General features: G+C 51.7%; 9 protein-coding genes, 5 long non-coding RNA genes and 8 pseudogenes across 15 annotated transcripts; 10 read left to right on the top strand and 12 right to left on the bottom strand.

Moving 5' to 3' along the window:
- The first annotated feature begins 11,529 nt into the window (after positions 1 to 11,529).
- Positions 11,530 to 26,422, top strand: LOC132334627 (olfactory receptor 14J1-like; annotated as a pseudogene).
- Positions 26,423 to 43,793: 17,371 nt separating this feature from the next.
- Positions 43,794 to 45,368, bottom strand: LOC132334838 (bolA-like protein 3). Its single transcript, XM_059861022.1, is given in 5 exon segments — positions 43,794 to 44,165; positions 44,442 to 44,530; positions 44,756 to 44,832; positions 44,834 to 44,856; positions 45,317 to 45,368. Coding segments are annotated over 5 exon segments (285 nt in total). The 5' UTR covers positions 45,347 to 45,368; the 3' UTR covers positions 43,794 to 44,099.
- An 8,474-nt stretch (positions 45,369 to 53,842) lies between these two features.
- LOC132334626 (hydrocephalus-inducing protein-like) lies at positions 53,843 to 78,608 on the bottom strand. The gene is made up of 13 exons (XM_059860727.1): positions 78,537 to 78,608; positions 71,958 to 72,092; positions 70,301 to 70,500; positions 65,605 to 65,695; positions 64,393 to 64,492; positions 63,728 to 63,846; positions 62,373 to 62,596; positions 60,410 to 60,477; positions 58,012 to 58,244; positions 56,426 to 56,526; positions 55,045 to 55,180; positions 54,432 to 54,536; positions 53,843 to 53,896 (listed from the first exon to the last, which is right to left on the bottom strand). The coding sequence occupies exons 1-13, from the start codon at positions 78,606 to 78,608 to the stop codon at positions 53,843 to 53,845; spliced, it is 1,638 nt and encodes a 545-aa protein (XP_059716710.1).
- Positions 78,609 to 80,323: 1,715 nt separating this feature from the next.
- LOC132334625 (telomere repeats-binding bouquet formation protein 1-like) lies at positions 80,324 to 98,400 on the bottom strand (annotated as a pseudogene).
- A 3,194-nt stretch (positions 98,401 to 101,594) lies between these two features.
- Positions 101,595 to 102,970, bottom strand: LOC132334776 (zinc finger protein 239-like). The gene is made up of 2 exons (XM_059860890.1): positions 102,909 to 102,970; positions 101,595 to 102,753 (listed from the first exon to the last, which is right to left on the bottom strand). The coding sequence occupies exon 2, from the start codon at positions 102,737 to 102,739 to the stop codon at positions 101,831 to 101,833; it is 909 nt and encodes a 302-aa protein (XP_059716873.1). The 5' UTR covers positions 102,740 to 102,753; positions 102,909 to 102,970; the 3' UTR covers positions 101,595 to 101,830.
- Positions 102,971 to 125,833: 22,863 nt separating this feature from the next.
- On the bottom strand, positions 125,834 to 126,491 carry LOC132334915 (uncharacterized). The gene is made up of 2 exons (XR_009488560.1): positions 126,434 to 126,491; positions 125,834 to 126,142 (listed from the first exon to the last, which is right to left on the bottom strand). It is a non-coding gene; the product is annotated as an uncharacterized LOC132334915 (long non-coding RNA).
- Positions 126,492 to 126,623: 132 nt separating this feature from the next.
- On the bottom strand, positions 126,624 to 130,528 carry LOC132334624 (uncharacterized). Its single transcript, XM_059860726.1, has 11 exons — positions 130,336 to 130,528; positions 130,004 to 130,152; positions 129,532 to 129,679; positions 129,156 to 129,284; positions 128,483 to 128,626; positions 128,186 to 128,314; positions 127,806 to 127,982; positions 127,543 to 127,698; positions 127,280 to 127,381; positions 126,776 to 126,878; positions 126,624 to 126,691 (listed from the first exon to the last, which is right to left on the bottom strand). Exons 1-11 carry the CDS (start codon positions 130,519 to 130,521, stop codon positions 126,624 to 126,626), a joined length of 1,491 nt encoding a protein of 496 aa, XP_059716709.1. The 5' UTR covers positions 130,522 to 130,528.
- Positions 130,529 to 134,195: 3,667 nt separating this feature from the next.
- LOC132334855 (lanosterol synthase-like) lies at positions 134,196 to 137,673 on the bottom strand (annotated as a pseudogene).
- A 41,914-nt stretch (positions 137,674 to 179,587) lies between these two features.
- Positions 179,588 to 180,415, top strand: LOC132334623 (zinc finger protein 239-like). The gene has a single exon (XM_059860725.1). The coding sequence runs from the start codon at positions 179,591 to 179,593 to the stop codon at positions 180,413 to 180,415; it is 825 nt and encodes a 274-aa protein (XP_059716708.1). The 5' UTR covers positions 179,588 to 179,590.
- A 19,173-nt stretch (positions 180,416 to 199,588) lies between these two features.
- LOC132334622 (zinc finger protein 850-like) lies at positions 199,589 to 1,059,856 on the bottom strand (annotated as a pseudogene).
- Positions 222,745 to 223,739, bottom strand: LOC132334768 (olfactory receptor 14A16-like). The gene has a single exon (XM_059860882.1). The coding sequence runs from the start codon at positions 223,737 to 223,739 to the stop codon at positions 222,807 to 222,809; it is 933 nt and encodes a 310-aa protein (XP_059716865.1). The 3' UTR covers positions 222,745 to 222,806.
- LOC132334744 (zinc finger protein 239-like) lies at positions 251,063 to 252,438 on the top strand (annotated as a pseudogene).
- Positions 264,157 to 270,602, top strand: LOC132334746 (telomere repeats-binding bouquet formation protein 1-like; annotated as a pseudogene).
- Positions 372,812 to 375,616, bottom strand: LOC132334876 (uncharacterized). Of its 2 annotated transcripts, none has more exons than XR_009488520.1 (3): positions 375,544 to 375,616; positions 374,288 to 374,414; positions 372,812 to 373,240 (listed from the first exon to the last, which is right to left on the bottom strand). It is a non-coding gene; the product is annotated as an uncharacterized LOC132334876 (long non-coding RNA). The 2 variants fall into 2 exon arrangements; XR_009488519.1 differs by having other exon boundaries at positions 372,812 to 373,018.
- LOC132334897 (uncharacterized) lies at positions 396,200 to 397,277 on the top strand. Its single transcript, XR_009488544.1, has 3 exons — positions 396,200 to 396,337; positions 396,556 to 396,963; positions 397,242 to 397,277. It is a non-coding gene; the product is annotated as an uncharacterized LOC132334897 (long non-coding RNA).
- LOC132334893 (uncharacterized) lies at positions 399,308 to 400,933 on the top strand. Its single transcript, XR_009488539.1, has 2 exons — positions 399,308 to 399,400; positions 399,691 to 400,933. It is a non-coding gene; the product is annotated as an uncharacterized LOC132334893 (long non-coding RNA).
- On the top strand, positions 764,613 to 772,448 carry LOC132334741 (telomere repeats-binding bouquet formation protein 1-like; annotated as a pseudogene).
- On the top strand, positions 846,497 to 847,861 carry LOC132334510 (zinc finger protein 436-like; annotated as a pseudogene).
- LOC132334775 (zinc finger protein 239-like) lies at positions 880,805 to 881,774 on the top strand. The gene has a single exon (XM_059860889.1). It carries the CDS (start codon positions 880,816 to 880,818, stop codon positions 881,722 to 881,724), a length of 909 nt encoding a protein of 302 aa, XP_059716872.1. The 5' UTR covers positions 880,805 to 880,815; the 3' UTR covers positions 881,725 to 881,774.
- On the bottom strand, positions 940,853 to 948,413 carry LOC132334824 (hydrocephalus-inducing protein homolog). The gene is made up of 3 exons (XM_059861005.1): positions 948,283 to 948,413; positions 946,663 to 946,862; positions 940,853 to 940,993 (listed from the first exon to the last, which is right to left on the bottom strand). The coding sequence occupies exons 1-3, from the start codon at positions 948,391 to 948,393 to the stop codon at positions 940,894 to 940,896; spliced, it is 411 nt and encodes a 136-aa protein (XP_059716988.1). The 5' UTR covers positions 948,394 to 948,413; the 3' UTR covers positions 940,853 to 940,893.
- Positions 1,059,857 to 1,060,157: 301 nt separating the features above from the next.
- LOC132334899 (uncharacterized) lies at positions 1,060,158 to 1,060,599 on the bottom strand. Its single transcript, XR_009488546.1, has 2 exons — positions 1,060,468 to 1,060,599; positions 1,060,158 to 1,060,193 (listed from the first exon to the last, which is right to left on the bottom strand). It is a non-coding gene; the product is annotated as an uncharacterized LOC132334899 (long non-coding RNA).
- Positions 1,060,600 to 1,099,001: 38,402 nt separating this feature from the next.
- LOC132334621 (hydrocephalus-inducing protein-like) lies at positions 1,099,002 to 1,141,686 on the top strand. The gene is made up of 14 exons (XM_059860723.1): positions 1,099,002 to 1,099,488; positions 1,107,192 to 1,107,208; positions 1,107,706 to 1,107,840; positions 1,109,298 to 1,109,497; positions 1,112,105 to 1,112,213; positions 1,115,304 to 1,115,403; positions 1,115,947 to 1,116,065; positions 1,117,196 to 1,117,419; positions 1,119,315 to 1,119,382; positions 1,121,548 to 1,121,780; positions 1,123,252 to 1,123,352; positions 1,124,596 to 1,124,731; positions 1,125,240 to 1,125,344; positions 1,141,609 to 1,141,686. The coding sequence occupies exons 1-14, from the start codon at positions 1,099,002 to 1,099,004 to the stop codon at positions 1,141,684 to 1,141,686; spliced, it is 2,112 nt and encodes a 703-aa protein (XP_059716706.1).
- The last annotated feature ends 1,769 nt before the right edge of the window (positions 1,141,687 to 1,143,455 follow it).

Genomic DNA, 1,143,455 nt, shown 5'->3' with positions numbered 1-1,143,455 from the left:
GCTTTGGGGAGGGGTCCAGGGCTTTGGGTGGGTCTGGGGAGGGTCCTGGGGCATTGTGGGGGGACCTGGGGGTGCGGATGGGTCCTAAGAGGGGTCTCGAGGGGGGATGGGGGGGGGGTGGAGGGGGATTTTGGGGAGGGGTCGCAGGAAGGTCTTGGGAGAGTCATGGGGGGTTGGGATGGTCCTGGGGGAGTTTGGGGAGGGCTCTGGGGGGGTCCTGAGGGTGTCCTGGGAGGGTTTTGGAGGTTTTAGGGAGGGGCTTTGGGGGGTCTGGAAGGGTTTGGGGAGAGGTCCTGGGGGGGTCTGGGGAGGGGCTGGGGGAGCCTGAGTTGGGTTTGGGGAGGGGTCTGGAGGGTCCTGGCAGGGTCCTGGGTGGGGTCTTGGGAAGGGTCTGGGGGGGTCTCAGGGGACATCCTGGGCTGGGCTCGATTGGGGTCTGGGGGCTCTCAGGGGGTCCTGGGCCAACCCTGGGGGGCTCTGAGGGGTTTGGGGTTCCTGGAGGGGTCCTGGGGGAGATTTGGGGGTCCCGGGGGTCCCAGGCCCACCCTGAACCGGGGTCGGGGGGTTTCAGGGGGAGGCGGCACAGCAGGGTGTCCCCTCCTTACCGGTTTGGGGGGGGGGGGGTCTCCCATGGTGCCCCCTCCCCAAAAAGCTCCGAGGGCCCCCTGAAGTGGCTCCTGTTCCACCGGCCGGTGCCCCCTGATCCAGGACAGCCCCAGTGAGTCTGGGGGGATTTTGGGGGCTTTTCTGGGGATTTTGGGAGGGTTTTGGGGATTTGGGGATGGCTTTTTTGGGTTTTGGGGAATTTTATAGGGAGTTTAGTGGGAATTATTGGGGTTTTTGGAGACAATTACTGAGTTTTGGGGGTGTTGTGGATTTGGGGGGTTTTGGAATTTGGGGGATTTTATTGGGGTTTTGTGGGGGGTTGGTTGTTTTGGGGCATTTATTGAAGTTTTTGGGAGTATTTTTTAATTTGAGTGGGTTTCACTGGTATTTTGTGGGATTCTCTGGGGTTTTGGAAGATCTTATTGTAATTTTGGGGGGATTTTGGGGGACCTTGGGTGGTCTGAGGGGGCTTTGGGGTTGTCCCCAGTTGTGGGGAAGGGCTGAGAGGCACTATAATCTCCTTCAAAGCCCAGAAAATCCCAATAAAACCCACAAAATCCCAATTAAATCTCACAGAATCACATTAGAACACCCTAGAATCCCAATCAAAGCCCACAAAATCTATTGAAATCCCAACAACCCCCCCAAAAATCCCAATTAAACCCCACCAATCCTCCCAGAAATATGCTCAAAACAACAAAAAGTCCTACAAAATCCCCCCAAGACCCAAAGAAATCTTGGCAGCATCCAAAAAAAACCCCACAAACCCCCCGCAAATCCCACCAAAGAACAAAAAAAAAATCCTCAAAATTCCTGGACCTGCAAAGAATCCTAATAATGCTCCCAAAAATCCAATAAAATTCCCCAAATACCCCAATAAAACCCCCAGAATTCTGGAGACTGTCACTGTCCTGGTTCAGGGCAAGTTTGGGAGAGAACCCCCCAAAGGGCTCCTCTAGGAAAGCAGATTCAGTCGCCCCTCCCCCAACCGGTCCGGGAGAAAATACCTCCTTGGAGAAAAGTGGAAAAACCTGTTCATTAAACAATAAAACTTAAACAATATTAAACAATGAAACTCTTACTGCTCCAAAAGAGATGACAAACTCACCAAGTCCCCCCTGGGTTGCAGTTCAGCCACTCAGTCTCTGCTCAGCCCCTCCAGTGCTGGAAATGCCGCGGCCCAGGCCCGGCCCGGGGGCCACAGGTGGAGCTGCCGGTGCTCTGCTGGTGTTCAGTCCAGAGCAGGTGTGAACAGGGCCACAGAAAAGGGAAAAACCACAGTCTAGAGAACTTCTTTGCCTCATCTAGCTAAACTAACTAAGAGCAAAGGAGAGCTCTGTTCTGCTGTCTGTCTGCAGACAACACAGTCCAGGAGCAGGAATGTGGAGGAGTGAGTTGTGTCTGAAAAAAAACTGCTGCTGCTTCTCTCTCTCCTTCACTCTCTGGAACAAGTCTTAAAGGTGCAAAACTTATTATTCAGCACAAACAGAACAAGACGACTGGGGAAAAAAGCATCATATAGTCAACCTATAACACTGCTGCACTCAGGGAGAACAGAGCAAGTTCTGTGAGGCAAAGTGGTGAGTGGAGAGTGAGGGGAGATGGTCTGTCATTCTGATCTGTTCAGAGTTTCTCTGGGATTTAACCTTTCTCAGGTGGAGGGTCATCACCTTCCAACCTTTCCCTTAAAAAGTGACCAGGTGCTGCTGAGAGCAGATGGATCCACCACAGCCCAGCTCCACATTTGTAGACAAGGACTCACGTTGCTCATTCCACCAACCCAGCAGCATTTTCAGTGTCACAACACCTCTGCCTTTCCCTGTCAATCTTATAACTCAGAGATGCCCTAGGACAGATTTGTACCCTGGACTGAAGTTCCCAGCTTGGACTGAAATCTCAGGGAGACTTCCAGATGTTCCTATGATGGCATTGGATGAAGGGAGATGCAGCTCCTTCCCTGGCTGCACTGACAGCATTGCCCAGAGCCAGGCACTGGGGACAGCGTCACCCTGAGCCAGCTGTGCCCCCTGCCAGAGCCCCCAGGGCCAGGCAGCTGCTCCCAGCCCTGTGCTCTGCAGAGGGAACTGGGCCCGGGGCTGCAGAGCTGCCCCATGGCTCTGCTGCAGCTCTGCCTGCACAGGAGGGGCTGCACACCTTGGAGCCCCGGCCCTGAGGGCAGAGGCTTGGCTGGGGGCACAGGAGGGAGGGGACTTGTTCAGAGGGAGGGGCTGAACTGGAGGAGATCCTGTGGACATCTCTGATCTCTCCCTGACACAGCATTTCTGAGTTTGGTTTTCTGTCATTGCCTGATCTTCTCTCTTCCTGGAGATTTTCCTCCTGCAGGTGTTTCCCTGTGCCTGATCTCTCTGTGCCAGCACTCACAGACCCCAAATCTCTGGGCACTCTCCTTGGCTTGACAGAACCCTGCCTGTTTGCAGGGCACTGGCTGGGGCAGGTTCTGTTTGCAGCTTGGAAAAAGGACAGCTCAGACTGAGTCTGATGGCTCCAGCAAATGTGATTCTTGGGCTGTCCATGGGCAGAGTGGCTGCTTTGGCGGGGCTTGACAGCTGGCCTGCAAGCAAAGCTGAGTTAATAGAAGAAATAACAATTGATGATTTTCGGTGTATCCATAGCAAGGAAGAAGACAAGGCCGTCAGCATGGAAACCGATTAGAAAAGATACATGAGAATTTTTGTAAGCTAGACTACGTGCCTAAGTGGATGTGTATACGTGCCTTATTAAATTTCTGTTAAACTTTTGCCAATTATATTGATGCTGATTGCTTTGCACCAATGAATAAGTTATTGTGATGTAGTTAATGACTTAAGATCACACTTTGTTAAGGGTGTATAAACAGGAGAACATGCAGAATAAAAACTTTTTTTCTTCCTGGACTTTGGTCACGTGTGTATGTCACGTCCGGCCTAAAGGTGACATTTGGTGCTACCCTGACCTGATGGAACTGCCGGGCGAGGGGCAGTGAGCACAGAGCCCAGCGAAGCTGAGAGCAGTGGGGAGCAGCTGCCAGTCCAGACCTGATTCTGACACCTGGAAAAAAGGTGAGCTGCTGGGAACAATGGGAAATAATTTAACAAGTGAAGAACAGATTGTTTTATCTACATGGAAAACGTCCTTAAAAAGAAAAGGAGTTAAAACAACAGACTATGCTCTGCATAGTATTTAATTATGGGCAAAGTCTCAAAATTTTAAGACTGATGTAACTACTGCTTTTAGTGTTAGAGCTTGGAAAGAAGTTGGAGAAAAACTCTGGGAAGTAATTCAGAATGGGGATAAAGCAGCTGCAGATTTATCTCCTACTTGGAGGTTGCTTTATAACACCTTAAAGGAGTGGAAAGCAGAACAGGACAAGAAAGACCTGGAGGAGGAACTCGTAGCTGCTGGGGAGCAGCAAAGGGGAGAAGCTCAGCCTGAGTGTTCTGCTGGGATTTTTTCTGCAGAGACTGTTGCCGGGTCTGTTGCTACGGGAAAAGTTGATAAGGCTTCTTCGTGTTTGTCTGCAAAAGGCTTCAAATCCACGTACCCCTCCCCCATAGAGCCACTAGCTGAACTTAATGTTAAATCTAACTCTGAGTCCTCGGCACAGTGGCCGGCTAAGATGACCTTAAAAAAGAAATAAATTGAGCCATCTGCTCCTTTGCTTGATTCTGACTCTGAACTGCATGAACACATGGAAATATTAACTCTTTCTCCTCCTTTGTTTTCTGATTCTGATAGTGATAATGAGGAAATTACAGGAGTTAAAAGGTCTGACTTAATGCATACTTCTGTTTGCTGTAAAACTGGTAATAGAAATAAGCTTTGTAGAACTGGTAGTAGAAATAACCCTGGTAAAACTGGTAGTAGAAATAAGCTTGGTGTTTCAAAAGCCCGGCCTTCTGATAATGTCACTGTAACTGTTCGTGATTCTTTTCGGTGCTGGGACTATGTTAAAAGGAAAGCAGTTGAGATAGGAGACTGGGATTTAGTGGAGAAAATAGGCGCACCGAAGGGCTCGGATGCTCTTGATATGGATGCTAATAGTGTTGCTACTAGTGTTGGTAATGGTAAAATGGCTTTTCCTGTGTTTAAAGCAGTTCCTAATTCAGGATGAAGTGATAGTCATGAGGTTTTTGCATGGAAGGTTGTGCAGGATCTTCAGTCTAAAGTAGCTAAATTTGGTATTAATTCTGCTGAAGTAATGCAATTAATTCATATTGTTAATACAGATTTGCTGTCTCCTTATGATATTGTGCATTTGGCTGCAGTTTTGTTTCAACCAGTGCAGTATAACGTGTTTTAAGAAAATTGGAGGCAATTAGCTGAGCGAACAGCTTTAGATAAAATGAAACTGCCTCAGCAGGACCCTCGTCCTGCTGTAGGAGTTGATGTTTTGCTTGGTCAAGGGCCTTTTTCTAATCCAGATTTACAGGCACGGTGGGATCCCCTGGTTTTAACACAGGCTCAACAATTAGGTATGAACGCTATAAAACAATGGAAATGGCAGATCCAAAACAAAAATATGTCACCATAAAACAAGGTCTTAAAGAACCTTTTCTGCAATTTGTAGAAAAAATTGCTGCAGCAATTGAAAAACAGGTAGAGGATGAAAAATTAAGGGAGATTCTATGTAGGCAATTAGCCACTGGCACAATGTGGGAACTGTTCCTCCTCACCTCCTCCTTCATCTCCTCTCTGAGTTCTTGGACTACAGCAGAGACATGAGCCTGCATCGGGCCATTGATCATACTTTCATAATTTCTAAGCTTGTTGGCAACAGAGCCCACTGTCTCTCGGCTGGTATCGGCATTAATTGGTGCAATGAAGGTGATGTATTGAGATGGCCCCAGATTTGCCAGACTCCAACACATTTGCCCTGTGCACCTGACCTTGTCGGGGTCATTATCATGCTGTCCATCCCTCCTAAAGAGAACCTCCAATACTGCCATTTCTCTCAGCTGTTGGATCCCTTCCTCCCCCCTCAGAGGGTCTTCCAGCACATTCTATGGTGGTGCTCCTGCATTCTCTCCCTGTGGACAAACCTCCCTCTGGCACTCACTAAAAGCTGCTCCCAGAGGGAAAGGGAGCCTGACTCCCTTACAAAAATCTGATTGATACCTGAGTCCTGGGTCAAGGGTCCCACATTCCTTGCCTCACCACCATCCAGTTGCACACCTGTACCCATAAGGTCCCAGACCCAGAGTAACCAGATTGTACAAGCCTCACATCCCCGTTCTACAATGTCTTTGTGCAGATTACAGAGACTTTTGTACATCAGGGACTCAGTGATGATCTCAGCTGTTGTCTCTCCTGCGGGTTGTGAGGGCCCTCCTTTCTTATCCTCATCTGGGTGCTCTGGCTTCATCTTAGATCTCCTTGTTTCCACTGGGGCAACTGCTGCTGGCTGTGATTGCCTTTGCAGTTCAGCTGGAACCTGGACAGTTGTAACATCTGTGGGTTCCACTGCTGCACCATCAGACTCTCCCTCTTTGAGGCAGGGGAAGGGTTTTTCACCAGCTGGGGAAATGTACTCCTTCGGCATCTGGCCCATCTTTTTCTCTAGAACCCCCACCCAACCTGGGTGGTTCATTTCTGAGATGGGCTCTGGGGCAGGGTCAGGCTCTGGGGCAGCAGCATCCCTTGTCTCTGGGGTAGGTGTCAGCGTGGTTATCCAGGTTAATCTTCCCTTATCTCTGAATGCTAAATGCAACAGGCCTATCAGCAACACCAACCACTGTATGGTATCATTAGCATTTAGAGTGGATCTGAACCCTTTGAAAACTGGTGGGGCAGACCCAAAGAGCTGGGTGAAGGGCTGGGAGAAAATTTCCCCCAGTGTCATTTCCTCACAGTAAGTACCATTATTAAAGTAACCCCAAAACATACACTTAGTGTCTCATAGCTCTGAATCCATGTGCCTGCCTTCCACAGGAAGTTAAAAATCCATTAATCCCTCACCTTATTAAGCCATAAAGCAAACTGGATAATAGCCACAGCAGCCTTAGTTATGGTGAGCCTGTGTTCCCAAGGATGGCCAGGCTGCTCCTGATGGGGCAGAAGGAAGAGCTCCAGGCCCTCTGTGAGGGTGGTGAGGGCAGCGGGCTGTCAGCAGGGGCTGGCTGGGTGAGCTGCAATCCCTGGGCAGGGAGCTGCAATCCCTGCCCTGGCTGTGGTGGGCTTTGCTCCTTGTGTGGACGAGGGGTGCTGTGGGCAGAGCACACAGAGATTTCAGGGATGTGGGCAGGGGGATTCATGGCCAGCACCTTGCAGCTGATCCCCTTGGCCCCTCCTCTCTTGTGGCCATGGCAAGAGCTAGGTGGGATGGCTCTGGCAGAAAGGTCTCCTTGGATTCCTGCACATCCAGGTTCTGACTGTGGCTCTGTTCCTGTCTCTTTCAGCCCTTCAAGGCCTGAGTGAAGACAACAGCCCCTCCTGCATAAGCATATTTGTTCAGGTGATGTTTGAGGGAAGAGCTGAACTACTTTCATCTGCTGGCTCAGAAGAACCAGTGTCTCTTTAAGACCTCCAGATCCCTTGGAAGGTGAGACCACCTGGAGAGCAGAGGAGATCAGCTGGAGCTCCAGGCACAGCTGACGACTGGCGCAGCTGAGCCTGTGGGAAGCTCCCATAGCTTCTGCCTTCTCTCTTGCTGTTGACAGCCCTCAGAACCTGCCCATCCCCTTTCTTCCCTCCCAGCTCATCCCTTTGCTTTGCCTTCCATTAATAAACAGTTTGGCTTCTTTGCTTTACCTGCATCTCTGTGGAGCTGGAGTGATGCAAATCTAGAGCCCTGGAACACACAGGCCCCTCCTGCCATTCTCTTCCACACCATGTTTTGTGCACAGACACAGAGGAACGAGGGCAGATCAGGCTGGAAAGGTCCCTGTGCTGAAGGTCCAGTTCCACAACACTGTGGAGTTACAGATCTTGCTGAGCACCCTGGAGCCCCTGGACTTTGGAAGAGCAAACCTGAGGATGCTCTGAACCCAGCTGTGAGGATTCCATGGAAAGCATCCATGGAGGGCAAAGGAGCTTGGAATGCTGGAAGGTTTCAAGAACAGCTTCCGGAAAGCACAGCAGTGCTCCATCCCTGCACAGGATCAGGAAGAGGGCAGAACCAGAGACCATCTGGGCTCAACAGAGAGCTTTGGGTGTGTCTAAGGGCAAATGAAGCAGCAGCACGGTGCCTGAGACTCAGAGGCGCGACCGTGCCAGTGCCCAGAGCGCTGTCAGGCAGTGCTGGGATCCCAGGTGTGGTTCTGGTCCCCACAACCGAGGAATGGCAGCCCCAGGCTCAGAGCCAGTCAGAAAGCCAACCAAGTGAGACCAGAGGGAGGGCACCCTTCCTGTTTCTCTTGGGCATGGCTGCAAAACAGCCCCTGCTGCTTCTTCCTCCACCTGTGTTTGGGGTGTGCTGGTGGCAGAGCCAGCCAGGTTGTGCTCTGCCTTCCAAAGCCTGTTGGGAGCCAGCATGAAAAGCTCTGCGTGCACAGCTGAGAGTCCTGGAAGGTGCTGCAAGAGCGTCCTGCAGGAACAGGGCTCTGGGCTCTGGCTGGGAACAGCCTGGTTTTGCTGCTGTGACTGCAGGCAGGAGTTGAGGCAGGTGAAGAGGCTGTGGGCAGCTTGTGTTTGTAGAGGGCCTGGGGCTGCACCTCTGAACTTCCACCTGGAAACACACTTGGGGGAATACGAGCTAGAGCTGGAGTGCCTGTCCTGAAGGGACCTGAACTCATTCAGCCTTGCCAGCTTTTCTTAAGAGTGTATGGGTGCTCCCCAGGAAAGCTACACATTTGGGGAAATGCCTTTGGAGGAAAGGGGCTTGCTTCTCAAGGAAAGTGCTTCCCAGGGAGCTCCCAGTGAGGTGGGAAGGGTGATCCAGGAACCATAGGCCTGGCAGCCTGAGCTTGCCACTGAGGAAGGCCTTGGAGCAGATCCTCTTGAGTGCCATCCCCTGGCATGTGCAGGGAACCAGGGGGTCTGCTGGAGGGTGGGAAAGCTCTGCAGAGGGACAGGGACAGCTGGGGGTCCTGGCGGGGTGTTGAGGGCTTCTGTGTTGGAGTTTGGGGGTGTTGGTGTTGGTGGGGTGTCGGGGAAGGAGCTGTCTGCAAGGTGAGGTCTAGGCTGGAATCTGAGTCAGTTTGAAAGCAGCATCTGTGGTTTGGCACAGATTTGGTTACAGAGGGCAGAAAGAATATCTGTGACTATTCTTGTTCATCGTCCTGATTTTCCTGCAGGGAACAAGAGGGGAGAGCTGTACTTTACTGGCAACTTAGATATCTGTACCAGGGGGAGGATTAGCCCTTTTGCCATCTACTCATTTGTTTGGGCTACTTTTGTAACACTGAGTGGACTTTAATTTCTTGAGAGCTTTTATTCTTTAAGAGAATTAGGATAAAATCATCCCTTCATAGAAAACCACTTGCAAACTAAAGAACTGTCCTTTTTTTACCTCTGTGCAGTGTTATGTTTTGTAAAGTGACTCTCAATGGATGATGTTAAGGCAAATGAGTTGCTGCTTTGAGACAGAAAGCAAAATTCCAACTCTTCACCTTCTCAGGCCATCCCAATGAAGTTGGGAAGTTTGCAACTTTTTGGAACTACTTGAGTTGAGCAACGGGAAGTAATGCTTTCCTGAAGTGAGGATTCTTAAATGCCAGATTCTTCTGTGCCTTTGCCACTAAGGTGTTTTTGTGCTGAAGGAAATGAGAAAATAATTTCAGCATGGAGTGAGAACTTCTGACCCAGACCAAGTGTTGCCAGCAGTGTCTCCAGGTGCTCCTGCCAACAGCCCCTGCAGGAAGGAGCACAGTCCCCAATGCACGTGGGCTTTGGCTCCCTCTGGCACAGAAGCCCCCTGGGGGCAGAGGTCTCTGGGGCAGGAGATGGGCACCAGTGCTGCCAGGGCTTGGAGGGGGGCAGGTCTGCTTGGGCAGGGACTCTGCCACACCTGCTGATGTCAGCGCTCCCCAGGCTGCAGGGCTCAGAGGAGCATTCGTGCCCTGGCCCCCACGTTCCATGTCCATGCCACACCCATGGGTTTAGGATGGCCACCAGCCAGGACGTGTCCCAAGGAGGCCGAGCCAGCTTCCCTGGAAGGCCCCGTGCCCTTCCCAGTGCAGCTGTGTTGGCAGCCCTGGAGGCTCCTTCTGCTGCCCTGAGCCCACAGAGCAGGGCAGCATTTGCTGATGGTTTGAGCTGTTCCTAAAGACCCTGTCGGGCTGTCTTAGACACTTGGGGGTGAGAGATTCCTTCAACCTGGGCCACTTTGGGTGGGCTGGGGGCGGCCCCAGGGCAAGGGGCAGTGTGTGCAGGGGCCCTTTGTGACACGGAGCAGCGTGGGCACCGTGGCATAGAACAGGTGTCCAAGGGCCCTTTGTGACACGTGGTGACATAGGAGCTGGCAGTGACAAGAGCACACCACAGTGCTCAGAGCACACAACGGGACAGGACGGGATAGAGCGGTGCCGTGAGGAGCCCCCACACAGTGCGCTCGTTCCTGTCCAAACCGGAGCCTTTCCAAGGTGTTATTGCTGCAGCTGAGCTCGAGACCAGACCACAGGACTTGCCAACCCGTGGCCTTCCCGAGGCTTTTCTTCTGCAGGTGCCCTCGAGGGCAGAGCGTGGGACTTGGTGCCCCAGAGGCATCTCCCATCCCTGCTGCCGGTGCCCTTGAGGCCAGACCACAATCCTTGACAGGAGTCTCCTGTCCTTGTGGCAGGAGCCCTCGAGACCAGAGTGCAGGACTTGCTGTCCTGTTGTCTTCCTGGGGCTTCTTTCCTGAAGGTGCCTTCCAGGCACCACTGCAGGACTTGCTGACTGAGCTTTTCTGAGGCATCTCTCCAGCAAGTAGCCACAAATCCAGTCAGAGCATGGAGCAGAGACCCCTAAGAGTGCCCAAGCTGGCCTGGGTGGAGGAGGAGGAGGAAGAAGGCGCTGGAGCTGCTCCAGCACAGGAGACCAAAGAGGTGGTGCTGTTTGAGCTGCTGCAGGAGGGTGAGTGGCAGAGCTGGGCCACAGGGTTGGTGCCTGCAGCCAGCCTGGCAACATTGCTTCCCATCCCATCCCATCCCATCCCATCCCATCCCATCCCATCCCATCCCATCCCATCCCATCCCATCCCATCCCATCCCATCCCATCCCATCCCATCCCATCCCCTGGGCCATGCCCATGGACAGGGGCCAGGCAGACACCCCGCAGTGGCCGTGCTCCATCCCCTCAGGCATCCCAGGGCTGTCCCCACCTGGGGAGCCCAGGGCTGGGCTGTGTTCTCCGGCCTCTCCTGCAGCCCCTCAGCTCTGGCTGCGCTCGTTCTTTGCCAGGTGCAGCCCTGGAGCGCACACAAGAGCAGGACCCCACCCGTGGCCTCTTCCGCCGAACAGCGCAGGTACCTGCAGCCACCCCCACCTGGGCTGGGCCTGCTGTCACCGCACTTGGAGAATTCCATGCAACATCCCTGGCTTCTTGCCCTTCTCCTACAGCTGGTTTGCAAATTCATCAAGAGAATTCGGGAGGAAGAGACCAGCACCATGGGAACTGGGCTCAGAGCATACACGCACATCTTCAAAACCAAGACCAGTGCTGCCCTGCTGGATATGCTTGTAGAGGAGGGCTTTTCCAACCCAAAGCAAGTAAGCAGCCTGTGGCCAGGGTTTGATCCTCCCAGGAATTGCTTGGCCTCTCAAGACACACCCACTGGTCACTGGAAGGCTTTGAGGCCATGGCAGTGTGGTGGGAAGGGAAGCATTTCTCTGGGGACACTGGGGACATTCCTCCTTCTGGCAGCTTTCCAAGTCTTCCTGTGCCTTCTCCAGGTGCCCGCCCTGGTCAGGTACATCCACCAATGGCTCCTGGCCAATCAGTTTGCTGAGCACAGGCTGAACAGGACCCTGCTGGATCTCACAGAAGCACAGCCTGCTGACGTACTAATGACGCTGCTGCGTGTGGCCCCATCCTGTGACAGGTATGGGGCCCACCTGCCCAGAGAGCTCAGGGCTCCCCAGCCCATCAGCCTGTACAACTTGGCCCAGGTGTCTGACCAACAGAGAGTTCCAGGGCCCTCTGGCTGCTCCCTTTGCCAGCCCTGGCATGTCACCCCCCGTGCCTGCTGCCATGCTCCCTCCCGGCCTCTCAGGGGCCTGTCCCCACAGGGCTGGGCTGCCTGGGTGCTGCCAGTGAGGGACAATGGGCAGAGGCAGAGCTGGAAGCTGGCTCAGATCCCCACTGCTGCCCAGGCCACCGTGCTGTGTCTGAGACCTCCCTGAGACAGAGCTCTAACCCCACAGAGCTGCCATGGCCATGTGGAAGACCATCATGTGCTCGCCCAGGACTGCGGAACCAGTGTTGCTGATCTTCCTGGATGTGCTGGGGAGCTGGCCAGAGCACAGCACATGCACCTCTGATGGGGACAAAACGGGTGTCTTTGCCCTGGCTGTGAGTTTCTGTAACTGGCCTTTGCTGGCCCCAAGGCCACCTCTCCAGCAGCTCTCCATCCTCCTTCCCCCACTGCATCTCCCTGCCTCAGGCGCTGGCCAGAAAACTGCCCCAGGTGCAGCTTCAGGCCCTCCAGGCCCTGTGCTCCCCCTGTGTCTCTCTGGGCCTCTCCCTGCCAAGCTCGGGCCCTGCCACACGGACACCTCAGCACTGAGCACTGTCTCGGGTGGCTTTGTTCTTTCCAGGCAGCTGTGGTGATGTGCAAGATCCTCCAGGTGCCCTGTGTCCCACATATGGTGACGGTGTATTTCCCCCGCCTCTTTGTGCATCTGCTCCTCCAAGTGCTCTTCAGCACTCTGGATATGCCAGAGGAGGTCATTACCTTCTGGAAGGGATGCCAGGAGCAACATGGCCTTGCCACCAGCCCCAGGAGGTGCTCCATCCTACTCCTCCTGTCCCTGCCACGTGACCTGGGAAGGAGCCAGTGCTCCCAGCGTGACCTGGGCTTTGCTCTGCACGCAGGTTTGCAGTGCAGACCCTGAAGTCCCTGCTCTGCCGAACGCAGCACGAGGATGTGGTGGTGGCAATGGAACACAATTGTGGCTGGGACATGCTGCTGTGTGCTGACACCCACCACTGTGCCGTGAGTCTGCTGGCCAGGTGAGACCCCCTTCTCCCCACTGCCTCTGACATTTGTGCTCTGTGCCCAGGGAGCTCCACACAGATCCTGTGGTCGTGGGCCAGAGGGTCACCGAGGGACGGCCAAGCAGACTGGAAAAGGCTGGGAGAGGAGGATGCCCACAAGGAGCCGCCTCCCAAATAGTCCAGGGCCACTTGCACAATGCTGGGGAAAGACCAGACCTGTGTGTGTCAGTCCTGGCGGAGGTTTGTGCCCCTGGCCCACAGTCTTGGTTACTTTTTCTCCTGCCAGGGAGATGTCCTGTGTCTCCATCCCCTTGTGTTCCCGGATCACTCGCTACCTGCTCCGGCTGCTCAGCACACAGGAGCCACGCTGGGAGCTGCCTGCCCTGGCATTCCTTGTGGAGGTGAGCCTGATGGCCAGCGCTGCCTCGCTCAGCTGCCTCCCAGCTCTCTGCCCTTTCAGAGCCACAGCTGCCTGGGATGGAGCCCGTGCCCTGCGCTGCTGCCTGGGCCCGGCCCTGTGTGGTTCCGAGCTCCTGCCGGCCAGGTCCGCTGTCACTGCTCTGTGCCTTTCAGGTCCTCGAGTGCCTGGACTTGAGTGAACGCAGTGCTAACAGAGTCCTGCAAATCTTGTCAAGGCAGCTGCAGAGGGAGTGCAGGGAGAGGCGTCACCTGGCGCTCAGGGCCCTTCTTGATCTCACTGATGATCCCTCAATGGTGAGAAGGGGGCAGTGGCTGAGGCTGAGCTAGGGAATGCAGTCGCTTGGGCTTGGCTGGCCTTTGGGAGCTGGGGCAGCTGCTCCCAGCTCTCCTGCCTCCCGCTTCAGCTGCTCAAGTGCTTCGGGACAGGCCTTGGGCCTTCAGGCCCTGCGGCAGCAGGATGGCATTTCACAAATTTGTGTTCTGCACAGACCAAAAAAATGTGGAGCCTGACTGAAAGTCTTGTGGAGTTCCTGTGGGACACAGATGGAGAGATAGTTATCATGACAGTCATGCTACTCAGCTTTATCATCTTGGACAATGACATGCTGATGCCCAGCCCCATCACACTGCAGCTGGTCGAGGCGCTCCTGCCACTCTTTGACCACGTAAGGCTCGCTGCCCCCAGCCACAGCCACTGGGTGCTACCTGGATAATTCGTGACCTCAGGATTTGCAGGCCTGTGTCAAGCTGAGCCCCATGCAGCCAATTCTGAGGTCTTTTTTTCTTCCTTTCATTCAGGACAATAGCCAGGTGCAGGTAATCTCCATACTGCTCTTCCGAACATTGGTGACTCATCCAGCAGAAAAGGCAAAAAAGGCCCTGAAGACACCCCTGCGCCAGAGCCTGCTGCCACTCTTCTTCCACTGCCATGATGAGAATCGTCTTGTGGCACAGGTGAGGACTCGTGGGCTGCTGCTGTCCCCCTGCGAGGGGGCTCGGCTGCCTCCTGCCCTGGTGCCTGCCAGGCTGCAGCCTCCTCCAGGCCTTGGCACAGGGACACGGGTCCTGCGCCCTGGGCTTTGGGGTCATCTCCTCGTCTCTGCTGCTCTCCAGGCTTCACAGGAAACGCTGCTTTGTGTGGCCAAGTTCCTGAAGAGGAGGGATCTTGAAAGACTGCTCAAGAACAAGAAGCTGTGGAAGTTCACCGAGTGCCTGGTAAGGACGGCCTGGAAGCCCCAGTCTCAGCCTGGAGAAGGCCCCCGAGGGCGGTGCTGAGAGTGCGGGGCGGGCAGCTGTGCCCCTGCCCGCTGCTGCACGCCGAGGCCGCGCGGGCTCCTCTCCAGGCTCCCGTGGGCCCGAGCCGGGTGCCCGTGGAGCCCCGGCCCGGCGGAGCTGCGGGGCGGGCCGGCACCGCGGCTCCCCGGGCAGCAGCCGGCCCTCTGCCCCTCCCCTCGGGAGCCCGGCGCCAGCGGCTGCTGGCCGCGCCTCAGGGCTGTGCGGGCAGGGGAGGCCGGGGCTGGGCGCAGGCAGCGCCCGGCCGAGGGGCTGAGCCCGCGCCAACCCTTCCTTCCCTCCCGCCGCTCTCTCCAGCTGGCAGAGGACAGGAGCAGAGCAGCCGAGCACCTGCGCCGGGCCCTGCGCTACCTGCAGAGCCCACAGGAGCCCCTGCGAGAGGCGGCCATCAGGTTCATGGGTGAGCCACGAGCCCGGGCTCCCTCCCCGGCCCGCCGCAGCTCGGCCCCAGCCCCGCCTGCTGCCCCGGCAGTGCCGGCCGGGCCCGGTGCCAGGGAGTCCCGGCTGGCCTCGGCGCTGCTGCCGCCCTCTGGCAGCCGTGCCCTTGGGCGGCAGCGTGCGGCCAGGGCCCGGGCTGAGCCCTGCCGGGCCAGCAGGCCGTGTGGCCACAGCACCGGCAGCGCCGCCGGCAGGGAGCTGTGCCACTGTGGCCGTGACAGGCACTGTGTTCACAGGGATGGCTGGGCAGTACCTGAGGGGGCAGCAGCAAGAGCTCCAGCTGATCTGCAGTGGTGAGTGAGGGCAGCGGGCTGAGCGCAGGGGCTGACAGCGGGGGGAGCCGCAAACCCTGCCCCAGCTTCAGAGGGCTCTGCGCCCATGGGCAGAGCACGCAGAGATTTCAGGGCCACATGTGCCATTCATCGCCGGCAGCTTCGGGCTGATCCCCTCGGTCCCTGCTCCCTCCTGGCCATGACAAGAGTCAGCTGCCGTGGCCCTGGCACGGGGCTCTCCTTGGCTCCCCACAGATCCGGCATCTGACCGTGGCTCTGTTCCTCTCTCTTGCAGCCCTCGAACGCCTGACTGAGGACATGAGCAGTGCCGTGTCAGAGCTGGCACTTGAAACACTGCATGTCCTCCGAGCAACAGCGAGTGGGCAATATTCCATCTTCCAGAGGCTGCAAGATCAGCTGCGCAGGGCATGGATGACTGGGCCTCGGCCTCGTCTGTTGCGGCTTGGCTGGCTGCACTGCTGGAGCTCTGTAGAGAGCTGAATCCAGGAGGCTCTCTTTGCTGGGGCAACCTTAGCCATTGGGGATTTTCTTTTTCTTTATGATTTTTTTTCTTCCCTTCCTTTTTATTCTATGTAAATATAAAATGTGTTATAATATATGGACTCTCAGGAGCTTTTCTTTACTGCCCAGGATCAGCAGGGCATAGGGGAAGCAGGGAAAAGGGTTCTTGTATTTAGCATCCTGCCCAGGCGTACAGTGCCGCAGGGAAAATGCCCAGAAGCCCCTTGGCCTTTGGTGCTTCCGCTGAAGCCTTTGTGCAGGTGACAGAGCGGCTGGGCAGGGGCTGGAGCTGCGGGGATCCCTGTGAGAACAGTGCCTGGAGATGGCCACAAGCCCTGTGCCAGGCAGGAAGCGCCATCCGTGTCCTCCTGCCCGTGTGCTGCTGCCTGCGTTGCTGAGGGCTCTGAGGTGCCTCTGGCTGGGGCTCCTCTGGAGCTGCTGTGGGGCTGCGGCGCTGCTGCCGGGCAGCTTGGCCAGGCTAAGCAAGACCCTGAGGGGCTGGGGCACCGGGAAGCCCTGAGCAATTGGGTGTCAGAGGCCATAAGCAGCCCCTTGGCAGCTGCCTTGTTCCTGCTGGAGCTGACTTGCAAGATGGATCCTGGGTGCTCTGGAACTAACAGCAGTTGTTGGAAACAACACTAACAGTGTTGTTGGAAACCAAAACGCAGGGAATTTTCAGACCTTTGGTCTTGTCAGCAGAGCTTAGAATTAAACACAGGATTTTACCTGAGACCTTGGAAAGGGCTTCCAAACATAGGTGCTAGAAGCGAGAATGTGGATTTATAGTTTATAGTAGAGACATGTGGAGGAAAGTTGAAGTGGAGGAAAGTTTAGAGTTGTGTAGTTCAAGATCTAGAAAACTAAAAGTAGTTACAATGGTAAACAAGAAGCTTAGGATGCAGTGCCGTAGGTTTCTACGTCATAACATGGTTGGTTGGCTAAGGAAGCTGACACTGTAGCATGAGTCCATAGGAGGAAATATTGAAGGATTGGGTCCAAAACATAGGTATCCTTGTTGGCAGTGTCTTATTGGCCAACAAATCTTTAAAAGCTCTTGTAACTAGAAGTCTTGCAGCCTTGTGAGCCGTGCGGTGGAGATGGGAGCCAAACTCACTCTTCCTGTCTATGTAGAAGATAAGGAAAAGAAATGGCATCATCTAAAAAACTCAGAGGTCCGCTCGCTAGCTCCTTCCTAACTCCTTCAAATCCCCCAAAGTGTGAATTAGTGACAAACAGATGACAAGGACTTGTAATGCTGGCTCTTTGACTTCAAAGCAGCTGCTTTAGAATCTTTCACACAACCCTGTGTAGTTATGTGCCAGAAATGTATCATTTGAAGAAACTTTCCCAACGGAATTGAATGGGGGTTTGTTTGAAAGGTGTTTGAGGAGAAAGCCTCCCAGCAGAGGTCTGGCCTTTGGCCTAGCTGTGTCCCAGCTGATTGTGAAGTGTGCCATCAGCTGCAGGGCTTTCTGGGCTAAAAATATCATCAAGTCACTTGGCCTATAAAAGCTGGAGCCACTTTTGGGGCAATTTGGAGACGTCATCTATGGGTGGATGGAGCACCTAGGATTTTCCCAATTGCCGGGAATGGTTCTCCAGGTCCCTGGTGTAAAAGGGGGCTCCCCAGCAACTGCACATCTGCAAGATGAGAAACAATTGTCTTGGTTTGAAAAGACAGGTGTCCGCTAAGGAAGGCAGAAGCCTTCTCTGAAATGGAAAATGTAAATCCCCTCCCTTCAAATGATTATAATTTAGAAATTAAAATGCTCTCAGGGAAAGCTATGGGAATAGGACTGAGCCCGCAGAGCAGGGCAGCGTTTGCTGATGGTCTGAGCCCTTCCTAAAGATCCTGTTGGGTTGTCTTAGACCCCTGGGGCCAGGGATTCCTTCCAGCCTGGGCCACTTTGGGTAGGCTGGGGGCAGCCCCAGGACAGGTGGCAGTGTGTGCAAGGGCCCTGGGTGGCACACTGCAGCACGGTCACCGTGGCACGAAATGGAAGCCGGTGTCCAAGGGCCCTTTGTGACACGTGGGAAATAGAAGCTTGCCCGGGTGCTCGGAACACGCAACGGCGCAGAACGGGACAGAGCGGTGCCGTGAGGAGCCCCCGCACAGCCACTCGTTCCCGTCTGACCCGGAGCTTTTCCATGGCCTTGTTCCTGAGGCTGAGCTCGAGGCCCGAGCACAGGACTCACTGACCTGTGGCCTTCTGAGGCTTCTGTTCTGCAGCTGCCCTCAAGGGCAGAGCGTGGGAATTGGCGCCCCGGGGCTTTTCCAGGACATCTCTCCTGCAAGTATCTCCAGTCAGTGACATGGAACAGAGACCCCCGAGAGTGCCCAAGCTGGCCTGGCCGGACGAGGAGGAGGAGGAGGAAGAAGGCCCTAGAGCTGCCCCAGCGCAGGAGACTGAAGACGTGGTGCCGTTCCAGCCACCACAGGAGGGTGAGTGGCAGAGCTGGGCCGCAGGGCTGGAGCCTGCAGCCAACTTGGTCCCACCCCATGCCATCCCATGCCCTGGGGACATGCCCACAGACAGGACGGAAGAGGGGCCGGGCAGACACCCCGCAGTGGCTGTGCTCCATCCCCCTGGGGAATCCCGGGGGTCTCCCTGCCTGGGAAGCGCAGGGCTGGGCTGTGTTCTCCGGCCTCTCCCGCAGCCCCTCCGCTCTGGCTGTGCTTGCTCTTTGCCAGATGCAGCCCTGGAGCGCACGGGAGAGCAGGAATCCAGCCGTGGCCGCTTCCGCAGCACAGCTCAGGTACCTGCAGCCATCCCCAGCTGGGTTGGGCCTGCTGTCCCTGCTCAGCCGAGCACCGTGTGTGGAGCAGTCCATGCAACATCCCCGGCTTCTTGCCCTTCTCCTACAGCTCGTTCGTGAGTTCATCCACAGCATCCAGCAGGGAGAGACCAGCACTGAAATAAATAGGGCAGGAGATCTTTCTCCTTTTCAGTGCCTTTATTAAAAACGATCAGCTCAGGTTGGGAGGTAAGATGGGTCTGCGGTCACACCTTTGTCGCTCCCAGGAGTGGCTTGGAGGAGGAGGAAAATGCAGCTTCGTCGACTAGGGGGCAGAGCTGGGGGTCCTGTCCCCACAAAAGCAGTGGGGATATTCCCCTAATTCTGCTTTTTGGGTTTCCTGTCTAGGGCACTGGCTCTAGCCAAGGTCCTTTTAGTCTGGGGCTAGGGGCAACAAAGGTTCTCAGTGTCTCTGCAGGCTCTGGACCTTTGTCCTCATGTCTAGACATCACTTTGATCTCCTAATTCTGTATTGGCTCTTCGCTTTTGGGGTTTTTTTCGGTAAGTGTGGTGGGGGTCCTTCCCATGGCATGCTGAGTCTGAGGTTATTTTGCATGTCCTCTGATGTCCCTTCCTTTCACTGGCTGAGAAGGGCCATCCACCTGGCCCAGGCAGGGTGGTACTGATACAAAAAGGGGAATTCTCAACAATAGAGAGTTAAGGACCTACTCTTAATAGGTCATTACAACATGAAGCTAACAAAGAACTCTCTTCTGCCACTACTGATTAAACTTGTATTCCTACAACCTTTTTTAAAAAAATGGGTAACCCTTTTTAACTGATAACATCAGGCACGTGACCACTATATATGGACAATGGAACTCTGTGCTCTGTGCTGTTTGGTGGTTTTGCATCACAGAAGTGATGTTCTAAGAGAAGCAGTTTCCTCCAATGAAAAAACCAATCAGTAATTAGGTTTGAGAACTGACAATCTGTTAAACCACTAAGGAAACTGTACACGGCCCTGTGAAGACACATGGTAAAGATGAAAAAGCCTGGGAGGGTCTCTTTCCCTTCTGGCTGGCACAGAGGTAACAAGGCTGACCCAGCCCCGTCTCAGCCAGGGCAGCCCAGGCGGCTCCTGCCGTGGGGCCGGGCCCCTTCCCAGGGACCCCGCCAGGCCCCATCGGCTGCCGGGCAGGGCAGGGGAGGCCGCGGGGCCGAGGCCGGGCCGGGCCATGGCTGCAGTTCCAACATCTGGGCACTGCTGAGCCCTGCCCCGCTGCCAGCCCGGGCCGAGCCAGGATCCGCCGGGCCCCAGGAGCAGCCCCGGGCCGGGCCGGCTCGGCCAAGGTTCTGCCACCGTTGGGGTTCACCCACAACCCCCGGGCAGGGGGAGGAGAAGCCATCGGCCCCCGGCCGTGCTGCTGCTGTGTTCTGGCCTGGCTGCTGAGATCCTGGCCCTGCCCCAGTGCGGCCCATCCTGACACAGCCCCAGCGCAGCCGCTGCAGAAACCTCCATGGTAAAACAGCTCCGGCCCAAGGACCGAGCCCAGCCGGGGTCACGGAACCATCTGCAGGCCCCGGGTGAGATATGAACTCTGTCAGTGCTTCCATCCTCCCTCGAGTGAGAGAAAAGGACAAAGTGCAGGCACAGAGAGGGGCAACGTGAACACACCGAGGTCCGTGAAGAGGAAGCTGAGCCCCAGATGGGAGGGATGAGGAGATGCCTTGATCTTGGGGCTAAAATCCTCTTGTAATGCTATGGAGAACGATGTAATTGATCCATCAGACTCTCTTTTTCACTATGATGCATGAAAAGTATGGGGAGATGACTTGTTCAGCAAAGGCCTCCATGCTAAAGGAAGCAAATGTTGAAGTAGCTGTGATCCCATGAGAAGTTTGTACAGAGAGAGAGCAGAGTGATGAGACCCTGTGCCTTCGGGGAGACAAGACCTCTCTTCTCAAAGATGAAAATGATTTCAGAAATAGATGAAGAGAACCTCTGCTCTTAAACAGCTCATGTTTAAACTAATACCCCACAAGTTGACATGGCCCATAAACACAGCTGTGGGAAAAGCTATGAAAAATGGGAGGGACTTGACTAATTTTTCCAGGTGGCTGCTATTCATGGAAATTAAAAGCCCTGAGAGAACAGTTTTCTTGTGGAGAAATCTCTACAACATTTACAAGAGGAACTTCTCTCCTTAAGTGAACTAAAAAAAAGAATATTGTAGAGGTGGTAAACTGACTGAAAATTTTAGGTTTTGTCTCCTTGCATTGTCAGTAAGAAAGAAAAGGTTGTAGGGAGAGAAGTCTTCTGGAAGTTTTGTTCTGATTCTTATTGCTCTTTTAGCTACTGTTAAGAACATTTTCTTTATATCCTTTTAAAGTTCTGAGCCTACTTGGCATTTGTCCTACTCCTATCTCACAAAGGAAATGAGCAAGGATATTCCAGTGAGTGCACTGCTAATTAGCCAGCTCTGAACCCACCACACTTATTGATGCATTGGCCAAAACCACTACAGAAACTTTCCTGATGAACTGCACAGGAGCAGAGGGAAATCAAGGCAGAGCCATGGTTTGTCAGGACTTCTTTGATCCTAATGAGCCCTGTGGTGCATTTGGAGCTGAGCCCTGGAGCCTCAGGGCCTGAGAGGAGATTGCACAAACCATTCCAGGAGCCAAAGGCAGAAAAAACACCCAAAGTGTCTCGAGGCATGAATGGGTCCCACTGAGGTCCATACCCAACACAGGCTCCTCATGGGCTCCTTGGAGGAGAGAATTGGAGGCCAGGACTGCACAAAAACTTCTCAGAGACTCAGTGTGGGAAGGAAATTCCAAAGTACCTTAAACACCTTGAGTGTCTCAAAGTATTAATGAGCCCCACTGAGTGTCAGTACAAAGCTCTCCAGGGACTCATTAAAGCAGATAATTGGGGCCATGATTGCACAAACCTCTCACAGAGTCTGTATCCAAAGGGAAACACCAAGTACCTTAAAAGAACTGAAGTACCTTGAAGCATTAATGAGCCCCACTGAGTGTTGTTACTGACAAAGCCTCTCCAGGGACTAATTACAGCAGGTAATTGGAGGCCATGATTGCTCACACCTCTCAGAGACTCCCAGGCAAAAACCAAACCCAAAGTCCTTTGAAAACCCTGCAGTCCCTGGGAGCATTCAGGAGCCCCCAGGGCCATTGCTGAGCAAGGCTCCCCAGGGACTCCTTCCAGCAGATCCTTGAGGCCACTGGGATGTGGGCTAGGGGGGGATGCTGAGGGCAGGACAAGGGGCTGACAGTGCCCAGCCTGGCTGGGGCTGTGCCAGGAGGCCCCAGTGCCTCAGGACAAGGTGTCTCCTCCCAGCCCTTGGTGGCACAGACCCTGCTGTGCCCCAGGGCACCAAGACTTGGCTTCTCTTTGTCCCTACCTGTCATCAGTACCTCCAGTTCTCTGCTCTGCCTGGGGCCTGGGGACACTTTCTCAGTTGTGTCCCTCAGTGGGACCCATTAAAAGTGAGAGAAACTTTGGAGTTGGATTCTGACTTGGAGTTCTGGAGAGGTTTCTTCAGCTCCCTGTCAGGAGCCTGAGCACAAAGCCCCAGAAGGTCATTAAAGTCCTTGTGCTGTGTCTGTGCTGCTGAGCTGGGCTGGGCTCCTGGCCCAGAGGCAGCTCCTGGTAACCAAGAAGAGCTTCAAAAGCACATTTCTCTTGATGAGCAGGTTTTTTCCCAGCCCAGTAGGGCTGGGGCACTGCCTGCAGCTACCCCAAGCGTAGCACAGAGGCACAGAGAGCTTCAATCAGTCAGGGCTGGGAAGGTGCTGAGAAGTGCCTGGGGCACAATCACTGCCAGCCCTTGGCACAGGAACCTCTGGCTGCAGGACAATGCAGCTGCAGCTCCTGGAGCCATCTCCTAAAGCTGCAACATCCCAATGCCTGCAGACTCTGTGAGTACATTCTCTGATTGTCTCTTGTGCAGAGCAGCCAGGGGTGCCCAGGGCTGTCCTGCAGAGCAGGGTCTTGCAGCCCAGGGCGCTGTGCTGGGGCAGGGACTCTGCTGCCTGCCAGGGACAGCTCTCAGCCGGCCCGGGAGCTGCTCCCAGCCCTGGGGGACAAGATCTGGGTGGGAAGATACAGCTGGTAAGGCTTCTCCTTCTGTGGGGAGGATGCTGCATTGTTCAGGACTGCTCCCATCATGGCATTTAACTGCAGAACATTTCCATGTAGATTATACAGGGAGCACAGCAAGGGAGGGGCTGCATAAAAGCAAAAATCCTGCTTTCTTTATCTACTGCTCTGGGTTGCCTGGATGGGAAATTGCCCAAAGATATTTATCTCTCAGTTCAGGTTGAAAATAAAAAAAATATATCGCAGATCTGAGTAAACCAGGCAGTGACAGAAATCAGCACAGGGCCCCTTAGAGGCAGCATCAGTGTTGCTTTTCCAGCCTCCTCATGGTAGATCTGACTTTGCCATCAGAGCCTGCAGAGCCAGAGCTGCCCCTGGGCAGTGCCAGAGCTGGGAGGGGTTTGCAGGGCAGAGCTGAGTCCCCAGGGCTGGGCTGGGCCCTGGCAGCACTGGCAGAGCCCAGCCCTGGGCACAGGGAAGCAGCTGCTGGCAGGGACAGCTCCAGGCAGCAGAGCCCTGAGCAGGCAGTGGGGGTAAAGTTGTCCCCAGCTGTGCTGGGATATTTAAAATCTTCTCCAAGCCCAACTATTCCATGATTCCTTTTTATACAGATCCCCATGTCAAGGCACCGTAAATGTCCAACAGCAGCTCCATCAGCCACTTCCTCCTGCTGGCACTGGCAGACACGCGGCAGCTGCAGCTCCTGCACTTCTGCCTCTTGCTGGGCATCTCCCTGGCTGCCCTCCTGGGCAACGGCCTCATCATCAGCGCCGTAGCCTGCGGCCACCACCTGCACACGCCCATGTTCTTCTTCCTGCTCAACCTGGCCCTCAGCGACCTGGGCTCCATCTGCACCACTGTCCCCAAAGCCATGCACAATTCCCTCTGGGACACCAGGACCATCTCCTACTCAGGATGTGCTGCACAGCTCTTTTTTATTTATGTTCTTCATCTCAGCAGAGTTTTCCCTCCTGACCATCATGTGCTACGACCGCTACGTGTCCATCTGCAAACCCCTGCACCACGGGACCCTCCTGGGCAGCAGAGCTTGTGCCCACATGGCAGCAGCTGCCTGGGCCAGTGCCTTTCTCTATTCACTGATGCACACGGCCAATACATTTTCCCTGCCCCTGTGCCATGGCAATGCCCTGGGCCAGTTCTTCTGTGAAGTCCCCCAGGTCCTCAAGCTCTCCTGCTCATATTCAAAGCACAAGGAACTTGGACTCATTGCAGTTAGTGCCTGTTTAGCCATTGGTTGTTTTGTGTTCATTGTTTTCTCCTATGTGCAGATCTTCAGTGCTGAGGATCCCCTCTGAGCAGGGACGGCACAAAGCCTTTTCCACCTGCCTCCCTCACTTGGCTGTGGTCTCCCTGTTCACCAGCACTGCCATATTTGCTCACCTGAAGCCACCCTCCATTTCCTCCCCATCCCTGGATCTGGCCCTGTCAGTTCTATACTCGCTGGTGCCTCCAGCCCTGAACCCCCTCATCTACAGCCTGAGGAACCAGGAGCTCAAGGCTGCAGTGTGGAGAATGATTTCTGGCTGCTTTCAGAAACATTAAACTGCTGGCCAGTTTCTGCAAATCACTTGTAATAAAAGTCATCTTTGATACTTCTTGTTGGTTTCATTTCTGATGTAATTTTTCTTTGTTTTACTTTTTTCATATTGTCCAAAAATAAATGTCATTCTTTGTGCCATTTCTCATTTCATTTCTCTCCACCTTCCCTTTGGCCAAAGACTGTTCCAATGCGGGGCTGCACTTTAGGTGGCTTTAAAGGAACTAAAGGATTTCCCAGCAAAGTTTTCTGCAGAGATGCCCTTGTGTTGACTTCTCTGGAGCTGCAGCAGCAATGTCTGTGTGCAGAGCTAGGGGCAGATCAGTGCTGGCACAGCAGCTGTGCCCAGCAGCAGCAGCACTTGGTGTTGCCAGTGCTGCTCCCGTGGCCCTGCCCCGCTGCCCTGGTGGCCCTGGTGTTGCTGTAGGGCCTGAGTGCTCTCGGGGCCGGGCACAGCCCTGGGGGTGGCAGTGCCAGGGCTGCAGCAGGGACAGGCCATGGGCACTGCTGGGGCAGCGCTGACACCTCAGGCCAGGCCCTGGGGGCTCCAGGCTCCTTGCCCAGGCTCTCTCAAGAACACGGCCAGGCCAATGCTGAGCACAGAAAACCCCCGTGAGCAGCCCCAGGGTGGCCGTGGGCAGGCTGGGGGCAAACAGCATGGCTGGTGCTCTGCAAGGGCCCTGGGGGAGATGGGAAGGAGCAGCAGAGCAGGGGCTGATCCATCCCCAGTGCACTGGACAGCCCAGGGCAGCGTCCCAGAGCGTCCTCCTGGAGCTGCCAACAACATCCCCCCTCTACAGCCCTGGCCTCTCCCCCAGCTCACACAGGTGCCCCATCCTTGCAGGCACAGACACGGCAGCACTGGCTCAGGAGCCCCTGTTTGCATTGCACAGAGCAGGGGGAGCACCCCCATGCTGTTGGTGTGGGGACATGAACCTGAGGGAGCACAAATGCCATCAGCCCCTGGGGCCAGCAAGGGCTGGGAATGGCAGGGAAATGACTCAGCTTTGTCCTGGCCTCTGCAGTCATCCAGAAAGTTTGTTCCCATCAGCTGGGAGTGTCCTGTCCCACTGCAGATGCTGTTGCTCAGAGCCAGGGCTGCCTGGCAGGCAACCCCAAACTGCCCTGAGCATTTCCTTGGCTTCACCTTTGCTTTCCTTACTCTTCCTGCTACAAATTTCTTCCGTTTGCCCACTCCTGTTCCCTCCCCTGCAAACAGCCCATCCCTGTTTGCCCTTCCCTCTCTGGCCCCACTCCCCATTGCAGTTCCTGACTTGGCACCATGGGAACATCCCTTGGGGAGCAGGATCATCCTACAAGTGCTGCAGGAATTGTCTGCAATCTCCAGCAGTACCTCCTGCTGCTCCCCTGCCATCAGCACCACAGGCCAGGGGGGCACATCTGGGCTGCTGTGTCTGGCTCTGGGGCTCCCTGTTCTGGGCAATGAGGAGGAGCTGCAGAGGCTCTGCAGGACTGACAGGATGGGCTTTGGGGCTGGCAGGAGAAGCTGAGGGACCTGGGCTGCTGGAGCTTCTGAAGAGGAGGCCCAGGGCTCATCCTGCAACTGCTCCAAGGGTGGTTTCAGAGAATCACAGAATCAGCAAGGGTGGAAAAGACCTTGGAGATCATCCAATCCAACCCGTGCCCTGACACTGCCTTGTCTCCCTTGAGCCTCCTCTTCTCCAGGATAAACAACCCCAGCTCCCTCAGCCACTCCTCACAGGACTTGTGCTCCAGACCCCTCCCCAGCCTTGTTGCCCTCCTCTGGATCCGCTCCAGCCCCTCCCCATGTCCTTCCTAAATTGGGGGTCCAGAACTGGACACAGCACTCGAGGTGCTGCCCAAGAAGTGCTGAGCACAGGGGAAGAATCACTGCCCTGCTCCTGCTGGCCACACCATTCCTGATCCAGGCCAGGAGCCATTGGCCTTCTTGGCCACCTGGGCACACTGCTGCCTCATGTCCAGCCTGCTGTCCATCAGTCCCTGCAGGTCTCTCTCTGCCTGGCTGCTCTCCAGCCACTCTGTCCCCAGCCTGTAGTGCTGCAGGGGTTGTTGTGGCCAAAGTGCAGGACCCAGCACTTGGACTTGTTAAACCTCACCTTGTTGGATTTGGGCCCCGGATCCAGCCTGTCCAGGGCCCTGTGCAGAGCCCTCCTACCCTCCAGCAGATCCACACTCTCACCCAGCTTGGTGTCATCTGCAAATCTGGTGATTTTCTTCTTCTATTTCACACATGTGATAATCATTTCCCCAAAATCATTAACATATTTCCCCTCCCCTTTACCCATGCCCTTTAGTCCTGGGGGTCTCTCTGGTGGTCCCTGGTGGTCGTGGACCCCAATGTTCCTGTGGGCCTGGCTGAGCTGGCAGGACACTGAGGCTGGTTAACTTCCAGATCCCCTTCTCACACAATGGGCATTGTGTGGTTTCCATAGGCCTGGGCTTTTGGAGAACAAGCTCCAGGTGTCAGCTCACCTGGTGGAGACAATTTATCATCTGGTAACATGAGGTCATAGAGTGGGCTATGACATCACAGAGTGGGTTATGTGAGGTCATTGAGCAGCTATGACATCATAGACTGCCTCTGTGACATCACAGGGCAGAGGGCTGACATCACAGTGCAGAGGTCTGATATCACAGAGCAGGCTATGACATCACAGACTCTGGTGTGACATCAGAGACCCGCTCTGTGACATTAGAGAATGGTCTGTGACATCACAGAGAAGGCTGTGACATCACAGGGCAGAGGTCTGACATCACAGAGCAGACTATGACATCACAGACTCTGCTGTGACATCAGAGACCAACTGTGTGACATCAGAGAATGGGCTGTGACATCACAGGGCAGGCTGTGACATCACAGAGGGGCTGTGTGACATCCCAGCAGGGCTGTGTGAGGTCACTGGGTTGGTCACTCCACCCCAGCTCCCCCTCACAGTTTCTCCCAACAAGTCCAAGGCTGTCCATGCCCAGCGGGGTCCCTGTCCCACGGGATCCCCCTGGCCCACCTGGAGCCACAGCCTCCACCCAAGGATGTTCCACAGGATCCACTCCAGAGCCTGACATGGGGACAAGGGGCTGGGCTGTGTGACCAGGACACAAAGTTCATGGATTATCCAGGTCACTGTGGCCTGGTTTGGGTTCCCCAGGGCAGGAAAGATGTCTGGCAGCTGGAGCAGGGTCTGGGAAGGGCCTCCAAGGTGGGGCTGGAGCCCTTGGGCTGTGAGCAGAGGCTGAGGGAGCTGGGCTTGTCCAGCCCAGAGCAGGGAAGGCTGAGGGGCTCCTCATCCCAGCCTGGCAGTGCCACCAAGGAGGTGATGGAGAACACAGAGCCAGGCTCTTCCCTGTGGGGCCTGGTGGGAGAGAAAAACCAATGGGTGGGAGGGGAAAAAGGGGAGAGCAGCCAGGACAGGAGGAGATGAAATGAGTCAGGCTGGTTTCAGCATTTCCTCAACACCAAGAGCAGCCTGACCTCTCTTCTCCATCCACCACTGACAGCTTTGCAAATCAGGATTGTTTGAGCTGTTTTGCCCTCACTCCAGGATGAGCATCCTGATACAAGAACTTAATTGTGTTTATATCTATCTCAGAACCATGTTTGTCTAAAATTAATTTTGGTATGGAAATCACCTGTGGATGGTGCACTCATCAGACACTGCTGGGACATTGCACATGGCTCAGGGAAGAGCATGACTGTTATTAAATTGTGTCCTGTCCAACCATGGTCTGTTGGCCATGAAGAGAAACTTTCTGTGCCTCCGAGTCTCACCAGTTCCTGACCCCCAAAGGACACAAACCTGATGAGTTGTGGTTCCCACTCCAGTGGTGGCACTTGCACCTCCCTCCATAGCCAGAGCAGAGCTCCCCTGTCCCAGAAAGTCCCTGGCAATGCAGGGATGAAGGAAACAGGACAAGCTGTGGGGATCAGGGGCAGGGCAGTCAGGGATTTGGGGTGGTTGTGAGCCCAGGGCAGGACCTGGCCCTTGGCCCTGGTGAACCTCATCCCATTGTCCTGGGCCCATGGCTCCAGCCTGTCCAGATCCCTCTGCAGAGCTTCCTGCCCTCCAGCAAAGCCACACTCCCACCCAGCTTGGGCTCACCTGGGAACTGACTGAGGGTGCCCTCAATGGCCTCATCCAGATCAGCAATAAAAAGATTTCACTGACCTGGCCCCGGTCCTGAGCCCTGGGGACAGCCCTGGATGTGACTCCATTCCTCAGCTGCTCTGAGTGCCAGGGCCTGGATGAGGGAAATGGTGGGGATGTGTTTCAGGAATGCAAAGGGCCAAGGCCTGAGCCCCAGCCCCTGGCAAGGCAGATCCTGTCCCTCCCTCCTTGCTCAGGGCTCTTCCCGGGATGGGCACTGGGATGTGGGGATGGGCAATGCCAGGGGCAGGACCATGGAGCGGCCTCTGCCAGGCTGCTGAGCAGGGACAAGGAGGCAATGAGGCCCCAGGGCTGCCAGGGTCACTTGTCCCCTCGTGGCCTCAGGCCCAGGGCCAGCAGCCATGGCCAAAGTGCTGCCCAAGTTGGCTCTGTCAGGGCCTTGCAGCTGCTGCCCATCCCTGTGCCCTGTGCAGCCCAGGCTGTCCTACGGTGTCCCTGCCCTGGCCTCTGTCCCTGCAGGCTGTGCTCATCCCCCGGCTGCCCCACCTGGCTGGCCCCTTCCTTTGCTGACAGCTCTGCCTCCTGCCTGCCTCTGCCTGCCCACACAAAGCCTCAGCCTTGATACCAAAAGGGTTAATTCAATTTTTACCATGCCAGTGAACTTTTAGCACAGGACCAAGGCATGCAGGGGCTGCTTTCCCAAGAAGGATGGTTGGAAGAGAAGAAGAAGACATCTGGCTAAAGAATGCAGTGATAGATAAAAGCAGGACTAAATCTGGGAACTTGGGGTGGGTTTTATGGTAATGGGTAAATTGTAATACATATTTAGCAACTCTATATAAGCAACACACTGGAGAATTACATGTCCACATAAGGTTAGGAGTTATCCCTCACTAGACCTCAGGCCTGAATAAATGATCCCCTCTTAAATAGCAAATTAGTGTTAAGGAGTCTTATTCTGATATTTTGGAGATGTGGTGATGGCAGGGCCTCACGGAACCAAGGAGTCAGCTGTGACACTGTGCCAACTCCTGGACCAAAGGGTCCATTGTGACACTGCAGAACCCCCTGGAAACAAAATCCATTTTGGCACACTGGGCCACACTGAACCAATGGCCCATGGTGAAACTGCGGATCCAAGGAGATCATTGTGACCCGGAGAAACCTCTTGGAACCAAGGGGCCATTGTGACACAGCAAGGCCTTGTGGAACCATGGGTCCATTGTGACACAGCAGAACCTCATGGAACCAAGGTGACCGTGTTCTACTGCAGAACCTCATGGAACAAAGGGACCATGGTGACACAGCAGAACCTCATGGAACCAAGGTGACTGTGTTCTACTGCAGAACCTCATGGAACAAAGGGACCATGGTGACACTGTGGATCCAAGGAGACCATTGTGACTGAAGAACCTCATGGAGCCAAGAGTCCATTGTTACACTGTGGGGCCCTGTGGAACCAAGGGGAGCACAGTGACTTTGGGGGCCTTATGGAACAATGGAGACTCTTCTGACACTTTGGGACCCATGGGAACCAAGGGGACATGTCCTAGGTTGACTGTATGATACTTTTATCCCCAATCATCTTGTTCCGTTTATGCTGAATAGTAAGTTTTGCACCTTTAAGACTTGCTCCAAGGATTGAGGGGGGGAGAGGAGGCGCGCAGTTTGTTTTTCAGACACTGAACTCACTCCTACAAATTCCTGATCCTGGACTGCATTGCCTGCAGATGAACAGACGGCAGGACAGGGCTCTCTTTTTTTTTTTTTTGCTTTTAGTTAGTTTAGCTAGCTGAGGCAAAGAAGTTCCCTGGACTGTGGTTTTTTTTTTTTTTTTTTTCCCTTATTTTTCCCTTTCTTTGGACCTGTTCACACCTGCTCTGGACTGAACAACCATAAGAGCACCAGCAGCTCGCATCAGTGGGCCGGGCCGAGGCTTGGGCCACGGCATTTCCAGCGCCAGAGGGACTGATAAGGGACTGAGTGAGCTGAACTGGAATCTGGGGAGGGGACTTTCTGGGTTTGTCATCTCTTTTGGAGCAGCAAGGGGTTTTATTGTTTAATATTGTTTAGGTTTTCTTGTTTAATAAACAGTTTTTTCCACTTTTCTCCAAGGAAGTATTTTCTCCCGGACCGGTTGGGGGAGGGGCGATAGAATCCGATTTCCTAGAGGAGCCCCTTTGGGGGTTCTCTCCCAAATTTGCCCAGAACCAGGACGGGGAGGTGTCCCTGCCCATGGCAGGGGCCTTGGGACTAGATGATCTTTAGGGTCCATTCCATCCTTACCATACTGTGATTCTGTGGTTTCCTTCCCATGCACCCAGAGCAGCTTTGAAATCCATTCAGTGAAGACACAAAGCTCACACAGAGTTTGGCAATGACCAAACTCCCTGGCCCAGCAGCACAGGACTTTGTTGCCCAAGTCCTCCCCTTGTGACACTCAGCACTGTGTTCTATTTGCACAGACTGAGAGCTGCAAAGTGACAACTGCCACACAGGGAGAGGAGCAGGTGCTGGCCAAGGCTGCTCCTTCTACAAACAGCCTGGGCTCAGTGGGGCTCAGCCACCTCTGCTCTGCTGCTGTCTGGGCACTGGGAGGTGGTCCAGGCTCAGGGAGCCCATTTCTAACTCAGCTCCTACCACCTGATGATGGATCCATGTCAAATGGACCCATCCTGGAGGCCAGGGGCCTGGAGGGGCTCAGTGATTGTTCACTAAAGCTCTTCTGCTCTGGAGCTCTCTGGCCTTTGAGGAAATGCTGGCAAAGCCACGGCATGAAAACCTCTCCCTGCACTGCGTGGGCTGTTCTGGGATCAGTAAGGCAGACCCAGCATTCTGAGTCCTGGCCTGGCACGGGAGACTCCCTGGAAGCTGCAGGGCCAGGGGGGATGTGCCAGCACTGCCCTGCTGACCAGGGACTCTTCCCAGCAGTTCCATGGGAGCCCAGTGGGCTCAGGCTTGCACCATGGCTTCACTGAGGGGCAGAGAAGCAGGGCAAAGGAGCTGCACCTGAGATGCTGCAGTAAGCCACACTTCCATACTCCAGTGCTTCCAGGGGTTTGAAGGTCACCTTGATTTCAGCCGAACAATTCGGCCCGATTTCTCCCTCCTACAACAGAGAGAGACAGCAAAACATTGCTCTGCACACTTCACACTGCTTGTTTGCAACCACACTCCTGTAAGCCTTTGTTTAGAGCATCAGTGATGAGTGAACAACCCAAGGAGCCAAGGAAACCCTCCAAACCCAGCTCAACCCAGCGCTGGAAGCTCTCAATGCTCAGCTGATCAGCTCCCACTCTCCACAAGATTCCTGCTGCTCTGACACAAGCTCTTGGTCCCATCATGCTGCTGGCAGCCACAGTGGGATGCAACTGCCCCTGTGCACTGGTGGCTCTTGGCCTTAGATGGGCCATAGGAGTGACCAAGAAGAGAACATGATGCCCTTCCTTGAAATGCAAATATTAGTTAAGCTGTTTTGAAAGAAAGCAGAAGTTGGGATTATTCTGGGCTTTACTCCAAGATGAGAAGGGATTTTGCACTGTGCACACACCAGGTACTCATCATCTCTCACAATGCCAGCACTCAGAATCAGGGCTCTGCTTGATGGGAGCACGTGGCAGTTTGCTTGCATCACCAGAAAAGGAAAAGGTTTTGTGTCCCTGTGTGCAGGAGAACTCCAAAGGCCCATTTCAGCCTTGCACCCTGGTGTCCAGGCTCACAGATGACACTGGAAGGCAGACTCAGAAATAGTGCAAGGCATGCTTACAGGAGGGGATTGGCATTTCTGGCATTACCCTTGGGCTGAATTTGGCCTCCTTTTGCCAGGGAACCGTGGCAAGCTTCAGGTCAGTGTGTGAGCTGGCAGTGCTCCAACAGCCTCTGCTGAACCCCACGTGTTGGGGGAGCCCCTGCCTGCAATAACTGCTCCCTGTGACACTGCAGGGACACACACACAGTGCCTTGAGCAGCTCGAGCCTGGCAGCAGAGCTCGGCTTTGTCAGGCTCCCAGCCCTGCCTTGAGCCTGCAGGGCACAAATGCTTTGAGCAGGGAGCTCTGCAGCCACTCCAGAAACTCCATGTCCTCCCTCCCACCACATGGGGCCAGCTGAGGATCTGCCCAGTGACTGCAGCCGGGGGAAGGGGGATGGGGGCAGGGTGCTTGGGAGGAGCAAGTGGAAGAGGAGGAGGAGGAGGAAAATGAGGTTCTCAGCTATCACTTACCATTGGCTCGATGGAAAAAATGTCATGGGAGAACAGCATGGGGTCTTCTGGCACCTTTGCCATCTTCTCCTGGACCATGCTTTTGAAGGAACTAAGGGAAAGAAGAGGGTGTATCACCTTTGGAAAGAGGGGCTGGCAATTCAGGAAATGTTTAGGGATGTTGTCAGGTCATGTAGGAAGAAGATTAGAGAGACAAGAGCCCAGTGAGAACCTGTGGAAATCCAGTCATTGCAATCAACCTTTCCTTCCCAAAATGCCATCCCTGGCTTGAGTATCAATGGAACTGGAATACTGAGTGCTGAGCTCCTGAAGGCCAGGGACACACACCCCAGTGCCAGGGATGGTTTGCTTGGCCTAAACCCTTCAAAAGCACCAACACCCCACTGAGGCCAAACATTAGCTTCAGTCTTGGGCCATGGATCTCACTGAAATGCATCTTTCAAACCAACCTCCTCTTCTCTTCATTCTCTTCTTCCTCACTAGGAAAAGCCTTCCACTGGAAGTGGGCTGTGATGTTACTCCTGTTCTCAATGAACACAGTTCTGTGGCTTGACATGGAGAGGAAAGTCTTGTCAAGCTCCACGGAACTTGTGCTCAGCCCAACGTTGACATCCACAGCTTCTCCATGGAGCTTTGTGTGGATAATTTCTTCCCCTGGAACAAAGCAAAGGGGAGTCTTTGCTCAGCTCACTGCCTGATGGAAGCACAAGGAACGGAGCAAACCACAGGGCACAGAAGAAAGTGTCCCAGTTTTGAGCTGAATGAGCAGTTCTTGAAGACCAAGGAATAGTTACTGTTGAATTTGCTGTGTGGTTCTTCGGTTTCTTTTCCATTGAAAACATCCTGATTTAGCCCAAAAAAGGACACATTTCATTAGCATTTCAATGAGAGCTGCTCTAAGAAAAGGAGCAATCAAAACTCTGAAAGAGTGAAAATGCAGATTAGAGCAATACAGTGACCTGGAAACAAGACCCAAAAGGAGGATGCCATTTACAGTCTGAAGGGTCCAATCCCACCTCAATGAAGCACCATCAGCAGGAGCACATCAAGGAAGCAGAACAGGAGGTTTCTGTGTATTTACCAGCAATGCAGTCTGGGACTCTGGGTTGTCATGCAGGCTGGTAACTGCTTGCTTGGCCCAGCAGAGAAACTCTGTGCAATGTGTTGGAAATAATTATGCAGCTGTGTTTGTACACGCTTTGGATTCAACAGGAGCAATCAGGATTGGTCACCAGGTAAAGAGCTCTTGCCTGACAGACACAAGACTCTGTGCTTTGATGCTCAGGGACAGCCCAGGGGAAAAGTGCTTCTGCCCAGCAGCTGCTGGGCTTTGTGCTCTTCTACAGCCCCACTGAGCAAACAAAAGCTCCTGGCCTTGGTGCTTTGCTGCTGGTCAATCTGTCACTTCAAAGTGTCTTCTGGGGACTTTGGTGATGAATGCATCACACACAAAAACAAAGAGAACATCTGGCAAGCTGAGCTTTGTTCATGTCAGCAGTGACAGCTGATGAACTTGCTTCAGGTTGTGCTCATGAAGGACCTCTGGCTGCAATGATGGGCTGAGCTGTTCCCATTGCCACTGGGGAGAACATCACTGCTGGCTGGTGGAGAAGCCTTGGGCCAGCAATGTTTATGGGCTGGACGTGAGACTTTGGAGGGAGGGGAGGAAAGACAAGGCCCCAGCAGCCCCAGAGCCAGAGCAGTGCACGTGCTCCTGCATCTGCCCCGGGGCTGATGCCAGCCCTGCTGCAGCTCTCTGCTGGGGCTCGGGGGATCAGTGCCTGCTGGGGGCAAGGCACAGGATTCTTTCCTTAGTCGTTTGCCAGAAATTTCATCAGAATGAGGACATGGAGGAGGACTGGTGGAGCAAATTCTACGCTTCCATGGAGGACAAGGACCCCAAATTCCCGTGGGGAACCAACGGGGACAGACTGAATGTGAGCCAGAGCCTGGGACCTGCACTGGGACAGGGACAGGGACAGCTGGGGACAGGGATGGGGACAGAGACAGGGACAGGACAGGGCTGGGGACAGGGACAGGGAGGATAAAGGGAGTGGGTGAGGACAGGGATAGGGATGAAGGTGGGGAGGGGACAAGGATGAGGATGAGGAGGGAATGGGACAAGGATGAAGAAAGGGCCGGGCCCGCGGTGGGGAGCAGCCCCGGGTCTGATCCAAGGCCAGCCCTGCCCCGCAGATCTACGGCTGCGAGCTGGAGGCGGTGCCCGAGTTCGAGGGGCTGCAGGATTTCTGCCAGACCTTCCCCCTCTCCAAACCCGGCCGTGCCCCCGAGCCCGTGGGCAGCTTCAAGGTGGGTGAAGCCCCCCTCCCCGTGGGACGCCGTGGCCGCGGGGCGGGACCCCCGGAGGGCACCGAGGGTCTCTCAGGGGCTGTTCCGCATCTACCCCGTGCCCCAGGAGGGCGGAGCCGCCCCCGCGCCGCGCTGCTTCCAGCGCCTGCCGCCCCGCCAGCCGCAGCCGTGCCTGCTGCTCGTCTACGTCGTGCGAGCCTTCGACCTGTCCCCCCGCGATGTCACCGGGCTGGTGAGGACAGCGGGGACGCCCGCGGGGCCGGGCCGGGCGGGGCGGCCGTGTCACCGCGGTGTCCCCTCCGTGCCCCAGAGCGATTGCTACGTGCGGGTGGCGCTGGGCAAGAAGACGCTGGGACAGCGGGACCAGTACGTGCCCAACACCCTGGAGCCCGTCTTTGGCAGGTGCGGCACTGTCACCCCCGGGGCGGGTGGCCCGTGTCACTGTCACCTCCAGGGGGCACTGGGGGCGCTCACCAGGTCACCATTCCCAGTGCTGTTGTGCCACCAGATCCCTGTGCCATTCCCTGTGCCACCACCTGTCCCACTCCCTGTCCTGCCATGTCCCTGTGTCCTCACCTGTCCCACTCCCTGTGCCACCAGCTGAACCATTCCCTGTCCTGAGGGACAGGGAGGGGACACGGGGGGCTGGGAGGGGGGCCAGGAGGGGACATGGTGGGCACAGGAGGATGGCACGGAGCGGGCACAGAGGGGGAATTGGGACACGAGGAGGGGCAGGATGGGGGGCACAGGAAGGTTTGGAGGGCACAGGAGGGTTTGGGGGGCACAGGAAGATGGCACAGAGGGCCGGGGCGGGCACAGGGGTAACTCCCAGCAGAGGTGCCACTGCCCTGTCCCCAGCGCGGGCCCCGCGTGCTGGCGGGACCAGCTGTGCCCCAGCCGGGCCCTGGAGCTCCTGGCGGGCACCCGGGGGCTGCCCGGGCCCCGCTTCAGCCGCGGGGGCACCGCCCTGAGCCTGAGCGGGCAGCGCTTCGAGCTGCGCCACTTGGGTGAGGGGAGGGACTGGGGGAGCTTGGGGGGGTGTGGGGGGTTTTGGGGGGATCTGGTGGGGTTTGGGAGCATGTGGGGTGGGTCTGGTGGGGGTTTGGGGAGGTCTGGTGGGGGTTTGGGGGGGTTTGGGGGGGGTCTGGGGTGTTTTCCAGGGATCGGGGGGGGGTTTGGGGTATCTGGGTGGGTCTGGGGTGTCTGGGGTAATTTGGGGGTGTTGGGGGGGGTCTGTGAGGTGGCTGTCGGGTGGGTGACAAGTGGATCGGTGTCACTGAGCAGGGCCACCCCCCGCCGCGACACGCCGGGCCCCCCGGGAGCGCCTGGCCCTGCACGTGCTGAACCTGTGCGAGCTCGTCCCGGAGCACTTGGAGACCCGCGGGCTGCAGAGCCGCGCCCAGCCCGGCCTGGAGCAGGTGACAGCGACGCCGGGGACAGAGACTCCGGGCTGGGGGTGACAGCGACACCTGGTGGGGAGGGGTGATGGGGACATTGGGGTGACAGAGAACGTGGGGATGAGGACATCGCAGGGACAGCGACGCTGGGGTGGATGCCAGGGACCCCAGGAGTGGGTGATGGGGCCAGGGGGTGACAAGGACAGGTGCTGGGGGGACAAAGGAACCCCGCAGTGATGAGGAGCCTGGGGCCGTGGGGACAGAGAGGGGACACTGGGGGACACCCGGGGACATGGGGCTGGTGCCACCCTGTCCTGCTGTCCCCAGGGCAAGGTGCAGATGTGGGTGGACATTTTCCCCACCAGCCTTGGCCCCCCTAGGCCCCCCGTGAACATCGACCCCCACAAGGCGAAGGGGTGAGTGAGGGACAGGACACCCCTGTGGGGACAGGGCCACCCCCCGTGGGGACAGGGCCACCCCGGGTGGAAGGTGACCCGTCCCTGTCCCCTCCCGAGGTACGAGCTGCGCTGCGTGGTGTGGAACGTGCGGGACATGGATCCTGGGGACATCAACCTGCTGGGCCAGCGCATGAGTGACATCTACGTGTCCGGGTGTGTCCCCATCGTGTCCCCTGTCACCCCCCAGCTTCTGTCCTGCTCACTCCAGAACCCCTTGCAGGTCCTTTGTCACCAGAGGGTCCCTATCAGCCATCCCCAGGGTCCCTGTCACCCCAGGGTGTCCCCATCCATGTGGGCACAGTGGTGACAGCAGTGTCCCCTGGGGGGTGGCACAGAGGTGACAGCGGTGTCCCTGCAGGTGGCTGGATGGGCTCTCCGAGCAGCAGCAGCACACTGACATCCACTATCGCTCCCTGAACGGCCGCGGTGCCTTCAACTGGCGCTTCGTGTTCCCCTTCGAGTTCCTGGCGGCCGAGAAGCTCTGCGCCATCCGCCGCAAGGTCAGAGACAGCCAGAGTGGGGACAGAGTGGGGACACAGCCCAGGGACACGTGCGACCTTGCCGTGTCCTCAGGCAGGAGCACGTGTGGAGTTTGGACGAGATGCTGCTGAAGGTGCTGCCCAAGCTCATCCTGCAGGTGTGGGACAATGACAAGTTCAAGGTGGACGATCTGCTGGGTGAGAGCCCGTGTCACCACCGGGGGGACACCGCAGGAGACAGGGGACAGCCAGTGGGGACAGGGAGCACCCATTGGTGATAAGGAGCTCCCCCAGGTGACAAGGAGCTCCCCCCAGTGACAGAGCTGTCCCCTGCCCTGTCCTGCAGGGATCCTGGAGCTGGAGCTGACGCAGCTGCCCCACCCGGCCTGCAGCGCCCGCCTGTGCCGGGCCACACTGCAGGACCTGCCCTGGTTCTCCTGGGCCTGGCTCTCCCTGCCCCGGTTCTTCTGGGCCCAGCTTTCCCGGGCCTGGCTCTCCCTGGCCCGCTTCTCCTGGCTCTGGCTCCCCCTGGCCTGGCTCTCCCGGTGCTGGTGCCGTGCCCTGGCGCGGCAGCGCTCGCCCCTGAACCTGTTCCGCAGAAGGAGGGCGCGGGGCTGGTGGCCCTGCACCGTGCACAAGGACGGTGGCCGGCGGCTCTTGGTAGGTTGGGAACGGATTGGGGACACCCACACGGGGCTGGGGGACAGCAGGGACAGATCCAACCGCCCCGCAGGGGAAGCTGGAGCTCAGTCTGGAGCTGCTGTTGGCGCAGGAGGCCGAGGAGCGGCCGGTGGGGAAGGGCCGGGAGGAGCCCAAAAAGCACCCGACCCTGCCTGAGCCCAGGTGAGCCCGGGGCGAGCCAGGAGGGGCTGGTGGGCAGGTGACAGGCAGTGGCTGAGCCCGGTGTCCCCGCAGGCACCCCAAGTCCTCGTTCCTGTGGCTGACATCTCCACTGAGCCTTGTCCGCCACGGCGTCCGCTGGCGCTACCTGCTGTGGCTCGGCCTGGGGCTGGCGGCACTCCTGCTGCTCCTGCTGCTCCATTCCTTCTTCCCGGTCAGCACTGCCCCACAAATACCCCGCTGGCACCCCTGAACATGCCCTGACTGCCCCGTGTCCCCCTGCAGGGCACCCTCAAGGTGAAGGTGGCTGACCCACGCCGGCTCCTGCCGGCCAAGGAGCAGCCGGGCACGAAGCCTCCCCTGACGGAGCGCTGAGGAGGAGCTGCCCGGCTCCCCGATTTCCTGGCTCTGAACCCCCCTCCCGAGCTGCTCTGGATGTCCTCGGTGCATTCTGCAGCCAGGAGGGGATTGTCCCATCCGGAACGCTGGGGGAGCTGCCCATGGATGTTCCCTCCTGAACAAAGCCGTGTCCAAGCAGCACCAAAGCATCGTCCCTGTCTCTGGTGGCTCGGGGAGGGCATGGACGCTCTAACCCCAGCCCTGATCCCAAATTCAGCCCTAACTCCAGCCTAGGTTCAGCTCCAGCTCCCAAACTCAGCCCCAATTCCTGCCTTAATCCCAACGGCATCATCAGCCCCCACCCGAGTGCCAGCCCCAGTCCCCTGGGCAGGACGGGGACACCCCTGGGGAGTGTGGCTGCGAGGGAGGTGGGAGCAGCACGGGCTCCTCTGTGCCTGGTCCTGGATCACGGTGGGATGTGGAAGGAGAGAGCCAGCCGGGTGCCCTGACCGTGGGGCCCAGCTCAGGGAAGGAGGAGGGACAGACACTGGCCGGATCATCCCCCAGGACAACGACAACGGACACTGGCAGCCATGCCTGCTCCGCGCCGGACCCTGGGGAAGGAGGGCACCGGCCGGAGCATCCCCCGGGGCCAGGAGGGCCGAGATGCCCTGGCCTGGCCCTGCCCCAAGGCAATGTGAAGGCTCCTGGTGACCAGGCCCAGTGCACCCAGGCCCCGCCCCTCCCGGGACCCTCTTAGCCAATCACATTGCTCTGTCCTGCTCTATTCCCCGCCCCCCATTGTTTGCACCCTGCTCCCATTGGCTGCGGGCAAGGGGGCGGAGCTAAACCTGCCTATATAAAGCAGGAGCAGGTGCTGTGCGATCAGTTCAGGTCCAGCGGAGGCAGCGGAGCAGAGGAAGCAGAGGAGGCAGAGGAGAGCGGAGCTGCCAACACCAGAGCCGCAGCACCGGCCGAGCCCGCAGAACCAGCAGCCCTGGAGCTTTGGCACTGGCTGGACCCTCGGCGTTGCCAGCCCGGAGCCCCAGCACGGGGTGGTCGTTGGGGGGAGGCTGGGAGGGACGGGGACCCACCGATGCGCCGCTCTCGCCGTCCTTGCGCCTCTTCTCACTGCCGCCTTCTCGGTACCAGCCCCTCCGAACGGGAGCGGCACCGGCAGCGGCACCACCCCCGGCTCAGCAAAGGTAAGGGCCGAGAACCGCCGGGGCACCGAGGGACCACGCCGGGCTCCCAGATCGGGGGCTCGGCCACCGCCCCGGCCTGCCCAAGGTAAGGGGATGGAGAACGTGGCAGCCCCCCCAAACTGGGGGGGGTCAGACAGCAACCCCGGCTCAGCAAAGGTAAGGACCGACAACCCGGGGCACCGAGGGACCACGCCGGGCCCCCCAAACCGGAGGGGTCTGGCCACCACCCCGGCCTGCCAAAGGTAAGGGACAAAATAAAGTTGGCAAAAATCACATTACGTGCTGTGGCTGTTCTTTGATAGCTCCATGCGTCACTCGCCACTCGCACAAATCACACAGTGCCCCCAGAAGTGGGGCTTGGACCCCCAAGAGTGGGGCTGGGACCCTCAGAGACCCCTCCCCGTGGGCCTGGGACCACCAGAAATGGGGTAGCAACCACCAAAGACCCCCACCCCATAAACCCAACCACCCCAAAAATGGGCTTGGGATCCCCAGAGACCCCTCCCTGTGGGCATGGGACACTCATAGACCCCTCCCCATAAACCTGGGCACCCCAGAAATGGGGCTGGGACCCCCAAAGACCCCTCCCTGTGGGCCTGGGATCACCAGAAATGGGAGAGGGACCCCCAGAGACTCCTCCTCATAAACCCAAGCTCCCCCAAAATGGGGCTGGGACCCCCAGAGACCCTTCCCATGGGGCTGGGACCCCTCAGTCCCATGAGGTTCCGTTGTCACGACTCTGCCCTGGGTGCCACCAGGTGTGGAACGCCTGCCGTGTCACAATAGAGCCTCGGTTTCGTCATTCCTGGTGCTGTGACGTCATGGAATTTATGGAGTCTGTCCTCGTCCTGGTGTCAGAGAAAATTGAAATGAAAATTGGACTTAATGGCGTGAGTTACCCTCCGCTAGGATTCCAATAATCCCCATTTCCAAGGATCCAATTCCAACTTCCAATAATCCCAATTTCCCAATTCCAATTTCCACTGGGAAGAAATGAAGAGATGAAAGTGAAAAAATAACAGTCTTTTATTAACAAGCAGGGACGCAACATGTAGAAAAAAGAAGTAAAGAATTTATTGGAATTTTATGGAATTAATGGAATCTGTCCTCATTCAGGTGTCAGAGAAATTTAAAAATTGAATTTAATGTCCTGGAATCCTCCTTTAGGATTCCGGTTATCCCAATTTCCAATAAACCAATTCCAGTTTCCAATAATTCCACTTTCCATCGGGAAGAAATGAAGATCTGAAAGCGAAAAAATACCAATATCTTTTATTAACAAGCAGGAAATGCTCCCAAAATCCCGAATTTAGCGTGGCCCCGCCCCCACCCCGCCCTCACCCCTGCCCCTGGGCCACGCCCCTTTGGAACCCTCCGCCTCTTGACCAATCAGATCGCTCGTCTGCATTTTGGTCACGCCTCCCCTCTGTTTGCTCACAATGTGGACTGTTGGTTGCTCCGCCCCCATGCTGTTTTCGCAATTCCCATTGGCTGTCCTGTGCGGGGGCGTGGCTCAGGCTGGGTATATAAAGCGGGTGGCGGGAGCAGGGGGCTGAGTTCGGGATCAGGATCGGCGGCGGACCGGAGTGGGTGGAGACCCCCGGAGCAGGGCAGCCGGACAGCGGAGGATCCCAGCGGTGGACACTGCAGTGGCCGGAGCCTGGATGATCCCAGCGGTGGACACTGGAACGGCCAGAGCCCCCGGACCGGAGCGGCCGGACACCAGAGGATCGCAGCAGTGGACACTGGGGCGGCCGGACACCGGAGGATCACGGCGTTGGACGTCGGGGGAACCACAGCGATGAACACTGGTCCACAGACCGCCCCCGCGCACATTACCGTGAGCACGAACGGAGCCGATCCGCCCCCCTCCCGGTAACGGGAAGGAGGACGGAGATGATCTGACTCACCCCCCTGCTCAGGTGAAGACGGTCCCGGCCCCCCACAGCGGAGGAGCAGCAAGGGTCCGGAGACCCCACCGGGCACTCCGCTCCAGAGACCACCTCCGCACACATTACGGTAAACACGAGCGGAGAGGATCCGACTCCCTCCCGGTAAGGGAAGGAGGACGGAAATGATCTGACACCCACCCCATCCCCCAACAGCGGAGGAGCGATAAGGGTGCGGGGACCCCACCTGACACTCCGCTCCAGAGACCACCCCCCGCCCACATCACATCACGGTAAGCACGAACGGAGAGGATCTGGCCCCCTCCCGGTAACGGGAAGCGGCTGGATATAACCTGACTCCCTCTTATCTCCACAGTGGGCACAGACAGTCCCGGGAACTGGGGAGCAGCGGTGCTGCGGAGACCCCCACCCCCCTTCCCCCCCCCATTAAATTAAACACAAACTGAGACGAGCCGGCCCCTCCCGGTAATGGGGAAGGACGGAGATGATCTGACCCCCCCGTTCATCCCCGCACGGGACCGGGGTGGAGCCGAACCCCGAACCGGGCCCTCCTAAACGGGAGACAACCGAGACCAACCGGGCCCTTCCTTAACAGAGGAGAACCGGGACCACCGGGCCCTCCATCATGGGGGAGGACCAAGCCCACCGGGCTCTCCTCAATGGGAGAGGACTGAGACCGGAGCCAGAGACAAGCCTGTCCCACCTGAGGGAGGTGAGGAGGGCTGAGACCCCCAGTGCCCCTAAATGTAGAAATGGAGACCCCAAAAGAGACAGCCAGAGACCCCCACCCCCCGTAAATGGCGGGAGGATGGAGACCCCCCCCCCGGTGTCCTTCATGGTGAGAAGGGTGGAGACCCCCCCCGAGCATCCTGCGGGGTGAGAGGGGCAGGGCAGCATCCCCAGAGCCCCTCCAGGCAGCCCTGGGCCCAGAGAGAGCCCCTGAGCATCCCCCAGGCTCTGGGCAATGGAAACCAGAATTTACAGAAATCAAATTTTACAACAGATGGGGAAAAAAAAAACCAAACTAGAATTTACAAAAATCAATTTCACAACGCATGGAAAAAAAAAATCCAATTTCACAAAAATCAAATTTTACAAGTTGTGGGAAGTTTTGGCTGATATTGACGCCCCCAAGGAGTCACTTGAGGTGAAAACACGAACAAATCACAAAGCCCCAGCCCCCCCCCCGGGGCTGTGCCCATCCTTGTCACACCTGGGGGCTGCTGGGGGTCCCCACCCCTGAACTGGGGGACCATTGGACCCCCCCCTACTTAAGGGAGGGGACAGAAATGAAAAGTGAATTTAGGGAGGGGAACCCCCCGGGCCCCCTCCGACCCCCCAGAGGCAGAGGGGATGGACCTGGAGCGTCTGGGGGCACCAGGCAAAGGAAAATGGGCAGAAATGAATTCTAACAGCTCGTAATTTGGCTGATAATTTGATTTATATTTTGGCTGATTGATTATTTGGCTGTTTATCTGGCTGACTGTTAGTTTGGCTGATACTTTAGCTACTTATTTAGCTGCTATTTGCTCTCCCAAGTAGCACTTGAGATAAAAATGCAAACAAATCCCAAACCCCTGGGCTTGGGAGCACGGGGCAGCCAGAGATTCCATCCTTGTCACACCCAGGGGTTTTCCAAGTGATTAATTATTTAATTATTTAATTGTTCTGTGGATTTAGAGGCACAAGGCCCCACCCAGTCCCTCTCAGTGCCCCCAGGGTGACATGGATGGAGACCTCTCAAGTGCCCCCAGGCTCTGAAATAAATAAAATTCAGTAAAATCTGACAGCATAAACCAGGCGTGGACTGATTATTTATTACAATTTATTATATCATTTATTATTTTTATAGTATTTATAATTTATATTAACTATATATACATGATATATACTATTTATTTTAATTACTATTCCTTATATAAAAATGTGACATTTATTATGGATTTTGTTTAATGGCTAATAATAATAAAAATTGGGGGCTGAATGTAAGGTCAGGCTCAAAGGTGGGGTTTGGTTTAGGGCTGTGGGTTTAGGAAGGGGCTGCAGTTGGGGTTGGGTTTGAGGTCGGGGTTAACCCTAAGCCAGCCCCACTTTTGGGGGTCCCAGGCCCATGGGGAGGGGTCCCTGGGGGTCTCAGCCCCACTTCTGGTCTGCCTGGGCTCATTTTTTTGGGGTCCCACTCCCACTTTTGGGGTTCCCGCGCTCATTTCTTGCCCCGCCCCCGAGTGGGCGTGGCAGTGCGGCAACGCCCAATACAGGGCCACGCCCCCTTCACAATATTCCCGCCATTTCCCGCAGCTCTGTGAGACTTGGCGGCGCGGGTGGGGCTCCCTCAGAGCAGCCCAGCTCGGCCTGGCCGCGCTCCCCTCAGCCCTCCCCGCTCCCTCAATCTCCTGCTCCCCTCAGCCCTCCCCGCTCCCTCAGTCCGTTCCCTCAATCTCCTGCTCCCCTCAGCCCTCCCCACTCCCTCAATCTCCTGCTCCCCTCAGCCCTCCCTGCTCCCTCAGTCCTCTCCCTTATTCCTTCCCGTTCCCTCAGCCCTGTATGCTCCCCTCAGTCCTTTCCCTCAGGTCTCTCCACTCCCCTCAGCCCTTCCCGCTGGGGAATAAAGCCCTCTGCAAGGACCCTTCTGAGAACATGGGCTCCAAAACCCTCCTTCAAGGGCCCTTTTGGGCTCCAAGGCTAATAATAATAATAACAACAACCGTCCCCAGGACTGAGCACACAGCACGGGGTGGGGTTCACGCCCAGGAGTGCAGCCCTGGGCCCCTCCTGGAGCTCGGGGCAGGCTCAGCCCTTGGGGGCCGAGGTGAAGATGCGCAGGCCGGGCATGTGCGTGATCTCCTCGCTCAGCGTCTGCGGGGCAAGCGCGGTTCAGGGCCGCCTCTGGCCTTGGAGCAGCCTCAGCTGGCAGCCACAGCCCCACAGCCAGGGCTGCTGCACCCTCAGCCCCTCTCTCCCATTCCCTCACACCCATTCCCTCTCCTCTGCTCCCTCTCCCATTCCCTCTCCCCCGTTCCCTCTTTCCCATCCCCTCTCCCCATTCCCTCTCCCCAATTCCAGCTGTTCCCTTTCCCTCTCTCCATCCTCTCTCCCCTGTTCTCTCCCATTCCCTCTCCCCCTTCCCCACACCTGGGTCACCATCCTGTGCTGCTGCACCGGGCGCTTCTCCCGGAACAACTCCGACTCCATGTGGATCTCATACATGTCACCGCAGCCTCCTGGGAACCCAGGACAATTAACACCAATTAACGTCAATTAAAATCAATTAAAGTCAGTTCAAGTCAAGGCTTGAGCACCCTCACACTCCTGCCCTGTCTGGGGGTCCCCGCAGCCTAGGGGGGATGGAGACTGACCGGGTTTAAAAAAAACTGGGTTTGGGGTAACCAAGAGCGGGTTTAGGGCAAACAGGAGCGGGTTTAGGCCCAGCAGGAGCGGGTCCCTACCTGAGATGCCCACCACCTTGATGGCCGAAGCCCGCGGGAATTTCTCCCGCAGCAGCCGCGCCAGGCGCGACTCCCCGCCAGGAGCGGCAGCGCAGGAACAGCTGGGGGGAAACGGCCCTGAGAGCCCCGGGGGGACCCCTAAAAACAGCCCCGGGAGCGGAGGGGAGGGGAAAGGGAAATAGAAGCTGCCGGCACCGGAGAGGGGCACAAGAAGCTGCGGAACCCCGGGAGATGCGGGCGAACCGGGAGAAGGAGGGGTGGGAACGGGAGCTGCCATCACCGGAGGATGGGGCGGTGGGAACGGGGCCTGCGGAGGGGCGGGGGGGTTACCTGTGCCGGGGGGACATTGTGAGGAGCGGCAGCACCGGGAGCGGTACAAGGAACGGGGGAACACCGGGAGACGGTGGGGAACGGGGCCCGGGGACGGACACCGGGAGGGAGCGCGGGCCGCGGTTACCGGCACCGGGGGGACACAGGGGGAAACGGGCCGGGAGGGCAGCACGAGCAGGGGGAGGGAGACGAGGACAAGGACAGAGGGACAGGGGACTGACGGACACTCACCGGGCCCCGGCTCAGCCCCGCCGCCGCCATCCCGGGGGCGCGCCGGGGTCACCTCCGGCTGAGCCAATCAGAGCGCGCCGGTGACAAAAGGGGCGGGGCCAGCGCTGCACCCCACGAGCGCCCCCTGGTGGTTCGGAGGACCAGGAGACCCCCCCCCCCCCCCCCCCCCCCCGCCCCCCGACGCCCCCCAAAGGGTCCCCCCCAAGGGTCCCCTCCTGACCCCACAGAAGTCCCATCCTCCCCCCACTCCATTCCCATATTCAGGGTCCCATCCCGACCCCCAAAAGGATCCCAAAAGGATCCCATCCCCCCTCTCATCTCATAGATGGAGCCCCCATCCTGATCTCCCCCCACAAAGGACCCCCAGTTCCCATACCCAGAACTCCATCCAGACCCCCAGTCCCAAAAACCCCATCCCCACAAACCCCACAAACCCCTATCCCAAAAACCCCAATTCTGCCTCAAATTCCCACTACCAGACCCCCAATCCTAAAAGCCCCAACTCCAAAAACCCCAACCACAAAAACCCCAATCCTGTCCCAAATTCCCACTCCCAGACCCCCCCCAACCCCAAAAACCCCCATCCCAAAACCCCAATCCCACAGGAATTGCAGCCGAGCCTGGTGTTGAGTGCAAAAAATAAATATAAAATTTATTAAAACACCCACAATATTTTAAAGGTATCGGGAATAATAACACAGCCCAACTCAGAATAAAATAGAAATTAAAAATAAACAACAACAGAACAACAACAACAAAAAAAAACAACAACAAAAAACAAACAAACAAACAAAAAAAAAACCAAAACCAAAACTGGAGGGGAGGATCCAAACTTGCAATTTTTAGGAATCTTAAAAAGTAAATTTATTGAAACATTGGGGGAAAGGAGAGGAAAGGGGAAAAAACAACACAGAGAGAAAGGGAAAATGATACAAAATAAAATTATCGGCATCGATTTCCTGTCCTAGGAGTATCTACAGTTTAATTAAGGTTCATTAATTCATTATTTAATTAATCCTATTGCCTTGAGATGTGGGAAAAAATTCTACCGCTCCTTGATCTGCCCCGAAACTTCATTTCAAGTAACCCCAGAGCCGAGCCCAGCCAGGAACCCCAAAGGGTTTGGGACCCCCCGGTGCCTCCCCCGCAGCAGCCGCCATCCCCAGAACATGCCAAAAAGCGCAGGAACAGCCCCAAAGAATTCCCAAAATAAATCCCAAAAAGTGCCGGAACAGCCCCAAAGAAATCCCAAAATGAATCCCAAATAATGCTGGAACACCTCAGAAAAAATCCCCCAAAAAATCCCAAAATAAATCCCAGAAAGCCCCAGAACATCCCAAAAAAAATCCCCCAAAAAAGCCAAAACAAATCCCAAATAATGCTGGAACAGCCCAAAAAACTCCCGAAATAAATCCGAAAAAGTGCCAGAACACCCAAAAAAAAAAATCCCCAAAAAACCCCCCAAAAAATCCCAAATAACGCCGGAACAGTCCCAAAAAATCCCAAAATAAATCACACAAAAAAAAAAAAATCCATAAATAAATCCCAAATCACGCTGGAATACCCCAAGAAAAATCCCCCCAAAAAAACCCCAAAATAAATCCCAAATAACACCAGAATACCCACCAAACAGATCTCCCTGGGGGCAGAGCATGGAGAGCATCAGCTCCTTGGGCTCCTCAGGAGCTGGGGCAGGAACAGGATGTGCTTCGGGGCTTTGCCCACAGCTGGGCAAACGGGAGAAAAACCCCAACATCAGCAACAAACCTGCCCCAAACCTGCCCCAAGCAGGCCCCAAATCTGCCCAAAGTCACTCTGGATACACACCAAACAATCTGCCCCAAATCCCACCAAAATCCTCCATGGTTTGACCCAGGGCTGTCTCAGCATTTTTAAGGATTTTTCAGAGTTCCAAGAAATGATCTCTCAGCTCTGTGGGAAGCCTCCTCTAAACTGATGGTGTTGTGACATCTCCTCCAAGGAATCAGATGCAGCCCCAATTATTATTACAGAACCACTCCAACAGTTTGCTGGGTTTAAAGCATCTCTGTGCTGAGGGAATTTTGGAGGAGACAGCTATTGGGTGGTTCATTAGTCTGTCACCCCCAGACCTTCACTCCTAAGTGCCATTCTCAAGAGCCTTGTTTTAAATTACCTTTAGGGAATTCTCTCCCACTTAGAGCTTGGGTGGTGGCCAGGCCTCAGCTCTGCCTGGACGGGAATTTGCCAACAGAGCCAGATGTTTTCTGCATCAAAATGAGATTTGAGTTGCTTGCACTTGGCAATCTGACCCTCTAGACATGACAGTTGGACTATTTTTAAAGGGAGCTTGGGAATTATTATCTGGAAATAATGATCCAAGTCCCCCCTGAATGGAGGTTTGTCAGCTGTTTGCAGACTCTGGGATGATGGTACATTATTTCAGAGATTGCTATTTACCTAATTCCACCTATGTTGTTAGTTTTGTCTGCTATTTGAAATATTCCTGATTGCTGTATCCAAATTATTCCTAATTGCTGTAAGTTTCTTGTCCACTGCATGTATTATTTTACTATGATGTTGCTTCATACTCATAACAAAAGACATGCATCTCATTCTTAAAAAACCAAAAAGAAGAGGAATGAACGCCTTAAGAACGTTCAAATAATGCAAAATGGACATGAGAAATTTGGACAACTAATCATTCTGAATGATGCAATATTTACATGAGAAATTTGGAAAAAAGCTCACCACATCTAAATCCCAACTGGGTGCACCACAGTGAAGCCCAATTGATTCATTACCTTCAGGAGAAGATGTGCCTGTGTTTTATCAGCAGCAGCTCAAAGCAGTCACCTGTTCATTCCATCAGACACTGATCAGCTCTGAAAAAATGAGGCCCAGGGCAAAGAGAAATAACCTCATCACCTTGCAGCCTCTGTGGCCAGAGCAGGAGCAGGAGGAGGACTGCCAAGACATGGCTGGGTCTGGAAACTGACAGAGGCAATTTGCCCACAAAAGCCTCATGGCACCCTCATGGTACAGTGCTCCTACTGACCTTCTCCAGTTATTCCCTGTTCCAGCTCCCAGGAGGACGTTCAGGGATGGCAAAGATCAACATTTCCAGCTAATGGACTTTCTCATCCTTCTCAACTAATTGGAAACAATTGTCATTTCTTTCCATTTCCCCAAGAGACATTGGACATTATTCTTCTGTTTTCTCATGCTGCCAAACCCTGTGTCAATGACTTGATAGAATTGGGTAAGTTTTGTTGATTGTAATTGCTCTTTTATCTGCCTTATCCCATATCTAATAGATAACCAGTGATAACCTTGATAATACCCTCACAAGAGTGAGCAGTTTCAACATCAGAACATAGGAGCCTTTTTTAAATGAACAAAAAGGGGGAGATGTCATAGACAGGTAGAATAATGATAAAAGAAAGGCCCTATGAAATCAGGCCTTGCTCTGCTCTATTAACAGCTGGCCTGTCATCTCTGAGTGCAGCTAAGCAGTTACAAGTTCCCATGTGAAGCGATTTTGAGAATGAGACTTTGTGAACAATCTATTCTGAGGGTGAGAAACAAATGCACCTGCAAGAACAAGGGATTTGTGCCATGAGAATCAGTGAAGAGAACAGGTAAACAATGAAATAGAGAGATTTGATGCACAACTAAAATCTATTTATTAACCAATAATAGAATAACTGCTAAGAAACATATTAACTAACTAAAATTAAACAAGATGTCTGATAAACTGAGTATAATTAGTTGTGTGAATAAAAAAATTAGGAGTCCTTCTCCATCCCAGGTGGTTTCTCTGGAATTTCAGTTCCCCCCCTTCTTCTGGACTTTGGCTTTCCCCTTCTGTGGGGCTTTGGTAACCTTCCTCTCTGGGGCACTGGTTTCTTTCTTCTCTGGGCCTTTCTTTTCCTTCTTCTCAGGAGATCTGGTTTCCTTTTTTGGGATTTTGGTTTCCTTCATCTCTGATGGTTTGCTTTTCCCCTTCTCTGCTTTTGGAGGTTGCTTCCCCACACAGACACCCTTCTTTCTTTTCTTCCACCTCTCTTCCTCCTTCTGCCTCTTTTCTTCCTCTAAGGCTTCTGCCTCCTCCTGAAGTTTTTGAGCTGGCTGTTTCAGCTCCCTTCTGCAGACAAAACAGAAAACATGGCTGAGAGTCCCACCAGAAACTTGGGCTCACCAGTCCTGGCTGGCCCTGCACTTCATTCCTTGACCCTGAGGCCATTTCCGTGAATTCTCCTCAACCCACAGAGGTTGGGAACATCCCAAGTGAGGGCACTGGTGGAAGGGGACCTCCAGGACCAGCCAAACCTGAGCTTTGCCATCATCAGCTCTTGACTGTGCAAGCTCCCTCTTAAGGCACAGCCAGAGCCCTCCAGCCCAGTGCCAAAGGCTGATCCACCAGCTCTCTGTGCTGGTGCTGAAAACGCCCTTTGTCTCTTGGCTTCCCAGGTTAGAGCAGAGCACAGATTGCTCACATCTGCTTCTCTCTCCTACCATTCTTACTCAGCTCATTCAGCCCCTTCTCCCTAGGCACAGCTGAAGCATGATTTTAAAGGGTTAAGATTTCAGCTGAGGGTTAGAAGCAATTCCCATGGATCAGGATGTAAGGTAGATAGGCAGACCATAGGTTAATGATTATGAGATGCTTAAGCTGGAGCTGATTGTTCTATTGTTTACCATTAGGAGCTTCTTTCTAGAAGGAAGTGGAGTAAGTGAACTGTTAGAAGAACAAATTGAAACCAGTAGAAGAACAATGGTTAGCACCTGGGCTTGATGTCAATCAATCACTAAGCAGGGGACCTTGGATCATGCCAGAGGGTCACAGAGACCTGATGAAGACATTCCTGACTTCATCCCTTAAGACCATGGACACAATTTCAGACCACCGACCCAATTCAAGAGAAGAATTGCACAGGTGTGAAGGACCAATGACCTCATTTGAATACAGAGCAGGGCTGGGAGGTGCTGGGGCTGTGCAGATGTATTGTATGTAAGATCTTGGGAAATAAAGAGAGGGCAGAGAACCTTGGGCAGCGCGGTCACGCCTTTTAGGGACGGCTCTGGTGCCGCCCGCCGGTGTTAATAAACACACCACTGTCTGACTTTAATTAGTTAGAGAGTCTCTGTCCCTCATCTTCGGTTTTAAGGACTCCTAGCCTGCTCCTTAATGAGAACAATCCTGTCAGTCAGAAAGCAAAGGCTGCAGGAACTCCTCTCCTGCCAGACAGGCTCTTGGCAGCCAGATTTCCTGCTGGAACCCAGCTGTGACCAAGCAAACCAGGGCTGGCTGCCGTGGAAACCATTGGAAGCAGCCTCATCCATCTCCTCCCCATGAAACCAACTTCAGCCTGGCCTGAAGAAGTCCTGATGCACAGGCTTACTTTGAGCAGCCTCCACTCCCAGCTCCACACTTGGCCTGTGTGTCCTGAGCTGGGCTGCCTTGCTGGAGCTGAGCTTCTCCTGTGCTTGCCTACTGCTGCAGCTGAAGGGGAGCCTCAAGGACATGAGCTTTTCTGGGTGCTGTCCCACCACAAGGAGAACCTGGCAGATCAGCATTGCAAGGACTTCATCTGGGGCAGGAGCAGGACCCAAAGCAAGGTTTGGTCTGTGCCCCATGCCTGCACATCCCACAGTCCCACTGCTTTGGTGAAGAAGGGAGATGATGAAGAAGATGCCACTCAACACCATGGACTTCAAGACACCTCCAGAGGCAGTGCCAAGGCAAGCCCAGAGCCCAGCTCCCTGCAGGCAGCAGCTAAGCCAGGAGGGCTCAGCACTCCTATAGAGCAGATGATGTTCTGTCTCAACAGAAGAAGGTCCTTCCTCTCTTGGGAGCCAGGGAGCTCAGAGTGGCCATCCCTGTGTTGCTTCTGGCCTTTGCCATGCAGCACCTCTGAGCTCAGAGTCCTTGGAGCAGGGAAGCCCTGCAGGGACAAGAACCCATGGCAGAGCAGTAACCCATGCAAGGCTCACTCACCTGTCCCTGAGAGGTGCCTGAGAGCCACAGCTGATCTCCCGGGGGCTCAGGGAGGAGCTGACACCTGAGGCCTCCCCGGTCACCAGCACCTCGCAGGTGGGGCCTCCCTCCACGTGGCACAGCTCGGTGACATTGGAGGTGCTGCTGAGGTGGCCAGAGAAGGTGGAGGAGACCTGCTGGCTCTGTCCTGGCTGCAGCACACCTGAGAGTGGCAGGATACTGAAAGCCTGGATGGAAGACAGGAGAGATTGAGGTGTTGAGCATGGAAATGGATGCAGAAGAGCATCTTGGAGCAAAGTGCAGCTGGACCTGGAGGGGCCTATTCTCCAAACACTGCCAGAATCACCCTCACCTCATCCTGCATCCATGCCACTGACCAGGGCAGGGACCATGGGGAAAATCTTCTCCCATGCTCACAGGTCAATGCATTAATTAGTACATTACATGAAAGGGAACTGGGATGTCTCCTGGCAGTAGAAATTCTCTCTGATGCACAACTTGCCTTGAAAAAGTTTAAAAACTTCCTGCTTTTAGAGAAGGAGAAGACTCAGAGTGAAAGCTCTTGCAGCTGAGGGAAGGAGTCCAGCCCAGCTCATCTGACTCCTGAGGCTCTTCCCCTCTCTCTCTGATTTAAATGCTGCTTTCTCAAGGTGCTACAGCAAAAGCTCCTGCAAAAATTTCCTATGGACCACCTGAGGAGTTCCAGGGGGAGCAGTGCCCTCCACAGGTGCTGCACAGTGTCCTTGGGCAGCCCCACAACGTGTCCTGCACGGCCTCTCCAACAAGCAGCTGCTTCAGCAGCACTTTGTGCTGGGCCTGGAGGGAGGGGAGGCCCCTCTGTGGCCAGTGCTGAGGGCCCCCAGTGGCACTGGGAGCTCCAGCCCTGCTGGCCACACTGACAATGGGCAAATGAGACAGATTCCCTCTTGCCTTCCAGGGGAGTGTGCGCTACGTCCAGGGAGCACCTGAATCCCTCCAAGCCTCGTGGGAGGGGAGGGTTTTCAGAAGTTTGTGCTGGCACCTGAAAAACAAGCCATTTTCTGTGCTGGGAGGAAGAGACAGCCACTCTGCAAAGTCTCCCTTTGTAAGAGAGCTTCAGGGCCAGCAGTGCAACAGCAGCTCTGGGGTGAAAGCAGAGCCCTGCACACAGGGAGTCTGGCTGGCTTGGGAAGAGGCTCCATGGAGATCAGGACTCATCCCAGCTTGCTCTGGGAAGGAAGCTGGAGCTCTGAGCATGATGATGCAGATAAAAGCCTCATCTTACATTGGGAAGGAAACAAGGCCAAACATCCCACACTCAGCACAGGCCTGTAGGATCTGAGTCAGCTTCTCCAAGGAAAACTCTCCTCTTTCTCCCTCCCACTCACCCCATGTCCAGCCACTGGCCCTGCTGCCCAGCCCACTGCCAGGGCACAGGACAGCAGGGCAGCAAAAAGGGAGGTCAGCACGAGCATGACTTGGTGCTGGCAGGCTGGGGAGGCAACACAAGCACTGGGTGGACAAGAAAATCTACCTCTGCTCCTGAAGACTGGGCAAGATCCTGCACTTCTCTCAGGGCTGGGACTGGCTCCTCCCTTCTGATCTTGAAGTTCCGCCATCGAGATGCTGAGGAGTCCAAGCCGGTTCTCTGCTCCTTGGGTGGTTGGGGCTTGAATTTAGGTGGGTGAAGCTCATCTCTGGAAAATAAGAGAACTATGAACAGGGACCTGCAGTGGGAGGGAGGGACACCTGCACCAGCAGCTTCTGGTCAGGATGCAGCCCCTGGCTGGGTGCTGGCACCTTGAACTGAGAAATGGTTTGATCCAGCCCTTCCCAATCCAGGCTGGAGCAGCTCTGCTCTAAAGGCAGCCCAGGGATGACACTGAGCTGCTGCAGCAGCTGCAACTGCTTGCACTGAGCAGCTCCAGAGGACAGGCATGAACACCTTGTGGGGATGCCAAAAGCACAGTGGGAGAGGAAAGGACAGAGAAGGCAAGCAAAAAGGTGAGATCTGAGGCACCCAGGGGCAGACCCAGCCAGTGCCCAGCCAGCACAGCCCCCCCAGTGCCCAAGGCCAGAAACTCTGCAGCTCCACCAGGGATTTATCAGGAATGTTCCCCTGACACTGCTGGGGCCTTGGTTGACATTTTCCAGCACTCCCAGGTGACTCAGGTCACATTCCCCATCCATACATACACAGGCTGTGGTGCTGGGATCCTGCCAAGCTCTGTCAGCCTTGGGCTTGGGGAGGTTTCTGCCAGCCGTCCTGAGCTCCATAACTGTGCTCTCTGTGCCAGGAAGCAAGCAAGAAAGATTTTAAAAAAAACCCAAACCAAACTACAACAGGGAAACCTAAAAAACCTTCAACAGCTCAACCCTGCCCACGTTATTTCTTTAGGGACACCTAGCACTCTCCAGCTGAAATGCTGGGCTTTTGGGGAAAAAGAAAATTACATGTTCACCTCCAAATTGAAAAGGATTAAGGTAAGAGAACCTTTCAAAGTACAAATTATTGGCCCAAAGGTAAAAGATTTGCCAGAAATCTCTAGTTAAGACCATGCTGACAGTTAAACAACTGGTTCTTCTGGTGGGGAGAAACCCTCCTCTTTAAGGGAAGCAGCCTGAGAGTTGAAAGCAACTGTTTTGTCAAACTTCAGGCTCCCTGGCACAGCCTGCACTGCCTGTCCTTCCTGTTCACTGATTTACAGGCAGTGCCACAATGGCCCAGGTTCAGATGTTTGCTGCCATCCAGGGAATTTGGCATCACCATTTCCATATGTCTTAAGATAAGTTTCAATCTTTGCATCCACACTTCAAATGCCAGCTTTCCTTTCTTTTATAGAAAGCTCAAGGTTCTTAGAAGTCTTCTGACCTCCTCTTTTGTGCTCAGAGAGATGGCATTTAAACCAGATGTTTCCAAAGTGAACAGCATTTTAAAGAACAATGAACTAAAATGACCCTGGATCCCAGCTTAGCCCAACTCCATTCTGTGTCAGACACTGAGATTCCCACCTCTAAGGCACGAACTGTTTGTGCCACCCATCCCTCCTGTCCTTCTCCACAGCAGCCTGTGCCTGTTTTCCCCAGAAGAATCCCTGTCCTTGTGCCCCTGCCAGGAGCAGTTGCCCACAGGCACACAGCTCCCCTTGCCCTCACCAGGGGGTTTCTCTCATCCCCGAACACGCCGATGAGAACGTTGGTGCGATGCTCGCCCAGCGCCTGCACCTCCACCACAACTGGGATCTCTGCTGTGCTCTGGGGCTGGACAATCCCACAGGGCTGGGGGCTGGAGTAGAACACAGCAGAGTCCTCCTTGCGTTTCTGGAAGGGACAGAATGAAATGCAGCTTCAGAGGCACCTCTGAAGAAACTTTAGACTCCTTAACATCCACCGCAACAGCAACTTACACACACGTTTAAAACTCCCCAGGACAAAGGTAAAAGGAACAAACAAGATGCAAGAATTGGAGGCTTAACATTCGCAGGGGATCCTGCAAGGAGGCTGCCAGCACAGGCACTGGTGTCTCTGGATGCAGCAGCTTTTCACAACCCTCTAAGATCTCCCACAAGAAAACACCCTGAAGACTAGAACATCAACTGTTCCCTCAGCAGCTTACACTGCCTCCTCAAGTTTACATTCGGGTAGGATCCTGTTCTCAGACGATCTTTAAGACTGAATAGAAAGCAGCAAAGTCTCATCCAAACCATTTTTTTCCCCTAATAATCTCCTCAATAATATTTGACAGGAGGAGGTGGATGTGATGCCAAACCTGGGGAATAAGCCCGTAGCAGCCAGGGAGGTGGCTGGGATTCCTGATGACGAGCTTCTTCTCATAGGGCACCTTCAGATGGCACTCATCGTACTGGAGCACATAGGGGGACACTTGGAGCTCAGGAACGAGACATCTGGGCAAAGAGATGACCCCAGGGGAATCAGAGATACTGAGAGAATGGAGAACGTTTACCCCCAAAGATTGTGCAATGGAGCAGAACACATTGGTCACTGTCAAATGAACATTTAACAGCCCTACAGGGATAAATTGCCTTCTGCCTCTTCCCACTCAAACAGGTCCTGTCAAGGAGGGGCAAACCCTGAGGCAGCACCCAGAGGCTGCCAAGTGCCCCAGGCAGAGCACTTTGTGCCACAGCTGCCTCAGCCCCTCCTTTGCCCAAGAAGCCTTGCAAGGACTCCTGTCACAGTCCCAGTGATCCACGAGCTCTGGGGGAGCCTTCCCAACAAGGATCAGGGCTCACTAAGGCTCAAGGAACACACAGCTCCAGTGTCTCAGGAAAAATGACTCCCTTCTCTGCCATGGTGCTGTTGCCCTGCCTGAGAACTCAGCTCTTTGCCCCAGCCCTGGAGGGCACGAGACACCAGCTGCCCTCCAGAGTGGCTGATCACCCCCTCCCAGGCCCTGCAGCTCCCTCCCTCCTTCCCTCCACAGCTCCAGGCACTGACTGGCCCCAGCTCCACCTGCTTTACAGAATGGCAGCCCAGGCACTGACTGGATGGCTCTGCCTGGGACAGGGAACAGCACCAGGGAGCTGCATCCCTCTGGGTATTCAACTGGCACCCACAGCAGCACTGCAGGATGGAATTCTGCTGCAGCAACAACGGCCTTTAGTCTCAACTCTGAGAATATTAAAGCTCAAAATGGGAAGGAGAGGGAAGGAGAAAAACTGGAGCTGAGCTGCCACATCCAGGGCTGCTTTCCCCTCCTAAGACCTTGCCCTCGCCACTCTTGCTGAGAGCCACTTCCCCCCTGCCAGGTGCCCTCATGAACAGAAGCAGAGCCTGACTCTCAGCAGGCTGCTTGCTGTGGCCCAAACCAATGCACGCTGGTCACAACCAGCACAACTCCACATCCTGCAGCAAGAAGGAGAGGAGGCCCTCGGCAAATTTGTTCCACCTCAAGCACCAAAACCCAGGCCAAGAAATGATATCATTCCTGGTCCCTTTAGAAGAGGGCCCAGGACTGTGCTGGGCTGTGAGCAGGGCTGCTTTTCACCACAGGCTGCTGCCCAAGCCCTGCTGTTCTCATGTCCAGCTGGCACAACATGAGGCCATTAAGCAGCACTTCTCCTTGGCAGCTGCAGCCAGCAAAGCCTGTGCAAGGCAGTGCTTGGGGGAGGCCAGGCAAGGGCTGGTACCTGGCTGTGATGAACAGTTTTGTCACTCCCTTGCCAATGCCCTCCAGGTCCACCAGCATCCTCCGGCGGAACTCCATCACCGTGTTGGAACACAGGGTCACCTGGTGGAAGAGAAGAACAGGAAATTCTTCCTTACAAAAGCTCATTACCCACCTGTGATATCCTCCAGTTCTTGAGGAGGATTTGGCCTTCATTCTTCTGCAGCTCCATGTGTAGAGCACAGTCTCAGAGGAACAAAAGCCTTCTGGCAATACCAGATTTGTTAAACACACCTTGCTATCAGGGCATAGGTCAGCTACATTCAGACATTAGACTAAAGCTCTTTGCAATACTGAATTCAAATTAGGGGTCCAATTTCTCATCTGACTACAATGACACCCATGCAGAGGAAATCTGACTTGAACAAAATGAGTTCAGCTTTACAGCAGCAAGCTGAGGGCAAAGTGTGGCCCAGCAGGTGCTGGGCACTTCATGGCTGCCGTGGGACCCAGAGCCCGGGCTGGCTCTCAGAACTCTGGCCCCATGCCAGGAGTGGGGAACTGCCTCAGGATGGGCACTTACCAGAGGCAGAACCCTCAGAGCCACTTGCTCTATGGTGCAAGAGACAAGCCACGACAGGGAGCAGGCAGAGAAGAAAGGAGGAGGCTCCCTGTCTTGAAGTTCCACAAGGAAGGGTTTATTCCAAGCAAGGGGATCAGAGGCAAAAGAGCCCTGGGCACTCCTGTGAAACGGCTTTTGTACAGGCACAAATCGGGGGGGGGGGGGGGGGGGGGCGATACAAACAGCAAACCATTAGGGAATCCTCAGGGGAGCAGGGAGGGGATTACATCAAGTGTACATCTGGGGCCACTTGGGGTAGGAGGGTGGAGAGGGTGGCTCACAAGGGCCAATGGGACCTCCAGGAATAGGGGAATTCCAAAGGAGTGTTGCAGACAGGGAATGGCTCGAGGTCAAATTGGCAAAGAAGGCTGGGGAACAAAAGGGGGTGGGTTGCCTTGAAAGGCAGGGAAAGAGCTGGAACAAGGGGCAAGGAATGGCATGAGGGACAGCTTTGAGGGAGGGTGAAACCCAGGGGTAAACCAACTCGGGGAGAACATGGGGGTACAACAGAACAAACCACTTAAGAAGAAATCAATAAAATAAATTTGAACCACTACACATGGCTGCAAAGTTTTCTGTCCCCTCTAGAGATTCCTGCAGTGAACACAAATCATTCTGCTCCCCAGGAGGGGGGAAATGAGACCAAGAAGAAAAGCCAACTGCTTTATACAATGACATCTCTCTAACAGCCACCTTCTGCCATCATCCTTGCTCTGCCCACTTGCAATCAAATCAATTGCTCTCAAAAACACAAGAATGGCTTCAGGCCTTGACCATAAGGTATGTGACCTCAGCAGATGATTTTGGAAACCAAACAGTGCTCCTGGAGGAACATCCCGAGTAAGCCAGCTAGCAGAGGCCTCCCAGCAGTGCAGATCTCTCCCTCCCACCATGCTCAAAGCTGGCACCAGAGCTAAAGCCCTCCCACACTCCAGTGCAGCTTCAGCCCTGGTGCTGCAGCGTCTGTGGCTGGACTCTGGCTGTACCTCGATGTCCTGGTGTCCCTGGGGGAGGATGGTCCCTCGGCTGGGATTCATGGTGAACTCCCTGGGCTCCACATAGAAATGGATTCCCTTCCTCCAGGCTGGGTCGCTGTGCCTGCGGATCTGATCCACGCTGTCAACAGCCGGCTGCGTGCCATCGTCCGACATGCGGAGCTGGAACGTCAGCGGCACCGCGGAGCTGTTGGTGAGGCGACAGCGCTGGGTGTAGGGAAAGCCTGGCAAAGGACACAAATATCCAGTCAGGCACCCATGATGGCATGATCCTGGGGTGAATATCCTGGCAGGATCAAAGTGGGATTGGAGTTCAGCTCTTTATTATCTGAACTACAGCTCACCGAGAAGGTGCGTGAGGAATTAATTGTCACTTAGTTCCCTTTGACACAGTTTCCAGATTCCAGACTGCAGCCCTGAAAATGCCCACTCCTAGCCCTGCTCAACACTGCAAGCTTCTCTCTTTGGGATGGGGAGGAGCTCCCTCACCTGCCCCAAACCAGCACCACTTATCTCTCAGTGATGGGTGTGCATCCAGACTCAGCATTTACTCTGAGAATTCAAGCTGTCAAATTCCCTGGGAAGCCTGCCAACACTCCCACTGTTTTCAAGAGATATAAACAGGGAGTCGTCATTGAGAAGAAGCTACAGCAAAAGAAAGTGAGGATGGAATCAGGAACTAGAACGTGAGGCAAAGCACCCTAATGCAGCTTCTCTCTGCAGCATCCTTGAGGCATCTCTTGATTTGGGCCAAACAGACTGAGCACGGGACAGCTCAGAGCCCACTCAGCTGGGGGCACACCCAAGCCTTGCTTTGAGATTAGCAATTAGGAATCAGGTCCCACCTCACCCAACAAACAGGGACATCACAGCCATGCTGCTCACTGGGATTGCTGCCTGCAAGGGTTTAGCCCACTTTAGCTCTGAGATTTGCTTTCCATCCTGGAAAGCCAGAGATACAGCCACTCATGGTGGGGATGTCCTGCCGAGCCCGCAGAGCAGCCACAACCTGCTCTGCAGGGCACACCTGGCTGGGCTGGCCAGCTCTGTGGGGAGGAGACTTCTCCCCAGGCCTGCTCACCAAGAGTCCCTGGAACACAGATGGGGACTGCAGGTGCAGCCCAGAGCTTCTCTGGGCCCATCCAAATGACCACTGCCAGCTCCAGCAGTGACTCCAGCAGGGAGGTAGGAGAGGCACAAAAAGGACAAACCCAGATGTCAAAACCTCAAATGAGACTGAGCTCAGCACATGCAGACAACAGTCAACAGTCACAAAGAAGCAAAGATACAACAGCTGCCTTCAGCTGGAGAGACCTTAGGAATGAAATTGGATTCAGCAGGATCAATCTCCTGGTTCAGAACCATATTTCTATCTGTTGCCTTGCTTGTTTCATTTCTTCACAAGGCAACTTGACAAGTGCCTCCATGCCGATGCAGGCTGGGGAAGAAGCAGCTCAGGAAAGGCAATGAGTTTCCTTCCAAAGTTCAGGAACTTCATTGTTCTGGGTTTAGGCTTGGCAGTGAATGTTGCCCTTGGTCTGGGAAGGGGCAGAGGGGTTTTGGGGTGTTTTGGCCCTGGGGCTGGGCTTTTCCCTTCGGGGTTTTTTGGGATTTCGGGCATGATGCCGGGGGCGGCTGTGCAGTCGGAGCTGAGCTCGGGCAGGGAGCGGAGCTTCCCTTCCTCCCGCTCGGGGATCGAAGCTCGGCCGCTGCTGCTGCGGGAGGCTGTGTGCTTGGCCCCGGGACTGCCCTGGCTGCAGCTCAGCGCTGCCATCGACCCTGCCTGCCTGCCCTGCTCCTGCCTGCTGCTGCTCCGCACTGCCGACATCCCCCTGCCCTTTGGCAGTTTGCAAAAGGAGCATTTCCTTCCTTCCTCCCTTCCCTTCCCTCCTTCCCTCCCTGCACCGGCTGGGAGGGGATCACTGCCCTGCCGGATCCCACAGCTCCTCCTGCTGGGACCCGAACTCCACTCAAGGGGAAAAACGGGACTTGGCGCCTGGGAAACGTCTGTTCTTGCCTTCTTATCTGTGCTCTCCTGATCGAGTCTAGGAAAGAACTGTTATTCCTTTTCCCATAGTTTTGCCTGGGAGCTCTCTCATTTCAAAGGTAGAATTATTTGGAGGGATGGGCTCATCTTTCCATTGCAGGAAGATTCCCACCTTCCTTGACAGACATCTGTCTTTCAAAGCAGCACAGAGACACCAGAAAACACTGACTTTATATTCCTTGCTTCTGTTGGATCTCCCAATGGCAAAATGCCACCTGAGGCAGCAGCAGCCCTGCAGTTCACAGCATGGAGAGGCTGCTGGGGCAGAGCGTGAGTGAGGGATGCTGTTCTGTTGGAAGGCACAGATTCCTGAGGCTGTGTCCCAGCCCAGGGAACACTCACCAAAGGAGATGTCCCCGAAGTCGAGCTCAGGGAGGTCGAAGTGTAAACTCAGTGCACTGACGCTGCCCCTGGAGGGCGAGGACAGAGGAGGAAATGGCTCGGTTAAAGGAATTGCAAAGGTCCGGCTGTCCTGGCTCGGGGGCACAAAACCTGGGCTCAGGGCACCCTGGGTTTCCAACCAACACAGCCCCATGTGCTCAGCACAGGGCCCCGTGCACAGGAGGCAGCTAAAGCCAAGTGGCCAGCAGCCAACAGCCACTGATGGGCTCTGGGCACAGGGCAGGCAGGAGAAGCCCCCAGGTTGTTGCTGGTCCCATGAAGGACCCTGAACACACACCCAGACATGGCTCTGTGCCTCAGTTTCCCCGTCTGCAAGGGGATGGACATAAAGGTGTCCCCACACACTTCTGTAAGCAGCCCTTGCAGCCACAGGTTCCCTGCTTTGCTCCTTCTTAGCTGGAACTGCTGTTCCCATGGAGGAGCTTTCTCAGCAGAGTTTGACCCACACAATCATTACAGACAGAATTCTGAGACATGAATCCAGGCCATGCCCAAACATCCTCTGAAAGGAGCAGCAACAGTTCTAGCCGGGGACAGATGGATCCCAGAGGAAAGGACCAGCTTGTCAGCAGTGCACCAGCTGGCACAGCCAAGAGCAACAGCTTCAGCAACCAAACCAGGGTGTCCTGAATCCAGCACAGCACCTCAGCTGTTCTTGAACTCAGCAGACAAACTCCAAAAGTCACCAACATCCACTGAAATCAGCACTTGAAGCTGCACAACACTCACCAGTTGATTTCATGGTTGATGCCAATCAATGCCCACTCTGCCTTTTGGTTCAAACTCAAGGAGCAGTGACCTGGGCCTTGTGTTGTGTTCACAGGACTGCCCCTGGCTCTGCTCTGCACATCTCAACAAGAGACACCTGCCCTTGCCCAAGGAGAAAGCTGCTTATGCAGAAACACCCCTGATCACTTTTGGGGAGGGACAGAGGAGAATCAATTATTTGATGGTGAAAGGTTCCCTCTTGATTTCCAAAACACAAAAGCAGCACTTTTCCTCCAAAAACAAAGCCAGCATCATTGTTTCTCCACTGTGGGCACACCTACTTGCCACTTTTCTCTTGCTAGGTAAGAACTTCCTTGCTCTTTTTTATCCCTCTCCCTTATCTTCTTGGTGTAATCCAGTGCAGATTGCTTCCATTTCTTTACTGCCTTGAGCCAGTGCCTGCCAACAGCAGCAGCCCAGCTCCAAAGCTGCAGAGCAGCCAGAACAGCTCTCCTGCTCCCACTACATTATCCCAGCAGCACATGGCTCAGGCTGGCAGGGACAAGGCCTCACGCTGCTGTGCTTCTGAGGACTGAGCTCTGCTTCCCCTGTGATCAGCCCTTCTCCCTTGTGCTGGGCCAGGACTATCCCTTGCCATGGCCCCAGCCCACAGGAGGATGCCCAAGTCCTTGGGACAGTTCCTGCTGCAGTTCCCTGACTCCCACCTCAGCCCTTTCCTGGCTGTGCCAAGGAGGCACCAGAGCACTCTGTGCACAGGAGCTGGGAGCACAGCTTGTCCCCCCCAGCAGGGCTGGCAGAGGTGAGCTGAGGCTGCTGCTGCCCACCTGCAATGGATTATTAACACAAGTTTTTACAAGCACTGCTGCTGCTGCAGAATCAGCCAGGCTGGCCCATTCAGGTGGGACATCCCAGAGCAGCTGCTGCCCAAGTCTGATCCATCCCACTGCCTGCCATGGCCCAAGGCACAGGGAGATCTCTGCAGGGAGGAGTCATTCCAGCTCCCAGGCACCACCAAGGGCAGGAGGCATCCTCACACTAAAGCAGTGCCAGCATCAGAGCACAGATTCAGACCTCAGGAAACACCTTTTTTCTCTGCTCCAGCCCAACATGAGGTAGGTGGGGGATGTCCCAGAGACAGCTACAGATGTGCCCACCCAGCTCCTAGGGTCCTTACTTGATGGTCAGGATGGCAGGCATAGGAGATCCAGCCACTCTGAGCTGGAACTCTTCCTCAAAGCTGCCCAACACGGTGGCACTGAAGGAGATCTGCACAGTCTGGCTCCCTCCTGCTGCAATGATGCCCTCCTCGGGTGCAAACTTGAAGCAGGAGCCCACCTTGGTGGCTGAAGGGATACAGGTGAAGGGAGCATCAAGAGCTCCTTGGTTCATCAGTTTCACCTGCAGCAGCAAGAAAGCAAAGTGGAAATACATGTGGAACCTTCCCTTCTTGGGAGTTATTGTCTCATGATGCCAAGAACAGCCAGAAAAGGCAGAAGATGCTTTGTGCTGCTGAGTGGCAGAAGTCAAAAGATACAACAGGACAAGTTCTGCCTTTGGGTTTTCCTGCAGAGCAGAGGTAACTCCACAGAACTGCACTCACCCTGGGGTGATCCCATGGACACAGAGCTGTGCACCTCTGCTCAGCATCACCAAGCTCACTGAGAGCTGGCCCTGAGAGCAACATGGACTGATTGCAGCTGCCTAAGGAATCACCCCAGAGCTGCTGCTGCCCCAGTTAGCACAGTTCCACCAGCACCATCTGCTCATTCACCTTTCCCCACACCATGAAAACAATACATTGGGAATGAGGCATCAGCATCAAAATGTACAGATAGCACCATCTTTTGGTAAGAAAACTCAGGGTGTCTTTCTCTTCCCCAGCCAAGCTTTTGAAAATGTCTGGCATGATGCAGTGCCTCACTTTCTACCCACGAGAGTTGATCTCTCATGGTTTTTTTTGGCAAGCTTGATACTATTGTGCGGGAGGCAAATAGGTAGAAAAATGCTTTGCTTTATTCCCAGGGACACTTTTCTCTTTCTAGAGCCAGAGATGCACCAAGGCTGAAGTGTGCTGAGGGACTGGTCAGCAAGGGAGAGAACTCCCAAGGCTTTCCTGTGTCTTGCAGCAATCAGCAGGAGACACTTGCCTGGAAGCTGTTGCAGTGGGCTGAAGCTCAAAGGCAGCCAGTTTGTGTCAGCTGCTTCTGCAGAGCCCAGGCCAAAGGAACCTTGTGTCTGCACTGCCACAAAAGCCTCTGAACATGCAGCTTTTGGAGCCAGTGCTGGGTTCATGGGCCAAGGGGTTGTGGTGCAGGAAGCCTCCCAGCTGATCCCTAAGGAAGGCTGCCCAAAAGCAGGGACTGGGGCTTCAGGAACAACAGACACACCTTTCTGACCCCCCCCAGATTTGAGCAGGACATCAAATATTCCCTGCTCACAAGTGCCCAGGGTGGCAGGAATTCCACAGCTCCAGCATGCTTGCTGCTGCCTCAGGAGCCATCAGGATCCATCCCAAGTCCTGCTGCTCACCTCATAGACGTGGGGGGTGTTGACAAAAACGTTCCCAAGGTCCAGAGTCTGAGAGCTGAGTTCAACCAAGGGTCCTTGGCCTTCCCCTCGGAGCTGCAGGGGCAGCCTGCTCTCACGGCCTGGGGAGAGATGTCCATTGCAGTGCAATCATTCCCTCTGTTACACTGCATTTTCCAGGCTGCCTCAGTGCTAGTGCCTGACACTGAGCTGGATGCAACCAGCTCCTGATGCTGCAGGAGAAGATCTGGACCCTTCGCTCCCCTCAGGAGATATCCCTTGGGGCTGACTTCTAATTTCTAACCCATTCCTCAGGCTGCTTTCCAATTTGAGCCACCACTTTGCTGAGTTTAAAACATCTCTGGTGTCCTGGAGTGGCAGGCCAAGGAGTAATGGGTAGAAATTGAAAGAAAGGAAATTGAGGTTAGATATCAGGGAAGGAATTTTTTACTGTGAGTGATTGGAGCAGGTTCCCCAGGGAAGCTGTGGAGGTTCCAGCCCTGCAAGTGCTCCAAGCTAGGCTGGATGGGGCTTGGAGCTTCCTGGTCTAGGGGGAGGTGTCCCTGCTGACCAGGGACTCTTCCCAGCAGTTCCATGGGAGCCCAGTGGGCTCAGGCTTGCACCATGGCTTTACTGAGGGGCAGAGAAGCAGGGCAAAGGAGCTGCACCTGAGATGCTGCAGTAAGCCACACTTCCATACTCCCGTGCTTCCAGGGGTTTGAAGGTCACCTTGATTTCGGCCGAACAATTCGGCCCGATTTCTCCCTCCTACAACAGAGAGAGACAGCAAAACATTGCTCTGCACACTTCACACTGCTTGTTTGCAACCACACTCCTGTAAGCCTTTGTTTAGAGCATCAGTGATGAGTGAACCACCCAAGGAGCCAAGGAAACCCTCCAAACCCAGCTCAACCCAGCGCTGGAAGCTCTCAATGCTCAGCTGATCAGCTCCCACTCTCCACAAGATTCCTGCTGCTCTGACACAAGCTCTTGGTCCCATCATGCTGCTGGCAGCCAAAGTGGGATGCAACTGCCCCTGTGCACTGGTGGCTCTTGGCCTTAGATGGGCCATAGGAGTGATCAAGAAGAGAACATGATGCCCTTCCTTGAAATGCAAATATTAGTTAAGCTGTTTTGAAAGAAAGCAGAGGTTGGGATTATTCTGGGCTTTACTCCAAGATGAGAAGGGATTTTGCACTGTGCACACACCAGGTACTCATCATCTCTCACAATGCCAGCACTCAGAATCAGGGCTCTGCTTGATGGGAGCACGTGGCAGTTTGCTTGCATCACCAGAAAAGGAAAAGGTTTTGTGTCCCTGTGTGCAGGAGAGCTCCAAAGGCCCATTTCAGCCTTGCACCCTGGTGTCCAGGCTCACAGATGACACTGGAAGGCAGACTCAGAAATAGTGCAAGGCATGCTTACAGGAGGGGATTGGCATTTCTGGCATTACCCTTGGGCTGAATTTGACCTCCTTTTGCCAGGGAACCGTGGCAAGCTTCAGGTCAGTGTGTGAGCTGGCAGTGCTCCAACAGCCTCTGCTGAACCCCACGTGTTGGGGGAGCCCCTGCCTGCAATAACTGCTCCCTGTGACACTGCAGGGACACACACACAGTGCCTTGAGCAGCTCGAGCCTGACAGCAGAGCTCGGCTTTGTCAGGCTCCCAGCCCTGCCTTGAGCCTGCAGGGCACAAATGCTTTGAGCAGGGAGCTCTGCAGCCACTCCAGAAACTCCATGTCCTCCCTCCCACCACATGGGGCCAGCTGAGGATCTGCCCAGTGACTGCAGCCGGGGGAAGGGGGACGGGGGCAGGGTGCTTGGGAGGAGCAAGTGGAAGAGGAGGAGGAGGAGGAAAATGAGGTTCTCAGCTATCACTTACCATTGGCTCGATGGAAAAAATGTCATGGGAGAACAGCATGGGGTCTTCTGGCACCTTTGCCACCTTCTCCTGGACCATGCTTTTGAAGGAACTAAGGGAAAGAAGAGGGTGTATCACCTTTGGAAAGAGGGGCTGGCAATTCAGGAAATGTTTAGGGATGTTGCCAGGTCATGTAGGAAGAAGATTAGAGAGACAAGAGCCCAATGAGAACCTGAGGAAATCCAGTCATCACAATCGACCTTTCCTTCCCAAAATGCCATCCCTGGCTTGAGTATCAATGGAACTGGAATACTGAGTGCTGAGCTCCTGAAGGCCAGGGACACACACCCCAGTGCCAGGGATGGTTTGCTTGGCCTAAACCCTTCAAAAGCACCAACACCCCCCTGAGGCCAAACATTAGCTTCAGTCTTGGGCCATGGATCTCACTGAAATGCATCTTTCAAACCAACCTCCTCTTCTCTTCATTCTCTTCTTCCTCACTAGGAAAAGCCTTCCACTGGAAGTGGGCTGTGATGTTACTCCTGTTCTCAATGAACACAGTTCTGTGGCTTGACATGGTGATGAAAGTCTTGTCAAGCTCCACGGAACTTGTGCTCAGCCCAACGTTGACATCCACAGCTTCTCCGTGGAGCTTTGTGTGGATAATTTCTTCCCCTGGAACAAAGCAAAGGGGAGTCTTTGCTCAGCTCACTGCCTGATGGAAGCACAAGGAACGGAGCAAACCACAGGGCACAGAAGAAAGTGTCCCAGTTTTGAGCTGAATGAGCAGTTCTGTGAATCAGTGCATTTATCCCATCCTGACAGCTCTGTGTTAGAGTGTGGGGATGTCCTGAGCAGTTCCTTAAACACCTTATTTCTGACGGTGTTTGTGGAGATTTGGCCCCAAGGTGACAGTATGGACAGGGAGATTGGTCCATGTGCTCCGGTGACCCACTCAGATCACCAGGATTTCTGCATCCAAGTCCTTCAGGTGACAGGGCTGAGGAGCCCTGCTCAGTCCTGCCTTGCCCAGACTCTCCCTGGGCATCCCACCAGACTCTGTCTCTCCTGATCCCTTGGATCCCTTGTTGCTGACCAGCAAATATGCCTGGGGGCAGGTGGGCAGCAAAAGGAGGCCCAGAGGAACAAGTGAAGTGACAGCCCCCAGCAGGAGGGGACACAGGGGAGGAAATACAACCAGCCTGTCTCTGCAATGTGACAAACCACTGCAAAATGAACACCATGAAAATCATCATCATCATCATCATCATCTCCCTGGCCAAAGCCACAGCCACATCAGTCTTGAAATTTTTGATATTGTTCTGATCTGAAAAACCAAGCTGCAGCATTGCAAATGAAATAAAAAAGGGACAAAGGAAAGATGAGTAAGTACAGAGCAGCTTCTCCATTAAGACTGAATGGGATTCCTCAGTCTAGAAATCAAATGGGAGACAGATGTGAGAGGTTTGCAACAGCAGGAACAGCCTGGGAAATGGGGACAGGGAAAAATTTGTTTGGGTTTGTCACAAAAAAAAGAACTAGAGCACCTGAAAATGTTGTTAGACAGAAACTACATCTATGTGTAAGGGCCACAGAGAAAAAGGGTCTGTGGCAAGCCAGGGGAGAAGACACACATGGGACAGAGGTGTGCAAGAAATCCACTGCATTGGAGAGAGTCTGATGGAGACCTCACCTACAGCACTGCCCAGGAATCAAATAAAACTTCAGCCAGGCATAGCCACATGGGAGTGGAGAATCAGGGATCCTCCTTCCTCCACTCAGCAACTCCCAGCACAACAGGAGTCCAAAATCTCTGCCTGTTAGAGGGGATTCACTTTCTCAAGCCCCTAAAGACCAAGGAGTTCTCAGTTTGCTTTGGGGTGAAGCTGAGCAGGGGAGGTACCTCTGGAGGGAATGCAGGGGATGGGACAGCACGGAGCCATGGTGCAGAACTGTCCTGTGCCCGTGCAGGGCCCAGCACTCACCTGTGCTGCAGCTCACTGCCAGGGAGCCCCAATGGTCACCGCTGGCCCGCGGGTGAAATCCCACTGTCACCTGCACGGTGTCACCAGCGCCCAGAGCTCCTGTGGCCGGCACCACGGAGAAAGGACTGCAACACAGAGAGAGGGAGCAGGGCTGGGGGGACACCTGGCCAGGACATTCCTTCTGCACTGCAGCTCACTGCAGCTCCCTGGGGCAAGCAGGGAGCAAACCAAGCACAGGCAGCAGAAGACAGCCAGAACAGACAGCATCAGAAACAGCCACTGAGCCACTGCTGAGGAGATCCAGCCCTCACCAGATCCTGGGGCTAAAATGACCTCAGCTCCCCCATACTCTGCATCCAGCTCTCTGCAATGAGGCTCAAGGGTCCCACTGCCACCAATCCCATCAGAGAATGGTTTCTGAAGAGCACAGAGAGGGTTCAGAGCTATCTGCATGACAACTTGACACTGATTGCCTCAGGAATTTCTCTTTTCCTGCTGCCTATGAACCTCATCTCAGGAGATGCAAACGTTAGGGCACTCCCTGTCCTGGCAGATTACAGCCTAGCAATCAGACAGGGAGAAGGAACTATTCCCTGAAGACCAAGGAATAGTTACTGTTGCAGTGTGGTTCTTTGGTTTCTTTTCCATTGAAAACATCCTGATTTAGCCAAAAAGACACATTTTATCAGCATTTCAATGAGAGCTTCCTTTTCTAAGAAAAGGAGCAATCAAAACTCTGAAAGAGTGCAACTGCAGATTAGAGCAATACAGTGACCTGGAAACAAGACCCAAAAGGAGGATGCCATTTACAGTCTGAAGGGTCCAATCCCAGCTCAATGAAGCACCATCAGCAGGAGCACATCAAGGAAACAGAACAGGAGGTTTCTGTGTATTTACCAGCAATGCAGTCTGGGACTCTGGGTTGTCATGCAGGCTGGTAACTGCTTGCTTGGCCCACCAGACAAACTCTGTGCAATGTGTTGGAAATAATTATGCAACTGTGTTGGTGCACTTTGGATTTACCAGGAGCAATCAGCATTGATCACCAGGTAAAGAGCTCTTGTCTGACAAACACAAGACTCTGTGCTTTGATGCTCAGGGACAGCCCAGAGGAAAAGTGCTTCTGCCCAGCAGCTGCTGGGCTTTGTGCTCTTCTACAGCCCCACTGAGCAAACAAAAGTTCCTGGCCTTGGTGCTTTGCTGCTGGTCAATCTGTCACTTCAAAGTGTCTTCTGGGGACTTTGGTGATGAATGCATCACACACAAAAACAAAGGGAACATCTGGCAAGCTGAGCTTTGCTCATGTCAGCAGTGACAGCTGATGAACTTGCTTTAGGTTCTGCTCATGAAGGACCTCTTGCTGCAATGATGGGCTGAGCTGTTCCCATTGCCACTGGGGAGAACATCACTGCTGGCTGGTGGAGAAGCCTTGGGCCAGCAATGTTTATGGGCTGGACGTGAGACTTTGGAGGGAGGGGAGGAAAGACAAGGCCCCAGCAGCCCCAGAGCCAGAGCAGTGCACGTGCTCCTGCATCTGCCCCGGGGCTGATGCCAGCCCTGCTGCAGCTCTCTGCTGGGGCTCGGGGGATCAGTGCCTGCTGGGGGCAAGGCACAGGATTCTTCCCTTAGTCTTTTGCCAGAAATTTCATCAGAACAGAGAAGTTGCCAGTTAGGGGAATCCCTGGCCAGGCTTCAGCACTCCCTTCCATTCCATTCCCTTCCCACTCCTGCCCCATGTTACATGCTCCTGCCCTCAGATGGCAGGATGGGAAGAACATTCCTGGAGGTGACTTCAGGGCTTGCCTGAGAAAGAAGGTGTCTTCTTCTTTTCAAATTATCAGGAGAAGAGGATCCAGCCAAGTCCAGGACTCAGTTTCAGGCCGAAAAAACTGAGTGCAATTCAGCCCCTTCACCTGCTACATCCCACCCTGGGCTGGACCCACCAGACTCTTCTGTTCCTGCTGTAGCAGTCATCTCTCAACTCCTCTGAATTTCAGCCAACAGCACTAAGCTGTTCCCTGAGCCCACAGATAGAAAAGCTGTGCAGGAGACATCCCTGACACTGTAATAACCAAATGAAAACCACTGCCAAGAGATGGGGCTGGCAAGCTCAGTTTTGGCCTTTTCTCTGTTCATTGTGAGCTGCTCCTTAAGACACTTCTCACCCTGTTAGATCCATCCTCTCAATGAATCACTACTGCAACTGACAGGCAGAAAAGATAAGGGACGGAGGGGGTTTTCTTGAAAAACACGTAGTTTTCTTCTGCTTTTTAGCTAGGTCCATTGATATGTTTGTTCCCTTCTATGGCATCTAAAGCCAGGTCCAGATCTCCCAATGGCACCTTGCAGTCCCCAGACTCTGCTCTTGCTTTGAGCAGTGTGTTTGCTCAGATGATTGCCAGAGGTCCCCTCCAGGACCACTGGAAAGCCACGTGCCTGTGGCCTCTCAGGGAATGGGTCTATTTGGCTGACAGTGCTGAGGAAGCATTTCAGGAGCTGCTTGTGCTCAGGAGGGTGCAAGCCAGCTACCAACATGTTCCAGCAGCCTCCAGCAAATCTGGGACAGAGAAAGCTCCAAGGCCACAGAAAGCAAGAGCAGATGCCATCCATCCTGCTCCCTTCCAGCCAGGCTGCAGGGCAGCAGCTGCAATGCTCTGGCTCCTTTTGCTGCTCTTTCCCAGCTCTGCTGTCCCCCAAAGGTGTTTTGCACAAGGACAGATGAGCTGCCTCACCTCTGGGTGCTCAGCTGGTAACGAGCTGCCTGGGTACCGACATTGCGCACCAGCAGAGTCTTCTGGGTGCTGCCCTGGACTGCACACTTGGAGAAATCCAGCTGGGCAGGGAAGTCCAGGACAGCTCGGGCACCAATGGCCCGAATTGGCACAACGATCCTTTCCCTTGATGTCATGCAGACCAGCTGGTGGCAATAATCCTGCAGGAAAAGAAACTGCCTCAGCACAGGGCATTTAGTGCCATCCCCATGGCAGAAGAAAAACTTATTGTTCATTTTAGGGTGCAATAGGTAAATTGATGCTCCAAGGGCATCGATTTACCTATTGCACCCTAAAATGAGCACTAAGTTCTACTAATATGTCACATTTTAAAGGCACCGGGGCACTTTTGCAAAACCTATCTCTGTGGCATTCAGCTCTTGTATCACTAGGTCATACCCATACCCTAGGCCACCACAATTTTACTCTAAATTTTAATGATTGTTAAACAATTCCTAAGTTCATTCTAAAGAACATGGTGCTTGGGAACACAGGACATTCCTCTAGGTTTCTATATTCCAACTGTCTGAGAATAGGACAAAGTCTTCAACTGGCTCTAAGCAGCAAAAGGAAGATGAGAAAACAGCTGCACCCAAAGAGATCCTGCACCTCTGGCCTGCTGTAGAAACATCAGTGGGCTCAGAACTCCTCTCTAACTTTGCCTCTCCAACCAAGCCAGGAGAAGAACAGTGCCAAGAGGTAGCAGGATGCTGTTGGAAAGGGCCTCTCTTTGTTTCCCTGCAAGGTTTCCTCCCTTCCATGCCATGTCCTAAACCCTTCCCTATGAACAAGCCTCCAGATCAGAACATGAACCCTCTAGATCCCAGCACTGAGATCAGACTTGCCAGGGCCTCAGCACTGCTGTTCAAACCTCCCCACAAAAGCACCTTTGGCACGGGATGGGTGCCAGCTGACAGAGCAAGCACAGGGACAGGCATGAAGACAGAGCCCCAGCAGTGTCACTGCCACAAGCCCTGGGCTCACAGCTCTGCCTGCAGCTTGTACCTGCCCTGCACGAGCTCCTTCAGGCAGGTGTCCCAGTCCCCTGCAGCTCAGCAACCTCCTGCTGACCAAGGGCACCCAGAGCCCAGTGTGCCTGTGCCAGGCCGGGCTCACGGGCACAGCACATCCTCTGCCCTGGCCCTGCAGCTGTACCATGCTCACTTGTGCTCTGGGACAGCACAGCTGCAAGGCTGGAGAGCAGAGGGGGTGAAAAAGCACCGTCTTTGCTCCAGCCCAGGGGCAGGCAGGGAAGCTGGTGCCAGTCAGCAAGGAGGAAAGCTCTCTGACCTCTTGGTTCCTCTGGTGTTTTCCATCATAATGGAACCCTTTCCCCTGGACCTACAGATGGCCCAACATCTATCAACAGCCCTCTGGAATTTCCATCCTGTTCCCTCTGCATCTTCCCTTGGCAATGCTCAGGGATGCGCAGGGAGGGGAAGCAGAGCCTGTCAGGCCTGGCTGCAGTGCCTGCCAGCAGGGGCCAAGGTGTGACTGGCTGCAGGCTGCCTGCCCATGGCCTGGAGCCAAGCTCACAGCATGCAATGGGCTGGAGCCAGAGTGCAGGGAAAACAATGGCTGTGCAGATCATTCTGTGCTTTGGCTCCTCCACTCTCACCTTGTTCTCGGCGGGGCTGAAGCGGATGCGCACAGGGGCAGAGGCGCCTGCTGGCACCACATGGTACACATCCCTGGGGCACGCCAGCTGGAAATAAGGGCAGCTCTCCATGGATACCTTCACCAGCCAAGGAATCTGCAGCAAAGACACCAAATGATCATTGTGCCACTTGTGCCAACAGGACCAGAGGAGACCTGTCCGTGCCCTGCTGGCATCCCTCCTTGGCCCCTTCCCAAAGCACTTTCAGCTCTGCAGGCACAGGCACATCCTTCACAAGGGTGAACTGGAATCCCTTCTGTCTGCCTCCAGCATTTTGGCCAGGGCCAGTAGGGCAGTGCCTGCTGGCAAGGAAGGGCTGAGCAGGTCAGCACCACGAGGATGGAGACAGAGCACCTGAACCAAGTCATCTGCCTATTCAACAAGGCCAAAAAACCTGCTGGCTTCTGCCTGCACACAGCCATGCAGTTGTCATGTTCCAGAGGGGGAATGTGCTCCCTGAAAGCAAACCAGCACATTGTCCTGGGGGAAGGAAGAAATTCCCTTCTAGCAGATTAGCTTTCGGTAGGGACGTTGTGGGGATACAGTCAGGCAGGCAGAGCAGCAAGAGAGGAGACCAAGCCCTGTGGCCTTACTGGGAAGAAAAGCAAACCTGAAAAGCAAAAGAAGGAAGGAACACAGCAAGACAATCCCTAAAACAAGGAGATGGCAAAGAGAATTGCAATTAGCAGTAAAGCAGCAAGGAAGAATCATAAAACCATGAGAGCAATCAGCTTGCCAAAAGTGACAGCAACACAGACAGGCTTTGCCTCTTGACTATGGGCTTCAAAGGCCTTTTCTGCCTGGAGAAACATGACCAGCACTGACTGACAGTGTGGTTCCAGGATGAAAAGCCAGTCTTGGCTCTCCAGGCCTTCTTGCTGCCTGTGCAGGCAGGCTGGGCTGCTGGGCATTCCTGCCTGCAGCCAGCAGGCCAGGTTCTGCCCTCTGGCATTCACAGACACAGCAAACATGCATTTTCTGGCACACTGATAGCATCAACCCCTGAGCACCAAAATGCTCTCCAAAAGTCTAAACCAGATGATTTGAACTCCCTCCCGTCTCCTCCCACCAGCCCACTCTTGGCACAAGCCCCCCTTGAGAAAATCTTTCCCTGACTGAAATTCCAGTGGTCTCAAGTTTTCCTCTTTACACTGGAACACAACTGCTGACATTTTTCAACTTTTTCCCCTCTTAGCTCTCTTGGCAAACTGCAAAACAATCCCAATTTCTTCAAGTGAAGCTGGAAACCTCCAGGAGCACACGGCTTTGGATGCGCTCTGGTTCTCCAAAGGGAAAGCAGAGCACTCTGTTCCTTTTGGAAAAGCTGAGCAGAGCTGGATGAAGCTGAGCAGGAGCCTGAAGTGGCACCTAAAGGCCTCTCACTGCTTCTGCTCCATCAGCCTGATTGCAGGGCTCTTTCAGAACACGTCTCCTGCAGTGCCAATGCCATTGATGAGAAGTGATTCCAGCACAAAGTGCAGAAGACTCAGCCCCTGAGCTGTGACTGTGAACTGCACAAAGGGAGCCAAACTGGCTGAGAGAGGCAGAGACTCCTACCAGGAGCCAAGATTAACCAAGGAGACACAGGGTGTGGGACAGACTCAAGGCAAAGCATGAGAGCAGGAAAGAACTGTACAGCCCTCAACATTCCTATCAATCCAGAGCTTGCAAGAGAAGGAAACTCCTTTGGGATAGACACCATCACTGCATGGCCAAAATCAGGGGACAATTCCCAGCACAGGAAGATTTCCAGCATCTTGCAGAACAAGGTGCTGAGATATTTTCTTCTGCATGTGATGCAGCAGACAACTTGCTTTGCTGTACACCCAGGGAATGACAGCACTCTCCTCTTCCAGCACAGTGTTAAAGCTCCAGCTGCCAGCACTTACCTTGTCCTTATTAATGAGAGACAGCTCCATCTCAGAGATCTCCCGAGCGACGAAGTTCTGAAATACCACCTCTGGTGGGGAAACCCCAAACCAGCTCTGTTTCGGGGCAGCTGACGGCAGCTGGAGAGGCGAGAGAGAGCAGGGAGAGCTTCAGCTGCTGGGAGGAAGGTTCATGAAGGAGAATCTTCCACTGATCCCCAGGGAAGTACAGACTCTGGGCGAGCACGTCTGCCCAGCCCACACTGGGCAAACAGTGGCTCACCCACCTCTGCTCTGAGTGATCCAGAGCTGCTGGGCCACACAGAGCAGGCTCAGGCCAAGCTGCTCGTTTGGCATCTATTTCTCCAGGTTTCTTTCTCCACAATGCCAGGCAGCACTTCCCTTAAGCACAGCCCTGTGCCTATGTGGTCACAGAGCTCTGGGGCACTGACTGAGCACTCATGGAGTAAGTAAAACCCATGGATTTACAGGAGACTCAATGGGAAACAATTCTGGGATGTCCTTTACTCTGAGACAGGGAAACGCAGGCCCACACAACTGCAAATATCTTTTTTGCTCTAGAACTTAGACCTATCAGTAAGAAGAGCACAGGACCAGAGGAGGTGGGAGAGATGAGGTGGTATTTGGCTGAAGCCAAAAGGTCATAAAGCAAAAGAATGGAATTTGTTGGTTCTGTGTGTTGTTTGTGGTTTGGATTTGTTCAGGTTGGATGTTGAGTGTGGCAGTGAGAGGGACAGGGTTGAAGACCTGACCAAAAGGAAGTAGGACGAGAGGGGAGGGGACAGAAAAGTTCGTGGTGAGCAGAGAATGGAAGCTCCTGAGTACCCATCCAATGGGAAAGGGGACAGGGACCGCCCCAGCCGGGTATAAAGGGCACAGAAAGATTGCCATTTTCTCAGAGGGTGTGTGTGTGCTTGGCTCTCGGGGAGGGAGACACGCCCGGCTCAGCTGAATCCTTACTAATAAATAGTTTTCTTTTGCTTTGATGATTTTGTCCCCTTTCATTGTACTTAAAAGTTAGTGTGTTTCAAACAGAAGGAAAGGCAAAAATAAAAAGACAGATGAGGTGAAAATCAAAAGACAAGGGAGGTGAATGCTGAATGAGGGTAGGGTTCAGTTATTTTCTCAGCAACTTGGGTAGAAGTAGAGTTGGTGTTGTGGTTTGAGGGGAAATGTTTTTTTTTGGGATGGTGTGGTCACGCCAACCGGTGTCCAGATTTTAATATTGGCACCTGGTTTGTCCACTGAGGGCATGGATACGCCTCTGAGAACACAGGGGGTTAAAAGCTGTGAACTCCCACTGGAAGTTCCTTTTGAGTTCCGGTCCTGGACCAGACGAGACCTCTCCCCTGTCCAGCTCTGAGCTGGGCAGTGGGGGGGAAGGGAGCCATGTGGCCGGAGGGATGTAGGCCAGGCCTGGGCCGAAGGGTGGAGGAGCATTGCACTGCCAGGGCTTCGGGCAGCCATCCCCCATTCCCCCCCCGGAGGGAGAGAGAGCGAGAGCAGCCTGTGCTTGTGATAGCATGGCTGGAGTGAAGGAGAAGGGGGGGGTGCCCAGCAGGGCAGCCAGCCATGGGAGTTCATGAACCAAACCGGCAGAGCCTGGGACTTTTAACCCTTCTTGGGACGATGGAAACCTTGCAAATGCTGATTCCTCCTGGAGTTGGTGAGATTGAGAGAAGTTGAGAAGAATTCTAGGTGGGAGGAGATGATGGAGTGGCTTTTGGCTGGACTTTTCTTGGATAGCTATGGACAGAACCCTTGAGTTCCTGTGACACAGAGACTGCATTCTGGGGGGAGGCAGTGGCTCAGAGCCAGGAGAGTGCGGTGATGTGAAGGTGTGTGAACAGAGACGAAGGGTGGAGGAGGGTTGTGGTGGTGCCCTCCGTCTTCGAAGAAGAAGAAGAGGAAGATGATCTCTGTTCAAGAGACCCCTCAGCCCCAGGGGGTGAAACATGGGGGGGACAGGTGTCCCAAAAGGAGAGGGACTGTGCTCTTTTTTGGAACTGGACAAAGCATCCTTAAAGAGAAAAAACCCTAGAAGCAGCTCTGGTCCATGTGCAGTGGTGAGAGCACTGGACATGGAAGGAAGAGGTCACGATGGCAAAATGTTCTCCGGGCGGTGCCACACGTGACACGGAAACACGAGAAGTTTCGCCTGTTTCCTGGGTGAAGTCTGTGGTGCAAGAGGGACTCCTCTCTTCTCAAAGAATTGAGAATTGATTATCCAAAGGGTGGTAACGGAATTAGGAAATTTTTGGTGGGGGGAGGAGGAGGAAATTTGGAAGGTTTTCATCCTGTGTTCTGTGTGTTTTTTCCCTGTAGTTTTATGTTAATAAAGTTTTTTTCCTTTCAATCGTAAGTTGGAGCCTGCTCTGCTCTATCTCTGATCACATCTCACAGTAGATACCAGGAAAAGAGGTTTTCTCATGGAAGCACTGGCATTTCGCCAGGCGCAGACCATGACAGTTGGTATCTCCTTTTTCCACGAGTTTTAAATGGGTGCTTTCTTGTCATTACTGCTATCTTATTTAATGCCACTGTAGAGGCACGTCTGGAATGACACAACAACAGCAAATGCTTCAGGAGCAGAGACATTGCTTTGAGAAAACTCTCCCCTGCTTTGTCTGCCTGCTCCAGCCACACTGCTGTCACTGCAGGGACACCAGCAGGTCTCCTGTGGGACTTCACAGCAGACACATTCTGCTCAAGGGAGTGGCTGCAGCACACTGGCCCTTAGCTGTGCCCTTCCCTGAGGTGTTCCCAATGCCCCTCTCAAGGGCAATCCTTAACCACTTTGTTCCATGTCTCCTGCTGCCAATTTCCTGCTCAACAGCCCACCTTGATCACCTGCCCCTTTGGACTGTGCTTTCTACTGGGCCAGTCCTGCCAGAAAAGCAGCTTTAAACACACCTCTAAGTAGGCACTGATCCTGATAAAGCACATCCATTCCCCTCTGCCCAGGGCCAGTCCCCTGCACATCTGGCAGCCTGCAAAATCTAACACCCTGTCAGGGTCCAACACATTGTTCCAGCCCAAAGCAGGAATGCAATTTCTTTTGTTAAATCTGAAGTAATTCCTGCAGATCCTTGGCCTTCAAAGGCCAACGCTGCCACTCTGGAGGGAATCCTGTGACCCCAAGCATTTGATGGTGACCACACCAAAGCTAGAGGAGGCTCTCTCAGCAGGAGAATGGCAAATGGCAATGTTGTGCCTTTGTGTCCCCAGCCTTCCCCCTGTTAGCAATGGCAGCTACACTGCAGCACAGCCCAGCAGCTTCAGCAGAGGTTATTTGTGTTGCTCTGTGCACATCAGGACTCCCAGTCCACCCCTCCCAGCAGTGTGCAATGACAACAGCACCTGGACACTGAGGTGTTTTGCTGGAGGCAAGCCTGTCACAAGCACACACCCCCTTCAAACTTCATGTTCAACAGAAAGGAAAAGAGCAGGAAAAGGCTACCTTTGGACCAGTCTCACTCCTGTCTGGAAATGGGCCAATTCTGGGCAGAATACTCCCCCCAGTGCTGGCCTCCTTCTTCCTGCTGGGAGTCTTCTCCCTCTGGAACTTAGAGGGAAGCAGCTGAAAGGCAAAAATACACCAGCTAGAGCCTCAGAGATGGCTTGTTCAGAGAGGCTTTTCTGGAACAAGTGGCACTGGTGAATAACTTGTGATCACAGCCACTAGGACAGTCCTGGGAGCCCTGGAAGTTTCCTGCTGAAATCCTTAGCATCAGTAAATTAATAATACAGAGTGTAATACACACACTCCAGCCACATGGCTCTGTCCTATTGGCTTCTCTGGGATTGGATGGGACATGGTTGGGGATTTCTGCTCTTTGGGCATTTGTTTCCTCTTACATTTCCTTGGATTGAGGCAGTGACCTTTCCAGAAAATGGGCAGGAGCTCTCAGAACTGCCTGAACTCCATCCCTGCACAACACTCAGAGCTCACAGCAAGGAGATATCGCTGCTGGCTGAGTCCAACAGATGCAAGAAAACAAAGCTGTACCAAGAGGGAGGTGCACAGGAATGTGTCCAGGTTTTGGTTCTCCCTGTTAAATTGCTTTCTCTGTCTGGGCTGACAGAGCCCTCCACAGAAGAAAACAGAGGGATCTCCTTGACAGAGCCTCAGCACTGGGGCATCTTCAGCCAAGGGGGCTCCAGACAGCAAGGGACCTTTGTGGCCTTGGCTCCAGTGCTGCCTGCAGGGCTGGATCTGTGCCCACAGGAGCTGGGAGAGAACAGCTGCTTCGGAAGCTCTTCCAGCTGGGACCAGCCATGGCTCCCAAGGCTTTGGGCAGAATTTGAGCTTTCCCTCCCCCACATGCCCGGGTGGCCAAGGGCAGGATGGTCAGAGCAGCACAGGTGAGTGCCCAGCCTGACAGAAGGAATTCCTGTGGCAAAGGGAAAGGGACAGGGCTTCAGCTGTACATTGGTTTCACTTGGCTCCACTGGCACAGCCAGGCAAGACACAACTGAAGCATCCCACAGTGTTCCCTGCTGCACCAGGACAGCCCCCAGCAACAGGAGCACGGCACAGAGGGCTGGGGAGGGGCTCTGCAGCTTCACAGCGCTGCTGGACAACAGGGCCAGGGAGAGCAGGGACACCAGGGCAGGTGCCAGCCTTAACACAGCCCCAGTGGCTACTCACAGTGTTTGGCTTCAGCCTTTCCCTCAGCAAAAGACGAGGTGGTGGTGTCTTCTTGGGCAATCCAGACGCCATCTCCAAGGGATGATGTCACAGAGGGAGACAGTGCCTCAACAAAACTGGAAGGAGCAACAATGGAACTCTGACAATCCACAACCCAATCCATGGCAGATTCAAGGCATATACTGGTGCTAAACAATTTGATATGATTTGAAAGTAGCTGAGTGCTTGTTTGGCATAAGTAGCTAGTATTGTTAGGCCTCTAGTTGGACTTTATTTGATCTATATGGCTTCCCTGTGAAATTCAAAGATGGATTGTACTGAAGCCTGGAGCTCAAAAGCTGGACATTAATAATAGTTGGAACAGACAAAGCTATAGCCTAAATATTACTTAAAAATAGCCAGAGTGGGCCTCCTCTTCTTCAGGCTAAAGCACCCCTGCTCCCTCAGCTGCTCTTCACAAGACTTGGGAGAGACTGGAATGTTATGGCTAATGGCTTAAATCTTGTTAGGAAGGACTTTTTGCCCATTCTGACAAAACTGAATCAAGAATCTGCCACCACTGAAGCCCACCCCTCCCTGAAAATGCCTCCTTATTCGAACTTGGGACTGTGAGTTAAGCCACCTAAGGGAACTTGAGACAAGATCAAGGAGACACTATTGTCCTGCTAGCTCAGGTCTGGGGAGAACTAAACAAGGCTAATTGAGAAAAATGTATCCACAACCAGGCCAAACCCAGCAGCTGTCCTGAAAATCAGCTCTCCCTGCCTTCAGGCTGGGGAAGTCATAGCTACAGACTCATCTGCTGAGGCCAGCTTTGCACACAAACTTCCCATCAACACAGGGGGAAGGAGGAAATTTTGGGGGTGTGGCACAACCTCTGGTAAGGGGCAGTGGACACCCATCCTCCCTCAGACAAACTGGCTCAGCTCTAAACCCCCCAGCCCCAGAAGGCCACATCCAGGGGACATTCCCATCAGGGGCAGCTGACGGGGTGTCAGAACCCATCAAAGACCTCCAAAGTGCCCCCAGAGCCATTCCTGAGGCCTTGCACCAGGTGACTGCAGGGCATGCAAAGGAACACAACAGATCTGAAAATCCACAACCCAATTCACAGCAGGCTCAAAAGGATATACTGGTGCTAAAGATTTTATCTTATTTGAAAGTAGCAAGAGAGAGAGTCTAACTTGCCCCACCCCAGGCAGGAACCTGGGCAGTCCCACCTTGCCCAAATCTGCATGAATCCATTGAAGTCTCATGTTTTGTGACACCTCACCACAGAGAAGACCAGAAGAGGATTTCATGGTATGCCAGTGAGATCCATGCAATGGTGATACTTTCTACTTTTTATTTCATCTGTCACTCTCTTTCTGTCCCCCTCGCCAACTTCCTTCTCTATTTCTCTCTCTCTCTTCCTCAGATTTGCTCTTACATAAAATCCAGACAATTGACTTTGGCATATGGTCCTGTTTGCACCTTAATTCAGGGCCATCTCCCTAATAATTTTAAGGACCAGACTATAACAACCCACTGAAACTTGAGCAGAACTCATTCACCTTTAAGCAGTTTAAGTCATCGCTATAGGGAAAAAAATGTCTAGACTAGCACATTTAGAAAATGCTGCATTTCTTCAGTGGAAAAAAAGCACCATCAGTAGACCAGATATCGTTCATCTATTCAGCTGTACATGCCACTGAACTAATGCACCAGAAGAATGGCATGATCACATCCTCTGTTTCCCTTTGGAATTCTCTTTCTGAGCACAGATGGGACAAAACAAAAAAGCACAATCAATCTTTACCTTCAAATGAAATTGAGGACTCCTCGCTGGCAGAGACCAAAGCTCTGCGAGTCCAGGGCTCGCTGGCAGAGACAATCTCTGTGAAAAAGTCCCCGAGCGAATCGCTGAGTGCAGCCGTTGCACGAGCCCAGGCTGCGAACAACCAGCCCGGAGCGCGCTCTGCGGCAACTGAGGCGGCGGCGCCGTCACAGCCGCTGTGGCCGCGCCCGCGGTTCCCCGGCAACCGCAGCACCCGATTGTCGGGGCCGGGCCGGGGGCGGTGACGCCGGGCGGGCCTCGGTCCCCGCTCCTTCCAGCCCTGGTGCCCCCTCGGTCCCCGGCCGGAGGGGGAGGAATCCGCTCCGGGGCCCGGAACGTGACGGGCCACAGCGGCAGCGCTCGATATCGCCGGGGCCTCGGCCCCAGCTCCGGGCTGCTCCTGCACAAGGAAGGCGGAGCCGGGGGGGAACCCAGGCTCTCGACACTTCCCATAAGTGTCTAAAATCATGCACTTCAATTAAAACAGTGAGATGATTGCACAGAAAGAAAAAGTGTTCAGTCTTGGAGTGGACGGAGAAGCAAAGGCTCTGATCTGTCTGTCCAAGTGGCTCGACTTTGTATTCAGTTCCCTTCAATCCCGTGTCTCAGATCTTTGCCCTTCCATGCAGCAATGCACACTAGAATAGCACAGAGGGGGAAGCATGTCCAAGTGGCTGGTAATGATTTTAGTCGGGGGAAGGGAGAAAAGGACAATTTCTTCTGCAAAATCATATCTATTCTTGCTTTTCCTGTGCACTTCAGAAGAACCTGAGAACCTCCTGGACAGTCTCTAGAAAGACTGTCTGGATACCTGATGCTTAAAGCAACTGTTTTTACAGAGCATTGTGGTTACTTGACAGACACAGGGATGTTCCACACAATTTCTTTTGAGATCTACTAAAAGCAGATCTAGAATGCTACTTGAAGTCATCTTCCCAGTGCTGACAGACTCTCAGATTCTGAAAACCTCTATGGTTGACAGTATGAAGAAATATTCTGAGTGTTGTCATTCTAGTATGGAGGCAACTGAGGTGCTGTTAGAAAAGCTATGGAAAGAGCTGAATTTCCTTCAAACATAAAGTAAGAAACAGGGAATCCAGCAGACTTGATGACTGCATGGCAAGAGCCATAAAACCTTTTTTTAATTATCTGAGCAGTGAAGATGGCAGTGCCCAGGTCCTTTTCCCAGCTGAAGAAACAGTTAATTTTTCAGCAGCTGGATAAGGATTACTTCCTGCATTTGCTTCCTCCCACTCCAAACTTCAAGCCAAACAAGCACCTGTCAGCATACACTGCCTACAGACCCAAATGATTTGAAGGTGTTAGTTAGTGGCTTTATCCTTGTACCTTAAAAGGCTCTACCTCTTACCATCCCTTGGTTTCTTGTCTTTTATTTTGGAAAGCAGAGCTTTCATTGTTCCACCAGTCTCAATCATGTCCTGAAAGACATAAAAAAGGAAATGATCTTTCAGGTTGGAAAGGACCAGACTGTCAGTGGATGAAATGAGAGCATACCAACCTGGCAGCAGAGTAAGATACTTTATTTTATGCAGTATGTATTAATTTGAAAAGAAGGGGAAAAAAAATCCATGTCATTGCACGCCTCCTTCAGTCATTACCTACCTCTACTACTAACACATTCTCTAGGAGAGGGGAGGTTATATATATATATATATATATATAAAAATTATATATATATATATATATATATATATATATATATATATATATATATAAAAAATATCCACCATTTGGGGTAGATCAGTAAATCAGTTCCCACAGCCATACAATCCTGAGCATTTCATGCACCCAAATATTAAAATTACAGGTTTGAATGTCTAGCAATTACAAATTACTTCAACTTCTTTTTCTAGCTTATAGAAAATCTGGGTTTACAGGAAACTAGAATACTTCCTACAATACAGATGCCTCCATTCTCTGCACATCTGTAACTCAGGCTGATCTACAATACTGATAAATGTTGCAGGTTGTCGTTTCACACAAATTCAAGGTTTTTTCCTGGGTTTTTTGCTCACATTGAACTTATCTTCAGGCTTTACTTTTGCTTGCTCCTTAAACTCTGGAAAGATGTGATTAGTTTTATCCCATTTCGGTAAGTAGGCCAACCTCATCGTGCTGTTTTTCAATTGAGTTTATTCTGTGTAAAATTACTTTTGCTTTCTTCCAGCTATCTTGCAGACATCTTTTTCTGACTTGCATATCCAATTCTTCTGCACTGTTCACATTTAATGAGTTATCATATCATTTCAGAGCAACTGTTCAGCTTTATAAAATATAAAACAACATTAATAATTAAAATTTTATCATGTAAACACAACATTTAAGAAGCATTTATTACATTTTTGTATGCTAAGGGACAGCCCCAATCATTTAATGCAAAATTACAATTTTTATAAAACTTAGATTTCTACATAAATGTTAACACACTTGAAATATAAGCTGCTGTTACAAGAGGTGAACTTGCAATTAGAGTTCCTAGAAACTGTTTCCACAATGATGCTGTGAAAGAAAAAAAAGCTTTTTCATTGAATTAACTCTGGGTTCTTCACCAGTACAAGTCTCTGCTTTTTTAAAAAAACAACTCCACAGTAATGGACACTACAAATCTCCACACCTCAATCTGACACAAACCTCTCCGTTGTGTTTGCAGCACAGAAATGGAGATACAGGTTTGTTTTTTCCTAATTAGCAACTGCACACCCTCCACGCTCTAGAGATTAGAGGACAAGGTCTCTCTGCTTCATGGGAGGGATTGTACAGATAATTTATAAAAAACTGAAACAGGGGGCCCAAAAATACATCCTACTTTAGAAAAAAAAGATCAAGATTTCTTCAGATTGGAAATCAGTGCAGACACAGTGATTTCAGGCTTGATTATCTCCTGGTTTATTCCCTCCCTCTAGTGCTACACCCCCAGGAAGAAAGTATCCCCTGGGTGATAAATGACAATGTTGATCTTTTCCACACAATTTAGAGATGGGAAAGCTTTAAGAATTGGCCCTACATGGAGAGGTTTCACAAATGCATTTTTGCAACACTCTTGGAATTTTTACTTCTTTTTTTTTCTGCCTAAGTCAGTTCTTAAAGACAAATAGGCAACTTTCTGTGCAGAAAACAAACATCTTTTGGAGTATACAGAATTACAAAAAAAGCTGCCACAGTTAAAAGTGGAGTTAAAATCACTTGGGGAATCAGCAGAACACAGAGATGGAAACAATCCCTCTCCTTTTTAAAGCAGTCACAGCAAGCTTACTCATTTGTTTGCAGCTCTGCAGCACAAAAGTAGCAGCTTTGACGAGCTCCTCGTCCTGAGATTCTGTCAATACCTGAATCATGAGTGGCAGACCATTGTTCTGAGGCAGCTCACACTGGTTCTCTTCTAGAACAGGACATGGTAAAGGAAAGGTTTGGTTTCAGCCCCACACACCTTCACCTTACAGTCACTGTAGGGGCCAATACTGGCAACTCTCTGCAAGTTTCTGCAGAAAGAGAGATTTTCACTCCAGACCCAAGCCTGCTGCAGTGACAGCAGGAGAGCTTTACATCCCACAGGATGATTTGACCAGAACTCAGGTTGCTGTAAGAAAACTGAAGGACTGAGACCACTTATTCGATGGAGTTCCAAGCTCATTTAATTGTGGCTCAAAACATTTGAATAATGACTCCTGTATTTCTTCTCTTCCATGACCTGCTCTTGGAGTAGATATGCAACATTTCTGTGAGGCCTGGGATGCAGAAATATCAAAATCTCAAGGTTTCTATTTAGCAAAATAAAATTAGTAGCTTAAGCCTGGTCTAGCCAATCTGTTCCTCCTCATTTCTTCTGTCATTGGCTGAATTTTTATTGTGCTCTCATTCCCATATGGAATCATATAATGGATAATTGCTAAACATAGTTCTTTCTTCTTTAAACTTAACAAAAAAAAGGAAATAAAAACTTTTACCATTTTTATTTTGACAGTGTTGGCATTTGAAGAAAAACCTTTTTTATGTTGAAATAATTTTTTAATAATTTTTCTTTTCAAAAGACATTTTCCATTAAGTCTTGTTTCACTAGTTCTTAATGAAAAAATGTCTGTTAAAATAAATTTATGACCTCTTGAGCTAATTATTGAACATGTTATTGGCACTCAGAGGATAAAAATCAAACTTTCTGAACACAAGGTCTTTTTCTTGTTTCTCTAAACATACATGAGAAACACCACAAGTACAAATGAATTTCCCTTTCTCTTTGCTTGCACTACCACAAAATACCAACTGAAGTGCTGTATTTGTGCCAGATAAGCTTGGGCAAGCCCTGAGGAACACGACAAAACCATTTTAGAGCCACCAACTGCTTCTGTGTCTTGAAACCAATGCTCTTACATGGCTTTTACAAATATTCCTGGCCTTGTAAGCAGTGGAGAGAAGCTGTATGTGCCAAGGACCATGAAAAGGGTGCTCAAGACAACCCATTTGCTAGGTCTGGATTGTAGTAGCTGTCAAGTCTGGATTAATTATTCCTTGAGACACCTAAGCCCAGCTCTGAATTCTTGCATATTGAGTCTACTTTTCAAAGCTACTTAAGACACTTCCTGCTAACAAGCTTTAAAATTTAAAGATGGAACATTCTAGAAAACTTTTTGTCCAAATACTGACATTGTATTATTTAACTGAACACTCTCTCGTGTTCCAGTCTTGATGAAGTGACACCACAAGAGGAGTCAGTGGATGAGAATTTAGGAGAAGCTGACAGACAGGAAAAAGAAAAAGCAAATCTTACCACAAACTTCAGTACAGTGTCCAATTGTTAGAATAATACTGATTTTTTTCTCCTGTGCTCAGTGTCTCATTGGACAGCAGCTTCAGCAGCTCTGACACAGTGGGATACTTTGCCAAGACAACACTCATGGCAGCTGTTGGTTAAAATAATTGGAAGGAAAACAAAGTCAATTGTGAGTGTACAGGAATTATCCAAGGATCAAATGCTGGGTTTGGAGGGAACTGTACAGAGCCCTCAAAGCCTTGGGCCTGCTCAGCCCTGCCCTGCTCCACCTTGAACAGCTCAGATTACCCCACCCCTCCTGTGCTGCTCCCAAATCCAGTCCTGCCCATCCTCCCAGCCTGTGCTCCACGGAGAGGAGGCAGAAGATCTGATGAATGAGGAGGGCTTTGCACTGTGCAACTTCTGCAGATCCCTGCTGAGTTTCTCCATGTCCTTGATCAGCTCCAGCATGGAGCCAGAGAGAGTTGAATAAGCTTTGACAAGCAGAGTATCTGCCATAAAAAGAGCAGGGGGCAAGCCCTTCCTGGCACTGGCAACACCACTGCTAGAGCATCCACGCTGAGGCCCAGTCCTGTCACACCCAACTGAGCTGAAACTACCCTCACAACTAGTGCAGGCTGATGCTTTTCAACTTCTGGGAACTTCCATTTGAAGCTCTTATGGCAGAAGTGTGAGGTACAGCAACCACGGCCACAGCACAGGCTCGTCAGGATCACAGGTTTCTGCAAACCTTCTGTGGAAAACACAAAACCTCATCAGGAGAGCAGTACCCGGCCAGCAAACCAGAGCAGAGTGTGCTGTGCACAAACACCACGTCCGTTCAGCTCCACCTCTAAATGACTAAAGCTTCCTAAAGCTACACAATTTATTATTCAGCCATAGGCACAACTCCAGGATCCAAACTGACTGGTCAAATCCAGGCCCAGAGCTCAGCTTTACTTACCCAGCAAGGGCTGGAGCATCTCAGTTTTAATTTTCAGTTGGGTTTAAATTTCACTGCATTTATTTGAGCAACAATGGGACAGTAATCCACCTCAGATGAACTGAATCACTCCCCACTTACACCTCTGAGTTTTAAAAAGCATTGCAACATCCACTGGGATGTGGAGAACTGAACTGCCTTTAAGCATTCATTTCTGCAACTTTTCCACCAGCACAAGACTTTAAAAATAGCATTTTAAAATTGCCATAGATCAAAAATGTCTTTCCACTCACAGTTAGTAGCATTACAGGCATTCAGAGTCTTTGTTACTACCACTGCAAGTCTCATGCTGGAGTGACACAAACAGGAATCAGGCATAAGCTCAAGGAGAACTTTGGCTAATGTATCCAATCCTCCAATAGAAACAAAAGATTTCTGCACATCTGCTCAGTGGAAAAAAGAAAAAAATGTGATTTAAGCAACAGAGTCTGCAAATTCTTTTAGCTTTTCACCAAGTAAGTCCATCAGAGTTTTTCTGTGCATGTGTCAGTCATTACATTTCTTATACAACAGAAGCTGGAGATACATTAATCTCAAGAATTGCAGTAACTGCATATAAAATAGTTCCAGGAAAACATGACCTTGATATGTGCACACCAATGGCAAACATCATGCCTGAGTTCTACCTAAGTCATTGTTTTCAGCCATGTCACAAGGACTTTAATTTAGACACACTTTTAATCAGAACAGCTCCCAGCAGTTTCACTGACCCTATCAAATGTAAGCAGACTGTGGCTATTTGTGGACTTGAGCACAGCACAGTGTAAGTAAAGATGGTGGAGTACAGTGGTCAGAGTAAAAGTGGGAAGAACAGCAAATGACTTTGTAGAGATTGACAAGAAAGAAAAACCCATTTACCTCTTGAATTAAACTTCCTTTTATCAAATTCAAAGCTGTGTAAAGGTTGAGCTGCACTTCCAGTTGTTTGCAACTGTGAGACCAAGAAATGAACAGATGGGACGAACTATCCCAGGCTCTGTGCAACTCTCGAGCCACCCTTTGGCATAGGGAAAAACCCCACAGCAAATGTTCTGATTATCTTCTGGAAAAGTAAAAACAAATTACCCCAAATCAAAACGCAATGAAATCAACTTCAGCTGAACAGTTAAAATGAAACCAAAGTGTTACCGATTTGGAGAATATCTTTGGACTTCTTCCACAGTTTTCAGAGCAACACCTCCTGTGCTGGGGGTTGTTGACACAGGCACAGAGAGTGCTGCACACTGAGGACCAGAGCTGATAGCAGGGATCAGTGTTTTCAGCTGACAGATTCTTCTCAGATGTGGAGAGAGTTGTTCTGTTAAGGAAATGCAAGCAAGGCCCAGACAGTCAAGGAAACATAGCTGCTAACCAGCCTACTATTTGCCTGTTTGAATTGCAACCCTGTTCACCTGAACAACTGCAGCAGCAGGCTGATGCAGCCTGTGTCTCTGACATGGGTTTGCCCATTTTCTAAAAGAGAACACACACAAGACTCCAGAGACAAATGCAACTGCAGACAAAATCTTAACAGCAAGTTGAATTTACATACATACATTCCCTTTCCTAAGCACATATCCTCCCCACAAGGAAATACAAAATCATATCAACATATTGGTAAATAACCTTTCCATGTCTCTCTCTTTCTAGACACTCTCAGAAACTATGGGTTTGCATTTGCAAACTCTCTTTTTAGAACTAAACCACATTCTGCTGTTTAAGGAAATCCCAGTGAGCAATGACCTACTTCGACAATTCAGGTTCGGTTACATGCAAACATTCATCTTTATAAATTCACTTCACCAAAACATTGCTTATTGCATGTTCCAAATTTTGGACTGCAGATTGGCAAATAGAAAAGGAGAGTTATCATAACACAGAAAAAAAAACCAACTTACCATTATTTGACACCAGTACTAAGATGACAGAAACAGACATTCTTTTCAAGTTCACATCAGAATCCTTTTTAATTCAAAATAAAATGAGTTCTTCAAGCAACTCAGAAGTACACAAGACAGTGTACTTGTCAACAGTGTCTGTTGACAAGACACTGAAAACAAAAAGTGAAAACCTCAAGTAAGCTACTCATCATCCTAAATTATTAAGTTTCAATTGTGGCCAGTATGTGGGGAGCAGAGACAGGGCAGGACTATGAAGTGCCTGAGGGCTTCCCCCTGCAGTGAGTTCTACACCAAGCAGGACCCTGGCAAGCTCTGGAACAATCCAGGAGTCACTTGCTGCTGAGGGACAGGGGGAGTGCAGCTGTCTGGTAACTTAAAGACACCCTGTGTGCACAAGTCAGCAAGGCACAGATCAAATCTGGGGATGGACAGGGCAACTGGGGCACCTTCCCTGCCCTTTCTCCCACTGACAATCTTGTAGTCTCATTTTGTGAGACCAAAAGAAAATGGAGACAAAGCAGGAGCACAAGTAATGACAGGGGGCCATAGCGCACTCAGAAATACAAACAGTGTTATTTTTATTGCCATTACTCTCTAGAATAATCCCCAATGTAAATAAAGCTGCTTCCTTTACGATGCAATGAGCATTCGACTTGGCAAGGTCATTTCTAAACATCAAACCACCAATTTCTCCAAAGTATTCGCTTGCTTCACCTACAAGAGGAAAAACTTTTGCTTCTGTTTCTCTGCAAAATGAAAGGCTTCTATGATTTTCCAACATCTCAAGCCTTATGTCCTTTAGACATTTTTACAGTGCCCACCAGTTCCTTGGCATATATGGGGAACATAAATGCCTGCATTGTTTCTAAGGTAAAGCCTTTCTTACTGTTTTGTTGGCAAATGGAATAGACAGTGACCACAGCCTCCTGCTGAGACAGAGGGCAGTCCAACTGAGATTTAAGGCATTCCAGCAGTAAGGTCAGATCTGTTTTCATATCTAGGAGCAAACACAAAAAGCTTCATTAAATTGTTATCTTTTCTCTCTATTAATCTAGTCAGTATTAGAATAAACCTGTCAAAATGCAGTATGTAGGTGTATTTTAAAAAAAGGGGGGGAAGTGAGCCAAAATGGAGCTACATCACTTCTATTCAGCCACCAATAACAAACCTAGAAATATTTCTGTCCATCCTTTGTTATTTGAGCATGAGTTCCTTTGCAGAGTAACAGCTTCCTTTTAATATTTCTGGCCTTTCATTACTAGTAACTCTTAGTAAGTCTGATGTAAACTACTAAATATTAAATTCACAATTGCAAGGTGCATTAAGTGTAAATAATACAGAGCCATTAAAGTATTCAGAGTGCAAATAAAATTCAGGGTGCAGTTGAAAATCTGTGGAGTAGTAAGGAAAGAGTCCAAGAGCACAAGGCTGCTCCGTGGTACTGAGGTACAGGAGACATAAACCATGCAGCACAGCAGCAGAGCCCTCAGTCAGGTGGGTGGAGATGTAACACAAAATATTCTCTGGGCACCTACACACAACCCTGGGTGGGAAAACAGACTTGGAAAATCTGCTTCTTAGTCTTTGGGGTATCATTAAAAGACTTAGTTGATAATTATTTCTAACAGTGACAGAAGGTATTGTTCACAGTAAACCATTACAAGGTCTGAGGGTTCTTAAAGAAGTTAAAATACAATAAAAATGTGGATAAATATTAGCAAATTAAAACCAAAAACTGTGACTTCGTAATGGTGTGTTTTACTATGTGTGCAGGTTTGACATTGGATTTACCCTTTGCATATCCAATACAGTATCCAAAATGTGGAAATTAGGAAAAAACATGTTTTCCCAACTGCTCACCACCCCACAACAGGCCTATCACAGTCTACTAAAACTTTGTAAAATTGATGCAGATTATAATGACAAATTATATTAGATATCTTACCACACTGACTTATCTGCACCTTTTGAGTGTTCCTTTTTTTTAAATCTCTGTTCTTGTTCTACAACAGCAAGGAAAAAGTTTTTTCAGTTCTGTTCAGATTAGCAGTGTTTATAATATATGCAGTAGAAACAACATCATTTTTCTAAAATGCACTTTTCCCAGTTTTCTGCTTTTACTTTGTCATCTCACACACACACGGTTGAATGCGTTCTTACATGGCAGAGTTTTCCTTTGGAAATACAGTCTTTTATGACAGCCCTGCATTTGTAACTAACAGGTGATCATCTTTTGAGAGTGGACATTCTGCAGAAATCAGGTCATTCCATGTTACCCCTGAGGGGCACTGTCAGTAAAGAACATCCCCTGCTCTGTGTCACTGATCACAACAAAGCTGATCCAACTTTCCTTACAAGAGTGGCCAACTTTGCCATTGGCCAACAACTGGCACTAAGACCAAGTCATGTTACTTAGGGGGTGGACACTCTAAAACACTCGGCCTCCTGCTGCTCAAGGAGCCACCAAACCATCAGCATTGTTCTGGCAGCACTGATCAAACCAAGGGCAGTGAGCACAGAGACATGTTCCTTACAGTGAGAACCCACTGAAATTCCCCAAAGACATTGCCACATTACATGAACCATGCAACCCACAAAACCCCACAGCATTGCTTCTTCACAAACCCCACAGGGCAGCCTCTGAGAGCAGAGCAGCAGAGTGACATTCAGCTTTGGAGGCACAAAGATGCTCCCTCAAACACGCCCCAAGTCCCAAACAGAGAAGGTTGATGCAAGCATCACAGTAACCTCTTACAATTTCTCCAAAAATTACTTAGCTCAGGTAGAAACTTTAAATCAGTGGCAAATGCAGCTTAAGAATGGATTCATTTTCCTTCTCCAAGTGGAGCAAAGGCTCAAAGCAGAATCCTTGTCATCACTGTGCATCCATCCATTGAAAGCAGCCAGCCCTGCTTTCTCTTGGGAGTTACTGATTGCCCCGTTCCTTTGCTGCTTCCCTTAGAGAGGAGAATTGAGAGAGGTCATCTCCCTGCAGCCTTTCAGAAGTGATAACAGACATGCATTTCATTTTCCTGCAAATCCAACCCTGCCACAACAAGGAAAAGCTTGCCAGCCTTCCTCACCTCTTTTTGTCCTACTGCCACCACCCTGCCAGCCTAAGAAAAAACACAACCCACCCAAACAAAAGGAAGGCTGTAAAAATGAGTTTGCTCTGGAGCTAATTGCTTTTCAGAAGAGTTTCATTTAATACATGTTTATACAATTATGCAATATAAGAAGCACAAGGGGTTTAAAACTGGATGTATACAAGGACACATCTTGACCTTTACCTGCCTCTTTTTGACTTTTGCAACCTACAGGAGGTACGCAAAATAGTATTTATAAACCAGCCTACATTAATTAGATTCAAATAGCTGACCTCGGTTGTTGCATCACAGAGCAAGGTGGAAAGACAAACAACTAGATTTGCTTCAACAAACAGCTGGCAAATGTTGCATCTAAAATTCTTCTCCATCAGTTATGGAAAACAACCCAGTAACATTGCTTTAAATCTCAGAAACCACTCCTGGAGAAGTGCAGATCTGTCAATGTGTGTGCTCAGCAGCACCAGAGCACATGGCTGGCACGGTCAGTAGACCAGCCAGCCTGGGCAGGATTTATCCTTCGAAACCCAGGGAGCAAAGGCCAGAGGGGAGAAGTGCGGGTTGTTGGCGTCCTGTGGAAACCAAACCCCACAGCAGCAGCTGAGGCCGTGAGGACGCTGCGCTGTGGAACAGGACTTGGGGCTCTCCTGGCCTATTTCAGCTCCCTCACACCCTCCTCCCTCAGATGGGCCGTGTGTGATTTACAGCTCGTTATCAGAGCTCCACTCTGAAGCCTTAGCAAGCACTCCAGATCAGCCCAAATATAAAAGGGAAAGAACATATACATATTTAAAATAAGAGCGGGGTGGGGGGGTGGGGGTTGGAAGGCAACAGTCTAAAGATGAAACAGCAGCCTTCTGTGGGAAGGCTGGGGAGTGCCGAGGGGGGAAATGGGGCACGGCTCGGGTACCTGTGATCCAGTGGCGCGGGTGGCTCCGGGCAGACCCCGAGGCGTGGCGGGTGCCCGCTGCCGAGCGCTGTCCGGCTGAGGGGTGGGAACTGCGGGCTGAGGGGTGGGATCTGCGGGCTGAGGGGTGGGATCTGCGGGCTGAGGGGTGGGATCTGCGGGCTGAAGGACAGCGGAGGCCCCGCCGGGCTGATCTGGGATCTCGCGGAGCTGAGGGCAGAGCCCGGCCCGGCCCCTCAGGAGACGCCGCCCCAGCGCGTCAGGGCACGGCCGCCCTCGGACTCGGGACAGCCCTGAGCCTTCCCCTCAGCCAGGCGGGAAGCGCTTGGAATTGTAGAACCGTCAGAGGTGAAAGAGATCTTGAAGAGCATCAGTTCAACGTCAGCCCAGCTCTGACACTTCAAACACAGACCACTAAACCATTTGCCAGTGTCAGATCCAGAGGTCTCTTTAACACCTCCAGGGATGGCAACTGCACCACCCCTCTGGCCAACCTATTCCCAGGCCTGAACACCTGAGCAGTGGAATTTTTTTTCTAAAGTCTAACCTGAATTTCCTCTCAACGTGAGGCCACTTCTTCTGGCTCTCAGTGCAGGCCCAGCAGAAGAGAGCAGCCCCCCCTCAGTGCACGCTCCTGTCAGGGAGTTGGAGAGAGCGGTGAGGTCCCTCCTGAGCCTCTTCTCCAGACTGAACAAACCAGCTCCCTCAGCTACTCCTCATGGGGCATGTTTTCTAGAGCCTTTGTGAGCCTTGCTGCCCTTCTCTGGACACACTCAGCCCCTCAATGTCCTTTTTCCCGAGGTGCCAGAGCTGGCACAGCCCTCGAGCTGTGGCCTCAGCAGTGCCCAGCACAGAGGGGCAGGCACTGCCCTGGTCCCGCTGCCCACACTGCTGCTGATCCAGGCCAGGTGCCATTGGCCTCTTGCCCCCTTGGGCACACTCTGGCTCACACTGAGGCGGCTGGTGACCTGCAGGATGTGGCACTTGGCCTTGTGGAACCTCAATGGCCTTGTCCTTGGCCCATTGATCCAGTCTGTCCAAGTCTCACTGCAGAGCCTTCCCGTCCTCCAGCAGATCCACACTCCCACCCAACTGGGCATCTGCAAATTTACTGAGGGTGCTCTCAATCTCCATCTCCAGATCATCAATAAAAAAGTTAACCAGGCAATAAAGAAGTTAACCAGGACCAGCCCCAAAACTGAGCCCTGGAGAACACATTTCAATGCAGCTCAGTTTGCATACTCTGCAGTTGGAGGCTGCAATGCCCCCACAACAGAAAGAGCTGCCATCCCTTGGCATTGGCCACACACACAAGTGCAGGAAAAAAGCCTTTTACTCGGTGTATATGGCCGACAGGACTGAGCTTTCGGGCACACACTCCCTTTCCCTAATGCCCCTGAACTCAAGAGAAGGTATTTCACCTTCCAGCTCTTTGCACCATTGCATCCTCAGACCATCAGAGCTCCACCAGCCTCTCTCATCCTTTTGCGCCTTCTCCCCACTCAAGCTGAGGAGCAGCTTTGATAAGAAAAAATGCAGTTCTGCTGCCAAGGAGGTGAGCCAATTTGCAAATGCAACTTACCCTACCAAAAACAGCTACTGCCTTTTTCTTTCAGAGGTGAGCCATCAGAAGTAATGAAATTGTGTTGCATTTTAGACCAAAGTGGAAAAGAAACGAAAGCACTCACAGAGGATTTGGCAGAGCCAAGAGATGCCAATGTGGCTTATCCTGTTGGCTGCTCAGTTATTGCAGCCCTTTGCTACTTTACCATTTGTCTTGTTTGGAGATTGTGCTCAGATAATTCAGTGATGGGTACAAGAGAAATTTAAAAAATCATAGCTGATTGCAAAATAATACAGCCTAGGAAAATTTTAATAGATGGTGAAGTATTTACATGAGAGTGATGACAGTTACCACACACAGAACAAAAGAAGCGCTTTTAATAAAACTTTAATTACATCCTTGTTCCTCAAGCCTTACTATCCATTTGTTTGGCTGATGTAGTATTATGTAAAAATCCTGTTCAATATCTTGTATTGTTTATACTTTCCAACACTTCTGATGTGTTTTCTAAAAGCTGTTAGTATTTTTTATTTTGAAAAAAAAAATCTATTATTTTGGTAGCAACATTGCAGTTCTGTGTTTCCTTTTGGTACTCAGCTGAAAAAAATAAAGAAAAAAAAAGAGCAGAAAAAATTGCAGAGGGGGAAAGTAGATCACAAGGAGCAAAGTTACAGGAGATGAGTACATTACTACTGCCACTGCTTAAGAGCATCTCTCACAAAAAGCAGACTGGCTACACTGTCCCAACTCCATCATTTCAACTCTCCATGATTTGTTTCTTACTTTGCAAAGCTGATCTGAGCCATTTTTGCCTATTATGAATAACAACTAGTAATACACACTTACAGTTCTCTTGTATTACTGCAACAGCACTAGGTTCCCTTAGAATTTTTTTGGGCAATTGCAGTGCAATCCCTGAATTTAAACCAGATCAAGATATTATTTGTAGCTTATTCTTGAAGGTAATTTGTAGCAAAAGTAAAAAAAATTATTGCAGATGGTCAGTGACTGGACTGTTATGTGTATGGGATGCACAGGATGATTTAAGTGCTGCTCCATTCTGTGTGACTGCAGGCTTTGAAAAGAGTAATCCTACTTGGCATTTGGACTCCATTTGGTCTCAGGAATTATGGATCCAGAGTAACTTGTTAGAAGCTTGTGAAAAAATGTCTCTGAAGTTTACAACAAAGCTGAAGTGTACAGAAGGATGAGAATTCAATGAATAATTCAATGAATACTAAGAATAAGTTTGAAAAGCATATCCAGTTATCCTGCTGGCTATGTCCAGTGGCTGTCCCCTGCTACAGTACAGTGCACAATGTCACCAGGAAAATTGTGAATGTCATCTTTAGACCAATCTATTCACACATTTTATTTTTGATCAGAGTTACTTTCTACAAATTACCAAGCTGTTTTGCCTTTTTGAGGCTCTTGGTTTTTCGTGTGAAGTATTTCCATGTATAATACAGGTGGCTCCTGTGTCTTGGTTTGGAAAGACAGGTGTTTGCTAAGGAAGGCAGGAGCCTTTCTTGAAATGGAAAAATGCAAACCCCTTCCTTCTCAATTGCTAAAAATTTGAAATTAAAGGGGGCTCTCAGGTAACAACATGGGGGCAGGAATAACAGTTCTTTATCAGGGAAGTGTCGGCGATGGAGAGAGACGGGGAGACTGACTCGGGGATCAGAATCTGATTTTATTGTGGGATAAAAGCACTTATATACTATTTTAGGGAGACTAGTAATGTGCACTACAGTGATTAGGTTAAAATCATACACAAATTTATATATGAAACAACATCCCTTGCTTGCAGTTGTGGAAGGGGAGCCGGCTGCTGGCCTTGCTGACAGCTTCTGCCAGCCAGACTGGCACGGGCTGAGGCAGGGGCAGCCAGCCTGACAAAAGCATCCATCCGTGTGGATGGGGGGTGCGTTTACGGGAGGAAAGGTGGGGATTTTCCCCACCAGTGGGCAGGTTTAATTCTTTCATTGAGTGGTAAGACCCTCCTCAGGCCTGTGGAATGGTGACAGGCTTTGTGCTTTTTCTTGTTTCCAGGTCTTGTTTTGAATTGACTTCCATGCAATTGTTCTCTCTTTTTCCCAGGAGGATTACACCTGGTGCCCAGACTGGAGGGGGAAGCGCCTGCAGCGTCTGTGGAGCACGTCCAGTGGCAGCACTACCCCAGGGGCCACGGTCTGCAGGGACAGCCCCTTCCAGAAGGACGAGGACCTGGTGCAGGATCGGCTCCTCTCCTGGCAGCAGCTCTCCAGAGGTGGGCACCCAGCTCCATAGCTTGGCTGGCAGAAGGGCTCTGGGCAGGCGGCAGCGGGCACACGGGCATCCCGCTCTTGCAGCTGCTGAGGAGTTGCTGTGCCGTGATTAGGCGGAGGAGGTGGAACATGGCCTGCCATGCTGCCCTTCTCTAAAAACAGAGACTAGGACTGGAGGTTTGGGCTCTGAGCACAGCCAGCAGCCTGGCCCAGGCACAGGCCATGGCAGGACAGGGGGACAGGAGCCTGCTGCGACTGACCGTGGCTCTCTGGTTTCTCTCCGCAGGCTGCCAGCACCTCATGCCATGGGAACGGCACCGCTCGGCCTGCCAGGCTCAGGGGGCTGGAGGGCAGCCCATGTTCATTTGCTGTCAAAGATAAATTATTTTGGTTTTTTTTTTTGTTACCATCGTCATCGGAGCATTTCTTTCATCCTTTTCCAAGCTTTTGGCCTGTTGTGATAAATGGATATGATTTGTGCTAACAAAATCTGGTGGTTTATACCAGCTGGACTCTATTGTGGTCTATACCATGTTTTATTTCCTGCATAGGTAAAATACCATGTATCAAATTTGATCAAAAAGAAAAATGAGGGAGTGTGAAAACCTGGATTTGTGGGATGTAGAAGATACCAAAATTCAGTCTTTAATAAAAAGCATGAATTAATATTATCCAAAGAGAAGATGGGGGAAATTGTGATAAATGGATGTGGTTTGTGCTAACAAAATTGTAATTATATCAATATTTTGGGAAGAAAATTGGAAAGGTATATGTGATTCATAGTATGAAGCAGATGGGTTTCTTTGTAGATGATACATGTGGGAAACAGGATACAGGAGATTGGAATTGGCCTTGATGAACAAAAGTTAGGAAGACTCCCAAGTCAGAATTGGCATCAAGACGAAGTTAAGACAACTCCCAGGACAGGATCGGCCATGACATAAATAACATTGGGATAATTCCAGACAGGGAGCATAAAAGAGTGTTCTTTTCTATAAAATAAAAAGGCTTAATTGGAGCATAGTGCTTACTTACATAACACAGGACTTGGGGCACATGCACAGCCTGCCAGGTTATTCAGAGGACGGTGAGGAAGACTGTTGGCCTTCCTCAGAGGAGAGCCCCAGAGAGCCAGAAGCCCTCTTAGCCACAGTGGGAGCATGCGCTGTGAGTGTGGTGATGTTGATTTCAAGAATCAGAAACAGGAGGAGATTTACAGGAAAATATTGATGAATATGTATTAGCCCACAGTACATAAGTTGTGTTTGGATCCTTTTGCCTTTTGCACGTGAGACAGGGTGGGAAGCCCTCCCTGTACCCTGAGCAGTTTTGGTTATGCTTTATCAAAACCACTGCCAAATTTCTTTTTGTAACTACTGGATTCTATTTGATTGTATTGTTTTATCTCAGTTAAAACTGCTGCTAAATTTGAAGTTTGTGGTTTATTGAATTAGACATATGGGACCCCATATATAACATGAAGAATATGACTTAATAGTTTACAAAACCAAAATGAATATCATTCAGCTAAATTAACAAGGAATAGGAAAGCATTTGAGACTTAATCACAAAGGATAAACTAACAGAAATGATGATACTTGATTAAATGAATACGTTTTAACCTAATGAGTTAATAGCTCAGTCTCCTCTGGCTTTTGATCTCCTCCTCAGAAGGGGAGCAGTTCTTTGAACTCCTCTTCACAAGGGGCACAGTCTTTAGGGTTTGGTCTCGGCTTTGGCAGGGGGTGTTGTTTTTTGGATGATGATGACTGCCAAAAAGCCCCCTTAAATCCCCCCCAAAACCTCTAAACCCCCCCCACCAAACCTCCCCCCAACCCCCTCAGGATGAATTTTTCATTCATTTCAGGTAATTTTGGATGGATTTGGGGGATTTTGGTACTTTGTGGATGCTGAAGTGGGCATAGGATTCAAATCCACTCTAAATGCCCCCCTAAAATCCCTCCAAATCTACCCCAAACCCCCTCAGGATGGATTTGGAGGTAATTTTGGGTGAATTTCAGGTAATTTTGGGTCAATTCTGGGTGGATTTGGGGTGGTTTTGGTACCTCCTGGACACAAAATTTGGTGTAGGATTCAAACCCAGACAAAATCCCCCTAAATCTCAAAACCCCACAAATTTTCCCCCCAACCGCCTGGTTGTTGGGTCGACTTTTTGTGGATTTTGGGTTAATTTGGAGGAAATTTTGGGTGGTTTTAGTACCTTGTGGATGCCCAAGCGGGTGAAGGATTCAAACCCAGCCAAAATCTTCCCAAATCCCCTCAAAACTCCCCTCAAATTTCCCCCAGAGCCCCTCAGGATGGGTTCTGAGGTAATTTTGGGTGGATTTGGGGTAATTTTGGTTCCTTTTGTGAAGTGGCGAGGGCCCCGGGTGCAGGGCTTGGAGCGGGGCTGAGCAGCGGGGCAGGAAGGGGGGGAAGGAGGGAGGTGTGAACCCCCCCTGAGGATCCCCTGATGGGGACACCCCTAAAAAGTTCTGTGCCAGGATTGAGAAACAAACGGGACCTTTGGTTTTTTCAGTCTTCAGGCTGTTGTTCATTTTTCTCTTAGCAAAAGTTCAGCATGCCGTCTGCACACCAGACTTAGCATACAAAGAGAAGGCACCAAAAGTCATAGGACCCACAGGTTCAAGGTCTTTTAAAATCATTTTGCCTAATTAACTCTTAGAACGCATTTTATTTCTACCTTTCTACCAGTAACTAATTCTTTGTCTACCACTCAGCATCTGCATTGCAGCTTTTTCCAACCAATCACCCTGTGCTCCCAACACAACAGAAAATGGAGGAGATGAAGAACGAGAAGGAGATCAGGCAACGCCCAAAATCCTCTGTCTTGTCTTCTATCCACCCTCATACTAAACACCCAAAGCTCTCAGTTTTTCACCCTGTGATCAACTACACTAATCTCTATTTCACACACTCGTAGATTCCAATTCATCCCAAAGTCTTGGAAGCTTTCTCCATGGACAAAAGTTAAAAGCAGTGATCTCTTGGGGATCAGGACTTCTCAGGACAGGCAGGGAGACATTCCCTGTGCCCTGGGTTCCAACAGCAGGGGGGAAGGGGAGGTTGGGGACAGGAAAAGAAGGACTTGGGCAGGAAAAAGGGGAACCTTAAACAGCGTGGTAAGCGCCATTTCTAGAGGGAGGGCCCGGGACGGCGCGGCCGTCACCTTCCCGGGTAGGTGTGGATACACAATCCAGGTCAGATTTCCCATGGATCCGTCTGGGAAACATTAGGGAGCTGGAGATGAAGAATCCTGAACAACCTCGCAGGTGGTGTTTGTGACAATTGTTTTCCTCATGGATTGTTTACCCCAAGGGGTTTTCTTAACTAGCCAATCATGTGAAATGTAAAATAACCAATCAGGTCCACCGAAATCAGGACTGAGTATAAAAAAATGCGTCTCCTAATAAAGATGATTTTTGGCTTTCTGAAGATGCATGGAGTGTGTCACTCATTTATCCGTGTCATTTCTGACTCAGCAGTGACAGGCAGGGAAGGGGAACATGGAAAGATGGGGGGGAAAGGAGGACACAGGACGGAGAGAGGACGGCAGCGCTCCCGTGTCACCTCTGGATGGATTCTGTCCCTTGTTCTGCCCTCAGGAAAAGAGAGACAGAGTGGCACAGAGTGTTGGGAAGGATGAAAGTTTGACAAGAATCTTTAACAGATATGTGTGCATGACAGAAAGATTTTTGAATGTAGAATGAGCAGAAGGAATAGAAATGAAAGCAAGTTTTGATATAGAAGAAAAGAAGTGCTGGGCCAGTCTTACTGGGTCACTTAGGCAAAGGGTGTGCTACTTACAAGGGGTTTTTATGGCTTAGAGCAAAGGATAAACCCACCTCAAACAAGAAGATGTTTTTACCAAGCAAAAAGATTCCATAGGCAAACAAGACTGTCAATATTGCAAATAGAAAAAAGGTCTCAGAATTTTCCATTGCAAGAAAACTGAAAAACAACTTCTAGCTTAAACTGTAAGGTACTAACTTTTAGTGACTGGAGAATAGTAATATGAATATGGTAATTACAGGAGTTATGATAGGCTATAGATAAAAGTAAAGGTAATGATTGGTTCTACTGTATTAAGATGCTCAGCAAAGCAGAGTATATAATGCACTATAACCAAAGCTAAAGGGTCCCCAGGCTTGTCTGCAGCTGGAGCTGACAGCTGGAGGCACAGGCTCTGTCACCAGACCCTGGACTGCTGTAACATCTTGGATACAATAAACTGCATTTTGGAGAGCTGCCTGGAGCCCCTCATCTCTCATTCAGGCTCTTACAGGAAAGGGACATGGGGTGATGGAGAGATGGCAGCAATCCCGTGCCATGCTGGCAGTTTTCACTCCTTGCTGCACACTTGGGAACAAAAGGGTAAGGAAAGATATGGGCAATGTTATGGATACATCTTCTAATAGTGGCTTTTAGCAAATATTAAAATGGATTTTATATCTGTGATGTTAAAGCAACTTTGTTGTAAAGATACAGCTTTTATTTCTGTTGTTAATTAAGCTTCATGAAATAGCTGCTTGTGTTAAAATTCCTGCTGGGATGGGATAACATCCAATGCACACAGGATGAGGACACCTGCACAGATCTGCCAACTATCAGCACTCCCTGGCTGAAGGCAGAGTGACCAAGGCCCAAAAACTGGAGGTGATAAAGAGAAGGAGCCAAAACCACAGCCAAGAAACACACATGCTCTGAAAAGGCAGACCCAAGGAGGGGCCATGTAAAATCATTCCTGGAACATGTGAAGTAGTTTATGGATATGCATGAGGGTCTATGAATATGCAACAGGCTGGTGTAAGGGAAAAGGCATTTCAGGGGGATCCCCGAAGGGAACAGGGTGCTCCTGGCTGAGTGCCAAGATGCACCCAGCCATAATAACCTTTGCTCCATGGTCCTGGTCTCCCACTGTCCTTTATTAAACTTTTTACATTTTCACAGGAGAGTGAACATGGTTTTCACATTTAGGAATGGTTTCAGTTTTTTCATTTTTTTAAAGGAGGGAGTTTTGAAGAGCTACAAGTGGCTAATCTGCCTGCAACAAGGACCATTCCACGGGCTCTTGTCACCTTTCCTGACACGTCTGCTGCAGCTCATGGAGGGTGAAGCCCTGGAGGCTCCTTAGGGGTGGTTATGGACAATTGCAGGCAGCACCTCGATGCCCTGGATCAGGGGTGCCCCCTCCTGGGAACCCCCACGTTTTCCAGTTTCTGTGAAGCTGCCTGTGAAAAACATGTTCACTCTCCTGTAAATTAATGGCCCATTAACAGCAGATATCTCCTGGAGGGAGGAATGCTTGTGGAAGAGCTAAATTGCCCAATGCACAGAAGATAACTGCCCCACCTCTGACAGATGGCAAACACAACACACACTTATCTTGCAATCCAGGACATGTCCTCACTGGCTGCCCCCATTCTCCAGAGTTCATGGTGTCCAGGGAAGCTGCAGCTGCCGTTGCCGGGAACAAACGAGACGGGTCCTGGTTTCAGAGAGCTCCAGAATTCATTTCTGACCCCAAAAAACAGGGCAAAGGCAGGGCCATGGGGTTTTTATAGGGTACGCCAGGGGTGGAGTTTGGGTTTGGGCGAGGGGAGGAGTTGTTAGCAACACAAGAAGGATGAGATCAAATTCCTGCCTTTTAGCAACAGGGACACTCCACACAGAATGTGTCCCCAAATCCTAAATTCCTCCTCAAACACCTGAGAAATGGTGGGACTTTAGATATCTTTGATCAATTTCATTTATTTAACCATGTTTATGGTGGTTTTAAGGGATGAAGATGAATCAGAAGAAAATTAAGGCCAAAGAAACAGGAGAAGCAGCCAGGTGTGTTCCCAACATGGATCACAGGGAATGTGGGTGACCAGGGCTATGCCCAAAGGGGCTCCTCCAGTGGGGGATGGAGCTGGAGCAGCACACGAAGCTCTTCCCGCACTCGGGGCACTCGCAGGGCTTCCCTTACCGGTGCCTCTGTTGGTGTTGGGTCAAGTTAGAGCTCCAGCTGAAGCTCTTCCCACACTGGGGACACTCGTAGGGCCTCTCCCCAGTGTGGATGCACCGGTGGGTAATGAGGGTGGAGTTGTGCTTGAATCCTTTCCCACAGTAAGGGCACTGGAAGGGCCTCTCCTCTCTGTGAATCTGATAGTGCTGGAGAAGAAGGGAGTTGCTCTGAAATCTCTTCCCACACTTAGAACACTCGTAGGGCCTCTCCCCAGTGTGGATCTTTTGGTGGATGACCAGGTTGGAATGCTGGCTGAAGCTCTTCCCACACTCCCGACACTCGTAGGGCCTCTCCCCGGTGTGGGTTCTCCGGTGACTGATCAGGTTGGAGCTGTGCCTGAAGCTCTTCCCACATTCCTCACACTCGTGGGGCCTCTCCCCAGTGTGGATGCATCGGTGCGTGACAAGATGGGCATTCTGCCTGAAGCCCTGCCCGCAGTCGGGGCAGCGGAAGGGCCTCTCCTCTGTGTGAGTGCGCTGGTGCTTGAGGAGATTGGAGCTGATCTGAAACCTCTTCCTGCACTGATCACACTTGTAGGGCCGTTCCCCAGTGTGGGTCCTCTGGTGCCTGATCAGCTCAGAGTTCGACCTGAAGATCTTCCCACACTCCTCACACGTGTGGGGCTTCTCCCCATCATGGAGCTGCTCATGGAGCACCAGCTCTGAGCTCTGGCTCCATCTCCGGCCGCCTTCCCGGCCCAGGCTGGCTCTTTCCCCCTCAGATCCCCGCCATCTGCGTTTGCAGCCCCTCCTCGTGCAGGATCTCCGGGGCTTTTCCTCCCCGTTGGATTCCTGTGCTGTGGAGCTGCTCAAAACGGCCTCTTCCACCAGGTTCTGCCCCGGGGATTTGTCCTCCCTGCTCTCCATGCTCAGCTCCTGCTCTGGAGGAGGAGGGACAAAAACAGGATGGGATTTGCCTCCGTGCCACAGGCAGGGGGAAGGAGATCCCCCCAGGGCTGTCCTGCAGCCGGGGGCCGCGCTGGGCTGGGAAATGGAGCAGGAGAGAGGGGGAAAGGGGCACTGACTTCCTCCTCACCTGCCTCAGTGTCCTGGGGCACCTTCCTCTTCCTCACTGCCTCCCAGGGGCTGCAATGGGAAATCCTGGTTTGGGTAAAACAATGGATGACCACGTGGATTTTGAAGGTCCCTTTGCCCAAGTCCATCTCTACAAGTCACAGGCCACCTGGGCTCCAGAAAAACCTCCCAAACACCAAAATTCAGCCCTGAAAAAGTCTCCAAAGAGTTCCCTGTCCCTGGTCCCTCTGGTGTTCGGGGTTCCCCCCTGTCCCAGCTGCTGGGGGTCACACTTGGATTGGGGGTCCCCCTTCTCCTCGGTGCCTGCCCTCCCCAGGCTGCTGGCAGTTCCAGCAATCCCAAAAGCTCCCCCCTCTTCGCTCTCACTATTTTGGGATGCCGGGGCTGTTTGGGCTCCCGGGTCCTTTCTCCCCTCACTCTCTGCTCTGGGCTGCAGGGGCTCCAAGGAGTCCCCCCTGCCCCTCTCCAGCTCTTGAGGGTCCCGCCAATGGCGGCGCTCCCCCCTCTCTGGGCTCCCCACTTTGGGCTCCTGGGGGACACAGGGCTCTGCTCCTCCAGGCTGCCTCTGCCGGCAGCCACCAACGGCACCCCCCGATGTCCCCCCAAGGGGCCTTTTCTACTAAGCCTTGGACTTCTTCATTCTCCAAACATCTCCCCAAAAAACCCCACCCAGGGATCCCCCCGGGATATCTGGGCCGAGTTCCCCCTCCCCGCTCACCTGCGCGATGGGGGGTGGTTGATGATCCCACAGGTGGGGGCTGCAAATCCAGGCAGGGCTCGAGCACATGGTTCCGTCTGCCCAGCCTTGATCCGCCTTTGTCCCTCCTTTTCCTGCCGCTCCTCCCCTTCCATCCCCGCTCCTTGTCCTCCTCCGCAGTCTTATCTCCACCTCCTTCTCCTCTTCCATCCCTCCCCTTCCATCCCTACTCCTCGCCCTCCCTAACCCCACCTCCTTTCCCTCCTTCTATCACTGCTCTCTCTCTGCCTTCATCCCTCCTTTTCCATCTCCCCCACCTCCTCCCCCTCCCTAACCCCACCTCCTTCTCCCCCTTCATCCCTCCCCTTCCCTCCCTCCTCCTCCTCCCCCAGCAGCAGCGACACCCTCGGTGCCCCGTTCCCGCAGAAGGAGCGGGGATGGAGCCGGGACAGGTCGGGATGAGCAGCGCGGGGCTCTCGGCTGCTCCCAGCCGCTGCGGGCGGGGGGAACCCGGCCCGGGCCAAAGGAGAGGCAAACTGGGAAAACTGGGGGCTGCACATCCAAACTGGGCCTTGCTGGGGACCCTGCCTGGGCACTGCCAGCCCTTGGGGCTCCTCTCGGCACCTCCGGGAGGGAGGAACGCACACAGGGCTGGGGGATCCCAGCAGTGGCAGCGCTGCCAGGGACTGGGCTGGACTGGGATGGTACTGGGAGTGACTGGGGCTGTACTGGGTTTGTATGGACATCATACTGGAATCATACTGGGAGTGACTGGGGCTGTACTGGGTTTGTATGGACATCATACTGGGATTGTACTGGGAGTGACTGGGGCTGTACAGGGTTTGTACTGACATCATACTGGGATCATAGTAGGATCATACTGAGACTGTACTGGATTTGTGCTGACATTATACTGGGATCATACTGGGAGTGACTGGGACTGTGCTGGGTTTGTACTGATATAATACTGGGATCAGACTGCCAGGGCAGACTGTGATCACACTGATGGAGACTGGGATCACACTGGGAGTGAGCAGGAGCCTGTGGGGAGCAAATGAGACCATGTTGGGGCAAATGGGATGTACTGGGAATAACTGGGATGGTGCTGAGGGTGACTGGGAGCAGCTGTGAGGAACTGGGATCATGCTAGGAGCAACTGGGAACGACTGGGAGTGACTGGGTTCATGCTGTGGGCGTTTGGAAACTGCTGGGCTTATCCTGGGATGAACAGGGATCATGCTGGAGGTGACTGGGATCACACTGGCAGTGAGTGCCACTAAACTGAGGGTGACTGGGAGTGCTTGGGAACAAATGGGATCATACTGGGAGTGACTGGGAACATGCTGGAGGGAACGAGGGAACTGGGGAACACTGGGAGATACTGGGAGTGACTGGAACAAAAGTGAGGGTGAAAGAGAGCAACTGGAACCATGTGGAGCACAGCTGGTTCATACCAGTGGGCTGGGGGAGTTTGTTGGGAGTTTAGGGCAATTATTGGGGTTTTTGGAGAGAATCACTGAGTTTGGGGGGTGTTGGGGATTTTGGGAGGTTTGTGGATTTTGGTGGGTTTGGACTTTGGGGGATTCTATTGGCCTTGTGGGAGGGGGGTGTTTCGAGATTTATTGAAATCTTCTAAGGTTTTTTGTACTTTTGGGGCTTTTACTAGGATTTTGTGAGGGTTTTGTGAGATTCTCTGGAATTTTGAGGGGGTTTATTTGGATTATTGGGGGATTTGGGGGGGTTTATTGGAATTGTGGAGGCATTTAGTGGGATCCTTTGGAGATTCAGGTTTTTTAAGGAATTTTGTGGAGTTTTTTGTTCGGATTTGGAGAGGTTTTTGTGGGGTTTTTTGGGTGTTGCCAAGATTTCTTTGGGTCTTGGGGTGGATTTTGTGGGACTTTTTATGGTTTTGCAGACATTTTTGCAGGGATTTGTGGGGTTTAATGAGGATTTTGGATTTCAATGGATTTTGTGGGTGTTTATCAGGATTCTAGGGTGTTCTAACAGAACTTTGTGAGAGTTAATTGGGATGTCGTGGGTTTTATAGGGACTTTTGGGGATTTTAAGGAGATTTTGGTGCCTCTCAGCCCTTCCCCACAGCTGGGGATAACTGCAAAGCCCCCCCAAAATTCCACTAAAAACCTCTAAAATCCCCCAAAAATCCCCAAAAAAACCTCTGAACACCCGCAAATCCCACAAAATACCAGTGGAACCCACCGAAATTTAAAAACACTCTCGAAAATTTCAATAAATCCCCCCCAAGAAACCCTCCACAACTCCAATAAAATCCCCCAAAATCCAAAATCCCACAAATCCATAAAACCCCCCCAAATCATGTAACATCCCCCCAAAACCTAATAATTCTCCCCAAAAACCTCCACCAAATCCCCAAAACCCTCCCAAAATCCCCTAAAAAAGCCCCCAAAATCCCCCCAGACTCACTGGGGCCGTCCTGGATCAGGGGACACCGGCCGGTGGAACAGGAGCCACTTCAGGGGGCCCTCGGAGCTTTTTGGGGAGGGGGCACCATGGGAGACCCCCCCAAAAACCTGAAGGGGGAACCCCTGCTGTGCCCCCTCCCTGAAACCCCCAGACCCCGGTTCAGGGTGAGCCTGAGACCCCCCGGGACCCCAAATCTCCTCCAGGTCCCCCACAGTCCCCCAAGGTTGGCCCAGGACCACTCCAGACCCAAAACCACTCTTCAAGACCCCCAAAACCTCCCCAGGACCCTCAGACTCCCCCCAGTTTTCCCCAAAATTCACCCCAGACCCACCTGAGACCCCCCCCATATCCATCAGACTGCCCCAAATCCCCCTCAGACCCCTTAATCTCCCCAGACTCCCCCAAATTCCCCCAGACCCACCTCAGAACCTCCCAGATCCCCTCACAACACCCCAGTTCCTCTCAAAATCCCCTCAGACCCTCCTAATTCCCCTCAGATCTCCCTAAACCCACCTGAGAAAGCTCCAGACCCTCTCTAGCTTCCCCCAAAGCTCCCTAAAGCCCCCTCACACGCCTTCGTTCCCCCCAAACCCACCGCACACCCCCTATTTCCAGTCAATGCCCCACACAATCCCCCCTTTCCCCTCAGACCCGCCCCAAACCCCCCCAGTTTCCCCCCCCGACCCCACCTCAGCTTCTCCTCTGCCGCTTTCGCCTCACAATCACCCGCCTGCGCCGCGTGGGCGGGCTCCCAGCCAATAGCGACGCACCTCAACCCGATTCAACCAATGACCACGCTGCATGTCCCCAAAAAACCAATCACGGCGTAGTTCCTCTCAGTAACGCCCGCCTTCCCTGCGCGGCTCCGGCCAATCAGAGGCGAGCCCTGAGCGGCGCCCCGTTCCCCGCCGCCACCGGGACCCGCCGGGCTGGGGACAGGTGCGGGAGGGTCCTGGGGGGTCTGGGGGGGCTTTGGGGAGGGGTCCAGGGCTTTGGGTGGGGTCTGGGGAGGGTCCTGGGGCATTGTGGGGGGACCTGGGGGTGCGGATGGGTCCTAAGAGGGGTCTCGAGGGGGGACATGGGCGGGTCTGGGGGGGTTTTGGGGAGGGGTCGTAGGAAGGTCTTGGGAGGGTCTGGGGGTGTTGGGATGGTCCTGGGGGAGTTTGGGGAGGGCTCTGGGGGGTCCTGAGGGTGTCCTGGGAGGGTTTTGGAGGTTTTGGGGAGGGGCTTTGGGGGGTCTGGAAGGGTTTGGGGAGAGGTCCTGCGGGGGTCTGGGGAAGGGCTGGGGGAGCCTGAGTTGGGTTTGGGAAGGGGTCTGGAGGGTCCTGGCAGGGTCCTGGGTGGGGTCTTGGGAAGGGTCTGGGGGGGTCTCAGGGGACATCCTGGGCTGGGCCCGATTGGGGTCTGGGGGCTCTCAGGGGGTCCTGGGCCAACCCTGGGGGGCTCTGGGGGGGTTTGGGGTTCCTGGAGGGGTCCTGGGCGAGATTTGGGGGTCCCGGGGGGTCCCAGGCCCACCCTGAACCGGGGTCTGGGGGTTTCAGGGGGAGGGGTCACAGCAGGGTGTCCCCTCCTTACCGGTTTGGGGGGGGGGGGTCTCCCATGGTGCCCCCTCCCCAAAAAGCTCCGAGGGCCCCCTGAAGTGGCTCCTGTTCCACCGGCCGGTGCTCCCTGATCCAGGACGGCCCCAGTGAGTCTGGGGGGATTTTGGGGGGCTTTTTTGGGAGGGTTTTGGGGATTAGGGGGTGGCTTTTTTGGGCTTTGGGGAATTTTATAGGGAGTTTAGCGGGAATTATTGGGGTTTTTGGAGACAATTACTGAGTTTTGGGGGTGGTGTGGATTTGGGGGGTTTTGGAATTTGGGGGATTTTATTTTGGAGACAATTACTGAGTTTTGGGGGTGGTGTGGATTTGGGGGTTTTGTGGGGGGTTGGTTGTTTTGGGGCATTTATTGAAGTTTTTGGGAGTATTTTTTAATTTGAGTGGGTTTCACTGGTATTTTGTGGGATTCTCTGGGGTTTTGGAAGATCTTCTTGTAATTTTGGGGGGATTTTGGGGGACCTTGGGTGGTCTGAGGGGGCTTTGGGGTTGTCCCCAGTTGTGGGGAAGGGCTGAGAGGCACTATAATCTCCTTCAAAGCCCAGAAAATCCCAAAAAAACCCACAAAATCCCAATTAAATCTCACAGAATCACATTAGAACACCCTAGAATCCCAATCGAAGCCCTCAAAATCTATTGAAATCCCAACAACCCCCCCAAAAATCCCAATTAAACCCCACCAATCCTCCCAAAAATATGCCCAAAACAACAAAAAGTCCTACAAAATGCCCCCAAGACCCAAAGAAATCTTGGCAGCATCCAAAAAAACCCCACAAACCCCCCGCAAATCCCACCAAAGAACAAAAAAAAAAAATTCCTCAAAATTCCTGGACCTGCAAAGAATCCTAATATTGCTCCCAAAAATCCAATAAAATTCCCCAAATACCCCAATAAAACCCCCAAAATTCTGGAGACTGTCACTGTCCTGGTTCAGGGCAAGTTTGGGAGAGAACCCCCCACAGGGCTCCTCTAGGAAAGCAGATTCAGTCGCCCCTCCCCCAACCGGTCCGGGAGAAAATACCTCCTTGGAGAAAAGTGGAAAAACCTGTTCATTAAACAATAAAACTTAAACAATATTAAACAATGAAACTCTTACTGCTCCAAAAGAGATGACAAACTCACCAAGTCCCCCCTGGGTTGCAGTTCAGCTCACTCAGTCTCTGCTCAGCCCCTCCGGTGCTGGAAATGCCGCGGCCCAGGCCCGGCCCGGTGGCCACAGGTGGAGCTGCCGGTGCTCTGCTGGTGTTCAGTCCAGAGCAGGTGTGAACAGGGCCAAAGAAAAGGGAAAAACCACAGTCTAGAGAACTTCTTTGCCTCACCTAGCTAAACTAACTAAAAGCAAAGGAGAGCTCTGTCCCGCTGTCTATCTGCCGACAACACAGTCCAGGAGCAGGAATGTGGAGGAGTGAGTTGTGTCTGAAAACAAACTGCTGCTGCTTCTCTCTCTCCTTCACTCTCTGGAACAAGTCTTAAAGGTGCAAAACTTATTATTCAGCACAAACAGAACAAGACGACTGGGGATAAAAGCATCATATAGTCAACCTATACCACTGCTACACTCAGGGAGAACAGAGCAAGTTCTGTGAGGCAAAGTGGTGAGTGGAGAGTGAGGGGAGATGGTCTGTCATTCTGACCTGTTCAGAGTTTCTCTGGGATTTAACCTTTCTCAGGTGGAGGGTCATCACCTTCCAACCTTTCCCTTAAAAAGTGACCAGGTGCTGCTGAGAGCAGATGGATCCACCACAGCCCAGCTCCACATTTGTAGACAAGGACTCACGTTGCTCATTCCACCAACCCAGCAGCATTTTCAGTGTCACAACGCCTCTGCCTTTCCCTGTCAATCTTATAACTCTGAGATGCCCTAGGACAGATTTGTACCCTGGACTGAAGTTCCCAGCTTGGACTGAAATCTCAGGGAGACTTCCAGATGTTCCTATGATGGCATTGGATGAAGGGAGATGCAGCTCCTTCCCTGGCTGCACTGACAGCATTGCCCAGAGCCGGGCACTGGGGACAGCGTCACCCTGAGCCAGCTGTGCCCCCTGCCAGAGCCCCCAGGGCCGGGCAGCTGCTCCCAGCCCTGTGCTCTGCAGAGGGAACTGGGCCCGGGGCTGCAGAGCTGCCCCACGGCTCTGCTGCAGCTCTGCCTGCACAGGAGGGGCTGCACGCCTTGGAGCCCCGGCCCTGAGGGCAGAGGCTTGGCTGGGGGCACAGGAGGGAGGGGGCTTGTTCAGAGGGAGGGGCTGCACTGGAGGGGATCCTGTGGACATCTCTGATCTCTCCCTGCGACAGCATTTCTGAGTTTGGTTTTCCCTCATTGCCTGATCTTCTGTCTTCCTGGAGATTTTCCTCCTGCAGGTGTTTCCCTGTGCCTGATCTCTTGTGCCAGCACTCACAGACCCCAAATCTCTGGGCACTCTCCTTGGCTTGACAGAACCCTCCCTGTTTGCAGGGCACTGGCTGGGGCAGGTTCTTTTAGCAGCTTGGAAAAAGGACAGCTCAGACTGAGTCTGATGGCTCCAGCAAATGTGAATCTTGGGCTGTCCATGGGCAGAGTGGCTGCTTTGGTGGGGCTTGACAGCTGGCCTGCAAGCAAAGCTGAGTTAATAGAAGAAATAACACGTGATGATTTTCGGTGTATCCATAGCAAGGAAGAAGACAAGGCCGTCAGCATGGAAACCGATTAGAAAAGATACATGAGAACTTTTGTAAGCTAGACTATGTGCCTAAGTGGATGTGTATACGTGCCTTATTAAATTTCTGTAAAACTTTTTCCAATTATATTGACGCTGATTGCTTTGCACCAATGAATAGAATAAGTTATTGTAATGTAGTTAATGACTTAAGATCACGCTTTGTTAAGGGTGTATAAATGGGAGAAGACGCAGAATAAAAACTTTTTTTTTTCTTGGACTTTGGTCACGTGTGTATGTCACGTCCGGCCTAAAGGTGACATTTGGTGCTACCCTGACGTGATGGAACTGCCGGGCGAGGGGCAGTGAGCACAGAGCCCAGCGAAGCTGAGAGCAGCGGGGAGCAGCTGCCAGTCCGGACCTGATTCTGACACCTGGAAAAAAGGTGAGCTGCTGGGAACAATGGGAAATAATTTAACAAGTGAAGAACAGATTGTTTTATCTACATGGAAAACGTCCTTAAAAACAAAAGGAGTTAAAACAACGGACTATGCTCTGCATAGTATTTTAATATGGGCAAAGTCTCAAAATTTTAAGACTGATGTAACTACTGCTTTTAGTGTTAGAGCTTGGAAAGAAGTTGGAGAAAAACTCTGGAAGTAATTCAGAATGGGGATAAAGCAGCTGCAGATTTATCTCCTACTTGGAGGTTGCTTTATAACACCTTAAAGGAGTGGAAAGCAGAGCAGGACAAGAAAGACCTGGAGGAGGAACTCGTAGCTGCTGGGGAGCAGCAAAGGGGAGAAGCTCAGCCTGAGTGTTCTGCTGGGATTTTTTCTGCAGAGACTGTTGCCGGGTCTGTTGCTACGGGAAAAGTTGATAAGGCTTCTTCGTGTTTGTCTGCAAAAGGCTTCAAATCCACGTACCCCTCCCCCATAGAGCCACTAGCTGAACTTAATGTTAAATCTAACTCTGAGTCCTCGGCACAGTGGCCGGCTAAGATGACCTTAAAAAAGAAACAAATTGAGCCATCTGCTCCTTTGCTTGATTCTGACTCTGAACTGCATGAACACATGGAAATATTAACTCTTTCTCCTCCTTTGTTTTCTGATTCTGATAGTGATAATGAGGAAATTACAGGGGTTAAAAGGTCTGACTTAATGCATACTTCTGTTTGCTGTAAAACTGGTAATAGAAATAAGCTTTGTAGAACTGGTAGTAGAAATAACCTTGGTAAAACTGGTAGTAGAAATAAGCTTGGTGTTTCAAAAGCTCGGCCTTCTGATAATGTCACTGTAACTGTTCGTGATTCTTTTCGGTGCTGGGACTATGTTAAAAGGAAAGCAGTTGAGATAGGAGGCTGGGATTTAATGGAGAAAATAGGCACACCAAAGGGCTTGGATGCTCTTGATATGGATGCTAATAGTGTTGCTACTAGTGTTAGTAATGGTAAAATGGCTTTTCCTGTGTTTAAAGCAGTTTCTAAATCAGGACGAAGTGATAGTCATGAGGTTTTTGCATGGAAGGTTGTGCAGGATCTTCAGTCTAAAGTAGCTAAATTTCGTATTAATTCTGTTGAAGTAATGCAATTAATTTGTATTGTTAATACAGATTTGCTGTCTCCTTATGATATTGTGCATTTGGCAACTGTTTTGTTTCAACCAGTGCAGTATAACGTGTTTCAAGAAAATTGGAGGCAATTAGCCGAGCGAACAGCTTTAGATAAAATGAAACTACCTCAGCAGGACCCTCGTCCTGCTGTAGGAGTTGATGTTTTGCTTGGTCAAGGGCCTTTTTCTAATCCAGATTTACAGGCATGGTGGGATCCCCTGGTTTTAACACAGGCTCAACAATTAGGTATGAACGCTATAAAACAATGGAAATGGCAGATCCAAAACAAAAATATGTCACTATAAAACAAGGTCTTAAATAACCTTTTCTGCAATTTGTAGAAAAAAATTGCTGCAGCAATTGAAAAACAGATAGAGGATGAAAAATTAAGGGAGATTCTATGTAGGCAATTAGCCACTGGTGCAATGTGGGAACTGTTCCTCCTCACCTCCTCCCTCATCTCCTCTCTGAGTTCTTGGACTACAGCAGAGACATGAGCCTGCATTGGGCCAGTGATCATACTTTCATAATTTCTAAGCTTGTTGGCAACAGAGCCCACTGTCTCTCGGTTGGTATCGGCATTAATTGTTGCAATGAAGGTGATGTATTGAGATGGCCCCAGATTTGCCAGACTCCAACACATTTGCCCTGTGCACCTGACCTTGTCGGGGTCATTATCATGCTGTCCATCCCTCCCAAAGAGTACCTCCAATACTGCCACCTCTCTCAGCTGCTGGATCCCTTCCTCCCCCCTCAGAGGGTCTTCCAGCACATTCTATGGTGCTGCTCCTGCATTCCCTCCCTGCGGACAAACCTCTCTCTGGAACTCACTAAAAGCTGCTCCCAGAGGGAAAGGGACCCTGGCTCCCTTACAAAAATCTGATTGATACCTGAGTCCTGGGTCAAGGGTCCCACATTCCTTGCCTCACCACCATCCAGTTGCACACCTGTACCCATAAGGTCCCAGACCCAGAGTAACCAGATTGTACAAGCCTCACATCCCCGTTCTACAATGTCTTTGTGCAGATTACAGAGACTTTTGTACATCAGGGACTCAGTGATGATCTCAACTCTTGTCTCTCCTGTGGGTTGTGAGGGCCCTCCTTTCTTATGCTCATCTGGGTGCTCTGGCTTAATCTTAGATCTCCTTGTTTCCACTGGGGCAACTGCTGCTGGCTGTGATTGCCTTTGCAGTTCAGCTGGAACCTGGACAGTTGTAACATCTGTGGGTTCCACTGCTGCACCATCAGACTCTCCCTCTTTGAGGCAGGGGAAGGGTTTTTCACCAGCTGGGGAAATGTACTCCTTCAGCATCTGGCCCATCTCTTTCACTAGAACCCCCACCCAACCTGGGTGGTTCATTTCTGAGATGGGCTCTGGGGCAGGGTCAGGCTCTGGGGCAGCAGCATCCCTTGTCTCTGGGGTAGGTGTCAGTGTGGTTATCCAGGTTAATCTTCCCTTATCTCTGAATGCTAAATGTAACAGGCCTATCAGCAACACCAACCACTGTATGATATCTTTAGCATTTAGAGTGGATCTGAACCCTTTGAAAACTGGTGGGGCAGACCCAAAGGGCTAGGTGAAGGGCTGGGAGAAACTTTCCCCCAGTGTCATTTCCTCACAGTAATTACCATTATTAAAGTAACCCCAAAAACATACACTTAGTGTCTCATAGCTCTGAATCCATGTGCCTGCCTTCCAGAGGAAGTTAAAAATCCATTAATTCCTCACCTTATTAAGCCATAAAGCAAACTGGATAATAGCCACAGCAGCCTTAGTTATGGTGAGCCTGTGTTCCCAAGGATGGCCAGGCTGCTCCTGATGGGGCAGAAGGAAGAGCTCCAGGCCCTCTGTGAGGGTGGTGAGGGCAGCGAGCTGTCAGCAGGGGCTGGCTGGGTGAGCTGCAATCCCTGGGCAGGGAGCTGCAATCCCTGCCCTGGCTGTGGTGGGCTTTGCTCCTTGTGTGGCAGGGTGCTGTGGGCAGAGCACACAGAGATTTCAGGGATGTGGGCAGGGGGATTCATGGCCGGCACCTTGCAGCTGATCCCCTTGGCCCCTCCTCTCTTGTGGCCATGGCAAGAGCTGGGTGGGATGGTTCTGGCAGAAAGGTCTCCTTGGATTCCTGCACATCCAGGTTCTGACTGTGGCTCTGTTCCTGTCTCTTTCAGCCCTTCAAGGCCTGAGTGAAGACAACAGCCCCTCCTGCATAAGCATATTTGTTCAGGTGATGTTTGAGGGAAGAGCTGAACTACTTTCATCTGCAGGCTCAGAAGAACCAGTGTCTCTTTAAGACCTCCAGATCCCTTGGAAGGTGAGACCACCTGGAGACCAGAGGAGATCAGCTGGAGCTCCAGGCACAGCTGATGACTGTCACAGCTGAGCCTGTGGGAAGCTCCCATAGCTCCTGCCTTCTCTCTCACTGTTGACAGCCCTCAGAACCTGCCCATCCCCTTTCTTCCCTCCCAGCTCATCCCTTTGCTTCGCCTTCCATTAATAAACTGTTTGGCTTCTTTGCTTTACCTGCATCTCTGTGGAGCTGGAGCGATGCAAATCCGGAGCCCTGGGACACACAGGTCCCTCCTGCCATTCTCTTCCACACTGTGTTTTTTGCACAGACACAGAGGAACGAGGGCAGATCAGGCTGGAAAGGTCCCTGTGCTGAAGGTCCAGTTCCACAACGCTGTGGAGTTACAGATCTTGCTGAGCAACCTGGATCCCCTGGACTTTGGAAGAGCAAACCTGAGGATGCTCTGAACCCACCTGTGAGGATTCCATGGCAAGCATCCATGGAGGGCAAAGGAGCTTGGAATGCTGGAAGGTTTCAAGAACAGCTTCCTGCAAGCACAGCAGTGCTCCATCCCTGCACAGGATCAGGGAAAGGGCAGAACCAGAGACCATCTGGGCTTAACAGAGAGCTTTGGGTGTGCCTAAGGGCAAATGAAGCAGCAGCACGGTGCCTGAGACTCGGAGGCGCGACCGTGCCAGTGCCCGGAGCGCTGTCAGGCAGTGCTGGGATCCCAGGTGTGGTTCTGGTCCCCACAACCAAGGAATGGCAGCCCCAGGCTCAGAGCCAGTCAGAAAGCCAACCAAGTGAGACCAGAGGGAGGGCACCCTTCCTGTTTCTCTTGGGCATGGCTGCAAAACAGCCCCTGCTGCTTCATCCTCTGCCTGTGTTTGGGGTGTGCTGGTGGCAGAGCCAGCCAGGTTGTGCTCTGCCTTCCAAAGCCTGTTGGGAGCCAGCATGAAAAGCTCTGCATGCACAGCCGAGAGTCCTGGAAGGTGCTGGCAAGAGCATCCTGCAGGAACAGGGCTCTGGGCTCTGGCTAGGAACAGCCTGGTTTTGCTGCTGTGACTGCAGGCAGGAGTTGAGGCAGGTGAAGTGGCAGTGGGCAGCTTGTGTTTGTAGAGGGCCTGGGGCTGCACCTCTGAACCTCCACCTGGAAACACACTTGGGGGAATACAAGCTAGAGCTGGAGTGCCTGTCCTGAAAGGACCTGAAGTTATTCAGCCTTGCCAGCTTTTCTTAAGAGTGTATTGGTGTTCCCCAGGAAAGCAAAACATTTGGGGAAATGCCTTTGGAGGAAAGGGGCTTGCTTCTCAAGGAAAGTGCTTCCCAGGGAGCTCCCAGTGAGGTGGGAAGGGTGATCCAGGAACCATAGGCCTGGCAGCCTGAGCTTGCCACAGAAGAAGGTATTGGGGCAGATCCTTCTGAGTGCCATCCCACGGCATGTGCAGGGAACCAGGGGGTCTGCTGGAGGGTGGGAAAGCTCTGCAGAGGGACAGGGACAGCTGAGGGTCCTGGCGGGGTGTTGAGGGCTTCTCTGTGGTAGTTTGGGGGTGTTGGTGTTTGTGGGTTGTTGGGGAAGGAGTTGTCTGGAAGGTGAGAAGTGTAGGCTGGAATTTGAGTCAGTTTGAAGGCAGCATCTGTGGTTTGGCACAGATTTGGTTACAGAGGGCAGAAAGAATACCTGTGACTATTCTTGTTCATGGTCCTGATTTTCCTGCAGGGAACAAGAGGGGAGAGCTGTACTTTACTGGCCACTTAGATATCTGTACCAGGGGGAGGATTAGCCCTTTTGCCATCTACTCATTTGTTTGGGCTACTATTGTAACACTGAGTGGACTTTAATTTCTTGAGAGCTTTTATTCTTTAAGAGAATTAGGATAATATCATCTCTTCATAGAAAACCATTTGCAAAAAAAAGAATGGCCCTTTTTTTTACCTCTGTGCAGTGTTATTTTAAGTGACTCTCACTGGATTATGTTAAGGCAAATGAGTTGCTGCTTTGAGACAGGAAGCAAAATTCCAACTCGTCACATTCTCAGGCCATCCCAATGAAGTTGGGAAGTTTGCAACTTTTTGGAACTACTTGAGTTCACCAACGGGAAGTAATGCTTTTCTGAAGTGAGGATTCCTAAATGCCAGATTCTTCTGTGCCTTTGCCACTAAGGTGTTTTTGTGCTGAAGGATATGACTTCAATGAGAAAATCATTTCAGCATGGAGTGAGAGCTTCTGACCGAGACCAAGTGTTGCCAGCAGTGTCTCCAGGTGCTCCTGCCAACAGCCCCTGCAGGAAGGAGCAGAGTCCCCAGTGCCTGTGGGCTTTGGCTCCCTCTGGCACAGAAGCCCCCCAGGGGCACAGGTCTCTGGGACAGGAGATGGGCACCAGCGCTGCCAGGGCTCGGAGGGTGGCAGGTCTGCTTGGGCAGGGACTCTGCCACACCTGCTGATGTCAGCGCTCCCCGGGCCGCAAGGGTCAAAGCAGCATTCATACCCTGGCCCCCACGTTCCATGTCCGTGTCACACCCGTGGGTTTAGGATGGCCACTGGCCAGGATGTGTCCCAAGGAGGCCGAGCCAGCTTCTGTGGAAGGCCCTGTGCCCTGCCCAGCAGAGCCCTTGGGGTTACTTCTGCTGCCCTGAGCCCACAGAGCAGGGCAGCGTTTGCTGATGGTTTGAGCTGTTCCTAAAGACCCTGTTGGGCTGTCTTAGACATCTGGGGTGAGAGATTCCTTCAACCTGGGCCACTTTGGGTGGGCTGGGGGCGGCCCCAGGGCAAGGGGCAGTGTGTGCAGGGGCCCTTTGTGACACGGAGCAGCGTGGGCACCGTGGCATAGAACGGGTGTCCAAGGGCCCTTTGTGACACGTGGTGACATAGGAGCTGGCAGTGACAAGAGCACACCACAGTGCTCAGAGCACATAACGGGACAGGACAGGACAGAGTGGTGCCGTGAGGAGCCCCCACACAGCGCACTCGTTCGTGTCCAAACCGGAGCCTTTCCAAGGCGTTATTGCTGCAGCTGAGCTCGAGACCAGACCACAGGACTTGCCAACCCGTGGTCTCCCTGAGCCTTCTCTTCTGCAGGTGCCCTTGAGGGGAGAGCGTGGGATTTGGTGCCCCGGAGGCATCTCCCATCCCTGCTGCCAGTGCCCTCGAGGCCAGACCACAATCCTTGACAGGAGTCTCCTGTCCTTGTGGCAGGAGCCCTTGGGACCGAGTGCAGGACTTGCTGTCCTGTTGCCTTCCTGAGGCTTCTTTCTTGAAGGTGCCTTCCAGGCACGACTGCAGGACTGGGTGACTTGGAGATTTTCCAAGGCATCTCTCCTGCAAATACCAACAAATCCAGTCAGAGACATGGAACAGAGACCCCCGAGAGTGCCCAAGCTGGCCTGGGTAGAGGAGGAGGAGGAGGAGGAAGAAGACCCTGGAGCTGCCCCAGCACAGGAGACTGAAGAGGTGGTGCCGTTCCAGCCACCGCAGGAGGGTGAGTGGCAGAGCTGAGCTGCAGGACTGGTGCCTGTAGCCGGCTTGACCCGATGCCATGCCATGCCATGCCATACCATGCCATGCCATCCCCTGGGGACATGCCTACGGACAGGACAGAAGAGGGGCCAGGCAAACACCCCGCAGTGGCCGTGCTCCATCCTCCTGGGACTTCCTAGGGCTCTCCCTGCCTGGGGAGAGCAGGACTGGGCTGTGTTCTTCGGCCTCTCCCGCAGCCCCTCAGCTCTGTCTGCGCTCACTCTTTGCCAGATGAAGCCCTGGAGCGCACGGGAGAGCAGGAATCCAGCCATGGCCGCTTCCGCAGCGCAGCTCAGGTACCTGCAGCCATCCCCACCTGTGCTGGGCCTGCTTTCCCTGCTCAGCCGAGCACCATGTGTGCAGCATTCCATGAAACATCCCTGCCTTCCTGCCCTTCTCCTACAGTTCATCTGCCAATTCATGAAGAGAATGAAGGAGGAAGAGACCATCGCCATGGGCACTGGGCTCAGACCATACTCACCCATTTTCCAGACTAAGACCAGTGCTGCCCTGCTGTGTATGCTTGTAGAGGAAGATTTTTACAATCCAACGCAAGTAAGCAGCCTGTGGGCTGGGTTTGATTCTCCCAAAAATTGCTTGGCCTCCCAAGCCATTCATGCTGGTTGCTGTGAGCCTTTGAGGCCACATGGCAGTGTGGTGGCAAGGGAAGCACTTCTCTGGGGACACTGGGGGACATTCCTCCTTCTGGCAGCTTTCCAAGTCTCCCTTGGCCTTCTCCAGGTGCCTGCCATGGTGAGGTACATCCACCAGTGGCTCATGGCCAATGATTCTGATGTGCACAGGCTGGACAAGCCTCTGCTGGATCTCACAGAAGCACAGCCAGATGACGCAGTGGTGACGCTCCTGCGTGTGGCCCCGTCCTGTGACAGGTATGGGGCCCACCTGCCCAGAGGGCTCAGGGCTCCCCAGCCCATCACCCTGTACAGCCTGTCCCAGGTGTCTGACCAACAGAGAGTTCCAGGGCCCTCTGGCTGCTCCCTTTCCCAGCCCTGGCATGTCAGCCCCTGAGCCTGCTGCCATGCTCCCTCCCTGCCCCTCAGAGCTCTGTCCCCAACGGGCTGGGCTGCCTGGGTTCTGCTGGCGAGGGGCAGTGGGCAGAGGCAGAGCTGGCAGCCAGCTCAGCTCCCCCTCGGTGCTCTGTCTGAGACTACCTGAGACGGAGCTCTAACCCCACAGAGCTGCCATGGCCATGTGGAAGACCATCATGTGCTCAGCCAGGACTGTGGAGCTGGTGCAGCTGACACTCCTGGATGTGCTGGGGAGCTGGCCAGAGCACAGCATGTGCACCTCTGATGGGGACGAAACGGGTGTCTTTGCCCTGGCTGTGAGTTTCTGACACTGGCCTTTGCTCTCCATCCTCCGTCCCCCACTGCATCTCCCTGCCTCAGGCGCTGGCCTCAAACCTGCCCCAGGGGCAGCTTCAGGCTCGCCAGGCCCCGTGCTCCCCCTGTGTCTCTCTGGGCCTCTCCCTGCCAAGCTCGGGCCCTGCCACACGGACACCTCAGCACTGAGCACTGTCTCGGGGGTCTTTGTTCTTTGCAGGCAACTGTGGTGATGTGGAAGATCCTCCAGGTGCCCTGTATCCCACGTATATTGAAGGTGTATTTCCCCCGCCTCTTTGTGCATCTGCTCTTCCAAGTGTTCTTCAGCACTCTGGATATGCCAGAGGAGGTCAACACCTTCTGGAAGCAATGCCAGGAAGAGCACGGCCTTGCCACCAGCCCAAACAGGTGCTCCATCCTGTTTCCCTGCCACGTGGCCTGGGAAGGAGCCAGTGCTGCCAGTGTGACCTGGGCTTTGCTCTGCACACAGGTTTGCAGTGCAGACCCTGAAGTCCCTGCTCTGCCTTCTGCGGTGTGAGGATGTGGTGGTGGCAATGGAACGCAGGCGTGGCTGGGACACGCTGCTCTCTGTTGACACCCACCACTTTGCCGTGGCTCTGCTGGGCAGGTGAGACCCCTTCTCCCCACTGCCTCTGACATTTGTGCTCTGTGCCCAGGTGCCCCACACAGTCCCCGTGGTCGTGGGCTACAGGGCCCTGTCACTGAGGAATGGCCAAGCACACTGGGAAAGGCAGGGAGAGGAGGGTGCCCATGAGCAACCAACTCCCACATGGCCCAGGGCTCCTTGCTGTAAGGCTGGTGGGGAAAGATTTCAACTCTGTGAGTCACTCCTGGCAGAGGTTTGCCCACTGGCTCAGGGTCTTGTTTCCTTTTTCCTCTTGTCAGAGAAATTTGCCAATCAGACATACACTTTTGTTCCGAGATTGCATTCTACCTGCTCAGCATGCTCGGCAAAGAAATGCCATACTGGGATTTCCCTGCCCTGGCATTCCTTGTGGAGGTGAGCCTCAAGGCCAGCACTGCCTTGCTGAGCTGCCTCCCAGCTCTCTGCCCTCTCGTAGCCACAGCTGCCAGGACAGTGCCCATGCCCTGTGCTGCTGCCTGGGCCCAGCCCTGTGCGGTTCCGGGCTCCTGCCGGCTGGGTCCCCTGTCACTGCCCTGTGCCTTTCAGGTCCTCGAGTGCCTGGACTTGAGGGAATGCAGTGACAGTGTTCTGGAGATCATGTCAGAGAACCTGCAGAGCGAGCACAGGGCGAGGCGTTACTTGGCCCTCAGAGGCCTCGTAGTGCTGGGCAAGAATCCCTTGATGGTGAGGAGGGGACAGTGGCTGAAGCCGTGCAGGCAGCGTGGGGCTGGGCAACGCAGTCGCTTGGCCTTGCCTGTGCTTTGGGTGCTGGGGCAGCTGCTCCCAGCTCTCCTGCCTCCTGCTTCAGCTGCCCGAGTGCTTTGGGAAAGGCCTTTGGCCTCATGGCCCTGCGGCAGCAGGGTGGTGTTTCACAAACTTGTGTTCCATGCAGGCTGAAAAAATGGGGAGCCTGACTGAAAGTCTTGTGGAGCTCCTGGAGGAAAATGATAGTGACATGGTCAGGATGACCATTCTTCTACTCAGATATTTGCTCCTGGATAATGGTGCCCCAATACCCACCCCCATCGCCCTGCAGCTGGCTGAGGCACTCCTGCCACTCTTTGACTGCGTAAGGCTCTGTGCCCACGGCCACGGCCACTGGCTGTTGCCAGGACACTCGGTGCCTTGTGGAGATGCAGCCCTGTGCTCTGGGGGGTCTGAAGCAGCTGATGCTGAGGTCTTTTGCCCTTGCTTTCATACAGGATGATAGCCAGGTGCAGCTGAGCTCCATGTGTGTCTTTCAAGAGATGCTGGACTTATTAACGCCAGAGGGAAGAAAAGCCCTGAAGTCACACGTGCGCCAGAGCCTGCTCCCACTCTACTTCCACTGCCATGATGAGAACCAGCTTGTAGCTGAGGTGAGGACTTGTGGCTGGCTGCTGTCCCCACGGGAGGGGGCTGGGCTGCCTTCTGCCCTGGCACTTTGCGGGCTGCAGCCTTCTCCAGGCTGTGGCACTGGGATGCTCCTGTGCCCTGGCCTGTGGGGCCATCTCCACATCTCTGCTGCTCCCCAGGCCTCCCGGGAAATGCTGCATTCTTCAGCCAGATTCCTGAAGAGAAGGGATCTCAATCAAGTGCTACAGGCGGATCAGACATGGAGGTTTGGCGAGAGCCTGGTAAGGACTGCCAAGTATCCCCGGCCTCAGCCTGGAGAAGGCCCCCGAGGGCGGTGCTCAGTGTGCGGAGCTGGCAGCTGTGCCCCGGCCCGCTGCTGCACGCAGAGGCCACGCAGGCTCTTCTCCAGGCTCCCGTGGGCCCGAGCCGGGTGCCCGTGGAGCCCCGGCCCGGCGGAGCTGCGGGGCGAGCCGGCACCGCGGCTCCCCGGGCAGCAGCCGGCCCTCTGCCCCTCCCCTCGGGAGCCCGGCGCCAGCGGCTGCTGGCCGCGCCTCAGGGCTGTGCGGGCAGGGGAGGCCGGGGCTGGGCGCAGGCAGCGCCCGGCCGAGGGGCTGAGCCCGCGCCAACCCTTCCTTCCCTCCCGCCGCTCTCTCCAGCTGGCAGAGGACAGGAGCGGAGCGGCCGAGCACCTGCGCCGGGCCCTGCGCTACCTGCAGAGCCCACAGGAGCCCCTGCGAGAGGCGGCCATCAGGTTCATGGGTGAGCCACAAGCCCGGGTCCCTCCCCGGCCCGCCGCAGCTCGGCCCCAGCCCCGCCTGCTGCCCCGGCAGTGCCGGCCGGGCCCGGCGCCGTGGAGCCCCGGCTGGCGTCGGCGCTGCTGCCGCCCTCTGGCAGCCGTGCCCTGGGGCGGCAGCGTGCGGCCAGGGCCCGGGCTGAGCCCTGCCGGGCCAGCAGGCCGTGTGGCCACAGCGCCGGCAGCGCCGCTGGCAGGGAGCTGTGCCGCTGGGGCCGTGACAGGCTCTGTGTTCACAGGGATGGCTGGGCAGTACCTGAGGGGGAAGAAGGAAGAGCTCCAGCTCATCTGCAGTGGTGAGTGAGGGCAGCGGGCTGGCAGTGGGGGCTGGTGGGGGCAGCTGCAAGCCCTGCCCCGGCTGCAGAGGGCTCTGCTCCCTGTGCGGACGAGGGGCAGCGTGGGCAGAGCACACAGAGATTTCAGGACCACGTGGGGGATTCGTGGCCAGCAGCTTTGGGCTGGTCCCGTTGTTCCCTGCTTCCTCCTGGCTATGCCTAGAGCCGGCTGGGACGGCCCTGGCAGGGGGCTCTCCTCGCGTCCCCAAAGATTTGGGATCTGACCATGGCTCTGTTCCTCTCTCTTTCAGCCCTTGAACACCTGACAGAGGACATCAGCAGTGCTGTGTCAGACATGGCACTTCAAACATTGTATGTCCTCCGGGCACTGCAGAGTGAGCGATATACCCTCTTCCAGAGGCTGCAAGATCAATTCTGCAGGGCATGGAGGACACGGCCTCGTCTGTCGGGGCTCGACTGGCTGCGCTGCTGGAGCTCTGCAGAGAGCTGAGCCCACAGGCTGTGTCTGCTGGAGCAACCTGAGCCAGCGGGAATTTTCTGTTTCTTTAAAATTGTTCTTTTATTCTTTTTGTTTTTTTTCTTTAGTCTATGAATATAGAATGTGTTATAATACACAGACTCCCAGGAGTTTTCTTTTGCTGGCAAGGGTTAGCAGGGCATAGGGGAAGAGGGGGAAAAGGGTGCCTGGGCTCAGCCAACTGCCCAGACGTGCAGTGTAGCAGGGAAAATGGTCAGAAGGCCCTTGCCCTTTTTCTGGTTCTTCTGAAGCCTTTGTGCAGGTGACAGAGCGGCTGGGCAGGGGCCGGAGCTGCAGGGATCCCTGCGAGAGCGGTGCCTGGAGATGGCCACAAGCCCTGTGCCAGCCAGGGAGGGCCATCTGTGTCCTCCTGCCCGTGTGCTGCTGGCTGGATTGCTGAGGGCTCCGAGGTGCCTCTGGCTGGGGCTCCTCTGGAGCTGCTGTGGGGCTGTGGTGCTGCTGCCGGGCAGGTTGGCTGGGATGGGGGAGACCCTGAGGGGACAGAGCCACGAAGGGATGAGGGGCTGGAGAAGCCCTGACAGGACACGGCAGTGGGAAGGCACGAGGGGGGATGTGTGAGGGAGTGGGTGGCTGTAACATTGGCAGGGGGAGGGAATGGGTTGGAGACAAAGAGACCACTCACCCCAATGTCCATGTGGCAAACAGAGAATGTTTATTCTCAAGCCCTTCCTTCTAAAGGGCCTTTGAAAAACCCAGTCTGGATAATTTCATTACTCTGATCTCTATGCCCTGTCAGATTCTGACCAGTGAAATGCTGCAGTCTTGGCAGAGATGTGACTGGGTGAGGCCCCTCTCAGTCAAAGCAGGGGCTGGTGCATTCACACAGTACCAGCCAGCCTGCACTGTGACACACGGCAACAGAGTGCAAGGCACCGCTCCGGGTGCTCCCCAGGAACCTCAGCTCTGGGAGCACTGTCTGCCCCAAGCTCCAGGGGCTGCAATGGGAGCCAGGCTGGGCTCTGCCCTGGGGCCATCCTGCAGGGACAGCTGGAAACAGGGAGCATTCCCTTGCCACAAAGAGCCAAGCCAGGCCTGCAGGGCAGCTGCTCCAGCCTGGACTGCACTGTTGGTGCTGTGCTCTGGGCTGGGGCTCCCCGCACAGGGCACTGGACTGGTGTGCCAGAGGAGACAGAGAAGCTTCAGCTTCAGCCAAACTGAGGGGGGTGCGTGGGCTGGGAAGAGTGGGCTGGGGAGGCTCAAGGGGATTCACAGAGCTCATCCTGCTGAAAGGATGAGGAAAAGGGAATAGGAACTCAGCAGTGAGCAGAGCTGAGGGCTGGAGAGTGGCTCTGAATGACACTAAAATCCCACTGGACCTCTGAGACATTGCTGCTCCTCAGCCAGTCCCAGGATGAATTCCTAAGTCTGGGGCTCCCTCTTCCTTGTGGTGAGGGGGCACCAAGGAAGGCAACAGTGTGATAGAGACTGCGATGGGCTGGGAGCTCACTGCGGGAAGAGAGCAGTTGGGAAGTAAAAGGCAGGCAGTGGAGAGAACTGTTCAGAGAAGGACTGAGCTTCAGCTAGAGCAGGCTGCGAAATGTAATTTGGGGTCACCCCAGATTGATTTCATTTCAGAAGTTATTGAACAAGTTTTTTTTTTTTGGGGGGGTGTCATGTTTTCCCTTGGAGGTGTACACTCTGCAAACTTGAGCTGTGTTGCCGAAATGCTCAAGCAAGTCTGTGCTACAGGTCACACCATTTCTTCTTTGGCTGATTCCAGCCCAGTGCTGAGCTCCAGCAGAGCCCTGGCAGAGCCCAGAGCAGCCTCAGCACCCACAGAGCCCAGCTGCAAGGAGAGACACCAGAAACTGCCTGTCACCTGAGGGCTCCTGTCCCCTTGTGCCAAGGCCTGCGGTGCCCAGGCCATGCTGGCTGTGCCCAGAGCTGCCCATCCCTGCTGCCTTTGGGAGCAGAGCAGGAAGGCAGGACATGTGCCCAGCCTGCAGCCAGCCACGGCACATCCAGCCTTCAGCAGCTGCCCAGAGCCAAAAAGCAGCTGGGCAGCCAACTGAAGAATTCATTGCATCTGCCCCAGCAAAGGGGGAACCCTTTGTGCCTGGCCAGGCCATGCCATGCTCAGATCTGGGAGCATCCCCATGGCTGTGGACTCACCTGCAATTTGGGCATGGAGCCTGGCTTTGAAGAAGGTGCCAGAATCAAAGTCCATCATCTTCAGCTGGCCAGGCTGAGGAAGAGATTGTCATCCTTGAGGTTTTCCTTGGTGTCTCCAGCAGCAGCCCCACCAGGTACAGCTTCTCCAGGGGCTCCTTCTCTTTCCCTGGGGCCAGACCAGGCTGTCAGGGCTCTGCCCAGGGCCCCAGCCATCCATGAACCAGACAAACACAACCAGCGGGGATGGTGGCCACCAGTGCTTGCCACACCAGGTCTCCAGCTCAGCTCCAGCCCAAGAGCTGCGTATTCCCTTCTGCTGACCCCTGCTCAGAGCTACAGGCAGGACAAAACCAGTCTGGTATGCTTTGCCACTGATTGCCAAGAGATGTGTGGAGCTGTTACCTGCCAGGCCCCTGGATCCAACTGTGCACATGGATCTCTCCCATCTTCTAGGGCAGAGGAACACCCTGCACCCAAGGATGACAGAAAAGCTCTTCTAAGGATGGCCTGTCCAAGGGTTGCATGGACAAACACCCCTTAATGATGTCCTGGCACTCTGGGGAGAGAAACCAGAAATCACCAGTCAGCCCAGCGTCTGATGGCCAATGCTGCAAGCGCTGCCCGTCTGGCTGTGGCCAGCAGCTCGGGTCCAAACACAAGCAGGTGCCTTCTGGGCAAGGGAATGGACTGGCATGGGCAGCGATTTTCCCTGGTGAACCTGGGAGGAAGCTGGGCAAGTGCAGAAGATTGGGATAACTCCGGCATGAGAGAACTTGAGGTGTGTCCCTGATGATGCTGCCAGCACTGAGAAGGAACAGCCAAGGCAAGCGCTGGGAGCAGACACATCCTGCCGCTTTCTGCTCTTCGACGGACACGGAACTCACTTGTTCCCCCAGCTCCAGAAGACTTGATGCAGAAACAAAAACGTTCCTGCAGGACCACCAAAGGCCAAGGGGCTTTTGGCCACTTTCCCTTCCACACCACTTCTGGGCAACTTGCTCAGAGGAAGAACTCTTTCTTCCCCTCTTCCCTATTGGCCTGAAGACACTCTGCACCAAGAGAAAGCTCCCGGACATTGGCGTATGACAACAGCAATTTAATGTTCCTATAGAGGGTGGGAAAGGAAGTGCTTGCAGAGGAGAGGTATTCCCTGCAGGTTCAGGTGGCCCCAGCAGACGCAGCCTCCCGGATCACTTCTCCACGGCGCCGCAGCAGGACACTCAGCCACGGTGAAACAGGAAAGGCCGCGACTTCCAGAGCTGGCGGAGTTGGTCTCGCATCTTCTGGAGTCGGGAGGAGGGAATGCTCTGTACAGCTAAATTGATGTACAGAGTTTGAAGTGCCAGGCATGAGACGGTAGGGCTGGTGTCATCCGTCATGTCCTGAAGGGCTGCAAGAGAGAGAAACAGAGCCACAGTCAGAGGGTGGATCTGCGGGGACCTGGGCAGAGCCTCCTGCCACGTCCATCCCACACAGCTCCTGCCAGGGCCTGGAAGAAGCAGGACAGAAGAAGGACGAGCTGGCAGCTGCTGGCCAGGAATGTCCCCCAGGCCCCTGAAGAGTGTCTGTGTTGTGGACATGCTGCCCTTGGTGCGCGCAGGTAGCGGAGCCGCCCACGGGCAGGCCAGGGAATGCAGCTGCCGATGGCAGCCCCCGCTGAGAGCCTGCAGGCCTCACTCACCCATGCAGATGATCCGGAACTCTGGCTGCTGCCCTGTCAGGTAGCGCCCGGCGATCCCTTGGGAACACAGAGTGAGTCCTGCCTTCAGAGCCACAGCTGCCGCACACGGGTGCTGCCAGCCCTGAGGCCACAGGGCCTGCTGGCCCGGCAGGGCTCAGCCCGGGCCCCTGGCACAGGCTGCCGCCCCAGGTCATGGCTGCCAGAGGGTGGCAGCGGTGCCGAGGCCAGCCAGGGCTGCAGATGCCTGCGCCCAGGCTCCTGTTGCCGGTGCAGAAGGCGGTGCTGGGGCCGAGCTGCGGCGGGCTGGGGCGGGGAGGGGAGGGAGCAGAGCTTGGGGCTCACCAATGAACCTGACGGCCGCCTCTCGCAGGGGCTCCTGTGGGCTCCGCAGGTATGGCAGGGCCTGGCGCAGGCGCTCGGCCGCACGGCTCCTATCCTCTCCCAGCTGCAGAGAGTGGCAGGGCATGGAGAGAAAGGGTTGATGAGAGCCCTGCCCCAGGGCCGGGCGCTCCCTACACCCTGCACTGCTCCCCCTGCCCACACAGCCCTGAGGCCTGGCCAACAGCCGCAGGCGCCAGGCTCGGGATGGGGCAGAGGACCCAGTGAGCCATGGTGCCGCCCCGCAGCAGAGCCCAGCTGGCTTGGGGCTCCATTGGCATGAGGCTCGGTCAGAGGAGCCTGGAGAAAAGCCCGCACGGCCCAGGAAAGGGAGTGGTGTGTGGGGCGCAGGCCGCTGCCCCTGCATGGGGCACTGGGCAGGGGCCACAGCTGCCAGCCCCACAGACTGGGTGCCATGGGCAGGCGGCTTCTCCAGGGATTTGGCTGGGGATTCCAGGCCGTCCTTACCAAGCACTCGGCCAACCTCCACATCTGATCCGTCTTCAGCAGCTGCTTGAGATCCTTCCTCTTCAGGAACCTTACTGCAGAAAGCAGCGTTTCCCGAGAGGCCTGCAGAGCAGCAGAGACCCAGAGATGGTACCGCAGCCCAGGGCACAGGACCCGCATCTCTGTGCCGAGGCCAGCAAGAGGCTGGAGCCCATCAGGTGCCAGGGGGTGGGCAGACAGCTGAGCCCCCTCCCACGGAGACACCAGAGGCCAGGAGGCCTCACCTGTGCCACACGCCCGTTCTCATCGTGGCAGTGGAAGAAGAGCGGGAGCAGGCTCTCGCTCACATGCTTCTTCAGGGCCTTTTTGTCCTTTGCCACTACCAGCGTGATCACGTCTTGGAAGAGGCGAATGGAGAGCAGCTGCACATGGCTGTTTTCCTGTGGGAAAGGAAGTAAAAGCCCTCCGCATCAGCTGCTCCAGGTCCCGCTATACCCTGGCCCAAGGCAGCACCCAAGTGCCCATGGCTGGGGGCACAGAGCCTCACATTGTCAAAGAGGTGCCAGAGCGCCTCAGCCAGCTGCAGGGCGATGGGGCTGGCTATTGTGAGGTCTTTGTGCAGCAGCAGTAAGCTGAGCACAATGAGGGTCATCTCCACGATGTCTTCATCCGCATCCCACAGTAGTTTCCCAAGGCTTTCAGTGAGGTTGAACATGCTTGGATCCTGTGTGCAAAACAAGGCTGGGCCACCCCACGCTGCTGCTGCAGGGCTCAGAGGCCGAAGGCCTGTCCCAAAGCACTCGGGCAGCTGAACAGTGACCTTGGAGAGCTGGGAGAGCACAGCTGCCAAAGCCCAGCTGAGCCCTAGGGGCTGCTTGCCCCAGCCCCATGCTGCCAGCACAGCTTCAGCTGCTGCCTCCTTCTCACCATCGAGGTGAGCACCACGAGGCCGCGGAGCACCACGCGACGCATCTCCGTGGACTCGCTCTGCAGCTGACTTGTGAAGATCTCCAGGACTTTTTCGCCACATTCGCTCAAGTCCAGGCAGTCCAGGACCTGAAAGGCACAGAGAGCAGGTGCAGAGGTGCCCAGGAGCTCAGAAGCACACAGGGCCGAGCCAAGACAGCAGCACAGGGCACGGGCACTGTCCCGGGCAGCTGCGGCTACCAGAGGGCAGAGGGGTGGGAGGCAGCTCAGCGAGGCAGCGATGGCCATGGGACTCACCTCCACCAGGAACGCCAGGGCGGGCAGTTCCCAGTCTGAAATGCCTTCGCTGAGCAGGTCAAAGAGGCAGGATGCCATGCCGCAACACCAGATGATGGAGACGCGGCGCATCTCCCTGGCGGGGAGAGAAAGGCACCATTGCCCCTGAGCCAGGTGGGCAAACCTCTCCCAGGGCTGACTCACAGAGGCCTGGTCTTCTCCCAAGCACCCAGGGGGTGCTTTGGGAGGCGGCTATTCCCGGGCACCCTCCTCTGCCAGCCTTTTCCAGTCTGCTCATCCCTCCCTTGGTGACAAGGCCCTGCCGCCCATGACCACAGGGACTTTGTGGGGAGTTCTGGGCACAAAGGAGAGGGCTGGGGGGGAGAACGAGGTCTCACCTGGCCAGAAGACCCACTGCATAGTGGTGGGTGTCAGCACAGAGCAGCGTGTCCCAGGCACGCTTGCGTTCCATTGACACCACCACGTGCTCATAGCGCATTTGGCAGAGCAGGGCCTTCAGGGTCTGCAGTGCAAAGCTGTGTGCACAGCAAAGCCCAGGTCACGGTTGGGAGCCCTGGCTCCTGCCCTGGGGGCATGGGAGGGATGGGGAGACTGCGAGGACTGGCATGGAGCACCTGTTGGGGTTGGTGGCGAGGCCGTGTTCCTCCTGGCATCCCTTCCAGAAAGTCTCAACCTCTTCTGGCATCTCCTGCGTGCTGATGTAAGCTTGGAAGAGCAGACGCAGAAAGAGATTGGGGAAATACTCCAGCACGACAGGGGAGCGCCAGGTCAGATTGAAGACTCTCCACAGTGCCACGGTTGCCTGCAAGAAATAAAACACCCAGAGACAACGCTCAGTGCTGAGACATCCATGTGGCAGGGCTCCAGCGTGCGAGGGAGAGGCCAGGGGAGACACGGGCCGAGCAGCCGGCCTGGTGCCCCTGAACCCTGTCCCTAAGCCAGGTTTCAGCCCAGTGCCCGAGGCAGGGAGATGCAGCTGGGGGAGGACAGAGAGCTGGCTGCTTGAGAGGCGGCCTGGGGGCTGGCAAAGGCCGGTTCCAGAAACTCACAGCCAGGGCAAAGACTCCTGTGTTGTCCCCATCAGAGGTGTACACGCTGTACACTGGCCAGGCGCTGAGCGCGTCGAGGAGTAACTGCAGCGCCGGCTCCGCAGTCCTGCTCGAGGACATGATGGTTCCCCACATGGTCGCGGCAGCTCTGTGGGGTCAGAACTCTGTGTCAGGGCAGTCTAGGCCACAGCCCCGTGGCCTGGGCAGCTGCAAGGGCCCACGCCGGTCCTCAGCCCTGGCTCTGCCCACTGCCCTGGGCTGGCAGCGGCCAGCCAGCCCACGTGGGTACAGGCCCTGAGGGGCAGGGAAGGAGCATGGCCCCAGGCTCAGGAGCTGATGTCCCAGCACTGTAAAACAGAGGAGCCAGAGGATCCTGGAACTCCCCGCCCCATCTGGCAGTCAGCAGGGACAGGCTCTACTGGGTGACGGGCTGGTGAACCCTAAGCCCTCAAGGCACGTGGGGCTGCCCTACCTGTCACACGATGGGGCCCAGCGCAATAGGGTGATCATCACGTCTGAGGGGTATTCCTCGGTCAGCTCCAGAAGGGCCTCGTCCAGCCTGTGCCCAGCAGACTCATTGGCCGTGAGCCACTGGTGGATGTACCTCACCATGGCGGGCACCTGCAGAAGGCACGGGAAGACTCGGAGACCTGCCAGAGCAGCAACTTGCCCAGCTTCCCCTAAGAAGTGCTTCCCTTCCAACCACATTGGGCTGGGCCTCAAGAGCCAAGGGAGCCCGGCAGAGCTGGCTCGAGGTGCCACAGCAGTGCTGGGGCGATCGAGCCCTTGCCCCAGGCTGCTTACTTGCGTTGGATCGGAGACACCCTCCTCCACAAGCAAATCCAGCATGGCAGCACCGGTCTCAGCATTGAGGAACAGAAGGTCCGCCAAGAGGCCGGTGCCCACACCAGCGGTCTCTTCCTGCCAAAGGCACATGATGGAGTCACAGAGGGTCTGCAGGAGAAGGGCAGGAAGGGAGGGAGCATCCATGGAGCACTCCAAGCCTGGTGCTTGGCTGAGCAGTGACAGCAGGCCCAGCCCAGGCAGGGATGGCCGCAGGTACCTGTGCTGTTCCGCAAAAGCGGCCAGGGGCGGCTTCCTGCTCTTGTGTCCACTCCTCAGCTGCATCTGGCAGAGAGCGAGCACAGACAGGGCTGAGGGGCTGCGGGAGAGGCCGGAGAACAGAGCCCAGCCCTGCGCTCCCCAGGCAGGGAGAGCCTCGGCATGCCCCGGGGGATGGAGCACAGCTGCCAGATGATCCAGCCCAGCTTCTGTCTTATCCATGGGCATGTCCACAGGGATGGGATGGGGCCAAGCTGGCTGCAGGCTCCAGCCCTGCAGCCCAGCTCTGACACTCACCCTCCTGCAGCAGCTGGAACTGCTCCAGTTCTTCAGGCTGCTGTGCTGAGGGAGCTCCAGCCTCTTCCTCCTCCACCCAGGCCAGCTTGGTCATGCTGGGTGGTCTCTGCTCCATGTCACTCTTTGCAGTTATGAGTGCCTGCTGAAGCAGAGAGGCCTCGGAAGAGCTGAAGATGAGCAAGTGCTGCAGTCGTACCTAGAAGGCACCTGCAACAGAGGGGCCTTGGGAATGCTACAGGACAGTAAGTCCTGCAGTCTGTCCTCAAGGGCACCAGCAAGAGAGAAGTCTCTAGAAAGAAATAGGACTGAGAGTCCCGCAGTCTATCCTCGAGGGCACTGGCCGCAGGGATGGCAGACGCTTCGGAAATGCTCCACGTCACCGAGTCCCGCAGCCTGGCCTCGAGGTCACCTGCACAGAGAACCCCTCGGAAAAGCTCCGGGTCAGCAAGGAATGAGTTGGCTGTGTGGGGGCTCCTCACTGCACTGCTCTTTCCCGACCTGTCCCGTTGCGTGCACCGAGCACTGTGGCACGGCTGTGTCACTGTCAGCACATATATCACGACGTGTCACAAAGGGTCACCATGGAACACTCTCTCCCTTACCATCCCATGGTGACCACGGTGCACTGTGTCACAGAGAGCCCCAGGACACACCCCCACCCCACCCAAACTGCCCCAGCTTGCATGGAAGACCTTGCCCCAAGTGTTGAATACGCAGCTAGCAGGAACTTTAGGAACAGCCAAACAAGAAGCAGCTGCTCCTCTGCTCTGCCTGCTCAGGGCAGCAGAATGAGCCCCCATGGCTGCCAACGGAGCAGGGCAGGAAGGGCACCGGGGCCTTCCACTGGCCATGCCACGGCCCCTTTGGGACCAGTCCCGGTGCTGGGGGGCCCGGCCCACTCACAGGGGCGTGACACAGACACGGGCAGGCATGCTGCTCAGTCCCCTGGGGCATGCTGCCATCAGGAGTCCCTGAGGAGGGGGTGGGCATTCAACTCCCTCTCGGAGGAATTGGTGGCAGCTCAGCTTGCCAAGTGCTTGCCACATCATCTTTATGTCCTGCTCCATGCTGGACTGTTCTGTGTTCATCTTGCTCACCTCCTCATGGAGACCCTGACACAAACCCATGGCCTAGGACCCCTTATCCTTCCATTTGGAGCCCATCACACAGCCAGGTCAGCAGGGATGGATCCAGGCTCTGTGCTGGATCATGGAATCCCCTCTGAATGGCAAAGACCTGCGGCCCTCTGGCAGTGTGAAGCCATTCTCCTGTTTGTCCTGGCCCTCCAGACACTTGTCCAAAGCCCCTCTCAGTCTCTCTTGGAAGCCCTTTAGGCACTAGAAGAGGCTCTAAGGTCTCCCTGGAGCCTTTCCTTCTCCAAGCTGACCACCCTCAGCTCTCACCCTTTCCTCACAGGAGAGGGCTCCAGCCCTGGGAATATCTTCATGGTCTCCTCTGGATTTGGTCAAACAGCTCCATGTCCTTCCTGTGCTGAGACCCCAGGGCTGGAGGCAGCTCTGTGTCACAGCACATGTCGCAGTTGAGATGGCCACCATACACAGAGAATCACCACACAATATCAGAAAGCTCCAACCCACACACTGTAACACCTCACCTCTTTAGAAGGCTGCAAGCATCTGCCCTTCTTCTCCTTCAGCCCAGCCTTTCATAGTCCTCCTGTTGATGCACTGCACCTGTTTGCCCTCTGCTCCCTTTGGTGGTTGGTCAGTGCCCCTGGGCACTCCAGAGCTCATTGCTGTCAGTGCTGCTCACAGCTGTTCCCAGTGGGATGAGGCTGGGCCCAGCCCCACTCCCAGTCACCACAAACTGTGTGCCTACAGCTTTGCAGATGTTCAGGTCTCACCCTGAACTCCCTGTCCTTCTGCCCACGCTGTGTGATCAGCCCAGCACATGGTTGGTTTCTGGGGGTGAGTGCACATGGCCAAGGCATGTCCAGCTCCCACCCACCGGTATCCACAGCTCCTCCTTGGCAGGGCTGCTCTCAATCCCTTCATCCCCCAAGCTGGACTGATGCTGGGGGTTGCCCTCACCCAGGTGCAGCATCAGCACTTGGCCTTGTTGAACCTCATGAGGCTTCCATGGGCCACTTCCTCAGTTTGTCCAGGTCCCTCTGCATCATTCAGTCCTTCAGGTGAGGCACTGCACCCTCAGCTTGGTGCTATCTGCAAACTTGCTGAGGTGCACTCAATCCCTTCATCCACGTCATTCATAAAAATATTACACAGTACTGATCCCTGTACAGACCCTGAGGATCACTTGCTTTCTCCTAAGTGTACCAGGACACTGGAAGACCTTGTGGGACAAAGTGGGTGGCATCATGTCAAGAGACAGTGCTTAGGATCACCATGGTTGTGGCTAAATCTTGGATCTCTTTTTATTGCATGTAATAAACCAGTCTGCATTTGTATCTCTCTTTTCATGTGCTGCAACTCCTGAAAAACAGAAAGAGATTTCCTCCAAAACAGAAAAATAATCTCAGAAAGTTTTCTTGGAAGAGTCTGGGGCTGCCACCCAAGATGTCAGGTCCCAAAACCATACATCAAAAGACTCCAGATGCCTGGGATGAATCTTGAATAGATTCCAAACCTGAGAGTTTCTCCAAAGGAAAAAAAATCACCTCAGCTAACATCCTGGGAGTAGTCTAGGACTGACACCTGGCATCTCTGAAATCAGAGATCAAAATACTCTAGAAGATCCCTAGGAAGAGTGCCAGAGGACTCCTGGAAGAAGCAGTTTCTATCAAACAAGAATTGTACTGAATATATCCTGTATCTACTTGATCTCTTCTGCATGTGCTCAATCCAAAATTGCAGCTTGGAGCAGATTTTAACAATAGGTGAAATCCACACAGCCATGTCCTCTCAAGACACATCACCACATGACACTTGAATAATTCAGTTTCAGCAAGAAGAAATTCAAATGCAGAGTAATATCACAGACAGGTATAAAGAGGTCCATAATTTGGAAAAGGCAAACAGGGCTGAGTTGAGACAGCCTGAGCTGAATCTTCTTAAATAAATAAGTTTTTCTGTCTTGCTTATCTGCATGAGCGTAAGCAGCAGGATGAGGGAAGTGATCATTCCCCTTTAGTGAGCTGCTTCCTTGATTACATTTTTCTGTGGCTAAATGCTTTAGAGGAGGCACAGGCTCCCAGCATGGTTTGGTGGATATGGTGCTCACACGTCTGGGGACAGGCAAGCCAAGCCACATGACATGAGGCTGCTGTGCCAGCTCCCCTCTGCCTGGGACACACACTAGCAGACAGAAAGGAGAACACAGTGAAGTTCCTCTTGCATCACCCTTAGCAATTTATTATCCCATCTGACTTCCAGCTCTGACAATGACCTGTGAATGCCCCAGGGCACCACGGTCTGAGTTGGGGGAAGCCTGGAGCCCTGGGCTCAGGCTGTGCCATGATGCCAACCACCTCACAGCTTTCTGCTTCAGCTGCCCCTTCTCCAAGGGCTGGTGGTGACTTCACCTGCGGAAGGTAGGTGCCACCAGCTGGGGGACAGAACAATAAGAAAATTAAGCAAAGCACTCCTTTTCTTACACACCTGGGGGAGGACAGGTGTCCTTCCCCTCCCAGCATGGGCTCCAGAGTAGAGCGAGTAACTCAAAGGCCATCACTGGCACCCACAGTACAGAGGTCAGCTCAGCAGGGATTGTGCGGTGCCCCCCAAGCCCCAGTGGTGGGCACAGGGGAGACCCCAAATCCCACACTCTTGGTATAGACAGACAGACTGTGACAATAAAGGCAGCCTTGCGACCCAGGATGAGAGTCTGTCCAAATGTGAAATACAACACAGCTCGGCAGCTTCATCTGATCTTCAAAATGGTCTGAAAAGGCACTTCACTCCCCATCTGGGGATGGGGAACATACCTGGAAAAAACCTTAGAAAGGGAATGTTTAGAAGAGGTTCAACAGCAAGCAGAGGCTCTGCAGCACCAGCACAGCACCCTTCCCTGGCAGAGGCAGCAGTCCACATGCTAAGGTCAGCATGGAGATATCCCATGCAACACACACCGCCACGGCCCCACACAGACACCGGGATCCAAGACAAGTCCAGGGCTGCAGGTTCAAGTAGACAGGGCTCCCTGCTCCTCCTGCCCTGCCCCAGCCGAGGGGCTGGCTCTGGCTCTGGCTGGCAGCTACCCAGCCAGGGGGCTGTTGGGATGCAGCCGGCAGAACCGCCCCAGCATCCAGATGGGGAAGATGTTGCGGTACACCGTGTAACTGATGGCACACGACTTGTTGAACACCCCAGCAATGTTCTCCTGGGAGACAAGCAGAGAGCAGAATGGTATGAGTGACAGGGGACTGCTGCGTGTTCAGGAACTTCTTGGAAAGACTAAAGATGTACCTGAGGCCAGTCCCCGTTGGGAAGCTGCTTATCCATCAACACTTTAATGCCCCTTTCCAGCACACTGATGTCAGGGTACCTACAAAGCACAAGGGAAATGTAAGCATCTTTATCCAAACATCTGCAAACCCTCATCCACATGTCTGGGGAGCTCAACCACCTCCAGGCTGCCCCAAGCTTGCCCCAGGCATGCTGAGTGCTTTGGGACTTTCCCCACAACCCCAAGACACTAAATAATATGAATACGGCACCATTTTCCCAGGCTGGAGGCCTGCAGTCATGATCAAAAGCTTTGCTTTGCACTGGGTCACACCAGCCAGGCCCAGGGCCACCCAACCCAGCTTGATCTCTTTTCCCTGAGCACTGGGGCTACTCTTACCTGACAGCCATGAGCCCCAGCAGGGCCCAACAGGTGTTGTGGATCTGTGACTCGGCACTCTGCACGTATGTGTGCAGCTCACAGGACTCGAAATCCTCTCCCCACCCGCCATCTGCCATCTGCTTGGAGATCAGGAACTGGCAGGCCTGGGCCACTTCTTGGCAGACAGTCCTGCAGGGATGGGAGCCAGAATCAAGACAGGACTGGGGACAGAGAGTATTTGGATGCTCACAGTTCTCAGCTGCAAAGAGAAGAAGTGCCCATGGCTGGGACTGCCCTGAGTTTGAAAGTGAGGCAGCAAGTATGCCCTGGCCATACTGCAGGCACTGGATTTGGGAGGAGCAGTCCCTGAGGCAGGAGAGCCCATGCACAGCCAGGGATCCATCCAGCTCCACCACGGAGTCCTGCCCTGGCCCAGGAGGTAGGCAGGGCTAGGGCACCCAGACATTCCCTTCTCACCCGCTGTGGTATGTGTGCTGCATGCTGGCAAACGCCTCCAGACCAAACCAGGTGCCGTAGGTGAAACAAACCCCCCAGCTCCTAGAAGAAGGGGAGAGCAGCACTGTCAGGGGTGAAGGCCACAGGGAGAGGCAGGCTGCAACACAGCTGTGTTCACAGCAGAGCAGAGCCAGGCACAGAGCTACAGCCTGCCTTCCCCTATGACCCAACCATGCCCAGTCCCACCAGCACCTGCTCCCAGCTAACTCAGGTGTCAGCAGAACTGGGACCACAGGAGCTGGAGCCACCCCAAACTTCTCTGCGTCTTGTACCTGTTCTGCCTGGGCTGGAGGGAGGTTAACTGAGAGCAAAGCACAGCAGCTAGAGGAGGATCAGCCCTTCTTTTCCCTCCCACGGATCCTGCCAGCCAGGAATGCTTGCCATGATGATCCCTCTCCCACTGGGGCAGCCAGAAGAAAACGGGGTGCTGGGAACACCACCTACCCTTCCCAGGACCCATCCGCTCGCTGCTTCTTGCGACAGAAATCCAGGCCCTTCTGCAGAGTCTCCCTGGACAGGAAAGAAGTCATCCATTTCAGAAACAACTCAACCTCAGTGTTTGCTTCACTGGGGGCTCCATCAGCCCCTCTGACGCTTGGATGGGTCCCATTATTGGAGGGCACAAGAGACAAGGGCATGCCGACAGGCAGCTACATTGTTCAGGAGGCCATGGCAGGCAGCTTGGGACACTGAGCCTGCCTTCTCCCCAGGCCAGCTCTCATCTCAGTGCCTCACCTGATCTCCATGGCTCGGTGCTCAGGGAACTAGCTCTGGAAGTGTCTCAGTGCCTGCATGACAGCTGATGTGCATTCCACGTATGTGTAGTCAATCATGATGTCACCTGCCAGCAGGCAATGGGTATCAGTGCCACAGCCCCTGTGTGGGCAAGCCTCCAGGCCAGCTGCTGCAAGCCTGCCCCAGACCCAGGGCACATTGATCCCCTGTCAGGCACCCACTGGGCATGGTGAGCCCAGGCCACTTTGTCCCTTCTCAGTGGGCAGGACAACCAACCCCCAGAGCTGCCCTTACCAAACACCTGCGAGGGGTTCAGCAGCTCCAGTAAGTGGCCTCCTTGCTTGGTTTTGTAAGTGGCAAAGCCTCCATCAGAGTTCCTCATGCTCAGCAACTGCCCAGACAAGCAGAGATGGGGGTGGTACAACCTCATGGGCAGTACTACTCCAGTCTGGCCCCAAGCCAGCTGTGAGATTAAAGTCAGACCTACAGGTCTATGGGGCGGGCAGAAAACCCAGGTCCCAAACCACCGTGACAAAGCAAGCTCAGTCTGGGCCATCACATGACATTAGGTCACATAGGCAGCTCTGAATCAAGTGAGGGTGGAAACCTCCAGGAGCACATGGCTTTGGATGCGCTCTGGTTCTCCAAAGGGAAAGCAGAGCACCGTGTTGCTTTTGGAAAAGCTGAGCTGAGCTGGAGGAAGCTGAGCAGGAGCCTGAAGTGGCACCTAAAGGCCTCTCACTGCTTCTGCTCCATCAGCCTGATTGCAGGGCTCTTTCAGAACATGTTTCCTGCAGTGCCAATGCCATTGATGAGAAGTGATTCCAGCACAAAGTAGAGAAGACTCAGCCCCTGAGCTGTGACTGTGAACTGCACAAAGGGAGCCAAACTGGCTGAGAGAGGCAGAGATTCCTACCAGGAGCCAAGATTAACCAAGGAGACACAGGGTGTGGGATAGACTCAAGGCACAGCATGAGAGCAGGTAAAAACTCTAGAGCCCTCAACATTCCTATCAATCCAGAGCTTGCAAGAGAAGGAAACTATTTGGGGTAGATACCATCAATGCAGGGCCAAAATCAGGGGACAATTCCCAATACTGGAAGATTTCCACCATCTTGCAGAACAAGGTGCTGAGACATTTTCTTCTGCATGTGCTGCAGCAGAGAACTTGCTTTGCTGTACACTCAGGGAATGACAGCACTCTCCTCTTCCAGCACAGTGTTAAAGCTCCAGCTGCCAGCACTTACCTTGTCCTTATTAATGAGAGACAGCTCCATCTCAGAGACCTCCCACCCGACGAAGTTCTGAAATACCAACTCTGGTGGGGAAACCCCAAACCAGCTCTGTTTCGGGGCAGCTGACGGCAGCTGGAGGGGAGAGAGAGAGCAGGGAGAGCTTCAGCTGCTGGGAGGAAGGTTCATGAAGGAGAATCTTCCACTGATCCCCAGGGAAGTACAGACTCTGGGCGAGCACGTCTGCCCAGCCCACACTGGGCAAACAGTGGCTCACCCACCTCTGCTCTGAGTGATCCAGAGCTGCTGGGCCACACACAGCAGGCTCAGGCCAAGCTGCTCTTTTGGCATCTATTTCTCCAGGTTTCTTTCTCCACAATGCCAGGCAGCACTTCCCTTAAGCACAGCCCTGTGCCCATGTGGTCACAGAGCTCTGGGGCATTGACTGAGCATTCATGGAGTAAGTCAAACCCATGGATTTACAGGAGACTCAATGGGAAACAATTCTGGGATGTCCTTTACTCTGAGACAGGGAAACGCAGGCCCACACAACTGCAAATATCTTTTTTGCTCTAGAACTTAGACCTATCAGTAAGAAGAGCACAGGACCAGAGGAGGTGTGAGAGATGAGGTGATATTTGGCTGAAGCCAAAAGGTTATTAAAGAAAAGAATGGAATTTGTTGGTTCTATGTGTTGTTTGTGGTTTGGATTTGTTCAGGTTGGGTGTTGAGTGTTGCAGTGAGAGGGACGGGGTTGAAGACCTGACCAAAAGAAAGTAGGACAAGAGGGGAGGGGAGAGAAAAGTTGGTGGTCAGTAGGGAATGGAAGCTCCTGAGTACCCATCCAATGGGAAAGGGGATAGGGACCGTCCCAGCCGGGTGTAAAGGGCACAGAAAGATTGCCATTTTCTCGGAGGGTGTGAGTGTGCGTGGCTCTCGGGGAGGGAGACACACCCGGCTCAGCTGAATCCTTACTAATAAACAGTTTTCTTTTGCTTTGATGATTTTGTCCCCTTTCATTGTAATTAAAAGTCAGTGTGTTTCAAACAGAGGGAAAGGCAAAAATAAAAAGACAGATGAGGTGAAAATCAAAACACAAGGGAGGTGAATGATGAATGAGGATAAGGTTCAGTTATTTTCTCAGCAACTTGGGTAAAAGTAGAGTTGGTATCTCCTTTTCCCAGGAGTTTTAAATGGGTGCTTTCTTGTCATTACTGCTATCTTATTTAATGCCACTGTAGAGGCACGTCTGGAATGACACAACAACAGCAAATGCTTCAGGAGCAGAGACATTGCTTTGAGAAAACTCTCCCCTGCTTTGTCTGCCTGCTCCAGCCACACTGCTGTCACTGCAGGGACACCAGCAGGTCACCTGTGGGACTTCACAGCAGAAACATTCTGCTCAAGGGAGTGGCTGCAGCACACTGGCCCTTAGGTGGGCCCTTCCCTGAGGTGTTCCCAATGCCCCTCTCCAGGACAATCCTTAAACACTTTGTTCCATGTCTCCTGCTGCCAATTTCCTGCTCAACAGCCCACCTCGGTCACCTGCCCCTTTGGACTGTGCTTTCTACTGAGACAGTCCTGCCAGAAAAGCAGCTTTAAACACACCTCTAAGTAGGCACTGATCCAGATAAAGCACATCCATTCCCCTCTGCCCAGGGCCAGTCCCCTGCACATCTGGCAGCCTGCAAAATCTAACACCCTGTCAGGGTCCAACACATTCTTCCAGCCCGAAGCAGGAATGCAATTTGTTTTGCTAAATCTGAAGTAATTCCTGCAGATCCTTGGCCTTCAAAGGCCAACGCTGCCACTCTGGAGGGAATCCTGTGACCCCAAGCATTTGATGGTGACCACACCAAAGCTAGAGGAGGCTCTCTCAGCAGGAGAATGGCAAATGGCAATGTTGTGCCTTTGTGTCCCCAGCCTTCCCCCTGTTAGCAATGGCAGCTACACTCCAGCACAGCCCAGCAGCTTTAACAATTTTTCTATTCAAAAGACATTTTCCATTAAGTCTTGTTTCACTAATCCTTCATGAAAAAATGTCTGTTCAAATAAATTTATGACCTCTTGAGCTAATTATTGAACATGTTATTGGCACTCAGAGGATAAAAATCGACCTTTTTGAACAAAAGGCCTTTTTCTTGTTTCTCTAAACATACATGAGAAACACCACAAGTACAAATGAATTTCCCTTTCTCTTTGCTTGCACTACCACAAAATACCAACTGAAGTGCTGTATTTGTACCAGATATGCTTAGGCAAGCCCTGAGGAACATGACAAAACCATTTCAGAGCCACCAACTGCTTCTGTGTCTTGAAACCAATGCTCTTACATGGCTCTTACAAATATTCCTGGCCTTGTAAGCAGTGGAGAGAAGCTCTATGTGCCAAGGACCATGAAAAGGGTGCTCAAGACAACCCATTTGCTAGGTCTGGATGGTAGTAGATTTCAGGTCTGGATTAATTATTCCCTGTGACACCTAAGCCCAGCTCTGCATTCTTGCATATTTAGTCTACTTTTCAAAGCTACTAAAGACACTTCCTGCTAACAAGCTTTAAAATTTAAAGATGGAACATTCTAGAAAACTTTTTGTCCAAATACTGACATTGTATTATTTAACTGAACACTCTCTCGTGTTCCAGTCTTGATGAAGTGACACCACAGGAGGAGTCAGTGGATGAGAATTTAGGAGAAGCTGACAGACAGGAAAAAGAAAAAGCAAATCTTACCACAAACTTCAGTACAGTGTCCAATTGTTAGAATAATACTGATTTTTTTCTCCTGTGCTCAGTGTCTCATTGGACAGCAGCTTCAGCAGCTCTGACACAGTGGGATACTTTGCCAAGACAACACTCATGGCAGCTGTTGGTTAAAATGATTGAAAGGAAAAGAAAGTCGATTGTGAGTGTACAGGAATTATCCAAGGATCAAATGCTGGGTTTGGAGGGAACTGTACAGAGCCCTCAAAGCCTTGGGCCTGCTCAGCCCTGCCCTGCTCCACCTTGAACAGCTCAGATTACCCCACCCCTCCTGTGCTGCTCCCAAATCCAGTCCTGCCCATCTTCCCAGCCTGTGCTCCACAGAGAGGAGGCAGAAAACCTGATGAATGAGGAGGGCTTTGCACTGTGCAACTTCTGCAGATCCCTGCTGAGTTTCTCCATGTCCTTGATCAGCTCCAGCATGAAGCCAGAGAGAGTTGAATAAGCTTTGACACGCAGAGTATCTGCCATAAAAAGAGCAGGGGGCAAGCCCTTCCTGGCACTGGCAACACCACTGCTAGAGCATCCACGCTGAGGCCCAGTCCTGTCACACCCAACTGAGCTGAAACTACCCTCACAACTAGTGCAGGCTGATGCTTTTCAACTTCTGGGAATTTCCATTTGAAGCTCTTATGGCAGAAGTGTGAGATACAGCAACCATGGCCACAGCACAGGCTCGTCAGGATCACAGGTTTCTGCAAACCTTCTGTGGAAAACACAAAACCTCATCAGGAGAGCAGTACCCGGCCAGCAAACCAGAGCAGAGTGTGCTGTGCACAAACACCATGTCTGTTCAGCTCCACCTCTAAATGACTAAAGCTTCCTAAAGCTACACAATTTATTATTCAGCCATAGGCATAACTCCAGGATCCAAACTGACTGGTCAAATCCAGGCCCAGAGCTCAGCTTTACTTACCAAGCATGGGCAGGAGCATCTCAGTTTTAATTTTCAGTTGGGTTTAAATTTCACTGCATTTATTTGAGCAACGATGGGACAGTAATCCACCTCAGATGAGCTGAATCACTCCCCACTTACACCTCTGAGTTTTAAAAAGCATTGCAACATCCACTGGGATGTGTAGAACTTAACTGCCTTTAAGCATTCATTTCTGCAACTTTTCTAGCAGCACAAAACTTTAAAAATAGCATTTTAAAGTTGCCATAGATCAAAAATGTCTTTCCACTCACAGTTAGTAGCAATACAGGCATCCAGAATCTTTGTTACTACCACTGCAAGTTTCATGCTGGAGTGACACAAACAGGAATCAGGCATAAGCTCAAGGAGAACTCTGGCTAATGTATCCAATCCTCCAATAGAAACAAAAGATTTCTGCACATCTGCTCAGTGGAAAAAAGAAAAAATGTGATTTAAGCAACAGAGTCTGCAAATTCTTTTACCATTTCACCAAGTTAAGTCCATCAGAGTTTTTCTGTGCATGTGTCAGTCATTACATTTCTTATATAACAGAAGCTGGAGATACATTAATCTCAAGAAATGCAGTAACCGCAGATAAAATAGTTCCAGGAAAACATGACCTTGATATGTGCACACAAATGGCAAACATCATGCCTGAGTTCTACCTAAGTCATTGTTTTCAGCCATGTCACAAGGACTTTAATTTAGACACACTTTTAATCAGAACAGCTCCCAGCAGTTTTACTGACCCTATCAAATGTAAGCAGACTTTGGCTATTTGTGGACTTGAGCACAGCACAGTGTAAGTAAAGATGGTGGACTACAGTGGTCAAAGTGGGAAGAGCAGCAAATGACTTTGTAGAGATTGACAAGAAAGAAAAACCCATTTACCTCTTGAATTAAACTTCCTTTTATCAAATGCAAAGCTGTGTAAAGCTTGAGCTGCACTTCCAGTTGTTTGCAACTGTGAGACCAAGAAATGAACAGATGGGACGAACTATCTCAGGCTCTGTGCAACTCTCTAGCCACCCTTTGGCATAGGGAAAAACCCCACAGCAAATGTTCTGATTATCTTCTAGAAAAGTAAAAACAAATTACCCCAAATCAAAACGCAATGAAATCAACTTCAGCTGAACAGTAAAAATGAAACCAAAGTGTTACCAATTTGGAGAATATCTCTGAACTTCTTCCACAATTTTCAGAGCAACACGTCCCGTGCTGGGGGTTGTTGACACAGGCACAGAGAGTGCTGCACACTGAGGACCAGAGCTGATAGCAGGGATCAGTGTTTTCAGCTGACAGATTCTTCTCAGATGTGGAGAGAGATGTTCTGTTAAGGAAATGCAAACAAGTCCCAGACAGTCAAGGAAACATAGCTGCTAAACAGCCTACTATTTGCCTGTTTGAATTGCAACCCTGTTCACCTGAACAACTGCAGCAGCAGGCTGATGCAGCCTGTGTCTCTGACATGGGTTTGCCAATTTTCTAAAAGAGAACACACACAAGACTCCAGAGACAAATGCAACTGCAGACAAAATCTTAACAGCAAGATACATACATTCCCTTTCCTGAGCACATATCCTCCCCACAAGGAAATGTAAAATCATATCAACATATTGGTAAATAACCTTTCCATGTCTCTCTCTTCCTAGACACTCTCAGAAACTATGGGTTTGCATTTGCAAACTCTCTTCTTAGAACTAAACCACGTTCTGCTGTTTAAGGAAATCCCAGTGAGCAATGACCTACTTCGACAATTCAGGTTCGGTTACATGCAAACATTCATCTTTATAAATGCACTTCACCAAAACATTGCTTATTGCATGTTCCAAAGTTTGGACTGCAGATTGGCAAATAGAAAAGGAGTGTTCTTGTAACACAGAAAAAAACCCAACTTACCATTAATTGACACCAGTACTAAGATGACAGAAACAGACATTCTTTTCAAGTTCACATCAGAATCCTTTTAAATTCAAAATAAAATGAGTTCTTCAAGCAATGCAGAAGTACACAAAGTCTTTTGACAAGACACTGAAAACAAAAAGTGAAAACCTCAAGTAAGCTACTCATCATCCTAAATTATTAAGTTTCAGTTGTGGCCAGTATGTGGGGAGCAGAGACAGGGCAGGACTATGAAGTGCCTGAGGGCTTCCCCCTGCAGTGAGTTCTACACCAAGCAGGACCCTGGCAAGCTTTGGAACAATCCAGGAGTCACTGAACACTTGCTGCTGAGGGACAGGGGGAGTGCAGCTGTCTGGTAACTTAAAGACACCCTGTGTGCACAAGTCAGCAAGGCACAGATCAAATCTGGGGATGGACAGGGCAACTGGGGCACCTTCCCTGCCCTTTCTCCAACTGACAATCTTGTAGTCCCATTTTGTGAGACCAAAAGAAAATGGAGACAAAGCAGGAGCACAAGTAATGACAGGGGGCCATAGCACACTCAGAAATACAAACAGTGTTATTTTTATTGCCATTACTCTCTAGAATAATCCCCAATGTAAATAAAGCTGCTTCCTTTACAATGCAATGAGCACTCGACTTGGCAAGGTCATTTCTAAACATCAAACCACCAATTCCTCCAAAGTATTCGCTTGCTTCACCTACAAGAGGAAAAAAGAACAGAAACTTTTACTTCTGTTTCTCTGCAAAATGAAAGGCTTCTAAGATTTTCCAACATCTCAAGCCTTATGTCTCTTAGACATTTTTACAGTGCCCACCAGTTCCTTGGCATATATGGTGAACATAAATGCCTGCATTGTTTCTAAGGAAAAGCCTTTCTTGCTGTTTTGTTGGCAAATGGAATAGATAGTGACCACAGCCTCCTGCTGAGACAGAGGGCAGTCCAACTGAGATTTAAGGCATTCCAGCAGTAAGGTCAGATCTGTTTTCATATCTAGGAGCAAACACAAAAAGCTTCATTAAAGTTGTTATCTTTTCTCTCTATTAATCTAGTCAGTATTAGAATAAACCTGTGAAAATGCAGTATGTAGGTGTATTTTAAAAAAGGGGAGGAAGTGAGCCAAAATGGAGCTACATCACTTCTATTCAGCCACCAACAACAAACCTAGAAATATTTCTGTCCATCCTTTGTTATTTGAGCATGAGTTCCTTTGCAGAGTAACGGCCTCCTTTTAATATTTCTGGCCTTTAATTACTAGTAATTCTTAGTAAGCCTGATGTAAACCACTAAATATTAAATTCACAATTGCAAGGTGCATTAAGTGTAAAAAATACACAGCCATTAAAGTATTCAGAGTGCAAATAAAATTAAGAGTGCAGTTGAAAATCTGTGGAGTAGTAAGGAAAGAGTCCAAGAGCACAAGGCTGCTCCGTGGTACTGAGGTACAGGAGACATAAACCATGCAGCACAGCAGCAGAGCCCTCAGTCAGGTGGTTGGAGATGTAACACAAAATATTCTCTGGGCACCTACACACAACCCTGGGTGGGAAAACAGACTTGGAAAATCTGCTTCTTAGTCTTTGGGGTATCATTAAAAGACTTAGATGATAATTATTTCTAACAGTGACAGAAGGTATTGTTAACAGTAAACCCTTAGAAGGTTTGAGGGTTCTTAAAGAAGTTAAAATACAATAAAAATGTGGATAAATATTAGCAAATTAAAAAAAAAACAAGTGGCTTTGTGGTGGTGTGTTTTACTATGTGTGTAGGTTTGGCATTGGATTTACCCTTTGCATATCCAATACAGTATCCAAAATGTGGAAATTAGGAAAAAGCATGTTCTCCCAACTGCTCACTGCCCCACAACAGGCCTATCTCAGTGGTCTACTAAAACATTGTAAAATTTATGCAGATTATAATGACAAATTATATTAGATAATTTTACCACACTGATTTATCTGCACCTTTTGAGTGTTCATTTTTGTTTTATATCTGTTCTTGTTCTACAACAGCAAGGAAAAAGTTTTTCCAGTTCTGTTCAGATTAGCAGTGTTTATAATATATGCAGTAGAAATGACATCATTTTTCTAAAATGCAATTTCCCAGTTTTCTGCTTTTACTTTGCCATCTCACACACACATGGTTGAATGTATTGTTGTATGGCAAAGTTTTCCTTTGGAAGTACAGTCTTTGATAACAGCCCTGCATTTGTAACTCCCAGGTGATCATCTTTTGAGAGTGGACATTCTGCAGAAAGCAGGTCATTCCATGTCACCCCTGTGGGGCACTGTCAGTAAAGAACATCCCCTGCTCTGTGTCACTGATCACAACAAAGCTGATCCAACTTTCCTTACAAGAGTGGCCACTTTTGCCATCAGCCAACAACTGGCACCAAGACCAAGTCATGTTACTTAGGGGGTGAACACTCTAAAACACTCGGCCTCCTGCTGCTCAAGGAGCCACTAAACCATCAGCATTGTTCTGGCAGCACTGATCAAACCAAGGGCAGTGAGCACAGAGACATGTTCCTTACAGGGAGAACCCACTGAAATTCCCCAAAGACATTGCCACATTACATGAACCATGCAACCCACAAAACCCCACAGCATTGCTTCTTCACAAACCCCACGGGGCAGCCTCTGAGAGCAGAGCAGCAGAGTGACATTCAGCTTTGGAGGCACAAAGATGCTCCCTCAAACATGCCCCAAGTCCCAAACAGGGAAGGCTGATGCAAGCATCACAGTAACCTCCTACAATTTCTCCAAAAATTACTTGGCTCCAGGTAGAAATTTTAAATCAGTGGCAAATGCAGCTTAAGAATGGACTCATTTTCCTTCTCCAAGTGGAGCAAAGGCTCAAAGCAGAATCCTTGTCATCACTGTGCATCCATCCATTGAAAGCAGCCAGCCCTGCTTTCTCTTGGGAGTTACTGATTGCCCCGTTCCTTTGCTGCTTCCCTTAGAGAGGAGAATTGAGAGAGGTCATCTCCCTGCAGCCTTTCAGAAGTGATAACAGACATGCATTTCATTTTCCTGCAAATCCAACCCTGCCACAACAAGGAAAAGCTTGCCAGCCTTCCTCACCTCTTTTTGTCCTACTGCCACCACCCTGCCAGCCTAAGAAAAAACACAACCCACCCAAACAAAAGGAAGCCTGTAAAAATGAGTTCGCTCTGGAGCTAATTGCTTTTCAGAAGAGTTTCATTTAATACATGTTTATACAATTATGCAATATAAGAAGCACAAGGGGTTTAAAACTGGATGTATACAAGGACACATCTTGACCTTTACCTGCATCTTTTTGACTTTTGCAACCTACAGGAGGTACGCAAAATAGTATTTATAAACCAGCCTACATTAATTAGATTCAAATAGCTCACCTCGGTTGTTGCATCACAGAGCAAGGTGGAAAGACAAACAACTAGATTTGCTTCAACAAACAGCTGGCAAATGTTGCATCTAAAATTCTTCTCCATCAGTTATGGAAAACAACCCAGTAACATTGCTTTAAATCTCAGAAACCACTCCTGGAGAAGTGCAGATCTGTCAATGTGTGTGCTCAGCAGCACCAGAGCACATGGCTGGCACGGTCAGTAGACCAGCCAGCCTGGGCAGGATTTATCCTTCGAAACCCAGGGAGCAAAGGCCAGAGGGGAGAAGTGCGGGTTGTTGGCGTCCTGTGGAAACCAAACCCCACAGCAGCAGCTGAGGCCGTGAGGACGCTGCGCTGTGGAACAGGACTTGGGGCTGTCCTGGCCTATTTCAGCTCCCTCACACCCTCCTCCCTCAGATGGGCCGTGTGTGATTTACAGCTCGTTATCAGAGCTCCCCTCTGAAGCCTTAGCAAGCACTCCAGATCAGCCCAAATATAAAAGGGAAAGAACATATACATATTTAAAATAAGAGCGGGGTGGGGGGGTGGGGGTTGGAAGGCAACAGTCTAAAGATGAAACAGCAGCCTTCTGTGGGAAGGCTGGGGAGTGCCGAGGGGGGAAATGGGGCACGGCTCGGGTACCTGTGATCCAGTGGCGCGGGTGGCTCCGGGCAGACCCCGAGGCGAGGCGGGTGCCCGCTGCCGAGCGCTATCCGGCTGAGGGGTGGGAACTGCGGGCTGAGGGGTGGGATCTGCGGGCTGAGGGGTGGGATCTGCGGGCTGAGGGGTGGGATCTGCGGGCTGAAGGACAGCGGAGGCCCCGCCGGGCTGATCTGGGATCTCGCGGAGCTGAGGGCGGAGCCCGGCCCGGCCCCTCAGGAGATGCCGCCCCAGCGCGTCAGGGCACGGCCGCCCTCGGACTCGGGACAGCCCTGAGCCTTCCCCTCAGCCAGGCGGGAAGCGCTTGGAATTGTAGAACCGTCAGAGGTGAAAGAGATCTTGAAGAGCATCAGTTCAACGTCAGCCCAGCTCTGACACTGCAAACACAGACCACTAAACCATTTGCCAGTGTCAGATCCAGAGGTCTCTTTAACACCTCCAGGGATGGCAACTGCACCACCCCTCTGGCCAACCTATTCCCAGGCCTGAACACCTGAGCAGTGCAATTTTTTTTCTAAAGTCTAACCTGAATTTCCTCTCAACGTGAGGCCACTTCTTCTGGCTCTCAGTGCAGTCCCAGCAGAAGAGAGCAGCCCCCCCTCAGTGCACGCTCCTGTCAGGGAGTTGGAGAGAGCGGTGAGGTCCCTCCTGAGCCTCTTCTCCAGACTGAACAAACCCAGCTCCCTCAGCTACTCCTCATGGGACATGTTTTCTAGAGCCTTTGTGAGCCTTGCTGCCCTTCTCTGGACACACTCAGCCCCTCAATGTCCTTTTTCCCAAGGGGCCCAGAGCTGACACAGCCCTCGAGCTGTGGCCTCAGCAGTGCCCAGCACAGAGGGGCAGGCACTGCCCTGGTCCCGCTGCCCACACTGCTGCTGATCCAGGCCAGGTGCCATTGGCCTCTTGCCCCCTTGGGCACACTCTGGCTCACACTGAGGCGGCTGGTGACCTGCAGGATGTGGCACTTGGCCTTGTGGAACCTCAATGGCCTTGTCCTTGGCCCATTGATCCAGTCTGTCCAAGTCTCACTGCAGAGCCTTCCCGTCCTCCAGCAGATCCACACTCCCACCCAACTGGGCATCTGCAAATTTACTGAGGGTGCTCTCAATCTCCATCTCCAGATCATCAATAAAAAAGTTAACCAGGCAATAAAGAAGTTAACCAGGACCAGCCCCAAAACTGAGCCCTGGAGAACACATTTCAATGCAGCTCTGTTTGCATACTCTGCAGTTGGAGGCTGCAATGCCCCCACAACAGAAAGAGCTGCCATCCCTTGGCATTGGCCACACACACAAGTGCAGGAAAAAAGCCTTTTACTCGGTGTGTATGGCTGACAGAACTGAGCTTTCAGGCACACAGTCCCTTTCCCTAATGACCCTGAACTCAAGAAAAGGTATTTCACCTTCCAGCTCTTTGCACCATTGCATCCTCAGACCATCAGAGCTCCACCAGCCTCTCTCATCCTTTTGCGCCTTCTCCCCACTCAAGCTGAGGAGCAGCTTTGATAAGAAAAAATGCAGTTCTGCTGCCAAGGAGGTGAGCCAATTTGCAAATGCAACTTACCCTGCCAAAACCAGCTACTGCCTTTTTCTTTCAGAGGTGAGCCATCAGAAGTAATGAAAATGTGTTGCATTTTAAACCAAAGTGGAAGCGAAACGAAAGCACTCACAGAGGATTTGGCAAAGCCAATAGGTGCCAGTGTGGCTTATCCTGTTGGCTGCTCAGTTATTGCAGCCCTTTGCTACTTTACCATTTGTCTTGTTTGGAGATTGTGCTCAGATAATTCAGTGATGGGTACAAGAGAAATTTAAAAAATCACAGCTGATCGCAAAATAATACAACTTAGGAAGATGTAAATAGATTGTGAAGTATTTACATCAGGATGATGACAGTTACCACACAGAGACCAAAAGAAGCCCTTTTAATAAAACTTCAATTATATCCTTGTTCCTCAAGCCCTACTATCCATTTGTTTGGCGATGTAGTATAATGTAAAAATACTGTTCAATACATTGTATTGTTTATACTTTCCAACACTTCTGTGGTGTTTTCTGAAAGCTGTGAGTATTTTTTATTTTGAAAAAAAAAATCTATTATTTTGGTAGCAACATTGCAGTTCTGTGTTTCCTTTTGGTACTCAGCTGAAAAAAATAAAGAAAAAAAAAGAGCAGAAAAAGTTGCAGAGGTGGACAGTAGATCACAAGGAGCAAAGTTACAGGAGATGAGTACATGACTACTGCCACTGCTTAAGAGCATCTCTCACAAAAAGCAGACTGGCTACACTGTCCCAACTCCATCATTTCAACTCTCCATGATTTGTTTCTTACTTTGCAAAGCTGAGCTGAGCCATTTTTACCTAATATGAATAACAACTAGTAATACACACTTACAGTACTCTTGTATTACTGCAACAGCACTAGGTACCCTTAGAAATTTTTAGGGCAATTGCAGTGCAATCCCTGAATTTAAACCAGATCAAGATATTATTTGTAGCTTATTCTTGAAGGTAATTTGTAGCAAAAGTAAAAAAAAATATTGCAGATGGTCAGTGACTGGACTGTTATGTGTATGGGATGCACAGGATGATTTAAGTGCTGCTCCATTCTGTGTGACTCCAGGCTTTGAAAAGAGTAATCCCACTTGGCATTTGGACTCCATTTGGTCTCAGGAATTATGGATCCAGAGTAACTTGTTAGAAGCTTGTGAAAAAATGTCTCTGAAGTTTACAGCAAAGCTGAAGTGTACAGAAGGATGAGAATTCAATGAATAATTCAATGAATACTAAGAATAAGTTTGAAAAGCATATCCAGTTATCCTGCTGGCTATGTCCAGTGCCTGTCCACTGCTACAGTACAGTGCACAATGTCACCAGGAAAATTGTGAATGTCATCTTTAGACCAATCTATTCACACTTTTTTTTTATCAGAGTTACTTTCTACAAATTACCAAGCTGTTTTGCCTTTTTGAGGCTCTTGGTTTTTCTTGTGAAGTATTTCCATGTATAATACAGGTGGCTCCTGTGTCTTGGTTTGGAAAGACAGGTGTTTGCTAAGGAAGGCAGGAGCCTTTCTGGAAATGGAAAAATGTAAACCCCTTCCTTCAGAATTGTTATAAATTTGAAATTAAGGGGGGCTCTCAGGTAAAAATATGGGAGCAGGAACAACAGTTCTTTATTAGGGAAGTGTTGGAGATGGAGAGAGATGGGGAGACTGACTCGGGGATCAGAATCTGATTTTATTGTGGGATACAAGCACTTATATACTATTTTAGGCAGACTAGTAATGTGCACTACAATGATTAGGTTACAATCACCTACACAAACTTATGCATAAAACAACATCCCTCGCTTGCAAAGTTTAATGGGATTTTCTTTTTCCTGCATACCTGTCTGATTTAATCTTCTTGAAATCTAGGTCTAATTTTCAAAGTTCCGTTTGCTTTTGCCAAGGCATCCTGGTATCAAATCTCTTATGTTAACCAGGTCCAAAGTCCATCATCTGTCTTCTGTCCTCCAACATTCCAACATCTTAACACCTGAATTATATTACTGACTGATGGGAATGGTTTAGATTGTAACCTCTGTCATCAATGTACAGCTCAGATTCTTAAGGAAGCATCCTGAAGGAGATGATGCCTATTTGGAAAACGTGGGGGTTCCCAGGAGGGGGCACCGCTGATCCAGGGCATTGAGGCGCTGCCTGCAATCGTCCATAACCACCCCTAAGGAGCCTCCAGGGCTTCACCCTCCATGAGCTGCAGCAGACGTGTCAGGAAAGGTGACAAGAGCCCGTGGAATGGTCCTTGCTGCAGGCAGATTAGCCACTTGTAGCTCTTCAAAACTCCCTCCTGTAAAAAACTGAAAAAACTTTACCCGTTCCTAAATGTGAAAAACACGTTCACTCTTCTGGGAAAATGTAAAAAGTTTATTAAAGGACAGTGGGAGACCAGGACCATGGAGGACCATGGTTATTATGGCCGGGTGCATCTTGGCACTCAGCCAGGAGCACCCTGTTCCCTTTGGGGATCCCCCTGAAATACCTTTTGCCTTACACCAGCCTGTTGCATATTCATAGACCCTCATGCATATCCATAAACTACTTTACATATTCCAGGAACTCTTCTACCTGGCCCCTCCTTGGGTCTGCCTTTTCAGAGCATGTGTGTTTTTTTGGCTGTGGTTTTGGCTCCTTCTCTTTATCACCTCCAGGTTTTGGGCCTTGGTCCACTCTGCCTTCAGATGGGGAGAGCTGATAGTTGGCAGATCTGTGCAGGTGTCCTCATCCTGTGTACATTGGATGTTATCCCATCCCAGCAGGCATTTAACACAAGCAGCTATTTCTCTGAGCTTAATTAACAACAGAAATAAAACCCATATATTTGTACCAAAGTTGCTTTAACATCACACATATAAAATCCATTTTAATATCTGTGAAAAGCCAATATTAGAATATGTATCCATAACATTGCTCATATCTTTCCTTACCCTTTTGTTCCCAAGCATGCAGCAAGGAGTGAAAACTGCCAGCATGGCACGGGGTTGCTGCCATCTCTCTGTCACCCCGTGTCCCTCTCCTGTAAGAGCCTGAATGAGAGATGAGGGACTCCAGGCATTTCTTCAAAATGCAGTTTATTGTATCCTGGATGTTACAGCAGTCCAGGGTGGTGCGTGGCAGAGCCTGTGCCTACAGCTGCAGGCAGGCCTGGAGACCCTTTAGCTTTGGTTACAGCGCATTATATACTCTGCTTTGCTGAGCATGTTAACACAAAATAACCAATCTATACCTTTACTTTTACCTATAGCCTATCATAACTCCTGTAATTACCATATTCATGTTACTATTCTCCAATCACTCAAAGTTATTACATTACAGTTTTAGCTAGAAGTTGTTTTTCAGTTTTCCTGCAGTGGAAAATTCTGAGACCTTTTTTCTACTTGCAATATTGGCAGTCTTGTTTACCTGTGGAATCTTTTTGCTTGGTAAAAACATCTTCTTGTTTGAGGTGGGTTTATCCTTTGCTCTAAGCCATAAAAACCACTTGTAAGTAACACAACCTTTGCCTTAGTTACCCAGTAAGACTGGCTCAACAATTCTTTTCTTCTATATCAAAACTTGCTTTCATTTCTATTCCTTCTGCTCATTCTACATTCAAAAATCTTTCTGTCATGCACACATATCTGTTAAAGATTCTTGTCAAACTTTCATCCTTCCCAACACTCTGTGCCACTCTGTCTCTCTTTTCCTGAGGGCAGAACAAGGGACAGAATCCATCCAGAGGTGACACGGGAGCGCTGCCGTCCTCTCTCCGTCCTGTGTCCTCCTTTCCCCCCCATCTTTCCATGTTCCCCTTTCCTGCCTGTCACTGCTGAGTCAGAAATGACACGGATAAATGAGTGACACACTCCATGCATCTTCAGAAAGCCAATAATCATCTTTATTAGGAGACGCATTTTTTTGTACTCGATCCCAATACAGGTGGAACTGATTGGTTATTTTACATTTCACATGATTGGCTAATTAAGAAAACACCCCTTGGGGTAAACAATCCATGAGGAAAACAATTGTCACAAACACCACCTGCGAGGTTGTTCAGAATTCTTCATCTCCAGCTCCCTAATGTTTCCCAGACGGATCCATGGGAAATCTTACCTGGATTGTGTATCCACACCTACCCGGGAAGGTGACGGCCGCGCCGTCCCGGGCCCTCCCTCTAGAAATGGCGCTTAACCCTTTTTCCTGCCCAAGTCCTTCTTTTCCTGTCCCCAACCTCCCCTTCCCCCCTGCTGTTGGAACCCAGGGCACAAGGAATGTCTCCCTGAGAAGTCCTGATCCCCAGGAGATCACTGCTTTTAACTTTTGTCCATGGAGAAAGCTTCCAAGACGGAGGATTTTGGGTGTTGTCTAATCTCCTCCTTGTTCTTCATCTCCTCCATTTTCTGCTGTGTTGGGAGCACAGGGTGATTGGTTGAAAAAGCTGCAATGCAAACACCGAGTGGCAAACAAAGAATTAGTTACTTGTAGAAAGGTAGAAATAAAATGTGTTCCAAGAGTTAATTGGACAAAATAATTTTAAAAGACCTTGAACCTGTGTGTTTTGTGACTTTTGGTGCCTTCTCTTTGTATGCTAAGTCTGGTGTGCAGACGGCGTGCTGAACTTTTGGTAAGAGAAAAATAAACAACAACCTGAAGACCAAAAAAACCAAAGGTCCCGTTCATTTCTCAATCCTGGCACAGAACTTTTTAGGGGTGTCCCCATCAGGGGATCCTCAGGGGGGGTTCACACCTCCCTCCCTCCCCTGGTTCCTGCCCCGCTGCTCAGCCCCACTCCAAGACCTGCACCCTCTCTGCTTCACAAAAGGACCCAAAATTAACCCCAAATCCACCCAAAATTACCTCAGAACCCATCCTGAGGGGCTCTGGGGGGATTTTGGCTGGGTTTGAATCCTACACCAAATCTGGTGTCCGGGAGTTACCAAAACCACCCAAAATCGACCCAGAATTGACCCAAAATTACCTGAAATTCCCAAAACTACCTCCAAATCCATCCTGATGGAGTTTGGGGGATATATGGAGGGATTTTAGGGGAATTTTAGGGGGAATTTTTAGTAGGTTTGAATCCTACACCCACTTTGGATTCCACAAGGTACCAAAACCCCCCCAAATCCACCCCAAATTACCTGAAATTATCCAAATTCATCCTAAGGGGGTTGGGGGGGGGGGGGAGTTGAGGGAATTTCGGGGTTCTGCGGGGGATTTTATGGGGGTTTTTTGGCAGTCATCATCATCCAAAACAAAACACCCCATGCCAAAGCCATGACCAAACCCTAAGGACTGTGCCCCTCGTGAAGAGGAGATCAAAGAACTGCTCCCCTTCTGGGGGGAAGATCAAAAGCCAGAGGAGACTAAAATACTAACTCATTAGGTTAAAACGTATTCATTTAATCAAGTATCATCATTTCTGTTCCTTTATCCTTTGTGATTAAGTCCTGAATGCTTTTCTATTCCTCATTAATTTAGCTGAATAATATTCATTTTGGTTTTGTAAACTATTAAGTCATATTCCTGATGTTATATATGGGGTCCCATATGTCTAATTTAATAAACCACAAACCTAAAATTTAGCAGCAGTTTTAACTGAGATAAAATAATACAATCAAATAGAATCCAGTAGTTACAAAAGGAAATTTGGCAGTGGTTTGGATAAAGCATAACCAAAACTGCTCAATCAGGGTACAGGGAGGGCTTCCCACCCTGCCTGATGTGCAAAAGTCAAAAGGATCCAAACATAACTTCTGTACTGTGTGCTAATACATATTCATCAATGTTTTCCTGTAAATCTCCTCCTGTTTCTGATTCTTGAAATTGACATCACCACACTCACAGCACATGCTCCCGCTGTGGCTAAAGGGGGCTTCTGGCTCTCTGGGGCTCTTCCTGGAGGAAGGCCAACAGTCTTCCTCACTGTCCTCTGAACAACCTGACAGGCTGTGCATGTGCCCCAAGTCCTGTGTTGTGTAAGTAAGCACTATGCTCCAATTAAGCCTTATTATTTTATAGATAAGAACACTGTTTTAGACTCCCTGTCTGGAATTATCCCAACGTTATTCATGTCATGGCCGATCCTGTCCTGGGAGTTGTCTTAACTTCATCTTGATGCCAATTCTGACTCGGGAGTCTTCCTAACTTTTGTTCATCAAGGCCAATTCCAATCTCCTGTATCCTGTTTCCTACATGTATCATCTACAAAGAAACCCATTTGCTTCATAGCATTAATAACATATACCTTCCCAATTTTCTTCCCAAAATATTGATATAATTACAATTTTGTTAGCACAAACCACATCCATTTATCACAATTTCCCCCATCTTCTCTCTGGATAATATTAATTCATGCTTTTTATTAAAGACTGAATTTTGGTATCTTCTACGTCCCACAAATCCAGGTTTTCACACTCCCTCATTTCTCTTTTTGATCAAATTTGATACATGGTATTTAACCTATTCAGGAAATAAAACATGGTATAGACCACAATAGAGTCCAACTGGTATAAACCACCAGATTTTGTTAGCACAAATCATATCCATTTATCACAACAGGCCAAAAGCTTGGAAAAGGATGAAAGAAATGCTCAGATGACGACGATAACAAACAAAAACCAAAATAATTTATTTTTGACAGCAAATGAACATGGGCTGCCCTCCAGCCCCCCAAGCCTGGCAGGCTGAGCGGTGCCGTTCCCATGGCATGAGGTGCTGGCAGCCTGCGGAGAGAAACCAGAGAGCCACGGTCAGTGGCAGCAGGCTCCTGTCCCCCCGTCCTGCCATGGCCTGTGCCCGGGCCAGGCTGCTGGCTGTGCTCAGAGCCCAAACCTCCAGTCCTAGTCTCTGTTTTTAGAGAAGGGCAACGTGGCAGGCCATGTTCCACCTCCTCCGCCTAATCACAGCACAGCAACTCCTCAGCAGCTGCAAGAGCGGGATGCCCGTGTGCCCGCTGCCGCCTGCCCAGAGCCCTTCTGCCAGCTGAGCTATGGAGCTGGGTGCCCACCTCTGGAGAGCTGCTGCCAGGAGAGGAGCCGATCACGCACCAGGTCCTCGTCCTTCTGGAAGGGGCTGTCCCTGCAGACCGTGACCCCCGGGGTAGTGCTGGCACTGGACGTGCTCCACTGACGCTGCAGGCACTTCCCCATCCGGTCTGGGCACCAGGTGAAATCCTCCTGGGAAAAACAGAGAACAATTGCATGAAAGTCAATTCAAAACAAGACCTGGAAACAAGAAAAAGCACAAAGCCTGTCACTGTTTCACACGCCTGAGGAGGGTCTGACCGCTCCATGAGAGAATTAAACCTGCCCACTGGTGGGGAAAATCCCCACCTTTCCCACATGTAAACGCGCCCCCTTCCTCAAGGGCCTGCAAAGCAGACCAGCTGGGGCACGGCTCCGGAACCCATCCCCCATCCACATGGATGGATGCTTTTGTCAGGCTGGCTGCCCCCGCCTCACCCCCTGCCAGGCTGGCTGGCAGAAGCTGTCAGCAAGGCCAGCAGTCGGCTCCCCTTCCACAACATCTGTCCCCTGTCCCGCCAAGAAGCAGCTTGGCGGCCAGCATAAAAATTAATATTCCCCAGTGCCACCGAGCGGGGAACCTCTGGCGCAGGGTCAGGCCGAGCCCTGCCCTGCCTGGAAGCACCAGCATCCCCCCACCCCTGCGCTGGCTGGGGACTCATCTTGATTTCATCGGGGCACAGAGCGTGTCCTCCAGTCAGGGGCCGCAGCCAACGCCCATCGGCTCTGCCCTGCCAGCGGCCAGCTCCAGGATGGTGTTCCCAGCTCCACGTTGTGCTCCAGAAGAACACGCCAGCTGTGCCTCAACTTGCAGCGACATCACGATGCCACTGAGCTGCAGGGGGATGTTTCCCCTGTCCCAGTCCGTGGCACCTTCACTGCACTGCCACCACTTCTCCAATAGGACGGGGAGCTCGGAGCTGCTCCCTCCACAGCTCGCCGTGGACCAGCGGAAGCATCTCCTCTAATGAGCTCTCTCCTCCGCACCGCAGCTGCAGGGAAACACTCCGGGCTTTTCTTCCAGTGCCACGGGATGCATGCTGCTGGTGCTTGCTGGGTTCCTGGATCTACTGTGCACAGGGATGCATCTCTGCTGTCTCCTGGGCCAGGCAGGGCTCCTGCAGCCAAGAATGCTCGAAAAGCTCCTCTAGAGATGGTCTGTCTGTGGGGTCCATGCATAAACACCACCTGATGAGGTGCTGGCACTCTGTGGAGAGAAACCAGAAATCGCCGCTCAGCGGGACAAAGCTCCTGTCCATGCTCTCCCACATTCCACAGTGCTCAGGCCACACCAGGAGTGCTCAGAGCTGCAGCCAAAAGCTTCCCATCGATCCTCTCTTGCAGAGGACACCAGCACAGAGGCACAGGTGCCACCTCCTCCAGCTAAGCCCAGGAGATCCACCTCCTCACCAGCTGCAAGAGCAGGACGCTTCTGTGCCAGCTGCCCCTCCCAACCCCGTTCTTCCCCTCGTGCCTTGAAGGCGCATCCCCACCTTGAGACACCCGGGCGGGGAAGCAGAGCTGGCCCCGGACGATGTCCTCCTTGGTGTGGAAAGGAAGGTGCCCGCAGACCAGCTCATAGAGCAGGATGCCCAAGGACCAGATGGTGGCTGGCTGGCCATGGTAGCAGCCAAAGAGGATCCACTCCGGTGGGCTGTACTCCGGCGTTCCTATGGGACACGGGCACAGCTCATCAGGCATATCCTGCTCCCTCCCTCCCTCCTTCCCTCCCTCCCAGCCAGCCCCTGCCTTGCCAAAAAGCAACTTGGCTGCAGCTGGCTGAAGAAGGATCCCTCTCCCACCCTCCCTTCCTCCCTCTACCCCCTATTCCAGCAAAGGGGGGAACCTCTGTTGCCCGGCTGGGCCCTGGCTTTGGGCTCACCTGACATCCGGGTGTAGAATGTGTCCTGCAGGATCGTGCTGCACCTGAAGTCAATGAGCTTCACCTCGCCTGTGACCAGGTCGACGAGGACATTCTCAGTGCAGAGAAACACGTTCATCCTCCTTTGAAAATGTAAAAAGTTTAATAAAGGACAATGGGAGACCAGGACCATGGAGCAAAGGTTATTACGGCCGGGTGCATCTTGGCACTCAGCCAGGAGCACCCTGTTCCCTTCGGGGATCCCCTGAAATACCTTTCTCCTTACACCAGCCTGTTGCATATTCATAGACCCTCATGCATATCCATAAACTTGTTTACATTTTCCAGGAACTCTTCTACCTGGCCCCTCCTTGGGTCTGCCTTTTCAGAGCATGTGTGTTTCTTGGCTGTGGTTTTGGCTCCTTCTCTTTATCACCTCCAGGTTTTGGGCCTTGGTCCACTCTGCCTTCAGATGGGGAGTGCTGATAGTTGGCAGATCTGTACAGGTGTCCTCATCCTGTGTGCATTGGATGTTATCCCATCCCAGCAGGCATTTAACACAAGCAGCTATTTCTCTAAGCTTAATTAACAATGGAAATAAAAACTACATCTTTATAACAAAGTTAGTTTAAAAAATGGTCCCAGCCCGTATTTGATCCCATACAAGTTGATCCCAGTCTGTGTGGTCCTGATCCATATGGTCCCACTCCCTAGAATCCCAGTCCATAGGATCCCAGTCAAGGTGATCCCAGTCCGTATAATCTCAGTCCAGTATATCCCAGTCTGTGTGGTCCCAATCCATAGGAGCCCAGCCCATATGGTCCCAGTCCATATTTGATCCCACTCCAGGCTATCCCGGTCTGGAGGGTTCTGATCCCCAGGATCCCTGTCCATGTGATCCCCGTCCATGTGATCCCAGCCCATATTTGATCCCAGTCCAGTTTATCCCAGTCTGTGTAGTCCTGATCCATATGGTCCCACTCTGTGCAGTCCCTGTTCATAGGATCCTAGTCCATATTTGATCCCAGCCCATATTTGATCCCAGTCCATATTTGATCCCAGTCTGTGTGGTCCTGCACACACTCCCAGAGTCTGGAATTCCAGTTCCAAGCCAGGAAACAATGTTCCTGCCCTAGAATTTCCTTCCTATCATCTCAAAAAATTAGAATGAAATTATAAATAAAGAAATAATAAATAAAATGAAATAATAATGATGAAAATGAAATATAGTAATTTCAACTCTTACGATATTCCAATAATGATTCAACCCAAAACAGCAAAACCTATTACTATAACATTACCAATAAATTTATATAAACAAATTATATACCAAGAAATAACTTTTGAAAGTTTTAACTCAATGGCTAATATACTTCAGATAAAAAATATCTAAAAAAACTAACATGCAATCTAACACACCTTAGTTAAACAATTCATATTACAAATATACTAAACACAAAATCAAACACCACTATAATTTCTCACACATTTTAACCAAACAATTAAACTTTAATAACATCCTTAAGTACTCTTAAAAAATTAAAATTATTTTTAAAAAATTAATTGTGTGTGGGTGGTTTTATTTGGATATTGGTTTTTGGGTTGTTTGGGTTAGATGATTTAGAAAAATGTTTGGGTTAGATGATTTAGAAAAATGGGATTTTTACAGGAATTTAATCAGCTGAGAAGGCATCACTGCAAACAGAACTGACTGAAAATGAACAGGACAGAAATCAGTAACTCTGAAAGTTTTATTTGCTATCAAATACATCCCACCCAGCCAGCCCCACACAATCCCCATCCCACTGCTCCAAACTGGGATCCCACTTCTCCCAATCTCCTCCCAACTCCATCTCAGCCTGGCAGCTGTGGCATGGAGCGAATTTGGCCTGGGACTGAGTTTTTTTGAGGAGGGAACAAGAAATTTGAGGTGGAATTGAGCCATTTTGGGTAAAAATACAGTTCTTTTCAGTGGGATTTGAGGCGACAGATCGATCCCTCTTGGCTTTTGGAGTACAGAGAGATGGAGAAGAGAAAAAAATTAAGGCCAAACACATGGATAAGCAGCCAGGTGTGTTCCCAAAATGGATCACAGGGAATGTGGGTGACCAGGGCTGTGCCCAAAGTGGCTCCTCCAGTGGGGGATGGAGCTGGAGCAGCGCACTAAGCTCTTCCTGCACTCGGGGCACTCGCAGGGCTTCCCTTACCGGTGCCTCCGTTGGTGTTTGGTCAAGGTAGAGCTCTGTGAGAAGTTCTTCCCACACTGGGGACACTCGTAGGGCCTCTCCCCAGTGTGGATGTGCCGGTGGGTGATGAGGGTGGAGTTGCACTTGAATCCCTTCCCACAGTCAGGGCAGAGGAAGGGCCTCTCCTCTGAGTGAATCTGATAGTGCAGGATGAGACTGGAGCTGATCCGAAACCTCTTCCCACACTTGGAACACTCGTAGGATCCTAGGATCCCCGCAGCTCCGGCCCCTGCCCAGCCACTCTGTCAGCAGCACAAAGGCTTCAGAAGAACCACCAAAGGCCAAGGGCCTTCTGACCATTTTCCCTGCTACACTGCACGTCTGGGCAGCTGGCTGAGCCCAGGCACCCTTTTCCCCCTCTTCCCCTATGACCTGCAGACCCTGGGCAGCAAAAGAAAACTCCTGGGAGTCTGTGTATTATAACACAGTCTATATTCATAGACTAAAGAAAAAAAACAAAAAGAAGAACAATCCTAAAGAAACTGAGAATTCCTGCTGGCTCAGGTGGCCCCAGCAGACAGAGCCTCTGGGATCAGCTCTCTGCAGAGCTCCAGCAGCGCAGCCAGTCGAGCCCCGACAGACGAGGCCATGTCCTCCATGCCCTGCGGAATTGATCTTGCAGCCTCTGGAAGAGGGTATATCGCTCACTCTGCAGTGCCCAGAGGACATACAATGTTTGAAGTGCCATGTCTGACACGGCACTGCTGATGTCCTCTGTCAGGTGTTCAAGGGCTGAAAGAGAGAGCAACAGAGCCATGGTCAGATCCCAGATTGGCAGAGACCCGAGGAGAGCCCCCTGCCAGGGCCATCCCAGCCGGCTCTAGGCATGGCCAGGAGGGAGCAGGGACCAACAGGACCAGCCCAAAGCTGCTGGCCACGAATCCCCCACGTGGTCCTGAAATCTCTGTGTGCTCTGCCCACGCTGCCCCTCGTCCGCACAGGGAGCAGAGCCCTCTGCAGCCGGGGCAGGGCTTGCAGCTGCCCCCACCAGCCCCCACTGCCAGCCCGCTGCCCTCACTCACCAGTGCAGATGAGCTGGAGCTCTTCCTTCTTCCCCCTCAGGTACTGCCCAGCCATCCCTGTGAACACAGAGCCTGTCACGGCCCCAGCGGCACAGCTCCCTGCCAGCGGCGCTGCCGGCGCTGTGGCCACACGGCCTGCTGGCCCGGCAGGGCTCAGCCCGGGCCCTGGCCGCACGCTGCCGCCCAAGGGCACGGCTGCCAGAGGGCGGCAGCAGCGCCGAGGCCAGCCGGGGCTCCACGGCGCCGGGCCCGGCCGGCACTGCCGGGGCAGCAGGCGGGGCTGGGGCCGAGCTGCGGCGGGCCGGGGAGGGAGCCCGGGCTGGTGGCTCACCCATGAACCTGATGGCCGCCTCTCGCAGGGGCTCCTGTGGGCTCTGCAGGTAGCGCAGGGCCCGGCGCAGGTGCTCGGCCGCTCTGCTCCTGTCCTCTGCCAGCTGGAGAGAGCGGCAGGAGGGAAGGAAGGGTTGGCGCGGGCTCAGCCCCTCGGCCGGGCGCTGCCTGCGCCCAGCCTCGGCCTCCCCTGCCCGCACAGCCCTGAGGCGCGGCCAGCAGCCGCTGGCGCCGGGCTCCCGAGGGGAGGGGCAGAGGGCCGGCTGCTGCCCGGGGAGCCGCGGTGCCGGCCCGCCCCGCAGCTCCGCCGGGCCGAGGCTCCACGGGCACCCGGCTCGGGCCCACGGGAGCCTGGAGAGGAGCCCGCGCGGCCTCGGCGTGCAGCAGCGGGCAGGGGCACAGCTGCCCGCCCCGCACTCTCAGCACCGCCCTCGGGGGTCTTCTCCAGGCTGAGGCCAGGGAAACTTGGCAGTCGTTACCAGGCTCTCGCCAAACCTCCATGTCTGATCCGCCTGTAGCACTTGATCGAGATCCCTCCTCTTCAGGAATCTGGCTGAAGAATGCAGCATTTCCCGGGAGGCCTGGGGAGCAGCAGAGATGTGGAGATGGCCCCACAGGCCAGGGCACAGGAGCATCCCAGTGCCACAGCCTGGAGGAGGCTGCAGCCCGCAAAGTGCCAGGGCAGAAGGCAGCCCAGCCCCCTCCCGTGGGGACAGCAGCCAGCCACAAGTCCTCACCTCAGCTACAAGCTGATTCTCATCATGGCAGTGGAAGTAGAGTGGGAGCAGGCTCTGGCGCACGTGTGACTTCAGGGCTTTTCTTCCCTCTGGCGTTAATAAGTCCAGCATCTCTTGAAAGACACACATGGAGCTCAGCTGCACCTGGCTATCATCCTGTATGAAAGCAAGGGCAAAAGACCTCAGCATCAGCTGCTTCAGACCCCCCAGAGCACAGGGCTGCATCTCCACAGGGCACCAAGTGTCCGGGCAGCAGCCAGTGGCCGTGGGCACAGAGCCTTACGCAGTCAAAGAGTGGCAGGAGTGCCTCAGCCAGCTGCAGAGCGATGGGGGTGGGTATTTGGGCACCATTATCCAGGAGCAAATATCTGAGTAGAAGAATGGTCATCCTGACCATGTCACTATCATTTTCCTCCAGGAGCTCCACAAGACTTTCAGTCAGGCTCCCCATTTTTTCAGCCTGCGTGGAACACAAGTTTGTGAAACACCACCCTGCTGCTGCTGGGCCCAGAGGCCAAAGGCCTGTCCTGAAGCACTCGGGCAGCTGAAGCAGGAGGCAGGAGAGCTGGGAGCAGCTGCCCCAGCACCCAAAGCACAGGCAAGGCCAAGCGACTGCGTTGCCCAGCCCCACGCTGCCTGCACGGCTTCAGCCACTGTCCCCTCCTCACCATCAAGGGATTCTTGCCCAGCACTACGAGGCCTCTGAGGGCCAAGTAACGCCTCGCCCTGTGCTCGCTCTGCAGGTTCTCTGACATGATCTCCAGAACACTGTCACTGCATTCCCTCAAGTCCAGGCACTCGAGGACCTGAAAGGCACAGGGCAGTGACAGGGGACCCAGCCGGCAGGAGCCCGGAACCGCACAGGGCTGGGCCCAGGCAGCAGCACAGGGCATGGGCACTGTCCTGGCAGCTGTGGCTACGAGAGGGCAGAGAGCTGGGAGGCAGCTCAGCAAGGCAGTGCTGGCCTTGAGGCTCACCTCCACAAGGAATGCCAGGGCAGGGAAATCCCAGTATGGCATTTCTTTGCCGAGCATGCTGAGCAGGTAGAATGCAATCTCGGAACAAAAGTGTATGTCTGATTGGCAAATTTCTCTGACAAGAGGAAAAAGGAAACAAGACCCTGAGCCAGTGGGCAAACCTCTGCCAGGAGTGACTCACAGAGTTGAAATCTTTCCCCACCAGCCTTACAGCAAGGAGCCCTGGGCCATGTGGGAGTTGGTTGCTCATGGGCACCCTCCTCTCCCAGCCTTTCCCAGTGTGCTTGGCCATTCCTCAGTGACAGGGCCCTGTAGCCCACGACCACGGGGACTGTGTGGGGCACCTGGGCACAGAGCACAAATGTCAGAGGCAGTGGGGAGAAGGGGTCTCACCTGCCCAGCAGAGCCACGGCAAAGTGGTGGGTGTCAACAGAGAGCAGCGTGTCCCAGCCACGCCTGCGTTCCATTGCCACCACCACATCCTCACACCGCAGAAGGCAGAGCAGGGACTTCAGGGTCTGCACTGCAAACCTGTGTGCAGAGCAAAGCCCAGGTCACACTGGCAGCACTGGCTCCTTCGCAGGCCACGTGGCAGGGAAACAGGATGGAGCACCTGTTTGGGCTGGTGGCAAGGCCGTGCTCTTCCTGGCATCCCTTCCAGAAGGTATCGACCTCCTCTGGCATATCCAGAGTGCTGAAGAACACTTGGAAGAGCAGATGCACAAAGAGGCGGGGGAAATACACCTTCAATATACGTGGGATACAGGGCACCTGGAGGATCTTCCACATCACCACAGTTGCCTGCAAAGAACAAAGACCCCTGAGACAGTGCTCAGTGCTGAGGTGTCCGTGTGGCAGGGCCCGAGCTTGGCAGGAAGAGGCCCAGAGAGACACAGGGGGAGCACGGGGCCTGGTGGGCCTGAAGCTGCCCCTGGGCCAGGTTTGAGGCCAGCGCCTGAGGCAGGGAGATGCAGTGGGGGAAGGAGGATGGAGAGCAAAGGCCAGTGTCAGAAACTCACAGCCAGGGCAAAGACACCCGTTTCGTCCCCATCGGAGGTGCACGTGCTGTGCTCTGGCCAGCTCCCCAGCACATCCAGGAGTGTCAGCTGCACCAGCTCCACAGTCCTGGCTGAGCCCATGATGGTCTTCCACATGGCCATGGCAGCTCTGTGGGGTTAGAGCTCCGTCTCAGGTAGTCTCAGACAGAGCACCGAGGGGGAGCTGAGCTGGCTGCCAGTTCTGCCTCTGCCCACTGCCCCTCGCCAGCAGCACCCAGGCAGCCCAGCCCGTTGGGGACAGAGCTCTGAGGGGCAGGGAGGGAGCATGGCAGCAGGCTCAGGGGCTGACATGCCAGGGCTGGGAAAGGGAGCAGCCAGAGGGCCCTGGAACTCTCTGTTGGTCAGACACCTGGGACAGGCTGTACAGGGTGATGGGCTGGGGAGCCCTGAGCCCTCTGGGCAGGTGGGCCCCATACCTGTCACAGGACGGGGCCACACGCAGGAGCGTCACCACTGCGTCATCTGGCTGTGCTTCTGTGAGATCCAGCAGAGGCTTGTCCAGCCTGTGCACGTCAGAATCATTGGCCATGAGCCACTGGTGGATGTACCTCACCATGGCAGGCACCTGGAGAAGGCCAAGGGAGACTTGGAAAGCTGCCAGAAGGAGGAATGTCCCCCAGTGTCCCCAGAGAAGTGCTTCCCTTGCCACCACACTGCCATGTGGCCTCAAAGGCTCACAGCAACCAGCATGAATGGCTTGGGAGGCCAAGCAATTTTTGGGAGAATCAAACCCAGCCCACAGGCTGCTTACTTGCGTTGGATTGTAAAAATCTTCCTCTACAAGCATACACAGCAGGGCAGCACTGGTCTTAGTCTGGAAAATGGGTGAGTATGGTCTGAGCCCAGTGCCCATGGCGATGGTCTCTTCCTCCTTCATTCTCTTCATGAATTGGCAGATGAACTGTAGGAGAAGGGCAGGGAGGCAGGGATGTTTCATGGAATGCTGCACACATGGTGCTTGGCTGAGCAGGGAAAGCAGGCCCAGCACAGGTGGGGATGGCGGCAGGTACCTGAGCTGTGCTGCGGAAGCGGCCATGGCTGGATTCCTGCTCTCCCGTGCGCTCCACGGCTGCATCTGGCAAAGAGTGAGCGCAGACAGAGCTGAGGGGCTGCGGGAGAGGCCGAAGAACACAGCCCAGCCCTGCTCTCCCCAGGCAGGGAGAGCCCTAGGAAGTCCCAGGAGGATGGAGCACGGCCACTGCGGGGTGTTTGCCTGGCCCCTCTTCTGTCCTGTCCGTAGGCATGTCCCCAGGGGATGGCATGGCATGGTATGGCATGGCATGGCATGGCATCGGGTCAAGCCAGCTGCAGGCACCAGTCCTGCAGCTCAGCTCTGCCACTCACCCTCCTGCGGTGGCTGGAACGGCACCACCTCTTCAGTCTCCTGTGCTGGGGCAGCTCCAGGGCCTTCTTCCTCCTCCTCCTCCTCCTCCACCCAGGCTAGCTTGGGCACTCTCGGGGGTCTCTGTTCCATGTCTCTGACTGGATTTGTTGGTATTTGCAGGAGAGATGCCTTGGAAAATCTCCAAGTCACCCAGTCCTGCAGTCGTGCCTGGAAGGCACCTTCAAGAAAGAAGCCTCAGGAAGGCCACAGGACAGCAAGTCCTGCACTCGGTCCCAAGGGCTCCTGCCACAAGGACAGGAGACTCCTGCCAAGGATTGTGGTCTGGCCTCGAGGGCACTGGCAGCAGGGATGGGAGATGCCTCCGGGGCACCAAATCCCACGCTCTGCCCTCAAGGGCACCTGCAGAAGAGAAGGCTCAGGGAGACCACGGGTTGGCAAGTCCTGTGGTCTGGCCTCGAGCTCAGCTGCAGCAATAACGCCTTGGAAAGGCTCCGGTTTGGACAGGAACGAGCGCACTGTGTGGGGGCTCCTCACGGCACCGCTCTGTCCTGTCCTGTTCCGTTGTGTGCTCTGAGCACTGTGGTGTGCTCTTGTCACTGCCAGCTCCTATGTCACCACGTGTCACAAAGGGCCCTTGGACACCCGTTCTATGCCACGGTGCCCACGCTGCTCCGTGTCACAAAGGGCCCCTGCACACACTGCCCCTTGCCCTGGGGCCGCCCCCAGCCCACCCAAAGTGGCCCAGGTTGAAGGAATCTCTCACCCCAGATGTCTAAGACAGCCCAACAGGGTCTTTAGGAACAGCTCAAACCATCAGCAAACGCTGCCTTGCTCTGTGGGCTCAGGGCAGCAGAAGTAACCCCAAGGGCTCTGCTGGGCAGGGCACAGGGCCTTCCACAGAAGCTGGCTCGGCCTCCTTGGGACACATCCTGGCCAGTGGCCATCCTAAACCCACGGGTGTGACATGGACATGGAACGTGGGGGCCAGGGTATGAATGCTGCTTTGACCCTTGCGGCCTGGGGAGCGCTGACATCAGCAGGTGTGGCAGAGTCCCCACCCAAGCAGACCTACCACCCTCCGAGCCCTGCCAGCGCTGGTGCCCATCTCCTGTCCCAGAGACCTGTGCCCCTGGGGGGCTTCTGTGCCAGAGGGAGCCAAAGCCCACAGGCACTGGGGACTGTGCTCCTTCCTGCAGGAGCTGTTGGCAGGAGCACCTGGAGACACTGCTGGCAACACTTGGTCTCGGTCAGAAGCTCTCACTCCATGCTGAAATGATTTTCTCATTGAAGTCATTTCCTTCAGCACAAAAACACCTTAGTGGCAAAGGCACAGAAGAATCTGGCATTTAGGAATCCTCACTTCAGAAAAGCATTACTTCCCGTTGCTGAACTCAAGTAGTTCCAAAAAGTTGCAAACTTCCCAACTTCATTGGGATGGCCTGAGAACGTGACGAGTTGGAATTTTGCTTCCTGTCTCAAAGCAGCAACTCATTTGCCTTAACATAATCCAGTGAGAGTCACTTAAAATAACACTGCACAGAGGTAAAAAAAGGGCCATTCTTTTTTTTTGCAAATGGTTTTCTATGAAGAGATGATATTATCCTAATTCTCTTAAAGAATAAAAGCTCTCAAGAAATTAAAGTCCACTCAGTGTTACAATAGTAGCCCAAACAAATGAGTAGATGGCAAAAGGGCTAATCCTCTCCCTGGTACAGATATCTAAGTGGCCAGTAAAGTACAGCTCTCCCCTCTTGTTCCCTGCAGGAAAATCAGGACCATGAACAAGAATAGTCACAGGTATTCTTTCTGCCCTCTGTAACCAAATCTGTGCCAAACCACAGATGCTGCTTTAAATCTGACTCAAATTCCAGCCTACACTTCTCACCTTCCAGACAACTCCTTCCCCAACAACCCACAAACACCAACACCCCCAAACTACCACAGAGAAGCCCTCAACACCCCGCCAGGACCCTCAGCTGTCCCTGTCCCTCTGCAGAGCTTTCCCACCCTCCAGCAGACCCCCTGGTTCCCTGCACATGCCGTGGGATGGCACTCAGAAGGATCTGCCCCAATACCTTCTTCTGTGGCAAGCTCAGGCTGCCAGGCCTATGGTTCCTGGATCACCCTTCCCACCTCACTGGGAGCTCCCTGGGAAGCACTTTCCTTGAGAAGCAAGCCCCTTTCCTCCAAAGGCATTTCCCCAAATGTTTTGCTTTCCTGGACAACACCAATACACTCTTAAGAAAAGCTGGCAAGGCTGAATAACTTCAGGTCCTTTCAGGACAGGCACTCCAGCTCTAGCTTGTATTCCCCCAAGTGTGTTTCCAGGTGGAGGTTCAGAGGTGCAGCCCCAGGCCCTCTACAAACACAAGCTGCCCACTGCCTCTTCACCTGCCTCAACTCCTGCCTGCGGTAACAGCAGCAAAACCAGGCTGCTCCTAGCCAGAGCCCAGAGCCCTGTTCCTGCAGGATGCTCTTGCTAGCACCTTCCAGGACTCTCAGCTGTGCATGCAGAGCTTTTCATGCTGGCTCCCAACAGGCTTTGGAAGGCAGAGCACAACCTGGCTGGCTCTGCCACCAGCACACCCCAAACACAGGCAGAGGAAGAAGCAGCAGGGGCTGTTTTGCAGCCATGCCCAAGAGAAACAGGAAGGGTGCCCTCCCTCTGGTCTCACTTGGTTGGCTTTCTGACTGGCTCTGAGCCTGGGGCTGCCATTCCTTGGTTGTGGGGACCAGAACCACACTGGGATCCCAGCACTGCCTGACAGCGCTCCAGGCACTGGCACGGTCGCGCCTCCGAGTCTCAGGCACCGTGCTGCGGCTTCATTTGCCCTTAGGCACACCCAAAGCTCTCTGTTAAGCCCAGATGGTCTCTGGTTCTGCCCTCTTCCTGATCCTGTGCAGGGATGGAGCACTGCTGTGCTTTCAGGAAGCTGTTCTTGAAACCTTCCAGCATTCCAAGCTCCTTTGCCCTCCATGGATGCTTTCCATGGAATCCCTCATAGGTGGGTTCAGAGCATTCTCAGGTTTGCTCTTCCAAAGTCCAGGGACTCCAGGGTGCTCAGCAAGATCTGCAACTCCACAGTGTTGTGGAACTGGACCTTCAGCACAGGGACCTTTCCAGCCTGATCTGCCCTCGTTCCTCTGTGTCTGTGCAAAAACCACAGTGTGGAAGAGAATGGCAGGAGGGGCCTGTGTGTCCCAGGGCTCCGGATTTGCATCGCTCCAGCTCCACAGAGATGCAGGTAAAGCAAAGAAGCCAAACAGTTTATTAATGGAAGGCAAAGCAAAGGGATGAGCTGGGAGGGAAGAAAGGGGATGGGCAGGTTCTGAGGGCTGTCAACAGCAAGAGAGAAGGCAGGAGCTATGGGAGCTTCCCACAGGCTCAGCTGTGCCAGTCATCAGCTGTGCCTGGAGCTCCAGCTGATCTCCTCTGCTCTCCAGGTGGTCTCACCTTCCAAGGGATCTGGAGGTCTTAAAGAGACACTGGTTCTTCTGAGCCAGCAGATGAAAGTAGTTCAGCTCTTCCCTCAAACATCACCTGAACAAATATGCTTATGCAGGAGGGGCTGTTGTCTTCACTCAGGCCTTGAAGGGCTGAAAGAGACAGGAACAGAGCCACAGTCAGAACCTGGATGTGCAGGAATCCAAGGAGACCTTTCTGCCAGAGCCATCCCACCCAGCTCTTGCCATGGCCACAAGAGAGGAGGGGCCAAGGGGATCAGCTGCAAGGTGCCGGCCATGAATCCCCCTGCCCACATCCCTGAAATCTCTGTGTGCTCTGCCCACAGCACCCCGCCACACAAGGAGCAAAGCCCACCACAGCCAGGGCAGGGATTGCAGCTCCCTGCCCAGGGATTGCAGCTCACCCAGCCAGCCCCTGCTGACAGCCCGCTGCCCTCAGTCACCCTCACAGAGGGCCTGGAGCTCTTCCTTCTGCCCCATCAGGAGCAGCCTGGCCATCCTTGGGAACACAGGCTCACCATAACTAAGGCTGCTGTGGCTATTATCCAGTTTGATTTATGGCTTAATAAGGTGAGGGATTAATGGATTTTTAACTTCCTCTGGAAGGCAGGCACATGGATTCAGAGCTATGAGACACTAAGTGTATGTTTTGGGGTTACTTTAATAATGGTACTTACTGTGAGGAAATGACACTGGGGGAAATTTTCTCCCAGCCCTTCACCCAGCCCTTTGGGTCTGCCCCACCAGTTTTCAAAGGGTGCAGATCCACTCTAAATGCTAAAGATATCATACAGTGGTTGGTGTTGCTGATAGGCCTGTTACATTTAGCATTCAGAGATAAAGGAAGATTAACCTGGATAACCACGCTGACACCTACCCCAGAGACAAGGGATGCTGCTGTCCCAGAGACTGACCCTGCCCCAGAGCCCATCTCAGAAATGAACCACCCAGGTTGGGTGGGGGTTCTAGAGAAAAAGATGGGCCAGATGCTGAAGGAGTACATTTCCACAGCTGGTGAAAAACCCTTCCCCTGCCTCAAAGAGGGAGAGTCTGATGGTGCAGCAGTGGAATCCACAGATGTTACAACTGTCCAGGTTCCAGCTGAACTGCAAAGGCAATCACAGCCAGCAGCAGTTGCCCCAGTGGAAACAAGGAGATCTAAGATGAAGCCAGAGCACCCAGATGAGCATAAGAAAGGAGGGCCCTCACAACCCACAGGAGAGACAAGAGTTGAGATCATCACTGAGTCCCTGATGTACAAAAGTCTCTGTAATCTGCACAAAGACATTGTACAAAGGGGATGTGAGGCTTGTACAATCTGGTTACTCTGGGTCTGGGACCTTATGGGTACAGGTGTGCAACTGGATGGTGGTGAGGCAAGGAATGTGGGACCCTTGACCCAGGACTCAGGTATCAGATTTTTGTAAGGGAGCCAGGCTCCCTTTCCCTCTGGGAGCAGCTTTTAGTGAGTGCCAGAGAGAGGTTTGTCCACAGGGAGGGAATGCAGGAGCACCACCATGGAATGTGCTGGAAGACCCTCTGAGGGGGGAGGAAGGGATCCAGCAGCTGAGAGAAGTGTCAGTATTGGAGGTACTCTTTGGGAGGGATGGACAGCATGATAATGACCCCGACAAGGTCAGGTGCACAGGGCAAATGTGTTGGAGTCTGGCAAATCTGGGGCCATCTCAATACATCACCTTCATTGCACCAATTAATGCCGATACCAACCGAGAGACAGTGGGCTCTGTTGGCAACAAGCTTAGAAATTATGAAAGTATGATCAATGGCCTGATGCAGGCTCATGTCTCTGCTGTAGTCCAAGAACTCAGAGCAGAGATGAGGGAGGAGGTGAGGAGGAACAGTTCCCACCTTGCGCCAGTGGCTAATTGCCTACATAGAATCTCCCTTAATTTTTCATCCTCTATCTGTTTTTCAATTGCTGCAGCAATTTTTTCTACAAATGGCAGAAAAGGTTCTTTATGACCTTGTTTTATAGTGACATATTTTTGTTTTGGATCTGCCATTTCCATTGTTTTATAGCGTTCATACCTAATTGTTGAGCCTGTGTTAAAACCAGGGGATCCCACCATGCCTGTAAATCTGGATTAGAAAAAGGCCCTTGACCAAGCAAAACATCAACTCCTACAGCATGACGAGGATCCTGCTGAGGTAGTTTCATTTTATCTAAAGCTGTTCGCTCGGCTAATTGCCTCCAATTTTCTTGAAATACCTTAGACTGCACTGGTTGAAACAAAACAGTTGCCAAATGCACAATATCATAAGGAGACAGCAAATCTGTATTAACAATACGAATTAATTGCATTACTTCAACAGAATTAATACCAAATTTAGCTACTTTAGACTGAAGATCCTGCACAACCTTCCATGCAAAAACCTCATGACTATCACTTCATCCTGAATTAGGAACTGCTTTAAACACAGGAAGAGCCATTTTACCATTACCAACACTAGTAGCAACACTATTAGCATCCATATCAAGAGCATCCGAGCCCTTTGGTGTGCCTATTTTCTCCATTAAATCCCAGCCTCCTATCTCAACTGCTTTCCTTTTAACATAGTCCCAGCACCGAAAAGAATCACGAACAGTTACAGTGACATTATCAGAAGGCTGAGCTTTTAAAACACCAAGCTTATTTCTACTACCAGTTTTACCAAGGTTATTTCTACTACCAGTTCTACAAAGCTTATTTCTATTACCAGTTTTACAGCAAACAGAAGTATGCATTAAGTCAGACCTTTTAATCCCTGTAATTTCCTCATGGTCACTATCAGAATCAGAAAACAAAGGAGGAGAAAGAGTTAATATTTCCATGTGTTCATGCAGTTCAGAGTCAGAGTCAAGCAAAGGAGCAGATGGCTCAATTTATTTCTTTTTTAAGGTCATCTTAGCCGGCCACTGTGCCGAGGACTCAGAGTTAGATTTAACATTCAGCTGGTGGCTCTATGGGGGAGGGGTACGTGGATTTGAAGCCTTTTGCAGACAAACACGAAGAAGCCTTATCAACTTTTCCCGTAGCAACAGACCCGGCAACAGTCTCTGCAGAAAAAATCCCAGCAGAACACTCAGGCTGAGCTTCTCCCCTTTGCTGCTCCCCAGCAGCTACGAGTTCCTCCTCCAGGTCTTTCTTGTCCTGCTCTGCTTTCCACTCCTTTAAGGTGTTATAAAGCAACCTCCAAGTAGGAGATAAATCTGCAGCTGCTTTATCCCCATTCTGAATTACTTCCAGAGTTTTTCTCCAACTTCTTTCCAAGCTCTAACACTAAAAGCAGTAGTTACATCAGTCTTAAAATTTTGAGACTTTGCCCATAATTAAATACTATGCAGAGCATAGTCTGTTGTTTTAACTCCTTTTCTTTTTAAGGACGTTTTCCATGTAGATAAAACAATCTGTTCTTCACTTGTTAAATTATTTCCCATTGTTCCCAGCAGCTCACCTTTTTTCCAGGTGTCAGAATCAGGTCTGGACTGGCAGCTGCACCCCGCTGCTCTCAGCTTCGCTGGGCTCTGTGCTCACTGCCCCTCGCCCGGCAGTTCCATCACGTCAGGGTAGCACCAAATGTCACCTTTAGGCCGGACGTGACATACACACGTGACCAAAGTCCAGGAAGAAAAAAAGTTTTTATTCTGCGTCTTCTCCCATTTATACACCCTTAACAAAGCGTGATCTTAAGTCATTAACTACATCACAATAACTTTTTCTATTCATTGGTGCCAAGCAATCAGCGTCAATATAATTGGCAAAAGTTTTACAGAAATTTAATAAGGCACGTATACACATCCACTTAGGCACATAGTCTAGCTTACAAAAATTCTCATGTATCTTTTCTAATCGGTTTCCATGCTGACGGCCTTGTCTTCTTCCTTGCTATGGATACACCGAAAATCATCACGTGTTATTTCTTCTATTAACTCAGCTTTGCTTGCAGGCCAGCTGTCAAGCCCCGCCAAAGCAGCCACTCTGCCCATGGACAGCCCAAGAATCACATTTGCTGGAGCCATCAGACTCGGTCTGAGCTGTCCTTTTTCCAAGCTGCAAACAGAACCTGCCCCAGCCAGTGCCCTGCAAACAGGGAAGGTTCTGTCAAGCCAAGGAGAGTGCCCAGAGATTTGGGGTCTGTGAGTGCTGGCACAAGAGATCAGGCACAGGGAAACACCTGCAGGAGGAAAATCTCCAGGAAGAGAGAAGATCAGGCAATGAGAGAAAACCAAACTCAGAAATGCTGTCGCAGGGAGAGATCAGAGATGTCCACAGGATCCCCTCCAGTGCAGCCCCTCCCTCTGAACAAGCCCCCTCCCTCCTGTGCCCCCAGCCAAGCCTCTGCCCTCAGGGCCGGGGCTCCAAGGCGTGCAGCCCCTCCTGTGCAGGCAGAGCTGCAGCAGAGCTGTGGGGCAGCTCTGCAGCCCCGGGCCCAGTTCCCTCTGCAGGGCACAGGGCTGGGAGCAGCTGCCCGGCCCTGGGGGCTCTGGCAGGGGGCACAGCTGGCTCAGGGTGACGCTGTCCCCAGTGCCTGGCTCTGGGCAATGCTGTCAGTGCAGCCAGGGAAGGAGCTGCATCTCCCTTCATCCAATGCCATCATAGGAACATCTGGAAGTCTCCCTGAGATTTCAGTCCAAGCTGGGAACTTCAGTCCAGGGTACAAATCTGTCCTAGGGCATCTCTGAGTTATAAGATTGACAGGGAAAGGCAGAGGTGTTGTGACCCTGAAAATGCTGCTGGGTTGGTGGAATGAGCAACGTGAGTCCTTGTCTACAAATATGGAGCTGGGCTGTGGTGGATCCATCTGCTCTCAGCAGCACCTGGTCACTTTTTAAGGGAAAGGTTGGAAGGTGATGACCCTCCACCTGAGAAAGGTTAAATCCCAGAGAAACTCTGAACAGGTCAGAATGACAGACCATCTCCCCTCACTCTCCACTCACCACTTTGCCTCACAGAACTTGCTCTGTTCTCCCTGAGTGCAGCAGTGTTATAGGTTGACTATCTGATGCTTTTATCCCCAGTCGTCTTGTTCTGTTTGTGCTGAAAAAAAAGTTTTGCACTTTTAAGACTTGTTCCAGAGAGTGAAGGAGAGAGAGAAGCAGCAGCAGTTTGTTTTCAGACACAACTCACTCCTCCACATTCCTGCTCCTGGACTGCGTTGTCTGCAGATAGAGAGCGGGACAGAGCTCTCCTTTGCTTTTAGTTAGTTTAGCTAGGTGAGGCAAAGAAGTTCTCTAGACTGTGGTTTTTCCCTTTTCTTTGGCCCTGTTCACACCTGCTCTGGACTGAACACCAGCAGAGCACCGGCAGCTCCACCTGTGGCCCCCGGGCCGGGCCTGGGCCGCAGCATTTCCAGCACTGGAGGGGCTGAGCAGAGACTGAGTGAGCTGAACTGCAACCCAGGGGGGACTTGGTGAGTTTGTCATCTCTTTTGGAGCAGTAAGAGTTTCATTGTTTAATACTCTTTAAGTTTTATTGTTTAATGAACAGGTTTTTCCACTTTTCTCCAAGGAGGTGTTTTCTCCCGGACCGGTTGGGGGAGGGGCGACTGAATCTGCTTTCCTAGAGGAGCCCCTGTGAGGAGTTCTCTCCCAAACTTGCCCTGAACCAGGACAGTGACAGTCTCCAGAATTTTGGGGGTTTTATTGGGGTATTTGGGGAATTTTATTGGATTTTTGGAAGCATTATTAGGATTCTTTGCAGGTCCAGGAATTTTGAGGAATTTTTTTTTGTTCTTTGGTGGGATTTGTGGGGGGTTTGTGGGGTTTTTTTGGATGCTGCCAAGATTTCTTTGGGTCTTGGGGGGATTTTGTAGGACTTTTTGTTGTTTTGGGCATATTTTTGGGAGGATTGGTGGGGTTTAATTGGGATTTTTGGGGGGGTTGTTGGGATTTCAATAGATTTTGTGGGCTTTGATTGGGATTCTAGAGTGTTCTAATGTGATTCTGTGAGATTTAATTGGGATTTTGTGGGTTTTATTGGGATTTTCTGGGCTTTGAAGGAGATTATAGTGCCTCTCAGCCCTTCCCCACAACTGGGGACAACCCCAAAGCCCCCTCAGACCACCCAAGGTCCCCCAAAATCCCCCCAAAATTACAATAGGATCTTCCAAAACCTCAGAGAATCCCACAAAATACCAGTGAAACCCACTCAAATTAAAAAATACTCCCAAAAACTTCAAAAAATGCCCCAAAACCACCAACCCCCACCAAAATCCCAATAAAATCCCCCAAATTCCAAAACCCCCCAAATCCACAACACCCCCAAAACTCAGTAATTGTCTCCAAAAACCCCAATAATTCCCGCTAAACTCCCTATAAAATTCCCCAAAGCCCAAAAAAGCCACCCCCAAATCCCCAAAACCCTCCCAAAATCCCCCAAAAAGCCCCCAGAATCCTCCCAGACTCACTGGGGCCGTCCTGGATCAGGGGGCACCGGCCGGTGGAACAGGAGCCACTTCAGGGGGCCCTCGGAGCTTTTTGGGGAGGGGGCACCATGGGAGACCCCCCAAAAACCGGTAAGGGGAGGACACCCTGCTGTGACCCCTCCCCCTGAAACCCCCCGACCCCGCTTCAGGGTGGGCCTGGGACCACCCGGGACCCCCAAATCTCCCCCAGGACCCCTCCAGGAACCCCAAACCCCCCAGACCCCCCAAGGTTGGCCCAGGGCCCCCTGAGAGCCCCCAGACCCCAATCAGGCCCAGCCCAAGATGTCCCCTGAGACCCCCCCAGACCCTTCCCAAGACCCCACCCAGGACCCTGCCAGGACCCTCCAGACCCCTCCCCAAACCCAACTCAGGCTCCCCCAGCCCTTCCCCAGACCCCCCCAGGACCTCTCCCCAAGCCCTTCCAGACCCCCCAAAGCCCCTCCCCAAAACCTCCAAAACCCTCCCAGGACACCCTCAGGACCCCCCCAGAGCCCTCCCCAAACTCCCCCAGGACCATCCCAACACCCCCAGACCCTCCCAAGACCTTCCTACGACCCCTCCCCAAAATCCCCCCAGACCCGTCCATATCCCCCCTCGAGACCCCTCTTAGGACCCATCCGCACCCCCCAGGTCCCCCCACAATGCCCCAGGACCCTCCCCAGACCCCACCCAAACCCCCGAACCCCTCCCCAAAGCCCCCCCTGATCCCCCAGGACCCTCCCCCGCCCCCCCGATCCCCCCCCCCCAGGCCCCTCCCGCATCTGTCCCCAGCCCGGCGGGTCCCGGTGGCGGCGGGGAACGGGGCGCCACTTCCGGCTCGCCTCTGATTGGCTGCGACGAGGCGGGGAAGGCGGGCGTTACTGAAGGGAGCCGCGCTGTGAATGGTTGGTGCGGGGACGTGCAGCGCGGTGATTAGTCAGTTAGGCGGGGCGCGCCGCTATTGGCTGGGAGCCCGCGCACGCGGCCGAGGCGTGAGATTGCGAGAGGAGAGCGGCAGAGGAGGAGCTGGGGTCTGAGTCTGAGTCTGAGTCTGAGTCTGAGTCTGAGTCTGAGTCTGAGTCTGAGTCTGAGTCTGAGTCTGAGTCTGAGTCTGAGTCTGAGGAGGAAGGGGGGATTTCTGGGGGCTTTGACGGGAAATAGGGGGGTGTGTGGTGGGTTTGGGGGGAATGAGGGGGTGTGAGGGGGCTTTGGTGGAAGCTTGAGAGGGTCTGGAGCGTTCTCAGGTGGGTTTAGGGGGATCTGAGGGGAATTGGGAGAGTCTGAGGGGATTTTGGGGGATTGTGAGTGGAACTGTTGGCTTGTGAGGGGATTTGGGGGTTCTGAGGTGGGTCTGGGGGGAATTTGGGGGAGTCTGAGGGGATTTCATAGAGTTTGGGGGGATTGAGGGGTCTGAGGGGGATTTGGGGCAGTCGGATGGATTTGGGGGGGGTCTCAGGTGGCTCTGGGGTGAATTTTGAGGAGAACTGGGGGGGTCTGAGACTCCTGGGCAGGTTTTGGGGGTCCGGAGTGGTCCTGGGCCAACCTTGGGGGGCTCTGGGGGTCCTGGAGGAGATTTGGGGGTCCCGGGGGAGTCCCAGGCTCACCCTGAACCGGGGTCTGGGGGTTTCAGGGGGAGGGGGCACAGCAGGGGTTCCCCCTTCAGGTTTTTGGGGGGTCTCCCATGGTGCCCCCTCCCCAAAAAGCTCCGAGGGCCCCCTGAAGTGGCTCCTGTTCCACCGGCCGGTGCCCCCTGATCCAGGACGGCCCCAGTGAGTCTGGGGGGATTTTTGGGGGCTTTTTTGGGGGATTTTAGGAGGGGTTTTGGGGATTTGGTGGGGGTTTTTGGGGAGAATTACTGAGTTTTGGGGGGGGTGTTACATGATTTGGGGGGGTTTTGTGGATTTTTGGGGTTTTGAATTTTGGGGGATTTTATTGTAGTTGTGGAGGGTTTCTTGGGGGGGGTTTTATTGAAATTTTCAAGAGTGTTTTTAACTTTTGGTGGGTTCCAGTGGTATTTTGTGGGATTTGCGGGTGTTCAGAGGGTTTTTTGGGGATTTTTTGGGATTTTGGAGGTTTTTAGTGGCATTTTGGGGGGGCTTTGCAGGTATTCCCGGCTGTGGGGAAGGGCTGAGAGGCACCAAAATCTCCTTAAAACCCCCAAAAGTCCCAATAAAACCCATGACATCCCAATTAACTCTCAAAAAGTCCTGTTAGAACACCCTAGAATCCTGATAAACGCCCAGAAAACCCAGTGAAATTTCAACAAATCCCCAAAATCCTAATTAAACCCCACAAATCCCTGCAAAAATGTCTGCAAAACCATAAAAAAGTCCCACAAAATCCACCCCAAGACCCAAAGAAATCTTGACAACACCCAAAAAACCCACAAAAACCTCCAAAATTCTAACAAAAAACCCCAAGCAATTCCTTAAAAAACCTGAACCTGTGGGATCATCGCCCCCCTCATCGCGCAGGTGAGCGGGGAGGGGGAGCTCGGTCCAGATATCCCAGGGGGTGCCTGGGTTGAGTTTTTTGGGGGCAGGATGTTTGGAGAATGAAGAATCCAAGGCTGAGCGGAAAAGGCCCCTTGGGGGGACATCGGGGGGTGCTGGTGGTGGCTGCCGGCAGAGGCAGCCTGGAGGAGCAGAGCCCTGTGTCCCCCAGGAGCCCAAAGTGGGGAGCCCAGAGAGGGGGGAGCGCCACCATTGGCGGGACCCTCAAGAGCTGGAGAGGGGCAGGGGGGACTCCTTGGAGCCCCTGCAGCCCAGAGCAGGGAGTGAGGGGAGAAGGGACCCGGGAGCTCAAACAGCCCCAGCATCCCAAAATAGTGAGAGCGAAGAGGGGGGAGCTTTTGGGATTGCTGGGACTGCCAGCAGCCTGGGCAGGGCGGGCACTGAGGAGAAGGGGGACCCCCAATCCAAGCGTGACCCCGACAGCTGGGACAGGGGGGAAAATCCTGAAAGCCACAGGGGAGGGACCAGGGACGGGAACTCCTGGGAGGCTTTTCTGGAGCCCAGATGGCCAGGGACTTGTAGAGATGGACTTGGACAGAGGGACCTTCAAACTCAACGTGTGTGGGGCAAGATGAAACAGGAAAGCATCATAAATATGATTATCTGGCAAAAGATTTTGAGAATATATAAAGTAGAAGCAAGATTGAAATGAAAGCAAGCTTTGAGATACCTTATTTACGGAACAGCTGGAAAACAATGGTGTGGCCCGACTGAAGGTAATCCCCTTGTGATGAAACAATTCCCTCTGCTTGCAGACAGGTCCAAGGGCCAGAGCAGACTCTGCTAGCTCAGCAGAAGGGGTCCAAAGAGGAGTTTTTAGGCTTTAAAATGTAACACGGTATGGTGATGTAATGATTCTTATAGGCTGTATGCAAATGCTGTAGGATTTGTATCTTGTACCCTCTCATCCTCTCTCCCACTCTCTTCTCTCGGGCCTGCTCTGAGCTGTGGCTGGCAGCTCCCAGCAGGGCCCCTGCACCCAGGCCCTTTGCAATGAACCCCAAGTTCCACAACCTGGCTGCAGAGATCTCTCGTCTCCATCCATCCCGACTGTCCTACCCCCCGACGATCCTACAACAGCTCATCCCTTGTTTTCCCCAAACCAGGATTTCCCATTGCCAACTCCTGGGAGGCTCCAAGGAAGAGGAAGGTGCCCTGGGACACTGAGGCAGGTGAGGAGGAAGTCAGTGCCCCTTTCCCCCTCTGTCCTGCTCCATCTCCCAGCCCAGCATGGCCCCCGGCTGCAGGACAGCCCTGGGGGGATCTCCTTCCCCTTGCCTGTGGCACGGAGGCAAATCCCATCCTGTCCTTGTCCTTCCTCCCCCAGAGCAGGAGCTGAGCATGGAGAGCAGGGAGGACAAATCCCCACGGCAGTACCTGGCAGCAGAGGCCGTTTTGAGCGGCTCCACGGCGCAGGAACCCAACGGGGAGGAAAAGCCCCGGAGATCCCGCACGAGGAGGAGCTGCAAACGCAGATGGCGGGGATCTGAGGGGGAAAGAGCCAGCCTGGGCCGGGAAGGCGGCCGGAGATGGAGCCAGAGCTCGGAGCTGGTGCTGCATGAGCAGCTCCATGATGGGGAGAAGCCCCACAAGTGTGAGGAGTGTGGGAAGAGCTTCAGGTGGAACTCTGAGCTGATCAGGCACCAGAGGACCCACACTGGGGAACGGCCCTACGAGTGTGATCAGTGCAGGAAGAGGTTTCAGACCAGCTCCAATCTCCTCCAGCACCAGCACACTCACACAGAAGAGAGGCCCTTCCGCTGCCCCGACTGCGGGCAGGGCTTCAGGCAGAATGCCCATCTTGTCACGCACCGACGCATCCACGCTGGGGAGAGGCCCTACAAGTGTGGGGAGTGTGGGAAGAGCTTCAGCCAGCATTCCAACCTGCTTGTCCACCAAAGGATCCACACTGGGGAGAGGCCCTACAAGTGTTCCAAGTGTGGGAAGCGGTTTAAGACCAGCTTCCATCTCCTCCAGCACTATCACATTCACAGTGAGGAGAGGCCCTTCCAGTGCCCTGACTGCGGGAAGGGATTCAAGCACAACTCCACCCTCATCACCCACCGGCGCATCCACACTGGGGAGAGGCCCTACGAGTGTCCCCAGTGTGGGAAGAGCTTCTCACAGAGCTCTACCTTGACAAAACACCAACGCAGGCACCGGTAAGGGAAGCCCTGCGAGTGCCCCGAGTGCAGGAAGAGCTTCATGTGCTGCTCCAGCTCCATCCCCCATTAGAGGAGCCACTTTGGGCAGAGCCCTGGTCACCCACATTCCTTGTGATCCTTCTTGGGAACACACCTGGCTGCTTCTCCTTTTTTTTTAGCCTCAGTTTTTTTCTGATTCATCTTTATCCCTTAAAAACAGCACAGAGTTAAAAGAAAGAAATTGTTTAAAGATATCTAAAGTTTCACAATTTCAGAGGTTTTTGAAGGGGAATTGATGGTTTGGGGACAATATTCTGGGGATTTGTTGGTTCTGGGTGGATTTTGGGCAGTGTTCTCCATCTCTTTGCACTCTAAAAGCCAAGAGGGTCACCTCAAAACAACTGAATCCCACTGAAAACAACTGAATTTAATTCATACAGGCTCAATCCCAGCTCAGAATGGCTTGTTGCTACCTCAGAAAAACTCAATCCCATGCCAAACTCACTTGATTCCAGAGCCTCAAGAGTGAGATGGGATTGGAAGGAGATTGGGAGAATTGGGATCCAAATTCGGGGCGGTGGGATAGGGACTGTGGGTGGGATATATTCTATAGTAAATAAAACTCTCAAGAGTTACTGATTTCTGTCCCATTCATTTTCAGTCCATTACAGTTCTGTTTGCAGAGTGCCCCTTTCTCAGCTGATTGTGTTTGTGTCCTCCTTTCTCTCCTGCCTCTCTTTGCCCACTCTGTGTCTCTCTCAGTGTCTCCCTTGAGCCAGGGCAGCTGCCCCCAAAGACCCTTCCCTGATTTAATTCCCAGTGCAGGAGCTACAACAGCCATGGCTGAAGTTCTGAAGGCTGGCAGTGAAATGTCACTGTGGGATCTTGCTCCACTTGGCTTTCGGCCCCTTCTTAAAAGCTTTGCCTTCAAGGGCAGGAACATCTTTTCCTGGCTGGGAACTGGAATTCCAGGCCCTTGGAGTGTGTGCCATGCAGAACCATACAGACTGGGATCATGGTGACAGGGACCTTGTACACTGGGATTGTAAAGGTTGGGATTGTATGGACTGGAATTGTACAGACTGGGATCACATGGACCGGGATTTCACAGGCTGGGACCGTATGGATTAGGACCAGAGACTGGGATCATACAAACTGGACCAAATGGACCAGGATGGCTGCACTGGATCAATGTGAACTGAGGGGGTCCCGCCCTGCCCAGGGGTCACTCCCCATCCTGGCTGGGCACGCAGCCAAAGCTCTCTGGAGAGGTCCCAGAGGGATCCCAGTGCCAATCCGATTTCCAATCCTGATGCTGGTCCCAGAGTAATTCCAGCACTGATCCCGGTCCCGGTGCTAGCCTCGGTTGCCGTTTCAGTCCCCGAGAGTTGTTGGTGCTGATCCCGGTGCTGATTCTGGGTCTCATGTTGATCTCAATCCCAGAACGATTCCGGTCCCAGTCTCGGTCCCAGAGCGCTGCCAGTCTCGGTGCTGGTTCCGGTGACAGTCTCGGTCTCAGTCCTGGTCCCGGTCCCAGAGCAGTCCCGGTGCAGGTGCCGGGTTCCAGTCTTGGTCCTGATCCCAGTCCTGGAACGCTGCCGGTGCCAGTCCCAGTTCCAAAGTGCTCCTGGTGCCGGTCCCAGTGTCAGTCTCAGTCCCAGTCTTGGTCCCAGTGCCAGTTCTGGTGCCGGTTTTGGTCTGGGTCTCAGTCCTAGTCCCGGGGCCGGTCCTGTAGTGGTGCCAGTCTCAGTTCCAGTGTTGGTCTCAGTCTTGCTGCTGGTGCTGGTTCTGCTGCTGGGTTTGGTCTCCGCCCCGGAAAATTTAGGTCCATTTGGATGACTTTAGGCCAAACTGGGCAGGTTTAGGGTGGGTTTTAGATCCCTTGCAGTAATTTCAAGCCTTTTAGGGTGGATTTGAGGCCCTTTTTGCTGATTTTAGGCCAAATCTGGTGGCTTTGAGGTTGGATTTTAGATGTCTTTGACTGATTTGAGGCCCATTTGGGTGGGGTTTGGGCCTGTTTGAGAGATTTCAAGATAAACTGGGCAGTTTTAGGGTGGATTTTAGATCTCTTTGGATGATTTTAGGCCCACATGGGTGGATTTTAGGACTCTTTGGGTAATTTTAGGTTGAACCAAGCCTTTTAACATTGATTTTAGGCCCCTTTGTGTTATCGATGGCTAATGAGATGATTTGCTCTCACAATTAAGGGATGAGTACTGTGTGGATATTGAGAGAAGCTTTATTGATGTATAATTCTGTTATTGCAGACTGTTTAGATGTCCTCTGTTCTCCCCAGAGTCCCTTTCCCCCCCGTATTGTTCCCACCAGACAGCCTGAGTCATCCAGGACAGGTGGAAAGAAGGCGAGTCCAGAAACTTGTTCCTAGGGAGGGGGCGTGGCATGAGAACACTTACCCTCCAATCAAGTTGCAGGAAAGCAGACTCCACCAATAAACAGCAAAGCAGAGTTGACTGACAGACTTTGGGAGGGGCCAGGGTTGGCTGATGCAAACCCCTTGGGGTATAAAAGGCAAAGCGTCCATCTTGAGGACGAGCCGGCGACGTGGTAGGCAGCCACAAGGGGAGCTCCCAGGCCTGTTTTTCCTTATTTAGTCCTTTTGTTGTCATTTTTATTAAGGTTGAATAAACCTTTTAAAATTTTGAAAGTGAGCAGTCGTTTCTCACAGTAACCAAAGGTTCCCTTACTGGAGTTTGGTGCACAGGACAAACACCAACCATATATTCTCAAGAGGTTAAAATGACACAAAATTTTATTGGTAAAGTACAGAAAATCAAGAAACTTCAGAAAATGATGTAATAAAACATCCAATTCAACATAAAACACCATAGCAGTAACTTCATTAACTCAGCCCATTACACCTGGCAACCTTTAAACACTTAAATTGTTGAGGCACCAAAAATGTTCTATATCAGGAGCATTAGAAGGAGAAGACAGAGAGACAGGAAGACAGAAGCTCTACAGAAAGAAATGCATATGGCTACCAGCTGCTGGAGTTCCAGTGTGGGTGAGACACAACCCAGGAGAAGGCAGGATATGGACCAGAGGCTGAGCACCTGCTCCATGTTTTAAGCCCCAGGCCTTCATGGGCCTCCCCCCAAGTGGGACTTGTGATGGCTCGGGCAGTCAGAGCCTGGGTTAGCACTGCCTGCTGATGGACTGACTGACAGCTCATCCCAAGGGCTCTGGGGACAGCGATCTCATCCAGCCTCTGACAGCGACCACGGTGACTCTGGGGAACCTCATGGAGCCAGGGGTCATTGTGACAATGCAGGTCCAAGGACACCACGGTGACACTGGGGAACCTCATGGAGCCATGGTCATTGTGACAATGCAGGTCCAAGGACACTACGGTGACACTGGGGAACCTCATGGAGCTATGGGTCATTGTGACAATGCAGGTCCAAGGACACCACGGTGACACTGGGGAACCTCATGGAGCCAGGGGTGATTGTGACAATGCAGGTCCAAGGACACCACGGTGACACTGGGGAACCTCATGGAGCTATGGGTCATTGTGACAATGCAGGTCCAAGGACACCACGGTGACACTGGGGAACCTCATGGAGCCATGGGTCATTGTGACAATGCAGGTCCAAGGACACCATGGTGACACTGGGGAACCTCATGGAGCCAGGGGTCATTGTGACAATGCAGGTCCAAGGACACCACGGTGACACTGGGGAACCTCATGGAGCCAGGGGTCATTGTGACAATGCCGGTCCAAGGACACTACGGTGACACTGGGGAACCTCATGGAGCCAGGGGTCAGTTGTGACAATGCAGGTCCAAGGACACCACGGTGACACTGGGGAACCTCATGGAGCCATGTGTGGCATTGTGACAATGCAGGTCCAAGGACACCACGGTGACACTGGGGAACCTCATGGAGCCCAGAGTCCATGGTGACTCTGTGGGGCCTCACGGAACTGAGGAGTCCATGGTGACTGACAGGCAAGATGTCTTTACTGACGATTCGATGGATGAAGGTGGGGCTGTTAACAACTTTGAAATGGGTCTTAATGTCTCTACTAACATCAAGCAACAGGTTTATTACAGAGCCTGGACAGATTGGCTCCTGAAACAGACAAGGGGATCTGTACTAGCTTGAGTTTCTGATGTTTGGGTTAAAATGACAGGTTCAAGAGGGGAATATGGGGTGGGCAGTTCAGGAAGGCTGCACCTTCCTAGTACCTCAGCCAGTGGGGAAAGGAGGAGGGCAACATGCAGCCAGGAGCTCAGGATAAAAGGAGGCTGTGCCCTCTGAAACCTTGAGAGAGAAAACCCTGTGGGCGTGTGCCCTGATGGATTCTCTCCCTTTGTTCCAATAAAGTTGAAGGACTCCTCTGTCTCCTTCATGGACACTGGCTTTTCATAGCCTGATTTTCCCTACATGACACTATGGAATGTCACGGAACCACTGAGCCCTTGTGACACATCAAGGCCCCTCTGGAACAAAGAAACCATTGCTGACAGTACAGAAACTCATGGAACCAAGGGGCCATTGTGACAATGCAGATCCAAGGACACCATGGTGGCACTATGGAACCTCGTGGAAGCAAGGATGACGGAGTCGACGGGAGACAAGCACATCCGATGATGATCAACAAGTCTCAATTTATTGATTTAACATGCGTGCTCTTATAACAGTGATAATAAGGCTCATACATATTGCAAAACTAAAGCTCACTATTGGTTCGCTATAAGAGGTCAGCTCAGCCTTTGCTATCAGATACTCAGGATGCTTATGTTTTCTCCCCTCAGATACTCAGGATGCTTATGTTTTCTCCTCTCATTAGCTAGTCTCTGCTTCTGCATCCCGTTATCGTATAACTTCCTGCTCAAGGACACTCTGGCCCTGCCAAAGGCCCCTCACCAAAGGCCCATAGCTTTACCAGCTGTATTTTATCATGTCCCTTTTCTTCAAGCCACGTCTCCACAAAACTCTCCACACTTCCCCCGTTTTCTTTTTGAGCAAGAAGGTTTGTCTGCCAGGTTTTTTCTATCATTCGACTGACCATATTCTAAATGCAATTAAAAATACAAGGAAAAATAAGCAAAAGCATTAAAACTAAGCCCAGTATCCCTATAGCATATGTTACAAGGTTTGATTATCTATCAGACCACAAAACTCCTTGGGAGACCACACAGGCAGGCCCACTAAGCACGTTCGAAAGGGGTTAGTAACTCCTCCTAAGCTAAGACAAAGCGATGACTGGTTAGTTTGATTAGCAAGCGTTATCTATATATTGTCTCTTGGCTGATTAAAGCGCGTTACTCCTACTACCCCAGCTATCACAGCACTAAGCAACACAACAAAAATAAGCTTCATTTTTCTCTCTTATTTTTCTTCTTTTTCCTTTTAATCTTCAGCGTCCCTAACCGTTGTAATTTTAGATCCTGTAATTTTCTTAAGCATTGATCCAATTCTTCATCGGGATCCCCCTTAATGGGCCCTACTACAGAGTGCTGTGTTAAGGGCACCAACTTTCTACACCTTGCAGATGCAATATAGGACCTACTTTGAGCTTTAACCCTTTTTTACAATATGATTTAATTCCCACCGATAATAAGCCAAAATCTTTTGTTCAGGCGCTTCAAAAAGATTTAAAGCCGAACCTATGTCCAATCTTGTTTGTTCCCTCAGCTCCCTTTGCCAGCTATCAAAATGATGGTCATACCAGCACATACCACACCACAATTGCCGGATCAAGGACTGCTCTATCCAAAAGGTCTTTACAGCAGCCCCCACAATACAATGCCACCCAAGCAGCACAACATGAACAATTACAATCAAGACAGTTCTGGCCCGCTGGGCCCCTTATGTAAAAAGATGACAGTGATTCAATAGTTTCAGTCAGCTCCTTAGTAGTCTGGCAGTGTGTCACAGCCCTGTCGATCGCCTTCGAGTGTCCCTTCAGCTGTATCAGTAGTGGCCGTAGGATCACTGGCAGCTTCTCCTCTAGTCGCTTCTTGTCCACTTCTGTCAGATTGCCCACCAACCGCTGTATTGAGAACAGGTTTAGTCCACTTTGCGGGTACCCACACAGCTCCTGTATTGTGTGTATTCGAGTGGCATTTCTGGCACCAGATCCCTGTTTCTCGGCATTTCCGATGCATGTGACTCATGCCTCCGCATCGGTAACATCTCATCCGATTTCCTGTCGGAGCCGGGGTAAGTGCAGCTGACGCTTGAAGGGGTGTAAGGGCAGCTAACACCTGATTCTGAGAAGCCTTTGCTTGTTCTTGTAACCCTAATCCCAGCTGATTGATAGCATCTACCAGACAGACTTTTGATCCTACCGGCATCTGTGCCATTCTTTCTAGTGCTTCTTCTATGGTCCAGTTTGCACCTAGTGTATTAATTACACTCCTTGTAGCTGAATTACAATTCTGAAGAGCACATTGTTTCAACAAAGCCCCTCTCATATACTCGGGTACCCCTGCCTTCTCAATCGCAGCAGCAGCTTTATCTATAAATGAACCGAACGATTCCTCCCGGCCCTGCTTAATTCCCATATACACAGGTACTCCTCCCGGTTCCTTCACTCTATCTATTGCTAATCTAACCAACCTCATTGCCTCTCGGCACTTGTCCAGTCCAATCAGAGCCTGTTCTTCAGTGCGAAGAAATGCTCCTAAACCCATAAGCTCATCCACAGTCACCCCATGGAGAGGGTCTCCTGGCTGCCGCTGTATCGCTACACACTCATTAACAAGCGCCTGACAATGTGCATTAAATAAAAGTTGTTGATGCTGAGTGAAAATCAACTTCACTATCCCTCTGCAATCAGCAGGCAAAAGTACCTGAGTATTCCAAACATAATCCAACATCTGTCTTGCTGGTTCACTAGTTACCCCAAACTGACTAACAGTAGATCGCAATTGTGGTAGCAATTTCCAATCGAGAGCAGTGATTGTTGCTAGTAATCCTCCACCAGCCTGTGCCTGGAAGGTCACCGGGCATGCTAGCTGGGTTGCCGCACTAACTGCACCGTCATCCCCTCTCTCCAAGCCATCTTTCGCCAGCGCAGCCCAAGCCTCCCTTCGCTCCCTGGCAATGGCCTCCGCTAGGTCGCTTTCCGCCCCAGGGATCGGCTCATTACCCTGCGGGAATTCAGCAGTGGGTGGCCTCGGCCGTGGCTCCTGCTCTTCGGGGGGTGCAGAAGGCTCACAAGCAACCTCAGGAGTAGCTCTGGTAGAAGGCGATGGTGGAGGCGGCAGGACCACCTTTGTGAACACGGGGTAAAGGAGTGGTTTGATCCTGATCACTCCCATAACTCCTATTCTTGGTGTGAGCGGCAGATGCCTGCTCAGCTGCTTTCTTTTCTGCCTGATGCTGCAGAAGCTCATTGTGTACCACCCTCCAAAGCTTTCCCAACTTTCTAGCCGTCTTATCGTCCTCTAATGTAGCCTCCCATAATAAATCCCCAAATTTTCGCCACTCTGTCAACTCATGTACAGTATGAGGATTTGCAAAAACTCCCTTGGCATACCCATATGCTAAAAGCCCCGGTAACTCCTTTTGTAAATCTATCTCCTTAACCTGCCGCTTTTGTAAAAAAGCGGTAAATAAATCATATGCTGCTTGCCTTTCCATACCTAATTCGTCAGCGCTGTTGCAGCTCCTCAAGGTCTCAGCAGCACGTATCGGCCAGGCTCGTCTGTACGGACACCCAGGGCACGGCGCGTCTTAACTCTTCTTTTTCGCGCTTTTTTGCCGTCCCGGCTGCTTCGGGACCTGACCCGGTCGTCGCTCGTCCGTGGTGTCTGGCAAGGATCACGTCGTAGGGGTCACCATTTGACGGAGTCGACGGGAGACAAGCACATCCGATGATGATCAACAAGTCTCAATTTATTTATTTAACATGCGTGTTCTTATAACAGTGATAATAAGGCTCATACATATTGCAAAACTAAAGCTCACTATTGGTTCGCTATAAAAGGTCAGCTCAACTTTTGCTATCAGATACTCAGGATGCTTATGTTTTCTCCCCTCAGATACTCAGGATGCCTATGTTTTCTCCCCTCATTAGCTAGTCTCTGCTTCTGCATCCCGTTATCGTATAACTTCCTGCTCAAGGACACTCTGGCCCTGCCAAAGGCCCCCCATCAGAGATCCATTGCTTTACCAGCTGTATTTTATCATGTCCCTTCTCTTCAAGCCACATCTCCACAAAACTCTCCACAAGAAATGGCAGTATTGAAAATGTGAGAAGCAATGTTTTATCCATTGAGGCAGTGCCTGACCTCAAGGAAGACTTTTCCTACCAATCAAGACTTTCTTAGGGAACACCCTGCTTCAATATCAATTAGAAAATAATGTTATATTGCCTCTTATGAAAAGAGAACTTATGAGAGAAAATCTTGAAAGTAGGGAAAAAAATCATTTGAGGTAATTGCTCATTGAAATATTTTTTATTAATTCCACTCCTGACAAAATTAATTCTTGAAGACAATTCTGGTAGAGGTGCAGCTCCTTTGGGCTTTGTGAACTCTGAGGAGCCCCATGGGAGATTTGTTGCCACCTCCATGAGCCTCAGTTCCTCAAAGAAGATGTCACAAATGTCCAAGAAAAGGAAATGCAAAGCAAAGGCAGAACACACCTTCCAGGGCCCAAGATAATATTCTCCTCCCCACTGGATTTTTGCCCTGCTCAGATGGGACTGTCCGAGGGTGAAGGAGACTTCCTGAGCAATCCTTTGCTTTCCGGGCACTGATCAGCTGGATGCCCAGGGAGGCTCTCTGGAACAGAGGCTGGGCAGAGTTCAAGGAATAAAGTAGGGATTTATTAAAAGGCCTTCAAAGGATTCACCTTGAGCAGTGCAAGAGCCCAGATGAGGCTACACTCAAAATGGATGACCAGTCAAGAGTTTTCACACTCCTATAATGTTTGGTCCATTTAAATATTAGGGTTAATTGTCCAATTACAGCCTCAGGTTATGCAGTCCCATCCTCCCAGTTTGCTCTGCTCAGTTCGCTGTTGTTTGCACTTTTGGGGCCTGAAGCTGCAACCGTGTCCTTGGTTCTGGGGCTGGAAGAGGATTGTTTTGTCTGACTACACTGTGAAGAAAACTTGCTAACACTCTGTATGAAGTCCAGAGTTACAGACTAATGCAGCAGAGAATCTGGAAAATATAACAGCTAAAACTGAAGGCATCAGCCTGTTCCATGTTCCCTTGGTTCCATGGGGACCCACAGTGTCACAATGGCTCCTCCGTGACACTACAGGCTCCACAGTGTCACCCTGTGCCCTCAGTTCCATGGCAGTTTCACAATGGTCTTCTTTGATTCCATAAGGTCCCCATGGTGTCACAATGGCCGCTTGTTTCCATGAGGTTCCATAGTGTCACCATGGTGTCCTTGGACCAGCCTGGTCACAACTGACCCATGGTTCCATGAGGTTCTGTAGTGTCACTGTGGTGTCCTTGGACCTGCATTGTCACAACTGACCCATGGTTCCATGAGGTGCCCCAGTGTCACTGTGGTATCCTTGGACCCACCTGGTCACAACTGACTCATGGTTCCATGAGGTTCCCTGGTGTCACCATAGTCACTGTCAGAGGCTGGATGAGATCAATGTCCTGAGACACCGTGAGATGAGCTGTCAATCAGTCACAGAGTGGGGACAGCGCTAACCCAGCCCTGATTGCCTGAGCGATCAGAAATCCCACCTGGGGGGAGGCCCACAAAGGCCTGGGGGCTTAAAAACACAGAGCACAAGGTCAGCCCCTGGTATGGACTCTGCCTTCTCCTGGGGTTTGTGTCTCACCCACACCGGAACCCTAGGAACTGATAGTCATATGCATGTCTTTCTAGAGAGCTTCTGTCTTTCTGTCTCTCTCTCTTTCTTCTCCTAATGCTCTTTATATGGAACATTTTTGGGTACCACAACAGCTTACGTGTTTAAAGGTTTCTAGGTTAAATGAGCTAAGTTAATGAAGTTATTGCTATGATAAGGGTTTTATATGTAATTGGATGTTGCATTAAATCCTCCTTCAAAGTTTCTTGGTTTTTTGTACTTTGCCAGTAAAATTTTGTGTCATTTTGGCTGCTTGAGAATATCTGGCTGGTGTTTCTCCTGTGCACCAAACTCGAGTAAAGGAGCCTTTGGTTACCTCCAGCATGGCAGTGTTCTGGGCTCTTACACCCTACAGGCTCACAAGGGCATCTTGTTTCCACACTGGCCCCTTGGTTCCATGGGCCCCAACAGTGCCACAATGATCCCCTCAGTTCCACAACTTCCCACAGTGTTGCAGAGAATACATTGTTTAAGGAGTTAATAAAAAGTTCCAATGATAGTTATAGAGTGTTTGTTTAATGTTTTATGGTTATGTAAAGTGCCAATGTTAGTTATTAATTGTTTGTTAAAGGTTTTATAATTATGTATATCCCCTTACCGTCGGGTATTACCCTGGCTGCTCCCACTCTCATCTAAAATGGTGAACCACTCAAGACCATAAAGAAGATGATTACGCCACCTAATAAGGAAATATGAAACTCCCATAAGACTTAGCAGAAAAGGATTACATAACAAAAACCCCTAGAACAACAAACCACCATGCAAATAAAGAATCAAAATAACACCTCTAAACAGAAGGAACATAAGACAATATCAAAGACCCTGGTCAGAACTTTTTGCCTTCGTCACCCCAACCAGAGCAGGCCAAGAGCAGTATAAAGATTATGAACCTGAAACCAACAGGCGTCTACTCAGAGACTCTCGTGAGGAAAGAAGACCCAGCTCTGCCGGATGACAGAGCTGACATCCTCCTTCTCCACGCCGTCTCGGGAGGAGTGGTAGTGTGCGCACACCCCCATGGGTCCCCTACCTAGACTGTTTCCAGTAAAGCTGAAACCACTAAAGAGCTGGTCACGTGCCATTCATAACAGTCTTGGGCACTCGTCCGGGATAGGCCACACCCGGAGAGGACTGAGGGGCTCCGGGATATCTGGCCCTATCTGGACCAGTCAGCAGCAGCCAAGGAGCCGAGGACCAAACAGTGTGGAGGAGCATCGGTAAGGAAAGCTGGTGGCAGGAGTAGGAGGCACGCAAAAGAAGTGTGTGTGAGACAGGCCAGGCAGCTCGGACCCCCAAAGCCTTGTGGACCTCCCAGTACCGCGGTTCTGGACTCCTGCGAGGGGACTGGCCAGAAACTGAGGGAAGCAAGAGAAGCCTGAGTAAGTGAGACACCTCCCAGGGGGATAAGGTGGGCCCCCCCCATGTGTGCGGAGGAATAGAAATGTGACTGGCACACAAGGGGTAGGCCTTCCCCCTTTAGGCTTGGTAGGTGGCCCTCAGGGCGTGCTGGGGGTGGTGGATGAATTGGTGAGTTGGCACGCAAATCCCAAACGGAGCCCCAGGAGCGTGGAGGATCAGGGTAGTGTGAGTCACGCACAATCCCTGGAGTGGGGGGACACGGGTCCCTACCAGGGTTCAGGGTACCCCGACTGCAGCAGCAGCACTGAGTAGAGCCAAGAGGGCCCCAGTGCCCAGGGTCGGACAGTGGTGCTGGGGGTTAAGTGTGCCACGGTTCAGGTAGAAACCGTCAACCCACTGGAGAGCACTTGGGGGATTGGGGTTCCAGGGCAGGGCAGTGCTGGGGTTCCAGGGCAGGGCAAGGCTGGACCTGCCCCTTCGTCCCCCACACACCAAATGTTTTGAGCCAACAATCTCCTCCAGTCTGTCACAACAGGCAACGTTGGAGGTGAAATCCCAATTGTGGCCATGGGCACCTGGCTGAGAAGGACAGTTCTTTTTCATAGGAAGGAAAGCACAGAGCCCCAAGGTTTGGAAGGCAGGTGAGAGCCTCAGTAGGCCAAGGCCAGTTAGACTTGTCAGTAATAGCACATTTTGTCTGGGAGCAGTCTTTGGATTGAGGGAATTTTGGAGGTGGAAACCCAGTCTTGGCCATGGGCACCTGGAGAAGCAGGACAATTCTTTCTCATGGAAAGGAGAGCATGGAACGTCCCCCAATGTTTTGGGGACAGATGAGAGGTGACCCTTTTGAAACCACTGCCAGTGAGACTTGTCCTGGCAATATTCCTATGGGAACAATCCCTGGATATAAGGAAATTTGGAGGTGAAATCCCAATTCTGGCCATGAGTGCCTGGAGCCGAAGGACAGCTCTTTCCATTAGGAAGGAAAGCACAGAGCCCCAGTGTTTCAGCAGCAGATGAGAAGTGACCCTCGATATGCCAAGGTCAGCTGGACCAGTCAGGCAGTCCATGGGAGGCTAAACCAGCCAGAGCTGTTCTGTGTTCCCTTGGTTTTATGGGGGTTCAGAGTGTCACAATGGTGCCTTGGATCCACGGGGCCCCTCAGTGTCATAATGGTGACTTGATTCCATGGGTTCCAGCAGTGTCACACTGGCCCCTAGGTTTGGCAGGGTCCCATAATGTCACAGTGACTCCTAGGTGTCATAAGGCCCTGCAGTGTCACAATGGTCCCAAAGATTCCATGAGGCCCCGCAGTGTCACAATGGTCCCAAAGATTCCATGAGGCCCCGCAGTGTCACAATGGTCTCCGTGGTTCCCCAGGCCCCACAATGTCATGTGACTCCTCTGTTCCATGAGCCCTGCAATGTCACAATGGACCTTTGGACCCTGGGGGTTTGCAGTGTCACAATGGTCGCCTTTGGCTCCACAGTGTCACAATGAACCATTGATGACATGAGGCCCCTCTGTGTCACCCTGGAGCTTTGGTTCCAAGCAGCCCTGCAGTGTCACAGTGAACCCTTGGTTCAATGGGGTTCCACGATGTCACCATGGCTCCTAAGTTCCATGCAGCCCTGCAGTGTCACAATGGTCTCCTTCGGTTGCCTGGTGTCACAATGGACCACTGATGGCATGAGGCCCTGCAGTGTCACAAAAGACCTTTGGTTCCATGCAGCCCTGCAGTGTCACAATGGCCTCTTGGCTTCACAAGGCCCCAGAGTAACACAATGGTCCTCTTGGTTCTGTGGGGACCCCCAGGGTCACAATGGTCTCTTTGGTTCCATGAGGCCTCAAAGTGTCACAGTGCTTTGCTTATTCCATGGGGCCTCATAGTGTCACAATGGTCTCCATGTTTCCATGAGTCCCCTGAATGTCACAACCATCTCTGTGATGCCATGGTGCCCCTCAGGGTCACAATGGCCCCTTGGTTCCATGAGGCTGTGAAGTAACTTAATGGTCTCTCCATGGTTCCATGAGGCCTTGAAATGTCAAAATGGCCCTTTGGTTAATGGGGCCTCACAGTGTAACAATGATCCCTACATTCCATGGAGCCACACAGTATCAGTAAAGCCCTCTTGGTTCCATGAGGCCCAGCAATGTCACAGTGGTCTCCATGATTCCATGAGGCCCCACAGTGTCACACTGGTCCCTTGGTCTCACAGGGCCCCACAGTGTCACCATGGTCCCTTGGTGTCACAGGGCCCCACAGTGTCACACTGGTCCCTTGGTTCCATGGCCCTGTGCTGCTGCATTCCCCCCTCCCCTTCTCAGCCCGCCCTGCCAGCTGAGAAATGCTCCTTGGGCCTCGGCCTTGGCCAGCAGCCCCTGGGCTCAGCTCCTCTGCAGCTCATCACAAACACTGTCTGCTCCAGGCACTGCTGCTGCCCAACCAGCTCCTGGTTCCTTTAGGAGCAGCCCTGGAACTGCTTTTGTTCCCTCGGTGGCACAACATCCCTGTTCTCACAGTGCCAAAGAAAGCTGCTGATGCCAAGTGTGGCCAGGATGAACCATTGCTGGGACTGAAGCCCCTCTGGTGGGGCCCTGCAAACAGCGCTCCAAAAGGAGCCCTTGGAGCTCTCCTGGGCCAGCGACTCCCTCTGAGTGGGGCCTCTCCCAGCCGGGAACTCTCCCGTCTGCTGCACTCGGGGATCCTGAACAAGGACAGAGCCTGGGCCAATCCCCCCACTGCTCCAGGCTCAACCCTTGGCCCGCTGGGGAGATGCCAAAGCATCCACAGGGAGCATTCCCTGCCCTCAGGGGAATTTCTCACAGGTGCCTTGCACTGACTCTTTGTGTCTGTGTGCACACAGGAGTGCCTGTGCTGGGGAAATGTGGCAGAAATGCTGCTCTCTGAGGGGTTTGAGTGCCTTGCATAGCTGAGTCAGTCAGGCCTCTAAGAATAGTTCAGTCATGAGGTATGAGCTAAGTTAAATGCTTCTGAGAGTTGTTCTTTTGCTAAGTTGTTACTTTTAATGTAAGTTATTAGGTAAGTTGAACACTCTTAAGTCTTATTCCTCTGTTAAATTGCAAAGTCATAGGATTTATGTTAGGTTAAATACTGTTAGGTGCTGGTTTAGGCTAAATTGTGACATTTAAAATTAAGGTATAAATTAAGTCCTGTTACGTTTGAGCTCTTTTAAGCTTTTATCTCTTTATTCCTTTTATCCTTGCCCTCACTGTCCTTGTGCCACACACACACACAGGGAGAGTTCTCAGTTCATTTCTGGTTTGATTGCCTGGATTCTGTTTGGTTTTGTTGTTGCTTTGTTTTCCTGGTGTGCCTGAAGTGTCCAGGCAGGAGCAGAGTGACTCTTGCCAAGGAACTTTGTGCTGCTGTCCCTTAATATCAAATCTGGTTTTTGCTGATCCCTTGCCAGGGATTTTTTCAGCATTCTCAAGCCGTCATTCCTAACAGGGTGAAGGAGCCCTGGCCCAGGCTCTGGCCCTGGGGGACACGGGGATGCTGCCGGGGGGTCCCTGTCCCCCTGTCCCACCCCCATGGCCCCGGCCCCCCGTCCCCGTGTCAGGCTCTGGGGTCGATCTCGTGGAACATCCTCTGGGGGAGGCTGCGGGGCCGGGGGCAGGGGGACCTGGGGGGACAGGGGACCCTGCTGGGCACGAGCAGGGTTGGAGTGCTCTGGGGGGGCTGTGAGGGTGGACAGGGCAGAGTGACCTCCCCAGGGACCTCACACTGCCCCTGTGATGTCACACAGCCCCTGTGATGTCACACAGCTCCTGTGAAGTCACAGCCCACTCTGGGAGGTCACACAGCACCCTTGTGATGTCACAAAGCCAACTCTGGGATGTCACCCTGGAATGTCATACAGCTGCTCTGTGATGTCACAAAGTCACCTTGTGATGTCACAGTCTGTTCTGTGATGTCACAGCTTGCTCTACGATGTGACACAGCCACCCACTGATGCCACAACCCACTCTCTGATGCATCAGAGCCACCCTCTATGATGGCAGGATCTGTTCTATGGCCTCACACCCTACTCTATGACGTCACAGCCAGCTCTGTGATGTCACAACCCCCTCAGTGATGTGACAAAACCCTCTCTGTGATGTCATACTGCCACTCTGTAATGTCACAGCACACACTTTGACCTCACAGCCTGCTCCATGATGTCATACAGCCATGACATGATGTCACAGCCTGCTCTGTATGTCACAGAATCCCCTCTATGATGTTGTAGCTGCTCAGTGACCTCACACAACAAACTCTGTGATGTCATAGCCCAATCTGTGACCTCACACAACCCACTCTGGGCTGTCACACAGGCCCTTGCTGACATCACAGCTGCTCTGTGCCTCTATGACACAGGCACAGAGGTGCTGCTGTGACACAGCCCCCTCTGGGACATCCCACAGCCCCTGCCAGTGCTGAGCCCCTGTGAGCTCTGTCTGTGCCCTGCTCGTGTCCCTGAGGTGCCCTGGCCGTGCCCCAGCCCTGCTGGGCTGTGCACAGGAGCTGCTCCTGCCCAGAGCTGTCTCTCTGCAGCGCTGCCCTTGCCAGGAGCTGCCTCTGTGCCAGGAGCCCAGCCCAGCTCAGCAGCACAGACACAGCACAAGGACTTTAATGACCCTCTGGGGCTTTGGTGCTCTTTGCATCAGACCCAGTCCCTCAGAGTGTGCTCCAAGAACTTCTCAAGAACTCAAAAAGACATTGATACACTCAAGTTTCTTATACTTTAATAGATCCTTCAGAGGGACAGGACTGAGAAAGTGTCCCCAGGTTCCAGCTAGAGCAGAACACTGGAGGCACTGATGACAGCTCAAGACAAGCAAAGGGAAAGGTGTCTCTGGTGCTGAGCAAACCTGCACCTCTGTCCCTGCAGGCTGTGCTCATCCTCCGGCTGCCCCACCTGGCTGGCCCCTTCCTTTGCTGACAGCTCTGCCTCCTGCCTGCCTCTGCCTGCCCACACGAAGCCTTGGGCTGCTCCAGGCTCCTTCTGGGGACATGCTGCACCACAGCCCTGCCCTGGCAGGGAAATTCCTTTCTCCTGGTGCCCAGTCTGGGCCTCTCCAGCTGCCCTTGGTGCCATTTTTTCTTTCTCTGGCTAATTTATACAATGAAGAAAAACTCCAGCCTCTCTGAAACCACCCTTCAATCCCTCCCAGGCTACTCCTGTTCTGTCCTCAGTCTGCACACCACTGACCCCAGAGACCTCAGCCTGTCCCTGCTGGTTCTGTGATGAGGCCTCCAAACTCTAGCTTGGGAGATTTTCGGTTTCTTTCCAAGATCAGTGAAAGCGGGAAAATACTGGTCAAAATATTTTCTCCCAAATCCTGCAGTGACAGAACAAGGGTCAACATCTTTAAACTGAATGAGGGTGAATTTACATTTGTCAGAAGGAAGAAATATTTTACAATGAGAGTGGCACAAAACTGCAGCTGTTTTTCCAGAGAAGTGGATTCCACATCACAGGAATGCTCCAAGAGCAGGAGATTTGTGCAACCTGACCCAGTGAAACCCTCTCATCCCCAAGGATGGATTTCGTGTTGAGTGGGTTCTCTGATGTGCTGGGTGCCCTCACCACACTTCTGGCCAGAATGTCTGCTGAGGGCAGCCAGGCTGCTGCGGGGGCAGTGACCTCACAACCATCACCATGGCAGCCCTGGCCCTGGGCCTGGCTCTCCCCTTTCCTCTGCCCCTGCCTTGTCTCTGCTGGCATCAAGAGTTTTGTCATTAATATCTTGTCCCCAGGGTGCTGGGGCCGGTGGCTTCCCAGTCAGGCTCCTGGAGCAGAAGTGGCTTTTCAGAGCCCAGCCAGAAATGAGCCCTGAGGCAGCAGCTCTGCAGTGGTGGCCACCAGGCCGGGGTGCCAAGGGAGGCTTCTGGCCATGCCCTGCAAGCAGCTGCTGCTGCCAAGGTGCCTTTGGTGCCTCAGGCTCTCCCTGGCACAGCTCCCAGCACGGCACTCTGCCCTTGTGCCCGAGGCCTTCCCTGTGCTGGGACTGGCCTGGGGCTTTTCCTGCAGCGGGACCTGCCCTGCTCATGGCACAGGAAAGGCAGTTCCTGCTGGAGCAGGAGGCTCTGCCTGCAGTGGGCTTCAACCACACCAGCAAGGCCCCAGTGGGAAATGAATGACAGAGGTCACACTGCTTTGGGGTGAATAATGCAGAAACCAGCCTGACTCCTCCATCCCAAAGTTCAACATCCTCAGAGGGAGCTGAAGCTGTGGCAGGGCTGAAAAAATCCCTGGAGAAAGGAACAACAAGTGACACCACAGGGAGCTTCTGCAGAGCTGCTGAGCTGGCCCAGCCTGGGCACATCTGACTGACAGGGCAGCACTTCAGACTAGAAAAGCCCCATCCCAAATGTTAATGGCAGCATCTCCTGACATTTCCCTTCTTGGGGGAGTGTGAAGATTCCTCCCTGCAGTGGGGACACCCCTCAAGGTCACTGCTCCAGGCTGAGCCAAATGGATTTGCCCCCGTCATTGCTCTGGGGGAGTGACATCAATCTCTGCTTAATAACTGCTTCTTTTTCTTGAATACAGTTGCTTTGAAATGAATTCTGAGTGTATAATATAGTATAACATAACATAACATAACATAACATAACATAACATAACATAACATATTAGAGTTACAGCTCTTATACCTTGGAGTAAATATTTCTGTTTAAGATAATTTTGTCTAATCATTACCAAAAAATATAATATATATTTATATAAATATATCTACTTTGTCATCCTTAATCCTGTGGGACAAATTCTGTAAAGGTTTAATTCCACCTTGATAATTCTTTACACACAAACTCTTGAAAAGTCTGAGGCTGGGATTGGAACCAGCTGCTCCAAGGCTCCTCTCACAGAAGGAGTTTAGAAAGCCTGGAGGTCCTTGGAGGTATCTGGGGATATGTGGGGGCTATTGGGGAATCTTTCTGCACCTCATGAGCAAACAGGAGCTTCTCTAATAAACTTTGCCTGAAGCTCCAACTGTGCCCATGACAGGAACCCCTGTGAGTGTCTGGGACATCCTGGCTCTTTGGCAGCCTGGGGACTCCTGGGATGTCACCGTGGAGCCCCATGAGTGCCTGTGACAGATCGGTGCCTTTGCAGCCCAAGGTCCCCTGGGATGTCACCATGGAATGGCTGTGACTGCCTGTGACCTCACGGCTCTTTACCATCCCCAGAAAGCCCTGGGAGGTCTCCATGGAGCCCCTGCCTCTGCCTGTGACATTCCAGCTCTTGAACAGCCTGGAGACTCTTGGAAAGTCCCCATGGAACCCCTCTGAGGGCCTGTGACAAATCTGATACATAGTAGGCAACCAACTCCAGGACCCATTGCTGTGGTCAATTTCCATGGCAACCATCACCATAGCCCTGTTGCTATGGTCAGTCGCTGGGCAGCTCCATGGAGACCCCATGCCGTGGTTGCCATGGACACCAGTTCAGGCCTGCAGCCAGAGCCTGTTGCCATGGCAACCATTTGCAGTCCCATCCCCAGGGTCATGGGATCCCAGAACCACAGAACTGGCTGAGTTGGGAGGGACCCATCAGGATCCTTGAGTCCAACTGCTGGCCCTGCACAGGACACCCCAACAATGCCAGCTGGGGCCTGGCAGCACTGTCCAAATGCTGCTGGAGCTCAGAGATCCCTGGAGCTGGGACCCTTCCCTGGGGAGCCTGGGCAGGGCCCCAGCAGCCTCTGGGGAAAAACCTTTTCCTGAGATCCAACCTAAGCCTGCCCCTACTCAGCTGCAGCTGTCCCTGGCACCAGAGGGAAGAGGTTCCCACAGCCCCAGCCAGGGACCTGCTCCCAGGGCTGGGACCAGCTGGGATGCTCGGTTTCCACGGGCCAGGGTTCAGGAATGGGATTCCCCAATTTCCTGCTCCCGCTAAAACCACTCAGCCCTCGCTGCCCTCCCGCCTCCCATGGAAAGCACAAAAGGCAAAGAACCTGGGCTGGAATAAGAATAATTTATGGGGAACAGCAACAAGATAAAGAACAAACAGAAACAAAAACAATATTCATAACAGAAGGAATAAGAAAAACTATTTACAGGGAAAACTACAACATCAACGGCTGGCTTTTCCTGGCCACGCATTTCCCCTGCCTGGAAAGGACACCCTTCTCCTCAGGGGGAGAGAGAGAGAGAGAGAGAGAGAGAGAGAGTCCCTTCTGTGCCTCTGGGAATGACCTGAGGTGGGAGTGAATATAATAACACAGCCATGGCCAGACCCTCATGTTCTTCAATCCCACATCATGTCACTGGCAGGGTCAGGAAAAGGGACAGGTGTCTTCCCAGCATGGATCATGGGGAACATGGATCACCAGGGCTCTTCCAAACATGGGAACTCCAATGGGGGATGAAGCTGGAGCAGTGCACGAAGGTCCTCCTGCGGTCAATGCATTTGCAGGGCTTCCCTTACCGGTGCCTCCGTTGGTGTCTGGTCAAGTTGGAGCTACAGCTGAAGCTCTTCCCACACTGGGGACACTCGTAGGGCCTCTCCCCAGTGTGGATGCACCGGTGCCTGGTGAGGCTGGAGTTGTGCTTGAAGCACTTCCCACAGCCAGGGCAGCAGAAGGGTCTCTCCTCTGAGTCAATCTGCTGGTGCTGGAGGAGATCTGAGCTGGTGTGAAACCTCTTCCCACACTCGGGAGGCTCAAAGGGCCTCTCCCCAGTGTGGATGCGTTGGTGGATGACGAGTTCTGAGCTGCAGCTGAAGCCCTTCCCACACTCCCCACACTTGTAGGGCCATTCACCAGTGTGGATCATCTGGTGGCTGATCAGGTGGGAGCTCTGGCTGAAGCTCTTCCCACACTCCAAGCACTTGTAGGGCTTCTCCCCATCAGGAAGCTGCTCATGGACCACCAGCTCTGAGCTCTGGCTGGAGCTCTGTCCACTTTCTGGGCACAGGGTGGGTCTTTCCTCCTCAGAGCACCCTGGGCTGTCATTGCAGCCCCTCCTCCTGTGAGATCTTCCAGGATTTTCCTCCCTGTAGAATTCTTGTGCCATGGAGCCACTCAAAACCGCCTCTTCCACAAGGTTTTGACATGGGGATTTGTCCTCCCTGGTCTCAATCCTCAGCTCCATGTCAGAGTGAGGAAGGACAAGGAGAGGATGGGATTTGCTTCTGTGCCAGAGGGAAGGGGAAGGAGATCCCCCCAGGGCATTCCCAGAAGGACGGCGTTGGCAGCAGGGTTGTCCTGCCGCTGGGGGCAGTGCTGGGCTGGGAAATGGAGCAGGAGAAAGGGGGAAAGGGGCACTGACTTCCTCCTCACCTGCCTGGGTGTCCTGGGGCATCTTTGTCTTCTTGCAGCCTCCTCCTCCATGTGGCAAAGGTTTGGGAATAGGATATCCTGTTTTGGGAGGAAAACAAGGGTTGAGCACATAGAGTCTTGTACTGGATTGAAGACAAACCAGGGGGAGAGTCTAAGCCAGAATTATAATTTAATAGGAAAATTAAGTTCAGGGCAATGATACAGAAACACTGCCTTAAGCTGACAGAGTCAGGATATTACCTGACACCCTGTTGATCAGGGGGCTGGTAGGAGTCCCATTAAATGGTGGCTGCAGTCCTGTTGGAGTGATGAACGTGATTCTGTCCAAGCAGTGATCCTGTAGAAGGGTCTGGCCTTCCTCTGAAGGTCCAGGGGTGGTTATGGAGCTCTTGTCCTCTGGGAATGCAGTAGGCAAGGTGCTCCTGGTCTTGTAAGCCTCAGTTTATATCCAGGTAGGAATGCTTGGTTCCTCCCCCTGGGTGGAGCATCCCACAATGGGGGGATGTAATTTTATCAGTCCTGCAGTGGCACTCAATGGCCCATTCACAGAAGATATCTCCCCTGGAGGGCGTTATCAGGGGTGAGTCATGGAAGAGATAAAGAACTCTTCCCCACCTGTTTATAGCAGTTTGTGGAGATGGTGATTGAAAACATGTTTTTGGTTCCATCTTACATTGCAACCTGAAACAGTGGGGTAATCCCTGCTCGGGGGGGTGAGCACCACCCCCCTTACCCAGACTGGCTCAGGTGTAAAACCCCCACCCTGGGAAGGCCACACACACAGGGGACAATGTCACACTTGCCCTGCCCCAGGGGTGGTCTCTGTCCTTGTCACTCCCTTGTTCTCCCCCCTTTTCTCTTTCTTTCCATCTCTCTCTCTACCTCACATTTACTGTTCAATAAAATCCATGTTGGATTCGGTCTCATTAACACCTTAATCGGAGCAGAGGCATCTCTCTAACAATTTTCTTAACCAGCTTGCAACATTATTTTGACACAGTGAGTTTAAGCACTGTTCTCTGACCCCAAGTTCCTTTGACAAGAGCATGGTTCCCTCCTCTGAGGAGGTCGTGGCTCTACTAGAGGAACTCTTGGAAACTTGGATGCTGTTTCCTCAGAGTGACTAATGGGAGAACTGATGAGGAAAATGGCTGTTGTGGGTGGCCAGTGTAAAGAAAATATTTTGTTGTCCTTCCTTGAAAAGTTTGTTAAAATCACTGGAGGAAAGGGAGCAAATGATACCAGCAAGACTGACAAAGTTCGTTCACCCCATGGTGAGGAACACAAGGCTGCTAAAAGTCCCATAAGAAGCCCAGCTCAAGTAGCTAAATTCCCAAATAACCCCAGAATTCACAGGCTCGGGGGCTTTGCCAAATGTGAGAATCATTTTTCTCTTTCTCCCTGTCACCTTTTTAACAGCTACACAGAGCTTCCCCTTCCTTTGAATAATCTGTATAGGGCTGAATTTCCCCTTTTCTTTTATCGGAACCTGCCAGCAGCTGAGCTGGAGCTGTGCAGGAACCATTGAAACTTGGAATTGCCATCATCATTGCTTCTGTTGTTGGTTTATTCATGTTTGGGATTTTTTTGCATTTTCATCACATGTGACTTGTGGGAAAATCAAGTATTCATCAAGGTATTTTATGCAGAGTTAAGTTTGATTTCTGCCGAGTTTATTTTGTCCAGGGCCCAGGGGATGCTCGAGGGGTCTCTGTGCCTCTCGCCTTCAGGGATGCTTGGGAGGGGCTTGAGGGGTTTGTCCCTGTCCCTGTCACCCCAGGCCACTCCCCAGGGGGTTTCCCTGTCCTTCTCACCCCAGGCTATTCCCCAGGGCATGTCCCTGTCACCCCAGGCCATTCCCCAGGGGGTCTCTCCATCATTCTCACTCCAGGGAATTCCTGGGGGGGTCTCCCTCCCCCTCACCCCTGTCTCAGGGGCAGTCTCTGTCCCTCTCAGCACAGGGATGCTCAGGGGTCTCTGTCCCCTCGCCCTGGGGGATGCTCAGGGGGTCTCCATCCCTCTGGCCTCAGGGAATGCCTGTGCAGGGCTGGGGACCAGGGGCTCTGTGTCCCTCTCACCACTGAGGGTGCTCGGGGCTGGGGGGGCTCTCCGACCTTCTCACACCTGGGGAGGCTGGGGGGGGGGTCTCTGTCCCTCTCAGCCCTGGTGTGACCCCACACAAACATCATCGGGGTCAGAGGGACAGAGACACCCCCAAACCCCCAGAAGGGCTGAACCTGGGATTTGGTTTGGGGCTGAGGATTTAGGAAGGGGCTGGAATTGGAGCTGGGGTTGGATTTGGGGCTGAGATTTGGATTAGAGCTGGGATTGGGGTTCAGGCTAGATATGGGATTGGCTTTAGGGCTGGGGTTGGGATTGGGTCTGGGGCTAGACGAGCCTGGCACTGGGATGGGATTAAATACAGAACTGTGAGTGTGTCTAAATGTGGAGTGAGATTGAGACCAAGATCAGGGTCACACAGAGCAGGACAGGGGGATGTCACTGCAGGATGCCCCTGGCATTTTCTCGGCCCTCCTCAGGTGCCTCCAAACATGGGGGGCAGCTGGGTGCTCCAAGATCCAGATGCTCCCACGCTGCCCCTCAATACCAGGCGAGCATTCCCTGAGGGCAGCCCTGACTGTGACCCTTGGGGCTCTGGGATCAGCCCTCACATCCCTGTGGGAGCAGCTGCAGACAGGACAAGAGACTTCCCTCCTCCTCTTTCCTGTGGAAGGATGAAGCCCAGCTGCCCTTTTCTTCTGGTGCCTCCTCCTCTCCTCTGTTATGAGTAAAAAAAGAGTTAACCGTTTTTTTTTAAGAAAAGGGTTGCAGAGTTTAAAGTTAAGCTGGGAACTGATTGCTGGCCAAGACTTCTGGTGTTGGTTAAATTTTCTAATCATCTGTTGAGTATTGTCGTTAACCCTCTATTGTGGAGAACTCTTTTTTTCAGTACCACCCTTGCCTGCTGCCAAGAGGATGACAACCCCCCCGGATGATGGGAAGGGGAGGGGAAATCTCAGGAGACATGCAAATTTATCTCAAAACCCAGACTGTAACGGGACGGGACCCCACCAAATCCCGGAAAAATACCCCAAAAGAAATGAGCCAAAGCAGATTTGAGAGGTCAGGGTGGTGTTTGGACAGCAGGGGCGAGGTCCGAAGCCAGCAGAGATGCTAAAAACCTCAGTCACTCCTCGCCCCGGTTAAAGTCAGTCGAGTCCAGGACTCCTGAACCGGCAAACCAAACCAAACCCGGGGTATACCCCCACTGCCCTTGGGAGGACGGGACTCCTGGCTCTGCCCCCCAGGGGACAGAGCTGCACTTTCCTCCTTTTCTGAGTCACTGCTGGGAGCGGCTGCAGGGAACCATGGACCTGTCAACCCCCCCATCCTGAGCTGATCACTTTTAAAAAAGGCATTAAAAAGGAGAAAGATCTCCTGCCCTGTTTATTTCATCCTCCACTGAGGATGTCAACAAACTCCTCAGGAGCAGGAAAATCCCCATTCCCTGTTTCCTTGTGGCTGCAGCCTGGAGCATCAATTCAGAATGAAAAACTTTCTGATAGCCCTGCTGAATGGCACCAGGAGAAGGTTTTGAGAAAGGGTGGAAATTGTATTTTGATAGGAAATAAAGTTACAAAATTATTTCTTTCTGTGCTATTCATTTTCAGTCAGTTCCAGTTTCTGTTTCAGAGTGCCACCTTCTCAGCTGATTGTGTTTGTGTCCTCCTTTCTCTTCTGCCTTTCTCTGCCTGCTCTGTTTCCCTCTCAGTGTCTCTCTTGACCCAGGGCAGCTCCCACCAAGGACCCTGCCCTGATTTAATTCCCAATCCACGAGCTACAACAACCATGGGTAAAGTTACAAAGGCTGGCAGTGAAATGTCACTGTAAGATCTTGCTCCACTTGGCTTTTGGGTCCTTCTTAAGAGCTTTGCCTGCGAGGGCAGGAGCATCTTTTCTTTACTGGGAAGGAGACAGGGAGAGAAAGAAATCGGGAAGAGGTCTCAGAGAGAGAGAGAAATAGGAAAGAGGTCTTGGGTGGGGTGGGGGGGGGGAGGTGGGAGGAGAAAGAAATTGGGAAAGTGGTCTCAAAGGGACAGAAAGAAATAGGGAAGACGTCTCAGAGGGAGAGAAAGAAAGAGGAAAAGGCTCCGGCTCGGACTCCGCAGCTCCCAGGGACACCCACAGGGCACAGCGCCGTTCACAATTCCAGCCAATCAGAGAACGCACTAAACAATTTCCAGCCAACCAGAGCTTTTCTCACCGATGACTCACGACTTGCCAGGCAGACCCGCAGACCCTAGGGGCCCCCTGGAGCGGAATTTGGGGCTCGGGCCAGGGGGACTGATCCGCACCAGGGGGGTCCCCGAGCCCCCTGCCCACCCCTGGGGCTGATCGGGGGCTCCCCCCACCCAGCAGCCGGTGCTGCGGCGGCCGTGGGGCAGAGGGGTTGGAAAGGGGGGTCCGGGCTGGGAGGGGAGGAAATGCGGGGCCGGGTGCTGAGCACAGGGCTGAGCACACAGAGATGGTTTTGTTCTTGCTGAGCTCGCACTGAGCCAAGGCCTGTCCTGCCCCTCCTCCAGCCACGCTGCGGAGGGGCTGGGGCTGTGGGGGAGGTTGGGAGGGGACACAGCCAGGACAGGTGACCCCAACTGACCCCGGGGACACCCCAGACCATAGGACATCATGATCAGGGTATAATGTGGGGAGAACAAAGAGGAAGGGGGGACATTTGGAGTGAGGGTTTTGTCTTCCCAGGTAACACTTAGGCAGGATGGGGCCCTGTTTTGCTGGTGGGCAGGGTCAGCACCAAAGACACAGACATCAACTTCATTTGAGGAGCAGTGTCATTTAGATAATCCAAATTTGCCAAAAATATAAAAAGTATTAGATAGGCAAAGAAAAAATCATTAAACAATAATTCCAAAAGAGAAGATGTTGAAATGATTATCACTCAACTCTCCATTTCTGGCTGCAGGCCCTGGAGATTCTGTCCCTTCCTTCAGTCAGGGTTGCATTCCCTAACAAGTCCTGGTACCAAATCCTGGTTTCCAAGGCTGGAACAGTGTCTCAGGTTTAGCTGGGTGTGTATACAATTACCAACTGTTAAAGGTGGGGCAGTTATCATCTGTTAATTGAGCAGTTTACTTTATCTCTTCCACAAGGAATCCTCCCTCTGGGGAGATATCTTCTGTTAATGGGCCATTGAGTGTCACTGCAGGACTGCTAGAAATTCCATCATCCCATTGTGAGGTGCTCCGCCCAGAGGGAGGAGCCAAGCATTCCTACCTGGATATAAGCTGAGAATGAGAACATCAGAGTCAGCCTTCTCCCACAGGACTCCCAAAAGAGCAGTTTTCAGCTCCACTGGATCCCAGACAAAGACCAGGCCCATCGACACCACCACTGGACCTCCAGAGGAAAATTCCAGCCTTCTACAAGATCCCTGCTCCAACAAAACCGCATCTGTCACTGCAGGAGGACGGCAGCCATCATTTAACGGGAGTGCTACCAACACCCTGACCCACAGCGTGTCAGGTGGTATTCTGACCCTGTAAGTAGTTTTTAAGTACTATTGCATTTGTATTTTTAATTTTCCTACTAAAGAACTGTGGTTCCTATTCCCATAGCTTGGCTTGACAGCCCCTTATTTTGAAAATTATAATTCCAAGGGAGGGGTTTAACAATTTCCATTTCAAGGGAGGCTCCTGCCGTCCTTTGCAGACACCTGTCTTTTCAAACTGACACAATGCCCCAGGACACCCAGGCAGGTGTGGAGGAAGTCAGTGCCCCTTTCCCCCTCTCTCCTGCTCCATCTCCCAGCTCAGCAGGGCCCCTGGCTGAAGGACAACCCCGGTGCCCTTGCTGTCCTGCTGGGGCCATACTGGGGGGATATCCTTCCCCTTCCCTCTGGCACGGAGGCAAATCCCATCCTCTCCTTGTCCTTCCTCCCCCAGGGAAGGAACTGAGGATGGAGACCAGGGAGGACAAATTCCCACAGCAGAACCTCGTGGAAGAGAAGCCCTACAAGTGCTTGGAGTGTGGGAAGAGCTTCTGGCAGAGCTCTGACCTGATCCGGCATCAGATGATCCACACCGGGGAATGGGCCTTTGAGTGTGGGGAGTGTGGGAAGGGCTTCAGCTGCAGATCCAAGCTCATCACCCACCAACACATCCACACTGGGGAGATGCCGTACGAGTGTCCCGAGTGTCTGAAGAGGTTTCACACCAGGTCCCATCTCCTCCAGCACCAGCAGATTCACATGGATGAGAGGCCCTTCCGCTGCCCCGACTGCGGGAAGGGCTTCAAGCGCAACTCCCAACTCCTCACCCACTACCTCATCCACACTGGGGAGAGGCCCTACGAGTGCACCCAGTGTGGGAAGAGGTTTCAGACCAGCTCCAGTCTCCGCCTGCATGAGCGCATTCACATGGATGAGAGGCCCTTCTGCTGCCCTGAGTGCGGGAAGGGCTTCAAGCAAAACATCCACCTCATCACCCACCGGCGCATCCACACTGGGGAGAGGCCCTACGAGTGCACCCAGTGTGGGAAGAGCTTCTCACAGAGCTCTCACTTGACCAGACACCAACAGATGCACCGGTAAGGGAAGCCCTGCAGATGCCCCCACTGCAGTGCTCTTCATGCACTGCTCCAGCTTCATCCCCTATTGGAGGTCCCAAGTTGGGAAGAGCCCTGGTTATCCGTGTTCCCCATCATCCATGCTGGGAAGACACCTGTACCTTTTCCTGCCCCTGCCAGTGACATGATGTGGGATTGAAGAACATGAGGGTCTGGCCGTGGCCGTGACATTACACTCACTCCCACCTCAGGTCATTGCCAGGGGCAGGAAAGGGACTCTCTCTCTCTCCCTGAGGAGAAGGGTGTCCTTTCCAGGCAGGAGGAAATACATGGGCAGGAAGAGCCAGCCGTTGATGTTGTGGTTTTCCCTTTAAGTTGATTTTCTTATTCCTTCTGTTATCAATATTGTTTCTGTTCCTCTTTGTTTTTTATCGTGTTTCTGTTCCCAATAAATTTTTCTTATTCCAGCCTGGGACCTTTGCCTTTTGTGCTTTTCATAGAAGTCGGGAGGGCAGCGAGGGCATCATGGTTTTAGCGGGAGCAGGAAAGTGAGGAACTCCATTCCTGAACCCCAGCCCATGAAAACCAAGCATCCCAGCTGGTCCCAGCCCTGGTGGCCATGGCAACAGCCTTGGGAGCGGGTCCCTGGCTGGGGCTGTGGGAACCTCTTCCCTCTGGTGCCCAGGGACAGGAGTGGAGGGAATGGCTGCAGCTGAGTCGGGGCAGGCTTAGGTTGGATCTCAGGAAAAGGTTTTTCCCCAGAGGCTGCTGGGGCCCTGCCCGGGCTACCCAGGGAAGGGTCCCAGCTCCAGGGATCTCTGAGCTCCAGCAGCATTTGGACAGTGCTGCCAGGCCCCGGCTGGCATTGTTGGGGTGTCCTGTGCAGGGCCAGCAGTTGGACTCGAGGATCCTGATGGGTCCCTCCCAACTCAGCCAATTCTGTGGTTCTGGGATCCCATGACCCTGGGGATGGGACTGCTAATGGTTGCCATGGCAACGGGCTCTGGCTGCAGGCCTGAGCTGATGTCCATGGCAACCACCCCTGGCATGGGGTCTCCATGGAGCTGCCCAGCAACTGACCATAGCAACAGGGGGCTGGTGATGGTTGCCATGGAAACTGACCACAGCAACAGGGACTGGTGATGGTTGCCATGGAAACTGTCCATACCAACAGGGGGCTGGTGATGGTTGCCTGCTGAGGATCAGATTTGTCACAGGCCCTCAGAGGGGGTCCATGGGGACTTTCCAAGAGTCTCCAGGCTGTTCAAGAGCTGGATTGTCACAGGCAGAGACAGGGGCTCCATGGAGACCTCCCAGGGCTTTCTGGGGGTGGTAAAGAGCCCTGTGTTCAGAGGCAGTCACAGCCATTCCATGGTGACATCCCAGGGGACCTTGGGCTGCAAAGGCACCGATCTGTCACAGGCACTCACGGGGGCTCCATGGTGACATCCTAGAAGTGCCCAGGCTGCCAAAGAGCTGGGATGTTCCAGACACTCACAGGGTTCCTGTCATGGGCACAGTGGGAGCTTCAGGCAAAAGCTTTATTTCTTTAATAGAGAAACACCCGCTGAGTAATGAGGTACAGAAATGACACCCAACAGCCCCTGCAGAGCCCCTAGACTTCTAAAATTCCTTCTAAGGGAGGAGACTGGGAGGTGCTGGATCCAATCCCAGACCCAGCATTTGTCAAAGGTGTCAAAGACTGGACAGGTGGAATTGAACCTAAATGCAATTTGTCCCACAGGATTAAGGATGGAATACCAGTTAAATTTATTTAAATACAGCTCTGAATGATCCTGATCATGATTAGACAGAGAGATCTTAACCAGAGTTATTTACTCCACAGTACAGGAGCTATAACAATTATTAGAATATTCTGCTCTATGAAGCAATTTTGAAGTCAAGAGGGCCTTGCTGGTGTGGTTGAAGCCCACTGCAGGCAGAGCCTCCTGCTCCAGCAGGAACTGCCTTTCCTGTGCCATGAGCAGGGCAGGTCCCACTGCAGGAAAAGCCCCAGGCCAGTCCCAGCACAGGGAAGGCCTCGGGCACAAGGGCAGAGTGCCCTGCTGGGAGCTGTGCCAGGGAGAGCCCGAGGCACCAAAGGCACCTTGGCAACAGCAGCTGCTTGCAGGGCATGGCCAGAAGCCTCCCTTGGCACCCCGGCCTGGTGGCCACCACTGCAGAGCTGCTGCCTCAGGGCTCATTTCTGGCTGGGCTCTGAAAAGCCACTTCTGCTCCAGAAACCTGACTGGGAAGCCACTGGCCTCAGCACCTTGGGGACAAGATATTAATGACAAAACTCTTGATGCCAGCAGAGACAAGGCAGGGGCAGAGGAAAGGGGAGAGCCAGGCCCAGGGCCAGGGCTGCAGTGGTGATGGTTATGAGGTCACTGCCCCTGCAGCAGCCTGGCTGCCCTCAGCAGACATTCTGGCCAGAAGTGTTGTGAGGGCACCCAGCACATCAGAGAACCCACACAATAGGAAATCCATCCTTGGGGATGAGAGGGTTTCACTGGGTCAGGTTGCACAAAGCTCCTGCTCTTGGAGCATTCCTGTGATGTGGAATCCACTTCTCTGGAAAAACAGCTGCAGTTTTGTGCCACTCTCATTGTAAAATATTTCTTCCTTCTGACAAATGTAAATCCACCCTCATTCAGTTTAAAGATGTTGACCCTTGTTCTGTCACTGCAGGATTTGGGAGAAAATATTTTGACCAGTATTTTCCCGCTTTCACTGATCTTGGAAAGAAACCGAAAATCTCCCAAGCTAGAGTTTGGAGGCCTCATCACAGAACCAGCAGGGACAGGCTGAGGTCTCTGGGTTCCTTGATGTGGAGACTGAGGACAGAACAGGAGTAGCCTGGGAGGGATTGAAGGGTGGTTTCAGAGAGGCTGGAGTTTTTCTTCATTGTATAAATTAGCCAGAGAAAGAAATAATGGCACCAAGGGCAGCTGGAGAGGCCCAGACTGGACATGAGGAGAAAGGAATTTCCCTGCCAGGGCAGGGCTGTGGTACAGCACATCCCCAGAAGAAGCCTGGAGCAGCCCAAGGCTTTGTGTGGGCAGGCAGAGGCAGGCAGGAGGCAGAGCTGTCAGCAAAGGAAGGGGCCAGCCAGGTGGGGCAGCCAGGGGATGAGCACAGCCTGCAGGGACAGAGGTGCAGGTTTGCTCAGCACCAGAGACACCTTTGCCTTTGCTTGTCTTGAGCTGTCATCAGTGCCTCCAGTGTTCTGCTCTAGCTGGAACCTGGGGACACTTTCTCAGTCCTGTCCCTCTGAAGGATCTATTAAAGTATAAGAAACTTGAGTGTATCAATGTCTTTTTGAGTTCTTGAGAAGTTCTTTGAGCACACTCTGAGGGACTGGGTCTGATGCAAAGAGCACCAAAGCCCCAGAGGGTCATTAAAGTCCTTGTGCTGTGTCTGTGCTGCTGAGCTGGGCTGGGCTCCTGGCCCAGAGGCAGCTCCTGGCAAGGGCAGCGCTGCAGAGAGACAGCTCTGGGCAGGAGCAGCTCCTGTGCACAGCCCAGCAGGGCTGGGGCACGGCCAGGGCACCTCAGGGGCACGAGCAGGGCACAGACAGAGCTCACAGGGGCTCAGCACTGGCAGGGGCTGTGGGATGTCCCCGAGGGGGCTGTGTCACAGCAGCACCTCTGTGCCTGTGTCATAGAGGCACAGAGCAGCTGGGATGTCAGCAAGGGCCTGTGTGACATCACAGAGTTTGTTGTGTGAGGTCACTGAGCAGCTACAACATCATAGAGGGGATTCTGTGACATACAGAGCAGGCTGTGACATCATGTCATGGCTGTATGACATCATAGAGCAGGCTGTGAGGTCAAAGTGTGTGCTGTGACATTACAGAGTGGCAGTATGACATCACAGAGAGGGTTTTGTCACATCACTGAGGGGGTTGTGACATCACAGAGCTGGCTGTGACGTCATAGAGTAGGGTGTGAGGCCATAAAGTAGATCCTGCCATCATAGAGGGTGGCTCTGTGGCATCAGAGAGTGGGTTGTGGCATCAGTGGGTGGCTGTGTCACATCGTAGAGCAAGCTGTGACATCACAGAACAGACTGTGACATCACAAGGTAACTTTGCGACATCACAGAGCAGCTGTATGACATTCCAGGGTGACATCCCAGAGTTGGCTTTGTGACATCACAAGGGTGCTGTGAGACGTCCCAGAGTGGGCTGTGACATCACAGGAGCTGTGTGACATCACAGGGGCAGTGTGACATTACAGGGGCAGTGTGAGGTCACTGGTGAGGTCACTCTGCCCTGTCCCCCCTCACAGCCCCCCCAGAGCAGTCCAACCCATCTCGTGCCCAGCAGGGTCCCCTGTCCCCCCAGGTCCCCCTGCCCCCGGTGCCGCAGCCTCCCCCAGAGGATGTTCCACGAGATCGACCCCAGAGCCTGACACGGGGACGGGGGGCCGGGGCCATGGGGGTGGGACAGGGGGACAGGGACCCCCCAGCAGTGTCCCCGTGTCCCCCAGGGCCAGAGCCTGGGCCAGGGCTCCTTCACCCTGTTACGAACGAGGGCTTGAGAGCGCTGAAAAAATCCCTGGCAAGGGATCAGCAAAAACCAGATTTAATATTAAGGGACAGCAGCACAACGTTCCTTGGCAAGGGTCACTCTGCTCCTGACTGGACACTTCAGGCACACCAGGAAAACAAAGCAACAACAAAACCAAACAGAATCCAGGCAATCAAACCAGAAATGAACTGAGAACTGTCCCTGTGTGTGTGTGTGTGAGACACAAGGGCAGTGAGGGCAAGAATAAAAGGAATAAAGAGATAAAAGCTTAACAGAGCTCAAACTTAACAGGACTTAACTTGCACCTTAAGCTTAACTGATACCTTAAATGTCACAATTTAGCCAAAACCAGCAGCTAACAGTATTTAACCTAACTTATAACCTATGACTTTGCAATTTAGCTGAGGAATAACACTTAACAGTGTTTAACTTACCTAATAACTTACATTAAAAGTAACAACTTAGCAAAAGAACAACTCTCAGAAGCATTTAATTTAGCTCATACCTCATTACTGAACATTTCTTATAGGCCTGACTGACTCAGCTCTCCAAGGCACTCAAACCCCTCAGAGAGCAGCATTTCTGCCACATTTCCCCAGCACAGGCACTCCTGTGTGCACACAGACACAAAGAGTCAGTGCAAGGCACCTGGGAGAAATTCCCCTGAGGGCAGGGAATGCTCACTGTGGATGCTTTGGCATCTCCCCAGCGGGCCAAGGGCTGAGCCTGGAGCAGTGGGGGGATCGGCCCAGGCTCTGTCATTGTTCAGGATCCCCGAGTGCAGCAGACAGGAGAGTTCCCGGCTGGGAGAGGCCCCACTCAGAGGGAGTCGCTGGCCCAGGAGAGCTCCAAGGGCTCCTTTTGGAGCGCTGCTTGCAGGGCCCCACCAGAGGGGCTTCAGTCCCAGCAATGGTTCATCCTGGCCACACTTGGCATCAGCAGCTTTCTGTGGCACTGTGAGAACAGGGATGTTGTGCCACCGAGGGAACAAAAGCAGTTCCCAGGGCTGCTCCTAAAGGAACCAGGAGCTGGTTGGGCAGCAGCAGTGCCTGGAGCAGACAGTGTTTGTGATGAGCTGCAGAGGAGCTGAGCCCAGGGGCTGCTGGCCAAGGCCAAGGCCCAAGGAGCATTTCTCAGCTGGCAGGGCGGGCTGAGAAGGGGAGGGGGGAATGCAGCAGCACAGGGCCATGGAACCGAGGGACCAGTGTGACACTGTGGGGCCCTGTGAGACCAAGGGACCATTGTGACACTGTGGGGCCCTGTGACACCAAGGGACCATGGTGACACTGGGGGGCCTTGTGAGACCAAGGGACCAGTGTGACACTGTGGGGCCCTGTGAGACCAAGGGACCATGGTGACACTGTGGGGCCCTGTGACACCAAGGGACCAGTGTGACACTGTGGGGCCCTGTGAGACCAAGGGACCAGTGTGACACTGTAGGGCCTCATGGAATCATGGAGAGACTTGTGACCGTGCTGGGCCTCATGGAACCAAGGGAACCATGCTGACACTGTGTGGCTCCATGGAATGTAGGGATCATTGTGACACTGAGAGGCCCCATCAAACCAAGGGTCCATCGTGACACCGTGGAGCCTCATGGAATCATTGAGACCATTGTGACACTTTGGGGTATCATGGAACCAAGAAGCCATTGTGACACTGCGAGACCCCATGGAGCCAAAGGTCCATTGTTACATTGCAAGGCCTCATGGAACCATGGAGACACCATAAGGACACTACACAGCCTCATGGAACCAAGGAGACCATTGTGACACTGAGGGGACTCATGAGATCGTGGAGACCATTGTGACACTATGAGGGCCCATGGAATAAGCAAAGCACTGTGACACTGTGAGGCCTCAGGGAACCAAAGAGACCATTGTGACCCTGGGGTTCCCCACAGAACCAAGAGGACCATTGTGATATTGTGGGGCCTTGTGAAATCAAGAGGCAAAAGCAGATCATTGTGACACTGCAGGGCTCCATGGAACCAAAGGTCCATTGTGACATTGCAAGGCCTCGTGTCATCAGGGGTCCATTGTGACACTGGGAAACCAAAGGAGACCACTGTGACACTCCAGGACTTCATGGAACCAAGGGGACCATGGTGATATTGTGGAACCCCATTGAACCAAGGGTTCACTGTGACACTGCAGGGCTGCTTGGAACCAAAGCTCCAGGGTGACACAGAGGGGCCTCATGTCATCAAGGGTCCATTGTGACACTGTGGAGCCAAAGGAGACCATTATGACACAGCAGACTCCCAGGGTCTAAAGGTCCATTGTGACATTGCAGGGCTCATGGAATAGAGGAGTCACATGACATTGTGGGGCCTGGGGAACCATGGAGACCCTTGTGATACTGCAAGGCCTCATGGAATCTTTGGGACCATTGTGACACTTCTGGGCTTTCTGGAACTTAGGGTCCATTATGACACTGCAGGTCTTCTTGTAATCAGTGGGCCATTGTGATCCTGTTGGGCCCCATAGAACCAAGGGAACACAGAGCAAGTCTGGCTGGTTTGGCTTCCCATTGACCGCCTGACCGGTCCAGCTGACCTCGGCATGTTGAGGGTCACTTCTCATCTGCTACTGAAACACTTGGGCTCCATGCTTTCCTTCCTATGGAAAAGAACTGTCTTCCTCCAGGCCCCCATGGCCAGAATTGGGATTTCACCTCCAAATTTCATTATACCCAGGGATTGTTCCTAAAAGAATATTGCCAGGACAAGTCTGGCTGGCAGTGGTTTTACAAGGGTCACTTCCCATCTGTTTCCAAAACACTGGGGAAGGCTCCATGCTTTCCTTCCTATGGAAAAGAACTGTCTTGCTTCTCAGGCAATCATGGTCAAGACTGGAGTTCCATCTCTAAAATTCCCTATATCCAAAGACTTCTCCCAGACAAAATCTGACATTCCTGGCAAGTCTGCCAGGCCTTGGCCTAGAGAGGCTCTCACCTGCCTTTCAAAAACTGGGATTCTGTTCTTCCCTTCCTATGGAAAAGAACTGTCCTTCTCCTCCAGGTACCCATGGCCACAACTGGGACTTCACCTCCAACATTGCCCTACTGTGAGAGACTGGAGGAGATTGTTGGCTCAAAACATTTGGTGTGTGGGGGACGAAGGGGCAGGTCCAGTCCTGCCCTGCCCTGTAATCCCAGCCCTGCCCTGCCCTGGAACCCCAATCCCCCCAGAGCCTCCATCCCAGCCCAGCAGTGTCTGCCAGTCCCTGGCACAGCACAGGCAATGCTCCACAGCCACCTCTGGAGCCCCCAGTCCAGCTCCTGAGGGACGAAATGAGCCCAAGTCCCACCTGGGGGAAGGGCCCAGGAAGGCCAAGGGCTATTTAGGGCTGACCACAAGGCAAGCACACATCTTGACCCTACCTCCTCTTGGAATTTCTATCTGAACACTGCTGGATCGAGGAGTTGGTAGCTGTGCGCGCTCCTCTGTATCTTTTTTGTCTTTCCCTCTTTCTGTGTCTTCTTCTGTTTCTGTGCTCCTGCAAATTTTGATTAATATTAAATTGAACAGGCTTAGAGTTTGTGAAGTCGAATGGGCCAAGTCAATGCTTTGAGAAGTGTTTTTTGTTGATTGAATGTCTGTCATAGTTTGGCATGAGAAGAATTTTAAAAAGTAATACAAAGATTTTTGTGTAACTGACAATCTGTTAAACCACTAAGACACTGAACACACCTCTGTGAAACACATATGTTAAAGACAAAAAACCCAGGAACCTCCTCTTTCTTTCCTACTAAACAAAGAAGCAGCAGGCCCTTGCCCCGGCCCCCATCTCAACCAAACCAAACCAAACCAAGCAGCCCTGCTGTGGGCTGAGCCCCTTCCCCCCTCCCCAAGCCGCCCCACCCCCCCCCCCCCATCGGCCCCATTCTAACCAAACCAAACCCCAACAACTCCCAAACAGGAAAACAAAAGAGGCTACAAAACCCCAACCAGAACAAAGCTGGCCACACCTATTAAAATCTTACCATCAAGTCCCCTCCCCCCAATACAACTCAAACTAAAAACTCCTACAACCTACAACCTACACAAAATAACCCTACAACTAAAATTAAACACAAAAAAAACCCAAAAACCAACCAAAAAACCAATCCTTAAAAAACCCAACCATAACTTCCACCACAAGTTACTGGCAGGTCAGGTGTTGATCCTTCCAATACTTCAATCCTCACTAAAGTAAAAGAACAAAACAAAATACAAGCATATAAAAAAACCCATAAAACCATCAAAGTCAGTAAAGAAGAAATTAAATGCCAAAAAAAAAGAAGAAAAAATACCCTAATCTTAGAACTAAAATCTTCTTATAAACTATAAAGAAAAAACTTATTTTTTATAACGCATACAACTATTAAAAATTTAAAATATACAAAATAATATCAAACAGAAACATTCATATTAAAATAAACAAATGTTAAAATAACTGTAATTTCATCAAAAGTTTAAACAGATTAAAAAAAAAAGTAATAAGCACCCCCAAGAGATGGTCTATATTCCCAGAGATAAATATAATTTTAGAAGAAAATAATAAAAACTTATACCTTTAAAAAACTCATCTTTAAAACAGTACCTCATAAGTCAACATGGCCCATCAACAAGCTTTAAAAAAGCTTTTAGCAATAAAAACAACTTCACAATAACAAAGTTCCCCAGACAACTGTTATCCATGACAAAATTAAGAACCACAAAAAACCTATTTTTTTCTCTTGTAAAAAAATCTCCATAATCTTTACAAGAAAAACTTCTCTCTCAAAGTAAGCTAAAAAAATACTCTTCTAGAAATAGTAAACTAAGTAGAAATTTTAAGTTTCGTTTCTTTACATTGTCAGTAAAATAATAAGTTGAAAAGACAAAAAGTGTTCTAAAGAGTTTTTTTTATTTCTTACTACCTTTTTTCCTTTTATTTATTTTTAATAAAATCTTCTGTATACCTTTTAAAATTCTAAGCTTACTTTACCATTCTCCTAGTCCCATCTCGTAACAAAATAAATACATAAATAATTAACTAACACTAAAACCCACCACACTCATCAGTACATTAATTAAGAAATCTCAAGATTGGAAAAAGCTTAAATCAACAAACCAAAACAACTACAATAACATAATAAACCTTTTGCCAGTGTTTATCTGATTTTCTAAAGTTGCCAGTAGAAGATGTTTTGTTGTTTTGAGCTCCTGAGAATTTCTTGTTGGTATTTCTCCAGTGAGTCCAACTCAGAGTACACAAACAATTGTAATTCCTTTAAAATGTCTCTTTGAGAGAGTTTTTCACAGTGGATGAGTGTCAGGGCTTGGCTGTGCCGGTTGGCCCAGCCCAGGCAGGGCTTTCCCAGCCTCATTCCACACTCCATTTCCCAGCTGGAGCCGCTGGTGCCTCTGAGTTTTGCTGCCCCAGCCCCAGGGACGCTCTCCTTGTCTGCCCATTCCCCCACGGGCTCTGGGCAGGGATGGCCTCACTGGGGGCTGCTGACATCCTCAGCAACTTGGAGGCTGCTGCTGAATTTCACTGCTCCAGAGGCTTGTTCAGCCTTCAGCTCTTCAGTGCAGGATTTCAGTGGCGTAGGGCTCATTAACATTCAGAACACCTTAACAAGCCAAGCCTCTGGGAATAATTTGATTTTAATTTTCAGATCTTTTGTGGTTAATTAGACAAATATCAGCAGTGTATTCAAGCTGCATAGATTCTTCTTTAAAAGACAGTTAGAAAAGATTTTTAGGTCCTGTTTAGGTTTTTTCCCCTGGTAATAAATTGATATGTGCAATCTCCAATTGACACTGAATCCAAGTACCTCCTCATGCAGTTTGAGTAGATACAAAAATCAAGACCCTTCATGGCTGACAATCAATCAGACTCTGTCCCTACCCCCACCCCACCATTTACCCCATCCAAGCCCTGGCACTCAGAGCAGCCTTGTGCAAATCTGAGCTCCCTCCAGCCCAGGCTGCACCTGCAGCTTTCAGCTCCTTGGCTCCACTCCCACCTGCTTTCCTTGGAGAAGGAGCTGCCCGAGACACAGAGGGATGTTCATTTATTGTCGGCCAACAAAGCCAAGGGAAGGCACAGCTCCATCAAATGCAAAAGTCATTCCTCTGCTGGATATTAAATCCACTTTCCACAGCAGACAGCCTCAGAGCAATGGGAAACACCTTCTGTGCCCAGCACAGATCCCAGGGTCCCCCCAAACCCTCCCTGCCCCGATTCTGCCCAGATTTGCTCTTTGCACACACGAGTCACACGCTGAAGTCAGGAGCTCCCTCCATGGCCAGAGGGAGGAAAAGAGAGAAAGGGGATGAAGAGCTCTCCTGTGCAGAGCCAAGGTCCAAGGGCAGCCCCTGCAGTGGGAACCACAACTCACCAGGTTTGTGTCCTTTGGGCTCAGGGCCTGGTGACACTCAGAGGCACAGAAAGGTTTCTGGCCAACAAACACAAGCTGAACATTGGAACAGTTTAATAACCATCACAGCTCTTCCCTCAGCTCTCTGGGATGTCCCAGCAGCATCTGACACATCTCCCATCCCCAAAGGAATTCTGTACAGGAACAGTTTTAGATGAAGATATAAGAAAAAGTAATTCTGTGATAGATATAAACACAATAAGGGTGTTCACTAATATGATTTTTATTTGAACTTTGGAAAGATTGGGCAACATCTTGCAGCTCAAAGCATGAAACCAGTCCATTGAGAGGCACTTGAATGACCAGAGAGCATCTGGAGGAGAAAAGCTGGAAGCAACGGGAAGGGCAAAGATCCAGCTGGTCTAGTGAAGAGATGTCCTTTGACATGGTCATTTAACCAGAAGATCTGGAAACACCTGAAGAAAGAGGGAGAGGAAATAATAGACTGAATATTGGTGACACAAATAGACAAGAAGATCAGTATTTCTTCTTCCTCTGCCAACAGTACACCTCCAGGAAATTCCTGTTCCTGGTGGGAAAACACAGCCATTTCTCAGAAGTACTCGAGTGACCCAGATAATAAAGATTCATTTGTAAATTATGAAACTAACAGTATTAAAACCTGTGCCCCTTTCCAGACAGACATCAGTTGTGTGCCCATGAACAGGCAGTGCCACTTGTGCCTTGAGATGCCAAGCTGGGATTGGATCTCTCCGAGAGCGCCTGAAGGAGAGCAGAGCACCTTGCAAGCTGCAGGTCCCTGACTGCCCCACAGGGCTCCTGTCCCATCAACATCTGCTCTGCTCCAGTCTGGAACAGGGCCCAGCATGGTGCTGGGATCATCAGAGAGCTGAGGTGTGTGCTGGAATTCAATGCCCTCCCCATCCTGCAGCAGCCCTGCATTTCCCTCCTGCAGCCTTGGTCTCCAGCACAGCCATGGAGGCTGTTTGGGCTCTGGACTGTTCCTGCAGCCCCCAAGGGCAGCTGAGCTCTGCCTTTGGCACAGTCAGCCCTGGCCAGCACAGGCCATGCTCAGCAATTCCCTGTCTGTGCCTGGCCTTGCTGTCAGCCCCGGCAGCGGCTGCGTGGCCCCTTTGTGGCCCTGTGCTGGCCCAGCCATGGTGGCCCAGCCCCTGTGCAGGCCCAGCCCGGACCAGGAGCATTGCGGCTGGGAACGGCCCCTGTGCCGTGGTGCCCACAGCAGCCTTGGGGCTCTGTGCCCCATGGCCTCCCTGCTGGGCAGCCTCTGCCAGCTCCTGCAGAGCCCGTGGCACCTGTGGGCCTGCCCAGCAGAGAGGCAGCCAGGGCTGGCCATGGCTGGGAACAGGCCCTGAGCCCCGCAGGAGGAAGGAGCTGGGTCACAGCCAAACTCAGCCCAGGGCAAAGCTGGGCTCAGCAGCCAGGGCTGCCAAGGGCTGGTGAAAGAGGCTGGTGCTGACAAATGTCCTGGGCCCCCTCCCTGCTCTGTCCATGTCCCCAAGGGCACAGAGCAGCCTCCTCTCTGGGCCACTTGCCTGTTTTCAGTGCCTGGCACAGGCGCTGGCCCTGCCCCACAAAGCCTGGCCTGAGTCCTGCCCCTGCGCGCTCAGCCAGGCTGGGATGGACACTGATGGTGTCTGTACCAGGCTCTCTGAGCCCAGCCCAGCTCCCCGCAAGCTCTCCCAGCTGCCCTGAGCTCTGGGCAGCACCAAGGGCCTCTCCCCAGCCCAGCCCAGCCGGCTCTGGCCCCACAGCTCTGCTCAGGCCAGGCTGCTCTGGGCACTGCCCCACGGCCTCAGCCCCTGGCCAGGGCACAGCAGCAGCTGCAGCTCCCCCAGGACTCAGCCCCAGCCATGGGGGAAGGGGCTTGGCCAAGGCCAAAGGAGGCTCCCTGGGTGCCCTGCTCCCCTCTGGCTGAGGTGCTGAGAGCTCTGCAGCCCCTGCTGCCATCCCACCTGCCCAGGGCAGCACAAGAGCCCCGGCCTTGGGGCCCTCCAGAGCTGCTCCTGCTCCAGGCCCAGGGCCCATCCCAGAGCTGGGGCAGCCACAAAGCTGTGCCCATTCCTATTCTTTGCTGCTCTGATGGGGATGGATCCTCAGCCACTGGGAGGCTGATGATGAATTTTACTCCTCCAGAGGCCTGTTCTATCTTGAGCTCTTCAGTTCAGGAATTCAGTGAGAAAAGGATCATAAATATTTGTTCAAAACACTCAAACAAGGAAAGCACCAAGGAATAATCAAAGTTTTTAATTCTTCTGTGGTTAATGAAACACATTTCTGAAGTGTATTCAGAGTGAATCTGTTATATTGACAAAAAAGCAGAGAGAACAGTTTTGTCCTGTTAAGTTTTCTTATCCTGTTTTTAGTTTGGTATCAGCAATGTCCAGTTGACATTGACCCCCAGAACCTTCTAATGCACTCTGAACAGATATGAAAATCAAGACCATTCATGGCTGACAATCAAGAACACTTTGTCCCCACCCCTTCCCTACCATTTCCCCCATCCAACCCCTGGCACTCCAATGGATCAGGAATGGTGTGGCCAGCAGGAGCAGGGCAGTGATTCTTCCCCTGTGCTGGGCACTGCTTGGGCAGCACCTCGACTGCTGTGTCCAGTTCTGGGCCCCCCAATTTAGGAAGGACATGAAGGGGATGGAGCGTGTCGAGAGAAGGGCAACAAGGCTGGGGAGGGGTCTGGAGCACAAGTCCTGTTCAGAGTGGCTGAGGGAGCTGGGGTTGTTTATCCTGGAGAAGAGGAGGCTCAGGAGGGACAAGGTTGTGTCAGGGCACAGGTTGGACTTCGTGATCTCCAGGGTCTTTTCCAACCTTGTTTATTCTGGGATTCTCTGAAACCACCCTTGGAGAAGTTGCAGGATGAGCCCTGGGCCTCCTCTTCAGAAGCTCCAGCAGCCCAGGTCCCTCAGCTTCTCCTCCCAGCCCCAAAGCCCATCCTGTCAGTCCTGCAGAGCCTCTGCAGCTCCTCCTCATTGCCCAGAACAGGGAACCCCAGAGCCAGACACAGCAGCCCAGATGTGCACCCCTGGCCTGTGGTGCCTCAGGCAAGGGAGCAGCAGGAGGCACTGCAGGAGCCTGCAGAGAATTCCTGCAGCACTTGTGGGATGATCCTGCTCCCCAAGGGACGTTCCCATGGTGCCAAGTCAGGAACTGCAATGGGGAGTGGGGCCAGAGAGGAAAGGGCAAACAGGGATGGGCTGTTTGCAGGGGAGGGAACAGGGGTGGGCAATGGGAAGAAAATTGTAGCAGGAAGAGTAAAGAAAGCAAAGGTGAAGCAAAGGAAATGTTCAGGGTAGTTTGGGGGTGGCTGCCAGGCAGCCCTGGCTCTGAGCAACAGCGTCTGCAGTGGGACAGGAAGCTCCCAGCTGATGGGAACAAACTTTCTGGCTGACTGCAGAGGCCAGGACAAAGCTGAGTGGTTTCCCTGGTGTCCCCCAGCCCTTGCTGGCCCCAGGGGCTGATGGCATTTGTGCTCCCTCAGGTTCATGTCCCCACAGCAACACCATGGGGGTGCTCCCCCTGCTCTGTGCAATGCAAACAGGGGCTCCTGCGCCAGTGCTGCCGTGTCTGTGCCTGCAAGGATGGGGCACCTGTGTGAGCTGGGGGAGAGGCCAGGGCTGCAGAGGGGGGATGTTGTTGGCAGCTCCATGAGGACGCTCTGGGACGCTGCCCTGGGCTGTCCAGCACACTGGGGATGGATCAGCCCCTGCTCTGCTGCTCCTTCCCATCTCCCCCAGGGCCCTTGCAGAGCACCAGCCATGCTGTTTGCCCCCAGCCTGCCCACGGCCACCCTGGGGCTGCTCACGGGGGTTTTCTGTGCTCAGCATTGGCCTGGCCGTGTTCTTGAGAGAGCCTGGGCAAGGAGCCTGGAGCCCCCAGGGCCTGGCCTGAGGTGTCAGAGCTGCCCCAGCAGTGCCCATGGCCTGTCCCTGCTGCAGCCCTGGCACTGCCACCCCCAGGGCTGTGCCCGGCCCCGAGAGCACTCAGGCCCTACAGCAACACCAGGGCCACCAGGGCAGCGGGGCAGGGCCATGGGAGCAGCACTGGCAACACCAAGTGCTGCTGCTGCTGGGCACAGCTGCTGGGCCCGCACTGATCTGCCCCAGCTCTGCACACAGACATTGCTACTGCAGCTCCAGAGAAGGCAACACAAGGGCATCTCTGCAGAAAACTTTGCAGGGAGAACCTTTAGATCCATTAAGGCCACCAAGAGCACAGCCCCCAATTGACACAGTCTGTGGCCACAGGGAAGGTGGAGAGAAACAAAATAAAAAATTACACAAAAAATGACATTTATTTGGGGATAATATTTAAAAACTAAAAAAAAGGGAAAAGAACCTCAAAAAAAAGGAACAACAAGAAATATCAAAGATTACTTTTATTCAAAGCCAAAGATTACTTTTATTACAGAAATTGGCCAGCACTTCATTGTTTCTGAAACCGTCCAGTGATCAGTCTCCACACTGCAGCCTTGAGCTCCTGGTTCCTCAGGCTGTAGATGAGGGGATTCAGGGCTGGAGGCACCACTGAGTAAAGAGCTGACAGGGCCAGATCCAGGGATGGGGACAACTTGGAGGGGGGCTTCAGATAGGTAAATGTGCCAGTACTGATGAACAGACAGACCACGGCCAGGTGAGGGAGGCAGGTGGAAAAGGCTTTGTGCTGTCCCTGCTCAGAGGGGATCCTCAGCACAGCCCTGAAGATCTGCACATAGGAGAAAAAAATGAACACAAAACAACCAAATGCTAAACAGGCACTAACTGCAATGAGTCCAAGTTCCCTGAGGTTGGATTTGGAGCAGGAGAGCTTGAGGATCTGGGGGATTTCACAGAAGAACTGGCCCAGGACATTGCCATGGCACAGGGGCAGGGAAAATGTATTGGCCGTGTGCATCAGTGAATAGAGAAAGGCACTGGCCCAGGCAGCTGCTGCCATGTGGGCACAAGCTCTGCTGCCCAGGAGGGTCCCGTGGTGCAGGGGTTTGCAGATGGACACGTAGCGGTCGTAGCACATGATGGTCAGGAGGGAAAACTCTGCTGAGATGAAGAACATAAAGAAAAAGAGCTGAGCAGCACATCCTGAGTAGGAGATGTTCCTGGTGTCCCAGAGGGAATTGTGCATGGCTTTGGGCACAGTGGTGCAGATGGAGCCCAGGTCAGTGAGGGCCAGGTTGAGCAGGAAGAAGAACATGGGCGTGTGCAGGTGGTGGCTGCAGGCTACGGCGCTGATGATGAGGCCGTTGCCCAGGAGGGCAGCCAGGGAGATGCCCAGCAAGAGGCAGAAGTGCAGGAGCTGCAGCTGCCGTGTGTCTGCCAAGGCCAGCAGGAGGAAGTGGCTGATGGAGCTGTTGTTGGACATTGCAGTGCCTTGCCATGGCGATCTGTAAAAAAAGTAATCATGGATTAGTTGGGTTTGGACAGGACTTTAAATATTCCAGCACATTCTGAGGGCACTTTCCCCCTACTGCCTGCCCAGGGCTCTGCTGCCTAGAGCTGTCCCTGCCAGCAGCTGCTTCCCTGTGCCCAGGGCTGGGCCCTGCAAGAGCTGCCAGGGCCCAGCCCAGCCCTGGGGACTCAGCTCTGCCCTCCAGACCCCTCCCAGCTCTGGCACTGCCCAGGGGCAACTCTGGCTTTGCAGGCTCTGATGGCAACATCAGAGCAACCCTCAGGAGGCCAGAAAAGTGACACTGATGGTGCCTATGAGGGGCCCTGTGCTGATTTCTGTCACTGCCTAGTTTATTCAGATCTGAGGAAATTTTTTTTCATCAGCCTGAGCTGAGACATGAATATCTACATGCAATTTCCCACCCAAGCAACACAGAGAAGTAGATTAATAAAGGAGGATTTTCTCTTTTATGCAGCCCCTGTTTCCCTGTGCTCCCTGTATAATCTACTTGGAAATGCTGTGGAGTTAAATGTCATGCTGAGAGAAGCCCTGACCAATGCAGCAGCCTCCCCACACAAGCAGAACACTTCTAAGCCTTACCAGCTGTCTCCTCTCACCCAGATCTTGTCCCCCAGTTCTGAGAGCAGCCCCCAGGGCTGGCTGAGAGCTGTCCCTGGCAGGCAGCAGAGTCCCTGCGCCAGCACAGCGCCCTGGGCTGCAGGACCCTGCTCTGCAGGACAGCCCTGGGCACCCCTGGCTGCTCTGCACAAAAGAGAATCAGAGAATGTACTCACAGAGTCTGCAGGCATTGGGATGTTGCAGCTTTAGGAGATGGCTCCAGGAGCTGCAGCTGCATTGTCCTGCAGCCAGAGGTTCCTGTGCCAAGGGCTGGCAGTGATTGTGCCCCAGGCACTTCTCAGCACCTTCCCAGCCCTGACTGATTGAAGCTCTCTGTGCCTCTGTGCTGTGCCCGGGGTGGCTGCAGGCAGTGCCCCAGCCCTGCTGGGCTGGAAGAAAAGCTGCTCATCAAGAGAAATGTGCTTTTGAAGCTTTTTTTGGTTACCAGGATCTGCCTCTGTGCCAGGAGCCCAGCCCAGCTCAGCAGCACAGACACAGCACAAAGACTTTAATGAGCCTCTGGGGCTTTGTGCTCAGGCCCTGAACATCAGTCCCTGAGAAGGAGCTGAAGAAACTTCTCCAGAACTCCAAGTCAGAATCCAACTCCAAAGTTTCTTGGACTTTTAATGGGTCCCACTGAGGGACACGACTGAGAAAGTGTCCCCAGGCCCCAGCCAGAGCAGAGAACTGGAGGCATTGATGACAGGTGGGGACAAAGAGAAGCCAAGTCTTGGTGCCCTGGGGCACAGCAGGGTCTGTGCCACCAAGGGCTGGGAGGTGACACCTTGTCCTGAGGCACTGGGGCCTCCTGGCACAGCCCCAGCCAAGCCAAGCACTGTCAGCCCCTTGTCCTGCCCTCTGCATCCCCCCTAGCCCACATCCCAGTGGCCTCAAGGATCTGCTGGAAGGAGTCCCTGGGGAGCCTTGCTCAGCAATGGCCCTGGGGGCTCCTGAATGCTCCCAGGCACTGCAGGTTTTTCAAAGGACTTTGGGTTTGGCTTTTGCCTGGGAGTCTCTGAGAGGTGTGAGCAATCATGGCCTCCAATTACCTGCTGTAATTAGTCCCTGGAGAGGCTTTGTCTGTAACAACACTCAGTGGGGCTCATTAATGCTTCAAGGTACTTCAGTTCTTCTAAAGTACTTGGTGTTTCCCTTTTGATATAGACTGTGTGAGAGGTTTGTGCAATCATGGCCCCAATTATCTGCTTTAATGAGTCCCTGGAGAGCTTTGTACTGACACTCAGTGGGGCTCATTAATACTTTGAGACACTCAAGGTTTTTAAGGTACTTTGGAATTTCCTTCACACACTGTCTGAGAGGTTTTAGTTCATTCCTGGCCTCAAATTCTCTCCTCCAAGGAGCCCATGAGGAGCCTGTGTTGTAGAGGGACCTCAGTGGGACCCATCCATGCCTCGAGACCCTTTGGGTGATTTTTCTGCCTTTGGCTCCTGGAAGGGTTTGTGCAATCTCCTCCCAGGCCCTGAGGTTCAAGGGCTCAGCTCCAAATACACCACAGGGCTCATTAGGATCAAACAAGTCCTGACAAACCATGGCTCTGCCTTGATTTCCCTCTGCTCCTGTGCAGTTCATCAGGGAGGTTTCTGTAGTGGTTTTGGTTCACCAATTTGAGGTTTCTTGGTCAGTTCATCAATTAGTGTGGTGGGTTCAGAGCTGGCTAATTACCAGTGCACTCACTGGAATATACTTGCTCATTTCCTGTTGTGAGATAGGAGTAGGAGTAAGGCAAAGTAGGCTCAAAACTTTAAAAGGATATAAAGAAAATGTTATTACAGTAGCTAAAAGAAAGAGCAATAAGAATCAGAACCAAACTTTCAGAACACTTCTCCTCTCCCTACAACCTTTTCTTTCTTACTGACAATGCAAGGAGACAACACCTAAAATTTTCAGTCAGTTTACCACCTCTACAATATTCTTTTTTTTAGTTCACTTAAGGAGAGAAGTTCCCCTTGTAAATGTTGTGGAGACTTCTCCACAAGAAAACTGTTCTCTCATGGCTTTTAATTTCCACGAATAGCAGCCACCTGGAAAAATTTGTGAAGTCCCTCCCATTTTTCACATCTTTTCCCACAGCTGTGTTTATGTGCCATGTCTGCTTGTGGGGTATTAGTTTAAAGATGAGCTGTTTAAGAGCAGAGGTTCTCTTCATCTATTTCTGAAATCATTTTCATCTCTGGGAACAGAGGTCTTCTTGTCTCCCTGAGGGCACAGGGTCTCATCACTCTGCTCTCTCTCTGTACAAACTTCTCATGAAATCACAGCTTCTTCAACATTTGCTTACTTTAGCATGGAGGCCTTTGCTGAACAAGTCATCTCCCCATACTTTTCATGCATCATAGTGAAAAAGAGAGTTTGATGTATCAATTACATCCTTCTCCATAGCTTTACAAGAGGATTCCAGCCCCAAGATCAAGGCACCTCCTCATCCCTCCCATCTGGAACTCAACTTCCTCTTCACGGACCTCGGTGTGTTCACGTTGCCCCTCTCTGTGCCTGCACTTTGTCCTTTTCTCTCACTCGAGGGAGGATGGAAGCACTGACAGAGTTCATATCTCACCCGTGCCTGCAGATGGTTCCGTGACCCCGGCCAGGCTCGGTCCTTGGGCCGGAGCTGTTTTACCATGGAGGTTTCTGCAGCGGCTGCGCTGGGGCTGTGTCAGGATGGGCCGCGCTGGGGCAGGGCCAGGATCTCAGCAGCCAGGCCAGAACACAGCAGCAGCACGGCCGGGGGCCGATGGCTTCTCCTCCCCCTGCCCGGGGGTTGTGGGTGAACCCCAACGGTGGCAGAACCTTGGCCGAGCCGGCCCGGCCCGGGGCTGCTCCTGGGGCCCGGCGGATCCTGGCTCGGCCCGGGCTGGCGGCGGGGCAGGGCTCAGCAGTGCCCAGATGTTGGAACTGCAGCCATGGCCCGGCCCGGCCTCGGCCCCGCGGCCTCCCCTGCCCTGCCCGGCAGCCGATGGGGCCTGGCGGGGTCCCTGGGAAGGGGCCCGGCCCCACGGCAGGAGCCGCCTGGGCTGCCCTGGCTGAGACGGGGCTGGGTCAGCCTTGTTACCTCTGTGATAGCCAGAAGGGAAAGAGACCCTCCCAGGCTTTTTCATCTTTACCGTGTGCCTTCACAGGGCTGTGTACAGTTTTCTTAGTGGTTTAACAGATTGTCAATTCTCAAAGCTAATTACTGATTGGTTTTTTTTTGGAGGAAACTGCTTCTCTTAGAACATCACTTCTGTGATGCAAAACCACCAAACAGCACAGAGCACAGAGTTCCATTGTCCAGATATAGTGGTCATGTGCCTGATGTTATCAGTTAAAAAGGGTTACCCGCTTTTTTAAAAAAGGTTGTAGAAATATAAGTTTAACCAGTAGTGGCAGAGGAGAGTTCTTTGTTAGCTTCATGTTGTAATGACCTATTAAGAGTAGGTCGTTAACTCTCTATTTTTGAGAATTCCCCTTTTTGTATCAGTACCACCCTGCCTGGGCCAGGTGGATGGCCCTTCTCAGCCAGTGAAAGGAAGGGACATCAGAGGACATGCAAAATAACCTCAGACTCAGCATGCGATGGGAAGGACCCCCAACACACTTACCGAAAAAAACCCCAAAAGCGACGAGCCAATACAGAATTAGGAGATCAAAGTGAAGTCTAGACATGAGGACAAAGGTCCAGAGCCTGCAGAGACACTGAGAACCTTTGTTGCCCCTAGCCCCAGACTAAAAGGACCTTGGCTAGAGCCAGTACCCTAGACAGAAAACCCAAAAAGCAGAATTAGGGGAATATCCCCATGTCTTTCGTGGGGACAGGACCTCCAGCTCTGCCCCCTAGTCGACGAAGCTGCATTTTCCTCCTCCTCCGAGCCACTCCTGGGAGCGACAAAGGTGTGACCACAGACCTGTCTTACCTCCCAACCTGAGCTGATCGCTTTTAATAAAGGCACTGAAAAAGAGAAAGATCTCCTGCCGTATTTATTTCAGTGCTGGTCTCTCCCTGCTGGATGCTGTGGATGAACTCACGAACGAGCTGTAGGAGAAGGGCAAGAAGCCGGGGATGTTTCATGGACTGCTCCACACACGGTGCTCGGCTGAGCAGGGACAGCAGGCCCAGCCCAGGTGGGGATGGCTGCAGGTACCTGAGCTGTGCTGTGGAAGTGGCCACAGCTGGATTCCTGCCCTCGCATGCGCTCCAGGGCTGAATCTGGCAAAGAGTGAGCACAGCCAGAGCTGAGGGGCTGCAGGAGAGGCCGGAGAACACAGCCCAGCCCTGCGCTCCCCAGGCAGGGAAAGCCCCTGGATGCCCCAGGGGGATGGAGCACGGCCACTGAGGGGTGTCTGCGCAGCCCCTCTTCCGTCCTGTCCATGGGCATGTCCCCAGGGCATGGGATGGCATGGGATAGGACCAAGTTGGCTGCAGGCTCCAGCCCTGCGGCCCAGCTCTGCCACTCACCCTTCTGTGGTGGATGGAACGGCACCACCTCTTCAGTCTCCTGCGCTGGGGCAGCTCCTGGGCCTTCTTCCTCCTCCAGCCAGGCCAGCTTGGGCACTCTCGGGGGTCTCCGCTCCATTTCACTGACTGGAGCTACTTGCAGGAGAGATGTCCTGGAAAAGCTCCGGGGCACCAAGTCCCACAATCTGCCCTTGAGGGCAGCTGCAGAACAGAAGCCTCAGAAGGCCACGGGTAAGCGAGTCCTGTGCTCGGGCCTTGTGCTCAGCCTCAGCAACAAAGCCATGGAAAAGCTCCGGGTCAGACAGGAACGAGTGCGCTGTGCGGGGGCTCCTCACGGCACCGCTCTGTCCCGCTCTGAGCCGTTGCGTGTTCCGAGCACCCGGGCAAGCTTCTATTTCCCACGTGTCACAAAGGGCCCTTGGACACCGGCTTCCATTCCGCGCCACGGTGACCGTGCTGCAGCGTGCCACCCAGGGCCCCTGCACACACTCCCGCCTGCCCTGGGACTGCCCCCAGCCCACCCAAAGTGGCCCAGGTTGGAAGGAATCCCTGACCCCAGGGGTCTATAACAGCCCGACAGGATCTTTAGGAAGGGCTCAGACCATCAGCAAATGCTGCCCTGCTCTGCGGGCTCAATCCTATTCCCATAGCTTTCCCTGAGAGCATTTTAATTTCTAAATTATAATCATTTGAAGGGAGGGGATTTACATTTTCCATTTCAGAGAAGGCTTCTGCCTTCCATAGCAGACACCTGTCTTTTCAAACCAAGACAATTGTTTCTCATCTCACAGATGCGCAGTTGCTGGGAAGCCCCCTTTTACACCAGGGACCTGGAGAACCATTCCCGGCAATTAGGAAAATCCTAGGTGCTCCATCCACCCATAGAAGAGGTCTCCATATTTGCCCCGAAAGTGGCTCCAGCTTTTATAGGCCAAGTGACTTGATGCTATTTTTAGCCCAGAAAGCCCTGCAGCTGATGGCACACTTCACAATCAGCAGGGACACAGCTTGGCCAAAGGCCAGACCTCTGCTGGGAGACTTTCTCCTCAAACACCTTTCAAACAAACCCCCATTCAAGTCCGTTGGGAAAGTTTCTTCAAATGATACATTTCTGGCACATAACTACACAGGGTTATGTGAAAGATTCTAAAGCAGCTGCCTTGGAGTCAAAGAGCCAGCATTACGAGTCCTTGTCATCTGTTTGTCACTAAATCGCACTTTGGGAGATTTGAAGGAGTTAGGAAGGAGCAGGAGAGCGGACCTCTGAGTTGTTTAGATGATGCCATTTCTTTTCCTTATCTTCTGCATAGACAAGGAAGGGTGAGTTTGGCTCCCATCTCCACCGCACGGCTCACAAGGACGCAAGACTTCTAGTTACAAGAGCTTTTAAAGATTTGTTGGCCAGTAAGACACTGCCAACAAGGATATCTATGTTTTGGACCCAATCCTTCAATATTTCCTCCTATGGACTCATGCTACAGTGTCAGCTTCCTTAGCCAACCTACCATGTTATGACACACAAACCTACGGCACTGCATCCTAAGCTTTTTGTTTACCATTGTAACTACTTTTAGTTTTTCTAGATCTTGAACTCTACAACTCTAAACTTTCCTCCACTTCAACTTTCCTCCACGTGCCTCTGCTATAAACTATAAATCCACATTCTTGCTTCTGCACCTAAGTTTGGAAGCCCTTTCCATGGTCTCAGATCAAACCCTGTGTTTAATTCTAAGCTCTGCTGACAAGACCAAAGGTCTGAAAATTCCCTGCGTTTTGGTTTCCAACAACAATGATGCTGTTAGTTCCAGAGCACCCAGGATCCGTCTTGCAAGTCAGCTCCGGCAGGAACAAGGCAGCTGCCAAGGGGCTGCTTATGGCCTCTGACACCCAATTGCTCAGGGCTTTCCAGTGCCCCAGCACCTCAGGGTCTTGCTCAGCCCGGCCAAGCTGCCTGGCAGCAGCGCCAAAGCCCCACAGCAGCTCCAGAGGAGCCCCAGGCAGAGGCACCTCAGAGCCCTCAGCAACGCAGGCAGCAGCACACGGGCAGGAGGACACAGATGGCCCTTCCTGCCTGGCACAGGGCTTGTGGCCATCTCCAGGCACCGCTCTCACAGGGATCCCAGCAGCTCCAGCCCCTGCCCAGCCTCTCTGTCGGCAGCACAAAGGCTTCAGCGGAACCACCAAAGGCCAAGGGGCTTCTGGGCATTTTCCCTGCGGCACTGTACGCCTGGGCAAGATGTTAAATACAAGAACCCTTTTCCCTGCTTCCCCTATGCCCTGCCGATCCTGGGTAGTAAAGAAAAGCTCCTGAGAGACCATATATTATAACACATTTTATATTTACATAGAATAAAAAGGAAGGGAAGAAAAAAAAATCATAAAGAAAAAGAAAATCCCCAATGACTAAGGTTGCCCCAGCAAAGAGAGCCTCCTGGATTCAGCTCTCTACAGAGCTCCAGCAGCGCAGCCAGCCAAGCCGCAACAGACGAGGCCGAGGCCGAGTCATCCACGCCCTGCGCAGCTGATCTTGCAGCCTCTGGAAGATGGAATATTGCCCACTCGCTGTTGCTCGGAGGACATGCAGTGTTTCAAGTGCCAGCTCTGACATGGCACTGCTCATGTCCTCCGTCAGGCGTTCAAGGGCTGGAAGACAGAGGAACAGAGCCACGGTCAGATGCCAGATCTGTGGGGAGCCAAGGAGAGCCCCGTGCCAGGGCCATGGCAGCCGATTCTTGTCATGGCCAGGAGGGAGCAGGGACCAAGGGGATCAGCCTGAAGATGCCGGCAATGAATGGCACACGTGGCCCTGAAATCTCTGTGTGCTCTGCCCACGGGAGCAGAGCCCTCTGCAGCCGAAGCAGGGTTTGCGGCTCCCCCCGCTGTCAGCCCCTGCGCTCAGCCTGCTGCCCTCACTCACCACTGCAGATCAGCTGGAGCTCTTGCTGCTGCCCCCTCAGGTGCCGCCCGGCCATCCCTGTGAACACAGAGCCTGTCACGGCCCCAGCGGCACAGCTCCCTGCCAGCGGCGCTGCCGGCGCTGTGGCCACACGGCCTGCTGGCCCGGCAGGGCTCAGCCCGGGCCCTGGCTGCACGCTGCCGCCCAAGGGCACGGCTGCCAGAGGGCGGCAGCAGCGCCGAGGCCAGCCGGGGCTCCACGGCGCCGGGCCCGGCCGGCACTGCCGGGGCAGCAGGCGGGGCTGGGGCCGAGCTGCGGCGGGCCGGGGAGGGACCCGGGCTCGTGGCTCACCCATGAACCTGATGGCCGCCTCTCGTAGGGGCTCCTGTGGGCTCTGCAGGTAGCGCAGGGCCCTGCGCAGGTGCTCGGCGGCTCTGCTCCTGTCCTCTGCCAGCTGGAGAGAGCGGCGGGAGGGAAGGAAGGGTTGGCACAGGCTCAGCCCCTCGGCCGGGCGCTGCCTGCGCCCAGCCCCGGCCTCCCCTGCCCGCACAGCGCTGAGGCGCGGCCAGCAGCTGCTGGCGCCGGGCTCCTGAGGGGAGGGCCAGAGGGCCGGCTGCTGCCCGGGGAGCGGCTGTGCCGGCCCGCCCCGCAGCTCCGCCGGGCCGGGGCTCCACGGGCACCCGGCTCGGGCCCACGGGAGTCTGGAGAAGAGCCCGCGCGGCCTCTGCGTGCAGCAGCGGGCAGGGGCACAGCTGCCCGCCCCGCACTCTCAGCACCGCCCCCGGGGGCCTTCTCCAGGCTGATGCTGGGATTTCCAGGCCGTCCTTACCAGGCACTCGGTGAACTTCCACAGCTTCTTGTTCTTCAGCAGTCTTTCAAGATCCCTCCTCTTCAGGAACTTGGCCACACAAAGCAGTGTTTCCCGTGAAGCCTGGAGAGCAGCAGAGACGAGGAGATGACCCCAAAGCCCAGGGCGCAGGACCCGTGTCCCTGTGCCAAGGCCTGGAGGAGGCTGCAGCCTGGCAGGCACCAGGGCAGGAGGCAGCCGAGCCCCCTGCCAGGGCGACAGCAGCAGCCCACGAGTCCTCACCTGTGCCACAAGACGATTCTCATCATGGCAGTGGAAGAAGAGTGGCAGCAGGCTCTGGCGCAGGGGTGTCTTCAGGGCCTTTTTTGCCTTTTCCTCTGGATGAGTCACCAATGTTCGAAAGAGCAGTATGGAGATTACCTGCACCTGGCTATTGTCCTGTATGAAAGGAAGAAAAAAAGACCTCAGAATCGGCTGCACAGGGCTCAGCTTGACGCAGGCCTGCAAATCCTGAGGTCACAAATTGTCCGAGTAGCACCCAGTGGTCGTGGCTGGGGGCAGCGAGCCTTACGTGGTCAAAGAGTGGCAGGAGAGCCTCAAGCAGCTGCAGTGTGATGGGGCTGGGCATCAGCATGTCATTGTCCAAGATGATAAAGCTGAGTAGCATGACTGTCATGATGACTATCTCTCCATCTGTGTCCCACAGGAACTCCACAAGACTTTCAGTCAGGCTCCACATTTTTTTGGTCTGTGCAGAAAACAAATTTGTGAAATGCCATCCTCCTGCCGCAGGGCCTGAAGGCCAAAGGCCTGTCCTGAAGCACTTGGGCAGCTGAAGCGGGAGGCAGGAGAGCTGGGAGCAGCTGCCCCAGCTCCCAAAGCCCAGCCAAGCCCAAGCGACTGCATTCCCTAGCTCAGCCTCAGCCACTGCCCCCTTCTCACCATTGAGGGCTCATCAGTGAGATCAAGAAGGGCCCTGAGCGCCAGGCGACGCCTCTCCCTGCACTCCCTCCGCAGCTGCCTTGACAAGATTTGCAGGACTCTGTTAGCACTGCGTTCACTCAAGTCCAGGCACTCGAGGACCTGAAAGGCACAGGGCAGTGACAGCGGACCTGGCCGGCAGGAGCACGGAACCGCACAGGGCTGGGCCCAGGCAGCAGCGCAGGGCACGGGCTCCATCCCAGGCAGCTGTGGCTCTGAAAGGGCAGAGAGCTGGGAGGCAGCTGAGCGAGGCAGCGCTGGCCATCAGGCTCACCTCCACAAGGAATGCCAGGGCAGGCAGCTCCCAGCGTGGCTCCTGTGTGCTGAGCAGCCGGAGCAGGTAGCGAGCGATCCGGGAACACAAGGGGATGGAGACACAGGACATCTCCCTGGCAGGAGAAAAAGTAACCAGGACTGTGAGCCAGGGGCACAAACCTCCGCCAGGACTGACACACACAGGTCTGGTCTTTCCCCAGCATTGTGCAAGTGGCCCTGGACTATTTGGGAGGCGGCTCCTTGTGGGCACCCTCCTCTCCCAGCCTTTTCCAGTCTGCTTGGCCGTCCTCGGTGACCCTCTGGCCCACGACCACAGGAACTGTGTGGAGCTCCCTGGGCACAGAGCACAAATGTCAGAGGCAGTGGGGAGAAGGGGGTCTCACCTGGCCAGCAGACTCACGGCACAGTGGTGGGTGTCAGCACACAGCAGCATGTCCCAGCCACAATTGTGTTCCATTGCCACCACCACATCCTCGTGCTGCGTTCGGCAGAGCAGGGACTTCAGGGTCTGCACTGCAAAGCTGCGTGCAGAGCAAAGCCCAGGTCACGCTGGGAGCACTGGCTCCTTCCCAGGCCATGTGGCAGGAACAGGAGGAGTAGGATGGAGCACCTCCTGGGGCTGGTGGCAAGGCCATGTTGCTCCTGGCATCCCTTCCAGAAGGTAATGACCTCCTCTGGCATATCCAGAGTGCTGAAGAGCACTTGGAAGAGCAGATGCACAAAGAGGCGGGGGAAATACACCGTCACCATATGTGGGACACAGGGCACCTGGAGGATCTTCCACATCACCACAGCTGCCTGGAAAGGACAAAGCCACCCGAGACAGTGCTCAGTGCCGAGGTGTCCGTGTGGCAGGGCCCGAGCTTGGCAGGAAGAGGCCCAGAGAGACACAGGGGGAGCGCGGGGCCTGGCGGGCCTGAAGCTGCCCCAGGGCCAGGTTTGAGGCCAGCGCCTGAGGCAGGGAGATGCAGTGGGTGAAGGAGGATGGAGAGCTGCTGGAGAGGTGGCCTTGGGGCCAGCAAAGGCCAGTTACAGAAACTCACAGCCAGGGCAAAGACACCCGTTTTGTCCCCATCAGAGGTGCACATGCTGTGCTCTGGCCAGCTCCCCAGCACATCCAAGAGTATCAGCAACACTGGTTCCGCAGTCCGGGGCGAGCATATGATGGTCTTCCACATGGCCATGGCAGCTCTGTGGGGTTAGAGCTCCGTCTCAGGGAGGTCTCAGACACAGCACGGTGGCCTGGGCAGCAGTGGGGATCTGAGCCAGCTGCCAGCTCTGCCTCTGCCCATTGTCCCTCACTGGCAGCACCCAGGCAGCCCAGCCCTGTGGGGACAGGCCACTGAGGGGCAGGGAGGGAGCATGGCAGCAGGCACGGGGGGTGACATGCCAGGGCTGGCAAAGGGAGCAGCCAGAGGGCCCTGGAACTCTCTGTTGGTCAGACACCTGGGCCAAGTTGTACAGGCTGATGGGCTGGGGAGCCCTGAGCTCTCTGGGCAGGTGGGCCCCATACCTGTCACAGGATGGGGCCACACGCAGCAGCGTCATTAGTACGTCAGCAGGCTGTGCTTCTGTGAGATCCAGCAGGGTCCTGTTCAGCCTGTGCTCAGCAAACTGATTGGCCAGGAGCCACTGGTGGATGTACCTGACCAGGGCGGGCACCTGGAGAAGGCACAGGAAGACTTGGAAAGCTGCCAGAAGGAGGAATGTCCCCAGTGTCCCTAGAGAAGTTCTTCCCTTCCCACCACACTGCCATGGCCTCAAAGCCTTCCAGTGACCAGTGGGTGTGGCTTGAGAGGCCAAGCAATTCCTGGGAGGATCAAACCCTGGCCACAGGCTGCTTACTTGCTTTGGGTTGGAAAAGCCCTCTTCTACAAGCATATCCAGCAGGGCAGCACTGGTCTTGGTTTTGAAGATGTGGGTGTATGCTCTGAGCCCAGTTCCCATGGTGCTGGTCTCTTCCTCCCGAATTCTCTTGATGAATTTGCAAACCAGCTGTAGGAGAAGGGCAAGAAGCCAGGGATGGTGCATGGAATGCTCCAAGTGCAGTGAAAGCAGGCCCAGCCCAGGTGGGGGTGGCTGCAGGTACCTGCGCTGTTCGGCGGAAGAGGCCACGGGCGGGGTCCTGCTCTTGTGTGCGCTCCAGGGCTGCACCTGGCAAAGAACGAGCGCAGCCAGAGCTGAGGGGCTGCGGGAGAGGCCGGAGAACACAGCCCAGCCCTGCGCTCCCCAGGTGGGGACAGCCCTGGGATGCCTGAGGGGATGGAGCACGGCCACTGCGGGGTGTCTGCCTGGCCCCTGTCCATGGGCATGGCCCAGGGGATGGGATGGGATGGGATGGGATGGGATGGGATGGGATGGGATGGGATGGGATGGGATGGGATGGGATGGGATGGGATGGGATGGGATGGGATGGGATGGGATGGGATGGGATGGGATGTTGCCAGGCTGGCTGCAGGCACCAACCCTGTGGCCCAGCTCTGCCACTCACCCTCCTGCAGCAGCTCAAACAGCACCACCTCTTTGGTCTCCTGTGCTGGAGCAGCTCCAGCGCCTTCTTCCTCCTCCTCCTCCTCCTCCACCCACGCCAGCTTGGGCACTCTTAGGGGTCTCTGCTCCATGTCTCTTAGTGGATTTGTGACTACTTGCTGGAGAGATGCCTCAGAAAAGCTCAGAGTCAGCAAGTCCTGCAGTGGTGCCTGGAAGGCACCTTCAGGAAAGAAGCCTCAGGAAGGCTACAGGACAGCAAGCCTTGCACTCTGGTCTCGAGGGCTCCTGCCACAAGGACAGGAGACTCTTGTCAAGGATTGTGGTCTGGCCTCGAGGGCACTGGTGGCAGGGATGGGAGATGCCTCTGGGGCACCAAGTCCCACACTCTGCCCTCAAGGGCACCTGCAGAAGAAAAGCCTCGGGAAGGCCACGGGACACCAAGTCCTGTGGTCAGGCCTCGAGCTCAGCTGCAGGAATAACGCCTTGGAAAGGCTCCGGTTTGGACAGGAACGAGCGCACTGTGTGGGGGCTCCTCACGGCACCGCTCTGTCCTGTCCTGTCCCGTTGTGTGCTCTGAGCACTGTGGTGTGCTCTTGTCACTGCCAGCTCCTATGTCACCACGTGTCACAAAGGGCCCTTGGACACCTGTTCTATGCCACGGTGCCCACGCAGCACCGTGTCACAAAGGGCCCCTGCACACACTGCCCCTTGCCCTGGGGCCACCCCCAGCCCACCCAAAGTGGCCCAGGTTGAAGGAATCTCTCACCCCAAGTGTCTAAGACAGCCCGACAGGGTCTTTAGGAACAGCTCAAACCATCAGCAAATGCTGCCCTGCTCTGTGGGCTCAGGGCAGCAGAAGGAGCCTCCAGGGCTGCCAACACAGCTGCACTGGGCAGGGCATGGGGCCTTCCAGGGAAGCTGGCTCAGCCGCCTTGGGACACGTCCTGGCTGGTGGCCATCCTAAACCCATGGGTGTGGCATGGACATGGAACGTGGGGGCCAGGGCACAGGTGCTGCTCTGGGCCCTGGGGCCTGGAGAGCGCTGACATCAGCAGGTGTGGCTGAGTCCCTGCCCAAGCAGACCTGCCACCCTCCGAGCCCTGGCAGCGCTGGTGCCCATCTCCTGTCCCAGAGACCTGTGCCCCCAGGGGGCTTCTGTTCCAGAGGGAGCCAAAGCCCACAGGCACTGGGGACTGTGCTCCTTCCTGCAGGGGCTGTTGGCAGGAGCACCTGGAGCAACTGCTGGCAACACTCGGTCTGGGTCAGAAGGTCTCACTCCATGCTGAAATTATTTTCTCATTTCCTTCAGCACAAAAACACCTTAATGGCAAAGGAACAGAAGAATCTGGCATTTAAGAATCCTCACTTCAGGAAAGCATTACTTCCCGTTGCTGAACTCAAGTAGTTCCAAAAAGTTGCAAACTTCCCAACTTCATTGGGATGGCCTGAGAAGGTGAAGAGTTGGAATTCTGCTTTCTGTCTCAAAGCAGCAACTCATTTGCCTTAACATCATCCAATGAGAGTCACTTTACAAAACATAACACTGCACAGAGGTAAAAAAAGGACAGTTCTTTGGTTTGCAAATGGTTTTCTATGAAGGGATGATTTTATCCTAATTCTCTTAAAGAATAAAAGCTCTCAAGAAATTAAAGTCCACTCAGTGTTACAAAAGTAGCCCAAACAAATGAGTAGATGGCAAAAGGGCTAATCCTCCCCCGGTATAGATATCTAAGTGGCCAGTAAAGTACAGCTCTCCCCTCTTGTTCCCTGCAGGAAAATCAGGACCATAAACAAGAATAGTCACAGACAGTCTTTCTGCCCTCTGTAACCAAATCTGTGCCAAACCACAGATGCTGCTTATAAATCTGACTCAAATTCCAGCCTAGACCTCTCACCTTGCAGACAACTCCTTCCCCGACACCCCACCAACCCCAACACCCTTAAACTACCACAGAGAAGCCCTCAACACCCCGCCAGGACCCTCAGCTGTCCCTGTCCCTCTGCAGAGCTTTCCCACCCTCCAACAGACCCCCTGGTTCCCTGCACATGCCAGGGGATGGCACTCAGAAGGATCTGCCCCAATACCTTTCTTCTGTGGCAAGCTCAGGCCGCCAGGCCTATGGTTCCTGGATCACCCTTCCCACCTCACTGGGAGCTCCCTGGGAAGCAATTTCCTTGAGAAGCAAGCCCCTTTCCTCCAAAGGCATTTCCCCAAATGTTTTGCTTTCCTGGGGAACACCAATACACTCTTAAGAAATGCTGGCAAGGCTGAATGACTTCAGGTCCTTTCAGGACAGGCACTCCAGCTCTAGCTCATATTCCCCCAGGTGGGTTTCCAGGTGGAAGTTCAGAGGGGCAGCCCCAGGCCCTCTACAAACACAAGCTGCCCACTGCCTCCTCACCTGCCTCAACTCCTGCCTGCGGTCACAGCAGCAAAACCAGGCTGTTCCTAGCCAGAGCCCAGAGCCCTGTTCCTGCAGGATGCTCTTGCCAGCACCTTCCAGGACTCTCAGCTGTGCACGCAGAGCTTTTCATGCTGGCTCCCAACAGGCTTTGGAAGGCAGAGCACAACCTGGCTGGCTCTGCCACCAGCACACCCCAAACACAGGCAGAGGAAGAAGCAGCAGGGGCTGTTTTGCAGCCATGCCCAAGAGAAACTTGAAGGGTGCCCTCCCTCTGGTCTCACTTGTTTGGCTTTCTGACTGGCTCTGAGCCTGGGGCTGCCATTCCTCGGTTGTGAGGACCAGAACCACACCTGGGATCCCAGCACTGCCTGACAGCGCTCCGGGCACTGGCACGGTCGCGCCTCCGAGTCTCAGGCACCCTGCTGTGGCTTCATTTGCCCTTAGGCACACCCAAAGCTCTCTGTTAAGTCCAGATGGTCTCTGGTTCTGCCCTCTTCCTGATCCTGTGCAGGGATGGAGCACTGCTGTGCTTTCAGGAAGCTGTTCTTGAAACCTTCCAGCATTCCAAGCTCCTTTGCCTTCCATGGATGCTTGCCATGGAATCCCTCACAGCTGGGTTCAGAGCATCCTCAGGTTTGCTATTCCAAAGTCCAGGGGCTCCAGGGTGCTCAGCAAGATCTGTAACTCCACAGTGTTGTGGAACTGGACTTTGAGCACAGGGACCTTTCCAGCCTGATCTGCCCTCGTTCCTCTGTGTCTGTGCACAAAACACGGTGTGGAAGAGAATGGCAGGAGGGGCCTGTGTGTTCCAGGGCTCCAGATTTGCATCGCTCCAGCTCCACAGAGATGCAGGTAAAGCAAAGAAGCCAAACTGTTTATTAATGGAAGGCAAAGCAAAGGGATGAGCTGGGAGGGAAGAAAGGGGATGGGCAGGTTCTGAGGGCTGGAGGGAGGGAGCTGTCAACAGCGAGAGAGAAGGCAGGAGCTATGGGAGCTTCCCACAGGCTCAGCTGTGACAGTCATCAGCTGTGCCTGGAGCTCCAGCTGATCTCCTCTGGTCTCCAGGTGGTCTCACTTTCCAAGGGATCTGGAGGTCTTAAAGAGACAGTGGTTCTTCTGAGCCAGCAGATGAAAGTAGTTCAGCTCTTCCCTCGAACATCACCTGAACAAATATGCTTATGCAGGAGGGGCTGTTGTCTTCACTCAGGCCTTGAAGGGCTGAAAGAGACAGGAACAGAGCCACAGTCAGAACCTGGATGTGCAGGAATCCAAGGAGACCTTTCTGCCAGAGCCATCCCACCTAGCTCTTGCCATGGCCACAAGAGAGGAGGGGCCAAGAGGATCAGCTGCAAGGTGCCGGCCATGAATCCCCCTGCCCGCATCCCTGAAATCTCTGTGTGCTCTGCCCACAGCACCCTGCCACACAAGGAGCGAAGCCCACCACAGCCAGGGCAGGGATTGCAGCTCCCTGCCCAGGGATTGCAGCTCACCCAGCCAGCCCCTGCTGACAGCCCACTGCCCTCAGTCACCCTCACAGAGGGCCTGGAGCTCTTCCTTCTGCCCCATCAGGAGCAGCCTGGCCATCCTTGGGAACACAGGCTCACCATAACTAAGGCTGCTGTGGCTATTATCCAGTTTGATTTATGGCTTAATAAGGTGAGGGACTAATGGATTTTTAACTTCCTCTGGAAGGCAGGCACATGGATTCAGAGCTATCAGACACTAAGTGTATGTTTTTGGGGTTACTTTAATAATGGTACTTACTGTGAGGAAATGACACTGGGGGAAATTTTCTCCCACCCCTTTGGGTCTGCCCCACCAGTTTTCAAAGGGTTCAGATCCACTCTAAATGCTAATGATACCATACAGTGGTTGGTGTTGCTGATAGGCCTGTTACATTTAGCATTCAGAGATAAGGGAAGATTAACCTGGATAACCACGCTGACACCTACCCCAGAGACAAGGGATGCTGCTGTCCCAGAGCCTGACCCTGCCCCAGAGCCCATCTCAGAAATGAACCACCCAGGTTGGGTGGGGGTTCTAGAGAAAAAGATGGGCCAGATGCTGAAGGAGTACATTTCCACAGCTGGTGAAAAACCCTTCCCCTGCCTCAAAGAGGGAGAGTCTGATGGTGCAGCAGTGGAACCCACAGATGTTACAACAGTCCAGGTTCCAGCTGAACTGCAAAGGCAATCACAGCCAGCAGCAGTTGCCCCGGTGGAAACAAGGAGATCTAAGATGAAGCCAGAGCACCCAGATGAGGATAAGAAAGGAGGGCCCTCACAACCCGCAGGAGAGACAACAGCTGAGATCATCACTGAGTCCCTGATGTACAAAAGTCTCTGTAATCTGCACAAAGACATTGTAGAACGGGGATGTGAGGCTTGTACAATCTGGTTACTCTGGGTCTGGGACCTTATGGGTACAGGTGTGCAACTGGATGGTGGTGAGGCAAGGAATGTGGGACCCTTGACCCAGGACTCAGGTATCAATCAGATTTTTGTAAGGGAGCCAGGCTCCCTTTCCCTCTGGGAGCAGCTTTTAGTGAGTTCCAGAGAGAGGTTTGTCCGCAGGGAGGGAATGCAGGAGCACCACCATAGAATGTGCTGGAAGACCCTCTGAGGGGGGAGGAAGGGATCCAGCAGCTGAGAGAAGTGTCAGTATTGGAGGTACTCTTTGGGAGGGATGGACAGCATGATAATGACCCCGACAAGGTCAGGTGCACAGGGCAAATGTGTTGGAGTCTGGCAAATCTGGGGCCATCTCAATACACCACCTTCATTGCACCAATTAATGCCGATCCAAACCGAGAGACAGTGGGCTCTGTTGCCAACAAGCTCAGAAATTATGAAAGTATGATCACTGGCCCAATGCAGGCTCATGTCTCTGCTGTAGTCCAAGAACTCAGAGAGGAGATGAGGGAGGAGGTGAGGAGGAACAGTTCCCACATTGCACCAGTGGCTAATTGCCTACATAGAATCTCCCTTAATTTTTCATCCTCTATCTGTATTTCAATTGCTGCAGCAATTTTTTTCTACAAATTGCAGAAAAGGTTATTTAAGACCTTGTTTTATAGTAACATATTTTTGTTTTGGATCTGCCATTTCCATTGTTTTATAGCGTTCATACCTAATTGTTGAGCCTGTGTTAAAACCAGGGGATCCCACCATGCCTGTAAATCTGGATTAGAAAAAGGCCCTTGACCAAGCAAAACATCAACTCCTACAGCAGGACGAGGGTCCTGCTGAGGTAGTTTCATTTTATCTAAAGCTGTTCGCTCGGCTAATTGTCTCCAATTTTCTTGAAATACCTTAGACTGCACTGGTTGAAACAAAACTGCTGCCAAATGCACAATATCATAAGGAGACAGCAAATCTGTATTAACAATACGAATTAATTGCATTACTTCAACAGAATTAATACCAAATTTAGCTACTTTAGACTGAAGATCCTGCACAACCTTCCATGGAAAAACCTCATGACTATCACTTCGTCCTGAATTAGAAACTGCTTTAAACACAGGAAAAGCCATTTTACCATTACTAACACTAGTAGCAACACTATTAGCATCCATATCAAGAGCATCCAAGCCCTTTGGTGTGCCTATTTTCTCCATTAAATCCCAGCCTCCTATCTCAACTGCTTTCCTTTTAACATAGTCCCAGTGCCGAAAAGAATCACGAACAGTTACAGTGACATTATCAGAAGGCTGAGCTTTTGAAACACCAAGCTTATTTCTACTACCAGTTTTACCAAGGTTATTTCTACTACCAGTTCTACAAAGCTTATTTCTATTACCAGTTTTACAGCAAACAGAAGTATGCATTAAGTCAGACCTTTTAACCCCTGTAATTTCCTCATTATCACTATCAGAATCAGAAAACAAAGGAGGAGAAAGAGTTAATATTTCCATGTGTTCATGCAGTTCAGAGTCAGAATCAAGCAAAGGAGCAGATGGCTCAATTTGTTTCTTTTTTAAGGTCATCTTAGCCGGCCGCCCTGCCGAGGACTCAGAGTTAGATTTAACATTAAGTTCAGCTAGTGGCTCTATGGGGGAGGGGTACGTGGATTTGAAGCCTTTTGCAGACAAACACGAAGAAGCCTTATCAACTTTTCCCGTAGCAACAGACCCAGCAACAGTCTCTGCAGAAAAAATCCCAGCAGAACACTCAGGCTGAGCTTCTTCCCTTTGCTGCTCCCCAGCAGCTACGAGTTCCTCCTCCAGGTCTTTCTTGTCCTGCTCTGCTTTCCACTCCTTTAAGGTGTTATAAAGCAACCTCCAAGTAGGAGATAAATCTGCAGCTGCTTTATCCCCATTCTGAATTACTTCCAGAGTTTTTCTCCAACTTCTTTCCAAGCTCTAACACTAAAAGCAGTAGTTACATCAGTCTTAAAATTTTGAGACTTTGCCCATATTAAAATACTATGCAGAGCATAGTCCGTTGTTTTAACTCCTTTTGTTTTTAAGGACGTTTTCCATGTAGATAAAACAATCTGTTCTTCACTTGTTAAATTATTTCCCATTGTTCCCAGCGGCTCACCTTTTTTCCAAGTGTCAGAATCAGGTCTGGACTGGCAGCTGCACCCCGCTGCTCTCAGCTTCGCTGGGCTCTGTGCTCACTGCCCCTCGCCCGGCAGTTCCATCAGGTCAGGGTAGCACCAAATGTCACCTTTAGGCTGGACGTGACATACACACGTGACCAAAGTCCAGGAAGAAAAAAAGTTTTTATTCTGCGTCTTCTCCCATTTATACACCCTTAGCAAAGCGTGATCTTAAGTCATTAACTACATTACAATAACTTATTATATTCATTGGTGCAAAGCAATCAGCATCAATATAATTGGAAAAAGTTTTACAGAAATTGTAATAAGGCACGTATACACATCCACTTAGGCACGTAGTCTAGCTTACAAAAATTCTCATGTATTTTTTCTAATCGGTTTCCATGCTGACGGCCTTGTCTTCTTCCTTGCTATGGATACACCGAAAATCATCAATTGTTATTTCTTCTATTAACTCAGCTTTGCTTGCAGGCCAGCTGTCAAGCCCCGCCAAAGCAGCCACTCTGCCCATGGACAGCCCAAGATTCACATTTGCTGGAGCCATCAGACTCAGTCTGAGCTGTCCTTTTTCCAAGCTGCAAACAGAACCTGCCCCAGCCAGTGCCCTGCAAACAGGGAGGGTTCTGTCAAGCCAAGGAGAGTGCCCAGAGATTTGGGGTCTGTGAGTGCTGGCACAAGAGATCAGGCACAGGGAAACACCTGCAGGAGGAAAATCTCCAGGAAGACAGAAGATCAGGCAATGAGGGAAAACCAAACTCAGAAATGCTGTCGCAGGGAGAGATCAGAGATGTCCACAGGATCCCCTCCAGTGCAGCCCCTCCCTCTGAACAAGCCCCCTCCCTCCTGTGCCCCCAGCCAAGCCTCTGCCCTCAGGGCCGGGGCTCCAAGGCGTGCAGCCCCTCCTGTGCAGGCAGAGCTGCAGCAGAGCCATGGGGCAGCTCTGCAGCCCCGGGCCCAGTTCCCTCTGCAGGGCACAGGGCTGGGAGCAGCTGCCCGGCCCTGGGGGCTCTGGCAGGGGGCACAGCTGGCTCAGGGTGACGCTGTCCCCAGTGCCTGGCTCTGGGCAATGCTGTCAGTGCAGCCAGGGAAGGAGCTGCATCTCCCTTCATCCAATGCCATCATAGGAACATCTGGAAGTCTCCCTGAGATTTCAGCCCAAGCTGGGAACTTCAGTCCAGGGTACAAATCTGTCCTAGGGCATCTCAGAGTTATAAGATTGACAGGGAAAGGCAGAGGTGTTGTGACACTGAAAATGCTGCTGGGTTGGTGGAATGAGCAACGTGAGTCCTTGTCTACAAATGTGGAGCTGGGCTGTGGTGGATCCATCTGCTCTCAGCAGCACCTGGTCACTTTTTAAGGGAAAGGTTGGAAGGTGATGACCCTCCACCTGAGAAAGGTTAAATCCCAGAGAAACTCTGAACAGGTCAGAATGACAGACCATCTCCCCTCACTCTCCACTCACCACTTGGCCTCACAGAACTTGCTCTGTTCTCCCTGAGTGTAGCAGTGTTATAGGTTGACTATATGATGCTTTTATCCCCAGTTGTCTTGTTCTGTTTGTGCTGAATAATAAGTTTTGCACCTTTAAGACTTGTTCCAGAGAGTGAAGGAGAGAGAGAAGCAGCAGCAGTTTGTTTTCAGACACAACTCACTCCTCCACATTCCTGCTCCTGGACTGTGTTGTCGGCAGACAGACAGCGGGACAGAGCTCTCCTTTGCTTTTAGTTAGTTTAGCTAGGTGAGGCAAAGAAGTTCTCTAGACTGTGGTTTTTCCCTTTTCTTTGGCCCTGTTCACACCTGCTCTGGACTGAACACCAGCAGAGCACCGGCAGCTCCACCTGTGGCCACCGGGCCGGGCCTGGGCCGCGGCATTTCCAGCACCGGAGGGGCTGAGCAGAGACTGAGTGAGCTGAACTGCAACCCAGGGGGGACTTGGTGAGTTTGTCATCTCTTTTGGAGCAGCAAAGAGTTTCATTGTTTAATATTGTTTAAGTTTTATTGTTTAATGAACAGGTTTTTCCACTTTTCTCCAAGGAGGTATTTTCTCCCGGACCGGTTGGGGGAGGGGCGACTGAATCTGCTTTCCTAGAGGAGCCCTTTGGGGGGTTCTCTCCCAAACTTGCCCTGAACCAGGACAGTGACAGTCTCCAGAATTTTGGGGGTTTTATTGGGGTATTTGGGGAATTTTATTGGATTTTTGGGAGCATTATTAGGATTCTTTGCAGGTCCAGGAATTTTGAGGAATTTTTTTTTTTGTTCTTTGGTGGGATTTGCGGGGGGTTTGTGGGGTTTTTTTGGATGCTGCCAAGATTTCTTTGGGTCTTGGGGGCATTTTGTAGGACTTTTTGTTGTTTTGGGCATATTTTTGGGAGGATTGGTGGGGTTTAATGGGGATTTTTGGGGGGGTTGTTGGGATTTCAATAGATTTTGTGGGCTTCGATTGGGATTCTAGGGTGTTCTAATGTGATTCTGTGAGATTTAATTGGGATTTTGTGGGTTTTTTTGGGATTTTCTGGGCTTTGAAGGAGATTATAGTGCCTCTCAGCCCTTCCCCACAACTGGGGACAACCCCAAAGCCCCCTCAGACCACCCAAGGTCCCCCAAAATCCCCCCCAAAATTACAATAAGATCTTCCAAAACCCCAGAGAATCCCACAAAATACCAGTGAAACCCACTCAAATTAAAAAATACTCCCAAAAACTTCAATAAATGCCCTAAAACAACCAACCCCCCACAAAAACCCCCAAATCCACACCACCCCCAAAACTCAGTAATTGTCTCCAAAATAAAATCCCCCAAATTCCAAAACCCCCCAAATCCACACCACCCCCAAAACTCAGTAATTGTCTCCAAAAACCCCAATAATTCCCGCTAAACTCCCTATAAAATTCCCCAAAGCCCAAAAAAGCCACCCCCTAATCCCCAAAACCCTCCCAAAAAAGCCCCCCAAAATCCCCCCAGACTCACTGGGGCCGTCCTGGATCAGGGGGCACCGGCCGGTGGAACAGGAGCCACTTCAGGGGGCCCTCGGAGCTTTTTGGGGAGGGGGCACCATGGGAGACCCCCCCCCCCCCCCCCCCCCCCCCCCCCCAAACCGGTAAGGAGGGGACACCCTGCTGTGCCCCCTCCCCCTGAAACCCCCCGACCCCGGTTCAGGGTGGGCCTGGGACCCCCTGGGACCCCCAAATCTCCCCCAGGACCCCTCCAGGAACCCCAAACCCCCCAGAGCCCCCCAGGGTTGGCCCAGGACCCCCTGAGAGCCCCCAGACCCCAATCGGGCCCAGCCCAGGATGTCCCCTGAGACCCCCCCAGACCCTTCCCAAGACCCCACCCAGGACCCTGCCAGGACCCTCCAGACCCCTCCCCAAACCCAACTCAGGCTCCCCCAGCCCTTCCCCAGACCCCCGCAGGACCTCTCCCCAAACCCTTCCAGACCCCCCAAAGCCCCTCCCCAAAACCTCCAAAACCCTCCCAGGACACCCTCAGGACCCCCCCAGAGCCCTCCCCAAACTCCCCCAGGACCATCCCAACACCCCCAGACCCTCCCAAGACCTTCCTACGACCCCTCCCCAAAACCCCCCCAGACCCGCCCATGTCCCCCCTCGAGACCCCTCTTAGGACCCATCCGCACCCCCAGGTCCCCCCACAATGCCCCAGGACCCTCCCCAGACCCACCCAAAGCCCCGGACCCCTCCCCAAAGCCCCCCCAGACCCCCCAGGACCCTCCCGCACCTGTCCCCAGCCCGGCGGGTCCCGGTGGCGGCGGGGAACGGGGCGCCGCTCAGGGCTCGCCTCTGATTGGCCGGAGCCGCGCAGGGAAGGCGGGCGTTACTGAGAGGAACCACGCCGTGATTGGTTTTTTGGGGACATGCAGCGTGGTCATTGGTTGAATCGGGTTGAGGTGCGTCGCTATTGGCTGGGAGCCTGCCCACGCGGCGGAGGCGGGTGATTGTGAGGCGAAAGCGGCAGAGGAGAAGCTGAGGAGGGGCCGGGGGGGGGGAAACTGGGGGGGGTTTGGGGCGGGTCTGAGGGGAAAGGGGGGATTTTTGGGGGCATTGACTGGAAATAGGGGGGTGTGCGGTGGGTTTGGGGGGAACGAAGGCGTGTGAGGGGGCTTTAGGGAGCTTTGGGGGAAGCTTGAGAGGGTCTGGAGCTTTCTCAGGTGGGTTTAGGGAGATCTGAGGGGAATTAGGAGGGTCTGAGGGGATTTTGAGAGGAACTGGGGTGTTGTGAGGGGATCTGGGAGGTTCTGAGGTGGGTCTGGGGGAATTTGGGGGAGTCTGGGGAGATTAAGGGGTCTGAGGGGGATTTGGGGCAGTCTGATGGATTTGGGGGGGGTCTCAGGTGGGTCTGGGGTGAATTTTGGGGAAAACTGGGGGGAGTCTGAGGGTCCTGGGGAGGTTTTGGGGGTCTTGAAGAGTGGTTTTGGGTCTGGAGTGGTCCTGGGCCAACCTTGGGGGACTGTGGGGGACCTGGAGGAGATTTGGGGTCCCGGGGGGTCCCAGGCCCACCCTGAACCGGGGTCTGGGGGTTTCAGGGAGGGGGCACAGCAGGGGTTCCCCCTTCAGGTTTTTGGGGGGGTCTCCCATGGTGCCCCCTCCCCAAAAAGCTCCGAGGGCCCCCTGAAGTGGCTCCTGTTCCACCGGCCGGTGCCCCCTGATCCAGGACGGCCCCAGTGAGTCTGGGGGGATTTTGGGGGCTTTTTTAGGGGATTTTGGGAGGGTTTTGGGGATTTGGTGGAGGTTTTTGGGGAGAATTATTAGGTTTTGGGGGGATGTTACATGATTTGGGGGGGTTTTATGGATTTGTGGGATTTTGGATTTTGGGGGATTTTATTGGAGTTGTGGAGGGTTTCTTGGGGGGGATTTATTGAAATTTTCGAGAGTGTTTTTAAATTTCGGTGGGTTCCGCTGGTATTTTGTGGGATTTGCGGGTGTTCAGAGGTTTTTTTGGGGATTTTTGGGGGATTTTGGAGGTTTTTAGTGGAATTTTGGGGGGGCTTTGCAGTTATCCCCAGCTGTGGGGAAGGGCTGAGAGGCACCAAAATCTCCTTAAAATCCCCAAAAGTCCCTATAAAACCCACGACATCCCAATTAACTCTCACAAAGTTCTGTTAGAACACCCTAGAATCCTGATAAACACCCACAAAATCCATTGAAATCCAAAATCCTCATTAAACCCCACAAATCCCTGCAAAAATGTCTGCAAAACCATAAAAAAGTCCCACAAAATCCACCCCGAGACCCAAAGAAATCTTGGCAACACCCAAAAAACCCCACAAAAACCTCCCCAAATCCGAACAAAAAACTCCACAAAATTCCTTAAAAAACCTGAATCTCCAAAGGATCCCACTAAATGCCTCCACAATTCCAATAAACCCCCCCCAAATCCCCCAATAATCCAAATAAACCCCCTCAAAATTCCAGAGAATCTCACAAAACCCTCACAAAATCCTAGTAAAAGCCCCAAAAGTACAAAAAACCTTAGAAGATTTCAATAAATCTCGAAACACCCCCCTCCCACAAGGCCAATAGAATCCCCCAAAGTCCAAACCCACCAAAATCCACAAACCTCCCAAAATCCCCAACACCCCCCAAACTCAGTGATTCTCTCCAAAAACCCAATAATTGCCCTAAACTCCCAACAAACTCCCCCAGCCCACTGGTATGAACCAGCTGTGCTCCACATGGTTCCAGCTGCTCTCTTTCACCCTCACTTTTGTTCCAGTCACTCCCAGTATCTCCCAGTGTTCCCCAGTTCCCTCGTTCCCTCCAGCATGTTCCCAGTCACTCCCAGTATGATCCCATTTGCTCCCAAGCACTCCCAGTCACCCTCAGTTTAGTGGCACTCACTGCCAGTGTGATCCCAGTCACCTCCAGCATGATCCCTGTTCATCCCAGGATAAGCCCAGCAGTTTCCAAATGTCCACAGCATGCAGCCAGTCACTCCCAGTCATTCCCAGTTGCTCCTAGCATGATCCCAGTTCCTCACAGCTGCTCCCAGTCACCCTCAGCACCATCCCAGTTATTCCCAGTACATCCCATTTGCCCCAACATGGTCTCATTTGCTCCCCACAGGCTCCTGCTCACTCCCAGTGTGATCTAGTCTCCATCAGTGTGATCACAGTCTGCCCTGGCAGTACGATCCCAGTATTATATCAGTACAAACCCAGCACAGTCCCAGTCACTCCCAGTATGATCCCAGTATAATGTCAGCACAAACCCAGTACAGCCCCAGTCACTCCCAGCATGATCCCAGCATAATGTCAGCACAAACCCAGTACAGTCTCAGTATGATCCTACTATGATCCCAGTATGATGTCAGTACAAACCCAGTACAGCCCCAGTCACTCCCAGTACAATCCCAGTATGATGTCCATACAAACCCAGTACAGCCCCAGTCACTCCCAGTATGATTCCAGTATGATGTCCATACAAACCCAGTACAGCCCCAGTCACTCCCAGTACCATCCCAGTCCAGCCCAGTCCCTGGCAGCGCTGCCACTGCTGGGATCCCCCAGCCCTGTGTGCGTTCCCCCCTCCCGGAGGTGCCGAGAGGAGCCCCAAGGGCTGGCAGTGCCCTGGCAGGGTCCCCAGCAAGGCCCAGTTTGGATGTGCAGCCCCCAGTTTTCCCAGTTTGCCTCTCCTTTGGCCCGGGCCGGGTTCCCCCCGCCCGCAGCGGCTGGGAGCAGCCGAGAGCCCCGCGCTGCCCATCCCGACCTGTCCCGGCTCCATCCCCGCTCCTGCTGCGGGAACGGGGCACCGAGGGTGTCGCTGTTGCTGGGGGAGGAGGAGGAGGGAGGGAAGGGGAGGGATGAAGGGGGAGAAGGAGGTGGGGTTAGGGAGGGGGAGGAGGTGGGGGAGATGGAAAAGGAGGGATGAAGGCAGAGAGAGAGCAGTGAACGAAGGAGGGAAAGGAGGTGGGGTTAGGGAGGGCGAGGAGTAGGGATGGAAGGGGAGGGATGGAAGAGGAGAAGGAGGTGGAGATAAGACTGCGGAGGAGGACAAGGAGCGGGGATGGAAGGGGAGAAGCGGCAGGAAAAGGAGGGGCAAAGGCGGATCAAGGCTGGGCAGACGGAACCATGTGCTCGAGCCCTGCCTGGATTTGCAGCCCCCACCTGTGGGATCATCAACCGCCCCCCCATCGCGCAGGTGAGCGGGGAGGGGGAGCTCGGTCCAGATATCCCGGGGGGATCCCTGGGTTGGGTTTTTTGGGGAGATGTTTGGAGAATGAAGAAGTCCAAGGCTTAGTAGAAAAGGCCCCTTGGGGGGACATCGGGGGGTGCCGTTGGTGGCTGCCGGCAGAGGCAGCCTGGAGGAGCAGAGCCCTGTGTCCCCCAGGAGCCCAAAGTGGGGAGCCCAGAGAGGGGGGAGCGCCGCCATTGGCGGGACCCTCAAGAGCTGGAGAGGGGCAGGGGGGACTCCTTGGAGCCCCTGCAGCCCAGAGCAGAGAGTGAGGGGAGAAAGGACCCGGGAGCCCAAACAGCCCCGGCATCCCAAAATAGTGAGAGCGAAGAGGGGGGAGCTTTTGGGATTGCTGGAACTGCCAGCAGCCTGGGGAGGGCAGGCACCGAGGAGAAGGGGGACCCCCAATCCAAGTGTGACCCCCAGCAGCTGGGACAGGGGGGAACCCCGAACACCAGAGGGACCAGGGACAGGGAACTCTTTGGAGACTTTTTCAGGGCTGAATTTTGGTGTTTGGGAGGTTTTTCTGGAGCCCAGGTGGCCTGTGACTTGTAGAGATGGACTTGGGCAAAGGGACCTTCAAAATCCACGTGGTCATCCATTGTTTTACCCAAACCAGGATTTCCCATTGCAGCCCCTGGGAGGCAGTGAGGAAGAGGAAGGTGCCCCAGGACACTGAGGCAGGTGAGGAGGAAGTCAGTGCCCCTTTCCCCCTCTCTCCTGCTCCATTTCCCAGCCCAGCGCGGCCCCCGGCTGCAGGACAGCCCTGGGGGGATCTCCTTCCCCCTGCCTGTGGCACGGAGGCAAATCCCATCCTGTTTTTGTCCCTCCTCCTCCAGAGCAGGAGCTGAGCATGGAGAGCAGGGAGGACAAATCCCCGGGGCAGAACCTGGTGGAAGAGGCCGTTTTGAGCAGCTCCACAGCACAGGAATCCAACGGGGAGGAAAAGCCCCGGAGATCCTGCACGAGGAGGGGCTGCAAACGCAGATGGCGGGGATCTGAGGGGGAAAGAGCCAGCCTGGGCCGGGAAGGCGGCCGGAGATGGAGCCAGAGCTCAGAGCTGGTGCTCCATGAGCAGCTCCATGATGGGGAGAAGCCCCACACGTGTGAGGAGTGTGGGAAGATCTTCAGGTCGAACTCTGAGCTGATCAGGCACCAGAGGACCCACACTGGGGAACGGCCCTACGAGTGTGATCAGTGCAGGAAGAGGTTTCAGACCAGCTCCAATCTCCTCAAGCACCAGCGCACTCACACAGAAGAGAGGCCCTTCCGCTGCCCCGACTGCGGGCAGGGCTTCAGGCAGAATGCCCATCTTGTCAGGCACCGACGCATCCACACTGGGGAGAGGCCCCACAAGTGTGAGGAATGTGGGAAGAGCTTCAGGCACAGCTCCAACCTGATCAGTCACCAGAGAACCCACACTGGGGAGAGGCCCTACGAGTGTCGGGAGTGTGGGAAGAGCTTCAGCCAGCATTCCAACCTGATCCTCCACCAAAAGATCCACACTGGGGAGAGGCCCTACGAGTGTTCTAAGTGTGGGAAGAGATTTCAGAGCAACTCCCTTCTTCTCCAGCACTATCAGATTCACAGAGAGGAGAGGCCCTTCCAGTGCCCTTACTGTGGGAAAGGATTCAAGCACAACTCCACCCTCATTACCCACCGGTGCATCCACACCCGGGAGAGGCCCTACGAGTGTCCCCAGTGTGGGAAGAGCTTCAGCTGGAGCTCTAACTTGACCCAACACCAACAGAGGCACCGGTAAGGGAAGCCCTGCGAGTGCCCCGAGTGCGGGAAGAGCTTCGTGTGCTGCTCCAGCTCCATCCCCCACTGGAGGAGCCCCTTTGGGCATAGCCCTGGTCACCCACATTCCCTGTGATCCATGTTGGGAACACACCTGGCTGCTTCTCCTGTTTCTTTGGCCTTAATTTTCTTCTGATTCATCTTCATCCCTTAAAACCACCATAAACATGGTTAAATAAATGAAATTGATCAAAGATATCTAAAGTCCCACCATTTCTCAGGTGTTTGAGGAGGAATTTAGGATTTGGGGACACATTCTGTGTGGAGTGTCCCTGTTGCTAAAAGGCAGGAATTTGATCTCATCCTTCTTGTGTTGCTAACAACTCCTCCCCTGGCCCAAACCCAAACTCCACCCCTGGCGTACCCTATAAAAACCCCATGGCCCTGCCTTTGCCCTGTTTTTTGGGGTCAGAAATGAATTCTGGAGCTCTCTGAAACCAGGACCCGTCTCGTTTGTTCCCGGCACCGGCAGCTGCAGCCGCCCTGGACACCATGAACTCTGGAGAATGGGGGCAGCCAGTGAGGACATGTCCTGGATTGCAAGATAAGTGTGTGTTGTGTTTGCCATCTGTCAGAGGTGGGGCAGTTATCTTCTGTGCATTGGGCAATTTAGCTCTTCCACAAGCAATCCTCCCTCCAGGAGAGATCTGCTGTTAATGGGCCATTAATTTACAGGAGAGTGAACGTGTTTTTCACAGGCAGCTTCACAGAAACTGGAAAACGTGGGGGTTCCCAGGAGGGGGCACCGCTGATCCAGGGCATCGAGGCGCTGCCTGCAATTGTCCATAACCACCCCTAAGGAGCCTCCAGGGCTTCACCCTCCATGAGCTGCAGCAGACGTGTCAGGAAAGGTGACAAGAGCCCGTGGAATGGTCCTTGTTGCAGGCAGATTAGCCACTTGTAGCTCTTCAAAACTCCCTCCTTTAAAAAAATGAAAAAACTGAAACCATTCCTAAATGTGAAAACCATGTTCACTCTCCTGTGAAAATGTAAAAAGTTTAATAAAGGACAGTGGGAGACCAGGACCATGGAGCAAAGGTTATTATGGCTGGGTGCATCTTGGCACTCAGCCAGGAGCACCCTGTTCCCTTCGGGGATCCCCCTGAAATGCCTTTTCCCTTACACCAGCCTGTTGCATATTCATAGACCCTCATGCATATCCATAAACTACTTCACATATTCCAGGAACTCTTCTACCTGGCCCCTCCTTGGGTCTGCCTTTTCAGAGCATGTGTGTTTCTTGGCTGTGGTTTTGGCTCCTTCTCTTTATCACCTCCAGTTTTTGGGCCTTGGTCACTCTGCCTTCAGACAGGGAGTGCTGATAGTTGGCAGATCTGTGCAGGTGTCCTCATCCTGTGTGCATTGGATGTTATCCCATCCCAGCAGGAATTTTAACACAAGCAGCTATTTCATGAAGCTTAATTAACAACAGAAATAAAAGCTGTATCTTTACAACAAAGTTGCTTTAACATTACAGATATAAAATCCATTTTAATATTTGCTAAAAGCCACTATTAGAAGATGTATCCATAACATTGCCCATATCTTTCCTTACCCTTTTGTTCCCAAGTGTGCAGCAAGGAGTGAAAACTGCCAGCATGGCACGGGATTGCTGCCATCTCTCCATCACCCCATGTCCCTTTCCTGTAAGAGCCTGAATGAGAGATGAGGGGCTCCAGGCAGCTCTCCAAAATGCAGTTTATTGTATCCAAGATGTTACAGCAGTCCAGGGTCTGGTGACAGAGCCTCTGCCTCCAGCTGTCAGCTCCAGCTGCAGACAAGCCTGGGGACCCTTTAGCTTTGGTTATAGTGCATTATATACTCTGCTTTGCTGAGCATCTTAATACAGTAGAACCAATCATTACCTTTACTTTTATCTATAGCCTATCATAACTCCTGTAATTACCATATTCATGTCACTATTCTCCAGTCACTAAAAGTTAGTACCTTACAGTTTAAGCTAGAAGTTGTTTTTCAGTTTTCTTGCAATGGAAAATTCTGAGACCTTTTTTCTATTTGCAATATTGACAGTCTTGTTTGCCTATGGAATCTTTTTGCTTGGTAAAAACATCTTCTTGTTTGAGGTGGGTTTATCCTTTGCTCTAAGCCATAAAAACCCCTTGTAAGTAGCACACCCTTTGCCTTAGTGACCCAGTAAGACTGGCCCAGCACTTCTTTTCTTCTATATCAAAACTTGCTTTCATTTCTATTCCTTCTTCAGATTCTGCATTCAAAAATCTTTCTGTCATGCACACATATCTGTTAAAGTTTCTTGTCGAACTTTCATCCTTCCCAACACTCTGTGCCACCCTGTCTCTCTTTTCCTGAGGGCAGAACAAGGGACAGAATCCATCCAGAGGTGACACAGGAGCGCTGCTGTCCTCTCTCCATTCTGTGTCCTCCTCCCCCCCATCTTTCCATGTTCCCCTTTCCTGCCTGTCACTGCTGAGTCAGAAATGACACGGATAAATGAGTGACACACTCCATGCATCTTCAGAAAGCCAAAAATCATCTTTATTAGGAGACGCATTTTTTTATACTCAGTCCTGATTTCGGTGGACCTGATTGGTTATTTTACATTTCACATGATTGGCTAATTAAGAAAACCCCTTGGGGTAAACAATCCATGAGGAAAACAATTGTCACAAACACCACCTGCGAGGTTGTTCAGGATTGTTCATCTCCAGCTCCCTAATGTTTCCCAGACGGATCCATGGGAAATCTTACCTGGATTGTGTATCCACACCTACCCGGGAAGGTGACGGCCGCGCCGTCCCGGGCCCTCCCTCTAGAAATGGCGCTTACCACGCTGTTTAAGGTTCCCCTTTTTTCTTGCCCAAGTCCTTCTTTTCCTGTCCCCAACCTCCCCTTCCCCCCTGCTGTTGGAACCCAGGGCACAGGGAATGTCTCCCTGCCTGTCCTGAGAAGTCCTGATCCCCAAGAGATCACTGCTTTTAACTTTTGTCCATGGAGAAAGCTTCCAAGACTTTGGGATGAATTGGAATCTACGAGTGTGTGAAATAGAGATTAGTGTAGTTTATCACAGGGTGAAAAACTGAGAGCTTTGGGTGTTTAGTATGAGGGTGGATAGAAGACAAGACAGAGGATTTTGGGCGTTGCCTGATCTCCTTCTCGTTCTTCATCTCCTCCATTTTCTGTTGTGTTGGGAGCACAGGGTGATTGGTTGGAAAAAGCTGCAATGCAGATGCTGAGTGGCAGACAAAGAATTAGTTACTGGTAGAAAGGTAGAAATAAAATGCGTTCTAAGAGTTAATTAGGCAAAATGATTTTAAAAGACCTTGAACCTGTGGGTCCTATGACTTTTGGTGCCTTCTCTTTGTATGCTAAGTCTGGTGTGCAGACGGCATGCTGAACTTTTGCTAAGAGAAAAATGAACAACAGCCTGAAGACTGAAAAAACCAAAGGTCCCGTTTGTTTCTCAATCCTGGCACAGAACTTTTTAGGGGTGTCCCCATCAGGGGATCCTCAGGGGGGGTTCACACCTCCCTCCTTCCCCCCCTTCCTGCCCCGCTGCTCAGCCCCGCTCCAAGCCCTGCACCCGGGGCCCTCGCCACTTCACAAAAGGAACCAAAATTACCCCAAATCCACCCAAAATTACCTCAGAACCCATCCTGAGGGGCTCTGGGGGAAATTTGAGGGGAGTTTTGAGGGGATTTGGGAAGATTTTGGCTGGGTTTGAATCCTTCACCTGCTTGGGCATCCACAAGGCACTAAAACCACCCAAAATTTCCTCCAAATTAACCCAAAATCCACAAAAAGTCGACCCAACAACCAGGCGGTTGGGGGGAAAATTTGTGGGGTTTTGAGATTTAGGGGGATTTTGTCTGGGTTTGAATCCTACACCAAATTTTGTGTCCAGGAGGTACCAAAACCACCCCAAATCCACCCAGAATTGACCCAAAATTACCTGAAATTCACCCAAAATTACCTCCAAATCCATCCTGAGGGGGTTTGGGGTAGATTTGGAGGGATTTTAGGGGGGCATTTAGAGTGGATTTGAATCCTATGCCCACTTCAGCATCCACAAAGTACCAAAATTCCCCAAATCCATCCAAAATTACCTGAAATGAATGAAAAATTCATCCTGAGGGGGTTGGGGGGAGATTTGGTGGGGGGGGTTTAGAGGTTTTGGGGGGGATTTAAGGGGGCTTTTTGGCAGTCATCATCAGCTGAGACCAAACCCTAAAGACTGTGCCCCTCGTGAAGAGGAGATCAAAGAACTGCTCCCCTTCTGAGGAGGAGATCAAAAGCCAGAGGAGACTGAGCTATTAACTCATTAGGTTAAAACGTATTCATTTAATCAAGTATCATCATTTCTGTTAGTTTATCCTTTGTGATTAAGTCTCAAATGCTTTCCTATTCCTTGTTAATTTAGCTGAATGATATTCATTTTGGTTTTGTAAACTATTAAGTCATATTCTTCATGTTATATATGGGGTCCCATATGTCTAATTCAATAAACCACAAACTTAAAATTTAGCAGCAGTTTTAACTGAGATAAAACAATACAATCAAATAGAATCCAGTAGTTACAAAAAGAAATTTGGCAGTGGTTTTGATAAAGCATAACCAAAACTGCTCAGGGTACAGGGAGGGCTTCCCACCCTGCCTCACGTGCAAAAGGCAAAAGGATCCAAACACAACTTATGTACTGTGGGCTAATACATATTCATCAATATTTTCCTGTAAATCTCCTTCTGTTTCTGATTCTTGAAATCAACATCACCACACTCACAGCGCATGGTCCTGCTGTGGCTAAGGGGGCTTCTGGCTCTCTGGGGCTCTCCTCTGAGGAAGGCCAACAGTCTTCCTCACCGTCCTCTGAATAACCTGGCAGGCTGTGCATGTGCCCCAAGTCCTGTGTTATGTAAGTAAGCACTATGCTCCAATTAAGCCTTTTTATTTTATAGAAAAGAACACTCTTTTATGCTCCCTGTCTGGAATTATCCCAATGTTATTTATGTCATGGCCGATCCTGTCCTGGGAGTTGTCTTAACTTCGTCTTGATGCCAATTCTGACTTGGGAGTCTTCCTAACTTTTGTTCATCAAGGCCAATTCCAATCTCCTGTATCCTGTTTCCCACATGTATCATCTACAAAGAAACCCATCTGCTTCATACTATGAATCACATATACCTTTCCAATTTTCTTCCCAAAATATTGATATAATTACAATTTTGTTAGCACAAACCACATCCATTTATCACATTTTCCCCCATCTTCTCTTTGGATAATATTAATTCATGCTTTTTATTAAAGACTGAATTTTGGTATCTTCTACATCCCACAAATCCATGTTTTCACACTCCCTCATTTCTCTTTTTGATCAAATTTGATACATGGTATTTTACCTATGCAGGAAATAAAACATGGTATAGACCACAATAGAGTCCAGCTGGTATAAACCACCAGATTTTGTTAGCACAAATCATATCCATTTATGACAACAGGCCAAAAGCTTGGAAAAGGATGAAAGAAATGCTCCGATGACGATGGTAACAAAAAAAAAAACCAAAATAATTTATTTTTGACAGCAAATGAACATGGGCTGCCCTCCAGCCCCCCGAGCCTGGCAGGCTGAGCGGTGCCGTTCCCATGGCATGAGGTGCTGGCAGCCTGCGGAGAGAAACCAGAGAGCCACGGTCAGTCGCAGCAGGCTCCTGTCCCCCTGTCCTGCCATGGCCTGTGCCCGGGCCAGGCTGCTGGCTGTGCTCAGAGCCCAAACCTCCAGTCCTAGTCTCTGTTTTTAGAGAAGGGCAGCATGGCAGGCCATGTTCCACCTCCTCCGCCTAATCACGGCACAGCAACTCCTCAGCAGCTGCAAGAGCGGGATGCCCGTGTGCCCGCTGCCGCCTGCCCAGAGCCCTTCTGCCAGCTGAGCTATGGAGCTGGGTGCCCACCTCTGGAGAGCTGCTGCCAGGAGAGGAGCCGATCCTGCACCAGGTCCTCGTCCTTCTGGAAGGGGCTGTCCCTGCAGACCGTGACCCCTGGGGTAGTGCTGGCACTGGACGTGCTCCACAGACGCTGCAGGCGCTTCCCCATCCGGTCTGGGCACCAGGTGTAATCCTCCTGGGAAAAAGAGAGAACAATTGCATGGAAGTCAATTCAAAACAAGACCTGGAAACAAGAAAAAGCACAAAGCCTGTCACCATTCCACAGGCCTGAGGAGGGTCTGACCACTCAATGAAAGAATTAAACCTGCCCACTGGTGGGGAAAATCCCCACCTTTCCTCCCGTAAACGCACCCCCCATCCACACGGATGGATGCTTTTGTCAGGCTGGCTGCCCCTGCCTCAGCCCGTGCCAGTCTGGCTGGCAGAAGCTGTCAGCAAGGCCAGCAGCCGGCTCCCCTTCCACAACTGCAAGCAAGGGATGTTGTTTCATATATAAATTTGTGTATGATTTTAACCTAATCACTGTAGTGCACATTACTAGTCTCCCTAAAATAGTATATAAGTGCTTTTATCCCACAATAAAATCAGATTCTGATCCCTGAGTCAGTCTCCCCGTCTCTCTCCATCGCCGACACTTCCCTGATAAAGAACTGTTATTCCTGCCCCCATGTTGTTACCTGAGAGCCCCCTTTAATTTCAAATTTTTAGCAATTGAGAAGGAAGGGGTTTGCATTTTTCCATTTCAAGAAAGGCTCCTGCCTTCCTTAGCAAACACCTGTCTTTCCAAACCAAGACACAGGAGCCACCTGTATTATACATGGAAATACTTCACACGAAAAACCAAGAGCCTCAAAAAGGCAAAACAGCTTGGTAATTTGTAGAAAGTAACTCTGATCAAAAATAAAATGTGTGAATAGATTGGTCTAAAGATGACATTCACAATTTTCCTGGTGACATTGTGCACTGTACTGTAGCAGGGGACAGCCACTGGACATAGCCAGCAGGATAACTGGATATGCTTTTCAAACTTATTCTTAGTATTCATTGAATTATTCATTGAATTCTCATCCTTCTGTACACTTCAGCTCTGTTGTAAACTTCAGAGACATTTTTTCACAAGCTTCTAACAAGTTACTCTGGATCCATAATTCCTGAGACCAAATGGAGTCCAAAGGCCAAGTGGGATTACTCTTTTCAAAGCCTGCAGTCACACAGAATGGAGCAGCACTTAAATCATCCTGTGCATCCCATACACATAACAGTCCAGTCACTGACCATCTGCAATAATTTTTTTTACTTTTGCTACAAATTACCTTCAAGAATAAGCTACAAATAATATCTTGATCTGGTTTAAATTCAGGGATTGCACTGCAATTGCCCCAAAAAATTCTAAGGGAACCTAGTGCTGTTGCAGTAATACAAGAGAACTGTAAGTGTGTATTACTAGTTGTTATTCATAATAGGCAAAAATGGCTCAGATCAGATTTGCAAAGTAAGAAACAAATCATGGAGAGTTGAAATGATGGAGTTGGGACAGTGTAGCCAGTCTGCTTTTTGTGAGAGATGCTCTTAAGCAGTGGCAGTAGTAATGTACTCATCTCCTGTAACTTTGCTCCGTGTGATCTACTTTCCCCCTCTGCAATTTTTTCTGCTCTTTTTTTTTCTTTATTTTTTTCAGCTGAGTACCAAAAGGAAACACAGAACTGCAATGTTGCTACCAAAATAATAGATTTTTTTTTTCAAAATAAAAAATACTAACAGCTTTTAGAAAACACATCAGAAGTGTTGGAAAGTATAAACAATACAAGATATTGAACAGGATTTTTACATAATACTACATCAGCCAAACAAATGGATAGTAAGGCTTGAGGAACAAGGATGTAATTAAAGTTTTATTAAAAGCGCTTCTTTTGTTCTGTGTGTGGTAACTGTCATCACTCTGATGTAAATACTTCACCATCTATTAAAATTTTCCTAGGCTGTATTATTTTGCAATCAGCTATGATTTTTTAAATTTCTCTTGTACCCATCACTGAATTATCTGAGCACAATCTCCAAACAAGACAAATGGTAAAGTAGCAAAGGGCTGCAATAACTGAGCAGCCAACAGGATAAGCCACATTGGCATCTCTTGGCTCTGCCAAATCCTCTGTGAGTGCTTTCGTTTCTTTTCCTCTTTGGTTTAAAATGCCACACATTTTCATTACTTCTCATGACTCGCCTCTGAAAGAAAAAGGCAGTAGCTGTTTTTGGCAGGGTAAGTTACATTTGCAAATTGGCTCACCTCCTTGGCAGCAGAACTGCATTTTTTCTTATCAAAGCTGCTCCTCAGCTTGAGTGGGGAGAAGGTGCAAAAGGATGAGAGAGGCTGGTGGAGCTCTGATGGTCTGAGGATGCAATGGTGCAAAGAGCTGGAAGGTGAAATACCTTTTCTTGAGTTCAGGGTCATTAGGGAAAGGGAGTGTGTGCCCGAAAGCTCAGTCCTGTCAGCCATATTCACCGAGTAAAAGGCTTTTTTCCTGCACCTGTGTGTGTGGCCAATGCCAAGGGATGGCAGCTCTTTCTGTTGTGGGGGCATTGCAGCCTCCAACTGCAGAGTATGCAAACTGAGCTGCATTGAAATGTGTTCTCCAGGGCTCAGTTTTGGGGCTGGTCCTGGTTAACTTCTTTATTGCCTGGTTAACTTTTTTATTGATGATCTGGAGATGGAGATTGAGAGCACCCTCAGTAAATTTGCAGATGCCCAGTTGGGTGGGAGTGTGGATCTGCTGGAGGACGGGAAGGCTCTGCAGTGAGACTTGGACAGACTGGATCAATGGGCCAAGGACAAGGCCATTGAGGTTCCACAAGGCCAAGTGCCACATCCTGCAGGTCACCAGCCGCCTCAGTGTGAGCCAGAGTGTGCCCAAGGGGGCAAGAGGCCAATGGCACCTGGCCTGGATCAGCAGCAGTGTGGGCAGCGGGACCAGGGCAGTGCCTGCCCCTCTGTGCTGGGCACTGCTGAGGCCACAGCTCGAGGGCTGTGTCAGCTCTGGGCCCCTCGGGAAAAAGGACATTGAGGGGCTGAGTGTGTCCAGAGAAGGGCAGCAAGGCTCACAAAGGCTCTAGAAAACATGTCCCATGAGGAGTAGCTGAGGGAGCTGGGTTTGTTCAGTCTGGAGAAGAGGCTCAGGAGGGACCTCACCGCTCTCTCCAACTCCCTGACAGGAGCGTGCACTGAGGGGGGGCTGCTCTCTTCTGCTGGGCCTGCACTGAGAGCCAGAGGAAGTGGCCTCACGTTGGGAGGAAATTCAGGTTAGACTTTAGAAAAAAAATTCCACTGCTCAGGTGTTCAGTCCTGGGAATAGGTTGGCCAGAGAGGTGGTGCACTTGCCATCCCTGGAGGTGTTAAAGAGGCCTCTGGATCTGACACTGGCAAATGGTTCAGTGGTTTAGGGTTTGAAGTGTCAGAGCTGGGCTGACGTTGAACTGATGCTCTTCAAGATCTCTTTCACCTCTGACGGTTCTACAATTCCAAGCGCTTCCCGCCTGGCTGAGGGGAAGGCTCAGGGCTGTCCCGAGTCCGAGGGCGGCCGTGCCCTGACGCGCTGGGGCGGCGTCTCCTGAGGGGCCGGGCCGGGCTCTGCCCTCAGCTCCGCGAGATCCCAGATCAGCCCGGCGGGGCCTCCGCTGTCCTTCAGCCCGCAGATCCCACCCCTCAGCCCGCAGATCCCACCCCTCAGGCCGCAGATCCCACCCCTCAGGCCGCAGATCCCACCCCTCAGCCCGGCGATCCCACCCCTCAGCCCGGGGATCCCACCCCTCAGCCCGCAGATCCCACCCCTCAGCCCGCAGATCCCACCCCTCAGCCCGCAGTTCCCACCCCTCAGCCCGCAGTTCCCACCCCTCAGCCGGACAGCGCTCGGCAGCGGGCACCCGCCTCGCCTCGGGGTCTGCCCGGAGCCACCCGCGCCACTGGATCACAGGTACCCGAGCCGTGCCCCATTTCCCCCCTCGGCACTCCCCAGCCTTCCCACAGAAGGCTGCTGTTTCATCTTTAGACTGTTGCCTTCCAACCCCCACCCCCCCACCCCGCTCTTATTTTAAATATGTATATGTTCTTTCCCTTTTATCTTTGGGCTGATCTGGAGTGCTTGCTAAGGCTTCAGAGTGGAGCTCTGATAACGAGCTGTAAATCACACACGGCCCATCTGAGGGAGGAGGGTGCGAGGGAGCTGAAATAGGCCAGGACAGCCCCAAGTCCTGTTCCACAGCGCAGCGTCCTCACGGCCTCAGCTGCTGCTGTGGGGTTTGGTTTCCACAGGACGCCAACAACCCGCACTTCTCCCCTCTGGCCTTTGCTCCCTGGGTTTCGAAGGATAAGTCCTGCCCAGGCTGGCTGGTCTACTGACCGTGCCAGCCATGTGCTCTGGTGCTGCTGAGCACACACATTGACAGATCTGCACTTCTCCAGGAGTGGTTTCTGAGATTTAAAGCAATGTTACTGGGTTGTTTTCCATAACTGATGGAGAAGAATTTTAGATGCAACATTTGCCAGCTGTTTGTTGAAGCAAATCTAGTTGTTTGTCTTTCCACCTTGCTCTGTGATGAAACAACCGAGGTGAGCTATTTGAATCTAATTAATGTAGGCTGGTTTATAAATACTATTTTGCGTACCTCCTGTAGGTTGCAAAAGTCAAAAAGATGCAGGTAAAGGTCAAGATGTGTCCTTGTATACATCCAGTTTTAAACCCCTTGTGCTTCTTATATTGCATAATTGTATAAACATGTATTAAATGAAACTCTTCTGAAAAGCAATTAGCTCCAGAGCGAACTCATTTTTACAGCCTTCCTTTTGTTTGGGTGGGTTGTGTTTTTTCTTAGGCTGGCAGGGTGGTGGCAGTAGGACAAAAAGAGGTGAGGAAGGCTGGCAAGCTTTTCCTTGTTGTGGCAGGGTTGGATTTGCAGGAAAATGAAATGCATGTCTGTTATCACTTCTGAAAGGCTGCAGGGAGATGACCTCTCTCAATTCTCCTCTCTAAGGGAAGCAGCAAAGGAACCGGGCAATCAGTAACTCCCAAGAGAAAGCAGGGCTGGCTGCTTTCAATGGATGGATGCACAGTGATGACAAGGATTCTGCTTTGAGCCTTTGCTCCACTTGGAGAAGGAAAATGAATCCATTCTTAAGCTGCATTTGCCACTGATTTAAAGTTTCTGCCTGGAGCGAAGTAATTTTTGGAGAAATTGTAAGAGGTTACTGTGATGCTTGCATCAACCTTCTCTGTTTGGGACTTGGGGCGTGTTTGAGGGAGCATCTTTGTGCCTCCAAAGCTGAATGTCACTCTGCTGCTCTGCTCTCAGAGGCTGCCCCGTGGGGTTTGTGAAGAAGCAATGCTGTGGGGTTTTGTGGGTTGCATGGTTCATGTAATGTGGCAATGTCTTTGGAGAATTTCAGTGGGTTCTCCCTGTAAGGAACATGTCTCTGTGCTCACTGCCCTTGGTTTGATCAGTGCTGCCAGAACAATGCTGATGGTTTGGTGGCTCCTTGAGCAGCAGGAGGCCGAGTGTTTTAGAGTGTTCACCCCCTAAGTAACATGACTTGGTCTTAGTGCCAGTTGTTGGCTGATGGCAAAGGTGGCCACTCTTGTAAGGAAAGTTGGATCAGCTTTGTTGTGATCAGTGACACAGAGCAGGGGATGTTCTTTACTGACAGTGCCCCTCAGGGGTAACATGGAATGACCTGATTTCTGCAGAATGTCCACTCTCAAAAGATGATCACCTGTTAGTTACAAATGCAGGGCTGTCATAAAAGACTGTATTTCCAAAGGAAAACTCTGCCATACAACAATACATTCAACTGTGTGTGTGTGAGATGACAAAGTAAAAGCAGAAAACTGGGAAAAGTGCATTTTAGAAAAATGATGTCATTTCTACTGCATATATTATAAACACTGCTAATCTGAACAGAACTGAAAAAACTTTTTCCTTGCTGTTGTAGAACAAGAACAGAGATTTAAAAAAAATGAACACTCAAAAGGTGCAGATAAGTCAGTGTGGTAAGATATCTAACATAATTTGTCATTATAATCTGCATCAATTTTACAAAGTTTTAGTAGACTCTGATAGGCCTGTTGTGGGGTGGTGAGCAGTTGGGAGAACATGTTTTTTCCTAATTTCCACATTTTGGATACTGTATTGGATATGCAAAGGGTAAATCCAATGTCAAACCTGCACACATAGTAAAACACACCATTACGAAGTCACATTTTTTGGTTTTAATTTGCTAATATTTATCCACATTTTTATTGTATTTTAACTTCTTTAAGAACCCTTAGACCTTGTAATGGTTTACTGTTAACAATACCTTCTGTCACTGTTAGAAATAATTATCATCTAAGTCTTTTAATGATACCCCAAAGACTAAGAAGCAGATTTTCCAAGTCTGTTTTCCCACCTAGGGTTGTGTGTAGGTGCCCAGAGAATATTTTGTGTTCTGTTTCCAACCACGTGACTGAGGGCTCTGCTGCTGTGCTGCATGGTTTATGTCTCCTGTACCTCAGTACCACGGAGCAGCCTTGTGCTCTTGGACTCTTTCCTTACTACTCCACAGATTTTCAACTGCACCCTGAATTTTATTTGCACTCTGAATACTTTAATGGCTCTGTATTATTTACACTTAATGCACCTTGCAATTGTGAATTTAATATTTAGTAGTTTACATCAGACTTACTAAGAGTTACTAGTAATGAAAGGCCAGAAATATTAAAAGGAAGCTGTTACTCTGCAAAGGAACTCATGCTCAAATAACAAAGGATGGACAGAAATATTTCTAGGTGTGTTGTTTGTGGCTGAATAGAAGTGATGTAGCTCCATTTTGGCTCACTTCCCCCCCTTTTTTAAAATACACCTACATACTGCATTTTGACAGGTTTATTCTAATACTGACTAGATTAATAGAGAGAAAAGATAACAATTTAATGAAGCTTTTTGTGTTTGCTCCTAGATATGAAAACAGATCTGACCTTACTGCTGGAATGCCTTAAATCTCAGTTGGACTGCCCTCTGTCTCAGCAGGAGGCTGTGGTCACTGTCTATTCCATTTGCCAACAAAACAGTAAGAAAGGCTTTTCCTTAGAAACAATGCAGGCATTTATGTTCACCATATATGCCAAGGAACTGGTGGGCACTGTAAAAATGTCTAAAGGACATAAGGCTTGAGATGTTGGAAAATCATAGAAGCCTTTCATTTTGCAGAGAAACAGAAGCAAAAGTTTTTCCTCTTGTAGGTGAAGCAAGCGAATACTTTGGAGGAATTGGTGGTTTGATGTTTAGAAATGACCTTGCCAAGTCGAGTGCTCATTGCATCGTAAAGGAAGCAGCTTTATTTACATTGGGGATTATTCTAGAGAGTAATGGCAATAAAAATAACACTGTTTGTATTTCTGAGTGTGCTATGGCCCCCTGTCATTACTTGTGCTCCTGCTTTGTCTCCATTTTCTTTTGGTCTCACAAAATGAGACTACAAGATTGTCAGTTGGAGCAAGGGCAGGGAAGGTGCCCCAGTTGCCCTGTCCATCCCCAGATTTGATCTGTGCCTTGCTGACTTGTGCACACAGGGTGTCTTTAAGTTACCAGACAGCTGCACTCCCCCTCTCCCTCAGCAGCAAGTGTTCAGTGACTCCTGGATTGTTCCAAAGCTTGCCAGGGTCCTGCTTGGTGTAGAACTCACTGCAGGGGGAAGCCCTCAGGCACTTCATAGTCCTGCCCTGTCTCTGCTCCCCACATACTGGCCACAATTGAAACTTAATAATTTAGGATGATGAGTAGCTTACTTGAGGTTTTCACTTTTTGTTTTCAGTGTCTTGTCAACAGACACTGTTGACAAGTACACTGTCTTGTGTACTTCTGAGTTGCTTGAAGAACTCATTTTATTTTGAATTAAAAAGGATTCTGATGTGAACTTGAAAAGAATGTCTGTTTCTGTCATCTTAGTACTGGTGTCAAATAATGGTAAGTTGGTTTTTTTTTCTGTGTTATGATAACTCTCCTTTTCTATTTGCCAATCTGCAGTCCAAAATTTGGAACATGCAATAAGCAATGTTGTGGTGAAGTGAATTTATAAAGATGAATGTTTGCATGTAACCGAACCTGAATTGTCGAAGTAGGTCATTGCTCACTGGGATTTCCTTAAACAGCAGAACGTGGTTTAGTTCTAAGAAGAGAGTTTGCAAATGCAAACCCATAGTTTCTGAGAGTGTCTAGAAAGAAAGAGACATGGAAAGGTTATTTACCAATATGTTGATATGATTTTACATTTCATTCTGGGGAGGATATGTGCTTAGGAAAGGGAATGTATGTATGTAAATTCAACTTGCTGTTAAGATTTTGTCTGCAGTTGCATTTGTCTCTGGAGTCTTGTGTGTGTTCTCTTTTAGAAAATGGGCAAACCCATGTCAGAGACACAGGCTGCATCAGCCTGCTGCTGCAGTTGTTCAGGTGAACAGGGCTGCAATTCAAACAGGCAAATAGTAGGCTGGTTAGCAGCTATGTTTCCTTGACTGTCTGGGCCTTGCTTGCATTTCTTTAACAGAACAACTCTCTCCACATCTGAGAAGAATCTGTCAGCTGAAAACCCTGATCCCTGCTATCAGCTCTGGTCCTCAGTGTGCAGCACTCTCTGTGCCTGTGTCAACAACCCCCAGAACGGGACATGTTGCTCTGAAAACTGTGGAAGAAGTCCAAAGATATTCTCCAAATCGGTAACACTTTGGTTTCATTTTTACTGTTCAGCTGAAGTTTATTTCATTGCGTTTTGATTTGGGGTAATTTGTTTTTACTTTTCTAGAAGATAATCAGAACATTTGCTGTGGGGTTTTTCCCTATGCCAAAGGGTGGCTCGAGAGTTGCACAGAGCCTGGGATAGTTCGTCCCATCTGTTCATTTCTTGGTCTCACAGTTGCAAACAACTGGAAGTGCAGCTCAACCTTTACACAGCTTTGAATTTGATAAAAGGAAGTTTAATTCGAGAGGTAAATGGGTTTTTCTTTCTTGTCAATCTCTACAAAGTCATTTGCTGTTCTTCCCACTTTTACTCTGACCACTGTACTCCACCATCTTTACTTACACTGTGCTGTGCTCAAGTCCACAAATAGCCACAGTCTGCTTACATTTGATAGGGTCAGTAAAACTGCTGGGAGCTGTTCTGATTAAAAGTGTGTCTAAATTAAAGTCCTTGTGACATGGCTGAAAACAATGACTTAGGTAGAACTCAGGCATGATGTTTGCCATTTGTGTGCACATATCAGGGTCATGTTTTCCTGTAACTATTTTATCTGCGGTTACTGCATTTCTTGAGATTAATGTATCTCCAGCTTCTGTTGTAGAAGAAATGTAATGACTGACACATGCACAGAAAAACTCTGATGGACTTACTTGGTGAAAAGCTAAAAGAATTTGCAGACTCTGTTGCTTAAATCACATTTTTTTCTTTTTTCCACTGAGCAGATGTGCAGAAATCTTTTGTTTCTATTGGGGGATTGGATACATTAGCCAAAGTTCTCCTTGAGCTTATGCCTGATTCCTGTTTGTGTCACTCCAGCATGAGACTTGCAGTGGTAGTAACAAAGACTCTGAATGCCTGTAATGCTACTAACTGTGAGTGGAAAGACATTTTTGATCTATGGCAATTTTAAAATGCTATTTTTAAAGTCTTGTGCTGGTGGAAAAGTTGCAGAAATGAATGCTTAAAGGCAGTTAAGTTCTCCACATCCCAGTGGATGTTGCAATGCTTTTTAAAACTCAGAGGTGTAAGTGGGGAGTGATTCAGTTCATCTGAGGTGGATTACTGTCCCATTGTTGCTCAAATGAATGCAGTGAAATTTAAACCCAACTGAAAATTAAAACTGAGATGCTCCAGCCCTTGCTGGGTAAGTAAAGCTGAGCTCTGGGCCTGGATTTGACCAGTCAGTTTGGATCCTGGAGTTGTGCCTATGGCTGAATAATAAATTGTGTAGCTTTAGGAAGCTTTAGTCATTTAGAGGTGGAGCTGAACGGACGTGGTGTTTCTGCAGAGCACACTCTGCTCTGGTTTGCTGGCCGGGTACTGCTCTCCTGATGAGGTTTTGTGTTTTCCACAGAAGGTTTGCAGAAACCTGTGATCCTGACGAGCCTGTGCTGTGGCCGTGGTTGCTGTACCTCACACTTCTGCCATAAGAGCTTCAAATGGAAGTTCCCAGAAGTTGAAAAGCATCAGCCTGCACTAGTTGTGAGGGTAGTTTCAGCTCAGTTGGGTGTGACAGGACTGGGCCTCAGCGTGGATGCTCTAGCAGTGGTGTTGCCAGTGCCAGGAAGGGCTTGCCCCCTGCTCTTTTTATGGCAGATACTCTGCGTGTCAAAGCTTATTCAACTCTCTCTGGCTCCATGCTGGAGCTGATCAAGGACATGGAGAAACTCAGCAGGGATCTGCAGAAGTTGCACAGTGCAAAGCCCTCCTCATTCATCAGATCTTCTGCCTCCTCTCCGTGGAGCACAGGCTGGGAGGATGGGCAGGACTGGATTTGGGAGCAGCACAGGAGGGGTGGGGTAATCTGAGCTGTTCAGGGTGGAGCAGGGCAGGGCTGAGCAGGCCCAAGGCTTTGAGGGCTCTGTACAGTTCCCTCCAAACCCAGCATTTGATCCTTGGATAATTCCTGTACACTCACAATCGACTTTGTTTTCCTTCCAATCATTTTAACCAACAGCTGCCATGAGTTTTGTCTTGGCAAAGTATCCCACTGTGTCAGAGCTGCTGAAGCTGCTGTCCAATGAGACACTGAGCACAGGAGAAAAAAATCAGTATTATTCTAACAATTGGGCACTGTACTGAAGTTTGTGGTAAGATTTGCTTTTTCTTTTTCCTGTCTGTCAGCTTCTCCTAAATTCTCATCCACTGACTCCTCCTGTGGTGTCACTTCATCAAGACTGGAACACGAGAGAGAGTTCAGTTAAATAATACAATGTCAGTATTTGGACAAAAAGTTTTCTAGAATGTTCCATCTTTAAATTTTAAAGCTTGTTAGCAGGAAGTGTCTTAAGTAGCTTTGAAAAGTAGACTCAATATGCAAGAATTCAGAGCTGGGCTTAGGTGTCTCAAGGAATAATTAATCCAGACTTGACAGCTACTACAATCCAGACCTAGCAAATGGGTTGTCTTGAGCACCCTTTTCATGGTCCTTGGCACATACAGCTTCTCTCCACTGCTTACAAGGCCAGGAATATTTGTAAAAGCCATGTAAGAGCATTGTTTCAAGACACAGAAGCAGTTGGTGGCTCTAAAATGGTTTTGTCGTGTTCCTCAGGGCTTGCCCAAGCTTGTCTGGCACAAATACAGCACTTCAGTTGGTATTTTGTGGTAGTGCAAGCAAAGAGAAAGGGAAATTCATTTGTACTTGTGGTGTTTCTCATGTATGTTTAGAGAAACAAGAAAAAGACCTTGTGTTCAGAAAGTTTGATTTTTATCCTCTGAGTGCCAATAACATGTTCAATAATTAGCTCAAGAGGTCATAAATTTATTTGAACAGACATTTTTTCATTAAGAACTAGTGAAACAAGACTTAATGGAAAATGTCTTTTGAAAAGAAAAATTATTAAAAAATTATTTCAACATAAAAAAGGTTTTTCTTCAAATGCCAACACTGTCAAAATAAAAATGGTAAAAGTTTTTATTTCCTTTTTTTTGTTAAGTTTAAAGAAGAAAGAACTATGTTTAGCAATTATCCATTATATGATTCCATATGGGAATGAGAGCACAATAAAAATTCAGCCAATGACAGAAGAAATGAGGAGGAACAGATTGGCTAGACCAGGCTTAAGCTACTAATTTTATTTTGCTAAATAGAAACCTTGAGATTTTGATATTTCTGCATCCCAGGCCTCACAGAAATGTTGCATATCTACTCCAAGAGCAGGTCGTGAAAGAGAAGAAAAACAGGAGTCATTATTCAAATGTTTTGAGCCACAATTAAATGAGCTTGGAACTCCATCGAATAAGTGGTCTCAGTCCTTCAGTTTTCTTACAGCAACCTGAGTTCTGGTCAAATCATCCTGTGGGATGTAAAGCTCTCCTGCTGTCACTGCAGCAGGCTCGGGTCTGGAGTGAAAATCTCTCTTTCTGCAGAAACTTGCAGAGAGTTGCCAGTATTGGCCCCTACAATGACTGTAAGGTGAAGGTGTGTGGGGCTGAAACCAAACCTTTCCTTTACCATGTCCTGTTCTAGAAGAGAACCAGTGTGAGCTGCCTCAGAACAATGGTCTGCCACTCATGATTCAGGTATTGACAGGATCTCAGGACGAGGAGCTCGTCAAAGCTGCTACTTTTGTGCTGCAGAGCTGCAAACAAATGAGTAAGCTTGCTGTGACTGCTTTAAAAAGGAGAGGGATTGTTTCCATCTCTGTGTTCTGCTGATTCCCCAAGTGATTTTAACTTCTGTGGCAGCTTTTTTTGTAATTTTGTATACTCCAAAAGATGTTTGTTTTCTGCACAGAAAGTTGCCTATTTGTCTTTAAGAACTGACTTAGGCAGAAAAAAAAAGAAGTAAAAATTCCAAGAGTGTTGCAAAAATGCATTTGTGAAACCTCTCCATGTAGGGCCAGTTCTTAAAGCTTTCCCATCTCTAAATTGTGTGGAAAAGATCAACATTGTCATTTATCACCCAGGGGATACTTTCTTCCTGGGGGTGTACCACTAGAGGGAGGGAATAAACCAGGAGATAATCAAGCCTGAAATCACTGTGTCTGCACTGATTTCCAATCTGAAGAAATCTTGATCTTTTTTTTCTAAAGTAGGATGTATTTTTGGGCCCCCTGTTTCAGTTTTTTATAAATTATCTGTACAATCCCTCCCATGAAGCAGAGAGACCTTGTCCTCTAATCTCTAGAGCATGGAGGGTGTGCAGTTGCTAATTAGGAAAAAACAAACCTGTATCTCCATTTCTGTGCTGCAAGCACAACAGAGAGGTTTGTGTCAGATTGAGGTGTGGAGATTTGTCGTGTCCATTACTGTGGAGTTGTTTTTTTAAAAAAGCAGTGACTCGTACTGGTGAAGAACCCAGAGTTAATTCAATGAAAAAGCTTTTTTTTCTTTCACAGCATCATTGTGGAAACAGTTTGTAGGAACTCTAATTGCAAGTTCACCACTTGTAACAGCAGCTTATATTTCAAGTGTGTTAACATTTATGTAGAAATCTTAGTTTTATAAAAATTGTAATTTTGCATTAAATTATTGGGGCTGTCCCTTAGCATACAAAAATGTAATAAATGCTTCTTAAATGTTGTGTTTACATGATAAAATTTTATTTATTAATGTTGTTTTATATTTTATAAAGCTGAACAGTTGCTCTGAAATGATATGATAACTCATTAAATGTGAACAGTGCAGAAGAATTGGATATGCAAGTCAGAAAAAGATGTCTGCAAGATAGCTGGAAGAAAGCAAAAGTAATTTTACACAGAATAAACTCAATTGAAAAACAGCACAATGAGGTTGGCCTACTTACCGAAATGGGATAAAACTAATCACATCTTTCCAGAGTTTAAGGAGCAAGCAAAAGTAAAGCCTTAAGATAAGTTCAATGTGAGCAAAAAACCCAGGAAAAAACGTTGAATTTGTGTGAAACGACAACCTGCAACATTTATCAGTATTGTAGATCAGCCATAGTTACAGATGTGCAGAGAATGGAGGCATCTGTATTGTAGGAAGTATTCTAGTTTCCTGTAAACCCAGATTTTCTATAAGCTAGAAAAAGAAGTTGAAGTAATTTGTAATTGCTAGACATTCAAACCTGTAATTTTAATATTTGGGTGCATGAAATGCTCAGGATTGTATGGCTGTGGGAACTGATTTACTGATCTACCCCAAATGGTGGATATTTTATATATATATATATATATATATATATATATATATAACCTCCCCTCTCCTAGAGAATGTGTTAGTAGTAGAGGTAGGTAATGACTGAAGGAGGCGTGCAATGACATGGATTTTTTTCCCCTTCTTTTCAAATTAATACATACTGCATAAAATAAAGTATCTTACTCTGCTGCCAGGTTGGTATGCTCTCATTTCATCCACTGACAGTCTGGTTTCCTTTCCAACCTGAAAGATCATTTCCTTTTTTATGTGTTTCAGGACATGATTGAGACTGGTAGAACAATGAAAGCTCTGCTTTCCAAAATAAAAGACAAGAAACCAAGGGATGGTAAGAGGTAGATCCTTGTAAGGTACAAGGATAAAGCCACTAACTAACATCTTCAAATCATTTGGGTCAATAGGCAGTGTATGCTGACAGGTGCTTGTTTGGCTTGAAGTTTGGAATGGGAGGAAGCAAATGCAGGAAGTAATCCTTATCCAGCTGCTGAAAAATTAACTGTTTCTTCAGCTGGGAAAGGGACCAGGGCACTGCCATCTTCACTGCTCAGATAATTTATGGCTCTTGCCATGCAGTCATCAAGTCTGATGGATTCCCTGTTTCTTACTTTATGTTTGAAGGAAATTAAGCTCTTTCCATAGCTTTTCTAACACCACCTCAGTTGCCTCCATACTAGAATGACAACACTCAGAATATTTCTTCATACTGTCAACCATAGAGGTTTTCAGAATCTGAGAGTCTGTCAGCCCTGGGAAGATGACTTCAAGTAGCATTCTAGATCTGCTTTTAGTAGATCTCAAAAGAAATTGTGTGGAATATCTCTGTGTCTGTCAAGTAACCACAATGCTCTGTAAAAACAGTTGCTTTAAGCATCAGGTATCCAGACAGTCTTTCTAGAGACTGTCCAGGAGGTTCTCAGGTTCTTCTGAAGTGCACAGGAAAAGCAAGAATAGATATGATTTTGCAGAAGAAATTGTCCTTTTCTCCCTTCCCCCGACTAAAATCATTACCAGCCACTTGGACATGCTTCCCCCTCTGTGCTATTCTAGTGTGCATGGCTGCATGGAAGGGCAAAGATCTGAGACACGGGATGGAAGGGAACTGAATAAAAGTCGAGCCACTTGGACAGACAGATCAGAGCCTTTGCTTCTCCCTCCACTTCAAGGCTGAACACTCCTTCTTTCTGTGCAATCATCTCACTGTTTTAATTGAAGTGCATGATTTTAGACACTTATGGGAAGTGTTGAGAGCCTGGGTTCCCCCCCGGCCGCGCCTTCCTTGTGCAGGAGCAGCCCGGAGCTGGGGCCGAGGCCCCGGCGATATCGAGCGCTGCCGCTGTGGCCCGTCACGTTCCGGGCCCCGGAGCGGATTCCTCCCCCTCCGGCCGGGGACCGAGGGGGCAGCAGGGCTGGAAGGAGCGGGGACCGAGGCCCGCCCGGCGTCACCGCCCCCGGCCCGGCCCCGACAATCGGGTGCTGCGGTTGCCGGGGAACCGCGGGCGCGGCCACAGCGGCTGTGACGGCGCCGCCGCCTCAGTTGCCGCAGAGCGCGCTCCGGGCTGGTTGTTCGCAGCCTGGGCTCGTGCAACGGCTGCACTCAGCGATTCGCTCGGGGACTTTTTCACAGAGATTGTCTCTGCCGGCGAGCCCTGGACTCGCAGAGCTTTGGTCTCTGCCAGCGAGGAGTCCTCAATTTCATTTGAAGGTAAAGATTGATTGTGCTTTTTTGTTTTGTCCCATCTGTGCTCTGAAAGAGAATTCCAAAAGGAAACAGAGGATGGGATAATGTGCAGCTGAATAGATGAACGATATATGGTCTACTGATGGTGCTTTTTTTCCACTGAAGAAATGCAGAATTTCCTAAATGTAGTAGTCTATAGGCATTTTTTTTCCCTATAGTGATGACTTAAACTGCTTAAAGGTGAATGAGTTCTACTCAGGTGTCTGTGGGTTGTTATGGTCTGGTTCTTAAAATTATTAGGGAGATGCTCCTGAATTAAGGTGCAAACAGGACCATATGCCAAAGTCAATTGTCTGGATTTGATGTAACAGCAAATGTGAGGAAGAGAGAGAGAGAGAAATAGAGAAGGGAGTTGGGGAGGGGGAGAGAAAGAGAGTGACCAATTAAATAGAAAGTAGAAAGTATCACCATTGCATGGATCTCACTGGCATTCCATGAAATACTCTTCTGGTCTTCTCTGTGGTGAGGTGTCACAAAACATGAGACTCCAATGGATTCATGCAGATTTGGGCAAGGTGGGACTGCCCAGGTTCCTGCCTGGGGTGGGGCAAGTTGGACTCTGTCTCTTGCTACTTTCAAATAAGATAAAATCTTTAGCACCAGTATATCCTTTTGAGCCTGCTGTGAATTGGGTTGTGGATTTTCAGATCTGTCGTGTTCCTTTGCATGCCATGCAGTCACCTGGTGCAAGGCCTCAGGAATGGGTCTGGGGGCACTCTGGAGGTCTTTGATGGGTTCTGACACCCCCTCAGCTGCCTCTGATGGGAATGTCCCCTGGATGTGGCCTTCTGGGGCTGGGGGGTTTTAGAGCTGAGCCAGTTTGTCTGAGGGAGGATGGGTGTCCACTGCCCCTTACCAGAGGTTGTGCCACAAGCCCAAAATTTCCTCTTTCCCCCTATGTTGATGGGAGGTTTGTGTGCAAAGCTGGCCTCAGCAGATGAGTCTGTAGCTATGACTTCCCCAGCCTGAAGGCAGAGAGAGCTGATTTTCAGGAGAGCTGCTGGGTTTGGCTTGGTTGTGGATACATTTTTCTCAATTAGCCTTGTTTAGTTCTCCCCAGACCTGAGCTAGGAGGACAATAGTGTCTCCTTGATCTTGTCTCAAGTTCCCTTAGGTGGCTTAACTCACAGTCCCAAGTTTGAATAAGGAGGCATTTTCAGGGAGGGGTGGGCTTCAGTGGTGGCAGCTTCTTGATTCAGTTTTGTCAGAATGGGCAAAAAGTCCTTCCTAACAAGATTTAAGCCATTAGCCATTACATTTCAGTCTCTCCCAAGTCCTGTGAGAAGCAGCTGAGAGAGCAGGGGTGCTTTAGCCTAAAGAAGAGGAGGCCCACTCTAGCTATTTTTAAGTAATATTTAAGCTACAGCTTTGTCTGTTCCAACTATTCTTAATATTCATCTTCTGAGCTCCAGGTTTCAGTACAATCCATATTTAAATTGCACAAGGCAGCCATATAGCTCAAATAAAGTCCAACTAGAGGCCTAACAATACTAGCTATTTATGCCAAACAAGCACTCAGCTACTTTCAAATCATATCAAATTGTTTAGCAGCAGTATATGCCTTGAAACTGCCATGGATTGGGTTGTGGATTGTCAGAGTTCCGTTGTTGCTCCTTCCAGTTTTGTTGAGGCACTGTCGCCCTCTGTGACATCATCCCTTGGAGATGGCGTCTGGATTGCCCAAGAAGACACCACCACCTCGTCTTTTGCTGAGGGAAAGGCTGAAGCCAAACACTGTGAGTGGCCACTGGGGCTGTGTTAAGGCTGGCACCTGCCCTGGTGTCCCTGCTCTCCCTGGCCCTGTTGTCCAGCAGCGCTGTGAAGCTGCAGAGCCCCTCCCCAGCCCTCTGTGCCGTGCTCCTGTTGCTGGGGGCTGTCCTGGTGCAGCAGGGAACACTGTGGGATGCTTCAGTTGTGTCTTGCCTGGCTGTGCCAGTGGAGCCAAGTGAAACCAATGTACAGCTGAAGCCCTGAGCAGGTGTTCTGTCCCTTTCCCTTTGCCACAGGAATTCCTTCTGTCAGACTGGGCACTCACCTGTGCTGCTCTGACCATCCTGCCCTTGGCCACCCGGGCCTGTGGGGGAGGGAAACCTCAAATTCTGCCCAAAGCCTTGAGAGCCATGGCTGTTCCCAGCTGGAAGAGCTTCCAAAGCAGCTGTTCTCTCCCAGCTCCTGTGGGCACAGATCCAGCCCTGCAGGCAGCACTGGAGCCAAGGCCACAAAGGTCCCTTGCTGTCTGGAGCTCTCTTGGCTGAAGATGCCCCAGTGCTGAGGCTCTGTCAAGGAGATCCCTCTGTTTTCTTCTGTGGAGGGCTCTGTCAGCCCAGACAGAGAAAGCAATTTAACAGGGAGAACCAAAACCTGGACACATTCCTGTGCACCTCCCTCTTGGTACAGCTTTGTTTTCTTGCATCTGTTGGACTCAGCCAGCAGCGATATCTCCTTGCTGTGAGCTCTGAGTGTTGTGCAGGGATGGAGTTCAGGCAGTTCTGAGAGCTCTTGCCCATTTTCTGGAAAGGTCACTGCCTCAATCCAAGGAAATGTAAGAGGAAACAAATGCCCAAAGAGCAGAAATCCCCAACCATGTCCCATCCAATCCCAGAGAAGCCAATAGGACAGAGCCATGTGGCTGGAGTGTGTGTATTGCACTCTGTATTATTAATTTACTGATGCTAAGGACTTCAGCAGGAAACTTCCAGGGCTCCCAGGACTGTCCTAGTGGCTGTGATCACAAGTTATTCACCAGTGCCACTTGTTCCAGAAAAGCCTCTCTGAACAAGCCATCTCTGAGGCTCTAGCTGGTGTATTTTTGCCTTTCAGCTGCTTCCCTCTAAGTTCCAGAGGGAGAAGATTCCCAGCAGGAAGAAGGAGGCCAGTACTGGGGGGAGTATTCTGCCCAGAACTGGCCCATTTCCAGACAGGAGTGAGACTCGTCCAAAGGTAGCCTTTTCCTGCTCTTTTCCTTTCTGTTGAACATGAAGTTTGAAGGGGGTGTGTGCTTGTGACAGGCTTGTCTCCAGCAAAACACCTCAGTGTCCAGGTGCTGTTGTCATTGCACACTGCTGGGAGGGGTGGACTGGGAGTCCTGATGTGCACAGAGCAACACAAATAACCTCTGCTGAAGCTGCTGGGCTGTGCTGGAGTGTAGCTGCCATTGCTAATGGGGGAAGGCTGGGGACACAAAGGCACAACATTGCCATTTGCCATTCGCCTGCTGAGAGAGCCTCCTCTTGCTTTGGTGTGGTCACCATCAAATGCTTGGGGTCACAGGATTCCCTCCAGAGTGGCAGCGTTGGCCTTTGAAGGCCGAGGATCTGCAGGAATTACTTCAGATTTAACAAAAGAAATTGCATTCCTGCTTTGGGCTGGAACAATGTGTTGGACCCTGACAGGGTGTTAGATTTTGCAGGCTGCCAGATGTGCAGGGGACTGGCCCTGGGCAGAGGGGAATGGATGTGCTTTATCTGGATCAGTGCCTACTTAGAGGTGTGTTTAAATCTGCTTTTCTGGCAGGACTGGCCCAGTAGAAAGCACAGTCCAAAGGGGCAGGTGATCAAGGTGGGCTGTTGAGCAGGAAATTGGCAGCAGGAGACATGGAACAAAGTGGTTAAGGATTGCCCTTGAGAGGGGCATTGGGAACACCTCAGGGAAGGGCACAGCTAAGGGCCAGTGTGCTGCAGCCACTCCCTTCAGCAGAATGTGTCTGCTGTGAAGTCCCACAGGTGACCTGCTGGTGTCCCTGCAGTGACAGCAGTGTGGCTGGAGCAGGCAGACAAAGCAGGGGAGAGTTTTCTCAAAGCAATGTCTCTGCTCCTGAAGCATTTGCTGTTGTTGTGTCATTCCAGACGTGCCTCTACAGTGGCATTAAATAAGATAGCAGTAATGACAAGAAAGCACCCATTTAAAACTCGTGGAAAAAGGAGATACCAACTGTCATGGTCTGAGTCTGGCGAAATGCCAGTGCTTCCATGAGAAAACCTCTTTTCCTGGTATCTACTGTGAGATGTGATCAGAGATAGAGCAGAGCAGGCTCCAACTTACGATTGAAAGGAAAAAAACTTTATTAACATAAAACTACAGGGAAAAAACACACAGAACACAGGATGAAAACCTTCCAAATTTCCTCCTCCTCCCCCCACCAAAAATTTCCTAATTCCGTTACCACCCTTTGGATAATCAATTCTCAATTCTTTGAGAAGAGAGGAGTCCCTCTTGCACTACAGACTTCACCCAGGAAACAGGCGAAACTTCTCGTGTTTCTGTGTCACGTGTGGCACCGCCCGGAGAACATTTTGCCATCGTGACCTCTTCCTTCCATGTCCAGTGCTCTCACCACTGCACATGGACCAGAGCTGCTTCTAGGGTTTTTTCTCTTTAAGGATGCTTTGTCCAGTTCCAAAAAAGAGCACAGTCCCTCTCCTTTTGGGACACCTGTCCCCACCATGTTTCACCCCCTGGGGCTGAGGGGTCTCTTGAACAGAGATCATCTTCCTCTTCTTCTTCTTCGAAGACGGAGGGCACCACCACAACCCTCCTCCACCCTTCGTCTCTGTTCACACACCTTCACATCACCGCACTCTCCTGGCTCTGAGCCACTGCCTCCCCCCAGAATGCAGTCTCTGTGTCACAGGAACTCAAGGGTTCTGTCCATAGCTATCCAAGAAAAGTCCAGCCAAAAGCCACTCCATCATCTCCTCCCACCTAGAATTCTTCTCAACTTCTCTCAATCTCACCAACTCCAGGAGGAATCAGCATTTGCAAGGTTTCCATCGTCCCAAGAAGGGTTATAAGTCCCAGGCTCTGCCGGTTTGGTTCATGAACTCCCACGGCTGGCTGCCCTGCTGGGCACCCCCCCCTTCTCCTTCACTCCAGCCGCGCTATCACAAGCACAGGCTGCTCTCTCTCTCTCCCTCCGGGGGGGGAATGGGGGATGGCTGCCCGAAGCCCTGGCAGTGCAATGCTCCTCCACCCTTCGGCCCAGGCCTGGCCTCCCTCCCTCCGGCTGCATGGCTCCCTTCCCCCCCACTGCCCAGCTCAGAGCTGGACAGGGGAGGTCTCCTCTGGTCCAGGACCGGAACTCAAAAGGAACTTCCAGTGGGAGTTCACAGCTTTTAACCCCCTGTGTTCTCAGAGGCGTATCCATGCCCTCAGTGGACAAACCAGGTGCCAATATTAAAATCTGGACACCGATTGGCGTGACCACACCATCCCAAAAAAAACCATTTCCCCTCAAACCACAACACCAACTCTACTTTTACCCAAGTTGCTGAGAAAATAACTGAACCCTACCCTCATTCAGCATTCACCTCCCTTGTCTTTTGATTTTCACCTCATCTGTCTTTTTATTTTTGCCTTTCCTTCTGTTTGAAACACACTAACTTTTAAGTACAATGAAAGGGGACAAAATCATCAAAGCAAAAGAAAACTATTTATTAGTAAGGATTCAGCTGAGCCGGGTGTGTCTCCCTCCCTGAGAGCCAAGCACACACACACCCTCTGAGAAAATGGCAATCTTTCTGTGCCCTTTATACCCGGCTGGGGCGGTCCCTGTCCCCTTTCCCATTGGATGGGTACTCAGGAGCTTCCATTCTCTACTGACCACCAACTTTTCTGTCCCCTCCCCTCTCGTCCTACTTCCTTTTGGTCAGGTCTTCAACCCCGTCCCTCTCACTGCCACACTCAACATCCAACCTGAACAAATCCAAACCACAAACAACACACAGAACCAACAAATTCCATTCTTTTGCTTTATGACCTTTTGGCTTCAGCCAAATACCACCTCATCTCTCCCACCTCCTCTGGTCCTGTGCTCTTCTTACTGATAGGTCTAAGTTCTAGAGCAAAAAAGATATTTGCAGTTGTGCGGGCCTGCGTTTCCCTGTCTCAGAGTAAAGGACATCCCAGAATTGTTTCCCATGGAGTCTCCTGTAAATCCATGGGTTTTACTTACTCCATGAGTGCTCAGTCAGTGCCCCCGAGCTCTGTGACCACATGGGCACAGGGCTGTGCTTAAGGGAAGTGCTGCCTGGCATTGTGGAGAAAGAAACCTGGAGAAATAGATGCCAAACGAGCAGCTTGGCCTGAGCCTGCTGTGTGTGGCCCAGCAGCTCTGGATCACTCAGAGCAGAGGTGGGTGAGCCACTGTTTGCCCAGTGTGGGCTGGGCAGACGTGCTCGCCCAGAGTCTGTACTTCCCTGGGGATCAGTGGAAGATTCTCCTTCATGAACCTTCCTCCCAGCAGCTGAAGCTCTCCCTGCTCTCTCTCGCCTCTCCAGCTGCCGTCAGCTGCCCCGAAACAGAGCTGGTTTGGGGTTTCCCCACCAGAGCTGGTATTTCAGAACTTCGTCGCTCGGGAGGTCTCTGAGATGGAGCTGTCTCTCATTAATAAGGACAAGGTAAGTGCTGGCACCTGGAGCTTTAACACTGTGCTGGAAGAGGAGAGTGCTGTCATTCCCTGGGTGTACAGCAAAGCAAGTTGTCTGCTGCATCACATGCAGAAGAAAATATCTCAGCACCTTGTTCTGCAAGATGCTGGAAATCTTCCTGTGCTGGGAATTGTCCCCTGATTTTGGCCATGCAGTGATGGTGTCTATCCCAAAGGAGTTTCCTTCTCTTGCAAGCTCTGGATTGAGAGGAATGTTGAGGGCTGTACAGTTCTTTCCTGCTCTCCTGCTTTGCCTTGAGTCTGTCCCACACCCTGTGTCTCCTTGGTTAATCTTGGCTCCTGGTAGGAATCTCTGCCTCTCTCAGCCAGTTTGGCTCCCTTTGTGCAGCTGACAGTCACAGCTCAGGGGCTGAGTCTTCTGCACTTTGTGCTGGAATCACTTCTCATCAATGGCATTGGCACTGCAGGAGACGTGTTCTGAAAGAGCCCTGCAATCAGGCTGATGGAGCAGAAGCAGTGAGAGGCCTTTAGGTGCCACTTCAGGCTCCTGTTCAGCTTCATCCAGCTCTGCTCAGCTTTTCCAAAAGGAACAGAGTGCTCTGCTTTCCCTTTGGAGAACCACAGCAGATCCAAAGCCATGTGCTCCTGGAGGTTTCCAGCTTCACTTGAAGAAATTTGGATTGTTTTGCAGTTTGCCAAGAGAGCTAAGAGGGGAAAAAGTTGAAAAATGTCAGCAGTTGTGTTCCAGTGTAAAGAGGAAAACTTGAGACCACTGGAATTTCAGTCAGGGAAAGATTTTCTCAAGGGGGGCTTGTGCCAAGAGTGGGCTGGTGGGAGGAGACAGGAGGGAGTTCAAATCATCTGGTTTAGACTTTTGGAGAGCATTGTGGGGCTTAGGGGTTGATGCTCTCAGTGTGCCAGAAAATGCATGTTTGCTGTGTCTGTGAATGCCAGAGGGCAGAACCTGGCCTGCTGGCTGCAGGCAGGAATGCCCAGCAGCCCAGCCTGCCTGCACAGGCAGCAAGAAGGCCTGGAGAGCCAAGACTGGCTTTTCATCCTGGAACCACACTGTCAGTCAGTGCTGGTCATGTTTCTCCAGGCAGAAAAGGCCTTTGAAGCCCATAGTCAACAGGCAAAGCCTGTCTGTGTTGCTGTCACTTTTGGCAAGCTAATTGCTCTCATGGTTTTATGATTCTTCCTTGCTGCTTTACTGCTAATTGCAATTCTCTTTGCCATCTCCTTGTTTTAGGGATTGTCTTGCTGTGTTCCTTCCCTGTTTTGCTTTTCAGGTTTGCTTTTCTTCCCAGTAAGGCCACAGGGCTTGGTCTCGTCTCTTGCTGCTCTGCCTGCCTGACTGTATCCCCACAACATCCTTACCCAAAGCTAATCTGCTAGAAGGGAATTTCTTCCTTCCCCCAGGACAATGTGCTGGTTTGCTTTCAGGGAGCACATTCCCCTCTGGAACATGACAAGTGCATGGCTGTGTGGAGGCAGAAGCCAGCAGGTTTTTTGGCCTTGTTGAATAGGCAGATGACTTCGTTCAGGTGCTCTGTCTCCATCCTCCTGGTGCTGACCTGCTCAGCCCTTCCTTGCCAGCAGGCACTGCCCTACTGGCCCTGGCCAAAATGCTGGAGGCAGACAGAAGGGATTCCAGTTCAGCCTTGTGAAGGATGTGCCTGTGCCTGCAGAGCTGAAAGTGCTTTGGGAAGGGGCCAAGGAGGGATGTCAGCAGGGCACGGACAGGTCTCCTCTGGTCCTGCTGGCACAAGTGGCACAATGATCATTTGGTGTCTTTGCTGCAGATTCCTTGGCTGGTGAAGGTATCCATGGAGAGCTGCCCTTATTTGCAGCTGGCGTGCCCCAGGGATGTGTACCATGTGGTGCCAGCAGGCGCCTCTGCCCCTGTGCGCATCCGCTTCAGCCCCGCCGAGAACAAGGTGAGAGTGGAGGAGCCAAAGCACAGAATGATCTGCACAGCCATTGTTTTCCCTGCACTCTGGCTCCAGCCCATTGCATGCTGTGAGCTTGGCTTCAGGCCATGGGCAGGCAGCCTGCAGCCAGTCACACCTTGGCCCCTGCTGGCAGGCACTGCAGCCAGGCCTGACAGGCTCTGCTTCCCCTCCCTGCACATCCCTGAGCATTCCCAGGGGAAGATGCAGAGGGAACAGGATGGAAATGACAGAGGGCTCTTGATAGATGTTGGGCCATCTCTAGGTCTAGGGGAAGGGGTTTCATTATGATGGAAAACACCAGAGGAACCAAGAGGTCAGAGAGCTTTCCTCCTTGCTGACTGGCACCAGCTTCCCTGCCTGCCCCTGGGCTGGAGCAAAGACGGTGCTTTTTCACCCCCTCTGCTCTCCAGCCTTGCAGCTGTGCTGTCCCAGAGCACAAGTGAGCATGGTACAGCTGCAGGGCCAGGGCAGAGGATGTGCTGTGCCCGTGAGCTCGGCCTGGCACAGGCACACTGGGCTCTGGGTGCCCTTGGTCAGCAGAGGTTGCTGAGCTGCAGGGGACTGGGACACCTGCCTGAAGGAGCTCGTGCAGGGCAGGTACAAGCTGCAGGCAGAGCTGTGAGCCCAGGGCTTGTGGCAGTGACACTGCTGGGGCTCTGTCTTCATGCCTGTCCCTGTGCTTGCTCTGTCAGCTGGCACCCATCCCGTGCCAAAGGTGCTTTTGTGGGGAGGTTTGAACAGCAGTGCTGAGGCCCTGGCAAGTCTGATCTCAGTGCTGGGATCTGGAGGGTTCATGTTCTGATCTGGAGGCTTGTTCATAGGGAAGGGTTTAGGACATGGCATGGAAGGGAGGAAACCTTGCAGGGAAACAAAGAGAGGCCCTTTCCAACAGCATCCTGCTACCTCTTGGCACTGTTCTTCTCCTGGCTTGGTTGGAGAGGCAAAGTTAGAGAGGAGTTCTGAGCCAACTGATGTTTCTACAGCAGGCCAGAGGTGCAGGATCTCTTTGGGTGCAGCTGTTTTCTCATCTTCCTTTTGCTGCTTAGAGCCAGTTGAAGACTTTGTCCTATTCTCAGACAGTGGGAATATAGAAACCTAGAGGAATGTCCTGTGTTCCCAAGCACCATGTTCTTTAGAATGAACTTAGGAATTGTTTAACAATCATTAAAATTTAGAGTAAAATTGTGGTGGCCTAGGGTATGGGTATGACCTAGTGATACAAGAGCTGAATGCCACAGAGATAGGTTTTGCAAAAGTGCCCCGGTGCCTTTAAAATGTGACATATTAGTAGAACTTAGTGCTCATTTTAGGGTGCAATAGGTAAATCGATGCCCTTGGAGCATCAATTTACCTATTGCACCCTAAAATGAACAATAAGTTTTTCTTCTGCCATGGGGATGGCACTAAATGCCCTGTGCTGAGGCAGTTTCTTTTCCTGCAGGATTATTGCCACCAGCTGGTCTGCATGACATCAAGGGAAAGGATCGTTGTGCCCATCCGGGCCATTGGTGCCCGAGCTGTCCTGGACTTCCCTGCCCAGCTGGACTCCTCCAAGTGTGCAGTCCAGGGCAGCACCCAGAAGACTCTGCTGGTGCGCAATGTCGGTACCCGGGCAGCTCGTTACCAGCTGAGCACCCAGAGGTGAGGCAGCTCATCTGTCCTTGTGCAAAACACCTTTGGGGGACAGCAGAGCTGGGAAAGAGCAGCAAAAGGAACCAGAGCATTGCAGCTGCTGCCCTGCAGCCTGGCTGGAAGGGAGCAGGATGGATGGCATCTGCTCTTGCTTTCTGTGGCCTTGGAGCTTTCTCTGTCCCAGATTTGCTGGAGGCTGCTGGAACATGTTGGTAGCTGGCTTGCACCCTCCTGAGCACAAGCAGCTTCTGAAATGCTTCCTCAGCACTGTCAGCCAAATAGACCCATTCCCTGAGAGGCCACAGGCACGTGGCTTTCCAGTGGTCCTGGAGGGGACCTCTGGCAATCATCTGAGCAAACACACTGCTCAAAGCAAGAGCAGAGTCTGGGGACTGCAAGGTGCCATTGGGAGATCTGGACCTGGCTTTAGATGCCATAGAAGGGAACAAACATATCAATGGACCTAGCTAAAAAGCAGAAGAAAACAACGTGTTTTTCAAGAAAACCCCCTCCGTCCCTTATCTTTTCTGCCTGTCAGTTGCAGTAGTGATTCATTGAGAGGATGGATCTAACAGGGTGAGAAGTGTCTTAAGGAGCAGCTCACAATGAACAGAGAAAAGGCCAAAACTGAGCTTGCCAGCCCCATCTCTTGGCAGTGGTTTTCATTTGGTTATTACAGTGTCAGGGATGTCTCCTGCACAGCTCTTCTATCTGTGGGCTCAGGGAACAGCTTAGTGCTGTTGGCTGAAATTCAGAGGAGTTGAGAGATGACTGCTACAGCAGGAACAGAAGAGTCTGGTGGGTCCAGCCCAGGGTGGGATGTAGCAGGTGAAGGGGCTGAATTGCACTCAGTTTTTTCGGCCTGAAACTGAGTCCTGGACTTGGCTGGATCCTCTTCTCCTGATAATTTGAAAAAAAGAAGACACCTTCTTTCTCAGGCAAGCCCTGAAGTCACCTCCAGGAATGTTCTTCCCATCCTGCCATCTGAGGGCAGGAGCATGTAACATGGGGCAGGAGTGGGAAGGGAATGGAATGGAAGGGAGTGCTGAAGCCTGGCCAGGGATTCCCCTAACTGGCAACTTCTCTGTTCTGATGAAATTTCTGGCAAAAGACTAAGGGAAGAATCCTGTGCCTTGCCCCCAGCAGGCACTGATCCCCCGAGCCCCAGCAGAGAGCTGCAGCAGGGCTGGCATCAGCCCTGGGGCAGATGCAGGAGCACGTGCACTGATCTGGCTCTGGGGCTGCTGGGGCCTTGTCTTTCCTCCCCTCCCTCCAAAGTCTCACGTCCAGCCCATAAACATTGCTGGCCCAAGGCTTCTCCACCAGCCAGCAGTGATGTTCTCCCCAGTGGCAATGGGAACAGCTCAGCCCATCATTGCAGCCAGAGGTCCTTCATGAGCACAACCTGAAGCAAGTTCATCAGCTGTCACTGCTGACATGAGCAAAGCTCAGCTTGCCAGATGTTCCCTTTGTTTTTGTGTGTGATGCATTCATCACCAAAGTCCCCAGAAGACACTTTGAAGTGACAGATTGACCAGCAGCAAAGCACCAAGGCCAGGAACTTTTGTTTCCTCAGTGGGGCTGTAGAAGAGCACAAAGCCCAGCAGCTGCTGGGCAGAAGCACTTTTCCCCTGGGCTGTCCCTGAGCATCAAAGCACAGAGTCTTGTGTTTGTCAGGCAAGAGCTCTTTACCTGGTGATCAATGCTGATTGCTCCTGGTAAATCCAAAGTGCACCAACACAGTTGCATAATTATTTCCAACACATTGCACAGAGTTTGTCTGGTGGGCCAAGCAAGCAGTTACCAGCCTGCATGACCACCCAGAGTCCCAGACTGCATTGCTGGTAAATACACAGAAACCTCCTGTTCTGTTTCCTTGATGTGCTCCTGCTGATGGTGCTTCATTGAGCTGGGATTGGACCCTTCAGACTGTAAATGGCATCCTCCTTTTGGGTCTTGTTTCCAGGTCACTGTATTGCTCTAATCTGCAGTTGCACTCTTTCAGAGTTTTGATTGCTCCTTTTCTTAGAAAAGGAAGCTCTCATTGAAATGCTGATAAAATGTGTCTTTTTGGCTAAATCAGGATGTTTTCAATGGAAAAGAAACCAAAGAACCACACTGCAACAGTAACTATTCCTTGGTCTTCAGGGAATAGTTCCTTCTCCCTGTCTGATTGCTAGGCTGTAATCTGCCAGGAGAGGGAGTGCCCTAACGTTTGCATCTCCTGAGATGAGGTTCATAGGCAGCAGGAAAAGAGGAATTCCTGAGGCAGTCAGTGTCAAGTTGTCATGCAGATAGCTCTGAACCCTCTCTGTGCTCTTCAGAAACCATTCTCTGATGGGATTGGTGGCAGTGGGACCCTTGAGCCTCATTGCAGAGAGCTGGATGCAGAGTATGGGGGAGCTGAGGTCATTTTAGCCCCAGGATCTGGTGAGGGCTGGATCTCCTCAGCAGTGGCTCAGTGGCTGTTTCTGATGCTGTCTGTTCTGGCTGTCTTCTGCTGCCTGTGCTTGGTTTGCTCCCTGCTTGCCCCAGGGAGCTGCAGTGAGCTGCAGTGCAGAAGGAATCTCCTGGCCAGGTGTCCCCCCAGCCCTGCTCCCTCTCTCTGTGTTGCAGTCCTTTCTCCGTGGTGCCGGCCACAGGAGCTCTGGGCGCTGGTGACACCGTGCAGGTGACAGTGGGATTTCACCCGCGGGCCAGCGGTGACCATTGGGGCTCCCTGGCAGTGAGCTGCAGCACAGGTGAGTGCTGGGCCCTGCACGGGCACAGGACAGTTCTGCACCATGGCTCCCTGCTGTCCCATCCCCTGCATTCCCTCCAGAGGTACCTCCCCTGCTCAGCTTCACCCCAAAGCAAACTGAGAACTCCTTGGTCTTTAGGGGCTTGAGAAAGTGAATCCCCTCTAACAGGCAGAGATTTTGGACTCCTGTTGTGCTGGGAGTTGCTGAGTGGAGGAAGGAGGATCCCTGATTCTCCACTCCCATGTGGCTATGCCTGGCTGAAGTTTTATTTGATTCCTGGGCAGTGCTGCAGGTGAGGTCTCCATCAGACTCTCTCCAATGCAGTGGATTTCTTGCACACCTCTGTCCCATGTGTGTCTTCTCCCCTGGCTTGCCACAGACCCTTTTTCTCTGTGGCCCTTACACATAGATGTAGTTTCTGTCTAACAACATTTTCAGGTGCTCTAGTTCTTTTTTTTGTGACAAACCCAAACAAACTTCTCCCTGTCCCCATTTCCCAGGCTGTTCCTGCTGTTGCAAACCTCTCACATCTGTCTCCCATTTGATTTCTAGACTGAGGAATCCCATTCAGTCTTAATGGAGAAGCTGCTCTGTACTTACTCATCTTTCCTTTGTCCCTTTTTTATTTCATTTGCAATGCTGCATCTTGGTTTTTCAGATCAGAACAATATCAAATATTTCAAGACTGATGAGGCTTTGGCTTTGGCCAGGGAGATGATGATGATGATGATGATGATGATTTTCATGGTGTTCATTTTGCAGTGGTTTGTCACATTGCAGAGCCAGGCTGGTTGTGTTTCCTCCCCTGTGTCCCCTCCTGCTGGGGGCTGTCACTTCACTTGTTCCTCTGGGCCTCCTTTTGCTGCCCACCTGCCCCCAGGCATATTTGCTGGTCAGCAACAAGGGATCCAAGGGATCAGGAGAGACAGAGTCTGGTGGGATGCCCAGGGAGAGTCTGGGCAAGGCAGGACTGAGCAGGGCTCCTCAGCCCTGTCACCTGAAGGACTTGGATGCAGAAATCCTGGTGATCTGAGTGGTCACCGGAGCACATGGACCAATCTCCCTGTCCATACTGTCACCTTGGGGCCAAATCTCCACAAACACCCTCAGAAATAAGGTGTTTAAGGAGCTGCTCAGGACATCCCCACATTCTACACACAGAGCTGTCAGGATGGGATAAATGGACTGATCCACAGAACTCCTCATTCAGCTCAAAACTGGGACACTTTCTTCTGTGCCCTGTGGTTTGCTCCGTTCCTTGTGCTTCCATCAGGCAGTGAGCTGAGCAAAGACTCCCCTTTGCTTTGTTCCAGGGGAAGAAATTATCCACACAAAGCTCCACGGAGAAGCTGTGGATGTCAACGTTGGGCTGAGCACAAGTTCCGTGGAGCTTGACAAGACTTTCATCTCCATGTCAAGCCACAGAACTGTGTTCATTGAGAACAGGAGTAACATCACAGCCCACTTCCAGTGGAAGGCTTTTCCTAGTGAGGAAGAAGAGAATGAAGAGAAGAGGAGGTTGGTTTGAAAGATGCATTTCAGTGAGATCCATGGCCCAAGACTGAAGCTAATGTTTGGCCTCAGGGGGGTGTTGGTGCTTTTGAAGGGTTTAGGCCAAGCAAACCATCCCTGGCACTGGGGTGTGTGTCCCTGGCCTTCAGGAGCTCAGCACTCAGCATTCCAGTTCCATTGATACTCCAGCCAGGGATGGCATTTTGGGAAGGAAAGGTCGATTGTGATGACTGGATTTCCTCAGGTTCTCATTGGGCTCTTGTCTCTCTAATCTTCTTCCTACATGACCTGGCAACATCCCTAAACATTTCCTGAATTGCCAGCCCCTCTTTCCAAAGGTGATACACCCTCTTCTTTCCCTTAGTTCCTTCAAAAGCATGGTCCAGGAGAAGATGGCAAAGGTGCCAGAAGACCCCATGCTGTTCTCCCATGACATTTTTTCCATCGAGCCAATGGTAAGTGATAGCTGAGAACCTCATTTTCCTCCTCCTCCTCTTCCACTTGCTCCTCCCAAGACCCCTGCCCCCGTCCCCCTTCCCCCGGCTGCAGTCACTGGGCAGATCCTCAGCTGGCCCCATGTGGTGGGAGGGAGGACATGGAGTTTCTGGAGTGGCTGCAGAGCTCCCTGCTCAAAGCATTTGTGCCCTGCAGGCTCAAGGCAGGGCTGGGAGCCTGACAAAGCCGAGCTCTGCTGCCAGGCTCGAGCTGCTCAAGGCACTGTGTGTGTGTCCCTGCAGTGTCACAGGGAGCAGTTATTGCAGGCAGGGGCTCCCCCAACACGTGGGGTTCAGCAGAGGCAGTTGGAGCACTGCCAGCTCACACACTGACCTGAAGCTTGCCACGGTTCCCTGGCAAAAGGAGGTCAAATTCAGCCCAAGGGTAATGCCAGAAATGCCAATCCCCTCCTGTAAGCATGCCTTGCACTATTTCTGAGTCTGCCTTCCAGTGTCATCTGTGAGCCTGGACACCAGGGTGCAAGGTTGAAATGGGCCTTTGGAGTTCTCCTGCACACAGGGACACAAAACCTTTTCCTTTTCTGGTGATGCAAGCAAACTGCCACGTGCTCCCATCAAGCAGAGCCCTGATTCTGAGTGCTGGCATTGTGAGAGATGATGAGTACCTGGTGTGTGCACAGTGCAAAATCCCTTCTCATCTTGGAGTAAAGCCCAGAATAATCCCAACCTCTGCTTTCTTTCAAAACAGCTTAACTAATATTTGCATTTCAAGGAAGGGCATCATGTTCTCTTCTTGATCACTCCTATGGCCCATCTAAGGCCAAGAGCCACCAGTGCACAGGGGCAGTTGCATCCCACTGTGGCTGCCAGCAGCATGATGTGAGCAAGAGCTTGTGTCAGAGCAGCAGGAATCTTGTGGAGAGTGGGAGCTGATCAGCTGAGCATTGAGAGCTTCCAGCGCTGGGTTGAGCTGGGTTTGGAGGGTTTCCTTGGCTCCTTGGGTGGTTCACTCATCACTGATGCTCTAAACAAAGGCTTACAGGAGTGTGGTTGCAAACAAGCAGTGTGAAGTGTGCAGAGCAATGTTTTGCTGTCTCTCTCTGTTGTAGGAGGGAGAAATCGGGCCGAATTGTTCGGCCGAAATCAAGGTGACCTTCAAACCCCTGGAAGCACTGGAGTATGGAAGTGTGGCTTACTGCAGCATCTCAGGTGCAGCTCCTTTGCCCTGCTTCTCTGCCCCTCAGTGAAGCCATGGTGCAAGCCTGAGCCCACTGGGCTCCCATGGAACTGCTGGGAAGAGTCCCTGGTCAGCAGGGACACCTCCCCCTAGACCAGGAAGCTCCAAGCCCCATCCAGCCTAGCTTGGAGCACTTGCAGGGCTGGAACCTCCACAGCTTCCCTGGGGAACCTGCTCCAATCACTCACAGTAAAAAATTCCTTCCCTGATATCTAACCTCAATTTCCTTTCTTTCAATTTCTACCCATTACTCCTTGGCCTGCCACTCCAGGACACCAGAGATGTTTTAAACTCAGCAAAGTGGTGGCTCAAATTGGAAAGCAGCCTGAGGAATGGGTTAGAAATTAGAAGTCAGCCCCAAGGGACATCTCCTGAGGGGAGCAAAGGGTCCAGATCTTCTCCTGCAGCATCAGGAGCTGGTTGCATCCAGCTCATTCAGGCACTAGCACTGAGGCAGCCTGGAAAATGCAGTGTAACAGAGGGAATGATTGCACTGCAATGGACATCTCTCCCCAGGCCGTGAGAGCAGGCTGCCCCTGCAGCTCCGAGGGGAAGGCCAAGGACCCTTGGTTGAACTCAGCTCTCAGACTCTGGACCTTGGGAACGTTTTTGTCAACACCCCCCACGTCTATGAGGTGAGCAGCAGGACTTGGGATGGATCCTGATGGCTCCTGAGGCAGCAGCAAGCATGCTGGAGCTGTGGAATTCCTGCCACCCTGGGCACTTGTGAGCAGGGAATATTTGATGTCCTGCTCAAATCTGGGGGGGGTCAGAAAGGTGTGTCTGTTGTTCCTGAAGCCCCAGTCCCTGCTTTTGGGCAGCCTTCCTTAGGGATCAGCTGGGAGGCTTCCTGCACCACAACCCCTTGGCCCATGAACCCAGCACTGGCTCCAAAAGCTGCATGTTCAGAGGCTTTTGTGGCAGTGCAGACACAAGGTTCCTTTGGCCTGGGCTCTGCAGAAGCAGCTGACACAAACTGGCTGCCTTTGAGCTTCAGCCCACTGCAACAGCTTCCAGGCAAGTGTCTCCTGCTGATTGCTGCAAGGCACAGGAAAGCCTTGGGAGTTCTCTCCCTTGCTGACCAGTCCCTCAGCACACTTCAGCCTTGGTGCATCTCTGGCTCTAGAAAGAGAAAAGTGTTCCTGGGAATAAAGCAAAGCATTTTTCTACCTATTTGCCTCCCGCACAATAGTATCAAGCTTGCCAAAAAAAACCATGAGAGATCAACTGAAGGGGTAGAAAGTGAGGCACTGCATCATGCCAGACATTTTCAAAAGCTTGGCTGGGGAAGAGAAAGACACCCTGAGTTTTCTTACCAAAAGATGGTGCTATCTGTACATTTTGATGCTGATGCCTCATTCCCAATGTATTGTTTTCATGGTGTGGGGAAAGGTGAATGAGCAGATGGTGCTGGTGGAACTGTGCTAACTGGGGCAGCAGCAGCTCTGGGGTGATTCCTTAGGCAGCTGCAATCAGCTCACGTTGCTCTCAGAGCCAGCTCTCAGTGAGCTTGGTGATGCTGAGCAGAGGTGCACAGCTCTGTGTCCATGGGATCACCCCAGGGTGAGTGCAGTTCTGTGGAGTTACCTCTGCTCTGCAGGAAAACCCAAAGGCAGAACTTGTCCTGTTGTATCTTTTGACTTCTGCCACTCAGCAGCACAAAGCATCTTCTGCTTTTCTGGCTGTTCTTGGCATCATGAGACAATAACTCCCAAGAAGGGAAGGTTCCACATGTATTTCCACTTTGCTTTCTTGCTGCTGCAGGTGAAACTGATGAACCAAGGAGCTCTTGATGCTCCCTTCACCTGCATCCCTTCAGCCACCAAGGTGGGCTCCTGCTTCAAGTTTGCACCTGAGGAGGGCATCATTGCAGCAGGAGGGAGCCAGACTGTGCAGATCTCCTTCAGTGCCACCGTGTTGGGCAGCTTTGAGGAAGAGTTCCAGCTCAGAGTGGCTGGATCTCCTATGCCTGCCATCCTGACCATCAAGTAAGGACCCTAGGAGCTGGGTGGGCACATCTGTAGCTGTCTCTGGGACATCCCCCACCTACCTCATGTTGGGCTGGAGCAGAGAAAAAAGGTGTTTCCTGAGGTCTGAATCTGTGCTCTGATGCTGGCACTGCTTTAGTGTGAGGATGCCTCCTGCCCTTGGTGGTGCCTGGGAGCTGGAATGACTCCTCCCTGCAGAGATCTCCCTGTGCCTTGGGCCATGGCAGGCAGTGGGATGGATCAGCCTTGGGCAGCAGCTGCTCTGGGATGTCCCACCTGAATGGGCCAGCCAGGCTGATTCTGCAGCAGCAGCAGTGTTTGTAAAAACTTGTGTTAATAATCCATTGCAGGTGGGCAGCAGCAGCCTCAGCTCACCTCTGCCAGCCCTGCTGGGGGGGACAAGCTGTGCTCCCAGCTGCTGTGCACAGAGTGCTCTGGTGCCTCCTTGGCACAGCCAGGAAAGGGCTGAGGTGGGAGTCAGGGAACTGCAGCAGGAACTGTCCCAAGGACTTGGGCATCCTCCTGTGGGCTGGGGCCATGGCAAGAGATAATCCTGGCCCAGCACAAGGGAGAAGGGCTGATCACAGGGGAAGCAGAGCTCAGTCCTCAGAAGCACAGCAGCGTGAGGCCTTGTCCCTGCCAGCCTGAGCCATGTGCTGCTGGGATAATGTAGTGGGAGCAGGAGAGCTGTTCTGGCTGCTCTGCAGCTTTGGAGCTGGGCTGCTGCTGTTGGCAGGCACTGGCTCAAGGCAGTAAAGAAATGGAAGCAATCTGCACTGGATTACACCAAGAAGATAAGGGAGAGGGATAAAAAAGAGCAAGGAAGTTCTTACCTAGCAAGAGAAAAGTGGCAAGTAGGTGTGCCCACAGTGGAGAAACAATGATGCTGGCTTTGTTTTTGGAGGAAAAGTGCTGCTTTTGTATTTTGGAAATCAAGAGGGAACCTTTCACCATCAAATAATTGATTCTCCTCTGTCCCTCCCCAAAAGTGATCAGGGGTGTTTCTGCATAAGCAGCTTTCTCCTTGGGCAAGGGCAGGTGTCTCTTGTTGAGATGTGCAGAGCAGAGCCAGGGGCAGTCCTGTGAACACAACACAAGGCCCAGGTCACTGCTCCTTGAGTTTGAACCAAAAGGCAGAGTGGGCATTGATTGGCATCAATCATGAAATCAACTGGTGAGTGTTGTGCAGCTTCAAGTGCTGATTTCAGTGGATGTTGGTGACTTTTGGAGTCTGTCTGCTGAGTTCAAGGACAGCTGAGGTGCTGTGCTGGATTCAGGACACCCTGGTTTGGTTGCTGAAGCTGTTGCTCTTGGCTGTGCCAGCTGGTGCACTGCTGACAAGCTGGTCCTTTCCTCTGGGATCCATCTGTCCCCGGCTAGAACTGTTGCTGCTCCTTTCAGAGGATGATTGGGCATGGCCTGGATTCATGTCTCAGAACTCTGTCTGTCATGATTGTGTGGGTCAAACTCTGCTGAGAAAGCTCCTCCATGGGAACAGCAGTTCCAGCTAAGAAGGAGCAAAGCAGGGAACCTGTGGCTGCAAGGGCTGCTTACAGAAGTGTGTGGGGACACCTTTATGTCCATCCCCTTGCAGACGGGGAAACTGAGGCACAGAGCCATGTCTGGGTGTGTGTTCAGGGTCCTTCATGGGACCAGCAACAACCTGGGGGCTTCTCCTGCCTGCCCTGTGCCCAGAGCCCATCAGTGGCTGTTGGCTGCTGGCCACTTGGCTTTAGCTGCCTCCTGTGCACGGGGCCCTGTGCTGAGCACATGGGGCTGTGTTGGTTGGAAACCCAGGGTGCCCTGAGCCCAGGTTTTGTGCCCCCGAGCCAGGACAGCCGGACCTTTGCAATTCCTTTAACCGAGCCGTTTCCTCCTCTGTCCTCGCCCTCCAGGGGCAGCGTCAGTGCACTGAGTTTACACTTCGACCTCCCTGAGCTCGACTTCGGGGACATCTCCTTTGGTGAGTGTTCCCTGGGCTGGGACACAGCCTCAGGAATCTGTGCCTTCCAACAGAACAGCATCCCTCACTCACGCTCTGCCCCAGCAGCCTCTCCAGGCTGTGAACTGCAGGGCTGCTGCTGCTGCTGCCTCAGGTGGCATTTTGCCATTGGGAGATCCAACAGAAGCAAGGAATATAAAGTCAGTGTTTTCTGGTGTCTCTGTGCTGCTTTAAAAGACAGATGTCTGTCAAGGAAGGTGGGAATCTTCCTGCAATGGAAAGATGAGCCCATCCCTCCAAATAATTCTACCTTTGAAATGAGAGGGCTCCCAGGCAAAACTATGGGAAAAGGAATAACAGTTCTTTCCTAGACTCGATCAGGAGAGCACAGATAAGAAGGCAAGAACAGACGTTTCCCAGGCGCCAAGTCCCGTTTTTCCCCTTGAGTGGAGTTCGGGTCCCAGCAGGAGGAGCTGTGGGATCCGGCAGGGCAGTGATCCCCTCCCAGCCGGTGCAGGGAGGGAAGGAGGGAAGGGAAGGGAGGAAGGAAGGAAATGCTCCTTTTGCAAACTGCTAAAGGGCAGGGGGATGTCGGCAGTGCGGAGCAGCAGCAGGCAGGAGCAGGGCAGGCAGGCAGGGTCGATGGCAGCGCTGAGCTGCAGCCAGGGCAGTCCCGGGGCCAAGCACACAACCTCCCGCAGCAGCAGCGGCCGAGCTTCGATCCCCGAGCGGGAGGAAGGGAAGCTCCGCTCACTGCCCGAGCTCAGCTCCGACTGCACAGCCGCCCCCAGTATCACGCCCGAAATCCCAAAAAACCCCGAAGGGAAAAGCCCAGCCCCAGGGCCAAAACACCCCAAAACCCCTCTGCCCCTTCCCAGACCAAGGGCAACATTCACTGCCAAGCCTAAACCCAGAACAATGAAGTTCCTGAACTTTGGAAGGAAACTCATTGCCTTTCCTGAGCTGCTTCTTCCCCAGCCTGCATCGGCATGGAGGCACTTGTCAAGTTGCCTTTGGAAGAAATGGAACAAGCAAGGCAACAGATAGAAATATGGTTCTGAACCAGGAGATTGATCCTGCTGAATCCAATTTCATTCCTAAGGTCTCTCCAGCTGAAGGCAGCTGTTGTATCTTTGCTTCTTTGTGACTGTTGACTGTTGTCTGCATGTGCTGAGCTCAGTCTCATTTGAGGTTTTGACATCTGGGTTTGTCCTTTTTGTGCCTCTCCTACCTCCCTGCTGGAGTCACTGCTGGAGCTGGCAGTGGTCATTTGGATGGGCCCAGAGAAGCTCTGGGCTGCACCTGCAGTCCCCATCTGTGTTCCAGGGACTCTTGGTGAGCAGGCCTGGGGAGAAGTCTCCTCCCCACAGAGCTGGCCAGCCCAGCCAGGTGTGCCCTGCAGAGCAGGTTGTGGCTGCTCTGTGGGCTCTGCAGGACATCCCCACCATGAGTGGCTGTATCTCTGGCTTTCCAGGATGGAAAGCAAATCTCAGAGCTAAAGTGGGCTAAACCCTTGCAGGCAGCAATCCCAGTGAGCAGCATGGCTGTGATGTCCCTGTTTGTTGGGTGAGGTGGGACCTGATTCCTAATTGCTAATCTCAAAGCAAGGCTTGGGTGTGCCCCCAGCTGAGTGGGCTCTGAGCTGTCCCGTGCTCAGTCTGTTTGGCCCAAACCAAGAGATGCCTCAAGGATGCTGCAGAGAGAAGCTGCATTAGGGTGCTTTGCCTCACGTTCTAGTTCCTGATTCCATCCTCACTTTCTTTTGCTGTAGCTTCTTCTCAATGACGACTCCCTGTTTATATCTCTTGAAAACAGTGGGAGTGTTGGCAGGCTTCCCAGGGAATTTGACAGCTTGAATTCTCAGAGTAAATGCTGGGTCTGAATGCACACCCATCACTGAGAGATAAGTGGTGCTGGTTTGGGGCAGGTGAGGGAGCTTCTCCCCATCCCAAAGAGAGAAGCTTGCAGTGTTGAGCAGGGCTAGGAGTGGGCATTTTCAGGGCTGCAGTCTGGAATCTGGAAACTGTGTCAAAGGGAACTAAGTGACAATTAATTCCTCACGCACCTTCTCGGTGAGCTGTAGTTCAGATAATAAAGAGCTGAACTCCAATCCCACTTTGATCCTGCCAGGATATTCACCCCAGGATCATGCCATCATGGGTGCCTGACTGGATATTTGTGTCCTTTGCCAGGCTTTCCCTACACCCAGCGCTGTCGCCTCACCAACAGCTCCGCGGTGCCGCTGACGTTCCAGCTCCGCATGTCGGACGATGGCACGCAGCCGGCTGTTGACAGCGTGGATCAGATCCGCAGGCACAGCGACCCAGCCTGGAGGAAGGGAATCCATTTCTATGTTGAGCCCAGGGAGTTCACCATGAATCCCAGCCGAGGGACCATCCTCCCCCAGGGACACCAGGACATCGAGGTACAGCCAGAGTCCAGCCACAGACGCTGCAGCACCAGGGCTGAAGCTGCACTGGAGTGTGGGAGGGCTTTAGCTCTGGTGCCAGCTTTGAGCATGGTGGGAGGGAGAGATCTGCACTGCTGGGAGGCCTCTGCTAGCTGGCTTACTCGGGATGTTCCTCCAGGAGCACTGTTTGGTTTCCAAAATCATCTGCTGAGGTCACATACCTTATGGTCAAGGCCTGAAGCCATTCTTGTGTTTTTGAGAGCGATTGATTTGATTGCAAGTGGGCAGAGCAAGGATGATGGCAGAAGGTGGCTGTTAGAGAGATGTCATTGTATAAAGCAGTTAGCTTTTCTTCTTGGTCTCATTTCCCCCCTCCTGGGGAGCAGAATGATTTGTGTTCACTGCAGGGATCTCTAGAGGGGACAGAAAACTTTGCAGCCATGTGTAGTGGTTCAAATTTATTTTATTGATTTCTTCTTAAGTGGTTTGTTCTGTTGTACCCCCATGTTTTCCCCGAGTTGTTTTACCCCTGGGTTTCACCCTCCCTCAAAGCTGTCCCTCATGCCATTCCTTGCCCCTTGTTCCAGCTCTTTCCCTGCCTTTCAAGGCAACCCACCCCCTTTTGTTCCCCAGCCTTCTTTGCCAATTTGACCTCGAGCCATTCCCTGTCTGCAACACTCCTTTGGAATTCCCCTATTCCTGGAGGTCCCATTGGCCCTTGTGAGCCATCCTCTCCACCCTCCTACCCCAAGTGGCCCCAGATGTACACTTGATGTAATCCCCTCCCTGCTCCCCTGAGGATTCCCTCTTGGTTTGCTGTTTGTATCCCCCCCGATTTGTGTCTGTACAAAAGCCAATGCACAGGAGTGCCCAGGGCTCTTTTGCCTCTGATCCCCTTGCTTGGAATAAACCCTTCCTTGTGGAACTTCAAGACAGGGAGCCTCCTCCTTTCTTCTCTGCCTGCTCCCTGTCGTGGCTTGTCTCTTGCACCATAGAGCAAGTGTCTCTGAGGGTTCTGCCTCTGGTAAGTGCCCATCCTGAGGCAGTTCCCCACTCCTGGCATGGGGCCAGAGTTCTGAGAGCCAGCCCAGGCTCCGGGTCCCACGGCAGCCATGAAGTGCCCAGCACCTGCTGGGCCACACTTTGCCCTCAGCTTGCTGCTGTAAAGCTGAACTCATTTTGTTCAAGTCAGATTTCCTCTGCATGGATGTCATTGTAGTCAGATGAGAAATTGGACCCCTAATTTGAATTCAGTATTGCAAAGAGCTTTAGTCTAATGTCTGAATGTAGCTGACCTATGCCCTGATAGCAAGGTGTGTTTAACAAATCTGGTATTGCCAGAAGGCTTTTGTTCCTCTGAGACTGTGCTCTACACATGGAGCTGCAGAAGAATGAAGGCCAAATCCTCCTCAAGAACTGGAGGATATCACAGGTGGGTAATGAGCTTTTGTAAGGAAGAATTTCCTGTTCTTCTCTTCCACCAGGTGACCCTGTGTTCCAACACGGTGATGGAGTTCCGCCGGAGGATGCTGGTGGACCTGGAGGGCATTGGCAAGGGAGTGACAAAACTGTTCATCACAGCCAGGTACCAGCCCTTGCCTGGCCTCCCCCAGGCACTGCCTTGCACAGGCTTTGCTGGCTGCAGCTGCCAAGGAGAAGTGCTGCTTAATGGCCTCATGTTGTGCCAGCTGGACATGAGAACAGCAGGGCTTGGGCAGCAGCCTGTGGTGAAAAGCAGCCCTGCTCACAGCCCAGCACGGTCCTGGGCCCTCTTCTAAAGGGACCAGGAATGATATCATTTCTTGGCCTGGGTTTTGGTGCTTGAGGTGGAACAAATTTCCCGAGGGCCTCCTCTCCTTCTTGCTGCAGGATGTGGAGTTGTGCTGGTTGTGACCAGTGTGCATTGGTTTGGGCCACAGCAAGCAGCCTGCTGAGAGTCAGGCTCTGCTTCTGTTCATGAGGGCACCTGGCAGGGGGGAAGTGGCTCTCAGCAAGAGTGGCGAGGGCAAGGTCTTAGGAGGGGAAAGCAGCCCTGGATGTGGCAGCTCAGTCCAGTTTTTCTCCTTCCCTCTCCTTCCCATTTTGAGCTTTAATATTCTCAGAGTTGAGACTAAAGGCCGTTGTTGCTGCAGCAGAATTCCATCCTGCTGTGCTGCTGTGGGTGCCAGTTGAATGCCCAGAGGGATGCAGCTCCCTGGTGCTGTTCCCTGTCCCAGGCAGAGCCATCCAGTCAGTGCCTGGGCTGCCATTCTGTAAAGCAGGTGGAGCTGGGGCCATTCAGTGCCTGGAGCTGTGCAGGGAAGGAGGGAGGGAGCTGCAGGGCCTGGGAGGGGGTGATCAGCCACTCTGGAGGGCAGCTGGTGTCTCGTGCCCTCCAGGGCTGGGGCAAAGAGCTGAGTTCTCAGGCAGGGCAACAGCACCATGGCAGAGAAGGGAGTCATTTTTCCTGAGACACTGGAGCTGTGTGTTCCTTGAGCCTTAGTGAGCCCTGATCCTTGTTGGGAAGGCTCCCCCAGAGCTCGTGGATCACTGGGACTGTGACAGGAGTCCTTGCAAGGCTTCTTGGGCAAAGGAGGGGCTGAGGCAGCTGTGGCACAAAGTGCTCTGCCTGGGGCACTTGGCAGCCTCTGGGTGCTGCCTCAGGGTTTGCCCCTCCTTGACAGGACCTGTTTGAGTGGGAAGAGGCAGAAGGCAATTTATCCCTGTAGGGCTGTTAAATGTCCATTTGACAGTGACCAATGTGTTCTGCTCCCTTTCACAATCTTTGGGGGTAAACGTTCTCCATTCTCTCAGTATCTCTGATTCCCCTGGGGTCATCTCTTTGCCCAGATGTCTCGTTCCTGAGCTCCAAGTGTCCCCCTATGTGCTCCAGTACGATGAGTGCCACCTGAAGGTGCCCTATGAGAAGAAGCTCGTCATCAGGAATCCCAGCCACCTCCCTGGCTGCTACGGGCTTATTCCCCAGGTTTGGCAACACATCCACCTCCTCCTGTCAAATATTATTGAGGAGATTATTAGGGGAAAAAAATGGTTTGGATAAGACTTTGCTGCTTTCTATTCAGTCTTAAAGATCGTCTGAGAACAGGATCCTACCCGAATGTAAACTTGAGGAGGCAGTGTAAGCTGCTGAGGGAACAGTTGATGTTCTAGTCTTCAGGGTGTTTTCTTGTGGGAGATCTTAGAGGGTTGTGAAAAGCTGCTGCATCCAGAGACACCAGTGCCTGTGCTGGCAGCCTCCTTGCAGGATCCCCTGCGAATGTTAAGCCTCCAATTCTTGCATCTTGTTTGTTCCTTTTACCTTTGTCCTGGGGAGTTTTAAACGTGTGTGTAAGTTGCTGTTGCGGTGGATATTAACGAGTCTAAAGTTTCTTCAGAGGTGCCTCTGAAGCTGCATTTCATTCTGTCCCTTCCAGAAACGCAAGGAGGACTCTGCTGTGTTCTACTCCAGCCCCCAGCCCTGTGGGATTGTCCAGCCCCAGAGCACAGCAGAGATCCCAGTTGTGGTGGAGGTGCAGGCGCTGGGCGAGCATCGCACCAACGTTCTCATCGGCGTGTTCGGGGATGAGAGAAACCCCCTGGTGAGGGCAAGGGGAGCTGTGTGCCTGTGGGCAACTGCTCCTGGCAGGGGCCCAGGGACAGGGATTCTTCTGGGGAAAACAGGCACAGGCTGCTGTGGAGAAGGACAGGAGGGATGGGTGGCACAAACAGCTCGTGCCTTAGAGGTGGGAATCTCAGTGTCTGACACAGAATGGAGTTGGGCTAAGCTGGGATCCAGGGTCATTTTAGTTCATTGTTCTTTAAAATGCTGTTCACTTTGGAAACATCTGGTTTAAATGCCATCTCTCTGAGCACAAAAGAGGAGGTCAGAAGACTTCTAAGAACCTTGAGCTTTCTATAAAAGAAAGAAAAGCTGGCATTTGAAGTGTGGATGCAAAGATTGAAACTTATCTTAAGACATATGGAAATGGTGATGCCAAATTCCCTGGATGGCAGCAAACATCTGAACCTGGGCCATTGTGGCACTGCCTGTAAATCAGTGAACAGGAAGGACAGGCAGTGCAGGCTGTGCCAGGGAGCCTGAAGTTTGACAAAACAGTTGCTTTCAACTCTCAGGCTGCTTCCCCTAAAGAGGAGGGTTTCTCCCCACCAGAAGAACCAGTTGTTTAACTGTCAGCATGGTCTTAACTAGAGATTTCTGGCAAATCTTTTACCTTTGGGCCAATAATTTGTACTTTGAAAGGTTCTCTTACCTTAATCCTTTTCAATTTGGAGGTGAACATGTAATTTTCTTTTTCCCCAAAAGCCCAGCATTTCAGCTGGAGAGTGCTAGGTGTCCCTAAAGAAATAACGTGAGCAGGGTTGAGCTGTTGAAGGTTTTTTAGGTTTCCCTGTTGTAGTTTGGTTTGGGTTTTTTTAAAAAATCTTTCTTGCTTGCTTCCTGGCACAGAGAGCACAGTTACGGAGCTCAGGACGGCTGGCAGAAACCTCCCCAAGCCCAAGGCTGACAGAGCTTGGCAGGATCCCAGCACCACAGCCTGTGTATGTATGGATGGGGAATGTGACCTGAGTCACCTGGGAGTGCTGGAAAATGTCAACCAAGGCCCCAGCAGTGTCAGGGGAACATTCCTGATAAATCCCTGTTGGAGCTGCAGAGTTTCTGGCCTTGGGCACTGGGGGGGGCTGTGCTGGCTGGGCACTGGCTGGGTCTGCCCCTGGGTGCCTCAGATCTCCCCTTTTTGCTTGCCTTCTCTGTCCTTTCCTCTCCCACTGTGCTTTTGGCATCCCCACAAGGTGTTCATGCCTGTCCTCTGGAGCTGCTCAGTGCAAGCAGTTGCAGCTGCTGCAGCAGCTCAGTGTCATCCCTGGGCTGCCTTTAGAGCAGAGCTGCTCCAGCCTGGATTGGGAAGGGCTGGATCAAACCATTTCTCAGTTCAAGGTGCCAGCACCCAGCCAGGGGCTGCATCCTGACCAGGAGCTGCTGGTGCAGGTGTCCCTCCCACTGCAGGTCCCTGTTCATAGTTCTCTTATTTTCCAGAGATGAGCTTCACCCACCTAAATTCAAGCCCCAACCACCCAAGGAGAAGAGAACCGGCTTGGACTCCTCAGCATCTCGATGGCGGAACTTCAAGATCAGAAGGGAGGAGCCAGTCCCAGCCCTGAGAGAAGTGCAGGATCTTGCCCAGTCTTCAGGAGCAGAGGTAGATTTTCTTGTCCACCCAGTGCTTGTGTTGCCTCCCCAGCCTGCCAGCACCAAGTCATGCTCGTGCTGACCTCCCTTTTTGCTGCCCTGCTGTCCTGTGCCCTGGCAGTGGGCTGGGCAGCAGGGCCAGTGGCTGGACATGGGGTGAGTGGGAGGGAGAAAGAGGAGAGTTTTCCTTGGAGAAGCTGACTCAGATCCTACAGGCCTGTGCTGAGTGTGGGATGTTTTGCCTTGTTTCCTTCCCAATGTGAGATGAGACTTTTATCTGCATCATCATGCTCAGAGCTCCAGCTTCCTTCCCAGAGCAAGCTGGGATGAGTCCTGATCTCCATGGAGCCTCTTCCCAAGCCAGCCAGACTCCCTGTGTGCAGGGCTCTGCTTTCACCCCAGAGCTGCTATTGCACTGCTGGCCCTGAAGCTCTCTTACAAAGGGAGACTTTGCTCAGTGGCTGTCTCTTCCTCCCAGCACAGAAAATGGCTTGTTTTTCAGGTGCCAGCACAAACTCCTGAAAACCCTCCCCTCCCACGGGGCTTGGAGGGATTCAGGTGCTCCCTGGACGTAGTGCACACTCCCCTGGAAGGCAAGAGGGAATCTGTCTCACTTGCCCATTGTCAGTGTGGCCAGCAGGGCTGGAGCTCCCAGTGCCACTGGGGGCCCTCAGCATTGGCCACAGAGGGGCCTCCCCTCCCTCCAGGCCCAGCACAAAGTGCTGCTGAAGCAGCTGCTTGTTGGAGAGGCCGTGCAGGACACGTTGTGGGGCTGCCCAAGGACGCTGTGCAGCGCCTGTGGAGGGCACTGCTCCCCCTGGAACTCCTCAGGTGGTCCATAGGAAATTTTTGCAGGAGCTTTTGCTGTAGCACCTTGAGAAAGCAGCATTTCAATCAGAGAGAGAGGGGAAGAGCCTCAGGAGTCAGATGAGCTGGGCTGGACTCCTTCCCTCAGCTGCAAGAGCTTTCACTCTGAGTCTTCTCCTTCTCTAAAAGCAGGAAGTTTTTAAACTTTTTCAAGGCAAGCTGTGCATCAGAGAGAATTTCTACTGCCAGGAGACATCCCAGTTCCCTTTCATGTAATGTACTAATCAATGCATTGACCTGTGAGCATGGGAGAAGATTTTCCCCATGGTCCCTGCCCTGGTCAGTGGCATGGATGCAGGATGAGGTGAGGGTGATTCTGGCAGTGTTTGGAGAATAGGCCCCTCCAGGTCCAGCTGCACTTTGCTCCAAGATGCTCTTCTGCATCCATTTCCATGCTCAACACCTCAATCTCTCCTGTCTTCCATCCAGGCTTTCAGTATCCTGCCACTCTCAGGTGTGCTGCAGCCAGGACAGAGCCAGCAGGTTTCCTCCACCTTCTCTGGCCACCTCAGCAGCACCTCCAATGTCACCGAGCTGTGCCACGTGGAGGGAGGCCCCACCTGCGAGGTGCTGGTGACCGGGGAGGCCTCAGGTGTCAGCTCCTCCCTGAGCCCCCGGGAGATCAGCTGTGGCTCTCAGGCACCTCTCAGGGACAGGTGAGTGAGCCTTGCATGGGTTACTGCTCTGCCATGGGTTCTTGTCCCTGCAGGGCTTCCCTGCTCCAAGGACTCTGAGCTCAGAGGTGCTGCATAGCAAAGGCCAGAAGCAGCACAGGGATGGCCACTCTGAGCTCCCTGGCTCCCAAGAGAGGAAGGACCTTCTTCTGTTGAGACAGAACATCATCTGCTCTATAGGAGTGCTGAGCCCTCCTGGCTTAGCTGCTGCCTGCAGGGAGCTGGGCTCTGGGCTTGCCTTGGCACTGCCTCTGGAGGTGTCTTGAAGTCCATGGTGTTGAGTGGCATCTTCTTCATCATCTCCCTTCTTCACCAAAGCAGTGGGATTGTGGGATGGGCAGGCATGGGGCACAGACCAAACCTTGCTTTGGGTCCTGCTCCTGCCCCAGATGAAGTCCTTGCAATGCTGATCTGCCAGGTTCTCCTTGTGGTGGGACAGCACCCAGAAAAGCTCATGTCCTTGAGGCTCCCCTTCAGCTGCAGCAGTAGGCAAGCACAGGAGAAGCTCAGCTCCAGCAAGGCAGCCCAGCTCAGGACACACAGGCCAAGTGTGGAGCTGGGAGGGGAGGCTGCTCAAAGCAAGCCTGTGCATCAGGACTTCTTCAGGCCAGGCTGAAGTTGGTTTCATGGGGAGGAGATGGATGAGGCTGCTTCCAATGGTTTCCACGGCAGCCAGCCCTGGTTTGCTTGGTCACAGCTGGGTTCCAGCAGGAAATCTGGCTGCCAAGAGCCTGTCTGGCAGGAGAGGAGTTCCTGCAGCCTTTGCTTTCTGACTGACAGGATTGTTCTCATTAAGGAGCAGGCTAGGAGTCCTTAAAACCGAAGATGAGGGACAGAGACTCTCTAACTAATTAAAGTCAGACAGTGGTGTGTTTATTAACACCGGCGGGCGGCACCAGAGCCGTCCCTAAAAGGCGTGACCGCGCTGCCCAAGGTTCTCTGCCCTCTCTTTATTTCCCAAGATCTTACATACAATACATCTGCACAGCCCCAGCACCTCCCATCCCTGCTCTGTATTCAAATGAGGTCATTGGTCCTTCACACCTGTGCAATTCTTCTCTTGAATTGGGTCGGTGGTCTGAAATTGGTCAGTGGTTTTAAGGGATGAAGTCAGGAATGTCTTCATCAGGTCTCTGTGACCCTCTGGCATGATCCAAGGTCCCCTGCTTAGTGATTGATTGACATCAAGTCCAGGTGCTAACCCATTGTTCTACTGGTTTCAATTTGTTCTTGGAACAGTTCACTTACTCCCCTTCCTTCTAGAAAGAAGCTCCTAATGGTAAACAATAGAACAATCAGCTCCAGCTTAAGCATCTCATAATCATTAACCTATGGTCTGCCTATCTACCTTACATCCTGATCCATGGGAATTGCTTCTAACCCTCAGCTGAAATCTTAACCCTTTAAAATCATGCTTCAGCTGTGCCCAGGGAGAAGGGGCTGAATGAGCTGAGTAAGAATGGTAGGAGAGAGAAGCAGATGTGAGCAATCTGTGCTCTGCTCTAACCTGGGAAGCCAAGAGACAAAGGGCGTTTTCAGCACCAGCACAGAGAGCTGGTGGATCAGCCTTTGGCACTGGGCTGGAGGGCTCTGGCTGAGCCTTAAGAGGGAGCTTGCACAGTCAAGAGCTGATGATGGCAAAGCTCAGGTTTGGCTGGTCCTGGAGGTCCCCTTCCACCAGTGCCCTCACTTGGGATGTTCCCAGCCTCTGTGGGTTGAGGAGAATTCACGGAAATGGCCTCAGGGTGAAGGAGTGAAGTGCAGGGCCAGCCAGGACTGGTGAGCCCAAGTTTCTGGTGGGACTCTCAGCCATGTTTTCTGTTTTGTCTGCAGAAGGGAACTGAAGCAGCCCGCTCAAAAGCTTCAGGAGGAGGCCAAAGGCTTAGAGGAAGAAAAGAGGCAGAAGGAGGAAGAGAGGTGGAAGAAGGGAAAGAAGGGAGTTTGTGTGGGGAAGCAGCCTCCAAAAGCAGAGAAGGGGAAAAGCAAACCATCAGAGATGAAGGAAACCAAAATCCCAAAAAAAGAAACAAAATCCCCTGAGAAGAAGGAAAAGAAAGGCCCAGAGAAGAAAGAAACCAACGCCCCAGAGAAGAAGGTCACCAAAGCCCCACAGAAGGGGAAAGCCAAAGTCCAAAAGAAGGGGGGGAACTGAAATCCCAGAAAAACCACATGGGATGGAGAAGGACTCCTAATTTTTTTATTCACACAACTAATTATACTCAGTTTATTAGACATCTTGTTTAATTTTAGCTAGTTAACAAATTTCTTAGCAGTTTTTCTATTATTGTTTAATAAATAGATTTTAGTTGTGCATCAAATCTCTCTACTGTATTGTTTTTCTGTTCTCTTCACTGATTCTCATGGCACAAATCCCTTGTTCTTGCAGGTGCATTTGTTTCTCACCCTCAGAATAGATTGTTCACAAAGTCTCATTCTCAAAATCGCTTCACATGGGAACTTGTAACTGCTTAGCTGCACTCAGAGGAGATGACAGGCCAGCTGTTAATAGAGCAGAGCAAGGCCTGATTTCATAGGGCCTTTCTTTTATCATTATTCTACCTGTCTATGGCATCTCCCCCTTTTTGTTCATTTAAAAAAGGCTCCTGTGTTCTGATGTTGAAACTGCTCACTCTTGTGAGGGTATTATCTCATCAAGGTTATCACTGGTTATCTATTAGATATGGGATAAGGTAGATAAAAGAGCAATTACAATCAACAAAACTTACCAAATTCTATCAAGTCATTGACACAGGGTTTGGCAGCCTGAGAAAACAGAAGAATAATGTCCAATGTCTCTTGGGGAAATGGAGAGAAATGACCATTGTTTCCAATTAGTTGAGAAGTGTGAGAAAGTCCATTAGCTGGAAATGTTGATCTTTGCCATCCCTGAATGTCCTCCTGGGAGCTGGAACAGGGAATAACTGGAGAAGGTCAGTAGGAGCACTGTACCATGAGGGTGCCATGAGGCTTTTGTTGGCAAAGTGCCTCTGTCAGTTTCCAGACCCAGCCATGTCTTGGCAGTCCTCCTCCTGCTCCTGCTCTGGCCACAGAGGCTGCAAGGTGATGAGGTTATTTCTCTTTGCCCTGGGCCTCATTTTTTCAGAGCTGATCAGTGTCTGATGGAATGAACAGGTGACAGCTTTGAGCTGCTGATGATAAAACACAGGCACATCTTCTCCTGAAGGTAATGAATCAATTGGGCTTCACTGTGGTGCACTCAGTTGGGATTTAGATGTGGTGAGCTTTTTTTCCAAATTTCTCATGTAAATACTGCATCATTCAGAATGATTAGTTGTCCAAATTTCTCATGTACAATTTGCATTATCTGAACGTTCTTAAGGTGTTATTTCCTCTTCTTTTTTGTTTTTTAAGAATGAGATGCATGTCTTTTGTTATGAGTGTGAAGCAACATCATAGTAAATTAATACATGCAGTGGACAAGAAACTTACAGCAATTAGAAATAATTTGGACACAACAATCAGGAATATTTCAAATAGCAGACAAAACTAACAGCATAGGTGGATTTAGGTAAATAGCAATCTCTGAAATAATGTACCATCATCCCAGAGTCTGCAAACAGCTGACAAACCTCCATTCAGGGGGGACTTGGATCATTATTTCCAGACAATAATTCCCAAGCTCCCTTTAAAAATAGTTCAACAGTCATGTCTAGAGGGTCAGATTGCCATGTCCAAGCAACTCAAATCTAGTTTTGATGCAGAAAACATCTGGCTCTGTTGGCAAATTCCCGTCCAGGCAGAGCTGAGGCCTGGCCACCACCCAAGCTCTAAGTGGGAGAGAATTCCCTAAAGGTAATTTAAAACAAGGCTCCTGAGAATGGCACTTAGGAGTGAAGGTCTGGGGGTGACAGACTAATGAACCATCCAACAGCTGTCTCCTCCAAAATTCCCCCAGCACAGAGATGCTTTAAACCCAGCAAACTGTTGGAGTGGTTCTGTAATAATAATTGGGGCTGCATCTGATTCCTTGGAGGAGATGTCACAACACCATCAGTTTAGAGGAGGCTTCCCACAGAGCTGAGGGATCATTTCTTGGAACTCTGAAAAATCCTTGAAAATGCTGAGACAGCCCTGGGTCAAACCATGGAGGATTTTGGTGGGATTTGGGGCAGATTGTTTGGTGTGTGTCCAGAGTGACTTTGGGCAGATTTGGGGCCTGCTTGGGGCAGGTTTGGGGCAGGTTTGTTGCTGATGTTGGGGTTTTTCTCCCGTTTGCCCAGCTGTGGGCAAAGCCCCGAAGCACATCCTGTTCCTGCCCCAGCTCCTGAGGAGCCCAAGGAGCTGATGCTCTCCATGCTCTGCCCCCAGGGACATCTGGGGCGATCCCGGCATCCCGGGGATTCCGGGGATTCCGGGCAGCCTTTGGGCATTGGGGGATTTGGGGGCTTGGGGGGTGAGAGGGGTGAGGGGGGCTTGGGGCTGGATTGTTTGGGGGAAGTATCGGGATTTGGGGTGGAATGTCTGCATTTTTGAGGGTGAATTTCTGGGGTTTTAGGAGGAATGTCTGGATTTTTGATAGGAAATTTCTGGATTTTTTGGGGGGTGAATTTCTGAATTAGGGTGGAGATTTTGGATTTTTGGGGAGGTTCTGGATTTTTTTTGAGGGGGAATTTCAGGATTTTTGTAGGAATGTTTCTGGATTTGGGGGGAGGGGATTTCTGGATTTTTGGGTATGTTTCTGTAGTTTTTGGGAATTATTCTGGATGGGAACTGAGGTTGGTTTTGGATTTTTTGAGGAGGACTGGTTCTGGATTTTCTGGGCAAAGTTCGTTTTTTGGGAATGTTCCAGGATTTTTTTGAGGAACATTTCTGGATTTCTTTGGGGAACATTTCTGACTTTTGGGGGGAATTTTTCAGGATTTCTTTTTGAGAACATTTTTGGACTTTTTTTGGGAACTGTTACACATCAGGGAACATTTCTGAATTTGGGGGGGGAACATTTCTTGATTTTTTTCGGAGAACATTCCCAGGTGTCTGGGGAATGTTCCCGGGTTTCTGGGGCTCTCCTGACCCAATTCCCATCCCAGGTTCCCAGGGTTCCAGGAGCTGCCCTGGTGCCCAGGCGCCGCGACATCGCCTGGGTGCAGTTGGAAAAACCCAAAATGTCATAAAATGCTCTCAAATCGAATAGAAATACCAGAAAATCCCTAAAAACCACCGCAAAACACCCTAAATCCCATACAATTGGTCCCAAATCCCACAGACCTGCCCTCTAATCCCATAGAAATATTCCAAAATCCCAGAAAACTGCCCAAAACTAGTCCTGACCCTGCCCCACCCCCCCCACTCTCCCAGGTAGGCTCAGCTCAACCCAAATCTTCCTTTTTAAACCCCAAATCCTCCTGCAGACACTGACTCTGGAGGCTCCCAGAGCTTCCTTGTCTCCAGGAGCTTCTGTCAAGTCCCAGTGGAACCTCAGTGCTGCATTGTTCCACAGCCTCACAGCGCTCTCCTGGCTTCCATGAGGTCCCTCTGTGTCCCACTGCAGCCTTGGCTCCATGAGGGTCTCCTGGTTTCCATGAGGGTCTCCTGGCTCCATGAGGGTCTTCTGGCTCCATGAGGGTCTCCTGGCTCCATGAGGGTCTCCTGGTTTCCATGAGGGTCTCCTGGCTTCCATGATGCTCCACTCTGTCCCAAGGGGCGTCCGTGGCTCAGCTTTGGAGCCCTGCAAGATCCAAAGATTCCCCCCCAAAAATCACCAGCCCAGGGACCCCCAGGATATTTGGGCTGAGCTCCCACTCCCCAGGCACCTGCAGGGAACCCAAGTGACCGCTGTGACTCCATGGAATGTCCTGGAACAAACTGTCCCTTGTCAGACAGCGGGATGCCATGGAACACAGGTGCCACTGGGACACGGCCACTGCCCATGGAACCAGGTGTCCATGGTGACAGAGCCAGGCCTGATGGAACACTGGAGAACATTGTTACCCCATGGAATCTCATGGAACCAGGTGTCCATGGTGACAGAGCCAGGCCTGATGGAACACTGGAGAACATTGTTACCCCATGGAATCTCATGGAACCAGGTGTCCATGGTGACAGAGCTGGGCCTGATGGAACACTGGAGAACATTGTTACCCCATGGAATCTCATGGAACCAGGTGTCCATGGTGACAGAGCCAGGCTAATGGAACCTAATGGAACACAGGAGAACATTGTTACCTGTTGGAATCCTGGCTGCTGAGAATTTTAGACTTTTGAGCTGACAGACACTGACCCCTAAGAGAACACTGCATTTGACCTGAGGCTGTGGAGAAGGCTTCCAAAATGGAATGATAGAACTGGGATTACACCCTTGAATGGAAGGGTGTAATAGCACATGGTGGAAAACTTAGAGTTTAAGGTTTTAGAGTATAGTTATATAAAAAAAGCAAGATGGAGGTTTCAGGGCAGAGGCTGATCCTTTTTCTTTGCCTTATTCTTCACCTTCTTCTTCTTCTTCCTCACCTTCTTCTTTTCCTTCTCCTTCTCCTCCTTCTTCACCTTCTTCTCCTCCTCCTCCTCCTCCTCCTTCTCACCCTTATCCTCTCTCTTCCTCCTCCTGGGGTTTGGGTGGTATTGTGTAATTGGATAAAAAAGTCCCCGTTGTCAGGCACGGGTGGTTGGTTATTGGGTTAAAAGGAAAAATACTTGAGGTGTCATTTCTTAATTGGACAGTTTATCCTTCAAAGACCTTGTAGAGGGAGAGATGGGGCTCCATTTTTACCTTGTTAGCGAAGTGCTGCAGAACTCACAGCTTGTGAGACTGTTACATGGACAAGAGCTAATGAACACCTCAGCCCAAACAAGAAACACTGTCTTGTGATTTAATCCCGACCTTGGCAGAGAAGAAGCAAAAGAACTGACTGTTCCCCCACGGAATCTCATGGAACCAGGTGTCCACTGTTTCACAGTGCAGCCTCAGAGAGTGGGGAGACCATTGTGACACAATGGAATATCCTGAAATCAAGGCTCTGTTGTGGCAAACCTGGGCTTTATGAAAACAAGGACACCGCTGGGATGCAATGGAATTTCAAGGAACCAAGGGTCAACTGTCAACACATCAGCTTCTCAGGAAACCAAGGAAAACACTGTGACACACAGTGGGCCTCATGGGACCCAGGAGACCATGGTGACACCGTGGAACCTCATGGAACCAAGTCTGAATTGTGGCAGGACCCAGGAGACCATGGTGACCCCGTGGAATCCCATGGAACCAAGTGCCCAGAGTTTCACAGCTCAGCCCCAGGGAGCGCTGGAGACCATTGTGTCCCTGTGGGAACACAGGGAACAAAGGCTCCACTGTGACACAGCAGGGCCTCATGGAATGCAAGAGATCATCCTGATGGAATGGAAACTCATGGAACCAAGGGCCCACTCTTTGGCTGCGTGGCCCCATGGAATGCTGGAGACCATTGTGGCACCATGGAATGAATGGCACAAAGGCTCCACTGGGACCCAGCAGGGCCTCATGGAACCAAGGACACCCCGTGATGGAAGGGAATCTCATGGATCCAAGGATCAATTGCCAACACATCAGGTTCTCATGAAACCAAGCAGAACATTGTGACACAGGGCAATCTCATGGAAGCAAGGCTCTGCTTTGATCAAGTGGGGCCTCATGGACACAGGTGCCACTGGGACATTGTCAGGCCCAGGAGGAACAAGACACCCCTGTGGCAGACCAAGGCCTCATGGGACCCAGGAGAGCTCTGTGACACAATGGAACCTGATGGAGCCAAGGGCCCCTTGGGACACGGCAGGGTCTCATGGAACCCCTGTGCCACTGGGACATTGCCAAGGCTCCTGCAAGCAAGGTTCCACTGGGACAAAGGCAGGCCCCATGGCACCCAGGAGACCACTGTGGGACAATGGAATCTCATGGAACCAAGGCTCCATTGTGACAAAGCACGGCCTCATGGAAGCCCAGTGCCACTGGGACATCTCCAGCCTTGGAGGAAGCAAGTGTCCATGGTGACACAGCACAGCCTCAAATCACAGGAGAGCAGAGGGATGCCATGGAATCTTGGGGAACCAAGTGTCAATTCTAAACACAGCGAGGACTCACGGAACCCAGGAGACCATTGTGACACCACCCTTTGTCACCATGGGGCCGTGCTCCTATGAGAATCCACGGGCCCACCATGTTCTCCTGGGTTCCAGGAGGCCCCGCTGTGCCACAATGGCCCCTTGCTCCCACGAGCCACAGCACGGTCCCCGTTGCCCCTGGGTTCTGGGAGGCCATGCTGCGTTCACAGCTGACACTTGCTGCCATGAGATTCCACTGTGTCCCAGTGGTCCCCATGTTTCCATGGGGTTCTGCTGTGTCCCAGTGGACACTGGGTTCCACAAGAACTGGCAATGTCCCAGTGGCACCTGTGTCCTGTGGGCCCCACTTTGCCAAAGCAGAGCCTTGGCTCCATCAGATTCCAGGTTGTCCCAATGCTCTGCTGAGTTCCATGAGGCTGTGCTGTGTCACCATGGACACTGAGTTCCACCTGGCCTGGCAATTCCCAAGTGGCACCTGGCTTCCACGAGGCCCCGTTGTGTTTGCAGCTCACACTTGGTTACCCAAGATGTCATTGTCACAGAGCTCTCCCGGGTGCCCTGAGGCCTTGCTGTGCAATAATGGAGCCTGGTTCCCACCAGACCTGGCAATGCCCCAGTGGCACCTGTGTCCATGAGGCCCCACTTGGTCAAAGCAGAGCCTTGGATTAACAACTGACCCTTGTTTCCTTGAGATTCCATTTGGGAAAAACACGTTCACTCTCCTGTGAAAATGTAAAAAGTTTAATAAAGGACAATAGGAGACCAGGACCATGGAGCAAAGGTTATTATGGCCGGGTGCATCTTGGCACTCAGCCAGGAGCACCCTGTTCCCTTTGGGGATCCCCCTGAAATACCTTTTCCCTTACACCAGCCTGTTGCATATTCATAGACCCTCATGCATATCCATAAACTACTTCACATATTCCAGGAACTCTTCTACCTGGCCCCTCCTTGAGTCTGCCTTTTCAGAGCATGTGTGTTTTTTTGGCTGTGGTTTTGGCTCCTTCTCTTTATCCCCTCCAGGTTTTGGGCCTTGGTCCACTCTGCCTTCAGATGGGGAGTGCTGATAGTTGGCAGATCTGTGCAGGTGTCCTCATCCTGTGTGCATTGGATGTTATCCCATCCCAGCAGGCAGTTAACACAAGCATGCTTCTCTCAGCTATTTCACTACAATGTCTAAGCTCAATTAACAACAGAAATAAAAACTTTGTCTTTAGAACAAAGTTACTTTAACATCACACACATAAAATCCATTTTAATATTTGCAAAAAGCCAATATTATAATATGTATCTATAACAGGGTGAAGGAGCCCTGGCCCAGGCTCTGGCCCTGGGGGACACGGGGACGCTGCCGGGGGGTCCCTGTCCCCCTGTCCCACCCCCATGGCCCCGGCCCCCCGTCCCCGTGTCAGGCTCTGGGGTCGATCTCGTGGAACATCCTCTGGGGGAGGCTGCGGGGCCGGGGGCGGGGGGACCCGGGGGGACAGGGGACCCTGCTGGGCACGAGCAGGGTTGGACTGCTCTGGGGGGGCTGTGAGGGGGGACAGGGCAGAGTGACCTCCCCAGTGACATCACACAGCCCCTGTGATGTCACACAGCCCCTGTGATGTCACACAGCCCCCTGTGATGTCATACAACCCCTGTGATGTCACAGAGCCCCCTGTGATGTCACACAACCCCCGTGATGTCACACATCCATCTGTGATGTCACACAGCACCTGTGATGTCACACAGTCATCTGTGATGTCACACAGCCCCCTGTGATGTCACATAACCCCCGTGATGTCACAGAGCCCCCTGTGATGTCACACAGCCCCCGTGATGTCACACATCCATCTGTGATGTCACAGAGCACCTGTGATGTCACATTTACATCTGTGATGTCATACAGCCATCTGTGATGTCACACAGCCCATGTGATGTCACACAACCCCCTGTGATGTCACAGAGCCCTCTGTGATGTCACACACCCCCCGTGATGTCACACATCCATCTGTGATGTCACACAGCCCCTGTGATGTCACAGAGCCCCCTGTGATGTCATAGAGCCCCCTGTGATGTCACACAACCCCCGTGATGTCACACAGCCATCTGTGATGTCACACAGCACCTGTCATGTCACACAGACCCCTGTGATGTCACACACCCCCCATGATGTCACACATCCATCTGTGATGTCACACAGCACCTGTGATATCATACAGCTCCTTGGATGTCACAGAGCCCCTGTGACATCACACAGCACCTGTGATGTCACACAGCCATCTGTGATGTCACACATCCCCTCTGTTATGACACACAGCCTCCATGTGATGTCATTCAGCTCCTATGTGATGTCACACAGCAGCTTTGTGATGTCACAGTCACCCTGTGATGTCACAGCCTTGTCTGCGATGTCACAGCCTTCTCTGACATCACACAGCTGCTCTGTGATATCATACTCTATGTCACAACCCACATTCTGATGTCACAGAACCACCATCTATGATGTCACTGCTAACTCTGTGATGTCACAACACCATCAGTGATGTCACACAGCCCACTCTGTGATGTCACACAGGCCCTTGCTGACATCCCAGCTGCTCTGTGCCTCTATGACACAGCCACAGAGATGTTGCTGTGACACAGCCCCCTCAGGGACATCCCACAGCCCCTGCCAGTGCTGAGCCCCTGTGAGCTCTGTCTGTGCCCTGCTCGTGTCCCTGAGGTGCCCTGGCCGTGCCCCAGCCCTGCTGGGCTGTGCCCAGGAGCTGCTCCTGCCCAGAGCTGTCTCTCTGCAGCGCTGCCCTTGCCAGGAGCTGCCTCTGTGCCAGGAGCCCAGCCCAGCTCAGCAGCACAGACACAGCACAAGGACTTTAATGACCCTCTGGGGCTTTGTGCTCAGGCCCTGAACATCAGTCCCTGACAGGGAGCTGAAGAAACCTCTCCAGAACTCCAAGTCAGAATCCAACTCCAAAGTTTCTTGGACTTTTAATGGGTCCCACTGAGGGACACGACTGAGAAAGTGTCCCCAGGCCCCAGGCAGAGCAGAGAACTGGAGGCAGTGATGGCAGCTGGGGACAAAGAGAAGCCAAGTCTTGGTGCCCTGGGGCACAGCAGGGTCTGTGCCACCAAGGGCTGGGAGGAGACACCTTGTCCTGAGGCACTGGGGCCTCCTGGCACAGCCCCAGCCAGGCTGGGCACTGTCAGCCCCTTGTCCTGCCCTCAGCATCCCCCCCTAGCCCACATCCCAGTGGCCTCAAGGATCTGCTGGAAGGAGTCCCTGGGGAGCCTTGCTCAGCAATGGCCCTGGGGCCTCCTGAATGCTCCCAGGGACTGCAGGGTTTTCAAAGGACTTTGGGTTTGGCTTTTGCCTTGGAGTCTCTGAGAGGTTTGTGCAATCATGGCCTCCAATTACCTGCTGTAATTAGTCCCTGGAGAGGCTTTGTCTGTAACAACACTCAGTGGGGCTCATTACTGCTTCAAGGTACTTCAGTTCTTTTAAGGTACTTGGTGTTTCCCTTTGGATACAGACTGTGTGAGAGGTTTGTGCAACCATGGCCCCAATTATCTGCTTTAATGAGTCCCTGCAGAGCTTTGTACTGACACTCAGTGGGGCTCATTAATGCTTTGAGACACTCAAGGTGTTTAAGGTACTTTGGAATTTCCTTCACACACTGAGTCTCTGAGAGGTTTTTGTGCCATCCTGGCCTCAAATTCTCTCCTCCAAGGAGTCCAAGAGGAGCCTGTGTTGGGTATGGACCTCAGTGGGACCCATCCATGCCTCGAGACACTTAGGGTGATTTTTCTGCCTTTGGCTCCTGGAAGGGTTTGTGCAATCTCCTCTCAGGCCCTGAGGCTCCAGGGCTCAGCTCCAAATGCACAGTGGGGCTCATTAGGATCAAACAAGTCCTGATAAACCATGGCTCTGCCTTGATTCCCTCAGCTCTTGTGCAGTTCATCAGGAAAGTTTCTGTAGTGGTTTTGGTTCACCAATTTGAGGTTTCTTGGTCAGTTCATCAATAAGTGTGGTGGGTTCAGAGCTGGCTAACTACCAGTGCACTCACTGGAATATACTTGCTCAATTCCTGTTGTGAGATAGGAGTAGGAGAAAGGCAAAGTAGGCTCAAAACTTTAAAAGGATATAAAGAAAATGTTATTACAGTAGCTAAAAGAAAGAGCAATAAGAATCAGAACCAAACTTTCAGAACACTTCTCCTCTCCCTACAACCTTTTCTTTCTTACTGACAATGTAAGGAGACAAAACCTAAAATTTTCAGTCAGTTTACCACCTCAAGAATCTATTTTTTTTTAGTTCACTTAAGGAGAGAAATTCCTCCTGTTAATGATGTTAAGACTTCTCCACAAGAAAACTGTTCTCTCATGGCTTTTAATTTCCACGAATAGCAGCCACCTGGAAAAATTTGTCAAGTCCCTCCCATTTTTCACAGCTTTTCCCACAGCTGTGTTTATGGGACATGTCAGCTTGTGGGATATTAGTTTAAAGATGAGCTGTTTAAGAGCAAAGGTTCTCTTCATCTATTTCTGAAATCATTTTCATCTCTGGGAAGAGAGGTCTTCTTGTCTCCCCGAGGGCACAGGGTCTCATCACTCTGCTCTTTTCTCTGTACAAACTTCTCATGGGATCACAGCTACTTCAACATTTGCTTCCTTTAGCGTGGAGGCCTTTGCTGAACAAGTCATCTCCCCATACTTTTCATGCATCATAGTGAAAAAGAGAGTCTAATGTATCAATTACATCCTTCCCCATAGCTTTACAAGAGGATTCCAGCCCCAAGATCAAGGCACCTCCTCATCCCTCCTATCTGGAACTCAACTTCCTCTTCACAGACCTCAGTGTGTTCACGTTGCCCCTCTCTGTGCCTGCACTTTGTCCTTTTCTCTCACTCGAGGGAGGATGGAAGCACTGACAGAGTTCATATCTCACCCGGGGCCTGCAGATGGTTCCGTGACCCCGGCCGGGCTCGGTCCTTGGGCCGGAGCTGTTTTACCATGGAGGTTTCTGCAGCGGCTGCGCTGGGGCTGTGTCAGGATGGGCCGCGCTGGGGCAGGGCCAGGATCTCAGCAGCCAGGCCAGAACACAGCAGCAGCACGGCCGGGGGCCGATGGCTTCTCCTCCCCCTGCCCGGGGGTTGTGGGCGAACCCCAGCGGTGGCAGAACCTTGGCTGAGCCGGCCCGGCCCGGGGCTGCTCCTGGGGCCCGGCGGATCCTGGCTCGGCCCGGGCTGGCGGCGGGGCAGGGCTCAGCAGTGCCCAGATGTTGGAACTGCAGCCATGGCCCGGCCCGGCCTCGGCCCCGCGGCCTCCCCTGCCCTGCCCGGCAGCCGATGGGGCCTGGCGGGGTCCCTGGGAAGGGGCCCGGCCCCACGGCAGGAGCCGCCTGGGCTGCCCTGGCTGGGACGGGGCTGGGTCAGCCTTGTTACCTCTGTGCCAGCCAGAAGGGAAAGAGACCCTCCCAGGCTTTTTCATCTTTACCGTGTGTCTTCACAGGGCTGTGTACAGTTTCCTTAGTGGTTTAACAGATTGTCAGATCTCAAAGCTAATTACTGATTGGTTTTTTTTTCATTGGAAGAAACTGCTTCTCTTAGAACATCACTTCTGTGATGCAAAACCACCAAACAGCACAGAGCACAGAGTTCCATTGTCCATATATAGTGGTCACATGCCCGATGGTATGAGTTAAAAAGGGTTACCCATTTTTTTCAAAAAGGTTGTAGAAATACACGTTTAACCAGTAGTGGCAGAGGAGAGTTCTTTGTTAGCTTCATGTTTTAATGACCTATTAAGAGTAGGTCGTTAATTCAGTATTGTTGAGAATTCCCCTTTTTGTATCAGTACTACCCTGCCTGGGCCAGGTGGATGGCCCTTCTCAGCCAGTGAAAGGAGGGGACATCAGAGGACATGCAAAATAACCTCAGACTCAGCATGCCATGGGAAGGATCCCCAACAAACTTACCAAAAAAAACCCCAAAAGCAACGAGCCAATACAGAATTAGGAGATCAAAGTGATGTCTAAACATGAGGACAAAAGTCCAGAGCCTGCAGAGACACTGAGAACCTTTGCTGCCCCTAGCCCCATATTAAAAGGACCTTGGCTAGAGCCAGTACCCTAGACAGAAAACCCAAAAAGCAGAATTAGGGGAATATCCCCACTGCCTTCGTGGGGACAGGAGCCCCAGCTCTGCCCCCTAGTCGACAAAGCTGCATTTTCCTCCTCCTCTGAGCCACTCCTGGGAGCGACAAAGGTGTGACCGCAGACCCATCTTACCTCTGAACCTGAGCTGATCGCTTTTAATAAAGGCATTGAAAAGGAGAAAGATCTCCTGCCCTATTTATTTCAGTGCTGGTCTCTCCCTGCTGGATGGTGTGGATGAATTCACGAACGAGCTTTAGGAGAAGGGCAAGAATCCGGGGATCTTGCATGGACTGCTCCACAAACAGTGCTCGGCTGAGCAGGGACAGCAGGCCCAGCCCAGGTGGGGATGGCTGCAGGTACCTGAGCTGTGCTGCGGAAGCGGCCACGGCTGGATTCCTGCTCTCCCGTGCGCCCCATGGCTGCATCTGGCAAAGAGTGAGCACAGCCAGAGCTGAGGGGCTGCGGGAGAGGCTGGAGAACACAGCCCAGCCCTGCGCTTCCCAGGCAGGGATAGCCCCGGGATGCCCCAGGGAGATGGAGCACAGCCACTGAGGGGTGTCTGCGCAGCCCCTCTTCCGTCCTGTCCGTGGGCATGTCCCCAGGGCATGGGATGGGACCAAGTTGGCTGCAGGCTCCAGCCCTGTGGCCCAGCTCTGCCACTCACCCTCCTGTGGTGGCTGGAACGGCACCACCTCTTCAGTATCCTGTGCTGGGGCAGCTCCAGGGCCTTCTTCCTCCTCCTCCTCCTCCTCCAGCCAGGCCAGCTTGGGCACTCTTGGGGGTCTCTGTTCCATGTCACTGACTGGAGCTACTTGCAGGAGAGATGTCCTGGAAAAGCTCCAGGGCACCAAGTCCCACGCTCTGCCCTTGAGGGCAGCTGCAGAACAGAAGCCTCAGAAGGCCACGGGTCAGTGAGTCCTGTGCTTGGGGCACGAGCTCAGCCTCAGGAACAAAGCCATGGAAAAGCTCTGGGTCAGACAGGAACGAGTGGCTGTGCGGGGGCTCCTCACGGCACCGCTCTGTCCCGTTCTGAGCCGTTGCGTGTTCCGAGCACCCGGGCAAGCTTCTATTTCCCACGTGTCACAAAGGGCCCTTGGACACCGGCTTCCATTCCGTGCCATGGTGACCGTGCTGCAGCGTACCACCCAGGGCCCTTGCACACACTGCTACCTGCCCTGGGGCTGCCCCCAGCCCACCCAAAGTAGCCCAGGTTGGAAGGAATCCCTGGCCCCAGGGGTCTAAGACAGCCCGACAGGATCTTTAGGAAGGGCTCAGACCATCAGCAAACGCTGCCCTGCTCTGCGGGCTGAGTACTATTCCCATAGATTTCCCTCAGAGCATTTTAATTTCTAAATTATAATCATTTGAAGGGAGGGGATTTACATTTCCATTTCAGAGAAGGCTTCTGTCTTCCTTCTCAGACACCTCTCTTTTCAAACCTAGACAATTGTTTCTCATCTTGCTGGGGAGCCCCGTTTTACACCGGGGACCTGGAGAACCATTCCCGGCAATTGGGAAAATCCTAGGTGCTCCATCCACCCATAGATGAGGTCTCCAAATTTGCCCCGAAAGAGGCTCCAGCTGTTATAGGCCAAAAAGAGCAAGTCCAAGTGACTTGATGATATTTTTAGCCCAGAAAGCCCTGCAGCTGATGGCACACATCACAATCAGCAGGGACACAGCTAGGCCAATGCCCAGACCTCTGCTGGGAGACTTTCTCCTCAAACACCTTTAAACAAACCCCCATTCAATTCCGTTGGGAAAGTTTCTTCAAATGATACATTTCTGGCACATAACTACACAGGGTTGTGTGAAAGATTCTAAAGCAGCTGCTTTGGAGTCAAAGAGCCAGCATTACGAGTCCTTGTCATCTGTTTGTCACTAATTCACACTTTGGGGGATTTGAAGGAGTTAGGAAGGAGCTAGCGAGCGGACCTCTGAGTTTTTTAGATGATGCCATTTCTTTTCCTTATCTTCTGCATAGACAGGAAGGGTGAGTTTGGCTCCCATCTCCACTGCACAGCTCACAAGGCCGCAAGACTCCTAGTTAAAAGAGCTTTTAAAGATTTGTTGGCCAATAAGACACTGCTAACAAGAATATCTATGTTTTTCTTTCAGAGGTGAGACATCAGAAATAATGAAAGTGTGTTGCATTTTAAACCAAAAAGGAAAAGAAACGAAAGCACTCACAGAGGATTTGGCAAAGCTAAGAGATGCCAGTGTAGCTTATCCTGTTGGCTGCTCAGTTATTGCAGCCCTTTGCTACTTTACCATTTGTCTTATTTGGAGATTGTGCTCGGATAATTCAATGATGGGTACAAGAGAAATCCAAAAAACCATAGCTGATCAATGATGCAAAATATTACAACTTAGAATAATGTAAATAGATTGTGAAGTATTGACATCAGGGTGATGACAGCTACCACATAGAGACCAAAAGAAGCCCTTTTAACAAAACTTCAATTATATCCTTGATCCTCAAGCCCTACTATCCATTTGTTTGGCTGATGTAGTATAATGTAAAAATACTGTTCAACACTTTGTATTGTTTATACTTTCCAACACTTCTGTTGTGTTTTCTAAAAGCTGTGAGTATTTTTTAGTTTGAAAAAAAAAATCTAATATTTTGGTAGTAACATTGCAGTTCTGTCTTTTCCTTTTGGTACTCAGCTGAAAAAAATAAAGAGAAAAAAAGAGCAGAAAAGTTGCAGAGGTGGACAGTAGATCACAAGGAGCAAAGTTACAGGAGACAAGTGCATTAATACTTCCACTGCTTAAGAGCATCTCTCACAAAAAGCAGACTAGCTACACTGTCCCAACTCCATCGTTTCAACTCTCCATGTTTTGTTTCTTACTTTGCAAAGCTGAGCTGAGCCATTTTTACCTAATATGAATAACAACTAGTAATACACACTTACAGTTCTCTTGTATTACTGCAACAGCACCAGGTACCCTTAGAAGTTTTTTGGGCAATTGCAGTACAATCCCTGAATTTAAACTGGTTCAAGATATTATTTGTAGCTTATTCTTGAAGGTAATTTGTAGCAAAAGTAAAAAAAATTATTGCAGATGGTCAGTGACTGGACTGTTATGTGTATGGGATGCACAGGATGATTTAAGTGCTGCTTCATTCTGTGTGACTCCAGGCTTTGAAAAGAGTAATCCCACTTGGCATTTGGACTCCATTTGGTCTCAGGAATTATGGAGCCAGAGTAACTTGTTAGAAGCTTGTGAAAAAATGTCTCTGAAGTTTACAGCAGAGCTGAACTGTACAAAAGGATGAGAATTCAATGAATAATTCAATGAATACTTAGAAAAAGTTTGGAAAGCATATCCAGTTATCCTACTGTCTATATCCAGTGACAATCCACTGTTACAGTACAGTGCACAATGTCACCAGGAAAATTGTGAATGTCATCTTCAGACCAATCTATTCACACTTTTTTTTTATCAGAGTTACTTTCTACAAATTACCAAGCTGTTTTGCCTTTTTGAGGCTCTTGTTATTTTCGTGTGAAGTATTTCCATGTATAATACAGGTGGCTCCTGTGTCTTGGTTTGGAAAGACAGGTGTTTGCTAAGGAAGGCAGGAGCCTTTCTTGAAATGGAAAAATGTAAACCCCTTCCTTCTGAATTGTTATAAATTTGAAATTAAGGGCAGCTCTCAGGTAAAAATATGGGAGCAGGAATAACAGTTCTTTATTAGGGAAGTGTCAGCGATGGAGAGAGATGGGGAGACTGACTTGGTGATCAGAATCCGATTTTATTGTGGGATACAAGCACTTATATACTATTTTAGGGAGACTAGTAATGTGTACTACAATGATTAGGTTACAATCACCTACACAAACTTATGCATAAAACAACATCCCTTGCTTGCAGAGTTTAATGGGATTTTCTTTTTCCAGCAAACCCATCTGATTCAATCTTCTTGACATCGAGATCTAATTTTCAAAGTTCTGTTTGTTTTTCCAAGGCATCCTGGTATCAAATCTCTTATGTTAACCAGGTCCAAAGTCCATCATCTGTCTTCTGTCCTCCAACATTCCAACATCTTAACACCTGAATCATATTACTGACTGATGGGAATGGTTTAGATTGTAACCTCTGTCATCAATGTACAGCTCAGATTCCTAAGGAAGCGCCCTGAAGGAGATGATGCCTATTTGGAAAACGTGGGGGTTCCCAGGAGGGGGCACCCCTGATCCAGGGCATCGAGGCGCTGCCTGCAATCGTCCATAACCACCCCTAAGGAGCCTCCAGGGCTTCACCCTCCATGAGCTGCAGCAGACGTGTCAGGAAAGGTGACAAGAGCCCGTGGGATGGTCCTTGCTGCAGGCAGATTAGCCACTTGTAGCTCTTCAAAACTCCCTCCCGTGAAAAGTGAAAAAACTTAAACCATTCCTAAATGTGAAAAGCACGTTCACTCTCCTGTGAAAATGTAAAAAGTTTAATAAAGGACAGTGGGAGACCAGGACCATGGAGCAAAGGTTATTATGGCCGGGTGCATCTTGGCACTCAGCCAGGAGCACCCTGTTCCCTTCGGGGATCCCCCTGAAATACCTTTTCCCTTTCATCAGCCTGTTGAATATTCATAGACCCTCATGCATAGCAAACTTTTCCCCAAAGTAGTTTACATGTTTCAAGAACTGTTTAGCATGGCTGTTCCTTGGATCTGCCTTTTTAGAGCATGCAGATTCCTTGGTTGTAATTTTAATCCATTCTTATCACCTCCAGGTTTTGGGCCTTGGTCCACTCTGATTCTGAGAAATTTAGGTTTTGGGATTTTTAGTATGTTGTGGATGGAAGCAAGATGGACGGCACAGGTTGTCATCCTGGGTTTCTTCTTCATGCTTCTTCTTCCTTCTTCTTCATGGGTTTGGGTGGCTTTTTGTAATTGGGCAGAAATTCCACATTGCAGGCTCTTTGGGATCAGCTATTGGGTTAAAAGGGAAAATAATCTAGGTGTCAGTTCTTAATTGAATAGTTTAGTCTTAAAAGACCTTGGAACAAGAGATTGTTAGCCATTTTGTGCCTTCTAATGAAAAGTTGCTGAACTCACATTAATGAGACTGTTTTACTGATAAGAAATAATAAACACTTGAGTCCAAAGATGAATTACTGCCTCAAGTCCCTTCAATCCAGAGCCAGTGAAACCGACGACTGGTACCCCCACACCTTGAGGTAGTGCCAAGGCAGAACTTGTTCATGCTCTTTTCTCCTGGTGATTTTCTAATCCCATCCAGACTCTGATAGCAAAGCTGTGCTGGTGACAAAATACTGACCTTGGAATCCTTGGGCACTTTCTGGGTGGGTGTTTGAATCTGCTTTTCCAGGGCCTTGGGCTGAGCAGGGTGAGGCCGAGGCCTGGGGCCCTCCAGCTGGCACCGGGCAGTCCCCGAGGCAGCGGCGAGGGGCGGCACTGAGGGGCGGCACAGGGTGCATTTCCCCTGAGCGGGCGGGCGGGCGGGCGGGCGGCGGGGAAAGGTGCCCTGGGCACAAGGGCAGGCACAAGGGCCCCGGCTCTCTGCAGGGCGGGCAGCCCATCGCCAATCGCTGCTCCCAGAGCTGCTGCCAGGGCCGTGTCTCCTCCCCGCCGCTGACCCTGCACCTGCAGTGCTGCGTCCGGCTCTGCCGGGCTCCCCGGCACGGACGGCAAGGACATGGACACGCTGCAGCAGGGCCCAGGAGGGACAGCGAGATGGTGCGAGGGCTGCAGCTCCTCTCCTGCAAGGAAAGGCTGACACAGCTCGGCTTCTTCAGCCTGGGAAAGAGACCGGGCCTTGATCGAACTGTGCCCTTCCAGTACCTGAGGGCAACCTACAAGAAAGCTGGACAGGGACTTCATATGAGGGCAGAAAGGAGAGGACAAGGGAGAATGGATCCAAATGTAGAGAGATTAGGTTTAGGTAAGGGATTCAGAAAAAAGACTTTCCTGGAACAGGCTGCCCAGAGAAGGTGTGCATGTCCCATCCCTGACAGTGTTCAAGGCCAGGCTGCATGGAGCTCTAGACAAGCCGGTCTGGTGCAGGGGGTCCCCAGCCACAGCAGGGGGGTTCCCAGCAGCCATGGGATCTTTCAGATCCCTTCCAAGCCAAACCATGCCACAACTCCATGACTCTGGGATACTTCCCCTACTCATCCTCTGGCAGGAAAAGAAACTTGGCCCCAAGCTCCACACTGCAGACCATGTCTTTTGGCAGCCTGCAACTGTGTCAACAGAGGATGAAAAGAGATGACATTAGTGACATGATTTCCCTTTTCTACTAGAAAATTAAATGCTCTGCTCCTCTCCACTTGCGCAAAATTGTCAGAAGAGGCAATTCTTCCCCATTAAATGCTTCGTCTCACACAAAGAAGAAAGAAGCCACAAGCCGACACTCTTCTTTATTGCTACATTGTTTTCTTTGGTTACTTCTCTAATAGGAATGACTTTGGGGTGTGATTTGTTTGTTTCTCTCTTTCGTTCCTTGGGGCGCGCGGCGGCTCCTCCGTTGGGTTCGCGGGGGCAACGGAGGAACGGCCGCGAGCTCCGGCGGCTCCGCAGCAGCAGCAGCAGCAGCAGCAGCAGCAGCAGCAGCAGCAGCAGCAGCAGCAGCAGCAGCAGCAGCAGCAGCAGCGCTTCTCTCGATCGGTTTTCCGCTCGACTTTCCACTTGCTCCCCATCCCGTCCCGTCCCGTGCCGTCCGTGTTCCGCCTCTCCCAGGCCGGCTCATGCCACGTCCCGCAAGGCGCCCCTCGGCGGGGCCGCCCCGTGCCCGCCCCTGCCCGGCCCGCCGTGGTTCCGCCTCCGCCGGGCTCTCTCCGTACTGGCTGTGGCGCCGCTGGAAGAGCCGCTCGCTCTGGTGCTGGCGGAGCAGCACGGTCTTTTGGCTCCGCCTGGCGCGGGCTCTGGCCCAGCCGCGGCCGAGGCCCCGGCCCCGAAAGAAGCCCCTGCCACGGTTCCGCCCGCTGCCGCCCCGCTGCCGCTCGGCTCCCGCCCCGTGGCCGACAGCGTCGCCGGCAGCTTCCCCGCTCCGAGCTCCCCCTCTCGCCAGCTCGGCCGCCCGCCCCGAGCCGCCGCAGCCCGGGGCGGCTGGGCAAGCAGCAGCGCGCCGGGCGGGCGGGTGCCCCGAGCAGAAGAGCGGGAGCGCGGTGCTGCCCGCACGGGCGGAGAAGCCTCCCCTAGAGCAGCTCTACAGGGAGGGCTCGCTGCTGGGCAGCGGCGGCTTCGGCAGCGTTTACTCCGGGACCCGGCTCGCCGACGGCGCCCCGGTAAGAGACGGGGCCGGTCGGAGGGGGGCGGCGGCCGAGGAGCTCAGACCGCCGCTCGCCTTGGCTCGCAGGTGGCCATCAAGCGAGTGTCCCGGGACCGCATCTCGGAGTGGGCGCGGCTGGTGAGTGAGCGGGGCCAGCGGGAGGAGCGGGCGGGCCGTGCCGGGCGGGGCGAAGGCGAGGCTCGGCAGAGCGGCAGCCGGAACACTGCGAGGGGAGCGAGCGTGGGGTGAGTGGGGGTGGCGAGCAGTGGCAGGGTCGGGCAGGGGATGCCCGAGGCGTGGCGCAGCATCGGCCCCGCTGACGGCATCGCGGTTTCCCTGCAGCAGAACGGCGCCCTTGTGCCCCTGGAGCTGGTGCTGCTGTGGATGGTGTCGCGGCCTGGCTTCCGCGGCGTCGTGCAGCTCCTGGACTGGTTTGAGGTGCCCAAGGGCTTCGCGCTGGTCATGGAGCGTCCGGAGCGCTGTCAGGACCTCTGGTACTTCCTGCACGAGCGGCGCTTCCTGACGGAGCCTGTGGCGCAGGGGCTGTTCCGCCAGGTGCTGGAGGCCGTGCGGCACTGCAGCAGCCGCGGCGTCCTGCACCGCGACATCAAGGCCGAGAACGTCCTCGTCGACCTGGCCACGGGCGAGACGAAGCTCATCGACTTTGGGTGCGGCACGATCCTCCAGGACACGTTCTACACCCAGATGTCAGGTGAGCCCAAAGCCAGGGCCCAGCCAGGCAGTGGAGGTTCCCCCCTTGGCTGGCAGAGGGGGAAGAGGGAGGGAAGGAGGGAGGGGGAATCCTTCTTCAGCCAGCTGCAGCCAAGTTGCTTTTTGGCAGGGCAGGGGCTGGCTGTTGTGGAACAGGAGCTGGCTGGGAGGGAGGGAAGGAGGGAGGGAGCAGGAAATGCCTGATGAGCTGCGCCTGTGTCCCATAGGAACGCCGGAGTACAGCCCACCGGAGTGGATCCTCTTTGGCTGCTACCATGGCCAGCCAGCCACCATCTGGTCCTTGGGCATCCTGCTCTATGAGCTGGTCTGTGGGCACCTTCCTTTCCACACCAAGGAGGACATCGTCCGGGGCCAGCTCTGCTTCCCCGCCCGGGTGTCTCAAGGTGGGGATGCGCCTTCAAGGCACGAGGGGAAGAACGGGGTTGGGAGCGGCAGCTGGCACAGAAGTGTCCTGCTCTTGCAGCTGGTGAGGAGGTGGATCTCCTGGGCTTAGCTGGAGGAGGTGGCACCTGTGCCTCTGTGCTGGTGTCCTCCGCAAGAGAGGATCGATGGGAAGCTTTTGGCTGCAGCTCTGAGCACTCCTGGTGTGGCCTGAGCACTGTGGAATGTGGGAGAGCATGGACAGGAGCCTTGTCCCGCTGAGCGGCGATTTCTGGTTTCTCTCCACAGAGTGCCAGCACCTCATCAGATGGTGTTTATGCATGGACCCCACCGACAGGCCATCCCTGGAGGACCTTTTTGAGCATTCTTGGCTGCAGGAGCCCTGCCTGGCCCAGGAGACAGCAGAGCTGCATGCCTGTGCACAGTAGGATACAGGAGCCCAGCAAGTAGCAGCGGCACGTGTCTCATGGCGCTGGAAGAAAAGCCCAGAGCGTTTCCCTGTGGCGTGGAGGAGAGAGCACAGCCGAGGAGATGCTTCCGTTGGTCCCCAGGGAGCTGTGGAGGGAGCGGCTCCAAGCTCCCCGTCCTATTGGAGAAGTGGTGGCAGTGCAGTGAAGGTGCCACGGACTGGGACAGGGGAAACATCCCCCTGCAGCTCAGTGGCATCGTGATGTCACTGCAAATTGAGGCACAGTTGGCGTGTTCTTTTGGAGCACAACGTGGAGCTGGGAACACCATCCTGGAGCTGGCCGCTGGCAGGGCAGAGCCAATGGGCTTTGGCTGCGGCCCCTGACTGGAGGACACGCTCTGTGCCCTGATGAAATCAAGATGAGTCCCCAGCCGGCGCAGGGGTGGGGGGATGCTGGTGCTTCCAGGCAGGGCAGGGCTCGGCCTGGCCCTGCACCGGAGGTTCCCCGCTCGGTGGCACTGGGGAATATTAATTTTTATGCTGGCCGCCAAGCTGCTTCTTGGCGGGACAGGGGACAGATGTTGTGGAAGGGGAGCCGGCTGCTGGCCTTGCTGACAGCTTCTGCCAGCCAGCCTGGCAGGGGGTGAGGCGGGGGCAGCCAGCCTGACAAAAGCATCCATCCATGTGGATGGGGGACGGGTTCCGGAGCCGTGCCCCAGCTGGTCTGCTTTGCAGGCCCTTGAGGAAAGGGCGCGTTTACACGTGGAAAAGGTGGGGATTTTCCCCACCTGTGGGCAGGTTTAATTCTCTCATGGAGTGGTCAGACCTTCCTCAGGCCTGTGAAATGGTGACAGGCTTTGAGCTTTTTCTTGTTTCCAGGTCTTGTTTTGAATTGACTTCCATGCAATTGTTCTCTGTTTTTCCCAGGAGGATTACACCTGGTGCCCAGACTGGATGGGGAAGTGCCTGCAGCGTCTGTGGAGCACGTCCAGTGCCAGCACTACCCCAGGGGCCACGGTCTGCAGGGACAGCCCCTTCCAGAAGGACGAGGACCTGGTGCAGGATCGGCTCCTCTCCTGGCAGCAGCTCTCCAGAGGTGGGCACCCAGCTCCATAGCTCAGCTGGCAGAAGGGCTCTGGGCAGGCGGCAGCGGGCACACGGGCATCCCGCTCTTGCAGCTGCTGAGGAGTTGCTGTGCCGTGATTAGGCGGAGGAGGTGGAACGGTGCCTTCCACGTTGCCCTTCTCTAAAAACAGAGAATGGGTTGGGAGGTTTGGGCTCTGAGCACAGCCAGCAGCCTGGCCCGGGCACAGGCCATGGCAGGACAGGGGGACAGGAGCCTGCTGCGACTGACCGTGGCTCTCTGGTTTCTCTCCGCAGGCTGCCAGCACCTCATGCCATGGGAACGGCACCGCTCGGCCTGCCAGGCTCGGGGGGCTGGAGGGCAGCCCATGTTCATTTGCTGTCAAAAATAAATTATTTTGGTTTTTGTTTGTTATCGTCGTCATTGGAGCATTTCTTTCATCCTTTTCCAAGCTTTTGGCCTGTTTTGATAAATGGATATGATTTGTGCTAACAAAATCTGGTGGTTTATACCGGCTGGACTCTATTGTGGTCTATACCATGTTTTATTTCCTGCATAGGTTAAATACCATGTATCAAATTTGATCAAAAAGAGAAATGAGAGAGTGTAAAAACCTGGATTTGTGGGACGTAGAAGATACCAAAATTCAGTCTTTAATAAAAAGCATGAATTAATATTATCCAGAGAGAAGATGGGGGAAATTGTGATAAATGGATGTGGTTTGTGCTAACAAAATTGTAATTATATCAATATTTTGGGAAGAAAATTGGAAAGGTATATGTGATTCATAGTATGAAGCAGATGGGTTTCTTTGTAGATGATACATGTAGGAAACAGGATACAGGAGATTGGAATTGGCCTTGATGAACAAAAGTTAGGAAGACTCCCAAGTCAGAATTGGCATCAAGACGAAGTTAAGACAACTCCCAGGACAGGATCAGCCATGACATGAATAACGTTGGGACAATTCCAGACAGGGAGTCTAAAAGAGTGTTCTTTTCTATAAAATAAAAAGGCTTAACTGGAGCATAGTGCTTACTTACACAACACAGGACTTGGGGCACATGCACAGCCTGCCAGGTTATTCAGAGGACAGTGAGGAAGACTGTTGGCCTTCCTCCAAGAAGAGCCCCAGAAAGCCAGAAGCCCCCTTAGCCACAGCGGGAGCATGCGCTGTGAGTGTGGTGATGTAGATTTCAAGAATCAGAAACAGGAGGAGATTTACAGGAAAACATTGATGAATATGTATTAGCACACAGTACATAAGTTGTGTTTGGATCCTTTTGCCTTTTGAACGTCAGGCAGGGTGGGAAGCCCTCCCCATACCCCGATCGATTGGTTTTGCTTATGCTTTATCCAAACCACTGCCAAATTTCCCTTTGTAACTACTGGATTCTATTTGATTGTATTATTTTATCGCAGTTAAAACTGCTGCTAAATTTTCAGTTTGTGGTTTTATAAATTAGATGTATGGAACCTCATATATAACATCAGAAATGTGACTTAATAGTTTATAAAACCAAATTTAATATTCAGCTAAATTAACAAGGAATAGAAAAGCATTTGAGACTTAATCACAAAGGATAAAGGAACAGAAATGATGATACTTGATTAAATGAATACGTTTTAACCTAATGAGTTAATAGCTCAGTCTCCTCTGGCTTTTGATCTCCTCCCCAGAAGGGGAGCAGTTCTTTGATCTCCTCTTCACGAGGGGCACAGTCCTTAGGGTTTGGTCTCGGCTTTGGCATGGGGTGTTGTTTTTTGGATGATGATGACTGCCAAAAACCCCCTAAAATCCCTCCCAAAACCCCCAAATCCCCTCAAACCCCACCCAAACCTCCCCCCAACCCCCTCAGGATGAATTTTTCATTCATTTCAGGTAATTTTGGGTGGATTGTGGAGGGTTTTGGTACCTTATGGATACTGAAGTGTGCATAGGATTTAAACCCACTCAAAATGCTCCCTTAAAATCCCTCCAAATATCCCCAAACCTTCTCAGGATGGATTTGGAAGAATTTGGGTTAATTTCAGGTAATTTTGGGTCGATTCTGGGTTGATTTGGGGTCGTTTTGGTACCTCCTGGACACAAAATTTGGTGTAGGATTCAAACCCAGCCAAAATCCCCCCCAAATCTCAAAATCCCAAAAATTTCCCCCCAGCTACCTAGTAGTTGGATCGATTTTTGGTGGATTTTGGGTTAATTTGGAGGAAATTTTGGGTGGTTTTAGTACCTTGTGGATGCCCAAGCGGGTGAAGGATTCAAACTCAGCCAAAATCTTCCCAAATCCCCTCAAAACTCCCCTCAAATTTCCCCCAGAGCCCCTCAGGATGGGTTCTGAGGTAATTTTGGGTGGATTTGGGGTAATTTTGGGTCCTTTTGTGAAGCAGCGAGGGTGCATGACTTTGAGCAGGGCTGAGCAGCGGGACAGGAAGGGAGGGAGGGAGGGAGGAAGGGAGGGATGGAGGTGTGAACCTCCTCCGGGGATCCCCTGATGGGGACACCCGTAAAAAATTCTGTGCCAGGATTGAGAAACAAACGGGACCTTTGATTTTTTCAGTCTTCAGGCTGTTGTTTATTTTTCTCTTACCAAAAGTTCAGCACGCCGTCTGCACACCAGACTTAGCGTACAAAGAGAAGGCACCAAAAGTCACAGGACCCACAGGTTCAAGGTCTTTTAAAACGACTTTGTCCAATTAACTTGTCCAATTAACTCTTAGAACACATTTTATTTCTACCTTTCTACCAGTAACTAATTCTTTGTTTACCACTCAGCATCTGCATTGCAGCTCTTTCCAACCAATCACCCTGTGCTCCCAACACAACAGAAAATGGAGGAGATGAACAAGAAGGAGATCAGGCAATGCCCAAAATCCTCTGTCTTGTCTTCTATCCACCCTCAGACTAAAAACCCAAAGCTCTCAGTTTTTCACCCTGTGATAAACTACACTACTCTCTCTTTCACACACTCATAGATCCCAATTCTTCCCAAAGTCCTGGAAGCTTTCTCCACGGACAAAAGTTAAAAGCAGTGATCTCTTGGGGATCAGGACTTCTCAGGACAGGCAGAGAGACATTCCCTGTGCCCTGGGTTCCAACAGCAGGGGAGAAGGGGAGGTTGGGGACAGGAAAAGAAGGACTTAGGCAGGAAAAAAGGGGAACTTTAAACAGCGTGGTAAGCGCCATTTCTAGAGGGAGGGCCCGGGACGGCGCGGCCGTCACCTTCCCGGGTAGGTGTGGATACACAATCCAGGTAAGATTTCCCATGGATCCGTCTGGGAAACATTAGGGAGCTGGAGATGAAGAATCCTGAACAACCTCGCAGGTGGTGTTTGTGACAATTGTTTTCCTCATGGATTGTTTACCCCCGAGGGGTGTTTTCTTAACTAGCCAATCATGTGAAATGTAAAATAACCAATCAGGTCCACCTCTATCAGGAACGAGTACAAAAAAATCCGTCTCCTAATAAAGATGATTATTGGCTTTCTGAAGATGCATGGAGTGTGTCACTCATTTATCCGTGTCATTTCTGACTCAGCAGTGACAGGCAGGGAAGGGGAACATGGAAAGATGGGGGGGAAAGGAGGACACAGAACGGAGAAAGGACAGCAGTGCTCCCGTGTCACCTCTGGATGGATTCTGTCCCTTGTTCTGCCCTCAGGAAAAGAGAGACAGAGTGGCACAGAGTGTTGGGAAGGATGAAAGTTCGACAAGAAACTTTAACAGATATGTGTGCATGACAGAAAGATTTTTGAATGCAGAATCTGAAGAAGGAATAGAAATGAAAGCAAGTTTTGATATAGAAAAAAAGAAGTGCTGGGCCAGTCTTACTGGGTAACTAAGGCAAAGGCTGTGCTACTTACAAAGGGGTTTTTATGGCTTAGAGCAAAGGATAAACCCACCTCAAACAAGAAGATGTTTTTACCAAGCAAAAAGATTCCACAAACAAGTCAGCAAAGTTGCAAGTAGAAAAAAGGTCTCAGAATTTTTTCACTGCAAGAAAACTGAAAAACAACTTCTAGCTTAAACTAACGTACTAACTTTTAGTGACTGCAGAATAGTAATATGAATATGGTAATTACAGGAGTTATGATAGGCTATAGATAAAAGTAAAGGTATAGATTGTTTCTTCTGTGTTAAGATGCTCAGCAAAGCAGAGTATATAATGCACTGTAACCAGAGCTAAAGGGTCTCCAGGCCTGCCTGCAGCTGGAGCTGACAGCTGGAGGCACAGGCTCCGTCACCAGACCCTGGACTGCTGTAACATCCAGGATACAATAAACTGCATTTTGGAGAGCTGCCTGGAGCCCCTCATCTCTCATTCAGGCTCTTACAGGAGAGGGACACGGGGTGATGGAGAGATGGCAGCAACCCTGTGCCATGCTGGCAGTTTTCACTCCTTGCTGCACGCTTGGGAACAAAAGGGTAAGGAAAGATATGGGCAATGTTATAGAAACATATTATAATATTGGCTTTTCACAGATAATAAAGTGGATTTTATATGTGTGGTGTTAAAGTAACTTTGGTATAAACATATAGGTTTTATTTCTGTCGTTAATTAAGCTTCATGAAAGAGCTGCTTGTGTTAAATGCCTGCTGGGATGGGATAACATCCAGTGCACACAGGATGAGGACACCTGCACAGATCTGCCAACTATCAGCACTCCCTGTCTGAAGGCAGAGTGGACCAAGGCCCAAAAACCTGGAGGTGATAAAGAGAAGGAGCCAAAACCACAGCCAAGAAACACACATGCTCTGAAAAGGCAGACCCAAGGAGGGGCCAGGTAGAACAGTTTCTGGAAGATGTGAAGTAGTTTATGGATATGCAGGAGGGTCTATGAATATGCAACAGGCTGGTGTAAGGGAAAAGGTATTTCAGGGGGATCCCCGAAGGTAACAGGGTGCTCCTGGCTGAGTGCCAAGATGCACCCGGCCATAATAACCTTTGCTCCATGGTCCTGGTCTCCCACTGTCCTTTATTAAACTTTTTACATTTTCACAGGAGGGTGAATGTGCTTTTCACATTTAGGAACGATTTCAGTTTTTTCATTTTTTTAAAGGAGGGAGTTTTGAAGAGCTGCAAGTGGCTAATCTGCCTGCAACAAGGACCATTCCACGGGCTCTTGTCACCTTTCCCGACACGTCTGCTGCAGCTCATGGAGGGTGAAGCCCTGGAGGCTCCTTAGGGGTGGTTATGGACAATTGCAGGCAGCACCTCGATGCCCTGGATCAGCGGTGCCCCCTCCTGGGAACCCCCACGTTTTCCAGTTTCTGTGAAGCTGCCTGTGAAAAACACGTTCACTCTCCTGTAAATTAATGGCCCATTAACAGCAGATCTCTCCTGGAGGGAGGAATGGTTCTGGAAGAGATAAATTGCCCAATGCACAGAAGATAACTGCCCCACCTCTGACAGATGGCAAACACAACACACACTTATCTTGCAATCCAGGACATGTCCTCACTGGCTGCCCCCATTCTCCAGAGTTCATGGTGCCCAGGGAGGCTGCAGCTGCCGGTGCTGGGAACAAACGAGACAGGTCTTGGTTTCAGAGATCTCCAGAATCCATTTCTGACCCCAAAAAACAGGGCAAAGGCAGGGCCATGGGGTTTTTATAGGGTACGCCAGGGGTGGAGTTTGGGTTTGGGCCAGGGGAGGAGTTGTTAGCAACACAAGAAGGGTTAGATCAAATTCCTGCCTTTTAGCAACAGGGACACTCCACACAGAATGTGTCCCCAAATCCTAAATTCCTCCTCAAACATCTGAGAAATGGTGGGACTTTAGATATCTTTGATCAATTTCATTTATTTAACCATGTTTATGGTGGTCTTAAGGGATGAAGATGAGGCACAAGAAAATCATTGCCAGACCAAAAGGAGAGGCAGCCAGGTGTGTTCCCAACATGGATCACAGGAATGTGAGGGACCAGGGCTGTGCCCAAAGTGGCTCCTCCAGTGGGGGATGGAGCTGGAGCAGCACACGAAGCTCTTCCTGCACTCGGGGCACTCGCAGGGCTTCCCTCACCGGTGCCTCCGTTGGTGTTGGGTCAAGTTAGAGCTCCAGCTGAAGCTCTTCCCACACTGGGGACACTCGTAGGGCCTCTCCCCAGTGTGGATGCGCCGGTGGGTGAGGAGGGTGGAGCTGTGCTTGAATCCCTTCCCGCAGTCAGGGCACTGGAAGGGCCTCTCCTCTCTGTGAATCTGATAGTGCTGGAGGAGATGGGAGTTGCTCTGAAACCTCTTCCCACACTTAGAACACTCGTAGAGCCTCTCTCCAGTGTGGATCTTTTGGTGGAGGATCAGGTTGGAATTCCAGCTGAAGCTCTTCCCACACTCCCGACACTCGTAAGGCCTCTCCCCAGTGTGGGTTCTCCGGTGACTGATCAGGGTGGAGCTCCGGCTGAAGCTCTTCCCACATTCCTCACACTCGTGGGGCCTCTCCCCAGTGTGGATGCGTCGGTGCATGACAAGATGGGCATTCTGCCTGAAGCCCAGCCCGCAGTCGGGGCAGCGGAAGGGCCTCTCCTCTGTGTGAGTGCGCTGGTGCAGGAGGAGATTGGAGCTGGTCTGAAACCTCTTCCTGCACTGATCACACTCATAGGGCCGTTCCCCAGTGTGGGTCCTCTGGTGCATGATCAGGTTGGAGCTCCTCCGGAAGCTCTTCCCACACTCCCCACACGTGTGGGGCTTCTCCCCATCATGGAGCTGCTCATGCAGCACCAGCTCCGAGCTCTGGCTCCATCTCCGGCCGCCTTCCCGGCCCAGGCTGGCTCTTTCCCCCTCAGATCCCCGCCATCTGCGTTTGCAGCCCCTCCTCGTGCGGGATCTCTGGGGCTTTTCCTCCCCGTTGGGTTCCTGCGCCGTGGAGCCACTCAAAACAGCCTCTTCCACCAGGTTCTGCCGTGGGGATTTGTCCTCCCTCCTCTCCATGCTCAGCTCCTGCTCTGGGGGAGGATGGACAAGGACAGGATGGGATTTGCCTCTGTGCCACAGGAAAAGGGGAGAAGATCCCCGCAGGGCTGTTCTGCAGCCGGGGGCTGCGCTGGGCTGGGAAATGGAGCAGCACAGAGGGGAAAGGGGCACTGACTTCCTCCTCACCTGCCTCAGTGTCCCAGGGCACCTTCCTCTTCCTTGGAGCCTCCCAGGGGTTGGCAAAGGGAAATCCTGGTTTGGGGAAAACAAGGGATGAGCTGTTGTAGGATCGTTGGGGGTAGGACAGCCGGGACGGACGGAGACGAGAGATCTCTACAGCCAGGTTGTGGAACTTGGGGTTCATTGCAAAGGGCCTGGGTGCAGGGGCCCTGCTGGGAGCGTCCAGCCACAGCTCAGAGCAGGCCCGAGAGAAGAGAGTGGTAGAGAGGATGAGAGGGTAAGATAGGAAGAGGGTAAGAGTGTTAAGAGAGTAAGGTTCCAGTCACAATACAATAAATCTTCTCCTGTGTTGAATACTCTATTTCTCACTCACCAATCCAGTGCAAGATACAAATTCTATAGCATTTACATACAGCCTATAAGAATAATTACATCACCATACTGTGTTACATTTTAAAGCCTAAAAACTCCTCTTTGGACCCCTTCTGCTGAGGTAGCAGGGTCTGCTCTGACCCTTGGACCTGTCTGCAAGCAGAGGGAATTGTTTCATCACAAGGGGATTACCTTCAGTCGGGCCACACCATTGTTTTCCAGCTGTTCAGTAAATAAGGTATCTCGAAGCTTGCTTTCATTTCAATCTTGCTAATACTTCCTACATTCTCAAAATCTTTTGCCAGACAATCATATTTGAAAGGCTGTCCTGTTTCATCTTGCCCCACACACGTTGAGTTTGAAGGTCCCACTGCCCGAGTCTGTCTCTACAAGTCCCCGGCCACCCGGCCTCCAGAAAAACTCCCAAACAAGAAGATTCAGCCCTGAAAAAGCCTCCCAGGAGCTCCCGTCCCTGGTCCCTCCCCTGTGGCTTTCAGGATTTCCCCCTGTCACAGCTGCCAGGATCACACTTGGATTGGGGGTCCCCCTTCTCCTCGGTGCCTGCCCTCCCCAGGCTGCTGGCAGTCCCAGCAATCCCAAAAGCTCCCCCCTCTTCGCTCTCACTATTCTGGGATGCCGGGGCTGTTTGGGCTCCCGGGCTCCCTTCTCCCCTCACTCTCTGCTCTGGGCTGCAGGGGCTCCAAGGAGTCCCCCCTGCCCCTCTCCAGCTCTTGAGGGTCCCGCCAATGGCGGCGCTCCCCCCTCTCTGGGCTCCCCACTTTGGGCTCCTGGGGGACACAGGGCTCTGCTCCTCCAGGCTGCCTCTGCCGGCGGCCGCCACCGGCACCCCCCGATGTCCCCCCAAGGGGCCTTTTCCGCTCAGCCTTGGATTCTTCATTCTCCAAACATCCCCCCAAAAAACCCAACCCAGGCAGCCCCCCCGAGATATCAGGGCCGAGCTCCCCCTCCCCGCTCACCTGCGCGATGGGGGGGCAATGATCCCACAGGTGGGGGCTGCGAATGCAGGCAGGGCTCGAGCACGCAGTTCTGTCTGCCCAGCCTGGATCCGCCTTTGTCCTTCCTCTTCCTCCCGCTCCTCTCCTTCCATCCCCCGCTCCTCATCCTCCTCTGCTGTCTTATCTCCACCTCCTTCTCCCCCTCCATCCCTCCCCTTCCCTCCCTCCTCCTCCTCCCCCAGCAGCAGCGACACCCTCGGTGCCCCGTTCCCGCAGCAGGAGCGGGGATGGAGCCGGGACAGGTCGGGATGAGCAGTGCGGGGCTCTCGGCTGCTCCCAGCCGCTGCGGGCGGGGGGAACCCGGCCCGGGCCAAAGGAGAGGCAAACTGGGAAAACTGGGGGCTGCACATCCAAACTGGGCCTTGCTGGGGACCCTGCCTGGGCACTGCCAGCCCTTGGGGCTCCTCTCGGCACCTCCGGGAGGGAGGAACGCACCCAGGGCTGGGGGATCCCAGCAGTGGCAGCGCTGCCAGGGACTGGGCTGGACTGGGATGGTACTGGGATTGACTGGGGCTGTACTGGGTTTGTATGGACCTCATACTGGGAGTGACTGGGACTGTACTGGGTTTGTACTGATATCATACTGGAATCATACTGGGAGTGACTGGGACTGTACTGGGTTTGTATGGACATCATACTGGGATTGTACTGGGAGTGACTGGGGCTGTACTGGGTTTGTGCTGATATAATACTGGGATCGTACTGGGAGTGACTGGGACTGTGCTGGGTTTGTATGGACATCATACTGGGATTGTACTGGGAGTGACTGGGGCTGTACTGGGTTTGTGCTGACATCATACTGGGATTGTACTGGGAGTGACTGGGACTGTACTGGGTTTGTGCTGGCATTATACTGGGATCATACTGGGAGTGACTGGGACTGTGCTGGGTTTGTACTGATATAATACTGGGATCGTACTGCCAGGGCAGACTGTGATCACACTGATGGAGACTGGGATCACACTGGGAGTGAGCAGGAGCCTGTGGGGAGCAAATGAGACCATGTTGGTGCAAATGGGATGTACTGGGAGTAACTGGGATGGTGCTGAGGGTGATTGGGAGCAGCTGTGAGGAACGGGGATCATGCTAGGAGCAACTGGGAGTGACTGGGAGTATGCTGGGGGCCATTGGAAACTGCTGGGCTTATCCTGGGATGAACTGGGATCATGCTGGAGGTGACTGGGATCATACTGGCAGTGAGTGCCACTAAACTGAGGGTGACTGGGAATGCTTGGGAGCAAATGGGATCATACTGGGGATACTGGGAGTGACTGGGAACATGCTGGAGGGAACTGGGGAACACTGGGAGATACTGGGAGTGACTGGAACAAAAGTGAGGGTGAAAGAGAGCAGCTGGAACCATGTGGAGCACAGCTGGTTCATACCAGTGGGCTGGGGGAGTTTGTTGGGAGTTTAGGGCAATTATTGGGGTTTTTGGAGAGAATCACTGAGTTTGGGGGGTGTTGGGGATTTTGGGGGGTTTGTGGATTTTGGTAGGTTTGGACTTTGGGGGATTCTATCGGCCTTGTGGGGGGGTGTTTTGAGATTTATTGCAATCTTTTAAGGTTTTTTTGTACTTTTGGGGGTTTTACTAGGATTTTGTGAGGGTTTTGTGAGATTCTCTGGAATTTTGAGGGGGTTTATTTGGATTATTGGGGGATTTGGGGGGGTGTATTGGAATTGTGGAGGCATTTAGTGGGATTCTTTGGAGGTTCAGGTTTTTTAAGGAATTTTTTGGAGTTTTTTGTTAGGATTTTGGGAGGTTTTTGTGGGTTTTTTTGGGTGTTGCCAAGATTTCTTTGGGTCTTGGGCCAAAGAGGGGGACTGTGGGACTTTTTATGGTTTTGTGGACATTTTTGCAGGGATTTGTGGGGTTTAATTAGGATTTTGGGGATTTGTTGAAATTTCAATGGATTTTGTGGGCATTTATCAGGATTCTAGGGTGTTCTAACAGAACTTTGTGAGAGTTAATTGGGATGTCGTGGGTTTTATAGGGACTTTTGTGGATTTTAAGGAGATTTTGGTGCCTCTCAGGCCTTCCCAACATCCGGGGATAACTGCAAAGCCCCCCCAAAATGCAACTAAAAACCTCCAAAATCTCCAAAAGATCCTCAAAAAACCCTCTGAACACCCGCAAATCCCACAAAATACCAGTGGAACCCACCAAAAGTTAAAAACACTCTCAAAAATTTCAATAAATCCCCCCCAAGAAACCCTCCACAACTACATTAAATCCCCCAAAATCCAAAACCCCACAAATCCACAAAACCCCCCCAAACCATGTAACACCCCCCCCCAAAACCCAGTAATTCTCCCCAAAAACCTCCACCAAATCCCCAAAACCCTCCCAAAATCCCCCAAAAAAGCCCCCAAAAATCCCCCCAGACTCACTGGGGCCATCCTGGATCAGGGGGCACCGGCCGGTGGAACAGGAGCCACTTCAGGGGGCCCTCGGAGCTTTTTGGGGAGGGGGCACCATGGGAGACCCCCCCAAAAACCTGAAGGGGGAACCCCTGCTGTGCCCCCTCCCTGAAACCCCCAGACCCCGGTTCAGGGTGAGCCTGGGACCCCCCGGGACCCCCAAATCTCCCCCAGGACCCCCAGAGCCCCCCAAGGTTGGCCCAGGACCACTCCAGGACCCAAATCACTCCCCAAGACCCCCAAAACCTCCCCAGGACCATCAGACTCCCCCCAGTTTTCCCCAAAATTCACCCCAGACCCACCTGAGATGCCCCAAAATCCATCAGACTGCCCCAAATCCCCCTCAGACCCCTTAATCTCCCCAGACTCCCCCGAATTTCCCCCAGCCCCACCTCAGAACCTCCCAGATCCCCTCACAACACCCCAGTTCCTCTCAAAATCCCCTCAGACCCTCCCAATTTCTCTCAGATCCCCCTAAACCCACCTGAGAACGCTCCAGACCCTCTCAAGCTTCCCCCAAAGCTCCCTAAAGCCCCCTCACACCCACCAAAGCCCCCTCACACCCCCCCACATTCCCCCCAAACCCACCGCACACCCCCCTATTTCCAGTCAATGCCCCCAAAAATCCCCCCTTTCGCCTCAGACCCGCCTCAGACCCCGCCTTCTCCCCCCCCAGCAGTTTCCCCTCCGACCCCACCTCAGCTTCTCCTCTGCCGCTCTCCTCTCGCAATCTCCTGCCTCAGCCGCGTGCGCCGGCTCCCAGCCAATAGCGGCGCGCCCCGCCGAACCGACCAATCACCGCGCTGCACGTCCCCGAACCAACCATTCACAGCGCGGCTCCCCTCAGCAAGGCCCGCCTTCCCCGCCCCGGCCAATCAGACGCCAGCCGGAAGCTGCGCCCCGTTCCCCGCCGCTGCCGGGACCCGCCGGGCGCGGGACAGGTGCGGGAGGGGCCTGGGGGGGGATCGGGGGGGCGGGGGAGGGTCCTGGGGGGTCCGGGGGGGGGCTTTGGGGAGGGGTCCGGGGCTTTGGGTGGGGTCTGGGGGGTCTGGGGAGGGTCCTGGGGCATTGTGGGGGGACCTGGGGGGTGCGGATGGGTCCTAAGAGGGGTCTCGAGGGGGGGGATGTGGGAGGGGTCGTAGGAAGGTCTTGGGAGGGTCTGGGGGTGTTGGGATGGTCCTGGGGGAGTTTGGGGAGGGCTCTGGGGGGGTCCTGAGGGTGTCCTGGGAGGGTTTTGGGGAGGGGCTTTGGGGGGGTCTGGAAGGATTTTAGGAGAGGGTTTGGGGGGTTTGGGGAGAGGTCCCGGGGGGGTCTGGGGAGGGGCTGGGGGAGCCTGAGTTGGGTTTGGGGCGGGGTCTGGAGGGTCCTGGCAGGGTCCTGGGTGGGTCTTGGGAAGGGTCTGGGGGGGTCTCAGGGGACATCCTGGGCTGGGCCCGATTGGGGTCTGGGGGCTCTCAGGGGGTCCTGGGCCAACCCTGTGGGGCTCTGGGGGGTTTGGGGTTCCTGGAGGGGTCCTGGGGGAGATTTGGGGGTCCCGGGGGGTCCCAGGCCCACCCTGAACCGGGGTCAGGGGGTTTCAGGGGGAGGGGTCACAGCAGGGGTTCCCCCCCCTTACCGGTTCTTGGGGGGTCTCCCATGGTGCCCCCTCCCCAAAAAGCTCCGAGGGCCCCCTGAAGTGGCTCCTGTTCCACCGGCCGGTGCCCCCTGATCCAGGATGGCCCCAGTGAGTCTGGGGGGATTTTGGGGGCTTTTTTGGGGGATTTTTGGGGGGATTTGGTGGTGGCTTTTTTGGGTTTTGAGGGATTTTGTTGTTTAGCGGGAATTAATGGGTTTTTGGGGGAATTATTGGGTTTTGGGGGGTTGTGGATTTGGGGGGGTTTTGGATTTTGAGGGAGTTTACTGGTGTTGTGCAGGGTTTTTTTTTTTTATTTTGGTGGGTTCCACTGGGATTTTGTGGGATTCTCGGGGGTTTTGGAGGATCTTATTGTTTTTTTGGGGAGATTTGGGGGATTTTTAGTGGAATTTTGGGGGGCCTTGGGTGGTCCGTGGGTTGTCCCTGGGTGTGGGGAAGGGCTGAGAGGCACCAAAATCTCCATTAAACCCCCAAAAGTCCCTATAAAACCCACGACATCCCAATTAAATCTCACAAAATCCTGTTAGAACACCCTAGAATCAAAATAAAAGCCCACAAAGTGTCTTGAAATCCCAACAAAACCCGCCAAAATCCCAATTAAACCCCACAAATCCCCCAAAATTGTATGCAAAACCATAAAAAGTCCCACAGAATCCACCCCGGGACCCAAAGAAATCCTGGCAACACCCAAAAAACCCCACAAAACCCCCCCAAATTGCACAAAAATCCACAAGAAACCCAAAAAATTTACGTAATAAACCTTGACCTCAAAGAATCCCACTAAATGCTCAACAATTCCAAAAAAACCACGCAAAATCCCCCAGAAATTCACGAGAATCCCAAAACTCGCCACAAAATCCTAGTAATTTCCCCCCACTCAATCCCAGGCCAAACTCACTCCATTCCACAGCTGCCCGGATGAGTTGGGTTTGGGAAGGGATTGGGAGAAGTGGGATCCCAATTTGGAGTGGTGGGATGGGGATTGTGTGGGGCTGGGTGTGTGGGATGTATTTGATAGCAAATAAAACTTTCAAAGTTGCTGATTTCTGTCCCGTTCATTTTCAGTCAGTTCTGTTTGCAGAGTGCCACCTTCTCAGCTGATTCAATTCCTATAAAAATCCCATTTTTTAAGTCATCTAACCCAAACAATCCAAAAACCAATATCCAAATGAAACAACCCACCCGAAATTAAAATTTTTTAAAGTAATTTTAGTTTTTTTTTTAGAGTATTTAAGGGTGTTATTAAAGTTAAATTGTTTGGTTAAAATGTGTGAGAAATTATAGTGGTATTTGGTTTTGTGTTTAGTATATTTGTAATATGAATTGTTTAACTAAGGTGTGTTAGATTGCATGTTAGTTTTTTTAGATATTTTTTATCTAAAGTATTAGTCATCGAGTTAAAACTTTCAAAAGGTATTTCTTGGTATATAATTTGTTTATATATATTTATTGGGAATTTTATAGCAATAATTATTGCTGTTTTGGATTGAATCATTATTGGAGTATTGTAAGTAAGAGTTGAAATTACTATATTTCATTTTCATCAAAATTTCTTCATTTTAATTATTATTTATTTATTTAAAATTTCATTCTAATTTTTTGAGATGATAGCAAGGAAATTCAAGGGCAGGAACATTTTTTCCTGGCTTGGAACTGGAATTCCAGACCCTGGGAGTGTGTTCAGGACCACACAGACTGGGATCAAATATGGACTGGGATCAGATATGGACTGGGATCCTGTGGTTTGGGACTGCACAGAGTGGGACCACATGGATCAGGACCACACAGACTGGGATCAACTGGACTGGGATCAAATATGGGCTGGGATCACCTGGACTGGAATCACATGGACGGGGATCACATGGACGGATTCTGTGGATCAGAACCCTCCAGACCGGGATAGCCTGGAGTGGGATCAAATATGGACTGGGATCCTATGGACTGGGACCATATGGATCAGGACCACACAGACTGGGATCAACTTGTCAGGGATCAAATATGGTCTGGGACCATTTTTTAAATAACTTTGTTATATAGTTTTTATTTCTGTTGTTAATTAAGCACAGAGAAATAGCTGCTTGTGTTAAATGCCTGCTGGGATGGGATAACATCCAATGCACACAGGATGAGGACACCTGCACAGATCTGCCAACTATCAGCACTCCCCATCTGAAGGCAGAGTGGACCAAGGCCCAAAAACTGGAGGTGATAAAGAGAAGGAGCCAAAACCACAGCCAAGAAACACACATGCTCTGAAAAGGCAGACCCAAGGAGGGGCCAGGTAGAAGAGTTCCTGGAATATGTGAAGTAGTTTATGGATATGCATGAGGGTCTATGAATATGCAACAGGCTGGTGTAAGGGAAAAGGTATTTCAGGGGATCCCCGAAGGGAACAGGGTGCTCCTGGCTGAGTGCCAAGATGCACCCGGCCATAATAACCTTTGCTCCGTGGTCCTGGTCTCCAACTGTCCTTTATTAAACTTTTTACATTTTCACAGGAGAGTGAATGTGTTTTTCACATTTAGGAATGGTTTAAGTTTTTTTACTTTTCATGGGAGGGAGTTTTGAAGAGCTGCAAGTGGCTAATCTGCCTGCAACAAGGACCATTCCACGGGCTCTTGTCACCTTTCCTGACACGTCTGCTGCAGCTCATGGAGGGTGAAGCCCTGGAGGCTCCTTAGGGGTGGTTATGGATGATTGCAGGCAGCGCCTCGATGCCCTGGATCAGCGGTGCCCCCTCCTGGGAACCCCCACGTTTTCCAAATAGGCATCATCTCCTTCAGGATGCTTCCTTAAGAATCTGAGCTGTACATTGATGACAGAGGTTTCAATCTAAACCATTCCCATCAGTCAGTAATAAAATTCAGGTGTTAAGATGTTGGAATGTTGGAGGACAGAAGACAGATGATGGACTTTGGACCTGGTTAACAGAAGAGATTTGATACCAGGATGCCTTGGCAAAACAAACAGGACTTTGAAAATTAGACCTAGATTGCAAGAAGGGTTTGCTGGAAAAAAATCAGACGGGTTTGCTGGAAAAAGAAAATCCCATTAAACTCTGCAAGCAAGGGATGTTGTTTTATGCATAAGTTTGTGTATGTGATTTTAACCTAATCACTGTAATGCATATTACTAGTCTCCCTAAAATAGTATATAAGTGCTTGTATCCCACAATAAAATCGGATTCTGATCCCCGAGTCAGTCTCTCCGTCTCTATCCATCGCTGACACTTCCCTAATAAAGAACTGTTATTCCTGCTCCCATATTTTTACCTGAGAGCCTCCCTTAATTTCAAATTTTTAACAATTCAGAAGGAAGGGGTTTACATTTTTCCTTTTCAAGAAAGGCTCCTGCCTTCCTTAGCAAACACATGTCTTTCCAAACCAAGACACAGGAGCCACCTGTATTATACATGGAAATACTTCACACGAAAATAACAAGAGCCTCAAAAAGGCTGTTTTGCCTTTCACATTCACAATTTTCCTGGTGACATTGTGCACTGTACTGTAACAGTGGATAGTCACTGGACATAGCCAGTAGGGATAACTGGATATGCATTTCAAACTTATTCTAAGTATTCATTGAATTCTTCATTGAATTCTCATCCTTCTGTACACTTCAGCTCTGCTGTAAACTTCAGAGACATTTTTTCACAAGTCACTCTGGCTCCATAATTCCTGAGACCAAATGGAGTCCAAATGCCAAGTGGGATTACTCTTTTCAAAGCCTGGAGTCACACAGAATGAAGCAGTACTTAAATCATCGTGTGCATCCCATACACATAACAGTCCAGTCACTGACCAGCTGCAATGATTTTTTGACTTTTGCTACAAATTACCTTCAAGAATAAGCTACAAATAATATCTTGATCTGGTTTAAATTCAGGGATGGTACTGCAATTGCCCAAAAAACTTCTAAGGGTACCTAGTGCTGTTGCAGTAATACAAGAGAACTGTAAGTGTGTATTACTAGTTGTTATTCATAATAGGCAAAAATGGCTCAGCTCAGCTTTGCAAAGTAAGAAACAAAACATGGAGAGTTGAAATGATGGAGTTGGGACAGTGTAGCCAGTCTGCTTTTTGTGAGAGATGCTCTTAAGCAGTGGCAGTATTAATGCACTTGTCTCCTGTAACTTTGCTCCTTGTGATCTACTGTCCACCTCAGCAACTTTTTCTGCTCTTTTTTTTCCGTTATTTTTTCAGCTGAGTACCAAAAGGAAAAGACAGAACTGCAATGTTACTACCAAAATAATAGATTTTTTTTCAAACTAAAAAATACTCACAGCTTTTAGAAAACACAACAGAAGTGTTGGAAAGTATAAACAATACAAGTTCTTGAACAGGATTTTTACATTATCCTACATCAGCCAAACAAATGGATAGTAGGGCTTGAGGAACAAGGATATAATTGAAGTTTTGTTAAAAGGGCTTCTTTTGGTCTCTGTGTGGTAACTGTCATCACCCTGATGTCAATACTTCACAATCTATTTACATTTTCCTAAGTTGTAATATTTTGCATCATTGATCAGCTATGATTTTTTAGATTTCTCTTGTACCCATCATTGAATTATCTGAGCACAATCTCCAAACAAGACAAATGGCAAAGTAGCAAAGGGCTGCAATAACTGAGCAGCCAACAGGATTAGCCACACTGGCATCTCTTGGCTTTGCCAAATCCTCTGTGAGTGCTTTTGTTTCTTTTCCTCTTTGGTTTACGATGCAACACATTTTCATTATTTTTGATGTCTCACCTCTGAAAGAAAAACAGATATTCTTGTTAGCAGTGTCTTATTGGCCAACAAATCCTTAGAAGCTCTTGTAACTAGAAGTCTTGTGGCCTTGTGAGCTGTGCGGTGGAGATGGGAGCCAAACTCACCCTTCCTGTCTATGTAGAAGATAAGGAAAAGAAATGGCATCATCTAAAAAACTCAGAGGTCTGTTCTCTAGCTCCTTCCTAACTCCTTCAAATCTCCTGAAGTGTGATTTAGCTACAAACAGATGACAAGGACTCGTAATGCTGGCTCTTTGACTCCAAAGCAGCTGCTTTAGAATCTTTCACATAACCCTGTGTAGTTATGTGCCAGAAATGTATCATTTGAAGAAACTTTCCCAACTGACTTGAATGGGGGTTTGTTTGAAAGGTGTTTGAGGAGAAGGGCTCCCAGCAGAGGTCTGGCCTTTGGCCTAGCTGTGTCCCTGCTGATTGTGAAGTGTGCCATCAGCTGCAAGGCTTTCTGGGCTAAAAATAGCATCAAGTCACTTGGCCTATAAAAGCTGGAGCCACTTTCAGGGCAAATATGGAGACCTCCTCCATGGGTTGATGGAGCACCTAAGATTTTCCCAATTGCCAGGAATGGTTCTCCAGGACTCCGGTGTAAAAGGGGGCTCCCCAGCAACTGGGCCTTTGCAAGATGAGAAACAATTGTCTTGGTTTGAAAAGACAGGTGTCCACTAAGGAAGGCAGAAGCCTTCTCTGAAATGGAAAATGTAAATCCCCTCCCTTCAAATGATTATAATTTAGAAATTAAAATGCTCTCAGGGAAAGCTATGGGAATAGGACTGAGCCCGCAGAGCAGGGCAGCGTTTGCTGATGGTCTGAGCCCTTCCTAAAGATCCTGTCGGGCTGTCTTAGACCCCTGGGGCCAGGGATTCCTTCCAACCTGGGCTACTTTGGGTGGGCTGGGGGCAGCCCCAGGGCAGGTGGCAGCGTGTGCAAGGGCCCTGGGTGGCACGGTGCAGCACGGTCACCGTGGCACGGAACAGAAGCCGGTGTCCAAGGGCCCTTTGTGACACGTGGGAAATAGAAGCTTGCCCGGGTGCTCGGAACACACAACGGCTCAGAACGGGACAGAGCGGTGCCGTGAGGAGCCCCCGCACAGCCACTCGTTCCTGTCTGACCCAGAGCTTTTCTGTGGCCTTGTTCCTGAGGCTGAGCTCGAGGCCCGAGCACAGGACTCACTGACCTGTGGCCTTCCAAGGCTTCTGTTCTGCAGCTGCCCTCAAGGGCAGAGCGTGGGACTTGGTGCCCCAGAGCTTTTCCAGGACATCTCTCCTGCAAGTATCTCCAGTCAGTGGCATGGAGCAGAGACCCCCGAGAGTGCCCAAGCTGGCCTGGCTGGAGGAGGAGGAGGAGGAGGAAGAAGGCCCTGGAGCTGCCCCAGCGCAGGAGACTGAAGAGGTGGTGCCGTTCCATCCACCGCAGGAGGGTGAGTGGCAGAGCTGGGCCACAGGGCTGGAGCCTGCAGCCAACTTGGTCCCATCCCATGCCATCCCATGTCCTGGGGACATGCCCACGGACAGGACGGTAGAGGGGCCGGGCAAACACCCCTCAGTGGCCGTGCTCCATCCCCGTGGGGCATCCTGGGGCTCTCCCTGCCTGGGGAGCGCAGGGCTGGGCTGTGTTCTCCGGCCTCTCCCGCAGCCCCTCAGCTCTGGCTGTTCTCACTCTTTGCCAGATGCAGCTGTGGAGCGCACGGGAGAGCAGGAATCCAGCCATGGCCGCTTCCGCAGCACAGCTCAGGTACCTGCAGCCATCCCCACCTGGGCTGGGCCTGCTGTCCCTGCTCAGCCAAGCACCGTGTGTGGAGCAGTCCATGCAACATCCCCGGCTTCTTGCCCTTCTCCTACAGCTCGTTTGCAAGTTCATCCGCAGCATCCGGCAGGGAGAGACCAGCACCACGGGCACTGGGCTCAGAGCTCACTCAGAGCTCCTGGGACATGAGACCAGTGCCACCCTGCTGGATTTGCTTGTGGAGAGGGGTATTTCCAGGCCACAACAAGTAAGCAGCCTGTGGCCAGGCTTCAATTCCCCCATGAGTCACATGGCTTCCCAAGCCGTGCTTGCTAATCCCTGGGAGCCTTTGAGGCCATCGCAGTGTGCTGGGAAGGGAAGCACTTCTCCGGGGACATCACTCCCTCTGGCAGATTTACAAGCCTCCCCGTGCCTTCTCCAGGTGCCCGCCACGGTGAGGTACATTCACCGATGGCTCCTGGCCAATGGTTCTGCTGAGCACAGGCTGGACAAGACCCTGCTGAGTGTCACCAAAGAACACCCGGGTGACGCAGTCGTGACGCTCCTGCGTCTGGCCCCGTCCTGTGACAGGTATGGGGCTCACCTGCCCAGAGGGCTCAGGGCTCCACAGCCCATCACCCTGTAAAACCTGTCCCAGGTGTCTGACTAACAGAGAGTTCCAGGGCCCTCCTTTCCCAGCCCTAGCACGTCAGCCCCCGAGCCTGCTGCCATGCTCCCTTGCCGCCCCTCAGGGCTCTGTCCCCACAGGGCTGGGCTGCCTGGATGCCGCTGGCAAGGGCCAGTGGGCAGAGGCAGAGCCGGCGGTCAGCCCAGGCCCCTAGGGATGCCCCGGCCACGGTGCTGTGTCTGAGACCTCCCTGAGACAGAGCTCTAACCCCACAGAGCTGCCATGGCCATGTGGAAGACCATCATGGGCTCGTCCAGGACTGCGGAGCCAGTGCTGCTGATCCTCCTGGATGTGCTGGGGAGCTGGCCAGAGCGCACCATGTGCACCTCCGATGGGGACAAAACGGGTGTCTTTGCCCTGGCTGTGAGTTTCTGTAACTGGCCTTTGCTGGCCCCAAGGCCACCTCTCCAGATGCTCTCCATCCTCCTTCTCCCACTGCATCTCCCTGCCTCAGGCGCTGGCCTCAAACCTGGCCCAGGGGCAGCTTCAGGCCCGCCAGGCCCCGTGCTCCCCCTGCACGGTCTCTCCGGGCTTCTCCCTGCCAAGCTCGGGCCCTGCCACACGGACACCTCGGCACTGAGCACTGTCTCAGGGGGGCTTTGTCCTTTGCAGGCAACCGTGGTGATGTGGAAGATGCTCCAGGAGCCCCGCGTCTCACGTGTAGTGACGGCGTATTTTCCCCACTTATTTGTGCATCTGCTCTTCCAAGTGTTCTTCAGCACAGAAGAGATGCCAGAGGAGGTAGATACCTTCTGGAAGGAATGCCAGGAAGAGCACGGTCTTGCCACCAGCCCCAACAGGTGCTCCATCCCAGTCCTCCTGTCCCTGCCACGTGGCCTGGGAAGGAGCCAGTGCTGCCAGTGTGACCTGGGCTTTGCTCTGCACACAGGTTTGCACTGCAGACCCTGAAGTCCCTTCTCTGCCGAAAGCAGCACAAGGATGTGGTGGTGTCATTGGAACGCAAGTGTTGCTGGGACACGCTGCTCTGTGCTGACACCCGCCACTATGCCGTGGGTCTGCTGGCCAGGTGAGACTCCCCTTCTGCCCACTGCTCCCGGCATTTGTGCTCTGTGCCCGGGGTGTCCCACACAGATCCCGTGGCCCTGGGACACAGGGCCTTGTCACTGAGGGATGGCCAAGCAGACTGGAAAAGGCTGGGAGGGGAGAGAGCACTGGAGGAGACACCTCTGAAAAGGCCCAGATGCCCTTTCAGGATGGTGCTGAAAGACAACCAGGCTCTGTGAGCCTATCCTTGGAGAAATTTGCTCAGGTTCCTGGTCCCTTTTTCACCCTCTTAGGGAGATGCGCCGTGCTTGTCCTCGCTTGTGTTCCAGTATTGCACTCCACCTCCTTGGGCTCCTCAACTCGCAGGAGCCACACTGGGATCTGCCCACCCTGGCATTCCTTGTGGAGGTGAGCCGGGTGTCCAGCGCTGCCTTGCTGAGCTGCCTCCCAGCTCCCTGCCCTCTTGTTGCCGCAGCCGCCTGGGACGGTGCCCGCACCCATTGCTGCTGCCCGGGCCCAGCTCTGTGCGGCTCCGGGCTCCTGCTGGCTGAGCTCCCTGTCACTGCCCTGTGCCTTTCAGGTCCTCGAGTGCCTGGATTCGAGTGAATGTGCTGACAGTGTTGTGAAGGTCTCATCAAGGTACCTGCAGAGCGAGTGCAGGGAGAGGCGTCGCCTGGCGCTCAGGGCCCTTCTCGAGCTCATTGATGATCCCTCAATGGTGAGAAGGGGGCAGTGGCTGAAGCTGCGCTGGGAACGCAGTCGCTTGGCCTTGCCTGGGCTTCGGGCGCTGGGGCAGCTGCTCCCAGCTCTCCTGCCTCCCTCTTCAGCTGCCCGAGTGCTTCAGGACAGGCCTTTGGCCTCTGGGCCCTGCGGCAGCAGGGTGGGGTTTCACAGACTTGTGATCCGCACAGGCCGAAAGAATGTGGAGCTTGACCGAAAGCCTCATGGACCTACTGTGGGACAATAATGCAGAGATAGCTGGGATGACGCTCATCACACTCAGCTTTATATTTCTGCACAAATACGTTCTGATGTCAACCCCCATTGCCCTGCAGCTGGCTGAGGTGCTCCTGCCACTCTTTGACCACGTAAGGCTCTGTGCCACCAGCCACAGCCACTGGGTGCTGCCTGGAAACTGTGTGCCCTGTGCATTTCCAGGCCTGTGCCCAGGGGGGCCTGGAGGAGCCAATGCTGAGGTATTTCTTCCTTTTTTTTCATATAGGATAATAGCCAGGTACAGCTGCTCTCCATAAATCTCTTCCGAGACATGATGGAGTTTTTGGAAGAGAGAGATAAACTTTTGGAAAGCCCTGTGCACCAGAGCCTGCTTCCACTGCTCTTCCACTGCCATGATGAGAATCAGCGTGTGGCAGAGGTGAGGACTCGTGGGCTGCTGCTGTTCCCCTGTGAGGGGGCTCGGCTGCCTCCTGCCCTGCACCTGCTGGACCGCAGCCTCCTCCAGGCCGTGGCACAGGGACGCCGGTCCCGTGCCATGGGCTCTGGGGCCATCTCTGCATCTCTGCTGCTCTCCAGGCTTCTCGGGAAACGCTGCTTTGTGCGGTGAAGTTCATGAAGAGGAGTGATCTCAAAAAGCTCGTGAAGGAGGAGAAACTGTGGAAGTTCAGCAAGTGCCTGGTAAGGACGACCGAGAATGCGCAGCCTCAGCCTGGAGAAGGCCCTCGAGGGCGGTGCTGAGAGTGCGGGGCGGGCAGCTGTGCCCCTGCCAGCTGCTGCACGCAGGGGCTGCACGGGCTCCTCTCCAGGCTCCCGTGGGCCCGAGCCGGGTGCCCGTGGAGCCCCGGCCCGGCGGAGCTGCGGGGCGGGCCGGCACCGCGGCTCCCCGGGCAGCAGCCGGCCCTCTGCCCCTCCCCTCGGGAGCCCGGTGCCAGCGGCTGCTGGCCGCGCCTCAGGGCTGTGCGGGCAGGGGAGGCCGGGGCTGGGCGCAGGCAGCGCCCGGCCGAGGGGCTGAGCCCGCGCCAACCCTTCCTTCCCTCCCGCCGCTCTCTCCAGCTGGCAGAGGACAGGAGCGGAGCGGCCGAGCACCTGCGCCGGGCCCTGCGCTACCTGCAGAGCCCACAGGAGCCCCTGCGAGAGGCGGCCATCAGGTTCATGGGTGAGCCACGAGCCCGGGCTCCCTCCCCGGCCCGCCGCAGCTCGGCCCCAGCCCCGCCTGCTGCCCCGGCATTGCCGGCCGGGCCCGGCGCCGTGGAGCCCCGGCTGGCCTCGGCGCTGCTGCCGCCTTCTGGCAGCCGTGCCCTGGGGCGGCAGCGTGCGGCCAGGGCCCGGGCTGAGCCCTGCCGGGCCAGCAGGCCGTGTGGCCACAGCGCCGGCAGCGCCGCCGGCAGGGAGCTGTGCCGCTGGGGCCGTGACAGGCTCTGTGTTCACAGGGATCGCCGGGCAGAGCTTGAGGGGGCAGCAGCAAGAGCTCCAGCTGATCTGCAGTGGTGAGTGAGGGCAGGGGGCTGGCAACGGGGGCTGGCAGGGGGAGAGTTTCGAGCCCTGCCCTGGCTGTAGAGGGCTCTGCTCCCGTGGGCAGAGCACTCTGAGATTGCAGGGCTAATTGGGCCATTCCTGGCCAGCAGCTTCGGGCTGATCCCCAGACTCCCTGCTCCCTCCTGGCCATGGCAAGAGCCAGCTGGCATGGCCTTGGCTGGGTGCTCTCCTGGGGTCCCAAGAGATCTGGCATCTGACTGTGGCTCTCTCTTACAGCCCTTGAGGACCAAACAAATGATGCCAGCCTCGCCGTTGGAAGCCTGGCAATTGAAACATTGTGCGTCCTCAAGTCAGTAGGCCCGGCTCCGATCTCCATGTTCCAGCGGCTCCAAAATCACCTGCGCAGGGCATGGAAGACACGGCCTCGCCTGTTACAGCTCGGCTGCCTGCCCTGCTGGAGCTCTGTGGAGAGCTGATCAACAGGCTCTTTATTCTGAGGCCACCTGAGGAAGAAGGGGTTTCTTTTTCTTCAGGGATGTTTTTGTTTGTTTGTTTGTTTTTGTTTTGTTTTGTTTTACAATGTAAATATAGACTGTGTTATAATACACAGACTGCCAGGATCTTTCTTTTGCTGCCCAGGGTCCACAGGGCATAGGGGAAGAGAGGGAAAAGGGTGCTTGTGCTCAGCCAGCTGCCCAGGCATGCAGTGGGGAAGGGGAAATGCCCAGAAGCTCCTTGGCCTTTGGTGGTTCCCCTGAAGCCTTTGTGCTGCCAACAGAGAGGCTGGGCAGGGGCCGGAGCTGCGGGAATCCCTGTGAGAGCGGTGCCTGGAGATGGCCACAAGCCCTGTGCCAGGCAGGAAGCGCCGTCCGTGTCCTCCTGCCCGTGTGCTGCTGCCTGCGTTGCTGAGGGCTCCGAGGTGCCTCTGGCTGGGGCTCCTCTGGAGCTGCTGTGGGGCTGCGGCGCTGCTGCCGGGCAGGTTGGCTGGGATGGGTGAGACCCTGAAGGGCTGGGGCACCAGGAAGCCCTGAGCAATTGGGTGTCAGAGGCCATAAGCAGCCCCCTGGCAGCCGCCTTGTTCCTGCCGGAGCTGACTTGCAAGATGGATCCTGGGTGCTCGGGAACGAACAGCATCAGTGTTGTTGGAAACCGAAATGCAGGGAATTCTCAGACCTTTGGTCTTGTCAGCAAAGCTTAGAATTAAACACAGGATTTGATTTGAGACCTTGGAAAGGGCTTCCAAACATAGGTGCTAGAAGCGAGAATGTGGATTTATAGTTTATAGCAGAGACACATGGAGGAAAGTTGAAGTGGAGGAAAGTTTAGAGTTGTAGCGTTCAAGATCTAGAAAAACTAAAAGTAGTTACAATGGTAAACAAAAAGCTTAGGATGCAGTGCCATAGGTTTGTGTGTCATAACATGGTTGGTTGGCTAAGGAAGCTGACACTGTAGCATGAGTCCATAGGAGGAAATATTGAAGGATTGGGCCCAAAACATAGGTATCCTTGTTGGCAGTGTCTTATTTGCCAACAAATCTTTAAAAGCTCTTGTAACTAGAAGTCTTGCGGCCTTGTGAGCTGTGCGGTGGAGATGGGAGCTAAACTCACCCTTCCTGTCTATGTAGAACATAAGGAAAAGAAATGGCATCATCTAAAAAACTCAGAGGTCCGCTCGCTAGCTCCTTCCTAACTCCTTCACATCCCCCAAAGTGTGAATTAGTGACAAACAGATGACAAGGACTCGTAATGCTGGCTCTTTGACTCCAAAGAAGCTGCTTTAGAATCTTTCACATTACCCTGTGTAGTTATGTGCCAGAAATGTATCATTTGAAGAAACTTTCCCAACGGAATTGAATGGGGGTTTGTTTGAAAGGTGTTTGAGGAGAAAGGCTCCCAGCAGAGGTCTGGGCATTGGCCTAGCTGTGTCCCTGCTGATTGTGAAGTGTGCCATCAGCTGCAAGGCTTTCTGGGCTAAAAATATCATCAAGTCACTTGGCCTATAAAAGCTGGAGCCACTTTTGGGGCAAATTTGGAGACCTCCTCTATGGACGGATGGAGCACCTAGGATTTTCCCAATTGCCGGGAATGGTTCTCCAGGTCCCTGGTGTAAAAGGCGGCTTCCCAGCAACTGCACATCTGCAAGATGAGAAACAATTGTCTTGGTTTGAAAAGACAGGTGTCCACTAAGGAAGGCAGAAGCCTTCTCTGAAATGGAAAATGTAAATCCCCTCCCTTCAAATGATTATAATTTAGAAATTATAATGCTCTCAGGGAAAGCTATGGGAATAGGACTGAGCCCGCAGAGCAGGGCAGCGTTTGCTGATGGTCTGAGCCCTTCCTAAAGATCCTGTCGGGCTGTCTTAGACCCCTGGGGCCAGGGATTCCTTCCAACCTGGGCTACTTTGGGTGGGCTGGGGGCAGCCCCAGGGCAGGTGGCAGTGTGTGCAAGGGCCCTGGGTGGCACGCTGCAGCACGGTCACCGTGGCACGGAACAGAAGCCGGTGTCCAAGGGCCCTTTGTGACATGTGGGAAATAGAAGCTTGCCCGGGTGCTCGGAACACACAACGGCTCAGAACGGGACAGAGCGGTGCCGTGAGGAGCCCCCGCACAGCCACTCGTTCCTGTCTGACCTGGAGCTTTTCTGTGGCCTTGTTGCTGAGGCTGAGCTCGAGGCCCGAGCACAGGACTCACTGACCTGTGGCCTTCCAAGGCTTCTGTTCTGCAGCTGCCCTCAAGGGCAGAGCGTGGGACTTGGTGCCCCGGAGCTTTTCCAGGACATCTCTCCTGCAAGTATCTCCAGTCAGTGACATGGAGCAGAGACCCCCGAGAGTGCCCAAGCTGGCCTGGCTGGAGGAGGAGGAGGAGGAGGAAGAAGGCCCTGGAGCTGCCCCAGCGCAGGAGACTGAAGAGGTGCTGCCGTTCCAGCCACCACAGGAGGGTGAGTGGCAGAGCTGGGCCACAGGGCTGGAGCCTGCAGCCAACTTGGTCCCATCCCATGCCATCCCATGCCCTGGGGACATGCCCATGGACAGGACGGAAGAGGGGCCCGGCAGACACCGTGCAGTGGCCGTGCTCCATCCCCCTGGGGCATCCCGGGGCTATCCCTGCCTGGGGAGCGCAGGGCTGGGCTGTATTCTCTGGCCTCTCCCGCAGCCCCTCAGCTCTGTCTGTGCTTGCTCTTTGCCAGATGCAGCCGTGGAGCGCACGGGAGAGCAGGAATCCAGCCGTGGCCGCTTCCGCAGCACAGCTCAGGTACCTGCAGCCATCCCCACCTGGGCTGGGCCTGCTGTCCCTGCTCAGCCGAGCATCGTGTGTGGAGCAGTCCATGCAACATCCCCGGCTTCTTGCCCTTCTCCTACAGCTCATTCACGAGTTCATCCACAGCATCCAGCAGGGAGAGACCAGCACTGAAATAAATAGGGCAGGAGATCTTTCTCCTTTTCAATGCCTTTATTAAAAGCGATCAGCTCAGGTTGGGAGGTAAGACGGGTCTGCGGTCACACCTTTGTCGCTCCCAGGAGTGGCTCGGAGGAGGAGGAAAATGCAGCTTTGTCGACTAGGGGGCAGAGCTGGGGGTCCTGTCCCCATGAAAGCAGTGGGGATATTCCCCTAATTCTGCTTTTTGGGTTTTCTGTCTAGGGTACTGGCTCTAGCCAAGGTCCTTTAAGTCTGGGGCTAGGGGCAACAAAGGTTCTCAGTGCCTCTGCAGGCTCTGGACCTTTGTCCTCATGTTTAGACATCACTTTGATCTCCTAATTCTGTATTGGCTTGTCACTTTTGGGTTTTTTTCGGTAAGTGTGGTGGAGGTCCTTCCCGTGGCATGCTGAGTCTGAGGTTACTTTGCATGTCCTCTGATGTCCCCTCCTTTCACTGGCCATCCACCTGGCCCAGGCAGGGTGGTACTGATACAAAAAGGGGAATTCTCAACAATACTGAATTAACGACCTACTCTTAATAGGTCATTAAAACATGAAGCTAACAAAGAACTCTCCTCTGCCACTAGGGGTTAAACTTGTATTTCTACAACCTTTTTTAAAAGAATGGGTAACCCTTTTTAACTCATAACATCGGGCACGTGACCACTATATATGGACATGGAACTCTGTGCTCTGTGCTGTTTGGTGGTTTTGCTTCACTGAAGTGATGTTCTAAGAGAAGCAATTTCCTCCAATGAAAAAAACCAATCAATAATTAGCTTTGAGAACTGACAATCTGTTAAACCACTAAGGAAACTGTACACGGCCCTGTGAAGACACACATTAAAGATGAAAAAGCCTGGGAGGGTCTCTTTCCCTTCTGGCTGGCACAGAGGTAACAAGGCTGACCCAGCCCCGTCTCAGCCAGGGCAGCCCAGGCGGCTCCTGCCGTGGGGCCGGGCCCCTTCCCAGGGACCCCGCCAGGCCCCATCGGCTGCCGGGCAGGGCAGGGGAGGCCGCGGGGCCGAGGCTGGGCCGGGCCATGGCCCCAGTTCCAACATCTGGGCACTGCTGAGCCCTGCCCCGCCGCCAGCCCGGGCCGAGCCAGGATCCGCCGGGCCCCAGGAGCAGCCCCGGGCCGGGCCGGCTCGGCCAAGGTTCTGCCACCGCTGGGGTTCGCCCACAACCCCCGGGCAGGGGGAGGAGAAGCCATCGGCCCCCGGCCGTGCTGCTGCTGTGTTCTGGCCTGGCTGCTGAGATCCTGGCCCTGCCCCAGCGCGGCCCATCCTGACACAGCCCCAGCGCAGCCGCTGCAGAAACCTCCATGGTAAAGCAGCTCCGGCCCAAGGACCGAGCCCGGCCGGGGTCATGGAACCATCTGCAGGCCCAGGTGAGATATGAACTCTGTCAGTGCTTCCATCCTCCCTCGAGTGAGAGAAAAGGACAAAGTGCAGGCACAGAGAGGGGCAACGTGAACACACCGAGGTCCGTGAAGAGGAAGTTGAGTTCCAGATGGGAGAGATGAGGAGGTGCCTTGATTTTGGGCCTGGATTCCTCTTGTAAAGCTATGGGGAAGGATGTAATTGATACATCAGACTCACTTTTTCACTATGATGCATGAAAAGTATGGGGAGATGACTTGTTCAGCAAAGGCCTCCATGCTAAAGGAAGCAAATGTTGAAGTAGCTGTGATCCCATGAGAAGTTTGTACAGAGAAAAGAGCAGAGTGATGAGACCCTGTGCCCTCGGGGAGACAAGACCTCTCTTCCCAAAGATGAAGATGATTTCAGAAATAGATGAAGAGAACCTCTGCTCTTAAACAGCTCATGTTTAAACTAATACCCCACAAGTCCACATGGCGCATAAACACAGCTGTGGGAAAAGATGTGAAAAATGGAGGGACTTCACAAATTTTTCCAGGTGGCTGCTATTCATGGAAATTAAAAGCCATGAGAGAACAGTTTTCTTGTGGAGAAGTCTCCACAACACTTACAGAGGAACTTCTCTCCTTAAGTGAACTAAAAAAAAAATATTCTTGAGGGGGTAAACTGACTGAAAATTTTAGGTTTTGTCTCCTCACATTGTCAGTAAGAAAGAAAAGGTTGTAGGGAGAGAAGACTTCTGGAAGTTTTGTTCTGATTCTTATTGCTCTTTTAGCTACTGTTAATAACATTTTCTTTATATCCTTTTAAAGTTCTGAGCCTACTTGGCCTTTGTCCTACTCCTATCTCACAAAGGAAATGAGCAAGGATATTCCAGTGAGTGCACTGGTAATTAGCCAGCTCTGAACCCACCACACTAATTGATGCATTGGCCAAAACCACTACAGAAACCTCCCTGATGAACTGCACAGGAGCAGAGGGAAATCAAGGCAGAGCCATGGTTTGTCAGGACTTGTTTGATCCTAATGAGCCTCACTGTGCATTTGGAGCTGAGCCCTGGAGCCTCAGGGCCTGAGAGGAGATTGCACAAACCATTCCAGGAGCCAAAGGCAGAAAAAACACCCAAAGTGTCTCGAGGCATGAATGGGTCCCACTGAGGTCCATACCCAACACAGGCTCCTCATGGGCTCCTTGGAGGAGAGAATTGGAGGCCAGGACTGCACAAAAACCTCTTAGAGACTCAGTGTGGGAAGGAAATTCCAAAGTACCTTAAACACCTTGAGTGTCTCAAAGCATTAATGAGCCCCACTGAGTGTCAGTACAAATCTCTCCAGGGACTCATTAAAGCAGATAATTGGGGCCATGATTGCACAAACCTCTCACAGAGTCTGTATCCAAAGGGAAACACCAAGTACCTTAAAAGAACTGAAGTACCTTGAAGCATTAATGAGCCCCACTGAGTGTTGTTACTGACAAAGCCTCTCCAGGGACTAATTACAGCAGATAATTGGAGGCCATGATTGCTCACACCTCTCAGAGACTCCAAGGCAAAAGCCAAACCCAAAGTCCTTTGAAAACCCTGCAGTCCCTGGGAGCATTCAGGAGCCCCCAGGGCCATTGCTGAGCAAGGCTCCCCAGGGACTCCTTCCAGCAGATCCTTGAGGCCACTGGGATGTGGGCTAGGGGGAAATGCTGAGGGCAGGACAAGGGGTGACAGTGCCCAGCCTGGCTGGGGCTGTGCCAGGAGGCCCCAGTGCCTCAGGACAAGGTGTCTCCTCCCAGCCCTTGGTGGCACAGACCCTGCTGTGTCCCAGGGCACCAAGACTTGGCTTCTCTTTGTCCCCTCCTGTCATCACTGCCTCCAGTTCTCTGCTCTGCCTGGGGCCTGGGGACACTTTCTCAGTTGTGTCCCTCAGCGGGACCCATTAAAAGTCCAAGAAACTTTGGAGTTGGATTCTGACTTGGAATTCTGGAGAGGTTTCTTCAGCTCCCTGTCAGGAGCCTGAGCACAAAGCCCCAGAGGGTCATTAAAGTCCTTGTGCTGTGTCTGTGCTGCTGAGCTGGGCTGGGCTCCTGGCACAGAGGCAGCTCCTGGTAACCAAGAAGAGCTTCAAAAGCACATTTCTCTTGATGAGAAGCTTTTCTCCCAGCCCAGCAGGGCTGGGGCACTGCCTGCAGCCACCCCGGGCACAGCACAGAGGCACAGAGAGCTTCAATCAGTCAGGGCTGGGAAGGTGCTGAGAAGTGCCTGGGCCACAATCACTGCCAGCCCTTGGCACAGGAACCTCTGGCTGCAGGACAATGCAGCTGCAGCTCCTGGAGCCATCTCCTAAAGCTGCAACATCCCAATGCCTGCAGACTCTGTGAGTACATTCTCTGATTCTCTCTTGTGCAGAGCAGCCAGGGGTGCCCAGGGCTGTCCTGCAGAGCAGGGTCCTGCAGCCCAGGGCGCTGTGCTGGGGCAGGGACTCTGCTGCCTGCCAGGGACAGCTCTCAGCCAGCCCTGGGGAGCTGCTCCCAGCACTGGGGAGAAGCTGTGGGGGGAAGGAGCCACCCTGAGCAGGGCAGGTGCTGCTGCTGAGAGGGGCTGGGTGGGGCAGGGCTGCTCCCAGCTCCAGACCAGCCTGGGCACAGCTCTGGAGGGCACTTCTCAAAGAAGGTAAACTGGGATTGCTGTAAGGATCAGGAGGTTTCCTGAGAGTGTTTTCAATTTCCTTCTTGGAGAAGGATGGGAATGTTGGGGTGGTGCCAAAACATTTTTGCTTTTTCTATATTTTTCATATATTCATGCCTCTGTAAAATACAATTATATAGTCGTAAATCTATAATCATTATTTTTTTCTATTAAACTCTTTTTTTTTACTCTTATTAAGCTGCTATTATATACTTCTATAACTAGAATCCTTAATTAACTCTGGTACATTTCCTAACCTTTCTCTTAGATTTTAGAACAACGGGCTGACTGTCTAAATACATTCCTGAAATACTGTCTTATTATCTGTGTTATTATCAAATAGCCTTATTATTAGGAAGAGAGCCTACAAGAAAATTTTGTTTTTTGACCAGAATGTGAGCAGTCACAACAAAAAGTAGAGGCAAAGAAGCCATTGGACCTACTCCAATGAGTTGAGCCAGGGGTGCGTAACTGGGGCAACTGAATCTCCTATTGGATGTTCCTGTTAAATATCCTGATTTATCAACCCTAATAAATTGGTAAAACCAGGCCCCAGGTGTGCCCCATCCCCACTGGGACACCTGGAAGCTTCCAATAAATGTCTGGTTTTTACTTTATTGTTCTAACACGGTTGCAAGGGGTTTTTTCTCTTTTGATTATAGACCACAAGGGGATGAGAGAAGAAGAACAGGAATTGTAATCCCAGAATCACAGAACATTCTGAGTTAAAAGGGACAGAGATGATCATCCAAGGAATGTTTGAACATTTACAGAGACTCCAGAACTGTAACTTTGGGTGGTCAGTCTCTCTGCTGGGAGCCTCCCAAAGGTCCCTCAGCCACTCCTCAGCCCTGGACAGCAGCAGCATCACCTCTGCAGGGCCCAGCAGGGCTCTCCTGAGCTGCCCTTGCCCACCTGCACACAGAGCCTGCCCCAGCCAGGGCCCTGCACACAGGCAGGTTTCCGTAGGGCTGGGGCCAGGGCACACAGGGTGGGATGGGCTCTGTGAGCGCTGGCAGGGACAAGGCTCCTCTCAGGAGGGAATGTCCAGGCCCAGGGAGATGCTGAGGGAAGGAGAGGGGGCTGAAGAGAGCAGTGCTGGGGGCAGGAGGGCACTGTTGGTGTGTGGGAGGTGCAGGGCACAGCTGGGCACAGGAACACTGTCCTGAGTACCCGGCTGTCTCTGCCCTGCCCTCTCAGGCACAGCACCACAACATCTTCTCTTGTTTCTGCACTGCCCTGATATTGTCACTGTTATCTGCTGCTCTCAGGGAGGCTCTGGCATTTGCAGCAGCTGGGTCAGGCACTGCCCCTGGCATTCCTGCCAGGCAGGGGGATCCATGGGAATGGGGTGTCCAAGCTTCCCTGGCACCTGTGGGGCTGAGGGCAAAGCAGTCCATGGGAAAGGGGAATGAGCTGAGCCCCCTCCCTGAGATCCCATCATGGGCACAGCCAGGGATCTCCTTGCTGTTCCCTTCCATGCTCTGAGCTGCCCTCCTGGGTGCAAATCTGTGCCAGAGCCTCTGGGAGTTCCCTGAATGTCCCACAGGGAAGGGCAGAGCTGCCACAGCTGAGGAAATGCTGCTGGGTTTGCCAAAGGAGCCATGAGTGTCCTTGGCACAAGGGGGTGCTGAGATCTTTCCCAGAGACCTTGAGAGAGAGTGAGACATTCAGGGATCCCTCTGCTCTGGGCAGGGTCTGGTTTATCCTAGGGTGACCCTGGAGTGTGATTGTGCTCTGACTGCAGGCAAAGGTGCAAAGCCAGGGCAGCTGGGAACAAGCCCATCCAGCCCCTCACCTTCCCTGAGCCACAGGGAATCCTTTGGCTCTCACATCTCTCAGTGGCAAACTTGGAGTACAGCAGAAATGCTGGGGATTTCTGACCTCAAAAAGCCCCAGGAAAGATATATTGGTAGGAAAACAATTCCTAAAACCAACTCCTCCCTTTAGAAATGGGAGTGCAGATGCCACCAAGCCTGTCTGCATTAGGAGTGATTCCCCTGACAAATCCTGAATACCAGCCTTGTCCCTTTTCCACATGGCCACAAACCCAGGGCAGTGGGGCAGGGATGGCTCCTCAAGAGCCCCCACACACATACCTGGCTGCTCCTGGCACACTCAGCCAGAACAACTGGAGCTCAGGCAGGGACCTGGGTGAAGGTTTTCCCAGAGCAGGAACAAGGATGGGTGAGTCCCAGCAGGACAGTCTGCAGGGAATGGCCCAGGTTTGGCTCAAAGCAGCCTCTCCTGACTTGTCACTGTCCTTTCTCCATGATCAGGACCCCAAGTGCAGCCACAGCAAATGTCCAACAGCAGCTCCATCAGCCACTTCCTCCTGCTGGCCTTGGCAGACACGCGGCAGCTGCAGCTCCTGCACTTCTGCCTCTTGCTGGGCATCTCCCTGGCTGCCCTCCTGGGCAACGGCCTCATCATCAGCGCCGTAGCCTGCGGCCACCACCTTCACACGCCCATGTTCTTCTTCCTGCTCAACCTGGCCCTCAGCGACCTGGGCTCCATCTGCACCACTGTCCCCAAAGCCATGCACAATTCCCTCTGGGACACCAGGACCATCTCCTACACAGGATGTGCTGCACAGCTCTTTTTATTTATGTTCTTCATCTCAGCAGAGTTTTCCCTCCTGACCGTCATGTGCTACGACCGCTAAGTGTCCATCTGCAAACCCCTGCACCACGGGACCCTCCTGGGCAGCAGAGCTTGTGCCCACATGGCAGCAGCTGCCTGGGCCAGTGCCTTTCTCTATTCACTGCTGCACACAGCCAACACATTTTCCCTGCCCCTGTGCCATGGCAATGCCCTGGGCCAGTTCTTCTGTGAAGTGCCTGCAATCCTCAAGCTCTCCTGCTCCCAATCCAGCCTCAGGGAACTTGGGCTCATTGCAGTCAGTGCCCGTTTAGGACTTGGCTGTTTTGTGTTCATTGTTTTCTCCTATGTGCAGATCTTCAGTGCTGTGCTGAGGATCCCCTCTGAGCAGGGACAGCACAAAGCCTTTTCCACCTGCCTCCCTCACCTGGCCGTGGTCTCTCTGTTCCTCAGCACTGGCACATTTACCTACCTGAAGCCCTCCTCCGTGTCCTCTCCATCCCTGGATCTGGCCCTGTCAGTTCTGTACTCAGTGGTGCCTCCAGCCCTGAACCCCCTCATGTACAGCCTGAGGAACCAGGAGCTCAAGGCTTCACTGTGGAAAATGATAACTGGATGGTTTCAGAAACATTAAACTGCTGGCCAATTTCTGCAAATCACTTGTAATAAAAGTAATCTTTCAAGCTTCTTGTAATTAGGTTGTGGTGGTATTTTTTCTTTGGTTTAGCTATTCATATGGTCCAAAAAAAAATGTTACTCTTTGTGCCATTTCTCATTTTGTGTTACTCCACCTTCCCTGTGGCCACAGACTGTGTCAATGAGGGGCTGTGCTCTCGGTGGCTTTAATGGAACTAAAGGATCTCCCAGCAAAGTTTTCTGCAGAGATGCCCTTTTGTTGCCTTCTCTGGAGCTGCAGTAGCAATGTCTGTGTGCAGAGCTGGGGCAGATCAGTGCTGGCACAGCAGCTGTGCCCAGCAGCAGCAGCACTTGGTGTTGCCAGTGCTGCTCCCGTGGCCCTGCCCCGCTGCCCTGGTGGCCCTGGTGTTGCTGTAGGGCCTGAGTGCTCTCGGGGCCGGGCACAGCCCTGGGGGTGGCAGTGCCAGGGCTGCAGCAGGGACAGGCCATGGGCACTGCTGGGGCAGCGCTGACGCCTCAGGCCAGGCCCTGGGGGCTCCAGGCTCCTTGCCCAGGCTCTCTCAAGAACATGGCCAGGCCAATGCTCAGCACAGAAAACCCCCGTGAGCAGCCCCAGGGTGGCCGTGGGCAGGCTGGGGGCAAACAGCATGGCTGGTGCTCTGCAAGGGCCCTGGGGAGATGGGAAGGAGCAGCAGAGCAGGGGCTGATCCATCCCCAGTGCGCTGGACAGCCCAGGGCAGCGTCCCAGAGCGTCCTCATGGAGCTGCCAACAACATCCCCCCTCTGCAGCCCTGGCCTCTCCCCCAGCTCACACAGGTGCCCCATCCTTGCAGGCACAGACACGGCAGCACTGGCTCAGGAGCCCCTGTTTGCATTGCACAGAGCAGGGGGAGCACCCCCATGCTGTTGGTGTGGGGACATGAACCTGAGGGAGCACAAATGCCATCAGCCCCTGGGGCCAGCAAGGGCTGGGGGACACCAGGGAAACCACTCAGCTTTGTCCTGGCTTCTGCAGTCAGCCAGAAAGTTTGTTCCCATCAGCTGGGAGTTTCCTGTCCCACAGCAGATGCTGTTGCTCAGAGCCAGGGCTGCCTGGCAGCCACTCCCAAACTGCCCTGAGCATTTCCTTGGCTTCACCTTGGCTTTCTTTCCTCTCCTCTGGTTCAGATTTTTTCCGATTGCCCCCTCCATCTCCTCCCCTGCAAACAGCCCATCCCTGTTTGCCATTCCCTCTCTGGCCCCACTCCCCATTACAGTTCCCGACTTGGCACCATGGGAATGTCCTTTGGGGAGCAGGATCATCCTACAAGTGCTGCAGGAATTGTCTGCAGGCTCCTGCAGTGCCTCCTGCTGCTCCCTTGTCAGAGGCACCACAGGCCAGGTGGGCACATCTGGGCTGCTGTGTCTGGCTCTGGGGCTCCCTGTTCTGGGCAATGAGGAGGAGCTGCAGAGGCTCTGCAGGACTGACAGGATGGGCTTTGGGGCTGGCAGGAGAAGCTGAGAGACCTGGGCTGCTGGAGCTTCTGAAGAGGAGGCCAAGGGCTCATCCTGCAACTGCTCCAAAGGTGATTTCAGAGAATCCCAGAATCAGCAAGGGTGGAACAGGCCATGGAGATCATCAGGTCCAAGCTGTGCCCTGACACAACCTTGTCTCCCCTGAGCCTCCTCATCTCCAGGATAAACAATCCCAGCTCCCTCAGCCACTCTGAGCAGGACTTGTGTTCCAGACCCCTCCCCAGCCTTGCTGCCCTTCTCTGGACATGTTCCAGCCCCTCCATGTCCTTCCTAAATTGGGGGCCAGAACTGGACACAGCACTCGAGGCGCTGCCCAAGCAGTGCTGAGCACAGGGGAAGAATCACTGCCCTGCTCCTGCTGGCCACACCATTCCTGATCCAGGCCAGGAGCCAGTGGCCTTCTTGGCCACCTGGGCACACTGCTGGCTCATGTCCAGCCTGCTGCCCATCAGTCCCTGCAGGTCCCTTTCTGCCGTGCTGCTGTCCAGCCACTCTGTCCCCAGCCTGTAGAGTGGGAGGGAGGAAGGGAGGAAGGAAGGAAGGAAGGAAAAGAGGAAGGGGTCCAGATCCAGTCCTTCCTGAAATGTGATATTTGCTGGCACTGCCAGTTCCCAGATCTGGATATTTCCCTATTCTGGCACAGCCCAATTGCAGCAACGTGCTGGCAGAGGAATCTGAATTCCTGGTACTTGTACGTACTATATAAACCTTCTTGTAAACCTCCTTGTAGACATACTATATAAACCTTCTGTCAAACCTTAAAAATTCTCTACAAATTCATGTCCAGCATTACTGGGTCTGGCCCCATCCAGATCTGGTGTTTGCTGGCACCGCCAGTGCTCAGATCCAGCAGTTTCCCAGTGGCAGCACAGCCCAAGTCCAGCAGGTTGCTGCCACAGAAAGCCAAAACCCGGCAATTTTCAGCACTGGCATCACCCAGATCTGCTGTTAGCTGGCACCACCAGTGCCCCGATCTGGCAACTTCCCAGTGCTGGAACAACCCAAATGCAGCAATTTTCTGGCAAAGAAAGCCAAAACCTGGCATGGCCCAGACCTGGTGTGTTGGGACTGGTTTAAAAGAAGAAGGAGGCCTCGGCTTAAGGCCGTGGGAAAACCCTCTTTAGTTAGGCTGAGCAGGAGCTCCTGCCTATAATCCTCTTGTTCAGTTATGCAGATTGTTACTAGAAAGTTCTGAGTTCTCTTTGCTACCATTGGTTACTTTTTACTGCAAAAATTATAACATTCTTAATCATTCCTTCCTCTTGGATCCTTCCCTCAGATCCCACCTTAACCCCTTCCCCATAAATAAATGTATAAATATCCCTGCTAGACCCTGGACCCAGGCTCTTTTCTGCTTCGCTGTCTGTACTGTGCACGCCGTCCTGTTTGTTGTGTTTGCCTTCATTAAAGTTCTGTTTCCAGACACCCAGATGAAAGCAGTCTCTCTCTGTAAAGTGTCCAGAGTCGGTTCTCAGGGCAACCACTGGTCAAGGGTCTGGACAAGGACCAGAAGGTTTCACTGGTGTTTGCTGGCACCACCAGTGCCCAGATCTGGAAATTTCCCTGTTCTAGCACCAACCATGTCCAGCAATTTGCTGGCAAAGAAAGCTGAAACCTGGCAATTTCCCCTTGCCAGCACTGCCCAATCTGGTGTTTGCTGCCAGCAGGACTCCAGGAAGGAAGGAAGGAAAGAAGGAAGGAAAGGGTCCAGATCCAGTCCTTCCTGGAGCCTGAAGCTGGAAATGAAATGTTTGCCGGCACTGCCAGTGCCCAGATCTAGAAATTTCCTTATTCTGGCACAGCCCAAGTGCAGCAATTTGCTGGTACAGAAATCCAAAACCCGGCAACTTCCTGCAACTGGCTCTGGGACCTCCCACATCTTGTGTTTGCTGCACCAGTACCCCGATTTGGAAATTTCCCAGTGCCAGCAGAGCCCAAATCCAGCAGATTTCTGCCCCTGGCAGCGACACGTCCCAGATCTGGTGTTTGCTGGCAGCGCCAGCGCCCAGATCTGAAAACTTCCTGGTGCTGCCACAGCCCAAGTCCAGTGATTTTCTGGCACAGAAAGACAAAATTTGGAAATTTCCAGGTTCTGGCTCCAGCAACATCAAGATCTGGTGCTGCACACACAGTGCAGTGTGGAAAGCCAACAGAAGCAGCAGCTGGTGGCTGCAGAAGTTCAACCTTGTTCTCCACAAGAGGTTCTTGAAAAGAACAGACAGGAGAAGCTTCCTGGAAAACTGAAACAGCTTTCCAGAAGTGACATGAAAACAGAAGACACAATCCAGGACGTTTTCCTCTATTTATTTCTATGCTCCCCTTCTCCATGTTGCACTACTTCTCCATCCCAGTAATTGTAGATGCACCTCACCTACAAGATTGGTGACTTGGCAAGTTTTAGGCACTCTAAAATACCATGAGCCACACACACTTTTCCTTGTCCTGTTTTTACTGGAAAGCAACACTGGAGATGGAAGTGCAGTGCTGGAGTCAGGTAAGAATCCTACTCCAAGGGAAGGTGCCCCGACAGTGTTTGACCCTCAGCAAGGACAATGCCCAGCAGCAAGCGAGGGGATTGCTCTGCCAGCGTGCAGGAGTCAGGGCTCTGCATCTGGGCTCAACACTGCAAAGTTCCCGTGTTCGGACAGACGAGGGGGCTGTCCCCGGGGCGCGCGGGGCTCGGCCGTGGGGCTCGTGGGGCTCGTGGGGAAGTGACACGGGGACGAACGGCCCCGGGGCTTCAGTTGCAGCGGCGGCAGCGGCAGCAAAAAAACAGAGAAGCCTCTACACTCTTTTTCTCTTTTTCTTTCTCTTTTTCTTTCTCTCCCTTTCACGCTCTCGGCACTCTTCACTCGGAGCCCGTTTCCCGGCGTTCCTCTCCTCTTCCCGCCTCCCCCTCTCCCCTTGCCGGGCCCGGCCATGCCCCCGACCCGCCCCCGGCCGCGGGCGGGGCTGCCCCGTCCCCGTCCCCGTCCCCGGGCGTCCCGCCGCAGTCTCGCCTCCGCCCGGCTCTGGCCGTACTGGCGGTGGCGCTGCTGGGCGGGCATCAGTGCCTGGGGCTCGGGCGGCATCGCCGCCCTTTTTTTCCGCCTGGCCCGAGCCCGGCCCCGGACCCAACGCCGGGCCCGACGCAGGGTCCATCCCCGACCCCAGCCCCGGCTCCTCCCGGGGCCCGCGGAGGACACACGCGGCGCGGCCGCTCCCGCCGCCTCCGCTGCGGCTTCCCCGGCCCGATCTCCGCCGCTCGGCAGCGCGGCCGCCGGCCCCGAGCCTCCCGTGTCGCGTTCCCAAGAGCGAACGCCCGGGGATGGCCGGCCCGGGGCGGGTGAGGGGCGCTCGGGGGCCGTAGCTGGCCCCGGGCCGAGCGCTGACAGCCGCGTCCCGCCCGCAGGGAAGGCGCAGGAGGCCCTGCAGGAGCGGTACCGGCTGGGTTCGCTGCTGGGGCGCGGCGGCTTCGGCAGCGTCTTCGCGGCCACGCGGCTCTCGGACGGCGCCCCGGTGAGTGGCGGGGCCGGCGGCGGGCGCAGGAGGAGGGGGCGGAGGAGGAGGAGGATGGGGCTGTGCCTGGGCAGGGCGGGCGGCGAGCTCAGCCCGCTCTTCCCCTTGGCTTGCAGGTGGCCATCAAAAGGGTGCCACGAAACCGCGTCCGGCACTGGGGCGAGCTGGTGAGTGAGCGGGGCCAGCGGCAGAAGCCGGGGCTGCCGGGCGGGGATGAGCCGAGGCCCGGCAGGGTGGAAGCCGCCAGGACGACTCGAGGGGAAGCGGGCGTGGGGCCAGCTCAGGGCGCAGAGCATCCCGGGCTGGGTGAGGGCTTCCCCAGGCCTGGCACGGCATCGGCCCCCACTGAGGGCATCGTGCTCCTCCCGCAGCCCGACGGCACCAGCGCACCACTGGAGATTGTGCTGCTGGACAAGGTGTCCACCGGCTTCCCCGGTGTGGTGCAGCTGCTGGAGTGGCTCGAGCTCCCCAACTACATCGTGATGGTGCTGGAGCGGCCAGAGCGGTGTCAGGACCTGCGGCATTTCATTCGGGCACGGCGGTTCCTGTCCGAGGAGGTGGCGCGGGAGCTGTTCCGCCAGGTGCTGGAGGCCGTGCGGCACTGCACCAGCTGCGGGGTCCTGCACCGCGACATCAAACCAGAGAACATCCTGGTTGACCTGGCCACCGGGCAGGCCAAACTGATTGACTTTGGCTGTGGCACCTACCTGCAAGACACAGCCTACACGCACTTTGCAGGTGAGCCTCCACAGGGGTGTGCTCCTGGTGCAAGCATCTCATGGCCCAGCATCTCCCAGGCCAAGCTGGCTGTGGCAGCGGGGATTCTCCCTTTTGCTGCCAGTCAGGGGACGGAGTGTTCAGCTGAGTTGCTTTAGAGCAGGCTGGGTGGGAAGCCATCTTCCAGCCCTGCTGGCAGCCTTTGCCAGCCACTCTTCCCAGGATGGGGGCTGGGCTGGGGCAGCCAGTTCGACAAAAACCCCCTTTGGTGGGGGTAGCAGAGAGGGGTGGCCAGAACCTGTGCCCCAGCCAGTTTTTTGTTCAGGCGAGAGGAAGGGCTTGGACTGCTCCACTCACCCTGTTTGCCTTGGCTTCATAATATTTTAGGGGCAATGCAAGCAGGGAGGATAAGGGAATGTTTTTTCCCCAGCACGGAGGGGATTTCCCTTTGCATGTCATGGTCAGGCCTAGCCAGGGCTGCCCTCTTCCAACACCAGTGGCTTCTTTTGCAACCCTGAGTTTGTGCACAAGTCCCAGGTGCTGGCGAGAGGGCAGTGGTCACCCTGTGTGCCACTGATGCAGCCCCTGCAAGCCCAGGGATGCTGGGGCCAGGCTGTGGGAGCAGCAGCATCCCCCTGCTGAACTCCATCTGTATTCCATAGGAACACCATCATACAGCCCCCCAGAATGGAACCACTATGGCTGGTACCACGGCAGGGCAGCAACGATCTGGTCCCTGGGCATCCTGCTGCACCAGATGGTCTGCGGGGAGCACCCTTTCAGGAGGGGCTGGAACATCTGCTGGGGCCAGCTCTCACTGCCACAACGGCTCTCTCAAGGTGAATCCACATCTCTGGGCGTGGGGGGAATACCAGTGCTGGGAGCCAGCAGCGGGCTCGTGAGCATCCCGCTCTGGCAGCTGCTGAGGAGGTGGCACGTGTCCTGCTCTCTTCCAGAACAGGGAATTGATGGGAAAGTTGAGGCCCAGCTCTGAGCGCATCCAGAATGGCCTGGGCATGGGAATAGTGGGGCAAAGCAGACAGGAGCCTTCTCCAGCTGAGCGGCAGTTTCTGCTTTCTCTCCCCAGAGTGCAAAGATCTGATCAGGTGGTGTTTATCCGTGCACTTCTTGGACAGACCCACATTAGAAGACCTGTTCTGTGATCCTTGGGTGCAGGATATTCCTCTGCCATAGAAGAAGGGAGAGAGCCCCAGGCACACTTTGATCCAGGGCCCTGGTAAGTTCCAGCTCCACACACACCTTGGCAATCAGAAGCAAAGGAACCCAGAACCTTTTTGTGCTGCCTGTGTCACTGCCCAGGGGTCATGGGATGGGAACACGCAGCCCTTGTGCTGGAGCTGAGCTGCCCTGCCCAGCACTGGTGGCCACCATCCAGGCTGGTTTTGCTTGTCCTGGTTCCCTGACAGCTGGGGCCCTGAGCAGAGCCCTGAGAGCCTGGTCTCACCGCAGGGAAGGAGAAGGAGCCCCTGGAGAAGCTGTACCAGGTGGGGATGTTGCTGCTGCTGCTGCTGGAGACAGCGAGGATGACATCAAGAATGACAAGCTTTTCCTCAACCTGGCCACCAGTCGCTGAAGGTGATGGACTTTGATTCTGGCACCTTCTTCAAAGCCAAAATCCACAGGGAATTTGCAGATGAGTCCAGAGCTGGGGAAATGCTCCCAGATTTGGGCATTGCCCAGCCTGGCAGGGAAGCAAAGGTTCCCCCTTTGCTGGGGCAGATGCAACTCATTCTTGAGTCGGCTGCCCAGCTGCTTTTTGGCAGGGCTGGAGGGATGGGCTGGGGTGGGTACAAAATGGGAGTGGGCTCCTGGCCCTGCCAACAGCCCCCAGCACCCACCATGGCCTGGGCTGGGGCTGGGGCAGTCAGCCCGACACAAACAAACCCCATGGTGGGAGCAGAGGTGGGACTCCAGAAGCTGTGCCCAGCTGCTTTGCTGTGCAGGCAAGGAAGGGCTTGGGCTGCTCCACTGCCCTTGTTTGCTTTGGGATGCCCGTGATTTTGGGGGGCAGTGCAGGGGGGGAGGGAGATAGTGTGGGCTTCCCTCCCCAAGGCTGGGTTTTTCCCTAGCGTGTAGGGATTGGGCCTTCCTCAGCCTTTGACAGAGATAAGAGTTTTTCCCTTTTTTCTTGTTTTCCATTTTTGTCTCCAATCTCTTTTCAATAATGTGTTGTTTGTTTTTCCAGAGGAAGCATTCTGAGTGGTCCAACATGGATGGGAAGTGCCTAGGAGCAGCTGTGGCGTGGATGGGCCGTGCCCTTGGAGAAGGCTGAGGACATGGTTTGGGAGCAGCTTTTCTTCCAGCCGTGGATGGCGTGAGGTGGGTCCCTGTCTGCTTGGCAGGGTGGGATCAGAGCTTTTGGGAGATGGCAGCAAGCACAGGAGCATCCTGCTCTGGGCAGCTGCTGAGGGCTGGATGTGCCATGGCTGGCTGCAGGCTAGGCACATGTCCTGCCCTCCTGCTCTGTTCCAAAGGCAGCAGGGATGGGCAGCTCTGGGCACAGCTCTGGGCACAGCCAGCATGGCCTGGGCACCACAGGCCTTGGCACAAGGGGACAGGAGCCCTCAGCTGACGGGCAGTTTCTGCTTTCTCTCCTTGCAGCCGGGCTCTGCGGGTGCTGAGGCTGCTCTGGGCTCTGCCAGGGCTCTGCTGGGCTCAGCCCTGGGCCCAGCTGGGCTGGCTCTGCCCTCTCATTGCTCTGACAGCTTTGCATCAGACGGGCCCGTTCTGAGCACAGCGCCTGAGCTTTCTGCTTTGGCAGGTGAGTGAGACTCTCCTGCAGGCCCAGAGATTGCAGCTGGGGACACACATCCAATTGGCAAGGACCCAGACTCTCCACAGTCCCATCTAAACGCCTGGGTCTCCACAGGGTGTTTTGTCTGTCCCATTCTTCCTTCTTTATTGGTTGGAATTGTGCAATTGCATTTTCTTCCTCCTCTAGAAGTGCCAGGAGTGGGCCGAGGCTGGCGAGTGGGCCGTGTTCCTGAGGCAGTGCAGGCTGGAGCTGATGGATGGAGAATTGCCCTTCTGCACTTCCCAACCAGAGCAAAAAGCCGTAAGTGGGACTTGGTGTCTCTAAGAATTTTCAGACAGTTTCAAAGGGAATGTGCAGCTCATTACGAGGCTGAGGAGGAAGGTCATCTTCTAAAGGATTTGGCGATTGACAGTTTCTTTTCCCAGTCTTGCTTGGAGCTGGAAGGGCACAAAACAATTTCCTCTTGCTTTGAGCACAATTTCAAATACCAATGTTGGAAACAAAGCCCAAAATGTTCTAAAAGGCTGCTGAGGTCAGTAGGATGGACACATGCCATCAGCACATTTACAATTTAAATAACTGAGTTCTCGTTTTTAACGATCATTTACCTCTTAATGCAAAGTTACACAAGTTTTTTCACTAACACTTGATTTTTGCTTTTATCTTTCACATTTTATATATTTTTTTCTTTTTTCTTTTTTTTCTCTTTAAATAGAAAGAGCTCTAATATGTCTGGCACGGCAGCGCTCAGTGGTGGAGTCACTTCAAACAATGCACGGTAGTCCACAGTCAATCTCCATTCCCCTTCAGATTTACGCACAGGCCAAATGGGGCTGTTGAAGGGTGAGTGGGTCTTGCTGACCACCCCTTGGCTCTCCAGCTCTCGGATCATCTTATGGATGGGGATCACAGCATCTCGAGTGGTTCTATACTGCCGTTGATGCACTGTGGAAGTGGCAATTGGCACCTGTTGCTCTTCTCCCTTCAGAAGTCCTACTGCAGATGGATTCTCGGACAGTCCAGGCAAAGTGTTCAATTGCTGGATGCCCTCTGTCACTACAGCTGCTATCCCAAATGCCCACCTGAGTCCTTTTGGGTCCTTGAAATACCCACTTCAAAGGTAATCTATGCCCAAAATACATGGGGCCTCGGGGCCAGTCACAATAGGGTGTTTTTTCCACTCATTTCCCGTCAGGCTCTCATCCGCTTCCACCAAAGTGAAATCCTGGGATCCCCCTGTCACGCCGGCAATAGAAACAGATTCTGTCCCCACGTCTCGATGGGATTAATGTATATTGCACACCAGTGTCAACCAAAGCTTTATACTCCAGTGGTTCCAATGTGCCAGGCCAAAGAATCCACACAGACCAGAAAACACGATTTTCCCTAGCCTCTACCTGGCTAGAGGCAGGGCCCCTCTAAGCCTGGTCATGCTTCTTTCCCTGGGCATATGTCTTAGATGTTCCTTCAAGGGGATCGGACATGTCATCATCGTCATTGTATCTGGCAGTTCGGCTATGGGCAACTGGAGCTGCTTCCCTTTTGGTGGAGCTCCCTCTCTGAGTCCTGCCTTCCTTCAATTCACATACCCGTCGTGCCAGAGCAGCAGTAGATTTCCCATCCTATCTCCTCATGTTTTCTCCACTATCACGCAGGAAGAACCACAGCTCAGCTCGTGGGGTGTACCTTCTCTCTCCATCTGGGGAATGTCTGTGTTGGGCACTAGGATCTCTGATCTGTACTGCTGAGATTTGGAGAAGGTCTTCCTTAATCTCCTCTCTGAGCTTCTTGTGATTCTCCTCGATCTTATCCTCTAACTTCTGCAGACGTGTTTCCACTGCTGCGATTCTGGCATGCAGAATTGGGCCATGCACAGTGTCTGCATATGCTTGGAGCTTCTTTGCCATATCCAGCACGGTCTCATCCCTCTCATCCCGCTTCATTATGGCTAAGGCAGAAGCATATTCATGTGGCCCGAGTCGTACAAGTTTCCGCCACATCACAGACGTGCATGGTACCAAGTCTGGGTTCCTAGTTGTTACGTCATCTGAGAAGATAATCTCTGCCACTGCCATTTCCCTCAAGCGTTGGATCCCTTGCTCTATGGTCTTCCACTGGGTCTGCTGCATCTAAAGATCATCTGCACACAGGTATCTTTGTGCAGCACTGTCCAAGACCCGTGCCCAGAGGCTGTGAGGATTAACCCCCCTCATCATTCCTTGGTCGATGACAGGATCATGTGACAGGGATCCCAAATGCCTGGCTTCAGTGTCGTCCAGAATTGTGGCCTCACCTGCAGCATCCCAGAGATGGACTAACCAACTAATTATGGATTCATCAGGTCGCCGGGTGTAATCCTTCCTTAGGCCACGGAGGTCCTTCAGGGAAAAGGACTCCATATTGGCTTCTGATCTGGCACCTGCTGCTTTGACTTCTGATTTTACATCAGGAGGTGCTGAGGGTCCTTCTCCTGCATCATCATCATCATCATCATCCACTGGCCGATTGGTCTTGCCTGTGCATTTTCCACTTCTGGTGCTAGTAGCAACAGCCATTGGTTTAGCTGCTGGCTTAGGCTCACTATCTAGCTCGGCTGCTGGCTTTGAGCCTGGGCTGTTGGCTGCAGCCTGAGTGACCGGGATAGCTGCTGATTTATCTCCCTGCCCCCCTGCCTCTGTCTGCTGCCCAACTGTATCTAGCAACGCGCGGTAAGCATATGCCAAGGCTCAGCTCACTGCAATGATCTTTTTTTCCTTAGGGTCATCCTGGTACTTCTCTTTCAGATATTTCCCCACCTCAGCTGGGTTCTGAATTTGTTCATGGGGAAAGTCCCAGACTATAGGGTCAGAGAATTCCTTCAGGATTTGGCCCATATTCTCCCATTTCCCACATCACTTAGGAGTTTCCACACCTGGGTCTATTCCTGAGTCAGGGATCTCATCAGCCCGTCTAGAAATCTCAGCCCTCATTCTAGAGAAGCAGCAGACTGGGAGAGGAAGCTTACCAGATTGAATACCAGAAAGACAGTCTCTTTAACATTCAGGGGAAACTGAACATTCTCCAACAGTGATGTAACAGATTCAGAGGAGAAGAAGGAAAGCAAAGGCTGAAAAGCCTCACCCCCTGCTCCTCCTCTAACAAACTGGATGCATAACCATAACCACGAACCATTCATACCTGGAGCAGGCCCCAGCATGTTTATAAACTTCTTACAAGCTATTACCACCAAGCCCAGCAGGATAGCTATTCTGGTCAGTGCCCCTCTGCTGTAAAAGCTACATATTAGGGACAATACAAGAGCTATTTCTGGATAAGAAAATAAACCGAGGGACCATAGAGGTATTAAAACCTTAAAAAACCATAGGGACCAGAAATGCATGCAAGCCTTCACCCCAGGAGACATTATGAATTCAAAAAGCATGGCTGTTAACTGCTTTATACTGACACAGAATAATGGCAACCAAAATGCACTCGAAACAGGGCTTTTCCACTCTCTCTCGAGCCCCACGTGTTGGGCACCAAGTTTTGTCCTGGTTTAGGGCAAGTTTGGGAGAAAACCTCCAAAGGGGGCCCCTCCATAAAGCAAACCCACAAGGCCCCTCCCCCCAACCAGTTCAGGAAGGATTCCTGGGAGAGAAGTGGAAAGAACCCGTTTATTTGACAAGCACAGCACCCCCAGCACACAAAATGAACAATACCAGATGACACCACTCTTTCACCGCTCTGAAAAAGATGACAAATTCAGAAAGTCTCTCTTGGGGTGGTCGCTCTGTTATCAGTCCCTCCAGCACTGGGGCAGCTGCTGCAGCCACAAGGTGCAAACTCTTGGTGTTTCCCAGTCCCAGTCTGGAGCAGGTTCGAGTAGTTCCAAAAAAGGTAAAGGAAAAACAGTCCAGGGAAAAATTTGAACTGCTTAGCTAAACTAACTAATGAGCAGAAGCAGAAAGCAAGAGCAAAGCAGGAGCAAAGCAGAAGCAAGAGTGAGAGCAAAGCAAAAAGCCAAGCAAAAAGCAAAAGCTGCACTATGTACTGCCCCGTCTCTGCGTCCTGCCGGCTGTGGGGGAGCGCCTGATAAGAAACCAAAACAAAACTTTCGCTCTTCAGAGCCAGTCTTGAAGGCACAGAACATAATATCCAGCAGAAACAGCACACACGAGTGGGGATACCAGCATCACAACGTCACCCAAGGACACAGCCCAAACCCATCCTGAGAAAAACCCCAAAATCACCCCAAAAATACCCCAAATCCAGCCTGAAAAGCCTCCCAAAAAACACCCCAAAAACACTACAAAAACAGCCCAAATCACCCCAAAACCATCCCATAAACACACCAAAAACATCACAAAAACATCCTGAAAATCACCCAAAAAATCACCCCAAAAGCACTAAAGAACTGACCCCACTGGCCCCAAAAATGACCCCAAAACTTCCCAAATCCCCCCAGGACCCCCCAAAATCCTCCCAAATGCCCCTCCAAACTCCCCCCAAATCCGTCCAAAACTTCCCAATCCTTCCGCTGGACCCCCCCCAAATTCCCCTCAAAATGCCCTAAAATCCCCCAAAATCCTCCAAACCCACCTGAGAACATCTCCCCGTGGCAGGTGCAGCCCCTGGCCTGTGCTGGCTCCAGCAGAGCCCCTAGACCCAAATTACCCCCAAAATCTCCCAAAACCCCCCCAACACTGTCCCAGACACCCGAAAACACCCCAGGAGTCCCCAAAATCCCCCCAAATCCTCCCCCAAATCCCCTCAAATCCTCCCCCAAACCCCCCCCAAATGCCCTAAAATCCCCCCAAACCCCCCCAGAATTCCTCCCAAATCCTCCCTCAACCCTCCCAAAAATGCCCTAAAATCCCCCCCAAATCCTCTCCAAATCCCCCCCCATCCTCCCCAAATTCTCCCAAATCCTCCCCCAATTCCCTGCATGACCCTCCAAATTTCCCCCAAATCCCTCCAGGACCCTCCAAAATTCCCCCCAAATCCTCCCCCAAACCCATCCAGGATGCTCCAAATCTTCCAAAATCCGCCCCAAAATTCCCCCAAATCCCCCCCAGGACCACCCGAAAATGCCCTAACCCCCCCCCCCCACGACCCCCCAAAACCCCCCAAACCCACCTGAGAACATCTCCCTGTGGCGGGTGCAGCCCCTGGCCCGCGCTGGCTCCAGCAGAGCCCCCAGACCCAATTGGGGCCAGGGGGTCCCAGCAGCGCCCCCGCCATGGCCAGGGCCACCAGAGCACACCTGGGTTTGGGGTGTTTTGGAGATTTTTGGGGGGTTTTGGGAGGTTTGGGGTTACTTGGGGGGTGTTTTTGGGGGTATTTGAGGGGATTTGGTTTTTTTTTTCGGGGGGGGTTGGGGGTATTTGAGGGGATTTGGGGGTTTTTTTGGGGGTGGTTTTGGGAGGATTTGGGAAATTTTAGGTGGATTGCGGGGGGGATTTTGGGGGTGGGTTTGGGGGCATTTTGGGGGTTTTGGGAGGATTTGGGGGGATTTGGGGATTTTTGGGGGATTTTTGGGGCGATTTGGGGTTTTAGGGGACATTTGGGGCTTTTTTGGGGTGTGGCTTTGGGGGACATTTGGGGTCTTTTGGGAGGATTTTAGGTTTTGAGGGGATTTTGGGGGGGTTAGGGGGATTTTAGGTCTGGTTTTGGGGGGATTTTGGGGGGTCTGGAGAGTTTTGGGAGGATTTGGGGCGGTTTGAAGAGATTTTTGGGGGGTTTGGGGGAGATTTAGGGCATTTTTGGTGGGGTTTTGGGGGGATATTGGAGTTTTTGTGGGGGAATTTGGGGAGTTCTGGGGGTATTTGGGGGGTTTGGGGATTTGTTGGGTTTTGGGAGGATTTGGGGGGGTTTTAGGGATGGTTTGGGGGGATTTGGGGAGAATTTGTTGGGGTTTGGGAGGATTTGGGGGATTTAGGGGTAATTTTGGGGGGATTTTTGGGGGGGTGGATTGGGGGGATTTTTGGGGAGTTATGGAGGGATTTTGGGAGCATTTGGGGGTTTTGGGTGTGGCTTTAGGAAATTTGGGAGGACTTTGGGGGGTATTTGTTGGGTTTTGGGGGGATTTGAGGAGTTTTTTGGGGTGGTAATGGGGGTGTTTTGGGTTTTGGAAGGATTTGGGGGCTTTTGGGGACAGTTTTGGGGGGCTTTGGGGGATTTTGGGGGATTCGGGGGCTTTTGGGGCAGTTTTGGGGGGATTCTGGGTGAGGTTTGAGGTGTTTCTGGGAGGTTTTTAGGGGTTTTTGGGGGAATTTGGGGGTGATTTTGGGGGGATTTGAGTGGATTTTTGAGAGATTTGGAGGGATTTTGGGGGGCTTTGGGGGCATTTTGGGGGGTTTGGAGAAGATTTTGGGGGTTTTTTGGGAACTCACTGGGGCCCGTCCTGGATCAGGGTTGGAACCGAGCGGTGGAACAGGAGCGGGGCGGGGAAGGCGGGAGTTGCTGAGGGAACCGCGCAGTGATTGGTTGGTTCGGTGTAGGGCACGGTGATTGACAGGAGAGCCACGGGAGAGGCGGGAGTTGCTGAGGGAACCGCGCAGTGATTGGTTGGTTCGGTGTAGGGCACGGTGATTGACAGGAGAGCCACGGGAGAGGCGGGAGTTGCTGAGGGAATACGGGCCGTGATTGGATGGTTTGGAGCGGGCTGTGTTGTGATTGGTTAATTTGGGAGATGAAGCGCGGCGATTGGATGGCTTGGGGCGGGGCGCATTGCTATTGTTGGGGAAAAGTCTGGGATTTTTAGAGGAACGTTCCTGGTTTTGGGGAGGAAAAATCACGGATTTTTTAGGAAAAATTCCCGTTTCTTGGAGTGGGCACATTCCTGTTTTTTTTGGGGAATCATCCCGGGTTTTTTGAGAGAACCTTCACGGATTTTTTGACTCCAAATAAACCTCAAATAACCCAAAAGAAACCCCAAGTAATACCTAAAAACCCAAACAAACCCAAATAATCCTTAAATGAACCGTAAATAAACCCAAACGAACCCAAATAATCTCTAAATAAACTCCAAATAAACCAGAATATTCTCCAAACAAACCCAAAACACCCCCAAACACCCAAAGTACACCTAAATAAACACCAAATAAATCCAAATAAACCCTAAGGAACCCCAAAAAAACAAAAGTAAACCCAAATAATCTCAAATAAAACCCCCAAAACCCCCAAATGCATCTAAAATAAATTCCAAATAACCCCCAAATAATCCCTAAATGAACCCAAAAAAAACCCCAATAACCCGTTCCTCCCGTCCCCACCCCAAAACAGACCTTGGCCAATCAGAGCGCGAAGCGCTGACGATGACACAATTGTTGGGCAGAAACTAGGAGCACTGGCCCCGCTCAGCGATTTTCAGTCAATCAGCCCCCGAGGCGACTCTGACTCATCAATTGCCAGGCGGAGCCCAGTGCCACAGAGCACTGACCAATCAGAGACAGCGAGGGGTAATTTCCAGCTAATCAGAGCATTTATTGCTGATGACTCATCAGTTGCCAGCAGCAGAATTTGTAGGGGGGTGTGACCCTGGGGATGGGGAGGGGACCCCAAATTAAACCAAAGCTGGGTCGGCAGGCCAGAAAGGAGAAGGAGGGGCCTGGAAACCCCAAAACCAAACACAGGGAGGGGATTGGGGAACGATGGGGAAGGGGCAGGAGAGGGCAGGAAAGAGGGGTTGGGACCCCCAAACTGAGTTGGGAATGAGGATGGGACCACCAAAATTGAGGTGGGAAGGGGGATGGGACCCCAAAATTGAGTGGAAGGGGGGTAGGACCCCCAAAATTGAGTTGGGAGGGGGATGGGACCCCAAAATTGAGCTGGGAGAGGGGTGGGACCACCAAACAGGAAGAAGCCAATTTTGTTCCTGCAATATATATAGTGATTTATTGACATGCAACAGAGTCTATGAATATGCAAAAGGCTGATGTAAGAGGAGACAAGGACCATGCAGCAAAGTTTATTATGGCCACCAAGACACACCCCCATTGTCTTTGGGGACACTCCTTAATTAATCTGGTCTGAATTACATCAGCCTGTTGCATATTCATAGACTCTCATGAAAATCCATAAATTAATTTACATATTTCAGGGATTATTTTACATGGCCCCTCCTTGGGGGTGTCTCCCCATTTCAGGGGCCTCCCATGGAAAGGAAAATGTAAACCCCACTCCCTGTGAATACTACTACTACTACTAAAAAAATGATAACAACAAAATTTATAATAATAATAATAAATTTTGAAATTAAGGGGCTCACAGGCAAAGATATGGGAGTAGAAATTCCAGTTCTTTATTAGAAAAAATTGAAAATACAAATGCAATAGTACAAATTTAAAAGAAAACAGTGACAGAGTCAGAATCCTCTGGGAATCCAGAGGGAAAAGGGCTGATCCTCTGGGAATCCAGTGGGAAAAGGCTGCTTCTGGGGTTCCAAACCTGAGATTCTACCTAGGTAGCAATGCCTGGCTTCTTCCCCTGGGCGGAGCATCTCCCAGTGGGATGATGTCATTTTATCAGCCATGCAGTGAAACTCAATGGCCCATTAACAGCAGATAATTAATAATTATTGACCCATTAACAGAAGATATGTCCTGCAAGAAGGATTGCTTGTGGAAGAGCTAAATTGCCTAATGCACAGAAGATAACTGCCCCACCTCTGACAGATGGCAAACACAACACACACTTATCTTGCAATCCAGGACCTGTCCTCACTGGCTGCCCCCATTCTCCAGAGTTCATGGTGCCCAGGGAGGCTGCAGCTGCCAGTGCCAGGAACAAACGAGATGGGTCCTGGTTTCGGAGAGCTCCAGAATCCATTTCTGACCCCAAAAAGACAGGGCAAAGGCAGGGCCATGGGGTTTTAATAGGGTATCCCAGGGCTGGAGTTGGGGTTTGGGTCAGGGGAGGAGTTCTTAGAAACACTAGAAGGGTGACATCAAATTCCTGCCTCTTAGCAACAGGGGCACTACACACAGAATGTGTCCCCAAATGGTAAATTCTGCATCAACTACCAGTGAAATGGTGGGACTTCAGATATATTTGATCAATTTCCTTCATTTAAACCTGTTTGGGCTTTTTTTAAGGGATGAAGATGGAGCAGAGGAAAAATAACACCAAACCAAAAGGAGAAGGAGCCAGGAGTGTTCCCAGCAAGGATCACAGGGAATGTGGGTCACCAGGGCTCTACCCAATGAGGGATCTCCAGTGGGGGATGGAGCTGGAGCAGCGCACAAGCTCCTCCCGCACTCAGAGCACTCGCAGGGCTTCCCTCACCGGTGCCTGCGTTGGTGTCGGGTCAAGGTAGAGCTGTGTGAGAAGCTCTTCCCACACTCCTCACACTCATAGGGCCTCTCCCCTGTGTGGATGCGCTGGTGGTTGATGAGGGTGGAGTTGTGCTTGAATCCCTTCCCGCAGTCAGGGCACTGGAAGGGCCTCTCCTCTCTGTGAATTGGATAGTGCAGGAGGAGATGGGAGCTGATCCGAAACCTCTTCCTGCATTTATCACACTCATAGGGCCTCTCCCCAGTGTGGATCTTTTGGTGGCGCGTCAGGGTGGAATGATGGCTGAAGCTTTCCCCACACTCCACACACTCGTAGGGCCTCTCCCCAGTGTGGGTCCTCTGATGCAGGATCAGGGTGGAGCTCCGGCTGAAGCTCTTCCCACATTCCCCACACTCGTGAGGCCTCTCCCCAGTGTGGATGCGTCGGTGCATGACAAGATGGGAGTTGTGCCTGAAGCCCTGCCCGCAGTCGGGGCAGCGGAAGGGCCTCTCCTCTGTGTGAGTGCGCTGGTGCTTGAGGAGATCAGAGCTGGTGTAAAACCTCTTCCTGCACTGATCACACTCGTAGGGCCGTTCCCCAGTGTGGGTCCTCTGGTGCCTGATCAGGTGGGAGCTCTGACTGAAGCTCTTCCCACACTCCCCACACTCGTAGGGCCGTTCCCCAGTGTGGGTCCTCTGGTGATTGATCAGGTGGGAGCTCTGACTGAAGCTCTTCCCACACTCCCCACACTCGTAGGGCCGTTCCCCAGTGTGGGTCCTCTGGTGCAGGATCAGGTTGGAGCTCCTCCTGAAGCTCTTCCCACACTCCCCACACTCGTAGGGCCGTTCCCCAGTGTGGGTCCTCTGGTGCAGGATCAGGTTGGAGCTCCTCCTGAAGCTCTTCCCACACTCCCCACACTCGTAGGGCCGTTCCCCAGTGTGGATCCTCAGGTGATTGATCAGGAGGGAGCGCCACCTGAAGCTCTTCCCACACTCCCCACACGTGTTGGGCTTCTCCCCACCATGGAGCTGCTCATGCAGCACCAGCTCCGAGCTCTGGCCGCCTTCCCGGCCCAGGCTGGCTCTTTCCCCCTCAGATCCCCGCCATCTGCGTTTGCAGCCCCTCCTCGTGCGGGATCTCCGGGGCTTTTCCTCCCCGTTGGGTTCCTGCACCGTGGAGCTGCTCAAAACGGCCTCTTCCACCAGGTTCTGACACGGGGATTTGTCCTCCCTGCTCTCCATGCTCAGCTCCTGCTCTGGGGGAGGATGGACAAGGACAGGATGGGATTTGCCTCTGTGCCACAGGAAAAGGGGAGAAGATCCCCCCAGGGCTGTCCTGCAGCCGGGGGCCGCGCTGGGCTGGGAAATGGAGCAGGACAGAGGGGGAAAGGGGCACTGACTTCCTCCTCACCTGCCTGCATGTCTTGGGGCATCCTCCTCTTCCTCGCAGCATCCATGGGGTTGGGAATGGGAAATCCTGGTTTGGGGAAAACAAGGGATGAGCTGTTTGTAGGAGCGTCGGGGGTAGGACAGCTGGGACGGACGGAGACGAGAGATCTCTACAGCCAGGTTGTGGAACTTGGGGTTCATTGCAAAGGGCCTGGGTGCAGGGGCCCTGCTGGGAGCTGCCAGCCACAGCTCAGAGCAGGCCCGAGAGAAGAGAGTGGGAGAGAGGATGAGAGGGTAAGATAGGAAGAGGGTAAGAGTGTTAAGAGAGTAAGGTTCCAGTCACAATACAATAAATCTTCTCCTGTGTTGAATACTCTATTTCTCACTCACCAATCCAGTGCAAGATACAAATTCTATAGCATTTACATACAGCCTATAAGAACCATTACATCACCATACCATGTTACATTTTAAAGCCTAAAAACTCCTCTTTGGACCCCTTCTGCTGAGGTAGCAGGGTCTGCTCTGACCCTTGGACCTGTCTGCAAGCAGAGGGAATTGTTTCATCACAAGGGGATTACCTTCAGTCGGGCCACACCATTGTTTTCCAGCTGTTCAGTAAATAAGGTATCTCAAAGCTTGCTTTCATTTCAATCTTGCTAATACTTCCTACATTCTCAAAATCTTTTGCCAGACAATCATATTTGAAAGGCTGTCCTGTTTCATCTTGCCCCACACACGTTGAGTTTGAAGGTCCCACTGCCCGAGTCTGTCTCTACAAGTCACCAGCCACCCGGCCTCCAGAAAAACTCCCAAACACCAAGATTCAGCCCTGAAAAAGCCTCCCAAGAGTTCCCGTCCCTGGTCCCTCCCCTCTGGGGTTCAGGGTTCCTCCCGTCCCAGCTGCCGGGATCACGCTTGGATTGGGGGTCCCCCTTCTCCTCGGTGCCCGCCCTCCCCAGGCTGCTGGCAGTCCCAGCAATGCCAAAAGCTCCCCCCTCTTCGCTCTCCCCATTTCGGGATGCTGGGGCTGTTTGGGCTCCTGGGTCCCTTCTCCCCTCACTCTCTGCTCTGGGCTGCAGGGGCTCCAAGGAGTCCCCCCTGCCCCTCTCCAGCTCTTGAGGGTCCCGCCAATGGCGGCGCTCCCCCCTCTCTGGGCTCCCCACTTTGGGCTCCTGGGGGACACAGGGCTCTGCTCCTCCAGGCTGCCTCTGCTGGCAGCCACCACCGGCTACCCCTGATGTCCCCCCAAGGGGCCTTTTCCGCTCAGCCTTGGATTCTTCATTCTCCAAACATCCCCCCAAAAAACCCAACCCAGGCACCCCCCCCGAGATATCTGGGCCGAGCTCCCCCGCCCCGCTCACCTGCGCGATGGGGGGGGCAATGATCCCACAGGTGGGGGCTGCGAATGCAGGCAGGGCTCGAGCACGCGGTTCCGCCTGCTCAGCCTTGATTCGCCTTTGTCCTTCCTCTTCCTCCCGCTCCTCCCCTTCCACCCCCCACTCCTCATCCTCCTCTGCTGTCTTATCTCCACCTCCTTCTCCCCCTCCATCCCTCCCCTTCCCTCCCTCCTCCTCCTCCCCCAGCAGCAGCAACACCCTCGGTGCCCCGTTCCCGCAGCCCTCCCAGCCCGCAGCAGGAGCGGGGATGGAGCCGGGACAGGTCGGGATGAGCAGTGCGGGGCTCTCGGCTGCTCCCAGCCGCTGCGGGCGGGGGGAACCCGGCCCGGGCCAAAGGAGAGGCAAACTGGGAAAACTGGGGGCTGCACATCCAAACTGGGCCTTGCTGGGGACCCTGCCAGGGCACTGCCAGCCCTTGGGGCTCCTCTCCGCACCTCCAGAAGGGCGAGGAACGCACACAGGGCTGGGGATCCCAGCAGTGGCAGCGCTGCCAGGGACTGGGCTGGACTGGGATGGTACTGGGAGTGACTGGGGCTGTACTGGGTTTGTATGGACATCATACTGGGAGTGACTGGGACTGTACTGGGTTTGTACTGATATCATACTGGAATCATACTGGGAGTGACTGGGACTGTGCTGGGTTTGTACTGATATAATACTGGGATCATACTGCCAGGGCAGACTGTGATCACACTGATGGAGACCTGGGATCACACTGGGAGTAAGCAGGATGCCTGTGGGGAGCAAATGAGACCATGTTGGGGCAAATGGGATGTACTGGGAGTAACTGGGATGGTGCTGAGGGTGATTGGGAGCAGCTGTGAGGAACTGAGATCATGCTAGGAGCAACTGGGATTGACTGGGAGTGACTGGGTGCATGCTGTGGGCATTTGGAAACTGCTGGGCTTATCCTGGGATGAACTGGGATCATGCTGGAGGTGACTGGGATCATACTGGCAGCGAGTGCCACCAAACTGAGGGTGACTGGGAATGCTTGGGAGCAAATGGGAACATATTCGGGATACTGGGAGTGACTGGGAACATGCTGGAAGGAACTGGGGAACACTGGGAGATACTGGGAGTGACTGGAACAAAAGTGAGGGTGAAAGAGAGCAACTGGAGCCATGTGGAGCACAGCTGGTTCATACCAGTGGGCTGGGGGAGTTTGTTGGGAGTTTAGGGCAATTATTGGGGTTTTTGGAGAGAATCACTGAGTTTGGGGGGTGTTGGGGATTTTGGTAGGTTTGTGGATTTTGGTAGGTTTGGACTTTGGGGGATTCTATTGGCCTTGTGGGGGGGTGTTTTGAGATTTATTGAAATCTTTTAAGGCTTTTTTGTACTTTTGGGGGTTTTACTAGGATTTTGTGAGGGCTTTGTGAGATTCTCTGGAATTTTGAGGGGGTTTATTTGGATTATTGGGGGATTTGAGGGGGTTTATTGGAATTGTGGAGGCATTTAGTGGGATTCTTTGGAGGTTCAGGTTTTTTAAGGAATTTTTTGGAGTTTTTTGTTAGGATTTTGGGAGGTTTTTGTGGGGTTTTTTGGGTGTTGCCAAGATTTCTTTGGGTCTCGGGGTGGATTTTGTGGGACTTTTTATGGTTTTGTGGACATTTTTTCAGGGATTTGTGGGGTTTAATTAGGATTTTGGGGATTTGTTGAAATTTCAATGGATTTTGTGGGCGTTTATCAGGATTCTAGGGTGTTCTAACAGAACTTTGTGAGAGTTAATTGGGATGTCGTGGGTTTTATAGGGACTTTTGGGGATTTTAAGGAGATTTTGGTGCCTCTCAGCCCTTCCCAACATCCGGGAATACCTGCAAAGCCCCCCCAAAATTCCACTAAAAACCTCCAAAATCCCCAAAAAATCCCCAAAAAACCCTCTGAACACCCGCAAATCCCACAAAATACCAGTGGAACCCACCAAAATTTAAAAACACTCTTGAAAATTTCAATAAATCCCCCCCAAGAAACCCTCCACAACTACAATAAAATCCCCCAAAATCCAAAACCCCACAAATCCACAAAACCCCCCCAAATCATGTAACACCTCCCCCCAAACCCAGTAATTCTCCCCAAAAACCCCCACCAAATCCCCAAAACCCCTCCTAAAATCCCCCAAAAAAGCCCCCAAAATCCCCCCAGACTCACTGGGGCCGTCCTGGATCAGGGGGCACCGGCCGGTGGAACAGGAGCCACTTCAGGGGGCCCTCGGAGCTTTTTGGGGAGGGGGAACCATGGGAGACCCCCCCAAAAACCTGAAGGGGGAACCCCTGCTGTGCCCCCTCCCCCTGAAACCCCCAGACCCCGGTTCAGGGTGGGTCTGGGACCCCCCCGGGACCCCCAAATCTCCCCCAGGTCCCCCACAGTCCCCCAAGGTTGGCCCAGGACCACTCCAGACCCAAAAACACTCCCCAAGACCCCCAAAACCTCCCCAGGACCCTCAGACTCCCCCCAGTTTTCCCCAAAATTCACCCCAGACCCACCTGAGACCCCCCAAAATGCATCAGACTGCCCCAAATCCCCCTCAGACCCCTTAATCTCCCCAGACTCCCCCAAATTCCCCCCAGACTCACCTCAGAACCTCCCAGATCCCCTCACAACACCCCAGTTCCTCTCAAAATACCCTCAGACCCTCCCAGTTCCCCTCAGATCTCCCTAAACCCACCTGAGAACGCTCCAGACCATCTCAAGCTTCCCCCAAAGCTCCCTAAAGCCCCCTCAGACCCACCAAAGCCCCCTCACACGCCTTCGTTCCCCCCAAACCCACCGCACACCCCCCTATTTCCAGTCAATGCCCCCAACAATCCCCCCTTTCCCCTCAGACCCGCCCCAAACCCCCCCAGTTTCCCCCCGACCCCACCTCAGCTTCTCCTCTGCCGCTTTCGCCTCACAATCACCCGCCTCCGCCTCGTGGGCGGGCTCCCAGCCAATAGCGACGCGCCCCAACCCGATTCAACCAATGACCACGCTGCATGTCCCAAAAAAACCAATCACGGCGTGGTTCCTCTCAGTAAGGCCCGCCTTCCCTGCGCGGCTCCGGCCAATCAGAGGCGAGCCCTGAGCGGCGCCCCGTTCCCCGCCGCAAGCGGGACCCGCCGGGCTGGGGACAGGTGCGGGAGGGTCCTGGGGGGTCTGGGGGGGCTTTGGGGAGGGGTCCGGGGCTTTGGGTGGGTCTGGGGAGGGTCCTGGGGGTGCGGATGGGTCCTAAGAGGGGTCTCGAGGGGGGATGGGGGGGGGTCTGGGGGGATTTTGGGGAGGGGTCGTAGGAAGGTCTTGGGAGGGTCATGGGGGGTTGGGATGGTCCTGGGGGAGTTTGGGGAGGGCTCTGGGGGGTCCTGAGGGTGTCCTGGGAGGGTTTTGGAGGTTTTGGGGAGGGGCTTTGGGGAGTCTGGAAGGGTCTGGGGAGAGGTCCTGGGGGGATCTGGGGAGGGGCTGGGGGAGCCTGAGTTGGGTTTGGGGAGGGGTCTGGAGGGTCCTGGGTGGGTCCTGGGTGGGGTCTTGGGAAGGGTCTGGGGGGGTCTCAGGGGACATCTTGGGCTGGGCTCGATTGGGGTCTGGGGGCTCTCAGGGGGTCCTGGGCCAACCTTGGGGGGCTCTGGGGGGTTTGGGGTTCCTGGAGGGGTCCTGGGCGAGATTTGGGGGTCCCGGGGGTCCCAGACCCACCCTGAACCGGGGTCGGGGGGTTTCAGGGGGAGGGGTCACAGCAGGGGTTCCCCCTTCAGGTTTTTGGGGGGTCTCCCATGGTGCCCCCTCCCCAAAAAGCTCCGAGGGCCCCCTGAAGTGGCTCCTGTTCCACCGGCCGGTGCTCCCTGATCCAGGACGGCCCCAGTGAGTCTGGGGGGATTTTGGGGGGCTTTTTGGGGGATTTTGGGAGGGTTTTTGGGATTTGGGGGTGGCTTTTTTGGGCTTTGGGGAATTTTATTGGGAGTTTATCGGGAATTATTGGGGTTTTTGGAGACAATTACTGAGTTTTGGGGGTGTTGTGGATTTGGGGGGTTTTGGAATTTGGGGGATTTTATTGGGGTTTTGTGGGGGGTTGGTTGTTTTGGGGCATTTATTGAAGTTTTTGGGAGTATTTTTTAATTTGAGTGGGTTTCACTGGTATTTTGTGGGATTCTCTGGGGTTTTGGAAGATCTTATTGTAATTTTGGGGGCATTTTGGGGGACCTTGGGTGGTCTGAGGGGGCTTTGGGGTTGTCCCCAGTTGTGGGGAAGGGCTGAGAGGCACTAAAATCTCCTTCAAAGCCCAGAAAATCCCAATAAAACCCACAAAATCCCAATTAAATCTCACAGAATCACATTAGAACACCCTAGAATCCCAATCAAAGTCCACAAAATCTATTGAAATCCCAACAACCCCCCCAAAAATCCCAATTAAACCCCACCAATCCTCCCAAAAATATGCCCAAAACAACAAAAAGTCCTACAAAATCCCCCCAAGACCCAAAGAAATCTTGGCAGCATCCAAAAAAACCCCACAAACCCCCCGCAAATCCCACCAAAGAACAAAAAAAAAATCCTCAAAATTCCTGGACCTGCAAAGAATCCTAATAATGCTCCCAAAAATCCAATAAAATTCCCCAAATGCCCCAATAAAACCCCCAAAATTCTGGAGACTGTCACTGTCCTGGTTCAGGGCAAGTTTGGGAGAGAACCCCCCACAGGGCTCCTCTAGGAAAGCAGATTCAGTCGCCCCTCCCCCAACCGGTCCGGGAGAAAATACCTCCTTGGAGAAAAGTGGAAAAACCTGTTCATTAAACAATAAAACTTAAACAATATTAAACAATGAAACTCTTTGCTGCTCCAAAAGAGATGACAAACTCACCAAGTCCCCCCTAGGTTGCAGTTCAGCTCACTCAGTCTCTGCTCAGCCCCTCCGGTGCTGGAAATGCCGCGGCCCAGGCCCGGCCCGGTGGCCACAGGTGGAGCTGCCGGTGCTCTGCTGGTGTTCAGTCCAGAGCAGGTGTGAACAGGGCCAAAGAAAAGGGAAAAACCACAGTCTAGAGAACTTCTTTGCCTCACCTAGCTAAACTAACTAAAAGCAAAGGAGAGCTCTGTCCCGCTGTCTGTCTGCCGACAACACAGTCCAGGAGCAGGAATGTGGAGGAGTGAGTTGTGTCTGAAAACAAACTGCTGCTGCTTCTCTCTCTCCTTCACTCTCTGGAACAAGTCTTAAAGGTGCAAAACTTATTATTCAGCACAAACAGAACAAGACGACTGGGGATAAAAGCATCATATAGTCAACCTATAACACTGCTACACTCAGGGAGAACAGAGCAAGTTCTGTGAGGCAAAGTGGTGAGTGGAGAGTGAGGAGAGGTGGTCTGTCATTCTGACCTGTTCAGAGTTTCTCTGGGATTTAACCTTTCTCAGGTGGAGGGTCATCACCTTCCAACCTTTCCCTTAAAAAGTGACCAGGTGCTGCTGAGAGCAGATGGATCCACCACAGCCCAGCTCCACATTTGTAGACAAGGACTCACGTTGCTCATTCCACCAACCCAGCAGCATTTTCAGGGTCACAACACCTCTGCCTTTCCCTGTCAATCTTATAACTCTGAGATGCCCTAGGACAGATTTGTACCCTGGACTGAAGTTCCCAGCTTGGACTGAAATCTCAGGGAGACTTCCAGATGTTCCTATGATGGCATTGGATGAAGGGAGATGCAGCTCCTTCCCTGGCTGCACTGACAGCATTGCCCAGAGCCAGGCACTGGGGACAGCATCACCCTGAGCCAGCTGTGCCCCCTGCCAGAGCCCCCAGGGCCGGGCAGCTGCTCCCAGCCCTGTGCTCTGCAGAGGGAACTGGGCCTGGGGCTGCAGAGCTGCCCCACGGCTCTGCTGCAGCTCTGCCTGCACAGGAGGGGCTGCACGCCTTGGAGCCCCGGCCCTGAGGGCAGAGGCTTGGCTGGGGGCACAGGAGGGAGGGGGCTTTTTCAGAGGGAGGGGCTGAACTGGAGGAGATCCTGTGGACATCTCTGATCTCTCCCTGCGACAGCATTTCTGAGTTTGGTTTACTCTCATTGCCTGATCTTCTGTCTTCCTGGAGATTTTCCTCCTGCAGGTGTTTCCCTGTGCCTGATCTCTCTGTGCCAGCATTCACAGACCCTAAATCTCTGGGCACTCTCCTTGGCTTGACAGAACCCTCCCTGTTTGCAGGGCACTGGCTGGGGCAGGTTCTGTTTGCAGCTTGGAAAAAGGACAGCTCAGACTGAGTCTGATGGCTCCAGCAAATGTGAATCTTGGGCTGTCCATGGGCAGAGTGGCTGCTTTGGCGGGGCTTGACAGCTGGCCTGCAAGCAAAGCTGAGTTAATAGAAGAAATAACAATTGATGATTTTCGGTGTATCCATAGCAAGGAAGAAGACAAGGCCGTCAGCATGGAAACCGATTAGAAAAGATACATGAGAATTTTTGTAAGCTAGACTACGTGCCTAAGTGGATGTGTATACGTGCCTTATTAAATTTCTGTAAAACTTTTGCCAATTATATTGACACTGATTGCTTGGCACCAATGAATATAAAAAGTTATTGTGATGTAGTTAATAACTTAAGATCACGCTTTGTTAAGGGTGTATGAACTGGAGAACATGCAGAGTAAAAACTTTTTTTCTTCCTGGACTTTGGTCACGTGTGTATGTCACGTCTGGCCTAAAGGTGACATTTGGTGCTACCCTGACCTGATGGAACTGCCGGGCGAGGGGCAGTGAGCACAGAGCCCAGCGAAGCTGAGAGCAGCAGGGAGCAGCTGCCAGTCTGGACCTGATTCTGACACCTGGAAAAAAGGTGAGCTGCTGGGAACAATGGGAAATAATTTAACAAGTGAAGAACAGATTGTTTTATATACATGGAAAACGTCCTTAAAAAGAAAAGGAGTTAAAACAACAGACTATGCTCTGCATAGTATTTAATTATGGGCAAAGTCTCAAAATTTTAAGACTGATGTAACTACTGCTTTTAGTGTTAGAGCTTGGAAAGAAGTTGGAGAAAAACTCTGGAAGTAATTCAGAATGGGGATAAAGCAGCTGCAGATTTATCCCCTACTTGGAGGTTGCTTTATAACACCTTAAAGGAGTGGAAAGCAGAGCAGGACAAGAAAGACCTGGAGGAGGAACTCGTAGTTGCTGGGGAGCAGCAAAGGGGAGAAGCTCAGCCTGAGTGTTCTGCTGGGATTTTTTCTGCAGAGACTGTTGCCGGGTCTGTTGCTATGGGAAAAGTTGATAAGGCTTCTTCGTGTTTGTCTGCAAAAGGCTTCAAATCCACGTACCCCTCCCCCATAGAGCCACTAGCTGAACTTAATGTTAAATCTAACTCTGAGTCCTCGGCACAGTGGCCGGCTAAGATGACCTTAAAAAAGAAATAAATTGAGCCATCTGCTCCTTTGCTTGATTCTGACTCTGAACTGCATGAACACATGGAAATATTAACTCTTTCTCCTCCTTTGTTTTCTGATTCTGATAGTGACCATGAGGAAATTACAGGGGTTAAAAGGTCTGACTTAATGCATACTTCTGTTTGCTGTAAAACTGGTAATAGAAATAAGCTTTGTAGAACTGGTAGTAGAAATAACCTTGGTAAAACTGGTAGTAGAATTAAGCTTGGTGTTTCAAAAGCTCAGCCTTCTGATAATGTCACTGTAACTGTTCGTGATTCTTTTCGGTGCTGGGAATATGTTAGAAGTAAAGCAGTTGAGATAGGAGGCTGGGATTTAATGGAGAAAATAGGCACACCAAAGGGCTTGGATGCTCTTGATATGGATGCTAATAGTGTTGCTACTAGTGTTGGTAATGGTAAAATGGCTTTTTCTGTGTTTAAAGCAGTTCCTAATTCAGGATGAAGTGATAGTCATGAGGTTTTTGCATGGAAGGTTGTGCAGGATCTTCAGTCTAAAGTAGCTAAATTTGGTATTAATTCTGCTGAAGTAATGCAATTAATTCGTATTGTTAATACAGATTTGCTGTCTCCTTATGGTATTGTGCATTTGGCAACTGTTTTGTTTCAACCAGTGCAGTATAACGTATTTCAAGAAAATTGGAGGCAATTAGCTGAGCAAACAGCTTTAGATAAAATGAAACTACCTCAGCAGGATCCTCGTCCTGCTGTAGGAGTTGATGTTTTGCTTGGTCAAGGGCCTTTTTCTAATCCAGATTTACAGGCATGGTGGGATCCCCTGGTTTTAACACAGGCTCAACAATTAGGTGTGAACGCTATAAAACAATGGAAATGGCAGATCCAAAACAAAAATATGTCACTATAAAACAAGGTCTTAAAGAACCTTTTCTGCAATTTGTAGAAAAAATTGCTGCAGCAATTGAAAAACAGGTAGAGGATGAGAAATTAAGGGAGATTCTATGTAGGCAATTAGCCACTGGCACAATGTGGGAACTGTTCCTCCTCACCTCCTCCCTCATCTCCTCTCTGAGTTCTTGGACTACAGCAGAGACATGAGCCTGCATCAGGACATTGATCATACTTTCATAATTTCTCAGCTTGTTGGCAACAGAGCCCACTGTCTCTCGGTTGGTATCGGCATTAATTGTTGCAATGAAGGTGGTGTATTGAGATGGCCCCAGATTTGCCAGACTCCAACACATTTGCCCTGTGCACCTGACCTTGTCGGGGTCATTATCATGCTGTCCATCCCTCCCAAAGAGAACCTCCAATACTGACACTTCTCTCAGCTGCTGGATCCCTTCCTCCCCCCTCAGAGGGTCTTCCAGCACATTCTATGGTGGTGCTCCTGCATTCCCTCCCTGCGGACAAACCTCTCTCTGGAACTCACTAAAAGCTGCTCCCAGAGGGAAAGGGAGCCTGGCTCCCTTACAAAAATCTGATTGATACCTGAGTCCTGGGTCAAGGGTCCCAGATTCCTTGCCTCACCACCATCCAGTTGCACACCTGTACCCATAAGGTCCCAGACCCAGAGTAACCAGATTGTACAAGCCTCACATCCCCTTTGTACAATGTCTTTGTGCAGATTACAGAGATTTTTGTACATCAGGGACTCAGTGATGATCTCAACTCTTGTCTCTCCTGCGGGTTGTGAGTGCCCTCATTTCTTATCCTCATCTGGGTGCTCTGGCTTCATCTTAGATCTCCTTGTTTCCACTGGGGCAACTGCTGCTGGCTGTGATTGCCTTTGCAGTTCAGCTGGAACCTGGACAGTTGTAACATCTGTGGGTTCCACTGCTGCACCTTCAGACTCTCCCTCTTTGAGGCAGGGGAAGGGTTTTTCACCAGCTGTGGAAATGTACTCCTTCAGCATCTGGCCCATCTTTTTCACTAGAACCCCCACCCAACCTGGGTGGTTCATTTCTGAGATGGGCTGTGGGGCAGGGTCAGGCTCTGGGACAGCAGCATCCCTTGTCTCTGGGGTAGGTGTCAGCATGGTTATCCAGGTTAATCTTCCCTTATCTCTGAATGCTAAATGTAACAGGCCTATCAGCAACACCAACCACAGTATGGTATCATTAGCATTTAGAGTGGATCTGAACCCTTTGAAAACCGGTGGGGCAGACCCAAAGAGCTGGGTGAAGGGCTGGGAGAAAATTTCCCCCAGTGTCATTTCCTCACAGTAAGTACCATTATTAAAGTAACCCCAAAACATACACTTAGTGTCTGATAGCTCTGAATCCATGTGCCTGCCTTCCAGAGAAAGTTAAAAATCCATTAATCCCTCACCTTATTAAGCCATAAAGCAAACTGGATAATAGCCACAGCAACCTTAGCTATGGTTACCCTGTGTTCTCAAGGATGGCCAGGCTGGTCCTGATGGGGCAGAAGGAAGAGCTCCAGGCCCTCTGTGAGGGTGGTGAGGGCAGTGGGCTGTCAGCAGGGGCTGGCTGGGTGAGCTGCAATCCCTGGGCAGGGAGCTGCAATCCCTGCCCTGGCTGTGGTGGGCTTTGCTCCTTGTGTGGATGAGGGGTGCTGTGGGCAGAGCACACAGAGATTTCAGGGATGTGGGCAGGGGGATTCATGGCCGGCACCTTGCAGCTGATCCCCTTGGCCCCTCCTCTCTTGTGGCCATGGCAAGAGCTGGGTGGGATGGCTCTGGCAGAAAGGTCTCCTTGGATTCCTGCACATCCAGGTTCTGACTGTGGCTCTGTTCCTGTCTCTTTCAGCCCTTCAAGGCCTGAGTGAAGACAACAGCCCCTCCTGCATAAGCATATTTGTTCAGGTGATGTTTGAGGGAAGAGCTGCAGAACGACTTTCATCTGCTGGCTCAGAAGAACCAGTGTCTCTTTAAGACCTCCAGACCCCTTGGAAGGTGAGACCACCTGGAGAGCAGAGGAGATCAGCTGGAGCTCCAGGCACAGCTGATGACTGGCACAGCTGAGCCTGTGGGAAGCTCCCATAGCTCCTGCCTTCTCTCTTGCTGTTGACAGCCCTCAGAACCTGCCCATTCCCTTTCTTCCCTCCCAGCTCATCCCTTTGCTTTGCCTTCCATTAATAAACTGTTTGGCTTCTTTGCTTTACCTGCATCTCTGTGGAGCTGGAACGATGCAAATCCGGAGCCCTGGGACACACAGGCCCCTCCTGCCATTCTCTTCCACACCGTGTTTTGTGCACAGACACAGAGAAACGAGGGCAGATCAGGCTGGGAAGGTCCCTGTGCTGAAGGTCCAGTTCCACAACACTGTGGAGTTACAGATCTTGCTGAGCACCCTGGAGCCCCTGGACTTTGGAAGAGCAAACCTGAGGATGCTCTGAACCCAGCTGTGATGGATTCCATGGCAAGCATCCATGGAGGGCAAAGGAGCTTGGAATGCTGGAAGGTTTCAAGAACAGCTTCCTGAAAGCACAGCAGTGCTCCATCCCTGCACAGGATCAGGAAGAGGGCAGAACCAGAGACCATCTGGGCTTAACAGAGAGCTTTGGGTGTGCCTAAGGGCAAATGAAGCAGCAGCACGGTGCCTGAGACTCGGAGGCGCGACCGTGCCAGTGCCCGGAGCGCTGTCAGGCAGTGCTGGGATCCCAGGTGTGGTTCTGGTCCCCACAACCGAGGAATGGCAGCCCCAGGCTCAGACCCAGTCAGAAAGCCAACCAAGTGAGACCAGAGGGAGGGCACCCTTCCAGTTTCTCTTGGGCATGGCTGTAAAACAGCCCCTGCTGCTTCATCCTCCGCCTGTGTTTGGGGTGTGCTGGTGGCAGAGCCAGCCAGGTTGTGCTCTGCCTTCCAAAGCCTGTTGGGAGCCAGCATGAAAAGTGCTGTGTGCACAGCTGAGAGTCCTGGAAGGTGCTGGCAAGAGCATCCTGCAGGAACAGGGCTCTGGGCTCTGGCTGGGAACAGCCTGGTTTTGCTGCTGTGACCGCAGGCAGGAGTTGAGGCAGGTGAAGAGGCTGTGGGCAGCTTGTGTTTGTAGAGGGCCTGGGGCTGCACCTCTGAACCTCCACCTGGAAACACACTTGGGGGAATACGAGCTAGAGCTGGAGTGCCTGTCCTGAAAGGACCTGAAGCCATTCAGCCTTGCCAGCTTTTCTTAAGAGTGTATTGGTGTTCCCCAGGAAAGCTACACATTTGGGGAAATGCCTTTGGAGGAAAGGGGCTTGCTTCTCAAGGAAAGTGCTTCCCAGGGAGCTCCCAGTGAGGTGGGAAGGGTGATCCAGGAACCATAGGCCTGGCAGCCTGAGCTTGCCACCGAAGAAGGTATTGGGGCAGATCCTTCTGAGTGCCATCCCCTGGCATGTGCAGGGAACCAGGGGGTCTGCTGGAGGGTGGGAAAGCTCTGCAGAGGGACAGGGACAGCTGGGGGTCCTGGCGGGGTGTTGAGAGCTTCTGTGTGGTAATTTGGGGGTGTTGGTGTTTGTGGGTTGTTGGGGAAGGAGTTGTCTGGAAGGTGAGAAGTGTAGGCTGGAATTTGAGTCAGATTTAAAGCAGCATCTGTGGTTTGGCACAGATTTGGTTACAGAGGGCAGAAAGACTATCTGTGACTATTCTTGTTCATGGTCCTGATTTTCCTGCAGGGAACAAGAGGGGAGAGCTGTACTTTACTGGCCACTTAGATATCTGTACCAGGGGGAGGATTAGCCCTTTTGCCATCTACTCATTTGTTTGGGCTACTATTGTAACACTGAGTGGATTTTAATTTCTTGAGAGCTTTTATTCTTTAAGAGAATTAGGATAATATCATCTCTTCATAGAAAACCATTTGCAAAAAAAAGAATGGCCCTTTTTTTACCTCTGTGCAGTATTTTAAGTGACTCTCACTGGATTATGTTAAGGCAAGTTAGTTGCTGCTTTGAGACAGAAAGCAGAATTCCAACTCGTCACGTTCTCAGGCCATCCCAATGAAGTTGGGAAGTTTGCAACTTTTTGGAACTACTTGAGTTGAGCAACGGGAAGTAATGCTTTTCTGAAGTGAGGATTCCTGAATGCCAGATTCTTCTGTGCCTTTGCCACTAAGGTGTTTTTGTGCTGAAGGAAATTACTACAATGAGAAAATCATTTCAGCATGGAGTGAGAACTTCTGACCCAGACCAAGTGTTGCCAGCAGTGTCTCCAGGTGCTCCTGCCAACAGCCCCTGCAGGAAGGAGCACAGTCCCCAGTGCCTGTGGGCTTTGGCTCCCTCTGGCACAGAAGCCCCCCAGGGGCACAGGTCTCTGGGACAGGAGATGGGCACCAGCGCTGCCAGGGCTCGGAGGGTGGTAGGTCTGCTTGGGCAGGGACTCTGCCACACCTGCTGATGTCAGCGCTCTCCAGGCCCCAGGGCCCAGAGCAGCATTCATGCCCTGGCCCACACGTTCCATGTCCATGCCACACCCGTGGGTTTAGGATGGCCACCAGCCAGGACGTGTCCCAAGGAGGCCGAGCCAGCTTCCCTGGAAGGCCCCGTGCCCTTCCCAGTGCAGCTGTGTTGGCAGCCCTGGAGGCTCCTTCTGCTGCCCTGAGCCCACAGAGCAGGGCAGCATTTGCTGATGGTTTGAGCTGTTCCTAAAAACCCTGTCGGGCTGTCTTAGACACTTGGGGTGAGAGATTCCTTCAACCTGGGCCACTTTGGGTGGGCTGGGGGCGGCCCCAGGGCAAGGGGCAGTGTGTGCAGGGGCCCTTTGTGACACGGAGCAGCATGGGCACCGTGGCATAGAACGGGTGTCCAAGGGCCCTTTGTGACACGTGGTGACATAGGAGCTGGCAGTGACAAGAGCACACCACAGTGCTCAGAGCACACAACGGAACAGGACAGGACAGAGTGGTGCCGTGAGGAGCCCCCACACAGCGCGCTCGTTCCTGTCCAAACCAGAGCCTTTCCGAGGCGTTATTGCTGCAGCTGAGCTCGAGACCAGACCACAGGACTTGCCGACCCGTGGTCTCCCTGAGCCTTCTCTTCTGCAGGTGCCCTTGAGGGCAGAGCGTGGGATTTGGTGCCCTAGAGGCATCTCCCATCCCTGCTGCCAGTGCCCTCGAGGCCAGACCACAATCCTTGACAGGAGTCTCCTGTCCTTGTGGCAGGAGCCCTTGGGACCGAGTGCAGGACTTGCTGTCCTGTTGCCTTCCTGAGGCTTCTTACTTGAAGGTGCCTTCCAGGCACCACTGCAGGACTTGCTGACTCTGAGCTTTTCTGAGGCATCTCTCCTGCAAATACCAACAAATCCAGTCAGAGACATGGAGCAGAGACCCCTGAGAGTGCCCAAGCTGGCCTGGGTAGAGGAGGAGGAGGAGGAGGAAGAAGGCCCTGGAGCTGCCCCAGCACAGGAGACTGAAGAGGTGGTGCCGTTCCAGCCACCGCAGGAGGGTGAGTGGCAGAGCTGAGCTGCAGGACTGGTGCCTGCAGCTGGCTTGACCCAATGCCATGCCATGCCATGCCATACCATGCCATGCCATACCATGCCATGCCATCCCCTGGGGACATGCCTACGGACAGGACAGAAGAGGGGCCAGGCAAACACCCCGCAGTGGCCGTGCTCCATCCTCCTGGGACTTCCTAGGGCTCTCCCTGCCTGGGGAGAGCAGGACTGGGCTGTGTTCTTCGGCCTCTCCCGCAGCCCCTCAGCTCTGTCTGCACTCACTCTTTGCCAGATGAAGCCCTGGAGCGCACGGGAGAGCAGGAATCCAGCCATGGCCGCTTCCGCAGCACAGCTCAGGTACCTGCAGCCATCCCCACCTGTGCTGGGCCTGCTTTCCCTGCTCAGCCGAGCACCATGTGTGCAGCATTCCATGAAACATCCCTGCCTTCCTGCCCTTCTCCTACAGTTCATCTGCCAATTCATGAAGAGAATGAAGGAGGAAGAGACCATCGCCATGGGCACTGGGCTCAGACCATACTCACCCATTTTCCAGACTAAGACCAGTGCTGCCCTGCTGTGTATGCTTGTAGAGGAAGATTTTTACAATCCAACGCAAGTAAGCAGCCTGTGGGCTGGGTTTGATTCTCCCAAAAATTGCTTGGCCTCCCAAGCCATTCATGCTGGTTGCTGTGAGCCTTTGAGGCCACATGGCAGTGTGGTGGCAAGGGAAGCACTTCTCTGGGGACACTGGGGGACATTCCTCCTTCTGGCAGCTTTCCAAGTCTCCCTTGGCCTTCTCCAGGTGCCTGCCATGGTGAGGTACATCCACCAGTGGCTCATGGCCAATGATTCTGACGTGCACAGGCTGGACAAGCCTCTGCTGGATCTCACAGAAGCACAGCCAGATGACGCAGTGGTGACGCTCCTGCGTCTGGCCCCGTCCTGTGACAGGTATGGGGCCCACCTGCCCAGAGGGCTCAGGGCTCCCCAGCCCATCACCCTGTACAGCCTGTCCCAGGTGTCTGACCAACAGAGAGTTCCAGGGCCCTCTGGCTGCTCCCTTTCCCAGCCCTGGCATGTCAGCCCCTGAGCCTGCTGCCATGCTCCCTCCCTGCCCCTCAGAGCTCTGTCCCCAACGGGCTGGGCTGCCTGGGTGCTGCTGGCGAGGGGCAGTGGGCAGAGGCAGAACTGGCAGCCAGCTCAGCTCCCCCTCGGTGCTCTGTCTGAGACTACCTGAGACGGAGCTCTAACCCCACAGAGCTGCCATGGCCATGTGGAAGACCATCATGGGCTCAGCCAGGACTGTGGAGCTGGTGCAGCTGACACTCCTGGATGTGCTGGGGAGCTGGCCAGAGCACAGCACGTGCACGTCCGATGGGGACGAAACGGGTGTCATTGCCCTGGCTGTGAGTTTCTGACACTGGCCTTTGCTCTCCATCCCCCTTCCCCCACTGCATCTCCCTGCCTCAGGCGCTGGCCTCAAACCTGGCCCAGGGGCAGCTTCAGGCCTGCCAGGCCCCGTGCTCCCCCTGTGTCTCTCTGGGCCTCTTCCTGCCAAGCTCGGGCCCTGCCACACGGACACCTCAGCACTGAGCACTGTCTCAGGGGTCTTTGTTCTTTGCAGGCAACTGTGGTGATGTGGAAGATCCTCCAGGTGCCCTGTATCCCACGTATATTGAAGGTGTATTTCCCCCGCCTCTTTGTGCATCTGCTCTTCCAAGTGTTCTTCAGCACTCTGGATATGCCAGAGGAGGTCGATACCTTCTGGAAGGGATGCCAGGAAGAGCACGGCCTTGCCACCAGCCCAAACAGGTGCTCCATCCTGTTTCCCTGCCACGTGGCCTGCGAAGGAGCCAGTGCTGCCAGTGTGACCTGGGCTTTGCTCTGCACACAGGTTTGCAGTGCAGACCCTGAAGTCCCTGCTCTGCCTTCTGCGGTGTGAGGATGTGGTGGTGGCAATGGAACGCAGGCGTGGCTGGGACACGCTGCTCTCTGTTGACACCCACCACTTTGCTGTGGCTCTGCTGGGCAGGTGAGACCCCTTCTCCCCACTGCCTCTGACATTTGTGCTCTGTGCCCAGGTGCCCCACACAGTCCCCGTGGTCGTGGGCTACAGGGCCCTGTCACTGAGGAATGGCCAAGCACACTGGGAAAGGCAGGGAGAGGAGGGTGCCCATGAGCAACCAACTCCCACATGGCCCAGGGCTCCTTGCTGGAAGGCTGGTGGGGAAAGATTTCAACTCTGTGAGTCACTCCTGGCAGAGGTTTGCCCACTGGCTCAGGGTCTTGTTTCCTTTTTCCTCTTGTCAGAGAAATTTGCCAATCAGACATACACTTTTGTTCCGAGATTGCATTCTACCTGCTCAGCATGCTCGGCAAAGAAATGCCATACTGGGATTTCCCTGCCCTGGCATTCCTTGTGGAGGTGAGCCTCAAGGCCAGCACTGCCTTGCTGAGCTGCCTCCCAGCTCTCTGCCCTCTTGTAGCCACAGCTGCCAGGACAGTGCCCATGCCCTGTGCTGCTGCCTGGGCCCAGCCCTGTGCGGTTCCGGGCTCCTGCTGGCCGGGTCCCCTGTCACTGCCCTGTGCCTTTCAGGTCCTCGAGTGCCTGGACTTGAGGGAATGCAGTGACAGTGTTCTGGAGATCATGTCAGAGAACCTGCAGAGCGAGCACAGGGCGAGGCGTTACTTGGCCCTCAGAGGCCTCGTAGTGCTGGGCAAGAATCCCTTGATGGTGAGGAGGGGACAGTGGCTGAAGCCGTGCAGGCAGCGTGGGGCTGGGCAACGCAGTCGCTTGGCCTTGCCTGTGCTTTGGGTGCTGGGGCAGCTGCTCCCAGCTCTCCTGCCTCCTGCTTCAGCTGCCCGAGTGCTTCGGGACAGGCCTTTGGCCTCTGGGCCCAGCAGCAGCAGGGTGGTGTTTCACAAACTTGTGTTCCACGCAGGCTGAAAAAATGGGGAGCCTGACTGAAAGTCTTGTGGAGCTCCTGGAGGAAAATGATAGTGACATGGTCAGGATGACCATTCTTCTACTCAGATATTTGCTCCTGGATAATGGTGCCCAAATACCCACCCCCATCGCCCTGCAGCTGGCTGAGGCACTCCTGCCACTCTTTGACTGCGTAAGGCTCTGTGCCCACGGCCACTGGCTGCTGCCCGGACACTCGGTGCCCTGTGGAGATGCAGCCCTGTGCCCTGGGGGGTCTGAAGCAGCTGATGCTGAGGTCTTTTGCCCTTGCTTTCATACAGGATGATAGCCAGGTGCAGCTGAGCTCCATGTGTGTCTTTCAAGAGATGCTGGACTTATTAACGCCAGAGGGAAGAAAAGCCCTGAAGTCACACGTGCGCCAGAGCCTGCTCCCACTCTACTTCCACTGCCATGATGAGAATCAGCTTGTAGCTGAGGTGAGGACTTGTGGCTGGCTGCTGTCCCCACGGGAGGGGGCTGGGCTGCCTTCTGCCCTGGCACTTTGCGGGCTGCAGCCTCCTCCAGGCTGTGGCACTGGGATGCTCCTGTGCCCTGGCCTGTGGGGCCATCTCCACATCTCTGCTGCTCCCCAGGCCTCCCGGGAAATGCTGCATTCTTCAGCCAGATTCCTGAAGAGGAGGGATCTCGATCAAGTGCTACAGGCGGATCAGACATGGAGGTTTGGCGAGAGCCTGGTAAGGACTGCCAAGTTTCCCTGGCCTCAGCCTGGAGAAGGCCCCCGAGGGCGGTGCTCAGTGTGCGGGGCGGGCAGCTGTGCCGCTGCCCGCTGCTGCACGCCGAGGCCGCGCAGGCTCTTCTCCAGGCTCCCGTGGGCCCGAGCCGGGTGCCCGTGGAGCCTCGGCCCGGCGGAGCTGCGGGGCGGGCCGGCACCGCGGCTCCGCGGGCAGCAGCCGGCCCTCTGCCCCTCCCCTCGGGAGCCCGGCGCCAGCGGCTGCTGGCCCCGCCTCAGGGCTGTGCGGGCAGGGGAGGCCGGGGCTGGGCGCAGGCAGCGCCCGGCCGAGGGGCTGAGCCCGCGCCAACCCTTCCTTCCCTCCCGCCGCTCTCTCCAGCTGGCAGAGGACAGGAGCGGAGCGGCCGAGCACCTGCGCCGGGCCCTGCGCTACCTGCAGAGCCCACAGGAGCCCCTGCGAGAGGCGGCCATCAGGTTCATGGGTGAGCCACGAGCCCGGGCTCCCTCCCCGGCCCGCCGCAGCTCGGCCCCAGCCCCGCCTGCTGCCCCGGCAGTGCCGGCCGGGCCCGGCGCCGTGGAGCCCCGGCTGGCCTCGGCGCTGCTGCCGCCCTCTGGCAGCCGTGCCCTTGGGCGGCAGCGTGCGGCCAGGGCCCGGGCTGAGCCCCGCCGGGCCAGCAGGCCGTGTGGCCACAGCGCCGGCAGCGCCGCCGGCAGGGAGCTGTGCCGCTGGGGCCGTGACAGGCTCTGTGTTCACAGGGATGGCTGGGCAGTACCTGAGGGGGAAGAAGGAAGAGCTCCAGCTGATCTGCACTGGTGAGTGAGGGCAGCGGGCTGGCAGTGGGGGCTGGTGGGGGCAGCTGCAAGCCCTGCCCCGGCTGCAGAGGGCTCTGCTCCCTGTGCGGACGAGGGGCAGCGTGGGCAGAGCACACAGAGATTTCAGGACCACGTGGGGGATTCGTGGCCAGCAGCTTCGGGCTGGTCCTGTTGGTCCCTGCTCCCTCCTGGCCATGCCTAGAGCCGGCTGGGATGGCCCTGGCAGGGGGCTCTCCTCGGGTCTCTGCCAATCTGGGATCTGACCATGGCTCTGTTGCTCTCTCTTTCAGCCCTTGAACACCTGACAGAGGACATCAGCAGTGCCGTGTCAGACATGGCACTTCAAACATTGTATGTCCTCTGGGCACTGCAGAGTGAGCGATATACCCTCTTCCAGAGGCTGCAAGATCAATTCCGCAGGGCATGGAGGACATGGCCTCGTCTGTCGGGGCTCGACTGGCTGCGCTGCTGGAGCTCTGCAGAGAGCTGATCCCAGAGGCTCTGTCTGCTGGGGCCACCTGAGCCAGCAGGAATTCTCAGTTTCTTTAGGATTGTTCTTCTTTTTGTTTTTTTTCTTTAGTCTATGAATATAGACTGTGTTATAATACACAGACTCCCAGGAGTTTTCTTTTGCTGCCCAGGGTCTGCAGGTCATAGGGGAAGAGGGGGAAAAGGGTGCCTGGGCTCAGCCAGCTGCCCAGACGTGCAGTGTAGCAGGGAAAATGGTCAGAAGGCCCTTGGCCTTTGGTGGTTCTTCTGAAGCCTTTGTGCTGCCGACAGAGCGGCTGGGCAGGGGCCGGAGCTGCAGGGATCCTAGGATCCTACGAGTGTTCCAAGTGTGGGAAGAGGTTTCGGATCAGCTCCAGTCTCATCCTGCACTATCAGATTCACTCAGAGGAGAGGCCCTTCCTCTGCCCTGACTGTGGGAAGGGATTCAAGTGCAACTCCACCCTCATCACCCACCGGCACATCCACACTGGGGAGAGGCCCTACGAGTGTCCCCAGTGTGGGAAGAACTTCTCACAGAGCTCTACCTTGACCAAACACCAACGGAGGCACCGGTAAGGGAAGCCCTGCGAGTGCCCCGAGTGCAGGAAGAGCTTAGTGCGCTGCTCCAGCTCCATCCCCCACTGGAGGAGCCACTTTGGGCACAGCCCTGGTCACCCACATTCCCTGTGATCCATTTTGGGAACACACCTGGCTGCTTATCCATGTGTTTGGCCTTAATTTTTTTCTCTTCTCCATCTCTCTGTACTCCAAAAGCCAAGAGGGATCGATCTGTCGCCTCAAATCCCACTGAAAAGAACTGTATTTTTACCCAAAATGGCTCAATTCCACCTCAAATTTCTTGTTCCCTCCTCAAAAAAAGTCAGTCCCAGGCCAAATTCGCTCCATGCCACAGCTGCCAGGCTGAGATGGAGTTGGGAGGAGATTGGGAGAAGTGGGATCCCAGTTTGGAGCAGTGGGATGGGGATTGTGTGGGGCTGGCTGGGTGGGATGTATTTGATAGCAAATAAAACTTTCAGAGTTACTGATTTCTGTCCTGTTCATTTTCAGTCAGTTCTGTTTGCAGTGATGCCTTCTCAGCTGATTAAATTCCTGTAAAAATCCCATTTTTCTAAATCATCTAACCCAAACATTTTTCTAAATCATCTAACCCAAACAACCCAAAAACCAATATCCAAATAAAACCACCCACACACAATTTTTTAAAAATAATTTTAATTTTTTAAGAGTACTTAAGGATGTTATTAAAGTTTAATTGTTTGGTTAAAATGTGTGAGAAATTATAGTGGTGTTTGATTTTGTGTTTAGTATATTTGTAATATGAATTGTTTAACTAAGGTGTGTTAGATTGCATGTTAGTTTTTTTAGATATTTTTTATCTGAAGTATATTAGCCATTGAGTTAAAACTTTCAAAAGTTATTTCTTGGTATATAATTTGTTTATATAAATTTATTGGTAATGTTATAGTAATATGTTTTGCTGTTTTGGGTTGAATCATTATTGGAATATCGTAAGTAAGAGTTGAAATTACTATATTTCATTTTCATCATTATTATTTCATTTTATTTATTATTTATTTATTTATAATTTTATTCTAATGTTTTGAGATGATAGGAAGGAAATTCTAGGGCAGGAACATTGTTTCCTGGCTTGGAACTGGAATTCCAGACTCTGGGAGTGTATGCAGGACCACACAGACTGGGATCAAATATGGACTGGGATCAAATATGGGCTGAGATCAAATATGGACTAGGATCCTATGAACAGGGACTGCACAGAGTGGGACCATATGGATCAGGACTACACAGACTGGGATAAACTGGACTGGGATCAAATATGGGCTGGGATCACATGGACGGGGATCACATGGACAGGGATCCTGGGGATCAGAACCCTCCAGACCGGGATAGCCTGGAGTGGGATCAAATATGGACTGGGACCATATGGGCTGGGCTCCTATGGATTGGGACCACACAGACTGGGATATACTGGACTGAGATTATACGGACTGGGATCACCTTGACTGGGATCCTGTGGACTGGGATTCTAGGGAGTGGGACCATATGGATCAGGACCACACAGACTGGGATCAACTTGTATGGGATCAAATACAGGCTGGGACCATTTTTTAAACTAACTTTGTTATAAAGATATAGTTTTTATTTCCATTGTTAATTAAGCTTAGAGAAATAGCTGCTTGTGTTAAATGCCTGCTGGGATGGGATAACATCCAGTGCACACAGGATGAGGACACCTGCACAGATCTGCCAACTATCAGCACTCCCCATCTGAAGGCAGAGTGGACCAAGGCCCAAAAACTGGAGGTGATAAAGAGAAGGAGCCAAAACCACAGCCAAAAAACCACACATGCTCTGAAAAGGCAGACCCAAGGAGGGGCCAGGTAGAAGAGTTCCTGGAAAATGTAAACAAGTTTATGGATATGCATGAGGGTCTATGAATATGCAACAGGCTGGTGTAAGGAGAAAGGTATTTCAGGGGATCCCCGAAGGGAACAGGGCGCTCCTGGCTGAGTGCCAAGATGCACCCGGCCGTAATAACCTTTGCTCCATGGTCCTGGTCTCCCATTGTCCTTTATTAAACTTTTTACATTTTCAAAGGAGGATGAACGTGTTTCTCTGCACTGAGAATGTCCTCGTCGACCTGGCCACGGGCGAGACGAAGCTCATTGACTTCAGGTGCAGCACGATCCTGCAGGACACATTCTACACCCGGATGTCAGGTGAGCCCAAAGCCGGGGCCCAGCCAGGCAGCAGGGGTTCCCCCGTTTGCTGGAATAGGGGGAAGAGGGAGGAAGGGAGGGCGGGAGAGGGATCCTTCTTCAGCCAGCTGAAGCCAAGTTGCTTTTTGGCAAGGCAGGGGCTGGCTGGGAGGGAGGGAAGGAGGGAGGGAGGGAGCAGGATATGCCTGATGAGCTGTGCCCGTGTCCCATAGGAACGCCGGAGTACAGCCCACCGGAGTGGATCCTCTTTGGCTGCTACCATGGCCAGCCAGCCACCATCTGGTCCCTGGGCATCCTGCTCTATGAGCTGGTCTGTGGGCACCTTCCTTTCCACACCAAGGAGGACATCGTCCGGGGCCAGCTCTGCTTCCCCGCCCGGGTGTCTCAAGGTGGGGATGCGCCTTCAAGGCACGAGGGGAAGAACGGGGTTGGGAGGGGCAGCTGGCACAGAAGCGTCCTGCTCTTGCAGCTGGTGAGGAGGTGGATCTCCTGGGCTTAGCTGGAGGAGGTGGCACCTGTGCCTCTGTGCTGGTGTCCTCTGCAAGAGAGGATCGATGGGAAGCTTTTGGCTGCAGCTCTGAGCACTCCTGGTGTGGCCTGAGCACTGTGGAATGTGGGAGAGCATGGACAGGAGCTTTGTCCCGCTGAGCGGCGATTTCTGGTTTCTCTCCACAGAGTGCCAGCACCTCATCAGGTGGTGTTTATGCAAGGACCCCACAGACAGACCATCTCTGGAGGAGCTTTTCGAGCATTCTTGGCTGCAGGAGCCCTGCCTGGCCCAGGAGACAGCAGAGCTGCATCCCTGTGCACAGTAGATCCAGGAACCCAGCAAGTAGCAGTGGAACACGTCTCGTGGCGCTGGAAGAAAAGCCCAGAGCGTTTCCCTGCGGCTGTGGTGCAGAGGAGAGAGCACAGCCGAGGAGATGCTTCCACTGGTCCCCGGCGAGCTGTGGAGGGAGCGGCTCCGAGCTCCCCGTCCTATTGGAGAAGTGGTGGCAGTGCAGTGAAGGTGCCACGGACTGGGACAGCAGAAACATCCCCCTGCAGCTCAGTGGCATCGTGATGTCGCTGCAAGTTGAGGCACAGCTGGCATGTTCTTCTGGAGCACAACGTGGAGCTGGGAACACCATCCTGGAGCTGGCCGCTGGCAGGGCAGAGCCGATGGGCTTTGGCTGCGGCCCCTGACTGGAGGACACGCTCTGTGCCCTGATGAAATCAAGATGAGTCCCCAGCCGGCGCAGGGGTGGGGGGATGGTGGTGCTTCCAGGCAGGGCAGGGCTCGGCCTGACCCTGCGCCAGAGGTTCCCCGCTCGGTGGCACTGGGGAATATTAATTTTTATGCTGGCCGCCAAGCTGCTTCTTGGCGGGACAGGGGACAGATGTTGTGGAAGGGGAGCCGGCTGCTGGCCTTGCTGACAGCTTCTGCCGGCCAGCCTGGCAGGGGGTGAGGCGGGAGCAGCCAGCCTGACAAAAGCATCCATCCATGTGGATGGGGGACGGGTTCCGGAGCCGTGCCCCAGCTGGTCTGCTTTGCAGGCCCTTGAGGAAGGGGGCGCGTTTACATGTGGGAAAGGTGGGGATTTTCCCCACCTGTGGGCAGGTTTAATTCTCTCATGGAGCGGTCAGACCCTCCTCAGGCCTGTGAAACAGTGACAGGCTTTGTGCTTTTTCTTGTTTCCAGGTCTTGTTTTGAATTGACTTTCATGCAATTGTTCTCTCTTTTTCCCAGGAGGATTTCACCTGGTGCCCGGACCGGATGGGGAAGTGCCTGCAGCGTCTGTGGAGCACGTCTAGTGGCAGCACTACCCCAGGGGTCACGGTCTGCAGGGACAGCCCCTTTCAGAAGGACGAGGACCTGGTGCGTGATCGGCTCCTCTCCTGGCAGCAGCTCTCCAGAGGTGGGCACCCAGCTCCATAGCTCGGCTGGCAGAAGGGCTCTGGGCAGGTGGCAGCGGGCACACGGGCATCCCGCTCTTGCAGCTGCTGAGGAGTTGCTGTGCCGTGATTAGGCGGAGGAGGTGGAACGGTGCCTGCCATGTTGCCCTTCTCTGAAAACAGAGAATGGGTTGGGAGGTTTGGGCTCTGAGCACAGCCAGCAGCCTGGCCCGGGCACAGGCCATGGCAGGACAGGGGGACAGGAGCCTGCTGCCACTGACCGTGGCTCTCTGGTTTATCTCCTCAGGCTGCCAGCACCTCATGCCATGGGAACGGCACCGCTCGGCCTGCCAGGCTCGGGGGGCTGGAGGGCAGCCCATGTTCATTTGCTGTCAAAGATAAATTATTTTGGTTTTTGTTTGTTATCGTCATCATCGGAGCGTTTCTTTCATCCTTTTCCAAGCTTTTGGCCTGTTGTGATAAATGGATGTGTTTCGTGCTAACAAAGTCTGGTGGTTTATACCAGCTGGACTCTATTGTGGTCTATACCATGTTTTATTTCCTGCATAGGTAAAATATCATGTATCAAATTTGATCAAAAAGAAAAATGAGGGAGTGTGAAAACATGGATTTTTGGGACGTAGAAGATACCAAAATTCAGTCTTTAATAAAAAGCATGAATTAATATTATCCAGAGAGAAGATGGGGAAATTGTGATAAATGGATGTGGTTTGTGCTAACAAAATTGTAATTATATCAATATTTTGGGAAGAAAATTGGAAAGGTATATTTTATTAATGCTATGAAGCAGATGGGTTTCTTTGTAGATGATACATGTGGGAAACAGGGTACAGGAGATTGGAATTGGCCTTGATGAACAAAAGTTAGGAAGACTCCCAAGTCAGAATTGGCATCAAGACGAAGTTAAGACAACTCCCAGGACAGGATCGGCCATGACATGAATAACGTTGGGACAATTCCAGACAGGGAGTCTAAAACAGTGTTCTTATCTATAAAATAAAAAGGCTTAACTGGAGCATAGTGCTTACTTACACAACACAGGACTTGGGGCACATGCACAGCCTGCCAGGTTGTTCAGAGGACAGTGAGGAAGACTGTTGGCCTTCCTCAGAGGAGAGCCCCAGAGAGCCAGAAGCCCCCTTAGCCACAGTGGGAGCATGTGCTGTGTAGTGTTGTGATGTAGATTTCAAGAATCAGAAACAGGAGGAGATTTACAGGAAAACATTGATGAATATGTATTAGCACACAGTACATAAGTTATGTTTGGATCCTTTTGCCTTTTGCACATCAGGCAGGGTGGGAAGCCCTCCCTGTACCCTGATTGAGCAGTTTTGGTTATGCTTTATCCAAACCACTGCCAAATTTCCTTTTGTAACTACTGGATTCTATTTGATTGTATTATTTTATCTCAGTTAAAACTGCTGCTAAATTTTAGGTTTGTGGTTTATTAAATTAGACATATGGGACCCCATATATAACATCAGGAATATGACTTAATAGTTTACAAAACCAAAATGAATATTATTCAGCTAAATTAATGAGGAATAGAAAAGCATTCGGGACTTAATCACAAAGGATAAAGGAACAGAAATGATGATACTTGATTAAATGAATACGTTTTAACCTAATGAGTTAGTATTTTAGTCTCCTCTGGCTTTTGATCTTCCCCCCAGAAGGGGAGCAGTTCTTTGATCTCCTCTTCACGAGGGGCACAGTCCTTAGGGTTTGGTCATGGCTTTGGCATAGGGTGTTTTGTTTTGGATGATGATGACTGCCAAAAAACCCCCATAAAATCCCCCCCAGAACCCCGAAATTCCCTCAACTCCCCCCCCCCCAACCCCCTTAGGATGAATTTGGATAATTTCAGGTAATTTGGGGTGGATTTGGGGGGGTTTTGGTACCTTGTGGAATCCAAAGTGGGTGTAGGATTCAAACCTACTAAAAATTCCCCCTAAAATTCCCCTAAAATCCTTCCATATCTCCCCCAAACTCCATCAGGATGGATTTGGAGGTAGTTTTGGGAATTTCAGGTAATTTTGGGTCAATTCTGGGTCGATTTTGGGTGGTTTTGGTAACTCCCGGACACCAGATTTGGTGTAGGATTCAAACCCAGCCAAAATCCCCCCAGAGCCCCTCAGGATGGGTTCTGAGGTAATATTGGGTGGATTTGGGGTTAATTTTGGGTCCTTTTGTGAAGCAGCGAGGGTGCAGGGCTTGGAGTGGGGCTGAGCAGCGGGGCAGGAACCAGGGGAGGGAGGGAGGTGTGAACCCCCCCTGAGGATCCCCTGATGGGGACACCCCTAAAAAGTTCTGTGCCAGGATTGAGAAATGAACGGGACCTTTGGTTTTTTCAGTCTTCAGGCTGTTGTTCATTTTTCTCTTACCAAAAGTTCAGCACGCCGTCTGCACACCAGACTTAGCGTACAAAGAGAAGGCACCAAAAGTCATAGGACCCACAGGTTCAAGGTCTTTTAAAACGACTTTGTCCAATTAACTCTTAGAACACATTTTATTTCTACCTTTCTACAAGTAACTAATTCTTTGTTTGCCACTCGGTGTCTGCATTGCAGCTTTTTCCAACCAATCACCCTGTGCTCCCAACACGGCAGAAAATGGAGGAGATGAAGAACAAGGAGGAGATTAGACAACACCCAAAATCCTCCATCTTGGAAGCTTTCTCCATGGACAAAAGTTAAAAGCAGTGATCTCCTGGGGATCAGGACTTCTCAGGGAGACATTCCTTGTGCCCTGGGTTCCAACAGCAGGGGGGAAGGGGAAGTTGGGGATGGGAAAAGAAAGACTTGGGCAGGAAAAAAGGGAACCTTAAACAGCGTGGTAAACGCCATTTCTAGAGGGAGGGCCCGGGACGGCGCGGCCGTCACCTTCCCGGGTAGGTGTGGATACACAATCCAGGTAAGATTTCCCATGGATCCGTCTGGGAAACATTAGGGAGCTGGAGATGAAGAATCCTGAACAACCTCGCAGGTGGTGTTTGTGACAATTGTTTTCCTCATGGATTGTTTACCCCAAGGGGTTTTCTTAATTAGCCAATCATGTGAAATGTAAAATAACCAATCAGGTCCACCTCTATCGGGATCGAGTACAAAAAAATCCGTCTCCTAATAAAGATGATTATTGGCCTTCTGAAGATGCATGGAGTGTGTCACTCATTTATCCGTGTCATTTCTGACTCAGCAGTGACAGGCAGGAAAGGGGAACATGGAAAGATGGGGGGGAAAGGAGGACACAGGACGGAGAGAGGACAGCAGCGCTCCCGTGTCACCTCTGGATGGATTCTGTCCCTTGTTCTGCCCTCAGGAAAAGAGAGACAGAGTGGCACAGAGTGTTGGGAAGGATGAAAGTTTGACAAGAATCTTTAACAGATATGTGTGCATGACAGAAAGATTTTTGAATGTAGAATGAGCCAAAGGAATAGAAATGAAAGCAAGTTTTGATATAGAAGAAAAGAATTGTTGAGCCAGTCTTACTGGGTAACTAAGGCAAAGGCTGTGCTACTTACAAGTGGTTTTTATGGCTTAGAGCAAAGGATAAACCCACCTCAAACAAGAAGATGTTTTTACCAAGCAAAAAGATTCCACAGGTAAACAAGACTGCCAATATTGCAAGTAGAAAAAAGGTCTCAGAATTTTCCACTGCAAGAAAACTGAAAAACAACTTCTAGCTAAAACTGTAACGTAATAACTTTGAGTGATTGGAGAATAGTAACATGAATATGGTAATTACAGGCGTTATGATAGGCTATAGGTAAAAGTAAAGGTATAGATTGGTTATTCTGTGTTAACGTGCTCAGCAAAGCAGAGTATATAATGCACTGTAACCAAAGCTAAAGGGTCTCCAGGCCTGCCTGCAGCTGTAGGCACAGGCTCTGCCACGCACAACCCTGGACTGCTGTAACATCCAGGATACAATAAACTGCATTTTGAAGAAATGCCTGGAGTCCCTCCTCTCTCATTCAGGCTCTTACAGGAGAGGGACACGGGGTGACAGAGAGATGGCAGCAACCCTGTGCCATGCTGGCAGTTTTCACTCCTTGCTGAAGGCTTGGGAACAAAAGGGTAAGGAAAGATATGGGCAATGTTATGGATACATCTTCTAATAGTGGCTTTTCACAGATATTAAAATGGATTTTATATGTGTGATGTTAAAGCAACTTTGGTACAAATATATGGGTTTTATTTCTGTTGTTAATTAAGCTCAGAGAAATAGCTGCTTGTGTTAAATGCCTGCTGGGATGGGATAACATCCAATGCACACAGGATGAGGACACCTGTACAGATCTGCCAACTATCAGCTCTCCCTGTCTGAAGGCAGAGTGGACCAAGGCCCAAAAACCTGGAGGTGATAAAGAGAAGGAGCCAAAACCACAGCCAAGAAACACACATGCTCTGAAAAGGCAGACCCAAGGAGGGGCCAGGTAGAAGAGTTCCTGGAATATGTAAACTAGTTTATGGATATGCATGAGGGTCTATGAATATGCAACAGGCTGATGAAAGGGAAAAGGTATTTCAGGGGATCCCCGAAGGGAACAGGGTGCTCCTGGCTGAGTGCCAAGATGCACCCGGCCATAATAACCATGGTCCTCCATGGTCCTGGTCTCCCATTGTCCTTTATTAAACTTTTTACATTTTCACAGGAGGGTGAACGTGTTTTTCACATTTAGGAACGGGTAAAGTTTTTTCATTTTTTTACAGGAGGGAGTTTTGAAGAGCTACAAGTGGCTAATCTGCCTGCAACAAGGACCATTCCACGGGCTCTTGTCACCTTTCCTGACACGTCTGCTGCAGCTCATGGAGGGTGAAGCCCTGGAGGCTCCTTAGGGGTGGTTATGGACGATTGCAGGCAGCGCCTCGATGCCCTGGATCAGCGGTGCCCCCTCCTGGGAACCCCCACGTTTTCCAAATAGGCATCATCTCCTTCAGGATGCTTCCTTAAGAATCTGAGCTGTACATTGATGACAGAGGTTACAATCTAAACCATTCCCATCAGTCAGTAACATAATTCAGGTGTTAAGATGTTGGACTGTTGGAGGACAGAAGACAGATGATGGACTTTGGACGTGGTTAACAGAAGAGATTTGATACCAGGATGCCTTGGCAAAACAAACAGGACTTTGAAAATTAGACCTAGATTGCAAGAAGGGTTTGCTGGAAAAAAATCAGACGGGTTTGCTGGAAAAAGAAAATCCCATTAAACTCTGCAAGCAAGGGATGTTGTTTTATGCATAAGTTTGTGTATGTGATTTTAACCTAATCACTGTAGTACACATTACTAGTCTCCCTAAAATAGTATATAAGTGCTTGTATCCCACAATAAAATCAGATTCTGATCCCCAAGTCAGTCTCCCCATCTCTCTCCATCACTGACACTTCCCTAATAAAGAACTGTTATTCCTGCTCCCATATTTTTACCTGAGAGCCTCCCTTAATTTAAAATTTATAACAATTCAGAAGGAAGGGGTTTACATTTTTCCATTTCAAGAAAGGCTCCTGACTTCCTTAGCAAACACCTGTCTTTCCAAACCAAGACACAGGAGCCACCTGTATTATACATGGAAATACTTCACACAAAAATAACAAGAGCCTCAAAAAGGCAAAACAGCTTGGTAATTTGTAGAAAGTAACTCTGATCAAAAATAAAATGTGTGAATAGATTGGTCTAAAGATGACATTCACAATTTTCCTGGGGACATTGTGCACTGTACTGTAACAGTGGACAGTCACTGGATATAGACAGTAGGATAACTGGATATGCTTTTCAAACTTATTCTTAGTATTCATTGAATTCTTCATTGAATCCTCATCCTTCTGTACACTTCAGCTCTGCTGTAAACTTCAGAGACATTTTTTCACAAGCTTCTAACAAGTTACTCTGGATCCATAATTCCTGAGACCAAATGGAGTCCAAAGGCCAAGTAAGATTACTCTTTTCAAAGCCTGGAGTCACACAGAATGGAGCAGTACTTAAATCATCGTGTGTATCCCAAACACATAACAGTCCAGTCACTGACCAGCTGCAATAATTTTTTGACTTTTGCTACAAAATACCTTCAAGAATAAGCTACAAATAATATCTTGATCTGGTTTAAATTCAGGGACAGCATTGCAATTGCCCTTAAAATTTCTAAGGGTGCCTAGTGCTGTTGCAGTAATACAAGAGAACTGTAAGTGTGTATTACTAGTTGTTGTTCATATTAGGTACAAATGGCTCAGCTTAGCTTTGCAAAGGAGGAAACAAGTGATGGAGAGTTGAAATGATGGAGTTGGGACAGTGTAGCCAGTCTGCTTTTTGTGAGAGATGCTCTTAAGCAGTGGCAGTAGTAATGCACTTGTCTTCTGTAACTTTGCTCCTTGTGATCTACTGTCCACCTCAGCAACTTTTTCTCCTCTTTTTTTTCCTTTATTTCTCCAGCTGAGTACCAAGAGGAAAAGACAGAACTGCAATGTTACTACCAAAATAATAGATTTTTTTTTCAAACTAAAAAATACTCACAGCTTTTAGAAAACACAACAGAAGTGTTGGAAAGTATAAACAATACAAGTTATTGAACAGTATTTTTACATTCTACTAAATCAGCCAAACAAATGGATAGTAGGGCTTGAGGAACAAGGATATAATTGAAGTTTTGTTAAAAGGGCTTATTTTGGTCTCTATGTGGTAACTGTCATCACCCTGATGTAAATACTTCACAATCTATTTAAATTTTCCTAAATTGTATTATCTTGAGATCAGCTATGATTTTTTAGATTTCTCTTGTACCCATCACTGAATTATCTGAGCACAATCTCCAAACAAGACAAATGGTAAAGTAGCAAAGGGCTGCAATAACTGAGCAGCCAACAGGATAAGCCACACTGGCACCTATTGGCTTTGCCAAATCCTCTGTGAGTGCTTTCGTTTCTTTTCCTTTTTGGTTTAAAATGCAACACATTTTCATTACTTCTCATGACTCGCCTCTGAAAGAAAAAGGCAGTAGCTGTTTTTGGTAGGGTAAGTTGCATTTGCAAATTGGCTCACCTCCTTGGCAGCAGAACTGCATTTTTTCGTATCAAAGCTGCTCCTCAGCTTGAGTGGGGAGAAGGTGCAAAAGGATGAGAGAGGCTGGTGGAGCTCTGATGGTCTGAGGATCCAATGGTGCAAAGAGCTGGAAGGTGAAATACCTTCTCTTGAGTTCAGGGTCATTAGGGAAAGGGAGTGTGTGCCTGAAAGCTCAGCTCTGTCAGCCATATACACCGAGTAAAAGGTTTCTTTCCTGCACCTGTGTGTGTGGCCAATGCCAAGGGATGGCAGCTCTTTCTGTTGTGAGGGCATTGCAGCCTCCAACTGCAGAGTATGCAAACTGAGCTGCACTGAAATGTGTTCTCCAGGGCTCAGTTTTGGGGCTGGTCCTGGTTAACTTCTTTATTGATGATCTGGAGATCGAGATTGACAGCACCCTCAGTAAATTTGCCAATGCCCAGTTGGGTGGGAGTGTGGATCTGCTGGAGGACGGGAAGGCTCTGCAGTGAGACTTGGACAGACTCGATCAATGGGCCAAGGACAAGGCCATTGAGGTTCCACAAGGCCAAGTGCCACATCCTGCAGGTCACCAGCCGCCTCAGTGTGAGCCAGAGTGTGCCCAAGGGGGCAAGAGGCCAATGGCACCTGGCCTGGATCAGCAGCAGTGTGGGCAGCGGGACCAGGGCAGTGCCTGCCCCTCTGTGCTGGGCACTGCTGAGGCCACAGCTCGAGGGCTGTGTCAGCTCTGGGCCCCTCGGGAAAAAGGACATTGAGGGGCTGAGTGTGTCCAGAGAAGGGCAGCAAGGCTCACAAAGTCTCTAGAAAACATGTCCCATGAGGAGTAGCTGAGGGAGCTGGGTTTGTTCAGTCTGGAGAAGAGGCTCAGGAGGGACCTCAGCGCTCTCTCCAACTCCCTGACAGGAGCGTGCACTGAGGGGGGGCTGCTCTCTTCTGCTGGGACTGCGCTGAGAGCCAGAGGAAGTGGCCTCACGTTGAGAGGAAATTCAGGTTAGACTTTAGAAAAATATTTCACTGCTCAGGTGTTCATGCCTGGGAATAGGTTGGCCAGAGGGGTGGTGCAGTTGCCATCCCTGGAGATGTTAAAGAGACCTCTGGATCTGACACTGGCAAATGGTTTAGTGGTCTGTGTTTGAAGTGTCAGAGCTGGGCTGACGTTGAACTGATGCTCTTCAAGATCTCTTTCACCTCTGACGGTTCTACAATTCCAAGCGCTTCCCGCCTGGCTGAGGGGAAGGCTCAGGGCTGTCTCGAGTCCGAGGGCGGCCGCACCCTGAGGCGCTGGGGCGGCGCTGCGGCTGCGGCGTCTCCTGAGGGGCCGGGTCGGGCTCTGCCCTCAGCTCCGCGAGATCCCAGATCAGCCCGGCGGGACCTCCGCTGTCCTTCAGCCCGCAGATCCCACCCCTCAGCCCGCAGATCCCACCCCTCAGCCTGCAGATCCCACCCCTCAGCCTGCAGATCCCGTCCTTCAGCCGGACAGCGCTCGGCAGCGGGCGCCCGCCTCGCCTCGGGGTCTGCCCGGAGCCACCCGCGCCACTGGATCACAGGTACCCGAGCCGTGCCCCATTTCCCCCCTCGGGACTCCCCAGCCTTCCCACAGAAGAATGCAGCTGCTGTTTCGTCTTTAGACTGTTGCCTTCAAAACCCCCCCTCCCCACCCCCCGCTCTTATTTTAAATTTGTATATGTTCTTTCCCTTTTATCTTTGGGCTGATCTGGGGTGCTTGCTAAGGCTTCAGAGGGGAGCTCTGATAAAGAGCTGTAAATCACACACGGCCCATCTGAGGGAGGAGGGTGCGAGGGAGCTGAAATAGGCCAGGAGAGCCCCAAGTCCTGTTCCACAGCGCAGCGTCCTCACGGCCTCAGCTGCTGCTGTGGGGTTTGGTTTCCACAGGACGCCAACAACCCGCACTTCTCCCCTCTGGGCTTTGCTCCCTGGGTTTCGAAGGATAAGTCCTGCCCAGGCTGGCTGGTCTACTGACCGTGCCAGCCATGTGCTCTGGTGCTGCTGAGCACACACATTGACAGATCTGCACTTCTCCAGGAGTGGTTTCTGAAGTCTGAAGCAATGTTACTGGGTTATTTTCCATAAATGATGGAGAAGAGTTTTAGATGGAACATTTGCCAGCTGTTTGTTGAAGCAAATCTAGTTGTTTGTCTCTCCACCTTGCTCTGTGATGAAACAACCGAGGTCAGCTATTTGCATCTAATTAATGTATGCTGGCTTATCAATACTATTTTGTGTACCTCCTGTAGGTTGCAAAAGTCAAAAAGATCAAGGTAAAGGTCGAAATATACATCCTTGTATACATCCAGTTTTAAACCCCTTGTGCTTCTTATATTGCAGAATTGTATAAACATGTAATAAATTAAACTCTTCTGAAAAGCAATTAGCTCCAGAGCAAACTCATTTTTACAGCCTTCCTTTTGTTTGGGTGGGTTGTGTTTTTTCTTAGGCTGGCAGGGTGATGGCAGTAGGACAAAAAGAGGTGAGAAAGGCTGGCAAGCTTTTTCCTTGTTGTGGCAGGGTAGGATTTGCAGGAAAATGAAATGCATGTCTTATTATCACTTCTGAAAGGCTGCAGGGAGATGACCACTCTCAATTCTTGCTGTGTAAGGGAAGCAGCAAAGGAATGGGGGCAGTCAGTAACTCCCAAGAGAAAGCAGGGCTGGCTGTCTTCATTAGGATGACAAGGATTCTGCTTTGAGCCTTTGCTCCACTTGGAGAAGGAAAATGAATCCATTCTTAAGCTGCATTTGCCACTGATTTCAAGTTTCTACCTGGAGCCAAGTCATTTTTGGAGAAATTGTAAGAGGTTACTGTGATGCTTGCATCAGCCTTCTCTGTTTGGGACTTGGGGCATGTTTGAGGGAGCATCTTTGTGCCTCCAAAGCTGAATGTCACTCTGCTGCTCTGCTCTCAGAGGCTGCCCCGTGGGGTTTGTGAAGAAGCAATGCTGTGGGGTTTTGTGGGTTGCATGGTTCATGTAATGTGGCAATGTCTTTGGAGAATTTCAGTGGGTTCTCCCTGTAAGGAACATGTCTCTGTGCTCACTGCCCTTGGTTTGATCAGTGCTGCCAGAACAATGCTGATGGTTTGGTGGCTCCTTGAGCAGCAGGAGGCCGAGTGTTTTAGAGTGTTCACCCCCTAAGTAACATGACTTGGTCTTAGTGCCAGTTGTTGGCTGATGGCAAAGGTGGCCACTCTTGTAAGGAAAGTTGGATCAGCTTTGTTGTGATCAGTGACACAGAGCAGGGGATGTTCTTTACTGACAGTGCCCCTCAGGGGTAACATGGAATGACCTGATTTCTGCAGAATGTCCACTCTCAAAAGATGATCACCTGGTGGTTACAAATGCAGGGCTGTCATAAAAGACTGTATTTCCAAAGGAAAACTCTGCCATACAACAATACATTCAACTGTGTGTGTGTGAGAGATGACAAAGTAAAAGCAGAAAACTAGGAAAAGTGCATTTTGGAAAAATGGTGTCATTTCTACTGCATATATTATAAACACTGCTAATCTGAACAGAACTGAAAAAACTTTTTCCTTGCTGTTGTAGAACAAGAACAGAGATTTAAAAAAAAGGAACACTCAAAAGGTGCAGATAAATCAGTGTGGTAAGATATCTAATATAATTTGTCATTATAATCTGCATCAATTTTACAAAGTTTTAGTAGACTGTGATAGGCCTGTTGTGGGGTGGTGAGCAGTTGGGAGAACATGCTTTTTCCTAATTTCCACATTTTGGATACTGTATTGGCTATGCAAAGGGTAAATCCAATGTCAAACCTGCACACATAGTAAAACACACCACCACGAAGTCACATTTTTTTGTTTTTAATTTGCTAATATTTATCCACATTTTTATTGTATTTTAACTTCTTTAAGAACCCTCAGACCTTGTAAGAGTTTACAGTAAACAATACCTTCTGTCACTGTTAGAAATAATTATCAACTAAGTCTTTTAATGATACCCCAAAGACTAAGAAGCAGATTTTCCAAGTCTGTTTTCCCACCCAGGGTTGTGTGTAGGTGCCCAGAGAATATTTTGTGTTACATCTCCAACCACCTGAGGGCTCTGCTGCTGTGCTGCATGGTTTATGTCTCCTTACCTCAGTACCACGGAGCAGCCTTGTGCTCTTGGACTCTTTCCTTACTACTCCACAGATTTTCAACTGCACTCTGAATTTTATTTGCACTCTGAATACTTTAATGGCTGTGTATTATTTACACTTAATGCACCTTGCAACTGTGAATGTAATATTTAGTAGTTTACATCAGACTTACTAAGAATTACTAGTAATTAAAGGCCAGAAATATTAAAAGGAGGCTGTTACTCTGCAAAGGAACTCATGCTCAAATAACAAAGGATGGACAGAAATATTTCTAGGTTTGTTGTTTGTGGCTGAATAGAAGTGATGTAGCTCCATTTTGGCTCACTTCCCCCCCTTTTTTAAAATACACCTACATACTGCATTTTGACAGGTTTATTCTAATACTGACTAGATTAATAGAGAGAAAAGATAACAATTTAATGAAGCTTTTTGTGTTTGCTCCTAGATATGAAAACAGATCTGACCTTACTGCTGGAATGCCTTAAATCTCAGTTGGACTGCCCTCTGTCTCAGCAGGAGGCTGTGGTCACTGTCTATTCCATTTGCCAACAAAACAGTAAGAAAGGCTTTTCCTTAGAAACAATGCAGGCATTTATGTTCACCATATATGCCAAGGAACTGGTGGGCACTGTAAAAATGTCTAAAGGACATAAGGCTTGAGATGTTGGAAAATCATAGAAGCCTTTCATTTTGCAGAGAAACAGAAGCAAAAGTTTCTGTTCTTTTTTCCTCTTGTAGGTGAAGCAAGCGAATACTTTGGAGGAATTGGTGGTTTGATGTTTAGAAATGACCTTGCCAAGTCGCGTGCTCATTGCATCGTAAAGGAAGCAGCTTTATTTACATTGGGGATTATTCTAGAGAGTAATGGCAATAAAAATAACACTGTTTGTATTTCTGAGTGTGCTATGGCCCCCTGTCATTACTTGTGCTCCTGCTTTGTCTCCACTTTCTTTTGGTCTCACAAAATGAGACTACAAGATTGTCAGTTGGAGCAAGGGCAGGGAAGGTGCCCCAGTTGCCCTGTCCATCCCCAGATTTGATCTGTGCCTTGCTGACTTGTGCACACAGGGTGTCTTTAAGTTACCAGACAGCTGCACTCCCCCTCTCCCTCAGCAGCAAGTGTTCAGTGACTCCTGGATTGTTCCAGAGCTTGCCAGGGTCCTGCTTGGTGTAGAACTCACTGCAGGGGGAAGCCCTCAGGCACTTCATAGTCCTGCCCTGTCTCTGCTCCCCAAATACTGGCCACAACTGAAACTTAATAATTTAGGATGATGAGTAGCTTCCTTTAGGACTTAATGGTTTTCACTTTTTGTTTTCAGTGTCTTGTCAACAGACTTTGTGTACTTCTGCATTGCTTGAAGAACTCATTTTATTTTGAATTAAAAAGGATTCTGATGTGAACTTGAAAAGAATGTCTGTTTCTGTCATCTTAGTACTGGTGTCAAATAATGGTAAGTTGGTTTTTTTTCTGTGTTACAACAACACTCCTTTTCTATTTGCCAATCTGCAGTCCAAAATTTGGAACATGCAATAAGCAATGTTTTGGTGAAGTGAATTTATAAAGATGAATGTTTGCATGTAACCGAACCTGAATTGTCGAAGTAGGTCACTGCTCACTGGGATTTCCTTAAACAGCAGAACGTGGTTTAGTTCAAAAAAGAGAGTTTGCAAATGCAAACCCATAGTTTCTGAGAGTGTCTAGAAAGAGAGAGACATGGAAAGGTTATTTACCAATATGTTGATATGATTTTGTATTTCCTTGTGGGGAGGATATGTGCTCAGGAAAGGGAATGTATGTATGTAAATTCAACTTGCTGTTGAGATTTTGTCTGCAGTTGCATTTGTCTCTGGAGTCTTGTGTGTGTTCTCTTATAGAAAATGGGCAAACCCATGTCAGAGACACAGGCTGCATCAGCCTGCTGCTGCAGTTGTTCAGGTGAACAGGGTTGCAATTCAAACAGACAAATAGTAGGCTGGTTAGCAGCTATGTTTCCTTGACTATCAGTGTCATGGTCTGAGCCTGGTGAAATGCCAGTGCTTCCATGAGAAAACCTCTTTTCCTGGTATCTACTGTGAGATGTGATCAGAGACAGAGCCGAGCTGGCTCCAACTTACGATTGAAAGGAAAAAAACTTTATTAACAAAAAACTACAGGGAAAAAACACACAGAACACAGGATGAAAACCTTCACAATTTCCTCCTCCTCCCCCCACCAAATTTCCTAATTCTGTTACCACCCTTTGGATAATCAATTCTCAATTCTTTGAGAAGAGAGGAGTCCCTCTTGCACCACAGACTTCACCCAGGAAACAGGCGAAACTTCTCGTGTTTCCGTGTCACGTGTGGCACCGCCCGGAAAACATTTTGCCATTGTGACCTCTTCCTTCCATGTCCAGTGCTCTCACCACTGCACATGGACCAGAGCTGCTTCTAGGGTTTTTTCCCTTTAAGGATGCTTTGTCCAGTTCCAAAAAAGAGCACAGTCCCTCTCCTTTTGGGACACCTGTCCCTGCCATGTTTCACCCCCTGGGGCTGAGGGGTCTCTTGAACAGAGATCATCTTCCTCTTCTTCTTCTTCGGAGATGAAGGGCACCACCACCATTCTCCTCCACCCTTCGTCTCTGTTCACACACTCTCACATCACCGCACTCTCCTGGCTCTGAGCCATTGCCTCCCCCTAGATGCAGTCTCTGTGTCACAGGAACTGAAGGGTTCTGTCCATAGCTATCCAAGAAAAGTCCAGCCAAAAGCCACTCCATCATCTCCTCCCACCTAGAATTCTTCTCAACTTCTCTCAATCTCACCAACTCCAGGATGAATCAGCATTTGCAAGGTTTCCATCGTCCCAAGAAGGGTTAAAAGTCCCAGGCTCTGCCGGTTTGGTTCATGAACTCCCACGGCTGGCTGCCCTGCTGGGCACCCCCCCCTTCTCCTTCACTCCAGCCGCGCTATCACAGGCACAGGCTGCTCTCGCTCTCTCTCCCTCCGGGGGGGGGAATGGGGGATGGCTGCCCGAAGCCCTGGCAGTGCAATGCTCCTCCACCCTTCGGCCCAGGCCTGGCCTACCTCCCTCCGGCCACATGGCTCCCTTCCCCCCCACTGCCCAGCTCAGAGCTGGACAGGGGAGAGGTCTCGTCTGGTCAAGGGCTGGAACTCAAAAGCAACTTCCAGTGGGAGTTCACAGCTTATAACCCCTGTGTTCTCAGAGGCGTATCCATACCATCAGTGGACAAACCAGGTGCCAATATTAAAATCTAGACACCGATTGGTGTTACCACACCATCCCAAAAAAACAATTTCCCCTCAAACCACGACAGATTCCATGGGTAACAATGTTCTCCAGTGTTCCATCAGGCCTGGCTCTGTCACCACACTGTTACCCAATGCAATCTCACCTGGTTCCATGAGATTCCATTGGGTAACAGTGTTCTCCAGTGTTCTATGAGGCCCGGATTGGTAAACATGGACAACTGGTTCCATGAGATTCCATTGGGTAACAATGTTCTCCTGTGCTCCATTAGGTTCCATTAGACTGGTTCTGTCACAATGGACACCTGGTTCCATGGGATTCCCTTGGGTAACAATGTTCTCCAATGTTCTATGAGGCCTGGCTCTGTAACCATGGACACCTGGTTCCATGAGATTGCATTGGGTAACAATGTTCTCCAGTGTTCCATGAGGAGTGGCTCTGTCACCATGGACACCTGGTTCCATGGGATTCCCTTGGGTAACAATGTTCTCCAGTGTTCCATGAGGCCAGTCTCTGTCAACATGGACACCTGGATCCATGAGATTCCATGGGGTAACAATGTTCTCCAGTATTCCATGAGGCCTGGCTCTGTCACCATGGACACCTTGTTCCATGAGTTTCAATTGGGTAACAATGTTCTCCTGTGTTCCATGAGGCCCGGATCGGTCACCATGGATACCTGGTTCCATGAGATTCCATTAGGTAACAAAGTTCTCCAGTGTTCCATGATGACTGACACTGTCACAATGGACACATGGTTCCATGAAATTCCCTTGGATAACAATGTCCTCCTGTGTTCCATTAGGTTCCATCAGGCCTGGCTCTGTCACCATGGACACATGGTTCTATGAGATTCCATGGCTTAACAATGGTCTCCAGTTTTCCATCAGGCCTGGCTCTGTCACCATGGACACCTGGTTCCATGAGATTCTATGGGGTAAAAAAGTTCTCCAGTGTTCCTTGAGGCATGGCTCTGTCACCATGGACACCTGGTTCCATGAGATTTCACTGGGTAACAATGTTCTCCATTGTTCCAGGAGGCCTGGCTCTGTGACCATGGACACCTGGTTCCATGGGATTCCCTTGGGTAACAATGTTCTCCAGTATTCCATTAGGTTCCATTAGCCTGGCTCTGTCACCATGGAAACCTGGTTCCATGGGATTCCCTTGGGTAACAATGTTCTCCAGAGTTCCATGAGGCCTGGCTTTGTCATGATGGAAACCTGGTGCCATGAGATTCCTTTGGGTAACAATCTTCTCCAGTGTTCCATCAGGCCTGGCTCTGTCAAAATGAACACATTGTTCCATGAGATTCTGTTGGGTAACAATGTTCTCCAGTGTTCCATCAGGCCTGGCTCTGTCACCATGGACACCTGGTTCCATGAGATTCCATGGGGTAACAATGTTCTCCTGTGTTCCATTAGGTTCAAATAGACTGGTTCTGTCACCATGGACACCTGGTTCCATGAGATTCCATGGGGTAATAATGTTCTTCAGTGTTCCATTAGGTCCCATTAGGGCTGGCTCTGTCAACATGGACACGTTGTTCCATGAGATACCATGGGGTAACAGTGTTCTCCAGTGTTCCATCAGGCCTGGCTCTGTCACCATTTACACAGGGTTCCATGAGATTCCATGGGTTAACAGTGCTCTCCAGTTTTCCATCAGGCCTGGCTCTGTCACCATGGACACCTGGTTCCATGAGATTCCATGGGGTAACAATGTTCTCCAGTGTTCCATGAGACCTGGCTCTGTCACAATGGACACCTGGTTCCATGGGATTCCGTTGGGTAACAATGTTCTCCAGTATTCCATTAGGTTCCATTAGCCTGGCTCTGTCACCATGGACACCTGGTTCCATGGGATTCCCTTGGGTAACAATGTTCTCCAGTGTTCCATGAGGACTGGCTCTGTCACCATGGACACCTGGTTCCATGGGATTCCATGGGGTAACAATGTTCTCCAGTGTTCCACGAGGCCTGTCTCTGTCAACATGGACACCTGGTTCCATGAGATTCCATGGGGTAACAATGTTCTCCAGTATTCCATGAGGCCTGGCTCTGTCACCATGGGCACCTGGTTCCATCAGTTTCAATTGGGTAACAATGTTCTCCTGTGTTCCATGAGGCCCGGATCTGTCACCATGGATACCTGGTTCCATGAGATTCCATTAGGTAACAAAGTTCTCCAGTGTTCCATGATGACTGACACTGTCACAATGGACACATGGTTCCATGAAATTCCCTTGGATAACAATGTCCTCCTGTGTTCCATTAGGTTCCATCAGGCCTGGCTCTGTCACCATGGACACCTGGTTCCATGAGATTCCATGGGTTAACAATGGTCTCCAGTTTTCCATCAGGCCTGGCTCTGTCACCATGGACACCTGGTTCCATGAGATTCTATGGGGTAAAAAGGTCTCCAGTGTTCCTTGAGGCATGGCTCTGTCACCATGGACACCTGGTTCCATGGGATTCCATGGGGTAACAATGTTCTCCACTGTTCCATTATGTTCCATTAGCCTGGCTCTGTCACCATGGACACCTGGTTCCATGGGATTCCCTTGAGTAACGATGTTCTCCTGTGTTCCATCAGGTCTGGCTCTGTCACCATGGACACATGGTTCCATGAGATTCCATTAGGTAACAATGTTCTCCAGGTTTCCATCAGGCCTGGCTGTGTCACTAAGGACACCTGGTTCCATGAGATTCCATGGGCTAACAATGTTCTCCTGTGTTCCATTAGGTCCCATCAGGCCTAGCTCTGTCACCATGGACACTTGGTTCCATGAGTTTCCATTGGGTAACAATGCTCTCCAGTGTTCCATAAGGCCTGGATCGGTCACCATGGATGCCTGGTTCCATGAGATTCCATTAGATAACAAAGTTCTCCAGTGTTCCATGAGGCCTGTCACTGTAACACTGGACACATGGTTCCATGAAATTCCCTTGGATAACAATGTCCTCCAGTATTCATTTAGGTTCCATTAGCCTGGCTCTGTCACCATGGACACGTGGTTCCATGGGATTCCCTTGGGTAACAATGTTCTCCAGAGTTCCATGAGGCCTGGCTCTGTCACCATGGACACCTGGTTCCATGAGGATTCCCTTGGGTAACAATGTTCTCCAGTGTTCCATCAGGCCTAGCTCTGTCACCATGGACACCTGGTTCCATGAGATTCCACTGGGTAACAATGTTCTCCAGTATTCCATGAGGCCTGTCTCTGTCATCATGGACACCTGGTTCCATGAGATTCCATGGGGTAACAATGTTCTCCAGTGTTCCAGGAGGCCCGGCTCTGTCCCCATGGACTCCTGGTTCCATGGGATTCCCTTGGGTAACAATGTTCTCCAGAGTTCCATGAGGCCTGGCTTTGTCATGATGGAAACCCGGTGACATGAGATTCCTTTGGGTAACAATCTTCTCCAGTGTTCCATCAGGCCTGGCTCTGTCAAAATGGACAGGTTGTTCCATGAGATTCCATTGGGTAACAATGTTCTCCAGTGTTCCATCAGGCCTGGCTCTGTCACCATGGACACCTTGTTCCATGAGATTCCATGGGGTAACAATGTTCTCCTGTGTTCCATTAGGTTCAAATAGACTGGTTCTGTCACCATGGATACCTGGTTCCATGTGATTCCCTTGGGTAACAATGTTCTCCAGAGTTTCATGAGGCCTGACCAGTCACCATGGACACCTGGTTCCATGAGATTCCATGGGGTAATAATGTTCTTCAGTGTTCCATTAGGTCCCATCAGGCCTGGCTCTGTCACCATGGACACCTGGTTCCATGGGATTCCCTTGGGTAACAATATTCTCCAGTGTTCCATCAGGCCTGGCTCTGTCACCATGGACACATGGTTCCATGAGATTCCATTAGGTAACAAAGTTTTCCAGTGTTCCATGAGGCCTGTCACTGTAACACTGGACACATGGTTCCGTGAAAGTCTCTTGGGTAACAATGTCCTCCTGTGTTCCATTAGGTTCCATCAGGCCTGGCTCTGTAACCATGGACACCTGGTTCCAGGAGATTCCATGGGCTAACAATGTTCTCTTGTGTTCCATTAGGTCCCATCAGGCCTAGCTCTGTCACCATGGACACCTGGTTCCATGAGGATTCCCTTGGGTAACAATGTTCTCCAGTGTTCCATGAGGCCTGGCTCTGTCACCATGGACAAGTGGTTCCATGAGATTCCATTGGGTAACAATGTTCTCCAGTGTTCCATCAGGTCTGGCTCTGTCACCATGGACACCTGGGTCCATTAGATTTCAATGAGAAACAGTGTTCTCCGGTGTTCCATTCGGTTCCATCAGGGCTGGCTCTGTCAACATGGACACGTTGTTCCATGAGATACCATGGGGTAACAATGTTCTCCAGTGTTCCATCAGGCCTGGCTCTGTCACCATGGACACCTTGTTCCATGAGATTCCATGGGGTAACAATGTTCTCCTGTGTTCCATTAGGTTCCAATAAACTGGTTCTGTCACCATGGACACATGGTTCCATGAGATTCTTTTGGGTAACAATCTTCTCCAGTGTTCCATCAGGCCTGGCTCTGTCACCATGGACACCTGGTTCCATGAGATTCCATTGGGTAACAATGTTCTCCAGTGTTCCATCAGGCCTGGCTCTCTCACCATGGACATCTGGTTCCATGAGATTCCATTAGGTAACAATGTCCTCCAGGTTTCCATCAGGCCTGGCTGTGTCACCAAGGACGCCTGATTCCATGAGATTCCATGGGCTAACAATGTTCTCCTGTGTTCCATTAGGTCCCATCAGGCCTAGCTCTGTCACCATGGACACTTGGTTCCATGAGTTTCTATTGGGTAAGAGTGCTCTCCAGTGTTCCATGAGGCCTGGAACGGTCACCATGGATACCTGGTTCCATGAGATTCCATTAGATAACAAAGTTCTCCAGTGTTCCATGAGGCCTGTCACTGTAACACTGGACACATGGTTCCATGAAATTCCCTTGGATAACAATGTCCTCCTGTGTTCCATTAGGTTCCATCAGGCCTGGCCCTGTAACCATGGACACCTGGTTCCAGGAGATTCCATGGGCTAACAATGTTCTCCAGTGTTCCATTAGGTCCGATCAGGCCTAGCTCTGTCACCATGGACACCTGGTTCCATATGGATTCCATTGGGTAACAATGTTCTCCAGTGTTCCATGAGGCCTGGCTCTGTCACCATTTACACCTGGTTCCATGAGATTCCATGGGTGAACAGTGGTCTCCAGTTTTCCATCAGGCCTGGCTCTGTCACCATGGACACCTGGTTCCATGAGATTCCACTGGGTAACAATGTTCTCCAGTGTTCCATGAGACCTGGCTCTGTCACCATGAACAAGTGGTTCCATGGGATTCCATTGGGTAACAATGTTCTCCAGTGTTCCATCAGACCTAGCTCTGTCACCATGGACACCTGGTTCCTAGAGATTCCACTGCGTAACAATGTTCTCCATTGTTCCAGGAGGCCTGGCTCTGTCACCATGGACACCTTGCTCCATGAGATTCCCTGGGGTAACAATGTTCTCCTGTGTTCCATTAGGTTTAAATAGACTGGTTCTGTCACCATGGACACATGGTTCCATGTGATTCCCTTGGGTAACAATGTTCTCCAGTGTTTCATGAGGCCTGACCAGTCACCATGGACACCTGGTTCCATGAGATTCCATGGGGTAATAATGTTCTTCAGTGTTCCATTAGGTCCCATCAGGCCTAGCTCTGTCACCATGGACACTTGGTTCCATGAGTTTCCATTGGGTAACAATGCTCTCCTGTGTTCCATGAGGCCCGGATCGGTCCCCATGGATACCTGGTTCCATGAGATTCCATTAGGTAACAAAGTTCTCCAGTGTTCCATGAGGCCTGTCACTGTAACACTGGACACATGGTTCCGTGAAATTCTCTTGGATAACAATGTCCTCCTGTGTTCCATTAGGTTCCATCAGGCCTGGCTCTGTAACCATGGACACCTGGTTCCAGGAGATTCCATGGGCTAACAATGTTCTCTTGTGTTCCATTAGGTCCCATCAGGCCTAGCTCTGTCACCATGGACACCTGGTTCCATGAGGATTCCCTTGGGTAACAATGTTCTCCAGTGTTCCATGAGGCCTGGCTCTGTCACCATGGACAAGTGGTTCCATGAGATTCCATTGGGTAACAATGTTCTCCAGTGTTCCATCAGGTCTGGCTCTGTCACCATGGACACCTGGGTCCATTAGATTTCAATGAGAAACAGTGTTCTCCGGTGTTCCATTAGGATCCATCAGGCCTGGCTCTGTCACCATGGACACCTTGTTCCATGAGATTCCATGGGGTAACAATGTTCTCCTGTGTTCCATTAGGTTCCAATAAACTGGTTCTGTCACCATGGACACATGGTTCCATGTGATTCCCTTGGGTTACCATATTCTCCAGTGTTCCATCTGGCCTGGCTCTGTCACCATGGACACGTGGTTCACTGGGATTCCCCTGGGTAACAATGTTCTCCAGTGTTCCATGAGGTCTGGCTCTGTCACCATGGACACCTGGTTCCATGAGATTCTTTTGGGTAACAATGTTCCCCATTGTTCCAGGAGGCCTGGCTCTGTCACCATGGACACCTGGTTCCATGGGATTCCCTTGGGTAACAATGTTCTCCAGTATTCCATTAGGTTCCATTAGCCTGGCTCTGTCACCATGGACACCTGGTTCCATGGGATTCCCTTGGGTAACAATGTTCTCCAGAGTTCCATGAGGCCTGGCTTTGTCATGATGGAAACCTGGTGCCATGAGATTCCTTTGGGTAACAATCTTCTCCAGTGTTCCATCAGGCCTGGCTCTGTCAAAATGGACAGGGTGTTCCATGAGATTCCATTGGGTAACAATGTTCTCCAGTGTTCCATCCGGCCTGGCTCTGTCACATTGACACCTTGTTCCATGAGATTCCATGGGGTAACAATGTTCTCCTGTGTTCCATTAGGTTCAAATAAACTGGTTCTGTCACCATGGATACCTGGTTCCATGTGATTCCCTTGGGTAACAATGTTCTCCAGAGTTTCATGAGGCCTGACCAGTCACCATGGACACCTGGTTCCATGAGATTCCATGGGGTAATAATGTTCTTCAGTGTTCCATTAGGTCCCATCAGGCCTGGCTCTGTCACCATGGACATCTGGTTCCATGGGATTCCCTTTGGTAACAATATTCTCCAGTGTTCCATCAGGCCTGGCTCTGTCACCATGGACACATGGTTCCATGAGATTCCATGGGGTAACAATGTTCTCCAGTGTTCCATGAGGCATGGTTCTGTCACCATGGACACCTGGTTCCATGGGATTCCCTTGGGTAACAATGTTCTCCTGTGTTCCAATAGGTCCCATCAGGCCTAGCTCTGTCAACATGGACACTTGGTTCCATGAGTTTCCATTGGGTAACAATGCTCTCCAGTGTTCCATGAGGCCCGGCTCTGTCCCCATGGATACCTGGTTCCATGAGATTCCATTAGGTAACAAAGTTTTCCAGTGTTCCATGAGGCCTGGCACTGTAACACTGGACACATGGTTCCGTGAAATTCTCTTGGATAACAATGTCCTCCTGTGTTCCATTAGGTTCCATCAGGCCTGGCTCTGTAACCATGGACACCTGGTTCCAGGAGATTCCATGGGGTAACAATGTTCTCTTGTGTTCCATTAGGTCCCATCAGGCCTAGCTCTGTCACCATGGACACCTGGTTCCATGAGGATTCCCTTGGGTAACAATGTTCTCCAGTGTTCCATGAGGCCTGGCTCTGTCACCATGGACAAGTGGTTCCATGAGATTCCATTGGGTAACAATGTTCTCCAGTGTTCCATCAGGTCTGGCTCTGTCACCATGGACACCTGGGTCCATTAGATTTCAATGAGAAACAGTGTTCTCCGGTGTTCCATTCGGTTCCATCAGGGCTGGCTCTGTCAACATGGACACGTTGTTCCATGAGATACCATGGGGTAACAATGTTCTCCAGTGTTCCATCAGGCCTGGCTCTGTCACCATGGACACCTGGTTCCATGAGATTCCATTGGGTAACAATGTTCTCCAGGTTTCCATCAGGCCTGGCTCTGTCACCATGGACACCTGGTTCCATGGGATTCCCTTGGGTAACAATGTTCTCCACTGTTCCATTATGTTCCATTAGCCTGGCTCTGTCACCATGGACACCTGGTTCCATGGGATTCCCTTGAGTAACGATGTTCTCCTGTGTTCCATGAGGTCTGGCTCTGTCACCATGGACACCTGGTTCCATGGGATTCCCCTGGGTAGCAATGTTCTCCAGTGTTCCCTGAGGCCTGGCTGTGTCACCAAGGACACCTGGTTCCATGAGATTCCATTGGCTACCAATGTTCTCCTGTGTTCCATTAGGTCCCATCAGGCCTAGCTCTGTCACCATGGACACCTGGTTCCATGAGATTGCATTGGGTAACAATGTTCTCCAGTGTTCCATGAGGACTGGCTCTGTCACCATGGACACCTGGTTCAATGGGATTCCCTTGGGTAACAATGTTCTCCAGTGTTCCATCAGGCCTAGCTCTGTCACCATGGACACCTGGTTCCATGAGATTCCACTGGGTAACAATGTTCTCCAGTGTTCCATGAGGCCTGTCTCTGTCATCATGGACACCTGGTTCCATGAGATTCCATGGGGTAACAATGTTCTCCAGTATTCCATGAGGCCTGGCTCTGTCACCATGGACACCTGGTTCCATGAGTATCAATTGGGTAACAATGTTCTCCAGTGTTCCAGGAGGCCTGGCTCTGTCACCATGGACACCTGGTTCCATGGGATTCCCTTGGGTAACAATGTTCTCCAGTATTCCATTAGGTTCCATTAGCCTGGCTCTGTCACCATGGACACCTGGTTCCATGGGATTCCCTTGGGTAACAATGTTCTCCAGAGTTCCATGAGGCCTGGCTTTGTCATGATGGAAACCCGGTGACATGAGATTCCTTTGGGTAACAATCTTCTCCAGTGTTCCATCAGGCCTGGCTCTGTCAAAATAGACAGGTTGTTCCATGAGATTCCATTGGGTAACAATGTTGTCCAGTGTTCCATCAGGCCTGGCTCTGTCACCATGGACACCTTGTTCCATGAGATTCCATGGGGTAACAATGTTCTCCTGTGTTCCATTAGGTTCAAATAGACTGGTTCTGTCACCATGGATACCTGGTTCCATGTGATTCCCTTGGGTAACAATGTTCTCCAGAGTTTCATGAGGCCTGACCAGTCACCATGGACACCTGGTTCCATGAGATTCCATGGAGTAATAATGTTCTTCAGTGTTCCATTAGGTCCCATCAGGCCTGGCTCTGTCACCATGGACACCTGGTTCCATGGGATTCCCTTTGGTAACAATCTTCTCCAGTGTTCCATCAGGCCTGGCTCTGTCACCATGGACACATGGTTCCATGAGATTCCATTAGGTAACAAAGTTCTCCAGTGTTCCATGAGGCCTGTCACTGTAACACTGGACACATGGTTCCGTGAAATTCTCTTGGGTAACAATGTCCTCCTGTGTTCCATTAGGTTCCATCAGGCCTGGCTCTGTAACCATGGACACCTGGTTCCAGGAGATTCCATGGGCTAACAATGTTCTCTTGTGTTCCATTAGGTCCCATCAGGCCTAGCTCTGTCACCATGGACACCTGGTTCCATAAGGATTCCCTTGGGTAACAATGTTCTCCAGTGTTCCATGAGGCCTGGCTCTGTCACCATGGACAAGTGGTTCCATGAGATTCCATTGGGTAACAATGTTCTCCAGTGTTCCATCAGGCCTGGCTCTGTCACCATGGACACCTGGGTCCATTAGATTTCAATGAGAAACAGTGTTCTCCGGTGTTCCATTCGGTTCCATCAGGGCTGGCTCTGTCAACATGGACACGTTGTTCCATGAGATACCATGGGGTAACAATGTTCTCCAGTGTTCCATTAGGCCTGGCTCTGTCACCATGGACACCTTGTTCCATGAGATTCCATGGGGTAACAATGTTCTCCTGTGTTCCATTAGGTTCCAATAAACTGGTTCTGTCACCATGGACACCTGGTTCCATGTGATTCCCTTGGGTTACCATATTCTCCACTGTTCCATCTGGCCTGGCTCTGTCACCATGGACACGTGGTTCACTGGGATTCCCCTGGGTAACAATGTTCTCCAGTGTTCCATGAGGTCTGGCTCTTTCACCATGGACACCTGGTTCCATGAGATTCCACTGGGTAACAATGTTCCCCATTGTTCCAGGAGGCCTGGCTCTGTGACCATGGACACCTGGTTCCATGGGATTCCCTTGGGTAACAATGTTCTCCAGTATTCCATTAGGTTCCATTAGCCTGGCTCTGTCACCATGGACACCTGGTTCCATGGGATTCCCTTGGGTAACAATGTTCTCCAGTGTTCCATGAGGCCTGGCTTTGTCATGATGGAAACCTGGTGCCATGAGATTCCTTTGGGTAACAATCTTCTCCAGTGTTCCATCAGGCCTGGCTCTGTCAAAATGGACAGGTTGTTCCATGAGATTCCATTGGGTAACAATGTTCTCCAGTGTTCCATCAGGCCTGGCTCTGTCACCATTGACACCTTGTTCCATGAGATTCCATTGGGTAACAATGTTCTCCTGTGTTCCATTAGGTTCAAATAAACTGGTTCTGTCACCATGGATACCTGGTTCCATGAGATTCCATTAGGTAACAAAGTTCTCCAGTGTTCCATGAGGCCTGTCACTGTAACACTGGACACATGGTTCCGTGAAATTCTCTTGGATAACAATGTCCTCCTGTGTTCCATTAGGTTCCATCAGGCCTGGCTCTGTAACCATGGACACCTGGTTCCAGGAGATTCCATGGGCTAACAATGTTCTCTTGTGTTCCATTAGGTCCCATCAGGCCTAGCTCTGTCACCATGAACACCTGGTTCCATGAGGATTCCCTTGGGTAACAATGCTCTCCAGTGTTCCATGAGGCCTGGCTCTGTCACCATGGACAAGTGGTTCCATGAGATTCCATTGGGTAACAATGTTCTCCAGTGTTCCATCAGGTCTGGCTCTGTCACCATGGACACCTGGGTCCATTAGATTTCAATGAGAAACAGTGTTCTCCGGTGTTCCATTCGGTTCCGTCAGGCCTGGCTCTGTCACCATGGACACCTTGTTCCATGAGATTCCATGGGCTAACAATGTTCTCCTGTGTTCCATTAGGTTCCAATAAACTGGTTCTGTCACCATGGACACATGGTTCCATGAGATTCTTTTGGGTAACAATCTTCTCCAGTGTTCCATCAGGCCTAGCTCTGTCACCATGGACACCTGGTTCCATGAGATTCCATGGGGTAACAATGTTCTCCAGTGTTCCATCAGGCCTGGCTCTGTCACCATGGACACCTGGTTCCATGAGATTCCATTGGGTAACAATGTTCTCCAGGTTTCCATCAGGCCTGGCTCTGTCACCATGGACGCCTGGTTCCATGAGATTCCATTAGCTAACAATGTTCTCCTGTGTTCCATTAGGTCCCATCAGGCCTAGCTCTGTCACCATGGATACTTGGTTCCGTGAGATTGCATTGGGTAACAGTGTTCTCCAGTGTTCCATGAGGCCCGGATTGGTAAACATGGACAACTGGTTCCATGAGATTCCATGGGGTAACAATGTTCTCCTGTGCTCCATTAGGTTCCATTAGACTGGTTCTGTCACCATGGACACCTGGTCCCATGGGATTCCCTTGGGTAACAATGTTCTCCAATGTTCCATGAGGCCTGGCTCTGTCACCATGGACACCTGGTTTCATGAGATTGCATTGGGTAACAGTGTTCTCCAGTGTTCCATGAGGCCCGGATTGGTAAACATGGACAACTGGTTCCATGTGATTCCATGGGGTAACAACGTTCTCCTGTGCTCCATTAGGTTCCATTAGACTGGCTCTGTCACCATGGACACCTGGTTCCATGGGATTCCCTTGGGTAACAATGTTCTCCTGTGTTCCATGAGGCCCGGATCGGTCACCATGTATACCTGGTTCCATGAGATTCCATTGGGTAACAAAGTTCTCCAGTGTTCCATGAGGCCTGTCACTGTAACACTGGACACATGGTTCCATGAAATTCCCTTGGATAACAATGTCCTCCTGTGTTCCATTAGGTTCCATCAGGCCTGGCCCTGTAACCATGGACACCTGGTTCCAGGAGATTCCATGGGCTAACAATGTTCTCCAGTGTTCCATTAGGTCCGATCAGGCCTAGCTCTGTCACCATGGACACCTGGTTCCATATGGATTCCATTGGGTAACAATGTTCTCCAGTGTTCCATGAGGCCTGGCTCTGTCACCATTTACACCTGGTTCCATGAGATTCCATGGGTGAACAGTGGTCTCCAGTTTTCCATCAGGCCTGGCTCTGTCACCATGGACACCTGGTTCCATGAGATTCCACTGGGTAACAATGTTCTCCAGTGTTCCATGAGACCTGGCTCTGTCACCATGAACAAGTGGTTCCATGGGATTCCATTGGGTAACAATGTTCTCCAGTGTTCCATCAGACCTAGCTCTGTCACCATGGACACCTGGTTCCTAGAGATTCCACTGCGTAACAATGTTCTCCATTGTTCCAGGAGGCCTGGCTCTGTCACCATGGACACCTTGCTCCATGAGATTCCCTGGGGTAACAATGTTCTCCTGTGTTCCATTAGGTTTAAATAGACTGGTTCTGTCACCATGGACACATGGTTCCATGTGATTCCCTTGGGTAACAATGTTCTCCAGTGTTTCATGAGGCCTGACCAGTCACCATGGACACCTGGTTCCATGAGATTCCATGGGGTAATAATGTTCTTCAGTGTTCCATTAGGTCCCATCAGGCCTAGCTCTGTCACCATGGACACTTGGTTCCATGAGTTTCCATTGGGTAACAATGCTCTCCTGTGTTCCATGAGGCCCGGATCGGTCCCCATGGATACCTGGTTCCATGAGATTCCATTAGGTAACAAAGTTCTCCAGTGTTCCATGAGGCCTGTCACTGTAACACTGGACACATGGTTCCGTGAAATTCTCTTGGATAACAATGTCCTCCTGTGTTCCATTAGGTTCCATCAGGCCTGGCTCTGTAACCATGGACACCTGGTTCCAGGAGATTCCATGGGCTAACAATGTTCTCTTGTGTTCCATTAGGTCCCATCAGGCCTAGCTCTGTCACCATGGACACCTGGTTCCATGAGGATTCCCTTGGGTAACAATGTTCTCCAGTGTTCCATGAGGCCTGGCTCTGTCACCATGGACAAGTGGTTCCATGAGATTCCATGGGGTAACAATGTTCTCCAGTGTTCCATCAGGTCTGGCTCTGTCACCATGGACACCTGGGTCCATTAGATTTCAATGAGAAACAGTGTTCTCCGGTGTTCCATTAGGATCCATCAGGCCTGGCTCTGTCACCATGGACACCTTGTTCCATGAGATTCCATGGGGTAACAATGTTCTCCTGTGTTCCATTAGGTTCCAATAAACTGGTTCTGTCACCATGGACACATGGTTCCATGTGATTCCCTTGGGTTACCATATTCTCCAGTGTTCCATCTGGCCTGGCTCTGTCACCATGGACACGTGGTTCACTGGGATTCCCCTGGGTAACAATGTTCTCCAGTGTTCCATGAGGTCTGGCTCTGTCACCATGGACACCTGGTTCCATGAGATTCTTTTGGGTAACAATGTTCCCCATTGTTCCAGGAGGCCTGGCTCTGTCACCATGGACACCTGGTTCCATGGGATTCCCTTGGGTAACAATGTTCTCCAGTATTCCATTAGGTTCCATTAGCCTGGCTCTGTCACCATGGACACCTGGTTCCATGGGATTCCCTTGGGTAACAATGTTCTCCAGAGTTCCATGAGGCCTGGCTTTGTCATGATGGAAACCTGGTGCCATGAGATTCCTTTGGGTAACAATCTTCTCCAGTGTTCCATCAGGCCTGGCTCTGTCAAAATGGACAGGGTGTTCCATGAGATTCCATTGGGTAACAATGTTCTCCAGTGTTCCATCCGGCCTGGCTCTGTCACATTGACACCTTGTTCCATGAGATTCCATGGGGTAACAATGTTCTCCTGTGTTCCATTAGGTTCAAATAAACTGGTTCTGTCACCATGGATACCTGGTTCCATGTGATTCCCTTGGGTAACAATGTTCTCCAGAGTTTCATGAGGCCTGACCAGTCACCATGGACACCTGGTTCCATGAGATTCCATGGGGTAATAATGTTCTTCAGTGTTCCATTAGGTCCCATCAGGCCTGGCTCTGTCACCATGGACATCTGGTTCCATGGGATTCCCTTTGGTAACAATCTTCTCCAGTGTTCCATCAGGCCTGGCTCTGTCACCATGGACACATGGTTCCATGAGATTCCATGGGGTAACAATGTTCTCCAGTGTTCCATGAGGCATGGTTCTGTCACCATGGACACCTGGTTCCATGGGATTCCCTTGGGTAACAATGTTCTCCTGTGTTCCAATAGGTCCCATCAGGCCTAGCTCTGTCAACATGGACACTTGGTTCCATGAGTTTCCATTGGGTAACAATGCTCTCCAGTGTTCCATGAGGCCCGGCTCTGTCCCCATGGATACCTGGTTCCATGAGATTCCATTAGGTAACAAAGTTTTCCAGTGTTCCATGAGGCCTGGCACTGTAACACTGGACACATGGTTCCGTGAAATTCTCTTGGATAACAATGTCCTCCTGTGTTCCATTAGGTTCCATCAGGCCTGGCTCTGTAACCATGGACACCTGGTTCCAGGAGATTCCATGGGGTAACAATGTTCTCTTGTGTTCCATTAGGTCCCATCAGGCCTAGCTCTGTCACCATGGACACCTGGTTCCATGAGGATTCCCTTGGGTAACAATGTTCTCCAGTGTTCCATGAGGCCTGGCTCTGTCACCATGGACAAGTGGTTCCATGAGATTCCATTGGGTAACAATGTTCTCCAGTGTTCCATCAGGTCTGGCTCTGTCACCATGGACACCTGGGTCCATTAGATTTCAATGAGAAACAGTGTTCTCCGGTGTTCCATTCGGTTCCATCAGGGCTGGCTCTGTCAACATGGACACGTTGTTCCATGAGATACCATGGGGTAACAATGTTCTCCAGTGTTCCATCAGGCCTGGCTCTGTCACCATGGACACCTGGTTCCATGAGATTCCATTGGGTAACAATGTTCTCCAGGTTTCCATCAGGCCTGGCTCTGTCACCATGGACACCTGGTTCCATGGGATTCCCTTGGGTAACAATGTTCTCCACTGTTCCATTATGTTCCATTAGCCTGGCTCTGTCACCATGGACACCTGGTTCCATGGGATTCCCTTGAGTAACGATGTTCTCCTGTGTTCCATGAGGTCTGGCTCTGTCACCATGGACACCTGGTTCCATGGGATTCCCCTGGGTAGCAATGTTCTCCAGTGTTCCCTGAGGCCTGGCTGTGTCACCAAGGACACCTGGTTCCATGAGATTCCATTGGCTACCAATGTTCTCCTGTGTTCCATTAGGTCCCATCAGGCCTAGCTCTGTCACCATGGACACCTGGTTCCATGAGATTGCATTGGGTAACAATGTTCTCCAGTGTTCCATGAGGACTGGCTCTGTCACCATGGACACCTGGTTCAATGGGATTCCCTTGGGTAACAATGTTCTCCAGTGTTCCATCAGGCCTAGCTCTGTCACCATGGACACCTGGTTCCATGAGATTCCACTGGGTAACAATGTTCTCCAGTGTTCCATGAGGCCTGTCTCTGTCATCATGGACACCTGGTTCCATGAGATTCCATGGGGTAACAATGTTCTCCAGTATTCCATGAGGCCTGGCTCTGTCACCATGGACACCTGGTTCCATGAGTTTCAATTGGGTAACAATGTTCTCCAGTGTTCCAGGAGGCCTGGCTCTGTCACCATGGACACCTGGTTCCATGGGATTCCCTTGGGTAACAATGTTCTCCAGTATTCCATTAGGTTCCATTAGCCTGGCTCTGTCACCATGGACACCTGGTTCCATTGGATTCCCTTGGGTAACAATGTTCTCCAGAGTTCCATGAGGCCTGGCTTTGTCATGATGGAAACCCGGTGACATGAGATTCCTTTGGGTAACAATCTTCTCCAGTGTTCCATCAGGCCTGGCTCTGTCAAAATAGACAGGTTGTTCCATGAGATTCCATTGGGTAACAATGTTGTCCAGTGTTCCATCAGGCCTGGCTCTGTCACCATGGACACCTTGTTCCATGAGATTCCATGGGGTAACAATGTTCTCCTGTGTTCCATTAGGTTCAAATAGACTGGTTCTGTCACCATGGATACCTGGTTCCATGTGATTCCCTTGGGTAACAATGTTCTCCAGAGTTTCATGAGGCCTGACCAGTCACCATGGACACCTGGTTCCATGAGATTCCATGGAGTAATAATGTTCTTCAGTGTTCCATTAAGTCCCATCAGGCCTGGCTCTGTCACCATGGACACCTGGTTCCATGGGATTCCCTTTGGTAACAATCTTCTCCAGTGTTCCATCAGGCCTGGCTCTGTCACCATGGACACATGGTTCCATGAGATTCCATTAGGTAACAAAGTTCTCCAGTGTTCCATGAGGCCTGTCACTGTAACACTGGACACATGGTTCCGTGAAATTCTCTTGGGTAACAATGTCCTCCTGTGTTCCATTAGGTTCCATCAGGCCTGGCTCTGTAACCATGGACACCTGGTTCCAGGAGATTCCATGGGCTAACAATGTTCTCTTGTGTTCCATTAGGTCCCATCAGGCCTAGCTCTGTCACCATGGACACCTGGTTCCATAAGGATTCCCTTGGGTAACAATGTTCTCCAGTGTTCCATGAGGCCTGGCTCTGTCACCATGGACAAGTGGTTCCATGAGATTCCATTGGGTAACAATGTTCTCCAGTGTTCCATCAGGCCTGGCTCTGTCACCATGGACACCTGGGTCCATTAGATTTCAATGAGAAACAGTGTTCTCCGGTGTTCCATTCGGTTCCATCAGGGCTGGCTCTGTCAACATGGACACGTTGTTCCATGAGATACCATGGGGTAACAATGTTCTCCAGTGTTCCATTAGGCCTGGCTCTGTCACCATGGACACCTTGTTCCATGAGATTCCATGGGGTAACAATGTTCTCCTGTGTTCCATTAGGTTCCAATAAACTGGTTCTGTCACCATGGACACCTGGTTCCATGTGATTCCCTTGGGTTACCATATTCTCCACTGTTCCATCTGGCCTGGCTCTGTCACCATGGACACGTGGTTCACTGGGATTCCCCTGGGTAACAATGTTCTCCAGTGTTCCATGAGGTCTGGCTCTTTCACCATGGACACCTGGTTCCATGAGATTCCACTGGGTAACAATGTTCCCCATTGTTCCAGGAGGCCTGGCTCTGTGACCATGGACACCTGGTTCCATGGGATTCCCTTGGGTAACAATGTTCTCCAGTATTCCATTAGGTTCCATTAGCCTGGCTCTGTCACCATGGACACCTGGTTCCATGGGATTCCCTTGGGTAACAATGTTCTCCAGTGTTCCATGAGGCCTGGCTTTGTCATGATGGAAACCTGGTGCCATGAGATTCCTTTGGGTAACAATCTTCTCCAGTGTTCCATCAGGCCTGGCTCTGTCAAAATGGACAGGTTGTTCCATGAGATTCCATTGGGTAACAATGTTCTCCAGTGTTCCATCAGGCCTGGCTCTGTCACCATTGACACCTTGTTCCATGAGATTCCATTGGGTAACAATGTTCTCCTGTGTTCCATTAGGTTCAAATAAACTGGTTCTGTCACCATGGATACCTGGTTCCATGAGATTCCATTAGGTAACAAAGTTCTCCAGTGTTCCATGAGGCCTGTCACTGTAACACTGGACACATGGTTCCGTGAAATTCTCTTGGATAACAATGTCCTCCTGTGTTCCATTAGGTTCCATCAGGCCTGGCTCTGTAACCATGGACACCTGGTTCCAGGAGATTCCATGGGCTAACAATGTTCTCTTGTGTTCCATTAGGTCCCATCAGGCCTAGCTCTGTCACCATGGACACCTGGTTCCATGAGGATTCCCTTGGGTAACAATGCTCTCCAGTGTTCCATGAGGCCTGGCTCTGTCACCATGGACAAGTGGTTCCATGAGATTCCATTGGGTAACAATGTTCTCCAGTGTTCCATCAGGTCTGGCTCTGTCACCATGGACACCTGGGTCCATTAGATTTCAATGAGAAACAGTGTTCTCCGGTGTTCCATTCGGTTCCGTCAGGCCTGGCTCTGTCACCATGGACACCTTGTTCCATGAGATTCCATGGGCTAACAATGTTCTCCTGTGTTCCATTAGGTTCCAATAAACTGGTTCTGTCACCATGGACACATGGTTCCATGAGATTCTTTTGGGTAACAATCTTCTCCAGTGTTCCATCAGGCCTAGCTCTGTCACCATGGACACCTGGTTCCATGAGATTCCATGGGGTAACAATGTTCTCCAGTGTTCCATCAGGCCTGGCTCTGTCACCATGGACACCTGGTTCCATGAGATTCCATTGGGTAACAATGTTCTCCAGGTTTCCATCAGGCCTGGCTCTGTCACCATGGACGCCTGGTTCCATGAGATTCCATTAGCTAACAATGTTCTCCTGTGTTCCATTAGGTCCCATCAGGCCTAGCTCTGTCACCATGGATACTTGGTTCCGTGAGATTGCATTGGGTAACAGTGTTCTCCAGTGTTCCATGAGGCCCGGATTGGTAAACATGGACAACTGGTTCCATGAGATTCCATGGGGTAACAATGTTCTCCTGTGCTCCATTAGGTTCCATTAGACTGGTTCTGTCACCATGGACACCTGGTCCCATGGGATTCCCTTGGGTAACAATGTTCTCCAATGTTCCATGAGGCCTGGCTCTGTCACCATGGACACCTGGTTTCATGAGATTGCATTGGGTAACAGTGTTCTCCAGTGTTCCATGAGGCCCGGATTGGTAAACATGGACAACTGGTTCCATGTGATTCCATGGGGTAACAACGTTCTCCTGTGCTCCATTAGGTTCCATTAGACTGGCTCTGTCACCATGGACACCTGGTTCCATGGGATTCCCTTGGGTAACAATGTTCTCCTGTGTTCCATGAGGCCCGGATCGGTCACCATGTATACCTGGTTCCATGAGATTCCATTGGGTAACAAAGTTCTCCAGTGTTCCATGATGACTGACACTGTCACAATGGACACATGGTTCCAGGAAATTCCCTTGGATAACAATGTCCTCCTGTGTTCCATTAGGTTCCATCAGGCCTGGCTCTGTCACCATGGACACCTGGTACCATGAGATTCCATGGGTTAACAATGGTCTCCAGTTTTCCATCAGGCCTGTCTCTGTCACCATGGACACATGGTTCCATGAGATTCTATGGGGTAAAAAAGTTCTCCAGTGTTCCTTGAGGCCTGGCTCTGTCACCATGGACACCTGGTTCCATGAAATTCCCTTGGATAACAATGTCCTCCTGTGTTCCATTAGGTTCCATCTGGCCTGGCTCTGTCACCATGGACACCTGGTTCCATGGGATTCCCTTGGGTAACAATGTTCTCCAGTGTTCCATCAGGTCTGGCTCTGTCACCATGGACACCTGGTTCCATGAGATTCTTTTGGGTAACAATCTTCTCCAGTGTTCCATGAGGCCTGGCTCTGTCACCATGGACACCTGGTTCCATGAGATTCCATGGGGTAACAATGTTCTCCAGTGTTCCATCAGGCCTGGCTCTGTCACCATGGACACCTGGTTCCATGAGATTCCATTGGGTAACAATGTTCTCCAGTGTTCCATCAGGCCTGGCTCTCTCACCATGGACATCTGGTTCCATGAGATTCCATTAGGTAACAATGTTCTCCAGGTATCCATCAGGCCTGGCTGTGTCACCAAGGACACCTGATTCCATGAGATTCCATGGGCTAACAATGTTCTCCTGTGTTCCATTAGGTCCCATCAGGCCTAGCTCTGTCACCATGGACACTTGGTTCCATGAGTTTCTATTGGGTAACAATGCTCTCCAGTGTTCCATAAGGCCTGGATCGGTCACCATGGATACCTGGTTCCATGAGATTCCATTAGATAACAAAGTTCTCCAGTGTTCCATGAGGCCTGTCACTGTAACACTGGACACATGGTTCCATGAAATTCCCTTGGATAACAATGTCCTCCTGTGTTCCATGAGGTTCCATCAGGCCTGGCTCTGTAACCATGGACACCTGGTTCCAGGAGATTCCATGGGCTAACCATGTTCTCTTGTGTTCCATTAGGTCCCATCAGGCCTAGCTCTGTCACCATGGACACCTGGTTCCATATGGATTCCATTGGGTAACAATGTTCTCCAGTGTTCCATGAGGCCTGGCTCTGTCACTTTTTACACCTGGTTCCAGGAGATTCCATGGGTTAACAGTGGTCTCCAGGTTTCCATCAGGCCTGGCTCTGTCACCATGGACACCTGGTTCCATGAGATTCCACTGGGTAACAATGTTCTCCAGTGTTCCATGAGACCTGGCTCTGTCACCATGGACAAGTGGTTCCATGAGATTCCATTGGGTAACAATGTTCTCCAGTGTTCCATGAGGCCTAGCTCTGTCACCATGGACACCTGGTTCCATGAGATTCCACTGCGTAACAATGTTCTCCATTGTTCCAGGAGGCCTGGCTCTGTGACCATGGACAAGTGGTTCCATGAGATTCCCTTGGGTAACAATGTTCTCCAGTGTTCCATCAGGTCTGGCTCTGTCACCAGGGACACCTGGTTCCATGAAATTCTGTCATGGTCTGAGTGTGCAAAATGCCATTGCTTCCAGGAGAAAACCTCTTTTCCTGGTATCTACTGTGAGATGTGATCAGAGACAGAGCCGAGCTGGCTCCAACTTACGATTGAAGGAAAAAAACTTTATTAACATAAAACTACAGGGAAAAAACACACAGAACACAGGATGAAAACCTTCACAATTTCCTCCTCCTCCACCCACCAAATTTCCTAATTCTGTTACCACCCTTTGGATAATCAATTCTCAGTTCTTTGAGAAGAGAGGAGTCCCTCTTGCACCACAGACTTCACCCAGGAAACAGGCGAAACTTCTCGTGTTTCCGTGTCACGTGTGGCACCGCCCGGAGAACATTTTGCCATCGTGACCTCTTCCTTCCATGTCCAGTGCTCTCACCACTGCACATGGACCAGAGCTGCTTCTAGGGTTTTTTCCCTTTAAGGATGCTTTGTCCAGTTCCAAAAAAGAGCACAGTCCCTCTCCTTTTGGGACACCTGTCCCTGCCATGTTTCACCCCCTGGGGCTGAGGGGTCTCTTGAACAGAGATCATCTTCCTCTTCTTCTTCTTCGGAGATGAAGGGCACCACCACCATTCTCCTCCACCCTTCGTCTCTGTTCACACACTCTCACATCACCGCACTCTCCTGGCTCTGAGCCACTGCCTCCCCCTAGATGCAGTCTCTGTGTCACAGGAACTGAAGGGTTCTGTCCATAGCTATCCAAGAAAAGTCCAGCCAAAAGCCACTCCATCATCTCCTCCCACCTAGAATTCTTCTCAACTTCTCTCAATCTCACCAACTCCAGGATGAATCAGCATTTGCAAGGTTTCCATCGTCCCAAGAAGGGTTAAAAGTCCCAGGCTCTGCCGGTTTGGTTCATGAACTCCCACGGCTGGCTGCTCTGCTGGGCACTCCCCCCTTCTCCTTCACTCCAGCCACGCTATCACAAGCACAGGCTGCTCTCGCTCTCTCTCCCTCCGGGGGGGGGAATGGGGGATGGCTGCCCGAAGCCCTGGCAGTGCAATGCTCCTCCACCCTTCGGCCCAGGCCTGGCCTACCTCCCTCCGGCCACATGGCTCCCTTCCCCCCCACTGCCCAGCTCAGAGCTGGACAGGGGAGAGGTCTCGTCTGGTCAAGGGCTGGAACTCAAAAGCAACTTCCAGTGGGAGTTCACAGCTTAAAACCCCTGTGTTCTCAGAGGCGTATCCATACCCTCAGTGGACAAACCAGGTGCCAGTATTAAAATCTAGACACCGATTGGTGTTACCACACCATCCCAAAAAAACAATTTCCCCTCAAACCATGACAGATTCCATGGGTAACAATGTTCTCCAGTGTTCCATCAGGCCTGGTTCTGTCACCATGGACACCTGGTTCCATGAGATTCCATGGGGTAACAATGTTCTCCAATGTTCCAAGAGGCCCGGATTGGTAAACATGGACAACTGGTTCCATGAGATTCCATGGGGTAACAATGTTCTCCTGTGCTCCATTAGGTTCCATTAGACTGGTTCTGTCACAATGGACACCTGGTTCCATGGGATTCCCTTGGGTAACAATGTTCTCCAGTGTTCCATGAGGCCTGGCTCTGTCACCATGGACACCTGGTTCCATGAGATTCCATTGGGTAACAATGTTCTCCAGTGTTCCATGAGGACTGGCTCTGTCACCATGGACACCTGGTTCCATGAGATTCCATGGGGTAACAATCTTCTCCAAAGTTCCATCAGGCCTGGCTCTGTCACCATGGACACCTGGTTCCATGGGATTGCCTTGGGTAACAATGTTCTCCAGTGTTCCATTAGGTCCCATCAGGCCAGCCTCTGTCACCATGGACACCTGGTTCCATGAGTTTCCATTGGGTAACAATGCTCTCCAGTGTTCCATGAGGCCCGGATCGGTCCCCATGGATACCTGGTTCCATGAGATTCCATTAGGTAACAATGTTCTCCAGTGTTCCATGAGGCCTGTCACTGTAACACTGGACACATGGTTCCATGAAATTCCCTTGGATAACAATGTCCTCCTGTGTTCCATTAGTTTCCATCAGGCCTGGCTCTGTAACCATGGACACCTGGTTCCAGGAGATTCCATGGGCTAACAATGTTCTCTTGTGTTCCATTAGGTCGCTTCAGGCCTAGCTCTGTCACCATGGACACCTGGTTCCATGAGATTCCACTGGGTAACAATGTTCTCCAGTGTTCCATGAGGCCTGGCTCTGTCACCATGGACACATGGTTCCATGAGATTCCATTGGGTAACAATGTTCTCCAGTGTTCCATCAGGCCTGACCAGTCACCATGGACACCTGGTTCCATGAGATTCCATGGGGTAATGTAGTTCTGCAGTGTTCCATTAGGTTCCATCAGGCCTGGCTCTGTCACCATGGACACCTGGTTCCATGGGATTCCATTAGGTAACAATGTTCTCCTGTGTTCCATCAGGCCTGGTTCTGTCACCATGGACACATGGTTGCATGAGATTCCATGGGGTAACAATGTTCTCCAGTGTTCCATGAGGCCTGTCACTGTAACACTGGACACATGGTTCCATGAAATTCCCTTGGATAACAATGTCCTCCTGTGTTCCATTAGGTTCCATCAGGCCTGGCTCTGTAACCATGGACACCTGGTTCCAGGAGATTCCATGGGCTAACAATGTTCTCTTGTGTTCCATTAGGTCCCATCAGGCCTAGCTCTGTCACCATGGACACCTGGTTCCATGAGGATTCCCTTAGGTAACAATGTTCTCCAGTGTTCCAGGAGGCCTGGCCCTGTCACCATTTACACTTGGTTCCATGAGATTCCATGGGTTAGCAGTGGTCTCCAGTTTTCCATCAGGGCTGGCTCTGTCACCACGGACACCTGGTTCCAGGAGATTCCACTGGGTAACAATGTTCTCCAGTGTTCCATGAGGCCTGGCTCTGTCACCATGGACACCTGGTTCCATGAGATTCCATGGGGTAACAATGTTCTCCAGTGTTCCATGAGGCCTGGCTCTGTCACCATGGACACCTGGTTCCATGAGATTCCATGGGGTAACAATCTTCTCCAATGTTCCATCCGGCCTGGCTCTGTCACCATGGACACCTGGTTCCATGGGATTGCCTTGGGTAACAATGTTCTCCAGTGTTCCATTAGGTCCCATCAGGCCTAGCTCTGTCACCATGGACACCTGGTTCCATGAGTTTCCATTGGGTAACAATGCTCTCCAGTGTTCCATGACGCCCGGATCGGTCCCGATGGATACCTGGTTCCATGAGATTCCATTAGGTAACAAAGTTCTCCAGTGTTCCATGAGGCCTGTCACTGTTACACTGGACACATGGTTCCATGAAATTCCCTTGGATAACAATGTCCTCCTGTGTTCCATTAGTTTCCATCAGGCCTGGCTCTGTAACCATGGACACCTGGTTCCATGGGATTCCCTTGAGTAAAAATGTTCTCAAGTGTTCCATGAGGCCTGGCTCTGTCACCATGGACACCTGGTTCCATGAGATTCCACTGCGTAACAATGTTCTCCAGTGTTCCATCAGGCCTGACCAGTCACCATGGACACCTGGTTCCATGAGATTCCATGGGGTAATATAGTTCTGCAGTGTTCCATTAGGTTCCATCACGCCCGGCTCTGTCACCATGGACACCTGGTTCCATGGGATTCTCTTGGGTAACAATGTTCTCCTGTGTTCCATCAGGCCTGGTTCTGTCACCATGGACACATGGTTCCATGAGATTCCATGGGGTAACAATGTTCTCCAGTGTTCCATGAGGCCTGGTTCTGTCACCATGGACACATGGTTCCATGAGATTCCATGGGCTAACAATGTTCTCCTGTGTTCCATTAGGTCCCATCAGGCCTAGCTCTGTCACCATGGACACTTGGTTCCATAAGTTTCCATTGGGTAACAATGCTTTCCAGTGTTCCATGAGGCCCGGATCGGTCACCATGGATACCTGGTTCCATGAGATTCCATTAGGTAACAAAGTTCTCCAGTGTTCCATGAGGCCTGTCACTGTAACACTGGACACATGGTTCCATGAAATTCCCTTGGATTACAATGTCCTCCTGTGTTCCATTAGGTTCCCTCAGGCCTGGCTCTGTAACCATGGACACCTGGTTCCAGGAGATTCCATGGGCTAACAATGTTCTCTTGTGTTCCATGAGGCCAGGCTCTGTCACCATGGAGACCTGGTTCCATGGGATTCCATGTGGTAACAATTTTCTCCTGTGTTCCATGAGGCCTGGCTCTGTCACCATGGACAAGTGGTTCCATGAGATTCCCTTGGGTAACCATGTTCTCCAGTGTTCCATGAGGCCTGGCTCTGTCACCAGGGACACCTGGTTCCATGAAATTCTGTCATGGTCTGAGCGTGCAAAATGCCATTGCTTCCAGGAGAAAACCTCTTTTCCTGGTGTCTACTGTGAGATGTGATCAGAGACAGAGCCGAGCTGGCTCCAACTTACGATTGAAAGGAAAAAAACTTTATTAACATAAAACTACAGGGAAAAAACAGACAGAACACAGGATGATAACCTTCACAATTTCCTCCTCCTCCCCCCACCAAATTTCCTAATTCTGTTACCACCCTTTGGACAATCAATTCTCAATTCTTTGAGAAGAGAGGAGTCCCTCTTGCACCACAGACTTCACCCAGGAAACAGTCGAAACTTCTCGTGTTTCCGTGTCACGTGTGGCACCGCCCGGAGAACATTTTGCCATTGTGACCTCTTCCTTCCATGTCCAGTGCTCTCACCACTGCACATGGACCAGAGCTGCTTCTAGGGTTTTTTCCCTTTAAGGATGCTTTGTCCAGTTCCAAAAAAGAGCACAGTCCCTCTCCTTTTGGGACACCTATCCCTGCCATGTTTCACCCCCTGGGGCTGAGGGGTCTCTTGAACAGAGATCATCTTCCTCTTCTTCTTCTTCGGAGATGAAGGGCACCACCACCATTCTCCTCCACCCTTCGTCTCTGTTCACACACTCTCACATCACCGCACTCTCCTGGCTCTGAGCCACTGCCTCCCCCTAGATGCAGTCTCTGTGTCACAGGAACTGAAGGGTTCTGTCCATAGCTATCCAAGAAAAGTCCAGCCAAAAGCCACTCCATCATCTCCTCCCACCTAGAATTCTTCTCAACTTCTCTCAATCTCACCAACTCCAGGATGAATCAGCATTTGCAAGGTTTCCATCGTCCCAAGAAGGGTTAAAAGTCCCAGGCTCTGCCGGTTTGGTTCATGAACTCCCACGGCTGGCTGCCCTGCTGGGCACCCCCCCCTTCTCCTTCACTCCAGCCACGCTATCACAAGCACAGGCTGCTCTCGCTCTCTCTCCCTCCGGGGGGGGGAATGGGGGATGGCTGCCCGAAGCCCTGGCAGTGCAATGCTCCTCCACCCTTCGGCCCAGGCCTGGCCTACCTCCCTCCGGCCACATGGCTCCCCTCCCCCCTGCCCAGCTCAGAGCTGGACAGGGGAGAGGTCTCGTCTGGTCAAGGGCTGGAACTCAAAAGCAACTTCCAGTGGGAGTTCACAGCTTAAAACCCCTGTGTTCTCAGAGGCGTATCCATACCCTCAGTGGACAAACCAGGTGCCAATATTAAAATCTAGACACCGATTGGTGTTACCACACCATCCCAAAAAAACAATTTCCCCTCAAACCACGACAGATTCCATGGGTAACAATGTTCTCCAGTGTTCCATCAGGCCTGGCTCTGTCACCATGGACACCTGGTTCCATGAGATTCCATGGGGTAACAATGTTCTCCAGTGTTCCATGAGGCCCGGATTGGTAAACATGGACAACTGGTTCCATGAGATTCCATGGGGTAACAATGTTCTCCTGTGCTCCATTAGGTTCCATTAGACTGGTTCTGTCACAATGGACACCTGGTTCCATGGGATTCCCTTGGGTAACAATGTTCTCCAGTGTTCCATGAGGCCTGGCTCTGTCACCATGGACACCTGGTTCCATGAGATTCCATTGGGTAACAATGTTCTCCAGTGTTCCATGAGGACTGGCTCTGTCACCATGGACACCTGGTTCCATGAGATTCCATTAGGTAACAATGTTCTCCAGGTTTCCATCAGGCCTGGCTCTGTCACCATGGACACCTGGTTCCATGAGCTTCAATTGGGTAACAATGTTCTCCTGTGTTTCATCAGGCCCGGATCGGTCACCATGGATACCTGGTTCCATGAGATTCCATTAGGTAACAAAGTTCTCCAGTGTTCCATGAGGCCTGGCACTGTAACACTGGACACCTGGTTCCATGGGATTCCCTTGGATAACAATGTCCTCCTGTGTTCCATTAGGTTCCATCAGGCCTGGCTCTGTAACCATGGACACCTGGTTCCAGGAGATTTCATGGGCTAACAATGTTCTCCTGTGTTCAATTAGGTCCCATCAGGCCCAGCTCTGTCACCATGGACACTTGGTTCCATGGGATTCCCTTGGGTAACAATGTTCTCCATTGTTCCCTCAGGCCAGCCTCTGTCACCATGGACACCGGGTTCCAGGAGATACCCTTGGGTAACAATGTTCTCCAGTATTCCATGAGGCCTGGCTCTGTCACCATGGACTCCTGGTTCCATGAGTTTCCATTAGGTAACAACGTTCTCCAGTGTTCCATGAGGCCTGTCACTGTTACACTGGACACATGGTTCCATGAAATTCCCTTGGATAACAATGTTCTCCTGTGTTCCATTAGGTCCCACCAGGCCTAGCTCTGTCACCATGGACACCTGGTTCCATGAGGATTCCCTTGGATAACAATGTTCTCCAGTGTTCCATGAGGCCTGGCTCTGTCACCATGGACACCTGGTTCCATGAGATTCCGTGGGTTTACAGTGGTCTCCAGTTTTCCATCAGGCCTGGCTCTGTCACCATGGACACCTGGTTCCATGAGATTCCATTGGGTAACAATGTTCTCCATTGTTCCATCAGACCTGGCTCTGTCGCCATGGACACCTGGTTCCATGAGATTCCATTAGGTAAGAAAGTTCTCCAGTGTTCCATGAGGCCTGTCACTGTAACACTGGACACATTGTTCCATGGGATTCCATGGGGTAACAATGTCCTCCTGTGTTCCATTAGGTTCCATCAGGCCTGGCTCTGTAACCATGGACACCTGGTTCCAGGAGATTCCATGGGCTAACAATGTTCTCTTGTGTTCCATTAGGTCCCACCAGGCCTAGCTCTGTCACCATGGACACCTGGTTCCATGAGGATTCCCTTGGGTAACAATGTTCTCCAGTGTTCCATGAGGCCTGGCTCTGTCACCATGGACACCTGGTTCCATGAGATTCCGTGGGTTTACAGTGGTCTCCAGTTTTCCATCAGGCCTAGCTCTGTCACCATGGACACCTGGTTCCATGAGATTCCACTGGGTAACAATGTTCTCCAGTGTTCCATGAGGCCTGGCTCTGTCACCATGGACAAGTGGTTCCATGAGATTCCCTTGGGTAACCATGTTCTCCAGTGTTCCATGAGGCCTGGCTCTGTCACCAGGGACACCTGGTTCCATGAAATTCTGTCATGGTCTGAGCGTGCAAAATGCCATTGCTTCCAGGAGAAAACCTCTTTTCCTGGTATCTACTGTGAGATGTGATCAGAGACAGAGCCGAGCTGGCTCCAACTTACGATTGAAAGGAAAAAAACTTTATTAACATAAAACTACAGGGAAAAAACAGACAGAACACAGGATGATAACCTTCACAATTTCCTCCTCCTCCCCCCACCAAATTTCCTAATTCCGTTACCACCCTTTGGATAATCAATTCTCAATTCTTTGAGAAGAGAGGAGTCCCTCTTGCACCACAGACTTCACCCAGGAAACAGGCGAAACTTCTCGTGTTTCTGTGTCACGTGTGGCACCGCCCGGAAAACATTTTGCCATTGTGACCTCTTCCTTCCATGTCCAGTGCTCTCACCACTGCACATGGACTAGAGCTGCTTCTAGGGTTTTTTCCCTTTAAGGATGCTTTGTCCAGTTCCAAAAAAGAGCACAGTCCCTCTCCTTTTGGGACACCTGTCCCTGCCATGTTTCACCCCCTGGGGCTGAGGGGTCTCTTGAACAGAGATCATCTTCCTCTTCTTCTTCTTCGGAGATGAAGGGCACCACCACCATTCTCCTCCACCCTTCGTCTCTGTTCACACACTCTCACATCACCGCACTCTCCTGGCTCTGAGCCACTGCCTCCCCCCAGAATGCAGTCTCTGTGTCACAGGAACTGAAGGGTTCTGTCCATAGCTATCCAAGAAAAGTCCAGCCAAAAGCCACTCCATCATCTCCTCCCACCTAGAATTCTTCTCAACTTCTCTCAATCTCACCAACTCCAGGATGAATCAGCATTTGCAAGGTTTCCATCGTCCCAAGAAGGGTTAAAAGTCCCAGGCTCTGCCGGTTTGGTTCATGAACTCCCACGGCTGGCTGCTCTGCTGGGCACCCCCCCCTTCTCCTTCACTCCAGCCACGCTATCACAAGCACAGTTTGCTCTCTCTCTCTCCCTCCGGGGGGGGGAATGGGGGATGGCTGCCCGAAGCCCTGGCAGTGCAATGCTCCTCCACCCTTCGGCCCAGGCCTGGCCTACCTCCCTCCGGCCACATGGCTGCCTTCCCCCCCACTGCCCAGCTCAGAGCTGGACAGGGGAGAGGTCTCGTCTGGTCAAGGGCTGGAACTCAAAAGCAACTTCCAGTGGGAGTTCACAGCTTAAAACCCCTGTGTTCTCAGAGGCGTATCCATACCCTCAGTGGACAAACCAGGTGCCAATATTAAAATCTAGACACCGATTGGTGTTACCACACCATCCCAAAAAAACAATTTCCCCTCAAACCACGACAGATTCCATGGGTAACAATGTTCTCCAGTGTTCCATCAGGCCTGGCTCTGTCACCATGGACACCTGGTTCCATGAGATTCCATGGGGTAACAATGTTCTCCAGTGTTCCATGAGGCCCGGATTGGTAAACATGGACAACTGGTTCCATGAGATTCCATGGGGTAACAATGTTCTCCTGTGCTCCATTAGGTTCCATTAGACTGGCTCTGTCACCATGGACACCTGGTTCCATGGGATTCCCGTGGGTAACAATGTTCTCCAGTGTTCCATGAGGCCTGGCTCTTTCACCATGGACACCTGGTTCCATCAGATTCCATTGGGTAACAATGTTCTCCAGTGTTCCATGAGGACTGGCTCTGTCACCATGGACACCTGGTTCCAGGAGATTCCATGGGGTAACAATGTTCTCCAGTCTTCCATGAGGCCTGGCTCTGTCATCATGGACACCTGGTTCCATGAGATTCCATGGGGTAACAATGTTCTCCAGTATTCCATGAGGCCTGGCTCTGTCACCATGGACACCTGGTTCCATGAGTTTCAATTGGGTAACAATGTTCTCCTGTGTTCCATGAGGCCCGGATCGGTCACCATGGATACCTGGTTCCATGAGATTCCATTGGGTAACAAAGTTCTCCAGTGTTCCATGATGACTGACACTGTCACAATGGACACATGGTTCCATGAAATTCCCTTGGATAACAATGTCCTCCTGTGTTCCATTAGGTTCCATCAGGCCTGGCTCTGTCACCATGGACACCTGGTTCCATGAGATTCCATGGGTTAACAATGGTCTCCAGTTTTCCATCAGGCCTGGCTCTGTCACCATGGACACCTGGTTCCATGAGTTTCCATGGGGTAACAATGTTCTCCAGTGTTCCATGAGGCCTGGCTCTGTCACCATGGACACCTGGTTCCATGAGATTCCATGGGGTAACAATCTTCTCCAAAGTTCCATCAGGCCTGACTCTGTCACCATGGACACCTGGTTCCATGGGATTGCCTTGGGTAACAATGTTCTCCAGTGTTCCATTAGGTCCCATCAGGCCAGCCTCTGTCACCATGGACACCTGGTTTCATGAGTTTCCATTGGGTAACAATGCTCTCCAGTGTTCCATGAGGCCCGGATCGGTCCCCATGGATACCTGGTTCCATGAGATTCCATTAGGTAACAAAGTTCTCCAGTGTTCCATGAGGCCTGTCACTGTAACACTGGACACATGGTTCCATGAAATTCCCTTGGATAACAATGTCCTTCTGTGTTCCATGAGGTTCCATCAGGCCTGGCTCTGTAACCATGGACACCTGGTTCCAGGAGATTCCATGGGCTAACAATGTTCTCTTGTGTTCCATTAGGTCCCTTCAGGCCTAGCTCTGTCACCATGGACACCTGGTTCCATGAGATTCCACTGGGTAACCATGTTCTCCAGTGTTCCATGAGGCCTGGCTCTGTCACCAGGGACACCTGGTTCCATGAAATTCTGTCATGGTCTGAGCGTGCAAAATGCCAGTGCTTCCATGAGAAAACCTCTTTTCCTGGTATCTACTGTGAGATGTGATCAGAGACAGAGCCGAGCTGGCTCCAACTTACGATTGAAAGGAAAAAAACTTTATTAACATAAAACTACAGGGAAAAAACAGACAGAACACAGGATGAAAACCTTCACAATTTCCTCTTCCTCCCCCCACCAAATTTCCTAATTCTGTTACCACCCTTTGGACAATCAATTCTCAATTCTTTGAGAAGAGAGGAGTCCCTCTTGCACCACAGACTTCACCCAGGAAACAGTCGAAACTTCTCGTGTTTCCGTGTCACGTGTGGCACCGCCCGGAGAACATTTTGCCATTGTGACCTCTTCCTTCCATGTCCAGTGCTCTCACCACTGCACATGGACCAGAGCTGCTTCTAGGGTTTTTTCCCTTTAAGGATGCTTTGTCCAGTTCCAAAAAAGAGCACAGTCCCTCTCCTTTTGGGACACCTATCCCTGCCATGTTTCACCCCCTGGGGCTGAGGGGTCTCTTGAACAGAGATCATCTTCCTCTTCTTCTTCTTCGGAGATGAAGGGCACCACCACCATTCTCCTCCACCCTTCGTCTCTGTTCACACACTCTCACATCACCGCACTCTCCTGGCTCTGAGCCACTGCCTCCCCCTAGATGCAGTCTCTGTGTCACAGGAACTGAAGGGTTCTGTCCATAGCTATCCAAGAAAAGTCCAGCCAAAAGCCACTCCATCATCTCCTCCCACCTAGAATTCTTCTCAACTTCTCTCAATCTCACCAACTCCAGGATGAATCAGCATTTGCAAGGTTTCCATCGTCCCAAGAAGGGTTAAAAGTCCCAGGCTCTGCCGGTTTGGTTCATGAACTCCCACGGCTGGCTGCCCTGCTGGGCACCCCCCCCTTCTCCTTCACTCCAGCCACGCTATCACAAGCACAGGCTGCTCTCGCTCTCTCTCCCTCCGGGGGGGGGAATGGGGGATGGCTGCCCGAAGCCCTGGCAGTGCAATGCTCCTCCACCCTTCGGCCCAGGCCTGGCCTACCTCCCTCCGGCCACATGGCTCCCCTCCCCACTGCCCAGCTCAGAGCTGGACAGGGGAGAGGTCTCGTCTGGTCAAGGGCTGGAACTCAAAAGCAACTTCCAGTGGGAGTTCACAGCTTAAAACCCCTGTGTTCTCAGAGGCGTATCCATACCCTCAGTGGACAAACCAGGTGCCAATATTAAAATCTAGACACCGATTGGTGTTACCACACCATCCCAAAAAAACAATTTCCCCTCAAACCACGACAGATTCCATGGGTAACAATGTTCTCCAGTGTTCCATCAGGCCTGGCTCTGTCACCATGGACACCTGGTTCCATGAGATTCCATGGGGTAACAATGTTCTCCAGTGTTCCATGAGGCCCGGATTGGTAAACATGGACAACTGGTTCCATGAGATTCCATGGGGTAACAATGTTCTCCTGTGCTCCATTAGGTTCCATTAGACTGGTTCTGTCACAATGGACACCTGGTTCCATGGGATTCCCTTGGGTAACAATGTTCTCCAGTGTTCCATGAGGCCTGGCTCTGTCACCATGGAAACCTGGTTCCATGAGATTCCATTGGGTAACAATGTTCTCCAGTGTTCCATGAGGACTGGCTCTGTCACCATGGACACCTGGTTCCATGAGATTCCATTAGGTAACAATGTTCTCCAGGTTTCCATCAGGCCTGGCTCTGTCACCATGGACACCTGGTTCCATGAGCTTCAATTGGGTAACAATGTTCTCCTGTGTTTCATCAGGCCCGGATCGGTCACCATGGATACCTGGTTCCATGAGATTCCATTAGGTAACAAAGTTCTCCAGTGTTCCATGAGGCCTGGCACTGTAACACTGGACACCTGGTTCCATGGGATTCCCTTGGATAACAATGTTCTCCTGTGTTCAATTAGGTCCCATCAGGCCCAGCTCTGTCACCATGGACACTTGGTTCCATGGGATTCCCTTGGGTAACAATGTTCTCCATTGTTCCCTCAGGCCAGCCTCTGTCACCATGGACACCGGGTTCCAGGAGATACCCTTGGGTAACAATGTTCTCCAGTATTCCATGAGGCCTGGCTCTGTCACCATGGACTCCTGGTTCCATGAGTTTCCATTAGGTAACAACGTTCTCCAGTGTTCCATGAGGCCTGTCACTGTTACACTGGACACATGGTTCCATGAAATTCCCTTGGATAACAATGTTCTCCTGTGTTCCATTAGGTCCCACCAGGCCTAGCTCTGTCACCATGGACACCTGGTTCCATGAGGATTCCCTTGGGTAACAATGTTCTCCAGTGTTCCATGAGGCCTGGCTCTGTCACCATGGACACCTGGTTCCATGAGATTCCGTGGGTTTACAGTGGTCTCCAGTTTTCCATCAGGCCTGGCTCTGTCACCATGGACACCTGGTTCCATGAGATTCCATTGGGTAACAATGTTCTCCATTGTTCCATCAGACCTGGCTCTGTCGCCATGGACACCTGGTTCCATGAGATTCCATTAGGTAAGAAAGTTCTCCAGTGTTCCATGAGGCCTGTCACTGTAACACTGGACACATTGTTCCATGGGATTCCATGGGGTAACAATGTCCTCCTGTGTTCCATTAGGTTCCATCAGGCCTGGCTCTGTAACCATGGACACCTGGTTCCAGGAGATTCCATGGGCTAACAATGTTCTCTTGTGTTCCATTAGGTCCCACCAGGCCTAGCTCTGTCACCATGGACACCTGGTTCCATGAGGATTCCCTTGGGTAACAATGTTCTCCAGTGTTCCATGAGGCCTGGCTCTGTCACCATGGACACCTGGTTCCATGAGATTCCGTGGGTTTACAGTGGTCTCCAGTTTTCCATCAGGCCTAGCTCTGTCACCATGGACACCTGGTTCCATGAGATTCCACTGGGTAACAATGTTCTCCAGTGTTCCATGAGGCCTGGCTCTGTCACCATGGACAAGTGGTTCCATGAGATTCCCTTGGGTAACCATGTTCTCCAGTGTTCCATGAGGCCTGGCTCTGTCACCAGGGACACCTGGTTCCATGAAATTCTGTCATGGTCTGAGCGTGCAAAATGCCATTGCTTCCAGGAGAAAACCTCTTTTCCTGGTATCTACTGTGAGATGTGATCAGAGACAGAGCCGAGCTGGCTCCAACTTACGATTGAAAGGAAAAAAACTTTATTAACATAAAACTACAGGGAAAAAACAGACAGAACACAGGATGATAACCTTCACAATTTCCTCCTCCTCCCCCCACCAAATTTCCTAATTCTGTTACCACCCTTTGGATAATCAATTCTCAATTCTTTGAGAAGAGAGGAGTCCCTCTTGCACCACAGACTTCACCCAGGAAACAGGCGAAACTTCTCGTGTTTCTGTGTCACGTGTGGCACCGCCCGGAAAACATTTTGCCATTGTGACCTCTTCCTTCCATGTCCAGTGCTCTCACCACTGCACATGGACTAGAGCTGCTTCTAGGGTTTTTTCCCTTTAAGGATGCTTTGTCCAGTTCCAAAAAAGAGCACAGTCCCTCTCCTTTTGGGACACCTGTCCCTGCCATGTTTCACCCCCTGGGGCTGAGGGGTCTCTTGAACAGAGATCATCTTCCTCTTCTTCTTCTTCGGAGATGAAGGGCACCACCACCATTCTCCTCCACCCTTCGTCTCTGTTCACACACTCTCACATCACCGCACTCTCCTGGCTCTGAGCCACTGCCTCCCCCCAGAATGCAGTCTCTGTGTCACAGGAACTGAAGGGTTCTGTCCATAGCTATCCAAGAAAAGTCCAGCCAAAAGCCACTCCATCATCTCCTCCCACCTAGAATTCTTCTCAACTTCTCTCAATCTCACCAACTCCAGGATGAATCAGCATTTGCAAGGTTTCCATCGTCCCAAGAAGGGTTAAAAGTCCCAGGCTCTGCCGGTTTGGTTCATGAACTCCCACGGCTGGCTGCTCTGCTGGGCACCCCCCCCTTCTCCTTCACTCCAGCCACGCTATCACAAGCACAGTTTGCTCTCTCTCTCTCCCTCCGGGGGGGGGAATGGGGGATGGCTGCCCGAAGCCCTGGCAGTGCAATGCTCCTCCACCCTTCGGCCCAGGCCTGGCCTACCTCCCTCCGGCCACATGGCTGCCTTCCCCCCCACTGCCCAGCTCAGAGCTGGACAGGGGAGAGGTCTCGTCTGGTCAAGGGCTGGAACTCAAAAGCAACTTCCAGTGGGAGTTCACAGCTTAAAACCCCTGTGTTCTCAGAGGCGTATCCATACCCTCAGTGGACAAACCAGGTGCCAATATTAAAATCTAGACACCGATTGGTGTTACCACACCATCCCAAAAAAACAATTTCCCCTCAAACCACGACAGATTCCATGGGTAACAATGTTCTCCAGTGTTCCATCAGGCCTGGCTCTGTCACCATGGACACCTGGTTCCATGAGATTCCATGGGGTAACAATGTTCTCCAGTGTTCCATGAGGCCCGGATTGGTAAACATGGACAACTGGTTCCATGAGATTCCATGGGGTAACAATGTTCTCCTGTGCTCCATTAGGTTCCATTAGACTGGCTCTGTCACCATGGACACCTGGTTCCATGGGATTCCCGTGGGTAACAATGTTCTCCAGTGTTCCATGAGGCCTGGCTCTTTCACCATGGACACCTGGTTCCATCAGATTCCATTGGGTAACAATGTTCTCCAGTGTTCCATGAGGACTGGCTCTGTCACCATGGACACCTGGTTCCAGGAGATTCCATGGGGTAACAATGTTCTCCAGTCTTCCATGAGGCCTGGCTCTGTCATCATGGACACCTGGTTCCATGAGATTCCATGGGGTAACAATGTTCTCCAGTATTCCATGAGGCCTGGCTCTGTCACCATGGACACCTGGTTCCATGAGTTTCAATTGGGTAACAATGTTCTCCTGTGTTCCATGAGGCCCGGATCGGTCACCATGGATACCTGGTTCCATGAGATTCCATTGGGTAACAAAGTTCTCCAGTGTTCCATGATGACTGACACTGTCACAATGGACACATGGTTCCATGAAATTCCCTTGGATAACAATGTCCTCCTGTGTTCCATTAGGTTCCATCAGGCCTGGCTCTGTCACCATGGACACCTGGTTCCATGAGATTCCATGGGTTAACAATGGTCTCCAGTTTTCCATCAGGCCTGGCTCTGTCACCATGGACACCTGGTTCCATGAGTTTCCATGAAGTAACAATGTTCTCCAGTGTTCCATGAGGCCTGGCTCTGTCACCATGGACACCTGGTTCCATGAGATTCCATGGGGTAACAATCTTCTCCAAAGTTCCATCAGGCCTGACTCTGTCACCATGGACACCTGGTTCCATGGGATTGCCTTGGGTAACAATGTTCTCCAGTGTTCCATTAGGTCCCATCAGGCCAGCCTCTGTCACCATGGACACCTGGTTTCATGAGTTTCCATTGGGTAACAATGCTCTCCAGTGTTCCATGAGGCCCGGATCGGTCCCCATGGATACCTGGTTCCATGAGATTCCATTAGGTAACAAAGTTCTCCAGTGTTCCATGAGGCCTGTCACTGTAACACTGGACACATGGTTCCATGAAATTCCCTTGGATAACAATGTCCTTCTGTGTTCCATGAGGTTCCATCAGGCCTGGCTCTGTAACCATGGACACCTGGTTCCAGGAGATTCCATGGGCTAACAATGTTCTCTTGTGTTCCATTAGGTCCCTTCAGGCCTAGCTCTGTCACCATGGACACCTGGTTCCATGAGATTCCACTGGGTAACCATGTTCTCCAGTGTTCCATGAGGCCTGGCTCTGTCACCAGGGACACCTGGTTCCATGAAATTCTGTCATGGTCTGAGCGTGCAAAATGCCAGTGCTTCCATGAGAAAACCTCTTTTCCTGGTATCTACTGTGAGATGTGATCAGAGACAGAGCCGAGCTGGCTCCAACTTACGATTGAAAGGAAAAAAACTTTATTAACATAAAACTACAGGGAAAAAACACACAGAACACAGGATGAAAACCTTCCAAATTTCCTCCTCCTCCCCCCACCAAAGATTTCCTAATTCCGTTACCACCCTTTGGACAATCAATTCTCAATTCTTTGAGAAGAGAGGAGTCCCTCTTGCACCACAGACTTCACCCAGGAAACAGGCGAAACTTCTCGTGTTTCTGTGTCACGTGTGGCACCGCCCGGAGAACATTTTGCCATCGTGACCTCTTCCTTCCATGTCCAGTGCTCTCACCACTGCACATGGACCAGAGCTGCTTCTAGGGTTTTTTCTCTTTAAGGATGCTTTGTCCAGTTCCAAAAAAGAGCACAGTCCCTCTCCTTTTGGGACACCTGTCCCCCCCATGTTTCACCCCCTGGGGCTGAGGGGTCTCTTGAACAGAGATCATCTTCCTCTTCTTCTTCTTCGAAGACGGAGGGCACCACCACAACCCTCCTCCACCCTTCGTCTCTGTTCACACACTCTCACATCACCGCACTCTCCTGGCTCTGAGCCATTGCCTCCCCCCAGAATGCAGTCTCTGTGTCACAGGAACTGAAGGGTTCTGTCCATAGCTATCCAAGAAAAGTCCAGCCAAAAGCCACTCCATCATCTCCTCCCACCTAGAATTCTTCTCAACTTCTCTCAATCTCACCAACTCCAGGATGAATCAGCATTTGCAAGGTTTCCATCGTCCCAAGAAGGGTTAAAAGTCCCAGGCTCTGCCGGTTTGGTTCATGAACTCCCATGGCTGGCTGCCCTGCTGGGCACCCCCCCCTTCTCCTTCACTCCAGCCGCGCTATCACAGGCACAGGCTGCTCTCTCTCTCTCCCTCCGGGGGGGGAATGGGGGATGGCTGCCCGAAGCCCTGGCAGTGCAATGCTCCTCCACCCTTCGGCCCAGGCCTGGCCTACCTCCCTCCGGCCGCATGGCTCCCCTCCCCCCTGCCCAGCTCCGAGCTGGACAGGGGAGGTCTCCTCTGGTCCAGGACCAGAACTCAAAAGGAACTTCCAGTGGGAGTTCACAGCTTTTAACCCCCTGTGTTCTCAGAGGTGTATCCATGCCCTCAGTGGACAAACCAGGTGCCAATATTAAAATCTAGACACCGATTGGCGTGACCACACCATCCCAAAAAAAACCATTTCCCCTCAAACCACAACACCAACTCTACTTTTCCCAAGTTGCTGAGAAAATAACTGAACCCTACCCTCATTCAGCATTCACCTTCCTTGTCTTTTGATTTTCACCTCATTTGTCTTTTTATTTTTGCCTTTCCCTCTGTTTGAAACACATTAACTTTTAAGTACAATGAAAGGGGAAAAATCATCAAAGCAAAAGAAAACTATTTATTAGTAAGTATTCAGCTGAGCCGGGTGTGTCTCCCTCCCCGAGAGCCAAGCACACACACACCCTCTGAGAAAATGGCAATCTTTCTGTGCCCTTTATACCCGGCTGGGGCGGTCCCTGTCCCCTTTCCCATTGGATGGGTACTCAGGAGCTTCCATTCTCTGCTCACCACCAACTTTTCTGTCCCCTCCCCTCTCGTCCTACTTCCTTTTGGTCAGGTCTTCAACCCCGTCCCTCTCACTGCCACACTCAACATCCAACCTGAACAAATCCAAACCACAAACAACACACAGAACCAACAAATTCCATTCTTTTGCTTTATGACCTTTTGGCTTCAGCCAAATACCACCTCATCTCTCCCACCTCCTCTGGTCCTGTGCTCTTCTTACTGATAGGTCTAAGTTCTAGAGCAAAAAAGATATTTGCAGTTGTGTGGGCCTGGGTTTCCCTGTCTCAGAGTAAAGGACATCCCAGAATTGTTTCCCATGGAGTCTCCTGTAAATCCATGGGTTTGACTTACTCCATGAATGCTCAGTCAATGCCTCAGAGCTCTGTGACCACATGGGCACAGGGCTGTGCTTAAGGGAAGTGCTGCCTGGCATTGTGGAGAAAGAAACCTGGAGAAATAGATGCCAAAAGAGCAGCTTGGCCTGAGCCTGCTCTGTGTGGCCCAGCAGCTCTGGATCACTCAGAGCAGAGGTGGGTGAGCCACTGTTTGCCCAGAGTGGGCTGGGCAGACGTGCTCGCCCAGAGTCTGTACTTCCCTGGGGATCAGTGGAAGATTCTCCTTCATGAACCTTCCTCCCAGCAGCTGAAGCTCTCCCTGCTCTCTCTCGCCTCTCCAGCTGCCGTCAGCTGCCCCGAAACAGAGCTGGTTTGGGGTTTCCCCACCAGAGCTGGTATTTCAGAACTTCGTCTCTCGGGAGGTCTCTGAGATGGAGCTGTCTCTCATTAATAAGGACAAGGTAAGTGCTGGCACCCGGAGCTTTAACACTGTGCTGGAAGAGGAGAGTGCTGTCATTCCCCAGTGTACAGCAAAGCAAGTTGTCTGCTGCAGCACATGCAGAAGAAAATGTCTCCGCACCTTGTTCTGCAAGATGCTGGAAATCTTCCTGTGCTGGCAATTGTCCCCTGATTTTGGCCATGCAGTGATGGTCTCTATCCCAAAGGAGTTTCCTTCTCTTGCAAGCTCTGCATTGACAGGAATGTTGAGGGCTGTACAGTTCTTTCCTGCTCTCCTGCTTTGCCTTGAGTCTATCCCACACCCTGTGTCTCCTTGGTTAATCTTGGCTCCTGGTAGGAGTCTCTGCCTCTCTCAGCCAGTTTGGCTCCCTTTGTGCAGCTGACAGTCACAGCTCAGGGGCTGAGTCTTCTGCATTTTGTGCTGGAATCACTTCTCATCAATGGCATTGGCACTGCAGGAAATGTGTTCTGAAAGAGCCCTGCAATCAGGCTGATGGAGCAGAAGCAGTGAGAGGCCTTTAGGTGCCACTTCAGGCTCCTGCTCAGCTTCATCCAGCTCTGCTCAGCTTTTCCAAAAGCAACATGGTGCTCTGCTTTCCTTTTGGAGAACCACAGCAGATCCAAAGCCATGTGCTCCTGGAGGTTTCCACCTTCACTTGAAGAAATTTGGATTGTTTTGCAGTTTGCCAAGAGAGCTAAGAGGGGAAAAAGTTGAAAAATGTCAGCAGTTGTGTTCCAGTGTAAAGAGGAAAACTTGAGACCACTGGAATTTCAGTCAGGGAAAGATTTTCTCAAGGGGGGCTTGTGCCAAGTGTGGGCTGGTGGGAGGAGACAGAAGGGAGTTCAAATCCTCTGGTTTAGACTTTTGGAGAGCATTTTGGTGCTCAGGGGTTGATGCTCTCAGTGTGCCAGAAAATGCATGTTTGCTGTGTCTGTGAATGCCAGAGGGCAGAACCTGGCCTGCTGGCTGCAGGCAGGAATGCCCAGCAGCCCAGCCTGCCTGCACAGGCAGCAAGAAGGCCTGGAGAGCCACGATTGGCTTTTCATCCTGGAACCACACTGTCAGTCAGTGCTGGTCATGTTTCTCCAGGCAGAAAAGGCCTTTGAAGCCCATAGTCAATAGGCACAGCCTGTCTGTGTTTTCTGTCACTTTTGGCAAGCTGATTGCTCGCATGGTTTTATGATTCTTCCTTGCTGCTTTACTGCTAATTGAAATTCTCTTTGCCATCTCCTTGTTTTAGGGATTGTCTTGCTCTGTTCCTTCCCTCTTTTGCTTTTCAGGTTTGCTTTTCTTCCCAGTAAGGCCACAGGGCTTGGTCTCCTCTCTTGCTGCTCTGCCTGCCTGACTGTATCCCCACAACGTCCCTACCGAAAGCTAATCTGCTAGAAGGGAATTTCTTCCTTCCCCCAGGACAATGTGCTGGTTTGCTTTCAGGGAGCACATTCCCCCTCTGGAACATGATAACTGCATGGCTGTATGCAGGCAGAAGCCAGCAGGTTTTTTGGCGTTGTTGAATATGCAGATGACTTGGTTCAGGTGCTCTGTCTCCATCCTCCTGGTGCTGACCTGCTCAGCCCTTCCTTGCCAGCAGGCACTGCCCTACTGGCCCTGGCCAAAATGCTGGAGGCAGACAGAAGGGATTCCAGTTCAGCCTTGTGAATGATGTGTCTGTGCCTGCAGAGCTGAAAGTACTTTGGGAAAGGGGCCAAGGAGGGATGCCAGCAGGGCACGGACAGGTCTCCTCTGGTCCTGTTGGCACAAGTGGCACAATGATCATTTGGTGTCTTTGCTGCAGATTCCTTGGCTGGTGAAGGTATCCATGGAGAGCTGCCCTTATTTCCAGCTGGCATGCCCCAGGGATGTGTACCATGTGGTGCCAGCAGGCGCCTCTGCCCCTGTGCGCATCCGCTTCAGCCCCGCCGAGAACAAGGTGAGAGTGGAGGAGCCAAAGCACAGAATGATCTGCACAGCCATTGTTTTCTGGCTCCAGCCCATTGCATGCTGTGAGCTTGGCTTCAGGCCATGGGCAGGCAGCCTGCAGCCAGTCACACCTTGGCCCCTGCTGGCAGGCACTGCAGCCAGGCCTGACAGGCTCTGCTTCCCCTCCCTGCACATCCCTGAGCATTCCCAGGGGAAGATGCAGAGGGAACAGGATGGAAATGACAGAGGGCTGTTGATAGATGTTGGGCCATCTCTAGGTCTAGGGGAAGGGGTTTCATTATGATGGAAAACACCAGAGGAACCAAGAGGTCAGAGAGCTTTCCTCCTTGCTGACTGGCACCAGCTTCCCTGCCTGCCCCTGGGCTGGAGCAAAGACGGTGCTTTTTCACCCCCTCTGCTCTCCAGCCTTGCAGCTGTGCTGTCCCAGAGCACAAGTGAGCATGGTACAGCTGCAGGGCCAGGGCAGAGGATGTGCTGTGCCCGTGAGCCCGGCCTGGCACAGGCACACTGGGCTCTGGGTGCCCTTGGTCAGCAGGAGGTTGCTGAGCTGCAGGGGACTGGGACACCTGCCTGAAGGAGCTCGTGCAGGGCAGGTACAAGCTGCAGGCAGAGCTGTGAGCCCAGGGCTTGTGGCAGTGACACTACTGGGGCTCTGTCTTCATGCCTGTCCCTGTGCTTGCTCTGTCAGCTGGCACCCATCCCGTGCCAGAGGTGCTTTTGTGGGGAGGTTTGAACAGCAGTGCTGAGGCCCTGGCAAGTCTGATCTCAGTGCTGGGATCTGGAGGGTTCATGTTCTGATCTGGAGGCTTGTTCATAGGGAAGGGTTTAGGACATGGCATGGAAGGGAGGAAACCTTGCAGGGAAACAAAGAGAGGCCCTTTCCAACAGCATCCTGCTACCTCTTGGCACTGTTCTTCTCCTGGCTTGGTTGGAGAGGCAAAGTTAGAGAGGAGTTCTGAGCCAACTGATGTTTCTACAGCAGGCCAGAGGTGCAGGATCTCTTTGGGTGCAGCTGTTTTCTCATCTTCCTTTTGCTGCTTAGAGCCAGTTGAAGACTTTGTCCTATTCTCAGACAGTTGGAATATAGAAACCTAGAGGAATGTCCTGTGTTCCCAAGCACCATGTTCTTTAGAATGAACTTAGGAATTGTTTAACAATCATTAAAATTTAGAGTAAAATTGTGGTGGCCTAGGGTATGGGTATGACCTAGTGATACAAGAGCTGAATGCCACAGAGATAGCTTTTGCAAAAGTGCCCCGGTGCCTTTAAAATGTGACATATTAGTAGAACTTAGTGCTCATTTTAGGGTGCAATAGGTAAATCGATGCCCTTGGAGCATCAATTTACCTATTGCACCCTAAAATGAACAATAAGTTTTTCTTCTGCCATGGGGATGGCACTAAATGCCCTGTGCTGAGGCAGTTTCTTTTCCTGCAGGATTATTGCCACCAGCTGGTCTGCATGACATCAAGGGAAAGGATCATTGTGCCAATTCGGGCCATTGGTGCCCGAGCTGTCCTGGACTTCCCTGCCCAGCTGGATTTCTCCAAGTGTGCAGTCCAGGGCAGCACCCAGAAGACTCTGCTGGTGCGCAATGTCGGTACCCGGGCAGCTCGTTACCAGCTGAGCACCCAGAGGTGAGGCAGCTCATCTGTCCTTGTGCAAAACACCTTTGGGGGACAGCAGAGCTGGGAAAGAGCAGCAAAAGGAACCAGAGCATTGCAGCTGCTGCCCTGCAGCCTGGCTGGAAGGGAGCAGGATGGATGGCATCTGCTCTTGCTTTCTGTGGCCTTGGAGCTTTCTCTGTCCCAGATTTGCTGGAGGCTGCTGGAACATGTTGGTAGCTGGCTTGCACCCTCCTGAGCACAAGCAGCTTCTGAAATGCTTCCTCAGCACTGTCAGCCAAATAGACCCATTCCCTGAGAGGCCACAGGCACGTGGCTTTCCAGTGGTCCTGGAGGGGACCTCTGGCAATCATCTGAGCAAACACACTGCTCAAAGCAAGAGCAGAGTCTGGGGACTGCAAGGTGCCATTGGGAGATCTGGACCTGGCTTTAGATGCCATAGAAGGGAACAAACATATCAATGGACCTAGCTAAAAAGCAGAAGAAAACAACGTGTTTTTCAAGAAAACCCCCTCCGTCCCTTATCTTTTCTGCCTGTCAGTTGCAGTAGTGATTCATTGAGAGGATGGATCTAACAGGGTGAGAAGTGTCTTAAGGAGCAGCTCACAATGAACAGAGAAAAGGCCAAAACTGAGCGTGCCAGCCCCATCTCTTGGCAGTGGTTTTCATTTGGTTATTACAGTGTCAGGGATGTCTCCTGCACAGCTCTTCTATCTGTGGGCTCAGGGAACAGCTTAGTGCTGTTGGCTGAAATTCAGAGGAGTTGAGAGATGACTGCTACAGCAGGAACAGAAGAGTCTGGTGGGTCCAGCCCAGGGTGGGATGTAGCAGGTGAAGGGGCTGAATTGCACTCAGTTTTTTCGGCCTGAAACTGAGTCCTGGACTTGGCTGGATCCTCTTCTCCTGATAATTTGAAAAAAAAGAAGACACCTTCTTTCTCAGGCAAGCCCTGAAGTCACCTCCAGGAATGTTCTTCCCATCCTGCCATCTGAGGGCAGGAGCATGTAACATGGGGCAGGAGTGGGAAGGGAATGGAATGGAAGGGAGTGCTGAAGCCTGGCCAGGGATTCCCCTAACTGGCAACTTCTCTGTTCTGATGAAATTTCTGGCAAAAGACTAAGGGAAGAATCCTGTGCCTTGCCCCCAGCAGGCACTGATCCCCCGAGCCCCAGCAGAGAGCTGCAGCAGGGCTGGCATCAGCCCCGGGGCAGATGCAGGAGCACGTGCACTGATCTGGCTCTGGGGCTGCTGGGGCCTTGTCTTTCCTCCCCTCCCTCCAAAGTCTCACGTCCAGCCCATAAACATTGCTGGCCCAAGGCTTCTCCACCAGCCAGCAGTGATGTTCTCCCCAGTGGCAATGGGAACAGCTCAGCCCATCATTGCAGCCAGAGGTCCTTCATGAGCAGAACCTGAAGCAAGTTCATCAGCTGTCACTGCTGACATGAGCAAAGCTCAGCTTGCCAGATGTTCCCTTTGTTTTTGTGTGTGATGCATTCATCACCAAAGTCCCCAGAAGACACTTTGAAGTGACAGATTGACCAGCAGCAAAGCACCAAGGCCAGGAACTTTTGTTTGCTCAGTGGGGCTGTAGAAGAGCACAAAGCCCAGCAGCTGCTGGGCAGAAGCACTTTTCCCCTGGGCTGTCCCTGAGCATCAAAGCACAGAGTCTTGTGTTTGTCAGGCAAGAGCTCTTTACCTGGTGATCAATGCTGATTGCTCCTGGTAAATCCAAAGTGCACCAACACAGTTGCATAATTATTTCCAACACATTGCACAGAGTTTGTCTGCTGGGCCAAGCAAGCAGTTACCAGCCTGCATGACAACCCAGAGTCCCAGACTGCATTGCTGGTAAATACACAGAAACCTCCTGTTCTGTTTCCTTGATGTGCTCCTGCTGATGGTGCTTCATTGAGCTGGGATTGGACCCTTCAGACTGTAAATGGCATCCTCCTTTTGGGTCTTGTTTCCAGGTCACTGTATTGCTCTAATCTGCAGTTGCACTCTTTCAGAGTTTTGATTGCTCCTTTTCTTAGAAAAGGAAGCTCTCATTGAAATGCTGATAAAATGTGTCTTTTTGGCTAAATCAGGATGTTTTCAATGGAAAAGAAACCAAAGAACCACACTGCAACAGTAACTATTCCTTGGTCTTCAGGGAATAGTTCCTTCTCCCTGTCTGATTGCTAGGCTGTAATCTGCCAGGACAGGGAGTGCCCTAACGTTTGCATCTCCTGAGATGAGGTTCATAGGCAGCAGGAAAAGAGAAATTCCTGAGGCAGTCAGTGTCAAGTTGTCATGCAGATAGCTCTGAACCCTCTCTGTGCTCTTCAGAAACCATTCTCTGATGGGATTGGTGGCAGTGGGACCCTTGAGCCTCATTGCAGAGAGCTGGATGCAGAGTATGGGGGAGCTGAGGTCATTTTAGCCCCAGGATCTGGTGAGGGCTGGATCTCCTCAGCAGTGGCTCAGTGGCTGTTTCTGATGCTGTCTGTTCTGGCTGTCTTCTGCTGCCTGTGCTTGGTTTGCTCCCTGCTTGCCCCAGGGAGCTGCAGTGAGCTGCAGTGCAGAAGGAATCTCCTGGCCAGGTGTCCCCCCAGCCCTGCTGCCTCTCTCTGTGTTGCAGTCCTTTCTCCGTGGTGCCGGCCACAGGAGCTCTGGGCGCTGGTGACACCGTGCAGGTGACAGTGGGATTTCACCCGCGGGCCAGCGGTGACCATTGGGGCTCCCTGGCAGTGAGCTGCAGCACAGGTGAGTGCTGGGCCCTGCACGGGCACAGGACAGTTCTGCACCATGGCTCCCTGCTGTCCCATCCCCTGCATTCCCTCCAGAGGTACCTCCCCTGCTCAGCTTCACCCCAAAGCAAACTGAGAACTCCTTGGTCTTTAGGGGCTTGAGAAAGTGAATCCCCTCTAACAGGCAGAGATTTTGGACTCCTGTTGTGCTGGGAGTTGCTGAGTGGAGGAAGGAGGATCCCTGATTCTCCACTCCCATGTGGCTATGCCTGGCTGAAGTTTTATTTGATTCCTGGGCAGTGCTGTAGGTGAGGTCTCCATCAGACTCTCTCCAATGCAGTGGATTTCTTGCACACCTCTGTCCCATGTGTGTCTTCTCCCCTGGCTTGCCACAGACCCTTTTTCTCTGTGGCCCTTACACATAGATGTAGTTTCTGTCTAACAACCTTTTCAGGTGCTCTAGTTCTTTTTTTTGTGACAAACCCAAACAAACTTCTCCCTGTCCCCATTTCCCAGGCTGTTCCTGCTGTTGCAAACCTCTCACATCTGTCTCCCATTTGATTTCTAGACTGAGGAATCCCATTCAGTCTTAATGGAGAAGCTGCTCTGTACTTACTCATCTTTCCTTTGTCCCTTTTTTATTTCATTTGCAATGCTCCAGCTTGGTTTTTCAGATCAGAACAATATCAAATATTTCAAGACTGATGAGGCTTTGGCTTTGGCCAGGGAGATGATGATTATGATGATGATGATTTTCATGGTGTTCATTTTGCAGTGGTTTGTCACATTGCAGAGCCAGGCTGGTTGTGTTTCCTCCCCTGTATCCCCTCCTGCTGGGGGCTGTCACTTCACTTGTTCCTCTGGGCCTCCTTTTGCTGCCCACCTGCCCCCAGGCATATTTGCTGGTCAGCAACAAGGGATCCAAGGGATCAGGAGAGACAGAGTCTGGTGGGATGCCCAGGGAGAGTCTGGGCAAGGCAGGACTGAGCAGGGCTCCTCAGCCCTGTCACCTGAAGGACTTGGATGCAGAAATTCTGATGATCTGAGTGGTCACCAGAGCACATGGACCAATCTCCCTGTCCATACTGTCACCTTGGGGCCAAATCTCCATAAACACCCTCAGAAATAAGGTGTTTAAGGAGCTGCCCAGGACATCCCCACACTCTAACACAGAGCTGTCAGGATGGGATAAATGCACTGATTCACAGAACTGCTCATTCAGCTCAAAACTGGGACACTTTCTTCTGTGCCCTGTGGTTTGCTCTGTTCCTTGTGCTTCCATCAGGCAGTGAGCTGAGCAAAGACTCCCCTTTGCTTTGTTCCAGGGGAAGAAATTATCCACACAAAGCTCCACGGAGAAGCTGTGGATGTCAACGTTGGGCTGAGCACAAGTTCCGTGGAGCTTGACAAGACTTTCATCACCATGTCAAGCCACAGAACTGTGTTCATTGAGAACAGGAGTAACATCACAGCCCACTTCCAGTGGAAGGCTTTTCCTAGTGAGGAAGAAGAGAATGAAGAGAAGAGGAGGTTGGTTTGAAAGATGCATTTCAGTGAGATCCATGGCCCAAGAGTGAAACTAACGTTTGGCCTCAGGGGGGCGTTGGTGCTTTTGAAGGGTTTAGGCCAAGCAAACCATCCCTGGCACTGGGGTGTGTGTCCCTGGCCTTCAGGAGCTCAGCACTCAGTATTCCAGTTCCATTGATACTCCAGCCAGGGATGGCATTTTGGGAAGGAAAGGTCGATTGTGATGACTGGATTTCCTCAGGTTCTCATTGGGCTCTTGTCTCTCTAATCTTCTTCCTACATGACCTGGCAACATCCCTAAACATTTCCTGAATTGCCAGCCCCTTTTTCCAAAGGTGATACACCCTCTTCTTTCCCTTAGTTCCTTCAAAAGCATGGTCCAGGAGAAGGTGGCAAAGGTGCCAGAAGACCCCATGCTGTTCTCCCATGACATTTTTTCCATCGAGCCAATGGTAAGTGATAGCTGAGAACCTCATTTTCCTCCTCCTCCTCCTCTTCTACTTGCTCCTCCCAAGCACCCTGCCCCCGTCCCCCTTCCCCCGGCTGCAGTCACTGGGCAGATCCTCAGCTGGCCCCATGTGGTGGGAGGGAGGACATGGAGTTTCTGGAGTGGCTGCAGAGCTCCCTGCTCAAAGCATTTGTGCCCTGCAGGCTCAAGGCAGGGCTGGGAGCCTGACAAAGCCGAGCTCTGCTGCCAGGCTCGAGCTGCTCAAGGCACTGTGTGTGTGTCCCTGCAGTGTCACAGGGAGCAGTTATTGCAGGCAGGGGCTCCCCCAACACGTGGGGTTCAGCAGAGGCTGTTGGAGCACTGCCAGCTCACACACTGACCTGAAGCTTGCCACGGTTCCCTGGCAAAAGGAGGTCAAATTCAGCCCAAGGGTAATGCCAGAAATGCCAATCCCCTCCTGTAAGCACGCCTTGCACTATTTCTGAGTCTGCCTTCCAGTGTCATCTGTGAGCCTGGACACCAGGGTGCAAGGCTGAAATGGGCCTTTGGAGTTCTCCTGCACACAGGGACACAAAACCTTTTCCTTTTCTGGTGATGCAAGCAAACTGCCACGTGCTCCCATCAAGCTGAGCCCTGATTCTGAGTGCTGGCATTGTGAGAGATGATGAGTACCTGGTGTGTGCACAGTGAAAAATCCCTTCTCATCTTGGAGTAAAGCCCAGAATAATCCCAACCTCTGCTTTCTTTCAAAACAGCTTAACTAATATTTGCATTTCAAGGAAGGGCATCATGTTCTCTTCTTGGTCACTCCTATGGCCCATCTAAGGCCAAGAGCCACCAGTGCACAGGGGCAGTTGCATCCCACTGTGGCTGCCAGCAGCATGATGGGACCAAGAGCTTGTGTCAGAGCAGCAGGAATCTTGTGGAGAGTGGGAGCTGATCAGCTGAGCATTGAGAGCTTCCAGTGCTGGTGTGAGCTGGGTTTGGAGGGTTTCCTTGGCTCCTTGGGTGGTTCACTCATCACTGATGCTCTAAACAAAGGCTTACAGGAGTGTGGTTGCAAACAAGCAGTGTGAAGTGTGCAGAGCAATGTTTTGCTGTCTCTCTCTGTTGTAGGAGGGAGAAATCGGGCCGAATTGTTCGGCCGAAATCAAGGTGACCTTCAAACCCCTGGAAGCACTGGAGTATGGAAGTGTGGCTTACTGCAGCATCTCAGGTGCAGCTCCTTTGCCCTGCTTCTCTGCCCCTCAGTGAAGCCATGGTGCAAGCCTGAGCCCACTGGGCTCCCATGGAACTGCTGGGAAGAGTCCCTGGTCAGCAGGGACACCTCCCCCTAGACCAGGAAGCTCCAAGCCCCATCCAGCCTAGCTTGGAGCACTTGCAGGGCTGGAACCCCCACAGCTTCCCTGGGGAACCTGCTCCAATCACTCACAGTAAAAAATTCCTTCCCTAATATCTAACCTCAATTTCCTTTCTTTCAATTTCTACCCATTACTCCTTGGCCTGCCACTCCAGGACACCAGAGATGTTTTAAACTCAGCAAAGTGGTGGCTCAAATTGGAAAGCAGCCCGAGGAATGGGTTAGAAATTAGAAGTCAGCCCCAAGGGATATCTCCTGAGGGGAGAGAAGGGTCCAGATCTTCTCCTGCAGCATCAGGAGCTGGTTGCATCCAGCTCAGTGTCAGGCACTAGCACTGAGGCAGCCTGGAAAATGCAGTGTAACAGAGGGAATGATTGCACTGCAATGGACATCTCTCCCCAGGCCGTGAGAGCAGGCTGCCCCTGCAGCTCCGAGGGGAAGGCCAAGGACCCTTGGTTGAACTCAGCTCTCAGACTCTGGACCTTGGGAACGTTTTTGTCAACACCCCCCACGTCTATGAGGTGAGCAGCAGGACTTGGGATGGATCCTGATGGCTCCTGAGGCAGCAGCAAGCGTGCTGGAGCTGTGGAATTCCTGCCACCCTGGGCACTTGTGAGCAGGGAATATTTGATGTCCTGCTCAAATCTGGGGGAGGTCAGGAAGGTGTGTCTGTTGTTCCTGAAGCCCCAGTCCCTGCTTTTGGGCAGCCTTCCTTAGGGATCAGCTGGGAGGCTTCCTGCACCACAACCCCTTGGCCCATGAACCCAGCACTGGCTCCAAAAGCTGCATGTTCAGAGGCTTTTGTGGCAGTGCAGACACAAGGTTCCTTTGGCCTGGGCTCTGCAGAAGCAGCTGACACAAACTGGCTGCCTTTGAGCTTCAGCCCACTGCAACAGCTTCCAGGCAAGTGTCTCCTGCTGATTGCTGCAAGGCACAGGAAAGCCTTGGGAGTTCTCTCCCTTGCTGACCAGTCCCTCAGCACACTTCAGCCTTGGTGCATCTCTGGCTCTAGAAAGAGAAAAGTGTCCCTGGGAATAAAGCAAAGCATTTTTCTACCTATTTGCCTCCCGCACAATAGTATCAAGCTTGCCAAAAAAAACCCATGAGAGATCAACTGAAGGGGTAGAAAGTGAGGCACTGCATCATGCCAGACATTTTCAAAAGCTTGGCTGGGGAAGAGAAAGACACCCTGAGTTTTCTTACCAAAAGTTGGTGCTGTCTGTACATTTTGATGCTGATGCCTCATTCCCAATGTATTGTTTTCATGGTGTGGGGAAAGGTGAATGAGCAGATGGTGCTGGTGGAACTGTGCTAACTGGGGCAGCAGCAGCTCTGGGGTGATTCCCTACGCAGCTGCAATCAGCCCATGTTGCTCTCAGGACCAGCTCTCAGTGAGCTTGGTGATGCTGAGCAGAGGTGCACAGCTCTGTGTCCATGGGATCACCCCAGGGTGAGTGCAGTTCTGGGGAGTTACCTCTGCTCTGCAGGAAAACCCAAAGGCAGAACTTGTCCTGTTGTATCTTTTGACTTCTGCCACTCAGCAGCACAAAGCATCTTCTGCCTTTTCTGGCTGTTCTTGGCATCATGAGACAATAACTCCCAAGAAGGGAAGGTTCCACATGTATTTCCACTTTGCTTTCTTGCTGCTGCAGGTGAAACTGATGAACCAAGGAGCTCTTGATGCTCCCTTCACCTGTATCCCTTCAGCCACCAAGGTGGGCTCCTGCTTCAAGTTTGCACCCGAGGAGGGCATCATTGCAGCAGGAGGGAGCCAGACTGTGCAGATCTCCTTCAGTGCCACCGTGTTGGGCAGCTTTGAGGAAGAGTTCCAGCTCAGAGTGGCTGGATCTCCTATGCCTGCCATCCTGACCATCAAGTAAGGACCCTAGGAGCTGGGTGGGCACATCTGTAGCTGTCTCTGGGACATCCCCCACCTACCTCATGTTGGGCTGGAGCAGAGAAAAAAGGTGTTTCCTGAGGTCTGAATCTGTGCTCTGATGCTGGCACTGCTTTAGTGTGAGGATGCCTCCTGCCCTTGGTGGTGCCTGGGAGCTGGAATGACTCCTCCCTGCAGAGATCTCCCTGTGCCTTGGGCCATGGCAGGCAGTGGGATGGATCAGCCTTGGGCAGCAGCTGCTCTGGGATGTCCCACCTGAATGGGCCAGCCTGGCTGATTCTGCAGCAGCAGCAGTGTTTGTAAAAACTTGTGTTAATAATCCATGGCAGGTGGGCAGCAGCAGCCTCAGCTCACCTCTGCCAGCCCTGCTGGGAGGGACAAGCTGTGCTCCCAGCTGCTGTGCACAGAGTGCTCTGGTGCCTCCTTGGCACAGCCAGGAAAGGGCTGAGGTGGGAGTCAGGGAACTGCAGCAGGAACTGTCCCAAGGACTTGGGCATCCTCCTGTGGGCTGAGGCCATGGCAAGGGATAATCCTGGCCCAGCACAAGGGAGAAGGGCTGATCACAGGGGAAGCAGAGCTCAGTCCTCAGAAGCACAGCAGCGTGAGGCCTTGTCCCTGCCAGCCTGAGCCATGTGCTGCTGGGATAATGTAGTGGGAGCAGGAGAGCTGTTCTGGCTGCTCTGCAGCTTTGGAGCTGGGCTGCTGCTGTTGGCAGGCACTGGCTCAAGGCAGTAAAGAAATGGAAGCAATCTGCACTGGATTACACCAATAAGATAAGGGAGAGGGATAAAAAAGAGCAAGGAAGTTCTTACCTTGCAAGAGAAAAGTGGCAAGTAGGTGTGCCCACAGTGGAGAAACAATGATGCTGGCTTTGTTTTTGGAGGAAAAGTGCTGCTTTTGTATTTTGGAAATCAAGAGGGAACCTTTCACCATCAAATAATTGATTCTCCTCTGTCCCTCCCCAAAAGTGATCAGGGGTGTTTCTGCATAAGCAGCTTTCTCCTTGGGCAAGGGCAGGTGTCTCTTGTTGAGATGTGCAGAGCAGAGCCAGGGGCAGTCCTGTGAACACAACACAAGGCCCAGGTCACTGCTCCTTGAGTTTGAACCAAAAGGCAGAGTGGGCATTGATTGGCATCAAGCATGAAATCAACTGGTGAGTGTTGTGCAGCTTCAAGTGCTGATTTCAGTGGATGTTGGTGACTTTTGGAGTTTGTCTGCTGAGTTCAAGAACAGCTGAGGTGCTGTGCTGGATTCAGGACACCCTGGTTTGGTTGCTGAAGCTGTTGCTCTTGGCTGTGCCAGCTGGTGCACTGCTGACAAGCTGGTCCTTTCCTCTGGGATCCATCTGTCCTCTGGCTAGAACTGTTGCTGCTCCTTTCAGAGGATGATTGGGCATGGCCTGGATTCATGTCTCAGAACTCTGTCTGTCATGATTGTGTGGGTCAAACTCTGCTGAGAAAGCTCCTCCATGGGAACAGCAGTTCCAGCTAAGAAGGAGCAAAGCAGGGAACCTGTGGCCGGAAGGGCTGCTTACAGAAGTGTGTGGGGACACCTTTATGTCCATCCCCTTGCAGATGGGGAAACTGAGGCACAGAGCCATGTCTGGGTGTGTGTTCAGAGTCCTTCATGGGACAAGCAACAACCTGGGGGCTTTTCCTGCCTGCCCTGTGCCCAGAGCCCATCAGTGGCTGTTGGCTGCTGGCCACTTGGCTTTAGCTGCCTCCTGTGCACGGGGCCCTGTGCTGAGCACATGGGGCTGTGTTGGTTGGAAACCCAGGGTGCCCTGAGCCCAGGTTTTGTGCCCCCGAGCCAGGACAGCCAGACCTTTGCAATTCCTTTAACCGAGCCGTTTCCTCCTCTGTCCTCGCCCTCCAGGGGCAGCGTCAGTGCACTGAGTTTACACTTCGACCTCCCTGAGCTCGACTTCGGGGACATCTCCTTTGGTGAGTGTTCCCTGGGCTGGGACACAGCCTCAGGAATCTGTGCCTTCCAACAGAACAGCATCCCTCACTCACGCTCTGCCCCAGCAGCCTCTCCAGGCTGTGAACTGCAGGGCTGCTGCTGCCTCAGGTGGCATTTTGCCATTGGGAGATCCAACAGAAGCAAGGAATAGAAAGTCAGTGTTTTCTGGTGTCTCTGTGCTGCTTTAAAAGACAGATGTCTGTCAAGGAAGGTGGGAATCTTCCTGCAATGGAAAGATGAGCCCATCCCTCCAAATAATTCTACCTTTGAAATGAGAGGGCTCCCAGGCAAAACTATGGGAAAAGGAATAACAGTTCTTTCCTAGACTCGATCAGGAGAGCACAGATAAGAAGGCAAGAACAGACGTTTCCCAGGTGCCAAGTCCCGTTTTTCCCCTTGAGTGGAGTTCGGGTCCCAGCAGGAGGAGCTGTGGGATCCGGCAGGGCAGTGATCCCCTCCCAGCCGGTGCAGGGAGGGAAGGAGGGAAGGGAAGGGAGGAAGGAAGGAAATGCTCCTTTTGCAAACTGCCAAAGGGCAGGGGGATGTCGGCAGTGCGGAGCAGCAGCAGGCAGGAGCAGGGCAGGCAGGCAGGGTCGATGGCAGCGCTGAGCTGCAGCCAGGGCAGTCCCGGGGCCAAGCACACAACCTCCCGCAGCAGCAGCGGCCGAGCTTCGATCCCCGAGCGGGAGGAAGGGAAGCTCCACTCACTGCCCGAGCTCAGCTCCGACTGCACAGCCGCCCCCGGCATCACGCCCGAAATCCCAAAAAACCCCGAAGGGAAAAGCCCAGCCCCAGGGCCAAAACACCCCAAAACCCCTCTGCCCCTTCCCAGACCAAGGGCAACATTCACTGCCAAGCCTAAACCCAGAACAATGAAGTTCCTGAACTTTGGAAGGAAACTCATTGCCTTTCCTGAGCTGCTTCTTCCCCAGCCTGCATCGGCATGGAGGCACTTGTCAAGTTGCCTTGTGAAGAAATGAAACAAGCAAGGCAACAGATAGAAATATGGTTCTGAAGCAGGAGATTGATCCTGCTGAATCCAATTTCATTCCTAAGGTCTCTCCAGCTGAAGGCAGCTGTTGTATCTTTGCTTCTTTGTGACTGTTGACTGTTGTCTGCATGTGCTGAGCTCAGTCTCATTTGAGGTTTTGACATCTGGGTTTGTCCTTTTTGTGCCTCTCCTACCTCCCTGCTGGAGTCACTGCTGGAGCTGGCAGTGGTCATTTGGATGGGCCCAGAGAAGCTCTGGGCTGCACCTGCAGTCCCCATCTGTGTTCCAGGGACTCTTGGTGAGCAGGCCTGGGGAGAAGTCTCCTCCCCACAGAGCTGGCCAGCCCAGCCAGGTGTGCCCTGCAGAGCAGGTTGTGGCTGCTCTGCGGGCTCGGCAGGACATCCCCACCATGAGTGGCTGTATCTCTGGCTTTCCAGGATGGAAAGCAAATCTCAGAGCTGATGTGGGCTAAACCCTTGCAGGCAGCAATCCCAGTGAGCAGCATGGCTGTGATGTCCCTGTTTGTTGGGTGAGGTGGGACCTGATTCCTAATTGCTAATCTCAAAGCAAGGCTTGGGTGTGCCTCCAGCTGAGTGGGCTCTGAGCTGTCCCGTGCTCAGTCTGTTTGGCCCAAATCAAGAGATGCCTCAAGGATGCTGCAGAGAGAAGCTGCATTAGGGTGCTTTGCCTCACGTTCTAGTTCCTGATTCCATCCTCACTTTCTTTTGCTGTAGCTTCTTCTCAATGACGACTCCCTGTTTATATCTCTTGAGAACAGTGGGAGTGTTGGCAGGCTTCCCAGGGAATTTGACAGCTTGAATTCTCAGAGTAAATGCTGGGTCTGGATGCACACCCATCACTGAGAGATAAGTGGTGCTGGTTTGGGGCAGGTGAGGGAGCTTCTCCCCATCCCAAAGAGAGAAGCTTGCAGTGTTGAGCAGGGCTAGGAGTGGGCATTTTCAGGGCTGCAGTCTGGAATCTGGAAACTGTGTCAAAGGGAACTAAGTGACAATTAATTCCTCACGCACCTTCTCGGTGAGCTGTAGTTCAGATAATAAAGAGCTGAACTCCAATCCCACTTTGATCCTGCCAGGATATTCACCCCAGGATCATGCCATCATGGGTGCCTGACTGGATATTTGTGTCCTTTGCCAGGCTTTCCCTACACCCAGCGCTGTCGCCTCACCAACAGCTCCGCGGTGCCGCTGACGTTCCAGCTCCGCATGTCGGACGATGGCACGCAGCCGGCTGTTGACAGCGTGGATCAGATCCGCAGGCACAGCGACCCAGCCTGGAGGAAGGGAATCCATTTCTATGTTGAGCCCAGGGAGTTCACCATGAATCCCAGCCGAGGGACCATCCTCCCCCAGGGACACCAGGATATCAAGGTACAGCCAGAGTCCAGCCACAGACGCTGCAGCACCAGGGCTGAAGCTGCGCTGGAGTGTGGGAGGGCTTTAGCTCTGGTGCCAGCTTTGAGCATGGTGGGAGGGAGAGATCTGCACTGCTGGGAGGCCTCTGCTAGCTGGCTTACTCGGGATGTTCCTCCAGGAGCACAGTTTGGTTTCCAAAATCATCTGCTGAGGTCACATACCTTATGGTCAAGGCCTGAAGCCATTCTTGTGTTTTTGAGAGCGATTGATTTGATTGCAAGTGGGCAGAGCAAGGATGATGGCAGAAGGTGGCTGTTAGAGAGATGTCATTGTATAAAGCAGTTGGCTTTTCTTCTTGGTCTCATTTCCCCCCTCCTGGGGAGCAGAATGATTTGTGTTCACTGCAGGAATCTCTAGAGGGGACAGAAAACTTTGCAGCCATGTGTAGTGGTTCAAATTTATTTTATTGATTTCTTCTTAAGTGGTTTGTTCTGTTGTACCCCCATGTTCTCCCCGAGTTGGTTTACCCCTGGGTTTCACCCTCCCTCAAAGCTGTCCCTCATGCCATTCCTTGCCCCTTGTTCCAGCTCTTTCCCTGCCTTTCAAGGCAACCCACCCCCTTTTGTTCCCCAGCCTTCTTTGCCAATTTGACCTCGAGCCATTCCCTGTCTGCAACACTCCTTTGGAATTCCCCTATTCCTGGAGGTCCCATTGGCCCTTGTGAGCCATCCTCTTCACCCGCCTACCCCAAGTGGCCCCAGATGTACACTTGATGTAATCCCCTCCCTGCTCCCCTGAGGATTCCCTCTTGGTTTGCTGTTTGTATCCCCCCCCCCCCCCGATTTGTGTCTGTACAAAAGCCGTTTCACAGGAGTGCCCAGGGCTCTTTTGCCTCTGATCCCCTTGCTTGGAATAAACCCTTCCTTGTGGAACTTCAAGACAGGGAGCCTCCTCCTTTCTTCTCTGCCTGCTCCCTGTCGTGGCTTGTCTCTTGCACCATAGAGCAAGTGGCTCTGAGGGTTCTGCCTCTGGTAAGTGCCCATCCTGAGGCAGTTCCCCACTCCTGGCATGGGGCCGGAGTTCTGAGAGCCAGCCCGGGCTCCGGGTCCCACGGCAGCCATGAAGTGCCCAGCACCTGCTGGGCCACACTTTGCCCTCAGCTTGCTGCTGTAAAGCTGAACTCATTTTGTTCAAGTCAGATTTCTTCTGCATGGATGTCATTGTAGTCAGATGAGAAATTGGACCCCTAATTTGAATTCAGTATTGCAAAGAGCTTTAGTCTAATGTCTGAATGTAGCTGACCTATGCCCTGATAGCAAGGTGTGTTTAACAAATCTGGTATTGCCAGAAGGCTTTTGTTCCTCTGAGACTGTGCTCTACACATGGAGCTGCAGAAGAATGAAGGCCAAATCCTCCTCAAGAACTGGAGGATATCACAGGTGGGTAATGAGCTTTTGTAAGGAAGAATTTCCTGTTCTTCTCTTCCACCAGGTGACCCTGTGTTCCAACACGGTGATGGAGTTCCGCCGGAGGATGCTGGTGGACGTGGAGGGCATTGGCAAGGGAGTGACAAAACTGTTCATCACAGCCAGGTACCAGCCCTTGCCTGGCCTCCCCCAGGCACTGCCTTGCACAGGCTTTGCTGGCTGCAGCTGCCAAGGAGAAGTGCTGCTTAATGGCCTCATGTTGTGCCAGCTGGACATGAGAACAGCAGGGCTTGGGCAGCAGCCTGTGGTGAAAAGCAGCCCTGCTCACAGCCCAGCATGGTCCTGGGCCCTCTTCTAAAGGGACCAGGAATGGTATCATTTCTTGGGCTGGGTTTTGGTGCTTGAGGTGGAACAAATTTCCCGAGGGCCTCCTCTCCTTCTTGCTGCAAGAGGTGGAGTTGTGCTGGTTGTGACCAGCGTGCATTGGTTTGGGCCACAGCAAGCAGCCTGCTGAGAGTCAGGCTCTGCTTCTGTTCATGAGGGCACATGGCAGGGGGGAAGTGGCTCTCAGCAAGAGTGGCGAGGGCAAGGTCTTAGGAGGGGAAAGCAGCCCTGGATGTGGCAGCTCAGCTCCAGTTTTTCTCCTTCCCTCTCCTTCCCATTTTGAGCTTTAATATTCTCAGAGTTGAGACTAAAGGCCATTGTTGCTGCAGCAGAATTCCATCCTGCTGTGCTGCTGTGGGTGCCAGTTGAATGCCCAGAGGGATGTAGCTCCCTGGTGCTGTTCCCTGTCCCAGGCAGAGCCATCCAGTCAGTGCCTGGGCTGCCATTCTGTAAAGCAGGTGGAGCTGGGGCCAGTCAGTGCCTGGAGCTGTGCAGGGAAGGAGGGAGGGAGCTGCAGGGCCTGGGAGGGGGTGATCAGCCACTCTGGAGGGCAGCTGGTGTCTCGTGCCCTCCAGGGCTGGGGCAAAGAGCTGAGTTCTCAGGCAGGGCAACAGCACCATGGCAGAGAAGGGAGTCATTTTTCCTGAGACACTGGAGCTGTGTGTTCCTTGAGCCTTAGTGAGCCCTGATCCTTGTTGGGAAGGCTCCCTCAGAGCTCGTGGATCACTGGGACTGTGACAGGAGTCCTTACAAGGCTTCTTGGGCAAAGGAGGGGCTGAGGCAGCTGTGGCACAAAGTGCTCTGCCTGGGGCACTTGGCAGCCTCTGGGTGCTGCCTCAGGGTTTGCCCCTCCTTGACAGGACCTGTTTGAGTGGGAAGAGGCAGAAGGCAATTTATCCCTGTAGGGCTGTTAAATGTCCATTTGACAGTGACCAATGTGTTCTGCTCCATTGCACAATCTTTGGGGGTAAACGTTCTCCATTCTCTCAGTATCTCTGATTCCCCTGGGGTCATCTCTTTGCCCAGATGTCTCGTTCCTGAGCTCCAAGTGTCCCCCTATGTGCTCCAGTACGATGAGTGCCACCTGAAGGTGCCCTATGAGAAGAAGCTCGTCATCAGGAATCCCAGCCACCTCCCTGGCTGCTACGGGCTTATTCCCCAGGTTTGGCATCACATCCACCTCCTCCTGTCAAATATTATTGAGGAGATTATTAGGGGAAAAAAAGGGTTTGGATAAGACTTTGCTGCTTTCTATTCAGTCTTAAAGATCTGCTGAGAACAGGATCCTACCCGAATGTAAACTTGAGGAGGCAGTGTAAGCTGCTGAGGGAACAGTTGATGTTCTAGTCTTCAGGGTGTTTTCTTGTGGGAGATCTTAGAGGGTTGTGAAAAGCTGCTGCATCCAGAGACACCAGTGCCTGTGCTGGCAGCCTCCTTGCAGGATCCCCTGCGAATGTTAAGCCTCCAATTCTTGCATCTTGTTTGTTCCTTTTACCTTTGTCCTGGGGAGTTTTAAACGTGTGTGTAAGTTGCTGCTGCGGTGGATGTTAAGGAGTCTAAAGTTTCTTCAGAGGTGCCTCTGAAGCTGCATTTCATTCTGTCCCTTCCAGAAACGCAAGGAGGACTCTGCTGTGTTCTACTCCAGCCCCCAGCTCTGTGGGATTGTCCAGCCCCAGAGCACAGCAGAGATCCCAGTTGTGGTGGAGGTGCAGGCGCTGGGCGAGCATCGCACCAACGTTCTCATCGGCGTGTTCGGGGATGAGAGAAACCCCCTGGTGAGGGCAAGGGGAGCTGTGTGCCTGTGGGCAACTGCTCCTGGCAGGGGCACAGGGACAGGGATTCTTCTGGGGAAAACAGGCACAGGCTGCTGTGGAGAAGGACAGGAGGGATGGGTGGCACAAACAGTTCGTGCCTTAGAGGTGGGAATCTCAGTGTCTGACACAGAATGGAGTTCGGCTAAGCTGGGATCCAGGGTCATTTTAATTCATTGTTCTTTAAAATACTGTTCACTTTGGAAACATCTGGTTTAAATGCCATCTCTCTGAGCACAAAAGAGGAGGTCAGAAGACTTCTAAGAACCTTGAGCTTTCTATAAAAGAAAGGAAAGCTGGCATTTGAAGTGTGGATGCAAAGATTGAAACTTATCTTAAGACATATGGAAATGGTGATGCCAAATTCCCTGGATGGCAGCAAACATCTGAACCTGGGCCATTGTGGCACTGCCTGTAAATCAGTGAACAGGAAGGACAGGCAGTGCAGGCTGTGCCAGGGAGCCTGAAGTTTGACAAAACAGTTGCTTTCAACTCTCAGGCTGCTTCCCTTAAAGAGGAGGGTTTCTGCCCACCAGAAGAACCAGTTGTTTAACTGTCAGCATGGTCTTAACTAGAGATTTCTGGCAAATCTTTTACCTTTGGGCCAATAATCTGTATTTTGAAAGGTTCTCTTACCTTAATCCTTTCCAATTTGGAAGTGAACATGTAATTTTCTTTTTCCCCAAAAGCCCAGCATTTCAGCTGGAGAGTGCTAGGTGTCCCTAAAGAAATAACGTGAGCAGGGTTGAGCTGTTGAAGGTTTTTTAGGTTTCCCTGTTGTAGTTTGGTTTGGGTTTTTTTAAAAATCTTTCTTGCTTGCTTCCTGGCACAGAGAGCACAATTACGGAGCTCAGGACGGCTGGCAGAAACCTCCCCAAGCCCAAGGGTGACAGAGCTTGGCAGGATCCCAGCACCACAGCCTGTGTATGTATGGATGGGGAATGTGACCTGAGTCACCTGGGAGTGCTGGAAAATGTCAACCAAGGCCCCAGCAGTGTCAGGGGAACATTCCTGATAAATCCCTGTTGGAGCTGCAGAGTTTCTGGCCTTGGGCACTGGGGGGGCTGTGCTGGCTGGGCACTGGCTGGGTCTGCCCCTGGGTGCCTCAGATCTCACCTTTTTGCTTGCCTTCTCTGTCTTTTCCTCTCCCACTGTGCTTTTGGCATCCCCACAAGGTGTTCATGCCTGTCCTCTGTAGCTGCTCAGTGCAAGCAGTTGCAGCTGCTGCAGCAGCTCAGTGTCATCCCTGGGCTGCCTTTAGAGCAGAGCTGCTCCAGCCTGGATTGGGAAGGGCTGGATCAAACCATTTCTCAGTTCAAGGTGCCAGCACCCAACCAGGGGCTGCATCCTGACCAGGAGCTGCTGGTGCAGGTGTCCCTCCCTCCCACTGCAGGTCCCTGTTCATAGTTCTCTTATTTTCCAGAGATGAGCTTCACCCACCTAAGTTCAAGCCCCAACCACCAAAGGAGAAGAGAACCAGCTGGGACTCCTCGGCATCTCGATGGCGGAACTTCAAGATCAGAAGGGAGGAGCCAGTCCCAGCCCTGAGAGGAGTGCAGGATCTTGCCCAGTCTTCAGGAGCAGAGGTAGATTTTCTTGTCCACCCAGTGCTTGTGTTGCCTCCCCAGCCTGCCAGCACCAAGTCATGCTCGTGCTGACCTCCCTTTTTGCTGCCCTGCTGTCCTGTGCCCTGGCAGTGGGCTGGGCAGCAGGGCCAGTGGCTGGACATGGGGTGAGTGGGAGGGAGAAAGAGGAGAGTTTTCCTTGGAGAAGCTGACTCAGATCCTACAGGCCTGTGCTGAGTGTGGGGTGTTTTGCCTTGTTTCTTTCCCAATGTAAGATGAGGCTTTTATCTGCATCATCATGGTCAGAGCTCCAGCTTCCTTCCCAGAGCAAGCTGGGATGAGTCCTGATCTCCATGGAGCCTCTTCCCAAGCCAGCCAGACTCCCTGTGTGCAGGGCTCTGCTTTCACCCCAGAGCTGCTGTTGCACTGCTGGCCCTGGAGCTCTCTTACAAAGGGAGACTTTGCAGAGTGGCTGTCTCTTCCTCCCAGCACAGAAAATGGCTTGTTTTTCAGGTGCCAGCACAAACTCCTGAAAACCCTCCCCTCCCACGGGGCTTGGAGGGATTCAGGTGCTCCCTGGACGTAGTGCACACTCCCGTGGAAGGCAAGAGGGAATCTGTCTCACTTGCCCATTGTCAGTGTGGCCAGCAGGGCTGGAGCTCCCAGTGCCACTGGGGGCCCTCAGCACTGGCCACAGAGGGGCCTCCCCTCCCTCCAGGCCCAGCACAAAGTGCTGCTGAAGCAGCTGCTTGTTGGAGAGGCCGTGCAGGACACGTTGTGGGGCTGCCCAAGGACACTGTGCAGCACCTGTGGAGGGCACTGCTCCCCCTGGAACTCCTCAGGTGGTGCAGAGGAAATTTTTGCAGGAGCTTTTGCTGTAGCACCTTGAAAAAGCAGCATTTCAATCAGAGAGAGAGGGGAAGAGCCTCAGGAGTCAGATGAGCTGGGCTGGACTCCTTCCCTCAGCTGCAACAGCTCTCACTCTGAGTCTCCTCCTTCTCTAAAAGCAGGAAGTTTTTAAACTTTTTCAAGGCAAGTTGTGCATCAGAGAGAATTTCTGCTGCCAGGAGACATCCCAGTTCCCTTTCATGTAATGTACTAATTAATGCATTTACCCGTGAGTATGGGAGAAGATTTTCCCCATGGTCCCTGCCCTGGTCAGTGGCATGGATGCAGGAGGAGGTGAGGGTGATTCTGGCAATGTTTGGGGAATAGGCCCCTCCAGGTCCAGCTGCACTTTGCTCCAAGATGCTCTTCTGCATCCATTTCCATGCTCAACACCTCAATCTCTCCTGTCTTCCATCCAGGCTTTCAGTATCCTGCCACTCTCAGGTGTGCTGCAGCCAGGACAGAGCCAGCAGGTCTCCTCCACCTTCTCTGGCCACCTCAGCAGCACCTCCAATGTCACGGAGCTGTGCCACGTGGAGGGAGGCCCCACCTGCGAGGTGCTGGTGACCGGGGAGGCCTCAGGTGTCAGCTCCTCCCTGAGCCCCCGGGAGATCAGCTGTGGCTCTCAGGCACCTCTCAGGGACAGGTGAGTGAGCCTTGCATGGGTTACTGCTCTGCCATGGGTTCTTGTCCCTGCAGGGCTTCCCTGCTCCAAGGACTCTGAGCTCAGAGGTGCTGCATAGCAAAGGCCAGAAGCAGCACAGGGATGGCCACTCTGAGCTCCCTGGCTCCCTAGAGAGGAAGGACCTTCTTCTGTTGAGACAGAACATCATCTGCTCTATAGGAGTGCTGAGCCCTCCTGGCTTAGCTGCTGCCTGCAGGGAGCTGGGCTCTGGGCTTGCCTTGGCACTGCCTCTGGAGGTGTCTTGAAGTCCATGGTGTTGAGTGGCATCTTCTTCATCATCTCCCTTCTTCACCAAAGCAGTGGGATTGTGGTATGGGCAGGCATGGGGCACAGACCAAACCTTGCTTTGGGTCCTGCTCCTGCCCCAGATGAAGTCCTTGCAATGCTGATCTGCCAGGTTCTCCTTGTGGTGGGACAGCACCCAGAAAAGCTCATGTCCTTGAGGCTCCCCTTCTGCTGCAGCAGTAGGCAAGCACAGGAGAAGCTCAGCTCCAGCAAGGCAGCCCAGCTCAGGACACACAGGCCAAGTGTGGAGCTGGGAGTGGAGGCTGCTCAAAGCAAGCGTGTGCCTCAGGACTTCTTCAGGCCAGGCTGAAGTTGGTTTCATGGGGAGGAGATGGATGAGGCTGCTTCCAATGGTTTCCATGGCAGCCAGCCCTGGTTTGCTTGGTCACAGCTGGGTTCCAGCAGGGAATCTGGCTGCCAAGAGCCTGTCTGGCAGGAGAGGAGTTCCTGCAGCCTTTGCTTTCTGACTGACAAGAAAGGATTGTTCTCATTAAGGAGCAGGCTAGGAGTCCTTAAAACCGAAGATCAGGGACAGAGACTCTCTAACTAATTAAAGTCAGACAGTGGTGTGTTTATTAACACCGGCGGGCGGCACCAGAGCCGTCCCTAAAAGGCGTGACCGCGCTGCCCAAGGTTCTCTGCCCTCTCTTTATTTCCCAAGATCTTACATACAATACATCTGCACAACCCCAGCACCTCCCATCCCTGCTCTGTATTCAAATGAGGTCATTGGTCCTTCACACCTGTGCAATTCTTCTCTTGAATTGGGTCCGTGGTCTGAAATTGGTCAGTGGTTTTAAGGGATGAAGTCAGGAATGTCTTCATCAGGTCTCTGTGACCCTCTGGCATGATCCAAGGTCCCCTGCTTAGTGATGGATTGACATCAAGTCCAGGTGCTAACCCATTGTTCTACTGGTTTCAATTTGTTCTTGGAACAGTTCACTTACTCCCCTTCCTTCTAGAAAGAAGCTCCTAATGGTAAACAATAGAACAATCAGCTCCAGCTTAAGCATCTCATAATCATTAACCTATGGTCTGCCTATCTACCTTACATCCTGATCCATGGGAATTGCTTCTAACCCTCAGCTGAAATCTTAACCCTTTGAAATCATGCTTCAGCTGTGCCCAGGGAGAAGGGGGCTGAATGAGCTGAGTAAGAATGGTAGGAGAGAGAAGCAGATGTGAGCAATCTGTGCTCTGCTCTAACCTGGGAAGCCAAGAGACAAAGGGTGTTTTCAGCACCAGCACAGAGAGCTGGTGGATCAGCCTTTGGCACTGGGCTGGAGGGCTCTGGCTGAGCCTTAAGAGGGAGCTTGCACAGTCAAGAGCTGATGATGGCAAAGCTCAGGTTTGGCTGGTCCTGGAGGTCCCCTTCCACCAGTGCCCTCACTTGGGATGTTCCCAACCTCTGTGGGCTGAGGAGAATTCACGGAAATGGCCTCAGGGTGAAGGAGTGAAGTGCAGGGCCAGCCAGGACTGGTGAGCCCAAGTTTCTGGTGGGGACTCTCAGCCATGTTTTCTGTTTTGTCTGCAGAAGGGAGCTGAAACAGCCAGCTCAAAAACTTCAGAAGGAGGCAAAAACCTTAGAGGAGGAAGAGAGGCTGAAGAAGGGAAAGAAGGGAGTCTCTGTGGGGGAGCAACCTCCAAAAGCAGAGAAGGGGAAAAGCAAACCACCAGAGAAGGACGAAACCAAAATCCCACAAAAGGAAACAAAATCCCCAAAGAAGAAGGGAAAGAAAGGCCCAGAGAAGAAAGAAACCAAGGCTCCAGAGAAGAAGGTCACCAAAGAATCAGAGAGGAAGAAAACCAAAATGCCAGGGAACAAAACCCAAGCAGCAGAAAAGAAGGAGACAAAAGCTCCAAAGAAGGAAGCCATAGCCCTAAAGAAGGGGGGAAACTGAAATCCCCAAGGACCCAGCTGAGCTGGAGAAGAAGGCTTTATTCTTTATGCAAAAAGCTCATTTTACACAGTTTGTCACACCTCATGTGCAAGTTTAGTTAATAGATTTTGTAGTGGTTATTCTAATATTGGTTAATAAAATAGATTTTACTTGTGCATCAAATCTCTCTATTGTATTGTTTTTCTGTTCTCTTCACTGATTCTCATGACACAAATCCCTTGTTGTTGCAGGTGCATTTGTTTCTCACCCTCAGAAGAGATTGTTCACAAAGTCTCATTCTCAAAATAGCTTCACATGGGAACTTGTAACTGCTTAGCTGCACTCAGAGGAGATGACAGGCCAGCTGTTAATAGAGCAGAGCAAGGCCTGATTTCATAGGGCCTTTCTTTTATCATTATTCTACCTGTCTATGGCATCTCCTCCTTTTCGTCCATTTAAAAAAGGCTCCTGTGTTCTGATGTTGAAACTGCTCACTCTTGTGAGGGTATTATCTCTTCAAGGTTATCACTGGTTATCTATTAGATATGGGATAAGATAGATAAAAGAGCAATTACAGTCAACAAAACTTACCAAATTCTATCAAGTCATTGACACAGGGTTTTGCAGCATGAGAAAACAGAAGAATAATGTCCAATGTCTCTTGGAGAAATGGAAAGAAATGACCATTGTTTCCAATTAGTTGAGAAGGATGAGAAAGTCCATTAGCTGGAAATGTTGATCTTTGCCATCCCTGAATGTCCTCCTGGGAGCTGGAACAGGGAATAACTGGAGAAGGTCAGTAGGAGCACTGTACCATGAGGGTGCCATGAGGCTTTTGTGGGCAAAGTGCCTCTGTCAGTTTCCAGACCCAGCCATGTCTTGGCAGTCCTCCTCCTGCTCCTGCTCTGGCCACAGAGGCTGCAAGGTGATGAGGTTATTTCTCTTTGCCCTGGGCCTCATTTTTTCAGCACTGATCAGTGTCTGATGGAATGAACAGGTGACTGCTTTGAGCTGCTGATGATAAAACACAGGCACATCTTCTCCTGAAGGTAATGAATCAATTGGGCTTCACTGTGGTGCACTCAGTTGGGATTTAGATGTGATGATCTTTTTTCCAAATTTTTTTCCAAATAATGTAAATATTGCATTATTAAGAATGATTAGTTGTTCAAATTTCTCATGTCCATATTGTATTATTTGAACGTTCTTAAGGCGTTCATTCCTCTTCTTTTTTTGTTTTTAAGAATGAGATGCATGTCTTTTGTTATGAGTGTGAAGCAACATCAGAATAAAATAATACATGAAGTAGACAAGAAACTTACAGCAATTGGGAATAATTTGGATACAGCAATCAGGAATATTTCAAATAGCAGACAAAACTAACAACATAGGTGGAATTAGGTAAATAGCAATCTCTGAAATAATGTACTATCATCCCAGAGTCTGCAAACAGCTGACAAACCTCCATTCAGGGGGGACTTGGATCATTATTTCCAGACAATAATTCCCAAGCTCCCTTTAAAAATAGTTCAACAGTCATGTCTAGAGGGTCAGATTGCCAAGTGCAAGCAACTCAAATCTAGTTTTGATGCAGAAAACATCTGGCTCTGTGGGCAAATTCCTGTCCAGGCAGGGCTGAGGCCTGGCCACCACCCAAGCTCTAAGTGGGAGAGAATTCCCTAAATGTAATTTAAAACAAGGCTCTTGAGAATGGCACTTAGGAGTGAAGGTCTGGGGGTGACAGACTAATGAACCATCCAATAGCTGTCTCCTCCAAAATTCCCTCAGCACAGAGATGCTTTAAACCCAGCAAACTGTTGGAGTGGTTCTGTAATAATAATTGGGGCTGCATCTGATTCCTTAGAGGAGATGTCACAACACCATCAGTTTAGAGGAGGCTTCCCACAGAGCTGAGAGATCATTTCTTGGAACTCTGAAAAATCCTTAAAAATGCTGAGACAGCCCTGGGTCAAACCATGGAGGATTTTGGTGGGATTTGGGGCAGATTGTTTGGTGTGTATCCAGAGTGACTTTGGGCAGATTTGGGGCCTGCTTGGGGCAGGTTTGGGGCAGGTTTGTTGCTGATGTTGGGGTTTTTCTCCCGTTTGCCCAGCTGTGGGCAAAGCCCCGAAGCACATCCTGTTCCTGCCCCAGCTCCTGAGGAGCCCAAGGAGCTGATGCTCTCCATGCTCTGCCCCCAGGGAGATCTGGGGCAATCCCGGCATCCCGGGGATTCCGGGGATCCGAGCGGCCTTTGGGCACTGGGGGATTTTGGGACTTGGGGAGTGACAGGAGTGAGGGGGGCTTGGGGCTGGATTGTTTGGGGGAAGTATCGGGATTTTGGGGGGAATGTCTGGATTTTTGGTGGGAAATTTCTGGGTTTTTTTAGCGGGCAATGTCTGAATTTTTGTGCCTTCTGGATTTTTTGGGGGAATTTCTGGAATATTTTTGAGGGGGAATTTTGGGGTTTTTGGAGGAATGTTTTTGCATTTTTGAGGCAGAAAATTCTGGATTTTTGGGAATGTTTCTGCACATTTTGGGGATGTTTCTGCATGGAGAACAGGGTTGATTTTGGAATTTTTGAAGAGGAATGTTTTTGAATTGTCTGGGGAAAGTTCCTCTTTTTTGGGAATGTTCCAAGATTTTTTGGATGAGCATTTCTGGATTTCTTTGGGGAACATTTCTGACTTTTTGGGGGAATGTTTCTGGATTTCTTTTTGAGAACATTTCTGGACTTTTTTTGGAGAACTGTTACTAAACAGGGAGCATTTCTGAATTTGGGGGGGGAACATTTCTTTATTTTTTGGGGGAACATTCCTGGGTTTCTGGGGGAACACTCCCAGGTGTCTGGGGCATGTTTCAGGGAGTCTGTGGAACATTCCTGGGTATCTGGGGAACATTCCCAGGTGTCTGGGGAACGTTCCCAGGTGTCTGGGGCTCTCCTGGCCCCGTTCCCATCCCAGGTTCCCGGGGTTCCAGGAGCTGCCCTGGTGCCCGGGTGCCGCGACATCGCCTGGGTGCAGTTGGACACCGAGGTGCAGGCGGGCGCTGCCCGCGAGGCCCTGCAGGGCTCCAGCATCACCCAGAGCAGCACCAGGAAGATCTCCTGCGCCAAAAAGGGACCCAGAACACCCCAAACCCCACCTAAACACCCACAAACCCAAAAAACCAGGTCTGAAATACCCCCAAAATCCTGAAAAACTGCCTCAAACCCACCCCTAAATACCCAAAAACTGCCCCAAAACACCCCAAATCCCTCCAAACCACCCCAAAATCCCATAGGAACACCCTGAACTCCCTCCAAAGCACCCAAAATTCCATAGGACCACCCTGAAATCCCTCCAAACATCTCCAAAATCCTTTAAAACTGCCCCTGAATACCCTAAATCACCTCAAATACCTTCAAGCTGCCACAAAATCCCATAGAAGCACCCCCAAATCGCAAAGAAACATCCTAAACTCCCTCCACACTGACCCAAAATCCCATAGAAACACCCCAAAATCCCACAAAACCACCCCAAAACACCCTAAATCCCATAAAACTGCTTCCAAATCCCATAGAACTGCCCCCAAATCCCATAGAAACACCCCAAAATCCCAGAAAACTGCCCAAAAAATGGTCCTGACCCTACCCCAAACACCCACGTGCCCCCACTTTCCCAGGTAATTTCAGCTCAACCCAAATCCTCCCTTTTTTTATTCCAAATCCTCATTTTCCCCCAAATCCTCGTTTTTTCAGCCCCAAAATCTCTTTTCATCCCAAATCTCATTTTTTCCCCCCAAATCCTTCTTTGTGCACCCCAAATTTCCTTTTCCCACACAAATCCTCCTTTTCCCACCACAAATTTTCCTTTTTCCACCCCAAATCCTTTGTGTGTCCCCAGTCCCTTTTCCCATCCCAAAATCTCCCTTTTCCACCCCTATTTCCCACGGCAAATCCCCTTTTCTCACCCCAAACCCTTTCCCTTCCCCAAATCTCCTTTTTCAACCCCAAATCCCTTTTTCCAACCCAAAATCTTTACCCATCCTGAATCCCCCAATTCCCACCACAATTTGCTTTTTCCTCTCCCCACCCTCAATCCCCTTTTCCCACCCCAAATCCATTTTCCCACTCAAATCCCCTTTTCCCACTCAAATCCTTTTCCACCCCAAAGCCTTTATTGTACATCCCAAATCCTTCTCCTTTCACCCCAAACCTCTTTTCCCACTCCAGATCCCTTTTCCCCACCCCAAATCCTCCTTCTTTCACCCCAAAATCTCCTTTTTCCATCCTAAATCCTTCTTTTCCCACCCCAAATCTCCTCACTCCAAATCCTTCTCCTTTCACCCCAAATCCCCTTCTGCCACCCCAGATCCCCACCCCAAATCCCCTTTCCCCGCCCCCAGGGGTTTTGGGGTTCCTGAGGGTTTTTTGGGGTTTTTCCCAGCATTGTACCCAGGGTCTCTCTGCAGACATTGCACCTGGAGCTGCCCCCAATAACCCCAAATAAATCCCAAATTTTGGGGACTGGGGGGGGAGGGGGGGGGGGTTGATACTAAAATTTGGGGGTTTTGACACTTCAGGATTTGGGATCTGGGGGTATTTGATCCCAAACTTTGGGAATCGGGGGGATTGATCCTTAAATTTGGGGTTTAAAGGAGTTTGACATCTTGGGGTTTGGGGGTTTTGGACCTCAGAATCTGGGATTTGGGGGTGTTTGACTCCAGACTTGGAAGATTGGGAGGGTTTGATCCTAGGATTTGGGGCTTGGGGGTGTTTGGCACCTCAGGGTTTGGGGATTTCTGACCCCAAGCTTTGGGAATTGTGGATGTTTGACACCCCAGGGTTTGGGATTTGGGGGTTTTTGTTCCCAGGATTTGGGGTTTAGAAGGTTTTGTCCCCAGGATTTGGGGATCAGGGGGTTTGACCCCAACTTTTGGGATCAGGGCAGTTGGACACCCCAGATTTTTCACAACCCAGGATGTGGAATCAGGGGGTTTTTACGCAAAAGTTTGGGAATTGGGGGATTGAGCCCAAGATTTGGGGGGATTTAACCCCAAAGTTGAGGGAATCAGGGGGATTTGACACCCCAAAGTTTGGGATGGGGGGGATTTTGACCCCAAAGTTTGGGAACTGGGGGATTTGACCCCAGACTTTGGGGATGAGGAGGGTTGGACACCCCAGATATTTCAAACCCCAGGAGTTGGGGATTGGGGGTTTTAACCCCAAACTTTGGGGGTTGGGGCTGTTTGACACCTCAGGATTTTGGATTTGGGGGTGTTTGACCCCAGACTTTGGGAATGGGGGGTGTTGGACATCCCAAATGTTTCAAACCCCAGGATTTGGGGTCAGGGTGATTTAACCCCAACGTTTGGGAACTGGGGAGTGTTTGATACCCCAGGATCTGCGATTTGGGGGTTTGATCCTAAAAATTGGGGTTCGGGCTGGGGGGGGAAGGTTGAGATCCCAGAGTTTGGGTTTGGGGGTGTTTGAACCCCCAGGATTTGGGGTCGGGGACGATTGACCCCAGGATTTGGGGTGTTTGACCCCAATGTTTGACCCCCTGGGTTTGGGTTGAGATCGGAGCCATTCCCTGGGAACAGCGGCGGGATCGGGATTGGGAACGAGATCGGCAAGGGGAGAGACCCTGACCCAATCCCGGACCCCAATCCCAGGGAGAGACCCCGCCCCAGTCCCGGAATGGACCCATCCCCACAATCCCGGACCCCTCCCCAGTCCCAGCCCCTCCCCCAGTCCCAGCCCCTCCCCAGCCGCTGAACGGACCCTCCCTCAATCCCAGCCCGCCCCAATCCGGACCGGAGCCATCCCCAGAGCCTCCCCCATTCCCGGCCCGGACCCTTCAATCCCTTTTTGGGGCGGCTCCTGCTGCTTCCAGCCCATTCCTGGGGGTTCCAAAGGGCCCCGGGGACCCTCCCCATTTTGGGGGTGTTGGGGTGGCCCCAGGGCCGCCCCGAGGGCCGAGGGGGGATCGAAAGCCCCAAACCCGAGGGGCTCCTGGGGGTGCCCAGTTCCTCCCGTCCGCACCCCAAAACAGATCCTGGCCAATCAGAGCGTGGGGCGCTGATGACTCATCAGTGTCCAGGAGCGGAATTTGGGGAGGGGGGAGGTGACCCCGGGGATGGGGATGGGGATGGGGCGTGCGGGGGCAGCTGGGGCCCTACTGGTGGCACTGGTTGTGCTGGGAGCGCCGTGAGAGAGGGGGCGGGGGCCCAAATTAAACCAAAGGGGGGTGGGGACCCCCAAAGGGAGCAGGAGGGGCCTGGAACCCCCAAAACCAAGAACGGGGGAGGGGATTGGGGGAATGATGAGGAAGGGGTGGGAGAGCGGGGGGAAAGAGAGGGATGGGACCCCCAAATTGAGCTGGGAGGGAGCTGTGGACTAGGGGAATGCTGGGACAGGGGAGGAGAGGGGAGGGAAAGGTGGAGTGGGACAAACTGGGCCAGAAAATCAAACTCTGCAGTCAGAGCAGGGATTTGTTTGTCCACTGCTGGGAGCGAGGGGGATCTCTCTGTCAAAAACCCTCTCAATCTCCTTTAGCCTTCAGTTCCATTTTAAAAGTCCCAATTACAACACTTCATTAGCATACTCACATTTGCATAAAGCTGTGTCACGGTTTCACAGCCCTGTGTGGCTTCAGCACCTGCATCAGCTCCTCCTGTGGTGCTCGTCAGTCTTCTGGTGGTCTTTTGATGAAGGCTTCTGTAGTCCTCCTCACGTTGGAACTTTTTCCCTGGATCATCAGCCCATGCCTGGTGATCCTTGTTCTTCACTCTAACCTGGTTTTAGCTGATTTTGCCCTTTGCAAGTTCATCAGCCCATGCCTGGTGCTCCTTGTTCTTCACTCTAACCTGGTTTTAGCTGATTTTGCCCTTTGCAAGTTCTGTTAAAACTTGCTCTCCTGCTCTTGGTTCGTTTGTTGTGTCCCTTGCTCTGCTCTCTGGCTTTCTCTGCTGTCTCGCTGGCTTTGCCTGCACATCTCGCTCCAGTGCTGCTCCTGGTGAACCTTTCCTTGCACAGCCCTGAGGATTCCCCCCAGCCTGGGCTCCCAGCAGCTCCACGCCCGGCCAGGAGGAGCAGCAGGGCCGGGGCTGACAGGGCGTCCCCCCAGATGTGGCCCCTCACTGGTGACACAGCCGGGCACTTGGGAGGCTGCCTCAGGCTTTATTGTCCCCCAGCATCCCAGGAGGGAGCAGAAAATCCTCCTGCAGACGCTGATTCCGGAGGCTCCCAGCGCTTCCTTGTCTCCAGGAGCTTCTGTCAAGTCCCAGTGGAACCTCAGTGCTGCATTGTTCCACAGCCTCACAGCGCTCTCCTGGCTTCCATGAGGTCCCTCTGTGTCCCACTGCAGCCTTGGCTCCATGAGGGTCTCCTGGCTCCATGAGGGTCTCCTGGTTTCCATGATGCTCCACTCTGTCCCAAGGGGCATCTGCGGCTCAGCTTTGGAGCTCTGCAAAATCCAAAGATTCCCCCCAAAAACACCAGCCCAGGGACCCCCAGGATATTTGGGCTGAGATCCCGCTCCCCAGGCACCTGCATGGAACCCAAGTGACCGCTGTGACTCCATGGAATGTCCTGGAACAAACTGTCCCTTGTCCGACAGCGGAGTGCCATGGGACACAGGTGCCACTGGGACACGGCCACTGCCCATGGAACCAGGTGTCCATGGTGACAGAGCCAGGCCTGATGGAACACTGGAGAACATTGTTACCCCATGGAATCTCATGGAACCAGGTGTCCATGGTGACAGAGCCAGGCCTGATGGAACACAGGAGAACATTGTTACCCCATGGAATCTCATGGAACCAGGTGTCCATGGTGACAGAGCCAGGCCTCATGGAACACTGGAGAACATTGTTACCCCATGGAATCTCATGGAACCAGGTGTCCATGGTGACAGAGCCAGGCTAATGGAACACAGGAGAACATTGTTACCCCATGGAATCTCATGGAACCAGGTGTCCATGGTGACAGAGCCAGGCTAATGGAACACAGGAGAACGTTGTTACCTGTTGGAACCCTGGCTGCTGAGAATTTTAGACTCTCTACTGACAGACACTGACCCTGAAGTGAGCACTGCATTTGACGTGGGACTCTGGAGAAGGCTTCCAAAATGGAATGATAGAACTGGGATTACAGGTGTGACGTTTGAATAGAAGGGTGTAATATCACATAGTGGAAAACTTAGAGTTTAAGGGTTTATAATATAGTAATATATATAAAGGAAGATGGAGGGGTTTTAGGGTGGAGGCAGATCCTCCTCCTCCTCCTCCTCCTCCTCCTCCTCCTCCTCCTCCTCCTTCCCCTTCTCCTTCTCCTTCTCCTTCTCCTTCTCCTTCTCCTTCTCCTTCTCCTTCTCCTTCTCCTTCTCCTTCTCCTTCTCCTTCTCCTTCTCCTTCTCCTTCTCCTTCTCCTTCTCCTTCTCCTTCTCCTTCTCCTTCTCCTTCTCCTTCTCCTTCTCCTTCTCCTTCTCCTCCTCCTCCTCCTCCTCCTCCTCGGATTTGGGTGGTATTGTGTAATTCTGACCTCGTGGAATCCCATGGAACCAAGTGCCCAGAGTTTCACAGCTCAGCCCCATGGAGCGCTGGAGACCATTGTGTCCCAGTGGGAACACAGGGAACAAAGGCTCCACTGTGACACAGCAGGGCCTCATGGAATGCAAGAAATCATCCTGATGGAATGGAAACTCATGGAACCAAGGGCCCACTCTTTGGCTGCGTGGCCCCATGGTATGCTGGAGACCATTGTGGCACCATGGAATGAATGGCACAAAGGCTCCACTGTGACCCAGCAGGGCCTCATGGAACCAAGGACACTGCTGGGATACAATGGAATCTCATGGAACCAAGGTCCAGTTGTGACAAAGCTGGGCCTCATGGAACCAAGGACACCCCGTGATGCAATGGAATCTCATGGATCCAAGGATCAATTGCCAACACATCAGGTTCTCATGAAACCATGCAGAACATTGTGACACAGGGCAATCTCATGGAAGCAAGGCTCTGCTTTGATCAGGTGGTGCCTCATGGGACACAGTTGCCACTGGGACATTGTCAGGCCCAGCAGGAACAAGACACCCCTGTGGCAGACCAAGGCCTCATGGGACCCAGGAGAGCTCTGTGACACAATGGAACCTGATGGAGCCAAGGGCCCCTTGGGACACGGCAGGGTCTCATGGAACCCCTGTGCCACTGGGACATTGCCAAGGCTCCTGCAAGCAAGGTTCCACTGGGACAAAGGCAGGCCCCATGGCACCCAGGAGACCACTGTGGGACAATGGAATCTCATGGAACCAAGGCTCCATTGTGACAAAGCACGGCCTCATGGAAGCCCAGTGCCACTGGGACATCTCCAGCCTTGGAGGAAGCAAGTGTCCATGGTGACACAGCACAGCCTCAGGTCACTGGAGAGCAGAGGGATGCCATGGAATCTTGGGGAACCCAGTGTCAATTCTAAACACAGCGAGGACTCACGGAACCCAGGAGACCATTGTGACACCGCCCTTTGTCACCATGGGGCCATGCTCCTATGAGAATCCACGGGCCCACCATGTTCTCCTGGGTTCCAGGAGGCCCCGCTGTGCCACAATGGCCCCTTGCTCCCACGAGCCACAGCACGGTCCCCGTTGCCCCTGGGTTCTGGGAGGCCATGCTGCGTTCACAGCTGACACTTGCTGCCATGAGATTCCACTGTGTCCCAGTGGTCCCCATGTTTCCATGGGGTTCTGCTGTGTCCCAGTGGACACTGGGTTCCACAAGAGCTGGCAATGTCCCAGTGGCACCTGTGTCCTGTGGGCCCCACTTTGCCAAAGTAGAGCCTTGGCTCCATGAGATTCCAGGTTGTCCCAATGCTCTGCTGAGTTCCATGAGGCTGTGCTGTGTCACCATGGACACTGAGTTCCACCTGCCCTGGCAATTCCCAAGTGGCACCTGGCTTGCACAAGGCCCCGTTGTGTTAGCAGCTGACACTTGGTTCCCCAAGATGTCATTGTCACAGAGCTCTCCCGGGTGCCCTGAGGCCTTGCTGTGCAATAATGGAGCCTTGTTTCTGCCAGACCTGGCAATGCCCCAGTGGCACCTGTGTCCATGAGGCCCCACTTGGTCAAAGCAGAGCCTTGGGTAAACAACTGACCCTTGTTTCCTTGAGATTCCATTTGGGAAAAACACATTCACCCTCCTGGGAAAATGTAAAAAGTTTAATAAAGGACAGTGGGAGACCAGGACCATGGAGCAAAGGTTATTTATGGCCGGGTGCATCTTGGCACTCAGCCAGGAGCACCCTGTTCCCTTCTGGGATCCCCTGAAATACCTTTTCCCTTACACCAGCCTGTTGCATATTCATAGACCCTCATGCATATCCATAAACTTGTTTACGTTTTCCAGGAACTCTTCTACCTGGCCCCTCCTTGGGTCTGCCTTTTCAGAGCATGTGTGTTTCTTGGCTGTGGTTTTGGCTCCTTCTCTTTATCACCTCCAGTTTCTGGGCCTTGGTCCACTCTGCCTTCAGACAGGGAGAGCTGATAGTTGGCAGATCTGTGCAGGTGTCCTCATCCTGTGTGCATTGGATGTTATCCCATTCCAGCAGGCATTTTAACACAAGCATGCTTCTCTCAGCTATTTCACTGCAATGTCTAAGCACAATTAACAATAGAAATAAAAACTATATCTTTAGAACAAAGTTACTTTAACTTCACACATACAAAATCCATTTTAATATTTGCAAAAAGCCAATATTATAATATGTATCTATAACAGGGTGAAGGAGCCCTGGCCCAGGCTCTGGCCCTGGGGGACACGGGGACGCTGCCGGGGGGTCCCTGTCCCCCTGTCCCACCCCCATGGCCCCGGCCCCCCGTCCCCGTGTCAGGCTCTGGGGTCGATCTCGTGGAACATCCTCTGGGGGAGGCTGCGGGGCCGGGGGCGGGGGGACCCGGGGGGACAGGGGACCCTGCTGGGCACGAGCAGGGTTGGACTGCTCTGGGGGGGCTGTGAGGGGGGACAGGGCAGAGTGACCTCCCAGCCCATGTGATGTCACACAGCCCCCTATGATGTCACAGAGCCCCCTATGATGTCACACATCCATCTGGGATGTCACAGAGCCCCCTGTGATGTCACACAACCCCCGTGATGTCACACATCCATCTGTGATGTCACACAGCACCTGTGATGTCACACAGCCCCCTGTGATGTCACACAACCCCCGTGATGTCACACAACCATCTGTGATGTCACACAGCCATCTGTGATGTCACACAGCACCTGTGATGTCACAGAGCCCCCTGTGATGTCACAAAACCCCCGTGATGTCACACAGCCCCCTGTGATGTCACACAGCCCCTGTGATGTCACACAGCACCTCTGATGTCACAAAGCCATCTGTGATGTCACACACCCCCCATGATGTCACACATCCATCTGTGATATCACACAGCACCTGTGATATCATACAGCTATTTTTATGTCACAGAGCCCCTGTGACATCACACAGCACCTGTGATGTCACACATCCATCTGTGATGTCACACAGCACCTGTGATATCATACAGCTCCTTTGATGTCACAGAGCCCCTGTGACATCACACAGCACCTGTGAGGTCACACAGCCATCTGTGATGTCACACAGCCCCTCTGTTATGACACACAGCCTCCATGGGATGTCATTCAGCTGCTATGTGATGTCACACAGCAGCTTTGTGATGTCACAGTCACCCTGTGATGTCACAGCCTTGTCTGCGATGTCACAGCCTTCTCTGACATCACACAGCTGCTCTGTGATATCATACTCTATATCACAACCCACCTTCCGATGTCACAGAACCACCTTTGATGATGTCACAGCTAGATCTGTGATGTCACAACCCCCTCAGTGATGTCAGCCCACTCTGTGATGTCACACAGGCCCTTGCTGACATCCCAGCTGCTCTGTGCCTCTATGACACAGCCACAGAGGTGTTGCTGTGACACAGCCCCCTCAGGGACATCCCACAGCCCCTGCCAGTGCTGAGCCCCTGTGAGCTCTGTCTGTGCCCTGCTCGTGTCCCTGAGGTGCCCTGGCCGTGCCCCAGCCCTGCTGGGCTGTGCCCAGGAGCTGCTCCTGCCCAGAGCTGTCTCTCTGCAGCGCTGCCCTTGCCAGGAGCTGCCTCTGGGCCAGGAGCCCAGCCCAGCTCAGCAGCACAGACACAGCACAAGGACTTTAATCACCCTCTGGGGCTTTGTGCTCAGGCCCTGAACATCAGTCCCTGAGAGGGAGCTGAAGAAACCTCTCCAGAACTCCAAGTCAGAATCCAACTCCAAAGTTTCTTGAACTTTTAATGGGTCCCACTGAGGGACACGACTGAGAAAGTGTCCCCAGGCCCCAGGCAGAGCAGAGAACTGGAGGCAGTGAGTACAGCTGGGGACAAAGAGAAGCCAAGTCTTGGTGCCCTGGGGCACAGCAGGGTCTGTGCCACCAAGGGCTGGGAGGAGACACCTTGTCCTGAGGCACTGGGGCCTCCTGGCACAGCCCCAGCCAGGCTGGGCACTGTCAGCCCCTTGTCCTGCCCTCAGCATCCCCCCCTAGCCCACATCCCAGTGGCCTCAAGGATCTGCTGGAAGGAGTCCCTGGGGAGCCTTGCTCAGCAATGGCCCTGGGGGCTCCTGAATGCTCCCAGGGACTGCAGGGTTTTCAAAGGACTTTGGGTTTGGCTTTTGCCTGGGAGTCTCTGAGAGGTGTGAGCAATCATGGCCTCCAATTACCTGCTGTAATTAGTCCCTGGAGAGGCTTTGTCAGTAACAACACTCAGTGGGGCTCATTAATGCTTCAAGGTACTTCAGTTCTTTTAAGGTACTTGGTGTTTCCCTTTGGATACAGACTGTGGGAGAGGTTTGTGCAATCATGGCCCCAATTATCTGCTTTAATGAGTCCCTGCAGAGCTTTGTACTGACACTCAGTGGGGCTCATTAATGCTTTGAGACAATCAAGGTGTTTAAGGTACTTTGGAATTTCCTTCCCACACTGAGTCTCTGAGAGGTTTTTGTGCAGTCCTGGCCACCAATTCTCTCCTCCAAGGAGTCCATAAGGAGCCTGTGTTGGGTATGGACCTCAGTGGGAACCATTCATGCCTTGAGACCCTTTGGGTGTTTCCTCTGACTTGGACTCCTGGAAAAGTTTGTGCAATCTCTTCCCAGGCCCTGAGGTTTAAGGGCTCAGCTCCAAATGCACAGTGAGGCTCATTAGGATCAAGCAAGTCCTGACAAACCATGGCTCTGCCTTGATTTCCCTCTGCTCTAGTGCAGCTCATGAGGAGGGTTTCCTTTGACAGTGATGGAGAAAGAGTTCAAAGAGTTTCTAGGAAATATGGATTCCTATTTTAAAGGGTGTATTTTATGGCTGCTCTTATTACACAAGAGGTGATTGCAGCAATCAGGGACTGATATTGATGCAGGAATTGTCCTAAGGAGGTCTGGCCTGCTCAGAGAAGCTGTGCCTTGAGGTCTGAGCCAGCGTGGACAACCTTGCTCCACATTCCCCAAGCCCATCGTGTCTCTCCTCACTCACCTGGGACCTGCTTTGCTTGGAGAACTGGCTGCACACAGCCAAAGAGGAATTGTCCTTCCTTTATTTTTGAAGCAATCTAAAACTCCTGAGTTTCCCCATTGCAAACAGACATCCTCCTCAAGTGTGTGCCAAGCCCAAGGCGCCACCAAGAGCACTCCAGACCTGCCCTGGGCCAGCTGTGAGGGTGGATCATCATGCCAACAGGCAGTGGGCCATTGCAAGGGACTGTTGCCATGGTCACTGCAGTGACCCCACTGCTGGGTTTGGGTGCCATGGACACCCCCATCAGTTCAGGTTTCCTTGGAAACCAGCCCAAGGAGCCATTTCTGCAGCCAGGTTCCATGGCCACTTGCCTGCAGAGCTGTTGCTGCCCTTGGCTGCCATGGCAGCCCTCAGGACAAAGCGGTGCCAGGGCTGTTCCAGGTACAATTGCAGTGACATTCCTTGGTGCCACCAGGTGCCATGGCAACGGCCACGGGGACCGTTCCTTAGTTTGGTGCCATGGCAACCAATGCCCGGACCTGTTGTGGTGGTTGGTGGCCATGGAAACCTGCCCTGGGCCCCTTGCTCGGGGCTGGTGTCACTGCCCAGAGCCAGAGGGGATCCCTGGCTGGGGGCTTGTGCCATGGCCACCTGCCCTGTGCCGCGCTGGCCGCTCAGGCACCAGGAACCAGCAGCCAACGCCACTGCCAGGGCCAAAGGCCAGGTCAGCCAGACAGAAAGGGGCAGTGCTGGGCACTGTTTCCATGGCAACCGTCCCTGGGGGTGACACCTGGCTCACCTGTGCTGGCAGTTGCCATGGAAAGCCCTGGCAGGGACTGAGGGCACAGACACTGGCACTGAGGCACTGCTGGGCCGGGTGCTGAGCACAGGGCTGAGCACGCAGAGATGGTTTTGTTCTTGCTGAGCACACAGCAGAGCCAAGGCCTGTCCTGCCCCTGGTCCAGCCACGCTGGGGAGGGGCTGGGGCTGCGGGGCAGCTGGGCAGGGGACACAGCCAGGACAGGGGACCCCAACTGAGCCCGGGGATACCCCAGACCATAGGACATCATGCTCAGTGCATGAAGGGGGGGAACAAGGAGGAGGGGGGGAATTTTGGAGGGAGGGATTTTGCCTTGCCAGGGAACACTTAGGCAAGAGGGGGCCCTGTTTCACCAGTGGGCAGGGTCACTACCAAAGACACAGACACCAGCTTAAGCAATTGTGTCATTTATATCATGCACAGCTGCAAAGAATTACAGAAGGATAAGCTCAGCAAAGCACATCATCATTAGCAAAGAATTACAAAAGAAGCTCAGCAATCCATCCAATCATTACTACCAAAGATTGCCTGCAGTGATTAAAGAAAGATCCATCAGCAGTTCCCCTCAGGCTCTACCATCACCCAGATCCACACATCAGCTGGGGAAGCCAAGGGCTGCAGAGCCACTCCCAGACACTGGGAATTCCTGCAGGTGCCTCCACCTCTGCAGGCAAGGAGGCTCCAAGCCCCCTGCAAGAGGGCACAGCTTTTACACTGTTAAACACACAAGCTGACATCACTGCTAGTCTGGGAACATCTGGTTTCATTCTCCTCATTGCTTTCTCCCAAAGCCTGGCCAGGGCTCAAGGAGGAACCAGGGGAGTTGGCTTTGATCCTTCAGCCCCAAACAAGGCCAGATGGGGCCTGCTCTGGTTTCTAAATACAGAAAGATAAATCCATGTTTTATCAAGGAACACATACACAGATCATGTTGGTAATAATGCTTCCTTAAGGAGTGGATACAAATCTAACATTTGGTTGGAAGGTTCATCTAGAGGTGAACTTTGCCTCAGGGCCTCTTCAGGCCTTGGTACTTTGATCAGCCCTCAGACCTACAATGAACTACAACCCTCATAACAATTATTTCAATAACACAGTTTAGATTTACATACCAGGCATAAAGACATCTCCTCCTGTACTTCAATTAGGTGCTATTGGACATTTCAACAGGATCAGATGCTACTTCTGCTAATTCAGCTTATTCATGGAAACTCCACAGGACAGGGCAGCACACATGGGGCACAGGATGAACCAGAATCTTTTGCTTGCTGAAAGCCAAGGCACTCCTTGGGGGGAAAATGTTCTCTGGGCCCCAACTCTTCCTTGTGGTTGTTGCTGAAGGACCCGAAATGGTGGCCCTGCAGCCAAGAGTGGTGTGACACTGACACCGAGCAGCTCCAGCACCCCGAGTTCTACTGACACTGGCAGGGATGGAAAAGCACAGAAATCCTCTCACACTGGGGCCTCTAGAACTAGAACAGGGTTGGGTTTCTCCTGAAGGGAAATCTCAGGGAATCCTGTCCAAGGATACTTGTATTCCTGTGTTTTCTTTAACTGTCCCTTCACTGACAGTGACAGGCAGAGCCCAGGGACAGAGTTCTGGCCACCCCACAGGGAGGGCCCTCCAAGGGAACCCCATCCCTCCCAACTCCAGCTGAGAACATCCCCAGCAATTGGTGACATGCACTGCTTTGGCTACCCTGACCTTCACATTTTCATAACTAATCATTACATTTTGATCACTCACCCCTTGGGGAAACACTAGAGGTGTTTGTGGCAGACAAAGATTCTGGCTGACCATCAAGGTACAACTTACAGACATCAGTAGTACTTTAGTGACACAGTTCTTCATTCTTTTTTCTCAGTCTCATTCGAGTTGGGAACAATAATTCTGTTGTCCATGGAGCTGGTGCCTTTTTAATTCCAGAATAATGCCCCGAGGCCCTTTGCTGTTCAGCTTTTCCATGTTGTCTGTGCCTAACAAGGCCTGGGGGGCCCTTTCCCCTCTGGCTGGAAGGGGGCCGGGTCCCAGTCCCTGAGGGGCACCCAGGCTCCTGGATGGAATTCCTCTGGAAGTCCCTCAGGGTCACAGCAGCCTGCACATGGAGCCCCGTGGATCAGAGCATTTTCCAAGGGGGCCCTTGGGGCAAACAGGGAGATTTGCTCTGGCAGGATGTGTAAAACAATATCCTGTCAGATCTACTGGGTCTCACACAGAACACTTGGCTGCAGGGACACATTCCCATTGCTCCTGCCCAGGTTTCAGGACTCAGAGTTGTCTTTCCTAGGAGCTGTTCCTTCAGCTGCCTCGGGAGGGCCTTTTGGCCTCCACACCCACACTCTGGCTCCATTATTAGGGCTGCTGGATCCAAACCCTTTATCTCCACAAATGGTGGTGATTGGAGGTGGAGCTCCTTTTTTCACAACCTTTCTTAAAATTGCCATTTCAATAATTGTGCTACCCTGTCATGGGGTTGAATAATCCAAACTTGTTCACTATTGTTTAACAGAATTACTGCAATTTCTCCTTGATATTCTGCATCAATTCCTCCTGCCATGACATGAACACTTTGCAAGGCCAAGCTCCAAGCGAGCAGTGACCAAAGCAAAGTGTCCTGGAAGAATCTCAATTTCTGTTTCAGTATTGATAGCTCTCATTTGCTTTGAATTTATCCTAATTAATTCCAGTGCATGAAGGCCCAGCCCTGCAGCCTCTGGGCTGGCCCTGCCAGGGGCCATCCCAGCCAGAACAATTTCCCAGGCAGTCCAAGTCTCACTGCCCATGGCTGTATTTGCAAATTGGGGGCAGCCCTGCACAGCCAGGGGGTTTCCATTTCCCCAGTGGGCCATTGTTAAGGGCATGGAGCACATCTGGGAGATGGGTTCTCCATGGGCACAGGTTCCCATCTCCTCATTCTTTCAACTGCTCTTTTCACAACCCCTTCACCCGTTCAACCAATCCTGCAGCTTGTGGATAGTCTGGTACATAAAAAACCCTGCAGGCTTAACCACTGTATTTTTCACAGGAACAGACAAAGCACTCTGCATCACAGTATCAGCAAACCCTGTAAAAATAGCCAATTTCATCCCTTCCTCCTTTTTTCATTGAATACAATCTCACAAAGTTGACCACTGACATTAGGGTCCTGGCCAATCCTGTTCTGTAGGGAATTTAGTGTTACATGCCTGAGCAGCCAAAGCTAGCAAACTAGTATTGCCAGTGCTATTTTACATTATTATTATTTTATATGTAGATATTGTTATAGAAATATAGATAGATATTGACATATATACAAATATAAATATATATAAAAAAGTCTTATTACACTATAAATACGTATATAGTTATATATTATAATAATATTTCACTTGCGCAAATGCATCTGAGCTCAAGATTAAAACCTTCTCTTGCTCCATGTGGGAGCATTCCAACAATAATTGTTCCTTCTGAAGGTGCTGTTTGCAATGTACTCTTAACAAATCCATCTTTGTCTGCCCAAACTCACAAGTTCTTTTCCTTTTCCATTTGCAATTTTTGGTTGCATTTGAAGACATCCAGGGAACTCCATGGAAGGGCTTCCCATCTGGGAATTTCTGATGGGACTGATTCCTCACATTTACATTGAACAAGTGACATTTTGTTGTCATCTGGCCAGACTGTGCCAGTTCTGTTTTACCAGTGGGCAGGGTCAGCACCAAGGACACAGACTCCAGCTGAAGGAATCAGTGTCATTTCCTGCAGCTCAAAGCAGCAAAGAATCACAAAAGGAGCAGCTCAGCAATGCACCCAATCATCCCCACCAAAGATTGCCTGCAGTGATTAACAAAGATCCAGCAGCATTTACCCTCAGCCTTTTCCATCCCCCAGATCCACACAGCAGCTGGGGGAAGCTGTCACAGCCCAGGGCTGCAGAGCCACTCCTGGGCACTGGGAATTCCTGCAGGTGCCCCCAGCCACAGGTGAGGCTCCAACCCCGCTGGGAGAGGGCCCAGCTCTGACAGTGCTGGATGAACAAACTGACAGCACTTCCAGTGGGGGAACATCTGGTTTCATGCTCCTCTTGGCTCCCTCCCAAAGCCTGGCCAGGGCCCCAGGAGGAACCAGGGGAGGTGACTTTGATCCTTCAGCCCCAAACAAGGCCAGATGTCAGATTTCATGGCCTTGTCTGGCTTCTAAACACAGAAAGGTCAATGCATGTTTCACTGAGGAGTGCCTACATCTATCACAGTGCTAATGACCATGCATATTTCATTAGGGAGCAGATACAAAGATAACCTTTGGGTGGAAGGTTCATCCAGAGGCACCTTTGGCTCAGGGCCTGCTGTCCAGGCCTCCCTCAGGGCTGTTGTCCAGGCCTTGGCACTTCAGGGACGTGGTTTAGTGCTGGGCTTGGCACTGCTGGGTGACCGACTGCACTGGTGAGCTCAGAGGTCTTTTCCAAGTGAAAGGATTCTGGGATTCCATGATTATATCCACTGCATTCAGCTGGGGCTATTTTAGCAGCATTATTTTGCTCAGAAAGTTCCCTCTTGCCCAGCTCCTGTGGCCTGAGGCTTCAGCTCCTTCAGCTCCTGGTGCTGAGCTGCTCATGCTGAACGAGACGACTCGGAGAGACGAACACAGTCCATCCAATTCCTTCTGGGACACAGAGAGGGGAGGCTGTGGAAACAGGAGCATTGTTTGCTGTGGCCTCCTCTCTGCCCTTCACGCCTTTCAGCGCTCTGAACCAGCCAAGAGCTTTCTCCAAGAGTGCAATGGAGCAGCTGTTCCTGCTCCCGGGTCTGGCTCTCTCCAGTCTCTGACCTCGCCTGGTTCTGTCCCTCTTGCTGTGCCCTCTGTTCCCCCAGGGCTCGCTGGCTGCTGCCCAGGACTGTGGGACTGGCACAGATCCAGTGCTGGAGACCCTCCTTTCTGTGCCCTTGGAGCTGCCTGGGCACAGCAGCCTTTTCCATCTGGAAGCTCCACATGGACAGGGAGTCCCCAGCTCTGTTCCCTGCACAACCTCCAGGAGCCCAGGGCTGCCATCTCAAGTCCCTGCTGGCACTGGGGGCTCCCAGGTGCCTCAGGCTGCTGTGACACCGCTGCACACAAGAGGGAAGAGGGGCAGGGGCTGTGCTGAAAGTCAGCTCCATGTGCTGCTGCTGCTGCTGCTGCTGCTGTGGGGTCATTTGTGCAGCCCTGGACCAGAGTCAGAGATCAGATCCAGGCCCTGCTGCTGCTCCCTCAGGATCAGCCCCAGTTTGGCTGTTGCTGTCAGGGCCAGCAGAAGCCCTGGCTGGAGCTGCAGGTGCTGACAGTGCCCCAAGCCCCGGGGCTGGAGGGGTCCCTGGGCTGGGGCTGGCAGGGAGCTGCCCCTTGTTCTCCCTCTGCCCCAAGCAAAGCTGGGCTGGGCACAAGTGGGGCAGCACAGCCAGCAGGGAGCCTGCCAGTCTCTTCCAGCCCTGTCTGCTCAGAGTTTAGGCCTTGGAGCCTCAGGTGGCCAAAGGCAGCTGCTGTTGGTCCCTCTGGGTGTGCCCGTGTTCAGCAGTGCTGCTCCATCAGTCTGTGCCCAGCAACGGGGAAAAGCCTCAGCCCTGCAGGGCCAGGAGCTGCTGGGCTCTGCCTGAGCAGCTCAGCCAGCAGGAAGGGAGCTGCTCCACACTGGAACCAGGAGCAAAGGACATTCCTTTTGTAGGGCATGTTTTCTATTTAAAGAGAAAAAAAAGAAAAAGAAAAAAAAACTTGATAAATTCTAAAAGATAAGAATAAAATCAAAGTGTTAGTGAAAAAACGTAACAGAATGTTAGTGAAAAAAACAAAACATAAATGCCAAGTTACATTCTTTGCATTAAGAGGTAAATTATCTACTTAAAAAGAGAGCTCAGTTATTTACATTGTAAATGGGCTGATGGCATGGTTCCATCTTACTGACCTCAGCAGCCTTTTTTAAAATTGTGGGCTTTGTTTCCAATGTGTTTTTTTGAAATTATGGTTAAAGCAAAAAAAAACCCCAAAAATTGCTTTGTGCCCTTCCAGCTCCAAGCAGGACTGGGAATGGAAACTCTGTCAATCCTCAAATCCTTTAGAAGATGACCTTCCTCCTCACCCTGTGAATGAACTGCAGATTCCCTTTGAAACTGTCAGGGATTTCTTAAAGACACCAAGTCCCACTTACGGCTTTTTGCTCTGGTTGGGAAGTGCAGAAGGGCAATTCTCCATCCATCAGCTCCAGCCTGCACTGCCTCAGGAACACGGCCCACTCGCCAGCCTTGGCCCACTCGTGACACTTCTAGAGGAGGAAGAAAGTGCAATTGCACAATTCCAGCCAATAAAGAAGCAAGAATGGGACAGACAAAACACCCTGTGCAGACCCAGGCATTTAGATGGGACTGTGGAGAGTCTGGGTCCTTGCCAATTGGATGTGTGTCCTCAGCTGCAATCTCTGGGCCTGCAGGAGAGTCTCACCTGCTAAAGCAGAAAGCTCAGGCGTTGTGCTCTGAACGGGCTCGTCTGATGCAAAGCTGTCAGAGCAATGAGAGGGCAGAGCCAGCCCAGCTGGGCCCAGGGCTGAGCCCAGCAGAGCCCTGGCAGAGCCCAGAGCAGCCTCAGCATCCGCAGAGCCCGGCTGCAAGGAGAGAAAGCAGAAAGTGCCCGTCAGCTGAGGGCTCCTGTCCCCTTGTGCCCAGGCCTGCGGTGCCCAGGCCATGCTGGCTGTGCCCAGAGCTGTGCCCAGAGCTGCCCATCCCTGCTGCCTTTGGAACAGAGCAGGAGGGCAGGACATGTGCCCAGCCTGCAGCCAGCCACGGCACATCCAGCCCTCAGCAGCTGCCCAGAGCAGGATGCTCCTGTGCTTGCTGCCATCTCCCAAAAGCTCTGATCCCACCCTGCCAAGCAGACAGGGACCCACCTCACGCCATCCACGGCTGGAAGAAAAGCTGCTCCCAAACCATGTCCTCAGCCTTCTCCAAGGGCACGGCACATCCACGCCACAGCTGCTCCCAAGCACTTCCCATGGAGTCTGGACCACCCAGAATGCTTCCTCTGGAAAAAGAAACAACACATTATTGAAAAAAGATTGGAGACAAAAAGGGAAAACAAGAAAAAAGGGAAAAACTCTTATCTCTGTCAGGGCCTTGAGGAAGGCCCAACCCCTACATGCTAGGGAAAAACCCAGCCTTGGGGAGGGAAGCCCACACTTTCTCTCTTCCCCCCTGCACTGCCCCCCAAAATCACGGGGATCCCAAAGCAAACAAGGGCAGTGGAGCAGCCCAAGCCCTTCCTTGCCTGCACAGCAAAGCAGCTGGGCACAGCTTCTGGAGTCCCACCTCTGCTCCCACCATGGGGTTTGTTTGTGTCGGGCTGGCTGCCCCAGCCCCAGCCCAGGCCACGGTGGGTGCTGGGGGCTGTTGGCAGGGCCAGGAGCCCACTCCCATTTTGTACCCACCCCAGCCCATCCCCCCAGCCCTGCCAAAAAGCAGCTGGGCAGCCGACTCAAGAATGAGTTGCATCTGCCCCAGCAAAGGGGGAACCTTTGCTTCCCTGCCAGGCTGGGCAATGCCCAAATCTGGGAGCATTTCCCCAGCTCTGGACTCATCTGCAAATTCCCTGTGGACTTTGGCTTTGTTAAGAAGGTGCCAGAATCAAAGTCCATCACCTTCAACCACCGGTGGCCAGGCTGAGGAAGAGCTTGTCATCCTTGATGTCATCCTCACTGTCTCCAGCAGCAGCAGCAGCAACATCCCCACCCGGTACAGCTTCTCCAGGGGCTCCTTCTCCTTCCCTGCGGTGAGACCAGGCTCTCAGGACTCTGCCCAGGGCCCCAGCTGTCAGGGAACCAGGACAAGCAAAACCAGCTTGGATGGTGGCCACCAGTGCTGGGCAGAGCAGCTCAGCTCCAGCACAAGGGCTGCGTGTTCCCATCCCATGACCCCTGGGCAGTGACACAGGCAGCACAAAAAGGTTCTGGGTTCCTTTGCTTCTGATTGCCAAGGTGTGTGTGGAGCTGGAACTTACCAGGGCCCTGGATCAAAGTGTGCCTGGGGCTCTCTCCCTTCTTCTATGGCAGAGGAATATCCTGCACCCAAGGATCACAGAACAGGTCTTCTAATGTGGGTCTGTCCAAGAAGTGCACGGATAAACACCACCTGATCAGATCTTTGCACTCTGGGGAGAGAAAGCAGAAACTGCCGCTCAGCTGGAGAAGGCTCCTGTCTGCTTTGCCCCACTATTCCCATGCCCAGGCCATTCTGGATGCGCTCAGAGCTGGGCCTCAACTTTCCCATCAATTCCCTGTTCTGGAGGAGAGCAGGACACGTGCCACCTCCTCAGCAGCTGCCAGAGCGGGATCCTCACGAGCCCGCTGCTGGCTCCCAGCACTGGTATTCCCCCCGTGCCCAGAGAAGAGGATCCACCTTGAGAGAGCCCTTGTGGCAGTGAGAGCTGGCCCCAGCAGATGTTCCAGCCCCTCCTGAAAGGGTGCTCCCCGCAGACCATCTGGTGCAGCAGGATGCCCAGGGACCAGATCGTTGCTGCCCCGCCGTGGTACCAGCCATAGTGGTTCCATTCCGGGGGGCTGTATGACGGTGTTCCTATGGAATACAGATGGAGTTCAGCAGGGGGATGCTGCTGCTCCCACAGCCTGGCCCCAGCATCCCTGGGTGTGCAGGGGCTGCATCAGTGGCACACAGGGTGACCACTGCCCTCTCGCCAGCACCTGGGACTTGTGCACAAACTCAGGGTTGCAAAAGAAGCCACTGGTGTTGGAAGAGGGCAGCCCTGGCTAGGCCTGACCATGACATGCAAAGGGAAAACCCCTCCGTGCTGGGGAAAAAACATTCCCTTATCCTCCCTGCTTGCATTGCTCCTAAAATATTATGAAGCCAAGGCAAACAGGGCGAGTAGAGCAGTCCAAGCCCTTCCTCTCGCCTGCACAACAAACTGGCTGGGGCACAGGTTCTGGCCACCCCTCTCTGCTACCCCCACCAAAGGGGGTTTTTGTCGGGCTGGCTGCCCCAGCCCAGCCCCCATCCTGGGAAGAGTGGCTGGCAAAGGCTGCCAGCAGGGCTGGAAGATGGCTTCCCACCCAGACGCCCTCCAAAGCAACTCAGCTGAAGACTCCGTCCCCTGACTGGCAGCAAAAGGGAGAATCCCCGCTGCCACAGCCAGCTTGGGCTGGGAGATGCTGGGCCATGAGATGCCAGCACCAGGAGGACACCCCTGTGGAGGCTCACCTGCAAAGTGCATGTAGCCTGTGTCTTGCAGGTAGGTGCCACAGCCAAAGTCAATCAGTTTGGCCTGCCCGGTGGCCAGGTCAACCAGGATGTTCTCTGGTTTGATGTCGCGGTGCAGGACCCCGCAGCTGGTGCAGTGCCGCACGGCCTCCAGCACCTGGCGGAACAGCTCCCGCGCCACCTCCTCGGACAGGAACCGCCGTGCCCGAATGAAATCCCGCAGGTCCTGACACCGCTCTGGCCGCTCCAGCACCATCACGATGTAGTTGGGGAGCTCGAGCCACTCCAGCAGCTGCACCACACCAGGGAAGCCGGTGGACACCTTGTCCAGCAGCACGATCTCCAGCGGTGCGCTGGTGCCGTCGGGCTGCGGGAGGAGCACGATGCCGTCCGTGGGAGCCGATGCCGTGCCAAGCCTGGGGAAGCCCTCACCCAGCCCGGGATGCTCTATGCCCTGCGCTGGCCCCACGCCCGCTTCCCCTCGAGCCGTCCTGGCGGCTTCCACCCTGCCGGACCTCGGCTCATCCCCGCCCGGCAGCCCCGGCTTCTGCCGCTGGCTCCGCTCACTCACCAGCTCGCCCCAGTGCCGGACGCGGTTCCGTGGCACCCTTTTGATGGCCACCTGCAAGCCAAGGGGAAGAGCGGGCTGAGCTCGCCGCCCGCCCTGCCCAGGCACAGCCCCATCCTCCTCCTCCTCCGCCCCCTCCTCCTGCGCCCGCCGCCGGCCCCGCCGCTCACCGGGGCGCCGTCCGAGAGCCGCGTGGCCGCGAAGACGCTGCCGAAGCCGCCGCGCCCCAGCAGCGAACCCAGCCGGTACCGCTCCTGCAGGGCCTCCTGCGCCTTCCCTGCGGGCGGGACGCGGCTGTCAGCGCTCGGCCCGGGGCCAGCCACGGCCCCCGAGCGCCCCTCACCCGCCCCGGGCCGGCCATCCCCGGGCGTTCGCTCTTGGGAACGCGACACGGGAGGCTCGGGGCCGGCGGCCGCGCTGCCGAGCGGCGGAGCTCGGGCCGGGGAAGCCGCAGCGGAGGCGGCGGGAGCGGCCGCGCCGCGTGTGTCCTCCGCGGGCCCCGGGAGGAGCCGGGGCTGGGGTCGGGGATGGACCCTGCGTCGGGCCCAGCGTTGGGGCCGGGGCCGGGCTCGGGCCAGGCGGAGACAAGGGGCGGCGATGCCGCCCGAGCCCCAGGCACTGATGCCCGCCCAGCAGCGCCACCGCCAGTACCGCCAGAGCCGGGCAGAGGCGAGACTGCGGCGGGACGCCCGGGGACGGGGACGGGGACGGGGACGGGGACGGGGAAGCCCCGCCCGGGGCCGGGGGCGGGCCGGGGGCATGGCCGGGCCCGGCAAGGGGAGAGAGGGAGGCGGGGAGAGGAGAGGAACGCCGGAAAACGGGCCCCGAGAGAAGAGTGCCCCACAGCGGGAAAGGGAGAGAAAGAAAAAGAGAAAGAAAAAGAGAAAAAGAGTATAGAGGCTTCTCTGTTTTTTTGCTGCCGCTGCTACTGCCGCCGCTGTCGCTGCCGCCGCGCCGCTGCAACTGAAGCCCCGGGGCCGTTCGTCCCCGTGTCCGTTCCCCGCTCGCCCCACGAGCCCCACGGCCGAGCCCCGCGCGCCCCGGGGACAGCCCCTTCGTCTTTCCGAACACGGGAACTTTGTGGTGTTGAGCCCAGATGCAGAGCCCTGACTCCTGCACGCTGGCAGAGCAATCCACTCGCTTGCTGCTGGGCATTGTCCTTGCTGAGGGTCAAACACTGTCGGGGCACCTTCCCTTGGTGTAGGATTCTTACCTGACCCCAGCACTGCACTTCCATCTCCAGTGTTGCTTTCCAGTAAAAACAGGGCAAGGAAAAGTGTGTGTGGCTCATGGTATTTTAGAGTGCCTAAAACTTGCTAAGTCACCAATCTTGTAGGTGAGGTGCATCTACAATTACTGGGATGGAGAAGCAGTGCAACATGGAGAAGGGGAGCATAGAAATAAATAGAGGAAAACGTCCTGGATTGTGTCTTCTGTTTTCATGTCACTTCTGGAAAGCTGTTTCAGTTTTCCAGGAAGCTTCTCCTGTCTGTTCTTTTCAAGAACATCTTGTGGAGAACAAGGTTGAACTTCTGCAGCCACCAGCTGCCGCTTCTCTTGGCTTTCCACACTGCACTGTGTGTGCAGCACCAGATCTTGATGTTGCTGGAGCCAGAACCTGGAAATTTCCAAATTTTGTCTTTCTGTGCCAGAAAATCACTGGACTTGGGCTGTGGCAGCACCAGGAAGTTTTCAGATCTGGGCGCTGGCGCTGCCAGCAAACACCAGATCTGAGTCGTGTTGTTGCCAGTGGCAGAAATCTGCTGGATTTGGGCTCTGCTGGCATTGGAAAATTTCCAAATCGGGGTACTGGTGCAGCAAACACAAGATGTGGGAGGTCCCAGAGCCAGTTGCAGGAAGTTGCCGGGTTTTGGATTTCTGTACCAGCAAATTGCTGCACTTGGGCTGTGCCAGAATAAGGAAATTTCCAGATCTGGGCACTGGCAGTTCCGGCAAACATCCCATTCCAGGCTCCAGGCTCCAGGAAGGACTGGATCTGGACCCTTTCCTTCCTTCTTTCCTTCCTTCCTTCCTGGAGTCCTGCTGGCAGCAAACACCAGATTGGGCAGTGCTGGCAAGGGGAAATTGCCAGGTTTTAGCTTTTTTTGCCAGCAAATTGCTGGACATGGTTGGTGCTAGAACAGGGAAATTTCCAGATCTGGGCACTGGTGCTGCCAGCAAACACCAGTGAAACCTTCTGGTCCTTGTCCAGACCCTTGACCAGTGGTTGCCCTGAGAACCGGCTCTGGACACTTTACAGAGAGAGACTGCTTTCATCTGGGTGCCTGGAAACAGAACTTTAATGAAGGCAAACACAACAAACAGGACAGCGTGCACAGTTCAGAGAGCGAAGCAGAAAAAAGCCTGGGTCCAGGGTCTAGCAGGGATATTTATACATTTATTTATGGGGAGGGGTTAAGGTGGGATCTGAGGGAAGGATCCAAGAGGAAGGAACGATTAAGAATATTATAATTTTTGCAGTAAAAAGTAACCAATGGTAGCAAAGAGAACTCAGAACTTTCTAGTAATAATCTGCATAACTGAACAAGAGGAATATGGGCAGGAGCTCCTGCTCAGCCTAACTAAAGAGGGTTTTCCCACGGCCTTAAGCCGCGGCCTCCTTCTTCTTTTAAACCAGCCCGAACACACACCAGTGTGCCAGGTTTTGGCTTTCTTTGCCAGAAAATTGCTGCATTTGGGTTGTGCTGGCACTGGGAAATTGCCAAATGTTACCTTTCTGTGCCAGCAAACTGCTGGAATTACGCTGTACAGGTATCTGAAATATTCCTGATTGGGACACTGGCAGTGTCAGCAAACATGAGATCGGGTTGCTGTAGGTACCAGGTATTTGCTTGGTTTTGGCTTTCTGCGCCAGCAAATTGCTGCACTTGGGCTGTGCTGGCACCCAGAAATCTCTGGATCTGGGCACTGGCAGTGCTGGGAAACCCCAGATCTGGGCAGTGGCAGTCCTGGCACCGGGAAATTGCTGTGTTTTATCTTTCTCTTCCAAAAACTTGCTGCACTTGGGCTGTGCTGGAACCAGGAAATGTCCGGATCTGGGCACAGGCAGTGGCAGCCAACACCAGATCTGGGCCGTGCTGGTGGCTGCACCAGGAAGCTGCAAGGATTTGGCTTTCTTTGCCAGAAAATTGCTGCATTTGGGTTGTTCCAGCACTGGGAAATTGCCAGATCGGGGCACTGGTGGTGCCAGCTAACAGCAGATCTGGGTGGTGCCAGTGCTGAAAATTGCCGGGTTTTGGCTTTCTGTGGCAGCAACCTGCTGGACTTGGGCTGTGCTGCCACTGGGAAACTGCTGGATCTGAGCACTGGTGGTGCCAACAAACACCAGATCTGGGTGGGGCCAGACCCAGTAATGCTGGACATGAATTTGTAGAGAATTTTTAAGGTTTGACAGAAGGTTTATATAGTATGTATACAAGGAGGTTTACAAGAAGGTTTATATAGTACGTACAAGTACCAGGAATTCAGATTCCTGTGCCAGCACATTGCTGCAATTGGGCTGTGCCAGAATAGGGAAATATCCAGATCTGGAAACTGGCAGTGCCAGCAAACAGCACATTTCAGGAAGGACTGGATCTGGACCCCTTCCTCTTTTCCTTCCTTACTCCCTTCCTCCCTCCCACTCTACAGGCTGGGGACAGAGTGGCTGGACAGCAGCCAGGCAGAAAGGGACCTGCAGGGACTGATGGGCAGCAGGCTGGACATGAGGCAGCAGTGTGTCCAGGTGGCCAAGAAGGCCAATGGCTCCTGGCCTGGCTCAGGAATGGTGTGGCCAGCAGGAGCAGGGCAGTGATTCTTCCCCTGTGCTCAGCACTGCTTGGGCAGCCCCTCGAGTACTGTGTCCAGTTCTGAGCCTCCCAATTTAGGAAGGACATGGAGGGGCTGAAGCATTTCCAGAGAAGGGCAACAAGGCTGGGAATGGGTCTGGAGCAAAAGTCCTGTGAGGAGTGGCTGAGGGAGCTGGGGTTGTTTATCCTGGAGAAGAGGAGGCTCAGGGGAGACAAGGTGGTGTCAGGGCACAGCTTAGGCCTGATGATCTCCATGGCCTGTTCCACCCTTGCTGATTCTGGGATTCTCTGAAACCACCCTTGGAGCAGTTGCAGGATGAGCCCTGGGCCGCCTCTTCAGAAGCTCCAGCAGCCCAGGTGCCTCAGCTTCTCCTGCCAGGCCCAAAGCCCATCCTGTCAGTCCTGCAGAGCCTCTGCAGCTCCTCCTCATTGCCCAGAACAGGGAGCCCCAGAGCCAGACACAGCAGCCCAGATGTGCCCCCTGGCCTGTGGTGCCTCTGGCAAGGGAGCAGCAGGAGGCACTGCTGGAGCCTGCAGACAATTCCTGCAGCACTTGTGGGATGATCCTGCTCCCCAAGGGATGTTCCCATGGTGCCAAGTCAGGAACTGCAATGGGGAGTGGGGCCAGAGAGGGAAGGGCAAACAGGAATGGGCTGTTTGCAGGGGAGGGAACAGGGGTGGGCAATAGGAAGAAATCTGTATCAGGAAGAGTAAGGAAAGCAAAGGTGAAGCCAAGGAAATGCCCAGGGCAGTTTGGGGGTGGCTGCCAGGCAGCTCTGGCTCTGAGCAACAGCATCTGCAGTGGGACAGGAAACTCGAAGCTGATGGAAACAAACTTTCTGGCTGAGTGCAGAAGCCAGGACAAAGCTGAGGGGTTTCCCTGGTGTCCCCCAGCCCTTGCTGGCCCCAGGATCTGATGGCATTTGTGCTCCCTCAAGTTCATGTCCCCACACCAACAGCATGGGGGTGCTCCCCCTGCTCTGTGCAATGCAAACAGGGGCTCCTGAGCCAGTGCTGCCGTGTCTGTGCCTGCAAGGATGGGGCACCTGTGTGAGCTGGGGGAGAGGCCAGGGCTGCAGAGGGGGGATGTTGTTGGCAGCTCCATGAGGACGCTCTGGGACGCTGCCCTGGGCTGTCCAATGCACTGGGGATGGATCAGCCCCTGCTCTGCTGCTCCTTCCCATCTCCCCCAGGGCCCTTGCAGAGCACCAGCCATGCTGTTTGCCCCCAGCCTGCCCATGGCCACCCTGGGGCTGCTCACGGGGGTTTTCTGTGCTGAGCATTGTTCCTGGCCGTGTTCTTGAGAGAGCCTGGGCAAGGAGCCTGGAGCCCCCAGGGCCTGGCCTGAGGCGTCAGCGCTGCCCCAGCAGTGCCCATGGCCTGTCCCTGCTGCAGCCCTGGCACTGCCACCCCCAGGGCTGTGCCCGGCCCCGAGAGCACTCAGGCCCTACAGCAACACCAGGGCCACCAGGGCAGCGGGGCAGGGCCACGGGAGCAGCACTGGCAACACCGAGTGCTGCTGCTGCTGGGCACAGCTGCTGTGCCAGCACTGATCTGCCCCCAGCTCTGCACACAGACATTGCTGCTGCAGCTCCAGAGAAGGCAACACAAGGGCATCTCTGCAGAAAACTTTGCTGGGACATCCTTTAGTTCATTTGTAACTACTGAGATTGCAGCCCCTCATTGACACAGCCTGTGGTCACAGGGAACGTGGAGAGAAAGAAAATGAGAAATGGACCAAACAATTACACTTATTTGTGGACAATATTAATAAAAGTAATACAACAGAAAAAACCCCAGGACCTAATCAAAGTGAATATCAAATATCACTTTTATTACAAGTGATTTGCAGAAATTCAACAGCAGTTTAATGTCCTTGAAACCATCCACTCTTTAGTCTCCACACTGCAGCCTTGAGCTCCTGGTTCCTTAGGCTGTAGATGAGGGGGTTCAAGGCTGGAGGCATCAGCGAGTATAGAACTGACAGGGCCAGATCCAGGGATGGGGAGGAAATGGAGGGTGGCTTCTGGTGAGCAAATATGGCAGTGCTGATGTACAGAGAGACCACGGCAAGGTGAGGGAGGCAGGTGGAAAAGGCTTTGTGCTGTCCCTGCTCAGAGGGGATCCTCAGCACAGCTCTGAAGATCTGCACATAGGAGAAAACAATAAACACAAAACAACCAAATGCTAAACAGGCACTAACTGCAATGAGCCCAAGTTCCCTGAGTTTATAGAAAGAGCAGGAGAGCTTGAGGATCTGGGGGATTTCACAGAACTGGCCCAGGACATTGCCATGGCACAGGGGCAGGGAAAATGTATTGGCCGTGTGCAGCAGAGCATTGAGAAAGGCACTGGCCCAGGCAGCTGCTGCCATGTGGGCACAAGCTCTGCTGCCCAGGAGGGTCCCGTGGCGCAGGGGTTTGCAGATGGACACGTAGCGGTCGTAGCACATGACGGTCAGGAGGGAAAACTCTGCTGAGATGAAGAACATAAATAAAAAGAGCTGTGCAGCACATCCTGTGTAGGAGATGGTCCTGGTGTCCCAGAGGGAATTGTGCATGGCTTTGGGGCCAGTGGTGCAGATGGAGCCCAGGTCAGTGAGGGCCAGGTTGAGCAGGAAGAAGAACATGGGCGTGTGAAGGTGGTGGCCGCAGGCTACGGCGCTGATGATGAGGCCGTTGCCCAGGAGGGCAGCCAGGGAGATGCCCAGCAAGAGGCAGAAGTGCAGGAGCTGCAGCTGCCGCGTGTCTGCCAAGGCCAGCAGGAGGAAGTGGCTGATGGAGCTGCTGTTGGACATTTACTGTGCCTTGACATGGGGATCTGTAAAAAAAAGAATCATGGAATAGTTGGGCTTGGAGAAGATTTTAAATATCCCAGCAAAGCTGGGGACAACTTTACCCCCACTGCCTGCCCAGGGCTCTGCTGCCTGGAGCTGTCCCTGCCAGCAGCTGCTTCCCTGTGCCCAGGGCTGGGCTCTGCCAGTGCTGCCAGGGCCCAGACCAGCCCTGGGGGCTCAGCTCTGCCCTGCAGACCCCTCCCAGCTCTGGCACAGCCCAAGGGCAGCTCTGGCTCTGCAGGCTCTGATGGCAAAGTCAGATCTTTCATGAGGAGGCTGGAAAAGCAACACTGATGCTGCCTCTAAGGGGCCCTGTGCTGATTTCTGTCACGGCCTGGTTTACTCAGATCTGCGATTTTTTTTTTCCAACCTGAACTGAGAGATAAATATCTTTGTGCAATTTCCCATCCAGGCAACCCAGAGCAGTAGATAAATAAAGCAGGATTTTACCTTTTATGCAGCCTTTCCCTTGCTGTGCTCCCTGTATAATCTACATGGAAATGTTCTGCAGTTAAATGCCATGATGGGAGCAGTCCTGAACAATGCAGCATCCTCCCCACAGAAGGAGAAGCCTTACCAGCTGTATCTTCCCACCCAGATCTTGTCCCCCAGGGCTGGGAGCAGCTCCCGGGCCGGCTGAGAGCTGTCCCTGGCAGGCAGCAGAGTCCCTGCCCCAGCACAGCGCCCTGGGCTGCAGGACCCTGCTCTGCAGGACAGCCCTGGGCACCCCTGGCTGCTCTGCACAAGAGACAATCAGAGAATGTACTCACAGAGTCTGCAGGCATTGGGATGTTCCAGCTTTAGGAGATGGCTCCAGGAGCTGCAGCTGCATTGTCCTGCAGCCAGAGGTTCCTGTGCCAAGGGCTGGCAGTGATTGTGCCCCAGGCACTTCTCAGCACCTTCCCAGCCCTGACTGATTGAAGCTCTCTGTGCCTCTGTGCTGTGCCTGGGGTGGCTGCAGGCAGTGCCCCAGCTCTGCTGGGCTGGGAGAAAAGCTGCTCATCAAGAGAAATGTGCTTTTGAAGCTTTTCTTGGTTACCAGGAGCTGCCTCTGTGCCAGGAGCCCAGCCCAGCTCAGCAGCACAGACACAGCACAAGGACTTTAATGACCCTCTGAGGCTTTGTGCTCAGGCCCTGAACATCAGTCCCTGAGAGGGAGCTGAAGAAACCTCTCCAGAATTCCATGTCAGAATCCAACTCCAAAGTTTCTTTCACTTTTAATGGGTCCCACTGAGGGACACAACTGAGAAAGTGTCCCCAGGCCCCAGGCAGAGCAGAGAACTGGAGGCAGTGATGACAGGTGGGGACAAAGAGAAGCCAAGTCTTGGTGTCCTGGGGCACAGCAGGGTCTGTGCCACCAAGGGCTGGGAGAAGACACCTTGTCCTGAGGCACTGGGGCCTCCTGGCACAGCCCCAGCCAGGCTGGGCACTGTCAGGCCCTTGTCCTGCCCTCTGCATCCCCCCCTAGCCCACATCCCAGTGGCCTCAAGGATCTGCTGGAAGGAGTCCCTGGGGAGCCTTGCTCAGGAATGGCCCTGGGGGCTCCTGAATGCTCCCAGGGACTGCAGGTTTTTCAAAGGACTTTGGGTTTGGCTTTTGCCTTGGAGTCTCTGAGAGGTGTGAGCAATCATGGCCTCCAATTACCTGCTGTAATTAGTCCCTGGAGAGGCTTTGTCAGTAACAACACTCAGTGGGGCTCATTAATGCTTCAAGGTACTTCAGTTCTTTTAAGGTACTTGGTGTTTCCCTTTTGATATAGACTCTGTGAGAGGTTTGTGCAATCATGGCCCCAATTATCTGCTTTAAGGAGTCCCTGGAGAGCTTTGTACTGACACTCAGTGGGGCTCATTAATGCTTTGAGACAATCAAGGTGTTTAAGGTACTTTGGATTTTCCTTCCCACACTGAGTCTCTGAGAGGTTTTTTTTCAGTCCTGGCCTCAAATTCTCTCCTCCAAGGAGCCCATGAGGAGCCTGTGTTGGAGAGGGACTTCGGTGGGACCCATTCATGCCTCGAGACACTTTGGGTGTTTTTTCTGCCTTTGGCTCCTGGAAGGGTTTGTGCAATCTCCTCTCAGGCCCTGAGGTTCAAGGGCTCAGCTCCAAATACACCGCAGGGCTCAGTAGGATCAAAGAAGTCCTGACAAACCATGGCTCTGCCTTGATTCCCTCTGCTCTTGTGCAGTTCATCAGGAAAGTTTCTGTAGTGGTTTTGGTTCACCAATTTGAGGTTTCTTGGTCAGTTCATCAATTAGTGTGGTGGGTTCAGAGCTGGCTAATTACCAGTGCACTCACTGGAATATCCTTCCTCATTTCCTGTTGTGAGATAGGATTAGGAGAAAGGCAAAGTAGGCTCAAAACTTTAAAATGATATAAGGAAAATGTTATTACAGTAGCTAAAAGAAAGAGCAATAAGAATCAGAACCAAACTTTCAGAACACTTCTCCTCTCCCTACAACCTTTTCTTTCTTACTGACAATGTGAGGAGACAAAGCCTAAAATTTTCAGTCAGTTTACCACCTCTACAATATTCTATTTCTCAGTTAACTTAAGGAGAGAAATTCCTCCTGTTAATGATGTTAAGACTTCTCCACAAGAAAACTGTTCTCTCATGGCTTTTAATTTCCATGAATAGCAGCCACCTGGAAAACTTTGTGAAGTCCCTCCCATTTTTCACATCTTTTCCCACAGCTGTGTTTATGGGCCATGCCATCTTGTGGGGTATTAGTTTAAAGATGAGCTGTTTAAGAGCAGAGGTTCTCTTCATTTATTTCTAAATCATTTTCATCTCTGGGAACAGAGGTCTTCTTGTCTCCCTGACGGCACCGGGTCTCATCACTCTGTTCTCTCTCTGTACAAACTTCTCATGGGATCACAGCTACTTCAACATTTGCTTACTTTAGCATGGAGGCCTTTGCTGAACAAGTAATCTCCCCATACTTTTCATGCATCATAATGAAAAAGAGAATCTGATGGATAAATTACATCCTTCTCCATAGCTTTACAAGAGGAATCCAGGCCCAAGATCAAGGCACCTCCTCATCCCTCCCATCTGGGGCTCAGCTTCCTCTTCACGGACCTCGGTGTGTTCACGTTGCCCCTCTATGTCCCTGCACTTTGTCCTTTTCTCTCACTCGAGGGAGGATGGAAGCACTGACAGAGTTCATATCTCACCCGGGGCCTGCAGATGGTTCCGTGACCCCGGCCGGGCTCGGTCCTTGGGCCGGAGCTGTTTTACCATGGAGGTTTCTGCAGCGGCTGCGCTGGGGCTGTGTCAGGATGGGCCGCACTGGGGCAGGGCCAGGATCTCAGCAGCCAGGCCAGAACCCAGCAGCAGCACGGCCGGGGGCCGATGGCTTCTCCTCCCCCTGCCCGGGGGTTGTGGGCGAACCCCAACGGTGGCAGAACCTTGGCCGAGCCGGCCCGGCCCGGGGCTGCTCCTGGGGCCCGGCGGATCCTGGCTCGGCCCGGGCTGGCGGCGGGGCAGGGCTCAGCAGTGCCCAGATGTTGGAACTGCAGCCATGGCCCGGCCCGGCCTCGGCCCCGCGGCCTCCCCTGCCCTGCCCGGCAGCCGATGGGGCCTGGCGGGGTCCCTGGGAAGGGGCCCGGCCCCACGGCAGGAGCCGCCTGGGCTGCCCTGGCTGAGATGGGGCTGGGTCAGCCTTGTTACCTCTGTGATAGCCAGAAGGGAAAGAGACCCTCCCAGGCTTTTTCATCTTTACCGTGTGTCTTCACAGGGCCGTGTACAGTTTCCTTAGTGGTTTAACAGATTGTCAGTTCTCAAAGCTAATTACTGATTGGTTTTTTTTTCCATTGGAGGAAATTGCTTCTCTTAGAATATCACTTCAGTGAAGCAAAACCACCAAACAGCACAGAGCACAGAGTTCCATTGTCCATATATAGTGGTCACATACTCGATGGTATGAGTAAAAAAGGGTTACCAATTTTTTTATAAAGGGTTGTAGAAATACAAGTTTAACCAGTAGTGACAGAGGAGAGTTCTTTGTTAGCTTCATGTTGTAATGACTTATTAAGAGTAGGTCGTTAACTCTCTATTTTTGAGAATTCCCCTTTTTGTATCAGTACCACCCTGCCTGGGCCAGGTGGATGGCCCTTCTCGGACAGTGAAAGGAGGGGACATCAGAGGACATGCAAAATAACCTCAGACCCAGCATGCCATGGGAAGGACCCCCAACACACTTACCGAAAAAAACCCCAAAAGCCACGAGCCAATACAGAATTAGAAGATCAAAGTGATGTCTAGACATGAGGACAAAGGTCCAGAGCCTGCAGAGACACTGAGAACCTTTGTTGCCCCTAGCCCCAGACTAAAAGGACCTTGGCTAGAGCCAGTACCCTAGACAGAAAACCCAAAAAGCAGAATTAGGGGAATATCCCCACTGCTTTTGTGGGGACAGGACCCCCAGCTCTGCCCCCTAGTCGATGAAGCTGCATTTTCCTCCTCCTCCGAGCCACTCCTGGGAGCGACAAAGGTGTGATCGCAGACCCGTCTTACCTCTGAACCTGAGCTGATCGCTTTTAATAAAGGCATTGAAAAGGAGAAAGATCCCCTGCCCTATTTATTTCAGTGCTGGTCTCTCCCTGCCGGATGCTGTGGATGAATTCACGAACGAGCTGTAGGAGAAGGGCAAGAAGCCGGGGATGTTGCATGGACTGCTCCACACACGGTGCTCGGCTGAGCAGGGACAGCAGGCCCAGCCCAGCTGGGGATGGCTGCAGGTATCTGAGCTGTGCTGCGGAAGCGGCCACGGCTGGATTCCTGCTCTCCCATGCGCTCCACGGCTGCATCTGGCAAAGAGCAAGCACAGACAGAGCTGAGGGGCTGCGGGAGAGGCCAGAGAACACAGCCCAGCCCTGCGCTCCCCAGGCAGGGAAAGCCCCGGGATGCCCCAGGGGGATGGAGCACGGCCAGTGCGGGGTGTCTGCCCGGCCCCTCTTCCGTCCTGTCTGTGGCCATGTCTCCAGGGCATGGGATGGCATGGGATAGGACCAAGTTGGCTGCAGGCTCCAGCCCTGTGGCCCAGCTCTGCCACTCACCCTCCTGCGGTGGCTGGAACGGCACCACCTCTTCAGTCTCCTTTGCTGGGGTAGCTCCAGGGCCTTTTTCCACCTCCTCCTCCTCCAGCCAGGCCAGCTTGGGCACTCTCGGGGGTCTCCGCTCCATGTCACTGACTGGAGATACTTGCAGGAGAGATGTCCTGGAAAAGCTCCGGGGCCCCAATTAGGATATCTATGTTTTGGACCCAATCCTTCAATATTTCCTCCTATGGACTCATGCTACAGTGTCAGCTTCCTTAGCCAACCAACCATGTTATGACGCACAAACCTACGGCACTGCATCCTAAGCTTCTTGTTTACCATTGTAACTATTATTTTTTCTAGATCTTGAACTCTACAACTCTAAGCTTTCCTCCACTTCAACCTACCTCTACGTGTCTCTGCTATAAACTATCAATCCACATTCTCGCTTCTAGCACCTAAGTTTGGAAGCCCTTTCCAAGGTCTCAGATCAAATCCTGTCTTTAATTCTAAGCTTTGCTGACAAGACCAAAGGTCTGAGAATTCCCTGCATTTTGCTTTCCAACAACACTGATGCTGTTAGTTCCAGAGCGCCCAGGATCCGTCTTGCAAGTCAGCTCCGGCAGCAACAAGGCGGCTGCCAAGGGGCTGCTTATGGCCTCTGACACCCAATTGCTCAGGGCTTCCTGGTGCCCCAGCCCCTCAGGGTCTCCCCCAGCCCGGCCAAGCTGCCCGGCAGCAGCGCCGCAGCCCCAGGGCAGCTCCAGAGGAGCCCCAGCCAGAGGCACCTCGGAGCCCTCAGCAACGCAGGCAGCAGCACACGGGCAGGAGGACACGGACGGCGCTTCCTGCCTGGCACAGGGCTTGTGGCCATCTCCAGGCACCGCTCTCACAGGGATTCCCGCAGCTCCGGCCCCTGCCCACCCACTCTGTCGGCAGCACAAAGGCTTCAGGGGAACCACCAAAGGCCAAGGAGCTTCTGGGCATTTCCCCTTCCCCACTGCACGCCTGGGCAGCTAGCTGAGCACAAGCACACTTTTCCCCCGCTTCCCCTATGCCCTGTGGACCCTGGGCAGCAAAAGAAAGATCCTGGCAGTCTGTGTATTATAACACAGTCTATATTTACATTGTAAAACAAAACAAAACAAAACAAAACAACAACAACAAAAAAAACCACCCAAAGAAAACCATTCCTGAAGAAAAAGAAATGCCTCCTGCCTCAGGTGGCCTCAGAAAAAAGAGCCTGTGGATCAGCTCTCCACAGAGCTGCGGCAGGGCAGGCAGCTGAGCTGTAACAGGCGAGGCCGTGTCTTCCATGCCCTGCGCAGGTGATTTTGGAGCCGCTGGAACATGGAGATTGGAGCCGGATCTGATGACTTGAGGACGCACAATGTTTGAATTGCCAGGCTTCCAATGGCGAGGCTGACATCATTTGTTTGGTCCTCAAGGGCTGCAAGAGAGAGCCACAGTCAGATGCCAGATATCATGGGACCCCAGGAGAGCACCCAGCCAAGGCCATGCCAGCCAGCTCTTGCCATGGCCAGGAGGGAGCAGGTACTCAGGGGATCAGCCCGAAGCTTCTGGCCAGGAATGGCCCAATTAGCCCTGAAATCTCAGAGTGCTCTGCCCACGGGAGCAGAGCCCTCTGCAGCCAGGGCAGGGCTCGAAGCTCTCCCCCTGCCAGCCCCCGTTGCCAGCCCGCTGCCCTCACTCACCACTACAGATCAGCTGGAGCTCTTGCTGCTGCCCCCTCAAGCTCTGCCCGGCGATCCCTGTGAACACAGAGCCTGTCACGGCCACAGCGGCACAGCTCCCTGCCGGCGGCGCTGCCGGCGCTGTGGCCACACGGCCTGCTGGCCCGGCAGGGCTCAGCCCGGGCCCTGGCCGCACGCTGCCGCCCCAGGGCACGGCTGCCAGAGGGCGGCAGCAGCGCCGAGGCCAGCCGGGGCTCCATGGCGCCGGGCCCGGCCGGCACTGCCGGGGCAGCAGGCGGGGCTGGGGCCAAGCTGCGGCGGGCCGGGGAGGGAGCCCGGGCTCGTGGCTCACCCATGAACCTGATGGCCGCCTCTCGCAGGGGCTCCTGTGGGCTCTGCAGGTAGCGCAGGGCCCGGCGCAGGTGCTCGGCTGCTCCGCTCCTGTCCTCTGCCAGCTGGAGAGAGCGGCGGGAGGGAAGGAAGGGTTGGTGCGGGCTCAGCCCCTCGGCCGGGCGCTGCCTGCACCCAGCCCTGGCCTCCCCTGCCCGCACAGCCCTGAGGCGCGGCCAGCAGCCGCTGGCACCGGGCTCCCGAGGGGAGGGGCCAGAGGGCCGGCTGCTGCCCGGGGAGCGGCGGTGCCGGCCCGCCCCGCAGCTCCGCCGGGCCGGGGCTCCACGGGCACCCGGCTCGGGCCCACGGGAGCCTGGAGAAGAGCCCGTGCAGCCTCTGAGTGCAGCAGCGGGCAGGGGCACAGCTTCCAGCCCCACACTCTCAGCACCGCCCTCGGGGGCCTTCTCCAGGCTGAGGCTGGGCATTCTCGGTCATCCTTACCAGGCACTTGCTGAACTTCCACAGTTTCTCCTCTTTCACCAGCTTTTTGAGATCCCTCCTCTTCATGAACTTGACCGCACTAAGCAGGGTTTCCCATGAAGCCTGGAGAGCAGCAGAGACGCGGAGATGGCCCCAGAGCCCAGGGCACGGGACCGGCGTCCCTGTGCCACGGCCTGGAGGAGGCTGCGGTCCAGCAGGCGCAGGGCAGGAGGCAGCCGAGCCCCCTCGCAGGGGGACAGCAGCAGCCCACGAGTCCTCACCTCTGCCACACGCTGATTCTCATCATGGCAGTGGAAGAGCAGTGGAAGCAGGCTCTGGTGCACAGGGCTTTCCAAAAGTTTATCTCTCTCTTCCAAAAACTCCATCATGTCTTGGAAGAGTTTTATGGAGAGCAGCTGTACCTGGCTATTATCCTATATGAAAAAAAAGGGAAGAAATACCTCAGCATTGTCTCCTCCAGGCCCCCCTGGGCACAGGCCTGGAAATGCACAGGGCACACAGTTTTCAGGCTGCACCCAGTGGTTGTGGGTAGGGGCACAGAGCCTTACGTGGTCAAAGAGTGGCAGGAGCGCCTCAGCCAGCTGCAGGGCAGTGGAGGTTGACATCAGAACGTATTTGTGCAGGAATATAATTCTGAGTGTGATGAGCGTCATCCCAGCTATCTCTGCATCACTGTCCCACAGTAGGTCCATGAGGCTTTCGGTCAAGCTCCACATTCTTTCGGCCTGTGCGGATCACAAGTCTGTGAAACCCCACCCTGCTGCTGCATGGCCCAGAGGCCAAAGGCCTGTCCTGAAGCACTCGGGCAGCTGAAGCGGGAGGCAGGAGAGCTGGGAGCAGCTGCCCCAGCGCCCGAAGCCCAGGCAAGGCCAAGCGACTGCGTTCCCAGCTCAGCTTCAGCCACTGCCCCCTTCTCACCATTGAGGGATCATCAATGAGCTCGAGAAGGGCCCTGAGCGCCAGGCGACGCCTCTCCCTGCACTCACTCTGCAGGTACCTTGATGAGACCTTCACAACGCTGTGAGCACATTCACTTGAATCCAGGCACTCGAGGACCTGAAAGGCACAGGGCAGTGACGGGGACCTCAGCCAGCAGGAGCCCAGAGCCACACAGGGCTGGGCCCGGGCAGCAGCAATGGGTGCGGGCACCGTCCCAGGCGGCTGCGACGATGAGAGGGCAGGGAGCTGGGAGGCAGCTCAGCAAGGCAGCGCTGGACACCCGGCTCACCTCCACAAGGAATGCCAGGGCGGGCAGATCCCAGTGTGGCTCCTGCGAGCTGAGGAGCCCAAGGAGGTGGAGTGCAATTCTGGAACACAAGCGAGGACAAGCACGGCGCATCTCCCTAAGAGGGTGAAAAAGGGACCAGGAACCTGAGCAAATTTCTCCAAGGATGGGCTCACAGAGCCTGGTGATCTTTCAGCACCATCCTGAAAGGGCACCTGGGCCTTTTAGGAGGTGTCTCCTCCAGTGCTCTCTCCCCTCCCAGCCTTTTCCAGTCTGCTTGGCCATCCCTCAGTGACAAGGCCCTGTGTCCCAGGGCCATGGGATCTGTGTGGGACACCCCGGGCACAGAGCACAAATGCCGGGAGCAGTGGGCAGAACAGGAGTCTCACCTGGCCAGCAGACCCACGGCATAGTGGCGGGTGTCAGCACAGAGCAGCGTGTCCCAGCAACACTTGCGTTCCAATGACACCACCACATCCTTGTGCTGCTTTCGGCAGAGCAGGGACTTCAGGGTCTGCAGTGCAAACCTGTGTGCAGAGCAAAGCCCAGGTCACACTGGCAGCACTGGCTTCTTCCCAGGCCACATGGCAGGGACAGGAGGACTGGGATGGAGCACCTGTTGGGGCTGGTGGCAAGACCGTGCTCTTCCTGGCATTCCTTCCAGAAGGTATCTACCTCCTCTGGCATCTCTTCTGTGCTGAAGAACACTTGGAAGAGCAGATGCACAAACAGGCGGGGAAAATACGCCATCACTACACGTGAGACGCGGGGCTGCTGGAGCATCTTCCACATCACCACGGTTGCCTGCAAAGGACAAAGCCCCCCAGAGACAGTGCTCAGTGGCAAGGTGTCCGTGTGGCAGGGCCCGAGCTTGGCAGGGAGAAGCCCGGAGAGACTGTGCAGGGGGAGCACGGGGCCTGGCGGGCCTGAAGCTGCCCCTTGGCCAGGTTTGAGGCCAGCGCCTGAGGCAGGGAGATGCAGTGGGGGAAAGAGGATGGAGAGCTGCTGGAGAGGTGGCCTTGGGGCCAGCAAAGGCCAGTTACAGAAACTCACAGCCAGGGCAAAGACACCCGTTTTGTCCCCATCAGAGGTGCACGTGCTGCGCTCTGGCCAGCTCCCCAGCACATCCAGGAGGATCAGCAGCACTGGTTCCGCAGTCCTGGACGAGCCCATGATGGTCTTCCACATGGCCATGGCAGCTCTGTGGGATTAGAGCTCTGTCTCAGGGCGGGTCTCAGACACAGCACCGTGGCCTGGGCATCCCTAGGGGCCCGGGCTGACTGCCGGCTCTGCCTCTGCCCACTGGCCCTCAACAGCCGCACCAGGGCAGCCCAGCCCTATGGGGACGGAGCCCTGAGGGGCGGCAAGGGAGCATGGCAGCAGGCTCAGGGGTGACATTCCAGCCCTGGGAAAGGCAGCAGCCAGAGGGCCCTGGAATTCTCTGTTGGTCAGACACCTGGGACAGGCTGTACAGGGTGATTGGCTGGGGAGCCCTGAGCCCTCTGGGCAGGTGAGCCCCATACCTGTCACAGGATGGGGCCACACGCAGGAGCGTCACGACTGCGTCACCCGGGTGTTCTTTGGTGACACTCAGCAGGGTCTTGTCCAGCCTGTGCTCAGCAGAAGCATTGGCCAGGAGCCATCGGTGAATGTACATCACAATGGTGGGAACCTGGAAAAGGCACAGGGAGGCTTGGAAAGCTGCTTGAGGGAGCGATGTCCCCAGCGTCCCCGGAGAAGTGCTTCCCTTCCCAGCACACTGTGATGGCCTCAAAGGCTCCCAGGGACCAGCAGGCACAGCTTGGGAAGCCATGTGACTCATGGTGGAATTGAAGCCTGGCCACAGGCTGCTTACTTGTTCTGGCCTGGAAACACCCCTCTCCACGAGCAAATCCAGCAGGGCAGCACTGGTCTCATGTCCCAGGAGCTCTGAGTGAGCTCTGAGCCCAGTGCCCGTGGTGCTGGTCTCTCCCTGCTGGATGCTGTGGATGAACTCGTGAATGAGCTGTAAGAAAAGGGCAAGAAGCCGGGGATGTTTCATGGACTGCTCCCCATATGGTGCTCGGCTGAGCAGGGACAGCAGGCCCAGCCCAGGTGGGGATGGCTGCAGGTACCTGAGCTGTTCTGCGGAAGCGGCCACGGCTGGATTCCTGCTCTCGCGTGTGCTCCACGGCTGCATCTGGCAAAAAACGAGCGCAGTCAAAGCTGAGGGGCTGTGGGAGAGGCCGGAGAACACAGCCCAGCCCTGCGCTTCCCAGGAAGGGAGAGCCCCGGGATGCCCCAGGGGGATGGAGCACGGCCACTGCACGGTGTCTGCCCGGCCCCTCTTCTGTCCTGTCCATGGGCATGTCCCCAGGGCATGGGATGGTATGGGATGGGACCAAGTTGGCTGCAGGCTCCAGCCCTGTGGCCCAGCTCTGCCACTCACCCTCCTGCGGTGGCTGGAATGGCACCACCTCTTCAGTCTCCTTTGCTGGGGCAGCTCCAGGGCCTTCTTCCACCTCCTCCTCCTCCAGCCAGGCCAGCTTGGGCACTCTCGGGGGTCTCCACTCCATGTCACTGACTGGAGCTACTTGCAGGAGAGATGTCCTAGAAAAGCTCCGGGGCACCAAGTCCCACGCTCTGCCCTTGAGGGCAGCTGCAGAACAGAAGCCTCAAAAGACCACGGGTCACCGAGTCCTGTGCTTGGGGCACGAGCTCAGCCTCAGCAACAAGGCCACAGAAAAGCTCTGGGTCAGACAGGAACGAGTGGCTGTGCGGGGGCTCCTCACGGCACCGCTCTGTCCCGTTCTGAGCCGTTGCGTGTTCCGAGCACCCGGGCAAGCTTCTATTTCCCACGTGTCACAAAGGGCCCTTGGACACCAGCTTCCATTCTGTGCCATGGTGACCGTGCTGCAGCGTACCACCCAGGGCCCCTGCACACACTGCCACCTGCCCTGGGGCTGCCCCCTGCCAGCATTACCAGTCCTTGTCATCTGTTTGTAGCTAAATCACACGTTGGGGGATTTGAAGGAGTTAGGAAGGAGCTAGAGAGCAGACCTCTGAGTTTTTTAGATGATGCCATTTCTTTTCCTTATCTTCTACATAGACAGGAAGGGTGAGTTTGGCTCCCATCTCCACCGCACGGCTCACAAGGCCGCAACACTTCTAGTTACAAGAGCTTCTAAGGATTTGTTGGCAAATAAGACACTGCTAAGAAGGATACCTATGTTTTTCCTTCAGAGGTGAGGCATCAGAAATAATGAAAATTTGTTGCATTTTAAACCAAAGTGGAAAAGAAACGAAAGCACTCACAGAGGATTTGGCTAAGCTAAGAGATGCCAGTGTAGCTTATCTCGTTGGCTGCTCAGTTATTGCAGCCCTTTGCTACTTTGCCATTTATCTTGTTTGGAGATTGTGCTCAGATAATTCAATGATGGGTACAAGAGAAATCTAAAAAACCATAGCTGATCAATGATGCAAAATATTACAACTTAGGAAAATGTAAATAGATTGTGAAGTATTGACATCAGGGTGATGACAGTTACCACACAGAGACCAAAAGAAGCCCTTTTAACAAAACTTCAATTATATCCTTGTTCCTCAAGCCCTACTATCCATTTGTTTGGCTGATGTAGGATAATGTAAAAATACTGTTCAATACCTTGTATTGTTTATACTTTCCAACACTTCTGTTGTGTTTTCTAAAAGCTGTGAGTATTTTTTAGTTTGAAAAAAAATCTATTATTTTGGTAGTAACATTGCAGTTCTGTCTTTTCCTTTTGGTACTCAGCTGAAGAAATAAAGGAAAAAAAAAGAGCAGAAAAAGTTGCTGAGGTGGAAAGTAGATCACAAGGAGCAAAGTTACAGGAGATGAGTACATGACTACAGCCACTGCTTAAGAGCATCTCTCACAAAAAGCAGACTGGCTACACTGTCCCAACTCCATCATTTCAACTCTCCATGTTTTGTTTCTTGCTTTGCAAAGCTGAGCTGAGCCATTTTTACCTAATATGAATAACAACTAGTAATACACACTTACAGTTCTCTTGTATTACTGCAACAGCACTAGGTACCCTTAGAATTTTATAGGGCAAATGCAATGCTATCCCTAAATTTAAACTGGTTCAAGATATTATTTGTAGCTTATTCTTGAAGGTAATTTGTAGCGAAAGTCAAAAAATTATTGCAGATGGTCAGTGACTGGACTGTTATGTGTATGGGATGCACAGGATGATTTAAGTGCTGCTTCATTCTGTGTGACTGCAGGCTTTGAAAAGAGTAATCCCACTTGGCATTTGGACTCCATTTGGTCTCAGGAATTATGGATCCAGAGTAATTTGTTAGAAGCTTGTGAAAAAATGTCTCTGAAGTTTACAGCAGAGCTGAAGTGTACAGAAGGATGAGAATTCAATGAATAATTCAATGAATACTTAGAATAAGTTTGAAAAGCATATCCAGTTATCCTACTGTCTATGTCCAGTGACAATCCACTGTTACAGTACAGTGCACAATGTCACCAGGAAAATTGTGAATGTCATCTTCAGACCGATCTATTCACACATTTTAATATTGATCAGAGTTACTTTCTACAAATTACCAAGCTGTTTTGCCTTTTTGAGGCTCTTGTTATTTTTGTGTGAAGTATTTCCATGTATAATACAGGTGGCTCCTGTGTCTTGGTTTGGAAAGACAGGTGTTTGCTAAGGAAGGCAGGAGCCTTTCTTGAAATTGAAAAATGTAAACCCCTTCCTTCTGAATTGTTATAAATTTGAAATTAAGGGGGGCTCTCAGGTAAAAATATGGGAGCAGGAATAACAGTTCTTTATCAGGGAAGTGTCAGTGATGGAGAGAGATGGGGAGACTGACTTGGGGATCAGAATCCGATTTTATTGTGGGATACAAGCACTTATATACTATTTTAGGGAGACTAGTAATGTGTGCTACAATGATTAGGTTACAATCACCTACACAAACTTATGCATAAAACAACATCCCTTGCTTGCAGAGTTTAATGGGATTTTCTTTTTACAGCAAACCCATCTGATTCAATCTTCTTGACATCGAGATCTAATTTTCAAAGTTCTGTTTGCTTTTGCCAAGGCATCCTGGTATCAAATCTCTTCTGTTAGCCAGGTCCAAAGTCCATCATCTGTCTTCTGTCCTCCAACATTCCAACGTCTTAACACCTGAATTATATTACTGACTGATGGGAATGGTTTAGATTGTAACCTCTGTCATCAATGTACAGCTCAGATTCTTAAGGAAGCGCCCTGAAGGAGATGATGCCTATATGGAAAACGTGGGGGTTCCCAGGAGGGGGCACCCCTGATCCAGGGCATCGAGGCGCTGCCTGCAATTGTCCATAACCGCCCCTAAGGAGCCTCCAGGGCTTCACCCTCCATGAGCTGCAGCAGACGTGTTGGGAAAGGTGACAAGAGCCCGTGGAATGGTCCTTGTTGCAGGCAGATTAGCCACTTGTAGCTCTTCAAAACTCCCTCCTGCGAAAAGTGAAAAAACTTAAACCGTTCCTAAATGTGAAAAGCACGTTCACTCTCCTGTGAAAATGTAAAAAGTTTAATAAAGGACAGTGGGAGACCAGGACCATGGAGGACCATGGTTATTACGGCCGGGTGCATCTTGGCACTCAGCCAGGAGCACCCTGTTCCCTTTGGGGATCCCCCTGAAATACCTTTTCCCTTACATCAGCCTGTTGCATATTCATAGACCCTCATGCATATCCATAAACTACTTTACATATTCCAGGAACTCTTCTACCTGGCCCCTCCTTGGGTCTGCCTTTTCAGAGCATGTGTGTTTCTTGGCTGTGGTTTTGGCTCCTTCTCTTTATCACCTCCAGTTTTTGGGCCTTGGTCCACTCTGCCTTCAGACAGGAAGTGCTGATAGTTGGCAGATCTGTGCAGGTGTCCTCATCCTGTGTGCATTGGATGTTATCCCATCCCAGCAGGAATTTTAACACAAGCCTGAAGCTTATTCCATGAAGCTTAATTAACAACAGAAATAAAAGCTGTATCTTTGCAACAAAGTTGCTTTAACATCACAGATATAAAATCCATTTTAATATTTGCTAAAAGCCAATATTATAATATGTTTCTATAACATTGCCCACATCTTTCCTTACCCTTTTGTTCCCAAGCGTGCAGCAAGGAGTGAAAACTGCCAGCATGGCACGGGGTTGCTGCCATCTCTCCGTCACCCCGTGTCCCTCTCCTGTAAGAGCCTGAATGAGAGATGAGGGGCTCCAGACAGCTCTTCAAAATGCAGTTTATTGTATCCAAGATGTTACAGCAGTCCAGGGTCTGGTGACAGAGCCTGTGCCTCCAGCTGTCAGCTCCAGCTGCAGACAAGCCTGGAGACCCTTTAGCTCTGGTTACAGTGCATTATATACTCTGCTTTGCTGAGCATCTTAACACAGAAGAAACAATCTATACCTTTACTTTTACCTATAGCCTATCATAACTCCTGTAATTACCATATTCATATTACTATTCTCCAGTCACTAAAAGTTAGTACGTTAGTTTAAGCTAGAAGTTGTTTTTCAGTTTTCTTGCAGTGGAAAATTCTGAGACCTTTTTTCTACTTGCAACTTTGCTGACTTGTTTACCTGTGGAATCTTTTTGGTTGGTAAAAACATCTGATTGAGGTAGGTTTATCCTTTGCTCTAAGCCATAAAAACCCCTTGTAAGTAGCACACCCTTTGCCTTCTTAGTTACCCAGTGAGACTGGCTCAGCAATTCTTTTCTTCTATATCAAAACTTGCTTTCATTTCTATTCCTTCTTCAGATTCTACATTCAAAAATCTTTCTGCCAAGCACACATATCTGTTAAAGTTTCTTGTCGAACTTTCATCCTTCCCAACACTCTGTGCCACCCTGTCACACTTTTCCTGAGGGCAGAACAAGGGACAGAATCCATCCAGAGGTGACACGGGAGCGCTGCTGTCCTCTCTCCGTCCTGTGTCCTCCTCCCCCCCATCTTTCCATGTCCCCCCTTTCCTGCCTGTCACTGTTGAGTCAGAAATGACACGGATAAATGAGTGTCACACTCCATGCATCTTCAGAAAGCCAATAATCATCTTGATTAGGAAACCCATTTTTTTGTACTCGATCCCAATACAGTGGACCTGATTGGTTATTTTACATTTCACATGATTGGCTAATTAAGAAAACACCTCTTGGGGTAAACAATCCATGAGGAAAACAATTGTCACAAACACCACCTGCGAGGTTGTTCAGAATTCTTCATCTCCAGCTCCCTAATGTTTCCCAGACGGATCCATGGGAAATCTTACCTGGATTGTGTATCCACACCTACCCGGGAAGGTGACGGCCGCGCCGTCCCGGGCCCTCCCTCTAGAAATGGCGCTTACCACGCTGTTTAAGGTTCCCCTTTTTCCTGCCCAAGTCCTTCTTTTCCTGTCCCCAACCTCCCCTTCCCCCCTGTTGTTGGAACCCAGGGCACAGGGAATGTCTCCCTGCCTGTCCTGAGAAGTCCTGATCCCCAAGAGAACACTGCTTTTAACTTTTGTCCATGGAGAAAGCTTCCAAGACTTTGGGATGAATTGGAATCTACGAGTGTGTGAAAGAGAGAGTAGTGTAGTTTATCACAGGGTGAAAAACTGAGAGCTTTGGGGTTTTAGTCTGAGGGTGGATAGAAGACAAGATGGAGGATTTTGGGCATTGCCTGATCTCCTACTCGTTCTTCATCTCCTCCATTTTCTGCTGTGCTGGGAGCACAGGGTGATTGGTTGGAAAGAGCTGCAATGCAGACGCTGAGTGGCAAACAAAGAATTAGTTATTGACAGGAAGGTAGAAATAAAATGCGTTCTAAGAGTTAATTGGACAAAATGATTTTAAAAGACCTTGAACCTGTGTGTCTTGTGACTTCTGGTGCCTTCTCTTTGTACGCTAAGTCTGGTGTGCAGACGGCGTGCTGAACTTTTGGTAAGAGAAAAATAAACAACAGCCTGAAGACTGAAAAAACCAAAGGTCCCGTTTTTTTCCTAATCCTGGCACAGAACTTTTTAGGGGTGTCCCCATCAGGGGATCCTCGGGGGGGTTTTCAAACCTCCCTCCCTCCCCCCCTTTCCTGCCTCACTGCTCAGCCCCACTCCAAGCCCTGCGCCTGGGGCCTTCACTGCTTCACAGAAGGCCTTAAAATTAACCCCAAATGCACCCAAAATTACCTCAGAACCCATCCTGAGGGGTTGTGGCGGAAATTTGAGAGGGGTTTTGAGGAGATTTGGGGGGATTTTGGCTGGGTTTGAATCCTTCACCCGCTTGGGCATCCACAAGGTACCAAAATCTCCCAAAATTTCCTCCTAAATAACCCAAGTAACCCAACCCAGGGGGTTGGGGGGAAATTTGGGGAGTTTGGAGGAGATTTTGAGGGGATTTCGTCTGGGTTTGAATCCTATGCCAAATTTGGTGTCCAGGAGGTTCCAAAATCACCCGAAAGCCACCCAGAATTGACCTAGAATTTCCTGAAATTAACCCAAAATTACCTCCAAATCCATTCTGATGGGGTTTGGGGGAGATATGGAGGGATTTTAGTGGAATTTAAGGGGAAATTTTGAGTAGGTTTGAATCCTATGCCCACTTTGGCATCCACGAGGTACCAAAACTCCCCCAAATCCACCCAAAATTACCTGAAATTAACCAAAAATTGATCGTGAGCGGGTTGGGGAGAGGTTTGGGGCGGGGGGGGGGGGGGGGGTTGAGGGGATTTGGGGGTTTTGGGGGGGATTTTATAGGGGTTTTTGGCAGTCACCATCATCCACCCCATGCCAAAGCCGAGACCAAACCCTAAGGACTGTGCCCCTTGTGAAGAGGAGATCAAAGAACTGCTCCCCTTCTGGGGAGGAGATCAAAAGCCAGAGGAGACTGAGCTATTAACTCATTAGGTTAAAATGTATTCATCTAATCAAGTGTCATCATTTCTGTAATTTAACCTTTGTGATTAAGTCTCTAATACTTTTCTATTCCTAGTTAATTTAGCTGAATGATATTCATTTTGGTTTTGTAAACTATTAAGTCATATTCCTGATGTTATATATGAGGTCCCATATGTCTAAATTTATAAACCACAAACTTAAAATTTAGAGGCAGTTTTAATTGAGATAAAATAATACAATCAAATAGAATCCAGTAGTTACAAAAGGAAATTTGGCAGTGGTTTGGATAAAGCATAACCAAAACTGCTCAATCAGGGTACAGGGAGGGCTTCCCACCCTGCCTGATGTGCAAAAGGCAAAAGGATCCAAACACAACTTCTGTACTGTGTGCTAATACATATTCATCAATATTTTCCTGTAAATCTCCTCCTGTTTCTGATTCTTGAAATCAACATCACCACACTCACAGCGCATGGTCCCGCTGTGGCTAAGGGGGCTTCTGGCTCTCTGGGGCTCTCCCTGGAGGAAGGCCGACAGTCTTCCTCACTGTCCTCTGAACAACCTGGCAGGCTGCGCATGTGCCCCAAGTCCTGTGTTATGTAAGTAAGCACTATGCTCCAATTAAGCCTTTTTATTTTATAGATAGGAACGCTACTTTAGACTCCCTGTCTGGAATTGTCCCAACGTTATTCATGTCATGGCCGATCCTGTCCTGGGAGTTGTCTTAACTTCGTCTTGATGCCAATTCTGACTTGGGAGTCTTCCTAACTTTTGTTCATCAAGGCCAATTCCAATCTCCTGTATCCTGTTTCCCGCATGTATCATCTACAAAGAAACCCATCTGCTTCATATCATGAATCAAATATACCTTTCCAAGTATTTTCCAAAAATGATGATATAATTACAATTTTGTTAGCACAAATCACATCCATTTATCACAGGAGGCCAAAAGTTTGGAAAAGGATGAAAGATCTGATGATGATGATGACAAAAAAAAAAAAAAACTAACCAATTTATCTTTGATAGCAAATGAACACCGGCCGCCCTCCAGCCCCCCGAGCCTGGCAAACTGAGTGGTGCCGTTCCCATGGCATGAGGTGCTGGCAGCCTGCGGAGAGAAACCAGAGAGCCACGGTCAGTGGCAGCAGGCTCCTGTCCCCCTGTTCCACCAGGACGTGTGCCCGGGCCAGGCTGCTGGCTGTGCTCAGAGCCCAAACCTCCCAACCCATTCTCTGTTTTTAGAGAAGGGCAACGTGGCAGGCACCGTTCCACCTCCTCCGCCTAATCACGGCACAGCAACTCCTCAGCAGCTGCAAGAGCGGGATGCCCGTGTGCCCGCTGCCGCCTGCCCAGAGCCCTTCTGCCAGCCGAGCTGTGGAGCCGGGTGCCCACCTCTGGAGAGCTGCTGCCAGGAGAGGAGCCGATCCTGCACCAGGTCCTTCTGGAAGGGGCTGTCCCTGCAGACCGTGGCCCCTGGGGTAGTGCTGGCACTGGACATGCTCCACAGACGCTGCAGGCGCTTCCCCATCCAGTCTGGGCACCAGGTGAAATCCTCCTGGGAAAAAGAGAGAACAATTGCATGGAAGTCAATTCAAAACAAGACCTGGAAACAAGAAAAAGCTCAAAGCCTGTCACCATTTCACAGGCCTGAGGAGGGTCTGACCACTCCATGAGAGAATTAAACCTGCCCACGGGTGGGGAAAATGCCCACCTTTTCCACGCGTAAACGCGCCCTTTCCTCAAGGGCCTGCAAAGCAGACCAGCTGGGGCACGGCTCCGGAACCCGTCCCCCATCCACATGGATGGATGCTTTTGTCAGGCTGGCTGCCCCCGCCTCACCCCCTGCCAGGCTGGCTGGCAGAAGCTGTCAGCAAGGCCAGCAGCCGGCTCCCCTTCCACAACATCCATCCTCTCTCCCGCCAAAAAGCAGCTCGGGGACCAGCATAAAAATTAATATTCCCCAGTGCCACCGAGCGGGGAACCTCCGGTGCAGGGCCAGGCCGAGCCCTGCCCTGCCTGGAAGCACCAGCATCCCCCCGCCCCTGCGCCGGCTGGGGACTCATCTTGATTTCATCAGGGCACAGAGCGTGTCCTCCAGTCAGGGGCCGCAGCCAAAGCCCATTGGCTCTGCCCTGCCAGCGGCCAGCTCCAGGATGGTGTTCCCAGCTCCATGTTGTGCTCCAAAAGAACACGCCAACTGTGCCTCAACTTGCAGCGACATCACGATGCCACTGAGCTGCAGGGGGATGTTTCCCCTGTCCCAGTCTGTGGCACCTTCACTGCACTGCCACCACTTCTCCAATAGGACGGGGAGCTTGGAGCCGCTCCCTCCACAGCTCCCTGGGGACCAACGGAAGCATCTCCTTGGCTGCGCTCTCTCCTCCACGCCACAGGGAAACACTCTGGGCTTTTCTTCCAGCGCCATGAGACACGTGCCGCTGCTACTTGCTGGGCTCCTGTATCCTACTGTGCACAGGCATGCAGCTCTGCTGTCTCCTGGGCCAGGCAGGGCTCCTGCAGCCAAGAATGCTCAAAAAGGTCCTCCAGGGATGGCCTGTCGGTGGGGTCCATGCATAAACACCATCTGATGAGGTGCTGGCACTCTGTGGAGAGAAACCAGAAATCGCCGCTCAGGGGGACAAGGCTCCTGTCCATGCTCTCCCACATTCCACAGTGCTCAGGCCACACCAGGAGTGCTCAGAGCTGCAGCCAAAAGCTTCCCATAGATCCTCTCTTGCGGAGGACACCAGCACAGAGGCACAGGTGCCACCTCCTCCAGCTAAGCCCAGCAGATCCACCTCCTCACCAGCTACAAGAGTAGGAGGCTTCTGTGCCAGCTGCCGCTCCCAACCCCGTTCTTCCCCTCGTGCCTTGAAGGCGCATCCCCACCTTGAGACACCCGGGCGGGGAAGCAGAGCTGGCCCCGGACGATGTCCTCCTTGGTGTGGAAAGGAAGGTGCCCACAGACCAGCTCATAGAGCAGGATGCCCAAGGACCAGATGGTGGCTGGCTGGCCATGGTAGCAGCCAAAGAGGATCCACTCCGGTGGGCTGTACTCCGGCGTTCCTATGGGACACAGGCGCAGCTCATCAGGCATTTCCTGCTCCCTCCCTCCTTCCCTCCCTCCCAGCCAGCTCCCGTTCCACAACAGTCAGCCCCTGCCCTGCCAAAAAGCAACTTGGCTGCAGCTGTCTGAAGAAGGATTCCCCCTCCTTCCTTCCCTCCCTCTTCCCCCTCTGCCAGCCAAGGGGGGAACCTCCACTGCCTGGCTGGGCCCTGGCTTTGGGCTCACCTGACATCTGGGTGTAGAACGTGTCCTGGAGGATCGTGCCGCACCCAAAGTCGATGAGCTTCGTCTCGCCCGTGGCCAGGTCGACGAGGACGTTCTCGGCCTTGATGTCGCGGTGCAGGACGCCGCGGCTGCTGCAGTGCCGCACGGCCTCCAGCACCTGGCGGAACAGCCCCCGCGCCACGGGCTCCGTCAGGAAGCGCCGCTCGTGCAGGAAGTACCAGAGGTCCTGACAGCACTCCGGACGCTCCATGACCAGCGCGAAGCCCTTGGGCACCTCAAACCAGTCCAGGAGCCGCACGACGCCGCGGAAGCCAGGCCGCGACACCATCCACAGCAGCGCCAACTCCAGGGGCACAAGGGCACCGTTCTGCTGCGGGGGCACCGCGATGCCGTCAGCGGGGCCGATGCTGCGCCACGCCTCGGGCATCCCCTGCCCGACCCTGCCACTGCTCGCTACCCCGCTCACCCCACGCTCGCTCCCCTCGCAGTGTTCCGGCTGCCGCCCTGCCGGGCCTCGCCTTCGCCCCGCCCGGCACGCCCCGCCGGCTCCTCCCGCTGGCCCCGCTCACTCACCAGCCGCGCCCACTCCGAGATGCGGTCCCGGGACACTCGCTTGATGGCCACCTGCGAGCCAAGGCGAGCGGCGGGCTGAGCTCCTCGGCCGCCGCCCGCCGCCCCCCTCCGACCGGATCCGTCTCTTTCCGGGGCGCCGTCGGCGAGCCGGGTCCCGGAGTAAACGCTGCCGAAGCCGCCGCTGCCCAGCAGCGAGCCCTCCCTGTAGAGCTGCTCTAGGGGAGGCTTCTCCGCCCGTGCGGGCAGCACCGCGCTCCCGCTCTTCTGCTCGGGGCACCCGCCCGCCCGGCGCGCTGCTGCTTGCCCAGCCGCCCCGGGCTGCGGCGGCTCGGGGCGGGCGGCCGAGCTGGCGAGAGGAGGAGCTCGGAGCGGGGAAGCTGCCGGCGACGCTGTCGGACATAGGGCGGGAGCCGGGCGGCAGCGGGGCGGCAGCGGGCGGAACCGCCGCAGGGACTTCGTTCGGGGCCGGGGCCTCGGCCGCGGCTGGGCCAGAGCCCGCGCCAGGCGGAGCCAAAAGACCGTGCTGCTCCGCCAGCACCAGAGCGAGCGGCTCTTCCAGCGGCGCCACAGCCAGTACGGAGAGAGCCCGGCGGAGGCGGAACCACGGCGGGCCGGGCAGGGGCGGGCACGGGGCGGCCCCGCCGAGGGGCGCCTTGCGGGACGTGGCATGAGCCGGCCTGGGAGAGGCGGAACACGGACGGCACGGGACGGGACGGGATGGGGAGCAAGTGGAAAGTCGAGCGGAAAACCGATCGAGAGAAGCGCTGCTGCTGCTGCTGCTGCTGCTGCTGCTGCTGCTGCTGCTGCTGCTGCTGCTGCTGCTGCTGCTGCTGCTGCTGCTGCTGCGGAGCCGCCGGAGCTCGCGGCCGTTCCTCCGTTGCCCCCGCGAACCCAACGGAGGAGCCGCCGCGCGCCCCAAGGAACGAAAGAGAGAAACAAACAAATCACACCCCAAAGTCATTCCTATTAGAGAAGTAACCAAAGAAAACAATGTAGCAATAAAGAAGAGTGTCGGCTTGTGCCTTCTTTCTTCTTTGTGTGAGGCGAAGCATTTGATGGGGAAGAATTGCCTCTTCTGACAATTTTGCGCAAGTGGAGAGGAGCAGAGCATTTAATTTTCTAGTAGAAAAGGGAAATCATGTCACTAATGTCATCTCTTTTCATCCTCTGTTGACACAGTTGCAGGCTGCCAAAAGACATGGTCTGCAGTGTGGAGCTTGGGGCCAAGTTTCTTTTCCTGCCAGAGGATGAGTAGGGGAAGTATCCCAGAGTCATGGAGTTGTGGCATGGTTTGGCTTGGAAGGGATCTGAAAGATCCCATGGCTGCTGGGAATCCCCCTGCTGTGGCTGCGGACCCCCTTGCACCAGACCGGCTTGTCTAGAGCTCCATGCAGCCTGGCCTTGAACACTGTCAGGGATGGGACATGCACACCTTCTCTGGGCAGCCTGTTCCAGGAGAGTCTTTTTTCTGAATCCCTTACCTAAACCTAATCTCTCTACATTTGGATCCATTCTCCCTTGTCCTCTCCTTTCTGCCCTCATATGAAGTCCCTGTCCAGCTTTCTTGTAGGTTGCCCTCAGGTACTGGAAGGGCACAGTTAGATCAAGGCCCGGTCTCTTTCCCAGGCTGAAGAAGCTGAGCTGTGTCAGCCTTTCCTTGCAGGAGAGGAGCTGCAGCCCTCGCACCATCTCGCTGTCCCTCCTGGGCCCTGCTGCAGCGTGTCCACGTCCTTGCCGTCCGTGCCAGGGAGCCCGGCAGAGCCGGACGCAGCACTGCAGGTGCAGGGTCAGCGGCGGGGAGGAGACACGGCCCTGGCAGCAGCTCTGGGAGCAGCGATTGGCGATGGGCTGCCCGCCCTGCAGAGAGCCGGGGCCCTTGTGCCTGCCCTTGTGCCCAGGGCACCTTTCCCCGCCGCCCGCCCGCCCGCTCAGGGGAAATGCACCCTGTGCCGCCCCTCAGTGCCGCCCCTCGCCGCTGCCCCGGGGCCTGCCCGGTGCCAGCTGGAGGGCCCCAGGCCTCGGCCTCACCCTGCTCAGCCCAAGGCCCTGGAAAAGCAGATTCAAACACCCACCCAGAAAGTGCCCGAGGATTCCAAGGTCAATCTTTTGTCACCAGCACAGCTTTGCTATCAGAGTCTGGATGGGATTAGAAAATCACCAGGAGAAAAGAGCATGAACAAGTTCTGCCTTGGCACTACCTCAAGGTGTGGGGGTACCAGTTGTCGGTTTCACTGGCTCTGGATTGAAGGGACTTGAGACAGTAATTCATCTTTGGACTCAAGTGTTTATTATTTCTTATCAGTAAAACAGTCTCATTAATGTGAGTTCAGCAACTTTTCATTAGAAGGCACAAAATTGCTAACAATCTCTTGTTCCAAGGTCTTTTAAGACTAAACTATTCAATTAAGAACTAACACCTAGATTATTTTCCCTTTTAACCCAATAGCTGATCCCAAAGAGCCTGCAATGTGGAATTTCTGCCCAATTACAAAAAGCCACCCAAACCCATGAAGAAAGAAGAAGAAGCATGAAGGAGAAACCCAGGATGACAACCTGTGCCGTCCATCTTGCTTCCATCCACAACATACTAAAAATCCCAAAACCTAAATTTCTCAGAATCAGAGTAGACCAAGGCCCAAAACCTGGAGGTGATAAGAATGGATTAAAATTACAACCAAGGAATCTGCATGCTCTAAAAAGGCAGATCCAAGGAACAGCCATGCTAAACAGTTCTTGAAACATGTAAACTACTTTGGGGAAAAGTTTGCTATGCATGAGGGTCTATGAATATGCAACAGGCTGATGTAAGGGAAAAGGTATTTCAGGGGGATGCCCGAAGGGAACAGGGTGCTCCTGGCTGAGTGCCAAGATGCACCCGGCCATAATAACCATTGCTCCACGGTCCTGGTCTCCCACTGTCCTTTATTAAACTTTTAACATTTTCACAGGAGAGTGAACGTGCTTTTCACATTTAGGAATGGTTTAAGTTTTTTCACTTTTCACGGGAGGGAGTTTTGAAGAGCTACAAGTGGCTAATCTGCCTGCAACAAGGACCATTCCAAGGGCTCTTGTCACCTTTCCTGACACGTCTGCTGCAGCTCACGGAGGGTGAAGCCCTGGAGGCTCCTTAGGGGCGGTTATGGACAATTGCAGGCAGCGCCTCGATGCCCTGGATCAGGGGTGCCCCCTCCTGGGAACCCCCACGTTTTCCAAATAGGCATCATCTCCTTCAGGGCGCTTCCTTAAGAATCTGAGCTGTACACTGATGACAGAGGTTACAATCTAAACCATTCCCATCAGTCAGTAATATGATTCAGGTGTTAAGATGTTGGACTGTTGGAGGACAGAAGACAGATGATGGACTTTGGACGTGGTTAACAGAAGAGATTTGATACCAGGATGCCTTGGAAAAACAAACAGAAGTTTGAAAATTAGATCTCGATGTCAAGAAGATTGAATCAGATGGGTTTGCTGGAAAAAGAAAATCCCATTAAACTCTGCAAGCAAGGGATGTTGTTTTATGCATAAGTTTGTGTAGGTGACTGTAACCTAATCATTGTAGTACACATTACTAGTCTCCCTAAAATAGTATATAAGTGCTTGTATCCCACAATAAAATCAGATTCTGATCCCCGAGTCAGTCTCCCTGTCTCTCTCCATCACTGACACTTCCCTGATAAAGAACTGTTATTCCTGCTCCCATATTTTTACCTGAGAGCCCCCCTTAATTTCAAATTTATAACAATTCTGAAGGAAGGGGTTTACATTTTTCCATTTCAAGAAAGGCTCCTGCCTTCCTTAGCAAACACCTGTCTTTCCAAACCAAGACACAGGAGCCACCTGTATTATACATGGAAATACTTCACACAAAAATAACAAGAGCCTCAAAAAGGCAAAACAGCTTGGTAATTTGTAGAAAGTAACTCTGATCAAAAATAAAATGTGTGAATAGATCGGTCTGAAGATGACATTCACAATTTTCCTGGTGACATTGTGCACTGTACTGTAGCAGGGGACAGCCACTGGACATAGACAGTAGGATAACTGGATATGCATTTCAAACATTCTTAGTATTCATTGAATTATTCATTGAATCCTCATCCTTCTGTACACTTCAGCTCTGCTGTAAACTTCAGAGACATTTTTTCACAAGCTTCTAACAAGTTACTCTGGATCCATAATTCCTGAGACCAAATGGAGTCCAAATGCCAAGTGGGATCACTCTTTCAAAGCCTGGAGTCACACAGAATGAAGCAGCACTTAAATCATCCTGTGCATCCCATACACATAACAGTCCAGTCACTGACCATCTGCAATATTTTTTTGACTTTTGCTACAAATTACCTTCAAGAATAAGCTAGAAGTAATATCTTGATCTGGTTTAAATTCAGGGATGGCACTGCAATTGCCCAAAACAATTCTAAGGGACCCTAATGCTGTTGCAGTAATACAAGAGAACTGTAAGTGTGTATTACTAGTTGTTATTCATATTAGGTAAAAATGGCTCAGCTCAGCTTTGCAAAGCAAGAAACAAAACATGCAGAGTTGAAATGATGGAGTTGGGACAGTGTAGCCAGTCTGCTTTTTGTGAGAGATGCTCTTAAGCAGTGGCAGTAGTAATGCACTTGTCTTCTGTAACTTTGCTCCTTGTGATCTACTGTCCAGCTCAGCAACTTTTTCTCCTCTTTTTTTTCCTTTATTTCTCCAGCTGAGTACCAAAAGGAAAAGACAGAACTGCAATGTTACTACCAAAATAATAGATTTTTTTTTCAAACTAAAAAATACTCACAGCTTTTAGAAAACACAACAGAAGTGTTGGAAAGTATAAACAATACAAGGTATTGAACAGTATTTTTACATTATACTACATCAGCCAAACAAATGGATAGTAGGGCTTGAGGAACAAGGATATAATTGAAGTTTTGTTAAAAGGGCTTATTTTGGTCTCTGTGTGGTAACTGTCATCACCCTGATGTCAATACTTCACAATCTATTTACATTTTCCTAAGTTGTAATATTTTGCATCATTGATCAGCTATGGTTTTTTAGATTTCTCTTGTACCCATCATTGAATTATCTGAGCACAACCTCCAAATAAGACAAATGGCAAAGTAGCAAAGGGCTGCAATAACTGAGCAGCCAACCAGATAAGCTACACTGGCATCTCTTGGCTTTGCCAAATCCTCTGTGAGTGCTTTCGTTTCTTTTCCACTTTGGTTTACAATGCAACACATTTTCATTATTTCTGATGTCTCACCTCTGAAAGAAAAACATAGATATTCTTGTTAGCAGTGTCTTATTGGCCAACAAATCCTTAGAAGCTCTTGTAACTAGAAGTCTTGCAGCCTTGTGAGCCGTGCGGTGGAGATGGGAGCCAAACTCACCCTTCCTGTCTATGCAGAAGATGAGGAAAAGAAATGGCATCATCTAAAAAACTCAGAGGTCTGCTCTCTAGCTCCTTCCTAACTCCTTCAAAGCTCCCAAAGTGTGATTTAGCTACAAACAGATGACAAGGACACGTAATGCTGGCTCTTTGACTCCAAAGCAGCTGCTTTAGAATCTTTCACATAACCCTGTGTAGTTATGTGCCAGAAATGTATCACTTGAAGAAACTTTCCCAACGGACTTCAATGGGGGTTTGTTTGAAAGGTGTTTGAGGAGAAAGCCTCCCAGCAGATGTCCGGGCTTTGGCCAAGCTGTGTCCCTGCTGATTGTGAAGTGTGCCATCAGCTGCAGGTCTTTCTCGGCTAAAAATATCATCAAGTCACTTGGCCTATAAAAGCTGGAGCCACTTTCAGGGCAAATATGGAGACCTCCTCTATGGACGGATGGAGCACCTAGGATTTTCCCAGTTGCCGGGAATGGTTCTCCAGGTCCCTGGTGTAAAAGGGGGCTCCCCAGCAACTGCACATCTGCAAGATAAGAAACAATTGTCTTGGTTTGAAAAGACAGGTGTCTGCTATGGAAGGCAGAAGCCTTCTCTGAAATGGAAAATGTAAATCCCCTCCCTTCAAATGATTATAATTTAGAAATTATAATGCTCTCAGGGAAAGCTATGGGAATAGGACGGAGCCCGCAGAGCAGGGCAGCGTTTGCTGATGGTCTGAGCCCTTCCTAAAGATCCTGTCGGGCTGTCTTAGACCCCTGGGGCCAGGGATTCCTTCCAGCCTGGGCCACTTTGGGTGGGCTGGGGGCAGCCCCAGGGCAGGTGGCAGCGTGTGCAAGGGCCCTGGGTGGCACGCTGCAGCACGGTCACCGTGGCACGGAACAGAAGCCGGTGTCCAAGGGCCCTTTGTGACACGTGGGAAATAGAAGCTTGCCCGGGTGCTCGGAACACACAACGGCTCAGAACGGGACAGAGCGGTGCCGTGAGGAGCCCCCGCACAGCCACTCGTTCCTGTCTGACCCAGAGCTTTTCTGTGGCCTTGTTCCTGAGGCTGAGCTCGTGCCCCAAGCACAGGACTCACTGACCTGTGGCCTTCTGAGGCTTCTGTTCTGCAGCTGCCCTCAAGGGCAGAGTGTGGGACTTGGTGCCCCGGAGCTTTTCCAGGACATCTCTCCTGTAGCTCCAGTCAGTGGCATGGAGCAGAGACCCCCGAGAGTGCCCAAGCTGGCCTGGCTGGAGGAGGAGGAGGAGGAGGGAGAAGACCCTGGAGCTGCCCCAGCGCAGGAGACTGAAGACGTGGTGCCGTTCCAGCCACCACAGGAGGGTGAGTGGCAGAGCTGGGCCGCAGGGCTCGAGCCTGCAGCCAACTTGGTCCCATCCCATGCCATCCCATGCCCTGGGGACATGCCCACGGACAGGACGGAAGATGGGCCGGGCAGACACCCTGCAGTGGCCGTGCTCCATCCCCGTGGGGCATCCCGGGGGTCTCCCTGCCTGGGGAGCGCAGGGCTGGGCTGTGTTCTCCGGCCTCTCCCGCAGCCCCTCAGCTCTGTCTGTGCTTGCTCTTTGCCAGATGCAGCCGTGGAGCGCACGGGAGAGCAGGAATCCAGCCGTGGCCGCTTCCGCAGCACAGCTCAGGTACCTGCAGCCATCCCCACCTGGGCTGGGCCTGCTGTCCCTGCTCAGCCGAGCACCGTGTGTGGAGCAGTCCATGGAACATCCCCGGCTTCTTGCCCTTCTCCTACAGCTCATTCACGAGTTCATCCACAGCATCCAGCAGGGAGAGACCAGCACTGAAATAAATAGGGCAGGAGATCTTTCTCCTTTTCAATGCCTTTATTAAAAGTGATCAGCTCAGGTTGGGAGGTAAGATGGGTCTGCCGTCACACCTTTGTCGCTCCCGGGAGTGGCTCGGAGGAGGAGGAAAATGCAGCTTCATCGACTAGGGGGCAGTGCTGGGGGTCCTGTCCCCACAAAAGCAGTGGGGATATTCCCCTAATTCTGCTTTTTGGGTTTTCTGTCAAGGGTACTGGCTCTAGCCAAGGTCTTTTTAGTCTGGGGCTAGGGGCAACAAAGGTTCTCAGTGTCTCTGCAGGCTCTGGACCTTTGTCCTCATGTCTAGACATCACTTTGTTCTCCTAATTCTGTATTGGCTCGTTGCTTTTGGTTTTTTTTTCAGTAAGTGTGGTGGGGGTCCTTCCCATGGCATGCTGGGTCTGAGGTTATTCTGCAAGTCCGCCGATGTCCCCTCCTTTCAGCGGAGAAGGGCCATCCACCTGGCCCAGGCAGGGTGGTACTGATACAAAAAGGGGAATTCTCAACAACAGAGAGTTAATGACCTACTCTTAATAGGTCGTTACAACATGAAGCTAACAAAGAACTCTCCTCTGCCACTACTGGTTATACTTGTATTTCTACAACCCTTTGTAAAAAAATTGGTAACCCATTTTTACTCATAACATCGGGCACGTGACCACTATATATGGACAATGGAACTCTGTGCTCTATGCTGTTCGGTGGTTTTGCATCAGAGAAGTGATGTTCTAAGAGAACATCCAATCTAAGAGTTTCCTCCAATGAAAAAAAAAAAACAATCAGTAATTAGCTTTGAGAACTGACAATCTGTTAAACCACTAAGGAAACTGTACAAGGCCCTGTGAAGACACATGGTAAAGATGAAAAAGCCTGGGAGGGTCTCTTTCCCTTCTGGCTGGCACAGAGGTAACAAGGCTGACCCAGCCCCATCTCAGCCAGGGCAGCCCAGGCGGCTCCTGCCTTGGGGCCGGGCCCCTTCCCAGGGACCCCGCCAGGCCCCATCGGCTGCCGGGCAGGGCAGGGGAGGCCGCGGGGCCGAGGCCGGGCCGGGCCATGGCTGCAGTTCCAACATCTGGGCACTGCTGAGCCCTGCCCCGCCGCCAGCCCGGGCAGAGCCAGGATCCGCCGGGCCCCAGGAGCAGCCCCGGGCCGGGCCGGCTCGGCCAAGGTTCTGCCACCGTTGGGGTTCGCCCACAACCCCCGGGCAGGGGGAGGAGAAGCCATCGGCCCCCGGCCGTGCTGCTGCTGGGTTCTGGCCTGGCTGCTGAGATCCTGGCCCTGCCCCAGCGCGGCCCATCCTGACACAGCCCCAGCGCAGCCGCTGCAGAAACCTCCATGGTAAAACAGCTCTGGCCCAAGGACCGAGCCCGGCCGGGGTCACGGAACCATCTGCAGGCCCCGGGTGAGTTATGAACTCTGTCAGTGCTTCCATCCTCCCTCGAGTGAGAGAAAAGGACAAAGTGCAGGGACATAGAGGGGCAATGTGAACACACCGAGGTCTATGAAGAGGAAGCTGAGCCCCAGATGGGAGGAATGAGGAGGTACCTTGATCTTGGGGCTGGAATCGTCTTGTAAAGCTATGGAGAAGGATGTAATTTATCCATCAGATTCTCTTTTTCCTTATATCGCATTGAAAAGTATCGGGAGATGACTTGTTCAGCAAAAGCCTCCATGCTAAAGTAAGCAAATGCTGAAGTAGCTGTGATCCCATGAGAAGTTTGTACAGAGAGCAGAGTGATGAGACCCTGTGCCCTCAGGGAGACAAGACCTCTCTTCCCAAAGAGGAAAATTATTTCAGAAATAGATGAAGAGAACCTCTTCTCTTAAACAGCTCACCTTCAAAGTAATACCCCACAAGCTGACATGGCCCATAAACACAGCTGTGGGAAAAGCTATGAAAAATGGGAGGGACTTCACAAATTTTTCCAGGTGGCTGCTATTCATGGAAATTAATAGCCATGAGAGAACAGTTTTCTTGTGGAGAAGTCTCCCCAAAATTAACAAGAGGAACTTCTCTCCTTAAGTGAACTGAAAAAAACAATATTGTAGAGGTGGTAAACTGACTGAAAATTTTAGGTTTTGTCTCCTTACATTGTCAGTAAGAAAGAAAAGGTTGTAGGGAGAGGAGAAGTGTTCTGAAAGTTTTGTTCTGATTCTTATTGCTCTTTCTTTTAGCTACTGTTAATACCATTTTCTTTATACCCTTTTAAAGTTTTGAGCCTACTTTGCCTTACTCCTACTCCTATCTCACAACAGGAAATGAGCAAGTATATTCCAGTGAGTGCACTGGTAATTAGCCAACACTGAACCAACCACACTAATTGATGCACTGACCAAGAAACCTCAAATTGGTGAACCAAAACCACTACAGAAACCTCCCTGATGAACTGCACGAGAGCAGAGGGAAATGAAGGCAGAGCCATGGTTTATCAGGACTTGCTTGGTCCTAATGAGCCCAGTGGTGCATTTGGAGCTGAGCCCTGGTACATCAGGGCCTGGGAGTAGATTGCACAAACCTTTCCAGGAGTCTAAGTAAGAGGAAAACCCCAAAGTGTCTCAAAGCATGAATGGGTCCCATTGAGGTCCATCCCCAACACAGGCTCCTCATGGACTCCTTGGAGGAAAAAACTGGAGGCCAGGATGTCAGATAAACCTCTCAGAGACTCAGTGAGGAAAGGAAATTCCAAATTACCTTAAACATCCTGAGTATCTCAAAGTATTAATGAGCCCCACTGAGTGTCAGTACAAAGCTCTCCAGGGACTCCTTAAAGCAGATAATTGGGGCCATGATTGCACAAACCTCTCACACAGTCTGTATCAAAACGGAAACACCAAGTACCTTAAAAGAACTGAAGTACCTTGAAGCATTAATGAGCCCATTGAGTGTTGTTACTGACAAAGCCTCTCCAGGGACTAATTACAGCAGATAATTGGAGGCCATGATTGCTCACACCTCTCAGAGACTCCAAGGCAAAAGCCAAACCCAAAGTCCTTTGAAAAACCTGCAGTCCCTGGGAGCATTCAGGAGGCCCCAGGGCCATTGCTGAGCAAGGCTCCCCAGGGACTCCTTCCAGCAGATCCTTGAGGCCACTGGGATGTGGGCTAGGGGGGGATGCTGAGGGCAGGACAAGGGCCTGACAGTGCCCAGCCTGGCTGGGGCTGTGCCAGGAGGCCCGAGTGCCTCAGGACAAGGTGTCTCCTCCCAGCCCTTGGTGGCACAAACCCTGCTGTGCCCCAGGGCACCAAGACTTGGCTTCTCTTTGTCCCCACCTGTCATCACTGCCTCCAGTTCTCTGCTCTGCCTGGGGCCTGGGGACACTTTCTCAGTCGTGTCCCTCAGTGGGACCCATTAAAAGTCCAAGAAACTTTGGAGTTGGATTCTGACTTGGAATTCTGGAGAGGTTTCTTCAGCTCCCTGTCAGGGACTGATGTTCAGGGCCTGAGCACAAAGCCCCAGAGGGTCATTAAAGTCCTTGTGCTGTGTCTGTGCCGCTGAGCTGGGCTGGGCTCCTGGCACAGAGGCAGCTCCTGGTAACCAAGAAAAGCTTCAAAAGCACATTTCTCTTGATGAGCAGCTTTTCTCCCAGCCCTGCAGGGCTGGGGCACTGCCTGCAGCCACCCCGGGCACAGCACAGAGGCTCAGAGAGCTTCAATCAGTCAGGGCTGGGAAGGTGCTGAGAAGTGCCTGGGGCACAATCACTGCCAGCCCTTGGCACAGGAGCCTCTGGCTGCAGGACAATGCAGCTGCAGCTCCTGGAGCCATCTCCTAAAGCTGCAACATCCCAATGCCTGCAGACTCTGTGAGTACATTCTCTGATTCTCTCTTGTGCAGAGCAGCCAGGGGTGCCCAGGGCTGTCCTGCAGAGCAGGGTCCTGCAGCCCAGGGCGCTGTGCTGGGGCAGGGACTCTGCTGCCTGCCAGGGACAGCTCTCAGCTGGCCCGGGAGCTGCTCCCAGCACTAGGGGACAAGATCTGGGTGGGAAGATACAGCTGGTAAGGCTTCTCCTTCTGTGGGGAGGATGCTGCATTGGTCAGGACTGCTCCCATCATGGCATTTAACTGCAGAACATTTCCATGTAGATTATACAGGGAGCACAGCAAGGGAGGGGCTGCATAAAAGGGAAAATCCTGCTTTCTTTATCTACTGCTCTGGGTTGCCTGGATGGGAAATTGCCCAAAGATATTTATCTCTCAGTTCAGGTTGAAAAAAAAAATGTATCGCAGATCTGAGTAAACCAGGCAGTGACAGAAATCAGCACAGGACCCCTTAGAGGCAGCATCAGTGTTGCTTTTCCAGCCTCCTCATGGTAGATCTGACTTTGCCATCAGAGCCTGCAGAGCCAGAGCTGCCCTTGGGCTGTGCCAGAGCTGAGAGGGGTCTGCAGGGCAGAGCTGAGCCCCCAGGGCTGGGCTGGGCCCTGGCAGCTCTTGCAGGGCCCAGCCCTGGGCACAGGGAAGCAGCTGCTGGCAGGGACAGCTCCAGGCAGCAGAGCCCTGGGCAGGCAGTGGGGGTAAAGTTTTGCTGGGATATTTAAAATCTTCTCCAAGCCCAACTATTCCATGATTCCTTTTTTTACAGATCCCCATGTCAAGGCACTGCAATGTCCAACAGCAGCTCCATCAGCCACTTCCTCCTGCTGGCATTGGCAGACACGCGGCAGCTGCAGCTCCTGCACTTCTGCCTCTTGCTGGGCATCTCCCTGGCTGCCCTCCTGGGCAACGGCCTCATCATCAGCGCCGTAGCCTGCGGCCACCACCTTCACACGCCCATGTTCTTCTTCCTGCTCAACCTGGCCCTCACTGACCTGGGCTCCATCTGCACCACTGTCCCCAAAGCCATGCACAATTCCCTCTGGAACACCAGGAACATCTCCTACAAAGGATGTTCTGCACAGCTCTTTTTATTTATGTTCTTCATCTCAGCAGAGCTGTCCCTCCTGACCATCATGTGCTACGACCGCTACGTGTCCATCTGCAAACCCCTGCACCACGGGACCCTCCTGGGCAGCAGAGCTTGTGCCCACATGGCAGCAGCTGCCTGGGCCAGTGCCTTTCTCAATGCTCTCATGCACACGGCCAATACATTTTCCCTGCCCCTGTGCCATGGCAATATCCTGGGCCAGTTGTTCTGTGAAATCCCCCAGATCCTCAAGCTCTCCTGCTCTTTCTACAAACTCAGGGAACTTGGGCTCATTGCTGTTAGTGGCTGTTTAGGATTTGGGTGTTTTGTGTTCATTGTTTTCTCCTATGTGCAGATCTTCAGGGCTGTGCTGAGGATCCCCTCTGAGCAGGGACAGCACAAAGCCTTTTCCACCTGCCTCCCTCACCTGGCCGTGGTCTCTCTGTACATCAGCACTGGCACATTTGCTCACCTGAATCCCCCCTCCATGTCCTCCCCATCCCTGGATCTGGCCCTGTCAGTTCTGTACTCAGTGGTGCCTCCAGCCCTGAACTCCCTCATCTACAGCCTGAGGAACCAGGAGCTCAAGGCTGCAGTGTGGAGACTAAAAACTGGATGGTTTCAAGGACATTAAACTGCTGTTGAATTTCTGCAAATCACTTGTAATAAAAGTGATATTTGATATTCACTTTGGTTAGGTCCTGGGGTTTTTTCTGTTGTAATACTTTTATCAATATTGTCCAAAAATAAATGTAATTGTGCCATTTCTCATTTTCTTTCTCTCCATGTTCCCTGTGACCACAGGCTGTGTCAATGAGAGGCTGCAATCTCAGTGGTTACAAATGAACTAAAGGATGTCCCAGCAAAGTTTTCTGCAGAGTTGCCCTTGTGTTGCCTTCTCTGGAGCTGCAGCAGCAATGTCTGTGTGCAGAGCTGGGGCAGATCAGTGCTGGCACAGCAGCTGTGCCCAGCAGCAGCAGCACTTGGTGTTGCCAGTGCTGCTCCCGTGGCCCTGCCCCGCTGCCCTGGTGGCCCTGGTGTTGCTGTAGGGCCTGAGTGCTCTCGGGGCCGGGCACAGCCCTGGGGGTGGCAGTGCCAGGGCTGCAGCAGGGACAGGCCATGGGCACTGCTGGGGCAGCGCTGACGCCTCAGGCCAGGCCCAGGGGGCTCCAGGCTCCTTGCCCAGGCTCTCTCAAGAACATGGCCAGTCCAATACTGATCACAGAAAACCCCCGTGAGCAGCCCCAGGGTGGCCATGGGCAGGCTGGGGGCAAACAGCATGGCTGGTGCTCTGCAAGGGCCCTGGGGGAGATGGGAAGGAGCAGCAGAGCAGGGGCTGATCCATCCCCAGTGTGCTGGACAGCCCAGGGCAGCGTCCCAGAGCGTCCTCATGGAGCTGCCAACAACATCCCCCCTCTGCAGCCCTGGCCTCTCCCCCAGCTCACACAGGTGCCCCATCCTTGCAGGCACAGACACGGCAGCACTGGCTCAGGAGCCCCTGTTTGCATTGCACAGAGCAGGGGGAGCACCCCCATGCTGTTGGTGTGGGGACATGAACCTGAGGGAGCACAAATGCCATCAGCCCCTGGGGCCAGCAAGGGCTGGGGGACACCAGGGAAACCAATCAGGTTTGTCCTGGCTTCTGCACTCAGCCAGAAAGTTTGTTCCCATCAGCTGGGAGTTTCCTGTCCCACTGCAGACGCTGTTGCTCAGAGCCAGAGCTGCCTGGCAGCCAGCCCCAAACTGCCCTGAGCATTTCCTTGGCTTCACCTTTGCTTTCCTTACTCTTCCTGCTACAAATTTCTTCTCATTGCCCACCCCTGTTCCCTCCCCTGCAAACAGCCCATTCCTGTTTGCCCTTCCCTCTCTGGCCCCACTCCCCATTGCAGTTCCTGACTTGGCACCATGGGAATGTCCCTTGGGGAGCAGGATCATCCCACAAGTGCTGCAGGAATTTTCTGCAGGCTCCTCCAGTGCCTCCTGCTGCTCCCCTGCCAGAGGCACCACAGGCCAGGGGGGCACATCTGGGCTGCTGTGTCTGGCTCTGGGGCTCCCTGTTCTGGGCAATGAGGAGGAGCTGCAGAGGCTCTGCAGGACTGACAGGATGGGCTTTGGGCCTGGCAGGAGAAGCTGAGGGACCTGGGCTGCTGGAGCTTCTGAAGAGGAGGCCCAGGGCTCATCCTGCAACTGCTCCAAGGGTGGTTTCAGAGAATCCCAGAATCAGCAAGGGTGGAAAAGGCCATGGAGATCATCAGGCCTAAGCTGTGCCCTGACACCGCTTTGTCTCCCCTGAGCCTCCTCTTCTCCAGGATAAACAACCCCAGCTCCCTCAGCCACTCTGAACAGGACTTGTGCTCCAGACCCCTCCCCAGCCTTGTTGCCCTTCTCTGGACATGCTCCAGCCCCTCCATGTCCTTCCTAAATTGGGGGCCAGAACTGGACACAGCACTCAAGGCGCTGCCCCAGCAGTGCCCAGCACAGGGGAAGAATCACTGCCCTGCTCCTGCTGGCCACACCATTCCTGAGCCAGGCCAGGAGCCATTGGCCTTCTTGGCCACCTGGGCACACTGCTGCCTCATGTCCAGCCTGCTGCCCATCAGTCCCTGCAGGTCCCTTTCTGCCTGGCTGCTGTCCAGCCACTCTGTCCCCAGCCTGTAGAGTGGGAGGGAGGAAGGGAGGAAGGAAGGAAGGAAGGAAAAGAGGAAGGGGGTCCAGATCCAGTCCTTCCTGAAATGTGCTGTTTGCTGGCACTGCCAGTTCCCTGATCTGGATATTTCCCTATTCTGGCACAGCCCAATTGCAGCAATGTGCTGGCACAGGAATCAGAATTCCTGGTACTTGTACGTACTATATAAACCTTCTTGTAAACCTCCTTGTATACATACTATATAAACCTTCTGTCAAACCTTAAAAATTCTCTACAAATTCATGTCCAGCATTACTGGGTCTAGCACCGCTCAGATCTGGTGTTTGCTGGCACCGCCAGTGCTCAGATCCAGCAGTTTCCCAGTGGCAGCACAGCCCAAGTCCAGCATGTTGCTGGCACAGAAAGCCAAAACCCGGCAATTTTCTGGTGTCAGCACCGGCACCACCCAGATCTGCTGTTAGTTGGCACTGCCAGTGCCCAGATCTGGCAATTTCCCAGTGCTGGAACAACCCAAATGCAGCAATTTTCTGGCAAAGAAAGCCAAATCCTTGCAGCTTCCTGGTGCAGCCACCAGCACGGCCCAGATCTGGTGTTGGCTGCCACTGCCTGTGCCCAGATCCGGACATTTCCAGGTTCCAGCACAGCCCAAGTGCAGCAAGTTTGTGGAAGAGAAAGATAAAACACAGCAATTTCCCGGTGCCAGGACTGCCACTGCCCAGATCTGGGGTTTCCCAGCACTGCCAGTGCCCAGATCCAGAGATTTCTGGGTGCCAGCACAGCCCAAGTGCAGCAATTTGCTGGCGCAGAAAGCCAAAACCAAGCAAATACCTGGTACCTACAGCAACCCGATCTCATGTTTGCTGACACTGCCAGTGTCCCAATCAGGAATATTTCAGATACCTGTCCAGTGTAATTCCAGCAGTTTGCTGGCACAGAAAGGGAACATTTGGCAATTTCCCAGTGGGGGCACAATTCCCGCCCAGATCTGGTGTGCGTTGGCACTGCCAGTGCCCAGATCTGGCAATTTCCCAGTGCCAGCACAACCCAAATGCAGCAATTCTCTGGCAAAGAAAGCCAAAACCTGGCACACTGGTGTGTGTTTGGGCTGGTTTAAAAGAAGAAGGAGGCTTCAGCTTAAGGCCGTGGGAAAACCCTCTTTAGTTAGGCTGAGCAGGAGCTCCTGCCCATATTCCTCTTGTACAGTTATGCAGACTGTTACCAGAAAGTTCTGAGTTCTCTTTGCTACCATTGGTTACTTTTTACTGCAAAAATTATAATATTCTTAATCGTTCCTTCCTCTTGGATCCTTCCCTCAGACCCTACCTTAACCCCTCCCCATAAATAAATGTATAAATATCCCTGCTAGACCCTGGACCCAGGCTTTTTTCTGCTTCGCTCTCTGAACTGTGCACGCTGTCCTGTTTGTTGTGTTTGCCTTCATTAAAGTTCTGTTTCCAGACACCCAGATGAAAGCAGTCTCTCTCTGTAAAGGGCCAGAGCTGGTTCTCAGGGCAACCACTGGTCAAGGGTCTGGACTGGTGTTTGCTGGCACCACCAGTGCCCAGATCTGGAAATTTCCCTGTTCTAGCACCAACAGTGTCCAGCAATTTGCTGGCAAAGAAAGCTGAAACCTGGCAATTTCCCCTTGCCAGCACTGCCCAATCTGGTGTTTGCTGGCAGCAGGACTCCAGGAAGGAAGGAAGGAAAGAAGGAAGGAAAGGGTCCAGATCCAGTCCTTCCTGGAGCCTGGAGCCTGGAATGGGATGCTTGCTGGCACTGCCAGTGCCCAGATCTAGAAATTTCCTTATTCTGGCACAGCCCAAGTGCAGCAATTTGCTGGTACAGAAATCCAAAACCCGGCAACTTCCTGCAACTGGCTCTGGGACCTCCCACATCTTGTGTTTGCTGCACCAGTACCCCGATTTGGAAATTTTCCAATGCCAGCAGAGCCCAAATCCAGCAGATTTCTGCCACTGGCAGCGACACGTCCCAGATCTGGTGTTTGCTGGCAGCGCCAGCGCCCAGATCTGAAAACTTCCTGGTGCTGCCACAGCTCAAGTCCAGTGATTTTCTGGCACAGAAAGACAAAATTTGGAAATTTCCAGGTTCTGGCTCCAGCAACATCAAGATCTGGTGCTGCACACACAGTGCAGTGTGGAAAGCCAAGAGAAGCGGCAGCTGGTGGCTGCAGAAGATGGGGTCAGGTAAGAATCCTACACCAAGGGAAGGTGTCCCGACAGTGTTTGACCCTCAGCAAGGACAATGCACAGCAGCAAGCGAGGGGATTGCTCTGCCAGCGTGCAGGAGTCAGGGCTCTGCATCTGGGCTCAACCCTGCAAAGTTCCCGTGTTCGGACAGACGAGGGGGCTGTCCCCGGGACGCGCGGGGCTCGGCCGTGGGGCTCGTGGGGCGAGCGGGGAACGGACACGGGGACGAACGGCACCGGGGCTTCAGTTGCAGCGGCGGCAGCGGCGGCGGCAGCAAAAAAACAGAGAAGCCTCTATACTCTTTTTCTTTCTCTTTTTCTTTCTCTCCCTTTCCCGCTGTCGGGCACTCTTCACTCGGGGCCCGTTTCCCGGCGTTCCTCTCCTCTCCCCGCCTCCCTCTCTCCCCTTGCCGGGCCCCGCCATGCCCCCGGCCCGCCCCCGGCCCCGGGCGGGGCTGCCCCTGCCCCGTCCCCGTCCCCGTCCCCGGGCGTCCCGCCGCAGTCTCGCCTCCGCCCGGCTCTGGCCGTACTGGCGGTGGCGCTGCTGGGCGGGCATCAGTGCCTGGGGCTCGGGCGGCATCGCCGCCCCTTGTCTCCGCTTGGCCCGAGCCCGGCCCCGGACCCGACGCTGGGCCCGACGCAGGGTCCATCCCCGACCCCGACCCCGGCCGCGGCTCCTCCCGGGGCCCGCGGAGGACACACGTGGCGCGGCCGCTCCCGCCGCCTCCGCTGCGGCTTCCCCGGCCCGAGCTCCGCCGCTCGGCAGCGCGGCCGCCGGCCCCGAGCCTCCCGTGTCGCGTTCCCAAGAGCGAACGCCCGGGGATGGCCGGCCCGGGGCGGGTGAGGGGCGCTCGGGGGCCGTGGCTGGCCCCGGGCCGAGCGCTGACAGCCGCGTCCCGCCCGCAGGGAAGGCGCAGGAGGCCCTGCAGGAGCGGTACCGGCTGGGTTCGCTGCTGGGGCGCGGCGGCTTCGGCAGCGTCTTCGCGGCCACGCGGCTCTCGGACGGCGCCCCGGTGAGCGGCGGGGCCGGCGGCGGGCGCAGGAGGAGGGGGCGGAGGAGGAGGAGGATGGGGCTGTGCCTGGGCAGGGCGGGCGGCGAGCTCAGCCCGCTCTTCCCCTTGGCTTGCAGGTGGCCATCAAAAGGGTGCCACGGAACCGTGTCCGGTACTGGGGCGAGCTGGTGAGTGAGCGGGGCCAGCGGCAGAAGCCGGGGCTGCCGGGCGGGGATGAGCCGAGGTCCGGCAGGGTGGAAGCCGCCAGGACGGCTCGAGGGGAAGCGGGCGTGGGGCCAGCGCAGGGCATAGAGCATCCCGGGCTGGGTGAGGGCTTCCCCAGGCTTGGCACGGCATCGGCTCCCACGGACGGCATCGTGCTCCTCCCGCAGCCCGACGGCACCAGCGCACCGCTGGAGATCGTGCTGCTGGACAAGGTGTCCACCGGCTTCCCTGGTGTGGTGCAGCTGCTGGAGTGGCTCGAGCTCCCCAACTACATCGTGATGGTGCTGGAGCGGCCAGAGCGGTGTCAGGACCTGCGGGATTTCATTCGGGCACGGCGGTTCCTGTCCGAGGAGGTGGCGCGGGAGCTGTTCCGCCAGGTGCTGGAGGCCGTGCGGCACTGCACCAGCTGCGGGGTCCTGCACCGCGACATCAAACCAGAGAACATCCTGGTTGACCTGGCCACCGGGCAGGCCAAACTGATTGACTTTGGCTGTGGCACCTACCTGCAAGACACAGGCTACATGCACTTTGCAGGTGAGCCTCCACAGGGGTGTCCTCCTGGTGCTGGCATCTCATGGCCCAGCATCTCCCAGCCCAAGCTGGCTGTGGCAGCGGGGATTCTCCCTTTTGCTGCCAGTCAGGGGACGGAGTCTTCAGCTGAGTTGCTTTGGAGGGCGTCTGGGTGGGAAGCCATCTTCCAGCCCTGCTGGCAGCCTTTGCCAGCCACTCTTCCCAGGATGGGGGCTGGGCTGGGGCAGCCAGCCCGACAAAAACCCCCTTTGGTGGGGGTAGCAGAGAGGGGTGGCCAGAACCTGTGCCCCAGCCAGTTTGTTGTGCAGGCGAGAGGAAGGGCTTGGACTGCTCCACTCGCCCTGTTTGCCTTGGCTTCATAATATTTTAGGAGCAATGCAAGCAGGGAGGATAAGGGAATGTTTTTTCCCCAGCACGGAGGGGTTTTCCCTTTGCATGTCATGGTCAGGCCTAGCCAGGGCTGCCCTCTTCCAACACCAGTGGCTTCTTTTGCAACCCTGAGTTTGTGCACAAGTCCCAGGTGCTGGCGAGAGGGCAGTGGTCACCCTGTGTGCCACTGATGCAGCCCCTGCACACCCAGGGATGCTGGGGCCAGGCTGTGGGAGCAGCAGCATCCCCCTGCTGAACTCCATCTGTATTCCATAGGAACACCGTCATACAGCCCCCCGGAATGGAACCACTATGGCTGGTACCACGGCGGGGCAGCAACGATCTGGTCCCTGGGCATCCTGCTGCACCAGATGGTCTGCGGGGAGCACCCTTTCAGGAGGGGCTGGAACATCTGCTGGGGCCAGCTCTCACTGCCACAAGGGCTCTCTCAAGGTGGATCCTCTTCTCTGGGCACGGGGGGAATACCAGTGCTGGGAGCCAGCAGCGGGCTCGTGAGGATCCCGCTCTGGCAGCTGCTGAGGAGGTGGCACGTGTCCTGCTCTCCTCCAGAACAGGGAATTGATGGGAAAGTTGAGGCCCAGCTCTGAGCGCATCCAGAATGGCCTGGGCATGGGAATAGTGGGGCAAAGCAGACAGGAGCCTTCTCCAGCTGAGCGGCAGTTTCTGCTTTCTCTCCCCAGAGTGCAAAGATCTGATCAGGTGGTGTTTATCCGTGCACTTCTTGGACAGACCCACATTAGAAGACCTGTTCTGTGATCCTTGGGTGCAGGATATTCCTCTGCCATAGAAGAAGGGAGAGAGCCCCAGGCACACTTTGATCCAGGGCCCTGGTAAGTTCCAGCTCCACACACACCTTGGCAATCAGAAGCAAAGGAACCCAGAACCTTTTTGTGCTGCCTGTGTCACTGCCCAGGGGTCATGGGATGGGAACACGCAGCCCTTGTGCTGGAGCTGAGCTGCTCTGCCCAGCACTGGTGGCCACCATCCAAGCTGGTTTTGCTTGTCCTGGTTCCCTGACAGCTGGGGCCCTGGGCAGAGTCCTGAGAGCCTGGTCTCACCGCAGGGAAGGAGAAGGAGCCCCTGGAGAAGCTGTACCGGGTGGGGATGTTGCTGCTGCTGCTGCTGGAGACAGTGAGGATGACATCAAGGATGACAAGCTCTTCCTCAGCCTGGCCACCGGTGGTTGAAGGTGATGGACTTTGATTCTGGCACCTTCTTAACAAAGCCAAAGTCCACAGGGAATTTGCAGATGAGTCCAGAGCTGGGGAAATGCTCCCAGATTTGGGCATTGCCCAGCCTGGCAGGGAAGCAAAGGTTCCCCCTTTGCTGGGGCAGATGCAACTCATTCTTGAGTCGGCTGCCCAGCTGCTTTTTGGCAGGGCTGGGGGGATGGGCTGGGGTGGGTACAAAATGGGAGTGGGCTCCTGGCCCTGCCAACAGCCCCCAGCACCCACCGTGGCCTGGGCTGGGGCTGGGGCAGCCAGCCCGACACAAACAAACCCCATGGTGGGAGCAGAGGTGGGACTCCAGAAGCTGTGCCCAGCTGCTTTGCTGTGCAGGCAAGGAAGGGCTTGGGCTGCTCCACTGCCCTTGTTTGCTTTGGGATCCCCGTGATTTTGGGGGGCAGTGCAGGGGGGAAGAGAGAAAGTGTGGGCTTCCCTCCCCAAGGCTGGGTTTTTCCCTAGCATGTAGGGGTTGGGCCTTCCTCAAGGCCCTGACAGAGATAAGAGTTTTTCCCTTTTTTCTTGTTTTCCATTTTTGTCTCCAATCTTTTTTCAATAATGTGTTGTTTGTTTTTCCAGAGGAAGCATTCTGGGTGGTCCAACGTGGATGGGAAGTGATTGGGAGCAGCTGTGGCGTGGATGGGCCGTGCCCTTGGAGAAGGCTGAGGACATGGTTTGGGAGCAGCTTTTCTTCCAGCCGTGGATGGCGTGAGGTGGGTCCCTGTCTGCTTGGCAGGGTGGGATCAGAGCTTTTGGGAGATGGCAGCAAGCACAGGAGCATCCTGCTCTGGGCAGCTGCTGAGGGCTGGATGTGCCGTGGCTGGCTGCAGGCTGGGCACATGTCCTGCCCTCCTGCTCTGTTCCAAAGGCAGCAGGGATGGGCAGCTCTGGGCACAGCTCTGGGCACAGCCAGCATGGCCTGGGCACCGCAGGCCTGGGCACAAGGGGACAGGAGCCCTCAGCTGACGGGCACTTTCTGCTTTCTCTCCTTGCAGCCGGGCTCTGCGGATGCTGAGGCTGCTCTGGGCTCTGCCAGGGCTCTGCTGGGCTCAGCCCTGGGCCCAGCTGGGCTGGCTCTGCCCTCTCATTGCTCTGACAGCTTTGCATCAGACGGACCCGTTCTGAGCACAGCGCCTGAGCTTTCTGCTTTGGCAGGTGAGTGAAACTCTCCTGCATGCCCAGAGATTGCAGCTGGGGACACACATCCAATTGGCAAGGACCCAGACTCTCCACAGTCCCATCTAAATGCCTGGGTCTGCACAGGGTGTTTTGTCTGTCCCATTCTTGCTTCTTTATTGGCTGGAATTGTGCAATTGCACTTTCTTCCTCCTCTAGAAGTGTCACGAGTGGGCCAAGGCTGGCGAGTGGGCCGTGTTCCTGAGGCAGTGCAGGCTGGAGCTGATGGATGGAGAATTGCCCTTCTGCACTTCCCAACCAGAGCAAAAAGCCGTAAGTGGGACTTGGTGTCTTTAAGAAATCCCTGACAGTTTCAAAGGGAATCTGCAGTTCATTCACAGGGTGAGGAGGAAGGTCATCTTCTAAAGGATTTGAGGATTGACAGAGTTTCCATTCCCAGTCCTGCTTGGAGCTGGAAGGGCACAAAGCAATTTTTGGGGTTTTTTTTTGCTTTAACCATAATTTCAAAAAAACACATTGGAAACAAAGCCCACAATTTTAAAAAAGGCTGCTGAGGTCAGTAAGATGGAACCATGCCATCAGCCCATTTACAATGTAAATAACTGAGCTCTCTTTTTAAGTAGATAATTTACCTCTTAATGCAAAGAATGTAACTTGGCATTTATGTTTTGTTTTTTTCACTAACATTCTGTTACGTTTTTTCACTAACACTTTGATTTTATTCTTATCTTTTAGAATTTATCAAGTTTTTTTTTCTTTTTCTTTTTTTTCTCTTTAAATAGAAAACATGCCCTACAAAAGGAATGTCCTTTGCTCCTGGTTCCAGTGTGGAGCAGCTCCCTTCCTGCTGGCTGAGCTGCTCAGGCAGAGCCCAGCAGCTCCTGGCCCTGCAGGGCTGAGGCTTTTCCCCGTTGCTGGGCACAGACTGATGGAGCAGCACTGCTGAACACGGGCACACCCAGAGGGACCAACAGCAGCTGCCTTTGGCCACCTGAGGCTCCAAGGCCTAAACTCTGAGCAGACAGGGCTGGAAGAGACTGGCAGGCTCCCTGCTGGCTGTGCTGCCCCACTTGTGCCCAGCCCAGCTTTGCTTGGGGCAGAGGGAGAACAAGGGGCAGCTCCCTGCCAGCCCCAGCCCAGGGACCCCTCCAGCCCCGGGGCTTGGGGCACTGTCAGCACCTGCTGCTCCAGCCAGGGCTTCTGCTGGCCCTGACAGCAACAGCCAAACTGGGGCTGATCCTGAGGGAGCAGCAGCAGGGCCTGGATCTGATCCCTGACTCTGGGCCAGGGCTGCACAAATGACCCCACAGCAGCAGCAGCAGCAGCAGCAGCACATGGAGCTGACTTTCAGCACAGCCCCTGCCCCTCTTCCCTCCCGTGTGCAGCGGTGTCACAGCAGCCTGAGGCACCTGGGAGCCCCCAGTGCCAGCAGGGACTTGAGATGGCAGCCCTGGGCTCCTGGAGGTTGTGCAGGGAATGGAGCTGGGGGCTCCCTGTCCATGGGGAGCTTCCAGATGGAAAAGGCTGCTGTGCCCAGGCAGCTCCAAGGGCACAGAAAGGAGGGTCTCCAGCACTGGATCTGTGCCAGTGCCACAGTCCTGGGCAGCAGCCAGCGAGCCCTGGGGGAACAGAGGGCACAGCAAGAGGGACAGAACCAGGCAAGGTCAGAGACTGGAGAGAGCCAGACCCGGGAGCAGGAACAGCTGCTCCATTGCACTCTTGGAGAAAGCTCTTGGCTGGTTCAGAGCGCTGAAAGGCGTGAAGGGCAGAGAGGAGGCCACAGCAAACAATGCTCCTGTTTCCACAGCCTCCCCTCTCTGTGTCCCAGAAGGAATTGGACGGACTGTGTTCGTCTCTCCGAGTCGTCTTGTTCAGCATGAGCAGCTCAGCACCAGGAGCTGAAGGAGCTGAAGCCTCAGGCCACAGGAGCTGGGCAAGAGGGAACTTTCTGAGCAAAGTCATGCTGCTAAAATAGCCCCAGCTGAATGCAGTGGATATAACCATGGAATCCCAGAATCCTTTCTTGGATGAGTGGGAAAGACCTCTGAGCTCACCAGTGCAGTCAGTCACCCAGCAGTGCCAAGCCCAGCACTAAACCACGTCCCTGAAGTGCCAAGGCCTGGACAACAGCCCTCAGGGAGGCCTGGACAGCAGGCCCTGAGCCAAAGGTGCCTCTGGATGAACCTTCCACCCAAAGGTTATCTTTGTATCTGCTCCCTAATGAAATATGCATGGTCATTAGCACTGTGATAGATGTAGGCACTCCTCAGTGAAACATGCATTGACCTTTCTGTGTTTAGAAGCCAGACAAGGCCATGAAATCTGACATCTGGCCTTGTTTGGGGCTGAAGGATCAAAGTCACCTCCCTTGGTTCCTCCTGGGGCCCTGGCCAGGCTTTGGGAGGGAGCCAAGAGGAGCATGAAACCAGATGTTCCCCCACTGGAAGTGCTGTCAGTTTGTTCATCCAGCACTGTCAGAGCTGGGCCCTCTCCCAGCGGGGTTGGAGCCTCACCTGTGGCTGGGGGCACCTGCAGGAATTCCCAGTGCCCAGGAGTGGCTCTGCAGCCCTGGGCTGTGACAGCTTCCCCCAGCTGCTGTGTGGATCTGGGGGATGGAAAAGGCTGAGGGGAAATGCTGCTGGATCTTTGTTAATGACTGCAGGCAATCTTTGGTGGGGATGATTGGGTTCATTGCTGAGCTGCTCCTTTTGTGATTCTTTGCTGCTTTGAGCTGCAGGAAATGACACTGATTCCTTCAGCTGGAGTCTGTGTCCTTGGTGCTGACCCTGCCCACTGGTAAAACAGAGCTGGCACAGTCTGGCCAGATGACAACAAAATGTCACTTGTTCAATGTAAATGTGAGGAATCAGTCCCATCAGAAATTCCCAGATGGGAAGCCCTTCCCTGGAGTTCCCTGGCTCTGGAGTGGGCTGAGGTTGGAGCACCGTGTGAGCAGTGGGGCAGTCGGTGAAAAGAAGCTGCACCCCTGGATGTCTTCAAATGCATCCAAAAATTGCATATGGAAAAAGAAAAGAACTTGTGGGTTTGAGCAGACAAAGATGGATTTGTTAAGAGTACATTGCAAACAGCACCTTCAGAAGGAACAATTATTGCTGGAATGCTCCCACATGGAGCAAGAAAAGAAGGTTTTAATCTTGAGCACAAATGCATTTTTGCAAGTGAAATATTTATATTAGAAATAACTATATATGTATTTATAGCATAATATACTTTAATATATGTTTATTTATATATATGTCCATATCTATCTATATCTATATGTCAGTATCAATATCTATATTTACATATAAAATAATAATGATGTGAAATAGTGCTGACATTACTAATTTGGTAACTTTGGCTGCTCGGGGATGTAACAATAAATACCCTACAGAACAGAACTGGCCAGGACCCTAATGTCAGTGATCAACTTCGTGAGATTGTATTCAATGAAAAACGGAGGAAGGGATGAAATTGGCTATTTTTACAGGGTTTGCTGATACTGTGATGCAGAGTGCTTTGTCTGTTCCTGTGAAAAATACAGTGATTAAGCCTGCAGGGTTTTTCATGTACCACACCATCCACAAGCTGCAGGACTGGTTGAAGGGTGAAGGGGTTGTGAAAAGAGCAGTTGAAAGAATGAGGAGATGGGAACCTGTGCCCATGGAGAACCCATCTCCCAGATGTGCTCCATGCCCTTAACAATGGCCCACTGGGGAAATGGAAACCCCCTGGCTGTGCAGGGCTGCACCCAATTTGCAAATACAGCCATGGGCAGTGAGACTTGGACTGCCTGGGAAATTGTTCTGGCTGGAATGGCCCCTGGCAGGGCCAGCCCAGAGGCTGCAGGGCTGGGCCTTCATGCACTGGAATTAATTAGGATAAATTCAAAGCTAATGAGAGCTATCAATACTGAAACAGGAATTCAGATTCCTCCAGGACACTTTGCTTTGGTCACTGCTCGCTTGGAGCTTGGCCTTGCCAAGTGTTCATGTCATGGCAGGAGGAATTGATGCAGAATATCAAGGAGAAATTGCAGTAATTCTGTTAAACAATAGTGAACAAGTTTGGATTATTCAACCCCGTGACAGGGTAGCACAATTATTGAAATTGCAATTTTAAGAAAGATTGTGAAAAAAGGAGCTCCACCTCCAATCACCACCATTTGTGGAGATAAAGGGTTTGGATCCAGCAGCCCTAATAATGGAGCCAGAGTGTGGGTGTGGAGGCCAAATGGCCCTCCCGAGGCAGCTGAAGGAACAGCTCCTAGGAAAGACAACTCTGAGTCCTGAAACCTGGGCAGGAGCAATGGGAATGTGTCCCTGCAGCCAAGTGTTCTGTGTGAGACCCAGCAGATCTGACAGGATATTGTTTTACACATCCTGCCAGAGCAAATCTCCCTGTTTGCCCCAAGGGCCCCCTTGGAAAATGCTCTGATCCACGGGGCTCCATGTGCAGGCTGCTGTGACCCTGAGGGACTTCCAGAGGAATTCCATCCAGGAGCCTGGGTGCCCCTCAGGGACTGGGACCCGGCCCCCTTCCAGCCAGAGGGGAAAGGGCCCCCCCAAGCCTTGTTAGGCACAGACAACATGGAAAAGCTGAACAGCAAAGGGCCTTGGGGCATTATTCTGGAATTAAAAAGGCACCAGCTCCATGGACAACAGAATTATTGTTCCTAACTCGAATGAGACTGAGAAAAAAGAATGAAGAACTGTGTCACTAAAGTACTACTGATGTCTGTAAGTTGTACCTTGATGGTCAGCCAGAATCTTTGTCTGCCACAAACACCTCTAAGTGTTTCACCAAGGGGTGAGTGATCAAAATGGAATGATTAGTTATGAAAATGTGAAGATCAGGGTAGCCAAAGCAGTGCATGTCACCAATTGCTGGGGATGTTCTCAGCTGGAGTTGGGAGGGATGGGGTTCCCTTGGAGGGCCCACCCTGTGGGGTGGCCAGAACTCTGTCCCTGGGCTCTGACTGTCACTGTCAGTGAAGGGACAGTTAAAGAAAACACAGGAATACAAGGATCACTTGGACAGGATTCCCTGAGATTTCCCTCCAGGAGAAACCCAACCCTGTTCTAGTTCTAGAAGCCCCAGTGTGAGAGGATTTCTGTGCTTTTCCATCCCTGCCAGTGTCAGTAGAACTCAGGGTGCTGGAGCTGCTCGGTGTCAGTGTCACACCACTCTTGGCTGCAGGGCCACCATTTCGGGTCCTTCAGCAACAACCACAAGAAAGAGTTGGGGCCCAGGGAACATTTTCCCCCCAAGGAGTGCCCTGGATTTCAGCAAGCAAAAGATTCTGGTTCATCCTGTGCCCCATGTGTGCTGCCCTGTCCTGTGGAGTTTCCATGAATAAGCTGAATGGATTATTAGCAGAAGTAGCAACTGATCCTGTTGAAATGTCCAATAGCACTTAATTGAAGCAGAAGAGGAGGTGCCTTTATGCCTAATATGGAAATCCAAACTGTGTTATTGAAAGAATTGTTGAGGGTTTTAGTTCATTGTAGGTCTGAGGGCTGATCAAAGTACCAAGGCCTGAAGAGGCCCTGAGGCAAAGTTCACCTCTAGATGAACCTTCCAACAAAATGTTAGATTTGTATCCACTCCTTAAGGAAGCATTATTACCAACATGATCAGTGTATGTGTTCCTTGATAAAACATGGATTTATCTTTCTGTATTTAGAAACCAGAGCAGGCCCCATCTGGCCTTGTTTGGGGCTGAAGGATCAAAGCCAACTCCCCTGGTTCCTCCTTGAGCCCTGGCCAGGCTTTGGGAGAAAGCAAGGAGGAGAATGAAACCAGATGTTCCCAGAGTAGCACTGATGTCAGCTTGTGTGTTTAACAGTGTAAAAGCTGTGTCCTCTCCCAGCAGGCTTGGAGCCTCCTTGCCTGCAGAGGTGGAGGCCCCTGCAGGAATTCCCAGTGTCTGGGAGTGGCTCTGCAGTCCTTGGCTTCCCCAGCTGATGTGTGGATCTGGGTGATGGTAGAGCCTGAAGGGAACTGCTGATGGATCTTTCTTTAATCACTGCAGGCAATCTTTGGTAGTAATGACTGGATGGATTGCTGAGCTTCCTTTGTAATTCTTTGCTAACGATGATGTGCTTTGCTGAGCTTATCCTTTTGTAATTCTTTGCAGCTGTGCATGATATAAATGACACAATTCCTTAAGCTGGTGTCTGTGTCTTTGGTAGTGACCCTGCCCACTGGTGAAACAGGGCCCCCTCTTGCCTAAGTGTTCCCTGGCAAGGCAAAATCCCTCCCTCCAAAATTCCCTCCTCCTTGTTCCCCCCCTTCATGCACTGAGCATGATGTCCTATGGTCTGGGGTATCCCCGGGCTCAGCTGGGGTCCCCTGTCCTGGCTGTGTCCCCTGCCCAGCTGCCCCGCAGCCCCAGCCCCTCCCCAGCGTGGCTGGACCAGGGGCAGGACAGGCCTTGGCTCTGCTGCAGCTCAGCAAGAACAAAACCATCTCTGCGTGCTCAGCCCTGTGCTCAGCACCCGGCCCAGCAGTGCCTCAGTGCCAGTGTCTGTGCCCTCAGTCCCTGCCAGGGCTTTCCATGGCAACTGCCAGCACAGGTGAGCCAGGTGTCACCCCCAGGGACGGTTGCCATGGAAACAGTGCCCAGCACTGCCCCTTTCTGTCTGGCTGACCTGGCCTTTGGCCCTGGCAGTGGCGTTGGCTGCTGGTTCCTGGTGCCTGAGCGGCCAGCGCGGCACAGGGCAGGTGGCCATGGCACAAGCCCCCAGCCAGGGATCCCCTCTGGCTCTGGGCAGTGACACCAGCCCCCAGCAAGGGGCCCAGGGCAGGTTTCCATGGCCACCAACCACCACAACAGGTCCGGGCATTGGTTGCCATGGCACCAAACTAAGGAACGGGTCCCCATGGCTGTTGCCATGGCACCTGGTGGCACCAAGGAGTGTCACTGCAATTGTACCTGGAACAGCCCTGGCACCGCTTTGTCCTGAGGGCTGCCATGGCAGCTGAGGGCAGCAACAGCTCTGCAGGCAAGTGGCCATGGAACCTGGCTGCAGAAATGGCTCCTTGGGCTGGTTTCCAAGGAAACCTGAACTGATGGGGGTGTCCATGGCACCCAAACCCAGCAGTGGGGTCACTGCAGTGTCCATGGCAACAGTCCCTTGCAATGGCCCACTGCCTGTTGGCATGATGATCCACCCTCACAGCTGGCCCAGGGCAGGTCTGGAGTGCTCTTGGTGGCACCTTGGGCTTGGCACACACTTGAGGAGGATGTCTGTTTGCAATGGGGAAACGCAGGAGTTTTAGATTGCTTCAAAAACAAAGGAAGGAAAATTCCTCTTTGGCTGTGAGCAGCCAGTTCTCCATCAAAGCAGGTCCCAGGTGAGTGAGGAGAGACACAATGGGCTTGGGGAATGTGGAGCAAGGTTGTCCATGCCAGCTCAGACCTCAAGGCACAGCTTCTCTGAGCAGGCCAGACCTCCTTAGGAGAGTCCCTGCATCAATATCTGTCCCTGATTGCTGCAATCACCTCTTGTGTAATAAGAACAGCCATAAAAGACACCCTTTAAAATAGGAATCCAATTTTTTCTTAGAAGCTCTTTGAACTATTTCTCCATAAATGTCAAAGGAAACCCTCCTAATGAACTGCACTGGAGCAGAGGGAAATCAAGGCAGAGCCCTGGTTTGTCAGGACTTGCTTGATCCTAATGAGCCTCACTGTGCATTTGGAGCTGAGCCCTTGAACCTCAGGGCCTGAGAGGAGATTGCACAAGCCTTTCCAGGAGTCCAAGACAGAGGAAACACCCAAAGGGTCTCAAGGCATGAATGGATCCCACTGAGGTCCCTCTCCAACACAGGCTCCTTATGGAGTCCTTGGAGGAGAGAATTGGTGGCCAGGATGGCACAAAAACTTCTCAGACACTCAGTGTGGAAAGGAAATTCCAAAGTACCTTAAAAACCTTGATTGTCTCAAAGCATTAATGAGCCCCACTGAGTGTCAGTACAAAGCTCTCCAGGGACTCATTAAAGCAGATAATTGGGGCCATGATGGCACAAACCTCTCACACAGTCTGTATCCAAAGGGAAACACCAAGTACCTTAAAAGAACTGAAGTACCTTGAAGCATTAATGAGCCCCACTGAGTGTTGTTACTGACAAAGCCTCTCCAGGGACTAATTACAGCAGGTAATTGGAGGCCATGATTGCACAACCCTCTCAGAGACTCCAAGGCAAAAGCCAAACCCAAAGTCCTTTGAAAAACCTGCAGTCCCTGGGAGCATTCAGGAGCCCCCAGGGCCATTGCTGAGCAAGGCTCTCCAGGGACTCCTTCCAGCAGATCCTTGAGGCCACTGGGATGTGGGCTAGGGGGGGATGCTGAGGGCAGGACAAGGGGCTGACAGTGCCCAGCCTGGCTGGGGCTGTGCCAGGAGGCCCCAGGGCCTCAGGACAAGGTGTCTCCTCCCAGCCCTTGGTGGCACAGACCCTGCTGTGCCCCAGGGCACCAAGACTTGGCTTCTCTTTGTCCCCAGCTGCCATCAGTGCCTCCAGTTCTCTGCTCTGCCTGGGGCCTGGGGACACTTTCTCAGTCGTGTCCCTCAGTGGGACCCATTAAAAGTCCAAGAAACTTTGGAGTTGGATTCTGACTTGGAGTTCTGGAGAGGTCTCTTCAGCTCCCTCTCAAGGACTGATGTTCAGGGCCTGAGCACAAAGCCCCAGAGGGTCATTAAAGTCCTTGTGCTGTGTCTGTGCTGCTGAGCTGGGCTGGGCTCCTGGCACAGAGGCAGCTCCTGGCAAGGGCAGCGCTGCAGAGAGACAGCTCTGGGCAGGAGCAGCTCCTGGGCACAGCCCAGCAGGGCTGGGGCACTGCCAGGGCACCTCAGGGACACGAGCAGGGCACAGACAGAGCTCACAGGGGCTCAGCACTGGCAGGGGCTGTGGGATGTCCCTGAGGGGGCTGTGTCACAGCAACACCTCTGTGGCTGTGTCATAGAGGCACAGAGCAGCTGGGATGTCAGAAAGGGCCTGTGTGACATCACAGAGTGGGCTGTGTGACATCACTGATGGTGTTGTGACATCACAGAGTTAGCAGTGACATCATAGATGGTGGTTCTGTGACATCAGAATGTGGGTTGTGACATAGGGTATGATATCACGGAGCAGCTGTGTGATGTCACAGAGAAGGCTGTGACATCACAGACAAGGCTGTGACATCACATAGCAGCTGAATGCCATCATATGGAGACTGTGTGACATAACAGAGGGGCTGTGTGACATAACAGAGGGGCTGTGTGACATCACAGATGGCTGTGTGACATCACAGGTGCTGTGTGACATCCCAGGGGCTCTGTGACATCAAAGGGGCTGTATGACATCACAGGGGGCTGTGTGACATCACAGGGGGCTGTGTGACATCACAGGGGCTGTGTGAGGTCACTCTGCCCTGTCCCCCCTCACAGCCCCCCCAGAGCAGTCCAACCCTGCTCGTGCCCAGCAGGGTCCCCTGTCCCCCCGGGTCCCCCCGCCCCCGGCCCCGCAGCCTCCCCCAGAGGATGTTCCACGAGATCGACCCCAGAGCCTGACACGGGGACGGGGGGCCGGGGCCATGGGGGTGGGACAGGGGGACAGGGACCCCCCGGCAGCGTCCCCGTGTCCCCCAGGGCCAGAGCCTGGGCCAGGGCTCCTTCACCCTGTTATAGATACATATTATAATATTGGCTTTTTGCAAATATTAAAATGGATTTTCTTTGTGTGATGTTAAAGTAACTTTGTTCTAAAGATACAGTTTTTATTTCTGTTGTTAATTGAGCTTAGACATGGTAGTGAAATAGCTGAGAGAAACATGCTTGTGTTAAAATGCCTGCTGGGATGGGATAACATCCAATGCACACAGGATGAGGACACCTGCACAGATCAGCCAACTATCAGCACTCCCTGTCTGGAGGCAGAGTGGACCAAGGCCCAAAACTGGAGGTGATAAAGAGAAGGAGCCAAAACCACAGCCAAGAAACACACATGCTCTGAAAAGGCAGACCCAAGGAGGGGCCATGTAGAACAGTTCCTGGAATATGTGAAGTAGTTTATGGATATGCATGAGGGTCTATGAATATGCAACAGGCTGGTGTAAGGGAAAAGGTATTTCAGGGGGATCCCCGAAGGGAACAGGGTGCTCCTGGCTGAGTGCCAAGATGCACCCAGCCATAATAACCTTTGCTCCATGGTCCTGGTCTCCCACTGTCCTTTATTAAACTTTTTACATTTACACAGAAGGGTGAACGTGTTTTTCACAAATAGAATCTCAAGGAAACAAGGGTCAGTTGTTAACCCAAGGCTCTGCTTTGATCAAGTGGGGCCTCATGGGACACAGTTGCCACTGGGACATTGTCAGGCCCAGCAGGAACAAGACACCCCTGTGGCAGACCAAGGCCTCATGGGACCCAGGAGAGCTCTGTGACACAATGGAACCTGATGGAGCCAAGGGCCCCTTGTGACACGGCAGGGTCTCATGGAACCCCTGTGCCACTGGGACATTGCCAAGGCTCCTGCAAGCAAGGTTCCACTGGGACAAAGGCAGGCCTCATGGCACCCAGGAGACCACTGTGGGACAATGGAATCTCATGGAACCAAGGCTCCATTGTGACAAAGCATGGCCTCATGGAAGCCCAGTGCCACTGGGACATCTCCAGCCTTGGAGGAAGCAAGTGTCCATGGTGACACAACATGGCACCTGTGTCCCATGAGGCCCCACTTGGTCAAAGCAGAGCCTTGCTTCCATGAGATTGCCCTGTGTCACAATGTTCTGCTTGGTCTCATGAGAACCTGATGTGTTGGCAATTGATCCTTGGATCCATGAGATTCCATTGCATCATGGGGTGTCCTTGGTTTCATGAGGCCCAGCTTTGTCACAACTGGACCTTGGTTCCATGAGATTCCATTGCATCCCAGCGGTGTCCTTGGTTCCATGAGGCCCTGCTGGGTCCCAGTGGAGCCTTTGTGCCATTCATTCCATGGTGCCACAATGGTCTCCAGCATTCCATGGGGCCACGCAGCCAAAGAGTGGGCCCTTGGTTCCATGAGTTTCCATTCCATCAGGATGATCTCTTGCATTCCATGAGGCCCTGCTGTGTCACAGTGGAGCCTTTGTTCCCTGTGTTCCCACTGGGACACAATGGTCTCCAGCGCTCCCTGGGGCTGAGCTGTGAAACTCTGGACACTTGGTTCCATGAGATTCCACGGTGTCACCATGGTCTCCTGGGTCCTGCCACAATTCAGACTTGGTTCCATGAGATTCCAGGGTGTCACCATGGTCTCCTGGGTCCTGTAACAACTCAGACTTGGTTCCATGAGGTTCCACGGTGTCACCATGGTCTCCTGGGTGCCATGAGGCCCACTGTGTGTCACAGTGGTTTTTTTCCTTGGTTTCCTGAGAAGCTGATGTGTTGACAATTGACCCTTGGTTCCTTGAAATTCCATTGCATCCCAGCGGTGTCCTTGTTTTCATAAAGCCCAGGTTTGCCACAACAGAGCCTTGATTTCAGGATATTCCATTGTGTCACAATGGTCTCCCCACTCTCTGAGGCTGCACTGTGAAACAGTGGACACCTGGTTCCATGAGATTCCGTGGGGGAACAGTCAATTCTTTTGCTTCTTCTCTGCCAAGGTCGGGATTAAATCACAAGACAGTGTTTCTTGTTTGGACTCAGGTGTTCATTAGCTCTTGTCTATACAACAGTCTCACAAGCTGTGAGTTCTGCAGCACTTCGCTAACAAGGTAAAAATGGAGCCCCATCTCTCCCTCTACAAGGTCTTTGAAGGATAAACTGTCCAATTAAGAAATGACACCTCAATTATTTTTCCTTTTAACCCAATAACCAACCACCCGTGCCTGACAACGGGGTCTCTTTTATCCAATTACACAATACCACCCAAACCTGAGGAGGAGGAGGAAGAGAGAGGACAAGGGTGAGGAGGAGGAGGAGGAGGAGGAGGAGAAGAAGGTGAAGAAGGAGGAGAAGGAGAAGGAAAAGAAGAAGGTGAGGAAGAAGAAGAAGAAGGTGAAGAAAAAGGCAAAGAAAAAGGATCAGCCTCTGCCCTAAAACCTCCATCTTGTTTTATTTATATTACTATACTCTAAAACCTTAAACTCTAAGTTTTCCACCATGTGCTATTACACCCTTCCATTCAAGGGTGTAATCCCAGTTCCATCATTCCATTTTGGAAGCCTTCTCCACAGCCTCAGGTCAAATGCAGTGTTCTCTTAGGGGTCAGTGTCTGTCAGCTCAAAAGTCTAAAATTCTCAGCAGCCAGGGTTCCAACAGGTAACAATGTTCTCCTGTGTTCCATTAGGTTCCATTAGCCTGGCTCTGTCACCATGGACACCTGGTTCCATGAGATTCCATGGGGTAACAATGTTCTCCAGTGTTCCATCAGGCCTGGCCCTGTCACCATGGACACCTGGTTCCATGAGATTCCATGGGGTAACAATGTTCTCCAGTGTTCCATCAGGCCTGGCTCTGTCACCATGGACACCTGGTTCCATGAGATTCCATGGGGTAACAATGTTCTCCAGTGTTCCATGAGGCCCGGCTCTGTCACCATGGACACCTGGTTCCATGGGCAGTGGCCGTGTCCCAGTGGCACCTGTGTTCCATGGCACCCCACTGTCTGACAAGGGACAGTTTGTTCCAGGACATTCCATGGAGTCACAGCGGTCACTTGGGTTCCATGCAGGTGCCTGGGGAGCGGGAGCTCAGCCCAAATATCCTGGGGGTCCCTGGGCTGGTGATTTTTGGGGGGGAATCTTTGGATCTTGCAGGGCTCCAAAGCTGAGCCACGGACGCCCCTTGGGACAGAGTGGAGCATCATGGAAGCCAGGAGACCCTCATGGAAACCAGGAGACCCTCATGGAGCCAGGAGACCCTCATGGAGCCAGAAGACCCTCATGGAGCCAAGGCTGCAGTGGGACACAGAGGGACCTCATGGAAGCCAGGAGAGCGCTGTGAGGCTGTGGAACAATGCAGCACTGAGGTTCCACTGGGACTTGACAGAAGCTCCTGGAGACAAGGAAGCTCTGGGAGCCTCCAGAGTCAGTGTCTGCAGGAGGATTTGGGGTTTAAAAAGGAAGATTTGGGTTGAGCTGAGCCTACCTGGGAGAGTGGGGGGGTGGGGCAGGGTTAGGACTAGTTTTGGGCAGTTTTCTGGGATTTTGGAATATTTCTATGGGATTAGAGGGCAGGTCTGTGGGATTTGGGACCAATTGTATGGGATTTAGGGTGTTTTGCAGTGGTTTTTAGGGATTTTCTGGTATTTCTATACGATTTGAGAGCATTTTATGACATTTTGGGTTTTTCCAACTGCACCCAGGTGATGTCGCAGTGCCTGGGCACCAGGGCAGCTCCTGGAACCCTGGGAACCTGGGATGGGAATTGGGTCAGGAGAGCCCCAGAAACCCGGGAACATTCCCCAGACACCTGGGAATGTTCTCCGAAAAAAATCAAGAAATGTTCCCCCCCCAAATTCAGAAATGTTCCCTGATGTGTAACAGTTCCCAAAAAAAGTCCAAAAATGTTCTCAAAAAGAAATCCTAAAAAATTCCCCCAAAAAGTCAGAAATGTTCCCCAAAGAAATCCAGAAATGTTCCTCCAAAAAATCCTGGAACATTCCCAAAAAACGAACTTTGCCCAGAAAATCCAGAACCAGTCCTCCTCAAAAAATCCAAAACCAACCTCAGTTCCCATCCAGAATAATTCCCAAAAACTACAGAAACATACCCAAAAATCCAGAAATCCCCTCCCCCCAAATCCAGAAACATTCCTACAAAAATCCTGAAATTCCCCCTCAAAAAAAATCCAGAACCTCCCCAAAAATCCAAAATCTCCACCCTAATTCAGAAATTCACCCCCCAAAAAATCCAGAAATTTCCTATCAAAAATCCAGACATTCCTCCTAAAACCCCAGAAATTCACCCTCAAAAATGCAGACATTCCACCCCAAATCCCGACACTTCCCCCAAACAATCCAGCCCCAAGCCCCCCTCACCCCTCTCACCCCCCAAGCCCCCAAATCCCCCAATGCCCAAAGGCCGCCCGGAATCCCCGGAATCCCCGGGATGCCGGGATTGCCCCAGATGTCCCTGGGGGCAGAGCATGGAGAGCATCAGCTCCTTGGGCTCCTCAGGAGCTGGGGCAGGAACAGGATGTGCTTCGGGGCTTTGCCCACAGCTGGGCAAACGGGAGAAAAACCCCAACATCAGCAACAAACCTGCCCCAAACCCGCCCCAAGCAGGCCCCAAATCTGCCCAAAGTCACTCTGGATACACACCAAACAATCTGCCCCAAATCCCACCAAAATCCTCCATGGTTTGACCCAGGGCTGTCTCAGCATTTTCAAGGATTTTTCAGAGTTCCAAGAAATGATCTCTCAGCTCTGTGGGAAGCCTCCTCTAAACTGATGGTGTTGTGACATCTCCTCCAAGGAATCAGATGCAGCCCCAATTATTATTACAGAACCACTCCAACAGTTTGCTGGGTTTAAAGCATCTCTGTGCTGAGGGAATTTTGGAGGAGACAGCTATTGGGTGGTTCATTAGTCTGTCACCCCCAGACCTTCACTCCTAAGTGCCATTCTCAGGAGCCTTGTTTTAAATTACCTTTAGGGAATTCTCTCCCACTTAGAGCTTGGGTGGTGGCCAGGCCTCAGCTCTGCCTGGACAGGAATTTGCCCACAGAGCCAGATGTTTTCTGCATCAAAACTAGATTTGAGTTGCTTGGACATGGCAATCTGACCCTCTAGACATGACTGTTGAACTATTTTTAAAGGGAGCTTGGGAATTATTGTCTGGAAATAATGATCCAAGTCCCCCCTGAATGGAGGTTTGTCAGCTGTTTGCAGACTCTGGGATGATGGTACAATATTTCAGAGGTTGCTATTTACCTAATTCCACCTATGCTGTTAGTTTTGTCTGCTATTTGAAATATTCCTGATTGTTGTGTCCAAATTATTTCTAATTGCTGTAAGTTTCTTGTCCACTGCATGTATTAATTTACTATGATGTTGCTTCACACTCATAACAAAAGACATGCATCTCATTCTTAAAAAACCAAAAAGAAGAGGAAATAACACCTTAAGAACGTTCAGATAATGCAAATTGTACATGAGAAATTTGGACAACTAATCATTCTGAATGATGCAGTATTTACATGAGAAATTTGGGAAAAAAGCTCACCATATCTAAATCCCAACTGAGTGCACCACAGTGAAGCCCAATTGATTCATTACCTTCAGGAGAAGATGAACCTGTGTTTTATCATCAGCAGCTCAAAGCTGTCACCTGTTCATTCCATCAGACACTGATCAGCTCTGAAAAAATGAGCCCCAGGGCAAAGAGAAATAACCTCATCACCTTGCAGCCTCTGTGGCCAGAGCAGGAGCAGGAGGAGGACTGCCAAGACATGGCTGGGTCTGGAAACTGACAGAGGCACTTTGCCCACAAAAGCCTCAGGGCACCCTCATGGTACAGTGCTCCTACTGACCTTCTCCAGTTATTCCCTGTTCCAGCTCCCAGGAGGACATTCAGGGATGGCAAAGATCAACATTTCCAGCTAATGGACTTTCTCATCCTTCTCAACTAATTGGAAACAATGGTCATTTCTTTCCATTTCCCCAAGAGACATTGGACATTATTCTTCTGTTTTCTCATGCTGCCAAGCCCTGTGTCAATGACTTGATAGAATTTGGTAAGTTTTGTTGATTGTAATTGCTCTTTTATCTACCTTATCCCATATCTAATAGATAACCAGTGATAACCTTGATGAGATAATACCCTCACAAGAGTGAGCAGTTTCAACATCAGAACACAGGAGCCTTTTTTAAATGAACAAAAAGGGGGAGATGCCATAGACAGGTAGAATAATGATAAAAGAAAGGCCCAATGAAATCAGGCCTTGCTCTGCTCTATTAACAGCTGGCCTGTCATCTCCTCTGAGTGCAGCTAAGCAGTTACAAGCTCCCATGTGAAGCGATTTTGAGAATGAGACTTTGTGAACAATCTATTCTGAGGGTGAGAAACAAATGCACCTGCAAGAACAAGGGATTTGTGCCATGAGAATCAGTGAAGAGAACAGAAAAACAATACAGTAGAGAGATTTGATGCACAAGTAAAATCTATTTATTAAACAATAATAGAAAAACTGCTAAGAAATTTGTTAACTAGCTAAAATTAAACAAGATGTCTAATAAACTGAGTATAATTAGTTGTGTGAATAAAAAAATTAGGAGTCCTTCTCTATCCCATGTGGTTTTTCTGGGATTTCAGTTCCCCCCCTTCTTTTGGACTTTGGCTTTCCCCTTCTGTGGGGCTTTGGTGACCTTCTTCTCTGGGGCGTTGGTTTCTTTCTTCTCTGGGCCTTTCTTTTCCTTCTTCTCAGGGGATTTTGTTTCTTTTTTTGGGATTTTGGTTTCCTTCATCTCTGGTGGTTTGCTTTTCCCCTTCTCTGCTTTTGGAGGCTGCTTCCCCACACAAACTCCCTTCTTTCCCTTCTTCCACCTCTCTTCCTCCTTCTGCCTCTTTTCTTCCTCTAAGGTTTTGGCCTCCTCCTGAAGCTTTTGAGCGGGCTGCTTCAGTTCCCTTCTGCAGACAAAACAGAAAACATGGCTGAGAGTCCCACCAGAAACTTGGGCTCACCAGTCCTGGCTGGCCCTGCACTTCATTCCTTCAACCTGAGGCCATTTCCGTGAATTCTCCTCAACCCACAGAGGCTGGGAACATCCCAAGTGAGGGCACTGGTGGAAGGGGACCTCCAGGACCAGCCAAACCTGAGCTTTGCCATCATCAGCTCTTGACTGTGCAAGCTCCCTCTTAAGGCTCAGCCAGAGCCCTCCAGCCCAGTGCCAAAGGCTGATCCACCAGGTCTCTGTGCTGGTGCTGAAAACGCCCTTTGTCTCTTGGCTCCCCAGGTTAGAGCAGAGCACAGATTGCTCACATCTGCTTCTCTCTCCTACCATTCTTACTCAGCTCATTCAGCCCCTTCTCCCTGGGCACAGCTGAAGCATGATTTTAAAGGGTTAAGATTTCAGCTGAGGGTTAGAAGCAACTCCCATGGATCAGGATGTAAGGTAGATAGGCAGACCATAGGTTAATGATTATGAGATGCTTAAGCTGGAGCTGATTGTTCTATTGTTTACCATTAGGAGCTTCTTTCTAGAAGGAAGGGGAGTAAGTGAACTGTTCCAAGAACAAATTGAAACCAGTAGAACAATGGGTTAGCACCTGGACTTGATGTCAATCAATCACTAAGCAGGGGACCTTGGATCATGCCAGAGGGTCACAGAGACCTGATGAAGACATTCCTGACTTCATCCCTTAAAACCACTGACCAATTTCAGACCACCGACCCAATTCAAGAGAAGAATTGCACAGGTGTGAAGGATCAATGACCTCATTTGAATACAGAGCAGGGATGGGAGGTGCTGGGGCTGTGCAGATGTATTGTATGTAAGATCTTGGGAAATAAAGAGAGGGCAGAGAACCTTGGGCAGCGCGGTCACGCCTTTTAGGGACGGCTCTGGTGCCGCCCGCCGGTGTCAATAAACACACCACTGTCTGACTTTAATTAGTTAGAGAGTCTCTGTCCCTCATCTTCGGTTTTAAGGACTCCTAGCCTGCTCCTTAATGAGAACAATCCTGTCAGTCAGAAAGCAAAGGCTGCAGGAACTCCTCTCCTGCCAGACAGGCTCTTGGCAGCCAGATTTCCTGCTGGAACCCAGCTGTGACCAAGCAAACCAGGGCTGGCTGCCGTGGAAACCATTGGAAGCAGCCTCATCCATCTCCTCCCCATGAAACCAACTTCAGCCTGGCCTGAAGAAGTCCTGATGCACAGGCTTGCTTTGAGCAGCCTCCACTCCCAGCTCCACACTTGGCCTGTGTGTCCTGAGCTGGGCTGCCTTGCTGGAGCTGAGCTTCTCCTGTGCTTGCCTACTGCTGCAGCTGAAGGGGAGCCTCAAGGACATGAGCTTTTCTGGGTGCTGTCCCACCACAAGGAGAACCTGGCAGATCAGCATTGCAAGGACTTCATCTGGGGCAGGAGCAGGACCCAAAGCAAGGTTTGGTCTGTGCCCCATGCCTGCCCATCCCACAATCCCACTGCTTTGGTGAAGAAGGGAGATGATGAAGAAGATGCCACTCAACACCATGGACTTCAAGACACCTCCAGAGGCAGTGCCAAGGCAAGCCCAGAGCCCAGCTCCCTGCAGGCAGCAGCTAAGCCAGGAGGGCTCAGCACTCCTATAGAGCAGATGATGTTCTGTCTCAACAGAAGAAGGTCCTTCCTCTCTTGGGAGCCAGGGAGCTCAGAGTGGCCATCCCTGTGCTGCTTCTGGCCTTTGCTATGCAGCACCTCTGAGCTCAGAGTCCTTGGAGCAGGGAAGCCCTGCAGGGACAAGAACCCATGGCAGAGCAGTAACCCATGCAAGGCTCACTCACCTGTCCCTGAGAGGTGCCTGAGAGCCACAGCTGATCTCCCGGGGGCTCAGGGAGGAGCTGACACCTGAGGCCTCCCCGGTCACCAGCACCTCACAGGTGGGGCCTCCCTCCACGTGGCACAGCTCCGTGACATTGGAGGTGCTGCTGAGGTGGCCAGAGAAGGTGGAGGAGACCTGCTGGCTCTGTCCTGGCTGCAGCACACCTGAGAGTGGCAGGATACTGAAAGCCTGGATGGAAGACAGGAGAGATTGAGGTGTTGAGCATGGAAATGGATGCAGAAGAGCATCTTGGAGCAAAGTGCAGCTGGACCTGGAGGGGCCTATTCTCCAAACACTGCCAGAATCACCCTCACCTCATCCTGCATCCATGCCACTGACCAGGGCAGGGACCATGGGGAAAATCTTCTCCCATGCTCACAGGTCCATGCATTAATTAGTACATTACATGAAAGGGAACTGGGATGTCTCCTGGCAGTAGAAATTCTCTCTGATGCACAACTTGCCTTGAAAAAGTTTAAAAACTTCCTGCTTTTAGAGAAGGAGAAGACTCAGAGTGAAAGCTCTTGCAGCTGAGGGAAGGAGTCCAGCCCAGCTCATCTGACTCCTGAGGCTCTTCCCCTCTCTCTCTGATTTAAATGCTGCTTTCTCAAGGTGCTACAGCAAAAGCTCCGGCAAAAATTTCCTATGGACCACCTGAGGAGTTCCAGGGGGAGCAGTGCCCTCCACAGGCGCTGCACAGCGTCCTTGGGCAGCCCCACAACGTGTCCTGCACGGCCTCTCCAACAAGCAGCTGCTTCAGCAGCACTTTGTGCTGGGCCTGGAGGGAGGGGAGGCCCCTCTGTGGCCAATGCTGAGGGCCCCCAGTGGCACTGGGAGCTCCAGCCCTGCTGGCCACACTGACAATGGGCAAGTGAGACAGATTCCCTCTTGCCTTCCAGGGGAGTGTGCACTACGTCCAGGGAGCACCTGAATCCCTCCAAGCCCCGTGGGAGGGGAGGGTTTTCAGGAGTTTGTGCTGGCACCTGAAAAACAAGCCATTTTCTGTGCTGGGAGGAAGAGACAGCCACTCTGCAAAGTCTCCCTTTGTAAGAGAGCTTCAGGGCCAGCAGTGCAACAGCAGCTCTGGGGTGAAAGCAGAGCCCTGCACACAGGGAGTCTGGCTGGCTTGGGAAGAGGCTCCATGGAGATCAGGACTCATCCCAGCTTGCTCTGGGAAGGAAGCTGGAGCTCTGAGCATGATGATGCAGATAAAAGTCTCATCTTACATTGGGAAGGAAACAAGGCAAAACATCCCAGACTCAGCACAGGCCTGTAGGATCTGAGTCAGCTTCTCCAAGGAAAACTCTCCTCTTTCTCCCTCCCACTCACCCCATGTCCAGCCACTGGCCCTGCTGCCCAGCCCACTGCCAGGGCACAGGACAGCAGGGCAGCAAAAAGGGAGGTCAGCACGAGCATGACTTGGTGCTGGCAGGCTGGGGAGGCAACACAAGCACTGGGTGGACAAGAAAATCTACCTCTGCTCCTGAAGAGTGGGCAAGATCCTGCACTTCTCTCAGGGCTGGGACTGGCTCCTCCTTTCTGATTTTGAAGTGCCGCCATCGAGATGCTGAGGAGTCCAAGCCGGTTCTCTGCTCCTTGGGTGGTTGGGGCTTGAATTTAGGTGGGTGAAGCTCATCTCTGGAAAATAAGAGAACTATGAACAGGGACCTGCAGTGGGAGGGAGGGACACCTGCACCAGCAGCTCCTGGTCAGGATGCAGCCCCTGGCTGGGTGCTGGCACCTTGAACTGAGAAATGGTTTGATCCAGCCCTTCCCAATCCAGGCTGGAGCAGCTCTGCTCTAAAGGCAGCCCAGGGATGACACTGAGCTGCTGCAGCAGCTGCAACTGCTTGCACTGAGCAGCTCCAGAGGACAGGCATGAACACCTTGTGGGGATGCCAAAAGCACAGTGGGAGAGGAAAGGACAGAGAAGGCAAGCAAAAAGGGGAGATCTGAGGCAGACCCAGGGGCAGACCCAGCCAGTGCCCAGCCAGCACAGCCCCCCCCAGTGCCCAAGGCCAGAAACTCTGCAGCTCCAACAGGGATTTATCAGGAATGTTCCCCTGACACTGCTGGGGCCTTGGTTGACATTTTCCAGCACTCCCAGGTGACTCAGGTCACATTCCCCATCCATACATACACAGGCTGTGGTGCTGGGATCCTGCCAAGCTCTGTCACCCTTGGGCTTGGGGAGGTTTCTGCCAGCCGTCCTGAGCTCCGTAATTGTGCTCTCTGTGCCAGGAAGCAAGCAAGAAAGATTTTAAAAAAAACCCAAACCAAACTACAACAGGGAAACCTAAAAAACCTTCAACAGCTCAACCCTGCTCATGTTATTTCTTTAGGGACACCTAGCACTCTCCAGCTGAAATGCTGGGCTTTTGGGGAAAAAGAAAATTACATGTTCACCTCCAAATTGAAAAGGATTAAGGTAAGAGAACCTTTCAAAGTACAAATTATTGGCCCAAAGGTAAAAGATTTGCCAGAAATCTCTAGTTAAGACCATGTTGACAGTTAAACAACTGGTTCTTCTGGTGGGCAGAAACCCTCCTCTTTAAGGGAAGCAGCCTGAGAGTTGAAAGCAACTGTTTTGTCAAACTTCAGGCTCCCTGGCACAGCCTGCACTGCCTGTCCTTCCTGTTCACTGATTTACAGGCAGTGCCACAATGGCCCAGGTTCAGATGTTTGCTGCCATCCAGGGAATTTGGCATCACCATTTCCATATGTCTTAAGATAAGTTTCAATCTTTGCATCCACACTTCAAATGCCAGCTTTCCTTTCTTTTACAGAAAGCTCAAGGTTCTTAGAAGTCTTCTGACCTCCTCTTTTGTGCTCAGAGAGATGGCATTTAAACCAGATGTTTCCAAAGTGAACAGCATTTTAAAGAACAATGAACTAAAATGACCCTGGATCCCAGCTTAGCCCAACTCCATTCTGTGTCAGACACTGAGATTCCCACCTCTAAGGCACGAACTGTTTGTGCCACCCATCCCTCCTGTCCTTCTCCACAGCAGCCTGTGCCTGTTTTCCCCAGAAGAATCCCTGTCCCTGTGCCCCTGCCAGGAGCAGTTGCCCACAGGCACACAGCTCCCCTTGCCCTCACCAGGGGGTTTCTCTCATCCCCGAACACGCCGATGAGAACGTTGGTGCGATGCTCGCCCAGCGCCTGCACCTCCACCACAACTGGGATCTCTGCTGTGCTCTGGGGCTGGACAATCCCACAGGGCTGGGGGCTGGAGTAGAACACAGCAGAGTCCTCCTTGCGTTTCTGGAAGGGACAGAATGAAATGCAGCTTCAGAGGCACCTCTCAAGAAACTTTAGACTCCTTAACATCCACCGCAACAGCAACTTACACACACGTTTAAAACTCCCCAGGACAAAGGTAAAAGGCACAAACAAGATGCAAGAATTGGAGGCTTAACATTCGCAGGGGATCCTGCAAGGAGGCTGCCAGCACAGGCACTGGTGTCTCTGGATGCAGCAGCTTTTCACAACCCTCTAAGATCTCCCACAAGAAAACACCCTGAAGACTAGAACATCAACTGTTCCCTCAGCAGCTTACACTGCCTCCTCAAGTTTACATTCGGGTAGGATCCTGTTCTCAGACGATCTTTAAGACTGAATAGAAAGCAGCAAAGTCTTATCTAAACCCTTTTTTTTCCCTAATAATCTCCTCAATAATATTTGACAGGAGGAGGTGGATGTGATGCCAAACCTGGGGAATAAGCCCGTAGCAGCCAGGGAGGTGGCTGGGATTCCTGATGACGAGCTTCTTCTCATAGGGCACCTTCAGGTGGCACTCATCGTACTGGAGCACATATGGGGACACTTGGAGCTCAGGAACGAGACATCTGGGCAAAGAGATGACCCCAGGGGAATCAGAGATACTGAGAGAATGGAGAACGTTTACCCCCAAAGATTGTGCAATGGAGCAGAACACACTGGTCACTGTCAAATGGACATTTAACAGCCCTACAGGGATAAATTGCCTTCTGCCTCTTCCCACTCAAACAGGTCCTGTCAAGGAGGGGCAAACCCTGAGGCAGCACCCAGAGGCTGCCAAGTGCCCCAGGCAGAGCACTTTGTGCCACAGCTGCCTCAGCCCCTCCTTTGCCCAAGAAGCCTTGTAAGGACTCCTGTCACAGTCCCAGTGATCCACGAGCTCTGAGGGAGCCTTCCCAACAAGGATCAGGGCTCACTAAGGCTCAAGGAACACACAGCTCCAGTGTCTCAGGAAAAATGACTCCCTTCTCTGCCATGGTGCTGTTGCCCTGCCTGAGAACTCAGCTCTTTGCCCCAGCCCTGGAGGGCACGAGACACCAGCTGCCCTCCAGAGTGGCTGATCACCCCCTCCCAGGCCCTGCAGCTCCCTCCCTCCTTCCCTGCACAGCTCCAGGCACTGAATGGCCCCAGCTCCACCTGCTTTACAGAATGGCAGCCCAGGCACTGACTGAATGGCTCTGCCTGGGACAGGGATCAACACCAGGGAGCTGCATCCCTCTGGGCATTCAACTGGCACCCACAGCAGCACAGCAGGATGCAATTCTGCTCCAGCAACAACGACCTTTGGTCTCAACTCTGAGAGCATTACAGCTCAAAATGGGAAGGAGAGGGAAGGAGAAAAACTGGAGCTGAGCTGCCACATCCAGGGCTGCTTTCCCCTCCTAAGACCTTGCCCTCGCCACTCTTGCTGGGAGCCACTTCCCCCCTGCCAGGTGCCCTCATGAACAGAAGCAGACTCTGACTCTCAGCAGGCTGCTTGCTGTGGCCCAAACCAATGCACGCTGGTCACAACCAGCACAACTCCACCTCTTGCAGCAAGAAGGAGAGGAGGCCCTCGAGAAATTTGCTCCACCTCAAGCACCAAAACCCAGGCCAAGAAATGATATCATTCCTGGTCCTTTTAGAAGAGGGCCCAGGACCGTGCTGGGCTGTGAGCAGGGCTGCTTTTCACCACAGGCTGCTGCCCAAGCCCTGCTGTTCTCATGTCCAGCTGGCACAACATGAGGCCATTAAGCAGCACTTCTCCTTGGCAGCTGCAGCCAGCAAAGCCTGTGCAAGGCAGTGCCTGGGGGAGGCCAGGCAAGGGCTGGTACCTGGCTGTGATGAACAGTTTTGTCACTCCCTTGCCAATGCCCTCCAGGTCCACCAGCATCCTCCGGCGGAACTCCATCACCGTGTTGGAACACAGGGTCACCTGGTGGAAGAGAAGAACAGGAAATTCTTCCTTACAAAAGCTCATTACCCGCCTGTGATATCCTCCAGTTCTTGAGGAGGATTTGGCCTTCATTCTTCTGCAGCTCTATGTGTAGAGCACAGTCTCAGAGGAACAAAAGCCTTCTGGCAATACCAGATTTGTTAAACACACCTTGCTATCAGGGCATAGGTCAGCTACATTCAGACATTAGACTAAAGCTCTTTGCAATACTGAATTCAAATTAGGGGTCCAATTTCTCATCTGACTACAATGACATCCATGCAGAGGAAATCTGACTTGAACAAAATGAGTTCAGCTTTACAGCAGCAAGCTGAGGGCAAAGTGTGGCCCAGCAGGTGCTGGGCACTTCATGGCTGCCGTGGGACCCAGAGCCCGGGCTGGCTCTCAGAACTCTGGCCCCATGCCAGGAGTGGGGAACTGCCTCAGGATGGGCACTTACCAGAGGCAGAACCCTCAGAGCCACTTGCTCTATGGTGCAAGAGACAAGCCACGACAGGGAGCAGGCAGAGAAGAAAGGAGGAGGCTCCCTGTCTTGAAGTTCCACAAGGAAGGGTTTATTCCAAGCAAGGGGATCAGAGGCAAAAGAGCCCTGGGCACTCCTGTGAAACGGCTTTTGTACAGACACAAATCGGGGCGGGGGGATACAAACAGCAAACCAAGAGGGAATCCTCAGGGGAGCAGTGAGGGGATTACATCAAGTGTACATCTGGGGCCACTTGGGGTAGGAGGGTGGAGAGGATGGCTCACAAGGGCCAATGGGACCTCCAGGAATAGGGGAATTCCAAAGGAGTGTTGCAGACAGGGAATGGCTCGAGGTCAAATTGGCAAAGAAGGCTGGGGAACAAAAGGGGGTAGGTTGCCTTGAAAGGCAGGGAAAGAGCTGGAACAAGGGGCAAGGAATGGCATGAGGGACAGCTTTGAGGGAGGGTGAAACCCAGGGGTAAACCAACTCGGGGAGAACATGGGGGTACAACAGAACAAACCACTTAAGAAGAAATCAATAAAATAAATTTGAACCACTACACATGGCTGCAAAGTTTTCTGTCCCCTCTAGAGATTCCTGCAGTGAACACAAATCATTCTGCTCCCCAGGAGGGGGGAAATGAGACCAAGAAGAAAAGCCAACTGCTTTATACAATGACATCTCTCTAACAGCCACCTTCTGCCATCATCCTTGCTCTGCCCACTTGCAATCAAATCAATTGCTCTCAAAAACACAAGAATGGCTTCAGGCCTTGACCATAAGGTATGTGACCTCAGCAGATGATTTTGGAAACCAAACAGTGCTCCTGGAGGAACATCCCGAGTAAGCCAGCTAGCAGAGGCCTCCCAGCAGTGCAGATCTCTCCCTCCCACCATGCTCAAAGCTGGCACCAGAGCTAAAGCCCTCCCACACTCCAGTGCAGCTTCAGCCCTGGTGCTGCAGCGTCTGTGGCTGGACTCTGGCTGTACCTCGATGTCCTGGTGTCCCTGGGGGAGGATGGTCCCTCGGCTGGGATTCATGGTGAACTCCCTGGGCTCAACATAGAAATGGATTCCCTTCCTCCAGGCTGGGTCGCTGTGCCTGCGGATCTGATCCACGCTGTCAACAGCCGGCTGCGTGCCATCGTCCGACATGCGGAGCTGGAACGTCAGCGGCACCGCGGAGCTGTTGGTGAGGCGACAGCGCTGGGTGTAGGGAAAGCCTGGCAAAGGACACAAATATCCAGTCAGGCACCCATGATGGCATGATCCTGGGGTGAATACCCTGGCAGGATCAAAGTGGGATTGGAGTTCAGCTCTTTATTATCTGAACTACAGCTCACCGAGAAGGTGCGTGAGGAATTAATCGTCACTTAGTTCCCTTTGACACAGTTTCCAGATTCCAGACTGCAGCCCTGAAAATGCCCACTCCTAGCCCTGCTCAACACTGCAAGCTTCTCTCTTTGGGATGGGGAGGAGCTCCCTCACCTGCCCCAAACCAGCACCACTTATCTCTCAGTGATGGGTGTGCATCCAGACCCAGCATTTACTCTGAGAATTCAAGCTGTCAAATTCCCTGGGAAGCCTGCCAACACTCCCACTGTTTTCAAGAGATATAAACAGGGAGTCGTCATTGAGAAGAAGCTACAGCAAAAGAAAGTGAGGATGGAATCAGGAACTAGAACGTGAGGCAAAGCACCCTAGTGCAGCTTCTCTCTGCAGCATCCTTGAGGCATCTCTTGGTTTGGGCCAAACAGACTGAGCACGGGACAGCTCAGAGCCCACTCAGCTGGGGGCACACCCAAGCCTTGCTTTGAGATTAGCAATTAGGAATCAGGTCCCACCTCACCCAACAAACAGGGACATCACAGCCATGCTGCTCACTGGGATTGCTGCCTGCAAGGGTTTAGCCCACTTTAGCTCTGAGATTTGCTTTCCATCCTGGAAAGCCAGAGATACAGCCACTCATGGTGGGGATGTCCTGCCGAGCCCGCAGAGCAGCCACAACCTGCTCTGCAGGGCACACCTGGCTGGGCTGGCCAGCTCTGTGGGGAGGAGACTTCTCCCCAGGCCTGCTCACCAAGAGTCCCTGGAACACAGATGGGGACTGCAGGTGCAGCCCAGAGCTTCTCTGGGCCCATCCAAATGACCACTGCCAGCTCCAGCAGTGACTCCAGCAGGGAGGTAGGAGAGGCACAAAAAGGACAAACCCAGATGTCAAAACCTCAAATGAGACTGAGCTCAGCACATGCAGACAACAGTCAACAGTCACAAAGAAGCAAAGATACAACAGCTGCCTTCAGCTGGAGAGACCTTAGGAATGAAATTGGATTCAGCAGGATCAATCTCCTGGTTCAGAACCATATTTCTATCTGTTGCCTTGCTTGTTTCATTTCTTCACAAGGCAACTTGACAAGTGCCTCCATGCCGATGCAGGCTGGGGAAGAAGCAGCTCAGGAAAGGCAATGAGTTTCCTTCCAAAGTTCAGGAACTTCATTGTTCTGGGTTTAGGCTTGGCAGTGAATGTTGCCCTTGGTCTGAGAAGGGGCAGAGGGGTTTTGGGGTGTTTTGGCCCTGGGGCTGGGCTTTTCCCTTCAGGGTTGTTTGGGATTTCGGGCGTGATACTGGGGGCGGCTGTGCAGTCGGAGCTGAGCTCGGGCAGTGAGCGGAGCTTCCCTTCCTCCCGCTCGGGGATCGAAGCTCGGCCGCTGCTGCTGCGGGAGGTTGTGTGCTTGGCCCCGGGACTGCCCTGGCTGCAGCTCAGCGCTGCCATCGACCCTGCCTGCCTGCCCTGCTCCTGCCTGCTGCTGCTCCGCACTGCCGACATCCCCCTGCCCTTTGGCAGTTTGCAAAAGGAGCATTTCCTTCCTTCCTCCCTTCCCTTCCCTCCTTCCCTCCCTGCACCGGCTGGGAGGGGATCACTGCCCTGCCGGATCCCACAGCTCCTCCTGCTGGGACCCGAACTCCACTCAAGGGGAAAAACGGGACTTGGCGCCTGGGAAACGTCTGTTCTTGCCTTCTTATCTGTGCTCTCCTGATCGAGTCTGGGAAAGAACTGTTATTCCTTTTCCCATAGTTTTGCCTGGGAGCCCTCTCATTTCAAAGGTAGAATTATTTGGAGGGATGGGCTCATCTTTCCATTGCAGGAAGATTCCCACCTTCCTTGACAGACATCTGTCTTTTAAAGCAGCACAGAGACACCAGAAAACACTGACTTTCTATTCCTTGCTTCTGTTGGATCTCCCAATGGCAAAATGCCACCTGAGGCAGCAGCAGCCCTGCAGTTCACAGCCTGGAGAGGCTGCTGGGGCAGAGCGTGAGTGAGGGATGCTGTTCTGTTGGAAGGCACAGATTCCTGAGGCTGTGTCCCAGCCCAGGGAACACTCACCAAAGGAGATGTCCCCGAAGTCGAGCTCAGGGAGGTCGAAGTGTAAACTCGGTGCACTGACGCTGCCCCTGGAGGGCGAGGACAGAGGAGGAAACGGCTCGGTTAAAGGAACTGCAAAGGTCTGGCTGTCCTGGCTCGGGGGCACAAAACCTGGGCTCAGGGCACCCTGGGTTTCCAACCAACACAGCCCCATGGGCTCAGCACAGGGCCCCGTGCACAGGAGGCAGCTAAAGCCAAGTGGCCAGCAGCCAACAGCCACTGATGGGCTCTGGGCACAGGGCAGGCAGGAGAAGCCCCCAGGTTGTTGCTGGTCCCATGAAGGACCCTGAACACACACCCAGACATGGCTCTGTGCCTCAGTTTCCCCGTCTGCAAGGGGATGGACATAAAGGTGTCCCCACACACTTCTGTAAGCAGCCCTTGCAGCCACAGGTTCCCTGCTTTGCTCCTTCTTAGCTGGAACTGCTGTTCCCATGGAGGAGCTTTCTCAGCAGAGTTTGACCCACACAATCATGACAGACAGAATTCTGAGACATCAATCCAGGCCATGCCCAAACATCCTCTGAAAGGAGCAGCAACAGTTCTAGCCGGGGACAGATGGATCCCAGAGGAAAGGACCAGCTTGTCAGCAGTGCACCAGCTGGCACAGCCAAGAGCAACAGCTTCAGCAACCAAACCAGGGTGTCCTGAATACAGCACAGCACCTCAGCTGTCCTGGAACTCAGCAGACAAACTCCAAAAGTCACCAACATCCACTGAAATCAGCACTTGAAGCTGCACAACACTCACCAGTTGATTTCATGATTGCTGCCAATCAATGCCCACTCTGCCTTTTGGTTCAAACTCAAGGAGCAGTGACCTGGGCCTTGTGTTGTGTTCACAGGACTGCCCCTGGCTCTGCTCTGCACATCTCAACAAGAGACACCTGCCCTTGCCCAAGGAGAAAGCTGCTTATGCAGAAACACCCCTGACCACTTTGGGGGAGGGACAGAGGAGAATCAATTCTTTGATGGTGAAAGGTTCCCTCTTGATTTCCAAAATACAAAAGCAGCACTTTTCCTCCAAAAACAAAGCCAGCATCATTGTTTCTCCACTGTGGGCACACCTACTTGCCACTTTTCTCTTGCTAGGTAAGAACTTCCTTGCTCTTTTTTATCCCTCTCCCTTATCTTCTTGGTGTAATCCAGTGCAGATTGCTTCCATTTCTTTACTGCCTTGAGCCAGTGCCTGCCAACAGCAGCAGCCCAGCTCCAAAGCTGCAGCAGCCAGAACAGCTCTCCTGCTCCCACTACATTATCCCAGCAGCACATGGCTCAGGCTGGCAGGGACAAGGCCTCACGCTGCTGTGGTGCTGAGGACTGAGCTCTGCTTCCCCTGTGATCAGCCCTTCTCCCTTGTGCTGGGCCAGGATTATCTCTTGCCATGGCCCCAGCCCACAGGAGGATGCCCAAGTCCTTGGGACAGTTCCTGCTGCAGTTCCCTGACTCCCACCTCAGCCCTTTCCTGGCTGTGCCAAGGAGGCACCAGAGCACTCTGTGCACAGGAGCTGGGAGCACAGCTTGTCCCCCCCAGCAGGGCTGGCAGAGGTGAGCTGAGGCTGCTGCTGCCCACCTGGCATGGATTATTAACACAAGTTTTTACAAGCACTGCTGCTGCTGCAGAATCAGCCTGGCTGGCCCATTCAGGTGGGACATCCCAGAGCAGCTGCTGCCCAAGGCTGATCCATCCCACTGCCTGCCATGGCCCAAGGCACAGGGAGATCTCTGCAGGGAGGAGTCATTCCAGCTCCCAGGCACCACCAAGGGCAGGAGGCATCCTCACACTAAAGCAGTGCCAGCATCAGAGCACAGATTCAGACCTCAGGAAACACCTTTTTTCTCTGCTCCAGCCCAACATGAGGTAGGTGGGGGATGTCCCAGAGACAGCTACAGATGTGCCCACCCAGCTCCTAGGGTCCTTACTTGATGGTCAGGATGGCAGGCGTAGGAGATCCAGCCACTCTGAGCTGGAACTCTTCCTCAAAGCTGCCCAACACGGTGGCACTGAAGGAGATCTGCACAGTCTGGCTCCCTCCTGCTGCAATGATGCCCTCCTCGGGTGCAAACTTGAAGCAGGAGCCCACCTTGGTGGCTGAAGGGATACAGGTGAAGGGAGCATCAAGAGCTCCTCGGTTCATCAGTTTCACCTGCAGCAGCAAGAAAGCAAAGTGGAAATACATGTGGAACCTTCCCTTCTTGGGAGTTATTGTCTCATGATGCCAAGAACAGCCAGAAAAGGCAGAAGATGCTTTGTGCTGCTGAGTGGCAGAAGTCAAAAGATACAACAGGACAAGTTCTGCCTTTGGGTTTTCCTGCAGAGCAGAGGTAACTCCCCAGAACTGCACTCACCCTGGGGTGATCCCATGGACACAGAGCTGTGCACCTCTGCTCAGCATCACCAAGCTCACTGAGAGCTGGCCCTGAGAGCAACGTGAGCTGATTGCAGCTGCCTAAGGAATCACCCCAGAGCTGCTGCTGCCCCAGTTAGCACAGTTCCACCAGCACCATCTGCTCATTCACCTTTCCCCACACCATGAAAACAATACATTGGGAATGAGGCATCAGCATCAAAATGTACAGACAGCACCATCTTTTGGTAAGAAAACTCAGGGTGTCTTTCTCTTCCCCAGCCAAGCTTTTGAAAATGTCTGGCATGATGCAGTGCCTCACTTTCTACCCCTTCAGTTGATCTCTCATGGTTTTTTTTGGCAAGCTTGATACTATTGTGCGAGAGGCAAATAGGTAGAAAAATGCTTTGCTTTATTCCCAGGAACACTTTTCTCTTTCTAGAGCCAGAGATGCACCAAGGCTGAAGTGTGCTGAGGGACTGGTCAGCAAGGGAGAGAACTCCCAAGGCTTTCCTGTGCCTTGCAGCAATCAGCAGGAGACACTTGCCTGGAAGCTGTTGCAGTGGGCTGAAGCTCAAAGGCAGCCAGTTTGTGTCAGCTGCTTCTGCAGAGCCCAGGCCAAAGGAACCTTGTGTCTGCACTGCCACAAAAGCCTCTGAACATGCAGCTTTTGGAGCCAGTGCTGGGTTCATGGGCCAAGGGGTTGTGGTGCAGGAAGCCTCCCAGCTGATCCCTAAGGAAGGCTGCCCAAAAGCAGGGACTGGGGCTTCAGGAACAACAGACACACCTTCCTGACCCCCCCCAGATTTGAGCAGGACATCAAATATTCCCTGCTCACAAGTGCCCAGGGTGGCAGGAATTCCACAGCTCCAGCACGCTTGCTGCTGCCTCAGGAGCCATCAGGATCCATCCCAAGTCCTGCTGCTCACCTCATAGACGTGGGGGGTGTTGACAAAAACGTTCCCAAGGTCCAGAGTCTGAGAGCTGAGTTCAACCAAGGGTCCTTGGCCTTCCCCTCGGAGCTGCAGGGGCAGCCTGCTCTCACGGCCTGGGGAGAGATGTCCATTGCAGTGCAATCATTCCCTCTGTTACACTGCATTTTCCAGGCTGCCTCAGTGCTAGTGCCTGACACTGAGCTGGATGCAACCAGCTCCTGATGCTGCAGGAGAAGATCTGGACCCTTCTCTCCCCTCAGGAGATATCCCTTGGGGCTGACTTCTAATTTCTAACCCATTCCTCGGGCTGCTTTCCAATTTGAGCCACCACTTTGCTGAGTTTAAAACATCTCTGGTGTCCTGGAGTGGCAGGCCAAGGAGTAATGGGTAGAAATTGAAAGAAAGGAAATTGAGGTTAGATATCAGGGAAGGAATTTTTTACTGTGAGTGATTGGAGCAGGTTCCCCAGGGAAGCTGTGGAGGTTCCAGCCCTGCAAGTGCTCCAAGCTAGGCTGGATGGGGCTTGGAGCTTCCTGGTCTAGGGGGAGGTGTCCCTGCTGACCAGGGACTCTTCCCAGCAGTTCCATGGGAGCCCAGTGGGCTCAGGCTTGCACCATGGCTTCACTGAGGGGCAGAGAAGCAGGGCAAAGGAGCTGCACCTGAGATGCTGCAGTAAGCCACACTTCCATACTCCAGTGCTTCCAGGGGTTTGAAGGTCACCTTGATTTCAGCCGAACAATTCGGCCCAATTTCTCCTTCCTACAACAGAGAGAGACAGCAAAACATTGCTCTGCACACTTCACACTGCTTGTTTGCAACCACACTCCTGTAAGCCTTTGTTTAGAGCATCAGTGATGAGTGAACCACCCAAGGAGCCAAGGAAACCCTCCAAACCCAGCTCAACCCAGCGCTGGAAGCTCTCAATGCTCAGCTGATCAGCTCCCACTCTCCACAAGATTCCTGCTGCTCTGACACAAGCTCTTGCTCACATCATGCTGCTGGCAGCCACAGTGGGATGCAACTGCCCCTGTGCACTGGTGGCTCTTGGCCTTAGATGGGCCATAGGAGTGATCAAGAAGAGAACATGATGCCCTTCCTTGAAATGCAAATATTAGTTAAGCTGTTTTGAAAGAAAGCAGAGGTTGGGATTATTCTGGGCTTTACTCCAAGATGAGAAGGGATTTTGCACTGTGCACACACCAGGTACTCATCATCTCTCACAATGCCAGCACTCAGAATCAGGGCTCTGCTTGATGGGAGCACGTGGCAGTTTGCTTGCATCACCAGAAAAGGAAAAGGTTTTGTGTCCCTGTGTGCAGGAGAACTCCAAAGGCCCATTTCAGCCTTGCACCCTGGTGTCCAGGCTCACAGATGACACTGGAAGGCAGACTCAGAAATAGTGCAAGGCATGCTTACAGGAGGGGATTGGCATTTCTGGCATTACCCTTGGGCTGAATTTGACCTCCTTTTGCCAGGGAACCGTGGCAAGCTTCAGGTCAGTGTGTGAGCTGGCAGTGCTCCAACAGCCTCTGCTGAACCCCACGTGTTGGGGGAGCCCCTGCCTGCAATAACTGCTCCCTGTGACACTGCAGGGACACACACACAGTGCCTTGAGCAGCTCGAGCCTGGCAGCAGAGCTCGGCTTTGTCAGGCTCCCAGCCCTGCCTTGAGCCTGCAGGGCACAAATGCTTTGAGCAGGGAGCTCTGCAGCCACTCCAGAAACTCCATGTCCTCCCTCCCACCACATGGGGCCAGCTGAGGATCTGCCCAGTGACTGCAGCCGGGGGAAGGGGGACGGGGGCAGGGGTCTTGGGAGGAGCAAGTGGAAGAGGAGGAGGAGGAGGAGGAGGAAAATGAGGTTCTCAGCTATCACTTACCATTGGCTCGATGGAAAAAATGTCATGGGAGAACAGCATGGGGTCTTCTGGCACCTTTGCCATCTTCTCCTGGACCATGCTTTTGAAGGAACTAAGGGAAAGAAGAGGGTGTATCACCTTTGGAAAGAGGGGCTGGCAATTCAGGAAATGTTTAGGGATGTTGCCAGGTCATGTAGGAAGAAGATTAGAGAGACAAGAGCCCAATGAGAACCTGAGGAAATCCAGTCATCACAATCGACCTTTCCTTCCCAAAATGCCATCCCTGGCTGGAGTATCAATGGAACTGGAATACTGAGTGCTGAGCTCCTGAAGGCCAGGGACACACACCCCAGTGCCAGGGATGGTTTGCTTGGCCTTAACCCTTCAAAAGCACCAACACCCCCCTGAGGCCAAACATTAGCTTCAGTCTTGGGCCATGGATCTCACTGAAATGCATCTTTCAAACCAACCTCCTCTTCTCTTCATTCTCTTCTTCCTCACTAGGAAAAGCCTTCCACTGGAAGTGGGCTGTGATGTTACTCCTGTTCTCAATGAACACAGTTCTGTGGCTTGACATGGTGATGAAAGTCTTGTCAAGCTCCACGGAACTTGTGCTCAGCCCAACGTTGACATCCACAGCTTCTCCGTGGAGCTTTGTGTGGATAATTTCTTCCCCTGGAACAAAGCAAAGGGGAGTCTTTGCTCAGCTCACTGCCTGATGGAAGCACAAGGAACGGAGCAAACCACAGGGCACAGAAGAAAGTGTCCCAGTTTTGAGCTGAATGAGGAGTTCTGTGGATCAGTCCATTTATCCCATCCTGACAGCTCTGTGTGTAGAATGTGGGGATGTCCTGAGCAGCTCCTTAAACACCTTATTTCTGAGGGTGTTTGTGGAGATTTAGCCCCAAGGTGACAGTATGGACAGGGAGATTGGTCCATGTGCTCCGGTGACCACTCAGATCACCAGGATTTCTGCATCCAAGTCCTTCAGGTGACAGGGCTGAGGAGCCCTGCTCAGTCCTGCCTTGCCCAGACTCTCCCTGGGCATCCCACCAGACTCTGTCTCTCCTGATCCCTTGGATCCCTTGTTGCTGACCAGCAAATATGCCTGGGGGCAGGTGGGCAGCAAAAGGAGGCCCAGAGGAACAAGTGAAGTGACAGCCCCCAGCAGGAGGGGACACAGGGGAGGAAACACAACCAGCCTGGCTCTGCAATGTGACAAACCACTGCAAAATGAACACCATGAAAATCATCATCATCATCATCATCATCATCTCCCTGGCCAAAGCCAAAGCCTCATCAGTCTTGAAATATTTGATATTGTTCTGATCTGAAAAACCAAGCTGGAGCATTGCAAATGAAATAAAAAAGGGACAAAGGAAAGATGAATAAGTACAGAGCAGCTTCTCCATTAAGACTGAATGGGATTCCTCAGTCTAGAAATCAAATGGGAGACAGATGTGAGAGGTTTGCAACAGCAGGAACAGCCTGGGAAATGGGGACAGGGAAAAATTTGTTTGGGTTTGTCACAAAAAAAAGAACTAGAGCACCTGAAAATGTTGTTAGACAGAAACTACATCTATGTGTAAGGGCCACAGAGAAAAAGGGTCTGTGGCAAGCCAGGGGAGAAGACACACATGGGACAGAGGTGTGCAAGAAATCCACTGCATTGGAGAGAGTCTGATGGAGACCTCACCTACAGCACTGCCCAGGAATCAAATAAAACTTCAGCCAGGCATAGCCACATGGGAGTGGAGAATTAGGGATCCTCTTTCCTCCACTCAGCAACTCCCAGCACAACAGGAGTCCAAAATCTCTGCCTGTTAGAGGGGATTCACTTTCTCAAGCCCCTAAAGACCAAGGAGTTCTCAGTTTGCTTTGGGGTGAAGCTGAGCAGGGGAGGTACCTCTGGAGGGAATGCAGGGGATGGGACAGCAGGGAGCCATGGTGCAGAACTGTCCTGTGCCCGTGCAGGGCCCAGCACTCACCTGTGCTGCAGCTCACTGCCAGGGAGCCCCAATGGTCACCGCTGGCCCGCGGGTGAAATCCCACTGTCACCTGCACGGTGTCACCAGCGCCCAGAGCTCCTGTGGCCGGCACCACGGAGAAAGGACTGCAACACAGAGAGAGGGAGCAGGGCTGGGGGGACACCTGGCCAGGAGATTCCTTCTGCACTGCAGCTCACTGCAGCTCCCTGGGGCAAGCAGGGAGCAAACCAAGCACAGGCAGCAGAAGACAGCCAGAACAGACAGCATCAGAAACAGCCACTGAGCCACTGCTGAGGAGATCCAGCCCTCACCAGATCCTGGGGCTAAAATGACCTCAGCTCCCCCATACTCTGCATCCAGCTCTCTGCAATGAGGCTCAAGGGTCCCACTGCCACCAATCCCATCAGAGAATGGTTTCTGAAGAGCACAGAGAGGGTTCAGAGCTATCTGCATGACAACTTGACACTGATTGCCTCAGGAATTTCTCTTTTCCTGCTGCCTATGAACCTCATCTCAGGAGATGCAAACGTTAGGGCACTCCCTGTCCTGGCAGATTACAGCCTAGCAATCAGACAGGGAGAAGGAACTATTCCCTGAAGACCAAGGAATAGTTACTGTTGCAGTGTGGTTCTTTGGTTTCTTTTCCATTGAAAACAGCCTGATTTAGCCAAAAAGACACATTTTATCAGCATTTCAATGAGAGCTTCCTTTTCTAAGAAAAGGAGCAATCAAAACTCTGAAAGAGTGCAACTGCAGATGAGAGCAATACAGTGACCTGGAAACAAGACCCAAAAGGAGGATGCCATTTACAGTCTGAAGGGTCCAATCCCAGCTCAATGAAGCACCATCAGCAGGAGCACATCAAGGAAACAGAACAGGAGGTTCCTGTGTATTTACCAGCAATGCAGTCTGGGACTCTGGGTTGTCATGCAGGCTGGTAACTGCTTGCTTGGCCCACCAGACAAACTCTGTGCAATGTGTTGGAAATAATTATGCAACTGTGTTGGTGCACTTTGGATTTACCAGGAGCAATCAGCATTGATCACCAGGTAAAGAGCTCTTGCCTGACAAACACAAGACTCTGTGCTTTGATGCTCAGGGACAGCCCAGGGGAAAAGTGCTTCTGCCCAGCAGCTGCTGGGCTTTGTGCTCTTCTACAGCCCCACTGAGCAAACAAAAGTTCCTGGCCTTGGTGCTTTGCTGCTGGTCAATCTGTCACTTCAAAGTGTCTTCTGGGGACTTTGGTGATGAATGCATCACACACAAAAACAAAGGGAACATCTGGCAAGCTGAGCTTTGCTCATGTCAGCAGTGACAGCTGATGAACTTGCTTCAGGTTCTGCTCATGAAGGACCTCTGGCTGCAATGATGGGCTGAGCTGTTCCCATTGCCACTGGGGAGAACATCACTGCTGGCTGGTGGAGAAGCCTTGGGCCAGCAATGTTTATGGGCTGGACGTGAGACTTTGGAGGGAGGGGAGGAAAGACAAGGCCCCAGCAGCCCCAGAGCCAGATCAGTGCACGTGCTCCTGCATCTGCCCCGGGGCTGATGCCAGCCCTGCTGCAGCTCTCTGCTGGGGCTCGGGGGATCAGTGCCTGCTGGGGGCAAGGCACAGGATTCTTCCCTTAGTCTTTTGCCAGAAATTTCATCAGAACAGAGAAGTTGCCAGTTAGGGGAATCCCTGGCCAGGCTTCAGCACTCCCTTCCATTCCATTCCCTTCCCACTCCTGCCCCATGTTACATGCTCCTGCCCTCAGATGGCAGGATGGGAAGAACATTCCTGGAGGTGACTTCAGGGCTTGCCTGAGAAAGAAGGTGTCTTCTTTTTTTCAAATTATCAGGAGAAGAGGATCCAGCCAAGTCCAGGACTCAGTTTCAGGCCGAAAAAACTGAGTGCAATTCAGCCCCTTCACCTGCTACATCCCACCCTGGGCTGGACCCACCAGACTCTTCTGTTCCTGCTGTAGCAGTCATCTCTCAACTCCTCTGAATTTCAGCCAACAGCACTAAGCTGTTCCCTGAGCCCACAGATAGAAGAGCTGTGCAGGAGACATCCCTGACACTGTAATAACCAAATGAAAACCACTGCCAAGAGATGGGGCTGGCAAGCTCAGTTTTGGCCTTTTCTCTGTTCATTGTGAGCTGCTCCTTAAGACACTTCTCACCCTGTTAGATCCATCCTCTCAATGAATCACTACTGCAACTGACAGGCAGAAAAGATAAGGGATGGAGGGGGTTTTCTTGAAAAACACGTTGTTTTCTTCTGCTTTTTAGCTAGGTCCATTGATATGTTTGTTCCCTTCTATGGCATCTAAAGCCAGGTCCAGATCTCCCAATGGCACCTTGCAGTCCCCAGACTCTGCTCTTGCTTTGAGCAGTGTGTTTGCTCAGATGATTGCCAGAGGTCCCCTCCAGGACCACTGGAAAGCCACGTGCCTGTGGCCTCTCAGGGAATGGGTCTATTTGGCTGACAGTGCTGAGGAAGCATTTCAGAAGATGCTTGTGCTCAGGAGGGTGCAAGCCAGCTACCAACATGTTCCAGCAGCCTCCAGCAAATCTGGGACAGAGAAAGCTCCAAGGCCACAGAAAGCAAGAGCTGATGCCATCCATCCTGCTCCCTTCCAGCCAGGCTGCAGGGCAGCAGCTGCAATGCTCTGGTTCCTTTTGCTGCTCTTTCCCAGCTCTGCTGTCACCCAAAGGTGTTTTGCACAAGGACAGATGAGCTTCCTCACCTCTGGGTGCTCAGCTGGTAACGAGCTGCCCGGGTACCGACATTGCGCACCAGCAGAGTCTTCTGGGTGCTGCCCTGGACTGCACACTTGGAGAAATCCAGCTGGGCAGGGAAGTCCAGGACAGCTCGGGCACCAATGGCCCGAATTGGCACAATGATCCTTTCCCTTGATGTCATGCAGACCAGCTGGTGGCAATAATCCTGCAGGAAAAGAAACTGCCTCAGCACAGGGCATTTAGTGCCATCCCCATGGCAGAAGAAAAACTTATTGTTCATTTTAGGGTGCAATAGGTAAATTGATGCTCCAAGGGCATCGATTTACCTATTGCACCCTAAAATGAGCACTAAGTTCTACTAATATGTCACATTTTAAAGGCACTGGGGCACTTTTGCAAAAGCTATCTCTGTGGCATTCAGCTCTTGTATCACTAGGTCATACCCATACCCTAGGCCACCACAATTTTACTCTAAATTTTAATGATTGTTAAACAATTCCTAAGTTCATTCTAAAGAACATGGTGCTTGGGAACACAGGACATTCCTCTAGGTTTCTATATTCCAACTGTCTGAGAATAGGACAAAGTCTTCAACTGGCTCTAAGCAGCAAAAGGAAGATGAGAAAACAGCTGCACCCAAAGAGATCCTGCACCTCTGGCCTGCTGTAGAAACATCAGTTGGCTCAGAACTCCTCTCTAACTTTGCCTCTCCAACCAAGCCAGGAGAAGAACAGTGCCAAGAGGTAGCAGGATGCTGTTGGAAAGGGCCTCTCTTTGTTTCCCTGCAAGGTTTCCTCCCTTCCATGCCATGTCCTAAACCCTTCCCTATGAACAAGCCTCCAGATCAGAACATGAACCCTCCAGATCCCAGCACTGAGATCAGACTTGCCAGGGCCTCAGCACTGCTGTTCAAACCTCCCCACAAAAGCACCTTTGGCACGGGATGGGTGCCAGCTGACAGAGCAAGCACAGGGACAGGCATGAAGACAGAGCCCCAGTAGTGTCACTGCCACAAGCCCTGGGCTCACAGCTCTGCCTGCAGCTTGTACCTGCCCTGCACGAGCTCCTTCAGGCAGGTGTCCCAGTCCCCTGCAGCTCAGCAACCTCCTGCTGACCAAGGGCACCCAGAGCCCAGTGTGCCTGTGCCAGGCCGGGCTCACGGGCACAGCACATCCTCTGCCCTGGCCCTGCAGCTGTACCATGCTCACTTGTGCTCTGGGACAGCACAGCTGCAAGGCTGGAGAGCAGAGGGGGTGAAAAAGCACCGTCTTTGCTCCAGCCCAGGGGCAGGCAGGGAAGCTGGTGCCAGTCAGCAAGGAGGAAAGCTCTCTGACCTCTTGGTTCCTCTGGTGTTTTCCATCATAATGAAACCCCTTCCCCTAGACCTAGAGATGGCCCAACATCTATCAACAGCCCTCTGTCATTTCCATCCTGTTCCCTCTGCATCTTCCCCTGGGAATGCTCAGGGATGTGCAGGGAGGGGAAGCAGAGCCTGTCAGGCCTGGCTGCAGTGCCTGCCAGCAGGGGCCAAGGTGTGACTGGCTGCAGGCTGCCTGCCCATGGCCTGAAGCCAAGCTCACAGCATGCAATGGGCTGGAGCCAGAGTGCAGGGAAAACAATGGCTGTGCAGATCATTCTGTGCTTTGGCTCCTCCAGTCTCACCTTGTTCTCGGCGGGGCTGAAGCGGATGCGCACAGGGGCAGAGGCGCCTGCTGGCACCACATGGTACACATCCCTGGGGCACGCCAGCTGGAAATAAGGGCAGCTCTCCATGGATACCTTCACCAGCCAAGGAATCTGCAGCAAAGACACCAAATGATCATTGTGCCACTTGTGCCAACAGGACCAGAGGAGACCTGTCCGTGCCCTGCTGGCATCCCTCCTTGGCCCCTTCCCAAAGCACTTTCAGCTCTGCAGGCACAGACACATCCTTCCCCAAGGGTGAACTGGAATCCCTTTTGTCTGCCTCCAGCATTTTGGCCAGGGCCAGTAGGGCAGTGCCTGCTGGCAAGGAAGGGCTGAGCAGGTCAGCACCAGCAGGATGGAGACAGAGCACCTGAACCAAGTCATCTGCCTATTCAACAAGGCCAAAAAACCTGCTGGCTTCTGCCTCCACACAGCCATGCAGTTGTCATGTTCCAGAGGGGAATGTGCTCCCTGAAAGCAAACCAGCACATTGTCCTGGGGGAAGGAAGAAATTCCCTTCTAGCAAATCTAGCTTTGGGTAAGGATGTTGTGGGGATACAGTCAGGCAGGCAGAGCAGCAAGAGAGGAGACCAAGCCCTGTGGCCTTACTGGGAAGAAAAGCAAACCTGAAAAGCAAAAGAAGGAAGGAACACAGCAAGACAACCGCTAAAACAAGGAGATGGCAAAGAGAATTGCAATGGGCAGTAAAGCAGCAAGGAAGAATCATTAAACCATGAGAGCAATCAGCTTGCCAAAAGTGACAGAAACACAGACAGGCTGTGCCTGTTGACTATGGGCTTCAAAGGCCTTTTCTGCCTGGAGAAACATGACCAGCACTGACTGACAGTGTGGTTCCAGGATGAAAAGCCAGTCTTGGCTCTCCAGGCCTTCTTGCTGCCTGTGCAGGCAGGCTGGGCTGCTGGGCATTCCTGCCTGCAGCCAGCAGGCCAGGTTCTGCCCTCTGGCATTCACAGACACAGCAAACATGCATTTTCTGGCACACTGAGAGCATCAACCCCTGAGCACCAAAATGCTCTCCAAAAGTCTAAACCAGATGATTTGGATTCCCTCCTGTCTCCTCCCACCAGCCCACACTTGGCACAAGCCCCCCTTGAGAAAATAATTCCCTGACTGAAATTCCAATGGTCTCAAGTTTTCCTCTTTACGCTGGAACACAACTGCTGACATTTTTCAACTTTTCCCCCCTCTCAGCTCTCTTGGCAAAATGCAAAACAATCCCAATTTCTTCAAGTGAAGCTGGAAACCTCCAGGAGCACATGGCTTTGGATCTGCTGTGGTTCTCCAAAGGGAAAGCAGAGCACTCTGTTCCTTTTGGAAAAGCTGAGCAGAGCTGGATGAAGCTGAGCAGGAGCCTGAAGTGGCACCTAAAGGCCTCTCACTGCTTCTGCTCCATCAGCCTGATTGCAGGGCTCTTTCAGAACACGTTTCCTGCAGTGCCAATGCCATTGATGAGAAGTGATTCCAGCACAAAGTGCAGAAGACTCAGCCCCTGAGCTTTGACTGTCAGCTGCACAAAGGGAGCCAAACTGGCTGAGAGAGGCAGAGATTCCTACCAGGAGCCAAGATTAATTAAGGAGACACAGGGTGTGGGATAGACTCAAGGCACAGCATGAGAGCAGGAAAGAACTGTACAGCCCTCAACATTCCTGTCAATGCAGAGCTTGCAAGAGAAGGAAACTCCTTTGGGATAGACACCATCACTGCAGGGCCAAAATCAGGGGACAATTCCCAGCACAGGAAGATTTCCAGCATCTTGCAGAACAAGGTGCTGAGACATTTTCTTCTGCATGTGCTGCAGCAGACAACTTGCTTTGCTGTACACTGGGGAATGACAGCACTCTCCTCTTCCAGCACAGTGTTAAAGCTTTGGGTGCCAGCACTTACCTTGTCCTTATTAATGAGAGACAGCTCCATCTCAGAGACCTCCCGAGCGACGAAGTTCTGAAATACCACCTCTGGTGGGGAAACCCCAAACCAGCTCTGTTTCGGGGCAGCTGACGGCAGCTGGAGAGGTGAGAGAGAGCAGGGAGAGCTTCAGCTGCTGGGAGGAAGGTTCATGAAGGAGAATCTTCCACTGATCCCCAGGGAAGTAAAGACTCTGGGCGAGCACGTCTGCCCAGCCCACACTGGGAAAACAGTGGCTCACCCACCTCTGCTCTGAGTGATCCAGAGCTGCTGGGCCACACACAGCAGGCTCAGGCCAAGCTGCTCGTTTGGCATCTATTTCTCCAGGTTTCTTTCTCCACAATGCCAGGCAGCACTTCCCTTAAGCACAGCCCTGTGCCCATGTGGTCACAGAGCTCTGGGGCACTGACTGAGTATTCATGGAGTAAGTCAAACCCATGGACTTACAGGAGACTCCATGGGAAAAAATTCTGGGATGTCCTTTATTCTGAGACAGGGAAACCCAGGCCCACACAACTGCAAATATCTTTTTTGCTCTAGAACTTAAACATCAGAAGAAGAGCACAGGACCAGAGGAGGTCAAAAGCAGGTCTCCTATGGGACTTCACAGCAGACACACTCTGCTGAAGGGAATGGCTGCAGCACACTGTCCCTTAGTTGTGCCCTTCCCTGAGGTGTTCCCAATGCCCCTCTCCAGGACAATCCTTAACCACTTTGTTCCATGTCTCCTGCTGCCAATTTCCTGCTCAACAGCCCACCTTGGTCACCTACCCCTTTGGACTGTGCTTTCTACTGAGCCCATCCTGCCAGAAAAGCAGCTTTAAACACACCTCTAAGTAGGCACTGATCCAGATAAAGCACATCCCTTCCCCTCTGCCCAGGGCCAGTCCCCTGCACATCTGGCGGCCTGCATAATCTAACACCCTGTAAGGGTCCAACACATTCTTCCAGCCCAAAGCAGGAATGCAATTTGTTTTGCTAAATCTGAAGTAATTCCTGCAGATCCTTGGCCTTCAAAGGCCAACACTGCCACTCTGGAGGGAATCCTGTGACCCCAAGCATTTGATAGTGACCACACCAAAGCTAGAGGAGGCTCTCTCAGCAGGAGAATGGCAAATGGCAATGTTGTGCCTTTGTGTCCCCAGCCTTCCCCCATTAGCAATGGCAGCTACACTCCAGCACAGCCCAGCAGCTCCAGCAGAAGTTATTTGTGTAACTTAGTGCACACCAGGACTCCCAGTCCACCCCTTCCAGCAGTTTGCAATGACAACAGCACCTGGAAACTGAGCTGTTTTGCTGGAGGCAAGCCTGTCACAAGCACACACCCCCTTCAAACTTCATGTTCAACAGAAAGGAAAAGAGCAGGAAAAGGCTACCTTTGGACCAGTCTCACTCCTGTCTGGAAATGGGCCAATTCTGGGCAGAATACTCCCCCCAGTGCTGGCCTCCTTCTTCCTGCTGGGAATCTTCTCCCTCTGGAACTTAGAGGGAAGCAGCTGAAAGGCAAAAATACACCAGCTAGAGCCTCAGAGATGGCTTGTTCAGAAAGGCTTTTCTTGAACAAGTGGCACTGGTGAATAACTTGTGATCACAGCCACTAGGACAGTCCTGGGAGCCCTGGAAGTTTCCTGCTGAAATCCTTAGCATCAGTAAATTAATAATACAGAGTGCAATACACACACTCCAGCCACATGGCTCTGTCCTATTGGCTTCTCCAGGACAGGATGGGACATGGTTGGGGATTTCTGCTCTTTGGGCATTTGTTTCCTCTTACATTTCCTTGGACTGAGGCAGCGACCTTTCCAGAGAATGGAAAGGAGCTCTCAGAACTGCCTGAACTCCATCCCTGCACAACACTCAGAACTCACAGCAAGGAGATATCGCTGCTGGCTGAGTCCAACAGATGCAAGAAAACAAAGCTGTACCAAGAGGGAGGTGCACAGGAATGTGTCCAGGTTTTGGTTCTCCCTGTTAAATTGCTTTCTCTGTCTGGGCTGACAGAGCCCTCCACAGAAGAAAACAGAGGGATCTCCTTGACAGAGCCTCAGCACTGGGGCATCTTCAGCCAAGGGAGCTCCAGACAGCAAGGGACCTTTGTGGCCCTGGCTCCAGTGCTGCCTGCAGGGCTGGATCTGTGCCCACACAGCAGCTGGGAGAGAACAGCTGCTTTGGAAGCTCTTCCAGCTGGGACCAGCCATGGCTCCCAAGGCTTTGGGCAGAGTTTGAGGTTTCCTCCCCGACATGCCCGGGTGGCCAAGGGCAGGATGGTCAGAGCAGCACAGGTGAGTGCCCAGCCTGACAGAAGGAATTCCTGTGGCAAAGGGAAAGGGACAGAACACCTGCTCAGGGCTTCAGCTGTACATTGGTTTCACTTGGCTCCGCTGGCACAGCCAGGCAAGACACAACTGAAGCATCCCACAGTGTTCCCTGCTGCACCAGGACAGCCCCCAGCAACAGGAGCACAGCACAGAGGGCTGGGGAGGGGCTCTGCAGCTTCACAGCGCTGCTGGACAACAGGGCCAGGGAGAGCAGGGACACCAGGGCAGGTGCCAGCCTTAACACAGCCCCAGTGGCCACTCACAGTGTTTGGCTTCAGCCTTTCCCTCAGCAAAAGACGAGGTGGTGGTGTCTTCTTGGGCAATCCAGACGCCATCTCCAAGGGATGATGTCACAGAGGGAGACAGTGCCTCAACAAAACTGGAAGGAGCAACAACGGAACTCTGAAAATCCACAACCCAATCCATGGCAGTTTCAAGGCATATACTGGTGCTAAACAATTTGAGATGATTTGAAAGTAGCTGAGTGCTTGTTTGGCATAAATAGCTAGTATTGTTAGGCCTCTAGTTGGACTTTATTTGAGCTATATGGCTGCCTTGTGCAATTTAAATATGGATTGTACTGAAACCTGGAGCTCAGAAGATGAATATTAAGAATAGTTGGAACAGACAAAGCTGTAGCTTAAATATTACTTAAAAATAGCTAGAGTGGGCCTCCTCTTCTTTAGGCTAAAGCACCCCTGCTCTCTCAGCTGCTTCTCACAGGACTTGGGAGAGACTGAAATGTAATGGCTAATGGCTTAAATCTTGTTAGGAAGGACTTTTTGCCCATTCTGACAAAACTGAATCAAGAATCTGCCACCACTGAAGCCCACCCCTCCCTGAAAATGCCTCCTTATTCAAACTTGGGACTGTGAGTTAAGCCACCTAAGGGAACTTGAGACAAGATCAAGGAGACACTATTGTCCTCCTAGCTCAGGTCTGGGGAGAACTAAACAAGGCTAATTGAGAAAAATGTATCCACAACCAAGCCAAACCCAGCAGCTGTCCTGAAAATCAGCTCTCTCTGCCTTCAGGCTGGGGAAGTCATAGCTACAGACTCATCTGCTGAGGCCAGCTTTGCACACAAACCTCCCATCAACATAGGGGGAAAGAGGAAATTTTGGGGGTGTGGTGCAACCTCTGGTAAAGGGCAGTGGACACCCATCCTCCCTCAGACAAACTGGCTCAGCTCTAAAACCCCCCAGCCCCAGAAGGCCACATCCAGGGGACATTCCCATCAGGGGCAGCTGACGGGGTGTCAGAACCCATCAAAGACCTCCAGAGTGCCCCCAGACCCATTCCTGAGGCCTTGCACCAGGTGACTGCATGGCATGCAAAGGAACACAACAGATCTGAAAATCCACAACCCAATTCACAGCAGGCTCAAAAGGATATACTGGTGCTAAAGATTTTATCTTATTTGAAAGTAGCAAGAGACAGAGTCCAACTTGCCCCACCCCAGGCAGGAACCTGGGCAGTCCCACCTTGCCCAAATCTGCATGAATCCATTGGAGTCTCATGTTTTGTGACACCTCACCACAGAGAAGACCAGAAGAGGATTTCATGCAATGCCAGTGAGATCCATGCAATGGTGATACTTTCTACCTTCTATTTAATTGGTCACTCTCTTTCTCTCCCCCTCCCCAACTCCCTTCTCTATTTCTCTCTCTCTCTCTTCCTCACATTTGCTGTTACATCAAATCCAGAAAATTGACTTTGGCATATGGTCCTGTTTGCACCTTAATTCAGGAGCATCTCCCTAATAATTTTAAGAACCAGACCATAACAACCCACAGACACCTGAGTAGAACTCATTCACCTTTAAGCAGTTTAAGTCATCACTATAGGGAAAAAAAATGCCTATAGACTACTACATTTAGGAAATTCTGCATTTCTTCAGTGGAAAAAAAAGCACCATCAGTAGACCATATATCGTTCATCTATTCAGCTGCACATTATCCCATCCTCTGTTTCCTTTTGGAATTCTCTTTCAGAGCACAGATGGGACAAAACAAAAAAGCACAATCAATCTTTACCTTCAAATGAAATTGAGGACTCCTCGCTGGCAGAGACCAAAGCTCTGCGAGTCCAGGGATGGCTGGCAGAGACAATCTCTGTGAAAAAGTCCCCGAGCGAATCGCTGAGTGCAGCCGTTGCAGGAGCCCAGGCTGCGAACAACCAGCCCGGAGCGCGCTCTGCGGCAACTGAGGCGGCGGCGCCGTCACAGCCGCTGTGGCCGCGCCCGCGGTTCCCCGGCAACCGCAGCACCCGATTGTCGGGGCCGGGCCGGGGGCGGTGACGCCGGGCGGGCCTCGGTCCCCGCTCCTTCCAGCCCTGCTGCCCGCTCGGTCCCCGGCCGGAGGGGGAGGAATCCGCTCCGGGGCCCGGAACGTGACGGGCCACAGCGGCAGCGCTCGATATCGCCGGGGCCTCGGCCCCAGCTCCGGGCTGCTCCTGCACAAGGAAGGCGCGGCCGGGGGGGAACCCAGGCTCTCGACACTTCCCATAAGTGTCTAAAATCATGCACTTCAATTAAAACAGTGAGATGATTGCACAGAAAGAAGGAGTGTTCAGCCTTGAAGTGGAGGGAGAAGCAAATGCTCTGATCTGTCTGTCCAAGTGGCTCGACTTTGTATTCAGTTCCCTTCCATCCCGTGTCTCAGATCTTTGCCCTTCCATGCAGCAATGCACACTAGAATAGCACAGAGGGGGAAGCATGTCCAAGTGGCTGGTAATGATTTTAGTCGGGGGAAGGGAGAAAAGGACAATTTCTTCTGCAAAATCATATCTATTCTTGCTTTTCCTGTGCACTTCAGAAGAACCTGAGAACCTCCTGGACAGTCTCTAGAAAGACTGTCTGGATACCTGATGCTTAAAGCAACTGTTTTTACAGAGCATTGTGGTTACTTGACAGACACAGAGATATTCCACACAATTTCTTTTGAGATCTACTAAAAGCAGATCTAGAATGCTACTTGAAGTCATCTTCCCAGGGCTGACAGACTCTCAGATTCTGAAAACCTCTATGGTTGACAGTATGAAGAAATATTCTGAGTGTTGTCATTCTAGTATGGAGGCAACTGAGGCGGTGTTAGAAAAGCTATGGAAAGAGCTGAATTTCCTTCAAACATAAAGTAAGAAACAGGGAATCCATCAGACTTGATGACTGCATGGCAAGAGCCATAAAACCTTTTTATAATTATCTGAGCAGTGAAGATGGCAGTGCCCTGGTCCCTTTCCCAGCTGAAGAAACAGTTAATTTTTCAGCAGCTGGATAAGGATTACTTCCTGCATTTGCTTCCTCCCATTCCAAACTTCAAGCCAAACAAGCACCTGTCAGCATACACTGCCTATTGACCCAAATGATTTGAAGATGTTAGTTAGTGGCTTTATCCTTGTACCTTACAAGGATCTACCTCTTACCATCCCTTGGTTTCTTGTCTTTTATTTTGGAAAGCAGAGCTTTCATTGTTCCACCAGTCTCAATCATGTCCTGAAAGACATAAAAAAGGAAATGATCTTTCAGGTTGGAAAGGAAACCAGACTGTCAGTGGATGAAATGAGAGCATACCAACCTGGCAGCAGAGTAAGATACTTTATTTTATGCAGTATGTATTAATTTGAAAAGAAGGGGAAAAAAATCCATGTCATTGCACGCCTCCTTCAGTCATTACCTACCTCTACTACTAACACATTCTCTAGGAGAGGGGAGGTTATATATATATATATATATATATATATATATATATATATATATATATATATATATATAAATATATAAAATATCCACCATTTGGGGTAGATCAGTAAATCAGTTCCCACAGCCATACAATCCTGAGCATTTCATGCACCCAAATATTAAAATTACAGGTTTGAATGTCTAGCAATTACAAATTACTTCAACTTCTTTTTCTAGCTTATAGAAAATCTGGGTTTACAGGAAACTAGAATACTTCCTACAATACAGATGCCTCCATTCTCTGCACATCTGTAACTCAGGCTGATCTACAATACTGATAAATGTTGCAGGTTGTCGTTTCACACAAATTCAACGTTTTTTCCTGGGTTTTTTGCTCACATTGAACTTATCTTAAGGCTTTACTTTTGCTTGCTCCTTAAACTCTGGAAAGATGTGATTAGTTTTATCCCATTTCGGTAAGTAGGCCAACCTCATCATGCTGTTTTTCAACTGAGTTTATTCTGTGTAAAATTACTTTTGCTTTCTTCCAGCTATCTTGCAGACATCTTTTTCTGACTTGCATATCCAATTCTTCTGCACTGTTCACATTTAATGAGTTATCATATCATTTCAGAGCAACTGTTCAGCTTTATAAAATATAAAACAACATTAATAAATAAAATTTTATCATGTAAACACAACATTTAAGAAGCATTTATTACATTTTTGTATGCTAAGGGACAGCCCCAATAATTTAATGCAAAATTACAATTTTTATAAAACTAAGATTTCTACATAAATGTTAACACACTTGAAATATAAGCTGCTGTTACAAGAGGTGAACTTGCAATTAGAGTTCCTACAAACTGTTTCCACAATGATGCTGTGAAAGAAAAAAAAGCTTTTTCATTGAATGAACTCTGGGTTCTTCACCAGTACAAGTCTCTGCTTTTTTAAAAAAACAACTCCACAGTAATGGACACGACAAATCTCCACACCTCAATCTGACACAAACCTCTCCGTTGTGCTTGCAGCACAGAAATGGAGATACAGGTTTGTTTTTTCCTAATTAGCAACTGCACACCCTCCATGCTCTAGAGATTAGAGGACAAGGTCTCTCTGCTTCATGGGAGGGATTGTACAGATAATTTATAAAAAACTGAAACAGGGGGCCCAAAAATACATCCTACTTTAGAAAAAAAAGATCAAGATTTCTTCAGATTGGAAATCAGTGCAGACACAGTGATTTCAGGCTTGATTATCTCCTGGTTTATTCCCTCCCTCTAGTGGTACACCCCCAGGAAGAAAGTATCCCCTGGGTGATAAATGACAATGTTGATCTTTTCCACACAATTTAGAGATGGGAAAGCTTTAAGAATTGGCCCTACATGGAGAGGTTTCACAAATGCATTTTTGCAACACTCTTGGAATTTTTACTTCTTTTTTTTTCTGCCTAAGTCAGTTCTTAAAGACAAATAGGCAACTTTCTGTGCAGAAAACAAACATCTTTTGGAGTATACAGAATTACAAAAAAAGCTGCCACAGAAGTTAAAATCACTTGGGGAATCAGCAGAACACAGAGATGGAAACAATCCCTCTCCTTTTTAAAGCAGTCACAGCAAGCTTACTCATTTGTTTGCAGCTCTGCAGCACAAAAGTAGCAGCTTTGACGAGCTCCTCGTCCTGAGATTCTGTCAATACCTGAATCATGAGTGGCAGACCATTGTTCTGAGGCAGCTCACACTGGTTCTCTTCTAGAACAGGACATGGTAAAGGAAAGGTTTGGTTTCAGCCCCACACACCTTCACCTTACAGTCATTGCAGGGGCCAATACTGGCAACTCTCTGCAAGTTTCTGCAGAAAGAGAGATTTTCACTCCAGACCCGAGCCTGCTGCAGTGACAGCAGGAGAGCTTTACATCCCACAGGATGATTTGACCAGAACTCAGGTTGCTGTAAGAAAACTGAAGGACTGAGACCACTTATTCTATGGAGTTCCAAGCTCATTTAATTGTGGCCTAAAACATTTGAATAATGACTCCTGTATTTCTTCTCTTTCACGACCTGCTCTTGGAGTAGATATGCAACATTTCGGTGAGGCCTGGGATGCAGAAATATCAAAATCTCAAGGTTTCTATTTAGCAAAATAAAATTAGTAGCTTAAGCCTGGTCTAGCCAATCTGTTCCTCCTCATTTCTTATGCCATCGGCTGAATTTTTATTGTGATCTCATTCACACACAGAATCATATAACTGGTAACTTGCAAACATAGTTCTTTCTTCTTTAAACTTAGCAAAAAAAAGGAAATATATACTTTTAACATTTTTATTTTGACAGTGTTGACATTTGAAGAGAAACCTTTTTTCTGTTGAAATAATTTTAAAATAATTTTTCTATTCAAAAGACATTTTCCATTAAGTCTTGTTTCACTAATTCTTCATGAAAAAATGTCTGTTCAAATAAATTTATGACATCTTGAGCTAATTATTGAACATGTTATTGGCACTCAGAGGATAAAAATCAACCTTTTTGAACAAAAGGCCTTTTTCTTGTTTCTCTAAACATACATGAGAAAAACCAGAGGTACAAATGAATTTCCTTTTCTCTTTGCTTGCACTACCACAAAATACCAACTGAAGTGCTGTATTTGTACCAGATATGCTTGGGCAAGCCCTGAGGAACACGACAAAACCATTTCAGAGCTACCAACTGCTTCTGTGTCTTGAAACCAATGCTCTTACATGGCTTTTATAAATATTCCTGGCCTTGGCCTTTTAAGCAGTGGAGAGAAGCTGTATGTGCCAAGGACCATGAAAAGGGTGCTCAAGACAACCCATTTGCTAGGTCTGGATTGTAGCAGCTTTCAGGTCTGGATTAATTATTCCTTGAGACACCTAAGCCCAGCTCTGAATTCTTGCATATTGAGTCTACTTTTCAAAGCTACTTAAGACACTTCCTGCTAACAAGCTTTAAAATTTAAAGATGGAACATTCTAGAAAACTTTTTGTCCAAATACTGACATTGTATTATTTAACTGAACACTCTCTCGTGTTCCAGTCTTGATGTAGTGACACCACAGGAGGAGGCAGTGGATGAGAATTTAGGAGAAGCTGACAGACAGGAAAAAGAAAAAGCAAATCTTACCACAAACTTCAGTACAGTGTCCAATTGTTAGAATAATACTGATTTTTTTCTCCTGTGCTCAGTGTCTCATTGGACAGCAGCTTCAGCAGCTCTGACACAGTGGGATACTTTGCCAAGACAACACTCATGGCAGCTGTTGGTTAAAATGATTGGAAGGAAAAGAAAGTCGATTGTGAGTGTACAGGAATTATCCAAGGATCAAATGCTGGGTTTGGAGGGAACTGTACAGAGCCCTCAAAGCCTTGGGCCTGCTCAGCCCTGCCCTGCTCCACCCTGAACAGCTCAGATTACCCCACCCCTCCTGTGCTGCTCCCAAAACCAGCCCTGCCCATCCTCCCAGCCTGTGCTCCACGGAGAGGAGGCAGAAGATCTGATGAATGAGGAGGGCTTTGCACTGTGCAGCTTCTAGAGATCCTTGCTGAGTTTCTCCATGTCCTTGATCAGCTCCAGCATGGAGCCAGAGAGAGTTGAATAAGCTTTGACACGCAGAGTATCTGCCATAAAAAGAGCAGGGGGCAAGCCCTTCCTGGCACTGGCAACACCACTGCTAGAGCATCCATGCTGAGGCCCAGTCCTGTCACACCCAACTGAGCTGAAACTACCCTCACAACTAGTGCAGGTTGATGCTTTTCACCTTTTGGGAACTTCCATTTGAAGCTCTTATGGCAGAAGTGTGAGGTACAGCAACCACGGCCACAGCACAGGCTCGTCAGGATCACAGGTTTCTGCAAACCTTCTGTGGAAAACACAAAACCTCATCAGGAGAGCAGTACCCGGCCAGCAAACCAGAGCAGAGTGTGCTGTGCACAAACACCACGTCCGTTCAGCTCCACCTCTAAATGACTAAAGCTTCCTAAAGCTACACAATTTATTATTCAGCCATAGGCATAACTCCAGGATCCAAACTGACTGGTCAAATCCAGGCCCAGAGCTCAGCTTTACTTACCCAGCAAGGGCTGGAGCATCTCAAACTTAATTTTCAGTTGGGTTTAAATTTCACTGCATTTATTTGAGCAACGATGGGACAGTAATCCACCTCAGATGAACTGAATCACTCCCCACTTACACCTCTGAGTTTTAAAAAGCATTGCAACATCCACTGAGATGTGTAGAACTTAACTGCCTTTAAGCATTCATTTCTGCAACTTTTCCACCAGCACAAGACTTTAAAAATAGCATTTTAAAATTGCCATAGATCAAAAATGTCTTTCCACTCACAGCTGGTAGCAATACAGGCATCTACCACTGCAGTTACTACCACTGCAGAGTCTTTGTTACTACCACTGCAAGTTTCATGCTGGAGTGACACAAACAGGAATCAGGCACAAGCTCAAGGAGAACTTTGGCTAATGTATCCAATCCTCCAATAGAAACAAAAGATTTCTGCACATCTGCTCAGTGGAAAAAAGAAAAAATGTGATTTAAGCAAGAGAGTTTGCAAATTCTTTTAGCATTTCACCAAGTAAGTCCATCAGAGTTTTTCTATGCATGTGTCAGTCATTATAATTCTTATACAACAGAAGCTGGAGATACATTAATCTCAAGAAATGCAGTAACTGCATATAAAATAGTTCCAGGAAAACATGGCCCTGATATGTGCACACAAATGGCAAACATCATGCCTGAGTTCTACCTAAGTCATTGTTTTCAGCCATGTCACAAGGACTTTAATTTAGACACACTTTTAATCAGAACAGCTCCCAGCAGTTTTACTGACCCTATCAAATGTAAGCAGACTGTGGCTATTTGTGGACTTGAGCACAGCACAGTGTAAGTAAAGATGGTGGAGTACAGTGGTCAGAGTAAAAGTGGGAAGAACAGCAAATGACTTTGTAGAGATTGACAAGAAAGAAAAACCCATTTAGCTCTCAAATTAAACTTCCTTTTATCAAATTCAAAGCTGTGTAAAGGTTGAGCTGCACTTCCAGTTGTTTGCAACTGTGAGACCAAGAAATGAACAGATGGGACGAACTATCTCAGGCTCTGTGCAACTCTTGAGCCACCCTTTGGCATAGGGAAAAACCCCACAGCAAATGTTCTGATTATCTTCTAGAAAAGTAAAAACAAATTACCCCAAATCAAAACACAATGAAATCAACTTCAGCTGAACAGTAAAAATGAAACCAAAGTGTTACCAATTTGGAGAATATCTTTGGACTTCTTCCACAATTTTCAGAGCAACACGTCCCGTTCTGGGGGTTGTTGACACAGGCACAGAGAGTGCTGCACACTGAGGACCAGAGCTGATAGCAGGGATCAGTGTTTTCAGCTGACAGATTCTTCTCAGACATGGAGAGAGTTGTTCTGTTAAGGAAATGCAAACAAGTCCCAGACAGTCAAGGAAACATAGCTGCTAACCAGCCTACCATTTATCTGTTTGAATTGCAACCCTGTTCACCTGAACAACTGCAGCAGCAGGCTGATGCAGCCTGTGTCTCTGACATGGGTTTGCCCATTTTCTAAAAGAGAACACACACAAGACTCCAGAGACAAATGCAACTGCAGACAAAATCTTAACAGCAAGTTGAATTTACATAAATACATTCCCTTTCCTAAGCACATATCCTCTCCAGAAGGAAATACAAAATCATATCAACACATTGGTAAATAACCTTTCTATGTCTCTCTCTTTGTAGACACTCTCAGAAACTATGGGTTTGCATTTGCAAACTCTCTTCTTAGAACTAAACCACGTTCTGCTGTTTAAGGAAATCCCAGTGAGCAATGACCTACTTCGACAATTCAGGGTCAGTTACATGCAAACATTCATCTTTATAAATTCACTTCACCACAACATTGCTTATTGCATGTTCCAAAGTTTGGACTGCAGATTGGCAAACAGAAAAGGAGAGTTGTCATAACACAGAAAAAAACCCAACTTACCATAATTTGACACCAGTACTAAGATGACAGAAACAGATTCTTTTCAAGTTCACATCAGAATCCTTTTTAATTCAAAATAAAATGAGTTCTTCAAGCAATGCAGAAGTACACAAAGTCTGTTGACAAGACACTGAAAACAAAAAGTGAAAACCATTAAGTCCTAAAGTAAGCTACTTATCATCCTAAATTATTAAGTTTCAGTTGTGGCCAGTATGTGGGGAGCAGAGACAGGGCAGGACTATGAAGTGCCTGAGGGCTTCCCCCTGCAGTGAGTTCTACACCAAGCAGGACCCTGGCAAGCTTTGGAACAATCCAGGAGTCACTGAACACTTGCTGCTGAGGGAGAGGGGGAGTGCAGCTGTCTGGTAACTTAAAGACACCCTGTGTGCACAAGTCAGCAAGGCACAGATCAAATCTGGGGATGGACAGGGCAACTGGGGCCCCTTCCCTGCCCTTGCTCCAACTGACAATCTTGTAGTCTCATTTTGTGAGACCAAAAGAAAATGGAGACAAAGCAGGAGCACAAGTAATGACAGGGGGCCATAGCACACTCAGAAATACAAACAGTGTTATTTTTATTGCCATTACTTTCTAGAATAATCCCCAATGTAAATAAAGCTGCTTCCTTTACGATGCAATGAGCACTCGACTTGGCAAGGTCATTTCTAAACATCAAACCACCAATTCCTCCAAAGTATTCGCTCGCTTCACCTACAAGAGGAAAAAAGAACAGAAACTTTTGCTTCTATTTCTCTGCAAAATGAAAGGCTTCTAAGATTTTCCAACACCTCAAGCCTTATGTCCTTTAGACATTTTTACAGTGCCCACCAGTTCCTTGGCATATATGGTGAACATAAATGCCTGCATTGTTTCTAAGGAAAAGCCTTTCTTACTGTTTTGTTGGCAAATGGAATAGACAGTGACCACAGCCTCCTGCTGAGACAGAGGGCAATCCAACTGAGATTTAAGGCATTCCAGCAGTAAGGTCAGATCTGTTTTCATATCTAGGAGCAAACACAAATAACTTCATTAAAATTGTTATCTTTTCTCTCTATTAATCTAGTCAGTATTAGAATAAACCTGTCAAAATGCAGTATGTAGGTGTGTTTTAAAAAAGGGGGGGGGAAGTGAGCCAAAATGGAGCTACATCACTTCTATTCAGCCACAAACAACAAACCTAGAAATATTTCTGTCCATCCTTTGTTATTTGAGCATGAGTTCCTTTGCAGAGTAACAGCCTCCTTTTAATATTTCTGGCCTTTCGTTACTAGTAACTCTTAGAAAGTCTGATGTAAACTACTAAATGTTAAACTCACAGTTGCAAGGTCATTAAGTGTAAATAATACACAGACATTAAAGTATTCAGAGTGCAAATAAAATTCAGGGTGCAGTTGAAAATCTGTGGAGTAGTAAGGAAATAGTCCAAGAGCACAAGGCTGCTCCGTGGTACTGAGGTACAGGAGACATAAACCATGCAGCACAGCAGCAGAGCCCTCAGTCAGGTGGGTGGAGACAGAACACAAAATATTCTCTGGGCACCTACACACAACCCTGGGTGGGAAAACAGACTTGGAAAATCTGCTTCTTAGTCTTTGGGGTATCATTAAAAGACTTAGATGATAATTATCTCTAACAGTGACAGAAGGTATTGTTAACAGTAAACCCTTACAAGGTCTGAGGGTTCTTAAAGAAGTTAAAATACAATAAAAATGTGGATAAATATTAGCAAATTAAAAACAAAAAAAGTGACTTTGTAATGGTGTGTTTTACTAGGTGTGCAGGTTTGACATTGGAGTTACCCTTTGCATATCCAATACAGTATCCAAAATGTGGAAATTAGGAAAAAGCATGTTCTCCCAACTGCTCACCACCCCACAACAGGCCTATCAGAGTCTACTAAAACTTTGTAAAATTGATGCAGATCATAATGACAAATTATATTAGATATCTTACCACACTGATTTATCTGCACCTTTTGAGTGTTCTTTTTTTATAAATCTCTGTTCTTGTTCTACAACAGCAAGGAAAAAGTTTTTTCAGTTCTGTTCAGATTAGCAGTGTTTATAATATATGCAGTAGAAATGACATCATTTTTCTAAAATGCACTTTTCCCAGTTTTCTGCTTTTACTTTGTCATCTCACACACACACAGTTGAATGTATTGTTGTATGGCAGAGTTTTCCTTTGGAAATACAGTCTTTTATAACAGCCCTGCATTTGTAACCACCAGGTGATCATCTTTTGAGAGTGGACATTCTGCAGAAATCAGGTCGTTCCATGTTACCCCTGAGGGGCACTGTCAGTAAAGAACATCCCCTGCTCTGTGTCACTGATCACAACAAAGCTGATCCAACTTTCCTTACAAGAGTGGCCACCTTTGCCATCAGCCAACAACTGGCACTAAGACCAAGTCATGTTACTTAGGGGGTGAACACTCTAAAACATTCGGCCTCCTGTTGCTCAAGGAGCCACCAAACCATCAGCATTGTTCTGGCAGCACTGATCAAACCAAGGGCAGTGAGCACAGAGACATGTTCCTTACAGGGAGAACCCACTGAAATTCTCCAAAGACATTGCCACATTACATGAACCATGCAACCCACAAAACCCCACAGCATTGCTTCTTCTCAAACCCCACAGGGCAGCCTCTGAGAGCAGAGCAGCAGAGTGACATTCAGCTTTGGAGGCACAAAGATGCTCCCTCAAACACGCCCCAAGTCCCAAACAGAGAAGGTTGATGCAAGCATCACAGTAACCTCTTACAATTTCTCCAAAAATTACTTCGCTCCAGGTAGAAACTTTAAATCAGTGGCAAATGCAGCATAAGAATGGATTCATTTTCTTTCTCCAAGTGGAGCAAAGGCTCAAAGCAGAAGCACTGCCATCCTAATGAAGACAGCCAGCCCTGCTTTCTCTTGGAGTTACTGACTGCCCCCATTCCTTTGCTGCTTCCCTTACACAGCGAGATTTGAGAGAGTTCATCTCCCTGCAGCCTTTCAGAAGTGATAATAAGACATGCATTTCATTTCCTGCAAATCCTACCCTGCCACAACAAGGAAAAGCTTGCCAGCCTTCCTCCCCTCTTTTTGTCCTACTGCCACCACCCTGCCAGCCTAAGAAAAAACACAACCCACCCAAACAAAAGGAAGCCTGTAAAAATGAGTTTGCTCTGGAGCTAATTTCTTTTCAGGAGAGTTTCATTTAATACATGTTTATATAATTATGCAATATAAGAAGCACAAGGGGTTTAAAACTGGATGTATACAAGGATGTATATTTTGACCTTTACCTGCATCTTTTTGACTTTTGCAACCTACAGGAGGCATGGAAAATAGCATTGATAAACCAGCATACATTATAATTAGATACAACTAGCTCACCTCGGTTGTTGCATCAGAGAGCAAGGTGGAAAGACAAAAAACTAGATTTGCTTCAACAAACAGCTGGCAAATGTTGCATCTAAAACTCTTCTCCATCAGTTATAGAAAATAATCCAGTAACATCATTTCAAACCTCAGAAACCACTCCTGGAGAAGTGCAGATCTGTCAATGTGTGTGCTCAGCAGCACCAGAGCACACGGCTGGCACGGTCAGTAGACCAGCCAGCCTGGGCAGGATTTATCCTTCGAAACCCAGGGAGCAAAGGCCAGAGGGGAGAAGTGCGGGTTGTTGGCGTCCTGTGGAAACCAAACCCCACAGCAGCAGCTGAGGCCGTGAGGACGCTGCGCTGTGGAACAGGACTTGGGGCTCTCCTGGCCTATTTCAGCTCCCTCGCACCCTCCTCCCTCAGATCGGCCGTGTGTGATTTACAGCTCGTTATCAGAGCTCCACTCTGAAGCCTTAGCAAGCACTCCAGATCAGCCCAAATATAAAAGGGAAAGAACATATACATATTTAAAGTAAGGGCGGGGGGGGGGGGGGGAGAGTTGAAAGGCAACAGTTTAAAGAGAAACAGCAGCTGCATTCTTCTGTGGGAATGCTGGGGAGTCCCAAGGTGGGAAATGGGGCACGGCTCGGGTACCTGTGATCCAGTGGTGCGGGTGGCTCCGGGCAGACCCCGAGGCGAGGCGGGTGCCCGCTGCCGAGCGCTGTCCGGCTGAGGGGTGGGAACTGCGGGCTGAGGGGTGGGATCTGCGGGCTGAAGGACAGCGGAGGCCCCGCCGGGCTGAGGGCGGGGATCTCGCGGAGCTGAGGGCAGAGCCCCGCCCGGCCCCTCAGGAGACGCCACAGCCACAGCGCCGCCCCAGCACCTCAGGGCGCAGCCGCCCTCGGACTCGGAACAGCCCTGAGCCTTCCCCTCGGCAAGGCGGGAAGCGCTTGGAATTGTAGAACCGACAGAGGTTAAAGAGATCTTGAAGAGCATCAGTTCACCGTCAGCCCAGCACTGTCACTGCAAACCCTAAACAACTGAACCATTTGCCTCTTTAACACCTCCAGGAATGGCAAGTGCACCACCTCTCTGGCCAACCTATTCCCAGGCCTGAACACCTGAGCAGTGAAATTTTTTTTCTAAAGTCTAACTTGAATTTCCTCTCAACATGAGGCCACTTCCTCTGGCTCTCAGTGCAGGCCCAGCAGAAGAGAGCAGCCCCCCCTCAGTGCACGCTCCTGTCAGGGAGTTGGAGAGAGCGGTGAGGTCCCTCCTGAGCCTCTTCTCCAGACTGAACAAACCAGCTCCCTCAGCTACTCCTCATGGGACACGTTTTCTAGAGCCTTTGTGAGCCTTGCTGCCCTTCTCTGGACACACTCAGCCCCTCAATGTCCTTTTTCCCGAGGGGCCCAGAGCTGGCACAGCCCTCGAGCTGTGGCCTCAGCAGTGCCCAGCACAGAGGGGCAGGCACTGCCCTGGTCCCGCTGCCCACACTGCTGCTGATCCAGGCCAGGTGCCATTGGCCTCTTGCCCCCTTGGGCACACTCTGGCTCACACTGAGGCGGCTGGTGACCTGCAGGATGTGGCACTTGGCCTTGCGGAATTTCACACCCTTGTCCTTGGCCCATTGATCGAGTCTGTCCAGGTCTCACTGCAGAGCCTTCCCATCCTCCAGCAGATCCACACTCCCACCCAACTGGGCATCTGCAAATTTACTGAGGGTGCTCTCAATCTCGATCTCCAGATCATCAATAAAGAAGTTTACAAGGACCAGCCCCAAAACTGAGCCCTGGAGAACACATTTCAGTGCAGCTCAGTTTGCATACTCTGCAGTTGGAGGCTGCAATGCCCCCACAACAGAAAGAGCTGCCATCCCTTGGCATTGGCCACACACACAGGTGCAGGAAAAAAACCCTTTTTCTCGGTGTATATGGCTGACAGGACTGAGCTTTCGGGCACACACTCCCTTTCCCTAATGACCCTGAACTCAAGAGAAGGTATTTCACCTTCCAGCTCTTTGCACCATTGCATCCTCAGACCACCAGAGCTCCACCAGCCTCTCATCCTTTTGCACCTTCTCCCCACTCAAGCTGAGGAGCAGCTTTGATAAGAAAAAATGCAGTTCTGCTGCCAAGGAGGTGAGCCAATTTGCAAATGTAACTTACCCTGCCAAAAACAGCTACTGCCTTTTTCTTTCAGAGGCGAGTCATGAGAAGTAATGAACATGTGTTGCATTTTAAACCAAAGAGGAAGAGAAACGAAAGCACTCACAGAGGATTTGGCAAAGCCAAGAGATGCCAGTGTGGCTTATCCTGTTGGCTGCTCAGTTATTGCAGCCCTTTGCTACTTTACCATTTGTCTTGTTTGGAGATTGTGCTCAGATAATTCAGTGATGGGTACAAGAGAAATCTAAAAAATCATAGCTGATCTCAAGATAATACAATTTAGGAAAATTTGAATAGATTGTGAAGTATTTACATCAGGGTGATGACAGTTACCACACACAGAACAAAAGAAGCCCTTTTAACAAAACTTCAATTACATCCTTGTTCCTCAAGCCCTACTATCCATTTGTTTGGCTGATGTAGTATAATGTAAAAATACTGTTCAATACCTTGTGATGTTTATACTTTCCAACACTTCTGTTGTGTTTTCTAAAAGCTCTGAGTATTTTTTAGTTTGAAAAAAAAATGTATTATTTTGGTAGTAACATTGCAGTTCTGTCTTTTCCTTTTGGTACTCAGCTGAAGAAATAAAGGAAAAAAAAGAGCAGAAAAAGTTGCTGAGGTGGACAGTAGATCACAAGGAGCAAAGTTACAGGAGATGAGTACATGACTACTGCCACTGCTTAAGAGCATCTCTCACAAAAAGCAGACTGGCTACACTGTCCCAACTCCATCATTTCAACTCTGCATGACTTGTTTCTTGCTTGGCAAAGCTGAGCTGAGCCATTTTTACCTAATATGAATAACAACTAGTAATACACACTTACAGTTCTCTTGTATTACTGCAACAGCACTAGGTACCCTTAGAATTTTTTAGGGCAATTGCAGTGCTGTCTCTAAATTTAAACCGGTTCAAGATATTATTTGTAGCTTATTCTTGAAGATAATTTGTAGCAAAAGTCAAAAAAATTATTGCAGATGGTCAGTGACTGGACTGTTATGTGTATGGGATACACAGGATGATTTAAGTGCTGCTCCATTCTGTGTGACTGCAGGCTTTGAAAAGAGTAATCCCACTTGGCATTTGGACTCCATTTGGTCTCAGGAATTATGGATCCAGAGTAACTTGTTAGAAGCTTGTGAAAAAATGTCTCTGAAGTTTACAGCAGAGCTGAAGTGTACAGAAGGATGAGAATTCAATGAATAATTCAATGAATACTAAGTTTGAAAAGCATATCCAGTTATCCTGCTGGCTATGTCCAGTGGCTGTCCCCTGCTACAGTACAGTGCACAATGTCCCCAGGAAAATTGTGAATGTCATCTTTAGACCAATCTATTCACACATTTTATTTTTGATCAGAGTTACTTTCTACCAATTACCAAGCTGTTTTGCCTTTTTGAGGCTCTTGTTATTTTCGTATGAAGTACTCACATGTATAATACAGGTGGCTCCTGTGTCTTGGTTTGGAAAGACAGGTGTTTGCTAAGGAAGGCAGGAGCCTTTCTTGAAATGGAAAAATGGAAACCCCTTCCTTCTGAATTGTTATAAATTTGAAATTAAGGGGGGCTCTCAGGTAAAAATATGGGAGCAGGAATAACAGTTCTTTATCAGGGAAGTGTCAGCGATGGAGAGAGACGGGGAGACTGACTCGGGGATCAGAATCCGATTTTATTGTGGGATACAAGCACTTATATACTATTTTAGGGAGACTAGTGATGTGTACTACAATGATTAGGTTACAATCACCTACACAAACTTATGCATAAAACAACATCCCTTGCTTGCAGAGTTGTGGAAGGGGAGCCGGCTGCTGGCCTTGCTGACAGCTTCTGCCAGCCAGGCTGGCACGGGCTGAGGCAGGGGCAGCCAGCCTGACAAAAGCATCCATCCGTGTGGATGGGGGGTGCGTTTACGCGTGGGAAAGGTGGGGATTTTCTCCACCCTTGGGCAGGTTTAATTCTCGCATGGAGTTGTCAGACCCTCCTCAGGCCTGTGAAACAGTGGCAGGCTTTGTGCTTTTTCTTGTTTCCAGGTCTTGTTTTGAATTGACTTCCATGCAATTGTTCTTTGTTTTTCCCAGGAGGATTTCAACTGGTGCCCAGACCGGATGGGGAAGTGCCTGCAGCGTCTGTGGAGCACGTCCAGTGGCAGCACTACCCCGGGGGCCACGGTCTGCAGGGACAGCCCCTTCCAGAAGGACGAGGACCTGGTGCGTGATTGGCTCCTCTCCTGGCAGCAGCTCTCCAGAGGTGGGCACCCAGCTCCATAGCTCAGCTGGCAGAAGGGCTCTGGGCAGGCGGCAGTGGGCACACGGGCATCCCGCTCTTGCAGCTGCTGAGGAGTTGCTGTGCCGTGATTAAGCGGAGGAGGTGGAACGGTGCCTGCCATGCTGCCCTTCTCTAAAAACAGAGACTAGGACTGGAGGTTTGGGCTCTGAGCACAGCCAGCAGCCTGGCCCGGGCACAGGCCATGGCAGGACAGGGGGACAGGAGCCTGCTGCGACTGACCGTGGCTCTCTGGTTTCTCTCCGCAGGCTGCCAGCACCTCATGCCATGGGAACGGCACCGCTCAGCCTGCCAGGCTTGGGGGGCTGGAGGGCAGCCCATGTTCATTTGCTGTCAAAGATAAATTATTTTGGTTTTTGTTTGTTATCGTCGTCATCGGAGCATTTCTTTCATCCTTTTCCAAGCTTTTGGCCTGTTGTGATAAATGGATATGTTTGTGCTAACAAAATCTGGTGGTTTATACCAGCTGGACTCTATTGTGGTCTATACCATGTTTTATTTCCTGCATAGGTAAAATACCGTGTATCAAATTTGATCAAAAAGAGAAATGAGGGAGTGTGAAAACCTGGATTTGTGGGATGTAGAAGATACCAAAATTCAGTCTTTAATAAAAAGCATGAATTAATATTATCCAGAGAGAAGATGGGGGAAATTGTGATAAATGGATGTGGTTTGTGCTAACAAAATTGTAATTATATCAATATTTTGGGAAGAAAATTGGAAAGGTATATGTGATTCATAGTATGAAGCAGATGGGTTTCTTTGTAGATGATACATGTGGGAAACAGGATACAGGAGATTGGAATTGGCCTTGATGAACAAAAGTTAGGAAGACTCCCGAGTCAGAATTGGCATCAAGATGAAGTTAAGACAACTCCCAGGACAGGATCAGCCATGACATGAATAACGTTGGGACAATTCCAGACAGGGAGCATAAAAGAGTGTTCTTATCTATAAAATAAAAAGGCTTAACTGGAGCATAGTGCTTACTTACACAACACAGGACTTGGGGCACATGCACAGCCTGCCAGGTTATTCAGAGGACGGTGAGGAAGACTGTTGGCCTTCCTCCAGGGAGAGCCCCAGAGAGCCAGAAGCCCCCTTAGCCACAGCGGGACCATGCGCTGTGAGTGTGGTGATGTTGATTTCAAGAATCAGAAACAGAAGGAGATTTACAGGAAAACATTGATGAATATGTATTAGCACACAGTACATAAGTTGTGTTTGGATCCTTTTGCCTTTTGCACGTCAGGCAGGGTGGGAAGCCCTCCCCATACCCCGATCGATTGGTTTTGCTTATGCTTTATCCAAACCACTGCCAAATTTCCTTTTGTAATTAGTGGATTCTATTTGATTGTATTATTTTATCGCAGTTAAAACTGCTGCTAAATTTTCAGTTTCTGGTTTTATAAATTAGACGTATGGGACCTCATATATAACATCAGAAATATGACTTAATAGTTTATAAAACCAAATTTAATATTCAGCTAAATTAACAAGGAATAGAAAAGCATTTGACACTTAATCACAAAGGATAAAGTTACAGAAATTATGATACTTGATTAAATGAATACATTTTAACTTAATGAGTTAATAGCTCAGTCTCCTCTGGCTTTTGATCACCTCCCCAGAAAGGGAGCAGTTCTTTGATCTCCTCTTCATGAGAGGCACAGTCCTTAGTGTTTGGTCTCAGCTTGGCAGGGGGTGTTGTTTTTTGGATGATGATGACTGCCAAAAAGCCCCCTTAAATCCCCCCCAAAACCCCCAAATCCCCTCAAACCCCACCCAAACCTCCCCCCAACCCCCTCAGGATAAATTTTTCATTCATTTCAGGTAATTTTGGGTGGATTGTGAAGGGTTTTGGTACCTTATGGATACAGAAGTAGGCATAGGATTCAAACCCACTCAAAATGCTCCCTTAAAATCCCTCCAAATACCCCCAAACCTTCTCAGGACGGATTTGGAGGTAATTTGGGGTTAATTTCAGGTAATTTTGGGTCGATTCTAGGTTGATTTGGGGTGGTTTTGGTACCTCCTGGACACAAAATTTTGCGTAGGATTCAAACCCAGCGAAAATCCCCCCCAAATCTCAAAATCCCAAAAATTTCCCCCCAGCTGCCTGGTTGTTGGATCGATTTTTGGTGGATTTTGGGTTAATTTGGAGGAAATTTTGGGTGGTTTTAGTACCTTGTGGATGCCCAAGCGGGTGAAGGATTCAAACCCAGCCAAAGTTTGCTCAAATCCCTCAAAACGCCCCTCAAATTTCCCCCAGAGCCCCTCAGGATGGGTTCTGAGGTAATTTTGGGTGGATTTTGGTTAATTTTGGGTCCTTTTGTGAAGCAGCGAGCGTGCAGGGCTTTGAGCAGGGCTGAGCAGCGGGACAGGAAGGGAGGGAGGGAGGGAGGGAGGGAGGGAGGGAGGGAGGAAGGGAGGGATGGAGGTGTGAACCTCCCCCGAGGATCCCCTGATGGGGACACCCCTAAAAAGTTCTGTGCCAGGATTGAGAAACAAACGGGACCTTTGCTTTTTTTGGTCTTCAGGCTGTTGTTTATTTTTCTCTTACCAAAAGTTCAGCACGCCGTCTGCACACCAGACTTAGCATACAAAGAGAAGGCACCAAAAGTCACAGGACACACAGGTTCAAGGTCTTTTAAAACGACTTTGTCCAATTAACTCTTAGAACACATTTTATTTCTACCTTTCTACCAGTAACTAATTCTTTGTCTGCCACTCAGCATCTGCATTGCAGCTCTTTCCAACCAATCACCCTGTGCTTCCAACACAGCAGAAAATGGAGGAGATGAAGAACAAGAAGGAGATCAGGCAATGCCCAAAATCCTCCATCTTGTCTTCTATCCACCCTCAGACTAAACATCCAAAGCTCTCAGTTTTTCACCCTGTGATAAACTACACTACTCTCTCTTTCACACACTCATAGATCCCAATTCATCCCAAAGTCCTGGAAGCTTTCTCCATGGACAAAAGTTAAAAGCAGTGATCTCTTGGGGATCAGGACTTCTCAGGACAGGCAGGGAGACATTCCCTGTGCCCTGGGTTCCAACAGCAGGGGGGAAGGGGAGGTTGGGGACAGGAAAAGAAGGACTTGGGCAGGAAAAAGGGGAACCTTAAACAGCGTGGTAAGCGCCATTTCTAGAGGGAGGGCCCGGGACGGCGCGGCCGTCACCTTCCCGGGTAGGTGTGGATACACAATCCAGGTAAGATTTCCCATGGATCCGTCTGGGAAACATTAGGGAGCTGGAGATGAAGAATCCTGAACAACCTCGCAGGTGGTGTTTGTGACAATTGTTTTCCTCATGGATTGTTTACCCCAAGGGGTTTTCTTAATTAGCCAATCATGTGAAATGTAAAATAACCAATCAGGTCCACCGAAATCAGGACTGAGTATAAAAAAATGCGTCTCCTAATAAAGATGATTTTTGGCTTTCTGAAGATGCATGGAGTGTGTCACTCATTTATCCATGTCATTTCTGACTCAGCAGTGACAGGCAGGGAAGGGGAACATGGAAAGATGGGGGGGAGGAGGACACAGAACGGAGAGAGGACAGCAGCGCTCCCGTGTCACCTCTGGATGGATTCTGTCCCTTGTTCTGCCCTCAGGAAAAGAGAGACAGAGTGGCACAGAGTGTTGGGAAGGATGAAAGTTCGACAAGAATCTTTAACAGATATGTGTGCATGACAGAAAGATTTTTGAATGTAGAATCTGAAGAAGGAATAGAAATGAAAGCAAGTTTTGATATAGAAGAAAAGAAGTGCTGGGCCAGTCTTACTGGGTAACTAAGGCAAAGGGTGTGCTACTTACAAGGGGTTTTTATGGCTTAGAGCAAAGGATAAACCCACCTCAAACAAGAAGATGTTTTTACCAAGCAAAAAGATTCCATAGGTAAACAAGACTGTCAATATTGCAAATAGAAAAAAGGTCTCAGAATTTTCCATTGCAAGAAAACTGAAAAACAACTTCTAGCTTAAACTGTAAGGTACTAACTTTTAGTGACTGGAGAATAGTAATATGAATATGGTAATTACAGGAGTTATGATAGGCTATAGGTAAAAGTAAAGGTAATGATTGGTTCTACTGTATTAGATGCTCAGCAAAGCAGAGTATATAATGCACTGTAACCAAAACTAAAGGGTCTCCAGGCTTCTCTGCAGTGGAGCTGACAGCTGGAGGCACAGGCTCTGTCACCAGACCCTGGACTGCTGTAACATCTTGGATACAATAAACTGCATTTTGAAGAGCTGCCTGGAGCCCCTCATCTCTCATTCAGGCTCTTACAGGAAAGGGACACGGGGTGACGGAGAGATGGCAGCAATCCCGTGCCATGCTGGCAGTTTTCACTCCTTGCTGCACACTTGGGAACAAAAGGGTAAGGAAAGATATGGGCAATGTTATGGATACATCTTCTAATATTGGCTTTTAGCAAATATTAAAATGGATTTTATATCTGTAATGTTAAAGCAACTTTGTTGTAAAGATACAGCTTTTATTTCTGTTGTTAATTAAGCTTCATGGAATAGCTGCTTGTGTTAAAATTCCTGCTGGGATGGGATAACATCCAATGCACACAGGATGAGGACACCTGCACAGATCTGCCAACTATCAGCACTCCCCATCTGAAGGCAGAGTGACCAAGGCCCAAAAACTGGAGGTGATAAAGAGAAGGAGCCAAAACCACAGCCAAGAAACACACATGCTCTGAAAAGGCAGACCCAAGGAGGGGCCATGTAAAATCATTCCTGGAATATGTAAAGTAGTTTATGGATATGCATGAGGGTCTATGAATATGCAACAGGTTGGTGTAAGGGAAAAGGCATTTCAGGGGGATCCCCGAAGGGAACAGGGTGCTCCTGGCTGAGTGCCAAGATGCACCCAGCCATAATAACCATGGTCCTCCATGGTCCTGGTCTCCCACTGTCCTTTATTAAACTTTTTACATTTTCACAGGAGAGTGAACATGGTTTTCACATTTAGGAACGGTTTCAGTTTTTTCATTTTTTTAAAGGAGGGAGTTTTGAAGAGCTACAAGTGGCTAATCTGCCTGCAACAAGGACCATTCCACGGGCTCTTGTCACCTTTCCTGACACGTCTGCTGCAGCTCATGGAGGGTGAAGCCCTGGAGGCTCCTTAGGGGCGGTTATGGACGATTGCAGGCAGCGCCTCGATGCCCTGGATCAGGGGTGCCCCCTCCTGGGAACCCCCACGTTTTCCAGTTTCTGTGAAGCTGCCTGTGAAAAACAGGTTCACTCTCCTGTAAATTAATGGCCCATTAACAGCAGATATCTCCTGGAGGGAGGATTGCTTGTGGAAGAGATAAACTGCCCAATGCACAGAAGATAACTGCCCCACCTCTGACAGATGGCAAACACAACACACACTTATCTTGCAATCCAGGACCTGTCCTCACTGGCTGCCCCCATTCTCCAGAGTTCATGGTGTCCAGGGAGGCTGCAGCTGCCGGTGCTGGGAACAAACGAGACGGGTCCTGGTTTCAGAGAGCTCCAGAATTCATTTCTGACCCCAAAAAACAGGGCAAAGGCAGGGCCATGGGGTTTTTATAGGGCATGCCAGGGGTGGAGTTTGGGTTTGGGCGAGGGGAGGAGTTGTTAGCAACACAAGAAGGATGAGATCAAATTCCTGCCTTTTAGCAACAGGGACACTCCACACAGAATGTGTCCCCAAATCCTAAATTCCTCCTCAAACACCTGAGAAATGGTGGGACTTTAGATATCTTTGATCAATTTCATTTATTTAACCATGTTTATGGTGGTTTTAAGGGATGAAGATGAGGCACAAGAAAATCATTGCCAGACCAAAAGGAGAAGCAGCCACGTGTGTTCCCAACATGGATCACAGGAATGTGGGGGACTAGGGCTCTGCCCAATGTGGCTCCTCCAGTGGGGGATGGAGCTGGAGCAGCACACGAAGCTCTTCCTGCACTCGGGGCACTCGCAGGGCTTCCCTTACCGGTGCCTCCGTTGGTGTCGGGTCAGGTTAGAGCTGCTGGAGAAGCTCTTCCCACACTGGGGACACTCGTAGGGCCTCTCCCCAGTGTGGATGCGCCGGTGGGTGATGAGGGTGGAGTTGTGCTTGAATCCCTTCCCGCAGTCAGGGCACTGGAAGGGCCTCTCCTCTCTGTGAATCTGATAGTGCTGGAGGAGATGGGAGTTGCTCTGAAACCTCTTCCCACACTTAGAACACTCGTAGGGCCTCTCCCCAGTGTGGATCTTTTGGTGGAGGATCAGGTTGGAATGCCGGCTGAAGCTCTTCCCACACTCCCCACACTCGTGGGGCCTCTCCCCAGTGTGGATGCGTCGGTGCATGACAAGATGGGCATTCTGCCTGAAGCCCTGCCCGCAGTCAGGGCAGCGGAAGGGCCTCTCCTCTGTGTGAGTGTGCTGGTGCTGGAGGAGATTGGAGCTGGTCTGAAACCTCTTCCTGCACTGATCACACTCGTAGGGCCGTTCCCCAGTGTGGGTCCTCTGGTGCCTGATCAGGTTGGAGCTCCACCTGAAGCTCTTCCCACAATCCACGCACACATGGGGCTTCTCCCCATCATGGAGCTGCTCATGGAGCACCAGCTCCGAGCTCTGGCTCCATCTCCAGCCGCCTTCCCAGCCCAGGCTGGCTCTTTCCCCCTCAGATCCCCGCCATCTGCGTTTGCAGCCCCTCCTCGTGAGGGATCTCTGGGGCTTTTCCTCCCCGTTGGGTTCCTGCGCCGTGGAGCTGCTCAAAACGGCCTCTTCCACCAGGTTCTGCCCCGGGGATTTGTCCTCCCTGCTCTCCATGCTCAGCTCCTGCTCTGGAGGAAGAGGGATAAAAACAGGATGGGATTTGCCTCCGTGGCACAGGCAAGGGGAAGGAGATCCCCCCAGGGCTGTCCTGCAGCCGGGGGCCGTGCTGGGCTGGGAGATGGAGCAGGAGAGAGGGGGAAAGGGGCACTGACTTCCTCCTCACCTGCTTCAGTGTCCTGGGGCACCTTCCTCTTCCTCACTGCCTCCCAGGGGCTGGCAATGGGAAATCCTGGTTTGGGTAAAACAATGGATGACCACGTGGATTTTGAAGGTCCCTCTGCCCAAGTCCATCTCTATAAGTCACAGGCCACCTGGGCTCCATAAAAACCTCCCAAACACCAAAATTTAGCCCTGAAAAACCCTCCAAAGAGTTCCCTGTCCCTGGTCCCTCTGGTGTTCGGGGTTCCTGTCCCAGCTGCTGGGGGTCACACTTGGATTGGGGGTCCCCCTTCTCCTCGGTGCATGCCCTCCCCAGGCTGCTGGCAGTTCCAGCAATCCCTAAAGCTCCCCCCTCCTCGCTCTCACTATTTTGGGATGCCGGGGCTGTTTGGGCTCCCGGGTCCTTTCTCCCCTCACTCTCTGCTCTGGGCTGCAGGGGCTCCAAGGAGTCCCCCCTGCCCCTCTCCAGCTCTTGAGGGTCCCGCCAATGGCAGCGCTCCCCGCTTTCTGGGCTCCTGGGGGACACAGGGCTCTGCTCCTCCAGGCTGCCTCTGCCAGCAGCCACCACTGGCACCCCCCGATGTCCCCCCGAGGGGCCTTTTCCACTCAGCCTTGGACTTCTTCATTCTCCAAACATCCCCCGAAAAAGCCCCACCCAGGGATCCCCCCGGGATATCTGGGCCGAGCTCCCCCTCCCCGCTCACCTGCGCGATGGGGGGGGCGATGATCCCACAGGTGGGGGCTGCGAATTCAGGTAGGGCTCGAGCACGTGGTTCCGTCTGCTCAGCCTTGATCCGCCTTTGTCCCTCCTCTTCCTCCCGCTCCTCCCCTTCCATCCCCGCTCCTTGTCCTCCTCAGCTCTCTTATCTCCACCTCCTTCTCCTCTTCCATCCCTCCCCTTCTATCCCTACTCCTCGCTCTCCCTAACCCCACCTCCTTTCCCTGCTTCTATCAATCACTGCTCTCTCTCCGCCTTCATCCCTCCTCTTCCATCTCCCCCCCCCTCCTCCCCCTCCCTAACCCCACCTCCTTCTCCCCCTCCATCCCTCCCCTTCCCTCCCTCCTCCTCCTCCCCCAGCAGCAGCGACACCCTCCGTGCCCCGTTCCCGCAGCAGGAGCGGGGATGGAGCCGGGACAGGTCGGGATGGGCAGCGCGGGGCTCTCGGCTGCTCCCAGCCGCTGCGGGCGGGGGGAACCCGGCCCGGGCCAAAGGAGAGGCAAACTGGGAAAACTGGGGGCTGCACATCCAAACTGGGCCTTGCTGGGGACCCTGCCTGGGCACTGCCAGCCCTTGGGGCTCCTCTCGGCACCTCCGGGAGGGGGGAACGCACCCAGGGCTGGGGGATCCCAGCAGTGGCAGCGCTGCCAGGGACTGGGCTGGACTGGGATGGTACTGGGAGTGACTGGGGCTGTACTGGGTTTGTATGGACATCATACTGGGAGTGACTGGGACTGTACTGGGTTTGTACTGACATCATACTGGAATCGTACTGGGAGTGACTGGGACTGTACTGGGTTTGTACTGACATCGTACTGGGATCATAGTAGGATCATACTGGGACTGTACTGGGTTTGTGCTGACATTATACTGGGATCATGCTGGGAGTGACTGGGACTGTGCTGGGTTTGTACTGATATAATACTGGGATCATACTGCCAGGGCAGACTGTGATCACACTGATGGAGACTGGGATCACACTGGGAGTGAGCAAGAGCCTGTGGGGAGCAAATGAGACCATGTTGGGGCAAATGGGATGTACTGGGAATAACTGGGATGGTGCTGAGGGTGACTGGGAGCAGCTGTGAGGAACTGAGATCATGCTAGGAGCAACTGGGAGTGACTGGGAGTGACTGGGTGCATGCTGGGGGCCATTGGAAACTGCTGGGCTTATCCTGGGATGAACTGGGATCATGCTGGAGGTGACTGGGATCATACTGGCAGTGAGTCCCACAAAACTGAGGGTGACTGGGAGTGCTTGGGAGCAAATGGGATCATACTGGGGATACTGGGAGTGACTGGGAACATGCTGGAGGGAACTGGGGAACACTGGGAGATACTGGGAGTGACTGGAACAAAAGTGAGGGTGAAAGAGAGCAACTGGAGCATGTGGAGCACAGCTGGTTCATACCAGTGGGCTGGGGGAGTTTGTTGGGAGTTTAGGGCAATTATTGGGGTTTTTGGAGAGAATCACTGAGTTTGGGGGGTGTTGGGGATTTTGGGAGGTTTGTGGATTTTGGTGGGTTTGGATTTTGGGGGATTCTATCAGCCTTTTTTGTTCGGATTTTGGGAGGTTTTTGTGGGTTTTTTGGGTGTTGCCAAGATTTCTTTGGGTCTCGGGGTGGATGTTGTGGGACTTTTTATGGTTTTGCGGACATTTTTGAAGGGATTTGTGGGGTTTAATGAGGATTTTGGGGATTTGTTGAAATTTCAATGGATTTTGTGGGCATTTATCGGGATTCTAGGGTGTTCTAACAGGACTTTGTGAGAGTTAATTGGGATGTCGTGGGTTTTATAGGGACTTCTGGGGATTTTAAGGAGATTTTGGTGCCTCTCAGCCCTTCCCCACATCCAGGAATACCTGCAAAGCCCCCCAGAATGCAACTAAAAACCTCCAAAATCCCCAAAAAATCCCCAAAAAACCCTCTGAACATCCGCAAATCCCACAAAATACCAGTGGAACCCACCAAAAGTTAAAAACACTCTTGAAAATTTCAATAAATCCCCCCCAAGAAACCCTCAACAACTACAATAAAATCCCCCAAAATCCAAAACCCCACAAATCCACAAAACCCCCCCAAATCACATAACACCTCCCCCAAAACCCAGTAATTCTCCCCAAAAACCCCCACCAAATCCCAAAAACCTCTCCTAAAATCCCCCAAAAAAGCCCCCAAAATCCCCCCAGACCTACTGGGGCCGTCCTGGATCAGGGAGCACCGGCCGGTGGAACAGGAGCCACTTCAGGGGGCCCTCGGAGCTTTTTGGGGAGGGGGCACCATGGGAGACCCCCCAAAAACCTGATGGGGGAACCCCTGCTGTGCCCCCTCCCCCTGAAACCCCCAGATCCCGGTTCAGGGTGAGCCTGAGACCCCCCGGGACCCCAAATCTCCTCCAGGTCCCCCACAGTCCCCCAAGGTTGGCCCAGGACCACTCCAGACCCAAAACCACTCCCCAAGACCCGCAAAACCTTCCCAGGACCCTCAGACTCCCCCCAGTTTTCCCCAAAATTCACCCCAGACCCACCTGAGACCCCCCTAAATCCATCAGACTGCCCCAAATCCCCCTCAGACCCCTTAATCTCCCCAGACTCCCCCAAATTCCCCCCAGACCCACCTCAGAACCTCCCAGATCCCCTCACAACACCCCAGTTCCTCTCAAAATACCCTCAGACCCTCCCAATTCCCCTCAGATCTCCCTAAACCCACCTGAGAACGCTCCAGACCATCTCAAGCTTCCCCCAAAGCTCCCTAAAGCCCCCTCAGACCCACCAAAGCCCCCTCAAACGCCTTCGTTCCCCCCAAACCCACCGCACACCCCCCTATTTTCAGTCAATGCCCCCAAAAATCCCCCCTTTCCCCTCAGACCCACCCCAAACCCCCCCAGTTTCCCCCCGACCCCACCTCAGCTTCTCCTCTGCCGCTTTCGCCTCACAATCACCCGCCTCCGCCGCGTGGGCGGGCTCCCAGCCAATAGCGACGCACCTCAACCCGATTCAACCAATGACCACGCTGCATGTCCCCAAAAAACCAATCACGGCGTGGTTCCTCTAAGTAACGCCCGCCTTCCCTGCGCGGCTCCGGCCAATCAGAGGCGAGCCCTGAGCGGCGCCCCGTTCCCCGCCGCCACCGGGACCCGCCGGGCTGGGGACAGGTGCGGGAGGGTCCTGGGGGGTCTGGGGGGGCTTTGGGGAGGGGTCCAGGGCTTTGGGTGGGGTCTGGGGAGGGTCCTGGGGCATTGTGGGGGGACCTGGGGGTGCGGATGGGTCCTAAGAGGGGTCTCGAGGGGGGACATGGGCGGGTCTGGGGGGGTTTTGGGGAGGGGTCGTAGGAAGGTCTTGGGAGGGTCTGGGGGTGTTGGGATGGTCCTGGGGGAGTTTGGGGAGAGTTCTGGGTGGGTCCTGAGGGTGTCCTGGGAGGGTTTTGGAGGTTTTGGGGAGGGGCTTTGGGGGGTCTGGAAGGGTTTGGGGAGAGGTCCTCTGGGGGTCTGGGGAGGGGCTGGGGGAACCTGAGTTGGGTTTGGGGAGGGGTCTGGAGGGTCCTGGCAGGGTCCTGGGTGGGTCTTGGGAAGGGTCTGGGGGGGTCTCAGGGGACATCCTGTGCTGGGCCCGATTGGGGTCTGGGGGCTCTCAGGGGGTCCTGGGCCAACCCTGGGGGGCTCTGGGGGGTTTGGGGTTCCTGGAGGGGTCCTGGGGGAGATTTGGGGGTCCCGGGGGGTCCCAGGCCCACCCTGAACCGGGGTCTGGGGGTTTCAGGGGGAGGGGTCACAGCAGGGTGTCCCCCCCTTACCGGTTTTTGGGGGGGGGGGGGGGGGGGGGTCTCCCATGGTGCCCCCTCCCCAAAAAGCTCCGAGGGCCCCCTGAAGTGGCTCCTGTTCCACCGGCCGGTGCCCCCTGATCCAGGACGGCCCCAGTGAGTCTGGGGGGATTTTGGGGGGCTTTTTTGGGAGGGTTTTGGGGATTTGGGGGTGGCTTTTTTGGGCTTTGGGGAATTTTATAGGGAGTTTAGCGGGAATTATTGGGGGTTTTGGAGACAATTACTGAGTTTTGGGGGTGGTGTGGATTTGGGGGGTTTTGGAATTTGGGGGATTTTATTTTGGAGACAATTACTGAGTTTTGGGGGTGGTGTGGATTTGGGGGTTTTGTGGGGGGTTGGTTGTTTTGGGGCATTTATTGAAGTTTTTGGGAGTATTTTTTAATTTGAGTGGGTTTCACTGGTATTTTGTGAGATTCTCTGGGGTTTTGGAAGATCTTATTGTAATTTTGGGGGGATTTTGGGGGACCTTGGGTGGTCTGAGGGGGCTTTGGGGTTGTCCCCAGTTGTGGGGAAGGGCTGAGAGGCACTAAAATCTCCTTCAAAGCCCAGAAAATCCCAATAAAACCCACAAAATCCCAATTAAATCTCACAGAATCACATTAGAACACCCTAGAATCCCAATCGAAGCCCACAAAATCTATTGAAATCCCAACAACCCCCCCAAAAATCCCAATTAAACCCCACCAATCCTCCCAAAAATATGCCCAAAACAACAAAAAGTCCTACAAAATCCCCCCAAGACCCAAAGAAATCTTGGCAGCATCCAAAAAAACCCCACAAACCCCCCGCAAATCCCACCAAAGAACAAAAAAAAAATCCTCAAAATTCCTGGACCTGCAAAGAATCCTAATAATGCTCCCAAAAATCCAATAAAATTCCCCAAATACCCCAATAAAACCCCCAAAATTCTGGAGACTGTCACTGTCCTGGTTCAGGGCAAGTTTGGGAGAGAACCCCCCAAAGGGCTCCTCTAGGAAAGCAGATTCAGTCGCCCCTCCCCCAACCGGTCCGGGAGAAAATACCTTTTTGGAGAAAAGTGGAAAAACCTGTTCATTAAACAATAAAACTTAAACAATATTAAACAATGAAACTCTTTGCTGCTCCAAAAGAGATGACAAACTCACCAAGTCCCCCCTGGGTTGCAGTTCAGCTCACTCAGTCTCTGCTCAGCCCCTCCGGTGCTGGAAATGCCGCGGCCCAGGCCCGGCCCGGGGGCCACAGGTGGAGCTGCCGGTGCTCTGCTGGTGTTCAGTCCAGAGCAGGTTGGAACAGGGCCAAAGAAAAGGGAAAAACCACAGTCTAGAGAACTTCTTTGCCTCACCTAGCTAAACTAACTAAAAGCAAAGGAGAGCTCTGTCCTGCTGTCTATCTGCCGACAACACAGTCCAGGAGCAGGAATGTGGAGGAGTGAGTTGTGTCTGAAAACAAACTGCTGCTTCTTCTCTCTCTCCTTCACTCTCTGGAACAAGTCTTAAAGGTGCAAAACTTACTATTCAGCACAAACAGAACAAGACGACTGGGGATAAAAGCATCATATAGTCAACCTATAACACTGCTGCACTCAGGGAGAACAGAGCAAGTTCTGTGAGGCCAAGTGGTGAGTGGAGAGTGAGGGGAGATGGTCTGTCATTCTGACCTGTTCAGAGTTTCTCTGGGATTTAACCTTTCTCAGGTGGAGGGTCATCACCTTCCAACCTTTCCCTTAAAAAGTGACCAGGTGCTGCTGAGAGCAGAGGGATCCACCACAGCCCAGCTCCACATTTGTAGACAAGGACTCACGTTGCTCATTCCACCAACCCAGCAGCATTTTCAGTGTCACAACACCTCTGCCTTTCCCTGTCAATCTTATAACTCTGAGATGCCCTAGGACAGATTTGTACCCTGGACTGAAGTTCCCAGCTTGGACTGAAATCTCAGGGAGACTTCCAGATGTTCCTATGATGGCATTGGATGAAGGGAGATGCAGCTCCTTCCCTGGCTGCACTGACAGCATTGCCCAGAGCCGGGCACTGGGGACAGCGTCACCCTGAGCCAGCTGTGCCCCCTGCCAGAGCCCCCAGGGCCGGGCAGCTGCTCCCAGCCCTGTGCCCTGCAGAGGGAACTGGGCCCGGGGCTGCAGAGCTGCCTCACAGCTCTGCTGCAGCTCTGCCTGCACAGGAGGGGCTGCACGCCTTGGAGCCCCGGCCCTGAGGGCAGAGGCTTGGCTGGGGGCACAGGAGGGAGGGGACTTGTTCAGAGGGAGGGGCTGCACTGGAGGAGATCCTGTGGACATCTCTGATCTCTCCCTGCCACAGCATTTCTGAGTTTGGTTTTCCCTCATTGCCTGATCTTCTGTCTTCCTGGAGATTTTCCTCCTGCAGGTGTTTCCCTGTGCCTGATCTCTCTGTGCCAGCACTCACAGACCCCAAATCTCTGGGCACTCTCCTTGGCTTGACAGAACCCTCCCTGTTTGCAGGGCACTGGCTGGGGCAGGTTCTTTTAGCAGCTTGGAAAAAGGACAGCTCAGACTGAGTCTGATGGCTCCAGCAAATGTGATTCTTGGGCTGTCCATGGGCAGAGTGGCTGCTTTGGTGGGGCTTGACAGCTGGCCTGCAAGCAAAGCTGAGTTAATAGAAGAAATAACACGTGATGATTTTCGGTGTATCCATAGCAAGGAAGAAGACAAGGCCGTCAGCATGGAAACCGATTAGAAAAGATACATGAGAATTTTTGTAAGCTAGACTACGTGCCTAAGTGGATGTGTATATGTGCCTTATTAAATTTCTGTTAAACTTTTGCCAATTATATTGATGCTGATTGCTTTGCACCAATGAATATAATGAGTTATTGTGATGTAGTTAACGACTTAAGATCACGCTCTGTTAAGGGTGTATAAACGGGAGAAGACGCAGAATAAAAACTTTTTTTCTTCCTGGACTTTGGTCACGTGTGTATGTCACGTCCGGCCTAACGGTGACATTTGGTGCTACCCTGACCTGATGGAACTGCCGGGCGAGGGGCAGTGAGCACAGAGCCCAGCGAAGCTGAGAGCAGCGGGGAGCAGCTGCCAGTCCAGACCTGATTCTGACACCTGGAAAAAAGGTGAGCTGCTGGGAACAATGGGAAATAATTTAACAAGTGAAGAACAGATTGTTTTATCTACATGGAAAACTTTCTTAAAAACAAAAGTAGTTAAAACAACGGACTATGCTCTGCATAGTATTTTAATATGGGCAAAGTCTCAAAATTTTAAGACTGATGTAACTACTGCTTTTAGTGTTAGAGCTTGGAAAGAAGTTGGAGAAAAACTCTGGAAGTAATTCAGAATGGGGATAAAGCAGCTGCAGATTTATCTCCTACTTGGAGGTTGCTTTTTAACACCTTAAAGGAGTGGAAAGCAGAGCAGGACAAGAAAGACCTGGAGGAGGAACTCGTAGCTGCTGGGGAGCAGCAAAGGGGAGAAGCTCAGCCTGAGTGTTCTGCTGGGATTTTTTCTGCAGAGACTGTTGCTGGGTCTGTTGCTACAGGAAAAGTTGATAAGGCTTCTTCGTGTTTGTCTGCAAAAGGCTTCAAATCCACGTACCCCTCCCCCATAGAGCCACTAGCTGAACTTAATGTTAAATCTCACTCTGAGTCCTCGGCACAGTGGCCGGCTAAGATGACCTTAAACAAGAAATGAATTGAGCCATCTGCTCCTTTGCTTGACTCTGACTCTGAACTGCATGAACACATGGAAATATTAACTCTTTCTCCTCCTTTGTTTTCTGATTCTGATAGTGATAATGAGGAAATTACAGGGATTAAAAGGTCTGACTTAATGCATACTTCTGTTTGCTGTAAAACTGGTAATAGAAATAAGCTTTGTAGAACTGGTAGTAGAAATAACCTTGGTAAAACTGGTAGTAGAAATAAGCTTGGTGTTTCAAAAGCTCAGCCTTCTGATAATGTCACTGTAACTGTTCGTGATTCTTTTCGGTGCTGGGAACATGTTAAAAGGAAAGCAGTTGAGATAGGAGACTGGGATTTAGTGGAGAAAATAGGCACACCAAAGGGCTTGGATGCTCTTGATATGGATGCTAATAGTGTTGCTACTAGTGTTGGTAATGGTAAAATGGCTTTTTCTGTGTTTAAAGCAGTTCCTAATTCAGGACGAAGTGATAGTCATGAGGTTTTTGCATGGAAGGTTGTGCAGGATCTTCAGTCTAAAGTAGCTAAATTTGGTATTAATTCTGCTGAAGTAATGCAATTAATTCGTATTGTTAATACAGATTTGCTGTCTCCTTATGATATTGTGCATTTGGCAACTGTTTTGTTTCAACCAGTGCAGTATAACGTGTTTCAAGAAAATTGGAGGCAATTAGCCGAGCGAACAGCTTTAGATAAAATGAAACTACCTCAGCAGGATCCTCATCCTGCTGTAGGAGTTGATGTTTTGCTTGGTCAAGGGCCTTTTTCTAATCCAGATTTACAGGCACGGTGGGATCCCCTGGTTTTAACACAGGCTCAACAATTAGGTATGAACGCTAAAAACAATGGAAATGGCAGATCCAAAACAAAAATATGTCACTATAAAACAAGGTCTTAAAGAACCTTTTCTGCAATTTGTAGAAAAAATTGCTGCAGCAATTGAAAAACAGGTAGAGGATGAAAAATTAAGGGAGATTCTATGTAGGCAATTAGCCACTGGTGCAATGTGGGAACTGTTCCTCCTCACCTCCTCCCTCATCTCTGCTCTGAGTTCTTGGAGCACAGCAGAGACATGAGCCTGCATCAGGACATTGATCATACTTTCATAATTTCTCAGCTTGTTGGCAACAGAGCCCACTGTCTCTCGGTTGGTATCGGCATTAATTGTTGCAATGAAGGTGGTGTATTGAGATGGCCCCAGATTTGCCAGACTCCAACACATTTGCCCTGTGCACCTGACCTTGTCGGGGTCATTATCATGCTGTCCATCCCCCCCAAAGAGTACCTCCAATACTGACACTTCTCTCAGCTGTTGGATCCCTTCCTCCCCCCTCAGAGGGTCTTCCAGCACATTCTATGGTGGTGCTCCTGCATTCCCTCCCTGTGGACAAACCTCCCTCTGGCTCTCACTAAAAGCTGCTCCCAGAGGGAAAGGGAGCCTGGCTCCCTTACAAAAATCTGATTGATACCTGAGTCCTGGGTCAGGGGTCCCACATTCCTTGCCTCACCACCATCCAGTTGCACACCTGTACCCATAAGGTCCCAGACCCAGAGTAACCAGATTGTACAAGCCTCACATCCCCTTTGTACAATGTCTTTGTGCAGATTACAGAGACTTTTGTACATCAGGGACTCAGTGATGATCTCAACTCTTGTCTCTCCTGCAGGTTGTGAGGGCCCTCCTTTCTTATCCTCATCTGGGTGCTCTGGCTTCATCTTAGATCTCCTTGTTTCCACTGGGGCAACTGCTGCTGGCTGTGATTGCCTTTGCACTTCAGCTGGAACCTGGACAGTTGTAACATCTGTGGGTTCCACTGCTGCACCTTCAGACTCTCCCTCTTTGAGGCAGGGGAAGGGTTTTTCACCAGCCAAGGAAATGTACTCCTTCAGCATCTGGCCCATCTTTTTCTCTAGAACCCCCACCCAACCTGGGTGGTTCATTTCTGAGATGGGCTCTGGGGCAGGGTCAGGCTCTGGAGCAGCAGCATCCCTTGTCTCTGGGGTAGGTGTCAGCGTGGTTATCCAGGTTAATCTTCCCTTATCTCAGAATGCTAAATGTAACAGGCCTATCAGCAACACCAACCACTGTATGGTATCATTAGCATTTAGAGTGGATCTGAACCCTTTGAAAACTGGTGGGGCAGACCCAAAGAGCTGGGTGAAGGGCTGGGAGAAAATTTCCCCCAGTGTCATTTCCTAACAGTAAGTACCATTATTAAAGCAACCCCAAAAACATACACTTAGTGTCTGATAGCTCTGAATCCATGTGCCTGCCTTCCAGAGGAAGTTAAAAATCCATTAATCCCTCACCTTATTAAGCCATAAAGCAAACTGGATAATAGCCACAGCAGCCTTAGTTATGGTGAGCCTGTGTTCCCAGGGATGGCCAGGCTGCTCCTGATGGGGCAGAAGGAAGAGCTCCAGGCCCTCTGTGAGGGTGACTGAGGGCAGTGGGCTGTCAGCAGGGGCTGGCTGGGTGAGCTGCAATCCCTGGGCAGGGAGCTGCAATCCCTGCCCTGGCTGTGGTGGGCTTTGCTCCTTGTGTGGACGAGGGGTGCTGTGGGCAGAGCACACAGAGATTTCAGGGATGTGGGCAGGGGGATTCATGGCCAGCACTTTGTATCTGATCCCCTTGGCCCCTCCTCTCTTGTGGCCATGGCAAGAGCTGGGTGGGATGGCTCTGGCAGAAAGGTCTCCTTGGATTCCTGTACATCCAGGTACTGACTGTGGCTCTGTTCCTCTCTCTTTCAGCCCTTCAAGGCCTGAGTGAACACAACAGCCCCTCCTGCATAAGCATATTTGTTCAGGTGATGTTTGAGGGAAGAGCTGAACTACTTTCATCTGCAGGCTCAGAAGAACCAGTGTCTCTTTAAGACCTCCAGATCCCTTGGAAGGTGAGACCACCTGGAGAGCAGAGGAGATCAGCTGGAGCTCCAGGCACAGCTGATGACTGGCACAGCTGAGCCTGTGGGAAGCTCCCATAGCTCCTGCCTTCTCTCTTGCTGTTGACAGTTCCCTCTCTCCAGCCCTCAGAACCTGCCCATCCCCTTTCTTCCCTCCCAGCTCATCCCTTTGCTTTGCCTTCCATTAATAAACAGTTTGGCTTCTTTGCTTTACCTGCATCTCTGTGGAGCTGGAGCGATGCAAATCCAGAGCCTTGGGACACACAGGCCCCTCCTGCCATTCTCTTCCACATCGTGTTTTGTGCACAGACACAGAGGAACGAGGGCAGATCAGGCTGGAAAGGTCCCTGTGCTGAAGGTCCAGTTCCACAACACTGTGGAGTTGCAGATCTTGCTGAGCACCCTGGAGCCCCTGGACTTTGGAAGAGCAAACCTGAGGATGCTCTGAACCCAACTGTGAGGGATTCCATGGCAAGCATCCATGGAGGGCAAAGGAGCTTGGAATGCTGGAAGGTTTCAAGAACAGCTTCCTGAAAGCACAGCAGTGCTCCATCCCTGCACAGGATCAGGAAGAGGGCAGAACCAGAGACCATCTGGGCTTAACAGAGAGCTTTGGGTGTGCCTAAGGGCAAATGAAGCAGCAGCAGGGTGCCTGAGACTCGGAGGCGCGACCGTGCCAGTGCCTGGAGCGCTGTCAGGCAGTGCTGGGATCCCAGGTGTGGTTCTGGTCCCCACAACCGAGGAATGGCAGCCCCAGGCTCAGAGCCAGTCAGAAAGCCAACCAAGTGAGACCAGAGGGAGGGCACCTTTCCAGTTTCTCTTGGGCAGGGCTGCAAAACAGCCCCTGCTGCTTCATCCTCTGCCTGTGTTTGGGGTGTGCTGGTGGCAGAGCCAGCCAGGTTGTGCTCTGCCTTCCAAAGCATGTTGGGAGCAGGCATGAAAAGCGCTGCGTGCACAGCCGAGAGTCCTGGAAGGTGCTGGCAAGAGCATCCTGCAGGAACAGGGCTCTGGGCTCTGGCTGGGAACAGCCTGGTTTTGCTGCTGTGACTGCAGGCAGGAGTTGAGGCAGGTGAAGAGGCAGTGGGCAGCTTGTGTTTGTAGAGGGCCTGGGGCTGCCCCTCTGAACTTCCACCTGGAAACACACTTGGGGGAGTACGAGCTAGAGCTGGAGTGCCTGTCCTGAAAGGACCTGAAGTCATTCAGCCTTGCCAGCTTTTCTTAAGAGTGTATTGGTGTTCCCCAGGAAAGCTACACATTTGGGGAAATGCCTTTGGAGGAAAGGGGCTTGCTTCTCAAGGAAAGTGCTTCCCAGGGAGCTCCCAGTGAGGTGGGAAGGGTGATCCAGGAACCATAGGCCTGGCGGCCTGAGCTTGCCACCGAAGAAGGCCTTGGAGCAGATCCTCCTGAGTGCCATCCCCTGGCATGTGCAGGGAACCAGGGGGTCTGCTGGAGGGTGGGAAAGCTCTGCAGAGGGACAGGAACAGCTGGGGGTCCTGCTGAGGTGTTGAGGGCTTCTGTGTTGGAGTTTGGGGGTGTTGGTGTTGGTGGGGTGTCGGGGAAGGAGCTGTCTGCAAGGTGAGAAGTGTAGGCTGGAATTTGCGTCAGATTTAAAGCAGCATCTGTGGTTTGGCACAGATTTGGTTACAGAGGGCAGAAAGACTATCTGTGACTATTCTTGTTCATCGTCCTGATTCTCCTGCAGGGAACAAGAGGGGAGAGCTGTTCTTTACTGGTCACTTAGATATCTGTACCAGGGGGAGGATTAGTCCTTTTGCCATCTACTCATTTGTTTGGGCTACTATTGTAACACTGAGTCGACTTTAATTTCTTGAGAGCTTTTATTCTTTAAGAGAATTAGGATAAAATCATCCCTTCATAGAAAACCATTTGCAAACCAAAGAACTGGTTTTTTTTTACCTCTGTGCAGTGTTATGTTCTCTAAAGTGACTCTCATTGGATGATGTTAAGGCAAATGAGTTGCTGCTTTGAGACAGAAAGCAGAATTCCAACTCTTCACCTTCTCAGGCCATCCCAATGAAGTTGGGAAGTTTGCAACTTTTTGGAACTACTTGAGTTCAGCAACGGGAAGTAAAGCTTTCCTGAAGTGAGGATTCTTAAATGCCAGATTCTTCTGTTCCTTTGCCACTAAGGTGTTTTTGTGCTGAAGGAAATGAGAAAATAATTTCAGCATGGAGTGAGAGCTTCTGACCCAGACCAAGTGTTGCCAGCAGTGGCTCCAGGTGCTCCTGCCAACAGCCCCTACAGGAAGGAGCACAGTCCCCAGTGCACGTGGGCTTTGGCTCCCTCTGGCACAGAAGCCCCCTGGGGGCAGAGGTCTCTGGGGCAGGAGATGGGCACCAGTGCTGCCAGGGCTTGGAGGGTGGCAGGTCTGCTTGGGCAGGGACTCTGCCACACCTGCTGATGTCAGCGCTCTCCGGGCCCCAGGGCTCAGAGCAGCATTTATACCCTGGCCCCCACGTTCCATGTCCATGCCACACCCGTGGGTTTAGGATGGCCACCAGCCAGGACGTGTCCCAAGGAGGCTGAGCCAGCTTCCCTGGAAGGCCCCATGCCCAGCCCAGTGCAGCTGTGTTGGCAGCCCTGGAGGCTCCTTCTGCTGCCCTGAGCCCACAGAACAGGGCAGCATTTGCTGATGGTTTGAACTGCCCCTAAAGACCCTGTCGGGCTGTCTTAGACACTTGGGGTGAGAGATTCCTTCAACCTAGGCCACTTTGGGTGGGCTGGGGGCGGCCCCAGGGCAAGGGGCAGTGTGTGCAGGGGCCCTTTGTGACACGGTGCTGCGTGGGCACCGTGGCATAGAACAGGTGTCCAAGGGCCCTTTGTGACACGTGGTGACATAGGAGCTGGCAGTGACAAGAGCACACCACAGTGCTCAGAGCACACAACGGGACAGGACAGGACAGAGTGGTGCCGTGAGGAGCCCCCACACAGCGCGCTCGTTCCTGTCCAAACCGGAGCCTTTCCGAGGCGTTATTGCTGCAGCTGAGCTCGAGACCAGACCACAGGACTTGCCGACCTGTGGTCTCCCTGAGGCTTTGCTTCTGCAGGTGCCCTTGAGGGCAGAGTGTGGGACTTGGTGCCCCAGAGGCATCTCCCATCCCTGCTGCCGGTGCCCTTGAGGCCAGACCACAATCCTTGACAGGAGTCTCCTGTCCTTGTGGCAGGAGCCCTCGAGACCAGAGTGCAGGACTTGCTGTCCTGTTGCCTTCCTGAGGCTTCTTTCCTGAAGGTGCCTTCCAGGCACCACTGCAGGACTTGCTGACTCTGAGCTTTTCTGAGGCATCTCTCCAGCAAGTAGCCACAAATCCACTCAGAGACATGGAGCAGAGACCCCTAAGAGTGCCCAAGCTGGCCTGGGTGGAGGAGGAGGAGGAGGAGGAAGAAGGCGCTGGAGCTGCTCCAGCACAGGAGACCAAAGAGGTGGTGCTGTTTGAGCTGCTGCAGGAGGGTGAGTGGCAGAGCTGGGCCACAGGGTTGGTGCCTGCAGTCAGCCTGGCAACATTGCTTCCCATCCCATCCCATCCCATCCCATCCCATCCCATCCCATCCCATCCCATCCCATCCCATCCCATCCCATCCCATCCCATCCCATCCCATCCCATCCCATCCCATCCCCTGGGCCATGCCCATGGACAGGGGCCAGGCAGACACCCCGCAGTGGCCGTGCTCCATCCCCTCAGGCATCCCAGGGCTGTCCCCACCTGGGGAGCGCAGGGCTGGGCTGTGTTCTCCGGCCTCTCCCGCAGCCCCTCAGCTCTGGCTGCGCTCGTTCTTTGCCAGGTGCAGCCCTGGAGCGCACACAAGAGCAGGACCCCGCCCGTGGCCTCTTCCGCCGAACAGCGCAGGTACCTGCAGCCACCCCCACCTGGGCTGGGCCTGCTTTCACTGCACTTGGAGCATTCTATGCACCATCCCTGGCTTCTTGCCCTTCTCCTACAGCTGGTTTGCAAATTCATCAAGAGAATTCGGGAGGAAGAGACCAGCACCATGGGAACTGGGCTCAGAGCATACACGCATATCTTCAAAACCAAGACCAGTGCTGCCCTGCTGGATATGCTTGTAGAGGAGGGCTTTTCCAACCCAAAGCAAGTAAGCAGCCTGTGGCCAGGGTTTGATCCTCCCAGGAATTGCTTGGCCTCTCAAGCCACACCCACTGGTCACTGGAAGGCTTTGAGGCCATGGCAGTGTGGTGGGAAGGGAAGCACTTCTCTGGGGACACTGGGGACATTCCTCCTTCTGGCAGCTTTCCAAGTCTTTCTGTGTCTTCTCCAGGTGCCCGCCCTGGTCAGGTACATCCACCAGTGGCTCCTGGCCAATCAGTTTGCTGAGCACAGGCTGAACAGGACCCTGCTGGATCTCACCGAAGCACAGCCTGCTGATGTACTAATGACGCTCCTGCGCGTGGCCCCATCCTGTGACAGGTATGGGGCCCACCTGCCCAGAGAGCTCAGGGCTCCCCAGCCCATCAGCCTGTACAACTTGGCCCAGGTGTCTGACCAACAGAGAGTTCCAGGGCCCTCTGGCTGCTCCCTTTCCCAGCCCTGGCATGTCACCCCCCGTGCCTGCTGCCATGCTCCCTCCCTGCCCCTCAGGGGCCTGTCCCCACAGGGCTGGGCTGCCTGGGTGCTGCCAGTGAGGGACAATGGGCAGAGGCAGAGCTGGAAGCTGGCTCAGATCCCCACTGCTGCCCAGGCCACCGTGCTGCGTCTGAGACCTCCCTGAGATGGAGCTCTAACCCCACAGAGCTGCCATGGCCATGTGGAAGACCATCATGTGCTCACCCAGGACTGCGGAACCAGTGCTGCTGATACTCCTGGATGTGCTGGGGAGCTGGCCAGAGCGCAGCATGTGCACCTCTGATGGGGACGAAACGGGTGTCTTTGCCCTGGCTGTGAGTTTCTGTAACTGGCCTTTGCTGGCCCCAAGGCCACCTCTCCAGCAGCTCTCCATCCTCCTTCCCCCACTGCATCTCCCTGCCTCAGGCGCTGGCCTCAAACCTGGCCCGGGGCAGCTTCAGGCCCGCCAGGCCCCCTGCTCCCCCTGTGTCTCTCTGGGCCTCTTCCTGCCAAGCTCGGGCCCTGCCACACTGACACCTCGGCACTGAGCACTGTCTTGGGTGGCTTTGTCCTTTGCAGGCAGCTGTGGTGATGTGGAAGATCCTCCAGGTGCCCTGTGTCCCACATATGGTGACGGTGTATTTCCCCCGCCTCTTTGTGCATCTGCTCTTCCAAGTGCTCTTCAGCACTCTGGATATGCCAGAGGAGGTCATTACCTTCTGGAAGGGATGCCAGGAGCAACATGGCCTTGCCACCAGCCCCAGGAGGTGCTCCATCCTACTCCTCCTGTCCCTGCCACGTGGCCTGGGAAGGAGCCAGTGCTCCCAGCGTGACCTGGGCTTTGCTCTGCACGCAGGTTTGCAGTGCAGACCCTGAAGTCCCTGCTCTGCCGAACGCAGCACGAGGATGTGGTGGTGGCAATGGAACATGATCGTGGCTGGGACATGCTGCTGTGTGCTGACACCCACCACTGTGCCGTGAGTCTGCTGGCCAGGTGAGACCCCCTTCTCCCCACTGCCTCTGACATTTGTGCTCTGTGCCCAGGGAGCTCCACACAGATCCTGTGGTCTTGGGCCAGAGGGTCACCGAGGGACGGCCAAGCAGACTGGAAAAGGCTGGGAGAGGAGGGTGCCCACAAGGAGCCGCCTCCCAAGTAGTCCAGGGCCACTTGCACAATGCTGGGGAAAGACCAGACCTGTGTGTGTCAGTCCTGGCGGAGGTTTGTGCCCCTGGCCCACAGTCTTGGTTACTTTTTCTCCTGCCAGGGAGATGTCCTGTGTCTCCATCCCCTTGTGTTCCCAGATCGCTCGCTACCTGCTCCGGCTGCTCAGCACACAGGAGCCACGCTGGGAGCTGCCTGCCCTGGCGTTCCTTGTGGAGGTGAGCCTGATGGCCAGCGCTGCCTCGCTCAGCTGCCTCCCAGCTCTCTGCCCTTCCAGAGCCACAGCTGCCTGGGATGGAGCCCGTGCCCTGCGCTGCTGCCTGGGCCCAGCCCTGTGCGGTTCCGAGCTCCTGCTGGCCGGGTCCGCTGTCACTGCTCTGTGCCTTTCAGGTCCTCGAGTGCCTGGACTTGAGTGAACGCAGTGCTAACAGAGTCCTGCAAATCTTGTCAAGGCAGCTGCAGAGGGAGTGCAGGGAGAGGCGTCGCCTGGCGCTCAGGGCCCTTCTTGATCTCACTGATGATCCCTCGATGGTGAGAAGGGGGCAGTGGCTGAGGCTGAGCTAGGGAATGCAGTCGCTTGGGCTTGGCTGGGCTTTGGGAGCTGGGGCAGCTGCTCCCAGCTCTCCTGCCTCCCGCTTCAGCTGCCCAAGTGCTTCAGGACAGGCCTTTGGCCTTCAGGCCCTGCGGCAGCAGGGTGGCATTTCTCAAATTTGTGTTCTGCACAGACCAAAAAAATGTGGAGCCTGACTGAAAGTCTTGTGGAGTTCCTGTGGGACACAGATGGAGAGATAGTTATCATGACAGTCATGCTACTCAGCTTTATCATCTTGGATAATGACATGCTGATGCCCAGCCCCATCACACTGCAGCTGGTTGAGGCACTCCTGCCACTCTTTGACCACGTAAGGCTCACTGCCCCCAGCCACGGCCACTGGGTGCTACCCGGACAATTCGTGCCCTGAGGATTTGCAGGCCTGTGTCAAGCTGAGCCCTGTGCAGCCGATTCTGAGGTCTTTTTTCTTCCTTTCATACAGGACAATAGCCAGGTGCAGGTAATCTCCATACTGCTCTTCCGAACATTGGTGACTCATCCAGCGGAAAAGGCAAAAAAGGCCCTGAAGACACCCCTGCACCAGAGCCTGCTGCCACTCTTCTTCCACTGCCACGATGAGAATCGTCTTGTGGCACAGGTGAGGACTCGTGGGCTGCTGCTGTCACCCTGGCAGGGGGCTCGGCTTCCTCCTGCCCTGGTGCCTGCCAGGCTGCAGCCTCCTCCAGGCCTTGGCACAGGGACACGGGTCCTTTGCCCTGGGCTTTGGGGTCATCTCCTCGTCTCTGCTGCTCTCCAGGCTTCACGGGAAACGCTGCTTTGTGTGGCCAAGTTCCTGAAGAGGAGGGATCTTGAAAGACTGCTGAAGAACAAGAAGCTGTGGAAGTTCACCGAGTGCCTGGTAAGGACGGCCTGGAAGTCCCAGCATCAGCCTGGAGAAGGCCCCCGAGGGCGGTGCTGAGAGTGCAGGGCTGGCAGCTGTGCCCCTGCCCGCTGCTGCACGCAGAGGCTGCACGGGCTCTTCTCCAGGCTCCCGTGGGCCCGAGCCTGGTGCCTGTGGAGCCCCGGCCCGGCGGAGCTGCGGGGCGGGCCGGCACCGCGGCTCCGCGGGCAGCAGCCGGCCCTCTGCCCCTCCCCTCGGGAGCCCGGCGCCAGCGGCTGCTGGCCGCGCCTCAGGGCTGTGCGGGCAGGGGAGGCCGGGGCTGGGCGCAGGCAGCGCCCGGCCGAGGGGCTGAGCCCGCGCCAACCCTTCCTTCCCTCCCGCCGCTCTCTCCAGCTGGCAGAGGACAGGAGCAGAGCGGCCGAGCACCTGCGCCGGGCCCTGCGCTACCTGCAGAGCCCACAGGAGCCCCTGCGAGAGGCGGCCGTCAGGTTCATGGGTGAGCCACGAGCCCGGGCTCCCTCCCCGGCCCGCCGCAGCCCGGCCCCAGCCCCGCCTGCTGCCCCGGCAGCGCCGGCCGGGCCCGGCGCCGTGGAGCCCCGGCTGGCCTGGGCGCTGCTGCCGCCCTCTGGCAGCCGTGCCCTTGGGCGGCAGCGTGCGGCCAGGGCCCGGGCTGAGCCCTGCCGGGCCAGCAGGCCGTGTGGCCACAGCGCCGGCAGCGCCGCCGGCAGGGAGCTGTGCCACTGTGGCTGTGACAGGCACTGTGTTCACAGGGATGGCTGGGCAGTACCTGAGGGGGCAGCAGCAAGAGCTCCAGCTGATCTGCAGTGGTGAGTGAGGGCAGCGGGCTGAGCGCAGGGGCTGACAGCGGGGGAGCCGCAAACCCTGCCCCGGCTTCATAGGGCTCTGCTCCCGTGGGCAGAGCACACAGAGATTTCAGGGCCACGTGTGCCATTCATCGCCGGCAGCTTCGGGCTGATCCCCTTGGTCCCTGCTCCCTCCTGGCCATGACAAGAGTCGGCTGCCATGGCCCTGGCACAGGGCTCTCCTTGGCTCCCCACAGATCCGGCATCTGACCGTGGCTCTGTTCCTCTCTCTTGCAGCCCTTGAACACCTGACGGAGGACATGAGCAGTGCCGTGTCAGAGCTGGCACTTGAAACACTGCATGTCCTCCGAGCAACAGCGAGTAGGCAATATTCCATCTTCCAGAGGCTGCAAGATCAGCTGCGCAGGGCATGGATGACTCGGCCTCGGCCTCGTCTGTTGCGGCTTGGCTGGCTGCGCTGCTGGAGCTCTGTAGAGAGCTGAATCCAGGAGGCTCTCTTTGCTGGGGCAACCTTAGCCATTGGGGATTTTCTTTTTCTTTATGATTTTTTTTTCTTCCCTTCCTTTTTATTCTATGTAAATATAAAATGTGTTATAATATACGGACTCTCAGGAGCTTTTCCTTACTACCCAGGATCGGGAGGGCATAGGGAAGCAGGGAAAAGGATTCTTGTATTTAGCATCCTGCCCAGGCGTACAGTGCCGCAGGGAAAATGCCCAGAAGCCCCTTGGCCTTTGGTGGTTCTGCTGAAGCCTTTGTGCTGCCGACAAAGCGGCTGGGCAGGGGCCGGAGCTGCTGGGATCCCTGTGAGAGCGGTGCCTGGAGATGGCCACAAGCCCTGTGCCAGGCAGGAAGCGCCGTCCGTGTCCTCCTGCCCGTGTGCTGCTGCCTGCGTTGCTCAGGGCTCCGAGGTGCCTCTGGCTGGGGCTCCTCTGGAGCTGCTCTGGGGCTGTGGCGCTGCTGCCGGGCAGCTTGGCCGGGCTGAGCAAGACCCTGAGGTGCTGGGGAACTGGGAAGCCCTGAGCAATTGGGTGTCAGAGGCCATAAGCAGCCCCTTGGCAGCTGCCTTGCTCCTGCCAGAGCTGACTTGCAAGATGGATCCTGGGTGCTCTGGAACGAACAGCATCATTGTTGTTGGAAACCAAAATGCAGGGAATTCTCAGATCTTTGGTCTTGCCATCAGAGCTTAGAATTAAACACAGGATTTTACCTGAGACCTTGGAAAGGGCTTCCAAACTTAGGTGCTAGAAACGAGAATGTGGATTTATAGTTTATAGCAGAGACACGTGGAGGAAAGTTGAAGTGGAGGAAAGTTTAGAGTTGTAGAGTTCAAGATCTAGAAAAACTAAAAGTAGTTACAATGGTAAACAAAAAGCTTAGGATGCAGTGCCATAGGTTTGTGTGTCATAACACGGTTGGTTGGCTAAGGAAGCTGACACTGTAGCATGAGTCCATAGGAGGAAATATTGAAGGATTGGGTCCAAAACATAGGTATCCTTGTTGGCAGTGTCTTACAAGTGTCAACAAATCTTTAAAAGCTCTTGTAACTAGAAGTCTTGCGTCCTTGTGAGCCGTGCGGTGGAGATGGGAGCCAAACTCACCCTTCCTGTCTATGTAGAAGATAAGGAAAAGAAATGGCATCATCTAAAAAACTCAGAGGTCCGCTCTCTAGCTCCTTCCTAACTCCTTCAAATCCCCCAAAGTGTGAATTAGTGACAAACAGATGACAAGGACTCGTAATGCTGGCTCTTTGACTCCAAAGCAGCTGCTTTAGAATCTTTCACATAACCCTGTGTAGTTATGTGCCAGAAATGTATCACTTGAAGAAACTTTCCCAACGGAATTGAATGGGGGTTTGTTTGAAAGGTGTTTGAGGAGAAAGGCTCAGGTCTGGACAGCAGAGGTCTGGGCTTTGGCCTAGCTGTGTCCCAGCTGATTGTGAAGTGTGCCATCAGCTGCAGGGCTTTCTGGGCTAAAAATAGCATCAAGTCACTTGGCCTATAAAAGCTGGAGCCACTTTCGGGGCAAATTTGGAGACCTCCTCTATGGGTGGATGGAGCACCTAGGATTTTCCCAATTGCCAGGAATGGTTCTCCAGGTCCCTGGTGTAAAAGGGGGCTCCCCAGCAACTGCACATCTGCAAGATGAGAAACAATTGTCTAGGTTTGAAAAGAGAGGTGTCTGCTAAGGAAGGCAGAAGCCTTCTCTGAAATGGAAAATGTAAATCCCCTCCCTTCAAATGATTATAATTTAGAAATTACAACGCTCTCAGGGAAAGCTATGGGAATAGGACTGAGCCCACAGAGCAGGGCAGCGTTTGCTGATGGTCTGAGCCCTTCCTAAAGATCCTGTCGGGCTGTCTTAGACCCCTGGGGCCAGGGATTGCTTCCAACCTGGGCCACTTTGGGTGGGCTGGGGGCAGCCCCAGGGCAGGTGGCAGTGTGTGCAAGGGCCCTGGGTGGCACGCTGCAGCACGGTCACCATGGCACGGAACGGAAGCCGGTGTCCAAGGGCCCTTTGTGACACGTGGGAAATAGAAGCTTGCCCGGGTGCTCGGAACACACAACGGCTCAGAACGGGACAGAGCGGTGCCGTGAGGAGCCCCCGCACAGCGCACTCGTTCCTGTCTGACCCAGAGCTTTTCTGTGGCCTTGTTCCTGAGGCTGAGCTCGAGGCTCGAGCAGAGGACTCACTGACCTGTGGCCTTCTGAGGCTTCTGTTCTGCAGCTGCCCTCAAGGGCAGAGCGTGGGAATTGGTGCCCCAGAGCTTTTCCAGGACATCTCTCCTGCAAGTAGCTCCAGTCAGTGACATGGAGTGGAGACCCCCGAGAGTGCCCAAGCTGGCCTGGCTGGAGGAGGAGGAGGAGGAAGAAGGCCCTGGAGCTGCCCCAGCACAGGATACTGAAGAGGTGGTGCCGTTCCAGCCACCGCAGGAAGGTGAGTGGCAGAGCTGGGCCGCAGGGCTGGAGCCTGCAGCCAACTTGGTCCCATCCCATGCCATCCCATGCCCTGGGGACATGCCCACGGACAGGACGGTAGAGGGGCCGGGCAGACACCCCTCAGTGGCCGTGCTCCATCTCCATGGGGCATCCCGGGGCCTTCCCTTCCTGGGGAGCGCAGGGCTGGGCTGTGTTCTCCGGCCTCTCCCACAGCCCCTCAGCTCTGGCTGCGCTCACTCTTTGCCAGATGCAGCCGTGGAGCGCACGGGAGAGCAGGAATCCAGCCGTGGCCGCTTCCGCAGCACAGCTCAGGTACCTGCAGCCATCCCCAGCTGGGCTGGGCCTGCTGTCCCTGCTCAGCCGAGCACCGTGTGTGAAGCAGTCCATGCAACATCCTCGGCTTCTTGCCCTTCTCCTACAGCTCATTCACGAGTTCATCCACAGCATCCAGCAGGGAGAGACCAGCACTGAAATAAATAGGGCAGGAGATCTTTCTCCTTTTCAGTGCCTTTATTAAAAGTGATCAGCTCAGGTTGGGAGGTAAGACGGGTCTGCGGTCACACCTTTGCCGCTCCCAGGAGTGGCTCGGAGGAGGAGGAAAATGCAGCTTTGTCGACTAGGGGGCAGAGCTGGGGGTCCTGTCCCCACAAAAGAAGTGGGGATATTCCCCTAATTCTGCTTTTTGGGTTATCTGTACTGGCTCTAGCCAAGGTCCTTTTAGTCTGGGGCTAGGGGCAACAAAGGTTCTCAGTGTCTCTGCAGGCTCTGGACCTTTGTCCTCATGTCTAGACATCACTTTGATCTCCTAATTCTGTATTGGCTCGTCGCTTTTGGAGTTTTTTTTGGTAAGAGTGTTGGGGGTCCTTCCCGTGGCATGCTGAGTCTATTTTGCATGTCCGCCGATGTCCCCTCCTTTCACTGGCCGAGAAGGGCCATCCACCTGGCCCAGGCAGGGTGGTACTGATACAAAAAGGGGAATTCTCAACAATAGAGAGTTAACAACCTACTCTTAATAGGTCATTACAACATGAAGCTAACAAAGAACTCTCCTCTGCCACTACGGGTTAAACTTGTATTTCTACAACCTTTTTTAAAAAAATTGGTAACCCTTTTTTACTCATACCATCGAGCACGTGACCACTATATATGGACAATGGAACTCTGTGCTCTGTGCTGTTTGGTGGTTTTGCATCACAGAAGTGATGTTCTAAGAGAAGCAGTTTCCTCCAATGAAAAAAAAAAAACCAATCAGTAATTAGCTTTGAGAACTGACAATCTGTTAAACCACTAAGGAAACTGTACACGGCCCTGTGAAGACACACATTAAAGATCAAAAAGCCTGGGAGGGTCTCTTTCCCTTCTGGCTGGCACAGAGGTAACAAGGCTGACCCAGCCCCGTCCCAGCCAGGGCAGCCCAGGCGGCTCCTGCCGTGGGGCCGGGCCCCTTCCCAGGGACCCCGCCAGGCCCCACCGGCTGCCGGGCAGGGCAGGGGAGGCCGCGGGGCCGAGGCCGGGCCGGGCCATGGCTGCAGTTCCAACATCTGGGCACTGCTGAGCCCTGCCCCGCCGCCAGCCCGGGCCGAGCCAGGATCCGCCAGGCCCCAGGAGCAGCCCCGGGCCGGGCCGGCTCGGCCAAGGTTCTGCCACCGTTGGGGTTCGCCCACAACCCCCGGGCAGGGGGAGGAGAAGCCATCGGCGCCCGGCCGAGCTGCTGCTGTGTTCTGGCCTGGCTGCTGAGATCCTGGCCCTGCCCCAGCGCGGCCCATCCTGACACAGCCCCAGCGCAGCCGCTGCAGAAACCTCCATGGTAAAACAGCTCCGGCCCAAGGACCGAGCCCGGCCGGGGTCACGGAACCATCTGCAGGCCCCGGGTGAGATATGAACTCTGTCAGTGCTTCCATCCTCCCTCGAGTGAGAGAAAAGGACAAAGTGCAGGCACAGAGAGGGGCAACGTGAACACACCGAGGTCCCTGAAGAGGAAGCTGAGCCCCAAATGGGAGGGATGAGGAGATGCCTTGATCTTGGGGCTAAAATCCTCTTGTAATGCTATGGAGAAGGATGTAATTGATACATCAGACTCTCTTTTTCACTATGATGCATGAAAAATATGGGGAGATGACTTGTTCAGCAAAGGCCTTCAGGCTAAAGTAAGCAAATGCTGAAGTAGCTGTGATCCCATGAGAAGTTTGTACAGAGAGAGAGCAGAGTGATGAGACCCTGTGCCCTCGGGGAGACAAGACCTCTCTTCCCAAAGATGAAAATGATTTCAGAAATAGATGAAGAGAACCTCTGCTCTTAAACAGCTCACCTTCAAAGTAATACCCCACAAGTTGACATGGCCCATAAACACAGCTGTGGGAAAAGCTATGAAAAATGGGAGGGACTTCACAAATTTTTCCAGGTGGCTGCTATTCGTGGAAATTAAAAGCCCTGAGAGAACAGTTTTCTTGTGGAGAAGTCTCCACAACATTTACAAGAGGAACTTCTCTCCTTAAGTGAACGAAAAAAAGAATATTGTAGAGGTGGTAAACTGACTGAAAATTTTAGGTTTTGTCTCCTTGCATTGTCAGTAAGAAAGAAAAGGTTGTACGGAGAGAAGTCTTCTGGAAGTTTTGTTCTGATTCTTATTGCTCTTTTAGCTACTGTTAATAACATTTTCTTTATATCCTTTTAAAGTTCTGAGCCTACTTGGCCTTTGTCCTACTCCTATCTCACAACAGGAAATGAGTAAGGATATTCCAGTGAGTGCACTGGTAATTGGCCAGCTCTGAACCCACCACACTTATTGATGCATTGGCCAAAACCACTACAGAAACTTTCCTTATGAACTGCACTAGAGCAGAGGGAAATCAAGGCAGAGCCATGGTTTGTCAGGACTTGTTTGATCCTAATGAGCCCCACTGTGCATTTGGAGCTGAGCCCTGGAGCCTCATGGCCTGAGAGGAGATTGCACAAACCATTCCAGGAGCCAAAGGCAGAAAAATCACCCTAAGTGTCTCGAGGCATGAATGGGTCCCACTGAGGTCCATACCCAACGCAGGCTCCTCATGGACTCCTTGGAGGAGAGAATTGGAGGCCAGGACTGCAGAAAAACTTATCAGAGACTCAGTGTGGGAAGGAAATTCCAAAGTACCTTAAACACCTTGAGTGTCTCAAAGTATTAATGAGCCCCACTGAGTGTCAGTACAAAGCTCTCCAGGGACTCATTAAAGCAGATAATTGGGGCCATGATTGCACAAACCTCTCACACAGTCTGTATCCAAAGGGAAACACCAAGTACCTTAAAAGAACTGAAGTACCTTGAAGCATTAATGAGCCCCACTGAGTGTTGTTACTGACAAAGCCTCTCCAGGGACTAATTACAGCAGATAATTGGAGGCCATGATTGCTCACACCTCTCAGAGACTCCAAGGCAAAAGCCAAACCCAATGTCCTCTGAAAACCCTGCAGTCCCTGGGAGCATTCAGGAGCCCCCAGGGCCATTGCTGAGCAAGGCTCCCCAGGGACTCCTTCCAGCAGATCCTTGAGGCCACTGGGATGTGGGCTAGGGGGGGATGCTGAGGGCAGGACAAGGGGCTGACAGTGCCCAGCCTGGCTGGGGCTGTGCCAGGAGGCCCCAGTGCCTCAGGACAAGGTGTCTCCTCCCAGCCCTTGGTGGCACAGACCCTGCTGTGCCCCAGGACACCAAGACTTGGCTTCTCTTTGTCCCCAGCTGTCATCACTGCCTCCAGTTCTCTGCTCTGCCTGGGGCCTGGGGACACTTTCTCAGTTGTGTCCCTCAGTGGAACCCATTAAAACTCCAAGAAACTTTGGAGTTGGATTCTGACTTGGAATTCTGGAGAGGTCTCTTCAGCTCCCTGTCAGGAGCCTGAGCACAAAGCCCCAGAGGGTCATTAAAGTCCTTGTGCTGTGTCTGTGCCGCTGAGCTGGGCTGGGCTCCTGGCCCAGAGACAGCTCCTGGTAACCAAGAAGAGCTTCAAAAGCACTTTTCTCTTGATGAGCAGGTTTTTTCCCAGCCTAGTAGGGCTGGGGCACTGCCTGCAGCCACCCCGGGCACAGCACAGAGGCACAGAGAGCTTCAATCAGTCAGGGCTGGGAAGGTGCTGAGAAGTGCCTGGGGCACAATCACTGCCAGCCCTTGGCACAGGAACCTCTGGCTGCAGGACAATGCAGCTGCAGCTCCTGGAGCCATCTCCTAAAGCTGGAACATCCCAATGCCTACAGACTCTGTGAGTACATTCTCTGATTGTGCAGAGCAGCCAGGGGTGCCCAGGGCTGTCCTGCAGAGCAGGGTCCTGCAGCCCAGGGCGCTGTGCTGGGGCAGGGACTCTGCTGCCTGCCAGGGACAGCTCTCAGCCAGCCCGGGAGCTGCTCCCAGCACTGGGGGACAAGATCTGGGTGGGAAGATACAGCTGGTAAGGCTTCTCCTTCTGTGGGGAGGATGCTGCATTGGTCAGGACTGCTCCCATCATGGCATTTAACTGCAGAACATTTCCATGTAGATTATACAGGGAGCACAGCAAGGGAGGGGCTGCATAAAAGGGAAAATCCTGCTTTCTTTATCTACTGCTCTGGGTTGCCTGGATGGGAAATTGCCCAAAGATATTTATCTCTCAGTTCAGGTTGAAAATAAAAAAAATATATCGCTGATCTGAGTAAACCAGGCAGTGACAGAAATCAGCACAGGGCCCCTTAGAGGCAGCATCAGTGTTGCTTTTCCAGCCTCCTCACGGTAGATCTGACTTTGCCATCAGAGCCTGCAGAGCCAGAGCTGCCCCTGGGCAGTGCCAGAGCTGGGAGGGGTTTGCAGGGCAGAGCTGAGCTCCCAGGGCTGGGCTGAACCCTGGCAGCACTGGAAGGGCCCAGCCCTGGGCACAGGGAAGAAGCTGCTGGCAGGGACAGCTCCAGGCAGCAGAGCCCTGGGCAGGCAGTGGGGGTAAAGTTTTGCTGGGATATTTAAAATTTCTCCAAGCCCAACTATTCCATGATTCCTTTTTTTACAGATCCCCATGTCAAGGCACCGTAAATGTCCAACAGCAGCTCTATCAGCCACTTCCTTCTGCTGGCATTGGCAGACACGGGGCAGCTGCAGCTCCTGCACTTCTGCCTCTTGCTGGGCATCTCCCTGGCTGCCCTCCTGGGCAACGGCCTCATCATCAGCGCCGTAGCCTGCGGCCACCACCTGCACACGCCCATGTTCTTCTTCCTGCTCAACCTGGCCCTCACTGACCTGGGCTCCATCTGCACCACTGTCCCCAAAGCCATGCACAATTCCCTCTGGGACACCAGGAACATCTCCTACAAAGGATGTTCTGCACAACTCTTTTTATTTATGTTCTTCATCTCAGCAGAGCTTGCCCTCCTGACCGTCATGTGCTACGACCGCTACGTGTCCATCTGCAAACCCCTGCACCACGGGACCCTCCTGGGCAGCAGAGCTTGTGCCCACATGGCAGCAGCTGCCTGGGCCAGTGCCTTTCTCTATTCACTGATGCACACGGCCAATACATTTTCCCTGCCCCTGTGCCATGGCAATGTCCCGGGCCAGTTCTTCTGTGAAATCCCCCAGATCCTCAAGCTCTCCTGCTCTTTCTATAAACTTAGGGAACTTGGGCTCATTGCAGTTAGTGCCTGTTTAGGATTTGGTTGTTTTGTGTTCATTGTTTTCTCCTATGTGCAGATCTTCAGGGCTGTGCTGAGGATCCCCTCTGAGCAGGGACAGCACAAAGCCTTTTCCACCTGCCTCCCTCACCTGGCCGTGGTCTCTCTGTACATCAGCACTGGCACATTTGCTCACCTGAAGCCACCCTCCATGTCCTCCCCATCCTTGGATCTGGCCCTGTCAGTTCTGTACTTGGTGGTGCCTCCAGCCCTGAACTCCCTCATCTACAGCCTGAGGAACCAGGAGCTCAAGGCTGCAGTGTGGAGACTAAAAACTGGATGGTTTCAAGGACATTAAACTGCTGTTGAATTTCTGCAAATCACTTGTAATAAAAGTGATATTTGATATTCACTTTGGTTAGGTCCTGGGGTTTTTTCTGTTGTATTACTTTTATTAATATTGTCCAAAAATAAATGTAATTGTTTGTGCCATTTCTCATTTTCTTTCTCTCCACGTTCCCTGTCGCCACAGGCTGTGTCAATGAGGGGCTGCAATCTCAGTGGTTACAAATGAACTAAAGGATGTCCCAGAAAAGTTTTCTGCAGAGATGCCCTTGTGTTGCCTTCTCTGGAGCTGCAGCAGCAATGTCTGTGTGAAGGGCTGGGGGCAGATCAGTGCTGGCACAGCAGCTGTGCCCAGCAGCAGCAGCACTTGGTGTTGCCAGTGCTGCTCCCGTGGCCCTGCCCCGCTGCCCTGGTGGCCCTGGTGTTGCTGTAGGGCCTGAGTGCTCTCGGGGCCGGGCACAGCCCTGGGGGTGGCAGTGCCAGGGCTGCAGCAGGGACAGGCCATGGGCACTGCTGGGGCAGCGCTGACACCTCAGGCTAGGCCCAGGGGGCTCCAGGCTCCTTGCCCAGGCTCTCTCAAGAACATGGCCAGGCCAATGCTCAGCACAGAAAACCCCCGTGAGCAGCCCCAGGGTGGCCGTGGGCAGGCTGGGGGCAAACAGCATGGCTGGTGCTCTGCAAGGGCCCTGGGGGAGATGGGAAGGAGCAGCAGAGCAGGGGCTGATCCATCCCCAGTGCTCTGGACAGCCCAGGGCAGCGTCCCAGAGCGTCCTCATGGAGCTGCCAACAACATCCCCCCTCTGCAGCCCTGGCCTCTCCCCCAGCTCACAGAGGTGCCCCATCCTTGCAGGCACAGACACGGCAGCACTGGCTCAGGAGCCCCTGTTTGCATTGCACAGAGCAGGGGGAGCACCCCCATGCTGTTGGTGTGGGGACATGAACCTGAGGGAGCACAAATTCCATCAACCCCTGGGGCCAGCAAGGGCTGGGGGACACCAGGGAAACCACTCAGCTTTGTCCTGGCTTCTGCACTCAGCCAGAAAGTTTGTTCCCATCAGCTGGGAGTTTCCTGTCCCACTGCAGATGCTGTTGCTCAGAGCCAGGGCTGCCTGGCAGCCACCCCCAAACTGCCCTGAGCATTTCCTTGGCTTCACCTTTGCTTTCCTTACTCTTCCTGCTACAAATTTCTTCTCATTGCCCACCCCTGTTCCCTCCCCTGCAAACAGCCCATCCCTGTTTGCCCTTCCCTCTCTGGCCCCACTCCCCATTGCAGTTCCTGACTTGGCACCATGGGAATGTCCTTTGGGGAGCAGGATCATCCCACAAGTGCTGCAGGAATTTTCTGCAGGCTCCTGCAGTGCCTCCTGCTGCTCCCCTGCCATCAGCACCACAGGCCAGGGGGACACATCTGGGCTGCTGTGTCTGGCTCTGGGGCTCCCTGTTCTGGGCAATGAGGAGGAGCTGCAGAGGCTCTGCAGGACTGTCAGGATGGGCTTTGGGGCTGGCAGGAGAAGCTGAGGGACCTGGGCTGCTGGAGCTTCTGAAGAGGAGGCCCAGGGCTCATCCTGCAACTGCTCCAAGGGTGGTTTCAGAGAATCCCAGAATCAGCAAGGGTGGAACAGGCCATGGAGATCATCAGGCCTAAGCTGTGCCCTGACACCACCTTGTCCCCCCTGAGCCTCCTCTTCTCCAGGATAAACAACCCCAGCTCCCTCAGCCACTCTGAACAGGACTTGTGCTCCAGACCCCTCCCCAGCCTTGTTGCCCTTCTCTGGACACGCTCCAGCCCCTCCATGTCCTTCCTAAATTGGGGGCCCAGAACTGGACACAGCACTCGAGGCGCTGCCCAAGCAGTGCTGAGCACAGGGGAAGAATCACTGCCCTGCTCCTGCTGGCCACACCATTCCTGAGCCAGGCCAGGAGCCATTGGCCTTCTTGGCCACCTGGGCACACTGCTGCCTCATGTCCAGCCTGCTGTCCATCAGCCCCTGCAGGTCCCTTTCTGCCTGGCTGCTGTCCAGCCACTCTGTCCCCAGCCTGTAGAGTGGGAGGGAGGAAGGGAGGAAGGAAGGAAGGAAGGAAAAGAGGAAGGGGGTCCAGATCCAGTCCTTCCTGAAATGTGCTGTTTGCTGGCACTGCCAGTTCCCAGATCTGGATATTTCCCTATTCTGGCACAGCCCAATTGCAGCAATGTGCTGGCACAGGAATCAGAATTCCTGGTACTTGTACGTACTATATAAACCTTCTTGTAAACCTCCTTGTAGACATACTATATAAACCTTCTGTCAAACCTTAAAAATTCTCTACAAATTCATGTCCAGCATTACTGGGTCTGGCACAGCCCAGATCTGGTGTTTGCTGGCACCGCCAGTGCTCAGATCCAGCTGTTTCCCAGTGGCAGCACAGCCCAAGTCCAGCATGTTGCTGGCACAGAAAGCCAAAACCCGGCAATTTTCTGGTGTCAGCACCGGCACTGCCCTGATCTGCTGTTAGTTGGCACTGCCAGTGCCCAGATCTGGCAATTTCCCAGTGCTGGAACAACCCAAATGCAGCAATTTTCTGGCAAAGAAAGCCAAAACCTGGCAGCTTCCTGGTGCAGCCACCAGCACCGCCCAAATCTGGTGTTGGCTGCCACTGCCTGTGCCCAGATCCGGACATTTCCTGGTTCCAGCACAGCCCAAGTGCAGCAAGTTTTTGGAAAAGAAAGATAAAACACAGCAATTTCCTGGTGCCAGGACTGCCACTGCCCAGATCTGGGGTTTCCCAGCACTGCCAGTGCCCAGATCCAGAGATTTCTGGGTGCCAGCACAGCCCAAGTGCAGCAATTTGCTGGCAGAGAAAGCCAAAACCAAGCAAATACCTGGTACCCACACCAACCCGATCTCATGTTTGCTGACACTGCTAGTGTCCCAATCAGGAATATTTCAGATGCCTGTCCAGTGTAATTCCAGCAGTTTGCTGGCACAGAAAGGGAACATTTGGCAATTTCCCAGTGGGGGCACAATTCCCGCCCAGATCTGGTGTGCGTTGGCACTGCCAGTGCCCAGATCTGGCAATTTCCCAGTGCCAGCACAACCCAAATGCAGCAATTTTCTGGCAAAGAAAGCCAAAACCTGGCACACTGGTGTGTGTTTGGGCTGGTTTAAAAGAAGAAGGAGGCTTCAGCTTAAGGCCGTGGGAAAACCCTCTTTAGTTAGGCTGAGCAGGAGCTCCTGCCCATATTCCTCTTGTACAGTTATGCAGATTATTACTAGAAAGTTCTGAGTTCTCTTTGCTACCATTGGTTACTTTTTACTGCAAAAATTATAATATTCTTAATCGTTCCTTCCTCTTGGATCCTTCCCTCAGACCCTACCTTAACCTCTCCCCATAAATAAATGTATAAATATCCCTGCTAGACCTTGGACCCAGGCTTTTTTCTGCTTCGCTCTCTGAACTGTGCACGCCATCCTGTTTGTTGTGTTTGCCTTCATTAAAGTTCTGTTTCCAGACACCCAGACGAAAGCAGTCTCTCTCTGTAAAGGGCCAGAGCTGGTTCTCAGGGCAACCACTGGTCAAGGGTCTGGACTGGTGTTTGCTGGCACCACCAGTGCCCAGATCTGGAAATTTCCCTGTTCTAGCACCAACAGTGTCCAGCAATTTGCTGGCAAAGAAAGCTGAAACCTGGCAATTTCCCCTTGCCAGCACTGCCCAATCTGGTGTTTGCTGGCAGCAGGACTCCAGGAAGGAAGGAAGGAAAGAAGGAAGGAAAGGGTCCAGATCCAGTCCTTCCTGGAGCCTAGAGCCTGGAATGGGATGCTTGCTGGCACTGCCAGTGCCCAGATCTAGAAATTTCCTTATTCTGGCACAGCCCAAGTGCAGCAATTTGCTGGTACAGAAATCCAAAACCCGGCAACTTCCTGCAACTGGCTCTGGGACCTCCCGCATCTTGTGTTTGCTGCACCAGTACCCCGATTTGGAAATTTCCCAATGCCAGCAGAGCCCAAATCCAGCAGATTTCTGCCACTGGCAACGACACGTCCCAGATCTGGTGTTTGCTGGCAGCGCCAGCGCCCAGATCTGAAAACTTCCTGGTGCTACCACAGCCCAAGTCCAGTGATTTTCTGGCACAGAAAGACAAAATTTGGAAATTTCCAGGTTCTGGCTCCAGCAACATCAAGATCTGGTGCTGCACACACAGTGCAGTGTGGAAAGCCAAGAGAAGCGGCAGCTGGTGGCTGCAGAAGTTCAACCTTGTTCTCCACAAGAGGTTCTTGAAAAGAACAGACAGGAGAAGATTCCTGGAAAACTGAAACAGCTTTCCAGAAGTGACATGAAAACAGAAGCCACAATCCAGGACGTTTTCCTCTATTTATTTCTATGCTCCCCTTCTCCATGTTGCACTGCTTCTCCATCCCAGTAATTGTAGATGCACCTCACCTACAAGATTGGTGACTTAGCAAGTTTTAGGCACTCTAAAATACCATGAGCCACACAGACTTTTCCTTGTACTGTTTTTAATGGAAAGCAACACTGGAGATGGAAGAGCAGTGCTGGGGTCAGGTAAGAATCCTACACCAAGGGAAGGTGTCCCGACAGTGTTTGACCCTCAGCAAGGACAATGCACAGCAGCAAGCGAGGGGATTGCTCTGCCAGCGTGCAGGAGTCAGGGCTCTGCATCTGGGCTCAACACCACAAAGTTCCCGTGTTCGGACAGACGAAGGGGCTGTCCCCGGGGCGCGCGGGGCTCGGCCGTGGGGCTCGTGGGGCTCGTGGGGAACGGACACGGGGACGAACGGCCCCGGGGCTTCAGTTGCAGCGGCGGCAGCGGCGGCAGCGACAGCGGCGGCAGTAGCAGCGGCAGCAAAAAAACAGAGAAGCCTTTATACTCTTTTTCTTTCTCTTTTTCTTTCTCTCCCTTTCCCGCTCTCGGGCACCCCTCTCTCGGAGCCCGTTTCCCGGCGTTCCTCTCCTCCCCCCGCCTCCCTCTCTCCCCTTGCCGGGCCCGGCCATGCCCCCGGCCCGCCCCCGGCCCCGGGCGGGGCTGCCCCTGCCCCGTCCCCGTCCCCGTCCCCGTCCCCGTCCCCGTCCCCGTCCCCGGGCGTCCCGCCGCAGTCTCGCCTCCGCCCGGCTCTGGCCGTACTGGCGGTGGCGCTGCTGGGCGGGCATCGGTGCCTGGGGCTCGGGCGGCATCGCCGCCCTTTGTCTCCGCTTGGCCCGAGCCCGGCCCCGGACCCGACGCTGGGCTCGACGCAGGGTCCATCCCCGACCCCGACCCCGGCCCCGGCTCCTCCCGGGGCCCGCGGAGGACACACGCGGCGCGGCCGCTCCCGCCGCCTCCGCTGCGGCTTCCCCGGCCCGAGCTCCGCCGCTCGGCAGCGCGGCCGCCGGCCCCGAGCCTCCCGTGTCGCGTTCCCAAGAGCGAACGCCCGGGGATGGCTGGCCCGGGGCGGGTGAGGGGCGCTCGGGGGCCGTTGCTGGCCCCGGGCCGAGCGCTGACAGCCGCGTCCCGCCCGCAGGGAAGGCGCAGGAGGCCCTGCAGGAGCGGTACCGGCTGGGTTCGCTGCTGGGGCGCGGCGGCTTCGGCAGCGTCTTCGCGGCCACGCGGCTCTCGGACGGCGCCCCGGTGAGCGGCGGGGCCGGCGGCGGGCGCAGGAGGAGGGGGCGGAGGAGGAGGAGGATGGGGCTGTGCCTGGGCAGGGCGGGCGGCGAGCTCAGCCCGCTCTTCCCCTTGGCTTGCAGGTGGCCATCAAAAGGGTGCCACGAAACCGTGTCCGGTACTGGGGCGAGCTGGTGAGTGAGCGGAGCCAGCGGCAGAAGCCGGGGCTGCCGGGCGGGGATGAGCCGAGGCCCGGCAGGGTGGAGGCCGCCAGGACGGCTCGAGGGGGAGCGGGCGTGGGGCCAGCGCAGGGCGCAGAGCATCCCGGGCTGGGTGAGGGCTTCCCCAGGCCTGGCACGGCATCGGCCCCCACTGAGGGCATTGTGCTCCTCCCGCAGCCCGACGGCACCAGCGCACCGCTGGAGATCGTGCTGCTGGACAAGGTGTCCACCGGCTTCCCCGGTGTGGTGCAGCTGCTGGAGTGGCTCGAGCTCCCCAACAAAATTGTGATGGTGCTGGAGCGGCCAGAGCGGTGTCAGGACCTGCGGCATTTCATTTGGGCACGGCGGTTCCTGTCCGAGGAGGTGGCGCGGGGGCTGTTCCGCCAGGTGCTGGAGGCCGTGCGGCACTGCACCAGCTGCGGGGTCCTGCACCGCGACATCAAACCAGAGAACATCCTGGTTGACCTGGCCACCGGGCAGGCCAAACTGATTGACTTTGGCTGTGGCACCTACCTGCAAGACACAGGCTACACGCACTTTGCAGGTGAGCCTCCACAGGGGTGTGCTCCTGGTGCTGGCATCTCATGGCCCAGCATCTCCCAGCCCAAGCTGGCTGTGGCAGAGGGGATTCTCCCTTTTGCTGCCAGTCAGGGGACTGAGTCTTCAGCTGAGTTGCTTTGGAGGGGCGCTGGGTGGGAAGCCATCTTCCAGCCTTGCTGGCAGCCTTTGCCAGCCACTCTTCCCAGGACGGGGCTGGGCTGGGGCAGCCAGCCCGCCAAAAACCCCCTTTGGTGGGGGTAGCAGAGAGGGGTGGCCAGAACCTGTGCCCTTGCCAGTTTGGTGTGCAGGCGAGAGGAAGGGCTTGGACTGCTCCACTCGTCCTGTTTGCCTTGGCTTCATAATATTTTCGGGGCAATGCAAGCAGGGAGGATAAGGGAATGTTTTTTCCCCAGCACGGAGGGGTTTTCCCTTTGCATGTCATGGTCAGGCGTAGCCAGGGCTGCCCTCTTCCAACACCAGTGGCTTCTTTTGCAACCCTGAGTTTGTGCACAAGTCCCAGGTGCTGGCGAGAGGGCAGTGGTCACCCTGTGTGCCACTGATGCAGCCCCTGCACACCCAGGGATGCTGGGGCCAGGCTGTGGGAGCAGCAGCATCCCCCTGCTGAACTCCATCTATACTCCTATTCCATAGGAACACCATCATACAGCCCCCCGGAATGGAACCACTATGGCTGGTACCACGGCGGGGCAGCAACGATCTGGTCCCTGGGCATCCTGCTGCACCAGATGGTCTGCGGGGAGCACCCTTTCAGGAGGGGCTGGAACATCTGCTGGGGCCAGCTCTCGCTGCCACAACGGCTCTCTCAAGGTGAATCCACATCTCTGGGCATGGGGGGAATACCAGTGCTGGGAGCCAGCAGCGGGCTCATGAGCATCCCGCTCTGGCAGCTGCTGAGGAAGGGGCACATGTCCTGCTCTCCTCCAGAACAGGGAATTGATGGGAAAGTTGAGGCCAAGCTCTGAGCGCATCCAGAATGGCCTGGGCATGGGAATAGTGGGGCAAAGCAGACAGGAGCCTTCTCCAGCTGAGCGGCAGTTTCTGCTTTCTCTCCCCAGAGTGCAAGGATCTGATCAGGTGGTGTTTATCCGTGCACTTCTTGGACAGACCCACATTAGAAGATCTGTTCTGTGATCCTTGGGTGCAGGATATTCCTCTGCCATAGAAGAAGGGAGAGAGCCCCAGGCACACTTTGATCCAGGGCCCTGGTAAGTTCCAGCTCCACACACACCTTGGCAATCAGAAGCAAAGGAACCCAGAACCTTTTTGTGCTGCCAGTGTCACTGCCCAGGGGTCATGAGATGAGAACACGCAGCCCTTGTGCTGGAGCTGAGCTGCCCTGCCCAGCACTGGTGGCCGCCATCCAAGCTGGTTCCCCCTTTGCTGGGGCAGATGCAACTCATTCTTGAGTCGGCTGCCCAGCTGCTTTTTGGCAGGGCTGGGGGGATGGGCTGGGGTGGGTACAAAATGGGAGTGGGCTCCTGGCCCTGCCAACAGCCCCAGCACCCACCATGGCCTGGGCTGGGGCTGGGGCAGTCAGCCCGGCACAAACAAACCCCATGGTGGGAGCAGAGGTGGGACTCCAGAACCTGTGCCCAGCTGCTTTGCTTTGCAGACAAGGAAGGGCTTGGGCTGCTCCACTGCCCTTGTTTGCTTTGGGATCCCTGTGATTTTGGTGGCCAGTGCAGGGGGGAAGAGAGAAAGTGTGGGCTTCCCTCCCCAAGGCTGGGTTCTTCCCTAGCATGTAGGGGTTGGGCCTTCCTCAGCCTTTGACAGAGATAAGAGTTTTTCCCTTTTTGTCTCTAATCTCTTTTCCATAATGTGTTGTTTCTTTTTCCAGAGGAAGCATTCTGGGTGGTCCAGACTCCATGGGAAGGTCTTGGGAGCAGCTGTAGCGTAGATGTGCCGTGCCCTTGGGGAAGGCTGAGGACATGGTTTGGGAGCAGCTTTTCTTCCAGCCGTGGATGGCGTGAGGTGGGTCCCTGTCTGCTTGGCAGGGTGGGATCAGAGCTTTTGGGAGATGGCAGCGAGCACAGGAGCATCCTGCTCTGGGCAGCTGCTGAGGGCTGGATGTGCCCTGGCTGGCTGCAGGCTAGGCACATGTCCTGCCCTCCTGCTCTGTTCCAAAGGCAGCAGGGATGGGCAGCTCTGGGCACAGCTCTGGGCACAGCCAGCATGGCCTGGGCACCGCAGGCCTTGGCACAAGGGGACAGGAGCCCTCAGCTGACGGGCAGTTTCTGCTTTCTCTCCTTGCAGCCGGGCTCTGCAGGTGCTGAGGCTGCTCTGGGCTCTGCCAGGGCTCTGCTGGGCTCAGCCCTGGGCCCAGCTGGGCTGGCTCTGCCCTCACATTGCTCTGACAGCTTTGCATCAGACGGACCCGTTCTGAGCACAGCGCCTGAGCTTTCTGCTTTGGCAGGTGAGTGAAACTCTCCTGCATGCCCAGAGATTGCAGCTGGGGACACACATCCAATTGGCAAGGGCCCAGACTCTCCACAGTCCCATCTAAACACCTGGATCTGCACAGGGTGTTTTGTCTGTCCTGTTCTTCCTTCTTTATTGGCTGGAATTGTGCAATTGCACTTTCTTCCTCCTCTAGAAGTGCCACGAGTGGGCCAAGGCTGGCGAGTGGGCCGTGTTCCTGAGGCAGTGCAGTCTGGAGCTGATGGATGGAGAATTGCCCTTCTGCACTTCCCAGCCAGAGCAAGAAGCCGTAAGTGGGATTTGGTGTCTTTAAGAAATCCCTGACAGTTTCAAAGGGAATGTGCAGCTCATTACCAGGGTGAGGAGGAAGGTCATCTTCTAAAGGATTTAGGGATTTACAGAGTTTCCATTCCCAGTCCTTCTTGGAGCTGGAAGGGCACAAAACAATTTCCTCTTGCTTTGAGCACAATTTCAAATACCAGTGTTGGAAACTAAGCCCAAAATCTTTTAAAAGGCTGCTGAGGTCAGTAAGATGGATCCATGCCATCAGCCCATTTACAATGTAAATAACTAAGTTCTCTTTTTAAAAAGATCATTTACCTCTTAATTCAAAGAATGTAACTTTGCATTTATGTTTTGTTTTTTTCACTAACATTCTGTTATGTTTTTTCACTAACCATTGATTTTATCCTTATCTTTTACAATTTATCAAGTTTTTTTTCTTTTTCTTTTTTTTCTCTTTAAATAGAAAACATGTCCTACAAAAGGAATGTCCTTTGCTCCTGGTTCCAGTGTGGAGCAGCTCCCTTCCTGCTGGCTGAGCTGCTCAGGCAGAGCCCAGCAGCTCCTGGCCCTGCAGGGCTGAGGCTTTTCCCCGTTGCTGAGCACAGACTGATGGAGCAGCACTGCTGAACACGGGCACACCCAGAGGGACCAGCAGCAGCTGCCTTTGGCCACCCAAGGCTCCAAGGGCCAAGCTCTGAGCAGACAGGGCTGGAAGAGACTGGCAGGCTCCCTGCTGGCTGTGCTGCCCCACTTGTGCCTGGCCCAGCTTTGCTTGGGGCAGAGGGAGAACAAGGGGCAGCTCCCTGCCAGCCCCAGCCCAGGGACCCCTCCAGCCCCGGGGCTTGGGGCACTGTCAGCACCTGCTGCTCCAGCCATGGCTTCTGCTGGCCCTGACAGCAACAGCCAAAGTGGGGCTGATCCTGAGGGAGCAGCAGCAGGGCCTGGATCTGATCCCTGACTCTGGGCCAGGGCTGCACAAATGACCCCACAGCAGCAGCAGCAGCAGCAGCAGCAGCAGATGGAGCTGACTTTCAGCACATCCCCTGCCCCTCTTCCCTCCCGTGTGCAGCGGTGTCACAGCAGCCTGAGGCACCTGGGAGCCCCCAGTGCCAGCAGGGACTTGAGATGACAGCCCTGGGCTCCTGGAGGTTGTGCAGGGAACGGAGTTGGGGACTCCCTGTCCATGTGGAGCTTCCAGATGGAAAAGGCTGCTGTGCCCAGGCAGCTCCAAGGGCACAGAAAGGAGGGTCTCCAGCACTGGATCTGTGCCAGTCCCACAGTCCTGGGCAGCAGCCAGCGAGCCCTGGGGGAACAGAGGGCACAGCAAGAGGGACAGAACCAGGCAAGGTCAGAGACTGGAGAGAGCCAGACCCGGGAGCAGGAACAGCTGCTCCATTGCACTCTTGGAGAAAGCTCTTGGCTGGTTCAGAGCGCTGAAAGGCGTGAAGGGCAGAGAGGAGGCCACAGCAAACAATGCTCCTGTTTCCACAGCCTCCCCTCTCCGTGTCCCAGAAGGAATTGGATGGACTGTGTTCGTCTCTCCGAGTCGTCTCGTTCAGCATGAGCAGCTCAGCACCAGGAGCTGAAGGAGCTGAAGCCTCAGGCCACAGGAGCTGGGCAAGAGGGAACTTTCTGAGCAAAGTCATGCTGCTAAAATAGCCCCAGCTTAATACAGTGGATATAATCATGGAATCCCAGAATCCTTTCACTTGGAAAAGACCTCTGAGCTCACCAGTGCAGTCAGTCACCCAGCAGTGCCAAGCCCAGCACTAAACCACGTCCCTGAAGTGCCAAGGCCTGGACAACAGCCCTGAGTGAGGCCTGGACAGCAGGCCCTGAGCCAAAGGTGCCTCTGGATGAACCTTCCACCCAAAGGTTATCTTTGTATCTGCTCCCTAATGAAATGTGCATGGTCATTAGCAATGTGATAGATGTAGGCACTCCTCAGTGAATCATGCATTGACCTTTCTGTGTTTAGAAGCCAGACAAGGCCATGAAATCTGACATCTGGCCTTGTTTGAGGCTGAAGGATCAAAGTCACCTCCTCTGGTTCCTCCTGGGGCCCTGGCCAGGCTTTGGGAGGGAGCCAAGAGGAGCATGAAACCAGATGTTCCCCCACTGGAAGTGCTGTCAGTTTGTTCATTCAGCACTGTCAGAGCTGGGCCCTCTCCCAGCGGGGTTGGAGCCTCACCTGTGGCTGGGGGCACCTGCAGGAATTCCCAGTGCCCAGGAGTGGCTCTGCAGCCCTGGGCTGTGACAGCTTCCCCCAGCTGCTGTGTGGATCTGGGGGATGGAAAAGGCTGAGGGTAAATGCTGCTGGATCTTTGTTAATCACTGCAGGCAATCTTTGGTGGGGATGATTGGGTGCATTGCTGAGCTGCTCCTTTTGTGATTCTTTGCTGCTTTGAGCTGCAGGAAATGACACTGATTCCTTCAGCTGGAGTCTGTGTCCTTGGTGCTGACCCTGCCCACTGGTAAAACAGAGCTGGCACAGTCTGGCCAGATGACAACAAAATGTCACTTGTTCAATGTAAATGTGAGGAATCAGTCCCATCAGAAATTCCCAGATGGGAAGCCCTTCCTGGAGTTCCCTGGCTCTGGAGTGGGCTGAGGTCGGGGCACCGTGTGAGCAGTGGGGCAGTCGGTGAAAAGAAGCTGCACCCCTGGATGTCTTCAAATGCATCCAAAAATTGCATATGGAAAAGGAAAAGAACTTGTGGGTTTGGGCAGACAAAGATGAATTTGTTAAGAGTTCATTTGAAATATCACCTTCAGAAGGAACAATTATTGTTGGAATGCTCCCACATGGAGCAAGAAAAGAAGGTTTTAATCTTGAGATCAGATGCATTTGTGCAAGTGAAATATTAATATAATAAATAATTATATATGTATTTATAGTATAGTAGGACCTTTATATATTTTTTATATTTTTATATGTATGTCTATATCTATCTATATCTATACCAATATGAATATCTACATATAAAAGAATAATAATGTGAAATAATGCTGACATTACTAATTTGGTAGCTTTGGCTTCTCAGGGATGTAACACTAAATTCCCTACAGAACAGGATTGGCCAGGACCCTAATGTCAGTGGTCAACTTTGTGAGATTGTATTCAATGAAAAAAGGAGGAAGGGATGAAATTGGCTATTTTTACAGGGTTTGCTGATACTGTGATGCAGAGTGCTTTGTCTGTTCCTGTGAAAAATACAGTGGTTAAGCCTGCAGGGTTTTTTATGTACCAGACCATCCACAAGCTGCAGGATTGGTTGAACGGGTGAAGGGGTCGTGAAAAGAGCAGTTGAAAGAATGAGGAGATGGGAACCTGTGCCCATGGAGAACCCATCTCCCAGATGTGCTCCATGCCCTTAACAATGGCCCACTGGGGAAATGGAAACCCCCTGGCTGTGCAGGGCTGCACCCAATTTGCAAATACAGCCATGGGCAGTGAGACTTGGACTGCCTGGGAAATTGTTCTGGCTGGGATGGCCCCTGGCAGGGCCAGCCCAGAGGCTGCAGGGCTGGGCCTTCATGCACTGGAATTAATTGGGATAAATTCAAAGCTAATGAGAGCTATCAATACTGAAACAGAAATTGAGATTCTTCCAGGACACTTTGGCTTTGGTCACTGCTCGCTTGGAGCTTGGCCTTGCAAAGTGTTCATGTCATGGCAGGAGGAATTGATGCAGAATATCAAGGAGAAATTGCAGTAATTCTGTTAAACAATAGTGAACAAGTTTGGATTATTCAACCCCGTGACAGGGTAGCACAATTATTGAAATGGCAATTTTAAGAAAGGTTGTGGAAAAAGGAGCTCCACCTCCAATCACCACCATTTGTGGAGATAAAGGGTTTGGATCCAGCAGCCCTAATAATGGAGCCAGAGTGTGGGTGTGGAGGCCAAAAGGCCCTCCCGAGGCAGCTGAAGGAACAGCTCCTAGGAAAGACAACTCTGAGTCCTGAAACCTGGGCAGGAGCAATGGGAATGTGTCCCTGCAGCCAAGTGTTCTGTGTGAGACCCAGCAGATCTGACAGGATATTGTTTTACACATCCTGCCAGAGCAAATCTCCCTGTTTGCCCCAAGGGCCCCCTTGGAAAATGCTCTGATCCACGGGGCTCCATGTGCAGGCTGCTGTGACCCTGAGGGACTTCCAGAGGAATTCCATCCAGGAGCCTGGGTGCCCCTCAGGGACTGGGACCCGGCCCCCTTCCAGCCAGAGGGGAAAGGGCCCCCCCAGGCCTTGTTAGGCACAGACAACATGGTAAAGCTGAACAGCAAAGGGCCTTGGGGCATTATTCTGGAATTAAAAAGGCACCAGCTCCATGGACAACAGAATTATTGTTCCCAACTCGAATGAGACTGAGAAAAAAGAATGAAGAACTGTGTCACTAAAGTACTGCTGATGTCTGTAAGTTGTACCTTGATGGTCAGCCAGAATCTTTGTCTGCCACAAACACCTCTAGTGTTTCACCAAGGGGTGAGTGATCAAAATGGAATGATTAGTTATGAAAATGTGAAGGTCAGGGTAGCCAAAGCAGTGCATGTCACCAATTGCTGGGGATGTTCTCAGCTGGAGTTGGGAGGGATGGGGTTCCCTTGGAGGGCCCACCCTGTGGGGTGGCCAGAACTCTGTCCCTGGGCTCTGCCTGTCACTGTCAGTGAAGGGACAGTTAAAGAAAACACAGGAATACAAGGATCACTTGGACAGGATTCCCTGAGATTTCCCTTCAGGAGAAACCCAACCCTGTTCTAGTTCTAGAGGCCCCAGTGTGAGAGGATTTCTGTGCTTTTCCATCCCTGCCAGTGTCAGTAGAACTCGGGGTGCTGGAGCTGCTCGGTGTCAGTGTCACACCACTCTTGGCTGCAGGGCCACCATTTCGGGTCCTTCAGCAACAACCACAAGGAAGAGTTGGGGCCCAGAGAACATTTTCCCCCCAAGGAGTGCCCTGGATTTCAGCAAGCAAAAGATTCTGGTTCATCCTGTGCCCCATGTGTGCTGCCCTGTCCTGTGGAGTTTCCATGAATAAGCTGAATGGATTATTAGAAGAAGTAGCAACTGATCATGCTGAAATGTGCAATAGCACCTAATTGAAGCAGAAGAGGAGGTGCCTTTATGCCTAATATGGAAATCTAAACTGTGTTATTGAAAGAATTGTTGAGGGTTTTAGTTCATTGTAGGTCTGAGGGCTGATCAAAGTACCAAGGCCTGAACAGGCCCTGAGGCAAAGTTCACCTCTAGATGAACCTTCCAACCAAATGTTAGATTTGTATCCACTCCTTAAGGAAGCATTATTACCAACATGATCTGTGTATGTGTTCCTTGATAAAACATGGATTTATCTTTCTGTATTTAGAAACCAGAGCAGGCCCCACCTGGCCTTGTCTGGGGCTGAAGGATCAAAGCCAACTCCCCTGGTTCCTCCTTGAGCCCTGGCCAGGCTTTGGGAGAAAGCAGTGAGGAGAATGAAACCAGATGTTCCCACACTAGCAGTGATGTCAGCTTGTGTGTTTAACAGAGTAAAAGCTGTGCCCTCTCCCAGCGGGCTTGGAGCCTCCTTGGCTGCAGAGGTGGAGGCCCCTGCAGGAATTCCCAGTGTCTGGGAGTGGCTCTGCAGTCCTTGGCTTCCCCAGCTGATGTGTGGATCTGGGTGATGGTAGAGCCTGAGGGGAACTGCTGATGGATCATTCTGTAATCACTGCAGGCAATCTTTGGTAGTGATGACTGGATGGATTGCTGAGCTTCTTTTGTAATTCTTTGCTAATGATGATGTGCTTTGCTGAGCTTATCCTTTTGTAATTCTTTGCAGCTGTGCATGATATAAATGACACAATTCCTTAAGCTGGTGTCTGTGTCTTTGGTAGTGACCCTGCCCACTGGTGAAACAGGGCCCCCTCTTGCCTAGCAAGTGTTCCCTGGCAAGGCAAAATCCCTCCCTCCAAAATTCCCCCCCTCCTCCTTGTTCCCCCCCTTCATACACTGAGCATGATGTCCTATGGTCTGGGGTATCCCCGGGCTCAGTTGGGGTCCCCTGTCCTGGCTGTGTCCCCTGCCCAGCTGCCCTGCAGCCCCAGCCCCTCCCCAGCGTGGCTGGACCAGGGGCAGGACAGGCCTTGGCTCTGCTGCAGCTCAGCAAGAACAAAACCATCTCTGCGTGCTCAGCCCTGTGCTCAGCACCCGGCCCAGCAGTGCCTCAGTGCCAGTGTCTGTGCCCTCAGTCCCTGCCAGGGCTTTCCATGGCAACTGCCAGCACAGGTGAGCCAGGTGTCACCCCCAGGGACGGTTGCCATGGAAACAGTGCCCAGCACTGCCCCTTTCTGTCTGGCTGACCTGGCCTTTGGCCCTGGCAGGGGCGTTGGCTGCTGGTTCCTGGTGCCTGAGCGGCCAGCGCGGCACAGGGCAGGTGGCCATGGCACAAGCCCCCAGCCAGGGATCCCCTCTGGCTCTGGGCAGTGACACCAGCCCCCAGCAAGGGGCCCAGGGCAGGTTTCCATGGCCACCAACCACCACAACAGGTCCGGGCATTGGTTGCCATGGCACCAAACTAAGGAACGGGTCCCCGTGGCCGTTGCCATAGCACCTGGTGGCACCAAGGAGTGTCACTGCAATTGTACCTGGAACAGCCCTGGCACTGCTTTGTCCTGAGGGCTGCCATGGCAGCCAAGGGCAGCAACAGCTCTGCAGGCACATGGCCATGGAACCTGGCTGCAGAAATGGCTCCTTGGGCTGGTTTCCAAGGAAACCTGAACTGATGGGGGTGTCCATGGCACCCAAACCCAGCAGTGGGGTCACTGCAGTGTCCATGGCAACAGTCCCTTGCAATGGCCCACTGCATGTTGGGATGATGATCCACCCTCACAGCTGGCCCAGGGCAGGTCTGGAGTGCTCTTGGTGGCACCTTGGGCTTGGCACACACTTGAGGAGGATGTCTGTTTGCAATGGGGAAACTCAGGAGTTTTAGATTGCTTCAAAAACAAAGGAAGGAAAATTCCTCTTTGGCTGTGTGCAGCCAGTTCTCCAAGCAAAGCAGGTCCCAGGTGAGTGAGGAGAGACACGATGGGCTTGGGGAATGTGGAGCAAGGTTGTCCACGCTGGCTCAGACCTCAAGGCACAGCTTCTCTGAGCAGGCCAGACCTCCTTAGGACAATTCCTGCATCAATATCAGTCCCTGATTGCTGCAATCACCTCTTGTGTAATAAGAACAGCCATAAAAGACACTCTTTAAAATAGGAATCCATATTTCCTAGAAGCTCTTTGAACTATTTCTCCATCACTGTCAAAGGAAACCCTCCTCATGAGCTGCACTAGAGCAGAGGGAAATCAAGGCAGAGCCATGGTTTGACAGGACTTGCTTGATCCTAATGAGCTTCACTGTGCATTTGGAGCTGAGCCCTGGAACCTCAGGGCCTGGAAGGAGATTGCACAAACTTTTCCAGGAGTCCAAGACAGAGGAAACATCCAAAGAGTCTCAAGACATGAATGGATCCCACTGAGGTCCCTCTCCAACACAGGCTCCTCATGGACTCCTTGGAGGAGAAAATTGGAGGCCAGGATGGCACAAAAACCTCTCAGACACTCAGTGTGGAAAGGAAAATCCAAAGTACCTTAAACACCTTGAGTGTCTCAAAGTATTAATGAGCCCCACTGAGTGTCAGTACAAATCTCTCCAGGGACTCATTAAAGCAGATAATTGGGGCCATGATTGCACAAACCTCTCCCAGAGTCTGTATCCAAAGGGAAACACCAAGTACCTTGAAAGAACTGAAGTACCTTGAAGCATTAATGAGCCCCACTGAGTGTTGTTACTGACAAAGCCTCTCCAGGGACTAATTACAGCAGATAATTGGAGGCCATGATTGCTCACACCTCTCAGAGACTCCAAGGCAAAAGCCAAACCCAAAGTCCTTTGAAAACCCTGCAGTCCCTGGGAGCATTCAGGAGCCCCCAGGGCCATTGCTGAGCAAGGCTCCCCAGGGACTCCTTCCAGCAGATCCTTGAGGCCACTGGGATGTGGGCTAGGGGGGGATGCTGAGGGCAGGACAAGGGGCTGACAGTGCCCAGCCTGGCTGGGGCTGTGCCAGGAGGCCCCAGTGCCTCAGGACAAGGTGTCTCCTCCCAGCCCTTGGTGGCACAGACCCTGCTGTGCCCCAGGGCACCAAGACTTGGCTTCTCTTTGTCCCCAGCTGTACTCACTGCCTCCAGTTCTCTCCTCTGCCTGGGGCCTGGGGACACTTTCTCAGTCGTGTCCCTCAGTGGGACCCATTAAAAGTCCAAGAAACTTTGGAGTTGGATTCTGACTTGGAATTCTGGAGAGGTCTCTTCAGCTCCCTCTCAAGGACTGATGTTCAGGGCCTGAGCACAAAGCCCCAGAGGGTGATTAAAGTCCTTGTGCTGTGTCTGTGCTGCTGAGCTGGGCTGGGCTCCTGGCACAGAGGCAGCTCCTGGCAAGGGCAGCGCTGCAGAGAGACAGCTCTGGGCAGGAGCAGCTCCTGGGCACAGCCCAGCAGGGCTGGGGCACTGCCAGGGCACCTCAGGGACACGAGCAGGGCACAGACAGAGCTCACAGGGGCTCAGCACTGGCAGGGGCTGTGGGATGTCCCTGAGGGGGCTGTGTCACAGCAACATCTCTGTGGCTGTGTCATAGAGGCACAGAGCAGCTGGGATGTCAGAAAGGGCCTGTGTGACATCACAGAGTGGGCTGTGTGACATCACTGATGGTGTTGTGACATCACAGAGTTAGCAGTGACATCATAGATGGTGGTTCTGTGACATCAGAATGTGGGTTGTGACATAGGGTATGATATCACGGAGCAGCTGTGTGATGTCACAGAGAAGGCTGTGACATCACAGACAAGGTTGTGACATCACAGGGTGGCTGTGACATCACAAAGCTGGTCTGTGACATCACATAGCAGCTGAATGACATCATATGGAGACTGTGTGACATATCAGAGGGGCTGTGTGACATCACAGGGGCTGTGTGACATCACAGATGGCTGTGTGACATCCCAGGGGCTCTGTGACATCAAAGGGGCTGTATGACATCACAGGGGGCTGTGTGACATCACAGGGGCTGTGTGAGGTCACTGGGGAGGTCACTCTGCCCTGTCCCCCCTCACAGCCCCCCCAGAGCACTCCAACCCTGCTCGTGCCCAGCAGGGTCCCCTGTCCCCCCGGGTCCCCCCGGCCCCGCAGCCTCCCCCAGAGGATGTTCCACGAGATCGACCCCAGAGCCTGACACGGGAACGGGGGGCTGGGGCCATGGGGGTGGGACAGGGGGACAGGGACCCCCCGGCAGCATCCCCGTGTCCCCCAGGGCCAGAGCCTGGGCCAGGGCTCCTTCACCCTGTTCTAGATACATATTATAATATTGGCTTTTTGCAAATATTAAAATGGATTTTCTTTGTGTGATGTTAAAGTAACTTTGTTCTAAAGATACAGTTTTTATTTCTGTTGTTAATTGAGCTTAGACATTGTAGTGAAATAGCTGAGAGAAACATGCTTGTGTTAAAATGCCTGCTGGGATGGGATAACATCCAATGCACACAGGATGAGGACACCTGCACAGATCTGCCAACTATCAGCACTCCCTGTCTGGAGGCAGAGTGTACCAAGGCCCAAAAACTGGAGGTGATAAAGAGAAGGAGCCAAAACCACAGCCAAGAAACACACATGCTCTGAAAAGGCAGACCCAAGGAGGGGCCAGGTAGAAGAGTTCCTGGAATATGTGAAGTAGTTTATGGATATGCATGAGGGTCTATGAATATGCAACAGGCTGGTGTAAGGGAAAAGGTATTTCAGGGGGATCCCCGAAGGGAACAGGGTGCTCCTGGCTGAGTGCCAAGATGCACCCGGCCATAATAACCTTTGCTCCATTGTCCTGGTCTCCCATTGTCCTTTATTAAACTTTTTACATTTTCACAGGAGGGTGTACGTGTTTTTCACAAATAGAATCTCAAGGAAACAAGGGTCAGTTGTTAACCCAAGGCTCTGCTTTGACCATGTGGGGCCTCATGGACACAGGTGCCACTGGGACACTGTCAGGCCCGGGAGGAACAAGACACCCCTGTGGCAGACCAAGGCCTCATGGGACCCAGGAGAGCTCTGTGACACAATGGAACCTGATGGAGCCAAGGGCCCCTTGGGACACGGCAGGGTCTCATGGAACCCCTGTGCCACTGGGACATTGCCAAGGCTCCTGCAAGCAAGGTTCCACTGGGACAAAGGCAGGCCCCACCCAGGAGACCACTGTGGGACAATGGAATCTCATGGAACCAAGGCTCCATTGTGACAAAGCATGGCCTCATGGAAGCCCAGTGCCACTGGGACATCTCCAGCCTTGGAGGAAGCAAGTGTCCATGGTGACACAACATGGCACCTGTGTCCCATGAGGCCCCACTTGGTCAAAGCAGAGCCTTGCTTCCATGAGATTGCCCTGTGTCACAATGTTCTGCTTGGTCTCATGAGAACCTGATGTGTTGGCAATTGATCCTTGGATCCATGAGATTCCATTGCATCACGGGGTGTCCTTGGTTTCATGAGGCCCAGCTTTGTCACAACTGGACCTTGGTTCCATGAGATTCCATTGCATCCCAGCGGTGTCCTTGGTTCCATGAGGCCCTGCTGGGTCCCAGTGGAGCCTTTGTGCCATTCATTCCATGGTGCCACAATGGTTTCCAGCATTCCATGGGGCCACGCAGCCAAAGAGTGGGCCCTTGGTTCCATGAGTTTCCATTCCATCAGGATGATCTCTTGCATTCCATGAGGCCCTGCTGTGTCACAGTGGAGCCTTTGTTCCCTGTGTTCCCACTGGGACACAATGGTCTCCAGCGCTCCCTGGGGCTGAGCTGTGAAACTCTGGACACTTGGTTCCATGAGATTCCACAGTGTCACCATGGTCTCCTGGGTCCTGCCACAATTCAGACTTGGTTCCATGAGATTCCAGGGTGTCACCATGGTCTCCTGGGTCCTGTCACAATTCAGACTTGGTTCCATGAGGTTCCACGGTGTCACCATGGTCTCCTGGGTCCCATGAGGCCCACTGTGTGTCACAGTGGTTTTTTTCCTTGGTTTCCTGAGAAGCTGATGTGTTGACAATTGACCCTTGGTTCCTTGAAATTCCATTGCATCCCAGCGGTGTCCTTGTTTTCATAAAGCCCAGGTTTGCCACAACAGAGCCTTGATTTCAGGATATTCCATTGTGTCACAATGGTCTCCCCACTCTCTGAGGCTGCACTGTGAAACAGTGGACACCTGGTTCCATGAGATTCCGTGGGGGAACAGTCAGTTCTTTTGCTTCTTCTCTGCCAAGGTCGGGATTAAATCACAAGACAGTGTTTCTTGTTTGGACTCAGGTGTTCATTAGCTCTTGTCCATGTAACAGTCTCACAAGCTGTGAGTTCTGCAGCACTTCGCTAACAAGGTAAAAATGGAGCCCCATCTCTCCCTCTACAAGGTCTTTGAAGGATAAACTGTCCAATTAAGAAATGACACCTCAATTATTTTTCCTTTTAACCCAATAACCAACCACCTGTGCCTGACAACGGGGTCTCTTTTATCCAATTACACAATACCACCCAAACCTGAGGAGGAGGAGGAAGAGAGAGGACAAGGGTGAGGAGGAGGAGGAGGAGAAGAAGGTGAAGAAGGAGGAGAAGGAGAAGGAAAAGAAGAAGGTGAGGAAGAAGAAGAAGAAGGTGAAGAAAAAGGCAAAGAAAAAGGATTAGCCTCTGCCCTAAAACCTCCATCTTGTTTTATTTATATTACTATACTCTAAAACCTTAAACTCTAAGTTTTCCACCATGTGCTATTACACCCTTCCATTCAAGGGTGTAATCCCAGTTCCATCATTCCATTTTGGAAGCCTTCTCCACAGCCTCAGGTCAAATGCAGTGTTCTCTTAGGAGTCAGTGTCTGTCAGCTCAAAAGTCTAAAATTCTCAGCAGCCAGGGTTCCAACAGGTAACAATGTTCTCCTGTGTTCCATTAGGTTCCATTAGCCTGGCTCTGTCACCATGGACACCTGGTTCCATGAGATTCCATGGGGTAACAATGTTCTCCAGTGTTCCATCAGGCCCAGCTCTGTCACCATGGACACCTGGTTCCATGAGATTCCATGGGGTAACAATGTTCTCCAGTGTTCCATCAGGCCTGGCTCTGTCACCATGGACACCTGGTTCCATGAGATTCCATGGGGTAACAATGTTCTCCAGTGTTCCATCAGGCCTGGCCCTGTCACCATGGACACCCGGTTCCATGAGATTCCATGGGGTAACAATGTTCTCCAGCGTTCCATCAGGCCCGGCTCTGTCACCATGGACACGTGGTTCCATGGGCAGTGGCCGTGTCCCAGTGGCACCTGTGTCCCATGGCACCCCGCTGTCTGACAAGGGACAGTTTGTTCCAGGACATTCCATGGAGTCACAGCGGTCACTTGGGTTCCATGCAGGTGCCTGGGGAGCGGGAGCTCAGCCCAAATATCCTGGGGGTCCCTGGGCTGGTGATTTTTGGGGGGGAATCTTTGGATCTTGCAGGGCTCCAAAGCTGAGCCACGGACGCCCCTTGGGACAGAGTGGAGCATCATGGAAGCCAGGAGACCCTCATGGAAACCAGGAGACCCTCATGGAGCCAGGAGACCCTCATGGAGCCAGGAGACCCTCATGGAGCCAGAAGACCCTCATGGAAGCCAGGAGACCCTCATGGAGCCAAGGCTGCAGGGACACAGAGGGACCTCATGGAAGCCAGGAGAGCGCTGTGAGGCTGTGGAACAATGCAGCACTGAGGTTCCACTGGGACTTGACAGAAGCTCCTGGAGACAAGGAAGCTCTGGGAGCCTCCAGAGTCAGTGTCTGCAGGAGGATTTGGGGTTTAAAAAGGAAGATTTGGGTTGAGCTGAGCCTACCTGGGAGAGTGGGGGGGTGGGGCAGGGTCAGGACTAGTTTTGGGCAGTTTTCTGGGATTTTGGAATATTTCTATGGGATTAGAGGGCAGGTCTGTGGGATTTGGGACCAATTGTATGGGATTTAGGGTGTTTTGCAGTGGTTTTTAGGGATTTTCTGGTATTTCTATTAGATTTGAGAGCATTTTATGACATTTTGGGTTTTTCCAACTGCACCCAGGCGATGTCGCAGTGCCTGGGCACCAGGGCAGCTCCTGGAACCCTGGGAACCTGGGATGGGAATTGGGTCAGGAGAGCCCCAGAAACCCGGGAACATTCCCCAGACACCTGGGAATGTTCTCTGAAAAAAATCAAGAAATGTTCCCCCCCCAAATTCAGAAATGTTCCCTGATGTGTAACAGTTCCCAAAAAAAGTCCAAAAATGTTCTCAAAAAGAAATCCTGAAAAATTCCCCCAAAAAGTCAGAAATGTTCCCCAAAGAAATCCAGAAATGTTCCTCCAAAAAATCCTGGAACATTCCCAAAAAACAAACTTTGCCCAGAAAATCCAGAACCAGTCCTCCTCAAAAAATCCAAAACCAACCTCAGTTCCCATCCAGAATAATTCCCAAAAACTACAGAAACATACCCAAAAATCCAGAAATCCCCTCCCCCCAAATCCAGAAACATTCCTACAAAAATCCTGAAATTCCCCCTCAAAAAAAATCCAGAACCTCCCCAAAAATCCAAAATCTCCACCCTAATTCAGAAATTCACCCCCCAAAAAATCCAGAAATTTCCTATCAAAAATCCAGACATTCCTCCTAAAACCCCAGAAATTCACCCTCAAAAATGCAGACATTCCACCCCAAATCCCGATACTTCCCCCAAACAATCCAGCCCCAAGCCCCCCTCACCCCTCTCACCCTCCAAGCCCCCAAATCCCCCAATGCCCAAAGGCCGCCCGGAATCCCCGGAATCCCCGGGATGCCGGGATCGCCCCAGATGTCCCTGGGGGCAGAGCATGGAGAGCATCAGCTCCTTGGGCTCCTCAGGTGCTGGGGCAGGAACAGGATGTGCTTGGGGGCTTTGCCCACAGCTGGGCAAACGGGAGAAAAACCCCAACATCAGCAACAAACCTGCCCCAAACCTGCCCCAAGCAGGCCCCAAATCTGCCCAAAGTCACTCTGGATACACACCAAACAATCTGCCCCAAATCCCACCAAAATCCTCCATGGTTTGACCCAGGGCTGTCTCAGCATTTTCAAGGATTTTTCAGAGTTCCAAGAAATGATCTCTCAGCTCTGTGGGAAGCCTCCTCTAAACTGATGGTGTTGTGACATCTCCTCCAAGGAATCAGATGCAGCCCCAATTATTATTACAGAACCACTCCAACAGTTTGCTGGGTTTAAAGCATCTCTGTGCTGGGGGAATTTTGGAGGAGACAGCTATTGGATGGTTCATTAGTCTGTCACCCCCAGACCTTCACTCCTAAGTGCCATTCTCTAGAGCCTTGTTTTAAATTACCTTTAGGGAATTCTCTCCCACTTAGAGCTTGGGTGGTGGCCAGGCCTCAGCTCTGCCTGGACAGGAATTTGCCAACAGAGCCAGATGTTTTCTGCATCAAAATGAGATTTGAGTTGCTTGGACATGGCAATCTGACCCTCTAGACATGACTGTTGAACTATTTTTAAAGGGAGCTTGGGAATTATTGTCTGGAAATAATGATCCAAGTCCCCCCTGAATGGAGGTTTGTCAGCTGTTTGCAGACTCTGGGATGATGGTACATTATTTCAGAGATTGCTATTTACCTAATTCCACCTATGCTGTTAGCTTTGTCTGCTATTTGAAATATTCCTGATTGTTGTGTCCAAATTATTTCTAATTGCTGTAAGTTTCTTGTCCACTGCATGTATTAATTTACTATGATGTTGCTTCACACTCATAACAAAAGACATGCATCTCATTCTTAAAAAACCAAAAAGAAGAGGAAATAACACCTTAAGAACGTTCAGATAATGCAAATTGTACATGAGAAATTTGGACAACTAATCATTCTGAATGATGCAGTATTTACATGAGAAATTTGGAAAAAAAGCTCACCACATCTAAATCCCAACTGAGTGCACCACAGTGAAGCCCAATTGATTCATTACCTTCAGGAGAAGATGTGCCTGTGTTTTATCATCAGCAGCTCAAAGCAGTCACCTGTTCATTCCATCAGACACTGATCAGCTCTGAAAAAATGAGGCCCAGGGCAAAGAGAAATAACCTCATCACCTTGCAGCCTTTGTGGCCAGAGCAGGAGCAGGAGGAGGACTGCCAAGACATGGCTGGGTCTGGAAACTGACAGAGGCACTTTGCCAACAAAAGCCTCATGGCACCCTCATGGTACAGTGCTCCTACTGACCTTCTCCAGTTATTCCCTGTTCCAGCTCCCAGGAGGACATTCAGGGATGGCAAAGATCAACATTTCCAGCTAATGGACTTTCTCATCCTTCTCAACTAATTGGAAACAATGGTCATTTCTTTCCATTTCCCCAAGAGACATTGGACATTATTCTTCTGTTTTCTCATGCTGCAAAACCCTGTGTCAATGACTTGATAGAATTTGGTAAGTTTTGTTGATTGTAATTGCTCTTTTATCTACCTTATCCCATATCTAATAGATAACCAGTGATAACCTTGATGAGATAATACCCTCACAAGAGTGAGCAGTTTCAATATCAGAACACAGGAGCCTTTTTTAAATGAACAAAAAGGGGGAGATGCCATAGACAGGTAGAATAATGATAAAAGAAAGGCCCTATGAAATCAGGCCTTGCTCTGCTCTATTAACAGCTGGCCTGTCATCTCCTCTGAGTGCAGCTAAGCAGTTACAAGTTCCCATGTGAAGCGATTTTGAGAATGAGACTTTGTGAACAATCTATTCTGAGGGTGAGAAACAAATGCACCTGCAAGAACAAGGGATTTGTGCCATGAGAATCAGTGAAGAGAACAGAAAAACAATACAATAGAGAGATTTGATGCACAAGTAAAATCTATTTATTAAACAATAATAGAAAAACTGCTAAGAAATTTGTTAACTAGCTAAAATTAAACAAGATGTCTAATAAACTGAGTATAATTAGTTGTGTGAATAAAAAAATTAGGAGTCCTTCTCCATCCCATGTGGTTTTTCTGGGATTTCAGTTCCCCCCCTTCTTTTGGACTTTGGCTTTCCCCTTCTGTGGGGCTTTGGTGACCTTCTTCTCTGGGGCGTTGGTTTCTTTCTTCTCTGGGCCTTTCTTTTCCTTCTTCTCAGGGGATTTTGTTTCTTTTTTTGGGATTTTGGTTTCCTTCATCTCTGGTGGTTTGCTTTTCCCCTTCTCTGCTTTTGGAGGCTGCTTCCCCACACAAACTCCCTTCTTTCCCTTCTTCCACCTCTCTTCCTCCTTCTGCCTCTTTTCTTCCTCTAAGGTTTTGGCCTCCTCCTGAAGCTTTTGAGCGGGCTGCTTCAGTTCCCTTCTGCAGACAAAACAGAAAACATGGCTGAGAGTCCCACCAGAAACTTGGGCTCACCAGTCCTGGCTGGCCCTGCACTTCACTCCTTCACCCTGAGGCCATTTCCGTGAATTCTCCTCAACCCACAGAGGCTGGGAACATCCCAAGTGAGGGCACTGGTGGAAGGGGACCTCCAGGACCAGCCAAACCTGAGCTTTGCCATCATCAGCTCTTGACTGTGCAAGCTCCCTCTTAAGGCTCAGCCAGAGCCCTCCAGCCCAGTGCCAAAGGCTGATCCACCAGCTCTCTGTGCTGGTGCTGAAAACGCCCTTTGTCTCTTGGCTCCCCAGGTTAGAGCAGAGCACAGATTGCTCACATCTGCTTCTCTCTCCTACCATTCTTACTCAGCTCATTCAGCCCCTTCTCCCTGGGCACAGCTGAAGCATGATTTTAAAGGGTTAAGATTTCAGCTGAGGGTTAGAAGCAATTCCCATGGATCAGGATGTAAGGCAGATAGGCAGACCATAGGTTAATGATTATGAGATGCTTAAGCTGGAGCTGATTGTTCTATTGTTTACCATTAGGAGCTTCTTTCTAGAAGGAAGGGGAGTAAGTGAACTTTTCCAAGAACAAATTGAAACCAGTAGAACAATGGGTTAGCACCTGGACTTGATGTCAATCAATCACTAAGCAGGGGACCTTGGATCATGCCAGAGGGTCACAGAGACCTGATGAAGACATTCCTGACTTCATCCCTTAAAACCACTGACCAATTTCAGACCACCGACCCAATTCAAGAGAAGAATTGCACAGGTGTGAAGGACCAATGGCCTCATTTGAATACAGAGCAGGGATGGGAGGGGCTGGGGCTGTGCAGATGTATTGTATGTAAGATCTTGGGAAATAAAGAGAGGGCAAAGAACCTTGGGCAGCGCGGTCACGCCTTTTAGGGACGGCTCTGGTGCCGCCCGCCGGTGTTAATAAACACACCACTGTCTGACTTTAATTAGTTAGAGAGTCTCTGTCCCTCATCTTCGGTTTTAAGGACTCCTAGCCTGCTCCTTAATGAGAACAATCCTGTCAGTCAGAAAGCAAAGGCTGCAGGAACTCCTCTCCTGCCAGACAGGCTCTTGGCAGCCAGATTTCCTGCTGGAACCCAGCTGTGACCAAGCAAACCAGGGCTGGCTGCCACGGAAACCCTTGGAAGCAGCCTCATCCATCTCCTCCCCATGAAACCAACTTCAGCCTGGCCTGAAGAAGTCCTGAGGCACAGGCTTGCTTTGAGCAGCCTCCCCTCCCAGCTCCACACTTGGCCTGTGTGTCCTGAGCTGGGCTGCCTTGCTGGAGCTGAGCTTCTCCTGTGCTTGCCTACTGCTGCAGCTGAAGGGGAGCCTCAAGGACATGAGCTTTTCTGGGTGCTGTCCCACCACAAGGAGAACCTGGCAGATCAGCATTGCAAGGACTTCATCTGGGGCAGGAGCAGGACCCAAAGCAAGGTTTGGTCTGTGCCCCATGCCTGCCCATCCCACAATCCCACTGCTTTGGTGAAGAAGGGAGATGATGAAGAAGATGCCACTCAACACCATGGACTTCAAGACACCTCCAGAGGCAGTGCCAAGGCAAGCCCAGAGCCCAGCTCCCTGCAGGCAGCAGCTAAGCCAGGAGGGCTCAGCACTCCTATAGAGCAGATGATGTTCTGTCTCAACAGAAGAAGGTCCTTCCTCTCTTGGGAGCCAGGGAGCTCAGAGTGGCCATCCCTGTGCTGCTTCTGGCCTTTGCTATGCAGCACCTCTGAGCTCAGAGTCCTTGGAGCAGGGAAGCCCTGCAGGGACAAGAACCCATGGCAGAGCAGTAACCCATGCAAGGCTCACTCACCTCTCCCTGAGAGGTGCCTGAGAGCCACAGCTGATCTCCCGGGGGCTCAGGGAGGAGCTGACACCTGAGGCCTCCCCGGTCACCAGCACCTCACAGGTGGGGCCTCCCTCCACGTGGCACAGCTCCGTGACATTGGAGGTGCTGCTGAGGTGGCCAGAGAAGGTGGAGGAGACCTGCTGGCTCTGTCCTGGCTGCAGCACACCTGAGAGTGGCAGGATACTGAAAGCCTGGATGGAAGACAGGAGAGATTGAGGTGTTGAGCATGGAAATGGATGCAGAAGAGCATCTTGGAGCAAAGTGCAGCTGGACCTGGAGGGGCCTATTCCCCAAACACTGCCAGAATCACCCTCACCTCCTCCTGCATCCATGCCACTGACCAGGGCAGGGACCATGGGGAAAATCTTCTCCCATGCTCACAGGTCAATGCATTAATTAGTACATTACATGAAAGGGAACTGGGATGTCTCCTGGCAGTAGAAATTCTCTCTGATGCACAACTTGCCTTGAAAAAGTTTAAAAACTTCCTGCTTTTAGAGAAGGAGAAGACTCAGAGTGAAAGCTCTTGCAGCTGAGGGAAGGAGTCCAGCCCAGCTCATCTGACTCCTGAGGCTCTTCCCCTCTCTCTCTGATTGAAATGCTGCTTTCTCAAGGTGCTACAGCAAAAGCTCCGGCAAAAATTTCCTATGGACCACCTGAGGAGTTCCAGGGGGAGCAGTGCCCTCCACAGGTGCTGCACAGTGTCCTTGGGCAGCCCCACAACGTGTCCTGCACGGCCTCTCCAACAAGCAGCTGCTTCAGCAGCACTTTGTGCTGGGCCTGGAGGGAGGGGAGGCCCCTCTGTGGCCAGTGCTGAGGGCCCCCAGTGGCACTGGGAGCTCCAGCCCTGCTGGCCACACTGACAATGGGCAAGTGAGACAGATTCCCTCTTGCCTTCCAGGGGAGTGTGCACTACGTCCAGGGAGCACCTGAATCCCTCCAAGCCCCGTGGGAGGGGAGGGTTTTCAGGAGTTTGTGCTGGCACCTGAAAAACAAGCCATTTTCTGTGCTGGGAGGAAGAGACAGCCACTGAGCAAAGTCTCCCTTTGTAAGAGAGCTTCAGGGCCAGCAGTGCAACAGCAGCTCTGGGGTGAAAGCAGAGCCCTGCACACAGGGAGTCTGGCTGGCTTGGGAAGAGGCTCCATGGAGATCAGGACTCATCCCAGCTTGCTCTGGGAAGGAAGCTGGAGCTCTGAGCATGATGATGCAGACAAAAGTCTCATCTCACATTGGGAAGGAAACAAGGCAAAACATCCCACACTCAGCACAGGCCTGTAGGATCTGAGTCAGCTTCTCCAAGGAAAACTCTCCTCTTTCTCCCTCCCACTCACCCCATGTCCAGCCACTGGCCCTGCTGCCCAGCCCACTGCCAGGGCACAGGACAGCAGGGCAGCAAAAAGGGAGGTCAGCACGAGCATGACTTGGTGCTGGCAGGCTGGGGAGGCAACACAAGCACTGGGTGGACAAGAAAATCTACCTCTGCTCCTGAAGACTGGGCAAGATCCTGCACTTCTCTCAGGGCTGGGACTGGCTCCTCCCTTCTGATCTTGAAGTGCCGCCATCGAGATGCTGAGGAGTCCAAGCCGGTTCTCTGCTCCTTGGGTGGTTGGGGCTTGAACTTAGGTGGGTGAAGCTCATCTCTGGAAAATAAGAGAACTATGAACAGGGACCTGCAGTGGGAGGGAGGGACACCTGCACCAGCAGCTCCTGGTCAGGATGCAGCCCCTGGCTGGGTGCTGGCACCTTGAACTGAGAAATGGTTTGATCCAGCCCTTCCCAATCCAGGCTGGAGCAGCTCTGCTCTAAAGGCAGCCCAGGGATGACACTGAGCTGCTGCAGCAGCTGCAACTGCTTGCACTGAGCAGCTCCAGAGGACAGGCATGAACACCTTGTGGGGATGCCAAAAGCACAGTGGGAGAGGAAAGGACAGAGAAGGCAAGCAAAAAGGGGAGATCTGAGGCACCCAGGGGCAGACCCAGCCAGTGCCCAGCCAGCACAGCCCCCCCCAGTGCCCAAGGCCAGAAACTCTGCAGCTCCACCAGGGATTTATCAGGAATGTTCCCCTGACACTGCTGGGGCCTTGGTTGACATTTTCCAGCACTCCCAGGTGACTCAGGTCACATTCCCCATCCATACATACACAGGCTGTGGTGCTGGGATCCTGCCAAGCTCTGTCACCCTTGGGCTTGGGGAGGTTTCTGCCAGCCGTCCTGAGCTCCGTAACTGTGCTCTCTGTGCCAGGAAGCAAGCAAGAAAGATTTTTAAAAAAACCCAAACCAAACTACAACAGGGAAACCTAAAAAACCTTCAACAGCTCAACCCTGCTCACGTTATTTCTTTAGGGACACCTAGCACTCTCCAGCTGAAATGCTGGGCTTTTGGGGAAAAAGAAAATTACATGTTCACCTCCAAATTGAAAAGGATTAAGGTAAGAGAACCTTTCAAAGTACAAATTATTGGCCCAAAGGTAAAAGATTTGCCAGAAATCTCTAGTTAAGACCATGCTGACAGTTAAACAACTGGTTCTTCTGGTGGGCAGAAACCCTCCTCTTTAAGGGAAGCAGCCTGAGAGTTGAAAGCAACTGTTTTGTCAAACTTCAGGCTCCCTGGCACAGCCTGCACTGCCTGTCCTTCCTGTTCACTGATTTACAGGCAGTGCCACAATGGCCCAGGTTCAGATGTTTGCTGCCATCCAGGGAATTTGGCATCACCATTTCCATATGTCTTAAGATAAGTTTCAATCTTTGCATCCACACTTCAAATGCCAGCTTTCCTTTCTTTTATAGAAAGCTCAAGGTTCTTAGAAGTCTTCTGACCTCCTCTTTTGTGCTCAGAGAGATGGCATTTAAACCAGATGTTTCCAAAGTGAACAGCATTTTAAAGAACAATGAACTAAAATGACCCTGGATCCCAGCTTAGCCCAACTCCATTCTGTGTCAGACACTGAGATTCCCACCTCTAAGGCACGAACTGTTTGTGCCACCCATCCCTCCTGTCCTTCTCCACAGCAGCCTGTGCCTGTTTTCCCCAGAAGAATCCCTGTCCCTGTGCCCCCTGCCAGGAGCAGTTGCCCACAGGCACACAGCTCCCCTTGCCCTCACCAGGGGGTTTCTCTCATCCCCGAACACGCCGATGAGAACGTTGGTGCGATGCTCGCCCAGCGCCTGCACCTCCACCACAACTGGGATCTCTGCTGTGCTCTGGGGCTGGACAATCCCACAGGGCTGGGGGCTGCAGTAGAACACAGCAGAGTCCTCCTTGCGTTTCTGGAAGGGACAGAATGAAATGCAGCTTCAGAGGCACCTCTGAAGAAACTTTAGACTCCTTAACATCCACCGCAACAGCAACTTACACACACGTTTAAAACTCCCCAGGACAAAGGTAAAAGGAACAAACAAGATGCAAGAATTGGAGGCTTAACATTCGCAGGGGATCCTGCAAGGAGGCTGCCAGCACAGGCACTGGTGTCTCTGGATGCAGCAGCTTTTCACAACCCTCTAAGATCTCCCACAAGAAAACACCCTGAAGACTAGAACATCAACTGTTCCCTCAGCAGCTTACACTGCCTCCTCAAGTTTACATTCGGGTAGGATCCTGTTCTCAGCAGATCTTTAAGACTGAATAGAAAGCAGCAAAGTCTTATCCAAACCATTTTTTTCCCCTAATAATCTCCTCAATAATATTTGACAGGAGGAGGTGGATGTGATGCCAAACCTGGGGAATAAGCCCGTAGCAGCCAGGGAGGTGGCTGGGATTCCTGATGACGAGCTTCTTCTCATAGGGCACCTTCAGGTGGCACTCATCGTACTGGAGCACATAGGGAGACACTTGGAGCTCAGGAACGAGACATCTGGGCAAAGAGATGACCCCAGGGGAATCAGAGATACTGAGAGAATGGAGAACGTTTACCCCCAAAGATTGTGCAATGCAGCAGAACACATTGGTCACTGTCAAATGGACATTTAACAGCCCTACAGGGATAAATTGCCTTCTGCCTCTTCCCACTCAAACAGGTCCTGTCAAGGAGGGGCAAACCCTGAGGCAGCACCCAGAGGCTGCCAAGTGCCCCAGGCAGAGCACTTTGTGCCACAGCTGCCTCAGCCCCTCCTTTGCCCAAGAAGCCTTGCAAGGACTCCTGTCACAGTCCCAGTGATCCACGAGCTCTGGGGGAGCCTTCCCAACAAGGATCAGGGCTCACTAAGGCTCAAGGAACACACAGCTCCAGTGTCTCAGGAAAAATGACTCCCTTCTCTGCCATGGTGCTGTTGCCCTGCCTGAGAACTCAGCTCTTTGCCCCAGCCCTGGAGGGCACGAGACACCAGCTGCCCTCCAGAGTGGCTGATCACCCCCTCCCAGGCCCTGCAGCTCCCTCCCTCCTTCCCTGCACAGCTCCAGGCACTGACTGGCCTCAGCTCCACCTGCTTTACAGAATGGCAGCCCAGGCACTGACTGGATGGCTCTGCCTGGGACAGGGAACAGCACCAGGGAGCTGCATCCCTCTGGGCATTCAACTGGCACCCACAGCAGCACAGCAGGATGGAATTCTGCTGCAGCAACAACGGCCTTTAGTCTCAACTCTGAGAATATTAAAGCTCAAAATGGGAAGGAGAGGGAAGGAGAAAAACTGGACTGAGCTGCCACATCCAGGGCTGCTTTCCCTCCTAAGACCTTGCCCTCGCCACTCTTGCTGAGAGCCACTTCCCCCCTGCCAGGTGCCCTCATGAACAGAAGCAGAGCCTGACTCTCAGCAGGCTGCTTGCTGTGGCCCAAACCAATGCACGCTGGTCACAACCAGCACAACTCCACATCCTGCAGCAAGAAGGAGAGGAGGCCCTCGGGAAATTTGTTCCACCTCAAGCACCAAAACCCAGGCCAAGAAATGATATCATTCCTGGTCCCTTTAGAAGAGGGCCCAGGACCGTGCTGGGCTGTGAGCAGGGCTGCTTTTCACCACAGGCTGCTGCCCAAGCCCTGCTGTTCTCATGTCCAGCTGGCACAACATGAGGCCATTAAGCAGCACTTCTCCTTGGCAGCTGCAGCCAGCAAAGCCTGTGCAAGGCAGTGCCTGGGGGAGGCCAGGCAAGGGCTGGTACCTGGCTGTGATGAACAGTTTTGTCACTCCCTTGCCAATGCCCTCCAGGTCCACCAGCATCCTCCGGCGGAACTCCATCACCGTGTTGGAACACAGGGTCACCTGGTGGAAGAGAAGAACAGGAAATTCTTCCTTACAAAAGCTCATTACCCATGTGTGATATCTTCCAGTTCTTGAGGAGGATTTGGCCTTCATTCTTCTGCAGCTCCATGTGTAGAGCACAGTCTCAGAGGAACAAAAGCCTTCTGGCAATACCAGATTTGTTAAACACACCTTGCTACCAGGGCATAGGTCAGCTACATTCAGACATTAGACTAAAGCTCTTTGCAATACTGAATTCAAATTAGGGGTCCAATTTCTCATCTGACTACAATGACATCCATGCAGAGGAAATCTGACTTGAACAGAATGAGTTCAGCTTTACAGCAGCAAGCTGAGGGCAAAGTGTGGCCCAGCAGGTGCTGGGCACTTCATGGCTGCCGTGGGACCCGGAGCCCGGGCTGGCTCTCAGAACTCTGGCCCCATGCCAGGAGTGGGGAACTGCCTCAGGATGGGCACTTACCAGAGGCAGAACCCTCAGAGCCACTTGCTCTATGGTGCAAGAGACAAGCCACGACAGGGAGCAGGCAGAGAAGAAAGGAGGAGGCTCCCTGTCTTGAAGTTCCACAAGGAAGGGTTTATTCCAAGCAAGGGGATCAGAGGCAAAAGAGCCCTGGGCACTCCTGTGAAATGGCTTTTGTACAGGCACAAATCGGAGGGGGGATACAAACAGCAAACCAAGAGGGAATCCTCAAGGGGAGCAGGGAGGGGATTACATCAAGTGTACATCTGGGGCCACTTGGGGTAGGAGGGTGGAGAGGATGGCTCACAAGGGCCAATGGGGCCTCCAAGAATAGGGGAATTCCAAAGGAGTGTTGCAGACAGGGAATGGCTCGAGGTCAAATTGGCAAAGAAGGCTGGGGAACAAAAGGGGGTGGGCTGCCTTGAAAGGCAGGGAAAGAGCTGGAACAAGGGGCAAGGAATGGCATGAGGGACAGCTTTGAGGGAGGGTGAAACCCAGGGGTAAACCAACTCGGGGAGAACATGGGGGTACAACAGAACAAACCACTTAAGAAGAAATCAATAAAATAAATTTGAACCACTACACATGGCTGCAAAGTTTTCTGTCCCCTCTAGAGATTCCTGCAGTGAACACAAATCATTCTGCTCCCCAGGAGGGGGGAAATGAGACCAAGAAGAAAAGCTAACTGCTTTATACAATGACATCTCTCTAACAGCCACCTTCTGCCATCATCCTTGCTCTGCCCACTTGCAATCAAATCAATTGCTCTCAAAAACACAAGAATGGCTTCAGGCCTTGACCATAAGGTATGTGACCTCAGCAGATGATTTTGGAAACCAAACAGTGCTCCTGGAGGAACATCCCGAGTAAGCCAGCTAGCAGAGGCCTCCCAGCAGTGCAGATCTCTCCCTCCCACCATGCTCAAAGCTGGCACCAGAGCTAAAGCCCTCCCACACTCCAGTGCAGCTTCAGCCCTGGTGCTGCAGCGTCTGTGGCTGGACTCTGGCTGTACCTCGATGTCCTGGTGTCCCTGGGGGAGGATGGTCCCTCGGCTGGGATTCATGGTGAACTCCCTGGGCTCAACATAGAAATGGATTCCCTTCCTCCAGGCTGGGTCGCTGTGCCTGCGGATCTGATCCACGCTGTCAACAGCCGGCTGCGTGCCATCGTCCGACATGCGGAGCTGGAACGTCAGCGGCACCGCGGAGCTGTTGGTGAGGCGACAGCGCTGGGTGTAGGGAAAGCCTGGCAAAGGACACAAATATCCAGTCAGGCACCCATGATGGCATGATCCTGGGGTGAATATCCTGGCAGGATCAAAGTGGGATTGGAGTTCAGCTCTTTATTATCTGAACTACAGCTCACCGAGAAGGTGCGTGAGGAATTAATCGTCACTTAGTTCCCTTTGACACAGTTTCCAGATTCCAGACTGCAGCCCTGAAAATGCCCACTCCTAGCCCTGCTCAACACTGCAAGCTTCTCTCTTTGGGATGGGGAGGAGCTCCCTCACCTGCCCCAAACCAGCACCACTTATCTCTCAGTGATGGGTGTGCATCCAGACCCAGCATTTACTCTGAGAATTCAAGCTGTCAAATTCCCTGGGAAGCCTGCCAACACTCCCACTGTTTTCAAGAGATATAAACAGGGAGTCGTCATTGAGAAGAAGCTACAGCAAAAGAAAGTGAGGATGGAATCAGGAACTAGAACGTGGTGCAAAGCACCCTAATGCAGCTTCTCTCTGCAGCATCCTTGAGGCATCTCTTGGTTTGGGCCAAACAGACTGAGCACGGGACAGCTCAGAGCCCACTCAGCTGGGGGCACAGCCAAGCCTTGCTTTGAGATTAGCAATTAGGAATCAGGTCCCACCTCACCCAACAATCAGGGACATCACAGCCATGCTGCTCACTGGGATTGCTGCCTGCAAGGGTTTAGCCCACTTTAGCTCTGAGATTTGCTTTCCATCCTGGAAAGCCAGAGATACAGCCACTCGTGGTGGGGATGTCCTGCCGAGCCCGCAGAGCAGCCACAACCTGCTCTGCAGGGCACACCTGGCTGGGCTGGCCAGCTCTGTGGGGAGGAGACTTCTCCCCAGGCCTGCTCACCAAGAGTCCCTGGAACACAGATGGGGACTGCAGGTGCAGCCCAGAGCTTGTCTGGGCCCATCCAAGTGACCACTGCCAGCTCCAGCAGTGACTCCAGCAGGGAGGTAGGAGAGGCACAAAAAGGACAAACCCAGATGTCAAAACCTCAAATGAGACTGAGCTCAGCACATGCAGACAACAGTCAACAGTCACAAAGAAGCAAAGATACAACAGCTGCCTTCAGCTGGAGAGACCTTAGGAATGAAATTGGATTCAGCAGGATCAATCTCCTGGTTCAGAACCATATTTCTATCTGTTGCCTTGCTTGTTTCATTTCTTCACAAGGCAACTTGACAAGTGCCTCCATGCCGATGCAGGCTGGGGAAGAAGCAGCTCAGGAAAGGCAATGAGTTTCCTTCCAAAGTTCAGGAACTTCATTGTTCTGGGTTTAGGCTTGGCAGTGAATGTTGCCCTTGGTCTGGGAAGGGGCAGAGGGGTTTTGGGGTGTTTTGGCCCTGGGGCTGGGCTTTTCCCTTCGGGGTTTTTTGGGATTTCGGGCGTGATACTGGGGGCGGCTGTGCAGTCGGAGCTGAGCTCGGGCAGGGAGCGGAGCTTCCCTTCCTCCCGCTCGGGGATCGAAGCTCGGCCGCTGCTGCTGCGGGAGGTTGTGTGCTTGGCCCCGGGACTGCCCTGGCTGCAGCTCAGCGCTGCCATCGACCCTGCCTGCCTGCCCTGCTCCTGTCTGCTGCTGCTCCGCACTGCCGACATCCCCCTGCCCTTTGGCAGTTTGCAAAAGGAGCATTTCCTTCCTTCCTCCCTTCCCTTCCCTCCTTCCCTCCCTGCACCGGCTGGGAGGGGATCACTGCCCTGCCGGATCCCACAGCTCCTCCTGCTGGGACCCGAACTCCACTCAAGGGGAAAAACGGGACTTGGCGCCTGGGAAACGTCTGTTCTTGCCTTCTTATCTGTGCTCTCCTGATCGAGTCTAGGAAAGAACTGTTATTCCTTTTCCCATAGTTTTGCCTGGGAGCCCTCTCATTTCAAAGGTAGAATTATTTGGAGGGATGGGCTCATCTTTCCATTGCAGGAAGATTCCCACCTTCCTTGACAGACATCTGTCTTTTAAAGCAGCACAGAGACACCAGAAAACACTGACTTTATATTCCTTGCTTCTGTTGGATCTCCCAATGGCAAAATGCCACCTGAGGCAGCAGCAGCCCTGCAGTTCACAGCCTGGAGAGGCTGCTGGGGCAGAGCGTGAGTGAGGGATGCTGTTCTGTTGGAAGGCACAGATTCCTGAGGCTGTGTCCCAGCCCAGGGAACACTCACCAAAGGAGATGTCCCCGAAGTCGAGCTCAGGGAGGTCGAAGTGTAAACTCAGTGCACTGACGCTGCCCCTGGAGGGCGAGGACAGAGGAGGAAATGGCTCGGTTAAAGGAATTGCAAAGGTCTGGCTGTCCTGGCTCGGGGGCACAAAACCTGGGCTCAGGGCACCCTGGGTTTCCAACCAACACAGCCCCATGGGCTCAGCACAGGGCCCCGTGCACAGGAGGCAGCTAAAGCCAAGTGGCCAGCAGCCAACAGCCACTGATGGGCTCTGGGCACAGGGCAGGCAGGAGAAGCCCCCAGGTTGTTGCTGGTCCCATGAAGGACCCTGAACACACACCCAGACATGGCTCTGTGCCTCAGTTTCCCCGTCTGCAAGGGGATGGACATAAAGGTGTCTCCACACACTTCTGTAAGCAGCCCTTGCAGCCACAGGTTCCCTGCTTTGCTCCTTCTTAGCTGGAACTGCTGTTCCCATGGAGGAGCTTTCTCAGCAGAGTTTGACCCACACAATCATGACAGACAGAGTTCTGAGACATCAATCCAGGCCATGCCCAATCATCCTCTGAAAGGAGCAGCAACAGTTCTAGCCGGGGACAGATGGATCCCAGAGGAAAGGACCAGCTTGTCAGCAGTGCACCAGCTGGCACAGCCAAGAGCAACTGCTTCAGCAACCAAACCAGGGTGTCCTGAATTCAGCACAGCACCTCAGCTGTTCTTGAACTCAGCAGACAAACTCCAAAAGTCACCAACATCCACTGAAATCAGCACTTGAAGCTGCACAACACTCACCAGTTGATTTCATGCTTGATGCCAATCAATGCCCACTCTGCCTTTTGGTTCAAACTCAAGGAGCAGTGACCTGGGCCTTGTGTTGTGTTCACAGGACTGCCCCTGGCTCTGCTCTGCACATCTCAACAAGAGACACCTGCCCTTGCCCAAGGAGAAAGCTGCTTATGCAGAAACACCCCTGATCACTTTTGGGGAGGGACTGAGGAGAATCAATTATTTGATGGTGAAATGTTCCCTCTTGATTTCCAAAATACAAAAGCAGCACTTTTCCTCCAAAAACAAAGCCAGCATCATTGTTTCTCCACTGTGGGCACACCTACTTGCCACTTTTCTCTTGCTAGGTAAGAACTTCCTTGCTCTTTTTTATCCCTCTCCCTTATCTTATTGGTGTAATCCAGTGCAGATTGCTTCCATTTCTTTACTGCCTTGAGCCAGTGCCTGCCAACAGCAGCAGCCCAGCTCCAAAGCTGCAGAGCAGCCAGAACAGCTCTCCTGCTCCCACTACATTATCCCAGCAGCACATGGCTCAGGCTGGCAGGGACAAGGCCTCACGCTGCTGTGCTTCTGAGGACTGAGCTCTGCTTCCCCTGTGATCAGCCCTTCTCCCTTGTGCTGGGCCAGGATTATCTCTTGCCATGGCCCCAGCCCACGGGAGGATGCCCAAGTCCTTGGGACAGTTCCTGCTGCAGTTCCCTGACTCCCACCTCAGCCCTTTCCTGGCTGTGCCAAGGAGGCACCAGAGCACTCTGTGCACAGGAGCTGGGAGCACAGCTTGTCCCCCCCAGCAGGGCTGGCAGAGGTGAGCTGAGGCTGCTGCTGCCCACCTGCAATGGATTATTAACACAAGTTTTTACAAACACTGCTGCTGCTGCAGAATCAGCCTGGCTGGCCCATTCAGGTGGGACATCCCAGAGCAGCTGCTGCCCAAGTCTGATCCATCCCACTGCCTGCCATGGCCCAAGGCACAGGGAGATCTCTGCAGGGAGGAGTCATTCCAGCTCCCAGGCACCACCAAGGGCAGGAGGCATCCTCACACTAAAGCAGTGCCAGCATCAGAGCACAGATTCAGACCTCAGGAAACACCTTTTTTCTCTGCTCCAGCCCAACATGAGGTAGGTGGGGGATGTCCCAGAGACAGCTACAGATGTGCCCACCCAGCTCCTAGGGTCCTTACTTGATGGTCAGGATGGCAGGCATAGGAGATCCAGCCACTCTGAGCTGGAACTCTTCCTCAAAGCTGCCCAACACGGTGGCACTGAAGGAGATCTGCACAGTCTGGCTCCCTCCTGCTGCAATGATGCCCTCCTCGGGTGCAAACTTGAAGCAGGAGCCCACCTTGGTGGCTGAAGGGATACAGGTGAAGGGAGCATCAAGAGCTCCTCGGTTCATCAGTTTCACCTGCAGCAGCAAGAAAGCAAAGTGGAAATACATGTGGAACCTTCCCTTCTTGGGAGTTATTGTCTCATGATGCCAAGAACAGCCAGAAAAGGCAGAAGATGCTTTGTGCTGCTGAGTGGCAGAAGTCAAAAGATACAACAGGACAAGTTCTGCCTTTGGGTTTTCCTGCAGAGCAGAGGTAACTCCACAGAACTGTACTCACCCTGGGGTGATCCCATGGACACAGAGCTGTGCACCTCTGCTCAGCATCACCAAGCTCACTGAGAGCTGGTCCTGAGAGCAACATGGGCTGACTGCAGCTGCGTAGGGAATCACCCCAGAGCTGCTGCTGCCCCAGTTAGCACAGCTCCACCAGCACCATCTGCTCATTCACCTTTCCCCACACCACGAAAACAATACATTGGGAATGAGGCATCAGCATCAAAATGTACAGACAGCACCAACTTTTGGTAAGAAAACTCAGGGTGTCTTTCTCTTCCCCAGCCAAGCTTTTGAAAATGTCTGGCATGATGCAGTGCCTCACTTTCTACCCCTTCAGTTGATCTCTCATGGGTTTTTTTGGCAAGCTTGATACTATTGTGCGGGAGGCAAATAGGTAGAAAAATGCTTTGCTTTATTCCCAGGGACACTTTTCTCTTTCTAGAGCCAGAGATGCACCAAGGCTGAAGTGTGCTGAGGGACTGGTCAGCAAGGGAGAGAACTCCCAAGGCTTTCCTGTGCCTTGCAGCAATCAGCAGGAGACACTTGCCTGGAAGCTGTTGCAGTGGGCTGAAGCTCAAAGGCAGCCAGTTTGTGTCAGCTGCTTCTGCAGAGCCCAGGCCAAAGGAACCTTGTGTCTGCACTGCCACAAAAGCCTCTGAACATGCAGCTTTTGGAGCCAGTGCTGGGTTCATGGGCCAAGGGGTTGTGGTGCAGGAAGCCTCCCAGCTGATCCCTAAGGAAGGCTGCCCAAAAGCAGGGACTGGGGCTTCAGGAACAACAGACACGCCTTCCTGACCTCCCCCAGATTTGAGCAGGACATCAAATATTCCCTGCTCACAAGTGCCCAGGGTGGCAGGAATTCCACAGCTCCAGCACGCTTGCTGCTGCCTCAGGAGCCATCAGGATCCATCCCAAGTCCTGCTGCTCACCTCATAGACGTGGGGGGTGTTGACAAAAACGTTCCCAAGGTCCAGAGTCTGAGAGCTGAGTTCAACCAAGGGTCCTTGGCCTTCCCCTCGGAGCTGCAGGGGCAGCCTGCTCTCACGGCCTGGGGAGAGATGTCCATTGCAGTGCAATCATTCCCTCTGTTACACTGCATTTTCCAGGCTGCCTCAGTGCTAGTGCCTGACTGAGCTGGATGCAACCAGCTCCTGATGCTGCAGGAGAAGATCAGGACCCTTCTCTCCCCTCAGGAGATATCCCTTGGGGCTGACTTCTAATTTCTAACCCATTCCTCAGGCTGCTTTCCAATTTGAGCCACCACTTTGCTGAGTTTAAAACATCTCTGGTGTCCTGGAGTGGCAGGCCAAGGAGTAATGGGTAGAAATTGAAAGAAAGGAAATTGAGGTTAGATATTAGGGAAGGAATTTTTTACTGTGAGTGATTGGAGCAGGTTCCCCAGGGAAGATGTGGGGGTTCCAGCCCTGCAAGTGCTCCAAGCCAGGCTGGATGGGGCTTGGAGCTTCCTGGTCTAGGGGGAGGTGTCCCTGCTGACCAGGGACTCTTCCCAGCAGTTCCATGGGAGCCCAGTGGGCTCAGGCTTGCACCATGGCTTCACTGAGGGGCAGAGAAGCAGGGCAAAGGAGCTGCACCTGAGATGCTGCAGTAAGCCACACTTCCATACTCCAGTGCTTCCAGGGGTTTGAAGGTCACCTTGATTTCGGCCGAACAATTCGGCCCGACTTCTCCCTCCTACAACAGAGAGAGACAGCAAAACATTGCTCTGCACACTTCACACTGCTTGTTTGCAACCACACTCCTGTAAGCCTTTGTTTAGAGCATCAGTGATGAGTGAACCACCCAAGGAGCCAAGGAAACCCTCCAAACCCAGCTCAACCCAGCGCTGGAAGCTCTCAATGCTCAGCTGATCAGCTCCCACTCTCCACAAGATTCCTGCTGCTCTGACACAAGCTCTTGCTCACATCATGCTGCTGGCAGCCACAGTGGGATGCAACTGCCCCTGTGCACTGGTGGCTCTTGGCCTTAGATGGGCCATAGGAGTGATCAAGAAGAGAACATGATGCCCTTCCTTGAAATGCAAATATTAGTTAAGCTGTTTTGAAAGAAAGCAGAGGTTGGGATTATTCTGGGCTTTACTCCAAGATGAGAAGGGATTTTGCACTGTGCACACACCAGGTACTCATCATCTCTCACAATGCCAGCACTCAGAATCAGGGCTCTGCTTGATGGGAGCACGTGGCAGTTTGCTTGCATCACCAGAAAAGGAAAAGGTTTTGTGTCCCTGTGTGCAGGAGAGCTCCAAAGGCCCATTTCAGCCTTGCACCCTGGTGTCCAGGCTCACAGATGACACTGGAAGGCAGACTCAGAAATAGTGCAAGGCATGCTTACAGGAGGGGATTGGCATTTCTGGCATTACCCTTGGGCTGAATTTGGCCTCCTTTTGCCAGGGAACCGTGGCAAGCTTCAGGTCAGTGTGTGAGCTGGCAGTGCTCCAACAGCCTCTGCTGAACCCCACGTGTTGGGGGAGCCCCTGCCTGCAATAACTGCTCCCTGTGACACTGCAGGGACACACACACAGTGCCTTGAGCAGCTCGAGCCTGGCAGCAGAGCTCGGCTTTGTCAGGCTCCCAGCCCTGCCTTGAGCCTGCAGGGCACAAATGCTTTGAGCAGGGAGCTCTGCAGCCACTCCAGAAACTCCATGTCCTCCCTCCCACCACATGGGGCCAGCTGAGGATCTGCCCAGTGACTGCAGCCGGGGGAAGGGGGACGGGGGCAGGGGTCTTGGGAGGAGCAAGTGGAAGAGGAGGAGGAGGAGGAAAATGAGGTTCTCAGCTATCACTTACCATTGGCTCGATGGAAAAAATGTCATGGGAGAACAGCATGGGGTCTTCTGGCACCTTTGCCACCTTCTCCTGGACCATGCTTTTGAAGGAACTAAGGGAAAGAAGAGGGTGTATCACCTTTGGAAAGAGGGGCTGGCAATTCAGGAAATGTTTAGGGATGTTGCCAGGTCATGTAGGAAGAAGATTAGAGAGACAAGAGCCCAATGAGAACCTGAGGAAATCCAGTCATCACAATCGACCTTTCCTTCCCAAAATGCCATCCCTGGCTGGAGTATCAATGGAACTGGAATACTGAGTGCTGAGCTCCTGAAGGCCAGGGACACACACCCCAGTGCCAGGGATGGTTTGCTTGGCCTTAACCCTTCAAAAGCACCAACACCCCCCTGAGGCCAAACATTAGCTTCACTCTTGGGCCATGGATCTCACTGAAATGCATCTTTCAAACCAACCTCCTCTTCTCTTCATTCTCTTCTTCCTCACTAGGAAAAGCCTTCCACTGGAAGTGGGCTGTGATGTTACTCCTGTTCTCAATGAACACAGTTCTGTGGCTTGACATGGTGATGAAAGTCTTGTCAAGCTCCACGGAACTTGTGCTCAGCCCAACGTTGACATCCACAGCTTCTCCGTGGAGCTTTGTGTGGATAATTTCTTCCCCTGGAACAAAGCAAAGGGGAGTCTTTGCTCAGCTCACTGCCTGATGGAAGCACAAGGAACAGAGCAAACCACAGGGCACAGAAGAAAGTGTCACAGTTTTGAGCTGAATGAGGAGTTCTGTGGATCAGTCCATTTATCCCATCCTGACAGCTCTGTGTGTAGAATGTGGGGATGTCCTGAGCAGCTCCTTAAACACCTTATTTCTGAGGGTGTTTGTGGAGATTTAGCCCCAAGGTGACAGTATGGACAGGGAGATTGGTCCATGTGCTCCGGTGACCACTCAGATCACCAGGATTTCTGCATCCAAGTCCTTCAGGTGACAGGGCTGAGGAGCCCTGCTCAGTCCTGCCTTGCCCAGACTCTCCCTGGGCATCCCACCAGACTCTGTCTCTCCTGATCCCTTGGATCCCTTGTTGCTGACCAGCAAATATGCCTGGGGGCAGGTGGGCAGCAAAAGGAGGCCCAGAGGAACAAGTGAAGTGACAGCCCCCAGCAGGAGGGGACACAGGGGAGGAAACACAACCAGCCTGGCTCTGCAATGTGACAAACCACTGCAAAATGAACACCATGAAAATCATCATCATCATCATCATCATCATCATCATCATCTCCCTGGCCAAAGCCAAAGCCACATCAGTCTTGAAATATTTGATATTGTTCTGATCTGAAAAACCAAGCTGGAGCATTGCAAATGAAATAAAAAAGGGACAAAGGAAAGATGAGTAAGTACAGAGCAGCTTCTCCATTAAGACTGAATGGGATTCCTCAGTCTAGAAATCAAATGGGAGACAGATGTGAGAGGTTTGCAACAGCAGGAACAGCCTGGGAAATGGGGACAGGGAAAAATTTGTTTGGGTTTGTCACAAAAAAAAGAACTAGAGCACCTGAAAATGTTGTTAGACAGAAACTACATCTATGTGTAAGGGCCACAGAGAAAAAGGGTCTGTGGCAAGCCAGGGGAGAAGACACACATGGGACAGAGGTGTGCAAGAAATCCACTGCATTGGAGAGAGTCTGATGGAGACCTCACCTACAGCACTGCCCAGGAATCAAATAAAACTTCAGCCAGGCATAGCCACATGGGAGTGGAGAATCAGGGATCCTCCTTCCTCCACTCAGCAACTCCCAGCACAACAGGAGTCCAAAATCTCTGCCTGTTAGAGGGGATTCACTTTCTCAAGCCCCTAAAGACCAAGGAGTTCTCAGTTTGCTTTGGGGTGAAGCTGAGCAGGGGAGGTACCTCTGGAGGGAATGCAGGGGATGGGACAGCACGGAGCCATGGTGCAGAACTGTCCTGTGCCCGTGCAGGGCCCAGCACTCACCTGTGCTGCAGCTCACTGCCAGGGAGCCCCAATGGTCACCGCTGGCCCGCGGGTGAAATCCCACTGTCACCTGCACGGTGTCACCAGCGCCCAGAGCTCCTGTGGCCGGCACCACGGAGAAAGGACTGCAACACAGAGAGAGGGAGCAGGGCTGGGGGGACACCTGGCCAGGAGATTCCTTCTGCACTGCAGCTCACTGCAGCTCCCTGGGGCAAGCAGGGAGCAAACCAAGCACAGGCAGCAGAAGACAGCCAGAACAGACAGCATCAGAAACAGCCACTGAGCCACTGCTGAGGAGATCCAGCCCTCACCAGATCCTGGGGCTAAAATGACCTCAGCTCCCCCATACTCTGCATCCAGCTCTCTGCAATGAGGCTCAAGGGTCCCACTGCCACCAATCCCATCAGAGAATGGTTTCTGAAGAGCACAGAGAGGGTTCAGAGCTATCTGCATGACAACTTGACACTGACTGCCTCAGGAATTTCTCTTTTCCTGCTGCCTATGAACCTCATCTCAGGAGATGCAAACGTTAGGGCACTCCCTGTCCTGGCAGATTACAGCCTAGCAATCAGACAGGGAGAAGGAACTATTCCCTGAAGACCAAGGAATAGTTACTGTTGCAGTGTGGTTCTTTGGTTTCTTTTCCATTGAAAACATCCTGATTTAGCCAAAAAGACACATTTTATCAGCATTTCAATGAGAGCTTCCTTTTCTAAGAAAAGGAGCAATCAAAACTCTGAGTGCAACTGCAGATTAGAGCAATACAGTGACCTGGAAACAAGACCTAAAAGGAGGATGCCATTTACAGTCTGAAGGGTCCAATCCCAGCTCAATGAAGCACCATCAGCAGGAGCACATCAAGGAAACAGAACAGGAGGTTTCTGTGTATTTACCAGCAATGCAGTCTGGGACTCTGGGTTGTCATGCAGGCTGGTAACTGCTTGCTTGGCCCACCAGACAAACTCTGTGCAATGTGTTGGAAATAATTATGCAACTGTGTTGGTGCACTTTGGATTTACCAGGAGCAATCAGCATTGATCACCAGGTAAAGAGCTCTTGCCTGACAAACACAAGACTCTGTGCTTTGATGCTCAGGGACAGCCCAGGGGAAAAGTGCTTCTGCCCAGCAGCTGCTGGGCTTTGTGCTCTTCTACAGCCCCACTGAGCAAACAAAAGTTCCTGGCCTTGGTGCTTTGCTGCTGGTCAATCTGTCACTTCAAAGTGTCTTCTGGGGACTTTGGTGATGAATGCATCACACACAAAAACAAAGGGAACATCTGGCAAGCTGAGCTTTGCTCATGTCAGCAGTGACAGCTGATGAACTTGCTTCAGGTTCTGCCCATGAAGGACCTCTTGCTGCAATGATGGGCTGAGCTGTTCCCATTGCCACTGGGGAGAACATCACTGCTGGCTGGTGGAGAAGCCTTGGGCCACCAATGTTTATGGGCTGGACGTGAGACTTTGGAGGGAGGGGAGGAAAGACAAGGCCCCAGCAGCCCCAGAGCCAGATCAGTGCACGTGCTCCTGCATCTGCCCCAGGGCTGATGCCAGCCCTGCTGCAGCTCTCTGCTGGGGCTCGGGGGATCAGTGCCTGCTGGGGGCAAGGCACAGGATTCTTCCCTTAGTCTTTTGCCAGAAATTTCATCAGAACAGAGAAGTTGCCAGTTAGGGGAATCCCTGGCCAGGCTTCAGCACTCCCTTCCATTCCATTCCCTTCCCACTCCTGCCCCATGTTACATGCTCCTGCCCTCAGATGGCAGGATGGGAAGAACATTCCTGGAGGTGACTTCAGGGCTTGCCTGAGAAAGAAGGTGTCTTCTTTTTTTCAAACTATCAGGAGAAGAGGATCCAGCCAAGTCCAGGACTCAGTTTCAGGCCGGAAAAACTGAGTGCAATTCAGCTCCTTCACCTGCTACATCCCACCCTGGGCTGGACCCACCAGACTCTTCTGTTCCTGCTGTAGCAGTCATCTCTCAACTCCTCTGAATTTCAGCCAACAGCACTAAGCTGTTCCCTGAGCCCACAGATAGAAGAGCTGTGCAGGAGACATCCCTGACACTGTAATAACCAAATGAAAACCACTGCCAAGAGATGGGGCTGGCAAGCTCAGTTTTGGCCTTTTCTCTGTTCATTGTGAGCTGCTCCTTAAGACACTTCTCACCCTGTTAGATCCATCCTCTCAATGAATCACTACTGCAACTGACAGGCAGAAAAGATAAGGGATGGAGGGGGTTTTCTTGAAAAACACGTTGTTTTCTTCTGCTTTTTAGCTAGGTCCATTGATATGTTTGTTCCCTTCTATGGCATCTAAAGCCAGGTCCAGATCTCCCAATGGCACCTTGCAGTCCCCAGACTCTGCTCTTGCTTTGAGCAATGTGTTTGCTCAGATGATTGCCAGAGGTCCCCTCCAGGACCACTGGAAAGCCACGTGCCTGTGGCCTCTCAGGGAATGGGTCTATTTGGCTGACAGTGCTGAGGAAGCATTTCAGAAGCTGCTTGTGCTCAGGAGGGTGCAAGCCAGCTACCAACATGTTCCAGCAGCCTCCAGCAAATCTGGGACAGAGAAAGCTCCAAGGCCACAGAAAGCAAGAGCAGATGCCATCCATCCTGCTCCCTTCCAGCCAGGCTGCAGGGCAGCAGCTGCAATGCTCTGGCTCCTTTTGCTGCTCTTTCCCAGCTCTGCTGTCCCCCAAAGGTGTTTTGCACAAGGACAGATGAGCTGCCTCACCTCTGGGTGCTCAGCTGGTAACGAGCTGCCTGGGTACCGACATTGCGCACCAGCAGAGTCTTCTGGGTGCTGCCCTGGACTGCACACTTGGAGAAATCCAGCTGGGCAGGGAAGTCCAGGACAGCTCGGGCACCAATGGCCCGGATGGGCACAACGATCCTTTCCCTTGCAGTCATGCAGACCAGCTGGTGGCAATAATCCTGCAGGAAAAGAAACTGCCTCAGCACAGGGCATTTAGTGCTATCCCCATGGCAGAAGAAAAACTTATTGTTCATTTTAGGGTGCAATAGGTAAATTGATGCTCCAAGGGCATCGATTTACCTATTGCACCCTAAAATGAGCACTAAGTTCTACTAATATGTCACATTTTAAAGGCACCGGGGCACTTTTGCAAAACCTATCTCTGTGGCATTCAGCTCTTGTATCACTAGGTCATACCCATACCCTAGGCCACCACAATTTTACTCTAAATTTTAATGATTGTTAAACAATTCCTAAGTTCATTCTAAAGAACATGGTGCTTGGGAACACAGGACATTCCTCTAGGTTTCTATATTCCAACTGTCTGAGAATAGGACAAAGTCTTCAACTGGCTCTAAGCAGCAAAAGGAAGATGAGAAAACAGCTGCACCCAAAGAGATCCTGCACCTCTGGCCTGCTGTAGAAACATCAGTTGGCTCAGAACTCCTCTCTAACTTTGCCTCTCCAACCAAGCCAGGAGAAGAACAGTGCCAAGAGGCAGCAGGATGCTGTTGGAAAGGGCCTCTCTTTGTTTCCCTGCAAGGTTTCCTCCCTTCCATGCCATGTCCTAAACCCTTCCCTATGAACAAGCCTCCAGATCAGAACATGAACCCTCCAGATCCCAGCACTGAGATCAGACTTGCCAGGGCCTCAGCACTGCTGTTCAAACCTCCCCACAAAAGCACCTTTGGCACGGGATGGGTGCCAGCTGACAGAGCAAGCACAGGGACAGGCATGAAGACAGAGCCCCAGCAGTGTCACTGCCACAAGCCCTGGGCTCACAGCTCTGCCTGCAGCTTGTACCTGTCCTGCACGAGCTCCTTCAGGCAGGTGTCCCAGTCCCCTGCAGCTCAGCAACCTCCTGCTGACCAAGGGCACCCAGAGCCCAGTGTGCCTGTGCCAGGCCGGGCTCACAGGCACAGCACATCCTCTGCCCTGGCCCTGCAGCTGTACCATGCTCACTTGTGCTCTGGGACAGCACAGCTGCAAGGCTGGAGAGCAGAGGGGGTGAAAAAGCACCGTCTTTGCTCCAGCCCAGGGGCAGGCAGGGAAGCTGGTGCCAGTCAGCAAGGAGGAAAGCTCTCTGACCTCTTGGTTCCTCTGGTGTTTTCCATCATAATGAAACCCCTTCCCCTAGACCTAGAGATGGCCCAACATCTATCAACAGCCCTCTGTCATTTCCATCCTGTTCCCTCTGCATCTTCCCCTGGGAATGCTCAGGGATGTGCAGGGAGGGGAAGCAGAGCCTGTCAGGCCTGGCTGCAGTGCCTGCCAGCAGGGGCCAAGGTGTGACTGGCTGCAGGCTGCCTGCCCATGGCCTGAAGCCAAGCTCACAGCATGCAATGGGCTGGAGCCAGAGTGCAGGGAAAACAATGGCTGTGCAGATCATTCTGTGCTTTGGCTCCTCCACTCTCACCTTGTTCTCGGTGGGGCTGAAGCGGATGCGCACAGGGGCAGAGGAGCCTGCTGGCACCACATGGTACACATCCCTGGGGCACGCCAGCTGGAAATAAGGGCAGCTCTCCATGGATACCTTCACCAGCCAAGGAATCTGCAGCAAAGACACCAAATGATCATTGTGCCACTTGTGCCAACAGGACCAGAGGAGACCTGTCCGTGCCCTGCTGGCATCCCTCCTTGGCCCCTTCCCAAAGCACTTTCAGCTCTGCAGGCACAGGCACATCCTTCACAAGGCTGAACTGGAATCCCTTCTGTCTGCCTCCAGCATTTTGGCCAGGGCCAGTAGGGCAGTGCCTGCTGGCAAGGAAGGGCTGAGCAGGTCAGCACCAGCAGGATGGAGACAGAGCACCTGAACCAAGTCATCTGCCTATTCAACAAGGCCAAAAAACCTGCTGGCTTCTGCCTCCACACAGCCATGCAGTTGTCATGTTCCAGAGGGGAATGTGCTCCCTGAAAGCAAACCAGCACATTGTCCTGGGGGAAGGAAGAAATTCCCTTCTAGCAGATTAGCTTTGGGTAGGGACGTTGTGGGGATACAGTCAGGCAGGCAGAGCAGCAAGAGAGGAGACCAAGCCCTGTGGCCTTACTGGGAAGAAAAGCAAACCTGAAAAGCAAAACAGGGAAGGAACACAGCAAGACAACCCCTAAAACAAGGAGATGGCAAAGAGAATTGCAATTAGCAGTAAAGCAGCAAGGAAGAATCATAAAACCATGAGAGCAATTAGCTTGCCAAAAGTGACAGCAACACAGACAGGCTTTGCCTCTTGACTATGGGCTTCAAAGGCCTTTTCTGCCTGGAGAAACACGACCAGCACTGACTGACAGTGTGGTTCCAGGATGAAAAGCCAGTCTTGGCTCTCCAGGCCTTCTTGCTGGCTGTGCAGGCAGGCTGGGCTGCTGGGCATTCCTGCCTGCAGCCAGCAGGCCAGGTTCTGCCCTCTGGCATTCACAGACACAGCAAACATGCATTTTCTGGCACACTGAGAGCATCAACCCCTGAGCACCAAAATGCTCTCCAAAAGTCTAAACCAGATGATTTGGATTCCCTCCTGTCTCCTCCCACCAGCCCACACTTGGCACAAGCCCCCCTTGAGAAAATAATTCCCTGACTGAAATTCCAATGGTCTCAAGTTTTCCTCTTTACGCTGGAACAAAACTGCTGACATTTTTCAACTTTTCCCCCCTCTCAGCTCTCTTGGCAAAATGCAAAACAATCCCAATTTCTTCAAGTGAAGCTGGAAACCTCCAGGAGCACATGGCTTTGGATCTGCTGTGGTTCTCCAAAGGGAAAGCAGAGCACTCTGTTCCTTTTGGAAAAGCTGAGCAGAACTGGATGAAGCTGAGCAGGAGCCTGAAGTGGCACCTAAAGGCCTCTCACTGCTTCTGCTCCATCAGCCTGATTGCAGGGCTCTTTCAGAACACGTTTCCTGCAGTGCCAATGCCATTGATGAGAAGTGATTCCAGCACAAAGTGCAGAAGACTCAGCCCCTGAGCTTTGACTGTGAGCTGCACAAAGGGAGCCAAACTGGCTGAGAGAGGCAGAGACTCCTACCAGGAGCCAAGATTAACCAAGGAGACACAGGGTGTGGGATAGACTCAAGGCACAGCATGAGAGCAGGAAAGAACTGTACAGCCCTCAACATTCCTGTCAATGCAGAGCTTGCAAGAGAAGGAAACTCCTTTGGGATAGACACCATCAATGCAGGGCCAAAATCAGGGGACAATTCCCAGCACAGGAAGATTTCCAGCATCTTGCAGAACAAGGTGCTGAGACATTTTCTTCTGCATGTGCTGCAGCAGACAACTTGCTTTGCTGTACACTGGGGAATGACAGCACTCTCCTCTTCCAGCACAGTGTTAAAGCTTTGGGTGCCAGCACTTACCTTGTCCTTATTAATGAGAGACAGCTCCATCTCAGAGACCTCCCGAGCGACGAAGTTCTGAAATACCAGCTCTGGTGGGGAAACCCCAAACCAGCTCTGTTTCGGGGCAGCTGACGGCAGCTGGAGAGGCGAGAGAGAGCAGGGAGAGCTTCAGCTGCTGGGAGGAAGGTTCATGAAGGAGAATCTTCCACTGATCCCCAGGGAAGTACAGACTCTGGGCGAGCACGTCTGCCCAGCCCACACTGGGCAAACAGTGGCTCACCCACCTCTGCTCTGAGTGATCCAGAGCTGCTGGGCCACACACAGCAGGCTCAGGCCAAGCTGCTCTTTTGGCATCTATTTCTCCAGGTTTCTTTCTCCACAATGCCAGGCAGCACTTCCCTTAAGCACAGCCCTGTGCCCATGTGGTCACAGAGCTCTGGGGCACTGACTGAGCACTCATGGAGTAAGTCAAACCCATGGATTTACAGGAGACTCCATGGGAAAAAATTCTGGGATGTCCTTTATTCTGAGACAGGGAAACCCAGGCCCACACAGCTGCAAATATCTTTTTTGCTCTAGAACTTAAACATCAGAAGAAGAGCACAGGACCAGAGGAGGTCAAAAGCAGGTCTCCTATGGGACTTCACAGCAGACACACTCTGCTGAAGGGAATGGCTGCAGCACACTGGCCCTTAGTTGTGCCCTTCCCTGAGGTGTTCCCAATGCCCCTCTCCAGGACAATCCTTAACCACTTTGTTCCATGTCTCCTGCTGCCAATTTCCTGCTCAACAGCCCACCTTGGTCACCTACCCCTTTGGACTGTGCTTTCTACTGAGCCCATCCTGCCAGAAAAGCAGCTTTAAACACACCTCTAAGTAGGCACTGATCCTGATAAAGCACATCCATTGCTCTCTGCCCAGGGCCAGTCCCCTGCACATCTGGCGGCCTGCATAATCTAACACCCTGTAAGGGTCCAACACATTCTTCCAGCCCAAAGCAGGAATGCAATTTCTTTTGCTAAATCTGAAGTAATTCCTGCACATCCTTGGCCTTCAAAGGCCAACACTGCCACTCTGGAGGGAATCCTGTGACCCCAAGCATTTGATGGTGACCACACCAAAGCTAGAGGAGGCTCTCTCAGCAGGAGAATGGCAAATGGCAATGTTGTGCCTTTGTGTCCCCAGCCTTCCCCCCATTAGCAATGGCAGCTACACTCCAGCACAGCCCAGCAGCTCCAGCAGAGGTTATTTGTGTAACTTAGTGCACACCAGGACTCCCAGTCCACCCCTCCCAGCAGTGTGCAATGACAACAGCACCTGGACACTGAGGTGTTTTGCTGGAGGCAAGCCTGTCACAAGCACACACCCCCTTCAAACTTCATGTTCAACAGAAAGGAAAAGAGCAGGAAAAGGCTACCTTTGGACCAGTCTCACTCCTGTCTGGAAATGGGCCAATTCTGGGCAGAATACTCCCCCCAGTGCTGGCCTCCTTCTTCCTGCTGGGAGTCTTCTCCCTCTGGAACTTAGAAGGAAGCAGCTGAAAGGCAAAAATACACCAGCTAGAGCCTCAGAGATGGCTTGTTCAGAGAGGCTTTTCTTGAACAAGTGGCACTGGTGAATAACTTGTGATCACAGCCACTAGGACAGTCCTGGGAGCCCTGGAAGTTTCCTGCTGAAATCCTTAGCATCAGTAAATTAATAATACAGAGTGCAATACACACACTCCAGCCACATGGCTCCGTCCCATTGGCTTCTCCAGGACAGGATGGGACATGGTTGGGGATTTCTGCTCTTTGGGCATTTGTTTCCTCTTACATTTCCTTGGACTGAGGCAGCGACCTTTCCAGAGAATGGGGAGGAGCTCTCAGAACTGCCTGAACTCCATCCCTGCACAACACTCAGAACTCACAGCAAGGAGATATCGCTGCTGGCTGAGTCCAACAGATGCAAGAAAACAAAGCTGTACCAAGAGGGAGGTGCACAGGAATGTGTCCAGGTTTTGGTTCTCCCTGTTAAATTGCTTTCTCTGTCTGGGCTGACAGAGCCCTCCACAGAAGAAAACAGAGGGATCTCCTTGACAGAGCCTCAGCACTGGGGCATCTTCAGCCAAGGGAGCTCCAGACAGCAAGGGACCTTTGTGGCCTTGGCTCCAGTGCTGCCTGCAGGGCTGGATCTGTGCCCACACAGCAGCTGGGAGAGAACAGCTGCTTTGGAAGCTCTTCCAGCTGGGACCAGCCATGGCTCCCAAGGCTTTGGGCAGAATTTGAGCTTTCCCTCCCCCACATGCCCGGGTGGCCAAGGGCAGGATGGTCAGAGCAGCACAGGTGAGTGCCCAGTCTGACAGAAGGAATTCCTGTGGCAAAGGGAAAGGGACAGAACACCTGCTCAGGGCTTCAGCTGTACATTGGTTTCACTTGGCTCCACTGGCACAGCCAGGCAAGACACAACTGAAGCATCCCACAGAGTTTCCCACTGCACCAGGACAGCCCCCAGCAACAGGAGCACGGCACAGAGGGCTGGGGAGGGGCTCTGCAGCTTCACAGCGCTGCTGGACAACAGGGCCAGGGAGAGCAGGGACACCAGGGCAGGTGCCAGCCTTAACACAGCCCCAGTGGCCACTCACAGTGTTTGGCTTCAGCCTTTCCCTGAGCAAAAGACGAGGTGGTGGTGTCTTCTTGGGCAATCCAGACGCCATCTCCAAGGGATGATGTCACAGAGGGAGACAGTGCCTCAACAAAACTGGAAGGAGCAACAACGGAACTCTGAAAATCCACAACCCAATCCATGGCAGTTTCAAGGCATATACTGGTGCTAAACAATTTGATATGATTTGAAAGTAGCTGAGTGCTTGTTTGGCATAAATAGCTAGTATTGTTAGGCCTCTAGTTGGACTTTATTTGAGCTATATGGCTGCCTTGTGCAATTTAAATATGGATTGTACTGAAACCTGGAGCTCAGAAGATGAATATTAAGAAGAGTTGGAACAGACAAAGCTGTAGCTTAAATATTACTTAAAAATAGCTAGAGTGGGCCTCCTTTTCTTTAGGCTAAAGCACCCCTGCTCTCTCAGCTGCTTCTCACAGGACTTGGGAGAGACTGAAATGTAATGGCTAATGGCTTAAATCTTGTTAGGAAGGACTTTTTGCCCATTCTGACAAAACTGAATCAAGAATCTGCCACCACTGAAGCCCACCCCTCCCTAAAAATGCCTCCTTATTCAAACTTGGGACTGTGAGTTAAGCCACCTAAGGGAACTTGAGACAAGATTAAGGAGACACTATTGTCCTCCTAGCTCAGGTCTGGGGAGAACTAAACAAGGCTAATTGAGAAAAATGTATCCACAACCAAGCCAAACCCAGCAGCTGTCCTGAAAATCAGCTCTCTCTGCCTTCAGGCTGGGGAAGTCATAGCTACAGACTCATCTGCTGAGGCCAGCTTTGCACACAAACCTTCCATCAACATAGGGGGAAAGAGGAAATTTTGGGCTTGTGGCACAACCTCTGGTAAGGGGCAGTGGACACCCATCCTCCCTCAGACAAACTGGCTCAGCTCTAAAACCCCCCAGCCCCAGAAGGCCACATCCAGGGGACATTCCCATCAGGGGCAGCTGAGGGGGTGTCAGAACCCATCAAAGACCTCCAGAGTGCCCCCAGAGCCATTCCTGAGGCCTTGCACCAGGTGACTGCATGGCATGCAAAGGAACACAACAGATCTGAAAATCCACAACCCAATTCACAGCAGGCTCAAAAGGATATACTGGTGCTAAAGATTTTATCTTATTTGAAAGTAGCAAGAGACAGAGTCCAACTTGCCCCACCCCAGGCAGGAACCTGGGCAGTCCCACCTTGCCCAAATCTGCATGAATCCATTGGAGTCTCATGTTTTGTGACACCTCACCACAGAGAAGACCAGAAGAGTATTTCATGGAATGCCAGTGAGATCCATGCAATGGTGATACTTTCTACTTTCTATTTAATTGGTCACTCTCTTTCTCTCCCCCTCCCCAACTCCCTTCTCTATTTCTCTCTCTCTCTCTTCCTCACATTTGCTGTTACATCAAATCCAGACAATTGACTTTGGCATATGGTCCTGTTTGCACCTTAATTCAGGAGCATCTCCCTAATAATTTTAAGAACCAGACCATAACAACCCACAGACACCTGAGTAGAACTCATTCACCTTTAAGCAGTTTAAGTCATCACTATAGGGAAAAAAAATGCCTATAGACTACTACATTTAGGAAATTCTGCATTTCTTCAGTGGAAAAAAAGCACCATCAGTAGACCATATATCGTTCATCTATTCAGCTGCACATTATCCCATCCTCTGTTTCCCTTTGGAATTCTCTTTCAGAGCACAGATGGGACAAAACCAAAAAGCACAATCAATCTTTACCTTCAAATGAAATTGAGGACTCCTCGCTGGCAGAGACCAATGCCCTGCGAGTCCAGGGCTCGCTGGCAGAGACAATCTCTGTGAAAAAGTCCCCGAGCGAATCGCTGAGTGCAGCCGTTGCACGAGCCCAGGCTGCGAACAACCAGCCCGGAGCGCGCTCTGCGGCAACTGAGGCGGCGGCGCCGTCACAGCCGCTGTGGCCGCGCCCGCGGTTCCCCGGCAACCGCAGCACCCGATTGTCGGGGCCGGGCCGGGGGCGGTGACGCCGGGCGGGCCTCGGTCCCCGCTCCTTCCAGCCCTGGTGCCCCCTCGGTGCCCGGCCGGAGGGGGAGGAATCCGCTCCGGGGCCCGGAACGTGACGGGCCACAGCGGCAGCGCTCGATATCGCCGGGGCCTCGGCCCCAGCTCCGGGCTGCTCCTGCACAAGGAAGGCGCGGCCGGGGGGGAACCCAGGCTCTCGACACTTCCCATAAGTGTCTAAAATCATGCACTTCAATTAAAACAGTGAGATGATTGCACAGAAAGAAGGAGTGTTCAGCCTTGAAGTGGAGGGAGAAGCAAAGGCTCTGATCTGTCTGTCCAAGTGGCTCGACTTTGTATTCAGTTCCCTTCAATCCCGTGTCTCAGATCTTTGCCCTTCCATGCAGCAATGCACACTGGAATAGCACAGAGGGGGAAGCATGTCCAAGTGGCTGGTAATGATTTTAGTCGGGGGAAGGGAGAAAAGGACAATTTCTTCTGCAAAATCATATCTATTCTTGCTTTTCCTGTGCACTTCAGAAGAACCTGAGAACCTCCTGGACAGTCTCTAGAAAGACTGTCTGGATACCTGATGCTTAAAGCAACTGTTTTTACAGAGCATTGTGGTTACTTGACAGACACAGGGATATTCCACACAATTTCTTTTGAGATCTACTAAAAGCAGATCTAGAATGCTACTTGAAGTCATCTTCCCAGGGCTGACAGACTCTCAGATTCTGAAAACCTCTATGGTTGACAGTATGAAGAAATATTCTGAGTGTTGTCATTCTAGTATGGAGGCAACTGAGGCGGTGTTAGAAAAGCTATGGAAAGAGCTTAATTTCCTTCAAACATAAAGTAAGAAACAGGGAATCCAGCAGACTTGATGACTGCATGGCAAGAGCCATAAAACCTTTTTATAATTATCTGAGCAGTGAAGATGGCAGTGCCCTGGTCCCTTTCCCAGCTGAAGAAACAGTTAATTTTTCAGCAGCTGGATAAGGATTACTTCCTGCATTTGCTTCCTCCCATTCCAAACTTCAAGCCAAACAAGCACCTGTCAGCATACACTGCCTATTGACCCAAATGATTTGAAGATGTTAGTTAGTGGCTTTATCCTTGTACCTTACAAGGATCTACCTCTTACCATCCCTTGGTTTCTTGTCTTTTATTTTGGAAAGCAGAGCTTTCATTGTTCCACCAGTCTCAATCATGTCCTGAAAGACATAAAAAAGGAAATGATCTTTCAGGTTGGAAAGGAAACCAGACTGTCAGTGGATGAAATGAGAGCATACCAACCTGGCAGCAGAGTAAGATACTTTATTTTATGCAGTACGTATTAATTTGAAAAGAAGGGGAAAAAAAATCCATGTCATTGCATGCCTCCTTCAGTCATTACCTACCTCTACTACTAAAACATTCTCTAGGAGAGGGGAGGTTATATATATATATATATATATATATATATATATATATATATATATATCTATATCTATATCTATATATATATATATATATATATATATATAAAATATCCACCATTTGGGGTAGATCAGTAAATCGGTTCCCACAGCCATACAATCCTGAGCATTTCATGCACCCAAATATTAAAATTACAGGTTTGAATGTCTAGCAATTACAAATTACTTCAACTTCTTTTTCTAGCTTATAGAAAATCTGGGTTTACAGGAAACTAGAATACTTCCTACAATACAGATGCCTCCATTCTCTGCACACCTGTAACTCAGGCTGATCTACAATACTGATAAATGTTGCAGGTTGTCGTTTCACACAAATTCAAGGTTTTTTCCTGGGTTTTTTGCTCACATTGAACTTATCTTAAGGCTTTACTTTTGCTTGCTCCTTAAACTCTGGAAAGATGTGATTAGTTTTATCCCATTTCGGTAAGTAGGCCAACCTCATCGTGCTGTTTTTCAATTGAGTTTATTCTGTGTAAAATTACTTTTGCTTTCTTCCAGCTATCTTGCAGACATCTTTTCCTGACTTGCATATCCAATTCTTCTGCACTGTTCACATTTAATGAGTTATCATATCATTTCAGAGCAACTGTTCAGCTTTATAAAATATAAAACAACATTAATAAATAAAATTTTATCATGTAAACACAACATTTAAGAAGCATTTATTACATTTTTGTATGCTAAGGGACAGCCCCAATCATTTAATGCAAAATTACAATTTTTATAAAACTTAGATTTCTACATAAATGTTAACACACTTGAAATATAAGCTGCTGTTACAAGAGGTGAACTTGCAATTAGAGTTCCTACAAACTGTTTCCACAATGATGCTGTGAAAGAAAAAAAAGCTTTTTCATTGAATTAACTCTGGGTTCTTCACCAGTACGAGTCTCTGCTTTTTTAAAAAAACAACTCCACAGTAATGGACACGACAAATCTCCACACCTCAATCTGACACAAACCTCTCTGTTGTGCTTGCAGCACAGAAATGGAGATACAGGTTTGTTTTTTCCTAATTAGCAACTGCACACCCTCCACGCTCTAGAGATTAGAGGACAAGGTCTCTCTGCTTCATGGGAGGGATTGTACAGATAATTTATAAAAAACTGAAACAGGGGGCCCAAAAATACATCCTACTTTAGAAAAAAAAGATCAAGATTTCTTCAGATTGGAAATCAGTGCAGACACAGTGATTTCAGGCTTGATTATCTCCTGGTTCATTCCCTCCCTCTAGTGGTACACCCCCAGGAAGAAAGTATCCCCTGGGTGATAAATGACAATGTTGATCTTTTCCACACAATTTAGAGATGGGAAAGCTTTAAGAATTGGCCCTACATGGAGAGGTTTCACAAATGCATTTTTGCAACACTCTTGGAATTTTTACTTCTTTTTTTTTCTGCCTAAGTCAGTTCTTAAAGACAAATAGGCAACTTTCTGTGCAGAAAACAAACATCTTTTGGAGTATACAGAATTACAAAAAAAGCTGCCACAGAAGTTAAAATCACTTGGGGAATCAGCAGAACACAGAGATGGAAACAATCCCTCTCCTTTTTAAAGCAGTCACAGCAAGCTTACCCATTTGTATGCAGTTCTGCAGCACAAAAGTAGCAGCTTTGACGAGCTCCTCGTCCTGAGATTCTGTCAATACCTGAATCATGAGTGGCAGACCATTGTTCTGAGGCAGCTCACACTGGTTCTCTTCTAGAACAGGACATGGTAAAGGAAAGGTTTGGTTTCAGCCCCACACACCTTCACCTTACAGTCACTGTAGGGGCCAATACTGGCAACTCTCTGCAAGTTTCTGCAGAAAGAGAGATTTTCACTCCAGACCCGAGCCTGCTGCAGTGACAGCAGGAGAGCTTTACATCCCACAGGATGATTTGACCAGAACTCAGGTTGCTGTAAGAAAACTGAAGGACTGAGACCACTTATTCGATGGAGTTCCAAGCTCATTTAATTGTGGCTCAAAACACTTGAATAATGACTCCTGTTTTTCTTCTCTTTCACGACCTGCTCTTGGAGTAGATATGCAACATTTCTGTGAGGCCTGGGATGCAGAAATATCAAAATCTCAAGGTTTCTATTTAGCAAAATAAAATTAGTAGCTTAAGCCTGGTCTAGCCAATCTGTTCCTCCTCATTTCTTCTGTCATTGGCTGAATTTTTATTGTGCTCTCATTCCCATATGGAATCATATAATGGATAATTGCTAAACATAGTTCTTTCTTCTTTAAACTTAACAAAAAAAAGGAAATAAAAACTTTTACCATTTTTATTTTGACAGTGTTGGCATTTGAAGAAAAACCTTTTTTATGTTGAAATAATTTTTTAATAATTTTTCTTTTCAAAAGACATTTTCCATTAAGTCTTGTTTCACTAGTTCTTAATGAAAAAATGTCTGTTCAAATAAATTTATGACCTCTTGAGCTAATTATTGAACATGTTATTGGCACTCAGAGGATCAAAATCAAACTTTCTGAACACAAGGTCTTTTTCTTGTTTCTCTAAACATACATGAGAAACACCACAAGTACAAATGAATTTCCCTTTCTCTTTGCTTGCACTACCACAAAATACCAACTGAAGTGCTGTATTTGTGCCAGATAAGCTTGGGCAAGCCCTGAGGAACACGACAAAACCATTTCAGAGCCACCAACTGCTTCTGTGTCTTGAAACCAATGCTCTTACATGGCTTTTACAAATATTCCTGGCCTTGTAAGCAGTGGAGAGAAGCTGTATGTGCCAAGGACCATGAAAAGGGTGCTCAAGACAACCCATTTGCTAGGTCTGGATTGTAGTAGCTGTCAAGTCTGGATTAATTATTCCTTGAGACACCTAAGCCCAGCTCTGAATTCTTGCATATTGAGTCTACTTTTCAAAGCTACTTAAGACACTTCCTGCTAACAAGCTTTAAAATTTAAAGATGGAACATTCTAGAAAACTTTTTGTCCAAATACTGACATTGTATTATTTAACTGAACACTCTCTCGTGTTCCAGTCTTGATGAAGTGACACCACAAGAGGAGTCAGTGGATGAGAATTTAGGAGAAGCTGACAGACAGGAAAAAGAAAAAGCAAATCTTACCACAAACTTCAGTACAGTGTCCAATTGTTAGAATAATACTGATTTTTTTCTCCTGTGCTCAGTGTCTCATTGGACAGCAGCTTCAGCAGCTCTGACACAGTGGGATACTTTGCCAAGACAACACTCATGGCAGCTGTTGGTTAAAATGATTGGAAGGAAAACAAAGTCGATTGTGAGTGTACAGGAATTATCCAAGGATCAAATGCTGGGTTTGGAGGGAACTGTACAGAGCCCTCAAAGCCTTGGGCCTGCTCAGCCCTGCCCTGCTCCACCTTGAACAGCTCAGATTACCCCACCCCTCCTGTGCTGCTCCCAAATCCAGTCCTGCCCATCCTCCCAGCCTGTGCTCCACGGAGAGGAGGCAGAAGATCTGATGAATGAGGAGGGCTTTGCACTGTGCAGCTTCTGGAGATCCCTGCTGAGTTTCTCCATGTCCTTGATCAGCTCCAGCATGGAGCCAGAGAGAGTTGAAAAAGCTTTGACACGCAGAGTATCTGCCATAAAAAGAGCAGGGGGCAAGCCCTTCCTGGCACTGGCAACACCACTGCTAGAGCATCCACGCTGAGGCCCAGTCCTGTCACACCCAACTGAGCTGAAACTACCCTCACAACTAGTGCAGGATGATGCTTTTCAACTTTTGGCAACTTCCATTTGAAGCTCTTATGGCAGAAGTGTGAGGTACAGCAACCACGGCCACAGCACAGGCTCGTCAGGATCACAGGTTTCTGCAAACCTTCTGTGGAAAACACAAAACCTCATCAGGAGAGCAGTACCCGGCCAGCAAACCAGAGCAGAGTGTGCTGTGCACAAACACCACGTCCGTTCAGCTCCACCTCTAAATGACTAAAGCTTCCTAAAGCTACACAATTTATTATTCAGCCACAGGCATAACTCCAGGATCCAAACTGACTGGTCAAATCCAGGCCCAGAGCTCAGCTTTACTTACCAAGCACGGGCAGGAGCATCTCAATTTTAATTTTCAGTTGGGTTTAAATTTCACTGCATTCATTTGAGCAACAATGGGACAGTAATCAACCTCAGATGAACTGAATCACTCCCCACTTACACCTCTGAGTTTTAAAAAGCATCGCAACATCCACTGGGGATGTGGAGAACTTAACTGCCTTTAAGCATTCATTTCTGCAACTTTTCCACCAGCACAAGACTTTAAAAATAGCATTTTAAAATTGCCATAGATCAAAAATGTCTTTCCACTCACAGTTAGTAGCATTACAGGCATTCAGAGTCTTTGTTACTACCACTGCAAGTCTCATGCTGGAGTGACACAAACAGGAATCAGGCATAAGCTCAAGGAGAGCTTTGGCTAATGTATCCAATCCTCCAAAAGAAACAAAAGATTTCTGCACATCTGCTCAGTGGAAAAAAGAAAAAAATGTGATTTAAGCAACAGAGTCTGCAAATTCTTTTAGCTTTTCACCAAGTAAGTCCATCAGAGTTTTTCTGTGCATGTGTCAGTCATTACATTTCTTATACAACAGAAGCTGGAGATACATTAATCTCAAGAAATGCAGTAACCGCAGATAAAATAGTTCCAGGAAAACATGACCCTGATATGTGCACACAAATGGCAAACATCATGCCTGAGTTCTACCTAAGTCATTGTTTTCAGCCATGTCATAAGGACTTTAATTTAGACACACTTTTAATCAGAACAGCTCCCAGCAGTTTTACTGACCCTATCAAATGTAAGCAGGCTGTGGCTATTTGTGGACTTGAGCACAGCACAGTGTAGGTAAAGATGGTGGAGTACAGTGGTCAGAGTAAAAGTGGGAAGAACAGCAAATGACTTTGTAGAGATTGACAAGAAAGAAAAACCCATTTACCTCTTGAATTAAACTTCCTTTTATCAAATTCAAAGCTGTGTAAAGGTTGAGCTGCACTTCCAGTTGTTTGCAACTGTGAGACCAAGAAATGAACAGATGGGACGAACTATCTCAGGCTCTGTGCAACTCTCGAGCCACCCTTTGGCATAGGGAAAAACCCCACAGCAAATGTTCTGATTATCTTCTAGAAAAGTAAAAACAAATTACCCCAAATCAAAACGCAATGAAATCAACTTCAGCTGAACAGTAAAAATGAAACCAAAGTGTTACCAATTTGGAGAATATCTCTGAACTTCTTCCACAATTTTCAGAGCAACACGTCCCGTGCTGGGGGTTGTTGACACAGGCACAGAGAGTGCTGCACACTGAGGACCAGAGCTGATAGCAGGGATCAGGGTTTTCAGCTGACAGATTCTTCTCAGATGTGGAGAGAGTTGTTCTGTTAAGGAAATGCAAGCAAGGCCCAGACAGTCAAGGAAACATAGCTGCTAACCAGCCTACTATTTGCCTGTTTGAATTGCAACCCTGTTCACCTGAACAACTGCAGCAGCAGGCTGATGCAGCCTGTGTCTCTGACATGGGTTTGCCCATTTTCTAAAAGAGAACACACACAAGACTCCAGAGACAAATGCAATTGCAGACAAAATCTTAACAGCAAGTTGAATTTACATACATACATTCCCTTTCCTAAGCACATATCCTCCCCAGAAGGAAATACAAAATCATATCAACATATTGGTAAATAACCTTTCCATGTCTCTCTCTTTCTAGACACTCTCAGAAACTATGGGTTTGCATTTGCAAACTCTCTTAGAACTAAACCACGTTCTGCTGTTTAAGGAAATCCCAGTGAGCAATGACCTACTTCGACAATTCAGGTTCGGTTACATGCAAACATTCATCTTTATAAATTCACTTCACCACAACATTGCTTATTGCATGTTCCAAAGTTTGGACTGCAGATTGGCAAATAGAAAAGGAGAGTTATCATAACACAGAAAAAAAAACCAACTTACCATTATTTGACACCAGTACTAAGATGACAGAAACAGACATTCTTTTCAAGTTCACATCAGAATCCTTTTTAATTCAAAATAAACTGAGTTCTTCAAGCAACTCAGAAGTACACAAGATAGTGTACTTGTCAACAGTGTCTGTTGACAAGACACTGAAAACAAAAAGTGAAAACCTCAAGTAAGCTACTCATCATCCTAAATTATTAAGTTTCAATTGTGGCCAGTATGTGGGGAGCAGAGACAGGGCAGGACTATGAAGTGCCTGAGGGCTTCCCCCTGCAGTGAGGTCTACACCAAGCAGGACCCTGGCAAGCTCTGGAACAATCCAGGAGTCACTGAACACTTGCTGCTGAGGGACAGGGGGAGTGCAGCTGTCTGGTAACTTAAAGACACCCTGTGTGCACAAGTCAGCAAGGCACAGATCAAATCTGGGGATGGACAGGGCAACTGGGGCACCTTCCCTGCCCTTGCTCCAACTGACAATCTTGTAGTCTCATTTTGTGAGACCAAAAGAAAATGGAGACAAAGCAGGAGCACAAGTAATGACAGGGGGCCATAGCACACTCAGAAATACAAACAGTGTTATTTTTATTGCCATTACTCTCTAGAATAATCCCCAATGTAAATAAAGCTGCTTCCTTTACGATGCAATGAGCACTCGACTTGGCAAGGTCATTTCTAAACATCAAACCACCAATTTCTCCAAAGTATTCGCTTGCTTCACCTACAAGAGGAAAAACTTTTGCTTCTGTTTCTCTGCAAAATGAAAGGCTTCTATGATTTTCCAACATCTCAAGCCTTATGTCCTTTAGACATTTTTACAGTGCCCACCAGTTCCTTGGCATATATGGTGAACATAAATGCCTGCATTGTTTCTAAGGAAAAGCCTTTCTTACTGTTTTGTTGGCAAATGGAATAGACAGTGACCACAGCCTCCTGCTGAGACAGAGGGCAGTCCAACTGAGATTTAAGGCATTCCAGCAGTAAGGTCAGATCTGTTTTCATATCTAGGAGCAAACACAAAAAGCTTCATTAAATTGTTATCTTTTCTCTCTATTAATCTAGTCAGTATTAGAATAAACCTGTCAAAATGCAGTATGTAGGTGTATTTTAAAAAAGGGGGGGAAGTGAGCCAAAATGGAGCTACATCACTTCTATTCAGCCACAAACAACACACCTAGAAATATTTCTGTCCATCCTTTGTTATTTGAGCATGAGTTCCTTTGCAGAGTAACAGCCTCCTTTTAATATTTCTGGCCTTTCATTACTAGTAACTCTTAGTAAGTCTGATGTAAACTACTAAATATTAAATTCACAATTGCAAGGTGCATTAAGTGTAAATAATACAGAGCCATTAAAGTATTCAGAGTGCAAATAAAATTCAGGGTGCAGTTGAAAATCTGTGGAGTAGTAAGGAAAGAGTCCAAGAGCACAAGGCTGCTCTGTGGTACTGAGGTAAGGAGACATAAACCATGCAGCACAGCAGAAGAGCCCTCAGTCACGTGGTTGGAAACAGAACACAAAATATTCTCTGGGCACCTACACACAACCCTGGGTGGGAAAACAGACTTGGAAAATCTGCTTCTTAGTCTTTGGGGTATCATTAAAAGACTTAGATGATAATTATTTCTAACAGTGACAGAAGGTATTGTTAACAGTAAACCATTACAAGGTCTGAGGGTTCTTAAAGAAGTTAAAATACAATAAAAATGTGGATAAATATTAGCAAATTAAAACCAAAAACTGTGACTTCGTAATGGTGTGTTTTACTATGTGTGCAGGTTTGACATTGGATTTACCCTTTGCATAGCCAATACAGTATCCAAAATGTGGAAATTAGGAAAAAACATGTTCTCCCAACTGCTCACCACCCCACAACAGGCCTATCAGAGTCTACTAAAACTTTGTAAAATTGATGCAGATTATAATGACAAATTATATGAGATATCTTACCACACTGACTTATCTGCACCTTTTGAGTGTTCATTTTTTTTAAATCTCTGTTCTTGTTCTACAACAGCAAGGAAAAAGTTTTTTCAGTTCTGTTCAGATTAGCAGTGTTTATAATATATGCAGTAGAAACAACATCATTTTTCTAAAATGCACTTTTCCCAGTTTTCTGCTTTTACTTTGTCATCTCACACACACACAGTTGAATGTATTGTTGTATGGCAGAGTTTTCCTTTGGAAATACAGTCTTTTATGACAGCCCTGCATTTGTAACTCCCAGGTGATCATCTTTTGAGAGTGGACATTCTGCAGAAATCAGGTCGTTCCATGTTACCCCTGAGGGGCACTGTCAGTAAAGAACATCCCCTGCTCTGTGTCACTGATCACAACAAAGCTGATCCAACTTTCCTTACAAGAGTGGCCACCTTTGCCATCAGCCAACAACTGGCACTAAGACCAAGTCATGTTACTTAGGGGGTGAACACTCTAAAACACTCGGCCTCCTGCTGCTCAAGGAGCCACCAAACCATCAGCATTGTTCTGGCAGCACTGATCAAACCAAGGGCAGTGAGCACAGAGACATGTTCCTTACAGTGAGAACCCACTGAAATTCTCCAAAGACATTGCCACATTACATGAACCATGCAACCCACCAAACCCCACAGCATTGCTTCTTCACAAACCCCACAGGGCAGCCTCTGAGAGCAGAGCAGCAGAGTGACATTCAGCTTTGGAGGCACAAAGATGCTCCCTCAAACACGCCCCAAGTCCCAAACAGAGAAGGTTGATGCAAGCATCACAGTAACCTCTTACAATTTCTCCAAAAATTACTTAGCTCAGGTAGAAACTTGAAATCAGTGGCAAATGCAGCATAAGAATGGATTCATTTTCCTTCTCCAAGTGGAGCAAAGGCTCAAAGCAGAATCCTTGTCATCACTGTGCATCCATCCATTGAAAGCAGCCAGCCCTGCTTTCTCTTGGGAGTTACTGATTGCCCCGTTCCTTTGCTGCTTCCCTTAGAGAGGAGAATTGAGAGAGGTCATCTCCCTGCAGCCTTTCAGAAGTGATAACAGACATGCATTTCATTTTCCTGCAAATCCAACCCTGCCACAACAAGGAAAAGCTTGCCAGCCTTCCTCACCTCTTTTTGTCCTACTGCCACCACCCTGCCAGCCTAAGAAAAAACACAACCCACCCAAACAAAAGGAAGCCTGTAAAAATGAGTTTGCTCTGGAGCTAATTGCTTTTCAGAAGAGTTTCATTTAATACATGTTTATACAATTATGCAATATAAGAAGCACAAGGGGTTTAAAACTGGATGTATACAAGGACACATCTTGACCTTTACCTGCATCTTTTTGACTTTTGCAACCTACAGGAGGTACGCAAAATAGTATTTATAAACCAGCCTACATTAATTAGATTCAAATAGCTGACCTCGGTTGTTGCATCACAGAGCAAGGTGGAAAGACAAACAACTAGATTTGCTTCAACAAACAGCTGGCAAATGTTGCATCTAAAATTCTTCTCCATCAGTTATGGAAAACAACCCAGTAACATTGCTTTAAATCTCAGAAACCACTCCTGGAGAAGTGCAGATCTGTCAATGTGTGTGCTCAGCAGCACCAGAGCACATGGCTGGCACGGTCAGTAGACCAGCCAGCCTGGGCAGGACTTATCCTTCAAAACCCAGGGAGCAAAGGCCAGAGGGGAGAAGTGCGGGTTGTTGGCGTCCTGTGGAAACCAAACCCCACAGCAGCAGCTGAGGCCGTGAGGACGCTGCGCTGTGGAACAGGACTTGGGGCTGTCCTGGCCTATTTCAGCTCCCTCACACCCTCCTCCCTCAGATGAGCCGTGAGTGATTTACAGCTCGTTATCAGAGCTCCACTCTGGAGCCTTAGCAAGCACTCCAGATCAGCCCAAATATAAAAGGGAAAGAACATATACATATTTAAAATAAGAGCGGGGTGGGGGGGTGGGGGTTGGAAGGCAACAGTCTAAAGATGAAACAGCAGCCTTCTGTGGGAAGCCTGGGGAGTGCCGAGGGGGGAAATGGGGCACGGCTCGGGTACCTGTGATCCAGTGGCGCGGGTGTCTCCGGGCAGACCCCGAGGCGAGGCGGGTGCCCGCTGCCGAGCGCTGTCCGGCTGAGGGGTGGGATCTGCGGGCTGAGGGGTGGGATCTGCGGGCTGAGGGGTGGGATCTGCGGGCTGAGGGGTGGGATCGCCGGGCTGAGGGGTGGGATCTGCGGGCTGAAGGACAGCGGAGGCCCCGCCGGGCTGATCTGGGATCTCGCGGAGCTGAGGGCAGAGCCCGGCCCGGCCCCTCAGGAGATGCCGCCCCAGCGCGTCAGGGCACGGCCGCCCTCGGACTCGGGACAGCCCTGAGCCTTCCCCTCAGCCAGGCGGGAAGCGCTTGGAATTGTAGAACCGTCAGAGGTGAAAGAGATCTTGAAGAGCATCAGTTCAATGTCAGCCCAGCTCTGACACTTCAAACACAGACCACTAAACCATTTGCCAGTGTCAGATCCAGAGGTCTCTTTAACACCTCCAGGGATGGCAACTGCACCACCCCTCTGGCCAACCTATTCCCAGGCCTGAACACCTGAGCAGTGGAATTTTTTTTCTAAAGTCTAACCTGAAATTCCTCTCAACGTGAGGCCACTTCCTCTGGCTCTCAGCGCAGTCCCAGCAGAAGAGAGCAGCCCCCCCTCAGTGCACGCTCCTGTCAGGGAGTTGGAGAGAGCGGTGAGGTCCCTCCTGAGCCTCTTCTCCAGACTGAACAAACCAGCTCCCTCAGCTACTCCTCATGGGACATGTTTTGTAGAGCCTTTGTGAGCCTTGCTGCCTTTCTCTGGACACACTCAGCCCCTCAATGTCCTTTTTCCCGAGGGGCCCAGAGCTGACACAGCCCTCGAGCTGTGGCCTCAGCAGTGCCCAGCACAGAGGGGCAGGCACTGCCCTGGTCCCGCTGCCGACACTGCTGCTGATCCAGGCCAGGTGCCATTGGCCTCTTGCCCCCTTGGGCACACTCTGGCTCACACTGAGGTGGCTGGTGACCTGCAGGATGTGGCACTTGGCGTTGTGGAACCTCAATGGCCTTGTCCTTGGCCCATTGATCCAGTCTGTCCAAGTCTCACTGCAGAGCCTTCCCGTCCTCCAGCAGATCCACACTCCCACCCAACTGGGCATCTGCAAATTTACTGAGGGTGCTCTCAATCTCCATCTCCAGATCATCAATAAAAAAGTTAACCAGGCAATAAAGAAGTTAACCAGGACCAGCCCCAAAACTGAGCCCTGGAGAACACATTTCAGTGCAGCTCAGTTTGCATACTCTGCAGTTGGAGGCTGCAATGCCCCCACAACAGAAAGAGCTGCCATCCCTTGGCATTGGCCACACACACAGGTGCAGGAAAAAAACCTTTTACTCGGTGAATATGGCTGACAGGACTGAGCTTTTGGGCACACACTCCCTTTCCCTAATGCCCCTGAACTCAAGAGAAGGTATTTCACCTTCCAGCTCTTTGCACCATTGGATCCTCAGACGATCAGAGCTCCACCAGCCTCTCTCATCCTTTTGCACCTTCTCCCCACTCAAACTGAGGAGCAGCTTTGATAAGAAAAAATGCAGTTCTGCTGCCAAGGAGGTGAGCCAATTTGCAAATGTAACTTACCCTGCCAAAAACAGCTACTGCCTTTTTCTTTCAGAGGTGAGCCATCAGAAGTAATGAAAATGTGTTGCATTTTAAACCAAAGAGGAAAAGAAACGAAAGCACTCACAGAGGATTTGGCAAAGGCAATAGGTGCCAGTGTGGCTTATCCTGTTGGCTGCTCATTTATTGCAGCCCTTTGCTACTTTACCATTTTTCTTGTTTGGAGATTGTGCTCAGATAATTCAGTGATGGGTACAAGAGAAATCTAAAAAATCATAGCTGATCTCAAGATAATACAATTTAGGAAAATTTGAATAGATTGTGAAGTATTTACATCAGGGTGATGACAGTTACCACACACAGAACAAAAGAAGCCCTTTTAACAAAACTTCAATTACATCCTTGTTCCTCAAGCCCTACTATCCATTTGTTTGGCTGATGTAGTATAATGTAAAAATACTGTTCAATACCTTGTGATGTTTATACTTTCCAACACTTCTGTTGTGTTTTCTAAAAGCTGTGAGTATTTTTTAGTTTGAAAAAAAAAATCTATTATTTTGGTAGCAACATTGCAGTTCTGTCTTTTCCTTTTGGTACTCAGCTGAAGAAATAAAGAAAAAAAAAAGAGCAGAAAAAGTTGCTGAGGTGGACAGTAGATCACAAGGAGCAAAGTTACAGGAGATGAGTACATGACTACAGCCACTGCTTAAGAGCATCTCTCACAAAAAGCAGACTGGCTACACTGTCCCAACTCCATCATTTCAACTCTGCATGTTTTGTTTCTTGCTTGGCAAAGCTGAGCTGAGCCATTTGTACCTAATATGAATAACAACTAATAATACACACTTACAGTTCTCTTGTATTACTGCAACAGCACTAGGTACCCTTAGAATTTTTTAGGGCAATTGCAGTGCTGTCTCTAAATTTAAACCGGTTCAAGATATTATTTGTAGCTTATTCTTGAAGGTAATTTGCAGCAAAAGTCAAAAAATCATTGCAGATGGTCAGTGACTGGACTGTTATGTGTATGGGATGCACAGGATGATTTAAGTGCTGCTCCATTCTGTGTGACTCCAGGCTTTGAAAAGAGTAATCCCACTTGGCATTTGGACTCCATTGGAGCTCAGGAATTATGGATCCAGAGTAACTTGTTAGAAGCTTGTGAAAAAATGTCTCTGAAGTTTACAGCAGAGCTGAAGTGTACAGAAGGATGAGAATTCAATGAATAATTCAATGAATACTAAGAATAAGTTTGAAAAGCATATCCAGTTATCCTACTGGCTATGTCCAGTGCCTATCCACTGCTACAGTACAGTGCACAATGTCACCAGGAAAATTGTGAATGTCATCTTTAGACCGATCTGTTCACGCATTTTATTTTTGATCAGAGTTACTTTCTACCAATTACCAAGCTGTTTTGCCTTTTTGAGGCTCTTGTTTTTTTCGTGTGAAGTATTTCCATGTATAATACAGGTGGCTCCTGTGTCTTGGTTTGGAAAGACAGGTGTTTGCTAAGGAAGGCAGGAGCCTTTCTTGAAATGGAAAAATGGAAACCCCTTCCTTCTGAATTGTTATAAATTTGAAATTAAGGGGGGCTCTCAGGTAAAAATATGGGAGCAGGAATAACAGTTCTTTATTAGGGAAGTGTCAGCGATGGAGAGAGACGGGGAGACTGACTCGGGGATCAGAATCCGATTTTATTGTGGGATACAAGCACTTATATACTATTTTCGGGAGACTAGTAATGTGTACTACAGTGATTAGGTTACAATCACATACACAAACTTATGCATAAAACAACATCCCTTGCTTGCAGAGTTGTGGAAGGGGAGCCGGCTGCTGGCCTTGCTGAAAGCTTCTGCCAGTCAGACTGGGACGGGCTGAGGCAGGGGCAGCCAGCCCGACAAAAGCATCCATCCGTGTGGATGGGGGGTGCGTTTACGCGTGGGAAAGGTGGGGATTTTCTCCACCCTTGGGCAGGTTTAATTCTCGCATGGAGTGGTCAGACCCTCCTCAGGCCTGTGAAACGGTGACAGGCTTTGTGCTTTTTCTTGTTTCCAGGTCTTGTTTTGAATTGACTTCCATGCAATTGTTCTCTCTTTTTCCCAGGAGGATTACACCTGGTGCCCAGACCGGATGGGGAAGCGCCTGCAGCGTCTGTGGAGCACGTCCAGTGCCAGCACTACCCCAGGGGTCACGGTCTGCAGGGACAGCCCCTTCCAGAAGGACGAGGACCTGGTGCAGGATCGGCTCCTCTCCTGGCAGCAGCTCTCCAGAGGTGGGCACCCGGCTCCATAGCTCAGCTGGCAGAAGGGCTCTGGGCAGGCGGCAGCGGGCACACGGGCATCCCGCTCTTGCAGCTGCTGAGGAGTTGCTGTGCCGTGATTAAGCAGAGGAGGTGGAACGTGGCCTGCCATGCTGCCCTTCTTTAAAAACAGAGAATGGGTCGGGAGGTTTGGGCTCTGAGCACAGCCAGCAGCCTGGCCCGGGCACAGGCCATGGCAGGACAGGGGGACAGGAGCCTGCTGCGACTGACCGTGGCTCTCTGGTTTCTCTCCGCAGGCTGCCAGCACCTCATGCCATGGGAACGGCACCGCTCAGCCTGCCAGGCTCGGGGGGCTGGAGGGGGGCTGGTGTTCATTTGCTGTCAAAGATAAATTATTTTGGTTTTTGTTTGTTATCATCATCATCGGAGCATTTCTTTCATCCTTTTCCAAGCTTTTGGCCTGTTGTGATAAATAGATATGATTTGTGCTAACAAAGTCTGGTGGTTTATACCAGCTGGACTCTATTGTGGTCTATACCATGTTTTATTTCCTGCATAGGTAAAATACCATGTATCAAATTTGATCAAAAAGAGAAATGAGGGAGTGTGAAAACATTGATTTGTGGGATGTAGAAGATACCCAAATTCAGTCTTTAATAAAAAGCATGAATTAATATTATCCAGAGAGAAGACGGGGGAAATTGTGATAAATGGATGTGGTTTGTGCTAACAAAATTGTAATTATATCAATATTTTGGGAAGAAAATTGGAAAGGTATATGTGATTCATAGTATGAAGCAGATGGGTTTCTTTGTAGATGATACATGTGGGAAACAGGATACAGGAGATTGGAATTGGCCTTGATGAACAAAAGTTAGGAAGACTCCCAAGTCAGAATTGGCATCAAGACGAAGTTAAGACAACTCCCAGGACAGGATCGGCCATGACATGAATAACATTGGGATAATTCCAGACAGGGAGTCTAAAACAGTGTTCTTTTCTATAAAATAAAAAGGCTTAACTGGAGCATAGTGCTTACTTACACAACACAGGACTTGGGGCACAGGCACAGCCTGCCAGGTTATTCAGAGGACAGTGAGGAAGACTGTTGGCCTTCCTCCAGGGAGAGCCCCAGAGAGCCAGAAGCCCCCTTAGCCACAGCGGGACCATGCGCTGTGAGTGTGGTGATGTAGATTTCAAGAATCAGAAACAGGAGGAGATTTACAGGAAAACATTGATGAATATGTATTAGCACACAGTACAGAAGTTATGTTTGGATCCTTTTGCCTTTTGAACGTCAGGCAGGGTGGGAAGCCCTCCCCATACCCCGATCGATTGGTTTTGCTTCAGCTTTATCCAAACCACTGCCAAATTTCCTTTTGTAATTAGTGGATTCTATTTGATTGTATTATTTTATCGCAGTTAAAACTGCTGCTAAATTTTCAGTTTCTGGTTTTATAAATTAGATGTATGGGACCTCATATATAACATCAGAAATGTGACTTAATAGTTTATAAAACCAAATTAATTATTCAGCTAAATTAACAAGGAATAGAAAAGCATTTGAGACTTAATCACAAAGGATAAAGTTACAGAAATGATGATACTTGATTAAATGAATACATTTTAACTTAATGAGTTAATAGCTCAGTCTCCTCTGGCTTTTGATCACCTCCCCAGAAAGGGAGCAGTTCTTTGATCTCCTCTTCACGAGGGGCACAGTCCTTAGGGTTTGGTCTCAGCTTGGCAGGGGGTGTTGTTTTTTGGATGATGATGACTGCCAAAAAGCCCCCTTAAATCCCCCCCAAAACCCCCAAATCCCCTCAAAGCCCACCCAAACCTCCCCCCAACCCCCTCAGGATGAATTTTTCATTCATTTCAGGTAATTTTGGGTGGATTGTGAAGGGTTTTGGTACCTTATGGATACAGAAGTAGGCATAGGATTCAAACCCTCAAAATGCTCCCTTAAAATCCCTCCAAATACCCCCAAACCTTCTCAGGACGGATTTGGAGGTAATTTGGGGTTAATTTCAGGTAATTTTGGGTCGATTCTAGGTTGATTTGGGGTGGTTTTGGTACCTCCTGGACACAAAATTTTGCGTAGGATTCAAACCCAGCCAAAATCCCCCCCAAATCTCAAAATCCCAAAAATTTCCCCCCAGCTGCCTGGTTGTTGGATCGGTTTTTGGTGGATTTTGGGTTAATTTGGAGGAAATTTTGGGTGGTTTTAGTACCTTGTGGATGCCCAAGCGGGTGAAGGATTCAAACCCAGCCAAAGTTTGCTCAAATCCCTCAAAACGCCCCTCAAATTTCACCCAGAGCCCCTCAGGATGGGTTCTGAGGTAATTTTGGGTGGATTTTGGTTAATTTTGGGTCCTTTTGTGAAGTAGCGAGGGTGCAGGGCTTTGAGCAGGGCTGAGCAGCGGGACAGGAAGGGAGGGAGGGAGGGAGGGAGGGAGGAAGGGAGGGATGGAGGTGTGAACCTCCCCCGAGGATCCCCTGATGGGGACACCCCTAAAAAGTTCTGTGCCAGGATTGAGAAACAAACGGGACCTTTGGTTTTTTCAGTCTTCAGGCTGTTATTCATTTTTCTCTTACCAAAAGTTCAGCACGCCGTCTGCACACCAGACTTAGCGTACAAAGAGAAGGCACCAAAAGTCACAGGACCCGCAGGTTCAAGGTCTTTTAAAATCATTTTGCCTAATTAACTCTTAGAACACATTTTATTTCTACCTTTCTACCAGTAACTAATTCTTTGTCTGCCACTCAGCATCTGCATTGCAGCTCTTTCCAACCAATCACCCTGTGCTTCCAACACAGCAGAAAATGGAGGAGATGAAGAACAAGAAGGAGATCAGGCAATGCCCAAAATCCTCTGTCTTGTCTTCTATCCACCCTCAGACTAAACACCCAAAGCTCTCAGTTTTTCACCCTGTGATAAACTACACTACTCTCTCTTTCACACACTCATAGATCCCAATTCATCCCAAAGTCCTGGAAGCTTTCTCCATGGACAAAAGTTAAAAGCAGTGTTCTCCTGGGGATCAGGACTTCTCAGGACAGGCAGGGAGACATTCCCTGTGCCCTGGGTTCCAACAACAGGGGGGAAGGGGAGGTTGGGGACAGGAAAAGGACTTGGGCAGGAAAAAGGGGAACCTTAAACAGCGTGGTAAGCGCCATTTCTAGAGGGAGGGCCCGGGACGGCGCGGCCGTCACCTTCCCGGGTAGGTGTGGATACACAATCCAGGTCAGATTTCTCATGGATCCGTCTGGGAAACATTAGGGAGCTGGAGATGAAGAATCCTGAACAACCTTGCAGGTGGTGTTTGTGACAATTGTTTTCCTCATGGATTGTTTACCCCAAGGGGTGTTTTCTTAATTAGCCAATCATGTGAAATGTAAAATAACCAATTAGGTCCACCTGTATTGGGATCGAGTACCAAAAAATGCGTCTCCTAATAAAGATGATTATTGGCCTTCTGAAGATGCATGGAGTGTGTCACTCATTTATCCGTGTCATTTCTGACTCAGCAGTGACAGGCAGGGAAGGGGGGACATGGAAAGATGGGGGGGAAAGGAGGACACAGGACGGAGAGAGGACAGCAGCGCTCCCGTGTCGCCTCTGGATGGATTCTGTCCCTTGTTCTGCCCTCAGGAAAAGAGAGACAGAGTGGCACAGAGTGTTGGGAAGGATGAAAGTTTGACAAGAAACTTTAAAGATATGTGTGCATGACAGAAAGATTTTTGAATGTAGAATCTGAAAAAGGAATAGAGATGGAACCAAGTTTTGACATAGAAGAATTGTTGAGCCAGTCTTACTGGGTAACTAAGGCAAAGGGTGTGCTACTTACAAGTGGTTTTTATGGCTTAGAGCAAAGGATAAACCCACCTCAAACAAGATGTTTTCACCAACCAAAAAGATTCCACAGGTAAACAAGTCAGCAAAGTTGCCAGTAGAAAAAAGGTCTCTGAATTTTCCACTGCAAGAAAACTGAAAAACAACTTCTAGCTTAAACTAACGTACTAACTTTTAGTGATTGGAGAATAGTGACATGAATATGGTAATTACAGGAGTTATGATAGGCTATAGATAAAAGTAAAGGTATAGATTGTTTCTTCTGTGTTAAGATGCTCAGCAAAGCAGAGTATATAATGCACTGTAACCAGAGCTAAAGGATCTCCAGGCCTGCCTGCAGCTGGAGCTGACAGCTGGAGGCACAGGCTCTGTCACCAGACCCTGGACTGCTGTAACATCTTGGATACAATAAACTGCATTTTGGAGAGCTGCCTGGAGCCCCTCATCTCTCACTCAGGCTCTTAAGGGAGAGAGACACGGGGTGACAGAGAGATGGCAGTAACCCCGTGCCATGCTGGCAGTTTTCACTCCTTGCTGCACGCTTGGGAACAAAAGGGTAAGGAAAGATATGGGCAATGTTATGGATACATATTATAATATTGGTTTTTCACAGATATTAAAATGGATTTTATATGTGTGATGTTAAAGCAACTTGGTATAAACATATAGGTTTTATTCCTGTTGTTAATTAAGCTTCATGAAATAGCTGCTTGTGTTAAATGCCTGCTGGGATGGGATAACATCCAGTGCACACAGGATGAGGACACCTGCACAGATCTGCCAACTATCAGCACTCCCTGTCTGAAGGCAGAGTGCACCAAGGCCCAAAACTGGAGGTGATAAAGAGAAGGAGCCAAAACCACAGCCAAGAAACACACATGCTCTGAAAAGGCAGACCCAAGGAGGGGCCATGTAAAATCATTCCTGGAATATGTAAACTAGTTTATGGATATGCATGAGGGTCAATGAATATGCAACAGGCTGGTGTAAGGGAAAAGGTATTTCAGGGGGATCCCCAAAGGGAACAGGGCGCTCCTGGCTGAGTGCCAAGATGCACCCGGCCATAATAACTTTTGCTCCATGGTCCTGGTCTCCCACTGTCCTTTATTAAACTTTTTACATTTTCACAGGAGAGTGAATGTGGTTTTCACATTTAGGAACGATTTCAGTTTTTTCGTTTTTTTAAAGGAGGGAGTTTTGAAGAGCTGCAAGTGGCTAATCTGCCTGCAACAAGGACCATTCCACGGGCTCTTGTCACCTTTCCTGACACGACTGCTGCAGCTCATGGAGGGTGAAGCCCTGGTGGCTCCTTAGGGGCGGTTATGGACGATTGCAGGCAGCGCCTCGATGCCCTGGATCAGGGGTGCCCCCTCCTGGGAACCCCCACGTTTTCCAGTTTCTGTGAAGCTGCCTGTGAAAAACATGCTCACTCTCCTGTAAATTAATGGCCCATTAACAGCAGATCTCTCCCGGAGGGAGGAATGGTTGTGGAAGAGATAAACTGCCCAATGCACAGAAGATAACTGCCCCACCTCTGACAGATGGCAAACACAACACACACTTATCTTGCAATCCAGGACCTGTCCTCACTGGCTGCCCCCATTCTCCAGAGTTCATGGTGCCCAGGGAGGCTGCAGCTGCCGGTGCCAGGAACAAACGAGACAGGTCTTGGTTTCAGAGATCTCCAGAATCCATTTCTGACCCCAAAAAACAGGGCAAAGGCAGGGCCTGGGGTTTTTATAGGGTACGCCAGGGATGGAGTTTGGGTTTGGGCCAGGGGAGGAGTTGTTAGCAACACAAGAAGGGTTAGATCAAATTCCTGCCTTTTAGCAACAGGGACACTCCACACAGAATGTGTCCCCAAATCCTAAATTCCTCCTCAAACATCTGAGAAATGGTGGGACTTTAGATATCTTTGATCAATTTCATTTATTTAACCATGTTTATGGTGGTTTTAAGGGATGAAGATGAGGCACAAGAAAATCATTGCCAGACCAAAAGGAGAAGCAGCCAGGTGTGTTCCCAACATGGATCACAGGAATGTGGGGGACCAGGGCTCTGCCCAATGTGGCTCCTCCAGTGGGGGATGGAGCTGGAGCAGCACACGAAGCTCTTCCTGCACTCGGGGCACTCGCAGGGCTTCCCTTACCGGTGCCTCCGTTGGTGTTGTGTCAAGGTAGAGCTCCGTGAGAAGCTCTTCCCACACTGGGGACACTCGTAGGGCCTCTCCCCAGTGTGGATGTGCCGGTGGTTGATGAGGGTGGAGTTGTGCTTGAATCCCTTCCCGCAGTCAGGGCACTGGAAGGGCCTCTCCTCTCTGTGAATCTGATAGTGCTGGAGGAGATGGGAGTTGGTCTGAAACCTCTTCCCACACTTAGAACACTCGTAGGGCTTCTCCCCAGTGTGGATCTTTTGGTGGAGGATCAGGTTGGAATGCCGGCTGAAGCTCTTCCCACACTCCCCACACTCATGGGGCCTCTCCCCAGTGTGGGTTCTCCGGTGCCTGATCAGGTTGGAGCTCCGGCTGAAGCTCTTCCCACATTCCTCACACTCGTGGGGTCGTTCCCCAGTGTGGATGCGTTGGTGCATGACAAGATGGTCATTCTGCCTGAAGCCCTGCCTGCAGTCGGGGCAGCGGAAGGGCCTCTCCTCTGTGTGAGTGCGATGGTGCTTGAGGAGATTGGAGCTGGTCTGAAACCTCTTCCTGCACTGATCACACTCGTAGGGCCGTTCCCCAGTGTGGGTCCTCTGGTGCCTGATCAGGTGGGAGCTCCACCTGAAGCTCTTCCCACACTCCCCACACGTGTTGGGCTTCTCCCCATCATGGAGCTGCTCATGCAGCACCAGCTCCGAGCTCTGGCTCCATCTCCGGCCGCCTTCCCGGCCCAGGCTGGCTCTTTCCCCCTCAGATCCCCGCCATCTGCGTTTGCAGCCCCTCCTCGTGCAGGATCTCCGGGGCTTTTCCTCCCCGTTGGGTTCCTGCGCCGTGGAGCCGCTCAAAACGGCCTCTTCCACGAGGTTCTGACACAGGGATTTGTCCTCCCTGCTCTCCATGCTCAGCTCCTGCTCTGGAGGAAGAGGGATAAAAACAGGATGGGATTTGCCTCCGTGGCACAGGCAAGGGGAAGGAGATCCCCCCAGGGCTGTCCTGCAGCCGGGGGCCGTGCTGGGCTGGGAGATGGAGCAGGACAGAGGGGGAAAGGGGCACTGACTTCCTCCTCACCTGCCTCAGTGTCCTGGGGCACCTTCCTCTTCCTCACTGCCTCCCAGGGGCTGGCAATGGGAAATCCTGGTTTGGGTAAAACAATGGATGACCACGTGGATTTTGAAGGTCCCTCTGTCCAAGTCCATCTCTACATGTCACAGGCCACCTGGGCTCCATAAAAACCTCCCAAACACCAACATTTAGCCCTGAAAAAGCCTCCAAAGAGTTCCCTGTCCCTGGTCCCTCTGGTGTTCGGGGTTCCCCCCTGTCCCAGCTGCTGGGGGTCACACTTGGATTGGGGGTCCCCCTTCTCCTCGGTGCCTGCCCTGCCCAGGCTGCTGGCAGTCCCAGCAATCCCAAAAGCTCCCCCCTCTTCGCTCTCCCCATTTCGGGATGCCGGGGCTGTTTGGGCTCCCGGGTCCTTTCTCCCCTCACTCTCTGCTCTGGGCTGCAGGGGCTCCAAGGAGTCCCCCCTGCCCCTCTCCAGCTCTTGAGGGTCCCGCCAATGGCGGCGCTCCCCCCTCTCTGGGCTCCCCACTTTGGGCTCCTGGGGGACACAGGGCTCTGCTCCTCCAGGCTGCCTCTGCCGGCAGCCACCACCGGCACCCCCTGATGTCCCCCCAAGGGGCCTTTTCCACTCAGCCTTGGACTTCTTAATTCTCCAAACATCCCCCCAAAAAACCCAACCCAGGGATCCCCCCGGGATATCTGGGCCGAGCTCCCCCTCCCCGCTCACCTGCGCGATGGGGGGGGCGATGATCCCACAGGTGGGGGCTGCGAATTCAGGTAGGGCTCGAGCACGTGGTTCCGCCTGCTCAGCCTTGATCCGCCTTTGTCCCTCCTCTTCCTCCCGCTCCTCCCCTTCCATCCCCGCTCCTTGTCCTCCTCAGCTCTCTTATCTCCACCTCCTTCTCCTCTTCCATCCCTCCCCTTCTATCCCTACTCCTCGCCCTCCCTAACCCAACCTCCTTTCCCTGCTTCTATCACTGCTCTCTCTCTGCCTTCATCCCTCCTCTTCCATCTCCCCCCCCTCCTCCCCCTCCCTAACCCCACCTCCTTCTCCCCCTCCATCCCTCCCCTTCCCTCCCTCCTCCTCCTCCTCCTCCCCCAGCAGCAGCGACACCCTCGGTGCCCCGTTCCCGCAGCCCTCCCAGCCCGCAGCAGGAGCGGAGATGGAGCCGGGACAGGTCGGGATGAGCAGTGCGGGGCTCTCGGCTGCTCCCAGCCGCTGCGGGCGGGGGGAACCCGGCCCGGGCCAAAGGAGAGGCAAACTGGGAAAACTGGGGGCTGCACATCCAAACTGGGCCTTGCTGGGGACCCTGCCTGGGCACTGCCAGCCCTTGGGGCTCCTCTCGGCACCTCCGGGAGGGAGGAACGCACCCAGGGCTGGGGGATCCCAGCAGTGGCAGCGCTGCCAGGGACTGGGCTGGACTGGAATGGTACTGGGAGTGACTGGGGCTGTACTGGGTTTGTATGGACATCATACTGGGACTGTACTGGGAGTGCCTGGGACTGTACTGGGTTTGTACTGATATCATACTGGAATCATACTGGGAGTGACTGGGACTGTACTGGGTTTGTACTGACATCATACTGGAATCGTACTGGGAGTGACTGGGACTGTACTGGGTTTGTACTGACATCGTACTGGGATCGTACTGGGAGTGACTGGGACTGTACTGGGTTTGTACTGACATCGTACTGGGATCATAGTAGGATCATACTGGGGCTGTATTGGGTTTGTGCTGACATTATACTGGGATCATGCTGGGAGTGACTGGGACTGTATTGGGTTTGTGCTGACATTATACTGGGATCATACTGGGAGTGACTGGGACTGTGCTGGGTTTGTACTGATATAATACTGGGATCAGACTGCCAGGGCAGACTGTGATCACACTGATGGAGACTGGGATCACACTGGGAGTGAGCAGGAGCCTGTGGGGAGCAAATGAGACCATGTTGGGGCACATGGGATGTACTGGGAGAAACTGGGATGGTGCTGAGGGTGACTGGCAGCAGCTGTGAGGAACTGGGATCATGCTAGGAGCAACTGGGAATGACTGGGAGTGACTGGGTGCATGCTGGGGGCCATTGGAAACTGCTGGGCTTATTCTGGGATGAACTGGGATCATACTGGCAGTGAGTCCCACTAAACTGAGGGTGACTGGGAGTGCTTGGGAGCAAATGGGATCATACTGGGGATACTGGGAGTGACTGGGAACATGCTGGAGGGAACTGGGGAACACTGGGAGATACTGGGAGTGACTGGAACAAAAGTGAGGGTGAAAGAGAGCAGCTGGAACCATGTGGAGCACAGCTGGTTCATACCAGTGGGCTGGGGGAGTTTGTTGGGAGTTTAGGGCAATTATTGGGGTTTTTGGAGAGAATTACTGAGTTTGGGGGGTGTTGGGGATTTTGGGGGGTTTGTGGATTTTGGTGGGTTTGGATTTTGGGGGATTCTATCAGCCTTTTTTGTTCGGATTTTGGGAGGTTTTTGTGGGGTGTTTTGGGTGTTGCCAAGATTTCTTTGGGTCTCGGGGTGGATTTTGTGGGACTTTTTATGGTTTTGCAGACATTTTTGCAGGGATTTGTGGGGTTTAATGAGGATTTTGGGGATTTGTTGAAATTTCAATGGATTTTGTGGGCGTTTATCGGGATTCTAGGGTGTTCTAACAGAACTTTGTGAGAGTTAATTGGGATGTTGTGGGTTTTATAGGGACTTTTGGGGATTTTAAGGAGATTTTGGTGCCTCTCAGCCCTTCCCAACATCCGGGAATACCTGCAAAGCCCCCCCAAAATTCCACTAAAAACCTCCAAAATCCCCAAAAAACCCTCTGCACACCCGCAAATCCCACAAAATACCAGTGGAACCCACCAAAATTTAAAAACACTCTTGAAAATTTCAATAAATCCCCCCCAAGAAACCCTCCACAACTACAATAAAATCCCCCAAAATCCAAAACCCCACAAATCCACAAAACCCCCCCAAATCATGTAACACCTCCCCCCAAACCCAGTAATTCTCCCCAAAAACCCCCACCAAATCCCCAAAACCCTCCCCCAAATCCCCTAAAAAAGCCCCCAAAATCCCCCCAGACTCACTGGGGCCGTCCTGGATCAGGGGGCACCGGCCGGTGGAACAGGAGCCACTTCAGGGAGCCCTCGGAGCTTTTTGGGGAGGGGGCACCATAGGAGACCCCCCAAAAACCTGAAGGGGGAACTCCTGCTGTGTCCCCTCCCCCTGAAACCCCCAGACCCCGGTTCAGGGTGGGTCTGGGACCCCCCCGGGACCCCCAAATCTCCCCCAGGTCCCCCACAGTCCCCCAAGGTTGGCCCAGGACCACTCCAGACCCAAAACCACTCCCCAAGACCCCCAAAACCTCCCTAGGACCCTCAGACTCCCCCCAGTTTTCCCCAAAATTCACCCCAGACCCACCTGAGACCCCCCAAAATGCAGACTGTCCCAAATTCCCCTCAGGCCCATTAATCCCCCCAGACTCCCCCAAATTCCCCCCAGACCTACCTCAAAACCTTCCAGATCCCCTCACAACACCCCAGTTCCTCTCAAAATCCCCTCAGACCCTCCCAGTTCCCCTCAGATCCCCCTAAACCCACCTGAGAACGCTCCAGACCATCTCAAGCTTCCCCCAAAGCTCCCTAAAGCCTCCTCACACCCACCAAAGCCCCCTCACACGCCTTCGTTCCCCCCAAACCCACCGCACACCCCCCTATTTCCAGTCAATGCCCCCAACAATCCCCCCTTTCCCCTCAGACCCGCCCCAAACCCCCCCAGTTTCCCCCCGACCCCACCTCAGCTTCTCCTCTGCCGCTTTCGCCTCACAATCACCCGCCTCCGCCTCGTGGGCAGGCTCCCAGCCAATAGCGACGCGCCCCAACCCGATTCAACCAATGACCACGCTGCATGTCCCCAAAAAACCAATCACGGCGTGGTTCCTCTCAGTAACGCCCGCCTTCCCTGCGCGGCTCCGGCCAATCAGAGGCGAGCCCTGAGCGGCGCCCCGTTCCCCGCCGCCACCGGGACCCGCCGGGCTGGGGACAGGTGCGGGAGGGTCCTGGGGGGTCTGGGGGGGCTTTGGGGAGGGTCCGGGGCTTTGGGTGGGGTCTGGGGAGGGTCCTGGGGCATTGTGGGGGGACCTGGGGGTGCGGATGGGTCCTAAGAGGGGTCTCGAGGGGGGATGGGGGGGGTCTGGGGGGATTTTGGGGAGGGGTCGTAGGAAGGTCTTGGGAGGGTCATGGGGGGTTGGGATGGTCCTGGGGGAGTTTGGGGAGGGCTCTGGGGGGTCCTGAGGGTGTCCTGGGAGGGTTTTGGAGGTTTTGGGGAGGGGCTTTGGGGGGTCTGGAAGGGTTTGGGGAGAGGTCCTGCGGGGGTCTGGGGAAGGGCTGGGGGAGCCTGAGTTGGGTTTGGGGAGGGGTCTGGAGGGTCCTGGCAGGGTCCTGGGTGGGGTCTTGGGAAGGGTCTGGGGGGGTCTCAGGGGACATCCTGGGCTGGGCCCGATTGGGATGTGGGGTCTCTCAGGGGGTCCTGGGCCAACCTTGGGGGCTCTGGGGGGTTTGGGGTTCCTGGAGGGGTCCTGGGGGAGATTTGGGGGTCCCGGGGGGTCCCAGGCCCACCCTGAACCGGGGTCGGGGGGTTTCAGGAGGAGGGGTCACAGCAGGGTGTCCCCCCCCTTACCGGTTTTTGGGTGGTCTCCCATGGTGCCCCCTCCCCAAAAAGCTCCGAGGGCCCCCTGAAGTGGCTCCTGTTCCACCGGCCAGTGCTCCCTGATCTAGGACAGCCCCAGTGAGTCTGGGGGGATTTTGGGGGCTTTTTTGGGGGATTTTGGGAGGGTTTTGGGGATTTGGGGATGGCTTTTTTGGGTTTTGGGGAATTTTATAGGGAGTTTAGTGGGAATTATTGGGGTTTTTGGAGACAATTACTGAGTTTTGGGGGTGTTGTGGATTTGGGGGGTTTTGGAATTTGGGGGATTTTTTTGGGGATTTGTAGGGGGTTGGTTGTTTTGGGGCATTTATTGAAGTTTTTGGGAGTATTTTTTAAATTGAGTGGGTTTCACTGGTATTTTGTGGGATTCTCTGGGGTTTTGGAAGATCTTATTGTAATTTTGGGGGGATTTTGGGGGACCTTGGGTGGTCTGAGGGGGCTTTGGGGTTGTCCCCAGTTGTGGGGAAGGGCTGAGAGGCACTAAAATCTCCTTCAAAGCCCAGAAAATCCCAATAAAACCCACAAAATCCCAATTAAATCTCACAGAATCACATTAGAACACCCTAGAATCCCAATCAAAGTCCACAAAATCTATTGAAATCCCAACAACCCCCCCCAAAAATCCCAATTAAACCCCACCAATCCTCCTAAAAATATCAATTAAACCCCACCAATCCTCCCAAAAATATGCCCAAAACAACAAAAAGTCCTACAAAATCCCCCCAAGACCCAAAGAAATCTTGGCAGCATCCAAAAAAACCCCACAAACCCCCCGCAAATCCCACCAAAGAACAAAAAAAAAATCCTCAAAATTCCTGGACCTGCAAAGAATCCTAATAATGCTCCCAAAAATCCAATAAAATTCCCCAAATACCCCAATAAAACCCCCAAAATTCTGGAGACTGTCACTGTCCTGGTTCAGGGCAAGTTTGGGAGAGAACCCCCCAAAGGGGCTCCTCTAGGAAAGCAGATTCAGTCGCCCCTCCCCCAACCGGTCCGGGAGAAAATACCTTTTTGGAGAAAAGTGGAAAAACCTGTTCATTAAACAATAAAACTTAAACAATATTAAACAATGAAACTCTTACTGCTCCAGAAGAGATGACAAACTCACCAAGTCCCCCCTGGGTTGCAGTTCAGCTCACTCAGTCTCTGCTCAGCCCCTCCGGTGCTGGAAATGCCGCGGCTCAGGCCCGGCCCGGGGGCCACAGGTGGAGCTGCCGGTGCTCTGCTGGTGTTCAGTCCAGAGCAGGTGTGAACAGGGCCACAGAAAAGGGAAAAACCACAGTCTAGAGAACTTCTTTGCCTCACCTAGCTAAACTAACTAAAAGCAAAGGAGAGCTCTGTCCCGCTGTCTATCTGCCGACAACACAGTCCAGGAGCAGGAATGTGGAGGAGTGAGTTGTGTCTGAAAACAAACTGCTGCTGCTTCTCTCTCTCCTTCACTCTCTGGAACAAGTCTTAAAGGTGCAAAACTTATTATTCAGCACAAACAGAACAAGACGACTGGGGATAAAAGCATCATATAGTCAACCTATAACACTGCTACACTCAGGGAGAACAGAGCAAGTTCTGTGAGGCACAGTGGTGAGTGGAGAGTGAGGGGAGGTGGTCTGTCATTCTGACCTGTTCAGAGTTTCTCTGGGATTTAACCTTTCTCAGGTGGAGGGTCATCACCTTCCAACCTTTCCCTTAAAAAGTGACCAGGTGCTGCTGAGAGCAGATGGATCCACCACAGCCCAGCTCCACATTTGTAGACAAGGACTCACGTTGCTCATTCCACCAACCCAGCAGCATTTTCAGGGTCACAACACCTCTGCCTTTCCCTGTCAATCTTATAACTCTGAGATGCCCTAGGACAGATTTGTACCCTGGACTGAAGTTCCCAGCTTGGACTGAAATCTCAGGGAGACTTCCAGATGTTCCTATGATGGCATTGGATGAAGGGAGATGCAGCTCCTTCCCTGGCTGCACTGACAGCATTGCCCAGAGCCGGGCACTGGGGACAGCGTCACCCTGAGCCAGCTGTGCCCCCTGCCAGAGCCCCCAGGGCCAGGCAGCTGCTCCCAGCCCTGTGCCCTGCAGAGGGAACTGGGCCCGGGGCTGCAGAGCTGCCCCACAGCTCTGCTGCAGCTCTGCCTGCACAGGAGGGGCTGCACGCCTTGGAGCCCCGGCCCTGAGGGCAGAGGCTTGGCTGGGGGCACAGGAGGGAGGGGACTTGTTCAGAGGGAGGGGCTGCACTGGAGGGGATCCTGTGGACATCTCTGATCTCTCCCTGCCACAGCATTTCTGAGTTTGGTTTTCTCTCATTGCCTGATCTTCTGTCTTCCTGGAGATTTTCCTCCTGCAGGTGTTTCCCTGTGCCTGATCTCTTGTGCCAGCACTCACAGACCCCAAATCTCTGGGCACTCTCCTTGGCTTGACAGAACCCTCCCTGTTTGCAGGGCACTGGCTGGGGCAGGTTCTGTTTGCAGCTTGGAAAAAGGACAGCTCAGACTGAGTCTGATGGCTCCAGCAAATGTGAATCTTGGGCTGTCCATGGGCAGAGTGGCTGCTTTGGCGGGGCTTGACAGCTGGCCTGCAAGCAAAGCTGAGTTAATAGAAGAAATAACAATTGATGATTTTCGGTGTATCCATAGCAAGGAAGAAGACAAGGCCGTCAGCATGGAAACCGATTAGAAAAGATACATGAGAATTTTTGTAAGCTAGACTATGTGCCTAAGTGGATGTGTATACGTGCCTTATTAAATTTCTGTTAAACTTTTGCCAATTATATTGACGCTGATTGCTTTGCACCAATGAATATAATAAGTTATTGTAATGTAGTTAATGACTTAAGATCACGCTTTGTTAAGGGTGTATAAACTGGAGAACATGCAGAATAAAAACTTTTTTTCTTCCTGGACTTTGGTCACGTGTGTATGTCACGTCCGGCCTAACGGTGACATTTGGTGCTACCCTGACCTGATGGAACTGCCGGGCGAGGGGCAGTGAGCACAGAGCCCAGCGAAGCTGAGAGCAGCGGGGAGCAGCTGCCAGTCCAGACCTGATTCTGACACCTGGAAAAAAGGTGAGCTGCTGGGAACAATGGGAAATAATTTAACAAGCGAAGAACAGATTGTTTTATCTACATGGAAAACGTCCTTAAAAACAAAAGGAGTTAAAACAACGGACTATGCTCTGCATAGTATTTAAATATGGGCAAAGTCTCAAAATTTTAAGACTGATGTAACTACTGCTTTTAGTGTTAGAGCTTGGAAAGAAGTTGGAGAAAAACTCTGGAAGTAATTCAGAATGGGGATAAAGCAGCTGCAGATTTATCTCCTACTTGGAGGTTGCTTTATAACACCTTAAAGGAGTGGAAAGCAGAGCAGGACAAGAAAGACCTGGAGGAGGAACTCGTAGCTGCTGGGGAGCAGCAAAGGGGAGAAGCTCAGCCTGAGTGTTCTGCTGGGATTTTTTCTGCAGAGACTGTTGCTGGGTCTGTTGCTACGGGAAAAGTTGATAAGGCTTCTTCGTGTTTGTCTGCAAAAGGCTTCAAATCCACGTACCCCTCCCCCATAGAGCCACTAGCTGAACTTAATGTTAAATCTCACTCTGAGTCCTCGGCACAGTGGCCGGCTAAGATGACCTTAAAAAAGAAATAAATTGAGCCATCTGCTCCTTTGCTTGATTCTGACTCTGAACTGCATGAACACATGGAAATATTAACTCTTTCTCCTCCTTTGTTTTCTGATTCTGATAGTGACCATGAGGAAATTACAGGGATTAAAAGGTCTGACTTAATGCATACTTCTGTTTGCTGTAAAACTGGTAATAGAAATAAGCTTTGTAGAACTGGTAGTAGAAATAACCTTGGTAAAACTGGTAGTAGAAATAAGCTTGGTGTTTCAAAAGCTCAGCCTTCTGATAATGTCACTGTAACTGTTCGTGATTCTTTTCGGTGCTGGGACTATGTTAAAAGGAAAGCAGTTGAGATAGGAGGCTGGGATTTAATGGAGAAAATAGGCACACCAAAGGGCTTGGATGCTCTTGATATGGATGCTAATAGTGTTGCTACTAGTGTTGGTAATGGTAAAATGGCTTTTCCTGTGTTTAAAGCAGTTCCTAATTCAGGATGAAGTGATAGTCATGAGGTTTTTGCATGGAAGGTTGTGCAGGATCTTCAGTCTAAAGTAGCTAAATTTGGTATTAATTCTGTTGAAGTAATGCAATTAATTCATATTGTTAATACAGATTTGCTGTCTCCTTATGATATTGTGCATTTGGCAACTGTTTTGTTTCAACCAGTGCAGTATAACGTGTTTCAAGAAAATTGGAGGCAATTAGCTGAGCGAACAGCTTTAGATAAAATGAAACTACCTCAGCAGGACCCTCGTCCTGCTGTAGGAGTTGATGTTTTGCTTGGTCAAGGGCCTTTTTCTAATCCAGATTTACAGGCACGGTGGGATCCCCTGGTTTTAACACAGGCTCAACAATTAGGTATGAACGCTATAAAACAATGGAAATGGCAGATCCAAAACAAAAATATGTCACTATAAAACAAGGTCTTAAAGAACCTTTTCTGCCATTTGTAGAAAAAATTGCTGCAGCAATTGAAAAACAGATAGAGGATGAAAAATTAAGGGAGATTCTATGTAGGCAATTAGCCACTGGCGCAAGGTGGGAACTGTTCCTCCTCACCTCCTCCCTCATCTCTGCTCTGAGTTCTTGGACTACAGCAGAGACATGAGCCTGCATCAGGCCATTGATCATACTTTCATAATTTCTAAGCTTGTTGCCAACAGAGCCCACTGTCTCTCGGTTGGTATCGGCATTAATTGTTGCAATGAAGGTGATGTATTGAGATGGCCCCAGATTTGCCAGACTCCAACACATTTGCCCTGTGCACCTAACCTTGTCGGGGTCATTATCATGCTGTCCATCCCTCCCAAAGAGTACCTCCAATACTGCCACTTCTCTCAGCTGCTGGATCCCTTCCTCCCCCCTCAGAGGGTCTTCCAGCACATTCCATGGTGGTGCTCCTGCATTCCCTCCCTGCGGACAAACCTCTCTCTGGAACTCACTAAAAGCTGCTCCCAGAGGGAAAGGGAGCCTGGCTCCCTTACAAAAATCTGATTGATACCTGAGTCCTGGGTCAAGGGTCCCACATTCCTTGCCTCACCACCATCCAGTTGCACACCTGTACCCATAAGGTCCCAGACCCAGAGTAACCAGATTGTACAAGCCTCACATCCCCTTTGTACAATGACTTTGTGCAGATTACAGAGACTTTTGTACATCAGGGACTCAGTGATGATCTCAACTCTTGTCTCTCCTGTGGGTTGTGAGGGCCCTCCTTTCTTATGCTCATCTGGGTGCTCTGGCTTCATCTTAGATCTCCTTGTTTCCACTGAGGCAACTGCTGCTGGCTGTGATTGCCTTTGCAGTTCAGCTGGAACCTGGACAGTTGTAACATCTGTGGATTCCACTGCTGCACCATCAGACTCTCCCTCTTTGAGGCAGGGGAAGGGTTTTTCACCAGCTGTGGAAATGTACTCCTTCAGCATCTGGCCCATCTTTTTCTCTAGAACCCCCACCCAACCTGGGTGGTTCATTTCTGAGATGGGCTCTGGGGCAGGGTCAGTCTCTGGGACAGCAGCATCCCTTGTCTCTGGGGTAGGTGTCAGCGTGGTTATCCAGGTTAATCTTCCCTTATCTCTGAATGCTAAATGTAACAGGCCTATCAGCAACACCAACCACTGTATGATATCATTAGCATTTAGAGTGGATCTGAACCCTTTGAAAACTGGTGGGGCAGACCCAAAGGGCTGGGTGAAGGGCTGGGAGAAAATTTCCCCCAGTGTCATTTCCTCACAGTAAGTACCATTATTAAAGTAACCCCAAAACATACACTTAGTGTCTCATAGCTCTGAATCCATGTGCCTGCCTTCCAGAGGAAGTTAAAAATCCATTAATCCCTCACCTTATTAAGCCATAAATCAAACTGGATAATAGCCACAGCAGCCTTAGTTATGGTGAGCCTGTGTTCCCAAGGATGGCCAGGCTGCTCCTGATGGGGCAGAAGGAAGAGCTCCAGGCCCTCTGTGAGGGTGGTGAGGGCAGCGGGCTGTCAGCAGGGGCTGGCTGGGTGAGCTGCAATCCCTGGGCAGGGAGCTGCAATCCCTGCCCTGGCTGTGGTGGGCTTTGCTCCTTGTGTGGACGAGGGGTGCTGTGGGCAGAGCACACAGAGATTTCAGGGATGCGGGCAGGGGGATTCATGGCCGGCACCTTGCAGCTGATCCCCTTGGCCCCTCCTCTCTTGTGGCCATGGCAAGAGCTAGGTGGGATGGCTCTGGCAGAAAGGTCTCCTTGGATTCCTGCACATCCAGGTTCTGACTGTGGCTCTGTTCCTGTCTCTTTCAGCCCTTCAAGGCCTGAGTGAAGACAACAGCCCCTCCTGCATAAGCATATTGTTCAGGTGATATTTGAGGGAAGAGCTGAACTACTTTCATCTGCTGGCTCAGAAGAACCAGTGTCTCTTTAAGACCTCCAGATCCCTTGGAAGGTGAGACCACCTGGAGACCAGAGGAGATCAGCTGGAGCTCCAGGCACAGCTGATGACTGGCACAGCTGAGCCTGTGGGAAGCTCCCATAGCTCCTGCCTTCTCTCTTGCTGTTGACAGCCCTCAGAACCTGCCCATCCCCTTTCTTCCCTCCCAGCTCATCCCTTTGCTTCGCCTTCCATTAATAAACAGTTTGGCTTCTTTGCTTTACCTGCATCTCTGTGGAGCTGGAGCGATGCAAATCTGGAGCCCTGGGACACGCAGGCCTCTCCTGCCATTCTCTTCCACACTGTGGTTTTTGCACAGACACAGAGGAACGAGGGCAGATCAGGCTGGAAAGGTCCCTGTGCTGAAGGTCCAGTTCCACAACACTGTGGAGTTACAGATCTTGCTGAGCACCCTGGAGTCCCTGGACTTTGGAATAGCAAACCTGAGGATGCTCTGAACCCACCTGTGAGGATTCCATGGCAAGCATCCATGGAGGGCAAAGGAGCTTGGAATGCTGGAAGGTTTCAAGAACAGCTTCCTGAAAGCACAGCAGTGCTCCATCCCTGCACAGGATCAGGAAGAGGGCAGAACCAGAGACCATCTGGGCTTAACAGAGAGCTTTGGGTGTGCCTAAGGGCAAATGAAGCAGCAGCAGGGTGCCTGAGACTCGGAGGCGCGACCGTGCCAGTGCCCAGAGCGCTGTCAGGCAGTGCTGGGATCCCAGGTGTGGTTCTGGTCCCCACAACCAAGGAATGGCAGCCCCAGGCTCAGAGCCAGTCAAAAGCCAAACAAGTGAGACCAGAGGGAGGGCACCTTTCCAGTTTCTCTTGGGCATGGCTGCAAAACAGCCCCTGCTGCTTCTTCCTCTGCCTGTGTTTGGGGTGTGCTGGTGGCAGAGCCAGCCAGGTTGTGCTCTGCCTTCCAAAGCCTGTTGGGAGCCAGCATGAAAAGCGCTGCGTGCACAGCTGAGAGTCCTGGAAGGTGCTAGCAAGAGCATCCTGCAGGAACAGGGCTCTGGGCTCTGGCTGGGAACAGCCTGGTTTTGCTGCTGTGACCGCAGGCAGGAGTTGAGGCAGGTGAAGAGGCAGTGGGCAGCTTGTGTTTGTAGAGGGCCTGGGGCTGCACCTCTGAACCTCCACCTGGAAACACACTTGGGGGAATACGAGCTAGAGCTGGAGTGCCTGTCCTGAAAGGACCTGAAGTTATTCAGCCTTGCCAGCTTTTCTTAAGAGTGTATTAGGGTTCCCCAGGAAAGGAAAACATTTGGGGAAATGCCTTTGGAGGAAAGGGGCTTGCTTCTCAAGGAAAGTGCTTCCCAGGGAGCTCCCAGTGAGGTGGGAAGGGTGATCCAGGAACCATAGGCCTGGCAGCCTGAGCTTGCCACAGAAGAAGGTATTGGGGCAGATCCTTCTGAGTGCCATCCCACGGCATGTGCAGGGAACCAGGGGGTCTGCTGGAGGGTGGGAAAGCTCTGCAGAGGGACAGGGACAGCTGAGGGTCCTGGCAGGGTGTTGAGGGCTTCTCTGTGGTAGTTTGGGGGTGTTGGTGTTTGTGGGTTGTTGGGGAAGGAGTTGTCTGGAAGGTGAGAAATGTAGGCTGGAATTTGAGTCAGTTTGAAAGCAGCATCTGTGGTTTGGCACAGATTTGGTTACAGAGGGCAGAAAGAATACCTGTGACTATTCTTGTTCATGGTCCTGATTCTCCTGCAGGGGACAAGAGGGGAGAGCTGTACTTTACTGGCCACTTAGATATCTGTACCAGGGGGAGGATTAGCCCTTTTGCCATCTACTCATTTGTTTGGGCTACTTTTGTAACACTGAGTGGACTTTAATTTCTTGAGAGCTTTTATTCTTTAAGAGAATTAGGATAATATCATCTCTTCATAGAAAACCATATGCAAAAAAAAGAATGGCCCTTTTTTTACCTCTGTACAGTGTAATTTTAAGTGACTCTCAGTGAATGATGTTAAGGCAAATGAGTTGCTGCTTTGAGACAGGAAGCAAAATTCCAACTCGTCACGTTCTCAGGCCATCCCAATGAAGTTGGGAAGTTTGCAACTTTTTGGAACTACTTGAGTTCAGCAACGGGAAGTAATGCTTTTCTGAAGTGAGGATTCCTAAATGCCAGATTCTTCTGTGCCTTTGCCACTAAGGTGTTTTTGTGCTGAAGGAAATGACTTCAATGAGAAAATCATTTCAGCATGGAGTGAGAGCTTCTGACCGAGACCAAGTGTTGCCAGCAGTGTCTCCAGGTGCTCCTGCCAACAGCTCCTGCAGGAAGGAGCACAGTCCCCAGTGCCTGTGGGCTTTGGCTCCCTCTGGCACAGAAGCCCCCCGGGGGCACAGGTCTCTGGGACAGGAGATGGGCACCAGCGCTGCCAGGGCTCGGAGGGTGGTAGGTCTGCTTGGGCAGGGACTCTGCCACACCTGCTGATGTCAGCACTCTCCAGGCCGCAAGGGTCAAAGCAGCATTTATACCCTGGCCCCCACGTTCCATGTCCGTGTCACACCCGTGGGTTTAGGATGGCCACTGGCCAGGATGTGTCCCAAGGAGGCCGAGCCAGCTTCTGTGGAAGGCCCTGTGCCCTGCCCAGCAGAGCACTTGGGGTTACTTCTGCTGCCCTGAGCCCACAGAGCAAGGCAGCGTTTGCTGATGGTTTGAGCTGTTCCTAAAGACCCTGTTGGGCTGTCTTAGACATCTGGGGTGAGAGATTCCTTCAACCTGGGCCACTTTGGGTGGGCTGGGGGCGGCCCCAGGGCAAGGGGCAGTGTGGGCAGGGGCCCTTTGTGACACGGAGCAGCGTGGGCACTGTGGCATAGAACGGGTGTCCAAGGGCCCTTTGTGACACGTGGTGACATAGGAGCTGGCAGTGACAAGAGCACACCACAGTGCTCAGAGCACACAACGGGACAGGACAGGACAGAGCGGTGCCGTGAGGAGCCCCCACACAGCGCGCTCGTTCCTGTCCAAACCGGAGCCTTTCCAAGGCGTTATTCCTGCAGCTGAGCTCGAGACCAGACCACAGGACTTGCCGACCCGTGGTCTCCCTGAGCCTTCTCTTCTGCAGGTGCCCTTGAGGGCAGAGTGTGGGATTTGGTGCCCCGGAGGCATCTCCCATCCCTGCTGCTGGTGCCTTCGAGGCCAGACCACAATCCTTGACAGGAGTCTCCTGTCCTTGTGGCAGGAGCCCTTGGGACCGAGTGCAGGACTTGCAGTTCTTTAGCCTTCCTGTGGCTTCTTTCTTGAAGGTGCCTTCCAGGCACGACTGCAGGACTGGGTGACTTGGAGATTTTCCAAGGCATCTCTCCTGCAAATACCAACAAATCCAGTCAGAGACATGGAGAAGAGACCCCCGAGAGTGCCCAAGCTAGCCTGGGTGGAGGAGGAGGAGGAGGAGGAAGAAGGCCCTGGAGCTGCCCCAGCACAGGAGACTGAAGAGGTGGTGCCGTTCCAGCCACCGCAGGAGGGTGAGTGGCAGAGCTGAGCTGCAGGACTGGTGCCTGCAGCTGGCTTGACCCGATGCCATGCCATGCCATGCCATACCATGCCATGCCATCCCCTGGGGACATGCCTACGGACAGGACAGAAGAGGGGCCAGGCAAACACCCCGCAGTGGCCGTGCTCCATCCTCCTGGGACTTCCTAGGGCTCTCCCTGCCTGGGGAGAGCAGGGCTGGGCTGTATTCTTCGGCCTCTCCCGCAGCCCCTCAGCTCTGTCTGCGCTCACTCTTTGCCAGATGCAGCCGTGGAGCGCACGGGAGAGCAGGAATCCAGCCATGGCCGCTTCCGCAGCACAGCTCAGGTACCTGCAGCCATCCCCACCTGGGCTGGGCCTGCTGTCCCTGCTCAGCCGAGCACCGTGTGTGCAGCATTCCATGAAACATCCCTGCCTTCCTGCCCTTCTCCTACAGTTCATCTTCCAATTCATGAAGAGAATGAAGGAGGAAGAGACCATCGCCATGGGCACTGGGCTCAGACCATACTCACCCATTTTCCAGACTAAGACCAGTGCTGCCCTGCTGTGTATGCTTGTAGAGGAAGATTTTTACAATCCAACGCAAGTAAGCAGCCTGTGGGCTGGGTTTGATTCTCCCAAAAATTGCTTGGCCTCCCAAGCCATTCATGCTGGTTGCTGTGAGCCTTTGAGGCCACATGGCAGTGTGGTGGCAAGGGAAGCACTTCTCTGGGGACACTGGGGGACATTCCTCCTTCTGGCAGCTTTCCAAGTCTCCCTTGGCCTTCTCCAGGTGCCTGCCATGGTGAGGTACATCCACCAGTGGCTCATGGCCAATGATTCTGACGTGCACAGGCTGGACAAGCCCCTGCTGGATCTCACAGAAGCACAGCCAGATGACGCAGTGGTGACGCTCCTGCGTGTGGCCCCGTCCTGTGACAGGTATGGGGCCCACCTGCCCAGAGGGCTCAGGGCTCCCCAGCCCATCACCCTGTACAGCCTGTCCCAGGTGTCTGACCAACAGAGAGTTCCAGGGCCCTCTGGCTGCTCCCTTTCCCAGCCCTGGCATGTCAGCCCCTGAGCCTGCTGCCATGCTCCCTCCCTGCCCCTCAGAGCTCTGTGCCCAACGGGCTGGGCTGCCTGGGTGCTGCTGGCGAGGGGCAGTGGGCAGAGGCAGAACTGGCAGCCAGCTCAGCTCCCCCTCGGTGCTCTGTCTGAGACTACCTGAGACGGAGCTCTAACCCCACAGAGCTGCCATGGCCATGTGGAAGACCATCATGGGCTCAGCCAGGACTGTGGAGCTGGTGCAGCTGACACTCCTGGATGTGCTGGGGAGCTGGCCAGAGCACAGCACGTGCACCTCCGATGGGGACGAAACGGGTGTCTTTGCCCTGGCTGTGAGTTTCTGACACTGGCCTTTGCTCTCCATCCCCCTTCCCCCACTGCATCTCCCTGCCTCAGGCGCTGGCCTCAAACCTGGCCCAGGGGCAGCTTCAGGCCCGCCAGGCCCCGTGCTCCCCCTGTGTCTCTCTGGGCCTCTCCCTGCCAAGCTCGGGCCCTGCCACACGGACACCTCAGCACTGAGCACTGTCTCGGGGGTCTTTGTTCTTTGCAGGCAACTGTGGTGATGTGGAAGATCCTCCAGGTGCCCTGTATCCCACGTATATTGAAGGTGTATTTCCCCCGCCTCTTTGTGCATCTGCTCTTCCAAGTGTTCTTCAGCACTCTGGATATGCCAGAGGAGGTCATTAACTTCTGGAAGCAATGCCAGGAAGAGCACGGCCTTGCCACCAGCCCAAACAGGTGCTCCATCCTGTTTTCCTGCCACGTGGCCTGTGAAGGAGCCAGTACTGCCAGTGTGACCTGGGCTTTGCTCTGCACACAGGTTTGCAGTGCAGACCCTGAAGTCCCTGCTCTGCCTTCTGCGGTGTGAGGATGTGGTGGTGGCAATGGAACGCAGGCGTGGCTGGGACACGCTGCTCTCTGTTGACACCCACCACTTTGCCGTGGCTCTGCTGGGCAGGTGAGACCCCTTCTCCCCACTGCCTCTGACATTTGTGCTCTGTGCCCAGGTGCTCCACACAATCCCCGTGGTCGTGGGCTACAGGGCCCTGTCACTGAGGAATGGCCAAGCACACTGGGAAAGGCAGGGAGAGGAGGGTGCCCATGAGCAACCAACTCCCACATGGCCCAGGGCTCCTTGCTGGAAGGCTGGTGGGGAAAGATTTCAACTCTGTGAGTCACTCCTGGCAGAGGTTTGCCCACTGGCTCAGGGTCTTGTTTCCTTTTTCCTCTTGTCAGAGAAATTTGCCAATCAGACATACACTTTTGTTCCGAGATTGCATTCTACCTGCTCAGCATGCTCGGCAAAGAAATGCCATACTGGGATTTCCCTGCCCTGGCATTCCTTGTGGAGGTGAGCCTCAAGGCCAGCACTGCCTTGCTGAGCTGCCTCCCAGCTCTCTGCCCTCTCGTAGCCACAGCTGCCAGGACGGTGCCCATGCCCTGTGCTGCTGCCTGGGCCCAGCCCTGTGCGGTTCCGGGCTCCTGCTGGCCGGGTCCCCTGTCACTGCCCTGTGCCTTTCAGGTCCTCGAGTGCCTGGACTTGAGGGAATGCAGTGACAGTGTTCTGGAGATCATGTCAGAGAACCTGCAGAGCGAGCACAGGGCGAGGCGTTACTTGGCCCTCAGAGGCCTCGTAGTGCTGGGCAAGAATCCCTTGATGGTGAGGAGGGGACAGTGGCTGAAGCCGTGCAGGCAGCGTGGGGCTGGGCAACGCAGTCGCTTGGCCTTGCCTGTGCTTTGGGTGCTGGGGCAGCTGCTCCCAGCTCTCCTGCCTCCTGCTTCAGCTGCCCGAGTGCTTTGGGAAAGGCCTTTGGCATCTGGGCCCAGCAGCAGCAGGGTGGTGTTTCACAAACTTGTGTTCCACGCAGGCTGAAAAAATGGGGAGCCTGACTGAAAGTCTTGTGGAGCTCCTGGAGGAAAATGATAGTGACATGGTCAGGATGACCATTCTTCTACTCAGATATTTGCTCCTGGATAATGGTGCCCAAATACCCACCCCCATCGCTCTGCAGCTGGCTGAGGCACTCCTGCCACTCTTTGACTGCGTAAGGCTCTGTGCCCACGGCCACTGGCTGCTGCCAGGACACTCGGTGCCCTGTGGAGATGCAGCCCTGTGCCCTGGGGGGTCTGAAGCAGCTGATGCTGAGGTCTTTTGCCCTTGCTTTCATACAGGATGATAGCCAGGTGCAGCTGAGCTCCATGTGTGTCTTTCAAGAGATGCTGGACTTATTAACGCCAGAGGGAAGAAAAGCCCTGAAGTCACACGTGCGCCAGAGCCTGCTCCCACTCTACTTCCACTGCCATGATGAGAATCAGCTTGTAGCTGAGGTGAGGACTTGTGGCTGGCTGCTGTCCCCACGGTAGGGGGCTGGGCTGCCTTCTGCCCTGGCACTTTGCGGGCTGCAGACTCCTCCAGGCTGTGGCACTGGGATGCTCCTGTGCCCTGGCCTGTGGGGCCATCTCCACATCTCTGCTGCTCCCCAGGCCTCCCGGGAAATGCTGCATTCTTCAGCCAGATTCCTGAAGAGGAGGGATCTCGATCAAGTGCTACAGGCGGATCAGACATGGAGGTTTGGCGAGAGCCTGGTAAGGACTGCCAAGAATCCCTGGCCTCAGCCTGGAGAAGGCTCCCAAGGGCGGTGCTGAGAGTGCGGGGCGGGCAGCTGTGCCCCTGCCCGCTGCTGCACGCCGAGGCCGCGCAGGCTCTTCTCCAGGCTCCCGTGGGCCCGAGCCGGGTGCCCGTGGAGCCTCGGCCCGGCGGAGCTGCGGGGCGGGCCGGCACCGCGGCTCCCCGGGCAGCAGCCGGCCCTCTGCCCCCTCCCCTCGGGAGCCCAGCGCCAGCGGCTGCTGGCCGCGCCTCAGGGCTGTGCGGGCAGGGGAGGCCGGGGCTGGGCGCAGGCAGCGCCCGGCCGAGGGGCTGAGCCCGCGCCAACCCTTCCTTCCCTCCCGCCGCTCTCTCCAGCTGGCAGAGGACAGGAGCGGAGCGGCCGAGCACCTGCGCCGGGCCTTGCGCTACCTGCAGAGCCCACAGGAGCCCCTGCGAGAGGCGGCCATCAGGTTCATGGGTGAGCCACGAGCCCGGGCTCCCTCCCCGGCCCGCTCCAGCTCGGCCCCAGCCCCGCCTGCTGCCCCGGCAGTGCCGGCCGGGCCCGGCTCCGTGGAGCCCCGGCTGGCCTCGGCGCTGCTGCCGCCCTCTGGCAGCCGTGCCCTGTGGCGGCCGCGTGCAGCCAGGGCCCGGGCTGAGCCCTGCCGGGCCAGCAGGCCGTGTGGCCACAGCACCGGCAGTGCCGCCGGCAGGGAGCTGTGCCGCTGGGGCTGTGACAGGCTCTGTGTTCACAGGGATGGCTGGGCAGTACCTGAGGGGGAAGAAGGAAGAGCTCCAGCTCATCTGCACTGGTGAGTGAGGGCAGCGGGCTGGCAGTGGGGGCTGGTGGGGGCAGCTGCAAGCCCTGCCCCGGCTGCAGAGGGCTCTGCTCCCTGTGCGGACGAGGGGCAGCGTGGGCAGAGCACACTGAGATTTCAGGACCACGTGGGGGATTCGTGGCCAGCAGCTTCGGGCTGGTCCTGTTGGTCCCTGCTCCCTCCTGGCCATGCCTAGAGCCGGCTGGGATGGCCCTGGCAGGGGGCTCTCCTCGGGTCTCTGCCAATCTGGGATCTGACCATGGCTCTGTTGCTCTCTCTTTCAGCCCTTGAACACCTGACAGAGGACATCAGCAGTGCCGTGTCAGACATGGCACTTCAAACATTGTATGTCCTCCGGGCACTGCAGAGTGAGCGATATACCCTCTTCCAGAGGCTGCAAGATCAATTCCGCAGGGCATGGAGGACACGGCCTCGTCTGTCGGGGCTCGACTGGCTGCGCTGCTGGAGCTCTGCAGAGAGCTGAGCCCAGAGGCTCTGTCTGCTGGGGCCACCTGAGCCAGCGGGAATTCTCTATTTCTTTAGGATTGTTCTTCTTTTTGTTTTTTTTCTTTAGTCTATGAATATAGAATGTGTTATAATACACAGACTCCCAGGAGTTTTCTTTTGCTGCCCAGGGTCTGCAGGTCATAGGGGAAGAGGGGGAAAAGGGTGCCTGGGCTCAGCCAGCTGCCCAGACGTGCAGTGTAGCAGGGAAAATGGTCAGAAGGCCCTTGGCCTTTGGTGGTCCTTCTGAAGCCTTTGTGCTGCCGACAGAGCGGCTGGGCAGGGGCCGGAGCTGCGGGGATCCTAGGATCCTACGAGTGTTCCGAGTGTGGGAAGAGGTTTCGGATCAGCTCCAGTCTCATCCTGCACTATCAGATTCACTCAGAGGAGAGGCCCTTCCTCTGCCCTGACTGTGGGAAGGGATTCAAGTGCAACTCCACCCTCATCACCCACCGGCACATCCACACTGGGGAGAGGCCCTACGAGTGTCCCCAGTGTGGGAAGAACTTCTCACAGAGCTCTACCTTGACCAAACACCAACGGAGGCACCGGTAAGGGAAGCCCTGCGAGTGCCCCGAGTGCAGGAAGAGCTTCGTGCGCTGCTCCAGCTCCATCCCCCACTGGAGGAGCCACTTTGGGCACAGCCCTGGTCACCCACATTCCCTGTGATCCATTTTGGGAACACACCTGGCTGCTTATCCATGTGTTTGGCCTTAATTTTTTTCTCTTCTCCATCTCTCTGTACTCCAAAAGCCAAGAGGGATCGATCTGTTGCCTCAAATCCCACTGAAAAGAACTGTATTTTTACCCAAAATGGCTCAATTCCACCTCAAATTTCTTGTTCCCTCCTCAAAAAAACTCAGTCCCAGGCCAAATTCGCTCCATGCCACAGCTCCCAGGCTGAGATGGAGTTGGGAGGAGATTGGGAGAAGTGGGATCCCAGTTTGGAGCAATGGGATGGGGATTGTGTGGGGCTGGCTGGGTGGGATGTATTTGATAGCAAATAAAACTTTCAGAGTTACTGATTTCTGTCCTGTTCATTTTCAGTCAGTTCTGTTTGCAGTGATACCTTCTCAGCTGATTAAATTCCTGTAAAAATCCCATTTTTCTAAATCATCTAACCCAAACATTTTTCTAAATCATCTAACCCAAACAACCCAAAAACCAATATCCAAATAAAACCACCCACACACAATTTTTTAAAAATAATTTTAATTTTTTAAGAGTACTTAAGGATGTTATTAAAGTTTAATTGTTTGGTTAAAATGTGTGAGAAATTATAGTGGTGTTTGATTTTGTGTTTAGTATATTTGTAATATGAATTGTTTAACTAAGGTGTGTTAGATTGCATGTTAGTTTTTTTAGATATTTTTTATCTGAAGTATATTAGCCATTGAGTTAAAACTTTCAAAAGTTATTTCTTGGTATATAATTTGTTTATATAAATTTATTGGTAATGTTATAGTAATAGGTTTTGCTGTTTTGGGTTGAATCATTATTGGAATATCGTAAGTAAGAGTTGAAATTACTATATTTCATTTTCATCATTATTATTTCATTTTATTTATTATTTCTTTATTTATAATTTCATTCTAATTTTTTGAGATGATAGGAAGGAAATTCTAGGGCAGGAACATTGTTTCCTGGCTTGGAACTGGAATTCCAGACTCTGGGAGTGTGTGCAGGACCACACAGACTGGGATCAAATATGGACTGGGATCAAATATGGGCTGGGATCAAATATGGACTAGGATCCTATGAACAGGGACTGCACAGAGTGGGACCATATGGATCAGGACTACACAGACTGGGATAAACTGGACTGGGATCAAATATGGGCTGGGATCACATGGACGGGGATCACATGGACAGGGATCCTGGGGATCAGAACCCTCCAGACTGGGATAGCCTGGAGTGGGATCAAATATGGACTGGGACCATATGGGCTGGGCTCCTATGGATTGGGACCACACAGACTGGGATATACTGGACTGAGATTATACGGACTGGGATCACCTTGACTGGGATCCTATGGACTGGGATTCTAGGGAGTGGGACCATATGGATCAGGACCACACAGACTGGGATCAACTTGTATGGGATCAAATACGGGCTGGGACCATTTTTTAAACTAACTTTGTTATAAAGATATAGTTTTTATTTCCATTGTTAATTAAGCTTAGAGAAATAGCTGCTTGTGTTAAATGCCTGCTGGGATGGGAGAACATCCAATGCACACAGGATGAGGACACCTGCACAGATCTGCCAACTATCAGCACTCCCCATCTGAAAGCAGAGTGGACCAAGGCCCAAAAACTGGAGGTGATAAAGAGAAGGAGCCAAAACCACAGCCAAAAAACCACACATGCTCTGAAAAGGCAGACCCAAGGAGGGGCCAGGTAGAAGAGTTCCTGGAAAATGTAAACAAGTTTATGGATATGCATGAGGGTCTATGAATATGCAACAGGCTGGTGTAAGGAGAAAGGTATTTCAGGGGATCCCCGAAGGGAACAGGGTGCTCCTGGCTGAGTGCCAAGATGCACCCGGCCGTAATAACCTTTGCTCCATGGTCCTGATCTCCCACTGGCTTTTATTAAACTTTTTACATTTTCAAAGGAGGATGAACGTGTTTCTCTGCACTGAGAATGTCCTCGTCGACCTGGCCACAGGTGAGGCGAAGCTCATTGACTTCAGGTGCAGCACGATCCTGCAGGACACATTCTACACCTGGATGTCAGGTGAGCCCAAAGCCGGGGCCCAGCCAGGCAGCAGAGGTTCCCCCCTTTGCTGGAATAGGGGGAAGAGGGAGGAAGGGAGGGCGGGAGAGGGATCCTTCTTCAGCCAGCTGCAGCCAAGTTGCTTTTTGGCAAGGCAGGGGCTGGCTGGGAGGGAGGGAAGGAGGGAGGGAGGGAGCAGGATATGCCTGATGAGCTGTGCCCGTGTCCCATAGGAACGCCGGAGTACAGCCCACCGGAGTGGATCCTCTTTGGCTGCTACCATGGCCAGCCAGCCACCATCTGGTCCTTGGGCATCCTGCTCTATGAGCTGGTCTGTGGGCACCTTCCTTTCCACACCAAGGAGGACATCGTCCGGGCCAGCTCTGCTTCCCCGCCCGAGTGTCTCAAGGTGGGGATACGCCTTCAAGGCACGAGGGGAAGAACGGGGTTGGGAGGGGCAGCTGGCACAGAAGCGTCCTGCTCTTGCAGCTGGTGAGGAGGTGGATCTCCTGGGCTTAGCTGGAGGAGGTGGCACCTGTGCCTCTGTGCTGGTGTCCTCTGCAAGAGAGGATCTATGGGAAGCTTTTGGCTGCAGCTCTGAGCACTCCTGGTGTGGCCTGAGCACTGTGGAATGTGGGAGAGCATGGACAGGAGCTTTGTCCCGCTGAGCGGCGATTTCTGGTTTCTCTCCACAGAGTGCCAGCACCTCATCAGGTGGTGTTTATGCAAGGACCCCACAGACAGACCATCTCTGGAAGAGCTTTTCGAGCATTTTTGGCTGCAGGAGCCCTGCCTGGCCCAGGAGATAGCAGAGCTGCATCCCTGTGCACAGTAGATCCAGGAACCCAGCAAGTAGCAGTGGAACACGTCTCGTGGCGCTGGAAGAAAAGCCCAGAGCGTTTCCCTGCGGCTGTGGTGCGGAGGAGAGAGCACAGCCGAGGAGATGCTTCCGCTGGTCCCCGGCGAGCTGTGGAGGGAGCGGCTCCAAGCTCCCCGTCCTATTGGAGAAGTGGTGGCAGTGCAGTGAAGGTGCCACGGACTGGGACAGCAGAAACATCCCCCTGCAGCTCAGTGGGATCGTGATGTCGCTGCAAGTTGAGGCACAGCTGGCGTGTTCTTCTGGAGAACAACGTGGAGCTGGGAACACCATCCTGGAGCTGGCCGCTGGCAGGGCAGAGCCGATGGGCTTTGGCTGCGGCCCCTGACTAGAGGACACGCTCTGCGCCCCGATGAAATCAAGATGAGTCCCCAGCCAGCGCAGGGGTGGGGGGATGCTGGTGCTTCCAGGCAGGGCAGGGCTCGGCCTGGCCCTGTGCCAGAGGTTCCCCGCTCGGTGGCACTGGGGAATATTAATTTTTATGCTGGCCGCCAAGCTGCTTCTTGGCGGGACAGGGGACAGATGTTGTGGAAGGGGAGCCGGCTGCTGGCCTTGCTGACAGCTTCTGCCAGCCAGCCTGGCAGGGGGTGAGGCGGGGGCAGCCAGCCTGACAAAAGCATCCATCCATGTGGATGGGGGATGGGTTCCGGAGCCGTGCCCCAGCTGGTCTGCTTTGCAGGCCCTTGAGGAAGGGGGCGCGTTTACATGTGGGAAAGGTGGGGATTTTCCCCACCTGTGGGCAGGTTTAATTCTCTCATGGAGTGGTCAGACCCTCCTCAGGCCTGTGAAACAGTGACAGGCTTTGTGCTTTTTCTTGTTTCCAGGTCTTGTTTTGAATTGACTTCCATGCAATTGTTCTCTCTTTTTCCCTGGAGGATTACACCTGGTGCCCGGACCGGATGGGGAAGTGCCTGCAGCGTCTGTGGAGCACGTCCAGTGGCAGCACTACCCCAGGGGCCATGGTCTGCAGGGACAGCCCCTTCCAGAAGGACGAGGACCTGGTGCGTGATCGGCTCCTCTCCTGGCAGCAGCTCTCCAGAGGTGGGCACCCAGCTCCATAGCTCGGCTGGCAGAAGGGCTCCGGGCAGGCGGCAGCGGGCACACGGGCATCCCGCTCTTGCAGCTGCTGAGGAGTTGCTGTGCCGTGATTAAGCGGAGGAGGTGGAACGGTGCCTGCCACGTTGCCCTTCTCTAAAAACAGAGACTAGGACTGGAGGTTTGGGCTCTGAGCACAGCCAGCAGCCTGGCCCGGGCACAGGTCATGGCAGGACAGGGGGACAGGAGCCTGCTGCGACTGACCGTGGCTCTCTGGTTTCTCTCCACAGGCTGCCAGCACCTCATGCCATGGGAACGGCACCGCTCGGCCTGCCAGGGTCAGGGGGCTGGAGGGCAGCCCGTGTTCATTTGCTGTCAAAGATAAATTATTTTGGTTTTTGTTTGTTATCGTCATCATCGGAGCGTTTCTTTCATCCTTTTCCAAGCTTTTGGCCTGTTGTGATAAATGGATGTGTTTCGTGCTAACAAAGTCTGGTGGTTTATACCAGCTGGACTCTATTGTGGTCTATACCATGTTTTATTTCCTGCATAGGTAAAATATCATGTATCAAATTTGATCAAAAAGAGAAATGAGGGAGTGTGAAAACATGGATTTGTGGGATGTAGAAGATACCAAAATTCAGTCTTTAATAAAAAGCATGAATTAATATTATCCAAAGAGAAGATGGGGGAAATTGTGATAAATGGATGTGGTTTGTGCTAACAAAATTGTAATTATATCAATATTTTGGGAAGAAAATTGGAAAGGTATATGTTATTAATGCTATGAAGCAAATGGGTTTCTTTGTAGATGATACATGTAGGAAACAGGATACAGGAGATTGGAATTGGCCTTGATGAACAAAAGTTAGGAAGACTCCCAAGTCAGAATTGGCATCAAGACGAAGTTAAGACAACTCCCAGGACAGGATCGGCCATGACATGAATAACATTGGGATAATTCCAGACAGGGAGTCTAAAACAGTGTTCTTATCTATAAAATAAAAAGGCTTAATTGGAGCATAGTGCTTACTTACACAACACAGGACTTGGGGCACATGCACAGCCTGTCAGGTTGTTCAGAGGACAGTGAGGAAGACTGTTGGCCTTCCTCCAGGAAGAGCCCCAGAGAGCCAGAAGCCCCCTTAGCCACAGCAGGACCATGCGCTGTGAGTGTGGTGATGTAGATTTCAAGAATCAGAAACAGGAGGAGATTTACAGGAAAACATTGATGAATATGTATTAGCACACAGTACAGAAGTTATGTTTGGATCCTTTTGCCTTTTGCACATCAGGCAGGGTGGGAAGCCCTCCCTGTACCCTGATTGAGCAGTTTTGGTTATGCTTTATCCAAACCACTGCCAAATTTCCTTTTGTAACTACTGGATTCTATTTGATTGTATTATTTTATCTCAGTTAAAACTGCTGCTAAATTTTAGGTTTGTGGTTTATTAAATTAGACATATGGGACCCCATATATAACATCAGGAATATGACTTATAGTTTACAAAACCAAAATGAATATTATTCAGCTAAATTAATGAGGAATAGAAAAGCATTCAGGACTTAATCACAAAGGATAAAGGAACAGAAATGATCATACTTGATTAAATGAATACGTTTTAACCTAATGAGTTAGTATTTTAGTCTCCTCTGGCTTTTGATCTTCCCCCCAGAAGGGGAGCAGTTCTTTGATCTCCTCTTCACGAGGGGCACAGTCCTTAGGGTTTGGTCATGGCTTTGGCATGGGGTGTTTTGTTTTGGATGATGATGACTGCCAAAAAACCCCCATAAAACCCCCCCCAGAACCCCGAAATTCCCTCAACTCCCCCCCCCCCAACCCCCTTAGGATGAATTTGGATAATTTCAGGTAATTTGGGGTGGATTTGGGGGGGTTTTGGTACCTTGTGGAATCCAAAGTGGGTGTAGGATTCAAACCTACTAAAAATTCCCCCTAAAATTCCCCTAAAATCCCTCCATATCTCCCCCAAACTCCATCAGGATGGATTTGGAGGTAGTTTTGGGAATTTCAGGTAATTTTGGGTCAATTCTGGGTCAATTTTGGGTGGTTTTGGTAACTCCCGGACACCAGATTTGGTGTAGGATTCAAACCCAGCCAAAATCCCCCCAGAGCCCCTCAGGATGGGTTCTGAGGTAATTTTGGGTGGATTTGGGGTTAATTTTGGGTCCTTTTGTGAAGCAGCGAGGGTGCAGGGCTTGGAGTGGGGCTGAGCAGCGGGGCAGGAACCAGGGGAGGGAGGGAGGTGTGAACCCCCCCTGAGGATCCCCTGATAGGGACACCCCTAAAAAGTTCTGTGCCAGGATTGAGAAATGAACGGGACCTTTGGTTTTTTTGGTCTTCAGGTTGTTGTTTATTTTTCTCTTACCAAAAGTTCAGCACGCCGTCTGCACACCAGACTTAGCGTACAAAGAGAAGGCACCAAAAGTCACAAAACACACAGGTTCAAGGTCTTTTAAAATTATTTTGTCCAATTAACTCTTGGAACACATTTTATTTCTACCTTTCTACCAGTAACTAATTCTTTGTCTGCCACTCAGTGTCTGCATTGCAGCTTTTTCAACCAATCACCCTGTGCTCCCAACACAGCAGAAAATGGAGGAGATGAAGAACAAGGAGGAGATTAGACAACACCCAAAATCCTCCATCTTGGAAGCTTTCTCCATGGACAAAAGTTAAAAGCAGTGATCTCCTGGGGATCAGGACTTCTCAGGGAGACATTCCTTGTGCCCTGGGTTCCAACAGCAGGGGGGAAGGGGAAGTTTGGGATGGGAAAAGAAAGACTTGGGCAGGAAAAAAGGGAACCTTAAACAGCGTGGTAAGCGCCATTTCTAGAGGGAGGGCCCGGGACGGCGCGGCCGTCACCTTCCCGGGTAGGTGTGGATACACAATCCAGGTAAGATTTCCCATGGATCCGTCTGGGAAACATTAGGGAGCTGGAGATGAAGAATCCTGAACAACCTCGCAGGTGGTGTTTGTGACAATTGTTTTCCTCACGGATTGTTTACCCCAAGGGGTTTTCTTAATTAGCCAATCATGTGAAATGTAAAATAACCAATCAGGTCCACCTGTATTGGGATCGAGTACAAAAAAATCCGTCTCCTAATAAAGATGATTATTGGCCTTCTGAAGATGCATGGAGTGTGTCACTCATTTATCCGTGTCATTTCTGACTAAGCAGTGACAGGCAGGGAAGGGGAACATGGAAAGATGGGGGGGAAAGGAGGACACAGGACGGAGAGAGGACGGCAGCGCTCCCGTGTCACCTCTGGATGGATTCTGTCCCTTGTTCTGCCCTCAGGAAAAGAGAGACAGGGTGGCACAGAGTGTTGGGAAGGATGAAAGTTCGACAAGAATCTTTAACAGATATGTGTGCATGACAGAAAGATTTTTGAATGCAGAATCTGAAGAAGGAATAGAAATGAAAGCAAGTTTTGATATAGAAGAAAAGAATTGTTGAGCCAGTCTTACTGGGTAACTAAGGCAAAGGCTGTGCTACTTACAAGTGGTTTTTATGGCTTAGAGCAAAGGATAAACCCACCTCAAACAAGAAGATGTTTTTACCAACCAAAAAGATTCCACAGGTAAACAAGACTGCCAATATTGCAAGTAGAAAAAAGGTCTCAGAATTTTCCACTGCAGGAAAACTGAAAAACAACTTCTAGCTAAAACTGTAACGTAATAACTTTGAGTGATTGGAGAATAGTAACATGAATATGGTAATTACAGGCGTTATGATAGGCTATAGGTAAAAGTAAAGGTAAAGATTGGTTATTCTGTGTTAAGATGCTCAGCAAAGCAGAGTATATAATGCACTATAACCAAAGCTAAAGGGTCTCCAGGCCTGCCTGCAGCTGTAGGCACAGGCTCTGCCACGCACAACCCTGGACTGCTGTAACATCCAGGATACAATAAACTGCATTTTGAAGAAATGCCTGGAGTCCCTCATCTCTCATTCAGGCTCTTACAGGAGAGGGACACGGGGTGATGGAGAGATGGCAGCAACCCCGTGCCATGCTGGCAGTTTTCACTCCTTGCTGAACGCTTGGGAACAAAAGGGTAAGGAAAGATATGAGCAATGTTATGGATACATATTCTAATATTGGCTTTTCACAGATATTAAAATGGATTTTATATGTGTGATGTTAAAGCAACTTTGGTACAAATATATGGGTTTTATTTCTGTTGTTAATTAAGCTCAGAGAAATAGCTGCTTGTGTTAAATGCCTGCTGGGATGGGATAACATCCAATGCACACAGGATGAGGACACCTGTACAGATCTGCCAACTATCAGCTCTCCCTGTCTGAAGGCAGAGTGGACCAAGGCCCAAAAACCTGGAGGTGATAAAGAGAAGGAGCCAAAACCACAGCCAAGAAACACACATGCTCTGAAAAGGCAGACCCAAGGAGGGGCCAGGTAGAAGAGTTCCTGGAATATGTAAACTAGTTTATGGATATGCATGAGGGTCTATGAATATGCAACAGGCTGATGAAAGGGAAAAGGTATTTCAGGGGATCCCCGAAGGGAACAGGGTGCTCCTGGCTGAGTGCCAAGATGCACCCGGCCATAATAACCTTTGCTCCATGGTCCTGGTCTCCCATTGTCCTTTATTAAACTTTTTACATTTTCACAGGAGGGTGAACGTGTTTTTCACATTTAGGAACGGGTAAAGTTTTTTCAGTTTTTTACAGGAGGGAGTTTTGAAGAGCTACAAGTGGCTAATCTGCCTGCAACAAGGACCATTCCACGGGCTCTTGTCACCTTTCCTGACACGTCTGCTGCAGCTCATGGAGGGTGAAGCCCTGGAGGCTCCTTAGGGGTGGTTATGGACGATTGCAGGCAGCGCCTCAATGCCCTGGATCAGGGGTGCCCCCTCCTGGGAACCCCCACGTTTTCCAAATAGGCATCATCTCCTTCAGGATGCTTCCTTAAGAATCTGAGCTGTACATTGATGACAGAGGTTACAATCTAAACCATTCCCATCAGTCAGTAACATAATTCAGGTGTTAAGATGTTGGAATGTTGGAGGACAGAAGACAGATGATGAACTTTGGACCTGGTTAACAGAAGAGATTTGATACCAGGATGCCTTGGCAAAACAAACAGGACTTTGAAAATTAGACCTAGATTGCAAGAAGGGTTTGCTGGAAAAAAATCAGACGGGTTTGCTGGAAAAAGAAAATCCCATTAAACTCTGCAAGCAAGGGATGTTGTTTTATGCATAAGTTTGTGTAGGTGATTGTAACCTAATCATTGTAGTACACATTACTAGTCTCCCTAAAATAGTATATAAGTGCTTGTATCCCACAATAAAATCGGATTCTGATCCCCGAGTCAGTCTCCCCATCTCTCTCCATCACTGACACTTCCCTAATAAAGAACTGTTATTCCTGCTCCCATATTTTTACCTGAGAGCCTCCCTTAATTTAAAATTTATAACAATTCAGAAGGAAGGGGTTTCCATTTTTCCATTTCAAGAAAGGCTCCTGCCTTCCTTAGCAAACACCTGTCTTTCCAAACCAAGACACAGGAGCCACCTGTATTATACATGGAAATACTTCACACAAAAATAACAAGAGCCTCAAAAAGGCAAAACAGCTTGGTAATTTGTAGAAAGTAACTCTGATAAAAAAAAAGTGTGAATAGATTGGTCTGAAGATGACATTCACAATTTTCCTGGTGACATTGTGCACTGTACTGTAACAGTGGATAGCCATGGGACATAGCCAGTAGGATAACTGGATATGCTTTTCAAACTTTTTCTAAGTATTCATTGAATGATTCATTGAATTCTCATCCTTCTGTACACTTCAGCTCTGCTGCAAACTTCAGAGACATTTTTTCACAAGCTTCTAACAAGTTACTCTGGATCCATAATTCCTGAGACCAAATGGAGTCCAAATGCCAAGTGGGATTACTCTTTTCAAAGCCTGGAGTCACACAGAATGAAGCAGCACTTAAATCATCCTGTGTATCCCATACACATAACAGTCCAGTCACTGACCAGCTGCAATAATTTTTTGACTTTTGCTACAAATTACCTTCAAGAATAAGCTACAAATAATATCTTGAACCGGTTTAAATTCAGGGACAGCATTGCAATTGCCCTAAAAAATTCTAAGGGTGCCTAGTGCTGTTGCAGTAATACAAGAGAACTGTAAGTGTGTATTACTAGTTGTTATTCATATTAGGTACAAATGGCTCAGCTTAGCTTTGCAAAGGAGGAAACAAGTGATGGAGAGTTGAAATGATGGAGTTGGGACAGTGTAGCCAGTCTGCTTTTTGTGAGAGATGCTCTTAAGCAGTGGCAGTAGTAATGCACTTGTCTTCTGTAACTTTGCTCCTTGTGATCTACTGTCCACCTCAGCAACTTTTTCTGCTCTTTTTTTTTTCTTTATTTCTTCAGCTGAGTACCAAAAGGAAAAGACAGAACTGCAATGTTACTACCAAAAAAAAAGATTATTTTTCAAACTAAAAAATACTCACAGCTTTTAGAAAACACAACAGAAGTGTTGGAAAGTATAAACAATACAAGGTATTGAACAGTATTTCTACATTATCCTACATCAGCCAAACAAATGGATAGTAGGGCTTGAGGAACAAGGATATAATTGAAGTTTTGTTAAAAGGGCTTCTTTTGTTCTGTGTGGTAACTGTCATCACCGTGATGTAAATACTTCACAATCTATTTAAATTTTACTAAATTGTATTATCTTGAGATCAGCTATGATTTTTTAGATTTCTCTTGTACCCATCATTGAATTATCTGAGCACAATCTCCAAACAAGACATATGGTAAAGTAGCAAAGGGCTGCAATAACTGAGCAGCCAACAGGATAAGCCACACTGGCACCTACTGGCTTTGCCAAATCCTCTGTGAGTGCTTTCGTTTCTTTTCCTTTTTGGTTTAAAATGCAACACATTTTCATTACTTCTCATGACTCGCCTCTGAAAGAAAAAGGCAGTAGCTGTTTTTGGCAGGGTAAGTTACATTTGCAAATTGGCTCACCTCCTTGGCAGCAGAACTGCATTTTTTCTTATCAAAGCTGCTCCTCAGCTTGAGTGGGGAGAAGGTGCAAAAGGATGAGAGAGGCTGGTGGAGCTCTGATCGTCTGAGGATGCAATGGTGCAAAGAGCTGGAAGGTGAAATACCTTCTCTTGAGTTCAGGGGCATTAGGGAAAAGGAGTGTGTGCCCGAAAGCTCAGCTCTGTCAGCCATATTCACCGAGTAAAAGGTTTCTTTCCTGCACCTGTGTGTGTGGCCAATGCCAAGGGATGGCAGCTCTTTCCGTTGTGGGGGCATTGCAGCCTCCAACTGCAGAGTATGCAAACAGAGCTGCACTGAAATGTGTTCTCCAGGGCTCAGTTTTGGGGCTGGTCCTGGTTAACATCTTTATTGATGATCTGGAGATGGAGATTGACAGCACCCTCAGTAAATTTGCCAATGCCCAGTTGGGTGGGAGTGTGGATCTGCTGGAGGACGGGAAGGCTCTGCAGTGAGACCTGGACAGACTCGATCAATGGGCCAAGGACAAGGCCATTGAGGTTCCACAACGCCAAGTGCCACATCCTGCAGGTCACCAGCCGCCTCAGTGTGAGCCAGAGTGTGCCCAAGGGGGCAAGAGGCCAATGGCACCTGGCCTGGATCAGCAGCAGTGTGGGCAGCGGGACCAGGGCAGTGCCTGCCCCTCTGTGCTGGGCACTGCTGAGGCCACAGCTCGAGGGCTGTGCCAGCTCTGGGCCCCTCGGGAAAAAGGACTTTGAGGGGCTGAGTGTGTCCAGAGAAGGGCAGCAAGGCTCACAAAGGCTCTAGAAAACATGTCCCATGAGGAGTAGCTGAGGGAGCTGGTTTGTTCAGTCTGGAGAAGAGGCTCAGGAGGGACCTCACCGCTCTCTCCAACTCCCTGACAGGAGCGTGCACTGAGGGGGGGCTGCTCTCTTCTGCTGGGCCTGCACTGAGAGCCAGAGGAAGTGGCCTCACGTTGAGAGGAAATTCAGGTTAGACTTTAGAAAAATATTTCACTGCTCAGGTGTTCATGCCTGGGAATAGGTTGGCCAGAGGGGTGGTGCAGTTGCCATCCCTGGAGATGTTAAAGAGACCTCTGGATCTGACACTGGCAAATGGTTTAGTGGTCTGGGTTTGCAGTGTCAGTGCTGGGCTGACATTGAACTGATGCTCTTCAAGATCTCTTTCACCTCTGACGGTTCTACCAGTCCAAGCGCTTCCCGCCTGGCTGAGGGGAAGGCTCAGGGCTGTCCCGAGTCCGAGGGTGGCCGCACCCTGAGGCGCTGGGGTGGCGCTGCGGCTGCGGCATCTCCTGAGGGGCCGGGCTGGGCTCTGCCCTCAGCTCCGCGAGATCCCCGCCCTCAGCCCGGCGGGGCCTCCGCTGTCCTTCAGCCCGCAGATCCCACCCCTCAGCCCGCAGATCCCACCCCTCAGCCCGCAGATCCCACCCCTCAGCCCGCAGATCCCACCCCTCAGCCTGGCGATCCCACCCCTCAGCCCACAGATCCCGTCCTTCAGCCGGACAGCGTTCGGCAGCAGGCACCCGCCTCGCCTCGGGGTCTGCCCGGAGCCACCCGCACCACTGGATCACAGGTACCCGAGCCGTGCCCCATTTCCCCCCTCGGGACTCCCCAGCCTTCCCACAGAAGAATGCAGCTGCTGTTTCGTCTTTAGACTGTTGCCTTCAAAACCCCCCCTCCCCACCCCCCGCCCTTATTTTAAATTTGTATATGTTCTTTCCCTTTTATCTTTGGGCTGATCTGGAGTGCTTGCTAAGGCTTCAGAGGGGAGCTCTGATAAAGAGCTGTAAATCACACACGGCCCATCTGAGGGAGGAGGGTGCGAGGGAGCTGAAATAGGCCAGGACAGCCCCAAGTCCTGTTCCACAGCGCAGCGTCCTCACGGCCTCAGCTGCTGCTGTGGGGTTTGGTTTCCACAGGACGCCAACAACCCGCACTTCTCCCCTCTGGCCTTTGCTCCCTGGGTTTTGAAGGATAAGTCCTGCCCAGGCTGGCTGGTCTACTGACCGTGCCAGCCATGTGCTCTGGTGCTGCTGAGCACACACATTGACAGATCTGCACTTCTCCAGGAGTGGTTTCTGAAGTCTGAAGCAATGTTACTGGGTTATTTTCCATAAATGATGGAGAAGAGTTTTAGATGCAACATTTGCAAGCTGTTTGTTGAAGCAAATCTAGTTGTTTGTCTTTCCACCTTGCTCTGTGATGAAACAACCGAGGTCAGCTATTTGCATCTAATTAATGTATGCTGGCTTATCAATACTATTTTCCATGCCTCCTGTAGGTTGCAAAAGTCAAAAAGATCGAGGTAAAGGTCGAAATATACATCCTTGTATACATCCAGTTTTAAACCCCTTGTGCTTCTTATATTGCATAATTGTATAAACATGTATTAAATGAAACTCTTCTGAAAAGCAATTAGCTCCAGAGCAAACTCATTTTTACAGGCTTCCTTTTGTTTGGGTGAGTTGTGTTTTTTCTTAGGCTGGCAGGGTGGTGGCAGTAGGACAAAAAGAGGTGAGAAAGGCTGGCAAGCTTTTTCCTTGTTGTGGCAGGGTAGGATTTGCAGGAAAATGAAATGCATGTCTTATTATCACTTCTGAAAGGCTGCAGGGAGATGACCACTCTCAATTCTCGCTGTGTAAGGGAAGCAGCAAAGGAATGGGGGCAGTCAGTAACTCCCAAGAGAAAGCAGGGCTGGCTGTCTTCATTAGGATGACAATGCTTCTGCTTTGAGCCTTTGCTCCACTTGGAGAAGGAAAATGAATCCATTCTTAAGCTGCATTTGCCACTGATTTCAAGTTTCTACCTGGAGCCAAGTCATTTTTGGAGAAATTGTAAGAGGTTACTGTGATGCTTGCATCAACCTTCTCTGTTTGGGACTTGGGGCGTGTTTGAGGGAGCATCTTTGTGCCTCCAAAGCTGAATGTCACTCTGCTGCTCTGCTCTCAGAGGCTGCCCTGTGGGGTTTGTGAAGAAGCAATGCTGTGGGGTTTGGTGGGTTGCATGGTTCATGTAATGTGGCAATGTCTTTGGAGAATTTCAGTGGGTTCTCCCTGTAAGGAACATGTCTCTGTGCTCACTGCCCTTGGTTTGATCAGTGCTGCCAGAACAATGCTGATGGTTTGGTGGCTCCTTGAGCAGCAGGAGGCCGAGTGTTTTAGAGTGTCCACCCCCTAAGTAACATGACTTGGTCTTAGTGCCAGTTGTTGGCTGATGGCAAAGTTGGCCACTCTTGTAAGGAAAGTTGGATCAGCTTTGTTGTGATCAGTGACACAGAGCAGGGGATGTTCTTTACTGACAGTGCCCCTCAGGGGTAACATGGAACAACCTGATTTCTGCAGAATGTGCACTCTCAAAAGATGATCACCTGTTAATTACAAATGCAGGGCTGTTATAAAAGACTGTATTTCCAAAGGAAAACTCTGCCATACAACAATACATTCTACTGTGTGTGTGTGAGATGACAAAGTAAAAGCAGAAAACTGGGAAAAGTGCATTTTAGAAAAATTATGTCATTTCTACTGCATATATTATAAACACTGCTAATCTGAACAGAACTGAAAAAACTTTTTCCTTGCTGTTGTAGAACAAGAACAGAGATTTAAAAAAAATGAACACTCAAAAGGTGCAGATAAATCAGTGTGGTAAGATATCTAATATAATTTGTCATTATAATCTGCATCAATTTTACAAAGTTTTAGTAGACTCTGATAGGCCTGTTGTGGGGTGGTGAGCAGTTGGGAGAACATGCTTTTTCCTATTTGCCAAATTTTGGATACTGTATTGGATATGCAAAGGGTAAATCCAATGCCAAACCTACACACATAGTAAAACACACCACCACAAAGTCACTTTTTTTGGTTTTTATTTGCTAATATTTATCCAGATTTTTATTGTATTTTAACTTTTTAAGAACCCTTAAACCTTGTAAGGGTTTACTGTTAACAATACCTTCTGTCACTGTTAGAAATAATTATCATCTAAGTCTTTTAATGATACCCCAAAGACTAAGAAGCAGATTTTCCAAGTCTGTTTTCCCACCCAGGGTTGTGTGTAGGTGCCCAGAGAATATTTTGTGTTCTGTTTCCACCCACCTGACTGAGGGCTCTGCTGCTGTGCTGCATGGTTTATGTCTCCTGTACCTCAGTACCACGGAGCAGCCTTGTGCTCTTGGATTCTTTTCTTACTACTCCACAGATTTTCAACTGCACCCTGATTTTTATTTGCACTCTGAATACTTTAATGGCTGTGTATTATATACACTTAATGCACCTTGCAACTGTGAATTTAATATTTAGTAGTTTACATCAGACTTACTAAGAATTACTAGTAATGAAAGGCCAGAAATATTAAAAGGAGGTTTTTACTCTGCAAAGGACCTCATGCTCAAATAACAAAGGATGGACAGAAATATTTCTAGGTTTGTTATTGGTGGCTGAATAGAAGTGATGTAGCTCCATTTTGGCTCACTTCCCCCCCCCTTTTTTAAAATACACCTACATACTGCATTTTGACAGGTTTATTCTAATACTGACTAGATTAATAGAGAGAAAAGATAACAATTTAATGAAGCTTTTTGTGTTTGCTCCTAGATATGAAAACAGATCTGACCTTACTGCTGGAATGCCTTAAATCTCAGTTGGACTGCCCTCTGTCTCAGCAGGAGGCTGTGGTCACTGTCTATTCCATTTGCCAACAAAACAGTAAGAAAGGCTGTTCCTTAGAAACAATGCAGGCATTTATGTTCACCATATATGCCAAGGAACTGGTGGGCACTGTAAAAATGTCTAAAGGACATAAGGCTTGAGATGTTGGAAAATCTTAGAAGCCTTTCATTTTGCAGAGAAACAGAAGCAAAAGTTTCTGTTCTTTTTTCCTCTTGTAGGTGAAGCAAGCGAATATTTGGAGAAATTGGTGGTTTGATGTTTAGAAATGACCTTGCCAAGTCGAGTGCTCATTGCATCGTAAAGGAAGCAGCTTTATTTACATTGGGGATTATTCTAGAGAGTAATGGCAATAAAAATAACACTGTTTGTATTTCTGAGTGTGCTATGGCCCCCTGTCATTACTTGTGCTCCTGCTTTGTCTCCATTTTCTTTTGGTTACACAAAATGAGACTACAAGATTGTCAGTTGGAACAAGGGCAGGGAAGGTGCCCCAGTTGCCCTGTCCATCCCCAGATTTGATCTGTGCCTTGCTGACTTGTGCACACAGGGTGTCTTTAAGTTACCAGACAGCTGCACTCCCCCTCTCCCTCAGCAGCAAGTGTTCAGTGACTCCTGGATTGTTCCAAAGCTTGCCAGGGTCCTGCTTGGTGTAGAACTCACTGCAGGGGGAAGCCCTCAGGCACCTCATAGTCCTGCCCTGTCTCTGCTCCCCACATACTGGCCACAACTGAAACTTAATAATTTAGGATGATGAGTAGCTTACTTTAGGACTTAATGGTTTTCACTTTTTGTTTTCAGTGTCTTGTCAGCAGGCTTTGTGTACTTCTGCATTGCTTGAAGAACTCGTTTTATTTTGAATTAAAAAGGATTCTGATGTGAACTTGAAAAGAATGTCTGTTTCTGTCATCTTAGTACTGGTGTCAAATAATGGTAAGTTGGGTTTTTTTCTGTGTTACGACAACACTCCTTTTCTGTTTGCCAATCTGCAGTCCAAACTTTGGAACATGCAATAAGCAATGTTTTGGTGAAGTGAATTTATAAAGATGAATGTTTGCATGTAACCGAACCTGAATTGTCGAAGTAGGTCATTGCTCACTGGGATTTCCTTAAACAGCAGAACATGATTTAATTCTAAAAAGAGAGTTTGCAAATGCAAACCCATAGTTTCTGAGAGTGTCTAGAAAGAGAGAGACATAGAAAGGTTATTTACCAATATGTTGATATGATTTTGTATTTACTTCTGGGGAGGATATGTGCTTAGGAAAGGGAATGTATGTATGTAAATTCAACTTGCTGTTAAGATTTTGTCTGCAGTTGCATTTGTCTCTGGAGTCTTGTGTGTGTTCTCTTTTAGAAAATGGGCAAACCCATGTCAGAGACACAGGCTGCATCAGCCTGCTGCTGCAGTTGTTCAGGTGAACAGGGTTGCAATTCAAACAGACAAATAGTAGGCTGGTTTGCAGCTATGTTTCCTTGACTGTCTGGGACTTGTTTGCATTTCCTTAACAGAACAACTCTCTCCATGTCTGAGAAGAATCTGTCAGCTGAAAACACTGATCCCTGCTATCAGCTCTGGTCCTCAGTGTGCAGCACTCTCTGTGCCTGTGTCAACAACCCCCAGAACGGGACGTGTTGCTCTGAAAACTGTGGAAGAAGTCCAAAGATATTCTCCAAATCGGTAACCCTTTGGTTTCATTTTTACTGTTCAGCTGAAGTTGATTTCATTGCGTTTTGATTTGGGGTAATTTGTTTTTACTTTTCTAGAAGATAATCAGAACATTTGCTGTGGGGTTTTTCCCTATGCCAAAGGGTGGCTCGAGAGTTGCACAGAGCCTGAGATAGTTCGTCCCATCTGTTCATTTCTTGGTCTCACAGTTGCAAACAACTGGAAGTGCAGCTCAAGCTTTACACAGCTTTGCATTTGATAAAAGGAAGTTTAATTCGAGAGCTAAATGGGTTTTTCTTTCTTGTCAATCTCTACAAAGTCATTTGCTGTTCTTTCCACTTTTACTCTGACCACTGTACTCCACCATCTTTACTTACACTGCGCTGTGCTCAAGTCCACAAATAGCCACGGTCTGCTTACATTTGATAGGGTCAGTAAAACTGCTGGGAGCTGTTCTGATTAAAAGTGTGTCTAAATTAAAGTCCTTCTGACATGACTGAAAACAATGACTTAGGTAGAACTCAGGCATGATGTTTGCCATTTGTGTGCACATATGAGGGTCATGTTTTCCTGGAACTATTTTATATGCAGTTACTGCATTTCTTGAGATTAATGTATCTCCAGCTTCTGTTGTATAAGAAATGTAATGACTGACACATGCACAGAAAAACTCTGATGGACTTACTTGGTGAAATGCTAAAAGAATTTGCAAACTCTGTTGCTTAAATCATATTTTTTTCATTTTTCCACTGAGCAGTTGTGCAGAAATCTTTTGTTTCTATTGGAGGACTGGATACATTAGCCAAAGTCCTCCTTGAGCTTATGCCTGATTCCTGTTTGTGTCACTCCAGCATGAAAATTGCAGTGGTACTAACAAAGACTCTGGATGCCTGTATTGCTACTAACTGTGAGTGGAAAGACATTTTTGATCTATGGCAATTTTAAAATGCTATTTTTAAAGTCTTGTGCTGGTGGAAAAGTTGCAGAAATGAATGCTTAAAGGCAGTTAAGTTCTACACATCCCAGTGGATGTTGCAATGCTATTTAAAACTCAGAGGTGTAAGTGGGGAGTGATTCAGCTCATCTGAGGTTGATTACTGTCCCATCGTTGCTCAAATAAATGCAGTGAAATTTAAACCCAACTGAAAATTAAAACTGAGATGCTCCAGCCCTTGCTGGGTAAGTAAAGCTGAGCTCTGGGCCTGGATTTGACCAGTCAGTTTGGATCCTGGAGTTATGCCTGTGGCTGAATAATAAATTGTGTAGCTTTAGGAAGCTTTAGTCATTTAGAGGTGGAGCTGAACGGACGTGGTGTTTGTGCACAGCACACTCTGCTCTGGTTTGCTGGCCGGGTACTGCTCTCCTGATGAGGTTTTGTGTTTTCCACAGAAGGTTTGCAGAAACTTGTGATCCTGACGAGCCTGTGCTGTGGCCATGGTTGCTGAATCTCACACTTCTGCCATAAGAGCTTCAAATGGAAGTTCCCAGAAGTTGAAAAGCATCAGCCTGCACTAGTTGTGAGGGTAGTTTCAGCTCAGTTGGGTGTGACAGGACTGGGCCTCAGCGTGGATGCTCTAGCAGTGGTGTTGCCAGTGCCAGGAAGGGCTTGCCCCCTGCTCTTTTTATGGCAGATACTCTGCGTGTCAAAGCTTATTCAACTCTCTCTGGCTCCATGCTGGAGCTGATCAAGGACATGGAGAAACTCAGCAAGGATCTCTAGAAGCTGCACAGTGCAAAGCCCTCCTCATTCATCAGATCTTCTGCCTCCTCTCCGTGGAGCACAGGCTGGGAGGATGGGCAGGACTGGATTTGGGAGCAGCACAGGAGGGGTGGGGTAATCTGAGCTGTTCAAGGTGGAGCAGGGCAGGGCTGAGCAGGCCCAAGGCTTTGAGGGCTCTGTACAGTTCCCTCCAAACCCAGCATTTGATCCTTGGATAATTCCTGTACACTCACAATCGACTTTCTTTTCCTTCCAATTATTTTAACCAACAGCTGCCATGAGTGTTGTCTTGGCAAAGTATCCCACTGTGTCAGAGCTGCTGAAGCTGCTGTCCAATGAGACACTGAGCACAGGAGAAAAAAATCAGTATTATTCTAACAATTGGACACTGTACTGAAGTTTGTGGTAAGATTTGCTTTTTCTTTTTCCTGTCTGTCAGCTTCTCCTAAATTCTCATCCACTGACTCCTCTTGTGGTGTCACTTCATCAAGACTGGAACACGAGAGAGTGTTCAGTTAAATAATACAATGTCAGTATTTGGACAAAAAGTTTTCTAGAATGTTCCATCTTTAAATTTTAAAGCTTGTTAGCAGGAAGTGTCTTAAGTAGCTTTGAAAAGTAGACTCAATATGCAAGAATTCAGAGCTGGGCTTAGGTGTCTCAAGGAATAATTAATCCAGACTTGACAGCTACTACAATCCAGACCTAGCAAATGGGTTGTCTTGAGCACCCTTTTCATGGTCCTTGGCACATACAGCTTCTCTCCACTGCTTACAAGGCCAGGAATATTTGTAAAAGCCATGTAAGAGCATTGGTTTCAAGACACAGAAGCAGTTGGTGGCTCTGAAATGGTTTTGTCGTGTTCCTCAGGGCTTGCCCAAGCTTATCTGGCACAAATACAGCACTTCAGTTGGTATTTTGTGGTAGTGCAAGCAAAGAGAAAGGGAAATTCATTTGTACTTGTGGTGTTTCTCATGTATGTTTAGAGAAACAAGAAAAAGACCTTGTGTTCAGAAAGTTTGATTTTGATCCTCTGAGTGCCAATAACATGTTCAATAATTAGCTCAAGAGGTCATAAATTTATTTGAACAGACATTTTTTCATTAAGAACTAGTGAAACAAGACTTAATGGAAAATGTCTTTTGAAAAGAAAAATTATTAAAAAATTATTTCAACATAAAAAAGGTTTTTCTTCAAATGCCAACACTGTCAAAATAAAAATGGTAAAAGTTTTTATTTCCTTTTTTTTGTTAAGTTTAAAGAAGAAAGAACTATGTTTAGCAATTATCCATTATATGATTCCATATGGGAATGAGAGCACAATAAAAATTCAGCCAATGACAGAAGAAATGAGGAGGAACAGATTGGCTAGACCAGGCTTAAGCTACTAATTTTATTTTGCTAAATAGAAACCTTGAGATTTTGATATTTCTGCATCCCAGGCCTCACAGAAATGTTGCATATCTACTCCAAGAGCAGGTCGTGAAAGAGAAGAAAAACAGGAGTCATTATTCAAGTGTTTTGAGCCACAATTAAATGAGCTTGGAACTCCATCGAATAAGTGGTCTCAGTCCTTCAGTTTTCTTACAGCAACCTGAGTTCTGGTCAAATCATCCTGTGGGATGTAAAGCTCTCCTGCTGTCACTGCAGCAGGCTCGGGTCTGGAGTGAAAATCTCTCTTTCTGCAGAAACTTGCAGAGAGTTGCCAGTATTGGCCCCTACAGTGACTGTAAGGTGAAGGTGTGTGGGGCTGAAACCAAACCTTTCCTTTACCATGTCCTGTTCTAGAAGAGAACCAGTGTGAGCTGCCTCAGAACAATGGTCTGCCACTCATGATTCAGGTATTGACAGAATCTCAGGACGAGGAGCTCGTCAAAGCTGCTACTTTTGTGCTGCAGAACTGCATACAAATGGGTAAGCTTGCTGTGACTGCTTTAAAAAGGAGAGGGATTGTTTCCATCTCTGTGTTCTGCTGATTCCCCAAGTGATTTTAACTTCTGTGGCAGCTTTTTTTGTAATTCTGTATACTCCAAAAGATGTTTGTTTTCTGCACAGAAAGTTGCCTATTTGTCTTTAAGAACTGACTTAGGCAGAAAAAAAAAGAAGTAAAAATTCCAAGAGTGTTGCAAAAATGCATTTGTGAAACCTCTCCATGTAGGGCCAATTCTTAAAGCTTTCCCATCTCTAAATTGTGTGGAAAAGATCAACATTGTCATTTATCACCCAGGGGATACTTTCTTCCTGGGGGTGTACCACTAGAGGGAGGGAATGAACCAGGAGATAATCAAGCCTGAAATCACTGTGTCTGCACTGATTTCCAATCTGAAGAAATCTTGATCTTTTCTTTCTAAAGTAGGATGTATTTTTGGGCCCCCTGTTTCAGTTTTTTATAAATTATCTGTACAATCCCTCCCATGAAGCAGAGAGACCTTGTCCTCTAATCTCTAGAGCGTGGAGGGTGTGCAGTTGCTAATTAGGAAAAAACAAACCTGTATCTCCATTTCTGTGCTGCAAGCACAACGGAGAGGTTTGTGTCAGATTGAGGTGTGGAGATTTGTCGTGTCCATTACTGTGGAGTTGTTTTTTTAAAAAAGCAGAGACTCGTACTGGTGAAGAACCCAGAGTTAATTCAATGAAAAAGCTTTTTTTTCTTTCACAGCATCATTGTGGAAACAGTTTGTAGGAACTCTAATTGCAAGTTCACCTTTTGTAACAGCAGGTTATATTTCAAGTGTGTTAACATTTATGTAGAAATCTTAGTTTTATAAAAATTGTAATTTTGCATTAAATTATTGGGGCTGTCCCTTAGCATACAAAAATGTAATAAATGCTTCTTAAATGTTGTGTTTACATGATAAAATTTTATTTATTAATGTTGTTTTATATTTTATAAAGCTGAACGGTTGTCTCTGAAATGATAACTCATTAAATGTGAACAGTGCAGAAGAATTGGATATGCAAGTCAGAAAAAGATGTCTGCAAGATAGCTGGAAGAAAGCAAAAGTAATTTTACACAGAATAAACTCAATTGAAAAACAGCACGATGAGGTTGGCCTACTTACCGAAATGGGATAAAACTAATCACATCTTTCCAGAGTTTAAGGAGCAAGCAAAAGTAAAGCCTTAAGATAAGTTCAATGTGAGCAAAAAACCCAGGAAAAAACGTTGAATTTGTGTGAAACGACAACCTGCAACATTTATCAGTATTGTAGATCAGCCTGAGTTACAGGTGTGCAGAGAATGGAGGCATCTGTATTGTAGGAAGTATTCTAGTTTCCTGTAAACCCAGATTTTCTATAAGCTAGAAAAAGAAGTTGAAGTAATTTGTAATTGCTAGACATTCAAACCTGTAATTTTAATATTTGGGTGCATGAAATGCTCAGGATTGTATGGCTGTGGGAACCGATTTACTGATCTACCCCAAATGGTGGATATTTTATATATATATATATATATATATGTGTGTGTGTGTGTGTGTATATATGTGTGTATATATATATATATATATATATATATATATATATATAACCTCCCCTCTCCTAGAGAATGTTTTAGTAGTAGAGGTAGGTAATGACTGAAGGAGGCGTGCAATGACATGGATTTTTTTTCCCCTTCTTTTCAAATTAATACATACTGCATAAAATAAAGTATCTTACTCTGCTGCCAGGTTGGTATGCTCTCATTTCATCCACTGACAGTCTGGTTTCCTTTCCAACCTGAAAGATCATTTCCTTTTTTATGTCTTTCAGGACATGATTGAGACTGGTGGAACAATGAAAGCTCTGCTTTCCAAAATAAAAGACAAGAAACCAAGGGATGGTAAGAGGTAGATCCTTGTAAGGTACAAGGATAAAGCCACTAACTAACATCTTCAAATCATTTGGGTCAATAGGCAGTGTATGCTGACAGGTGCTTGTTTGGCTTGAAGTTTGGAATGGGAGGAAGCAAATGCAGGAAGTAATCCTTATCCAGCTGCTGAAAAATTAACTGTTTCTTCAGCTGGGAAAGGGACCAGGGCACTGCCATCTTCACTGCTCAGATAATTATAAAAAGGTTTTATGGCTCTTGCCATGCAGTCATCAAGTCTGCTGGATTCCCTGTTTCTTACTTTATGTTTGAAGGAAATTAAGCTCTTTCCATAGCTTTTCTAACACCGCCTCAGTTGCCTCCATACTAGAATGACAACACTCAGAATATTTCTTCATACTGTCAACCATAGAGGTTTTCAGAATCTGAGAGTCTGTCAGCCCTGGGAAGATGACTTCAAGTAGCATTCTAGATCTGCTTTTAGTAGATCTCAAAAGAAATTGTGTGGAATATCCCTGTGTCTGTCAAGTAACCACAATGCTCTGTAAAAACAGTTGCTTTAAGCATCAGGTATCCAGACAGTCTTTCTAGAGACTGTCCAGGAGGTTCTCAGGTTCTTCTGAAGTGCACAGGAAAAGCAAGAATAGATATGATTTTGCAGAAGAAATTGTCCTTTTCTCCCTTCCCCCGACTAAAATCATTACCAGCCACTTGGACATGCTTCCCCCTCTGTGCTATTCTAGTGTGCATTGCTGCATGGAAGGGCAAAGATCTGAGACACGGGATTGAAGGGAACGGAATACAAAGTCGAGCCACTTGGACAGACAGATCAGAGCCTTTGCTTCTCCCTCCACTTCAAGGCTGAACACTCCTTCTTTCTGTGCAATCATCTCACTGTTTTAATTGAAGTGCATGATTTTAGACACTTATGGGAAGTGTCGAGAGCCTGGGTTCCCCCCCGGCCGCGCCTTCCTTGTGCAGGAGCAGCCCGGAGCTGGGGCCGAGGCCCCGGCGATATCGAGCGCTGCCGCTGTGGCCCTTCACGTTGCGGGCCCCGGAGCGGATTCCTCCCCCTCCGGCCGGGCACCGAGGGGGCACCAGGGCTGGAAGGAGCGGGGACCGAGGCCCGCCCGGCGTCACCGCCCCCGGCCCGGCCCCGACAATCGGGTGCTGCGGTTGCCGGGGAACCGCGGGCGCGGCCACAGCGGCTGTGACGGCGCCGCCGCCTCAGTTGCCGCAGAGCGCGCTCCGGGCTGGTTGTTCGCAGCCTGGGCTCGTGCAACGGCTGCACTCAGCGATTCGCTCGGGGACTTTTTCACAGAGATTGTCTCTGCCAGCGAGCCCTGGACTCGCAGGGCATTGGTCTCTGCCAGCGAGGAGTCCTCAATTTCATTTGAAGGTAAAGATTGATTGTGCTTTTTGGTTTTGTCCCATCTGTGCTCTGAAAGAGAATTCCAAAGGGAAACAGAGGATGGGATAATGTGCAGCTGAATAGATGAACGATATATGGTCTACTGATGGTGCTTTTTTTCCACTGAAGAAATGCAGAATTTCCTAAATGTAGTAGTCTATAGGCATTTTTTTCCCCTATAGTGATGACTTAAACTGCTTAAAGGTGAATGAGTTCTACTCAGGTGTCTGTGGGTTGTTATGGTCTGGTTCTTAAAATTATTAGGGAGATGCTCCTGAATTAAGGTGCAAACAGGACCATATGCCAAAGTCAATTGTCTGGATTTGATGTAACAGCAAATGTGAGGAAGAGAGAGAGAGAGAAATAGAGAAGGGAGTTGGGGAGGGGGAGAGAAAGAGAGTGACAGATGAAATAGAAAGTAGAAAGTATCACCATTGCATGGATCTCACTGGCATAGCATGAAATACTCTTCTGGTCTTCTCTGTGGTGAGGTGTCACAAAAGATGAGACTCCAATGGATTCATGCAGATTTGGGCAAGGTGGGACTGCCCAGGTTCCTGCCTGGGGTGGGGCAAGTTGGACTCTGTCTCTTGCTACTTTCAAATAAGATAAAATCTTTAGCACCAGTATATCCTTTTGAGCCTGCTGTGAATTGGGTTGTGGATTTTCAGATCTGTTGTGTTCCTTTGCATGCCCTGCAGTCACCTGGTGCAAGGCCTCAGGAATGGCTCTGGGGGCACTCTGGAGGTCTTTGATGGGTTCTGACACCCCGTCAGCTGCCCCTGATGGGAATGTCCCCTGGATGTGGCCTTCTGGGGCTGGGGGGTTTTAGAGCTGAGCCAGTTTGTCTGAGGGAGGATGGGTGTCCACTGCCCCTTACCAGAGGTTGTGCCACAAGCCCAAAATTTCCTCTTTCCCCCTATGTTGATGGGAGGTTTGTGTGCAAAGCTGGCCTCAGCAGATGAGTCTGTAGCTATGACTTCCCCAGCCTGAAGGCAGAGAGAGCTGATTTTCAGGACAGCTGCTGGGTTTGGCCTGGTTGTGGATACATTTTTCTCAATTAGCCTTGTTTAGTTCTCCCCAGACCTGAGCTAGGAGGACAATAGTGTCTCCTTGATCTTGTCTCAAGTTCCCTTAGGTGGCTTAACTCACAGTCCCAAGTTCGAATAAGGAGGCATTTTCAGGGAGGGGTGGGCTTCAGTGGTGGCAGCTTCTTTATTCAGTTTTGTCAGAATGGGCAAAAAGTCCTTCCTAACAAGATTTAAGCCATTAGCCATAACATTCCAGTCTCTCCCAAGTCTTGTGAAGAGCAGCTGAGGGAGCAGGGGTGCTTTAGCCTGAAGAAGAGGAGGCCCACTCTGGCTATTTTTAAGTAATATTTAAGCTATAGCTTTGTCTGTTCCAACTATTATTAATGTCCAGCTTTTGAGCTCCAGGTTTCAGTACAATCCATCTTTGAATTTCACAGGGAAGCCATATAGATCAAATAAAGTCCAACTAGAGGCCTAACAATACTAGCTACTTATGCCAAACAAGCACTCAGCTACTTTCAAATCATATCAAATTGTTTAGCACCAGTATATGCCTTGAAACTGCCTTGAACTGGGTTGTGGATTTTCAGAGTTCCATTGTGTCTCCTTCCAGTTTTGTTGAGGCACTGTCTCCCTCTGTGACATCATCCCTTGGAGATGGCGTCTGGATTGCCCAAGAAGACACCACCACCTCGTCTTTTGCTGAGGGAAAGGCTGAAGCCAAACACTGTGAGTGGCCACTGGGGCTGTGTTAAGGCTGGCACCTGCCCTGGTGTCCCTGCTCTCCCTGGCCCTGTTGTCCAGCAGCGCTGTGAAGCTGCAGAGCCCCTCCCCAGCCCTCTGTGCTGTGCTCCTGTTGCTGGGGGCTGTCCTGGTGCAGCAGGGAACACTGTGGGATGCTTCAGTTGTGTCTTGCCTGGCTGTGCCAGTGGAGCCAAGTGAAACCAATGTACAGCTGAAGCCCTGAGCAGGTGTTCTGTCCCTTTCCCTTTGCCACAGGAATTCCTTCTGTCAGACTGGGCACTCACCTGTGCTGCTCTGACCATCCTGCCCTTGGCCACCCGGGCATGTGGGGGAGGAAACCTCAAACTCTGCCCAAAGCCTTGGGAGCCATGGCTGGTCCCAGCTGGAAGAGCTTCCAAAGCAGCTGTTCTCTCCCAGCTGCTGTGTGGGCACAGATCCAGCCCTGCAGGCAGCACTGGAGCCAGGGCCACAAAGGTCCCTTTCTGTCTGGAGCTCCCTTGGCTGAAGATGCCCCAGTGCTGAGGCTCTGTCAAGGAGATCCCTCTGTTTTCTTCTGTGGAGGGCTCTGTCAGCCCAGACAGAGAAAGCAATTTAACAGGGAGAACCAAAACCTGGACACATTCCTGTGCACCTCCCTCTTGGTACAGCTTTGTTTTCTTGCATCTGTTGGACTCAGCCAGCAGCAATATCTCCTTGCTGTGAGTTCTGAGTGTTGTGCAGGGATGGAGTTCAGGCAGTTCTGAGAGCTCCTTTCCATTCTCTGGAAAGGTCGCTGCCTCAGTCCAAGGAAATGTAAGAGGAAACAAATGCCCAAAGAGCAGAAATCCCCAACCATGTCCCATCCAATCCCAGAGAAGCCAATAGGACAGAGCCATGTGGCTGGAGTGTGTGTATTGCACTCTGTATTATTAATTTACTGATGCTAAGGATTTCAGCAGGAAACTTCCAGGGCTCCCAGGACTGTCCTAGTGGCTGTGATCACAAGTTATTCACCAGTGCCACTTGTTCCAGAAAAGCCTTTCTGAACAAGCCATCTCTGAGGCTCTAGCTGGTGTATTTTTGCCTTTCAGCTGCTTCCCTCTAAGTTCCAGAGGGAGAAGACTCCCAGCAGGAAGAAGGAGGCCAGCACTGGGGGGAGTATTCTGCCCAGAATTGGCCCATTTCCAGACAGGAGTGAGACTAGTCCAAAGGTAGCCTTTTCCTGCTCTTTTCCTTTCTGTTGAACATGAAGTTTGAAGGGGGTGTGTGCTTGTGACAGGCTTGCCTCCAGCAAAACAGCTCAGTTTCCAGGTGCTGTTGTCATTGCAAACTGCTGGAAGGGGTGGACTGGGAGTCCTGGTGTGCACTAAGCAACACAAATAACTTCTGCTGGAGCTGCTGGGCTGTGCTGGAGTGTAGCTGCCATTGCTAATGGGGGAAGGCTGGGGGCACAAAGGCACAACATTGCCATTTGCCATTCTCCTGCTGAGAGAGCCTCCTCTAGCTTTGGTGTGGTCACTATGTGGTCACTATGTGGTCACTTTGGCTTGGGATCACAGGATTCCCTCCAGAGTGGCAGTGTTGGCCTTTGAAGGCCAAGGATGTGCAGGAATTACTTCAGATTTAGCAAAACAAATTGCATTCCTGCTTTGGGCTGGAAGAATGTGTTGGACCCTGACGGGGTGTTAGATTTTGCAGGCCGCCAGATGTGCAGGGGACTGGCCCTGGGCAGAGAGCAATGGATGTGCTTTATCAGGATCAGTGCCTACTTAGAGGTGTGTTTAAAGCTGCTTTTCTGGCAGGATGGGCTCAGTAGAAAGCACAGTCCAAAGGGGTAGGTGACCAAGGTGGGCTGTTGAGCAGGAAATTGGCAGCAGGAGACATGGAACAAAGTGGTTAAGGATTGTCCTGGAGAGGGGCATTGGGAACACCTCAGGGAAGGGCACAACTAAGGGCCAGTGTGCTGCAGCCATTCCCTTCAGCAGAGTGTGTCTGCTGTGAAGTCCCATAGGAGACCTGCTTTTGACCTCCTCTGGTCCTGTGCTCTTCTTCTGATGTTTAAGTTCTAGAGCAAAAAAGATATTTGCAGTTGTGTGGGCCTGGGTTTCCCTGTCTCAGAATAAAGGACATCCCAGAATTTTTTCCCATGGAGTCTCCTGTAAATCCATGGGTTTGACTTACTCCATGAATGCTCAGTCAGTGCCCCAGAGCTCTGTGACCACATGGGCACAGGGCATTGCTTAAGGGAAGTGCTGCCTGGCATTGTGGAGAAAGAAACCTGGAGAAATAGATGCCAAAAGAGCAGCTTGGCCTGAGCCTGCTCTGTGTGGCCCAGCAGCTCTGGATCACTCAGAGCAGAGGTGGGTGAGCCACTGTTTGCCCAGTGTGGGCTGGGCAGATGTGCTCGCCCAGAGTCTGTACTTCCCTGGGGATCAGTGGAAGATTCTCCTTCATGAACCTTCCTCCCAGCAGCTGAAGCTCTCCCTGCTCTCTCTCGCCTCTCCAGCTGCCGTCAGCTGCCCCGAAACAGAGCTGGTTTGGGGTTTCCCCACCAGAGTTGGTATTTCAGAACTTCGTCGCTCCGGAGGTCTCTGAGATGGAGCTGTCTCATTAATAAGGACAAGGTAAGTGCTGGCACCTGGAGTTTTAACACTGTGCTGGAAGAGGAGAGTGCTGTCATTCCCTGAGTGTACAGCAAAGCAAGTTGTCTGCTGCAGCACATGCAGAAGAAAATGTCTCAGCACCTTGTTCTGCAAGATGCTGGAAATCTTCCTGTGCTGGGAATTGTCCCCTGATTTTGGCCCTGCATTGATGGTGTCTATCCCAAAGGAGTTTCCTTCTCTTGCAAGCTCTGGATTGAGAGGAATGTTGAGGGCTGTACAGTTCTTTCCTGCTCTCATGCTGTGCCTTGAGTCTATCCCACACCCTGTGTCTCCTTGGTTAATCTTGGCTCCTGGTAGGAGTCTCTGCCTCTCTCAGACAGTTTGGCTCCCTTTGTGCAGCTGACAGTCAAAGCTCAGGGGCTGAGTCTTCTGCACTTTGTGCTGGAATCACTTCTCATCAATGGCATTGGCACTGCAGGAAACGTGTTCTGAAAGAGCCCTGCAATCAGGCTGATGGAGCAGAAGCAGTGAGAGGCCTTTAGGTGCCACTTCAGGCTCCTGCTCAGCTTCATCCAGTTCTGCTCAGCTTTTCCAAAAGGAACAGAGTGCTCTGCTCTCCCTTTGGAGAACCACAGCAGATCCAAAGCCATGTGCTCCTGGAGGTTTCCAGCTTCACTTGAAGAAATTGGGATTGTTTTGCATTTTGCCAAGAGAGCTGAGAGGGGGGAAAAGTTGAAAAATGTCAGCAGTTGTGTTCCAGCGTAAAGAGGAAAACTTGAGACCATTGGAATTTCAGTCAGGGAATTATTTTCTCAAGGGGGGCTTGTGCCAAGTGTGGGCTGGTGGGAGGAGACAGGAGGGAATCCAAATCATCTGGTTTAGACTTTTGGAGAGCATTTTGGTGCTCAGGGGTTGATGCTCTCAGTGTGCCAGAAAATGCATGTTTGCTGTGTCTGTGAATGCCAGAGGGCAGAACCTGGCCTGCTGGCTGCAGGCAGGAATGCCCAGCAGCCCAGCCTGCCTGCACAGGCAGCAAGAAGGCCTGGAGAGCCAAGACTGGCTTTTCATCCTGGAACCACACTGTCAGTCAGTGCTGGTCATGTTTCTCCAGGCAGAAAAGGCCTTTGAAGCCCATAGTCAACAGGCAAAGCCTGTCTGTGTTGCTGTCACTTTTGGCAAGCTAATTGCTCTCATGGTTTTATGATTCTTCCTTGCTGCTTTACTGCTAATTGCAATTCTCTTTGCCATCTCCTTGTTTTAGGGGTTGTCTTGCTGTGTTCCTTCCTTCTTTTGCTTTTCAGGTTTGCTTTTCTTCCCAGTAAGGCCACAGGGCTTGGTCTCCTCTCTTGCTGCTCTGCCTGCCTGACTGTATCCCCACAACATCCTTACCCAAAGCTAGATTTGCTAGAAGGGAATTTCTTCCTTCCCCCAGGACAATGTGCTGGTTTGCTTTCAGGGAGCACATTCCCCTCTGGAACATGACAACTGCATGGCTGTGTGCAGGCAGAAGCCAGCAGGTTTTTTGGCCTTGTTGAATAGGCAGATGACTTGGTTCAGGTGCTCTGTCTCCATCCTGCTGGTGCTGACCTGCTCAGCCCTTCCTTGCCAGCAGGCACTGCCCTACTGGCCCTGGCCAAAATGCTGGAGGCAGACAGAAGGGATTCCAGTTCACCCTTGTGAAGGATGTGCCTGTGCCTGCAGAGCTGAAAGTGCTTTGGGAAGGGGCCAAGGAGGGATGTCAGCAGGGCACGGACAGGTCTCCTCTGGTCCTGTTGGCACAAGTGGCACAATGATCATTTGGTGTCTTTGCTGCAGATTCCTTGGCTGGTGAAGGTATCCATGGAGAGCTGCCCTTATTTCCAGCTGGCGTGCCCCAGGGATGTGTACCATGTGGTGCCAGCAGGCTCCTCTGCCCCTGTGCGCATCCGCTTCAGCCCCGCCGAGAACAAGGTGAGAGTGGAGGAGCCAAAGCACAGAATGATCTGCACAGCCATTGTTTTCCCTGCACTCTGGCTCCAGCCCATTGCATGCTGTGAGCTTGGCTCCAGGCCGTGGGCAGGCAGCCTGCAGCCAGTCACACCTTGGCCCCTGCTGGCAGGCACTGCAGCCAGGCCTGACAGGCTCTGCTTCCCCTCCCTGCACATCCCTGAGCATTCCCAGCGGAAGATGCAGAGGGAACAGGATGGAAATGACAGAGGGCTGTTGATAGATGTTGGGCCATCTCTAGGTCTAGGGGAAGGGGTTTCATGATGATGGAAAACACCAGAGGAACCAAGAGGTCAGAGAGCTTTCCTCCTTGCTGACTGGCACCAGCTTCCCTGCCTGCCCCTGGGCTGGAGCAAAGACGGTGCTTTTTCACCCCCTCTGCTCTCCAGCCTTGCAGCTGTGCTGTCCCAGAGCACAAGTGAGCATGGTACAGCTGCAGGGCCAGGGCAGAGGATGTGCTGTGCCTGTGAGCCCGGCCTGGCACAGGCACACTGGGCTCTGGGTGCCCTTGGTCAGCAGGAGGTTGCTGAGCTGCAGGGGACTGGGACACCTGCCTGAAGGAGCTCGTGCAGGGCAGGTACAAGCTGCAGGCAGAGCTGTGAGCCCAGGGCTTGTGGCAGTGACACTACTGGGGCTCTGTCTTCATGCCTGTCCCTGTGCTTGCTCTGTCAGCTGGCACCCATCCCGTGCCAAAGGTGCTTTTGTGGGGAGGTTTGAACAGCAGTGCTGAGGCCCTGGCAAGTCTGATCTCAGTGCTGGGATCTGGAGGGTTCATGTTCTGATCTGGAGGCTTGTTCATAGGGAAGGGTTTAGGACATGGCATGGAAGGGAGGAAACCTTGCAGGGAAACAAAGAGAGGCCCTTTCCAACAGCATCCTGCTACCTCTTGGCACTGTTCTTCTCCTGGCTTGGTTGGAGAGGCAAAGTTAGAGAGGAGTTCTGAGCCAACTGATGTTTCTACAGCAGGCCAGAGGTGCAGGATCCCTTTGGGTGCAGCTGTTTTCTCATCTTCCTTTTGCTGCTTAGAGCCAGTTGAAGACTTTGTCCTATTCTCAGACAGTTGGAATATAGAAACCTAGAGGAATGTCCTGTGTTCCCAAGCACCATGTTCTTTAGAATGAACTTAGGAATTGTTTAACAATCATTAAAATTTAGAGTAAAATTGTGGTGGCCTAGGGTATGGGTATGACCTAGTGATACAAGAGCTGAATGCCACAGAGATAGGTTTTGCAAAAGTGCCCCGGTGCCTTTAAAATGTGACATATTAGTAGAACTTAGTGCTCATTTTAGGGTGCAATAGGTAAATCGATGCCCTTGGAGCATCAATTTACCTATTGCACCCTAAAATGAACAATAAGTTTTTCTTCTGCCATGGGGATGGCACTAAATGCCCTGTGCTGAGGCAGTTTCTTTTCCTGCAGGATTATTGCCACCAGCTGGTCTGCATGACATCAAGGGAAAGGATCGTTGTGCCAATTCGGGCCATTGGTGCCCGAGCTGTCCTGGACTTCCCTGCCCAGCTGGATTTCTCCAAGTGTGCAGTCCAGGGCAGCACCCAGAAGACTCTGCTGGTGCGCAATGTCGGTACCCGGGCAGCTCGTTACCAGCTGAGCACCCAGAGGTGAGGCAGCTCATCTGTCCTTGTGCAAAACACCTTTGGGGGACAGCAGAGCTGGGAAAGAGCAGCAAAAGGAACCAGAGCATTGCAGCTGCTGGCCTGCAGCCTGGCTGGAAGGGAGCAGGATGGATGGCATCTGCTCTTGCTTTCTGTGGCCTTGGAGCTTTCTCTGTCCCAGATTTGCTGGAGGCTGCTGGAACATGTTGGTAGCTGGCTTGCACCCTCCTGAGCACAAGCAGCTTCTGAAATGCTTCCTCAGCACTGTCAGCCAAATAGACCCATTCCCTGAGAGGCCACAGGCACGTGGCTTTCCAGTGGTCCTGGAGGGGACCTCTGGCAATCATCTGAGCAAACACACTGCTCAAAGCAAGAGCAGAGTCTGGGGACTGCAAGGTGCCATTGGGAGATCTGGACCTGGCTTTAGATGCCATAGAAGGGAACAAACATATCAATGGACCTAGCTAAAAAGCAGAAGAAAACAACGTGTTTTTCAAGAAAACCCCCTCCGTCCCTTATCTTTTCTGCCTGTCAGTTGCAGTAGTGATTCATTGAGAGGATGGATCTAACAGGGTGAGAAGTGTCTTAAGGAGCAGCTCACAATGAACAGAGAAAAGGCCAAAACTGAGCTTGCCAGCCCCATCTCTTGGCAGTGGTTTTCATTTGGTTATTACAGTGTCAGGGATGTCTCCTGCACAGCTCTTCTATCGGTGGGCTCAGGGAACAGCTTAGTGCTGTTGGCTGAAATTCAGAGGAGTTGAGAGATGACTGCTACAGCAGGAACAGAAGAGTCTGGTGGGTCCAGCCCAGGGTGGGATGTAGCAGGTGAAGGGGCTGAATTGCACTCAGTTTTTTCGGCCTGAAACTGAGTCCTGGACTTGGCTGGATCCTCTTCTCCTGATAATTTGAAAAAAAGAAGACACCTTCTTTCTCAGGCAAGCCCTGAAGTCACCTCCAGGAATGTTCTTCCCATCCTGCCATCTGAGGGCAGGAGCATGTAACAGGGGGCAGGAGTGGGAAGGGAATGGAATGGAAGGGAGTGCTGAAGCCTGGCCAGGGATTCCCCTAACTGGCAACTTCTCTGTTCTGATGAAATTTCTGGCAAAAGACTAAGGGAAGAATCCTGTGCCTTGCCCCCAGCAGGCACTGATCCCCCGAGCCCCAGCAGAGAGCTGCAGCAGGGCTGGCATCAGCCCCGGGGCAGATGCAGGAGCACGTGCATTGATCTGGCTCTGGGGCTGCTGGGGCCTTGTCTTTCCTCCCCTCCCTCCAAAGTCTCACGTCCAGCCCATAAACATTGCTGGCTCAAGGCTTCTCCACCAGCCAGCAGTGATGTTCTCCCCAGTGGCAATGGGAACAGCTCAGCCCATCATTGCAGCAAGAGGTCCTTCATGAGCAGAACCTGAAGCAAGTTCATCAGCTGTCACTGCTGACATGAGCAAAGCTCAGCTTGCCAGATGTTCCCTTTGTTTTTGTGTGTGATGCATTCATCACCAAAGTCCCCAGAAGACACTTTGAAGTGACAGATTGACCAGCAGCAAAGCACCAAGGCCAGGAACTTTTGTTTGCTCAGTGGGGCTGTAGAAGAGCACAAAGCCCAGCAGCTGCTGGGCAGAAGCACTTTTCCCCTGGGCTGTCCCTGAGCATCAAAGCACAGAGTCTTGTGTTTGTCAGGCAAGAGCTCTTTACCTGGTGATCAATGCTGATTGCTCCTGGTAAATCCAAAGTGCACCAACACAGTTGCATAATTATTTCCAACACATTGCACAGAGTTTGTCCGGTGGGCCAAGCAAGCAGTTACCAGCCTGCATGACAACCCAGAGTCCCAGACTGCATTGCTGGTAAATACACAGAAACCTCCTGTTCTGTTTCCTTGATGTGCTCCTGCTGATGGTGCTTCATTGAGCTGGGATTGGACCCTTCAGACTGTAAATGGCATCCTCCTTTTGGGTCTTGTTTCCAGGTCACTGTATTGCTCTAATCTGCAGTTGCACTCTTTCAGAGTTTTGATTGCTCCTTTTCTTAGAAAAGGAAGCTCTCATTGAAATGCTGATAAAATGTGTCTTTTTGGCTAAATCAGGATGTTTTCAATGGAAAAGAAACCAAAGAACCACACTGCAACAGTAACTATTCCTTGGTCTTCAGGGAATAGTTCCTTCTCCCTGTCTGATTGCTAGGCTGTAATCTGCCAGGACAGGGAGTGCCCTAACGTTTGCATCTCCTGAGATGAGGTTCATAGGCAGCAGGAAAAGAGAAATTCCTGAGGCAGTCAGTGTCAAGTTGTCATGCAGATAGCTCTGAACCCTCTCTGTGCTCTTCAGAAACCATTCTCTGATGGGATTGGTGGCAGTGGGACCCTTGAGCCTCATTGCAGAGAGCTGGATGCAGAGTATGGGGGAGCTGAGGTCATTTTAGCCCCAGGATCTGGTGAGGGCTGGATCTCCTCAGCAGTGGCTCAGTGGCTGTTTCTGATGCTGTCTGTTCTGGCTGTCTTCTGCTGCCTGTGCTTGGTTTGCTCCCTGCTTGCCCCAGGGAGCTGCAGTGAGCTGCAGTGCAGAAGGAATCTCCTGGCCAGGTGTCCCCCCAGCCCTGCTCCCTCTCTCTGTGTTGCAGTCCTTTCTCCGTGGTGCCGGCCACAGGAGCTCTGGGCGCTGGTGACACCGTGCAGGTGACAGTGGGATTTCACCCGCGGGCCAGCGGTGACCATTGGGGCTCCCTGGCAGTGAGCTGCAGCACAGGTGAGTGCTGGGCCCTGCACGGGCACAGGACAGTTCTGCACCATGGCTCTCTGCTGTCCCATCCCCTGCATTCCCTCCAGAGGTACCTCCCCTGCTCAGCTTCACCCCAAAGCAAACTGAGAACTCCTTGGTCTTTAGGGGCTTGAGAAAGTGAATCCCCTCTAACAGGCAGAGATTTTGGACTCCTGTTGTGCTGGGAGTTGCTGAGTGGAGGAAGGAGGATCCCTGATTCTCCACTCCCATGTGGCTATGCCTGGCTGAAGTTTTATTTGATTCCTGGGCAGTGCTGTAGGTGAGGTCTCCATCAGACTCTCTCCAATGCAGTGGATTTCTTGCACACCTCTGTCCCATGTGTGTCTTCTCCCCTGGCTTGCCACAGACCCTTTTTCTCTGTGGCCCTTACACATAGATGTAGTTTCTGTCTAACAACATTTTCAGGTGCTCCAGTTCTTTTTTTTGTGACGAACCCAAACAAACTTCTCCCTGTCCCCATTTCCCAGGCTGTTCCTGCTGTTGCAAACCTCTCACATCTGTCTCCCATTTGATTTCTAGACTGAGGAATCCCATTCAGTCTTAATGGAGAAGCTGCTCTGTACTTACTCATCTTTCCTTTGTCCCTTTTTTATTTCATTTGCAATGCTCCAGCTTGGTTTTTCAGATCAGAACAATATCAAATATTTCAAGACTGATGAGGCTTTGGCTTTGGCCAGGGAGATGATGATGATGATGATGATGATTTTCATGGTGTTCATTTTGCTGTGGTTTGTCACATTGCAGAGCCAGGCTGGTTGTGTTTCCTCCCCTGTGTCCCCTCCTGCTGGGGGCTGTCACTTCACTTGTTCCTCTGGGCCTCCTTTTGCTGCCCACCTGCCCCCAGGCATATTTGCTGGTCAGCAACAAGGGATCCAAGGGATCAGGAGAGACAGAGTCTGGTGGGATGCCCAGGGAGAGTCTGGGCAAGGCAGGACTGAGCAGGGCTCCTCAGCCCTGTCACCTGAAGGACTTGGATGCAGAAATTCTGGTGATCTGAGTGGGTCACCGGAGCACGTGGACCAATCTCCCTGTCCATACTGTCACCTTGGGGCCAAATCTCCACAAACACCCTCAGAAATAAGGTGTTTAAGGAGCTGCTCAGGACATCCCCACATTCTACACACAGAGCTGTCAGGATGGGATAAATGGACTGATCCACAGAACTGCTCATTCAGCTCAAAACTGGGACACTTTCTTCTGTGCCCTGTGGTTTGCTCTGTTCCTTGTGCTTCCATCAGGCAGTGAGCTGAGCAAAGACTCCCCTTTGCTTTGTTCCAGGGGAAGAAATTATCCACACAAAGCTCCACGGAGAAGCTGTGGATGTCAACGTTGGGCTGAGCACAAGTTCCGTGGAGCTTGACAAGACTTTCATCACCATGTCAAGCCACAGAACTGTGTTCATTGAGAACAGGAGTAACATCACAGCCCACTTCCAGTGGAAGGCTTTTCCTAGTGAGGAAGAAGAGAATGAAGAGAAGAGGAGGTTGGTTTGAAAGATGCATTTCAGTGAGATCCATGGCCCAAGAGTGAAACTAACGTTTGGCCTCAGGGGGGTGTTGGTGCTTTTGAAGGGTTAAGGCCAAGCAAACTATCCCTGGCACTGGGGTGTGTGTCCCTGGCCTTCAGGAGCTCAGCACTCAGCATTCCAGTTCCATTGATACTCCAGCCAGGGATGGCATTTTGGGAAGGAAAGGTCGATTGTGATGACTGGATTTCCTCAGGTTCTCATTGGGCTCTTGTCTCTCTAATCTTCTTCCTACATGACCTGGCAACATCCCTAAACATTTCCTGAATTGCCAGCCCCTTTTTCCAAAGGTGATACACCCTCTTCTTTCCCTTAGTTCCTTCAAAAGCATGGTCCAGGAGAAGGTGACAAAGGTGCCAGAAGACCCCATGCTGTTCTCCCATGACATTTTTTCCATCGAGCCAATGGTAAGTGATAGCTGAGAACCTCATTTTCCTCCTCCTCCTCCTCTTCCACTTGCTCCTCCCAAGCACCCTGCCCCCGTCCCCCTTCCCCCGGCTGCAGTCACTGGGCAGATCCTCAGCTGGCCCCATGTGGTGGGAGGGAGGACATGGAGTTTCTGGAGTGGCTGCAGAGCTCCCTGCTCAAAGCATTTGTGCCCTGCAGGCTCAAGGCAGGGCTGGGAGCCTGACAAAGCCGAGCTCTGCTGCCAGGCTCGAGCTGCTCAAGGCACTGTGTGTGTGTCCCTGCAGTGTCACAGGGAGCAGTTATTGCAGGCAGGGGCTCCCCCAACACGTGGGGTTCAGCAGAGGCTGTTGGAGCACTGCCAGCTCACACACTGACCTGAAGCTTGCCACGGTTCCCTGCAAAAGGAGGTCAAATTCAGCCCAAGGGTAATGCCAGAAATGCCAATCCCCTCCTGTAAGCATGCCTTGCACTATTTCTGAGTCTGCCTTCCAGTGTCATCTGTGAGCCTGGACACCAGGGTGCAAGGCTGAAATGGGCCTTTGGAGTTCTCCTGCACACAGGGACACAAAACCTTTTCCTTTTCTGGTGATGCAAGCAAACTGCCACGTGCTCCCATCAAGCAGAGCCCTGATTCTGAGTGCTGGCATTGTGAGAGATGATGAGTACCTGGTGTGTGCACAGTGCAAAATCCCTTCTCATCTTGGAGTAAAGCCCAGAATAATCCCAACCTCTGCTTTCTTTCAAAACAGCTTAACTAATATTTGCATTTCAAGGAAGGGCATCATGTTCTCTTCTTGATCACTCCTATGGCCCATCTAAGGCCAAGAGCCACCAGTGCACAGGGGCAGTTGCATCCCACTGTGGCTGCCAGCAGCATGATGTGAGCAAGAGCTTGTGTCAGAGCAGCAGGAATCTTGTGGAGAGTGGGAGCTGATCAGCTGAGCATTGAGAGCTTCCAGCGCTGGGTTGAGCTGGGTTTGGAGGGTTTCCTTGGCTCCTTGGGTGGTTCACTCATCACTGATGCTCTAAACAAAGGCTTACAGGAGTGTGGTTGCAAACAAGCAGTGTGAAGTGTGCAGAGCAATGTTTTGCTGTCTCTCTCTGTTGTAGGAAGGAGAAATCGGGCCGAATTGTTCGGCCAAAATCAAGGTGACCTTCAAACCCCTGGAAGCACTGGAGTATGGAAGTGTGGCTTACTGCAGCATCTCAGGTGCAGCTCCTTTGCCCTGCTTCTCTGCCCCTCAGTGAAGCCATGGTGCAAGCCTGAGCCCACTGGGCTCCCATGGAACTGCTGGGAAGAGTCCCTGGTCTGCAGGGACACCTCCCCCTAGACCAGGAAGCTCCAAGCCCCATCCAGCCTAGCTTGGAGCACTTGCAGGGCTGGAACCCCCACAGCTTCCCTGGGGAACCTGCTCCAATCACTCACAGTAAAAAATTCCTTCCCTAATATCTAACCTCAATTTCCTTTCTTTCAATTTCTACCCATTACTCCTTGGCCTGCCACTCCAGGACACCAGAGATGTTTTAAACTCAGCAAAGTGGTGGCTCAAATTGGAAAGCAGCCCGAGGAATGGGTTAGAAATTAGAAGTCAGCCCCAAGGGATATCTCCTGAGGGGAGAGAAGGGTCCAGATCTTCTCCTGCAGCATCAGGAGCTGGTTGCATCCAGCTCAGTGTCAGGCACTAGCACTGAGGCAGCCTGGAAAATGCAGTGTAACAGAGGGAATGATTGCACTGCAATGGACATCTCTCCCCAGGCCGTGAGAGCAGGCTGCCCCTGCAGCTCCGAGGGGAAGGCCAAGGACCCTTGGTTGAACTCAGCTCTCAGACTCTGGACCTTGGGAACGTTTTTGTCAACACCCCCCACGTCTATGAGGTGAGCAGCAGGACTTGGGATGGATCCTGATGGCTCCTGAGGCAGCAGCAAGCGTGCTGGAGCTGTGGAATTCCTGCCACCCTGGGCACTTGTGAGCAGGGAATATTTGATGTCCTGCTCAAATCTGGGGGAGGTCAGGAAGGTGTGTCTGTTGTTCCTGAAGCCCCAGTCCCTGCTTTTGGGCAGCCGTCCTTAGGGATCAGCTGGGAGGCTTCCTGCACTACAACCCCTTGGCCCATGAACCCAGCACTGGCTCCAAAAGCTGCATGTTCAGAGGCTTTTGTGGCAGTGCAGACACAAGGTTCCTTTGGCCTGGGCTCTGCAGAAGCAGCTGACACAAACTGGCTGCCTTTGAGCTTCAGCCCACTGCAACAGATTCCAGGCAAGTGTCTCCTGCTGATTGCTGCAAGGCACAGGAAAGCCTTGGGAGTTCTCTCCCTTGCTGACCAGTCCCTCAGCACACTTCAGCCTTGGTGCATCTCTGGCTCTAGAAAGAGAAAAGTGTCCCTGGGAATAAAGCAAAGCATTTTTCTACCTATTTGCCTCCCGCACAATAGTATCAAGCTTGCCAAAAAAACCCATGAGAGATCAACTGAAGGGGTAGAAAGTGAGGCACTGCATCATGCCAGACATTTTCAAAAGCTTGGCTGGGGAAGAGAAAGACACCCTGAGTTTTCTTACCAAAAGTTGGTGCTGTCTGTACATTTTGATGCTGATGCCTCATTCCCAATGTATTGTTTTCATGGTGTGGGGAAAGGTGAATGAGCAGATGGTGCTGGTGGAGCTGTGCTAACTGGGGCAGCAGCAGCTCTGGGGTGATTCCCTACGCAGCTGCAATCAGCCCACGTTGCTCTCAGGACCAGCTCTCAGTGAGCTTGGTGATGCTGAGCAGAGGTGCACAGCTCTGTGTCCATGGGATCACCCCAGGGTGAGTGCAGTCCTGGGGAGTTACCTCTGCTCTGCAGGAAAACCCAAAGGCAGAACTTGTCCTGTTGTATCTTTTGACTTCTGCCACTCAGCAGCACAAAGCATCTTCTGCCTTTTCTGGCTGTTCTTGGCATCATGAGACAATAACTCCCAAGAAGGGAAGGTTCCACATGTATTTCCACTTTGCTTTCTTGCTGCTGCAGGTGAAACTGATGAACCGAGGAGCTCTTGATGCTCCCTTCACCTGTATCCCTTCAGCCACCAAGGTGGGCTCCTGCTTCAAGTTTGCACCCGAGGAGGGCATCATTGCAGCAGGAGGGAGCCAGACTGTGCAGATCTCCTTCAGTGCCACCGTGTTGGGCAGCTTTGAGGAAGAGTTCCAGCTCAGAGTGGCTGGATCTCCTACGCCTGCCATCCTGACCATCAAGTAAGGACCCTAGGAGCTGGGTGGGCACATCTGTAGCTGTCTCTGGGACATCCCCCACCTACCTCATGTTGGGCTGGAGCAGAGAAAAAAGGTGTTTCCTGAGGTCTGAATCTGTGCTCTGATGCTGGCACTGCTTTAGTGTGAGGATGCCTCCTGCCCTTGGTGGTGCCTGGGAGCTGGAATGACTCCTCCCTGCAGAGATCTCCCTGTGCCTTGGGCCATGGCAGGCAGTGGGATGGATCAGCCTTGGGCAGCAGCTGCTCTGGGATGTCCCACCTGAATGGGCCAGCCTGGCTGATTCTGCAGCAGCAGCAGTGTTTGTAAAAACTTGTGTTAATAATCCATTGCAGGTGGGCAGCAGCAGCCTCAGCTCACCTCTGCCAGCCCTGCTGGGGGGGACAAGCTGTGCTCCCAGCTCCTGTGCACAGAGTGCTCTGGTGCCTCCTTGGCACAGCCAGGAAAGGGCTGAGGTGGGAGTCAGGGAACTGCAGCAGGAACTGTCCCAAGGACTTGGGCATCCTCCCGTGGGCTGGGGCCATGGCAAGAGATAATCCTGGCCCTGCACAAGGGAGGAGGGCTGATCACAGGGGAAGCAGAGCTCAGTCCTCAGAAGCACAGCAGCGTGAGGCCTTGTCCCTGCCAGCCTGAGCCATGTGCTGCTGGGATAATGTAGTGGGAGCAGGAGAGCCGATGCTGGCTGCTCTGCAGCTTTGGAGCTGGGCTGCTGCTGTTGGCAGGCGCTGGCTCAAGGCAGTAAAGAAATGGAAGCAATCTGCACTGGATTACACCAATAAGATAAGGGAGAGGGATAAAAAAGAGCAAGGAAGTTCTTACCTAGCAAGAGAAAAGTGGCAAGTAGGTGTGCCCACAGTGGAGAAACAATGATGCTGGCTTTGTTTTTGGAGGAAAAGTGCTGCTTTTGTATTTTGGAAATCAAGAGGAACCTTTCACCATCAAATAATTGATTCTCCTCTGTCCCTCCCCAAAAGTGATCAGGGGTGTTTCTGCATAAGCAGCTTTCTCCTTGGGCAAGGGCAGGTGTCTCTTGTTGAGATGTGCAGAGCAGAGCCAGGGGCAGTCCTGTGAACACAACACAAGGCCCAGGTCACTGCTCCTTGAGTTTGAACCAAAAGGCAGAGTGGGCATTGATTGGCATCAACCATGAAATCAACTGGTGAGTGTTGTGCAGCTTCAAGTGCTGATTTCAGTGGATGTTGGTGACTTTTGGAGTTTGTCTGCTGAGTTCCAGGACAGCTGAGGTGCTGTGCTGGATTCAGGACACCCTGGTTTGGTTGCTGAAGCTGTTGCTCTTGGCTGTGCCAGCTGGTGCACTGCTGACAAGCTGGTCCTTTCCTCTGGGATCCATCTGTCCCCGGCTAGAACTGTTGCTGCTCCTTTCAGAGGATGATTGGGCATGGCCTGGATTCATGTCTCAGAACTCTGTCTGTCATGATTGTGTGGGTCAAACTCTGCTGAGAAAGCTCCTCCATGGGAACAGCAGTTCCAGCTAAGAAGGAGCAAAGCAGGGAACCTGTGGCTGCAAGGGCTGCTTACAGAAGTGTGTGGGGACACCTTTATGTCCATCCCCTTGCAGACGGGGAAACTGAGGCACAGAGCCATGTCTGGGTGTGTGTTCAGGGTCCTTCATGGGACCAGCAACAACCTGGGGGCTTCTCCTGCCTGCCCTGTGCCCAGAGCCCATCAGTGGCTGTTGGCTGCTGGCCACTTGGCTTTAGCTGCCTCCTGTGCACGGGGCCCTGTGCTGAGCCCATGGGGCTGTGTTGGTTGGAAACCCAGGGTGCCCTGAGCCCAGGTTTTGTGCCCCCGAGCCAGGACAGCCGGACCTTTGCAATTCCTTTAACCGAGCCGTTTCCTCCTCTGTCCTCGCCCTCCAGGGGCAGCGTCAGTGCACTGAGTTTACACTTCGACCTCCCTGAGCTCGACTTCGGGGACATCTCCTTTGGTGAGTGTTCCCTGGGCTGGGACACAGCCTCAGGAATCTGTGCCTTCCAACAGAACAGCATCCCTCACTCACGCTCTGCCCCAGCAGCCTCTCCAGGCTGTGAACTGCAGGGCTGCTGCTGCCTCAGGTGGCATTTTGCCATTGGGAGATCCAACAGAAGCAAGGAATATAAAGTCAGTGTTTTCTGGTGTCTCTGTGCTGCTTTAAAAGACAGATGTCTGTCAAGGAAGGTGGGAATCTTCCTGCAATGGAAAGATGAGCCCATCCCTCCAAATAATTCTACCTTTGAAATGAGAGGGCTCCCAGGCAAAACTATGGGAAAAGGAATAACAGTTCTTTCCTAGACTCGATCAGGAGAGCACAGATAAGAAGGCAAGAACAGACGTTTCCCAGGCGCCAAGTCCCGTTTTTCCCCTTGAGTGGAGTTCGGGTCCCAGCAGGAGGAGCTGTGGGATCCGGCAGGGCAGTGATCCCCTCCCAGCCGGTGCAGGGAGGGAAGGAGGGAAGGGAAGGGAGGAAGGAAGGAAATGCTCCTTTTGCAAACTGCCAAAGGGCAGGGGGATGTCGGCAGTGCGGAGCAGCAGCAGGCAGGAGCAGGGCAGGCAGGCAGGGTCGATGGCAGCGCTGAGCTGCAGCCAGGGCAGTCCCGGGGCCAAGCACACAACCTCCCGCAGCAGCAGCGGCCGAGCTTCGATCCCCGAGCGGGAGGAAGGGAAGCTCCGCTCCCTGCCCGAGCTCAGCTCCGACTGCACAGCCGCCCCCAGTATCACGCCCGAAATCCCAAAAAACCCCGAAGGGAAAAGCCCAGCCCCAGGGCCAAAACACCCCAAAACCCCTCTGCCCCTTCCCAGACCAAGGGCAACATTCACTGCCAAGCCTAAACCCAGAACAATGAAGTTCCTGAACTTTGGAAGGAAACTCATTGCCTTTCCTGAGCTGCTTCTTCCCCAGCCTGCATCGGCATGGAGGCACTTGTCAAGTTGCCTTGTGAAGAAATGAAACAAGCAAGGCAACAGATAGAAATATGGTTCTGAACCAGGAGATTGATCCTGCTGAATCCTATTTCATTCCTAAGGTCTCTCCAGCTGAAGGCAGCTGTTGTATCTTTGCTTCTTTGTGACTGTTGACTGTTGTCTGCATGTGCTGAGCTCAGTCTCATTTGAGGTTTTGACATCTGGGTTTGTCCTTTTTGTGCCTGTCCTGCCTCCCTGCTGGAGTCACTGCTGGAGCTGGCAGTGGTCACTTGGATGGGCCCAGAGAAGCTCTGGGCTGCACCTGCAGTCCCCATCTGTGTTCCAGGGACTCTTGGTGAGCAGGCCTGGGGAGAAGTCTCCTCCCCACAGAGCTGGCCAGCCCAGCCAGGTGTGCCCTGCAGAGCAGGTTGTGGCTGCTCTGCGGGCTCGGCAGGACATCCCCACCATGAGTGGCTGTATCTCTGGCTTTCCAGGATGGAAAGCAAATCTCAGAGCTAAAGTGGGCTAAACCCTTGCAGGCAGCAATCCCAGTGAGCAGCATGGCTGTGATGTCCCTGTTTGTTGGGTGAGGTGGGACCTGATTCCTAATTGCTAATCTCAAAGCAAGGCTTGGGTGTGCCCCCAGCTGAGTGGGCTCTGAGCTGTCCCGTGCTCAGTCTGTTTGGCCCAAACCAAGAGATGCCTCAAGGATGCTGCAGAGAGAAGCTGCATTAGGGTGCTTTGCCTCACGTTCTAGTTCCTGATTCCATCCTCACTTTCTTTTGCTGTAGCTTCTTCTCAATGACGACTCCCTGTTTATATCTCTTGAAAACAGTGGGAGTGTTGGCAGGCTTCCCAGGGAATTTGACAGCTTGAATTCTCAGAGTAAATGCTGGGTCTGGATGCACACCCATCACTGAGAGATAAGTGGTGCTGGTTTGGGGCAGGTGAGGGAGCTCCTCCCCATCCCAAAGAGAGAAGCTTGCAGTGTTGAGCAGGGCTAGGAGTGGGCATTTTCAGGGCTGCAGTCTGGAATCTGGAAACTGTGTCAAAGGGAACTAAGTGACGATTAATTCCTCACGCACCTTCTCGGTGAGCTGTAGTTCAGATAATAAAGAGCTGAACTCCAATCCCACTTTGATCCTGCCAGGATATTCACCCCAGGATCATGCCATCATGGGTGCCTGACTGGATATTTGTGTCCTTTGCCAGGCTTTCCCTACACCCAGCGCTGTCGCCTCACCAACAGCTCCGCGGTGCCGCTGACGTTCCAGCTCCGCATGTCGGACGATGGCACGCAGCCGGCTGTTGACAGCGTGGATCAGATCCGCAGGCACAGCGACCCAGCCTGGAGGAAGGGAATCCATTTCTATGTTGAGCCCAGGGAGTTCACCATGAATCCCAGCCGAGGGACCATCCTCCCCCAGGGACACCAGGACATCGAGGTACAGCCAGAGTCCAGCCACAGACGCTGCAGCACCAGGGCTGAAGCTGCACTGGAGTGTGGGAGGGCTTTAGCTCTGGTGCCAGCTTTGAGCATGGTGGGAGGGAGAGATCTGCACTGCTGGGAGGCCTCTGCTAGCTGGCTTACTCGGGATGTTCCTCCAGGAGCACTGTTTGGTTTCCAAAATCATCTGCTGAGGTCACATACCTTATGGTCAAGGCCTGAAGCCATTCTTGTGTTTTTGAGAGCAATTGATTTGATTGCAAGTGGGCAGAGCAAGGATGATGGCAGAAGGTGGCTGTTAGAGAGATGTCATTGTATAAAGCAGTTAGCTTTTCTTCTTGGTCTCATTTCCCCCCTCCTGGGGAGCAGAATGATTTGTGTTCACTGCAGGAATCTCTAGAGGGGACAGAAAACTTTGCAGCCATGTGTAGTGGTTCAAATTTATTTTATTGATTTCTTCTTAAGTGGTTTGTTCTGTTGTACCCCCATGTTCTCCCCGAGTTGGTTTACCCCTGGGTTTCACCCTCCCTCAAAGCTGTCCCTCATGCCATTCCTTGCCCCTTGTTCCCTTGTTCCAGTTCTTTCCCTGCCTTTCAAGGCAACCCACCCCCTTTTGTTCCCCAGCCTTCTTTGCCAATTTGACCTCGAGCCATTCCCTGTCTGCAACATTCCTTTGGAATTCCCCTATTCCTGGAGGTCCCATTGGCCCTTGTGAGCCATCCTCTCCACCCTCCTACCCCAAGTGGCCCCAGATGTACACTTGATGTAATCCCCTCCCTGCTCCCCTGAGGATTCCCTCTTGGTTTGCTGTTTGTATCCCCCCGCCCCCCCCCCCCCCCCCCCCCCCCGATTTGTGCCTGTACAAAAGCCATTTCACAGGAGTGCCCAGGGCTCTTTTGCCTCTGATCCCCTTGCTTGGAATAAACCCTTCCTTGTGGAACTTCAAGACAGGGAGCCTCCTCCTTTCTTCTCTGCCTGCTCCCTGTCGTGGCTTGTCTCTTGCACCATAGAGCAAGTGGCTCTGAGGGTTCTGCCTCTGGTAAGTGCCCATCCTGAGGCAGTTCCCCACTCCTGGCATGGGGCCAGAGTTCTGAGAGCCAGCCCGGGCTCCGGGTCCCACGGCAGCCATGAAGTGCCCAGCACCTGCTGGGCCACACTTTGCCCTCAGCTTGCTGCTGTAAAGCTGAACTCATTTTGTTCAAGTCAGATTTCCTCTGCATGGATGTCATTGTAGTCAGATGAGAAATTGGACCCCTAATTTGAATTCAGTATTGCAAAGAGCTTTAGTCTAATGTCTGAATGTAGCTGACCTATGCCCTGATAGCAAGGTGTGTTTAACAAATCTGGTATTGCCAGAAGGCTTTTGTTCCTCTGAGACTGTGCTCTACACATGGAGCTGCAGAAGAATGAAGGCCAAATCCTCCTCAAGAACTGGAAGATATCACACATGGGTAATGAGCTTTTGTAAGGAAGAATTTCCTGTTCTTCTCTTCCACCAGGTGACCCTGTGTTCCAACACGGTGATGGAGTTCCGCCGGAGGATGCTGGTGGACCTGGAGGGCATTGGCAAGGGAGTGACAAAACTGTTCATCACAGCCAGGTACCAGCCCTTGCCTGGCCTCCCCCAGGCACTGCCTTGCACAGGCTTTGCTGGCTGCAGCTGCCAAGGAGAAGTGCTGCTTAATGGCCTCATGTTGTGCCAGCTGGACATGAGAACAGCAGGGCTTGGGCAGCAGCCTGTGGTGAAAAGCAGCCCTGCTCACAGCCCAGCACGGTCCTGGGCCCTCTTCTAAAGGGACCAGGAATGATATCATTTCTTGGCCTGGGTTTTGGTGCTTGAGGTGGAACAAATTTCCCGAGGGCCTCCTCTCCTTCTTGCTGCAGGATGTGGAGTTGTGCTGGTTGTGACCAGCGTGCATTGGTTTGGGCCACAGCAAGCAGCCTGCTGAGAGTCAGGCTCTGCTTCTGTTCATGAGGGCACCTGGCAGGGGGGAAGTGGCTCTCAGCAAGAGTGGCGAGGGCAAGGTCTTAGGAGGGGAAAGCAGCCCTGGATGTGGCAGCTCAGTCCAGTTTTTCTCCTTCCCTCTCCTTCCCATTTGGAGCTTTAATATTCTCAGAGTTGAGACTAAAGGCCGTTGTTGCTGCAGCAGAATTCCATCCTGCTGTGCTGCTGTGGGTGCCAGTTGAATGCCCAGAGGGATGCAGCTCCCTGGTGCTGTTCCCTGTCCCAGGCAGAGCCATCCAGTCAGTGCCTGGGCTGCCATTCTGTAAAGCAGGTGGAGCTGAGGCCAGTCAGTGCCTGGAGCTGTGCAGGGAAGGAGGGAGGGAGCTGCAGGGCCTGGGAGGGGGTGATCAGCCACTCTGGAGGGCAGCTGGTGTCTCGTGCCCTCCAGGGCTGGGGCAAAGAGCTGAGTTCTCAGGCAGGGCAACAGCACCATGGCAGAGAAGGGAGTCATTTTTCCTGAGACACTGGAGCTGTGTGTTCCTTGAGCCTTAGTGAGCCCTGATCCTTGTTGGGAAGGCTCCCCCAGAGCTCGTGGATCACTGGGACTGTGACAGGAGTCCTTGCAAGGCTTCTTGGGCAAAGGAGGGGCTGAGGCAGCTGTGGCACAAAGTGCTCTGCCTGGGGCACTTGGCAGCCTCTGGGTGCTGCCTCAGGGTTTGCCCCTCCTTGACAGGACCTGTTTGAGTGGGAAGAGGCAGAAGGCAATTTATCCCTGTATGGCTGTTAAATGTCCATTTGACAGTGACCAATGTGTTCTGCTGCATTGCACAATCTTTGGGGGTAAACGTTCTCCATTCTCTCAGTATCTCTGATTCCCCTGGGGTCATCTCTTTGCCCAGATGTCTCGTTCCTGAGCTCCAAGTGTCCCCCTATGTGCTCCAGTACGATGAGTGCCACCTGAAGGTGCCCTATGAGAAGAAGCTCGTCATCAGGAATCCCAGCCACCTCCCTGGCTGCTACGGGCTTATTCCCCAGGTTTGGCATCACATCCACCTCCTCCTGTCAAATATTATTGAGGAGATTATTAGGGGAAAAAAATGGTTTGGATAAGACTTTGCTGCTTTCTATTCAGTCTTAAAGATCGTCTGAGAACAGGATCCTACCCGAATGTAAACTTGAGGAGGCAGTGTAAGCTGCTGAGGGAACAGTTGATGTTCTAGTCTTCAGGGTGTTTTCTTGTGGGAGATCTTAGAGGGTTGTGAAAAGCTGCTGCATCCAGAGACACCAGTGCCTGTGCTGGCAGCCTCCTTGCAGGATCCCCTGCGAATGTTAAGCCTCCAATTCTTGCATCTTGTTTGTTCCTTTTACCTTTGTCCTGGGGAGTTTTAAACGTGTGTGTAAGTTGCTGTTGCGGTGGATGTTAAGGAGTCTAAAGTTTCTTCAGAGGTGCCTCTGAAGCTGCATTTCATTCTGTCCCTTCCAGAAACGCAAGGAGGACTCTGCTGTGTTCTACTGCAGCCCCCAGCCCTGTGGGATTGTCCAGCCCCAGAGCACAGCAGAGATCCCAGTTGTGGTGGAGGTGCAGGCGCTGGGCGAGCATCGCACCAACGTTCTCATCGGCGTGTTCGGGGATGAGAGAAACCCCCTGGTGAGGGCAAGGGGAGCTGTGTGCCTGTGGGCAACTGCTCCTGGCAGGGGGCACAGGGACAGGGATTCTTCTGGGGAAAACAGGCACAGGCTGCTGTGGAGAAGGACAGGAGGGATGGGTGGCACAAACAGTTCGTGCCTTAGAGGTGGGAATCTCAGTGTCTGACACAGAATGGAGTTGGGCTAAGCTGGGATCCAGGGTCATTTTAGTTCATTGTTCTTTAAAATGCTGTTCACTTTGGAAACATCTGGTTTAAATGCCATCTCTCTGAGCACAAAAGAGGAGGTCAGAAGACTTCTAAGAACCTTGAGCTTTCTATAAAAGAAAGGAAAGCTGGCATTTGAAGTGTGGATGCAAAGATTGAAACTTATCTTAAGACATATGGAAATGGTGATGCCAAATTCCCTGGATGGCAGCAAACATCTGAACCTGGGCCATTGTGGCACTGCCTGTAAATCAGTGAACAGGAAGGACAGGCAGTGCAGGCTGTGCCAGGGAGCCTGAAGTTTGACAAAACAGTTGCTTTCAACTCTCAGGCTGCTTCCCTTAAAGAGGAGGGTTTCTGCCCACCAGAAGAACCAGTTGTTTAACTGTCAGCATGGTCTTAACTAGAGATTTCTGGCAAATCTTTTACCTTTGGGCCAATAATTTGTACTTTGAAAGGTTCTCTTACCTTAATCCTTTTCAATTTGGAGGTGAACATGTAATTTTCTTTTTCCCCAAAAGCCCAGCATTTCAGCTGGAGAGTGCTAGGTGTCCCTAAAGAAATAACGTGAGCAGGGTTGAGCTGTTGAAGGTTTTTTAGGTTTCCCTGTTGTAGTTTGGTTTGGGTTTTTTTAAAAATCTTTCTTGCTTGCTTCCTGGCACAGAGAGCACAATTACGGAGCTCAGGACAGCTGGCAGAAACCTCCCCAAGCCCAAGGGTGACAGAGCTTGGCAGGATCCCAGCACCACAGCCTGTGTATGTACGGATGGGGAATGTGACCTGAGTCGCCTGGGAATGTTGGAAAATGTCAAGCAAGCCCCCAGCAGTGCCAGGGGAACATTCCTGATAAATCCCTGTTGGAGCTGCAGAGTTTCTGGCCTTGGGCGCTGGGGGGGGGCTGTGCTGGCTGGGCACTGGCTGGGTCTGCCCCTGGGTCTGCCTCAGATCTCACCTTTTTGCTTGCCTTCTCTGTCCTTTCCTCTCCCACTGTGCTTTTGGCATCCCCACAAGGTGTTCATGCCTGTCCTCTGGAGCTGCTCAGTGCAAGCAGTTGCAGCTGCTGCAGCAGCTCAGTGTCATCCCTGGGCTGCCTTTAGAGCAGAGCTGCTCCAGCCTGGATTGGGAAGGGCTGGATCAAACCATTTCTCAGTTCAAGGTGCCAGCACCCAGCCAGGGGCTGCATCCTGACCAGAAGCTGCTGGTGCAGGTGTCCCTCCCTCCCACTGCAGGTCCCTGTTCATAGTTCTCTTATTTTCCAGAGATGAGCTTCACCCACCTAAATTCAAGCCCCAACCACCCAAGGAGAAGAGAACCGGCTTGGACTCCTCAGCATCTCGATGGCGGAACTTCAAGATCAGAAGGGAGGAGCCAGTCCCAGCCCTGAGAGAAGTGCAGGATCTTGCCCAGTCTTCAGGAGCAGAGGTAGATTTTCTTGTCCACCCAGTGCTTGTGTTGCCTCCCCAGCCTGCCAGCACCAAGTCATGCTCGTGCTGACCTCCCTTTTTGCTGCCCTGCTGTCCTGTGCCCTGGCAGTGGGCTGGGCAGCAGGGCCAGTGGCTGGACATGGGGTGAGTGGGAGGGAGAAAGAGGAGAGTTTTCCTTGGAGAAGCTGACTCAGATCCTACAGGCCTGTGCTGAGTGTGGGATGTTTTGCCCTGTTTCTTTCCCAATGTAAGATGAGACTTTTATCTGCATCATCATGCTCAGAGCTCCAGCTTCCTTCCCAGAGCAAGCTGGGATGAGTCCTGATCTCCATGGAGCCTCTTCCCAAGCCAGCCAGACTCCCTGTGTGCAGGGCTCTGCTTTCACCCCAGAGCTGCTGTTGCACTGCTGGCCCTGAAGCTCTCTTACAAAGGGAGACTTTGCAGAGTGGCTGTCTCTTCCTCCCAGCACAGAAAATGGCTTGTTTTTCAGGTGCCAGCACAAACTCCTGAAAACCCTCCCCTCCCACGGGGCTTGGAGGGATTCAGGTGCTCCCTGGACGTAGTGCACACTCCCCTGGAAGGCAAGAGGGAATCTGTCTCACTTGCCCATTGTCAGTGTGGCCAGCAGGGCTGGAGCTCCCAGTGCCACTGGGGGCCCTCAGCATTGGCCACAGAGGGGCCTCCCCTCCCTCCAGGCCCAGCACAAAGTGCTGCTGAAGCAGCTGCTTGTTGGAGAGGCCGTGCAGGACACGTTGTGGGGCTGCCCAAGGACGCTGTGCAGCACCTGTGGAGGGCACTGCTCCCCCTGGAACTCCTCAGGTGGTCCATAGGAAATTATTGCAGGAGTTTTTGCTGTAGCACCTTGAGAAAGCAGCATTTAAATCAGAGAGAGAGGGGAGGAGCCTCAGGAGTCAGATGAACTGAGCTGGACTCCTTCGCTCAGCTCCAAGAGCTCTCACTCTGAGTCTCCTCCTTCTCTAAAAGCAGGAAGTTTTTAAACTTTTTCAAGGCAAGTTGTGCATCAGAGAGAATTTCTACTGCCAGGAGACATCCCAGTTCCCTTTCATGTAATGTACTAATTAATGCATTGACCTGTGAGCATGGGAGAAGATTTTCCCCATGGTCCCTGCCCTGGTCAGTGGCATGGATGCAGGATGAGGTGAGGGTGATTCTGGCAGTGTTTGGAGAATAGGCCCCTCCAGGTCCAGCTGCACTTTGCTCCAAGATGCTCTTCTGCATCCATTTCCATGCTCAACACCTCAATCTCTCCTGTCTTCCATCCAGGCTTTCAGTATCCTGCCACTCTCAGGTGTGCTGCAGCCAGGACAGAGCCAGCAGGTCTCCTCCACCTTCTCTGGCCACCTCAGCAGCACCTCCAATGTCACGGAGCTGTGCCACGTGGAGGGAGGCCCCACCTGTGAGGTGCTGGTGACCGGGGAGGCCTCAGGTGTCAGCTCCTCCCTGAGCCCCCGGGAGATCAGCTGTGGCTCTCAGGCACCTCTCAGGGAGAGGTGAGTGAGCCTTGCATGGGTTACTGCTCTGCCATGGGTTCTTGTCCCTGCAGGGCTTCCCTGCTCCAAGGACTCTGAGCTCAGAGGTGCTGCATAGCAAAGGCCAGAAGCAGCACAGGGATGGCCACTCTGAGCTCCCTGGCTCCCAAGAGAGGAAGGACCTTCTTCTGTTGAGACAGAACATCATCTGCTCTATAGGAGTGCTGAGCCCTCCTGGCTTAGCTGCTGCCTGCAGGGAGCTGGGCTCTGGGCTTGCCTTGGCACTGCCTCTGGAGGTGTCTTGAAGTCCATGGTGTTGAGTGGCATCTTCTTCATCATCTCCCTTCTTCACCAAAGCAGTGGGATTGTGGGATGGGCAGGCATGGGGCACAGACCAAACCTTGCTTTGGGTCCTGCTCCTGCCCCAGATGAAGTCCTTGCAATGCTGATCTGCCAGGTTCTCCTTGTGGTGGGACAGCACCCAGAAAAGCTCATGTCCTTGAGGCTCCCCTTCAGCTGCAGCAGTAGGCAAGCACAGGAGAAGCTCAGCTCCAGCAAGGCAGCCCAGCTCAGGACACACAGGCCAAGTGTGGAGCTGGGAGGGGAGGCTGCTCAAAGCAAGCCTGTGCCTCAGGACTTCTTCAGGCCAGGCTGAAGTTGGTTTCATGGGGAGGAGATGGATGAGGCTGCTTCCAAGGGTTTCCGTGGCAGCCAGCCCTGGTTTGCTTGGTCACAGCTGGGTTCCAGCAGGAAATCTGGCTGCCAAGAGCCTGTCTGGCAGGAGAGGAGTTCCTGCAGCCTTTGCTTTCTGACTGACAGGATTGTTCTCATTAAGGAGCAGGCTAGGAGTCCTTAAAACCGAAGATGAGGGACAGAGACTCTCTAACTAATTAAAGTCAGACAGTGGTGTGTTTATTAACACCGGCGGGCGGCACCAGAGCCGTCCCTAAAAGGCGTGACCGCGCTGCCCAAGGTTCTTTGCCCTCTCTTTATTTCCCAAGATCTTACATACAATACATCTGCACAGCCCCAGCCCCTCCCATCCCTGCTATGTATTCAAATGAGGCCATTGGTCCTTCACACCTGTGCAATTCTTCTCTTGAATTGGGTCGGTGGTCTGAAATTGGTCAGTGGTTTTAAGGGATGAAGTCAGGAATGTCTTCATCAGGTCTCTGTGACCCTCTGGCATGATCCAAGGTCCCCTGCTTAGTGACTGATTGACATCAAGTCCAGGTGCTAACCCATTGTTCTACTGGTTTCAATTTGTTCTTCTAACAGTTCACTTACTCCACTTCCTTCTAGAAAGAAGCTCCTAATGGTAAACAATAGAACAATCAGCTCCAGCTTAAGCATCTCATAATCATTAACCTATGGTCTGCCTATCTGCCTTACATCCTGATCCATGGGAATTGCTTCTAACCCTCAGCTGAAATCTTAACCCTTTAAAATCATGCTTCAGCTGTGCCCAGGGAGAAGGGGCTGAATGAGCTGAGTAAGAATGGTAGGAGAGAGAAGCAGATGTGAGCAATCTGTGCTCTGCTCTAACCTGGGAAGCCAAGAGACAAAGGGCGTTTTCAGCACCAGCACAGAGAGCTGGTGCATCAGCCTTTGGCACTGGGCTGGAGGGCTCTGGCTGAGCCTTAAGAGGGAGCTTGCACAGTCAAGAGCTGATGATGGCAAAGCTCAGGTTTGGCTGGTCCTGGAGGTCCCCTTCCACCAGTGCCCTCACTTGGGATGTTCCCAGCCTCTGTGGGTTGAGGAGAATTCACGGAAATGGCCTCAGGGTCAAGGAGTGAAGTGCAGGGCCAGCCAGGACTGGTGAGCCCAAGTTTCTGGTGGGACTCTCAGCCATGTTTTCTGTTTTGTCTGCAGAAGGGAACTGAAGCAGCCCACTCAAAAGCTTCAGGAGGAGGCCAAAACCTTAGAGGAAGAAAAGAGGCAGAAGGAGGAAGAGAGGTGGAAGAAGGGAAAGAAGGGAGTTTGTGTGGGGAAGCAGCCTCCAAAAGCAGAGAAGGGGAAAAGCAAACCACCAGAGATGAAGGAAACCAAAATCCCAAAAAAAGAAACAAAATCCCCTGAGAAGAAGGAAAAGAAAGGCCCAGAGAAGAAAGAAACCAACGCCCCAGAGAAGAAGGTCACCAAAGCCCCACAGAAGGGGAAAGCCAAAGTCCAAAAGAAGAGGGGGAACTGAAATCCCAGAAAAACCACATGGGATGGAGAAGGACTCCTAATTTTTTTTTATTCACACAACTAATTATACTCAGTTTATCAGACATCTTGTTTAATTTTAGTTAGTTAATATGTTTCTTAGCAGTTATTCTATTATTGTTTAATAAATAGATTTTAGTTGTGCATCAAATCTCTCTATTGTATTGTTTTTCTGTTCTCTTCACTGATTCTCATGGCACAAATCCCTTGTTCTTGCAGGTGCATTTGTTTCTCACCCTCAGAATAGATTGTTCACAAAGTCTCATTCTCAAAATCGCTTCACATGGGAACTTGTAACTGCTTAGCTGCACTCAGAGGAGATGACAGGCCAGCTGTTAATAGAGCAGAGCAAGGCCTGATTTCATAGGGCCTTTCTTTTATCATTATTCTACCTGTCTATGGCATCTCCCCCTTTTTGTTCATTTAAAAAAGGCTCCTGTGTTCTGATGTTGAAACTGCTCACTCTTGTGAGGGTATTATCTCATCAAGGTTATCACTGGTTATCTATTAGATATGGGATAAGATAGATAAAGAGCAATTACAATCAACAAAACTTACTAAATTCTATCAAGTCATTGACACAGGGTTTGGCAGCCTGAGAAAACAGAAGAATAATGTCCAGTGTCTCTTGGGGAAATGGAAAGAAAGGACCATTGTTTCCAATTAGTTGAGAAGTGTGAGAAAGTCCATTAGCTGGAAATGTTGATCTTTGCCATCCCTGAATGTCCTCCTGGGAGCTGGAACAGGGAATAACTGGAGAAGGTCAGTAGGAGCACTGTACCATGAGGGTGCCGTGAGGCTTTTTTGGGCAAAGTGCCTCTGTCAGTTTCCAGACCCAGCCATGTCTTGGCAGTCCTCCTCCTGCTCCTGCTCTGGCCACAGAGGCTGCAAGGTGATGAGGTTATTTCTCTTTGCCCTGGGCCTCATTTTTTCAGAGCTGATCAGTGTCTGATGGAATGAACAGGTGACTGCTTTGAGCTGCTGATGATAAAACACAGGCACATCTTCTCCTGAAGGTAATGAATCAATTGGGCTTCACTGTGGTGCACTCAGTTGGGATTTAGATGTGGTGAGCTTTTTTCCAAATTTCTCATGTAAATATTGCATTATTAAGAATGATTAGTTGTCCAAATTTCTCATGTCCATATTGCATTATTTGAACGTTCTTAATGTGTTCATTCCTCTTCTTTTTTGTTTTTAAGAATGAGATGCATGTCTTTTGTTATGAGTATGAAGCAACATCACAGTAAAATAATACATGCAGTGGACAAGAAACTTACAGCAATTAGGAATAATTTGGATACAACAATCAGGAATATTTCAAATAGCAGGCAAAGCTAACAACATAGGTGGAATTAGGTAAATAGCAATCTCTGAAATAATGTACCATCATCCCAGAGTCTGCAAACAGCTGACAAACCTCCATGCAGGGGGGACTTGGATCATTATTTCCAGACAATAATTCCCAAGCTCCCTTTAAAAATAGTTCAACAGTCATGTCTAGAGGGTCAGATTGCCAAGTGCAAGCCACTCAAATCTAGTTTTGATGCAGAAAACATCTGGCTCTGTTGGCAAATTCCTGTCCAGGCAGGGCTGAGGCCTGGCCACCACCCAAGCTCTAAGTGGGAGAGAATTCCCTAAAGGTAATTTAAAACAAGGCTCTTGAGAATGGCACTTAGGAGTGAAGGTCTGGGGGTGACAGACTAATGAACCATCCAATAGCTGTCTCCTCCAAAATTCCCTCAGCACAGAGATGCTTTAAACCCAGCAAACTGTTGGAGTGGTTCTGTAATAATAATTGGGGCTGCATCTGATTCCTTAGAGGAGATGTCACAACACCATCAGTTTAGAGGAGGCTTCCCACAGAGCTGAGAGATCATTTCTTGGAACTCTGAAAAATCCTTGAAAATGCTGAGACAGCCCTGGGTCAAACCATGGAGGATTTTGGTGGGATTTGGGGCAGATTGTTTGGTGTGTATCCAGAGTGACTTTGGGCAGATTTGGGGCCTGCTTGGGGCAGGTTTGGGGCAGGTTTGTTGCTGATGTTGGGGTTTTTCTCCCGTTTGCCCAGCTGTGGGCAAAGCCCTGAAGCACATCCTGTTCCTGCCCCAGCTCCTGAGGAGCCCAAGGAGCTGATGCTCTCCATGCTCTGCCCCCAGGGAGATCTGTTTGGTGGGTATTCTGGTGCTATTTGGGATTTATTTTGGGTTTTTTGGTGGGGATTTTTCTTGGGGTATTCCAGCGTGATCTGGGATTTTTTTTGGGATATTTTTTGTGATTTATTTTGGGATTTTTTGGGATTTTTCCGGCATTATTTGGGATTTTTTTGGGGTTTTTTTAGGGATTTTTTTTGGGGTGTTCTGGCACATTTTGGGATTTAGTTTGGGATTTCTTTTGGGATTTTTTTGGGTTGTTCCAGATTTTTTTGGGATTTGTTTTGGCATTTTTTGATTGATTTTTTTTTGGCGGTGTGTGGGAGCTCAGCACATCACTCCTGATGTCCAGAGCTACCGAGAGAACCCTTGGGGGGCTCGGGAGCCCTGGAATGTTGCCAAAAGCACTTGGTGGCTTGATTTTGATCCATCTAGAGATGTGCCACCGATGTATGAGGAAATGGAACATGCGAGAACCACTCAGGTGTAAATGGTGAAGGGAAGATATTATTATAGGGTGAATTACAAATTTTGGGGTTTCGGTACAGGGGGGTGGTAGAGACAAGATGGAGGAATCAGGGTGTGCCACCAGGCTTTTCCTTCTTCTTCCTGTCTTCCATCTTCTGGGGTGGTGTTGGCACTTGTGGATTGGTCTGGGATGAGGGTGTACTTAGTGACGAAGATGATAGGTATTGGGGACAAAATGTAAATATGATATACGTAGTTTTTGTTATAAAAGATGCGGCCGCCTTAGGGGTGGGCAGAGTGCCTTTGGCTGCCGTGTTGGTCAGATCCTTCAGGCAGGGAAAGGACTTTTTAGATAAGAGATAATAAACAAACTGAAGACCGAAAAAACCTGGCGTCCAGTCTCATCCTTTGAAGCCCAGCGTGCAAGAACCATCCTAAGCGTGTCTGGGGGCAGAGACAGACAGCCGGTCCCCCAGAGCGGTGTTCTGGCACTTTCTGGGATTTATTTTGGGATTTTTTTGGGGATTTTTTCTGAGGTGTTCCAGCATTATTTGAAAATCCCAAATAATGGGATTTTTATTTTGGGAATTCTTTGGGGCTGTTCCTGCGCTTTTTGGCATGTTCTGGGGATGGCGGCAGCTACAGGGGAGGCACCAGGGGGTCCCAAATCCTTTGGGGTTCCTGCCTGGGCTCGGCTCTGGGGTTACTTGAAATGAAGTTTCGGGGTGGATCAAGGAGCGGTAGAATTTTTTCCCACGTCTCAAGGCAATAAGAATAATTAATTAAAGAATTAATTAACATGTAATCAAACTGTAGATACTCCTAGGACAGGAAATCTATGCCGATAATTTTTTTTTGTATCATTTTCCCTTTCTCTCTGTGTTGTTTTTCACCCTTTTCCCTCTTTTTCTTTCCACCCATGTTTCAATAAATTTATTTTTTAGGATTCCTAAAAATTGCAAGTTTGGATCCTCCCCTCCGGTTTTGGTTTTGTTTTTTGGTTTTTTTTTTTGTTCTGTTGTTGTTTATTTTTAATTTGTATTTTATTCTGAGTTGGGCTGTGTTATTATTCCCGATACCTTTAAAATATTGTGGGTGTTTTAATAAATTTTATATTTATTTTTTGCACTCAACACCAGGCTCGGCTGCAATTCCTGAGGGATTGGGGTTTTGGGATGGGAGTTTTTGGGGTTGGGGGGGTCTGGGAGTGGGAATTTGGGACAGGATTGGGGTTTTTGTGGTTGGGGTTTTTGGAGTTGGGATTTTTAGGATTGGGGGTCTGGTAGTGGGAATTGGGGGCAGGATTGGGGTTTTGGGATTGGGATTTTTGGGGTATTTGGGATTGGGGTTTGTGGGGTTTTTGGGGTTGGGGATTTTGGGGTTGGGGTTTTTAGGATTGGGGGTCTGGTAGTGGGAATTTGAGGCAGGATTGGGGTTTTGGGATTGGGATTTTTGGGGTTTTTGGGATAGGGGTTTGTGGGGTTTTTGGGGTTGGGGTTTTTTGGACTGGGGGGTCTGGATGGAGTTCTGGGCATGGGAATTGGGGGTCCTTTGGGGGGGAGATCAGGATGAGGGCCCATCTATGGGATGAGAGGGGGGATGGGATCATTTTGGGATCCTTTTGGGGGTCGGGATGGGACCCTGGATATGGGAATGGAGTGGGGGGAGGATGGAACTTTTGTGGGGTCAGGAGGGGAACCTTTATGGGGGCAGGAGGGGACCCTTGGTGGGGACCCTTTGGGGGGCGTCGTGGGGGCGGGGCCTCTCCTGGTCCTCCGAACCACCAGGGGGCGCTCGTGGGGTGCAGCGCTGGCCCCGCCCCTTTTGTCACCGGCGTGCTCTGATTGGCTGAGCCGGAGGTGACCCCGGCGCGCCCCCGGGATGGCGGCGGCGGGGCTGAGCCGGGGCCCGGTGAGTGTCCGTCAGTCCCCTGTCCCTCTGTCCTTGTCCCCGTCTCCCTCCCCCTGCTCGTGCTGCCCTCCCGGCCCGTTTCCCCCTGTGTCCCCCCGGTGCCGGTAACCGCGGCCCGCGCTCCCTCCTGGTGTCCGTCCCCGGGCCCTGTTCCCCACCGTCTCCCGGTGTTCCCCCGTTCCTTGTACCGCTCCCGGTGCTGCCGCTCCTCACAATGTCCCCCCGGCACAGGTAACCCCCCCGCCCCTCCGCAGGCCCCGTTCCCACCGCCCGATCCTCCGGTGATGGCAGCTCCCGTTCCCACCCCTCCTTCTCCCGGTTCGCCCGCATCTCCCGGGGTTCCGCAGCTTCTTGTGCCCCTCTCCGGTGCCGGCAGCTTCTATTTCACTTTCCCCTCCCCTCCGCTCCCGGGGCTGTTTTTTGGGGTCCCCCCGGGGCTCTCAGGACCGTTTCCCTCCAGCTGTTCCTGCGCTGCCGCTCCTGGCGGGGAGTCGCGCCTGGCGCGGCTGCTGCGGGAGAAATTCCCGCGGGCTTCGGCCATCAAGGTGGTGGGCATCTCAGGTAGGGACCCGCTCCTGCTGGGCCTAAACCCGCTCTTGGTTACCCCAAACCCAGTTTTTTTTAAACCCAGTCAGTCTCCATCCCCCCCAGGCTGCGGGGACCCCCAGACAGGGCAGGAGTGTGAGGGTGCTCAAGCCTTGACTTGAACTGACTTTAATTGATTTTAATTGACGTTAATTGGTGTTAATTGTCCCGGGTTCCCAGGAGGCTGCGGTGACATGTATGAGATCCACATGGAGTCGGAGTTGTTCCGGGAGAAGTGCCCGGTGCAGCAGGACAGGATGGTGACCCAGGTGTGGGGAAGGGGGAGAGGGAATGGGAGAGAACAGGGGAGAGAGGATGGAGAGAGGGAAAGGGAACAGCTGGAATTGGGGAGAGGGGATGGGGAGAGGGGATGGGGATGGGAAAGAGGGAACGGGGGAGAGGGAATGGGAGAGGGAGCAGAGGAGACGGAATGGGGGTGAGGGAATGGGAGAGAGGGGCTGAGGGTGCAGCAGCCCTGGCTGTGGGGCTGTGGCTGCCGGCTGAGGCTGCTCCAAGGCCAGAGCCGGCCCTGAACCGCGCTTGCCCCGCAGACGCTGAGCGAGGAGATCACGCACATGCCCGGCCTGCGCATCTTCACCTCGGCCCCCAAGGGCTGAGCCTGCCCCGAGCTCCAGGAGGGGCCCAGGGCTGCACTCCTGGGCGTGAACCCCACCCCGTGCTGTGTGCTCAGTCCTGGGGATGGTGGTTGTTATTATTATTATTAGCCTTGGAGCCCAAAAGGGCCCTTGAAGGAGGGTTTTGGAGCCCATGTTCTCAGAAGGGTCCTTGCAGAGGGCTTTATTCCCCAGCGGGAAGGGCTGAGGGGAGTGGAGAGACCTGAGGGAAAGGACTGAGGGGAGCATACAGGGCTGAGGGAACGGGAAGGAATAAGGGAGAGGACTGAGGGAGCGGGGAGGGCTGAGGGGAGCAGGAGATTGAGGGAGCGGGGAGGGCTGAGGGGAGCGCGGCCAGGCCGAGCCGGGCTGCTCTGAGGGAGCCCCACCCGCGCCGCCAAGTCTCGCGAGAGCTGCGGGAAATGGCTGGAATTTTGTGAAGGGGCGTGGCCCTGTATTGGGCGTTGCTGCACTGCCACGCCCACTCGGGGGCGGGGCAAGAAATGAGCGCGGGAACCCCAAAAGTGGGAGTGGGACCCCAAAAAAATGAGCCCAGGCAGACCAGAAGTGGGGCTGAGACCCCCAGGGACCCCTCCCCATGGGCCTGGGAGCCCCAAAAGTGGGGCTGGCTTAGGGTTAACCCCGACCTCAAACCCAGCCCCAACTGCAGCCCCTTCCTAAACCCACAGCCCTAAACCAAACCCCACCTTTAAGCCTGACCTTACATTCAGCCCCCAATTTTTATTATTATTAGCCATTAAACAAAATCCATAATAAATGTCACATTTTTATATAAGGAATAGTAATTAATATAAATAGTATATATCATGTATATAAAGTTAATATAAATTATAAATACTATAAAAATAATAAATGATATAATAAATTGTAATAAATAATCAGTCCACGCCTGGTTTGTGCTGTCAGATTTTACTGAATTTTATTTATTTCAGAGCCTGGGGGCACTCGAGAGGTCTCCATCCATGTCACACTGGGGGCACTGAGAGGGACTGGGGGGGGCCTGTGCCTCTAAATCCACAGAACAATTAAATAATTAAATAATTAATCACTTGGAAAGCCCCTGGGTGTGACAAGGATGGAATCTCTGGCTGCCCTGTGCTCCCAAGCCCAGGGGTTTGGGATTTGTTTGCATTTTTATCTCAAGTGCTACTTGGGAGAGCAAATAGCAGCTAAATAAGTAGCTAAAGTATCAGCCAAACTAACAGTCAGCCAGATAAACAGCCAAATAATCAATCAGCCAAAATATAAATCAAATTATCAGCCAAATTACGAGCTATTAGAATTCATTTCTGCCCATTTTTCTTTGCCTGGTGCCCCCAGACGCTCCAGGTCCATCCCCTCTGCCTCTGGGGGGTCGGAGGGGGCCCGGGGGGTTCCCCTCCCTAAATTCACTTTTCATTTCTGTCCCCTCCCTTAAGTAGGGGGGGGTCCAATGGTCCCCCAGTTCAGGGGTGGGGACCCCCAGCAGCCCCCAGGTGTGACAAGGATGGGCACAGCCCCGGGGTGGGGGCTGGGGCTTTGTGATTTGTTCGTGTTTTCACCTCAAGTGACTCCTTGGGGGCGTCAATATCAGCCAAAACTTCCCACAACTTGTAAAATTTGATTTTTGTAAAATTGGATTTTTTTTTCCATGCGTTGTAAAATTGATTTTTGTAAATTCTAGTTTGGTTTTTTTTTCCCCATCTGTTGTAAAATTTGATTTCTGTAAATTCTGGTTTCCATTGCCCAGAGCCTGGGGGATGCTCAGGGGCTCTCTCTGGGCCCAGGGCTGCCTGGAGGGGCTCTGGGGATGCTGCCCTGCCCCTCTCACCCCGCAGGATGCTCAGGGGGGTCTCCACCCTTCTCACCCTTGAAGGACACCGGGGGGGGGGGGGGGTCTCCATCCTCCCGCCATTTACAGGGGGTGGGGGTCTCTGGCTGTCTTTTTTGGGGTCTCCATTTCTACATTTAGGGGCACTGGGGGTCTCAGCCCTCCTCACCTCCCTCAGGTGGGACAGGCTTGTCTCTGGCTCCGGTCTCAGTCCTCTCCCGTTGAGGAGAGCCCGGTGGGCTTGGTCCTCCCCCATGATGGAGGGCCCGGTGGTCCCGGTTCTCCTCTGTTAAGGAAGGGCCCGGTTGGTCTCGGTTGTCCCCCGTTTAGGAGGGCCTGGTTCGGGGTTCAGCTCCACCCCGGTCCCGTGCGGGGATGAACGGGGGGGTCAGATCATCTCCGTCCTTCCCCATTACCGGGAGGGGCCGGCTTGTCTCAGTTTGTGTTTAATTTAATGGGGGGGGGAAGGGGGGTGGGGGTCTCCGCAGCACCGCTGCTCCCCAGTTCCCGGGACTGTCTGTGCCCACTGTGGAGATAAGAGGGAGTCAGGTTATATCCAGCCGCTTCCCGTTACCGGGAGGGGGCCGGATCCTCTCCGTTCGTGCTTACCGTGATGTGATGTGGGCGGGGGGTGGTCTCTGGAGCGGAGTGTCCGGTGGGGTCCCCGCACCCTTATCGCTCCTCCGCTGTTGGGGGGTGGGGTGGGTGTCAGATCATTTCCGTCCTCCTTCCCTTACCGGGAGGGAGTCGGATCCTCTCCGCTCGTGTTTACCGTAATGTGTGCGGAGGTGGTCTCTGGAGCGGAGTGCCCGGTGGGGTCTCCGGACCCTTGCTGCTCCTCCGCTGTGGGGGGCCGGGACCGTCTTCACCTGAGCAGGGGGGTGAGTCAGATCATCTCCGTCCTCCTTCCCGTTACTGGGAGGGGGCGGATCGGCTCCGTTTGTGCTTACCGTAATGTGCGTGGGGGCGGTCTGTGGACCAGTGTTCATCGCTGTGGTTCCCCCGACGTCCAACGCCGCGATCCTCCGGTGTTCGGCCGCCCCAGTGTCCACCGCTGCGATCCTCCGGTGTCCGGCCGCTCCGGTCCAGGGGCTCTGGCCGTTCCAGTGTCCACCGCTGGGATCCTCCAGGCTCTGGCCACTGCAGTGTCCACCGCTGGGATCCTCCGCTGTCCGCCTGCCCTGCTCCAGGGGTCTCCGCCCACTCCGGTCCGCCGCCGATCCTGATCCCGAACTCAGCCCCCTGCTCCCGCCACCCGTTTTATATACCCAGCCTGAGCCACGCCCCCACACAGGACAGCCAATGGGAATTGAGAAAACAGCATGGGGGCGGAGCAACCAACAGTCCGCATTGTGAGCAAACAGAGGGGAGGCGTGACCAAAATGCAGACGAGCGATCTGATTGGTCGAGAGGCGGAGGGTTCCAAAGGGGCGTGGCCCAGGGGCAGGGGTGAGGGCGGGGCCACGCTAAATTCGGGATTTTGGGAGCATTTCCTGCTTGTTAATAAAAGATATTGGTATTTTTTCGCTTTCAGATCTTCATTTCTTCCCGATGAAAAGTGGAATTATTGGAAACTGGAATTGGTTTATTGGAAATTGGGATAACCGGAATCCTAAAGGAGGATTCCAGGACATTAAATTCAATTTTTAAATTTCTCTGACACCCGAATGAGGACAGATTCCATTAATTCCATAAAATTCCAATAAATTCTTTACTTCTTTTTTCTACATGTTGCGTCCCTGCTTGTTAATAAAAGACTGTTATTTTTTCACTTTCATCTCTTCATTTCTTCCCAGTGGAAATTGGAATTGGGAAATTGGGATTATTGGAAGTTGGAATTGGATCCTTGGAAATGGGGATAATTGGAATCCTAGCGGAGGGTAACTCACGCCATTAAGTCCAATTTTCATTTCAGTTTTCTCTGACACCAGGACGAGGACAGACTCCATAAATTCCATGACGTCACAGCACCAGGAATGACGAAACCGAGGCTCTATTGTGACACGGCAGGCATTCCACACCTGGTGGCACCCAGGGCAGAGTCGTGACAACGGAACCTCATGGGACTGAGGGGTCCCAGCCCCATGGGAAGGGTCTCTGGGGGTCCCAGCCCCATTTTGGGGGAGCTTGGGTTTATGAGGAGGAGTCTCTGGGGGTCCCTCTCCCATTTCTGGTGGTCCCAGGCCCACAGGGAGGGGTCTTTGGGGGTCCCAGCCCCATTTCTGGGGTGCCCAGGTTTATGGGGAGGGGTCTATGAGTGTCCCATGGCCACAGGGAGGGGTCTCTGGGGATCCCAAGCCCATTTTTGGGGTGGTTGGGTTTATGGGGTGGGGGTCTTTGGTGGTTGCTACCCCATTTCTGGTGGTCCCAGGCCCACGGGGGGGGGTCTCTGAGGGTCCCAGCCCCACTCTTTGGGGTCCAAGCCCCACTCCTGGGAGTGCTCTGTGATTTGTGCGAGTGGCGAGTGACGCATGGAGCTATCAAAGAACAGCCACGGCACGTAATGTGTTTTTTGCCAATTTTATTTTGTCCCTTACCTTTGGCAGGCCGGGGTGGTGGCCAGACCCCTCCGGTTTGGGGGGCCCGGCGTGGTCCCTCGGTGCCCCAGGTTGTCGGTCCTTACCTTTGCTGAGCCGGGGTTGCTGTCTGACCCCCCCCCAGTTTGGGGGCGCTGCCGCATTCTCCATCCCCTTACCTTGGGCAGGCCGGGGCGGTGGCCGAGCCCCCGATCTGGGAGCCCGGCGTGGTCCCTCGGTGCCCCGGCGGTTCTCGGCCCTTACCTTTGCTGAGCCGGGGGTGGTGCCGCTGCTGGTGCCGCTCCCATTCGGAGGGGCTGGTACCGAGAAGGCGGCAGTGAGAAGAGGCGCAAGGACGGCGAGAGCGGCGCATCAGTGGATCCCCGTCCCTCCCAGCCTCCCCCCAACGACCACCCCGTGCTGGGGCTCCGGGCTGGCAACGCCGAGGGTCCAGCCAGTGCCAAAGCTCCAGGGCTGCTGGTTCTGCGGGCTCGGCCGGTGCTGCGGCTCTGGTGTTGGCAGCTCCGCTCTCCTCTGCCTCCTCTGCTTCCTCTGCTCTGCTGCCTCCGCTGAACCCGAACTGATCCCACAGCACCTGCTCCTGCTTTATATAGGCAGGTTTAGCTCCGCCCCCTCACCCGCAGCCAATGGGAGCAGAGTGCAAACAATGGGGGGTGGGGAATAGAGCAGGACAGAGCAATGTGATTGGCTAAGAGGGTCCCGGGAGGGGCAGGGCCTGGGTGCACTGGGCCTGGTCACCAGGAGCCTTCACATTGCCTTGGGGCAGGGCCAGGCCAGGGCATCTCGGCCCTCCTGGCCCCGGGGGATGCTCCGGCCGGTGCCCTCCTTCCCCAGGGTCCGGCGTGGAGTGGGCATGGCTGCCAGTGTCCGTTGTCGTTGCCCTGGGGGATGATCCGGCCAGTGTCTGTCCCTCCTCCTTCCCTGAGCTGGGCCCCACGGTCAGGGCACCCGGCTGGCTCTCTCCTTCCACATCCCACCGTGATCCGGGACCAGGCACAGAGGAGCCCGTGCTGCTCCCACCTCCCTCGCAGCCACACTCCCCAGGGGTGTCCCCGTCCTGCCCAGGGGCCTGGGGCTGGCACTCGGGTGGGGGCTGATGACGCCGTTGGGATTAAGGCAGGAATTGGGGCTGAGTTTGGGAGCTGGAGCTGAGCCTAGGCTGGAGTTAGGGCTGAATTTGGGATCAGGGCTGGGGTTAGAGCGTCCATGCCCTCCCCGAGCCACCAGAGACAGGGACGATGCTTTGGTGCTGCTTGGACACGGCTTTGTTCAGGAGGGAACATCCATGGGCAGCTCCCCCAGCGTTCCGGATGGGACAATCCCCTCCTGGCTGCAGAATGCACCGAGGACATCCAGAGCAGCTTGGGAGGGGGGTTCAGAGCCAGGAAATTGGGGAGCCGGGCAGCTCCTCCTCAGCGCTCCGTCAGGGGAGGCTTCGTGCCCGGCTGCTCCTTGGCCGGCAGGAGCTGGCGTGGGTCAGCCACCTTCACCTTGAGGGTGCCCTGCAGGGGGACACGGGGCAGTCAGGGCATGTTCAGGGGTGCCAGCGGGGTATTTGTGGGGCGGCGCTGACCGGGAAGAAGGAATGGAGCAGCAGGAGCAGCAGGAGTGCCGCCAGCCCCAGGCCGAGCCACAGCAGGTAGCGCCAGCGGACGCCGTGGCGGACAAGGCTCAGTGGAGATGTCAGCCACAGGAACGAGGACTTGGGGTGCCTGCGGGGACACCGGGCTCAGCCACCGCCTGTCACCTGCCCACCAGCCCCTCCTGGCTTGCCCCGGGCTCACCTGGGCTCAGGCAGGGTCGGGTGCTTTTTGGGCTCCTCCCGGCCCTTCCCCACCGGCCGCTCCTCGGCCTCCTGCGCCAACAGCAGCTCCAGGCTGAGCTCCAGCTTCCCCTGCGGGGCGGTTGGACCTGTCCCTGCTGTCCCCCAGCCCCGTGTGGGTGTCCCCAATCCGTTCCCAACCTACCAAGAGCCGCTGGCCACCGTCCTTGTGCATGGTGCAGGGCCACCAGCCCCGCGCCCTCCTTCTGCAGAACAGGTTCAGGGGCGAGCGCTGCCGCGCCGGGGCACGGCACCAGCACCGGGAGAGCCAGGCCAGGGGGAGCCAGAGCCAGGAGAAGCGGGCCAGGGAGAGCCAGGCCCGGGAAAGCTGGGCCCAGAAGAACCGGGGCAGGGAGAGCCAGGCCCAGGAGAACCAGGGCAGGTCCTGCAGTGTGGCCCGGCCCAGGCAGGCGCTGCAGGCCGGGTGGGGCAGCTGCATCAGCTCCAGCTCCAGGATCCCTGCAGGACAGGGCAGGGGACAGCTCTGTCACTGGGGGGAGCTCCTTGTCACCTGGGGGAGCTCCTTATCACCAATGGGTGCTCCCTGTCCCCACTGGCTGTCCCCTGCGGTGTCCCCCCGGTGGTGACACGGGCTCTCACCCAGCAGATCGTCCACCTTGAACTTGTCATTGTCCCACACCTGCAGGATGAGCTTGGGCAGCACCTTCAGCAGCATCTCGTCCAAACCCCACACGTGCTCCTGCCCGAGGACACGGCAAGATCGCACGTGTCCCTGGGCTGTGTCCCCACTCTGTCCCCTCTCTGGCTGTCTCTGACCTTGCGATGGATGGCGCAGAGCTTCTCGGCCACCAGGAACTTGAAGGGGAACACGAAGCGCCAGTTGAAGGCACCGCGGCCGTTCAGGGAGCGATAGTGGATGTCAGTGTGCTGCTGCTGCTCGGAGAGCCCATCCAGCCACCTGCAGGGACACCGCTGTCACCTCTGTGCCACCCCCCAGGGGACACTGCTGTCACCACTGTGCCCACATGGATGGGGACACCCTGGGGTGACAGGGACCCTGGGGATGGCTGATAGGGACCCTCTGGTGACAAAGGACCTGCAAGGGGCTCTGGAGTGAGCAGGACAGAAGCTGGGGGGTGACAGGGGACATGATGGGGACACACCCGGACACGTAGATGTCACTCATGCGCTGGCCCAGCAGGTTGATGTCCCCAGGATCCATGTCCCGCATGTTCCACACCACGCAGCGCAGCTCGTACCTCGGGAGGGGACAGGGACGGGTCACCTTCCACCCGGGGTGGCCCTGTCCCCACGGGGGGTGGCCCTGTCCCCACAGGGTGTCCTGTCCCTCACTCACCCCTTCGCCTTGTGGGGGTCGATGTTCACAGGGGGCCCAGGGGGGCCAAGGCTGGTGGGGAAAATGTCCACCCACATCTGCACCTTGCCCTGGGGACAGCAGGACAGGGTGGCACCAGCCCCATGTCCCCGGGTGTCCCCCAGTGTCCCCTCTCTGTCCCCACGGCCCCAGGCTCCTCATCACCGCGGGGTTCCTTTGTCCCCCCAGCACCTGTCCTTGTCACCCCCTGGCCCCATCACCCACTCCTGGGGTCCCTGGCATCCACCCCAGCGTCGCTGTCCCTGCGATGTCCTCATCCCCACGTTCTCTGTCACCCCAATGTCCCCATCACCCCTCCCCACCAGGTGTCGCTGTCACCCCCAGCCCGGTGTCTCTGTCCCCGGCGTCGCTGTCACCTGCTCCAGGCCGGGCTGGGCGCGGCTCTGCAGCCCGCGGGTCTCCAAGTGCTCCGGGACGAGCTCGCACAGGTTCAGCACGTGCAGGGCCAGGCGCTCCCGGGGGGCCCGGCGTGTCGCGGCGGGGGGTGGCCCCGCTCAGTGACACCGACCCACCTGTCACCCACCCGACAGCCACCTCACAGACCCCCCCCCAACACCCCCAAATTACCCCAGACACCCCAGACCCACCCAGATACCCCAAACTCCCCCCCCGATCCCTGGAAAACACCCCAGACCCCCCCCAAACCCCCCCAAACCCCCACCAGACCCACCCCACATGCTCCCAAACCCCACCAGATCCCCCCAAACCCCCCACACCCCCCCAAGCTCCCCCAGTCCCTCTCCTCACCCAAGTGGCGCAGCTCGAAGCGCTGCCCGCTCAGGCTCAGGGCGGTGCCCCCGCGGCTGAAGCGGGGCCCGGGCAGCCCCCGGGTGCCCGCCAGGAGCTCCAGGGCCCGGCTGGGGCACAGCTGGTCCCGCCAGCACGCGGGGCCCGCGCTGGGGACAGGGCAGTGGCACCTCTGCTGGGAGTTACCCCTGTGCCCGCCCCTGGCCCTCTGTGCCATCTTCCTGTGCCCCCCAAACCCTTCTGTGCCCTCCAAACCTTCCTGTGCCCCCCATCCTGCCCCTCTTCGTGTCCCAATTCCCCCTCTGTGCCCGCTCCGTGCCATCCTCCTGTGCCCACCATGTCCCCTCCTGGCCCCCCTCCCAGCCCCCCGTGTCCCCTCCCTGTCCCTCAGGACAGGGAATGGTTCAGCTGGTGGCACAGGGAGTGGGACAGGTGAGAACACAGGGACATGGCAGGACAGGGAGTGGGACAGGTGGTGGCACAGGGAATGGCACAGGGATCTGGTGGCACAACAGCACTGGGAATGGTGACCTGGTGAGCGACCCCAGTGCCCCCTGGAGGTGACAGTGACACGGGCCACCCGCCCCGGGGGTGACAGTGCCGCACCTGCCAAAGACGGGCTCCAGGGTGTTGGGCACGTACTGGTCCCGCTGTCCCAGCGTCTTCTTGCCCAGCGCCACCCGCACGTAGCGATTGCTCTGGGGCACGGAGGGGACACCGCGGTGACACGGCTGCTCCGCCCCGCCCCGCCCGGCCCCGCGGGCGTCCCCGCTGTCCTCACCAGCCCGGTGACATCGCGGGGGGACAGGTCGAAGGCTCGCACGACGTAGACGCGCAGCAGGCACGGCTGCGGCTGGCGGGGCGGCAGGCGCTGGAAGCAGCGCGGCGCGGGGGCGGCTCCGCCCTCCTGGGGCACGGGGTAGATGCGGAACAGCCCCTGAGAGACCCTCGGTGCCCTCCGGGGGTCCCGCCCCGCGGCCACGGCGTCCCACGGGGAGGGGGGCTTCACCCACCTTGAAGCTGCCCACGGGCTCGGGGGCACGGCCGGGTTTGGAGAGGGGGAAGGTCTGGCAGAAATCCTGCAGCCCCTCGAACTCGGGCACCGCCTCCAGCTCGCAGCCGTAGATCTGCGGGGCAGGGCTGGCCTTGGATCAGACCCGGGGCTGCTCCCCACCGCGGGCCCGGCCCTTTCTTCATCCTTGTCCCATTCCCTCCTCATCCTCATCCTTGTCCCCTCCCCACCTTCATCCCTATCCCTGTCCTCACCCACTCCCTTTATCCTCCCTGTCTCTGTCCCCATCCCTGTCCCCAGCTGTCCCTGTCCCAGTGCAGGTCCCAGGCTCTGGCTCACATTCAGTCTGTCCTCGTTGGTTCCCCACGGGAATTTGGGGTCCTTGTCCTTCATGGACGCATAGAATTTGCTCCACCAGTCCTCCTCCATGTCCTCATTCTGATGAAATTTCTGGCAAAAGACTAAGGAAAGAATCCTGTGCCTTGCCCCCAGCAGGCACTGATCCCCCGAGCCCCAGCAGAGAGCTGCAGCAGGGCTGGCATCAGCCCCGGGGCAGATGCAGGAGCACGTGCATTGATCTGGCTCTGGGGCTGCTGGGGCCTTGTCTTTCCTCCCCTCCCTCCAAAGTCTCACGTCCAGCCCATAAACATTGCTGGCCCAAGGCTTCTCCACCAGCCAGCAGTGATGTTCTCCCCAGTGGCAATGGGAACAGCTCAGCCCATCATTGCAGCAAGAGGTCCTTCATGAGCAGAACCTGAAGCAAGTTCATCAGCTGTCACTGCTGACATGAGCAAAGCTCAGCTTGCCAGATGTTCCCTTTGTTTTTGTGTGTGATGCATTCATCACCAAAGTCCCCAGAAGACACTTTGAAGTGACAGATTGACCAGCAGCAAAGCACCAAGGCCAGGAACTTTTGTTTGCTCAGTGGGGCTGTAGAAGAGCACAAAGCCCAGCAGCTGCTGGGCAGAAGCACTTTTCCCCTGGGCTGTCCCTGAGCACCAAAGCACAGAGTCTTGTGTTTGTCAGGCAAGAGCTCTTTACCTGGTGACCAATGCTGATTGCTCCTTTTGAATCCAAAGCATGCACAAACACAGCTGCATAATTATTTCCAGCACATTGCACAGAGTTTGTCTGGTGGGCCAAGCAAGCAGTTACCAGTCTGCATGACCACCCAGAGTCCCAGACTGCATTGCTGGTAAATACACAGAAACCTCCTGTTCTGTTTCCTTGATGTGCTCCTGCTGATGGTGCTTCATTGAGCTGGGATTGGACCCTTCAGACTGTAAATGGCATCCTCCTTTTGGGTCTTGTTTCCAGGTCACTGTATTGCTCTAATCTGCATTTTCACTCTTTCAGAATTTTAATTGCTCCTTTTCTTAGAGCAGCTCTCATTGAAATGCTAATGAAATGTGTCCTTTTTGGGCTAAATCAGAATGTTTTCAATGGAAAAGAAACCGAAGAACCACACAGCAAATTCAACAGTAACTATTCCTTGGTCTTCAAGAACTGCTCATTCAGCTCAAAACTGGGACACTTTCTTCTGTGCCCTGTGGTTTGCTCCGTTCCTTGTGCTTCCATCAGGCAGTGAGCTGAGCAAAGACTCCCCTTTGCTTTGTTCCAGGGGAAGAAATTATCCACACAAAGCTCCACGGAGAAGCTGTGGATGTCAACGTTGGGCTGAGCACAAGTTCCGTGGAGCTTGACAAGACTTTCATTACCATGTCAAGCCACAGAACTGTGTTCATTGAGAACAGGAGTAACATCACAGCCCACTTCCAGTGGAAGGCTTTTCCTAGTGAGGAAGAAGAGAATGAAGAGAAGAGGAGGTTGGTTTGAAAGATGCATTTCAGTGAGATCCATGGCCCAAGAGTGAAACTAATGTTTGGCCTCAGGGGGGTGTTGGTGCTTTTCAAGGGTTTAAGCCAAGCAAACTATCCCTGGCACTGGGGTGTGTGTCCCTGGCCTTCAGGAGCTCAGCACTCAGCATTCCAGTTCCATTGATACTCAAGCCAGGGATGGCATTTTGGGAAGGAAAGGTTGATTGCAATGACTGGATTTCCACAGGTTCTCACTGGGCTCTTGTCTCTCTAATCTTCTTCCTACATGACCTGACAACATCCCTAAACATTTCCTGAATTGCCAGCCCCTCTTTCCAAAGGTGATACACCCTCTTCTTTCCCTTAGTTCCTTCAAAAGCATGGTCCAGGAGAAGATGGCAAAGGTGCCAGAAGACCCCATGCTGTTCTCCCATGACATTTTTTCCATCGAGCCAATGGTAAGTGATAGCTGAGAACCTCATTTTCCTCCTCCTCCTCCTCTTCCACTTGCTCCTCCCAAGACCCCTGCCCCCGTCCCCCTTCCCCCGGCTGCAGTCACTGGGCAGATCCTCAGCTGGCCCCATGTGGTGGGAGGGAGGACATGGAGTTTCTGGAGTGGCTGCAGAGCTCCCTGCTCAAAGCATTTGTGCCCTGCAGGCTCAAGGCAGGGCTGGGAACCTGACAAAGCCGAGCTCTGCTGTCAGGCTCGAGCTGCTCAAGGCAGTGTGTGCGTGTCCCTGCAGTGTCACAGGGAGCAGTTATTGCAGGCAGGGGCTCCCCCAACACGTGGGGTTCAGCAGAGGCTGTTGGAGCACTGCCAGCTCACACACTGACCTGAAGCTTGCCATGGTTCCCTGGCAAAAGGAGGCCAAATTCAGCCCAAGGGTAATGCCAGAAATGCCAATCCCCTCCTGTAAGCATGCCTTGCACTATTTCTGAGTCTGCCTTCCAGTGTCATCTGTGAGCCTGGACACCAGGATGCAAGGTTGAAATGGGCCTTTGGAGTTCTCCTGCACACAGGGACACAAAACCTTTTCCTTTTCTGGTGATGCAAGCAAACTGCCACGTGCTCCCATCAAGCAGAGCCCTGATTCTGAGTGCTGGCATTGTGAGAGATGATGAGTACCTGGTGTGTGCACAGTGCAAAATCCCTTCTCATCTTGGAGTAAAGCCCAGAATAATCCCAACCTCTGCTTTCTTTCAAAACAGCTTAACTAATATTTGCATTTCAAGGAAGGGCATCATGTTCTCTTCTTGATCACTCCTATGGCCCATCTAAGGCCAAGAGCCACCAGTGCACAGGGGCAGTTGCATCCCACTGTGGCTGCCAGCAGCATGATGTGAGCAAGAGCTTGTGTCAGAGCAGCAGGAATCTTGTGGAGAGTGGGAGCTGATCAGCTGAGCATTGAGAGCTTCCAGCGCTGGGTTGAGCTGGGTTTGGAGGGTTTCCTTGGCTCCTTGGGTGGTTCACTCATCACTGATGCTCTAAACAAAGGCTTACAGGAGTGTGGTTGCAAACAAGCAGTGTGAAGTGTGCAGAGCAATGTTTTGCTGTCTCTCTCTGTTGTAGGAGGGAGAAATCGGGCCGAATTGTTCAGCTGAAATCAAGGTGACCTTCAAACCCCTGGAAGCACTGGAGTATGGAAGTGTGGCTTACTGCAGCATCTCAGGTGCAGCTCCTTTGCCCTGCTTCTCTGCCCCTCAGTGAAGCCATGGTGCAAGCCTGAGCCCACTGGGCTCCCATGGAACTGCTGGGAAGAGTCCCTGGTCAGCAGGGCAGTGCTGGCACATCCCCCCTGGCCCTGCAGCTTCCAGGGAGTCTCCCGTGCCAGGCCAGGGCTCAGAATGCTGGGTCTGCCTTACTGATCCCAGAACAGCCCAGGCAGTGCAGGGAGAGGTTTTCATGCCGTGGCTTTGCCAGCATTTCCTCAAAGGCCAGAGAGCTCCAGAGCAGAAGAGCTTTAGTGAACAATCACTGAGCCCCTCCAGGCCCCTGGCCTCCAGGATGGGTCCATTTGACATGGATCCATCATCAGGTGGTAGGAGCTGAGTTAGAAATGGGCTCCCTGAGCCTGGACCACCTCCCAGTGCCCAGACAGCAGCAGAGCAGAGGTGGCTGAGCCCCACTGAGCCCAGGCTGTTTGTAGAAGGAGCAGCCTTGGCCAGCACCTGCTCCTCTCCCTCTGTGGCAGTTGTCACTTTGCAGCTCTCAGTCTGTGCAAATAGAACACAGTGCTGAGTGTCACAAGGGGAGGACTTGGGCAACAAAGTCCTGTGCTGCTGGGCCAGGGAGTTTGGTCATTGCCAAACTCTGTGTGAGCTTTGTGTCTTCACTGAATGGATTTCAAAGCTGCTCTGGGTGCATGGGAAGGAAACCACAGAATCACAGTATGGTAAGGATGGAATGGACCCTAAAGATCATCTAGTCCCAAGGCCCCTGCCATGGGCAGGGACACCTCCCCGTCCTGGTTCTGGGCAAATCTGGGAGAGAACCCCCAAAGGGGCTCCTCTAGGAAATCGGATTCTATCGCCCCTCCCCCAACCGGTCCGGGAGAAAATACCTCCTTGGAGAAAAGTGGAAAAAACTGTTTATTAAACAAGAAAACCTAAACAATATTAAACAATAAAACCCCTTGCTGCTCCAAAAGAGATGACAAACCCAGAAAGGCCCCTCCCCAGATTCCAGTTCAGCTCACTCAGCCCCTTATCAGTCCCTCTGGCGCTGGAAATGCCGTGGCCCAGGCCCGGCCCGGCCCACTGATGCGAGCTGCTGGTGCTCTTATGGTTGTTCAGTCCAGAGCAGGTGTGAACAGGTCCAAAGAAAGGGAAAAATAAGGAAAAAAAAAACCTAAAACCCACAGTCCTGGGAACTTCTTTGCCTCAGCTAGCTAAACTAACTAAAAGCAAAAAAAAAAAAAAAAAAGAGAGCCCTGTCCTGCCGTCTGTTCATCTGGAGGCAATGCAGTCCAGGAGCAGGAATGTGTAGGAGTGAGTTCAGTGTCTGAAAAACAAACTGCGCGCCTCCTCTCCCCCCCTCAATCCTTGGAGCAAGTCTTAAAGGTGCAAAACTTACTATTCAGCATAAACGGAACAAGATGATTGGGGATAAAAGTATCATACAGTCAACCTAGGACATGTCCCCTTGGTTCCCATGGGTCCCAAAGTGTCAGAAGAGTCTCCATTGTTCCATGAGGCCCCCAAAGTCACTGTGCTCCCCTTGGTTCCACAGGGCCCCACAGTGTAACAATGGACTCTTGGCTCCATGAGGTTCTTCAGTCACAATGGTCTCCTTGGATCCACAGTGTCACCATGGTCCCTTTGTTCCATGAGGTTCTGCAGTAGAACACGGTCACCTTGGTTCCATGAGGTTCTGCTGTGTCACCATGGTCCCTTTGTTCCATGAGGTTCTGCAGTAGAACACGGTCACCTTGGTTCCACAAGGCCTTGCTGTGTCACAATGGCCCCTTGGTTCCAAGAGGTTTCTCCGGGTCACAATGATCTCCTTGGATCCGCAGTTTCACCAGGGGCCATTGGTTCAGTGTGGCCCAGTGTGCCAAAATGGATTTTGTTTCCAGGGGGTTCTGCAGTGTCACAATGGACCCTTTGGTCCAGGAGTTGGCACAGTGTCACAGCTGACTCCTTGGTTCCGTGAGGCCCTGCCATCACCACATCTCCAAAACATCAGAATAAGACTCCTTAACACTAATTTGCTATTTAAGAGGGGATCATTTATTCAGGCCTGAGGTCTAGTGAGGGATAACTCCTAACCTATGTGGACATGTAATTCTCCAGTGTGTTGCTTATATAGAGTTGCTAAATGTGTATTACAATTTACCCATTACCATAAAAGCCACCCCATTCCCAGATTTAGTCCTGCTTTTATCTATCACTGCATTCTTTAGCCAGATGTCTTCTTCTTCTCTTCCAACCATCCTTCCTGGGAAAGCAGCCCCTGCATGCCTTGGTCCTGTGCTAAAAGTTCACTGGCATGGTAAAAATTGAATTAACCCTTTTGGTATCAAGGCTGACGCTTTGTGTGGGCAGGCAGAGGCAGGCAGGAGGCAGAGCTGTCAGCAAAGGAAGGGGCCAGCCAGGTGGGGCAGCCGGGGGATGAGCACAGCCTGCAGGGACAGAGGCCAGGGCAGGGACACCGTAGCACAGCCTGGGCTGCACAGGGCACAGGGATGGGCAGCAGCTGCCAGGCCCTGACAGAGCCAACTTGGGCAGCACTTTGGCCATGGCTGCTGGCCCTGGGCCTGAGGCCACGAGGGGACAAGTGACCCTTGCAGCCCTGGGGCCTCATTGCCTCCTTGTCCCTGCTCAGCAGCCTGGCAGGGGCCGCTCCATGGTCCTGCCCTTGGCATTGCCCATCCCCACATCCCAGTGCCCATCCTGGGAAGAGCCCTGAGCAAGGAGGGAGGGACAGGATCTGCCTGGCCAGGGGCTGGGGCTCAGGCCTTGGCCCTTTGCATTCCTGAAACACATCCCCACCATTTCCCTCATCCAACCCCTGGCACTCAGAGCAGCTGAGGAATGGAGTCACATCCAGGGGTGTCCCCAGGGCTCAGGACTGGGGCCAGGTCAGTGAAATCTCTTTATTGCTGATCTGGATGAGGCCATTGAGGGCACCCTCAGTCAGTTCCCAGGTGAGCCCAAGCTGGGTGGGAGTGTGGCTGTGCTGGAGGGCAGGAAGCTCTGCAGAGGGATCTGGACAGGCTGGAGCCGTGGGCCCAGGACAATGGGATGAGGTTCACCAGGGCCAAGGGCTGAGTCCTGCCCTGGGCTCACAACCACCCCAAATCCCTGACTGCCCTGCCCCTGATCCCCACAGCTTGTCCTGTTTCCTTCATCCCTGCATTGCCAGGGACTTTCTGGGACAAGGGAGCTCTGCTCTGGCTATGGAGGAAGGTCCAAGTGCCGCCACTGGAGTGGGAACCACAACTCATCAGGTTTGTGTCCTTTGGGGGTCAGGAACTGGTGGGACTCAGAGGCACAGAAAGTTTTTCTTCATGGCCAACAGACCATAGATGAACAGGTCACAATTTAATAACCATCATACTCTTCCCTGAGCCATGTGCAATGTCCCAGCAGTGTCTAATGAGTCCAATACCCACAAAGTGATTGCTGAATTAAAATTAATTTGAGACAAACGTGGTTCTGAGATAAACACAATTAAGTTCTTGTATCAGGATGCTCGTCCTGGAGTGAGGGCAAAACAGCACAAACAATTCCTGATTTGCAAAGCTGTCAGTGGTGGATGGAGAAGGGAGGTCAGGCTCCTCCTGGTGTTGAGGAAATGCTGAAACCAGCCTGACTCATTTCATCTCCTCCTGTCCTGGCTGATCTCCCCTCTTTCCCCTCCCACCCATTGGCTTCTCTCTCCCACCAGGCCCCCCGGTGAAGAGCCTGGCTCTGTGTTCTCCATCACCTCCTTGGTGGCACTGCCAGGCTGGGATGAGAAGCCCCTCAGCCTTCCCTGCTCCGGGCTGGACAAGCCCAGCTCCCTCTGCCTCTGCTCACAGCCCAAGGGCTCCAGCCCCACCTTGGAGGCCCTTCCCAGACCCTGCTCCAGCTGCCAGACATCTTTCCTGCCCTGGGGAACCCAAACCAGGCCACAGTGACCTGGATAATCCATGAACTTGGTGTCCTGGTCACACAGCCCTGGCCCCTTGTCCCCATGTCAGTCTCTGGAGTGGATCCTGTGGAACATCCTTGAGTGGAGGCTGTAGCTCCAGGTGGGCCGGGGGAATCCCGTGGGACAGGGACCCCGCTGGGCATGGACAGCCTTGGACTTGTTGGGAGAAACTGTGAGGGGGATCTGGGGCAGAGTGACCAACCCAGTGACCTCACACAGCCCTGCTGGGATGTCACACAGCCCCTCTGTGATGTCACAGCCTGCCCTGTGATGTCACAGCCCATTCTCTGATGTCACACAGTTGGTCTCTGATGTCACAGCAGAGTCTGTGATGTCATAGTCTGCTCTGTGATGTCAGACCTCTGCCCTGTGATGTCACAGAGGCTATCTATGATGTCATAGCTGCTCAATGACCTCACATAACCCACTCTGTGATGTCATAGCCCACTCTATGACCTCATGTTACCAGATGATAAATTGTCTCCACCAGGTGAGCTGACACCTGGAGCTTGTTCTCCAAAACCCCAGGCCTATGGAAACCACACAATGCCCATTGTGTGAGAAGGGGAACTGGAAGTTAACCAGCCTCAGTGTCCTGCCAGCTCAGCCAGGCCCACTGGAACGTTGGGGTCCACGACCACCAGGGACCACCAGAGAGAACCCCAGGACTAAAGGGCATGGGTAAAGGGGAGGGGAAATATGTTAATGATTTTGGGGAAATGATTATCACATGTGTGAAATAGAAGAAGAAAATCACCAGATTTTCAGATGACACCAAGCTGGGTGAGAGTGTGGATCTGCTGGAGGGTAGGAGGGCTCTGCACAGGGCCCTGGACAGGCTGGATCCGGGGCCCAAATCTAACAAGGTGAGGTTTAACAAGTCCAAGTGCTGGGTCCTGCACTTTGGCCACAACAACCCCTGCAGCACTACAGGCTGGGGACAGAGTGGCTGGACAGCAGCCAGGCAGAGAGAGACCTGCAGGGACTGATGGACAGCAGGCTGGACATGAGGCAGCAGTGTGTCCAGGTGGCCAAGAAGGCCAATGGCTCCTGGCCTGGATCAGGAATGGTGTGGCCAGCAGGAGCAGGGCAGTGATTCTTCCCCTGTGCTCAGCACTGCTTGGGCAGCGCCTCGAGTACTGTGTCCAGTTCTGAGCCTCCCAATTTAGGAAGGACATGGAGGGGCTGGAATGTGTCCAGAGAAGGGCAACAAGGCTGGGGAGGGGTCTGGAACACAAGTCCTGTGAGGAGTGGCTGAGGGAGCTGGGGTTGTTTATCCTGGAGAAGAGGAGGCTCAAGGGAGACAAGACAGTGTCAGGGCACAGGTTGGATTGGATGATCTCCAAGGTCTTTTCCAACATTGCTGATTCTGTGATTCTCTGAAACCACCCTTGGAGCAGTTGCAGGATGAGCCCTGGGCCTCCTCTTCAGAAGCTCCAGCAGCCCAGGTCCCTCAGCTTCTCCTGCCAGGCCCAAAGCCCATCCTGTCAGTCCTGCAGAGCCTCTGCAGCTCCTCCTCATTGCCCAGAACAGGGAGCCCCAGAGCCAGACACAGCAGCCCAGATGTGCCCCCCTGGCCTGTGGTGCTGATGGCAGGGGAGCAGCAGGAGGCACTGCAGGAGCCTGCAGACAATTCCTGCAGCACTTGTGGGATGATCCTGCTTCCCAAGGGACGTTCTCATGGTGCCAAGTCAGGAACTGCAATGGGGAGTGGGGCCAGAGAGGGAAGGGCAAACAGGGATGGGCTGTTTGCAGGGGAGGGAACAGGGGTGGGCAATGAGAAGAAATTTGTAGCAGGAAGAGTAAGGAAAGCAAAGGTGAAGCCAAGGAAATGCTCAGGGCAGTTTGGGGGTGGCTGCCAGGCAGCCCTGGCTCTGAGCAACAGCATCTGCAGTGGGACAGGACACTCCCAGCTGATGGGAAAGAACTTTCTGGCTGACTGCAGAGGCCAGGACAAAGCTGAGGGGTTTCCCTGCCATTCCCAGCCCTTGCTGGCCCCAGGGGCTGATGGCATTTGTGCTCCCTCAGGTTCATGTCCCCACACCAACAGCATGGGGGTGCTCCCCCTGCTCTGTGCAATGCAAACAGGGGCTCCTGAGCCAGTGCTGCCGTGTCTGTGCCTGCAAGGATGGGGCACCTGTGTGAGCTGGGGGAGAGGCCAGGGCTGCAGAGGGGGGATGTTGTTGGCAGCTCCATGAGGACGCTCTGGGACGCTGCCCTGGGCTGTCCAGAGCACTGGGGATGGATCAGCCCCTGCTCTGCTGCTCCTTCCCATCTCCCTCAGGGCCCTTGCAGAGCACCAGCCATGCTGTTTGCCCCCAGCCTGCCCACGGCCACCCTGGGGCTGCTCACGGGGGTTTTCTGTGCTGAGCATTGGCCTGGGTGTGTTCTTGAGAGAGCCTGGGCAAGGAGCCTGGAGCCCCCAGGGCCTGGCCTGAGGTGTCAGCACTGCCCCAGCAGTGCCCATGGCCTGTCCCTGCTGCAGCCCTGGCACTGCCACCCCCAGGGCTGTGCCCGGCCCCGAGAGCACTCAGGCCCTACAGCAACACCAGGGCCACCAGGGCAGCGGGGCAGGGCCACGGGAGCAGCACTGGCAACACCAAGTGCTGCTGCTGCTGGGCACAGCTGCTGTGCCAGCACTGATCTGCCCCAGCTCTGCACACAGACATTGCTGCTGCAGCTCCAGAGAAGGCAACACAAGGGCATCTCTGCAGAAAACTTCTGGGAAATCCTTCAGTTCCTTTAAAGCCACCTAAAGTGCAGCCCCGCATTGGAACAGTCTTTGGCCAAAGGGAAGGTAGAGAGAAATGAAATCAGAAATGGCACAAAGAATGACATTTATTTTTGGACAATATGAAAAAAGTAAAACAAAGAAAATATACATCAGAAATGAAACCAACAAGAAGTATCAAAGATGACTTTTATTACAAGTGATTTGCAGAAACTGGCCAGCAGTTTAATGTTTCTGAAAGCAGCCAGAAATCATTCTCCACACTGCAGCCTTGAGCTCCTGGTTCCTCAGGCTGTAGATGAGGGGGTTCAGGGCTGGAGGCACCAGCGAGTATAGAACTGACAGGGCCAGATCCAGGGATGGGGAGGACATGGAGGGTGGCTTCAGGTGAGCAAATATGGCAGTGCTGGTGAACAGGGAGACCACAGCCAAGTGAGGGAGGCAGGTGGAAAAGGCTTTGTGCTGTCCCTGCTCAGAGGGGATCCTCAGCACAGCCCTGAAGATCTGCACATAGGAGAAAACAATGAACACAAAACAACCAATGGCTAAACAGGCACTAACTGCAATGAGTCCAAGTTCCTTGTGCTTTGAATATGAGCAGGAGAGCTTGAGGACCTGGGGGACTTCACAGAAGAACTGGCCCAGGGCATTGCCATGGCACAGGGGCAGGGAAAATGTATTGGCCGTGTGCATCAGTGAATAGAGAAAGGCACTGGCCCAGGCAGCTGCTGCCATGTGAGCACAAGCTCTGCTGCCCAGGAGGGTCCCGTGGTGCAGGGGTTTGCAGATGGACACGTAGCGGTCGTAGCACATGATGGTCAGGAGGGAAAACTCTGCTGAGATGAAGAACATAAATAAAAAGAGCTGTGCAGCACATCCTTTGTAGGAGATGGTCCTGGTGTCCCAGAGGGAATTGTGCATGGCTTTGGGGACAGTGGTGCAGATGGAGCCCAGGTCGCTGAGGGCCAGGTTGAGCAGGAAGAAGAACATGGGCGTGTGCAGGTGGTGGCCGCAGGCTACGGCGCTGATGATGAGGCCGTTGCCCAGGAGGGCAGCCAGGGAGATGCCCAGCAAGAGGCAGAAGTGCAGGAGCTGCAGCTGCCGCGTGTCTGCCAAGGCCAGCAGGAGGAAGTGGCTGATGGAGCTGCTGTTGGACATTTACTGTGCCTTGACATGGGGATCTGTAAAAAAAGGAATCATGGAATAGTTGGGCTTGGAGAAGATTTTAAATATCCCAGCACAGCTGGGGACAACTTTACCCCCACTGCCTGCCCAGGGCTCTGCTGCCTGGAGCTGTCCCTGCCAGCAGCTGCTTCCCTGTGCCCAGGGCTGCGCCCTGCCACTGCTGCCAGGGTCCAGCTCAGCCCTGGGAGCTCAGCACTGCCCTGCAGACCCCCTCTGGCACTGCCCAGGGGCAGCTCTGGCTCTGCAGGCTCTGATGGCAAAGTCAGATCTATCATGAGGAGGCTGGAAAAGCAACACTGATGCTGCCTCTAAGGGGCCCTATGCTGATTTCTGTCACTGCCTGGTTTACTCAGATCTGCGATATATTTTTTTTTTTTCAACCTGAACTGAGAGATAAATATCTTTGGGCAATTTCCCATCCAGGCAACCCAGAGCAGTAGATAAAGAAAGCAGGATTTTCCCTTTTATGCAGCCCCTCCCTTGCTGTGCTCCCTGTATAATCTACATGGAAATGTTCTGCAGTTAAATGCCATGATGGGAGCAGTCCTGAACAATGCAGCATCCTCCCCACAGAAGGAGAAGCCTTACCAGCTGTATCTTCCCAGCCAGATCTTGTCCCCCAGGGCTGGGAGCAGCTCCCGGGCCGGCTGAGAGCTGTCCCTGGCAGGCAGCAGAGTCCCTGCCCCAGCACAGCGCCCTGGGCTGCACGACCCTGCTCTGCAGGACAGCCCTGGGCACCCCTGGCTGCTCTGCACAAGAGAGAATCAGAGAATGTACTCACAGAGTCTGCAGGCATTGGGATGCTGCAGCTTTAGGAGACGGCTCCAGGAGCTGCAGCTGCATTGTCCTGCAGCCAGAGGTTCCTGTGCCAAGGGCTGGCAGTGATTGTGGCCCAAGCACTTCTCAGCACCTTCCCAGCCCTGACTGATTGAAGCTCTCTGTGCCTCTGTGCTGTGCCCGGGGTGGCTGTAGGCAGTGCCCCAGCCCTCCTGGGCTGGGAGAAAAGCTTCTCATCAAGAGAAATGTGCTTTTGAAGCTCTTCTTGGTTACCAGGAGCTGCCTCTGGGCCAGGAGCCCAGCCCAGCTCAGCAGCACAGACACAGCACAAAGACTTTAATGAGCCTCTGGGGCTTTGTGCTCAGGCTCCTGACAGGGAGCTGAAGAAACCTCTCCAGAACTCCAAGTCAGAATCCAACTCCAAAGTTTCTTGAACTTTTAATGGGTCTCACTGAGGGACACAACTGAGAAAGTGTCCCCAGGCCCCAGGCAGAGCAGAGAACTGGAGGCAGTGATGACAGGTGGGGACAAAGAGAAGCCAAGTCTTGGTGCCCTGGGGCACAGCAGGGTCTGTGCCACCAAGGGCTGGGAGGAGACACCTTGTCCTGAGGCACTGGGGCCTCCTGGCACAGCCCCAGCCAGGCTGGGCACTGTCAGCCCCTTGTCCTGCCCTCAGCATCCCCCCCTAGCCCACATCCCAGTGGCCTCAGGGATCTGCTGGAAGGAGTCCCTGGGGAGCCTTGCTCAGCAATGGCCCTGAAGGCTCCTGAATGCTCCCAGGGACTGCAGGGTTTTCAAAGGACTTTGGGTTTGGCTTTTGCCTGGGAGTCTCTGAGAGGTGTGAGCAATCATGGCCTCCAATTACCTGCTGTAATTAGTCCCTGGAGAGGCTTTGTCAGTAACAACACTCAGTGGGGCTCATTAATACTTCAAGGTACTTCAGTTCTTTTAAGGTACTTGGTGTTTCCCTTTGGATACAGACTCTGGGAGAGGTTTGTGCAATCATGGCCCCAATTATCTGCTTTAATGAGTCCCTGGAGAGATTTGTACTGACACTCAGTGGGGCTCATTAATACTTTGAGACACTCAAGGTGTTTAAGGTACTTTGGAATTTCCTTCCCACACTGAGTCTCTGAGAAGTTTTTGTGCAGTCCTGGCCTCCAATTCTCTCCTCCAAGGAGCCCATGAGGAGCCTGTGTTGGGTATGGACCTCAGTGGGACCCATTCATGCCTCGAGACACTTTGGGTGTTTTTTCTGCCTTTGGCTCCTGGAATGGTTTGTGCAATCTCCTCTCAGGCCCTGAGGCTCCAGGGCTCAGCTCCAAATGCACAGTGAGGCTCATTAGGATCAAACAAGTCCTGACAAACCATGGCTCTGCCTTGATTTCCCTCAGCTCCTGTGCAGTTCATCAGGGAGGTTTCTGTAGTGGTTTTGGCCAATGCATCAATTAGTGTGGTGGGTACAGAGCTGGCTAATTACCAGTGCACTCACTGGAATATCCTTACTCATTTCCTTTGTGAGATAGGAGTAGGACAAAGGCCAAGTAGGCTCAGAACTTTAAAAGGATATAAAGAAAATGTTATTAACAGTAGCTAAAAGAGCAATAAGAATCAGAACAAAACTTCCAGAAGTCTTCTCTCCCTACAACCTTTTCTTTCTTACTGACAATGTGAGGAGACAAAACCTAAAATTTTCAGTCAGTTTACCACCTCTACAATATTCTTTTTTTTAGTTCACTTAAGGAGAGAAGTTCCTCTTGTAAATGTTGTGGAGACTTCTCCACAAGAAAACTGTTCTCTCATGGCTTTTAATTTCCATGAATAGCAGCCACCTGGAAAACTTTGTGAAGTCCCTCCCATTTTTCACATCTTTTCCCACAGCTGTGTTTATGCGCCATGTCAGCTTGTGGGGTATTAGTTTAAAGATGAGCTGTTTAAGAGCAGAGGTTCTCTTCATTTATTTCTGAAATCATTTTCATCTCTGGGAACAGAGGTCTTCTTGTCTCCCTGAGGGCACAGGGTCTCATCACTCTGCTCTCTCTCTGTACAAACTTCTAATGGGATCACAGCTACTTCAACATTTGCTTCCTTTAGCATGGAGGCCTTTGCTGAACAAGTCATCTCCCCATACTTTTCATGCATCATAGTGAAAAAGAGAGTCTGATGTATCAATTACATCCTTCCCCATAGCTTTACAAGAGGATTTTAGCCCCAAGATCAAGGCATCTCCTCATCCCTCCCATCTGGAACTCAACTTCCTCTTCACGGACCTCGGTGTGTTCACGTTGCTCCTCTATGTCCCTGCACTTTGTCCTTTTCTCTCACTCGAGAGAGGATGGAAGCACTGACAGAGTTCATATCTCACCCGGGGCCTGCAGATGGTTCCGTGACCCCGGCCGGGCTCGGTCCTTGGGCCGGAGCTGTTTTACCATGGAGGTTTCTGCAGCGGCTGCGCTGGGGCTGTGTCAGGATGGGCCGCGCTGGGGCAGGGCCAGGATCTCAGCAGCCAGGCCAGAACACAGCAGCAGCACGGCCGGGGGCCGATGGCTTCTCCTCCCCCTGCCCGGGGGTTGTGGGCGAACCCCAACGGTGGCAGAACCTTGGCCGAGCCGGCCCGGCCCGGGGCTGCTCCTGGGGCCCGGCGGATCCTGGCTCGGCCCGGGCTGGCGGCGGGGCAGGGCTCAGCAGTGCCCAGATGTTGGAACTGCAGCCATGGCCCGGCCTGGCCTCGGCCCCACGGCCTCCCCTGCCCTGCCCGGCAGCCGATGGGGCCTGGCGGGGTCCCTGGGAAGGGGCCCAGCCCCACGGCAGGAGCCGCCTGGGCTGCCCTGGCTGAGACGGGGCTGGGTCAGCCTTGTTACCTCTGTGCCAGCCAGAAGGGAAAGAGACCCTCCCAGGCTTTTTCATCTTTAACGTGTGTCTTCACAGGGCCGTGTACAGTTTCCTTAGTGGTTTAACAGATTGTCAGTTCTCAAAGCTAATTATTGATTGGTTTTTTGCATTGGAGGAAATTGCTTCTCTTAGAACATCACTTCAGTGAAGCAAAACCACCAAATAGCACAGAGCACAGAGTTCCATTGTCCATATATAGTGGTCACATGCCCGATGTTATGAGTTAAAAAGGGTTACCCATTTTTTTAAAAAAGGTTGTAGAAATACACGTTTAACCCGTAGTGGCAGAGGAGAGTTCTTTGTTAGCTTCATGTTTTAATGACCTATTAAGAGTAGGTCGTTAACTCAGTATTGTTGAGAATTCCCCTTTTTGTATCAGTACCACCCTGCCTGGGCCAGGTGGATGGCCAGTGAAAGGAGGGGACATCAGAGGACATGCAAAGTAACCTCAGACTCAGCATGCCACGGGAAGGACCTCCACCACACTTACCGAAAAAAACCCAAAAGTGACAAGCCAATACAGAATTAGGAGATCAAAGTGATGCCTAGACATGAGGACAAAGGTCCAGAGCCTGCAGAGACACTGAGAACCTTTGTTGCCCCTAGCCCCAGACTAAAAGGACCTTGGCTAGAGCCAGTACCCTAGACAGAAAACCCAAAAAGCAGAATTAGGGGAATATCCCCACTGCTTTCATGGGGACAGGACCCCCAGCTCTGCCCCCTAGTCGACGAAGCTGCATTTTCCTCCTCCTCCGAGCCACTCCTGGGAGCAACAAAGGTGTGACCGCAGACCCGTCTTACCTCCCAACCTGAGCTGATCGTTTTTAATAAAGGCACTGAAAAGGAGAAAGATCTCCTGCCCTATTTATTTCAGTGCTGGTCTCCCCCTGCTGGATGGTGTGGATGAACTCGTGAATGAGCTGTAGGAGAAGGGCAAGAATCCGGGGATGTTGCATGGACTGCTTCACACACGGTGCTCGGCTGAGCAGGGACAGCAGGCCCAGCCCAGCTGGGGATTGCTGCAGGTACCTGAGCTGTGCTGTGGAAGCGGCCACGGCTGGATTCCTGCTCTCCCGTGCACTCCACGGCTGCATCTGGCAAAGAGCAAGCACAGCCAGAGCTGAGGGGCTGCGGGAGAGGCCGGAGAACACAGCCCAGCCCTGCGCTCCCCAGGCAGGGAAAGCCCCTGGATGCCCCAGGGGGATGGAGCACAGCCACTGAGGGGTGTCTGCCCGGCCCCTCTTCCGTCCTGTCCATGGGCATGTCCCCAGGGCATGGGATGGCATGGGATGGGACCAAGTTGGCTGCAGGCTCCAGCCCTGCGGCCCAGCTCTGCCACTCACCTTCCTGCGGTGGATGGAACGGCACCACGTCTTCAGTCTCCTGCGCTGGGGCAGCTCCAGGGCCTTCTTCCTCCTCCTCCTCCTCCTCCAGCCAGGCCAGCTTGGGCACTCTCGGGGGTCTCTGCTCCATGTCACTGACTGGAGCTACTTGCAGGAGAGATGTCCTGGAAAAGCTCCGGGGCACCAAGTCCCACGCTCTGCCCTTGAGGGCAGCTGCAGAACAGAAGCCTCGGAAGGCCACGGGTCAGCGAGTCCTGTGCTCGGGCCTCGAGCTCAGCCTCAGGAACAAGGCCACAGAAAAGCTCTGGGTCAGATGGGAACGAGTGGCTGTGCGGGGGCTCCTCACGGCACCGCTCTGTCCCGTTCTGAGCCGTTGTGTGTTCCGAGCACCCGGGTAAGCTTCTATTTCCCACGTGTCACAAAGGGCCCTTGGACACCAGCTTCCATTCCGTGCCATGGTGACCGTGCTGCAGCGTGCCACCCAGGGCCCCTGCACACACTGCCACCTGCCCTGGGGCTGCCCCCAGCCCACCCAAAGTGGCCCAGGTTGGAAGGAATCCCTGGCCCCAGGGGTCTAAGACAGCCCGACAGGATCTTTAGGAAGGGCTCAGACCATCAGCAAACGCTGGCCTGCTCTGCGGGCTCAGTCCTATTCCCATAGCTTTCCCTGAGAGCATTTTAATTTCTAAATTATAATCATTTGAAGGGAGGGGATTTACATTTTCCATTTCAGAGAAGGCTTCTGCCTTCCTTAGCAGACACCTGTCTTTTCAAACCAAGACAATTGTTTCTCATCTTGCAGATGTGCAGTTGCTGGGGAGCCCCCTTTTACACCAGGGACCTGGAGAACCATTCCTGGCAATTGGGAAAATCTTAGGTGCTCCATCAACCCATGGAGGAGGTCTCCATAGTTGCCCTGAAAGTGGCTCCAGCTTTTATAGGCCAAGTGACTTGATGCTATTTTTAGCCCAGAAAGCCCTGCAGCTGATGGCACACTTCACAATCAGCAGGGACACAGCTAGGCCAAAGGCCAGACCTCTGCTGGGAGGCTTTCTCCTCAATCACCTTTCAAACAAACCCCCATTCAATTCCGTGGGGAAAGTTTCTTCAAATGATACATTTCTGGCACATAACTACACAGGGTTATGTGAAAGATTCTAAAGCAGCTGCTTTGGAGTCAAAGAGCCAGCATTACGAGTCCTTGTCATCTGTTTGTCACTTATTCACACTTCAGGAGATTTGAAGGAGTTAGGAAGGAGCTAGCGAGCGGACCTCTGAGTTTTTTAGATGATGCCATTTCTTTTCCTTATCTTCTACATGGACAGGAAGGGTGAGTTTGGCTCCCATCTCCACTGCACAGCTCACAAGGCCGCAAGACTTCTAGTTACAAGAGCTTCTAAGGATTTGTTGGCCAATAAGACACTGCTAACAAGAATATCTATGTTTTTCTTTCAGAGGTGAGACATCAGAAATAATGAAAATGTGTTGCATTGTAAACCAAAGAGTAAAAGAAACAAAAGCACTCACAGAGGATTTGGCAAAGCCAAGAGATGCCAGTATAGCTTATCTGGTTGGCTGCTCAGTTATTGCAGCCCTTTGCTACTTTGTCATTTGTCTTATTTGGAGATTGTGCTCAGATAATTCAATGATGGGTACAAGATAAATCTAAAAAATCATAGCCGATCAATGATGCAAAATATTACAACTTAGGAAAATGTAAATAGATTGTGAAGTATTGACATCAGGGTGATGACAGTTACCACACAGAGACCAAAAGAAGCCCTTTTAACAAAACTTCAATTATATCTTTGTTCCTCAAGCCCTACTATCCATTTGTTTGGCTGATGTAGGATAATGTAAAAATCCTGTTCAATATCTTGTATTGTTTATACTTTACAACACTTCTGATGTGTTTTCTAAAAGCTGTGAGTATTTTTTAGTTTGAAAAAAAAATCTATTATTTTGGTAGTAACATTGCAGTTCTGTCTTTTCCTTTTGGTACTCAGCTGAAGAAATAAAGGAAAAAAAAGAGCAGAAAAAGTTGCTGAGGTGGACAGTAGATCACAAAGTTACAGGAGACAAGTGCATTAATACTGCCACTGCTTAAGAGCATCTCTCACAAAAAGCAGACTGGCTACACTGTCCCAACTCCATCATTTCAACTCTCCATGTTTTGTTTCTTACTTTGCAAAGCTGAGCTGAGCCATTTTTACCTAATATGAATAACAACTAGTAATACACACTTACAGTTCTCTTGTATTACTGCAACAGCACTAGGTTCCCTTAGAAGTTTTTTGGGCAATTGCAGTGCCATCCCTGAATTTAAACCAGATCAAGATATTATTTGTAGCTTATTCTTGAAGGTAATTTGTAGCAAAAGTCAAAAAATCATTGCAGATGGTCAGTGACTGGACTGTTATGTGTATGGGATGCACAGGATGATTTAAGTACTGCTTCATTCTGTGTGACTCCAGGCTTTGAAAAGAGTAATCCCACTTGGCATTTGGACTCCATTTGGTCTCAGGAATTATGGAGCCAGAGTGACTTGTGAAAAAATGTCTCTGAAGTTTACAGCAGAGCTGAAGTGTACAGAAGGATGAGGATTCAATGAATAATTCAATGAATACTTAGAAAAAGTTTGAAATGCATATCCAGTTATCCCTACTGGCTATGTCCAGTGACTATCCACTGTTACAGTACAGTGCACAATGTCACCAGGAAAATTGTGAATGTGAAAGGCAAAACAGCCTTTTTGAGGCTCTTGTTATTTTCGTGTGAAGTATTTCCATGTATAATACAGGTGGCTCCTGTGTCTTGGTTTGGAAAGACAGGTGTTTGCTAAGGAAGGCAGGAGCCTTTCTTGAAATGGAAAAATGTAAAACCCTTCCTTCTGAATTGTTATAAATTTGAAATTAAGGGGGGCTCTCAGGTAAAAATATGGGAGCAGGAATAACAGTTCTTTATTAGGGAAGTGTCAGTGATGGAGAGAGATGGGGAGACTGACTCGTTGATCAGAATCCGATTTTATTGTGGGATACAAGCACTTATATACTATTTTAGGGAGACAAGTAATGTGTACTACAGTGATTAGGTTAAAATCACATACACAAACTTATGCATAAAACAACATCCCTTGCTTGCAGAGTTTAATGGGATTTTCTTTTTCCAGCAAACCCGTCTGATTTTTTTCCAGCAAACCCTTCTTGCAATCTAGGTCTAATTTTTCAAAGTTCCGTTTGTTTTTGCCAAGGCATCCTGGTATCCAATCTCTTCTGTTAACCAGGTCCAAAGTCCATCATCTGTCTTCTGTCCTCCAACAGTCCAACATCTTAACACCTGAATCATATTACTGACTGATGGGAATGGTTTAGATTGTAACCTCTGTCATCAATGTACAGCTCAGATCCTTAAGGAAGCGCCCTGAAGGAGATGATGCCTATTTGGAAAACGTGGGGGTTCCCAGGAGGGGGCACCCCTGATCCAGGGCATCGAGGCGCTGCCTGCAATCGTCCATAACCACCCCTAAGGAGCCTCCAGGGCTTCACCCTCCATGAGCTGCAGCAGACGTGTCAGGAAAGGTGACAAGAGCCCGTGGAATGGTCCTTGTTGCAGGCAGATTAGCCACTTGTAGCTCTTCAAAACTCCCTCCCATGAAAAGTAAAAAAACTTAAACCATTCCTAAATGTGAAAAGCACGTTCACTCTCCTGTGAAAATGTAAAAAGTTTAATAAAGGACAATGGGAGACCAGGACCATGGAGCAAAGGTTATTATGGCCGGGTGCATCTTGGCACTCAGCCAGGAGCACCCTGTTCCCTTTGGGGATCCCCCTGAAATACCTTTTCCCTTACACCAGCCTGTTGCATATTCATAGACCTTCATGCATATCCATAAACTACTTCACATATTCCAGGAATTCTTCTACCTGGCCCCTCCTTGGGTCTGCCTTTTCAGAGCATGTGTGTTTCTTGGCTGTGGTTTTGGCTCCTTCTCTTTATCCCCTCCAGGTTTTGGGCCTTGGTCCACTCTGCCTTCAGATGGGGAGTGCTGATAGTTGGCAGATCTGTGCAGGTGTCCTCATCCTGTGTGCATTGGATGTTATCCCATCCCAGCAGGCATTTAACACAAGCAGCTATTTCTCTGTGCTTAATTAACAACAGAAATAAAAACTATATAACAAAGTTATTTAAAAAATGGTCCCAGACCATATTTGATCCCTGACAAGTTGATCCCAGTCTGTGTGGTCCTGATCCATATGGTCCCAGTCCATAGGATCCCAGTCCGTATAATCTCAGTCCAGTTTATCCCAGTCTGTGTGGTCCCAGTCCATAGGATCCCAGTCCATATTTGATCCCACTCCAGGCTATCCCGGTCTGGAGGGTTCTGATCCACAGAATCCGTCCATGTGATCCCCGTCCATGTAATTCCAGTCCAGGTGATCCCAGCCCATATTTGATCCCAGTCCAGTTGATCCCAGTCTGTGTGGTCCTGATCCATGTGGTCCCACTCTGTGCAGTCCCAACCCACAGGATCCCAGCCCATATTTGATCCCAGTCCATATTTGATCCCAGTCTGTGTGGTCCTGCACACACTCCCAGGGTCTGGAATTCCAGTTCCAAGCCAGGAAAAAATGTTCCTGCCCTTGAATTTCCTTGCTATCATCTCAAAAAATTAGAATGAAATTATAAATAAGGAAATAATAATTAAATGAAGAAATTTTGATGAAAATGAAATATAGTAATTTCAACTCTTACTTACAATACTCCAATAATGATTCAATCCAAAACAGCAATAATTATTGCTATAAAATTTCCAATAAATATATATAAACAAATTATATACCAAGAAATACCTTTTGAAAGTTTTAACTCGATGGCTAATACTTTAGATAAAAAATACCTAAAAAAACTAACATGCAATCTAACACACCTTAGTTAAACAATTCATATTACAAATATACTAAACACAAAACCAAATACCACTATAATTGCTCACACATTTTAACCAAACAATTTAACTTTAATAACACCCTTAAATACTCTAAAAAAAAAATTAAAATTACTTCAAAAAATTTTAATTTCGGGTGGGTTGTTTCATTTGGATATTGGTTTTTGGATTCTTTAGGTTAGATGACTTAAAAAATGGGATTTTTATAGGAATTGAATCAGCTGAGAAGGTGGCACTCTGCAAACAGAACTGACTGAAAATGAACGGGACAGAAATCAGCAACTCTGAAAGTTTTATTTGCTATCAAATACATCCCACCCAGCCAGCCCCACACAATCCCCATCCCACCACTCCAAATTGGGATCCCACTTCTCCCAATCCCTTCCCAAACCCAACTCACCCTGGCAGCTGTGGAATGGAGTGAGTTTGGCCTGGGATTGAGTGGGGGGAAATTACTAGGATTTTGTGGCGAGTTTTGGGATTCTCGTGAATTTCTGGGGGATTTTGCGTGGTTTTTTTGGAATTGTTGAGCATTTAGTGGGATTCTTTGAGGTCAAGGTTTATTACGTAAATTTTTGGGGTTTCTTGTGGATTTTTGTGCAATTTGGGGGGGTTTTGTGGGGTTTTTTGGATATGGCCAGGATTTCTTTGGGTCCCGGGGTGGATTTTGTGGGACTTTTTATGGTTTTGCATACAATTTTGGGGGATTTGTGGGGCTTAATTGGGATTTTGGCGGGTTTTGTTGGGATTTCAAGACACTTTGTGGGCTTTTATTTCGATTCTAGGGTGTTCTAACAGGAGTTTGTGAGATTTAATTGGGATGTCGTGGGTTTTATAGGGACTTTTGGGGGTTTAATGGAGATTTTGGCGCCTGTCAGCCCTTCCCCACACCCAGGGACAACCCACGGACCACCCAAGGCCCCCCAAAATTCCACCAAAAATCCCCCAAATCTCCCAAAAAAAACAATAAGATCCTCCAAAACCCCCGAGAATCCCACAAAATCCCAGTGGAACCCACCAAAATTAAAAAAAAAAACCCTGCACAACACCAGTAAACTCCCTCAAAATCCAAAACCCCCCCAAATCCACAACCCCTCAAAACCTAATAATTCCCCCAAAAACCCAATAATTCCCCCTAAACAACAAAATCCCTCAAAACCCAAAAAAGCCACCACCAAATCCCCCCAAAAATCCCTCCAAAAAAGCCCCCAAAATCCCCTCAGACTCACTGGGGCCGTCCTGGATCAGGGGGCACCGGCCGGTGGAACAGGAGCCACTTCAGGGGGCCCTCGGAGCTTTTTGGGGAGGGGGCACCATGGGAGATCCCCAAACACCGGGGGAGAACCCCTGCTGTGCCGCCTCCCCCTGAAACCCCCAGACCCCGGTTCAGGGTGGGCCTGGGACCCCCCGAGACCCCCAAATCTCCCCCAGGACCCCTCCAGGAACCCCAAACCCCCCAGAGCCCCCCAAGGTTTGCCCAGGACCCCCTGAGAGCCCCCAGACCCCAATCAGACCCAGCCCAGGATGTCCCCTGAGACCCCCCCAGACCCTTCCCAAGACCCACCCAGGACCCTGCCAGGACCCTCCAGACCCCTCCCCAAACCCAACTCAGGCTCCCCCAGCCCCTCCCCAGATCCCCCCGGGACCTCTCCCCAAACCCCCCAAACCCTCTCCTAAAACCCTTCCAGACCCCCCAAAGCCCCTCCCCAAAACCTCCAAAACCCTCCCAGGACACCCTCAGGACCCCCCAGAGCCCTCCCCAAACTTCTCCAGGACCATCCCAACACCCCCAGACCCTCCCAAGACCTTCCTACAATCCCTCCCACATCCCCCCCTCGAGACCCCTCTTAGGACCCATCCGCACCCCCCAGGTCCCCCCACAATGCCCCAGGACCCTCCCCAGACCCCCCAGACCCCACCCAAAGCCCCGGACCCCTCCCCAAAGCCCCCCCCCGGACCCCCCAGGACCCTCCCCCGCCCCCCCGATCCCCCCCCAGGCCCCTCCCGCACCTGTCCCGCGCCCGGCGGGTCCCGGCAGCGGCGGGAACGGGGCGCAGCTTCCGGCTCGCCTCTGATTGGCCGGGGCGGGGAAGGCGGGCGTTGCTGAGGGGAGCCGCGCTGTGAATGGTTGGTTCGGGGACGTGCAGCGCGGTGATTGGTCGGTTAGGCGGGGCGCGCCGCTATTGGCTGGGAGCCGGCGCACGCGGCTGAGGCGGGAGATTGCGAGAGGAGAGCGGCAGAGGAGGAGCTGAGGTGGGGTTGGGGGGAAACTGTGGGGGGAGGAGGAGGAGGGGGAGGGGGGGGGGGGGTCTGAGGCGAAAGGGGGGATTTTTGGGGGCATTGACGGGAAATAGGGGGGTGTGCTGTGGGTTTGGGGGGAATGTGGGGGAGTGTGAGGGGGCTTTGGTGGGTGTGAGGGAGCTTTAGGGAGCTTTGGGTGAAGTTTGAGAGGGTCTGGAGCGTTCTCAGGTGGGTTTAGGGGGATCTGAAGGAAATTGGGAGGCTCTGAGGGGATTTTGAGAGGAACTGGGGGGTTCTGAGGTGGGTCTTGGGGAAATTTGGGGGAGTCTGGGGGGATTAAGGGGTCTGAGGGGGATTTGGGGCAGTCTGATGGATTTGGGAGGGGTCTCAGGTGGGTCTGGGGTGAATTTTGAGGAAAACCGGGGGGAGTCTGAGGGTCCTGGGGAGGTTTTGGGGGTCTTGGGGAGTGGTTTTGGGTCTGGAGTGGTCCTGGGCCAACCTTGGGGGACTGTGGGGGACCTGGGGGGGATTTGGGGGTCCCGGGGGGGTCCCAGGCCCAACCTGAACCGGGGTCTGGGGGTTTCAGGGGGAGGGGGCACAGCAGGGGTTCCCCCTTCAGGTTTTTGGGTGGTCTCCCATGGTGCCCCATCCCCAAAAAGCTCCGAGGGCCCCCTGAAGTGGCTCCTGTTCCACCGGCCGGTGCCCCCTGATCCAGGACGGCCCCAGTGAGTCTGGGGGGATTTTGGGGGCTTTTTTGGGGGATTTTAAGAGGGGTTTTGGGGATTTGTTGGGGGTTTTTGGAGAGAATTACTAGGTTTTGGGGGGGGGTGTTACATGATTTGGGGGGGTTTTGTGGATTTGTGGGGTTTTGAATTTTGGGGGATTTTATTGTAGTTGTGGAGGGTTTCTTGGGGGGGATTTATTGAAATTTTCAAGAGTGTTTTTAAATTTTGGTGGGTTCCACTGGTATTTTGTGGGATTTGCGGGTGTTCAGAGGGTTTTTTGGGGATTTTTTGGGGATTTTGGAGGTTTTTAGTGGAATTTGGGGGGGGCTTTGCAGTTATCCCCAGATGTTGGGAAGGGCTGAGAGGCACCAAAATCTCCTTAAAATCCACAAAAGTCCCTATAAAACCCACAACATCCCAATTAACTCTCACAAAGTTCTGATAGAACACCCTAGAATCCTGATAAACGCCCACAAAATCCATTGAAATTTCAACAAATCCCCAAAATCCTAATTAAACCCCACAAATCCCTGCAAAAATGTCTGCAAAACCATAAAAAGTCCCACAACATCCACCCCGAGACCCAAAGAAATCTTGGCAACACCCAAAAAACCCCACAAAAACCTCCCAAAATCCTAACAAAAAACTCCAAAAAATTCCTTAAAAAACCTGAACCTCTAAAGAATCCCACTAAATGCCTCCACAATTCCAATAAACCCCCCCAAATCCCCCAATAATCCAAATAAACCCCCTCAAAATTCCAGAGAATCTCACAAAACCCTCACAAAATCCTAGTAAAACCCCCAAAAGTACAAAAAAACCTTAAAAGATTTCAATAAATCTCAAAACACCCCCCCACAAGGCCAATAGAATCCCCCAAAGTCCAAACCCACCAAAATCCACAAACCTCCCAAAATCCCCAACACCCCCCAAACTCAGTAATTCTCTCCAAAACCACCAATGATTGCCCTAAACTCCCAACAAACTCCCCCAGCCCACTGGTATGAACCAGCTGTGCTCCACATGGTTCCAGTTGCTCTCTTTCACCCTCACTTTTGTTCCAGTCACTCCCAGTATCTCCCAGTGTTCCCCAGTTCCTTCCAGCATGTTCCCAGTCACTCCCAGTATCCCGAATATGTTCCCATTTGCTCCCAAGCACTCCCAGTCACCCTCAGTTTAGTGGCACTCGCTGCCAGTATGATCCCAGTCACCTCCAGCATGATCCCAGTTCATCCCAGGATAAGCCCAGCAGTTTACTAATGCCCCCAGCATGCACCCAGTCACTCCCAGTCACTCCCAGTTGCTCCTAGCATGATCCCAGTTCCTCACAGCTGCTCCCAATCACCCTCAGCACCATCCCAGTTACTCCCAGTACATCCCATTTGCCCCAACATGGTCTCATTTGCTCCCCACAGGCATCCTGCTCACTCCCAGTGTGATCCCAGGTCTCCATCAGTATGATCACAATCTGCCCTGGCAGCATGATCCCAGTATTATATCAGTACAAACCCAGCACAGTCCCAGTCACTCCCAGTATGATTCCAGTATGATATCAGTACAAACCCAGTACAGTCCCAGTCACTCCCAGTATGATGTCCATACAAACCCAGTACAGTCCCAGTCACTCCCAGTATGATGTCCATACAAACCCAGTACAGCCCCAGTCAATCCCAGTACCATCCCAGTCCAGCCCAGTCCCTGGCAGCGCTGCCACTGCTGGGATCCCCCAGCCCTGTGTGCATTCCTCCCTCCTGGAGGTGCCGAGAGGAGCCCCAAGGGCTGGCAGTGCCCAGGCAGGGTCCCCAGCAAGGCCCAGTTTGGATGTGCAGCCCCCAGTTTTCCCAGTTTGCCTCTCCTTTGGCCCGGGCCGGGTTCCCCCCGCCCGCAGCGGCTGGGAGCAGCCGAGAGCCCCGCGCTGCCCATCCCGACCTGTCCCGGCTCCATCCCCGCTCCTTCTGCGGGAACGGGGCACCGAGGGTGTCGCTGCTGCTGGGGGAGGAGGAGGAGGGAGGGAAGGGGAGGGATGGAGGGGGAGAAGGAGGTGGAGATAAGACAGCAGAGGAGGATGAGGAGTGGGGGGTGGAAGGGGAGGAGCGGGAGGAAGAGGAAGGACAAAGGCGGATCAAGGCTGAGCAGGCGGAACCGCGCGCTCGAGCCCTGCCTGCATTCGCAGCCCCCACCTGTGGGATCATTGCCCCCCCATTGCGCAGGTGAGCAGGGAGGGGGAGCTCGGCCCTGATATCTCGGGGGGGGTGCCTGGGTTGGGTTTTTTGGGGAGATGTTTGGAGAATGAAGAATCCAAGGCTGAGCGGAAAAGGCCCCTTGGGGGGACATCAGGGGTAGCCGGTGGTGGCTGCCAGCAGAGGCAGCCTGGAGGAGCAGAGCCCTGTGTCCCCCAGGAGCCCAAAGTGGGGAGCCCAGAGAGGGGGGAGCGCCGCCATTGGCGGGACCCTCAAGAGTCTGGAGAGGGGCAGGGGGGACTCCTTGGAGCCCCTGCAGCCCAGAGCAGAGAGTGAGGGGAGAAGGGACCCGGGAGCCCAAACAGCCCCGGCATCCCGAAATGGGGAGAGCGAAGAGGGGGGAGCTTTTGGGATTGCTGGGACTGCCAGCAGCCTGGGGAGGGCGGGCACCGAGGAGAAGGGGGACCCCCAATCCAAGCGTGATCCCGGCAGCTGGGACGGGAGGAACCCTGAACCCCAGAGGGGAGGGACCAGGGACGGGAACTCTTGGGAGGCTTTTTCAGGGCTGAATCTTGGTGTTTGGGAGTTTTTCTGGAGCCTGGGTGGCTGGTGACTTGTAGAGACAGACTCGGGCAGTGGGACCTTCAAACTCAACGTGTGTGGGGCAAGATGAAACAGGACAGCCTTACAAATATGATTGTCTGGCAAAAGATTTTGAGAATGTAGGAAGTATTAGCAAGATGGAAATGAAAGCAAGCTTTGAGATACCTTATTTACTGAACAGCTGGAAAACAATGGTGTGGCCCGACTGAAGGTAATCCCCTTGTGATGAAACAATTCCCTCTGCTTGCAGACAGGTCCAAGGGTCAGAGCAGACCCTGCTACCTCAGCAGAAGGGGTCCAAAGAGGAGTTTTTAGGCTTTAAAATGTAACATGGTATGGTGATGTAATGGTTCTTATAGGCTGTATGTAAATGCTATAGAATTTGTATCTTGCACTGGATTGGTGAGTGAGAAATAGAGTATTCAACACAGGAGAAGATTTATTGTATTGTGACTGGAACCTTACTCTCTTAACACTCTTACCCTCTTCCTATCTTACCCTCTCATCCTCTCTCCCACTCTCTTCTCTCGGGCCTGCTCTGAGCTGTGGCTGGCAGCTCCCAGCAGGGCCCCTGCACCCAGGCCCTTTGCAGTGAACCCCAAGTTCCACAACCTGGCTGTAGAGATCTCTCGTCTCCGTCCGTCCCAGCTGTCCTACCCCCGACGCTCCTACAAACAGCTCATCCCTTGTTTTCCCCAAACCAGGATTTCCCATTCCCAACCCCATGGATGCTGCGAGGAAGAGGAGGATGCCCCAAGACATGCAGGCAGGTGAGGAGGAAGTCAGTGCCCCTTTCCCCTCTGTGCTGCTCCATTTCCCAGCCCAGCGCGGCCCCCGGCTGCAGGACAGCCCTGCGGGGATCTTCTCCCCGTTTCCTGTGGCACAGAGGCAAATCCCATCCTGTCCTTGTCCATCCTCCCCCAGAGCAGGAGCTGAGCATGGAGAGCAGGGAGGACAAATCCCCGTGTCAGAACCTGGTGGAAGAGGCCGTTTTGAGCAGCTCCACGGTGCAGGAACCCAACGGGGAGGAAAAGCCCCGGAGATCCCGCACGAGGAGGGGCTGCAAACGCAGATGGCGGGGATCTGAGGGGGAAAGAGCCAGCCTGGGCCGGGAGGGCGGCCAGAGCTCGGAGCTGGTGCTGCATGAGCAGCTCCATGGTGGGGAGAAGCCCAACACGTGTGGGGAGTGTGGGAAGAGCTTCAGGTGGCGCTCCCTCCTGATCAATCACCTGAGGATCCACACTGGGGAACGGCCCTACGAGTGTGGGGAGTGTGGGAAGAGCTTCAGGAGGAGCTCCAACCTGATCCTGCACCAGAGGACCCACACTGGGGAACGGCCCTACGAGTGTGGGGAGTGTGGGAAGAGCTTCAGTCAGAGCTCCCACCTGATCAATCACCAGAGGACCCACACTGGGGAACGGCCCTACGAGTGTGGGGAGTGTGGGAAGAGCTTCAGTCAGAGCTCCCACCTGATCAGGCACCAGAGGACCCACACTGGGGAACGGCCCTACGAGTGTGATCAGTGCAGGAAGAGGTTTTACACCAGCTCTGATCTCCTCAAGCACCAGCGCACTCACACAGAGGAGAGGCCCTTCCGCTGCCCCGACTGCGGGCAGGGCTTCAGGCACAACTCCCATCTTGTCATGCACCGACGCATCCACACTGGGGAGAGGCCTCACGAGTGTGGGGAATGTGGGAAGAGCTTCAGCCGGAGCTCCACCCTGATCCTGCATCAGAGGACCCACACTGGGGAGAGGCCCTACGAGTGTGTGGAGTGTGGGGAAAGCTTCAGCCATCATTGCACCCTGACGCGCCACCAAAAGATCCACACTGGGGAGAGGCCCTATGAGTGTGATAAATGCAGGAAGAGGTTTCGGATCAGCTCACATCTCCTCCTGCACTATCCAATTCACAGAGAGGAGAGGCCCTTCCAGTGCCCTGACTGCGGGAAGGGATTCAAGCACAACTCCACCCTCATCAACCACCAGCGCATCCACACAGGGGAGAGGCCCTATGAGTGTGAGGAGTGTGGGAAGAGCTTCTCACACAGCTCTACCTTGACCCGACACCAACGCAGGCACCGGTAAGGGAAGCCCTGCGAGTGCTCCGAGTGCGGGAGGAGCTTGTGCGCTGCTCCAGCTCCATCCCCCACTGGAGATCCCTCATTGGGTAGAGCCCTGGTGACCCACATTCCCTGTGATCCTTGCTGGGAACACTCCTGGCTCCTTCTCCTTTTGGTTTGGTGTTATTTTTCCTCTGCTCCATCTTCATCCCTTAAAAAAAGCCCAAACAGGTTTAAATGAAGGAAATTGATCAAATATATCTGTAGTCCCACCATTTCACTGGTAGTTGATGCAGAATTTACCATTTGGGGACACATTCTGTGTGTAGTGCCCCTGTTGCTAAGAGGCAGGAATTTGATGTCACCCTTCTAGTGTTTCTAAGAACTCCTCCCCTGACCCAAACCCCAACTCCAGCCCTGGGATACCCTATTAAAACCCCATGGCCCTGCCTTTGCCCTGTCTTTTTGGGGTCAGAAATGGATTCTGGAGCTCTCCGAAACCAGGACCCATCTCGTTTGTTCCTGGCACCGGCAGCTGCAGCCGCCCTGGACACCATGAACTCTGGAGAATGGGGGCAGCCAGTGAGGACAGGTCCTGGACTTCAAAATAAGTGTGTGTTGTGTTTGCCATCTGTCAGAGGTGGGGCAGTTATCTTCTGTGCATTGGGCAGTTTATCTCTTTCACAGCCAACCCTTCTTGCAGGACATATCTTCTGTTAATGGGTCAATAATTATTAATTATCTGCTGTTAATGGGCCATTGAATTTCACTGCATGGCTGATAAAATGACATCATCCCACTGGGAGATGCTCCGCCCAGGGGAAGAAGCCAGGCATTGCTACCTAGGTAGAATCTCAGGTTTGGAAACCCAGAAGCAGCCTTTTCCCACTGGATTGCCAGAGGATCAGCCCTTTTCCCTCTGGATTCCCAGAGGATTCTGACTCTGTCACTGTTTTCTTTTAAATTTGTACTATTGCATTTGTATTTTCAATTTTTTCTAATAAAGAACTGGAATTTCTACTCCCATATCTTTGCCTGTGAGCCCCTTAATTTCAAAATTTATTATTATTATTATAAATTTTGTTGTTATCATTTTTTTAGTAGTAGTAGTAGTATTCACAGGGAGTGGGGTTTACATTTTCCTTTCCATGGGAGGCCCCTGAAATGGGGAGACACCCCCAAGGAGGGGCCATGTAAAATAATCCCTGAAATATGTAAATTAATTTATGGATTTTCATGAGAGTCTATGAATATGCAACAGGCTGATGTAATTCAGACCAGATTAATTAAGGAGTGTCTCCAAAGACAATGGGGGTGTGTCTTGGTGGCCATAATAAACTTTGCTGCATGGTCCTTGTCTCCTCTTACATCAGCCTTTTGCATATTCATAGACTCTGTTGCATGTCAATAAATCACTATATATATTGCAGGAACAAAATTGGCTTCTTCCTGTTTGGTGGTCCCACCCCTCTCCCAGCTCAATTTTGGGGTCCCATCCCCCTCCCAACTCAATTTTGGGGGTCCTACCCCCCTTCCACTCAATTTTGGGGTCCCATCCCCCTTCCCACCTCAATTTTGGTGGTCCCATCCTCATTCCCAACTCAGTTTGGGGGTCCCAACCCCTCTTTCCTGCCCTCTCCTGCCCCTTCCCCATCGTTCCCCCAATCCCCTCCCTGTGTTTGGTTTTGGGGTTTCCAGGCCCCTCCTTCTCCTTTCTGGCATGCCGACCCAGCTTTGGTTTAATTTGGGGTCCCCTCCCCATCCCCAGGGTCACACCCCCCTACAAATTCTGCTGCTGGCAACTGATGAGTCATCAGCAATAAATGCTCTGATTAGCTGGAAATTACCCCTCGCTGTCTCTGATTGGTCAGTGCTCTGTGGCACTGGGCTCCGCCTGGCAATTGATGAGTCAGAGTCGCCTCGGGAGCTGATTGACTGAAAATCGCTGAGCGGGGCCAGTGCTCCTAGTTTCTGCCCAACAATTGTGTCATCGTCAGCGCTTCGCGCTCTGATTGGCCAAGGTCTGTTTTGGGGTGGGGACGGGAGGAACGGGTTATTGGGGTTTTTTTTGGGTTCATTTAGGGATTATTTGGGGGTTATTTGGAATTTATTTTAGATGCATTTGGGGGTTTTGGGGGTTTTATTTGAGATTATTTGGGTTTACTTTTGTTTTTTTGGGGTTCCTTAGGGTTTATTTGGATTTATTTGGTGTTTATTTAGGTGTACTTTGGGTGTTTGGGGGTGTTTTGGATTTGTTTGGAGAATATTCTGGTTTATTTGGAGTTTATTTAGAGATTATTTGGGTTCGTTTGGGTTTATTTACGGTTCATTTAAGGATTATTTGGGTTTGTTTGGGTTTTTAGGTATTACTTGGGGTTTCTTTTGGGTTATTTGAGGTTTATTTGGAGTCAAAAAATCCGTGAAGGTTCTCTCAGAAAACCCGGGATGATTCCCCAAAAAAAACAGGAATGTGCCCACTCCAAGAAACGGGAATTTTTCCTTAAATATCTGTGAATTTTCCTCCCCAAAACCAGGAACGTTCCTCTAAAAATCCCAGACTTTTCCCCAACAATAGCAATGCGCCCCGCCCCAAGCCATCCAATCGCCGCGCTTCATCTCCCAAACTAACCAATCACAACACAGCCCGCTCCAAACCATCCAATCACGGCCCGTATTCCCTCAACAACTCCCGCCTCTCCCGTGGCTCTCCTGTCAATCACCGTGCCCTATACCGAACCAACCAATCACTGCGCGGTTCCCTCAGCAACTCCCGCCTTCCCCGCCCCGCTCCTGTTCCACCGCTCGGTTCCAACCCTGATCCAGGACGGGCCCCAGTGAGTTCCCAAAAAACCCCCAAAATCCTCTCCAGACCCCCCAAAATGCCCCTAAAGCCCCCCAAAATCCCTCCAAATCTCTCAAAAATCCACTCAAATCCCCCCAAAATCACCCCCAAATTCCCCCAAAAACCCCTAAAAACCTCCCAGAAACACCTCAAACCTCAACCAGAATCCCCCCAAAACTGCCCCAAAAGCCCCCGAATCCCCCAAAATCCCCCAAAGCCCCCCAAAACTGTCCCCAAAAGCCCCCAAATCCTTCCAAAACCCAAAATCCCCCCATTACCACCCCAAAAAACTCCTCAAATCCCCCCAAAACCCAACAAATACCCACCAAAGTCCTCCCAAATTTCCTAAAGCCACACCCAAAACCCCCAAATGCTCCCAAAATCCCTCCATAACTCCCCAAAAATCCCCCCAATCCACCCCCCCAAAAATCCCCCCAAAATTACCCCTAAATCCCCCAAATCCTCCCAAACCCCAACAAATTCTCCCCAAATCCCCCCAAACCATCCCTAAAACCCCCCCAAATCCTCCCAAAACCCAACAAATCCCAAAACCCCCCAAATACCCCCAGAACTCCCCAAATTCCCCCACAAAAACTCCAATATCCCCCCAAAACCCCACCAAAAATGCCCTAAATCTCCCCCAAACCCCCAAAAAATCTCTTCAAACCGCCCCAAATCCTCCCAAAACTCTCCAGACCCCCCAAAATCCCCCCAAAACCAGACTTAAAATCCCCCTAACCCCCCCAAAATCCCCTCAAAACCTAAAATCCTCCCAAAAGACCCCAAATGTCCCCCAAAGACACACCCCAAAAAAGCCCCAAATGTCCCCTAAAACCCCAAATCGCCCCAAAAATCCCCCAAAAATCCCTAAATCCCCCCAAATCCTCCCAAAACCCCCAAAATGCCCCCAAACCCACCCCCACAATCCCCCCCGCAATCCACCTAAAATTTCCCAAATCCTCCCAAAACCACCCCCAAAAAAAACCCCAAATCCCCTCAAATACCCCAACCCCCCCCGAAAAAAAAAACCAAATCCCCTCAAATACCCCCAAAACCACCCCTCAAGTAACCCTAAACCTCCCAAAACCCCCCAAAAATCTCCAAAACACCCCAAACCCAGGTGTGCTCTGGTGGCCCTGGCCATGGCGGGGGCGCTGCTGGGACCCCCTGGCCCCAATTGGGTCTGGGGGCTCTGCTGGAGCCAGCGCGGGCCAGGGCTGCACCCGCCACAGGGAGATGTTCTCAGGTGGGTTTGGGGGGTTTTGGGGGGTCGTGGGGGTGGGGGGGGTTAGGGCATTTTCGGGTGGTCCTGGGGGGGATTTGGGGGAATTTTGGGGCGGATTTTGGAAGATTTGGAGCATCCTGGATGGGTTTGGGGGAGGATTTGGGGGGAATTTTGGAGGGTCCTGGAGGGATTTGGGGGAAATTTGGAGGGTCATGCGGGGAATTGGGGGAGGATTTGGGAGAATTTGGGGAGGATGGGGGGGGATTTGGAGAGGATTTGGGGGGGATTTTAGGGCATTTTGGGGGGGTTTGGGGGAGGATTTGAGGGGATTTGGGGGAGGATTTGGGGGGGATTTTGGGGACTCCTGGGGTGTTTTCGGGTGTCTGGGACAGTGTTGGGGGGGTTTTGGGAGATTTTGGGGGTAATTTGGGTCTAGGGGCTCTGCTGGAGCCAGCACAGGCCAGGGGCTGCACCTGCCACGGGGAGATGTTCTCAGGTGGGTTTGGGGGATTTTGGGGGATTTTAGGGCATTTTGAGGGGAATTTGTGGGGGGTCCTGCGGAAGGATTGGGAAGTTTTGGATGGATTTGGGGGGAATTTGGAGGGGCATTTGGGAGGATTTTGGGGGGTCCTGGGGGGATTTGGGGAAGTTTTGGGGTCATTTTTGGGGCCAGTGGGGTCAGTTCTTTAGTGCTTTTGGGGTGATTTTTTGGGTGATTTTCAGGATGTTTTTGTGATGTTTTTGGGGTGTTTATGGGATGGTTTTGGGGTGATTTGGGCTGTTTGTTTTTTTTTTTTTGATAACAGAGCGACCACCCCAAGAGAGACTTTCTGAATTTGTCATCTTTTTCAGAGCGGTGAAAGAGTGGTGTCTTCTGGTATTGTTCATTTTGTGTGCTGGGGGTGCTGTGCTTGTCAAATAAACGGGTTCTTTCCACTTCTCTCCCAGGAATCCTTCCTGAACTGGTTGGGGGGAGGGGCCTTGTGGGTTTGCTTTCTGGAGGGGCCCCCTTTGGAGGTTTTCTCCCAAATTTGCCCTAAACCAGGACAAAATTTGGTGCCCAACACGTGGGGCTCGAGAGAGAGTGGAAAAGCCCTGTTTCGAGTGCATTTTGGTTGCCATTATTCTGTGTCAGTATAAAGCAGTTAACAGCCATGCTTTTTGAATTCATAATGTCTCTTGGGGTGAAGGCTTGCATGCATTTCTGGTCCCTATGGGTTTTTAAGGTTTTAATACTTCTATGGTCCCTCAGTTTATTTTCTTATCCAGAAATAGCTCTTGTATTGTCCCTAATATGTAGCTTTTACAGCAGAGGGGCACTGACCAGAATAGCTATCCTGCTGGGCTTAGTGGTAATAGCTTGTAAGAAGTTTATAAACATGCTGGGGCCTGCTCCAGGTATGAATGGTTCGTGGTTATGGTTATGCATCCAGTTTGTTAGAGGAGGAGCAGGGGGTGAGGCTTTTCAGCCTTTGCTTTCCTTCTTCTCCTCTGAATCTGTTACATCACTGTTGGAGAATGTTCAGTTTCCCCTGAATGTTAAAGAGACTGTCTTTCTGGTATTCAATCTGGTAAGCTTCCTCTCCCAGTCTGCTGCTTCTCTAGAATGAGGGCTGAGATTTCTAGACGGGCTGATGAGATCCCTGACTCAGGAATAGACCCAGGTGTGGAAACTCCTAAGTGATGTGGGAAATGGGAGAATATGGGCCAAATCCTGAAGGAATTCTCTGACCCTATAGTCTGGGACTTTTCCCATGAACAAATTCAGAACCCAGCTGAGGTGGGGAAATATCTGAAAGAGAAGTACCAGGATGACCCTAAGGAAAAAAAGATCATTGCAGTGAGCTGAGCCTTGGCATATGCTTATCGCGCGTTGCTAGATACGGTTGGGCAGCAGACAGAGGCAGGGGGGCAGGGAGATAAATCAGCAGCTATCCCGGTCACTCAGGCTGCAGCCAGCACCCCAGGCTCAAAGCCAGCAGCCGAGCTAGATAGTGAGCCTAAGCCAGCAGCTAAACCAATGGCTGTTGCTACTAGCACCAGAAGTGGAAAATGCACAGGCAAGACCAATCGGCCAGTGGATGATGATGATGATGATGATGCAGGAGAAGGACCCTCAGCACCTCCTGATGTAAAATCAGAAGTCAAAGCAGCAGGTGCCAGATCAGAAGCCAATATGGAGTCCTTTTCCCTGAAGGACCTCCGTGGCCTAAGGAAGGATTACACCCGGCGACCTGATGAATCCATAATTAGTTGGTTAGTCCATCTCTGGGATGCTGCAGGTGAGGCCACAATTCTGGACGACACTGAAGCCAGGCATTTGGGATCCCTGTCACATGATCCTGTCATCGACCAAGGAATGATGAGGGGGGTTAATCCTCACAGCCTGTGGGCAAGGGTCTTGGACAGTGTTGCACAAAGATACCTGTGTGCAGATGATCTTTAGATGCAGCAAACCCAGTGGAAGACCATAGAGCAAGGGATCCAACGCCTGAGAGAAATGGCAGTGGCAGAGATTGTCTTCTCAGATGACGTAACAACTAGGAACCCAGACTTGGTACCATGCACGTCTGTGATGTGGCGGAAACTTGTACGACTCAGGCCACATGAATATGCTTCTGCCTTAGCCATAATGAAGCGGGATGAGAGGGATGAGACCGTGCTGGATATGGCGAAGAAGCTCCAAGCATATGAAGACCCTGTGCATGGCCCAATTCTGCATGCCAGAATCACAGCAGTGGAAACACATCTGCAAAAGTTAGAGGATAAGATAGAGGAGAATCACAAGAAGCTCAGAGAGGAGATTAAGACTTTCTCCAAATCTCAGCACTACAGATCAGAGATCCTAGTGCCCAACACAGACGTTCCCCAGATGGAGAGAGAAGGTACACCCCACGAGCTGAGCTGTGGTTCTTCCTGCGTGATAGTGGAGAAAACATGAGGAGATGGGATGGGAAATCTACTGCTGCTCTGGCACGACGGGTACGTGAATTGAAGGAAGGCAGGACTCAGAGAGGGAGCTCCACCAAAAGGGAAGCAGCTCCAGTTGCCCGTAGCCGAACTGCCAGATACAATGACGATGATGACATGTCCGATCCCCTTGAAGGAACATCTAAGACATATGCCCAGGGAAAGAAGCATGACCAGGCTTAGAGGGGCCCTGCCTCTAGCCAGGTAGAGGCTAGGGAAAATCGTGTTTTCTGGTCTGTGTGGATTCGTTGGCCTGGCACATCGGAACCACAGGAGTATAAAGCTTTGGTCGACACTGGTGCGCAATGTACATTAATCCCATCGAGACGTGGGGACAGAGTCTGTTTCTATTGCCGGCGTGACAGGGGGATCCCAGGATTTCACTTTGGTGGAAGCGGATGTGAGCCTGACGGGAAATGAGTGGAAAAAACACCCTATTGTGACTGGCCCCGAGGCCCCATGTATTTTGGGCATAGATTACCTTTGAAGTGGGTATTGCAAGGACCCAAAAGGACTCAGGTGGGCATTTGGGATAGCAGCTGTAGTGACAGAGGGCATCCAGCAATTGAACACTTTGCCTGGACTGTCCGAGAATCCATCTGCAGTAGGACTTCTGAAGGGAGAAGAGCAACAGGTGCCAATTGCCACTTCCACAGTGCATTGACGGCAGTATAGAACCACTCGAGATGCTGTGATCCCCATCCATAAGATGATCCGAGAGCTGGAGAGCCAAGGGGTGGTCAGCAAGACCCACTCACCCTTCAACAGCCCCATCTGGCCTGTGCGTAAATCTGAAGGGGAATGGAGATTGATGGTGGACTAGCGTGCATTGAATGAAGTGACTCCACCACTGAGCGCTGCCGTGCCAGACATATTAGAGCTCCAGTATGAGCTGGAGTCCAAGGCAGCAAAGTGGTACGCCACTATTGACATTGCCAATGCATTTTTCTCCATTCCTCTGGCAGCAGACTGCAGGCCTCAGTTTGCTTTCACCTGGAGGGGAGTGCAGTATACCTGGAACCGACTGCCCCAGGGGTGGAAGCACAGCCCCACCATCTGCCATGGACTGATCCAGACTGCACTGGAAAAGGGTGAGGCTCCAGAACACCTCCTGTATATTGATGACATCATTGTGTGGGGGAACACAGCCACAGAAGTGTTTGAGAAAGGACAGAAAATCATCCAAATCCTCCTGGGAGCTGGTTTCGCCATTAAAAAGAGCAAAGTAAAGGGACCAGCTTGTGAGATTCAGTTCCTAGGAGTGAAGTGGCAGGATGGACGGCGTCAGATCCCTACAGATGTCATTAACAAGATCACAGCTATGTCTCCACCGACCAATAAGAAGGAAACACAAGCTTTCCTAGGTGCCATAGGCTTTTGGAGAATGCACATTCCAGAGTACAGTCAGATCGTGAGCCCTCTTTACCTGGTCACCCGTAAGAAGAACCATTTCCACTGAGGCCCTGAGCAACCACAAGCTTTTGCCCAGATCAAGCAGGAAATTGCCCATGCAGTAGTCCTTGGTCCAGTCAGGACAGGACCAGATGTGAAGAACATGCTCTACTCTGCAGCCGAGAACCATGGCTTGTCCTGGAGCCTTTGGCAGAAGGTGCCTGGGAAGACTCGGGGTTGGCCACTAGGATTTTGGAGTCGAAGCTACAGAGGCTCTGAAGTCAACTATACTCCAACTGAGAAAGAAATCTTGGCTGCCTATGAAGGAGTCCAAGCTGCCTCAGAGGTGATTGGCACAGAAGCACAACTCTTCCTGGAACCCCGACTGCCGGTGCTGGGGTGGATGTTCAAAGGCAAGGTTCCTTCCACTCACCATGCCACTGACAATACATGGAGCAAGTGGATTGCCCTTATCACTCAGCACGCCCGTATAGGTAAACTGAATCACCCTGGGATTTTGGAGGTAATTACAAATTGGCCCGAAGGTGAGAATTTCGGTGTCACAGATGATGAACCAGAACCAGTGACATGTGCTGAAGAGGCTCCTCCATATAACCAGCTGCCACCAGAGGAAACACGCTATGCTCTTTTCACAGACGGTTCCTGTTGCATCGTAGGGATGAACTGGAAGTGGAAACCAGCTGTATGGAGCCCCACACGACAGGTTGCACAAGCTACCGAAGGAGAAGGTGGATCGAGCCAACTTGCTGAACTCAAAGCTGTTCAGCTGGCCCTGGACTTTGCTGAGAGAAAGAAGTGGCCAAAGCTCTACCTTTACACTGATTCATGGATGGTAGCCAATGCTCTGTGGGGATGGCTGGAGAGGTGGAAAGAGGCCAATTGGCAGCGTAGGGGAAACCAATTTGGGCTGCTGATGAGTGGAAAGACATCGCTACCAGGGTAGGGAAGCTACCTGTGAAGGTCCGCCATGTAGATGCCCATGTCCCCAAGAGCAGAGCTGATGAGGAGCACCAACACAATGAGCAGGTAGACCAGGCTGCAAAGATAGAGGTGTCAAAGATAGACCTAGACTGGGAACACAAGGGAGAGTTATTCCTAGCTCAGTGGGCCCATGATGCCTCAGGCCATCAGGGTAGGGATGCTTGCTATAAGTGGGCATGAGACCGAGGGGTGGATCTAACCATGGACAGTATTTCTCAGGTTATCCATGACTGTGAGACATGTGCTGCCATCAAACAGGCAAAGCGAGTGAAGCCCCTATGGTATGGTGGGCAGAGGTCCAAGTACAAGTATGGGGAGGCCTGGCAGATTGACCACATCACACTGCCCCAGACACGCCAAGGCAAGTGCTATGTGCTGACCATGGTAGAAGCCACCACTGGGTGGTTGGAAACCTGCCCTGTGTCTCATGCCACTGCCCGAAACACCATCCTGGGCCTTGTTCATTTCAAGAACAGCCTTATCAACACCTGGGCTAGGGAACATGGCATTGAGTGGGTGTACCATATCCCCTACCATGCACCAGCTGCAGGAAAAGTAGAGAGGTACAATGGGCTACTAAAAACCCAGCTGAAAGCATTGGGTGGGGGATCTTTCAAAACTTGGGAGCAGCATTTAGCAAAGGCCACCTGGTTAGTTAACACCCAAGGTTCCACTAACCGAGCAGGTCCTGCCCAGTCTGAGTCCCTGAATATAATAGATGGAGATAAAGTCCCAGTGGTACATGTCAGAGGTCTGTTAGGGAGGACAGTGTGGATCAATTCTGCCTCGAGTGCAGACAAACCCATCCGTGGGGTTGTCTTTGCTCAGGGACCAGGTTGCACACGGTGGATAATGCAGAGAGATGGAACAACACGATGTGTACCTCAGGGAGATCTGATTGTGAGAATGATATGCAAATATCACTGTTTGCTATGTTATTGCCATCATCTGTACACTAAACCGTATAGACATGAGATAGGAGGAAAATGTTTGATGATATGGGGATAAGGGGTGGAATGTCCTAGGGTGACTGTTATCCCCATTCGTGTGTGTAATTTATGCTGGATATTATGTTCTGTGCCTTTAAGACTGGCAGAGTGAAAGTTTTGTTTTGGGCCTCTTATCAGCCACTCGGCGGGACATCCAGATAGCACCAGAACTTAGTGTTGCTTTTTTGCTTTTTGCACTGCTTTTTGCCTTTGCTCTTGCTTCTGCTTCGCTTCTGCTTTGCTTGCTCTTGCTTTTCCCCCCCTCTTCTCATTAGTTAATTTAGCTAAACAGTCCAAATTCTTTTCTGGACTGCTTCCTCTGTGTGGACCTGCCGAACCTGCTCCGGACTGGAATTGGAACCACCGATTTGGAAACACCGAGAAGCTGCCCCAGCGCCGGAGGGACTGATAACAGCGACCACCTCCCAGGAGAGACTTTCTGAATTTGTCATCATTTTCAGAGCGGTGAAAGAGTGGTGTCATCTGGTATTGTTCATCGTGTGTGCTGGGGGGTGCTGTGCTTATCAAATAAACAGGTTCTTTCCACCTCTCTCCAAGGAATTCTTCCCAAACCAGTTGGGGGGAAGGGCTGTGTGGGTTTGTTTTTTGGAGAAGCCCTTTTTGGGGATTCTCTCCCAAATTTGCCCTAAACCAAGACAAGGTGTTTGTCCATGCAGCCCTCAGACAGGCCATCCTTAAAAGATCTTTTCTGTCATCCTTGGGTGCAGGGTGTTCCTCTGCCCTAGAAGATGGGAGAGATCCACGTGCACAGTTGGATCCAGGGGCCTGGCAGGTAACAGCTCCACACATCTCTTGGCAATCAGTGGCAAAGCAAACCAGACTGGTTTTGTCCTGCCTGTAGCTCTGAGCAGGGGTCAGCAGAAGGGAACACGCAGCTCTTGGGCTGGAGCTGAGCTGGAGACCTGGTGTGGCAAGCACTGGTGGCCACCATCCCAGCTGGTTGTGTTTGTCTGGTTCATGGATGGCTGGGGCCCTGGGCAGAGCCCTGACAGCCTGGTCTGGCCCCAGGGAAAGAGAAGGAGCCCCTGGAGAAGCTGTACCTGGTGGGGCTGCTGCTGGAGACACCAAGGACAACCTCAAGGATGACAATCTCTTCCTCAGCCTGGCCAGCTGAAGATGATGGACTTTGATTCTTGCACCTTCTTCAAAGCCAGGCTCCATGCCCAAATTGCAGGTGAGTCCACAGCCAGGGGGATGCTCCCAGATCTGAGCATGGCATGGCCTGGCCGGGCACCAAAGGTTCACCTTTACTGGGGCAGATGCAATGAATTCTTCAGTTGGCTGCCCGGCTGCTTTTTGGCTCTGGGCAGCTGCTGAAGGCTGGATGTGCCGTAGCTGGCTGCAGGCTGGGCACATGTCCTGCCTTCCTGCTCTGCTCCCAAAGGCAGCAGGGATGGGCAGCTCTGGGCACAGCCAGCATGGCCTGGGCACCGCAGGCCTTGGCACAAGGGGACAGGAGCCCTCAGGTGACAGGCAATTTCTGGTGTCTCTCCTTGCAGCTGGGCTCTGTGGGTGCTGAGGCTGCTCTGGGCTCTGCCAGGGCTCTGCTGGAGCTCAGCACTGGGCTGGAATCAGCCAAAGAAGAAATGGTGTGACCTGTAGCACAGACTTGCTTGAGCATTTTGGCAACACAGCTCAAGTTTGCAGAGTGTACACCTCCAAGGGAAAACATGACACCCCCCCAAAAAATAAACTTGTTCAATAACTTCTGAAATTAAATTAATCTGGGGTGACCCCAAATTACATTTCTCAGCTTGCTCTAGCTGTAGCTCAGCCCTTCTCTAAACAGTTCTCTCCACTGCCTGCCTTTTACTTCCCAACTGCTCTCTTCCCGCAGTGAGCTCCCAGCCCATCGCAGTCTCTATCACACTGTTGCCTTCCTTGGTGCCCCCTCACCACAAGGAAGAGGGAGCCCCAGACTTAGGAATTCATCCTGGGACTGGCTGAGGAGCAGCAATGTCTCAGAGGTCCAGTGGGATTTTAGTGTCATTCAGAGCCACTCTCCAGCCCTCAGCTCTGCTCACTGCTGAATTCCCACTCCCTTTTCCTTGTCCTTTCAGCAGGATGAGCTCTGTGAATCCCCTTGAGCCTCCCCAGCCCACTCTTCCCAGCCCACGCACCCCCCTCAGTTTGGCTGAAGCTGAAGCTTCTCTGTCTCCTCTGGCACACCAGTCCAGTGCCCTGTGCGGGGAGCCCCAGCCCAGAGCACAGCACCAACAGTGCAGTCCAGGCTGGAGCAGCTGCCCTGCAGGCCTGGCTTAGCTCTTGGTGGCAAGGGAATGCTCCCTGTTTCCAGCTGTCCCTGCAGGATGGCCCCAGGGCAGAGCCCAGCCTGGCTCTCACTGCAGCCCCTGGAGCTTGGGGCAGACAGTGCTCCCAGAGCTGAGGTTCCTGGGGAGCACCCGGAGCGGTGCCTTGCACTCTGTTGCCGTGTGTCACAGTGCAGGCTGGCTGGTACTGTGTGAATGCACCAGCCCCTGCTTTGACTGAGAGGGGCCTTGCCCAGTCACATCTCTGCCAAGGCTGCAGCATTTCACTGGCCAGAATCTGACAGGGCATAGAGATCAGAGTAATGAAATTATCCAGACTGGGTTTTTCAAAGGCCCTTTAGAAGGAAGGGCTTGTGAATAAACGCTCTCTGTTTGCCACATGGACACCTGGGGTGAGTGGTCTCTTTGTCTCCAACCCATTCCCTCCCCCTGCCAATGTTACAGCCACCCACTCCCTCACACATCCCCCCTCGTGCCTTCCCACTGCCGTGTCCTGTCAGGGCTTCTCCAGCCCCTCATCCCTTCGTGGCTCTGTCCCCTCAGGGTCTTCCCCATCCCAGCCAACCTGCCCAGCAGCAGCACCACAGCCCCACAGCAGCTCCAGAGGAGCCCCATCCAGAGGCACCTCGGAGCCCTCAGCAATCCAGCCAGCAGCACACGGGCAGGACGACACAGATGGCCCTTCCTGGCTGGCACAGGGCTTGTGGCCATCTCCAGGCACCACTCCTGCAGGGATCCCTGCAGCTCTGGCCCCTGCCCAGCTGCTCTGTCACCTGCACAAAGGCTTCAGAAGAACCACCAAAGACCAAGGGCCTTCTGACCATTTTCCCTACTACACTGCACATCTGGGCAGCTGGCTGAGCCCAGGCACCCTTTTCCCCCTCTTCCCCTAAGCCCTGCAGACCCTGGGCAGGAAAAGAAATCTCCTGCGAGACTGTGTATTATAACACATTCTATATTCATATACTAAAGAAAAAAACAAAAAGAAGAAAAGAACAATCTTAAACAAATAGAAAATTCCTGCTGGCTCAGGTGGCCCCAGCAGGCAGAGCCTCTGGGATCAGCTCTCTGCAGAGCTCCACCAGCGCAGCCAGCCGAGCCCTGACAGATGAGGCCGTGTCCTCCATGTCCTGCGGAATTGATCTTGCAGCCTCTGGAAGAGGGTATATCGCTCACTCTGCAGTGCCCGGAGGACATACAATGTTTGAATTGCCATGTCTGACACGGCACTGCTGATGTCCTCCGTCAGGTGTTCAAGGGCTGAACGAGAGAGGAACAGAGCCATGGTCAGATCCCAGATTGGCAGAGACCCGAGGAGAGCCCCCTGCCAGGGCCATCCCAGCTGGCTCTAGGCATGGCCAGGAGGGAGCAGGGACCAACGGGAGCAGCCTGAAGCTGCTGGCCACGAATCCCCCACGTGGCCCTGAAATCTCAGTGTGCTCTGCCTATGCCGCCCCTCGTCCGCACAGGGAGCAGAGCCCTCTGCAGCTGGGGCAGGGCTTGCAGCTGCCCCCACCAGCCCCCACTGCCAGCCCGCTGCCCTCACTCACCAGTGCAGATCAGCTGGAGCTCTTGCTGCTGCCCCCTCAGGTACTGCCCAGCCATCCCTGTGAACACAGAGCCTGTCGTGGCCCCAGCGGCACAGCTCCCTGCCGGCGGCGCTGCCGGCGCTGTGGCCACACGGCCTGCTGGCCCGGCAGGGCTCAGCCCGGGCCCTGGCCGCACGCTGCCGCCCAAGGGCACGGCTGCCAGAGGGCGGCAGCAGCGCCCAGGCCAGGCGGGGCTCCACGGCGCCGGGCCCGACCGGCACTGCCGGGGCAGCAGGCAGGGCTGGGGCCGAGCTGTGGCGGGCCGGGGAGGGAGCCCGGGCTTGTGGCTCACCCATGAACCTGATGGCCGCCTCTCGCAGGGGCTCCTGTGGGCTCTGCAGGTAGCGCAGGGCCCGGCGCAGATGCTCGGCAGCTCTGCTCCTGTCCTCTGCCAGCTGGAGAGAGCGGCGGGAAAGAAGGAAGGGTTGGCATGGGCTCAGCCCCTGGGCCGGGCGCTGCCTGCGCCCAGCCCCGGCCTCCCCTGCCCGCACAGCCCTGAGGCGCGGCCAGCCGCCGCTGGCGACGGGCTCCCGAGGGGAGGGGCCAGAGGGCCGGCTGCTGCCCGGGGAGCCGCGGTGCCGGCCCGCCCCGCAGCTCCGCCGGGCCGAGGCTCCACGGGCACCTGGCTCGGGCCCACGGGAGCCTGGAGAAGAGCCCGCGCGGCCTCTGCGTGCAGCAGCAGGCAGGGGCACAGCTGCCAGCCCCGCACTCTCAGCACCGCCCTCGGGGGCCTTCTCCAGGCTGAGACTGGGGCTTCCAGGCCGTCTTTACCAGGCACTCGGTGAACTTCCACAGCTTCTTGTTCTTCAGAAGTCTTTCAAGATCCCTCCTCTTCAGGAACTTGGCCACACAAAGCAGTGTTTCCCGTGAAGCCTGGAGAGCAGCAGAGACGAGGAGATGACCCCAAAGCCCAGGGCGCAGGACCCGTGTCCCTGTGCCAAGGCCTGGAGGAGGCTGCAGCCTGGCAGGCACCAGGGCAGGAGGCAGCCAAGCCCCCTGCCAGGGCGACAGCAGCAGCCCACGAGTCCTCACCTGTGCCACAAGACGATTCTCATCATGGCAGTGGAAGAAGAGTGGCAGCAGGCTCTGGCGCAGGGGTGTCTTCAGGGCCTTTTTTGCCTTTTCCGCTGGATGAGTCACCAGTGTTCGGAAGAGCAGTATGGAGATTACCTGCACCTGGCTATTGTCCTGTTTGAAAGGAAGGAAAAAAGACCTCAGAATCAGCTGCACGGGGCTCAGCTTGACGCAGGCTTGCAAATCCTCAGGGCACGAATTGTCCGGGTAGCACCCAGTGGCTGTGGCTGGGGGCAGCGAGCCTTACGTGGTCAAAGAGTGGCAGGAGCGCCTCAACCAGCTGCAGTGTGATGGGGCTGGGCATCAGCATGTCATTGTCCAAGATGATAAAGCTGAGTAGCATGACTGTCATGATAACTATCTCTCCATCTGTGTCCCACAGGAACTCCACAAGACTTTCAGTCAGGCTCCACATTTTTTTGGTCTGTGCAGAACACAAATTTGTGAAATGCCATCCTCCTGCTGCAGGGCCTGAAGGCCAAAGGCACTTGGGCAGCTGAAGCGGGAGGCAGGAGAGCTGGGAGCAGCTGCCCCATCTCCCAAAGCCCAGCCAAGCCCAAGCGACTGCATTCCCTAGCTCAGCCTCAGCCACTGCCCCCTTCTCACCATTGAGGGCTTGTCAGTGAGATCAAGAAGGGCCCTGAGCGCCAGGCGACGCCTCTCCCTGCACTCCCTCTGCAGCTGCCTTGACAAGATTTGCAGGACTCTGTTAGCACTGCGTTCACTCAAGTCCAGGCACTCGAGAACCTGAAAGGCACAGGGCAGTGACAGCGGACCTGGCCGGCAGGAGCTCGGAACCACACAGGGCCGGGCCCAGGCAGCAGCGCAGGGCACGGGCTCCATCCCAGGCAGCTGTGGCTCTGAAAGGGCAGAGAGCTGGGAGGCAGCTGAGCGAGGCAGCGCTGGCCATCAGGCTCACCTCCACAAGGAACGCCAGGGCAGGCAGCTCCCAGCGTGGCTCCTGTGTGCTGAGCAGCCGGAGCAGGTAGCGAGCGATCCGGGAACACAAGGGGATGGAGACACAGGACATCTCCCTGGCAGGAGAAAAAGTAACCAAGACTGTGGGCCAGGGGCACAAACCTCCGCCAGGACTGACACACACAGGTCTGGTCTTTCCCCAGCATTGTGCAAGTGGCCCTGGACTATTTGGGAGGCGGCTCCTTGTGGGCACCCTCCTCTCCCAGCCTTTTCCAGTCTGCTTGGCCGTCCCTGGGTGACAAGACCCTCTGGGCCACGACCACAGGATCTGTGTGGAGCTCCCTGGGCACAGAGCACAAATGTCAGAGGCAGTGGGGAGAAGGGGGTCTCACCTGGCCAGCAGACTCATGGCACAGTGGTGGGTGTCAGCACACAGCAGCATGTCCCAGCCGCAATTGTGTTCCATTGCCACCACCACATCCTCGTGCTGCGTTCGGCAGAGCAGGGACTTCAGGGTCTGCACTGCAAACCTGCGTGCAGAGCAAAGCCCAGGTCACGCTGGGAGCACTGGCTCCTTCCCAGGTCACGTGGCAGGGACAGGAGGAGTAGGATGGAGCACCTCCTGGGGCTGGTGGCAAGGCCATGTTGCTCCTGGCATCCCTTCCAGAAGGTAATGACCTCCTCTGGCATATCCAGAGTGCTGAAGAGCACTTGGAGGAGCAGATGCACAAAGAGGCGGGGGAAATACACCGTCACCATATGTGGGACACAGGGCACCTGGAGGATCTTCCACATCACCACAGCTGCCTGCAAAGGACAAAGCCACCCAAGACAGTGCTCAGTGCTGAGGTGTCCGTGTGGCAGGGCCCGAGCTTGGCAGGGAGAGGCCCAGAGAGACACAGGGGGAGCACGGGGCCTGGCGGGCCTGAAGCTGCCCCTGGGCCAGGTTTGAGGCCAGCGCCTGAGGCAGGGAGATGCAGTGGGGGAAGGAGGATGGAGAGCATCTGGAGAGGTGGCCTTGGGGCCAGCAAAGGCCAGTGTCAGAAACTCACAGCCAGGGCAAAGACACCCGTTTCGTCCCCATCAGAGGTGCACATGCTGTGCTCTGGCCAGCTCCCCAGCACATCCAGGAGGATCAGCAGCACTGGTTCCGCAGTCCTGGGCGAGCACATGATGGTCTTCCACATGGCCATGGCAGCTCTGTGGGGTTAGAGCTCTGTCTCAGGGAGGTCTCAGACACAGCACGGTGGCCTGGGCAGCAGTGGGGATCTGAGCCAGCTGCCAGCTCTTCCTCTGCCCATTGTCCCTCACTGGCAGCACCCAGGCAGCCCAGCCCTTTGGGGACAGACCCCTGAGGGGCAGGGAGGGAGCATGGCAGCAGGCATGGGAGGTGACATGCCAGGGCTGGGAAAGGGAGCAGCCAGAGGGCCCTGGAACTCTCTGTTGGTCAGACACCTGGGCCAAGTTGTACAGGCTGATGGGCTGGGGAGCCCTGAGCTCTCTGGGCAGGTGGGCCCCATACCTGTCACAGGATGGGGCCACACGCAGGAGCGTCATTAGTACATCAGCAGGCTGTGCTTCGGTGAGATCCAGCAGGGTCCTGTTCAGCCTGTGCTCAGCAAACTGATTGGCCAGGAGCCACTGGTGGATGTACCTGACCAGGGCGGGCACCTGGAGAAGGCACAGGAAGACTTGGAAAGCTGCCAGAAGGAGGAATGTCCCCAGTGTCCCCAGAGAAGTTCTTCCCTTCCCACCACACTGCCATGGCCTCAAAGCCTTCCAGTGACCAGTGGGCGTGGCTTGAGAGGCCAAGCAATTCCTGGGAGGATCAAACCCTGGCCACAGGCTGCTTACTTGCTTTGGGTTGGAAAAGCCCTCTTCTACAAGCATATCCAGCAGGGCAGCACTGGTCTTGGTTTTGAAGATGTACGTGTATGCTCTGAGCCCAGTTCCCATGGTGCTGGTCTCTTCTTCCCGAATTCTCTTGATGAATTTGCAAACCAGCTGTAGGAGAAGGGCAAGAAGCCAGGGATGTTGCATAGAATGCTCCAAGTGCAGTGACAGCAGGCCCAGCCCAGGTGGGGGTGGCTGCAGGTACCTGCGCTGTTCGGCGGAAGAGGCCACGGGCGGGGTCCTGCTCTTGTGTGCGCTCCAGGGCCGCACCTGGCAAAGAACGAGCGCAGCCAGAGCTGAGGGGCTGCGGGAGAGGCCGGAGAACACAGCCCAGCCCTGCGCTCCCCAGGTGGGGACAGCCCTGGGATGCCTGAGGGGATGGAGCACGGCCACTGCGGGGTGTCTGCCTGGCCCCTGTCCATGGGCATGGGCCAGGGGATGGGATGGGATGGGATGGGATGGGATGGGATGGGATGGGATGGGATGGGATGGGATGGGATGGGATGGGATGGGATGGGATGGGATGGGATGGGATGGGATGGGATGGGATGCAATGTTGCCAGGCTGGCTGCAGGCACCATCCCTGTGGCCCAGCTCTGCCACTCACCCTCCTGCAGCAGCTCAAACAGCACCACCTCTTTGGTCTCCTGTGCTGGAGCAGCTCCAGCACCTTCTTCCTCCTCCTCCTCCTCCTCCACCCAGGCCAGCTTGGACACTCTTAGGGGTCTCTGCTCCATGTCTCTGACTGGATTTGTGGCTACTTGCTGGAGAGATGCCTCAGAAAAGCTCAGAGTCAGCAAGTCCTGCAGTGGTGCCTGGAAGGCACCTTCAAGTAAGAAGCCTCAGGAAGGCAACAGGACAGCAAGTCCTGCACTCTGGTCTCGAGGGCTCCTGCCACAAGGACAGGAGACTCCTGTCAAGGATTGTAGTCTGGCCTCGAGGGCACTGGTGGCAGGGATGGGAGATGCCTCTGGGGCACCAAGTCCCACACTCTGTCCTCGAGGGCACCTGCAGAAGAGAAGGGAGACCACGGGGCACCAAGTCCTGTGGTCAGGCCTCGAGCTCAGCTGCAGCAATAACGCCTTGGAAAGGCTCCGGTTTGGACAGGAACGAGCGCGCTGTGTGGGGGCTCCTCACGGCACCGCTCTGTCCTGTCCTGTCCTGTTGTGTGCTCTGAGCACTGTGGTGTGCTCTTGTCACTGCCAGCTCCTATGTCACCACGTGTCACAAAGGGCCCTTGGACACCTGTTCTATGCCACGGTGCCCACGAAGCACTGTGTCACAAAGGGCCCCTGCACACACTGCCCCTTGCCCTGGGGCCGCCCCCAGCCCACCCAAAGTGGCCCAGGTTGAAGGAATCTCTCACCCCAAGTGTCTAAGACAGCCCGACAGGGTCTTTAGGGGCGGTTCAAACCATCAGCAAATGCTGCCCTGCTCTGTGGGCTCAGGGCAGCAGAAGGAGCCTCCAGGGCTGCCAACACAGCTGCACTGGGCAGGGCATGGGGCCTTCCAGGGAAGCTGGCTCAGCCTCCTTGGGACACGTCCTGGCTGGTGGCCATCCTAAACCCATGGGTGTGGCATGGACATGGAACGTGGGGGCCAGGGCAAGAGTGCTGCTCTGAGCCCTGGGGCCCAGAGAGCGCTGACCTCAGCAGGTGTGGCAGAGTCCCTGCCCAAGCAGACCTGCCACCCTCCGAGCCCTGGCAGCGCTAGTGCCCGTCCCCTGCCCCAGAGACCTCTGCCCCCAGGGGGCTTCTGTGCCAGAGGGAACCAAAGCCCACGTACACTGGAGACTGTGCTCCTTCCTGCAGGTGCTGTTGGCAGGAGCACCTGGAGCCACTGCTGGCAACACTTGGTCTGGGTCAGAAGTTCTCACTCCATGCTGAAATTATTTTCTCATTTCCTTCAGCACAAAAACACCTTAATGGCAAAGGAACAGAAGAATCTGGCATTTAAGAATCCTCACTTCAGGAAAGCTTTACTTCCCGTTGCTCAACTCAAGTAGTTCCAAAAAGTTGCAAACTTCCCAACTTCATTGGGATGGCCTGAGAAGGTGAAGAGTTGGAATTCTGCTTTCTGTCTCAAAGCAGCAACTCATTTGCCTTAACATCATCCATTGAGAGTCACTTTACAAAACATAACACTGCACAGAGGTAAAAAAAAACCAGTTCTTTGGTTTGCAAATGGTTTTCTATGAAGGGATGATTTTATCCTAATTCTCTTAAAGAATAAAAGCTCTCAAGAAATTAAAGTCCACTCAGTGTTACAATAGTAGCCCAAACAAATGAGTAGATGGCAAAAGGGCTAATCCTCCCCCTGGTACAGATATCTAAGTGGCCAGTAAAGAACAGCTCTCCCCTCTTGTTCCCTGCAGGAGAATCAGGACCATGAACAAGAATAGTCACAGACAGTCTTTCTGCCCTCTGTAACCAAATCTGTGCCAAACCACAGATGCTGCTTTAAATCTGACTCAGATTCCAGCCTAGACCTCTCACCTTGCAGACATCTCCTTCCCCGACACCCCACCAACACCAACACCCCCAAACTCCAACACAGAAGCCCTCAACACCTCAGCAGGACCCCCAGCTGTCCCTGTCCCTCTGCAGAGCTTTCCCACCGTCCAGCAGACCCCCTGGTTCCCTGCACATGCCGTGGGATGACACTCAGGAGGATCTGCCCCAAGGCCTTCTTCGGTGGCAAGCTCAGGCTGCCAGGCCTATGGTTCCTGGATCACCCTTCCCACCTCACTGGGAGCTCCCTGGGAAGCACTTTCCTTGAGAAGCAAGCCCCTTTCCTCCAAAGGCATTTCCCCAAATGTGTAGCTTTCCTGGGGAACACCAATACACTCTTAAGAAAAGCTGGCAAGGCTGAATGACTTCAGGTCCTTTCAGGACAGGCACTCCAGCTCTAGCTCGTATTCCCCCAAGTGTGTTTCCAGGTGGAGGTTCAGAGGTGCAGCCCCAGGCCCTCTACAAACACAAGCTGCCCACTGCCTCTTCACCTGCCTCAACTCCTGCCTGCAGTCACAGCAGCAAAACCAGGCTGTTCCCAGCCAGAGCCCAGAGCCCTGTTCCTGCAGGATGCTCTTGCCAGCACCTTCCAGGACTCTCAGCTGTGCATGCAGAGCTTTTCATGCTGGCTCCCAACAGGCTTTGGAAGGCAGAGCACAACCTGGCTGGCTCTGCCACCAGCACACCCCAAACACAGGCGGAGGAAGAAGCAGCAGGGGCTGTTTTGCAGCCATGCCCAAGAGAAACTGGAAGGGTGCCCTCCCTCTGGTCTCACTTGGTTGGCTTTCTGACTGGGTCTGAGCCTGGGGCTGCCATTCCTTGGTTGTGGGGACCAGAACCACACCTGGGATCCCAGCACTGCCTGACAGCGCTCCGGGCACTGGCACGGTCACGCGTCCGAGTCTCAGGCACCGTGCTGCTGCTTCATTTGTCCTTAGGCACACCCAAAGCTCTCTGTTAAGCCCAGATGGTCTCTGATTCTGCCCTCTTCCTGATCCTGTGCAGGGATGGAGCACTGCTGTGCTTTCAGGAAGCTGTTCTTGAAACCTTCCAGCATTCCAAGCTCCTTTGCCCTCCATGGATGCTTGCCATGGAATCCTCACAGCTGGGTTCAGAGCATTCTCAGGTTTGCTCTTCCAAAGTCCAGGGACTCCAGAGTGCTCAGCAAGATCTGTAACTCCACAGTGTTGTGGAATTGGACTTTCAGCACAGGGACCTTTCCAGCCTGATCTGCCCTCGTTCCTCTGTGTCTGTGCAAAAACCACAGTGTGGAAGAGAATGGCAGGAGGGGCCTGTGTGTCCCAGGGCTCCGGATTTGCATCGCTCCAGCTCCACAGAGATGCAGGTAAAGCAAAGAAGCCAAACTGTTTATTAATGGAAGGCGAAGCAAAGGGATGAGCTGGGAGGGAAGAAAGGGGATGGGCAGGTTCTGAGGGCTGGAGGGAGGGAGCTGTCAACAGCAAGAGAGAAGGCAGGAGCTATGGGAACTTCCCACAGGCTCAGCTGTGCCAGTCATCAGCTGTGCCTGGAGCTTCAGCTGATCTCCTCTGCTCTCCAGGTGGTCTCACCTTCCAAGGGATCTGGAGGTCTTAAAGAGACACTGGTTCTTCTGAGCCAGCAGATGAAAGTAGTTCAGCTCTTCCCTCGAATATCACCTGAACAAATATGCTTATGCAGGAGGGGCTGTTGTCTTCACTCAGGCCTTGAAGGGCTGAAGGAGACAGGAACAGAGCCACAGTCAGAACCTGGATGTGCAGGAATCCAAGGAGACCTTTCTGCCAGAGCCATCCTACCCAGCTCTTGCCATGGCCACAAGAGAGGAGGGGCCAAGGGGATCAGCTGCAAGGTGCCGGCCATGAATCCCCCTGCCCACATCCCTGAAATCTCTGTGTGCTCTGCCCACAGCACCCCTCGTCCACACAAGGAGCAAAGCCCACCACAGCCAGGGCAGGGATTGCAGCTCCCTGCCCAGGGATTGCAGCTCACCCAGCCAGCCCCTGCTGACAGCCCACTGCCCTCACCACCCTCACAGAGGGCCTGGAGCTCTTCCTTCTGCCCCATCAGGAGCAGCCTGGCCATCCTTGGGAATACAGGCTCACCATAACTAAGGCTGCTGTGGCTATTATCCAGTTTGCTTTATGGCTTAATAAGGTGAGGGATTATTGGATTTTTAACTTCCTCTGGAAGGCAGGCACATGGATTCAGAGCTATGAGACACTAAGTGTATGTTTTGGGGGTTACTTTAATAATGGTACTTACTGTGAGGAAATGACACTGGGGGAAATTTTCTCCCAGCCCTTCACCCAGCCCTTTGGGTCTGCCCCACCAGTTTTCAAAGGGTTCAGATCCACTCTAAATGCTAAAGATACCATACAGTGGTTGGTGTTGCTGATAGGCCTGTTACATTTAGCATTCAGAGATAAGGGAAGATTAACCTGGATAACCACACTGACACCTACCCCAGAGACAAGGGATGCTGCTGTCCCAGAGACTGACCCTGCCCCAGAGCCCATCTCAGAAATGAACCACCCAGGTTGGGTGGGGGTTCTAGAGAAAAAGATGGGCCAGATGCTGAAGGAGTACATTTCCACAGCTGGTGAAAAACCCTTCCCCTGCCTCAAAGAGGGGGAGTCTGATGGTGCAGCAGTGGAACCCACAGATGTTACAACTGTCCAGGTTCCAGCTGAAGTGCAAAGGCAATCACAGCCAGCAGCAGTTGCCCCAGTGGAAACAAGGAGATCTAAGATGAAGCCAGAGCACCCAGATGAGGATAAGAAAGGAGGGCCCTCACAACCTGCAGGAGAGACAAGAGTTGAGATCATCACTGAGTCCCTGATGTACAAAAGTCTCTGTAATCTGCACAAAGACATTGTAGAACGGGGATGTGAGGCTTGTACAATCTGGTTACTCTGGGTCTGGGACCTTATGGGTACAGGTGTGCAACTGGATGGTGGTGAGGCAAGGAATGTGGGACCCTTGACCCAGGACTCAGGTATCAATCAGATTTTTGTAAGGGAGCCAGGCTCCCTTTCCCTCTGGGAGCAGCTTTTAGTGAGTGCCAGAGAGAGGTTTGTCCACAGGGAGAGAATGCAGGAGCACCACCATGGAATGTGCTGGAAGACCCTCTGAGGGGGGAGGAAGGGATCCAGCAGCTGAGAGAAGTGTCAGTATTGGAGGTCTCCTTGGGAGGGATGGACAGCATGATAATGACCCCGACAAGGTCAGGTGCACAGGGCAAATGTGTTGGAGTCTGGCAAATCTGGGGCCATCTCAATACACCACCTTCATTGCAACAATTAATGCCGATACCAACCGAGAGACAGTGGGCTCTGTTGCCAACAAGCTGAGAAATTATGAAAGTATGATCAATGTCCTGATGCAGGCTCATGTCTCTGCTGTGCTCCAAGAACTCAGAGCAGAGATGAGGGAGGAGGTGAGGAGGAACAGTTCCCACATTGCACCAGTGGCTAATTGCCTACATAGAATCTCCCTTAATTTTTCATCCTCTACCTGTTTTTCAATTGCTGCAGCAATTTTTTCTACAAATTGCAGAAAAGGTTCTTTAAGACCTTGTTTTATAGTGACATATTTTTGTTTTGGATCTGCCATTTCCATTGTTTTATAGCGTTCATACCTAATTGTTGAGCCTGTGTTAAAACCAGGGGATCCCACCATGCCTGTAAATCTGGATTAGAAAAAGGCCCTTGACCAAGCAAAACATCAACTCCTACAGCAGGACGAGGGTCCTGCTGAGGTAGTTTCATTTTATCTAAAGCTGTTCGCTCAGCTAATTGCCTCCAATTTTCTTGAAATACCTTAGACTGCACTGGTTGAAACAAAACTGTAGCCAAATGCACAATATCATAAGGAGACAGCAAATCTGTATTAACAATACGAATTAATTGCATTACTTCAGCAGAATTAATACCAAATTTAGCTTCTTTAGACTGAAGATCCTGCACAACCTTCCATTCAAACACCTCATGACTATCACTTCGTCCTGAATTAGGAACTGCTTGAAACACAGGAAAACCCATTTTACCATTAGCAACATCCATATCAACAACATCCAAGCCCTCTGGTGCGCCTATTTTCTCCACTAAATCCCAGTCTCCTATCTCAACTGCTTTCCTTTTAACATATTCCCAACAACAAAAAGAATTATGAACAGTTACAGTGACATTATCAGAAGGCCGAGCTTTTGAAACACCAAGCTTATTTCTACTACCAGTTTTACCAAGGTTATTTCTACTACCAGTTCTACAAAGCTTATTTCTATTACCAGTTTTACAGCAAATAGAAGTATGCATTAAGTCAGACCTTTTAACCCCTGTAATTTCCTCATTATCACTATCAGAATCAGAAAACAAAGGAGGAGAAAGAGTTAATATTTCCATGTGTTCATGCAGTTCAGAGTCAGAGGCAAGCAAAGGAGCAGATGGCTCAATTTATTTCTTTTTTAAGGTCATCTTAGCCGGCCACTGTGCCGAGGACTCAGAGTTAGATTTAACATTAAGTTCAGCTAGTGGCTCTATGGGGGAGGGGTACGTGGATTTGAAGCCTTTTGCAGACAAACACGAAGAAGCCTTACCAACTTTTCCCGTAGCAACAGACCCAGCAACAGTCTCTGCAGAAAAAATCCCAGCAGAACACTCAGGCTGAGCTTCTCCCCTTTGCTGCTCCCCAGCAGCTACGAGTTCCTCCTCCAGGTCTTTCTTGTCCTGCTCTGCTTTCCACTCCTTTAAGGTGTTATAAAGCAACCTCCAAGTAGGAGATAAATCTGCAGCTGCTTTATCCCCATTCTGAATTACTTCCAGAGTTTTTCTCCAACTTCTTTCCAAGCTCTAACACTAAAAGCAGTAGTTACATCAGTCTTAAAATTTTGAGACTTTGCCCATATTTAAATACTATGCAGAGCACAGTCCGTTGTTTTAACTCCTTTTGTTTTTAAGGACGTTTTCCATGTAGATAAAACAATCTGTTCTTCACTTGTTAAATTATTTCCCATTGTTCCCAGCAGCTCACCTTTTTTCCAGGTGTCAGAATCAGGTCCAGACTGGCAGCTGCTCCCCGCTGCTCTCAGCTTCGCTGGGCTCTGTGCTCACTGCCCCTCGCCCGGCAGTTCCATCAGGTCAGGGTAGCACCAAATGTCACCTTTAGGCCGGACGTGACATACACACGTGACCAAAGTCCAGGAAGAAAAAAAGTTTTTATTCTGCATCTTCTCCAGTTTATACACCCTTAACAAAGCGTGATCCTAAGTCATTAACTACATCACAATAACTTATTATATTCATTGGTGCAAAGCAATCAGCATCAATATAATTGGAAAAAGTTTAACAGAAATTTAATAAGGCACGTATACACATCCACTTAGGCACGTAGTCTAGCTTACAAAAATTCTCATGTATCTTTTCTAATCGGTTTCCATGCTGACGGCCTTGTCTTCTTCCTTGCTATGGATACACCGAAAATCATCACGTGTTATTTCTTCTATTAACTCAGCTTTGCTTGCAGGCCAGCTGTCAAGCCCCGCCAAAGCAGCCACTCTGCCCATGGACAGCCCAAGAATCACATTTGATGGAGCCATCAGACTCAGTCTGAGCTGTCCTTTTTCCAAGCTGCAAACAGAACCTGCCCCAGCCAGTGCCCTGCAAACAGGGAGGGTTCTGTCAAGCCAAGGAGAGTGCCCAGAGATTTGGGGTCTGTGAGTGCTGGCACAAGAGATCAGGCACAGGGAAACACCTGCAGGAGGAAAATCTCCAGGAAGACAGAAGATCAGGCAATGAGAGAAAACCAAACTCAGAAATGCTGTGGCAGGGAGAGATCAGAGATGTCCACAGGATCCCCTCCAGTGCAGCCCCTCCCTCTGAACAAGTCCCCTCCCTCCTGTGCCCCCAGCCAAGCCTCTGCCCTCAGGGCCGGGGCTCCAAGGCGTGCAGCCCCTCCTGTGGAGGCAGAGCTGCAGCAGAGCCATGGGGCAGCTCTGCAGCCCCGGGCCCAGTTCCCTCTGCAGGGCACAGGGCTGGGAGCAGCTGCCTGGCCCTGGGGGCTCTGGCAGGGGGCACAGCTGGCTCAGGGTGACGCTGTCCCCAGTGCCCAGCTCTGGGCAATGCTGTCAGTGCAGCCAGGGAAGGAGCTGCATCTCCCTTCATCCAATGCCATCATAAGGACACTTGGGAGTCTCCCTGAGATTCAGTCCAAGCTGGGAGCTTCAATCCAGGGTGCAAACCTGTCCTAGAGCGTCTCTGAGTGATAAGATTGACAGGGAAAGGCAGAGGTGTTGTGACCCTGAAAATGCTGCTGGGTTGATGGAATGAGCAACGTGAGTCCTTGGCTACAAATGTGGAGCTGGGCTGTGGTGGATCCATCTGCTCTCAGCAGCACCTGGTCACTTTTTAAGGGAAAGACTGGAAGGTGATGACCCTCCACCTGAGAAAGGTGAAATCCCAGAGAAACTCTGAACAGGTCAGAATGACAGACCATCTCCCCTCACTCTCCACTCACCACTGTGCCTCACAGAACTTGCTCTGTTCTCCCTGAGTGTAGCAGTGTTATAGGTTGACTATATGATGCTTTTATTCCCAGTCGTCTTGTTCTGTTTGTGCTGAATAATAAGTTTTGCACCTTTAAGACTTGTTCCAGAGAGTGAAGGAGAGAGAGAAGCAGCAGCAGTTTGTTTTCAGACACAACTCACTCCTCCACATTCCTGCTCCTGGACTGTGTTGTCTGCAGACAGACAGCGGAACAGAGCTCTCCTTTGCTTTTAGTTAGTTTAGCTAGGTGAGGCAAAGAAGTTCTCTAGACTGTGGTTTTTCCCTTTTCTTTGGCCCTGTTCCAACCTGCTCTGGACTGAACACCAGCAGAGCACCGGCAGCTCCACCTGTGGCCCCCGGGCTGGGCCTGGGCCGCGGCATTTCCAGCACCGGAGGGGCTGAGCAGAGACTGAGTGAGCTGAACTGCAACCCAGGGGGGACTTGGTGAGTTTGTCATCTCTTTTGGAGCAGTAAGAGTTTCATTGTTTAATATTGTTTAAGTTTTATTGTTTAATGAACAGGTTTTTCCACTTTTCTCCAAGGAGGTATTTTCTCCCGGACCGGTTGGGGGAGGGGCGACTGAATCTGCTTTCCTAGAGGAGCCCCTTTGGGGGGTTCTCTCCCAAACTTGCCCTGAACCAGGACAGTGACAGTCTCCAGAATTTTGGGGGTTTTATTGGGGTATTTGGGGAATTTTATTGGATTGTTGGGAGCATTATTAGGATTCTTTGCAGGTCCAGGAATTTTGAGGAATTTTTTTTTGTTCTTTGGTGGGATTTGCGGGGGGTTTGTGGGGTTTTTTGGATGCTGCCAAGATTTCTTTGGGTCTTGGGGGGATTTTGTAGGACTTTTTGTTGTTTTGGGCATATTTTTGGGAGGATTGGTGGGGTTTAATTGGGAGTTTTGGGGGGGTTGTTGGGATTTCAATAGATTTTGTAGACTTTGATTGGGATTCTAGGGTGTTCTAATGTGATTCTGTGAGATTTAATTGGGATTTTGTGGGTTTTATTGGGATTTTCTGGGCTTTGAAGGAGATTTTAGTGCCTCTCAGCCCTTCCCCACAACTGGGGACAACCCCAAAGCCCCCTCAGACCACCCAAGGTCCCCCAAAATCCCCCCAAAATTACAATAAGATCTTCCAAAACCCCAGAGAATCCCACAAAATACCAGTGAAACCCACTCAAATTAAAAAATACTCCCAAAAACTTCAATAAATGCCCCAAAACAACCAACCCCCCACAAAACCCCAATAAAATCCCCCAAATTCCAATACCCCCCAAATCCACAACACCCCCAAAACTCAGTAATTGTCTCCAAAAACCCCAATAATTCCTGCTAAACTCCCAATAAAATTCCCCAAAGCCCAAAAAAGCCACTCCCAAATACCCAAAACCCTCCCAAAACCCCCAAAAAAGCCCCCAAAATCCCCCCAGACTCACTGGGGCCGTCCTGGATCAGGGAGCACTGGCCGGTGGAACAGGAGCCACTTCAGGGGGCCCTCGGAGCTTTTTGGGGAGGGGGCACCATGGGAGACCCCCCAAAAACCGGTAAGGGGGGGGAACCCCTGCTGTGACCCCTCCCCCTGAAACCCCCAGACCCCGGTTCAGGGTGGGCCTGGGACCCCCTGGGACCCCAAAATCTCGCCCAGGACCCCTCCAGGAACCCCAAACCCCCCAGAGCCCCCCAGGGTGGGCCCAGGGCCCCCTGAGAGCCCCCAGACCCCAATCGGGCCCAGCCCAAGATGTCCCCTGAGACCCCCCCAGACCCTTCCTAAGACCCCACCCAGGACCTCTCCCCAAGCCCTTCCAGACCCCCCAAAGCCCCTCCCCAAAACCTCCAAAACCCTCCCAGGACACCCTCAGGACCCCCCCAGAGCCCTCCCCAAACTCCCCCAGGACCATCCCAACACCCCCAGACCCTCCCAAGACCTTCCTACGACCCCTCCCCAAAATCCCCCCAGACCCTCCCACGTCCTCCCCCCGAGACCCCTCTTAGGACCCATCCGCACCCCCCAGGTCCCCCCACAATGCCCAAGGACCCTCCCCAGACCCCACCCAAAGCCCCGGACCCCTCCCCAAAGCCCCCCCAGACCCCCCAGACCCCTCCCCCGCCCCCCCGCTCCCCCCCCAGGCCCCTCCCGCACCTGTCCCCAGCCCAGCGGGTCCCGGTGGCGGTGGGGAACGGGGCGCCACTTCCGGCTCGCCTCTGATTGGCTGCGACGAGGCGGGGAAGGCGGGCGTTACTGAAGGGAGCCGCGCTGTGAATGGTTGGTTCGGGGACGTGCAGTGTGGTGATTGGTCGGTTCGGCGGGGCGCACCGCTATTGGCTGGGAGCCTGCCCACGCGGCCGAGGCGGGAGATTGCGAGAGGAGAGCGGCAGAGGAGGAGCTGGGGTCTGAAGAGAAAGGGGGGGATTTCTGGGGGCATTGACGGGAAATAGGGGGGTGTGTGGTGGGTTTGGGGGGAATGAGTGGGTGTGAGGGGGCTTTGGTGGAAGCTTGAGAGGGTCTGGAGCGTTCTCAGGTGGGTTTAGGGGGATCTGAGGGGAATTGGGAGAGTCTGAGGGGATTTTGGGGGATTGTGAGTGGAACTGTGGGGTTGTGAGGGGATTTGGGGGTTCTGAGGTGGGTCTGGGGGGAATTTGGGGAAGTCTGAGGGGATTTCATAGAGTTTGGGGGGATTGAGGGGGGATTTGGGGTAGTCGGATGGATTTCGGGGGGGGTCTCAGGTGGCTCTGGGGTGAATTTTGAGGAGAACTGGGGGGGTCTGAGAATCCTGGGAAGGTTTTGGTGGTCTTGTAGAGGGTTTTGGGGTCCGGGATGGTCCCGGGCCAACCTAGGGGGGGCTCTGGGGGTCCTGGGGGAGATTTTGGGGTCGCAGGGGTTCCCCCTTCAGGTTTTTGGGGGGTCTCCCATGGTGCCCCCTCCCCAAAAAGCTCCGAGGGCCCCCTGAAGTGGCTCCTGTTCCACCGGCCGGTGCCCCCTGATCCAGGACGGCCCCAGTGAGTCTGGGGGGATTTTTGGGGGCTTTTTTGGGGGATTTTAGGAGGGGTTTTGGGGATTTGGTGGGGGTTTTTGAGGAGAATTACTGGGTTTTGGGGGGGGTGTTACATGATTTGGGGGGGTTTTGTGGATTTGTGGGGTTTTGAATTTTGGGGGATTTTATTGTAGTTGTGGAGGGTTTCTTGGGGGGGATTTATTGAAATTTTCGAGAGTGTTTTTAAATTTTGGTGGGTTCCACTGGTATTTTGTGGGATTTGCGTATGTTCAGAGGGTTTTTTGCGGATTTTTTTGGGATTTTGGAGGTTTTTAGTGGCATTTTGGGGGGGCTTTGCAGGTATTCCCGGATGTGGGGAAGGGCTGAGAGGCACCAAAATCTCCTTAAAACCCCCAAAAGTCCCAATAAAACCCACGACATCCCAATTAACTCTCACAAAGTTCTGTTAGAACACCCTAGAATCCTGATAAACGCACAGAACACCCACTGAAATTTCAACAAATCCCCCACATCCTAATTAAACCCCACAAATCCTTGCAAAAATGTCTGCAAAACCATAAAAAAGTCCCACAAAATCTACCCCGAGACCCAAAGAAATCTTGGCAACACCCAAAAAAACCCACAAAAACCTCCCAAAATTCTAACAAAAAACTCCAAAAAATTCCTTAAAAAACCTGAACCTCCAAAGGATCCTACTAAATGCCTGCACAATTCCAATAAACCCCCCCCAAATCCCCCAATAATCCAAATAAACCCCCTCAAAATTCCAGAGAATCTCACAAAACCCTCACAAAATCCTAGTAAAACCCCCAAAAGTACAAACAACCTTAAAAGATTTCAATAAATCTTGAAACACCCCCCCACAAGGCCAATAGAATCCCCCAAAGTCCAAACCCACCAAAATCCACAAACCCCCCAAAATCCCCAACACCCCCCAAACTCAGTGATTCTCTCCAAAAACCCCAATAATTGCCCTAAACTCCCAACAAACTCCCCCAGCCCACTGGTATGAACCAGCTGTGCTCACATGGTTCCAGTTGCTCTCTTTCACCCTCACTTTTGTTCCAGTCACTCCCAGTATCCCCAGTATGATCCCATTTGCTCCCGAGCATTCCCAGTCACCCTCAGTTTAGTGGGACTCACTGCCAGTATGATCCCAGTCACCTCCAGCATGATCCCAGTTGATCCCAGTATAAGTCCAGCAGTATCCCATCACCTCCAGCATGAAGCCAGTCACTTCCAGTTGCTCCCAGTTGCTCCTAGCATGATCCCAGTTGCTCACAGCTACTCCCAGTCACCCTCAGCATAATCTCAGTCATTCCTAGTGTACCCCATTTGCCCCTAACCTGGCCTCAGTGGCCCCCTGCAGGCTCCGGCTCGCTCCCAGTATGATCTCAGTATGATGTCCATACAAACCCGGTACAATCCCAGTCCAGCCCAGTCCCTGGCAGCGCTGCCACTGCTGGGATCCCCCAGCCCTGGGTGCGTTCCTCCCTCCCGGAGGTGCCGAGAGGAGCCCCAAGGGCTGGCAGTGCCCAGGCTGGGTCCCCAGCAAGGCCCAGTTTGGATGTGCAGCCCCCAGTTTTCCCAGTTTGCCTCTCCTTTGGCCCGGGCCGGGTTCCCCCCGCCCGCAGCGGCTGGGAGCAGCCGAGAGCCCCGCGCTGCCCATCCCGACCTGTCCCGGCTCCATCCCCGCTCCTGCTGCGGGAACGGGGCACCGAGGGTGTCGCTGCTGCTGGGGGAGGAGGAGGAGGAGGGAGGGAAGGGGAGGGATGGAGGGGGAGGGGGGGGGAGATGGAAGAGGAGGTCATGAAGGCGGAGAGAGAGCAGTGATAGAAGCAGGGAAAGGAGGTGGGGTTAGGGAGGGCGAGGAGTAGGAATAGAAGGGGAGGGATGGAAGAGGAGAAGGAGATGGAGATAAGAGAGCTGAGGAGGACAAGGAGCGGGGATGGAATGGGAGGAGCGGGAGGAAGAGGAGGGGCAAAGGCGGATCCAGGCTGGGCAGGCGGAACCATGTGCTCGAGCCCTGCCTGAATTCGCAGCCCCCACCTGTGGGATCATCGCCCCCCCCATCGCGCAGGTGAGTGGGGAGGGGGAGCTCAGCCCAGATATCCCGGGGGGATCCCTGGGTGGGGTTTTTTCGGGGGATGTTTGGAGAATGAAGAAGTCCAGGGCTGAGCGGAAAAGGCCCCTTGGGGGGACATCAGGGGGTGCCGGTGGCGGCTGCCGGCAGAGGCAGCCTGGAGGAGCAGAGCCCTGTGTCCCCCAGGAGCCCAAAGTGGGGAGCCCAGAAAGGGGGGAGCGCTGCCATTGGCGGGACCCTCAAGAGCTGGAGAGGGGCAGGGGGGACTCCTTGGAGCCCCTGCAGCCCAGAGCAGAGAGTGAGAGGAGAAAGGACCCGGGAGCCCAAACAGCCCCGGCATCCCAAAATAGTGAGAGCGAAGAGGGGCGAGCTTTTGGGATTGCTGGGACTGCCAGCAGCCTGGGGAGGGCAGGCACCGAGGAGAAGGGGGACCCCCAATCCAAGTGTGACCCCCAGCAGCTGGGACAGGGGGGAACCCCGAACACCAGAGGGACCACGGACAGGGAACTCTTTGGAGGCTTTTTCAGGGCTGAATTTTGGTGTTTGGGAGGTTTTTCTGGAGCCCAGGTGGCCTGTGACTTATAGAGATGGACTTGGGCAGAGGGACCTTCAAAATCCACGTGGTCATCCATTGTTTTACCCAAACCAGGATTTCCCATTGCCAACCCCTGGGAGGCTGTGAGGAAGAGGAAGGTGCCCCAGGACACTGAGGCAGGTGAGGAGGAAGTCAGTGCCCCTTTCCCCTCTGTGCTGCTCCATCTCCCAGCCCAGCACGGCCCCCGGCTGCAGGACAGCCCTGGGGGGGGATCTCCTTCCCCTTCCCTGTGCCACGGAGGCAAATCCCATCCTGTTTTTGTCCCGCTTCCTCCAGAGCAGGAGCTGAGCATGGAGAGCAGGGAGGACAAATCCCTGTGTCAGAACCTGGTGGAAGAGGCCGTTTTGAGCGGCTCCACGGCGCAGGAACCCAACGGGGAGGAAAAGCCCCGGAGATCCCACACGAGGAGGGGCTGCAAACGCAGATGGCAGGGATCTGAGGGGGAAAGAGCCAGCCTGGGCCGGGAAGGCGGCCAGAGATGGAGCCAGAGCTCAGAGCTGGTGCTCCATGAGCAGCTCCATGATGGGGAGAAGTCCCACAAGTGTGAGGAGTGTGGGAAGAGCTTCAGGTGGAACTCTGAGCTGATCAGGCACCAGAGGATCCACACTGGGGAACGGCCCTACGAGTGTGATCAATGCAAGAAGAGGTTTCAGACCAGCTCCAATCTCCTCCAGCACCAGCGCACTCACACAGATGAGAGGCCCTTCCGCTGCCCCGACTGCGGGCAGGGCTTCAGGCAGAATGACCATCTTGTCACGCACCGACGCATCCACACTGGGGAGAGGCCCCACGAGTGTGGGGAATGTGGGAAGAGCTTCAGGCACAGCTCCAATCTGATCAGGCACCAGAGAACCCACACCGGGGAGAGGCCCTGCAAGTGTGGGGAGTGTGGGAAGAGCTTCAGCCGGCATTCCAACCTGATCCTCCACCAAAAGATCCACACTGGGGAGAGGCCCTACGAGTGTTCCAAGTGTGGGAAGAGGTTTCAGAGCAACTCCCTTCTTCTCCAGCACTATCAGATTCACAGAGAGGAGAGGCCCTTCCAATGCCCTGACTGCGGGAAGGGATTCAAGCACTACTCCACCCTCATCACCCACCGGCGCATCCACACTGGGGAGAGGCCCTACGAGTGTCCCCAGTGTGGGAAGAGCTTCTCCAGGAGCTCTCACTTGACCCAACACCAACGGAGGCACCGGTGAGGGAAGCCCTGCGAGTGCCCCGAGTGCAGGAAGAGCTTCGTGCGCTGCTCCAGCTCCATCCCCCACTGGAGGAGCCGCATTTGGCAGAGCCCTGGTCACCCACATTCCCTGTGATCCATGTTGGGAACACACATGGCTGCTTTTCCTGTTGGTTTGGCCTTAATTTTATTCTGATTCATCTTCATCCCTTAAAACCACCATAAACATGGTTAAATAAATGAAATTGATCAAAGATATCTAAAGTCCCACCATTTCTCAGGTGTTTGAGGAGGAATTTAGGATTTGGTTACACATTCTGTGTGGAGTGTCCCTGTTGCTAAAAGGCAGGAATTAGATCTCATCCTTCTTGTGTTGCTAACAACTCCTCCCCTGGCCCAAACCCAAACTCCACCCCTGGCGTACCTGTCCTAGGGTGACTGTTATCCCCATTCGTGTGTGTGTAATTTATGCTGGATATTATGTTCTGTGCCTTTAAGACTGGTGGAGTCAAGGTTTTGTTTTGGCCTCTTATCAGCCACTCGGCGGGACATCCAGATAGCACCAGTGCACGTTGCTGCTTTTTGCTTCTTGCCCCTGCTTTTTGCTTTCGCTCTTGCTTCTGCTTCGCTTCTGCTTTGCTTGCTCTTGCTTTCTTCCCCCCCCCGCCATTAGTTAATTTAGCTAAACAGTCCAAATTCCTTTCTGGACTGTTCCTCCCACCCCGTTGGACCTGCTGACTGCTCCGGACTGGGATCTGGAACATGGAGAGAGAGAGTTTACACCTTGTGACTGTAGCAGCTGCCTCAGCGCCGGAGGGACTGATAACAGAGCAAACCTCCAGGAGAGACTGTTCTGAATTTGTCATCTTTTTTCGGAGCAGTGGAAGAGTGGTGTCATCCGGTATTGTTCATCGTGTGTGCTGGGGGGTGCTGTGCTTATCAATTAAACAGGTTCTTTCCACTTCTCTCCGAGGAATTCTTCCCGAACCGGTTGGGGGAGGGGCGTGTGGGTTTGTTTTTTGGAGAAGCCCTTTTTGGGGATTCTCTCCCAAATTTGCCCTAAACCAGGACAGTACCCTATAAAAACCCCGTGGCCCTGCCTTTGCCCTGTTTTTTGGGGTCAGAAATGGATTCTGGAGATCTCTGAAACCAAGACCCGTCTCGTTTGTTCCCGGCAGCGGCAGCTGCAGCCTCCCTGGACACCATGAACTCTGGAGAATGGGGGCAGCCAGTGAGGACAGGTCCTGGATTGCAAGATAAGTGTGTGTTGTGTTTCCATTGTCAGAGGTGGGGCAGTTATCTTCTGTGCATTGGGCAGTTTATCTCTTCCACAACCATTCCTCCCTCCAGGAAATATCTGCTGTTAGTGGGCCATTAATTTACAGGAGAGTGAACGTGTTTTTCACAGGCAGCTTCACAGAAACTGGAAAACGTGGGGGTTCCCAGGAGGGGGCACCGCTGGTCCAGAGCATCGAGGCGCTGCCTGCAATCGTCCATAACCACCCCTAAGGAGCCTCCAGGGCTTCACCTTCCATGAGCTGCAGCAGACGTGTTGGGAAAGGTGACAAGAGCCCGTGGAATGGTCCTTGTTGCAGGCAGATTAGCCACTTGCAGCTCTTCAAAACTCCCACCCGTGAAAAATGAAAAAACTTAAACCATTCCTAAATGTGAAAAACACATTCACTTTCCTGTGAAAATGTAAAAAGTTTAATAAAGGACAATGGGAGACCAGGACCATGGAGCAAAGGTTATTATGGCCAGGTGCATCTTGGCACTCAGCCAGGAGCACCCTGTTCCCTTCGGGGATCCCCCTGAAATACCTTTTCCCTTACACCAGCCTGTTGCATATTCATAGACCCTCATGCATATCCATAAACTACTTCACATATTCCAGGAACTGTTCTACCTGGCCCCTCCTTGGGTCTGCCTTTTCAGAGCATGTGTGTTTCTTGGCTGTGGTTTTGGCTCCTTCTCTTTATCACCTCCAGGTTTTGGGCCTTGGTCCACTCTGCCTTCAGACAGGGAGTGCTGATAGTTGGCAGATCTGTGCAGGTGTCCTCATCCTGTGTGCACTGGATGTTATCCCATCCCAGCAGGAATTTTAACACAAGCAGCTATTTCATGAAGCTTAATTAACAACAGAAATAAAAGCTGTATCTTTACAACAAAGTTGCTTTAACATCACAGATATAAAATCCATTTTAATATTTGCTAGAAGCCACTATTAGAAGATGTATCCATAACATTGTCCATATCTTTCCTTACCCTTTTGTTCCCAAGAGTGCAGCAAGGAGTGAAAACTGCCAGCATGGCACGGGGTTGCTGCCATCTGTCCGTCACCCCGTGTCCCTCTCCTGTAAGAGCCTGAATGAGAGATGAGGGGCTCCAGGCAGCTCTCCAAAATGCAGTTTATTGTATCCAAGATGTTACAGCAGTCCAGGGTCTGGTGACAGAGCCTGTGCCTCCAGCTGTCAGCTCCAGCTGCAGACAAGCCCAGAGACCCTTTAGCTTTGGTTACAGTGCATTATATACTCTGCTTTGCTGAGCATCTTAATACAGTAGAACCAATCTTTACCTTTACTTTTATCTATAGCCTATCATAACTCCTGTAATTACCATATTCATATTATTATTCTCCAGTCACTAAAAGTTAGTACCTTACAGTTTAAGCTAGAAGTTGTTTTTCAGTTTTCTTGCAGTGGAAAATTCTGAGACCTTTTTTCTACTTGCAACTTTGCTGACTTGTTTGCCTGTGGCATCTTTTTGGTTGGTAAAAACATCTGATTGAGGTAGGTTTATCCTTTGCTCTAAGCCATAAAAACCCCTTGTAAGTAGCACACCCTTTGCCTTCTTAGTTACCCAGTAAGACTGGCTCAGCAATTCTTTTCTTCTATATCAAAACTTGCTTTCATTTCTATTCCTTCTTCAGATTCTACATTCAAAAATCTTTCTGCCAAGCACACATATCTGTTAAAGTTTCTTGTCAAACTTTCATCCTTCCCAACACTCTGTGCCACCCTGTATCTCTTTTCCTGAGGGCAGAACAAGGGACAGAATCCATCCAGAGGTGACACGGGAGCGCTGCTGTCCTCTCTCCGTCCTGTGTCCTCCTCCCCCCCATCTTTCCATGTTCCCCTTTCCTGCCTGTCACTGTTGAGTCAGAAATGACATGGATAAATGAGTGACACACTCCATGCATCTTCAGAAAGCCAAAAATCATCTTTATTAGGAGACGCATTTTTTTATACTCAGTCCTGATCCAGGTGGACCTGATTGGTTATTTTACATTTCACATGATTGGCTAATTAAGAAAACACCCCTTGGGGGTAAACAATCCATGAGGAAAACAATTGTCACAAACACCACCTGCGAGGTTGTTCAGGATTCTTCATCTCCAGCTCCCTAATGTTTCCCAGACGGATCCATGGGAAATCTTACCTGGATTGTGTATCCACACCTACCCGGGAAGGTGACGGCCGCGCCGTCCCGGGCCCTCCCTCTAGAAATGGCGCCTACCACGCTGTTTAAGGTTCCCCTTTTTCCTGCCCAAGTCCTTCTTTTCCTGTCCCAAACTTCCCCTTCCCCCCTGCTGTTGGAACCCAGGGCACAGGGAATGTCTCCCTGCCTGTCCTGAGAAGTCCTGATCCCCAAGAGATCACTGCTTTTAACTTTTGTCCATGGAGAAAGCTTCCAAGACTTTGGGATGAATTGGAATCTACGAGTGTGTGAAATAGAGAGTAGTGTAGTTTATCACAGGGTGAAAAACTGAGAGCTTTGGGTTTTTAGTATGAGGGTGGGTAGAAGACAAGATGGAGGATTTTGGGCATTGCCTGATCTCCTTCTTGTTCTTCATCTCCTCCATTTTCTGCTGTGCTGGGAGCACAGGGTGATTGGTTGGAAAGAGCTGCAATGCAGAAGCTGAGTGGCAAACAAAGAATTAGTTATTGACAGGAAGGTAGAAATAAAATGCGTTCTAAGAGTTAATTGGGCAAAATGATATTAAAAGACCTTGAACCTGTGTGTCTTGTGACTTTTGGTGCCTTCTCTTTGTACACTAAGTCTGGTGTGCAGACGGCGTGCTGAACTTTTGGTAAGAGAAAAATAAACAACAGCCTGAAGACTGAAAAAACCAAAGGTCCTGTTTTTTTCCTAATCCTGGCACAGAACTTTTTAGGGGTGCCCCCATCAGGGGATCTTCGGGGGGGTTTTCACACCTCCCTCCCTCCCCCCCTTTCCTGCCCCGCTGCTCAGTCCCGCTCCAAGCCCTGTGCCTGGGGCCCTCACTGCTTCACAAAAGGCCCCAAAATTAACCCCAAATCCACCCAAAATTACCTCAGAACCCATTCTGAGGGGTTGTGGCGGAAATTTGAGAGGGGTTTTGAGGAGATTTGGGGGGATTTTGGCTGGGTTTGAATCCTTCACCCGCTTGGGCATCCACAAGGTACCAAAATCTCCCAAAATTTCCTCCTAAATAACCCAAGTAACCCAACCCAGGGGGTTGGGGGGAAATTTGGGGAGTTTGGAGGAGATTTTGAGGGGATTTCGTCTGGGTTTGAATCCTATGCCAAATTTGGTGCCCAGGAGGTTCCAAAATCACCCAAAAGCCACCCAGAATTGACCTAGAATTTCTTGAAATTAACCCAAAATTACCTCCAAATCCATCCTGATGGAGTTTGGGGGAGATATGGAGGGATTTTAGGGGAATTTAAGGGGAAATTTTGAGTAGGTTTGAATCCTATGCCCACTTTGGCATCCACGAGGTACCAAAACGCCCCCAAATCCACCCAAAATTACCTGAAATTAACCAAAAATTGATCGTGAGGGGGTTGGGGAGAGGTTTGGGGCGGGGGGGGGGGGGGGGTTGAGGGGATTTGGGGGTTTTGGGGGGGATTTTATAGGGGTTTTTGGCAGTCACCATCATCCACCCTATGCCAAAGCTGAGACCAAGCCCTAAGGACTGTGCCCCTCGTGAAGAGGAGATCAAAGAACTGCTCCCCTTCTGGGGAGGAGATCAAAAGCCAGAGGAGACTGAGCTATTAACTCATTAGGTTAAAACGTATTCATTTAATCAAGTGTCATCATTTCTGTAACTTTGTCCTTTGTGATTTAAGTCTCTAATACTTTTCTATTCCTTGTTAATTTAGCAGAATAATATTCATTTTGGTTTTGTAAACTATTAAGTCATATTCCTGATGTTATATATAAGGTTCCATATGTCTAAATTTATAAACTACAAACTTAAAATTTAGCAGCAGTTTTAATTGAGATAAAATAATACAATCAAATAGAATCCAGTAGTTACAAAAGGAGATTTGGCAGTGGTTTGGATAAAGCATAAGCAAAACCAATCGATCGGGGTATGGGGAGGGCTTCCCACCCTGCCTGACATGCAAAAGGCAAAAGGATCCAAACATAACTTATGTACTGTGTGCTAATACATATTCATCAATATTTTCCTGTAAATCTCCTCCTGTTTCTGATTCTTGAAATCTACATCACCACACTCACAGCACATGCTCCCGCTGTAGCTAAGGGGGCTTCTGGCTCTCTGGGGCTCTCCCTGGAGGAAGGCTGACAGTCTTCCTCACTGTCCTCTGAATAACCTGACAGGCTGTGCATGTGCCCCAAGTCCTGTGTTATGTAAGTAAGCACTATGCTCCAGTTAAGCCTTATTATTTTATAGATAGGAACGCTACTTTAGACTCCCTGTCTGGAATTGTCCCAACCTTATTCATGTCATGGCCGATCCTGTCCTGGGAGTTGTCTTAACTTCGTCTTGATGCCAATTCTGACTTGGGAGTCTTCCTAACTTTTGTTCATCAAGGCCAGTTCCAATCTCCTGTATCCTGTTTCCCGCATGTATCATCTACAAAGAAACCCATCTGCTTCACACCATGAATCACATATACCTTTCCAAGTATTTTCCAAAAATGATGATATAATTACAATTTTGTTAGCACAAATCACATCCATTTATCACAGGAGGCCAAAAGTTTGGAAAAGGATGAAAGATCTGATGATGATGATGACAAAAAAAAAAAAAACTAACCAATTTATCTTTGATAGCAAATGAACATGGGCTGCCCTCCAGCCCCCACAGCCTGGCAGGCCGAGCGGTGCCGTTCCCATGGCATGAGGTGCTGGCAGCCTGCGGAGAGAAACCAGAGAGCCACGGTCAGTGGCAGCAGGCTCCTGTCCCCCCGTCCCACCATGGCCTGTGCCCGGGCCAGGCTGCTGGCTGTGCTCAGAGCCCAAACCTCCCAAGCCATTCTCTGTTTTTAGAGAAGGGCAGCATGGCAGGCCATGTTCCACCTCCTCCCCCTAATCACGGCACAGCAACTCCTCAGCAGCTGCAAGAGCGGGATGCCCGTGTGCCCGCTGCCGCCTGCCCAGAGCCCTTCTGCCAGCTGAGCTATGGAGCTGGGTGCCCACCTCTGGAGAGCTGCTGCCAGGAGAGGAGCCGATCCTGCACCAGGTCCTCGTCCTTCTGGAAGGGGCTGTCCCTGCAGACCGTGACCCCTGGGGTAGTGCTGCCACTGGACGTGCTCCACAGACGCTGCAGGCACTTCCCCATCCGGTCTGGGCACCAGGTGTAATCCTCCTGGGAAAAACAGAGAACAATTGCATGGAAGTCAATTCAAAACAAGACCTGGAAACAAGAAAAAGCACAAAGCCTGTCACCATTTCACAGGCCTGAGGAGGGTCTGACCACTCCATGCGAGAATTAAACCTGCCCAAGGGTGGGGAAAATCCCCACCTTTCCCACGCGTAAACGCGCCCCTTCCTCAAGGGCCTGCAAAGCAGACCAGCTGGGGCACGGCTCCGGAACCCATCCCCCATCCACATGGATGGATGCTTTTGTCAGGCTGGCTGCCCCCGCCTCACCCCCTGCCAGGCTGGCTGGCAGAAGCTGTCAGCAAGGCCAGCAGCCGGCTCCCCTTCCACAACATCCGTCCCCTGTCCCGCCGAAAAGCAGCTCAGGGGCTGGCAGAAAAATTAATATTACCCAGCGCCGCCGAGCAGGGAACCTCCGGCACGTGGCCAGGCCGAGCCCTGCCCTGCCTGGAAGCACCAGCATCCCCCCGCCCCTGCACCGGCTGGGGACTCATCTTGATTTCATCGGGGCGCAGAGCGTGTCCTCCAGTCAGGGGCTGCAGCCAAAGCCCATCAGCTCTGCCCTGCCAGCGGCCAGCTCCAGGATGGTGTTCCCAGCTCCATGTTGTGCTCCAGAAGAACACGCCAGCTGTGCCTCAACTTGCAGCGACATCACGATGCCACTGAGCTGCAGGGGAATGTTTCCCCTGTTCCAGTCCATGGCACCTTCACTGCACTGCCACCACTTCTCCAATAGGACGGGGAGCTCAGAGCTGTTCCCTCCACAGCTCGCCGGGGACCAGCGGAAGCATCTCCTTGGCTGCGCTCTCTCCTCCGCACCGCAGCTGCAGGTAAACACTCCGGGCTTTTCTTCCAGCGCCACAGGACGCGTGCTGCTGGTGCTTGCTGGGCTCCTGGATCCTACTGTGCACAGGGATGCATCTCTGCTGTCTCCTGGGCCAGGCAGGGCTCCTGCAGCCAAGAATGCTCGAAAAGCTCCTCCAGTGATGGTCTCTCTGTGGGGTCCATGCATAAACACCACCTGATAAGGTGCTGGCACTCTGCAGAGAAAAACCAGAAACCGCCGCTCAGCGGGACAAGGCTCCTGTCCATGCTCTCCCACATTCCACAGTGCTCAGGCCACACCAGGAGTGCTCAGAGCTGCAGCCAAAAGCTTCCCATCGATCCTCTCTTGCGGAGGACACCAGCACAGAGGCACAGGTGCCACCTCCTCCAGCTAAGCCCAGGAGATCCACCTCCTCACCAGCTGCAAGAGCAGGACGCTTCTGTGCCAGCTGCCCCTCCCAACCCCGTTCTTCCCCTCGTGCCTTGAAGGCGCATCCCCACCTTGAGACACCCGGGCGGGGAAGCAGAGCTGGCCCCAGACGATGTCCTCCTTGGTGTGGAAAGGAAGGTGCCCACAGACCAGCTCATAGAGCAGGATGCCCAAGGACCAGATGGTGGCTGGCTGGCCATGGTAGCAGCCAAAGAGGATCCACTCCGGTGGGCTGTACTCCGGCGTTCCTATGGGACACGGGCAGCTCATCAGGCATATCCTGCTCCCTCCCTCCCTCCTACCCTCTCTCCCAGCCAGCTCCCATTCCACAAAAGCCAGCCCCTGCCCTGCCAAAAAGCAACTTGGCTGCAGCTGGCAGAAGAATTCCCCCTCCTTCCTTCCCTCCCTCTTCCCCCTCTACCAGCAAAGGGGGGAACCTCCGTTGCCCGGCTGGGCCCCGACTTTGAACTCACCTGACATCTGGGTGTAGAACGTGTCCTGGAGGATCGTGCCGCACCCGAAGTCGATGAGCTTCGCCTCGCCCGTGGCCAGGTCGACGAGGACGTTCTCGGCCTTGATGTCGCGGTGCAGGACGCCGCGGCTGCTGCAGTGCCGCACGGCCTCCAGCACCTGCCGGAACAGCCCCCGCGCCACGGGCTCCGTCACGAAGCGCCGCTCGTGCAGGAAGTACCAGAGGTCCTGACAGCGCTCCGGACGCTCCATGACCAGCGCGAAGCCCTCGGGCACCTCGAACCAGTCCAGGAGCCGCACGACGCCGCGGAAGCCAGGCCGCGACACCATCCACAGCAGCGCCAACTCCAGGGGCACAAGGGCGCCGTTCTGCTGCGGGGGCACCGCGATGCCGTCAGCGGGGCCGATGCTGCGCCGCGCCTCGGGCACCCCCTGCCCGACCCTGCCACTGCTCGCCACCCCCACTCACTCCACCCTCGCTCCCCTCGGAGTGCTCCGGCTGCCGCCCCGCCGGGCCTCGCCTTCGCCCCGCCCGGCACGCCCCGCCGGCTCCTCCCGCTGGCCCCGCTCACTCACCAGCCGCGCCCACTCCGAGATGCGGTCCCGGGACACTCGCTTGATGGCCACCTGCGAGCCAAGGCGAGCGGCGGGCTGAGCTCCTCGGCCGCCGCCCGCCGCCCGCAGCCCCCCTCCGACCGGCCCCGTCTCTTACCGGGGCGCCGTCGGCGAGCCGGGTCCCGGAGTAAACGCTGCCGAAGCCGCCGCTGCCCAGCAGCGAGCCCTCCCTGTAGAGCTGCTCTAGGGGAGGCTTCTCCGCCCGTGCGGGCAGCACCGCGCTCCCGCTCTTCTGCTCGGGGCACCCACCCGCCCGGCGCGCTGCTGCTTGCCCAGCCGCCCTGGGCTGCGGCGGCTCAGGGCCGGCGGCCGAGCTGGCGAGAGGCGGAGCTCGGAGCGGGGAAGCTGCCGGCGACGCTGTCGGCCACGGGGCGGGAGTCGAGCGGCAGCGGGGCGGCAGCGGGCGGAACCGCGGCAGGGGCTTCTTTCGGGGCCGGGGCCTCGGCCTGGGCTGGGCCAGAGCCCGCGCCAGGCGGAGCCAAAAGACCGTGCTGCTCCGCCAGCACCAGAGCGAGCGGCTCTTCCAGCGGCGCCACAGCCAGTACGGAGAGAGCTCGGCGGAGGCGGAACCACGGCGGGCCGGGCAGGGGCGGGCACGGGGCGGCCCCGCCGAGGGGCGCCTTGCGGGACGTGGCATGAGCCGGCCTGGGAGAGGCGGAACACGGACGGCACGGGACGGGACGGGATGGGGAGCAAGTGGAAAGTCGAGCGGAAAACCGATCGAGAGAAGCGCTGCTGCTGCTGCTGCTGCTGCTGCTGCTGCTGCTGCTGCTGCTGCTGCTGCTGCTGCTGCTGCTGCGGAGCCGCCGGAGCTCGCGGCCGTTCCTCCGCTGCCACCGCGAACCCAATGGAGGAGCCGCCGCGCGCCCCAAGGAACGAAAGAGAGAAAACAAACAAATCACACCCCAAAGTCATTCCTATTAGAGAAGTAACCAAAGAAAACAATGTAGCAATAAAGAAGAGTGTTAGCTTGTGGCTTCTTTCTTCTTTGTGTGAGACGAAGCATTTGATGGGGAAGAATTGCCTCTTCTGACAATTTTGCGCAAGTGGACCAGAGCAGAGCATTTAATTTTCTAGTAGAAAAGGGAAATCATGTCACTAATGTCATCTCTTTTCATCCTCTGTTGACACAGATGCAGGCTGCCAAAATACATAGTCTGCAGTGTGGAGCTTGGGGCCAAGTTTCTTTTCCTGCCAGAGGATGAGTAGGGGAAGTATCCCAGAGTCACGGAGTTGTGGCATGGTTTGGCTTGGAAGGGATCTGAAAAATCCCATGGCTGCTGGGAACCCCCCTGCTGTGGCTGGGGACCCCTTGCACCAGACCGGCTTGTCTAGAGCTCCATGCAGCCTGGCCTTGAACACTGTCAGGGATGGGACATGCACACCTTCTCTGGGCAGTCTGTTCCAGGAAAGTCTTTTTTCTGAATCCCTTACCTAAACCTATTCTCTCTCCATTTGGATCCATTCTCCCTTGTCCTCTCCTTTCTGCCCTCGTACAAAGTCCCTGTCCAGCTTTCTTGTAGGTTGCCCTCAGGTACTGGAAGGGCACAGTTAGGTCAAGGCCCAGTCTCTTTCCCAGGCTGAAGAAGCCGAGCTGTGTCAGCCTTTCCTTGCAGGAGAGGAGCTGCAGCCCTCGCACCATCTCGCTGTCCCTCCTGGGCCCTGCTGCAGCGTGTCCACGTCCTTGCCGTCCGTGCCGGGGAGCCCGGCAGAGCCGGACGCAGCACTGCAGGTGCAGGGTCAGCGGCAGGGAGGAGACACGGCCCTGACAGCAGCTCTGGGAGCAGTGATTGGCGATGGGCTGCCTGCCCTGCAGAGAGCCGGGGCCCTTGTGCCTGCCCTTGTGCCCAGGGCACCTTTCCCCACCGCCCGCCCGCCTGCCCGCTCAGGGGAAATGCACCCTGTGCTGCCCCTCAGTGCCGCCCCTCGCCACTGCCCCGGGGGCTGCCCGGTGCCAGCTGGAGGGCCCCAGGCCTCGGCCTCACCCTGCTCAGCCCAAGGCCCTGGAAAAGCAGATTCAAACACCCACCCAGAAAGTGCCCGAGGATTCCAAGGTCAGTATTTTGTCACCAGCACAGCTTTGCTATCAGAGTCTGGATGGGATTAGAAAATCACCAGGAGAAAAGAGCATGAACAAGTTCTGCCCTGGCACTACCTCAGGGTGTGGGGGTACCAGTCATCGGTTTCACTGGCTCTGGATATAAGGGACTTGAGGCAGTAATTCATCTTCAGACTCAAGTGTTTATTATTTCTTATCAGTAAAACAGTCTCATTAATGTGAGTTCAGCAGCTTTTCATTAGAAGGCACAAAATGGCTAACAATCTCTTGTTCCAAGGTCTTTTAAGACTAAACTATCCAATTAAGAACTGACACCTAGATTATTTTCCCTTTTAACCCAATAGCTGATCCCAAAGAGCCTGCAATGCAGAATTTCTGCCCAATTAGAAAAAGCCACCCAAACCCATGAAGAAGAAGGAAGAAGAAGCATGAAGAAGAAACCCAGGATGACAACCTGTGCCATCCGTCTTGCTTCCATCCACAACATAGTAAAAATCCCAAAACCTAAATTTCTCAGAATCAGAGTAGACCAAGGCCCAAAAACTGGAGGTGATAAGAGTGGACTAAAACCAGAACCAAGGAATCTGCATGCTTTAAAAAGACAGATCAAAGGAAGAGCCATGCGAAACAATTCTTGGAACAGGTAAACTAGTTTGGGGAAAAGTTTGCTATGCATGAGGGTCTATGAATATGCAACAGGCTGGTGTAAGGGAAAAGGTATTTCAGGGGGATCCCCAAAGGGAACAGGGTGCTCCTGGCTGAGGGCCAACATGCACCCGGCCATAATAACCTTTCCTCCATGGTCCTGGTCTCCCATTGTCCTTTATTAAACTTTTTACATTTTCACAGGAGAGTGAACGTGTTTTTCACATTTAGGAATGGTTTAAGTTTTTTCACTTTTCACAGGAGGGAGATTTGAAGAGCTACAAGTGGCTAATCTGCCTGCAACAAGGACCATTCCACAGGCTCTTGCCAACTTTCCCAACACGTCTGCTGCAGCTCATGGAGGGTGAAGCCCTGGAGGCTCCTTAGGGGTGGTTATGGACGATTGCAGGCAGCGCCTCGATGCCCTGGATCAGCGGTGCCCCCTCCTGGGAACCCCCACGTTTTCCAAATAAGCATCATCTCCTTCAGGGTGCTTCCTTAAGAATCTGAGCTGTACATTGATGACAGAGGTTACAATCTAAACCATTCCCATCAGTCAGTAATATAATTCAGGTGTTAAGATGTTGGAATGTTGGAGGACAGAAGACAGATGATGGACTTTGGACCTGGTTAACAGAAGAGATTTGATACCAGGATGCCTTGGCAAAAGCAAACGGAACTTTGAAAATTAGACCTCGATGTCAAGAAGATTAAATCAGATGGGTTTGCTGGAAAAAGAAAATCCCATTAAACTCTGCAAGCAAGGGATGTTGTTTTATGCATAAGTTTGTGTAGGTGCTTGTAACCTAATCATTGTAGTACACATTACTTGTCTCCCTAAAATAGTATATAAGTGCTTGTATCCCACAATAAAATCAGATTCTGATCACCAAGTCAGTCTCCCAATCTCTCTCCATCGCCAACACTTCCCTAATAAAGAACTGTTATTCCTGCTCCCAAAATTTTAACTGAGAGCTGCCCTTAATTTCAAATTTATAACAATTCAGAAGGAAGGGGTTTACATTTTTCCATTTCAAGAAAGGCTCCTGCCTTCCTTAGCAAACACCTGTCTTTCCAAACCAAGACACAGGAGCCACCTGTATTATACATGGAAATACTTCACACAAAAAAAACCAAGACCCTCAAAAAGGCAAAACAGCTTGGTAATTTGTAGATAGTAACTCTGATCAAAAATAAAATGTGTTAGTAGATTGGTTTGAAAATGACATTCACAATTTTCCTGGTGACATTGTGCACTGTACTGTAGCAGTGGACAGTCACTGAACATAGACAGTAGGATAACTGCATATGCTTTTCAAACTTATTCTAAGTATTCATTGAATTATCCATTGAATTCTCATTCTTCTGTACACTTCAGCTTGCTGTAAACTTCAGAGACATTTTTTCACAAGCTTCTAACAAGTTACTCTGGCACCATAATTCCTGAGACCAAATGGAGTCCAAATGCCAAGTGGGATTACTCTTTTCAAAGCCTGGAGTCACACAGAATGAAGCAGTACTTAAATCATCCTGTGCATCCCATACACATAACAGTCCAGTCACTGACCATCTGCAATGATTTTTTGACTTTTGCTACAAATTACTTTCAAGAATAAGCTACAAATAATATCTTGAACCGGTTTAAATTTAGGGACAGCATTGCATTTGCCCAAAAAACTTCTAAAGGTACCTAGTGCTGTTGCAGTAATACAAGAGAACTGTAAGTGTGTATTACTAGTTGTTATTCATATTAGGTAAAAATGGCTCAGCTCAGCTTTGCCAAGCAAGAAACAAAACATGGAAAGTTGAAATGATGGAGTTGGGACAGTGTAGCCAGTCTGCTTTTTGTGAGAGATGCTCTTAAGCAGTGGCAGTAATAATGTACTCATCTCCTGTAACTTTGCTCTTTGTGATCTACTGTCCACCTCTGCAACTTTTTCTGCTCTTTTTTTTCCTTTATTTTTTCAGCTGAGTACCAAAAGGAAAAGACAGAACTGCAATGTTACTACCAAAATAATAGATTTTTTTTCAAACTAAAAAATACTCACAGCTTTTAGAAAACACATCAGAAGTGTTAGAAAGTATAAACATCACAAGGTATTGAACAGTATTTCTACATTATACTACATCAGCCAAACAAATGGATAGTAGGGCTTGAGGATCAAGGATAAAATTGAAGTTTTGTTAAAAGGGCTTCTTTTGGTCTCTATGTGGTAACTGTCATCACCCTGATGTAAATACTTCACAATCTATTTACATTTTCCTAAGTTGTAATATTTTGCATCATTGATCAGCTATGATTTTTTAGATTTCTCTTGTACCCATCATTGAATTATCTGAGCACAACCTCCAAACAAGACAAATGGCAAAGTAGCAAAGGGCTGCAATAACTGAGCAGCCAACAGGATAAGCCACACTGGCACCTATTGGCTTTGCCAAATCCTCTGTGAGTGCTTTCGTTTCTTTTCCTCTTTGGTTTAAAATGCAACACATTTTCATTACTTCTCATGTCTCACCTCCAAAAGAAAAACATAGATATCCTTGCTAGCAGTGTCTTATTAGCCAACAAATCTTTAAAAGCTCTTGTAACTAGAAGTCTTGCAGCCTTGTGAGCTGTGCAGTGGAGATGGGAGCCAAACTCACCCTTCCTGTCTATGCAGAAGATAAGGAAAAGAAATGGCATCATCTAAAAAACTCAGAGGTCCGCTCTCTAGCTCCTTCCTAACTCCTTCAAATCCCCCAAAGTGTGAATTAGTGACAAACAGATGACAAGGACTCGTAATGCTGGCTCTTTGACTCCAAAGCAGCTGCTTTAGAATCTTTCACGCAACCCTGTGTAGTTATGTGCCAGAAATGTATCATTTTAGGAAACTTTCCCAACGGACTTGAATGGGGGTTTGTTTGAAAGGTGTTTGGGGAGAAAGGCTCCCAGCAGAGGTCTGGCCTTTGGCCTAGCTGTGTCCCTGCTGATTGTGAAGTGTGCCATCAGCTGCAGGGCTTTCTGGGCTAAAAATATCATCAAGTCACTTGGACTTGCTCTTTTTGGCCTATAAAAGCTGGAGCCACTTTTGGGGCAAATTTGGAGACCTCCTCCATGGGTGGATGGAGCACCTAAGATTTTCCCAATTGCTGGGAATGGTTCTCCAGGTCCCCAGTGTAAAACGGGGCTCCCCAGCAAGATGAGAAAAAAATTGTCTTGGTTTGAAAAGAGAGGTGTCTGCTAAGGAAGGCAGAAGCCTTCTCTGAAATGGAAAATGTAAATCCTCTCCCTTCAAATGATTATAATTTAGAAATTAAAATGCTCTCAGGGAAAGCTATGGGAATAGGACGGAGCCCGCAGAGCAGGGCAGCGTTTGCTGATGGTCTGAGCCCTTCCTAAAGATCCTGTCGGGCTGTCTTAGACCCCTGAGGCCAGGGATTGCTTCCAGCCTGGGCCACTTTGGATGGGCTGGGGGCAGCCCCAGGGCAGGTGGCAGTGTGTGCAAGGGCCCTGGGTGGCACGCTGCAGCACGGTCACCATGGCACGGAACGGAAGCCGGTGTCCAAGGGCCCTTTGTGACACGTGGGAAATAGAAGCTTACCCGGGTGCTCGGAACACGCAACGGCGTAGAACGGGACAGAGCGGTGCCGTGAGGAGCCCCCACACAGCCACTCGTTCCCGTCTGACCCAGAGCTTTTCTGCGACCTTGTTCCTGAGGCTGAGCTCGAGGCCTGAGCACAGGACTCACTGACCCGTGGCCTTCCGAGGCTTCTGTTCTGCAGCTGCCCTCAAGGGCAGAGCGTGGGACTTGGTGCCCTGGAGCTTTTCTAGGACATCTCTCCTGCAAGTAGCTCCAGTCAGTGACATGGAGCAGAGACCCCCGAGAGTGCCCAAGCTGGCCTGGGTGGAGGAGGAGGAGGTGGAAGAAGGCCCTGGAGCTGCCCCAGCACAGGAGACTGAAGGGGTGGTGCCGTTCCATCCACCACAGGAAGGTGAGTGGCAGAGCTGGGCCGCTGGGCTGGAGCCTGCAGCCAACTTGGTCCCATCCCATGCCATCCCATGCCCTGGGGACATGCCCACGGACAGGACGGAAAAGGGGCTGCGCAGACACCCTGCAGTGCCCATGCTCCATCCCCGTGGGGCATCCCGGGGTTCTCCCTGCCTGGGGAGCGCAGGGCTGGGCTGTGTTCTCTGGCCTCTCCCGCAGCCCCTCAGCTCTGGCTGTGCTCACTCTTTGCCAGATGCAGCCCTGGAGCGCACGGGAGAGCAGGAATCCAGCCGTGGCCGCTTCCGCAGCACAGCTCAGGTACCTGCAGCCATCCCCACCTGGGCTGGGCCTGCTGTCCCTGCTCAGCCGAGCACCGTGTGTGGAGCAGTCCATGAAACATCCCCGGCTTCTTGCCCTTCTCCTACAGCTCGTTCGTGAGTTCATCCACAGCATCCAGCAGGGAGAGACCAGCACTGAAATAAATAGGGCAGGAGATCTTTCTCCTTTTCAGTGCCTTTATTAAAAGTGATCAGCTCAGGTTGGGAGGTAAGACGGGTCTGCGGTCACACCTTTGTCGCTCCCAGGAGTGGCTCGGAGGAGGAGGAAAATGCAACTGTGTCGACTAGGGGGCAGAGCTGGGGGTCCTGTCCCCACAAAAGCAGTGGGGATATTCCCCTAATTCTGCTTTTTGGATTTTCTGTCTAGGGTCCTGGCTCTAGCCAAGGTCCTTTTAGTCTGGGGCTAGGGGCAACAAAGGTTCTCAGTGTCTCTGCAGGCTCTGGACCTTTGTCCTCATGTCTAGACATCACTTTGATCTTCTAATTCTGTATTGGCTCGTTGCTTTTGGGTTTTTTTCGGTAAGTGTGTTGGGGGTCCTTCCCATGGCATGCTGAGTCTGAAGTTATTTTGCATGTCCTCTGATGTCCCCTCCTTTCACTGGCTGAGAAGGGCCATCCACCTGGCCCAGGCAGGGTGGTACTGATACAAAAAGGGGAATTCTCAACAATAGAGAGTTAACAACCTACCCTTAATAGGTCATTACAACATGAAGCTAACAAAGAACTCTCCTCTGCCACTGCTGGTTAAACTTCTATTTCTACAACCTATTTTAAAAAAATGGGTAACCCTTTTTAACTCATAACATCGGGCAAGTGACCACTATATATGGACAATGGAACTCTGTGCTCTGTGCTGTTTGGTGGTTTTGCATCACAGAAGTGCTGTTCTAAGAGAAGCAATTTCCTCCAATTGAAAAAAAAACCAATCAGTAATTAGCTTTGAGAACTGACAATCTGTTAAACCACTAAGGAAACTGTACACGGCCCTGTGAAGACACATGGTAAAGATGAAAAAGCCTGGGAGGGTCTCTTTCCCTTCTGGCTGGCACAGAGGTAACAAGGCTGACCCAGCCCCGTCTCAGCCAGGGCAGCCCAGGCGGCTCCTGCCGTGGGGCCGGGCCCCTTCCCAGGGACCCCGCCAGGCCCCATCGGCTGCCGGGCAGGGCAGGGGAGGCCGTGGGGCCGAGGCCAGGCCGGGCCATGGCTGCAGTTCCAACATCTGGGCACTGCTGAGCCCTGCCCCGCCGCCAGCCCGGGCCGAGCCAGGATCCGCCGGGCCCCAGGAGCAGCCCCGGGCCGGGCCGGCTCGGCCAAGGTTCTGCCACCGCTGGGGTTCGCCCACAACCCCCGGGCAGGGGGAGGAGAAGCCATCGGCCCCCGGCCGTGCTGCTGCTGTGTTCTGGCCTGGCTGCTGAGATCCTGGCCCTGCCCCAGCGCGGCCCATCCTGACACAGCCCCAGCGCAGCCGCTGCAGAAACCTCCATGGTAAAACAGCTCTGGCCCAAGGACCGAGCCCGGCCGGGGTCACGGAACCATCTGCAGGCCCCGGGTGAGATATGAACTCTGTCAGTGCTTCCATCCTCCCTCGAGTGAGAGAAAAGGACAAAGTGCAGGCACAGAGAGGGGCAACGTGAACACACCGAGGTCCGTGAAGAGGAAGCTGAGCCCCAGATGGGAGGGATGAGCAGGTGCCTTGATCTTGGGGCTGGAATCCTCTTGTAAAGCTATGGACAAGGATGTAATTGATCCATCAGACTCTCTTTTTCCCTATGATTGAAAAGTATGGGGAAATGACTTGTTCAGCAAAGGCCTCCATGCTAAAGTAAGCAAATGTTGAAGTAGCTTTGATCCCATGAGAAGTTTGTACAGAGAAAAGAGCAGAGTGATGGGACCCTGTGCCCTCAGGAGACAAGAAGACCCCTGTTCCCAGAGATGAAAATGATTTCAGAAATAGATGAAGAGAACCTCTGCTCTTAAACAGTTCATCTTTAAACTAATACCCCACAAGCTGACATGGCACATAAACACAGCTTTGGGAAAAGCTGTGAAAAATGGGAGGGACTTGACAAATTTTTCCAGGTGGCTGCTATTCGTGGAAATTAAAAGCCATGAGAGAACAGTTTTCTTGTGGAGAAGTCTTAACAACATTAACAGGAGGAATTTCTCTCCTTAAGTGAACTGAAAAATAGAATATTGTAGAAGTGGTAAACTGACTGAAAATTTTAGGTTTTGTCTCCTTACATTGTCAGTAAGAAAGAAAAGGTTGTAGGGAGAGGAGAAGTGTTCTGAAAGTTCGGTTCTGATTCTTATTGCTCTTTCTTTTAGCTACTGTAATAACATTTTCTTTATATCCTTTTAAAGTTTTGAGCCTACTTGGCCTTTGTCCTAATCCTATCTCACAACAGGAAATTAGTAAGTATATTCCAGTGAGTGCACTGGTAATTAGCCAGCTCTGAACCCACCACACTAATTGATGCACTGACCAAGAAACCTCAAATTGGTGAACCAAAACCACTACAGAAACTTTCCTGATGAACTGCACAAGAGCAGAGGGAAATCAAGGCAGAGCCATGGTTTGGCAGGACTTGTTTGATCCTAATGAGCCCAGTGGTGTATTTGGAGCTGAGCCCTGGAACATCAGGGCCTGAGAGGAGATTGCAAAAACCCTTCCAGGAGCCAAAGGCAGAAAAAACACCCAAAGTGTCTCCAGGCATGAATGGGTCCCACTGAGGTCCCTCTCCAACACAGGCTCCTCATGGGCTCCTTGGAGGAGAGAATTTGAGGCCAGGACTGAACAAAAACCTCTCAGAGACTCAGTGTGGGAAGGAAATTCCAAAGTACCTTAAAAACCTTGAGTGTCTCAAAGCCTTAATGAGCCCCACTGAGTGTCAGTACAAAGCTCTCCAGGGACTCATTAAAGCAGAAAATTGGGGCCATGATTGCACAAACCTCTCACACAGTCTGTATCCAAAGGGAAACACCAAGTACCTTAAAAGAACTGAAGTACCTTGAAGCATTAATGAGCCCCACTGAGTGTTGTTACTGACAAAGCCTCTCCAGGGACTAATTACAGCAGGTACTTGGAGGCCATGATTGCAGAGACCTCTCAGAGACTCCAAGGCAAAAGCCAAACCCAAGTCCTTTGAAAACCCTGCAGTCCCTGGGAGCATTCAGGAGCCCCCAGGGCCATTGCTGAGCAAGGCTCCCCAGGGACTCCTTCCAGCAGATCCTTGAGGCCACTGGGATGTGGGCTAGGGGGGGATGCTGAGGGCAGGACAAGGGGCTGACAGTGCCCAGCCTGGCTGGGGCTGTGCCAGGAGGCCCCAGTGCCTCAGGACAAGGTGTCTCCTCCCAGCCCTTGGTGGCACAGACCCTGCTGTGCCCCAGGGCACCAAGACTTGGCTTCTCTTTGTCCCCACCTGTCATCACTGCCTCCAGTTCTCTGCTCTGCCTGGGGCCTGGGGACACTTTCTCAGTTGTGTCCCTCAGTGGGACCCAATAAAAGTCCAAGAAACTTTGGAGTTGGATTCTGACTTGGAGTTCTGAAGAGGTTTCTTCAGCTCACTCTTAAGGGCTGATGTTCAGGGCCTGAGCACAAAGCCCCAGAGGGTCATTAAAGTCCTTGTGCTGTGTCTGTGCTGCTGAGCTGGGCTGGGCTCCTGGCACAGAGGCAGCTCCTGGTAACCAAGAAGAGCTTCAAAAGCACATTTCTCTTGATGAGCAGCTTTTCTCCCAGCCCAGCAGAGCTGGGGCACTGCCTGCAGCCACCCCAGGCACAGCACAGAGGCACAGAGAGCTTCAATCAGTCAGGGCTGGGAAGGTGCTGAGAAGTGCCTGGGCCACAATCACTGCCAGCCCTTGGCACAGGAACCTCTGGCTGCAGGACAATGCAGCTGCAGCTCCTGGAGCCATCTCCTAAAGCTGCAACATCCCAATGCCTGCAGACTCTGTGAGTACATTCTCTGATTCTCTCTTGTGCAGAGCAGCCAGGGGTGCCCAGGGCTGTCCTGCAGAGCAAGGTCCTGCAGCCCAGGGCGCTGTGCTGGGGCAGGGACTCTGCTGCCTGCCAGGGACAGCTCTCAGCCAGCCCTGGCAGCTGCTCCCAGCACTGGGGGACAAGATCTGGCTGGGAAGATACAGCTGGTAAAACTTCTCCTTCTGTGGGGAGGATGCTGCATTGTCCAGGACTGCTCCCATCATGGCATTTAACTGCAGAACATTTCCATGTAGATTATACAGGGAGCACAGCAAGGGAGGGGCTGCATAAAAGCAAAAATCCTGCTTTATTATCTACTGCTCTGGGTTGTCTGGATGGAAAATTGCCCATAGAAATTTATCTCTCAGTTCAGATTGAACATAAAAAAAATATATCGCAGATCTGAGTAAACCAGGCAGTGACAGAAATCAGCACAGGGCCTCTTAGAGGCACCATCAGTGTTGCTTCTCCAGCCTGCTCAGGTTTGCTCTGATGTTGCCATCAGAGCCTGCAGAGCCAGAGCTGCCCCTGGGCAGTGCCAGAGCTGAGAGGGGTCTGCAGGGCAGAGCTGAGTCCCCAGGGCTGGGCTGGGCTCTGGCAGCACTGGCAGGGCCCAGCCCTGGGCACGGGGAAGCAGCTGCTGGCAGGGACAGCTCCAGGCAGAAGAGCCCTGGGCAGGCAGTGGGGGGAAAGTGCCCCCAGGCTGTGCTGGGATATTTAAGGTCCTGTCCAAGCCCAACTAATCCATGATTCCTTTTTTTACAGATCGCCATGCTGAGACAGCACAAATGTCCAACAGCAGCTCCATCAGCCACTTCCTCCTGCTGGCATTGGCAGACACACGGCAGCTGCAGCTCCTGCACTTCTGCCTCTTGCTGGGCATCTCCCTGGCTGCCCTCCTGGGCAACGGCCTCATCATCAGCGCCGTAGCCTGCGGCCACCACCTGCACATGCCAATGTTCTTCTTCCTGCTCAACCTGGCCCTCACTGACCTGGGCTCCATCTGCACCACTGTCCCCAAAGCCATGCACAATTCCCTCTGGGACACCAGGACCATCTCCTACACAGGATGTGCTGCACAGCTCTTTTTCTTCATGTTCTTCATCTCAGCAGAGCTTTCCCTCCTGACCATCATGTGCTACGACCGCTACGTGTCCATCTGCAAACCCCTGCACCACGGGACCCTCCTGGGCAGCAGAGCTTGTGCCCACATGGCAGCAGCTGCCTGGGCCAGTGCCTTTCTCAATGCTCTCATGCACACGGCCAACACATTTTCCCTGCCCCTGTGCCATGGCAATGCCCTGGGCCAGTTCTTCTGTGAAATTCCACAGATCCTCAAGCTCTTCTGCTCTTTCTACAAACTCAGGGAACTTGGGCTCATTGCAGTTAGTGCCTGTTTAGCATTTGGTTGTTTTGTCTTCATTGTTTTCTCCTATGTGCAGATCTTCAGGGCTGTGCTGAGGATCCCCTCTGAGCAGGGACGGCACAAAGCCTTTTCCACCTGCCTCCCTCACCTGGCCGTGGTCTCTCTGTACATCAGCACTGGCACATTTGCTCACTTGAAGTCCCCCTCCATGTCTTCCCCATCCCTGGATCTGGCCCTGTCAGTTCTGTACTCAGTAGTGACCCCAGCCATGAACCCCCTGATCCACAGCCTGAGGAACCAGGAGCTCAAGGCAGCAGTGAGGAGACTGATGACTGGATGGTTTCGGAAACATTAAACTGCTGTCAAATTTCTGCAAACCACTTGAAATAAAAGTCATCTTTGATACTTCTTGCTTTGCTTGTGGGGTGTTTTGTTTTGTTTTACCTTATTCATATTGTCCACTAAGTAAATTAATTCCTGGTGCCATTTCTCTTTTTTTTTTTCTCTCCACCTTCCCTGTGGCCACAGGCTGTGTCAGTGAGGGGCTGCGCTCTTGATGGCTTTAAAGGAACTAAAGGATCTCCCAGCAGAGTTTTCTGCAGAGATGCCCTTGTGTTACCTTCTCTGGAGCTGCAGCAGCAATGTCTGTGTGCAGAGCTGGGGCAGATCAGTGCTGGCACAGCAGCTGTGCCCAGCAGCAGCAGCACTTGGTGTTGCCAGTGCTGCTCCCGTGGCCCTGCCCCGCTGCCCTGGTGGCCCTGGTGTTGCTGTAGGGCCTGAGTGCTCTCGGGGCCAGGCACAGCCCTGGGGGTGGCAGTGCCAGGGCTGCAGCAGGGACAGGCCATGGGCACTGCTGGGGCAGCGCTGACGCCTCAGGCCAGGCCCTGGGGGCTCCAGGCTCCTTGCCCAGGCTCTCTCAAGAACACGGCCAGGCCAATGCTCAGCACAGAAAACCCCCATGAGCAGCCCCAGGGTGCTAATGTGAGTGTCCAGCTACTCTGTCCCCAGCCTGTAGCACTGCAGGGGTTGTTGTGGCCAAAGGGCAGGACCCGGCACTGAGACTTGTTAACCCTCACCTTGTTGGATTTGGCCCCTGCATCCAGCCTGTCCAGGGCCCTGTGCAGAGCCCTCCTACCCTCCAGAAGATCAACACTCCCAGACAACTTGGTGTCACCACAGTTCCATGAGGTCCCAGAGTGTCACAATGGTCTCCATGATTCCATGAGGTCTCCCAGTGTCACAAAGTTCCTTTGGCTCCAGGGGTCCCTTTGGTGTCACAAATTCCCTTGGATTTTTGGGCCCTGCAGTGTCACAGTGGTGCTGTGGTCCCCCAAGGCCCTGCAGTGTCACAATGGATCCTTGGTTCCATGAGGTCTGGCAGGGCAGCAATGCTCTCCTTGGTTCCACAGTGTCACAATGGCCTCTTGGTCCCAAGGGCCACCACGGTGTCAAACATGTTTCCTTCATTCCACGAGTCCCTGAGGAGCAGCACTGGCCCTTTGGTTCCATGAGGCCCCACAGTGTCACAGTGGTCCCAAGGATTCCATGAGGCCCTGCAGTGTCACAATTGTCCCAAGGACTCCATGAGGCCTTGCAGCGTCACAATGGTCTCCGGGGTTTGCCAGGCCCCACAATGTCATGTGACTCCTCTGTTCCATGAGGTCTGCAATGTCACAATGGACATTTGGACCCCGGGTTTGCTGTGTCACAATGGTCTCCTTTGGCTCCACAGTGTCACAATGGACCATTGATGACGTGAGGCCGTGCAATGTCACAATGGAGCTTTGGTTCCTTGCAGCCCTGCAGTGTCACAAAGGCCTCTTGATTTCATAAGACCCCACAGTATCACAATGGTCCTCTTGGTTCTGTGGGGAACCCCAGGGTCACAATGGTCTCGCTGGTTCCATGAGGCCTCACAGCGTCACAATGCTTTGCTTTTTCCATGGGGCCTCATAGTGTCACAATGGTGGCCATGATTCCACGAGTCCTCTCATGTCACAAAGGTCCCTTGGTTCCATAAGGCTGTGAAGTGTCCTTATGGTGTCTCCATGGTTCCATGAGGTCCATCCTGCAATGTCGCAATGGACCTTGGGCTCCATGGGGTCTCACAGTGTCACAATAATCCCTACATTCTATGGAGCCACACAGTGTCACAATGGTCCCCTTCATTCCATGAGGCCCAGCAATGTCACAGTGTTCTCCATGATTCCATGAAACCCCCACAGTGTCACAGTGTTCCCTTGGTCTCACAGGGCCCCACAGTGTCACACTGGTCCCTTGGTGTCACAGGGCCCCACAGTGTCACACTGGTCCCTTGGTGTCACAGGGCCCCACAGTGTCACCATGGTCCCTTGGTCTCACAGGGCCCCACAGTGTCACACTGGTCCCTTGGTGTCACAGGGCCCCAGAGTGTCACACTGGTCCCTTGGTTCCATGGCCCTGTGCTGCTGCATTCCCCCCTCCCCTTCTCAGCCCGCCCTGCCAGCTGAGAAATGCTCCTTGGGCCTCGGCCTTGGCCAGCAGCCCCTGGGCTCAGCTCCTCTGCAGCTCATCACAAACACTGCCTGCTCCAGGCACTGCTGCTGCCCAACCAGCTCCTGGTTCCTTTAGGAGCAGCCCTGGGAACTGGTTTTGTTCCCTCGGTGGCACAACATCCCTGTTCTCACAGTGCCAAAGAAAGCTGCTGATGCCAAGTGTGGCCAGGATGAACCATTGCTGGGACTGAAGCCCCTCTGGTGGGGCCCTGCAAACAGCGCTCCAAAAGGAGCCCTTGGAGCTCTCCTGGGCCAGCGACTCCCTCTGAGTGGGGCCTCTCCCAGCCGGGAACTCTCCCGTTTGCTGCACTCGGGGATCCTGAACAGCGACAGAGCCTGGGCCGATCCCCCCACTGCTCCAGGCTCAGCCCTTGGCCCGCTGGGGAGATGCCAAAGCATCCACAGGGAGCATTCCCTGCCCTCAGGGGAATTTCTCACAGGTGCCTTGCACTGACTCTTTGTGTCTGTGTGCACACAGGAGTGCCTGTGCTGGGGAAATGTGGCAGAAATGCTGCTCTCTGAGGGGTTTGAGTGCCTTGGAGAGCGGAGTCAGTCAGGCCTCTAAGAATAGTTCAGTCATGAGGTATGAGCTAAGTTAAATGCTTCTGAGAGTTGTTCTTTTGCTAAGTTGTTACTTTTAATGTAAGTTATTAGGTAAGTTGAACACTCTTAAGTCTTATTCCTCTGTTAAATTGCAAAGTCGTAGGTATTATGTCAGGTTAAATAGTGTTAGGTGCAGGTTTTGGCTAAATTGTGGCATTTAAGGTATCAGTTAAGGTATAAATTAAGTCCTGTTAGGTTTGAGCTCTTTTATGCTTTTATCTCTTTATTCCTTTTATCCTTGCCCTTTTGTCACACACACACAGGGAGAGTTCTCAGTTCATTTCTGGTTTGATTACCTGGATTCTGTTTGGTTTTGTTGTTGCTTTGTTTCCCTGTTGTGCTTGAAGTGTCCAGGCAGGAGCAGAGTGACTCTTGCCAAGGAACTTTGTGCTGCTGTCCCTTAATGTCAAATCTGGTTTTTGCTGATCCCTTGCCAGGGATTTTTTCAGCATTCTCAAGCCGTCATTCCTAACAGGGTGAAGGAGCCCTGGCCCAGGCTCTGGCCCTGGGGGACACGGGGATGCTGCCGAGGGGTCCCTGTCCCCCTGTCCCACCCCCATGGCCCCGGCCCCCCGTGTCAGGCTCTGGGGTCGATCTCGTGGAACATCCTCTGGGGGAGGCTGCGGGGCCGGGGGCGGGGGGACCCGGGGGGACAGGGGACCCTGCTGGGCACGAGCAGGGTTGGAGTGCTCTGGGGGGGCTGTGAGGGGGGACAGGGCAGAGTGACCTCCCCAGGGACCTCACACAGATCCTGTGATGTCACACTGCCCCTGTGATGTCACACAGCGTCCCCGTGATGTGACACAGCCACCCTGTGATTTCACACAGCTCCTGTGATGTCACACATCCATCTGTGATGTCACACATCCATCTGTGATGTCACACAGCCATCTGTGATGTCACACAGCTGGTCTGTGATGTCACACATCCATCTGTGATGTCACACAGCCCCTGTGATGTCACACAGGCATCTGTGATGTCACACTGCCATCTGTGATGTCACAGAGCCCCAGTGATGTCACAGGGCTCCTTGTGATGTCACACAGCCCCTGTGATGTCACACAGGCATCTGTGATGTCACACTGCCATCTGTGATGTCACAGAGCCCCAGTGATGTCACAGGGCTCCTTGTGATGTCACACAGCCCCTGTGATGTCACACATCCCCTGTGATGTCACATAGGAGCCCGGCCCAGCTCAGCAGCACAGACACATCACAAGGAATTTAATCACCCTCTGGGGCTCTGCTGCTCTTTGCATCAGACCCAGTCCTTTAGAGAGTGCTCAAAGAACTTCTCAAGGACTCAAAGTGAGATTGAAACACTGAAGTTTCTTGTACTTTGAAGAGATCCCTGTCAGGGACACAACTGAGAAAGTGTCCCCAGTTTCCAGCTAGAGCAGAACACTGGAGGCAGTGATGGCAGCTGGGGACAAGCAAGGCAAAGGTGTCTCTGGTGCTGAGCAAACCTGGACGTCTTTCAGGAATGCAAAGGGCCAAGGCCTGAGCCCCAGCCCCTGGCCAGGCAGATCCTGTCCCTCCCTCCTTGCTCAGGGCTCTTCCCAGGATTGGCACTGGGATGTGGGGATGGGCAATGCCAAGGGCAGGACCATGGGGCGGCCCCTGCCAGGCTGCTGAGCAGGGACAAGGAGGCAATGAGGCCCCAGGGCTGCAAGGGTCACTTGTCCCCCCGTGGCCTCAGGCCCAGGGCCAGCAGCCACGGCCAAAGTGCTGCCCAAGTTGGCTCTGTCAGGGCCTTGCAGCTGCTGCCCATCCCTGTGCCCTGTGCAGCCCAGGCTGCCCTACGGTGTCCCTGCCCTGGCCTCTGTCCCTGCAGGCTGTGCTCATCCCCTGGCTGCCCCACCTGGCTGGCCCCTTCCTTTGCTGACAGCTCTGCCTCCTGCCTGCCTCTGCCTGCCCACACAAAGCCTTGGGCTTCTCCAGGCTCCTTCTGGGGACATGCTGCACCACAGCCCTGCCCTGGCAGGGAAATTCCTTTCTCCTGCTGCCCACTCCGGGCCTCCCCAGCTGCCCTTGTGTTGCATTTCTCTGCAGCAAGGGGCACAAAAACTCCCCCAGGCCCCGGAGTCTCAGACCTCAGGCAGGCACCGATGACCAACAGGGAAAGGAAGGCAACAGGACAGATCTTGGTTTATCACAACCAAGGATCCTTTATTGTGACAGGGACCAAGAGAAGAAATGAGTGAGTAGGGTCATGGGTTCAGGGGTGGAGTTTAGGGTCAGGTCCAAGAGTAAGAGGAGCTGGGGACAGCAAAGGGGTGGATTGAGGAGGACAAACAATGGAAAATCTAAGGTGGGGACACTGCAGTAGAATTTAAAACAGTGGGGGTACAGAAAAGGAAGAACATTCTGGGGCCATTCCTTATTTGACCAGATGGGGTGGAGTGTCTTTTTCCGGGCTTGCAGGGGCACGCCCCATTGGAGGGCTGGAATCTTCATTAAATCACACCCCTTTACCAGATGCTGTCTGTCTGGGTAGAATCCCCACCTCATGGGGCAGGGGCACTCCACACCCTTGGTGCCATTATTTCTTTCTCTGGCTGTTTTATACAATGAAGAAAAACTCCAGAATCTGTGGAACCACCCTTCAATCCCTCCCAGGCTACTCCTGTTCTGTCCTCAGTCTGCACACCACTGACCCCAGAGCCCTCAGCCTTTCTCTGCTAGTTCTCTGATGAGGCCTCCAAACCCCATCTTGGGAGATTTTTGGGTCCTCTCCAAGGTCTGTGACAATGGACAATGGAAAATTAGTGATCAAACTTATTTTCTCTTGAATATTGCATGAGAGAACAAGGGTCAACATCTTTAAACTGAATGAGGGTGAATTTACATTTGTCAGAAGGAGGAAATATTTTACAATGAGAGTGGCACAAAACTGCAACTGGTTTTCCAGAGAAGTGGATCCCACATCCCAGGAATGCTCCAAGAGCAGGAGCTTTGTGCAACCTGACCCAGTGAAACCATCTCACCACCAAAGAAGGATTTCGTGTTGAGTGGGTTCTCTGATGTGCTGGGTGCCCTCACCACACTTCTGGCCAGAATGTCTGCTGAGGGCAGCCAGGCTGCTGCAGGGGCAGTGACCTCACAACCATCACCATGGCAGCCCTGGCCCTGGGCCTGGCTCTCCCCTTTCCTCTGCCCCTGCCTTGTCTCTGCTGGCATGAAGAGTTTTGTCATTAATATCTTGTCCCCAGGGTGCTGAGGCCAGTGGCTTCCCAGTCAGGCTCCTGGAGCAGAAGTGGCTTTTCAGAGCCCAGCCAGAAATGAGCCCTGAGGCAGCAGCTCTGCAGTGGTAGCCACCAGGCCGGGGTGCCAAGGGAGCCTTCTGGCCATGCCCTGCAAGCAGCTGCTGCTGCCAAGGTGCCTTTGGTGCCTCAGGCTCTCCCTGGCACAGCCTCCAGCACGGCACTCTGCCCTTGTGCCCGAGGCCTTCCCTGTGCTGGGGCTGGCCTGGGGCTTTTCCTTCAGCAGGACCTGCCCTGCTCATGGCACAGGAAAGGCAGTTCCTGCTGGAGCAGGAGGCTCTGCCCGCAGTGGGCTTCAACCACACCAGCAAGGCCCTCTTGACTTCAAAATTGCTTCACAAAGCAGAATATTCTAATAATTGTTATAGCTCCTGTACTGTGGAGTAAATAACTCTGGTTAAGATCTCTCTGTCTAATCATGATCAGGATCATTCAGAGCTGTATTTAAATAAATTTAACTGGTATTCCATCCTTAATCCTGTGGGATAAATTGCATTTAGGTTCATGCCACCTGTCCAGTATTTGACACCTTTGACAAATGCTGGGCCTGGGATTGGATCCAGCACCTCCCAGTCTCCTCCCTTAGAAGGAATTTTAGAAGTCTAGGAGCCCTGCAGGGGCTGTTGGGTGTCATTTCTGTACCTCATTACTCAGCGGGCGTTTCTCTATTAAAGAAATAAAGCTTTTGCCTGAAGCTCCCACTGTGCCCATGACAGGAACCCCTGGGAGTATCTGGAACATCCCGGCTCTTTGGCAGCCTGGGCACTCCTGGGATGTCACCGTGGAGCTCCCGTGAGTGCCTGTGACAGATTGGTGCCTTTGCAGCCCAAGGTCCCCTGGGATGTCACCATGGAATGGCTGTGACTGCCTCTGAACACAGGGCTCTTTACCACCCCCAGAAAGCCCTGGGAGGTCCCCATGGAGCCCCTGTCTCTGTCTGTGACATTCCAGCTCTTGAATAGCCTGGAGACTCTTGGAGAGTCCCCATGGACCCCCTCTGAGGGCCTGTGACAAATCTGATCCTCAGCAGGCAACCATCACCAGCCCCCTGTTGGTATGGACAGGTTCCATGGCAACCATCACCAGAACCCTGTTGCTATGGTCAGTTTCCATGGCAACCATCACCAGAACCCTGTTGCTATGGGCAGTCGCTGGGCAGCTCCATGGAGACCCCATGCCAGGGGTGGTTGCCATGGACACCAGCTCAGGCCTGCAGCCAGAGCCTGTTGCCATGGCAACCATTTGCAGTCCCATCCCCAGGGTCATGGGATCCCAGAACCACAGAATTGGCTGAGTTGGGGGGGACCCATCAGGATCCTTGAGTCCAACTGCTGGCCCTGCACAGGACACCCCAACAATGCCAGCCGGGGCCTGGCAGCACTGTCCAAACGCTGCTGGAGCTCAGAGATCCCTGGAGCTGGGACCCTTCCCTGGGGAGCCTGGGCAGGGCCCGAGCAGCCTCTGGGGAAAAACCTTTTCCTGAGATCCAACCTAAGCCTGCCTTGACTCAGCTGCAGCCATTCCCTTCACTCCTGTCCCTGGGCAGCAGAGGGAAGAGGTTCCCACAGCCCCAGCCAGGGACCCGCTCCCAAGGCTGTTGCCATGGCCACCAGGGCTGGGACCAGCTGGGATGCTCGGTTTTCATGGGCTGGGGTTCAGGAATGGAGTTCCTCACTTTCCTGCTCCCGCTAAAACCATGATGCCCTCGCTGCCCTCCCGACTTCTATGGAAAGCACAAAAGGCAAAGGTCCCAGGCTGGAATAAGAAAAATGTATTGGGAACAGAAACACGATAAAGAACAAAGAGGAACAGAAACAATATTGATAACAGAAGGAATAAGAAAATCAACCTAAAGGGAAAACCACAACATCAACGGCTGGCTCTTCCTGGCCATGTATTTCCTCCTGCCTGGAAAGGACACCCTTCTCCTCGGGGAGAGAGAGAGTCCCTTTCCTGCCCCTGGCAATGACCTGAGGTGGGAGTGAGTGTAATGTCACAGCCACGGCCAGACCCTCATGTTCTTCAATCCCACATCATGTCACTGGCAGGGGCAGAAAAAGGGACAGGTGTCTTTCCAGCATGGATCATGGGGAACACGGTTAACCTGGGCTCTTCCCAACGTGGGACCTCCAATAGGGGATGAAGCTGGAGCAGTGCATGAAGAGCACTGTAGTGGGGGCATTTGCAGGGCTTCCCTTACCAGTGCATCTGTTGGTGTCTGGTCAAGGTAGAGCTCTGGGTGAAGCTCTTCCCACACTGGGGACACTCGTAGGGCCTCTCCCCAGTGTGGATGCGCCGGTGCCTGATGAGGGTGGAGTTGCAGTTGAAGCCCTCCCCACAGTCAGGGCAGCGGAAGGGCCTCTCATCCATGTGGATCCGCTCATGCAGGAGGAGATTTGAGCTAGTGTGAAACCTCTTCCCACACTGGGGACACTCGTAGGGCCTCTCCCCAGTGTGGATGCGCCGGTGGGTGATGAGGTGGGCATTTTGCTTGAAGCTCTTCCCGCACTCAGGGCAGCAGAAGGGCCTCTCATCCGTGTGAATGCGCTCATGCAGGCAGAGAACGGAGCTGGTCTGAAACCTCTTTCCACACTGGGTGCACTCGTAGGGCCTCTCCCCAGTGTGGATGCACCGGTGCCTGATGAGCGTGGAGTTGTGCTTGAAGCCCTTCCCGCAGTCGGGGCAGCGGAAGGGCCTCTCATCCGTGTGAATGCGCTCATGCAAGCGGAGACTGGAGCTGGTCTGAAACCTCTTCTGACACTCAGGACACTCGTAGGGCCTCTCCCCAGTGTGGATGTGTTGGTGGGTTAGGAGCTTGGATCTGCAGCTGAAGCCCTTCCCACATTCCCCACACTCGAAGGCCCATTCCCCAGTGTGGATCATCTGGTGCTGGATCAGGTAAGAGCTCTGCCTGAAGCTCTTCCCACACTCCAAGCACTTGTAGGGCTTCACTTCCACGAGGTTCTGCTGTGGGGATTTGTCCTCCCTGGTCTCCATGCTCAGCTCCTTGTCTGGGGAAGGAAGGACAAGGAGAGGATGGGATTTGTCTCTGTGCCAGAGTGAAGGGGAAGGAGATCCCCCCAGTACAGCCCCAGCAGGATGGCGTTGGCAGCAGGGTTGTCCTGCAGCTGGGGGCCATGCTGGGCTGGGAGATGGAGCAGGAGAGAGGGGGAAAGGGGCACTGACTTCCTCCACACCTGCCTGGGTGTCCTGGGGCATTGTGTCAATTTGAAAAGACAGGTGTATTCTAAGGACGGCAGGAGCCTCCCTTGAAATGGAAATTGTTAACCCCCTCCCTTGGAATTATAATTTTCAAAATAAGGGGCTGTCAAGCCAAGCTATGGGAATAGGAACCACAGTTCTTTAGTAGGAAAATTAAAAATACAAATTCAATAGTACTAAAAAACTACTTACAGAGTCAGAGTACCACCTGACATGCTGTGGGTCAGGGTGTTGGTAGCACTCCCGTTAAATGGTGGCTGCCGTCCTCCCGCAGTGACAGATGTGGTTTTGTTGGAGCAGGGATCCTCTAGAAGGGTGGAGTTCTCCTCTAGAGGTCCAGTGGTGGTATCGATGGGCCTGGTCTTCCTCTGGGATCCAGTGGAGCTGAAAACTGCTCTTCTGGGAATCCTGTGGGAGAAGGCTGACTCTGTTGTTCTCATTCTCAGTTTATATCCAGGTAGGAATGCTTGGCTCCTCCCTCTGGGCGGAGCACCTCACAATGGGATGATGGAATTTCTAGCAGTCCTGCAGTGACACTCAATGGCTCATTAACAGAAGATATCTCCCCAGAGGGAGGATTCCTTGTGGAAGAGATAAAGTAAACTGCTCAATTAACAGATGATAACTGCCCCACCTTTAACAGATGGTAATTGTATACACACCCAGCTAAACCTGAGACACTGTTCCAGCCTTGGAAAGCAGGATTTGGTACCAGGACTCATTAGGGAATGCAACCCTGACTGAAGAAAGGGACAGAATCTCCAGAGCCTGCAGCCAGAAATGGAGAGTTGAGTGATAATCATTTCAATATCTTCTCTTTTGGAATTATTGTATAATGATTTTTGCTTTGCCTATGTAATACTTTTGTAATTTTTGGCAAATTTGGATTATCTAAATGACACTGCTCCTTAAGTGAAGTTGATGTCTGTGTCTTTGGTGCTGACCCTTGTCACCAGCAACACAGGGCCCCATCCTGCCTAAGTCTTACCTGGGAAGACAAAAACCCTCACTCCAAATGTCCCCCCTTCCTCTTTGTTCTCCCCACATTATACCCTGAGCATGATGTCCTATGGTCTGGGGTGTCCCCGGGGTCAGTTGGGGTCACCTGTCCTGGCTGTGTCCCCTCCCAACCTCCCCCACAGCCCCAGCCCCTCCGCAGTGTGGCCGGACGAGGGGCAGGACAGGCCTTGGCTCAGTGCGAGCTCAGCAAGAACAAAACCATCTCTGTGTGCTCAGCCCTGTGCTCAGCACCCGGCCCCGCATTTCCTCCCCTCCCAGCCCGGACCCCCCTTTCCCACCCCTCTGCCCCACAGCCGCCGCAGCACCGGCTGCTGGGTGGGGGGAGCCCCCAATCGGCCCCAGGGGCGGCCAGGGGGCTCAGGGACCCCCTGGTGCGAATCTGTCTCCCCGGCCCGAGCCCCAAATTCCGCTCCAGGGGCCGCTGGGCTCCGTGGGTCTGCCTGGCAAGTGGTGACTCATTGGCGAGAAAAGCTCTGGTTGGCTGGAAATTGTTTAGTGCGTTCTCTGATCGGCTGGAATTGTGTAAGGCGCTGAGCCCTGCAGGTGCCCCTGGGAGCTGCAGAGTCCAGGCCGGAGCCTTGTCCTCTTTCTTTCTCTCCCTCTGAGACCTCTTCCCTATTTCTTTCTGTCCCTCTGAGACCACTTTCCTAGTTCTTTCTCCTCCCTCCCCCCTCTCCCTGCCCAAGACCTCTTTCCTATTTCTCTCTCTCTCTGAGACCTCTTCCCGATTTCTTTCTCTCCCTCTCTCCTTCCCAGCCAAGAAAAGATGTTCCTGCCCTTGCAGGCAAAGCTCTTAAGAAGGACCCAAAAGCCAAGTGGAACAAGATCTTACAGTGACATTTCACTGCCAGCCTTTATAACTTCACCCATGGTTGTTGTAGCTCATGGATTGGGAATTAAATCAGGGCAGGGTCCTTGGTGGGAGCTGCCCTGGGTCAAGGGAGACACTGAGAGTGTAGTATTGTCCACAAGGGTCCCAGGATGAAGGAAGAGACGAGAAAGTTGACTCCATGTATCAGCAAGCTAGGTTTATTATTTTATGATAGAAAATATATTAAAACTATACTAAAAGAACAGAGAGAAAAGATTTCATCAGAAGGCTAAGCTAAGAATAGGAAAGGAATGAATAACAAAGGCTTGTCTCCGACCGAGACGGTCTGGACAGGTGAACTGTGGTTGGCCGTTAATTCCAAACAACCAGATGAGACCAATCACAGATTCCCCCTGTTGCATTCCACAGCAGCAGATAAGAATTGTTTACAGTTTGTTCCTGAGGCCTCTCAGCTTCTCAGGAGGGAAAAATCCTAAGGAAAGGATTTTTCCTAAAACATGTCGGTGACATCTCACCCTTTTTATTTTAAATAAATTAAAAGGAAAAGTGTTTGCAATTTCATCTGCTGGGCCATGCAGAGGAAAGAACAAGCACCTGAGAGGCTTAATGTTGCCAATCAAAACATCAATCAGTGCTGATGTGGAACCGTCAGGGAAATTCTTCACCTGCAAAGCATCAAATTACATCACACACCAAAACAATCTTAAGATATAAGAAAATGCAAAGACAATGAAAAGAAAGTTCATTGCTTCAAGTCCAAACAGCTGAGTTTCAGGGAAAGTCCAAACTGAAGATGTTCCTCTCTGACATCGCTGAAAGTCCCTTTTTGTCCTGAAACAGGCTTGCTTGGCTTTTCAATGCTTTTTGAGCTGCTAGCTCTTTCAACTCTTTTTATTTAATTTTTTTTTTTTTTTTTTTTTTTTGACGAAAGAGCAGCAGCAGAGAGGAGCCACTGAGGCTCTGCGGGGGCCCTGGCCCTCGTGGAAGGAACAGGGACCCCAGACCTGGCCTACAGAACGGTGGCCCAGGTCCTCGTGGAAGGATCAGGGATCCCAGACCTGGCCTACAGAACGGTGGCCCAGGTCCTGACGGGGGAAGCAAAGCCCCCGAACCAAACAGCCGCTGGCCGGGCGGAGGCCCTGGCCCAGGGAACCGAGCCAAACGGCCCAGACCCGGCCCGCGGAGCGGGCTCTGTGGTCTCACAACCCGGCACCCTGCTGCCAATGCCTGGGCAGCACGAGTGACCGAACGCTTCATCCCCTCTGAACCGGTGCACACCAGCAGCTGGGGAAGAGAAGCTTTCCCAGGGATCATCACCCCAGATCTGGGGGTGCTTTGTCCCCAGAGCAATTGAGCGACGCTCACTTTCCACTGTTTCTCCTGCCTCTGCAACGCAAATGCAAAAGGTGTTCCTCCTTTCTGCCCCTCGGTACCACCCCCACTCCCTGCGGGCTGGGGACTAGAAGCAGAAGGCTCAGGAGCCACCTCCCCCACGGTGCTGGGGTGCGCGGGGGGAGTCAGGCATTCCAACCCCCAACGGGAACCTCCGAACCAAACCCGAACCGGCCCGCGAAAAACGCTGAGTTTGAAAGCAGGCAGACGGGCTGAGCCCGCAATCAGCTGTCGAGCCACAACCCCCCCACGGAGGGGCAGACAGGCATCCCCTTCCCCTGTCCCAGCTCCCCCCGCAGGGGCAGCCTCGGGACAGCCCGAAAAGCTCGGGGGGGAATCCAGGCTGATCGCAGGCGCCGCGGTGGCCGCCGCGGGGAGCGGCGGGGCCACGGGCGCCTCCAATGATGGTTCCGCTTGGTGGTTCTCAACCTCAGCCTCCTCCACTGGCGTGGCAGGCAAAGGCGGAGCCGCCGCGGTCGGAGCCCTCACGGGCTCTGCTGGAGGGTCGAACGCGGATTCGACCGGCGCGGGCAGCGCGGCATCGACCCCCGCCGGGCTGGGGACAGCAGCCGCGTCTTCTCCGGGTACCGGAAGCTGCATCGCGGGCGCAGACAGCAAAGCCGGCGGAGCCGACACGGGAGGCGGCGGGACAGCCGCGGGGGGCGGCAGGGGCGCGGGGCCGGGGCCCACCGGTGCCGCCTGCACTGTTGTCTCACTTTGCTTCGGGAGCGGCAGTGCAGTCGCGAGCTCTTGGCGATTGCTGTCGAGTGTGTCGCCTAGCAACTCGGGCGAAGCCCCGGGAGGCGGTGCTTCTGCCACGGGAACGCCGACAAACTCCGCTGGAGGCGACGGGTCCGGTCCGGGCTGAGGCGGTGCCGCGGGAGGGGCCGCGGGGACTGGCACCTCCTGCGGGGCGGGTTGGGGTGGGGCCCGCGGCTCCGGCTCGGGCGGTGGAGCCAACTCACCTCCCCCCTGACAGCAGCGAGGCGGGGGAGGCGGTTCCGTCGGAGCATGCTCCAAAGGCGCAGAAAAAAACTTTTCTTCTGTCGCGGGCAAAACTTCGCCCCCCCGCCGCGATTCGGGGGGGCTGGGAACCTGCAGGCTGTGGATTTGCACTGGTTCCCCTCTTGCCAGCGCCAGCGAGAAGGGAGACATACCTCGGCAATCCGCAATCCACTGATATGTAGACGCTTTCCGTTTCAAAACTGGGAAGAGAGTTCTGAATGACGGATAAACCCGAGGAAATCCAAGTCCCCGGTAAAAAAGGTCTCGGATAATGAATTCCATGCATTCCCATATGTATGAATCAAGGGCATACAGCACATCAGTGAAAAAGCCATGGTGCTTTGCCCACCTGAAAAACTCATAGAAATGTATCTTCAGCATAGGAATTCTGTCCTCATGACCCCATTTTTGCCAGAGGCCAATAAGTTTCTCCTCTGAGGGAGAGAATGAAACCTCCGCCTCCGTAGGCACCCTTGTCCAGATCCGAATCTGCCTTGTAAGAAGGGAAGCATTTTCAGGAAGGGAAGTGTAAACAGTACCTTGTGACAGTGTCCTCTGGGCTTCGGCAGACTGCTCTGTGCCGCGAAGACTTCTGGACATCTTGTCTCGGAGACTTTTCAAAAGGTTCTCTCTGCGGCCAGCCAAATGAAGAATTCTTCCTCACTCAGCGTCCAATTGTGGTGATTTCACTCGAGGCACCATCTGTCAGTTCTGTCCTCGGTGTTCACCTTCTGTGGTGGTGCTCCTTTTTTCACTCGGGGTCACCATTTGTAGTATTGTCCACAAGGGTCCCAGGATGAAGGAAGAGACGAGAAAGTTGACTCCATGTATCAGCAAGCTAGGTTTATTATTTTATGATAGAAAATATATTAAAACTATACTAAAAGAACAGAGAGAAAAGATTTCATCAGAAGGCTAAGCTAAGAATAGGAAAGGAATGAATAACAAAGGCTTGTCTCCGACCGAGACGGTCTGGACAGGTGAACTGTGGTTGGCCGTTAATTCCAAACAACCAGATGAGACCAATCACAGATTCCCCCTGTTGCATTCCACAGCAGCAGATAAGAATTGTTTACAGTTTGTTCCTGAGGCCTCTCAGCTTCTCAGGAGGGAAAAATCCTAAGGAAAGGATTTTTCCTAAAACATGTCGGTGACATCTCACCCTTTTTATTTTAAATAAATTAAAAGGAAAAGTGTTTGCAATTTCATCTGCTGGGCCATGCAGAGGAAAGAACAAGCACCTGAGAGGCTTAATGTTGCCAATCAAAACATCAATCAGTGCTGATGTGGAACCGTCAGGGAAATTCTTCACCTGCAAAGCATCAAATTACATCACACACCAAAACAATCTTAAGATATAAGAAAATGCAAAGACAATGAAAAGAAAGTTCATTGCTTCAAGTCCAAACAGCTGAGTTTCAGGGAAAGTCCAAACTGAAGATGTTCCTCTCTGACATCGCTGAAAGTCCCTTTTTGTCCTGAAACAGGCTTGCTTGGCTTTTCAATGCTTTTTGAGCTGCTAGCTCTTTCAACTCTTTTTATTTAATTTTTTTTTTTTTTTTTTTTTTTTTGACGAAAGAGCAGCAGCAGAGAGGAGCCACTGAGGCTCTGCGGGGGCCCTGGCCCTCGTGGAAGGAACAGGGACCCCAGACCTGGCCTACAGAACGGTGGCCCAGGTCCTCGTGGAAGGATCAGGGATCCCAGACCTGGCCTACAGAACGGTGGCCCAGGTCCTGACGGGGGAAGCAAAGCCCCCGAACCAAACAGCCGCTGGCCGGGCGGAGGCCCTGGCCCAGGGAACCGAGCCAAACGGCCCAGACCCGGCCCGCGGAGCGGGCTCTGTGGTCTCACAACCCGGCACTCTGCTGCCAATGCCTGGGCAGCACGAGTGACCGAACGCTTCATCCCCTCTGAACCGGTGCACACCAGCAGCTGGGGAAGAGAAGCTTTCCCAGGGATCATCACCCCAGATCTGGGGGTGCTTTGTCCCCAGAGCAATTGAGCGACGCTCACTTTCCACTGTTTCTCCTGCCTCTGCAACGCAAATGCAAAAGGTGTTCCTCCTTTCTGCCCCTCGGTACCACCCCCACTCCCTGCGGGCTGGGGACTAGAAGCAGAAGGCTCAGGAGCCACCTCCCCCACGGTGCTGGGGTGCGCGGGGGGAGTCAGGCATTCCAACCCCCAACGGGAACCTCCGAACCAAACCCGAACCGGCCCGCGAAAAACGCTGAGTTTGAAAGCAGGCAGACGGGCTGAGCCCGCAATCAGCTGTCGAGCCACAACCCCCCCACGGAGGGGCAGACAGGCATCCCCTTCCCCTGTCCCAGCTCCCCCCGCAGGGGCAGCCTCGGGACAGCCCGAAAAGCTCGGGGGGGAATCCAGGCTGATCGCAGGCGCCGCGGTGGCCGCCGCGGGGAGCGGCGGGGCCACGGGCGCCTCCAATGATGGTTCCGCTTGGTGGTTCTCAACCTCAGCCTCCTCCACTGGCGTGGCAGGCAAAGGCGGAGCCGCCGCGGTCGGAGCCCTCACGGGCTCTGCTGGAGGGTCGAACGCGGATTCGACCGGCGCGGGCAGCGCGGCATCGACCCCCGCCGGGCTGGGGACAGCAGCCGCGTCTTCTCCGGGTACCGGAAGCTGCATCGCGGGCGCAGACAGCAAAGCCGGCGGAGCCGACACGGGAGGCGGCGGGACAGCCGCGGGGGGCGGCAGGGGCGCGGGGCCGGGGCCCACCGGTGCCGCCTGCACTGTTGTCTCACTTTGCTTCGGGAGCGGCAGTGCAGTCGCGAGCTCTTGGCGATTGCTGTCGAGTGTGTCGCCTAGCAACTCGGGCGAAGCCCCGGGAGGCGGTGCTTCTGCCACGGGAACGCCGACAAACTCCGCTGGAGGCGACGGGTCCGGTCCGGGCTGAGGCGGTGCCGCGGGAGGGGCCGCGGGGACTGGCACCTCCTGCGGGGCGGGTTGGGGTGGGGCCCGCGGCTCCGGCTCGGGCGGTGGAGCCAACTCACCTCCCCCCTGACAGCAGCGAGGCGGGGGAGGCGGTTCCGTCGGAGCATGCTCCAAAGGCGCAGAAAAAAACTTTTCTTCTGTCGCGGGCAAAACTTCGCCCCCCCGCCGCGATTCGGGGGGGCTGGGAACCTGCAGGCTGTGGATTTGCACTGGTTCCCCTCTTGCCAGCGCCAGCGAGAAGGGAGACATACCTCGGCAATCCGCAATCCACTGATATGTAGACGCTTTCCGTTTCAAAACTGGGAAGAGAGTTCTGAATGACGGATAAACCCGAGGAAATCCAAGTCCCCGGTAAAAAAGGTCTCGGATAATGAATTCCATGCATTCCCATATGTATGAATCAAGGGCATACAGCACATCAGTGAAAAAGCCATGGTGCTTTGCCCACCTGAAAAACTCATAGAAATGTATCTTCAGCATAGGAATTCTGTCCTCATGACCCCATTTTTGCCAGAGGCCAATAAGTTTCTCCTCTGAGGGAGAGAATGAAACCTCCGCCTCCGTAGGCACCCTTGTCCAGATCCGAATCTGCCTTGTAAGAAGGGAAGCATTTTCAGGAAGGGAAGTGTAAACAGTACCTTGTGACAGTGTCCTCTGGGCTTCGGCAGACTGCTCTGTGCCGCGAAGACTTCTGGACATCTTGTCTCGGAGACTTTTCAAAAGGTTCTCTCTGCGGCCAGCCAAATGAAGAATTCTTCCTCACTCAGCGTCCAATTGTGGTGATTTCACTCGAGGCACCATCTGTCAGTTCTGTCCTCGGTGTTCACCTTCTGTGGTGGTGCTCCTTTTTTCACTCGGGGTCACCATTTGTAGTATTGTCCACAAGGGTCCCAGGATGAAGGAAGAGACGAGAAAGTTGACTCCATGTATCAGCAAGCTAGGTTTATTATTTTATGATAGAAAATATATTAAAACTATACTAAAAGAACAGAGAGAAAAGATTTCATCAGAAGGCTAAGCTAAGAATAGGAAAGGAATGAATAACAAAGGCTTGTCTCCGACCGAGACGGTCTGGACAGGTGAACTGTGGTTGGCCGTTAATTCCAAACAACCAGATGAGACCAATCACAGATTCCCCCTGTTGCATTCCACAGCAGCAGATAAGAATTGTTTACAGTTTGTTCCTGAGGCCTCTCAGCTTCTCAGGAGGGAAAAATCCTAAGGAAAGGATTTTTCCTAAAACATGTCGGTGACACTGAGAGAGAAACAGAGCAGGCAGAGAAAGGCAGAAGAGAAAGGAGGACACAAACACAATCAGCTGAGAAGGTGGCACTCTGAAACAGAAACTGGAACTGACTGAAAATGAGTGGGACAGAAAGAAATAATTTTGTAACTTTATTTCCTATCAGAGTACAATTTCCACCCTTTCCAAAAACCTCCTCCTGGTGCCATTCAGCAGGGCTTTCAGAAAGTTTTTCATTCTGAATTGATGTTCCAGGCTGCAGCCACAAGCAAACAGGGAATGGGGATTTTCCTGCTCCTGGGGAGTTTGACATCCTCAGTGGAGGATGAAATAAACAGGGCAGGAGATCTTTCTCCTTTTTAATGCCTTTATTAAAAGTGATCAGCACAGGATGGGGGGGTTGACAGGTCCGTGGTTCCCTGCAGCCGCTCCCAGCAGTGACTCAGAAGGGGAGGAAAGTGCAGCTCTGTCCCCTCGGGGGCAGAGCCAGGAGTCCTGTCCTCCCAAAGGCAGTGGGGGTATACCCCGAGTTCGGTTAGGTCTGCCAGTTCAGGAGCCCTGGACCCGACTGACTTCTTAACTGGGGCGAGGAGTGACCAAGGTTTTTAGCATCTCTGCCGGCTTTGGACCTCACCCCTGCTGTCCAAACACCACCCTGACCTCTCAATTCTGCTTTGGCTCATTTCTTTTGGGGTATTTTTCTGGGATTTGGTGGGGGTCCCGTCCCGTTGCAGTCTGGGTTTTGAGATAAATTTGCATGTCTCCTGAGATTCCCCCTCCCTTCCCACCATCCCAGGGGTTGTCATCCTCTTGGCAGCAGGCAAGGGTGGTACTGAAGAAAAAGAATTCTCCACAATAGAGGGTTAACGACGATACTCAAAAGGTGATTACAACATTTAACCAACAAAAGAACTCTTGACCAGAGATCAGTTCCCAGCTTAACTTTAAACTCTGCTACCCCTTCTCTTAAAAAAAAGACTGGTAACTCTTTTTTTACTCATAACAGCTGCTGGCCCTGGGCCGGAGGCCACTAGGGGACAAGTGACCCGTGCAGGCCTGGGGACTCATTGCCTCCTTATCTCTGCTCAGCAGCCACACACAGACACACAAAGAGAAATTTAAAAGAGGCAGAAAACAAACATTGATGAAGAAGATTGAGTAGGAGAGGATAGACTGTGGAGATCAGGTACCAGGATCAGCCAGAAAGGTCCACTGAGCAGCCCCTTCTCCCCATGCAATCCTAGAATGGTTTGACTGGGAAAAGCTTTGCAGTGCTCATCTCATCCAAGCCCTGCAATGAGCAGGGACATCTTTCACTGCATCAGGTTATTCAGAGCCCTGTCCCAGCTGGACTTGAATATTTCTGGGGATGGGGCATTGACAACCTCCCTGGGAACCTGTCCTGGTGTATCACCACCATCATCATCAAAATTCTCACTGCAATTCTACCTGGAACAGCCCTGGCACCGCTTTGTCCTGAGGGCTGCCTTGGCAGCCGAGGGCAGCAACAGCTCTGCAGGCAAGTGGCCATGGAACCTGGCTGCAGAAATGGCTCCTTGCGCTGGTTTCCAAGGAAACCTGAACTGATGGGGGTGTCCATGGCACCCAAACCCAGCAGTGGGGTCACTGCAGTGACCATGACAACAGTCCCTTGCAATGGCCCACTGCCTGTTGGGATGATGATCCACCCTCACAGCTGGCCCAGGGCAGGTCTGGAGTGCTGTTGGTGGCACCTTGGGCTTGGCCCACACTTGAGGAGGATGTCTGTGTGCAATGGGGAAACTCAGGAGTTTCAGATTGCTTCAAAAATAAAAGAAGGAAAATTCCTCTTTGGCTGTGTGCAGCCAGTTCTCCAAGCAAAGCAGGTCCCAGTTGAGGGAGAGACACGATGGGCTTGGGGAATGTGGAGCAAGGTTGTCCACACTGGCTCAGACCTCAAGGCACAGCTTCTCTGAGCAGGCCAGACCTCCTTAGGACAATTCCTGCATCAATATCAGTCCCTGATAATTACAATCACCTCTTGTGTAATAAGAACAGCCATAAAAGACACTCTTTAAAATAGGAATCCATATTTCCTAGAAACTCTATGAACTCTTTCTCCATCACTGTCAAAGGAAACCCTCCTCATGAACTGCACTGGAGCAGAGGGAAATCAAGGCAGAGCCATGGTTTGTCAGGACTTGCTTGATCCTAATGAGCCCTGTGGTGCATTTGGAGCTGAGCCCTTGAACCTCAGGGCCTGGGAAGAGATTGCACAAACCTTTCCTGGAGTCCAAGTCAGAGGAAACACCCAAAGGGTCTCAAGGCATGAATGGGTCCCACTGAGGTCCGTCTCAAACACAGGCTCCTCATGGGCTCCTTGGAGGAGAGAATTGGAGGCCAGGATGGCACAAAAACCTCTCAGACACTCAGAGTGGAAAGGAAATCCAAAGTACCTTAAACACATTGAGTGTCTCAAAGCCTTAATAAGCCCCACTGAGTGTCAGCACAAAGCTCTCCAGGGACTCATTAAAGCAGATAATTGGGGCCATCATTGCACAAACCTCTCACACAGTCTGTATCCAAAGGGAAACACCAAGTACCTTAAAAGAACTGAAGTACCTTGAACCATTAATGAGCCCCACTGAGTGTTGGTACTGAGAAAGCCTCTCCAGGGACTAATTACAGCAGGTAATTGGAGGCCATGATTGCTCACACCTCTCAGAGACTGCCAGGCAAAAGCCAAACCCAAAGTCCTTTGAAAAACCCTGCAGTCCCTGGGAGCATTCAGGAGCCCCCAGGGCCATTGCTGAGCAAGGCTCCCCAGGGACTCCTTCCAGCAGATCCTTGAGGCCACTGGGATGTGGGCTAGGGGGGGATGCTGAGGGCAGGACAAGGGGCTGACAGTGCCCAGCCGGGCTGGGGCTGTGCCAGGAGGCCCCAGTGCCCCAGGACAAGGTGTCTCCTCCCAGCCCTTGGTGGCACAGAGCCTGCTGTGCCCCAGGGCACCAAGACTTGGCTTCTCTTTGTCCCCAGCTGTCATCACTGCCTCCAGTTCTCTGCTGTGCCTGGGGCCTGGGGACACTTTCTCAGTGGTGTCCCTCATTGGGACCCATTAAAAGTGAAAGAAACTTTGGAGTTGGATTCTGACTTGGAGTTCTGGAGAGGTTTCTTCAGCTCCCTCTCAGGGACTGATGTTCAGGGCCTGAGCACAAAGCCCCAGAGGGTCATAAAGTCCTTGTGCTGTGTCTGTGCTGCTGAGCTGGGCTGGGCTCCTGGCCCAGAGGCAGCTCCTGGCAAGGGCAGCGCTGCAGAGAGACAGCTCTGGGCAGGAGCAGCTCCTGGGCACAGCCCAGCAGGGCTGGGGCACGGCCAGGGCACCTCAGGGACACGAGCAGGGCACAGACAGAGCTCACAGGGGCTCAGCACTGGCAGGGGCTGTGGGATGTCCCCGAGGGGGCTGTGTCACAGCAACACCTCTGTGGCTTTGTCATAGAGGCATAGAGCAGCTGGGATGTCAGCAAGGGCCTGTGTGACAGCACAGAGTGAGTGTGGGACATCACTGAACGTGTTGTGACATCACAAAGTTTGCAGTGACATCATTGAAGGTGGTTCTGTGACATCAGTAGGTGTGTTGTGATAAAGAGTATGATATCACAGAGCAGCTGTGTGGTGTCACAGAGAAGGCTGTGACATCACAGACAAGGCTGTGACATCACAGGATAACTGTGAAATCACAAAGCTGCTCTGTGACATCACATAGCAGCTGAATGACATCACATGGAGGCTGTTTGTCATAACAGAGGGGCTGTGTGACATCACAGACGGCTGTGTGACATCACAGGTGCTGTGTGATGTCACAGGGGCTCTGTGACATCAAAGGAGCTGTATGATATCACAGGGGCTGTGTGACATCACGGATGGCTGTGTGACATCACAGGTGCTGTTTGACATCACCGATGGATGTGTGACATCATAGGGGGCTGTGTGACATCATAGGGGCTGTGTGACATCATAGGGGCTGTGTGATGTCACTGGGGAGGTCACTCTGCCCTGTCCCCCCTCACAGCCCCCCCAGAGCAGTCCAACCCTGCTCGTGCCCAGCAGGGTCCCCTGTCTCCCCGGGTCCCCCCGCCCCCGGCCCCGCAGCCTCCCCCAGAGGATGTTCCACGAGATCGACCCCAGAGCCTGACACGGGGACGGGGGGCTGGGGCCATGGGGGTGGGACAGGGGGACAGGGACCCCCCGGCAGCGTCCCTGTGTCCCCCAGGGCCAGAGCCTGGGCCAGGGCTCTTTCACCCTGTTATAGATACATATTATAATATTGGCTTTTGGCAAATACTAAAATGGATTTTATATGTGTGATGTTAAAGTAACTTTGTTCTAAAGATATAGTTTTTATTTCTGTTGTTAATTGAGCTTAGACATTGTAGTGAAATAGCTGAGAGAAGCATGCTTGTGTTAAACTGCCTGCTGGGATGGGATAACATCCAATGCACACAGGATGAGGACACCTGCACAGATCTGCCAACTATCAGCACTCCCTGTCTGAAGGCAGAGTGGACCAAGGCCCAAAACCTGGAGGTGATAAAGACAAGGAGCCAAAACCACAGCCAAGAAACACACATGCTCTGAAAAGGCAGACCCAAGGAGGGGCCATGTAGAAGAGTTCCTGGAATATGTAAAGCAGTTTATGGATATGCATGAGGGTCTATGAATATGCAACAGGCTGGTGTAAGGGAAAAGGCATTTCAGGGGGATCCCCGAAGGGAACAGGGTGCTCCTGGCTGAGTGCCAAGATGCACCCGGCCATAATAACCTTTGCTCCATGGTCCTGGTCTCCCACTGGCTTTTATTAAACTTTTTACATTTTCACAGGAGGATGAACGTGCTTTTCACAAATGGAATCTCAAGGAAACAAGGGTCAGTTGTTAACCCAAGGCTCTGCTTTGACCAAGTGGGGCCTCATGGACACAGGTGCCACTGGGGCATTGCCAGGTCTGGCAGGAACAAGGCTCCATCATTGCACAGCAAGGCCTCAGGGCACCCGGGAGAGCTCTGTGACAATGACATCGTGGGGAACCAAGTGTGAGCTGCAAACACAACGGGGCCTCGTGCAAGCCAGGTGCCACTTGGGAATTGCCAGGGCAGGTGGAACTCAGTGTCCATGGTGACACAGCACAGCCTCATGGAACTCAACAGAGCATTGGGACAACCTGGAATCTGATGGAGCCAAGGCTCTGCTTTGGCAAAGTGGGGCCCACAGGACACAGGTGCCACTGGGACATTGCCAGCTCTTGTGGAACCCAGTGTCCACTGGGACACAGCAGAACCCCATGGAAACATGGGGACCACTGGGACACAGTGGAATCTCATGGCAGCAAGTGTCAGCTGTGAACACAGCATGGCCTCCCAGAACCCAGGGGCAACGGGGACCGTGCTGTGGCTCGTGGGAGCAAGGGGCCATTGTGGCACAGCGGGGCCTCCTGGAACCCAGGAGAACATGGTGAGCCCGTGGATTCTCATAGGAGCACGGCCCCATTGTGACAAAGGGCGGTGTCACAATGGTCTCCTGGGTTCCGTGAGTCCTCGCTGTGTTTAGAATTGACACTGGGTTCCCCAAGATTCCATGGCATCCCTCTGCTCTCCTGTGACTTGAGGCTGTGCTGTGTCACCATGGACACTTGCTTCCTCCAAGGCTGGAGATGTCCCAGTGGCACTGGGCTTCCATGAGGCCGTGCTTTGTCACAATGGAGCCTTGGTTCCATGAGATTCCATTGTCCCACAGTGGTCTCCTGGGTGCCATGGGGCCTGCCTTTGTCCCAGTGGAACCTTGCTTGCAGGAGCCTTGGCAATGTCCCAGTGGCACAGGGGTTCCATGAGACCCTGCCGTGTCCCAAGGGGCCCTTGGCTCCATCAGGTTCCATTGTGTCACAGAGCTCTCCTGGGTCCCATGAGGCCTTGGTCTGCCACAGGGGTGCCTTGTTCCTGCTGGGCCTGACAATGTCCCAGTGGCACCTGTGTCCCATGAGGCCCCACTTGATCAAAGCAGAGCCTTGCTTCCATGAGATTGCCCTGTGTCACAATGTTCTGTCTGGATTCATGAGAACCTGATGTGTTGGCAATTGATCCTTGGATCCTAGAGATTCCCTTCCATCACGGGCTGTCCTTGGTTCCATGAGGCCCAGCTTTGTCACAACTGGACCTTGGTTCCATGAGATTCCATTGTATCCCAGCGGTGTCCTTGGTTCCATGAGGCCCTGCTGGGTCCCAGTGGAGCCTTTGTGCCATTCATTCCATGGTGACACAATGGTCTCCAGCACTCCATGAGGCCTCGCAGCCAAAGAGTGGGCCCTTGGTTCCATGAGTTTTCATTCCATCAGGATGATCTCTTGCATTCCATGAGGCCCTGCTGTGTCACAGTGGAGCCTTTGTTCCCTGTGTTCCCACTGGGACACAATGGTCTCCAGCACTCCATGGGGCTGAGCCGTGAAACTCTGGACACTTGGTTCCATGGGATTCCACGGTGTCACCATGGTCTCCTGGGTCCTGTAAGAATTCAGACTTGGTTCCATGAGGTTCCACGGTGTCACCATGGTCTCCTGGGTCCCATGAGGCCCCTCTCTGTGTCACAGTGTTTTCCTTGGTTTCCTGAGAAGCTGATGTGTTGACAGTTGACCCTTGGTTCCTTGAGATTCCATTGCATCCCAGCGGTGTCCTTGGTTTCATAAAGCCCAGGTTTGTCACAACAGAGCCTTGATTTCAGGATATCCCATTGTGGCACAATGGTCTCCCCACTCTCTGAGGCTGCACTGTGAAACAGTGGACACCTGGTTCCATGAGATTCCGTGGGGGAACAGTCAGTTCTTTTGCTTCTTCTCTGCCAAGGTCGGGATTAAATCACAAGACAGTGTTTCTTGTTTGGACTCAGGTGTTCATTAGCTCTTGTCTATACAACAGTCTCACAAGCTGTGAGTTCTGCAGTACTTCGCTAACAAGGTAAGAATGGAGCCCCATCTCTCCCTCTACAAGGTCTTTTAAGGATAAACTGTCCAATTAAGAGATGACACCTCAATTATTTTTCCTTTTAACCCAATAACCAACCACCCGTGCCTGACAACGGGGACTTTTTTATCCAATTACACAATACCACCCAAACCTGAGGAGGAGGAAGAGAGAGGACAAGGGTGAGGAGGAGGAGGAGGAGGAGGAGAAGAAGGTGAAGAAGGAGGAGAAGGAGAAGGAAAAGAAGAAGGTGAGGAAGAAGAAAAAGAAGGTGAAGAAGAAGGCAAAGAAAAAGGATCAGCCTCTGCCCTAAAACCTCCATCTTGCTTTATATATATTACTATACTCTAAAACCTTAAACTCTAAGTTTTCCACCATGTGCTATTACACTCTTCCATTTAAGGGTGTAATCCCAGTTCTATGATTCCATTTTGGAAGCCTTCTCCACAGCCTCAGGTCAAATGCAGTGTTCTCTTAGGGGTCAGTGTCTGTCAGCTCAGAGAGTCTAAAATTCTCAGCAGACAGGGTTCCAACAGGTAACAATGTTCTCCTGTGTTCCATTAGGTTCCATTAGGCTCAGCTCTGTCACCATGGACACCTGGTTCCATGAGATTCCATGGGGTAACAATGTTCTCCAGTGTTCCATCAGGCCTGGCTCTGTCACCATGGACACCTGGTTCCATGGGCAGTGGCCGTGTCCCAGTGGCACCTGTGTTCCATGGCACTCCGCTGTCTGACAAGGAAAGTTTGTTCCAGGACATTCCATGGAGTCACAGTGGTCACTTGGGCTCCATGCAGGTGCCTGGGGAGCGGGAGCTCAGCCCAAATATCCTGGGGGTCCCTGGGATGGTGTTTTTGGGGGGAATCTTTGGATCTCGCAGGGCTCCAAAGCTGAGCCGCAGATGCCCCTTGGGACAGAGTGGAGCATCATGGAAGCCAGGAGACCCTCAAGGAAGCCAGGAGACCCTCATGGAAACCAGGAGACCCTCATGGAGCCAGGAGACCCTCATGGAGCCAGGAGATCCTCATGGAGCCAAGGCTGCAGTGGGACACAGAGGGACCTCATGGAAGCCAGGAGAGCGCTGTGAGGCTGTGGAACAATGCAGCACTGAGGTTCCACTGGGACTTGACAGAAGCTCCTGGAAACAAGGAAGCACTGGGAGCCTCCAGAGTCAGCGTCTTCAGGAGGATTTGGGGTTTAAAAAGGAAGATTTGGGTTGAGCTGAGCCTACCTGGGAGAGTGGGGGGGGGGGGGGGTGGGGCAGGGTCAGGACTAGTTTTGGGCAGTTTTCTGGGATTTTTGAGTATTTCTATGGGATTAGAGGGCAGGTCTGTGGGATTTGGGAGCAATTGTATGGGATTTAGGGTGTTTTTAGTGGTTTTGAGGGATTTTCTGGTATTTCTATAAGATTTGGGAGCATTTTATGACATTTTGGGTTTTTCCAACCGCACCCAGGCGATGTCGTGGTGCCTGGGCACCAGGGCAGCTCCTGGAACCCTGGGAACCTGGGATGGGAATGGGGTCAGAAGAGCCCCAGAAACCCGGGAACATTCCCCAGACACCTGGGAATGTTCCCCAGACACCCGGGAATGTTCCCCAGACACCTGGCAATGTTCTCCGAAAAAAAATCAAGAAATGTTCCCCCCCCAAATTCAGAAATGTTCCCTGATGAGTAACAGTTCCCAAAAAAAGTCTAAAAATGTTCTCAAAAAGAAATCCTGAAAAATTCCCCCAAAATATCAGAAATGTTCCCCAAAGAAATCCAGAAATGTTCCTCCAAAAAATCTTGGAACATTCCCAAAAAACGAACTTTGCCCAGAAAATCCAGAAACAGTCCTCCTCAAAAAAATCCAAACCAACCTCAGTTCCCATCCAGAAACATTACCAAAAACTACAGAAACATACCCAAAAATCCAGAAACACCCCCCCCCCCCAAAATCCAGAAACATTCCTACAAAAATCCTGAAATTCCCCCTCAAAAAAATCAAGAACCCCCCCAAAAATCCAAAATCCCCACCCCAATTCAGAAATTCACCCCCCAAAAAATCCAGAAATTTCTTATCAAAAATCCAGACATTCCTCCTAAAACCCCAGATATTCACCCTCAAAAATGCAGACATTCCACCCCAAATCCTGACACTTTCCCCAAACAATCCAGCCCCAAGCCCCCAAGCCCCCCTCACCCCCCCCCCCAAGCCCCAAATCCCCCAATGCCCAAAGGCCGCCCGGAATCCCCGGGATGCCAGGATTGCCCCAGATCTCCCTGGGGGCAGAGCATGGAGAGCATCAGCTCCTTGGGCTCCTCAGGAGCTGGGGCAGGAACAGGATATGCTTCGGGGCTTTGCCCACAGCTGGGCAAACGGGAGAAAAACCCCAACATCAGCAACAAACCTGCCCCAAACCTGCCCCAAGCAGGCCCCAAATCTGCCCAAAGTCACTCTGGACACACACCAAACAATCTGCCCCAAATCCCACCAAAATCCTCCATGGTTTGACCCAGGGCTGTCTCAGCATTTTTAAGGATTTTTCAGAGTTCCAAGAAATGATCTCTCAGCTCTGTGGGAAGCCTCCTCTAAACTGATGGTGTTGTGACATCTCCTCCAAGGAATCAGATGCAGCCCCAATTATTATTACAGAACCACTCCAACAGTTTGCTGGGTTTAAAGCATCTCTGTGCTGAGGGAATTTTGGAGGAGACAGCTATTGGATGGTTCATTAGTCTGTCACCCCCAGACCTTCACTCCTAAGTGCCATTCTCAGGAGCCTTGTTTTAAATTACCTTTAGGGAATTCTCTCCCACTCAGAGCTGGGGTGGTGGCCAGGCCTCAGCTCTGCCTGGACGGGAATTTGCCCACAGAGCCAGATGTTTTCTGCATCAAAACGAGATTTGAGTTGCTTGGACTTGGCAATTTGACCCTCTAGACATGACAGCTGAACTATTTTTAAAGGGAGCTTGGGAATTAATGTCTGGAAATAATGATCCAAGTCCCCCCTGAATGGAGGTTTGTCAGCTGTTTACAGACTCTGGGATGATGGTACATTATTTCAGAGATTGCTATTTACCTAAATCCACCTATGCTGTTAGTTTTGTCTGCTATTTGAAATATTCCTGATTGTTGTATCCAAATTATTCCTAATTGCTGTAAGTTTCTTGTCCACTGCATGTATTATTTTACTGTGATGTTGCTTCATACTCATAACAAAAGACATGCATCTCATTCTTAAAAAACAAAAAAGAAGAGGAATGAATGCCTTAAGAACGTTCAAATAATGCAAAATGTACATGAGAAATTTGGACAACTAATCATTCTGAATGATGCAATATTTACAGGAGAAATTTGGAAAAAAGATCACATCTAAATCCCAACTGAGTGTACCACAGTGAAGCCCAATTGATTCATTACCTTCAGGAGAAGATGTGCCTGTGTTTTATCATCAGCAGCTCAAAGCAGTCACCTGTTCATTCCATCAGACACTGATCAGCTCTGAAAAAATGAGGCCCAGGGCAAAGAGAAATAACCTCATCACCTTGCAGCCTCTGTGGCCAGAGCAGGAGCAGGAGGAGGACTGCCAAGACATGGCTGGGTCTGGAAACTGACAGAGGCACTTTGCCAACAAAAGCCTCACGGCACCCTCATGGTACAGTGCTCCTACTGACCTTCTCCAGTTATTCCCTGTTCCAGCTCCCAGGAGGACATTCAGGGATGGCAAAGATCAACATTTCCAGCTAATGGACTTTCTCACACTCCTCAACTAATTGGAAACAATGGTCATTTCTTTCCATTTCCCCAAGAGATATTGGACATTATTCTTCTGTTTTCTCATGCTGCAAAACCCTGTGTCAATGACTTGATAGAATTTGGTAAGTTTTGTTGATTGTAATTGCTCTTTTATCTACCTTATCCCATATCTAATAGATAACCAGTGATAACCTTGATGAGATAATACCCTCACAAGAGTGAGCAGTTTCAACATCAGAACACAGGAGCCTTTTTTAAATGAACAAAAAGGGGGAGATGCCATAGACAGGTAGAATAATGATAAAAGAAAGGCCCTATGAAATCAGGCCTTGCTCTGCTCTATTAACAGCTGGCCTGTCATCTCCTCTGAGTGCAGCTAAGCAGTTACAAGTTCCCATGTGAAGCGATTTTGAGAATGAGACTTTGTGAACAATCTATTCTGAGGGTGAGAAACAAATGCACCTGCAAGAACAAGGGATTTGTGCCATGAGAATCAGTGAAGAGAACAGGTAAACAATACAATAGAGAGATTTGATGCACAACTAAAATCTATTTTATTAACCAATAATAGAATAACTAGCAAGAAATCTATTAAGTAACTAAAACTGAACAAAAGGTCTGTCAAACTATGTAAAATAACTTGTGAGAATAAAGAATAGGGAGTTGTTCTCCAGCTCTGCTGGGTCCTCAGGGATTTCTGTTCCTGCCCTTCTTTAGGACTTTTGCTTCCGCCTTCTTTGGAGCTTTTGGCTCCTTCTTTTCTGGTGCTTTGCTTTCTTTCTCTGGGATTTTGGTTTTCTTCCTCTCTGATTCTTTGGTGACCTTCTTCTCTGGGGCCTTTGTTTCTTTCTTCTCTGGGGCTTTCTTTTCCTTCTTCTCTGGGGATTTTGTTTCCTTTTTTGGGATTTTGGTTTCGTTCTTCTCGGGTGGTTTGCTTTTCCCCTTCTCTACTTTTGGAGGTTGCTTCCCCACACAGACTCCCTTCTTTCCCTTCTTCCACCTCTCTTCCTCCTTCTGCCTCTCTTCCTCCTCTAACGCTTCTGCCTCCTCCTCAGGCTTTTGAGCTGGCTGTTTCAGCTCCCTTCTGCAGACAAAACAGAAAACATGGCTGAGAGTCCCCACCAGAAACTTGGGCTCACCAGTCCTGGCTGGCCTTGCAATTCACTCCTTGACCCTGAGGCCATTTCCGTGAATTCTCCTCAACCCACAGAGGTTGGGAACATCCCAAGTGAGGGCACTGGTGGAAGGGGACCTCCAGGACCAGCCAAACCTGAGCTTTGACATCATCAGCTCTTGACTGTGCAAGCTCCCTCTTAAGGCTCAGCCAGAGCCCTCCAGCCCAGGGCCAAAGGCTGATCCACCAGCTCTCTGTGCTGGTGCTGAAAACGCCCTTTGTCTCTTGGCTCCCCAGGTTAGAGCAGAGCACAGACTGCTCACATCTGCTTCTCTCTCCTACCATTCTTACTCAGCTCATTCAGCCCCTTCTCCCTGGGCACAGCTGAAGCATGATTTTAAAGGGTTAAGATTTCAGCTGAGGGTTAGAAGCAATTCCCATGGATCAGGATGTAAGGCAGATAGGCAGACCATTGGATAATGATTATGAGATGCTTAAGCTGGAGCTGATTGTTCCATTGTTTACCATTAGGAGCTTCTTTCTAGAAGGAAGTGGAGTAAGTGAACTGTTAGAAGAACAAATTTAAACCAGTAGAACAATGGTTAGCACCTGGGCTTGATGTCAATCAATCACTAAGCAGGGGACCTTGGATTGTGCCAGAGGGTCACAGAGACCTGATGAAGACATTCCTGACTTCATCCCTTAAGACCACGGACCCAATTTCAGACCAACAACCCAATTCAAGAGAAGAATTGCACAGGTGCGAAGGACCAATGACCTAATTTGAATACAGAGCAGGGATGGGAGGTGCTGGGGCTGTGCAGATTTATTCTATGTAAGATCTTGGGAAATAAAGAGAGGGCAGAGAACCTTGGGCAGCGCGGTCACGCCTTTTAGGGACGGCTCTGGTGCCGCCCGCCGGTGTTAATAAACACACCACTGTCTGACTTTAATTAGTTAGAGAGTCTCTGTCCCTCATCTTCGGTTTTAAGGACTCCTAGCCTGCTCCTTAATGAGAACAATCCTGTCAGTCAGAAAGCAAAGGCTGCAGGAATTCCTCTCCTGTCAGACAGGCTCTTGGCAGCCAGATTTCCTGCTGGAACCCAGCTGTGACCAAGCAAACCAGGGCTGGCTACCATGGAAACCATTGGAAGCAGCCTTGTCCATCTCCTCCCCATGAAACCAACTTCAGCCTGGCCTGAAGAAGTCCTGATGCACAGGCTTGCTTTGAGCAGCCTCCACTCCCAGCTCCACACTTGGCCTGTGTGTCCTGAGCTGGGCTGCCTTGCTGGAGCTGAGCTTCTCCTGTGCTTGCCTACTGCTGCAGCTGAAGGGGAGCCTCAAGGACATGAGCTTTTCTGGGTGCTGTCCCACCACAAGGAGAACCTGGCAGATCAGCATTGCAAGGACTTCATCTGGGGCAGGAGCAGGACCCAAAGCAAGGTTTGGTCTGTTCCCCACGCCTGCCCATCCCACAATCCCACAGCTTTGGTGAAGAAGGGAGATGATGAAGAAGATGCCACTCAACACCATGGACTTCAAGACACCACTGGAGGCAGTGCCAAGGCAAGCCCAGAGCCCAGCTCCCTGCAGGCAGCAGCTAAGCCAGGAGGGCTCAGCACTCCAATAGAGAAGAAGATGTTCTGTCTCAGCAGAAGAAGGTCCTTCCTCTCTTGGGAGCCAGGGAGCTCAGAGTGGCCATCCCTGTGTTGCTTCTGGCCTTTGCTATGCAGCACCTCTGAGCTCAGAGTCCTTGGAGCAGGGAAGCCCTGCAGGGACAAGAACCCATGGCAGAGCAGTAACCCATGCAAGGCTCACTCACCTGTCCCTGAGAGGTGCCTGAGAGCCACAGCTGATCTCCCGGGGGCTCAGGGAGGAGCTGACACCTGAGGCCTCCCCGGTCACCAGCACCTCACAGGTGGGGCCTCCCTCCACGTGGCACAGCTCGGTGACATTGGAGGTGCTGCTGAGGTGGCCAGAGAAGGTGGTGGAGACCTGCTGGCTCTGTCCTGGCTGCAGCACACCTGAGAGTGGCAGGATACTGAAGGCCTGGATGGAAGACAGGAGAGATTGAGGTGTTGAGCATGGAAATGGATGCAGAAGAGCATCTTGGAGCAAAGTGCAGCTGGACCTGGAGGGGCCTATTCCCCAAACACTGCCAGAATCACCCTCACCTCATCCTGCATCCATGCCACTGACCAGGGCAGGGACCATGGGGAAAATCTTTTCCCATGCTCACGGGTCAATGCATTAATTAGTACATTACATGAAATGGAACTGGGATGTCTCCTGGCAGCAGAAATTCTCTCTGATGCACAACTTGCCTTGAAAAAGTTTAAAAACTTCCTGCTTTTAGAGAAGGAGAAGACTCAGAGTGAGAGGTCTTGGAGCTGAGGGAAGGAGTCCAGCCCAGCTCATCTGACTCCTGAGGCTCCTCCCCTCTCTCTCTGATTTAAATGCTGCTTTCTCAAGGTGCTACAGCAAAAGCTCCTGCAAAAATTTCCTGTGGACCACCTGAGGAGTTCCAGGGGGAGCAGTGCCCTCCACAGGCGCTGCACAGCGTCCTTGGGCAGCCCCACAACGTGTCCTGCACGGCCTCTCCAACAAGCAGCTGCTTCAGCAGCACTTTGTGCCGGGCCTGGAGGGAGGGGAGGCCCCTCTGTGGCCAATGCTGAGGGCCCCCAGTGGCACTGGGAGCTCCAGCCCTGCTGGCCACACTGACAATGGGCAAGTGAGACAGATTCCCTCTTGCCTTCTAGGGGAGTGTGCACTACGTCCAGGGAGCACCTGAATCCCTCCAAGCCCCGTGGGAGGGGAGGGTTTTCAGGAGTTTGTGCTGGCACCTGAAAAACAAGCCATTTTCTGTGCTGGGAGGAAGAGACAGCCACTGAGCAAAGTCTCCCTTTGTAAGAGAGCTTCAGGGCCAGCAGTGCAACAGCAGCTCTGGGGTGAAAGCAGAGCCCTGCACACAGGGAGTCTGGCTGGCTTGGGAAGAGGCTCCATGGAGATCAGGACTCATCCCAGCTTGCTCTGGGAAGGAAGCTGGAGGTCTGACCATGATGATGCAGATAAAAGCCTCATCTTACATTGGGAAGGAAACAAGGCAAAACATCCCACACTGAGCACAGGCCTGTAGGATCTGAGTCAGCTTCTCCAAGGAAAACTCTCCTCTTTCTCCCTCCCACTCACCCCATGTCCAGCCACTGGCCCTGCTGCCCAGCCCACTGCCAGGGCACAGGACAGCAGGGCAGCAAAAAGGGAGGTCAGCACGAGCATGACTTGGTGCCGGCAGGCTGGGGAGGCAACACAAGCACTGGGTGGACAAGAAAATCTACCTCTGCTCCTGAAGACTGGGCAAGATCCTGCACTTCTCTCAGGGCTGGGACTGGCTCCTCCCTTCTGATCTTCAAGTGCCGCCATTGAGTTGCTGAGGAGTCCAAGCTGGTTCTCTGCTCCTTTGGTGGTTGGGGCTTGAATTTAGGTGGGTGAAGCTCATCTCTGGAAAATAAGAGAACTATGAACAGGGACCTGCAGTGGGAGGGAGGGACACCTGCACCAGCAGCTCCTGGTCAGGATGCAGCCCCTGGCTGGGTGCTGGCACCTCGAACTGAGAAATGGTTTAATCCAGCCCTTCCCAATCCAGGCTGGAGCAGCTCTGCTCTAAAGGCAGCCCAGGGATGACACTGAGCTGCTGCAGCAGCTGCAACTGCTTGCACTGAGCAGCTCCAGAGGACAGGCATGAACACCTTGTGGGGATGCCAAAAGCACAGTGGGGAGGAAAAGACAGAGAAGGCAAGCAAAAAGGTGAGATCTGAGGCAGACCCAGGGGCAGACCCAGCCAGTGCCCAGCCAGCACAGCCCCCCAGTGCCCAAGGCCAGAGACTCTGCAGCTCCACCAGGGATTTATCAGGAATGTTCCCCTGACACTGCTGGGGCCTTGGTTGACATTTTCCAGCACTTCCAGGCGACTCAGGTCGCATTCCCCATCCATACATACACAGGCTGTGGTGCTGGGATCCTGCCAAGCTCTGTCACCCTTGGGCTTGGGGAGGTTTCTGCCAGCCGTCCTGAGCTCCGTAATTGTGCTCTCTGTGCCAGGAAGCAAGCAAGAAAGATTTAAAAAAAACCCCAAACCAAACCACAATAGGGAAACCTAAAAAATCTTCAACAGCTCAACCCTGCTCAAGTAATTTCTTTAGGGACACCTAGCACTCTCCAGCTGAAATGCTGGGCTTTTGGGGAAAAAGAAATATACATGTTCACCTCCAAATTGAAAAGGATTAAGCTAAGAGAACCTTTCAAAGTACAAATTATTGGCCCAAAGGTAAAAGATTTGCAAGAAATCTCTAGTTAAGACCAGGCTGACAGTTAAACAACTGGTTCTTCTGGTGGGGAGAAACCCTCCTCTTTAACAGAAGCAGCCTGAGAGTTGAAAGCAACTGTTTTGTCCAACTTCAGGCTCCCTGGCACAGCCTGCATCACCTGTCCTTCCTGTTCACTGATTTACAGGCAGTGCCACAATGGCCCAGGTTCAGATGTTTGCTGCCATCCAGGGAATTTGGAATCACCATTTCCATATGTCTTAAGATAAGTTTCATTCCTTGCATCCTACTCTTCAAATGCCAGCTTTCCTTTCTTTTACAGAAAGCTCAAGGTTCCCAGAAGTCTTCTGACCTCCTCTTTTGTGCTCAGAGAGATGGCATTTAAACCAGATGTTTCCAAAGTGAACAGCATTGTAAAGAATAATGAACTAAAATGACCCTGGATCCCAGCTTAGCCCAACTCCATTCTGTGTCAGACTCTGAGATTCCCACCTCTAAGGCACGAGCTGTTTGTGCCACCCATCCCTCCTGTCCTTCTCCACAGCAGCCTGTGCCTGTTTTCCCCAGAAGAATCCCTGTCCCTGTGCCCCTGCCAGGAGCAGTTGCCCACAGGCACACAGCTCCCCTTGCCCTCACCAGGGGGTTTCTCTCATCCCCGAACACGCCGATGAGAACGTTGGTGCGATGCTCGCCCAGCGCCTGCACCTCCACCACAACTGGGATCTCTGCTGTGCTCTGGGGCTGGACAATCCCACAGGGCTGGGGGCTACAGTAGAACACAGCAGAGTCCTCCTTGCGTTTCTGGAAGGGACAGAATGAAATGCAGCTTCAGAGGCACCTCTGAAGAAACTTTAGACTCCGTAACATCCACCGCAGCAGCAACTTACACACACGTTTAAAACTCCCCAGGACAAAGGTAAAAGGAACAAACAAGATGCAAGAATTGAAGGCTTAGCACTCCCAGGGGATCCTGCAAGGAGGCTGCTAGCACAGGCATCACTGTCTGTGGAGGCAGCAGCTTTTCACAACCCTCTAAGATCTCCCACAAGAAAACACCCTGAAGACTAGAACATCAACTGTTCCCTCAGCAGCTTACACTGCCTCCTCAAGTTTACATTCGGGTAGGATCCTGTTCTCAGACGATCTTTAAGACTGAATAGAAAGCAGCAAAGTCTTATCCAAACCATTTTTTTCCCCTAATAATCTCCTCAATAATATTTGACAGGAGGAGGTGGATGTGTTGCCAAACCTGGGGAATAAGCCCGTAGCAGCCAGGGAGGTGGCTGGGATTCCTGATGACGAGCTTCTTCTCATAGGGCACCTTCAGGTGGCACTCATCGTACTGGAGCACATAGGGGGACACTTGGAGCTCAGGAACGAGACATCTGGGCAAAGAGATGACCCCAGGGGAATCAGAGATACTGAGAGAATGGAGAACGTTTACCCCCAAAGATTGTGCAATGGAGCAGAACACATTGGTCACTGTCAAATGGACATTTAACAGCCCTACAGGGATAAATTGCCTTCTGCCTCTTCCCACTCAAACAGGTCTTGTCAAGGAGGGGCAAACCCTGAGAGGCAGCACCCAGAGGCTGCCAAGTGCCCCAGGCAGAGCACTTTGTGCCACAGCTGCCTCAGCCCCTCCTTTGCCCAAGAAGCCTTGCAAGGACTCCTGTCACAGTCCCAGTGATCCACGAGCTCTGGGGGAGCCTTCCCAACAAGGATCAGGGCTCACTAAGGCTCAAGGAACACACAGCTCCAGTGTCTCAGGAAAAATGACTCCCTTCTCTGCCATGGTGCTGTTGCCCTGCCTGAGAACTCAGCTCTTTGCCCCAGCCCTGGAGGGCACGAGACACCAGCTGCCCTCCAGAGTGGCTGATCACCCCCTCCCAGGCCCTGCAGCTCCCTCCCTCCTTCCCTCCACAGCTCCAGGCACTGACTGGCCCCAGCTCCACCTGCTTTACAGAATGGCAGCCCAGGCACTGACTGGATGGCTCTGCCTGGGACAGGGAACAGCACCAGGGAGCTGCATCCCTCTGGGCATTCAACTGGCACCCACAGCAGCACAGCAGGATGGAATTCTGCTGCAGCAACAACGACTTTTGGTCTCAACTCTGAGAACATTACAGCTCCAAATGGGAAGCAGAGGGAAGGAGAAAAACTGGAGCTGAGCTGCCACATCCAAGGCTGCTTTCCCCTCCTAAGACCTTGCTCTCACCACTCTTGCTGGGAGCCACTTCCCCCCTGCCATGTGCCCTCATGAACAGAAGCAGAGCCTGACTCTCAGCAGGCTGCTTGCTGTGGCCCAAACCAATGCACGCTGGTCACAACCAGCACAACTCCACCTCTTGCAGCAAGAAGGAGAGGAGGCCCTCGGGAAATTTGTTCCACCTCAAGCACCAAAACCCAGGCCAAGAAATGATATCATTCCTGGTCCCTTTAGAAGAGGGCCCAGGACCGTGCTGGGCTGTGAGCAGGGCTGCTTTTCACCACAGGCTGCTGTCCAAGCCCTGCTGTTCTCATGTCCAGCTGGCACAACATGAGGCCATTAAGCAGCACTTCTCCTTGGCAGCTGCAGCCAGCAAAGCCTGTGCAAGGCAGTGCCTGGGGGAGGCCAGGCAAGGGCTGGTACCTGGCTGTGATGATCAGTGTTGCCACTCCCTTGCCAATGCCCTCCAGGTCCACCAGCATCCTCCGGCGGAACTCCATCACCGTGTTGGAACACAGGGTCACCTGGTGGAAGAGAAGAACAGGAAATTCTTCCTTACAAAAGCTCATTACCCATGTGTGATATCTTCCAGTTCTTGAGGAGGATTTGGCCTTCATTCTTCTGCAGCTCCATGTGCAGAGCACAGTCTCAGAGGAACAAAACCTTCTGGCAATACCAGATTTGTTAAACACACCTTGCTATCAGGGCATAGGTCAGCTACATTCAAACATTAGACTAAAGCTCTTTGGAATACTGAATTTAAATGAAGGGGCCAATTTCTCATCTGACTACAATGACATCCATGCAGAGGGACTCTGACTTGAACAGAATGAGTTCAGTTTTACAGCAGCAAGCTGAGGGCAAAGTGTGGCCCAGCAGGTGCTGGGCACTTCATGGCTGCAGAGCTTTTTGTCCCCCCTGGAGCTTCCTGCAGTGAACACAAATCATTCTGCTCCCCAGGAGAGGGGAAATGAGACCAAGAGGAAAAGCTAACTGCTTTATTCAATGACATCTCTCTAACAGCCACCTTCTGCCATCATCCTTGCTCTGCCCACTTGCAATCAAATCATTAACTCTCAAAAACACAAGAATGGCTTCAGGCCTTGACCATAAGGTATGTGACCTCAGCAGATGATTTTGGAAACCAAACAGTGCTCCTGGAGGAACATCCCGAGTAAGCCAGCTAGCAGAGGCCTCCCAGCAGTGCAGATCTCTCCCTCCCACCATGCTCAAAGCTGGCACCAGAGCTAAAGCCCTCCCACACTCCAGTGCAGCTTCAGCCCTGGTGCTGCAGCGTCTGCGGCTGGACTCTGGCTGTACCTCGATGTCCTGGTGTCCCTGGGGGAGGATGGTCCCTCGGCTGGGATTCATGGTGAACTCCCTGGGCTCAACATAGAAATGGATTCCCTTCCTCCAGGCTGGGTCGCTGTGCCTGCGGATCTGATCCACGCTGTCAACAGCCGGCTGCGTGCCATCGTCCGACATGCGGAGCTGGAACGTCAGCGGCACCGCGGAGCTGTTGGTGAGGCGACAGCGCTGGGTGTAGGGAAAGCCTGGCAAAGGACACAAATATCCAGTCAGGCACCCATGATGGCATGATCCTGGGGTGAATATCCTGGCAGAACCAAAGTGGGATTGGAGTTCAGCTCTTTATTATCTGAACTACAGCCCACCGAGAAGCTGCGTGAGGAATTAATCGTCACTTAGTTCCCTTTGACACAGATTCCAGACTGCAGCCTTGAAAATGCCCACTCCTAGCCCTGCTCAACACTGCAAGCTTCTCTCTTTGGGATGGGGAGGAGCTCCCTCACCTGCCCCAAACCAGCACCACTTATCTCTCAGTGATGGGTGTGCACCCAGACCCAGCATTTACTCTGAGAATTCAAGCTGTCAAATTCCCTGGGAAGCCTGCCAACACTCCCACTGTTTTCAAGAGATATAAACAGGGAGTCGTCATTGAGAAGAAGCTACAGCAAAAGAAAGTGAGGATGGAAGCAGGAATTATAACATGGTGCAAAGCACCCTAATGCAGCTTCTCTCTGCAGCATCCTTAAGGCATCTCTTGGTTTGGGCCAAACAGACTGAGCACGGGACAGCTCAGAGCCCACTCAGCTGGAGGCACACCCAAGCCTTGCTTTGAGATTAGCAATTAGGAATCAGGTCCCACCTCACCCAACAAACAGGGACATCACAGCCATGCTGCTCACTGGGATTGCTGCCTGCAAGGGTTTAGCCCACTTTAGCTCTGAGATTTGCTTTCCATCCTGGAAAGCCAGAGATACAGCCACTCATGGTGGGGATGTCCTGCAGAGCCCACAGAGCAGCCACAACCTGCTCTGCAGTGCACACCTGGCTGGGCTGGCCAGCTCTGTGGGGAGGAGACTTCTCCCCAGGCCTGCTCACCAAGAGTCCCTGGAACACAGATGGGGACTGCAGGTGCAGCCCAGAGCTTCTCTGGGCCCATCCAAATGACCACTGCCAGCTCCAGCAGTGACTCCAGCAGGGAGGCAGGAGAAGCACAAAAAGGACAAACCCAGATGTCAAAACCTCAAATGAGACTGAGCTCAGCACATGCACACAACAGTCAAAAGTTACAAAGAAGCAAAGATACAACAGCTGCCTTCAGCTGGAGAGACCTTAGGAATGAAATTGGATTCAGCAGGATCAATCTCCTGGTTCAGAACCATATTTCCATCTGTTGCCTTGCTTGTTCCATTTCTTCAAAAGGCAACTTGACAAGTGCCTCTGTGCTGATGCAGGCTGGGCAAGAAGCAGCTCAGGAAAGGCAATGAGTTTCCTTCCAAAGTTCAGGAACTTCATTGTTCTGGGTTTAGGCTTTGCAGTGAATGTTGTCCTTGGTCTGGAAAGGGGCAGAGGGGTTTTGGGGGCTTTTGGCCCTGGGGCTGGGCTTTTCCCTTTGGGGTTTTTTGGGATTTCGGGCGTGATGCCGGGGGCGGCTGTGCAGTCGGAGCTGAGCTCGGGCAGGGAGCGGAGCTTCCCTTCCTCCCGCTCGGGGATCGAAGCTCGGCCGCTGCTGCTGCGGGAGGTTGTGTGCTTGGCCCCGGGACTGCCCTGGCTGCAGCTCAGCGCTGCCATCGACCCTGCCTGCCTGCCCTGCTCCTGCCTGCTGCTGCTCCGCACTGCCGACATCCCCTGCCCTTTGGCAGTGGGAAACGTCTGTTCTTGCCTCCTTGTCTGTGCTCTCCTGATCAAGTCTGGGAAAGAACTGTTAATCCTTTTCCCATAATTTTGCCTGGGAGCCCTGTCATTTCAAAGGTAGAATATTTGGAGTGATGGGCTCATCTTTCCATTCCAGGAAGATTCCCACTTTCCTGGGCAGACATCTCCCTTTTAAAGCAGCACAGAGACCCCAGAAAATACTGACTTTCTATTCCTTGCTCCTATTGGATCTCCCAATGGCAAAATGCCACCTGAGGCAGCAGCAGCAGCAGCCCTGCAGTTCACAGCCTGGAGAGGCTGCTGGGGCAGAGCGTGAGTGAGGGATGCTGTTCTGGAAGGCACAGATCCCTGAGGCTGTGTCCCAGCCCAGGGAACACTCACCAAAGGAGATGTCCCCGAAGTCGAGCTCAGGGAGGTCGAAGTGTAAACTCGGTGCACTGACGCTGCCCCTGGAGGGCGAGGACAGAGGAGGAAATGGCTCGGTTAAAGGAATTGCAAAGGTCTGGCTGTCCTGGCTCGGGGGCACAAAACCTGGGCTCAGGGCACCCTGGGTTTCCAACCAACACAGCCCCATGGGCTCAGCACAGGGCCCCGTGCACAGGAGGCAGCTAAAGCCAAGTGGCCAGCAGCCAACAGCCACTGATGGGCTCTGGGCACAGGGCAGGCAGGAGAAGCCCCCAAGTTGTTGGTGGTCGCATGAAGGACCTTGAACACACACCCAGACATGGCTCCATGCCTCAGTTTCCCCATCTGCAAGGGGATGGACATAAAGGTGTCCCCACAAACTTCTGTAAGCAGCTCTTCCAGCCACAGGTTCCCTGCTTTGCTCCTTCTTAGCTGGAACTGCTGTTCCCATGGAGGAGCTTTCTCAGCAGAGTTTGACCCACACAATCATTACAGACAGAGTTCTGAGACATGAATCCAGGCCATTCCCAAACATCCTCTGCAAAGAGCAGCAACAGTTCTAGCCAGGGGACAGATGGATCCCAGAGGAAAGGACCAGCTTGTCAGCAGTGCACCAGCTGGCACAGCCAAGAGCAACAGCTTCAGCAACCAAACCAGGGTGTCCTGAATCCAGCATAGCACCTCAGCTGTCCTCGAACTCAGCAGACAGACTCCAAAAGTCTCCAACATCCACTGAAATCAGCACTTGAAGCTGCACAACACTCACCAGTTGATTTCATGGTTGATGCCAATCAATGCCCACTCTGCCTTTTGGTTCAAACTCAAGGAGCAGTGACCTGGGCCTTGTGTTGTGTTCACAGGACTGCCCCTGGCTCTGCTCTGCACATCTCAACAAGAGACACCTGCCCTTGCCCAAGGAGAAAGCTGCTTATGCAGAAACACCCCTGACCACTTTGGGGGAGGGACAGAGGAGAATCAATTATTTGATGGTGAAAGGTTCCCTCTTGATTTCCAAAATACAAAAGCAGCACTTCTCCTCCAAAAACAAAGCCAGCATCATTGTTCCTCCACTATGGGCACACCTACTAACCATTTTCTCTTGCTAAGTAAGAACTTCCTTGCTCTTTTTTATCCATCTCCCTTATCTTCTTGGTGTAATCCAGTGCAGATTGCTTCCATTTCTTTACTGCCTTGAGCCAGCTCCTGCCAACAGCAGCAGCCCAGCTCCAAAGCTGCAGAGCAGCCAGCATCGGCTCTCCTGCTCCCACTACATTATCCCAGCAGCACATGGCTCAGGCTGGCAGGGACAAGGCCTCACGCTGCTGTGGTGCTGAGGACTGAGCTCTGCCTCCCCTGTGATCAGCCCTTCTCCCCTGTGCTGGGCCAGGATTATCTCTTGCCATGGCCCCAGCCCACGGGAGGATGCCCAAGTCCTTGGGACAGTTCCTGCTGCAGTTCCCTGACTCCCACCTCAGCCCTTTCCTGGCTGTGCCAAGGAGGCACCAGAGCACTCTGTGCACAGGAGCTGGGAGCACAGCTTGTCCCCCCCAGCAGGGCTGGCAGAGGTGAGCTGAGGCTGCTGCTGCCCACCCAGCATGGATTATTAACACAAGTTTTTACAAGCACTGCTGCTGCTGCAGAATCAGCCAGGCTGGCCCATCTCCAAAGCCCTGGGGGCCTTGCTGGGGGTTCAGCTGGGACATCCCAGAGCAGCTGCTGCCCAAGGCTGATCCATCCCACTGCCTGTGTATTTACCAGCAATGCAGTCTGGGACTCTGGGTCGTCATGCAGGCTGGTAACTGCTTGCTTGGCCCAGCAGACAAACTCTGTGCAATGTGCTGGAAATAATGATGCAGCTGTGTTTGTGCACAGTTTGGATTCAACAGGAGCAATCAGCATTGGTCACCAGGTAAAGAGCTCTTGCCTGACAAACACAACACTCTGTGCTTTGGTGCTCAGGGACAGCCCAGAGGAAAAGTGCTTCTGCCCAGCAGCTGCTGGGCTTTGTGCTCTTCTACAGCCCCACTGAGGAAACAAAAGCTCCTGGCCTTGGTGCTTTGCTGCTGGTCAATCTGTCACTTCAAAGTGTCTTCTGGGGACTTTGGTGATGAATGCATCACACACAAAAACAAAGGGAACATCTGGCAAGCTGAGCTTTGTTCATGTCAGCAGTGACAGCTGATGAACTTGCTTCAGGTTGTGCCCATGAAGGACCTCTGGCTGCAATGATGGGCTGAGCTGTTCCCATTGCCACTGGGGAGAACATCACTGCTGGCTGGTGGAGAAGCCTTGGGCCACCAATGTTTATGGGCTGGACGTGAGACTTTGGAGGGAGGGGAGGAAAGACAAGGCCCCAGCAGCCCCAGAGCCAGATCAGTGCACGTGCTCCTGCATCTGCCCTGGGGCTGATGCCAGCCCTGCTGCAGCACTCTGCTGGGGCTCAGGGGATCAGTGCCTGCTGGGGGCAAGGCACAGGATTCTTCCCTTAGTCTTTCACCAGAAATTTCATCAGAACAGAGAAGTTGCCAGTTAGGGGAATCCCTGGCCAGGCTTCAGCACTACCTTCCATTCCATTCCCTTCCCACTTCTGCTCCATGTAACATGTTCCTGCCCTCAGATGGCAGGATGGGAAGAACATTCCTGGAGGTAACTTCAGGGCTTGCCTGAGAAAGAAGGTGTCTTCTTCTTTTCAAATTCTAAGGAGAAGAGGGTCCAGCCAAGTCCAGGACTCAGTTTCAGGCCTGAAAAACTGACTGCAATTCAGCCCCTTCACCTGCTACATCCCACCCTGGGCTGGACCCACCAGACTCCTCTCTTCCTGCTGTAGCAGTCATCTCTCACACACACCTGGCTCCCCAAGAGCCAACGACACAAGCTCTACAGCTAAACTCAACTCCTCTGAATTTCAGCCAACAGCACTAAGCTGTTCCCTGAGCCCACAGATAGAAGAGCTGTGCAGGAGACATCCCTGACACTGTAATAACCAAATGAAAACCACTGCCAAGAGATGGGGCTGGCAAGCTCAGTTTTGGCCTTTTCTCTGTTCATTGTGAGCTGCTCCTTAAGACACTTCTCATCCTGTTAGATCCATCCTCTCAATGAATCACTACTGCACCTGACAGGCAGAAAAGATAAGGGATGGAGGGGGTTTTCATAGGTTGTTTTCTTCTGCTTTTTAGCTAGGTCCATTGATATGTTTGTTTCCTTGTATGGCATCTAAAGCCAGGTCCAGATCTCCCAATGGCACCTTGCAATCCCCAGACACTGCTCTTGCTTTCAGCAGTGTGTTTGCTCAGATGATTGCCAGAGGTCCCCTCCAGGACCACTGGAAAGCCACGTGCCTGTGGCCTCTCAGGGAATGGGTCTATTTGGCTGACAGTGCTGAGGAAGCATTTCAGGAGCTGCTTGTGCTCAGGAGGGTGCAAGCCAGCTACCAACATGTTCCAGCAGCCTCCAGGAAATCTGGGACAGAGAAAGCTCCAAGGCCACTGAAAGCAAGAGCAGATGCCATCCATCCTGCTCCCTTCCAGCCAGGCTGCAGGGCAGCAGCTGCAATGCTCTGGTTCCTTTTGCTGCTCTTTCCCAACTCTGCTGTCACCCAAAGGTGTTTTGCACAAGGACAGATGAGCTGCCTCACCTCTGGGTGCTCAGCTGGTAACGAGCTGCCCGGGTACCGACACTGTGCACCAGCAGAGTCTTCTGGGTGCTGCCCTGGACTGCACACTTGGAGGAGTCCAGCTGGGCAGGGAAGTCCAGGACAGCTCGGGCACCAATGGCCCGGATGGGCACAACGATCCTTTCCCTTGATGTCATGCAGACCAGCTCGTGGCAATAATCCTGCAGGAAAAGAAACTGCCTCAGCACAGGGCATTTAGTGCCATCCCCATGGCAGAAGAAAAACCATTACTATAACCCTCCAAGGGCATCAATTTACCTATTGCACCCTAAAATGAACACTAAGTTCTACTAATATGTCACATTTTAAAGGCACCGGGGCACTTTTGCAAAACCTATCTCTGTAGCATTCAGCTCTTGTATCACTTGGGTCATAGCCATACCCTAGGCCAACATAATTTTACTCTAAATTTAAATGATTGTTAAAGAATTCCTAAGTCCCTTCTAAGGAACATGGAGCTTGGGAACATAGGACATTCCTCTAGGTTTCTATATTCCCACTGTCTGAGACTAGGACAAAGTGTTCAACCGACTCTAAGCAGCAAAAGTAAGATGAGAAAACAGCTGCACCCAAAGAGATCCTGCACCTCTGGCCTGCTGTAGAAACATCAGCGTGCTCAGAACTCCTCTCCAACCAAGCCAGGAGAAGAACAGTGCCAAGAGGCAGCAGGATGCTGTTGGAAAGGGCCTCTCTTTGCTTCCCTGCAAGGCTTCCTCCCTTCCATCCCATGTCCTAAACTCTTCCCTATGAACAAGCCTCCAGATCAGAACATGAACCCTCCAGATCCCAGAACTGAGATCAGACTTGCCAGGGCCCCATCACTGCTGTTCAAACCTCCCCACAAAAGCACCTTTGGCACGGGATGGGTGCCAGCTGACAGAGCAAGCACAGGGACAGGCATGAAGACAGAGCCCCAGCAGTGTCACTGCCATGGGCTCTGGGCTCACAGCTCTGCCTGCAGCTTGTACCTGCCCTGCACGAGCTCCTTCAGGCAGGTGTCCCAGTCCCCTGCAGCTCAGCAACCTCCTGCTGACCAAGGGCACCCAGAGCCCAGTGTGCCTGTGCCAGGCCGGGCTCACAGGCACAGCACATCCTCTGCCCTGGCCCTGCAGCTGTACCATGCTCACTTGTGCTCTGGGACAGCACAGCTGCAAGGCTGGAGAGCAGAGGGGGTGAAAAAGCACCGTCTTTGCTCCAGCCCAGGGGCAGGCAGGGAAGCTGGTGCCAGTCAGCAAGGAGGAAAGCTCTCTGACCTCTTGGTTCCTCTGGTGTTTTCCATCATAATGAAACCCCTTCCCCTAGACCTAGAGATGGCCCAACATCTATCAACAGCCCTCTGTCATTTCCATCCTGTTCCCTCTGCATCTTCCCCTGGGAATGCTCAGGGATGTGCAGGGAGGGGAAGCAGAGCCTGTCAGGCCTGGCTGCAGTGCCTGCCAGCAGGGGCCAAGGTGTGACTGGCTGCAGGCTGCCTGCCCACGGCCTGGAGCCAAGCTCACAGCATGCAATGGGCTGGAGCCAGAGTGCAGGGAAAACAATGGCTGTGCAGATCATTCTGTGCTTTGGCTCCTCCACTCTCACCTTGTTCTCGGCGGGGCTGAAGCGGATGCGCACAGGGGCAGAGGCGCCTGCTGGCACCACATGGTACACATCCCTGGGGCACGCCAGCTGGAAATAAGGGCAGCTCTCCATGGACACCTTCACCAGCCAAGGAATCTGCAGCAGAGACACCAAATGATCATTGTGCCACTTGTGACAACAGGACCAGAGGAGACCTGTCCGTGCCCTGCTGACATCCCTCCTTGGCCCCTTTTCCAAAGCACTTTCAGCTCTGCAGGCACAGGCACATCATTCACAAGGCTGAACTGGAATCCCTTCTGTCTGCCTCCAGCATTTTGGCCAGGGCCAGCAGGGCAGTGCCTGCTGGGAAGGAAGGGCCAAGCAGGTCAGCACCAGCAGGATGGAGACAGAGCACCTGAACCAAGTCATCTGCCTATTCAACAAGGCCAAAAAACCTGCTGGCTTCTGCCTGCACACAGCCACGCAGTTGTCATGTTCCAGAGGGGGAATGTGCTCCCTGAAAGCAAACCAGCACATTGTCCTGGGGGAAGGAAGAAATTCCCCTCTAGCAAATCTAGCTTTGGGTAGGGATGTTGTGGGGATACAGTCAGGCAGGCAGAGAAGCAAGAGAGGAGACCAAGCCCTGTGGCCTTACTGGGAATAAAAAAGCAAACCTGAAAAGCAAAAGAAGGAAGGAACACAGCAAGACAACCCCTAAACCAAGGAGATGGCAAAGAGAATTGCAATGGGCAGTAAAGCAGCAAGGAAGAATCATAAAACCATGAGAGCAATCAGCTTGCCCAAAGTGACAGAAACACAGACAGGCTGTGCCTATTGACTGTGGGCTTCAAAGGCCTTTTCTGTCTGGAGAAACAAGACCAGCACTGACTGACAGTGTGGTTCCAGGATGAAAAGCCAATCTTGGCTCTCCAGGCCTTCTTGCTGCCTGTGCAGGCAGGCTGGGCTGCTGGGCATTCCTGCCTGCAGCCAGCAGGCCAGGTTCTGCCCTCTGGCATTCACAGACACAGCAAACATGCATTTTCTGGCACACTGAGAGCATCAACCCCTGAGCACCAAAATGCTCTCCAAAAGTCTAAACCAGATGATTTGGACTCCCTCCTGTCTCCTCCCACCAGCCCACACTTGGCACAAGCCTCACTTGAGAAAATGTTTCCCTGACTGAAATTCCAGTGGTCTCAAGTTTTCCTCTTCACACTGGAACACAACTGCTGACATTTTTCAACTTTTTCCCCTCTCAGCTCTCTTGGCAAAATGCAAAACAATCCCAAGTTCTTCAAGTGAAGCTGGAAACCTCCAGGCTTTGGATCTGCTGTGGTTCTCCAAAGGGAAAGCAGAGCACCGTGCTGCTTTTGGAAAAGCTGAGCTGAGCTGGATGAAGCTGAGCAGGAGCCTGAAGTGGCACCTAAAGGCCTCTCACTGCTTCTGCTCCATCAGCCTGATTGCAGGGCTCTTTCAGAACACGTTTCCTGCAGTGCCAATGCCATTGATGAGAAGTGATTCCAGCACAAAGTGGAGAAGACTCAGCCCCTGAGCTGTGACTGTGAGCTGCACAAAGGGAGCCAAACTGGCTGAGAGAGGCAGAGATTCCTACCAGGAGCCAAGATTAACCAAGGAGACACAGGGTGTGGGATAGACTCAAGGCACAGCATGAGAGCAGGAAAGAACTGTACAGCCCTCAACATTCCTCTCAATCCAGAGCTTGCAAGAGAAGGAAACTCCTTCGGGATAGACACCATCACTGCAGGGCCAAAATCAGGGGACAATTCCCAGCACAGGAAGATTTCCAGCATCTTGCAGAACAAGGTGCTGAGACATTTTCTTCTGCATGTGATGCAGCAGAGAACTTGCTTTGCTGTACACTCAGGGAATGACAGCACTCTCCTCTTCCAGCACAGTTTTAAAGCTCCGGGTGCCAGCACTTACCTTGTCCTTATTAATGAGAGACAGCTCCATCTCAGAGACCTCCCGAGCGACGAAGTTCTGAAATACCAGCTCTGGTGGGGAAACCCCAAACCAGCTCTGTTTCGGGGCAGCTGACGGCAGCTGGAGAGGCGAGAGAGAGCAGGGAGAGCTTCAGCTGCTGGGAGGAAGGTTCATGAAGGAGAATCTTCCACTGATCCCCAGGGAAGTACAGACTCTGGGCGAGCACGTCTGCCCAGCCCACACTGGGCAAACAGTGGCTCACCCACCTCTGCTCTGAGTGATCCAGAGCTGCTGGGCCACACAGAGCAGGCTCAGGCCAAGCTGCTCTTTTGGCATCTATTTCTCCAGGTTTCTTTCTCCACAATGCCAGGCAGCACTTCCCTTAAGCACAGCCCTGTGCCCATGTGGTCACAGAGCTCTGGGGCACTGACTGAGCATTCATGGAGTAAGTCAAACCCATGGATTTACAGGAGACTCCATGGGAAACAATTCTGGGATGTCCTTTACTCTGAGACAGGGAAACCCAGGCCCACACAACTGCAAATATCTTTTATGCTCTAGAACTTAGACCTATCAGTAAGAAGAGCACAGGACCAGAGGAGGTCACAAGCAGGTCTCCTATGGGACTTCACAGCAGACACATTCTGCTGAAGGGAGTGGCTGCAGCACACTGTCCCTTTGTTGTGCCCTTCCCTGAGGTGTTCCCAGTGCCCCTCTCCAGGACAATCCTTAACCACTTTGTTCCATGTCTCCTGCTGCCAATTTCCTGCTCAACAGCCCACCTCGGTCACCTGCCCCTTTGGACTGTGCTTTCTACTGAGCCAGTCCTGCCAGAAAAGCAGCTTTAAACACACCTCTTAGTAGGCACTGATCCTGATAAAGTACATCCATTCCCCTCTGCCCAGGGCCAGTCCCCTGCACATCTGGCAGCCTGCAAAATCTAACACCCTGTCAGGGTCCAACACATTGTTCTAGCCCAAAGCAGGAATGCAATTTGTTTTGCTAAATCTGAAGTAATTCCTGCAGATCCTTGGCCTTCAAAGGCCAACGCTGCCACTCTGGAGGGAATCCTGTGACCCCAAGCATTTGATGGTGACCACACCAAAGCTAGAGGAGGCTCTCTCAGCAGGAGAATGGCAAATGGCAATGTTGTGCCTTTGTGTCCCCAGCCTTCCCCCTGTTAGCAATGGCAGCTACACTCCAGCACAGCCCAGCAGCTCCAGCAGAGGTTATTTGTGTTGCTCTGTGCACACCAGGACTCCCAGTCCACCCCTCCCAGCAGTGTGCAATGACAACAGCACCTGGACACTGAGGTGTTTTGCTGGAGGCAAGCCTGTCACAAGCACACACCCCCTTCAACCTTCATGTTCAACAGAAAGGAAAAGAGCAGGAAAAGGCTACCTTTGGATGAGTCTCACTCCTGTCTGGAAATGGGCCAATTCTGGGCAGAATACTCCCCCCAGTACTGGCCTCCTTCTTCCTGCTGGGAATCTTCTCCCTCTGGAACTTAGAGGGAAGCAGCTGAAAGGCAAAAATACACCAGCTAGAGCCTCAGAGATGGCTTGTTCAGAAAGGCTTTTCTTGAACAAGTGGCACTGGTGAATAACTTGTGATCACAGCCACTAAGACAATCCTGGGAGTCCTGGAAGTTTCCTGCTGAAATCCTTAGCATCAGTAAATTAATAATACAGAGTGCAATACACACACTCCAGCCACATGGCTCTGTCCCATGGGCTTCTCTGGGATTGGATGGGACATGGTTGGGGATTTCTGCTCTTTGGGCATTTGCTTCCCCTTCCTTGAAATGAAGTAGTGACCTTTCCAGAAAATGGGGAGGACCACTCAGAACTGCCTGAACTCCATCCCTGCACAACACTCAGAACTCACAGCAAGGAGATATCGCTGCTGGCTGAGTCCAACAGATGCAAGAAAACAAAGCTGTACCAAGAGGGAGGTGCACAGGAATGTGTCCAGGTTTTGGTTCTCCCTGTTAAATTGCTTTCTCTGTCTGGGCTGACAGAGCCCTCCACAGAAGAAAACAGAGGGATCTCCTTGACAGAGCCTCAGCACTGGGGCATCTTCAGCCAAGGGAGCTCCAGACAGCAAGGGACCTTTGTGGCCCTGGCTCCAGTGCTGCCTGCAGGGCTGGTTCTGTGCCCACACAGCAGCTGGGAGAGAACAGCTGCTTTGGAAGCTCTTCCAGCTGGGACCAGCCGTGGCTCTCAAGGCTTTGGGCAGAGTTTGAGCTTTCCCCTCTCCACATGCCCGGGTGGCCAAGGGCAGGATGGTCAGAGCAGCACAGGTGAGTGCCCAGCCTGACAGAAGGAATTCCTGTGGCAAAAGGAAAGGGACAGAACACCTGCTCAGGGCTTCAGCTGTACATTGGTTTCACTTGGCTCCACTGGCACAGCCAGGCAAGACACAACTGAAGCATCCCACAGTGTTCCCTGCTGCACCAGGACAGCCCCCAGCAACAGGAGCATGGCATAGAGGGCTGGGGAGGGGCTCTGCAGCTTCACAGCGCTGCTGGACAACAGGGCCAGGGAGAGCAGGGACACCAGGGCAGGTGCCAGCCTTAACACAGCCCCAGTGGCCACTCACAGTGTTTGGCTTCAGCCTTTCCCTGAGCAAAAGACGAGGTGGTGGTGTCTTCTTGGGCAATCCAGATGCCATCTCCAAGGGATGATGTCACAGAGGGAGACAGTGCCTCAACAAAACTGGAAGGAGCAACAATGGAACTCTGAAAATCCACAATCCAATCCATGGCAGATTCAAGGCATATACTGGTGCTAAACAATTTGATATGATTTGAAAGTAGCTGAGTGCTTGTTTGGCATAAGTAGCTAGTATTGTTAGGCCTCTAGTTGGACTTTATTTGAACTATATGGCTGCCTTGTGCAATTCAAAGATGGATTGTACTGAAACCTGGAGCTCAAAAGCTGAACATTAATAATAGTTGGAACAGACCAAGCTGTAGCCTAAATATTACTTAAAAATAGCCAGAGTGGGCGTTCTCTTCTTTAGGCTAAAGCACCCCTGCTCTCTCAGCTGCTCTTCACAGGACTTGGGAGAGACTGGAATGTTATGGCTAATGGCTTAAATCTTGTTAGGAAGGACTTTTTGCCCATTCTGACAAAACTGAATAAAGAAGCTGCCACCACTGAAGCCCAGCCCTCCCTGAAAATGCCTCCTTATCTGAACTTGGGACTGGGAGTTAAGCCACCTAAGGGAACTTGAGACAAGATCATGGTGACACTATTGTCCCATTAGCTCAGGTCTGGGGAGAACTAAACAAGGCTAATTGAGAAAAATGTATCCACAACCAAGCCAAACCCAGCAGCTCTCCTGAAAATCAGCTCTCTCTGCCTTCAGGCTGGGGAAGTCATAGCTACAGACTCATCTGCTGAGGCCAGCTTTGCACACAAACCTCCCATCAACACTGGGAGAAGGAGGAAATTTTGGGGGTGTGGCACAACCTCTGGTAAGGGGCAGTGGACACCCATCCTCCCTCAGACAAACTGGCTCAGCTCTAAAACCCCCCAGCCCCAGAAGGCCACATCCAGGGGACATTCCCATCAGGGGCAGCTGACGGGGTGTCAGAACCCATCAAAGACCTCCAGAGTGCCCCCAGACCCATTCCTGAGGCCTTGCACCAGGTGACTGCATGGCATGCAAAGGAACACAACAGATCTGAAAATCCACAACCCAATTCACAGCAGGTTCAAAAGGATATACTGGTGCTAAAGATTTTATCCTATTTGAAAGAAGCGAGAGACAGAGTCCAACTTGCCCCACCCCAGGCAGGATCCTGGGCAGTCCCACCTTGCCCAAATCTGCATGAATCCACTGGAGTCTCATGTTTTGTGACACCTCACCACAGAGAAGACCAGAAGAGGATTTCATGGTATGCCAGGGAGATCCATGCAATGGTGATACTTTCTACTTTCTATTTAATCTGTCACTCTCTTTCTCCCCCTCCCCAACTGCCTTCTCTATTTCTCTCTCTCTCTTCCTCACATTTGCTGTTACATCAAATCCAGACAACTGACTTTGGCATATGATCCTGTTTGCACCTTAATTCAGGAGCATCTCCTTGACAATTTTAAGAACCTGACCATAACAACCCACTGAAACCTGAGCAGAACTCATTCACCTTTAAGCAGTTTAAGTCATCGCTATAGGGAAAAAAATGTCTAGACTAGTACATTTAGGAAATTCTGCATTTCTTCAGTGGAAAAAAGGCACCATCAGTAGACCTTATATCGTTCATCTATTCAGCTGCACATTATCCCATCCTCTGTTTGCCTTTGGAATTCTCTTTCAGAGCACAGATGGGACAAAACCAAAAAGCACAATCAATCTTTACCTTCAAACGAAATTGAGGACTCCTCGCTGGCAGAGACCAATGCCCTGCGAGTCCAGGGCTCACTGGCAGAGACAATCTCTGTGAAAAAGTCCCCGAGCGAATCGCTGAGTGCAGCCGTTGCACGAGCCCAGGCTGCGAACAACCAGCCCGGAGCGCGCTCTGCGGCAACTGAGGCGGCGGCGCCGTCACAGCCGCTGTGGCCGCGCCCGCGGTTCCCCGGCAACCGCAGCACCCGATTGTCGGGGCCGGGCCGGGGGCGGTGACGCCGGGCGGGCCTCGGTCCCCGCTCCTTCCAGCCCTGCTGCCCCCTCGGTCCCCGGCCGGAGGGGGAGGAATCCGCTCCGGGGCCCGGAACGTGACGGGCCACAGCGGCAGCGCTCGATATCGCCGGGGCCTCGGCCCCAGCTCCGGGCTGCTCCTGCACAAGGAAGGCGCGGCCGGGGGGGAACCCAGGCTCTCGACACTTCCCATAAGTGTCTAAAATCATGCACTTCAATTAAAACAGTGAGATGATTGCACAGAAAGAAGGAGTGTTCAGCCTTGAAGTGGAGGGAGAAGCAAAGGCTCTGATCTGTCTGTCCAAGTGGCTCGACTTTGTATTCAGTTCCCTTCAATCCCGTGTCTCAGATCTTTGCCCTTCCGTGCAGCAATGCACACTAGAATAGCACAGAGGGGGAAGCATGTCCAAGTGGCTGGTAATGATTTTAATCGGGGGAAGGGATAAAAGGACAATTTCTTCTGCAAAATCATATCTATTCTTGCTTTTCCTGTGCACTTCAGAAGAACCTGAGAACCTCCTGGACAGTCTCTAGAAAGACTGTCTGAATACCTGATGCTTAAAGCAACTGTTTTTACAGAGCATTGTGGTTACTTGACAGACACAGGGATATTCCACACAATTTCTTTTGAGATCTACTAAAAGCAGATCTAGAATGCTACTTGAAGTCATCCTCCCAGGGCTGACAGACTCTCAGATTCTGAAAACCTCTATGGTTGACAGTATGAAGAAATATTCTGAGTGTTGTCATTCTAGTATGGAGGCAACTGAGGTGGTGTTAGAAAAGCTATGGAAAGAGCTGAATTTCCTTCAAACATAAAGTAAGAAACAGGGAATCCAGCAGACTTGATGACTGCATGGCAAGAGCCATAAAACCTTTTTATAATTATCTGAGCAGTGAAGATGGCAGTGCCCTGGTCCCTTTCCCAGCTGAAGAAACAGTTAATTTTTCAGCAGCTGGATAAGGATTACTTCCTGCATTTGCTTCCTCCCACTCCAAACTTCAAGCTAAACAAGCACCTGTCAGCATACACTGCCTATTGACCCAAATGATTTGAAGATGTTAGTTAGTGGCTTTATCCTTGTACCTTACAAGGATCTACCTCTTACCATCCCTTGGTTTCTTGTCTTTTATTTTGGAAAGCAGAGCTTTCATTGTTCCACCAGTCTCAATCATGTCCTGAAAGACATAAAAAAGGAAATGATCTTTCAGGTTGGAAAGGAAAAGCAGACTGTCAGTGGATGAAATTAGAGCATACCAACCTGGCAGCAGAGTAAGATACTTTATTTTATGCAGTATGTATTAATTTGAAAAGAAGGGGAAAAAAAATCCATGTCATTGCACGCCTCCTTCAGTCATTACCTACCTCTACTACTAACACATTCTGAAGGGGATATTGTATCTATATATAATATTCACCCTTTGGGGTAGATCAGTAAGTCAGTTCCCACAGCCATACAACACTGAGCATTTCATGCATCCAAATATTAAAATTACAGGTTTGAATGGCCAGCATTTAAAAATTACTTCAACTTCTTTTTCTAGCTCATAAAATATCTGGGTTTACAACAAACTAGAATACTTCCTACAATACAGATGCCTCCATTCTCTGCACACCTGTAACTCAGGCTGATCTACAATACTGATAAAAGTTGCAGGTTGTCATTTCACACAAATTCAACGTTTTTTCCTGGGTTTTTTGCTCACATTGAACTTATCTTAAGGCTTTACTTTTGCTTGCTCCTCAAACTCTGGAAAGATGTGATTAGTTTTATCCTATTTTGGTAAGTAGGCCAACCTCATCATGCTGTTTTTCAATTGAGTTTATTCTGTGTAAAATTACTTTTGCTTTCTTCCAGTTGTCTTGCAGACATCTTTTCCTGACTTGCATATCCAATTCTTCTGCACTGTTCACATTTAATGAGTTATCATATCATTTCAGAGACAACTGTTCAGCTTTATAAAATATAAAACAACATAATAATTAAAATTTTATCATGTAAACACAACATTTAAGAAGTATTTATTACATTTTTGTATGCTAAGGGACAGCCCAAATCATTTAATGCAAAATTACGATTTTTATAAAACTTAGATTTATACATAAATGTTAACACACTTGAAATATAAGCTGCTGTTACAAGAGGTGAACTTGCAATTAGAGTTCCTACAAACTGTTTCCACAATGATGCTGTGAAAGAAAAAAAAGCTTTTTCATTGAATTAACTCTGGGTTCTTCACCAGTACGAGTCACTGCTTTTTTAAAAAAACAACTCCACAGTAATGGACACTACAAATCTCCACACCTCAATCTGACACAAACCTCTCCGTTGTGTTTGCAGTACAGAAATGGAGATACAGGTTTGTTTTTTCCTAATTAGCAACTGCACACCCTCCACGCTCTAGAGATTAGAGGACAAGGTCTCTCTGCTTCATGGGAGGGATTGTACAGATAATTTATAAAAAACTGAAACAGGGGGCCCAAAAATACATCCTACTTTAGAAAAAAAAATTGATCAAGATTTCTTAAGATTGGAAATGAATGTAGACACAGTGATTTCAGGCTTGATTATCTCCTGATTTATTCTCTCTCTCTAGTGGTACACCCCCAGGAAGAAAGTACCCCCTGGATGTTAAATGACAATGTTGATCTTTTCCACACAATTTAGAGATAGGAAAGCTTTAAGAACTGGCCCTACATGGAGAGGTTTCGCAAATGCATTTTTGCAACACTCTTGGAATTTTTTTACTTCTTTTTTTTTTTTTGCCTAAGTCAGTTCTTGATGACAAATAGGCAATTTCTGTGCAGAAAACAAACATGTTTTGGAGTATACAGAATTACAAAAACAGCTGCCACAGAAGTTAAAATCACTTGGGGAATCAGCAGAACACAGAGATGGAAACAATCCCTCTCCTTTTTAAAGCAGTCACAGCAAGCTTACTCATTTGTTTGCAGCTCTGCAGCACAAAAGTAGCAGCTTTGACGAGCTCCTCGTCCTGAGATTCTGTCAATACCTGAATCATGAGTGGCAGACCATTGTTCTGAGGCAGCTCACACTGGTTCTCTTCTAAACAGGACATGGTAAAGGAAAGGTTTGGTTTCAGCCCCACACACCTTCACCTTACAGTCACTGTAGGGGCCAATACTGGCAACTCTCTGCAAGTTTCTGCAGAAAGAGAGATTTTCACTCCAGACCCGAGCCTGCTGCAGTGACAGCAGGAGAGCTTTACATCCCACAGGATGATTTGACCAGAACTCAGGTTGCTGTAAGAAAACTGAAGGACTGGGACCACTTATTCGATGGAGTTCCAAGCTCATTTAATTGTGGCCTAAAACATTTGAATAATGACTCCTGTATTTCTTCTCTTCCATGACCTGCTCTTGGAGTAGATATGCAACATTTCGGTGAGGCCTGGGATGCAGAAATATCAAAATCCCAAGGTTTCTATTTAGCAAAATAAAATTAGTAGCTTAAGCCTGGTCTAGCCAATCTGTTCCTCCTCATTTCTTATGCCATTGGCTGAATTTTTATTGTGATCTCATTCACATACAGAATCATATAACTGGTAACTTGCAAACATAGTTCTTTCTTCTTTAAACTTAGCAAAAAAAAGGAAATATAAACTTTTAACATTTTTATTTTGACAGTGTTGACAATTGTAGAGAAACCTTTTTTCTGTTGAAATAATTTTAAAATAATTTTTCTATTCAAAAGACATTTTCCATTAAGTCTTGTTTCACTAATTCTTCATGAAAAAATGTCTGTTCAAATAAATTTATGACCTCTTGAGCTAATTATTGAACATGTTATTGGCACTCAGAGGATAAAAATCAACCTTTTTGAACACAAGGCCTTTTTCTTGTTTCTCTAAACATACATGAGAAAAACCACAAGTACAAATGAATTTCCTTTTCTCTTTGCTTGCACTACCACAAAATACCAACTGAAGTGCTGTATTTGTACCAGATATGCTTGGGCAAGCCCTGAGGAACACGACAAAACCATTTCAGAGCTACCAACTGCTTCTGTGTCTTGAAACAATGCTCTTACATGGCTTTTACAAATATTCCTGGCCTTGTAAGCAGTGGAGAGAAGCTTTATGTGCCAAGGACCATGAGAAGGGTGCTCAAGACAACCCATTTGCTAGGTCTGGATTGTAGCAGCTTTCAGGTCTGGATTAATTATTCCCTGTGACACCTAAGCCCAGCTCTGAATTCTTGCATATTTAGTCTACTTTTCAAAGCTACTAAAGACACTTCCTGCTAACAAGCTTTAAAATTTAAAGATGGAACATTCTAGAAAACTTTTTGTCCAAATACTGTCATTGTATTATTTAACTGAACACTCTCTCGTGTTCCAGTCTTGATGAAGTGACACCACAGGAGGAGTCAGTGGATGAGAATTTAGGAGAAGATGACAGGAAAAAGAAAAAGCAAATCTTACCACAAACTTCAGTACAGTGTCCAATTGTTAGAATAATACTCATTTTTTCTCCTGTGCTCAGTGTCTCATTGGACAGCAGCTTCAGCAGCTCTGACACAGTGGGATACTTTGCCAAGACAAAACTCATGGCAGCTGTTGGTTAAAATGATTGGAAGGAAAACAAAGTCGATTGTGAGTGTACAGGAATTATCCAAGGATCAAATGCTGGGTTTGGAGGGAACTGTACAGAGCCCTCAAAGCCTTGGGCCTGCTCAGCCCTGCCCTGCTCCACCTTGAACAGCTCAGATTACCCCACCCCTCCTGTGCTGCTCCCAAAACCAGCCCTGCCCATCCTCCCAGCCTGTGCTCCACGGAGAGGAGGCAGAAGATCTGATGAATGAGGAGGGCTTTGCACTGTGCAGCTTCTGGAGATCCCTGCTGAGTTTCTCCATGTCCTTGCTCAGCTCCAGCATGGAGCCAGAGAGAGTTGAATAAGCTTTGACATGCAGAGTATCTGCCATAAAAAGAGCAGGGGGCAAGCCCTTCCTGGCACTGGCAACACCACTGCTAGAGCATCCACGCTGAGGCCCAGTCCTGTCACACCCAACTGAGCTGAAACTACCCTCACAACTAGTGCAGGTTGATGCTTTTCAACTTTTGTGAACTTCCATTTGAAGCTCTTATGGCAGAAGTGTGAGATACAGCAACCATGGCCACAGCACAGGCTCGTCAGGATCACAGGTTTCTGCAAACCTTCTGTGGAAAACACAAAACCTCATCAGGAGAGCAGTACCCGGCCAGCAAACCAGAGCAGAGTGTGCTGTGCACAAACACCACGTCCGTTCAGCTCCACCTCTAAATGACTAAAGCTTCCTAAAGCTACACAATTTATTATTCAGCCATTGGCACAACTCCAGGATCCAAACTGACTGGTCAGATCCAGGCCCAGAGCTCAGCTTTACTCACCCAGCACGGGCAGGAGCATCTCAATTTTAATTTTCAGTTGGGTTTAAATTTCACTGCATTTATTTGAGCAACGATGGGACAGAAATCCACCTCAGATGAACTGAATCACTCCCCACTTACACCTCTGAGTTTTAAAAAGCATTGCAACATCCACTGAGATGTGTAGAACTTAACTGCCTTTAAGCATTCATTTCTGCAACTTTTCCACCAGCACAAGACTTTAAAAATAGCATTTTAAAATTGCCATCTATCAAAAATGTCTTTCCACTCACAGTTAGTAGCAATACAGGCATTCAGAGTCTTTGTTACTACCACTGCAATTTTCATGCTGGAGTGACACAAACAGGAATCAGGCATAAGCTCAAGGAGGACTTTGGCTAATGTATCCAATCCTCCAATAGAAACAAAAGATTTCTGCACATCTGCTAAGTGGAAAAAAGAAAAAAATATGATTTAAGCAACAGAGTTTGCAAATTCTTTTAGCATTTCACCAAGTAAGTCCATCAGAGTTTTTCTGTGCATGTGTCAGTCATTACATTTCTTATATAGCAGAAGCTGGAGATACATTAATCTTAAGAAATGCAGTAACTGCAGATAAAATAGTTCCAGGAAAACATGACCCTGATATGTGCACATAAATGGCAAACATCATGCCTGAGTTCTACCTAAGTCATTGTTTTCAGTCATGTCACAAGGACTTTACTTTAGACACACTTTTAATCAGAACAGCTCCCAGCAGTTTTACTGACCCTATCAAATGTAAGCAGACTGTGGCTATTTGTGGACTTGAGCACAGCGCAGTGTAAGTAAAGATGGTGGAGTACAGTGGTCAGAGTAAAAGTGGAAAGAACAGCAAATGATTTTGTAGAGATTGACAAGAAAGGAAAACCCATTTTACTCTCAAATTAAACTTCCTTTTATCAAATGCAAAGCTGTGTAAAGCTTGAGCTGCACTTCCAGTTGTTTGCAACTGTGAGACCAAGAAATGAACAGATGGGACGAACTATCTCAGGCTCTGTGCAACTCTCGAGCCACCCTTTGGCATAGGGAAAAACCCCACAGCAAATGTTCTGATTATCTTCTGGAAAAGTAAAAACAAATTACCCCAAATCAAAACGCAATGAAATCAACTTCAGCTGAACAGCAAAAATGAAACCTAAGTGTTACCGATTTGGAGAATATCTCTGAACTTCTTCCACAATTTTCAGAGCAACACGTCCCGTGCTGGGGGTTGTTGACACAGGCACAGAGAGTGCTGCACACTGAGGACCAGAGCTGATAGCAGGGATCAGTGCTTTCAGCTGGCAGATTCTTCTCAGACGTGGAGAGGGGTGTTCTGTTAAGGACAATGCAATCAAGTCTCAGATTGTCATGGTTTGAGGGTAAATGGTTTTTTTGGGATGGTGTGGTCACGCCAATCGGTGTCTAGATTTTAATATTGGCACCTGGTTTGTCCACTGAGGGCATGGATACGCCTCTGAGAACACAGGGGGTTATAAGCTGTGAACTCCCACTAGAAGTTCCTTTTGGGTTTCGGTCCTGGACCAGAGGAGACCTCCCCTGTCCAGCTCTGAGCTGGGCAGTGGGGGGGAAGGGAGCCATGTGGCCGGAGGGAGGTAGGCCAGGCCTGGGCCGAAGGGTGGAGGAGCATTGCACTGCCAGGGCTTCGGGCAGCCATCCCCCATTCCCCCCCCCGGAGGGAGAGAGAGAGAGCAGCCTGTGCCTGTGATAGCGCGGCTGGAGTGAAGGAGAAGGGGGGGGTGCCCAGCAGAGCAGCCAGCCGTGGGAGTTCATGAACCAAACCGGCAGAGCCTGGGACTTTTAACCCTTCTTGGGACGATGGAAACCTTGCAAATGCTGATTCCTCCTGGAGTTGGTGAGATTGAGAGAAGTTGAGAAGAATTCTAGGTGGGAGGAGATGATGGAGTGGCTTTTGGCTGGACTTTTCTTGGATAGCTATGGACAGAACCCTTCAGTTCCTGTGACACAGAGACTGCATCTAGGGGGAGGCAATGGCTCAGAGCCAGGAGAGTGCGGTGATGTGAGAGTGTGTGAACAGAGACGAAGGGTGGAGGAGAATGGTGGTGGTGCCCTTCATCTCCGAAGAAGAAGAAGAGGAAGATGATCTCTGTTCAAGAGACCCCTCAGCCCCAGGGGGTGAAACATGGCAGGGACAGGTGTCCCAAAAGGAGAGGGACTGTGCTCTTTTTTGGAACTGGACAAAGCATCCTTAAAGGGAAAAAACCCTAGAAGCAGCTCTGGTCCATGTGCAGTGGTGAGAGCACTGGACATGGAAGGAAGAGGTCACAATGGCAAAATGTTCTCCGGGCGGTGCCACACGTGACACAGAAACACGAGAAGTTTTGACTGTTTCCTGGGTGAAGTCTGTGGTGCAAAAGGGACTCCTCTCTTCTCAAAGAATTGAGAATTGATTATCCAAAGGGTGGTAACAGAATTAGGAAATTTGGTGGGGGGAGGAGGAGGAAATTGTGAAGGTTTTCATCCTGTGTTCTGTGTGTTTTTTCCCGGTAGTTTTATGTTAATGAAGTTTTTTTTCCTTTCAATCGTAAGTTAGAGCCAGCTCGGCTCTGTCTCTGATCACATCTCACAGTAGATACCAGGAAAAGAGGTTTTCTCATGGAAGCACTGGCATTTTGCCAGGCTCAGACCATGACAGAATCTCATGGAACCAGGTGTCAATGGTGACAGAGCCAGGCCTCATGGAACACAGGAGAACATTGTTACCCCATGGAATCTCATGGAACCAAGTGTCCATGGTGACAGAGCCAGGCCTGACGGAACCTAATGGAACACTGGAGAAGATTGTTACCCCATGGAACCTCATAGAACCAGGTGTCCATGGTGACAGAGCAAGGCCTGATGGAAAACTGGAGAACATTGATACCCCATGGAATCTCATGGAACCAGGTATCCATGGTGACAGAGCCAGACCTGATGGAACACTGGAGAATATTGTTACCCAAGGGAATCCTCATGGAACCAGGTGTCCATGGTGACAGAGCTAGGCCTGATGGGACCTAATGGAACACAAGAGAACATTGTTAGCCCATGGAATCTCCTGGAACCAGGTGTCCATGGTTACAGAGCCAGGCCTGATGGAACCTAATGAACACAGGAGGACATTGTCATCCAAGGGAATTTCATAGAACCATGTGTCCAGTGTTACAGTGACAGGCCTCATGGAACACTGGAGAACATTGTTACCCAATGGAATCTCATGGAACCAGGTGTCCATGGTGACAGAGCCAGACCTGATGAAACAGTGGAGAATATGGTTACCCAAGGGAATCACATGGAACCATGTGTCCATGGTGACAGAACCAGTCTAATGGAACCTAATGGAACACAGGAAAACATTGTTACCCTATGGAATCTCATGGAACAACGTGTCCATGGTGACAGAGCCAGGCCTGATGGAACCTAATGGAACACCGGAGAACAGTGTTACTCAATGAAATCTAATGGAAACAGGTGTCCATAGTGAGAGAGCCAGGCCTCATGGAACACTGGAGAACATTGTTACCCAAGGGAATCTCATGGAACCAGGTGTCCATGGTGACAGAGCTAGGCCTGAAGGGACCTAATGGAACACAAGAGAACATTGTTAGCCCATGGAATCTCCTGGAACCAGGTGTCCATGGTTACAGAGCCAGGCCTGATGGAACCTAATGGAACACAGGAGGACATTGTTATCCAAAGGGATTTCATGGAACCATGTGTCCAGTGTTACAGTGACAGGCCTCATGGAACACTGGAGAATTTTGTTACGTAATGGAATCTCATGGAACCAGGTATCCATGGTGACCGATCCGGGCCTCATGGAACACTGGAGAGCATTGTTACCCAATGGAAACTCATGGAACCAGATGTCCATGGTGACAGAGCCAGGCCTCATGGAATACTGGAGAACATTGTTACACAAGGCTATCTCCTGGAACCATGTGTCCATGGTGACAGAGGCTGGCCTGATGGAATCTAATGGCACACTGGAGAACATTGTTACCCAAGGGAATCCCATGGAACCAGGTGTCCATGGTGACAGAGCAAGGCCTGATGGAACATTGGAGAAGATTGTTACCCCATGGAATCTCATGGAACCAGGTGTCCATGGTGACAGAGCCAGGCCTCATGGAACACTGGAGAACATTGTTACCCAAGGGAATCCCATGGAACCAGGTGTCCATGATGACCGAACCGAGCCTCATGGAACACTGGAGAGCATTGTTACCCAATGGAATCTCATGGAACCAGGTGTCCATGGTGACAGAGCCAGGCCTCATGGAACACTGGAGAACATTGTTACCCAAGGGAATCCCATGGAACCAAGTGTCCATGGTGACAGAGCTAGGCTTGATGGGACCTAATTGGAGACAGGAGAACATTGTTAGCCCATGGAATCTCATGGAACCAACTGTCCATGGTGACAGACCCAGGCCTGATGAAACCTAATGGAACACTGGAGAACAATGTTACCCCATGGAACCTCATGGAACCAGGTGTCCATTGTGACAGAGAAAGGCCTGATGGAAAACTGGAGAACATTGATACCCCATGGAATTTCATGGAACCAGGTGTCCATGGTGACAGAGCCAGGCCACATGGAACACTGGAGAACATTGTTACCTAAGGGAATCTTATGGAACCATGTGTCCATGGTGACAGAGCCAGGCCTGATGGAACACTGGAGAACATTGTTACCCAAGGCAACCCCATGGAACCAGGTGTCCATGGTGACTGAGCCAGGCTAATGGAACCGAATGGAACACTGGAGAACATTGTTACCTAATGGAATCTCATGGAACCAGGTGTCCATGGTGACAGAGCCAGGCCTGATGGAACACAGGAGAACATTGTTACCCAATGGAATCTCATGGAACCACTTGTCCATGGTGTCAGAGCCAGGCCTCATGGAACACTGGACAACTTTGTTACCCAAGGGTATCTCCTGGAACCAGGTGTCCATGGTGACAGAGGCCGGGCGCGATGGAATCTAATGGAACACTGGAGAATATTGTTACCCAAGGCAATCCCATGGAACCAGGTGTCCATGGTGACAGAGCCAGGCCTGATGGAACACAGGAGAACATTGTTACCCAATGGAATCTCATGGAACCATTTGTCCATGGTGTCAGAGCCAGGCCTCATGGAACACTGGACAACTTTGTTACCCAAGGGTATCTCCTGGAACCAGGTGTCCATGGTGACAGAGGCCGGGCGCGATGGAATCTAATGGAACACTGGAGAATATTGTTACCCAAGGCAATCCCATGGAACCAGGTGTCCATGGTGACAGAGCCAGGCCTGATGCAACATTGGAGAAGATTGTTACCCCATGGAATCTCATGGAACCAGGTGTCCATGGTGACAGAGCCAGGCCTGATGGAAAACTGGAGACCACTGCTAACCCATGGAATCTCATGGAACCAGGTGTAAATGGTGACAGAGCCAGGCCTCATGGAACACTGGAGAACATTGTTACCTAAGGGAATCCTCATGGAACCACGTGTCCATGGTGACAGAGCTAGGCCTGATGGGACCTAATGGAAAACAAGAGAACATTGTTAGCCCATGGAATCTCCTGGAACCAGGTGTCCATGCTTACAGAGCCAGGCCTGATGGAACCTAATGGAACACAGGAGGACATTGTAATCCAAGGGAATTTCATGGAACCATGTGTCCAGTGTTACAGTGGCAGGCCTCAAGGAACACTGGAGAACTTTGTTACCTAATGGAATCTCATGGAACCAGGTATCCATGGTGACCGATCCGGGCCTCATGGAACACAGGAAAGCATTGTTACCCAATGGAAACTCATGGAACCAAGTGTCCATGGTGACAGAGCTAGGCCTGATGGGACCTAATGGAACACAGGAGAACATTGTTAGCCCATGGAATCTCATGGAACCATGTGTCCATGGTGACAGAACCAGGCCTCATGGAACACTGGAGAACATTGTTACCCCATGGAATCTCATGGAACCATGTGTCCATGGTGACAGAACCAGGCCTGATGGAACACTGGAGAACATTGTTACCCAATGGAATCCCATGGAACCAGGTGTCCATGGTGACAGAGCCAGGCCTGATGGAACCTAATGGAACACTGTAGAACTATATTACCCCATGGAATGTCATGGAACCAGGTGTCCAGGTGACTGGTCAGGCCTGATGGAACACTGGAGAACATTGTTACGCAGTGGAATCTCATGGAACCAGGTGTCCATGGTGACAGAGCCAGGCCTGATGGAAAACTGGAGACCACTGTTAACCCATGGAATCTCATGGAACCAGTTTTCCATGGTGAGATCGCCAGGCCTGATGGAACACTGGAGAACATTGTTACCCAATGGAAACTCATGGAACCAGGTGTCCATGGTGACAGAGAAAGGCCTGATGGGACCTAATGGAACACTGGAGAACATTGTTACCCAAGGCAACCCCATGGAACCAGGTGGCCATGGTGACAGAGCCAGGCCGTATGGAACATTGGAGAAGATTGTTACCCCATGGAATCTCATGGAACCAAGTGTCCATGGTGACAGAACCAGGCCTCATGGAACACTGGAGAACATTGTTACCCCATGGAACCTCATGGAACCAGGTGTCCATGGTGACGGAGCCAGGCCTGATGGAACACTGGCGAACATTGTTACCCAAGGGAATCCTCATGGAACCAGGTGTCCATGGTGACAGAGCTAGGCCTGAAGGGACCTAATGGAACACAAGAGAACATTGTTAGCCCATGGAATCTCCTGGAACCAGGTGTCCATGGTTACAGAGCCAGGCCTGATGGAACCTAATGGAACACAGGAGGTCATTGTTACCCCATGGAATCCCATGGAACAATGTTCTCCAGTGTTACAGTGACAGGCCTCATGGAACACTGGAGAACTTTGTTACCTAATGGAATCTCATGGAATCAGGTGTCCATGGTGACAGAGCCAGTCCTGATGGAACAATGGAGAACATTGTTACCCAATGGAATCTCATGGAACCACTTGTCCATGGCGACAGAGCCAGGTCTCATGGAACACTGGAGAACATTGTTACCACATTGAATCCCATGGAACCAGGTGTCCATGATGACAGAGCAAGGCCTGATGGAAAACTGGAGACCACTGTTAACCCATGGAATCTCATGGAACCAGGTGTCCATGGTGACAGAGCCAGGCCTCATGGAACACTGGAGAACATTGTTACCCAAGGGAATCCTCAGGAAACCAGGTCTCCATGGTGACAGAGCCAGGCCTGATGGAAAACTGGAGACCACTCTTAACCCATGGAATCTCATGGAACCAGGTGTAAATGGTGACAGAGCCAGGCCTCATGGAACACTGGAGAACATTGTTACCCAAGGGAATCCTCATGGAACCAGGTGTCCATGGTGACAGAACCAGGCCTGATGGAACCTAATGGAACACAGGAGGACATTGTTATCCAAGGGAATTTCATGGAACCATGTGTCCAGTGTTACAGTGACCGGCCTCATGGAACACTGGAGAACTTTGTTACCTAATGGAATCTCATGGAACCAGGTATCCATGGGGACCGATCCGAGCCTTATGGAACACTGGAGAACACTGTTACCCAATGGAAACTCATGGAACCAAGTGTCCATGGTGACAGAGCTAGGCCTGATGGGACCTAATGGAACACAGGAGAACATTGTTAGCCCATGGAATCTCCTGGAACCAGGTGTCCATGGTGACAGAACCAGGCCTGATGGAACACTGGAGAACATTGTTACCCAATGGAATCTCATGGAACCAGGTGTCCATGGTGACAGAGCCAGGCCTCATGGAACACTGGAGAACATTGTTAGCCCATAAAATCTCATGGAACCAGGTGTCCATGGTGACAGAGCCAGTCCTGATGGAACACTGGAGAAGATTGTTACCCAATGAAATCTAATGGCACCAGGTGTCCATAGTGACAGAGCAAGGCCTGATGGAACACAGGAGAACATTGTTACTCAAGGGAATCTCATGGAACCAGGTGTCCATGGTGACAGAGCCAGGCTAATGGAACATAATGGAACACTGGAGAACATTGGTACCCCATGGAATCCCATGGAACCAGGTGTCCATGGTGACAGAGCCATGCCTCAAGGAACACTGGAGAACATTGTTACTCCATGGAAACTGATGGAACCAAGTGTCCATGGTGACAGAGCCAGGCCTGATGGAAAACTGGAGACCATTGTTAACCCATGGAATCTCATGGAACCAGGTGTCCATGGTGACAGAGCCAGGCTAATGGAACCTAATGGAACACTGGAGAACATTGTTAGCCCATGGAATCTCATGGAACCAGGTGTCCATGGTGACAGAGCCAGGCCTGATGGAACACTGGAGAACATTGTTACCTAAGGGAATCCTCATGGAACCAGGTGTCCATGGTGACAGAGCTAGGCCTGATGGGACCTAATGGAACACAAGAGAACATTGTTAGCCCATGGAATCTCATGGAACCAGGTGTCCATGGTGACAGAGCCAGGCCTGATGGAACCTAATGGAACACAGGAGGACATTGTTATCCAAAGGAATTTCATGGAACCATGTGTCCAGTGTTACAGAGCCAGGCCTCATGGAACACTGGAGAACTTTGTTACCTAATGGAATCTCATGGAACCAGGTATCCATGGGGACCGATCCGGGCCTCATGGAACACTGGAGAGCATTGTTACCCAATGGAAACTCATGGAACCAGGTGTCCATGGTGACAGAGCCAGGCCTCATGGAATACTGGAGAACATTGTTACCCAAGGGTATCTCCTGGAACCAGGTGTCCATGGTGACAGAGGCTGGCCTGATGGAACCTAATGGAACACTGGAGAACATTGTTACCCAAGGGAATCCCATGGAACCAGGTGTCCATGGTGACAGAGCCAGGCCTCATGGAACACTGGAGATCATTGTTACCCAACGTAATCCCATGGAACCAGGTGTCCATGGTGACAGAGCCAGGCCTCATGGAATACTGGAGAACATTGTTACCCAAGGGTATCTCCTGGAACCAGGTGTCCATGGTGACAGAGGCTGGTCTGATGGAACCTAATGGAACACTGGAGAACATTGTTACCCAAGGGAATCCCATGGAACCAGGTGTCCATGGTGACAGAGCCAGGCCTCATGGAATACTGGAGAACATTGTTACCCAAGGTAATCCCATGGAACCAGGTGTCCATGGTGACAGAGCCAGGCCTGATGGAACATTGGAGAAGATTGTTACCCCATGGAATCTCATGGAACCAGGTGTCCATGGTGACAGAACCAGGCCTCATGGAAAACTGGAGAACATTGTTACCCCATGGAATCTAATGGAACCAGGTGTCCATGGTGACAGAGCCAGGCCTGATGGAAAACTGGAGACCACTGTTACCGCATGGAATCTCATGGAACCAGGTGTAAATGGTGACAGAGCCAGGCCTGATGGAACACAGCAGAACATTGTTACCCAAGGGAATCCTCATGGAACCAGGTGTCCATGGTGAAAGAGCTAGGCCTGATGGGACCTAATGGAACACTGGAGAACATTGTTAGCCCATGGAATCTCCTGGAACCAGGTGTCCATGGTTACAGAGCCAGGCCTGATGGAACCTAATGGAACACAGGCGGACATTGTTACCCCATGGAATCCCATGGAACAATGTTCTCCAGTGTTAAAGTGACAGGCCTCATGGAATACTGGAGAACTTTGTTACCTAATGGAATCTCATGGAACCAGGTGTCCATGGTGACATAGCCAGTCCTGATGGAACAATGGAGAACATTGTTACCCAATGGAATCTCATGGAACCACTTGTCCATTGCGACAGAGCCAGGTCTCATGGAACACTGGAGAACATTGTTACCACATGGAATCCCATGGAACCAGGTGTCCATGGTGACAGACAAGGCCTGATGGAAAACTGGAGACCACTGTTAACCCATGGAATCTCATGGAATCAAGTGTCCATGGTGACAGAGCCAGGCCTCATGGAACACTGGAGAACATTGTTACCCAAGGGAATCCTCAGGGAACCAGGTCTCCATGGTGACAGAGCAAGGCCTGATGGAAAACTGGAGACCACTGTTAACCCATGGAATCTCATGGAACCAGGTGTCCATGGTGAAAGAGCCAGGCCTCATGGAACACTGGAGAACATTGTTACCCAATGGAATCCTCATGGAACCAGGTGTCCATGGTGACAGAGCTAGGCCTGATGGGACCTAATGGAACACAGGAGAACATTGTTATCCAAGGGAATTTCATGGAACCATGTGTCCAGTGTTACAGTGACAGGCCTCATGGAACACTGGAGAACGTTGTTACCTAATGGAAACTCATGGAACCAGGTGTCCATGGTGACAGAGCCAGGCCTCATGGAATACTGGAGAACATTGTTACCCAAGGGTATCTCTTGGAACCAGGTGTCCATGGTGACAGAGCCAGGCCTGATGGAACACTGGAGAACATTGTTACCCAAGGGAATCCCATGGAACCAAGTCTCCATGGTGACTGAGCTAGGCCTGATGGGACCTAATTGAACACAGGAGAACATTGTTAGCCCATGGAATCTCATGGAACCAGGTGTCCATGGTGACAGAGGCTGACCTAAAGGAATCTAATGGAACACTAGAGAACATTGTTACCCAAGGAAATCCCATGGAACCAGGTGTCCATTGTGACAGAGCCAGGCGTGATGGAACATTGGAGAAGATTGTTACCCCATGAAATCTCATGGAACCAGGTGTCCATGGTGACAGAGCCAGGCCTCATGGAACACTGGAGAACATTGTTACCCAGTGGAATCTCATGGAAACAGATGTCCATGGTGACAGAGCCAGGCCTGATGGAAAACTAGAGACCACTCTTAACCCATGGAATCTCATGGAACCAGGTGTAAATGGTGACAGAGCCAGGCCTCATGGAACACTGGAGAACATTGTTACCCAAGGGAATCCTCATGGAACCAGATGTCCATGGTGACAGAACCAGGCCTGATGGAACCTAATGGAACACAGGAGGACATTGTTATCCAAGGGAATTTCATGGAACCATGTGTCCAGTGTTACAGTGCCAGGCCTCATGGTACACTGGAGAACTTTGTTACCTAATGGAATCTCATGGAACCAGGTATCCATGGTGACCGATCCGAGCCTCATGAAACACTGGAGAGCACTGTTACCCAATGGAAACTCATGGAACCAAGTGTCCATGGTGACAGAGCGAGGCCTGATGGGACCTAATGGAACACAGGAGAACATTGTTAGCCCATGGAATCTCCTGGAACCAGGTGTCCATGGTGACAGAACCAGGCCTGATGGAAACCTGGAGAACTTTGTTACCTAATGGAATCTCATGGAACCAGTTTTCCATGGTGAGAGAGCCAGGCCTGATGGAACACTGGAGAACATTGTTACCCAATGGAATCTCATGGAACCAGGTGTCCATGGTGACCGAGCCAGGCCTGATGGAACACTGGAGAACATTGTTAGCCCATAAAATCTCATGGAACCAGGTGTCCATGGTGTCAGAGCCAGTCCTGATGGAACACTGGAGAAGATTGTTACCCAAAAGAATCTCATGGAACCAGGTGTCCATGGTGACAGAGCCAGGCCAGATGGAACCTAATGGAACACAGCAGAACACTGTTACCCAATGAAATCTAATGGAACCAGGTGACCATGGTGACAGAGCCAGGCCTGATGGAACACAGGAGAACATTGTTACTCAAGGGAATCCCATGGAACCAGGTGTCCGTGGTGACAGAGCCAGGCTAATGGAACATAATGGAACACTGGAGAACATTGTTACCCCATGGAATCCCATGGAACCAGGTGTCCATGGTGACAGAGCCATGCCTCAAGGAACACTGGAGAACATTGTTACCTAATGGAATCTCATGGAATCAGGTGTCCATGGTGACCGATCCGAGCCTTATGGAACACTGGAGAGCACTGTTACCCAATGGAAACTCATGGAACCAAGTGTCCATGGTGACAGAGCTAGGCCTGATGGGACCTAATGGAACACAGGAGAACATTGTTAGCCCATGGAATCTCCTGGAACCAGGTGTCCATGGTGTCAGAGCCAGTCCTGATGGAACACTGGAGAACATTGTTACCCAATGGAATCTCATGGAACCAGGTGTCCATGGTGACAGAGCCAGGCCTCATGGAACACTGGAGAACATTGTTAGCCCATAAAATCTCATGCAACCAGGTGTCCATGGTGTCAGAGCCAGTCCTGATGGAACACTGGAGAAGATTGTTACCCAAAAGAATCTCATGGAACCAAGTGTCCATGGTGACAGAGCCAGGCCAGATGGAACCTAATGGAACACAGCAGAACACTGTTACCCAATGAAATCTAATGGAACCAGGTGACCATGGTGACAGAGCCAGGCCTGATGGAACACAGGAGAACATTGTTACTCAAGGGAATCCCATGGAACCAGGTGTCCGTGGTGACAGAGCCAGGCTAATGGAACATAATGGAACACTGGAGAACATTGTTACCCCATGGAATCCCATGGAACCAGGTGTCCATGGTGACAGAGCCATGCCTCAAGGAACAGTGGAGAACATTGTTACTCCATGGAAACTGATGGAACCAAGTGTCCATGGTGACAGAGCCAGGCCTGATGGAAAACTGGAGACCATTGTTAACCCATGGAATCTCATGGAACCAGGTGTCCATGGTGACAGAGCCAGGCCTGATGGAACCTAATGGAACACAGGAGGACATTGTTATCCAAGGGAATTTCATGGAACCATGTGTCCATTGTGACAGTGTCAGTCATCATGGAACACTGGAGAACTTTGTTACCTAATGGAATCTCATGGAACCAGGTATCCATGGTGACCGATCCGGGCCTCATGGAACACAGGAGAACATTGTTACCCAATTGAAACTCATGGAACCAGGTGTCCATGGTGACAGAGCCAGGCCTCATGGAATACTGGAGAACATTGTTACCCCATAGAATCTCATGGAACCAGGTGTCCATGGTGACAGAGCCAGTCCTGATGGAACACTGGAGAAGATTGTTACCCAATGAAATCTAATGGCACCAGGTGTCCATAGTGACAGAGCCAGGCCTGATGGAACACAGGAGAACATTGTTACTCAAGGGAATCTCATGGAACCAGGTGTCCATGGTGACAGAGCCAGGCTAATGGAACATAATGGAACACTGGAGAACATTGGTACCCCATGGAATCCCATGGAACCAGGTGTCCATGGTGACAGAGCCATGCCTCAAGGAACACTGGAGAACATTGTTACTCCATGGAAACTGATGGAACCAAGTGTCCATGGTGACAGAGCCAGGCCTGATGGAAAACTGGAGACCATTGTTAACCCATGGAATCTCATGGAACCAGGTGTCCATGGTGACAGAGCCAGGCTAATGGAACCTAATGGAACACTGGAGAACATTGTTAGCCCATGGAATCTCATGGAACCAGGTGTCCATGGTGACAGAGCAAGGCCTGATGGAACACTGGAGAACATTGTTACCTAAGGGAATCCTCATGGAACCAGGTGTCCATGGTGACAGAGCTAGGCCTGATGGGACCTAATGGAACACAAGAGAACATTGTTAGCCCATGGAATCTCATGGAACCAGGTGTCCATGGTGACAGAGCCAGGCCTGATGGAACCTAATGGAACACAGGAGGACATTGTTATCCAAAGGAATTTCATGGAACCATGTGTCCAGTGTTACAGAGCCAGGCCTCATGGAACACTGGAGAACTTTGTTACCTAATGGAATCTCATGGAACCAGGTATCCATGGGGACCGATCCGGGCCTCATGGAACACTGGAGAGCATTGTTACCCAATGGAAACTCATAGAACCAGGTGTCCATGGTGACAGAGCCAGGCCTCATGGAATACTGGAGAACATTGTTACCCAAGGGTATCTCCTGGAACCAGGTGTCCATGGTGACAGAGGCTGGCCTGATGGAACCTAATGGAACACTGGAGAACATTGTTACCCAAGGGAATCCCATGGAACCAGGTGTCCATGGTGACAGAGCCAGGCCTCATGGAACACTGGAGATCATTGTTACCCAACGTAATCCCATGGAACCAGGTGTCCATGGTGACAGAGCCAGGCCTCATGGAATACTGGAGAACATTGTTACCCAAGGGTATCTCCTGGAACCAGGTGTCCATGGTGACAGAGGCTGGTCTGATGGAACCTAATGGAACACTGGAGAACATTGTTACCCAAGGGAATCCCATGGAACCAGGTGTCCATGGTGACAGAGCCAGGCCTCATGGAATACTGGAGAACATTGTTACCCAAGGTAATCCCATGGAACCAGGTGTCCATGGTGACAGAGCCAGGCCTGATGGAACATTGGAGAAGATTGTTACCCCATGGAATCTCATGGAACCAGGTGTCCATGGTGACAGAACCAGGCCTCATGGAACACTGGAGAACATTGTTACCCCATGGAATCTAATGGAACCAGGTGTCCATGGTGACAGAGCCAGGCCTGATGGAAAACTGGAGACCACTGTTACCGCATGGAATCTCATGGAACCAGGTGTAAATGGTGACAGAGCCAGGCCTGATGGAACACAGCAGAACATTGTTACCCAAGGGAATCCTCATGGAACCAGGTGTCCATGGTGAAAGAGCTAGGCCTGATGGGACCTAATGGAACACTGGAGAACATTGTTAGCCCATGGAATCTCCTGGAACCAGGTGTCCATGGTTACAGAGCCAGGCCTGATGGAACCTAATGGAACACAGGCGGACATTGTTACCCCATGGAATCCCATGGAACAATGTTCTCCAGTGTTAAAGTGACAGGCCTCATGGAATACTGGAGAACTTTGTTACCTAATGGAATCTCATGGAACCAGGTGTCCATGGTGACATAGCCAGTCCTGATGGAACAATGGAGAACATTGTTACCCAATGGAATCTCATGGAACCACTTGTCCATTGCGACAGAGCCAGGTCTCATGGAACACTGGAGAACATTGTTACCACATGGAATCCCATGGAACCAGGTGTCCATGGTGACAGACAAGGCCTGATGGAAAACTGGAGACCACTGTTAACCCATGGAATCTCATGGAATCAAGTGTCCATGGTGACAGAGCCAGGCCTCATGGAACACTGGAGAACATTGTTACCCAAGGGAATCCTCAGGGAACCAGGTCTCCATGGTGACAGAGCAAGGCCTGATGGAAAACTGGAGACCACTGTTAACCCATGGAATCTCATGGAACCAGGTGTCCATGGTGACAGAGCCAGGCCTCATGGAATACTGGAGAACATTGTTACCCAAGGGTATCTCTTGGAACCAGGTGTCCATGGTGACAGAGCCAGGCCTGATGGAACACTGGAGAACATTGTTACCCAAGGGAATCCCATGGAACCAAGTCTCCATGGTGACTGAGCTAGGCCTGATGGGACCTAATTGAACACAGGAGAACATTGTTAGCCCATGGAATCTCATGGAACCAGGTGTCCATGGTGACAGAGGCTGACCTAAAGGAATCTAATGGAACACTAGAGAACATTGTTACCCAAGGAAATCCCATTGAACCAGGTGTCCATTGTGACAGAGCCAGGTGTGATGGAACATTGGAGAAGATTGTTACCCACTGAAATCTCATGGAACCAGGTGTCCATGGTGACAGAGCCAGGCCTCATGGAACACTGGAGAACATTGTTACCCAGTGGAATCTCATGGAAACAGATGTCCATGGTGACAGAGCCAGGCCTGATGGAAAACTAGAGACCACTCTTAACCCATGGAATCTCATGGAACCAGGTGTAAATGGTGACAGAGCCAGGCCTCATGGAACACTGGAGAACATTGTTACCCAAGGGAATCCTCATGGAACCAGATGTCCATGGTGACAGAACCAGGCCTGATGGAACCTAATGGAACACAGGAGGACATTGTTATCCAAGGGAATTTCATGGAACCATGTGTCCAGTGTTACAGTGCCAGGCCTCATGGTACACTGGAGAACTTTGTTACCTAATGGAATCTCATGGAACCAGGTATCCATGGTGACCGATCCGAGCCTCATGAAACACTGGAGAGCACTGTTACCCAATGGAAACTCATGGAACCAAGTGTCCATGGTGACAGAGCTAGGCCTGATGGGACCTAATGGAACACAGGAGAACATTGTTAGCCCATGGAATCTCCTGGAACCAGGTGTCCATGGTGACAGAACCAGGCCTGATGGAAACCTGGAGAACTTTGTTACCTAATGGAATCTCATGGAACCAGTTTTCCATGGTGAGAGAGCCAGGCCTGATGGAACACTGGAGAACATTGTTACCCAATGGAATCTCATGGAACCAGGTGTCCATGTTGACAGAGACAGGCCTCATGGAACACTGGAGAACATTGTTACCCAAGGGAATCCCATGGAACCAGGTGTCCATGGTGACAGAGCCAGGCCTCATGGAACACTGGAGAACATTGTTAGCCCATAAAATCTCATGGAACCAGGTGTCCATGGTGTCAGAGCCAGTCCTGATGGAACACTGGAGAAGATTGTTACCCAAAAGAATCTCATGGAACCAGGTGTCCATGGTGACAGAGCCAGGCCAGATGGAACCTAATGGAACACAGCAGAACACTGTTACCCAATGAAATCTAATGGAACCAGGTGACCATGGTGACAGAGCCAGGCCTGATGGAACACAGGAGAACATTGTTACTCAAGGGAATCCCATGGAACCAGGTGTCCGTGGTGACAGAGCCAGGCTAATGGAACATAATGGAACACTGGAGAACATTGTTACCCCATGGAATCCCATGGAACCAGGTGTCCATGGTGACAGAGCCATGCCTCAAGGAACACTGGAGAACATTGTTACTCCATGGAAACTGATGGAACCAAGTGTCCATGGTGACAGAGCCAGGCCTGATGGAAAACTGGAGACCATTGTTAACCCATGGAATCTCATGGAACCAGGTGTCCATGGTGACAGAGCCAGGCCTGATGGAACCTAATGGAACACAGGAGGACATTGTTATCCAAGGGAATTTCATGGAACCATGTGTCCATTGTGACAGTGTCAGTCATCATGGAACACTGGAGAACTTTGTTACCTAATGGAATCTCATGGAACCAGGTATCCATGGTGACCGATCCGGGCCTCATGGAACACAGGAGAACATTGTTACCCAATTGAAACTCATGGAACCAGGTGTCCATGGTGACAGAGCCAGGCCTCATGGAATACTGGAGAACATTGTTACCCCATAGAATCTCATGGAACCAGGTGTCCATGATGACAGAGCCAGGCCTCATGGAACACTGGAGGACATTGTTACCCAAGGGAATCCCATGGAACCAGGTGTCCATGGTGACAGAGCCAGGCCTCATGGAACTCTGGAGAATATTGTTACCCAAGGGAATCCCATGGAACCAGGTGTCCATTGTGACAGAACCAGTCTAATGGAACCTAATGGAGCACAGGAGAACATTGTTACCCCATGGAATCTCATGGAACCAGTTGTCCATGTTTACCAATCCGGGCCTCATGGAACACTGGAGAACATTGTTACCCAAGGGAATCTCATGGAACCAGGTGTCCATGCTGACAGAGCCAGGCCTGATGGAACACTGGAGAACATTGTTACCCATGGAATCTGTCGTGGTTTGAGGGGAAATTGTTTTTTTGGGATGGTGTGGTAACACCAATCGGTGTCTAGATTTTAATATTGGCACCTGGTTTGTCCACTGAGGGCATGGATACGCCTCTGAGAACACAGGGGTTATAAGCTGTGAACTCCCACTGGAAGTTGCTTTTGAGTTCCAGCCCTTGACCAGACGAGACCTCTCCCCTGTCCAGCTCTGAGCTGGGCAGGGGGGGGGAGCCATGTGGCCGGAGGGAGGTAGGCCAGGCCTGGGCCGAAGGGTGGAGGAGCATTGCACTGCCAGGGCTTCGGGCAGCCATCCCCCATTCCCCCCCCCGGAGGGAGAGAGAGCGAGAGCAGCCTGTGCCTGTGATAGCGTGGCTGGAGTGAAGGAGAAGGGGGGGGTGCCCAGCAGAGCAGCCAGCCGTGGGAGTTCATGAACCAAACCGGCAGAGCCTGGGACTTTTAACCCTTCTTGGGACGATGGAAACCTTGCAAATGCTGATTCATCCTGGAGTTGGTGAGATTGAGAGAAGTTGAGAAGAATTCTAGGTGGGAGGAGATGATGGAGTGGCTTTTGGCTGGACTTTTCTTGGATAGCTATGGACAGAACCCTTCAGTTCCTGTGACACAGAGACTGCATCTAGGGGGAGGCAATGGCTCAGAGCCAGGAGAGTGCGGTGATGTGAGAGTGTGTGAACAGAGACGAAGGGTGGAGGAGAATGGTGGTGGTGCCCTTCATCTCCGAAGAAGAAGAAGAAGAGGAAGATGATCTCTGTTCAAGAGACCCCTCAGCCCCAGGGGGTGAAACATGGCAGGGACAGGTGTCCCAAAAGGAGAGGGACTGTGCTCTTTTTTGGAACTGGACAAAGCATCCTTAAAGGGAAAAAACCCTAGAAGCAGCTCTGGTCCATGTGCAGTGGTGAGAGCACTGGACATGGAAGGAAGAGGTCACAATGGCAAAATGTTTTCCGGGCGGTGCCACACGTGACACGGAAACACGAGAAGTTTTGACTGTTTCCTGGGTGAAGTCTGTGGTGCAAGAGGGACTCCTCTCTTCTCAAAGAACTGAGAATTGATTATCCAAAGGGTGGTAACAGAATTAGGAAATTTGGTGGGGGGAGGAGGAGGAAATTGTGAAGGTTTTCATCCTGTGTTCTGTGTGTTTTTTCCCTGTAGTTTTATGTTAATAAAGTTTTTTTCCTTTCAATCGTAAGTTGGAGCCAGCTCGGCTCTGTCTCTGATCACATCTCACAGTAGACACCAGGAAAAGAGGTTTTCTCCTGGAAGCACTGGCATTTTGCACGCTCAGACCATGACAGAATTTCATGGAACCAGGTGTCCATGGTGACAGAGCCAGGCCTCATGGAACACTGGAGAACATTGTTACCCCATGGAATCTCATGCAAGCAGGTGTCCCTGGTGACAGAGCCAGGCCTCATGGAACACTGGAGAACTTTGTTACCTAATGGAATCTCATGGAACCAGGTATCCATGGTGACCGATCCGGGCCTCATGGAACACTGGAGAGCATTGTTACCCAATGGAATCTCATGGAACCAGGTGTCCATCGTGACAGAGCCAGGCCTCATGGAACACTGGAGAACATTGTTACCCAGTGGAATCTCATGGAACCAGGTGTCCATGGTGACAGAGCCAGGCCTGAAGGGACCTAATGGAACACAAGAGAACATTGTTAGCCCATGGAATCTCCTGGAACCAGGTGTCCATGGTTACAGAGCCAGGCCTGATGGAACCTAATGGAACACAGGAGGACATTGTAACCCCATGGAATCCCATGGAACAATATGTCCAGTGTTACAGTGACAGGCCTCATGGAACACTGGAGAACTTTGTTACCTAATGGAATCTCATGGAACCAGGTATCCATGGTGACCGATCCGGGCCTCATGGAACACTGGAGAACATTGTTACACAAGGGTATCTCCTGGAACCAGGTGTCCATGGTGACAGAGGCTGGCCTGATGGGACCTAGTGGAACAATGGAGAACATTGTTACCCAAGGGAATCCCATGGAACCAGGTGTCCATTGTGACAGAGCAAGGCCTGATGGAAAATTGGAGAAGATTGTTACCTATTGGAATCTCATGGAACCAGGTGTCCATGGTGACAGAGCCAGGCCTCATGGAACACTGGAGAACATTGTTACCCAAGGGAATCCTCATGGAACCAGGTGTCCATGGTGACAGAGCCAGGCCTGATGGAACCTAATGGAACACAGGAGAATTGTTAGCCCATGGAATCTCATGGAACCAGGTGTCCATGGTGACAGAGCCAGGCCTGATGGAAACCTGGAGAACATTGTTACCTAATGGAATCTCATGGAACCAGTTTTCCAAGGTGAGAGAGCCAGGCCTGATGGAACACTGGAGAACATTGTTACCCGATGGAATCTCATGGAACCAGGTGTCCATGGTGACAGAGCCAGGCCTGATGGAACACTGGAGAAGATTGTTACCCAAAAGAATCTCATGGAACCAGGTGTCCATGGTGACAGAGCCAGGCTAATGGAACCTAATGGAATACTGGAGAACATTGTTACCCAAGGGAATCCCATGGAACCAGGTGTCCATGGTCACAGAGCCAGGCCTCCTGGAAAAATGGAGAACATTGTTACCCAGTGGAATCTCATGGAACCAGGTGTCCATGGTGACAGATCTAGGCCTGATGGAACACTGGAGAACATTGTTACCCAATAGAATCTCATGCAACCACTTGTCCATGGTGACAGAGCCAGGCCTGATGGAACACTGGAGAACATTGTTACTCAGTGGAATCTCATGGAACCAGGTGTCCATGGTGACAGAGCCAAGCCTGATGGAAAACTGGAGACCACTGTTAACCCATGGAATCTCATGGAACCAGGTGTAAATGGTGACACAGCCAGGCCTCCTGGAACACTGGAGAAGATTGTTACCCAGTGGAATCTCATGGAACCAGGTGTCCATGGTGACAGAGTTAGGCTAATGGAACCTAATGGAACACAGGAGAACATTGTTAGCCAATGGAATCTCATGGAACCAAGTGTCGATGGTGACAGAGCAAGGCCTGATGGAACCTAATGGAACACTGGAAAACAATGTTACCCCATGGAAACTCATGGAACCAGGTTTCCATGGTGACAGAGGAAGGCCTGATGAAAAACTGGAGAACATTGATACCCCATGGAATCTCATGGAACCAGGTGTCCATGGTGACAGAGCCAGGCCTGATGGAAAACTGGAGAACATTGTTACCCCAAGAAATCTCATGGAATCATGTGTCCTTGGTGACAGAGCCAGGCCTGATGGAACACTGGAGAACATTTTTACTTAAGGGAATCCCATGGAACCAGGTGTCCATGGTGACAGAGCAGGCCTCATGGAACACAGGAGGACATTGTTACCCAATGGAATCTGATGGAACCAAGTGTCAATGGTGACAGAGGCTGGCCTGATGGAATCTAATGGAACACTGGAGAACACTGATACCCAAGGGAATCCCATGGAACCAGTTGTCCATGCTGACAGAGCCAGGCCTGATGGAACATTGGAGAAGATTGTTACCCCATGGAATCTCATGGAACCAGGCGTCCATGGTGACAGAGCCAGGCCTCATGGAACACTGGAGAACATTGTTACCCAAGGGAATCTCATGGAACCACTTGTCCATGGTGACAGAGCCAGGTCTCATGGAACACTGGAGAACATTGTTACCCCATGGAATCTCATGGAACCAGGTGTCCATGGTGACAGAGCCAGGCCTGATGGAAAACTGGGGACCACTGTTAACCCATGGAATCTCATGGAACCAGGTGTCCATGGTGGCAGAGCCAGGCCTCATGCAACACTGGAGAACATTGTTTCCCAAGGGAATCCTCATGGAACCAGGTGTCCATGGTGACAGAGCTAGGCTTGATGGGACCTAATGGAACACAAGAGAACATTGTTAGCCCATGGAATCTCCTGGAACCAGGTGTCCATGGTTACAGAGCCAGTCCTGATGGAACCTAATGGAACACAGGAGGACATTGTTATCCAAGGGAATTTCATGGAACCATGTGTCCAGTGTTACAGTGACAGGCCTCATGGAACACTGGAGAACTTTGTTACCTAAGGGAATCGCAAGGAACCAGGTATCCATGGTGACAGATCCGGGCCTCATGGAACACTGGAGAGCATTGTAACCCAATGGAAACGCATGGAACCAAGTGTCCATGGTGACAGAGCTAGGCCTGATGGGACGTAATGGAACACAGGAGAACATTATTACCCCATGGAATCTCATGCAACCAGGTGTCCATGGTGACTGGTCAGGCCTTATGGAACACTGGAGAACATTGTTACCCAGGGAAATCCCATGGAACCAGGTGTCCATGGTTACAGAGCCGGGCCTCATGGAACACTGGAGAACATTGTTACTCAAGGGAATCCCATGGAACCAGGTGTCCATGGTGACAGAGCCAGGCTAATGGAAGCTAATAGAACACTGGAGAACATTGTTACGACATGGAATACCATGGAACCAGGTGTCCATGGTGACAGAGCCAGGCCTCATGGAACACTGGAGAACATTGTTACCCAATGGTATCTCATGGAACCACTTGTCCAGGGTGACAGAGCCAGGCCTCATGGAACACTGGAGAACATTGTTACCCAGTGGAATCTCATGGACTCAGGTGTCCATGGTGACAGAGCCAGGCCTCATGGAACACTGGAGAACATTGTTACCCAATGGAATCTCATGGAACCACTTGTCCATGGTGACAGAGCCAGGCCTCATGGAACACTGGAGAACATTGTTACCCAAGGGAATCCTCATGGAACCAGGTGTCCATGGTGACAGAGCTAGGCCTGATGGGACCTAATGGAACACAAGAGAACATTGTTAGCCCATGGAATCTCCTGGAACCAGGTGTCCATGGTTACAGAGCCAGGCCTGATGGAACCTAATGGAACACAGGGGGACATTGTTATCCAAGAGAATTTCATGGAACCATGTGTCCAGTGTTACAGTGACAGGCCACATGGAACACTGGAAAACTTTGTTACCTAATGGAATCTCATGGAACCAGGTATCCATGGGGACCGATCCGGGCCTCATGGAACACTGGAAAGCATTGTTACCCAATGGAAACTCATGGAACCAAGTGTCCATGGTGACAGAGCTAGGCCTTATGGGACCTAATGGAACACAGGAGAACATTATTAGCCAATGGAATCTCATGGAACCAGGTGTCCATGGTGACAGAACCAGGCCTCATGGAACACTGGAGAACATTGTTACCGAATGGAGTCTCATGGAACCAGGTGTCCATGGTGACAGAGCCAGGCCTGATGAAACACTGGAGAATATTGTTCCCCAAGGGAATCCCATGAAACCAGGTGTCCATGGTGACAGAGCCAGGCCTGATGGAACCTAATGGAACACTGAAGAACATTATGACCCCATGGAATCTCATGGAACCAGGGGTCCATGGTGACTGGTCAGGCCTCATGAAACACTGGAGAACATTGTTACCCAAGGAAATCACATGGAACCATGTGTCCATGGTGACAGAACCAGTCTAATTGAACCTAATGGAACACAGGAGAACATTGTTACCCAGGGAAGTCCCATGGAACCAGGTGTCCATGGTGACAGAGCCAGGCCTGATAGAACACTGGAGAACATTGTTACCCAATGGAATCTCATGGAACAACGTGTCCATTTTGACAGAGCCAGGCCTGATGGAACACTGGAGAAGATTGTTACCCAAAGGAATCTCATGGCACCAGGTTTACATCATGACAAAACCAGGCCTCATGGAACTCTGGAGAACATTGTTACCCAAGGGAATCCCATGGAACCAGGTGTCCATGGTGACAGAGCGAGGCGAATGGAACCTAATGGAATACTGGAGAACATTGTTACCCAAGGGAATCCCATGGAACCAGGTGTCCATGGTCACAGAGCCAGGCCTCCTGGAACAATGGCGAACATTGTTACCCAGTGGAATCTCATGGAACCAGGTTTCCATGGTGAAAGAGCTAGCCCTGATGGAACACTGGAGAACATTGTTACCCAATGGAATCTCATGGAACCACTTGTCCATGGTGACAGAGCCAGGTCTCATGGAACACTGGAGAACATTTTTACCCAGTGGAATCTCATGGAACCACGTGTCGATGGTGACAGAGCCGGGCCTGATGGAAAACTGGAAACCACTGTTAACCCATGGAATCTCATGGAACCAGGTGTAAATGGTGACAGAGCCAGGCCTCATGGAACACTGGAGAACATTGTTACCCAATGGAATCCATATGGAACCAGGTGTCCATGGTGACAGAGCTAGGCATGATGGAACCTAATGGAACACATGAGGACATTGTTATCCAAGGGAATTTCATGGAAACATGTGTCTAGTGTTACAGTGACAGGCCTCATGGAACACTGGAGAACTTTGTTACCTAATGGACTCTCATGGAACCAGGTATCCATGGTGACCGATCCGGGCCTCATGGAACACTGGAGAGCATTGTTACCCAATGGAAACTCATGGAACCAAGTGTCCATGGTGACAGAGCTAGGCCTGATGGGACCTAATGGAACACTGAAGAACATTATTACCCCATGGAATCTCATGGAACCAAGTGTCCATGGTGACTGGTCAGGCCTCATTGAACGCTGGAGAACATTGCTACCCAAGGGAATCACATGGAACCATGTGTCCATGGTGACAGAACCAGTCTAATTGAACCTAATGGAACAGAGGAGAACATTGTTACCCCATGGAATCTCATGGAACAAGGTGTCCATGGTGACAGAGCCAGGCCTGATGGAACACTGGAGAACATTGTTACCCCATGGAATCTCATGGAACCAGGTGTCCATGGTGACAGAGCCAGGCCTGATGGAACACTGGAGAAGATTGTTACCCAAAAGAATCTCATGGAACCAGGTGTCCATGGTGACAGAGCCAGGCCTGATGGAACACTGGAGAACATTGTTACCCAGGGGAATCCCAGTGAACTAGGTGTCCATGGTGACAGAGCCAGGCCAGATGGAACAGTGGAGAATATGGTAACCCAAGGGAATCAAATGGAATCATGTGTCCATGGTGACAGAACCAGTTTAATGGAACCTAATGGAACACAGGAGAACATTGTTACCCCATGGAATCTCATGGAACCAGGTGTCCATGGTGACAGAGCCAGGCCTGATGGAACACTGGAGAACATTGTTACCCCATGGTATCTCATGGAACAACGTGTCCATGTTGACAGAGCCAGCCCTGATGGAACCTAATGGAACACCGGAGAACACTGTTTCTCATTGAAATCTAATGGACCCAGGTGTCCATGGTGACAGCCAGACCTGATGGAACACTGGAGAACATTGTTACCCAATGGAATCTCATGGAACCACTTGTCCATGGTGACATAGCCAGGCCTCATGGAACACTGGAGAACATTGTTACCCAAGGGAATCCTCATGGAACCAGGTGTCCATGGTGACAGAGCTAGGCCTGATGGGACCTAATGGAACACAAGAGAACATTGTTCGCCCATGGAATCTCCTGGAACCAGGTGTCCATTGTGACAGAGCCAGGCATGATGGAACCTAATGGAACACAGGAGGACATTGTTATCCAAGGGAATTTCATGGAACCATGTGTCCAGTGTTACAGTGACAGGCCTCATGGAACACTGGAGAACTTTGTTATCTAATGGAATCTCATGGAACCAGGTATCCATGGGGACCGATCCAGGCCGTATGGAACTCTGGAGAGCATTGTTACCCAATGGAAACTCATGGAACCAAGTGTCCATGATGACAGAGCTAGGCCTGATGGAACCTAATGGAACAGAGGAGAACATTGTTACCCAGGGGAAACCCATGGAACCAGGTGTCCATGGTTACAGAGCCAGGCCAGATGGAACCTAATGGAACACAGCAGAACATTGTTACCGTATGAAATCTAATGGAACCAGGTGTCCATGGTGACAGAGACAGACCTGATGGAACACAGGAGAACATTGTTACTCAAGGGAATCCCATGGAACCAGGTGTCCATGGTCACAGAGCCAGGCCAGATGGAACAGTGGAGAATATGGTAACCCAAGGGAATCATATGGAACCATGTGTCCATGTTGACAGAACCAGTTTAATTGAACCTAATGGAACACAGGAGAACATTGTTACCCCATGGAATCTCATGGAACAAGGTGTCCATGGTGACAGAGCCAGGCCTCATGGAACACTGGAGAACATTGTTACCCAATGGAATCTCATGGAACCACTTGTCCATGGTGACAGAGCCAGGCCTCACGGAACACTGGAGAACATTGTTACCCAAGGGAATCCTCATGGAACCAGGTGTCCATGGTTACAGAGCCAGGCCTCATGGAACCTAATGGAACGCAGGAGGACATTGTTATCCAAGAGAATTTCATGGAACCATGTGTCCAGTGTTACAGTGACAGGCCTCATGGAACACTGGAGAACATTGTTACCCAATGGAATCTCATGGAACCACTTGTCCATGGAGACAGAGCCAGGCCTGATGGAACACTGGAGAACATTGTTACCCAAGGGAATCCTCATGGAACCAGGTGTCCATGGTGACAGAGCTAGGCCTGATGGGACCTAATGGAACACAGGAGAACATTGTTAGCCAATGGAATCTCATGGAACCAGGTGTCCATGGAGACAGAACCAGGCCTCATGGAACACTGGAGAACATTGTTACCTAATGGAATCTCATGGAACCAGGTATCCATGGTGACGGATCCAGGCCTTATGGAACAGTGGAGAGCATTGTTACCCAATGGAAACTCATGGAACCAAGTGTCCATGGTGACAGAGCTAGGCCTGATGGGACCTAATGGAACACAGGAGAACATTGTTACCCAAGGGAATCCCATGGAACCAGGTGTCCATGGTGACAGAGCCAGACCTGATGGAACCTAATGGAACACTGAAGAACATTATTACCCCATGGAATCTCATGGAACCAGGTGTCCATAGTGACTGGTCAGGCCTCATGAAACTCTGGAGAACATTGTTACCCAAGGGAATCACATGGAACCATGTGTCCATGGTGACAGAACCAGTTTAATTGAACCTAATGGAACACAGGAGAACATTGTTACCCCATGGAATCTCATGGAACAAGGTGTCCATGGTGACAGAGCCAGGCCTGATGGAACACTGGAGAACATTGTTACCCAATGGAATCTCATGGAACAACGTGTCCATTTTGACAGAGCCAGGCCTGATGGAAAACTGGAGAAGATTGTTACCCAAAGGAATCTCATGGCACCAGGTTTCCATCATGACAAAGCCAGGCCTCATGGAACTCTGGAGGACATTGTTACCCAAGGGAATCCCATGGAACCAGGTGTCAATGGTGACAGAGCCAGGCTAATGGAACCTAATGGAATACTGGAGAACATTGTTACCCAAGGGAATCCCATGGAACCAGGTGTCCATGGTCACAGAGCCAGGCCTCCTGGAACAATGGAGAACATTGTTACCCAGTGGAATCTCATGGAACCAGGTGTCCATGGTGACAGAGCTAGGCCTGATGGAACACTGGAAAACATTGTTACCCAATGGAATCTCATGGAACCACTTGTCCATGGTGACAGAGCCAGGTCTCATGGAACACTGGAGAACATTGTTACCCAGTGGAATCTCATGGAACCCGGTGTCCATGGTGACAGAGCCAGGCCTGATGGAAAACTGGAGACCACTGTTAACCCATGGAATCTCAAGGAACCAGGTGTAAATTGTGACAGAGCCAGGCCTCACGGAACACTGGAGAACATTGTTACCCAATGGAATCCATATGGAACCAGGTGTCCATGGTGACAGAGCTAGGCCTGATCGGACCTAATGGAACACAGGAGAACACTGTTACCCAATGAAATCTAATGGAACCAGGTGTCCATCATGACAAAGCCAGGCCTGATGGAACACAGGAGAACATTGTTACTCAAGGGTATCCCATGGAACTAGGTGTCCATGGTGACAGAGCCAGGCTAATGGAACATAATGGAACACTGGAGAACATTGTTACCCAAGGGAATCCCATGGAACCAGGTGTCCATGGTCACAGAGCAATGCCTCAAGGAACACTGGAGAACTTTTTTACTCCATAGAATCTCATGGAACCAGGTGTCCATGGTGACAGAGCCAGGCCTGATGGAAAACTGGAGACCATTGTTAACCCATGGAATCTCATGGAACCAGGTGACCATGGTGACAGAGCCAGGCCTGATGGAACCTAATGGAACACAGGAGGACATTGTTATCCAAGGGAATTTCATGGAACCATGTGTCCATTGTGACAGTGTCAGTCATCATGGAACACTGGAGAACTTTGTTACCTAATGGAATCTCATGGAACCAGGTATCTATGGTGACCGATCCGGGCCTCATGGAACACAGGAGAACATTGTTACCCAATTGAAACTCATGGAACCAGGTGTCCATGGTGACAGAGCCAGGCCTCATGGAATACTGGAGAACATTGTTACCCCATGGAATCTCATGGAACCAGGTGTCCATGATGACAGAGACAGGCCTCATGGAACACTGGAGAACATTGTTACCCCATGGAATCCCATGGAACCAGGTGTCCATGGTGACAGAGCCAGTCCTCATGGAACACTGGAGAACATTGTTACCCAATGCAATCTCATGGAACCAGGTGTCCATGGTGACAGAGCCAGGCCTCATGGAACAGTGGAGAACATTGTTACCCAAGGGAATCCCATGGAACCAGTTGTCCATGTTTACCAATCCGGGCCTCATGGAACACTGGAGAACACTGTTAACCTATGCAATCTCATGGAACCAGGTGTCCATGGTGACAGAGCCAGGCCTCATGGAACACTGGAGAACATTGTTACCCAATGCAATCTCATGGAACCAAGTGTCCATGGTGACAGAGCTAGGCCTGATAAGACCTAATGGAACACATGAGAACATTGTTAGCCCATGGAATCTCATGGAACCAGGTGTCCATGGTGACAGAGCCTGGCCTGATGGAAACCTGGGGAACATTGTTACCGAATGGAATCTCATGGAACCAGTTTTCCATGGTGAGAGAGCCAGGCCTGATGGAACGCTGGAGAACATTGTTACCCAATGGAATCTCATGGAACCAGGTGTCCATGGTGACAGAGACAGGCCTGATGGAACACTGGAGAACATTGTTACCCCATGGAATCTCATGGAACCAGGTGTCCATGGTGACAGAGCCAGACCTGATGGAACACTGGAGAACATTGTTACCCAGGGGAATCCCAGTGAACCAGGTGTCCATGGTGACAGAGCCAGGCCTGATGGAACCTAATGGAACACAGGAGGACATTGTTATCCAAGGGAATTTCATGGAACCATGTGTCCATTGTGACAGTGTCAGTCATCATGGAACACTGGAGAACTTTGTTACCTAATGGAATCTCATGGAACCAGGTATCCATGGTGACCGATCCGGGCCTCATAGAACACAGGAGAACATTGTTACCCAAGGGAATCCCATTGAACCAGGTGTCCATGGTGACAGAGCCAGTCCTCATGGAACACTGGAGAACATTGTTACCCAATGCAATCTCATGGAACCAGGTGTCCATGGTGACAGAGCCAGGCCTCATGGAACTCTGGAGAACATTGTTACCCAAGGGAATCCCATGGAACCAGGTGTCCATGGTGACAGAGCCAGGCTAATGGAACCTAATGGAATACTGAAGGACATTGTTATCCAAGGGAATTTCATGGAACCATGTATCCAGTGTTACAGTGACAGGCCTAATGGAACACTGGAGAACTTTATTATCTAATGGAATCTCATGGAACCAGGTATCCATGGAGACCAATCCAGGCCTTATGGAACACTGGAGAGCATTGTTACCCAATGGAAACTCATGGAACCAAGTGTCCATGGTGACAGAGCTAGGCCTGATGGGACCTAATGGAACACAGGAGAACATTGTTAGCCCATGGAATCTCATGGAACCAGGTGTCCTTGGTGACACAGCCAGGCCTGATGGAACACTGGAGAACATTGTTAGCCCATGGAATCTTATGGAACCAGGTGTCCTTGGTGACAGAGCCAGGCCAGATGGAACCTAATGGAACACAGCAGAACACTGTTACCCTATGAAATCTAATGGAACTAGGTGTCCATGGTGACAGAGCCAGACCTGATGGAACACAGGAGAACATTGTTACTCAAGGGAATCCCCTGGAACCAGGTGTCCATGGTGACAGAGCCAGGCTAATGGAACATAATGGAACACTGGACAACATTGTTACCCCATGGTATCTCATGGAACAACGTGTCCATGTTGACAGAGCCAGCCCTGATGGAACCTAATGGAACACCGGAGAACACTGTTTCTCATTGAAATCTAATGGACCCAGGTGTCCATGGTGACAGCCAGACCTGATGGAACACTGGAGAACATTGTTACCCAATGGAATCTCATGGAACCACTTGTCCATGGTGACATAGCCAGGCCTCATGGAACACTGGAGAACATTGTTACCCAAGGGAATCCTCATGGAACCAGGTGTCCATGGTGACAGAGCTAGGCCTGATGGGACCTAATGGAACACAAGAGAACATTGTTAGCCCATGGAATCTCATGGAACCAGGTGTCCATGGTTACAGAGCCAGGCATGATGGAACCTAATGGAACACAGGAGGACATTGTTATCCAAGAGAATTTCATGGAACCATGTGTCCAGTGTTACAGAGACAGGCCTCATGGAACACTGGAGAACATTGTTACCTAATGGACACTCATGCAAGCAGGTATCAATGGCGACCGATCCGGGCCTCATGGAACACCCTAGAGCATTGTTACCCAATGGAAACTCATGGAACCAGGTTTCCCAGGTGACAGAGGCAGGCCTCATGGAATACTGGAGAACATTGTTACCCAAGGGAATCCCATGGAACCAAGTGTCCATGGTGACAGAGCCAAGCCTGATGGAACATTGGAGAAGATTGTTACCCCATGGAATCTCATGGAACCAAGAGTCCATGGTGACAGAGCCAGGCCTGATGGAACCTAATGGAACACAGGAGGACATTGTTATCCAAGGGAATTTCATGGAACCATGTGTCCATTGTGACAGTGTCAGTCATCATGGAACACTGGAGAACTTTGTTACCTAATGGAATCTCATGGAACCAGGTATTCATGGTGACCGATCCGGGCCTCATAGAACACAGGAGAACATTGTTACCCAATTGAAACTCATGGAACCAGGTGTCCATGGTGACAGAGCCAGGCCTCATGGAACACTGGAGAACATTGTTACCCAAGGGAATCCCATTGAACCAGGTGTCCATGGTGACAGAGCCAGTCCTCATGGAACACTGGAGAACATTGTTACCCAATGCAATCTCATGGAACCAGGTGTCCATGGTGACAGAGCCAGGCCTCATGGAACTCTGGAGAACATTGTTACCCAAGGGAATCCCATGGAACCAGGTGTCCATGGTGACAGAGCCAGGCTAATGGAACCTAATGGAATACTGGAGGACATTGTTATCCAAGGGAATTTCATGGAACCATGTATCCAGTGTTACAGTGACAGGCCTAATGGAACACTGGAGAACTTTATTATCTAATGGAATCTCATGGAACCAGGTATCCATGGAGACCAATCCAGGCCTTATGGAACACTGGAGAGCATTGTTACCCAATGGAAACTCATGGAACCAAGTGTCCATGGTGACAGAGCTAGGCCTGATGGGACCTAATGGAACACAGGAGAACATTGTTAGCCCATGGAATCTTATGGAACCAGGTGTCCTTGGTGAGACAGCCAGGCCTGATGGAACACTGGAGAACATTGTTACCCAGGGGAATCCCATGGAACCAGGTGTCCATGCTGACAGAGCCAGGCTAGATGGAACCTAATGGAACACAGCAGAACACTGTTACCCTATGAAATCTAATGGAACCAGGTGTCCATGGTGACAGAGCCAGACCTGATGGAACACAGGAGAACATTGTTACTCAAGGGAATCCCATGGAACCAGGTGTCCATGGTGACAGAGCCAGGCTAATGGAACATAATGGAACACTGGAGAACATTATTACCCCATGGAATCCCATGGAACCAGGTGTCCATGGTGACAGAGCCATGCCTCAAGGAACACTGGAGAACTTTTTTACCCCATAGAATCTCATGGAACCAGGTGTCCATGGTGACAGAGACAGGCCTGATGGAAAACTGGAGACCATTGTTAACCCATGGAATCTCATGGAACCAGGTGTCCATGGTGACAGAGCCAGGCCTGATGGAACCTAATGGAACACAGGAGGACATTGTTATCCAAGGGAATTTCATGGAACCATGTGTCCATTGTGACAGTGTCAGTCATCATGGAACACTGGAGAACTTTGTTACCTAATGGAATCTCATGGAAACAGGTATCCATGGTGACCGATCCGGGCCTCATGGAACACAGGAGAACATTGTTACCCAATTGAAACTCATGGAACCAGGTGTCCATGGTGACAGAGCCAGGCCTCATGGAATACTGGAGAACATTGTTACCCCATGGAATCTCATGGAACCAGGTGTCCATGTTGACAGAGACAGGCCTCATGGAACACTGGAGAACATTGTTAACCAATGGAATCACATGGAACCAGGTGTCCATGGTGACAGAGCCAGGCCTGATGGAACCTAATGGAACACAGGAGGACATTGTTATCCAAGAGAATTTCACGGAACCATGTGTCCAGTGTTACAGTGACAGGCCTCATGGAACACTGGAAAACTTTGTTACCTAATGGAATCTCATGGAACCAGGTATCCATGGGGACCGATCCGGGCCTCAGGGAACACTGGAGAACATTGTTACCCAGGGGAAACTCATGGAACCAAGTGTCCATGATGACAGAGCTAGGCCTGATGGGACCTAATGGAACACAGGAGAACATTGTTACCCAAGGGAATCCCATGGAACCAGGTGTCCATGGTGACAGAACCATGCCTCATGGAACACTGGAGAACATTGTTACCCCATGGAATCTCATGGAACCATGTGTCCATGGTGACAGAGCCAGGCCTGATGGAACACTGGAGAATATTGTTACCCAAGGGAATCCCATGGAACCAGGTGTCCATTGTGACAGAGCCAGGCCTGATGGGACCTAATGGAACACTGAAGAACATTATTACCCCATGGAATCTCATGGAACCAAGAGTCCATGGTGACAGAGCCAGGACTCATGGAACACTGGAGAACATTGTTACCCAATGGAATCTCATGGAACCATGTATCCATGGTGACAGAACCAGTCTATTTGAACCTAATGGAACACAGGAGAACATTGTTACCCTATGGAATCTCATGGAACAAGGTGTCCATGGTGACCGAGCCAGGCCTGATGGAACACTGGAGAACATTGTTACCCAATGGAATCTCATGGAACAACGTGTCCATTTTGACAGAGCCAGGCCTGATGGAACACTGGAGAAGATTGTTACCCAAAGGAATCTCATGGCACCAGGTTTCCATCATGACAAAGCCAGGCCTCATAGAACTCTGGAGAACATTGTTACCCAAGGGAATCCCATGGAACCAGGTGTCCATGGTGACAGAGCCAGGCTAATGGAACCTAATGGAATACTGGAGAACATTGTTACCCAAGGGAATCCCATGGAACCAGGTGTCCATGGTCACAGAGCCAGGCCTCCTGGAACAATGGGGAACATTGTTACCCAGTGGAATCTCATGGAACCAGGTGTCCATGGTGACAGAGCTAGGCCTGATGGAACACTGGAGAATATTGTTACCCAATGGAATCTCATGGAACCACTTGTCCATGGTGACAGAGCCAGGCCTGATGGAACCTAATGGAACACAGGAGGACATTGTTATCCAAGGGAATTTCATGGAACCATGTGTCCATTGTGACAGTGTCAGTCATCATGGAACACTGGAGAACTTTGTTACCTAATGGAATCTCATGGAACCAGGTATCCATGGTGACCGATCCGGGCCTCATAGAACACAGGACAACATTGTTACCCAATTGAAACTCATGGAACCAGGTGTCCATGGTGACAGAGCCAGGCCTCATGGAATACTGGAGAACATTGTTACCCCATGGAATCTCATGGAACCAGGTGTCCATGATGACAGAGACAGGCCTCATGGAACACTGGAGAACATTGTTACCCAAGGGAATCCCATTGAACCAGGTGTCCATGGTGACAGAGCCAGTCCTCATGGAACACTGGAGAACATTGTTACCCAATGCAATCTCATGGAACCAGGTGTCCATGGTGACAGAGCCAGGCCTCATGGAACTCTGGAGAACATTGTTACCCAAGGGAATCCCATGGAACCAGGCGTCCATGGTGACAGAGCCAGGCTAATGGAACCTAATGGAATACTGGAGGACATTGTTATCCAAGGGAATTTCATGGAACCATGTATCCAGTGTTACAGTGACAGGCCTAATGGAACACTGGAGAACTTTATTATCTAATGGAATCTCATGGAACCAGGTATCCGTGGAGACCAATCCAGGCCTTATGGAACACTGGAGAGCATTGTTACCCAATGGAAACTCATGGAACCAAGTGTCCATGGTGACAGAGCTAGGCCTGATGGGACCTAATGGAACACAGGAGAACATTGTTAGCCCATGGAATCTCATGGAACCAGGTGTCCTTGGTGACACAGCCAGGCCTGATGGAACACTGGAGAACATTGTTACCCAGGGGAATCCCATGGAACCAGGTGTCCATGGTGACAGAGCCAGGCTAGATGGAACCTAATGGAACACAGCAGAACACTGTTACCCTATGAAATCTAATGGAACCAGGTGTCCATGGTGACAGAGCCAGGCCTGATGGAACACAGGAGAACATTGTTACTCAAGGGAATCCCATGGAACCAGGTGTCCATGGTGACAGAGCCAGGCTAATGGAACATAATGGAACACTGGAGAACATTGTTACCCCATGGAATCCCATGGAACCAGGTGTCCATGGTGACAGAGCCATGCCTCAAGGAACACTGGAGAACTTTTTTACCCCATAGAATCTCATGGAACCAGGTGTCCATGGTGACAGAGCAAGGCCTGATGGAAAACTGGAGACCATTGTTAACCCATGGAATCTCATGGAACCAGGTGTCCATGGTGACAGAGCCAGGCCTGATGGAACCTAATGGAACACAGGAGGACATTGTTATCCAAGGGAATTTCATGGAACCATGTGTCCATGGTGACAGTGTCAGTCATCATGGAACACTGGAGAACTTTGTTACCTAATGGAATCTCATGGAAACAGGTATCCATGGTGACCGATCCGGGCCTCATGGAACACAGGAGAACATTGTTACCCAATTGAAACTCATGGAACCAGGTGTCCATGGTGACAGAGCCAGGCCTCATGGAATACTGGAGAACATTGTTACCCCATGGAATCTCATGGAACCAGGCATCCATGGTGACAGAGCCAGGCTAATGGAACCTAATGGAATACTGGAGGACATTGTTATCCAAGGGAATTTCATGGAACCATGTATCCAGTGTTACAGTGACAGGCCTAATGGAACACTGGAGAACTTTATTATCTAATGGAATCTCATGGAACCAGGTATCCGTGGAGACCAATCCAGGCCTTATGGAACACTGGAGAGCATTGTTACCCAATGGAAACTCATGGAACCAAGTGTCCATGGTGACAGAGCTAGGCCTGATGGGACCTAATGGAACACAGGAGAACATTGTTAGCCCATGGAATCTCATGGAACCAGGTGTCCTTGGTGACACAGCCAGGCCTGATGGAACACTGGAGAACATTGTTACCCAGGGGAATCCCATGGAACCAGGTGTCCATGGTGACAGAGCCAGGCTAGATGGAACCTAATGGAACACAGCAGAACACTGTTACCCTATGAAATCTAATGGAACCAGGTGTCCATGGTGACAGAGCCAGACCTGATGGAACACAGGAGAACATTGTTACTCAAGGGAATCCCATGGAACCAGGTGTCCATGGTGACAGAGCCAGGCTAATGGAACATAATGGAACACTGGAGAACATTGTTACCCCATGGAATCCCATGGAACCAGGTGTCCATGGTGACAGAGCCATGCCTCAAGGAACACTGGAGAACTTTTTCACCCCATAGAATCTCATGGAACCAGGTGTCCATGGTGACAGAGCAAGGCCTGATGGAAAACTGGAGACCATTGTTAACCCATGGAATCTCATGGAACCAGGTGTCCATGGTGACAGAGCCAGGCCTGATGGAACCTAATGGAACACAGGAGGACATTGTTATCCAAGGGAATTTCATGGAACCATGTGTCCATGGTGACAGTGTCAGTCATCATGGAACACTGGAGAACTTTGTTACCTAATGGAATCTCATGGAAACAGGTATCCATGGTGACCGATCCGGGCCTCATGGAACACAGGAGAACATTGTTACCCAATTGAAACTCATGGAACCAGGTGTCCATGGTGACAGAGCCAGACCTGATGGAACACAGGAGAACATTGTTACTCAAGGGAATCCCATGGAACCAGGTGTCCATGGTGACAGAGCCAGGCTAATGGAACATAATGGAACAATGGAGAACATTGTTACCCCATGGAATCCCATGGAACCAGGTGTCCATGGTGACAGAGCCATGCCTCAAGGAACACTGGAGAACTTTTTTACCCCATAGAATCTCATGGAACCAGGTGTCCATGGTGACAGAGCAAGGCCTGATGGAAAACTGGAGACCATTGTTAACCCATGGAATCTCATGGAACCAGGTGTCCATGGTGACAGAGCCAGGCCTGATGGAACCTAATGGAACACAGGAGGACATTGTTATCCAAGGGAATTTCATGGAACCATGTGTCCATGGTGACAGTGTCAGTCATCATGGAACACTGGAGAACTTTGTTACCTAATGGAATCTCATGGAAACAGGTATCCATGGTGACCAATCCGGGCCTCATGGAACACAGGAGAACATTGTTACCCAATTGAAACTCATGGAACCAGGTGTCCATGGTGACAGAGCCAGGCCTCATGGAATACTGGAGAACATTGTTACCCCATGGAATCTCATGGAACCAGGTGTCCATGTTGACAGAGACAGGCCTCATGGAACACTGGAGAACATTGTTACCCAATGGAATCCCATGGAACCAGGTGTCCATGGTGACAGAGCCAGGCCTGATGGAACCTAATGGAACACAGGAGGACATTGTTATCCAAGAGAATTTCACGGAACCATGTGTCCAGTGTTACAGTGACAGGCCTCATGGAACACTGGAGAACTTTGTTACCTAATGGAATCTCATGGAACCAGGTATCCATGGGGACCGATCCGGGCCTCAGGGAACACTGGAGAACATTGTTACCCAGGGGAAACTCATGGAACCAAGTGTCCATGGTGACAGAGCTAGGCCTGATGGGACCTAATGGAACACAGGAGAACATTGTTACCCAAGGGAATCCCATGGAACCAGGTATCCATGGTGACAGAACCATGCCTCATGGAACACTGGAGAACATTGTTACCCCATGGAATCTCATGGAACCATGTGTCCATGGTGACAGAGCCAGGCCTGATGGAACACTGGAGAATATTGTTACCCAAGGGAATCCCATGGAACCAGGTGACCATTGTGACAGAGCCAGGCCTGATGGGACCTAATGGAACACTGAAGAACATTATTACCCCATGGAATCTCATGGAACCAGGTGTCCATGGTGACTGGTCAGGCCTCATGAAACTCTGGAGAACATTGTTACCCAAGGGAATCACATGTAACCAGGTATCCATGGTGACAGAACCAGTCTATTTGAACCTAATGGAACACAGGAGAACATTGTTACCCCATGGAATCTCATGGAACAAGGTGTCCATGGTGACCGAGCCAGGCCTGATGGAACACTGGAGAACATTGTTACGCAATGGAATCTCATGGAACAACGTGTCCATTTTTTACAGAGCCAGGCCTGATGGAACACTGGAGAAGATTGTTACCCAAAGGAATCTCATGGCACCAGGTTTCCATCATGATAAAGCCAGGCCTCATGGAACTCTGGAGAACATTGTTACCCAAGGGAATCCCATGGAACCAGGTGTCCATGGTGACAGAGCCAGGCTAATGGAACCTAATGGAATACTGGAGAACATTGTTACCCAAGGGAATCCCATGGAACCAGGTGTCCATGGTCACAGAGCCAGGCCTCCTGGAACAATGGGGAACATTGTTACCCAGTGGAATCTCATGGAACCAGGTGTCCATGGTGACAGAGCTAGGCCTGATGGAACACTGGAGAATATTGTTACCCAATGGAATCTCATGGAACCACTTGTCCATGGTGACAGAGCCAGGCCAGATGGAACCTAATGGAACACAGGAGGACATTGTTATCCAAGGGAATTTCATGGTACCATGTGTCCATTGTGACAGTGTCAGTCATCATGGAACACTGGAGAACTTTGTTACCTAATGGAATCTCATGGAACCAGGTATCCATGGTGACCGATCCGGGCCTCATAGAACACAGGACAACATTGTTACCCAATTGAAACTCATGGAACCAGGTGTCCATGGTGACAGAGCCATGCCTCATGGAATACTGGAGAACATTGTTACCCCATGGAATCTCATGGAACCAGGTGTCCATGATGACAGAGACAGGCCTCATGGAACACTGGAGAACATTGTTACCCAAGGGAATCCCATTGAACCAGGTGTCCATGGTGACAGAGCCAGTCCTCATGGAACACTGGAGAACATTGTTACCCAATGCAATCTCATGGAACCAGGTGTCCATGGTGACAGAGCCAGGCCTTATGGAACACTGGAGAACATTGTTACCCAGTGGAATCTCATGGAACCAGGTGTCCATGGTGACAGAGCCAGGCCTGATGGAACACTGGAGAAGATTGTTACCCAAAAGAATCTCATGGAACCAGGTGTCCATGGTGACAGAGCCAGACCTGATGGAACACTGGAGAACATTTTTACTCAAGGGAATCCCATGGAACCAGGTGTCCATGGTGACAGAGCCAGGCCAGATGGAACAGTGGAGAATATGGTAACCCAAGGGAATCACATGGAACCATGTGTCCATGGTGACAGAACCAGTTTATTGGAACCTAATGGAACACAGGAGAACATTGTTACCCCATGGAATCTCATGGAACAAGGTGTCCATGGTGACAGAGCCAGGCCTGATGGAATACTGGAGAACATTGTTACCCCATGGTATCTCATGGAACAACGTGTCCATGTTGACAGAGCCAACCCTGATGGAACCTAATGGAACACCGGAGAACACTGTTTCTCGTTGAAATCTAATAGACCCAGGTGTCCATGGTGACAGCCAGACCTGATGGAACACTGGAGAACATTGTTACCCAATGGAATCTCATGGAACCACTTGTCCATGGTGACAGAGCCAGGCCTCATGGAACACTGGAGGACATTGTTACCCAAGGGAATCCTCATGGAACCAGGTGTCCATGGTGACAGAGCTAGGCCTGATGGGACCTAATGGAACACAAGAGAACATTGTTAGGACATGGAATCTCCTGGAACCAGGTGTCCATGGTTAAAGAGCCAGGCCTGATGGAACCTAATGGAACACAGGAGGACATTGTTATCCAAGAGAATTTCACGGAACCATGTGTCCAGTGTTACAGTGACAGGCCTCATGGAACACTGGAAAACTTTGTTACCTAATGGAATCTCATGGAACCAGGTATCCATGGGGACCGATCCGGGCCTCAGGGAACACTGGAGAGCATTGTTACCCAATGGAAACTCATGGAACCAAGTGTCCATGGTGACAGAGCTAGGCCTGATGGGACCTAATGGAACACAGGAGAACATTGTTACCCAAGGGAATCCCATGGAACCAGGTGTCCATTGTGACAGAGCCAGGCCTGATGGGACCTAATGGAACACTGAAGAACATTATTACCCCATGGAATCTCATGGAACCAGGTGTCCATGGTGACAGAGCCAGGCCTGATGGAATACTGGAGAACATTGTTACCCCATGGAATCTCCTGGAACCAGGTGTCCATGGTGACAGAGCCAGGCCTGATGGAACCTAATGGAACACTGGAGGACATTGTTATCCAAGGGAATTTCATGGAACCATGTGTCCAGTGTTACAGTGACAGGCCTCATGGAACACTGGAGAACATTGTTACCCAAGGGAATCTCATGGAACCAGGTGTCCATGGTGACAGAGCCAGGCCTTTTGGAACACTGGAGAACATTGTTACCCCACGGAATCTCATGGAACCAGGTGTCCATGGTGACAGAGCCAGGCCTGATGGAACACTGGAGAAGATTGTTACCCAAAAGAATCTCATTGAACCAGGTGTCCATGGTGACAGAGCCAGACCTGATGGAACACTGGAGAACATTGTTACCCAAGGGAATCCCATGGAACCAGGTGTCCATGGTGACAGAGCCAGGCCAGATGGAACAGTGGAGAATATGGTGACCCAAGGGAATCACATGGAACCATGTGTCCATGGTGACAGAACCAGTTTATTGGAACCTAATGGAACACATGAGAACATTGTTACCCCATGGAAACTCATGGAACCAGGTGTCCATTGTGACAGAGGCAGGCCTCATGGAATACTGGAGAACATTGTTACCCAAGGGAATCCCATGGAACCAGGTGTCCATGGTGACAGAGCCAAGCCTGATGGAACATTGGAGAAGATTGTTACCCCATGGAATCTCATGGAACCAAGAGTCCATGGTGACAGAGCCAGGACTCATGGAACACTGGAGAACATTGTTACCCAATGGAATCTCATGGAACCACTTGTCCATGGTGACAGAGCCAGGCGTCATGGAACACTGGAGAACATTGTTACCCAAGGGAATCCTCATGGAACCAGGTGTCCATGGTGACAGAGCTAGGCTTGATGGGACCTAATGGAACACAAGAGAACATTGTTAGCCCATGGAATCTCCTGGAAGCAGGTGTCCATGGTTACAGAGCCAGGCCTGATGGAACCTAATGGAACAAAGGAGGACATTGTTATCCAAGGGAATTTCATGGAACCATGTGTCCAGTGTTACAGTGACAGGCCTCATGGAACACTGGAAAACTTTGTTACCTAATGGAATCTCATGGAACCAGGTATCCATGGTGACAGAGCCAGGCCTGATGGGACCTAATGGAACACTGAAGAACATTATTACCCCATGGAATCTCATGGAACCAGGTGTCCATGGTGACTGGTCAGGCCTCATGAAACACTGGAGAACATTGTTACCCAAGGGAATCACATGGAACCAGGTATCCATGGTGACAGAACCAGTCTATTTGAACCTAATGGAACACAGGAGAACATTGTTACCCCATGGAATCTCATGGAACAAGGTGTCCATGGTGACAGAGCCAGGCCTGATGGAACACTGGAGAACATTGTTACCCAATGGAATCTCATGGAACAACCTGCCCATTTTGACAGAACCAGGCCTGATGGAACACTGGAGAAGATTGTTACCCAAAGGAATCTCATGGCACCAGGTTTCCATCATGACAAAGCCAGGCCTCATGGAACTCTGGAGAACATTGTTACCCAAGGGTATCCCATGGAACCAGGTGTCCATGGTGACAGAGCCAGGCTAATGGAACCTAATGGAATACTGGAGAACATTGTTACCGAAGGGAATCCCATGGAACCAGGTGTCCATGGTCACAGAGCCAGGCCTCCTGGAACAATGGGGAACATTGTTACCCAGTGGAATCTCATGGAACCAGGTGTCCATGGTGACAGAGCTAGGCCTGATGGAACACTGGAGAATATTGTTACCCAATGGAATCTCATGGAACCACTTGTCCATGGTGACAGAGCCAGGCCTGATGGAACCTAATGGAACACAGGAGGACATTGTTATCCAAGGGAATTTCATGGTACCATGTGTCCATTGTGAAAGTGTCAGTCATCATGGAACACTGGAGAACTTTGTTACCTAATGGAATCTCATGGAACCAGGTATCCATGGTAACCGATCCGGGCCTCATGGAACACAGGAGAACATTGTTACCCAATTGAAACTCATGGAACCAGGTGTCCATGGTGACAGAGCCAGGCCTCATGGAATACTGGAGAACATTGTTACCCCATGGAATCTCATGGAACCAGGTGTCCATGTTGACAGAGACAGGCCTCATGGAACACTGGAGAAAATTGTTACCCAATGGAATCCCATGGCACCAGGTGTCCATGGTGACAGAGCCAGTCCTCATGGAACACTGGAGAACATTGTTACCCAATGCAATCTCATGGAACCAGGTGTCCATGGTGACAGAGCCAGGCCTCATGGAACTCTGGAGAACATTGTTACCCAAGGGAATCCCAGGGAACCAGGTGTCCATGGTGACAGAGCCAGGCTAATGGAACCTAATGGAATACTGGAGATCATTGTTACCCAAGGGAATCCCATGGAACCAGGTGTCCATGGTGACAGAGCCAGGTCTCATGGAACACTGGAGAACATTGTTACCCAGTGGAATCTCATGGAACAAGGTGTCCATGGTGACAGAGCCAGGCCTGATGGAAAACTGGAGACCACTGTAAACCCATGGAATCTCATGGAACCAGGTGTAAATGGTGACAGAGCCAGGCCTCATGGAACACTGGAGAACATTGTTACCCAATGGAATCCTCATGGAACCAGGTGTCCATGGTGACAGAGCTAGGCCTGATGGAACCTAATGGAACACAAGAGAACATTGTTAGCCCATGGAATCTCCTGGAACCAGGTGTCCATGGTGACAGAGCCAGGCCTGATGGAACCTAATGGAACACTGGAGGACATTGTTATCCAAGGGAATTTCATGGAACCATGTGTCCAGTGTTACAGTGACAGGCCTCATGGAACACTGGAGAACATTGTTACCCAAGGGAATCTCATGGAACCAGGTGTCCATGGTGACAGAGCCAGGCCTTTTGGAACACTGGAGAACATTGTTACCCCACGGAATCTCATGGAACCAGGTGTCCATGGTGACAGAGCCAGGCCTGATGGAACACTGGAGAAGATTGTTACCCAAAAGAATCTCATTGAACCAGGTGTCCATGGTGACAGAGCCAGACCTGATGGAACACTGGAGAACATTGTTACCCAAGGGAATCCCATGGAACCAGGTGTCCATGGTGACAGAGCCAGGCCAGATGGAACAGTGGAGAATATGGTGACCCAAGGGAATCACATGGAACCATGTGTCCATGGTGACAGAACCAGTTTATTGGAACCTAATGGAACACAGGAGAACATTGTTACCCCATGGAATCTCATGGAACAAGGTGTCCATGGTGACAGAGCCAGGCCTGATGGAACACTGGAGAACATTGTTACCCCATGGTATCTCATGGAACAACGTGTCCATGTTGACAGAGCCAGCCCTGATGGAACCTAATGGAACACCGGAGAACACTGTTTCTCATTGAAATCTAATAGACCCAGGTGTCCATGGTGACAGAGCCAGACCTGATGGAACACTGGAGAACATTGTTACCCAATAGAATCTCATGGAACCACTTGTCCATGGTGACAGAGCCAGGCCTCATGGAACACTGGAGAACATTGTTACCCAAGGGAATCCTCATGGAACCAGGTGTCCATGGTGACAGAGCTAGGCCTGATGGGACCTAATGGAACACAAGAGAACATTGTTAGCCCATGGAATCTCCTGGAACCAGGTGTCCATGGTTACAGAGCCAGGCCTGATGGAACACTGGAGAATATTGTTACCCAAGGGAATCCCATGGAACCAGGTGTCCATGGTGACAGAGCCAGGCCTGATAGGACCTAATGGAATACTGAAGAACATTATTACCCCATGGAATCTCATGGAACCAGGTGTCCATGGTGACTGGTCAGGCCTCATGAAACTCTGGAGAACATTGTTACCCAAGGGAATCACATGAAACCAGGTATCCATGGTGACAGAACCAGTCTATTTGAACCTAATGGAACACAGGAGAACATTGTTACCCCATGGAATCTCATGGAACAAGGTGTCCATGGTGACCGAGCCAGGCCTGATGGAACACTGGAGAACATTGTTACCCAATGGAACCTCATGGAACAACGTGTCCATTTTGACAGAGCCACGCCTGATGGAACACTGGAGAAGATTGTTACCCAAAGGAATCTCATGGCACCAGGTTTCCATCATGACAAAGCCAGGCCTCATGGAACTCTGGAGAACATTGTTACCCAAGGGAATCCCAAGGAACCAGGTGTCCATGGTGACAGAGCCAGGCTAATGGAACCTAATGGAATACTGGAGAACATTGTTACCCAAGGGAATCCCATGGATCCAGGTGTCCATGGTCACAGAGGCAGGCCTCCTGGAACAATGGAGAACACTGTTACCCAGTGGAATCTCATGGAACCAGGTGTCCATGGTGACAGAGCTAGGCCTGATGGAACACTGGAGAACATTGTTACCCAATGGAATCTCATGGAACCACTTGTCCATTGTTACAGAGCCAGGCCTGATGGAAAACTGGAGACCATTGTTAACCCATGGAATCTCATGGAACCAGGTGTCCATGGTGACAGAGCCAGGCCTGATGGAACCTAATGGAACACAGGAGGACATTGTTATCCAAGGGAATTTCATGGAACCATGTGTCCATTGTGACAGTGTCAGTCATCATGGAACACTGGAGAACTTTGTTACCTAATGGAATCTCATGGAACCAGGTATCCATGGTGACCGATCCGGGCCTCATGGAACACAGGAGAACATTGTTACCCAATTGAAACTCATGGAACCAGGTGTCCATGGTGACAGAGCCAGGCCTCATGGAATACTGGAGAACATTGTTACCCCATGGAATCTCATGGAACCAGGTGTCCATGTTGACAGAGACAGGCCTCATGGAACACTGGAGAACATTGTTACCCAAGGGAATCCCATGGAACCAGGTGTCCATGGTGACAGAGCCAGTCCTCATGGAACACTGGAGAACATTGTTACCCAATGCAATCTCATGGAACCAGGTGTCCATGGTGACAGAGCCAGGCCTCATGGAACTCTGGAGAACATTGTTACCCAAGGGAATCCCATGGAACCAGGTGTCCATGGTGACAGAGCCAGGCTAATGGAACCTAATGGAATACTGGAGGACATTGTTATCCAAGGGAATTTCATGGAACCATGTATCCAGTGTTACAGTGACAGGCCTAATGGAACACTGGAGAACTTTATTATCTAATGGAATCTCATGGAACCAGGTATCCATGGAGACCAATCCAGGCCTTATGGAACACTGGAGAGCATTGTTACCCAATGGAAACTCATGGAACCAAGTGTCCATGGTGACAGAGCTAGGCCTGATGGGACCTAATGGAACACTGGAGAACATTGTTACCCCATGGAATCTCATGGAACCATGTGTCCATGGTGACAGAGCCAGGCCTGATGGAACACTGGAGGATATTGTTACCCAAGGGAATCCCATGGAACCAGGTGTCCATGGTGACAGAGCCAGGCCTGATAGGACCTAATGGAATACTGAAGAACATTATTACCCCATGGAATCTCATGGAACCAGGTGTCCATGGTGACTGGTCAGGCCTCATGAAACTCTGGAGAACATTGTTACCCAAGGGAATCACATGGAACCAGGTATCCATGGTGACAGAACCAGTCTATTTGAACCTAATGGAACACAGGAGAACATTGTTACCCCATGGAATCTCATGGAACAAGGTGTCCATGGTGACCGAGCCAGGCCTGATGGAACACTGGAGAACATTGTTACCCAATGGAACCTCATGGAACAACGTGTCCATTTTGACAGAGCCACGCCTGATGGAACACTGGAGAAGATTGTTACCCAAAGGAATCTCATGGCACCAGGTTTCCATCATGACAAAGCCAGGCCTCATGGAACTCTGGAGAACATTGTTACCCAAGGGAATCCCAAGGAACCAGGTGTCCATGGTGACAGAGCCAGGCTAATGGAACCTAATGGAATACTGGAGAACATTGTTACCCAAGGGAATCCCATGGAACCAGGTGTCCATGGTCACAGAGGCAGGCCTCCTGGAACAATGGAGAACACTGTTACCCAGTGGAATCTCATGGAACCAGGTGTCCATGGTGACAGAGCTAGGCCTGATGGAACACTGGAGAACATTGTTACCCAATGGAATCTCATGGAACCACTTGTCCATTGTTACAGAGCCAGGCCTGATGGAAAACTGGAGACCATTGTTAACCCATGGAATCTCATGGAACCAGGTGTCCATGGTGACAGAGCCAGGCCTGATGGAACAAATGGAACACAGGAGGACATTGTTATCCAAGGGAATTTCATGGAACCATGTGTCCATTGTGACAGTGTCAGTCATCATGGAACACTGTCGGAGAAGGGAGACGCGGACACCAGGTGGTCATCAGCAAGTCTCGATTTATTAGCATTATCCTCATGATTAAATACACTAGTTAATCAGCTCATACATATTGCAAAATTATAGCTCCTTATTGGTTAGGCTGCATTTTTCGTCATTGCGAGTTATCACTAACAACTTCTACATTCCTGTGCTTAAGCAACAATTTCTGTTCCACGTTCGCATCTCTTTTTGCACATTCTTATAAAGCTTCTTTGTTCTCAAGGGAAACTTTGCCCTTGGAGCTACCCTTGGCCTAAATATCTCTTAGCACAATCAAGTCAGCCTGACCATGGCCCTTCTCTTCAAGCCAGCCCTGCACAAAACTCTCCACACTTCCCCCGTTTTCTTTTTGGGCAAGAAGGGTTGCATGTTTTTCAAAAAGGCTGTCTGTAAATGCTCTAATCCGTGCTAATATACACTGCAATATACAAGGCCCAAAAAGCAAAATACATATTATAATAAGCAAAGGTCCTGCAAACATCATAATTAAGCTCTTAAGCCATCCAGCAATTCCCAAGGAGCTCAGCCAAGCGTCAAAAGGATTTGAATTAACAGTAAGTTTCTTCATGTTATCACGCAACAGTTGCAACTTCTTATGAATTGACTCTGAACGGCTGGATAAGTTAAGGCAACACATACCCTCAAAATCCTCGCACCCGTGTCCATGGGCCAAAAGCAAAAAATCTATTGCGGCACGATTTTGTAGTAACTGATGTCTCACATTGTCAACATCAGTCACCAGTTCACCCAGTATTTCAGAAGTAATATTAATTTGTTTTCCTGTCCAACAGGCCAATTTTTTCAATTGTGTGATGGCATGTGCTGCAGTTACCCCTGGTGTCAATAATGAGGCAATAATAGTTGTTGGTCTGGTCCACCCCTATTAATGGCTGGCAGGGTAAATGCAAATCTCTTAGTATCTTGGGGGTGCAATTCAATGGTAAAAAAGCAATCCTTTAAGTCAATAATTAATAATGGCCAATCTTGCGGAAGCATGGCGGGATTGGGAAGTCCAGGTTGTAGCGCCCCCATGGCCTCCATCTGTTCATTAACCGCTCGAAGGTCGTGTAACAGGCGATATTTCCCTGACTTCTTTTTAATCACAAAAATAGGAGTGTTCCATGGACTAGTGGATAGTTGTAAATGTCCTTGTTGAAATTGCTCCTCCACTAGTTTATGTGCTTGTAGCAAACTTTCCCTTTTTAAAGGCCATTGCTTAACCATTACAGGGGTATTTGTAGTCCATGTAAGTGGAATTGGGAAAGTCCAAGCAATGGCAATTACCCCAAAGGGTGCTCATTTGATAATACAACCCCAAGTTGTGCTAACACGTCTCTCCCAATTAAACAGTGTACTGTGGGTGGCAAGGTGACTATTGACAAAACTGTGACCAATTGTTGGTCCTCTATCGTCACCGTCAATGGAGGTGTTTTTCGGGCTAGGGTAAATCCTCCTATTCCTGTAACTGTATCCGTTGTATCCTTAGTGGGCCAATCCTTAGGCCATTTATCGGGAGAAATAATGCTGGTGTCCGCTCCTGTATCTAACAGACCCCAAAGTTCAATTGTATTTCCTGCATAAGTTATTTTCACCTTCTTTTTGGGTCTGCTGTGCAAGTCCATTGTGAGCATTGCTAAACCAGAGGATCCAAAACCTTGGTTACCGCGAGGGGTCTGTTGCAATGGTTGCACTCCCCTATTAAGCTGTGGAAGTGGTATAAATTGTGCAACGCGTTGTCCTGCCTCAATCGTTAGTGGTGGAAAAGGAGTGTAAGCCATAATTTGTATTTGCCCTTGGTAATCCGCATCAATCACACCGGGTAACACAAACAGTCCCATTATAGAAACCGAAGATCGTCCCAGCAACAGTCCTCCATAAGGTTGTCCTTCAATTTTTATAGGGCCGTATATTCCAGTGGGGATTTTAGTGGGCCGTGTCGTCATCAGGGTGACTTTTACTGCTGCTGCCAAGTCGAGTCCCAAGCTCCCTGTTGTTGCTGGTTGAAGACAGGAGGTGGCGCTGATGTCACGGCAGCGACTTGTGTCTGGGCGCGGCTGCCATTCGGATGTTGCTGGAGCCACGGTGGAAGCACGGAGAGGAGCAAGAGCTGCAAGCACTTGTGATTGTGTGGATTCTGCCTGTTTCTGCAACCCTAGTCCTAGTTCCTTAATAACACTAACTAAAAAAGCCTGCGAGCCCGTCGGTTGCAAAGCCATCCTCTCTAAAGCTTCCTCTATGGTCCAGTTGGCACCCAAAGTCGCTAACACCTTTTTAGTGGACTCATTGCTATTTTGCAAAGCACACTGTTTAAGTAATGCCCCGCGCATATACTCTGGCACCCCTGCTCTCTCAATAGCTGCAGCAGCTTTATCTATAAAACTTCCAAATGATTCCTCGCGTCCCTGCTTAATTCCCATATACATAGGTATTCCTGAGCTATCTTTCACTTGTTCCATAGCGAGCCGCACCAACCTCATCGCTTCTCTAACCTTATCTGGACCCATTATCATTTGGGCTTCGGTCCTTCGATAGTGCCCAACCCCCATTAATTCCTCCAGCGTAACTCCCTGTAACGGGTCTCCTGGTCCCCTCTGTACCGCTAAGGCTTCATTAACACGTCCGTGCCAGTGTGCATTAAATAACAACTGCTGATGTTGTGTAAATATCAATTTCACAATGCTCCGCAAGTCATTGGGAAGCAGCAACTGTGTATCAAACAAATAGTCGAGCATTTGCTTAGCGGGCTCACTCTTAAATCCAAACTGACTAACTGTCTGCCGCAACTGAGCCAACAATTTCCAATCCAAGGGTGAGTACGTTCCCAATTGCACCGGCTGTCCCTGTTGGTCCACCCCCTGAGTGTACACCACGGGAAATGCCCACTCTCTTGCTGCATCTACCTCCGCCTCCTCTCCCGTTTCCAGCCCGTGCTTAGCCAGGGTATTCCATGCCTCCCTCCGCTGCCGAGCCATCTCCCCCCACAGGTCGCTAAGCGCCCCAGGGACAGGTTCTGGCTCCGAGGAGGTTGCTTTTGGAATGTCGCGCCCTGAGGTATTTATGGGCTGTAACAAAGCATCCGGAATCTCACTCGCGGGAGGCGCAGAGGGCTGCAAGCCGCTCAAATCCGGACATTTCTCGGGCCCCCCAGGGAGAGGTATCACGACTTGCGAAATGCCAGGTGCTCGAGGTTCACTGTCTGACCCATACTGAGCATTCCGTTTATGTGCCTCAACTGCCTCCCTAGCCGCCCTCTTTTCTGATTCTTGCTTCAACAGCGTATTATGCACTACTCTCCAGACCTTCCCTAGCTTTTTTGCCGTCTTATCGTCCTCCAAAACTGCGTCCCACAATACATCTCCTAACTTACGCCATTCTGTAAGCTCATGCACCGTGTGCGGATTTAAAAAACAACCTTTCGCATATCCCCAAGCTAACAGCCCCGGGAGTTCCTTTTTTAAATCTATTTCTTTTACCCCCCTCCTATCTAAGTGGTGAATAAATAAATCATATGCTGCTTGCCTGTCCATTGTATCGTCAGCGCTGTTGCAACTCTCCGGCTTCGGCAGCACGTATGGCCCAGGACCACCGCTGTAGCTCCTGAGGGTGTCTTCCCTACGTCGTTTGACACCGACCCGGTTGCGTCGGGCCCCAACGTTACTTCACCGACCGTGGCACGTTCTCCCCTGTTTTCTTTTTAAAAGCGACAGGGGCACGTCGGGGTCAACCATTTGTCGGAGAAGGGAGACGCGGACACCAGGTGGTCATCAGCAAGTCTCGATTTATTAGCATTATCCTCATGATTAAATACACTAGTTAATCAGCTCATACATATTGCAAAATTATAGCTCCTTATTGGTTAGGCTGCATTTTTCGTCATTGCGAGTTATCACTAACAACTTCTACATTCCTGTGCTTAAGCAACAATTTCTGTTCCACGTTCGCATCTCTTTTTGCACATTCTTATAAAGCTTCTTTGTTCTCAAGGGAAACTTTGCCCTTGGAGCTACCCTTGGCCTAAATATCTCTTAGCACAATCAAGTCAGCCTGACCATGGCCCTTCTCTTCAAGCCAGCCCTGCACAAAACTCTCAACAGAACACTGGAGAACTTTGTTACCTAATGGAATCTCATGGAACCAGGTATCCATGGTGACCGATCCGGGCCTCATGGAACACAGGAGAACATTGTTACCCAATTGAAACTCATGGAACCAGGTGTCCATGGTGACAGAGCCAGGCCTCATGGAATACTGGAGAAAATTGTTACCCCATGGAATCTCATGGAACCAGGTGTCCATGTTGACAGAGACAGGCCTCATGGAACACTGGAGAACATTGTTACCCAAGGGAATCCCATGGAACCAGGTGTCCATGGTGACAGAGCCAGTCCTCATGGAACACTGGAGAACATTGTTACCCAATGCAATCTCATGGAACCAGGTGTCCATGGTGACAGAGCCAGGCCTCATGGAACTCTGGAGAACATTGTTACCCAAGGGAATCCCATGGAACCAGGTGTCCATGGTGACAGAGCCAGGCTAATGGAACCTAATGGAATACTGGAGGACATTGTTATCCAAGGGAATTTCATGGAACCATGTGTCCAGTGTTACAGTGACAGGCCTAATGGAACACTGGAGAACTTTATTATCTAATGGAATCTCATGGAACCAGGTATCCATGGAGACCAATCCAGGCCTTATGGAACACTGGAGAGCATTGTTACCCAATGGAAACTCATGGAACCAAGTGTCCATGGTGACAGAGCTAGGCCTGATGGGACCTAATGGAACACAGGAGAACATTGTTAGCCCATGGAATCTCATGGAACCAGGTGTCCTTGGTGACACAGCCAGGCCTGATGGAACACTGGAGAACATTGTTACCCAGGGGAATCCCATGGAACCAGGTGTCCATGGTGACAGAGTCAGGCCAGATGGAACCTAATGGAACACAGCAGAACACTGTTACCCTATGAAATCTAATGGAACCAGGTGTCCATGGTGACAGAGCCAGACCTGATGGAACACAGTTGAACATTGTTACTCAAGGGAATCTCATGGAACCAGGTGTCCATGGTGACAGAGCCAGGCTAATGGAACATAATGGAACACTGGAGAACATTGTTACCCCATGGAATCCCATGGAACCAGGTGTCCATGGTGACAGAGCCATGCCTCAAGGAACACTGGAGAACTTTTTTACCCCATAGAATCTCATGGAACCAGGTGTCCATGGTGACAGAGCCAGGCCTGATGGAAAACTGGAGACCATTGTTAACCCATGGAATCTCATGGAACCAGGTGACCATGGTGACAGAGCCAGGCCTGATGGATCCTAATGGAACACAGGAGGACATTGTTATCCAAGGGAATTTCATGGAACCATGTGTCCATTGTGACAGTGTCAGTCATCATGGAACACTGGAGAACTTTGTTACCTAATGGAATCTCATGGAACCAGGTATCCATGGTGACCGATCCGGGCCTCATGGAACACAGGAGAACATTGTTACCCAATTGAAACTCATGGAACCAGGTGTCCATGGTGACAGAGCCAGGCCTCATGGAATACTGGAGAACATTGTTACCCCATGGAATCTCATGGAACCAGGTGTCCATGTTGACAGAGACAGGCCTCATGGAACACTGGAGAACATTGTTACCCAATGGAATCCCATGGAACCAGGTGTCCATGGTGACAGAGCCAGTCCTCATGGAACACTGGAGAACATTGTTACCCAATGCAATCTCATGGAACCAGGTGTCCATGGTGACAGAGCCAGGCCTCATGGAACACTGGAGAACATTGTTACCCAAGGGAATCCCATGGAACCAGGTGTCCATGGTGACAGAGCCAGGCTAATGGAACCTAATGGAATACTGGAGAACATTGTTACCCAAGGGAATCCCATGGAACCAGGTGTCCATGGTGACAGAGCCAGGCTAATGGAACCTAATGGAATACTGGAGAACATTGTTACCCAAGGGAATCCCATGGAACCAGGTGTCCATGGTCACAGAGGCAGGCCTCCTGGAACAATGGAGAACATTGTTACCCAGTGGAATCTCATGGAACCACTTGTCCATGGTGACAGAGCCAGGCCTGATGGAAAACTGGAGACCATTGTTAACCCATGGAATCTCATAGAACCAGGTGTCCATGGTGACAGAGCCAGGCCTGATGGAATACTGGAGAACATTGTTACCCCATGGAATCTCATGGAACCAGGTGTCCATGTTGACAGAGACAGGCCTCATGGAACACTGGAGAACATTGTTACCCAATGCAATCTCATGGAACCAGGTGTCCATGGTGACAGAGCCAGGCCTCATGGAACTCTGGAGAACATTGTTACCCAAGGGAATCCCATGGAACCAGGAGTCCATGGTGACAGAGCCAGGCTAATGGAACCTAATGGAATACTGGAGAACATTGTTACCTAAGGGAATCCCATGGAATCAGGTGTCCATGGTGACAGGGCCAGGTCTCATGGAACACTGGAGAACTTTGTTACCTAATGGAATCTCATGGAACCAGGTATCCATGGTGACCGATCCGGGCCTCATAGAACACAGGAGAACATTGTTACCCAATTGAAACTCATGGAACCAGGTGTCCATGGTGACAGAGCCAGGCCTCATGGAATACTGGAGAACATTGTTACCCCATGGAATCTCATGGAACCAGGTGTCCATGATGACAGAGACAGGCTTCATGGAACACTGGAGAACATTGTTACCCAAGGGAATCCCATTGAACCAGGTGTCCATGGTGACAGAGCCAGTCCTCATGGAACACTGGAGAACATTGTTACCCAATGCAATCTCATGGAACCAGGTGTCCATGGTGACAGAGCCAGGCCTCATGGAACTCTGGAGAACATTGTTACCCAAGGGAATCCCATGGAACCAGGTGTCCATGGTGACAGAGCCAGGCTAATGGAACCTAATGGAATACTGGAGGACATTGTTATGCAAGGGAATTTCATGGAACCATGTATCCAGTGTTACAGTGAAAGGCCTAATGGAACACTGGAGAACTTTATTATCTAATGGAATCTCATGGAACCAGGTATCCATGGAGACCAATCCAGGCCTTCTGGAACACTGGAGAGCATTGTTACCCAATGGAAACTCATGGAACCAAGTGTCCATGGTGACAGAGCTAGGCCTGATGGGACCTAATGGAACACAGGAGAACATTGTTAGCCCATGGAATCTTATGGAACCAGGTGTCCTTGGTGAGACAGCCAGGCCTGATGGAACACTGGAGAACATTGTTACCCAGGGGAATCCCATGGAACCAGGTGTCCATGGTGACAGAGCCAGGCTAGATGGAACCTAATGGAACACAGCAGAACACTGTTACCCTATGAAATCTAATGGAACCAGGTGTCCATGGTGACAGAGCCAGACCTGATGGAACACAGGAGAACATTGTTACTCAAGGGAATCCCATGGAACCAGGTGTCCATGGTGACAGAGCCAGGCTAATGGAACATAATGGAACACTGGAGAACATTATTACCCCATGGAATCCCATGGAACCAGGTGTCCATGGTGACAGAGCCATGCCTCAAGGAACACTGGAGAACTTTTTTACCCCATAGAATCTCATGGAACCAGGTGTCCATGGTGACAGAGACAGGCCTGATGGAAAACTGGAGACCATTGTTAACCCATGGAATCTCATGGAACCAGGTGTCCATGGTGACAGAGCCAGGCCTGATGGAACCTAATGGAACACAGGAGGACATTGTTATCCAAGGGAATTTCATGGAACCATGTGTCCATGGTGACAGTGTCAGTCATCATGGAACACTGGAGAACTTTGTTACCTAATGGAATCTCATGGAAACAGGTATCCATGGTGACCGATCCGGGCCTCATGGAACACAGGAGAACATTGTTACCCAATTGAAACTCATGGAACCAGGTGTCCATGGTGACAGAGCCAGGCCTCATGGAATACTGGAGAACATTGTTACCCCATGGAATCTCATGGAACCAGGTGTCCATGTTGACAGAGACAGGCCTCATGGAACACTGGAGAACATTGTTAACCAATGGAATCACATGGAACCAGGTGTCCATGGTGACAGAGCCAGGCCTGATGGAACCTAATGGAACACAGGAGGACATTGTTATCCAAGAGAATTTCACGGAACCATGTGTCCAGTGTTACAGTGCAGGCCTCATGGAACACTGGAAAACTTTGTTACCTAATGGAATCTCATGGAACCAGGTATCCATGGGGACCGATCCGGGCCTCAGGGAACACTGGAGAACATTGTTACCCAGGGGAAACTCATGGAACCAAGTGTCCATGATGACAGAGCTAGGCCTGATGGGACCTAATGGAACACAGGAGAACATTGTTACCCAAGGGAATCCCATGGAACCAGGTGTCCATGGTGACAGAACCATGCCTCATGGAACACTGGAGAACATTGTTACCCCATGGAATCTCATGGAACCATGTGTCCATGGTGACAGAGCCAGGCCTGATGGAACACTGGAGAATATTGTTACCCAAGGGAATCCCATGGAACCAGGTGTCCATTGTGACAGAGCCAGGCCTGATGGGACCTAATGGAACACTGAAGAACATTATTACCCCATGGAATCTCATGGAACCAAGAGTCCATGGTGACAGAGCCAGGACTCATGGAACACTGGAGAACATTGTTACCCAATGGAATCTCATGGAACCATGTATCCATGGTGACAGAACCAGTCTATTTGAACCTAATGGAACACAGGAGAACATTGTTACCCTATGGAATCTCATGGAACAAGGTGTCCATGGTGACCGAGCCAGGCCTGATGGAACACTGGAGAACATTGTTACCCAATGGAATCTCATGGAACAACGTGTCCATTTTGACAGAGCCAGGCCTGATGGAACACTGGAGAAGATTGTTACCCAAAGGAATCTCATGGCACCAGGTTTCCATCATGACAAAGCCAGGCCTCATAGAACTCTGGAGAACATTGTTACCCAAGGGAATCCCATGGAACCAGGTGTCCATGGTGACAGAGCCAGGCTAATGGAACCTAATGGAATACTGGAGAACATTGTTACCCAAGGGAATCCCATGGAACCAGGTGTCCATGGTCACAGAGCCAGGCCTCCTGGAACAATGGGGAACATTGTTACCCAGTGGAATCTCATGGAACCAGGTGTCCATGGTGACAGAGCTAGGCCTGATGGAACACTGGAGAATATTGTTACCCAATGGAATCTCATGGAACCACTTGTCCATGGTGACAGAGCCAGGCCTGATGGAACCTAATGGAACACAGGAGGACATTGTTATCCAAGGGAATTTCATGGAACCATGTGTCCATTGTGACAGTGTCAGTCATCATGGAACACTGGAGAACTTTGTTACCTAATGGAATCTCATGGAACCAGGTATCCATGGTGACCGATCCGGGCCTCATAGAACACAGGACAACATTGTTACCCAATTGAAACTCATGGAACCAGGTGTCCATGGTGACAGAGCCAGGCCTCATGGAATACTGGAGAACATTGTTACCCCATGGAATCTCATGGAACCAGGTGTCCATGATGACAGAGACAGGCCTCATGGAACACTGGAGAACATTGTTACCCAAGGGAATCCCATTGAACCAGGTGTCCATGGTGACAGAGCCAGTCCTCATGGAACACTGGAGAACATTGTTACCCAATGCAATCTCATGGAACCAGGTGTCCATGGTGACAGAGCCAGGCCTCATGGAACTCTGGAGAACATTGTTACCCAAGGGAATCCCATGGAACCAGGTGTCCATGGTGACAGAGCCAGGCTAATGGAACCTAATGGAATACTGGAGGACATTGTTATCCAAGGGAATTTCATGGAACCATGTATCCAGTGTTACAGTGACAGGCCTAATGGAACACTGGAGAACTTTATTATCTAATGGAATCTCATGGAACCAGGTATCCGTGGAGACCAATCCAGGCCTTATGGAACACTGGAGAGCATTGTTACCCAATGGAAACTCATGGAACCAAGTGTCCATGGTGACAGAGCTAGGCCTGATGGGACCTAATGGAACACAGGAGAACATTGTTAGCCCATGGAATCTCATGGAACCAGGTGTCCTTGGTGACACAGCCAGGCCTGATGGAACACTGGAGAACATTGTTACCCAGGGGAATCCCATGGAACCAGGTGTCCATGGTGACAGAGCCAGGCTAGATGGAACCTAATGGAACACAGCAGAACACTGTTACCCTATGAAATCTAATGGAACCAGGTGTCCATGGTGACAGAGCCAGACCTGATGGAACACAGGAGAACATTGTTACTCAAGGGAATCCCATGGAACCAGGTGTCCATGGTGACAGAGCCAGGCTAATGGAACATAATGGAACACTGGAGAACATTGTTACCCCATGGAATCCCATGGAACCAGGTGTCCATGGTGACAGAGCCATGCCTCAAGGAACACTGGAGAACTTTTTTACCCCATAGAATCTCATGGAACCAGGTGTCCATGGTGACAGAGCAAGGCCTGATGGAAAACTGGAGACCATTGTTAACCCATGGAATCTCATGGAACCAGGTGTCCATGGTGACAGAGCCAGGCCTGATGGAACCTAATGGAACACAGGAGGACATTGTTATCCAAGGGAATTTCATGGAACCATGTGTCCATGGTGACAGTGTCAGTCATCATGGAACACTGGAGAACTTTGTTACCTAATGGAATCTCATGGAAACAGGTATCCATGGTGACCGATCCGGGCCTCATGGAACACAGGAGAACATTGTTACCCAATTGAAACTCATGGAACCAGGTGTCCATGGTGACAGAGCCAGGCCTCATGGAATACTGGAGAACATTGTTACCCCATGGAATCTCATGGAACCAGGCATCCATGGTGACAGAGCCAGGCTAATGGAACCTAATGGAATACTGGAGGACATTGTTATCCAAGGGAATTTCATGGAACCATGTATCCAGTGTTACAGTGACAGGCCTAATGGAACACTGGAGAACTTTATTATCTAATGGAATCTCATGGAACCAGGTATCCGTGGAGACCAATCCAGGCCTTATGGAACACTGGAGAGCATTGTTACCCAATGGAAACTCATGGAACCAAGTGTCCATGGTGACAGAGCTAGGCCTGATGGGACCTAATGGAACACAGGAGAACATTGTTAGCCCATGGAATCTCATGGAACCAGGTGTCCTTGGTGACACAGCCAGGCCTGATGGAACACTGGAGAACATTGTTACCCAGGGGAATCCCATGGAACCAGGTGTCCATGGTGACAGAGCCAGGCTAGATGGAACCTAATGGAACACAGCAGAACACTGTTACCCTATGAAATCTAATGGAACCAGGTGTCCATGGTGACAGAGCCAGACCTGATGGAACACAGGAGAACATTGTTACTCAAGGGAATCCCATGGAACCAGGTGTCCATGGTGACAGAGCCAGGCTAATGGAACATAATGGAACACTGGAGAACATTGTTACCCCATGGAATCCCATGGAACCAGGTGTCCATGGTGACAGAGCCATGCCTCAAGGAACACTGGAGAACTTTTTTACCCCATAGAATCTCATGGAACCAGGTGTCCATGGTGACAGAGCAAGGCCTGATGGAAAACTGGAGACCATTGTTAACCCATGGAATCTCATGGAACCAGGTGTCCATGGTGACAGAGCCAGGCCTGATGGAACCTAATGGAACACAGGAGGACATTGTTATCCAAGGGAATTTCATGGAACCATGTGTCCATGGTGACAGTGTCAGTCATCATGGAACACTGGAGAACTTTGTTACCTAATGGAATCTCATGGAAACAGGTATCCATGGTGACCGATCCGGGCCTCATGGAACACAGGAGAACATTGTTACCCAATTGAAACTCATGGAACCAGATGTCCATGGTGACAGAGCCAGACCTGATGGAACACAGGAGAACATTGTTACTCAAGGGAATCCCATGGAACCAGGTGTCCATGGTGACAGAGCCAGGCTAATGGAACATAATGGAACAATGGAGAACATTGTTACCCCATGGAATCCCATGGAACCAGGTGTCCATGGTGACAGAGCCATGCCTCAAGGAACACTGGAGAACTTTTTTACCCCATAGAATCTCATGGAACCAGGTGTCCATGGTGACAGAGCAAGGCCTGATGGAAAACTGGAGACCATTGTTAACCCATGGAATCTCATGGAACCAGGTGTCCATGGTGACAGAGCCAGGCCTGATGGAACCTAATGGAACACAGGAGGACATTGTTATCCAAGGGAATTTCATGGAACCATGTGTCCATGGTGACAGTGTCAGTCATCATGGAACACTGGAGAACTTTGTTACCTAATGGAATCTCATGGAAACAGGTATCCATGGTGACCAATCCGGGCCTCATGGAACACAGGAGAACATTGTTACCCAATTGAAACTCATGGAACCAGGTGTCCATGGTGACAGAGCCAGGCCTCATGGAATACTGGAGAACATTGTTACCCCATGGAATCTCATGGAACCAGGTGTCCATGTTGACAGAGACAGGCCTCATGGAACACTGGAGAACATTGTTACCCAATGGAATCCCATGGAACCAGGTGTCCATGGTGACAGAGCCAGGCCTGATGGAACCTAATGGAACACAGGAGGACATTGTTATCCAAGAGAATTTCACGGAACCATGTGTCCAGTGTTACAGTGACAGGCCTCATGGAACACTGGAAAACTTTGTTACCTAATGGAATCTCATGGAACCAGGTATCCATGGGGACCGATCCGGGCCTCAGGGAACACTGGAGAACATTGTTACCCAGGGGAAACTCATGGAACCAAGTGTCCATGGTGACAGAGCTAGGCCTGATGGGACCTAATGGAACACAGGAGAACATTGTTACCCAAGGGAATCCCATGGAACCAGGTATCCATGGTGACAGAACCATGCCTCATGGAACACTGGAGAACATTGTTACCCCATGGAATCTCATGGAACCATGTGTCCATGGTGACAGAGCCAGGCCTGATGGAACACTGGAGAATATTGTTACCCAAGGGAATCCCATGGAACCAGGTGACCATTGTGACAGAGCCAGGCCTGATGGGACCTAATGGAACACTGAAGAACATTATTACCCCATGGAATCTCATGGAACCAGGTGTCCATGGTGACTGGTCAGGCCTCATGAAACTCTGGAGAACATTGTTACCCAAGGGAATCACATGTAACCAGGTATCCATGGTGACAGAACCAGTCTATTTGAACCTAATGGAACACAGGAGAACATTGTTACCCCATGGAATCTCATGGAACAAGGTGTCCATGGTGACCGAGCCAGGCCTGATGGAACACTGGAGAACATTGTTACCCAATGGAATCTCATGGAACAACGTGTCCATTTTTTACAGAGCCAGGCCTGATGGAACACTGGAGAAGATTGTTACCCAAAGGAATCTCATGGCACCAGGTTTCCATCATGATAAAGCCAGGCCTCATGGAACTCTGGAGAACATTGTTACCCAAGGGAATCCCATGGAACCAGGTGTCCATGGTGACAGAGCCAGGCTAATGGAACCTAATGGAATACTGGAGAACATTGTTACCCAAGGGAATCCCATGGAACCAGGTGTCCATGGTCACAGAGCCAGGCCTCCTGGAACAATGGGGAACATTGTTACCCAGTGGAATCTCATGGAACCAGGTGTCCATGGTGACAGAGCTAGGCCTGATGGAACACTGGAGAATATTGTTACCCAATGGAATCTCATGGAACCACTTGTCCATGGTGACAGAGCCAGGCCAGATGGAACCTAATGGAACACAGGAGGACATTGTTATCCAAGGGAATTTCATGGAACCATGTGTCCATTGTGACAGTGTCAGTCATCATGGAACACTGGAGAACTTTGTTACCTAATGGAATCTCATGGAACCAGGTATCCATGGTGACCGATCCGGGCCTCATAGAACACAGGACAACATTGTTACCCAATTGAAACTCATGGAACCAGGTGTCCATGGTGACAGAGCCATGCCTCATGGAATACTGGAGAACATTGTTACCCCATGGAATCTCATGGAACCAGGTGTCCATGATGACAGAGACAGGCCTCATGGAACACTGGAGAACATTGTTACCCAAGGGAATCCCATTGAACCAGGTGTCCATGGTGACAGAGCCAGTCCTCATGGAACACTGGAGAACATTGTTACCCAATGCAATCTCATGGAACCAGGTGTCCATGGTGACAGAGCCAGGCCTTATGGAACACTGGAGAACATTGTTACCCAGTGGAATCTCATGGAACCAGGTGTCCATGGTGACAGAGCTAGGCCTGATGGAACACTGGAGAAGATTGTTACCCAAAAGAATCTCATGGAACCAGGTGTCCATAGTGACAGAGCCAGACCTGATGGAACACTGGAGAACATTTTTACTCAAGGGAATCCCATGGAACCAGGTGTCCATGGTGACAGAGCCAGGCCAGATGGAACAGTGGAGAATATGGTAACCCAAGGGAATCACATGGAACCATGTGTCCATGGTGACAGAACCAGTTTATTGGAACCTAATGGAACACAGGAGAACATTGTTACCCCATGGAATCTCATGGAACAAGGTGTCCATGGTGACAGAGCCAGGCCTGATGGAATACTGGAGAACATTGTTACCCCATGGTATCTCATGGAACAACGTGTCCATGTTGACAGAGCCAGCCCTGATGGAACCTAATGGAACACCGGAGAATACTGTTTCTCGTTGAAATCTAATAGACCCAGGTGTCCATGGTGACAGCCAGACCTGATGGAACACTGGAGAACATTGTTACCCAATGGAATCTCATGGAACCACTTGTCCATGGTGACAGAGCCAGGCCTCATGGAACACTGGAGGACATTGTTACCCAAGGGAATCCTCATGGAACCAGGTGTCCATGGTGACAGAGCTAGGCCTGATGGGACCTAATGGAACACAAGCGAACATTGTTAGGACATGGAATCTCCTGGAACCAGGTGTCCATGGTTAAAGAGCCAGGCCTGATGGAACCTAATGGAACACAGGAGGACATTGTTATCCAAGAGAATTTCACGGAACCATGTGTCCAGTGTTACAGTGACAGGCCTCATGGAACACTGGAAAACTTTGTTACCTAATGGAATCTCATGGAACCAGGTATCCATGGGGACCGATCCGGGCCTCAGGGAACACTGGAGAGCATTGTTACCCAATGGAAACTCATGGAACCAAGTGTCCATGGTGACAGAGCTAGGCCTGATGGGACCTAATGGAACACAGGAGAACATTGTTACCCAAGGGAATCCCATGGAACCAGGTGTCCATTGTGACAGAGCCAGGCCTGATGGGACCTAATGGAACACTGAAGAACATTATTACCCCATGGAATCTCATGGAACCAGGTGTCCATGGTGACAGAGCCAGGCCTCATGGAATACTGGAGAACATTGTTACCCCATGGAATCTCATGGAACCAGGTGTCCATGGTGACAGAGCCAGGCCTGATGGAACACTGGAGAAGATTGTTACCCAAAAGAATCTCATGGAACCAGGTGTCCATGGTGACCGAGCCAGGCCTGATGGAACACTGGAGAACATTGTTACCCAGGGGAATCCCAGTGAACCAGGTGTCCATGGTGACAGAGCCAGGCCAGATGGAACAGTGGAGAATATGGTGACCCAAGGGAATCACATGGAACCATGTGTCCATGGTGACAGAACCAGTTTATTGGAACCTAATGGAACACATGAGAACATTGTTACCCCATGGAAACTCATGGAACCAGGTGTCCATTGTGACAGAGGCAGGCCTCATGGAATACTGGAGAACATTGTTACCCAAGGGAATCCCATGGAACCAGGTGTCCATGGTGACAGAGCCAAGCCTGATGGAACATTGGAGAAGATTGTTACCCCATGGAATCTCATGGAACCAAGAGTCCATGGTGACAGAGCCAGGACTCATGGAACACTGGAGAACATTGTTACCCAATGGAATCTCATGGAACCACTTGTCCATGGTGACAGAGCCAGGCGTCATGGAACACTGGAGAACATTGTTACCCAAGGGAATCCTCATGGAACCAGGTGTCCATGGTGACAGAGCTAGGCTTGATGGGACCTAATGGAACACAAGAGAACATTGTTAGCCCATGGAATCTCCTGGAAGCAGATGTCCATGGTTACAGAGCCAGGCCTGATGGAACCTAATGGAACAAAGGAGGACATTGTTATCCAAGGGAATTTCACGGAACCATGTGTCCAGTGTTACAGTGACAGGCCTCATGGAACACTGGAAAACTTTGTTACCTAATGGAATCTCATGGAACCAGGTATCCATGGTGACAGAGCCAGGCCTGATGGGACCTAATGGAACACTGAAGAACATTATTACCCCATGGAATCTCATGGAACCAGGTGTCCATGGTGACTGGTCAGGCCTCATGAAACACTGGAGAACATTGTTACCCAAGGGAATCACATGGAACCAGGTATCCATGGTGACAGAACCAGTCTATTTGAACCTAATGGAACACAGGAGAACATTGTTACCCCATGGAATCTCATGGAACAAGGTGTCCATGGTGACAGAGCCAGGCCTGATGGAACACTGGAGAACATTGTTACCCAATGGAATCTCATGGAACAACCTGCCCATTTTGACAGAACCAGGCCTGATGGAACACTGGAGAAGATTGTTACCCAAAGGAATCTCATGGCACCAGGTTTCCATCATGACAAAGCCAGGCCTCATGGAACTCTGGAGAACATTGTTACCCAAGGGTATCCCATGGAACCAGGTGTCCATGGTGACAGAGCCAGGCTAATGGAACCTAATGGAATACTGGAGAACATTGTTACCCAAGGGAATCCCATGGAACCAGGTGTCCATGGTCACAGAGCCAGGCCTCCTGGAACAATGGGGAACATTGTTACCCAGTGGAATCTCATGGAACCAGGTGTCCATGGTGACAGAGCTAGGCCTGATGGAACACTGGAGAATATTGTTACCCAATGGAATCTCATGGAACCACTTGTCCATGGTGACAGAGCCAGGCCTGATGGAACCTAATGGAACACAGGAGGACATTGTTATCCAAGGGAATTTCATGGTACCATGTGTCCATTGTGACAGTGTCAGTCATCATGGAACACTGGAGAACTTTGTTACCTAATGGAATCTCATGGAACCAGGTATCCATGGTAACCGATCCGGGCCTCATGGAACACAGGAGAACATTGTTACCCAATTGAAACTCATGGAACCAGGTGTCCATGGTGACAGAGCCAGGCCTCATGGAATACTGGAGAACATTGTTACCCCATGGAATCTCATGGAACCAGGTGTCCATGTTGACAGAGACAGGCCTCATGGAACACTGGAGAAAATTGTTACCCAATGGAATCCCATGGAACCAGGTGTCCATGGTGACAGAGCCAGTCCTCATGGAACACTGGAGAACATTGTTACCCAATGCAATCTCATGGAACCAGGTGTCCATGGTGACAGAGCCAGGCCTCATGGAACTCTGGAGAACATTGTTACCCAAGGGAATCCCAGGGAACCAGGTGTCCATGGTGACAGAGCCAGGCTAATGGAACCTAATGGAATACTGGAGATCATTGTTACCCAAGGGAATCCCATGGAACCAGGTGTCCATGGTGACAGAGCCAGGTCTCATGGAACACTGGAGAACATTGTTACCCAGTGGAATCTCATGGAACAAGGTGTCCATGGTGACAGAGCCAGGCCTGATGGAAAACTGGAGACCACTGTAAACCCATGGAATCTCATGGAACCAGGTGTAAATGGTGACAGAGCTAGGCCTGATGGAACCTAATGGAACACAAGAGAACATTGTTAGCCCATGGAATCTCCTGGAACCAGGTGTCCATGGTTACAGAGCCAGGCCTGATGGAACCTAATGGAACACTGGAGGACATTGTTATCCAAGGGAATTTCATGGAACCATGTGTCCAGTGTTACAGTGACAGGCCTCATGGAACACTGGAGAACATTGTTACCCAAGGGAATCTCATGGAACCAGGTGTCCATGGTGACAGAGCCAGGCCTTTTGGAACACTGGAGAACATTGTTACCCCACGGAATCTCATGGAACCAGGTGTCCATGGTGACAGAGCCAGGCCTGATGGAACACTGGAGAAGATTGTTACCCAAAAGAATCTCATTGAACCAGGTGTCCATGGTGACAGAGCCAGACCTGATGGAACACTGGAGAACATTGTTACCCAAGGGAATCCCATGGAACCAGGTGTCCATGGTGACAGAGCCAGGCCAGATGGAACAGTGGAGAATATGGTAACCCAAGGGAATCACATGGAACCATGTGTCCATGGGGACAGAACCAGTTTATTGGAACCTAATGGAACACAGGAGAACATTGTTACCCCATGGAATCTCATGGAACAAGGTGTCCATGGTGACAGAGCCAGGCCTGATGGAACACTGGAGAACATTGTTACCCCATGGTATCTCATGGAACAACGTGTCCATGTTGACAGAGCCAGCCCTGATGGAACCTAATGGAACACCGGAGAACACTGTTTCTCATTGAAATCTAATAGACCCAGGTGTCCATGGTGACAGAGCCAGACCTGATGGAACACTGGAGAACATTGTTACCCAATAGAATCTCATGGAACCACTTGTCCATGGTGACAGAGCCAGGCCTCATGGAACACTGGAGAACATTGTTACCCAAGGGAATCCTCATGGAACCAGGTGTCCATGGTGACAGAGCTAGGCCTGATGGGACCTAATGGAACACAAGAGAACATTGTTAGCCCATGGAATCTCCTGGAACCAGGTGTCCATGGTTACAGAGCCAGGCCTGATGGAACACTGGAGAATATTGTTACCCAAGGGAATCCCATGGAACCAGGTGTCCATGGTGACAGAGCCAGGCCTGATAGGACCTAATGGAATACTGAAGAACATTATTACCCCATGGAATCTCATGGAACCAGGTGTCCATGGTGACTGGTCAGGCCTCATGAAACTCTGGAGAACATTGTTACCCAAGGGAATCACATGAAACCAGGTATCCATGGTGACAGAACCAGTCTATTTGAACCTAATGGAACACAGGAGAACATTGTTACCCCATGGAATCTCATGGAACAAGGTGTCCATGGTGACCGAGCCAGGCCTGATGGAACACTGGAGAAAATTGTTACCCAATGGAACCTCATGGAACAACGTGTCCATTTTGACAGAGCCACGCCTGATGGAACACTGGAGAAGATTGTTACCCAAAGGAATCTCATGGCACCAGGTTTCCATCATGACAAAGCCAGGCCTCATGGAACTCTGGAGAACATTGTTACCCAAGGGAATCCCAAGGAACCAGGTGTCCATGGTGACAGAGCCAGGCTAATGGAACCTAATGGAATACTGGAGAACATTGTTACCCAAGGGAATCCCATGGATCCAGGTGTCCATGGTCACAGAGGCAGGCCTCCTGGAACAATGGAGAACACTGTTACCCAGTGGAATCTCATGGAACCAGGTGTCCATGGTGACAGAGCTAGGCCTGATGGAACACTGGAGAACATTGTTACCCAATGGAATCTCATGGAACCACTTGTCCATTGTTACAGAGCCAGGCCTGATGGAAAACTGGAGACCATTGTTAACCCATGGAATCTCATGGAACCAGGTGTCCATGGTGACAGAGCCAGGCCTGATGGAACCTAATGGAACACAGGAGGACATTGTTATCCAAGGGAATTTCATGGAACCATGTGTCCATTGTGACAGTGTCAGTCATCATGGAACACTGGAGAACTTTGTTACCTAATGGAATCTCATGGAACCAGGTATCCATGGTGACCGATCCGGGCCTCATGGAACACAGGAGAACATTGTTACCCAATTGAAACTCATGGAACCAGGTGTCCATGGTGACAGAGCCAGGCCTCATGGAATACTGGAGAACATTGTTACCCCATGGAATCTCATGGAACCAGGTGTCCATGTTGACAGAGACAGGCCTCATGGAACACTGGAGAACATTGTTACCCAAGGGAATCCCATGGAACCAGGTGTCCATGGTGACAGAGCCAGTCCTCATGGAACACTGGAGAACATTGTTACCCAATGCAATCTCATGGAACCAGGTGTCCATGGTGACAGAGCCAGGCCTCATGGAACTCTGGAGAACATTGTTACCCAAGGGAATCCCATGGAACCAGGTGTCCATGGTGACAGAGCCAGGCTAATGGAACCTAATGGAATACTGGAGGACATTGTTATCCAAGGGAATTTCATGGAACCATGTATCCAGTGTTACAGTGACAGGCCTAATGGAACACTGGAGAACTTTATTATCTAATGGAATCTCATGGAACCAGGTATCCATGGAGACCAATCCAGGCCTTATGGAACACTGGAGAGCATTGTTACCCAATGGAAACTCATGGAACCAAGTGTCCATGGTGACAGAGCTAGGCCTGATGGGACCTAATGGAACACTGGAGAACATTGTTACCCCATGGAATCTCATGGAACCATGTGTCCATGGTGACAGAGCCAGGCCTGATGGAACACTGGAGAATATTGTTACCCAAGGGAATCCCATGGAACCAGGTGTCCATGGTGACAGAGCCAGGCCTGATAGGACCTAATGGAATACTGAAGAACATTATTACCCCATGGAATCTCATGGAACCAGGTGTCCATGGTGACTGGTCAGGCCTCATGAAACTCTGGAGAACATTGTTACCCAAGGGAATCACATGGAACCAGGTATCCATGGTGACAGAACCAGTCTATTTGAACCTAATGGAACACAGGAGAACATTGTTACCCCATGGAATCTCATGGAACAAGGTGTCCATGGTGACCGAGCCAGGCCTGATGGAACACTGGAGAACATTGTTACCCAATGGAACCTCATGGAACAACGTGTCCATTTTGACAGAGCCACGCCTGATGGAACACTGGAGAAGATTGTTACCCAAAGGAATCTCATGGCACCAGGTTTCCATCATGACAAAGCCAGGCCTCATGGAACTCTGGAGAACATTGTTACCCAAGGGAATCCCAAGGAACCAGGTGTCCATGGTGACAGAGCCAGGCTAATGGAACCTAATGGAATACTGGAGAACATTGTTACCCAAGGGAATCCCATGGAACCAGGTGTCCATGGTCACAGAGGCAGGCCTCCTGGAACAATGGAGAACACTGTTACCCAGTGGAATCTCATGGAACCAGGTGTCCATGGTGACAGAGCTAGGCCTGATGGAACACTGGAGAACATTGTTACCCAATGGAATCTCATGGAACCACTTGTCCATTGTTACAGAGCCAGGCCTGATGGAAAACTGGAGACCATTGTTAACCCATGGAATCTCATGGAACCAGGTGTCCATGGTGACAGAGCCAGGCCTGATGGAACAAATGGAACACAGGAGGACATTGTTATCCAAGGGAATTTCATGGAACCATGTGTCCATTGTGACAGTGTCAGTCATCATGGAACACTGTCGGAGAAGGGAGACGCGGACACCAGGTGGTCATCAGCAAGTCTCGATTTATTAGCATTATCCTCATGATTAAATACACTAGTTAATCAGCTCATACATATTGCAAAATTATAGCTCCTTATTGGTTAGGCTGCATTTTTCGTCATTGCGAGTTATCACTAACAACTTCTACATTCCTGTGCTTAAGCAACAATTTCTGTTCCACGTTCGCATCTCTTTTTGCACATTCTTATAAAGCTTCTTTGTTCTCAAGGGAAACTTTGCCCTTGGAGCTACCCTTGGCCTAAATATCTCTTAGCACAATCAAGTCAGCCTGACCATGGCCCTTCTCTTCAAGCCAGCCCTGCACAAAACTCTCCACACTTCCCCCGTTTTCTTTTTGGGCAAGAAGGGTTGCATGTTTTTCAAAAAGGCTGTCTGTAAATGCTCTAATCCGTGCTAATATACACTGCAATATACAAGGCCCAAAAAGCAAAATACATATTATAATAAGCAAAGGTCCTGCAAACATCATAATTAAGCTCTTAAGCCATCCAGCAATTCCCAAGGAGCTCAGCCAAGCGTCAAAAGGATTTGAATTAACAGTAAGTTTCTTCATGTTATCACGCAACAGTTGCAACTTCTTATGAATTGACTCTGAACGGCTGGATAAGTTAAGGCAACACATACCCTCAAAATCCTCGCACCCGTGTCCATGGGCCAAAAGCAAAAAATCTATTGCGGCACGATTTTGTAGTAACTGATGTCTCACATTGTCAACATCAGTCACCAGTTCACCCAGTATTTCAGAAGTAATATTAATTTGTTTTCCTGTCCAACAGGCCAATTTTTTCAATTGTGTGATGGCATGTGCTGCAGTTACCCCTGGTGTCAATAATGAGGCAATAATAGTTGTTGGTCTGGTCCACCCCTATTAATGGCTGGCAGGGTAAATGCAAATCTCTTAGTATCTTGGGGGTGCAATTCAATGGTAAAAAAGCAATCCTTTAAGTCAATAATTAATAATGGCCAATCTTGCGGAAGCATGGCGGGATTGGGAAGTCCAGGTTGTAGCGCCCCCATGGCCTCCATCTGTTCATTAACCGCTCGAAGGTCGTGTAACAGGCGATATTTCCCTGACTTCTTTTTAATCACAAAAATAGGAGTGTTCCATGGACTAGTGGATAGTTGTAAATGTCCTTGTTGAAATTGCTCCTCCACTAGTTTATGTGCTTGTAGCAAACTTTCCCTTTTTAAAGGCCATTGCTTAACCATTACAGGGGTATTTGTAGTCCATGTAAGTGGAATTGGGAAAGTCCAAGCAATGGCAATTACCCCAAAGGGTGCTCATTTGATAATACAACCCCAAGTTGTGCTAACACGTCTCTCCCAATTAAACAGTGTACTGTGGGTGGCAAGGTGACTATTGACAAAACTGTGACCAATTGTTGGTCCTCTATCGTCACCGTCAATGGAGGTGTTTTTCGGGCTAGGGTAAATCCTCCTATTCCTGTAACTGTATCCGTTGTATCCTTAGTGGGCCAATCCTTAGGCCATTTATCGGGAGAAATAATGCTGGTGTCCGCTCCTGTATCTAACAGACCCCAAAGTTCAATTGTATTTCCTGCATAAGTTATTTTCACCTTCTTTTTGGGTCTGCTGTGCAAGTCCATTGTGAGCATTGCTAAACCAGAGGATCCAAAACCTTGGTTACCGCGAGGGGTCTGTTGCAATGGTTGCACTCCCCTATTAAGCTGTGGAAGTGGTATAAATTGTGCAACGCGTTGTCCTGCCTCAATCGTTAGTGGTGGAAAAGGAGTGTAAGCCATAATTTGTATTTGCCCTTGGTAATCCGCATCAATCACACCGGGTAACACAAACAGTCCCATTATAGAAACCGAAGATCGTCCCAGCAACAGTCCTCCATAAGGTTGTCCTTCAATTTTTATAGGGCCGTATATTCCAGTGGGGATTTTAGTGGGCCGTGTCGTCATCAGGGTGACTTTTACTGCTGCTGCCAAGTCGAGTCCCAAGCTCCCTGTTGTTGCTGGTTGAAGACAGGAGGTGGCGCTGATGTCACGGCAGCGACTTGTGTCTGGGCGCGGCTGCCATTCGGATGTTGCTGGAGCCACGGTGGAAGCACGGAGAGGAGCAAGAGCTGCAAGCACTTGTGATTGTGTGGATTCTGCCTGTTTCTGCAACCCTAGTCCTAGTTCCTTAATAACACTAACTAAAAAAGCCTGCGAGCCCGTCGGTTGCAAAGCCATCCTCTCTAAAGCTTCCTCTATGGTCCAGTTGGCACCCAAAGTCGCTAACACCTTTTTAGTGGACTCGTTGCTATTTTGCAAAGCACACTGTTTAAGTAATGCCCCGCGCATATACTCTGGCACCCCTGCTCTCTCAATAGCTGCAGCAGCTTTATCTATAAAACTTCCAAATGATTCCTCGCGTCCCTGCTTAATTCCCATATACATAGGTATTCCTGAGCTATCTTTCACTTGTTCCATAGCGAGCCGCACCAACCTCATCGCTTCTCTAACCTTATCTGGACCCATTATCATTTGGGCTTCGGTCCTTCGATAGTGCCCAACCCCCATTAATTCCTCCAGCGTAACTCCCTGTAACGGGTCTCCTGGTCCCCTCTGTACCGCTAAGGCTTCATTAACACGTCCGTGCCAGTGTGCATTAAATAACAACTGCTGATGTTGTGTAAATATCAATTTCACAATGCTCCGCAAGTCATTGGGAAGCAGCAACTGTGTATCAAACAAATAGTCGAGCATTTGCTTAGCGGGCTCACTCTTAAATCCAAACTGACTAACTGTCTGCCGCAACTGAGCCAACAATTTCCAATCCAAGGGTGAGTACGTTCCCAATTGCACCGGCTGTCCCTGTTGGTCCACCCCCTGAGTGTACACCACGGGAAATGCCCACTCTCTTGCTGCATCTACCTCCGCCTCCTCTCCCGTTTCCAGCCCGTGCTTAGCCAGGGTATTCCATGCCTCCCTCCGCTGCCGAGCCATCTCCCCCCACAGGTCGCTAAGCGCCCCAGGGACAGGTTCTGGCTCCGAGGAGGTTGCTTTTGGAATGTCGCGCCCTGAGGTATTTATGGGCTGTAACAAAGCATCCGGAATCTCACTCGCGGGAGGCGCAGAGGGCTGCAAGCCGCTCAAATCCGGACATTTCTCGGGCCCCCCAGGGAGAGGTATCACGACTTGCGAAATGCCAGGTGCTCGAGGTTCACTGTCTGACCCATACTGAGCATTCCGTTTATGTGCCTCAACTGCCTCCCTAGCCGCCCTCTTTTCTGATTCTTGCTTCAACAGCGTATTATGCACTACTCTCCAGACCTTCCCTAGCTTTTTTGCCGTCTTATCGTCCTCCAAAACTGCGTCCCACAATACATCTCCTAACTTACGCCATTCTGTAAGCTCATGCACCGTGTGCGGATTTAAAAAACAACCTTTCGCATATCCCCAAGCTAACAGCCCCGGGAGTTCCTTTTTTAAATCTATTTCTTTTACCCCCCTCCTATCTAAGTGGTGAATAAATAAATCATATGCTGCTTGCCTGTCCATTGTATCGTCAGCGCTGTTGCAACTCTCCGGCTTCGGCAGCACGTATGGCCCAGGACCACCGCTGTAGCTCCTGAGGGTGTCTTCCCTACGTCGTTTGACACCGACCCGGTTGCGTCGGGCCCCAACGTTACTTCACCGACCGTGGCACGTTCTCCCCTGTTTTCTTTTTAAAAGCGACAGGGGCACGTCGGGGTCAACCATTTGTCGGAGAAGGGAGACGCGGACACCAGGTGGTCATCAGCAAGTCTCGATTTATTAGCATTATCCTCATGATTAAATACACTAGTTAATCAGCTCATACATATTGCAAAATTATAGCTCCTTATTGGTTAGGCTGCATTTTTCGTCATTGCGAGTTATCACTAACAACTTCTACATTCCTGTGCTTAAGCAACAATTTCTGTTCCACGTTCGCATCTCTTTTTGCACATTCTTATAAAGCTTCTTTGTTCTCAAGGGAAACTTTGCCCTTGGAGCTACCCTTGGCCTAAATATCTCTTAGCACAATCAAGTCAGCCTGACCATGGCCCTTCTCTTCAAGCCAGCCCTGCACAAAACTCTCCACAGAACACTGGAGAACTTTGTTACCTAATGGAATCTCATGGAACCAGGTATCCATGGTGACCGATCCGGGCCTCATGGAACACAGGAGAACATTGTTACCCAATTGAAACTCATGGAACCAGGTGTCCATGGTGACAGAGCCAGGCCTCATGGAATACTGGAGAAAATTGTTACCCCATGGAATCTCATGGAACCAGGTGTCCATGTTGACAGAGACAGGCCTCATGGAACACTGGAGAACATTGTTACCCAAGGGAATCCCATGGAACCAGGTGTCCATGGTGACAGAGCCAGTCCTCATGGAACACTGGAGAACATTGTTACCCAATGCAATCTCATGGAACCAGGTGTCCATGGTGACAGAGCCAGGCCTCATGGAACTCTGGAGAACATTGTTACCCAAGGGAATCCCATGGAACCAGGTGTCCATGGTGACAGAGCCAGGCTAATGGAACCTAATGGAATACTGGAGGACATTGTTATCCAAGGGAATTTCATGGAACCATGTGTCCAGTGTTACAGTGACAGGCCTAATGGAACACTGGAGAACTTTATTATCTAATGGAATCTCATGGAACCAGGTATCCATGGAGACCAATCCAGGCCTTATGGAACACTGGAGAGCATTGTTACCCAATGGAAACTCATGGAACCAAGTGTCCATGGTGACAGAGCTAGGCCTGATGGGACCTAATGGAACACAGGAGAACATTGTTAGCCCATGGAATCTCATGGAACCAGGTGTCCTTGGTGACACAGCCAGGCCTGATGGAACACTGGAGAACATTGTTACCCAGGGGAATCCCATGGAACCAGGTGTCCATGGTGACAGAGTCAGGCCAGATGGAACCTAATGGAACACAGCAGAACACTGTTACCCTATGAAATCTAATGGAACCAGGTGTCCATGGTGACAGAGCCAGACCTGATGGAACACAGTTGAACATTGTTACTCAAGGGAATCTCATGGAACCAGGTGTCCATGGTGACAGAGCCAGGCTAATGGAACATAATGGAACACTGGAGAACATTGTTACCCCATGGAATCCCATGGAACCAGGTGTCCATGGTGACAGAGCCATGCCTCAAGGAACACTGGAGAACTTTTTTACCCCATAGAATCTCATGGAACCAGGTGTCCATGGTGACAGAGCCAGGCCTGATGGAAAACTGGAGACCATTGTTAACCCATGGAATCTCATGGAACCAGGTGACCATGGTGACAGAGCCAGGCCTGATGGATCCTAATGGAACACAGGAGGACATTGTTATCCAAGGGAATTTCATGGAACCATGTGTCCATTGTGACAGTGTCAGTCATCATGGAACACTGGAGAACTTTGTTACCTAATGGAATCTCATGGAACCAGGTATCCATGGTGACCGATCCGGGCCTCATGGAACACAGGAGAACATTGTTACCCAATTGAAACTCATGGAACCAGGTGTCCATGGTGACAGAGCCAGGCCTCATGGAATACTGGAGAACATTGTTACCCCATGGAATCTCATGGAACCAGGTGTCCATGTTGACAGAGACAGGCCTCATGGAACACTGGAGAACATTGTTACCCAATGGAATCCCATGGAACCAGGTGTCCATGGTGACAGAGCCAGTCCTCATGGAACACTGGAGAACATTGTTACCCAATGCAATCTCATGGAACCAGGTGTCCATGGTGACAGAGCCAGGCCTCATGGAACACTGGAGAACATTGTTACCCAAGGGAATCCCATGGAACCAGGTGTCCATGGTGACAGAGCCAGGCTAATGGAACCTAATGGAATACTGGAGAACATTGTTACCCAAGGGAATCCCATGGAACCAGGTGTCCATGGTGACAGAGCCAGGCTAATGGAACCTAATGGAATACTGGAGAACATTGTTACCCAAGGGAATCCCATGGAACCAGGTGTCCATGGTCACAGAGGCAGGCCTCCTGGAACAATGGAGAACATTGTTACCCAGTGGAATCTCATGGAACCACTTGTCCATGGTGACAGAGCCAGGCCTGATGGAAAACTGGAGACCATTGTTAACCCATGGAATCTCATAGAACCAGGTGTCCATGGTGACAGAGCCAGGCCTGATGGAACCTAATGGAACACAGGAGAACATTGTTACCCAAGGGAATCCCATGGAACCAGGTGTCCATGGTGACAGAGCCAGTCCTCATGGAACACTGGAGAACATTGTTACCAATGCAATCTCATGGAACCAGGTGTCCATGGTGACAGAGCCAGGCCTCATGGAACTTTGGAGAACATTGTTACCCAAGGGAATCCCATGGAACCAGGTGTCCATGGTGACAGAGCCAGGCTAATGGAACCTAATGGAATACTGGAGAACATTGTTACCCAAGGGAATCCCATGGAACCAGGTGTCCATTTTGACAGAGCCAGGCCTCATGGAACACTGGAGAACATTGTTACCCAATGGAATCCTCATGGAACCAGGTGTCCATGGTGACAGAGCTAGGCCTGATCGGACCTAATGGAACACAAGAGAACATTGTTAGCCCATGGAATCTCCTGGAACCAGGTGTCCATGGTTACAGAGCCAGGCCTGATGGAACCTAATGGAACACAGGAGGTCATTGTTACTCCATGGAACCCCATGGAACAATGTTCTCCAGTGTTACAGTGACAGGCCTCATGGAACTTTGGAGAACATTGTTATCCAAGGGAATTTCATGGAACCATGTGTCCATGGTGACAGTGTCAGTCATCATGGAACACTGGAGAACTTTGTTACCTAATGGAATCTCATGGAAACAGGTATCCATGGTGACCGATCCAGGCCTTATGGAACACTGGAGAGCATTGTTACCAAATGGAAACTCATGGAACCAAGTGTCCATGGTGACAGAGCTAGGCCTGATGGAACACTGGAGAACATTGTTACTCAAGGGAATCCCCTGGAACCAGGTGTCCATGGTGACAGAGCCAGGCTAATGGAACATAATGGAACACTGGACAACATTGTTACCCCATGGAATCTCATGGAACCAGGTGTCCATGGTGACAGAGCCAGGGCTGATGGAACACTGGAGAAGATTGTTATCCGAAAGAATCTCATGGAACCAGGTGTCCATGGTGACAGAGCCAGACCTGATGGAACACTGGAGAACATTGTTACCCAAGGGAATCCCATGGAACCAGGTGTCCATGGTGACAGAGCCAGGCCAGATGGAACAGTGGAGAATATGGTAACCCAAGGGAATCACATGGAACCATGTGTCCATGGTGACAGAGCCAGGCCTGATGGAACACTGGAGAACATTGTTACCCCATGGTATCTCATGGAACAACGTGTCCATGTTGACAGAGCCAGCCCTGATGGAACCTAATGGAACACCGGAGAACACTGTTTCTCATTGAAATCTAATGGACCCAGGTGTCCATGGTGACAGAGTCAGGTCTCATGGAACACTGGAGAACATTGTTACCCAATGGAATCTCATGGAACCAGTTGTCCATTGTGACAGTGTTAGTCATCATGGACAACTGGAGAACATTGTTACCCAAGGGAATCCTCATGGAACCAGGTGTCCATGGTGACAGAGCTAGGCCTGATGGGACCTAATGGAACACAAGAGAACATTGTTAGCCCATGGAATCTCCTGGAACCAGGTGTCCATGGTTACAGAGCCAGGCCTGATGGAACCTAATGGAACACAGGAGGACATTGTTATCCAAGGGAATTTCACGGAACCATGTGTCCAGTGTTACAGTGACAGGCCTCATGGAACACTGGAGAACTTTGTTACCTAATGTAATCTCATGGAACCAGGTATCCATGGGGACCGATCCGGGCCTCAGGGAACACTGGAGAGCATTGGTACCCAATGGAAACTCATGGAACCAAGTGTCCATGGTGACAGAGCTAGGCCTGATGGGACCTAATGGAACACAGGAGAACATTGTTACCCAAGGGAATCCCATGGAACCAGGTGTCCATGGTGACAGAACCATGCCTCATGGAACACTGGAGAACATTGTTACCTAATGGAATCTCATGGAACCATGTATCCATGGTGACAGAGCCAGGCCTGATGGAACACTGCAGAATATTGTTACCCAAGGGAATCCCATGGAACCAGGTGTCCATGGTGACAGAGCCAGGCCTCCTGGAACAATGGAGAACATTGTTACCCAGTGGAATCTCATGGAACCAGGTATCCATGGTGACAGAGCTAGGCCTGATGGAACAATGGAGAACATTGTTACCCAATGGAATCTCATGGAACCACTTGTCCAACATGACAGAGCCAGGCCTGATGGAAAACTGGAGACCATTGTTAACCCATGGAATCTCATTGAACCAGGTGTCCATGGTGACAGAGCCAGGCCTGATGGAACCTGATGGAACACAGGAGGACATTGTTATCCAAGGGAATTTCATGGAACCATGTGTCCATGATGACAGAGACAGGCCTCATGGAACACTGGAGAACATTGTTACCAAAGGGAATCCCATGGAACCAGGTGTCCATGGTGACAGAGCCAGTCCTCATGGAACACTGGAGAACATTGTTACCCAAGGGAATCCCATGGAACCAGGTGTCCATGGTGACAGAGCCAGGCTAATGGAACCTAATGGAATACTGGAGATCATTGTTACCCAAGGGAATCCCATGGAACCAGGTGTCCATGGTGACAGAGCCAGGTCTCATGGAACACTGGAGAACATTGTTACCCCATGGAATCTCATGGAACCAGGTGTCCATGGTGACAGAGCCAGGCCTGATGGAAAACTGGAGACCACTGTTAACCCATGCAATCTCATGGAACCAGGTGTAAATGGTGACAGAGCCAGGCCTCATGGAACACTGGAGAACATTGTTACCCAATGGAATCCTCATGGAACCAGGTGTCCATGGTGACTGAGCTAGGCCTGATCGGACCTAATGGAACACAAGAGAACATTGTTAGCCCATGGAATCTCCTGGAACCAGGTGTCCATGGTGACAGAGCCAGGCCTGATGGAACCTAATGGAACACTGGAGGACATTGTTATCCAAGGGAATTTCATGGAACCATGTGTCCAGTGTTACAGTGACAGGCCTCATGGAACACTGGAGAACTTTGTTTTCTAATGGAATCTCATGGAACCAGGTATCCATGGTGACCGATCCAGGCCTTATGGAACACTGGAGAGCATTGTTACCCAATGGAAACTCATGGAACCAAGTGTCCATGGTGACAGAGCTTGGCCTGATGGGACCTAATGGAACACAGGAGAACATTGTTAGCCCATGGAATCTCATGGAACCAGGTGTCCTTGGTGACACAGCCAGGCCTGATGGAACACTGGAGAACATTGTTACCCAGGGGAATCCCATGGAACCAGGTGTCCATGGTGACAGAGCCAGGCCAGATGGAACCTAATGGAACACAGCAGAACACTGTTACCCTATGAAATCTAATGGAACCAGGTGTCCATGGTGACAGAGCCAGACCTGATGGAACACAGGAGAACATTGTTACTCAAGAGAATCCCATGGAACCAGGTGTCCATGGTGACAGAGCCAGGCTAATGGAACATAATGGAACACTGGAGAACATTGTTACCCCATGGAATCCCATGGAACCAGGTGTCCATGGTGACAGAGCCATGCCTCAAGGAACACTGGAGACCATTGTTAACCCATGGAATCTCATGGAACCAGGTGTCCATGGTGACAGAGCCAGGCCTGATGGAACCTAATGGAACACAGGAGGACATTGTTATCCAAGGGAATTTCATGGAACCATGTGTCCATTGTGACAGTGTCAGTCATCATGGAACACTGGAGAACTTTGTTACCTAATGGAATCTCATGGAACCAGGTATCCATGGTGACCGATCCGGGCCTCATGGAACACAGGAGAACATTGTTACCCAATTGAAACTCATGGAACCAGGTGTCCATGGTGACAGAGCCAGGCCTCATGGAATACTGGAGAACATTGTTACCCCATGGAATCTCATGGAACCAGGTGTCCATGATGACAGAGACAGGCCTCATGGAACACTGGAGAACATTGTTACCCCATGGAATCCCATGGAACCAGGTGTCCATGGTGACAGAGCCAGTCCTCATGGAACACTGGAGAATATTGTTACGCAATGGAATCTCATGGAACCAGGTGTCCATGGTGACAGAGACAGGCCTCATGGAACACTGGAGAACATTGTTACCCAAGGGAATCCCATGGAACCAGGTGTCCATTGTGACAGAACCAGTCTAATGGAACCTAATGGAGCACAGGAGAACATTGTTATCCCATGGAATCTCATGGAACCAGTTGTCCATGTTTACCAATCCGGGCCTCATGGAACACTGGAGAACATTGTTACCCAATGCAATCTCATGGAACCAGGTGAGATTGCATTGGGTAACAGTGTGGTGACAGAGCCAGGCCTGATGGAACACTGGAGAACATTGTTACCCATGGAATCTGTCGTGGTTTGAGGGGAAATTGTTTTTTTGGGATGGTGTGGTAACGCCAATCGGTGTCTAGATTTAATATTGGCACCTGCTTTGTCCACTGAGGGTATGGATACGCCTCTGAGAACACAGGGGTTATAAGCTGTGAACTCCCACTGGAAGTTGCTTTTGAGTTCCGGCCCTTGACCAGACGAGACCTCTCCCCTGTCCAGCTCTGAGCTGGGCAGTGGGGGGGAAGGGAGCCATGTGGCCGGAAGGAGGTAGGCCAGGCCTGGGCCGAAGGGTGGAGGAGCATTGCACTGCCAGGGCTTCGGGCAGCCATCCCCCATTCCCCCCCCCGGAGGGAGAGAGAGTGAGAGCAGCCTGTGCCTGTGATAGCGCGGCTGGAGTGAAGGAGAAGGGGGGGGTGCCCAGCAGAGCAGCCAGCCATGGGAGTTCATGAACCAAACCGGCAGAGCCTGGGACTTTTAACCCTTCTTGGGACGATGGAAACCTTGCAAATGCTGATTCATCCTGGAGTTGGTGAGATTGAGAGAAGTTGAGAAGAATTCTAGGTGGGAGGAGATGATGGAGTGGCTTTTGGCTGGACTTTTCTTGGATAGCTATGGACAGAACCCTTGAGTTCCTGTGACACAGAGACTGCATCTAGGGGGAGGCAATGGCTCAGAGCCAGGAGAGTGCGGTGATGTGAGAGTGTGTGAACAGAGACGAAGGGTGGAGGAGAATGGTGGTGGTGCCCTTCATCTCCGAAGAAGAAGAAGAGGAAGATGATCTCTGTTCAAGAGACCCCTCAGCCCCAGGGGGTGAAACATGGCAGGGACAGATGTCCCAAAAGGAGAGGGACTGTGCTCTTTTTTGGAACTGGACAAAGCATCCTTAAAGGGAAAAAACCCTAGAAGCAGCTCTGGTCCATGTGCAGTGGTGAGAGCACTGGACATGGAAGGAAGAGGTCACAATGGCAAAATGTTCTCCGGGCGGTGCCACACGTGACACAGAAACACGAGAAGTTTCGATTGATTCCTGGGTGAAGTCTGTAGTGCAAGAGGGACTCCTCTCTTCTCAAAGAAGCGAGAATTGATTATCCAAAGGGTGGTAACAGAATTAGGAAATTTGGTGGGGGGAGGAGGAGGAAATTGTGAAGGTTTTCATCCTGTGTTCTGTGTGTTTTTTCCCTGTAGTTTTATGTTAATAAAGTTTTTTTCCTTTCAATCGTAAGTTGGAGCCAGCTCGGCTCTGTCTCTGATCACATCTCACAGTAGATACCAGGAAAAGAGGTTTTCTCATGGAAGCACTGGCATTTCACCAGGCTCAGACCATGACACTGATAGTCAAGGAAACATAGCTGCTAACCAGCCTACTATTTGTCTGATTGAATTGCAACCCTGTTCACCTGAACAACTGCAGCAGCAGGCTGATGCAGCCTGTGTCTCTGACATGGGTTTGCCCATTTTCTATAAGAGAACACACACAAGACTCCAGAGACAAATGCAACTGCAGACAAAATCTCAACAGCAAGCTGAATTTACATACATACATTCCCTTTCCTAAGCACATATCCTCCCCACAAGGAAATACAAAATCATATCAACATATTGGTAAATAACCTTTCCATGTCTCTCTCTTTCTAGACACTCTCAGAAACTATGGGTTTGCATTTGCAAACTCTCTTTTTTGAACTAAACCACGTTCTGCTGTTTAAGGAAATCCCAGTGAGCAGTGACCTACTTCGACAATTCAGGGTCAGTTACATGCAAACATTCATCTTTATAAATTCACTTCACCACAACATTGCTTATTGCATGTTCCAAATTCTGGACTGCAGATTGGCAAATAGAAAAGGAGTGTTGTTGTAACACAGAAAAAAAACCAACTTACCATTATTTGACACCAGTACTAAGATGACAGAAACAGACATTCTTTTCAAGTTCACATCAGAATCCTTTTTAATTCAAAAAAAAATGAGTTCTTCAAGCAATGCAGAAGTACACAAAGTCTGTTGACAAGACACTGAAAACAAAAAGTGAAAACCATTAAGTCCTAAAGTAAGCTACTCATCATCCTAAATTATTAAGTTTCAGTTGTGGCCAGTATGTGGGGAGCAGAGACAGGGCAGGACTATGAAGTGCCTGAGGGCTTCCCCCTGCAGTGAGTTCTACACCAAGCAGGACCCTGGCAAGCTTTGGAACAATCCAGGAGTCACTGAACACTTGCTGCTGAGGGACAGGGGGAGTGCAGCTGTCTGGTAACTTAAAGACACCCTGTGTGCACAAGTCAGCAAGGCACAGATCAAATCTGGGGATGGACAGGGCAACTGGGGCACCTTCCCTGCCCTTGCTCCAACTGACAATCTTGTAGTCTCATTTTGTGAGACCAAAAGAAAGTGGAGACAAAGCAGGAGCACAAGTAATGACAGGGGGCCAGAGCACACTCAGAAATACAAACAGTGTTATTTTTATTGCCATTACTCTCTAGAATAATCCCCAATGTAAATAAAGCTGCTTCCTTTACAATGCAATGAGCACTCGACTTGGCAAGGTCATTTTTAAACATCAAACCACCAATTCCTCCAAAGTATTCGCTCGCTTCACCTACAAGAGGAAAAAAGAACAGAAACTTTTGCTTCTGTTTCTCTGCAAAATGAAAGGCTTCTAGGATTTTCCAACATCTCAAGCCTTATGTCCTTTAGACATTTTTACAGTGCCCACCAGTTCCTTGGCATATATGGTGAACATAAATGCCTGCATTGTTTCTAAGGAAAAGCCTTTCTTACTGTTTTGTTGGCAAATGGAATAGACAGTGACCACAGCCTCCTGCTGAGACAGAGGGCAGTCCAACTGAGATTTAAGGCATTCCAGCAGTAAGTTCAGATCTGTTTTCATATCTAGGAGCAAACACAAATAACTTCATTAAAATTGTTATCTTTTCTCTCTATTAATCTAGTCAGTATTAGAATAAACCTGTCAAGATGCAGTATGTAGGTGTATTTTAAAAAAGGGGGGGAAGTGAGCCAAAATGGAGCTACATCACTTCTATTCAGCCACAAACAACAAACCTAGAAATATTTCTGTCCATCCTTTGTTATTTGAGCATGAGTTCCTTTGCAGAGTAACAGCCTCCTTTTAATATTTCTGGCCTTTAATTACTAGTAACTCTTAGAAAGTCTGATGTAAACTACTAAATGTTAAACTCACAGTTGCAAGGTGCATTAAGTGTAAATAATACACAGACATTAAAGTATTCAGAGTGCAAATAAAATTCAGGGTGCAGTTGAAAATCTGTGGAGTAGTAAGGAAAGAGTCCAAGAGCACAAGGCTGCTCCGTGGTACTGAGGTACAGGAGACATAAACCATGCAGCACAGCAGCAGAGCCCTCAGTCAGGTGGGTGGAGATGTAACACAAAATATTCTCTGGGCACCTACACACAACCCTGGGTGGGAAAACAGACTTGGAAAATCTGCTTCTTAGTCTTTGGGGTATCATTAAAATACTTAGTTGATAATTATTTCTAACAGTGACAGAAGGTATTGTTTACTGTAAACTCTTACAAGGTCTGAGGGTTCTTAAAGAAGTTAAAATACAATAAAAATGTGGATAAATATTAGCAAATTAAAAACAAAAAAATGTGACTTCGTGGTGGTGTGTTTTACTATGTGTGCAGGTTTGACATTGGATTTACCCTTTGCATAGCCAATACAGTATCCAAAATGTGGAAATTAGGAAAAAGCATGTTCTCCCAACTGCTCACCACCCCACAACAGGCCTATCACAGTCTACTAAAACTTTGTAAAATTGATGCAGATTATAATGACAAATTATATTAGATATCTTACCACACTGATTTATCTGCACCTTTTGAGTGTTCTTTTTTTTAAATCTCTGTTCTTGTTCTACAACAGCAAGGAAAAAGTTTTTTCAGTTCTGTTCAGATTAGCAGCGTTTATAATATATGCAGTAGAAATGACACCATTTTTCTAAAATGCACTTTTCCCAGTTTTCTGCTTTTACTTTGTCATCTCTCACACACACACAGTTGAATGTATTGTTGTATGGCAGAGTTTTCCTTTGGAAATACAGTCTTTTATGACAGCCCTGCATTTGTAACCACCAGGTGATCATCTTTTGAGAGTGGACATTCTGCAGAAATCAGGTCGTTCCATGTTACCCCTGAGGGGCACTGTCAGTAAAGAACATCCCCTGCTCTGTGTCACTGATCACAACAAAGCTGATCCAACTTTCCTTACAAGAGTGGCCAACTTTGCCATCAGCCAACAACTGGCACTAAGACCAAGTCATGTTACTTAGGGGGTGGACACTCTAAAACACTCGGCCTCCTGCTGCTCAAGGAGCCACCAAACCATCAGCATTGTTCTGGCAGCACTGATCAAACCCAGGGCAGTGAGCACAGAGACATGTTCCTTACAGTGAGAACCCACTGAAATTCCCCAAAGACATTGCCACATTACATGAACCGTGCAACCCACAAAACCCCACAGCATTGCTTCTTCTCAAACCCCACAGGGCAGCCTCTGAGAGCAGAGCAGCAGAGTGACATTCAGCTTTGGAGGCACAAAGATGCTCCCTCAAACACGCCCCAAGTCCCAAACAGAGAAGGTTGATGCAAGCATCACAGTAACCTCTTACAATTTCTCCAAAAATGACTTGGCTCCAGGTAGAAACTTGAAATCAGTGGCAAATGCAGCTTAAGAATGGATTCATTTTCCTTCTCCAAGTGGAGCAAAGGCTCAAAGCAGAATCCTTGTCATCCTAATGAAGACAGCCAGCCCTGCTTTCTCTTGGGAGTTACTGACTGCCCCCATTCCTTTGCTGCTTCCCTTACACAGCGAGAATTGAGAGTGGTCATCTCCCTGCAGCCTTTCAGAAGTGATAATAAGACATGCATTTCATTTTCCTGCAAATCCTACCCTGCCACAACAAGGAAAAAGCTTGCCAGCCTTTCTCACCTCTTTTTGTCCTACTGCCATCACCCTGCCAGCCTAAGAAAAAACACAACCCACCCAAACAAAAGGAAGGCTGTAAAAATGAGTTCACTCTGGAGCTAATTGCTTTTCAGAAGAGTTTCATTTAATACATGTTTATACAATTCTGCAATATAAGAAGCACAAGGGGTTTAAAACTGGATGTATACAAGGATGTATATTTCGACCTTTACCTTGATCTTTTTGACTTTTGCAACCTACAGGAGGTACACAAAATAGTATTGATAAGCCAGCCTACATTAATTAGATGCAAATAGCTGACCTCGGTTGTTTCATCACAGAGCAAGGTGGAAAGACAAACAACTAGATTTGCTTCAACAAACAGCTGGCAAATGTTGCATCTAAAATTCTTCTCCATCATTTATGGAAAATAACCCAGTAACATTGCTTCAGACTTCAGAAACCACTCCTGGAGAAGTGCAGATCTGTCAATGTGTGTGCTCAGCAGCACCAGAGCACATGGCTGGCACGGTCAGTAGACCAGCCAGCCTGGGCAGGACTTATCCTTCAAAACCCAGGGAGCAAAGGCCAGAGGGGAGAAGTGCGGGTTGTTGGCGTCCTGTGGAAACCAAACCCCACAGCAGCAGCTGAGGCCGTGAGGACGCTGAGCTGTGGAACAGGACTTGGGGCTCTCCTGGCCTATTTCAGCTCCCTCACACCCTCCTCCCTCAGATGGGCCGTGTGTGATTTACAGCTCGTTATCAGAGCTCCACTCTGAAGCCTTAGCAAGCACCCCAGATCAGCCCAAAGATAAAAGGGAAAGAACATATACAAATTTAAAATAAGGGCGGGGGGTGGGGAGGGGGGGTTTTGAAGGCAACAGTCTAAAGACGAAACAGCAGCTGCATTCTTCTGTGGGAAGGCTGGGGAGTCCCGAGGGGGGAAATGGGGCACGGCTCGGGTACCTGTGATCCAGTGGCGCGGGTGGCTCCGGGCAGACCCCGAGGCGAGGCGGGTGCCCGCTGCCGAGCGCTGTCCGGCTGAAGGACGGGATCTGCAGGCTGAGGGGTGGGATCTGCGGGCTGAGGGGTGGGATCTGGAGGCTGAGGGGTGGGATCTCCGGGCTGAAGGACAGCAGACGTCCCGCCGGGCTGAGGGCGGGGATCTCGCGGAGCTGAGGGCAGAGCCCGACCCGGCCCCTCAGGAGACGCCGCCCCAGCGCCTCAGGGTGCGGCCGCCCTCGGACTCGGGACAGCCCTGAGCCTTCCCCTCAGCCAGGCGGGAAGCGCTTGGAATGGTAGAACTGACAGAGGTGAACGAGATCTTGAAGACCATCAGTTCAATGTCAGCCCAGCACTGACACTGCAAACCCAGACCACTAAACCATTTGCCAGTGTCAGATCCAGAGGTCTCTTTAACATCTCCAGGGATGGCAACTGCACCACCCCTCTGGCCAACCTATTCCCAGGCATGAACACCTGAGCAGTGAAATATTTTTCTAAAGTCTAACCTGAATTTCCTCTCAACGTGAGGCCACTTCCTCAGGGTCTCAGTGCAGGCCCAGCAGAAGAGAGCAGCCCCCCCTCAGTGCACGCTCCTGTCAGGGAGTTGGAGAGAGCGGTGAGGTCCCTCCTGAGCCTCTTCTCCAGACTGAACAAACCCAGCTCCCTCAGCTACTCCTCATGGGACATGTTTTCTAGAGCCTTTGTGAGCCTTGCTGCCCTTCTCTGGACACACTCAGCCCCTCAATGTCCTTTTTCCCGAGGGGCCCAGAGCTGACACAGCCCTCGAGCTGTGGCCTCAGCAGTGCCCAGCACAGAGGGGCAGGCACTGCCCTGGTCCCGCTGCCCACACTGCTGCTGATCCAGGCCAGGTGCCATTGGCCTCTTGCCCCCTTGGGCACACTCTGGCTCACACTGAGGCGGCTGGTGACCTGCAGGATGTGGCACTTGGCCTTGTGGAACCTCAATGGCCTTGTCCTTGGCCCATTGATCCAGTCTGTCCAAGTCTCACTGCAGAGCCTTCCCGTCCTCCAGCAGATCCACACTCCCACCCAACTGGGCATTGGCAAATTTACTGAGGGTGCTGTCAATCTCGATCTCCAGATCATCAATAAAGATGTTAACCAGGACCAGCCCCAAAACTGAGCCCTGGAGAACACATTTCAGTGCAGCTCAGTTTGCATACTCTGCAGTTGGAGGCTGCAATGCCCCCACAACAGAAAGAGCTGCCATCCCTTGGCATTGGCCACACACACAGGTGCAGGAAAAAAACCTTTTACTCGGTGAATATGGCTGACAGGACTGAGCTTTCAGGCACACACTCCCTTTCCCTAATGCCCCTGAACTCAAGAGAAGGTATTTCACCTTCCAGCTCTTTGCACCATTGGATCCTCAGACCATCAGAGCTCCACCAGCCTCTCTCATCCTTTTGCACCTTCTCCCCACTCAAACTGAGGAGCAGCTTTGATAAGAAAAAATGCAGTTCTGCTGCCAAGGAGGTGAGCCAATTTGCAAATGTAACTTACCCTGCCAAAAACAGCTACTGCCTTTTTCTTTGAGAGGCGAGTCATGAGAAGTAATGAACATGTGTTGCATTTTAAACCAAAAAGGAAAAGAAACTAAAGCACTCACAGAGGATTTGGCAAAGCCAATAGGTGCCAGTGTGGCTTATCCTGTTGGCTGCTCAGTTATTGCAGCCCTTTGCTACTTTACCATTTGTCTTGTTTGGAGATTGTGCTCAGATAATTCAATGATGGGTACAAGAGAAATTTAAAAAATCATAGCTGATCTCAAGATAATACAATTTAGGAAAATTTGAATAGATTGTGAAGTATTTACATCAGGGTGATGACAGTTACCACATAGAGACCAAAATAAGCCCTTTTAACAAAACTTCAATTATATCCTTGTTCCTCAAGCCCTACTATCCATTTGTTTGGCTGATGTAGTAGAATGTAAAAATACTGTTCAATAACTTGTATTGTTTATACTTTCCAACACTTCTGTTGTGTTTTCTAAAAGCTCTGAGTATTTTTTAGTTTGAAAAAAAAATCTATTATTTTGGTAGTAACATTGCAGTTCTGTCTTTTCCTCTTGGTACTCAGCTGGAGAAATAAAGGAAAAAAAAGAGGAGAAAAAGTTGCTGAGGTGGACAGTAGATCACAAGGAGCAAAGTTACAGAAGACAAGTGCATTACTACTGCCACTGCTTAAGAGCATCTCTCACAAAAAGCAGACTGGCTACACTGTCCCAACTCCATCATTTCAACTCTCCATGTTTTGTTTCTTGCTTTTCAAAGCTGAGCTGAGCCATTTGTACCTAATATGAATAACAACTAGTAATACACACTTACAGTTCTCTTGTATTACTGCAACAGCACTAGGCACCCTTAGAATTTTTTAGGGCAATTGCAATGCTGTCCCTGAATTTAAACCGGTTCAAGATATTATTTGTAGCTTATTCTTGAAGGTAATTTGTAGCAAAAGTCAAAAAATTATTGCAGCTGGTCAGTGACTGGACTGTTATGTGTATGGGATACACACGATGATTTAAGTACTGCTCCATTCTGTGTGACTGCAGGCTTTGAAAAGAGTAATCCCACTTGGCATTTGGACTCCATTTGGTCTCAGGAATTATGGATCCAGAGTAACTTGTTAGAAGCTTGTGAAAAAATGTCTCTGAAGTTTACAGCAGAGCTGAAGTGTACAGAAGGATGAGAATTCAATGAATCATTCAATGAATACTAAGAATAAGTTTGAAAAGCATATCCAGTTATCCTGCTGTCTATATCCAGTGACTGTCCACTGTTACAGTACAGTGCACAATGTCACCAGGAAAATTGTGAATGTCATCTTTAGACCAATCTATTCACACATTTTATTTTTGATCAGAGTTACTATCTACAAATTACCAAGCTGTTTTGCCTTTTTGAGGCTCTTGTTATTTTTGTGTGAAGTATTTCCATGTATAATACAGGTGGCTCCTGTGTCTTGGTTTGGAAAGACAGGTGTTTGCTAAGGAAGGCAGGAGCCTTTCTTGAAATGGAAAAATGTAAACCCCTTCCTTCTGAATTGTTATAAATTTTAAATTAAGGGAGGCTCTCAGGTAAAAATATGGGAGCAGGAATAACAGTTCTTTATTAGGGAAGTGTCAGTGATGGAGAGAGATGGGGAGACTGACTTGGGGATCAGAATCTGATTTTATTGTGGGATACAAGCACTTATATACTATTTTAGGGAGACTAGTAATGTGTACTACAGTGATTAGGTTAAAATCACATACACAAACTTATGCATAAAACAACATCCCTTGCTTGCAGAGTTTAATGGGATTTTCTTTTTCCAGCAAACCCGTCTGATTTTTTTCCAGCAAACCCTTCTTGCAATCTAGGTCTAATTTTCAAAGTCCTGTTTGTTTTGCCAAGGCATCCTGGTATCAAATCTCTTCTGTTAACCAGGTCCAAAGTTTATCATCTGTCTTCTATCCTCCAACATTCCAACATCTTAACACCTGAATTATGTTACTGACTGATGGGAATGGTTTAGATTGTAACCTCTGTCATCAATGTACAGCTCAGATTCTTAAGGAAGCATCCTGAAGGAGATGATGCCTATTTGGAAAACGTGGGGGTTCCCAGGAGGGGGCACCGCTGATCCAGGGCATCGAGGCGCTGCCTGCAATCGTCCATAACCACCCCTAAGGAGCCTCCAGGGCTTCACCCTCCATGAGCTGCAGCAGACGTGTCAGGAAAGGTGACAAGAGCCCGTGGAATGGTCCTTGTTGCAGGCAGATTAGCCACTTGTAGCTCTTCAAAACTCCCTCCTGTAAAAAACTGAAAAAACTTTACCCGTTCCTAAATGTGAAAAACACATTCACTCTCCTGTGAAAATGCAAAAAGTTTAATAAAGGACAGTGGGAGACCAGGACCATGGAGGACCATGGCTATTATGGCCGGGTGCATCTTGGCACTCAGCCAGGAGCACCCTGTTCCCTTCGGGGATCCCCTGAAATACCTTTTCCCTTTCATCAGCCTGTTGCATATTCATAGACCCTCATGCATATCCATAAACTGCTTCACATATTCCAGGAACTCTTCTACATGGCCCCTCCTTGGGTCTGCCTTTTCAGAGCATGTGTGTTTCTTGGCTGTGGTTTTGGCTCCTTCTCTTTATCACCTCCAGGTTTTTGGGCCTTGGTCCACTCTGCCTTCAGACAGGGAGAGCTGATAGTTGGCAGATCTGTACAGGTGTCCTCATCCTGTGTGCATTGGATGTTATCCCATCCCAGCAGGCATTTAACACAAGCAGCTATTTCTCTGAGCTTAATTAACAACAGAAATAAAACCCATATATTTGTACCAAAGTTGCTTTAACATCACACATATAAAATCCATTTTAATATCTGTGAAAAGCCACTATTAGAAGATGTATCCATAACATTGCCCATATCTTTCCTTACCCTTTTGTTCCCAAGCGTTCAGCAAGGAGTGAAAACTGCCAGCATGGCACGGGGTTGCTGCCATCTCTCCATCACCCCGTGTCCCTCTCCTGTAAGAGCCTGAATGAGAGATGAGGGACTCCAGGCATTTCTTCAAAATGCAGTTTATTGTATCCTGGATGTTACAGCAGTCCAGGGTTGTGCGTGGCAGAGCCTGTGCCTACAGCTGCAGGCAGGCCTGGAGACCCTTTAGCTTTGGTTACAGTGCATTATATACTCTGCTTTGCTGAGCATGTTAACACAGAATAACCAATCTATACCTTTACTTTTACCTATAGCCTATCATAACGCCTGTAATTACCATATTCATGTTACTATTCTCCAATCACTCAAAGTTATTACGTTACAGTTTTAGCTAGAAGTTGTTTTTCAGTTTTCTTGCAGTGGAAAATTCTGAGACCTTTTTTCTACTTGCAATATTGGCAGTCTTGTTTACCTGTGGAATCTTTTTGCTTGGTAAAAACATCTTCTTGTTTGAGGTGGGTTTATCCTTTGCTCTAAGCCATAAAAACCACTTGTAAGTAGCACACCCTTTGCCTTCTTAGTTACCCAGTAAGACTGGCTCAACAATTCTTTTCTTCTATATCAAAACTTGCTTTCATTTCTATTCCTTCGGCTCATTCTACATTCAAAAATCTTTCTGTCATGCACACATATCTGTTAAAGATTCTTGTCAAACTTTCATCCTTCCCAACACTCTGTACCACTCTGTCTCTCTTTTCCTGAGGGCAGAACAAGGGACAGAATCCATCCAGAGGTGACACGGGAGCGCTGCTGTCCTCTCTCCGTTCTGTGTCCTCCTTTCCCCCCCATCTTTCCATGTTCCCCTTTCCTGCCTGTCACTGCTGAGTCAGAAATGACACGGATAAATGAGTGACACACTCCATGCATCTTCAGAAGGCCAATAATCATCTTTATTAGGAGACGGATTTTTTTGTACTCGATCCCAATACAGGTGGACCTGATTGGTTATTTTACATTTCACATGATTGGCTAATTAAGAAAACCCCTTGGGGTAAACAATCCATGAGGAAAACAATTGTCACAAACACCACCTGCGAGGTTGTTCAGGATTCTTCATCTCCAGCTCCCTAATGTTTCCCAGACGGATCCATGGGAAATCTTACCTGGATTGTGTATCCACACCTACCCGGGAAGGTGACGGCCGCGCCGTCCCGGGCCCTCCCTCTAGAAATGGCGCTTACCACGCTGTTTAAGGTTCCCTTTTTTCCTGCCCAAGTCTTTCTTTTCCCATCCCCAACTTCCCCTTCCCCCCTGCTGTTGGAACCCAGGGCACAAGGAATGTCTCCCTGAGAAGTCCTGATCCCCAGGAGATCACTGCTTTTAACTTTTGTCCATGGAGAAAGCTTCCAAGATGGAGGATTTTGGGTGTTGTCTAATCTCCTCCTTGTTCTTCATCTCCTCCATTTTCTGCTGTGTTGGGAGCACAGGGTGATTGGTTGAAAAAGCTGCAATGCAGACACCGAGTGGCAAACAAAGAATTAGTTACTTGTAGAAAGGTAGAAATAAAATGTGTTCCAAGAGTTAATTGGACAAAATAATTTTAAAAGACCTTGAACCTGTGTGTCCTGTGACTTTTGGTGCCTTCTCTTTGTATGCTAAGTCTGGTGTGCAGACGGCGTGCTGAACTTTTGGTAAGAGAAAAATAAACAACAACCTGAAGACCAAGAAAACCAAAGGTCCCGTTCATTTCTCAATCCTGGCACAGAACTTTTTAGGGGTGTCCCCATCAGGGGATCCTCAGGGGGGGTTCACACCTCCCTCCCTCCCCTGGTTCCTGCCCCGCTGCTCAGCCCCACTCCAAGCCCTGCACCCTCGCTGCTTCACAAAAGGACCCAAAATTAACCCCAAATCCACCCAAAATTACCTCAGAACCCATCCTGAGGGGCTCTGGGGGGATTTTGGCTGGGTTTGAATCCTACACCAAATCTGGTGTCCGGGAGTTACCCAAACCACCCAAAATCGACCCAGAATTGACCCATAATTACCTGAAATTCCCAAAACTACCTCCAAATCCATCCTGATGGAGTTTGGGGGAGATATGGAAGGATTTTAGGGGAATTTTAGGGGGAATTTTTAGTAGGTTTGAATCCTACACCCACTTTGGATTCCACAAGGTACCAAAACCCCCCCAAATCCACCCCAAATTACCTGAAATTATCCAAATTCATCCTAAGGGGGTTGGGGGGGGGGGGAATTGAGGGAATTTCGGGGTTCTGGGAGGGATTTTATGGGGGTTTTTTGGCAGTCATCATCATCCAAAACAAAACACCCCATGCCAAAGCCATGACCAAACCCTAAGGACTGTGCCCCTCGTGAAGAGGAGATCAAAGAACTGCTCCCCTTCTGGGGGGAAGATCAAAAGCCAGAGGAGACTAAAATACTAACTCATTAGGTTAAAACGTATTCATTTAATCAAGTATCATCATTTCTGTTCCTTTATCCTTTGTGATTAAGTCCCGAATGCTTTTCTATTCCTCATTAATTTAGCTGAATAATATTCATTTTGGTTTTGTAAACTATTAAGTCATATTCCTGATGTTATATATGGGGTCCCATATGTCTAATTTAATAAACCACAAACCTAAAATTTAGCAGCAGTTTTAACTGAGATAAAATAATACAATCAAATAGAATCCAGTAGTTACAAAAGGAAATTTGGCAGTGGTTTGGATAAAGCATAAGCAAAACTGCTCGATCGGGGTATGGGGAGGGCTTCCCACCCTGCCTGACGTTCAAAAGGCAAAAGGATCCAAACACAACTTATGTACTGTGTGCTAATACATATTCATCAATGTTTTCCTGTAAATCTCCTCCTGTTTCTGATTCTTGAAATCTACATCACCACACTCACAGCGCATGCTCCCACTGTGGCTAAGGGGGCTTCTGGCTCTCTGGGGCTCTCCTTGGAGGAAGGCCAACAGTCTTCCTCACTGTCCTCTGAACAACCTGACAGGCTGTGCATGTGCCCCAAGTCCTGTGTTGTGTAAGTAAGCACTATGCTCCAGTTAAGCCTTTTTATTTTATAGATAAGAACACTGTTTTAGACTCCCTGTCTGGAATTATCCCAATGTTATTCATGTCATGGCCGATCCTGTCCTGGGAGTTGTCTTAACTTCGTCTTGATGCCAATTCTGACTTGGGAGTCTTCCTAACTTTTGTTCATCAAGGCCAATTCCAATCTCCTGTACCCTGTTTCCCACATGTATCATCTACAAAGAAACCCATCTGCTTCATAGCATTAATAAAATATACCTTTCCAATTTTCTTCCCAAAATATTGATATAATTACAATTTTGTTAGCACAAACCACATCCATTTATCACAATTTCCCCCATCTTCTCTTTGGATAATATTAATTCATGCTTTTTATTAAAGACTGAATTTTGGTATCTTCTACATGCCACAAATCCAGGTTTTCACAATCCCACATTTCTCTTTTTGATCAAATTTGATACATGGTATTTTACCTATGCAGGAAATAAAACATGGTATAGACCACAATAGAGTCCAGCTGGTATGAACCACCAGACTTTGTTAGCAAAAATCATATCCATTTATCACAACAGGCCAAAAGCTTGGAAAAGGATGAAAGAAATGCTCCGATGACGACGATAACAAACAAAAACCAAAATAATTTATCTTTGACAGCAAATGAACATGGGCTGCCCTCCAGCCCTCGAGCCTGGCAGGCTGAGCGGTGCCGTTCCCATGGCATGAGGTGCTGGCAGCCTGAGGAGAGAAACCAGAGAGCCACGGTCAGTGGCAGCAGGCTCCTGTCCCCCTGTCCTGCCATGGCCTGTGCCCGGGCCAGGCTGCTGGCTGTGCTCAGAGCCCAAACCTCCCAACCCATTCTCTGTTTTTAGAGAAGGGCAACGTGGCAGGCACCGTTCCACCTCCTCCGCTTAATCACGGCACAGCAACTCCTCAGCAGCTGCAAGAGCGGGATGCCCGTGTGCCCGCTGCCGCCTGCCCAGAGCCCTTCTGCCAGCTGAGCTGTGGAGCTGGGTGCCCACCTCTGGAGAGCTGCTGCCAGGAGAGGAGCCGATCCTGCACCAGGTCCTCGTCCTTCTGAAAGGGGCTGTCCCTGCAGACCGTGACCCCTGGGGTAGTACTGCCACTGGACGTGCTCCACAGACGCTGCAGGCACTTCCCCATCCGGTCCGGGCACCAGGTGAAATCCTCCTGGGAAAAACAGAGAACAATTGCATGAAAGTCAATTCAAAACAAGACCTGGAAACAAGAAAAAGCACAAAGCCTGTCACTGTTTCACAGACCTGAGGAGGGTCTGACCGCTCCATGAGAGAATTAAACCTGCCCACAGGTGGGGAAAATCCCCACCTTTCCCACATGTAAACGCGCCCCTTCCTCAAGGGCCTGCAAAGCAGACCAGCTGGGGCACAGTTCTGGAACCCGTCCCCCATCCACATGGATGGATGCTTTTGTCAGGCTGGCTGCTCCCGCCTCACCCCCTGCCAGGCTGGCTGGCAGAAGCTGTCAGCAAGGCCAGCAGCCGGCTCCCCTTCCACAACATCTGTCCTCTGTCCCGCCAAGAAGCAGCTTGGCGGCCAGCATAAAAATTAATATTCCCCAGTGCCACCGAGCGGGGAACCTCTGGCGCAGGGTCAGGCCGAGCCCTGCCCTGCCTGGAAGCACCAGCATCCCCCCGCCCCTGCGCCGGCTGGGGACTCATCTTGATTTCATCAGGGCGCAGAGCATGTCCTCCAGTCAGGGGCCGCAGCCAAAGCCCATTGGCTCTGCCCTGCCAGCGGCCAGCTCCAGGATGGTGTTCCCAGCTCCACGTTGTGCTCCAGAAGAACACGCCAGCGGTGCCTCAACTTGCAGCGACATCACGATGCCACTGAGCTGCAGGGGGATGTTTCCCCTGTCCCAGTCCGTGGCACCTTCACTGCAACTGCCACCACTTCTCCAATAGGACGGGGAGCTCGGAGCCGCTCCCTCCACAGCTCGCCGGGGACCAGCGGAAGCCTCTCCTTGGCTGTGCTCTCTCGTCCGCACCACAGCCGCAGGGAAACGCTCTGGGCTTTTCTTCCAGCGCCACGAGACGTGTTCCACTGCTACTTGCTGGGTTCCTGGATCTACTGTGCACAGGGATGCAGCTCTGCTGTCTCCTGGGCCAGGCAGGGCTCCTGCAGCCAAGAATGCTCGAAAAGCTCTTCCAGAGATGGTCTGTCTGTGGGGTCCATGCATAAACACCACCTGATGAGGTGCTGGCACTCTGTGGAGAGAAACCAGAAATCGCCGCTCAGCGGGACAAAGCTCCTGTCCATGCTCTCCCACATTCCACAGTGCTCAGGCCACACCAGGAGTGCTCAGAGCTGCAGCCAAAAGCTTCCCATCGATCCTCTCTTGCAGAGGACACCAGCACAGAGGCACAGGTGCCACCTCCTCCAGCTAAGCCCAGGAGATCCACCTCCTCACCAGCTGCAAGAGCAGGACGCTTCTGTGCCAGCTGCCGCTCCCAACCCCGTTCTTCCCCTCGTGCCTTGAAGGCGTATCCCCACCTTGAGACACCCGGATGGGGAAGCAGAGCTGGCCCTGGATGATGTCCTCCTTGGTGTGGAAAGGAAGGTGCCCGCAGACCAGCTCATAGAGCAGGATGCCCAGGGACCAGATGGTGGCTGGCTGGCCATGGTAGCAGCCAAAGAGGATCCACTCTGGTGGGCTGTACTCCGGCGTTCCTATGGGACACGGGCGCAGCTCATCAGGCATATCCTGCTCCCTCCCTCCCTCCTTCCCTCCCTCCCAGCCAGCCCCTGCCTTGCCAAAAAGCAACTTGGCTGCAGCTGGCTGAAGAAGGATCCCTCTCCCGCCCTCCCTTCCTCCCTCTTCCCCCTATTCCAGCAAAGGGGGGAACCTCTGCTGCCCGGCTGGGCCCTGGCTTTGGGCTCACCTGACATCCGGGTGTAGAATGTGTCCTGCAGGATCGTGCTGCACCTGAAGTCAATGAGCTTCACCTCGCCCGTGGCCAGGACGACGAGGACATTCTCAGTGCAGAGAAACACGTTCATCCTCCTGGGAAAATGTAAAAAGTTTAATAAAGGACAATGGGAGATCAGGACCATGGAGCAAAGGTTATTATGGCCCGGTGCATCGTGGCACTCAGCCAGGAGCACCCTGTTCCCTTCGGGGATCCCCTGAAATACCTTTCTCCTTACACCAGCCTGTTGCATATTCATAGACCCTCATGCATATCCATAAACTTGTTCACATTTTCCAGGAACTCTTCTACCTGGCCCCTCCTTGGGTCTGCCTTTTCAGAGCATGTGTGTTTCTTGGCTTTGGTTTTGGCTCCTTCTCTTTATCACCTCCAGTTTTTGGGCCTTGGTCCACTCTGTCTGCAGACAGGAATGCTGATAGTTGGCAGATCTGTGCAGGTGTCCTCATCCTGTGTGCATTGGATGTTATCCCATCCCAGCAGGCATTTAACACAAGCAGCTATTTCTCTAAGCTTAATTAACAATGGAAATAAAAACTATATCTTTATAACAAAGTTAGTTTAAAAAATGGTCCCAGCCTGTATTTGATCCCATACAAGTTGATCCCAGTCTGTGTGGTCCTGATCCATATGGTCCCACTCCCTAGAATCCCAGTCCATAGGATCCCAGTCAAGGTGATCGCAGTCCGTATAATCTCAGTCCAGTATATCCCAGTCTGTGTGGTCCCAATCCATAGGAGCCCAGCCCATATGGTCCCAGTCCATATTTGATCCCACTCCAGGCTATCCCGGTCTGGAGGGTTCTGATCCCCAGGATCCCTGTCCATGTGATCCCCGTCCATGTGATCCCAGCCCATATTTGATCCCAGTCCAGTTTATCCCAGTCTGTGTAGTCCTGATCCATATGGTCCCACTCTGTGCAGTCCCTGTTCATAGGATCCTAGTCCATATTTGATCCCAGCCCATATTTGATCCCAGTCCATATTTGATCCCAGTCTGTGTGGTCCTGCACACACTCCCAGAGTCTGGAATTCCAGTTCCAAGCCAGGAAACAATGTTCCTGCCCTAGAATTTCCTTCCTATCATCTCAAAACATTAGAATAAAATTATAAATAAAGAAATAATAAATAAAATGAAATAATAATGATGAAAATGAAATATAGTAATTTCAACTCTTACTTACGATATTCCAATAATGATTCAACCCAAAACAGCAAAACCTATTACTATAACATTACCAATAAATTTATATAAACAAATTATATACCAAGAAATAACTTTTGAAAGTTTTAACTCAATGGCTAATATACTTCAGATAAAAAATATCTAAAAAAACTAACATGCAATCTAACACACCTTAGTTAAACAATTCATATTACAAATATACTAAACACAAAATCAAACACCACTATAATTTCTCACACATTTTAACCAAACAATTAAACTTTAATAACATCCTTAAGTACTCTTAAAAAATTAAAATTATTTTTAAAAAATTGTGTGTGGGTGGTTTTATTTGGATATTGGTTTTTGGGTTGTTTGGGTTAGATGATTTAGAAAAATGTTTGGGTTAGATGATTTAGAAAAATGGGATTTTTACAGGAATTTAATCAGCTGAGAAGGCATCACTGCAAACAGAACTGACTGAAAATGAACAGGACAGAAATCAGTAACTCTGAAAGTTTTATTTGCTATCAAATACATCCCACCCAGCCAGCCCCACACAATCCCCATCCCATTGCTCCAAACTGGGATCCCACTTCTCCCAATCTCCTCCCAACTCCATCTCAGCCTGGCAGCTGTGGCATGGAGCGAATTTGGCCTGGGACTGAGTTTTTTTGAGGAGGGAACAAGAAATTTGAGGTGGAATTGAGCCATTTTGGGTAAAAATACAGTTCTTTTCAGTGGGATTTGAGGCGACAGATCGATCCCTCTTGGCTTTTGGAGTACAGAGAGATGGAGAAGAGAAAAAAATTAAGGCCAAACACATGGATAAGCAGCCAGGTGTGTTCCCAAAATGGATCACAGGGAATGTGGGTGACCAGGGCTGTGCCCAAAGTGGCTCCTCCAGTGGGGGATGGAGCTGGAGCAGCGCACGAAGCTCTTCCTGCACTCGGGGCACTCGCAGGGCTTCCCTTACCGGTGCCTCCGTTGGTGTTTGGTCAAGGTAGAGCTCTGTGAGAAGTTCTTCCCACACTGGGGACACTCGTAGGGCCTCTCCCCAGTGTGGATGTGCCGGTGGGTGATGAGGGTGGAGTTGCACTTGAATCCCTTCCCACAGTCAGGGCAGAGGAAGGGCCTCTCCTCTGAGTGAATCTGATAGTGCAGGATGAGACTGGAGCTGATCCGAAACCTCTTCCCACACTCGGAACACTCGTAGGATCCTAGGATCCCCGCAGCTCCGGCCCCTGCCCAGCCGCTCTGTCGGCAGCACAAAGGCTTCAGAAGAACCACCAAAGGCCAAGGGCCTTCTGACCATTTTCCCTGCTACACTGCATGTCTGGGAAGCTGGCTGAGCCCAGGCACCCTTTTCCCCCTCTTCCCCTATGACCTGCAGACCCTGGGCAGCAAAAGAAAACTCCTGGGAGTCTGTGTATTATAACACATTCTATATTCATATACTAAAGAAAAAAAAACAAAAAGAAGAACAATCCTAAAGAAATAGAGAATTCCCGCTGGCTCAGGTGGCCCCAGCAGACAGAGCCTCTGGGATCAGCTCTCTGCAGAGCTCCAGCAGCGCAGCCAGCCGAGCCCTGACAGACGAGGCCGTGTCCTCCATGCCCTGCGGAACTGATCTTGCAGCCTCTGGAAGAGGGTATGTCGCTCACTCTGCAGTGCCCAGAGGACATACAATGTTTGAATTGCCATGTCTGACACGGCACTGCTGATGTCCTCTGTCAGGTGTTCAAGGGCTGAAAGAGAGAACAACAGAGCCATGGTCAGATCCCAGATTGGCAGAGACCCGAGGAGAGCCCCCTGCCAGGGCCATCCCAGCCGGCTCTAGGCATGGCCAGGAGGGAGCAGGGACCAACAGGACCAGCCCGAAGCTGCTGGCCACGAATCCCCCACGTGGTCCTGAAATCTCAGTGTGCTCTGCCCACGCTGCCCCTCGTCCGCACAGGGAGCAGAGCCCTCTGCAGCCGGGGCAGGGCTTGCAGCTGCCCCCACCAGCCCCCACTGCCAGCCCCCTGCCCTCACTCACCAGTGCAGATGAGCTGGAGCTCTTCCTTCTTCCCCCTCAGGTACTGCCCAGCCATCCCTGTGAACACAGAGCCTGTCACGGCCCCAGCGGCACAGCTCCCTGCCGGCGGCGCTGCCGGCGCTGTGGCCACACAGCCTGCTGGCCCGGCAGGGCTCAGCCCGGGCCCTGGCCGCACGCTGCCGCCCAAGGGCACGGCTGCCAGAGGGCGGCAGCAGCGCCGAGGCCAGCCGGGGCTCCACGGCGCCGGGCCCGGCCGGCACTGCCGGGGCAGCAGTCGGGGCTGGGGCCGAGCTGCTGCGGGCCGGGGAGGGACCCGGGCTCGTGGCTCACCCATGAACCTGACGGCCGCCTCTCGCAGGGGCTCCTGTGGGCTCTGCAGGTAGCGCAGGGCCCGGCGCAGGTGCTCGGCCGCTCTGCTCCTGTCCTCTGCCAGCTGGAGAGAGCGGCGGGAGGGAACGAAGGGTTGGCGCGGGCTCAGCCCCTCGGCCGGGCGATGCCTGCGCCCAGCCCCGGCCTCCCCTGCCCGCACAGCCCTGAGGCGCGGCCAGCAGCCGCTGGCGCCGGGCTCCCGAGGGGAGGGGCCAGAGGGCCGGCTGCTGCCCGGGGAGCCGCGGTGCCGGCCCGCCCCGCAGCTCCGCCGGGCCGAGGCTCCACGGGCACCCGGCTCGGGCCCACGGGAGCCTGGAGAAGAGCCTGCGCGGCCTCGGCGTGCAGCAGCGGGCAGGGGCACAGCTGCCCGCCCCGCACTCTCAGCACCGCCCTCGGGAACCTTCTCCAGGCTGAGGCCGGGGCTAATTGGCAGTCCTTACCAGGCTCTCGCCAAACCTCCATGTCTGATCCGCCTGTAGCACTTGATCGAGATCCCTCCTCTTCAGGAATCTGGCTGAAGAATGCAGCATTTCCCGGGAGGCCTGAGGAGCAGCAGAGATGTGGAGATGGCCCCACAGGCCAGGGCACAGGAGCATCCCAGTGCCACAGCCTGGAGGAGGCTGCAGCCCGCAAAGTGCCAGGGCAGAAGGCAGCCCAGCCCCCTCCCGTGGGGACAGCAGCCAGCCACAAGTCCTCACCTCAGTTACAAGCTGATTCTCATCATGGCAGTGGAAGTAGAGTGGGAGCAGGCTCTGGCGCACGTGTGACTTCAGGGCTTTTCTTCCCTCTGGCGTTAATAAGTCCAGCATCTCTTGAAAGACACACATGGAGCTCAGCTGCACCTGGCTGTCATCCTGTATGAAAGCAAGGGCAAAAGACCTCAGCATCAGCTGCTTCAGACCCCCCAGAGCAAAGGGCTGCATCTCCACAGGGCACCGAGTGTCCGGGCAGCAGCCAGTGGCTGTGGGCACAGAGCCTTACGCAGTCAAAGAGTGGCAGGAGCGCCTCAGCCAGCTGCAGAGCGATGGGGGTGGGTATTTGGGCACCATTATCCAGGAGCAAATATCTGAGTAGAAGAATGGTCATCCTGACCATGTCACTATCATTTTCCTCCAGGAGCTCCACAAGACTTTCAGTCAGGCTCCCCATTTTTTCAGCCTGCATGGAACACAAGTTTGTGAAACACCACCCTGCTGCTGCTGGGCCCAGAGGCCAAAGGCCTTTCCCAAAGCACTCGGGCAGCTGAAGCAGGAGGCAGGAGAGCTGGGAGCAGCTGCCCCAGCACCCAAAGCACAGGCAAGGCCAAGCGACTGCGTTGCCCAGCCCCACACTGCCTGCATGGCTTCAGCCACTGTCCCCTCCTCACCATCAAGGGATTCTTGCCCAGCACTACGAGGCCTCTGAGGGCCAAGTAACGCCTCGCCCTGTGCTCGCTCTGCAGGTTCTCTGACATGATCTCCAGAACACTGTCACTGCATTCCCTCAAGTCCAGGCACTCGAGGACCTGAAAGGCACAGGGCAGTGACAGGGGACCCGGCCAGCAGGAGCCCGGAACCGCACAGGGCTGGGCCCAGGCAGCAGCACAGGGCATGGGCACCGTCCTGGCAGCTGTGGCTACGAGAGGGCAGAGAGCTGGGAGGCAGCTCAGCAAGGCAGTGCTGGCCTTGAGGCTCACCTCCACAAGGAATGCCAGGGCAGGGAAATCCCAGTATGGCATTTCTTTGCCGAGCATGCTGAGCAGGTAGAATGCAATCTCGGAACAAAAGTGTATGTCTGATTGGCAAATTTCTCTGACAAGAGGAAAAAGGAAACAAGACCCTGAGCCAGTGGGCAAACCTCTGCCAGGAGTGACTCACAGAGTTGAAATCTTTCCCCACCAGCCTTCCAGCAAGGAGCCCTGGGCCATGTGGGAGTTGGTTGCTCATGGGCACCCTCCTCTCCCTTTCCCAGTGTGCTTGGCCATTCCTCAGTGACAGGGCCCTGTAGCCCACGACCACGGGGACTGTGTGGGGCACCTGGGCACAGAGCACAAATGTCAGAGGCAGTGGGGAGAAGGGGTCTCACCTGCCCAGCAGAGCCACAGCAAAGTGGTGGGTGTCAACAGAGAGCAGCGTGTCCCAGCCACGCCTGCGTTCCATTGCCACCACCACATCCTCACACCGCAGAAGGCAGAGCAGGGACTTCAGGGTCTGCACTGCAAACCTGTGTGCAGAGCAAAGCCCAGGTCACACTGGCAGCACTGGCTCCTTCCCAGGCCACGTGGCAGGGAAACAGGATGGAGCACCTGTTTGGGCTGGTGGCAAGGCCGTGCTCTTCCTGGCATTGCTTCCAGAAGTTAATGACCTCCTCTGGCATATCCAGAGTGCTGAAGAACACTTGGAAGAGCAGATGCACAAAGAGGCGGGGGAAATACACCTTCAATATACGTGGGATACAGGGCACCTGGAGGATCTTCCACATCACCACAGTTGCCTGCAAAGAACAAAGACCCCCGAGACAGTGCTCAGTGCTGAGGTGTCCGTGTGGCAGGGCCCGAGCTTGGCAGGAAGAGGCCCAGAGAGACACAGGGTGGGGAGCACGGGGCCTGGTGGGCCTGAAGCTGCCCCTGGGCCAGGTTTGAGGCCAGCGCCTGAGGCAGGGAGATGCAGTGGGGGAAGGAGGATGGAGAGCAAAGGCCAGTGTCAGAAACTCACAGCCAGGGCAAAGACACCCGTTTCGTCCCCATCGGAGGTGCACGTGCTGTGCTCTGGCCAGCTCCCCAGCACATCCAGGAGTGTCAGCTGCACCAGCTCCACAGTCCTGGCTGAGCCCATGATGGTCTTCCACATGGCCATGGCAGCTCTGCGGGGTTAGAGCTCCGTCTCAGGTAGTCTCAGACAGAGCACCGAGGGGGAGCTGAGCTGGCTGCCAGTTCTGCCTCTGCCCACTGCCCCTCGCCAGCAGCACCCAGGCAGCCCAGCCCGTTGGGGACAGAGTTCTGAGGGGCAGGGAGGGAGCATGGCAGCAGGCTCAGGGGCTGACATGCCAGGGCTGGGAAAGGGAGCAGCCAGAGGGCCCTGGAACTCTCTGTTGGTCAGACACCTGGGACAGGCTGTACAGGGTGATGGGCTGGGGAGCCCTGAGCCCTCTGGGCAGGTGGGCCCCATACCTGTCACAGGACGGGGCCAGACGCAGGAGCGTCACCACTGCGTCATCTGGCTGTGCTTCTGTGAGATCCAGCAGAGGCTTGTCCAGCCTGTGCACGTCAGAATCATTGGCCATGAGCCACTGGTGGATGTACCTCACCATGGCAGGCACCTGGAGAAGGCCAAGGGAGACTTGGAAAGCTGCCAGAAGGAGGAATGTCCCCCAGTGTCCCCAGAGAAGTGCTTCCCTTGCCACCACACTGCCATGTGGCCTCAAAGGCTCACAGCAACCAGCATGAATGGCTTGGGAGGCCAAGCAATTTTTGGGAGAATCAAACCCAGACCACAGGCTGCTTACTTGCGTTGGATTGTAAAAATCTTCCTCTACAAGCATACACAGCAGGGCAGCACTGGTCTTAGTCTGGAAAATGGGTGAGTACGGTCTGAGCCCAGTGCCCATGGCGATGGTCTCTTCCTCCTGCATTCTCTTGATGAATTGGCAGATGAACTGTAGGAGAAGGGCAGGAAGGCAGGGATGTTTCATGGAATGCTTCACACACGGTGCTCGGCTGAGCAGGGACAGCAGGCCCAGCACAGGTGGGGATGGCTGCAGGTACCTGAGCTGTGCTGCGGAAGCGGCCATGGCTGGATTCCTGCTCTCCCGTGCGCTCCACGGCTGCATCTGGCAAAGAGTGAGCGCAGCCAGAGCTGAGGGGCTGCGGGAGAGGCCGAAGAATACAGCCCAGCCCTGCTCTCCCCAGGCAGGGAGAGCCCTAGGAAGTCCCAGGAGGATGGAGCACGGCCACTGCGGGGTGTTTGCCTGGCCCCTCTTCTGTCCTGTCCGTAGGCATGTCCCCAGGGGATGGCATGGCATGGTATGGCATGGCATGGCATGGCATCGGGTCAAGCCAGCTGCAGGCACCAGTCCTGCAGCTCAGCTCTGCCACTCACCCTCCTGCGGTGGCTGGAACGGCACCACCTCTTCAGTCTCCTGTGCTGGGGCAGCTCCAGGGCCTTCTTCCTCCTCCTCCTCCTCCTCTACCCAGGCTAGCTTGGGCACTCTCGGGGGTCTCTTCTCCATGTCTCTGACTGGATTTGTTGGTATTTGCAGGAGAGATGCCTTGGAAAATCTCCAAGTCACCCAGTCCTGCAGTCGTGCCTGGAAGGCACCTTCAAGAAAGAAGCCACAGGAAGGCTAAAGAACTGCAAGCCCTGCACTCGGTCCCAAGGGCTCCTGCCACAAGGACAGGAGACTCCTGTCAAGGATTGTGGTCTGGCCTCGAGGGCACCAGCAGCAGGGATGGGAGATGCCTCCGGGGCACCAAATCCCACGCTCTGCCCTCAAGGGCACCTGCAGAAGAGAAGGCTCAGGGAGACCACGGGTCGGCAAGTCCTGTGGTCTGGTCTCGAGCTCAGCTGCAGGAATAACGCCTCGGAAAGGCTCCGGTTTGGACAGGAACGAGCGCGCTGTGTGGGGGCTCCTCACGGCACCGCTCTGTCCTGTCCTGTTCCGTTGTGTGCTCTGAGCACTGTGGTGTGCTCTTGTCACTGCCAGCTCCTATGTCACCACGTGTCACAAAGGGCCCTTGGACACCCGTTCTATGCCACGGTGCCCACGCTGCACCGTGTCACAAAGGGCCCCTGCACACACTGCCCCTTGCCCTGGGGCCGCCCCCAGCCCACCCAAAGTGGCCCAGGTTGAAGGAATCTCTCACCCCAGATGTCTAAGACAGCCCAACAGGGTCTTTAGGAACAGCTCAAACCATCAGCAAACGCTGCCTTGCTCTGTGGGCTCAGGGCAGCAGAAGTAACCCCAAGGGCTCTGCTGGGCAGGGCACAGGGCCTTCCACAGAAGCTGGCTCGGCCTCCTTGGGACACATCCTGGCCAGTGGCCATCCTAAACCCACGGGTGTGACACGGACATGGAACGTGGGGGCCAGGGTATGAATGCTGCTTTGACCCTTGCGGCCTGGGTGCGCTGACATCAGCAGGTGTGGCAGAGTCCCTGCCCAAGCAGACCTACCACCCTCTGAGCCCTGGCAGCGCTGGTGCCCATCTCCTGTCCCAGAGACCTGTGCCCCTGGGGGGCTTCTGTGCCAGAGGGAGCCAAAGCCCACAGGCATTGGGGACTGTGCTCCTTCCTGTAGGGGCTGTTGGCAGGAGCACCTGAAGACACTGCTGGCAACACTTGGTCTCGGTCAGAAGCTCTCACTCCATGCTGAAATGATTTTCTCATTGAAGTCATTTCCTTCAGCACAAAAACACCTTAGTGGCAAAGGCACAGAAGAATCTGGCATTTAGGAATCCTCACTTCAGAAAAGCATTACTTCCCGTTGGTGAACTCAAGTAGTTCCAAAAAGTTGCAAACTTCCCAACTTCATTGGGATGGCCTGAGAATGTGACGAGTTGGAATTTTGCTTCCTGTCTCAAAGCAGCAACTCATTTGCCTTAACATCATCCACTGAGAGTCACTTAAAATAACACTGTACAGAGGTAAAAAAAGGGCCATTCTTTTTTTTGCAAATGGTTTTCTATGAAGAGATGATATTATCCTAATTCTCTTAAAGAATAAAAGCTCTCAAGAAATTAAAGTCCACTCAGTGTTACAATAGTAGCCCAAACAAATGAGTAGATGGCAAAAGGGCTAATCCTCCCCCTGGTACAGATATCTAAGTGGCCAGTAAAGTACAGCTCTCCCCTCTTGTTCCCTGCAGGAAAATCAGGACCATGAACAAGAATAGTCACAGGTATTCTTTCTGCCCTCTGTAACCAAAGCTGTGCCAAACCACAGATGCTTCTTTCAAACTGACTCAAATTCCAGCCTACACTTCTCACCTTCCAGACAACTCCTTCCCCAACAACCCACAAACACCAACACCCCCAAACTACCACAGAGAAGCCCTCAACAGCCCGCCAGGACCCTCAGCTGTCCCTGTCCCTCTGCAGAGCTTTCCCACCCTCCAGCAGACCCCCTGGTTCCCTGCACATGCCGTGGGATGGCACTCAGAAGGATCTGCCCCAATACCTTCTTCTGTGGCAAGCTCAGGCTGCCAGGCCTATGGTTCCTGGATCACCCTTCCCACCTCACTGGGAGCTCCCTGGGAAGCACTTTCCTTGAGAAGCAAGCCCCTTTCCTCCAAAGGCATTTCCCCAAATGTGTAGCTTTCCTGGGGAACACCAATACACTCTTAAGAAAAGCTGGCAAGGCTGAATAACTTCAGGTCCTTTCAGGACCGGCACTCCAGCTCTAGCTTGTATTCCCCCAAGTCTGTTTCCAGGTGGAGGTTCAGAGGTGCAGCCCCAGGCCCTCTACAAACACAAGCTGCCCACTGCCTCTTCACCTGCCTCAACTCCTGCCTGCGGTCACAGCAGCAAAACCAGGCTGTTCCCAGCCAGAGCCCAGAGCCCTGTTCCTGCAGGATGCTCTTGCCAGCACCTTCCAGGACTCTCAGCTGTGCATGCAGAGCTTTTCATGCTGGCTCCCAACAGGCTTTGGAAGGCAGAGCACAACCTGGCTGGCTCTGCCACCAGCACACCCCAAACACAGGCAGAGGAAGAAGCAGCAGGGGCTGTTTTGCAGCCATGCCCAAGAGAAACAGGAAGGGTGCCCTCCCTCTGGTCTCACTTGGTTGGCTTTCTGACTGGCTCTGAGCCTGGGGCTGCCATTCCTTGGTTGTGGGGACCAGAACCACACCTGGGATCCCAGCTCTGCCTGACAGCGCTCTGGGCACTGGCACGGTCGCGCCTCCGAGTCTCAGGCACCGTGCTGCTGCTTCATTTGCCCTTCGGCACACCCAAAGCTCTCTGTTAAGCCCAGATGGTCTCTGGTTCTGCCCTTTCCCTGATCCTGTGCAGGGATGGAGCACTGCTGTGCTTTCAGGAAGCTGTTCTTGAAACCTTCCAGCATTCCAAGCTCCTTTGCCCTCCATGGATGCTTGCCATGGAATCCTCACAGGTGGGTTCAGAGCATTCTCAGGTTTGCTCTTCCAAAGTCCAGGGACTCCAGAGTGCTCAGCAAGATCTGCAACTCCACAGTGTTGTGGAACTGGACTTTCAGCACAGGGACCTTTCCAGCCTGATCTGCCCTCGTTCCTCTGTGTCTGTGCAAAAACCACAGTATGGAAGAGAATGGCAGGAGGGGCCTGTGTGTCCCAGGGCTCCGGATTTGCATCGCTCCAGCTCCACAGAGATGCAGGTAAAGCAAAGAAGCCAAACTGTTTATTAATGGAAGGCGAAGCAAATGGATGAGCTGGGAGGGAAGAAAGGGGATGGGCAGGTTCTGAGGGCTGTCAACAGCAAGAGAGAAGGCAGGAGCTATGGGAGCTTCCCACAGGCTCAGCTGTGCCAGTCATCAGCTGTGCCTGGAGCTCCAGCTGATCTCCTCTGGCCTCCAGGTGGTCTCACCTTCCAAGGGATCTGGAGGTCTTAAAGAGACACTGGTTCTTCTGAGCCTGCAGATGAAAGTAGTTCAGCTCTTCCCTCAAATATCACCTGAACAATATGCTTATGCAGGAGGGGCTGTTGTCTTCACTCAGGCCTTGAAGGGCTGAAAGAGACAGGAACAGAGCCACAGTCAGAACCTGGATGTGCAGGAATCCAAGGAGACCTTTCTGCCAGAGCCATCCCACCTAGCTCTTGCCATGGCCACAAGAGAGGAGGGGCCAAGGGGATCAGCTGCAAGGTGCCGGCCATGAATCCCCCTGCCCACATCCCTGAAATCTCTGTGTGCTCTGCCCACAGCACCCCTCGTCCACACAAGGAGCAAAGCCCACCACAGCCAGGGCAGGGATTGCAGCTCCCTGCCCAGGGATTGCAGCTCACCCAGCCAGCCCCTGCTGACAGCCCACTGCCCTCACCACCCTCACAGAGGGCCTGGAGCTCTTCCTTCTGCCCCATCAGGAGCAGCCTGGCCATCCTTGGGAACACAGGCTCACCATAACTAAGGCTGCTGTGGCTATTATCCAGTTTGATTTATGGCTTAATAAGGTGAGGGATTAATGGATTTTTAACTTCCTCTGGAAGGCAGGCACATGGATTCAGAGCTATCAGACACTAAGTGTATGTTTTGGGGTTACTTTAATAATGGTACTTACTGTGAGGAAATGACACTGGGGGAAATTTTCTCCCAGCCCTTCACCCAGCCCTTTGGGTCTGCCCCACCAGTTTTCAAAGGGTTCAGATCCACTCTAAATGCTAAAGATATCATACAGTGGTTGGTGTTGCTGATAGGCCTGTTACATTTAGCATTCAGAGATAAGGGAAGATTAACCTGGATAACCACGCTGACACCTACCCCAGAGACAAGGGATGCTGCTGTCCCAGAGACTGACCCTGCCCCAGAGCCCATCTCAGAAATGAACCACCCAGGTTGCGTGGGGGTTCTAGAGAAAAAGATGGGCCAGATGCTGAAGGAGTACATTTCCACAGCTGGTGAAAAACCCTTCCCCTGCCTCAAAGAGGGAGAGTCTGATGGTGCAGCAGTGGAACCCACAGATGTTACAACTGTCCAGGTTCCAGCTGAAGTGCAAAGGCAATCACAGCCAGCAGCAGTTGCCCCAGTGGAAACAAGGAGATCTAAGATGAAGCCAGAGCACCCAGATGAGCATAAGAAAGGAGGGCCCTCACAACCCACAGGAGAGACAAGAGTTGAGATCATCACTGAGTCCCTGATGTACAAAAGTCTCTGTAATCTGCACAAAGACATTGTAGAACGGGGATGTGAGGCTTGTACAATCTGGTTACTCTGGGTCTGGGACCTTATGGGTACAGGTGTGCAACTGGATGGTGGTGAGGCAAGGAATGTGGGACCCTTGACCCAGGACTCAGGTATCAATCAGATTTTTGTAAGGGAGCCAGGCTCCCTTTCCCTCTGGGAGCAGCTTTTAGTGAGTTCCAGAGAGAGGTTTGTCCGCAGGGAGGGAATGCAGGAGCACCACCATAGAATGTGCTGGAAGACCCTCTGAGGGGGGAGGAAGGGATCCAGCAGCTGAGAGAAATGGCAGTATTGGAGGTACTCTTTGGGAGGGATGGACAGCATGATAATGACCCCGACAAGGTCAGGTGCACAGGGCAAATGTGTTGGAGTCTGGCAAATCTGGGGCCATCTCAATACATCACCTTCATTGCAACAATTAATGCCGATACCAACCGAGAGACAGTGGGCTCTGTTGGCAACAAGCTGAGAAATTATGAAAGTATGATCAATGGCCTGATGCAGGCTCATGTCTCTGCTGTGCTCCAAGAACTCAGAGCAGAGATGAGGGAGGAGGTGAGGAGGAACAGTTCCCACATTGCGCCAGTGGCTAATTGCCTACATAGAATCTCCCTTAATTTTTCATCCTCTATCTGTTTTTCAATTGCTGCAGCAATTTTTTCTACAAATGGCAGAAAAGATTCTTTAAGACCTTGTTTTATAGTGACATATTTTTGTTTTGGATCTGCCATTTCCATTGTTTTATAGCGTTCATACCTAATTGTTGAGCCTGTGTTAAAACCAGGGGATCCCACCATGCCTGTAAATCTGGATTAGAAAAAGGCCCTTGACCAAGCAAAACATCAACTCCTACAGCATGACGAGGATCCTGCTGAGGTAGTTTCATTTTATCTAAAGCTGTTCGCTCAGCTAATTACCTCCAATTTTCTTGAAACACGTTATACTGCACTGGTTGAAACAAAACAGTTGCCAAATGCACAATATCATAAGGAGACAGCAAATCTGTATTAACAATACGAATTAATTGCATTACTTCAACAGAATTAATACCAAATTTAGCTACTTTAGACTGAAGATCCTGCACAACCTTCCATGCAAAAACCTCATGACTATCACTTCATCCTGAATTAGGAACTGCTTTAAACACAGGAAGAGCCATTTTACCATTACCAACACTAGTAGCAACACTATTAGCATCCATATCAAGAGCATCCAAGCCCTTCGGTGCGCCTATTCTCTCCACTAAATCCCAGTCTCCTATCTCAACTGCTTTCCTTTTAACATAGTCCCAGCACCGAAAAGAATCACGAACAGTTACAGTGACATTATCAGAAGGCTGAGCTTTTGAAACACCAAGCTTATTTCTACTACCAGTTTTACCAAGGTTATTTCTACTACCAGTTCTACAAAGCTTATTTCTATTACCAGTTTTACAGCAAACAGAAGTATGCATTAAGTCAGACCTTTTAACCCCTGTAATTTCCTCATGGTCACTATCAGAATCAGAAAACAAAGGAGGAGAAAGAGTTAATATTTCCATGTGTTCATGCAGTTCAGAGTCAGAATCAAGCAAAGGAGCAGATGGCTCAATTTGTTTCTTTTTTAAGGTCATCTTAGCCGGCCACTGTGCCGAGGACTCAGAGTTAGATTTAACATTAAGTTCAGCTAGTGGCTCTATGGGGGAGGGGTACTTGGATTTGAAGCCTTTTGCAGACAAACACGAAGAAGCCTTATCAACTTTTCCCGTAGCAACAGACCCAGCAACAGTCTCTGCAGAAAAAATCCCAGCAGAACACTCAGGCTGAGCTTCTCCCCTTTGCTGCTCCCCAGCAGCTACGAGTTCCTCCTCCAGGTCTTTCTTGTCCTGCTCTGCTTTCCACTCCTTTAAGGTGTTATAAAGCAACCTCCAAGTAGGAGATAAATCTGCAGCTGCTTTATCCCCATTCTGAATTACTTCCAGAGTTTTTCTCCAACTTCTTTCCAAGCTCTAACACTAAAAGCAGTAGTTACATCAGTCTTAAAATTTTGAGACTTTGCCCATATTTAAATACTATGCAGAGCATAGTCCGTTGTTTTAACTCCTTTTGTTTTTAAGGACGTTTTCCATGTAGATAAAACAATCTGTTCTGCACTTGTTAAATTATTTCCCATTGTTCCCAGCAGCTCACCTTTTTTCCAGGTGTCAGAATCAGGTCTGGACTGGCAGCTGCTCCCTGCTGCTCTCAGCTTTGCTGGGCTCTGTGCTCACTGCCCCTCGCCCGGCAGTTCCATCAGGTCAGGGTAGCACCAAATGTCACCTTTAGGCCAGACGTGACATACACACGTGACCAAAGTCCAAGAAAAAAAAAAGTTTTTATTCTGCATCTTCTCCAGTTTATACACCCTTAACAAAGCGTGATCTTAAGTCATTAACTACATCACAATAACTTATTCTATTCATTGGTGCAAAGCAATCAGCGTCAATATAATTGGCAAAAGTTTAACAGAAATTTAATAAGGCACGTATACACATCCACTTAGGCACGTAGTCTAGCTTACAAAAATTCTCATGTATCTTTTCTAATCAGTTTCCATGCTGACGGCCTTGTCTTCTTCCTTGCTATGGATACACCGAAAATCATCACGTGTTATTTCTTCTATTAACTCAGCTTTGCTTGCAGGCCAGCTGTCAAGCCCCACCAAAGCAGCCACTCTGCCCATGGACAGCCCAAGAATCACATTTGCTGGAGCCATCAGACTCAGTCTGAGCTGTCCTTTTTCCAAGCTGCAAACAGAACCTGCCCCAGCCAGTGCCCTGCAAACAGGGAGGGTTCTGTCAAGCCAAGGAGAGTGCCCAGAGATTTGGGGTCTGTGAGTGCTGGCACAAGAGATCAGGCACAGGGAAACACCTGCAGGAGGAAAATCTCCAGGAAGACAGAAGATCAGGCAATGAGAGAAAACCAAACTCAGAAATGCTGTAGCAGGGAGAGATCAGAGATGTCCACAGGATCCCCTCCAGTGCAGCCCCTCCCTCTGAAAAAGTCCCCTCCCTCCTGTGCCCCAAGCAAAGCCTCTGCCCTCAGGGCCGGGGCTCCAAGGCGTGCAGCCCCTCCTGTGCAGGCAGAGCTGCAGCAGAGCTGTGAGGCAGCTCTGCAGCCCCGGGCCCAGTTCCCTCTGCAGGGCACAGGGCTGGGAGCAGCTGCCTGGCCCTGGGGGCTGTGGCAGGGGGCACAGCTGGCTCAGGGTGATGCTGTCCCCAGTGCCTGGCTCTGAGCAATGCTGTCAGTGCAGCCAGGGAAGGAGCTGCATCTCCCTTCATCCAATGCCATCATAGGAACATCTGGAAGTCTCCCTGAGATTTCAGTCCAAGCTGGGAACTTCAGTCCAGGGTACAAATCTGTCCTAGGGCATCTCAGAGTTATAAGATTGACAGGGAAAGGCAGAGGTGTTGTGACACTGAAAATGCTGCTGGGTTGGTGGAATGAGCAATGTGAGTCCTTGTCTACAAATGTGGAGCTGGGCTGTGGTGGATCCATCTGCTCTCAGCAGCACCTGGTCACTTTTTAAGGGAAAGGTTGGAAGGTGATGACCCTCCACCTGAGAAAGGTTAAATCCCAGAGAAACTCTGAACAGGTCAGAATGACAGACCATCTCCCCTCACTCTCCACTCACCACTTTGCCTCACAGAACTTGCTCTGTTCTCCCTGAGTGTAGCAGTGTTATAGGTTGACTATATGATGCTTTTATCCCCAGTTGTCTTGTTCTGTTTGTGCTGAATAATAAGTTTTGCACCTTTAAGACTTGTTCCAGAGAGTGAAGGAGAGAGAGAAGAAGCAGCAGTTTGTTTTCAGACACAACTCACTCCTCCACATTCCTGCTCCTGGACTGTGTTGTCTGCAGACAGACAGCGGGACAGAGCTCTCCTTTGCTTTTAGTTAGTTTAGCTAGGTGAGGCAAAGAAGTTCTCTAGACTGTGGTTTTTCCCTTTTCTGTGGCCCTGTTCACACCTGCTCTGGACTGAACACCAGCAGAGCACCGGCAGCTCCACCTGTGGCCCCCGGGCCGGGCCTGGGCCGCGGCATTTCCAGCACCGGAGGGGCTGAGCAGAGACTGAGTGAGCTGAACTGCAACCCAGGGGGGACTTGGTGAGTTTGTCATCTCTTTTGGAGCAGTAAGAGTTTCATTGTTTAATATTGTTTAAGTTTTATTGTTTAATGAACAGGTTTTTCCACTTTTCTCCAAGGAGGTATTTTCTCCCGGACCGGTTGGGGGAGGGGCGACTGAATCTGCTTTCCTAGAGGAGCCCCTCTGGGGGGTTCTCTCCCAAACTTGCCCTGAACCAGGACAGTGACAGTCTCCAGAATTTTGGGGGTTTTATTGGGGTATTTGGGGAATTTTATTGGCTTTTTGGGAGCATTATTAGGATTCTTTGCAGGTCCAGGAATTTTGAGGAATGTTTTTTTGTTCTTTGGTGGGATTTGCGGGGGGTTTGTGGGGTTTTTTTGGATGCTGCCAAGATTTCTTTGGGTCTTGGGGGGATTTTGTAGGACTTTTTGTTGTTTTGGGCATATTTTTGGGAGGATTGGTGGGGTTTAATTGGGATTTTTGGGGGGGTTGTTGGGATTTCAATAGATTTTGTGGACTTTGATTGGGATTCTAGGGTGTTCTAATGTGATTCTGTGAGATTTAATTGGGATTTTGTGGGTTTTATTGGGATTTTCTGGGCTTTGAAGGAGATTATAGTGCCTCTCAGCCCTTCCCCACAACTGGAGACAACCCCAAAGCCCCCTCAGACCACCCAAGGTCCCCCAAAATCCCCCCAAAATTACAATAAGATCTTCCAAAACCCCAGAGAATCCCACAAAATACCAGTGAAACCCACTCAAATTAAAAAATACTCCCAAAAACTTCAATAAATGCCCCAAAACAACCAACCCTCCCACAAAACCCCAATAAAATCCCCCAAATTTCAAAACCCCCCAAATCCACAACACCCCCAAAACTCCGTAATTGTCTCCAAAAACCCCAATAATTCCCGCTAAACTCCCAATAAAATTCCCCAAAGCCCAAAAAAGCCACCCCCAAATCCCCAAAACCCTCCCAAAATCCTCCCAAAAAAGCCCCCAAAATCCCCCCAGACTCACTGGGGCTGTCCTGGATCAGGGGGCACCGGCCGGTGGAACAGGAGCCACTTCAGGGGGCCCTCGGAGCTTTTTGGGGAGGGGGCACCATGGGAGACCCCCCCCCAAAAACCGGTAAGGGGGGGACACCCTGCTGTGACCCCTCCCCCTGAAACCCCCAGACCCCGGTTCAGGGTGGGTCTGGGACCCCCCGGGACCCCCAAATCTCGCCCAGGACACCTCCAGGAACCCCAAACCCCCCAGAGCCCCCCAGGGTTTGCCCAGGACCCCCTGAGAGCCCCCAGACCCCAATTGGGCCCAGCCCAGGATGTCCCCTGAGACCCCCCCAGACCCTTCCCAAGACCCCACCCAGGACCCTGCCAGGACCCTCCAGACCCCTCCCCAAACCCAACTCAGGCTCCCCCAGCCCCTCCCCAGACCCCCGCAGGACCTCTCCCCAAACCCTTCCACACCCCCCAAAGCCCCTCCCCAAAACCTCCAAAACCCTCCCAGGACACCCTCAGGACCCCCCCAGAGCCCTCCCCAAACTCCCCCAGGACCATCCCAACACCCCCAGACCCTCCCAAGACCTTCCTACGACCCCTTCCCAAAACCCCCCCAGACCCGCCCATGTCCCCCCTCGAGACCCCGCTTAGGACCCATCCGCACCCCCAGGTCCCCCCACAATGCCCCAGGACCCTCCCCAGACCTCACCCAAAGCCCCGGACCCTCCCCAAAGCCCCCCCAGACCCCCCAGGACCCTCCCCCACCCCCCCGATCCCCCCCCAGGTCCCTCCCGCACCTGTCCCCAGCCCGGCGGGTCCCGGTGGCGGCGGGGAACGGGGCGCCGCTCAGGGCTCGCCTCTGATTGGCCGGAGCCGCGCAGGGAAGGCGGGCGTTACTGAGAGGAACCACGCCGTGATTGGTTTTTTGGGGACATGCAGCGTGTTCATTGGTTGAATCGGGTTGGGGCGCGTCGCTATTGGCTGGGAGCCTGCCCACGAGGCGGAGGCGGGTGATTGTGAGGCGAAAGCGGCAGAGGAGAAGCTGAGGTGGGGTCGGGGGGAAACTGGGGGGGTTTGGGGCGGGTCTGAGGCGAAAGGGGGGATTGTTGGGGGCATTGATTGGAAATAGGGGGGTGTGCGGTGGGTTTGGGGGGAACAAAGGCGTGTGAGGGGGCTTTGGTGGGTCTGAGGAGGCTTTAGAGAGCTTTGGGTGAAGCTTGAGATGGTCTGGAGCGTTCTCAGGTGGGTTTAGGGGGATCTGAGGGGAACTGGGAGGGTCTGAGGGGATTTTGAGAGGAACTGGGGTGTTGTGAGGGGATCTGGAAGGTTTTGAGGTAGGTCTGGGGGGAATTTGGGGGAGTCTGGGGGGATTAAGGGGTCTGAGGGGGATTTGGGGCAGTCTGATGGATTTGGGGGGGTCTCAGGTGGGTCTGGGGTGAATTTTGGGGAAAACTGGGGGGAGTCTGAGGGTCCTGGGGAGGTTTTGGGGGTCTTGGGGAGTGGTTTTGGGTCTGGAGTGGTCCTGGGCCAACCTTGGTGGACTGTGGGGGACCTGGGGGAGATTTGGGGGTCCCGGGGGGGTCCCAGACCCACCCTGAACCGGGGTCTGGGGGTTTCAGGGGGAGGGGTCACAGCAGGGGTTCCCCCTTCAGGTTTTTGGGGGGTCTCCCATGGTGCCCCCTCCCCAAAAAGCTCCGAGGGCCCCCTGAAGTGGCTCCTGTTCCACCGGCCGGTGCTCCCTGATCCAGGACGGCCCCAGTGAGTCTGGGGGGATTTTGGGGGCTTTTTTGGGGGATTTTAGGAGGGGTTTTGGGGATTTGGTGGGGGTTTTTGGGGAGAATTACTGGGTTTTGGGGGCGGTGTTACATGATTTGGGGGGGTTTTGTGGATTTGTGGGGTTTTGGATTTTGGGGGATTTTATTGTAGTTGTGGAGGTTTTCTGGGGGGGGATTTATTGAAATTTTCAAGAGTGTTTTTAAATTTTGGTGGGTTCCACTGGTATTTTGTGGGATTTGCGGGTGTTCAGAGGGTTTTTTGGGGATTTTTTGGGGATTTTGGAGGTTTTTAGTGGAATTTTGGGGGGGCTTTGCAGGTATTCCCGGATGTGGGGAAGGGCTGAGAGGCACCAAAATCTCCTTAAAATCCCCAAAAGTCCCTATAAAACCCACGACATCCCAATTAACTCTCACAAAGTTCTGTTAGAACACCCTAGAATCCCGATAAACGCCCACAAAATCCATTGAAATTTCAACAAATCCCCAAAATCCTCATTAAACCCCACAAATCCCTGCAAAAATGTCCGCAAAACCATAAAAAGTCCCACAAAATCCATCCCGAGACCCAAAGAAATCTTGGCAACACCCAAAAAACCCCACAAAAACCTCCCAAAATCCGAACAAAAAAGGCTGATAGAATCCCCCAAAATCCAAACCCACCAAAATCCACAAACCCCCCAAAATCCCCAACACCCCCCAAACTCAGTAATTCTCTCCAAAACCAACAATGATTGCCCTAAACTCCCAACAAACTCCCCCAGCCCACTGGTATCAACCAGCTGTGCTCCACATGGCTCCAGTTGCTCTCTTTCACCCTCACTTTTGTTCCAGTCACTCCCAGTATCTCCCAGTGTTCCCCAGTTCCCTCCAGCATGTTCCTAGTCACTCCCAGTATCCCCAGTATGATCCCATTTGCTCCCAAGCACTCCCAGTCACCCTCAGTTTAGTGGGACTCACTGCCAGTGTGATCCCAGTTCATCCCAGAATAAACCCAGCAGTTTCCAATGGCCCCCAGCATGCACCCAGTCACTCCCAGTCATTCCCAGTTGCTCCTAGCATGATCTCAGTTCCTCACAGCTGCTCCCAGTCACCCTCAGCACCATCCCAGTTATTCCCAGTACATCCCATTTGCCCCAACATGGTCTCATTTGCTCCCCACAGGCTCCTGCTCACTCCCAGTGTGATCCAGTCTCCATCAGTGTGATCACAGTCTGCCCTGGCAGTCTGATCCCAGTATTATATCAGTACAAACCCAGCACAGTCCCAGTCACTCCCAGTATGATCCCAGTATAATGTCAGCACAAACCCAATACAGTCCCAGTCACTCCCAGTATGATCCCAGTATAATGTCAGCACAAACCCAATACAGTCCCAGTATGATCCTACTATGATCCCAGTATGATGTCAGTACAAACCCAGTACAGTCCCAGTCACTCCCAGTATGATTCCAGTATGATATCAGTACAAACCCAGTACAGTCCCAGTCACTCCCAGTATGAGGTCCATACAAACCCAGTACAGCCCCAGTCACTCCCAGTACCATCCCAGTCCAGCCCAGTCCCCGGCAGCGCTGCCACTGCTGGGATCCCCCAGCCCTGGTGCGTTCCCCCCTCCCGGAGGTGCCGAGAGGAGCCCCAAGGGCTGGCAGTGTCCTGGCAGGGTCCCCAGCAAGGCCCAGTTTGGATGTGCAGCCCCCAGTTTTCCCAGTTTGCCTCTCCTTTGGCCCGGGCCGGGTTCCCCCCGCCCGCAGCGGCTGGGAGCAGCCGAGAGCCCCGCGCTGCCCATCCCGACCTGTCCCGGCTCCATCCCCGCTCCTGCTGCGGGAACGGGGCACGGAGGGTGTCGCTGCTGCTGGGGGAGGAGGAGGAGGGAGGGAAGGGGAGGGATGGAGGGGGAGAAGGAGGTGGGGTTAGGGAGGGGGAGGAGGGGGGGGAGATGGAGGAGGAGGGATGAAGGCGGAGAGAGAGCAGTGATTGATAGAAGCAGGGAAAGGAGGTGGGGTTAGGGAGGGCGAGGAGTAGGGATAGAAGGGGAGGGATGGAAGAGGAGAAGGAGGTGGAGATAAGAGAGCTGAGGAGGACAAGGAGCGGGGATGGAAGGGGAGGAGCGGGAGGAAGAGGAGGGACAAAGGCAGATCAAGGCTGAGCAGACGGAACCACGTGCTCGAGCCCTGCCTGAATTCGCAGCCCCCACCTGTGGGATCATCGCCCCCCCCATCGCGCAGGTGAGCGGGGAGGGGGAGCTCGGTCCAGATATCCCGGGGGGATCCCTGGGTGGGGCTTTTTCGGGGGATGTTTGGAGAATGAAGAAGTCCAAGGCTTAGTGGAAAAGGCCCCTTGGGGGGACATCGGGGGGTGCCAGTGGTGGCTGCTGGCAGAGGCTGCCTGGAGGAGCAGAGCCCTGTGTCCCCCAGGAGCCCAAAGTGGGGAGCCCAGAGAGGGGGGAGCGCCGCCATTGGCGGGACCCTCAAGAGCTGGAGAGGGGCAGGGGGGATTCCTTGGAGCCCCTGCAGCCCAGAGCAGAGAGTGAGGGGAGAAAGGACCTGGGAGCCCAAACAGCCCCGGCATCCCAAAATAGTGAGAGCGAAGAGGGGGGAGCTTTTGGGATTGCTGGAACTGCCAGCAGCCTGGGGAGGGCAGGCACCGAGGAGAAGGGGGACCCCCAATCCAAGTGTGACCCCCAGCAGCTGGGACAGGGGGGAACCCCGAACACCAGAGGGACCAGGGACAGGGAACTCTTTGGAGGCTTTTTCAGGGCTGAATTTTGGTGTTTGGGAGGTTTTTATGGAGCCCAGGTGGCCTGTGACTTATAGAGATGGACTTGGGCAGAGGGACCTTCAAAATCCACGTGGTCATCCATTGTTTTACCCAAACCAGGATTTCCCATTGCAGCCCCTGGGAGGCAGTGAGGAAGAGGAAGGTGCCCCAGGACACTGAAGCAGGTGAGGAGGAAGTCAGTGCCCCTTTCCCCCTCTGTCCTGCTCCATCTCCCAGCCCAGCACGGCCCCCGGCTGCAGGACAGCCCTGGGGGGATCTCCTTCCCCTTGCCTGTGCCACGGAGGCAAATCCCATCCTGTTTTTATCCCTCTTCCTCCAGAGCAGGAGCTGAGCATGGAGAGCAGGGAGGACAAATCCCCAGGGCAGAACCAGGCAGCAGAGGCCGTTTTGAGCGGCTCCACGGCGCAGGAACCCAACGGGGAGGAAAAGCCCCGGAGATCCTGCACGAGGAGGGGCTGCAAACGCAGATGGCGGGGATCTGAGGGGGAAAGAGCCAGCCTGGGCCGGGAAGGCGGCCGGAGATGGAGCCAGAGCTCGGAGCTGGTGCTGCATGAGCAGCTCCATGATGGGGAGAAGCCCCATGTGTGCGTGGATTGTGGGAAGAGCTTCAGGTGGAGCTCCAACCTGATCAGGCACCAGAGGACCCACACTGGGGAACGGCCCTACGAGTGTGATCAGTGCAGGAAGAGGTTTCAGACCAGCTCCAATCTCCTCCAGCACCAGCGCACTCACACAGAGGAGAGGCCCTTCCGCTGCCCCGACTGCGGGCAGGGCTTCAGGCAGAATGCCCATCTTGTCATGCACCGACACATCCACACTGGGGAGAGGCCCCACGAGTGTGGGGAGTGTGGGAAGAGCTTCAGCCGGAGCTCCAACCTGATCCTCCACCAAAAGATCCACACTGGGGAGAGGCCCTACGAGTGTTCTAAGTGTGGGAAGAGGTTTCAGAGCAACTCCCATCTCCTCAAGCACTATCAGATTCACAGAGAGGAGAGGCCCTTCCAGTGCCCTGACTGCGGGAAGGGATTCAAGCACAGCTCCACCCTCATCACCCACCGGCGCATCCACACTGGGGAGAGGCCCTACGAGTGTCCCCAGTGTGGGAAGAGCTTCTCCAGCAGCTCTAAGCTGACCCGACACCAACGGAGGCACCGGTGAGGGAAGCCCTGCGAGTGCCCCGAGTGCAGGAAGAGCTTCGTGTGCTGCTCCAGCTCCATCCCCCACTGGAGGAGCCACATTGGGCAGAGCCCTAGTCCCCCACATTCCTGTGATCCATGTTGGGAACACACGTGGCTGCTTCTCCTTTTGGTCTGGCAATGATTTTCTTGTGCCTCATCTTCATCCCTTAAAAACACCATAAACATGGTTAAATAAATGAAATTGATCAAAGATATCTAAAGTCCCACCATTTCTCAGATGTTTGAGGAGGAATTTAGGATTTGGGGACACATTCTGTGTGGAGTGCCCCTGTTGCTAAAAGGCAGGAATTTGATCTAACCCTTCTTGTGTTGCTAACAAGTCCTCCCCTGGCCCAAACCCAAACTCCACCCCTGGCGTACCCTATAAAAACCCCATGGCCCTGCCTTTGCCCTGTTTTTTGGGGTCAGAAATGGATTCTGGAGATCTCTGAAACCAAGACCTGTCTCGTTTGTTCCTGGCACTGGCAGCTGCAGCCTCCCTGGACACCATGAACTCTGGAGAATGGGGACAGCCAGTGAGGACAGGTCCTGGATTGCAAGATAAGTGTGTGTTGTGTTTGCCATCTGTCAGAGGTGGGGCAGTTATCTTCTGTGCATTGGGCAGTTTATCTCTTCCACAACCATTCCTCCCTCCAGGAGAGATCTGCTGTTAATGGGCCATTAATTTACAGGAGAGTGAACATGTTTTTCACAGGCAGCTTCACAGAAACTGGAAAACGTGGGGGTTCCCAGGAGGGGGCACCGCTGATCCAGGGCATCGAGGCACTGCCTGCAATCGTCCATAACCACCCCTAAGGAGCCTCCAGGGCTTCACCCTCCATGAGCTGCAGCAGACGTGTCAGGAAAGGTGACAAGAGCCCGTGGAATGGTCCTTGTTGCAGGCAGATTAGCCACTTGCAGCTCTTCAAAACTCCCTCCTTTAAAAAAACGAAAAAACTGAAATCGTTCCTAAATGTGAAAACCACATTCACTCTCCTGTGAAAATGTAAAAAGTTTAATAAAGGACAGTGGGAGACCAGGACCATGGAGCAAAGGTTATTATGGCCGGGTGCATCTTGGCACTCAGCCAGGAGCACCCTGTTCCCTTTGGGGATCCCCCTGAAATACCTTTTCCCTTACATCAGCCTGTTGCATATTCATAGACCCTCATGCATATCCATAAACTACTTCACATATTCCAGGAACTCTTCTACCTGACCCCTCCTTGGGTCTGCCTTTTCAGAGCATGTGTGTTTCTTGGCTGTGGTTTTGGCTCCTTCTCTTTATCACCTCCAGTTTTTGGGCCTTGGTGCACTCTGCCTTCAGACAGGGAGTGCTGATAGTTGGCAGATCTGTGCAGGTGTCCTCATCCTGTGTGCACTGGATGTTATCCCATCCCAGCAGGAATTTTAACACAAGCAGCTATTTCATGAAGCTTAATTAACAACAGGAATAAAACCTATATATTTATACCAAAGTTGCTTTAACATCACACATATAAAATCCATTTTAATATCTGTGAAAAACCAATATTATAATATGTATCCATAACATTGCCCATATCTTTCCTTACCCTTTTGTTCCCAAGCGTGCAGCAAGGAGTGAAAACTGCCAGCATGGCACGGGGTTGCTGCCATCTCTCCGTCACCCCGTGTCTCTCTCCCTTAAGAGCCTGAGTGAGAGATGAGGGGCTCCAGGCAGCTCTCCAAAATGCAGTTTATTGTATCCAAGATGTTACAGCAGTCCAGGGTCTGGTGACAGAGCCTGTGCCTCCAGCTGTCAGCTCCAGCTGCAGGCAGGCCTGGAGATCCTTTAGCTTTGGTTACAGTGCATTATATACTCTGCTTTGCTGAGCATCTTAACACAGAAGAAACAATCTATACCTTTACTTTTATCTATAGCCTATCATAACTCCTGTAATTACCATATTCATGTCACTATTCTCCAGTCACTAAAAGTTAGTACGTTAGTTTAAGCTAGAAGCTGTTTTTCAGTTTTCTTGCAGTGGAAAATTCTGAGACCTTTTTTCTACTTGCAACTTTGCTGACTTGTTTACCTGTGGAATCTTTTTGGTTGGTAAAAACATCTTCTTGTTTGAGGTGGGTTTATCCTTTGCTCTAAGCCATAAAAACCCCTTGTAAGTAGCACAGCCTTTGCCTTAGTTACCCAGTAAGACTGGCTCAACAATTCTTCTATGTCAAAACTTGGTTCCATCTCTATTCCTTTTTCAGATTCTACATTCAAAAATCTTTCTGTCATGCACACATATCTGTAAAAGATTCTTGTCAAACTTTCATCCTTCCCAACACTCTGTGCCACCCTGTCTCTCTTTTCCTGAGGGCAGAACAAGGGACAGAATCCATCCAGAGGTGACACGGGAGCGCTGCTGTCCTCTCTCCGTTCTGTGTCCTCCTTTCCCCCCCATCTTTCCATGTTCCCCTTCCCTGCCTGTCACTGCTGAGTCAGAAATGACACGGATAAATGAGTGACACACTCCATGCATCTTCAGAAGGCCAATAATCATCTTTATTAGGAGACGCATTTTTTTGTACTCGATCCCGATAGAGGTGGACCTGATTGGTTATTTTACATTTCACATGATTGGCTAGTTAAGAAAACCCCTTGGGGTAAACAATCCATGAGGAAAACAATTGTCACAAACACCACCTGCGAGGTTGTTCAGGATTCTTCATCTCCAGCTCCCTAATGTTTCCCAGACGGATCCATGGGAAATCTGACCTGGATTGTGTATCCACACCTACCCGGGAAGGTGACGGCCGCGCCGTCCCGGGCCCTCCCTCTAGAAATGGCGCTTACCACGCTGTTTAAGGTTCCCCTTTTTCCTGCCCAAGTCCTTCTTTTCCTGTCCCCAACCTCCCCTTCCCCCCTGCTGTTGGAACCCAGGGCACAGGGAATGTCTCCCTGCCTTTCCTGAGAAGTCCTGATCCCCAAGAGATCACTGCTTTTAACTTTTGTCCATGGAGAAAGCTTCCAGGACTTTGGGAAGAATTGGGATCTATGAGTGTGTGAAAGAGAGATTAGTGTAGTTTATCACAGGGTGAAAAACTGAGAGCTTTGGGTGTTTAGTATGAGGGTGGATAGAAGGGAGGATTTTGGGCATTGCCTGATCTCCTTCTTGTTCTTCATCTCCTCCATTTTCTGCCGTGTTGGGAGCACAGGGTGATTGGTTGGAAAGAGCTGCAATGCAGATGCTGAGTGGTAAACAAAGAATTAGTTACTGGTAGAAAGGTAGAAATAAAATGTGTTCTAAGAGTTAATTGGACAAAATAATTTTAAAAGACGTTGAACCTGTGTGTCCTGTGACTTTTGGTGCCTTCTCTTTGTACGCTAAGTCTGGTGTGCAGACGGCGTGCTGAACTTTTGGTAAGAGAAAAATAAACAACAGCCTGAAGACCAAAAAAAGCAAAGGTCCCGTTTGTTTCTCAATTCTGGCACAGACCTTTTTAGGGGTGTCCCCATCAGGGGATCCTCGGGGGAGGTTCACACCTCCATCCCTCCCTCCCTTCCTCCCTCCCTCCCTCCCTCCCTTCCTGCCCCGCTGCTCAGCCCTGCTCAAAGCCCTGCACGCTCGTTGCTTCACAAAAGGACCCAAAATTAACCAAAATCCACCCAAAATTACCTCAGAACCCATCCTGAGGGGCTCTGGGTGAAATTTGAGGGGCGTTTTGAGGGATTTGAGCAAACTTTGGCTGGGTTTGAATCCTTCACCCGCTTGGGCATCCACAAGGTACTAAAACCACCCAAAATTTCCTCCAAATTAACCCAAAATCCACCAAAAATCGATCCAACAACCAGGCAGCTGGGGGGAAAATTTTGGGATTTTGAGATTTGGGGGGGATTTTGGCTGGGTTTGAATCCTATGCAAAATTTTGTGTCCAGGAAGTACCAAAACCACCCCAAATCAACCTAGAATCGACCCAAAATTACCTGAAATTAACCCCAAATTACCTCCAAATCCGTCCTGAGAAGATTTGGGGGTATTTGAAAGGGATTTTAAGGGAGCATTTTGAGTCGGTTTGAATCCTATGCCTACTTCTGTATCCATAGGGTACCAAAACCCTCCACAATCCACCCAAAATTACCTGAAATGAATGAAAAATTCATCCTGAGGGGGTTGGGGGGGGGTTTGGGTGGGGTTTGAGGGGATTTGGGGGTTTTGGGGGGGATTTAAGGGGGCTTTTTGGCAGTCATCATCATCCAAAAAACAACACCCCCTGCCAAGCTGAGACCAAACCCTAAGGACTGTGCCCCTCATGAAGAGGAGATCAAAGAACTGCTCCCTTTCTGGGGAGGTGATCAAAAGCCAGAGGAGACTGAGCTATTAACTCATTAAGTTAAAATGTATTCATTTAATCAAGTATCATCATTTCTGTAACTTTATCCTTTGTGATTAAGTGTCAAATGCTTTTCTATTCCTTGTTAATTTAGCTGAATATTACATTTGGTTTTATAAACTATTAAGTCACATTTCTGATGTTATATATGAGGTCCCATACGTCTAATTTATAAAACCAGAAACTGAAAATTTAGCAGCAGTTTTAACTGCGATAAAATAATACAATCAAATAGAATCCACTAATTACAAAAGGAAATTTGGCAGTGGTTTGGATAAAGCATAAGCAAAACCGATCGATCGGGGTATGGGGAGGGCTTCCCACCCTGCCTGACGTTCAAAAGGCAAAAGGATCCAAACACAACTTATGTACTGTGGGCTAATACATATTCATCAATATTTTCCTGTAAATCTCCTCCTGTTTCTGATTCTTGAAATCAACATCACCACACTCACAGCGCATGGTCCCGCTGTGGCTAAGGGGGCTTCTGGCTCTCTGGGCCTCTCCCTGGAGGAAGGCTGACAGTCTTCCTCACTGTCCTCTGAATAACCTGGCAGGCTGTGCATGTGCCCCAAGTCCTGTGTTATGTAAGTAAGCACTATGCTCCAGTTAAGCCTTTTTATTTTATAGATAAGAACACTCTTTTATGCTCCCTGTCTGGAATTATCCCAATGTTATTCATGTCATGGCCGATCCTGTCCTGGGAGTTGTCTTAACTTCATCTTGATGCCAATTCTGACTCGGGAGTCTTCCTAACTTTTGTTCATCAAGGCCAATTCCAATCTCCTGTATCCTGTTTCCCACATGTATCATCTACAAAGAAACCCATCTGCTTCATACTATGAATCACATATACCTTTCCAATTTTCTTCCCAAAATATTGATATAATTACAATTTTGTTAGCACAAACCACATCCATTTATCACAATTTCCCCCATCTTCTCTCTGGATAATATTAATTCATGCTTTTTATTAAAGACTGAATTTTGGTATCTTCTACATCCCACAAATCCATGTTTTCACACTCCCTCATTTCTCTTTTTGATCAAATTTGATACATGGTATTTAACCTATGCAGGAAATAAAACATGGTATAGACCACAATAGAGTCCAGCTGGTATAAACCACCAGATTTTGTTAGCACAAACATATCCATTTATCACAACAGGCCAAAAGCTTGGAAAAGGATGAAAGAAATGCTCCGATGACGACGATAACAAACAAAAACCAAAATAATTTATCTTTGACAGCAAATGAACATGGGCTGCCCTCCAGCCCCCTGAGCCTGGCAGGCCGAGCGGTGCCGTTCCCATGGCATGAGGTGCTGGCAGCCTGCGGAGAGAAACCAGAGAGCCACGGTCAGTGGCAGCAGGCTCCTGTCCCCCTGTCCTGCCATGGCCTGTGCCCGGGCCAGGCTGCTGGCTGTGCTCAGAGCCCAAACCTCCAGTCCTAGTCTCTGTTTTTAGAGAAGGGCAGCATGGCAGGCCATGTTCCACCTCCTCCGCTTAATCACGGCACAGCAACTCCTCAGCAGCTGCAAGAGCGGGATGCCCGTGTGCCCGCTGCCGCCTGCCCAGAGCCCTTCTGCCAGCTGAGCTATGGAGCCGGGTGCCCACCTCTGGAGAGCTGCTGCCAGGAGAGGAGCCGATCCTGCACCAGGTCCTCGTCCTTCTGGAAGGGGCTGTCCCTGCAGACCGTGACCCCTGGGGTAGTGCTGGCACTGGACGTGCTCCACAGACGCTGCAGGCGCTTCCCCATCCGGTCTGGGCACCAGTTGAAATCCTCCTGGGAAAAACAAAGAACAATTGCATGGAAGTCAATTCAAAACAAGACCTGGAAACAAGAAAAAGCACAAAGCCTGTCACTGTTTCACAGGCCTGAGGAGGGTCTGACAACTCCATGCGAGAATTAAACCTGCCCAAGGGTGGAGAAAATCCCCACCTTTCCCACGCGTAAATGTACCCCCCATCCACACGGATGGATGCTTTTGTCAGGCTGGCTGCCCCTGCCTCAGCCCGTGCCAGCCTGGCTGGCAGAAGCTGTCAGCAAGGCCAGCAGCCGGCTCCCTTTCCACAACTCTGCAAGCAAGGGATGTTGTTTTATGCATAAGTTTGTGTAGGTGATTGTAACCTAATCATTGTAGTACACATCACTAGTCTCCCTAAAAAAGTATATAAGTGCTTGTATCCCACAATAAAATCGGATTCTGATCCCCGAGTCAGACTCCCTGTCTCTCTCCATCGCTGACACTTCCCTGATAAAGAACTGTTATTCCTGCTCCCATATTTTTACCTGAGAGCCCCCCTTAATTTCAAATTTATAACAATTCAGAAGGAAGGGGTTTCCATTTTTCCATTTCAAGAAAGGCTCCTGCCTTCCTTAGCAAACACCTGTCTTTCCAAACCAAGACACAGGAGCCACCTGTATTATACATGTGAGTACTTCACACGAAAATAACAAGAGCCTCAAAAAGGCAAAACAGCTTGGTAATTGGTAGAAAGTAACTCTGATCAAAAATAAAATGTGTGAATAGATCGGTCTAAAGATGACATTCACAATTTTCCTGGTGACATTGTGCACTGTACTGTAGCAGTGGATAGGCACTGGACATAGCCAGCAGGATAACTGGATATGCTTTTCAAACTTATTCTTAGAATTCATTGAATTATTCATTGAATTCTCATCCTTCTGTACACTTCAGCTCTGCTGTAAACTTCAGAGACATTTTTTCACAAGCTTCTAACAAGTTACTCTGGATCCATAATTCCTGAGACCAAATGGAGTCCAAATGCCAAGTGGGATTACTCTTTTCAAAGCCTGCAGTCACACAGAATGGAGCAGCACTTAAATCATCCTGTGCATCCCATACACATAACAGTCCAGTCACTGACCATCTGCAATGATTTTTTGACTCTTGCTGCAAATTACCTTCAAGAATAAGCTACAAATAATATCTTGAACTGGTTTAAATTTAGAGACAGCACTGCAATTGCCCTAAAAAATTCTAAGGGAACCTAGTGCTGTTGCAGTAATACAAGAGAACTGTAAGTGTGTATTACTAGTTGTTATTCATATTAGGTAAAAATGGCTCAGCTCAGCTTTGAAAAGCAAGAAACAAAACATGGAGAGTTGAAATGATGGAGTTGGGACAGTGTAGCCAGTCTGCTTTTTGTGAGAGATGCTCTTAAGCAGTGGCAGTAGTCATGTACTCATCTCCTGTAACTTTGCTCCTTGTGATCTACTTTCCACCTCAGCAACTTTTTCTGCTCTTTTTTTTCCTTTATTTCTTCAGCTGAGTACCAAAAGGAAAAGACAGAACTGCAATGTTACTACCAAAATAATAGATTTTTTTTTCAAACTAAAAAATACTCAGAGCTTTTAGAAAACACATCAGAAGTGTTGGAAAGTATAAACATCACAAGGTATTGAACAGTATTTTTACATTATACTAAATCAGCCAAACAAATGGATAGTAGGGCTTGAGGAACAAGGATGTAATTGAAGTTTTGTTAAAAGGGCTTCTTTTGTTCTGTGTGTGGTAACTGTCATCACCCTGATGTAAATACTTCACAATCTATTCAAATTTTCCTAAATTGTATTATCTTGAGATCAGCTATGATTTTTTAGATTTCTCTTTTACCCATCACTGAATTATCTGAGCACAATCTCCAAACAAGACAAATGGTAAAGTAGCAAAGGGCTGCAATAACTGAGCAGCCAACAGGATTAGCCACATTGGCATCTCTTGGCTTTGCCAAATCCTCTGTGAGTGCTTTCGTTTCTCTTCCTCTTTGGTTTAAAATGCAACACATGTTCATTACTTCTCATGACTCGCCTCTCAAAGAAAAAGGCAGTAGCTGTTTTTGGCAGGGTAAGTTACATTTGCAAATTGGCTCACCTCCTTGGCAGCAGAACTGCATTTTTTCTTATCAAAGCTGCTCCTTAGTTTGAGTGGGGAGAAGGTGCAAAAGGATGAGAGAGGCTGGTGGAGCTCTGATGGTCTGAGGATCCAATGGTGCAAAGAGCTGGAAGGTGAAATACCTTTTCTTGAGTTCAGGGTCATTAGGGAAAGGGAGTGTGTGCCCGAAAGCTCAGTCCTGTCAGCCATATTCACCGAGTAAAAGGTTTTTTTCCTGCACCTGTGTGTGTGGCCAATGCCAAGGGATGGCAGCTCTTTCTGTTGTGGGGGCATTGCAGCCTCCAACTGCAGAGTATGCAAACTGAGCTGCACTGAAATGTGTTCTCCAGGGCTCAGTTTTGGGGCTGGTCCTTGTAAACTTCTTTATTGATGATCTGGAGATCGAGATTGAGAGCACCCTCAGTAAATTTGCAAATGCCCAGTTGGGTGGGAGTGTGGATCTGCTGGAGGACAGGAAGGCTCTGCAGTGAGATTTGGACAGACTGGATCAATGGGCCAAGGACAAGGGCGTGAAATTCCATAAGGCCAAGTGCCACATCCTGCAGGTCACCAGCCGCCTCAGTGTGAGCCAGAGTGTGCCCAAGGGGGCAAGAAGCCAATGGCACCTGGCCTGGATCAGCAGCAGTGTGGGCAGCGGGACCAGGGCAGTGCCTGCCCCTCTGTGCTGGGCACTGCTGAGGCCACAGCTCGAGGGCTGTGCCAGCTCTGGGCCCCTCAGGAAAAAGGACATTGAGGGGCTGAGTGTGTCCGGAGAAGGGCAGCAAGGCTCACAAAGGCTCTAGAAAACATGTCCCATGAGGAGTAGCTGAGGGAGCTGGGTTTGTTCAGTCTGGAGAAGAGGCTCAGGAGGGACCTCACCGCTCTCTCCAACTCCCTGACAGGAGCGTGCACTGAGGGGGGGCTGCTCTCTTCTGCTGGGCCTGCACTGAGAGCCAGAGGAAGTGGCCTCACGTTGAGAGGAAATTCAGGTTAGACTTTAGAAAAAAAATTTCACTGCTCAGGTGTTCAGGCCTGGGAATAGGTTGGCCAGAGGGGTGGTGCACTTGCCATTCCTGGAGGTGTTAAAGAGACCTCTGGATCTGACACTGGCAAATGGTTTAGTGGTCTGGGTTTGAAGTGTCAGAGCTGGGCTGACGTTGAACTGATGCTCTTCAAGATCTCTTTCACCTCTGACGGTTCTACAATTCCAAGCGCTTCCCGCCTGGCTGAGGGGAAGGCTCAGGGCTGTCCCGAGTCCGAGGGCGGCCGCACCCTGAGGCGCTGGGGCGGTGTCTCCTGAGGGGCCGGGCCGGGCTCTGCCCTCAGCTCCGCGAGATCCCCGCCCTCAGCACGGCGGGGCCTCCGCTGTCCTTCAGCCCGCCGATCCCACCCCTCAGCCCGCAGATCCCACCCCTCAGCCCGCAGTTCCCACCCCTCAGCCGGACAGCGCTCGGCAGCGGGCTCCCGCCTCGACTTGGGGTCTGCCCGGAGCCACCCGCACCACTGGATCACAGGTACCCGAGCCGTGCCCCATTTCCCACCTTGGGACTCCCCAGCATTCCCACAGAAGAATGCAGCTGCTGTTTCTCTTTAAACTGTTGCCTTTCAACTCTCTCCCCCCCCCCCCCCCCCCGCCCTTACTTTAAATATGTATATGTTCTTTCCCTTTTATATTTGGGCTGATCTGGAGTGCTTGCTAAGGCTTCAGAGTGGAGCTCTGATAACGAGCTGTAAATCACACACGGCCGATCTGAGGGAGGAGGGTGCGAGGGAGCTGAAATAGGCCAGGACAGCCCCAAGTCCTGTTCCACAGCGCGGCGTCCTCACGGCCTCAGCTGCTGCTGTGGGGTTTGGTTTCCACAGGACGCCAACAACCCGCACTTCTCCCCTCTGGCCTTTGCTCCCTGGGTTTCGAAGGATAAGTCCTGCCCAGGCTGGCTGGTCTACTGACCGTGCCAGCCATGTGCTCTGGTGCTGCTGAGCACACTTGTTGACAGATCTGCACTTCTCCAGGAGTGGTTTCTGAGGTTTGAAATGATGTTACTGGATTATTTTCTATAACTGATGGAGAAGAGTTTTAGATGCAACATTTGCCAGCTGTTTGTTGAAGCAAATCTAGTTGTTTGTCTTTCCACCTTGCTCTCTGATGCAACAACCGAGGTGAGCTAGTTGTATCTAATTATAATGTATGCTGGTTTATCAATGCTATTTTCCATGCCTCCTGTAGGTTGCAAAAGTCAAAAAGATGCAGGTAAAGGTCAAAATATACATCCTTGTATACATCCAGTTTTAAACCTCTTGTGCTTCTTATATTGCATAATTATATAAACATGTATTAAATGAAACTCTTCTGAAAAGAAATTAGCTCCAGAGCAAACTCATTTTTACAGGCTTCCTTTTGTTTGGGTGGGTTGTGTTTTTTCTTAGGCTGGCAGGGTGGTGGCAGTAGGACAAAAAGAGGTGAGGAAGGCTGGCAAGCTTTTCCTTGTTGTGGCAGGGTTGGATTTGCAGGAAAATGAAATCCATGTCTGTTATCACTTCTGAAAGGCTGCTGGGAGATGAACTCTCTCAATTCTCGCTGTGTAAGGGAAGCAGCAAAGGAATGGGGGCAGTCAGTAACTCCAAGAGAAAGCAGGGCTGGCTGTCTTCATTAGGATGACAGTGCTTCTGCTTTGAGCCTTTGCTCCACTTGGAGAAAGAAAATGAATCCATTCTTATGCTGCATTTGCCACTGATTCAAAGTTTCTACCTGGAGCGAAGTAATTTTTGGAGAAATTGTAAGAGGTTACTGTGATGCTTGCATCAACCTTCTCTGTTTGGGACTTGGGGCATGTTTGAGGGAGCATCTTTGTGCCTCCAAAGCTGAATGTTACTCTGCTGCTCTGCTCTCAGAGGCTGCCCTGTGGGGTTTGAGAAGAAGCAATGCTGTGGGGTTTTGTGGGTTGCATGGTTCATGTAATGTGGCAATGTCTTTGGAGAATTTCAGTGGGTTCTCCCTGTAAGGAACATGTCTCTGTGCTCACTGCCCTTGGTTTGATCAGTGCTGCCAGAACAATGCTGATGGTTTGGTGGCTCCTTGAGCAGCAGGAGGCCGAATGTTTTAGAGTGTTCACCCCCTAAGTAACATGACTTGGTCTTAGTGCCAGTTGTTGGCTGATGGCAAAGTTGGCCACTCTTGTAAGGAAAGTTGGATCAGCTTTGTTGTGATCAGTGACACAGAGCAGGGGATGTTCTTTACTGACAGTGCCCCTCAGGGGTAACATGGAATGACCTGATTTCTGCAGAATGTCCACTCTCAAAAGATGATCACCTGGGAGTTACAAATGCAGGGCTGTCATAAAAGACTGTATTTCCAAAGGAAAACTCTGCCATACAACAATACATTCAACTGTGTGTGTGTGAGATGACAAAGTAAAAGCAGAAAACTGGGAAAAGTGCATTTTAGAAAAATGATGTCATTTCTACTGCATATATTATAAACACTGCTAATCTGAACAGAACTGAAAAAACTTTTTCCTTGCTGTTGTAGAACAAGAACAGAGATTTATAAAAAAAGAACACTCAAAAGGTGCAGATAAATCAGTGTGGTAAGATATCTAATATAATTTGTCATTATAATCTGCATCAATTTTACAAAGTTTTAGTAGACTGTGATAGGCCTGTTATGGGGTGGTGAGCAGTTGGGAGAACATGCTTTTTCCTAATTTCCACATTTTGGATACTGTATTGGATATGCAAAGGGTAACTCCAATGTCAAACCTGCACACCTAGTAAAACACACCATTACAAAGTCACTTTTTTTGTTTTTAATTTGCTAATATTTATCCACATTTTTATTGTATTTTAACTTCTTTAAGAACCCTCAGACCTTGTAAGGGTTTACTGTTAACAATACCTTCTGTGACTGTTAGAAATAATTATCATCTAAGTCTTTTAATGATACCCCAAAGACTAAGAAGCAGATTTTCCAAGTCTGTTTTCCCACCCAGGGTTGTGTGTAGGTGCCCAGAGAATATTTTGTGTTCTGTCTCCACCCACCTGACTGAGGGCTCTGCTGCTGTGCTGCATGGTTTATGTCTCCTGTACCTCAGTACCACGGAGCAGCCTTGTGCTCTTGGACTCTTTCCTTACTACTCCACAGATTTTCAACTGCACCCTGAATTTTATTTGCACTCTGAATACTTTAATGTCTGTGTATTATTTACACTTAATGACCTTGCAACTGTGAGTTTAACATTTAGTAGTTTACATCAGACTTTCTAAGAGTTACTAGTAACGAAAGGCCAGAAATATTAAAAGGAGGCTGTTACTCTGAAAGGAATTCATGCTCAAATAACAAAGGATGGACAGAAATATTTCTAGGTGTGTTGTTTGTGGCTGAATAGAAGTGATGTAGCTCCATTTTGGCTCACTTCCCCCCCCCTTTTTTAAAACACACCTACATACTGCATTTTGACAGGTTTATTCTAATACTGACTAGATTAATAGAGAGAAAAGATAACAATTTTAATGAAGTTATTTGTGTTTGCTCCTAGATATGAAAACAGATCTGACCTTACTGCTGGAATGCCTTAAATCTCAGTTGGATTGCCCTCTGTCTCAGCAGGAGGCTGTGGTCACTGTCTATTCCATTTGCCAACAAAACAGTAAGAAAGGCTTTTCCTTAGAAACAATGCAGGCATTTATGTTCCCCATATATGCCAAGGAACTGGTGGGCACTGTGAAAATGTCTAAAGGACATAAGGCTTGAGATGTTGGAAAATCTTAGAAGCCTTTCATTTTGCAGAGAAACAGAAGCAAAATTTTCTGTTCTTTTTTCCTCTTGTAGGTGAAGCGAGCGAATACTTTGGAGGAATTGGTGGTTTGATGTTTAGAAATGACCTTGCCAAGTCGAGTGCTCATTGCATTGTAAAGGAAGCAGCTTTATTTACATTGGGGATTATTCTAGAGAGTAATGGCAATAAAAATAACACTGTTTGTATTTCTGAGTGCGCTCTGGCCCCCTGTCATTACTTGTGCTCCTGCTTTGTCTCCATTTTCTTTTGGTCTCACAAAATGAGACTACAAGATTGTCAGTTGGAGCAAGGGCAGGGAAGGTGCCCCAGTTGCCCTGTCCATCCCCAGATTTGATCTGTGCCTTGCTGACTTGTGCACACAGGGTGTCTTTAAGTTATCAGACAGCTGCACTCCCCCTCTCCCTCAGCAGCAAGTGTTCAGTGACTCCTGGATTGTTCCAGAGCTTGCCAGGGTCCTGCTTGGTGTAGAACTCACTGCAGGGGGAAGCCCTCAGGCACTTCATAGTCCTGCCCTGTCTCTGCTCCCCACATACTGGCCACAATTGAAACTTAATAATTTAGGATGATGAGTAGCTTACTTGAGGTTTTCACTTTTTGTTTTCAGTGTCTTGTCAACAGACACTGTTGACAAGTACACTGTCTTGTGTACTTCTGAGTTGCTTGAAGAACTCATTTTATTTTGAATTTAAAAGGATTCTGATGTGAACTGGAAAAGAATGTCTGTTTCTGTCATCTTAGTACTGGTGTCAAATAATGGTAAGTTGGTTTTTTTTCTGTGTTACAACAACTCTCCTTTTCTGTTTGCCAATCTGCAGTCCAAACTTTGGAACATGCAATAAGCAATGTTGTGGTGAAGTGAATTTATAAAGATGAATGTTTGCATGTAACCGAACCTGAATTGTCGAAGTAGGTCATTGCTCACTGGGATTTCCTTAAACAGCAGAACGTGGTTTAGTTCTAAGAAGAGAGTTTGCAAATGCAAACCCATAGTTTATGAGAGTGTCTACAAAGAGAGAGAGATAGAAAGGTTATTTACCAATATGTTGATATGATTTTGTATTTCCTTGTGGGGAGGATATGTGCTTAGGAAAGGGAATGTATGTATGTAAATTCAACTTGCTGTTAAGATTTTGTCTGCAGTTGCATTTGTCTCTGGAGTCTTGTGTGTTCTCTTTTAGGAAATGGGCAAACCTATGTCAGAGACACAGTCTGTATCAGCCTGCTGCTGCAGTTGTTCAGGTGAACAGGGTTGCAATTCAAACAGTCAAATAGTAGGCTGGTTAGCAGCTATGTTTCCTTGACTGTCTGGGCCTTGCTTGCATTTCCTTAACAGAACAACTCTCTCCACATCTGAGAAGAATCTGTCAGCTGAAAACACTGATCCCTGCTATCAGCTCTGGTCCTCAGTGTGCAGCACTCTCTGTGCCTGTGTCAACAACCCCCAGCACGGGACGTGTTGCTCTGAAAACTGTGGAAGAAGTCCAAAGATATTCTCCAAATTGGTAACACTTTGGTTTCATTTTTACTGTTCAGCTGAAGTTGATTTCATTGCGTTTTGATTTGGGGTAATTTGTTTTTACTTTTCCAGAAGATAATCAGAACATTTGCTGTGGGGTTTTTCCCTATGCCAAAGGGTGGCTCGAGAGTTGCACAGAGCCTGAGATAGTTCGTCCCATCTCTTCATTTCTTGGTCTCACAGTTGCAAACAACTGGAAGTGCAGCTCAAGCTTTACACAGCTTTGCATTTGATAAAAGGAAGTTTAATTCGAGAGCTAAATGGGTTTTCCTTTCTTGTCAATCTCTACAGAGTCATTTGCTGTTCTTCCCACTTTTACTCTGACCACTGTACTCCACCATCTTTACTTACACTGCGCTGTGCTCAAGTCCACAAATAGCCACAGTCTGCTTACATTTGATAGGGTCAGTAAAACTGCTGGGAGCTGTTCTGATTAAAAGTGTGTCTAAATTAAAGTCCTTCTGATATGACTGAAAACAATGACTTAGGTAGAACTCAGGCATGATGTTTGCCATTTGTGTGCACATATCAGGGTCATGTTTTCCTGTAACTATTTTATATGCAGTTACTGCATTTCTTGAGATTAATGTATCTCCAGCTTCTGTTATATCAGAAATGTAATGTCTGAAACATGCACAGAAAAACTCTGATGGACTTACTTGGTGAAATGCTAAAAGAATTCGCAAACTCTGTTGCTTAAATCACATTTTTTTTCTTTTTTCCACTGAGCAGATGTGCAGAAATCTTTTGTTCCTATTGGGGGATTGGATACATTAGCCAAAGTTCTCTTTGAGCTTTTGCATGATTCCTGTTTGTGTCACTCCAGCACGAAACTTGCAGTGGTAGTAACAAAGACTCTGCAATGGTAGTAACTGCAGTGGTAGATGCCTGTATTGCTACTAACTGTGAGTGGAAAGACATTTTTGATCAGTGGCAACTTTAAAATGCTATTTTTAAAGTCTTTTGCTGGTGGAAAAGTTGCAGAAATGAATGCTTAAAGGCAGTTCAGTTCTACACATCTCAGTGGATGTTGCAATGCTTTTTAAAACTCAGAGGTGTAAGTGGGGAGTGATTCAGTTCATCTGAGGTGGATTACTGTCCCATTGTTGCTCAAATGAATGCAGTGAAATTTAAACCCAACTGAAAATTAAAATTGAGATGCTCCAGCCCGTGCTGGGTAAGTAAAGCTGAGCTCTGGGCCTGGATTTGACCAGTCAGTTTGGATCCTGGAGTTGTGCCTATGGCTGAATAATAAATTGTGTAGCTTTAGGAAGCTTTAGTCATTTAGAGGTGGAGCTGAATGGACGTGGTGTTTGTGCACAGCACACTCTGCTCTGGTTTGCTGGCCGGGTACTGCTCTCCTGATGAGGTTTTGTGTTTTCCACAGAAGGTTTGCAGAAACCTGTGATCCTGACGAGCCTGTGCTGTGGCCGTGGTTGCTGTATCTCACACTTCTGCCATAAGAGCTTCAAATGGAAGTTCCCAGAAGTTGAAAAGCATCAGCCTGCACTAGTTGTGAGGGTAGTTTCAGCTCAGTTGGGTGTGACAGGACTGGGCCTCAGTGTGGATGCTCTAGCAGTGGTGTTGCCAGTGCCAGGAAGGGCTTGCCCCCTGCTCTTTTTATGGCAGATACTCTGCGTGTCAAAGCTTATTCAACTCTCTCTGGCTCCATGCTGGAGCTGATCAAGGACATGGAGAAACTCAGCAGGGATCTCCAGAAGCTGCACAGTGCAAAGCCCTCCTCATTCATCAGATCTTCTGCCTCCTCTCCGTGGAGCACAGGCTGGGAGGATGAGCAGGGCTGGTTTTGGGAGCAGCACAGGAGGGGTGGGGTAATCTGAGCTGTTCAAGGTGGAGCAGGGCAGGGCTGAGCAGGCCCAAGGCTTTGAGGGCTCTGTACAGTTCCCTCCAAACCCAGCATTTGATCCTTGGATAATTCCTGTACACTCACAATCGACTTTCTTTTCCTTCCAATTATTTTAACCAACAGCTGCCATGAGTGTTGTCTTGGCAAAGTATCCCACTGTGTCAGAGCTGCTGAAGCTGCTGTCCAATGAGACACTGAGCACAGGAGAAAAAAATCAGTATTATTCTAACAATTGGACACTGTACTGAAGTTTGTGGTAAGATTTGCTTTTTCTTTTTCCTGTCTGTCAGCTTCTCCTAAATTCTCATCCACTGACTCCTCCTGTGGTGTCACTTCATCAAGACTGGAACATGAGGGAGAGGTCAGTTAAATAATACAATGTCAGTATTTGGACAAAAAGTTTTCTAGAATGTTCCATCTTTAAATTTTAAAGCTTGTTAGCAGGAAGTGTCTTTAGTAGCTTTGAAAAGTAGACTAATAATGCTAGAATGCGGAGCTGGGCTTAGGTGTCTCAAGGAATAATTAATCCAGACTTGACAGCTACTACAATCCAGACCTAGCAAATGGGTTGTCTTGAGCACCCTTTTCATGGTCCTTGGCACATACAGCTTCTCTCCACTGCTTACAAGGCCAGGAATATTTGTAAGAGCCATGTAAGAGCATTGGTTTCAAGACACAGAAGCAGTTGGTAGCTCTGAAATGGTTTTGTCGTGTTCCTCAGGGCTTGCCCAAGCTTATCTGGCACAAATACAGCACTTCAGTTGGTATTTTGTGGTAGTGCAAGCAAAGAGAAAGGGAAATTCATTTGTACTTCTGGTTTTTCTCATGTATGTTTAGAGAAACAAGAAAAAGACCTTGTGTTCAAAAAGGTTGATTTTTATCCTCCGCGTGCCAATAACATGTTCAATAATTAGCTCAAGAGCTCATAAATTTATTTGAACAGACATTTTTTCATGAAGAATTAGTGAAACAAGACTTAATGGAAAATGTCTTTTGAATAGAAAAATTATTTTAAAATTATTTCAACAGAAAAAAGGTTTCTCTTCAAATGTCAACACTGTCAAAATAAAAATGTTAAAAGTTTTATTTCCTTTTTTTAATTAAGTTTAAAGAAGAAAGAACTATGTTTGCAAGTTACCAGTTATATGATTCCATATGGGAATGAGATCACAATAAAAATTCAGCTAATGGCATAAGAAATGAGAAGGAACAGATTGGCTAGACCAGGCTTAAGCTACTAATTTTATTTTGCTAAATAGAAACCTTGAGATTTTGATATTTCTGCATCCCAGGCCTCACAGAAATGTTGCATATCTATTCCAAGAGCAGGTCATGGAAGAGAAGAAATACAGGAGTCATTATTCAAGTGTTTTAGGCCACAATTAAATGAGCTTGGAACTCCATCGAATAAGTGGTCCCAGTCCTTCAGTTTTCTTACAGCAACCTGAGTTCTGGTCAAATCATCCTGTGGGATGTAAAGCTCTCCTGCTGTCACTGCAGCAGGCTCGGGTCTGGAGTGAAAATCTCTCTTTCTGCAGAAACTTGCAGAGAGTTGCCAGTATTGGCCCCTGCAATGACTGTAAGGTGAAGGTGTGTGGGGCTGAAACCAAACCTTTCCTTTACCATGTCCTGTTCTAGAAGAGAACCAGTGTGAGCTGCCTCAGAACAATGGTCTGCCACTCATGATTCAGGTATTGACAGAATCTCAGGACGAGGAACTCGTCAAAGCTGCTACTTTTGTGCTGCAGAGCTGCAAACAAATGAGTAAGCTTGCTGTGACTGCTTTAAAAAGGAGAGGGATTGTTTCCATCTCTGTGTTCTGCTGATTCCCCAAGTGATTTTAACTTCTGTGGCAGCTTTTTTTGTAATTCTGTATACTCCAAAATATCTTTGTTTTCTGCACAGAAAGTTGCCTATTTGTCTTTAAGAACTGACTTAGGCAGAAAAAAAAAGAAGTAAAAATTCCAAGAGTGTTGCAAAAATGCATTTGTGAAACCTCTCCATGTAGGGCCAATTCTTAAAGCTTTCCCATCTCTAAATTGTGTGGAAAAGATCAACATTGTCATTTATCACCCAGGGGATACTTTCTTCCTGGGGGTGTACCACTAGAGGGAGGGAATAAACCAGGAGATAATCAAGCCTGAAATCACTGTGTCTGCACTGATTTCCAATCTGAAGAAATCTTGATCTTTTTTTTCTAAAGTAGGATGTATTTTTGGGCCCCGTTTCAGTTTTTTATAAATTATCTGTACAATCCCTCCCATGAAGCAGAGAGACCTTGTCCTTTAATCTCTAGAGCATGGAGGGTGTGCAGTTGCTAATTAGGAAAAAACAAACCTGTATCTCCATTTCTGTGCTGCAAGCACAACAGAGAGGTTTGTGTCAGATTGAGGTGTGGAGATTTGTAGTGTCCATTACTGTGGAGTTGTTTTTTTAAAAAAGCAGAGACTCGTACTGGTGAAGAACCCAGAGTTCATTCAATGAAAAAGCTTTTTTTTCTTTCACAGCATCATTGTGGAAACAGTTTCTAGGAACTCTAATTGCAAGTTCACCTCTTGTAACAGCAGCTTATATTTCAAGTGTGTTAACATTTATGTATAAATCTAAGTTTTATAAAAATTGTAATTTTGCATTAGATGATTGGGGCTGTCCCTCAGCATACTAAAATATAATAAATACTTTTTAAATGTTGTGTTTACATGATAAAATTTTAATTATTAATGTTGTTTTATATTTTATAAAGCTGAACAGTTGTCTCTGAAATGATATGATAACTCATTAAATGTGAACAGTGCAGAAGAATTGGATATGCAAGTCAGAAAAAGATGTCTGCAAGACAACTGGAAGAAAGCAAAAGTAATTTAACACAGAATAAACTCAACTGAAAAACAGCACGATGAGGTTGGCCTACTTACCAAAATAGGATAAAACTAATCACATCTTTCCAGAGTTTGAGGAGCAAGCAAAAGTAAAGCCTTAAGATAAGTTCAATGTGAGCAAAAAACCCAGGAAAAAACGTTGAATTTGTGTGAAACTACAACCTGCAAATTTTATCAGTATTGTAGATCAGCCTGAGTTACAGGTGTGCAGAGAATGGAGGCATCTGTATTGTAGGAAGTATTCTAGTTTGCTGTAAACCCAGATTTTCTATGAAATAGAAAAAGCAGTTGAAGTAATTTTTAAATGCTGGACATTCAAACCTGTAAATTTAATATTTGGATGCATGAAATGCTCAGTGTTGTATGTCTGTGGGAACTGACTTACTGATCTACCCCAAAGGGTGAATATTATATATAGATATAATCTCCCCTTCAGAATGTGTTAGTAGTAGAGTTAGGTAATCATTGAAGGAGGCGTGCAATGACATGGATTTTTTTCCCCCCTTCTTTTCAAATTAATACATACTGCATAAAATAATTAAGTATCTTACTCTTCTGCCAGGTTGGTATGCTCTCATTTAATCCACTGACTGTCTGCTTTTCCTTTCCAACTTGAAAGATCATTTCCTTTTTTATGTCTTTCAGGACATGATTGAGACTGGTAGAACAATGAAAGCTCTGCTTTCCAAAATAAAAGACAAGAAACCAAGGATGGTAAGAGGTAGATCCTTGTAAGGTACAAGGATAAAGCCACTAACTAACATCTTCAAATCATTTGGGTCAGTAGGCAGTGTATGCTGACAGGTGCTTGTTTGGCTTGAAGTTTGGAGTGGGCGGAAGCAAATGCAGGAAGCAATCCTTATCCAGCTGCTGAAAAATTAACTGTTTCTTCAGCTGGGAAAGGGACCAGGGCACTGCCATCTTCACTGCTCAGATAATTATAAAAAGGTTTTGTGGCTCTTGCCATGCAGTCATCAAGTCTGATGGATTCCCTGTTTCTTACTTTATGTTTGAAGGAAATTCAGCTCTTTCCATAGCTTTTCTAACACCGCCTCAGTTGTCTCGATACTAGAATGACAACACTCAGAATATTTCTTCATACTGTCAACCATAGAGGTTTTCAGAATCTGAGAGTCTGTCAGCCCTGGGAAGATGACTTCAAGTAGCATTCTAGATCTGCTTTTAGTAGATCTCAAAAGAAATTGTGTGGAACATCCCTGTGTCTGTCAAGTAACCACAATGCTCTATAAAAACAGTTGCTTTAAGCATCAGATATTCAGACAGTCTTTCTAGAGACTGTCCAGGAGGTTCTCAGGTTCTTCTGAAGTGCACAGGAAAAGCAAGAATAGATATGATTTTTCAGAAGAAATTGTCCTTTTCTCCCTCCCCCCGACTAAAATCGTTACCAGCCACTTGGACATGCTTCCCCCTCTGTGCTATTCTAGTGTGCATTGCTGCACGGAAGGGCAAAGATCTGAGACACGGGATTGAAGGGAACTGAATACAAAGTCGAGCCACTTGGACAGACAGATCAGAGCCTTTGCTTCTCCCTCCACTTCAAGGCTGAACACTCCTCCTTTCTGTGCAATCATCTCACTGTTTTAATTGAAGTGCATGATTTCAGACACTTATGGGAAGTGTCGAGAGCCTGGGTTCCCCCCCGGCCGCGCCTTCCTTGTGCAGGAGCAGCCCGGAGCTGGGGCCGAGGCCCCGGCGATATCGAGCGCTGCCGCTGTGGCCCGTCACGTTCCGGGCCCCGGAGCGGATTCCTCCCCCTCCGGCCGGGCACCGAGGGGGCAGCAGGGCTGGAAGGAGCGGGGACCGAGGCCCGCCCGGCGTCACCGCCCCCGGCCCGGCCCCGACAATCGGGTGCTGCGGTTGCCGGGGAACCGCGGGCGCGGCCACAGCGGCTGTGACGGCGCCGCCGCCTCAGTTGCCGCAGAGCGCGCTCCGGGTTGGTTGTTCGCAGCCTGGGCTCCTGCAACAGCTGCACTCAGCGATTCGCTCGGGGACTTTTTCACAGAGATTGTCTCTGCCAGCGAGCCCTGGACTCGCAGGGCATTGGTCTCTGCCAGCGAGGAGTCCTCAATTTCATTTGAAGGTAAAGATTGATTGTGCTTTTTTGTTTTGTCCCATCTGTGCTCTGAAAGAGAATTCCAAAGGGAAACAGAGGATGGGATCATGTGCAGCTGAATAGATGAACGATATCTGGTCTACTGATGGTGCTTTTTTTCCACTGAAGAAATGCAGCATTTCCTAAATGTACTAGTCTAGACATTTTTTTCCCTATAGTGATGACTTAAACTGCTTAAAGGTGAATGAGTTCTGCTCAGGTTTCAGTGGGTTGTTATGGTCTGGTTCTTAAAATTATTAGGGATATGCTCCTGAATTAAGGTGCAAACAGGACCATATGCCAAAGTCAATTGTCTGGATTTGATGTAACAGCAAATGTGAGAAAGAGAGAGAGAGAAATAGAGAAGGGAGTTGGGGAGGGGGAGAGAAAGTATGTGACCAATTAAACAGAAAGTAGAAAGTTTTACCATTGCATGAATCTCATTGACATACCATGAAATCCTCTTCTGGTCTTCTCTGTGTTGAGGTGTCACAAAACATGAGACTCCAATGGATTCATGCAGATTTGGGCAAGGTGGGACTGCCCAGGTTCCTGCCTGGGGTGGGGCAAGTTGGACTCTGTCTCTTGCTACTTTCAAATAAGATAAAATCTTTAGCACCAGTATATCCTTTTGAGCCTGCTGTGAATTGGGTTGTGGATTTTCAGATCTGTTGTGTTCCTTTGCATGCCATGCAGTCACCTGGTGCAAGGCCTCAGGAATGGGTCTGGGGGCACTCTGGAGGTCTTTGTCGGGTTCTGACACCCCCTCAGCTGCCCCTGATGGGAATGTCCCCTGGATGTGGCCTTCTGGGGCTGGGGGGTTTTAGAGCTGAGCCAGTTTGTCTGAGGGAGGATGGGTGTCCACTGCCCCTTACCAGCGGTTGTGCCACACCCCCAAAATTTCCTCCTTCCCCCTGTGTTGATGGGAAGTTTGTGTGCAAAGCTGGCCTCAGCAGATGAGTCTGTAGCTATGACTTCCCCAGCCTGAAGGCAGAGAGAGCTGATTTTCAGGACAGCTGCTGGGTTTGGCTTGGTTGTGGATACATTTTTCTCAATTAGCCTTGTTTAGTTCTCCCCAGACCTGAGGTAGCAGGACCATAGTGTCACCTTGATTTTGTTTCAAGTTCCCTTAGGTGGCTTAACTCCCAGTCCCAAGTTCCAGTCAGGAGGCATTTTCAGGGAGGGTTGGGCTTCAGTGGAGGCAGCTTCCTTATTCAGTTTTGTCAGAATGGGCAAAAAGTCCTTCCTAACAAGATTTAAGCCATTAGCCATAACATTCCAGTCTCTCCCAAGTCCTGTGAAGAGCAGCTGAGAGAGCAGGGGTGCTTTTTAGCCTAAAGAAGAGGAGGCCCACTCTGGCTATTTTTAAGTAATATTTAAGCTAGAGCTTTGTCTGTTCCAACTATTATTAATGTTCAGCTTTTGAGCTCCAGGTTTCAGTACAATCCATCTTTGAATTGCACAAGGCAGCCATATAGTTCAAATAAAATCCAGCTAGACGCCTAACCATACTAGCTACTTATGCCAAACAAGCACTCAGCTACTTTCAAATCATATCAAATTGTTTAGCACCAGTATATGCCTTGAATCTGCCATGGATTGGGTTGTGGATTTTCAGAGTTCCATTGTTGCTCCTTCCAGTTTTGTTGAGGCACTGTCTCCCTCTGTGACATCATCCCTTGGAGATGGCGTCTGGATTGCCCAAGAAGACACCACCACCTCGTCTTTTGCTGAGGGAAAGGCTGAAGCCAAACACTGTGAGTGGCCACTGGGGCTGTGTTAAGGCTGGCACCTGCCCTGGTGTCCCTGCTCTCCCTGGCCCTGTTGTCCAGCAGCGCTGTGAAGCTGCAGAGCCCCTCCCCAGCCCTCTGTGCCGTGCTCCTGTTGCTGGGGGCTGTCCTGGTGCAGCAGGGAACACTGTGGGATGCTTCAGTTGTGTCTTGCCTGGCTGTGCCAGTGGAGCCAAGTGAAACCAATGTACAGCTGAAGCCCTGAGCAGGTGTTCTGTCCCTTTCCCTTTGCCACAGGAATTCCTTCTGTCAGGCTGGGCACTCACCTGTGCTGCTCTGACCATCCTGCCCTTGGCCACCCGGGCATGTGGGGGAGGGAAAGCTCAAATTCTGCCCAAAGCCTTGAGAGCCATGGCTGTTCCCAGCTGGAAGAGCTTCCAAAGCAGCTGTTCTCTCCCAGCTCCTGTGGGCACAGATCCAGCCCTGCAGGCAGCACTGGAGCCAAGGCCACAAAGGTCCCTTGCTGTCTGGAGCTCTCTTGGCTGAAGATGCCCCAGTGCTGAGGCTCTGTCAAGGAGATCCCTCTGTTTTCTTCTGTGGAGGGCTCTGTCAGCCCAGACAGAGAAAGCAATTTAACAGGGAGAACCAAAACCTGGACACATTCCTGTGCACCTCCCTCTTGGTACAGCTTTGTTTTCTTGCATCTGTTGGACTCAGCCAGCAGCGATATCTCCTTGATGTGAGTTCTGAGTGTTGTGCAGGGATGGAGTTCAGGCAGTTCTGAGAGCTCCTGCCCATTTTCTGGAAAGGTCACTGCCTCAATCCAAGGAAATGTAAGAGGAAACAAATGCCCAAAGAGCAGAAATCCCCAACCATGTCCCATCCAATCCCAGAGAAGCCAATAGGACAGAGCCATGTGGCTGGAGTGTGTGTATTGCACTCTGTATTATTAATTTACTGATGCTAAGGATTTCAGCAGGAAACTTCCAGGGCTCCCAGGACTGTCCTAGTGGCTGTGATCACAAGTTATTCACCAGTGCCACTTGTTCCAGAAAAGCCTCTCTGAACAAGCCATCTCTGAGGCTCTAGCTGGTGTATTTTTGCCTTTCAGCTGCTTCCCTCTAAGTTCCAGAGGGAGAAGATTCCCAGCAGGAAGAAGGAGGCCAGTACTGGGGGGAGTATTCTGCCCAGAACTGGCCCATTTCCAGACAGGAGTGAGACTGGTCCAAAGGTAGCCTTTTCCTGCTCTTTTCCTTTCTGTTGAACAGGAAGTTTGAAGGGGGTGTGTGCTTGTGACAGGCTTGCCTCCAGCAAAACAGCTCAGTTTCCAGGTGCTGTTGTCATTGCACACTGCTGGGAGGGGTGGACTGGGAGTCCTGGTGTGCACTAAGCAACACAAATAACCTCTGCTGAAGCTGCTGGGCTGTGCTGGAGTGTAGCTGCCATTGCTAACAGGGGGAAGGCTGGGGACACAAAGGCACAGCATTGCCATTTGCCATTCTCCTGCTGAGAGAGCCTCCTCTTGCTTTGGTGTGGTCACCATCAAATGCTTGGGGTCACAGGATTCCCTCCAGAGTGGCAGCGTTGGCCTTTGAAGGCCAAGGATCTGCAGGAATTACTTCAGATTTAACAAAAGAAATTGCATTCCTGCTTTGGGCTGGAACAATGTGTTGGACCCTGATGGGGTGTTAGATTTTGCAGGGTGCCAGATGTGCAGGGGACTGGCCCTGGGCAGAGGGGAATGGATGTGCTTTATCTGGATCAGTGCCTACTTAGAGGTGTGTTTAAAGCTGCTTTTCTGGCAGGACTGGCCCAGTAGAAAGCACAGTGCAAAGGGGCAGGTGATCAAGGTGGGCTGTTGAGCAGGAAATTGGCAGCAGGAGACATGGAACAAAGTGGTTAAGGATTGCCCTTGAGAGGGGCATTGGGAACACCTCAGGGAAGGGCACAGCTAAGGGCCAGTGTGCTGCAGCCACTCCCTTCAGCAGAATGTGTCTGCTGTGAAGTCCCACAGGAGACCTGCTGGTGTCCCTGCAGTGACAGCAGTGTGGCTGGAGCAGGCAGACAAAGCAGGGGAGAGTTTTCTCAAAGCAATGTCTCTGCTCCTGAAGCATTTGCTGTTGTTGTGTCATTCCAGATGTGCCTCTACAGTGGCATTAAATAAGATAGCAGTAATGACAAGAAAGCACCCATTTAAAACTCGTGGAAAAAGGAGATACCAACTGTCATGGTCTGCGCCTGGCGAAATGCCAGTGCTTCCATGAGAAAACCTCTTTTCCTGGTATCTACTGTGAGATGTGATCAGAGATAGAGCAGAGCAGGCTCCAACTTACGATTGAAAGGAAAAAAACTTTATTAACATAAAACTACAGGGAAAAAACACACAGAACACAGGATGAAAACCTTCCAAATTTCCTCCTCCTCCCCCCACCAAAAATTTCCTAATTCCGTTACCACCCTTTGGATAATCAATTCTCAATTCTTTGAGAAGAGAGGAGTCCCTCTTGCACTACAGACTTCACCCAGGAAACAGGCGAAACTTCTCGTGTTTCTGTGTCACGTGTGGCACCGCCCGGAGAACATTTTGCCATCGTGACCTCTTCCTTCCATGTCCAGTGCTCTCACCACTGCACATGGACCAGAGCTGCTTCTAGGGTTTTTTCTCTTTAAGGATGCTTTGTCCAGTTCCAAAAAAGAGCACAGTCCCTCTCCTTTTGGGACACCTGTCCCCGCCATGTTTCACCCCCTGGGGCTGAGGGGTCTCTTGAACAGAGATCATCTTCCTCTTCTTCTTCTTCGAAGACGGAGGGCACCACCACAACCCTCCTCCACCCTTCGTCTCTGTTCACACACCTTCACATCACTGCACTCTCCTGGCTCTGAGCCACTGCCTCCCCCCAGAATGCAGTCTCTGTGTCACAGGAACTCAAGGGTTCTGTCCATAGCTATCCAAGAAAAGTCCAGCCAAAAGCCACTCCATCATCTCCTCCCACCTAGAATTCTTCTCAACTTCTCTCAATCTCACCAACTCCAGGAGGAATCAGCATTTGCAAGGTTTCCATCGTCCCAAGAAGGGTTAAAAGTCCCAGGCTCTGCCGGTTTGGTTCATGAACTCCCACGGCTGGCTGCCCTGCTGGGCACCCCCCCCTTCTCCTTCACTCCAGCCACGCTATCACAGGCACAGGCTGCTCTCTCTCTCTCTCCCTCCAGGGGGGGAATGGGGGATGGCTGCCCGAAGCCCTGGCAGTGCAATGCTCCTCCACCCTTCGGCCCAGGCCTGGCCTACCTCCCTCCGGCCGCATGGCTCCCCTCCCCACCCCCACCCAGCTCCGAGCTGGACAGGGGAGGTCTCCTCTGGTCCAGGACCGGAACTCAAAAGGAACTTCCAGTGGGAGTTCACAGCTTTTAACCCCCTGTGTTCTCAGAGGCGTATCCATGCCCTCAGTGGACAAACCAGGTGCCAATATTAAGATCTGGACACCGATTGGCGTGACCACACCATCCCAAAAAAAACCATTTCCCCTCAAACCACAACACCAACTCTACTTTTACCCAAGTTGCTGAGAAAATAACTGAACCCTACCCTCATTCAGCATTCACCTCCCTTGTCTTTTGATTTTCACCTCATCTGTCTTTTTATTTTTGCCTTTCCTTCTGTTTGAAACACACTAACTTTTAAGTACAATGAAAGGGGACAAAATCATCAAAGCAAAAGAAAACTATTTATTAGTAAGGATTCAGCTGAGCCGGGTGTGTCTCCCTCCCCGAGAGCCAAGCACACACACACCCTCTGAGAAAATGGCAATCTTTCTGTGCCCTTTATACCCGGCTGGGGCGGTCCCTGTCCCCTTTCCCATTGGATGGGTACTCAGGAGCTTCCATTCTCTACTGACCACCAACTTTTCTGTCCCCTCCCCTCTCGTCCTACTTCCTTTTGGTCAGGTCTTCAACCCCGTCCCTCTCACTGCCACACTCAACATCCAACCTGAACAAATCCAAACCACAAACAACACACAGAACCAACAAATTCCATTCTTTTGCTTTATGACCTTTTGGCTTCAGCCAAATACCACCTCATCTCTCCCACCTCCTCTGGTCCTGTGCTCTTCTTACTGATAGGTCTAAGTTCTAGAGCAAAAAAGATATTTGCAGTTGTGTGGGCATGGGTTTCCCTGTCTCAGAGTAAAGGACATCCCAGAATTGTTTCCCATTGAGTCTCCTGTAAATCCATGGGTTTGACTTACTCCATGAGTGCTCAGTCAGTGCCCCAGAGCTCTGTGACCACATAGGCACAGGGCTGTGCTTAAGGGAAGTGCTGCCTGGCATTGTGGAGAAAGAAACCTGGAGAAATAGATGCCAAAAGAGCAGCTTGGCCTGAGCCTGCTGTGTGTGGCCCAGCAGCTCTGGATCACTCAGAGCAGAGGTGGGTGAGCCACTGTTTGCCCAGTGTGGGCTGGGCAGACGTGCTCGCCCAGAGTCTGTACTTCCCTGGGGATCAGTGGAAGATTCTCCTTCATGAACCTTCCTCCCAGCAGCTGAAGCTCTCCCTGCTCTCTCTCACCTCTCCAGCTGCCGTCAGCTGCCCCAAAACAGAGCTGGTTTGGGGTTTCCCCACCAGAGCTGGTATTTCAGAACTTCGTCGCTCGGGAGGTCTCTGAGATGGAGCTGTCTCTCATTAATAAGGACAAGGTAAGTGCTGGCAGCTGGAGCTTTAACACTGTGCTGGAAGAGGAGAGTGCTGTCATTCCCTGGGTGTACAGCAAAGCAAGTTCTCTGCTGCATCACATGCAGAAGAAAATATCTCAGCACCTTGTTCTGCAAGATGGTGGAAATCTTCCTGTGCTGGGAATTGTCCCCTGATTTTGGCCATGCAGTGATGGTGTCTATCCCAAAGGAGTTTCCTTCTCTTGCAAGCTCTGGATTGAGAGGAATGTTGAGGGCTGTACAGTTCTTTCCTGCTCTCATGCTGTGCCTTGAGTCTATCCCACACCCTGTGTCTCCTTGGTTAATCTTGGCTCCTGGTAGGAATCTCTGCGTCTCTCAGCCAGTTTGGCTCCCTTTGTGCAGCTGACAGTCACAGCTCAGGGGCTGAGTCTTCTGCACTTTGTGCTGGAATCACTTCTCATCAATGGCGTTGGCACTGCAGGAAACGTGTTCTGAAAGAGCCCTGCAATCAGGCTGATGGAGCAGAAGCAGTGAGAGGCCTTTAGGTGCCACTTCAGGCACCCTGCTCAGCTTCATCCAGTTCTGCTCAGCTTTTCCAAAAGCAACACGGTGCTCTGCTTTCCCTTTGGAGAACCAGAGCGCATCCAAAGCCGTGTGCTCCTGGAGGTTTCCACCTTCACTTGAAGAAATTTGGATTGTTTTGCCGTTTGCCAAGAGAGCTAAGAGGGGAAAAAGTTGAAAAATGTCAGCAGTTGTGTTCCAGTGTAAAGAGGAAAACTTGAGACCACTGGAATTTCAGTCAGGGAAAGATTTTCTCAAGGGGGGCTTGTGCCAAGAGTGGGCTGGTGGGAGGAGACAGGAGGGAGTTCAAATCATCTGGTTTAGATTTTTGGAGAGCATTTTGGTGCTCAGGGGTTGATGCTCTCAGTGTGCCAGAAAATGCATGTTTGCTGTGTCTGTGAATGCCAGAGAGCAGAACCTGGCCTGCTGGCTGCAGGCAGGAATGCCCAGCCTGCCTGCACAGGCAGCAAGAAGGCCTGGAGAGCCAAGACTGGCTTTTCATCCTGGAACCACACTGTCAGTCAGAGCTGGTCATGTTTCTCCAGGCAGAAAAGGCCTTTGAAGCCCACAGTCAACAGGCAAAGCCTGTCTGTGTTGCTGTCACTTTTGGCAAGCTAATTGCTCTCATGGTTTTATGATTCTTCCTTGCTGCTTTACTGCTAATTGCAATTCTCTTTGCCATCTCCTTGTTTTAGGGATTGTCTTGCTGTGTTCCTTCTCTCTTTTGCTTTTCAGGTTTGCTTTTCTTCCCAGTAAGGCCACAGGGCTTGGTCTCCTCTCTTGCTGCTCTGCCTGCCTGACTGTATCCCCACAACGTCCCTACCCAAAGCTAATCTGCTAGAAGGGAATTTCTTCCTTCCCCCAGGACAATGTGCTGGTTTGCTTTCAGGTAGCACATTCCCCCTCTGGAACATGACAACTGCATGGCTGTGTGCAGGCAGAAGCCAGCAGGTTTTTTGGCCTTGTAGAATAGGCAGATGACTTCGTTCAGGTGCTCTGTCTCCATCCTGCTGGTGCTGACCTGCTCAGCCCTTCCTTGCCAGCAGGCACTGCCCTACTGGCCCTGGCCAAAATGCTGGAGGCAGACAGAAGGGATTCCAGTTCAGCCTTGTGAATGATGTGCCTGTGCCTGCAGAGCTGAAAGTGCTTTGGGAAGGGGCCAAGGAGGGATGCCAGCAGGGCACGGACAGGTCTCCTCTGGTCCTGTTGGCACAAGTGGCACAATGATCATTTGGTGTCTTTGCTGCAGATTCCTTGGCTGGTGAAGGTGTCCATGGAGAGCTGCCCTTATTTCCAGCTGGCGTGCCCCAGGGATGTGTACCATGTGGTGCCAGCAGGCGCCTCTGCCCCTGTGCGCATCCGCTTCAGCCCCGCCGAGAACAAGGTGAGAGTGGAGGAGCCAAAGCACAGACTGATCTGCACAGCCATTGTTTTCCCTGCACTCTGGCTCCAGCCCATTGCATGCTGTGAGCTTGGCTCCAGGCCGTGGGCAGGCAGCCTGCAGCCAGTCACACCTTGGCCCCTGCTGGCAGGCACTGCAGCCAGGCCTGACAGGCTCTGCTTCCCCTCCCTGCACATCCCTGAGCATTCCCAGGGGAAGATGCAGAGGGAACAGGATGGAAATGACAGAGGGCTGTTGATAGATGTTGGGCCATCTCTAGGTCTAGGGGAAGGGGTTTCATTATGATGGAAAACACCAGAGGAACCAAGAGGTCAGAGAGCTTTCCTCCTTGCTGACTGGCACCAGCTTCCCTGCCTGCCCCTGGGCTGGAGCAAAGACGGTGCTTTTTCACCCCCTCTGCTCTCCAGCCTTGCAGCTGTGCTGTCCCAGAGCACAAGTGAGCATGGTACAGCTGCAGGGCCAGGGCAGAGGATGTGCTGTGCCCGTGAGCCCGGCCTGGCACAGGCACACTGGGCTCTGGGTGCCCTTGGTCAGCAGGAGGTTGCTGAGCTGCAGGGGACTGGGACACCTGCCTGAAGGAGCTCGTGCAGGGCAGGTACAAGCTGCAGGCAGAGCTGTGAGCCCAGGGCTTGTGGCAGTGACACTGCTGGGGCTCTGTCTTCATGCCTGTCCCTGTGCTTGCTCTGTCAGCTGGCACCCATCCCGTGCCAAAGGTGCTTTTGTGGGGAGGTTTGAACAGCAGTGCTGAGGCCCTGGCAAGTCTGATCTCAGTGCTGGGATCTGGAGGGTTCATGTTCTGGTCTGGAGGCTTGTTCATAGGGAAGGGTTTAGGACATGGCATGGAAGGGAGGAAACCTTGCAGGGAAACAAAGAGAGGCCCTTTCCAACAGCATCCTGCTACCTCTTGGCACTGTTCTTCTCCTGGCTTGGTAGGAGAGGCAAAGTTAGAGAGGAGTTCTGAGCCAACTGATGTTTCTACAGCAGGCCAGAGGTGCAGGATCTCTTTGGGTGCAGCTGTTTTCTCATCTTCCTTTTGCTGCTTAGAGCCAGTTGAAGACTTTGTCCTATTCTCAGACAGTTGGAATATAGAAACCTAGAGGAATGTCCTGTGTTCCCAAGCACCATGTTCTTTAGAATGAACTTAGGAATTGTTTAACAATCATTAAAATTTAGAGTAAAATTGTGGTGGCCTAGGGTATGGGTATGACCTAGTGATACAAGAGCTGAATGCCACAGAGATAGGTTTTGCAAAAGTGCCCCGGTGCCTTTAAAATGTGACATATTAGTAGAACTTAGTGCTCATTTTAGGGTGCAATAGGTAAATCGATGCCCTTGGAGCATCAATTTACCTATTGCACCCTAAAATGAACAATAAGTTTTTCTTCTGCCATGGGGATGGCACTAAATGCCCTGTGCTGAGGCAGTTTCTTTTCCTGCAGGATTATTGCTACCAGCTGGTCTGCATGACTGCAAGGGAAAGGATCGTTGTGCCCATCCGGGCCATTGGTGCCCGAGCTGTCCTGGACTTCCCTGCCCAGCTGGATTTCTCCAAGTGTGCAGTCCAGGGCAGCACCCAGAAGACTCTGCTGGTGCGCAATGTCGGTACCCGGGCAGCTCGTTACCAGCTGAGCACCCAGAGGTGAGGCAGCTCATCTGTCCTTGTGCAAAACACCTTTGGGGGACAGCAGAGCTGGGAAAGAGCAGCAAAAGGAACCAGAGCATTGCAGCTGCTGCCCTGCAGCCTGGCTGGAAGGGAGCAGGATGGATGGCATCTGCTCTTGCTTTCAGTGGCCTTGGAGCTTTCTCTGTCCCAGATTTGCTGTAGGCTGCTGGAACATGTTGGTAGCTGGCTTGCACCCTCCTGAGCACAAGCAGCTTCTGAAATGCTTCCTCAGCACTGTCAGCCAAATAGACCCATTCCCTGAGAGGCCACAGGCACGTGGCTTTCCAGTGGTCCTGGAGGGGACCTATGGCAATCATCTGAGCAAACACACTGCTCAAAGCAAGAGCAGAGTCTGGGGACTGCAAGGTGCCATTGGGAGATCTGGACCTGGCTTTAGATGCCATAGAAGGGAACAAACATATCAATGGACCTAGCTAAAAAGCAGAAGAAAACAACGTGTTTTTCAAGAAAACCCCCTCCGTCCCTTATCTTTTCTGCCTGTCAGTTGCAGTAGTGATTCATTGAGAGGATGGATCTAACAGGGTGAGAAGTGTCTTAAGGAGCAGCTCACAATGAACAGAGAAAAGGCCAAAACTGAGCTTGCCAGCCCCATCTCTTGGCAGTGGTTTTCATTTGGTTATTACAGTGTCAGGGATGTCTCCTGCACAGCTCTTCTATCTGTGGGCTCAGGGAACAGCTTAGTGCTGTTGGCTGAAATTCAGAGGAGTTGAGAGATGACTGCTACAGCAGGAAGAGAGGAGTCTGGTGGGTACAGCCCAGGGTGGGATGTAGCAGGTGAAGGGGCTGAATTGCACTCAGTTTTTTCGGCCTGAAACTGAGTCCTGGACTTGGCTGGATCCTCTTCTCCTGATAATTTGAAAAGAAGAAGACACCTTCTTTCTCAGGCAAGCCCTGAAGTCACCTCCAGGAATGTTCTTCCCATCCTGCCATCTGAGGGCAGGAGCATGTAACATGGGGCAGGAGTGGGAAGGGAATGGAATGGAAGGGAGTGCTGAAGCCTGGCCAGGGATTCCCCTAACTGGCAACTTCTCTGTTCTGATGAAATTTCTGGCAAAAGACTAAGGGAAGAATCCTGTGCCTTGCCCCCAGCAGGCACTGATCCCCCGAGCCCCAGCAGAGAGCTGCAGCAGGGCTGGCATCAGCCCCGGGGCAGATGCAGGAGCACGTGCACTGATCTGGCTCTGGGGCTGCTGGGGCCTTGTCTTTCCTCCCCTCCCTCCAAAGTCCCACGTCCAGCCCATAAACATTGCTGGCCCAAGGCTTCTCCACCAGCCAGCAGTGATGTTCTCCCCAGTGGCAATGGGAACAACTCAGCCCATCATTGCAGCAAGAGGTCCTTCATGAGCAGAACCTGAAGCAAGTTCATCAGCTGTCACTGCTGACATGAACAAAGCTCAGCTTGCCAGATGTTCCCTTTGTTTTTGTGTGTGATGCATTCATCACCAAAGTCCCCAGAAGACACTTTGAAGTGACAGATTGACCAGCAGCAAAGCACCAAGGCCAGGAACTTTTGTTTGCTCAGTGGGGCTGTAGAAGAGCACAAAGCCCAGCAGCTGCTGGGCAGAAGCACTTTTCCTCTGGGCTGTCCCTGAGCATCAAAGCACAGAGTCTTGTGTTTGTCAGGCAAGAGCTCTTTACCTGGTGATCAATGCTGATTGCTCCTGGTAAATCCAAAGTGCACCAACACAGTTGCATAATTATTTCCAACACATTGCACAGAGTTTGTCTGGTGGGCCAAGCAAGCAGTTACCAGCCTGCATGACGACCCAGAGTCCCAGACTGCATTGCTGGTAAATACACAGAAACCTCCTGTTCTGTTTCCTTGATGTGCTCCTGCTGATGGTGCTTCATTGAGCTGGGATTGGACCCTTCAGACTGTAAATGGCATCCTCCTTTTGGGTCTTGTTTCCAGGTCACTGTATTGCTCTAATCTGCAGTTGCACTCTTTCAGAGTTTTGATTGCTCCTTTTCTTAGAAAAGGAAGCTCTCATTGAAATGCTGATAAAATGTGTCTTTTTGGCTAAATCAGGATGTTTTCAATGGAAAAGAAACCAAAGAACCACACTGCAACAGTAACTATTCCTTGGTCTTCAGGGAATAGTTCCTTCTCCCTGTCTGATTGCTAGGCTGTAATCTGCCAGGACAGGGAGTGCCCTAACGTTTGCATCTCCTGAGATGAGGTTCATAGGCAGCAGGAAAAGAGAAATTCCTGAGGCAGTCAGTGTCAAGTTGTCATGCAGATAGCTCTGAACCCTCTCTGTGCTCTTCAGAAACCATTCTCTGATGGGATTGGTGGCAGTGGGACCCTTGAGCCTCATTGCAGAGAGCTGGATGCAGAGTATGGGGGAGCTGAGGTCATTTTAGCCCCAGGATCTGGTGAGGGCTGGATCTCCTCAGCAGTGGCTCAGTGGCTGTTTCTGATGCTGTCTGTTCTGGCTGTCTTCTGCTGCCTGTGCTTGGTTTGCTCCCTGCTTGCCCCAGGGAGCTGCAGTGAGCTGCAGTGCAGAAGGAATCTCCTGGCCAGGTGTCCCCCCAGCCCTGCTCCCTCTCTCTGTGTTGCAGTCCTTTCTCCGTGGTGCCGGCCACAGGAGCTCTGGGCGCTGGTGACACCGTGCAGGTGACAGTGGGATTTCACCCGCGGGCCAGCGGTGACCATTGGGGCTCCCTGGCAGTGAGCTGCAGCACAGGTGAGTGCTGGGCCCTGCACGGGCACAGGACAGTTCTGCACCATGGCTCCGTGCTGTCCCATCCCCTGCATTCCCTCCAGAGGTACCTCCCCTGCTCAGCTTCACCCCAAAGCAAACTGAGAACTCCTTGGTCTTTAGGGGCTTGAGAAAGTGAATCCCCTCTAACAGGCAGAGATTTTGGACTCCTGTTGTGCTGGGAGTTGCTGAGTGGAGGAAAGAGGATCCCTGATTCTCCACTCCCATGTGGTTATGCCTGGCTGAAGTTTTATTTGATTCCTGGGCAGTGCTGTAGGTGAGGTCTCCATCAGACTCTCTCCAATGCAGTGGATTTCTTGCACACCTCTGTCCCATGTGTGTCTTCTCCCCTGGCTTGCCACAGACCCTTTTTCTCTGTGGCCCTTACACATAGATGTAGTTTCTGTCTAACAACATTTTCAGGTGCTCTAGTTCTTTTTTTTGTGACAAACCCAAACAAATTTTTCCCTGTCCCCATTTCCCAGGCTGTTCCTGCTGTTGCAAACCTCTCACATCTGTCTCCCATTTGATTTCTAGACTGAGGAATCCCATTCAGTCTTAATGGAGAAGCTGCTCTGTACTTACTCATCTTTGTCCCTTTTTTATTTCATTTGCAATGCTCCAGCTTGGTTTTTCAGATCAGAACAATATCAAATATTTCAAGACTGATGAGGCTTTGGCTTTGGCCAGGGAGATGATGATGATGATGATGATGATGATTTTCATGGTGTTCATTTTGCAGTGGTTTGTCACATTGCAGAGCCAGGCTGGTTGTGTTTCCTCCCCTGTGTCCCCTCCTGCTGGGGGCTGTCACTTCACTTGTTCCTCTGGGCCTCCTTTTGCTGCCCACCTGCCCCCAGGCATATTTGCTGGTCAGCAACAAGGGATCCAAGGGATCAGGAGAGACAGAGTCTGGTGGGATGCCCAGGGAGAGTCTGGGCAAGGCAGGACTGAGCAGGGCTCCTCAGCCCTGTCACCTGAAGGACTTGGATGCAGAAATCCTGGTGATCTGAGTGGTCACCGGAGCACATGGACCAATCTCCCTGTCCATACTGTCACCTTGGGGCCAAATCTCCACAAACACCCTCAGAAATAAGGTGTTTAAGGAGCTGCTCAGGACATCCCCACATTCTACACACAGAGCTGTCAGGATGGGATAAATGGACTGATCCACAGAACTCCTCATTCAGCTCAAAACTGTGACACTTTCTTCTGTGCCCTGTGATTTGCTCCGTTCCTTGTGCTTCCATCAGGCAGTGAGCTGAGCAAAGACTCCCCTTTGCTTTGTTCCAGGGGAAGAAATTATCCACACAAAGCTCCACGGAGAAGCTGTGGATGTCAACGTTGGGCTGAGCACAAGTTCCGTGGAGCTTGACAAGACTTTCATCTCCATGTCAAGCCACAGAACTGTGTTCATTGAGAACAGGAGTAACATCACAGCCCACTTCCAGTGGAAGGCTTTTCCTAGTGAGGAAGAAGAGAATGAAGAGAAGAGGAGGTTGGTTTGAAAGATGCATTTCAGTGAGATCCATGGCCCAAGACTGAAGCTAATGTTTGGCCTCAGGGGGGTGTTGGTGCTTTTGAATGTTTTAGGCCAAGTAAACCATCCCTGGCACTGGGGTGTGTGTCCCTGGCCTTCAGGAGCTCAGCACTCAGTATTCCAGTTCCATTGATACTCCAGCCAGGGATGGCATTTTGGGAAGGAAAGGTCGATTGTGATGACTGGATTTCCTCAGGTTCTCATTGGGCTCTTGTCTCTCTAATCTTCTTCCTACATGACCTGGCAACATCCCTAAACATTTCCTGAATTGCCAGCCCCTCTTTCCAAAGGTGATACACCCTCTTCTTTCCCTTAGTTCCTTCAAAAGCATGGTCCAGGAGAAGATGGCAAAGGTGCCAGAAGACCCCATGCTGTTCTCCCATGACATTTTTTCCATCGAGCCAATGGTAAGTGATAGCTGAGAACCTCATTTTCCTCCTCCTCCTCCTCTTCCACTTGCTCCTCCCAAGACCCCTGCCCCCGTCCCCCTTCCCCCGGCTGCAGTCACTGGGCAGATCCTCAGCTGGCCCCATGTGGTGGGAGGGAGGACATGGAGTTTCTGGAGTGGCTGCAGAGCTCCCTGCTCAAAGCATTTGTGCCCTGCAGGCTCAAGGCAGGGCTGGGAGCCTGACAAAGCCGAGCTCTGCTGCCAGGCTCGAGCTGCTCAAGGCACTGTGTGTGTGTCCCTGCAGTGTCACAGGGAGCAGTTATTGCAGGCAGGGGCTCCCCCAACACGTGGGGTTCAGCAGAGGCTGTTGGAGCACTGCCAGCTCACACACTGACCTGAAGCTTGCCACGGTTCCCTGGCAAAAGGAGGTCAAATTCAGCCCAAGGGTAATGCCAGAAATGCCAATCCCCTCCTGTAAGCATGCCTTGCACTATTTCTGAGTCTGCCTTCCAGTGTCATCTGTGAGCCTGGACACCAGGGTGCAAGGCTGAAATGGGCCTTTGGAGCTCTCCTGCACACAGGGACACAAAACCTTTTCCTTTTCTGGTGATGCAAGCAAACTGCCACGTGCTCCCATCAAGCAGAGCCCTGATTCTGAGTGCTGGCATTGTGAGAGATGATGAGTACCTGGTGTGTGCACAGTGCAAAATCCCTTCTCATCTTGGAGTAAAGCCCAGAATAATCCCAACCTCTGCTTTCTTTCAAAACAGCTTAACTAATATTTGCATTTCAAGGAAGGGCATCATGTTCTCTTCTTGATCACTCCTATGGCCCATCTAAGGCCAAGAGCCACCAGTGCACAGGGGCAGTTGCATCCCACTGTGGCTGCCAGCAGCATGATGTGAGCAAGAGCTTGTGTCAGAGCAGCAGGAATCTTGTGGAGAGTGGGAGCTGATCAGCTGAGCATTGAGAGCTTCCAGCGCTGGGTTGAGCTGGGTTTGGAGGGTTTCCTTGGCTCCTTGGGTGGTTCACTCATCACTGATGCTCTAAACAAAGGCTTACAGGAGTGTGGTTGCAAACAAGCAGTGTGAAGTGTGCAGAGCAATGTTTTGCTGTCTCTCTCTGTTGTAGGAAGGAGAAATCGGGCCGAATTGTTCGGCCGAAATCAAGGTGACCTTCAAACCCCTGGAAGCACTGGAGTATGGAAGTGTGGCTTACTGCAGCATCTCAGGTGCAGCTCCTTTGCCCTGCTTCTCTGCCCCTCAGTGAAGCCATGGTGCAAGCCTGAGCCCACTGGGCTCCCATGGAACTGCTGGGAAGAGTCCCTGGTCAGCAGGGACACCTCCCCCTAGACCAGGAAGCTCCAAGCCCATCCAGCCTAGCTTGGAGCACTTGCAGGGCTGGAACCTCCACAGCTTCCCTGGGGAACCTGCTCCAATCACTCACAGTAAAAAATTCCTTCCCTGATATCTAACCTCAATTTCCTTTCTTTCAATTTCTACCCATTACTCCTTGGCCTGCCACTCCAGGACACCAGAGATGTTTTAAACTCAGCAAAGTGGTGGCTCAAATTGGAAAGCAGCCCGAGGAATGGGTTAGAAATTAGAAGTCAGCCCCAAGGGACATCTCCTGAGGGGAGCGAAGGGTCCAGATCTTCTCCTGCAGCATCAGGAGCTGGTTGCATCCAGCTCATTCAGGCACTAGCACTGAGGCAGCCTGGAAAATGCAGTGTAACAGAGGGAATGATTGCACTGCAATGGACATCTCTCCCCAGGCCGTGAGAGCAGGCTGCCCCTGCAGCTCCGAGGGGAAGGCCAAGGACCCTTGGTTGAACTCAGCTCTCAGACTCTGGACCTTGGGAACGTTTTTGTCAACACCCCCCACGTCTATGAGGTGAGCAGCAGGACTTGGGATGGATCCTGATGGCTCCTGAGGCAGCAGCAAGCATGCTGGAGCTGTGGAATTCCTGCTACCCTGGGCACTTGTGAGCAGGGAATATTTGATGTCCTGCTCAAATCTGGGGGGGGTCAGGAAGGTGTGTCTGTTGTTCCTGAAGCCCCAGTCCCTGCTTTTGGGCAGCCTTCCTTAGGGATCAGCTGGGAGGCTTCCTGCACCACAACCCCTTGGCCCATGAACCCAGCACTGGCTCCAAAAGCTGCATGTTCAGAGGCTTTTGTGGCAGTGCAGACACAAGGTTCCTTTGGCCTGGGCTCTGCAGAAGCAGCTGACACAAACTGGCTGCCTTTGAGCTTCAGCCCACTGCAACAGCTTCCAGGCAAGTGTCTCCTGCTGATTGCTGCAAGGCACAGGAAAGCCTTGGGAGTTCTCTCCCTTGCTGACCAGTCCCTCAGCACACTTCAGCCTTGGTGCATCTCTGGCTCTAGAAAGAGAAAAGTGTTCCTGGGAATAAAGCAAAGCATTTTTCTACCTATTTGCCTCTCGCACAATAGTATCAAGCTTGCCAAAAAAACCCATGAGAGATCAACTGAAGGGGTAGAAAGTGAGGCACTGCATCATGCCAGACATTTTCAAAAGCTTGGCTGGGGAAGAGAAAGACACCCTGAGTTTTCTTACCAAAAGATGGTGCTATCTGTACATTTTGATGCTGATGCCTCATTCCCAATGTATTGTTTTCATGGTGTGGGGAAAGGTGAATGAGCAGATGGTGCTGGTGGAACTGTGCTAACTGGGGCAGCAGCAGCTCTGGGGTGATTCCTTAGGCAGCTGCAATCAGCTCACGTTGCTCTCAGGGCCAGCTCTCAGTGAGCTTGGTGATGCTGAGCAGAGGTGCACAGCTCTGTGTCCATGGGATCACCCCAGGGTGAGTGCAGTTCTGTGGAGTTACCTCTGCTCTGCAGGAAAACCCAAAGGCAGAACTTGTCTTGTTGTATCTTTTGACTTCTGCCACTCAGCAGCACAAAGCATCTTCTGCCTTTTCTGGCTGTTCTTGGCATCATGAGACAATAACTCCCAAGAAGGGAAGGTTCCACATGTATTTCCACTTTGCTTTCTTGCTGCTGCAGGTGAAACTGATGAACCAAGGAGCTCTTGATGCTCCCTTCACCTGCATCCCTTCAGCCACCAAGGTGGGCTCCTGCTTCAAGTTTGCACCCGAGGAGGGCATCATTGCAGCAGGAGGGAGCCAGACTGTGCAGATCTCCTTCAGTGCCACCGTGTTGGGCAGCTTTGAGGAAGAGTTCCAGCTCAGAGTGGCTGGATCTCCTATGCCTGCCATCCTGACCATCAAGTAAGGACCCTAGGAGCTGGGTGGGCACATCTGTAGCTGTCTCTGGGACATCCCCCACCTACCTCATGTTGGGCTGGAGCAGAGAAAAAAGGTGTTTCCTGAGGTCTGAATCTGTGCTCTGATGCTGGCACTGCTTTAGTGTGAGGATGCCTCCTGCCCTTGGTGGTGCCTGGGAGCTGGAATGACTCCTCCCTGCAGAGATCTCCCTGTGCCTTGGGCCATGGCAGGCAGTGGGATGGATCAGACTTGGGCAGCAGCTGCTCTGGGATGTCCCACCTGAATGGGCCAGCCAGGCTGATTCTGCAGCAGCAGCAGTGTTTGTAAAAACTTGTGTTAATAATCCATGGCAGGTGGGCAGCAGCAGCCTCAGCTCACCTCTGCCAGCCCTGCTGGGAGGGACAAGCTGTGCTCCCAGCTCCTGTGCACAGAGTGCTCTGGTGCCTCCTTGGCACAGCCAGGAAAGGGCTGAGGTGGGAGTCAGGGAACTGCAGCAGGAACTGTCCCAAGGACTTGGGCATCCTCCCGTGGGCTGGGGCCATGGCAAGAGATAATTCTGGCCCAGCACAAGGGAGGAGGGCTGATCACAGGGGAAGCAGAGCTCTGTCCTCAGAAGCACAGCAGCGTGAGGCCTTGTCCCTGCCAGCCTGAGCCATGTGCTGCTGGGATAATGTAGTGGGAGCAGGAGAGCTGTTCTGGCTGCTCTGCAGCTTTGGAGCTGGGCTGCTGCTGTTGGCAGGCACTGGCTCAAGGCAGTAAAGAAATGGAAGCAATCTGCACTGGATTACACCAAGAAGATAAGGGAGAGGGATAAAAAAGAGCAAGGAAGTTCTTACCTAGCAAGAGAAAAGTGGCAAGTAGGTGTGCCCACAGTGGAGAAACAATGATGCTGGCTTTGTTTTTGGAGGAAAAGTGCTGCTTTTGTATTTTGGAAATCAAGAGGGAACCTTTCACCATCAAATAATTGATTCTCCTCTGTCCCTCCCCAAAAGTGATCAGGGGTGTTTCTGCATAAGCAGCTTTCTCCTTGGGCAAGGGCAGGTGTCTCATGTTGAGATGTGCAGAGCAAAGCCAGGGGCAGTCCTGTGAACACAACACAAGGCCCAGGTCACTGCTCCTTGAGTTTGAACCAAAAGGCAGAGTGGGCATTGATTGGCATCAAGCATGAAATCAACTGGTGAGTGTTGTGCAGCTTCAAGTGCTGATTTCAGTGGATGTTGGTGACTTTTGGAGTTCGTCTGCTGAGTTCAAGAACAGCTGAGGTGCTGTGCTGGATTCAGGACACCCTGGTTTGGTTGCTGAAGCTGTTGCTCTTGGCTGTGCCAGCTGGTGCACTGCTGACAAGCTGGTCCTTTCCTCTGGGATCCATCTGTCCCCGGCTAGAACTGTTGCTGCTCCTTTCAGAGGATGATTGGGCATGGCCTGGATTAATGTCTCAGAACTCTGTCTGTCATGATTGTGTGGGTCAAACTCTGCTGAGAAAGCTCCTCCATGGGAACAGCAGTTGCAGCTAAGAAGGAGCAAAGCAGGGAACCTGTGGCTGCAAGGGCTGCTTACAGAAGTGTGTGGGGACACCTTTATGTCCATCCCCTTGCAGACGGGGAAACTGAGGCACAGAGCCATGTCTGGGTGTGTGTTCAGGGTCCTTCATGGGACCAGCAACAACCTGGGGGCTTCTCCTGCCTGCCCTGTGCCCAGAGCCCATCAGTGGCTGTTGGCTGCTGGCCACTTGGCTTTAGCTGCCTCCTGTGCACGGGGCCCTGTGCTGAGCATATGGGGCTGTGTTGGTTGGAAACCCAGGGTGCCCTGAGCCCAGGTTTTGTGCCCCCGAGCCAGGACAGCCAGACCTTTGCAATTCCTTTAACCGAGCCATTTCCTCCTCTGTCCTCGCCCTCCAGGGGCAGCGTCAGTGCACTGAGTTTACACTTCGACCTCCCTGAGCTCGACTTCGGGGACATCTCCTTTGGTGAGTGTTCCCTGGGCTGGGACACAGCCTCAGGAATCTGTGCCTTCCAACAGAACAGCATCCCTCACTCACGCTCTGCCCCAGCAGCCTCTCCAGGCTGTGAACTGCAGGGCTGCTGCTGCCTCAGGTGGCATTTTGCCATTGGGAGATCCAACAGAAGCAAGGAATAGAAAGTCAGTGTTTTCTGGTGTCTCTGTGCTGCTTTAAAAGACAGATGTCTGTCAAGGAAGGTGGGAATCTTCCTGCAATGGAAAGATGAGCCCATCCCTCCAAATAATTCTACCTTTGAAATGAGAGGGCTCCCAGGCAAAACTATGGGAAAAGGAATAACAGTTCTTTCCTAGACTCGATCAGGAGAGCACAGATAAGAAGGCAAGAACAGACGTTTCCCAGGCGCCAAGTCCCGTTTTTCCCCTTGAGTGGAGTTCGGGTCCCAGCAGGAGGAGCTGTGGGATCCGGCAGGGCAGTGATCCCCTCCCAGCCGGTGCAGGGAGGGAAGGAGGGAAGGGAAGGGAGGAAGGAAGGAAATGCTCCTTTTGCAAACTGCCAAAGGGCAGGGGGATGCCGGCAGTGCGGAGCAGCAGCAGGCAGGAGCAGGGCAGGCAGGCAGGGTCGATGGCAGCGCTGAGCTGCAGCCAGGGCAGTCCCGGGGCCAAGCACACAACCTCCCGCAGCAGCAGCGGCCGAGCTTCGATCCCCGAGCGGGAGGAAGGGAAGCTCCGCTCCCTGCCCGAGCTCAGCTCCGACTGCACAGCCGCCCCCAGTATCACGCCCGAAATCCCAAAAAACCCCGAAGGGAAAAGCCCAGCCCCAGGGCCAAAACACCCCAAAACCCCTCTGCCCCTTCCCAGACCAAGGGCAACATTCACTGCCAAGCCTAAACCCAGAACAATGAAGTTCCTGAACTTTGGAAGGAAACTCATTGCCTTTCCTGAGCTGCTTCTTCCCCAGCCTGCATTGGCATGGAGGCACTTGTCAAGTTGCCTTGTGAAGAAATGAAACAAGCAAGGCAACAGATAGAAATATGGTTCTGAACCAGGAGATTGATCCTGCTGAATCCAATTTCATTCCTAAGGTCTCTCCAGCTGAAGGCAGCTGTTGTATCTTTGCTTCTTTGTGACTGTTGACTGTTGTCTGCATGTGCTGAGCTCAGTCTCATTTGAGGTTTTGACATCTGGGTTTGTCCTTTTTGTGCCTCTCCTACCTCCCTGCTGGAGTCACTGCTGGAGCTGGCAGTGGTCATTTGGATGGGCCCAGAGAAGCTCTGGGCTGCACCTGCAGTCCCCATCTGTGTTCCAGGGACTCTTGGTGAGCAGGCCTGGGGAGAAGTCTCCTCCCCACAGAGCTGGCCAGCCCAGCCAGGTGTGCCCTGCAGAGCAGGTTGTGGCTGCTCTGCGGGCTCGGCAGGACATCCCCACCATGAGTGGCTGTATCTCTGGCTTTCCAGGATGGAAAGCAAATCTCAGAGCTAAAGTGGGCTAAACCCTTGCAGGCAGCAATCCCAGTGAGCAGCATGGCTGTGATGTCCCTGTTTGTTGGGTGAGGTGGGACCTGATTCCTAATTGCTAATCTCAAAGCAAGGCTTGGGTGTGCCCCCAGCTGAGTGGGCTCTGAGCTGTCCCGTGCTCAGTCTGTTTGGCCCAAATCAAGAGATGCCTCAAGGATGCTGCAGAGAGAAGCTGCATTAGGGTGCTTTGCCTCACGTTCTAGTTCGTGATTCCATCCTCACTTTCTTTTGCTGTAGCTTCTTCTCAATGACGACTCCCTGTTTATATCTCTTGAAAACAGTGGGAGTGTTGGCAGGCTTCCCAGGGAATTTGACAGCTTGAATTCTCAGAGTAAATGCTGGGTCTGGATGCACACCCATCACTGAGAGATAAGTGGTGCTGGTTTGGGGCAGGTGAGGGAGCTCCTCCCCATCCCAAAGAGAGAAGCTTGCAGTGTTGAGCAGGGCTAGGAGTGGGCATTTTCAGGGCTGCAGTCTGGAATCTGGAAACTGTGTCAAAGGGAACTAAGTGACAATTAATTCCTCACGCACCTTCTCGGTGAGCTGTAGTTCAGATAATAAAGAGCTGAACTCCAATCCCACTTTGATCCTGCCAGGATATTCACCCCAGGATCATGCCATCATGGGTGCCTGACTGGATATTTGTGTCCTTTGCCAGGCTTTCCCTACACCCAGCGCTGTCGCCTCACCAACAGCTCCGCGGTGCCGCTGACGTTCCAGCTCCGCATGTCGGACGATGGCACGCAGCCGGCTGTTGACAGCGTGGATCAGATCCGCAGGCACAGCGACCCAGCCTGGAGGAAGGGAATCCATTTCTATGTTGAGCCCAGGGAGTTCACCATGAATCCCAGCCGAGGGACCATCCTCCCCCAGGGACACCAGGACATCGAGGTACAGCCAGAGTCCAGCCACAGACGCTGCAGCACCAGGGCTGAAGCTGCACTGGAGTGTGGGAGGGCTTTAGCTCTGGTGCCAGCTTTGAGCATGGTGGGAGGGAGAGATCTGCACTGCTGGGAGGCCTCTGCTAGCTGGCTTACTCGGGATGTTCCTCCAGGAGCACTGTTTGGTTTCCAAAATCATCTGCTGAGGTCACATACCTTATGGTCAAGGCCTGAAGCCATTCTTGTGTTTTTGAGAGCAATTGATTTGATTGCAAGTGGGCAGAGCAAGGATGATGGCAGAAGGTGGCTGTTAGAGAGATGTCATTGTATAAAGCAGTTAGCTTTTCTTCTTGGTCTCATTTCCCCCCTCCTGGGGAGCAGAATGATTTGTGTTCACTGCAGGAATCTCTAGAGGGGACAGAAAACTTTGCAGCCATGTGTAGTGGTTCAAATTTATTTTATTGATTTCTTCTTAAGTGGTTTGTTCTGTTGTACCCCCATGTTCTCCCCGAGTTGGTTTACCCCTGGGTTTCACCCTCCCTCAAAGCTGTCCCTCATGCCATTCCTTGCCCCTTGTTCCAGCTCTTTCCCTGCCTTTCAAGGCAACCCACCCCCTTTTGTTCCCCAGCCTTCTTTGCCAATTTGACCTCGAGCCATTCCCTGTCTGCAACACTCCTTTGGAATTCCCCTATTCCTGGAGGTCCCATTGGCCCTTGTGAGCCATCCTCTCCACCCTCCTACCCCAAGTGGCCCCAGATGTACACTTGATGTATTCCCCTCCCTGCTCCCCTGAGGATTCCCTAATGGTTTGCTGTTTGTATCCCCCCCTCCATTTGTGTCTGTACAAAAGCCATTTCACAGGAGTGCCCAGGGCTCTTTTGCCTCTGATCCCCTTGCTTGGAATAAACCCTTCCTTGTGGAACTTCAAGACAGGGAGCCTCCTCCTTTCTTCTCTGCCTGCTCCCTGTCGTGGCTTGTCTCTTGCACCATAGAGCAAGTGTCTCTGAGGGTTCTGCCTCTGGTAAGTGCCCATCCTGAGGCAGTTCCCCACTCCTGGCATGGGGCCAGAGTTCTGAGAGCCAGCCCGGGCTCTGGGTCCCACGGCAGCCATGAAGTGCCCAGCACCTGCTGGGCCACACTTTGCCCTCAGCTTGCTGCTGTAAAGCTGAACTCATTTTGTTCAAGTCAGATTTCCTCTGCATGGATGTCATTGTAGTCAGATGAGAAATTGGACCCCTAATTTGAATTCAGTATTGCAAAGAGCTTTAGTCTAATGTCTGAATGTAGCTGACCTATGCCCTGATAGCAAGGTGTGTTTAACAAATCTGGTATTGCCAGAAGGCTTTTGTTCCTCTGAGACTGTGCTCTACACATGGAGCTGCAGAAGAATGAAGGCCAAATCCTCCTCAAGAACTGGAGGATATCACAGGTGGGTAATGAGCTTTTGTAAGGAAGAATTTCCTGTTCTTCTCTTCCACCAGGTGACCCTGTGTTCCAACACGGTGATGGAGTTCCGCCGGAGGATGCTGGTGGACCTGGAGGGCATTGGCAAGGGAGTGACAAAACTGTTCATCACAGCCAGGTACCAGCCCTTGCCTGGCCTCCCCCAGGCACTGCCTTGCACAGGCTTTGCTGGCTGCAGCTGCCAAGGAGAAGTGCTGCTTAATGGCCTCATGTTGTGCCAGCTGGACATGAGAACAGCAGGGCTTGGGCAGCAGCCTGTGGTGAAAAGCAGCCCTGCTCACAGCCCAGCACGGTCCTGGGCCCCTTCTAAAGGGACCAGGAATGATATCATTTCTTGGCCTGGGTTTTGGTGCTTGAGGTGGAACAAATTTGCCGAGGGCCTCCTCTCCTTCTTGCTGCAGGATGTGGAGTTGTGCTGGTTGTGACCAGCGTGCATTGGTTTGGGCCACAGCAAGCAGCCTGCTGAGAGTCAGGCTCTGCTTCTGTTCATGAGGGCACCTGGCAGGGGGGAAGTGGCTCTCAGCAAGAGTGGTGAGGGCGAGGGCTTAGGAGGGGAAAGCAGCCCTGGATGTGGCAGCTCAGTCCAGTTTTTCTCCTTCCCTCTCCTTCCCATTTTGAGCTTTAATATTCTCAGAGTTGAGACTAAAGGCCGTTGTTGCTGCAGCAGAATTGCATCCTGCAGTGCTGCTGTGGGTGCCAGTTGAATGCCCAGAGGGATGCAGCTCCCTGGTGCTGTTCCCTGTCCCAGGCAGAGCCATCCAGTCAGTGCCTGGGCTGCCATTCTGTAAAGCAGGTGGAGCTGGGGCCATTCAGTGCCTGGAGCTGTGCAGGGAAGGAGGGAGGGAGCTGCAGGGCCTGGGAGGGGGTGATCAGCCACTCTGGAGGGCAGCTGGTGTCTCGTGCCCTCCAGGGCTGGGGCAAAGAGCTGAGTTCTCAGGCAGGGCAACAGCACCATGGCAGAGAAGGGAGTCATTTTTCCTGAGACACTGGAGCTGTGTGTTCCTTGAGCCTTAGTGAGCCCTGATCCTTGTTGGGAAGGCTCCCCCAGAGCTCGTGGATCACTGGGACTGTGACAGGAGTCCTTGCAAGGCTTCTTGGGCAAAGGAGGGGCTGAGGCAGCTGTGGCACAAAGTGCTCTGCCTGGGGCACTTGGCAGCCTCTGGGTGCTGCCTCAGGGTTTGCCCCTCCTTGACAGGACCTGTTTGAGTGGGAAGAGGCAGAAGGCAATTTATCCCTGTAGGGCTGTTAAATGTCCATTTGACAGTGACCAATGTGTTCTGCTCCATTGCACAATCTTTGGGGGTAAACGTTCTCCATTCTCTCAGTATCTCTGATTCCCCTGGGGTCATCTCTTTGCCCAGATGTCTCGTTCCTGAGCTCCAAGTGTCCCCCTATGTGCTCCAGTACGATGAGTGCCACCTGAAGGTGCCCTATGAGAAGAAGCTTGTCATCAGGAATCCCAGCCACCTCCCTGGCTGCTACGGGCTTATTCCCCAGGTTTGGCATCACATCCACCTCCTCCTGTCAAATATTATTGAGGAGATTATTAGGGGAAAAAAATGGTTTGGATAAGACTTTGCTGCTTTCTGTTCAGTCTTAAAGATCTGCTGAGAACAGGATCCTACCCGAATGTAAACTTGAGGAGGCAGTGTAAGCTGCTGAGGGAACAGTTGATGTTCTAGTCTTCAGGGTGTTTTCTTGTGGGAGATCTTAGAGGGTTGTGAAAAGCTGCTGCATCCAGAGACACCAGTGCCTGTGCTGGCAGCCTCCTTGCAGGATCCCCTGGGAATGTTAAGCCTCCAATTCTTGCATCTTGTTTGTTCCTTTTACCTGTGTCCTGGGGAGTTTTAAACGTGTGTGTAAGTTGCTGTTGCGGTGGATGTTAAGGAGTCTAAAGTTTCTTCAGAGGTGCCTCTGAAGCTGCATTTCATTCTGTCCCTTCCAGAAACGCAAGGAGGACTCTGCTGTGTTCTACTCCAGCCCCCAGCCCTGTGGGATTGTCCAGCCCCAGAGCACAGCAGAGATCCCAGTTGTGGTGGAGGTGCAGGCGCTGGGCGAGCATCGCACCAACGTTCTCATCGGCGTGTTCGGGGATGAGAGAAACCCCCTGGTGAGGGCAAGGGGAGCTGTGTGCCTGTGGGCAACTGCTCCTGGCAGGGGCACAGGGACAGGGATTCTTCTGGGGAAAACAGGCACAGGCTGCTGTGGAGAAGGACAGGAGGGATGGGTGGCACAAACAGTTCGTGCCTTAGAGGTGGGAATCTCAGTGTCTGACACAGAATGGAGTTGGGCTAAGCTGGGATCCAGGGTCATTTTAGTTCATTGTTCTTTAAAATGCTGTTCACTTTGGAAACATCTGGTTTAAATGCCATCTCTCTGAGCACAAAAGAGGAGGTCAGAAGACTTCTAAGAACCTTGAGCTTTCTATAAAAGAAAGAAAAGCTGGCATTTGAAGTGTGGATGCAAAGATTGAAACTTATCTTAAGACATATGGAAATGGTGATGCCAAATTCCCTGGATGGCAGCAAACATCTGAGCCTGGGCCATTGTGGCACTGCCTGTAAATCAGTGAACAGGAAGGACAGGCAGTGCAGGCTGTGCCAGGGAGCCTGAAGTTGGACAAAACAGTTGCTTTCAACTCTCAGGCTGCTTCCCTTAAAGAGGAGGGTTTCTCCCCACCAGAAGAACCAGTTGTTTAACTGTCAGCATGGTCTTAACTAGAGATTTCTGGCAAATCTTTTACCTTTGGGCCAATAATTTGTACTTTGAAAGGTTCTCTTACCTTAATCCTTTTCAATTTGGAGGTGAACATGTAATTTTCTTTTTCCCCAAAAGCCCAGCATTTCAGCTGGAGAGTGCTAGGTGTCCCTAAAGAAATAACGTGAGCAGGGTTGAGCTGTTGAAGTTTTTTTAGGTTTCCCTGTTGTAGTTTGGTTTGGGTTTTTTTAAAAATCTTTCTTGCTTGCTTCCTGGCACAGAGAGCACAATTACGGAGCTCAGGACGGCTGGCAGAAACCTCCCCAAGCCCAAGGCTGACAGAGCTTGGCAGGATCCCAGCACCACAGCCTGTGTATGTATGGATGGGGAATGTGACCTGAGTCACCTGGGAGTGCTGGAAAATGTCAACCAAGGCCCCAGCAGTGTCAGGGGAACATTCCTGATAAATCCCTGTTGGAGCTGCAGAGTTTCTGGCCTTGGGCACTGGGGGGGGCTGTGCTGGCTGGGCACTGGCTGGGTCTGCCCCTGGGTGCCTCAGATCTCCCCTTTTTGCTTGCCTTCTCTATCCTTTCCTCTCCCACTGTGCTTTTGGCATCCCCACAAGGTGTTCATGCCTGTCCTCTGGAGCTGCTCAGTGCAAGCAGTTGCAGCTGCTGCAGCAGCTCAGTGTCATCCCTGGGCTGCCTTTAGAGCAGAGCTGCTCCAGCCTGGATTGGGAAGGGCTGGATCAAACCATTTCTCAGTTCAAGGTGCCAGCACCCAGCCAGGGGCTGCATCCTGACCAGGAGCTGCTGGTGCAGGTGTCCCTCCCTCCCACTGCAGGTCCCTGTTCATAGTTCTCTTATTTTCCAGAGATGAGCTTCACCCACCTAAGTTCAAGCCCCAACCACCAAAGGAGAAGAGAACCGGCTTGGACTCCTCAGCATCTCGATGGCGGAACTTCAAGATCAGAAGGGAGGAGCCAGTCCCAGCCCTGAGAGAAGTGCAGGATCTTGCCCAGTCTTCAGGAGCAGAGGTAGATTTTCTTGTCCACCCAGTGCTTGTGTTGCCTCCCCAGCCTGCCAGCACCAAGTCATGCTCGTGCTGACCTCCCTTTTTGCTGCCCTGCTGTCCTGTGCCCTGGCAGTGGGCTGGGCAGCAGGGCCAGTGGCTGGACATGGGGTGAGTGGGAGGGAGAAAGAGGAGAGTTTTCCTTGGAGAAGCTGACTCAGATCCTACAGGCCTGTGCTGAGTGTGGGATGTTTTGCCTTGTTTCCTTCCCAATGTAAGATGAGACTTTTATCTGCATCATCATGCTCAGAGCTCCAGCTTCCTTCCCAGAGCAAGCTGGGATGAGTCCTGATCTCCATGGAGCCTCTTCCCAAGCCAGCCAGACTCCCTGTGTGCAGGGCTCTGCTTTCACCCCAGAGCTGCTGTTGCACTGCTGGCCCTGAAGCTCTCTTACAAAGGGAGACTTTGCAGAGTGGCTGTCTCTTCCTCCCAGCACAGAAAATGGCTTGTTTTTCAGGTGCCAGCACAAACTCCTGAAAACCCTCCCCTCCCACGAGGCTTGGAGGGATTCAGGTGCTCCCTGGACGTAGTGCACACTCCCCTGGAAGGCAAGAGGGAATCTGTCTCACTTGCCCATTGTCAGTGTGGCCAGCAGGGCTGGAGCTCCCAGTGCCACTGGGGGCCCTCAGCACAGGCCACAGAGGGGCCTCCCCTCCCTCCAGGCCCAGCACAAAGTGCTGCTGAAGCAGCTGCTTGTTGGAGAGGCCGCGCAGGACACGTTGTGGGGCTGCCCAAGGACACTGTGCAGCACCTGTGGAGGGCACTGCTCCCCCTGGAACTCCTCAGGTGGTCCATAGGAAATTTTTGCAGGAGCTTTTGCTGTAGCACCTTGAGAAAGCAGCATTTAAATCAGAGAGAGAGGGGAAGAGCCTCAGGAGTCAGATGAGCTGGGCTGGACTCCTTTGCTCAGCTGCAACAGCTCTCACTCTGAGTCTCCTCCTTTTCTAAAAGCAGGAAGTTTTTAAACTTTTTCAAGGCAAGTTGTGCATCAGAGAGAATTTCTACTGCCAGGAGACATCCCAGTTCCCTTTCATGTAATGTACTAATTAATGCATTGACCTGTGAGCATGGGAGAAGATTTTCCCCATGGTCCCTGCCCTGGTCAGTGGCATGGATGCAGGAGGAGGTGAGGGTGATTCTGGCAGTGTTTGGAGAATAGGCCCCTCCAGGTCCAGCTGCACTTTGCTCCAAGATGCTCTTCTGCATCCATTTCCATGCTCAACACCTCAATCTCTCCTGTCTTCCATCCAGGCTTTCAGTATCCTGCCACTCTCAGGTGTGCTGCAGCCAGGACAGAGCCAGCAGGTCTCCTCCACCTTCTCTGGCCACCTCAGCAGCACCTCCAATGTCACCGAGCTGTGCCACGTGGAGGGAGGCCCCACCTGTGAGGTGCTGGTGACCGGGGAGGCCTCAGGTGTCAGCTCCTCCCTGAGCCCCCGGGAGATCAGCTGTGGCTCTCAGGCACCTCTCAGGGACAGGTGAGTGAGCCTTGCATGGGTTACTGCTCTGCCATGGGTTCTTGTCCCTGCAGGGCTTCCCTGCTCCAAGGACTCTGAGCTCAGAGGTGCTGCATAGCAAAGGCCAGAAGCAGCACAGGGATGGCCACTCTGAGCTCCCTGGCTCCCAAGAGAGGAAGGACCTTCTTCTGTTGAGACAGAACATCATCTGCTCTATAGGAGTGCTGAGCCCTCCTGGCTTAGCTGCTGCCTGCAGGGAGCTGGGCTCTGGGCTTGCCTTGGCACTGCCTCTGGAGGTGTCTTGAAGTCCATGGTGTTGAGTGGCATCTTCTTCATCATCTCCCTTCTTCACCAAAGCAGTGGGATTGTGGGATGGGCAGGCATGGGGCACAGACCAAACCTTGCTTTGGGTCCTGCTCCTGCCCCAGATGAAGTCCTTGCAATGCTGATCTGCCAGGTTCTCCTTGTGGTGGGACAGCACCCAGAAAAGCTCATGTCCTTGAGGCTCCCCTTCAGCTGCAGCAGTAGGCAAGCACAGGAGAAGCTCAGCTCCAGCAAGGCAGCCCAGCTCAGGACACACAGGCCAAGTGTGGAGCTGGGAGGGGAGGCTGCTCAAAGCAAGCCTGTGCCTCAGGACTTCTTCAGGCCAGGCTGAAGTTGTTTCATGGGGAGGAGATGGATGAGGCTGCTTCCAATGGTTTCCATGGCAGCCAGCCCTGGTTTGCTTGGTCACAGCTGGGTTCCAGCAGGAAATCTGGCTGCCAAGAGCCTGTCTGGCAGGAGAGGAGTTCCTGCAGCCTTTGCTTTCTGACTGACAGGATTGTTCTCATTAAGGAGCAGGCTAGGAGTCCTTAAAACCGAAGATGAGGGACAGAGACTCTCTAACTAATTAAAGTCAGACAGTGGTGTGTTTATTAACACCGGCGGGCGGCACCAGAGCCGTCCCTAAAAGGCGTGACCACGCTGCCCAAGGTTCTTTGTCCTCTCTTTATTTCCCAAGATCTTACATACAATACATCTGCACAGCCCCAGCCCCTCCCATCCCTGCTATGTATTCAAATGAGGCCATTGGTCCTTCACACCTGTGCAATTCTTCTCTTGAATTGGGTCGGTGGTCTGAAATTGGTCAGTGGTTTTAAGGGATGAAGTCAGGAATGTCTTCATCAGGTCTCTGTGACCCTCTGGCATGATCCAAGGTCCCCTGCTTAGTGATTGATTGACATCAAGTCCAGGTGCTAACCCATTGTTCTACTGGTTTCAATTTGTTCTTGGAACAGTTCACTTACTCCACTTCCTTCTAGAAAGAAGCTCCTAATGGTAAACAATGGAACAATCAGCTCCAGCTTAAGCATCTCATAATCATTAACCTATGGTCTGCCTATCTACCTTACATCCTGATCCATGGGATTTGCTTCTAACCCTCAGCTGAAATCTTAACCCTTTAAAATCATGCTTCAGCTGTGCCCAGGGAGAAGAGGCTGAATGAGCTGAGTAAGAATGGTAGGAGAGAGAAGCAGATGTGAGCAATCTGTGCTCTGCTCTAACCTGGGAAGCCAAGAGACAAAGGGCGTTTTCAGCACCAGCACAGAGAGCTGGTGGATCAGCCTTTGGCACTGGGCTGGAGGGCTCTGGCTGAGCCTTAAGAGGGAGCTTGCACAGTCAAGAGCTGATGATGGCAAAGCTCAGGTTTGGCTGGTCCTGGAGGTCCCCTTCCACCAGTGCCCTCACTTGGGATGTTCCCAGCCTCTGTGGGTTGAGGAGAATTCACGGAAATGGCCTCAGGGTGAAGGAGTGAAGTGCAGGGCCAGCCAGGACTGGTGAGCCCAAGTTTCTGGTGGGACTCTCAGCCATGTTTTCTGTTTTGTCTGCAGAAGGGAACTGAAGCAGCCTGCTCAAAAGCTTCAGGAGGAGGCCAAAACCTTAGAGGAAGAAAAGAGGCAGGAGGAAGAGAGGTGGAAGAAGGGAAAGAAGGGAGTTTGTGTGGGGAAGCAGCCTCCAAAAGCAGAGAAGGGGAAAAGCAAACCACCAGAGATGAAGGAAACCAAAATCCCAAAAAAAGAAACAAAATCCCCTGAGAAGAAGGAAAAGAAAGGCCCAGAGAAGAAAGAAACCAACGCCCCAGAGAAGAAGGTCACCAAAGCCCCACAGAAGGGGAAAGCCAAAGTCCAAAAGAAGGGGGGGAACTGAAATCCCAGAAAAACCACATGGGATGGAGAAGGACTCCTAATTTTTTTATTCACACAACTAATTATACTCAGTTTATTAGACATCTTGTTTAATTTTAGCTAGTTAACAAATTTCTTAGCAGTTTTTCTATTATTGTTTAATAAATAGATTTTAGTTGTGCATCAAATCTCTCTATTGTATTGTTTTTCTGTTCTCTTCACTGATTCTCATGGCACAAATCCCTTGTTCTTGCAGGTGCATTTGTTTCTCACCCTCAGAATAGATTGTTCACAAAGTCTCATTCTCAAAATCGCTTCACTTGGGAACTTGTAACTGCTTAGCTGCACTCAGAGGAGATGAGAGGCCAGCTGTTAATAGAGCAGAGCAAGGCCTGATTTCATAGGGCCTTTCTTTTATCAATTTTCTACCTGTCTATGGCATCTCCCCCTTTTTGTTCATTTAAAAAAGGCTCCTCTGCTCTGATGTTGAAACTGCTCACTCTTGTGAGGGTATTATCAAGGTTATCACTGGTTATCTATTAGATATGGGATAAGATAGATAAAGAGCAATTACAATCAACAAAACTTACCAAATTCTATCAAGTCATTGACACAGGGTTTGGCAGCCTGAGAAAACAGAAGAATAATGTCCAGTGTCTCTTGGGGAAATGGAAAGAAAGGACCATTGTTTCCAATTAGTTGAGAAGTGTGAGAAAGTCCATTAGCTGGAAATGTTGATCTTTGCCATCCCTGAATGTCCTCCTGGGAGCTGGAACAGGGAATAACTGGAGAAGGTCAGTAGGAGCACTGTACCATGAGGGTGCCGTGAGGCTTTTGTTGGCAAAGTGCCTCTGTCAGTTTCCAGACCCAGCCATGTCTTGGCAGTCCTCCTCCTGCTCCTGCTCTGGCCACAGAGGCTGCAAGGTGATGAGGTTATTTCTCTTTGCCCTGGGCCTCATTTTTTCAGAGCTGATCAGTGTCTGATGGAATGAACAGGTGACTGCTTTGAGCTGCTGATGATAAAACACAGGCACATCTTCTCCTGAAGGTAATGAATCAATTGGGCTTCACTGTGGTGCACTCCGCTGGGATTTAGATGTGGTGAGCTTTTTTTCCAAATTTCTCATGTAAATACTGCATCATTCAGAATGATTAGTTGTCCAAATTTCTCATGTACAATTTGCATTATCTGAACGTTCTTAAGGTGTTATTTCCTCTTCTTTTTGGTTTTTTAAGAATGAGATGCATGTCTTTTGTTATGAGTGTGAAGCAACATCATAGTAAATTAATACATGCAGTGGACAAGAAACTTACAGCAATTAGAAATAATTTGGACACAACAATCAGGAATATTTCAAATAGCAGACAAAACTAACAGCATAGGTGGAATTAGGTAAATAGCAATCCCTGAAATAATGTACCATCATCCCAGAGTCTGCAAACAGCTGACAAACCTCCATTCAGGGGGGACTTGGATCATTATTTCCAGACAATAATTCCCAAGCTCCCTTTAAAAATAGTTCAACAGTCATGTCTAGAGGGTCAGATTGCCATGTCCAAGCAACTCAAATCTAGTTTTGATGCAGAAAACATCTGGCTCTGATGGCAAATTCCCGTCCAGGCAGAGCTGAGGCCTGGCCACCACCCAAGCTCTAAGTGGGAGAGAATTCCCTAAAGGTAATTTAAAACAAGGCTCTAGAGAATGGCACTTAGGAGTGAAGGTCTGGGGGTGACAGACTAATGAACCATCCAATAGCTGTCTCCTCCAAAATTCCCCCAGCACAGAGATGCTTTAAACCCAGCAAACTGTTGGAGTGGTTCTGTAATAATAATTGGGGCTGCATCTGATTCCTTGGAGGAGATGTCACAACACCATCAGTTTAGAGGAGGCTTCCCACAGAGCTGAGAGATCATTTCTTGGAACTCTGAAAAATCCTTGAAAATGCGAGACAGCCCTGGGTCAAACCATGGAGGATTTTGGTGGGATTTGGGGCAGATTGTTTGGTGTGTATCCAGAGTGACTTTGGGCAGATTTGGGGCCTGCTTGGGGCAGGTTTGGGGCAGGTTTGTTGCTGATGTTGGGGTTTTTCTCCCGTTTGCCCAGCTGTGGGCAAAGCCCCGAAGCACATCCTGTTCCTGCCCCAGCTCCTGAGGAGCCCAAGGAGCTGATGCTCTCCATGCTCTGCCCCCAGGGACATCTGGGGCAATCCCGGCATCCCGGGGATTCCGGGGATTCCGGGCGGCCTTTGGGCATTGGGGGATTTGGGGGCTTGGGGGGTGAGAGGGGTGAGGGGGGCTTGGGGCTGGATTGTTTGGGGGAAGTATCGGGATTTGGGGTGGAATGTCTGCATTTTTGAGGGTGAATTTCTGGGGTTTTAGGAGGAATGTCTGGATTTTTGATAGGAAATTTCTGGATTTTTTGGGGGGTGAATTTCTGAATTAGGGTGGAGATTTTGGATTTTTGGGGAGGTTCTGGATTTTTTTTGAGGGGGAATTTCAGGATTTTTGTAGGAATGTTTCTGGATTTGGGGGGAGGGGATTTCTGGATTTTTGGGTATGTTTCTGTAGTTTTTGGGAATTATTCTGGATGGGAACTGAGGTTGGTTTTGGATTTTTTGAGGAGGACTGGTTCTGGATTTTCTGGGCAAAGTTCGTTTTTTGGGAATGTTCCAGGATTTTTTGGAGGAACATTTCTGGATTTCTTTGGGGAACATTTCTGACTTTTTGGGGGAATTTTTCAGGATTTCTTTTTGAGAACATTTTTGGACTTTTTTTGGGAACTGTTACACATCAGGGAACATTTCTGAATTTGGGGGGGGAACATTTCTTGATTTTTTTCGGAGAACATTCCCAGGTGTCTGGGGAATGTTCCCGGGTTTCTGGGGCTCTCCTACCCAATTCCCATCCCAGGTTCCCAGGGTTCCAGGAGCTGCCCTGGTGCCCAGGCACCGCGACATCGCCTGGGTGCAGTTGGAAAAACCCAAAATGTCATAAAATGCTCTCAAATCGAATAGAAATACCAGAAAATCCCTAAAAACCACTGCAAAACACCCTAAATCCCATACAATTGGTCCCAAATTCCACAGACCTGCCCTCTAATCCCATAGAAATATTCCAAAATCCCAGAAAACTGCCCAAAACTAGTCCTGACCCTGCCCCACCCCCCACTCTCCCAGGTAGGCTCAGCTCAACCCAAATCTTCCTTTTTAAACCCCAAATCCTCCTGCAGACACTGACTCTGGAGGCTCCCAGAGCTTCCTTGTCTCCAGGAGCTTCTGTCAAGTCCCAGTGGAACCTCAGTGCTGCATTGTTCCACAGCCTCACAGCGCTCTCCTGGCTTCCATGAGGTCCCTCTGTGTCCCACTGCAGCCTTGGCTCCATGAGGGTCTCCTGGCTCCATGAGGGTCTCCTGGCTTCCATGAGGGTCTCCTGGCTCCATGAGGGTCTCCTGGCTTCCATGAGGGTCTCCTGGCTTCCATGATGCTCCACTCTGTCCCAAGGGGCGTCTGTGGCTCAGCTTTGGAGCCCTGCAAGATCCAAAGATTCCCCCCCAAAAATCACCAGCCCAGGGACCCCCAGGATATTTGGGCTGAGCTCCCGCTCCCCAGGCACCTGCATGGAACCCAAGTGACCGCTGTGACTCCATGGAATGTCCTGGAACAAACTGTCCCTTGTCAGACAGCGGGGTGCCATGGAACACAGGTGCCACTGGGACACGGCCACTGCCCATGGAACCAGGTGTCCATGGTGACAGAGCCGGGCCTGATGGAACACTGGAGAACATTGTTACCCCATGGAATCTCATGGAACCAGGTGTCCATGGTGACAGGGCCAGGCCTGATGGAACACTGGAGAACATTGTTACCCCATGGAATCTCATGGAACCAGGTGTCCATGGTGACAGAGCCGGGCCTGATGGAACCTAATGGAACACAGGAGAACATTGTTACCTGTTGGAACCCTGGCTGCTGAGAATGTTAGACTTTTGAGCTGACAGACACTGACCCCTAAGAGAACACTGCATTTGACCTGAGGCTGTGGAGAAGGCTTCCAAAATGGAATGATGGAACTGGGATTACACCCTTGAATGGAAGGGTGTAATAGCACATGGTGGAAAACTTAGAGTTTAAGGTTTTAGAGTATAGTAATATAAATAAAACAAGATGGAGGTTTTAGGGCAGAGGCTGATCCTTTTTCTTTGCCTTTTTCTTCACCTTCTTCTTCTTCTTCCTCACCTTCTTCTTTTCCTTCTCCTTCTCCTCCTTCTTCACCTTCTTCTCCTCCTCCTCCTCCTCACCCTTGTCCTCTCTCTTCCTCCTCCTCCTCAGGTTTGGGTGGTATTGTGTAATTGGATAAAAGAGACCCCGTTGTCAGGCACGGGTGGTTGGTTATTGGGTTAAAAGGAAAAATAATTGAGGTGTCATTTCTTAATTGGACAGTTTATCCTTCAAAGACCTTGTAGAGGGAGAGATGGGGCTCCATTTTTACCTTGTTAGCGAAGTGCTGCAGAACTCACAGCTTGTGAGACTGTTACATGGACAAGAGCTAATGAACACCTGAGTCCAAACAAGAAACACTGTCTTGTGATTTAATCCCGACCTTGGCAGAGAAGAAGCAAAAGAACTGACTGTTCCCCCACGGAATTTCATGGAACCAGGTGTCCACTGTTTCACAGTGCAGCCTCAGAGAGTGGGGAGACCATTGTGACACAATGGAATATCCTGAAATCAAGGCTGTGTTGTGGCAAACCTGGGCTTTATGAAAACAAGGACACCGCTGGGATGCAATGGAATTTCAAGGAACCAAGGGTCAATTGTCAACACATCAGCTTCTCAGGAAACCAAGGGAAAAAAACACTGTGACACACAGTGGGCCTCATGGGACCCAGGAGACCATGGTGACACCGTGGAACCTCATGGAACCAAGTCTGAATTGTGACAGGACCCAGGAGACCATGGTGACACCGTGGAATCTCATGGAACCAAGTGTCCAGAGTTTCATGGCTCAGCCCCATGGAGCGCTGGAGACCATTGTGTCCCAGTGGGAACACAGGGAACAAAGGCTCCACTGTGACACAGCAGGGCCTCATGGAATGCAAGAGATCATCCTGATGGAATGGAAACTCATGGAACCAAGGGCCCACTCTTTGGCTGCGTGGCCCCATGGAATGCTGGAGACCATTGTGGCACCATGGAATGAATGGCACAAAGGCTCCACTGTGACCCAGCAGGGCCTCATGGAACCAAGGACACTGCTGGGATACAATGGAATCTCATGGAACCAAGGTCCAGTTGTGACAAAGCTGGGCCTCATGAAACCAAGGACACCCCGTGATGCAATGGAATCTCATGGATCCAAGGATCAATTGCCAACACATCAGGTTCTCATGAGACCAAGCAGAACATTGTGACACAGGGCAATCTCATGGAAGCAAGGCTCTGCTTTGACCAAGTGGGGCCTCATGGGACACAGGTGCCATGTTGTGTCACCATGGACACTTGCTTCCTCCAAGGCTGGAGATGTCCCAGTGGCACTGGGCTTCCATGAGGCCGTGCTTTGTCACAATGGAGCCTTGGTTCCATGAGATTCCATTGTCCCACAGTGGTCTCCTGGGTGCCATGAGGCCTGCCTTTGTCCCAGTGGAACCTTGCTTGCAGGAGCCTTGGCAATGTCCCAGTGGCACAGGGGTTCCATGAGACCCTGCCGTGTCCCAAGGGGCCCTTGGCTCCATCAGGTTCCATTGTGTCACAGAGCTCTCCTGGGTCCCATGAGGCCTTGGTCTGCCACAGGGGTGTCTTGTTCCTCCTGGGCCTGACAATGTCCCAGTGGCACCTGTGTCCATGAGACCCCACATGGTCAAAGCAGAGCCTTGGGTTAACAACTGACCCTTGTTTCCTTGAGATTCTATTTGTGAAAAACACGTTCACCCTCCTGTGAAAATGTAAAAAGTTTAATAAAGGACAGTGGCAGACCAGGACCATGGAGCAAAGGTTATTATGGCCGGGTGCATCTTGGCACTCAGCCAGGAGCACCCTGTTCCCTTCGGGGATCCCCCTGAAATGCCTTTTCCCTTACACCAGCCTGTTGCATATTCATAGACCCTCATGCATATCCATAAACTACTTCACATATTCCAGGAACTCTTCTACCTGGCCCCTCCTTGGGTCTGCCTTTTCAGAGCATGTGTGTTTCTTGGCTGTGGTTTTGGCTCCTTCTCTTTATCACCTCCAGGTTTTGGGCCTTGGTCCACTCTGCCTCCAGACAGGGAGTGCTGATAGTTGGCAGATCTGTGCAGGTGTCCTCATCCTGTGTGCATTGGATGTTATCCCATCCCAGCAGGCATTTTAACACAAGCATGTTTCTCTCAGCTATTTCACTACAATGTCTAAGCTCAATTAACAACAGAAATAAAAACTGTATCTTTAGAACAAAGTTACTTTAACTTCACACATATAAAATCCATTTTAATATTTGCAAAAAGCCAATATTATAATATGTATCTATAACAGGGTGAAGGAGCCCTTGCCCAGGCTCTGGCCCTGGGGGACACGGGGATGCTGCCGGGGGGTCCCTGTCCCCCTGTCCCACCCCCATGGCCCCGGCCCCCCGTCCCCGTGTCAGGCTCTGGGGTCGATCTCGTGGAACATCCTCTGGGGGAGGCTGCGGGGCCGGGGGCGGGGGGACCTGGGGGGACAGGGGACCCTGCTGGGCACGAGCAGGGTTGGAGTGCTCTGGGGGGGCTGTGAGGGGGGACAGGGCAGAGTGACCTCACACAGCCCCTGTGATGTCACACAGCCCCCTGTGATGTCATACAGCCCCTTTGATGTCACAGAGCCCCTGGGATGTCACACAGCACCTGTGATGTCACACAGCCATCTGTGATGTCACACAGCCCCTGTGATGTCACACAGCCCCTCTGTTATGTCACACAGTCTCCATATGATGGCATTCAGCTCCTATGTGATGTCACAGACCAGCTTTGTGATGTCACAGTCACCCTGTGATGTCACAGCCTTGTCTGTGATGTCACAGCCTTCTCTGTGACATCACACAGCTGCTCTGTGATATCATACTCTATGTCACAACCCACATTCTGATGTCACAGAACCACCATCTATGATGTCACTGCTAACTCTGTGATGTCACAACACCATCAGTGATGTCACACAGCCCACTCTGTGATATCACACAGGCCCTTGCTGACATCCCAGCTGCTCTGTGCCTCTATGACACAGGCACAGAGGTGTTGCTGTGACACAGCCCCCTCAGGGACATCCCACAGCCCCTGCCAGTGCTGAGCCCCTGTGAGCTCTGTCTGTGCCCTGCTCGTGTCCCTGAGGTGCCCTGGCCGTGCCCCAGCCCTGCTGGGCTGTACCCAGGAGCTGCTCCTGCCCAGAGCTGTCTCTCTGCAGCGCTGCCCTTGCCAGGAGCTGCCTCTGGGCCAGGAGCCCAGCCCAGCTCAGCAGCACAGACACAGCACAAGGACTTTAATGACCCTCTGGGGCTTTGTGCTCAGGCCCTGAACATCAGTCCTTGAGAGGGAGCTGAAGAGACCTCTCCAGAATTCCAAGTCAGAATCCAACTCCAAAGTTTCTTGGACTTTTAATGGGTCCCACTGAGGGACACAACTGAGAAAGTGTCCCCAGGCCCCAGGCAGAGGAGAGAACTGGAGGCAGTGATGGCAGCTGGGGACAAAGAGAAGCCAAGTCTTGGTGCCCTGGGGCACAGCAGGGTTTGTGCCACCAAGGGCTGGGAGGAGACACCTTGTCCTGAGGTACTGGGGCCTCCTGGCACAGCCCCAGCCAGGCTGGGCACTGTCAGCCCCTTGTCCTGCCCTCAGCATCCCCCCCTAGCCCACATCCCAGTGGCCTCAAGGATCTGCTGGAAGGAGTCCCTGGGGAGCCTTGCTCAGCAATGGCCCTGGGGGCTCCTGAATGCTCCCAGGGACTGCAGGTTTTTCAAAGGACTTTGGGTTTGGCTTTTGCCTTGGAGCCTCTGAGAGGTTTGTGCAATCATGGCCTCCAATTATCTGCTGTAATTAGTCCCTGGAGAGGCTTTGTCAGTAAAAACGCTCAGTGGGGCTCATTAATGCTTCAAGGTACTTCAGTTCTTTTAAGGTACTTGGTGTTTCCCTTTGGATACAGACTGTGTGAGAGGTTTGTGCAATCATGGCTCCAATTATCTGCTTTAATGAGTCCCTGGAGAGCTTTGTACTGACATCCAGTGCGGCTCATTAATGCTTTGAGACACTCAAGGTGTTTAAGGTACTTTGGATTTTCCTTTCCACACTGAGTGTCTGAGAACATTTTGTGCCATCCTGGCCACCAATTCTCTCCTCCAAGGAGCCCATGAGGAGCCTGTGTTGGAGAGGGACCTCAGTGGGACCCATTCATGCCTCGAGACACTTTGGGTGTTTTTTCTGCCTTTGGCTCCTGGAAAAGTTTGTGCAATCTCCTTCCAGGCCCTGAGGTTCCAGGGCTCAGCTCCAAATGCACACTGAGGCTCATTAGGATCAAGCAAGTCCTGACAAACCATGGCTCTGCCTTGATTTCCCTCTGCTCTAGTGCAGTTCATGAGGAGGGTTTCCTTTGACAGTGATGGAGAAATAGTTCAAAGAGCTTCTAGGAAATATGGATTCCTATTTTAAAGAGTGTCTTTTATGGCTGTTCTTATTACACAAGAGGTGATTGCAGCAATCAGGGACTGATATTGATGCAGGAATTGTCCTAAGGAGGTCTGGCCTGCTCAGAGAAGCTGTGCCTTGAGGTCTGAGCCAGCGTGGACAACCTTGCTCCACAATCCCCAAGCCCATCGTGTCTCTCCTCACTCACCTGGGACCTGCTTGGCTTGGAGAACTGGCTGCACACAGCCAAAGAGGAATTTTCCTTCTTTTATTTTTGAAGCAATCTAAAACTCCTGAGTTTCCCCATTGCACACAGACATCCTCCTCAAGTGTGGGCCAAGCCCAAGGTGCCACCAAGAGCACTCCAGACCTGCCCTGGGCCAGCTGTGAGGGTGGATCATCATGCCAACATGCAGTGGGCCATTGCAAGGGACTGTTGCCATGGACACTGCAGTGACCCCACTGCTGGGTTTGGGTGCCATGGGCACCCCCATCAGTTCAGGTTTCCTTGGAAACCAGCCCAAGGAGCCATTTCTGCAGCCAGGTTCCATGGCCACTTGCCTGCAGAGCTGTTGCTGCCCTCGTCTGCCATGGCAACCCTCAGGACAAAGCGGTGCCAGGGCTGTTCCAGGTACAATTGCAGTGACACTCCTTGGTGCCACCAGGTGCCATGGCAACGGCCACGGGGACCCGTTCCTTAGTTTGGTGCCATGGCAACCAATGCCCAGACCTGTTGTGGTGGTTGGTTGCCATGGAAACCTGCCCAGGGCCCCTTGCTCGGGGCTGGTGTCACTGCCCAGAGCCAGAGGGGATCCCTGGCTGGGGGCTTGTGCCATGGCCACCTGCCCTGTGCCGCGCTGGCCGCTCAGGCACCAGGAACCAGCAGCCAACGCCACTGCCAGGGCCAAAGGCCAGGTCAGCCAGACAGAAAGGGGCAGTGCTGGGCACTGTTTCCATGGCAACCGTCCCTGGGGGTGACACCTGGCTCACCTGTGCTGGCAGTTGCCATGGAAAGCCCTGGCAGGGACTGAGGGCACAGACACTGGCACTGAGGCACTGCTGGGCCGGGTGCTGAGCACAGGGCTGAGCACGCAGAGATGGTTTTGTTCTTGCTGAGCTGCAGCAGAGCCAAGGCCTGTCCTGCCCCTGGTCCAGCCACACTGGGGAGGGGCTGGGGCTGCGGGGCAGCTGGGCAGGGGACACAGCCAGGACAGGGGACCCCAACTGAGCCCGGGGATACCCCAGACCATAGGACATCATGCTCAGTGTATGAAGGGGGGGACAAAGGAGGAGGGGGGTAATTTTGGAGGGAGGGATTTTGCCTTGCCAGTGAACACTTATTAGGAAAGAGGGAGCCCTGTTCCACCAGTGGGCAGAGTCACTACCAAAGACACAGACACCAGCTTAAGGAATTGTGTCATTTATATCATGCACAGCTGCAAAGAATTACAAAAGGATAAGCTCAGCAAAGCACATCATCGTTAGCAAAGAATTACAAAAGAAGCTCAGCAATCCATCCAGTCATTACTACCAAAGATTGCCTGAAGTGATTAAAGAAAGATCCATCAGCAGTTCCCCTCAGGCTCTACCATCACCCAGATCCACACATCAGCTGGGGAAGCCAAGGACTGCAGAGCCACTCCCAGACACTGGGAATTCCTGCAGGTGCCTCCACCTCTGCAGGCAAGGAGGCTCCAAGGCCCCTGGGAGAGGGCACAGCTTTTACACTGTTAAACACACAAGCTGACATCAGTGCTACTCTGGGAACATCTGGTTTCATTCTCCTCCTTGGTTTCTCCCAAAGCCTGGCCAGGGCTCAAGGAGGAACCAGGGGAGTTGGCTTTGATCCTTCAGCCCCAAAAAAGGCCAGATGGGGCCTGCTCTGGTTTCTAAATACAGAAAGATAAATCCACGTTTTATCAAGGAACACATACACTGATCATGTTGGTAATAATGCTTCCTTAAGGAGTGGATACAAATCTAACATTTTGTTGGAAGGTTCATCTAGAGGTGAACTTTGCCTCAGGGCCTCTTCAGGCCTTGGTACTTTGATCAGCCCTCAGACCTACAATGAACTAAAACCCTCATAACAATTCTTTCAATAACACAGTTTAGAGTTCCATATCAGGCATAAAGACATCTCCTTTTCTGCTTCAATTAGGTGCTATTGGACATTTCAACAGGATCATTTGTTAATTCTGCTAATAATCCATTCAGCTTATTCATGGAAACTCCACAGGACAGGGCAGCACACATGGGGCACAGGATGAACCAGAATCTTTTGCTTGCTGAAAGCCAAGGCACTCCTTGGGGGGAAAATGTTCCCTGGGCCCCAACTCTTCCTTGTGGTTGTTGCTGAAGGACCCGAAATGGTGGCCCTGCAGCCAAGAGTGGTGTGACACTGACACCGAGCAGCTCCAGCACCCCGAGTTCTACTGACACTGGCAGGGATGGAAAAGCACAGAAATCCTCTCACACTGGGGCCTCTAGAACTACAACAGGGTTGGGTTTCTCCTGAAGGGAAATCTCAGGGAATCCTGTCCAAGTGATCCTTGTATTCCTGTGTTTTCTTTAACTGTCCCTTCACTGACAGTGACAGTCAGAGCCCAGGGACAGAGTTCTGGCCACCCCACAGGGTGGGCCCTCCAAGGGAACCCCATCCCTCCCAACTCCAGCTGAGAACATCCCCAGCAATTGGTGACATGCACTGCTTTGGCTACCCTGATCTTCACATTTTCATAACTAATCATTCCATTTTGATCACTCACCCCTTGGTGAAACACTAGAGGTGTTTGTGGCAGACAAAGATTCTGGCTGACCATCAAGGTACAACTTACAGACATCAGCAGTACTTTAGTGACACAGTTCTTCATTCTTTTTTCTCAGTCTCATTCGAGTTGGGAACAATAATTCTGTTGTCCATGGAGCTGGTGCCTTTTTAATTCCAGAATAATGCCCCAAGGCCCTTTGCTGTTCAGCTTTACCATGTTGTCTGTGCCTAACAAGGCCTGGGGGGGCCCTTTCCCCTCTGGCTGGAAGGGGGCCGGGTCCCAGTCCCTGAGGGGCACCCAGGCTCCTGGATGGAATTCCTCTGGAAGTCCCTCAGGGTCACAGCAGCCTGCACATGGAGCCCCGTGGATCAGAGCATTTTCCAAGGGGGCCCTTGGGGCAAACAGGGAGATTTGCTCTGGCAGGATGTGTAAAACAATATCCTGTCAGATCTGCTGGGTCTCACACAGAACACTTGGCTGCAGGGACACATTCCCATTGCTCCTGCCCAGGTTTCAGGACTCAGAGTTGTCTTTCCTAGGAGCTGTTCCTTCAGCTGCCTCGGGAGGGCCTTTTGGCCTCCACACCCACACTCTGGCTCCATTATTAGGGCTGCTGGATCCAAACCCTTTATCTCCACAAATGGTGGTGATTGGAGGTGGAGCTCCTTTTTCCACAACCTTTCTTAAAATTGCCATTTCAATAATTGTGCTACCCTGTCACGGGGTTGAATAATCCAAACTTGTTCACTATTGTTTAACAGAATTACTGCAATTTCTCCTTGATATTCTGCATCAATTCCTCCTGCCATGACATGAACACTTTGCAAGGCCAAGCTCCAAGCGAGCAGTGACCAAAGCCAAAGTGTCCTGGAAGAATCTCAATTTCTGTTTCAGTATTGATAGCTCTCATTAGCTTTGAATTTATCCCAATTAATTCCAGTGCATGAAGGCCCAGCCCTGCAGCCTCTGGGCTGGCCCTGCCAGGGGCCATCCCAGCCAGAACAATTTCCCAGGCAGTCCAAGTCTCACTGCCCATGGCTGTATTTGCAAATTGGGTGCAGCCCTGCACAGCCAGGGGGTTTCCATTTCCCCAGTGGGCCATTGTTAAGGGCATGGAGCACATCTGGGAGATGGGTTCTCCATGGGCACAGGTTCCCATCTCCTCATTCTTTCAACTGCTCTTTTCACGACCCCTTCACCCGTTCAACCAATCCTGCAGCTTGTGGATGGTCTGGTACATAAAAAACCCTGCAGGCTTAACCACTGTATTTTTCACAGGAACAGACAAAGCACTCTGCATCACAGTATCAGCAAACCCTGTAAAAATAGCCAATTTCATCCCTTCCTCCTTTTTTCATTGAATACAATCTCACAAAGTTGACCACTGACATTAGGGTCCTGGCCAATCCTGTTCTGTAGGGAATTTAGTGTTACATC

The sequence above is a fragment of the Haemorhous mexicanus genome, chromosome 16 (assembly GCF_027477595.1).
Source record: "Haemorhous mexicanus isolate bHaeMex1 chromosome 16, bHaeMex1.pri, whole genome shotgun sequence".
NCBI classification, from domain to species: Eukaryota; Metazoa; Chordata; class Aves; order Passeriformes; family Fringillidae; genus Haemorhous; species Haemorhous mexicanus.
This window is presented reverse-complemented; position numbering and strand designations above follow the sequence as displayed.

Excerpts from the sequence above, each read along its gene's own strand:
- LOC132334776 (XM_059860890.1), bottom strand. The coding sequence starts at position 102,739 with ATGGAGAGCAGGGAGGACAAATCCCCGGGGCAGAACCTGGTGGAAGAG.
- LOC132334623 (XM_059860725.1), top strand. The coding sequence starts at position 179,591 with ATGGAGAGCAGGGAGGACAAATCCCCACGGCAGTACCTGGCAGCAGAG.
- LOC132334621 (XM_059860723.1), top strand. The coding sequence starts at position 1,099,002 with ATGATTTCAGACACTTATGGGAAGTGTCGAGAGCCTGGGTTCCCCCCC. Across the intron at positions 1,109,498-1,112,104 it reads TACCAGCTGAGCACCCAGAG|TCCTTTCTCCGTGGTGCCGG; the intron begins GTGAGGCAGCTC and ends TCTGTGTTGCAG. Across the intron at positions 1,125,345-1,141,608 it reads GGGATGAGAGAAACCCCCTG|GACCCGAAATGGTGGCCCTG; the intron begins GTGAGGGCAAGG and ends TTGTTGCTGAAG.
- LOC132334626 (XM_059860727.1), bottom strand. The coding sequence starts at position 78,608 with ATGGCGTCTGGATTGCCCAAGAAGACACCACCACCTCGTCTTTTGCTG. Across the intron at positions 65,696-70,300 it reads TACCAGCTGAGCACCCAGAG|TTCCTTCAAAAGCATGGTCC; the intron begins GTGAGGCAGCTC and ends TCTTTCCCTTAG. Across the intron at positions 58,245-60,409 it reads CTTCGGGGACATCTCCTTTG|GCTTTCCCTACACCCAGCGC; the intron begins GTGAGTGTTCCC and ends GTCCTTTGCCAG.
- LOC132334824 (XM_059861005.1), bottom strand. The coding sequence starts at position 948,393 with ATGGAGAGCTGCCCTTATTTCCAGCTGGCGTGCCCCAGGGATGTGTAC. Across the intron at positions 946,863-948,282 it reads TCAGCCCCGCCGAGAACAAG|GATTATTGCCACGAGCTGGT; the intron begins GTGAGAGTGGAG and ends CTTTTCCTGCAG. Across the intron at positions 940,994-946,662 it reads TACCAGCTGAGCACCCAGAG|GCTTTCCCTACACCCAGCGC; the intron begins GTGAGGCAGCTC and ends GTCCTTTGCCAG.
- LOC132334768 (XM_059860882.1), bottom strand. The coding sequence starts at position 223,739 with ATGTCCAACAACAGCTCCATCAGCCACTTCCTCCTGCTGGCCTTGGCA.
- LOC132334775 (XM_059860889.1), top strand. The coding sequence starts at position 880,816 with ATGGAGAGCAGGGAGGACAAATCCCTGTGTCAGAACCTGGTGGAAGAG.
- LOC132334624 (XM_059860726.1), bottom strand. The coding sequence starts at position 130,521 with ATGGATGCTCCCTCCCTTCCTGCCCTTCTCCTGCAGACCCTCTGTGAC. Across the intron at positions 130,153-130,335 it reads GTGTCTCCGATCCAACGCAA|GTGCCCGCCATGGTGAGGTA; the intron begins GTAAGCAGCCTG and ends TGCCTTCTGCAG. Across the intron at positions 126,692-126,775 it reads GGCGGCCGTCAGGTTCATTG|GAGCCTGGGCGCAGGCATCT; the intron begins GTGAGCCCCAAG and ends CACCGGCAACAG.